Source organism: Schistocerca americana, chromosome 10 (assembly GCF_021461395.2).
Source record: "Schistocerca americana isolate TAMUIC-IGC-003095 chromosome 10, iqSchAmer2.1, whole genome shotgun sequence".
Taxonomy (NCBI): Eukaryota; Metazoa; Arthropoda; class Insecta; order Orthoptera; family Acrididae; genus Schistocerca; species Schistocerca americana.
Genome location: NC_060128.1, coordinates 146,780,592 through 147,934,024, shown reverse-complemented (window position 1 = coordinate 147,934,024; position 1,153,433 = coordinate 146,780,592). Strand labels below are relative to the sequence as shown.

The 1,153,433-nt window shown below is 42.3% G+C and overlaps 7 protein-coding genes and 1 non-coding gene across 10 annotated transcripts; 3 read left to right on the top strand and 5 right to left on the bottom strand.

Annotated features, from left to right (window-relative positions):
• Positions 1 to 237,175: 237,175 nt before the first annotated feature.
• Positions 237,176 to 453,552, top strand: LOC124552397 (tubulin alpha-3 chain-like). Its single transcript, XM_047126657.1, has 10 exons — positions 237,176 to 237,246; positions 306,419 to 306,641; positions 326,005 to 326,109; positions 373,695 to 373,891; positions 397,343 to 397,524; positions 423,775 to 423,871; positions 425,525 to 425,623; positions 435,669 to 435,818; positions 438,379 to 438,568; positions 453,110 to 453,552. Exons 1-10 carry the CDS (start codon positions 237,244 to 237,246, stop codon positions 453,214 to 453,216), a joined length of 1,353 nt encoding a protein of 450 aa, XP_046982613.1. The 5' UTR covers positions 237,176 to 237,243; the 3' UTR covers positions 453,217 to 453,552.
• On the bottom strand, positions 305,352 to 305,425 carry Trnat-ugu. Its single transcript has one exon. It is a non-coding gene; the product is annotated as a tRNA-Thr (tRNA).
• A 23,036-nt stretch (positions 453,553 to 476,588) lies between the features above and the next one.
• Positions 476,589 to 529,444, top strand: LOC124552452 (polycomb protein Asx-like). Its single transcript, XM_047126729.1, has 9 exons — positions 476,589 to 476,704; positions 480,962 to 481,106; positions 485,766 to 485,892; positions 488,701 to 488,830; positions 493,809 to 493,997; positions 498,205 to 498,361; positions 513,229 to 513,612; positions 522,869 to 523,176; positions 527,111 to 529,444. Exons 2-9 carry the CDS (start codon positions 480,967 to 480,969, stop codon positions 527,458 to 527,460), a joined length of 1,785 nt encoding a protein of 594 aa, XP_046982685.1. The 5' UTR covers positions 476,589 to 476,704; positions 480,962 to 480,966; the 3' UTR covers positions 527,461 to 529,444.
• A 9,041-nt stretch (positions 529,445 to 538,485) lies between these two features.
• On the bottom strand, positions 538,486 to 757,980 carry LOC124552408 (plectin-like). 2 transcript variants are annotated; one of them, XM_047126671.1, is made up of 18 exons: positions 757,832 to 757,980; positions 714,664 to 714,761; positions 701,265 to 701,659; positions 695,761 to 696,058; positions 687,045 to 687,284; positions 678,774 to 678,968; positions 660,600 to 660,752; positions 645,036 to 646,063; positions 625,679 to 625,826; positions 619,003 to 619,290; positions 597,586 to 597,760; positions 585,371 to 585,597; positions 581,513 to 581,827; positions 568,593 to 568,862; positions 562,691 to 562,858; positions 555,042 to 555,508; positions 546,951 to 547,124; positions 538,486 to 540,952 (listed from the first exon to the last, which is right to left on the bottom strand). In XM_047126671.1, exons 2-18 carry the CDS (start codon positions 714,751 to 714,753, stop codon positions 540,658 to 540,660), a joined length of 4,926 nt encoding a protein of 1,641 aa, XP_046982627.1. In that variant the 5' UTR covers positions 714,754 to 714,761; positions 757,832 to 757,980; the 3' UTR covers positions 538,486 to 540,657. The 2 variants fall into 2 exon arrangements, with proteins under 2 accessions (XP_046982627.1, XP_046982628.1); XM_047126672.1 differs by having other exon boundaries at positions 695,761 to 696,055.
• A 127,385-nt stretch (positions 757,981 to 885,365) lies between these two features.
• On the bottom strand, positions 885,366 to 955,591 carry LOC124552315 (ras-related protein Rab-27A). Its single transcript, XM_047126588.1, has 6 exons — positions 955,428 to 955,591; positions 955,077 to 955,221; positions 939,042 to 939,109; positions 921,625 to 921,739; positions 897,499 to 897,611; positions 885,366 to 885,585 (listed from the first exon to the last, which is right to left on the bottom strand). Exons 1-6 carry the CDS (start codon positions 955,472 to 955,474, stop codon positions 885,366 to 885,368), a joined length of 708 nt encoding a protein of 235 aa, XP_046982544.1. The 5' UTR covers positions 955,475 to 955,591.
• A 55-nt stretch (positions 955,592 to 955,646) lies between these two features.
• Positions 955,647 to 977,700, top strand: LOC124552508 (complex III assembly factor LYRM7). Of its 2 annotated transcripts, none has more exons than XR_006967924.1 (5): positions 955,647 to 955,768; positions 956,753 to 956,825; positions 965,361 to 965,431; positions 973,208 to 973,385; positions 977,350 to 977,700. XR_006967924.1 is itself a non-coding variant. In XM_047126794.1 (5 exons), the coding sequence occupies exons 1-5, from the start codon at positions 955,748 to 955,750 to the stop codon at positions 977,421 to 977,423; spliced, it is 321 nt and encodes a 106-aa protein (XP_046982750.1). In that variant the 5' UTR covers positions 955,647 to 955,747; the 3' UTR covers positions 977,424 to 977,700. The 2 variants fall into 2 exon arrangements, 1 of the variants encoding a protein (XP_046982750.1); XM_047126794.1 differs by having other exon boundaries at positions 973,208 to 973,289.
• Positions 977,701 to 995,815: 18,115 nt separating this feature from the next.
• On the bottom strand, positions 995,816 to 1,000,015 carry LOC124552478. Its single transcript, XM_047126759.1, has 4 exons — positions 999,708 to 1,000,015; positions 999,515 to 999,598; positions 999,321 to 999,403; positions 995,816 to 999,155 (listed from the first exon to the last, which is right to left on the bottom strand). The coding sequence occupies exon 4, from the start codon at positions 999,100 to 999,102 to the stop codon at positions 996,766 to 996,768; it is 2,337 nt and encodes a 778-aa protein (XP_046982715.1). The 5' UTR covers positions 999,103 to 999,155; positions 999,321 to 999,403; positions 999,515 to 999,598; positions 999,708 to 1,000,015; the 3' UTR covers positions 995,816 to 996,765.
• Positions 1,000,016 to 1,020,386: 20,371 nt separating this feature from the next.
• On the bottom strand, positions 1,020,387 to 1,145,746 carry LOC124552717 (odorant receptor 43a-like). The gene is made up of 8 exons (XM_047127058.1): positions 1,145,657 to 1,145,746; positions 1,115,888 to 1,116,153; positions 1,093,946 to 1,094,095; positions 1,079,337 to 1,079,737; positions 1,057,658 to 1,057,757; positions 1,051,827 to 1,051,940; positions 1,038,953 to 1,039,108; positions 1,020,387 to 1,020,611 (listed from the first exon to the last, which is right to left on the bottom strand). The coding sequence occupies exons 1-8, from the start codon at positions 1,145,676 to 1,145,678 to the stop codon at positions 1,020,552 to 1,020,554; spliced, it is 1,269 nt and encodes a 422-aa protein (XP_046983014.1). The 5' UTR covers positions 1,145,679 to 1,145,746; the 3' UTR covers positions 1,020,387 to 1,020,551.
• Between the last annotated feature and the right edge of the window lie 7,687 nt (positions 1,145,747 to 1,153,433).

Sequence of the window (1,153,433 nt, the reverse complement as noted above, 5' to 3'; positions counted from 1 at the left end):
CGATGGCTGCTCTGTGGGACCAGAGGAAGGTGGGACCCACTGCATCCCTGAAGAGGCGGACATACTGATGCAAAATGACATCCCAATACACCTGACGTGTTACAGTTCCTATGTCAAAGACATGCAGGGGTGTACATGCACCAATCATAATCCCACCCCATACCATCAAACCACGACCTCCATACAGGTCCCTTTCAAGGACATTAGGGGGTTGGTATCTGGTTCCTGGTTCCCGCCAGATGAAAACCCAGCAAGAATCACTGTTTATACTATGCCTGGACTCGTCCGTGAACATAGCCTGTGACCACTGTTCCAATGACCGTGTACTGTGTTCTTGACACCAGGCTTTACTGGCTCTCCTGTGACCAGGGGCCAGTGGAATGCACATTGCAGGTGTCTGGGAGAATAAATTATGTCTGTTCAGTCGTCTGTAGACTGTGTGTCTGGGGACAACTGTTCCAGTGGCTGTGCTAAGGTACCGAGCAAGGCTACCTGCAGTACTCCGTGGCTGTCTGCGGGCACTGATGGTGAGATATCGGTCTTCTTGTGGTGTTGTACACTGTGGACGTCTCGTACTGTAGCGCCTGGACACGTTCCTACCTGCTGAAATCGTTGCCATAAGCTTGCGATCACACTTTTTATCACACGAAGGGCCCGTGCTACGACCTGCTGTGTTTTTACCAGCCTCCAGTTGCCCTAGTATTCTACCCGTTATAACGTCATCAATATTTCTTTGAGCCATTTTCAACACACAGTCACCATTAGCACGCCTGAAAACGTCTGCACACTTACTCGTTGCACCGTACTCTGACATGCACCAACACACCTCTGCGTATGTGGACTGCTGCCAGCGCCACCGTGCGACGACCGCAGGTCAAATGCACCGCATGGTCATAACCCGAGGTGATTTAAACCCGCAAACCGCCCACCAGTGTTGTTTCACCATCCGTGAGCATTATCCTTAATTTATGAGCATGAGTGTATATCTGGGCTGTAGGGTGAATGACAGAGAATAGTCCAGTGAAGTTTTGTGAGGTACTCTCGAGTACGCAGACTTGTGTTAGGTCTTGGACTGTCATGGAGAAGGAGCAGTTCATTTGCATTTTTGTGGCGACATACACGCTGAAGTTGTTTCTTAAGCTTCCTGATGCTTGCGCAATACGCTTGAGAGTTGATCTTTGCACCGTGAGGGAGGACATCAAAACAGAACAACTCCTCGGAGTAACAGAATACTGTCGCCACGTCTTTCCCGTCTGAGGCTGCGACCTTGAACTGTGTCTTCGAAGGTGAAGTGCTTTGGCACCAATCTAGGGCTTGTTGTTTTGTTTCCGGATCGAAGAGATAAACCCATGTTTCGTCGCCTGTGACGGTGTTCGACAAAAAAATTGTCATGATCGTCCTCGCAATGTGTAAGTAGTTCCGCGCAGATGGTTCTTCGTTGCTCTTTACGGTCTCCTGTCGGCCACTGTGGCCGAGCGCTTCTCGGTGATACACTCTGGAACCTCGCGACCGCTACGCTCGCGGGTTCCAATCCTGCCTCGGGCATGGATGTGTGTGGTGTCCTTAGGTTAGTTAGGTTTAAGTAGTTCTAAGTTCTAGGGGACTGATGACCTCAGAAGTTAATTCCCGTAGTGCTCAGAGCGATTTAATCCACTTGTTATCGTCGCCTGTTAGGCGGCGAAGAACACAGAGGGCACACACCTTTGGGTACCTCAACTGGTGGATGAGTGGGTCACCACTACCAACATAGACGTCCAGCTGAGCAGCGAGGTGATTGATTCGTTGATCACCTCAAGTGAGAGTGGCCGCACCTTCGAACATTCCAGGGGTCACAGCTGGGCATGGAAGGCCGGCACGTGGGAGATCGAACAGGTTCATGCGAGCTTGTTGAGCTTGTTTCGATGTTGACAGACACCTCGCCCAACAACTCACCGTTGATTTGTTCACTGCCAGATTTCCGTTGACACTCTGCAAGCGCCTATGAATATCTGCGGTGCTGTGGTTTTCCACTAAAAGGAAAGCATCTCCGTTACAGAAGCCATTTTCAAAGATGTGTATAGCACCGCCACGTATGGAACTTCATGGAACTATATGAGCTGAAGAGGGAATATCTCTCTATGTCTCACAACAAATTACGCACTTTCTCAACCGAAATTGTGGTTGAGACGCCCGCTAAACCGGCTGGGCAGAACAGGCGATTAGAATTGTGGAAAGAGCCTAATAAGGTTGGGGTCAGTTTCACCTTAAAATTGGTATTTATTGTAATTTAATAACACCTTTAAACCAAAACGGCACATACCCGAACCTTTACAACTACGAGTTTTAAATGCAATTGTATCACGGCTGAAGGCCTCCAAACAAGAAATCTTAAAAATCAACAAAATAAAAATGCAGTTGAAATAGCAAATAAAATAATTGGAATATATATACTACACAGCTAGGCTGAAAGCCTCAAGGCAAGGGTGGATAGACAAACATAAACAAGATGCAATACAAATGGCTGAAGGCCCACAATAAAATTTTCAAGATTTTGAAATAAATTACCATAACCTTTCAAAGGCAGAAGGTCACAATGTTTAAACTTGAAAGGTAATTTTAAGAATAAGGTTCCAAGCCGCAATGTTGAAGCTTGAAATGTAATTTTAAGAATAAGGTTCCAAGGCTGAAGACCCATAATTAATTTTCCAAAATTAAAAAAATATATATATCCGTAAGTTTTAAGTAGCTGAAACCGGACTAAAAGAAAAGACAACACAACGGCAATAACCTTTCAGCTAATATCCACTTGCCGGAATTCTAACTTACTTACACAAAACACAATAAAACCAAGAATTTTTCTTTTATCGTTGCCTATCATAGATTATAAACAGACAATTAAACACCGGTGAGAAGAACAGTTGGTGAGAAAAACAGTAAAGGCAACAGCGTTCAGAAGCCTACAGGGGGTCGGTCTGCCCACGTTCATTTAGGTGTGACATGTGGTGAGCCCAACTACACTTGATCCGTCGGAACCCAACCAAGGGACAGCCACTGACCGACTGACTAACGACTTGCTTGCCATCAATCGGTACATGAGACTTCAAACACAAAATGTTGCGGGCATGATCATCCACAATCAAATATGTAAATGTATTAAGCTGTCAAAAGTACACACCGTGTTGGTCAGCAACAACCGGTGAGGAAAGGACACTGCCTGAAATTACATTAGTGGCCAGGGCAGGTAACTGGAACACTAGCGGCCACAAGGCAGAAAATTCCGCTGGTGCACTTGAATTGCAGTCAACCAATATAGTTAAATTCCACCACATGGCGGCTAAATTTCAGCAATGCCACCGAAAGTAACCACACAATATGAATGTACGTGGCTTGGGTACTTGAAACCACTACTCAACTTTGACGTCCTGGGTGTGAACCACGAAACTCGTAGCGATCGCACAGCTCCACACACGCTACGACACTGCACAGGGACCGCCAGCGGACCCAGCCGACTGCACTGCGCGGAGACATCCTCCATGTTCGGCACCAACCGACCGACTGCCTGCAGGTCCGTCAGCGACAGCTGCTCCTTAGCGACTGCGCTGCTGATGCGTCTCCCACTCACTTCCAGATACACGACGGTGGAAATATTGGTTCGGACCCAACCATGCAGAGGAAACACGCCCACTGACTAAGCGACATCCCTGCACCAGGAAAGGACCGACCGAAGTTCCACAAGATGGTAATTGAAGGGGCCCAGAAACGCTCAGGGAACCAGTTACACGTCACCCGACGATACGACCGACCTCTCAGAGCCAGTATGCCCACAATATTTAAAACGTCAAAGGAAATTACGCCAACTACACACACACAACCTGACAAACACTTCAACGAAGACATGGACGATACACAACAGTAACTAAGCAAGCATGACGACAAGTCGGGGGTAGATGTACACACACACAGCCGACTCATGAACGATGTTGTTGTCGTTGTGGTCTTCAGTCCTGAGACTGGTTTGATGCAGCTCTCCATGCTACTCTATCCTGTCCAAGCTTCTTCATCTCCCAGTACCTACTACAACCTACATCCTTCTGAATCTGCTTAGTGTATTCCTCTCTTGGTCTCCCTCTACGATTTTTACCCTCCACGCTGCCCTCCAATACTAAATTGGTGATCCCTTGATGCCTCAGAACATGACCTACCAACCGATCCCTCCTTCTAGTCAAGTTGTGCCACAAATTTCTCTTCTCCCCAATTCTATTCAATACCTCCTTATTAGTTATGTGATCTACCCACCTAACCTTAAGCATTCTTCTGTAGCACCACATTTCGAAAGCTTCTATTCTCTTCTTGTCCAAACCATTTATCGCCCACGTTTCACTTCCATACACGGCTACACTCCATACAAATACTTTCAGAAACGACTTCCTGACACTTAAATCAATAATCGATGTTAACAAATTTCTCTTCTTCAGAAACGATTTCCTTCCCATTGCCAGTCTACATTTTATAACCTATCTACTTCGACCATCATCAGTTATTTTGTTCCCCAAATAGCAAAACTCATTTACTACTTTAAGCGTCTCATTTCCTAATCTAATTCCCTCAGCATCACCCAATTTAATTCGACTACATTCCATTATCCTTGTTGTGCTTTTGTTGATGTTCATCTTATATCCTCCTTTCAAGACACTGTCCATTCTGTTCATCTGCTCTTACAAGTCCTTTACTGTCTCTGACATAATTACAATGTCATCGGCGAACCTCAAAGTTGTTATTTGTTCTGCATGGATTTTAATTCCTACTCCGAATTTTTATTTTGTTTCCTTTACTGCTTGCTCAATATACAGACTGAATAACATAGGGGATAGGCTACAATCCTGTCTCACTCCCTTTCATGCCTCTTGACTCTTACAACTGCCATCTGTTTTCTGTACAAATTGTAAATAGCCTTTCGCTCCCTGTATTTTACCCCTGCCACCTTCAGAATCTCCGTTACAGAAGCCATTTTGAAAGATGCGTAGAGCACCGCCAGCCATTGGAACTTCATGGATCTATAGGAGATGAAGAGGGAATATTCCTCTTTGTCCCTCAACAAATTACGCATTTTCTGAACCAAAATTGGGGCGTTGATTAATAGAGTTTTTGGATGTCCTCCTGAGTGATACCTTGCTAAATGCTGTCCAACTGGCTCTACAGATCGTCAAAAGTCGAGACGGGTGGAGCGTCTTGCCCATAAGGCTCCAAACCTTCTCAGTTGGGAAGAGATCCGGTGATCTTGCTGACCAGTAGGATTTCGCATGCACGAAGACAGGCAGTGGAAACTCTCGCCGTGTGTGATTAGGCATTGTCTTGCTGAAATGTAAGCCCAGGATGGCTTGCCATAAGGGCAACCCAACAGGGCGTAGAATGTCGTCGATGTACCGCTGTGCTGTAAGGGTGCAGCGGATAACAACCAAACGGGTCCTGCTACGAAAAAAAAAAAATGGCACCCCGGATCATCAGTCCAGGTTGTCAGGTCGTGGGCGTCTCCAGACTGGACAAAAATTGTGTGCCGGACCGAGACTCGAACTCTGGACCGTTGCGTTTCGCGGGCAAGTGCTCTACCATCTGAGCTACCCAAGCACGACTCACGCCCCGCCCTCACAGCTTTACTTCTGCCAGTACCTCGTCTCCTACTTTCCAGACTTCACATAAGCTCTCCTGCGAAACTTGCAGAACCAGCACTCCTGGATGAAAAGATAATGCGGGACAATGCTTAGCCACAGCCTGGGGGATGTTTCCAGAATGAGATTTTCACTCTGTACCACACAGTTTTAATCTGCCAGGAACTTTCATATCAGCGCACACTCCGATGCAGAGTGAAAATCTCATTCTGGACAAAAATTGTCTTCACTGATGAGTCCCACTTCCAACTCAGACCGTGGACACACGTCTAGAGACGCCCCTAACAGTAGTGGAGTATCAAACTGACTGTATCCCACCATAGGCCATTGAGTGACGTTCTAGAGTGCCATTTCTTTTTATAGCAGGACCCTTTTGGTTGTCATCAGTGGCACCCTTAGACCACAGAGCTATGACTGCAATATTCTACGCCCCATTTTGTTGCGCTTCATGGCAAGCCATCCTGGGCTTACATTTCAGCAAGATAATGTTCGCTCGCACACAGCGAGAGTGTCTTCGTGCTTGCCAAATTCTACTTTAGTCAAGAAGGTTGCTGGATCTCACCCCAATTGAGTATGTTTCGAGCATTATGGGCAGGGCCTTCCAACCAGCTCGACATTTTCACGGCTTAACACGTCAGTTGGACAGAATGTGGCACGATATCTCTCAGGAGGACATCCAACAATTCTATCAATCAGTTCCAAGGCGAAGAACTTCCCGCATAAAGCCCAGAGATGGACTAAAGTGCTGCACACTTGATCAACTTTTGAAGTTCTCTCTCTTGAACAAAGAATAATGTTTTCCGAAATTGCAATCATTTGTTTTTCTGTACATGTACATCATAATCTACCGACTTATGTCCCATTCGAATGATTTATTCGTGTTCCGTGATTTTTTTTTCACGGAGTGTATTTTATGACGATTATCATATATAAATATTGCATTCATTACATTAAATTATTGTTAATCGCATTTGGGTCCTATTTGAGCGCGCAACGTACAACGAGGAGCATTTTCAAATTCTTGTTTCAATTTTTTCCCTGTGCCCATACAACATTCATTCAGGCTGAATGCTTATTATCCTTTCCAAATGCAAAGTGACATTGCGTTGCAGCCTGACACATTCATCCGTCGGAGCTTTCCATTTTTCTTCAATTTCTGCATGAATATCGATTTGTGATTAATTTGTATAACTACTTCGTGGTGGGTCAATTCTTCTTCTTTTTTTTAAAGTGTAATTCTCAGAATTATCGTACAACATATTCAATTTAGGATTGTCATTACATAAACACAGCATAATAGTTAGCGAAGCAACAAATAACATTGCTAGTAATATCATTAATAATAATGTTTTGCTTCTATCAGCATATTCTCATTTCAGATGAGCGGATTTGTATACAAAGCAAAGGGTAAACAGTTCTGAACTCACGCCAAAATACGAGGGTGAGTCAAATGAAAACCTCAAATTTGTAATAACAAATCGAAATTTCGCCCCTTTATCCTGTGACTTGGTAAGCGTGCTACAAACAGCGTGCAGAATGGCCTGTAGGTGGCAGCATAGTGCAGACGCACACATACCGTCGCAGTATCAGTATAAAGATGGCCGCCCCACGTGCGACTTGCACCAGGGAAGAACAGCGTTCTGTTATTTGGTTTTTGCGTAGTGAAGGTGTGAAACCTACTGAAATTCATCGACGAATGAAGGTTCAGTACGGTGATGCATGTTTGTCATAGCAACAAGTCTACGAATGGAGCAGTAAGTTCGCAAATGGTGTGACTTCAGTGGAAGATGCTCCTCGTCCAGGTCAGGCGCAACGAGTTGTGACTCCACAGAACATTGCAGCAGTTGAAGCCATAGTGAAGGAAAACCGTGGAGTGACACTGAATGACATTGCAGCATGTTTACAGATTAGTCATGGGTCAGCACACCACATTGTGCATGATGTGCTCCAGTTTCACACAGTGGCTGCAATATGGGTGCCACGGCAGCTGACTCCTGAAATGAGAGAACGACGTGTTGTGAAGAACTTCTTCGGCGCTTTGAACGAGAAGGTGATGGCTTCCTTGCAAGAATCGTTACTGGGGACGAAACCTGGCTTCACTTCCACCAACCGGAAACGAAGAGAGCGAGCAAGGAATGGCGCCATTCCTCATCACCAAAATCAAATAAGTTTCGAACAGAACCATCAGCAGGGAAGGTTATGCTGATTCTCTTTTGGAACGAAAAAGGCGTCATTTTGTAGCATTACATGCCTAGAGGGACCACTGTCACCAGTGCATCATACACAGATCTCCTAGAAAATCGTCTGCGGCCTTCAGACAAATCAAAGCGACGTGGATTGCTCTCAGCAGGTGTCCTTTTCCAACATGAGAATGTAACGCCCCACACTGCCCGTACAACAGCTGCAACAAACACATACCCGCATTTTGAGTGTCTTCTTCATCCACCATACCCACCAGACCTTGCCCCAAGTGATTTCCACATGTTTGGACCACTCAAAGACGCAATGTGAGGAAAGAAGTTCCGTTCTGATGAAGAAGTACGCCACGCGGTGCATGAGTGGTTGCGCGGACTACCAAAATAATTTTTTTCTAGAGAAATTTATGCACTTTGTAAGCGCTGGAGGACTTGCATTGAGCGTGGGGGAGATTATGTTGAAAAGTAATACACCTTTGTACCACTTCTGCACAATGAATAATATTTTAAAATATATTTAAGGTTTTCATTTGACTCACCCTCGTAATATGAAACACCTAATGACCATGTAATAAACGGGTAAATCTATGATGTACAACACAATCAGTTTAAAATTTAGGAGGCAGCCATCAGTACTACCCTTTATGAAAGATTGACAAACACAATATATTTATGCCACTCATTTATACAGCGATTCATAAAAAGTTATATGAGGTTATCGGATCTGAATTTTAAAAAAGTACCTCTTCGCTGGCAGTAATGGAGTGCTCAATATACATATACTGGAGTGACAGAAGTTATAGGTATCACATAATATCGACTCGGTCCCTCTTTTGTCCGGTGAAGTGCCGCCGCTCAACATGGTGTGGACTCAACAACTTGTCAGAAGTCCTCTGCAGACGTACTCAGTCATACTGCCTCTATAAAAAACTAAACTCCTCCGGAACAGACCATGAAGCCCCAACGGTGCTGACCGGCCGCCGTGTCATCCTCAGCCCATGGGCCTCATTGGATGCGGATATGGAGGGACATGTGGTCAGCACACCGCATTCCCAGCCATATGCCAGTTTTCGAGACCGGAGCAGCTACTTCTCAGTCAAGTACCTCCTCAGTTTGCCTCACAAGGGTTGAGTACACCCAACTTGCCAACAGCTCCCAGCAGACTGGATGGTCACCCATCCAAGTGCTAGCCCAGCCCGACAATGCTTCGGTGATCTGTCGGGAACCGATGTTACCACTGCGGCAAGGCCGTTGGCCATACTGCCTCTATAGCCGTACATAATTGCGAAAGTTTTGCCTGTGCTAGTTTTTGTGCCAAACTGGCCTCACTATTATGTTCAGAAATGTTCGCTGGGATACATGTTGGGCGATGTGGATGACCATATAATTCGTTTGAATTATCTAGAATGTGCATCCATAAAATTCCACCCCTGTTGGGGAATATATAGTCGAGGAGTGGCTACAAACGGCAGTTTCCGATCAATGATGGGTTCAAACCGGACAAGAGGACCCAGCCCACACCATTATGGAGCCACCACCGTCATGCACAGTGCCTTGTTGACAACCTGGACCCATAGCTTCACTAGAACTCTACCATCAGGTCTTAGCAACTGAACAAGCAGCTCATCTGTCGAGGCCAGCCGGCCGATGTGACCGAGCGGTTCTAGACGCTACAGTCTGGAACCGACCCACCGCCTCAGTCGCAGGTTCGAATCCTTCCTCGGGCATGGATGTGTGTGATGTCCTTAGATTAGTTAGGTTTAAGTAGTTCTGAGTTCTAGGGGACTGATGACCTCAGATGTTAAGTCCCACCGGGCGGGATTAGCCAAGCGGTCAAAGGCGCTGCAGTCAAGGACTGTGCGATTGATCCCAGCAGAGGTTCGAGTCCTGCCTCGGGCATGGGTGTTTGTCCTTAGGACAATTTAGATTAAATAGTGTTATGTACATAGTTCCGTGTAGTCAGCGCGTACGCAACTTTCCCACTAGAGCGCGCCCCGCTGAGCACAACAGCGCAGGCGCAGCACTCGTCCGTCTCCGCACTATGAGATGGCGCTGCCTTAGAGACGGACCAAATTCTGCTTCCGCCGATCCGCGTATTAATATGTAACACAGCCAATGAGATTGCTGCTAACGTAGAACCTTTTCTCCTCGCGGATCACACTTGCGCAGTGATACCTGAACGCGCGAGGTATTATAACGAGTGTACAGACCTCTGATTAGTCAGTCTGCATTAATCTGTAGTCAAGTTTCAGTCGGCACCCAATAAGATTACCATATTCCTGTACATAGCCATGAAGATAAATGAATAGACACTTTGCCAAGTATCAGAGATATGTGAGAATAAGATTAACGTATCAAGACCAAAGGAACCTCTCATTGTCAATTGTAAACAGCATCCAGAATCAAGTAATTTTATGTTTTTTATTATTTTAGTAAATGTGTGTGAAAATTAATCAAGATCTGTTTATAGTTGGTCACCGTCAATCTGCTACTCTAAGCGTGCAAGTGGCAATTCTATCGTCTGACCTAACGGCAGAAGATAAACACGCCACGATAAGAGCATGAGACATATTGCTGACACTCGTCTACTTCGTTAGAGCGACAAGTCAAATAATCTGATGGTGTGTGTACCGAAGGTCTTACAGTACGCACACCACAAGTAGTGTGTAGGCTTAGGGACTGATAGATAACCTTAGCAATTAAGTCCCATAGTGCTCGGAACCACCAGGCCACAGTTTTCCAGTCGTCTAGAGTCGAATCGATACGGTCACGAGCCCAGGAGAGGTGCTCCAGACGATTTTGTGCTGTTAGTGAAGGCAGTCGCCTCCGTCGTCTGCTGCTATAGCCCATTAAGATTTCGCCTTAGTGTCCTAACGAATACGTTCGTCGTACGTCCAACATTGATTTAGGCCACTATTCCCCGAGTGTTGCTGGTCTGTTAGCAATGACAAACGCCGCTGCTCTCGGTCGTTATGTGAAGGCCGTAGGCCACTGCGTTTTTCGTGACGGGAGATTATGCCTGATACTTGGCATTCTTGGCACACTCTTGATACTGTGCATCTCAAATAATTGCATTCAATAACGTTTTCCGAAGTGGAATGTCCCATGTGTCTACCTCCGACTACCATTCAGAGTTCGTTAATCCTCGTCGTGAGCCGAAGGACACCTCTTCACACGAAGCACCAGAGTGCAAATGACAGCTCCGCCAACTCACTGCCCTTTTCTACCTCGTGTACGCGATACTACGCCACCTGTATGTGTGCATATCGCTAGGCCATGACTTTTCTCACCCGACGGTATTAAATTGCCGGCAATGGGTGTCTGCTTTGACTGCTTACCTATTAGACTGCCTATTCATTTGCTGTAACTCACAGCCATATTGGGCGATTTGGGACTAATTCCACACAGCTCATTACTTTGGACGGAGCGTCATCCACAGTTGCACAATTAATTTGAGGTCTCAAGTGTAGTTGGACTCTTGCTCTTCACACTGTACGAGGGCGTTCTGCTAAGTTATACCTCCGAAGTCTTTACTCCGTTTTCAATACAGGTTGTGGTATACACGTCATGCATATTATTCGGACGACCTTCCCGCTTTGCTGACGTATGTTGCTACCCCTCTCCCGGTACAGGGCTCAGAACTGTTGCGTCATAAAATGGTTGTGTGTGACGTAACTATGTACACTACTGGCCATTAAAATTGCTACACCAAGAAGAAATGCAGATGATAAACGGGTATTCATTGCACAATTATAGCATACTAAAACTGACATGTGATTACATTTTCACGCAATTTGGGTGCATAGATCCTGAGAAATCAGTACCCTGAACAACCATCTCTGGCCGTAATAACGGCTTTGATACCCCTGGCATTGAGTAAAACCCAACTTGGATGGCGTGCACAGGTGCAGCTGCTCATGCAGCATCAACACGATGCCACGGTCCATAAAGAGGAGTGACAGGCGTACTGTGACGAGCCAGTTGCTCGGCTACCATTGACCAGACGTTTTCAATTGGTGAGAGATCTGGAGAATGTGCTGGCCAGGGTAGCAGTCGAACATTTTCTGTATCCAGAAAGTCCCGTACAGTACCTGCAACATGCGGTCATTCATTATCCTGCTGAAATGTAGGGTTTCGCAGGGATCGAATGAAGGGAAGAGCCACTGGCCGTAACACATCTGAAATAACGTCCACTGTTCAAAGTGCCATCAATGCGAACAAGAGGTGACCGAGACGTGTATCCAATGGCATCCCATACCAGCACGCCCTGTGATACACCAGTATGGCAATGACGAACACACACTTCCAATGTGCGTTCACCGCTATGTCGCCAAACACGGATGCAGCCATCATGATGCTGTAAACAGAACGTGGATTCATCCGAAAAAATGACGTTTTGCCTTTCGTGCACCCAGGTTCGTCGTCGAGCACACCATCGCCGGCTCTCCTGTCTGTGATGCAGCGTCAGGGGTAACCGAAGCCATGTTCTCCGACCTGATAGTCCATGCTGCTGCAAACGTCGTCGAATTGTTCGTGCAGATGGTTGTTGTCCTGCAAACGTCCCCCATATGTTGACTCAGGGATCGAGACGTGGCTACACAATCCGTTACAGCCATGCGGATAAGATGCCTGTCATCTCGACTGCTAGTGATACGAGGCCGTTGGGATCCAGCACGGCGTTCCGTATTACCCTTCTGAACCCACCGATTCCATATTCAGCTAACAGTCATTGGATCTCGACCAACGCGAGCAGCAATGTCGCGATCCTATAAACCGCAATCGCGATAGGCAACAGTCCGACCTTTAACAAAGTCGGAAACGTGATGGTACGCATTTCTCCTCCTTACACGATGCGTCACAACAACGTTTCACCAGGCAACGCCGGTCAACTGCTGTTTGTGTATTAGAAATCGATTGGAAACTTTCCTCGTGTCAGCGCGTTGTATGTGTCGCTACCGGCGCCAGCCTTGTGTGAATGCTCTGAAAAGCTAATCATTTGCATATCACAGCATCTTCTTCCTGTCGGTTAAACTTCGCGTCTGTAGCACTTCGTCCTGTACCAATTTTAATGGCCAGTATTGTAATTTGAGGTGTGAAGTGTATTTGGACCCTTGCTGTCCACACTGCTCGAGAGTGTTCTGCTAATAAATACCTCCGAAGATTTCATTCCGTTCTCAATATAGATTGTTGTATTACACGCTTTGCTGACTTATGTTGCTACCATCTTCCGGTACAGGGCTCTGAATTGTTGAGTCATAAAATGGTTGTGTGTGATGTAACTATGTCGCTGCGTGACAAACAGCGTGCTATAATCGAGTACCTAACCGCAGTAAACGTGCCTCCAATTGAAACCCATAGAAGAATTACAGTTGTGTACAGTGATTCTAAGCCTCCCACTATATATATATATATATATATATATATATATATATATATATATATATATATATATGTGTGTGTGTGTGTGTGTGTGTGTGTGTGTGTGTGTGTGTGTGTGTGTATGAAATTTAGTCCCACGCTATAAAAAAAAAAAAATAAAAAAAAAATAAAAAAAAAACTACATTTTACCAAACACGGTACCGCCAAACTGTTATTCAAATTAAACTTGTATGCTAACTTTTGACTAAACATAACCTAATTTCGCAGGCCGCTGTGGCTGAGCGGTTGACTTGTCGCTCTAACGAAGTAGGCGAGTGTCAGCAATATGTCTCGTGGTCTTATCGTGGCGTGTTTATCTTCTGCCGTTAGGTCAGACGATAGAATTGCCACTTTCACGCTTAGAGTAGCAGATTGATGGTGACCAACTGTAAACAGAACTTGATTAATTTTCACACACATTTATTAAAATAATAACAATCATAAACCTTACTTTACTTGATTCTGGATGCTGTTTACAATTGACAATCTGAAGTTCACACATATCTCTGATACTTGACAAAGTGTCTATACATTTATCTTCATGGCTATGTACAGGAATATGATAACCTTATTAGGCGCAGTCTGGAACCGCACTACTGCTAGGTCGCAGGTTCGTATCCTGCCTCGGGCATGGATGTGTGTGATGTCCTTAGGTTAGTTAGGTTTAAGTAGTTCTAAGCTCTAGGGGACTGACGACCTTCCATTTGAACCATTTTTGAGAACCTAATTTGAAATGAAGTTTTAACTGATCTGAATACAACTTGTCTTTATATTTAATGTGCAACTGAAATAAAACAATTAACTGGCCCTAATCAAAATTCCCACTTACGTCGTGTCCTGGCAACTTTGTTGCAGATTTCTCGGAAGCACAATAGCAATATTCAAATTGTTGGACACTACATGGTGCAAGATGCTAGTGCGTAATGATAAATCCTCTTTGAACAGTGGGATGGCGAAAGTAACTACTCCTATGAAATGATATTCCTAGACAACGATTTTAGGATGAAGTATGTATTCAAAAAGACAGAGTAAAATTTGTTGTGACCTTCACACATAACACTGGTCTGAACAATACTGATCTTAACGAAGTGGACAATAGTTTGAAAAGGATACAATGTTAGCGGAGAATTTCTGTTAACCAAATTGTTGATATCTTAATCCTTGACTGAGGTAACGGGGAGGGGGGGGGGGGGTGCGTGGTATGTCTCTCAGCTATGAGCAAGTTAACTAGCTTCCAGAATGAGATTTTCACTCTGCAGCGGAGTGTGCGCTGATATGTAACTTCCTGGCAGATTAAACTATGTGCAGGACCGAGACTCGAACTCGGGACCTTTGCCTTTCGCGGGCAAGTGCTCCACCAACCGAGCTACCCAAGCACGACTCACGCCCCGTTCTCAGAGCTTTCCTTCTGCCACTTCTGCAAGGTTCGCAGGAGAGCTTCTGTAATGTTTGGAAGGTAAGAGACGAGGTACTGGCAGAACAGGGAATCAGTGATCATAAGGCCGTTGCAGCATCCCTGAATATGGAAGTTAATAGGAATATAAAAAAAGGGAGGAAGGTTTATCTGTTTAGCAAGAGTAATAGAAGGCAGATTTCAGACTACCTAACAGATCAAAACGAAAATTTCTGTTCCGACACTGACAATGTTGAGTGTTTATGGAAAAAGTTCAAGGCAATCGTAAAATGCGTTTTAGACAGGTACGTGCCGAGTAAAACTGTGAGGGACGGGAAAAACCCACCGTGGTACAACAACAAAGTTAGGAAACTACTGCGAAAGCAAAGAGAGCTCCACTCCAAGTTTAAACGCAGCCAAAACCTCTCAGACAAACAGAAGCTAAACGATGTCAAAGTTAGCGTAAGGAGGGCTATGCGTGAAGCGTTCATTGAATTCGAAAGTAAAATTCTATGTACCGACTTGACAGAAAATCCTAGGAAGTTCTGGTCTTACGTTAAATCAGTAAGTGGCTCGAAACAGCATATCTAGACACTACGGGATGATGATGGCATTGAAACAGAGGATGACACGCGTAAAGCTGAAATACTAAACACCTTTTTCCAAAGCTGTTTCACAGAGGAAGACCGCACTGCAGTTCCTTCTCTAAATCCTCGCACAAACGAAAAAATGGCTGACATCGAAATAAGTGTCCAAGGAATAGAAAAGCAACTGGAATCACTCAATAGAGGAAAGTCCACTGGACCTGACGGGATACCAATTCGATTCTACACAGAGTACGCGAAAGAACTTGCCCCCCTTCTAACAGCCGTGTACCGCAAGTCTCTAGAGGAACGGAGGGTTGCAAATGATTGGAAAAGAGCACAGATAGTCCCAGTCTTCAAGAAGGGTCGTCGAGCAGATGCGCAAAACTATAGACCTATATCTCTTACGTCGATCTCTTGTAGAATTTTAGAACATGTTTTTTGCTCGCGTATCATGTCATTTCTGGAAACCCAGAATCTACTACGTAGGAATCAACATGGATTCCGGAAACAGCGATCGTGTGAGACCCAACTCGCCTTATTTGTTCATGAGACCCAGAAAATATTAGATACAGGCTCCCAGGTAGATGCTATTTTTCTTGACTTCCGGAAGGCGTTCGATACAGTTCCGCACTGTCGCCTGATAAACAAAGTAAGAGCCTACGGAATATCAGACCAGCTGTGTGGCTGGATTGAAGAGTTTTTAGCAAACAGAACACAGCATGTTGTTATCAATGGAGAGACGTCTACAGACGTTAAAATAACCTCTGGCGTGCCACAGGGGAGTGTTATGGGACCATTGCTTTTCACAATATATATAAATGACTTAGTAGATAGTGTCGGAAGTTCCATGCGGCTTTTCGCGGATGATGCTGTAGTATACAGAGAAGTTGCTGCATTAGAAAATTGTAGCGAAATACAGGAAGATCTGCAGCGGATAGGCACTTGGTGCAGGGAGTGGCAACTGACCCTTAACATAGACAAATGTAATGTATTGCGAATACATAGAAAGAAGGATCCTTTATTGTATGATTATATGATAGCGGAACAAACACTGGTAGCAGTTACTTCTGTAAAATATCTGGGAGTATGCGTACGGAACGATTTGAAGTGGAATGATCATATAAAATTAATTGTTGGTAAGGCGGGTACCAGGTTGAGATTCATTGGGAGAGTGCTTAGAAAATGTAGTCCATCAACAAAGGAGGTGGCTTACAAAACACTCGTTCGACCTATACTTGAGTATTGCTCATCAGTGTGGGATCCGTACCAGGTCGGGTTGTTGGAGGAGATAGAAAAGATCCAAAGAAGAGCGGCGCGTTTCGTCACAGGGTTATTTGGTAACCGTGATAGCGTTACGGAGATGTTTAATAAACTCAAGTGGCAGACTCTGCAAGAGAGGCGCTCTGCATCGCGGTGTAGCTTGCTGTCCAGGTTTCGAGAGGGTGCGTTTCTGGATGAGGTATCGAATATATTGCTTCCCCCTACTTATACCTCCCGAGGACATCACGAAGGTAAAATTAGAGAGATTAGAGCGCGTACGGAGGCTTTCAGACAGTCGTTCTTCCCGCGAACCATACGCGACTGGAACAGGAAAGGGAGGTAATGACAGTGGCACGTAAAGTGCCCTCCGCCACACACCGTTGGGTGGCTTGCGGAGTATCAATGTAGATGTAGATGTAGAAGTAAAGCTGTGAGGACGGGGCGTGAGTCGTGCTCGGGTAGCTCAGTTGGTAGAGCACTTGCCTGCGAAAGGCAAAGGTCCCGAGTTCGAGTCTCGGTCCGGCACACAGTTTTAATCTACCAGGAAGTTTCAAGTTAACTAGCTGACAATAATCATTTCGACAAATTAACTGTACAGTGGTATTGTCTTACCTCAAAGTTCGCGCTGTGCTGCGTTTGGAATTTTCGCCTAAAGGTACCACCACAATCTCTGAAAGGTACTGCGACACGCTCTGAAAACTGAAAAGCACGCAGCAACTCATGCAGCAGCCGCTCCTTCAGCATGACAATGCTAGACCACACGCCAGCGCTGCGACATCCAAAACAATACAACGCCTCGGTTTCACTGTCATCGATCATCCTCCATACAATCCCGACTTGGCACCATCGGGTTTCCATCTGATTTCAAAACTTAAACGATACTTTCTAGGACTTCGCTTTGATAGCGATGAAGCGATACAAGCAGAAGTGCGGTCGTGTCTCCATCAACAAACCCAAATGTTACATAGTGACAGTATCACCAAACCGGTCTCCCGTTTGGAGAAATATGTTCGTCGCTAGGGAGACCGGATGTACCGAGAATTACGGTACAGAATATTAATAAAGTTTCATTTAAATAGATTAAAGAGTCTTCACATAAAAAATTCGGAGCGATTACCTTTCAGCTCGCCCTTGTACATTAATGGCCTTGCAGACAATGTTAATAGGAACCTCACACTTTTCGCAGATCATTCAGTTATTTGCAGTAAAGTACTGTCTGGAAGAAGCTGCACAAATATTAAGTCATAACTTGATGAGATTTGAAAGTGTGCAAAGAGTCGTCACTCGTTTTCAATGTTAACAAATGTTTAATTTTGCTCTTCACAAGAGGGAAAAACGTATGTTATCTCTAGAATATCAGTGACTTATAGTTGTAATGGACAGTGTCTTGAAAGGAGGGTATAAGATGAACATCAACAAAAGCAAAACGAGGATAATGGAATGTACACGAATTAAGTCGGGTGATGCTGAGGGAATTAGATTAGGAAATGAGACACATAAAGTAGTAACGGTGTTTCGCTATTTGGGGAGCAAAATAACTGATGATGGTCGAAGTAGAGAGGATATAAAATGTAGACTGGCAATGGCTAGGAAAGCGTTTCTGAAGAAGAGAAATTTGTTAACATCGAGTATAGATTTAAGTGTCAGGAAATCGTTTCTGAAAGTATTTGTATGGAGTGTAGCCATGTATGGAAGTGAAACGTGGACGATAAATAGTTTAGAGAAGAAGAGAATAGAAGCTTTGGAAATGTGGTGCTACAGAAGAATGCTGAAGATTAGATGGGTATATCACATAAATAATGAGGAGGTACTGAATAGAATTGGGGAGAAGAGGAGTTTCTGGCACAACTTGACTAGAAGAACGGACCGGTTGGTAGGACATGTTCTGAGGCATCAAGGGATCACCAATTTAGAACTGGAGGGCAGCGTGGAGGGTAAAAATCGTAGAGGGAGACCAAGAGATGAATACACTAAGCAGATTCAGAAGGATGTAGGCTGCAGTAAGTACTGGGAGATGAAGAAGCTTGCACAGGATAGAGTAGCATGGAGAGTACATCAAACCAGTCTCAGGACTGAAGACCACAACAACAACTTGATGAGATTTGAAAGTGTGCAAATATTGGTCACCCTTCTTTAAATGTTAACAAATGTATAATTTTGCATTTCACAAGGCTTAAAATGGTATGTTATCTCTACAATATCAGTGACTTACAGTCGTTTTCTATTCCAGTCTTTGATCACAGTATCACTTCCTTTGACGATGACCGGTTTCGGTCAGTAATGACCATCCTCAGATCTGTTCTACACCATGTCCTAATGTGATAAGGCCGTAATGGCATCGTCAAAACATATAAATACACTCAGCATTACTTACTGACTGACTGAAGCCGGTCGTCGTCAAAGGAAGTGATACTGTGATCAAAGACTGAAATAAAAAATATTGGACAGTATTAGAGCACTGTTCATGTTCGCGACTGATAGTTGTAGTAAGAAAAGTCAGACAAATAAGAGGGTGTAACACTTTGTAAGGATATGAAATGTAACGGCCAGATAGAGATCATTCCTAGGTGAAGCAGGAGGCAGACTTGCATTCATTGCAAAGAGATGGTTTACAAACCACTCGTACCACCCATCCTAGAATACTGATCAAGTGTGCTGGACTCCTATCAGATAGGAATAACAAGAGATGTTGGACGTATACTGAGAAGAGCAGCTGGAATGCTCACAATTTTGTTAAAATTTTAGTAGTCTTGATCGCAATACAAAATAAATTTGGAGCTTGCTAATTATCGCTTTCGGTTGCCTGACAACCATACTCAAAACATGCTCGTTAAAGATCTGGGATACAATTAGCAGCAGTGGTATTGTGGCCAACATTGTGAATTCGTTTTGTAGGAATGGCAAACTTTTTTCGCAAATTTATTTCTAACTTTGCGCTAATCGCTGCACCTTTGAACGACTTACGCAGGAAGAGCTGCAAGTTTTCTTGGGGTGACAGCCAACAGGCGGCGTTTGCGACCATAAAAGCCGGCCGTTGTGGCCGAGCGGTTCTAGGCGCTTCAGTCTGGAACCGCGCTGCTGCTACGGTCGCAGGTTCGAATCCTGCCTCGGGCAGGTTAGTTAGGTTTAAGTAGTTCTAAGTCTAGGGGACTGATGATCTCAAATGTTAAGTCTCATAGTGCTCAGAGCCATTTGAACCATTAGACCATAAAACTTGCCATTCCTAATCCGCCGGTCTTGGCTATCCCGGATTTTAATGCCACCTTTGTCCTTTAAAGTGATGCCTGTGATGGCGGAATAGCAGCAGTCTTACTGCAGGAATCCGAGGGAGAGAGACGCCCTTTGGCGTTCGCATCTCGTCGTTTACCGGGAGCCGAACTTAACTGGTCGGTGTACGAGTGCGAGGCGGTGACCGTTTTATTTGCCTGGAACATAAAAAATTCCTGCTGGAGACAGACAGTCAAGCCCTGAGTTGGGTATTGGCCAGGCCTAGAAAGACCGGATGCGCTGCCAGTGTGACGGTCCGCATTTCCGCCTGTCAATTCCAAGTCAAGCACACTTCAGGTTCAGAGAACTCAGTGGCTGATGCTCTCAGCCGCATGTTTTCGGAAGAAAGTGAAGATCCGAGTGACCTCGGGGAGGGCATATCGTCCAGTAACGTTGTGTTGGCACAGCTGACGGGCCTTTTCGCTGATTTAAGGGAGTAACAGGCTCAGGACACCTTGTGGGGCGTTATCAGAGAAAAATTGATTGCTGGGCAAACCATGAAATCTATCTCTAACGTCGATCAGTTGTAGAATTTTGGAACACGTATTATGTTCGAGTATAATGACTTTTCTGGAGACTAGAAATCTACTCTGTATGAATCAGCATGGGTTTCGAAAAAGACGATCGTGTGAAACCCAGTTCGCGCTGTTCGTCCACGAGACTCAGAGAGCCATACACACGGGTTCCCAGGTAGATGCCGTGTTTCTTGACTTCCGCAAGGCGTTCGATACAGTTCCCCACAGTCGTTTAATGAACAAAGCAAGAGCATATGGACTATCAGACCAGTTGTGTGATTGGATTGAAGAGTTCCTAGATAACAGAGCGCAGCATGTCATTCTCAATGGAGAGAAGTCTTCTGAAGTAAGAGTGATTTCAGGTGTGCCGCAGGGGAGCGTCGTAGGACCGTTGCTACTCACAATATACATAAATGACAATGTGGATGACATCGGAAGTTCACTGAGTCTTTTTGCGGATGATGCTGTGATATATCGAGAGGTTTTAACAATGGAAAATTGTACTGAAATGCAAGAGGATCTGTAGCGAATTGACGCATGGTGCAGGGAATGGGAATTGAACCTCAATGTAGACAAGTGTAATGCGCTGCGAATGCATAGAAAGAAAGATCTCTTATCATTTAGCTACAATATAGCAGGTCAGCAACTGGAAGCAGTTAATTCCGTAAATTATCTGGGAGTACGCAATAGGAGTGATTTAAAATGGAATGATCATATAAAGCTGATCGTCGGTAAAGCAGATGCCAGACTGAGATTCATTGGAAGAATCCTAAGGAAATGCAATCCGAAAACAAAGGAAGTAGGTTACAGTACGCTTGTTCGCCCACTGCTTGAATACTGCTCAGCAGTGGGGGATCCGTACCAGATAGGGTTGATAGAAGAGAGAGAGAAGATCCAACGGAAAACAGCGCGCTTCGTTACAGGATCATTTAGTAATCGCGAAAGCGTTACGGAGATGATAGATAAACTCCAGTGGAAGACTGTGCAGGAGAGACGCTCAGTAGCTCGGTACGGGCTTTTGTTGAAGTTTCGAAAACATACCTTCACCGAGGAGTCAAGCAGTATATTGTTCTTTCCTACGTACATCTCGCGAAGAGACCATGATGATAAAATCACAGAGTAGAGCCCACACAGAGGCATACCGACAATCCTTCTTTCCACGAACAATACGAGACTGGGATAGAAGGGAGAACCGATAGAGGTACTCAAGGTACCCTCCGCCACACACCGCCAGGTGGCTTCCGGAGTATGGATGTAGATGTAGATGTAGATGAAAGACTTATAAGAAGGGTGTCCTGTGCAAACAGGCGGGCACATGTCCCGACTGCAAAATTCCTTTGCCTGCTGAATTTGTCCCGCTCATATTCAGATATTTCCATAATTTGATGTTTGGCGGACGCCTTGGTCTATTTAAGACCTTGGCCAAGGCCCGCGAGATATTCTACTGGCCATCGTTATATAGGGACATACAACGTCTTGTAGCACAGTGTCACTTCTGAAAGAAGGCTAAGCCTGATTCTAGGGTCCAGAAAGGACTCACCCAGTCGTGTAGGGAAGAATACCCTTTAGACAAGGTTGGGTTGTTTGGGGGCAGAGACCAAACAGCGAGGTCATCGGTCTCATCGGATTAGGGAAGGACGGGGAAGGAAGTCGGCCGTGCCCTTTCAAAGGAACCATCCCGGCATTTCCCTCGAATGATTTAGGGAAATCATGGAAAACCTAATTCAGGATGGCCGGACGCGGGATTGAACCGTCGTCCTCCCAAATGCGAGTCCAGTGTGCTAACCACTGCGCCACCTCGCTCGGTTTTAGACAAGGTATTCATTGACTACATTGGTCCTTTGCCTCGTACTAAACAGGGCCATAGGTATATCCTAGCAATAGTCGATACTTTCACTATGCTCGTTATTCCTGAAAAGGGGATGGGGGGTCACGACGGACATTACTGTTCAGCAGTTCAGCAACTGTCCCATATGATGTCATTGTTTGGTCCACCCAAGGGCGCAGTGACAATGCCCCTGCCTTTACTTCGAAAAGATTTAGAGGATTCTGCTTTGGGCAGGGAATCAGGCGTATTACAACCACCCCTTATTACCCCAAGGCAACGGCCCTTGCCAGAGTGGATACACCGGTTCCCGTCAGATCATCAAAGTTAAGCGCTGTCGGGCGTGGCCGGCACTTGGATGGGTGACCATCTGGGCCGCCATGCGCTGTTGCCATTTTTCGAGGTGCACTCAGCCTCGTGATGCCAATTGAGGAGCTACTCGACCGAATAGTAGCGGCTCCGGTCAAAGAAAACCGTCATAACGACCGGTAGAGCGGTGTGCTGACCACGCGCCTCTCCTATCCGCATCCTCAGCTGAGGATGACACGGCGGTCGGATAGACTTGATGGGCCACTTGTGGCCTGAAGACCTTATTACCCCAAAGCCTCGTTCGCGGAGCGGGTGAATCGCAATTTGAAATCAGCCCATGCAGTCTATCAAGCAAATATTCCCGGCAAGTGAGACTCGACGTTGCCTTGGATAAATCAGGCCTTCAATTCGGCATAGCATGAAGACACTCGCGCGTCTCCTGTGGAGCCAATGTACGCTTACCAGGTAAATACCCCATTATCTAACTTATGGGAGATTAACCACCTATTGCCTAGCTTCATAACACCCGAGAACTGGAGGAGCGCGAGGAATAATATCCAGAGATCGCTTAACCGACAGGCAGCGCGTAATAACGGAGGGAGGAAACCCTTTACAGGCAAGGTGGGGGACCGCTAGTGCGATAAAACTCTAGGGGGCGGCCTCGACAAGGTAGCTAGTCGTAAGCTGACACAAAATTTCCAGGGACTTTGCCGGATAATCAAGGATTTGAGCCCGGTAAATTTAGAGGTTAAAGAGATATCCTCAGGCAACCTCTCCCTCCGTCCTGCTAGAAGACGATCTGAGCGGAGGGGAGGGGGTATGTTCGCGTTTGGGGGGGGGGGGGGGGAGATTGAGCCGTGGCGGACCGGTCAGTAGTATCTCTGACATGAGTACGATCGATTTCCAAGTACAGAGGTTTGTCTCGTGCCTTGGGCCGGCTCGGGATATAAGCGAGCGCCGACCACGAGTAAGGAGAACAATGCTTTGAGAACGGAAGGCGGCGGTGCGCGAGTCGGCGATTGGCTGGCGGGCAGAAACGAAGACGGCGTGCCTGAGGCCGGGCGGCGATTATCATGTAGTTATACTGGAGGCGGTTGGAGTTGGCCGGCGCTGTGCCTTCTCCGGCAACCTCGTGAGCCGAGGAAGTGCCCGATTCCTTGGAGGGATACGCTGTTAAGGTCTTGCTAAGTTATCGTCTGACATCTTCGCGAAATTGCCCCAGCATCAAGCCACCCAGTCAAGCACTCTGATTACTAAGAGCGCTTAGTTAACTGTGATTGTGATCGCTCTTCGTATAGTAAGACGCTGCCGGACGCGTGATGTTACGTGTGTTCCATTTCATTTGATGCCTCTTACTAAGCGTGTGCTCTGCTTCCGCATAATATTGATGTATTTGCAGAATGTTGGTTCATTAGCTACTATTAGCAAGTGCTTACGATTTCGGTTAATCCATGTCAATATGTCCTCTGCGGGCAATCTGAGTTTTTATTTCTAAAGGTTACCGTGTTGAGCTTTGCAGGCCCACTTAAAGTGACCAATGTGTGTGTCATTAAGCTCTAGTTAGCGTCGGTTCTCGTGAGCCAGTGATTATCCCACTCTTAGCGTTTCTTTATCAGGTACTGTTTCACTTAAAGGACTTGCAAGTGAAATTAGTTTTTGTTTAGCCTTGATTTTATAGTGTTAATTTAATGGTCAGTCTCGAATGTTAAAATTAAGAAAAGTTTTTTTGGGGCCTCCTGTTGTCGGGTGTGATTTTAGTTTCAGTGAGCTGAGACAGCGGCCAACCTAAGCGCAGAGCTTGACTTTAGATTACAAGTTTGGCTTACGGGCGGTGGACTTCGCCTGAGCTCGAGTGTTCCTCATCGGTATCGTTTGCTGGGTTCATATTTCGGTGGGGAGCCACGTCTTGGTTCGAAGTTAAGTATTACTTCCCTCAGTCGGCTCCACTGTTCGTGGCTAAACTTCGGCCTTACAAGCTTGGGCCTTATTTCTAATGTTACACATTTATGATATGTTAAAGTATTGGAATTGAACGGGTCTTAAATAACTAGTCCAAAATAGAGCTGTTTTGTTAAGGTTATGGTTAAATTCAGCCTTAGTGGCGTTTCTCAATGTTTGTGGGAGATCGTAGGCTAATGATTTATTAACTTGCTTACGATTTTATGTAAGGAGTGTTTCGTAGATAATCTTGTCTGAGTGGCGTCTGTCAGTTTTTTTTTTTTTTTTTTTAATGGTTCAAATGGCTCTGAGCACTATGGGGCTTAACTGCTGAGGTCATCAGTCCCCTAGAACTTAGAACTACTTAAACCTAACTAACCTAAGGACAACACACACATCCATGCCCGAGGCAGGATTCGAACCTGCGACCGTAGTGGTCACGGGCTCCAGACTGTAGCGCCTAGAACCGCTCGGCCACTTCGGCCGGCTGTCAGTTTTTATGTGAGATTGTTTTTGGTAGTTAATAAACACATTGGAATTGAAATGTTCACTTTATTGGGTCAGCCCTTCCACTCCGTTTAGAATTACAGGTTAAACAAAGAAGGTGTTAAGTAATAACGTTCGACATATGAAATACATAATTAAAGCAGTAATGCATTAATGTAATATATATTTAAGTGTTTCAAACAGAATAAATGATATTGTACAAGCAAGGATATTACAAAAGAGGATACAAAACGAATAAAATATTTAAAAATATTTAAATAAAATGGTTAATTACAAAAATGTGCTGAAGAAAACAATGAAGAATATACTGTGCTAGAACTTTAACAAGATATTACAAGTAAAGCGGTTATTTATGTAAAACCCACATAAAACAAAATAGTCTGCCTGAAAATATCATTTATAGACCCAGCAAGATGTAATTTCATTTTTTATTGAGATCGAGAATTTTAAAATTTTAACAAATAATACAGACTACCAGAAAAATGCTCCCATCGCAGCAAAAAGACAGCGAATGAACTCCTGTTTAAAAGATTCTGACCGAAAAGTGAAGTACCGAATGCCTCATCCAACCTTTCTCAGAACCTTTAAAAATTTTTCCAAATATTTTGTGATGCGGATATATCTCGCTCTTTTTGACATGTAACTCATTTCTCACGCCCTCAATCTCCACTAACTGGAAGTCGCTCACATCCACTAGCACAACGCGGTATGCCGCTCATACCCGACCAATCCCATTTGCCCATTCTCATTCACTCATTCACCCCAGTTCATTGTCATTATTTCTTTGTGGCTCCCTATTACTGTCTCCTGTGTCACAGCTACAGTCAGTTCCGTCCTCACAGTTACTGGCCCCCTCTTGCTCTCTCTCACTTCTACACTACTGGCCATTAAAATTGCTACACCACGAAGATGACGTGTTACAGATGCGAAATTTAACCGACGGGAATAAGACGCTGTGATATGCAAATGATTAGCTTTTCAGAGCATTCACACAAGGTTGGCGCCGGTGCCGACACCTAAACGTGCTGACATGAGGAAAGTTTCCAACCGATTTCTCATACACAAACAGCAGTCGACAGTCGTTGCCTGGTGAAACGTTGTTGTGATGCCTCGTGTAAGGAGGAGAAACGCGTACCATCACGTTTCCGACTTTGATAAAGGTCGGATTGTAGCCTATCGCGATTGCGATTTATCTTATCGCGACATTGCTGATCTCATTGGTCGAGATCCAATGACTGTTAGCAGAATATGGAATCGGTGGGTTCAGGAGGGTAACACGGAACGCCGTGCTGGATCCCAACGGCCACGTATCACTAGCAGTCGAGGTGACAGGCATCTTATCCGCATGGCTGTAACGGATCGTGCAGCCACGTCTCGATCCCTGAGTCAACAGATGGGGACGTTAGCAAGACAACAACCATCTGCACGAACAGTTCGACGACGTTTGCAGCAGCATGGACTATCAACTCGGAGACGATGGCTGCGGTTACCCTTGACGCTGCATCACAGACAGGAGCGCCTGCGATGGTGTACTCAACGACGAACCTGGGTGCACGAATGGCAAAACGTCATTTTTTCGGGTGAATGCAGGTTCTGTTTACAGCATCATGATGGTCGCATTCGTGTTAGGTGACATCGCGGTGAACGCACATTGGAATCGTGTGTTCGTCATCGCCATACTGGCGTATCACCCAGCGTGATGGTATGGGGTGCCATTGGTCACACGTCTCGAGCACCTCTTGTTCGCATTGACGGACTTTGAACAGTGGACGTTACATTCCAGATGTCTTACGACCCTGCATTCGATCCCTACGAAACCCTACAATTCAGCAGGATAATGCACGACCGCATGTTGCAGGTCCTGTACGGCCCTTTCTGGATACAGAAAATATTCGACTGCTGCCCTGGCCAGCACATTCTTCAGATCTCTCACCAACTGAAAACGTCAGGTCAATGGTGGCCGAGCAACTGGCTCTTCACAATACGCCGGTCACTACTCTCGATTAACTGTGGAATCGTGTTGGAGCTGCATGTGCAGCTGTACCTGTACACGCCATCGAAGCTCTGTTTGACTCAATGCCCAGGCGTATCAAGGCAGTTATTACGGCCAGAGGTGGTTGTTCTGGGTACTGATTTCTCAGGATGTATGCACCCAAATTGCGTGAAAATGTAATCACATGTCAGTTCTAGTATAATATATTTGTCCAATGAATACTCGTTTATCATCTGCATTTCTTCTTGGTGTAGCAGGTTTAATGGCCAGTAGTGTAGATTTTGAGGGCAGAATGATGGGACATTTCGTTTCGGAAATCGTTAGCGAATTCAATATTTGGCGCCCCAGAGTGTCAAGAGTGTGCTGAGAATACTAAATTTCAGGCATTAGCTCTCACCACCCACAATGAGGTGGATGACGACCTTCACTTAACGACCGAAAGCAGCGGGATTTGGGTAGAGCTGTCAGTGCTAACACACAAGCAACACTGTGTGAAATAACCACAAAAAATGGCTCTGAGCACTATGCGATTTAACTTCTGATGTCATCAGTCGCCTAAAACGTAGAACTAATTAAACCTAACTAACTTAAGGACATCACACACATCCATGCCCGAGGCAGGATTCGAACCTGCGATCGAAATAACCACAGAAGTGAACGTGGCATATACGATGAGTGTATTTGTTAGGAACTTGCAGCAGAATGTGGCGTTAATAGGCTACGGTAGAGACCATGAATGCGATTGCCATTGCCAATAGCACAGCATCGCCTACAGCACCTCTCCAGGGCTCGTGACCACATGGATTACACCCTAGCTGACTGAATAAGCTGGTCAGATGAATTCCGATTTCAGTTGGTTATGGCACAGACTCCACAGAGCCATGGATCCAACTTGCCAATAAGGCACTGTCCAAGCTCGTTGTGGCTCTATAATGGCGTGGGCTGTCCTTACATGGAATGGACTGGTCCTGTGGATGTTCGCTACTTGGAGCCAGCACAACATCGCCAGTAGTGCCTCTGCTGAGCTCAAGACCATATCCGTTGGACTGTAGGTTATGGGATGATTGCGGGCTGATCAGACGAGTTCCGATTTCAGTTGATGAGAGCTGGTGGCAGAGTTAGGTTATGGCGTACACCCCACAAAGCCATGGACTCTATTTGTCAACAAGGTACTGAGAAAACTGAGGCTCCATAATGATGTGAACAGAGTTTTCATGGAATCGACTGGGTCCTCTGGTCCATCTGAACCTACCATTGACAGAAAATGGTTATTTTCGGCTGGTTGCAGACCATTTACAGCCATTCATGGACTACATGTTCCAAAGAAACAATTGGATTTTTTTTTTTTTTATGACAATGTGCCATGTCAGCGAGCCACAATTGCTAGCGATTGGTTTGAAAAACATTCTGGACAATCCGAGGCAATGATTTGGCCACCCACATCGCCCAACATGAGTCCCATCGAACATTTTTTGGACATAATCGAGAGATCAGTTCCTCTATTGCCAACAGTTTCGCAGTTATGGACAGCTATAGAGGTATCATGGCCCAATAATTCTGCTGAGAAATTCGAACGTCTTGAGTCCATGCCACGTCGAGCTGCACTCCAAGCAAAAGGGGGTCCGACACGATTTTGGGAAGCCCCATGACTTTTGCAACCTCGGTGTATTACAGTACACGTAGTGCAGGGTGCAAATGGCAAAATAGATCTGTGTGAAGAGGGTTTGGGGAGGGTGTAGATTAATGCACTTACTCCAACGATGTTCCAGTGCCTTCATCCCATCTCGAAAATTAGTTTCCCGGAAAATAGTTGTCAACTCCAGCTATCAATTCTTCGTTTGAAGCGAAATGAAAAAATTATCTGCAAGATGGGTACCGCAACTATTGACACGCGCGTGGACACATGTGCTGTCGCCATGTCAAAATTACACGAACTAAGTATGAATTGTTGCTACACCCGCCTTATTCACCTGATATGGCTCCGTCAGACTTCCATCTCCACCCAAAACTAAAAATTTTTCTTGGTGGGTGATGATTCACTTCAAACGAAGAATTGATGGCCGGAGTTGACAACTATTTTCCGGGAAACTCATTTTCGAGATTGAAGGCACCGGAACATCGTTGGAAAAAGTGCATTAATCTACAAGGAGACTACGTTGAAAAATAAAAAAGTTTCAGTGATGTAAGTATTTTTTTTTCAGTTCCGAGTGTTGTGAATTGGCAGGAGCCAATTCACGGGGTTTGGAAGAAGGCACGCGTTTAAGCTCACGCAGGCTGGCGTGAGGTCTGGAAAATGACAAGGAAATTAGAACTTACAAAAACGGACGCAGATGGTGAAATATTTAACTTTAATCCATAATTGGTGAACATCGGTCTGACGGTACATGCATCCCAAAATAAATAGCAAATGATAATGGCGCCTTGCTAGGTCGTAGCAAATGACGTAGCTGAAGGCTATGCTAACTATCGTCTCGGCAAATGAGAGCGTAATTTGTCAGTGAACCATTGCTAGCAAAGTCGGCTGTACAACTGGGGCGAGTGCTAGGAAGTCTCTCTAGACCTGCCGTGTGGCGGCGCTCGGTCTGCAATCACTGACAGTGGCGGCACGCGGGTCCGACCTATACTAACGGACCGCGGCCGATTTAAAGGCTACCACCTAGCAAGTGTGGTGTCTGGCGGTGACACCACACCGAGAACTTTTCAAACCACTCTCGTACATTGCAGTCCACGTGGCGAAAAGAACGTGCTCAAGACTTTCAACACCAGTACCACCATCACCACCATCATCACCATCACCTGTATTAGCACACGTCACTCTCTCTCTACCCCTCCCCCCCACCCTCCCCAAACGCTCTTCACACAGATCTAATTTGCCATCTGCACGCTGCACAACGTGTACTATGATACACAGAGGTTGCAAAAGTCATGGGGCTTCACAAAATCGTGTCAGACCCCTTTTTAACCGGAGTCCAACACGACGTGGCATGGACTCAAGACGTTCGAAGTTCTCTGCAGAATTATTGAGTCATGATACCTCTATAGGGTTGGGTTGTTTGGGGAAGGAGACCAGACAGCGAGGTCATCGATCTCATCGGATTAGGGAAGGAAGTCGGCCGCGCCCTTTCAAAGGAACCATCCTGGCATCTGCCTGGAGCGATTCAGGGAAATCACGGAAAACCTAAATCACGATGGCCGGACGCGGGATCGAATGATACCTCTATAGGTGTGGTGGTGGTGGTGATATCGGTCCCCGCTCACGGTGCCCCTGAACCTGCAGCTGCATAACTTAGCCACGCCACAGAAGGAGAATTGCCCTTCCTCCCGTGATCTGCCAATGAGATAGAAGCACCTCCTCGGCTTTTTCTCTTCTTGTGAGATGCTGCTGGAACTCGCCCCGACTCTCACCCTCCATCCGCCCCCTGCCCCCACCCTGACACCGGCAGCGCCTGAAAGCAATAAAGGGGCTGCCTCTCTCCAGCGGCGCTGGCAGCTGGAAACTTCGGAATATTGCGGCCGCAGCTGCCGGCGGCGACAACGACAGGCGCTCCAGGTGCCAGGCCAGGCAGCCGACATGAGCACGAGACCAGCCGCAGGGCTGAGAGGAGCAAGGGGGGGGGGGGGGGGGAGGGACTTCAAAGGGGGCCCCTGTCTCCCTACACACACAAGTAACACGGGCACACAACATTTTATATACATCAACTGGCGGCTACTCAGTGGACACAGTGAAGCAACTCTGCCACCCTGAAAGTAAAATGATGTACAGGACGATCAAAAAGTCAGTGTAAATTTGAAAACTTAATAAACCACAGAATAATGTAGGTAGAGAGGTAAAAATTGACACACATGCTTGGAATGATATGGGGCTTTATTAGAACCAAAAAAAAACCAAAGTTCACAAAATGTCCGACTGATGGCGCTGGTCAGCAAAACGTCAGTGACTGCGCATCACAATCGTGTATAAAAGGAGCTGTAATGAGAGAGAGAATCAGATCCTCCCTCCCTCTTCCTATGTTTGTTCCTATGGGCACCCCCTCTCCCTTCTCTCCCCCTTCTCCCTATCTCCCCACTCCCCCCCCCCCCGGGCTTCCCCTACTCCCATACCTTCAGTCCTCCTACCACCTCCTCTGCCATTGGCATCTTTGCTCTCCCCTCTCCCCCCCTCACCCCCCACTTCCCCTCTCGGCAGGTCCCCAGACTCATCGCCATCAGTTTCTCGTGTGTGTGCCATTGTGCTTGTGGTTTAGTGTTCTTCGCCGTCACGCTCCTTCGTTCACCTTACCGTCTACGTCGTCACCGTCTGTGCACAGTGCCGACAGTTTTTAGTGTTTTTTCGTCGAGTGTGAACAGCTTCGTGTTCTTTGTTTCTGTGTCTACTGTTTTTTGCCCCCCACTTTGTTCAGTATCTTCTGTGTCTCCTTTGTATTTTCATTGTCAAACTTGTGGCTGAAGAGCAGCGTTGTATGCTGCTGCCAGCCCACCTTATATATGGAGTTTAAATAACAATAAAAAAAAAGAAAAGAGAAAGAATCAGATGCGCCAGCAGTCGCAGCATGTTAACGTTGCCTGAAAAGGCGCTTTTAGTGAAGCTGTATTATCGGAGTGAGGAATGTGCTAGTTCAGCGTTACGATCCTATCGCCATAGGAATGGGATTCGAACGGGTAAAGGTCCGTTGACAAATGCAGTTGTGGCGAGAATGATATCGAAGTTCGAGGCCACGGGTTGTTTAGACGATAGACCCCGTGGTGGCCGACCGAGCACAAGGCGTAATGCTGCTCAGACAGTTCAGGACGAAGTGGAGACTGTAGCGGGTTCGTCTATGCACGGGGAAGTCAGCGCACGTCGCACCGGCATTCCATACACTACTGTTTGGTTGGCAGTTAGGCGTACCCTGCGATGCATCGGCATCGTAAACTGTTATCTGGCGATTTAGTGAAGCGGAGGGCATTTGCGGTGTGGGCGTTTCAAAAGATGGCGGAAGATGACGATTGGATGAGTAATGTGTTTTGGACCGACGAAGCTCATTTCACGCTCCGAGGGTCTGTCAACGCCCACAACTGCAGAATTTGGGCTACTGAAAATCCTAGAACTGTCGTGGAAACCCCATTGCACGACGAGAAAGTCACGGTATGGGTTGGATTTACCACATCTACCGTTATCCGGCCTTTTTTCAACGAGGAAATGCGTGATTCTGGTTTTGTAACTGCTACCGCGATGGGTGAGAGGTACGCTGATATGTTACACAATCGCATCATCCCCAGCCTGGCTGATAAACACCTTCCGGATCATACGATGTTTATGCAGGATGGCGCTCCACCCCATATTGCTAGACGCGTGAAAGATCTCTTGCGCGCGTCATATGGTGATGATCGTGTGCTCAGCCGCCACTTCTGTCATGCTTTGCCTCCCAGGTCCCCAGACCTCAGTCCGTGTGGTTATTGGCTTTGGGGTTACCTGAAGTTGCAAGTGTATCATGATCGACCGACATCTCTAGCGATGCTGAAAGACAACATCCAACGCCAATGCCTTACCATAACTCTGGACATGCTTTACAGTGCTGTTCACAACATTATTCATCGACTACAGCTATTGTTAAGGAATGATGGTGGAAATATTGAGCATTTTCTGTACAGAACATCATCTTTGCTTTATCTTACTTTGTTATGCTAATTATTTGTATTCTGATCAGATAAAGCGCCATCTGTCGGACATTTTTTGAACTTTTGTATTTGTTTGGTTCTAATAAAACCCCATGTCATTCTAAGCATGTGTGTCAATTTGTACCTCTCTCTCTACATTATTCCATGAATTAATCAGTTTTCAAATTTATACTGACTTTTTGATCACCCGGTATATCTTCAACATTCCGCGGCCCTGTTAGCAACTGTATAAATATTAATTTTAATAACCAACAGCCTCAGTTGCAACGTTTACCTAGATTTACCTACGTTTCACCTTGGATAACCCAAAGGAGCAAGTGACCACTGGACACCTCCACTCACGATAAGAGGGAGTGCGTTCCTCTGTGCACGTTTTATTGTAAAGGTACTGCTTTTAATTTCTAAGACTTGTTGAAGGGTTCTGTTATAGCTATACAGGGTGTTACAACAAGGTACGGCCAAACTTTCAGGAAACATTCCTCACACACAAATAAAGAAAAGATGTTATGTGGACATGTGACTGGAAACGCTTACTTTCCATGTTAGAGCTCATTTTATTACTTCTCTTCAAATCACATTAATCATGGGATGGAGACACACAGCAACAGAACGTACCAGCGTGACTTCAAACACTTTGTTACAGGAAATGTTCAAAATGTCCTCCGTTAGCGAGGATACATGTATCCACCCTCCGTCGCATGGAATCCCTCATGCGCTGATGCAGCCCTGGAGAATGGAGTATTGTATCACAGTCGTCCACAATACGAGCACGAAGAGTCTCTACATATGGTACCGGGGCTGCGTAGACAAGAGCTTTCACATGCCCCCATAAATGAAAGTCAAGAGGGTTGAGGTCAGGAGAGCGTGGAGACCATGAAATTGGTCCGCCTCTACCAATCCATCGGTCACCGAATCTGCTGTTGAGAAGCGTACAAACACTTCGACTGAAATGTGCAGGAGCTCCATCGTGCATGAACCACAAATTGTGTCGTACTTGTAAAGGCACATGTTCTAGCAGCACAGGTAGAGTATCCCGTATGAAACATGATAGCGTGCTCCATTGAGCGTAGGTGGAAGAACATGGGGCCCAATCAAGACATCACCAACAATGCCTGCCCAACTTTCACAGAAAATCTGTGTTGATGACGTGATTGCAGAATTGCGTGCGGATTCTCGTCAGCCCACACATGTTGATTGTGAAAATTTACAATTTCATCACGTTGGAATGAAGCATCATCCGTAAAGAGAATATTTGCACTGAAATGAGGATTGACACATTGTTGGATGAAATATAGGCAGAAGTGTACCCGTGGAGGCCAATCAGCTGCTGGTAGTGCCTGCACAAGCTGTACATGGTACGGAAACAACTGGTTCTTCCGTAGCACTCTCCCTACAGTGACGTGGTCAATGTTACCTTGTTCAGCAGCAACTTCTCTGATGCTGACATTAGAGTTACCGTCAACTGCACGAAGAATTGTGTCGTCCATTGCAGGTGTCCTCGTCGTTCTAGGTCTTCCCCAGTCGTGAGTCATTGGCTGTAATGTTCCGTGCTCACTAAGACGCCGATCAATTGCTTCGAACGGCTTCCCGTCGGGACACCTTCGTTCTGGAAATCTGTCTCGATACAAACGTACCGCGCCACGGCTATTGCCCCGTGCTAATCCATACATCAAATGGGCATCTGCCAACTCCGCATTTGGAGACATTGCACTGACTGCAAAACCACGTTCGTGATGAACACTAACCTGTTGATGCTACGTACTGATGTGCTTGACGCTAGTACTGTAGAGCAATGAGCCGCATGTCAACAAAATGGTTCAAATGGCTCTGAGCACTATGCGAGTTCACTTTGGAGGTCATCAGTCGCCTAGAACTTAGAACTAATTAAACCTAACTAACCTAAGGACATCACACACATCCACGCCTGAGGCAGGATTCGAACCTGCGACCATAGCGGTCACGCGGTTCCAGACTGAAGCGCCTTTAACCGCACGGCCGCACTGGCCGGCGCGCATGTCAACACAAGCACCGAAGTCAACATTACCTTCCTTCAATTGGGCCAACTGGTGGTGAATCGAGGAAGTACAGTACAAACTGACGAAACTAAAATGAACTCTAACATGTAAATCAAGCGTTTCCGGACACATGTCCACATAACATATTTTCTTTATTTGTGTGTGAGGAATATTTCCTGAAAGTTTGGCTGTAGCTTTTTGTAACATCCTGTATATTAAAAATTCTATTTTTGTAATTTCGTTATATTTTATTTAATATTTGAAGTTTTCAGTTTAGTCTTATTTTGTACTGGAGGTTCCTGTTAATGACAGCATAAGTACGTAGCAGTTTTAGGATTATAAACTGCTTGTGTGTTGTGCCAAATTCTCTTGACAGTTACTGGTACTCTTTTAGCTTTACTCATTCTTCACAAAAAAAATTTAAATTTTTTCTAACAGGTGCACCCATTTATGTACCTTAGATTTGAACGTTGCATTTTATAATAGTTTTTACTTCATCTCCTTATTGTTGCTCACCTTTCCTAATCTGTTTATTGTATTAAGCACCTATGCCCCATTTCTTCTTCCTGTTTCTAAATCTTTTCTATTTTATTGTAACACGTTGGCATACTTGAACCCCCATTCCTCTCGTATTGGACAGCATACTTTGATACTATTTTTTACATTTTATTTCCTATTCAACGTTTTTTTTTTCTTTATTGTGATTTCATGCCCCTGCCCCATATGGGCAGGGGAGGGCTGTCAGCGGCACAATCCGCCGCTCTTCAGCCGAGTGACACGACAACTAAAACAAGAATATGAAACTTCCTGGCAGATTAAAACTGTGTGCCCGACCGAGACTCGAACTCGGGACCTTTGCCTTTCGCGGGCAAGTGCTCTACCAACTGAGCTACCGAAGCACGACTCACGTCCGGTACTCACAGCCCTACTTCTGCCAGTACCTCGTCTCCTACCTTCCAAACTTTACAGAAGCTCTCCTGCGAAACATGCAGAACTAGCACTCCTGAAAGAAAGGATATTGCGGAGACATGGCTTAGCCACAGCCTGGGGGATGTTTCCAGAATGAGAATTCCACTCTGCAGCGGAGTGTGCGCTGATATGAAACTTCCTGGCAGATTAAAACTGTTTGCCCGACCGAGACTCGAACTCGGGACCTTTGCCTTTCGCGGGCAGGTGCTCTACCAACTGAGCTACCGAAGCACGACTCACGTCCGGTACTCACAGCCCTACTTCTGCCAGTACCTCGTCTCCTACCTTCCAAACTTTACAGAAGCTCTCCTGCGAAACATGCAGAACTAGCACTCCTGAAAGAAAGGATATTGCGGAGACATGGCTTAGCCACAGCCTGGGGGATGTTTCCAGAATGAGAATTCCACTCTGCAGCGGAGTGTGCGCTGATATGAAACTTCCTGGCAGATTAAAACTGTGTGCCCGACCGAGACTCGAACTCGGGACCTTTGCCTTTCGCGGGCAAGTGCTCTACCAACTGAGCTACCGAAGCACGACTCACGTCCGGTACTCACAGCCCTACTTCTGCCAGTACCTCGTCTCCTACCTTCCAAACTTTACAGAAGCTCTCCTGCGAAACATGCAGAACTAGCACTCCTGAAAGAAAGGATATTGCGGAGACATGGCTTAGCCACAGCCTGGGGGATGTTTCCAGAATGAGAATTCCACTCTGCAGCGGAGTGTGCGCTGATATGAAACTTCCTGGCAGATTAAAACTGTTTGCCCGACCGAGACTCGAACTCGGGACCTTTGCCTTTCGCGGGCAGGTGCTCTACCAACTGAGCTACCGAAGCACGACTCACGTCCGGTACTCACAGCCCTACTTCTGCCAGTACCTCGTGTCCTACCTTCCAAACTTTACAGAAGCTCTCCTGCGAAACATGCAGAACTAGCACTCCTGAAAGAAAGGATATTGCGGAGACATGGCTTAGCCACAGCCTGGGGGATGTTTCCAGAATGAGAATTCCACTCTGCAGCGGAGTGTGCGCTGATATGAAACTTCCTGGCAGATTAAAACTGTGTGCCCGACCGAGACTCGAACTCGGGACCTTTGCCTTTCGCGGGCAAGTGCTCTACCAACTGAGCTACCGAAGCACGACTCACGTCCGGTACTCACAGCCCTACTTCTGCCAGTACCTCGTCTCCTACCTTCCAAACTTTACAGAAGCTCTCCTGCGAAACATGCAGAACTAGCACTCCTGAAAGAAAGGATATTGCAGAGACATGGCTTAGCCACAGCCTGGGGGATGTTTCCAGAATGAGAATTCCACTCTGCAGCGGAGTGTGCGCTGATATGAAACTTCCTGGCAGATTAAAACTGTGTGCCCGACCGAGACTCGAACTCGGGACCTTTGCCTTTCGCGGGCAAGTGCTCTACCAACTGAGCTACCGAAGCACGACTCACGTCCGGTACTCACAGCCCTACTTCTGCCAGTACCTCGTCTCCTACCTTCCAAACTTTACAGAAGCTCTCCTGCGAAACATGCAGAACTAGCACTCCTGAAAGAAAGGATATTGCGGAGACATGGCTTAGCCACAGCCTGGGGGATGTTTCCAGAATGAGAATTCCACTCTGCAGCGGAGTGTGCGCTGATATGAAACTTCCTGGCAGATTAAAACTGTGTGCCCGACCGAGACTCGAACTCGGGACCTTTGCCTTTCGCGGGCAAGTGCTCTACCAACTGAGCTACCGAAGCACGACTCACGTCCGGTACTCACAGCCCTACTTCTGCCAGTACCTCGTCTCCTACCTTCCAAACTTTACAGAAGCTCTCCTGCGAAACATGCAGAACTAGCACTCCTGAAAGAAAGGGTATTGCGGAGACATGGCTTAGCCACAGCCTGGGGGATGTTTCCAGAATGAGAATTCCACTCTGCAGCGGAGTGTGCGCTGATATGAAACTTCCTGGCAGATTAAAACTGTGTGCCCGACCGAGACTCGAACTCGGGACCTTTGCCTTTCGCGGGCAAGTGCTCTACCAACTGAGCTACCGAAGCACGACTCACGTCCGGTACTCACAGCCCTACTTCTGCCAGTACCTCGTCTCCTACCTTCCAAACTTTACAGAAGCTCTCCTGCGAAACATGCAGAACTAGCACTCCTGAAAGAAAGGATATTGCGGAGACATGGCTTAGCCACAGCCTGGGGGATGTTTCCAGAATGAGAATTCCACTCTGCAGCGGAGTGTGCGCTGATATGAAACTTCCTGGCAGATTAAAACTGTGTGCCCGACCGAGACTCGAACTCGGGACCTTTGCCTTTCGCGGGCAAGTGCTCTACCAACTGAGCTACCGAAGCACGACTCACGTCCGGTACTCACAGCCCTACTTCTGCCAGTACCTCGTCTCCTACCTTCCAAACTTTACAGAAGCTCTCCTGCGAAACATGCAGAACTAGCACTCCTGAAAGAAAGGATATTGCGGAGACATGGCTTAGCCACAGCCTGGGGGATGTTTCCAGAATGAGAATTCCACTCTGCAGCGGAGTGTGCGCTGATATGAAACTTCCTGGCAGATTAAAACTGTGTGCCCGACCGAGACTCGAACTCGGGACCTTTGCCTTTCGCGGGCAAGTGCTCTACCAACTGAGCTACCGAAGCACGACTCACGTCCGGTACTCACAGTCGAGTGTGAGGCCAAGGTATTTGAGGGTAGGAGTGAGGTGGATAGGACGCCCATAAATGGTGAGGTAGAAATCATGGAGGCGGAAGGAGCGGGTGGTGCGGCCTATGATGATCGCCTGGGTCTTGGAGGGATTAACACGGAGGAACCACTGGTTGCACCAAGCGGTGAATTGGTCAAGGTGGGTTTGGAGGGTACGTTGGGACCGTTGAAGGGTAGGATAAAGGGCTAGGAAGGCGGTGTCATCAGCGAACTGGAGAAGATGAACAGGAGGGGGAGGTTTGGGCATATCCTATTCAACGCGTTCGTAGTTCGCTTATGAGAATTTCTTTCTCTCTACTACAATGCACTGGCGCCACCTACCGACAGTCATCTTTACTAGAGCCACCAGTCGCTTCTAATTCTGTCAGTACTGTTTACACACTGTGTGAGCGCGGATCGACCATCAGAAATTTGTTCCTGAGTCATGTTTACCGTTAACGAACGTGATATTACTCTGCAATTTTATAACCAACGCCTCACACAGCACGAGGTAAACCGACAATTACAATTATTAAGTATTAATTTTAGGTTTATTCTTCGTAGTTTTTATGCGATCTATTACGGCGTTATTCAAGTTCGTTTACTGGAGTGCTTGACGGAAGTTGTTGGCAGAAATTATAACATTTTACGTCCTTCCCAAGCTTTTACGTCTTACAAATTTACTTTCCATCTGCTGAGTACAGTAGCTCAGGACAGGACAACGCCCGTTTATTTGTTATGTCTATTTTTAACTGTACATTCAGATAACCTAATTATGAGCTTCCCGGATGGAACACGTCGTTTTTAAGCCAATTAAGAGCTTTCTGCAGCATAGGATTAATATTAATCATAATAGAAGTTTGCTGTAGGGCCGAGCCACAATGGATTGGAATACATTTTATGACGTTATTTAACGTTGTTAGCAAAAATCTCGAAATGTTCTTGATCGATATGCTTGAAACTTGTACACCATACTCAACGGACATAAGCCAGATATAGTTTTTTAACGACAATATGCAGGCTTCTGTTAAAACCGACTACGGGAAAGAAAATACTGTGGTATACTGTGCTGTGAAAATGGATGGTTTCGTTTCCTTTCTCACAGTCACTTTTAGCTGTGATAGCGGCGTATTTAAATCAGTAGACAAGCTCTTTCTTCCATTTTTATTCTTCCTTACGAAGAATGCAACAAAAATTGTGTACACTACAATTTGTTGTATTATTTTCTTCCTGCCAGTCGGTTTCAACTGGAAAAAGTAAAGCTGTATTTACAGTTATCAGCCTATGATTGGTATGCTATTACAGCATCTGAACTATCCGGAGTTTTGTAATCCTTTCCATGCGAAATACTGTCCCTGAAGTCCGCCTGATTAGATGTGTGGTAACGTGCTCACCTCCCATGCAAGCGGGCCCGGGTTCGATTCCCGGCCCGGTTAGAGATTTTTCTCCGCTCGGGGACTGGGTGCTGTGTTGTCCTGGCCATCATTTCATCCCCATCACCTACGCGCAAGTCGCCCAATGTAGCGTCAACTAAAATAAGACTTGCACTTGGCGGCCGAACTTCCCCGAATAGGGGCCACCCGGCCAACGATGCCATACGCTCATTTCATTTACACTGTCACTGAAGTTACTATCCTCACACAGTCAGCAGCTGGAGACATCTCTCTCACACTCCGTATACCAATGACTCCACCCAATTTACCCAAGTGAAACTTTAAGCTGTCACAATCAAGGTTTTGGTGGAGAGTGACAGTAACAAGGCTCAAGGCTCATTCAGTTTCAGAGAGAAACTGGTGAGGGTGGAGATGAGGAGATAGAAGGAGTGAGAAAATGGTGGTTGTGGTGGTTAGTGTTTAACGTCCTGTCGACAACGAGGTCATTAGAGACGGAGCGCAAGCTCGGGTTAGGGAAGGATTGGGAAGGAAATCGGCCGTGCCCTTTCAAAGGAGCCATCCCGGCATTTGCCTGAAACGATTTAGGGAAATCACGGAAAATCTAAATCAGGATGGCTGGAGACGGGGATTGAACCGTCGTCCTACCGAATGCGAGTCCAGTGTGCTAACCACTGCGCCACCTCGCTCGGTAGGAGTGAGAAAATGATCCAAGAGAAGTGAAAGGGGGAAATGGACAGGGAGTGGGACGAGTAGGAGATGAACAGAGAGAGAGAGGACGACCTGATGGACAAAGAGAGGGGGGGGGGGGGGGGGGAAGAGGAGATAGAGGAGCGGGAAAAAAAGATGAGGACGTAAACCCAATACCCAACACATTTAGGAACTGCGTAGCACTGTCTAGTTCGCTAGTTATACACTGTCCAGCCAGAACATTATGACCACCGATCTACTATCGATATAAACCCGCCCAGGCGATAGCAGCGTCACCTGGCGAAAATTGCCTGCTAGTCAGACACACGCTCAGTGGATGTACACCGAGGCATTAAAATTGCTACACCAAGAAGTAATGCAGATGATAAACGGGAATTCATTGGACAAATAAATTATACTAGAACCGACATGTGATTACATTTTCACGCCATTTCGGTGCGTAGATCCTGAGAAATCAGTACCCAGAACAACCACCTCTGGCCGTAATAACGGCCTTGATACGCCTGGGCATTGAGTCAAACAGAGCTTGGATGGGTTGTACAGGTACAGCTGCCCATGCAGCTTTAACACGATACCACAGTTCATCAAGAGTAGTGACTGGCAAATTGTGACGAGCCAGTTGCTCGGCCACCATTGACCAGACGTTTTCAATTGGTGAAGAGATATGGAGATGTGCTGGCCAGGGCAGCAGTCGAACATTTTCTGTATCCATAAATGCCCGTACAGGACCTGCAACATGCGGTCGTGCATTATCCTGCTGAAATGTAGGGTTTCGCAGGGATCGAATGAGGGGCAGAGCCACGGGTTGTAACACATCTGAAATGTAACGTCCACTTCCAAAGTGCCGTCAATGTGAACAAGAGGTGACCGATGGCACCCCATACCATCACGCCGGGTGGTACACCAGTATGGCGATAACTACACGCTTCCAATGTGCGTTCACCGCGACGTCGCCAAACACGGATGCGACCGTCATGATGCTGTAAACGGAACCTGGATTCATCCGAAAAAATGGCGTTTTGTCATTCGTACACCATCGCAGGCGCTCCTGTCTATGATGCAGCGTCAAGGGTAACCACAGCCACGGTCTCCGAGCTGATAGTCCAAGCTACTGCAAACGTCGTCAAACTGTTCGTGCATAGGGTTGTAGTCTTGCAAGCGTCCCAATGTGTTGACTGAGGGATAGAGACGTGACTGCACGATCCGTTACAGCCATGCGGATAAGATGCCTGTCATGTCGACTGCTAGTGATACGAGGCCGTCGGGATCCAGCACGGCGTTCCGTATTATCCCCCTGAACCCACCGATTCCATATTCTGCTAACAGTCATTGGATCTCGACCAACGCGAGTAGCAATGTCTCGATACGACAAACCGCAATCGCGATAGGCTACAATCCGACCTTTATCAAAGTCGGAAACGTGATGGTACGCATTTGTCCTCCTTACACGAGGCATCACAACAACGTTTCACCAGGTAACGCCGGTCGACTGCTGTTTGTGTATGAGAAATCGGTTGGAAACTTTCCTCATGTCAGCACGTTGTAGGTATCGCTACCGGCGCCAACCTTGTTTGAATGCTCTGAAAAGCTAATCATTTGCATATCACAGCATCTTTTTTCCGTCGGTTAAATTTCGCGTCTGTAGCACGTCATCTTCGTGGTGTAGCAATTTTAATGGCCAGTTTTGTACATACATACTCCGCAAGCTACCGTACGGTGAATGCCCGGCGGTACCCTAAACCACTACTAGTCATTTCCTTTTCTGTTCCACTTTCAAATAGAGTGAGGACAACGACTATCTATACGGGGCCTGTTTTCTCAAATATTATTTTCGTTGTCCCTACGCGAAATGTACGTTGGCGGCAGTAGATTCGTTCTGCGTCAAATTCCAGTTCTCTAAATTTTGTCAATAGTGCTACTCGAAAAGAACGGTGCCTTTTCTCTGGTGATTCCGCTTTGAGTGCCCGAAGCACCTCTGTAATACTAGCTTGTTGTTCGAACCTAGCATTAACAGGTCTGGCAGCCCACCTCCGATGTCTTCCTTCAAGCCGACCTGGTGTAGATCCCAAACAAACGGCCAGTACTCAAGAACACTAGTGACCTTCATGTTCTCTACTGTACAGATGAGCCACATTTTACTAAAATCCTCCCAATAAATCGAAATCGACATACCGCCTTCCCTGCTACAATCCCTTTATGTTCATTCGATTTCATATTGCTTTGCAACATTACAGCTATGTATTAAATCGACGTGGCTCTGTCAAGCAATACACTGCTAACGCTGTACTCGAATGTTATGGGTTTCTTGTTCCCACTCATCTGCATTACAGTTTTCTACGTTTACATATAGATGCCATTCATCATACCAACTACGACTTTTGACTAACTCATCTTGTATCCTCCTAAGTTACTCAACGATGCCACCTAATCGTACACCACTGCATCCCCAGCAACTCATGCTCATAAATTAAGGATAATGCTGATACATGGTGAAACAACGCTCTGGTGGTCGGTTTGTAGGTTTAAATCACCTCGGGGTATTGCCATGAGGTGCATTTGACCTGCGGTCGTCGCACGGTGGCGCTGGCAGCAGTCCACATACTCAGAGGTGTGTTGGTGCATGTCAGAGTACGGTGCAGCGAGTAAGTCTGCAAACGTTTTCGGAATTTCTAATGGTGATTGCGTGTTGAAAACGGCTCAAAGAACACATATTGATGACGTTATGAGGTGTAGAGTACTAGGGCGACTGGAGGCTGGTCAAACAAAGCAGGTCGTAGCACAGAACGTCAATGTGCCACAAAGTGTGATCTCAAGATTATGGCAACGATTCCAGCAGATAGGAAACGTGTCCAGGCGCTACAGTACGGGACGTCCACAGTGTACAACACAACAAGAAGACCGATATCTCACCATCAGTGCCCACAGACAGCGATGGAGCACTGCAGATAGCCTTGCTCGGGACCTTACCGCAGCCACTGGAACAGTTGTCTCCAGACACACAGTCTACAGACGACTGAACAGACATGGTTTATTCGTCCGGTGACCTGCAAGGTACATTCCACTGACCCCTATTCTCAGGAGAGCCCGTAAAGCCTGGTGTCAAGATGACAGTACATGGTCATTGGAACAGTGGTTCCAGGTTATGTTGATGGACGAGTCCAGGTGTAGTCTGAACAGTGATACTCACCGGGTTTTCATCTGGCGTGAACCAGGAACCAGATACCAACCCCTTAATGTCCTTGAAAGGGACCTGTATGGAGGTCGTGGTTTGATGGTGTGGGGCGGGATTATGACTGGTGCACGTACATCCCTGCATGTCTTTGACAGAGGAACTGTAACAGGTCAGGTGTATCAGGACGTCATTCTGCACCAGTATGTCCGCCTTTTCGCGGGTGCAGTGGGTCCCACCTTCCTCCTGATAGATGATAACGTACGGCCCCACCGAGCTGCCATCGTGGAGGAGTATCTTGAAACAGAAAATATCAGGCGAATGGAGTGGCCTGCCTGTTCTCCAGACATAAGCCCCATCGATCACGTCTGGGATGCTCTCGGTCGACGTATCACTGCACGTCTTCAAACCCCTACGACACTTCAGGAGCTGTAACAGGCACTGATGCAAGAATGGGAGGCTGTACTGCAGCAGCTGCTCGACCACCTGATCCAGAGTATGCCAACCTGTTGTGCGGCCTGTGTACGTGTGCATGGTGACCATATCCCATATTGATGCGCAGGAAGCAGTGGCGTTTTGTAGCACAAGTGTTTCGGGACGGTTTTCTGAACTTATCACCAATACAGTGGATTTACAGATCTGTGTCATGTGTGTTCCCTATGGGCCAATACTATTAGCACCAGTGCTGTGCTGTAGTTCCACGTTGTGTGGCACCACGTTCTGCAATTAGCCTTAATTTATGAGTATGAGTGTATAAACGAGAGAGAATAATAGCAGTCCTATCACACTTCTCTCGGGCGATCCTGACGGTACCCTAATCTATGATGACCACTCGCCGTCGAGTGGATTCTGTTATTTAAGAAGTCTTCAAGCCAGTCACACATCTGTGAACCTATTCAATATGTTTGTACACTCGTTAGGAGTCGGGAGTGTCGCACGGTGTCAAAAGCTTTACCTAATCCAGGAATATGAAATCCAGCCTTCATCCATACTTCGCAGTATATCATGTCAGGAGAGCGCAAACTGAGTTTCGCACGAAAGATGCCGTCGAAAATCGTGCTGATCTGCCAACAGAAGGTTTCAAATTCAAATGGCTCTGAGCACTATGGGACTTAACATCTGAGGTCATAAGTCCCCTAGACACAACTACTTAAACCTAACTAACCTAAGGACACCTCACACATCCATGGCCGGGGCAGAATTCGAACCTGCGACCGTAGCAGCAACGCGGTTCCGGACGGAAGCGTCTAGAACCGCTCGTCCACAGCGGCCGGCCATAATGTTTCGCCTCAAAAAAATTTATTATATTGCAACTGCGAATATGTTCAAAGTTTTTGCAGCTAACCGATGTTAAGGATTGTTGTTGTTGTTGTGGTCTTCTGTCCTGAGACTGGTTTGATGCAGCTCTCCATGCTACCCTATCCTGTGCAAGCTTCTTCATCTCCCAGTACTTACTGCAACCCACATCCTTCTGAATCTGCTTAGTGTATTCATCTCTTGGTCTCCCTCTACGATTTTTACCCTCCACGCAGCCCTCCATGCTAAATTTGCGATCCCTTGATGTCTCAAAACATGTCCTACTAACCGGTCCCTTCTTTTTGTCAAGTTGTGCCACATACTCCTCTTCTCCCCAATTCTATTCAATACTTCATCATTAGTTATGCGATCTACCCATCCAATCTTCAGCATTCTTCTGTAGCACCACATTTCGAAAGCTTCTATTCTCTTCTTGTCCAAACTATTTATCGTCCATGTTTAACTTCCATACATGGCTACACTCCATACAAATTCTTTCAGAAACGACTTCCTGACACTTAAATCTGTACTCGATGTTAACAAATTTCTCTTCTTCAGAAACGCTTTCCTTCCCATTGCCAGTCTACATTTTATATCTTCTCTACTTCGACCATCATCAGCTATTTTGCTCCCCAGATAGCAAAACTCCTTTAATACTTTAAGTGTCTCATTTCCTAATCTAATTCCCTCAGCATCACCCGACTTAATTCGACTAAATTCCATTATCCTCGTTTTGCTTTTGTTGATGTTCATCTTATATCCTCCTTTCAAGACACTGTCCATTGCGTTCAACTGCTCTTCCAAGTCCTTTGCTGTCTCTGATAGAATTACAATGTCATCGGCGAACCTCAAAGTTTTTATGTCTTCTCCATGGATTATAATACCTACTCCGAATTTTTCTTTTGTTTCTTTCACTGCTTGCTCAATATACAGATTGAATAACATCGGGGAGAGGCTACAACCCTGTCTCACTCCCTTCCCAACCACTTCTTCCCTTTCATGTCCCTCGACTCTTATAACTGCCATCTGGTTTCTGTACAAATTGTAAATAGCCTTTCGCTCCCTGTATTTTACCCCTGCCACCTTTAGAATTTGAAAGAGAGTATTCCAGTCAACATTGTCAAAAGCTTTCTCTACGTCTACAAATGCTAGAAACGTAGGTTTGCCTTTCCTTAAACTTTCTTCTAAGATAAGTCGTAAGGTCAGTATTGCCTCACGTGTTCCAATATTTCTACGGAATCCAAACTGATCTTCCCTGAAGTCGGCTTCTACCAGTTTTTCCATTCGCCTGCAAAGAATTCACGTTAGTATTTTGCAGCTGTGACTTATTAAACTGATAGTTCGGTAATTTTCACATCTGTCAACACCCGCTTTCTTTGGGATTGGAATTATTATATTCTTCTTGAAGTCTTGCTCACCAGATCGCAGAGTTTTGTCAGGACTGGCTCTCCCAAGGCCATCAGTAGTTCTAATGGAATGTTGTCTACTCCTGGGGCCTTGTTTCGACTCAGGTCTTTCAGTGCTCTGTCAAACTCTTCACGCAGTATCGTATCTCCCATTTCATCTTTATCTACATCATCTTCCATTTCCATAATATTGTCCTCAAGTACATCGCCCTTGTATAGACCCTCCATATACTCATTCCAGGATAAAGGTCTGTAATTTTGAGGGTCCGTTCTTTTGCCATTTTTACATACATGAGTTATCTACACTTTCTTCCAATCGCTTGGAACCCAGAGTAGGGCGAGAGACTCGCGATAAACGCTAGTTAAGTAAGGTGTCAGTGCTGTAGAGTACTCTTTGAAAACCCGAATTGTGATTGCATCAGGACCTCCCGACTTATTTGCTTTCTACACTTTCCTCCATTATCGTTAACAGACCTGCCACTATTTTGCAGAAGAACGCTATAAGATTCAAATGGCTCTAGGCACTATGGGACCTAACATCTGAGGTCATCAGTCCCCTAGACTTCGAACTACTTAAACTTAACTAACCTAAGGACATCACACACATCCATGCCCGAGGCAGGATTCGAACCTGCGACCGTAGCAGCTGCGCTATAAGATTCCCTCTGAAACTATACAGGGACGGCATACAGCCGTTCCGAGACGAGTGGAAGTTGTTTCGAATGCAGATGGGTTTCCTATACCGTATTAGGTATGGTAATGTGGTATGGTGTTTCCGTATTTTTGCCCACCCCCAGTACACACAAAGTCACGTTCTCCGTTCTATAAGTAGGTCGACCACACTGACTTTTTACATACTGAGCTCTCGATAGCCACCTACTACAGGCAAAGGCAAAAGTGCCCGCCGGAGGGCGCCCCGTGTAAACAGAGCCGCAGCCGGCGTGGTGCGCCTTTGTGTCCGGCCTTTTGTGCCCAGAAAGCAATCCTGCGGCCAATCAGCCGGCCGGCGCCACTCATTAGGCCAGCCTGTCTGCCCCGCCCACCTGGAGCTGGAACTGGAGCCACAGCGCTCCACAGAGGGCGCCGCCAGACCGCAACACAGCCCCAGGCCCGCTGCCCGTCTCGTGTCAAAAAGTGACCGCCCTTCCAGTGCTGGATTTTGTTCCAGCACCTAACACTCCAGGTCTCTCTGTTCTCCATAAGGCAATTTACGTATAATTTCGATGAAATTGAGGGTTACCCAAAATAATAACTTTGTTGCAATGTCCAGAGTTATACTACGGGAATGTTCCCTACATTATACCACTTTCGACATTTTATGTATTATAGCCGAAACAGTGAGATATAGATTTATTCAAACAACGACATTCTCACCTGTAAGATGTTATTCTTGGCAACTAATTTAAATAATTAAATTCTGAAAAATGTAAACACACTAAACTTAATTTTCTAAACATCTGCAAGTGGTAGAGGTAGGCCTGAAAATGTGGAAACCCAGTTTGTTTTTGCTGTATAAAAGAAATGTTTACTTCTCTTTCAGCTTCCAAAAATTAGCCAAAGCTGATTCCTAATGTTTTAGCAGTGAATGAAACACAAAAACTAAATATGTTAAAACATTAAAAAACATTTTCTGTTGCACAACAACTCACTAATTTTTCAAGAAGTGCGGGTAATGTGGAAACACCTTAAAATTGTGGGAAGCTGACTATGTCAAACGAAAAGTATTGAACATGTTAGAAACTATTTTATTTTATTTTATTTTATATCGAATTTAAATTATACAATTTAAATTATACAATAATATTTTAAACGCAACTGTGGTGTGCATACTGTAAGACCTTCGGTACACACACCATCAGATTATTTGACTTGTCACTCTAACGAAGTAGGCGAGTGTCAGCAATATGTCTCGTGGTCTTATTGTGGCGTGTTTATCTTCTGCCATTAGGTCAGACGATAGAAGTGCCACTTGCACGGTTAGAGTAGCAGATTGACGGTGACCAACTTTAAACAGAACTTGATTAATTTTCACACATATTTATTAAAGTAATAAAAAGCATAGACATTACGTAACTTGATTCTGGATGCTGTTTACAATTGAGAATCTGAAGTTCCTTTGGTCTTGGTACGTTAATCTTATTCTTACATATCTCTGATACTTGACAAAGTGTCTATTCATTTATCTTCATGGCTATGTACAGTAATATGGTAACCTTATTAGGTGCAGACTGAAACTTGTCTATAGACTCGTACAGACAAATGCAGACTGACCAATCAGAGGTCTGTACACTCGTTATAATACCTCGCGCATTCAGGTATCACTGCGCGAGTGTGATCTGCGAGGAGAAAAGGTTCTACGTTAGCAGCAATCTCATTGGCTGTGTTACATATTAATACGCGGATCGGCGGAAGCAGAATTTGGTCCGTCTCTAAGGCAGCGCCATTTCGTAGTGCGGAGACGGAAAACCGCTGTGCCTGCGCTGTTGTGCTTAGTGGGGCGCGCTCTAGTGGGAAAGCTGTGTATGCGCTGACTATGAGGAACTATGTACACAACAGCAACTGTATTAGAAAAATGCTTCATAAGCGAAGTTCACTTGCAAAAATCGCATATGTTATTATCTCCTTCATTTCCGGCACACAAAGAGTGACCCTACTCCTCACACACTACACACTCAATCCACAACTCTCCCCGAATGTCTTTGGAAAATGCGCCTTCACAAAAAATACAAATTGCATCTTCTTCAGTAGGTTTTTCTTCCCCAACTGCGAAATCCAAATGTTACTCGCCTGAAGAGACAGTTGGTGCATTGGACTCTTCATCTGAATCCTCAGGTAAGCCGTTTTTTGCACGGGTTTCTAGGAGGAGCTTCACGTTTTTTCTTGCTTTTGGCAGGTGCCTTAGGAAGCTTCTGTTTACCCTTCAGTAAGGAGTCTTCAAGGCGTGTTTTATAAGGCGAAGACGTCAAAACAGCTGATGAAACTGGCTTACGACCTCTGTTGGAAACCGACCTCTTTAGAAGAGCGACTGGCACGATATCTTGTGGAGACACACGCGTATTTGATGAGGTATTTGACAACGATGTTGACCTTCTGTTTTATCCATTTCAATGAGATACTGCACCAACTGTTTCTCAATAGCATCAGGCAGTACAAGCTTACGTCCAAGTCTCAAAGAAACACATTCTTCAGGTGACATATCACTATGCACAAACCTTTGAAGTGTCGTCTGAGGTATAATGAAAGCTTTTACTGCTCTTCTTAACGCCACCTGCTTTCCCTTGAGGCTATTATAGCCTTAATCATGTTTTCAGCATCCCACTTCTTCACAATAGCTCTTGGTTTCCGACCAGTTAGCTTTCGTGGCATCTAGGAACAGATGCAAAACGTATTAGAAGTAGTGTATTTGATGGTGGTATTGTGGAAACGTTTCCACAATGCCATGGTATGTATGCTTCCACATAACCTACACAATGGCCATTTTACATTTCGGTAGATTCCATTAAGCAACTATCCATTTAAGGTTCATAAAGGACTGCTAAAACCTTCTATGAACCTCCCTTTATAAGCTATCAGACGTAAAGAAAGATAACTACAAAGTATACAGATAAATATAATAGCACATCTTACCTCGAAAAAGATTAGGAAAATGTGCAAACGTAAATTGCTTCACTGTCACGGCGCCTGTCGCTCAACTGACTTCTAACCCTTTACCGTGACAAATAGGAACTATTGCAACAATATCTGGCTGCCCCACTACAGTACAGCACTCTGCAGGCCAGATACTAGACTTTTCCACATCACCGACACGCTTCCACATTTACACCCCTACCTCTACAAGCTAGGAATCTAGTTTCCTAACATGTATCAAAGAGGGCATCAACTGTACCATCAACATAAACTTTGAGTACGTGTCTGAGCTTGAAGATATTTACTACTCATAATTTAAGGAAAAGTTCCAAAACTGTTCCCAGATCACTATTTGCAGGCATTGAAATACAACTTCTTCGCTTCTTTCTCTATCCAGCACACTTTCCATGAATCCGAATTTTGCATTTGATGATTTTTACGGTTCCGTGCATCAGTCTGTGAAAACGGAACCCTTATAAACTGAAGAGCCAAATAAACTGGTACACCTGCCTAATATCGTGTAGGGCCCCCTCAAGCATACAGAAGTGCTGCAACATGACGTGGCATGCACTCTACTAATATCTGAAGTAGTGGATCCTGCACGGCTGTCCATAAATCCGTAAGAGTACGTGGGATGGAGAGCTCTTCTGAACAGATAGTTGCAAGGCATTCGAGATGTACTCAATAATGTTTATGTCTGGGGAGTTTGGTGGCCTGCGGAATCGTTTAAACTCAGTAGAGTGTTCCTGGAGCCACTCTGTAGCAATTCTGGGCGTGAGGGTTATCGCATTGTCCTGTTGGAATAGCTCAAGTCCGTTGGAATGAACAATTGACTTGTGGACTCAAATGGATGTAGGTGATCAGACAGGATGCATACGTACGTGTCAGCTGTCAGTCATGTGTAGCTATATCAAGGGTCCCATATCACTCCATACGCCGCACACCATTACAGAGCCTCCATCAGCTTCAGCAGTCCCCTGGTGACATAAAGGGTCCACGGATTCATGAGGTTGTCTCCATACCCGTACACGTCCATCCACTCGATACAATTTGGAGCGAGACTCGGCCGACCAGGCAACATGTTTCCAGTCATCAACAGTCCAATGTCGGTGTTGACGGGCCCAGGCGAGGCGTAAAGCTTTGTGTCGTGCAGTCATCATGGGTGCACAAGTGGCCCTTCGGCTCCGAAAGCCCATATCGATGTTGTTTCGTTGAACAGTTCGCACGCTACACTTGTTGAAGGCCCACCATTGAAATCTGCAGCAATTTGCGGTAGGGTTGCACTTCTGTCACGTTGAACAATTCTCTTCAGTCGTCGTTGATCCCGTTCCTGCAGGATATTTTTCCGGACGCAGTATGTCGGAGATTTGTATTTTACCGGATTCCTGATAGTCACGGTAGACTCGTAAAATCGTCGTGATGCAAAATCCCCAATTAATCGCTGCCTCGTAGATGCTGCGTCCCATTGCCCGTGCGCTGACTATAACACCACGTTCAAATCCACGAATATCTCGATAACCTGTCATTGTAGCAGCAGTAACCGACCTAACAACTGCACCAGACACTTGCTGTCTTGCCGACTGCTTCGCCCTATTCTGCCTGTTTACATATCTCTGTAGTTGAATACGCATACCTACACCAGTTTCTTTGGCGCTTCAGTGTAGAATAGCTTTGTTGTCCATATGTCTGTCTGTCTGTTCGGTAGTTAAGAAGCCTTTTTTTTCTCAAGAACGAGAAGACGTATCTTTTCGAAATTTGTCACATATTAATGACTGTGGTCGCCTGGTGGTGTAAAATTTTTAAGCTTCTAAGTGAATTCAGGCAAAAAATACGGCCATTTTTGTCGCACATTATGGTACTCAAAAAATCACTCTCTTCTGGTTGACCTAGAATCTTTGACAAAAAGCAAGGTTTCATAGCAAAAGTGAAGAAAAAATCTGAAAATTGTTAATTTATAACAATATGACACGAAAAATATTTTTTCGTCATTTTTTATCTGCCTGTCTATTTCCCCGTATGTCTGTTGAGTCTTCTTTTTCTCTAAGGAACGAATAGACGTATCAACTTGAAATTCATGTCACATACTGAGGTGATGTAACAAATGTAGGCTTCTAAGTCAACTCACTCAATGGATACGGCCATTTGGTCACTCATCAGAAACTATAGAGTACCCACCGTTGACCTGGAATAATGAAAATTAGCGAAGAAGTAAAGGTATGCATCGGAAATTGGAGATTTGTAATTATATTTCGTGAAAAAATATTTTTTGGTCATTTCTTATCCGATTTCGAACTTGAAACATTCTCAAACATCTTGGAATCGCTGGGACAGATATCTTGCCAGTATCAAGGTGGATAACCGGAAAAATCATCAATATCTTCGATTCCCGGAATGGATGAAGTGACTGTGTACATGATTAAATTTGTGTGGAACGCTCAGTGAATGAGCGCCTAGCAAATTCCCCACCCCCCCATTTCATCTTATTAGTACAACTTACTATATGATTTCTCTCTTTTGCGAGGGAGTATCTGTGCGCTTTCCTACAGAGTTTCCAAAACATTTCCTTTTCGCAGGTGAAGCTATAGTTCTAGATTTCCTCGCCTTTCTATAGGGTATTTTTGCACAGCCTATTCGTCAACTCACAGACTCCTTGGCCCTCTTTTGGAAGTTTCGCTTTGAGCTTCCATCATAGCCCTCGGCAACGGTGAATTCCTTGAACGGATACCTTTAACCCAGACTTGTCTGCCACGTCCTGTTCTGCACTGAAATTATGCGGCAATCCGTTTCTTGCTGCAACGTTGCAATGTCGAAAGCAAGATTTCTTTCGTCCGACGTGCATAAACCGAACATTATTTCTTGAAATACAAGGATGTGATCTCCCAATTCATCTTTAACTTCGTTGCGAAACATTTTTTCTGTCCCCAGAATTTTTATATACAAATTTGTATTTTCATTTTTATTTTCAGCTTGCCTGTCAATGTTAGGCTTACATTTTATATACTTGCACATTGAGTTAATACGAGATTCCCATTTAGATGCATTGTCAAAGAGAAATGCTATTCATCTGTGCTCCACTTTCTCTTACGCTTTCGGTTGATGTGCAGTAATACACAAATTATTTAATTAATAACTTAATATAATGAACCCATTACAAAATTTGGCACATCCCTTCTAAAAATTACGTTGCACTAATAATGCACGCATTTTTAAAAGCTGACGAGCAGTTACTTAAACTGTACTAGTACAATACTGGAAACTTATACATTATACACAATATCGCCATTTTCTCTTTATGAATTTTCCACAAATGAGTCACCTTGGATACAGATTCGTGACTGTCTGAAAGGTAACGTTATTTCATGTATGTTGTTGTTGTTGTTGATGTTGCTGTTGTGGTCTTCAGTCCAGAGACTGGTTTGGTGCAGCTCTCCATGCTACTCTATCCTGTGCAAGCTTCTTCATCTCCGAGTATCTACTGCAACCTACAATGTTCTGAATCTGCTCAGAGTATTCATCTCTTGGTCTCCCTCTAGGACTTTTACACTCCACACTTCCCTCCATTACTGAACAGGTGATCCTTTGATGTCTCAGAATGTGTCCTATCAACCGATCCCTTATTCTAGTCAAGTTTACCACAAATTTAATGACTCCCCAATTCTATTCAGTACCTCCTCGTTAATTACGAGATCTATGCATGTAATCTTCAACATCCTTCTCTAGCATCACGTTACGAAAACTTCTATTCTCTTTTTGTGTAAACAGTTTATCATCCTTGTTTCACTTCCATACATGCCTACACCTAGACAAATACCGGCAGAAAAGACATCCTAACACTTAAATCTACACTCGATGTTAACAAATGTCCCTTTTACAGAAACGCTTTCCTTGCCATTGTCTGTCTACATTTTATATCCTTCTACTTTGACCATCATTAGTTATTTTTTTTTTGCCCAAATGGCAAAACTCATCTACTACTTTAAGTGTCTGGTTTCCTAATTTAATTCCCTCAGCATCATGTGATTTAATTCGACTACATCCCATTATTCTTGTTTAGCTTTTTTTGATGTTCATCTTATATGCTCCTTTGAACAACTGTCCAATCCGTTTGAGAGGTGGCATGCCTTTATGATGCACACAGTGATATACCCCCCTCATATTTATGTCTTACTCTGAATAATTCGATTTGTGGAATTATAGCCGAGTATGGTCATTACAAGGCTAGTATTGAGAACTCAGAAGATATAAATATTTTCCTCTCTAATTGCATGCGGTGGAAAGTTGCTATTCCTTCACATGTGGACTTCCCACGCAGCATCTCTCGTCACCCGGGTGGTCTGGTGACAGGCGGGTTCTGCTGATCTTGAAAGAGTTAAGCCGATGGCTGTGAGGGAGTCTAGCGGATGCTGTCCAGATGCCGACATTGTCATAAGAGTGGGGGCTACACGCCACAGGGGCCTGAAGGAGAGCCTGAGATTCTGTTACTTCGCAGAAACTTAGTGAAAACACTTTTTGACGGTCTACCAGCGAGGCATGGGAATGACTTGTGTTCCCAGGCAGTCTTGGCGGGCAAAATCACGCGTTTTCTGCAAAATCATAACTGTGATTGGCTTGATCAGGGGATAACTCTGAGACGTAGCAAAATCGGCGCAGAAATTGGCGCCAAGTATCTCCATTGGTGGAATAGTAGTGCTTCAGAAATAGAATGGAATTTTCCACCGGTGATGGTGGCGGTAATGTTCTGTGTTCTGTGTTCGGCTTATACGGGTGCTCTTGGTTGAGTGGAGTCTCACCTTTCAGTCGGAGTAGGTTACAAGACTGAGCTCTCGCTACTCTGGCCAGCCTGCCTTCTGTTGGCTGTCTAATATACTTTCATTTAATTCTAACTGTTTGACGGAGTTGCTGAAGTTTCGACTTCAACGTAACTTTCCGAGTACAGTTAGCAACTGAGCGTTCTGCGTATAAGCGGCCTATGTTGTCCGTCTTGAGCAGTTTTGGTTAAAGTTGACTGTATCGGAGTTACTGTGTGACTTCGCTTGTTAAAATCAATCACTGTACTGTCCATGATTGTGCGGCGAGTCTTCTTCGCCAGAGGTACATTTATATTGTTAGGAAGTCTTTAGTCTGGAACGACCAGACCAGGATAATTTGTTTCAGGCTATACTCGCCACATTATTATCACCACGACGGGACGTCGAAGCAACCAGCCATCGCCTCCGGTACGCCAGATCGTGTCCTTGCAGTTAAGAAGCGGTTCTAGGCGCTTTGGTCTGGAACCGCGCGACCGCTACGGTCGCAGGTTCGAATCCTGCCTCGGGCATGGATGTGTGTGATATCCTTAGGTTAGTTAGGTTTAAGTAGTTCTAAGTTCTAGGGGACTGATGACCTCTGATGTTAAGTCCCATAGTGCTCAGATCCAGTTAAGAAGACAGCCTGTTAATGTATGTCTGCAGCACCGGCAGATTAGGGAATTTTGCTATGTGATAATCAGAGCTCAGCAGAGCGCGCTTGTTCCCGTCTTTTCTAACGTGGTTCCGTCTTGGGTGTTCATTGTCTGAGTTCTCACTACTGTAGCAGCAATTAATGTTGGCCGGCCGGTGTGGCCATGCGGTTCTAGGCACTTCAGTCTGTAACAGCGTGACCGCTACGGTCGCAGGTTCGAATCCTGCCTCGGGCGTGGATGTGTGTGATGTCCTTAGGTTAGTTAGGTTTAACTAGTTCTTAGGGGACTGATGACCACAGATGTTAAGTCCCATAGTGCTCAGAGCCAATTAATGTTGGGTTGGCAGGGTGTTTCTCTTAAGATTTGAGTTGCAAGGAATTGGCTCCACATACCACTTGGTCATAAATGCCACAATCTAGTTTATGGACAACTTCACCTTCACAGCATTTGAGTATCCAATTTGACGTATTGTAAATGTCTCATGTGTTTTGTTTATTGTTTTGAGTTTAGTCATAATAAATCAAATTGTTGTTTTGTACAGAACTTACATTCTGTATAACGGTAGAGCAACACTCTCATTTCTCACTCTGTTAATGAAACTTTCCTATATCAAATTAATTTCTATCAAATTAAATTATTGCAGGTGCCAAACTCTTTGCTACTCCACTTGCAAAGTCGATTACAGTCATTCGCGTTTCTTCTTAATCCATGTGCAACAGCAAAAGTCGGAGTTAGAAAAGGAAGGAGTGGGGGGGGGGGCTAAGAGCATCATTTCCATTTGAAGATTCTAGAAGATTTTAGTGTTAAATACACTGCAAGCCCCGGCACCTCACACGTTCAACTGGTCTTCCAAGTCCTTTGCCTTCTCTGACAGAATTGCGTCATGGCAAACCTCAAAGTTTTTATTTCTACTCCCTGGATATGAATTCCTACTTCAAATTTTTCTTTTGTTTCCTAATCCCTTCTCTACCACTGCTTCCCTTTCGTCCACTCGACTTTTATTACCGCCGTCTGGTTTCAGCACAGGTCGTAAACAGCCTTTCGCTCCTCTATTTTATCCCCGCTTTCTTCAAAGAATGTGCTGCAGTCTATATTGTCAAAAGTTTTCCTTAATCTGTCTTCTGTGTTAAGTCTGGGCTCAGTATTGCGTCGAGTGTTCCTACTTTCCTCCGGAATACAAACTGATCTTTCCCTGAAGCCAACTTCTACCAGTTTTTCCATTCTTCTGCAAGGAATTCGTGTTAGTATTTTGGAATCATGACTTATTAAATCGGTAATTTTCACACCTAACAGTAACTTCTTTCTTTGGAACTGGTGTTCATTTTATTGAAGTTAAAATATTCTCTAATATATCGAAATCCCTGGGACCGATATGTTGACAATATCAATGCCGATTTCATGTACACTGAACAGCCAAAGGAACTGGTACACCTGCCTAATATTGTGTAGGGCTCCCGCGAGTGCGCAGAAGTGGCGCAACACGACGTTGCTGGAGGAAACTGATGCCATAAATCCTGCAGGGCTGTCCATAAATACGTAAGAGTGCGAATGGGTGCAGATCTCTTCTGAACAGCAGATATGCTCCCAGATATGCTCAATAATGCGCATGTTTGGAGAATTTAGTGGCCAGCGGAAATGTTTAAACTCAGAAGAGTGTTGCTGGAACAATTCTGGACGTGTGGAGTGTCGCATTGTCCTGCTGGAATTGTGCAAGTCTGTCGGAATGCACAATGATCAGACAGGATGCTTACGTACGTGTCACCTGTCGGAGTCGTATCTAGACGTATCAGCGGTCCCATATCACTCCGACTGCACACGCACCACACCATTATGGAGCTCCCACTAGCTTGAACAGGCCCCCGCTGACATGCAGGGTCCATGAATTCATGAGGTTGTCTCCATACCCGTACACGTCCATCCGCTCGACACAATTATGAAACGAGACTCGTCCGACCAGGCAACATGTTTCCAGTCATCAACAGTCCAACGTCGGTGTTGACGAGGCCAGGCGAGGTGTAAAGCTTCGTGTCGTGCAGTCATCAAGGGTACACGAGTGGCCCTTCGGCTCCGAAATCCCGTATCGACGATGTTTCGTTGAACGGTTCGCACGCTGAGACTTCTTGATGGCCCAGAATTGAAATCTGCAGCAGTTTGATTAAAATTTGCACTTCTGTCACGTTGAATGATTCTCTTCAGTCGTCGTTGGTCCCTTTCTTGCAGGATCTTTTCCGGCTGCAGCGATGTCTGGGATTTGATTTTTTCCGGACTCCTGATACTCACGGTACTCTCATGAAATGGAGCAAAATACCCACTTCATCGATACCTTAGAAATGCTACGTCCCATCGCTTGTGCGCCCACTATAACACCACATTGAAACTCAATTAAATCTTGATGAAAATGAAATGTCGCGTGGCTAGGGCCTCCCGTCAGGTAGAACGTTCGCCTGGTGCAGGTCTTTCGAGTTGACGCCACTTCGGCGACCTGCGCGTCGATGGGGATGAAATGATGATGATTAGGACAACACAACACCCAGTCCCTGGGCGCAGAAAATCTCCGACCCAGCCGGGAATCGAACCCGGGCCCTTGGGATTGACAGTCTGTCACGCTGACCACTCAGCTACCGGGGGCGGACATTAAATCTTGATAACCTAGATCAGCACTACGTGATGTAACAACTCGCTAGACTCTTGTTGTATTATATAGCCGTTGCCGGCTGCCTGCCTGTTTCATATCTCTACATTTGAATATTCATGCCTACACCAATTTCTTTGGCGCATAAGTGTATAAATGTGACATAAAGTCATGAGGGAGACGGGCGACTATTATTACAATAATCAATAGTTCCCCATTCAGTCTGACTGGGTCGCCATGGTAAAAGTCAAACAGCAATTATATGTAATTTTACAAAAAAAAAAGGTTCAAATGGCTCTGAGCACTATGCGACTTAACTGCTGAGGTCATCAGTCACCGAGAACTTAGAACTAGTTAAACCTAACTAACCTAAGGACATCACACACATCCATGCCCGAGGCAGGATTCGAACCTGCGACCGGAGCTGTCGCTCTGCTCCAGACTGTAGCGCCTAGAACCGCACGGCCACTCCGGCCGGCTGTAATTTTACATCTTTAATTTACTTTATATGGAGAGTTTTGGCGGGGCAGTTTGTTATAACACAGTCATATCTCAGCAGTGTGTGCGGAAAGTTGTTGAGAAAGAGGAGATGAAACATATACTAGTACGCAGTTTCAGATCTTATGTGTGAAGGAAAACTTTTAAGGAATGGAATAATTGCTGTATTTCTGGTGTTGAAAATAATTCCAAAATCACTAGTCCCACATGTTGTACGCAAAGACGGCCGGGATGGCCGAGCGGTTCTAGGCGCTACGGTCGCAGGTTCGAATCCTGCCTCGGGCTTGGATGTGTGTGATGTCCTTAGGTTAGTTAGGTTTAAGTAGGTCTAAGTTCTAGGGGACTGATGACCTCATAAATTAAGTCCCATAGTGCTCAGAGCCATTTGAACCATTTTTTGTACGCAAAATACATCAGCTATGCGGAAAGTAAGTTCCGATCGGTCGCGAAATGGAAACCACTGAGGAAATCATAAATGTATTCTTTGCAGCAGTTAGTTATACCTTCCAGCTACTTGCCTACATAGTGCTCCGACTTAGAAATCTGTGGTCGAGTTGTACCAACTTCCCAGTACCCTCGTCATAGAAGGCAGCCGCTTGTCCTTTCCGTCAGTTTTCTACGCTGCGCCAAAACATTGTCTTCATAGGGAGCAGTTCCGTGAGGACAGATGACACTCAGCGGGAGCAAATTACAGACTGTATTGTGAATGATCAAACAGTTTCGTGGAAAACAGGGAGTAGGCAAAATAATGTGAACATCTGACTTAATTGGCAATGGTTTATTAATAACAGGTTGAACCCTCATTTCGCCATAATACAGCTGCGATTATCCTTGGAGTACTGGCATATAATGATTGTATAGTCTCCAGTGAAATGTTATGCCAGTCTTCCATCAGAACCTCTTCTAACTCCAGAAGTGACGAAGGAGGCGGAAATCTGTTCCGAAGTCTTTGCTTCATTACCGCCCACGAGGTGTAGGGAAGCAGCCTACTCACACCATATAGAATTCATATGCTTTCTATTGTGTGCCAGCCTAGTCCGCTATAACTAGCTATGACGTCACGACTGTTGCACAATACCTTAAAAGTAAAGTAAATAATCTGAAAAGTTAATAGCATGTCAGGAGTGATGCTATAAGTTTCACTTTAGTAACTTTAACAGTTTTCGAAATTTGGACGTTTTACGTAAAAATCACCGGCGCAACAGGAAGGAGCTAGAAACATCAAAATTTATATTCTGATTCCTTTTTCACTGTAATTTAATGGAAACAGCATGCTGGATCTCACAAAGTAATATTTTGGTTGAAATTCATGATTTTCTGTTTTGTGTCCTAAAAGTACAGAAGGAAGATAGATTAAGTAAGTGATTAGATAAAGCTAGGATGTTTAGATTTAATTAGAATGGAGATACGCTATAATAACAAAGATGAGAGAAGTTTCCAAAAGGTAGCTATAAAACTATACCTGGAGCGTCTCTCCAAAGGGCAAGTTCAGAGCTCATCTAATCCGTGCAGTGCAACTAAAATAATTCTCTCACCGAAAGTATTTAACGTAGCCACATCAGAATTTTATTCTAGATACTTACTTGTGTTCTGATTGCACAATTAAATTGAGAGCTTCACAGCCTTCATCAAATGAAGTAATTAATTATTTAGTAACTTGACGTGGTGTTCTGCTAGCCCCAGTGGCTAGCCAGGAAGGCAAATGTTGTCGGCTGCGCCTTTGGTGGTCCGCACCGCATCTATATAAATAAGAGCTCTGCGAGCTAGTGAGGCCCCAGTTCTCTTCTAGACTCGTATCAGCGCGCACTTCGTGTCGGAAGCCGCATCGCGTCTGTGCAATTGCAAGGAACAGCCTTGGATGCCATATTACGTAACTTGGTGTGCACATAACAATGAGTTTGCATTGGGGTAAAGTGGTAATTGCGGAACGACTCCAGTGATTTATTCTCAGTCTGCGTATTTTCACGTGTCGCAGCAGGACAGACCTTCTACCATTACTAGCGTGGCGTTTGCTGAGTATAACATAAAATTTTGGCAGGCATTCACTTTGAACATTTACATCGATAACGATTATTGAACAGTTTCGTTATCTAGAGATAATAGGATCTGCACAATAGACTCAGAACAGCTCTGATAGTACAAGAACTGATAGTAGCATTGCTTGGGTAAACTTTTGTATGGAATTTTACAATTTATCGTTTGCAGAATATGGTGAAAATTGTTATAGCAAAATGCATTTTCTATGAATCCCAGACATCATCCTAAATCCTCAGCGTAATGAACTTCAATGATTAATAACTTTATTTGTCCATCAGAGTGGTCACAGTGAACTTTAATTACAGGCATCACGTTTTTGCTAATCACTTTCTGGTTGCCAACATTGTAGTTAGAGAGACTGTGTTGAGAACGGCAACAATAGAAATTTCCACTCGCCGCCCCACAATGGGTTCGATAAAGACCGGACACTGTTCTGGCCAGGGAACACGCTGCAGTTCAGTTTCATGCTCCTCATACCACGATCGTATCGTCCTGGCTGTGTGAATGGGTGCATTATCGTCCTGAAATACGGTATCATTGTTGGGGAACAGCATTTGAATCACGAGGTGCATCTGATCACCTAAAATGTTTACATAATCGTTGGCTGAAACACGGTCTTTGAGAGTAATGATGGAACCAGCAGAATACCTTAATATGGCTACCCACACCATCACACTTCCATCTTCATGCTTAACAGTTGAACAAGCAATCAGGATTGTAGGCTTCTTTTGGCGTTCTCCGGACGTAAACGCGGCCCAATGTTGGAAATAACGAAAACGTTGACTCGACGGACCACATGATGTGCTTCTACTGACCAGGCGTCCAGGAATTATGCCCTGATACGATGTTTTGCAAACGAAAGTATGGCTGACACAGTGTTCAGTATATCTGGGATTGTAAAACAGTTAAGATCCTTAGACGCCAGGAAGGCATCTCGCCCAGACGGTATCCCCGTAAGATTATACGTTGACTATGCTACAAATATAGCACCATTCTTCTCCGTCTTCTATCAGAGATCATTGGAACGGCGGAAAGTTCCACGGGACTGGAAGAAGGCCCATGTCATAGCAATCTACATTACTGGCCATTAAAATTGCTACACCAAGAAGAAATGCAGATGATAAACGGGTATTCATTGGACAAATATATTATACTAGAACTGACATGTGATTACATTTTCACGCAATTTGGGTGCATAGATCCTGAGGAATCAATACCCAGAACAATCACCTATGGCCGTAATAACGGCCGTGATACGCATGGGCATTGAGTCAAACAGAGCTTGGATGGCGTGTACAGGTACAGCTGCCCATGCAGCTTCAACACGATACCACAGTTCATCAAGAGTAGTGACTGGCGTATTGTGACGAGCCAGTTGCTCGGCCACCATTGACCAGACGTTATCAATTGGTGAGAGATCTGGAGAATGTGCTGGCCAGGGCAGCAATCGAACATTTTCTGCATCCAGAAAGGCCTTGCTATAAGACTGCTGGTTGGCTGTATGCTGGTTCCTTATACATTTTTAGTTTATATTGAACCTGTGTGACCATCTCCCCGCGTTACCTTAGACAATTGTACCCGACTTTGCGTCCTGGCTGCTAATGTACCAGGCCCATAAGAAATGGTGTCCATATTGTGACCCTTATTTGATTAACTTGATAAACATATTAATTATTTTTGAAATATGCGCAACGGAACTGGTGCGAGTTTCTCTAATATAACACGTTTTGGGGTGGTTGAACTCAAAGCCATCCTATAGCGGCTGGTAGCCTATCTAAATTCACATTTCAGATTATTTCTGTCTTTCATTAACGTTAGAAAATCGGACTGAATAAGATACATCCTACCCATTTCATGTGCCAGGTGACTGAGGGACTATTTCTTAACTGAAATGCTGACTCTCATTTAATAGATTTATTTTCTACTTCGATGAAAACTTTAGAAGCCGACACATTACAATTTTTCTTTAGTTACAAAACTTCAGCGTTACCTCTCATGGGTAGGACAATGACAGAACGAAAACACTACACGAATAATTTCATATATGACACATAATTTCATAATAACACAAAAAATATATGATACATAATTTCATAATAACACAAAAAATACATAAGTGGGCCACACCGTCTTTAGCGGGAAAATCGTCATTCATTCTTTAAGACTCACTTATCGTCATGCATGAATTACACCACAGAAATTTAAGGTAGGCCACTGCTGAAGGCAGAGAACCCCTATCAAAGAAAAGATTCTGGGCAAAAATGATGTACTATTGGCGCCAAAATGAAGTGCGAACTGAACTCACAAAGAAAGTACCAAAAATAATTAAATTTCGCGACAGAAATTTCTCGATCTACCATCTGATACGCAATCTGCACTCATTTAGCTAAAAGTGAAGCTTATAACTCGGGAAATAGCTACATAAACTGATTGTTCCTGTCGCATGCTCACTACCACAAAGCAAAATTTTACAAACACATTTCCGAAAAAACTATTGCAACTAAATTAAAACCGTAACCTGTACCGATTGAGATATGTTGAATGTGTGCTATGAGCATACCCTGTCGTGAATTTTTAGCCACGTTAGGTCATTTCTATCTCACCAAATCTGCGAGCTGCTGTGCTCCCGCGTCCGGTCCGTCTCATGGCTGGCCCCACAGTGCTCTCCACGAGCCAAAATCCAACCAACGTTCCTATTCAAACGCGGTGGTGGGGAGACTCACCTCACCCCCGCACCAACTTTGTAACCTACCCTCGTGCCTGTTTTCATCTTTGCTTGCTGCTCTGGCCTACCTGCCGTTATTCTTGTAATGTTGACAATGACTGCTATTCCCTTAAACTGTTCCCTTTGGTCCATGCTCCCGCTACATTTGACTTCCATTCATACCCACGCACACTCATACAGGATGGAACAAGGAGTATACATACAAACGGCGTGTGTCCTCTTTGTGAAATGATGAAAAGAAATAAATACATGCGTCAAATATTACTTTCACCCAGCGAAGTATTGGAGCTGCTAGCAATCAAAGAAAGACTTATATCTCGATATAGAAAACATAATTACTTCCTACTGTAACCTGAGGCAAAACGAAAGTAACTCCTCAGCCTGTACCGGACCTGCAACATGCTGTCGTGCATTATCCTGCTGCAATGTAGGGTTTCGCAGGGATCGAATGAAGGGTGGAGACACGGGTCGTAACACATCTGAAATGTAACGTCCACAATGCGAACAAGAGGTGACCGAGACGTGTAACCAATGGCACCCCATACCATTACGCCGGGTGACACGCCAGTATCGCGATGACGAATACACGCTTCCAACGTGCGTTCACCGCGATGTCGCCAAACGCAATCGCGATAGGCAACAATCCGATCTTTATCAAAGTCGGAAACGTGATGGTACGCATTTGTCCTCCTTACACGAGGCATCACAACAACGTTTCACCAGAAAACGCCGGTCAACTGCTGTTTGTGTATGAGAAATCGGTTGGAAACTTTCCTCATGTCAGCATGTTGAAGGTGTCGCCACCGGCGCCAACCTTGTGTGAATGCTCTGAAAAGCTAATCTTTTGCATATCACAGCATCTTCTTCCTGTCGGTTAAATTTCACGTCTATAGCACGTCATCTTCGTAGTGTATAAAAAGGGTAGAAAATCGGATGCACATAATTACCGGCCAATTTCACTGACATCGATCTGTTCTAGAATCATGGAACATATTTTGTGTTCAGACATAATGACCTTTCTAGATTCTGAGAAGCTCATCTGCTGAAACCACCGCAGTTTTAGGAAACAGAGGTCATGCGAGACACAGCTGGCCCTCTTTGTGCATGATATACAACAGGCTCTAGTATACCGACTCCCAGGTTGATGCCATATTTCTCGACTTTCGAAAGGCGTTCGACTCAGTTCCGCACTGTTGCTTGCTAGAAGAAGTTTTTTTAACAGGCAGGGAGCAGTACGTCGTCCGCGGTGACTTCAACAGAAACAAGCATCACATCAGGTGTGCCCCTGGGCAGCGTAATAGGTCCTCTGCTTTTTACGATTTACATAAACGATCTGGTTGATGGTATTGACAGCGGCCTTAGGCTGTTTGCCGATGATGCTGTAATCTACAGGAAAGTAGTATCACACGAAATTTGTGAAAAAATCAATCAGGATTTGTAGAAAATAAATGCGTGGTGTAATGACTGGCAGCTATCTCTCAATATTAGTAAGTGTAACCTACTGCGTATAACAAGGCGAAAATCCCAATTAAGGTACGTGTACAAAATAAATGATCAGTCTTTGGAAGCAGTAACATCAGTCAAATATGTGGGTGTGACTATTCGGAATGATTTCAAATGGAATGATCAGATTACACAAGTAAGGCGAACTCTAGATTGCGGTTTATTGGTAGAATCCTGAAGCGATACAGTCCTTCAACAAAGGAAATTGCAAAACGTTAGTTCGTCCAGTCTTGGCGTATTGTTCGTCTGTATGGGACCCTTACCAGTTGGGTCTGATTCAATAGATTGAGAAGGTCCAAAGAAGAGCGGCAAGATTCGTGACTGGTACATTTAGCCATCGCGAGAGCGTTACAAATCTCATAGAAAGTTTGAAGTGGGACACACTTGCAGATACACGACGCGCTAAACAGGAGGGGCTGCTCACCAAATTTCGAACTCCGATCTTCACCGAGGATGTAGAGCATATATTACTACCACCAACTTTCAAATCTCGCAACGATCATTCAAAGATAAGGGAAATTAGAGCTCGCACTGAGGCGTTCAGACGTTTTTCCCTCGCTCGATCCGCGTGTGGAACACAGGGGGGAAATATGACTTTGGCGCGAATTATGCCCTCCGCCACACACCGCTTGGTGGATAGCGGAGTATATATGTACATTTAGACGTCTTTGCATTGTTGTCGTCAATAATGGCTTCGTCCACGAATATTCTCTTTATGGAGTTCTCGGCGGACAGTATCGATAGATACGGGGCCTCGATGAAGGCTATTGAACTCTGTAGCCATTTTAGCCGCTGTAGTTTTTTTTTTTTTTGTTTTTTTTTTTTTTACAAAATTCGTGTTGGCGTACGACGATCTCTGTCATTTCATTTTGATTTGCGCCCACTATTACGTTTACACGATGATGTCTTTCCATGTTTTGTGTAGGGAGTTATGACAGTTGAAACAGTTGCTCTTGAAACGTTTACTAAGTTGGCTGTCCTGGTTACTGATGATCCAGCTAATCGGGCTCCCACAATCTGCCCTTTTTGGAATTCTGTTAGGTCTTTCATTGCACGTCGACCTCGGCCTCCGAGTGCAAACACGAAGTGTGCACTACCTGTAAACAACCTGCACTGATGCCTAGTGCGTACTGAACACGCACAGTACAGCGCGAGCCGGCCACTGTGGCCGAGCGGTTCTAGGCGCTTCACTCCGGAACCGTGCTGCTGCTACGGTCGCAGGTTCGAATCCTGCCTCGGGCATGGATGTGTGTGATGTCCTTAGGTTAGTTAGGTTTAAGTAGTTCTAAGTCTAGGGGACTGATGACCTCAGATGTCTCATAGTGCTTAGAGCCATTTGAACCAAGTACAGCACGACACGTGGCTTTCCTGCGTTGTTGACCGTAAAACACAACCACCCCATTGCTACCACTGTTCACATTATTTTGCCTATCCCCTGTACATCGCCTCTGCAAAATGCGACCGAGAATTGTCAAGAGGTTGTCAAAAGGAAGGAAGCGTACAAGGGGTGTTTGAAGAGTCCGTGCAATGTCCGAGATATGCCACCATCGACGCGTATCGAGGTCATCTTTAGTTAGTAGCATCATTGGAAAGGACGCACACCAAGTTTCAGCTATATTGGTCTACTTCTTTGTGTTTGGCATTCGTGTGAATCAAGAAAATCGAGTGATTGTCAAAAAATGGACGAAAAAGAATTTCGTGTGGTGATTAAACATTACTTTATGAAAGGCAAAACGCCCCAGGAGACTAAAGAGAAGCTTGATAAACATTACGCTGACTCTGCACCTTCGATTAGAACAGTTAATAAGTGGTTTCACAATGTTCGGAGTGACCATATGGACAAAAGTGATGCTGAACGTTCTGGACACCCTGAGGTGGTTACGACTCGAGAAGTCATTGATAATATCCATGATAAGGCGAAGTATGATAGAAGAGTTAAGGTGCGTGAGATTGTTAGTGCTGTGGGCATCTCGAATGAATGGGTACATCATATTTTGCATAAACATTTGGACATGAGAAAGCTATCCGCGAGATGGGTTCCACGATTGCTCACACTTGACCAAAAACGGAATCGTGTGAAGTGTAGCAAGGATGGTTTGCAGCTGTTCAGGAAGAATCTGCAGAACTTTGAGCGTCGTTTCGTCACTTTGTATGAAACATGGATACATTACTATAATCCTGAGACAATCTAGACAATGGATTACCAAGGGAGAATCTGCATCAAAAAAGGCGAAGACCATTCCTTTGGCCAGAAAGGTTATGGCGACTGTCTTGGGATTCGCAAGGATAATTCTCATCTATATGGAAGAGGGTAAAACTATTACAGGTGAATATTATTCATCGTTATTGGATCGTTTGAAAATCGAGCTGCATGAAAAACGCTGGTTATTGGACCGCAAAAAGTCCTTTTCCATCACGACAATGCACCAGCACACACCTCAGCAGTTGTGGTCGCAAAATTAATGGAAATAGGATTCCACCTCGTTTTACATCCCCCCCTGTTCTCCATACTTGGCTCCCTCGGACTACTATTTGTTCCGCAATTTGAAGAAATGGCTGGCGGGACAAAGATTTTATTCAAATGAGGAGGTGATAGCAGCAAATAATAGCTATTTTGCAGACTTGGACAATTCCTGTTATTCGGAAGGGATCAACAACTTAGAACAGCGTTGAACGAAGTGTGCAGGTCTAAAAGGAGACTATGTCGAAAAATAAAAAAGGTTTACCGCAAACATGGACTTTTCAAACGCACCTCGCATGTGGGCCACATGATGTCACGCGAAATCTCTCACCAGGCCCTCGTATTTGGCGGGGAGACACAATTTCCTCGTCGTTTTTGCGTGTTCAGTGCGCGCTCAGAACTGAAATAACGCAATCGACGGGCATACTAGAGACACTGCCCAACACATCTGCTCAAAGCTTTATCGGATTTTCACAGTGGTTTCCATTTCCTGACCCATCGGTACTTTCCGAATACCCCTCGTAGCCAAAGGAAACCCAATTAATGTAACGATGGCAATCAATAAGCGTCTAGAGCGCCAGGGCCACAAAGTAGCCCAGCACGCTTTGTAAATGTGTTAATTGGGTTCCCGATCTGCAGGCGCGAACTTATACGGGGTCAGCCTGCGGAAACCGAGCTATTTGACACGATTGTAGTTGGTTGGTTGGTTGTTTGAGGTTAAAGGGACCAAACAGCAAGGTCATCAGTCCCTTGTTTCAAATAGACTCCATTCTGCTAACGGGACATCTCAGTATAGTCAGAAAAATAAAACGGATAAAGGGGAAACGTAAAAGGGCAGTCACGTTGTCATTAGTAAAAACAAATGAGGGAAGTTGGCAAGAGAACGAACCCAACACTATGCTGAAACAGCATAGGCAAGACCACCTGTGACTTAAAAGGTACAACTGCTATAATGCAGAAAGTACGTATGGGAATAGAAAAACTAACCAAGCCTTAAAAAGAAGGGGTAAAAACAGAGTAAAAGGGAAAGAAAAGAGGATTCCGATCAGGGAGGTGAATCGGGAATCTCTGAACACTGCCTACAGTGGGAGACACCCAAACACTCACCGCCCTGCCCCAACACCAGAGGGAGATTAAAAACTTTAAAACTGAGAATAAAAACCACTCTCCCGGAGGAAACCTAGAACCAGAGAGACCATCCGGGAATCGTCAGCCAACATCAAAGGTAAAGTGTGGGGGAGTCTGTACTTAGCACGCAGAGCCAAAAGAAAGGGGCATTCAACCAAAATGTGGGCCACTGACTGGAAGGCTCCACAACCACATAGCGGGGGTGGCTCATCACGCAAAAGGAAACCATGGGTCAGCCTGGTATGGCCAATGCGGAGACGACACAGTGTGGTCGAGTCCTTGCGGGAGAGGCTAAAGGAAGAACGCCATGGGCCTGTATTCACCTTAATGGCACGAAGTTTATTAGACAGTGGAGTAGCCTCCCAAGAATTGGCCCATGACTGTGCAAAGTGGGATTTGATGTGAAGCCGTAAATCCGCTGCAGGAGGGGTTACAGAAAACGGGGGGTAAGTAACTGCTCCCCCAGCCAAACGATCAGCGAGCTCATTACCCGGGATACCCACATGGCCCGGGACCCATAGAAAGTCAATGGAACAAGCAGCACGGTGAAGATCAGCGAGATGGTCATGGATGGCAGAGACCAAGGGATGGCGCGAAAAACACCGGTCAATAGCAAGAAGGCCACTCATCGAGTCCGTACATAACAAAACGCGGTTGTGTTGGGATTGTTTAATAAAGGTAAGGGCCCGGGAAATTGCCATCAATTCCGCAGTAAACACCCCACATGAGGGTGGCAGTAGATGATTTTCCGTTCCAACAAAGGACGTGAAGGCATACCCAACATGATCAGCAGATTTAGAGCCATCAGTGTAAAAAACAACAGCATCCCGAAACTCCCATAAAATTTGGCGGAAAAAGGAACGGAACACCACCGGGGGGATGGAATCTTTCGGACCGCGGCGGAGATCCATCCGAATTCGAGGCCGAGGAACTAACCAAGGAGGGGTGGAGGGGAGGGAGCGAGGAAGACAGGACAAAGAAGGAAGCCGAAAATCACGGGTAAGAGACGCAAGGCGCAGCCCAACCGGTAAACCCGCCCGAGGGCGGGAGTCAGGCGGGCGACGTCCATGGTCTGGGAATAGGATAGAATAGGAAGGATGAGCGGGAGAAGAACGGATAGTAAGGGCATAAGACACCAGAAGCTGGGACCGCCGAACAGAAAGGGGGGGGGATCCCAGCTTCAACCAGGAGACTATCAACAGGGCTAGTAGGGAAGGCACCGGTGGCCAAACGGATACCACGATGGTGGACTGGATCCAGCACGTGCAGCGTGGAAGGAGCAGCTGAACCATAAACTTGACAACCATAGTCCAAACGTGACAGAACTAGAGCACGATAAAGACGGAGGAGGAGGGAACGGTCCGCACCCCAGGAGGAGTGGGCAAGGAAGCGAAGGACATTGAGTTTACGGAAACATCCTACCTTCAGGAGTCTGATATGGGGCAGCCAAGTGAGCTTGTTGTCGAAAAGAAGACCTAGGAAACGAAACTGTGGAACCACAGGCAATCTTTGTGCAGCGAGATAGAGCTCTGGATCAGGGTGGACCGTAGTACGGCGACAGAAGTGGACCACCCGCGATTTTAAAGGAGAGAATTGAAACCCGTGGGAGAGGGTCCATGCAGAGGCACGCCGTATAGCCACCTGGAGCTGCCGTTCTGCAGATGGCATCGAGGAGGAACTAACCCAAATGCAGAAATCATCCACATACAGGGCAGGGGCGACCAAGGGACCGACAGAGGCCACAAGTCCATCGATAGCAATGAGGAAAAGAAGGACACTCAAGACAGAACCCTGTGGGATGCCCGTCTCCTGGGTCCGTGGAGAACTAAAAGCAGTACCAACTCGAACTCTGAATGACCGATGGATCAGGAACTGGCGGATAAAAATCGGGAGTGGGCCCCGAAGACCCCACTGATGAAGGGTTAGTAAGATGTGATGGCGCCAGGCCGTGTCATAGGCCTTGCGAAGGTCAAAAAACACTGCAACCAAATGGCGGCGCTGGGAAAAAGCCTGCAGAACTGCGGATTCCAAGCGAAGCAAATGATCGATTGGAGATCGTCCCTCTCGAAAGCCACACTGGTAAGGGGACAATAGATCCCGAGATTCGAGGACCCAAGTGAGCCGACGGGCTACCAGCCGTTCAAGTAACTTACAACCAACATTGGTCAAACTAATTGGCCGATAGCTGTCAACAGATAGGGGGTTCTGACCAGGCTTAAGGACAGGAACCACAATGCTATCCCTCCACTGAGAAGGGAAGTCACCCTGGAGCCAGATACGGTTAAACACCCGAAGAAGATGGTGCCATTGTGGAGCACTGAGATGTTGAAGCAGCTGGTTATGAATGGAATCTGGGCCAGGAGCCGTATCATGAGAAGCAGATAGAGCAGAAAGAAATTCCCATTCAGTGAAAGGTTCGTTGTAAGATTCTGACTCACAAGTGGTGAAACATAAGGTGACAGCTTCAGCCTGCTGTTTTTGATGAAGGAAAGCAGCTGGATAGGAGGCCGACGCTGATGCCACTGCAAAATGGGTCGCAAGATGTTCTGCGAGAACTAATGGGTCCGTACAAATGCCATCTGGGAGGTGAAGGCCTGGGAGGGTGGACTGCCGATGGCAACCTTGGAGAGAGCGAAGTGTAGCCCATACCCGTGACAGAGGGACAGTGGAACCAAGGGAAGAAACGAATCGTTCCCAACATATCCGCTTGCTCTGTTTGATTAAATAACGGGCTTTAGCGCGAAGGCGCTTAAAGGTAGAAAGGCTGGCTACAGATGGGTGCCTCTTAAACTGTTGCAAAGCTCGACGGCGATCACGGATGGCAATGGCAATGGCCGTACTCCACCACGGGACTTGCCGACGACGAAATTGTCCAGATGAGCGCGGGACAGCAAGGTTAGCAGCGCGAACAATCGCGTCAGACACGTCACGTAGGACGTCATCAATACAACCCGACAAAGAGGGAGAAAACTCGACCTGTGCAGTATATAGAGGCCAATCGGCGCGGTGGAAAGACCAACGAGGTAACCTCTCCATCGGGGAGCGGGAAGGGAGCGTGATAATCAACGGGAAATGGTCACTATCACAAAGGTCGTCGTGTGGCGACCAGTGTAATGAAGGGAGGAGAGAGGGAGAAGAAAGAGAAAGATCAATGGCAGAAAAGGTACCATGACCAGCACTGAAATGAGTAGGGGAGCCATCATTAAGAAGGCACAGGTCGTGGTCTGCAATAAATTGGTCGATAAGAAGACCTCGTCTAGATGGAAAGGCACTGCCCCACAAAGGATGATGAGCATTAAAATCCCCAAGGAGGAGGAAGGGAGGAGGAAGTTGCTGAAGAAGGGTGGTTAAGGCAGCAGGTGTAAGAGTCCTGTCAGGAGGGAGATAAAGATTGCATACTGTGACTGCAGAGTCTAAGTGGACCCTAACAGCAACTGCTTCCAATGTAGTTTGGAGAGGAATCCACGTGCTAGCAATGTCTGTACGGACCAACGTACAAACGCCACCAGAAGCCCGCAAGGGTCCGACCCGATTTCGACAGAAAACACGGAACCCACGGAGGGTCGGTGAGTGAGCATCAGTAAAATGAGATTCCTGGAGAACCACACAAGCTGCTGAGTAGGACGAAAGAAGGGATTTCAATTCCGGAAGGTGACGATAGTAGCCATTACAATTCCATTGGAGAACCACAGAACGATGGTTTAAATGAGGGCTGAACACGCTAAATCCAGTCATACCGCCGGGTCCCCACCCGTCACCGACAAGGAGGGGGCGACATCCATAAACGACAGGTCAGAATCCGGTTGTGAAGCCGGGGAAGGGACCTCCGGTGACACCAGAGGCTCTTTGTCCCGGGACTTATGTTTCTTCTTCTTTTCAGGCTGAGATCGAGGAGGGCTGTGTGGCATAATGGAGCCAGCTGCAGCAAGATCAGGAACAGAAAGAGACCGGGCGACCTGGGGGCCGATAGACCGCGGCTCTCGCGGTCGCCGCGCTGCAGCAGACCTTTGACCTGGAAGGTGCCGGGAAGGGGCATCCCGGGAGAGGCGCCCTTGACCGGCAGACGCCGAAGGAGTGGGACACTTCTCCGGCTGGGGAGGGGGAGCGGCGCCCAGAGGAGAAGGTGTGGGAGCCGCAGGGGAGGGGGGAAGGAGAGGGGTCCGGGACGGGGGTAAGGAAGGGGGAGGAAGGGATGAAGATGTAACCAAGGCGTAACTAGATGTCATGGACACAGGGTGCAATCGTGCATATTTCTTACGGGCCTCTGTGTAGCTTAAACGATCAAGAGACTTATACTCCTGTATCTTTTTTTCTTTCTTATAGACTGGGCAATCTGCTGAACGTGGAGAATGACTACCATGACAATTTACACATACAGGAGGGGGAACACAGGGACTCCCCTCATGGAGTGGACGTCCACAGTCACCACAGAGAGGGTCCTGGGTACAGCGAGAAGACATGTGGCCAAAACGCAAGCACTTAAAACACCGCATAGGAGGTGGGATGTACGGCTTCACATCACAGCGATAGACCATAATCTTAACTTTCTCAGGAAGGGTATCCCCTTCAAAGGCCAGGATAAAGGCACCAGTATCAATACGATTATCTTTAGGACCCTTCTGAACACGCCGAACAAAGTGAACACCCCGCCGTCCGAGATTGTCCTGAAGTTCCTCATCAGTTTGAAGGATGAGGTCTCTGTGAAAAATCACACCTTGTACCATATTTAGAGACTGGTGAGGGGTAATGGACACGGGAATTGTGCCAAGATGGGTACAGGCACGAAGGGCCGCAGATTGGGCAGCCGAAGCAGTTTTTATCAGTAATGAACCCGACCGCATCTTGCTCAGGGAGTCCACTTCGCCGAACTTGTCTTCAATGTGTTCCACAAAGAATAAAGGTTTGACACTGGTGAAAGTATCTCCATCAGTCCTGGTGCAAACTAGATAACGGGGGAAAGGTTTTGCCCCTAGACGACGGGCCTGACCCTCCTCCCAGGGGGTAGCCACGGAAGGGAAGGCCGAAGGGGCAAGAGAAGCAGCACTTGAGGAATCAGTACCACGCAGAGAGACGGCCGCAGAAGAGCGGCCAGAGGTTTGGACCCTTATGCGTTTCATCTGCATAGCGTCCGCCCTGATACCACCCACTCCGATCAGGGGCTCTCCTCACGGGCGCCACCCAGCCACAGCAAGGGCCGTCTGGCACGGCGGCCATTGCCGGGAGTTCCGATGCTCCAGGATGACGAGCAACCACTCCAAGGCATGCATGAGGAGGTCACAGCTCAGGTATCAGAAGTGTGATCCCTGTGTGTTCAGGGGGCTCAACCAAAAGGGTACATAGCGACCCCACCACACGGGCTGGCTACCGTGCTGGCTATGCACCCTAGCATCAGACAACGACGTAGAAGAAAAGGTGGAATATACTAGGAGGGCACACGTCGGAGACACTAGGTAAGGTGCTCTTCCCCAAATGGCTCACACTACGGAAGAGAAATTTTGGAATGGAGGTCAAACCCCAGAGGGGGACCAAGGAATGCCAAAAGGAGGAGATGATTACGCAACAAAGCCAGAGTGTAAAACCAACAGAACCAGGAGGATAGCGGGGGCCAACATAAGCAAGGACACCAATAGAGGGAGAGGAGAGGGCGAGGGGAAAGGGGTATGGAGGGGAAAGGAGGGGAAGGGAAAGGAAATGCAGCCCGGGAGAGAAAGAAGGCTGCAATGGCTCGGGGCCCCGTGCTCGCCACGCACGTATCCACGAAAGAGTTGTGGACCCCCTGGGGGGGACACGATTGTACCACAGCGCAACGCTGCCACTGCGGCATATGACAAATCGAAACTTGGAGAGAGAGGCTCTGTCTGCTCATATGGAATACGATTTTTATGACATGAGAAACAACAATAATTTTAGTTTCTTTCGTATAATCGTTACAATAATCTGAGTTTATAGAATCTAATTTTGTAAAGTTACGAGGATGAATCAAATGAAAACCTCAAATTTGTAATAGCAAATCGAAATTTCGTGCCATTATCCTGTAAGTTGGTAAGCGTGCTACAAACAGCGTGCAGAATGCCCTGTAGGTGGCAGCATAATGCAGATGCACACATAGCTTCGCAGTATCAGTATAAAGAAGACCGCTCCACTTGCGACTTGCACCAGGGAACAACTGCATTCTGTCATTAGGTTTTTGCGTAGTGAAGGTGTGAAACCTATTGAAATTCATCGACGAATGAAGGTTCAGTACGGTGATGCATGTTTGTCACAGCAGCAAGTTTACGAATGGAGTAGGAAGTTGAAGCCATAGTGAAGGAAAACCGCCGAGTGGCAATGAATGACCTTTCAGCATGTTTATAGATTAGTCATGGGGCAGCACACCACGTTGTGCGTGATGAGCTCCAGTTTCACAAAATGTCTGCAAGATGGGTGCCACGACAGCTGACTCCTGAAATGAGAGATGATGCTTGTGAAGAACTTATTCGGCGCTTTGAACGAGAAGGTGATGGCTTCCTTGCAAGAATTGTTACTGGGGACGAAACCTGGGATCAGTTCCACCAACTCGAAACAAAGAGAGCGAGCAAGGAATGGCTCCATTCATCATCACCAAAACCAGAGAAGTTTCGAACAGAACCATCAGCAGGGAAGGTTATGCTGACTCTCTTTTGGGACGAAAAAGGCGTCATTTTGGAGCATTACATGCCTAGAGGGGCCTCTGTCACCAGTGCATCATACAAAATCTCCTAGAAAATCATTTGCGGCCTGCAATCAAATCAGATCGACGTGGATTGCTGTCAGCAGGTGTCCTTTTGCAACATGACAATACAAGGCCCCACAGTGCCCGTACAACAGCTCCAACAATCACAGATCTGCATTTTGAGTGTCTTCCTCATCCACCATACTCACTAGATCTTGCCCCAAGTGATTTCCATACGTTTGGACCACACAAAGACGCAATGGGAGGAAAGAAGTTCCGCTCTGATGAAGAGGTAAGCCACGCGGTGCATGAGTGGTTGCGCAGACTACCAAAAGAATTGTTTTCTAAAGTAATTTATGCACTTTGTAAGCGCTAGAGGACTTGCATTGAGCGTGGGGGAGATACTGTTGAAAAGGGATTCAGCTTTGTACCACTTCCGCACAATAAATATTTTAAAGGATATTTAAGGTTTTCATTTGACTCACCCTCGTAAATAATTATTTGTAATCATATTTAGTGTATACTATAATTGTGAAATTAGACTAAAAAGGAAAAGCTGTTTTCTGGGTGGCAGAGTGTAACAAATATAATCATTATTTATGTAACACCTACTACGGTTTGCCTAAATTTTGCATACAAAAAGGATAAATTGAACACATCGATACTGCATCTCGGTCTTGCAGTCCTTCAGCCACTTTCTGCACATTGTCGAACGACAATATGCGAATAGCCGACCATCTCCGCCGTTTCCGATCTGATTGTTGCCAGGGACAGGACCATAACAGGGCGCCATTTGTCCGCAGCCCGCAACGTCACTGGAAGGATTCGTCACTCATCTCTTCTCCGCTTAAACACTGAGGTGACAAATGTCACGGGAAAGCGATATGCGCATATACAGATGGTGGTAGTGTGTGTACCCGAGGTATAAAAGGACAGTGCATTGTTGGCGCTGTTTACCCCATCTTCCTCCTGCCTTCTCCTCAGGGCTCCCTCCCCTCACCCTCCCTTCTCCTGAGCGGCTACCCCCTCCTACTCCCCCTCCCTCTCTTGTTCCTCCTTTCAGTGTCTGCACTCCCTCCTGCCTTGTCTTCCCTCTTCATCTCCCACCCCACGTGTCTCCTGCCTCTTGGTGTATCCACTGAAGCCCCTCCTCTCTTCATCTGAAGGCCTCCCCTGCTGCCCCTTGCTCTCCCCTCCTTTTCCATCCTCTCTGGCCTCTCCCTAGGCAGGTCCCACCTGGCAGTTTTATTCTTCATTGTGTGTGCTCCAAGTGAGTGTTTTTAATACTGTGATCAACATTTAACCTGTGCGTGTGCCTTCAATGTCTTCTTTGTGTTTTAAGATTCGTCAACTGTGTTTTTTAACTTAATGTCGACTTTTTTTAGTTGTCCCCCCCATGAACGTCTCCATTATCTCCCCTTACTCTGTTTTATGTCCCCCTTTTTTTTCGCCTTATACGTAAAATTTTACTCTCGTATTAGTGGTCATGTCACTCGGCTGAAGAGCGGCGGATTGTGCCGCTGACAGCCCACCCCTGCCCATGTGGGGAAGGGGAATGAAATCACAATAAAGAAAAAAAAGTGGCGCTGTCATTAGTACTCAAGTGTTTCATGTGGAAAGCTTTCCAACATGATTATGGCCGCACAATAGTAATTAACAGACTTCGAATGTGGAATGGTAGTTGGACTAGACGCATGGAACATTCCATAGGAAATCCAATATTTCCAGATTCACTGAGTGAAGAGTGTGCTGAGAATACCGAGTTTCAGGCCGTACCTCTCATCATGGACACTGTAATGGCCGACAGCCTTCACTTAACAACTAAGAGCTCTGGAACCGCACGACCGCTACAGTCACAGGTTTGAATCCTGCCTCGGGCATGGATGTGTGTGATGTACTTAGGTTAGTTAGGTGTAAGTAGTTCTAAGTTCTAGGGGACTGATGACCTCAGATGTTGTTCCATAGTGCTCAGAGCCATTTGATTTTTGAGCCAACTGAGAGCAGCGGCGTTTACGTAGAGTTGTCACTGCTAACAGACAAGCAACGATGCGTGAAATAACCACAGAAATCAGTGTGGGACGTACGACGAATGTATCCGTTGGGACAGTGCAGCGAAACTTGGCATTAATGGACTACGGCAGCAGACCACCAAGGTGAGAGCGTTTGCTAACAGCACAGCATCACCTACAGTACCTCTCCTGGGCTCGTCAGGACATTGATTGGACCCTAGCCGAATGAATAACCGTGGCCTGGTCAGGTGAGTCCCGATTTCAGTTGGTGAGAGCTGATGATAGTTTGGTTATGGCACAGAGCCACAGACTGAACTTGTCGACAAGGCAGTGTTCGAGCTCGTGGTGACTATAAGGGTGTGGGCTGTATTTAAAAAATGGTTCAAATGGCTCTGATCACTATGGGACTTAACATCTGAGGTCATCAGTCCCCTAGACTTAGAACTACTTAAACCTAACTAACCTAAGGACATCACACACATCCATGACCGAGGCAGGATTCGAACCTGCGACCGTAGCAGCAGCACGGTTCTGGACTGTAGCACCTAGAACCGCTCGGCCACACCGGCCGGCTGGCTGTGTTTACATGGAATGGACTGGTCCTCTGGATGTTCGATACTTGGAGAATATTTGCAGCCATTCATGGATGTGTTGCTCCCAAACAACGATGGAATTTTTATGGATGACAATGCGACACGTCATGGGGCCACAATTATTCGTGACTGGTTTGAAGATCACTCTGGACAACTCGAGCGAATAGTTTCACCTCAGAGATCGCCCGGTATGAATCATATCGAGCATTTATGGGACAGAGTTATTAAACACGGTTTTCTAAAACTCCTTCACCAAATAAGACGAAGTAAGTATTTCTGAATTCCAGACAACAACAACTGCCAAGATGAGAAACATAGAAGTAGATATCCTGGGAGTAACGAAACAGCAAGGCTTCCGGTCCAGATTGTATACCAGTGAGGTTCCTCTCAGAGTATCCTGATAAAATAGCACCATATTTAGCAATTATATACAACGACTCGCTCACAGAAAGATCCGTACCTAAAGACTGGAAAATTGGTCGAGTCACACCAATAGCCGGCCGCGGTGGTCTCGTGGTTCTAGGCGCGCAGTCCGGAATCGCGGGACCGTTACGGTCGCAGGTTCGAATCCTGCCTCGGGCATGGATGTGTGTGATGTCCTTAGGTTAGTTAGGTTTAAGTAGTTCTAAGTTCTAGGGGACTGATGACCACAGCTGTTAAGTCCCATAGTGCTCAGAGCCATTTGAACCAATCACACCAATACCCAAAAAGGGAAGTAGGAGTAATCCGCTGAATTACAGGCCTGTATCACTAACGTCGATTTGCAGTAGGGCTTTGGAACATATAATGTATTCGAACATTATGAAATACCTCGAAGAAAACTATTTATTGACACAGTCAGCACGGTTTCAGAAAATATCGTTCTTGCGAAACACACCTAGTTCTTTATACTCATGAAGTAATATGTGCTATCGACAGCGGATGTGAGATTGATTCAATATATTTTATATTTGCAGAAGACTTTCGACACGGTTCCTCAGAAGCGTCTTCTAACCAAACTGCGTGCCTACGGAGTATCGCCTCAGTTGTGCGACTGGATTCGTGATTTCCTATCAGAAAGGTCACAGTTCGTAGTAATAGACGGAAAGTCATCGAGTAAAACAGAAATAATGTCAGGCGTTCCCCAAGGAAGTGGTACAGGCCCTCTATTGTTCCTGATCTATATTAACGACATAGGAGACAATCTGAGTAGCCGTCTTAGATTGTCTGCAGATGATGCTGTCATTTACCGTCTTGTAAAGTCATCAGATGATCAAAACGACTTGCAAAATGATTTAGATAAGATATTTGTATGGTGCGAAAAGTGGCAATTGATCCTGAATAAGGAAAAGTGTGAAGTTATTCACTTGAGTACTAAAAGAAATCAGCTAAATTTCGATTACGCAATAAGTCACACAAATCTGCGGGCTGCAAATTCGACTAAATACTTAGGGATTACAGTTACAAATAACCTAAATTGAAACGATCACATAGATAATATTGTGAGTAGAGCAAAACCAAAGACGGCGACTCATTAGCAGAACACTTAGAAGGTGCAACAGGTCTACTAAAGAGACTGCTTACACCACGCTTGTCCGCCCTGTTGTGGAGTGTTGCTGTGTGGTGTGGGATCCACATCAGGTGGGACTGACGGATGACACCGAAAAGGTACAAAGAAGGGCAGCTCATTTTGTGTTAACGCGAAATAGGGGAGATACTGTCACAGAAATGATACGTGAATTGGAGTGGCAATCATTAAAACAAAGGCGTTTTACGTTGCGACGTGGTCTTGTCATGAAATTTCCATCACCAGTTTTCTCCTCCGATTGCGAAAACATTCTGTTGGCACTCACCTACATAGGGAGAAATGATCATCACGATAAAATGAGAGAAATCAGGGCTCGCACGGAAAAATTTAACTGCTCGTTTTTCCGCGTGCCGTTCGCGAGTGGAATGGTAGAAACTTGAAGGTGGTTCATTGAACCCTCTGCCAGACACTTTATTGTGAATAGCAGAGTAATCACGTAGATGTAGATGTAGATGTAGATGTAGATGACATAATCGGGATGTCAGTTCTTGCACAAAATCCAACACCGGCAAACTTTCGCAATTATGGACGGCTTTAGAGACAGTGTGGCCCAGTATTTCTGCAGAGAACTTCCGACTCGTTGAGTTCATGTCAAGTTGCTGCACTACGCCGGACGTAAAGCTGTTCGACACGATATCAGGATAATAATTGGCAACCAGTGCTGAACAATCGCAATAACGTCATGAAATGTTGAGTTGACTCTTCTATGAGAACATGTTACGCTCTGCTTCAAGACCGCTTGTGACGCAGTTATAGTCATATGCTATTGAACACTTTCTTTGAGTTGACAAGGCTGTACGCCTGGTTGGTTAGGAAGGACCTGAAGTTTGTGATGTCTGAAGATAGGTGTAATTCCGAAACGCGTAACATTCTAATAAAAGAGTCAATTGAATATCTCATGACTTTATAACAATTGTACAGCGTTGGTCGCCAATTATTAACATAAACATGTTCGCAGGCCTCAGACGGGATTTTATGTCCTGTATATAATATCAGGAGGTATTCCATGACTTCTGTGTATACTTTTCTTACGGTATCACGTGCCAGGACGTATAACGTGTTATATATATGACTGCCATACAGCAAACAATTATTGCTGCACATATAGATGTGTCTCTCTGGTGTGCTGCAGTCTGCTGTAGCTGCTACGGTGTTTTATTTAAAGTGGCACATATTTTCAAGCGTTACTGGTTACAACTAGAAGAATAGCACCTATAATGGTTATCCGGAAACAAATATATATTGAGATACGAGTCACTTTGCCCTCTGATTTCTATCTGTCTGTTACACGGAAGTAGTTACTATAGGCCGTTCTGCATGTGGTTACCAAGCATTCTGATACACCCGTCAACCTTCTTCGCACATCCTTTCAAATAAACTTGATTAAAATCGGATTACAAGCAACATGACTCTGACACGTGCCGATAACTCTGTCACCGTGATCACTCGTCGTGTGACGCTGTTCATGATCCTTATGTACCTTACGTGGCCTGGTAATAACGCTAAACAAAAACAACATTAATGTTCCCTGTCGGCCGCTCTACCTGTCACAGGGAATTGAAAAAAAAAAATATGGCTCTGAGCACTATGGGACTTAACTTCTGAGGTCATCAGTCCCCTAGAACTTAGAACTACTTAAACCTAACCAACCGAAGGACATCACACACATCCATGCCCGAGGCAGGATTCGAACCAGCGACCATAGCGGTCGTGCGGTTCCAGACTGTAGCGCCTAGAACCTCTCGGCCACTCGGGCCGGCAGAGAATTGCAAGTATAGCCATTTACCTTCCAACCAATGGTGTATACGACGTTACATCTACTACCGACCATGTCTTGTGGTTGTTTCAATTTTTTTCTCAGTCAGTGTATTTTGTTTACCCCCAGCTACAGAGGGAGAAACGAACATATTTATACAATAATAGAGATCAGAGCTCGCGCGGAAAGAAGTACGTGTCATTTTTCTCCACTTGGTACTCGAGACTGGAATGGTCGCGAAATAGTCTGAACGATGATGCTACGAACCCCGAGCCAAAGGTGTAAGTGTGAATTGCAGAGCAGTTACGCAGATGTAGATTGTTGTTGTTATTGGCCTTGAAATTTAAAAAGAAAATAAAGAATTTGTTTATATTCTTTCTGCCACATAGTCTTTAACAATCCTGAAGTGAAATGTTTTTGTCACTTAGATCAGTGAGATTTTCCACCATACTGTAGGGATGGCGGTTATTGGTGAAACAATCGGTTTCAGTTATATTGGTTTCTTTCCCTACTAATTTAACTGAACTGTTAAAGCCGTTCAAAATAACCGGTTCTAAAATAACCAATTTTTCGGTTTTTATTCCTATTGTTTCCTATAATAAATACAGAAATAAAACTTCCTGGCAGATTAAAACTGTGTGCCCGACCGAGACTCGAACTCGGGACCTTTGCCACTCGCGGGCAAGTGCTCTACCATCTGATCTACCGAAACACGACTCACGCCCGGTACTCACAGCTTTACTTCTGCCAGTATCTCGTCTCCTACCTTCCAAACTTTACAGAAGCTCTCCTGCGAACCTGCAGAACTATCAGCGCACACTCCGCTGCAAAGTGAAAATCTCATTCTGGAAACATCCCCCAGGCTGTGGCTAAGCCATGTCTCCGCTATATCCTCTCTTTCAGGAGTGCCAGTTCTGCAGGTTAGCAGAAGAGCTTCTGTAAAGTTTGGAAGGTAGGAGACGAGATACTGGCAGAAGTAAAGCTGTGAGTACCGGGCGTGAGTCGTGCTTCGGTGGCTCAATTGGTAGAGCACTTGCCCGCGAGTGGCAAAGGTCCCGAGTTCGAGTCTCGGTCGGGCACACAGTTTTAATCTGCCAGGAAGTTTCATATCAGCGCACACTCCGCTGCAGAGTGAAAATCTCATTCTGAATACAGAAATAGTGTGAAGCCCGAAAATTTGGACTCTCTCAGATCCAAAATACATAGAATAAAATTGTTAAATAGGCAAAGTAAAGAACGCTTTGTGTGTCCACCGTTTGGTTCTTTTCTCTAAAAGTGATAAGTGATTAAATATAACGAAAAATCACGAGAATTCTATTGATTCTAACTTCTAAAATTCTACTCTAAAATAGTGTTCCAATCGGGGATCGTATCACTATTTGGGCGTTGCGAATATTAAGTATTAAAGGGGAAAACTGAAGTTCAAGAACTGCAATTCTGATTAATCTTCAGATAAAGGTATGTTATGTAAAAGCAGATATGCTGCTTTCTAATTTTATTGCACACAGATTACTAAAATTACAGGATAGCGATACGAAAATTTGCAAAGGGCGGCAGTATCGCGTATAGGGCAGTACGTTGGATTAGGAGTCATTTGAACTCATGTGCTTCATGTGAAAGGATGTCTGACGGGACAATGTCCGCAGGACGGGACTTAACAGACTTTGAATGCGGAATAGCAGTTGGAGCTAGACGCATGGGACATTTCATTTCGGAAGTCGTTAGCGAAGTCAGTATTCCGAGATCCACAGTGTTAAGAGTGTGTCGAGAAAACCACATGTCAGACATGACCTCTCTCAACGGACAAGGCAGTGGCCTCCCGCCTTCACTTAACGACCGAGAGCAGCGACGTTTGCGTAGAGTTGTCAGTGCTAATAGACAAGCAACACCGCGTGAAATACACACAGAAATCAATAAGGGCCGCACGACGAACGTATGCTTTAGCACAGTGCTGCTACACTGGGCGTTAATGGGCTGTGTTAGCAGACGACCGATGGAAGTGCGTTTTTTAGCAGCATGAGATCGCCTACAACACATCTCCTGGACTCGTGACCGTATGAGAACGTAGTCGACTAGAAAACCGTCGCCCAGTCACATGAGTCCCCATGTCAGTTAGTAACAGCTGATGGAGACCATTTGCAGCCATCCATTGACTCCATGTTCCCAAACAACGGAAATTTTATGGGTAACAACGCGCCATGGCACCGGGCCACAATTGTTCGTGATTACACTACTGGCCATTAAAATTGCCACACAAAGAAGAAATGCAGATGATAAACGGGTATTCATTGGACAAATATATCATACTAGAACAGATACGTGATTACATTTTCACCCAATTTTGGTGCATAGACCCTGAGAAATCAGTACCCAGAACAACCACCTCTGCCGGCCGAAGTGGCCGTGCGGTTAAAGGCGCTGCAGTCTGGAACCGCAAGACCGCTACGGTCGCAGGTTCGAATCCTGCCTCGGGCATGGATGTTTGTGATGTCCTTAGGTTAGTTAGGTTTAACTAGTTCTAAGTTCTAGGGGACTAATGACCTCAGCAGTTGAGTCCCATAGTGCTCAGAGCCATTTGAACCATTTTGAACAACCACCTCTGGCCGTAATAACGGCCTTGATACGCCTGGGTATTGAGTCAAACAGTGCTTGGATGTCGTGTACAGGTACAGGTGCGCATGCAGCTTCAACACGATACCACAGTTCATCAAGAGTGGCGTATTGTGACGAGCCAGTTGCTCGGCCACCATTGACCAGACGTTTTCAATTGCTGAGAGATCTGGAGAATGTGCCGGCCAGGACAGCAGTCGAACATTTTCTGTATCCAGGAAAGCCCGTACAGGACCTGCAACATGCGGTCGTGCATTATCCTGCTGAAATGTAGGGTGTCGCAGGGATCGAGTGAAGGGTAGAGCCACGAGTCGTAACACATCTAAAATGTAACGACCACTGATCAAAGTGCCGTCAATGCGAGCAAGAGGTTACCGAGACGTGTAACCAATGGCACCCCATACCATCACGCCGGGAGATACACCAGTGTGGCGATGACGAATACAGGCTTCCAATGTTCGTTCACTGTCATGTCGCCAAACACGGATGCTGTAAAAAGATCCTGGATTCATCCGAAAAAATGACGGTTGGCCGTACGTGCACCCAGGTTTGTCGTTGAGTACACCATCGCAGGCGCTCCTGTCTGTGATGCAGCGTAACCGCAACCGTGGTCCCCGAGCTGATAGTCCGTGCTACTGCAAACGTCACTGTTCGTGCAGGTGGTTGTTGTCTTGCAAACGTCCCCATCTGTTGACTCAGGGATCGAGACGTGGCTGCTCGATCCGTTACAGCCACACGGATAACATGCCTGTCATCTCGACTGCTAGTGATACGAGGCCGTTGGCATCCAGCAAGGCGTTCCGTGTTACCCTCCTGAATCCACCGATTCCATATTGTGCTAACAATCATTTGATCTCGACCAACGCGGCAGCAATGTCGCGATACGATAAACCGCAATTGCGATAGGCTACAATCCGAGCTTTATCAAAGTCGGAAACGTGATGGTACGCATTTGTACTCCTTACACGAGGCATCATAACAACGTTTCACCTGGCAACGCCGGTCAGCTGCTGTTTGGGTATGAGAAATCGGTTGGAAACTTTCCTCATGTCAGCACGTTGCACGTTGTAGGTGTCGCCACCGGCGCCAACCTTGTGTGAGTGCTCTGAAAAGCTAATCATTTCCATATCAGAGCATCTTCTTCCTGTCGGTTAAATTTCGCGTCTGTAGCACGTCATCTTCGTGGTGTAGCAATTTTAATGGCCAGTAGTGTAGTTTGAAGAACATTCTGGACAGTTCGAGCGAATGACGTCGCCGCCGAGATCGCCCGACATGGATCCCATAGAATGTTTGTGGGATGTAAGTGGAAGGTCTGTTCGTGCACAAAATCCTCCATCGGCAACATTTTCGCAATTGTGGGCAGCTATAGACGCAGCATGGCCCAGTATTTCTGTAGAGGACTTTTCAATGTCATGTCGAGTTGCTCACTACCCAGGGCAGAAGGAGGTCCGACACGAAATTAGGTGGTATCCCATGACTTTTGTCACTTCCCTCTATACGATGAATAAACTGTTCTTATGTTTTTAATTTATTACCGCTATCAGAATTTCTTTCCTTTTTATTATTTTATTTAAATGGCATAGAAATCTTTTATGTCTTAAAGCAAATGAAATATTGTACTTCATTGCTGCATCACTTTGTAGAAATACACTCCTGGAAATTGAAATAAGAACACCGTGAATTCATTGTCCCAGGAAGGGGAAACTTTATTGACACATTCCTGGGGTCAGTTACATCACATGATCACACTGACAGAACCACAGGCACATAGACACAGGCAACAGAGCATGCACAATGTCGGCACTAGTACAGTGTATATCCACCTTTCGCAGCAATGCAGGCTGCTATTCTCCCATGGAGACGATCGTAGAGATGCTGGATGTAGTCCTGTGGAACGGCTTGCCATGCCATTTCCACCTGGCGCCTCAGTTGGACCAGCGTTCGTGCTGGACGTGCAGACCGCGTGAGACGACGCTTCATCCAGTCCCAAACATGCTCAATGGGGGACAGATCCGGAGATCTTGCTGGCCAGGGTAGTTGACTTACACCTTCTAGAGCACGTTGGGTGGCACGGGATACATGCGGACGTGCATTGTCCTGTTGGAACAGCAAGTTCCCTTGCCGGTCTAGGAATGGTAGAACGATGGGTTCGATGACGGTTTGGATGTACCGTGCACTATTCAGTGTCCCCTCGACGATCACCAGTGGTGTGCGGCCAGTGTAGGAGATCGCTCCCCACACCATGATGCCGGGTGTTGGCCCTGTGTGCCTCGGTCGTATGCAGTCCTGATTGTGGCGCTCACCTGCACGGCGCCAAACACGCATACGACCATCATTGGCACCAAGGTAGAAGCGACTCTCATCGCTGAAGACGACACGTCTCCATTCGTCCCTCCATTCACGCCTGTCGCGACACCACTGGAGGCGGGCTGCACGATGTTGGGGCGTGAGCGGAAGACGGCCTAACGGTGTGCGGGACCGTAGCCCAGCTTCATGGAGACGGTTGCGAATGGTCCTCGCCGATACCCCAGGAGCAACAGTGTCCCTAATTTGCTGGGAAGTGGCGGTGCGGTCCCCTACGGCACTGCGTAGGATCCTACGGTCTTGGCGTGCATCCGTGCGTCGCTGCGGTCCGGTCCCAGGTCGACGGGCACGTGCACCTTCCGCCGACCACTGGCGACAACATCGATGTACTGTGGAGACCTCACGCCCCACGTGTTGAGCAATGCGGCGGTACGTCCACCCGGCCTCCCGCATGCCCACTATACGCCCTCGCTCAAAGTCCGTCAACTGCACATACGGTTCACGTCCATGCTGTCGCGGCATGCTACCAGTGTTAAAGACTGCGATGGAGCTCCGTATGCCACGGCAAACTGGCTGACACTGACGACGGCGGTGCACAAATGCTGCGCAGCTAGCGCCATTCGACGGCCAACGCCGCGGTTCCTGGTGTGTCCGCTGTGCCGTGCGTGTGATCATTGCTTGTACAGCCCCCTCGCAGTGTCCGGAGCAAGTATGGTGGGTCTGACACACCGGTGTCAATGTGTTCTTTTTTCCATTTCCAGGAGTGTATTTCTAGACTAACGTTGGTGTCATTCTGCAGTACAACAGATGTCCGGCGATAACAGCGAGAAACTACCGTACAGACGGGGTAGGGGCAAGTCTTCGACACTGAATGTACATTCGTATCTTACTCCATGGGACACGGAAACAGGGGCAGTACTGTCTCAGTAATGCTGCACCAATTCTTATGCCATGAGGTTTTTGCTCGTTTCTGTCGGAATTGTTATTAAAACAGCACCGATGGCTCTTCCCATTTTCTATAATAGCGCAATATATCAAATAAATGCAAACTCTATGACAAAAATTACTCCTCTTTTAACAAAAGGTTTATTTAAAAAGGAAAATTTTAACGCTGCTGCTATGGCTAAATGATGTTAAATGATATTGCGGTCCTTTACTCAAATGTTACTAAAAATAAAAAAAGCACATGCTACAAACCGAGACCCAACAAAAACCGAAAAATACCGGTTAAACAGAACTAAAATATCGGTAACGTTTTTAACTGGTCGCTTTTTCGCACCCCTAATTCTTATCGCATTTTGTTGTTGCTCACATATGTCGCCACTGTTGTTAATGTAGCACCGATCGCTTTTTCCATTTTATATAATAACGCAATATTTCGTTAGCATGAAAATTTTACAAATAAAAATTACTCTTCCTTTTTTTTAAAAAAAGGTTTATTTAAAAACGAAAAAATTTTAACACTATTGCCATGGACAAATGATGTTTCGGTTTTTTTATTCGGTTGGTAGTAACAAATAAGATACCTATTATAAACTGAGACCAAACAAAAACCGAAAAATACCAGTTATGCAGGACTAAAATTTCCATATCGGTTTTAACTGGTCAGTTTTGTCCCATCCCTAATTATTATGCAATGTGTTTGTTGTTTGTTTCTGTCGCCATTGTAATTAATTCAGCACAGAACGGTTTTGTCATTTTCTAAAATAATGCAATATTTCAAACCAAAGCAAATTTTATGAAAATAAATTACTACTCTTTTCAAGAAAAATTTTAATTTAAAAACGGAAAAAAATTAGTTCCGCTGCTGTGTCTACATGATATTTCGGTTTTTTTTAATCAGTCATTAGTAATAATAAAAAACACCCGTTACAAACCAAGACCAAAAAACGAAAAATACCGGTTATCAAAATTAAAATACCGGCAGTGGTTTTAATTAGTGTGTTTTATGCATCCCGTGGTCTAGGGGTAGCGTCTTTGATTCATAATCAAAACGTCTTCGGTCCCGGGTTCGATCCCCGCCACTGTCTAAATTTTGATAAATAATCAGCATTGGCGGCCGAAGACTTCCGGCATAAGAAGTCAGCCTCATTCTGCCAACGGCCTTGTCAAAGAGGGCGGAGGAGCGGATAGAGGTTCAGGGCACTCTCTTGTCCTAGGGGTGGGAAATTGCCCCTAAAGGTGGAGGAATCAGCAATGATCAACGACATGAGGATGCAGAAGGCAATGGAAACCACTGCATTAAAGACACGTAACGTGTATCCACAGGACATGTGGCCAGTAATTGAAGAAGTGTCATGATGATCTCTCCACTGGAAAAAGATTCCAGAATAGTCCCCCATTCGGATCTCCGGAAGGTGACTGCCAAGGGGGAGATTACCATGAGAAAAAGATTGAATAATCAACGAAAGAATAACGTTCTACGAGTCGGGGCTTGGAATGTCAGAAGCTTGAACGTGGTAGGGAAACTAGAAAATCTGAAAAAGGAAATGCAAAGGCTCAATCTAGATATAGTAGGGGTCAGTGAAGTGAAGTGGAAGGAAGACAAGGATTTCTGGTCAGATGGGTATCGGGTAATATCAACAGCAGCAGAAAATGGTATAACAGGTGTAGGATTCGTTATGAATAGGAAGGTAGGGCAGAGGGTGTGTTACTGTGAACAGTTCAGTGACCGGGTTGTTCTAATCAGAATCGACAGCAGACCAACACCGACAACGATAGTTCAGGTGTACATGCCGACGTCGCAAGCTGAAGATGAACAGTGTATGAGGATATTGAAAGGGTAATGCAGTATGTAAAGGGGGACGAAAATCTAATAGTCATGGGCGACTGGAATGCAGTTGTAGGGGAAGGAGTAGAAGAAAAGGTTATAGGAGAATATGGGCTTGGGACAAGGAATGAAAGAGGAGAAAGACTAATTGAGTTCTGTAACAAGTTTCAGCTAGTAATAGCGAATACCCTGTTCAAGAATCACAAGAGGAGGAGGTATACTTGGAAAAGGCCGGGAGATACGGGAAGATTTCAGTTAGATTAAATGATGGTCAGACAGAGATTCCGAAATCAGATACTGGACTGTAAGGCGTACCCAGGAGCAGATATAGACTCAGATCACAATATAGTAGTGATTGAGTAGGCTGAAGTTCAAGACATTAGTCAGGAAGAATCAATACGCAAAGAAGTGGGATACGGAAGTACTAAGGAATGACGAGATACGTTTGAAGTTCTCTAACGCTATAGATACAGCAATAAGGAATAGCGCAGTAGGCAGTACAGTTGAAGAGGAATGGACATCTCTAAAAAGGGCCATCACATAAGTTGGGAAGAAAAACATAGGTACGAAGAAGGTAGCTGCGAAGAAACCATGGGTAACAGAAGAAATACTTCAGTTGATTGATGAAAGGAGGAAGTACAAACATGTTCCGGAAAACTCTGGAATACAGAAATACAAGTCGCTGAGGAATGAAATAAATAGGAAGTGCAGGGAAGCTAAGACGAAATGGCTGCAGGAAAAATGTGAAGACATCGAAAAAGATATGATTGTCGCAAGGACAGACTCAGCATACAGGAAAGTCAAAACAACCTTCGGTGACATTAAAAGCAACGGTGGTAACATTAAGAGTGAAACGGGAATTCCACTGTTAAATGCAGAGGAGAGAGCAGATAGGTGGAAAGAATACATTGAAAGCCTCTATGAGGCTGAATATTTGTCTGATGTGATAGAAGAAGAAACAGGAGTCGATTTATCAGAGATAGGGGATCCAGCATTAGAATCGGAATTTAGAAGAGCTCCGGAGGACTTACGGTCAAATAAGGCAGAAGGGATAGATAACATTCCATCAGAATTTCTATAATCATTGGGGGAAGTGGCAACAAAACGACTGTTCACGTTGGTGTGTAGAATATATGAGTCTGGCGACATACCATCTGACTTTCGGAAAAGCATCATCCACACAATTCCGAAGACGGCAAGAGCTGACAAGTGCGAGAATTATCGCACAATCAGCTTAACAGCTCATGCATCGAAGCTGCTTACAAGAATAATATACAGAAGAATGGAAAAGAAAATCGAGAATGCGCTACGTGACGATCAGTTTGGCTTTAGGGAAAGTAAAGGGACGAGAGAGGCAATTCTGACGTTACGGCTAATAATGGAAGCAAGGCTAAAGAAAAATCAAGAAACTTTCATAGGATTTGTAGACCTGGGCCCACATCTCGTGGTCGTGCGGTAGCGTTCTCGCTTCCCACGCCCGGGTTCCCGGGTTCGATTCCCGGCGGGGTCAGGGATTTTCTCTGCCTCGTGATGGCTGGGTGTTGTGTGCTGTCCTTAGGTTAGTTAGGTTTAAGTATTTCTAAGTTCTAGGGGACTGATGACCATAGATGTTAAGTCCCATAGTGCTCAGAGCCATTTGAACAATTTTTTTTGTAGACCTGGAAAAAGCGTTCGTCAATATAAAATGGTGCAAGCTGTTCGAGATTCTGAAAAAAGTGGGGGTAAGCTATAGGGAGAGACGGGTCATATACAATATGTACAACAACCAAGAGGGAATAATAAGAGTGGACGATCAAGAACGAAGTGCTCGTATTAAGAAGGGTGTAAGACAAGGCTGTAGCCTTTCGCCCCTACTCTTCAATCTGTACATCGAGGAAGCAATGATGGAAATAAAAGAAAGGTTCAGGAGTGGAATTAAAATACAAGGTGAAAGGATATCAATGATACGATTCGCTGATGACATTGCTATCCTGAGTGAAAGTGAAGAGGAATTAAATGATCTGGTGAACGGAATGAACAGTCTAATGAGTACACAGTATGGTTTGAGAGTAAATCGGAGAAAGACGAAGGTAGTGAGATGTAGTAGAAATGAGAACAGCGAGAAACTTAACATCAGGATTGATGGTCATGAAGTCAATGAAGTTAAGGAATTCTGCTACCTAGGCAGTAAAATAACCAATGACGGACGGAGCAAGGAGGACATCAAAAGCAGACTCGCTATGGCAAAGAAGGTATTTCTGGCCAAGAGAAGTCTACTAATATCAAATACCGGCCTTAATTTGACGAAGAAATTCCTGAGGATGTACGTCTGGAGTACAGCATTGTATGGTAGTGAAACACGGACTGTGGGAAAACCGGAACAGAAGAGAATCGAAGCATTTGAGATGTGGTGCTATAGACGAATGTTGAAAATTAGGTGGACTGATAAGGTAAGGAATGAGGTGGTTCTACGCAGAATCGAAGAGGAAAGGAATATGTGGAAAACACTGATAAGGAGAAGGGACAGGATGATAGGACATCTGCTAAGACATGAGGGAATGACTTCCACGGTACTAGAGGGAGCTGTAGAGGGCAAAAACTGTAGAGGAAGACAGAGATTGGAATACGTCAAGCAAATAATTGAGGACGTAGGTTGCAATTGCTACTCTGAGATGAAGAGGTTAGCACAGGAAAGGAATTCGTGGCGGGCCGCATCAAACCAGTCAGTAGACTGATGACCAAAAAAAAAAAAATTGTGGCTATCATTGCTGCCTCTGGATCACGGGGTCATGGGTTCCATTCCTGGCAAGATTGGGGATATTCTCTGCCCCGGGACAGTGTTTGTTTTGTGCTCATCATTTCATCATCATCATCATCATCATCATCATTTGTAACAGAGGCTGGATTGGATTGTGTAAAACTTGGACTGTGTAACAATTGGTACTTTGCATAGGCACTGATGACTGCGCAGTTGAGCGCCCCCACAAACCAAACATCATCATCACATCTCTAACTGTTGTGCCATGTGATTGTCGCTCATTTGTGTCGCCATTGTTGTTAATATTGCACTGATCGCTCTTCTCATTTTATGCACTATTTCAATTGAATGGAAATTTTACAAATAAAAATTACTCCTCTTTTTACTAAAAATTTGTTAATTTAAAACCGAAAAAAATTTTGATCTGCTGCTACAGATAAATGATATTTCGGTTTTCTTGTTAGGTTATTACTAAAAAGACATACGTTATAAACCGAGGCCAAACAAAATCCGAAAAATACTGGTTATTCAGAACTAAAATTTCCATATCGGTTTTAACTGGTCAGCTTTTCCCGTTCATAATTCTTATGCCATGTTAATTTTAATTTTAATAATGAACAGTCTCAGTTGCACTGTTTATCTAGAATTTACCTAGGTTTCAGTCGGGATAACCCAACCTTCTTCAGAATAACAGTATCTACTGTTTGTCCATAGTGGACATCGTTCCAGTACATGACTCGTGGCTGCCGCATCGCGGTCGCGAAGTGGGGCCGAGGCAGTGCCAGATAGGTTTTTACAGTCTGACGATAATTTGTGGATTTGTAGTTTTGGCTTGACGATGTCCGCTATAGACAAACGGTAGTTGCTTTTATTCTGAAGAAGGTTGGGTTATCCCAACTGAAACCTAGGTAAATTCTAGGTAAACGGTGCAACTGAGGCTGTTCATTATTAAAATTAAAATTAATATTTATGCAGTTGCTGACAGGGCCGCGAAATATTGAAGATACGTCTGCCATGTGTGTGGTGTTTGTTCAAATGGTTCAAATGGCTCTGAGCACTATGGGTCTTAACACCTGAGGTCGTCAGTCCCGTAGAACTTAGAACTACTTATACCTAACTAACCTAAGGACATCACACACATCCATGCCCGAGGCAGGATTCGAACCTGCGATCGTAGCGGTCGCGCGGTTCCAGACTGAAGCGCCTAGAACCGCTCGGCCACTCCGGCCGGCTTGTTGTTCGTTTCTCTCAGCATTGTAATTAATACAGCACCGATCAGTTTTCCCATTTTCTAAAATGAAGCAATATTTGAAACCAACGCAACTTTTACGAATATAAATTACACCTCTTTTAAAGAAAAAGGTTTGTTTAAAAACATAAATATTTTAGCTCCGCTGCTATGACTAAATGACATTTCTTTTTTTTTTTTACTCAGTTTTTAGTAAAGTTAAAAAGCACCTGTTATAGCTGAGAACAAACAAATACTGAAAAATACCGGTTATTGACAAGTAAACTATCGGTTTAAACCAGGCGGTTTTTCCCATTACGGATGATAGTTTTTGCGAAATGTGCCCTTTGTTTGTAGTCTGGCATCTCACCCCCTCTCGGCCCCCCCACTTCAGGTAGGTGTGTCTCCCCTCCACCAGCCGCTCCCATAACCCCACTGGGACTGGACCGGCCGGCCGATAACGTGTCTGCTCCTAGCCTGTGGCCGTCTCCCCTGAAGTCAGGCTACCCCCACCCGCGACTCGGCGCCCAGTTCAACTCGCCTCTCGTTGGCGCTAACTGGCCCCGGGGCGGCCCTGTCGCCGGGATCTTAACTCACCTCGTGCAATATTGAGCGCCGGGCGCTCAGCACTGTGCGCACAAACATTGCAGCACTGCTCCACTCTGGACCTGCCCTCTAGGGGCTGTTTGCCTATCCGAGGCGAGACCCCGCTGGCGAACTTCCGCGAAACTCTGACCAAAACACACACACACACACGGTGGAAGCAATCTTACACGGTAGCAAAGTCCACATCTCACAGACCCCCTCACACACACGTACACTTTCGTCAAATTGCGATACTGAAAATGACAGCAAGCTAAGAATTTTAATTAATAGAAAGACCACATTTGCAGGTGACATGGTGTTACACTGTGAACAAAGATCAGTAAAGGGAATTGTCGCCTTTGGCAGTCACAACGCTATTATACTACACTACTGGCCATTAAAATTGCTACACCAAGAAGATGGCGTGCTAATGACGCGAAATTTGACAGCAAGAAGATGCTGTGATATGCAAATGATTAGCTTTTCAGAGCATTCACACAAGGCTGGCGCCGGTGGCGACACATACAACGTGTTGACACGAGGAAGTTTTCCAATCGATTTCTCGTACACAAACAGCAGTTGACCGGCGTTGCCTGGTTGAACGTTGTTGTGATGCCTCGTGTAAGGAGGAGAAATGCGTACCATCACGTTTCCGACTTTGATAAAGGTCGGATTGTAGCCTATCGCGATTGCGGTTTATCGTATCACGACACTGCTGCTCGCGTTGGTCGAGATCCAATGACTGTTAACAGAATATGGAATCGGTGGGTTCAGGAGGGTGATACGGAACGCCGTGCAGGAGCCCAACGGCCTCCTATCACTAGCAGTCAAGATGACAGGGATCTTATCCGCATGGCTGTAACGTATCGTGCAGCCACGTCTCGATCCCTGAGTCAACAGATGGAGACGTTTGCGAGACAACAACCATCTTCACGAACAGTTCGACGGCGTTTGCGGCAGCATGGACTATCAGCTCGGAGACCGTGGCTGCGGTTACCCTTGACGCTGCATCATAGACAGGAGCGCTTGCGATGGTGTACTCAACGACGAACCGGGGTGCACGAATGGCAAAACGTCATTTTTTCGGATGAATCCATGTTAAGTTTACAGCATCATGATGGTCGCATCCGTGTTTGGCGACTTCGCGGTGAACGCACGTTGGAATCGCGTATTCATCATCGCCATACTGGCTTATCACCCGGCGTGATGGTATGGTGTGCCATTGGTTACACGTCTCGGTCACCTCTTGTTCGCACTGACGGCACTTCGAACAGTGAACGTTACATTTCAGATGTGTTACGACCCGTGGCTCTACCCTTCACTCGATCCCTGTGAAACCCTACATTTCAACAGGATAATGCATGTTGCAGGTCATGTACGGGCCTTTCTGGATACAGAAAATGTTCGACTGCTGCCCTGGCCAGTACATTCTCCAGATCTCTCACCAACTGAAAACTGGCTCTTCACAATACGCCAGTCACTACTCTTGATGAACTGTGGTATCGTGTTGAAGCTGCATGGGCAGCTGGGGCAGCTGTACCTGTACACGCCATCCAAGCTCTCTTCGTCTCAATGCACAGGCGTATGAAGTTCGTTATTACGGCCAGAGGTGGTTGTTCCGGGTACTGATTTCTCAGGATCTATGCACCCAAATTGCGTGAAAATGTAATCACATGTCAGTTCTAGTATAATACACTCCTGGAAATTGAAATAAGAACACCGTGAATTCATTCTCCCAGGAAGGGGAAACTTTATTGACACATTCCTGGGGTCAGATACATCACATGATCACACTGACAGAACCACAGGCACATAGACACAGGCAACAGAGCATGCACAATGTCGGCACTAGTACAGTGTATATCCACCTTTCGCAGCAATGCACGCTGCTGTTCTCCCATGGAGACGATCGTAGAGATGCTGGATGTAGTCCTGTGGAACGGCTTGCCATGCCATTTCCACCTGGCGCCTCAGTTGGACCAGCGTTCGTGCTGGACGTGCAGACCGCGTGAGACGACGCTTCATCCAGTCCCAAACATGCTCAATGGGGGACAGATCCGGAGATCTTGCTGGCCAGGGTAGTTGACTTACACCTTCTAGAGCACGTTGGGTGGCACGGGATACATGCGGACGTGCATTGTCCTGTTGGAACAGCAAGTTCCCTTGCCGGTCTAGGAATGGTAGAACGATGGGTTCGATGACGGTTTGGATGTACCGTGCACTATTCAGTGTCCCCTCGACGATCACCAGTGGTGTACGGCCAGTGTAGGAGATCGCTCCCCGCACCATGATGCCGGGTGCTGGACCTGTGTGCCTCGGTCGTATGCAGTCCTGATTGTGGCGCTCACCTGCACGGCGCCAAACACGCATACGACCATCATTGGCACCAAGGCAGAAGCGACTCTCATCGCTGAAGACGACACGTCTCCATTCGTCCCTCCATTCACGCCTGTGGCGACACCACTGGAGGCGGGCTGCACGATGTTGGGGCGTGAGCGGAAGACGGCTTAACGGTGTGCGGGACCGTAGCCCACCTTCATGGAGACGGTTGCGAATGGTCCTCGCCGATACCCCAGGAGCAACAGTGTCCCTAATTTGCTGGGAAGTGGCGGTGCGGTCCCCTACGGCACTGCGTAGGATCCTACGGTCTTGGCGTGCATCCGTGCGTCGCTGCGGTCCGGTCCCAGGTCGACGGGCACGTGCACCTTCCGCCGACCACTGGCGACAACATCGATGTACTGTGGAGACCTCAGGCCCCACGTGTTGAGCAATTCGGTGGTACGTCCACCCGGCCTCCCGCATGCCCACTATATGCCCTCGCTCAAAGTCCGTCAACTGCACATACGGTTCACGTCCACGCTGTCGCGGCATGCTACCAGTGTTAAAGACTGCGATGGAGCTCCGTATGCCACGGCAAACTGGCTGACACTGACGGCGGCGGTGCACAAATGCTGCGCAGCTAGCGCCATTCGACGGCCAACACCGCGGTTCCTGGTGTGTCCGCTGTGCCGTGCGTGTGATCATTGCTTGTACAGCCCTCTCGCAGTGTCCGGAGCAAGTATGGTGGGTCTGACACACCGGTGTCAATGGGTTCTTTTTTCCATTTCCAGGAGTGTATATTTGTCCAATGAATACGCGTTCATCATCTGCATTTCTTCTTGGTGTAGCAATTTTAATGGCCAGTAGCGCACTTCGGAAACGTGTTGAACTTACAAATACATCATACAATAGTGGAAATGACTATGAAGGCAGGATTCCACGAAAGTAAAAGTGCAACGTCTGAAACATACATGTATGAAATTTACTATTGAAGTAGCAGATACATAAGGGGTGTTTCCGTAAGAGCGTGCAAAAATTTAACAGGACATAGAGGACGCTCCATTGAACAATTTGAGGCAGGGAACCTGGGGTCGGAGAAGTCAGCTTGAGGAGATAAAAGGAACAAAATCACATTACTGTGTACTCTTTTATTTATATTAGTTAACTGCAAATACCACCAGAGACGCAATCAGTGTACCATTTGTAGTGTATCCTACAAAATGTTTTGAAACTGATGGTCCTCAACCTCAATGCAAACATGACATTTGGGAGCAAGATTCTGATGCACCCCGACAAATATCCCTGGTGTGTTTCGAATCACATCACAGACAGTTACAATTCTGGCAACTAATTCCATCTCCGTATCCACTGGGGTCTCATACACAAGTAACTTTAGATATGGCCGAAGGAAGTAACAATGGGGATTCAGCTGAGGTGGCCTCGCAGGCCATGGAAAACGACCTCCCCGTTCAATCCAGCGACCAGGAATACTGTACTGCGACAGCTCCATTGTAACTAACCTGTTTCTACGGGTTATTACGTTAAGATTAGGGTCGTCACCGACTCTAACTATACAACTAATCAAAGGTTTGACGGATTCGGAAAATAAATTAATTTGATCACAGACCAAAAACTCATAAAAATGCATACGTTGTGATGTCTTTCATAGGGGATGCGATGTAATTAATAGTATTGCCCGTGCTCTCTTCACGAGAATCAAACATTTAAAATAAAATAGAAAGTGCATGAACACTGTGCATAAGATCATCTCGCAGCAACACACCTGAAAAAAGACTTAATCTAAAGCATTTGTTTTAAAATAAAAGGGGAAACCAATCACTGGACCTGTGCGTAAGGAAACGCATTGGATGTGCTAACGGGAAAGCTACGAGGTGAGTGGCTTAGGTGCAAAAACGTAATCTCGGAACACAAGAGAAAATTGTAGATAAAATCATTTATTCCTAGGATAAGGATGTGAGGCATGTACACGATTCCTGATAACACGTGGTTTGTGGAGACACAATTTCTAGGTATAGTGCCAAATTGCAACAATATCACATCACACAATCATGTTAACATTATCTAAAACAAACATACGATCGGACAGTTAGTGATGCCGGTAGCCCAACAACTATAATGTTCTACCACGCGGTTGGCTCCCCACGGACGAAAGATACACAAAGCAAGGAAAATTTACGAGAAGGCAAAGCCATTAATATCTAGAAAAATAAAAGCTTATACAGGCACTGCTGAAGGCAAACAGACATTCATACAGGAGCGAGTGCTCACTTCCTATCGACACCTTTGTGTGGCGCTCTTCCGGCGGATCCAAGTCTGCTATAAAGCAATCTTTCAGAGTTGAAAAGCGAGACCAAAAGCTAACAGCTCTCCTCTCGCCAAGTAACAACGCGCCACGCGGTCAGTCTAACTCACCCTTCTCCAACTGGAGCCCAGCTGTGGACGCTTCCCGTACCGGCGGCAGACTGCCTCCCTTTTTCTTCTCCAGCCTCTTCCACGCTCAGAGTGGCCCGGAAAACCCAAAGATGCCATTTCCGCCACCAACCTAACGCAGGTGGATTTCTCACACGTAGCGCAAACCTCTTTTGCCTACTTGACCACTACGAGAGTTGGCTGTTCTGTAAAACTGCTGCTGAATCTGTATGACTATCGCAGACTTTCTGCAGCAGACTACGCCACCGTCTAGCAACTCGACACACTACCACATTCATTCAATCAGTTAGGAAAAAAGAGAAACAAGGAAAAGAAAGAGAAATGCTAGTGAAAATGGGCTACCGGACTAATGAAAGGTGGCTACTGGACCCTTCCACTATCTTATGGTGCTGTACATCTCTGAATAGTACTCAGTAATGAATGGCTCTGTTGTTGATTCATAGCACATTTTGTCATTGGGACAACGTAAATACGATACAACAGAGCTACCTTAAGGACAAATAAAGCAAACAAAACCTGCCTCATGACTTCCTAGTAATCAGCCTCTTACTCTTTGTTTCCTTGCAGGAAGTGAAGACTGTGCATGTAAATAAACAGCACAGTACGTGTAAACTTGTACGCATGTTAGTTGTAAATAACTTGGAAAACAATGATGCTAGACAAAGCGGTAGACAAGTTTAGTTCCGTATCTCCGACACCAGGTTCCCTAGCTCAAATTGTTAAGTGGAGAATTCTCTATGTACTGTTACGTTTTTTCACTCTGTATAAGACATAAATAATCATGACGGAATTGCGTACTTTCTTTCATAACAGATGTAACAAAATAAGACGTCTGGGTTTACTGAATGGAAACAAAGGCACCCGCTGTCCTGTTGTGTTATTGCACTGTTAGTACCTCGTCCAAACTCCTTTATTTCTAATTACGTCAAAAATTCTCTTAGTCATTGATCTACATTTACATATACATGGTTACTCTGTAATTCACACTTAAGTGCCTGGCAGAGGGTTCTTCGAACCATTTTCATACGACTTCTCTACCATTCCACTCTTGAATGGCGCTTGGGAGAAAGGAACGCCTACATCTTTCCGTTAGAGCTCTGATTTCTCTTATTTCATTATGATAATCATTTCTCCCTAGGTAGGTCGGTATCAACAAAATATTTTCGCAATCGGAAGAGAAAGCTGGTGATTGAAATTTCGTAAATAGATCTCGCCGCAGAGAAAACCGTTATTGTCTCAGTGACTGCCACTCCAACTCGCTTATCATATCAGTGACACTCTCTCCTCTATTGCGCGGTAACACGGAACGAGCTGCCCTTCTTTGCACTTTTTCGATGTCCTCCGTCAATCCTACCTGGTAAGGATCCCACACCGCGCAGCAATATTCCAGCAGAGGACGGACAAATGTAATCTAGGCTGTCTCTTTAGTGGGTTTGTCGCATCTTCTAAGCGTTCTGCCAATAAAGCGCAGTCTTTGTTTCGCCTTCCCCACAATATTGTCTATGTGGTCTTTCCAATTTAAGTTGCTCGTAATTGTAATTCCTAGGTTGACTGGAATACTCTCTTTCAAACTCTAAAGGTGGCAGGGGTAAAATACAGGGAGCGGCAGGCTATTTACAATTTGTACAGAAACCAGATGGCAGTTATAAGAGTCGAGGGACATGAAAGGGAAGCTGTGGTTGGGAAGGGAGTAAGACAGGGTTGTAGTCTCTCCCCGATGTTATTCAGTCTGTATATTGAGCAAGCAGTAAAGGAAACAAAAGAAAAATTCGGAGTAGGTATTAAAATCCATGGAGAAGAAATAAAAACTTTGAGGTTCGCCGATGACATTGTAATTCTGTCAGAGACAGCAAAGGACTTGGAAGAGCAGTTGAATGGAATGGACAGTGTCTTGAGGATATGAGATGAACATCAACAAAAGTAAAACGAGGATAATGGAATGTAGTCGAATTAAGTCGGGTGATGCTGAGGGAATTAGATTAGGAAATGAGACACTTAAAGTAGTAAAGGAGTTTTGCTATTTGGGGAGCAAAATAACTGATGATGGTCGAAGTAGAGAGGATATAAAATGTAGACTGGCAATGGCAAGGAAAGCGTTTCTGAAGAAGAGAAATTTGTTAACATCGAGAATAGATTTAAGTGTCAGGAAGTCATTTCTGAAAGTATTTGTATGGAAGTGAAACATGGACGATAAATAGTTTGGACAAGAAGAGAATAGAAGCTTTCGAAATGTGGTGCTACAGAAGAATGCTGAAGATTATATGGGTAGACCACATAATTAATGGGGAAATATTGAATAGGATTGGCGAGAAGAGAAATTTGTGGCACAACTTGACCAGAAGAAGGGATCGGTTGGTAGGACATGTTCTGAGGCATGAAGGGATCACCAATTTAGTATTGGTGGGCAGCTTGGAGGGTAAAAATCGTAGAGGGAGACCAAGAGATGAATACACTAAGCAGATTCAGAAGGATGTAGGTTGCAGTAGGTACTGGGAGATGAAGAGGCTTGCTCAGGATAGAATAGCATGGAGAGCTGCATCAAACCAGTCTCAGGACTGAAGACCACAACAACAACAGGTATTTAGCCGAATTGACAGCCCTTAGATTTGTGCGATTAATCCTACACCCAAAATTTATCGGATTTCTTTTAGAACCCATGTGGATGACCTCGCACTTTTCCTTGTTTAGTGCCAATTGCCACTTTTCGTACCATACATAAATTCTCTCTAGATCATTTTGTAATTGGAATTGATCGTCTGATGATTTTACTAGACGGTATATTGGGGCGTGATCTGCAAACAGTCTAAGGGGGCTGCTCAGATTATCACCTAGATCATTTTTGTAAATCAAGAACAGCAGAGGGCCTATGACACTACCTTGCGGAACGCCAGATATCACTTCTGTTCTACTCGATGATTTACAGTCTGTCACTACAAACTGTGACGTCTCTGAGAGGAAATCACGAATCCAGTCACAAAACTGAGACAATACTCCATATGCACGCAATTTGATTGACAGTCGCTTATGAGGAACGGTATCAGAAGCCTTTTGGAAATGTAGGAATATGGAATCGATCTGAGATCCCTTGTCGACAGCACTCATTACTTCATAGGAATAAAGAGCTAGCTGTGCTGCACAAGAACGGTATTTTCTGAATCCATGTTGGTTATGTATGAATAAGTCATTTTCTTCAAGGTGATTCATAATGTTCGAGTCCAGTATATGCTCCAAAATCCTACTGTGATTTTGTTATTGTTTGTTGTTTTTGCAGAAAGACGTCACGCGGTCTTCTTGTATCGCTCTTTCCCGCTCATATACGGCCTCAAATTGTTTTACATTGGGATAAACACGCGATGCAAGTATTAAGCGAATGTTTTCCACGGGTTTAAAATCAGACAAACGTGCAGTCCAGGGCAACACATATCTTTATCTTCAAACCACGTTTTGGTTGCAACAGAAATATACAGAGATGCATTATCTTGCTGAAACCTTAGACTTTCGTCCCCTAGGTCCTCATACATTCTAATAAAATCTGCCTCTAGCATCTCATTGTACATTTTAGAGTTCCTTCTAGTGTTCAACGAAGCAATACCTTTGGCGCAGAAGGCTACCAAAATCACAAAAATTCCACCATCAGCCATGCTGCTAATTCTTACCTGCTGATGTGTTCTCACATCATGACAGTAATACTGAAATCCATTCCACCTATCCGAATTCGTTCTTATCACAGATCACTTCATCCCATTCTTCGGTCGATGACACACGTTTTTACCCTGTTTATGTTTCGGTATTAGAGCAAATTTCAGCAGTCGTTTCTTGAATGCAAAATGTCTGTCATTTGAAGAAACTTGTCGTACATGTCTGGCAGTTATTCCCAACTGTAAATCAGCAACAACTTTAGAAGAATAACGGTCTCCGGCCCTTGCTCTGCGCAAAGGTAATCCTCGCTAGGCTTCAGATAATTTTCTACTTTGCCCGTATTTTCCGTTTTGTCCGTATCGTGTGGCCAATCAATCGAAATTATTAATCACTGTACTTGAACAATTAAACTTCATGGCGATTTGATGATTAGAGTGCCCAATTCCCCTGTACGCTCCAATTTTTGCTTTTTCATCAAATTGTTTTCCGCGTGGCACTGTTACAGTCGTGTTTCATGTACGAACAGCCACTGTCACTGATAGTGTTTGTTTCCAGTCTACAGTAAATTTACGTAACAGCAGCAGCACTCCGTCTTCAGGCAACAAGTGGCCCATCGGGACCATCCAACTCCCCTGTCATCTTCAGCTGAGGATGCGGGTAGGATCGGCGCGTGGGGTCAGCACACCGCTCTCCCGGTCGTTATGATGGTTTTCTTTGACCGGAGCCGATGCCATTTGGTCGAGTAGCTCCCCAATTGGCGTCACGAGGCTGAGTGCACCCCGAAAATGGCAACAGCGCATGGCGGCCCAGATGGTCACCCATCCAAGTGCCGGCCACGCCCGACAGCGCTTAACTTCGGGGATCTCACGGGAACCGGTGTATCCACTGCGCAAGGCCGTTGCCTAAATTTACGTAAGCACATACTGAAACCGTTCGGCGGCTGAAGTGGCCTAACGGTTCTAGGCGCTACAGTCTGGAACCGCGCGACCGCTACGGTCGCAGGTTCGAATCCTGCTTTGGCCATGGATGTGTGTTATGTCCTTAGGTTAGTTAGGTTTAAGTAGTTCTAAGTCTAGGGGACAGATGACCTCAGATGTTAAGTCCCATAGTGCTCAGAGCCATTTGAACCATTTGAAACCGTTCATAGCCGACTGTCTTTTTACCGGGTTCTGCCCTCTATCATCTGAATTGTTGTTGTCTTGACATACAGGGAAATTTTTTCCACTGCGCACAAATTATAGGGATTGATCGATTAGAGGATACGGAATAAAAAAGAACTAATGAACTTATATCCGGAAATGCATCCTTTCCATGCTACAGACCATTTATTCAATCATATTTTGTTACAATGACTGCGGTCTAGTCCGCTCTGTACCATGCAGTCACAGTATGCATGGTTTCGTCCAAGAGGGTGGTACTGTTCCCCATACATCATACCATAGCGCCCTCTCCTGCCATAGTAATTGCAAATGTTGTGTCCGAATCACTTCTCTTGCTGACTCACGTTGTAGTGGATGTGATACTGCGTTGTACACTATGGTTTCGTGCTAATTGCCACTTTTCGCACCGTACAGAAATTCTCTCTAGATCATTTGGTAATCGGAATTGATCGTCTGATGTTTTTACTAGATCGTAAAGTACAGCGTCATCTGCAAACAATCTAAGGGGGCTGCTCAGATTATCACCTAGATGATTTATTTAAATCAGGAACAGTAGACGGCCTATGACACTGCCTTGCGGAACACCAGATATCACTTCTGTTCTACTCGATGATTTACCGTCTATCACTACGAACTGTGACCTCTCTGAGAGGAAATCACGAATCCAGTCACGCAACTGAGACGATACTCCATATGCACGAACTTTGATTAATAGTCACTTGTGAGGAACGGTATGAAAAGCTTTCTGGATATCTCGGAATATGGAATCGATCTGAGATCCCTTGTCGACGGCACTCATTACTTCATGGGAATAAAGAGATAGCTGTGTTGCACATGAGATGGAAATTGCACGTATACAGATGGCGGTGGTATCGCATACGCAAAATATAAAAGGACAATGCATTCAGGGATCTGTCATTTGTAATCAGGTGATTCGTGTGAAAAGGTTCCCGGCGTGCTTATGGGTGCGTGACGGGAATTACCAGGCTTTGAACGTGCAACAGTAGTTGGAGCTAAACCCGTGGGACACTCCACTTCCAAATTCGTTTGGCAATTCAGTACTCCGAGACTCACAGTGTCAAGAGTGTGCCGAGAATACAAAAGCTTAGGCATACCTCTAACCACAGACAACGCACTGGCCGATGGCTCTCTCCTAACGACGGGGAGCACCAGCGTTGGAACAGTTGTTAGTGCTAACAGACAAGCAATACTGGGTGACATAGCCACAAAAAACAACGTAGGATGTACGACCAATGTATCGTTAGGGCAGTGCATCGACACTTGCCATTAATGGGCTATGGCACCAGAGGACCGATGCGAGTGCTTTTGCGAAGAGCGCGAAAACGGCTGCAGTGTCTCATCTAAATTCGTGCCCATAACGATTGGACCCTAGGCGACTCGAAAATCGTGCTCTGCCAAGAGGTGATGCTGGGGTTAGATTGTGCTGCACACTCCACGAGGCCACGGAGCCAAGTTGTCAGCAAGGTACTGCGCAAGCTGGTAGTGGTTCAATAATGGTACTGGCTTTGTTTACATGGAATGGGTTGGTCCAACTGAAAACCGGACATTGACCGTAAATGGCTATGTTCGGCTACTTCGAAGCCAATTGCAGCAATTCATGGATTTTACGTTCCCAAGCAATGACTTCTTATGGATGACTATGCGCTATGTCACCGGTCCACAGTTGTTCGCGATTGGTTTGAAGATCATTCTGGGCAATTCAGGGGGGAAGGGGTAACACTTCAGGAAATTTTGAAAGAGATGGCATTTTATTTCAAAAAAATGTAAAAATAAGAGAATCGCTCTAACAGAACATTCCGACATTGTTACAAAGCGCACGGAGCAATCATAAATAATAAAAAGGGGCCAAATAAACCAGCGGCATTTACGGTAGAAAGTGCATTCGCATTATACCATGAAATAAGCTGCCATCATGAAGATCCGAGTGTAACGACTAACAGTACTTTGGGAGAAAGAGTTACCGTTGTCCACGTTGGAGAAGCAATGGATTGCATGGATAAAGCAGAATTAATTTATGATTCGAATTCTATATCCCATGGTTATCTCGATGACATTACCATGTATGGTGCCGGAGGGGGTTCTAGTGACGTCACAGAAGGCAGCGCGGCTATATAAGGACGTCAGCTGCAACCAGAAGACAGTCACCACTTGATAATGGCCGAGAGTACTCGGCCGAAAGCTCGAGGATTTTAAAGCACTTGACACGGATGGAATCCCGAGAAAGCTTTATTAAAACAGCTTTGATTTTCACTGTGGTTTTTCCATTTTGCTACCGATCAGACCTTACTTTCCGATAGCCCTGGAACATTTTGAAAGACATTAAGAAAGAGGAAGAAACTGGATATATACTTAAAACTTTTAGAAATCAATTGCGTTCTAGAACTGCATTGAAGAGTTCCTAGATAACAGAACGCAGCAGGTCATTCTCAATGGAGAGAAGTCTTCTGAAGTAAGAGTGATTTCAGGTGTGCCGCAGGGGAGTGTCGTAGGACCGTTGCTATTCACAATATATATATAGATGACCTTGTGGATAACATCGGAAGTTCACTGAGGCTTTTTGCGGTTGATGCTGTGGTATATCGAGAGGTTGTAACAATGGAAAATTGTACTGAAATGCAGGAGGATCTGCAGCGAATTGACGCATGGTGTAGGGAATGGCAATTGAATCTCAATGTAGACAAGTGTAACGTGCTGCAAATACATAGAAAAAAAGAGCCTTTATCATTTAGCTACAAAATAGCAGGTCAGCAACTGGAAGCAGTTAATTCTATAAATTATCTGGGAGTAGGCATGAGGAGTGATTTAAAATGGAATGACCATATAAAATTAATCGTCGGTAAAGCAGATGCCAGACTGAGATTCACTGGAAGAATCCTAAGGAAATGCAGTCCGAAAACAAAGGAAGTAGGTTACAGTACACTTGTTCGCCCACTGCTTGAATACTGCTCACCGGTGTGTGATCCGTATCAGATAGGGTTGATAGAAGAGATGGAGAAGATCCAACGGAGAGCAGCGCGCTTCGTTACAGGATCATTTAGTAATCGCGAAAGCGTTACGGAGATGACAGATAAACTCCAGTGGAAGATTCTGCTAGACAGACGCTCAGTAGCTCGATACGGGCTTTTGTTGAAGTTTCGAGAACGTACCTTCAACGAGTAGTCAAGCAGTATATTGCTCCCTCCTAAGTATATCTCGTGAAGAGACCATAGGGATAAAATGAGAGAGATTAGAGCCCACACAGAGGAATATCGACAATCTTTCTTTCCACGAACAATACGAGACTGGAGTAGAAGGGAGAACCGATATACTCAAGGTACCCTCTGCCACACACCGTCAGGTGGTTTGCGGAGTATGGATGTACAAGCAGATGTAGTTTCTGTAGCAGACTTCAACAAAGCATTTATTATAACAATCTTCTGGGGATTAGGAGCGGAAAGAAGGAAATCGCAACGCTGAGAAAAGTGATTATACACTCCTGGAAATTGAAATAAGAACACCGTGAATTCATTGTCCCAGGAAGGGGAAACTTTATTGACACATTCCTGGGGTCAGATACATCACATGATCACACTGACAGAACCACAGGCACATTGACACAGGCAACAGGGCATGCACAATGTCGGCACTAGTACAGTGTATATCCACCTTTCGCAGCAATGCAGGCTGCTATTCTCCCATGGAGACGATCGTAGAGATGCTGGATGTAGTCCTGTGGAACGGCTTGCCATGCCATTTCCACCTGGCGCCTCAGTTGGACCAGCGTTCGTGCTGGACGTGCAGACCGCGTGAGACGACGCTTCATCCAGTCCCAAACATGCTCAATGGGGGACAGATCCGGAGATCTTGCTGGCCAGGGTAGTTGACTTACACCTTCTAGAGCACGTTGGGTGGCACGGGATACATGCGGACGCGCATTGTCCTGTTGGAACAGCAAGTTCCCTTGCCGGTCTAGGAATGGTAGAACGATGGGTTCGATGACGGTTTGGATGTACCGTGCACTATTCAGTGTCCCCTCGACGATCACCAGTGGTGTACGGCCAGTGTAGGAGATCGCTCCCCACACCATGATGCCGGGTGTTGGCCCTGTGTGCCTCGGTCGTATGCAGTCCTGATTGTGGCGCTCACCTGCACGGCGCCAAACACGCATACAACCATCATTGGCACCAAGGCAGAAGCGACTCTCATCGCTGAAGACGACACGTCTCCATTCGTCCCTCCATTCACGCCTGTCGCGACACCACTGGAGGCGGGCTGCACGATGTTGGGGCGTGAGCGGAAGACGGCCTAACGGTGTGCGGGACCGTAGCCCAGCTTCATGGAGACGGTTGCGAATGGTCCTCGCCGATACCCCAGGAGCAACAGTGTCCCTAATTTGCTGGGAAGTGGCGGTGCGGTCCCCTACGGCACTGCGTAGGATCCTACGGTCTTGGCGTGCATCCGTGCGTCGCTGCGGTCCGGTCCCAGGTCGACGGGCACGTGCACCTTCCGCCGACCACTGGCGACAACATCGATGTACTGTGGAGACCTCACGCCCCACGTGTTGAGCAATTCGGCGGTACGTCCACCCGGCCTCCCGCATGCCCACTATACGCCCTCGCTCAAAGTCCGTCAACTGCACATACGGTTCACGTCCACGCTGTCGCGGCATGCTACCAGTGTTAAAGACTGCGATGGAGCTCCGTATGCCACGGCAAACTGGCTGACACTGACGGCGGTGGTGCACAAATGCTGCGCAGCTAGCGCCATTCGACGGCCAACACCGCGGTTCCTGGTGTGTCCGCTGTGCCGTGCGTGTGATCATTGCTTGTACAGCCCTCTCGCAGTGTCCGGAGCAAGTATGGTGGGTCTGACACACCGGTGTCAATGTGTTCTTTTTTCCATTTCCAGGAGTGTATTTTCAAAAGCTGAGACAAATTTTCGAGGGGAAGTGAAACATGTCGGAAAATTTTGAAAGAGATGAGATTTCGTTTCAAAACCTGTAAAAATAAGTGGACGACTCTAACAGAACGTTCCGACGATGTTGAAAAGCGTGCCAGATTCTTGACAGTAATGATAAATAATACAAAGGGGCCAAATAAACCAGTGGTATTTACGGAAGAAACGGAAGTACCATGGAAAATGCGGGCAAATTGAAGTTGCACTTGTAACGACAAACAGCAGTGCAGGCCAAAGAGCTACCGTTGTACACGCTGGAAGAGCGATGGGTTGCATCGATGGAGCAGAGTTAGCTTGTGATTCGAATTCTATATCTCAAGCTTACCTCGATGACACAAATGGTTAGAAGAGATACCGATTCCTAACGTCTGATATAGTAGTATTGTTGTTCTTGATAACGTAATAAGTCTAAAGTTTTCTTCATGATCCCAGAGTAAGTAATACGTACAGGACTGTACGATATGCCAAGACTAATTGTTTAAAGTTAGTTCTTGAACATATGTACACATTCATCTTGAATTGGCAGTCAGTTCACTTTCTTGAGCATACTTGTTACACTCCGCCACATGCCAAAGAAAAGTGTGGCCATTAATGCTCCCCATCTCTGTATACGTTCAGTATACCCTGTTAGTGCTATTTGGTACGTGTCCGACACACTTCACTAATACTCTAGGATGGGTCACACGCATGCTTTGTAAGCAGTTTCTTGTATAGAGCTATTGCATTCCCCAGTATTGTACCTATAAAAACCGGCATCTCACACCTGCTGCCCCACGACTTGAGCCTACATGACCATTGCAGCTCATATTCCTATGAAGTGTTCAAACCAGGTGTATTTATGAGTTGTCAGATCCCAAATGAGACTCATTATAGTCATAAGATATTAAATTTGTTTTGTTTTCGTAAGGGGCAATAGTACATTTCTGAAGATTTTAAATCATTGCACCTGTCTAAAATCTTATCAACATTTGACTGAACATCTCTGCAGCTTCTTCACGCACTGCCTCGTTATACAGGGTGATTCAAAAAGAATACCACAACTTTAGGAATTTAAAACTCTGCAACGACAAAAGGCAGAGCTAAGCACTATCTGTCGGCGAATTAAGGGAGCTATAAAGTTTCATTTAGTTGTACATTTGTTCGCTTGAGGCGCTGTTGACTAGGCGTCAGCGTCAGTTGATGCTAAGATGGCGACCGCTCAACAGAAAGCTTTTTGTGTTATTGAGTACGGCAGAAGTGAATCGACGACAGTTGTTCAGCGTGCATTTCGAACGAAGTATGGTGTTAAACCTCCCGATAGTTGGTGTATTAAACGTTGGTATAAACAGTTTACAGAGAATGGGTGTTTGTGCAAAGGGAAAAGTACTGGACGGCCGAGAACGAGTGATGAAAATGTAGCACGCATCCAGCAAGCATTTGTTCGCAGCCCAGGAAAATCGACTCGCAGAGCTAGCAGAGAGCTGCAAATTCCACAATCAACTGTATGGAGAGTCCACATTGGCACTTATCTGTCCGTAACTACCTGAACGTCAACTACCCGAGGCGATGGATCGGCCGCCAGGCAGCCCGTGACAGAGCACTTCATCACTGGCCTCCAAGAAGCCCTGATCTTACCCCCTGCGATTTTTTCTTATGGGGATATGTTAAGGATATGGTGTTTCGGCCACCTCTCCCAGCCACCATTGATGATTTGAAACGAGAAATAACAGCAGCTATCCAAACTGTTACGCCTGATATGCTACAGAGAGTGTGGAACGAGTTGGAGTATCGGGTTGATATTGCTCGAGTGTCTGTAGGGGGCCATATTGAACATATCTGAACTTGTTTTTGAGTGAAAAAAAAACTTTTTAAATACTCTTTGTAATGATGTATAACAGAAGGTTATATCATGTTTCTTTCATTAAATACACATTTTTAAAGTTGTGGTATTCTTTTTGAATCACCCTGTACATTTTGCAACAGAATCACTTTTTTGAAACCCAGTAACTGCCTTTCATTGTGATGCATAAGTTTGAAATTTGGCCCGAAGGTGTCTACAACCTTCCTCTGTAGTTCTGAGAAAGCGTGGCGCCCTGCGACGCCATCCTCAGACCCTTTTTTTTTTCCTTCTTCTTTCTTTAAACTCAGTACCGCCATTAAAATGTTGTTACATTTACATATTTACACTTGCACAATCATGATATCGGTTTCAAAGTGCCATTATTTTCTCAAAGCAGGTTAGACAATAACAGTGAAATACATAACAAGTCATATAACTGTATAACGGTCCATATTTGTAATGCTTACTCATAAGTGTTATGAATTGCCTAAGATGGAATCCTGTCATATTAAAATACACTATTAGACACATTGTCTAAGAGTTGATATTTCTGGCAGAGCCTACTGCTTTGTTTCATTGCTGAGTACACCATCTTGATTGAATGACAGTTTGCTAAGTGTCAAATTTTCTTGGTCAAAAAAATTCCTGTTACAAACAGGTGACATTTTTTTAGTCTTTGGACTCAGTGTCCGATAGGATAGGAAAGGTTAGGAGCAATTTATTTTCTTTGGAAGTTATTACATCTTTGCAGTACCTGTTTATCTCAGTATACAATGAAGTTGCCTGCCCATAAACATAAACAGTAACAAACCTCTCGATAATATTCGCTGCATCTATGAATATAAAAGTCCAGCTAGTCATTGACGTTGTTTAAAGTACATTTTAGTAGGTAAATATATACCTTTGTTCGTGAAATTAACACATGGCCAACTCTAAGTTGCGTAATTTTGCCTCAATTCAGAATTAATACAATACAGTGCAATTACTTATTCTACTGACTCATTAATTAAAGGCTACACGTCAGAAGTTCGTGTCAGCTATGGTGTCACACTGGCAGCAAATTTCACCACAGCTCTGCCGAGCCCCGCCGCCCGCGTGTGACGAGATGGGAAGGTCGTCACAATCCTTTTGACCGACATTTCACCCTTACTGTTGATGTTTCTGTGATGAGCTCACAACCGCTACAGCCAGAGCTAAAATCACGCGGTTTTCTTAGAGATGGTCGAGGAAAACATTTCAGACACTCCGCTTCTCAGAACTGGCTCGAAAAGGCCTCAGTGGTAACATAAAATGTGCCAATGAAACCATTCCTTTACCATGAGCGTTGATTCCCACACATTTCGCGATTGAGAACGATAATTCGCAATACGAGGACGACAGGGAGATATTCTTGACAATCTTTGATATGTTGACATCCTCGGACGTTTCCACACTCCTCTGAGAATATCGTGGAGCTCCATCCTCGTTGAAAGTAATCGAAATTTTGGCTCTCGTGTACAGGTTGGAACCACTAGGGACCGTTCAAAACCACTCAAAGAAATTTGAACTTGATCCGAAACAGCAAAGTGTACTTACACTTTTTCAGCCCTCCTCATTTCCACCCTCATATGACGTGAACGCGGGGGTACGCAACGTTAACATATGCGAGAAAAAAACAGTAAAGAAAATGAGATTTTCACTCTGCAGCGGATTGTGCGCTGATATAAAACTTCCAGCGAGATTAAAACTGTGTGCCGGACCGAGACTCGAACTCTGGAACTTGCGTTCGCGGGCAACCTCTATCATCTCAGCTACCCCTCGATGAAAGGATATTGCGGAGACATGGCTTTCTTCCAGAAGTGATAGTTCTGCAAGTTTCGCAGGAGAGCTTCTGTAAAGTTTGGAAGGTAGGAGACGAGGTACTGGCAGACAGTTTTACTGTGCCAGGAAGGTTCATATCAGCGCACACTCCGCTGCAGAGTGAAAATCTCATTCTGGGGCTTCTGCACTGTTTTCCGTGTCCCCCGACACACTTTGTATTCCCTCCACTGCTAGTGCTGCCATCTGCCGCCTGTGTGTAGTTACTGCACGTTAACGCCCAACATAGGCGTGGGTCATTTTAATGTGACTGAACTGTGTACTACAGCCAGACGCCTTTGCTATGTGATTCTACTGTGCGCCTCATCAAAATAATTTTTAACTTTACTTTTCTCGAAATTCAAAGCATTACAATAAGTTGCACATGTATGCCCCCCACTGTGCAATCTCCACCTTAACAGTTCGAGTAACGTTAGACACACGCAGCAGTTAACTTCGCTCACACCATTCTTCACCTGTAAAATGTTTTTTTTTCTGTATTTAAAGTACGGAGGACTAGCTGGCATGAGAATTAAATTCTAACCATCGATTCGCACAGAGAAGGAAATATTGGAGTATCACTTCGGTAGCGCTCGCTCCAGATCTTCATGCTGAAACACTTCCCTCTTTCGAACGAACTTCTCCAAATTCGTAGTTTCCAGTACATGGTTTTTCTGTTTGGTGAGTTGCGAGCGGTAGCACAAAACGTGGGTAAAATAAAAGCTGTACTCCAGGCAGTAGATCGTAGTCTTAGCTGCTCAATATGGTTCAAATGGCTCTGAGCACTATGTGACTTAACATCTGAGGTCATCAGTCCCCTAGAACTTAGAACTACTTAAACCTAACTAACCTAAGGACATCACACACATCCATGCCCGAGGCAGGATTCGAACCTGCGACCGTAGCAGCAGCACGGTTCCGGACAGAAGGGCCTAGAACCGCTAGGCCACCGCGGCCGGCGTCTTAGCTGCGTGAGGAGTGAAAAGTGCATGTGTGTTACACAATAGTAAGGCGAACTTTGAGCGAACATGGCTTTTTATCCTTCTTCTCACTGACCTAGGCGATATTTTTACGCTGGACACGACCTTCGATGGTCGGATTTTCGTCGGCGGGTAATTGCTAATCGTCCATTAATTGCGTTCATACCGCCAGCTAATGAAACCACTTTCACGTGCGATGGCACCAGGTACATTTTTTACGTATGATGCAGCCAGAGCGCTTAATGACTTTTTATTTATCATTTCAATTCATTAAACATTTCGGCTGTTCCCATCATGGGACACTGCAATTACCAACAAAAGTAATTAGTTTGCAGAATGAATTTTTCAGCCTGCAGCGGGGAGTGCGCTGATTACAGACTTGCTGGCGGATTCAAAATGAGTGCCGGACCGGGAAGTTTAGAAGCTAGAAGATGAGGTACTGGCAGAAGTGAGACTGTGACGGCGGGTCGTGGCTTGCGATTAGATGCCTAACTGGTACAGTACATGCCCGCAATAGGCAGAGGTCTCAGGTTCAAATCTCGATACAGAACACAGTTTGAATGGCAATTAGTATTACGTATGCATCACAATCCAGTAGTTGCAAAACTCACCGACAAAGTCAGAAATATTCAAACAGAAAACTTGTATTTATTAGCAATAGATAAATAGAAGATATGATGGGGAACCGACGGCAAACAAATCTGATGATGCCGGCCGCGGTGGCCGAGCTGTTCTAGGCGCTTCAGTCCGGAACCGTGCTGCTGGTACGGTCGCAGGTTCGAATCCTGCCTCCGGCATGAATGTGTGTGATGTTCTTAGGTTAGTTAGGTTTAAGTAGTTCTAAGTCTAGGGTACTGATGACCTCAGATGTTAAGTCCCATAGTGCTTAGAGCCATTTGAACCATTTTGAAATATGACGGTCAGCGGACATATTGGAAGAACATTTAAATTAAAAATTTCCCAAGTAGGATCAAATAAAATTTTAACTTGATGGTTCCTGTCTTAGACGTGGATTATGACTAATTGTTGTTCGTGGAAATTAAAGATTAATATCGTTCTGTATGCGAGAGAGCACCCATTTAGTGTTGAGTAATGATTTCCTGTGACTTCTAACTTTCATAAGCCATATAGAAAATGAAAAAATTGTATTTAATACGTAGTGTTTAGTATATGCTGTAATCGAAGTTTCTTAGTAGCAAAGGTTAAAACTAGTGATTGACAAATGCGCTAGACAGAGAACTGTACAACGTCAAAGATGAAAAGCGCAAGAAACGCACTTTAGGCTTCAAAAGAGGAATTACACTGCCGGGAAAAAACAGACTGTGTTCATTGGCAACAGGGTATAATTGTTTCTGGCTACTGAGGCGTTGTAGGGATAGTGATTTACACTGAAGAGCCAAAGAAACTGGTGTGCCTGCCTAATATCGTGCAGTTACTCCCCCGCCCCCGCGAGCACTCAGAAGTGCCGCAACACGACGTGGCATGGACTCGACTAATGTCCGAAGTAGTGCTGGAGGGTACTGACATCATGAATCCTGCAGAGCCGTCCATAATACGAGGAGTGGAGATCTCTCCTGAATAGTACGTTGCAAGGCATCGCAGATAGGCTCAATAATGTTCATGTCTGTGAAGTTTGGTGGACAGCGGACGTGTTCCTGCAGCCACTCTGTAGCAATTCCGGCCTTGTGGAATGTCGCACTGTCCTGCTGGAATTGCCCAAGTCCGTTGGAATGCACAGTGATCAGACAGAATGCTTACTTACGTGTCACGTGTCAGAGTCGTATCTAGATGTATCAGGGGCTCCATATCTCTCCAACTCCACACCCCCCACACCATTACAGAGCCTCCACCGACTTGAACAGTCCCCTGCTGACATGCTGGGTCCGTGGATCCATGAAGTTGTCTCCATACCCGTAAAGGTCCATCCACTCGATACAATTTGGAACGAGACTCGTCCGACCAGGAAACATGTTTCTAGTCATCAACAGTCCAGTGTCGGTGTTTACGGGCCTAGGCGAGGCGTAAAGCTTTGTGTCGTGCAGTCATCAAGGGTACACGAGTGGGCCTTCGAATTCCCATATCGATTATGTTTCGTTGAATTGTTCCCACGCTGACACTTGTTCATGGCCCAGCATTGAAATATGCATCAATTTGCGGAAGGGTTGCACGTCTGTCACGTTGAACGATTCTCTTCAGTCGTGTTAGTCCCGTTCTTGCAGGGTCTTTTTCCGACCGCATCGATGTCGGAGAGTTGATGTTTTACCGGATTCCTGATGTTCACGCTACACTCGGGAAATGGTCGTACGGGAAAATCCCCCCATCATCACTACCTCGGAGATGCTGCGTCCCATCGCTCCTGCACCGACTGCAAAATCACATTCAAACTCACTTAAATCTTGATAACCGCCATTGTAGACCAGTAACCGATCTAACAACTGCGCCAGACACTTGTTGTCTAATACAGGCGTTGCCGACCGCATCACCGTATCCTGCTTGTTTACATGTCTCTGTATTTGAATAGTCGGCCGCTGTGGCCGAGCGTTCTAGGCGCTTTAGTCTGGATCCTGCCTCGGGCATGGATGTGTGTGATGTCCTTACGTTATTGAAGTTTAAGTGGTTCTAGGTTCTAGAGGACTGATGACTTCAGATGTTAAGTCCCATAGTGCTCAGAGCCATTTGAACCTTTTTTTTTTTTTTTTTTTTTTTTTTTAATTTGAATACGCATGCCTATACCAGTTTCTTTGGCGCTCCAGTGTACTTGCCACGGTCATCGTCGATCAGATGACGGTCAGGAGGTCTGTCTGTGAACGCTGCTTTTTCACTCTGCGGGCAGTAACTGTGCTGACTTTAGCAGTGAATACTGTTTGCAACATTTGTTCTGGGGATCGGCCATGCATCGCAGACGAATACGTAGTCCTATTAAACAGCCTCAACTACTTGAACAGGGTCGCACTGTGGGCCTGCGAGAAGCTGGATGGGCGTATCTCTGGGTTGCTACACAGTGTATCGGTGTTGGTCGTTGCATCGGCAGTGGTCAGTGAGACATCTAAAGAGCCCCTTTTGAAATATTCAAGCCGATATACTTGAAGTAAATAATAAAAGGACCTTGAATAATATTATATGGACATAAACGACAAATTAATTATGAAAATTTATTAAATTAGCTTCAAAGAAAGAGTATACCGTATGCAATGTAATAAAAAGACATTATTTATGTTACATGAGCTCGTAGTGCATAACGTTCTCGAAACTAACATTATTATCTTTGTCATTATATATTAGAGAAAAAAGATATTTAAAATCACTTCGAGTCAGATCATTTCTTCTGCTGTATGCAAGGCACGCTTGCTATTGTAAAGCGGTAGCTTTTGTTCTATTTGTTCTTTTACGTAGCGAATAATTCAAGTGTCTATTCTGTGCTTAGTGGAAATATATTTACAAAAAGTTACTTAAAGAACCCATGCAAACAGTTCTTTCTGAATTAATAATTGCAAGAAGTTATTTAGCATTTTTTCAGTCTCTGCGAAGCGAGGAGAGGTGATCTTTGACTGGCAACAATTGGCCGCCATTACGCGGCGTATTTAAATTTTCTTTTTTGTGTAACATATCACCGCAGCTGCAGCCGAAAGAATCATTTCAAGTTATTCAACTAACTAAAGTGCAAAGCTTCACTAATTTTATTTCGTCAAAAATGCATACTTTCAAAGATACGATTTATTCTAGCTCAGTGAACGTAGCCTGTATTACATTTCGCCGAAAGCATTTGAAATAATTTGTAGTAAGCCAGGCGCTCATTTGAAACATAATTTAATATTTATCTTTGGCCACCAATATATATATATATATATATATATATATATATATATATATATATATATATATATATGATTATCCAATTCTTGTGTTTCTAATAATAAAAATAATCATTAATAACCACAGAAAGGAAGGGACAATATACATCGCCATACCTACAGACCAGGTTCGGGAGGTCCGCGTAGTATGGACGCACGGGAGGTTCGAGGCAGTGTGCGAACAGCGATGGCCGACAGAATGTCATCCAGGAACGAAATTAGGGGACACATGCTGCATTAGCTGTGTCATCAGTGGTGTAGAACAACTGCCCTGGCCAGTAGTATCATCAGATCTCTCGCCAATTGAACACGTATAGGACACGGTGAAGCAGAAAGTTTCTCCAGTATCTGCAAGATTCTCGAGTTGCTGCTGAGACAGTCTGTTGCTATATTCCGTTCGGCGCATTTATAATCGTTTGCCTGCGTTGGTCACAAAGAGGGATGCACAATGTATTGATATGACTGTTTGGCACCGTATACTGTGACACGTGTGTTTCATTTGATCTGAATTTCTTATCGCATTGTATTGTATTGTATGTTAACTGGGTACCTAGAAACGACGGATAGGCTCTGTCCCCGCCGCAGCCGCAGTGGTCCACAACCCCACGACGGCTACCGCAGTCCACTTCACCCCTCCGCCGCCCCACAACGGACTACTCTTTCAGGGTTACTGTGCGGTTCGGCCCCCTATGCCCCCCCCCCCCTCCCACGCACACCAGGGAACGTGTGTGTAACCCCTGTGTTTGCGTGGTAGAGTAATGGAGGTGAACGCGTACGTGGAGACGTTTGCACAGCAATTGCCGACATAGTGTAGCAGAGGCGGAATAAGGCGAACCAGCCCGCATTCGCCGAGGCAGTTGGAAAACCACCGAAGAACCATCCACAGGCTGGCCGGCTCACCGGACCTCGACATAATGTAAGTAGGCTGTTTAGGTTTTTATGTTGGTAACGTCACGTAGCGCTCTGTATGAAAATCACTGGCTGTGCTGTGTGCAGCCTGTGGCTGGTTTGCATTGTTGGAATATTTGCTATTGTAGTGTTGGGCAGTTGGGTGTGAACAGCGCGTAGCGTTGCGTAGTTGGAGGTGAGCCGCCAGCAGTGGTGGATGTGGGGAGAGGGATGGCAGAATTTTGAGAGCGGATGATCTGGACTTGTGTCCATCAGAAAGAGTAAATTTGCAATACTGGATATCATGAACTGATATATATATATAGGGTGACTCACCTAACGTTACCGCTGGATATATCTCGTAAACCACATCAAATACTGACGAACCGATTCCACAGACCGAACCTGAGGAGAGGGGCTATCGTAATTGTTTAATACAAACCATTCAAAAATGCACGGAAGTACGTTTTTTTAAATGGAACCCCGTTAGTTTTGTTAGCACATCTGAACATATAAACAAATACGTAATCAGTGCCGTTTGTTGCATTGTAAAATGTTAATTACATGCGGAGATATTGTAACCTAATGTTGACGCTTGAGTACCACTCCTCCGCTGTTCGATCGTGTGTATCGGAGAGCACCGAATTACGTAGGGATCCAAAGGGAACGGTGATGGACCTTAGGTACAGAAGAGACTGGAACAGCACATTACGTCCACATGCTAACACCTTTTTATTGGTCTTTTTCACTGACGCACATGTACATTACCATGAGGGGTGAGGTACACGTACACACGTGGTTTCCGTTTTCAATTACGGAGTGGAACAGAGTGGGTCCCGACATGTCAGGCCAATAGATGTTCAATGTGGTTGCCACCATTTGCTGCACACAATTGCAATCTCTGGCGTAATGAATGTCGGAGACGCCGCAGTACATCTGGTGTAATGTCACCGCAGGCTGCCACAATACGTTGTTTCATATCCTCTGGGGTTGTAGGTACATCACGGTACACATTCTCCTTTAACGCACCCCACAGAAAGCCGTCCAGAGGTGTAACATCAGGAGAACGGGCTGGCCAATTTATGCGTCCTCCACGTCCTACTAAACGCCCGTCGAACATCCTCTCAAGGGTCAGCCTAGTGTTGATTGCGGAATGTGCAGGTGCACCATCATGCTGATACCACACACGTCGACGCGTTTCCAGTGGGACATTTTCGAGCAACGGTGGCAGATCATTCTGTAGAAACGCGATGTATGTTGCAGTGCTCTCCGATACACACGATCGAACAGCGGACGGGTGGTACTCAAGCGTCAACATTAGGTTACAATATCTCCGGATGTAATTAACATTTTACAATGTAACAAACGGCACTGATTACGTATTTGTTTATATGTTCAGATGTGCTAACAAAACTAACGGGGTTCCATTTTAAAAAACGTAGGTTTGTGTTAAAAAACATACTTCCGTGCATTTTTGCATGGTTTGTATTAAACAATTACACTAGCCCCTGTCCTCACGTTCGGTCTGTGGAATCGATTCGTCAGTATTTGATGTGGTTTACGAAATATATCCAGCGGTAACGTTAGGTGACTCACCCTGTATATATATATATATATATATATATATATATATATATATATATATATATATATATATATATGATGACTTTTGAACATTATTAAGGTAAATACATTGTTTGTTCTGTATTAAAATCTTTCATTTATTAACTATGCCTATCAGTAGTTAGTGCCTTCAGAAGTTTGAATCTTTTATTTAGCTGGCAGTATTGGCGCTCGCTGTATTGCAGTATTTCGAGTAACGAAGATTTTTGTGAGGTAGGTGATTCATGAAAGGTATAGGTTACTGTTAGTCAGGGCCATTCTTTTGTAGGGAATATTGAAAGTCAGATTGCGTTGCGCTAAAAATATTGTGTGTCAGTTTAGTGTTGATCAGAATAAGTAAAGAGAGAAATGTCTGGGTACGTTAAGCTCTGCTCAGCTGATTGAAAATCAAATAACGTAAGAGGTTTATTAGCATAGTAATTCATTAATTTTTCTAAGGGGAGGGTTCAACAAGTCCGTCGGGCGGATTCGTGCCGGGGACCAGGCGCTCCTTCCCACTGCGGAAAACCGTGCGTTAGACCGCACGGCTAACCGGGCGGGCTTCTTATCACATACTCCTATAATGATGGAGTACCTGCCACCTCGTTTGTCAATAAAATGACGTTGTCGCTGAGGGCTCTGCATTTATTTTCCGCTAGTGTAGCTCTCTTGAGATTCCTATCGATGCTATGACGACACTCGTGCAGACGCTGGAACGGACGCGAGAGCAACCGAGGTAGAGAATTCTAAAGATGCAGTACTAGCTAAGATCGATATGAGGAGAGGCTGTCATAGAGATTAAGAATAGGAAGAGGACCTTTGTCTCTGGAGACGTACTTAAAAAATCCATAGATTCGTCAAAAGGAGCAGATAACGAGCGACACATTGACTTAAGCCCCACAGACGCTGATGAACTCCTGAGAGATTCTCGCGATGAAATTCGACCACGTGTAAGGACGAAATCCAAATCACTTTTAATGAGAGCGTATTATAAGAATACGAGGTGACGTAATAAGCAAGAAGCTGAAACACATCGAGTCACGTATATGCACCCAGCAGCCGTCCCTTTTTTTCCGTGTGATATCTGTATGGGAAAGGGGTGGAGGATGATGCTGTTTTTCAAATGTGCCTTCCACCTCATCTTGCGTAAACACAAGCGTAATGAATGACAAGCGCCCGGGTACGAGGCCGTAGGAGTTTGAACTCTGTTAGTAATTCGTATTGGAAAGTAGGCAGTGAAACTCGACTAGACTTTTTCTGTCACGATATCAGTTCCGGCGTAACGTCTGTGAGACGACGTCAGGCAGTAGTACGCTGACGGACCCCCCTCTGTATTCCTGTATTCCCCGGAATATTCTTTTACTTCCTCCTTTCATTGATCAATTTAAGTACTTCTTCTGTTAACCCGTCTCTTCGCAGTTACCTTCTTTGTACCTATGTGTTCCTTCCCAACTTCTGTGATGGCCCTTTGTAGAGATGTCCATTCCTCTTCAATTGTACTGCCTACTGAGCTATTCCTTATTGCTGTATCTATAGCCTAAGAGATCTTCAACCGTATCTCGCCATTCCTTAGTATTTCCGTATCCCACTTATTTGCGTACTGATTCTTTAATGTCTTGAACTTCAGCCTACTCTTCATCACTACTACATTGTGATATGAGTCTATATCTGCTCCTGGGTACCCCTTCCAATCCAGTATCTGATTTCGGAATCTCTGTCTGAACATGATGTAATCTAACTGAAATTTTCCCGTATCACCTGGACTTTACCAAGTATACCTCTTCCTCTTGTGATTCTTGAACACAGTATTCGCTATTACTACCTGAAACTTGTTACGTAATTCAATTAGTCTTTCTCCTCTCTCATTCCTTGCCCCAGGCCCATATTCTCCTGTAACCTTTTCTTCTACTCATTCCCCTACAACTGCATCCCAGTCTCCCATGACTATTAGATTTTCATCCCCCTTTACATACTGTATTACCCTTTCAGTATCCTCATACTCTTTCTCCGTCTCCTCTCTTCAGCTTGCGACGTCGGCATGTATACCTGAACTATCGTTGTTGGTCTTGGTTTGCTATCAATTCTGATGATAACAACCCTATCACTGGACAATTCACAGTAACACACTCTCTGCCCTGCCTTCCTATTCATTTTACGTGAAAAACACTGTTCGATACTTTTTGCCTAATGGGAAAGACAGCTCTCTAACTTCGGAAGAGAGCAGAGTATATAAAATTACTTGTAACTGTGGAAAATACATTGTAGGTCAGTCAGGCACGGCAATATATACCCGCTTGAAGCAACACCAAAGAAGTTGAAACTTAGGACTGTACTTTTGCACACCACCAGTTTAAAGATGGCCATAGTTACGAGGTAAAACGTGCAGTATTACATCACGTTCAAAAGGGTAAAAAGATGAACTGTCTTGAAATTATGCATATGAAATAACGCATGTCCATCAACCAAAACTTGGTACTGAATCACCCGACACAGTTCCCTTCTGTAAATGCTACCCATTTGCTTTATTTCAGTTACTATAATTTCTCGCGTTACGTTAAAAAATTATCTTGTATAATCACAACTGCTTCTCTCACCTGATTAACATCACTATTACATTTTGTGTGTTTGTAATTTATGCTCTATTAAAGGAAAGTTCATTTTGTTCAGCTACATCTTTGGAATGTGTACCAAAGCTTCTTGTTCAGTTACGTTTTTTCTACACACAACTGTTGTAATTTGTCTATAGTTCATTAGTTAATGTGTCACATATATTATTTTCGTGAAATAATCGTACTTAGCATTTACACTGAAAAATAACTTGTCTTGTTCCTGTTAGAAAATTAACATTTTCATCTCTGGAAATGATACTCTGTACATGCACTAGTTTAAAATCTTTGACCCAACAAAATTTCACTTCACCACATACTTATCTTTGTTCCTGATTATGGCATAACAGCCGAAAACCGGTTCGTGTAACAAATAATAAATCGTGTACAATATTACACCTGTGTCTAGTGCTTTTCATACACAATGTACAAAGTATTCTACCAATAACCGACGGAACTGTCAGTCGGTGCTCGAACTGAATTGTTAGCAAAGACTGCATGTAGGAAATTCTTTTTCGTTCTTCTTTTGATTTAGCTCTTTGTCAAAAAGAACAGGTTTTATGGCCAAGCCAAACTTAGTAAGTAGCTTCGGCTTGTGTGAGTACGTTTCAAAAACATATTTACTGAAAATTTGTCTACATGGCGTGGCCTAATGAGAGCATCAAATTTCAAAGTAAGAAAACTGTGCAGGTACTGATAAACAGCAGATACAAGAAAATGCTATAAAAAATGAAAATGAGTTAACTGTATTACTCAAATGCACACTAGTTTTCAGTAGTACAGTGGCCACGTTTAATTCTTCAGGATAATTCAAAGGTAGAAAACTTGTAAGGAAAGTTGAACGACTCTCTTCAATGAGACAAGAAACTTACATTCATTAGTACTGAAGTGCTTCCAGATGCGATCTCAGTCAGAACAAAGGCAGCAATGAACGATTCGCGCTGGTTCCGTACTGTGTTGTTACACACAGACGAACATGGAACTATACACAAATCATATCACTGTAAAATACATCCATTTTCACTACAGACTGGTAAAATTACCTTAAGGAGAGGTTTACTATCTTTGGCCAGAAAAAAGCATGTTTTTTGAGAAATTTGTTTCTCGGGATGCGTTATAGATATAAATGTCAAATTTAGTCAAAATGTTTATTGATATTTCCTCTACAAAATGGAATTTTTTCGATCGGAAATGTCGAAAATCAAAGGCGGAAGTGCCGTCGGAACAAAACAAAATTTTGATGTAGACCTCCATGCGCGGAATGTCACAGGTGAGCTGGTCTGAAATCAAAATTGAGTTGACGTTAGCGAAGTATATATGATTGTTAAGAAGTTGTACCGCGCTTAAGTTATTTGGACCATAGGAAACAAAATGGCTTCCATTTGCAGAAATAGGATTTTTTTCATATATATATATTATTGTTATTATTATGTGCGATTGGACCCATACGGATCACGCAAAGCTTTTCCGATTCAATTTTTTAATTCTCCAAACTTCTCTCATTCTTTCCCCATGAATTCTCTTTCTTTCCTCTGTCCATTTTGTCCCCTGTCTCTTGCAAACTTCATTCTCGGGTTGTACTTTCCAACTACTGATTTTTTGCCTGTATACATTTCTGTTTATAACTTCTGAAGAATTTATTTGTGCATTTGCTAGATCTGTTTTGGTTTCCTGTATCCAGGGTATGGTTTTCAATTTTTCAATGTATATTAAAATTTTGTGGGAGAGTCTGGGTGTTGGGAGTCTGTGGATATGACCGTAAAATTTTAGTCTTCTTTTCCGGATGTCTGCGGCGAGGTTAGATAATTTTTCTGTAGTTTTCCGAGACTGTAACCTGTATCCATCTTCCGTTCTTTTTGGGCCAAGAATCTTTCTGATAATTTTGCGTTCCTCTTTCAGGATGCCTTCCAGGTCGCCTTTTCTATGGAGTGTGAGTGTTTCGCTGGCATATAGTGCTTCGGGCTTGATTACTGTATTGTAGTGTCGTATTTTTGAGTGAATGGAGAGACACTTTTTATTGTAGATGTTGTGGGTTTTCCAGTATGCTCTTTTCAGTTTTTGCAGTCGAACTTTTTGTGCAGTTTTCTCTCCCCCTGTGGGTTCTAGGACCTCGCCTAAGTATTTAAAGAATGGAACTCTCTCAATTTGTCCATATTTTGTAGTCAGTTTTTGAGTTTCAAATTTTGAGCAGATGAATTTGGTTTTTTGGAAGGAAATTTTTAGCCCAACTTTTTCGACGCATTCTTTGAGAATGTCTATCTGTTTAATTGCTGTGGTCTCGTTTTCTGCTAGAATGGCCACGTCATCTGCAAATGCCAAGCATGAAATTTTAATACCATCTTTAGATCTTCCTAGTTGTATAGGCTTCCAGTAAATTTGATTCTTCAGTTCTTTTTCCCATTCTCGGATGACTTTGTGTAAGACAAGGTTGAAGAGGAGTGGAGACAAGCCGTCACCATGTCTGACGCCGGTTTTGATCAGGAAGGGCTCTGATATTTCACCCAGGAATTTTATCTTAGAAGTTGTGTTTGTGAGCGTTTCTTTGATAAGGATTAGGGTTTTCGGATCGAGTCCTAGCTCCTCAAGGATAAATCATGCCAATCGGTTCAGTAGATTCGAAGTTACCATACCGCGTGATAAAAAATCGTCATTTCGAGAAAAACGCGTTTGAAGTTTTGACTACATATAAATGCAATATTATGCAACTCACTTTCAATCTGCTATTCCGGGTGCATAAACTAGTTCTTCCCTATCCTCATACAGGGCGTTCTGCTTGACCTGGGCCATCCTGCGCTGCCCCAGAGCCGCTCGTACGGCCGACGACAAAGCGGATTTCGGCCGCTCGAATCCGGTGGTTGTCCGAATGCTTGGCGAACTGCGGCGAATAGAGTCCCAGGTGACGTCCATCGTTGCCATGGTCTTCAGAATTGCTGAATATCCTTCGCTGGAGTTGCTTACTGCCAGGAAAGTCACAATCTCCACAGTCTTCGCACCAGAATGCAAATGCTTGGGGGCTAACTTCCAAACACATGCGTTCAAACTTTCATTTAAAATTTTGCGTGTTTCCTCCCAAGCACAGGTACAGTAACTCGTCCTCCGAAAGGGCCTCGTAGATCGGATGAATCACTTTTTGAACTTCTTTGGAGAACGGCTGGTCGTGTTGACATTCGTCCAGATGTCCGGCAGCCTCTGCAATGCGCCACTTGCACCAACCAGTTTCCCCAGCCGGACAATTTTGGTGTTGTGGGTGGTCATCCGTCGAACACTTGTGGAAATACGTTGCCCAAATTGCCTTCTTCATCTGTTCCACCGAATTGGAATGCCGTCGGATTGCCAAGCCGTAGTACGTCGTAATCTCCATGATCACTTGATCCTTGGGCAAGTACGTAGAATCATTTTTCGCGGCTACAAAGTCGAAAAACACTGGTGCGTGAAAAAGGCCATTTCAGGCAGGTGCATATTTTTGTCCAACCGCGAATAACAAACATTTCCGTTCCGTATCCGGAAAAACCGGTCAGGGTTGGATCCTAAACACTTTTATGGATCCAAAAATGCAATTTGAAAAAAATCGATTTTTTGAACCAAAAGCTAGTAATCTTCCCCTTAAGAAATGGAAACTCTCACTTAAAATACTAAGTGGTTCATAAACAGGCGCCACAGAATGTAGTCTGGCTATTTTCGAGTAGTGAGCTAAGCTTTTTGTCTGTACAGAGATGTCGGACATACACAGAGACATCATTTGGAATAATTTTATGAAGACATGTTATGGAGACGTGATTGCGCATCTGCTAAGTCGGTGACAACGGCACCAGTCGTTATTTAGCTGGGCTGAGCGAAAGATCAGATCTGCGTTGCAGAGCAATGCTATGGGATACTCGCTGAAGCATTAACGTTGGAGTAAGAGAATGCTGGCCTCTCATTAGTGCAAAACGTGGAGAGGCGCTATACCATCAAACTGTCTAGTTGGAATTTTGCCGTAATTCGTATACATATATTGTCATGCAGAAATGCAAGGGTTGCCCAGAAAGTAATGCACCGCATTTTTTTTCTCTAACGAAACCAATGTTACGAATGTGAAACGTTGTTGTTGTTGTGGTCTTCAGTGCAGAGACTGGTCTGCTGCAGGTCCCCATGCTACTCTATCCTGTGCAGGCTTCTTCATCTCTCCGCACCTACTGCAACCTACATCCTTCTGAATGTGTTTAGTGTATTCATCTCTTGGTCTCCATCTACGAATTTTTCCCTCCGCGCTGCCCTAAAATACTAAAATGGTGATGCCTTGATGCCTCAGAATTTGTCCTACCAACGGATCCCTTCTTCTTGTCAAGTTGTGCCACAAATTTCTCTTCTCCCCAATTCTGTTCAGTATCTCCTCATTAGTTATGTGATCCACCCATCTAATCTTCAGCATTCTTCTGTAGCACCACATTTAGAAAGCTTCTATTCTCTTCTTGTTTAAACTATTTATCGTCCATGCTTCACTTCCATACATGGCTACATCCCATACAAATGCTTTCAGAAACCACTTCCTGACACTTAAATCTATACTCGATGTTAACAAATTTCTCTTCTTCAGAAACATTTTCCTTGCCATTGCCAGTCTACATTTTATATCCTCTCTACTTCGACCATCATCTGTTATTTTGCTCCCCAAATAGCAAAACTCTTTTACTACTATAAGTGTCTCATGTCCTAATCTAATTCCCTCAGCATCACCCGACTTAATTTGACATTCCATTATCTTCGTTTTGCTTTTGTCGATGTTCATCTTATATCCTCCTTTCACGACACTATACATTCCATTCATCTGCTCTTCTAAGTCCTTTGCTGTCTCTGACAGAATTACAATGTCATCGGTAGACCTCAAAGTTTTAATTTGTTCTGCATGGATTTTAATTCCTACTCCGAATTTTACTTTTGTTTCCTTTACTGCATGTACAATATATAGATTGAATAACATCAGGGATAGGCTACAACCCTGTGTCACTCCCTTCCCAACCACTGCTTCCCTTTCATGCCCCTCGACTCTTATAACTGCCATCTGGTTTCTGTACAAGTTGTAAATAGCCTTTCGCTCCCTCTATTTTACCCCTGCCACCTTCAGAATTCGAAAGAGAGTATTCCAGTCAACATTGTCAAAAGCTTTTTCCAAGTCTACAAATGCTAGAAACATGGGTTTGCCTTTTCTTAATCTATTTTCTAAGATAAGTCGTAGGGTCAGTATTGCCCCACGTGTTCCAACATTTCTACGGAATCCAAACCGATCTTCCCCGAGGTCGACTTCTACCAGTTTTTCCACTCGTCTGTAAAGTATTCGTGTTAGTATTTTGCAGCCGTGGCTTATTAAACTGATAGTTTAATACGTACGTATTATTTGAAGGCTGCTGAGTGAGTGTGCCAAGTTTCCATCACTTCCGATAGATAGCGTAGCTACAGGACAATTTCGAAATGGCGTCTGTACATGATGTACGTTACAAGCAGCGTGCCGTCATTAAATTTGTCACAGCAGAGGAAGAAACTGCAGGGAATATTCACAAACGCTGGTGCAAAGTCTGTGGAGCATCTGCTGTCGACAGAATTACAAAATGGTTCAAATGGCTCTGAGCACCATGGGACTTCTGAGGTCATCAGTCCCCTAGAACTTAGAACTACTTAAACCTAACTAACCTAAGGACATCACACACATCCATGCCCGAGGCAGGATTCGAACCTGCGACCGTAGCGGTCGCGCGGTTCCAGACTGTAGCGCCTAGAACCGCTCTTCCACCCAGGCCGGCGACAGAAGTATAGTTAGTCGCTGGGCGCGGAGGGTGAGGTCATCAGAAGGCGGTTCGGCAGGGCTCCACAATTTGCAGCGGTCGAGGAGAACATCCACAGCTGTCACACCTGACAGCCCTGACCTAGCCCCTCGGACTTCCACTTGTTTGGGCCATTAATGGACGTCATTCGTGGAAGACATTTTGGGGACGCTGAGGAGGTGATTCACACAATGAAGCACTCGCTCCGCCACCAGGGATTGGTACCGACAGGGCAAACACGCCCTTTTTTCTGGCTGGAGGAAGGCCCTAGAACGGGATGGAGATTACATGGAAAAATAGCATGTGTGTATAAAACACCATTCTTTCGTGTGTGTATTTCTCGATATGGTCAATAACGAATTGTTGAAGTTTTTCTTCACGCGGTATATTACTTTCTGGGAAACCTTCATACTTTGGGGTTTTTCATGACATTCTACATCTACATATATTCTCCGCTAGCCACCAAGGGGTGTATGGAGGAGGGCACAATTCGCGACAAAGTCATATTTCCCCTCTCTGTTCAAGTCGCGGATCGCGCGAGAGAAAAACGACTGTCTGAACGCCTCAGTACGAGCTCTAATTTCCCTTATCTTTGAATGATGATCATTACGCGACTTGAAAGTTGGTGGTAATAATATATCCTCTACATCCGCGGTGAAGATTGGATGTCGGAGTTTAGTGAGCAGCCCCTTCTGTTTAGCGCGTCGTCTATCTGCAAGTGTGTCCCACTTCAAACTTTCTGTGAGATCTGTAACGCTCTCGCGATGGCTAAGTGTATTAGTCACGAATCTTGCCGCTCTTCTTTAGACCTTTCAATCTCTTGAATCAGACCCAACTGTAAGGGTCCCATACAGACGAGCAATAAGACTGGAATAACTAACGTATTGAAACCTATTTCCTTTATTGAAGGGCTGCATCGCTTCAGGATTCTACCAATAAACCGTAATCTAGAGTTCGCCTTACCTGTTACTTGTGTATTCTGATCATTCCATTTGAAATCATTCCGAATAGTCACACCCACATACTTGACTGATGTTAACCACTTCCAAAGACTGATCATTTATTTTGTACTCGTACGTTAATGGGGATTTTCGCCTTGTTATACGCAGTAGGTTACACTTATATTGATAGATAACTGCCAGTCATTACACCACGCATTTATTTTCTGCGAATCCTGATTGATTTTTTCACAACTTTCGTGTGATACTACTTTCCTGTAGACTACAGCATCATCGGCAAACAGCCTAAGGCCACTGTCAATACCATCAACCAGATCGTTTATGTAAATCGTAAAAAGCAGAGGACCTATTACGCTGCCCTGGGGCACACCTTATGTGATGCTTGTTTCTGTTGAAGTCACCCCGGACGACGTACTGCTCCCTGCCTGTTAAAAAAACTTCCTCTAGCGAGCAACAGTGCGGAACTGAGTCGAACGCCTTTTGAAAGTCGAGTAATATGGCATCAACCTGGGAGCCGGTATACTAGATCCTGTTGTATATCAAGCACAAAGAGGGCCAGCTGTGTCTCGCATGACCTCTGTTTCCTAAAACGGCGGTGGTTTCTGCAGATGAGATTCTCAGAGTCTAGAAAGGTCATTATGTCTGAACACAAAATATGTTCCATGATTTTACAACAAATCGATGTCAGTGAAACTGGCTGGTAACTATGTGCATCCGATTTTCTACAACAGACATTAGAAGACATATGGAAAAATTGGACAAGTGCAAGTAGGACTTCCACTCTGAGGGTTCCATACATACTTAGCCAGTTCACCCGCCCTAGAAATCGAGAATCTTGAAGACCTGCTGTTATCGATACCAGCACTGGCGAGATATCGGTCCTGGGAATCCCAAGACTTTCGAGAATGTTTCAATTTTAAGTTTAAATTTTTTGTGTAATTTCTCATTTGCTGTTATAATTCTCGATAAATATGGATCAGACGGACAGATATACACATATCAAATGGCCAATAAATATTGTTTTCGTGTTAAGTAATAACAAATTAATAACTATCGGATTTTTTCCTTACTATTACCGTGAAACCTTGGTTGTTGCCAAATTCATGATTCTAGGTCGATACGAAGTCCCCTATTGGTTTTGATGAATGAGTTTGCGATTGTCAAAGTACTTCGCAAAAATGGACGCATCTTTTTATCGTATTGACATAGAAGCGTCAATGTTTTACACCACCAACGGTCGGTAGACATTAGTGTTGAAAGCGTATTGTCATATCGCTGGCTTAGTTGTGGAGTACCTTTGCAGGCAGCCGCGTCTGCATAGTCGAGGGCGGGACAAGGAACTGTTATGTTGCATTGTGGGTGGTTCTGGATGTGTTGTTAGTATGGAAGTTGAAGTGTAAGTGCTATTACAGTAAAGTGATAAAATATGCAAATGATTCAGAGGAAAGTGCGTCAAGAAGTAATTTAAATATGAGCAGTGCCGCTGATAACTTATTTGTGTATCCTCTCGTTGCGTGTCGCACGGTATCAATCACCCGCGCTGTGTTCGGTCTCTCAGAATGAACTGATGTGAATCAGCAAAAGTTAGTTACCATCAAAGCGTGCAGACAAGTGCCAGTGTCTTGTAGCGAGCGTGAGGACGTGCGTTCGATCATCGCGTTTCCGCATTATCAACTATCAGCCGCGCCGCGACGGTTACGTGCACACTCGTACAAGTTCGAACTGAAAAATTAACTTTACGGACAGTGTTATATCATTACTGGTGTCAAGGACGACTGGTACCAAAAGAAATCTGTGGAAGTTGGAAGTGTAGCGAGCGTAAGAACTTTCGTTCGATTATTCGGCTTCTGTGCCATCAACAATCACCCGCGTCATGTCGATTACGCGTACGCTCGTCTGAGTGATATTGTGGACTGATAATCATCTATTAATTGGGATAAACACTTATGAATTAGAATATAAACAGTGCAACCTGCGATTTTCTTTTATGGTCTCAGAATATACACTCCTGAAAATTGAAATAAGAACACCGTGAATTCATTGTCCCAGGAAGGGGAAACTTTATTGACACATTCCTTGGGTCAGATACATCACATGATCACACTGACAGAACCACAGGCACATAGACACAGGCAACAGAGCATGCACAATGTCGGCACTAGTACAGTGTATATCCACCTTTCGCAGAAATGCAGGCTGCTATTCTCCCATGGAGACGATCGTAGAGATGCTGGATGTAGTCCTGTGGAACGGCTTGCCATGCCATTTCCACCTGGCGCCTCAGTTGGACCAGCGTTCGTGCTGGACGTGCAGACCGCGTGAGACGACGCTTCATCCAGTCCCAAACATGCTCAATGGGGGACAGATCCGGAGATCTTGCTGGCCAGGGTAGTTGACTTATACCTTCTAGAGCACGTTGGGTGGCACGGGATACATGCGGACGTGCATTGTCCTGTTGGAACAGCAAGTTCCCTTGCCGGTCTAGGAATGGTAGAACGATGGGTTCGATGACGGTTTGGATGTACCGTGCACTATTCAGTGTCCCCTCGACGATCACCAGTGGTGTACGGCCAGTGTAGGAGATCGCTCCCCACACCATGATGCCGGGTGTTGGCCCTGTGTGCCTCGGTCGTATGCAGTCCTGATTGTGGCGCTCACCTGCACGGCGCCAAACACGCATACGACCATCATTGGCACCAAGGCAGAAGCGACTCTCATCGCTGAAGACGACACGTCTCCATTCGTCCCTCCATTCACGCCTGTCGCGACACCACTGGAGGCGGGCTGCACGATGTTGGGGCGTGAGCGGAAGACGGCCTAACGGTGTGCGGGACCGTAGCCCAGCTTCATGGAGACGGTTGCGAATGGTCCTCGCCGATACCCCAGGAGCAACAGTGTCCCTAATTTGCTGGGAAGTGGCGGTGCTGTCCCCTACGGCACTGCGTAGGATCCTACGGTCTTGGCGTGCATCCGTGCGTCGCTGCGGTCCGGTCCCAGGTCGACGGGCACGTGCACCTTCCGCCGACCACTGGCGACAACATCGATGTACTGTGGAGACCTCACGCCCCACGTGTTGAGCAATTCGGCGGTACGTCCACCCGGCCTCCCGCATACCCACTATACGCTCTCGCTCAAAGTCCGTCAACTGCACATACGGTTCACGTCCACGCTGTCGCGGCATGCTACCAGTGTTAAAGACTGCGATGGAGCTCCGTATGCCACGGCAAACTGGCTGACACTGACGGCGGCGGTGCACAAATGCTGCGCAGCTAGCGCCATTCGACGGCCAACACCGCGGTTCCTGGTGTGTCCGCTGTGCCGTGCGTATGATCATTGCTTGTACAGCCCTCTCGCAGTGTCCGGAGCAAGTATGGTGGGTCTGACACACCGGTGTCAATGTGTTCTTTTTTCCATTTCCAGGAGTGTAGTTGTTCATACCAGACGTCGAACAGTGTTGTGTTTTAATGTTGAGTGGCTCCCCTAAACCAGCTTGCATATTTCGATAGATAATTACAGGCAAGCCAGCAGCAGTGTGGAGCAGAACAATACGACCGCCGCGGGATTATCAGGTATAGTCGTGGACAAAACGAGAGAGACCCCTCGCCTTTTCGGTTATGCTGATCCGCACAGCTTTAAAGTCTGCTACACAGCATAACAGGCAAGGCGACGAAATGCTACCAACATACTATGTAAGTTCGCTCAGCTGATGTGCTGAGATAGCACTGGAGAAACTCGCTCTTCGAAGACGCCACAGCATCGTCTGCCACCACTTCGTGGGAAACGAAATACCTTGAGTATAAGCCAATGTGTTGTATTCGCATATCTGTGACTATGACTTGGATCTAAAGTGTGGTTATGGATAGTATGTATGCTCAGATTGCGAATCTAACATCATGAATTAGGCGTCCTTCCTCTTCCGTAACATCAAATATATTTTATTCTTTCTTAAATGGACTGCGCAGAAAATCATTCACCAGAAGTGAATAACTTTTTAGTAACACCAGATGATATTAACAGCTTGCCGGCGCGGGCGCTTAACGGCGTCATATCGCGGACCGCGCGGCTCCTTGCGCCGTCAGTTCGAATCCTTCCCCGGACATGGATGTGTGCTAGGTTAGGTTGGTTTAAGTAGTTCTAGGTCTAGGGGACTGATGACCTAAGCAGTTTGGTCGCATAGTTCTTAGAGCCATTTTTGACCTATCGCGTAAATTTTCTTTACATAAACGGCCGTATCTTTAGATTGCGTTGACATAGCTCACTTTTTTACACCACCAAGGGACCGTATACCGCAGGACGTGCGATACATTTCCGCTTATTATGTCCACCCGTACTCGAGGTAAACAGGTTTTAAGGGTTGGGTAGGCAGATAGGCGGACAAGAAAGTGAGACTAGTAGTGTTCCATTTTTACCGATTTACGTGACGAAATCCTAACAACGAAAATAACTACCACTGTTACTGAAGATGAGGGCCGCATAATAATTTCCCCTGCTCTTTATTCGAAAAGTCCCAGTTTCAGTCGATACATCAGCATATTAATCATAGCTACGTTTTCGATCCAAATCACGTTTACAGGAATGCAAATAAAACCCATTTGCCTATACACGTGGTAATTCAGATCCCACTATTAATTCCACCGCGTTTTAGATGGGCGAGCATTTCCATTGCTAGCTACCTTAAGGAACACTTCGGCTAATGAACGTTTTCTGGCTGTGACACGTCAAATGGAGAATTCGAAACATTGTAGAATACGTTTGGCAGCTACGTCGTCGTTTATTTCCTGGGGTGGTGCAGCATTATCCTACTAAATTTACTCGCTAATAACATTTTTTTGTTATTTCTATAAACATCCCGAATGATTGTCACATAAGCGGTGACATAAAGGTAGACAATTCATGTTTTTGAGTCCAGAAAGCTCTATGCAACAGAAACTGCAGATCATTTTGCCATTTTCATTCCGAAATTGCCGGCTTATTCATGTCTGGGGTAATAATAGAGGGCTGTTTGCCTGGGTTGTGTACTAGCGTAGTGATAGGCGTTTGCTACTGCAAGGGAGTTCTAGTTTGTTTTCGGTTCTAATCTCGATGGAGGCAGATAGGCTATCAGTAAAGGAATTTCAAGAAATTCTCGAGCCCCCAATACGTTTTATTGCTACCTTTATTCTGTACCAGCGCCCTGTGGATGTCGATATGAAACTCTTATAGAATTTCATACTTGTTCAAAATGGTTCAAATGGCTCTGAGTAGTATGGGACTCAACTGCTGAGGTCATTAGTCCCCTAGAACTTAGAACTAGTTAAACCTAACTAACCTAAGGACATCACAAACATCCATGCCCGAGGCAGGATTCGAACCTGCGACCGTAGCGGTCTTGCGGTTCCAGACTGCAGCGCCTTTAATCGCACGGCCACTTCGGCCGGCCATACTTGTTAGTGCCTACTTTTTCCGCTTCTGCCAATAATTGAATTGACTTAAGTGTGGCACTGAATGACTTTTAACTGAATTTCGTTATGAATCTTCACGCATTGCTAAATTTGCACAATTTCATGGTAGGTCAGCAACGGTAATCCAGTATGACTGGTCTGAACGTTGACACAGACCATTTCGCGCCCGAATGCCCATAATATTTTGCCAATTCGTAAAGATCTGGGGTACTTTGTCTAACTAAAACAGTTATGTTATCTCGATAAGCTGAAATTCGTTTTTATTAGTACAGGTCATACTAATTTGCGTTTCTTCTTTCATTTATATCTTATATTTAGGTGTTGTAGTTAACAGACTAATCAGCATCAATATAGTCTTACACACGATCTAAAACAGTCTGTCAAATTTCGGAAAGTTTTTCAATTTCACGCCTGTGCGTAGTATGTTGGTAGCACTTCGTCACCTTGCCTGTTACGCTGTGTAGCAGACTTTAAAGCTGTGCGGATCAGCATAACGAAAAGGCGACGGGTCTCGCTCGTTTTGTCCACGACTGTACGTGGTGCAGGATAGGGCGCACCGTCGAAACGACAAACAGTTAAAGGTAACTCCACCCATTTGTACCCCCGGGCGTGTTACAGTGTGTGGCATAATTTTCAACATAATAAGTGTAAACGTTGCTGATAAAATGGTTTCTTAACAATCAGACAGACTGACAGATGGACAAAAAAGCGAACCTGTAAGGGTTCCCTTTTTACCTTCTGAGACACAGAACTCTAAAACTGACACGTATCGGTGGACAGAGAATCTCTCCCAGTTTTGATGCGTCATACGCGTGGTGGCGCAGATACAAACTGCACCAGTAGCAGATATGTAGACAGATGATCCGCTCCGTATTGTCGCATCAGTTTAGTTTACTCCTACAGATAGGCAAGCAAAATGGCTCTGAGCACTATGGGACTCAACTTCTGAGGTCATTAGTCCCCTAGAACTTAGAACTAGTTAAACCTAACTAACCTAAGGACATCACACACATCCATGCCCGAGGCAGGATTCGAACCTGCGACCGTAGCGGTCTCGCGGTTCCAGACTGCAGCGCCTAGAACCGCACGGCCACTTCGGCCGGCAAGGCAAGCAATTCAACATATTTCCAAAACGGACTGCTGTCGTAGTGCCCTCCCAGAAAGTAGCAGCAATGACATTGACTTGCAGGCATGTATTGACTTTCGCCACGTCAAAAATGCTGCCCCTATGGAACGAGAGTTAAGAACTTGGGGAGTTTCTCTGTCCACTGATACGTGTCATTTTTCTGTTTGTCTTGTAGTTTTCAAGCAACCTTCTTCTCAAAGCCCAGAGGTACTTAGGAACAACGCTGTGTATAAAAAACATCACAGCATAAATGGCTCACAGAAAGACGCTTAAGGAAAGGTATACTGCAGTATCTTTTTTTTTTTTTTTTAATAAGTTACGGAACGGCACCGTACAAAAGGCATTCCAACAGCCACGGAACTCAGCCGCAACCTGAGTGGAGAGCGGGAGGAGGAAAGTTGGTGGGAAGAGGGGGTGAGGGGCGGGGGGGGGGGGGGGGGAGTCGGCCATAGCCACAACCGAGGCGTCGCTAAGTACTGGGTACTGGGCCGTGGCCCCTGACTCCCTGGGGAGAACCACCGCCGCATTGTTGGCTCAAAGGAAAGAAAGAATTCTTCTCCTCCTCCTGGCGGCCCACCTTTTTGTGCGGCTTTCACGTCTCCAGAGAGATATTTGTTTGCCTTTCAACGTTGCGGAAATTGTCTGCAAAGCGGAACGAAACGTCTTTAAGCGGCCTCGCGAAATGCTGTTATTTTAACGACGTTTGCTCGGCGCAGCACGGGTCTGCCCTCTGCCAAGTAGGCTACCTTTCCTGCACTGGAGAGAAGCGGGTGGTCTACCCGAAGGGAATAAGGGGCTGCCCACTCCCGCGTATAGGCGTCGAGCGCCACGGAGAAGCCGCCAGATGCTATTTTGCGCCCTCCGCCTCTTTTCACCGTGCGGCATAGGTACAAGTGGTGGAAAGCACAAGCTCAGAACAATTACAAACAAAAAAGATCTCAAGACCAAGAGTTTATAAAATTCAGGCATATTGCCCAGACATAAAGAACGTTTTCGATCAGACACAAGCAGCTTTCACACTGAGGTGATAAAAGACATGGGATAGTGATATGCAAATATCTAGATGGCAGTAGTATGGCGTACACAAGATATAAAGGGTGTCCAACGTGATTATGGCTACGCGCTATTCGTTCACGAGACTCAGACAACCATAGACACGGGTTCCCAGGTAGATGCCGTGTTTCTTGACTTCCTCAAGGCGTTTGATACAGTTCCCCACAGTCGTTTAATGAATAAAGTAAGAGCATATGGACTATCAGACCAATTGTGTCGTTGGATTGAAGAGTTCCTAGATAGCAAGACGCAGCATGTCATTCTCAGTGGAGAGAAGTCTTCCGAAGTAAGAGTGATTCAGGTGTGCCGCAGGGGAGTGTCGTAGGACCGTTGCTATTCACAATATATATAAATGACCTTCTGGATAACATCGGAAGTTCACTGAAGCTTTTTTCGAATGATGCTGTGGTGTATCGAGAGGTTGTAACAATGGAAAATTGTACTGAAATGCTGGAGGATCTGCAACCAATTGACGCATGCTGCAGGGAATGGCAATTGAATCTCAACGTAGACAAGTCTCATGTGCTGCGAATACATACAAAGAAAGATCCTTTATCATTTAGCTACAATATAGCAGGTCAGCAACTGGAAGCAGTTAATTCCATAAATTATCTGGGAGTAGGCATTAGGAGTGATTTAAAATGGAATAACCATATAAAATTAATCGTCGGTAAAGCAGATGCCAGACTGAGATTCATTGGAAGATTCCTATGGAAATGCAGTCCGAAAACAAAGGAAGTAGGTTACAGTATACTTATTCGCCCACTGCTCGAATACTGCTTATCGGTGTGGGATCCGTATCAGATAGGGTTGCTAGAACAGATAGAGAAGATCCAACGGAGAGCAGAGCGCTTCGTTACAGGATCATTTAGTAATCGCGAAAGCGTTATGGAGATGGTAAACTCCAGTGGAAGACTGTGCAAGAGAGACGCTCAGTAGCTCGTTACGGGCTTTTGTTGAAGTTTCGAGAACGAACCTTCACCGACGAGTCAAGCAGTATATTGCTCCCTCCTACGTATATCTTGCGAAGAGACCATGAGGATAAAAACAGAGAGATTAGAGTCCACACAGAGGCGTACCGACAATCTTTCTTCTCACGACCGATAGGAGACTGTAACAGAAGGGAGAACCGACAGAGGTACACCGTCAGGTGGCTTGCGGAACATGAATGTAGATGTAGATGTAGACGGTAATGGTTACTGTAGCTTCCCTAACGTTTTCCATTTCTATGTTACGATATCCACAGCGTCAAGAGTGCGTCGAAAATTGAAAATTTCAGGCATCACCTCTCACCACGACCAACACGGTGAGTGAAGGCCTTCACTTAACGACCGAGAGCAGCGGCGTTTGCGTAGAACTGTCAGTACCAAAAGGCAAACCACACTGCGCGAAATAACAGGGGAAATCAGTGTGGGACTTACGACTTACCAATTAGGACAGTGTGGTGAAAGTTACGTTAAAGGGGTATGGTAGCAGACTACCGATGCGTTTGCATTTTTTTATGTATGAAAATGCGTAATGTCGCCAGGCCACAATTCTACGCCATTGGTTTGAAGAAGATTCTGAATTACTGGAGGGAATGATTTGGTCACCAAGATAGAACGATATGAATCCCATTGAACGTTTATGGGATATGCTCGCAATGTCATTTTTTATTTATCTATTTATTTATTTATTTATTTATTGTTCCATGGGACCAAATTAAGGAGAAGTCTCCATGGTCATGGAACGAGTCAATACATGAAATTATAACACGATAGTAGAAACAGATAAAATGAAACATAAGAAACATATTCAGGCGACAAGTCGTAAGTTTAAATAAAGAAAATCAACAATGTAACACCAGCATTTGCTTAATTTTTTAGCTCTTCCAGGAGCTCCTCGACAGAATAGAAGGAGTGAGCCATGAGGAAACTCTTCAGTTTAGACTTGAAAGAGTTTGGGCTACTGCTAAGATTTTTGAGTTCTTGTGGCAGCTTATTGAAAATGGATGCAGCAGAATACTGCACTCCTTTCTGCACAAGAGTCAAGGAAGTGCACTCCACATGCAGATTTGATTTCTGCCTAGTATTAACTGAGTGAAAGCTGCTAACTCTTGGGAATAAGCTAATATTGCTAACAACAAACGACATTATAGAAAATATATACTGTGAGGGCAATGTCAGAATTCCCAGACTATTGAATAGGGGTCGACAAGAGTTCCTCGAACTTACACGACATATAGCTCGAACAGCCCTTTTTTGAGCCAAAAATACCCTTTTTGAATCAGAAGAATTACCCCAAAAGATAATACCGTACGACATAGGCGTATGAAAATATGCGAAGTAGACTACTTTTCGTGTTGAACTGTCAATTATTTCAGATACTGTTCTAATGGTAAATAAAGCAACATTTAGTTTCTGAACAAGATCCTGAACATGGGCTTTCCACGACAGCTTACTATCTATCCAAACGCCTAGGAACTTTGACTGCTCCTTCTCGCTTATAATATGCCCATTCCGTCTGATCAAAATATCGGTTCTTGTTGAATTGTGAGTTAGAAACTGTAAAAACTGAGTCTTACTGTGATTTAGCATCAAATTATTTTCCACAAGCCACGAACTTATTTCATGAACTACATTACTTGATACTGTTTCAATATTACACACAAGATCCCTCACTTCCAAGCTGGTGTCGTCAGCAAACAGAAATATCTTTGAATCACCTGTAATACTAGAAGGCATATCATTTATATAAATAAGAAACAGCAGTGGCCCCAGCACCGACCCTTTGGGAACGCCCCGCTGAACAGTTTTGTTCACAAGATCCTGCACCGGCAACCCCTTCGCAATTACGAACGGCTATAGAGGCAGCATGGTTCAATATTTGTGCAGGATGCTCGTTGTGTTCCTGCCGTGACAAATTGCTGCAATACGCTGGTCTAAATTGCAATATCTCTTCCACGAAGTAGCTAGAAGCTGACGAATGTAGACTTAGAAAATGTAGGCGAGCTATAGAACAGCATTATACACTCCTGGAAATGGAAAAAAGAACACATTGACACCGGTGTGTCAGACCCACCATACTTGCTCCGGACACTGCGAGAGGGCTGTACAAGCAATGATCACACGGACGGCACAGCGGACACACCAAGAACCGCGGTGTTGGCCGTCGAATGGCGCTAGCTGCGCAGCATTTGTGCACCGCCGCCGTCAGTGTCAGCCAGTTTGCCGTGGCATACGGAGCTCCATCGCAGTCTTTAACACTGGTAGCATGCCGCTACAGCGTGGACGTGAATCGTATGTGCAGTTGACGGACTTTGAGCGAGGGCGTATAGTGGGCATGCGGGAGGCCGGGTGACGTACCGCCGAATTGCTCAACACGTGGGGCGTGAGGTCTCCACAGTACATCGATGTTGTCGCCAGTGGTCGGCGGAAGGTGCACGTGCCCGTCGACCTGGGACCGGACCGCAGCGACGCACGGATGCACGCCAAGACCGTAGGATCCTACGCAGTGCCGTAGGGGACCGCACCGCCACTTCCCAGCAAATTAGGGACACTGTTGCTCCTGGGGTATCGGCGAGGACCATTCGCAACCGTCTCCATGAAGCTGGGCTACGGTCCCGCACACCGTTAGGCCGTCTTCCGCTCACGCCCCAACATCGCGCAGCCCGCCTCCAGTGGTGTCGCGACAGGCGTGAATGGAGGGACGAATGGAGACGTGTCGTCTTCAGCGATGAGAGTCGCTTCTGCCTTGGTGCCAATGATGGTCGTATGCGTGTTTGGCGCCGTACAGGTGAGCGCCACAATCAGGACTGCATACGACCGAGGCACACAGGGCCAACACCCGGCATCATGGTGTGGGGAGCGATCTCCTACATTGGCCGTACACCACTGGTGATCGTCGAGGGGACACTGAATAGTGCACGGTACATCCAAACCGTCATCGAACCCATCGTTCTACCATTCCTAGACCGGCAAGGGAACTTGCTGTTCCAACAGGACAATGCACGTCCGCATGTATCCCGTGCCACCCAACGTGCTCTAGAAGGTGTAAGTCAACTACCCTGGCCAGCAAGATCTCCGAAATTGTCCCCCCATTGAGCATGTTTGGGACTGGATGAAGCGTCGTCTCACGCGGTCTGCACATCCAGCACGAACGCTGGTCCAACTGAGGCGCCAGGTGGAAATGGCATGGCAAGCCGTTCCACAGGACTGCATCCAGCATCTCTACGATCGTCTCCATGCGAGAATAGCAGCCTGCTTTACTGCGAAAGGTGGATATACACTGTACTAGTGCCGACATTGTGCATGCTCTGTTGCCTGTGTCTATGTGCCTGTGGTTCTGTCAGTGTGATCATGTGATGTATCTGACCCCAGGAATGTGTCAATAAAGTTTCCCCTTCCTGGGACAATGTATTCACGGTGTTCTTATTTCAATTTCCAGGAGTGTATTTGAGCCTGTAGCTGCGTTCATGAGATCGACAGGAAGTACAAAATGACTAAGTAGGGATGGCTAGAGGACAATTGTACGGATGTAGAAGCATACCTCACTAGGGGTAAGACAGTTACTGCCTACAGGAAAATTAAAGAGCCTTTTGGAGAAAATAGAACCACTTGAATGAATATCAAGAGCTCAGATGGAAACCCAGTTCTAAGCAAAGAAGGGAAAGCAGAAAGATGGAAGAAGTATATAGAGGGTCTGTACAAGGGTGATGTATTTGAGGACAATATTATGGAAATGGAAGAGGATGTAGATCAAGATAAAGTGGGAGATATGATACTGCGTGAAGAATTTGACAGAGCACTGAAAGACTTAATGTTAAACAAGGCCCCGGGAGTAGACAACATTCCATTAGAACTACTGATAGCCTTGGGAGACCCAGCCCTGACAAAACTCTACCATCTGGTGAGCAACATGTATGAGACAGGCAAGATACCCTCAGACTTCAAGAAGAATATAATAATACCAATCCCAAAGAAAGCAGGTGTTGACGGATGTGAAAATTACCGAACTGTCAGTTTAATAAGCCACGGCTGCAAAATACTGACGCGAGTTCCTTACAGACGAATGGAAAAATTGGTAGAAGCCGACCTCGGGGAAGATCAGTTTGGATTCCGTAGAAATGGTGGAATACGGGAGGCAATACTGGCCCTACGACGTAGGAAATAGATTAAGGAAAGGCGAACCTACGTTTCTAGCATTTGTAGACAGAGAAAGCTTTTGACAATGTTGACTGGAATACTGGCTTTCATATTCTGAAGCTGGCAGGGGTAAAATACAGGGAGCGAAAGGCTATTTACAATTTGTACAGAAAGCAGAGGGCAGTTATAAGAGTTCAGGGGTATAAAAGGGAAGCAGTGATTGGGAAGGGAGTGAAACGTGGTTTTAGCCTCTCCCCAACGTTATTCAATCTGTATATTGAGCAAGCAGTAAAGGAAACAAAAGAAAAATTCGGAGTCGGTATTAAAATCCATGGAGAAGAAATAAAAACTTCGAGGTTCGCCGTTCTGTCAAGCACAGCAAAGGACCTGGAAGAGCAGCTGAACGGAATGGACAGTGTCTTGAAAGGAGGATATAAGATGAACATCAACAAAAGCAAAACGAGGGAATGTAGTCGAATTAAATCGGGTGATGCTGAGCGTATTAGATTAGGAAATGAGACGCTTAAAGTAGTAAATGAGTTTTGCTATTTGGGGAAGAAAATAACTGATGATGGTCGAAGTAGAGATGATATAAAATGTAGACTGGCAATGGCAAGGAAAGCGGTCCTGAAGAAGAAAAAAATTGTTAACAACGAGTATAGATTTAAGTGTCAGGAAGTCGTTTCTGAAAGTATTTGCATGGAGTGTAGCCATGTATGGAAGTGAAACGTGGACGATAAATGGTTTAGACAAGAAGAGAATAGAAGCTTTCGAAATGTGGTGGTACAGAAGAATTCCGAAGATTAGGTGGTTAGATCACATAACTAATGAGGAGGTATTGAATAGAATTGGGGAGAAGAGAAATTTGTGGCACACTAGGAGAAGGATTCGGTTGTTAGGACATGTTCTGAGGCATCAAGGGATCACCAATTTAGGATTGGAGGGCAGCGTGGAGGGCAAAAATCGCAGAGGGAGACCAAGAGATAAGTACACTAAACAGATTCAGAAGGATGTAGGCTGCAGTAGGTACTGGGAGGTGAAGAAACTTACACAGGATAGAGTAGCATCGAGAGCTGCAGCAAACCAGTCTCTGGACTGAAGACCACAATAACAACAGCTGCGTTCAAGGTGTAATGTCATGGACATGTCGGTACACAAATACCAGAAGACCTCTGCAACCTCGCCAGTTTGGCGTTGTTGGAAACCACAACGGGTCAGCAGGACGCAGTTTGAAATGGCACGACTACTGACAGAAGTCGACGATTTTAATGTGAGATGAGCACCCACAGTCCATTTTTATTCTATTTTATGAGAGCAAGTAAGGTTTCAGCTTATTTTTCGTACTCAAGAAAAGTGATGCAAACTCTATTTTCGTTCGATACGTCATGCTCCACATCTGTATACTCGGCAGTTTTCAAACTGAGGTTTCCAGCAGTCGATATGTTACTCCACAGACGTTCTGAATGCAAGCAATGTAATGTTTTGTTGCTAGTAGTATTGTCGTTGCTGTTAGCATTCAGAGAGAAGGTACAGTAGTTGGTGAGTCGTGTGCTGAACATACTACTGAGCGGTGTAGGAACAGCTTGTAAAGCACAGAGATAAAGATACGGAGAATGTGGAATTTTGGAAATAGGATATCGTAAAGAATAATTTGAGAAGTCAAGATTTCCAGGTAACGTTGTTGCTGCACTGCTTGCCTGCATATAATTAATTATGTGTTTTAAAAAACAAAGTTTTAGTAGGATTTTTCTCCATTTGCGTGGGTTAATTAGTGTCGTTGTTCAGATGTGATAAAGAAAAGTTATGAGTTCATCTGGCCTGCACTCATAAGTATAGATTCACCACTCCTTTACCATTTCAATAAATCATTTCATAGGAGACTCTCATTTTTTTTATAACGGGTAATTTTGCAAGAATGTTTGTAATAGCTAAAGGCAATGAGTTTCATTCTTCAAAATATAGTTGGAACTTCCAGTGAGATTGAAACTATGTTCCGCACCGAGAGTCGAACTTGGGCCGTCTCAAGTTCGAATCTCCGTCCGGCACACAGTTTTAATCTGACTCAAATTTTCATATCAGCGCACATTCCGCTGCAGAGTGAAAATCTCATTCTGGAAACATCCCCTAGGCTGTGGCTAAGCCAAGTCACTGCAGTATCCTTCCTGCAGGAGTGCTGGGCTCGCAATTTTCGCAGGAGAACTTCTGTAAAATTTGGAACGTAGCAAAGCTATGAGAACGGATCGTGAATCGTGCTTCGGCAGCTCAGTCGATAGAGCAACAGCTCGCGAAAGGCAAAAAGAGTTCAGAGTTCAGAGTTCTTGTCTCTGACCAGTAGACAGATTTAATCTGCCAAGTTTCGTACCAGCGCACACTCCGCTGCAGAGTGAAAATTTCATTCTGGCACAACATAGTTCTTGAAAAAAAGGTTAGTTTCTTTTCAGTCATTCAACAACTTTTAACTGTACCACCGTCTCAACACGAAAATTAATTTTCTGGTTATGTGTGTCGCCGCACTGTACTGAGCAGAATGCAGTGGTCAAAAATGAAGCACCGTCAGCTTTTCTCGAAAAGTGATAAGTGGTTCAATACTCCAAAAAAATATCCAGTATTCTCCTGCTGATTCTAATATTATGAACCTCTGCCCAAAAATGATATTGTAATCGATGATCATGCCGCTACCCAGGCATTACGAATATTCAGGACTATTTTTCATATTAATTATTCCGATTTCAAAAGCTACAAGCAGATAAAGGCGTATTACACTGAAGCGCCAAAGAAACTGGTATAGGCATGCGTATTCTAACATAGAGATATGTAAACGGACAGAACACGCCGCTGCGGTCGGCAACGCCAATATAAGACAACAGGTGTCTGGCGCAGTTGTTAGATCGATTACTGCTGCTACAATGACAGGTTATCAAGATTTAAGTGAGTTTGAACCTGGTAGTATAGTCGGCGCACCAGCGATTGGTCCCAGCATCTCCGAGGTAGCAATTAAGTCGGGATTTTCCCGTACGACCATTTCGCGACTGTACCGTGAATACGAATAATCCGGTAAAAAATCAAACATCTGACATCGCTGCGGCCGGAAAAAGATCCTGCAAGAACGGGATCAAAGACTACTGAGGAGAATCGTTTAACGCGACAGAAGCGCAACCCTTCCGCATATTGCTATAGATTTCAGTGTCAGCATGCGAATCACTCAATGAAACAGCATCGATATGGGCTTTCGGAGCCGAGGGCCCACTCGTGTACCCTTGATGACTGCACAACACAAAGCTTTACACCACACCTGGGCCCGTCAACACCGACATTGGTCTGTTGATGACTGGAAACATGTTGCCTGGTCGGACAAATGGTTCAAATGGCTCTGAGCACTATGGGACTTAACTGCTGAGGTCATCAGTCCCATAGAACTTAGAACTACTTAAACCTAACTAACCTAAGGACGTCACACACATCCATGCCCGAGGCAGGATTCGAACCTGCGATCGTAGCGGTCGCGCGGTTCCAGACTAAAGCGCCTAGAACACTCGGCCACAGCGGCCGGCTATTCAAATACAGAGACACGTAAACATGCAGGACACGGTGATGCGGTCGGCAACGCCTGTATTAGACAACAAATGTCTGGCGCAGTTGCTAGATCGGGTACTGCTGCTACAATGGCGGTTATCAAGATTTAAGTGAGTTTGAATGCGATTTTACAGTCGGTGCACGAGTGATGGGACGCAACATCTCCGAGGTAGCGATGAAGTAGGGATTCTCCCGTCCGACCATTTCGCGACTGTACCGTGAATATCAGGAATCCTGTAAAACATCAAATCTCCGACATCGCTGCAGCCGGAAAAAGATCCTGGAAGAACGGGACCAAGGACGACTGAAGAGATCGTTCAACGTTGCAGAAGTGCAATCCTTCAGCAAATTGGTGCAGATTTCAATGCTGTGCCATCAACGGGTATCAGCGTGGGAACCATTCAACGAAACAACATCCAAATGTGCTTTCGGAGCCCAAGGCCCATTCGTGTACCCTTGATGCCTCCACGACAGAAAGATTTACGCGTCGCCTGGGCCCGACAACGCCGACATTGGACTGTTCATGACTGGAAACATGTTGCCTGGCCGGGGGAGTCTTGTTTCAAATTGTATCGAGTGGATTGACCTGTACGAGTATGGAGACAACTTCATGAATCCATGGACCCTGCACGACAGCAGAGGACTGTTCAAGCTGGTGGAGGCTCTGTAATGGTGTGGGGGGGTGTGCAGTTGGAGTGATGTGGAACCCCTGATACGTCTAGATACGACTCTGACAGGTGACACGTACGTAAGCATCTTGTCTGATCGCCTGCATTCATTCATGCCCATTGTGCATTCCGACGGACTTGGGCAATTCCAGCAGGACAATGCGACACCCCACACGTCCTGAATTACTACAGAGTGGCTCCAGGAACACTCTTTTGAGTTAAAGATTTACGCTGGGCGCGAAACTCCCCGGACTTGAACATTAATGATCGTATTGGGGCTGCCTTGCAAAGTGCTGTTCACAAGAGATCTTCAGCCCCTCGTACTGTTACGGATTTATGGATTGCCCTGCAGGATTCATGGTGTCAATTCCCTCCAGCACTACTTCAGACATTAGTCGGGTCCATGCTATGTCGTTTGCGGCACTTCTGCGTGCTCGCGGAGATCCTACACGATATTAAGTGTAGCAGTTTAATCGGCTCTTCAGTGTATGTAGATACAGGCAACAAATCAACTACTTCCAATTGTTATTGTGAATTATGAATGAAGTGTTAAATTTTATAGTTTTCTCTTTACATGATGTCGGAGTTTTGTTGTGGCTCCTCCCGTTCTTGATCTTTTAAAGCAAATGAGGCATTGTACTGCACTGAAACGGCACTTTGTAAAATAGTTCCAGACAAGGTTTGGTGCCATTCCGCAATACAATGGATGTCCGGTAAAGACAGAGAGAAACCGCCGTACAGATTTGGTGAGGGCAAGTCCTGCATATTGCACGTACACGCGAATCATCTGATAGGCTACTCCACGTGGTAACAGGTTCATTATTGTCTCAGCAAAGCCGGCCGGGGAGGCCGAGCGGTTCTAGGCGTTACAGTCTGGAACTGCGCGACCGTTACGGTCGCAGGTTCGAATCCTGCCTCGGCATGGATGTGTGTGATGTCCTTAGGTTAGTTAGGTTTAAGTAGTTCTAAGTTCTAGGGGACTGATTACCTCAGAGGTTAAGTGCCCAGAGCCATTTGAACCATTTTTTTGTCAGCAATGCTGTACCCAACTCTTGTTACTCGTTTCTTTCGGTATTGTTGTTAAAGTAGGTTTGATGGTTTTTCCCATTTTCTAGAGTAACGCAATATTTAAAAGCAACGTGAATTTTACTATTAAAAATTACTCGTTTTTGTAAAAAAACATTTACATAAAAACCAAAAATTTTTGCCTTTCTGCTATGGCTAACTGGTATTTCGTTTTTTGACACGGTTATTAGTACAAAATAAAAGAACACCTGATATAATCGAGACCAAATAAATGCCGAAGAAAACCTGTTATTTGGAACTAAAATAGCTATTCGGTTTAATGCAGTCGTTTTTTTCCCGCCCTAAGTCCCAGTAGGAATGACAGTTATCGCTGAAATAACCTATCTGCAATTATATCGGTTTTATCATATACATGTTAACATGTCTCTCAAAACCGATTCAAATAACCAGTTTCCGAAATAACCGCTTTCCGATTCTTCATTGCTGTTATTTCCATTAATAAACACAGACATCGAACGAATATTGAAAAATTCTAAGACTGTTTCAAACTTTGGATTTATACATTTCAAAATGCGTAGAACTGAAATATCGAACAAGATAGGTAAATACAACAAAACTTAGAGGGTATATTTTTCTCCTACTGATTCTAATTTTTTGAAACTCTGCTCAAAAATGTGTTTTAATCGAGGATCAAACAAGTAGTTGGGCATCACGAATAGTCAATGGCCGCACGGGATTAGCCGAGCGGTCTGGGGCGCTACAGTCGTGGACTGTGCGGCTGGTCGAGGCAGAGGTTTTAGTCCTCCCTCGGGCATGGGTGTGTGTGTTTGTCCTTAGGATAATTTAGGTTAAGCAGTGTGTAAGCTTAGGGACTGATGACTTTAGCAGTAAAGTCCCATGAGGTTTCACACACATTTGGACATTTGAATAGTCAATGCTACAATATGAAAACTAAGGTGGAGAACTCTTTTTTTTTTTTGTCTTGTAATGTACGTTTCCAAGGGCTGAAAATAGACGAAACTATATTATGTAGACAAAGACAGCAGATCATCTGCTTTCTGTTTTTTTTTTTTTTTTTTTTTTTTTAAAGATGAACGAATTGTGAAGTTTTCTCTTTTATTATTTCATATAAATGCCAGACAAATAATAACAAATAATAAGCTGTTGCGTTACATTGGTAGCGTGTTTGTTTTTCTTCAATTATTGCGAACGGAAAACCATGTTGTGGACAAATACACTACTGGCCGTTAAAATTGCTACACCACGAAGATGACGTGCTACAGACGCGAGATTTAACCGACAGGAAGAAGATGCTGTGATATGCAAATGATTAGCTTTTCAGAGCATTCACACAAGGTTGGCACCGGTGGCGACACCTACAATGTGCTGACATGAGGAAAGTTTCCAACTGATTTCTCATACACAAACAACATTTGACCGGCTTTGCCTGGTGAAACGTTGTTGTGATGCCTCGTGTAAGGAGCAGAAATGCGTACCATCACGTTTCCGACTTTGATAAAGGTCGGATTGTAGCCTATCGCGATTGGGTTTATCGTATCGCGACATTGCTGCTCGCGTTGGTCGAGATCCAATGACTGTTAGCAGAATACGGAATCGGTGGGTTCAGGAGGGTAATACGGAACGCCGTGCTGGATCCCAACGACCTCGTATCATTAGCAGTCGAGATGACAGGCATCTTATCCCCATGGATGTAACGGATCGTGCAGCCACGTCTCGATCCCTGAGTCATCAGATGGGGACGTTTGCAAAACAACAACCATCTGCACGTACAGTTAGACGACGTTTGCAGCAGCACGGACTATCAGCTAGGAGATCACGGCTGCGGTTACCCTTGACGCTGCATCACAGACAGGAGCGCCTTCGATGGTGTACTCAACGACGAACCTGGATGCAAGAATGGCAAAACGTCATTTTTTCGGATGAATCCAGGTTCTGCTTACAGCATCAGGATGGTCGCATCCGTGTTTGGCGACATCGCGGTGAACGCAATTTGGAAGCGTGTATTCGCCATCGCCATACTGGCGTATCACCTGGCGTGATGGTATGGGGTGCCATAGGTCACACGTCTCAGTTACCTCTTGTTCGCATTGAAGGCACATTGAACTGTGAACGTTACATTTCAGATGTGTTACGACCCTTGGCTCTACCCTTCATTCGATCCCTGCGAAACCCTACATTTCAACAGGATAATGCACGACCGCTTGTTGCAGGTCGTGTACGGTCCTTTCTGGATACAGAAAATGTTTGACTGCTGCCCTGGGCAGCACGTTCTCCAGATCTGTCACCAATTGAAAACGTCTGGTCAATCGTGGCCGAGCAACTGGCTCGTCACAATACGCCAGTCACTACTCTTGATGAACTGTGGTATCGTGTTGAAGCTGCATGGGCAGCTGTACCTGTACACGCCATCCAAGCTCTGTTTGACTCAATGCCCAGGCGTATCATGGCCGTTATAACGGCCAGAGGTGGTTGTTCTGGGTACTGATTTCTCAGAATCTATGCACCCATTTGCGTGAAAATGTAATGACATGTCAGTTCTAGTCATTTATCCAATAAATACCCGTTTATCATCTGCATTTCTTCTTGGTGTAGCAATTTTAATGGCCAGTAGTGTACGATCGCTTTTTTGTGACAAAACTAATAATGCTCTTCCAAAACATTGACATGAACAATTTAACCGTTTATATGGTAGGAAAAATAGAACATTTACCGAGAACAGTTATGTAGGCTTGTCCTGTAGTGTTTTGTTCTATGAGTCGACTCGTGTCATTAGAAACAATGTCATTGAAATACGATACCTTTCATTCGGAAGCCACAGAATATCATACTACCGATAAATGTTTTTGAGCTGCAAAAGTCTGGCATACACCCTCTACTCTGCTCGCAAAACATCAGAGGATCACTGCTACTCGGCCGTTAAGGACAATAGGCCCATTACCGTCTCACCAATGCTCTACTCATGTCAAGTGTTTAGCGTTGTTACTGAAATACGTGTGATCGCTTTTAACATACTCTACAGTAACCCAACAGTTCAAAGGAATGGAAATTTTATCGATAAATTTTACTTGTTATTAAAAAACCTCTATTTCATGACCAAAAATTTTAGCACTGCTGCAACGACAAACTGACATAAAACTTTTCCCATATTCTATAACGACCTCTTCGTTCTCTCAGTCCACAAATATGGACCTTCGTTCATTTTCTTCCTCCACAAATACGCGGATTTTTCCCCTTGTAGAATGAGAGTTCACAAGTGTGGATGTTCTGGTTCTTAGTTTTAGCTCTAGAACACAGCATCTTCGTGTGTGAGTTTACAGTTGGTCGTAAACTGAGAATGAGTGCTTCTACAACTCCCAAAGACTAATAGTTGTTGTTGTTGTGAACTTCAATCCAAAGACTGGTTTGATGCAGTTCTTCATGCTACTCTATCCTGTGAAAGCCTCTTCATCCCCGAGTAACTGTTGAAACCTACATTCTTCTGAATCTGCTTGCTGTATTCGTCTCTTGGTCTCCCCCTACGATTTTTACCCCCCACACTTCCCTCCAGTACTAAATCGGTGATCCCTTGATGTCTCAGAATGTGTCCTACCAACCGATCCATTCTTCTAGTCAGGTTGAAGCAAAAATTTCTCTTCTCCCCAATTATATTCAGTACCTCCTCATTAGTTACGTGATCTATCCGCCTAATCTTCACCATTCTTCTGTAGCACCACATCTCAGAAGCTTCTGTTCTCTTCTTGTCTAAACTGTCTATCGTCCATATTTCACTTCCATTCATGGCTACAGTCCACACAAATACTTACAGAAAAGACTTCCTGCCACTTAATTCTATACTCGATGTTAACAAATTTCTCTTCTTCAGGAACGGTTTTCTTGCCATTGTCAGTCTACATTTTATATTCTTCCTACTTCGACCATCATCACTTATTGTGCTTCTTAAACAGAAAAACTCATCTACTACTTTAAGTGTCTCATTTCCTAATCTAATTCCCCCAACATCACCTGATTTAATTCGACTACATTCCATTATCCTCGTTTTGCTTTTGTTGGTGTTCACCTTACATGCTCCTTTGAAGACACTGTCCATTCCCTTCAACTGCTGTTCCTAGTCCTTTCCTGTCTCATAAAATGACAATGTTATCGGCAAACCTCAAAGCTTTTATTTCTTATCCACGCACTTTAATTCCTACTAGAATTTTTTCTTTTGTTTTCTTTACTGCTTACTGAGTATATTGATTGAATAACATTGTAAATAATTATTATGCCTAAATATCAGACTAAGAATCCTTTATGTGAAGTTCGTTAACTATAATAGATGGTGTAAATTAGTTGACGTTTCCATAAATTCAGTTCTTTATTATGAAATAAAACACTTTTTGAGCATCCTCGTACTTGGAACTCGAGTCATAATGCAGCTACAAGAAAAAGAAGTTACATATTCGATAACCAACGATAGTGAAACTCTATAATGAAAACATCGGATGATCTTTGTGACAGATTTTTGTCATATTAGAGATGTTACATTCGCACATAAAAATGGCCGGCATAGATTTTTAATCATTTTATAGGCCATGTGATTGCCGTTTGTGGGTTATGTGCTATAAATGGTGTCCAGTCACTCAAATAGCTAAATAAAAATGACTGTTAATGGTTGACTACAAAATAGATGGTGAAATGTTATAAATAATTACAGATATTTCACGGTAGTTGCTAGGGGGAGAGGACAGTCTTGTACAGTGAATTTCTGTAACAGTGAAAATGTAGATGATGTAGGAAATCTGAATAAATGGCCAAGAAGATATCTTTTGCAACCAGTTTCTCAAGTAAGACAGCGTTGAGCACCTACCAAAGTTTCCTGAGAACGTTTCAAATTATAGCTGCAATTCCAAGACAAGACTCACGTGCATAAAATGTGGAATTTATTCATGTAATTTGCCAAATGATTGTTTCGAAGCTGATACTAAAAAAAAAAAAAAAACTGCTAGTAGCAAATTACTACTCGCCAAAAAATTATTCCGTGATTTATATTTCCTCGCATTTACGAAACTATTTTAGAGCAACAGCAAAAACCTGTTATGAAAATCATATATTGAGAAAATGATACTATTAAGAAACAGATTTTCTGTATACATTAGCATGCGCAGTTGACTGGCTCAAGTAAAATTATTTTACTGTAAAGGGAAGAGAAAATACGTAGCAAAGGCTAGTACGTTTTCACAATAAGTGGACTTCCATTTACATATTAGTGAATCGTTAAACAAATATTTCTTCTGCATTTGTCTCATGCTTGTGCATTCTGTTGGAAAATGTGAATAGAAAAAATTCTATGATATTTTTAAATTTCAGGAGCGAAGATTATGGAGACGGTATCGGTAGATTCAGTAAAACGTTCTCATTCATCTTTACAGTATGTTCAAACTGTTCAGACAATATTTCAACAGACAACATTTTTAGACACCCTGTAAATTCTATAGACAAGAAATAGAGGATAGATTTTACAGTTTATCGAAAATTATCTTCAAAGTAGACTTACAACCAAATTTGCACCCTCACAATTGTCAAGAAAATATAATTTTTTAGAACAGACAAACTGCGTATTACATGTAAACAGACCTCTGAGCACTGACATAACAGAAACAGCCATGTTAATTTCAATAACGACCCAAAAGACGAAAGCTACGAATTGTGCTATATTGTTAAATTATTTATTAAATCATCTTTTGGAACTTCATGTCTCTGATGTGTCGACAGAAGTGCCGACACAGTGTGGTTTGAGGAGACCGAAATACACGCTATAAGCTCACGCAGGATGGCGTGAGGTCTGAAACAGGATACATAATGAATGCTATAAAGAAAAGTACGTAGCTTCTGGAATACTTAACTTTAATCCATCCTCGGTACATCGCTATTGACGATACAAGTGAGACTCTATAGTTTCAGACAATATACTGCTAATGGCGCCTTGCTAGGTCGTAGCCATTGACTTAGCTGAAGGCTATTCTAACTATCTGCTCTGCAAATGAGCGACCCTTCGTCAGTGTGCATCGCTAGCTACGTCGTCCGTACAACTGGGGCGAGTGCTAGTCCGTATCTCGAGACCTGCCGTGTGGTGGCGCTCGGTCTGCTATCACTGAAAGTGGCGACACGCGGGTCCGACATGTACTAATGGACCGCGGCCGATTTAAAGCTACCACCTAGCAAGTGTGGTGTCTGGCGGTGACACCACAGTCTCATCCGAAAACTTAGGTGACAGAGACACTGAAATGCTGTTCTATTCGAAATAGCAAACAGCTAAATCTGAAACAAGAAACTTGTGTCGTAATTTTGAATTAGAAAGCGTCATTTACCCAAAAAACTTTTCGCACTAAAATTACCTTTATTATTTGCAAATCGTCCGCCCCCGGTAGCTGAGTGGTCAGCGTGACAGACTGTCAATCCAAAGGGCCCGGGTTCGATTCCCGGCTGGGGCGGAGAGTTTCTCCGATCTGGGCCTGGGTGTTGTGTTGTCCTAATCATCATCATTTCATCCCCATCGACACGCAAGTCGCCGAAGTGGTGGCAAATCGAAAGACCCTTACCCGGCGAACGGTCTACCCGACGGGAGGCCCTAGCCACACGACATTATTATTTTATTTGCAAATCCTGGTATGGAACAAAGAACTGACGTAACGCATTTGTAGAAAAACACAAAACTGCAAAACACCTGTTTGCCAATCAGAGTGGGAAACGTGACGAAGTCAAATTAAGTATACAGTTGTCAGTACAATATAAGCATCTTATTCTCGTAAATAATTACCAGTAGTTACTCTAAGCATTATTATCAACCTGTAACTTCCACATTTTTCTAGATTTTGTAATAGTATTAACCTGTGTCAAAAACTTGCAAGCAAAATGAAGAATAGCAGCTTCAGCCTGACCTGGAGGTTTTACGAAATTTTTCACATCTCGAAGCAGACGACGCACTTGGTTCTCAGGGATAGTAGGACGTGTTTTGAGCTGTCATCATCAGTACGTGCGAATATTGTAACCAGTAGTGAAACTGTAATCAGAATTTGGAAGTAAATCATCTGGTAGAAAATCACATCATGGCCAAGACTTTTTATTTAAAAAGAAAGTCAAACAGCCTTTGAGACATCTCCCAAAAGTTCAACAACACCAAAAAGCTAAGTACAAATTCATTCAGCTACTCCTTCTACTCTTTCTCCAAATTTAAATACTGTAGTGTAGAAACAGGGTAGGAGCACTGGAATGTGGTCATACCCTAAAGGTATTAGGATAGGTGGTTGCAAAGCAATGTAAATTTTCCGAATAAAAATCACTCGTTATAAAAAACGTTTATTGTATGATCCTTATCTATATAAACGATTTGAGAGACAATATGAGCAGCCGTCTTCGGTTGTTTGCAGATGACGCTGTTGTTTATCGACTAATAAAGTCATCAGAAGATAAAAAAAACTGCAAAACGATTTAGATAAGATATCTGAATGGTGCAAAAAGTGCCAGTTGACCTTAAATAACGAAAAGTGTGGGATCAACCACATGAGTGCTAAAAGGAACTCGTTAAACTTCGGTTACACGATAAATCAGACTACTCTAAAAGCCGTAAATTCAACTAAATACCTGGGTATTACAAATACCAACAACTTAAATTGGAAGGAACACAAAGAAAATGTTGTGGGGAAGGCTAACCAAAGAATGCGTTTTATTGGCAGGACACTTAGAAAATGCAGCAGACATCTAAGGAGACTGTCTACACTACGCTTGTCCGCCCTCTTTCAGATAACTGCTGCGTGGTGTGGGATCCTTACCACATAGGACTGACTGAGTACATCGAAAAAGTTCAAAGAAAGGCAGCACGTTTTGTATTATCGCGAAGTATGGGAGAGTGTGTCACAGAAATGATACAGGATTTGGGATGGGAATCATTAAAAGAAAGGCGTTTTTCGCTGCGACGGATTCTTCTCACAAAATTCCAATCACCAACTTTCTCCTCCGAATGCGAAAATATTTTGTTGTCGCCGTCTTACATAGGGAGGAACGATCACCACGATAACATAAGGGCAATCAGAGCTCGTACGAAAAGATATAGGTGTTCATTCTTTCCGCGAACTATACGAGATTGGAATAATAGAGAATTGCGAAGGTGGTTCAATGAACCCTCTGCCAGGCACTTAAATGTGATTTGATGAGTATCCATGTAGATGTAGAATAAAACTCTTAGCAACAGTGCTGCGAAGAAATGACAAATCACACAACCCGGTTATTAGTAAAATGTAAAAAGACCTGTTTTAAGCGAGGCCAAACAAATAATGATTATTCGGAAATAAGACACCGGTTTTCACTTCTCGGTTTTTCCCATCCCTAACTAAATCCCAGGGTTGTAGCCTCTCCCCGATGTTGTTCAATCTGTATATTGAGCAAGCAGTAAAGGAAACAAAAGAAAAATTCGGAGTAGGTATTAAAATTCATGGAGAAGAAATAAAAACTTTGAGGTTCGCCGATGACGTTGTAATTCTGTCAGAGACAGCAAAGGACTTGGATGAGCAGTTGAATGGAATGGACAGTGTCTTGAAAGGAGGATATAAGATGAACATCAACAAAAGCAAAACAAGGATAATGGAATGTAGTCTAATTACGTCGGGTGATGCTGAGGGAATTAGATTAGGAATTGCGGCACTTAAAGTATTAAAGGAGTTTTGCTATTTGGGGAGCAAAATAACTGATGATGGTCGAAGTAGAGAGGATATAAAATGTAGGCTGGCAATGGCAAGGAAAGCGTTTCTGAAGAAGAGAAATTTGTTAACATCCAGTATTGATTTAAGTGTCAGGAAGTCATTTCTGAAAGTATTCGTATGGAGTGTAGCCATGTATGGAAGTGAAACATGGACGATTAATAGTTTGGACAAGAAGAGAATAGAAGCTTTCGAAATGTGGTGCTACAGAAGAATGCTGAAGATTAGATGGGTAGATCACATAACTAATGAGGAAGTATTGAATAGGATTGGACAGAAGAGAAGTTTGTGGCACAACTTGACCAGAAGAAGGGATCGGTTGGTAGGACATGTTCTGAGGCATCAAGGGATCACGAATTTAGTATTGGTGGGCAGCGTGGAGGGTAAAAATCGTAGAGGGAGACCAAGAGATGAATACACTAAGCAGATTCAGAAGGATGTAGATTGCAGTAGGTACTGGGAGATGAAAAAGCTTGCACAGGATAGAGTAGCATGGAGAGCTACATCAAACCAGTCTCAGGACTGAAGACCACAACAACAACAAACAACTCCCAGATCGGGCTCCGTCCGTAATAAGCTTCATTCACATCAACGGAATCTCTGCATCGAACTTCCATTCAAGCGGGCTCGACGTCAAACGCCAAAGTTTCTCATCTGGGGAGGTGGTAACGTCTGGGATTTACGTCCAATGTCGTGGACTGCTATAAAGAGCTCCGATGATTTGCAGTCAGATTGTGCGCAATAGTATTTTGACGGCTGCGTTGCAGAGCGCGATGAGAACTCGGCCACGGATGTCTGCAGCGCTGGAGACGACGCCTTGACTGGGTTCGTAGCACCGTGAGCTGTTACACAGTTGGGTAACGGCAGCACCAGATTACGTCTGTTTGAAATCAAACCGGGGCTCAGGCGGGGCAGTAAAAGGCAGACGGGCCTTTTATCGCTAATAAAGACGATACTGTCTGAGCGCCGTGTGGTCTGTGACGTGATACTGCAACGCCGGAGATACAAGCCTCTACTGGCCGCTTCTGTCCGGTTCTCCCATCATCCACTGCACGAGGCGACGGAATTTCACTGACCAGATTACATGCACAGCGCAAGTCAAAAAGAATTTTGCGACTGCAAACGGCTGTAACTGTTTAATGCGTAGCGATACGTAGATAAGAATTAGAAAGAATATCAAATTCTGCGTGTACACTCTAAGGGGAAAAATAAAGGAACGACACACCATGGAGGCCTTATCCGAATACGGCGGAAATCGGTAAATGTGATGCACACGTACCAATAAAACAAATGAGTACAATTTCAGAAAAATTAAATGCTTTATGCAGGAGAAGGACCTTCACAAATTGAGCAAGTCATTAACGCGTTGGTCCTCCTATTGCCCTTTTGCGAGTAGCTATTCGGCTTCGCATTGATTCTACATCCATACTCCGCTACCCACCTGACGGTGTGTGGCGGAGGGTACCTTGAGTACCTCTATCGGTTCTCCTATTCCAGTCTCGTATTGATCGTGAAAAGAAAGATTGTCGGTATGCCTCTGCGTGGCCTCTAATCTCTCTGACTTCATCCTCACGGTCTCTTCGCGAGATATACGTAGGAGGGAGCATTATACTGCTTAACTCCTCGGTGAAGGTATGTTCCCGAAACTTCAACAAAAGCCCGTGCCGAGCTACTAAGCGTCTCTCTTGCAAAGTCTTCCACTGGAGTTTATCGGTTATCTCCGTAACGCTTTCGCGATTGCTAAATGATCCTGTAACGAAGAGCGCCGGCCGCGGTGGTCTCGCGGTTCTAGGCGCGCAGTCCGGAACCGTGCGACTGCTACGGTCGCAGGTTCGAATCCTGCCTCGGGCATGGATGTGTGTGATGTCCTTAGGTTAGTTAGGTTTAAGTAGTTCTAAGTTCTAGGGGACTGATAACCACAGCAGTTGAGTCCCATAATGCTCAGAGCCATTTGAACCATTTGTAACGAAGAGCGCTGCTCTCCGTTGGATCTTCTCTATCTCTTCTATCAACCCTATCTGGTACGGATCCCACACTGCAGAGCAGTATTCAAGCAGTGGGCGAACAAGCGTATTGTAACTTACTTCCTTTGTTTTCGGATTTCATTTCCTTAGGATTCCTCCAATGAATCTCAGTTTGGCATCTGCTTTACCGACGATCAACTTTATATGATCATTCCATTTTAAATAACTCCTAATGCGTAATCCCAGATAATTTATGGAATTAACTGCTTCCAGTTGCTGACCTGCTATTTTGTAGCTAAATGATAAGGGATCTATCTTTCTATGTATTCGCAGCACTTTACACTTGTCTACATTGAGATTCAATTGCCATTCTCTGCACCATGCGTCAATTCGCTGCAGATCCTCCTGCATTTCAGTACAATTTTCCATTGTTACAACCTCTCGATACACCACAGCATCATCTGCAAAAAGCCTCAGTGAACTTCCGATGTCATCCATAAGGTCATTTATGTATATTGTGAATAGCAACGGTCCTATGACACTCCCCTGCGGCACACCTGAAATCACTCTTACTTCGGAAGACTTCTCTCCATTGAGAATGACATGGCGCGTTCTGTTATCTAGGAACTCTTCAATCCAATCACACAATTGGTCTGATAGTCCATATGCTCTTACTTTGTTCATTAAACGACTGTGGGGATCTGTATCGAACGCCTTGCGGAAGTCAAGAAACACGGCATCTACCTGTGAACCCGCGTCTATGGCCCCTCTGAGTCTCGTGGACGAATAGCGCGAGCTGGGTTTCACACGATCGTCTTTTTCGAAACCCATGCTGATTCCTACAGAGTAGATTTCTAGTCTCCAGAAAAGTCATTATACTCGAACATAATACGTGTTCCAAAATTCTACAACTGATAGACGTTAGAGATATATGTCTATAGTTCTTCACATCTGTTCGACGTCCCTTCTTGAAAACGGGGATGACCTGTGCCCTTTTCCAATCCTTTGGAACGCTACGCTCTTCTAGAGACCTACGGTACACCGCTGCAAGAAGGGGGGTAAGTTCCTTCGCGTACTCTGCGTAAGGTCAAACTGGTGTCCCATCAGGTCCAGCGACCTTTCCTCTTTTGAGCGATTTTAATTGTTTCTCTATCCCTCTGTCGTCTATTTCGATATCAACCGTTTTGTTATCTGTGCGACAATCTACAGAAGGAACTACAGTGCAGTCTTCCTCTGTGAAACAGCTTTGGAAAAAGACATTTAGCATTTCGCCCTTTAGTCTGTCATCCTCTGTTTCAGTACCATTTTGGTCACACAGTGTCTGGACAGTTTGTTTTGATCCACCTACCGCTTTGACATGACCAAAATTTCTTAGGATTTTCGCCAAATCAGTATATAGAACTTTACTTTCGAATTCATTGAACGCCTCTCGCATAGCCCTCCTCACACTACATTTCGCTTCGCGTAATTTTAGTTTGTCTGCAAGGCTTTGGCTATATTTATGTTTGCTGTGAAGGTCCCTTTGCTTCTGCAGCAGTTTTCTAACTCGGTTGTTGTACCACAGTGGCTCTTTTCCATCTCTTAAGATCTTGCTTGGCACATACTCATCTAATACATATTGTACGATGGTTTTGACCTTTGTCCATTGATACTCAGCACTACCTGTACTTGAGATAAAACTTTTGCGTTAGCTGTCAAGTATTCTGAAATCTGCTTTTTGTCACTTTTGCTAAACAGAAAAATCTTCCTACCTTTTTTAATATTTCTATTTACGGCTGAAATCACCGATGCCGTAACCGCTTTATGATCGCTGATTCCCTGTTCTGCGTTAACTGTTTCAAATAGTTAGGGTCTGTTTGTCACCAGAAGGTCTAATATGTTATCGCCACGAGTCGGTTCTCTGTTTAACTGCTCAAGGTAGTTTTCAGATAATGCACTTAAAAAAATTTCACTGGATTCACCCGTTATAAACGTTTGATTTTCCCAGTCTATATCTGGTAAATTAGAATCTCCATCCAAAACTATAACATGGTCATGAAATCTACTCGAAATATTTTCCAAATTTTCCTTCAGGTGTTCTGCGACAACAGCTGCTGAGCCAGGGGGCCTATAGAGACATCCAATTACCATGTTTGAGCCTGCTTTAACCGTGACCTTCACCCAAATTATTTCACATTTCGGATCTCCGTCAATTTTCTATGATAGTGTCGCACTTTTTATCGCTATAAACACGCCTCCTCCTTCACTGTCCAGCCTGTCTCTGCGGTATACATTCCAATCTGAGTTTAGAACTTCATTACTATTTACATCTGGTTTCAGCCAACTTTCCGTCCCTAGTACTATGTGGGCATTGTGACTGTTTATTAATGAGAGTTCTGGGACCTTTCTATAGGCGCTCCTGCAGTTTACTATTACCACATTAATATTGTTATTCCCTAGTGCATTTTTCGTACTGCTACCTTGTCGCGTCTCAGGAGGCGTCTTGTCGAGCCTAGGGAGGGAATTCTCTAACCAAAAAAACCCTCATGTGCACTCCACACGTACTCCGCTACCCCTGTAGCCGCTTCCTGCGTGTAGTGCACGCCTGACCTATTCAGGGGGGCCCTACATTTCTCCATCCGATAGCGGAGGTCGAGAAATTTGCACCCCAGGTCTCCGCAGAATCGTCTGAGCCTCTGGTTTAAGCCTTCCACTCGGCCCCAAACCAGAGGACCGGATCGGTTCTGGGAACGATACTACAAATAGTTAGCTCAGATTCCACCCCTCGAGCGAGGCTTTCCGCCTTCACCAACTCCGCCAACCGCCTGTATGAACTGAGGATGACCTCTGAACCCAGACGGCAGGAGTCATTGGTGCCGACATGAGCAACAGTTTGCAGTAGGGTGCACCCAGAGATACAGTTCCTGGATATTCTCCTGAGGGATACCGTGCCAAATTCTGTCCAACTGGCTATTTAGATCGCTAAAACCACTAGTTGGTTGGAGGGCCTTACCGATAATGCTCCAGAGTTCTCATTTGGAGAGAGATCCAGCGACCGTGCTGGCCAAGGTAGGAATTAGAAAGCACCAAGACAAGGGCTAGAAACTCTCGCCGTGTGCGGGCAGGATTTTATCTTGCTGAAATGTAAGCGCAGGATGGCTTGTCACGAAGGGCAACAAAATAGGGCGTACATGTTGAAAAATTGTACTGTGAGAATATGGGTGCCTGACAAAAAATGTAATTTAAACTCAGCTTTACTTAATGTGACCCTCATAGTAATTTGGAAATGCAACAACTAACATATCTTCATAGCTTTGGTGTAAAACAGGTATTAATAAATTCTCATGGCTTACGTGCTGCAACGGAAACTCGGTACTGCTCGAAAGTGACGAACATAACAATATAGCGCAGTAGCAAGCCTGCTAAATAAAAGAAAAGAAAGCTTTGTGCAGCGCAGTACAAGGGCGTGGAACTGTGCTAAGCAGACGTGAGATAACCCTGCCTAATACCGTGCAGGGCCCACGCGAGCACAACACGACGTGGCATTAACTGGACTAATGTCTGAAGTAGTGCTGAAGGGAAGTGACATCATGAATCCTGCAGGGCTGTCCATAAATCCGTAAGAGTACGAGGGATTGGCGATCTCTTCTTAACAGTACGTTGCAAAGCATCCCAGATATGCTCAATAATGTTCATGTCTGGGGAGTCTGGTGGCCAGCAAAACTCAGAAGAGTGTTCCTGGGTCCTCTCTGTAGAAATTCTGGACGTGTGGGGTGAAATTCTGGACGTGTGGGGTGCCGCATTGTCCTGCTGGAATTGCCCAAGTCCTTCGGAATGCGGAGTGGACATGACAGGATGCAGGTGATCAGACAGGATGTTTACCTACATGTCACGTGTCAGCGTCGTATTTAGATGTATCAGGGGTTCCATATCACTCCAACTCCACAAGCCCCACACCATTACAGAGCCTCTACCAACCTGAACAGTCCCGTGCTGACATGCAGGGTCAATGGATTCAAGAGGTTGTCTCCTTACCCCTACAGGTCCATCCATTCGATACAATTTGAAACGAGTCTCGTCCAATCAGGCACATGTTTCCAGTCATCGACAGTCCAATGTCGGTCTTGATGGGCCCAGGCGAGGCGTAAATCTTTGTGTCGTGCTGTCGTCAACGGTACAGGACTAGACCTTCGGCTCCGAAAGGCCGCATCGGTGATATTTCGTTGTTGATGGCCCAACATTGAGATCTGCAGCGATTTGCGGAAGGGTTGCAGTCCTGTCACATTGAACGATTCTCTTCAGTCGTCGTTGGTCCCGTTCCTGCAGGATCTTTTCCCGGCCGCAGCAGTGTCGGAGATTTGATGTTTTACCGGAATCCTGATATTCATGGTGACCTCGTGAAATGGTCGTACATGAAAATTCTTACTTGTGTGCAGACTTTAACACCAAGTTCAAACTCACTTAAATCTTGGTAACCTACCACTGAAGCAGCAGTAACCGATCTAACAACTGCGCCAGGCACTTGATGTATATATAGGCGTTGCCGACCGTATTCTGCCGTATTCTGCCTGCTTACATAGCCCTGCATTTCAATACTCATGCCTATATTAGTTTCTTTAGCGCTTCAGTGTAGTTTCCATGTAGCGACCGAGAGAATAGGAAAGTCTCGCACGTGGCGTTTCAAAGCATTGTGGACTGCATAAAACCGAGAGGTAGGCATAGCTCAATCACACTATATGTGTTGGAAGGACACATCTACAAAGGGTCATAGAATCCATCTTTCTGGGTCAACTTGTAAATATAAAAGATGACTTAAAACCAGAAATATTTTGACTTATTAAACTGGTCTGGCCAGCTCGTGGAAGAAACTCTTCATTTTTTCTAATCAGCGATGTCCTCTTGTCTTAAAAAAAGTTTTGACTAAGAAATATTATGTATGATTCGGAGACATGGACATTAACTAGGTTCATTGTCAGAAACCTCATAGTCTCACAGACAGAATGGAAAGATCAGTGTAGGGATACACAAAGAAAGACAGAAGAAAACCGGAAGAGATCAGGTGTACAACAAAGGTCAGCGATATAATGGACATTTTAAATACCTTGAAATGACAGTGGGGTGGTCATTTCACTCGAAGAAATGATGGCAGACGTTCAAGACAAATACTAAATTCCAGCCAAATGTACCAAAAAAAGGCCAAGGGGAAGACTACCGGACTGATGGGACAGACACTTTTAGATGGATTCAGTCGGCAACGGGAAGCTCATGATCAACAGAAATGTAAGAACCTCCTGAAAGGCTTTGTTGCACGGCGACACAAACAGACAGCATTAATTAAGCTCAAGTAATGTGGTATGAATGAGACGGTGCTCAAATGGTTTAAATCATACCTAACTGGAACAGTGCAGAAAGTTTAAATAAGCAGTTCACATAATATGCAAAAAACTGGTGATTTCTCAAACTGGGGAACAATTAAGAATGGGGTGCCGCAAAGTTCGATCTTGGGTCCTCTGCCGTTCTTAATATATATTAATGGCGAGCCATCCTATATTCACGAAGATGCAAAGCTGGTACTTTTTGCCGGTGATGCAAGTATAGCTATCACACCAAACAGACAAGAATTAACTGGTGAAATTGTAAACGATGTTTTTCAGAAAATCATTAAGTGGTTCTCTGCAAATGGGCTCTCATTAAACTTTGACAAAACACAGTATATACAGTTCCACACAGTAAATGGAATGACACCATTAATAAATATAGACTTCGATCAGAAATCGGCAGCTAAGGTAGAATATTCAAAATTCCTAGGTGTATGCATTGATGAGGGGTTGAACTGGAAAAAACACACTGAGATCTGCTGAAACGTTTGAGTTCAGCTACTTATGCTATTAGGGTCATTGCAAATTTTGGCGATATAAATCTGAGCAAATTAGCTTACCACGCTTATTTTCATTCTCTGCTTTTGTATGGCATAGTATTCTGGGCAACTCATCATTGAGTAAAAGAGTGTTCATTGCACAAAAGCGTGTAATCAGAATAATTGCTGGAGCTCATCCAAGATCATCCTGCAGACACTTATTTAAAGAGCTAGGGAACTTCATTGTAACCTCACAATATATATATTCAATTATGAAATTTGTTATTAACTATCCGAACGAATTCAAAAGTAATAGCAGTGTACATGGCTACAACACTAGGAGGAAGGATGATCTTCACTACTCAAGGTTAAATCTAACTTTGGCTCAGAAGGGGGTAAATTATACTGCCAAAAAAGTCTTTGGTCACTTACCTAATAGCATCAAAAGTCTGACAGATAGCCATATGCCATTTAAAAGGAAATTAAAAGAATTTCTTAATGGCAACTCCTTCTACTCATTAGATGAATTTTTGCATATAGTAAGTGGGTAATTTCCCCAACCTACACAAAAAAATTAAGTGTCATGTAATATTTTGTGTAATGTAATATCTTGTATAGACACCTTTTATTAACCTGACACGTTCCACATCATTACGAAGTGTCGTATTCATGATCTATGGAGGAAGTACTAATCTAATCTAATCTTACGATTCTTGATTCTAAGTTGGAGATGTGGTAATTGGGTCTTACATACGCCAATTAAACATCGTCCAAAACAATGAATTAGGAATAAATTGACTATTAAATGAAACAAGAATCATAAATAATTCGGTTTATTCCGTTAAAGAAAACATTTGATAAGCAATGACAATATTATTATAATAAAACCTTGATATATCTGACGAAAGGGGTCTGGGATACGATTCTGGTAAATGCGTAAATGAACAATTACAGTCGCGAAGTTGCACTGTGTCATGATATTAGTAGAAAATACAGATGGCACTAAAGGGAATTCGTTGCACCTGTGGTTGGAGTTGAAAGCAAGCTGGCCACTGGATTCAAAGTGAACCTTGAATTTATGAAATTGTATAAAATATCTATGCATCATCTCGCAGTCGCCGTCAGATCTGACCACAGTAATTTTAATAGAAGTCTGTAGTGGCTACGGAAACAATTGTTGGTGACATACCAGATCCCTCGCTAATTTTGTAAATGCAGATCATACCGAAATCTCGCTCGATACATTTGCATTCGCGGCGTCGAAACGTGGAAGAGGTGAAGTTCACTGGCGGCGGCTCTCAACGAAGAGGATGAAACGATGATGTCTCTCTAAAATGAAGTGGTCTCGAAGGCTCTCTCTCCAAAGAAGTAATTTTGTACCGATTGCTTAATATGTCATGGCTGTAAATACTATCACGAATTCTTTACGGAAGAATGGAAAAACTGGTAAAAGCCGACCTCGGGGAAGGTCAGATCGGATTTCGAAGAAATGCAGAAAAACACGAGGCAGTTCTGACTTCACGACTTCTTTTATAATACAGGTTAAGTGAAGGCAAGCCTATGATTATAGCGTAGAGAAAGCTTTCGAGTATTGACTGAAACATTCTCCTCGAAATTCTGAATGTAGCAAGGATAAAATACAAGGAGAGAAAGACAGTTTACAACTTTTACAGATACCAGATGGCAGTGACGGGACGACGGGCATGAAAGAGAAGCAGTGGTTGAAAAGGGACTGAGGATTGCAGTCTGTCACACATTTTATCCAATCTATACATTAAACAGGCAGTAAATAAACCCAAATAAAATCTCGGTATAAGAATTAAAGTCTACGCAGAAGAAATAAGAACTTTAACGTTTGCTGATAGCATCGTAATTCTGTCAAAGGCAGCAAATAATTGGGAAGATCAATTGAACGGAATGTAAATTGTCTTAGAGAAGGTATAAGATGAACTTCAACAAACGCAAAACAAGAATAATGGAATGCAGTCGAATTAAGTTAGGCGATGCCGAGGGAATCATATTAGGGAACGAGTCGCTTAAATTAGTGGATGAATTTTGCTACTTGGGTAGCAAGGTAACTGTTGATAGCCGGAGTAGAGAGGATATGAAATGTAGACTGGGAATGGCAGAAAAAGCGTTTCTGAAGAAGAGAAATTTGTTGACATCGAATACAAGTATTTGCATGGAGTGTAGCCGAGTATGGAAATTAAATGTGGACGATAAATAGTTTACATAAGAATAGAGTAGAAGAATTTGAAATATGGTGCTACAGAAGAATACTGAAGATTAGCTTCGGCTCTGAGCAGTATGGGACTTAACATCTGAGGTCATCAGTCCCCTAGAACGTAGAACTACTTAAAGCTAACTAACCTAAGGACATCACACAAATCCATGCCCGAGGCAGGATTCGAACCTGCGAGCGTAGCGGTCACGCGGTTCCAGACTGTAGTGCCTAGAACCGCTCGGCCCCCGCGGCCGGCGAAGACTAGGTGGCTAGATCACGTAACTAATGAAGAAGTACCGAACAGAATTGAGGAGGAAAGTAATTTGTGGTACATCCAGATTATAAGAGGGATCACTTGGTAGGACTCATTCTAAGACATTAAGTGATCAGCAACTTAGTACTGGAGGGAAGCGTGGAGCGCAATAATCGTGAAGGGAGACTGAGAGATGAATACAGTAAGCAGAATCAAAAGGATACAGTTTACAGTAATTACTCAGAGAAGAAGAGATATGCACAGGATAGAGTAGCATGGAGAGCTGCGTCATACCGGTCTTTGGCGTGAAGACCACATAACATCATTTGGATTGGCAGGGCTACGAATTTTCTGAGCGCCAACCAGCAAAAATGTTCCTCGGAAAACGCTGCTCTCCTTCGTTGGGCTACTTTTTAAGCGGTTAACCAGTAACGCAGGCAGTACTACTTAACATTGAAAAAAGGTATCTCACTCTCTTTCCATCTCAGTGGACAGTGAGGTGGGTCCTCGCCGAAACCGTTTAACCACTATTTTATTTACGTTAGCCAACCCTGGCGCTTCTTCTGCTGTGTGAACATATGGTTTTTGTGAAGCGAACATCCAGTGGCGCCTCACGCCTTCAGAAGCCTCCCAGAACTCTAGGTTCCCATTCCATTTTCAAGACAGTATCTATAGCACCCGGCGCTTTCCAGAAAAAATTCAGCCTTCTACGTCTTGCGCACAACAGTGCCTTCTTGGCCTTCGCTAAAACAATGTTGCTTCTGAAATTTCCTGGCAGATTAAAACTGTGTGCCGAACCGAGACTCGAACTCGGGACCTTTGCCTTTCGTGGGAAAGTGCTCTACCACTTGAGCTACCCAAGCACGACTCACACTCCGTCCTCACAGCTTTACTTCTGCCAGTTCCACGCCTCCTACCTTCCAAACTTTACAGAAGCTCTCCTGCGAACCTATCAGAACTAGCACTCCTGAAAGAAAGGATATAGCGGAGACATGGCTTAGTCACAGCCTGGGGGATGTTTCCAGAATGAGATTTTCACTCTGCAGCGGAGTGTGCGCTGATATGAAACTTCCTCGCAGATCAAAACTGTGTGCCCGACCGAGACTCGAAATCAGGACCATTGCCTTTCGTGGGGAAGTGCTCTACCATCTGAGCTACCGAACCACGACTCACGCCCGGTACTCACAGCTTTACTTCTGCCAGTATCTCGTCTCCTACCTTCCAAACTTTACAGAAGCTCTCCTGCGAACCTTGCAGAACTAGCACTCCCGAAAGAAAGGATATAGCGGAGACATAGCTTAGCCACAGGCTGGGGGATGTTTCCAGAATGAGATTTTCACTCTGCAGTCGAGTGTGCGCTGATATGAAAGAGGCACTGGCAGAAGTAAAGCTGTGATGACGGGCCGTGAGTCGTGCTTGTGTAGCTCAGATGGTAGAGCAATTGCCCGCGAAAGGCTAAAGTCCCGACTTCGAGTCTCGGTTCAGCACACAGTTTTAATCTGCCAGGAAGTTTCATATCAGCGCACACTCCGCTGCAGAGTGAAAATCTCATAATGTTGCGTCTCATTTCACTTCTGGGCTGTAAAGGTGGTCGCGGTTGGGGGCCATACGGCAGAGGGGCTTTTGTCAGTGTTTACTTGTAGTTCTTCGGCCACCCAATTGTAGCCCGACAAAACACTGTCGAGTGGCATGCGAGCCATTGATCTGCGTTTCTCCCGGCTCTCATTTCTATGAGTCGCTCCAAGTGTGGTGGCCTACTTGAGTCCACGTCTCTGTCGTCTCGTCCTGGTCTGCTTTCAACGACCTGTTATTTATACAACGCATTCAGATTCGAATAAAAAGGTAAATGAAGAATAAATTACATTAGTCGGCTACTCTCAGTCTCTACTACGGTTACGTCTTACATTTCTCGGTGTCTGTTAATCGTTCCGATCGAATGTGTTTTTGCATTATGGTGTTACACACAATGCTAGACTGTTTCCGAGAAAACGGTTGCAGAAAAAATATCATCAGATGATCGAATTGGCTGATAATTATGATGATGGAGATGAAGATGAAATGATGAAGATGGATGATATATGCGTCAGTTTATAACTCAGCAGAAAACAAATAACACACTTGCTAGGTTTAGGATAAAAAGTTCTCTGACGGGGTTAACGAACAAGTAACGCTAGTTGCCTTCATTTCGCCACGAAACGCTCATCACCTGCATTAGCGAAAAATTTCATTTCCACTTACACTACAAAGTACACTGCTAGGCATTAAAATAGCAACACCATAAAGTGCCATGCAACAAATTTCAATTAATATGTACTACATTCACGAACACGCATTTTAGCCCAAACTGCTCAAGGTAAGTAGCAGATAAGCCATGTATTGTTTGTATATAAAGGAAGATTATGCCACATTCAACTGTCATCAATCTGAAGGTTAAGAAATTATTCGCAAATTCCGATTATGGCTCCACATCAGCTGTAGAATATTTCAGAACAAATGAAAATCTGTCCCAGACCTGAACTCGAACCTGAATTTCCACGCTCGCCACGTTCGGTTGCCTCAACTGCTTCAGCTGTCTCGGCACGCTTCCAGAAGCCCAGATCTCGATTTGTCCACTCCATAGTGCTCCTACTATGCTACAATGACTCCCGTACAGCTTGACACACTGTTTTTTACACTGCGTGAAATACTGTACTGTTGTGAAGTGGCTGTGTTGTACCGTACAGGGTGATATTCACGAAGGTAGGCAAATATTTTTGTATGTTATTCCACAAGTAAGACTAAAGAAAAAGGTTCATATAAACATGGGTCCGCAAATGTTTAGTTATGTCTAGTAAAATATTTTAACTGAAATTTAGCAACGTCGCTAATGTGAAACCATCGCAAAACTGTACGAGGTTAAAGTAACGCACGATTTCCATTTATTTTGTTGTTATTGACCTGTTGAGTCTAATAAAACGTGTCCCAGACGTGTATCTGCAGTAGTTTTCCAGAACAGCCAGAGAAGCAAAGACGTAATTTCGTAAAATTTTTAATTTATTAACTACTTAGCCCAATTTGTTTTTTAAATTGCAGACAACTGCACAAACAGAAGTTGTAGATAATTGTATATTGGAAAAATGATGGTAACAACGCTAACTGAAACTGTATGAATGTGTCAGATCATCTGCTTTTATTAATACCATAGCACACGTGAATTCATGTTAAACCTGAAAACCAAAGCTCAGTGTTAAGGTAGTTGCACAGTGTATATTCTAGTATGGTAAAAAAATAAATTAATATTGATATATTTCAATTTTTTCACTTTTAATCTAATACTTACATAGATGTTGTATTTCATGCTAGAATGTCGTGTTCCCAGTTTGACACAGCTTTGCCACGGGAAACACGAAAGCGTTCGAAGACGTCCGGCTTCTGGTCGGCTCCTGATCGTATTCAGAAGGAGGCTAGTTTTTGATTACGCAAAGGCTTCTATTATTTGGAAAATAACAACCCTTATTCCGCTAGGTAAATATGAGTTTTATAATTATCTAAGGGACCTTTAACAATGAACAATAAAAATTGCATTTGCAGGTTAAATCATCAATAAATGGAGTGGCTATGTGTTGTATAGAAAACAAGGTACAGCCTTCTGTCTACGACCAGGATGTCGCAGTATTCTCTGCTGTAGTAAAGGCTGTTCGACATTTATAAAAATAATATGACATGGATGTAAAAAAAAGGAAAAAAGCTAGAATAAGAATTCTGGTAAACACTAAATATATTCAAATAATTCTCACAAGCAATTAGAGCTTATTTATAAACAGTATATCTTACATAAGTGATTTTCTGACTATGTTGGTGCGATAACATTTCAGCTTGTCCTGTGATCGCATCTTGGTTCACGTCTATATCACAAATTACACTCATTATCTTTCTCTTTCTTTCGATGCAATTCTTTCACTGTTTAACACTTTCATAACAATAAGTTGGCGATTTACAGTATCGAACACAAATTACATGAATTTTACCAATTAATAACTGTTGCCTGCACGCTGGCAAGACCGCTCATTTTTATGGCTCGCAACCGACCCTTTTTACCCTTTCACATTACAAGAAGAAGTGCGATAAAATCTGAAGACCTACAAAAGTTTTTACCTTCATATTTTTTTATTTAGATCGTTCAGCTTCTGTTAAAATGTTTCTCTGACTGCGCAGTCGATGTATTAGCGTTTGCGCTAGACGCGCATCTTTACAGTTACGTAAACTTTATAAACCAAGCCTGCCGGTGTGGCCGTGCGTTCTAGGCGCTTCAGTCTGGAACCGCGTGACCGCTACAGTCGCAGGTTCGAATCTTGCCTCGGGCATGGATGTGTGTCATGTCCTTAGGTTAGTTAGGTTTAAGTAGTTCTAAGTTCTAGGGGACTGATGACCACAGATGTTAAGTCCCATAGTGCTCAGAGCCATATATAAACCAAATGGCTTTCAAAGAGTAGGTCTCATAAGTTGCTCATTTAATACGTAGCTTGGTGAATGCCTTTCCAAGGGTACTTATAGCTGTCATACGACAGAAAGCCCAATAATATTACAGTATACAATTTAACAATACATCCACAATAAATGTTCAAAATGTCTCCACCGAGTTCAATGCATTTAGCTGCACGTATATGAACAGATTTTGTTGCTCGTTTCAGTTTCACAGGTTTGTTCTTAATTTCGTCTATTGCACTCTTAATACGAGCAAGTAAGGCCTTTCGTGTATTGACCTTGTCCTCATAAACTTTCTCTTTCATCCATCCCCATATACAAAAAGCCATTGGCGTCAAATCGGGTGATGTGGGTGGCCACAGACGTGTAGCACAAAGACCAATCCATTTCTGGGGAACATTTAAATGTGTAGTAACGGCGTTGGTGACAAGTGGAAGCGGGCCGTCATGTTGCAAATACATTTGCAATTGCGTAGCAAGTGAAACATCTTCGAGCAAGTAGGACGTTTCTTCTTAAAGGAATTGTAAGTACGTCTATCCAGTTAGACGTTCTGGGAAAATGAATGGTCCAATAAAGTGTGTGTTGATTATACCACACCACACATTTATTCTAAGTCGCTGCTGGAAATTTCGTTGCACTGTTGCATGTGGGTTTGTTTCAGACCATATGTGCTCGTTATGTAAATTTTTTATACCATCTCATCAGTAAATAAAATGCATTTGCGGAACCGCAGATTAGTATTTAACCAGTTGCACAGCTCCAAGTCAAACGCAGGATCTCCCGGATGTAAATGATGCACTTTTTGTTTACGGTAAGGATACAGATTATTGTACTTCAGTGTACGCCATACCTTAGATTGTGAAATGCCTAATCGTTGAGAGATACGTAGTGTACTGGTACCCGAGCTACGTTGAAGAGCATCCATAATACCCTCATCATCGTCTTCATGTATCGAGCGCTCGTACTGATTATGAATGCAGGGTAGAGAATCTGTCTCTCGTAACATTCGAAATACTCCGCCAATGGTTCGTGCATTCGGAATCCTCCGATCTGGATAACATACGCGATATTCGTTAACGGTAACTGTAGCATTACCATTACATTTGTCATAAATAAACACCATATCGGTGGATTCGTCTGTCGTAAATTTGAAAGGCATCGCTATTTCATAAATGATCTACAAACTACAACAGTTACTCTGTGGTTTCACTTAAATACACTGTTCTTATGTACTTTCACCGAACAATATAAAAAACTAACTTGTTTCGAGGTTAGGAAACGACTGAAACAACTCACTAACGGTTGCCAACAATGACATAAACGTTTTTACATTCTGAATGGAAAGTAAACAAATTTACTTGTATGATAATCTTTGCTTCTCTGGATTTTCTAGAAAACTACTGCAGACACGCGTCTGGGATGTGTTTTATTAGATTCACCACGCCAATAACAACAAAATAAATGGAAATCGTGCTTTACTTTAACCTCGTACAGCTTTTCGATGGCTTCATATTAGACAAGTTGCTAAATTGCTGGCAAAATCTTTTATTAGCCGTAACTCCGTAACTAAACATTTGCGGACGCATGTTAATATAAACTTTTTTCTCTAGTTTTACTCGTGAATAACATATTAAAATAATTGCGTAACTTAGTGAATCACCCTGTGTAGTCCAAAGTAATGTTTCTTTGGACACACATGCATGTCCGTTGGAACAGTGCTTCGCGCTATGTAGTGCAATATAGAAAATGCACTACAGTACAGTAATCTGGAGATCGATTTTAACGCAACAGTGCTGTACTAGGAATAATCCAGCTGGATGTGAGATACCCTTGGTTTCCTCCAACTTTTGTACCGTCTTACATAGACTGTTATTGAAGGGCCTATAGTTTAATGTGAAATTAGAATATTTTTTCCACTAACAAGTGGTGTAAGAAGTAACATATTTCTAAGAACCTCAGTTTCATTATACATTAGAAAAGTGTTACCTTTCAGTTGTAATGAGCTATATTTGGTTCATTGTAATTTTAAATGTTTGGTTAAAAATAACACATTAAATACTGTGAAACTGATGTATACAGAAAACTTTTATTACAATTTACACTTCCAATTCTTTACCAGAATAAAACACAGCTGCACCAGTCCATAATTTTCTTACGAATAACACTGAAACATAAATGTTTTTCCAAAAGTCACAACCCAGAACTGAGAGTTGAGCACCCCTCATGACCCAGAATGACGAGTAGACGGTAACGTACATACAGGAGATCAGCCCCACTGACCGCCGAGTATATACAGGAGATCAGCCCCACTGATTGCCGAGTACCTACAGGAGACCGGCAACAATGATCGCAGAGTACATACAGGAGATCAGCACCAATGATCGCCGTGTACATACATGAAATCAGAACCACTGATTACCGTGTACATACAGGAGATCAGCACCACTGATCGCCGTGTACACACAAGCGATCCTCACCACTGAACACTGTGTACATACAGGAGATCAGCCTCGGCTGTACGCAGGCACTGGAGTCTGGCTAGGCGCTAGGCCACCCCGCAGGTCTTCCTCCAGAGGGGTGGCGACGGTCTGGGGGAGGGGCTTTCCGAGGGCATGAAGGTGAGCCTCGCCGAGCCCCAGAGCTCGCCATTGGAGCCGTCCGGGTCGGAATCCTGCAGTTCAGACAGCATCACCACACTGGGGGTGCTGCCAGGCAGCTGCAACAGGGAACATACAGCATTAGCACACTGTAGTAGGGGAGGTGGTGTGCGGTGTGCAACTAGCCACTGCTGTAAACCATGAAAGTGACATGCAACCATGTGGATTAAAGAAGAGAAATACCCCATAGAGAGAGAATGACAGGCATATGGAAGAGCAGGAAAATGAATCGTTGTGTGATCCAATAGGGTGAGTATACAAATAATAATAATATTTATAACAATAATAACACAAAGATTGCTCCCCTTCCGCTGGGTTTATTAAAACGCACATCTGCTCCCTTATCCACATTCTATAAAATCCATGCTGTTCTGTACATAATATACACCGAGCTGAACTGTGAGGGAAACAGCCAGTAACACAGACAGCAAGCAGTCTTGCAGTTCATTGGCTTATCCTGACATGTTCACAAAATCGAACAAACTCACTCCTGAACGGTGACGTCTCTTAGTTCTATTAACACCTAATACTCCAGAATATACTTCCATTAAATATAAAAGTGGTTCTGATCAATTAGCACGAGGTGAAAAATATTTTCGCACATTGTGGGTATCAGCTGACCATCATTTGCTAAAAATTTATTGGGTAAATGCTTTATTTCGTTAGGTACGATTAAGATAACGCTCCAGAACAAAAACAGGAAAGGAACAAGAATTAAATTTTATAATACTGTGACTGTACCTGTACTGTTTATAAATTCCAAGTTTAAACACTAGCGACTAAATAGTAATGGAGAACTAGCTCAGCGCCCATCTTTCGCTTACGTAGACTTTATGGTCTGCACCGGATTTCTTTTCTTTAATAGAATCTTTATGTTGATCATAAACTGAAAAAATCTTCTAAAGTTTTCACTCTAATTAAGACCGTGTATGTTCATTTCCGAATGTACTTCTGAACAAAACGCAGTTCTGGTAGCAGTCTTTGGTAGGTAGGTCTTTGGTAATGCTGCCTTTTGAGTTCTTTTGTGAAACGTCCATAGACACTTTCATCCCCTACCACATATTTCTGTACAAACCAAACACCAATTTTAATAGATTTAGCTTTAAAAAAGTTTCAACATGACGTAATATTTTCATAATATGTTCATCCCATATCTTTACTACCTTAGGTGTCCAATGCTCAAAAACCACTCAAACGCGTATTTTTAATTTCTAACCACGGAGTGAAGTACTAATTTTGATCGATGTAGCGTTAAAATGTTTTAGTAGTTCTTTAATAATGACTTATTTTCAGAAAAAAACTTTCATCCACTATTTCATCCCCATAGGGATTAAATATCCAAAAGTGCTGAAACCTGTATTTTTTATATCTGATCGAGAAACCAAATACTAATTTTCATAGTTCGAGCTTCAAAATTGCCTTAAAGGCGACATATATTCAAAAATCTTTCATTCCCTATTTCATTCTCGTAGGCCCAGAATTTCTAAAACTTGCTTCTTAAACGATGTGTACAGTATAACATCAACACACTCACAAATTTCAAGTACCTATACTTGGCAGTTTGGGCTGGGCATGCAGTTTATTTTTCCGCAGCGTGATGACATTTACTAGTAAGGCAATGCAAAGTGTCACATAGCTCGTAACGTACGAGGGTGGTTTGTAGAACACCAGGGGGTTTGGTGGACTGGGGAGTACGGTAAACTCCTTTGATTTAAACCCATCTCGTTCAGGCTGTTCCTACCATGGATCCTCAACCAAGAAATCTAATGCAGCTGGCCACTGTACTTGAGTTGCCATGGTTCCACATCCCTGTCGTACTTTCCGGAACCTCACTGACTTTCTTCCTGTACATCTCACAGCCATCTTCGCTACAAAAGATGGCTAATCAGGATTCTTGAGAGGTGATCACATCAATGTGTCGGACAGTGTAACAGAAGTCTTCCCGCTGGATGTCCAACAAAAATGTGTACATAAGTACATAACGGTTACAGCACGCTGACATTGAACGTAAACAATGGTATCATTAATATAACTGGACGGTGTAATAATTCAATAAGTAACTTCGATGGGACAAAGTGAAGTCAAAGATGAGGGTGAGATGTACCGGGTGATCAAAAAGACAGTACAAATTTGAAAACTTAATAAACCACAGAATAATGTAGATAGAGAGGTAAAAATTGACACACATGCTTGGAATGACATGGAGTTTTATTATAAAAAAAAAAAAGTTCACAAAATGTCCGGCAGATGGCGTTGGACAGGAAAACTACTACCGCGACGGGTGAGAGGTACCCCGATATGTAACAAAATCGCATCATCCCCAGCCTGGCTGATAAACACCTGCTGGAACGTACGATGTTTATGCAGGATGGCGCTCCACCCCATATTGGTAGACGCGTGAAAGATCTCTTGCGTGCGTCGTTTGGTGATGTCGTGTGCTCAGCCGCCACTTTCGTCATGCTTGGCCTCCCAGGTCCCCAGACCTCAGTCCGTGCGATTATTGGCTTTGGGCTTACTTGAAGTCGTAAGTGTATCGTGATCGACCGACGTCTCTAGGGATGCCAATGCCTCACCAAAACTCTGGACATGCTTTACAGTGCTGTTCACAACATTATTCCTCGACTACACCTATTGTTGAGGAATGATGGTGGACATATTGAGCATTTCCTGCAAAGAACATCATCTTTGCTTTGTCTTACTTTCTTCTTCTTCTTTCGATTTCGGCCATCTTTGGACCACGTTCAACAATTCACTTGCCCGGCTTTTTGATCATTTTTTCTCTCTTCCCAATATTTCCTCATCATTTTCGAGTGGTTCCTCCTCCGCTCTTCCGACCATTTCCTGTTATTATTCTTTAGTTTCGTTTCTTCTGGAAAACACTTAATTTCGTTCACTATTTGTCTAAACTTTTCCCTGTCCCTGATTGACTCACGGGTGACATTAAAATAGGCCAAATCCTTTTTCACCATCTGTATCCATTTATTGTTGGTTTTTTCGTTCCTGTTACTATGTTCAAACACTTTTCTTGTTAGTCTGTTTCCATCCATCCTCGACAGGTGACCATAAAACGTTAGTCTGCGTTTACGCATTGCCTCACTCACTTTCTCAATAGTTTTGTATATTTCCTTATTACTCTTTAGCTTGTACTCTTCTCCAATCTTTCTCGGTCCTAATATTTTTCTCAAAATTTTCCTTTCTTTCTTTTCCATGTTTTCTATTTCCCCCTTTTTGTTAAGAGTTAGGCACTCCGATGCATACAGGCATTCTGGTCTAATGACAGTTTTATAATGTCTTAATTTAGCTTGAATCGAAATGTTTTTTTTGTTATATATGTCTTTGGTTTTTTGAAAAGCAAATTCCATTTTCCTTGCTCTCGCCTGGTTTGCACTCTTGTCTAAACCATTCACTTGAATTATTTCACCTAAATACTTAAATTTTTCTACTCTCTTAATATTGCCGTATTTAGTAATAAGATTTTTCTTGTTATTTCTATGATTAGACATATACACGGTTTTTTCAAATGAAATCTGCAGTCCAGCTCTGGCCGAAACTTCTTGTAGTTTCTCCAGGTAGTTCTGAGCTATTTCTTCGTTTTCTGTAATTATTGCCAGATCGTCTGCAAAAGCTAAACAGTCCACTTCTATTTTTTCTTTTTTTGTTCCAATTCTGATGTCATTCTTGGTGCCTTTGAGTTCTTCTTTCCATATTCTCAATATCTTTTCCAGTACGCAGTTGAAGAGGATTGGGGATAAACCATCACCTTGTCTAACACCTGTTTTAATTTCGAACTTCCTTGAAATTTCACCCATAAATTTAACTTTGGCCTTACTGTTTGTTAGCGTCTGTTTGATAATTTGAATTGTTTTCGTATCGACCCCAAATTCTTCCAATACTTTCAGTAATGTTTCTCTATCTACCGAGTCGTATGCTTTTTTGAAATCTACAAATACTATTGCAAATCTCTGGCCTCTTGAGATTCTGTAACGAATTAGTGTTTTCAGGTTAAATATTTGTTCAACACAGGATCTACCTTGTCTAAAACCTGCTTGATATTCACCTATTTTTTTATCCAGAACTGGCTCCACGATTTGAAGTAATTTCCTTGACAAAATTTTGTATCCTACTGGTAGTAGCGAGATCCCTCTATAATTATTAACATTCATCTTATCCCCCTTTTTGTGTAGTGGGTGTATCAGGGCACACTGCCAGTCTTCAGGAATTCTTTCTTCGTCCCAGATCTTCTTAAACATATGTTCCAAAACTTGTGGGAGGTTGGTATCCATTATTTTTAGGATTTCTGGTACTATGGAGTCTTCACCTGGGGCTTTATGGTTTTTTAGACTGTGTATTATGTGTTTTATTTCTTCAGCGTCTGGAGGTTTTGACTCGGTATTAGTATTTCGGTGGTTTTCAAAACTCATTTTATCTTTGGGTGGTTCACAATTTAGTAGATTCTCGAAATATTTTGCTAATATTTCACAATTAGTCTTGTTTGTCAAACCTAGCTTGTTCTCTTCATCTTTAAAACATAAATTTGGGGATTGGTATTTGGTTAGCTGTTTTCTAAAAGTTTTGTAGAAATCTCTAGAATTATTTCTTCTAAAGTCTTCCTCAATCTGTTCTAGGTTATCCTGAAATTGTCTTCTTTTTTTATTACGGAAAAGCTTAGCTGTTTCTCTTCTCTGGATTTTAAAATTGTCAAGATCTTGAGGATCTTTTGTGGAGTTCCATTTCTGCCACAATTTCTGTCTCTTCTCCAGGTTCTCATCACATTCATTGTCCCACCATGGATGTCTTCTTACTCTTTTCACGAGACAATTTTCTTTTGCTATTTCAACTATTTCGTTTTTGATCTCCTCCCATCCCGCTTCCTTATTTATTGTGGATATGCCATCGCTATCTTTGTGCAATGCTCTTTGAAACCGTTGTTTAATTTCTTCATTTTTTAACGTTTCTGTGTTATATTTTGGAATTTTGTAAAAGGTTTTCTTCTCTTTTCGAAATGGGAGTGGTCTGAATTTAATCGTAGTCAAATAGTGGTCTGAATCAACATCAAGGCTTTTCAGCACTTTAGTGTTTTGAATTTCTTCTTGACAATGAAGTGAGATAGCCACATGGTCAATTTGGAATTCTCCGAGAAGTGGATTTGGTGGTCTCCATGTTTTAGTTTTTCGGCTCAGCTTTTTGAAATGTGTTGTCATTATTTTCAAGTTGAAATGCCTACATACCTCTATAAGCCTTTCTCCATTTTTTGAAGTTCTTTTGTGACCTGGGAAGAGGCCTACTGTTCCATGGTATTTTTGTCTTACTTTGTTATGCTAATTATTGTTATTATGATCAGATGAAGCGCCATCTGTCGGACATTTTTTGAACTTTTATATTTTTTTGGTTCTAATAAAACCCCATGTCATTCCAAGCATGTGTGTCAATTTGTACCTCTCTATCTACATTATTCCGTGATTTATTCAGTTTTCAAATTTATACTGACTTTTTGATCACCCAGTTTATCTCTGCCTGCCTTCTTACATTTTCCTTTCTATAGAAGTAGATGGATACGTATCCATTTTTGGGAGAGAAATTCGGTTCTATCATTACATAGATACGAATGTCAATAGTGTATAGTTGCCTTTAAGCTACATTAATTACCATAACTTCTGTAGATATAAAATATTAAACACTGCATATTGACACACTATTGTGCAAGTCTTGAAAATTGTATAAGTCTTGAAAGGAGAATAAACAAAAATGGTATATAAAACACTATATTATGTTTTACGAACGATGTTAAACCCATTTAAGAATGTGTCGCCAGATCTTGTCTCCCCTCAGCACACCAAATTACTTATTCTAAGTTCTGCTCCACATTTAATTTTTTTTCCTGCAGCCCACGGATAGTAAACTAGAAAATCTAGATTTCCAAACTAATTCTCATTTATTTTCCAGTCTCAATTGCATTTTTTTTTTTATGACATGGTATGTTTCGATGATTCTGGATAATCTTCAGCTAAATATCTATCATCAAATATATAATAATAAGTAAAGATCTTTATGCCATGTACTATTTAGACACTCTATGTTCTAGAACGGCACTTTTAATATTTTGACGAGTTTTCAAAAAATTTTATGTTTATATTTTCAAAGTAGGACATTACGGTTTTATACTTTCAAAGTTCGACACTTTTAATATTTTAAGACACTTTCAGTATTAGCTACTTTAATTCCACTTTCATAATCTATTATTTTGTTTCCCTTTTACAGTTTTACACATCCAATGACCTACGCTTTCAGTATTTTCACAGACGATTTTTCTACATAATTCGGTTTTATAATTTTAGTATAAGACCCTCTCTTGTTAAACCCATAACAAAGCTGCCACTACCCCTCCCTCCTCTCTCCCTTATGTTCTTTGCTCGCTCTCAATCCTGCTCGATATATTTTTAAATGTTACATTTTACTAACTATTAATAATTGAACATGACCTTTGAAGTAATTAAACTTAATATAATTTTAGCAAGACCCTCACTTCTTGAACCCATGACATCCCCACCACCAGTCTGCCTTGATCCCTGTACTCTCCTCCTCAATCACTCTGACTCCATTTTCTCTCTCCCCCCCCCCCCCCCCTTGTTTTCTCCTTCACCCTTCTCTCTCTCCTAGCAGCACCGGATGCTACACTACTGGTCATTAAAATTACTACACCACGATGATGACGTGCTACAACGCGAAATTTAACCGACAGGAAGAAGATGCTGTGATATGCAAATGATTAGCTCTTCAGAGCATTCACACAAGGTTGGCGGCGGTGGCGACACCTACAACCCGCTGCCATGAGGAAAGTTTCCAACCGATTTCTCATACACGAACAGCAGTTGACCGGCGTTGCCTGGTGAAAAGTTGTTGTGATGCCTCGTGTAAGGAGGGGAAATGCGTACCATCACGTTTACGACTTTGATAAAGGTCGGATTGCAGCCTATCGCCATTGCGGTTTATCATATCGCGACATTGTTGCTCGCGTTGGTCGAGATCCAATGACTGTTAGCAGAGTATGGAATCGGTGGGTTCAGGAGGGTAATACGGAACGCCGTGCTGGATCCCAACAGCCTCGTATCACTAGCAGTCGAGATGACAGGCATCTTATCCGCATGGCTGTAACGGATCGTGCAGCCACGTCTCGATCCCTGAATCAACAGATGGGGACGTTTGCAAGACAACAACCGTCTGCACGAACAGTTCAACGACGTTTGCACCAGCACGTACTATGAGCTCGGAGACCATGGCTGCGGTTACCCTTGACGCTGTATCACAGACAGGAGCGCCGGCGATGGTGTACTCAGCGACGAACCTGGGTGCACGAATGACAAAACGTCATTTTTTCGGATGAATCCGGTTCTGTTCACAGCATAATGATGGTCGCATCCTTTTTTTGCGACATCGCGGTCAACTCACATTTGAAGCGTGTATTCGTCATCGCCATACTGCCGTATCACCTGGCATGATGGTATGGGGTTACACCTCTCGGTCACCTCTTGTTCGCATTGACGACACTTTGAACAGTGGACATTACATTGCAGATGTGTTACGACTCTTGGCTCTACCCTTCATTCGATCCCTGCGAAACACTACATTTCAGCAGGATAATGTACGACCGCATGTTGCAGGTCCTGTACGGGCCTTTCTGGATACAGAAAACGTTCGACTGCTGCCCTGGCCAGCACATTCTCCAGATCTCTCACCAACTGAAAACGTCTGGTCAATGGTGGCCGAGCAACTGGCTCGTCACAATATGCCAGTCACTACTGTTGATGAACTGCGGTATCGTGTTGAAGCTGCATGGGCAGCTGTACCTGTACACGCCATCCAACTTCTGTTTGACTCAATGCGAAGGCGTATCAAGGTCGTTATTACGACCATAGGTGATTGTTCTGGGTACTGATTTCTCAGGATCTATGTGCCAAAATTGCATGAAAATGTAATCACATGTCAGTTGTAGTATAATATATTTGTCCAATGAATTTCTTCTTGGTGTAGCAATTTTAATGGCCAATAGTGAACTTAAAACATTGACCGCCGTTGCAAAACATGGCAGTCTGATACGAGGTTCTGAACAGACGAGACGCAACCACTTAGGTAAATTCTACATTTATGTAAAATATTGGGCGGCACACATTTAGTTTTAATTTGTTTTAGATCTGTAGTCATTTGATTAAAAAATGTGCAACTGAGACTGAACAGAAAATGAAAACTATCCATATAAATAAATATGTACATGTTCCTTTCTTCAAAATCGTGTATCTCCGAAATTTCTCCACCGACTGCTTTGAAATTTTGACACCACGTTGCATTCGAATACAGGTGTGTTTCTGTATTCATGCCAGAGCGCCATATGGTATAATACCTGATAATAAATGGGACACATTGTTAGAAATCTTTGATATCCGAAAGCTCTTCACCGATTCTTTGAAATGTTGACTTAATTTTGCATTCGGATACGCATATGTTTTTATACACTTATTTTATATACACAAAAAAGACAAACATTATTACTCAAAAAACCTTGACAGATTTAGTTCAAATGTTTGCAAAGACTCTGATAAACATACAAATGGGTATATAAATATACATAAAACATGAATATGTATGTAATATATGAAGGGGAAACATTGTTAACAAAAGTCTCAAAAAGTAATAGACCGATTTACTTCAAATTTTTACAGGGTACAGTAATAAACGTATAGACACACATACGTTTATTTATAGTGAAATACTGCTAGCAAACAGTTAAGTTGTATTTCTGGATTTTAGGCTTTTGATTAAAACTACAATAGATACTGAATTTTCAGTAATAATAAGTAAGGCTGAAGGTCAGAGACAGACGGGAAGAGGAGATGGGCATAGGGGTGGGAGGAAATGCACATAACAAAGCGAAAAGGAGGAGGTGGACAGAGACAAGGGAGAGAAGATTAGACTATATTAGAAGCGTGGGCTTTCTCTCATATTTCTTTTCCATTTAACAAGACTGAGCCACAACGACTTGTAGCCGTGAACAGCTAGCTAGTTTTAAACGTTAATACAGTTGCAGATTGTTTAGAGGCTCGTACGCCGGTGGAAGTGATCCATATTTATACTTTCCCTTGTTTCCCTGGTTCGCTACAGGAAAATGCTGGGACAGATCCTTTTAAAGGCTCGATCGACTTATTCCTCAATCCTAGCTTGTATTGCGTCTCCATTGACTGCGTCGTGAACTGGAAGTTCAACCCCAATCTTCCTTCCTTCCTGCCTTCCAAATAATCTAAATCTTTTATTCGCCTACCCTAGTACCGATTTTACGTGATGAGCTAATCACTGGACAAGAAGTCCCGTGGACAACAGTTGCACGTCAGCGGGTTGTTCCTACAGCTGCGCTCTACCAAAACTACAGTTTGATAGTTTTGGTACATTACATAAGTGACATAGTAAATGGTAAGATTACCGGTAGTACTGGTAGAATTTATAGGAAAGAAATATAAATGAATGCTTAAGAGAAAAATACGAGTCAATTTTTTTATTTTTTTATTTTTTGCACATAATTAGAATCGTATTCATTTCATGTCAGTCCACGGTATATTTGATAACACTTCAGAATATAAGTTAATTTTTATAAGAAATAAGAATGCGTTGATCGCTTAACTTCTGCGCTTTTGTGTAACCAATGCAATTACTTTTGATGCAAGTACAGTTTACGCGCACAAACGTAAAAAATATGTATAATTATTGTTGTTATTCTGTACTTGTTAAAACGTTGTTCATCGCGATGAAAGGCAAAAGTCTGCTATTATTACTGATAAATACTAAAGTCGTTAACGAATAACAGAAACATGTTTCATTCAAGTTCGACCAAGTACTGAAGCGATGTTTGATATATTTTTGTTGTGCGGCATTTTTTAAGCGATGTTTGATATATTTTTGTTGTGCGGCATTTTTTATTTTATCTTTTTGTTGACGAAAGTGCGTTTTCGAGCGCTATATGATAAATCTGTATTTTTATTTTTTTTTATTTTTGACATCCCCCTGCTTCATGATAAAAATTAAGAATTTTCGAATGAAACCTGAATTAAACATCGACAAATTCTTTTTCGCTATAAATACTGTTTATTCTTAAGTAACAGACAAGAAGATAACTTCAAAATGGTTCAAATGGCTCTAAGCAGTATGGGACTTAAAATCTGTGGTCATCAGTCCCCTAGATTTAGAACTACTTAAACCTTACTAACCTAAGGACATCACACTCATCCACGCCCGAGGCAGGATTCGAACCTGCGAGCGTAGCAGCAGCGCGGTTCCGGACTGAAGCGCCTAGAATCACTCGGCCATAGCGGCCGGCCGGAGATAACTATGAAGAACAAAAATGTTCCGTAGATTACCCAGCTCTTTATATACCCTCACTCTGTTTTTAGACCTTCCCCCCTTCCGGTTTGTAGGGGAATTTAGTAAGACGCTGACCGCACAAGTAAAGAAGCCGATTGTTATAGGGTAACACTCATAGGCATGCAACACACCAAGTGCTCAAATCACGCGTGTACGACCTTAACTAACCAAAGCTGCTACAGAAACTACCGTAGCCTACGGTAGTTTTTCAGCTCTGATTGTCTCTGAATCTACCTGCCGACGCTGTGCCTGTCAAGCGCAGCGTGCTGCTGGCAGTAACTTTTCCCATCCTGTGGTTCGCTAGCACAACCCGGCGCTATCAGCGTTGTGTTGACCACGCCGGGTCCAACGGGCTTGTGTGTTCGCTCTCGCCGCTTCACGCATTAGGGCCAAATATTTACACGCGACAAGTTGACAACACGAAAATACCGGTAATAAGGAGGCCACGCGGACTCCTCCTCAACGACGTGAGTCAAATTCCAGAGTGTTTTTTTTTTGTGGTTTTAGGGCGCACAATTACAGTGGTCATTAGCGCCCAGACTAAATTATGAATGCACTGCGAGGCACAATGATAAAACAGCAACTAAAAAGGACAACACTATAAAAGGCACATTAACAGGCAAGGGATTAAAAGAAAACAGCGTAATCAAATGTCCTTAGACAGGTTCGTCAAGTGGATAAAACGAAGAACGCGAGCAGCTGCTCCTGGGTCATCCGCTAAAATTTCATCCAGAGTACATGGCAGGCAAAGACCAATGCGCAGTGTATTAAAATTCGGACAGGACGTAAAAATGTGGCGTACCGTCAGCAATTGCCCACATGGACAGAACGGCGCCGGCGCAGCCGTCAGCAGATGGCGGTGGCTGAACCGGCAGTGTGTTTAGGGAACGACTAGGACTTCAACAAACTCTGATTAGCCAGATCATTATGACCATCGACTGCTATCGATACAAACAAGTCCAGGCGATAGCAGCGTCACCTGGCGACGAATCAGTGCCGCTCAGACACACGGACAATGCATATACAACATGTGATCAAAAGTATCCGGACACCTGGCTGAAAATGACTTACAAGTTCGCGGCGTCCTCGATCGGTGATGCTAGAATTCAATATGCTGTTGGCCCACCCTTAGCCTTGATGACATCTCCCACTCTCGCTGGAAAACGCGCAATAAGGTGCTGGAAGGTTTCTTGGGGAATGGGAGCCCATTCTTCACGGAGAGCTGCACTGAGGAGAGGTATCGATGTCGCTCGGTGAGGCCTGGCACGAAGTCGGCTTTCCAACACATCCCAAAGGTGTTCTGTAAGATTCAGCCAGCCGGCCCGCGTGGCCGATCGGTTCTAGCCGCTTCAGTCTAGAACCGCGCGATCGCTACGGTCGCAGGTTCGAATCCTACCTCGGGCATGGATGTGTATGATGTCCTTAGGTTAGTTTGGTTTAAGTAGTTCCGAGTTCTAGGGGACTGATGAACTCAACTGTTAAGTTCCATAGTTCTCAGAGCCATTTGAACAATTTCATAGCGATATGCACGTATAGAGATAGCGACAGTATCGCGTACAGGAGGTATACAAGGGCAGTGTATTAGCGGAGCTGTCATTTGTACTCAGGTGATTCATGTGAAATGGTTTCCAACGTGATTACAGCGTCACGACGGGATGTAACAGATTTTGAATGCGCATTGGGAGTTGGAGCTAGACGCATGGGACATACCATTCTCGAAATCGTTAGGGAATTCAATATTCCGAAATCCACAGTGTTAGGACTGTGCCGAAAATACCAGATATTAGACATTACCTCTCACCGCAGACAATGCAGAGGCCGATGGTCTTCACTTACCGATCGAGAGCAATAGCGTTTGAGTAGAGTTGTCAGTGCTAACAGAAAAGTAAACTGCGTGAAACAACCGCAGAAATCAATGTGGGGCGTACGACGAAGCTATCCGTTAGTACAGTGCGCCGAAATTTGGCGTTAATGCAGGAGACGACCAATGCGAGTGCCTTTCCTAACGGAATGACATCACCTGCAGAGCCTCTCCTGGCCATATCAGCTGGATCGTAAACGACTGGAAAACCGTGATCTGGTCAGATGAATCCCAATTTCCGTCGGTAAGCGCCGACAGTAGGGTTCAAGTGTGGCGCTGAACATGAAGCAATGGACCCAGGTTGTCAACAGTTCACTGTGCAAGCTGGTGGTGGCTTCATAGTGGTGTGGACTGTGTCTACATGGAATGGACTGGGTCCTCTGGTAAAATTCAACCGATCATTGACTGCAAATCGTTATTTTCGGTTGCCTGGAGTCCATTTTCAGCCGTTCATTGACATCACGTTATCAAACAAAGATGGCATTTTATGGATGACGATGCGCCATGTCAGCGGACCCAATTGTTCGCTTTTTTGGAGAACATGGTTGTGGAGATGAAGCAGCGATTAGTATGATTAATCAATTATTCAAAAAAGTCTTAATCGCATTTATTATTATTATACCGCCAACCGGTTTCAACCCGACGTAGGGGTCATCTTCTGGGCGTTTACACTGTGAAATTATAGATATCGATCAGAAAGACTCCATTATACAACAGCTAAAATTCGTAAATTTAGAATATGTTACCCATTGGTCGACTGCTGGTGGTGTCACTCGTGTCTACATAAAGGCAGGAAACTATGCGAGACTAACCCTTCGTATGGGCTTAAATAGCGTGCTGAGATCACGTGAATAGACGGCAACAACCCCAGCGGCGATCAACGCCATTTAGTGCAGTTTATTATATGCAATTACTAGTCACCTTGGTTTAACATAAATTTAAGTGACAGTAAATAACAGAAAACGGAACCTTTTCATTTAAAAAGTGTTACAATTATAGTGTTAATTATAAAATAGTAAGTGTTCCGTAGTCAACTTGAAAAATTCGTAAAAGTATATTACATTCCGTTTTCTGATATTTACTGTCACTTAAATTTATGTTAAACCAAGGTGACTAGTAATTAAATATAATAAACTGTATTAAATGCCGTTGATCGCCGCTGGGGGTGTTGCCGTCTATTCACGTGATCTCAGCACGCTGTTTAAGCCCATACGAAGGGTTAGTCTCTCAAAGTTTCCTGCCGTTATGTAGACAGGAGTGACACCACCAGCAGTCGACCAGTGAGTAACATATTTTAAATTTACGTAATTTTAGCTGTTGTATAATGGGGTCTTTCTGACGGATATCTATAATTTCACAGTTTAAACGCCCAGATGATGACCCCTATGTCGGGTTGAAACCGGTTGGTGGTATAACCGTAATCAATGCGATTAAGACTGTTTTTGAATAATTTACAAATTGTTCGCGATTGAAGAACGCACTGGACAATTCGAGTCAATACTTTGACTACCAAGGCTGCTAGACATGGACCGCACCGAACATTCATGGGACAGTATACACGTCAGTTCGTGCACAAAACCCCGCAGCAGCAACGCTTTCACTGTTATGGACGACTGTAGATGCAGCATGGCTCAATATTTCTACAGGGAACTTTTAACGATTTGTTGAGTTCATGCCATGTCTAGGTGCTGCACAATGCCGAGAAAAAGGAGGTCCTACACGAAGTTGCGAATGATAGAAAACAGGGTTAAAAATCAAGCAAGATGTTGTTGTTGTTGTTGTTGTCGTCTTCAGTCCTGAGACTGGTCTGATACAGCTCTCCATGCTACTCTATCCTGTGCAAGCTGCTTCATCTCCCAGTACTTACTGCAACCTACATCCATCTTAGTGTATTCTTCTCTTGGCCTCCCTCTACAATTTTTACCCTCCACGCTGCCCTCCAATGCTAAATTTGTGATCCCTTGATGCCTCAGAACATGTGCTACTAACCGGTCCCTTCTTCTTGTCAAGTTGTGCCACAAACTCCTCTTCTCCCTAATTATATTCAGTACCTCCTCATTAGTTATGTGATCTACCCATCTAATCTTCAGCATTCTTCTGTAGCACCACATTTCGAAAGCTTCTATTCTCTTCTTGTCCAAACTATGTATCGTCAATGTTTCACCTTCATACATGGCTACACTCCATACAAATACTTTCAGAAACAACTTCCTGACACTTAAATCTATACTCGATGTTTACAAATTTCTCTTCTTCAGAAACGCTTTCCTTGCCATTGCCAGTGTACATTTTATATCCTCTCTACTTCGACCATCATCAGTTATTTTGCTCCCTAAATAGCAAAACTCATTTACTATTTCAAGTGTGTCATTTGATAATCTAATTCCCTCAGCATCACCCGACTTAATTCGACTACATTCCATTATACTCGTTTTGCTTTTGTTGATGTTCCTCTTATGCCCTCCTTTCAAGACACTGTCCATTGCGTTCAACTGCTCTTCCAAGTCGTTTGCTGTCCGCGACAGATTTACAATGTCATCGACGAACCTCAAAGTTTTTATTGCTTCTCGATGGATTTTAATACCTACTCCGAATTTTTCTTTTGTTTCCTTTACTGCTTGCTCAATATACAGATTGAGTAACATCGGGGAGAGGCTACAACCCCGTCTCACTCCCTTCCCAACCACTGTATCCCTTTCATGCCCCTCGACTCTTATAACTGGTATCTGGTTTCTGTACAAATTGCAAATTGCCTTTCGCTCACTGTATTTTACCCCTGCCACCTTTAGAATTTGAAAGAGAGTATTCCAGTCAACATTGTCAAAAGATTTCTCTAAGTCTACAAATGCTAGGAACGTAGGTTTGCCTTTCCTTAATCTTTCTTCTAAGATTAGTCGTAGGGTCAGTTTTGCCTCACGTGTTCCAGTATTTCTACGGAATCCAAACTGATCTTCCCCGAGGTCGGCTTCTACCAGTTTTTCCATTCGTCTGTAAAGACTTCGAGTTAGTATTTTGTAGCTGTGACTTGTTAAACTGATAGTTCGGTAATTTTAACATCTGTCAGCACCTGCTTTCTTTGGGACTGGAATTATTATATTCTTCATGAAGTCTGAAGGTATTTCACTTGTCTGATACATCTTGCTCACCAGATGGTAGAGTTTTGTCAGGACTGGTTCTCCCAAGGTCGTCAGTAGATCTAATGGAATGTTCTCTACTCGCGGGACCTTGTTTTGACTCAGTTCTTTGAGTGCTACCAGAGAAGCGGACGTGACCGGACGTAGCTTATGTGTAATGCTTACTCTGCTAACAAGAGCGGACTACGACGCATCACGAGGTTCGAGAGCCGTTACAAACCGCAACCCTTGAACACAGCGAACATAGCGGAGTACGGCCTGTTCGTCACAATGCTCGAGAGTACTGGAAACTTCTAGAACAAGTGGTGCTGGGTGCACTACCGCCTATAAAAAGGCTAGCCGCCATAGTATTAGGGGTGTGATGGCGATGATGGAGCAGCTGGTCAGTCGGTCAGATATGGTTTAGCCGGAGTTATGATGCTGTGAGATTGTAGAGCAGTGCTGCGTGACCACAAAGGGACTTAGACTCACTTCCGTGTAGTCAGCACTTAGTCTGGTGTGCCCGCCTCTGCTATATTGGTTCTTAGGGAGCTATGAGAAGTTACACAACTAAGAAGGCAGTTAGTACACTTTGTATATAGAAGTGTTTACATTACTGGCCATTAAAATTGCTACACCACGAAGATGACATGCTACAGACGCGAAATGTAACCGACAGGAAGAAGATTCTGTGATATGCAAATGATTAGCTTTTCAGAGCATTCACACACCTTTGATAAAGGTCGGATTGTAGCCTATTACGATTGCGGTTTATCGTATTGCGACATTGATGCCCGCATTGGTCGAGATCCAATGACTGTTAGCAGAATATGGAATCGGTTGGTTCAGGAGGGTAATACGGAACGCCGTGCTGGATCCCAACGGCCTCGTATCACTAGCAGTCGAGATGACAGTCATCTTATCCGCATGGCTGTAACGGATCGTGCAGCCACATCTCGATCCATGAGTCAACAGACGGGGACGCATGCAAGACAACAACCATCTGCACGAACAGTTCGATGACATTTGCAGCATCACGGATTATCAGCTCGGAGACCGTGGCTGCGTTTACCCTTGACTCTGCATCAGACAGGAGAGCCTGCAGTGGTGTACTCAACGACGAAACTGGGTGCACGAATGGCAACGCGTCATTTTTTCGGATGAATCCAGGTTCTGTTTACAGCATCATGACGTTCGCATCCGTGTTTGGCGACATCGCGGTGATCGCACATTGGAAGCCTGTATTCATCACCGCCATACTGGCGTATCACCCGGCGTGATGGTATGGGGTGCCACTGGTTACACGTCTCGGTCACCTCTTGTTCGCATTGACGGCACATTGAGCAGTGGACGTTACATTTCCGATGTGTTACGACCCGTGGCTCTACCCTTCATTCGATCCCTGCGAAACCCTACATTTCAGCAGGATAATGCACGACCGCATGTTGCAGGTCCTGTACGGGCCTTTCTGGATACAGAAAATGTTCGACCGCTGCCCTGGCGAGCACATTCTCGAGATCTCTCACCAACTGAAAATGTCTGGTCAATGGTGGCCGAGCAACTGGCTCGTCACAATACGCCAGTCCCTACTCTTGATGAACTGTGGTATCCTGTTGAAGCTGCACGGGCAGCTGCACCTGTAGAAGCCATCCAAGCTCTGTTTGACTCAATGCCCAGGCGTATGAAGGCCGTTATTACAGCCAGAGGTGGTTATTCCGGGTACTGATTTCTAAGGATTTATGCATCCAAATTGCGTGAAAATGTAAGCACATGTCAATTCTAGTATAATATACTTGTCCAATGAAAGCCCGTGTATCATCTGCATTCTTCTTGGTGTAGCAATTTTAATGGCCAGTAGTGTATATTTGGACTTAGACTGAGGGAGCTATGAGAAGTTACACTACTAAGAAGGCAGTTAGCAGACTTTGTATATAGAACTGTTTATAAAAGGGATATGCCAGGGGTGCTTCCAATGTACATATACTCATGCACTGATTTATGATTGCATCCAGTGCACCCTGAGATCCCAGACGAGTTCCGTATTCTAACTCACCCTACAGCCCTCTATTCAGTGGAGCAAGTGCACAGAAGGCAGCCCACAACCACGAGATCTCCTGCCTAGAAGAGATAGAAAAGATCCAACGGAGAGCAGCGCGCTTCATTACAGGATCATTTAGTTATCGCGAAAGCGTTACGGAGATGATAGATAAATTCCAGTGGAAGACTCTGCAAGAGAGACGCTCACTAGCTCGGTGCGGGCTTTTGTTGAAGTTTCGAGAACATACCTTCACCGAGGAGTCAAGCAGTATATTGCTCCCTCCTACGTATATCTCGCGAAGAGACCATGAGGATAAAATCAGAGAGATTAGAGCCCACACAGAGGCATACCGACAATCTTTCTTTCCACGAACAATACGAGACTGGAATAGAGGGGGGAACCGATAGAGGTACTCAAGGTACCCTCCGCCACACACCCTTCAGGTGGCTTGGGGAGTACGGATGTAGATGTAGGTGCTGTGTTGTCGTCATCATAATTTCATCCTCACCACCGGCGCTCAAGTCACCCAATGTGGCGTCGAATGAAATAAGACTTGTACTTGGCGGCTGAACTTCCCCGAATAGGGGCCTTCCGGCCAATGATGCCATACGCTCATTTCCATTTCAATCTGTGAGACCACATCCATCGGGCTGTTCGCACCATTGGATCCTCAACCGAAGAACTTACCGCTACTGGCCTCGACAATGGAGATGCCGTGGCTCCATATCCATGTGAGTACCTTCCAGAAACCTACTGTCTCTCTTCATGCACGTCTCCCGCTGAAAAAGGCGGTATCCAGGTTTTTAAAACTGGTCATATTAATCTGACTATACAGTGTGCTACGAAAGTACTGATAACCTTACTTCATCGTCCACGCGAAATCAGCAAGTTTATTTACAGACACCATCACCATTCGGGTGAAACAGCGTATACTCGGAAAACAGATATTTGATCAGGCTAGCGAACTTTGTTTAGGCCTAACACGTGAGGAGGACACCCGAAAAAGGTTCCTTAAATTCAGTTTTCGTCTTCAGGAATTTGTGTCGCGCGTATCGTGGTGTGAAAGGCTGAGATATCCGATTTGTTAAGATTGAATGTAAATGTGTTACGAATTCTTTTCTCGAAGTTTTTGTGTGGAATGTAAGGTGGTCGGCAAGCTAATCAGAGAAGAAGAGAATATAAACTTTCGAGACTTAGGGTTACAAAAAAATACTGAAGATAACATGAGTAGATCGAATAACTGACGAGGAGGTACAGAGTCCTGTTTCGAAAAAAAAGGAAATTTATGGCACAACTTGAGTAAGAGAAGGGTTTGGTTGATAGGACGCTTCCTGAGGCAGCACGAAATTGTCAAGTTGGTATTGAAGTGAAGTCCGCAGAGTAGAAATTGTAGAGGGAGACCAAGTCATGAATGAATACAGTAAGAAAATTCGGAAGGTATAGGATACAGTAGCCGGCCGCTGTGACCGAGCAGTTCTAGGCGCTTCCGTCTGGAATCGCACGAACGCTACGGTCGCAGGTTCGAATCCTGCCTCGGGGATGGAGATGTGTGATGTCCTTAGGTTAGTTAGGTTTAACTATTTCTAAGTTCTGGGGGACGATGACCTCAGACGTTAAGTCCCATAGTGCTCAGAGCCATTTCAACGATTTTATCACGTCAGTTTTGTCCCCAAAATTACTAAAAATTGCAAAAATTTAGTATAACCGTGCAATATAGTAATATTCCATAACCACCTTATATTATTACTCTCAAGGGGAACTAAACACTAAAACGAAGAGCGTTTGTTGAGATAAGTATTCTGCAAACTGATGCGATCCGCTTGAAGTTCCACAACACTTTCACCCAAGCAGTTAACGGCTAACATCTTAGGTCGCAAATTAGATATCTTAGTTACGCTTCACTCAGATTAATAACAGAAACACCTTCACTAAACGACGTACAGTACCTCGTTAAAGATGTATTTAACGTAGAGTCGTCACGTTGAACTTTGCATTAGTATTTTTTTTCCAAGTGGAGCTGCACGTATTTCTGCTGCTAGTGTCGTAGATACTAAAAAGACGAAATCATTGCATCGACGTTTCAATATCGGAAATCTAGTAATCAATTTCGGAGGAACTGTAAAATTTATAGCCCTGCATTTATCTGTTTTACGCATCAAATTGATTGCTATTCTACGCGGAAATGCGGGTTATTATACGAAACTGTCCTACCCGGATGATTGATCGTTCCAGCTTGATGTAGCTAACAACGGAAGTATCCCAGCTGTAGCGGCTAAAACCCAATAACAACGTTTTTAAATTACAGAGAGGTGTCTGCTCCATCACGCGTCAAGGCTATTCACCCGTAATGCTCTGCATTTGTGTACGATCAATGTTTGACGATTACCGAAGCTAAAGACTGCAGAGAGAAGCACCAGTCGCTGACGTATCGCAGACAATATCACCGGGTGATTAAAATCTTAAATGAGGAATTATCTCGGGAAAAACTAAATATTTAGTTTAATATTATACGTTAACATACACAACTGGCCATTAAAATTCCTACATCACGAAGACGACGTGCTACAGACGCGAAATTTAGCCGACAGGAAGAAGATGCTGTGATATGCAAATGATTAGCTTTTCAGAGCATTCACACAAGGTTGGCGCTGGTGGCGACACCTACAACGTGCTGACATGAGGAAAGTTTCCAGCCGATTTCTCATACACAAACAGCAGTTGACCGGCGTTGCCTGGTGAAACGTTGTTGTGATGCCTCGTGTAAGGAGGAGAAATTGTTACCATCACGTTTCCGACTTTGATAAAGGTCGCATTGTAGCCTATCGCGATTGCGGTTTATCGTATCGCGACATTGCTGCTCGCGTTGGTCGAGATCCAATGACTGTTAGCAGAATATGGAATCGGTGGGTTCAGGAGGGAAACACGGAACGCCGTGCTGGATCCCAACGGCATCGTATCACTAGCAGTCGAAATGACAGGCATCCTATCCGCATGGCTGTAACGGATCGTGCAGCCACGTCTCGATCTCTGAGTCAACAGATGGGGACGTTTGCAAGACAACAACCGTCTGCACGAATAGTTCAACGACGTTTGCACCAGCACGGACTATCAGCTCGGAGACCATGGCTGCGGTTACCCTTGACGCTGTATCACAGACAGGAGCGCCGGCAATGGTTTACTCAGCGACGAACCTGGGTGCACGAATGACAAAACGTCATTTTTTCGGATGAATCCGGTTCTGTTCACAGCATCATGATGGTCGCATCCTTTTTTTGCGACATCGCGGTCAACTCACATTGGAAGCGTGTATTCGTTATCGCCATACTGGCGTATCACCCGGCATGATGGTATGGGGTTACACCTCTCGGTCACCTCTTGTTCGCATTGACGACACTTTGAACAGTGGACATTACATTGCAGATGTGTTACGACTCTTGGCTCTACCCTCCATTCGATCCCTGCGAAACACTACATTTCAGCAGGATAATGTACGACCGCATGTTGCAGGTCCTGTACGGGCCTTTCGGGATACAGAAAATGTTCGACTGCTGCCCTGGCCAGCACATTCTCCAGATCTCTCACCAACTGAAAACATCTGGTCAATGGTGGCCGAGCAACTGGCTCGTCACAATATGCCAATCACTACTGTTGATGAACTGCGGTATCGTGTTGAAGCTGCATGGGCAGCTGTACCTGTACACGCCATCCAACTTCTGTTTGACTCAATGCGAAGGCGTATCAAGGTCGTTATTACGACCATAGGTGATTGTTCTGGGTACTGATTTCTCAGGATCTATGTGCACAATTGCATGAAAATGTAATCACATGTCAGTTCTAGTATAATATATTTGTCCAATGAATTTCTTCTTGGTGTAGCAATTTTAATGGCCAATAGTGAACTTAAAACATTGACCGCCGTTGCAAAACATGGCAGTCTGATACGAGGTTCTGAACAGACGAGACGCAACCACTTAGGTAAATTCTACATTTATGTAAAATATTGGGCGGCACACATTTAGTTTTAATTTGTTTTAGATCTGTAGTCATTTGATTAAAAAATGTGCAACTGAGACTGAACAGAAAATGAAAACTATCCATATAAATAAATATGTACATGTTCCTTTCTTCAAAATCGTGTATCTCCGAAATTTCTCCACCGACTGCTTTGAAATTTTGACACCACGTTGCATTCGAATACAGGTGTGTTTCTGTATTCATGCCACAGCGCCATATGGTATAATACCTGATAATAAATGGGACACATTGTTAGAAATCTTTGATATCCGAAAGCTCTTCACCGATTCTTTGAAATGTTGACTTAATTTTGCATTCGGATACGCATATGTTTTTATACACTTATTTTATATACACAAAAAAGACAAACATTATTACTCAAAAAACCTTGACAGATTTAGTTCAAATGTTTGCAAAGACTCTGATAAACATACAAATGGGTATATAAATATACATAAAACATGAATATGTATGTAATATATGAAGGGGAAACATTGTTAACAAAAGTCTCAAAAAGTAATAGACCGATTTACTTCAAATTTTTACAGGGTACAGTAATAAACGTATAGACACACATACGTTTATTTATAGTGAAATACTGCTAGCAAACAGTTAAGTTGTATTTCTGGATTTTAGGCTTTTGATTAAAACTACAATAGATACTGAATTTTCAGTAATAATAAGTAAGGCTGAAGGTCAGAGACAGACGGGAAGAGGAGATGGGCATAGGGGTGGGAGGAAATGCACATAACAAAGCGAAAAGGAGGAGGTGGACAGAGACAAGGGAGAGAAGATTAGACTATATTAGAAGCGTGGGCTTTCTCTCATATTTCTTTTCCATTTAACAAGACTGAGCCACAACGACTTGTAGCCGTGAACAGCTAGCTAGTTTTAAACGTTAATACAGTTGCAGATTGTTTAGAGGCTCGTACGCCGGTGGAAGTGATCCATATTTATACTTTCCCTTGTTTCCCTGGTTCGCTACAGGAAAATGCTGGGACAGATCCTTTTAAAGGCTCGATCGACTTATTCCTCAATCCTAGCTTGTATTGCGTCTCCATTGACTGCGTCGTGAACTGGAAGTTCAACCCCAATCTTCCTTCCTTCCTGCCTTCCAAATAATCTAAATCTTTTATTCGCCTACCCTAGTACCGATTTTACGTGATGAGCTAATCACTGGACAAGAAGTCCCGTGGACAACAGTTGCACGTCAGCGGGTTGTTTCCACAGCTGCGCTCTACCAAAACTACAGTTTGATAGTTTTGGTACGTTACATAAGTGACATAGTAAATGGTAAGATTACCGGTAGTACTGGTAGAATTTATAGAAAAGAAATACAAATGAATGTTTAAGAGAAAAATACGACTCAATTTTTTTATTTTTTTATTTTTTGCACATAATTAGAATCGTATTCATTTCATGTCAGTCCACTGTATATTTGATAACACTTCAGAATATAAGTTAATTTTTATAAGAAATAAGAATGCGTTGATCGCTTAACTTCTGCGCTTCTATGTAACCAATGTAATTACTTTTGATGCAAGTACAGTTTACGCGCACAAACGTAAAAAATATATATAATTATTGTTGTTATTCTGTACTTGATAAAACGTTCTTCATCGCGATGAAAGGCAAAAGTCTGCTATTATTACTGATAAATACTAAAGTTGTTAACGAATAACAGAAACATGTTTCATTCAAGTTCGACCAAGTACTGAAGTGATGTTTGATATATTTTTGTTGTGCGGCATTTTTTATTTTATCTTTTTGTTGACGAAAGTGCGTTTTCGAGCGCTATATGATAAATCTGTATTTTTATTTATTTATTTTTTTTTTTTTATTATTGACATCCCCCTGCTTCATGATAAAAATTAAGAATTTTCGAATGAAACCTGAATTAAACATCGACAAATTCTTTTTCGCTATGAATACTGTTTATTCTTAAGTATCAGACAAGAAGATAACTTCAAAATGGTTGAAATGGCTCTAAGCAGTACGGGACTTAAAATCTGTGGTCATCAGTCCCCTAGACTTAGAACTACTTAAACCTAACTAACCTAAGGACATCACACTCATCCACGCCCGAGGCAGGATTCGAACCTGCGAGCGTAGCAGCAGCGCGGTTCCGGACTGAAGCGCCTAGAATCACTCGGCCATAGCGGCCGGAGATAACTATGAAGAACAAAAATGTTCCGTAGATTATCCAGCTCTTTATATACCCTCACTCTGTTTTTATACCTTCACCCCTTCCGGTTTGTAGGGGAATTTAGTAAGACGCTGACCGGACAAGTAAAGAAGCCGATTGTTATAAGGTAACACTCATAGGCATGCAACACACCAAGTGCTCAAATCACGCGTGTACGACCTTAACTAACCAAAGCTGCTACAGAAACTACCGTAGCCTACGGTAGTTTTTCAGCTCTGATTGTCTCTGAATCTACCTGCCGACGCTGTGCCTGTCAAGCGCAGCGTGCTGCTGGCAGTAACTTTTCCCATCCTGTGGTTCGCTAGCACAACCCGGCGCTATCAGCGTTGTGTTGACCACGCCGGGTCCAACGGGCTTGTGTGTTCGCTCTCGCCGCTTCACGCATTAGGGCCAAATATTTACACGCGACAAGTTGACAACACGAAAATACCGGTAATAAGGAGGCCACGCGGACTCCTCCTCAACGACGTGAGTCAAATTCCAGAGTGTTTTTTTTTTTTGTGGTTTTAGGGCGCACAATTACAGTGGTCATTAGCGCCCAGACTAAATTATGAATGCACTGCGAGGCACAATGATAAAACAGCAACTAAAAAGGACAACACTATAAAAGGCACATTAACAGGCAAGGGATTAAAAGAAAACAGCGTAATCAAATGTCCTTAGACAGGTTCGTCAAGTGGATAAAACGAAGAACGCGAGCAGCTGCTCCTGGGTCATCCGCTAAAATTTCATCCAGAGTACATGGCAGGCAAAGACCAATGCGCAGTGTATTAAAATTCGGACAGGACGTAAAAATGTGGCGTACCGTCAGCAATTGCCCACATGGACAGAACGGCGCCGGCGCAGCCGTCAGCAGATGGCGGTGGCTGAACCGGCAGTGTGTTTAGGGAACGACTAGGACTTCAACAAACTCTGATTAGCCAGATCATTATGACCATCGACTGCTATCGATACAAACAAGTCCAGGCGATAGCAGCGTCACCTGGCGACGAATCAGTGCCGCTCAGACACACGGACAATGCATATACAACATGTGATCAAAAGTATCCGGACACCTGGCTGAAAATGACTTACAAGTTCGCGGCGTCCTCGATCGGTGATGCTAGAATTCAATATGCTGTTGGCCCACCCTTAGCCTTGATGACATCTCCCACTCTCGCTGGAAAACGCTCAATAAGGTGCTGGAAGGTTTCTTGGGGAATGGGAGCCCATTCTTCACGGAGAGCTGCACTGAGGAGAGGTATCGATGTCGCTCGGTGAGGCCTGGCACGAAGTCGGCTTTCCAACACATCCCAAAGGTGTTCTGTAAGATTCAGCCAGCCGGCCCGCGTGGCCGATCGGTTCTAGCCGCTTCAGTCTAGAACCGCGCGATCGCTACGGTCGCAGGTTCGAATCCTACCTCGGGCATGGATGTGTATGATGTCCTTAGGTTAGTTTGGTTTAAGTAGTTCCGAGTTCTAGGGGACTGATGAACTCAACTGTTAAGTTCCATAGTTCTCAGAGCCATTTGAACAATTTCATAGCGATATGCACGTATAGAGATAGCGACAGTATCGCGTACAGGAGGTATACAAGGGCAGTGTATTAGCGGAGCTGTCATTTGTACTCAGGTGATTCATGTGAAATGGTTTCCAACGTGATTACAGCGTCACGACGGGATGTAACAGATTTTGAATGCGCATTGGGAGTTGGAGCTAGACGCATGGGACATACCATTCTCGAAATCGTTAGGGAATTCAATATTCCGAAATCCACAGTGTTAGGACTGTGCCGAAAATACCAGATATTAGACATTACCTCTCACCGCAGACAATGCAGAGGCCGATGGTCTTCACTTACCGATCGAGAGCAATAGCGTTTGAGTAGAGTTGTCAGTGCTAACAGAAAAGTAAACTGCGTGAAACAACCGCAGAAATCAATGTGGGGCGTACGACGAAGCTATCCGTTAGTACAGTGCGCCGAAATTTGGCGTTAATGCAGGAGACGACCAATGCGAGTGCCTTTCCTAACGGAATGACATCACCTGCAGAGCCTCTCCTGGCCATATCAGCTGGATCGTAAACGACTGGAAAACCGTGATCTGGTCAGATGAATCCCAATTTCCGTCGGTAAGCGCCGACAGTAGGGTTCAAGTGTGGCGCTGAGCATGAAGCAATGGACCCAGGTTGTCAACAGTTCACTGTGCAAGCTGGTGGTGGCTTCATAGTGGTGTGGACTGTGTTTACATGGAATGGACTGGGTCCTCTGGTAAAATTCAACCGATCATTGACTGCAAATCGTTATTTTCGGTTGCCTGGAGTCCATTTTCAGCCGTTCATTGACATCACGTTATCAAACAAAGATGGCATTTTATGGATGACAATACGCCATGTCAGCGGACCCAATTGTTCGCTTTTTTGGAGAACATGGTTGTGGAGATGAAGCAGCGATTAGTATGATTAATCAATTATTCAAAAAAGTCTTAATCGCATTTATTATTATTATACCACCAACCGGTTTCAACCCGACGTTGGGGTCATCTTCTGGGCGTTTACACTGTGAAATTATAGATATCGATCAGAAAGACTCCATTATACAACAGCTAAAATTCGTAAATTTAGAATATGTTACCCATTGGTCGACTGCTGGTGGTGTCACTCGTGTCTACATAACGGCAGGAAACTATGCGAGACTAACCCTTCGTATGGGCTTAAATAGCGTGCTGAGATCACGTGAATAGACGGCAACAACCCCAGCGGCGATCAACGCCATTTAGTGCAGTTTATTATATGCAATTACTAGTCACCTTGGTTTAACATAAATTTAAGTGACAGTAAATAACAGAAAACGGAACCTTTCCATTTAAAAAGTGTTACAATTATAGTGTTAATTATAAAATAGTAAGTGTTCCGTAGTCAACTTGAAAAATTCGTAAAAGTATATTACATTCCGTTTTCTGATATTTACTGTCACTTAAATTTATGTTAAACCAAGGTGACTAGTAATTAAATATAATAAACTGTATTAAATGCCGTTGATCGCCGCTGGGGGTGTTGCCGTCTATTCACGTGATCTCAGCACGCTGTTTAAGCCCATACGAAGGGTTAGTCTCTCAAAGTTTCCTGCCGTTATGTAGACAGGAGTGACACCACCAGCAGTCGACCAGTGAGTAACATATTTTAAATTTACGTAATTTTAGCTGTTGTGTAATAGGGTCTTTCTGACGGATATCTATAATTTCACAGTTTAAACGCCCAGATGATGACCCCTATGTCGGGTTGAAACCGGTTGGTGGTATAACAATAATCAATGGGATTAAGACTGTTTTTGAATAATTGACAAATTGTTCGCCATTGAAGAACGCACTGGACAATTCGAGTGAATAATTTGACCACCAAGGTTGCTAGACATGGACCGCACCGAACATTCATGGAACAGTATACACGTCAGTTCGTGCACAAAACCCCGCAGCAGCAACGCTTTCACTGTTATGGACGACTGTAGATGCAGCATGGCTCAATATTTCTACAGGGAACTTTTCACGATTTGTTGAGTTCATGCCATGTCTAGGTGCTGGACAATGCCGAGAAAAAGGAGGTCCTACACGAAGTTGCGAATGATAGAAAACAGGGTTAAAAATCAAGCAAGATGTTGTTGTTGTTGTTGTCGTCTTCAGTCCTGAGACTGGTCTGATACAGCTCTCCATGCTACTCTATCCTGTGCAAGCTGCTTCATCTCCCAGTACTTACTGCAACCTACATCCTTCTGAATCTGCTTAGTGTATTCTTCTCTTGGTCTCCCTCTACAATTTTTACCCTCCACGCTGCCCTCCAATGCTAAATTTGTGATCCCTTGATGCCTCAGAACATGTGCTAATAACCGGTCCCTTCTTCTTGTCAAGTTGTGCCACAAACTCCTCTTCTCCCTAATTATATTCAGTACCTCCTCATTAGTTACGTGATCTACCCATCTAATCTTCAGCATTCTTCTGTAGCACCACATTTCGAAAGCTTCTATTCTCTTCTTGTCCAAACTATGTATCGTCAATGTTTCACCTTCATACATGGCTACACTCCATACAAATACTTTCAGAAACAACTTCCTGTCATTTAAATCTATACTCTATGTTTACAAATCTCTCTTCTTCAGAATCGCTTTCCTTGCCATTGCCAGTCTACATTTTATATCCTCTCTACTTCGACCATCATCAGTTATTTTACTCCCTAAATAGCAAAACTCCTTTACTACTTTAAGTGTGTCATTTCCTAATCTAATTCCCTCAGCATCACCCAACTTAATTCGACTACATTCCATTATACTCGTTTTGCTTTTGTTGATGTTCATCTTATACCCTCCTTTCAAGACACTGTCCATTGCGTTCAACTGCTCTTCCAAGTCGTTTGCTGTCCGCGACAGATTTACAATGTCATCGGCGAACCTCAAAGTTTTTATTGCTTCTCGATGTATTTTAATACCTACTCCGAATTTTTCTTTTGTTTCCTTTACTGCTTGCTCAATATACAGATTGAGTAACATCGGGGAGAGGCTACAACCCTGTCTCACTCCCTTCCCAACCACTGTATCCCTTTCATGCCCCTCGACTCTTATAACTGGTATCTGGTTTCTGTACAAATTGCAAATTGCCTTTCGCTCACTGTATTTTACCCCTGCCACCTTTAGAATTTGAAAGAGAGTATTCCAGTCAACATTGTCAAAAGCTTTCTCTAAATCTACAAATGCTAGGAACGTAGGTTTGCCTTTCCTTAATCTTTCTTCTAAGATTAGTCGTAAGGTCAGTATTGCCTCACGTGTTCCAACATTTCTACGGAATCCAAACTGATCTTCCCCGAGGTCGGCTTCTACCAGTTTTTCCATTCGTCTGTAAAGACTTCGAGTTAGTATTTTGTAGCTGTGACTTGTTAAACTGATGGTTCGGTAATTTTAACATCTGTCAGCACCTGCTTTCTTTGGGACTGGAATTATTATATTCTTCATGAAGTCTGAAGGTATTTCACTTGTCTGATACATCTTGCTCACCAGATGGTAGAGTTTTGTCAGGACTGGTTCTCCCAAGGTCGTCAGTAGTTCTAATGGAATGTTCTCTACTCGCGGGACCTTGTTTCGACTCAGTTCTTTGAGTGCTACCAGAGAAGCGGACGTGACCGGACGTAGCTTATGTGTAATGTTTACTCTGCTAACAAGAGCGGACTACGACGCATCACGAGGTTCGAGAGCCGTTACAAACCGCAACCCTTGAACACAGCGAACATAGCAGAGTACGGCCTGTTCGTCACGTAGGCATCACGTGCTGCCGCGTGACACACACGCAATGCTCGAGAGTACTGGAAACTTCTAGAACAAGTTGTGCTGGGTGCACTACCGCCTATAAAAAGGCTAGCCGCCATAGTATTAGGGGTGTGATGGCGATGATGGAGCAGCTGGTCAGTCGGTCAGATATGGTTTAGCCGGAGTTATGATGCTGTGAGATTGTAGACCAGTGCTGCGTGACCACAAAGGGACTTAGACTCACTTCCGTGTAGTCAGCACTTAGTCTGGTGTGCCCGCCTCTGCTATATTGGTTCTTAGGGAGCTATGAGAAGTTACACAACTAAGAAGGCAGTTAGTACACTTTGTATATAGAAGTGTTTACATTACTGGCCATTAAAATTGCTACACCACGAAGATGACATGCTACAGACGCGAAATGTAACCGACAGGAAGAAGATTCTGTGATATGCAAATGATTAGCTTTTCAGAGCATTCACACACCTTTGATAAAGGTCGGATTGTAGCCTATTACGATTGCGGTTTATCGTATTGCGACATTGATGCCCGCATTGGTCGAGATCCAATGACTGTTAGCAGAATATGGAATCGGTTGGTTCAGGAGGGTAATACGGAACGCCGTGCTGGATCCCAACGGCCTCGTATCACTAGCAGTCGAGATGACAGTCATCTTATCCGCATGGCTGTAACGGATCGTGCAGCCACATCTCGATCCATGAGTCAACAGACGGGGACGCATGCAAGACAACAACCATCTGCACGAACAGTTCGATGACATTTGCAGCATCACGGATTATCAGCTCGGAGACCGTGGCTGCGTTTACCCTTGACTCTGCATCAGACAGGAGCGCCTGCAGTGGTGTACTCAACGACGAAACTGGGTGCACAAATGGCAAAACGTCATTTTTTCGGATGAATCCAGGTTCTGTTTACAGGATCATGACGTTCGCATCCGTGTTTGGCGACATCGCGGTGAACGCACATTGGAAGCCTGTATTCGTCACCGCCATACTGGCGTATCACCCGGCGTGATGGTATGGGGTGCCACTGGTTACACGTCTCGGTCACCTCTTGTTCGCATTGACGGCACATTGAGCAGTGGACGTTACATTTCCGATGTGTTACGACCCGTGGCTCTACCCTTCATTCGATCCCTGCGAAACCCTACATTTCAGCAGGATAATGCACGACCGCATGTTGCAGGTCCTGTACGGGCCTTTCTGGATACAGAAAATGTTCGACCGCTGCCCTGGCGAGCACATTCTCGAGATCTCTCACCAACTGAAAATGTCTGGTCAATGGTGGCCGAGCAACTGGCTCGTCACAATACGCCAGTCCCTACTCTTGATGAACTGTGGTATCCTGTTGAAGCTGCACGGGCAGCTGCACCTGTAGAAGCCATCCAAGCTCTGTTTGACTCAATGCCCAGGCGTATGAAGGCCGTTATTACAGCCAGAGGTGGTTATTCCGGGTACTGATTTCTAAGGATTTATGCATCCAAATTGCGTGAAAATGTAAGCACATGTCAATTCTAGTATAATATACTTGTCCAATGAAAGCCCGTGTATCATCTGCATTCTTCTTGGTGTAGCAATTTTAATGGCCAGTAGTGTATATTGGGACTTAGACTCAGGGAGCTATGAGAAGTTACACTACTAAGAAGGCAGTTAGCAGACTTTGTATATAGAACTGTTTATAAAACGGATGTGCCAGTGGTGCTCCCAATGTACATATCCTCATGCACTGATTTATGGTTGCATCCAGTGTACCCTGAGATCCCAGCCGAGTTCCGTATTCTAACTCACCCTACAGCCCTCTTTTCAGTGGAGCAAGTGCACAGAAGGCAGCCCACGACCACGAGATCTCCTGCCTAGAAGAGGTAGAAAAGATCCAACGGAGAGCAGCGTGCTTCATTACAGGATCATTTAGTTATCGCGAAAGCGTTACGGAGATGATAGATAAATTCCAGTGGAAGACTCTGCAAGAGAGACGCTCAGTAGCTCGGTGCGGGCTTTTGTTGAAGTTTCGAGAACATACCTTCGCCGAGGAGTCAAACAGTATATTGCTCCCTCCTACGTATATCTCGCGAAGAGGCCATGAGGATAAAATCAGAGAGATTAAGAGCCCACACAGAGGCATACCGACAATCTTTCTTTCCACGAACAATACGAGACTGGAACAGAAGGGAGAACCGCTAGAGGTACTGAACGTACCCTCCGCCACACACCGTCAGGTGGCTTCGGGGGGTATGGATGTAGATGTAGGTGCTGTGTTGTCGTCATCATAATTTCATCCTCACCACCGGCGCTCAAGTCACCCAATGTGGCGTCGAATGAAATAAGACTTGCACTGGCGGCTAAACTTCCTCGAATAGGGGCCTTCCGGCCAATGATGCCATATGCTCATTTCCATTTCAATCTGAGAGACCACATCGATCGGGCTGTTCGCACCATTGGATCCTCAACCGAAGAACTTACCGCTACTGGCCTCGACAATGGAGATGCCATGGCTCCATATTCAAGTGAATACCTTCCAGAAACCTACTGTCTCTCTTCATGCACGTCCCCCGCTGAAAAAGGCGGTATCCAGGCTTTTAAAACTGGTCATATTAATATGACTGTACAGTGTGCTACGAAAGTACTGATAACCTCACTTCATCGTCCAGGTGAAATCGGCAAGTTTATTTACAGACACCATCACCATTCGGGTGAAACAGCGTATACTCGGAAAACAGATATTTGATCAGGCTAGCAAACTTGGTTTAGGCCTAACATGTGAGGAGGACACCCGAAAAGGGTTCCTTAAATTCAGTTTTCGTCTTCAGGACTTTGTGTCGCACGTATCGTGGTGCGAGAGGCTGAGATATCCGATTTGTTAAGATCGAATGTAAATGTGTTACGAATTCATTTCTCGAAGTGTTTGTGTGGAATGTAAGGTGGTCGGCAAGCAAATCAGAGAAGAAGAGAATATAAACTTTCGAGACTTAGGGTTAAAAAAACTACTGAAGATTACATGAGTAGATCGAATAACTGACGAGGAGGTACAGAGTCCTGTTTCGAAAAAAAAGGAAATTTATGGCTCAACTTGAGTAAGAGAAGGGTTTGGTTGATACGACGCTTCCTGAGGCAGCACGAAATTGTCAAGTTGGTAATGGAGTGAAGTGCGCAGTGTAGAAATTGTAGAGGGAGACCAAGTCATGAATTAATACAGTAAGAAAATTCAGACGGTATAGGATACAGTAGCCGGCCGCTGTGACCGAGCGGTTCTAGGCGCTTCAGTCTGCAATCGCGCGAACGCTACGGTCGCAGGTTCGAATCCTGCCTCGGAGATGGAGATGTGTGATGTCCTTAGGTTAGTTAGGTTTAAGTATTTCTAAGTTCTAGGAGACTGATGACTTCAGACGTTAAGTCCCATAGTGCTCAGAGCCATTTGAACGATTTTATCACGTCAATTTTGTCCCCAAAATTACTAAAAATTGCAAAAATGTAGTATAACCGTGCAATATAGTAATATTCCATAACCACCTTATATTATTACTCTCAAGGGGAACTAAACACTAAAACGAAGAGCGTTTGTTGAGATACATCTAGGGCTTATAGAACTACGTATTCTGCAAACAGATGCGATCCGCTTGAAGTCCCACAACACTTTCACCCAAGCAGTTAACGGCTAACATCTTAGGTCGCAAATTAGATATCTTAGTTACGCTTCACTCAGATTAATAACAGAAACACCTTCACTAAACGACGTACAGTACCTCGTTAAAGATGTATTTAACGTAGAGTCGTCACGATGAACTTTGCTTTAGTATTTTTTTTCCAAGTGGAGCTGCACGTATTTCTGCTGCTAGTGTCGTAGATACTAAAAAGACGAAATCATTGCATCGACGTTTCAATATCGGAAATCTAGTAATCAATTTCTGAGGAACTGTAAAATTTATAGCCCTGCATTTATCTGTTTTACACATCAAATTGATTGCTATTCTACGCGGAAATGCGGGTTATTATACGAAACTGTCCTACCCGGATGATTGATCGTTCCAGCTTGATGTAGCTAACAACGGAAGTATCCCAGCTGTAGTGGCTAAAACCCAATAACAACGTTTTTAAATTACAGAGAGGTGTCTGCTCCATCACGCGTCAAGGCTATTCACCCGTAATGCTCTGCATTTGTGTACGATCAATGTTTGACGATTACCGAAGCTAAAGACTGCAGAGAGAAGCACCAGTCGCCGACGTATCGCAGACAATATCACCGGGTGATTAAAATCTTAAATGAGGAATTATCTCGGGAAAAACTAAATATTTAGTTTAATATTATACGTTAACATACACAACTGGCCATTAAAATTCCTACATCACGAAGACGACGTGCTACAGACACGAAATTTAGCCGACAGGAAGAAGATGCTGTGATATGCAAATGATTAGCTTTTCAGAGCATTCACACAAGGTTGGCGCCGGTGGCGACACCTACAACGTGCTGACATGAGGAAAGTTTCCAGCCGATTTCTCATACACAAACAGCAGTTGACCGGCGTTGCCTGGTGAAACGTTGTTGTGATGCCTCGTGTAAGGAGGAGAAATTGTTACCATCACGTTTCCGACTTTGATAATGGTCGCATTGTAGCCTATCGCGATTGCGGTTTATCGTATCGCGACATTGCTGTTCGCCTTGGTCGAGATCCAATGACTGTTAGCAGAATATTGAATCGGTGGGTTCAGGAGGGTTATACGGAACGCCGTGCTGGATCCCAACGGCATCGTATCACTAGCAGTCGAAATGACAGGCATCCTATCCGCATGGCTGTAACGGATCGTGCAGCCACGTCTCGATCTCTGAGTCAACAAATGGGGACGTCTGAAAGACAACAACCGTCTGCACGAACAGTTCAACGACGTTTCCAGCAGCACGGACTATCAGCTCGGAGACCGTGGCTGCGGTTACCCTTGACGCTGCATCACAGACAGGAGCGCCTGCGATGGTGTACTCAATGACGGACCTGGGTGCACGAATGGCAAAATGTCATTTTTTCGAATGAATGCAGGTTCTCTTTATAGCATTATGATGGTCGCATCCGTGTTTGGCGACATTGCGTTGAACACACATTGGAAGCGTGTATTCGTCATCACCATACTAGCGTATCACCCGGCGCGATGGTATGGGGTGCCATTGGTTACACGTCTCGTTCACCTCTTGTTCGCATTGACGGCACTTTGAACAGTGGACGTTACATTTCAGATATGTTACGACCCGTGGCTCTACCCTTCATTCGATCCCTGTGAGACCCTACATTTCAGCAGGATAATGCACGACCGTATGTTGCAGGTCCTGTACGGGCCTTTCTGGATACAGAAAATGTTCGACTGCTGCCCTGGCCAGCACATTCTCCAGATCTCTCACCAATTGAAAACTTCTGGTCAATGGTGGCCGAGCAACTGGCTCGTCACAATACGCCAGTCACTACTCTTGGTGAACTGTGGTATCGTGTTGAAGCTACCTGGGCAGGTGTACCTGTATACGCCATCCACGCTCTGTTTGGCTCAATGCCCAGGCGTATCAAGGCCGTTATTACGGCCAGAGGTGGTTGTTCTGGGTACTGATTTCTCAGGATCTATGCGCCCAAATTGCGTGAATGTCAGTTCTAGTATAATATATTTGTCCAATGAATATCCGTTTATCATCTCCTTCTTGGTGCAGCATTTTTAATGGCCAGTTGTGTAATTTTTTGTTCCCATCGGAGTGCATGGTATCGGTGCGTACGTTGTCTCTCACCGTCGGGGTTGTTGACTTCCGGTGAGTATCCATGGCAGGTGCGTCTGTCACTACCACTTCATGGACGATTGTGGTTTGTATTAAGCCTGGAGAAGCGTATCTACCACCGCGAGAGTTACGGTGATTGGAGGGCAACACACATCGAAATCAGTCTGCCCGATGGCGGGGCTCGAGGACGGCAATCGGAATCAAGCATTTCAATGGTTCGGGGACTCACCACAATCAACTCCGCAGACAACAGAAAACTACCTCACCGAACAAATAGCTTACTTGTCACAGATTTCAATATCTAGCCATATTATTTGTACTGTGCAATCTCTTTTGTAACACTCAGGCAACGTTTGAACATCAGTATCAACCATATCATTAAATCGGGTGGTGCTGCAGGAATTAGATTAGGAAATGAGACGCTTAAAGTAGGAAATGAGTTTTGCTATTTGGAGAGCAAAATAACTGATGATGGTCGAAGTAGAGAGGATATAAAATGTAGACTGGCAATGGCAAGGAAAGCATTTCTGAAGCCGAGAAATTAATTAACATCGAATATAGATTTGTGTCAGGAAGTCTTTTCTGATAGTATTTGTATGGAGTGTAGCCATGTATGGAAGTGAAACGTGGACTATAAATAGTTTAGACAAGAAGAGAATAGAAGCTTTCGAAATGTGGTACTACAGAAGAATGCTGAAGATTAGATGAGTAGATCACATAACTAATGACGAGGTATTGAATAAATTGGAGAGAAGAGAAATTTGTTGCACAACTTGACCAGAAGAAAGGATCGGTTGGTAGGACATGTTCTGAGGCATCAAGGGATCACCAATTTAGTACTGGAGGGCAGCGTGGAGGGTAAAAATCGTAGAGGGAGACCAATAGATGAATACACTAAACAGATTCTGGATGTAATTAACATTTTACAATGCAACAAACAGCACTGATTACGTATTTGTTTATATGTTCGGATGTGCTAACAACACTAACGTGGTTCTATTTTAAAAAAACGTAGGTTTGTGTTAAAAAACATACTTCCGTGCATTTTTGTATGGTTTGTATTAAACAATTACACTAGCCCCTCTCCTCACGTTCGGTCTGTGGAATCGGTTCGTCAGTATTTGATGTTGATTACGAAGTATATCCAGCGGTAACGTTAGGTGACTCACCCTGTATATAAATGACCTTGTGGATAACATCGAAAGTTCACTGAGGCTTTTTGCGGATGATGTTGTGGTATATCAGGAGGTTGTAACAATGGAAAATTGTACTGAAATGCAGGAGGATCTGCAACGAATTGACGCATGGTGCAGGGAATGGCAATTGAATCTCAATGTAGACAAGTGTAATGTGCTGCGAATACATAGAAAGATGGATCCTTTATTATTTAGCTACAATATAGAAGGTCAGTAACTGGAAGCAGTTAATTCCATAAAGGATGACTGGGTGTTGTGTGATGTCCTTAGGTTAGTTAGGTGTAAGTAGTTCTAAGTTCTAGGGGACTGATGACCATAGATGTTAAGTCCCATAGTGCTCAGAGCCATTTGAACCATTTTGAACCAATTCCATAAAGTATCTGGGAGTAGGCATTAGGAGTGATTGAAAATGGAATGACCATTTAAAATTAATCGTCGGTAAAGCAGGTGCCGGACTGAGATTTATTAGTAGAATCCTAAGGAGATGCAGACTGGAAACAAAGGAAGTAGGTTGTTCACCCACTGCTCGAATACTGCTCACCGGTGTGGGATCCGTACCAGATAGGGTTGATAGAAGAGGTAGAGAAGATCCAACGGAGAGCGGCGCGCTTCGTTACAGGATCATTTAGTAATCGCGAAAGCGTTACGGAGATGATAGATAAACTCCAGTGGAAGAATCTACAGGAGAGACGCTCAGTAGCTCGGTACGGGCTTTTGTTGAAGTCTCGAGAACATGCCTTCATCGAGGAGTCAAGCGGTATATTGCTCTGTCCTACGTATATCTCGCGAAGAGACCATGAGGATAAAGTCAGAGAGATTAGAGCCCACACAGAGGCACACCGACAATCTTTCTTTCCACGAACATTACGAGACTGGAATAAAAGAGAGAACCGATAGAGGTACTCAAGGTACCCTCCGCCACACACCGTCAGGTGGCTTGCGGAGTATGGATTTAGATGTAGATTTAGGATCTTGCAAGCACTCACGTCCCGTGTAGAACGGGCCTTACAGCCTCACCATGGCGAGCGAAGCGGCACAGCGGACGCACCTGTTGGCTGTCGATGGGTGCGTAGCGGGCGCGATCCCTGCCACAGCAACGCAGCATCGACCCCAGCAGCGCTCGTATCCCGTCCATGTCGGACTCTGCTCTTAACCAGCGACGACTAATCGGCCTTACTTGGACGCCACACCCCACCCCGAGCCGCTGCCTTATCTCCGCCTGCGACAACTCGGGACGCTCTGCCAGGGGTCACGTGCCAACCAGGGGTGGACAGAGTCTTGCCGACATCACACTACCCTGCTGCAGCAGCGTCCGTCGAGGCTATGGTTATTTTTGTTGTGTATGATGTACCACTGGGCTATCCCATCTGACTTCAGAATGCGTTGGGGTTTGCGTATGAGGGATAGGGGATGTGTGCGTATGCAGCGTGGTCCATAGATAGTGACCGGGTCTAATATCTCACGAAATAAGCGTCAAATGAAAACACTACAAAGATTGAAACTTGTCTACCTTGAAGGGGGAAACCAGATGGGGCTATGGTTGGCCCGCTAGATGGCGCTGCCATAGGTCAGACGGATATCAACTGCGTTTCTGCAAATAGGAACGCCCGTTTTTTATTACATATACGTGTAGTACGTAAAGAAATATTAATGTTTTAGTTGGACCACGTTTTTCGCTTTGTGGTAGATGACGCTGTAATAGTCACAAACATATGGCTCACAATTTTAGACGAACAGTTGGTAACAGGTAGGTTTTTTAAATTAAAATACAGAACGTAGGTACGTTTGAACATTTTATTTCGGTTGTTCCAACGTGATACATGTACCTTTGTGAACTTATCATTCTGAGAACTCATGCTGTTACAGCGTGGATTACCTCTAAATACTACATTAATGCAATAAATGCTCAAAAAGATGTCCGTCAACCTCTATGCATTTCGCAATACGTGTAATGACATTTCTCTCAACAACTAGTAGTTCGCCTTCCGTAATGTTCGCACATGCATTGACAATGCGCTGACGCACGTTGTCAGGCGTTGTCGGTGGATCACGATAGCAAATATCCTTCATCTTTCTCCACAGAAGGAAATCGGGGGACGTCAGATCCGGTGAACGTGCTGGCCAATCCACCTGTCATGAGATATGCTATTCAATACCGCTTCAACCGCACACGAGCTATGTGCCGGACATCCATCATGTTGGAAGTACATCGCCATTCTGTCATGCAGTGAAACATCTTCTAGTGACATCGGTAGAACATTACGTAAGAAATCAGCATACATTGCACCATTTAGATTGCCATCGATAAAATGGGGGCCAATTATCCTTCCTCCCATAATGCTGTACCATACATTAACCCGCCAAGATCGCTGATGTTCCACTTGTCGCAGCCATCGTGCATTTTCCATTCCCATTAGTGCATATTATTCCGGTTTACGTTACCGCTGTTGCTGAATAACGCTTCGTCGCTAAATAGAACGCGTGCAAAACATCTGTCATCGTCCCGTAATTTTCCTTATGCCCAGTGGTAGAACTGTACACGACGTTCAAAGTCATCGCCATGCAATTCATAGTGCACAGAAATATGTTACGGGTGCAATCGATGTTGATTCAGCATTTTCAACACCGACGTTTTTGATATTCCCGATTCTCGCGCAATTTGTCTGCTACGGATGCGCGGATTAGCCGCGACACCGGCTAAAACACCTACTTGGGTATCATAATTTGTTGCAGTTCGTGGTTGACGTTTCGCATGTGGCTGAACACTTCCTGTTCCCTTAAATAACGTAACTATCCGGCGAACGGTCCGGACACTTGAATGATGTCGTCCAGGATACCGAGCAGCATACATAGCACACGCCCGTTGGGCATTTTGATCACAATAGCCATACATCAGCACGACATCAACCTTTTCCGCAATTAGTCCATTTCAACACGGGTAACGTATCACGAAACATATACCGTCCGCACTGGCGGAATGTTACGTGATACCACGTACTTATACGCTTGTGTCTATTACAGCGCCATCTATCACAAAGCGAAAAAAGTGGTCCAACTAAAACATTCATATTTCTTTACGTATTTCACGACTATCTAATAAAAATGGGGGTTCCTATTTTTAAAAAAACGCAGTTGATATCCGTTTGACCTATGGCAGCGCCATCTAGCGGGCCAACTATAGTGCCATCTGGTTTCCCCCTTCAAGCTAGACGAGTTTCGTTCTTCGTAGTTTTTTCGTTTGATGCTTATTTCGTGAGATATTTGGCGCGGTCACTATCAATGGACCACCCTGTAGTGTGACAACTGCCAAAAGTGCAGAAAGAGACAAACATTTCAGTTACTGTGAGGACAGCTCATAGTGCTGTAAAAATGTTAAAAAAAGGCTCGAGTTTAGAACACGAGCCATTTGCTTAGCAGTTCATCACCGTGAGCACTTATCCGTGAGGTCGTAGTTCTCACAGTTCAGTGGACCTTTTCCTTTTTTTCATGCTTGATCTGTGTTCAGTTTTCGACGGGTTATCCACTGGGCACGTACCACTATATCTGAGGAGTATGCAATGGGGAGCGTCCCTTATCAGTAATTTGCAAGCGCCAGCCGTGGTCAGAACAGTGGCCCGTGTTACATGAAATGTATTCGCAGATGCGAATATGGACAACCATCAGCTGTATAATGGAACGACGGCACTGAACATTTGTGCCGGACCGGACTCGAACCCGGATTTCGGGATATGGCGAGCGGTCGCCTCACCATTAGGTCATCCGAGCACGCTCCATAGTCCCAAACATCCACGTGCCTTCAACCACGTGTATATATGCATGCATGCGTCATAATTCCAAACGACACAGGCACTGCTATATCGTACTGATCCGCCGACACTGGGCAACCGACTTTCAAGTAAAATGTCAGCCCTGTACAAGAATGTACATAGAGTACAGTTTCCAGTCACACTGTTGACGACACATGAAAATTTGGGTCTGGTCGTCAGTCGTGCCGAGAAGTGCGGGTTCGAGTCCCAGTTCCGCACAAACGTCCATTGTCGTCATTCCATTAAAGAGCCGATGGCTATCCATAATAACACAAAATATTGCTCCAGAAGTTGGACCATTACGGAATACGGGGAATAGCTCACAACTGGTTCACCTCTTACTTTAGCAACAGGCAGCAAAAGGTCATTATTCACAATGTTGATAACGACCGTGATGTGGGGTTTAAGTGGGGTACAGTCAAGTGGGGAGTGCCCCAAGGATCAGTGTTGGGGCCACTCCTGTTCGTCATTTATACAAATGATATGCCCTCTAGTATTACGGGTAACTCTCAAATATTTCTGTTTGCTGATGACACTAGCTTGGTAGTAAAGGATATTGTGTGCAACATTGGCTCGGTTTCAAATAGTGTAGTACATGACCTCAGTTCATGGCTTGTAGAAAATAAACTAACGCTAAGTCACAGTAAGACTCGGTTTTTCCAGTTTCTAACACACAATCCAACAATACCTCACGTTTTAATTTCATTGAGTGGGCATATGATTTGTAAAACTGAACAGTTCAAATTTCTAGGTGTTCAGATAGATAGTAAGCCGTCGTGGAAAGCCCATATTCAGGATCTTGTTCAAAGATATAGTACTGCCATTTTTACTATTCCAAGGGTATCTGAAGTGAGTGATCGTTCGACACGATAATTTGTCTGCAGTTATTTTCATTCGTGTATGTTGTATGGTATTTTATTCTAGGGTAACTTTTCTCATTCTAAAAGGATATTTTTGGCTCAGAACCTCTTGTCGACCCTTGTTCACTAGTCTGGGTATTTTGACATTGGCCTCTCAATACGTATATTCCTTATTGTCGTTTCTTGTTAGCAATATTACTTTATTCCCAAGAATAATCAGCTTTCACTCAGTTAATACTCGGCAGAAATCAAACCTGCATTTGGATCGGACTTCCTTAACTCTTGTGCAAAAATGTGTGCACCTATTTTCAATAAGCTGCCACTCAAATTCTAAAATCTTAGCAGTAATCCAAGCGCTTTCAAATCGAAACTGAAGAGTTTCCTCACGGGTCACTCCTTCTATTCTGTCAAGGAGTTCCTTGAAAAATTAAGCTGATTTTTATTGTATTGCTGCTAGCGTTTGCTTAAACTAATGGACTGACTTTTTTAAGGCTCACGAACATTTATTTCTATTTGTTATTACGTTTATGTTGTAATTTCATGTACTGACAGGTTCCATGACCTTGGAGATTTGCTCCTCAATTTGGTCCTACGAAACTTGACGAGTAAATAAATAAATTCGCAATGGGGAATTCCTTTCGAGTATTTCACAACTGCTGCAGTTGCCGCAATGCCTTCGAACATGCATGCATGTCCTTAGGAACACTGCATCGTAATTCTGATAAACACGTGCACTGCCATTCGTAATGTTCTGAATAGTTGTGATTACATTAACTTACAGCTAAGTGAATTGGAACGTGGGCAGATTGTTGGTGGCTGCTTCCGTAGCCAAGGGAGACGATGTGTTTCGTGTGTCAAGAGGCACCGTATTGAATACCTATACGGCGTAATGTAGCATCGTCGAGCAGATGCGCAAAACTATAGACCTATATCTCTGACGTCGATCTGTTGTAGAATTTTAGAACATGTTTTTTGCTCGAGTATCATGTCGTTTTTGGAAACCCAGAATCTACTATGTAGGAATCAACATGGATTCCGGAAACAGCGATCGTGTGAGACCGAATTCGCTTTATTTGTTCATGAGACCCAGAAAACATTAGATACAGGCTCCCAGGTAGATGCCATTTTCCTTGACTTCCGGAAGGCGTTCGATACAGTTCCGCACTGTCGCCTGATAAACAAAGTAAGAGCCTACGGAATATCAGACCAGCTGTGTGGCTGGATTGAAAAATTTTTAGCAAACAGAACACAGCATGTTGTTATCAATGGAGAGACGTCTACAGACGTTAAAGTTACCTCTGGCGTGCCACAGGGGAGTGTTATGGGACCATTGCTTTTCACAATATATATAAATGACCTAGTAGATAGTGTCGGAAGTTCCATGCGGCTTTTCGCGGATGATGCAGTAGTATACAGAGAAGTTGCAGCATTAGAAAATTGTAGCGAAATGCAGGAAGATCTGCAGCGGATAGGCACTTGGTGCAGGAAGTGGCACCTGACCCTTAACATAGACAAATGTAACGTATTGCGAATACATAGTGTTGTGGATTGGCAGGAGCCAACCCACGGAGTTTAGAGGAAGCCGAAAGGCACGCGTTTAAGCTCACGCAGGCTGGCGTGAGGTCTGGAACAGGACAAGGAAAAAGGTGGTACTTGGTGGAATACTTAACTTTAATCCATCAATGTTGAACGTAGCTCTTGTCTGTACATTCTTCACAATATCAATAGTAACTGGTAATGGCGGCTTGCTAGGTCGTAGCAAATGACGTAGCTGAAGGCTATGCTAACTATCGTCTCGGCAAATGAAAACGTATTTTGTCAGTGAACCATCGCTAGCAAAGCCGGTTGTACAACTGGGGCGAGTGCTAGGAAGTATCTCTAGACCTGCCGTGTGGCGGCGCTCGGTCTGCAATCACTGATAGTGGCGACACGCGGGTCCGACGTATACTAACGGACCGCGGCCGATTTAAAGGCTACCACCTAGCAAGTGTGGTGTCTGGCGGTGACACCACACATAGAAAGAAGGATCCTTTATTGTATGATTATATGATAGCGGAACAAACACTTGTAGCAGTTACTTCTGTAAAATACCTGGGAGTATGCGTGCGGAACGATTTGAAGTGGAATGATCAGGCTTTCAGACAGTCGTTCTTCCCGCGAACAATACGCGACTGGAACAGGAAAGGGAGGTAATGACAGTGGCACGTAAAGTGCCCTCCGCCACACACCGTTGGGTGGTTTGCGGAGTATAAATGTAGATGTAGTGCAGGTGGAAATTTCTTGAATAAACCAGAATTTACAAAAATGGTTCAAATGGCTCTGAGTACTATGGGACTTAACATCTATGGTCATCAGTCCCCTAGAACTTAGAACTACTTAAACCTAACTAACCTAAGGACATCACGCACATCCATGCCCGAGACAGGATTCGAACCTGCGACCGTAGCAGTCGCGCGGCTCCGGACTGAGCGCCTAGAACCGCTAGACCACCGCGGCCGGCCGTGAATTTACACTTGTACTACAAACATGAAGGTTTGAGCGGGAGTCAAACCATCGCCTCATACGCGTTCGTCTTACATAGCTCGAATGCTAACCACTTGACCACCATGAACCCCTTAACGTCCGGGCCCCTACGCACAGGTATATCAATTACACAATAGATGCGTAAAACTTTCCTTGCGATTTTCTCTGAACTGCCAGAGTAGTGCACCGTATTACTTACACAATACGTTGTTTTACTGGCCTACTAAAGGTGTACTATGTTTGAAGTATATCCGTGATACCATCGTCGTGGCTCCTCTTATCACTGTTTGACGTCATGTATCCTGAACTATGTGTCGTACAGTGAAATATTCTTGCAAGACCATTACGAGCCATTAACATTGCTACACCAAGAAGAAATGCACATCATAAACCGGTATTCATTGGACACATATATTATACTAGAACGGACTTGTGCTTACATTTTCACGCAATATGGGTGCATAGATACTGAGAAATCAGTACCCACAACAACCACTTCTCATCGCAGTAACGGCCTTGATACGCCTGGCATTGAGTCAAATAAAGCTTGGATGGCGTGTACAGGTACAGCTGCCCATTCAGCTTCAACACGATACCACAGTTCATCAATAGTGACTGGCGTATTGTAACGAGCCAGTTGCTCAGCCACCATTGACCAGACGTTTTCAGTTGGTGAGAGATCTGGAGAATGTGTTGGCCAGGGCAGCAGTCTAACATTTTCTGTATCCAGAAAGGCCTGTACAGAACCTGCAACATGCAGTCGTGCAGTATCCTGCTGAAATGTAGGGTTTCGCAGGGATCGAATGAAGGGTAGAGCCACGGGTCGTAACACATCTGAAATGTAACGTCCACTGTTCAACGTGCCGTGAATGCGAACAAGAGGTGACCGAGACGTGTAACCAGTGGCATCCCATACCATCACGCTGGGTGATACGCCAGTATGGCGATGACGAATACACGCTTCGAATGTGATATCACCGCGATGTCGCCAAACACAGATGCGAACATCATGATGCTGTAAACAGAACCTGGATTCATCCGAAAAAATGATGTTTTGCCATTTGTGCACCCAGATTCGTCGTTGAGTACACCATCGCAGACGCTCCTGTCTGTGATGCAGCGTCAAGGGTAACCGCAGCCATGGTCTCCTAGCTGATAGTCCATGCTACTGCAAACGTCGTCGAACTGTTCGTGCAGATGTTGTCGTCTTGCAAACGTCCCCATCTGTTGACTCGGGGATCGAATGTGGCTGCACGATCCGTTACAGCCATGCGGATAAGATGCCTGTCATCTCGATTGCTAGTGATACGAGGCCGTTGGGATCCTGCACGGCGTTCCGTATTACCCTCTTGAACCCACCGATTCCATATTCTGCTAACAGTCATTGGATCTCGACCAACGCGGGCAGCAGCGTCGCGATACGATAAACCGCAATCGCGATAGACTACCATCCTACCTTTATCAAAGTCGGAAACGTGACGGTACGCATTTCGCCTCCTTACACGAGGCGTCACGACAACGTTTCACCACGTAACGCCGGTCAACAGCTGTTTGTGTGTGAGAAATCGGTTGGAAACTTTCCACGTGTCAGCACGATTAAGGTGTCGCCACCGGCGCCAACCTTGTGTGAATGCTCTGAAAGGCTAATCATTTGCATATCACAGCGTCTTCTTCCTGTCGGTTAAATTTCGCGTCTGTAGCACGTTATCTTCGTGTTGAAGCAATTTTAATGGCCAGTAGAGTATATTTTGTGACATGTGTGAATACTGTTCAAAAATGGTTCAAATGGCTCTGAGCACTATGGGACTCAACTGCTGTGGTTATCAGTGCCCTAGAACTTAGAACTACTTAAACCTAACTAACCTAAGGACATCACGCACATCCATGCCCGAGGCAGGATTCGAACCTGCGACCGTAGCAGTCGCACGGCTCCGGACTGAGCACCTAGAACCGCGAGACCACCGCGGCCGGCTGTGAATACTGTCTGCAAAATTTGTATGAACCAGCAACTACCTAATGGGATGAGGGTTATAAAGAGAGAAAGGTGTCACTTTGGTGTTGAAGCAATTTTAATGGCCAGTAGTGTATATTTAGTGACATGTGTGAATACTGAAACTTCCTGGCAGATTAAAACTGTGTGCTCGACCGAGACTCGGGACCTTTGCCTTTCGCGGGCAAGTGCTCTACCATCTGAGCTACCGAAGCACGACTCACGCCCAGTGCTCACAGCTTTACTTCTGCCAGTACCTCGTCTCCTACCGTCCAAACTTTACAGAAGCAGGAGAACTTCTGTAAAGTTTGGAAGGTAGGAGACGAGGTACTGGCTGAAGTAAAGCTGTGAGTACCGGGCGTGAGTCGTGCTTCGGTAGCTCAGATGGTAGAGCACTTGCCCGCGAAAGGCAAAGGTCCCGAGTTTGAGTCTCGGTCGGGCACACAGTTTTAATCTGCCAGGAAGTTTCATATCAGCGCACACTCCGCTGCAGAGTGAAAATCTCATTCTGGATGTGTGAATACTGTCTGCAAAATTTGTATGAACCAGCAACTACCTAATGGGATGAGGGTTATAAAGTGAAGAGAGAAAGGGGGAGGAAGGAAAGAGAGAGAGGTCTTAGGGTGTGGTCACAGCTGTGGGGGAGGAGGAGATGGGCAGTGAAGGGGAGGGAAAATAGACAAAGAAAGGAAAGAGAGAGGGAGGCGAAATGAGGAGACAGAGTGGTTGAGGAGGAGGTAGAGGATATAGGAGGAGATGGATTCAAAGGTGAGATCAGGGAGTAGGAGCTGATGGAGAGGAAAGAGCACGTGGACTGAGAGTGTAGGGATGAGCAGATGAAGAGAGAGAAAAAGGGAGTAGCCGATGGACAGACAAGATGGGGATGGGGGTGCAGAAGTGGACAGAGAAAGGAGTAAAGGAGGAGTTGGACAGAAAAATGAAAGAGAGGAGATGAACAGAGAGGAGGAAGGAACAGGACTAATACAATGGAATAAAAACATACCAGGGCTAGTTTCTCCGATAGATGAAGCTTCATTCTCCATCAGTTTTAAACTTACCTGTTTAGCCGGAGACGGCTCAGCTGGGCTGTGGAAAACAGAGCTAGTGAATGGAAACTGAGCTGGCACAAATTTGGAGCAGCGCCATTCGCAGTGGGCACTCACCCGTTCAGCAGGGCCTGGCGTAGCAGGGCTTGGGGCAGCACGGCGGGCAGCAGGGCAGGCACGGTGGGGGGCAGAGAGGCACGCAGCACTGCACGTAGTACGGGATCTGCGTGGGCAGCCCGAAGCACGGCGAGCAGCACGGCAGGGTGCAGCACCTGCAGCAGGCGGGGCCGGCTTTAGGCGCGAGCGACAACACAAGCCGGGCCCAAAGTGTGAAAGCTGACAGAGGTGAAAGTGTACAGGGGAGTAGTTGTTGTGGTCTTCAGTCCAGACTGGTTTGATGCAGCTCTCCATGCTACTCTATCCTGTGCAAGCTGCTTCATCTCCCAGTACCTACTGCAGCCTACATCCTTCTGAATCTGTTTAGTGTATTCATCTCTTGGTCTCCCTCTTCGATTTTTACCCTCCACGCTGCTCTCAAATACTAAATTGGTGATCCCGTGATGCCTCATAATATGCCCTACCAACCGATCCCTTTCAAATGGTTCAAATGGCTCTGAGCACTATGGGACTCAACTGCTGAGGTCATTAGTCCCCTAGAACTTAGAACTAGTTAAACCTAACTAACCTAAGGACAACACAAACATCCATGCCCGAGGCAGGATTCGAACCTGCGACCATAGCGGTCTTGCAGTTCCAGACTGCAGCGCCTTTAACCGCACGGCCACTTCGGCCGGCAACCGATCCCTTCTTCTAGTCGAGTTGTACCACAAATTTCTCTTCTTCCCAATTCTATTCAGCACCTCTGCATTAGTTATGTGATCTACCCATTTAATCTTCAGCATTCTTCTGAACCACGACATTTCGAAAGCTTCTATTCTCTTCTTGTGCAAACTATTTATCGTCCACGTTTCACTTCCCTACATGGCTACACTCCATACAATTACTTTGAGAAACGACTTCCTGACACTTAAAGCTATATTCGATGTTAACAAATTTCTCCTCTTCAGAAATGCTTTCCTTGTCATTACCAGTGTACAAAAATGGTTCAAATGCCTCTGAGCACTATGAGACTTAACATCTGAGGTCATCAGTCCCCTAGAACTTAGAACTACTTAAACCTAACTAACCTAAGGACATCACACACATCCATGACCGAGGTAGGATTCGAACCTGCGACCGTGGAGGTCGCGCGGTTCCAGACTGTAGCGCCTAGAACTGCTCGGCCACACCGGCCGGCTCTATACTCGATATTAACAAATTTCTCTTCTTCAGAAACGCTTTCCTTGCCATTGCCAGTCTACATTTTATATCCTCTCTACTTCGACCATCATCAGTTATTTTCTCCCCCAAATAGCAGAAGTCCTTTACTACCATAAGTGTCTCATTTCCTAATCTAATTCCCGCAGCACCACCCGTTTTAATTCGACTACCTTCCATTATCCTCGTTTTGCTTTTGTTGATGTTCATCTTATATCCTCCTTTCAAGACACTGTCCATTCCGTTCAACTGCTCTTCCAGGTCCTTTGCTGTCTCTGACAGAATTACAATGTCATCGGTGAACCTCAAAGTTTTTATTTCTTCTCCATGGATTTTAGTTCCTACTCCGAATTTTTCTTTTGTTTCCTTTACTGCATGCTCAAGGGAGAAGGGCGGCCAATGATCGAATCAGTCCATCATGTAATACGAAGTCTGTTCAAAAACTTCCGAAACGTTAGTAATTTCGCGCCAATGATATGTTGGAGCGAAATGAGTTTGGCATCTCTGCACACACCTGTCTTTACTGCGTAACTGTCGGAAGTTTCACTGTTGTATGGCTGTTATTGATCAGCGCTGTATTGAGTAGGACGTTGTCGCACAGTCTGCGGATTTCCAGATGGCAGAATTAGAGCAGCAAAACGTCTGCATTAAATTTTGCGTAAAATTCAAGAAAACCTTTACAGAGACACACCAAATGATGCAGCCTACGGCGATGAGTACTTAAGGTTGTAGTGGTACTTGAATTACGTAACCATTGCGGCACCTCACCTCAGCCTCTCGATGGCAGCAATATTCTACTGTGTTTCTGTAAAGCAGTTAACATATATCTGAGACAACATTCAGATTTGATTTCATTAATGTAGAGATACTTTGATACATCGATATGTTTATTTTGCAATGATTTTATTATTATGTGAATTCTTTCTTTTGTCACTATGATCTTTGACGTACTTGTAACTCTGATTTTTTGGGCGCGTAAGCAGTTATTAGAGAGTCAAGTCTTGGTCGTCATGTTGAAAAGACGCAAATTGTAGTCAGTTTATAAAATGTGAACTTTAACAGCGAGGAAGATATTTTCAAGTATGTTTCATATCGTGAAGTTTTGTTTTGTGAGTTACGTGATGTTGCAACAAAAGTAATAAAAAAGAAGTGTAACTTAAATTCAGAGTGCTGATTACTTTTTTACATCACCATTGTCGTAACTTGCAAAAGTTTAACCTTCAAGAATGGTTTATGAAACACATCTATAAAACTTTTGAATATCGCAGAATATCACCTAGGCCTCTTTGCATCCGAGCTTGGAATCACCACCACCTAGATTTTTGACGATTGAGGCATGATTTTACAACGAGACCAGCGTGGGAAACACGGAAATATGAGTGCCTAGTTTATCCATTATTTCAAGAATCGACTTTATTAACTGTGCTCTAATGACACCTGCCACATAATATAACTTTGTTGTTGCCAGAAAATGCAATATTTAGCAGTGTGAGCAACACTACAAATCACAATTAATTTTTGACCTTTATCGTGGTAGGACTGTTAGAAGCTGTACTCTGTGTTACGAATGGTTCACACGGTTCAAAAATGGCTGGACGGAAGTTAAGGGTGACCCTCGTTCAGGACGGCCTTCGCCATCTACCGACGACGCTCGCGTCAGGAACTTCGACTAAATTGTGGGAATCAATCGAAGACTGACTGTCGAGAGATTGGAGAAGAATGTCATGTTTAAGTTGGATAGTGTCATGAAATTCTGATACAGCATCTCGCAATGCATCGTGTTGCCGCCAAGTTCGTCCCACGGCTCATGAGTCAAGACCAAGAAGACCTTCCTCTCGCAGTCTGTGAAGAGCGCAAATGAGAACGAAATGTTCCTTAAGAGAACCATAATTGGTGATGAGACGTGGGTCTACGGTTATGATGTTGAGACCAAGGTTCAATCTTCGCAATCGGTCGGGAGGCGTTGTCCAAGACCAAAAAATGTTCGCCAGGTCAGGTCAAATATCAAAGCCATGCCGACAGCTTTCGTTGACTTTGCAGGATTGGTTCATCATGAATTCGTGCCACATGGACACACTGTTAATCAATGGTACTATCGGAACGTGTTGCGACGCCTGCCAGAAAATGTGAGAGGAGAACGGCCTGAAAAGTGGCGAGACAATACATGACTCTTGCATCACGATAGCGCATTCATCCCTGTTGGTGCCTGACTGTTACACATACTCTCCAGACCTTGCGGTTTTTCTTTAATTTACGAAGTCGAAAACCTTGTTGAAAAGACGCAGATTTGCAACGGTAGACGAGATTAAAGAAAATTCACAGGCGCCGTATCGCGCGATCCGGCAAGAGGTAAACCAAGACGGCTTCCAGAAGTGGAAACGGCGGAGGGACCGATGTATCAATTGTGAAGGAGAGTATTTGGAAGGAAACCGTACACAATAAGTAAATGGCAAGTGTAGAAAAAAATTGAGGGCAAGGTTTCGGAATTTTTTAAACAGGCTTCGTACATCCCCTAATATTGTACAAAGTGAGATAGACCACGGGTAAAATTTACTGTTAGGTGGAGACTTAATTGAAACGTTTGCATTTAGATTTAAAATATATTTTGGCTTATTAGGACAATATTAACATTGATACTGAAGTCAGTTTACAGCACGTAGCCACAGATTCGCAATTATACCACAAATGGCCCGTTTGCAGACCTATATTTACTGGATCGTTTTTCCTTATGGTATCTTCCACATTCATACACGACAGTTTTTTTTCTTAAATGTGATACACCATTATATATGACAAAATATTTATTATAATTTTTATACACTACTGGCCATTACAATTGCTACACCAAGAAGAAATGCAGATGATAAACGGGTATTCATTGGACAAAAATATTATACTAGAACTGACATGTGATTACATTTTCACGCAATTTGGGTGCATAGATCCTGAGAAATCAGTACCCAGAACAACCACCTCTGGCCGTAATAACGGCCTTGATGCGCCTGGGCATTGAGTCAAACAGAGCTTGGATGGCGTGTACAGGTACAGCTGCCCATGCAGCTTCCACACGATACCACAGTTCATCAAGAGTAGTGACTGGCGTATTCTGACGAACCAGTTGCTCGTCCACCATTGACCAGACGTTTTCAATTGGTGAGAGATCTGGAGAATGTGCTGGCCAGCGCAGCAGTCGAACATTTTCTGTATCCAGAAAGGCCCGTACAGCACCTGCAACATGCGGTCGTGCATTATCCTGCTGGAATGTAGGGTATCGCAGGGATCGAATGAAGGGTAGAGCCACGGGTCGTAACATATCTGAAATGTAGCGTCCACTGTTCAAAGTGCCGTCAATGCGAACAAGAGGTAACCGAGACGTGTAACCAATGGCACCCCATACCATCACGCCGGGTGATACGCCAGTATGGCGATAACGAATACACGCTTCCAATGTGCGTTCACTGCGATGTCGCCAAACACGGATGCGACCATCATGATGCTGTAAACAGAACTTGGATTCATCCGAATAAATTACGTTTTACCATTCGTGCACCCACATTCGTCGTTGAGTACACCATCGCAAACACTCCTGTCTGTGATGCAGTGTCAAGGATAACCGCAGCCGTGGTCTCCGAGCTGATAGTCCATGCTGCTGCAAGCGTCGTCGAACTGTTCGTGCAGATGATTGTTGTCATGCAAACGTCTTCTTCTAATGACTCAGGTATGGAGACGTGGCTGCACAATCCGTTACAGCCATGAGGATAAGATGCCTGTCATCTCCACTGCTAGTGATACGAGGCCGTTGGGATCCAGCACGGCGTTCCGTATTACCCTCCTGTACCCACCGATTCCATATTCTGCTAACAGTCATTGGATCTCGACCAACGCGAGCAGCAATGTCGCGATACGATAAACCGCAATCGCGATAGGCTAGAATCCGACCTTTATCGAAATCGTAAACGTGATGGTACGCATTTCTCCTCCTTACACGAGGCATCACAACAACGTTTCACCAGGCTACGCCGGTCAACTGCTGTTTGTGTATGAGAAATCGGTTGGAAACTTTCCTCATGTCAGCACGTTGTAGGCGTCGCCACCGGCGCCAGCCTTGTGTGAATGCTATGAAAAGATAATCATTTGCATATCACAGCATCTTCTTCCTGTCGGTTAAATTTCGCGTCTGTAGCACGTCATCTTCGTGGTGTAGCAATTTTAATGGCCAGTAGTGTAGATAAATAAATAAAGAATCCATGTGGCTCGCGGCTTGGTGCAAACACTTCCTTCCAATTGGCACCATTCACAAATGGCCGTGTCAGGTTAAATTGAGGCTGTCACCAACAATGTAATCAACGATCCGCCACATCAAAAGAATAAATCATACTGTTTAGTTGTGGAGGGGCCTTTTTTTCTGGCTCTAATAAAATAAGGAAAAATCTAAAGCAAAGGCAAGTAAGGATGAGAAGGGAGAGGGTGGGGGCATCAAATCGTGTGCGTCTTGTGCGGAAAAATGTTCTTGAATTGGTCATGGCAAGAGGGGCTGAAAGAGGGAGCAGGAATACCGCATAGCACTCGACATAGAGCAGGATGGTATCCGGCAGGCAGCAGCTCAGGAAACAGCACGCCGTACGGGTAAAAAAAATTGTTAGTAAGTCCAACAAAATTATTTGCATGTAACACTGTCACTACTATTGTGTGTTAGTACTCACTTCGTTAAAAATACTTGGAAAAGTTTTGAGAGGAAACGTGTGGCTTAATATCTTGCGTCAGAGGCTAGTATACTAGATACGCTAAGCACAATGACGAAAAAATCTGTTACAGTAATATTCAGAAAGTAACTGTTAGATTTTCTGTAATCACTGAATTAATACACCAAGTGTTTCCAAACTTTCGTGTTCGTTTTCTCTAAAATTAGAAAAGAGAGTATTAGAAAATCAAAATCTCTAATCGACAGTTCAATAGATGTAAGAATGTATGTAACTTATTGTTAACTGTAGTCACAAGACTAATCAAGCAATTTTGGATTTTCGTTTTCCTCATTATTCACGCGAAGACTTTCAAAACAGTAAAGATTTATAGAAAGTATGTACCTAGCAACAATTATTTTTTGTTGTTGACGGGATATGGTCCTTCATATTTTCTTGCTAGTTCTAGACCAGTTGCCTCTCTACCTTACCTTTATAATGTAACATTTAACAAACTGTGCATTCACTTGTTTGAATTTCGTTGACGTTGCTAGCTGCTTCCTATTTTATAGCTTGCGCTCCTTCCTAAAAACAAACATACAGAAACGTCTGTAGAGAAATAAAGCGGGATGAAAACAGCGGCCGCCAACAATTTAACTCTAGAGCCAACACAACGCTAATCCTCATAAGTTTATTTTAGGTTAGCGTTGTTGTAAGGGCGGACCTCAGCGGCCGAGCGGTTGTAAGCGCTTCAGTCTGGAACAGCACGACCGCTACGGTCGCAGGTTCGAATCCTGCCTCGGATGTGAGTGGTGTCCTTAGGTTAGTTAGGTTTAAGTAGTTCTAAGTTCTAGGGGACTGATGACCTCAGATGTTAAGTCCCATAGTGCTCAGAGCCATTTGAACCATCTGCTATAAAGTAAAACAAACCAGTGACTCTTACCAATCTTACAGGCTTTCATTAATACACATCACATTAAATTTACGTACTGCTAACATTAAAGACTTCCTCAATATTTGAACAAATGCTACCTCTAATATGAGTTTGGCAATATAGTGCCAAACGTACGGTATTTTCAACATCTGATGAATTCCTGGTGCGCAATCAATGCATCATTGTCATCAAAAATGGATCGCTTTTGTCGTTAACATCCTCGTCAAACATCCATCTCTTTACTCGATGACAAGATTGACAAGCCATTGTCACATTGACACTGTGGCATGGCACTTTTTTTCATCCAAAGACAAGAACATAAATATGGTAAGGCAAACCAATGTATACAGCCGTCAAATGCTTTCTAGCAGTTTAAATGGAAATACTTGTAGCTAGCATGCAGTACTACTGAAACCACCAAAGAGAATATGATGATATTAATTCTCACCAAATTGAAGGTTAGCACATTCATCTACTGATCCCTTCAATTCCAGCCCATACATGGATACTGAAGCTTCACCACCATGACTGCTCGAGGGTTTACATCTGCCCACATGTGTATATTGTCGTAATTTACGGTGACATCTCTCGTGAATCCTGCCTCATCTGTACATAAATGCAGGCTGCGGACTTCGAATCATCACGGGAACTGATTTTCAGACTATCATTACGGGTACTTTTCTTCTGGTTTTCACCAATACTATCCATACTAGGAAGATGTGCCAATTTATTTTAAACATCTAATACAGCTAAAAAGTATTTGTGATACTAGCTTCGATTGCTATACGGGTCATTTGTCAGTTCAACGCAGCAATCAACCCGACCCACTCAGATTTCTTTCAAATTCGAGCCATTCAGTGATCTAGAAGAGAGATGGAAAACTACCATATAGATATACATTATAAATATACAAACACATATACCAAACATATATACATTACAATTACGAAAAAAGCTATAGGTCTGAGAAGTTAGGAAGTTACATGAAGTTTACCGGCGTCTGTTTCAACATAAATGACTATAATTCTGGTTGTACACGCTGTGACAAAATCAACAGATGATTTCATTGAGGTGTTTGCAACAAGTTTACAACAGAAACTTCCCGGCAGATCAAAAGTGTGTGCCGGACCGAGACTAGAACTGGGGACCTTTGCCTGTCGCGGGCAACCCAAGCACGACTCGCGCCCGGTCCTTACAGATTTACTACAGTGCTAGATCTGCAGGGTTCGCAGGAGAGCTTCTGTAAAGTTTCCAAGGTATGAGACGAGATACTGGCAGAAGTAAAGCTGTGAGGACGGGGCATGAGTCGTGCTTGGGTAGCTCAGATAGTAGAGCACTTGCCCGCGAAAGGCAAAGGTCCCGAGTTCGAGTCTCGGTCCAGCACACAGTTTTGATCTGCTAGGATGTTTCATATCAGCGCAAACTCCGCTGCAGAGTGAAAATCTCACTCTGGAAGTTTACAACAGGACCTAAAACACTCATTTACCGCCCAGCAGCAATCACAGTTCTTTATAATGACTATAGAAAAACTCAAAGTAAATGGATATCTTGTAGTTTGTGATTTTGCAGAGAATTACTCCTTCACAATTCAGGATTAAGTACAGAGATTTCGTTGGTATAATCCACAGATTCTTCCATTTGTAGCTTACTACGAGACGCAAATACTAATGAAATACACCATGTGTCGTATGTGGAAATATCTGACGCCTTCAAGCACGATAGAGCGTGTGTGCATTCTTTGCAGCAGGATTTCACGAATTTCTCAATGTATCACTTTCCAAATCCAAAGCACGTTTATTACTTCCCGAATGACTGTGCTGGCAATATAAAAATAGAGAGAATTTCATGAAACTGTCCTGCGTTCAGAAATACTTTGAACGTCATATTTGCTACAGGACGTGGCTGAGAACTCTGTGATGATGTTGCTGGGGCTGTAAAGAGGTAAGCCACACTCTCCAGCCTCAAGTGACCTCATGAGAACCATATTTTGACACCACAACAGTTGTTGCATTGATCTAAAGAAGATATTCCTTCATGTTCCTTCACTTACACATCGGCTTCCTATCAATATTAAGACATTTCCAAGATGAAGCAACTTTTCTAGAGCGCAAGAACTATTCGAGGTGCCCGTAAGCACAATTGTGTAATACGTGTTGAAATGAAATGTCGTGTGGCTAGGCCCTCCCGTCGGGTAGACCGTTCGCCTGGTGCAGGACTTTCAAGTTGACGCCACTTCTGCGACCTGCGCGTCGATGGGGATGAAATGATGATGATTAGGACAACACTACACCCAGTCCCTGAGCGGAGAAAATCTCCGACGCAGCCGGGAATCGAACCCGGGACCTTAGGATTGACACTCCGTCACGCTGACCACTCAGCTACCGGGGCCGGACCTAATACCTGTTAAAGATATAATAAAATCAAAGACATATCCTGCTTCTTTAGTAAGCAGACAAGACTTAGTTATTGCTTTGGTGAATGAAATGCTGCTAACAGACAGACATGGATTTGTTACCTGTACGACCTGTGATCAAAAATAACTGGAATTTTTGTTTTTCTTGAAGAATCTTTGTTTATTCAGCATCGACTGTGCCCTCTTTAAAGCAATCCCCCTCAGATATTATGTACTTGTCCCAGTTCTTTTTCCAATCTTGGCCGCGCGGGGTAGCCGTGCGGTATAAGGCACCTGGTCGCGGTTCGTGCGGCTGCCCCCGTCGGAGTTTCGAGTCCTCCCTCCGGCATGGGTGTTTGTGTTGTCTTTAGCGTAAGTTTAGATTAAGTAGTGTGTAAACTTAGGGGACGATGACCTCAGCAGTTTGGTCCCATAAGACCTTACCACAAATTTCCAAATTTTTATCCGATATTGGAAACACGTCTGGAACTCATTTTTCGTTATGGTGTTCAGCTCCTTCAGCGATTCTGTTGTTTATCCCATCAATAATGGCAAAACGACGTCTCTTAATGGTACTCTTCAGCCTCGGGCATAGAAAGAAGTCGTAGGAGGCATTTCGGCGAAAACGGTAGCTGAGGCAACGTAGCAGTTTCTTTTTTTTTCCCAAAAAAATTACAAACATGAATTGAGGTGTGAGAAGGAGCATTGTTGTGATCCAATCTCCACGAGTGGTTTTGCCAATGTTCTGTCCGTTGCCCTCGAACTGCTTCACGCAAACGGCTCGTAACTTGCAAGTAGTATTCCTTATTACCGTACGACCATAAGGCAGGAACTTCGCCGCTACACGTTTCATGCTAAAAGATCCGAAACAATTGCTACGCATGAGCAAATGGATATGCCGACACCATAAGCAACCTCTCAGATGGTGATTCGGAGATTTTCCTGAAAATTTTATTTCCTTCTCCCACACTGTCGTCACTAATTGAAGAGCTAGGACGTCCAGAGCAGTCGTCTTCAGCGCCTTCTCGACCTTCTTTGAAACGTTTATACAACTTGTAAACTCTTGCATGACTCATAACAGAATCGCCAAAAACCACAGTCAATGTGCCAAAAATTTGATGCAAATTCTTTGATTCATCTTTTTCGAAACTAAAAGTTCGCCGAGAACTTGAGAGAACGTATAACCTATTCGACGTTCAACAATTAAATAAATACTCAAAACAGCTGAAAACATAAACATACATCACAACATGTGTACCAACAAGATAAAAAAATCATAAATCCGATGTATAAAGCACGCGAATTAAAAAAATTCCTATCATTTTTTGATCACACCTCGTATGTGTGACAGCCACCAATAGCTTCTTTCTTACCCACCCCCTTCTGCCATGGCTATCCTATTACATTCTAAGACCAATAAAATTTCGAAAATATGACATATTGACAGCGATCGTCTGCAATAAGAGGGCCACCATCCACCGCCAAAACCGGTCTTGCTCGGAGGAAGGCCGATGTAATAAGGTCGGAACGTTGGTTTTAAGTTTATAATTAAAGTATTTTGTCCAATGCCGCGGTACAAGACCCAGAGGAATTTTAAACATCAGACGTTGGTGGGTTTCGTTTGCAAACTTAAGAAAAACCAGATGAAATGTAGCCACATAGACCATCTCCATCACTTGTGTTTTCTGCCAAACCATACATGTGTCATCAGAAGATGACATTCTCACACGACTGGATACAGCGACACAACCTGGAAGAACATAGTCTCCTTGCATCACATCTGGTGGATATAACAACTTAAATTAAGGCTTTTGAGACGAGATTTAGCTACTTTTATTGCCGTTTCACTTAAACTACACTGTAAATGGTTCACAATACCACTACAATAATATAAAGCAGGGATGGCTAGAGGACAAATGTAAGGATGTAGAGCATATCTCACTAGTGGTAAGATAGATACTGCCTACAGGAAAATTAAAGAGACCTTTGGAGAAAAGAGAACCACTTGTATGAATATCAAGAGCTCAGATGGAAACCCAGTTCTAAGTAAAGAAGAGAAAGCAGAAAGGTGGCAGGAGTATATAGAGGTTCTGTACAAGGGTGATGTACTTGAGGACAATGTTATGGAAATGGAAGACGATGCAGATGAAGATGAAATGGAAGATATGATACTACGTGAAGAGTTTGGCAGAGCACTGAAAGACCTGAGCCGAAACAAGGCCCCGGTAGTAGACAACATTCCATTGGAACTACTGACGGCCTTGGGAGAGCTAGTCCTGACAAAAATCTACCATCTGGCGAGTAAGATGTATGAGACAGGCGAAATACCCTCTGACTTCAAGAAGAATATAATAATTCCAATCCCAAAGAAAGCAGGTGTTGACAAATGTGAAAATTACCGAACCATCAGTTTAATAAGTCACAGCTGCAAAATACTAACAGGAATTCTTTACAAACGAATGGAAAAACTGGTAGAAGGCGACCTCGGGGAAGATCAGTTTGGATTCAGTAGAAATGATGGAACACGTGAGGGAATACTGACCCTACGACTTATCTTAGAAAATAGATTAAGGAAAGGCAAACCTACATTTCTAGCATTTGTAGACTTAGAGAAAGCTTTTGACAATGTTGACTGGAATACAATTTGTACAGAAACCAGACGGCAGTTACAAGAGTAGAGGGGCATGAAAGAGAAGCCGTGGTTGGGAAGGGAGTGAGACAGGGTTGTAGCCTATCCTCGATGTTATTCAATCTGTATATTGAGCAAGGAGTAAAGGAAACAAAAGTTCGGAGTAGGAATTAAAATCCATGGAGAAGAAATAAAAACTTTGAGGTTCGCTGATGACATTGCGATTCTGTCAGAGACAGCAAAGGACTTGGAAGAGCAGTTGAACGGAATGGACAGTGTCTTGAAAGAAGGGTATAAGATTAACATCAACAGAAGCAAAACGAGGATAATGGAACGTAGTAGAATTAAATCGGGTGATGCTGAGGGTATTAGATTAGAAAATGAGACGCTTAAAGCAGCAAATGAGTTTTGCTATTTGGGGAGCAAAATAACTGATGATGGTCGAAATAGAGGGGATAAAATGTTGACTGGCAACGGCAAGGAAAGCGTTTCTGAGGAAGAGAAATTTGTTAACATCGAGTATAGATTTAAGTGTCAGGAAGTCGTTTCTGAAAGTATTTGTATGGAGTGTGGCCATGTATGGAAGTGAAACGTGGACGATAAATAGTTTAGACAAGAAGAGAATAGAAGCTTTCGGAATGTGGTGCTACAGAAGAATGCTGAAGATTAGATGGGTAGATCACATAACTAATGAGGAGGTATTGAATAGAACTGGGGAGAAGAGGAGCTTGTGGCATAACTTGACCTGAAGAAGGGACCGGTTGGTAGGACATGTTCTGAGGCATCAAGGGATCACAAATTTAGCATTGTAGGGCAGCGTGGAGGGTAAAAATCGTAGAGGGAGACAAAGGTATGAATACACTAAGCAGATTCAGAAGGATGTAGGTTGCAGTACGTACAGGGAGATGAAAAAGCTTGCACAGGATAGAGTAGCATAGAGAGCTGCATCAAACCAGTCTCTGGACTGATAAAGACCACAACAACAACAATATAAACCATAATTTTTGGTACAGCATTACCTACGAATTGCCTATCTTCATAATTTCTGTTTTATATCTATGTGCTGCCCTCTGCATTTTTATAATATACTGATGCTGACAAAATAAATTTTTGAGCGTGATGTCTCTGGTATGTGTTCTGGCGTATCGACAACCGCCGGGAGCTACGAAGGCGGTGAGACGGCGTCAGCCAACAGCTGGCTGACAAGGACGACAGCCTCGGCAGGACACTATTCGCGCAGTACTAGGAGACCACTACGATAGCAGTGACGTGGTGTGATCCATACCAAGTGCTTTCATGGGCCGTGTACACAGCAAAGGGCTCTGATTGTTTGCATGTCTCCCGTCGCTTGCGACACCACTGTAAATTCAAAGTTAAGTATTGTCTATCTTCTTTATTGTAACAAAAACTATTAACGTGATTTGCTTCATTGTTGTATAGCGTTCCGAGGACGCAGCATCCTTTAGGCACCCTGTTAGCAACGTGTGGGCAGGACCCCACAGTATGCATTTTTGATATTTACCGTATTTATAGTCACATATTGGAGTCCAGAAAGTGATTTTTCACTCTGCAGCGGAGTGTGCGCTGATTTGAAACTTCCCGGCAGATTAAAACGGTGCGCCGGACTGAGACTCGAACTCAAGACTTTTGCCTTTCGCGGGAAAGTGCTCTACCATCCGAGCTACCCAAACAAGACCCCTCCACACAGCCTAAATTCTGGTAGTACCTCGCGTCCTACATTAACATATTGGAGTAATACGCAGTTTTAAAAAAAGTTGAAGCTGGTTTGAGACATTAAAGCTCAAAAGACAATTGATTGTGCAAATGATTAGAAGCCCGTCATGCTGCATGTCAAAGTAAAGATCTACTCATTAAATGATATAGATTTCATTGATGTATCTGGATTAGATCCAGAATTCATTTATGTTGAGAAAGATGCAAGTAAATTTCACGCACTTTCCAAACTTTCCACATCTGTAGCTTTCTTCACAATTGTGATATACATCTGTAATTCGACAGTTTTTCTTCTCTTATCTGGATATTTGAGTGCAACTAATTCGAAAGAAATCTGAGATGGTGGGGTTGAAAACGTTACATTCCTTCGTTGAACTGACATGGAAGTCACGGTTACGATAAATATGTTTTCCATTTAGTATGTACTCAGTGTCACGGTTTTCGATCTACCTACAAAACTCGATTCGTTCTTTTTTTTATATAAATTTCATGACATTTCCTTTTGCGTTTAAATTTTACCGAGGCCCAGTGATGAATAAGAGACATGCAGATATACGAGCAGTACATACATATCTATGATTGTACAATGACGACAACACGTACATTCACAACGATAAATCATACAGTTTGCCTACGGTACGCTGAGACGCATATTTTAAGACAAATACGTCATATGCTGTAGGTAATGTCCAAGAACGATTGCCTATCAAAGTTGCGGTGTCCAAAAAATACATATCGAACTTACAATCGTAAATCGATCATATGATTCTGGTGGCGGGCGTTGTCATCAGTTACTTGTGATCGTCATTTTTATCTGTTTCCCGTCGTTCCCTTTGTTGCTGTAAATTACATACCTCCGCGAATTATTTGTGAGTTGCTAGTGAATCCCAGACGATTTATGTGGTTAGTGAGAGGGATGTCTGGTATTCTTGACGTTTCTTCGGCGGATTCTCTCACATGGAAAAATCTAATTCCATGTTTATCCAGCGTAGAAAATTGTTCGACTTTTTGTCACCAATATGGAGTACTACTGGACGAGGAAAGAAGGGACTGTATAGAATGTGACGGTGCGAAGTGAGTAAAACTTCGTAAGAACAGTTTCGATGCTGAAATGCCGTTACAATTTCATTGCGGACAGTGCGGAAAACGAACGATTATCAGGAAGAATACATGGTTCGACTCATCCAAATTATTCATCCAGACCACCGTAATGGAGTTTCACGTGATTCCAACGCCGACGACGAGTAAGGTAAGTCGTCTCCTTCGCAATTTAAAGTATTTTTGTAACGCTCTTCTTTTGTCGTTGCTGTAGCGACCATCGTAAACATACTCATAACGCCCGCCACCAGAGTCGCATGATCGATTTATGATCGCACGTTCGATATGTATCGTTTGATCCCGCCACTTCGATAGGCAATCATTCTTGAAAATTACCATACAATTTAAAAAAAAAATTGAAGCTGGTTTGAGATATCAAAGGCCAAAAGGCAACTGAATGTGAAAATTATTAGAATCCCGCCATGCTGCATGTCAAAGTAAAGCTCTACTCATTAAATGATATAAATTTCATTAATGTATCTAGATGAGGTCCAGAATTCATTTATGTTGAGACAGATGCATGTAAATGATACGCAATTTCCGAACTTTGCAGACATGTAGCTTTCTTCACAATTGTGATATACGTCTGTAAACCGGCAATTTTTCATCTCTTAACTGGATAATTGAATGCTACTAATTCGAAAGAAATCTGAGATGGTGAGGTTGAAAATGTTACATTCCTTCGTTGAATCGACATGAAAATCACTGTTACGAAAAATATGTTTTCCATTTAGTATGTCCTCAGTGTCGCGGGTTTCGTTCAGCCTACAAAACTCGATTCGTTCTCTTTCTGGTAAATTTCATGACATTTCCTTTTGCGTTAAAATTTTACCGAGGCCCAATGACGAATAAAAGACATGCAGATATACAAGCAGTACATACATATCTATGATTCTGTAATGTCGACAACAAGTACATCCACAACGATAATCATACAAATTGCCTACTGTATGCTGAGAGGTACATTTTAAGACAAATACGCCATATACTGTATAGCAAATGACAAGGACAGATGTTGACTGATTAAATAATAAACAATGACTGGATTGTGTGACCTTATCTATAGGAAAATACATGGCAGCACAACAAAAAATATATATAATTTCCCGCGGTTCTTCTATCACGTGCTGCAGATAGAATTGGTTCGCGTGTTGAAACGTGACAAGTGGATTGGATGAATCATGAGTAAGATGCCATCAGATAATCACGTTAATCATCTGCAATTTATTACTCCTCGTACATGAAATTAGATGATAATTTGTGCTGTTAGGTAGCAAATTAAGCAAAGCCTCGTGAACTGCAACAATTTCGAAAGTTAAGACACAAATAGGAGACTGCAATGGTGAACATAGACCACGGGCTACGCTGAACGTAAGTCGGGTATTTGATGTTCACATTCGTTGGCTTTACCAGTTCAATTTACAAGATTCCAACCTAGCTGACTAATACCCAACATAACCATAAAACGTAAAAGAAATTCCAACAAATTAAAAATTATTAGTTTTATGTTCAATAACTTCTCATTTCCGAATACCAGCCCCCAGTGAGACAACAGCATAACGTGAATAGACCAGATAGCTTCTAAATAATCCGCAAGAGGCGCTAGCACAGCTGCAAGCAAAAGTTGCCAACTTTCCTTTCGTCCCCACTAATACACAGATTTAGCCGATATATCTCGTTATATTTCTTTTTGCAATAATCGTTTCGCATTGCTCCCGATACATAAATATATCGGCACTTATCGAGTTTAGGGGGACACCCATGAAATCTTTGATTGTTTACCGATTATCGTCAATTTGACCATGCTGGTCACATTTTTCATCAGTTTTTAAACAGTAAAACAACGTATTGTCATTTAATCAAAATGTAACACTACAACAACATAATAACAAATTTACCATACGAAATTCGGTCAAATCAGGGAAAATTCTAGTCATTACGAGTTGGTAGAACACACTCACAGAACAAAAACCGAACTAACACTTAACTACACTGTTATTTGACTTAAGTGTAAAGTGAATGAGGCGATTTTATCCGAGTGTTTTGATGTGCTACAATTTAGCTTGAATGATGTCTGCAAATAACATATTCGTGGTCCGGTCAAAAAAATGAGAAAAAAAATTTTCATTAAAAAAAAATTTTCTCTCGATATATTAAAAAGTTTTTATCGGGGATAAAAATAAATAACATCTTCGTGATCAGCGTAGTCAAATCGACGATAATCGGTAAAAAATCTAAGATTTCATGTATGTCCCCCTAAACTCGATAAGTGCCAATGCATCTATATCGCACTCTGTAAGGTAGGTATACAGCCAATGTGTATTTTACGATACTAGCTTCGATTATTTCAGGTACTTTGTATCGTGTTTTCCATTGCATCTAAGAGGGTTTTTTTTTTTACGATATTCGTTTTGCTCTCACTCTGCAAACGAGATACATATCGCAATATCCGCATCTTCCTTTCATGCTTGGTGACCTTTCGGTATCGCACTGCCAGAATGGAATCTGTTCGCTATTCAAACGTTGGAGAAACTTTCCTACAAAACCGTCTTTTTCTTCAGACACTGCGTGAAATAATATTCTAAGTGGTAACTACGAAGCACTGAAACTTACCCAGGCATGGTTATCGATTTCTATGCGACGAAATGACAGAAAGAATTACCACTAAAAATTTTGACGAGAAACGTAACTGTTGATTAGCAATGACACAGATGAAGTAACAGTCAAGGAGCGCCAGAGATTCACATTGAAACAAACGCATAACAGGGCAGATATTTTAATTTTTTTTAATATTTAACATTTAACACAATGCCGATTATACCATATACTTTAACATTATTGTCATTATACATTTGTAGACGTATATAAACACAAATTTTCTGCATTCACAGAAAGTACTACATCCTTTCTTTTATTTTCGAGTGCTGTCTTTAGGTTATTACAAAAACAATGCAAGAAAAAAACTTCGTTGTACAAATCGTATTAGGGGTCCAAATAAAGTCGTTTTAGAGTTTCTCAGAATATTGACCTCTAAATTTTATATATTTTTGCTTCCGTTCAGGAATCATTCTTCCACTCTGATGTTGGTCACTCTTAAACATGGTTTCCGAAGCAGTCAGGAGTTTGTTGATGTGATTAAAGTTGCTGTCTACAGGTCTTTTGTTTGACGTAAGGGAAGAAAAAGGAAGCCATTGGATGATAAATCAGGCGAATTCGACTGATTTCTAGAAGCGGTGTATGGCGCAGACCATATGCGGAATTTGCGGCGGTCTGCTGGCATCAACACTCTTAGTCCACTTGCTCGTTTCACTAAAACCATCAACATGAATTTTACTATTACGAGTGAATGATTAACTGTCACTTGCGCTAGATCTACAGTAAAGTAAAGTTTTAACGTTGAACGGCATTACCTTTTTAGTAACGGATTAACGATAAGCGAAGTTAACTTTGTGACTAACGTTGCGGTACACAGATATGTTACAGAACCGCATCACCCCTAGCCTATGGGATAAATACCTGCTGGAATGTACGACGTTAATGCAGGGTGGCAGCAGACCGTATTATTCGTTTCGGACCTCTTGATAAGTATGGAAGTGTGATTACACATGTCAATCACATCGCGATTACGGGCAGCATGGGGTTCACGCCTGAGCCTCAGGACGTGGGCTAGCAGCGCATGTCGGGTGTTTCAAGCGTCAACTTCGCGTCTCGATATCTCGGGATGTAATGGGAATATTGCGATGCAATCAACGCCATTGTGTATGTGCTTTGTCATGCTATGGATTGCTGAAGAATCAATATAGGAGGTCCATTTAAAAAAACATAAGTTTGTGTTAAAAAACACATATGCTTTCGTTTTAGAATGTTTCCAAATATGTACATTCATGGGCCCCAGCCCTACATTCATACCGGTGAAAGTCGTTTTCCAATAACTGTTATTGTTCCAGAGATATTTTGGGTGGACAAGATAGCTGGGACACCCTGTATATATTCTTCGGGTGTGCTTCTTTCGTATGTAGGCGACAGAATTTGGGTTTTGGTGTACAATTTGTGTGTCATTGCCCGACACAGCTGTTGGCATGTTTCTCCCGATTGCGCATGGGTGATTGGCGCGATAACTGTACCCTCCTGCCAACCATCGGCGCGTTTGTGTCGCCGCGTGTACAGTCTCCAGGGGCAACAGGTAGGACAACAGACGGGTCATCGACGGGCAGTCGTATGGAAGGGTAGGGTACGCTAGCCACGGCGGACTGCTGGCAGTTTGTGTGCCGACAGCAGAGAGCGACAACAGACCGCAGCCATGGTAAGTCTGCCGCGCGTTTAGCCCACGTCTTGACTCTTCTTCTTACCAGCAGCCAGGGACGTACTGTAACACACGGGCAAGGCAAGTTCCTTACGTCTGTACGATATTGGCTTGAAATCGATTCTGCGTGCGTGAAATAAACATCAAAACAATATAGAAAATACAGATATAGGGAAACGCCTTTCACTGCAATGTATACAAGCGAATTACTAAAACGTTGCACAGTGAGTTCCTGTTGGAGGTTACATATCTAACACCTTCCAAGAGAAAGAAAAATTTTCTTTTCATTTTTTAGCGGCCGAGCGGTTCTAGGCGCTACAGTCTGGAATCGCGCGACCGCTACGGTCGCAGGTTCGAATCCTGCCTCCAGCATTGACGTGTGTGATGTCCTTAGGTTAGTTAGGTTTAAGTAGTTCTACGTTCTAGGGGACTGATGACCTCAGAAGTTAAGTCCCATAGTGCTCAGAGTCATTTGAACCATTTTTTTCATTTTTTATATAATTATTGATCGAACTGAAAAAATTAAAATTATGTTATCTATTCATTCGGAGGTACAATTTTACGTTACAAGTTTAACAGAAACAACACAACTATTACAATTAGAAACTGTGTTCATATCTTGAGGCAGAATACCTCATGGAGCGCAAAGAACTGTAATGTCCCTTTCTGCTCTAAGTTATATGAGAATTCTATTAAGTTCGTGAAGTTAAATTTCGTAAAGCTATCTTTCATAAAACCTCGTAAGAAACAATTACAGGTAAGCAATATTATATTTGTAGGTTGCCAAATTAAACTTTAAATTCTGATTGACTCTGAGCACTATGGGACTTAACTCCTGAGGCCATCAGTCCCCTAGAACTTAGAACTACTTAAACTCAAATAACCTAAGGACATCACACCTATCCATGCCCGAGGAAGGATTCGAACTTCCGACCGAAGCGGTCGGGCGTTTCTAGAATGTAGTGCCTAGAACCACTCGGCCACACCGGCCGGCTAAATTCTGATTGAAAACGAGCGCCAGGCTCCCTACAAATAATATCAGATGCGTTAGCGTAATAATATTTATGCAAAGAGGCACCTGACCTATAATAAATTGTGTCACTGAAAATGGTCACTTTATGATAAAATAAATTTTGTGATTTGATACTAATTATATTTGACAGTACTTTTAAATAAGTTCTTCTGCTCCGGCTTCGTCGTATTTCCTTCGGAAATAAAAAGTTTAAATGCGACGCGTAATGGTGGCCAATTTTTTGTCAGTCAAAGATGATCGCAGCCAGCTCCGCAGCAACTGCAAAAAATACTACAAAAACTCTTGCGTTATAACGAATGTGGCGTGGGTTCCTTAAATGATTACTCTGGCCTCCAGATTTGGTTATTATATTTTCGGAACTCTGTTACACATCAATTATGTTCTAGTATTTAAACGAGAGCAAGACAAAAGCTATCGGAATACAATCGTACCTTCTGCACTCAAACAGTAGCTAAGACTCAAGAAAACTTCTGAAGACGACTAATTTCATTGTCTTCCAGTCCTTTTATAATATAACATAGATTATAGTGTTCAATTCTTTAGTTTACACATATGATCTTATATCACGTAGAATAATGTCTTTTTTCGATTATCAGAATCGATAAATTGTCTTTAAAGTTATTTCGTCACTTTGTCCGTATCACAATTAGGCATTAAAGTTCACACAACATTACGCATGTATAGTTCTTTTGTCGTTATTTATATTGTTCATGTCAAATATATGGAAAGGGACACTATAGAACCTATACTATATTGATCCAGTATCTCAGAACGAGAGCACTTAGCGACTGCCAACATACAAACAAAACACATGATTCCAAACTTTTGCGAAACTTTTTCTGGCTGACACCAGCACAAAATAACTCGAATGAAAAAATTTATCGCATACTGTATTTTCGTTGTTCACGCTGTCAAATTTCAGCATCGGTCACGATATTTTGCTGCATTACTTCTTTACTACCGACTCTATTCGCAACACATTTTGCAGACGTTATCGACGTACACCACCTAATGCACGCGCAAAATTATATCATTCTGTGACACACTGTTCAGGAGATATGACAGCAAGAAGATTGAGATGGGACAGAAACAAGCATACGCTTAAAATGAAACACAAACTACTCAGGCTGTACTATCCAGTTCCGGTTTTAATTTTTTTCGCTAGCGTATCGGTGAATAGTCCGAAACTTAAAAAAAGGATATATTTAGGAGTCTGCATCTTCAAACATGACGGTTTTACGTACATAATGTGAAATACAGGAGGTATCAAAAAGGATCATCCTATTTGGCACGTCTATATTTCTGAAACTAATAAACATATACAATGAATTCTGATTTTTGATGAACGGGAAACTCAGTTTTTTTTTTCATACCTATTCATAGGTGTTCAGTATGCCCCCCTTGAGATGACTGCATATGTCAATGCGGTATTCAGATTGTTTCACATTGTAGCTACCATGTCTTGAGTTACAACTTCCACAGCTGCTGTTATGCGATGTCTCAGTTAATTCATTGTTGTTGGTAATGGAGACACACAAATAGTCTTTCATTACCCCCCCCCCCCCCCCCCACACACACACAGACAAGAAATAATCACATACATTTAGGTACGGTGACCTTGGAGGCCAGTAATGTAAGGCTGAATCATTTGGTCCAATCCATCGTTCAGTGCCGGCCGTGGTGGCCGAGCGGTTCTAGGCGCTATAGTCTGGAACCGCGCGACCGCTACGGTCGCAGATTCGAATCCTGGCTCGTGCATGGATGTGTGTGATGTCCTTAGGTTAGTTAGGTTTAAGTAGTTCTAAGTTCTAGGGGACTGATGACCTCAGATGTTAAGTCCCATAGTGCTCAGAGCCATTTGAACCATCATTCACTAATCATTTGATTTAAAAATTCCCGCACTTTCAGATGCCACTGGTGCGGTGCCCCATCCTGTTGGTAAATGAAGGCGTTCGAATTAGTCTGCAATTGTGGGAAAAGAAAGTTATCAAGCACATCGAGATATGTGCTTCCTGTAACAGTGCCCCGGGCAAAGAAAAATGGACCATACACCTTTGCCTTTACACAAACAATCTGTTTCTCGGAATGGTTCATTCCGTCATCTAATGCTCTGTGCTGTAAGAAGATCTACACTAAACCTAGTACGAAAGCTGCGCTGAACAGCTATTAATGACCTGCACTGCGCATAAAGTATAACACAAAACGCTTTCTGTCGTCCCGACACCATTTTCACTAGAACTGAAATGAGCGCACACTGCTGCTACCTTGCGGGAACCATGTAAAACTGGAGAGTTTGCGCTTTCCAACAGTACGTTGTTCACGCACGTATCTCAACTAACATAATAGTTATGATTTTTTAAAATCTGATGACTAATTTTGACATTCCCTCTTTGTAATACGGTATGTCATTTGTAATGTAATCAAGCATGTAATCAAGCATTAAAGGCCGAGCGGTTCTAGGGGCTCCAGTCCGGAACCGCGCTGCAGGTTCGAATCCTGCCTCGGGCATGGATGTGTGTGATGTCCGTCGGTTAGTTAGGTCTATGTAGTTACAAGTCTAGGGGACTGATGACCTCAGATGTTAAGTCCCATAGTGCTTGGAGCCATTTTTTTATACATGTGAGTTAGACACTGTGAAAAATACGGAATGGTGGTTACTGATAAATGAGTCGTATGTACAATTCCTAAGGATATTCGGTGCGTAGATCATTTCACGAAAAAAAAGGACGATGATTCGAAGCCATCATCCGATTTTGCAAGGGCAAACCATTTACACTCATGCAAACACAAAAAAAAATGGTTCAAATGGCTCTGAGCACTATGGGACTCAACTTCTGAGGTCATCAGTCCCCTAGAACTTAGAACTATTTAAACCTAACTAACCTAAGGGCATCACACACACTCATGCCCGAGGCAGGATTCGAACCTGCGACCGTAGCGGTGGCACGGTTCCGGACTGTGTCGCCTAGAACTTCTCGGCCACTCCGGCCGGCCGCATGCAAACACACTAGGGTGGCATTATTTATTTATTTATTTATTTAGAGTATGGCGCTACACACATGGTTTATACTTATTACATTATGAAATTATATGATAAAATACACTATAAAATACACAAGTGAAGGATACATATTCAGATAAAATATAATACGTAAACAGAATAAAAAGTAACATCACAGCAGATATTTTGCGTTACACAAGTCTTCAAATTCTGACGTCCAAATTGGCGATTCATTCGAGGCAGGGCGGTGTGGCGTTGAAGCGCGACTACCCTGGTAGGCTCTTAATTCACAGTCCTGGGCGATGTGCTGTATTGTTTGATTAGGTGCCCCGCAGTCACAGCTAGGGCTGGGAAGCTTTCCCCACTTGTGTAGATTGTGTGCACATAGTCCATGTCCTGTTCGGATTCTGTTCAGGCTTTTCCATAACTGTCGTGGAAGTTCAAAGCCCTTAGGTTTCTCTGATGGACAGATAAGTTCACGGTTGTCAGGGGAGGCACTATCACCCCAGCACTAGGATGGCAAAAGTCATGCAATACCTCGTGATATTGTGTCGGACCTCATTTTGCCAGGCGTAGTGTAAATGTTCGATGGGATTCATGTCGGGCGATCTGGGTAGCCAAATCATTCATTCGTGTTGCCAGAAAGGTATTCAGACACATCGCGAACAATTGTGGCGCAGTGACATGTCGCATTGTCATCCATAGCAGCTCCATTACTGTTTGGCAACATGAAGTGCGTGAACAGTTGCAGATGGTCTCCATCTGGCTGAACGTAACCATTTGCAGTCAATTATGGGTTCAGTTGGAGCAGAGGATCCAGTCCATTCCACGTAACACAGCTCACACCATTATGCAGCCACCACCATCTTACACAGTGCCTTGTTGACAACTTGTGCCCATGTCTACGTGGGGTCTGCACCTCACTCGACCCCACTATCAGCTCTTACCAGCTGAAATCTGGACTCACCTGACCAGGTTGGCGGTTTCCAGTCATCTAGGATGCAACCAATATGCTCAGGAACTCAGGAGACACGCTGCTGACAACGTCGTGCTGTTAGCAAAGGCACTCGTTCCAAATGTCTCTGAGCACTATGGGACTCAACTTCTGAGGTCATCAGTCCCCTAGAACGTAGAACTACTTAAACCTAACTAACCTAAGGACATCACACACATCCATGCCGGAGGCAGGATTCGAACCTGCGACCGTAGCGGTCGCGCGGTTCCAGACTGTAGCGGCTAGAACCGCTCGGCCACCCCGGCCGGCCTCGAAGGCACTCGTATCAGCCGTCTGCTGCCATAGCCCATTAGCGCCAAATTGCGCTGCACTTTCCTAACGGATAAGTTCGTCGTACGACCACATTGATTTCTGCGGTTATTTCAAGCAGTGTTGCTTGCCTGTTAGCACGGACGACTCTACGCAAACGTCGATGCTCTCGGTCGTTACGTGAAGGCCGTCGGCAACTGCGTTGTTCGTCGTGAGAGACAATGCCTGTAGAGTTCACAACACAGTATCTGTCAAATGATTGGGGGTAGAAATTTAGAGCTAATTTTAAGTTACGTAAGGAAACTAAAGATTCACCTTGGTGCCTATTGTAAGATGATGGCTCGGACGTTTATGTAAACTGCGAGAACATTATCAAAATACAGAGGAGTCCAAAAAAACATATCCACTGTTTAAAAGTCCATAACTTGCAAACTAATTGACGGAGTTGTCTCATTTTTGGTGAAAGTGTAGCTTAAAGTCCAATTTAAAAATATCACTGTAGGTCAGAATGAGATTTTCACTCTGCAGCGGAGTGTTCGCTGATATGAAACTTCCTGGTAGATTAAAACTGTGTGCCGGACAGAGACTCGAACTCAGGATCTTTGCCTTTCGCGGACAAGTGCTCTACCAACTGAGCTACCCAAGCACGACTCACGCCCCGTCCTCACAGCCTTACTTCTGCCAGTACCTCGTCTCCTACCTTCCAAACTTAACAGAAGCTCTCCTACGAACCTTGCAGAACTAACACTTATCATTTACGTTTCACAAGTGTACAGTGCTCCTTCTCTGGAAGCCAGGACAAACGTCCAGATGTGAATCAAACTCGTATCATGGTTTTGTGATCCAGTCTCGAGTTACTGTTAGGTAACTGCATAAATTGATAGCTTTTTTGTTTTGCGTGTTTATATTCCGTTTGCTATGGGTTTATTTATAGATTTTCATTTTTAAAATGGCGACAATGCCCCTACCTGGACTCGAACCTGGGATCTCCTGGTTACATGGCAGACGCTCTATCCATTTTTTTAATTCCATAAAAACAGTAACAAAAATGGCTAGCTTACAATGAAATGACATAAATAAGGTGACATGTAATTACAGTCATAAATTACAGCATCCAAAGAATGAGTCTTTAGCAGTAGCACAATTTAGGACCTTCACTGTCACCTTCAACTGGTGGCAGTTCAGCATGCACATTTTCTTCTTCTGCAGCCTGAGGTTCCTCATCATCATTTCCCAGACCCAAATTAATCATCCAGTAAATCCTTGACGTGTGTTCCATCCAGGGTAAATTACGTGGACAGAGGAGCAGTCCCGAACAGCGACATCGCAAAGTGTTTAACTGCCTTGTTATTTTTGTCAGTTCCAGCCTTCTAAACGCATGTTTAGGGAGTTCAAGATCTTCCTTTCTATCAGACACCAGATGTTTGCCGTCATATTCTTGTATCTGCTGTACTACTGATTTACTTTTCATGTGTGACTTGCAGGCGAGGTTAGGGTCGGGAACGTTACCCAACACATCCCCTCACCACGAGGAATCCAGTTCCTAACCTATACCCAATCTGTTGAAAACAATTCGAAGCATGTTACCGTATTTCTTATTGTGATTCTGATACTTAAGTGTTTTCTCGAATTCGTTTTCCATATACCTCTTGTATTCTATACGTTCATCGCTCCCAATATTGTTAAAAATGTAACTTTTCCCATTAACCAAATCACTGCGCTATTTTTTGCTTGAGGATACTAACTTTCTTCTGGTCTGAAGAAAATGTCAGTCGGTACATTGTTTGTTGAAGATCTTGTTATTGGAGCAATTTTGCCCCTGGTCCACCTCCAGTTGATAATCCGATCTCCACATGTGTAACGATGAGGCACACTATCAACGAGGTTGCATTTGCTGCAGAGGTTAGTGTCACTTAAACCGATGGCAAAGAGACGCTGAGTAGTGCTGATGATGTTATTGACTACCTTGTACCACGTCAGACCAAAGAACATCACTACTGATGTGTTTTCCAGACCACATTCCATGCTATTCCAGCATATTTAGTTTCTATGCAACTTTTCCTTTCATTTTTCTGTCTTTCGCATTTGTTGTAACTTTTTGGAGTTTAAAATCTTTTTGCTGAGATAGCTTAGTTCAAGATAATACTCCCTAATATGTTTTAGTTTAAAACTTATTTCTTGTATATTTATCGGATGCTCTACACTTTCTGGCCTGACAATGTCGTATAGTTTTGTTGCAATGCACCCTGGATCGTTACACCTTATGCTCCATGTTCTTGTGACATACAGTGCCATCGCTTTAGACTTGATGTCGGTTTGTCCCATTCCTCCATTGCTTGGATCCAAAACTGCTGTCTTCACCGGCACTCGAAACAATTCCGCTTTCCACAAAAACTTTGCCAAGCTGGAAATGATCGTCTTCGCCACCATTGATGGAATGGACAGAACCTGAGCTATGTAGTAGGCCTTGGATAAAATATACGTGTTGATAATAGAATAGATATAGCGTCTGCCATGTACGCAGGAGATCCCGGGTTCGAGCCCTGGACGGGGCACATATTTTCAGCTGTCCCCATCGAGAGCTGAGGATTCCAATTAATTATCATTTATTCTAGAGAAGCTGCACGGTCATCAATGGTATCTGTTCTTTAGAGAACAGTTACCCAGTTACTATCTTCATATACACTACTGTCCATTAAAATTGCTACACCAAGAAGAAATGCAGATGATAAACGGGTATTCATTGGACAAATATATTATACTATAAATAACATGTGATTACATATTCACGCAATTTGGGTGCATAGATGCTGACAAATCAGTACCCAGAACAACCACCTCTGGCCATAATAACGGTCTTGATATGCCTGGGCATTGAGTCGAACAGAGCTTGGATGGCGTGTACAGGTACAGCTGCCCATGCTGCTTCAACACGATACCACAGTTCATCAAAAGTTGTGACTGGCGTATAGTGATGACCCAGTTGCTCGGCCACCATTGACCACACGTTTTCAATTGGTGAGAGATCTGGAGAATGTGCTGGCCAGGGCAGCAGTCGAACATTTTCTGTATCCAGAAAGGCCCGTACAGGACCTGCAACATACGGTCGTGCATTATCCTCCTGAAATGTAGGGTTTAGAAGGAATCGAATGAAGGGTAGAGCCACGGGTCGTAACACATCTGAAATGAAACGTCCAGTGTTCAAAGTGCCGTCAATGCGAACAAGAGGTGACCGAGACGTGTAACCAACGGTACCCCATACCATCACGCCGGGTGATACGCCAGTTAGGCGATGACGAATGCACGCTTCCAATGTGCGTTCACCGCGGTGTCGCCAAACACGGATGGGACCATCATGATGCTGTAAACAGAACCTGGATTCATCCGAAAAAAATGACGTTTTGCCATTCGTGCACCCAGGTTCGTCGTTGAGTACACCATTGCAGGCGCCCCTGTCTGTGATGAAGCGTCAAGGGTAACCGCAGCCGTGGTCTCCGAGCTGATAGTTCATGCTGCTGCAAACGTCTTCATAGTGTTCGTGCAGATGGTTGTTGTCTTGCAAGCGTCCCCATCCGTTGACTCAGGGATCGAGACGTGGCTGCACGATCCGTTACAGCCATGTGGATAAGATGCCTGTCATCTCGACTGCTAGTGATACGAGGCCGTTGGGATCCAGCACGGCGTTCCGTATTACCCTCCTGAACCCACCGATTCCATATTCTGTTAACAGTCATTGGATCTCGACCAACGCGAGCAGCAATGCCGCGATACGATAAACCGCAATCGCGATAGGCTACAATCCGACCTTTATCAAAGTCGGAAAAGTGATCGTACGTATTTCTCCTCCTTACACGAGGCATCACAACAACGTTTCACCAGGCAACGCCGGTCAACTGCTGTTTGTGTATGAGAAATCAGTTGGAAACTTTCCCCATGTCGGCACGTTGTAGATACCGCCAAAGGCGCCAAACTTGTCTGAATGCTCTGAAAAGCTAATCATTTGCATATCACAGCATCTTCTTCCTGTCAGTTAAATTTCGCGTCTGTAGCACGTCATCTTCGTGATGCAGCAATTTTAATGGATAAATTCGAAACTAATTTTTTATACAGTAATCCTTATCTGCTGTCGAGATACGAGGGTTTAAAATCGAGGTGCCGGCCGCTGTGGTCGAGCGGTTGTAGACGCTTCACTCCGGAACCACGCGGCTGCTACGGACGTAGGTTCGAATCCTGCCTCGGGCATGGATGTGTGTGATGCTCTTAGTTAGGTTTAAGTATATCAAAGTCTAGGGGACTGATGATCTCAGATGTTCATTCCCGTAGAGCTTAGAGCCATTTGAACCATTTGAAAATCGAGGTAAATATAGCACCTAAAATTCGTTCTTACGTGAACTGAATGTGTGAAAACGGTTTAATGTGATTCAAATAAATAAAAATGTATTCCTACGATAAAATTGAAAACTTTGTTTCAATAACCAGTTTCATTCGAATTTTGACAGCAATTTTGTGTGTGTGTGTGTGTGTGTGTGTGTGTGTGTGTGTGTGTGTGTGTGTTCCTTTCACGCGCGCCACTTACTTGTGCGAACCGGTTGAAATTTTGTAACAAGTCAGATAAATACCTGTAATCAATGGCCTCCTTGTGTTGTTAAAGCCTTGGTTTTGTTAAAGCCATGGTACAAGCAGCATGGTTCGAAAAACAATAAAAAAAACCTATACCGCATCAGTCGTCACCCGAATCAACAAAAATCTGCATCGGTTGCCAAGTTATGGCTGTCTAATGTCAAATGTATGGTGGAGCAAAAGTTGGGAATCAGAATGGAAAAGCACCTACCATGGCACAGAAAAAAGGCGGATATGTCCTGGGCAGAGTTAAGAATGTAAACGAAGAGAACTAGCTTATCGGGTTATCTGGCAACTTCAAAGACATTTAAATCAAAACATTTTGACATATTCGCCCTTTTTTACGGGGTAAACCTAATTGCCCAGAGAATAGACCCAATATCCTTATCATCGGTATGTTTCTGAATTCTTGAACATCGATGATAAATTTCCTTGAGACGACTGTAGAGGATCTATCCACAAATCAGCACAGATTTAGTGCAAAAGCCAGTGTGAGTGGCTCAAAGACTTCTTAAGTAAAGAACACAGTTTCTTGTCTTCAGTGAACATGGGTATCGTCAGGAGTGCCCCAGGGACGTATGGTAGGACAGCCACTATTCTCTATATTCACAAATATCTGGTGAACAGGGAGAGCAGCAATTTGCGGCTGTTTGCTGAAGAACGGGTAGGTGTTGTTGTTCAGGACTGTCGGAGGATTCAAGATGATAGTTCACGCTAAATGTAGAAAAATGGAAGTTAATGCAGTTGAGTAGGGAAAATAGTCCCGTAATGTTCAAACTCAGCAATGGAAGTGTGCCATCTCTGTTAAATATCTCGACGTAAGGTTGCAAAGCTTTATGAAATGGAACGAGCGTGTATGGATGATAGTAGAGGTGCCGAATGGTCGTCCTCGGTTTATTGGGAGAATTTAACGAAAGTATGTTTCATCTGTAAAGAAGGCCGCGTATAGAACAATAGTGCAACCTGTTCTTGGGTACTGCTCGAGTGTGTGGGATTCGCGCCGGGTGGGACTGAAGGTAAACATCGCCCGCTTAGCTCATCCCCTGGTCGAAAAAGCAATTGGAACTTGAGCATTTGACAGTGAGCAATGAAGAAGTGCATGGTAGTACTTACTGGGGAAGAAAGCAACACAAACCTGTTCGACACCAAACAGAGGTAAGGAAAGGAAATCAAGGTTAGGGTTTAAGGTGTTGTCGATGTCGAAGTCCTTACAGACGGAGCACAAGCACTGATTGGGACAGACGGAGAAGTACAAGGGCTGTTCAATAAAGAATGAACATAATTTTTATGGTCATAATTTCTCGCGCTAAAATTTAATCTTATGAAATTCTGTCAGCTTAATGTGCAACAAACACTCCGTAATACTTTCATTGTTGGAGACTCCTGGTTCCCGCCTGTGAAAGGCAGGAAAGGTCAGACATGTTCAGTGTCGCCTACCGCTACAATGGAGGTAACACGCGAGGAACAATATGTGGCTTTGAAATTCTGCTTTCGTCCCAACAAATTTTGAGCTGAGGCTTATAGAATGTTACAGGAGGCCTAGGAAGAGTCTTTTCTTCCTTACAGCATAGTTTGAAGGTGGTTTGAAATGTTGAAAGACTGGAGACAATAACAATGGAAGGTGGACCCGGTGCTCTGCCCTTACGGAAGAAAACATAAACAGTGTTGCTGTCATTGTGAGAGAGGATCGACGAATTACCTTAAGATCACTTTCTGAAGTACTGAACATTTCATTGGGTGGCACCCGCACGTAGGTGACAGAAAAATTACAAAGACTGTCGACTCCCGATCAAAAAGACATTCGGGTGCAGGTCTGCATGCAGTTGATGTTAGAGGAAGATCCCGAGTTTCTTTCAAATGTAATCACTGCTGATGAAACTTGGCTACATCATTTTTATCCTGAGAGGAAACAGCAAAGCTCAGTGTGGAAATCTCCTTAGTCACCGACCCCCCATAAAAGCAAAATTGGTTGCTTCTGCTGGGAAAGTTATGGTCATCTCATTCTTTGATATTCATGGAATGGTTTATCAGCATGTTGTACCTGCACTGAACAATATTACAGGGATGTCCAAGTCCATTTCCGTGAAGCTGGCTGGATGCTGCACCACGACAATGAGTGGCCTTATATTGCCCATGTTGTTGCTGAATATCTTGCAAAAATCAACGTGAAGTGCATCCCTCATCCTCCCTATAGTCCTGATTTAGCCCCATGTGACTTTTTTCTATTCTCTTACATGAAAAAACGCCTTCGTGGGAGGCATTATCAATCATCAGAAGCAGTGGTGAAGGCTGCGGAGGCGATTTTGAAGGACCTCTCAAAAAATGGTTTCCAGCATGTATTTGAAGAGTGGCAGAAACGCTGGGACTTGTGCAGCGCATTTATGGAAGACTACTTTGAGAAGGAACATCAAAATTATGAGGATGAGTTGAGCGTGCTGGCCCCGGTTTGCACGTTGATTTAAACCTTGACTGTTACTCTGCATTTGGTTTCCAGCGGTTATTGCGGTTATGCCGTGGTTCTTCCTCTTTCTACGTGTGGCAGCAGCGGCGTGTATCGATATTCGCACCTTGTACTATCTTTGGTCTGGTGCATATAGTTTCCGGCTAGCCGGTGTGCGGCAGTCGGTCGGTTGGTGTGGATCAGCCAGGAAATCTCCGTGCGGGGCAGTGTTGGAGTGTGTGGGAGCTGTTCCGATTGCTACGGGGTTCGTGGCTCACCCACCCAGGACGTCAAAGTTCAAAGTTGAGTGGTGATTGAATTACTGAAGCCAGACTGCTCATATTGTGCCGTTGGATTTCATGGTTGGCTGTTGGGAGTATTCCCGTGAGCAACAGCGAGTGTCCGAGTTCGCGAAAGTTTGGCCACCATCAGGTGGAGTTTAACTGTATTTTGGTTATTTGGAGTCCAAGTGCACCAGCGGAATTTTCTGCCTTGTGGCACTTAGCGTTCCGGTTACCTGCCCTGGCCGCTGTCGTAAAATTCAGGCAGTGTCTTTTCCTCACCGTGTTGTCGCTGTCCAATACGTGTGTGTAGTTTTGACAGCTTATGCATACTTGGTTGTGGGAGGCTATGCCTTCTACGTTTTGGCTTTCGAATTCCTTGTGTACTGGTAGGGTGGAAAGCAAATCGTCTTGTCAGTGGGTCCGTTGACTGTCTCTTGGTTGGGTTGCCGGCGGATCGGTTATAGTTGGACCGACTGCCTGTCTCCCCTAAGTGAAGGTTAATATTTCAAGTGCAGACCGACCCCAGGAAACTTCTGAGCGCCGCTGGCTGTACTGCCTTTTCTTATTGGTTTTTGATTGTGTATTTTGATGGCTCATAGCCGATGGTTTGAATTTGTATACTTTTAGTTGGGTTTTAAATAATGGGCCTTCAGCCATTTGAAATTGAAAGTTCCTTACTTCTTAAGTCTTGCATTTTTTGGGCCTTCAGCCTCATTTAAAATATTTTTGAATATAGCTTTGGGCCTTCTGCCTTTTGAACATTTATTGTAGTTGTGTTTTGAATCATGGACCTTCAGCCGTTTTAAAAGTAAAATTCCTTACTGTTAAGTCTTAGATTGTTTGGACCATCAGCCTCCTTTTTTAAAATTATGTAAGAATGAAGCTTTGGGCCTTCTGCCTTCGAAGATTTATTATAGTTGTGTCTTTAAATCATGGGCCTTCAGCCGTTTTAAAATTAAAATTCCTTACTTGTCAAGTCTTAGATTGTTTGGGCCTTCAGCCTCATTTGAAATATTATTTAAGGATAAAACCTTGCGCTTTCTGCCTTTTGAAAATGTATTGTAGCTGTGTTTTAAATCATAGGTCTTCAGTTGTTTTAAAAATTAAAGAGGATGTGCCCTTAAGCCGTAAGAATGTGTGACATATTCGGTCGATAGTTAAGGTCGGAAATTTGTCCTGTAATGTTTGGGAAACTAAATAAAGTTGTATGTGTTCGAGAGTAACTGACGGCCGCTCATTTTTGGCCCCTTTCCACAATTCCAACTACCTGTTCTGTCCTGCGGATTTAACCAGGCGTTTCTTGAGTAAAGGTATGTTGTCAAAAAAATTATGATCATTCTTTACTGAACAGCCCTCGTAAATGAGTCTTTTTCAAGAGCAACCTCTTGCATTTTGCGGAAACGTTAAATCTGGATGTGCAGACGGGGATTCGAATGCGAGTTTACATCTACTTCTCTGCAAACGACAGTCAGGTGCATGGCAGAGGGCACGTTCCATCAAACGAGTTATTAGGGCTTCTTGCCGTTCCATTCACGTATGCACCACAGCATAGCGGCCGGGTTAATAGGCCACCACGGTGGATGGTGTGACAGCATAGATCGGGCTCACGCTGCTCGGTGATCCACCACCCACGGCGACGTATTCTAGCAGGGCAGTGGGCATGAACGTCATTTCTGCCGATTCTTCACATCATTGAGAGTTGAAGGCTATGTCAACGACTGGCTGAAATACTGCGCTTCCCAGACACGCTCTTCACGACTACCACTAGAGCACCGGGCCCGACGTCTTTTAAGTGAAAGTACGCAAGACTTGAGGAGGAAAGTATGTGCAGGATATTGTCTCGCTGCCAAGCATCAGAGCTCCATGAAACTTACGAGATGCACAGAAAGAACTGCTACTGTATAGTACAGAAGGTAACTGAAACGTATGCTACGCAAATGAGACGAACAGAAATTACATTTTTATTCAGGGACAATTATTGCGCCGAACTTACCGAGATATACGATGGTCCCCTGGACATTGCAATTGGCGGGAGGTGGTTCTTAATAGGGTGTGTGACCACGATGGATAGCAAAGCATCGTCTTCAGTGTGCTCCCCCGCTGACTGTAGGGCTGGAAGGGAACTGTTGTAGGGCGTCCTATTATTCCATCAGTGCGGTTGGATTGTCGTTGGTGCACGTGGACTTGCTACAATACGTCTGTACGGCGCATCCCGTTCGTGCTCGAGGGGAATTTGGAGGTCTATCCATTCGCGGAATATCCTCTCGTTCCAAGAGATTCCGCATCTACGTTTTTCTATCCGGTCACGCAGCCCTGAAAAGACGCTCTGTCACAGTATCGTTGATCGGTGTATGTCCTGTGCTCAAAAATTTGCAGGTCAGTACGCTGATACAATAGCATGGCTTCCCATACCATAACACGTGTACCACCGAAACGATCACGTTCGTCAATGTACGTGGATAAACTACCTGTTTCAGCCTATGGTCATATGAGGGTGAACCGTCTGGTAGGGCGGTTCACAAACAACTCAAGTACCCATGTTATTCCAAAAACGTTATCGTGGAATTAGGGGCCAGGAGATGCTGGTGAAATAACGCACACTGCTAACGTTACCTTTTATTTTAAAAGGCTTTCTCAATAATAAATTTTTGAGTCTGGCATCTTAACAAAAACAATTTCAAAAACAATTTCGAATAGCTGACAAATTTTCTTTGTGAAAAGGAGATTGCCAGGTACGACGTTAACAACTTCCCAATCGTAAGATTTTAACTTGATACATATACTCCTGGAAATGGAAAAAAGAACACATTGACACCGGTGTGTCAGACACACCATACTTGCTCCGGACACTGCGAGAGGGCTGTATAAGCAATGATCACACGCACGGCACAGCGGACACACCAGGAACCGCGGTGTTGGCCGTCGAATGGCGCTAGCTGCGCAGCATTTGTGCACCGCCGCCGTCAGTGTCAGCCAGTTTGCCGTGGCATACGGAGCTCCATCGCAGTCTTTAACACTGGTAGCATGCCGCGACAGCGTGGACGTGAACCGTATGTGCAGTTGACGGACTTTGAGCGAGGGCGTATAGTGGGCATGCTGGAGGCAGGGTGGACGTACCGCCGAATTGCTCAACACGTGGGGCGTGAGGTCTCCACAATACATCGATGTTGTCGCCAGTGGTCGGCAGAAGGTGCACGTGCCCGTCGACCTGGGACCGGACCGCAGCGACGCACGGATGCACGCCAAGACCGTAGGATGCTACGCAGTGCCGTAGGGGACCGCACCGCCACTTCCCAGCAAATTAGGGACACTGTTGCTCCTGGGGTATCGGCGAGGACCATTCGCAACCGTCTCCATGAAGCTAGGCTACGGTCCCGCACACCGTTAGGCCGTCTTCCGCTCACGCCCCAACATCGTGCAGCCCGCCTCCAGTGGTGTCGCGACAGGCGTGAATGGAGGGACGAATGGAGACGTGTCGTCTTCAGCGATGAGAGTCGCTTCTGCCTTGGTGCCAATGATGGTCGTATGCGTGTTTGGCGCCGTGCAGGTGAGCGCCACAATCAGGACTGCATACGACCGAGGCACACAGGGCCAACACCCGGCATCATGGTGTGGGGAGCGATCTCCTACACTGGCCGTACACCACTGGTGATCGTCGAGGGGACACTGAATAGTGCACGGTACATCCAAACCGTCATCGAACCCATCGTTCTACCATTCCTAGACCGGCAAGGGAACTTGCTGTTCCAACAGGACAATGCACGTCCGCATGTATCCCGTGCCACCCAACGTGCTCTAGAAGGTGTAAGTCAACTACCCTGGCCAGCAAGATCTCCGGATCTGTCCCCCATTGAGCATGTTTGGGACTGGATGAAGCGTCGTCTCACGCGGTCTGCACGTCCAGCACGAACACTGGTCCAACTGAGGCGCCAGGTGGAAATGGCATGGCAAGCCGTTCCACAGGACTACATCCAGCATCTCTACGATCGTCTCCATGGGAGAATAGCAGCCTGCATTGCTGCGAAAGGTGGATATACACTGTACTAGTGCCGACATTGTGCATGCTCTGTTGCCTGTGTCTATGTGCCTGTGGTTCTGTCAGTGTGATCATGTGATGTATCTGACCCCAGGAATGTGTCAATAAAGTTTCCCCTTCCTGGGACAATGAATTCACGGTGTTCTTATTTCAATTTCCAGGAGTGTACATATTTATAGACAATTAAAAAAACTCCTTTAAAAAGCTGGCAAATTTTCTCTATGTAAAGGATATTGCAAGGAATGACGTTAAAAACTTCCCAATCATAAGATTTTAAACTTGTTATACCTATAAGAGAACAATTCCTTAAAAAAAACACCTTTAAGTAGCTAGTTTGAATTAAAGCTAAAATAGTTGTCTATCGCCAGTTAAATAACTTATATTACACCTGTCAGTTGTTACAAGATAAATGTGAATAAGCTAGCCCACAAACCTTCACATTAAAGGAAGTTCCCAAAAATAATTTCTTAGCGCGGTGAGGGAGTGACACGTCTAAAGGGACCCAGATCACAAAAGTCGGAATAGTTACTGGTGGTCTACAGGGCCATAGGAGATCAGCCCCAAAACTTCCATTACAAACCAGCACCTCCCCGAGTTACTCCAAACCAAAAGACGTAGCGAGGGCGGTGCCTGCACAGACTCCGAACCACAGAGACCCGCGACACCGACCCTAAATCACCCAATCGAAGTGTGAATGAAACGGCCCGACCAAGAAGCAATTACCACATTCCCGCGGACAGGCAAACAAAAACTGTGGTGGGACGACCCCAACAAACCACTGGTGAAGAAACTCATACACTTCACTAGAATTTGAAAAACCCCTTTTTATAGATGTATATATCTATAACTAACTCTGTTACATAAAAACAGTACTCAGCTTCTCACACTCCACCCCAGCGCCGGGAACACGTTGCACTTCCAAATGCTCGCCAGAGCCAACCGCTCCCAGTGATTTCAACGGCCGCTAAGAAGACATACGGCCCCACGCGCTGATCTCCTGCACCACGCCTTCTTAGGCCACGTACATGCGGGTAAGGCAGACTCAGCCCCTGACAGCCAAGAGGTCGGCCAAAGCACGTGGCGAGCAGTAGACGAACCCCAACAACAGGGCCCCGCTCGCTCCACCACCTCTCTCGGTCACCTCCCAGTACGTACTCCTCGATCGTGACGCGACCGCACACTTGCTCCACCTCCAGCCAGGGGGCGGTAGTGATCCAAACATCGCGCCAAACCGAAAGCGCCACCGCAAACACTAGACGCGAAGCGAATGTGTGCCTGGCGCGCTTTTCGAAGAGCCGGACGCAACTTCGGCTCAGAGGGTACTTCCAGTGTTGTAGAACACGATCGTTTTGGTGAAGCAAGGATAATGGTGTGGGGAAGCATAAAGTTGTGTGAGGGTACTGAATTCCAAATTTTTTAACACGGCAGACCCACTGGTGAAAGTTATTGTGACTCTGTACTCCTTCCTCATGTTTCTTTTTAGGGTTGCATTGCGTCCTGATTTTAATTTTGTGGATGACACTGCGCGGCCACATCGTGCAGCGAAATTGGAGGAGCTGTTGGAACGAGAAAATATTCGGCGAATTAATTGGCGTGCCCGTTCCCTGCGCAAGTGTGGGATGCGGTGGGGAGAGCTATTGCCAATTCTTTCAGTTGTCTTCTGTTCTATACTCCAGTTTTTTCTATGTGTGGTCCACGTTTCATCGAGTTACGTTACTTGGCAGTGACACACCAAACGGAGGATATCATCGACCATAAGTTTTGGACGCCAGTGTAGTTACTTTAATCTGTTTCGACTGTGACAATTCGGTTGCTTCGGAAATGTTTAAGTGTTGGGTAATAAAACTTCAACCTGAGCGGAGAGGGGGAGGAGAGGCGAGGGGGGGGGGGGGGCGGCGGGAGAGCTTGTCGAAACTATCCACAAGAGAACTTAGTATGTAATTGCGAGTAAGAGGGATCCTGACTTCCAACAAATGCTAGTAGTATTGGACTAATTTCTGAAATGGAAACCAAAATCGAAAACGTGACTCAAACAATGAGAGCCAATAGAGAGAACATTACTAAAAAGGTTGATATACTGAAGAGCCAAAGAAACTGGTACACCTGCCTAACGCCCGCATCTCGTGGTCGTGCGGTAGCGTTCTCGCTTCCCACGCCCGGGTTCCCGGGTTCGATTCCCGGCGGGGTCAGGGATTTTCTCTGCCTCGTGATGGCTGGGTGTTGTGCGCTGTCCTTAGGTTAGTTAGGTTTAAGTAGTTCTAAGTTCTAGAGGACTTATGACCACAGCAGTTGAGTCCCATAGTGCTCAGAGCCATTTGAACCATTTGAACACCTGCCTAATATTGTGTAGAGCCCCCGCAAGCATGCAGAAGTGCCGCAACACGATGTCGCATTGACTCGACTAATAGCTGAAGTAGTACCTGAGAGCTGATACCATCAATCATGCAGGGCTGTCCATAAATCCTTAAGAGTACGACGGGTTGGAGATCTCTTCTGAACCGCACATTGAAAGGCATCGCACACTTGCTCGATAATATTCATGTCTGGAAGTGTTTAAACTGAAAAGCATGTTCCTGGAGGCACTCTGTAGCAATTCTGGACGCGTGGGGAGTTGCGTTGTCCTGCGGGTAATTGTCCTATTCCAACGGAATGCACAATCGACGTGACTGGATGCAAGTAATCAGAAAGGATGCTTACTCACGTGTCACCTGTCAGAGTCATATCTAAACGTATCAGGGGTCCCATATCACTCCAACAGCACATGCCAAACACCATTACACAGTCTTGTAGGGTCTATGGATTCGTGAGGTTGTCTGCATACCCGTACACGACCATCCGCTCGATACAGTTTGAGCCGGCCGGCGTGGCCGTGCGGTTCTAGCCGCTTCAGTCTGGAACCGCGTGACCGCTACGGTCGCAGGTTCGAATCCTGCCTCGGGCATGGATGTGTGTGATGTCCTTAGGTTAGTTAGGTTTAAGTAGTTCTAAGTTCTAGGGGACTGATGACCACAGATGTTAAGTCCCATAGTGCTCAGAGCCATTTGAACCAAGCCATTTGATACAGTTTGAAAGGAGACGCGTCCGACAAGACAATATGTTTCCAGTCATCAGCACTCCAATGTTGGTGTGTACGGGTCCAGGGGAGGCATAAAGCTTTGTGTCGTGCAGTTATCAAGGGTACACGAGTGGCCCTTCGGCTCCGAAAACCTGTATCGATTATATTTCGTGGAATAATTCGCACGCTGACACTTGTTGATGGTCCAGCATTAAAATCTGCAACAATTTGCCGAAGGGTTGTACTTCTGTACGTTGAACAATTCTGTTTAGTCGTCGTTCGCCCCATTCTTGCAGGATCTTTTTCCGGCAGCAGCGATGCCGGAGTTGATGTTTTACCGAATTCCTGATATTCACAGTACACTCTTGAAATGATTGTACGGAAAAATCCCCACCTCATCGCTACCTCGGAGATGCTGTGCCCCATCTCTCGTGCGCCAACTATAATACGACTTAAATGTTGAAATCCTGCCACTGTAACAGGAGTAACCGATCGAACAACTGTGCCGGACACTTGTTGTCTTATACAGCGTGCTCCATAGATCGTGACCGGGCCAAATATCTCACGAAATAAGCGTCAAACGAAAAAACTACAACGAACGAAACTTGTCTACCTTAAAGGGGGAAATCAGATGGCGCTATGGTTGGCCCGCTAGATGGCAGTGCCATAGGTCAAACGGATATCAACTGCGTTTATTTTTAATAGGAACCCCCATTTTTTATTCCATATTCGTGTAGTACGTAAAGAAATATGAATGTTTTAGTTGGACCACTTTTTTCGCTTTGTGGTAGATGGCGCCGTAATAGTCACAAACATATGGCTCACAATTTTAGACGAACAGTTGGTAACAGGTAGGTTTTTTAAATTACAATACAGAACGTAGGTACTTATGAACATTTTATTTCGGTTGTTCCAATGTGATACATGTACCTTTGTGAACTTATCATTTCTGAGAACGCATGCTGTTACAGCGTGATTACCTATAAATACCACATTAACGCAATAAATGCTCAAAATGATGTCCGTCAACCTCAATGCATTTGGCAATACGTGTAATGACATTCCTCTCAACAGCAAGTAGTTCGCCTTCCGTAATGTGCGCACATCCATTGACGATGCGCTCACGCATGTTGTCAGGGGTTGTCGGTGGATCTCGATAGCAAATATCCTTCAAGTTTCCACACAGAAAGATACCCGGGGACGTCAGATCCGGTGAACGTGCGGGCCACGGTATGGTGCTTCGACGACCAGTCCACCTGTTATGAAATATGCTATTCCATACTGCTTTAACCGCACGCGAGCTATGTGCCAGACATCCATCATGTTTGAAGCACATCGCCATTCTCTCATGCAGTGAAACACCTTGTAGTAATATCGGTAGAACATTACGTAGGAAATGAGCATACATTGCACCATTTAGATTGCCATCGATAAAATGGGGGTCAATTACCCCTCCTCCCATAATGCCGCACCAGCCATTAACCCGCCAAGGTCGCTGATGTTCCACTTGTTGCAGCCATTGTGGATTTTCCGTTGCCCAATAGTGAATATTATGCCGGTTTACGTTACCGCTGTTGGTGAATGACGCTTCGTCGCTAAATAGAACGCGTGCAAAAAATCTGTCATCGTCCCGTAATTTTTCTTGTGCCCAGTGGCAGAACTGTACACGAAGTTCAAAGTCGTCGCCATGCAATTCATGGTGCATAGAAATATGATACGGTTGTAATCGATGTTGATGTAGCATTCTCAACACTGACGTTTTTGAGATTCCCGATTCTCGCGCAATTTGTCTGCTACGGATGTGCCGATTAGCTGCGACAGCGGCTAAAACACCTACGTGGGCATCATGATTTGTTGCAGGTCGTGGCTGACGTTTCACATGTGGCTGAACACTTCCTGTTTCCTTAAATAACGTAACTATCCGGCGAACTGTCCGGACACTTGGATGATGTCGTCCAGGATACCGAGCAGCATACAGAGCGCACGCCCGTTGGGCATTTTCATCACTATAGCCATACATCAACACGATATCGATCTTTCCCGCAATTGGTAAACGGTCCATTTTAACACGGGTAATGTATCACGAAGCAAATACCGTCCGCACTGGCGGTATGTTACGTGATACCAGCCCGCATCTCGTGGTCGTGCGGTAGCGTTCTCGCTTCCCACGCCCGGGTTCCCGGGTTCCATTCCCGGCGGGGTCAGGGATTTTCTCTGCCTCGTGATGGCTGGGTGTTGTGTGCTGTCCTTAGGTTAGTTAGGTTTAAGTAGTTCTAAGTTCTAGGGGACTGATGACCATAGATGTTAAGTCCCATAGTGCTCAGAGCCATTTGAACCATTTACGTGATACCACGTACTTATACGTTTGTGACTGTTACAGCGCCATCTATCACAAAGCGAAAAAAGTGGTCCAACTATAACAATTGTATTTCTTTAAGTACTACACGAATATGTAGTAAAAATAGGGTTCCTATTTTAAAAAACGCAGTTGATATCCGTTTGGCCTATGGCAGCGCCATCTAGCGGGCCAACCATACCGCCATCTGGTTTCCCCCTTCAAGCTAGACAAGTTTCGTTCGTTGTAGTTTTTTCGTTTGATGCTTATTTCCTGAGATATTTGGACCCGTCACTATCAATGGACCACCCTGTATAAACGCTTCGACCGCAGCGCCGTATTCTGCCTGTTTACGTATCTCTGTATTTGAATACGCGCGCCTATACCAGTTTCTTTGACGCTTCAGTGTATGAAAATATTGATAATTTCAAACAAATATAGCGGAAAGAGTACAGCAATTTACACCAGAACCAATTTCGGTTACGTGAAATTTTAGATTATGATGAACAAAGGGGCTACCATCTGAAGTACTCGATTAGATGAAAATCAGGCAAGCAATCGGATATTTGAATTACAAAAAGAAAGGAAATTTCAAAACAATTACATCACAATACATACCGCGGGTAGGATGTTTTATTTGAGCCGACCGTGTATGCTGAAACTAGCATATGTAGGTGAGGCGTTCTGTTGTTGCGTGTGATCGCACGACATTAAACGTCATGTCACGCACACAAAGCACGTCACGCATGGTGCGCCCAGATATCAAGCTGGCGCGATCAATTGTGAAACCAGTAATCCTCATTTCAATTACCGCACGAACGCCAAAACGACAGATACTGAGGTAAATGATAGTGGAACAGTTGAACAACTGAAGTCGTTCAGCAGACGAATTGGCAACTGGACCTGACGGGATATGTCTCTACGACTGTGGACACGTTATACAAAGAGCTTGCCCCCTTATAGGGACAGTTTACCGTTAGTTACGGGGAGAACGAGGCTTTCAAATAAGTAGCAAAATCATTTTTTCTGTTTTCGTCTTTCCTTAGTTGCTTTAAATTCGTGGAAGTGTGTTCCGAATATGCAACTAACTGAAGGCTGTTTATTGCCATACGCGTCTCGCTTCTTTTATGTGCGAAGCATCTTCAGAGGTCTGTAATACATGTTTCTTTTCTTTTTATATCTACAATAAATGTATTATGTGGTAATTGCAGTATGTTGCTCTGTTACATTTTGTCATGTTTCACGCTTGTTTTTTAGGTTAGAATCAACTTTTGTAGCACAAATTTCGTGATGTTAAATTGTTGTTGTTGTTGTTGTTGTTGTGGTCTTCAGTCCTGAGACTGGCTTGATGCAGCTCTCCATGCTACTCTATCCTGTGCAAGCTTCTTCATCTCCCAGTACCTACTGCAACCTAAATCCTTCTGAATCTGTTCAATGTATTCATCTCTTGGTCTCCCTCTACGATTTTTACCCTCCGCGCTGCCATCCAGTATTAAATTGGTGATCCCTTGATGCCTCAGAACATGTCCTACCAACCGATCCCTTCTTCTAGTCAGGTTGTGCCACAAACTCCTCTTCTCCCCAATTCTATTCAATACCTCCTCATTAGTTATGTGATCTACCCTTCTAATCTTCAGCATTCTTCTGTAGCACCACATTTCGAAAGCTTCTATTCTCTTCTTGTCCAAACTATTTACCTTCATGCTTCACATATATACATGGCTACACTCAACACAAGTACTTTCAGAAACGACTTACTGACACTTAAATCTATACTCGATGTTAACAAATTTCTCTTCTTCAGAAACGCTTTCCTTGCCATTGCCAGTCTACATTTTATATTCTCTCTACTTCGACCATCAGCAGTTATTTTGCTCCCCAAATAGCAAAACTCCTTTACTATTTTAAGTGACTCATTTCCTAATCTAATTCCCTCAGCATCACCTGATTTAATTCGACTGCATTCCACTATTCTTTTTTTTTTTTTTTTTTTTGTTCTTCTTATATCCTCCTTTCAACACACTCTCCATTCCGTTCAGCTGCTCTTCCAGGTCCTCTGCTGTCTCTGACAGCATTACAATGTCATCGGCGAACCTCAAAGTTTTTATTTCTTCTCCATGGATTTTAATACCTACTCCGAATTTTTCTTTTGTTTCCTTCACTGCTTGCTCAATATAAAGATTGAATAACATCGGGGATAGGCTACAACCCTGTCTCACTCCCTTCCCAACCACTGCTTCCCATTCAGGTCCCTCTGCTCATATAACTGCCATCTGGTTTCTGTACAAATTGTAAATAGCCTTTCGCTCCCTGTATTTTACCCCTGCCACCTTTTGAATTTGAAAGAGAGTATTCCAGTCAACATTGTCAAAAGCTTTCTCTAAGTCTATAAATGCTAGAAACGTAGGTTTGCCTTTCCTTAATCTACTTTCTAAGATAAGTCGTAGGGTCAGTATTGCCTCACGTGTTCCAATAATTCTACGGAATCCAAACTGATCTTCCCCAAGGTCGGCTTCTACCAGTTTTTCCATTGGCTTGTAGAGAATACGCGTTAGTATTTTGCAGCTGTGACTTATTAAACTGATAGTTCGATAATTTTCACATCTGTCAACACCTGCTTTCTTTGGGATAGGAATTATTATGTTCTTCTTGAAGTCTGAGGGTATTTCGCCTGTCTCATACATCTTGCTCACCAGATGGTAGAGTTTTGTCAGGTCTGGCTCTCCCATGGCCGTCAGTAGCTCCAATGAAATGTTGTCTACTCCCGGGGCTTTGTTTCGACTCAGGTCTTTCAGTGCTCTGTCAAACTCTTCACGCAGTATCCTATCTCCCATTTCACCTTCATCTACATCCTCTTCCAGTTCCGTATTATTGTCCTCAAGTACATTGCCCTTGCATAGACCCTCTATATACTCCCTCCACCTTTCTGCTTTCCCTTCTTTGCTTAGAACTGGGTTTCCATCTGAGCACTTGATATTCATACAAGAGGTTCTCTTTTCTCCAAAAGTCTCTTTCATTTTCCTGTGGGCAGTATCTATCTTGCCCCTAGTGAGATAAGCCTCTACATCCTTACATTTGTCCTCTAGCCATCCCTGCTTAGCCATTTTTCACTTCCTGTCGATCTCATTTTTGAGACGTTTGTATTCCTTTTTGCCTGCTTCATTTACTGCATTTTTATATTTTCTCCTTTCATCAATTAAATTCAGTATTTCTTCTGTTACCCAAGGATTTCTACTAGCCCTCGTCTTCTTACCTACTAGGTCCTCTGCTGCCTTCACTACTTGATCCCTCAGAGCTACCCATTCTTCATCTACTGTATTTCTTTCCCCCATTCCTGTCAAATGTTCCCTTATGCTCTCCCTGAAACTCTGTACAACCTCTGGTTCTTTCAGTTTATCCAGGTCCCATCTCCTTAAATCCCACCTTTTTGCAGTTTCTTCAGTTTTAATCTACAGTTCATAACCAATAGATTGTGGTCGGAGTCTGTAACACCATAGCTCTTAGGCTGTACTGATTTATTTTGCCTTTGTTTCATTTAATGTTTCATCATTGAGCTTCTGTAAATGTGTTTGCTTGAATCGATAACATAAAATTGTATACTCCTTTCTTTGTACGAACTTTGATATCATGATTTGATTGTATGCTGTGTAGCTTATCTCTCATTTTAATGCTTTTATCCATTTGGACGGAACAAAGCTTACTGTATATAATTGTAGTTTTGTGTGAATAATTTTTTGTAGAAATGTCTATATGTGTAAATGTTCTGTTTTGTTTAAAATGGTTGTTTACTGTTATGTAAATTGCTGATTCTCACTTAGGGCTCTTAGTATTCTGTGTATAAGAGGTGTAGTGGTTCCCCTCGGGAACGGAACTGTGTTGCGCACGCAAATTGTGTTTGGCCTAGGTGGAAAAGGTGGAACTGATAGTCAGTCGGGGACGAGCTACGAGTCGGGGACGAGCTACCAGTCCGTGCACTGCCATGTAAAAGATGCATATTGTGCTGATTTCGAGAGAGGCTTTTCTGCTACTTTCCAATGCCTCGGATGGATGGATAAATAGATGGAACTATCCTGGAATTTGTATCTGTCGTCGCCACCAAGAAATGACCGAGTCCAGCAATTCAGTCTGCGAATCCACCTACCAACATGCAGTTGCCACCACGTTGCGCAATCACTGTAACGTAATACTATAATGATGTACAGTGAAGGATCAGCTTAATGGATGTGTTATTGTGTTCAAATATAAGGTAATTTATATCTGAATTTATGTACCTACCTTGATTTTTCTCCTCATCATAACACCTCTCAGGTTCCTCTCCGTTTGAACTAAAGTGATTACCGAGTGTCCCTACTGAAATAACAATAAATCCCAGTTTTGCTAATTGATGCCTCTTGAACATAGTAAAAAGAGAGTTAAAGTTAATGTGGCAAGAGAGTGGGTTAAAGTTAATGATACTTGATGAAAATAATTTTCCTAGTAAAACTGCTTATTAATGTGTTGTTGCAACTTCAAATTAAAAGTTCTTAAGACTGAGGCCTATAAAGTTTTGCTGAGTAAATGATCACATTACTGCCTGTTGTAAATCGCAGAAGGTGAGTCAGTATCTTACATAAATGTTAATTTTATGTCTCACGGTAGTAAAAGTGGAAAACTGCATAGTAGAAAATTATACGTTCCTAGCTACTAAGTGTTTGTCTCTCTTGTGTGCTTATTAACAGTATAAAGACCACTCAGTTTGTGTAAGCCCTGAAAGTGATAGTGTTTTTCTGTACCTGTTATAATTTTGCAAATAGTTTGTGCTGCTTTAACTGTTAGTTTCAACCTTACCGTAAACATATGTATGTGCCAGAGTTAATTGCACTCGCTTGTGGTCAAGTATAGGTTGTGTTTACCCATTAGAGTTACTAATAACTATTTTCTTGAACGAGAATGTTAATCATTCTCTTGCCTAGTTAGGCTGGCGACCGTTTTTTCTTTATCAATTAAACAGTGCAGATAGGCAATATTTTGTTTGTCACCGTTTAATTATTTACGTAATTCTGACTTTCACTTGCGATAAGCCACCCCCATTAGGAATAACACGGTCAACACAACAAAATTCCTCTCAGAGGGTAGCACTGCTCTGCTGCTTTATACCATAATTGCTATAACTAAATAATTCTGTTTTGCAAACTGCCTCCTACTTTGAGGTTATGGTATAGCAGTAGCAGAAAGGAGTGTTATAAGTCCACATCTGCCCCTGGAAATGTCTTACAATTTAAAACCTGGTTCCTAAATCTCTGTCTTACCATTATGTAATCTATCTGAAACCTGTCAGTATCTCCAAAGTTCAAATGGCTCTGAGCACTATGGGACTCAACTGCTGAGGTCATAAGTCCCCTAGAACTTAGAATTACTTAAACCTAACTAACCTAAGGACATCACACACATCCATGCCCGACAGTATCTCCAGGCTTTTTCCATGTATACAACCTTCATTTATGATTCTTGAACCAATTGTTAGCTATGATTAAGCTATGCTCTGTGCAAAATTCTACCAGGTGGTTTCATCTTTCATTTCTTACCCCCAATCCATATTCACCTACTACCTTTCCTTCCCTCCCTTTTCCTACTACCGAATTCCAGTCACCCATGTCTATTAAATTTTCGTATCCCTTCAGTTTCTGAATAATTTCTTTTATTTCATCATACATTTCTTCAATTTCTTCGTCATCTGCAGAGCTAGTTGGCATATAAACTTGTACTACTGTAGTAGGCGTGGGCTTCGTGTCTATCTTGGCCACAATAATGCGTTCATTATGCTGTTTGTAGTAGCCTGCCCGCACTCCTATTTTTTTATTCGTTATTAAACCGACTCCTGCATTACCCCTTTTTGATTTTGTATTTATAACCCTGTATTCGCCTGACCAAAAGTCTTGTTCCTCTTGCCAGCGAACTTCACTAATTCCTACTATATCTAACTTTAACCTATCCATTTCCCTTTTTAAATTTTCTAACCTACCTGTTCGATTAAGGGATCTGACATTCCACGCTGCGGTCCGTAGAACGCTAGTTTTGTTTCTCCTGATAACGACGTCCTCCTGAGTAGTCCCCGCCCGGAGATACGGAATATTTTACCCTAGAGGACGCCATCATCATTTAACCATACAGTAAAGCTGCATGCCCTCGGGAAAAATTACGGGTGTAGTTTCCCCTTGCTTTCAGCCGTTCGCAGTACCAGCACAGCAAGGCCGTTTTGGTTATTGTTACAAGGCCAGATCAGTCAATCATCCAGACTGTTGCCCCTGCAACTACTGAAAAGGCTGCTGCTCCTCTTCAGGAACCACACGTTTGTCTGGCCTCTCAACAGATACCCCTCCGTTGTGGTTGCACCTACGGTACGGCTATCTGTATCGCTGAGGCACGCAAGCCTCCCCACCAACGGCAAGGTCCATGGTTCTTGGGGGGGGGGGGGGATGTTAAATTATCTTTCGGTATTACCTACTATTTCCAGCGCTGTTACCTCATGCCTGTGCTCCTGGAGATGTATTCGTTAGTTTCCATCCTCCAGCTGGCCAATTTCTGGCGTTCTTTCACACACATTTGATTCAACACATCGCATATATCACTTTCACTTTCCATTTTGTGATCAACATATGTATGTTTTCGGTGTAGAGTGTTGCCAACTATCTTTATGTGTTTATTATCCGTCGCCTTTTGTTTGTGTTGTGTGTGTGGTTTGATATTTTTCATTGGTTGTGTGTGTGCATGTATAAATGTGTCTTTCTTTCTTGAGAGTGGAATTCGCTTCTTTATTGTATATATATATATGGGGAGAGAGAGAGAGAGAGAGAGAGAGAGAGAGAGACAGGGAGATTCATTAATTATTTATGCTGTATACATTTCCGATTTCCGTTTGTTATTGTTTTGGTGGCTAGCATGATCAGAGTGTTATTGCTTGTAAGGATTTGGTCATGGATCCCCTTCTTTTCCACCGGAATCACCGGGATCACAAAATGGAAAGTGCAAGTGATATATGCGATGTGTTGAAACAAATGTGTGGGAAAGAACGCCAGAAATGGCCAGCCGGAGTACGGAAACTAACGAATACATCTCTAGGACCACCCACTTGAGTTAACACCGCTGGAAATCGTAACACGGAACGGTAATTTCACATCACAAAATTTCTGCTACAAAATTTGATTCTGACCTGAAAAACAAGGGTAAAACATGACAAAATGTAAAATAACGACGTATTGTAACTACCACATTATATGTTTATTGTATGCATAAAAATAAGAAACAAGTATTACAGGCCACTGAAGATGCTTCACAAATAAAAGAAGCGAAACGCATATGGCAATAAACAAACTGCCTTCAATTAGTTGTATAGACGGAAGATACCTCCACGAAGTTGAAAAATTGTGGTCATTCTCGTTTATCCCCGACGTCGACCTGTTGCAGAATTTTGGAACACGTTTTATGCATATTTTGACACGTCTGGGTACCGAAAAACTCCTCTGTAGAAACCATCATGGGTTTGGAAAACAATGACTGACTGAAACCCGACTTGCTCTGTTCGACCACGAGTCGTACAAAGCCGTGGATTACCTGCGACCAGGATGATACCGTGCTCCTGGACTTCCGGAAACCGTTCGATACTGTTCCGCACTGCCGCCTAATGAACAAAATATGAGCGCACGGAATATCCGATCAGCGGCTTGATTTGACTCAAGCGCTTCTAAAAAACAAAACTCAGTATGTCATTCTCAAAGGAGAATCTTTTCAGAAGTAAAGCAATTTCTCGCGTACCCCAAGGGAATGTTATAGGACACTATACACTGAAGCGTCAAAGAAACTGGTAGAAGCAAGCCCATTCAAATACAGATATAAGTAAACAGGCACAATACGGCGCTGCGGTCGGCAACAAGGATCTGGCGCAGTTGTTTGATCGGTTACTGCTGCTACACTGGAAGGTTATCAAGATTTAAGTGAGCTTAAACGTGGTGTTATAGTCGGCGCATTAACGATAAGACACAGCATCTCCTAGGTAGCGATGAAATGGGGATTTTCCCGTATGACCATTTCGCGAATGTATAGTAAATATCAGGAATCCGGTAAAACATCATTCTCCGACATTACTGCGGCCGGAGAAAGGATCCTGGAAGAATGGGACCTAAGACGACTGAAGAGAATCATTCAACGTGACAGAAGTGCAACCCTCCCGCGAATTGCTGCAGATTTCAATGCTGGGCCGTCAACAAGTGTCAGTGTACGAACCAGGACCACTGGTGTACCCTTGATGACTGCATGACACAAAGCTTTACGCCTCGCCTGGGCCCATTAACACTGACATTGGACTGTTGATGACTGGAAACATGTTGCGTGGTCAGAGGAGTCTCGTATCAAATTATATTGAGTGGATGGACGGTTATGCCACGTTATCAAGATTCAAGTGAGTTTGAACGTGGTGTTATTGTCGTTACACGAGCGAAGGGACGCAGCATATGGTGAAGTGGGGATTTTCCCGTACGACCATTCCACGTGTGCACCATGAATCCAGTAAAACATCAAATCGCCAAAACCGCTGCGCCCGAAAAAGAACCTGCAAGAACGGGAGCAAGACAACTGAAGAGAATCGTGCAACGTGACAGAAGGTCAAAAATCTTCCACAGATTGTTTCTGATTTCAATGCTGGGCCATCAACAAATGTCAGCGTGCGAACCGTTCAACAAAACATCATCGATATGCGATTTCGGAGCCGAAGGTCCTCTCGTGTATCCTTGATGACTGCACGACACAAAGCTTTACGCCTCGCCTGGGCCCTTCAACACCGACATTGGACTGTTGATGACTGGAAACGTGTTGCCTGGTCGGACGAGTCTCGTTTAAAATTGTATTGAGCGGGTAGATGCGTTCGAGTATGGAGACAACCTGCCATGGACCCTGCATGTCAGCAGGGGACTGTTGAAGCTCGTAGAGGCTCTGTAATGGTATGGGGCGTGTGCAGTAGGAATGATATCAGACCCCTGATACGTGTAGATACGACTTTGACCGGTGACATTTACGCAAGCATCCTGTCTGATCACTTGCAGCCATTCATGTCCATTGTGCAATCCGACGGACATTAGCAATACCAGCAGGACAATGCGACATCCCACACGTCCAAAATTGGTACAGAGTGGCTCCAGGAACACTCTTCGGAGTTTAAACACTTCCGCTGGCGATGAAACTCCCCAAACATGAACTACACTCCTGGAAATTGAAATAAGAACACCGTGAATTCATTGTCCCAGGAAGGGGAAACTTTATTGACACATTCCTGGGGTCAGATACATCACATGATCACACTGACAGAACCACAGGCACATAGACACAGGCAATAGAGCATGCACAATGTCGGCACTAGTACAGTGCATATCCACCTTTCGCAGCAATGCAGGCTGCTATTCTCCCATGGAGACGATCGTAGAGATGCTGGATGTAGTCCTGTGGAACGGCTTGCCATGCCATTTCCACCTGGCGCCTCAGTTGGACCAGCGTTCGTGCTGGACGTGCAGACCGCGTGAGACGACGCTTCATCCAGTCCCAAACATGCTCAATGGGGGACAGATCCGGAGATCTTGCTGGCCAGGGTAGTTGACTTACACCTTCTAGAGCACGTTGGGTGGCACGGGATACATGCGGACGTGCATTGTCCTGTTGGAACAGCAAGTTCCCTTGCCGGTCTAGGAATGGTAGAACGATGGGTTCGATGACGGTTTGGATGTACCGTGCACTATTCAGTGTCCCCTCGACGATCACCAGTGGTGTACGGCCAGTGTAGGAGATTGCTCCCCACACCATGATGCCGGGTGTTGGCCCTGTGTGCCTCGGTCGTATGCAGTCCTGATTGTGGCGCTCACCTGCACGGCGCCAAACACGCATACGACCATCATTGGCACCAAGGCAGAAGCGACTCTCATCGCTGAAGACGACACGTCTCCATTCGTCCCTCCATTCACGCCTGTCGCGACACCACTGGAGGCGGGCTGCACGATGTTGGGGCGTGAGCGGAAGACGACCTAACGGTGTGCGGGACCGTAGCCCAGCTTCATGGAGACGGTTGCGAATGGTCCTCGCCGATACCCCAGGAGCAACAGTGTCCCTAATTTGCTGGGAAGTGGCGGTGCGGTCCCCTACGGCACTGCGTAGGATCCTACGGTCTTGGCGTGCATCCGTGCGTCGCTGCGGTCCGGTCCCAGGTCGACGGGCACGTGCACCTTCCGCCGACCACTGGCGACATCATCGATGTACTGTGGAGACCTCACGCCCCACGTGTTGAGCAATTCGGCGGTACGTCCACCCGGCCTCCCGCATGCCCACTATACGCCCTCGCTCAAAGTCCGTCAACTGCACATACGGTTCACGTCCACGCTGTCGCGGCATGCTACCAGTGTTAAAGACTGCGATGGAGCTCCGTATGCCACGGCAAACTGGCTGACACTGACGGCGGCGGTGCACAAATGCTGCGCAGCTAGCGCCATTCGACGGCCAACACCGCGGTTCGTGGTGTGTCCGCTGTGCCGTGCGTGTGATCATTGCTTGTACAGCCCTCTCGCAGTGTCCGGAGCAAGTATGGTGGGTCTGACACACCGGTGTCAATGTGTTCTTTTTTCCATTTCCAGGAGTGTATATTGAGCATATCTGGGCCTTCTCGCAACGTTCTGTTCAGAAGAGATTCGACCCCCTCGTATTTTTGGGCAGCCCTGCAGGATTCTTGGTGTCAGTTCCCTCCAGCACTACTTCAGTCTAGTCTATGCCACGTCGTATCGCAATGCTTCTGCGTGCGTGCGGGGGCCCTGCACGATATTAGCCAGGTGTACCATATTATTTGGCTCTTCAGTGTATAAAAGTGACTTCGAGAGATCCGTTGATTCTCCTGCCCTTAGTCTAAGGTCGTATCGGTTTTGCAGATACATTGATCAGTCAAAATATTATGACGACCGCAACCTATAGCTGATATGTCCACCTCTGGGACGGATAACAGCGGTGACGCGTCTTGGCATGGAAGAAGTGCAGCGTTGGTAGATCGCTAGGGGTAGTTCCGACCACATCTGCTCACACAAGACACCCAGCTCCCGTAACTTCCGGGAGGGGGGCGATGAACTGTCATGTCACGTTGAGTCACATACCAGGTGCTTCGAACAGGTTCACATCTGGCAAAGGGGGGGGGGGGGCAGTATGACAAATGGAACTCATCGCTGTTTTCCTCCGAACCACTCTATCACCCCTCTGGCCTTATGACATGGTGCATTATATTGTTGAAAAATGCCACTTCCGTCGGGAAATGTGATCCTCATGAAGAGGTGTAAGTGGTGCAACCGGTGTACGTTACTCCTTGACCGTTATGCAGTCTTGCACGAGCTACACTGGACCCATGTGTTCCGAAGTGAATGTTTCCCAGAGGGTAATGGAGCCAGATTTTCTCCGTCCCACTGATCAGGTATTCCCCCAGGAACGCGAGGGATTCGCGCCCTCCCATCCACACGATGAAGAAGCTACCGGGATTCATCAGACCATGCAACGTTCTCCAATGCGCCATCGTCCAGTGCCGATGGTCACGTGCCCATTTCATTCGTAGTATCCGATGTCGTGATGTTGACATTGGCGCATACACAGTCGTCGCCTATGGAGGCCCGTCGACAGGAGTGTTCGGTGCACTGTGTGTTCGGAGACAGTAGTATTCTGCCCAGCATTAAAGCCTCATGTTAGTTCCCAACAATCTGCCGTGGTGTCCCCTTTTACCAGTCTGCTCAACGTCCGACACCTGTAATGAGAGGTGACCGCCAAATCCCGCGACACAGCATCTCGGAGGCAGCGATGAAGTGGGGATTATTTCGCACGACCATTTCACGAGTGTACCTTGAACATCAGGAATCCGCTACAACATCAAGTCGCCAGCATCGCTGCGGCCGGAAAAAGATCCAGCTAGAACGGGACCAAGGCGACTGAGAAGAATGGTTCAACGTGACAGAAACGCAACCCTTCCGCAGCCCTGCAGGATTCATGGTGTCAGTTCCCTCCAGCACTACTTCAGACATGCCGCGTCGTGTTGCGGCACTCCTGCTTCCTCGCCGGTACTCTACGCGAAATTAGGCAGATGTACAAGTTCGTTTGGCTCTTCAGTGTATATATGATCCAAATTTCATCGAGTTACGTTATTTGGCAGTAACACATCACGCGAAAGTTACCTTCCTCCTTCAGTATCGCCCACCAATGTATTAATTAACCTAATAAATAACGCGACCTCATGTTCACTTAATTGGTGTAAAATCATAAAACTACATCAAACAGCGAGTTCATTGTGCCATTCCTCGTGAAGAACACACTACATATTTTGGGGCTATATTACGAGAATAAAACTTGTCGGCAATCCTCTTAGGTAATTTGCTTGCAGTTATCGATCGTTTCTTTAATAAAAATCAGATAAATGTAATATATTAATAATAATAATTACTATTATTATTATGCCTTCTGTAAACGATCATCTTCACAGTGAAAGAGAAGAGTGTAGTCAGTAACACAGAAATCCCTATTGAACCAATTAAAAATGTAGCAACACTTCAAAATGCTGAACGGTATAAGGTGTGCAAAGAGGTATTATGATTTTAGGCAAGGCCGTTATGGGCCATTGTGGTACAATTATTAGAACCTCAATAAAATAACCTCACAAGTCATACCTCAGACGCACAGCCGAAGGCCGTCCTAGAAAATGGCCACACGGGTAGTGAGGTCTCCTGATCAGGGTAGAAACAAATATAGGCTTGTACAAAACTTATCAAAATAGAAATTGCATTGGCATTGTAAATGTTCTAATGAATTTCGTTTGCATTTGAGGTGGTTATTATGACCACGTTTGTATTGTTTGTTGTACATTTCAGGATGGCGTACAACAAGCGCAACAATCTGTGGGATTCAGAAGAACAGACTATGAAACCCGTACCAATAATCACCAACAAACCCATGATTCTGAACATAATACTGTTCATTCTTCGCCGCAACACCGGACAAGTGGGGAACCTTCACAGTGTCAATTTCACGACGGATGGGAGGTGTTGCCGCTCATGCCGGCGTATCTATTCGGAACTGCAGGGCCATCCGCTGCGAGTGACCACCCTTTTGGAGCCCCATTAGAACTTCTCCACCACCTAGTATTACTAGTGGCCCGATTCCGCGTTTTAGCTCCTGACAGTAACGTGTCCAGTTTTATCATCCTATCATTTCAGTGCTAAGTTTTTACGTTATGTAGTAAATGACAGAAACAGAACATCCCCTAGCACAAAGGTAAGAAAAATAATCACGAAGGGATGTCCCCAGGGCTCCGTACTAGGTCCCCTGTTCTGGGACATCCACATGGAACCTTTATTAGATAAATTACAGCAAACTAATGAAGTGCTGGAGGTGATAGCCTACGCAGATGACCTCCTCCTACTGGTTGGCGGCCGAAGCCGAAAAGACATTGAGCCTAAAATAGAACGAGCAATAGAAACACTACAACATTGGTGCCGGAATACTAAGATGACGATTTCACCAACTAAATCAACATACCTCCTTCTAAAGGGACAGCTAGTAAGAAATCCAACAGTCAGGATAGAGGGCTCACCTGTTCTTAGGCGACGTGAGACTCGATACCTGGGCATCATCATTGATGAGAGGTGGTCATTTGGCAGACACATTGAAACCGTAACACAAAGAGCTTTACAAGTACTCAACAACCTCATCTCCATTGGACACAAACGCTTCCACCTCCCACCACATCTTATCAAACTATATCATAACAGCATACTCACCTCCATAGTGGGTTACGGTTCAGGAGTCTGGGCACACACGCTCACGAGGGTGGTGCCTGCCATGAAAGTGAGAAGAGTGCAGAGGAATATGATTATGAGATCAATGGGGGCTTACAGGACTACACCGGGAGGAGCCCTGTTAGTCATAATGGGACTCTGCCCACTAGATATCAAAATTCGGGAGCAGGCCGCCTGGTACTGGGCAAAAAAGGGGAACTTGGATAAAATAGAGGAAATTCTAGGGAGTAGGACTGAAAACAAAGTTGAGATCAGATTAAGAGGGGAACAGCTATGGCAACTTTCATGGGAAAGCGAAGAAACAGGGCGCAGGACTTTTGAATTACTACCAGATGTCAGGGAAAGAATAGAAATGACATTTTTCGAACCAACCAGGGGACTCATCCATTTTCTCACTGGACATGGACCCTATTCGACATATCTATGTCGATTTGGGAAAAAGGCGACACCTACGTGTGACTGTGGTGCTCCGGAAGGCACTCCTGACCATGTGGTCTACGAGTGCCCACTCTTCAATGATGTGGCCTCAGAGTTACGCGAACAACTACCTCATAATAACACATATAGACTGCTAAGACATCAAGACACCTTTCAGACCATTAACAAACTGGCTAACGCGGTTTCACAGAAAGTCTTAAGGGACTACCTGAATGAACCAAATTAGCACATGATTAGAGACTTATTAAAACACTGATCAAGACAGCACCCTATTCCCAATCCGCCCGGGCACGGAAAGGTCGACTCTTCAGTCTAGACTCCGCCGAGCCCCGGCTTTAGGGGGAGTGGGGAGCAACCCCACCGATCTAGACAACGCACCCAACTGTGACATTAGGTTAAGTTTAGTTGTAGGACCTAGTTTATAGATACTTTTTAGGAACCTGCAGCGACCAACTCCATGGCCTGCCCAGTGTCAGGGGCACGCCCATTGGGGTTAGCTCAATGGGCAAGGCCTAATAGTAGGTTTATACTATTAGCTGACACCTTTGTAACGCTGCAGGCTTAGTGACTAGTATATAGTTAGTTTAGTTAGGTCACCATTTAGTCCTTAATTAACATACTAATTCCCCATTGTAGTTTCTATGTACTTTGCTACTTGCTACTAACTAGTTACTAACTTATACTTAGAAAAGCTGCAATTGTATTGTATAAATGTATGAGATCTTCGGCCCACTAATCAATTAAGGCAGTGGGCTACACTGTATGATTAATATGATATGGAAATTAAGTTTTTTTGTTTCTGTTTTGTTTTTTTTTCAAAAAAAAAAAAAACAGAACACAACAACGCCATTGGCAACGGTGATAAATACAGTATTTTCAATCATTTGATCTTTGTACAACGTGTTATCTCCCAGATCAGCTCGTTGACACCACATATACACACATAAGTCACCTGATTCCCTAAGTTCTTGGGAGGGGGCATGAGCCCAGTCGCCACAAATGGCTCTGCGCACAATGGGACTTAACATCTACGGTCATCAGTCCCCTAGAACTTAGAACTACTTAAACCTAACTAACCTAAGGACAGCACACAACACCCAGCCATCACGAGGCAGAGAAAATCCCTGACCCCGCCGGGAATCGAACCCGGGAACCCGGGCGTGGGAAGCGCGAACGCTACCGCACGACCACGAGGTTCGGGCGGTCGCCACATTCAGTCACATCACAGACGTGTTCGCTCGGGCTCAGATCTGACGAGTTGGGGGCCAGCACATCAAAATTTGGTTCAAATGGCTCTGAGCACTATGGGACTTAACATCTATGGTCATCAGTCCCCTTAGAACTACTTAAACCTAACTAACCTAAGGACAGCACACAACACCCAGCCATCACGAGGCAGAGAAAATCCCTGACCCCGCAGGGAATCGAACCCGGGAACCCGGGCGTGGGAAGCGAGAACGCTACCGCACGACCACGAGGTTCGGGCGGTCGCCACATTCAGTCACATCACAGACGTGTTCGCTCGGGCTCAGATCTGACGAGTTGGGGGCCAGCACATCAAAATTTGGTTCAAATGGCTCTGAGCACTATGGGACTTAACATCTATGGTCATCAGTCCCCTTAGAACTACTTAAACCTAACTAACCTAAGGACAGCACACAACACCCAGCCATCACGAGGCACAGAAAATCCCTGACCCCACCAGGAATCGAACCCGGGAACCCGGGCGTGGGAAGCGAGAACGCTACCGCACGACCACGAGGTTCGGGCGGTCGCCACATTCAGTCACATCACAGACGTGTTCGCTCGGGCTCAGATCTGACGAGTTGGGGGCCAGCACATCAAAATTTGGTTCAAATGGCTCTGAGCACTATGGGACTTAACATCAATGGTCATCAGTCCCCTTAGAACTACTTAAACCTAACTAACCTAAGGACAGCACACAACACCCAGCCATCACGAGGCAGAGAAAATCCCTGACCCCGCCAGGAATCGAACCCGGGAACCCGGGCGTGGGAAGCGAGAACGCTACCGCACGACCACGAGGTTCGGGCGGTCGCCACATTCAGTCACATCACTGACGTGTTTGCTCGGGCTCAGATCTGCCGAGTTGGGGGCCAGCACATCAAAATTTGGTTCAAATGGCTCTGAGCACTATGGGACTTAACATCTATGGTCATCAGTCCCCTTAGAACTACTTAAACCTAACTAACCTAAGGACAGCACACAACACCCAGCCATCACGAGGCACAGAAAATCCCTGACCCCGCCGGGAATCGAACCCGGGAACCCGAGCGTGGGAAGCTAGAATGCTACCGCACGACCACGAGGTTCGGGCGGTCGCCACATTCAGTCACATCACAGACGTGTTCGCTCGGGCTCAGATCTGATGAGTTGGGGGCCAGCACATCAAAATTTGGTTCAAATGGCTCTGAGCACTATGGGACTTAACATCTATGGTCATCAGTCCCCTTAGAACTACTTAAACCTAACTAACCTAAGGACAGCACACAACACCCAGCCATCACGAGGCAGAGAAAATCCCTGACCCCGCCGGGAATCGAACCCGGGAACCCGGGCGTGGGAAGCGAGAACGCTACCGCACGACCACGAGGTTCGGGCGGTCGCCACATTCAGTCACATCACAGACGTGTTCGCTCGGGCTCAGATCTGACGAGTTGGGGGCCAGCACATCAAAATTTGGTTCAAATGGCACTGAGCACTATGGGACTTAACATCTATGGTCATCAGTCCCCTTAGAACTACTTAAACCTAACTAACCTAAGGACAGCACACAACACCCAGCCATCACGAGGCACAGAAAATCCCTGACCCCGCCGGGAATCGAACCCGGGAACCCGGGCGTGGGAAGCGAGAACGCTACCGCACGACCACGAGGTTCGGGCGGTCGCCACATTCAGTCACATCACAGACGTGTTCGCTCGGGCTCAGATCTGACGACTTGGGGGCCAGCACATCAAAATTTGGTTCAAATGGCACTGAGCACTATGGGACTTAACATCTATGGTCATCAGTCCCCTTAGAACTACTTAAACCTAACTAACCTAAGGACAGCACACAACACCCAGCCATCACGAGGCAGAGAAAATCCCTGACCCCGCCGGGAATCGAACCCGGGAACCCGGGCGTGGGAAGCGAGAACGCTACCGCACGACCACGAGGTTCGGGCGGTCGCCACATTCAGTCACATCACAGACGTGTTCGCTCGGGCTCAGATCTGACGAGTTGGGGGGCAGCACATCAAAATTTGGTTCAAATGGCTCTGAGCTTTATGGGACTTAACATCTATGGTCATCAGTCCCCTTAGAACTACTTAAACCTAACTAACCTAAGGACAGCACACAACACCCAGCCATCACGAGGCAGAGAAAATCCCTGACCCCGCCGGGAATCGAACCCGGGAACCCGGGCGTGGGAAGCGAGAACGCTACAGCACGACCACAAGCTGTGGGCGCCAGCACATCCATTGGAACTCGCCACTGTGTTCCCTGAACCACTCTATCACACTCATGGCCTTGTGACACGGTGCATTGTCATGGTGAAAAATGACACTGCCATCGTGAAACATAATAGTCATGAAGGGGTGTACGTGGTCTGCGACCAGTTTACAATAGTCTTTTAACGTCATGGAGCCTTGCACGAGCTCCACTGGACCCATGGATGGCCAACCCAGAGCATGATGGAGCCGTCGCCAACTTGTCTCCATCTTGCAGTATAGGCGTCGAGGAAGTGTGTTCCTGGAAGACGACGGACTCGCTTCCTCCCATCGGCATGATGGAGAAGGTATCTGGATTCATCAGACCAGGCAACGCTCTGCCACTGCCCCAATATCCAGTGCCAGTGGTCACTCGCCCATTTCATTCGTAGTTCCCAATGTCATGGTGTTAACATTGACACGTCCGTAGGTCGTTGGCTGGGGAGGTACATAGTTAGGAGTGTACGGTGCAGTGTGTGTTCAGATACATTTGTGTGCTGCTCAGAATTAGAGTCTAATATTCGTTCCGCCATAGTTCGCCACCAGTTCTGTTTTACCAGCCTACGACGTCTGACATGCATCTACATCTACGTGGATACTCTGAAAATCACATTTAAGTGCCTGGCAGAGGGTTCATCGAACCACCTTCACAATTCTCTATTATTACAATCTCGTATAGCGCGCGTACGAGCTCTGATTTCCCTTATTTTATCGTGGTGATCGTTTCTCCCTATGTAGGTCGGTGTCAACAAAATATTTTCGCATTCGGAGGAGAAAGTTGGTGATTGGAATTTCGTGAGAAGATTCCGTCGCAACGGAAAACGCCATTCTTTTAATGATGTCCAGCCCAAATCCTGTTTCATTTCAGTGACACTCTCTCCCCTATTTCGCGATAGTACAAAACGTGCTGCCCATCTTTGAACTTTTTCGATGTACTCCGTCAGTCCTATGTGGTAAGGATCCCACACCGTGCAGCAGTATTCTAAAAGAGGAAGGACAAGCGTAGTGTAGGCAGTCTCTTTACTGGATCGGTAAGATTTCTAAGTGTCCTGCCAATAAAACGCAGTCTTTGGATAGCCTTCCCCACAACATTTTCCATTAGTTCCTTCCAATTTAAGTTGTTCGTAATTGTAATTCCTAGTTATTTAGTTGAATTTAGGACCTTTATGTTTGACTGATTTATCGTGTAGCCGAACTTTAACGGATTCCTTTTAGCACTTATGTGCATGACCTCACACTTATCGTTATTTAGTCAACTACCACTTTTCGCACCACTCAAATATCTTTTTCTAAATCGTTTTTCAGTTTGGTTTGATCTTCTGGTGACCTTATTAGTCAATAAAAGACAGCGTCATCTGCAAACGGCTGCTCAGATTGTCTCCAAAATCGTTTATATAGATAAGGAACAGCAAAGGGCCTATAACACTACCTTGGGGAACGCCAGAAATCACTTGTGTTTTACTCGATGAGTTTCCGTCAATTACTACGATCTGTGACCCCTCAACAGGAATTCACAAATCCAGTCACATAACTGAGACGATATTCCATAAGCACGCAATTTCACTATAAGCCGCTTGTGTGGTACAGTGTCAAAAGCCTCGGCCACGCGGGATTAGGCGAGCGGTCTGAGGCGCTGCAGTCATGGACTGTGCCGCTGGTCCCGGCGGAGGTTCGAGTCCTCCCTCGGGCATGGGTGTGTGTGTTTGTCCTTAGGATAATTTAGGTTAAGTAGTGTGTAAGCTTAGGGACTGATGACCTTAGCAGTTAAGTCCCATAAGATTTCACACACATTTGAACATTTTTCAAAAGCCTTCCGGAAATCCAGAGATACGGAATCGATCTGAAATTCCTTGTCAGTAGCACTCAACACTTCATGCGAATAGAGAGCTAGTTGTGTTTCACAAGAACGATGTTTTCTAAATCCGTGTTGACTGTGTGTCAATAGACCGTTTTCTTCGAGGTAAGTCGTAGTGTTGGAACACAATATATGTTCCAGAATGCTGCTGCATACCGACGTTGATAAGGGCCTACAATTAAGTGGATTACTGCTACTAACTTTCTTGAACATTTGTGTGACCTGTGCCACTTTCCAGTCTTTGGGTTCGGATCTTTCGTCGAGCTAACGGTTGTATATGATTGTTAAGTATGGAGCTAATGCATCAGCATACTCCGAAAGGAACCTAGTTGGTACACAGTCTGGACCAGAAGACTTGCTTTTATTAAATGATTTAAGTTGCTTCTCTACTGCGAGGACATTTACTTCTACGTTACTCATGTTGGCAGCTGTTTTCGATTCTAATTCTGGAATATTTACTTCGTCTTCTTTGGTGGAGGCATTTCGGAAGGCTGTGTTTAGTAACTCTGGATGGCATAACTGTCTTCGATAATATCTCCATTGCTATCGTGCAGAGAAGGCATTGATTGTGTCTTACCTCTAACATACTTCACATACGACCAGAATCTCTTCGGATTTTCTGCCAGGTTTTGAGACAAACGTCCGTTGTGCAAACTGTTATAAGCATCTCGCATTGAAGTCGGCGCTAAATTTCGAGCTTCTGTAAAAGATCTCCAATCTTGGGGATTTAGCGTCTGTTTAAATTTGTATAATGAGGGTTGGCCGCACAACCCCACGATATCTGCGAGTGGTTTCACCTTGGTTTCGCCACGTGCTGAAGACCCTCACAGCACTCCTCGCACACCCGACAAGTCGTTGCTCCGGGCCATTACAATGTGCCCTCGGTCAAATTCAGATACAACGCGCGCCTTCCCCGTTCTACAGGGTGGTCCATTGATAGTGACCGGGCCAAATATCTCACGAAATAAGCATCAAACGAAAAAACTACAAAGAACGAAACTCGTCTAGCTTGAAGGGGGAAACCAGATGGCACTATGGTTGGCCCGCTAGATGGCGCTGCCATAGGTCAAACGGATATCAACTGCGTTTTTTAAGATAGGAACCCCCATTTTTATTACATATTCCTGTAGTACGTAAAGAAATATGAATGTTTTAGTCGGACCACTTGTTTTGCTTTGTGATAGATGGCGCTGTAATAGACACAAACGTATAAGTACGTGGTATCACGTAGCATTCCTCCAGTGCGGACGGTTTTTGCTTCGTGATACATTACCCGTGTTAAAATGGATCATTTACCAATTGCGAAAAAGGTCGTTATCGTCTTGATGTATGGCTATTGTGATCAAAATGCCCAACGGGCGTGTGCTGTGTATGCTGCTCGGTATCCTGGACGACATCACCCAAGTGTGCGGACCGTTCATCTGATAGTTACGTTGTTTAAGGAAACAGGATGTGTTCAGCCACATGTGAAATGTCAACCACGACGTGCAACAAATGATGATGCCCAAGTAGGTGTTTTAGCTGCTGTCGCGGCTTATCCGCACATCAGTAGCAGACAAATTGGGCGAGAATCGGGAATCTCAAAAACTTCGGTGTTGAGAATGGTACATCAACATCGATTACACCAGGAATTGCATGGCGACGACTTTGAACGTCGTGTACAGTTCTGCCACTGGGCACAAAAGAAATTACGGGAAGATGACAGATTTTTCGCACGCGTTCTATTTAGCGACGAAGCCTCATTCACCAACAGCGGTACTGTAAACCGGCATAATATGCACTATTGAGCAACGGAAAATCCACGATGGCTGCGACATCAGAGACCCTGGTGTGTTAATGTATGATGCGGCATTATGGGAGGAAGGATAATTGGCCCCCATTTTATCGATGGCAATCTAAATGGTGCAATGTATTCTGATTTCCTACGTAATGTTCTACTGATGTTACTACAAGATGTTTCACTGCATGACAGAATAGCGATGTACTTCCAACGTGATGGATGTCCGGCACATAGCTCGCGTGCGATTGAAGCGGTATTGAATAGCATATTTCATGACAGGTGGATTGGTCGTCGAAGCACCATACCATGGCCAGGACGTTCACCGGATCTGACGTCCCCGGATTTCTTTCTGTGGGGAAAGTTGGAGGACATTTGCTATCGTGATCCACCGACAACGCCTGACAACATGCGTCAGCGCATTGTCAAAGCATGTGCGAACTTTACGGAAGGCGAACTACTCGCTGTTGAGAGGAATGTCGATACACATATTGCCGAATACATTGGGGTTGACGGACATCATTTTGAGCATTTATTGCATTAATGTGGTATTTACAGGTAATCACGCTGTAACAGCATGCGTTCTCAGAAATGATAAGTTCACAAAGGTACATGTATCACATCGGAACAACCGAAATAAAATGTGCAAACGTACCGACGTTCTCCTTTTTAATTTAAAAAACCTTTGTGACTATTATAGCGCCATCTATCACAAATCGAAAAAAGTAGTCCGACTGAAAAATTCGTATTTCTTTACGTACTACACGACAATGTAATAAAAAGTGGGCGTTCCTATCTTAAAAACGCAGTTGATTTCCGTTTGACCTATGGCAGCGCCATCTAGCGAGCCGACGATTGCGCCATCTGGTTTCCCCCTTCAAGCTAGCAAGTTTCGTTCTTTGTAGTTTTTTTCGTTTGACGCTTATTTCGTGAGATATTTGGCCCGGTCACGACCAATGGACCACCCTGTATAAACAGAGAACATGCATTTGGAAAAAAACCACATTTTGTCAATGGAGTGAGTGATTGATTATTTTGTAACATTTTTTGTTTATTTATAGACGCATTCACATTCTTATGACACAGGTGTAGTGTCGGCAGACTTGCCAACACTACGCACACTAAATGAAAGAGGCGGCCAAGATCCACGCGCTAACTCATGCAGGGTGGCGTGAGGTCTGAAACAGGATACGTAATGAATGCTATAAAGAAAAGTACGTAGCTTCTGGAATACTTAACTTTAATCCATCCTTGGTACATCGCTATTGACGATACAAGTGAGACTCTATAGTTTCAGACAATATACTGCTAATGGCGCCTTGCTAGGTCGTAGCCATTGACTTAGCTGAAGGCTATTCTAACTATCTGCTCTGCAAATGAGCGAGGCTTCGTCAGTGTGCATCGCTAGCTACGTCGTCCGTACAACTGGGGTGAGTGCTAGTCCGTATCTCGAGACCTGCCTTGTGGTGGCGCTCGGTCTGCGATCACACAGTGGCGACACGCGGGTCCGACATGTACTAATGGACCGCGGCCGATTTAAAACTACCACCTAGCAAGTGTGGTGTCTGGCGGTGACACCACAGATTGTATGGCCGAAACCGGTTATGACTGTATCATAAGAATGTGATTGCGTCTATAAACAAGCAAAAATTTTACAAGACAGCACGCTCTCTGATACTACAAGCATGTCTCTGACTAGCAGTCATTCCTGGCCAGGTGACGCTGCTATCTCCCCGAGTTTATATCGATGGTAGGTTGGTGCCCATAACGTTCTGCTGATCAGTGTAAACTGCGCTTGCTGTCTGGACCTACCTCGATGTTGCCCTAGTCAGCACGTTTTTCACACATGTTAGCCGCTAAAGACTTCTGGTTCTGGGCTGCAGAGAGTCTGGCACGCTAGCACTCCCCAGCCACTACTTGCTTGGATTTGTCCTGCGACTCCAAGTCCACCGTTCCACCTGCCAGTCTTCGTCAACAATTCCTGGCTCTTCTTGTTTCGCGATGCAGATGTAGTCTACGCCAATGGTTCTGTGGTCGATGGACGCACTGGGTTTGCTTTCATCCACGGCGACTACGTTTAGCAGCATTCCCTGCCTTGTGGGAAAATGACTCCCCAGAGTCATTTGTCATAGGCAGTGATTCCCTGAGTGGGTTGCAAGCACCCGACCAGTGTTTTTTCTCGGGACCCTTTGGTGCGCGATATTCAAGATGCTGTTTTTGCTTTCGCCGAGTGTGGTCGTTCAGCGATGTTTGTGTGGACCCCGGGCCACATCGGCATTTCAGGAAACGAACGTGTCGATCGGTTGGCCAAGCAGCCACCACTTCGCCACCCCTGGAGCTTGGTCTCCTGGAAAGAGACCTCTGGTCAGCCCTACATCGCAAGGTCTGCGATGTCTGGAGCTCTGAATGGTCTGTCTTGAACACGCCAAGTAAGCCCCGCATGGTCAAGTCGTCCACGGCCCTATGGAACTCCTCCTTGAGGAGCACGCGTAGGGACTCAGTTGTTCTCTGCCGTCTCCGAATTGGACATACGCGGTTGTCCCACAGCTGTCTCCTTCACCGTGAGAACCCGCCCAAGTGTCGCTGTGATGCAGGGCTGACAGTGGTCCATCTTCTGATTGACTGCCCCCTTTCAGCCCCCTTGAGGCAGTCCTTTAATTTTCCAGCTGCACTTCCTTTAATTCTAGGTAACGATGCGTCTATAGCTGTCTCAGTTTTACGTTTTATCCGGACAGCTGGGTTTTACCACTCACTCTAGTGTGGGCGCTCTCACATGATTTCTCAGGCTACACCCACTGCAGCGACTTTTAATTGTGACGTGGATGTCAAAGTAGTGTCTTTCATCATACCAAGTTGTGTTGGTACCTCTATCAACGCTTTCTAGCAGAAGGTTCTTCGTTTGTAGTTGAGTGGTTGACCTTTTACCTGATCCATCAATCACTGTAGTCTGTTTTACTCTAGTCAACTATTTGCTCTGCTCCTTTTAAGTGTCCTCTATTTTGTGTTATTGCGGTGTTCATTTTAGATCTGTACCCCTCTGGGTGCAGAGGTTACGCTTTTACTGTGTAGGCCTTTCACAAGTATGTCTGTTTGGAACAGGGGACTGATGACCTTGATGTTTAGCCCCATCAAACCCCAGAACCAACCAATCAACCAAGTGGTTAGCACACTGGACTCGCATTCGGGAGGACGACGGTTCATTCCCGATTTAGGTTTTCCGTGATTTCCCTAAATCGCTCCAGGCAAATGCCGGGATGTTTCCTTTGAAAGGGCACGGCTGACTTCCTTCCCCGTCCTTCCCTAATCCGATGAGACCGATGACGTCGCTGTTTGGTCTCTTCCCCAAAACAACCCAACCCAACCCAACCCAACCAACCAACCAACCCAGCCACTACTGTTGACGACCTCTGGCATCGAGCTGTAGCAGCATGGAATGACTTCAGTTCGACTCAGTCGCCACCTCGGTATTACGCCCCAAAGTCAGCCGCAAATTTATTAATTTCGTTATCTGCTATCATTCCTGTAATTGCACGTTTAGTGGTTACCAGGAAATATCTGATGAGCGCGTGTAGAGTTCAGTGTAGCGTTTGAGTAGGATGTGGGGATGTGAGACTGTCCGCCTGAGCGACCGGAGGCCGAAACGGGAAAAACAAACGACGCCGGGGCCGTGTGTGTGTGTGTGTGTGTGTGTGTGTGTGTGTGTGTGTGTGTGTGTGTAAACGGGAGTATGCATGGCCCGGGGATCGTTATTCGCATGTCGTTGCGGTAATGGCGTGAGCGCGTTCCAGGAGCCCATTTGCGGGCAGGCCGGCTGATAAATGATGCACGGCGTTTCGACCTGCTCTGCTCTGGGCTGGTCAGCCGCGCGCCGCCAATCGATGGCCGTCCCCCACGACCGCAGGCGGCGGTTTTTCCTCACCCACCCACCCATCGCCCAGCATAGCGCGCTTCTGACTCAACCACTGCTGAGTAAAATTGTGGACCTTGTCCGTTTGTGACTTTTAGGGCTCAGTACATCAATCGGTGCAAACGGAATCCTAGTACACTGGAGTGCCAAAGAATCTGGTACAGGCATGCGTATTCACATACAGAGATATATAAACAGGCAGAATATGGCGCTGCTGGCCGTAACGCCTATATGGGACAACAGGAGTCTGGCGCAGTTGTTCAGATCGGTTGCTGCTGCTACAATGGCAGGTTAACACACCATTAAAATAGGTACCCCACGAAGGTGACGTGCTACAGACACGAAATTTAACCGACAGGAAGAAGATGCTGTGATATGAAAATGATTAGCTTCTCAGAGCATTCAGACAAGGTTAGCGAACCCTACAATGTGCTGACATAAGGAAAGTTTCCAACCGACTTCTCATACAGTTGACCGGCGTTGCCTGGTGAAACGTTGTTGTGATGCCTCGTGTAAGGAGGAGAAATGCGTACCATCACGTTTCCGACTTTGATAAAGGTCGGATTGTAGCCTATCGCGACATTGCTGCTCGCGTTGGTCGAGATCCGATGACTGTAAGAACAATATGGAATCGGTGGGTTCAGGAGGGTAATAGGGAACGCCGTGCTGGGTCCCAACGGCTCGTATCACTAGCAGTCGAGATGACAGGCATCTTATCCGTATGGCTGTAACGGATCGTGCAGCCACGTGTCGATCCCTGAGTCAACAGATGGGGACGTTTTCAAGACAACAACCATCTGCACGAACAGTTCGACGACGTTTGCAGCAACATGGACTAACAGCTCGGAGACCATGGCTGCTGTTACCCTTGACGCTGCATCACAGACAGGAGCGCCTGCGATGGGGTACTCCACGACGAACCTGGGTGTACGAATGGCAAAACGTCTTTTTTCGGATGAATCCAGGTTCTGTTTACAGCATCATGATGGTCGCATCCGTGTTTGGTGACATCGCGGTGAACGCGCATTGGAAGCGTGTATTCGTCATCGCCATACTGGCGTATCACCCGGCGTGATGGTATGGGGTGCCATTGGTTACACGTCTCGGTCACCTCTTGTTCGCATTGACGGCACTTTGAACAGTGGACGTTACATTTCAGATGTGTTACGACCCGTGGCTCTACCCTTCATTCGATCCCTGCGAAACCCCACTTTTCAGCAGTATAATGCACGACCGCATGTTGCAGTTCCTGTACGGGCCTTTCTGGATACAGAAAATGTTAGACTGCTGCCCTGGCCAGCACATTCTCCAGATCTCTCACCAATTGAAAACGTCTGGTCAATGGTGGCCGAGCATCTGGCTCGTCAAAATACGCCAGTCACTACTTGATGAACTGTGATATCGTGTTGAAGCTGCATGGGCAGCTGTACCTGTACACGCCATCCAAGCTCTGTTTGACTCAACGCCCAGGCGTATCAAGGCCGTTATTAGGGCTAGAGGTGTTTGTTCTGGGTACTGGTTTCTGAGGGTCTATGCACCCAAATTGGGTGAAAATGTAATCACATGCCAGTTCTAGTATAATATATTTGTCCAATGAATTCCCGTTTATCATGTGCATTTCTTCTTGGTGTAGCAATTTTAATGGCCAGTAGTGTAGACACACGGACTCACAGATTCACACTTGCAGATATTGTCTTTGGAAATGGAGAAGGTATTGGGAAGTTGTTGGTTGGCACAGACAATCAGTACGTGTCTGCAACCTACTTATTCTCTTAACAAGTGATCAAATATACAAAAGGTGGTTATGTGCACCTTATAACTTTATCACATCGTCGGAAATGAATGTTGCCTTATATAGCTACCATTATATGTACCGACCTGTGCTTACCTGAATTTATTCGATGTCTGTTATCATGCCTGCCTGGTGAGGGCTCCAGACACTTGAACAGTACTCTATACTGGTTGCATTGCCCTATTGCGTATGGATGCAATGGCTCAGGGGAAACGTTCATGGAAAGCACACGTTATTTAAAAGATGCACCAGATGCACAATTTTGAAGAAACGGAAATTAAATTTTGTACCATGAAATTAACTCCTTTACTGTTAAATTTCTTTGGATTATATATTTTTAAACTATTTAAGAAATTTAAAAATTTTATTTTCAAAAATAATATTTGTACCTTTTTCTTAGAAACTAGTCAAAATACTTCTACAAAATTTGTCTGTATTTAATCTATTTGCACGTAGTAATCTACTCTCTTTCTGAATATATCGAACAGGAGAATTTTAATATTTTTTAATTGTAATTCTGTAATATAATACCAAATTCATCCAAAATTCTCAGATTACTCTCAGAATTTCAAAATTTACTCTCGAGACAACGTATGTTGGATTTACAGAAATTAATGTAAAACATTTCATAATTCTAACTTTCACAGATTCTGAGAAAAAGAGACATAAGCTTTAAATAAAACATAATTTTCAGGAAATACACTTTGAAGTTCAACCTAAAGGTTTTCTCATTTGGCACTCGTTGAGAACGCTCCGGATTTGTATTCAGAGCCCTCTTCCCCTTCGGGGCACCTCTTCTGGCTTCTTGTTTTACCCGTTCTTTCTTTACCAGGACTTCAACTGACTTCAGCTGCAGATAGGAGCAGTAAATCTATTTTTCTCAAGATGTCTTAGGAAATTTTACTCATCTTAAAGCCCATTCTATCTAATACCTTCATCCTCCCTACGTCCCAATCATTAAACCAGGTGCAATTCTGACAACTATAGGAGATGAAAATGCGGTTTTATGGCACTATTTCCAAACGGGTGCCTTCAGAGACTCTTCTGGATTATGGGTTTTGCCATGAACACGTTTAGAATTCGGATCGGGCCAGAAACCTGTAAGTGGGCTAGACAACTTACAGGTCACAATCTGGAAATCTTGTGAATGTAGGGACTGTTATCCCTCTGATACTGGAAATGTTGAAGTGTTGCTTCAAAAAAATGAGCGTAGCAGGAGAGTCGCGTGAAAAATTTAACTATTTTTCAGGCACTTCGCTTGCGATTTCATCATTGAAACTTTAGGAATTTATTGTCCATGATTTCTACTAATAAATAAAAAAATAAGATGAAAATTGACATTTGCGGTCAATTTCATGAGCGTCGCACGCATCTCCAGGACGAGACAACAAACACAAAAGGTGCGTGTCCGTGCGTGCGTGGCGCGCGCGCGCGCGCGCGCGCGCGCGCGTGTGTGTGTGTGTGTGTGTGTGTGTGTGTGTGTGTGTGTGTGTGTGTGTGTGTGTGTGTGTGTGAACTGAATTTTTTTGCATGTTAAGATGAGCCAGAATGCATTTGTAAATGTCCACAGTATCTGTGGTTTTTAAATCGGTACAAAAAAAACTAGAGTAATTTAAGAACTTTTCCGTAACAGACGCAGAAGCGAGTGAAAACTGACTTCAAAACATGACTTTGATCAGTGCATGGAAATGAGTTTACAGGTTTTCGTATCCCTTCCGCATGTAGTCATTTTTTCTGTTTTCCGTCGTTCCTTAGTTGCTTCAAAATTCATTTAGATACACTCTGTGTGTGCAACTCAGTGAAAGACAGTTTTGTTTATTCCTATACGCGTTTCCCTTCTTCTGTTTGGGAAGCATACTGAAACATATTGTAACTACTACATAATGCGAGGCGTGTTTTTTAAGTAAGTACCGTTTTGAAAGTAAAAAAGATGTGCTAAGATATATCAATAATTTTATTTTTACATGAAAGCCTGTACCTTAAACTACTTTCTTACATAATTTCCGTCAATATTGAGGCACTTATCATAACGTTGTACCAGTTTTTGAATACCCTCCTCATAGAAGTCTGCCGGCTGACTTGTTAACCACTGCATCACCATTGTTTTGACTTCGTCATCGTCTTGAAGACGCTGACCGCCCAGGTGTTTCTTCAAGTGCAGGAACAGATGGTAGTCGCTGGGCGCAAGATCGGGGCTGGAAGGAGGATGATCTAGACTTTCCCATCGAAAAGATGTGATGAGATCTTTGGTATGAGATCTTTGGTCTGATTCGCCACATGCGGACGGGCATTGTCTTGCAGCAAAACGATGCCCTTGATCAAATTCCATGGACTGTTGTTTTGATTCTGGTGTGACGTAGGCCACCCATGTTTCATCGCCCCTGACACTTTGGCTTAAGAAATCATCACCGTCGTTGTGGTACCGCTCAAGGAAAGTCAATGCACTGTCTAAACGTTTGGTTTTGTGCATATCCGTCAACATTTTCGATGCCCAACGTGCGCACAATTTTCGGTAATTCAAGTGCTCGGTCACAATGCCATACAAAACACTACGAGAAACATTAGGAAAGTCATCCCGCAAGGAGGAAATTGTAAAGCGTTTGTTTTCTCTCACCTTATTGTCCACTCCCTGCAGCAAACTTTTATTAACGACCGAAGGACGCCCACTCCGTTGTTCGTCGTGCACATTTGTGCGGCCATCTTTAAATGCTCTCACCCACTTTCTTACCATTCCATCACTCATAATGTTTTCTCCGTAAACTGCACAGATCTCACGATGAATATCGATCGCTTTTAGGCCTTTAGCACTAAGAAATCTTACAACAGCCCGTACTTCACAGTCGGTGGGACTCACGATTATCGGAGGCATCTTAAACACTCTGTGCACAACGTAAACAAGGAAGAATCAGACTGTAATGGCGTCAGTACGTAGTTAAAGGTAAAGGCTTTCATGTAAAAATAAAATTATTGAGATATCTTAGCACGTATTTTTTTAATTTCAAATGGTACTTACTTTAAAAAAACACGCCTCGTACATTTATTACATCGTATAAAAAGAAACGTGTATTAAAGGCCACTGAAGATTCGTCACAAATAAATGAAGCGAAACGTTTATGGCAATAAACAAAACTGCCTTTCATTTACTTGCACAGCCGAAACATATCTCCACAAGTGAAGAAATAATCCTTTACGCGGGCCTTAAGGCGTGATTTATTCGGACCTGAGTGCTCAGACGCATTTCTGTCACCAATAACGTGAAAAAGCTTGTTACCCCGCTGGGCATACTAGAGTGTAGCTCGTACAGGCAATCACTGTTGGGTGTTGCAAAGCTGCCATGGCGTGTAAACTGTGGACTACAGCGAGCCGCTCAGGGCAACCACCCCCAAAAATAAAGCAAACGCCAACAACAGAGCTCTGTGTAAAACAGTAAACTGATATGGTGCGTGACAAACAGTTTCATACATGCAAACCAGAAACCAGGCGACTTTTCACAACGGCGGTGGGCAGCGGCAATGACCCCACTTCTCACCAAAGCGTTTAAAACTTTCACAAGCTGCGACATAGTTGCGAACAGAACAGCGGACCAGAAAGTGTACCATAAATTTATTTTGTTTCCGTCTATGAACACAAAATTGTGAGGGAGTTTCGGTCAGCGATGATCATCTTCAAATCTGCAGCAAAATATGGGAAAAAGACACAACTGATGGATTTTCTACATATTAAAATAATATAACAGGCCTTCATGGAATGTATTACTGAGATATTTGTGGAAAACATGCGCTTAAAAGTATGACGAGGCATACCTTACAACGTTACTATGCGTTAATTTACTCATCGTAGCTGGCAATCTGTCGCAGCAGAAGTCCTGGAATACAGCGACTGTAAAAAATTACTATAAAGTTATTTCAAAATGTTGTACATGGCTGTACGTTCAGAGTCCGTGAATGTTGTGTCTAGGCAAGACAGCCTAGACACAATGAGAGGAAGCCGAAAGGCACGCGCTTACACTCACGCAGGCTGGCGTGAGGTCTGAAACAGGATACGTAATGAATGCTATAAAGAAAAGTACGTAGCTTCTGGAATACTTAACTTTAATCCATAATTGTAGAACATCGCTCTTGATGATACATGCTTCATATAATAAATATCAATTGAATACGGCGCCTTGCCAGGTCGTAGCAAAGGTAGCTGAAGGCTATGCTAAACTATCGTCTCGGCAAATGAGAGCGTAATTGTCAGTGATCCCCTTTTGGCAAAGTCGTCTGTACAACTGGGGCGAGTGCTAGTACGTCTCTCTAGACCTGCCGTGTGGTGGCGCTCGGTCTGCGATCACTGACAGTGGCGACACGCGGGTCCGACGTATACTACCAGACCGCGGCCGATTTAAAAGGCTACCACCTAGCAAGTGTGGTGTCTGGCGGTGACACCACAGTGAATAGTTACAATTGAAAGAAAATCATCCCTGGGTCACTGTTTTTAACAAATTAACCTGGTTTCGACACTGCTAGGAGTGTCTTCCTGAGAATTTAAAACAAAGAATGGTCTACATTCTATAACATGGTCACAGAATTATGACTACAATGTATGATAGGGTATAAGTACGGAAAGACATATAAGTACTGCAATTCCTTCGGTACTTAGACTCTATCATACATTTTTAGTCATAATTCTGTGACCATGTTATAGAATGTAGACCATTCTTTGTTTTAAATTCTCAGGAAGACACTTCTAGCAGTGTCGAAACCAGGTTAATTTGTTAAAAATAGTGACCGAGGGCTGATTGTCTTTTAATTATAAAATTATTTAAATAATTAATCCAGTATAATGTTTCAGCTTAATATTTATCACAATCTCAATGTAAATAAAAGCATCTTGACAAATCTGAAATAGGTTGTAACATACTTACAATAAAATAAATCACGGTCAACAAGCTACATGCTTTCTGTCCAGATACACTCAAAGTACTGACCCCTTTGCCAACATGGCTGTAACTATTTATACTTTCTTAACAATCCCGTACAATCCTCGACATGGTTTAGAATCATTTTTTGACTAATTAACAACTAAAATTTACATGTTGTTGTTGTTGTTGTTGTTGTTGTTGTTGTGGTGGTCTTCAAAAAAATGGTTCAAATGGCTCTGAGCACTATGGGACTCAACTGCTGAGGTCATTAGTCCCCCAGAACTTAGAACTAGTTAAACCTAACTAACCTAAGGACATCACAAACATCCATGCCCGAGGCAGGATTCGAACCTGCGACCGTAGCGGTCTTGCGGTTCCAGACTGCAGCGCCTTTAACCGCACGGCCACTTCGGCCGGCTGTGGTCTTCAGTCCTGAGACTGGTTTGATGCAGCTCTCCATGCTACTCTATCCTGTGCAAGCTTCTTCATCTCCCAACACCTACTGCAACCTACATCCTTCTGAATCTGCTTAGTGTATTCATCTCTTGGTCTCCCTCTACGATTTTTACCCTCCACGCTGCCCTCCAATACTAAATTGGTGATCCCTTGATGCCTCAGAACGTCCTACCAACCGATCCCTTCTTCTGGTCAAGTTGTGCCACAAACTTCTCTTCTCCCCAATCCTATGCAATACTTCCTCATCAGTTCTGTGATCTACCCATCTAATCTTCAACATTCTTCTGTTGCACCACATTTCGAAAGCTTCTATTCTCTTCTTGTCCAAACTATTTATCGTCCATGTTTCACTTCCATACATGGCTACACTCCATACAAATACTTTCAGAAATGACTTCCTGACACTCGATGTTAACAAATTTCTCTTCTTCAGAAACGCTTTCCTTGCCATTGCCAGTCTACATTTTATATCCTCTCTACTTCGACCATCGTCAGTTATTTTGTTCCCCAAATAGCAAAACTCCTTTACTACTTTAAGTGTCTCATTTCCTAATCTAATTCCCTCAGCATCACCCGACTTAATTCGACTACATTCCATTATCCTCGTTTTGCTTTTGTTGATGTTCATCTTATATCCTCCTTTCAAGACACTGTCCATTCCATTCAACTGCTCTTCCAAGTCCTTTGCTGTATCTGACAGAATTACACAAAAAAAAAAAAAAAAAAAAAAAAAAATTGGTTCAGATGGCTCTGAGCACTGTGGGACTTAACTGCTGAGGTCATCAGTCCCCTAGAACTTAGAACTACTTAAACCTAACTAACCTAAGGACGTCACACACATCCATGACCGAGGCAGGATTCGAACCGGCGACCGTAGCGGTCGCGCGGTTCCAGACTGTAGCGTCTAGAACCGCTTGGCCACAATGGCCGGCACAGAATTACAATGTCATCGGCGAACCTCAAAGTTTTTATTTCTTCTCCATGGATTTTAATACCTACTCCGAAATTTTCTTTTGTTTCCTTTACTGCTTGCTCAATATACAGATGGAATACCATCGGGGACAGGCTACAACCCTGTCTTACTCCCTTCCCAACCACTCTTTCCCTTTCATGACCCTCGACTCTTATAACTGCCATCTGGTTTCTGTACAAATTGTAAATAGCCTTTCGCTCCCTGTATTTTACCCCTGCCACCTTTAGAATTTGAAAAAGAGTATTCTAGTCAACATTGTCAAAAGCTTTCTCTAAGTCTACAAATGCCAGAAACGTAGGTTTGCCTTTCCTTAATCTTTCTTCTAAGATAGGTCGTAAGGTCAGTATTGCCTCACGTGTTCCAGTATTTCTGCGGAATCCAAACTGATCTTCCCCGAGGTCGGCTTCTACTAGTTTCTCCATTCGTCTGTAAAGAATTCGTGTTAGTATTTTGCAGCTGTGGCTTATTAAACTGATTGTTCGGTAATTTTCACATCTGTCAACACCTGCTTTCTTTGGGATTGGAATTATTATATTCTTCTTGAAGTCTGAGGGTATTTCGCCAGTCTCATACATCTTGCTCACCAGATGGTAGAGTTTTGTCAGGGCTGGCTCTCCCAAGGCCGTCAGTAGCTCTAATGGAATGTTGTCTACTCCGGGGGCCTTGTTTCGACTCAGGTCTTTCAGTGCTCTGTCAAACTCTTCACGCAATATCGTATCTCCCATATCATCTTCATCTACATCCTCTTCCATTCCCATAATATTGTCCTCAAGTACATTGCCCTTGTATGAACCCTCTATATACTCCTTCCACCTTTCTGCCTTCCCTTCTTTGCTTAGAACTGGGTTGCCATCTGAGCTCTTGATATTCATACAAGTCGTTCTCTTATCTCCAAAGGTCTCTTTAATTTTCCTGGAGGCAGTATCTATCTTACCCCTAGTGAGATAACCCTCTACATCCTTACATTTGTCCTCTAGCCATCCCTGCTTAGCCTTTTTGCACTTCCTGTCGATCTCATTTTTGAGACGTTTGTATTCCTTTTTGCCTGCTTCATTTACTGCATTTTTATATTTCCTCCTTTCATCAATTAAATTCAATATTTCTTCTGTTACCCAAGGATTTCTACTAGCCCTCGTCTTTTTACCTACTTGATCCTCTGCTGCCTTCACTACTTCATCCCTCCAAGCTACCCATTCTTCATCTACTGTATTTCTTTCCCCCATTCCTGTCAAATGTTCCCTTATGCTCACCCTGAAACTCTGTACAACCTCTGGTTCTTTCAGTTTATCCAAGTCCCATCTCCTTAAATTCTCACCTTTTTGCAGTTTCTTCAGTTTTAATCTACAGGTCATAACCAATAGATTGTGGTCAGAGTCCACATCTGCCTGGTTCCTAAATCTTTGTCTTACCATTATATAATGTATCTGACACCTTTTAGTATCTCCAAGGTTCTTCCATGTATACAACCTTCATTCATGATTCTTAAACCAAGTGTTAGCTATGATTAAGTTGTGCTCTGTGCAAAATTCTACCAGCCGTTCGCAGTACCAGCACAGCAAGGCCGTTTTGGTTATTGTTACAAGGCCAGATCAGTCAATCATCCAGACTGTTGCCCCTACAATTACTGAAAGGGCTGCTGCCCCTCTTCAGGAACCACACGTTTGTCTGGCCTCTCAACAGATACCCCTCCGTTGTGGTTGCACCTACGGTACGGCCATCTGTATCGCTGAGGCACGCAACCCTCCCCACCAACGACACGGTCCATTGAAGTCACTTCCAACTATTATCGTATGAGTCTGGTACTTGTTTGAAATTAAACTCAAGTTTTCTTTGAACCTTTAAGGAACTGTATCATCTGAATTGTGAGGTCGGTAAAAGTATCCAATCATTAATTTATTCCGGTTACCAACAATGACCTCTGCCCATACTTACTCACGGAAAGTATCTTCTTCAATTTCACGACAAGATAAACTACTTCTAACAGCAACAAACACGCCACCGCCAACCGTGTTTAGCCGACCTTTTCGGAACATCGTTAGGTTCCGGCTTTAGACAGCTTTCAGTGCATATAACGATATGAGTATCAGTGCCTTCTATTAGCGCCTGGAACTCTGGTACTTTTCCAACACAGCTACGACAATTTACAATTGTTATACCAAAGATTCCTGTATCTACGTTCGTCCTGTGTTCAGCCTGCTCCCTTTGTGACTGAAGCCCTTCTTGTGTTTTCCCGAGACCCTCTAACCTAAAAAAACGGCCAGTCCACGCCACACGGCCCCTGCTACCCGTGTAGCCGCCTCCAGCGTATAGTGGACACCTGACCTATTCAGCGGAACCTGAAACCCAAGCACCCTCTGGCGCAAGTTGAGGAATCTGCAGCCTACACGGTCGCAGAACCGCTTGAGCCTCTGATTCAGACACTCCACTCGGCTCTGTACCAGACGCCCGCAATCGGTCCTGTCGACTATGCTGCAATTGATCAGCTCTGTTTTCATTTTGCGAGCAAGACTGGCAGCCTTTACCACTTCCATTAGCCGCTCAAAACTAGAGAGAATCTCTTCTGATCCAAAGTGACACACGTCATTGGTACCGACGTGAGCAACCACCTGCAGTTGGCTGCACCCTGTGCTCTTCATGGCATCTGGGAGGACCCATTCCACATCTGGAATGACTCCACCCAGGACGCACACGGAGTGCAAATTGATTTTCTTACCATCCTTGTCAGCCAAGTCCCTAAGGGCCCCCATAATGCGCCTAACGTTGAGCTCCCAACTACCAATAACCCCACCCTCTGTGATTGCCCGGACCTTGCAGACTGAGGGTTTTCTTCTGAAACAGGACAGGCGATAGCATCCGGCTCAGCGATAGTCTCAGCCACAGACAGCACCTGGAACCTGTTTGTCAGACAAACTGGGGAGGACTTATGTGTGGCCGCCTGGGAAGTCTTTCGCCGCCTGCTTTGCCCCTTTGCCCCGCGGCGACCTCCCATTCGACCACAGGTGAAGGGTCAGCCTCAGTGCGAGCAGTAACTGGGTTGGCCACCAGTGACGACCCATCAGATGACACTGACGTGCTGGACGCCCGCTGGATTCCCACGGCCGGCCCACAACAGTGGTGCCCATCAACTGCAGCCTCAAGCTGTGTAACCGAAGCCATCACAGCCTGAAGCTGAGAGCGAAGTGTCACCAACTCGGCTCGAATCCGCACACAACCTTCGCACTCCCTGTCCATACTAAACACTGTGGAAAATTTAACTATGCAGTGATGTGTGCACATCGACCTAGCGGTTATCGATCCTGTCTGGTGTAAAGTTTGCCTATACAGCACGCACCTGAGGCGAGGCACGTGAAGAGAGAGTGAACACAGAGCCGCTAGGAGGCGTGAGTCAAGCATGCACTGTGTTTGTAAGCATGCTGGGCGGCAGTATAAGCTGGTATCACGTAGAAGTGAGACTGGTGGTACTGGCGTTGGTGATTCTAAAGTTCATTGGTTGACAGCCTTGTTTCTGCTCATGACAGCATTGGAACCATGGATAGTTTTTTTTTTTTTTTTTTTTTGTTGGGGTGAGCAAAATATCAGCCCATGAACTGTGGTAACAACGTGATTTAATGTATTGCTGCCTCCTGTTGCCTCATTCGAAATTCTCGTCAGCTACTTCAATCTGTGCTATGGGTATTGCCAACTGCCAGTCCTGAACGATTTCCTTAGTAATGAAATACGTGTTTTGATGGATTATCAAGTGTGGTTAAATTTCGTTTTTATTTTATTTACTGGACCAATTGGTTGCTTGAAGTTTTCCAGGCCATAGTTTAAATTGTCATTATTGTCTGGCCTGCATTCCCTGAAGCACGTATGAAAATGTTTTTGAGGCTTGTTGAATTAACACCATCGGGTTTGTGTGTTTTAGAAGCTTGTCTTGTTACTTTGTGTTCTCTCCCGTGTGTACAGAGAGATGAGATTAGATTAGATTAGATTAGATTATTACTTGTTCCATAGGTCATGAATACGACACTTCGTAATGATGTGGAACGTGTCAAGTTAATAAAAGGTGTCTATACGAGACATTACATTACACAAAATATTACATGACACTTAATATTTTTAATATTTTTTTCTGGGAGTTTGGAAATTACTATATCCAAAAATTCATCTAATGAGTAGAAGGAGTTGCCATTAAGAAATTCTTTTAATTTCCTTTTAAATGCTATATGGCTATCTGACGGACTTTTGATGCTATTAGGTAAGTGACCAAAGACTTTTGTGGCAGCATAATTTACCGCCTTCTGAGCCAAAGTTAGATTTAACCTTGAGTAGTGAAGATCATCTTTTCTCCTAGTGTTGTAGCCATGTACACTGCTATTTTGAATTCGTTCGGATTATTAATAACAAATTTCATAAGAGAATATATATATTGAGAGGCTACAGTGAAGATCCCTAGCCGGCCGCGATGGCCGTGCGGTTCTGGCGCTGCAGTCCGGAACCGCGGGACTGCTACGGTCGCAGGTTCGAATCCTGCCTCGGGCTTGGGTGCGTGTGATGTCCTTAGGTTAGTTAGGTTTAAGTAGTTCTAAGTTCTAGGGGACTTATGATCTAAGATGTTGAGTCCCATAGTGCTCAGAGCCATTTGAACCATATTTTTGAAGATCCCTAGCTCTTTAAATAAGTGTCTGCAGGATGATCTTGGATGAGCTCCAGCAATTACTCTGATTACACGCTTTTGTGCAATGAACACTCTTTTACTCAATGAAGAGTTACCCCAGAATATGATGCCATACGAAAGCAGAGAATGAAAATAGGCGTGGTAAGCAAATTTACTGAGATGTATATCGCCAAAATTTGCAATGACCCTAATAGCATAAGTAGCTGAACTCAAATGTTTCATCAGATCCTCAGTGTGTTTTTTCCAGTTCAACCCCTCATCAATGCATACACCTAGAAATTTTGAATATTCTACCTTAGCTACCGATTTCTGATCGAAGTCTATATTTATTAATGGTGTCATTCCATTTACCGTGTGGAACTGTATACACTGTGTTTTGTCAAAGTTTAATGAGAGCCCATTTGCAGAGAACCACTTAATGATTTTCTGAAAAACATCGTTTACAATTTCACCAGTTAATTCTTGTCTGTTGGGTGTGATGGTTGCTGTGTTGGCAGAAGAGCCAACACCGTGTTGCTAGAGGAGGCCTAAATGCACGCGTTTAATTACACGCAGACTGGCGTGAGGTCTGGAACAGGTCAGAGAAATAAGACTAGCAAAACAGGAGGTAACTGGTACAATACTTAACTTTAATCCACAATTGGTGAACATCTCTCTTGACTGTACATGTTTCACAAGATAAATATCAATTGAATACGGCGCCTTGCTAGGTCGTAGCAAATGACGTAGCTGAAGGCTATGCTAACTATCGTCTCGGCAAATGAGAGCGTAATTTGTCAGTGAACCATTGCTATGAACGTCGGCTGTACAACTGGGGCGATTGCTAGGACGTCTCTCTAGACCTGCCGTGTGGTGGCGCTCGGTCTGCAATCACTGACAGTGGCGACACGCGGGTCCGACAATACCACCGGACCGCGGCCGATTTAAAGGCTACCACCTAGCAAGTGTGGTGGTGTCTGGCGGTGACACCACAATGGTTATACCTGTATCATCGACAAAAAGTACCAGCTTTGCATCTTCGTGAATATAGAATGGCAAGTCATTAATATATAGTAAGAACAGCAGAGGACCTATATAATGTTACAATTATAAAAGAGCCCTCCTTCAGTTTAAGTTGACAGGCACATGCTTCTATATGTTGCTGCAGACAAAACTTTTTTCTATCTAAGCTTTCTACACAGTGATAACTTTTGACATATGTGGCAACTCCTCCTCCCACCTTATTCTCTCTACCAATATGTGCAGCTAGTTTAAAACCACTGATATTTACCTTTTCCATATCAGAAACAATGTGATGCTCAGACAGGCATAGTATATCTATTACATTATCAGATTCAATGTCATCTAAACAAACCAGGAGCTCATCTGCTTTATTCTTCAATCACGGAATGTTTTGGTGAAAATGGTAACATTATTTTTTACTTTACTTTTGTGAGAATCTTCTTTTTCTTTAATCCACCAATATTTTGGTTAAATATGGTAACATTATTATTTACTTTCCTGTTGCGAGAATTTTGTGAATTTTGGACCTCTTTAGCACCTGCCTGCCTGAACTTCTCATTGGACACTGATATTAGTACATCCATGAGCACTAATGTACCCCCCTTATGGATTTTGCTAACAACCCTGCCGGTTTTCCCTTCCCTTTCCTACTGAGATCTGGCTGAGGAGCTGCACGAGCTGGGCCTGTTGATTGTTGGAGAGTAAAAGGGCTCGTACCAAGAGCGGCAGTTCATGTGTAGTGAAAGGAAAGCTGTGTAATCCTGCTTTAAGTACACGCCTCCAATTACAACCATTATCTCTTGACGCATTTGTAGTTGCGTAGGTGGTGGCTTAATTTTAAAACCACGAGTTTGTTTAATGTCGTTTAAGGATCCTGTGTTTAACTATTGCAAAAATTAACTCTAAAGTCATTTACTTGTCAGCTTGAATTTGTTTTGAGATTTCTATATTTAATTAGAGCAATGTTTTTATGAGAAACTTTGTCTTGAAATTTTATGCTCTGTGTTTTTTTTTTTTAATAAGTACCGAGGATTGAAAGTTTCTCAGAGAGTTATATTGTAATAAAGTAAATCATGTTTGAGAATTGTGGCCTAGTCCTTTAATTAACTGAACCTTTCTTGTTCTATCGCAAGGTTGCGCTACATGCAGATAAACGGACTATCGGCACGTACTGCGCAACTCTACTGTAGGCCCTGACGAAAACGCACGAACTGTGTCTAGTAATACGGAGGTATCCAAAAACCTATCTATCGAAGCACTCAGGTGAATCTAAATAATTCGCCCCTGATTAGGAACTTATAATATGTCACAAATTCGCTTTACTTTCCGACGCAAACGACAACGGCTCCGAAAGACCATATCGATATTGTTTCGTTGAATGGTTCGACCGCTGACACTTGTTGATGGTCCAGCACTGAAATCTGCAGCAGTTTGCGGAAGGGTTGCACTTCTATCACGTTGAACGATTCTCTTCAGTCGACACTGGTCCCGTTCTTGAAGGATTTTTTTTCCGGCCGCAGCGATGTCGGAGATCTGGTGCTTCACCGGACTCGTGATATTCACGGTAGAGTCGTGAAATACTCGTTCGGGAAAATCCCCACTTGATCGCGACCTCGGATATGCTGTGCCCCATCGCTCGTGCGCCGACTGTAACACCACGTCCAGACTCACGTAAATCTCGATAACCTGCCATTGTCGCAGCAGTAACCGATCTAACAACTGCGCGAAGACACTTGTCTTATGAAGCGCCATATTCTGCCTGTTTAAATATCTCTGTATTTGAATACGCATGCCTATACCAGTTTCTTTGGCGATTCAGCGTGTTTTACTACTTACTGTGACTGTACACATTGTTCTAGATGCGCTCTTGCTTCATCGCTGGTGCAACTATTGTTTTGCCCACGGCACTGAAAACCATTTTCAGCACAGGACACAAACTGCACACACTGTCTTCCACAACATTAACTTGTTTATGTTATGAAGTGCTACGAACTGTGGGATATATTTTGCACTCTATAGCCAAAGATTCTATTGTGTGTGTGTGTGTGTGTGTGTGTGTGTGTGTGTGTGTGTGTGCGGGGGAGAAGGGGGGAAGTTGGCGGGGTGGGGAGGCGGGGGGGGGGGGGAGGGGGGGAGGTTGTGTTTGTGTGCGCAATTGTATGCGTATGTGTGCGTCTCAGATATTTTGCCAGGTTCAGCAATCTGGTGTAGTTGGTATAAGATATTTAATGTGATTATTTATTGTGATATATTTCATGTTTATGGGATGATGGCTATATTATTTTAAATGTTTTATAGTCTTGCAGTGGTTGGTGTTATACTTCCAACATTTCACATATTCTTCCGATTTTATACTAAAACTAGCGAACCGGTCAATGCTTCGAAACTTCTAAATATGTATGGGAATTGGATATGCATCACACTCATTGTAGCCCTTTCTCACTGCACATCTCATCCTCCCTCACCATGTCCATCGCATCCTCCACCTCCTTCTCCTCCACCCTTTCTCCTCGCATTTCCTCCTTCCCCATCATTCTGTCAGTTTCTTCCTCACCCTCTCTCTCTACCAGGTGTAGAAGCCGGAATTTGCCTGTAGATGGTGCTAGCTGTCAGCGTAGGGCCCGTGAGACCGCGTCTGCAGCCCATCCGCTTCCTGCAAAAACTGATGGCGAATGTCAGCACACAGTAACCCAAGTCCATACATCGGTATCTGTTTCAAACCCCCAAATATGTCAAGTTTTGTGCCTAAGAACTACGATTTGCGGACAGCATTGGTTTTCTGTTATCGTTTGAAGAAACGTGGTGCGTAATCGCATCGAATGCTTGTCGCAGCTTTCGGCGAACATGCTCTTGGGAAAACACAGTCTCTCTAGTGCTTCAAAAAATTCAAAAGAGGTGATTTTGACGTGAGAAACGACAAGCACGGGAAACCACCGAAAAAGGCCGAAGACAACGAATTGCAGACCTTATTGGATGAAGATGATACTCAAACTCAACAGGAACTTGCGGAACAATTCAATGTGGCTGAGAAAGCCATTTCTGTCGGTTGAAAGCTATGAGAAAGGTGCAGAAAATGGGAATATTGGTTCCGCATGAACTGAATGAATACAGCAAGCAAATCGAAAGACCACTTGTGAATTTCTGCCTGCCAGATACAAAAAAAAGGTCGTTTCCTCACCGAATAGTGACAGGTTATGAAAAATGGATGTATTTTGAGAATCCTAAGCGTCGTAAATCATGGGTGAATCCAGGCAAACCATCGACATCCACTGAAATACCAAATCGCTTTGGAAAGAAGACAATGCTCTTTGTATGGTGGGATAAGAAGGGTGTCATCTATTGTGAGCTGCCAACACCCGGTGAAACCGTTAACACTGGTCGCTACCAACAGCAGATGATCCATTTAAATCGAGCATTACGTGCAAAAACGACCGGAATATGAAAAAAGGCAACATAAAATCGTATGGCTCCATGATAACACCCGATCACACACAGCAAAACGGGTCAGGGAAAGGCTGAGGCGTTCAGATTGGGAATACTATGGCAAGTGTCTTATTCTCCAGACTTGGCTCCATCCGGTTATCATCCGTTTGCATCACTGGGACACGCCCTCGCTGAACAACCCTTCAGTTCGTGTGAAAATGAATGAAAATGGTTCGCTGACTGGTTCATTTCAAAAGAAAAACTGTTTCTTTGGCGCGCATTCATAGCCCGCCGGAGAGGTGGGAGAAATGTATAAACAGCAATGGAGATTATTTTGAATAAAATATTGTTCATCAGTTTCAACCAACAGACTGTTAATTATTGCAACCAAATTCCTGTTTGATACTTCTACACCCAATATGTCCAATTGCTCCCTTCCGCATCTCTTACCGCTCTCTCTGATCTTGAGCCTTCTTTATTGCAAACGGAACTTTGATTGTGAGTTGAATCTGTTTAAAATAGACGGATATAAGTGAGACCTCTCCGGCTCTAAGGTCTGTGAGGATAGTGGTTTCAATGTCAGTACTTCGCCTAGTTTTAATCTGCATACGGGTAGGATTACAAACTTTCGGACGATTCAGATTCCACAGCATCAGCCGATAACCCATAAATACTACTTTCCTATTTTCTGTAAAAACAGAAAGTGAGGTAGAAAACAAATCAGCATCCTGTATATGTATATACATTACTGGCCATTAAAATTGCTACACCAAGAAGAAACGCAGATGATAAACGGGTATTCATTGGACAAATATATTATACTAGAACTGACATGTGATTACATTTTCACGCAATTTGGGTGCATAGATCCTGAGAAATCAGTACCCAGAACAACCACCTCTGGCCGTAATAACGGCCTTGACACGCCTGGGCATTGTCAAACAGAGCTGGGATGGCGTGTACAGGCACAGCTGCCCACGCAGCTTCGACACGATACCACAGTTCATCAAGAGTAGTGACTGGCGTATTGTGACGAGCCAGTGGCTCGGCCACCATTGACCAGACGTTTTCAATTGGTGAGAGATCTGGAGAATGTGGTGGCCAGGGAAGCAGTCGAACATTTTCTGTATCCAGAAACGCCCCGTATAGGACATGAAACATGTTGTCGTGCATTATCCTGCTGAAATGTAGGGTTTCGCAGGGATAGAATGAAGGGTAGAGTCACGGGTCGTAACACATCTGAAATGTAATGTCCACTGTTCAAAGTGCCGTCAATGCGAACAAGAGGTGACCGAGACGTGTAACCAGTGGCACCCCATACCATCACGCCGGGTGATACGCCAGTATGGCGATGACGAATACACGCTTCCAATGTGCGTTCACCGCGATGTCGCCAAACATGGATGCGACCATCATGGTGCTGTAAACAGAACCTGGATTTATCCGAAAAAATGACGTTTTGCCATTCGTGCACCCAGGTTCGTCTTCGAGTACACCATCGCAGGCGCTCCTGTCTGTGATGCAGCGTCAAGGGTAACCGCAGCGATGGTCTCCGAGCTATCAGTCCATGCTGCTGCAAACGTCGTCGAACTGTTCGTGCAGATGGTTGTTGTCTTGCAAACGTCCCCATCTGTGGACTCAGGGATCGGGACGTGGCTGCACGATCCGTTACAGCCATGCGGATAAGATGTCTGTCATCTCGACTGCTAGTGAGACTAGGCCGTTGGCATCCAGCACGGCGTTCCGTATTACCCTCCTGAACCCACCGATTCCATATTCTGCTAACAGTCACTGGATCTCGACCAACGCGAGTAGCAATGTCGCGATACAATAAACCGCAATCCGACCTTTATCAAAGTCGGTAATGCGATGGTACGCATTTCTCCTCCTTGCACGAGGCATCACAACAACGTTTCACCAGGCCACGCCGTTCAACTGCTGTTTGTGTATGAGAAATCGGTTGGAAACTATCCTCATGTCAGCACGTTGTAGGTGTCGCCACCGGCGCCCACCTTGTGTGAATGCTCTGAAAAGCTAATCATTTGCATATCAAGCATCTTCTTCCTGTCGGTTAAATTTCGCGTGTGTAGCACGTCATCTTCGTGGTGTAGAAATTTTAATTGCCAGTGGTGTATATATCCGCGTGTTTGTATGTACATAAATTTTGCTTTTATATAGTTTTAAAGATAATTTTAATATATATTGTTGTGGTCTTCAGTATCAAGACTGGTTTGATGCTACTCTCCATGCTATTCTATCCTGTGTGAGACTCTTCATTTCCCAATAACTACTGCTACTTTCCTTCTGAATCTGCTTGCTGTGTTCACCTCTTGGTCTCCCTCTGGGATTTTCAGCCCCCCCCCCTTTTCTCTATACACACACACACACACACACACACACACACACAGACGAGCGCGCGCGCTCACACACACAAGTTACACTTCCTTTCAATGCTAAATTGTTGGTCCCTTAAGGTCTCAGAATGATTACTATGAACTGATCTCTTCTTTTTGTCAATTTCTGCCACAAATTTCTTGTCTCTGCAGTTCTCTTCAGTACCTCCTCATTTCTGATCTACCCATCTAATCTTCAACATTCTTCTGTGGCACTACATTCCAAAACCTTCTGTTCTCTTCTTTACTTCTTGCACTTCGATACATGGATGCACTCCAGACAATTACTTCCAGAAGAGACTTCCCAACACTTAAATCTACACTGTATTATTTCTCTTCTTGAGAAATGCTTTCCTTTCCATTTTCAGTATACACTTTATATCCTCTCTACTTTGTCAGTCATTTTACTGCCGTATAGCAAAACCCATCTATGTCGTCTCTTAATCTAACTCCCACAGCATTACCATTATTCGTATTGTTTTGTTGATGTTCATCTTACATCCCCCTTTCAAGACAATGAAAAACAATTCGTGTTATGGTTTAAATGCACTGCTACGGTAGTTAAAACTGAGTGCGAGAAAGATAACGCAACAATACATTTTCACAGTAGAGCATTTACGGGGTGTTCAAAAAGTCTCTCCGCAGTGCCGTATGATTGTTAGCCGTGCGTGCCTTATGGTTGTTCGCCTGCCTGGGTTTTTCAACGAAACAATAAACGCACAACGATACTGCAGTGATATTCTGTGCCCATTCACAGGAGAACTTGTGTCAAGTGAAATACTGAATGCTTATTTTGAACAAGATGGTGCAATCGCACATACAGCTCGCGTTTTAATGTCACTGTTTGCTGATGTTTTTGGTGATCGCGTAATTTCACAGGGACTTGGCCTCCACGATCGCCTGACCTAGCACCACCTTACTTTTTCTTCTGGGGTGCAGCGAAAGCAACTGTTTATAAAAACCGTCCAAAATCCATCGATGAATTGAATACTCCAATATCGACTTCTGTTCTGTTGCAGAAGAAATGTTACAGCTTGTGTTTGGAAACATGATGAGACGAAATTACAATGAAATGAACACTCTTAGCTGCTTACAGGCGTTGACATACGCCAACGGGGACAGATGAAAATGTGTGCCCCGACCGGGACTCGAACCCGGGATCTCCCGCTTACATGGCAGACGCTCTATCCATCTGAGCCACCGAGGACACAGAGGATAGCGCGACTGCAGGGATTTATCCCTGGCACGCCTCCCGCGACACGCACATTCTCAACGTATTGTCCCGCACTACATTCGTAGTGCGCCCGCCCATTATACTCATTACTCAAGGCGCGTTGCTGATTCCCGTAAGAGTTCGGGCACTGTTTGTGCATCCGCACAGAAGAAGAAGATGGTCAAGTGGACATGTCCGAAAGAACAGATACCATCTTATATATATATATATATATATATATATATATATATATATATATTGTGTGTGTGTGTGTGTGTGTGTGTGTGTGTGATTAGACTAACTGAATTATGTATTCAGCAACAGGGGGGACCATTTCAACATTTAATATGAAAATTTATAAGTAAAAATGAATATTCAACAAATTAATAACTTGTATTTCACTGAGTTTCGTTTCGGTACATTCACTGCGTCATACGGTACGTGCGGCTAACAATCATACGGCACTGCGGAGAGAGCTTTTGAACGCTCCATACTTTCTCTCATACACATGAACCATGTCCTGCCTTCATAATCTTCAGAGGACAATCATATATCGCGTTGACTTAAGTATAATTATTGTCTCTGAAATAAAATTGGCGTTTCTCTTCGACTAGTTGTTAATTTCTTCCAGTTACCTTCTGTACCATACTGTAGCAGTTCTTTCGATGTATGGTCCAAGTTTCATGGCGATGACACAAATCATGCGAGCGTTACGTTCTTCCTTAAGTTTTTTTACACCACTGTATATGTTATGTCAGAGACTGGTCTCATGCAGCCCTCCATGCTACTCTATCCTGTGCAAAGCTCTTCATCTCCAAATAACTGCTGCCACCTACATCGATCTGTACATGCATACTGTACTCATCGACAGCAACGGACTATGTGGACAGTATTGCGCTGTGGTGGTGACAGACCTTTCCGTTATGGCTGCACACAATTACCTATTGACGTTGGCTCAGCCTCCTTTCCCCCTTTTCGTGTTTGCAGAGGGAATGCATCTCGATCCACATCGGTCAGGCTGGAGTCCAGATGGGCAACGCGTGCTGGGAGCTGTACTGCCTGGAGCACGGGATCCACCCGGACGGCCAGATGCCGTCCGACAAGACACTCGGCTACGGCGAGGACAGCTTCAACACGTTCTTCAGCGAGACCAGCACCGGCAAGCACGTGCCCAGGGCCGTCTTCGTCGACCTCGAGCCCAGCGTCGTCGGTAAGCGACACTCTCCACACACCAGTCAGTCTCTCTGGAGATGTATCATTAAGGAGTTTTGGCACCCATATTAATATCTTTGCGGTCTTGAAAAGCTCAGCCGGCCGGGGTGGCCGTGCGGTTCTAGGCGCTTCAATCCGGAACCGTGAGACTACTACGGTCGCAGCTTCGAATCCTGCTTCGGGCATGGATGTGTGTGATGTCCTTAGGTTGGTTAGGTTTAAGTACTTCTAAGGTCTAGGGGACTGATGACCTCAGATGTTAAGTTCCATAATGCTCAGAGCCATTTGAACCATTTTTTTGGAAAGCTCAGCCACTGCCTTTACCAGCAGCTTCGCATTCTCCCACGGTTATATTAGGGGCACCTTATCCTTCAGCCAGTCCACTGTACTCCTGAATGTGGGTCCTGGACCAGCGTCCCCTCCAGTGTTCTCAAAGAGATCCATCTGCATGAGCTCCTCCTGCTGTGAGGTGATCTTGACCAGTGGATAGCCTTGCTGGATAACCGACATCCTAATAACCGATACTGCAGTGCTATAGGTCTGTTATCTTATTTTTTGCCTCGGCTTTTTCTGGACACACTTATCCTGAGAAGTGAGAGTCTTAGATTCCTCCCTTGTTCTCCTATTGCCTGCCCTCGATGTAGAAGGGGTTTGAACACCCCCTTCGCCCTGGGACAGTCTTTTCTTGAAGGTCTTGGGCTCAAGTCCTTTTAGTTCCCTCCACGTTCGTATAGGAAGCCACTCTTTTTCTTCCTTCAGCTTTTGTTCTCTAAGAAGTTTCCTCCTCTGAGCCACAGGCAAGTCTTTATCTTAATCTACTCCCACTTCTTGAACAGCTCTGTCCCCCTGTTCTACATCTACATCTACATTGATACTCCGCAAGCCACCCAACGGTGTGTGGCGGAGGGCACTTTACCTGCCACTGTCTTTACCTCCCTTTCCTGTTCCAGTCGCGTATGGTTCGCGGGAAGAACGACTGCCTGAAAGCCTCCGTGCGCGCTCTAATCTCTCTAATTTTACATTCGTGATCTCCTCGGGAGGTATAAGTAGGGGGAAGCAATATATTCGATACCTCATCCAGAAACGCACCCTCTCGAAACCTGGCGAGCAAGCTACACCGCGATGCAGAGCGCCTCTCTTGCAGAGTCTGCCACTTGAGTTTATTAAACATCTCCGTAACGCTATCACGGTTACCAAATAACCCAGTGACGAAACGCGCCGCTCTTCTTTGGATCTTCTCTATCTCCTCCGTCAACCCGACCTGGTACGGATCCCACACTGATGAGCAATACTCAAGTATAGGTCGAACGAGTGTTTTGTAAGCCACCTCCTTTGTTGATGGACTACATTTTCTAAGCACTCTCCCAATGAATCTCAACCTGGTACCCGCCTTACCAACAACTAGTTTTATATGATCATTCCACTTCAAATCGTTCCGTACTCATACTCCCAGATATTTTACAGAAGTAACTGCTACCAGTGTTTGTTCCGCTATCATATAATCATACAATAAAGGATCCTTCTTTCTATGTATTCGCAATACATTACATTTGTCTATGTTAAGGGTCAGTTGCCACTCCCTGCACCAAGTGCCTATCCGCTGCAGATCTTCCTGTATTTCGCTACAATTTTCTAATGCAGCAACTTCTCTGTATACTACAGCATCATCCGCGAAAAGCCGCATGGAACTTCCGACACTATCTACTAAGTCAGCCCCAATGTTTGGGTGTCTGAGGTCTCAACTTGCCCCTCACTATTGCTACTTTGTTTCGTGTTCATTTTGGTCCCATGAGAGTTGAGTATCTAATCAGACCACACTGCGGAAACCCCATGCAGTGCAAGGCTAATTACGCCGGGAGGTCGCACATTATCCCTGAGGCTCCATTCACGACCCATCTTCTCATGTGCCACCCACCTCTTGACATGGATTGCATCAGACTTTGGGTTGGGTATTGAGGAGCTGGGAAGGACAAGGAATGGATATGGTATGACAGGTTGTTGTGGGACACACTTAGTCTGGTCCATCAGCCAAGACCTTACTGACCATAGTTCCCCACAGCCAACACAGCCCTCAGCTTCAAGCAAACACACAAGCCTCCCCACCCTCACGGACAGTGCTACTTCAAGGTGGTGTCCCCCAGAGAGAAGCACATCTTTACTTCTCGGTCGCTTGCTGAACAGCTTCTGACCATGTGAGAACGTGGTAACTCCATCCTTAGTTTATTTACTGAAAAGCCGCTAAGCGTCTTGGAATGAAATCAGTACAATCACAGTCCATTTCTTGTTTATTTGCTAGACAGTCTCAAATGGTGTGGGAACTGTACGAACATCAAATATAGCCCCCCTCTTGTTTATTTACTGAACAGCCGCCAAGTGTCTGGGAATGCAGTAACTTCGGTTGTGCACCATCCCTGTTTACTTACTAGACAGTATCTGAAGGTGTGGGAGTGAAACAAATTTAATTATAGTCACTCTCTTGTTTACTTACTGAACAGCAGGCAGTGGTCTGGGAAAGCAATAAATTCAGCTGCAGTCCCTCCCTTTGTACTTGCTAGACATCCTCTAAATGCGTGGGAGTGTAGTAATCTTAACTACAGTGCCTCTCTTGTTTACTTACTAAACAGCAGGCAAGTGTGTGCGAGTGCAACGACTTCAGCTGTGCTCCATCTCTTGTTTACTTGCTAAAAAGACTGTCAACTTGTGGGAGTGTAGAAACTTCATCTTCGGTCCCTCTCTTGTTAATTACTGAACACCAGGCAAGTGCGTGGGAATGCAATAACTTCAGCTGTGCTCCATCCTTCGTTTACTTGCTATACGGCCACTAAATGTGTGGGAGTGTAGCAGCTTCAACTTCAGTCCCTCTCTTGTTAATGACTGAACAGCTGGCAAATGTCTGGGAATGCAATAACATCAGCTGTGCTCTATCCCTTGATTACTTGCTAAATGACCTCTAAATGTGTGAGAGTGTAGCAACTTCATCTTCAGTCCCTCTCTTGTTAGTTATTGCACAGCTGGCAAGTGTCTGGGAACGCAATAACTTCAGCTGTGCTCCATCCCTTGTTTACTTCCTATACGGCCTCTAAAAATGTGGAAGTGTAGCAACTTCAACCTCAGTCCCTCTCTTGTTCATTACTGAACACCTAGCAAGTGCCTGGGAACGCAATAAATTCAGCTGTGCTCCATCCCTTGTTTACCTGTTATATGGCCTCTAAATTTGTGGAAGTGTAGCAACTTCAGTCCCTCTCCTATTAATTGCTGAACAGCTGGCTAGTGTCTGTGAATGCCATTACTTCAACTGTTCTCCATCCCTAGATTACTTGCAAGACAACCTGTAAACGAGTGGGAGTGTAGCAACTTCAACTTCAGTCCCTCTCTTGAACTTCAGCTATGCTCTCTCCCTTTATAACTTGCTGGACAACTTCTAAACATATGGGACTGTAGCAACACATCTATGCTCCAACACTTGTTTACCACAGAATACCCATAAGCATAAGGGAATATAAAAGGGTTTTTAAATAAAACAGACTTTCTTAACATTGTACGAGGGTTGACTGAAAAGTAATGCCCCCACCTTCTTAACTATTCAACAGTTGGCAGCATTGGTATGCGGCAGGTGCTGGGTTGTTCCGTAGCCTCTTCTCTACAGCTCCAGTTGGCGGGAAGCCTTAGCATTGAACGGTTGTGTTGTTACAGTGTAAAGTATGGAACCCTGGGTAGACGGTCAGTCAATGCGATTTAAGCAGCGTGCAGTCACTGAATTCTTGACAGCAGAACGTGTCACCCCGAAGGAAATTCATCAGAGAATGAAAGCAGTTTATGGTAATTGTGTTTATGTGAGTACTGTGCGTCTTCATTCTCGTGTTGCGAGAGGAGTTCCTGGCAAATTTCAAGTCTGTGCGCTTTCATTTCAGGAGTCAGCATCTGGGGTACCCATCATGAACAGATCTTCCGATAGCCAATCAAAGCAATACTGTGACCCACACGTTCTTGTGAAATGCCGTTTGTGCGTGCAGTTTCTCTCTGAGTGATACGACGATCGTCCTGAATCAATCAGTCAACATTTTGCTTGTGAAACTCGGTGCTTACTGCCACACCCCGTCCAACTCTGTCACGCAGGTCAGATGTTACCGCCTCAACATCTTTAAACTTACTCGCCCAACGACGCACAGTACTCACATCAACACAATCACCATAAACTGCTTTCATTCTCTGATGAATCTCCTTTGGGGTGACACCATCTGCTGTCAAGAATTCAATGACTGCACGTTGCTTAAATCGCATTGAGCGACCGTCTGCGCAGGGTTCCATTCTTTTACACTGTAACAACACAACCGTTCAATGCTAAGGCTTCCCGCCAACTGGCGCTGTAGAAAAGAGGTTACGGAACAAGCCAGTACCTGCCGCGCATACCAGTGCTGCCAACTGTTGAAGCGTTACGAAGGTGGAGGCATTACTTTTCAGCCAATCCTCGCACGTCTTTTTTCTTCATGTCTACATATTTATTTCTCCACATAGTTACCCTAGAGACGAATAAATTTCTCCCCAGTTTGTTGATACCATCATTGTAAGTCAAGCTTACCGAGATGTCTTGGAGAGAATGATCTCCATGGCAACCAGAATGGATTTCGAAAACATCGATCATGTGAAACCCAAATTCCATTTCTATGTTCTTTTTTTAAGAAAAAAGGCTAGGGACAGACGGTTTAAGCCAGTTTTATATTTTCTTAAGGAGACAAAGGACAGATTTAAATTTTTATGTTGTTATTCTGATTGTGTTATTCTGTAATAATGAGATTTGTTCTTTAGTCACAATTAAAATTATGTGCCAACCACAAGTTTGTCCATCAGCAATGATCTGTAGCCTCCTATCTCCTTAGAGTAGTTGTGGTTAAATTGCAATTTTGGTTTCTCTGGCACGTAATTTGAGCAGTGACACAGTTCAACTGGAACCGTCTGCCCCTGTTCTTCTAAAAAAAAAAATACAGATGAAATTACCAAAGATCAAATCTTTGAACTACAGACGCTTGTCCTTCACCAGATTAGATCATTAATTAATAAAACAAACAGTATTTTAAAGATAATAATTAGATCTTATTGCAAAATAATCACAGACAGTCACCACCATAAGCGTACTATCAAGTTCATTGCTTACGTAACCAAATTTTGCACAACACTAATGATTCACCTTGAGTTACTTATGGAAAGATTTCGTCCGTCCCGGCAGACAGGCCAGATATTTAACTGAAGGACGGAAGCGCGACTAATACACGGTGGTACTCGGAACAAACGAGTAAAAAGCAACCGCCAAGCGATTTCGAAGATGATCAGGCTGTAAGCCAGGGCAGAAAACACGCCGAACACACACACACACGATCTCAGCCTGCCCGCCAAGGCAACAAACCCCATCTGCCCCACATACCAGACCATTTCTGCAACAGCAAATAATTCACGCGGCAGACAAATTCAACTCGTGATTCGCCTTTTTCAAGGCCATGCAAGGCTTACCAACTACGTGAGTATCTGTAACATAACTGATAACAAAACTGAGACATTTACCGAATAAAAGAACAATTAAAATTACACTGACTTAATAAAAGCTCTGCCCTTCATATTAAAAGAAAGTCTAAAACCAAAACTGGGCGAAGAGCACACTAATTAACATGCTACATCAATTTCACACTGGAAGGAACCTTTAAAACAAGCAGTAAGACTCTATTTCCTTTTACATTTGCCGAAATAATTAGATTCCGCTCCGTGGATCAACACTTCGAAACCATAGACTTCGTAAGTTCCGTATAACACTCTCTTATTCAAAACCATCCTTAACTGATCTCCGGTAGAGGCGGATATCTCTTCTGAACAGCACCTAACAAGACATTTTAGATATGTCCAATAATGTTCATGTCTATGGAGGTTGGTGGCGAGCGGATGTGTTTAAACTCAGAAGAGTGTTCCTGGAGCCACTTTGTAGCAATTCTGGACGTGTGGAGAGCCGCATTGTCGTTCAGAAATTGCACAAGTCCGTCGGAATGCACAACGAACATGAATAGACTCGACAGGATGCTTACGTACGTGTCACCCGTCAGTCGTATCTAGACCTATGGGTACCATATCACTCCAACTGCACACGCCCCACACCAATACAGAGCCTCCAGCAGCTTGAACAGTCCCCTGCTGACATGCAGGATCCATGGATTCGAGGTGGTCTCCACACATGTACATGTCCATCCGCTCGGTACAATTTGAAATGAGACTTGTCCGACGAGGCAACATGTTACGAGTCATCAACAGTGCAATGCCAGTGTTGACGGGTACAGGCGAGGCGTATAGCTTTGTGTCACGCAGTCATCGAGGATACCCGAGTGGGCTCCGGCAGCCTATATGAATGATGTTTCGTTGAATGGTTCGCACGCTGACACTTGTTGATGACCCAACATTGAAACCTGCAGCCATTTTCGGACGGTTTGCCCTTCTGTCACGTTTAACGATTCTCTTCAGTCGTCATTGGTCCCGTTCTTGCAGGATCTATTTCCGGTCGAACGGATGTCGGAGATTTGATGTTTTATCGGATTCCTGATATTCACGGTAAACTCCTGAAATGGTCGTAAGGGAAAATCCCCACTTCCTCGTTACCTCGGAGATGCTCTGTACCATAGCTCGTGCGCCAACTATAACACCGCGTTCAAACGCACTTAGCCGGCCGCGGTGGTCTAGTGGTTCTAGGCGCTGAGTCCGGAACCGCGCGACTGCTACGGTCGCAGGTTCGAATCCTGCCACGGGCATGGATGTGTGTGATGTCCTTAGGTTAGTTAGGTTTAAGTAGTTCAAAGTTCTAGGGGACTGATGACCACAGATGTTAAGTCCCTTAGTGCTCAGAGCCATTTGAACCATTTAGCCTAACGCACTTAAAGCTTGATAAGCTGCCATTGTAGCAGCAATAACCGATCTAACAACTTCGCCAGATCCTTGTTGACTTATATAGTCGTTGCCGACCGCAGCGCCGTATCCTGCATGTCTACATATCTCTGTATTTGCACACACATGCCTGTACCAATTTCTTTGGTGCTTCATTGTATTTAAAAGATGCACCAGATCTACAATTTTGTAGGTTCGTCAATGAAATTTTGTACCGTGCTTCACATGAGATTAACACATTTATTGTTAGGTTGCTTATATTGTATATACGAGTATTTAACCTTTATATGGAATTTAAAAAAATTATTTTTAAAAACCGATGTATCTACTTTTCTCTCAGAAACTGTTAGAGAGATTTGTAAAAGATATTCTCTCTTTAGCCTCTTTACATACAGTAAACTTTTCTTATGAGGCTTCTTGAATATATCTATTAGGAGAATTTTAATATTTTTTTTTATTATAACGCTGTAAGTATAATACGAAATTCATCCAAAATTCCAAACACTTTGCCCCATATCTCAGCTTACAATCATGATTTCAAAATTTACTCTTGAGACAACATTTATTGGATTTATAGAAATAAGAATACAAAGTTTCATAATCCTAGCCTTCATAGATTCGGAGAACAAGGTACACAAAGTTTAAAAAACACAATTTTTAAGAAATCCAATTTAAAGGTCATCTTAACGTTTTTTTGTGTCACCTCTTCAGAAGGCCCCGGATTTGTACTCAGGGTTCTCTTTCCCTTTAAGGTTACTCTTCTGGTTTCTTGTTTTCTTCTTTCTTTTCTTTAGCAGGTCTTCAACTGACTTCGTGTAAATACATTGTAAATTTCATTTCCTCGAGATGTAGCGAGTGAAATTTCCTATTTTAAAGTCCATTCTCTCTAATACCTTCATTATCCCTACGTTCCCTTTATTAAATACACGAACTGCATCAACTCTAACACATGAAAATGTGGTTGTAGGGCATCGTTTGCACATGACTGGATTTCTCATTTGAATTCTGGATTTTGACACGAACACACATTTCTAGACATTCAGGATCGCCCAGAAACCTGTACGTGGGCTTGACAACATCCAGGATATAATTTGGAAGCCTCTTCTTGTGAACGTGTGGGTTGTTATCACTTTCAGCTTGCAGATACTGGATGTTCAAAAACTCTCTCCGCAGTGCCGCATGACTGTTAGCCGCGCGTGCCGTATGCCGCAATGAAGATACGGAAACTCATTGAAATACAAATTGTTAATTTATCCAATATTTATTTTCACATACAAATATTCACATTAAATGTTGAAAGTGACCCCCCTCTTATTGAATACACAATTAAAATTCTTCTAATCATATTTCCAAACACTAGCTGTAACATTTCTTCTGTAATAGAATCAGTGAACGTGGATATTGTAGTTTTCAATTCATCGATGGATTTTGACGGTTTTTCTGGACGGTTGCTTTCACTGCACCTCAGGAGAAAATGTCAGGTGGTGCTAGGTCAGGCGATCGTAGAGGCCAAAGTTCCTGTGAAATTATGAGATCACTAAAAACGTCAGCAAGCAATGACATTGAAATGCGAGCTGTATGTGCGGTTGCACCATCTTGTTGAAAATAACCGTTCAGTATTTCGCTTAACACAAGTTCCCCTACGAATGGGCACAGAATATCGCTGCAGTATCGTTGTGCGTTTATTGTTTCGTTGAAAAATATGGAACCCACAATCGGACGTCTAGAAACTGCAATCCAAACTCCTACTTTCATAGAATGAAGTGGTTCCTCATGAATACACAGTGGACTTCCAGTACTCTACATACGAGAATTTTGCGAGTTCATGTACCCGGATAAATGAAACCACGCCTCATCAGGGAAAAACGTTTCATTACGAATATCACCTCCATTTTGTTGAACGACATTTTTGAACCATTGAAAATAATGTCTCTTGCCATGATCAGTATTTTTCAGTTCTTGCACGACTGTCACTTTGTATGGGAAAAGTTCTAATATTTTCCTTACAGCTGTGTGGGCCGTTCCGACACTAACATCGATTTCCTGGGCGAGTTTTCTTACTCACTTATTCAGACTCACGGACATTTTATCGGAAATATCGAGTAGTTTATTCCCCGACAAAACGCTAGGACGACAACTTCTCGGTGCATCTGTCACTGAACTTGTACTTCGAAACTTGTCAATCAAATCTAGCACAGTATCGCGTTGTGGCAGTGTTGTCTCCGGAAAAAAAGAACTAACGAACTGAAACTGTGTATTTACCGCCAGCTTTGAACACTTGTTCGACTAAAAACAAAAGTTCATCAGTGGTTAGCATTCTAACAGTGACAAAAACGAAACAAACGAACAAAGGAACTAAACTTACACGCTCACGTCAACACGTAACGACACACACCAACGATACTACTGACGCTGTCTGAGATAAGCGAAACTGGAATGTTGGGAGAGTCCACTTGAGGGGAAGTAACCCAGGCAGGCGAACAATCATACAGCACGCGCGGCTAACAATCATACGGAACTGCGGAGAGACTTTTTGAACACCCCGTACTAATATCAGCTAATATTGCACAGATGACGAGCCCATACTGCATTTTTCATGTCACGCTGGATAGGTTATGTCTCATAGTCTTCCCATAATTCTCTTGTAGAATTTCTATCATCTTGTTCGTGGGTCTGTTATGTCCACCGGTTCCCCTTCCATTCTGCCCTTCAAATCACTGACTAGTTCCCTCAATCCGGAGCCCGTTCGCTTCTGGATGTGTCCAGTGCGGCCTTCTAGCGATATACCGTGCCAGTTCGCTTGAAAGTAATCCATGGAATCGTTGCCCACCGAGCTAGTACTGTGCTGCTTCAAAATGTGGCCGTGTCAGGAAGGTAGCGTCAAATTTTTTATTATTTTTCAGGCGTTTCGGATACGATTTGATACTGAAACTCTGGAAATTTATTGTCCATGGATTCCACTAGTAAATAAAAAATAAACTGAAAATTTTGGTCAGTTTCATAAACGTCCCCCATTAAAGGGACCACACTGTGTTTCAGGTCGAATAAACTCGATTTTCGGTTTTCATCGTATTTCGATAGATTAAGGTTTTATTTAAGTACTCTGAAAAGGATTTAGCTGAAAATTTTTTTTCGATCATTTAAAGAGCATTTTCCTACCACGTGTGTTTATGGGGTACGCCCACTCTTCTGTCACCCACTTTTCTGCATACATTTTAGATTTTTATATCCCCTACATTGCACGTTAGGGATTTTTTTTACTCCCGAGTGTGTTGGCTATACTTCGAATGCAACGGCCGGTATTCTTTTGTTTCTGCTGTTTGTAAAGAACACGCTTTTAAACACGCGGTTAGTTTTGTTCAAGTGTGGTTGCGAGTAGTTGTTATAGACAACATGCAGGTATACTATGGGCAGGCAATTAGGAGAAATAAAGAAAATTTTGAGGCAATGAAGAGAGTTGTTTGGGCCATATTCTTCCATAAGTCCTCTACTGATGATAAGCCATGTCAAGAATTGTGTCCATCAGGAGAAAATTCGTGGTGCAAATACAATAGGGCTCAGGCAACCGCAGAATCTTATTCTCACCAGCATTCTCTTCCTGCTGCTGTTATTGCAGCAGTTAAACCTATGTTCAGAGACTTGGCTCATTCTGACCTAAGAAAATGTCTGCATGGGCAGACACAGAACCCAAATGAATGTTTCAACAGCATAATTTGGAACCGCCTTCTTAAAACTGTATTTGTAGTCATGCATACAATGAAACTAGGAGTTCATGATGCTGTTATTACATTCAGTTGTGGTAATATTGGAAAGCGTTGGGTACTGAAAAAGCTGTGAATTAATCCTGGTGAAAATATGATCACTGGGCTACAACACTGCGATAAAATGAGGATAGGCAGACAGGTCTGCATCTAATATGGGCAAGAAAGCAAGACAAACATCCGGAAGGTGAAAAAGAAGGTGGAAGACTTGATAGAGGCCAAAGAAGGGCCATCATATACAGCAGGACAGTGTTAATTAACTGTAGGTAACAAATTTCAAAAGTTTTTTCTTTAAAGTCAATTTCCCACAAACTAAAATTTTCAGTACATATGCCCCATTATATGAGAAACTATCATAGATACACGAATGAAATTTTCAGAGACTCTGCATAACATAAAGAGCCGCATCTGGTATTACATTCATTAATATTCCCCCATTAGGAAGTCCATAAAAATACTTTCTGCAGAAAAAACTTGATATTTTTTGTTTATAATTTTAAAAAAGTATTTCTTAAAAACTATAAAATGAATAAAGTAGATTTTAGTACTGTTAGCATCATATAACATACAGTAAAAATATTAAGGTCCTACATCAAATAGTTTTTTTTTCAGAAATGGGTCAAATACTTGCCTAAATTTACGTGGTTTAGGTAGGCTGGATGTTGTCCTCTTAAGGGAGCGAAGCCGTGTGTGCCATCTGTCTGAATATCGTGCAAGCTGTCCATCCGCTTCAGCTGCTCTTCCAGGACCTTTGCTGTCTCTAGCAGAATTACATTGTAGTCTGAAAACCGTAAATATTTTATTTCTTTTCGACGGACTTTAATTCTCTTTCCATACATATGTTTTAACACGATTCCCACCCTCATCAAATTTCAAATACATTCTTTTTTCCTTTTTTGTGGTCAATTGCTATTTCGCTCTATTAAGCGACATTTTAGATCTCACAACGAAGCAGTCATTTTCAGGCTCCACTATAAAAAACCAATTCGCCTCCCCCACTCCCTGTAATATAATATGTCAGGCACGCCCTCTCAACCAATATAAAAATATATGGCTGGAAAGCACTCTAGCAAGAGCGTCGTGTAACGTAAAACTCCAATTGCTTTTCACGTCGCGTCACGTAGAACGCAGCAACAGGTGTATGCACTCGAAACAGGCGTGCAGCTTATGACTTCGGCAATATGGAAATGCCCCTAAAGCGATCATAAATGATTAAAATAGTGCTCGAAGAGCAAATGCGTAATCCTGTCGTCGTAAGTAAGAGACATGAGCTACAAGCCCGATATTATAGTTCGTTATCACCATGCCAAGGCAGCGCAACATACACTACTGGCCATTAAAATTACTACACCACGAAGATGGCGTGCTACAGACGCGAAATTTAACCAACAGGAAGAAGATGTTGTGATATGCAAATGGTTAGCTTTTCAGAGCATTCACACAAGGTTGGCGCCGGTGCCGACACCTACAACGTGCTGACATGAGGAAAGTTTCCAACCGATTTCTCATACACAAATAGCAGTTGACCGGCGTTGCCTTGTGAAACGTTGTTGTGATGCCTCGTGTAAGGAGGAGAAATGCGTACCATCACGTTTCCGACTTTGATAAAGGTCGGATTTTAGCCTATCGCGATTGCGATTTATCGTATCGCGACATTGCTGCTCGCGTTGGTCGAGATACAATGACTGTTACCAGAATATGGAATCTTTGGGTTCAGGAGGGTAATACGGAACACCGTGCTTGATCCCAACGGCCTCGTGTACCTAGCAGTGGAGATGACAGGCATCTTACCCGCATCGCTGTAACGGATCGTGCAGCCATGTCTCGATCCCTGAGTCAACAGATGGGGACGCTTGCAAGACAACAACCATCTGCACGAACAGTTCGACGACGTTTCCAGCAACATGGACTATCAGCTCGGAGACTGTGGTTGCGGTCACCCTTGACGCTACATCGCAGACAGGAGCGCCTGCGACGGTTTTACTCAACGACGAACCTGGGTGCACGAATGGCAAAACGTCATTTTTTCGGATGAATCCAGGTTCTGTTTACAGCGTCATGATGGTAGCACCCGTGTTGGGCGACACTGCAGTGAACGCACATTGGAAGCGCATATTCGTCATCGCCATACTGGCGTCTCACCCGGCGTGATGGTATGGGGTGCCATTGGTTACACGTCTCGGTCACCTCTCGTTCGAACTGACGCCACTTTGAACAGTGGACGTTACATTTCAGATGTGTTACGACCCGTGGCTCTACCCTTCATTTGATCCCTGCGAAACCCTACATTTCAGCAGTATAATGCACGACCGCATGTCGTAGGTCCTGTACGGGCCTTTCTGGATACAGAAAATCTTTGACTGCTGCCCTGGCCAGCACATTCTCCACATCTCTCACCTATTGAAAGCGTGTGGTCAATGGTGGCCGAGTAACTGGCTCGTCACAATACGGCAGTCACTACTCCTGATGAACTGTGGTATCGTGTTGAAGCTACACGGGCAGCTGTACCTGTACACGCCATCCAAGCTCTGTTTAACTCAATGCCCAGGCGTATCAAGGGCGTTATTACGGCCAGAGGTGGTTGTTCTGGGTACTGATTTCTCAGGATCTATGCACCCAAATTGCGTGAAAATGTAATCACATGTCAGTTCTAGTATAGTATATTTGTCCAATGAATATCCGTTTGTCATCTGCATTTCTTCTTGGTGTAGCATTTTAATGGCCAGTAGTGTGTGTTCCTCTGCTGTCAGTTGGCGGTACAGAAAATACACTCCTGCAAATGGAAGAAAGAACACATTGACACCGGTGTGTCAGACCCACCATACTTGCTCCGGACACTGCGAGAGGGCTGTACAAGCAATGATCACACGCACGGCACAGCGGACACACCAGGAACCGCGGTGTTGGCCGTCGAATGGCGCTAGCTGCGCAGCATTTGTGCACCGCCGCCGTCAGTGTCAGCCAGTTTGCCGTGGCATACGGAGCTCCATCGCAGTCTTTAACACTGGTAGCATGCCGCGACAGCGTGGACGTGAACCGTATGTGCAGTTGATGGACTTTGAGCGAGGGCGTATAGTGGGCATGCGGGAGGCCGGGTGGACGTACCGCCGAATTGCTCAACACGTGTGGCGTGAGGTCTCCACAGTACATCGATGTTGTCGCCAGTGGTCGGCGGAAGGTGCACGTGCCCGTCGACCTGGGACCGGACCGCAGCGACGCACGGATGCACGCCGACCGTAGGATCCTACGCAGTGCCGTAGGGGACCGCACCGCCACTTCCCAGCAAATTAGGGACACTGTTGCTCCTGGGGTATCGGCGAGGACCATTCGCAACCGTCTCCATGAAGCTGGGCTACGGTCCCGCACACCGTTAGGCCGTCTTCCGCTCACGCCCCAACATCGTGCAGCCCGCCTCCAGTGGTGTCGCGACAGGCGTGAATGGAGGGACGAATGGAGACGTGTCGTCTTCAGCGATGAGAGTCGCTTCTGCCTTGGTGCCAATGATGGTCGTATGCGTGTTTGGCGCCGTGCAGGTGAGCGCCACAATCAGGACTGCATACGACCGAGGCACACAGGGCCAACACCCGGCATCATGGTGTGGGGAGCGATCTCCTACACTGGCCGTACACCACTGGTGATCGTCGAGGGGACACTGAATAGTGCACGGTACATCCAAACCGTCATCGAACCCATCGTTCTACCATTCCTAGACCGGCAAGGGAACTTGCTGTTCCAACAGGACAATGCACGTCCGCATGTATCCCGTGCCACCCAATGTGCTCTAGAAGGTATTAGTCAACTACCCTGGCCAACAAGATCTCCGGATCTGTCCCCCATTGAGCATGTTTGGGACTGGATGAAGCGTCGTCTCACGCGGTCTGCACGTCCAGCACGAACGCTGGTCCAACTGAGGCGCCAGGTGGAAATGGCATGGCAAGCCGTTCCACAGGACTACATCCAGCATCGCTACGATCGTCTCCATGGGAGAATAGCAGCCTGCATTGCTGCGAAAGGTGGATATACACTATACTAGTGCCGACATTGTGCATGCTCTGTTGCCTGTGTCTATGTGCCTGTGGTTCTGTCAGTGTGATCATGTGGTGTATCTGACCCCAGGAATGTGTCAATAAAGTTTCCCCTTCCTGGGACAATGAATTCACGGTGTTCTTATTTCAATTTGCAGGAGTGTAGATACCGGTTTCCGAGGCTACAAAGAGATTTAAAAAGAGTTAATGCTGGACTGCGACACACTAAACAATGAGAATTGTGAGGTCATCCGCATGAGTAATAAAAGGGAAGTATTACATGCCGTTTACGCAAACGACGCTTCACACTCCCTGTGCACTACAAGGAAAGATGACCGTGACAGAATAACACACTCAAGTGAAAAGAAACTGGTATAGGCATACGTATTCAAATACAGAGATATGTAAACAGGCAGATAATATGTGTCTGGCGCAGTTGTTAGATCGGTTACTGCTGCTAAAATGGCAGGTTACCAAGATTTAACTGTGCTCTTCAGACCAATGAGTAAGAACCTCCTTCTGGTGGTATCACTACTCAGAACTTCGTTAGAAAGAATTCTGCTGCCAAAAAAAAAAAAAAAAAAAAAAAAAAAATTCTGATAACAGATAGTCAGTCATAAAATAATATTTGGCAAAATAAAATTACAAAGTAAAAATAAAATATTTCATAAAGGTCTTACAATTTTGAAAACGAGGGACGGAATAGTGAACATTCTAAAGCGGATCGTCAAAACTCTAAAGGAAATGTTTGTCTTTGCATTCAAGTTGCATCTAAAACAGGCAACGGTTTACTTTTGTAAAGTGAATAAATTTCAATTTCTTCTAAAGTAGTGATTTACCACCAGAAGAGGTTCTTACTCATTGGTGTGAAGATGACCACAGTTGTGGTCGAAACCGGTCACCAGAATAAATAATTTGTGATCAAGACTGTTTTTGATGGTAAATACCCTATTAAAACCATCTGTCCTGTGAACTTAAAAGGCCCATTGTATAAAATTATGATAGAAGTAGAAAACAAAAGGCATCATCAGATAACATGTTGTTATATTGTTGTAACAAAGTGATCCAACTGCAGATGATATTTTACTAAAAAGGTTGTGGTATTTATGAATAAAAAATATTCACATTTTAGAAACCAAACTACAAATACAAGAAATAGCCCAGAGTATTGGCCTCAAAATATCTTTTGAAAAAAGGGAAATAATGCTAACGGAACTGCCACTGCCAAAGAAAATTAGAATTGGAGAATACGACACAAAAATTGTTGAAAAGTTTACATACTTGGGAGAAATAAAACATACAACCTGAATGAGAAATCATAATGTAAGCTAGAATTAACAAATTGATTAAAACACAGCATGTTACGAAGAACATATATAACAAAAAAGTCTCTCTCAATAGCCACAAAGCTGAAAAACTACAAAAATAGTCCCACAGCAGCAAATAAAATATGTTAACGAAACTATATTAAAAACAACCAACACTGTAACTATAGACAGAATGCTCAAAATAGAAAGAAGGGTAATCAGAAAATGTATAAATAAAAAATACCAAAAAGACGGAGTTTGATAACAGCTTCAAATGAAATAATTTACAAAGAAGTAGAGCCAGTGATAAGCACAATGAAAAAGCAACGGATCTCTTTCCTACGACATTTGAAGAGGACAACAGAACACAGAAGTAGCAGGAGAATAATTGAGAAGTTATGCAATAGTAAGAGTGGCATTCGATGTATCGCAGAGATAAAGGAGGACATGATCAAATTACAGATTACGATGAAGGATTTCGAAGACAAGACAGACGCACTCAAGATACTTCAAGACAAACATATCACACTGTCAATAAAAACTAACAAACAGAGAATGGGGAGGGTGATGTCGGATGAGGAGAGAAGGGCACGATCAGAAAGAATGAAAAAGTATTGGGTCAACAAAAACCAGTAGAACCTAGTTCATAATATTGACCAATGTGCTCGAATGTAGACCATAAAACAAATTTTAAAAAATTTCTGTTGGCATTTACAAATAGAACAATTTTAGAAAGCCAGACAAATTTAAAATGAAGTATGAAAATTCCAGTTAAATTGCTAGTGTAAATTTCAAATGTTACGCTATATATTATAAAAGGTTCCAGCATCCTCAGATCATGAGTCCACACATTCTTCTTGAACACATTCCTTATACATCAAGACGGACTTTCCAGTGCCACCATTCCTAATGATATTTTCTTTTTCGTGGGGACCTGGCTGGTCCTACAAGCAGTTTGTTTCTTTACGTTCATAAGAGTTGTTTTGCCATTGGCGCGTCCCTTTTCTTCTAACCACTAGCGCTTTCATGGATTTCTTTTTCTCCGTCGGAAGGGTATTCACAGGTGCAGACTTCCACGTAAACCAGACTTCATTATGGCAGAGGAACAGTGCGGCGTGATTCTCGGTACAGAAAACTAGTCGCTCTTATTCTTGCAAAAAATATACTAAACAAGGCCCACCTGGGTATTATTGCAGACCTTCTACCTCTAATTGTTCAGTTATTGGCTACCTCCGAACCACTAATAATTCTATAAATGTAATTATACAGTTTTAAAGACGAACGAACAGAATTTCCAGAGACATAAAATACACGATAGTTTAGGTCCCAGTTATTTAAGATATCTCAAAAAGTCATGTAATGTAATTAAAAAGTTTTAAATTTCCAGGCATATATAATACAGAGTAATTTAGTTACCAGTTCTCCAGATATCTGAAAAAGTCATGTAATGTTATTATACGGTTTTAAAGACGAGTAAACAAGATTTCCAGACTTATACACTCATGCTCATAAATTAAGGACAATTGCAGAATGTGGTGACACACAACTTGGCATTACACGAAACTGGCGCGAATAGCACAGGCACATAGGGAACACACACGACACAGATCTGTAAGTCCACGGTACTGGTGATAAGTTGAGAAAACCGTCCTGAAACACATGTGCCACAAAACGCCACTGCTTCCTGCCCATGTACCCCGACATCAATATGGAATATGATCACCACGCACACGTACACAGCCCGCACAACGGGTTGGCATACTGTGGATCAGGTGGTCGAGCAGCTGCTGGGGTATAGCCTCCCATTCTTGCACCAGTGCCTGTCAGAGCTCATGAAGTGTCGTAGGGGTTTGAAGACGTGCAGCGATACGTCGACCGAGAGCATCCCAGACGTGCTCGATGGGGTTTAGGTCTGGAGAACAGGCAGACCACTCCATTCGCCTGATACCTTCTGTTTCGAGATACTACTCCACGATGGCAGCTCGGAGTGGCCGTGCGTTATAATCCATCAGGAGGAAGGTGGGACCCACTGCACCCCTGAAAAAGTGGACATACTGGTGAAAAATGACGCCCCGATACACCTGACCTGTTACAGTTCCTCTGTCAAAGACATGCAGGGGTGTACGTGCACCAATCACAATCCCATCCCACACCATCAAACCACGACCTCCATACAGGTCCCTTTCAAGGACATTAAGAGGTTGGTATCTGGTTCGTGGTTCACGCCAGATGAAAACCCGGCGAGAATCACTGTTCAGACTACACCTGGACTCGTCCGTGAACATAACCTGGGACCACTGTTCCGGTGACGATGTACTGTGTTCTTGACACCAGGCTTTACGGGCTCTCCTGTGACCAGGGGTCAGTAGAATGCACCTTGCAGGTCTCCGGGCGAATAAACCGTGTCTGTTCAGTCGTCTGTAGACTGTGTGTGTGGAGACAACTGTTCCAGTGGCTGCGGTAAGGTCCCGAGCAAGGCTACCTGCAGTACTCCGCGGCAGTCTGCGGGCACTGATGGTGAGATATCGGTCTTCTTGTGGTGTTGTACACTGTGGACGTCCCGTACTGTAGCGCCTGGACACGTTTCCTGTCTGCTGGTATCGTTGCCATAATCTTGAGATCACACTTTGTGGCACACGGAGGACCATGACCTTCCGTGTTTGACCAGCCTCCAGTCGCCCAATAATTCTACCGCTCATAACGTCATCAATATGCGTTCTTTGAGTCATTTTCAACACACAGTCACCATTAGCACGTCTGAAAACGTCTGCACACTTACTCGCTGCACCGTACTTTGACAGGCACCAACACACCTGTGCGTATGTGGACTGCTGCCAGCGCCACCGTGCGAAGACCGCTGGTCAAATACACCACTTGGTCATACCCCGATGAAATTTAAACCCGCAAACCGCCCACCAGTGCGTTGTTTTACCATGTATCAGCATTATCCTTCATTTATGAGCATGAGTGTATAATACATAGTAGTTTAGTTACCAGTTACTCCATGTATCTAAAGAAGTCACACTCTCATAATCTGGTAAAGCGTAACACTGGCAAGCAACAACAAGAAATGGAAGAAAACGAATCGCAGCTGAAGTGCGTTACTGGCCCAGTCGAGTGTTTATCATCAGAAGGATCAGGTGTCGTTCATACTTCCAGAATTGGAAGCAGTGAGCCTAATGTAAAACCTAGACTTATTTAAAGCAAGTACCTATTACACTTACATGTAGTTGCTTATTGATTATACACAATGCATTACGATACACTTGAGAACCAGTAGTGAACTTACTGTCATATTTGTCCATTTTCAGGATCAGCACGGAATTACACAAACTGTGTGCTCTATGTTGCAGACGAAGTGCGGACTGGAACGTACAGGAACCTCTTCCACCCTGAGCAGCTGATCACGGGGAAAGAAGACGCCGCCAATAACTACGCTAGAGGCTACTACACTATAGGTATCTACTGTCATTCATTTCCACGAGGTTATTAAAGTAAAAGTGACGTCTCATACAAAAAGTTATCAGCATGTTGTTGTTGTGGTCTTCAGTCCTGAGACTGGTTTGATGCAGCTCTCCATGCTACTCTATCCTGTGCAAGTTTCTTCATCTCCCAGTACCTACTGCAACCTACATGCTTCTGAATCTGTTTAGTGTATTTATCTCTTGGTCCCCCTCTACGAATTTTACCCTCCACTCTGCCCTCCAGTACTAAATTGGTGACCCCTTGATGCCTCAGAATATGTACTAGGAACCGATCCCTTCTTCTAGTCAAGTTGTGCCACAAATCTCTCTTCTCTCCAATTCTATTCAATACCTCCTCATTAGTTATGTGATCTACCAAACTAATCTTCAGCATTCTTTTGTAGCACCACATTTCGAAAGCTTCTATTCTCTTCTTGTCTAAACTATTTATCGTCCATGTTTCACTTCCGTACTTGGCTACACCCCATACAAATACTCTCAGAAACGACTTCCTGACACTTAAATCTATACTCGATGTTAACAAATTTCTCTTCTTCAAAAACGCTTTCCTTGCCATTGCCAGTCTGCATTTTATATCCTCTCTACTTCGACCATCATCAGTTATTTTGCTCCACAAATAGCAAAACTCATTTACTATTTTAAGCGTCTCATTTCCTAATATAATTCCCGCTGTATCACCCGATTTAATTCGACTACATTCCATTATCCTCGTTTTGCTTATAGCCTCCTTTCAAGACACTGTCCATTCCGGTCAGCTGCTCTTCCAAGTCCTTTGCTGTCTCTGACAGAATTACAATGTTATCTGCGAACCTCAAAGTTTTTATTTCTTCTCCCTGGATTTTAATTCCTACTCCGAATTTTTCTTTAGTATCCTTTACTGCTTGCTCAATATAGAGATTGAATAACGTCGGGGATAAGCTACAACCCTGTCTCACTCCCTTCCCAACCACTTCTTCCCTTTCATGCCCCTCGACTCTTATAACTCTTATCAGTATACGAGATGACAAAAAGGTGAGTTACATAATCAATTATCTCTCCCGAAACGGCTTGTCCAATGTCGAATATTACGTGTAAGAGGTCCATGACTAGTTTATTGCTAGTGCACTCGAGCAGATGTAATTTCGATGGGTTGCTCACGCGCTGCCTGCGATATGTAAGCTATAATAGAATCGCAGACCACAGAGCAGTGTCGGCAGCAGTAGTACTACTAGTAGTAGTAGTAGTAGTAGTAGTAGTAGTAGTTCAAAAATGGTACAAATGGCTCTGAGCACTATGGGACTTAACATCTGAGGTCATCAGTCCCCTAGACTTAGAACCACTTAAACCTAACTAACCTAAGGACATCAGACACATCCATGCCCGAGGCAGGATTCGAACCTGCGACCGTAGCAGCAGCGCGGTTCCGGACTGAAACGCCTAGAACCGCTCGGCCACAGCGGCCGGCTGTGTAGTAGTAGCAGTAGTAGTAGTAGTAGCTCGCAGTCGGGGGGATTGGGTCAGGTCGCTCGTAGAGAGCAGTTGTCTAGTTGTACAGCTCACAGAGACCACTTGTGTCCTGTATGGAATTAGGAAGGCCGGTCCTGGAGAACGATGGCGGTGCCTGAGCGATGTAGTATACGGTAAAAACAAAAATTATTATTATTTACTGCCGCGCGCTTATGTAATTTGCAACAACTCATTTTGTACTACTGTTATATCAAAGTCACATCTAAATATTTTTCAATAATAATCTTTCTTATAAAGATAACTTTTGACAGTAATTCATCATTCTGAATTTAAAGTTTTTGCTAATTTCTCCCATCCATAGTCATGCCAGTTATCGTAAAGAAAAATCAGTTGCTTTTTTTTTTATACATAACAAAATCTAGTGGCCAGCATTGCATCTGGGATGGGCCAGAAAAATTTCTTATAGGAGCAGATATATACGCGTTATCCGGTGACATAATTGAGGTACGAATCTTCAATTTATTCAGAATGACTTTTCAGGGTCACGACGCAGCATTTCTGACGTCTAGATTTTCCAGTTTAGATTCACAGTCAGTTAATTATTGAAAGGTTATAAATGTGAGTCACATTTTCATTGGGAGGTTAGTCAGATTTTTATTCCAAGGTTACGAAAATAAACTGTTGGGAGGTTACATACGCAATAATGCGAATGCGGGAGACAAAGAAATATCAGAGAAGGGAACTGAAAAGCATCTGAAATAGCTCGATAACTGGAAGCTCCTTGATTCTACACTGTCTTCGTAGTATTGCGAATTTAATGGCCAACGGTGTACATCTATGAGTCCAAAAATCCTGATTAATTATAGGAGTAGTGTCTAATGATTCCGTCTTTTATTTTATTTTGTGAATGCCTGGAAATTTCAGATTTCCTGTCTCACACAAAATTGTCGAGGCTTTCGGGGCCGCTTGGTGACGTGTTGCCTGTTGCTGTTCGTCTCAGGATCTTCGGCAAGCGCTGTTTAACTATTTGTGTGACGTTTCGCGAGCATGAGTGGCTGGCACTGTCAAATATTCACCCGTCTCCTCTCCCCATTGCCGCCAGCAATGGAGAGTGAATCTTTGACAAAGCCAGACTCTCACGCTGGCGAAATGTCACATAAATCGTTAAACAGACGCCTTCCGATGATCCCGAGACGAATATCAACAGGCAGTCTCTGTCTGATACACGTCACACCGGTAGGTGTTTCTTTAACTTGAGACAACTAAATATCTCAAAAACGACGAATCGCATGAAAAAGAATTTTCTTTGTAATAAGTTAATATTATTAAAGAGGACATTTGTCTGTGCTACAACTGCCGACGTCCTGACCACCCCACCTGCACGGGTGAAGTCAACTTTCTATTTTCAAAAGAATATCACCCATTTTTATTGCATATCGAGATTCTGAGCAAAAATTTATTACGGTTTATTAAAACGAGTATTTTCCATTCGTAATAGACGGCCCTGTGATCGACAAATATCAAGTGTGCCTGTTTTTACCTTAAATAACAGGTGCAATTGGTTCTACATTTCATTTACATTTCATGTAAGTGTAATCCTTAGTGTTGCAAATTTGATTGTGCAGTACAATATAGTTAGCCGTTTCAACTTTTGGTTAGAAACTACGTTTAGCGTGATCCGGGAACAACCACGTGGATGTAATAGTTTTCTGTTCGTATTGGGATGTTTGATATTGGTGAGTCCCCTTGCTTCTCATCCTAACTGTAATTAACAGCAAATGCTCAAGCTGACGGTCTTCCACTTCGATACATTTATTCGTTCGTGAGTGAAATGCATGTATATACGGTTTAAAGAAGCATTGTGAATTACAATTATGGTCAGAGGCAAGAGACTCACCGACATCAAGCATCCTGGTGGAAACACATAACTATTACATCCACGTCGTTGCTACCGTATCACGCTAAACGTAGTCTCTAACCAGACATTAAAAGGCCTAACATTATTCTACTGTATAATCAAATTCGCCACACTAAACTAAATTTCGAACGTAAATATCAACCTTAGAACACAAAGGTTTGCCGGCCGCTGTGGCCGAGCGGTTCTAGCCGCTTCAGTCCGGAACCGCGCTGCTTTTACGGTCACAGGTTAGAATCCTGCCTCGGTCATGGATGTGTGTGATGTCCTTAGGTTAGTTAGGTTTAAGTAGTTCTAAGTTCTAGGGGTCTGATGGCCTCAGATGTTAAGTCCCATAGTGCTTAGAGCCATTTGAACCATTTGAAGACAAAGGTTTACATTTATATCGTAAACGAAATGTAGATTGAAATGTGTCCCTTCTTAATTGCCAAAACTGTCATAAATGTTCAAATGCGTGTGAAATCTTATGGGACTTAACTGCTAAGGTCATCAGTCCCTAAGCTTACACACTACTTAACCTAGATTATCCTAAGGACAAACACACACACCCATGCCCGAGGGAGGCTCCGAACATCCGCCGGGACCAGCCGCACAGTCCACGACTGCAGCGCCTAAGACCGCTCGGCTAATGGCAAAATAGTCACACTTGATATTTGCCGAATTGAAAACAGTGGTCTGTATAAACCGTATCCTAATTTTTGGCGTAGAAGCCGAATATGCAATAAAACCGGGGGGTGGGGGTTGGGGGGTCCCATTTGAAAATACAAAGTTGACTCCGCCCACGCACGAGGTAGGCCGGGAGGTGGCCAGTTGTAGCACGGACAGATTTCCCAATATTAACTTACCACCTAGACCTGCCGGCTGCTGTGGCCGTGCGGTTATAGGCGCTTCAGTCTGAAACCGCGTGACCGCTACGGTCGCAGGTTCGTATCCTGCCTAGGGCATGGATGTGTGTGATGTCCTTAGGTTAGTTAGGTTTAAGCAGTTCTAAGTTCTAGGGGACTGATGACCTCAGATGTCAAGTCCCATAGTGCTCAGAGCCATTTGAACCATTTTAGCCACCTAGACCATTTTTTTCGTGCGATGCGTAGTTTTCGAGATATTTAGTTGTCTTACGTTAAAACAAACGCCCTGAATATGGAATGTACGTGGTTGTTCCTTTGAGGTTGGAGAAAATTCCAAAACCTCGAGAACATAAACCAGCACCGGATAAAATAATTACTGGAGCACAGCAGATAAGAAATCCGAAGATTGAGAGTCTCAAGAAACAATATTGGTTGTTAGCTGGCCGAGTATTCGTAGACGTGTCGCGTAACTCACTTCTGTCGCCTCTTCCCTCTCCCCCCCCCCCCCCCCCCCCCCCCAATCTCCCTCGCCCAACATCATAGTGTGCTGTGAGAGTTGGTTGAGAACAGGAAAATTTTGGACAACATGCGCAACGTTTATCGCAAAGTTAGATTAGACTTCCCAAGAGGAGCGTAGCAGAAACACTACGTCTCGTGAGGTCCCAAATGGAAAATACTCAAGGGTACTGCCTTAGCCGACATGTCAAACCGCTACAAATACGAGTGACGTGGATTAGTGTTAGAGGTGTTGAGAAACCACTGAAATCTCTGTAATATTCTTTAACAATAGTCGGAAAATTATCAAGCTTCACTGAACATGCGTTGGAGATAAAATTTTCGACGGTAGAAGACTTACTTGGTTAGAAAAGGCGAGTACAGGGTTCGTTCCAGAGCTCTTCGACGGTGCACACCCTCTCACTTGTGTAAAAACAACGCTCTCAAGGTACGAGGGCTATCCACAAAGTACATTACGTTTTGGAATTAAATAAAATAAAGTATTGGAAATTTTTTTAATTATATACAGATGAAAGCCACACTTAAATACTACTTTTGTACATAGTTGCCATTTAAATTAAGGCACTTATCGTAGCGATGGACGAGCTTGGAAATTCCTTCGTCGAAAAATTCGGCCGCCTGCGCCTTCAACCACGTGGTTACCTCTTCTTTTGGGACAGATAAAGGTGTGATTTTTGTCGATTTCCTGGAAAGAGGCACTACAATAAACTCTCAAAGGTATTGCCAAACTCTGCACAACCTCAGAAGAGCAATACAAAACAAGCGCAGGGGAAAGTTGGGCTCAAAGATCTTGCTGATTCACGACAACGCTCGGGCCCACACGGCAAATGCCACTCGTGAAGTTCTCGAATCTTTTAAGTGGGAGTTGTTTCCTCATTCGCCGTACAGTCCCTACCTGGCACCGAGCGACTTCCACTTATTCCCAGCAGTGAAGAAGTGGTTGGCTACGCAGCGTTTTGATGACGACGCACAGCTTCAATATGAGGTAACCACGTGGTTGAAGGCGCAGGCGGCCGAATTTTACGACGAAGGAATTTCCAAGCTCGTTCATCGCTACGATAAGTGCCTTAATTTAAATGGCAACTATGTACAAAAGTAGTATTTAAGTGTGGCTTTCATCTGTATATAATAAAAAAAATTTCCAATACTTTATTTGTTTTTAATTCCAAAACGTAATGTACTTTGTGGATAGCCCTCGTATTTCGCAGTTTCTAGCTTCTGCAATTATTATCGCACAAACTGTTAACCGATGGTACTATCGGGAGGTGATGCGAGGAATGCGAGAAAATGTGAAGAGGAAACGGTCTGGAATGTGGCGAGACATTTCATGGCCATTGCATCACGATAACACACCCGTACATTCATTCGTGTTGGTGCGTGACTATTGGACAGACAAACGAAACCACTGTGCTGCCTCATCCTAAGCACTCTCCAGACGAGGCCCTTGCGGGATTTTTTTTTTTTATTATTATTTCCAAAGTTGAAAACCCTGGTCAACGGACGAAGATTTACAGCGATAGACGAGATAAAAGGAAAATTCGCAGACGCTACTTCGCACAATCCAGCAAGACTGCTTCCGGAAGTGGAAACGCCGTTGGGAGGGGTGTGTCAATTGTGGAGGACAGTATTTCGAAGGAGATCATGCACAATATGTAAAACGTAAGCGTAGAAAAATTTTGTAGATAAAGTTACGGAATTTTTTGAACAGAGCTCATGCCGTGGAGTGCAGTTAACGACAACCGGCAGCAAGCGCGAAAGTTTTCTAGAAAGTCAGTTCACTAGAAAAATTCCTATTTCTACTGAAACCAGATGGCAGTTATAAGAGTCAAGGGACATGAAAGGGAAGCAGTGGTTAGGAAGGGAGTGAGTCAGCGTTGTAGCCTCTCCCCGATGTTATTCAATCTGTGTATTGAGAAAGCAGTAACGGAAACAAAAGAAAAATTCGGAGTAGGTATTAAAATCCATGGAGAAGAACTAAAAAGTTTGAGGTTCGTCGATGACATTGTAATTCTGTCAGAGACAGCGAAGGACTTGGAAGAGCAGTTGAACGGAATTGACAGTGTCTTGAAAGGAGAGTATAAGATGAACATCAACAGAAGCAAAACGAGAATAATGGAATGTAGTCGAGTGATACTGAGGGAATTAGATAACGGAATAAGACGCTTGAACTAGTAAAGGAGTTTTGCTATTTGGGGAGCAAAATAACTAATGATGGTCGAAGTAGAGAGGATATAAAATGTAGACTGGCAATGGCAAGGAAACCGTTGAAGAAGAGAAATTTGTTAACATCGAGTATAGATTTAAGTGTCAGGAAGTCGTCTCTGAGAGTATTTGTATGGAGTGTAACCATGTATGGAAGTGAAACATGGACGATAAATAGTTCGGAGAAGAAGAGAATAGAAGCTTTCGAAATGTGGTGCTACAGAAGAATGCTGAAGATTAGATGGGTAGATCACATAACTGATGAGAAGGTATTGAATAGAATTGGGGAGGAGTTTGTGGCACAACTTGACTAGAAGACTGGATCGGTTGGTAGGACATCTTCTGACGCATCAAGGGATTACCAATCTGGTACTTGAGGGCAGCGTGGAGGATAAAAATCGTAGAGGGAGACCAAGAGATGAATATACTAAGCCGATTCAGAAGGATGTAGGCTGCAGTACGTGCTGGGAGATGAAACAGCTTGTACAGAATAGAATAGTATGGAGAGTTGCATCAAACCAGTCTCAGGACTGAAGACCACAACAACAACAGAAAAATTTCAAAATGCATTCTAAACCACTCCTTCCAGTTTATCAGATGTGCACGTAATTATCGAAAAAATATTAATAAACTACTCTCACGAGAGGCGTTCCGGTTGCAGTTTTCTTTTGTTGCTCACGAGTTGGGAGGAGGTTCGAGATAATAGTTAGCGCTTCCCCTCCAGAAGCACTCAGAAACTAGGACCCTCACTCACAAAACTATATTACATTGAACCCCCTTGCATAAATTAAGCTTCTCTTTCTACAGCGTTTCATCAAAAGTCCGTAAATTTCGCGCTGGGGAATCTACACCGCAAATGTAATTAAGAGCTTAGTTCCCGTTCATTCTAGAACTTAGAAACGCAAGACGTTCTTTGAGGCGGGACTCGCGTATTTTAATGCATTTAAATGAGACATTGTCTTCCGCGTAAACAGCTCCTCCTTTCTCTCGTCAAGAATACTCGGAGAACAACAGAAATAAACAGGCCGTCTTTCCGGTGCAGCGTGTGTCCTGTCAGACAGGCGAACTCAGAAAATTTTCACCTGGTTTCTGGTTCATTCCGCAAATTTAAACTCGATGAGTCACATGCTCGGCTCACAATTTCAACCGAAAGTGTTTTTGTTAATGAGAAATGCACTACTGGCCATAAAAATTGCTGCACGAGAGAAAAAAAACGTGCCACAGACGCGAAAATAAACCGACAGGAAGAAGATGCTGTGATATGCAAATGATTAGCTTTTCAGAGCATTCACACAAGGTTGGCGCCAGTGGCGACACCTACAACGTGCTGATATAAGGAAAGTTTCCTACCGATTTCTCGTACACAAACAGCAGTTGGCCGGCGTGTAAGGAGGAGAAATGCGTACCATCACGTTTCCGACTTTGGTAAAGGTCGGATTGTAGCCTATCGCGATTTCGGTTTATCGTATCGTGACATTATTGCTCGCGTTGGTCGAGATCCAATGACTGTTAGCAGAATATGGAATCGGTGGATTCAGGAGGGTAATACGGAACACCGTGTTGGATCCCAACGGCCTCGTATCACTAGCAGTCGAGATGACAGGCATCTTACCCGCACGGCTGTAACGGATCGTGCAGCCACGTCTCGAACCCTGAGTCAACAGACGGGGACGTTTGCAGGACAACCACCATCTGCACGAACAATTCGACGACGTTTGCAGCAGCATGGACTATCAGCTCGGAGACCACGGCTGCGGTCACCCTTGACGGTGCATCACAGACAGGAGCTCCTGCGATGGTGTACTCGCGCGACGAACCTGGGTGCACGAATGGCAAACGTCATTTTTTCGGATAAATCCAGGTTCTGTTTACAACATCATGATGGTCGCATCCGTGTTTGGCGACATCGCGGTGAACGCACATTGGGAGCGTGTGTTCGTCATCGCCATACTGGCGTATCATCCGGCGTAATGGTATGGGGTGCCATTGGTTACACGTCTCGGTCACCTCTTGTTCGCATTGACCGCACTTTGTAAGAGGTATGCGCTGCCTGCGATATAGAATCGCTGACCAGAGAGCAGTGTTGGCTGCAGTACGAACTGTGTAACTGTAGCAGTTAGTTGTTGCTAGTCGCTTGTCTGAGGTTGTCTGCGCTTGTCTGCAGTCTGCTCTGGTCGGGAATCTGGAGATGCAGCAGTATTGTATAAGGTAAAGAAGCAGCCTCGCGCGTATCTAGTAATGTATCTGAACTGTTATCCAAATGTTTTAAAAATGTCCTAATAATAATTTTGGTAATATAAAGCAATTTTTAAAAAGAAAAAAGCATTCATTTCAAAAAAATCAGTTGCTTCCTTTCACAAATCACAAATGTATAAGCCAGCATTGCACGGAGCTGTGCCGAAAAAATTTTTAGGTAAGAGCAGATATATTCGCCGTTTTTTTTTATTGAGGTAAGAATTTTTGCTTTTTATTCAGAATGAACTTACAGGGCCACGACGCAGCACTGCTGTCGTCCAAATTTTACCAGGTTACTGAATTTATTTTTTATTATGAGGTTTAGGAATTTTTCTGTTTCGAGCTTACATTAAATGAGAAAAGAATTTTGTGGGTACATTAAATGTGAATGCATTTGTGCACGGAGATTGTAAATGGGAACCAATTTTGTTCTGAGGTCACACAAAAATTAGAATCGCTATCCATTATAAATTTATTTTAATTATAAATTTTGTGGGGATGTTACAACTTTGAACAGTGGACGTTACATTTCAGATGTGTTACGACCCATGGCTCTATCCTTCATTCGATCCCTGCCAAACCCTACGTTTCAGCAGGATAATGTACGACCGCATGTTGCAGGTCCTGTGCGGACCTTTCTTGATACAGAAAATGTTCGACTGCTGCCCTGGCCAGCACATTCTCCATCTCTCTCACCAATTGAAAACGTGTGGTCAATGGTGACCGAGCAACTGGCTCATCACAATACGCCAGTCACTACTCTTGATGAACTGTGGTATCGTGTTGAATCTGCATGGGCAGCTGTACCTGTACACGCCATCCAAACACCAGTTCTAGTGGCGGCATGAGTGGCCGAGCGGTTCTAGGCGCTACAGTCTGAAACCGCGCTACCGCTACGGTCGCAGGTTCGAATCCTGCCTCGGGCATGGTTCAAATGGCTCTGAGCACTATGAGACTCAACTGCTGAGGTCATTAGTCCCCTAGAACTTAGAACTAGTTAAACCTAACTAACCTAAGGACATCACAAACATCCATGCCCGAGGCAGGATTCGAACCTGCGACCGTAGCGGTCTTACGGTTCCAGACTGCAGCGCCTTTAACCACACGGCCACTTCGGCCGGCTGCCTCGGGCATGGATGTGTGTGATGTCCTTAGGTTAGTTAACTAGTTCTAAGTTCTAGGGGACTGATGACCTCAGAAGTTAAGTCCCATAGTGCTCAGAGCCATTTTTGAACCAGTTCTAGTATAATATATTTGTTCATGAATACCCGTTTATCATCTGCATCTCTTCTTGGTGTAGTAATTTTAATGGCCAGTAGTGTAAAAGATTGCACGGCCAAGATACTTCGTTTTAAAAAATAAGTTTTGACTCATTTGTTCATTTCTGAATCTGGTTATGAGACTCACTTCCAAGCTTTACCTTCTAAGCTCTGTCTGTAAGCTTTTTCTAAAAGGCAACACATACACGAGCGACTGATCGAAGCGATCCATCCCATGCGTTATCGCTTGGAGTCACTCGTTAGCCTCGAAGTCCCACAGAGGAGTCATCTGACACGCAATTTCAATCACTGTACGTACGTCGGGGTGTGGAGAAGTTCTGCTATGGAAAATGAACTGCTATGTTTAGCAGCAGCTGCAGTTGACTTCCGTAGACCGACGAGTAGGTGCAGAAAATAAATTTAAAACAAAGGAAAATTATAATTCATTAAACTAATTTTGAAACTCTTTTGTTGGGAACTGTACATTACTTTACAAAATACATTACACTTTTCACTGACACCAAGTGGTTGTGTACATCTTACCAGTGTGCTAATACAATTCGTTTCTCGTTTATTAGCCCCAATTTGTTTCTTTTATTCATTAACCTTGTAGTTTAACTGCAAGTATTTCCACTTTTTTTTTTTTTTTTTTTTTTTTTTTTTTTTTTTTTTGCAATCTCAATATGTCTTAGAGAAGCCGTCAATATCAACACTACTGATTAATGTAACTTCGGCGATAAATAGCCGGCCTCTGTGACCGAGCGGTTCTAGGCGCTTCAGTCCGGAACCGCGCTGCTGCTACTGTCGCAGGTTCGAATCCTGCCTCGGGCATGGATGTGTGTGATGTCCTTAGGTTAGTTAGGCTGTAGTAGTTCTAAGTTCTAGGGGACTGATGACCGCAGATGTTAAGTCCCATACTGCTTACAGCCATTTGAACCGTTCGGCTATAAATTGTATGAGGAATAGTGAGACTATATAAAATGACAAGAGACTGGAGCATAGCTGTATAATAGATTTTCTTTGGACTTTTCAATTAAAATGCCCACTTAACATAAGCGTACGTATCGCATTCTGTTTAGAATTTGAAAACTTTAATAATGTGCGTGACAATTTCGTAAATAACTCAGAATCACGTGATAGAACCTGTTGTATCGCGTCTGTTATTATGCACTTCGCATCAATTCTAATTCTATAGGATATCTTCATCTACAACTATATCTCCATGGATTCTATGCAAATCACATTTAAGTGCCTAGCAGAGGGTTCATCGAAGCACCTTCACAATTCTCTATTATTCCAATCTCGCAGAGCGCGAGGAAAGAACGAAGACGTATATCTTACCGTACGAGCTCTGATTTCCCTTATTTTATCGTGGTGATCGTTCCTGCCTATGTAGGTCGGTGTCAACAAAATATTTTCGCATTCGGAGGAGAAAGTTGGTGATTGGAATTTCGTGAGAAGATTCCGTCGCAACGAGAAACGCCTTTCTTTTAATCATTTCCAGCCCAAATCCTGTATTATTTCTGCAACACTCACTCCCATATTTCGCTATGATACGAAACGTGCTGCCTTTCTTTGAACTCTTTCGATGTTCTTCGTCAGTCCTATCTGGTAAGAATCCCATACCGCGCAGCAGTATTCTAAAAGAGGATGGACAGTCGTAATGTAGGCAGTCTCCTTAGTAGATCTGTTACATTTTCTAAGTGTTCTCCCAATAAAACGCAGTCTTTGGTTAGCCTTCCCCACAACATTTTCTAGGTGTTCCTTCCAATTTAAATTGTTCGTAATTGTAATACCTAGGTATTTAGTTGAATTTGAGGCTTTTAAATTAGACTGATTTATCGTGTTACCGAATTCAACCAGTTCCTTTTCGCACTCATGTGGATGACCTCACACTTTTCGTTATTTAGGATCAACTGGCACTTTTCGCACCATTCAGATATCTTTTGTCAATCGTTTTGCAGTTTGTTTTGATGTCCTGATGACGTTATTAGTCGATAAACGACAGCGTCATCTGTAAGCAACCTAAGAGGGCTGCCCAGATTGTCTCGTAAATCGTGTATATAGATAACGAAAGCAAAGGGCCTATAACACTACCTTGGGGAACGCCAGAAATCACTTCTGTTTTACTCGATGACTTTCCATCAATTACTACGAACTGTAACCTCTCTGACAGGAAATCACAAATCCTGTCATATAACCGAGACGATATTCGATAAGCACGCAATTTCACTACAAGGCGTTTGCGTGCTACAGTGTCAAAAGCCTTCCGGAAATCCAAAAATACGAAACTGATCTGAAATCCCTTGTCAATAGCACTCAACACTTCATGTGAATAAAGAGCTAGTTGTATTTCACAGGAAAGATGTTTTCTAAACCCATGTTGACTGTGTGTCAATAGATCGATTTCTTCGAGGTAATTCATAATGTTCTAAAATCCTGCTATATCAAGTTAACGATATGGACCTGGAATTTAATGGATTCCTCTTAGTACCTTTATTGAATATTGGTGTGACCTGTGCAACTTCCCAGTCTTTGGTACGGATCTTTCGTCGAGCGAACGGTTGTGTATGATTGTTAAGTATGGAGCTAATGCATAAGCATACTCCTAAAGGAACCTAATTGGTATACAGTCTGGACCAGAAAACTTGCTTTTATTGATTTAAGTTGCTTCATTACTCCGAGGATATTTACTTCTACGTTATTCATGTTGGCAGCTGTTCTTGATTCGAATTCTGGAATATTTACTTCGTCTTCTTTTGTGAAGGCATTTCATAATGCTGTGTTTAGTAACTCTGCTTTGGCAGCACTGTCTTTGATGACTTCAAAATGCTATCACTGCAAAACCGGAAGGTGTATTTTGTATCACTTAATATAAAATGCAACTCCGTCGTCCATGTTACTTCTCAGAGTGGTTCGTGGTCCCTGGGTAAGTGTAAATTCTAACTAAAAGTTTTTACACAACATGGGCAAAGCGAAACGAAACAAACTGCATATCCACGCTTAATAACTAGACTACTAGAAAAACGAGTCACAGCCATACTGGACTCATCGCTCTAACGACTAGGCCAGCCAAACTGCAAGCACGAATCGGTGCCTTGAATTTCCATGCGATCAGTCGCTCATGTGTGGGGCCGGTAACAACAAAGATCTGACAATACAGTTGTGTTGTAATTTGTCATCTGTTACTCTTAGAACAATGGCACTTCAGAAATTGGCCAAGTAGTTTGTTTACAGCCAGCTTTTAAAGAAACGGTATTGTGAAAGAATGTAAATCTCAACGAGGGGTGTAGTTTTTTTTTTTTTTTTTTTTTTTTTTACATAAAAACCGAACTCAAGTATCGATTCCTCCGAACGCTTCATTCGACTGTTGGCTTTTGGTAATCAACCGTCTCCAGAAAAGAATGTTTTCGGAGATTCTTTATCACATTATCTGGTCGGCCATAATTCTTCAGTAGCTTCGTCATTTTCCTGTTAAGTGATAAAGTAGCATTGGGAATCGCCGTTCATAGTTTAGTACGTACCTTCTTCAGAAAATAACGTCACTCTATCATGGCGTAGGAAAGTGTTGGACCTGGTACGGTATACCTAGGAAGACAGGATGTTTTCCAGTCCCTACTTCAGTCTAGTGACTGATAGTAGAATCACGCGAAGGAATGTGCACTATAGGCCGCCATAACCACTCTCTGTCGTTTTCTACAGTTTTCATTGTTGCGGCATATGAGGTTGCATTTTCTGCAGAATTTGAAAATATTTCGAGTACTATAAAGTGTTGTATAATACATTAAAACTATTTGGAACAAATTATTAGTTCTTTATTTACAGAATTTATTAGAAATAAAATTATATATACTTTTAATACTAACTGCATGCCATGTGTACAGTTAAATCGTACTTCATCGGTCGCACACCATCTTGCACCTTGAAAAAGAATGTCTTTCCAAATGGGATATGTGATATTTGCAAATCAACTGAGTTTCTTTGAGGTTTTAACAGTTTTGCCTGTCTTGAAATTTCAACAAAAGCCGTAACGAGCTGCTGAGCATCTCTCTTGCATAGTCTTCCTCTGGAGTTTGTCTATCATCTGCTTTACGCTTTCGCGATTACTAAATGATCCAAAATGAAGCGCGCTGCTCTCTGTTGGAGCTTCTCTATCTCTTCTATCAACCCTATCTGGTACGGATCCCACACCGGTGAGGAATATTCAAGCAGTGGGCGAACAAGTGTACTGTAACCTGCTTCCTTTGTTTTCGGACTGCATTTCCTTAGGATTCTTCCAATGAATCTGTCTGGCATCTGCTTTACCGACGATTAATTTTATATGGTCATTCCATTTTCAATCACTCCTAATGCCTACTCCCAGATAATTTATGGGATTAACTGCTTCCAGTTGCTGACCTGCTATATTCTAGCTAAATGATAAAGGATCTTTCTTTCTATGTATTCGCAGCACATTACACTTGTCTACATTGGGATTCAATTGCCATTCCCTGCACCATGCGTCAATTCGTTGGAGATCCTCCTGCATTTTTGTACAATTTTCCATTGTTACAACCTCTCGATATACTACAGCATCATCCGCATAAAGCCTCAGTAGACTTCCGTTGTTATCCACAAGGTCATTTATATATACTGCGACACACCCCTGCGGCACACCTGAAATCACTCTTACTTCGGAAGACTTCTCTCCATTGAGAATGACATGTTGCGTTATGTTATCTAGCAACTCTTCAATCCTATCGCACAATTGATCTGATAGTCCATATGCTCTTACTTTGTTCATTAAACGACTGTGGGGAACTGTATAGAACGCCTTGCGGAAGTCAAGAAACACGGCATCTACCTGGGAACCCGTGTCCATGGCCCTCTGAGTCTCGTGGACGAATAGCGCGAGCTGGGTTTCACACGATCTTTTCGAAACCCATGCTGATTCCTACAGAGTAGATTCTAGTCTCCAGAAAAGTCATTATAGTCGAACATAATACGTGTTCCAGAATTCTACAACTGATCGACGTTAGAGATACAGGTCATGTTCGGTCATGTTATAGAAACAGTTCCCGACGTGGTGAAAGCTCGACGGTATTATTCGTGCGCACCAGCGCATTAACTCGACAACTTGTTCTATAGCTATCGATGAGCGTTCGAAGTGCGCGTGCAGAGATTGAGAGTCTTGGATATTAAAAAATTTTTTCAAGACGGGTTCCACGAATGCTCACAAGAGACCACGAGAGTGAAAGAAAAGGCATTTCATCTGAACAGTTGCAGCAGTTTGACGACAATGACGAGGCCTTTGTGTCACGAATCGTTACAGGTCACGTGACGTGGCGGCGCACGTTGAGCCAGAAACAAAAAGGCAATCACTGGAGTAGCGGCACAACCCGAAATCACCAAAAAACAATTTCAGGCGGCTCACTCTGGTTGCAAGTAAATGACGACAGTGTTTTGTGATAGAGACGTTGTCGTTCTCGTCGATGTATTGCCAAAAGTATCGAGCATTAATTCAGACGTATATGGGTAACAGAAGAAATACTTCAGTTTATCGATGAAAGGAGGACGTGCAAAAATTTTCAGGGAAATTCAGGAATACAGAAATACAAGTCGCTGAGGAATGAAATAAATAGGAAGTGCGGGGAAGGTAAGACAAAATTTCTGCACGAAAAATGTAAAGAAATCGAAAAAGAAATGATTGTCTGAAGGACTGACTCAGCTTACGGGAGAGTCAAAACAACGTTCGGTGATATTAAAGGTAAGGATGGTAACATTAAGTGTGTAACTGGAATTTCACTGTTAAATACAGAGGAGACTGCGGAAGGTGAAAAAGAGTACACTGAAGGCCTCTATGAGGGGGAAGATTTCTCTGATGTGATAGAAAAAGAAGCAGGAGTCGATTTAGGTCAAGTATTAGTTACAATCAGAATTTAAGACAGCTTTGGAGGACTTAGGACGGCCGGCCGAAGTGGCCGTGCGGTTAAAGGCGCTGCAGTCTGGAACCGCAAGACCGCTACGGTCGCAGGTTCGAATCCTGCCTCGGGCATGGATGTTTGTGATGTCCTTAGGTTAGTTAGGTTTAACTAGTTCTAAGTTCTAGGGGACTAATGACCTCAGCAGTTGAGTCCCATAGTGCTCAGAGCCATTTGAACCATTTTTTGGACTTAGGACCAAACAAAGCAGGAGGGATGGATAACATTCCATCAGAATTTCTAAAATAATTGGGGGAGTGGCAACAAGACGACTATTAAGACGACTATTCACGTTGTTGCGTACAAAGTATGAGTCTGTCGACATATCATCAGACATTCGGAAAAATATTATCCACACAATTCCGAAGACTGCAAAAGCTGAGAAATGTGAGAATTATCGCACAGTCAGCCTAACGGCTCATACATCCAAGTTGGTGACTAGAATAATTTACAGAAGAATATAAAAGAAAATTCAGCTTGTCCTAGATGACGATAAGTTTGGCTTTAGAAAAGGTAAAAGCACCAGAGAGGCAATTCCGACGATGTGGCTCATAATGGAAGCAAGGCTTAAGAAAAATCAAGATACCTTCATAGGATCTGTCGAATTGGAAAAAGCGTTCGTCAATGTAAAATGGTGCAAGATGTCCGAAATTCTGAGAAAAATAGGGATAATCTGTAGGGAGAAATAGCTAATATACAATATGTACAAGAGCAAGAGAATAATAAGGGTGGACGACCAAGAACGATGCGCTCGGAGTAAATAGTGTGTAAGACAGGGACGTAGGCTTCCCCCCCTACTGTTCGAGCTGTACATCGAAGAAGCAATGATGGAAATAAACAGAAATTCAGGAGTGGGATTAAAATCCAAGGTAAAAGAATATCAATGATACGATTCGCTGATGACATTGCTATCCTGAGTGAAAATGAAGAAGAATTACATGATCTGCTGAACGGAATGAACAGTCTAATGGGTACACAGTACGGACTGAGAGTAAATTAAAGAAAGACGAAGGTAGTGAGAAGTAGCAGAAATGAGAACAGCGAGAAACTTAACATCAGGGTTGATGGTCACGAAGTAGATGAAGTAAAGGAATTCTGCTACCTAGGCAGTAAAATAACCAGTGACGGACGGAGCAGACGAACACTGGCAAAAAGGACATTCCTGGCCAAGAGAAGTCTACTAATATCAAATATAGGCCTTCATTTGTGGAAGTAAGTTCTGAGAATGTACGTCTGGAGCACAGCATTGTATGGTAGTGAAACATGGACTAAGGGGAAACTCGGATCAGAAGAGAATTGAAGCATTTGACACCTGGTGCTACTACAGACAAATGTTGAAAATTGAGTGGATTGACAAGGTAAGGGACGAGGGACTCTATGCAGACCCGGAGAGGAAAGTAATATGTGGAAACCACTGACAAGGAGAAGGGACAGGATGATAGGACATATGTTAAGGGGAGCCGGAGGTGCCTATGCTGCCCATGTTAAAATCACTAGGTTTGAGGAACATTTATGAATAAACTACCAAATAGAAAAAGTTGGATTTTTTTACATTTAGAGTGGTTTTGTATTGCAGTTATGACAGAAGGATTTTGGAGTATCTTTTCTAGTTTCCTCCCAATTATTTTTTTTATTAATGACCCAAATTTTTTTACGAATAATTGCTTTATAACTAAACTGAAATGAAACTACTGAACATATTGCCAAATGGCTGTGTTACAATGTAAGTTTGACCACTAGGAGTGCTGTATAAAAATTTCATCTCTCTAGCTTGAGTGGATTTTGAGAAAATGTTCCTTATATTCGTAAAATTCTAATTTGCGGGAAATGGTTATCAAAGTTTCTCAATACATTCCTGCACTATAGGATGGATTATCAGGGTCTTCTTCTTCATCCTCCAAAAGCTTCCTCTTCTGTCTTCTTTTCTGGTCTGTTGTTCCATCACACTTCATATGCCTTTCTCTCCTTTCTGCTCCTCTTATCCTTTCTCTGTCTATATTTCTTAGTGCTCGTACAGTGTTCACCCCAGCTGTAAATCCTAATGCCTTCAGAACTTCACACTTCACACTGTTCCCTTGGTTGTAGGTTGCAATTGCATCATAAATGCCAAAGTGCAGTGTTTTTATGCTCACAAACACCCTTTTAGCAATCACTTTCCAAATCAAATTTTTACGCTCTCATTATGATTCTGCGTCTTTCCGTGTAGACATTTGTGTAACAATTCTGGCTGTGCTAAGTCATGAAAAATTGGTTTTATTGTCCCTCCTGATTCTTGTACATACTGCATATTACCCGCTTTACACAAGAAGTATAATACTACCAACAACAGGCGCAACACTGAACTAATTCGAAACGGTAAACAGCAAAGAGACGATGTTCCGCGCTCTTATTCATTGTAGTATCGCAACTTGGTATTAGTGTTAATTTTCTTTTCCCTACGTTCTTCCTCTTCTTATGTACACGGTTACTAAAACGTGGCATCGTAACCAGAACAAAAGTGTACGACAATATTAAATGAAGCAAGATTTTCGAAATTCTGAGGAAAATAGGAGTAAGCTGTTAGGAAATACGGGTAATATTTTTCACAGAAAACAATGTAGCCAACCCTTGCACACTCGCTGTATGCGTAACATACGGCGCTGTATGCCAAACAGGCCGAGAAAATCCCAAGCAGTTCGCCAGGAAGTCACGAGAGGGTGTTAAGATGCATTCAGCGGCCGCCCATTTCCTCTGCAGGCGTGGGGGAAAATGGTAATAACTCCACTTCTAGGGCGAGTAGAACAATAATTCAAAGTTTACATTAAAGAGGAATGTTCCAATTAATTTTCGGTAGCAAAAAAAATCGTAATTTTTTGGATTTGACCACCTCCGGCTCCCCTTAAGACTCTAGGGAACCACTTCCATGGTACTATTGGAGTTATAGAGGGCAAAAACTGTAGAGGAAGACAGAGATTGGAATACGTCAAGCAAATAATTGAGCGCGTAGGTTGCAAGTGCTACTCTGAGATGAAGACGTTGTCACAGGAGACGAATTCGTGACTGGCCGCATGAAACCAGTTAGAAGACCGATAACCCAAAAAAAAGGGACGACTCTTAATAAATACAAGAACAGTTTCCGATGTTTTCGGTCTGAGAAGAATCCGAAACAAATTTTGATCCAGTACAACAATCCACGCCCACACAGAAGTTTCAGAATTTGGAAACACGCCGCCAAATTGTGTTGGACAGGAGTGTCTCATCCATCCTGCAGCTCTGCCCTGGCCTCGGAGTTCCAACTGTTATGGCCACTTAAGGATTCTCTTCGCGTGACACACTCTAAAGATGATGAGAGCCTAATTCACGTAGTGAAAATACGACTGCGAGCGCAGAGCGAGACCTGTTACCGACAGGGATCACATGTGAAGCTTGAGTTTCTCCCATTGGATAAGATGTTGAAACAAATTGTGGGAATGCAGCCGCGTGGAGCTATCAACAACCGCCGATATTTCGACAGGTGCAAAAACTCAGTCTGAATGTACAAATTTAATATCGGTCGTTGTCGAAGACGTCACCCAGCTGCATTCACGTAAGTTGTTTGAAGGGAGTACATGCTCTTGCGCAACAGTGGCGTAAGGCCTGGGAATGTTATGAGGACTAGCGGGTAAGTAGGAAAATAGTAAATGTCAAATAACTGTTGATTGATACTGTCATCAAATAAACATGCTCTGAGAAGGAAGTTTATGGCACTGCGTATCGATCGACTCTACTGAGTGATGATAACGGTCACTAGATGGATTTCTATTTTTCGATCCCAGAAGCGTAACTAAAGTGCTAAAAGTATTCTCCTCGGCCACGAGGAAGTCAAGTGCTGAGCCAACAGACAAGTTTTCCTCGCGGCTCTCTTTTCCTGTCGCACGACGCACCGCCTGCAGTCTTCTGGAAACGCGACTCCCTTTGAGTCTAAAGTTATAAAGCAGTTTAGAAACGCGGAGAGATTGGCACGCAGCGAGGTGTACACAACGATTCTAATTGATTTGCGTTTCTCTTTCTATTTTCAGCTTTTTCTTGCAACAGCTGATTAACTACTACTGTCTGCTCGCATTGTTCTCAAGGTACGTTTACAGAGGCAATAGAAATTGCCTATTGCCGACAGCAGAGCAGAGAAATGTTGCCAGTAACATGCCAGCCATACAAATTTCATCCGCATGTCGGCAACCTTGACGGCCACTGTTGCCCGGAAAAGTTTGCGGCAATACATTTTCGGGCTAGAATTGTTCGCACGGACCACAATGTGGCCGCCAAACTGACGAATCTTAGTGCAAAATAGTACGGGTATCTTGCTTCTATAATACATTCCACAAGACAAAAGCTAGCTAGAGAGAGAGAAACTGGGCTTTGTGGATGCGGTCTTGTTTTCAAGTAAGGTAGCTGCTTCCGGAAATTTAACTCATTAACTGATGCTGGGTACACACACTCTTCAAAATTTTAGTCAAAATTTCATAGCATAGAAAACAAAAACTGGCCGCCGAGGCACGCTTATACACTGAAGAGGCAAAGAAACTGCTACACCTACCCAATATCGTGGAGAAAAAAATGGCTCTGAGCACTATGGGACTCAACTGCTGTGGTCATAAGTCCCCTAGAACTTAGAACTACTTAAACCTAACTAACCTAAGGACAGCACACAACACCCAGCCATCACGAGGCAGAGAAAATCCCTGACCCCGCCGGGATTCGAACCCGGGAACCCGGGCGTGGGAAGCGAGAACGCTACCGCACGACCACGAGATGCGGGCAATATCGTGGAGAGCCTGCACGAGCACGCAGAAGTGCCACAACACGACGTGGCTTGGACTCGCCGAATGTTTGAAATAGTATTGGAGGGAACCGACACCATGAATCCTGCAGTGCTGTCCATAAATCGGTAAGACTACGAGGGGGTGGACATTTCTCCGGAACAGCACGTTGCAAGGCACCCCGGATATGCTCAATAATGTTCATGACTGGGGAGTTTGGTCGCCAGCGGAAGTGTTTAAAATCAGAAGAGTAGCACTATGTAGCAGTTCTGGACGTGTGGGGCGTCGCATTGTCGTGCTGGAATTGTCGAAGTCCGTGGGAATGCACTATGGACATGAATGAACGAATGCAGGTTCAAAAGGCTCTGAGCACTATGGGACTCAACTGCTGAGGTCATTAGTCCTCTAGAACTTAGAACTAGTTAAACCTAACTAACCTAAGGACATCACAAACATCCATGCCCGAGGCAGGATTCGAACCTGCGACCGTAGCAGTCTTGCGGTTCCAGACTGCAGCGCCTTTAACCGGCCGGCCGAATGCAGGTGATCAGACAGGATGCTTAAGTACGTGTCACCTGTCAGTCGTATCTAGACGCAACATGGGTCCCATATCACTCAAACTGCACAAGTCCCACACCATTACACATCCTCCATCAGCTTGAACTGTCCCCTACTGACATGCAGGGTCTATGGATTCATGAAGTTGTCTCCATACCCGTACACGTCCATCCGCCCGATACGATCTGAAACGAGACTCGTCCGATCAGGCAACACGTTTCCAGCTTTCAACAGTTCAATGTCGCTTCCCCCTACTTATACTTCCCGAGGAGATCACGAATGTAAAATTAGAGAGATTAGAGCGCGCACGGAGGCTTTCAGACAGTCGTTCTTCCCGCGAACCATACGCGACTGGAACAGGAAAGGGAGGTAATGACAGTGGCACGTAAAGTGCCCTCCGCCACACACCGTTGGGTGGCTTGCGGAGTATCAATGTAGATGTAGATGTAGATGTAGTTTACGGGCCCAGGCAATGCGAAAGCTTTGCGTCGTGCCGTCATCAAGGGTGCACGAGTGGGTCTTCGGCTCCGAAAGCCAATATCGCTGATGTTTCGTTGAATGGTTCGCACGCTGACACTTGTCCGCGGGCCAACACTGAAATCTGCATCAGTTTGCGGAAGGGTTCACTTCCGTCACGTAGAACGATTCTCTTCAGTCGTCGTTGGCCCTGTTCTTGCAGGCTCTTTTTCCGGTGGCAGCGATGTCGGAGATCCGATGTTTTGCCGGATTTCTGTTATCCACGGTACACTGGTGAAATGGTCGTACGAGAAAATCCCCACTTCATCGCTACCTCTGAGTTGTTGTGACCCATCGCTCGTGCGCCGACTACAACACCACGTTCAAACTCCTAGGCGCTTCAGTGTAATACTGAGCACTTCGACATGACTTTATCGAAGAATACATTTCAGTGTTCAAAACGTGGAAGTGGTTGCAGGTGTGCTGCCTAATAGCGTAACAGTTAATTAAGCAACCTGAATTAGCTGTAGTGCCATGTGAAAGATAAGCTAAATTAGTTCCTGGAATTATATGAAGAATGAGCCGTTACGTTTCAGAGGGGACCTACAGTTTAACGTGGAATGCGAACCTCGTGTAGTTTCGTTTCTGCTGACTCCTCACATCGTTGAGAGCTGAAGGCTGGGTTTAAGGGGCTCCGGAACGCCCTATACTTGCAATGTTAAAATAACGCTTATAAATTACATCTTCCCTCACAAAGTATTTGAGGTAGGAAGTTGAACTTTTTACAGATTATTTATTGGAATATGGGCTACAACTTAACACAGGGATTTTACAAAATTTTAGTTCAGTTATTAAAGATGATTTTTTTCAATTGTAATGAAAATTCACAACATTTTTTTGCAATTTTTTATTTATATATTCAAAAATATACAGTTTTTTGGAAAAAGGCTGTGTTAAATTATGCAGAAGGTACTGTGTAACATTTACTGAAAGTTTGAAACAAATATGTTTGGAAGATCCTTAGAAAACATGTAATTAGTATGAGAAAATAAAAGTTTTGGGAATCGAGCGACAAAGATTGGATTAACTTTTTAGTGCATTCCAGGTCCATAGGATGGATTATCTTCATCCTCTGCAAACTCCTCCTCCAGCTTCCTCTTGTTCCTCCTCCTGTTTACTCTTGCTTGTATTTCTAGACTCTTTACAGCCCTGTCTGCAGCCCGAAGGCGTTCCTTGTCTAAAGCAAGCATCGCTCGTTGTTGTGTTCGTAGATTTTGCTACCATTTTCTTCAGTTGCAGTTACTGCAACACTGTTCCAAAAGGTGGTCATGTATGAACACTTATCACATTTCAGTTGTATTTCACTAGCAAGTCCTATGTGCTTTATTATGGAGAGTTCCAGACCAACTTCACTACAATGAATACATCTTACACAGTTTGAAAAATTTCCTTTGAGAACCGACATATCAAATATTTCATTCACATTCGATTCGCCCATAAAACATTCATAGTTTTCACTCATTGAACCAAGCTTCTTCTGTGAAGTATTTTCTTTCCCACTTTGACTGCTATGGGCAGGTGTACTTGAGAGGTTAGGTTCACTCACTTGGTTATCGTCTTTATTGTTTACAGTAATAACACATACCTTTGGCTTTCCAACATTTCTCCTTTTCGTAAAAGCCTTCAGAGGATTTCTAATAACTTTACTTTTACTCATTATTATACTTCAACAAAACAGAGACTCAAGAAACAGAATTAATTACGAATATTTTCGAGATAACGACAGAGTAAATAAACATGAAACAATCGACAATCAAACCAGCGATATATATTGAACCATCACAGGTTAGCCACAACACATACTTTATCTCACATCACTAAAATGTACCTGATGAACACGGACGTTAATAACAACACCATTTGACAGCAGTTTAACAGCGCCACAGTGGGTCACGCCCATGTAGAACACATTTCAAAAAAAATTTAAAAATAGTTGTAGTCTTCGGAATTGAATAAATTATATATCTATTAAAAGGTAATAGTCTGCAGGTTCAGAAAACGCAAGAAAGTAAAAATTGAACTTTTCATGATTTTGAGCCTTTCAAGAGCTCCTTAACCCAAGACTGAGAAGTCTGTTGTCCGACATATTCGATGCCGCAATATCTCGGTTTCCAGGCAAGCGCTTTGCCTGATATATTACCAATAGAAATGTGATTAATGCTTGAAAAGAACCTTAAATTCACGAAGGTCGCGTTTTGCACTCTGGAAACGTTCTGTGCGAGTCACTCTGGTCGCACACCACATCTCCCAGCGGTATCGAAGTACGTTCCATATCTTATGTAGCAACCAGTGGCGGCTGTTGTGTGAAGCACACGAACGCTCTAACTTCTGACACCTTGCCGATTTATTGGTTATATTTCTTTAAGCGCTATAAAACGTAATGTAGATGCAGTAATCTGAAATACACAGCACTACGTTGCTGCTCTAGATTCAGTGAAACTTGGCATCGGTGTCGCAAGCACACTTTCAGTTGTGCACGTTTTAAGGATCTCTTGCGCTTGTGCAACTGGCGTGACCTAATTTCCATACGGATCAAATACACACGGATTTGATAAACAGCGTGCACGGTTCTCGGCGTGCACTGCTAGCCCTGACCACTAAACTACAGGTTTTTGTCAATGCAACCAGGTGGGAGCACACTGCTGCAGACTCGTATACCCATTCGCTTGGCATAAATCCCGATAGACAGTAGCACATTCCTCAGACATGTCAATTCACTCATTATATAGTAAAATTAGATCGGACGTCAGTATACAGGGTGTAAATTTTAAGTTGACAAACCAGAATAACTCGAGAAATAAGTTTCACACGAAAAAATGTGTAGAATCCAAACTTCATTATTTTCGAGAGGGACATCTGCTGGTGCTAAAAGTAACCCGCCACCCCAGCACCCTTGGGGGTGGGGCGGGAGGCAACTTTAAAGTTTCAAATGGAAATCCCCATTTTTTATTGCAGAATCAGATTCTACATAAAAAAAACTACGTACATTTTGTCTTAAACATTTGTTTTGATTCTTGGTAGTTGGCGCTGTAATTCAAGAAAATCCATGTTCTCATTTTTGGGTGGAAAATGGTTACGGATAAATAAAAAATACTTATTTACTTCGTAAATTTTGATTCGCTAGAACTAAAACTTTATTTATCCGTAACCATTTTCCACGCAAAAATGAAAACGTGGATTTTCTTGAATTACAGCGCCAACTACCAAGAATCAAACGAAATGTTTAAGAAAAAATGTACGTAGTTTTTTATGTAGAATCTGATTCTGCAATAAAAATTAGGGTTCCCATTTGAAATTTTAAAGTAGCCTCCCGCCCCACCCCCAGGGGGCTGGGGTGGTGGGCTAATTTTAGCACCACCAGATGTCCCACTCGAAAATAATCAACTTTGAATTCTGCACATTTTTCGTGTGAAGCTTATTTTTCGAATTATTCTGGTTTGTCAACTTAAAATTTACACCCTGTATGTTATAGTTATACTGATAGAAAAACCTATTTTATTGCGTTCTGAATGACATACAGTATATGAAGTTTTCGATTTTATTGTACAGTTATCCTTTTGAGGCGCTGAGACCCATAAAGCACATCACAGTCGATTGTGGAACTGTAGCACTTATTCATGCTTCTGTTGATCTTAAGGTTGGTCAGGTTCATCTTTACTGTAGGCCCACACTGTACATACATATGAACATTCACGAAAAGCTGTCTCACTGGTTTCCCTGATGTTCACTTACATGTAGGATTGCAGACGGTGTGCTTGTAGCCCTTATGGCTCTCAACGCATTTATATTCTTGTCAGGTGACCTTGTTGGTAGATAGTAAATAAAAAACCACAGAAAATCCCTCTTACACAAAACTGCGAAATGGAGAGTAGTGAAAGCTTAAACATAATTCGTTATCGCCATAAACTGTACTTGATTAAGAACAAAACCATAAAATTTCACAAAAACAATTCTTTCTTTTTCAGACAAGTTATGCATATTATTATTATTATTATTATTATTATTGACAGTGGCTGAAGTTGTATAAATTTGTTAATAAGCCTAACTATCATACAGCAGATGCTATTAATTTCACGCTGTCATATTTAAAAGCACTCCGTCTTCAGGCCATAAGTGGCCCATCGGGACCATCCGACCGCCGTGTCATCCTCATGTGAGGATGTGGATAGGAAGGGCGTGTGGTCAGCACACCGCTCTCCCGGTCGTTATGATGGTTTTCTTTGACCGGAGCCGCTATTATTCGGTCGAGTAGCTCCTCAATTGGCATCACGAGGCTGAGTGCACCCCGAAAAATGGCAACAGCGCATGGCGGCTGGATGGTCACCCATCCAAGCGCCGGCCACACCCGACAGTGCTTAACTTCGGTGATCTCACGGGAACCGGTGTATCCACTGCGGCAAAGCCGTTGCCTCTGTCATATTTAGCTGAATCTAAAAATTTGGGAGGCCCCAGGATGTATACTTACAAGACACCACTCGTAACAACGTATCGTGAAAGCGCATCACAGCAGCATTGATGCATTTTCTGAGCTGTTCCAGTGTTCTTGGCAGTGGGGGTATGTAAACTGCGTTCTTAATGCACCTCCAAAGGAAGAAGTCGCAAGGTGTGAGGTCAGACAACCGGGTAGATGGGTGGGCGGGGGGTGGGGGGAGGGGGGGTCACAGGAACAGAGCAACATCATCTTACCACCAATCCAGCGATACAGAAGTACGTCGTTTAGGTAATGCCGAACGTCGACTCTCCAATCATGAGGTGCCCCCATCGTGCTGCAAGATCAAATTCTCGGTATCAGCACTCAGTTGTGGAAACAGCTGCAACTGCCACATATGAGGGGTACCCAAAAACACCAGATGAATTTTTTAAAAGCTTTGTTGTTGTTGTTGTTGTTGTTGTTTTTGTGGTCTTCAGTCCTGAGACTGGTTTGATGAATCCCTCCATGCTACTCTATCCTGTGCAAGCTTCTTCATCTCCCAGTACTTGCTGCAACCTACATCCTTCTTAATCTGCTTAGTGTATTCATCTCTTGGTCTCCCACTACGATTTTTACCCTCCACACTGCCCTCTAAAACTAAATTGGTGATTCCTCGATGCCTCAGAACGTGTCCTACCAACCGATCCCTTCTTTTAGCCAAGTTGTGCGACAAATTTCTCTTCTCCCAATTCTATTCAATACCTCCTCATTAGTTATGTGATCTACCCATCTAATCTTCAGCATTCTTCTGTAGCACCACATTTCGAAAGCTTCTATTCTCTTCTTGTCCAAACTATTTATCGTCCATGTTTCACTTCCATACATGGGCACACTCCATACAAATACTTTCAGAGACGACTTCCTGACATTGAAATCTTTACTCGATGTTAGCAAATTTCTCTTCTTCAGAAACGCTTTCCTTGCCATTGCCAGTCTAAATTTTATATCCACTCTACTTCGACCATCATCAGTTATTTTGCTCCCCAAATAGCAAAACTCCTTTACTTTACTACTTTAAGCGTCTCATTTCCTAATCTAATTTCCTCAGCATCACCCGACTTAATTCGACTACATTCCATTATCCTCGTTTTGCTTTTGTTGATGTTCATCTTATATCGCCCTTTCAAGACACTGTCCATTCCGTTCAACTGCTCTTCCAAGTCTTTTGCTGTCTCTGACAGAATTACAATGTCTTCGGCGAACATCAAAGTATTTATTTCTTCTCCATGAATTTTAATACTTACTCCGAATTTTTCCTTTGTTTCCTTTACTGCTTGCTCAATATACAGATTGAATAAAATCAGGGAGAGGCTACAACCCTGTCTCACTCCATTCCCAACCACTGCTTCGCTTTCATGCCCCTTGACACTTATAACTGCCATCTGGTTTCTGTACAAATTGTAAACAGCCTTTCGCTCCCTGTGTTTTACCCCTACCACCTTTAGAATTTGAAAGAGAGTATTCCAGTCAACATTGCCAAAAGCTTTCTCTAAGTCTACAAATGCTAGAAACGTAGGTTAGCCTTTCCTTAAACTTTCTTCTAAGATAAGTCGTAAAGTCAGTATTGCCTCACATGTTCTAATATTTCTACGGAATGCTTTATATTCTTAAATTGTTTACAAAACAACCTTATTCCCTTCAAAATACTCTCCATTAGAACTGCTACATTTATCCCAGCAGCTCTTCCACTGTTGAAAACATTTTTTGTAGTCATCTTTAGAAATGACTGACAGGTCCTCCCTCTTTTTTTTTTTTTCTTGACTTCTTCAGTGTTGTCAAATCGGCGTCCTTTCATGCCCCTTCTCATGCGTGAAAATTAGAGTGTCGCATGAAGCAAGGTCAGGAGAGCAAAGCGCAGCAGTACCAGGCCATTTTTAGCCAGAAACTGTCTAACAGAGATGACTGTGTGTGCAGGTGTGTTGTCATAGTGGAAGAATCAGTCTCCTGTCTGCCCAAATCTGCCGGTAAAAACCGCTGAACTGACGTTCAAGATAACCCATTAGTCTCTAACAATTGATCAATTGTCTGTCGACGGTGTGTAGGCACAAGCTCTGGAATTTTTTCAATATTGTCGTCGCTTTGGCAGTTGATGGACGTCCAGAACAAAGTGTGTCATCAATCGACGTGTAGCCATTTTTAATCAGAGCAAACCACTGGTACACTTGAGATTTCCCCATTGCATCATCTTCGTAAGCTGGTTTCGCATTAAAACAGTTTCAGCAGAATTTTTACCAAGCAGAAAACAAAATTTCACAGCTGCACGTTGTTCACTTAAACTTGCCAGCATAAAAAACGAAACAATAGCAAAACAGTGGTAGCAAAAGGATCACTCCTGATGAACAGAACAAGCCACATCGACAACTCAGGCGGCACTGAACAGAGAATGAGTTGTGCTATACGCACCTAGCGGCAGAAATGCGTACTACACAAGCTCCGCCCAAGGCAATGTTATTCCGCCTCATTTTTTACCCCATAGTATCAAGGTTAGAGGCATGTGACAGTCTTCTCACAGAAGAAAAATGGTCCACATAGCTTCGTCTGTGAGATTGCACAGAAAAAAAATTAACCTTCAGCAAATCTCGAAATCTCGTACATGCGTCAAAATTTGATGAGGGTGTTCAGTGCCCTACACTCTCACTTTGTGGATTAACCTTTCCAGATAGAATGGAAGGTTGCTTTGTCGCTAGATATCAGCTTGGATACAGAAGAAAAACGGTTGTCTTGCCATGTCGCCCTTTTGTCAAGGTTCTGCACTCATAAAGTCAACAAGTGGGTACGATTCAAACTCGGTGAGTTTTCGAGTCTGTTCATGTATCGGTCATATTTGTACAAGTAATACTCCAGAAAATACAGAGCTCTCAAAACGATTGAACCATAGCTCTGTCCATAAATGTACGTATCAAAATTATTTGCCCTTATTTACAACCTTATTGGCTCATCATTTCCATTTTTTAATAAAGGGTGTCCCACTCTAAAGAGGCTCCACAAACATGTACAGAAACTCCACTGAAATTGCACTGTGTAATTTGTGACATTAGATGTAGCAACACTGTACCTCCAACATCGTTTGACGCTACAGTGTTTCCGCACATGGCTGCAGATGGAGTTCAGTGTTTAGTGACAATGTATTGCTATTTTGTCGAAGAACGCGCGTTTGTTGTGAAACAATGTTGGATTACTGGTTCCATTAACACATGTCAGTGTGTGTTTGTTGAACCGTTTGATGACCAGCATATACCGTGTAAATTCTGCATACAAAAGTTAATGAAGAAAATGGAGAGCATTTGGAGGCTACTGTGACAAGTGTAGTTCACTTCGAGACGTTTCAGGAATTTCTGGACCACATGGATGTTGAAGAGCTTAATCCTCGGCTGGTACCAACACGGTGGCGCCACATGCCACACGTCTCGAGTAACCATGGTTGAGGTCGAATCATTTTTTCGCAGCAGAGTGGTTTCGAAAGGACTGTGGCACCTAGGGTCACCTGATTTAACACCACCTCACTTTTTCCTCTGGGTTGGCCTAAAAGGCAAGGTCTATGGGAACAAATCATACAACTTCGAAGATTTACTAGAGAACATCCGCCATGAAATCCAGACAGTGACACCAATGGTTCTGGCAGGAACACTCGAGAAGCTGCAGTGTCATATTCAACTGTGTTTACAAATCGATGGCGGACACTTCCAGAACCTTTTGTGATTCAGATTCACCTCTATTTCCCCAAGAACCAGGCATGACACGTATATTTCATTTCCTGATTTTTATGCAAAGCCTTCAAGTGTAATTTAAGTAAATATATGTTTGTGGAGCCCCTTTCGCGTGGGACACCCTGTATAAATGGAATTTAAATATAAGTGAAAAAAAATGCTATTAGTGAGATTCGAACCACGGAATATACTAATAAGACTTTTACGCTATGCACTCTACTGCCTAAGTAATTTACAAATGTTTGTACTAAACAACCAATCTTAAAGGCGATTTATTTTTGTCTATTTTTTTAAATAGTTAATGTGGAAATATATTTGACGTTAGGACGAAAGCTAGAAAAGGACTGTACAAGCCTGTAAGCAAGGAAAAGCTTGGAGAAGGTTTGAAATTACGCTTAAAATTTGTTGTAAGTCCCTAAGTGCTCTCAGTATCAAACACTGGATGAACATACACTGAAGAGCCAAAGAAACTGGCGCACCTGCCTGATATCCTGCAGGGCCTCAGCGAACACGCAGAAGCGCTGGAAGACGACGTGACATTGATTCAACTAATTTCTGAAGTAGTTTTAGAGAAATTGACACCATGAACCCTGCAGAACAGTGCATAAATCCATAAGAGCACGAGAGGGTGGAGGTTTCTTCTGAAATACTCGTTGCAAGGCATCCCAGATATGCTCAATAATTTTCATGTCTCGGGAGTGGCAACGGAAGTGTTTAAACTCAAAAGAGTATTCCTGGAGCCACTCTGTAGCTATTCTGGACGCGTCGGGTGTCGCATCTTGAAAGGATAGCGATCAGACAGGATGCTTACGCATGTGTCACCTGTCGGAGTCGTACCTAGACGCATCAGGGGTCCCATATACCTCCAACTGCACACGCCCCACACCATTACACAGCGTCACCAGCTTGAACAATCCCCTACTGACATGCAGGGTCCGTGGATTCATGAGGTTGTCTCCATACCTATACACGTCCATCCACTCAATTCCTTTCAGATTACGCTGATACAATAGCTCCCTACTTAGCAATCATATACAACCGCCCGCTCACCGATAGATCTGTACCTACAGATTGGAAAAATGCGCAGGCCGCACCAGTGTTTAAGAAGGGTAATAGGAGTAATCCATCGAACTACAGAACTATATCATTCACGTCGGTTTGCAGTAGGGTTTTGGAGCATATACTGCATTCAAACATTATGAATCACCTCGAAGGGAACGATCTATTGATACGCAATCAGCATGGTTTCAGAAAACATCGTTCTTGTGCAACGCAGCTATCTCTTTATTCGCACGAAGTAATGGCCGCTATCGACAGGGGATCTCAAGTTGATTCCGAATTTCTAGATTTCCGGAAAGCTTTTGACACCGTTCCTCACAAGCGACTTCTAATCAAGCTGCGGGCCTATGGGGTATCGTCTCAGTTGTGCGACTGGATTCGTGATTTCCTGTCAGGAAGGTCACAGTTCGTAGTAATAGACGGCAAATCATCGAGTAAAACTGATCAGGTGTTCCTCAGGGAAGCGTCCTGGGACCACTGCTGTTCCTGATCTATATAAATGACCTGGGTGACAATGTGAGCAGTTCTCTTAGGTTGTTCGCAGATGATGCTGTAATTTACCGTCTAGTAAGGTCATCCGAAAACTAGAATCAGTTGCAAAGCGATTTAGAAAAGAGTGCTGTACGGTGTGGCAGGTGGCAGTTGACGCTAAATAACGAAAAGTGTGAGGTGATCCACATGAGTTCCAAAAGAAATCCGTTGGAATTCGATCACTCGATAAATAGTACAATTCTCAAGGCTGTCAATTCAACTAAGTACTTGGCTGTTAAAATTACGAACAACTTCAGTTGGAAAGACCACATAGATAATATTGTGGGGAAGGCGAGCCAAAGGTTGCGTTTCGTTGGCAGGACACTTAGAAGATGCAACAAGTCCACTAAAGAGACAGCTTACACTACACTCGTTCGTCCTCTGTTAGAATATTGCTGCGCGGTGTGGGATCCTTACCAGGTGGGATTGACGGAGGACATCGAAAGGGTGCAAAAAAGGGCAGCTCGTTTTGTATTATCACGTAATAGGGCAGAGAGTGTGGCAGATATGATACGCGAGTTGGGATGGAAGTCATTAAAGCAAAGACGTTTTTCATCGCGGCGAGATCTATTTACGAAATTTCAGTCACCAACTTTCTCTTCCGAATGCGAAAATATTTTGTTGAGCCCAACCTACATAGGTAGGAATGATCATCAAAATAAAATAGGAGAAATCAGAGCTCGAACAGAAAGGTTTAGGTATTCGTTTTTCCCGCGCGCTGTTCGGGGGCGCAATGGTAGAGAGATAGTATGATTGTGGTTCGATGAACCCTCTGCCAAGCACTTAAATGTGAATTGCAGAGTAATCATGTAAATGTAGATGTAGATGTAGATGTAGATCCCTGGGGTTGTGAAGCAGCTGAATGGGTTGAAAATAAATAAATCACCAGATCCTGATGGGATTCCAATTCGGTTTTACAGAGAGTACTCTACTGCATTGGCTCCTTACTTAGCTTGCATTTATCGCGAATCTCTTGCCCAACGTAAAGTCCCGAGCGACTGGAAAAAAGTGCAGTGACCCCTCTACATAAGAAGGGTAGAAGGACGGACCCTCAAAATTACAGACCAATATCCTTAACATCGGTTTGTTGCAGGATTCTCGAACATATTCTCAGTTCGAATATAATGAATTTCCTTGAGAAAGTTGCTGTCCATGCATCAGCACGGCTTTAGAAAGCATCGCTCCTGCGAAACGTAACTCGCCCTTTTTTCACATGATATCTTGCGAACCGTGGCTGAAGGGTGTCAGACGCATGCCATATTCCTTGACTTCCGGAAAGCGTTTGACTCGGTGCCCCACTGCAGACTCCTAACTAAGGTACGAGCATATGGGATTGGTTCGGAAGTATGTGAGTGGCTCTAAGACTTCTTAAGTAATAGAACCCAGTACGTTGTCCTCGATGGTGAGTGTCCATCGGGGGTGAGGGTATCATCTGGAGTGCCCCAGGGAAGTGTGGTAGGTCCGCTGTTCTTTTCTATCTACATCAATGATTTTTTGGATAGGGTGGATAGCAATGTGTGGCTGTTTGCTGATGATGCTGTGGTGTACGGGAAGGTGTCGTCGTTGAGTGACTGTAGGAGGATACAAGATGACTTGGACAGGATTTGTGATTGGTGTAAAGAATGGCAGATAACTCTAAATATAGATAAATGTAAATTAATACAGATGAATTGGAAAAAGAATCCTGTAATGTTTGACTACTCCATTAGTAGTGTAGCGCTTGACACAGTCACGTCGATTAAATATTTGGGCGTAGCATTGCAGAGCGATATGAAGTGGGACAAGCATGTAATGGCAGTTGTGGGGAAGGCGGATAGTCGTCTTCGGTTCATTGGTAGAATTTTGGGAAGATGTGGTTCATCTGTAAAGGAGACCGCTTATAAAACACTAATACGACCTATTATTGAGTACTGCTCGAGCGTTTGGGATCCCTATCAGGTCGGATTGAGGGAGGACACAGAAGCAATTCAGAGGCGGGCTGCTAGATTTGTTACTGGCAGGTTTGATCATCACGCGAGTGTTACGGAAATGCTTCAGGAACTCGGATGGGAGTCTCTAGAGGAAAGGAGGCGTTCTTTTCGTGAATCGCTACGGAGGAAATTTAGAGAACCAGCATTTGAGGCTGACTGCAGTACAATTTTACTGCCGCCAACTTCGCGGAAAGACCTCAAAAATAAGAGAAATTAGGGCTCGTACAGGCATATAGGCAGTCATTTTTCCCTCGTTCTGTTTGGGAGTGGAACAGGGAGAGAAGATGTGGTACGAGATACAACTCCGCCACGCACCGTATGGTGGATTGCGGAGTATGTATGTAGATGTAGATGCAGATGTAGATGTAGATGCACCTGAAAGAAGATACACGCAAGCGCCAAGTCGACGGACGATCTCGCCTCAAGCCAAAAGTCTGCTGCCACTAAAAACCCTGAAAAAGACAGTATCACAAGGCGCGAAGCAATACTTGCGGCCTTCCTTCGGCGCCAGATGCTGAGGAGGTTGGAGCAAGTGGAGCAGTGTTTGATGCGGCGGTCGCGAAGCAACTCCGCCAGCGATGGTCCATCCCGTGGGTGCGGACAATAGCAGGCGAGAAACAGTTGCATGGTGTGTGCGGAGCGAAGTTTGGCCGTCTGCTGCTTGAATGTTCGGACAAAACGTTCCACTTCGCCGTTTGAGCATGGATGGAACGGTGCACCAGTTAGATGCTGTATGCCATTGCGTTCACAGAATGTTTCAAATTCATTTGACGTGAACTGAGGGCCGTTGTCTGACACTTCTACTTCAGGTAAACCTTCCAGGAAAAAAATCGATGACAACATCTGAATTGTGCTACGTGACGTTGTCGAGTTCATGGGCACAGCAAAAGGAAACTTGCTATACGAGTCAGTCACTATCAACCAGCAAGTGCTCCGAAAAGGTCCTGCAAAGTCTCTGTTCACACGTTACCATGGCGATTGCGACTTTCGCCAAGCAAAGAATTTTTGTGGTGGAGCGGGCTGATTTTCCGCACGTTCTTGACACTGTGACGTCATCTGTTCTATTTGGGCGTCCATACCGTACCAAGTACAGTGTCGACGCGCTAACTGTTTCATACGAACAATCCCCCAGTGTTCTTGGTGAAGTAACTGCAACACTTCTTTTTGCAAAGCTTTGGGGATCAACACACGTGACTGTCCACTGTCATTATGAATAAGAATCACACCTTTCTGCAGAGCGGGGCTATGCCGACGTGCAAAGTATGGGCCCACTACAGAGTTGTTTATGCTATTCAATTAGTGAGGGAAAAATTTGCTAATATATGTTAGCAAAATGTTCAAATCTGGATCAGCTTCCGTGGCCTGGGCCATTCTCTTATAATTCATTGGAAAAGACTGAAGCAATTCAGAGTCCTGAGCATCGATGTGACAACAAGATGCAGCAGAAGCGTCAAAGTCTGTATCAGGGCCAATAGGAAGACGTGAAAGCGCGTCCGCATTTCCATGTTGAGCTGTCGGATGATATTTCGTACTGTCATTGAGACGAAAACAACAAAGCACATCTTTGCAATTTTTGGGCAGTTTGTACAGGAGCCGGTTATGTCGGATGAAACAAGGACTGCAAAGGCTTGTGATCCGTTACTAAGTAGAATTTTCTGCCAGACAAATGGTGGTGAAATTTGATGACACCATACACAATAGCCAAAGCCTCTCTCGCAATTTGCCGGCCGGTATGGCCGAGTGGTTCTAGGCGCTTCAGTCCGGAACCGCGCTACCGTTACGGTCGCAGGTTCGAATCCTGCCTCGGGCATGGATGTGTGTGATGTCCTTAGGTTAGTTAGGTTTAAGTAGTTCTAAGTTCTAGGGGACTGATGACCTCAGATGTTAAGTCCCATAGTGCTCAGAGCCATTTTTCTCGCAATTTGTGAATAGTTACTCTGAGCTTCGGACAACACTTTTGATGCGAAAGCAATAGGTCTATCTTCAACATCGGTTCTGTGCGACAAACACTGCACCGATTCCGTAAGACGAAGCATCAACTTGCAATCCAACTGGTTTGCCAGGATCAAAGAGGACTAAGCATCGATCACTGAGCAAGGCATCTTTAATTTTTTGAAAATCTACTTGGCACTCATCTGCCCAAACAAAGGGGACACTCTTGCGACGCAAGCAATGCAATGGAGCTGAAATTTGTGCAGCATTCTGTATGAACCGAATATAATAGTTCATTTTTCCTAAGACTGACTGCAATTCTGTGACATAGTGAGGAACTGGAAAATTTCGTATGCTTCACGAATGCAACTGAAGGGGATGTAAACCATGACTCTGTATGACATGACCAAGATACTGCAACTCATGTTTAAAAAACGCACGTCCAGTCTACACTTTAGTCCTGCCTCAGACAACACACGAAATAAAGCACGAAAATTTGTAATATGCTCTTCAGGTGTGCGACCTGCTACTATATTGTCGTCCAAATAGTTTGAACAGTTTGGCACTTGTGCAGTCAGCTGTTCCGAATACCGTTGGAAAATGGCGCGTGCGGAAGCACTGCCAAAGGCAAACGCAAATATTTAAACAAGCCCAAATGAGTATTTACGACACTCACTTTTTGAGATTCTTGATCGAGCGGTATTTGAAGATACGCGTCACGCAAATCAATTTTTGAAAAATAGCGTCCAGCGCCTAATCTGTCCATGAGATCCCCTGGGCTCGCAAATGTATAAGTATCAATTACAGTTTGTGGATTGATTGTAGACTTAAAATTACAGACACGAATGCAACCTGAAGGTGTGGGGAGCTAAACTAGTGGAGTTGCCCATTGACTAGCTGATGTGGGCGCAATAACTACGCTATCTTGCAATTTTTTAAGTGCAACAGCGACTTTGTCCCGTAATGCAATGGGAACAGTTCTGGCCCGGAAAAATTTCGGCTGTGCGTTGTCTTTCAGCGTAATATGTTCAACAAAATTGTTGTTGTTGTTGTGGTCTTCAGTCCTGAGACTGGTTTGATGCAGCTCTCCATGCTACTCTATGCTATGCAAGCGTCTTCATCTCCCAGTACCTACTGCAGCCAACATCTTTCTGAATCTGCTTAGTGTATTCATCTCTTGGTCGCCCTCTACGATTTTTATCCTCCACGCTGCCCTCCAATACTAAATTGGTGATCCCTCGATGTCTCAGAACATGTCCTACCAACCGATCCCTTCTTCTAGTCAAGTTGTACCACAAATTTCTCTTCTCCCCAGTTCTGTTCATTACCTCCTCATTAGTTACGTGATCTACCTATCTAATCTTCAGCATTCTTCTGTAGCACCACATTTCGAAAGCTTCTATTCTCTTCTTGTCTAAACTATTTATCGTCCACGTTTCACTTCCATACATGGCTACACTCCACACAAATACTTTCAGAAACGACTTCCTGACGCTTAAATCTATACTCGATGTTAAAAAATTTTTCTTCTTCAGAAACGCTTTCCTTGCCATTGCCTCTCTACTTCGACCATCATCAGTTATTTTGTCCCCCAAATAGCAAAACTCCTTTACTTCTTTAAGTGTCTCGTTTCCTAATCTAATTCCCTCAGCATCACCCGACTTAATTCGACTACATTCCATTATCCTCGTTTTGCTTTTGTTGATGTTCATCTTACACCTTCCTTTCAAGACACTGTCCATTCCGTTCAACTGCTCTTCCAAGTTCTTTGCTGTCTCTGACAGAATTACAATGTCATCGGCGAACCTCAAAGTTTTTATTTCTTCTCCATGGATTTTAATACCTACCCCAAACTATTCTTTTGTTTCCTTTATTGCTTGCTCAATGTACAGATTGAATAACATTGGGGATAGGCTACAACCCTGTCTCACTCCCTTCCCAACCACTGCTTCCCTTTCATACCCCTCGACTCTTATAACTGCCATCTGGTTTCTGTACAAATTGTAAATAGCCTTTCGCTCCCAGTAATTTACCCCTGCCACCTTCAGAATTTGAAAGAGAGTATTCCAATCAACATTGTCAAAAGCTTTCTCTAAGTCTACAAATGTTAGAAACGTAGGTTTGCCTTTCCTTAATCTTTCTTCTAAGATAAGTCGTAGGGTCAGTATTGCCTCACGTGTCCCAACATTTCTACGGAATCCAAACTGATCTTCCCCGAGGTCGACTTCCATCAGTTTTTCCATTCGTCTGTAAAGAATTCGCGTAAGTATTTGCAGCTGTGACTTATTAAACTGATAGTTCGGTAATTTTCACATCTGTCAACACCTGCTTTCTTTGGGATTGGAATTATTATATTCTTCTTGAAGTCTGAGGGTATTTCGCCTGTCTCATACATCTTGCTCACCAGATGGTAGAGTTTTGTCAGGACTGGCTCTCCCAAGGCTGTCAGTAGATAGGTTTGCATAAACCTTCAAAAAAGTGTTCCGGGAATTCTTTTAGCAAGCTAGCTACACTGTCTCTTGCATTGAATGAAGGCAGAGACGGGACCTGGTCCTGAATATTAAAATCAAACAAATCAAATTAATCAAGACTAAATATGTTCTCATACTCGCCTGATTGTAGCAATGTAAAAGTCACTGTTCGCGAATGTAAGCGATACATGGCAGGCAAAGAACATGCTCCGAGAATGGGAATGTCTGACCATTATGAGCTGTCAGCTGCGTGCTAGTTTTAGACAGTCGCGGAGAGCCTAACAGTTCATCTGCATGACGATTTAGCAGTGTGACAGAGGCACCCGGTCCAACTGAAATTTTACACGTTTCCCACAAATAAGTAAACGAACAAAACGTTTATTTGACTGACGTATCACTGAAGATACTGTACGCTTGCCTTTTGCAGATTTGGAGTATACTGCATTAATGACATGGGGCTTGTGACTAGATTTTTGTGGATGGGCCGAATTCTTACGTCTGTTCCGTTGCGAACATACTGATTGCACATGTTCTTTCTTACCACAGGTGTAGCACTAAGCTTGCCCGGAGGGGCAGTCTTGGCGTTTGTGCCGTGAATAAGACCTAGGGCAACACTTAAGTCTGTGCGTCTGTGTAGCCGCCAGTTTAGCGAACTGCTTACGCGGTGTGAATGGCTGTTTTCTAGGCTGGGCTAGCGCAAACCGCCGGTGCGGAATGGGACGATCGCAAGCATGGCACTCAACCCCACAAGTAGTTGGCTGCTCAAATTTATGAGTCGACAAGTCATCGGAATCGTACTGACATAAGATTTGAAGTACCTGCTGTTATGAGAGAATGTTTCAAAATCTGTTCTCTGAGTTAATCAGGCACATTGTACTCGATCGCATCACGTAACATAGCGCACCGCAACCACATTTGAATTTGCATTTCCTTGTCGTACCCTGCAAATATGTTGTCCACTCGCGATAAGTTTGTTCCGACAGTTTTTATGCTATGAAAGAATCGATACGTAGTTGCTACCACATTCACTTGTTGGTCATAATAGTGACGCTACCACGTAAACAAGTTCACTTGGAATGGCGTTAGGGAACAGTTTTTGTAGGAGCCTCAACATTGCACTTCCTACTGTTGACAGTAGATAGGAAAGTTTCACAGTACCTGTACATTGGGGGCGATGTCGTGGGCTTCAGATTGTGACAACCACTCGAGCCATTCTTCTCCTTGTTCACAAAACTGTCGAAAAGGTGGCGCTTGTTCCGTTGGGCGCACAGTGTTGGCAAGTAGCTGCTGCACCGTGTTGAGTAACGTAGAGATTTGTTGTTACTGGAACTGAAACATCTGCATTAGCTGTGTGGCATCTAACGCTTGCGGCTGTGGCGGGGACAGGAGGGGTGGACATTTTGGAAGACGCAAATGCAACAAACAGACAAGGCAAGAAATCTAAATAATGATAAAATCAAAGTAATTTTCTGCAACGCCCGCCTGAAAACAGTCGTTTAATGAACAAAGTAAGAGCATGGACTATCAGACCAAGTGTGTGATTGGATTGAAGAGTTCCTAGATAAGAGAACGCAGCATGTCATTCTCAATGGAGAGAAGTCTTCCGAAGTAAGAGTGATTTCAGGTGTGCTGCAAGGGAGTGTCGTAGGACCGTTGCTATTCACAGTATACATAAATTACCTTGTAGATAACACTGGGGCTTTTTGCGGATGATGCTGTGGTATATCGGGAGGTTGTAACAATGGAAAATTGTACTGAAATGCAGGAGAATCTGCAACGAATTGACGCATGGTGCAGGGAATGGCAATTGAATCTCAATGTAGACAAGGGTAATGTGCTGCGAATACATACAAAGAAAGATCCTTTATCATTTAGGTACAATATAGCAAGTCAGCAACTGGAAACAGTTAATTCCATAAATTATCTGGGAGTACGAATTAGGAGTGATTTAAAATGGAATGATCATATAAAGTTGATCGTCGGTAAAGCAGATGCCAGACTGAGATTCATTGGAAGAATCCCAAGGAAATGCAATCCGATAACAATTGATAGTGGAGATAGAAAAGATCCAACGGAGAGGAGCGCGCTTCGTTACAGGATCATTTAGTAATCGCGAAAGCGTTACGGAGATGATATATGCACTCCAGTGGAAGATTCTGCAAGAGAGACGCTCAGTAGCTCGGTACGGGCTTTTGTTGAAGTTTCGAGAACATACCTTCGCCGAGGAGTCAAGCAGTACATTGCTCCCTCCTACGTATATCTCGCGAAGAGACCACGAGGATAAAATCAGAGAGATTAGAGCCCACACAGAGGCATACCGACAATCCTTCTTTCAACGAGCAATACGAGACTGGAATAGAAGGGAGAACCGATAGAGGTACTCAAGGTACCCTCCGCTGCACACCGTCAGGTGGCTTGCGGAGTATGGATGTAGATGTAGATGTAGAAAAACGACAAGAAACTGTTAAAGCAAATGGGGGGGCCCCCTGTAAAGTAAAGACAAGAGAATTAAGGTGCCAGCAAATTAAAAAAAGAAAAAAAGTGTCCGTAGGGCACTGAGTTCGGAGTATACTCATCGCCAAATACGGGGGCCTGCCCACTTGTCTCGTATAGGGTGCCTAAAGAATCCTGCGTCGTCGGAATGCTATACAACAATTCAGGCAAATCACATTAATAACTTTTATTATTAATAAGAAGATCGACAATACTTAACTTGGAATATACAATGATGTCACAAGCGATGGGCGATATGCAACATGAATCCGATTCCTTTTGCCGGCCGGTGTGGCCGTGCGGTTAAAGGCGCTTCAGTCTGGAACCGCGTGACCGCTACGGTCGCAGGTTCGAATCCTGCCTCGGGAATGGATGTGTGTGATGTCCTTAGGTTAGTTAGGTTTAATTAGTTCTAAGTTCTAGGCGACTGATGACCTCAGCAGTTAAGTCGCATAGTGCTCAGAGCCATTTGAACCATTTTTGAACCGATTCCTTTGCTATACAGGGTGTTACAAAAAGGTACGGCCAAACTTTCAGGAAACATTCCTCACACACAAAGAAAAAAAATATGTTATGTAGACAAGTGTCCGGAAACGCTTACTTTCCATGTTAGAGCTCATTTTATTACTTCTCTTCAAATCACATTAATCATGGAATGGAAACACACAGCAACAGAACGTACCAGCGTGACTTCAAACACTTTGTTACAGGAAATGTTCAAAATGTCCTCCGTTAGCGAGGACACATCCATCCACCCTCCGTCGCGTGGAATCCCTGATGCGCTGATGCAGCCCTGGAGAATGGCGTATTGTATCACAGCCGTCCACAATACGAGCACGAAGAGTCTCTACACTTGGCACCTGGGTTGCGTAGACAAGAGCTTTCAAATGCCCCCATAAATGAAAGTCAAGAGGGTTGAGGGTAGGAGAGCGTGGAGGACATGGAATTGGTCCGCTTCTACCAATCCATCGGTCACCGAATCTGTTGTTGAGAAGCTTACGAACACTTCGACTGAAATGTACAGGAGCTCCATCGTGCATGAACCACATGTTGTGTCGTACTTGTAAAGGCACATGTTCTAGCAGCACAGGTAGAGTATCCCGTATGAAATCATGATAACGTGCTCCGTTGAGCGTAGGTGGAAGAACATGGGGCCCAATCAAGACATCACCAACAATGCCCGCCCAAACGTTCACAGAAAATCTGTGTTGATGACGTGACTGCACAATTGCGTGCGGATTCTCGTCAGCCCACACATGTTGATTGTGAAAATTTACAATTTGATCACGTTGGTTCAAAAATGGTTCAAATGGCTCTGAGCACTATGGGACTTAACATCTATGGTCATCAGTCCCCTAGAACTTAGAACTACTTAAACCTAACTAACCTAAGGATAGCACACAACACCCAGTCATCACGAGGCAGAGAAAATCCCTGACCCCGCCGGGAATCGAACCCGGGAACCCGGGCGTGGGAAGCGAGAACGCTCCCGCACGACCACGAGCTGCGGACCGATCACGTTCGAATGAAGCCTCATCTGTAAAGAGAACATTTGCACTGGAATGAGGATTGACACATTGTTGGATGAACCATTCGCAGAAGTGTACCCGTGGAGGCCAGTCAGCTGCTGATAGTGCCTGCACACGCTGTACATGGCACGGAAACAACTGGTTCTCCCGTGGCACTCTCCATACAGTGACGTGGTCAACGTTACCTTGTACAGCAGCAACTTCTCTGACGCTGACATTAGGGTTATCGTCAACTGCACGATGAATTGCCTCGTCCATTGCAGGTGTCCTCGACGTTCTAGGTCTTCCCCAGTCGCGAGTCATAGGCTGGAATGCTCCGTGCTCCCTAAGACGCCGATCAATTGCTTCGAACGTCTTCCTGTCGGGACACCTTCGTTCCGGAAATCTGTCTCGATACAAACGTACCGCGCCACGGCTATTGCCCCGTGCTAATCCATACATCAAATGGGCATCTACCAACTCCGCATTTGTAAACATTGCACTGACTGCAAAACCACGTCCGTGATGAACACTAACCTGTTGATGCTACGTACTGATGTGCTTGATGCTAGTACTGTAGAGCAATGAGTCGCATGTCAACACAAGCACCGAAGTCAACATTACCTTCCTTCAATTGGGCCAACTGGCGGTGAATCGAGGAAGTACAGTACATACTGACGGAACTAAAATGAGCTCTAACATGGAAATGAAGCGTTTCCGGACACATGTCCACATAACATCTTTTCTTTATTTGTGTGTGAGGAATGTTTCATGAAAGCTTGCCCGTACCTTTTTGTAACACCCTGTATACATTGTTCATGCAAGTTTGACATACAGTTTGTGGATCACTAATAACTGCTATCGTAGCGTTCTCTGCTAGCCTGTCCATATACTGTCGTAATACCTCTGCCAATACTGGGCCGATACTAAGAGGCGGGGTCTGGCAGGAGCGACGCTTATATGGTGCTCTTGTAGAGGCCGCTCCCCTCGTGGTGCGGTCCTGATCAATGGCTCTGAGCACTATGGGACTTAACAGCTGAGGTCATCAGTCCCCTAGAACTTAGAACTACTTAAACCTAACTAACCCAAAGACATCACACACAGCCATGCCCGAGGCAAGATTCGAACCTGCGACCGTAGCGGTCGCGCGGTTCCGAACTGTAGCGACTAGAACCGCTCGGCCACTTCGGCCGGCGCGGTCCTGATCAGTGCACCGTTAGCCTACGTCGTTTCACCGCCTTCTCTTCTCTTGGGTTCTTCACCTACGTTCCAGCGGTTGTGGTTACGCCAGAACAGTGAAAGCTAGATATGGCAACCCTAGTTCTGAGCGAGAGGGTCTGGAAAAGGGATGGGAAAACCCCACCTGGCAAAAACCGATACCAGTATTTCGGTTTTGGATAACCGGTATTTTTCTTTAGTCTCAATTATAACAGGTGTTTTTTTTTTGTTACTAATAACCGAATAAAATACCAAAATAACGAATTAGCCTTAGCAGCAGTGCTAAAACTTTTCGTTTTTAAATAAACCTTTTCTCTACCAAAAAGGAGTAATTTTTATTCTTAACATTTGCATTGGTTTGACATATCGCGTTTTTTTATAGAAAATGGGGAAAAGCGGTCAGTGCTACATTTCTGACAATGATGATAGCAATGAGGAAGAAACTGTTGTGTACATAGTTCCACGTAGTCAGCGCGTACACAACTTTCCCACTAGAGCGCGCCCCGCTAAGCACAACAGCGCAGGCGCAGCGCTCGTCAATCTCCGCACTACGAGATGGCGCTGCCTTAGAGACGGACCAAATTCTGCTTCCACCGATCCACGTATTAATATGTAACCCAGCCAATGCGATTGCTGCTAATGTAGAACCTTTTCTCCTCATGGATCACACTTGCGCAGTGATACATGAATGCACGAGATATTATAATGAGTGTACAGACCTCCGATTAGTCAGTCTGCATTTATCTGCACCTGTCTGTACCAGTCTATATTAGTCTGTATCAGTCTATAGTCAAGTTTCAGTCTGCGCCTGTTAAGATTATCATATTCCTGTACATGGCCATGAAGATAAATGTATAGACACTTTGTCAAGTATCAGAGATATGTGAGAATAAGATTAACGTACCAATACCAAAAAACTTCAGATTGTCAATTGTAAAGAGCATCCAGAATCAAGTTACATTAGGTTTATGCTTGTTACTATTTTAAAAAATGTGTCTGAAAATTAATCAAGTTCTGTTTAAAGTTGGGTCACCGTCAATCTGCTACTCTAAGCGTGCAAGTGGCATTTCTATCATCTGACCTAACGGCAGAAGATAAACACGCCACGATAAGACCACGAGACATATTGCTGACACTCACCTACTTTGTTAGAGCGACAAGTTAAATAATCTGATGGTGTGTGTACCGAAGGTCTTACAGTATGCACACCACACAAACACGTGGCATAAGAATTATAACTGCATTGTTGAAACAGTAATGTGCCTGTTGCTGTGTGTCGTGACCAAAGGTATGTCTGTGTACCTGCAGTGTGCATAGGGTGACCAGACGTCCAGATTAATCTGGGCATGTCCTCCTTTTTAGCTTTTTGTCCGGGGTCCAGGCGGATTTTTACAGTGCCCGGCTTGTTCGCAAAGTTGAGCGTAATACAGTTAAATTTACAATTCGTCCCGTTCTATTGCTCTTTTCTTAGATACTTTAACTATTGGCACAGCCTTCATGATAAATACGCACGAAGGCGATGTTAGTAGGTGGCACCAGGATCGAGAATATTTTCTCTAATTACCAAACAGTGAACTGATGAGAGGAATAGATTAAACTTTGAATCATTGAAAGGTATGTTGATGGTCCAATATAATTTAAAAGAATTTTCATGTGTGTCATTTTACAATTACCTGTTAAGTAAGCCTAAACTTCTGCAACAAATTGTTTCCTCCAAGAAGTATCAATAATTGTTACGGAATGTATGTATATTATGTCTATAAATAATAAACTCATTTATTAAAATTGAACGTATGTTTGATGGGGAATATTGCAGATGAGGATACCATCCGTCAGCTTTGTACAAGTCACATGAAAGTAGCCAATCAGGAATGGCGTTTAGCCAGCCGTCTTTGTTAAATCTTAAAACTATGCGTAAATATAAAAACAATTGATGCCACAGCGCACGGGATTAGCCGAGCAGTCTAAAGCGCTGCAGTCATGGACTGTGCGGCTGGTCCCAGCGGAGGTTTGAGTCCTCCCTCAGGCATGAGTGTGTGTGTGTGTGTTTGTCCTTAGGATAAATTAGGTTAAGTAGTGTGTAGGCTTAGGGACTGATGACCTTAGCAGTTAAGTCCCATAAGATTTCACACACATTTGAACTTTTTTGAATTGATATCACACTGTCACCACAATCAATGTTTTTAATTTAAAATAAAAAATATTGCTCTGGGAATCACCACCTGACCACCAGTAACATTTAACTACTGGTTTTACCGGTAATTCCCGACAGTCACGTGACTTGTCCAAAGCTGACGGGTGGTATCCTAATTTGCAGTTGACCCGTTTGATGTGTCCTTTTTTTCTTCCTTTGTCCTCCTTTTTGAAGCTGTTTGTCCTCCTTTTTAAACAGTTGCATCTGGTCACCCTAAGTGTGCAAGGCTTGCCCCCACCTGGTCTGTACAGTGGTTTCTTGCTATCGTCGCCGGACGCCCTTTATATTGTAGAATGGCACCAAACCTAATCTGGATATATTCGTAAGAAGTGATGAAGTAACGAAGTACAATGCTTCATTTGCTTTAAAAGACTAAAGATCTGTCTGCTTTTCTATGAAGCAATAAAAGAGGAAGGAAATTATGTCAACAGTAATAAACTTATCAACAATTCATTCATGGTATACAATAAAAACAGAAAGCAGCTGATCTGCTTGCTGTATCCTTATCTGCTTGTAGCACTTGAAAAGATTCCCCATTACAACATGATTTTTCAGCAGAATTTCAAAAAAATTTGTATCAGTGGGAGACTACTGGTGAGTTTTTGTAGTATTCAGTACTTATCTCTTTTAGAGAAAAGCAGCATATGGTGCACAGAGTAAGTTTTCTTTTATTTGCCTATTTTTATTTAATACTTTGATTCTATGTATCTTGAACCTGAGCGAGTCAAAATTTTTCAATCTGCTCGATTTCTGCGTCTGTTATAAGAAATAAAAAACCGAAAATCAGTTATTTCAGAAACTGTTGTATTCTCCAACAGTTTATTGAACGTAACTTCTTCTACAATACAATAGCTGGCTGTACAATAGATGTAGACGTCCGTCGATGTAGCCAGAGATGTGGTTCCTCTCGGTCGGCTGGTACTTTGAACGGCGGTGCAGTACAGCGGCTTCGGTGATATCTTCTCGGAGACTCTGCTATAGCGGTTGCCATTAGCAGCGGACGAAGACTGGTCTGCCTTCGACCGGCCGGGCCTATATAGTGAGATGGAGCCAATAGAAACCCGCCATTGGACTCGGTGGCCGGATATGTCGTGGCGACCTCTGCAAGGAAAGGTTCCTATTAATCGACTGGAATCTTCGGCGTGTTTACCTGATGTCTTCGCCTGTTTGGCTGTTGGTTTGTTTCCCTCATAGCGTGGCTGTTATGCAGTGCTGTGAGCTGGAGCCAATAGAAACCCGCCGTTGGAATCGGTGGCCAGATATGTTGCGGCGACCTCTGCAAGGAAAGGTTCCTATTAATCGACTGGAATCTTCGGCGTGTTTACCTGATGTCTTCGCCTGTTTGGCTGTTGGTTTGTTTCGCTCATAGCGTGGCTGTTATGCAGTGCTGTCTGCCATTTAGGGGAACCTGATGGCAGACAGTACAGAAACCATTTATTTTGAGCGATTTTAACAGTCAGATACAACTGGCGTGGAAAAAGTCGATATAACCGCAAATCGATTGTTTCAGCAATAACTACCATCCATAGTCTGAAAGGCTATCATTCAGTCTGATGAGGCCAAATGTGAACCCACTCGAATCATATAAACAGCGAACTGACATCTAAACTGCTGATGTGGCGTCAAACCATGCTAGGAACCACATTTATTTCTCATACATAAAGTTATTCATTATTACTGGTTCTGCACTGTGGCTAGTGCACACTGTAGTTTCGCCACGTAGTAGTACTAGAATGTATTGTGTATCACTGTATCACTTATTGGCGGCCATTTGCAGGTAAGGAGTGCATCGATGTCACACTGGATCGGATCCGCAAGATGGCGGACCAGTGCGCGGCGCTGCAGGGCTTCCTGGTGTTCCACTCGTTCGGGGGCGGGACTGGCTCCGGGTTCGGATCTCTGCTGATGGAGAGGCTCTCTGTGGACTACCCAAAGCGCAGCAAGCTCGCCTTCTCTATCTACCCGGCCCCGCAGGTACGACTCTGCCTGCACTCTGGTGGCACACTTGTGTACGGTCAGGTCCACACCACTCACTTGCAACAAATATTCTGTCAAAAAAGGTCCCCAGTGTCCTTAGACGGTAGGCCCAGATTATACGTGTGTAAGAGACACCGTGAGACGTAAAGTCCACAGTGCTTCTAAAGCACCAAGCCCAGAATATGCACCTGCAGAATACACCTCTAGATGAAACAGCACCACTGTCCCTCAGCTGTTGAGGCCAGACTGTGCACCTGCAAGATACACCTAGAGACAGAAACTCCCCAGTATCAGTACATGGTCAGGCCCATACTATATGTCTTTAAGTTACCCATTATAAAGTTCCCAGTTTATGTGCAATATAAACCAGGAGCCAAAAAAACCTCCTGTCCCTCAAAATTCGACCTTGGACAACACATGCTAGATACACCATGAATCAAATACTCCTCATTGATCCTAGATGGTCAGCCCCATACTGACTGGGTTTAAGTGACACCCAGATCATGTAAGAAACAGATTGCCCGATCACTTGGTCTAGCAGGCAACCCATGTCTGGGAACGGCCACCAGGCGGCAACAGCATCACACCCTTACTTGTGGCACCAACCACTAGATGGCACTCCATTCTGTGAAATATGTGGCAACATCGTCCGAACGCGTGCAGCTCTCCACCATTTGGCGTCTGTAAAGTACTGCTGTTTCTGACATACCGGTGGTTGTGGATCGAGTCGTCATGCCGAGGCCCTGCTAGTATATCAACTGTGGAAGGAGTAGACGGACAAATCCTGAACTAAAAATGTAGTAGAACTGTCTCAAAACTGAAAATTATAAAAAATATGTAGTTTATTCATATTGTATTTAAGCACCAAATAAAGATTCTCCGTTAGGCTGCACAAATAAGTTTCGTTGCCTTTCCCTGATCACTCTACCGCATTTAACTAGAAAGAAGTAATGTCTTAAATCTGAGCAAAACAGTACTGCTTGTGACAATAGCAGATGTGCTGACTGCAAAGTTAATATGTTTACCATCACAGAATTTTTTTTTTACTCACGATATTTAAAGTTTCACAATGTTTATTTTTTTCGAAGATATCGCTGTTAAGTGCGTACATGAAATTATATTTGTTTACAACTAACAATAATCATATGCAAAATGCGATTATACTTAAGAACGCTTACAGAAATACTTAGAAAGGTTGCAAAATCGGTTTCTTAAACTTATTTACAGTTTCAATGTGAAAAATATATTATCGTTATAACTCACCTAATCCCTATAGATACTCTATGCAAAATAAATAAGCCGGCCGAAGTGGCCGTGCGGTTCTAAGCGCTGCAGTCTGGAACCACGAGACCGCTACAGTTGCAGGTTCGAATCCTGCCTCTGGCATGAATGTGTGTGATGTCCTTAGGTTAGTTAGGTTTAACTAGTTCCAAGTTCTAGGGGACTGATGACCTCAGAAGTTGAGTCCCATACTGCTCAAAGCCATTTGAACCATTTGAACCAAAATAAATAATTATGTCGGTAATGTCAGGATGCGAAACCCACTGCTCAGTGCAATATTTGTCAGTAAATTAACTGATTATATTTCAAAGACGTTGAGAAGATTTTGAAAACTTTCTAGTGTTAACCTGCACGTGGAGATCTTTTTTACCACCATTATCCATATCAGAAGAGCTGTATAATAAAGAGGAAATAGACGGCATGGAAGGCGAGTGTATAACCTATGCGACTGCAATACAGTCTGCATTTAAACAGTAACACGCGAGAAATGTTTGTGTGTCACTTTTCATTTATTTCATTTCGCATATAATTGTGAGAGATACCCCTACAGTAGAAACAAACTTGGTTTGTAGAATTACAGGAGCTAATCTACATTCTTCGATTGAAAACTTGGGAAAAACCACAGCCGATCATGAGCTATAGTCAGCTGTGAGACGAATGCATTTTGCGTGCAGCGCTCTAGCCGAACACAAATCAGCGTCACTCACGTCACCGAAGATAGAGCGTTGCCAATGCCGCGACCTGGACAGATGAATTATAGTTCAATTCTTTTATCTTGGCTGTTCGCGCATGCCTACCCAGACGCGGGAGATTGCTGCGTTGCCAGTTGTACACGCCAAGAGAAGCAGCGCCATAGTATAGTTCGCAAACTTACGTTTAGGGGGGAGCGCCCAGTCTATGAAGTAAAGTCACCACGGCCACATGAACCCTTTCGCTGCTACAGACACGTGCTCCCCGCATTCCGCGATGTGCGCGATTTTGTCATCATTGCACTGCTCGCCTGTGCAGACACATGGTGTTTTGACTGCTTTGACACACTTTATCATTCGATTTCATAAATACTTTTTGGCCAAAAAATTTGATTTTTGCACATCTTCTTGACTGATACTTTCCCCCATAAATGACTTAATTTTGTTTCGATGTTCAATGTAGTTATTGTGCAGCAATAGATGTAGTAAACCACTGCACGAAATTTTGAAGAGTTTGCAGAGGTAAAGGTCCATAGCATATACTTTCCATATGGTCGATTTTAGTTGCCACTAGAAATTTCAAAAAATTACATTCAAACGAATAAAATTCAAGAAGTAAGACACTTCGATATTGTTTTTAAATAAATAAGATATCAAGCTCTGAACTAGGTTTGAACTCAGAACCTTTCATTTAACAGCCAGACACTCTGACCATTACGCTAACGCAGCTCGTCGTTTAATGTATCTACTGGAGAGCTTTAAAATAACATGCAAAAACCGACAAACACTGTTGGTATGATTATGAATTACTCACGTTTCGTCGAAGTACAATAGGATATAACAATTACTGCTGTTCTTTATTGCGAAAAAAAAGCGGTTAGTGAGAATGATACTAACACCTTTCCTTGCTATCGCCTGAATTAGGAGGCTTATTGCTTGTTTGTTTTAATTAATTAATAGAATATGAAGCAATTGGTATAAAGAATGCTTTTTCCAAACTTTCTATAAAAGAAAGTCTGCTATCAAGACATTGCTTTTGTTCAATTACTTTAATTATGACTGAACGTTTCTAAAACTGAAGACACTCGTCCGTGCTCTGCACTGCAGTCAAGCTCTGGCAACGTCCTTCTCTGTTCATTGGCTGACTGTTTTGTGACGTCAGATGCGCAGAACGAACCTAAACTCGGCCCCCATCATAAATGACGCGCACTTTAGCATTGTAGCGTCGCCTGCGACATCTGTTGATCGACGAGAAAACTATTTTCACGGTTGCCTGTTCCGTCGTAAGGACGGTCAATCTGTTTCTTACGTGATCTGGGGCGACACCACGAGATGTGAAAACCTCTCTGTGTATAGACGTTAAGCCAGTACTACACATCTGCAAGATACTGTATCAGATCAAAAGTCTCCTGTGGCCTACCCAGAAAACCACATGAATATTGTGCTAGGCATGATATCCTGTGAACTATGGATGAAGGGCAATAGGCAGATTCCATATTTCTAGATTTCCGAAAAGCATTTGCCACAGTGCCCCACTTCAGACTATTTACAAAGGTACGAGCATACGGATTAGGTTCCCAGATAATGTGAGTGGCACAAAGACTTCTTAAGTGATAAGATCCAGTACGTTGCCCTCGATGGCGAGTGTTCATCAGGGACAAGGGTATCGTCAGGAATGCCTCAGGAAAGTCTGATAGGAGCGCCAATATTTTTATACAGGGTGTTACAAAAAGGTACGGCCAAACTTTCAGGAAACATTCCTCACACACAAAGAAATAAAATACGTTACGTGGAAATGTGTCCTGAAACGCTTACTTTCCATGTTAGAGCTCATTTTATTACTTCTCTTCAAATCACATTAACCATGGAATGGAAACACACAGCAACAGGACGTACCAGCGTGACTTCAAACACTTTGTTACAGGAAATGTTCAAAATGTCCTCCGTTAGTGAGGATACATGCATCCACCCTCCGTCGCATGGAATCCCTGATGCGCTGATGCAGCCCTGGAGAATGGCGTATTGTATCACAGCCGTCCACAATACGAGCACGAAGAGTCTCTACATTTGGTACCGGGGTTGCGTACACAAGAGCTTTCAAATGCCCCCATAAATTAAAGTCAAGAGGATTGAGGTAAGGAGAGAGTGAAGGGCACGGATTTGGTCCGCCTCTACCAATCCATCGGTCACCGAATCTGTTGTTGAGAAGCGTACGAACACTTCGACTGAAATGTGCAGGGGCTCCATCGTGCGTGAACCACATGTTGTGTCGTACTTGTAAAGGCACGTGTTCTAGCAGCACAGGTATAGTATCCCGTATGAAATCATGATAACGTGCTCCATTGAGTGTAGGTGGAAGAACATGGGGCCCAATCGAGACATCACCAACAATGCTGCCCAAACGTTCACAGAAAATCTGTGTTGAAGACGTGATTGCACAATTGCGTGCGGATTCTCGTCAGCCCACACATCTTGATTGTGAAAATTTACAATTTGACTCACGTTGGAATGAAGCCTCATCCGTAAAGAGAATATTTGCACTGAAATGAGAACTGACACATTGTTGGATGAACCATTAGCAGAAGTGTACCCGTGGAGGCCAATCAGCTGCTGATAGTGCCTGCACACGCTGTACATGGTACGGAAACAACTGGTTCTCCCGTAGCACTCTCCATCCAGTGACGTGGACAACGTTACCTTGTACAGCAGCAACTTCTCTGACGCTGACGTTAGGGTTATCGTCCACTGCACGAAGAATTACCTCGTCCATTGCAGGTGTCCTCGTCGTTCTAGGTCTTCCCCAATCGCGAGTCATAGGCTCGAATGTTCCGTGCTCCCTCAGACGCCGATCAATTGCTTCGAACGTCTTCCTGTCGGGACACCTTCGTTCTGGAAATCTGTCTCGATACAAACGTACCGCACGACGGCTATTGCCCCGTGCTAATCCATACATCAAATGGGCATCTGCCAACTCCGCATTTGTAAACATTGCCCTGACTGCAAAACCACGTTCGTGATGAACACTAACCTGTGCTTGATGCTAGTACTGTAGAGCAATGAGTCGCATGTCAACACAAGCACCGAAGTCAACATTACCTTCTTTCAATTGGGCCAACTGGCGGTGAATCGAGGAAGTACAGTACATACTGACGAATCTAAACTGAGCAATAACATGGAAATGAAGCGTTTCCGGACACATGTCCACATAACCTCTTTTCTTTATTTGTGTGTGAGGAATGTTTCCTGAAAGTTTGGCCGTACCTTTTTGTAACACCCTGTATACATAAATCACAGACAAGGTGAGCAGCAATCTGCACCTGTTTGCTGATGACACTGTGGTGTACGGGAAGAAGTCGAAGTTGAGTCACCGTAGGAGGATACAAGATGACTTAGGCAAAATTTCTAGTTGGTTTGATGAGCGACATCTTGCTCTAAATGTTGGAAAATGTAGCTTAATCCAGGTGACTAGGAAAACAAGTCTGTAATGTTCGGATACAGCATTGGTAGTGTTCTACTAGATCCAATCACGTTGTTTAAATATCAGGTCATAACTTTGCAAACCGATATGAAATAGAACCAGCGTGTGAGGATTGTGGTAGGAAAGGGGAATGATCGAGTTCGGTGTATGGGGAAAATTTAAGTAAGGCGTGGTTCACCTGTAGAGGAGACCACATATAGGAAACTAGTGCGAGCTATTCTTGAGCACTACCCGAGTGTTTGGGATGCGCACCAGGTCTGATTAAAGGAAAACGTCCAAGCACTTCAGTGGCGGGCTGCTAGATTTGTTACCGGTAGGTCTACAACACGCAAGTATTATGCAACTCGCAATTTTATGTTTCGGGAACTCAAACGGGAATACGTGGACGGAAGGCGACGTTCTTTTCGAGGACCACTATAGAGAAAATTTGAAGCATTTGAACCTGACTGCACAACGATGCTACTACTGCCAATATACATTTCACGTAAGGAACATGAAGATAACATACGCGATATTAGGGCTCGTAAGGAGGCATATGGGCTGAATGGCACAGGAAAGGAAATGAGTAGTAGTGGTACAGGGTAACTTCCACCAAGCACCGTGTAGTGGTTCGCGCAGTATGTATGTATGTATGTATTAGACCAATTGTGTGATTGGATTGAAGAGTTCCTAGGTAACAGAACTCAGCATGTCATTGTCAATGGAGAGAAGTCTTCCAAAGTAAGAGTGATTTCAGGTGTGCCGCAGTGGAGTGTCGTAGGACCGTTGCTATTCACAATATACATAAATGACCTTGTGGATGTCATCAGAAGTTCACTGAGGCTTTTTGCGGATGATGCTGTGGTATATCGAGAGGTTGTAACAATGGAAAATTGTACTGAAATGCAGGATAATCTGCAGCGAATTGACGCATGGTGCGGGGAATGGCAATTGAATCTCAATGTAGACAAGTGTAATGTGCTGCGAATACATACAAAGAAAGATCCTTTATCATTTTGCTACAATATAGCAGGTCAGCAACTGGAAGCAGTTAATTCCATAAATTATCTGGGAGTACGCGTTAGGAGTGATTTAATATGGAATGATCATATAGAGTTGATCGTCGGTAAAGCAGATGCCAGACTGAGATTCATTGGAAGAATCCTAAGGAAATGCAATCTGAAAACAGAGGAAGTAGGTTACAGTACGCTTGTTTGCCCACTGCTTGAATACTGCTCAGCAGTGTGGGATCCGTACCAGATAGGGTTGACAGAAGAGATGGAGAAGATCCAACGGAGAGCAGCGTGCTTCATTACAGGATCATTTAGTAGGCGCGAAAGCGTTACGGAGATAATAGATAAACTCCAGTGGAAGAGTCTGCAGGAGAGACGCTCAGTAGCTCGGTACGGGCTTTTGTTGAAGTTTCGAGAACATACCTTCACCGAGGAGTCAAGCAGTATATTGCTCCCTCCTACGTATATCTCGCGAAGAGACCATGAGGATAAAATCAGAGAGATTAGAGCCCACACAGAGGCATACCGACAATCCGTCTTTCCACGAACAATACGAGACTGGAATAGAAGAGAGAACCGATAGAGGTACTCAAGGTACCGTCCGCCACACAACGTCAGGTGGCTTGCGGAGTATGGATGTAGATGTAGATGAACTCCACAACCCACCATTCTGCGTATGGCGGAGGGTACCTAGTATCACAGTCAGACATTCCCTTCTTGTACCACTCGTAATAGGAATGAGGAAAAACGACTGTCCCTATGCATGTGTAGGAGCCCTGAATTCTCTTGTCTTCGCAAACCTCGTGAGAGATGCATGTTGGTGACAGCAGGACCATTTTGCAGTCAGCAGCAAATCAAGCAACATGCCTCTGAACTGCTTCGATGTCTTCCTTTTACGTGGCATGATGGAGATCCAAAACACTCGAGCAATGCTCAAGAATGCGTCGTACGAGTGCTCTGTTTGCGACCTTCTTTACCGATTAACTACATTTTCCAAGAATTCTCCAAATAAACGGAAGTCTACAATTCGCCTTCCCTACAACCGACCTTACTTACTCACCCTTTCCTATTCCATTTGCAGTTTTCAGCTTCAGAAGAATGTCTACTGATACCCCCCTCAATATGAACGCAGAATTCTCTGATTTTACCTTCTCAGACATTACGCAAGATATATCAGGTAGCTATAATTAAAGTGGAGCTGTTCATGGAGGTCCATTGTGGGCTGTAATTACCATATGGCAGTTGAACATGGTAGATACACTATGTGATCAAAAGTATACGGACACCTGGCTGAAAATGACTACAAGTTCATGGCGCCCTCCATCAGTAATGCTGGAATTCAATACGGTGTTGGCCCACCCTTAGACTTGATGGCATCTTCTACTCTCGCAGGCATTCGTTCAATCAGGTGCTGGAAGGTTTCTTTGGGAATGGCAGACCATTCCTCACGGAGTGCTGCACTGAGGAGAGGTATCAATATCAGTCGGTGAGGCCTGGCACCAAGTCGGCATTCCAAAACGTCCCAAAGGTGTTCCATAGGATTCAGGTCAGGACTCTATGCAAGCCAGTCCATTACAGGGATGTTATTGTCGTGTAATCACTCCGCCACAGGCCTTGCGTTATGAACAGCTACTCGATTGTACAGAAAGATGCAATCGCCATCCCTGAATTGCTCTTCAACAGTGGAAAGCAAGAGAGTGGTTAAAACATCAATGTGCTGTGATAGAGCCACGCAAGACAACAAGGGATGCAAGCCCCCTCCATGAAAAACACGACCACGCCATAACACCACCGCCTCCGAATTTTACTGTTGGCACTACACACACAGGCAGATGACGTTCCCCGGGCATTCGCCGTACCCACACCCTGCCATCGGATCGCCACATTGTGTACCGTGATTCGACACTCCACACAACGTTTGTCCATTGTTCAGTCGTCCAATATTTACACGCCTTGCACCTAGCGAGGCTTCATTTGGCATTTACTGGTGTGATGTGTGGCTTATGAACAGCCTCTCGACCGTGAAATCCAAGTTTCCTCACCTCCTGCCTAACTGTCATAGTACTTGCAGTGGATCCTGATGCAGTTTGGAATTCCTGTGTGATGGTCTGGATAGATGTCTGCCTATTACACATTATGACTCTCTTCAGCTACCTGGCTAGCCTTGCAGTCTAACGCACTGCTTCTCGAGTGGGAAGGCATGACAGTCCCCAGCATGAATCCATCTGGTGGATTAGTGTCAAGGTCCAGTGTGCCAGCCAGCCTGTGGACAATTTTTAAGGCAGTTTTCCATCTGCCTCGGTGAATGCAGGCTGGTTCCCCTTATTCCGTCTCAGTTACACTGTATCAGCAATTGCTGCACAAACACTGACTACACGTACATACACCATAATTACTCAATTACTCTATCACCCAAACATTGGGGTTATGGTCATGTGGAATGAGACATTCTGCTGGGGGCCAAACCTCACAATATCCCTAGGTTTGGTGTGGGTTGATGGTGGGACGAATGGACTGCTGTAGCCTGTTGTGGGATTGTGTACCACTGAGGGCTATGGCGGGGACAAAGCTTCTCCATCATTTCTCAGTCCCCAGTTCAATACATACGTACATGACCCTCTTCACCTGTACGCAGTTCCTGTCAGTCAACAGACAAGGTTGGCCTGTATGCTTTTGTGCTGTATGTGTCCCTTCATGTTTCCACCTCACTGTCACATCGGAAACTGTCGACCTAGGGATGTTTAGAGGTGTGGAAATCTCACATACAGATGTATAACACAAGTGACACCCACTCACCTGTCCATGTTCAAAGTCCATGAGTTCCACAGAGCACCCCATCCTGCTCTCTCATGATGTCTAATGACTACTGATATGGAGTACCTTGCAGTAGGTGGCAGGACAATGCAACTAATATAAAAAACTTATGTTTTTGGGTGTGTCTGGATACTTTTGATCACGTAGTGTATACTAAGGCCCTAATTTGGGTCCTTATGCAGAAAAAAATTAGTTCCAAGTTTTGGCCAGCAGGTGCAACTGTCACTGCACAGCATTTTGTCAATGTCTCTAGTGCTCGTATTTAAAAAATTGTGTAAGTGGCAGTTAGTAATAAAATCAACGATGACCTTTTCTGTGCACAACCCACTCTTAATCCATTACATATGGAGACATTCCTGTACATCTTTCTTGCATTCACAGTGCTAGATTTGCACCTGGTGGCAAAATTGGAAATAATATATATATATATATATATATATATATATATATATATATATATATATATATATATATATATATATATATATTTTATTTTTTATTTTTTTTTTTTTAAGCGTAATCTGGTTCCACATTACAGTGACACATTAGAATATCTACCAAATTTTGCTGCAATATAATAATTATCGGCCACACTGGACCTAGGTGAGAAGCTGCAATATAACTATAACCACCAGGTATACTGGAAGCAGGAGTGGCTTGGTTTGGAATTCACGGATAAAGTGTTTCTGTCTGGTGACCTAGGCACTGTTTAAAATAAAAGAGGCCTCATATGCTGACAGGGTTATCCATAAGCACATCCGGGGTTTTGGAAGATGACCACATGGAAACAAAACATACAGAAAATAGTCGCATATCAGCGGATAGAGCTTCTCCTCAAGTTTTAACTCGCATTACATGCTCACCGTATGGGCACCATTTGTGATGTGGTAAATGTCAGTATGGGCAGAAGAGTATGAGTGAGTAATTCATGGAAGTTGTTAAGACAGCAGCTTGCGTCAAAAAGCTGTTCAGCGGGTTTACCTATCTGCAGTCCAGAACCAAATACAGATTGGTTGACCTGTCTACACATTCTGACCCTTAATGATATGATTTGCTAATATACAATGGTATGTATTATGTATCAGAGCTGGAGAGATGCTGTTGTGTTATTTCTGTGCATGTCTCGTAACTTTCATACAGTCATGAATGACCTTGTACTATGGACAGATGCCAAGTAACTGGCAAAAGCCTACTTACAGAGATTGAAAAACTGTATGACTCTCTTATGTACCTCAAAGACAAGAAAAGACCAGACCAATTACAATGTGTGCAGAGGTGCTTAAGCAGTTATTCATGCAATGCTTCATATGTGAAACCAATGAGGAGAGCCCTGTCATGTGCCAAGGATTGCAAATAACCATCTTACTGTTTGAACATTCTCATCAGTTGTTGATGTGCTGGGGATAATCAGTGCATTCATCTTCTAGTTCCTCTTGGAAACAGTTGAATCACATGAAAGATTAGTCAAAAGCAGCTGTCAGCTTCATCAATGAGTTGCTGCACTTTATTCTGCTCTTAAAGAAAAACTATGTCCGTGTTTTCCAAAAGTCAAAAATTCTGGAACATAGCAAAATACATCTAACTTTTTTGGTATCCATCATAGCCACAAATGTCAAAATACATCGGGAACAATAATACCAAAAGAACATTTGCCATCAACAAAATTAAATGGCTCCATCTATTTTTTGGTCAAACCTGATTTAGACCCCTGATATTTTTACAGCATTTGCTTCAAACTTTCAGATGACTAATTAGCACAGCAACTGTATGTGCGGACTTTTATATGTGGCCTTGTTACTAAACTCTGCTTAATTCCTGCCTCACATGTGAATTAGCTGTTGTATATGTTTTGCAGAAGTAATTTTGCTTTCTCACAAGTGTACCACCAAGAGCTTCCAGCCATGTACAGATAGAACCATCATTCAGCTACTGTATATTATTATTATTATATTTATTATTATTAAATTTATTATTATTATTATATTCCTTTTTCAGATGTTATGTCTGGTTAAAAATGGAAAGTGACGCGGACCTTGATCGAGCGTGACTTCCTTTTATTATTATTATTATTATTATTATTATTATCATTATTATTATTGTGGTATAGTAGATCATTTGAGCTCAACAGTTAAAGAGTGTTACTGAGATATTCCCCAGGCAATGATGTAGATAATAAAATGGAGTGATGTATATGTAGTGTTGCAACTACAGATAATAATAACAGAGCCAGAGTTCAGGAGCCTTATGTCTTAAATTCAACTTTTTACTCTTATATTCTGATTTGGTTTTGAAATAAAAGCTACAGGGAAGTGTTTGTACTAGCTGATCTTTCCCATCAGTAGAACAGTTTATTCAGGGGTAATACTCACAGCTGTGAGCCTGTAGGACCTAAGCAAACATCCTGTTAACTTCTAATCCATTACCTCACACATTGTGCATATGACCAAGTACATTTTCCCATCACCACAGTCTTAACCACTTGCAAAGCATTCAATATTCCAATTTGTCCATGGATCACCAGGAGTAATCATTCCCAGCTATCTAAATATTTTAAAATCCTCATCTACTCAGATATAATGATTATATGCCTTTAGATCCTAGACTCAGGGCAAAGTTATGCCGCCCTCATTTATTTAAAACATCCACTTCAGTCTTTTCACGTGTGATGATCTCCACCTTTTGTTGCTCCCATTTATGTTGTTTGTCCATGGATCATTTACAGCAAACCCTCATCTTCAATACTTCAGATTTGTTGATGGCATCTTTATAGTCCGGTCCCAAGATGAATATAGTGTCTCTTCATTCCTCCAAAACATCAAAACTTTCTCTCCAGAGTTTTTCTCTTAGTCCTCCTCCTCTCAATATCCACTTTCCCAGATGCTGACATTTATTTTTCATGTCATTCACATGTCCCAAGCTATGAATCATCCAGACTTATCACTCCCAGTCATTCAAACATCCTAAAAGTGTGTTCTGGTTTGGATTTATTGATAACATCAACATGTTCTGGATGCAAGTCCAAGATAGACTGCACTAATTCCTCCATAACTTCATTCATTCATTCATTCATTCCTCTTGTTCTGTAGGATCCATCAAGAAGGAGAACCTTCAGAGATGTGGAAAGAGTCAAGGAAACATTTTCTTATCTTTCTGTTTCATCCTCCACAGCCCAACGTTCTACTTGCACAGATGTTGTCCGTATCTATGATAGCACATACACCTATTTGTGAATCACCTACAATAATCATTCACAGCCACCCAAAAACACTAAAGCTCTGTCTTATTGAGATTTCTTGATCCATCTAAAGCTAACCAGCCACCAAAAATATTGTACATCCTATCATATCATGAGGCAAATGTTGAATGTCAGAATGTTGCCCTAGTAAATGGACACACAGATCCAAATTGTTACTCTATCACAAATACATTCAAACAGCTCTTATGGCTTCAGCTTTTTTGCTACTCCCTGTCCTCCAGCTCCCTCTGGTGAAGTCTTCATAGAAAGATGACCAGATCCTAAGCCTTCCTAAAAGGAGATCTTCCATGTCTTTTTATTGATCTTTTTAACATTATCTTGTTACACCTTTCATTATATGGTGCCAGGAATTGAGAGCCTTCACAACTTTGCTAACTGTCAAATGTTTCATTTCACAATTCTACTTGAGGCAATGGTCAGTGACATATGATTTACTTGTCTACCTCAGCTGACAATGTAAGTAATCTTCATCACTGCTTTCGTGAATTATTATAACATTCTGTACCACACATGCCTTGCTCTGTTGGCATGTAATCTGAACCTTGTAAGATGTAAGACCACTTTCTGTTTGTGAACAGTTCAAGATGTTGATATAAGGTTTCCAGCAAATTATAGTAGACAGGGCACAAAATTTTGTTGCATGGGTAATGTTTGAAAGTCCTTTAACAACAAAGATATTGAAGTAAACATGATTTTTTTAAATGGCACAATCTACTTCTTTTGCAACATTCAAAAACTCTTGAAAAGATAAGTACAGTGCTATAACATGTGTTAATGTTGGCACTGAAACTTTTTGCAGAAGCTTCCAAGAAATGCGAAAAAGCTGAAAGGCAAGGTGGTAAAAATCAGCTATTGGAGTGTAAACATCACCAGGTGGGACTCTGGTGCCATGGCTCATCATTATTTGTAGCAGGAAAGTAGACTTACACTATTAGAATGAAACGTATTTCTTCTTTAGCCTACTGTTTATGGAGTAGATAGTAAATAAAACTAAACAATATCAATGTACTAACTTCTAAAGTATCACAAGGGGCTTATAAAAGCTATTTCAAATGTATACATACGTTTAAGTGAATGTCTTTTGTGGACACAAGTCAACAGTCAAAAGGCTTGATACAGTAGCAGAGGCCCACTCGTGGGAGTTTATACTGTACATCTTCAACTGTTAACTTATCAGACTGGCTTTTAGCCCTTATGCACCTCACCCTGTATACTTGATGTTGTCTTCAACATTACCAAGCACACCTATGCTCTCTGTTAACACAAATGAGAAGCCCATGTCATGTTGCCCAAGTGTGTAATAGGTCCAAGATAAGATGCATAAAACTGAATTCATCAAAATGGCAGCTCACTTAAAACTACACTATCTGTCACAGCAAGAAAATCACAGTCTAGTTAGTATGAGGGTTATTCAATACATAATGTTTCACAATTTTACTGTCAGAACATACTCATTCTTAAGAGTTAGTATTCGGTGACAATATGTCAACATTTCTTTGTACATAGTCTCCAACTCTCCATCACATTCTAGGGCCTATTGCCAGCAGTATGTAAGAGCATGTATTCTCTGTTGGGAAAAGGTATTGTTCTGTATTAGTAGCTATGTTTTCACTGCAGGAATTATACTCTCATCATCTTCAAACTGTGTCCCCTGTAGATAATCCTTAAGTGACCCAAAAATATGGAATTCCAAAGGCACCAGTCTAGGATATAGGGTCTGTGACTTAGTGATTACCTACCAAATTTGGTGATGGATTCCCAGTTTTGAGACTTTTGTGTATGCATGCATCATTGCGTTGGAGCAAAATTTCTTATGGTCACTGTCAGATGGAACACGTAGGAAACTGTTCTTCAGTTTGTCCACAATTCTCTCAAATGCCTCAGAATTAATAATCAAGACTTTTTGCAAAGCATTCATGGGAATGACACCATCATTGTCCCAAAACACTGCCATCAAGACTTTGACAATAGAGGTTGCAGTCTTGAATTTGTTCTTTTTTTGGTGACTGTGGGTGGTGCCACTCCAATAACTACTACTCAAAAAGATGCACCCATGTTTCATCACTAACAATAATTAGTGAGTGAAAAGTCTTTCCATTAGCCTTAAGCTGCTACAACAGTTCAGGCAAAGTTTATTTTTTTCGAATCTTCTTATCTGTTCTGACCACTCATGGAACGCATCTTGAGCATTTCTTTGAATATGCAAGAGTCTGTCATACATACTTTCAGTTCACAGTAATAACTGGAGGGCCAAATGATCTACACAAATAATGGCATCCACGCAATTTGCCATGTCAGATGCGGTGTGTGTGACAGGACGTCCCAAATGTGGCTAACCGTGGAAGTCAATTTCTGTGCTTCTTGATGCTCTAACCCAATTTAACCATTGTCCAACAGTACTGTTATCAACTGTGTCATTCCCACACACTGCACAGAAACAGTTATGTATGATCACTAGAATTCAATCACTGCATAATGCTTGTAATGGATGCCTTCCATAGACATCATTTTAATTTTTCACTATGTCTCTGCCATCTGTTGGAACTATCCAAAACTTCACACATGTGTAGAAGAAATGAAGTTGAAGCACCTAAAAGTATGTTTTCCTCTATGCATTAATGGCTGAAAAAAATTTGGGCACTAATTATAGAATGACCCTTGTGATAATCATTCACTGAAAACAATAATTCAATCTAACAAATATATTTCTGTTATTTTGCTCAAAGGAGGTTAAAATATGGCCAAGTTTAATTTATTCACAAAATCTGCTTATTTTGGAAAGCAATTTACTGAATGAAAATCATGCAGTCAAAGACACCTTTCACATGATCTTACTGTAGTAGAAAGTTCAGTAGGAAAATACCAGAAAAATCAGAAATAATTGAAACTATCAGCACATTTTGTGGTCACCATTAATACAAAAGCAATAACTTCTGATATATACTTATATTTCTATTGCTTCTACTTAGTCTTCAGCAGCACTATGTCTTGCTGTGATATATGTACGCATCAAAACTTATTCTTATAAATATGACTGTGCTATTTTTAAAGAAAGCTTATACAAATAAAATTAAAATTTTAAAAGCAAAAGCTATTCAGTAGCAATCTATAACTAATTACTTCAATCAGTTTTTACACCTCCCTATTTTAGAGCATTAATATTGCCTCAAGAAGCATGAATTGCCTATTCATGCCAGTTTCATAGCTCATTTGAAATTCATTGCATTTAATACAATTTAGACATATGTAGTTTCAGCATGTACATGTCTCACAGTAGCTGTTGAACTCACACTATGATGGTTGTATCTGTAGAAATCAAGTATGTTGTATGTGTATTTTCCTTATCTGTGGGCTTGCCATGGCAGATTGACAAGGTGAAGCTTCCTGCTTATGTCCAGTAGAAAGCCTCATATGTAACCAGCACAGGACTAAGTATTATCACATAAAATACAGAAGGTAATACAAAGAACTAAATTACATGTAACTGCTTCTGCTGTAATTTTCAAAAATTAAAAATAAGTTAATCAGATTACTTGAATAATTATAACAACATTATCGCAAAAAGGATAGATCACTTCTGGCCATATGGAGGAGACTTTGAGTCTGCAACTGTATGGCACAACAAAAGGTGTGCTACCTATCCTTTTCATAATGTTGTTGTTATTCCATCTTTAATAAGTATAGTTATGCTACTTTCAAACAGATCATAAAATTACAGTTTTACCACTGTGCATGTAAACTAATAAACCATGTTGTCTTTAGAAGTACGTGACACTGATTTGCGATGTTTTAGTCAGTAAGAAAAGGAATATCAAAGCCTGCATGTACTGATACTGAGATTTATTTCAATGATTGATGCTTATATTAATGAACTTTTATCAGCTTTTCCTTTAGCTAACATTAAAGGTGTGTACACATAAAATGTTGACTACAGTGAATCTGCTGAGAATGTCATAAAGTTATTATACACAGGGAAAGAAAGAAAAAGATGTCTAGACTGATTTGGAATAGAGATGAAATATACTGATGGCTTGAGTCTTGGAAGACTCATCAGGGCTGGACCAGATAAAAACTGACAGCAGAATAAAAAAGAGATAGTAATTAAAAATGTGAGATATCAAAAATAACAGATATAAGATCAAAGTGTCAGAAACAGGAAAAAAATAATTGAGGAAAGTGGGTATCAGAAATACAGAAAGTTAGAAGTGTGAAAGTAAAATAACTAAGACACTGTAAATGCAAAAACTTGTGCAAAAGACAGGAGTAGTCAAAGAAAGCCTTAAGATGAAATGTTTATCTGATGAAATAGATTAGAAAGAAGGAAAGGATCAAATGGAAATGAAGTCCGTCACTCATATGAGGCAGTTGTGAGAATCAGGGTAATGGGGAGCACTAAGATATTGTACAGTGATTGATGACTAATTTAAAATATGTGCAGGGACTGTGAAAGAATGGTTAAAATATTTGTTAAATGTGACAAACAGTACTGTAGTGGAGAGAAAGTGAGAGCACTTTCTACTATACTCCTAAATATTATAAACTCTTGTACTTTTCAGGAAATTATTCCATCATTCCCTTGATAGTACAGATATCATTCACATGTCACAGTTATAATGTCATGTGATTCAGGTAAGGAACTGCTACTTACATGGCAGGGTCCAAAATTAGTAAATGCAAGAAATAATGATACATACTATGATCATTAGCATAAAAATATTCAAGTATTTCAATATATGGGACCCTTGTTCATTGCTGAGTAGTAATATAATCATCACTTCAGAAAAGTGAAACAGCCTGTAATAAGCAATCACCAAAATGTACAACACAAAATACAGAGTAATGCCACGTCCCTCAGACAGATGTAAAAGTAACGCTAATTAATTTAGAGAGATCCACATTGCTTGTACTAATATTTATTTAAACCATAACCAGTTTTGAGTTTTTAAAATCCCCATATTTAGGTGTATGAAATTATAGTATTTGGTAATACATAACATATGGTCAGGCCAGTCACTGAAAGAGTTCCAATCATTGCATCTTGGCAGAAACTGTCTGCCACTGGGGAGCCACATAGTAGAAATGCTATCCACTACTGTCAGTGGCAAATAGTTTCTGCCAACAAGCAATGACTGTAACTCTTGCAATGACTGGTCTGACCGTATGTTATGTATTACCAAATACTATAATTTCATACACCTGACGATAGTATTTTAAAATCTCAAAACTGATCATGGATTAGATAAATATTAGTACAACTTAAGTGAATCTCTCTAAATTGGTTATTATGTCTCTTAGATACAGACGTACTATGTACCAAATCTTGTGTAAAAGTTGTGCAATGTGTCACCACTAGGGACAGCTCAGCCTGAAACAAAAATAACCAATACATTTCACAGCATTCAGGTTAGGTTACGCGACTGCCCTTGGTTGCTTTTTTGTAGACACCATACTGGATTTCATCATTTTTGTTGTTTCAGTATTATAACTTGCATGTTATGAAAATATGTCATATATTTGAAGGTTTATGACAAAGACAGGGGTAACATACAGGGAGCAAAAGGCTATTTACAATATGTACAAAAACCAGATGGCAGTTATAAGAGTCGATGGATATAAAAGGGAATCAGTGGTTGGGAAGGGAGAGAGACAGGGTTGTAGCCTCTCCCTGATGTTATTCAATCTGTATATTGAGCAAGCAGTAAAGGAAACAAAAGTAAAATTTGGAGTAGGTATTAAAATCTATGGATAAGAAATAAAAACTTTGAGGTTCGCTGATGACATTATAATTCTGTCAGAGACACCAAAGGACTTTGAAGAGCAGTTGAATGGAATGGACAGTGTCTTGAAAGGAGGACATAAGATGAACATCAACAAAAGCAAAACGAGGATAATGGAATGTAGTCGAATTAAGTCGGGTGATGCTGAGGGAATTAGATTAGGAAATGAGACACTTAAAGTAGTAAAGGAGGTTTGCTATTTGGGGAGCAAAATAACTGATGATGGTTGAAGTAGACAGGATGTAAAATGTAGACTGGCAATGGCAAGTAAAGCGTTTCTGAAGAAGAGAAATTTGTTAACATTGAGTACAGATTAAAGCATCAGGAAGTCATTTCTGAAAGTATTTGTATGGAGTGTAGCCATGTATGGAAGTGAAACATGGACGATAAGTACTTTGGACAAGAAGAGAATAGAGCTTTCCAAATGTGGTGCTACAGAAGAATCCTGAAGATTAGATGAACAGATCACATAACTAATGAGGAGGTATTGAATAGAACTGGGGAGAAGAGGAGTTTGTGGCACAACTTGACTAGAAGAAGGGATCGGTTTGTAGTACATGTTCTGATGCATGAAGGGATCACCAATTTAGTATTGGAGGGCAGCATGGAGGGTAAAAATCGTAGAGGGAGACCAAAAGATGAATACCCTAAACAGATTCAGAAGTATGTAGGTTGCAGTAGGTACTGGGAGATGAAGAAGCTTGCACAGGATAGAGTAGGATGGAGAGCTGCATCAAATCAGTCTCAGGACTGAAGACCACAACAACAACAACAATGACAAAGACCACTCTTGGTATGATGTGTTACAATTAAATGTCAGTTTACGACACCACAGCAGTAAAAAGGCTCTAGGAGATCCTAAGCTAACTGGTACTAATGCAGAGAGTTGCATGTGAATGAACAGCATTGCCTAGTGGTTACAGACACATGATTATGGTGTTTCAGGATTGCAGGAAGTAGGTTTGTGACCCACTACATGCCTTTTTTTTTCTTTTTTGTATTCATGTAACAGAAGTGTGTTACACAATATTCGATTTGATATTATTTATATACAAAAGAGCATGCTCTCTGGAACAGTTTTCTTTGATTTTATGACTTAACTCATAATTTAATAAAAAAAAAAGAGAGAGAGAGAGAGAGAGAGAGAGAGAGAGATGAAACTCCTGAAAGTGAAATGACCAGCAATGATGTTTGTATACTAGCTTGTTACAAATACTTTCCTGTTTATACTGAATATATTGAAATTTCTGAGGGTGGATAGGCAGGAACCTAGGAAGAGAGCAGAGAGTGCTGTGAGTGAAATGAGCAGCAGTAATATTTATAGTCTTGCTTGTCACAAATATTTAACTGTGATAAAATTGTTAACAACACTTTTGTAAATTCAGTGGTGAACAGGCAAAGACCACACCACACAGTGAGTGATAATGAACTTTGTTCAGAATAGAGAATGGACATTGAGGTTATGGTATCCAATTTCCATAAATCCTTTTTCACATCTCATTAAATCACCATATAAGAATAAGACATATACTTAATTGTTGCAAGCAGCATTATTTGCCAAGACAACTATTTAGCACACTGCTACAAATTACAAAAATATATGAATAATACGTGAAGCAGAAATCAGCAACACGAGCATACATGTGTTGAAAAAATCAACCAAGTTTCATTGCTCTCTCTCTCTCTCTCTCTCTCTCTCTCTCTCTCTCTCTCTCTCTTTCCACGAAAATAACTGCAATGATAAAATACACTATTCCATGAATCATTCGCTGACAAACTATTTCCACAATGTTTCATGTGTAAACATACTGCCTTCGTAACATCTGCTACAGCATTCACAAAACACCAAAGATGAAAATGACCATGCCTGGCAGTACACAGACTCATCTGAAACAAAGCAACTCTGTTGGCTCTCACTACCCAGTAATGTTATTTTTTATTCTTGTTTAGGGGTGAACTGTCCTCAGCAATAAGTGTGCTGTGTGGTTGCAGTCACTATTGGAAAAGGCAGCATAATGTCATTGTGCTGGTTTTCCACTGCATTCACTGATCCCGTACACAAGGGGCATATTGGCCAATTATTTTACCAGTAAAACTGTTCATACTACTTTTTATCACTATTAATGTACAACAAACACTGCCACAAAAACAAACTCAAGACAGAACCAAACAGTACCGAATGCAAGCTTAGTGAACAAAGAATAGAATGGGAATTACTGTTTTTAACAATAAGTACTGGGAGTGAATAGAACAAATTTGTTTTCAGGCAAGACAAACAGACATATCACCTGCATTTTCAGTGCAATACAGATACAAAGGTGAAAGTGGGTAAGAAAGTTAATGAAATGCCATTATTTTGCAATGACTCACCAGAGGCTGAAAGTTCCCTTATGCCAAAATAATGTAAAAATATCTCTGAGCAACCTCCAAAATTTTATTGATGCAGTTCAGGTTCTTTCAGTGTTGTACAGGGTGGCTTTAATTAAACTTTTGCTGATTGAGCCCCCCCCCCCCCCCCCCCCCCACATGAAAGGTGAATGATCATAGGACAATAAAACTTTGTGGATGCATTTATAAGGATGTTTGGAAGAGAAATAAAAAATAAACCACCAGAAGAAAAATGCTTCTATCAGAGCACAAAAAACGCAGATATGCACTTCCACTTTCACCTTCACTTTACTCCTCTCCCACTAACACTGTCTCCTTCACTCTTATCCTAGCACTGCTATCAACTATGTTCCATTGTCACTGTGTCATCCTTCTCTTTCTCTCACTCTGCCATTGTATCCTTCACTCTTTCTATAACACAACCACTGCCTACTGTCTTCCAGTATTTATTACTTTTCTGTCTCAATCCTGCTTCCACTGACTTCTTCTCTCTGAGCATAAAAAAGTGTGAGCATGTTCACATGCTAAAAGTTTTGAGAAAATTTTTAAAGGTACTGAGGAAGATAGAATGAAGCATCTGGTATCCCACTTCTCAGTCAGAACCTTTTAAGTAAACATGAGCAAATTAGCCTTGTTTGGGCTCTGATAGGAGCATTTTTCCACTGGTCCCCTTCTTTTTTCTGCCACAGCAGGGCATGTCACTTGTATGAAAAGATTTTTATGGGTCAGTGAAGTTTTGATAGTTTATTTATGTGGAACTGAAATAATGCAAAAATAATTTTACTCCTCAGACTGGATTTTCTGTGCATAAAAATTTTGCATGTGCTTCATCACTACAACATGAGGTTCCCAGAACCCTTATGATGATAACTGAGACAATTTACAGCATATTTCTCTGTGGTACGTCATTTGATAAACTACACTTTTGCCTCACACCAGATTTTACATGCATATTTAACATGTACAAGTAGGGTAACTTTGAACCTCTGTATCTCAGCAATGGATAAAGACATAAAGAAAATTTTCAAGGTTATTTGATATTGAGACCTTAGAAATATTTTGTAAAAAATTTAACCTTTTGCTGTGCTTAGCCATCTTGGAATCTATGGCTCAGTTTTGGTACGAAAAACGGAAAAACATTTTTGAGAGGTTTTGCAAGGAACTACCTATGGGCTAATGGTGCCTATATAAGCCACTTAAGGCTCACTATAGATCACATTAAATGTAAAAGGAACCAACCAATCTGTTCCATTTGCCCAACTAGGAGGAAGTGTGCAACATTTGTACTTTGATGCTGTACTGTAGGATAGTGACACTATGATGATCCTTCTGTTGGGTACACAAATGGTCCCTTTCCCAAGGGCTATCCCAAACACTTGATCCTATTTTTCCATCAGTTATAGAACCTGAGGAATCAGTCCTGGAAGAATCTTGTTTTTATGCTCAGTGTTTTGTAACATATTAGCTACCACATTCTGTTACATGTGTAGCTTGAAAGAAACATATGTTAATTTCCACTTAAGAGAATTCAAATCTGATGATTCCGATGGTTATGCAATTTGGGGTAATTGGCCAATGATTTGGTTTTCTCCGAATGTATTTCAGAGTAATTGAGTGACCTCATGAGCAACATGAGGTGGAGCTCCATCATGCATAAAAAAAAGTGAATCCAAAGCACCACCCTCTGATAGAGCAGGGATCACATGTTGGCAAAGTGGATCACAACAACATTTGCCATTCATGCTGTGTGTACTTTGTGAGGAGAGAGAGGTGTTGGGGACATCCCGTATGTAGGCAGAAGTCATGTAACATTGCAGTTTCTGTAGCAGAACAAATGATTGCAAACAAAAATGCTATATACAATCTGTGCACCAAACAATGAATACTTTTGTAGAGAGTTCAGGAGCTAAATACAGTAATCTGTACATGATTTATGTATTAGTCACACTTTATTTAGGAAATGGAATGTAGGCTGTTAGCTATGAGATAAGGATATTGTAAATGCTTCATGCTTGCTGATACGTCTGTGCAGAGGATATTGTTCATAGCATGCTCGTTATCCACAAGGTGTTTATGTTTTAGACAGTACTTTGCTTCAGTAACAATTCCTTGACAAAAATTATATAATATTACTACATAATGCACCGTGATTCTGTTTTGGTAATAAATGACAGTTTACAATACCATTAAAATAAGAAACCTTACAGGAGAAAATCTTTCTACTTAAGTTTTTTAAAGCTATTTTTTCTTACCTAATGGAAGCGACCTGTTTCTGTTGCTGTTTCTGAGAAATCAAGATACCTGTTGAATGCTGTTATGAGAATGCTAAGTAACTGACATCGGTCAGGAGCTGCAAAATATGTCAATAGATAATTAACATATTTTTGATTGCTGTGAATGTAAGAGATCCAACTACCTTGGCAATACATGGGGTATTTCAGCTCATACCTTAATACATTTGGTTAAACTACAGCAGTCAGTACACAAGCAGGCCCAAAATGGAGGCTGCCAGCTGCATACTTTCACTGCACAGAGCTTTATCTGCATCTGAGCAGTGTTGTCACTTGGTGAACATTCAAGACAATGTTAGAAACACACTTACAAACTTAAATGATATCACCAGATTTATTTTTTATCTTTTGTTACAAATTTACAGTTATCATTTGACTCACAATCAAGTTTCAGTAATCTTGAAACATCTTTATAGTAAAGCAGAGTGTGCTCTGTGCTATATATATATGTAACAACGCTGACTAAATTACAAGTATAACAGGTTTCAACAGCTGTCGTCGAGCCGTATAATGCTATCTTGTACACACACCCCACGCTGGAGCACTGTGAAGTGGCCTTCATTGTGGACAACGAGGCCATCTACGAGATCTGCAGGAGGAACCTCAGCATTGACCGGCCAACCTACACCAACATCAACAGGCTGATAGGTCAGATTGTCTCAAGGTAACAGCTACACAACTTTAGAGTGGATTTTAGTGCATTGAAAATTATGTTCATTAGTGAAATTTCTGTCTAGGGAAATTTATTGACATTCAGCTGACTGTGTTACTACAAGTCACTGGGAAGCTGGTGATGTACTATGAGACAGCATCCAATTTCTCCCGTGAATAACAGGAGTTGCTTTCTCTTTTTTGACATATGGGTAAAAGTGTACTTATGGTGTCCATATCTTTTCTGTTGCCTGCTGTTGTTGGTAACAGCTCACATGTAAATAAATGTCATGTGACTAGGGCCTCCCGTCGGGTAGACCATTTGCCGGGTGCAACTCTTTCAATTTGACGCCACTTCAATGGAGATGAAATGATGATGATTAGGACAACATAACACCCAGTCCCTGAGCAGAGAAAATCTCCAACCCAGCTGGGAATCGAACCTGGGCCCTTAGGATTGACAGTTTGTTGAGCTGACCACTCAGCTACTGGGGGAGGACACAGTTCACATGATGAATGATGGGAAGTGAACTCAATGAATCAGATTTGAATAGCCAAGTTCATTTTTTGTCCATGATTTCTTAAGATTCATAGATGCAGTTAGCTAATATTTTATTTCACACACAGTAATTTAAGATCCCACCCTAACCACCACCTCTATCACCTTCATTTTCACCACCTTCACACAGAACTTTGCGACAGTACCTTTGTGTAAATTGATGGCTCTCAAACTGACGGTGGTGTCGGGTGTGCCTCTTTCATTGGCACCAACATTTTTTGGTATTGGCTTCTGGAACGCTGCTCAGTATTTACAGCAAAGCTCTTCACCCTGTATCAGGCCATGCAGTACATCCGGCAACACAGGCTTTTCAAATGCATCATTTTCTCTGACTCTCTCAGTGCTCTTCAAAGCCTCTGTGTGCTGTACTCCATCCATCCCTTAGCGTAACGGGTCCAGGAAAGGCATCACTTGCTCACTCTTGATGAAGACACTGTGATGTTTATGTGGGTTCCTGGTCACATCGGTCTGATTGGAAAGGAGGTTGCTGATGTGGCTGCCAAGGCTCCAGTCCTCATACCTCAGCCCACTAGTTCTTACATTCCCTCCAACGATTTCTGTGTTGCTGTCAGTCAGCAGGTGGTATCCCTTTGGCATCACCACTCATGCTCCCTTCACAGGAACAAGCTCTGTGTTATTAAGCCTCTACAAGTGGCTGGACAACCTCCTCTCAGTCCTCTCGCTGTGGGGAGATCATTTTAGCTAGGCTGCATATCAGGCACTGTCTTTTTAACCATTGCCATTTGTTAAGAGGTGCTCTCCTGTCACTTTGCACTTATCGTGCTCAAACTGATAGTCTGTCATTTCCTGATGGAATGCCCTTTTTTGACCACTTACATTCTCGATTCTCGTTTGTTTTTGCCATCTGAGTGATCAGCAGTTATTAGCAAATGATGCGCAGGCTGTCAACTGCGTTTTACTTTTTATCCATCGTAGCAATAGGGTGACGGCCATTTAATTTTTAGTTCATGACCTCCTTTTCTCTATGGTGTATTTTATAGATGTTTCTCCACATCCCTGTTCCTAGCTGTTTTTCATCCATTGATTAGTATAACATGTAGTCATTTTAACTCCTCTCTTTGTCTTCACATTCTACAGTTCTGACGTGGGCTCATGTGACCCTAGTTGTTTTTGTGCCCTAAAACATAACAAAACAAACACCTCAAAAATCCTGTAAAATTCCAGAAAGCAGTCAAATATTTGTGACTGGCAAGATTATAACGTTAATTCTACATGTTTCGCTTGGAGGAACTTAAGATGTGCTGGTAGGTCCCATTCTAACCACAACTTCAAAAATTGTGACATATTCAGAAAAAGACAGCTAAATGTTTGTGATATATGATAAATCAGATCATAAGATTGAGCAATTATCATTGGATGCCATATACTATGTATGGCTGACAATAAAGCAGCATGCAATAGAAGGAGAATGGACACTGTAAGTACACTTTAACTGATGTACACTGTCAGTCCAAAAAGGTTTTGATACTTGATTAATAAAAAATAGAGAAAACTTAAGATGGTGGTTTTAAGACTTCAGACAATGTACATAGACTCCCTCATTTGAGTACAGCTCACAGAAGGTTCATACACCCAAGTGAAACTATCTGCATAATCATACTTTGGGATGTTCTTCAACTCATGCTTCTCACTGCCTTGAAAGCCAGTTATGTCATCAAAGCATTGACCCTTAATATGAATTTTTAATTAATTACAAAAACACTCAGTGCCAAATTGGGTGAATATGGATGATGACAGGCTGCTACTTGGTTTTTCATGAGAAACTGCACTACAGCTACAGCCAAGTGAGTGAGCACACCATCATGCAGTAAGAAGAAACCTCTCCCCATTCACTGTTGTGGAAGAACCCTCTAAATCCTCTTGCATAACTGGTCCATGACACCCAAATAATACTGGGAATTCACAGTAATACCAACAGTAATAAATTCTCTGTGGATAAAGCTGTGACCATCAAAAATGGCAATGAGTATTGTCTTCACTTTCACTTTTATAATTCACCTCTTTTTTGATTTTGCTGAACTATCAGAGACATTGTCCACTTTATCACTTTTTTGTGGGTTAGTATTGATAACACCAACTCTCATCACTCATAATGATTTTTCCCCAGAAACAACAGTCTGTGTTTTCCATTTCTATCAAGTTGCAGTCAGTATCCATAGTTGTTTTTATTTGGGAGTCAAGGTGTGCGGTATGAACGTTGCACATACTTATCTCTCCTTCAAACATTTTGGTGATTGTCCTAAACACTTGATTTAGAGATGTTCAGTTCTTCAGGGATAGCTCTGCATGAGAGATAATGGCGCGTTTTCCAAAGATATTGAATTTTATCAATGTCTCTGTTGGATGAACGTTAGGTGGGATGCCCTGACCTCTCATTGTCCTTGAGTGACACTTGCCCTTCTTTAAAATGTTGAAACTACTCAAACACTCATACACAATTTAAAAAGTTATCACCATAGGCATTTTTCATGGACTCAAATGTAAAATATGAAATTGAATCACTGCTCAATGCTTCATTGCGATTTGTGGTACAACAGTGCTGACACACTACAGCCGCACATCCACTACTTAACACTGCCTGCTCACAACAGACTGGTTGAATACACATCTGCTGCATACAGTCATTAGTAAAAACTGCCACCATAGTTACTGGGCAGTCGGTGCTTATACACCGGTAATAAAATCAGTCTCTGAACTTTCTCGACAGAAGCTGCTATGTGCCTTACCACAGGTATCAACCTGTGCCCCACACTTCGCTCTGCCCCGCACCTCTTCCTTAACCTGCTGCTAACTTTGTCCTTTGTTAATGTCATCTGTTGGAGAGCATCTCTCCACAAAAGGGAAAGGTTCCACACTTGAATCATAGCCTGGCATATACACTCCTGGAAATTGAAATAAGAACACCGTGAATTCATTGTCCCAGGAAGGGGAAACTTTATTGACACATTCCTGGGGTCAGATACATCACATGATCACACTGACAGACCCACAGGCACATAGACACAGGCAACAGAGCATGCACAATGTCGGCACTAGTACAGTGTATATCCACCTTTCGCAGCAATGCAGGCTGCTATTCTCCCATGGAGACGATCGTAGAGATGCTGGATGTAGTCATGTGGAACGGCTTGCCATGCCATTTCCACCTGGCGCCTCAGTTGGACCAGCGTTCGTGCTGGACGTGCAGACCGCGTGAGACGACGCTTCATCCAGCCCCAAACATGCTCAATGGGGGACAGATCCGGAGATCTTGCTGGCCAGGGTAGTTGACTTACACCTTCTAGAGCACGTTGGGTGGCAGGGGATACATGCGGACGTGCATTGTCCTGTTGGAACAGCACGTTCCCTTGCCGGTCTAGGAATGGTAGAACGATGGGTTCGATGACGGTTTGGATGTACCGTGCACTATTCAGTGTCCCCTCGACGATCACTAGTGGTGTACGGCCAGTGTAGGAGATCGCTCCCCACACCATGATGCCGGGTGTTGGCCCTGTGTACCTCGGTCGTATGCAGTCCTGATTGTGGCGCTCACCTGCACGGCGCCAAACACGCATACGACCATCATTGGCACCAAGGCAGAAGCGACTCTCATCGCTGAAGACGACACGTCTCCATTCGTCCCTCCATTCACGCCTGTCGTAGGATCCTACGGTCTTGGCGTGCATCCGTGCGTCGCTGCGGTCAGGTCCCAGGTCAACGGGCACGTGCACCTTCCGCCGACCACTGGCGACAACATTGATGTACGTGTTGAGCAATTCGGCGGTACATCCACCCGGCCTCCCGCATGCCCACTATACGCCCTCGCTCAAAGTCCGTCAACTGCACATAAGGTTCACGTCCACGCTGTCGCGGCATGCTACCAGTGTTAAAGACTGCGATGGAGCTCCGTATGCCACGGCAAACTGGCTGACACTGACGGCGGCGGTGCACAAATGCTGCGCAGCTAGCGCCATTCGACGGCCAACACCGCGGTTCCTGGTGTGTCCGCTGTGCCGTGCGTGTGATCATTGCTTGTACAGCCCTCTCGCAGTGTCCGGAGCAAGTATGGTGGGTCTGACACACCAGTGTCAATGTGTTCTTTTTTCCATTTCCAGGAGTGTAGTTTTAATTTGCCAGGATTCTCCAGAACCGTCACCCATAGAGCACATTTGGTCACGGGTTCTGTGAAACTCACACATCATCAAAATGCAAGCCATCTCAGTTTATGAACTCTAGCATGGAGTCAAAGCAGCATTAAATGACACAAAAGCATCTGTCACCCAAATTCAATTTGAGTCTGTGCTCAGTTGGGTTAGAGTGTTTATCGCTACCAGAAGTGGCACATCTGTGTACTACGTTTTGTACCTTTTATACCCCTGAATCAGCTACAAGTTTAATCACATATTCTTCCTACTATTCTGTTTCTGCACAGTAAGTAAAATTTCGTTGCAATTATTGATGGTGGCGTTAGTTAGTTTAGTGTTATGTGAATCTTTTGCACAATAAAGACAATAATGTGTAATGAGCTATTTTAAATTCACATTACAAATTAATTAATAAATATGGCTATGCACTGAATGTTTATAAGATTTTTCCTTCAAAAAAAAAAAAATAAATAAATAAAATAAAAGAGAGAGAGAGAGAGAGAGAGAGAGAGAGAGAGAGAGAGAGAGAGAGAGAGAAAGAAATGTACAGATGTGAGTTAGTAATTCCTAGCCACTACCATTTACACATTACAATAATAGAAATTCTTCTGCAGAATAAAAGACGTTATGAAGGAGAAACTTTTTCAGTATGTTTTCAAATTTTACTTTTGCATTTTATGTCACTAGGTAAGTTATCAAAAAAAATTGTTGCAGCATTGTGCACCCCTTTTTGTGCTAAGGACAACCTTAATATGCAGTAATGAATGTCATTTTTCCTTCTAGTGCTGTAGTTATGTACATCATAGTTTCTTTTGAACTGCAGTGGATTATTTAAAAGAGACTTTATGTGGGAGTACATATACCATGTAACAGTAGTCAGAATGCACAATTCCTTAACATATGTACAAGATGGTCAAGAGTGAACACCACATATTATTCTTATAGCAAGTTTTTGAGCAACAAAGACTTACTTTCTTAAAGATGAGTTACCCCAAAACATTATTCCCTATGGCATTTTTGGATGAAAATACGTTAAATATGTCAACTTGCTAACTTGCCTCTCCTTAAGATTTCTAAGTGCAAATGTGCCTGAACTAAGTTGGTTTAAGAGTTCCAAAATGTGCCTTTCCAATTTAACTCCTCTTCAATAGAGTCACCTAAAATTTTGAAGTTTCATCCATATTTATTACTTCATCTCTCTGTCTCATGCTTATCATTGGTGTAGTATGCCTAGTTATTCATAACTGAATATGTTATGTCTTTTTAAAACTGAGCATGAGACCATTTGCAGAAAAACAGTCAAAGATACTTTTAAGAACATTGTTTACCATTTATTCTGTTTCTGTATGTGTGCTTGGATTGATTACAACACTAGTGTCATCTGTTAAAAAAACTAATTCTGCTTGTTGTATTTTAGATGGAAGATCATTTACATATTTGATGAACAACAGTGGATCTAAGACTGAGTCAGTCAGAATAATTTCCCCAGACTAGATTGGTTGAATTATTAAATACAATTTTCTGCTTTCTTTTGGTTGGACATGGGATTATCCATTGGTTGGCTGTATCATCAATCCCATAAAATTTCAATTTATATAAAAGAATACTGTGGTTCACAGAGTCAGATGCCTTAGATAGTCTGCCAAAAATACCAACTAGTGCTATTTTATTATTGTAATTTTAATGAGTAACACTTTTTAAGAAAGTAAAAATAAGAAAAAGTTAATTGTTGTTCAGTAGGTGACTTTTCAGCACAATTACTAATAAATAGTTTTCTGCTGTAATATTTTTTAGTTCCAGCACTAGAAATGTTAGAATATTGGTGGACAACACATTGGCTTACCCAGTTTCTGCACAGAGTGAGTTCTTCCCACACAGTGCTGTTCTGCTGTGCAGTAACATGGGTACAGCAGCCAGGAAGTGTACCCCAAATGCCATTACCATGGAGCCCCTGGCTCGGCAGCTGTTGTGGCAGAGCACCTGAAGGAAAATTTGGAAAATATTTCGAGTAGATTTCCCGACCACATTATAGTTCTGGGTGGAGATTTTAATTTGCCAGATATAGACTGGAAGACTCAAACGTTTATAACGGGTGGCAGGGACAAAAAATCCAGTGAAATTTTTTTAAGTGCATTATCTGAAAACTACCTTGAGCAGTTAAACAGAGAACCGACTCGTGACGATAACATATTAGACCTTCTGGTGACACACAGACACAAACTATTTGAAACAGTTAACGCAGAACAGGGAATCAGTGATCATAAAGCGGTTACTGCATTGATGATTTCAGCCATAAATAGAAGTATTAAAAAAGGTAGGAAGATTTTTCTGTTTAGCAAAAGTGACAAAAGCAGATTTCAGAGTGCTTGACGGCTCAACACAAAAGTTTTGTATCAAGTACAGCTAGTGCTGAGGATCAGTGGACAAAGTCCAAAACCATCGTACAGTATGCATTAGATGAGTATGTGCCAAGCAGGATCATAAGAGATGGAAAAGAGCCACCATGGTGCAACAACCGAGCTAGAAAATTGCTGCGGAAGCAAAGGGAACTTCACAGCAAACATAAACATAGCCAAAGCCTTGCAGACAAACAAAAATCATGTGAAGCAAAATGTAGTGTGAGGAGGGCTATGCGAGAGGCATTCAATGAATTTGGAAGTAAGGTTCTATGAATTTTGGTCTTATGTCAAAGTGGTAGGTGGATCAAAACAAAATGTCCAGACACTCTGTGACCAAAATGGTACTGAAACAGAGGATGACAGACTAGGGGCCGAAATACAAATGTCTTTTTCCAAAGCTGTTTCACAGAGGAAGACTGCACTGTAGTTCCCTCTATAGATTGTCGCACAGGTGACAAAATGCTAGATATCAAAATAGATGACAGAGGGATAGAGAAACAATTGAAATCACTTGAAAGAGGAAAGGCCACTGGACCTGATGGTATACCAATTCGATTTTACATAGAGTACGCGAAGGAACTTGCCCCCCTTCTTGCAGCATTGCACCGTAGGTCTCTAGAAGAGCGTAGCGTTCCAAAGGATTGGAAAAGGGCACAGATTATACCCGTTTTCAAGAAGGGACGTCAAACAGATGTGCAGAACTATAGACCTATATCTCTAACGGCGATCAGTTGTAGAATTTTGGAACAGGTATTATGTTCAAGTAAAATGAGTTTTCTGGAGACTAGAAATCTATTCTGTAGGAATCAGCATGGGTTTCAAAAAAGATGATCGTGTGAAACCCAGCTCATCCTATTCGTCCACGAGACTCAGAGGGCCATTGACATGGGTTCCCAGGTAGATGCCTGTTTCTTGACTTCCGCAAGGCGTTCGATACAGTTCCCCATGGTCGTTTAATGAACAAAGTAAGAGCATATGGACTATCAGACCAATTGTGTGATTGGATTGAAGAGTTCCTAGATGACAGAACACAGCATGGAATTCTCAATGGAGAGAAGTCTTCCGAAGTAAGAGTGATTTCAGGTGTGCCACAGGGGAGTGTCGTAGGACCATTGCTATTCACAATATGTATAAATGACCTTGTGGATAACACTGGAAGTTCACTGAGGCTTTTTGCGGATGATGGTGTAGTATATCAAGAGGTTGTAACAATGGAAAATTGTACAGAAATGCAGGAGAATCTGCAACAAATTGACACATGGTGCAGTGAATGGCAATTGAATCTCAATGTAGACAAGTGTAATGTGCTGCGAATACATAGAAAGAAAGATCCTTTATCATTTAGCTGCAATATAGCAGGTCAGCAACTGGAAGCAGTCAATTCCATAAATTATCTGGGAGTAGGCATTAGGAGTGATTTTAAATGGAATGATCATATAAAGTTGTTTGTCGGTAAAGCAGATGCCAGACTGAGATTCATTGGAAGAATCCTAAGGAAGTGCAATCCGAAAACAGAGGAAGTAGGTTACAGTACACTTGTTCGCCCACTGCTTGAATATTGCTCAGTGGTGTGGGATCCGTACCAGATAGGGTTGATAGAAGAGATAGAGAAGATCCAACGGAGAACAGCGCACTTTGTTACAGGATCATTTAGTAATCGTGAAAGAGTTATGGAGGTGATAGATAAACTCCAGTGGAAGACATTGCAGGAGACGCTCAGTAGCTCGGTACGGGCTTTTGTTGAAGTTTCGAGAACATACCTTCACCGAGGAGTCAAGCAGTATATTGCTCCCTCCCAGGTATATCTCGTAAGGAGGCCATGAGGATAAAATCAGAGAGATTAGAGCCCACACAGAGGCATACTGTCAATCTTTCTTTCCACGAACAATACGAGACTGGAATAGAAGGGAGAACCGATTGAGGTACTCAAAATACCTGCCGCCACACACCATCAAGTGGCTTGCGGAGTGTGGATGTAGATGTAGATGTAGCTGTAGAGATGTAGTTTTGTGACACCTTAAAAACAATGAGAAAAGACGATAGAAAAGAGGAAGATTTATGGAAAACTGTGGGGGTTCGAGATGGATTGGGTGGGTTGTTTGAAAATTATGTACAATACAGAATAGATGAAGAAGGGAAAGATTGGAGAACACTATGGTAGGAAGAGAAAGGATATTTATGAAAGGAAATCTGGAGCACCTCAGGCCTGGACCATGCTGATTAATGGTTACCACAAGACACACCACACCCTGGTGTGAAGAAGCTTCTTTGTTGGTTTCAGTTACTATGTGGAGCCACTCGTCTGGCCCAAATGGACCACCACAATGAAAGTGGAAAGAGCATTTTTGTGTTTGTCACTAATTTGCATTAGCAAAGAAATAATGACAGAGGAATGGTATTATTGTTGCACCTTTGGACTGTTTTTTGTTCTGTGTCTTTAATTCTATCAAGAAGTGAGAACTGTTGAAGTATGTACCTTTTACTTTGTTGTAGAGTTGAGTTGACCCCAATAACAAATACACTCTAAGACAAAAAAAATGCATCACAGTCAGAATTGTATGAATGGACCACAAAATGGGAGATGTGAGGTACGAGGGCCCTTTGAAAAGTCTGTGTAAAAATAAAAACTAGTTGCATGTTTGGGGTAAACCTTTATTTTTTGACATAGTCTCCTTTTAGACTTACCACTTCATCCAATGCTGTTCTAATTTGTTGATTCCTTCCAAATAATAGGAATTGTCCAAGTCTGCAAAATAGCAATTAGTTGCTGCAATTACCTCCTCCTTTGAATAAAATCTTTGTCCCGACAGCCATTTCCTCAAATTGAGGAACAAATAGTAGTCCAAGGGAGCCAAATCTGGAGAATAGGGGGGATGTGAAATGGATTGGAATCCTATTTCCATTATTTTTGTGACCACAACTGCTGAGGTGTGTGCTGGCGCATTGCCGTGATGGAAAAGGACATTTTTGCGGTCCAGTTGCCGGCATTTTCCTTACAGCTCGGTTTTCAAACGGTCCAGTAACAATGAATAATATTCACCTGTAACAGTTTTACCCTTTTCCAGATAGTCGATGAGGATTATCCCTTGTGAATCCCAAAAGGCAGTCACCATAACCTTTCTGGCTGAAGGAATGGTTTTCGCCTTTTTTGGTGCAGATTCTCCCTTGGTAACCCACTGCTTATATTGTTGTTTGGTCTCAGTAGTATAGTAATGTATCCATGTTTCATCCACAGTGACGAAACAATGCTTAAAGTCCTGCAGATTCTTCCTGAACAGCTGCAAACCATCCCTGCAACACTTCACAATATTCTGCTTTTGGTCATGTGTGAGCAATCGCTGAACCCATCTTGTGGATAGCTTTCTCATGTCCAAATGTTTATGCAAAATATTATGTACCCATTCATTTGAGATGCTCACAGCACTAGAAATCTCATGAAACCTTAACTCTTCTGTCATCCATCACCATATCATGGATTTTATCAAGGATTTCTGGAGTCATAACCTCCACAGGGTGTCCAGACTGTTCAACATCACTTGTGCCCATATGGCCACTCCAAAAATTTTGAAACCACTTATAAACTGTTCTAATCAAAGGTGCAGAGTCACCGTAATGTTTATCAAGCTTCTCCTTAGTCTCCTGAGGTGTTTTTCCTTTCATAAAGTAATGTTCAATCACCATACAAAATTCTTTTTCGTCCATTTTTTGACAATCACTCAACTTCCTTGATTTACAAAAATGACAAACACAAAGAAATAGACCAATATGGCTGAAACTTGGTGTGCACTCTTTCCAATGATGCTACTAACTAAACATGACCTTGATACGTGCCAGTGGTACCATCTCTTGGACTTTGCACAGACTTTTCAAACACCCCTTGTATATGTACACACAAACATATGATCACAGTTTCAGAATAACTGGATGATTTATAGAAGAGAATGAGCTTCCCACACTGAGCAAGTCTTTAATGCATTGATCCATCTGTAGCCCTTTTGCAAGCAGTTATTAGGCTCGATAATGATTGACAGAGTTGTTGGATGTCCGCCTCAGGGATATCAAGACAAATTCTGTCCAATTGGCACATTAGAATGTCAGAATCCCGAGCTGGCTGGAGGGCCATGCCCATAATGCTCCAAATGTTCTCAGTTGAGGGAAGAGCTGGCAACCTTGCTGGCCAAGGTATGGTTTGGCAAGCATAAAGACAAACAGTAGAAACTCTTGGTGTGTGCAGGGGCATTACCTTGCTGAAATGTAAACCCATGCCGTGAAGCACAACAAAACAGGGTGTAGAATATTGTCAATTTACCACTGTGGTGCAAGAGTGGTGTGGATTACAACCAAAGGGGCCATTCTATGAAATGTTTTGGCACCCTGACCATCACTCCCATTTCTTGGACTGTATGGAGGTTGACAGTCACGTTGGTATCTCCTTGCTGCTTGAGGTGTCTCCAGGCACATATTTGCCGTGGAATCTCATTGACTGGAGTAGAACTGTCTTCAGCAATGAGTCCCACTTTGACCTGAGCCCTGATGATCATCTGCTGCATCCTTAGAGCACAGTGGTATGTCCATGACATTCTGTGCCTCGTTTTGTTTCCCTTGCTTGTCTTTGTGCTTGCCAGTCTCTATCTTGTCCAGCAAGATCATTGTATTTCTACCCAATGAAGAACATTTGGGGGCACTATGGGCAGAGTCCTCAAACAAACTCTGGTTTTTGGTGTTCTAACAGGAAGATTTGACAGAATTTGGCATGACATCTTTTAGGATACTGATACTGCGTGAAGAGTTTGAAAAAGCACTGAAAGACCTAAGCCGAAACAAGGCCCCGGGAGTAGACAACGTTCCATTAGAACTACTGATTGCCTTGGGAGAGCCAGCCCTGACAAAACTCTACCATCTGGTGAGCAAGATTTATGGGACAGGTGAAATACCCTCAGACTTCAAGAAGAATATAATAATTCCAATCCCAAAGAAAGCAGGTGTTGATAGATGTGAAAATTACCGAACTATCAGTTTAATAAGCCACAGCTGCAAAATACTAACATGAATTCTTTACAGACGAATGGAAAAACTGGTAGAAGCCGACCTCAGGGAAGATCAGTTTGGATTCCATAGAAATGTTGGAACATGTGAGGCAATACTGACCCTACGACTTATCTTAAAAGGAATATTAAGGAAAGACAAACCTATGTTTCTAGAATTTATAGACTTAGAGAAAGCATTTGACAATGTTAACTGGAATACTCTCTTTCAAATTCTGAAGGTAGCAGGGGTAAAATACAGGGAGAGAAAGACTATTTACAATTTGTACTGAAACCAGATGGCAGTTACAAGACTCGAGAGGCATGAAAGGGAAGCAGTGGTTGGGAAGGGAATTAGACAGGGTTGTAGCCTACCCCAATGTTATTCAGTCTGTATGTTGAGCAAGCAGTAAAGGAAACAAAAGAAAAATTCAGAGTAGGAATTAAAATCCATGGAGAAGAAATAAAAACTTTGCGGTTTGCCAATGACATTGTAATTCTGTCAGAGGCAGCAAAGGACCTGGAAGAGCAGTTGAACGGAATGGACATGTCTTGAAAGCAGGATATAAGATGAACATCAACAAAAGCAAAAAGAGAATAATGGAATGTAGTTGAATTGAATCGGGTGATGCTGAGGGTATTAGATTAGGAAATGAGACGCTTAAAGTAGTAGAGCAGTTTTGCTATTTGGGGAGCAAAGTAACTGATGATGGTTGAAGTAGAGAGGATACAAAATGTGGACTGGCAATGGCAAGGAAAGCGTTTCTGAAGAAGAGAAATTTGTTAACATCGAGTATAGATTTAAGTGTCAGGAAGTCGTTTCTAAAATTATTTGTACGGAGTGTGCCCATGTATGGAAGTGAAATGTGGATGATAAATAGTTTGGACAAGAAGAGAATAGAAGCTTTCGAAATGTGGTGCTACAGAAGAATGCTGAAGATTAGATGGGTAGATCACATAACTAATGAGGAGGTATTGAATAGAATTGGGGAAAAGAGAAATTTGTGGCACAACTTGATTAGAAGAAGGGATCAGTTGGTAGGACATGTTCTGATGCATCAAGGGATCACCAGTTTAGTTTTGTAGGGCACTGTGGAGGTTAAAAATCGTAGAGGGAGGCCAAGAGATGAATACACTAAACAGATTCAGAAGGATGTAGGTTGCAGTAGGTACTGGGAGATGAAGAAGCTTGCACAGGATAGAGTAGCATGGAGAGCTGCATCAAACCAGTCTCTGGACTGAAGGCCACAACAACAACATCTTTTAAGAGAACGTCCAACACCTCTACCAATCAATACCAAGCACCAAAAACTGCTTGCATAAGGGCCATAGGTACAACAACATGTGCTCAGTATGTGAAGGTCTTCCTCCTGAATAAACCATTTAATTTTTCTGTATTGTAATAATTTGTTTGTTTTTCTGTACATGCACATCGCATCAACTAATTTCTACCCTATTTGGATAATACCTTCACTGTGCACCTTTTTTTAGTGCAAATAATGGTTAATAATGGGTGAAGCAGTGACAATGATTAAATAAAATAGGAGAGATGTCAGCTTGGAGGGAGGAAGGAGGGGATTTGTGAAGTAGAAGTTTTCCCTGGATATCAGTTTCCCCAGGTATGCCTCTGCCATCTGGCAGGTATGAACTAGGTGTTCCTCTTTGGTTCTTGTGTTATCATAGGGTGATTTAAAGCTCATGTTTGGCTGCAATGTTTTAATAAATAAAATTAATTGCAATGTCATGGGTAGTCAGAAAGATTTACTTATTCTCTCAATAACATAAAATTTTGCAGCTAATTTTTTTATTGTTTCAAGGTACACATCCACAGTCATGGTACACATTGAAGATGCCAATGTACTCTAGGATGCTACTAGGGATGTAAAACTAATATGACAGAACCCACCTCCTCTTTATCAATGTACCACAATACTTCATTCTGGAGACCCTGGTCCTTGGTAGCATCTTGCTGTACTGTTGTGTAAGGATTTCATTATATACAATGACTGTGGACGTGTACCTTGTAAAACACCTCCTTGCAGTGCACGTAGTTTTCCATTGCAATGGTCTTTCAATGGTGAGTGTATATGTGCTTTCAAACCAACTGTATTTTTCATTAGCTCTACCTGTGATTCATTTTTCTTGAATTTTGGATGATAATTGTGTTCTAACCATGAAATGACTTAGCTGATGCAGTTCTTGTTCAAAGTTTTCAATACATCCAAAAAATTGACAGTTTAAACTGGTACAAGACTAAGCATGCATGGTCACTTCCACATCATTTAAATAGCATCATAAATTAGCTTACATAAAATAGGATTATTGCAAACATATTTCTGCCAGAATCACAATTACAACTTTAAAGATTTCCAGAAACTGAGTACAACATATGTAATGGCAATGTTGTAAAATACTTATTCTGATAATATCCTTATAAAATTCAGTAAGAATGCCACATCAAATTACACTGAGCTGAAACTACTAACGTTGTTCTTCATTAACATTTAAGTTACTATCAAAAAGCAACAAGCTGTTTAATGCTAACATGGTTATGAGATCATTACATACTTCATTTTTTTTAAAGAACATTATATTCATTGTTGACTTTAGAAATTATTTATTGCACAACCTCCATTATCAAGTGGTACTGCAAAATGACTTTGATTCAGCATATTTCAGACTTTAAAATCATTGTAAGAATTGAGTCTTTTCACTATAGGTATACAGGAACATCAAACAAGTGTGAGGCTCTGTACACTATGAAATGATATAAATTATGTGAAATGTTATCTATGACAACATCCTTAGAACAAATTGGTGAAAATCTATGCTTGAATGGACTTCCCACATGGATTTATGACAATTTGTTCTAAAAATGTTATCTCTGTAATAGTTCACATAATTTACATCATTGTAGTTGTGAACTAAATAATTTCTTCAGTTAGCAACAAACATGACACTCACTTACTTACTGTGTTGGCCACACAATCTGCAGTCGGTCTTTGGCCTCACCAATCAGCCTACTCCAGCGTCTTCAGTCCATGTGTTCTTCTTCAGACAGCCTCAGTGTACTCATGTCCTCTCTGACCTAATCAGTCCATTGGAGTCATGGTCTTCCCCGTGATCTTTTGCTCCTAATATCTTCCTCTACTACCTGCTTGATGATGTGGCCTTCTCGATGCATTATGTGTCCGTACCACTTCAGTCTTCTTTCTTTGATCACTGTCACAATGTCCATCAACTTGTATAGCTCCTGCAATTTACAGTTCTTTCTTTTACTCCATTCACCTCCATCCTTCACTGGCCCAAAAATCTGTCTGAGGATGGCATTCTCAAATGTCAGGAGTATTCTTTCCATCTTTTGGATCATGGTCCAGGTCTCTGCTCCATAAAAGACTACAGGTTGTATTATTGTCTTGTAGATCTCGGTCTTTGAGGATCTCAGTAGAAGCCAGAACTTTAACAGCTTTCCCAGAGCAAACCTCAACCTGTTTCCTGCTTGTATTCGTGCAGTAATTTCCTGGTCTATCTCGTTCCTTTCATTGAGTATAGCCCCAAGATATTTGAAGTCTTGTACCCTTTCAAAGACTTTGTCATCCATCTTCAAGGGGCTGTCATCATTTTCTCTGCTAACTATGAGGTATTTTGTCTTATCCATATTCAACTTCAGGTCTGCTCTCACTACCTCTTCCATTAATGTTCTTGTCATCTGAACCAGGTAGCTCTTTCTCTGCTATTAACACTACATCATCCACTTATGCCAGGGTGTTTATTTTAGTTTAGTTATGTCCTGTTCTGCAGATCATTTTTATGATTATTTTATCAATATGATGTGGAACAAGTCAGATTACAAGTAATATACATGTATGAATAGTGCTAATATTAATATTACTGAAATTTTTAGTTCTACACATGCAACTACATTATTTAGAGGTACATCCCCCCCCCCCCCCCCCCCTGTCCAGCTGTATTCCTGTCTCTAGGCTGGCTACCTTTCTCAAGGCTCTCTCCAGTACCAGGTTAAACAGAAGAGGAGAGAGGCAGTCTCCTTGTCACACTCCAGTCCTCACCTTGAACTTCTTTGATGTGTTTCCATTTACTGTCACCATGCATGTTGTCTCCTGGGTGCATATCTGTGTCAGTTTTATGAGTTTTCTGGGAACTTGAGCCCTTTCGAGTTCTTGCCATATTGCTTGTCTATTCACACTATCATATTCTTTTTGGAAAAGGCAGTGAATATTTTTGCGGAATTCCCAGCTCTTTGCTAGCACTCGCCATATTGTATGTAAATGGTCTACAGTTGACTTTCCCTTTCTCAAACTTGCTTGTTGGACTCCCAGTACTTTCTCGACATGTGGTATTAGTCACTTCAGTAACAACATGCTCAAGAACTTATAAGCTGAAACTTCCTGGCAGATTAAAACTGTGTACCAGTCCGAGACTCAAACTCGGGACCTTTGCCTTTCGCAGGCAAGTGCTCTACCAACAGAGCTACCCAAGCACAACTCATGCCCCGTCCTCACAGCTCTACTTCTGCCAGTACCTCGTCTCCTACCTTCCAAACTGTACAGGAGCTCTCCTGCAAACCTTGCAGAACTAGCACTTCTGAAAGAAAGGATAAGCTGTACATAGTAGTGCGCTTCCTCTATAGTTGCTACATCTCATTGGATCTCCTTTCTTTAGTGTAGGGCAGGTAACAGACTCCTTCCATTCTTCTGGAATCCTTTGCTTCTTCCAAATTAAGCAGATTAAGTGGTATAGTCTCGCTTGTAGAGTAGCTCTTCCCTCCTTCAGCATCTATCACATCCTTTAGAAAATTCTGCATGATTGTCTACGCCAACCATAAGAAATTTCATACTTTGTGTTACAGAGAGACAGTTACTTTTGCTATAGAAATCTGTTATGCTTCAGTGCTATAAATGTTGACATGTTGACAATAGTGAGAATATTTAATAATCAACTAATTATGTAATTGTACAGACTGTATGATTAAATAATACTTATATATGAGATGCAAAATAAATTAGTGTAGATACAGTAATTGATATACAAATAAATAAAGTTAATTATTGTTCACAATGGGCATGCAACAGTGGTATCATAATGTTGGTTTTATCTAAAGTTCAATTGTCATCTGGTTCTGCCATGTTATAACCTGCAAACGGACTGTCGTAACGGCCCCTTATTGTTAGAGCACCCGCAGAACTGACACGCAAGATGTTGTTGCTAAACCCCTTTCAGATGTGAGAAGAGAGACATCGCCAGCGGACAGAAACAGTAACAGACTTTCCAAATAAACATGGAACTACTTTGCCAGGCAACATGTGACAGTGTTCCACCAATCGGAACTCATATGACCGCTGTAGCACTCCGCCAACCTGGCTTTATAAGCACACCTAGACCGTCGGACTGGCAGTGTTTACCAACCACTAGGAACAGCTCCGGCCCGTTCTTACACCAACCCTAGCCTTGTATTCATTCGCAGTGTAACACCCCACCCGCCACTTATCTGGTTTTGGTGTGTGTTCACCCCAGGTAATTGACTAACAGATCAACAGAGAGTGCAAAACTGCCGCAATGTTGGAAAATGCAAAGAAAGTAATAAGACCCTGTGACTCCTGATTGAACTGTGGTGGCAGTGTTCACATTAATTGATTCAGAATTGACCCCTTTTAATTAAAAAGGGGTGCACATTGATGTTATATTCAGCTATTAAACACCAGATGCAAATGTTGAACATAAAATTAATTAAGAAAATTACTTGGGATTTCAACTACTTGATTGAAAACAGATGAAGTTGATTAGCACAGAATTATTTTAACTCACGACCTTCAATCATCACATTACATGACTCTCCTAACAGGCAGTGGTAATAAATTGCGTTTGCGTGGAGTAAAGCGCGATAAATCAAAAGTAATTCCTATCAACTGGCCCAGGCGTAATGCAAAGTGCGAGAAGAATTCTACAATATGCGGCCCATGAAACCCTTGTGGAAACTTTGCTGACATGATCCAACAAATTAATCAGTGGCCAGAGTGGGCGCAATATCACTGAATTCAGCGTGGCGGAGCGGTGTCATTGTGTGGACGTTGGCTGACCTCGTGGTGCTGCAAGACTGCACTCGTCTATTCACTCCTAGCTCTCTTGCTCAGTACATAGCTGAACCAAAACTTCCTATCTCCAAGCTCAATCATTCCATTTGCTATGTCCTAAACTGCAGAGATGCTCACTCTTTCTCAGGCAAGCTGAGTAAAGAACGCCATGTCCGCACTCTAGGCAAGCTGGGAACAGAAGACCTCTATGGGGACTTCTCACAGTCTGCTCTTCGCCTCGGTTTCCTGTCCAGCAAAATCACTTACGCCAATTGCAGCGCAAGTCGCGTTAATTATGCGTTGCTTCCCAGCGCTGACCAATGCCTGCTCTGGGAAGTGAGCAAATTCCCACAAAATTTCCCTTCCTCTCAACTTCTGCTATTTATCTCCTCCCAGGCCACCCATCAAGTCTAGCGTCTGCACAAACACCAATTCTTCCGAAATTCTGACTCCCAGGAGAGTACTTAAAATTCCTTGGTCCTATGTTCTCGTCGAGGCTGGCGTATTTCATTCTGTCACTCTTCACCTGATTTACTTCAGACTCAGCGGACCGTGAATTCAGCGTGAAGTTGCTGTAGTCACGAACACGCATATTTTGACCTCTGTTGACCGCTCCACCGTAGCTTTGCGTGGCTTTCTCACATGTTTCACTGAAAACAGGATGACAGACATTTATCAACAGGCGTACAAGTTCTCCATCTGCTTCCCAGTACACCAGCATTGGGTCAACCACCCACTCACTGTCACTCATCTTAAAATGGCTGGAGGCTGCGCCCCGTTACTGATTTCTCAGAGCTTGAGCCGCCCTAAGCTGCTTATTGTCGCTTCCCTTCGCTGCTCCCCCAGCGGCCACAGTCAATTCTGAGTACTTCCCTAGGATAAACTAGGCTCCAGTAAATCGATGTGTTTCCACAAAGTTTTCATGTTGTGTGAATTACTTTAAAACCATCACCCGACATTAATTGTTCACTACGTCCATACTATACTCTCTACAAGATGCATTGTGCCTTGTCAGTCATTTTTGTTCAGCCCCACTGTTCTCTCAACATAAGTTAGGTGATCTTTAATGACTTCATATAAGGGGCATAGTTCTTGCCACCTTACAGCAGTAGTCTTGTAGAAGCACATTTTTTTTTGTAGAGTATTTTTGTTTAGTATTTCTTCCATGTCTTGTTTTCTTATCTGTTTTGTTACCACAGGGTTGTGGTTTTGTTTTTGTTTGTTCCGTGTTTAAAACTTATTGTATGCCAAGAAGGCGTTTTTTTTTCTTTAATTGTAATAAAGTGTGTTAAAATGGACTGTGAGTTCTTTCCTGCCGACCACAGGACACTACAGTTATTGGCGGTGAAGATAAAACTTTCATTTTCGTACGGAATGTCCTCCTCTGAGGAGCTTCTAACGTCCTCTGTGGAAATTCTGCAGCAGATTCAGGCAACACTCAATCATTCAGAAATTTGGTCTCACTCACCAGTGTTGCAAGAAGTAGCCCATAGGGTCTATTCCGTCGTAGGTAAATTGAACCCGATGCATTTGGCTACACCGACGTTTCCGGCTTTTGATAGGTCTGTCGAACCGTGGTCAAATTATGTCAAACGGTTGGAACAACTTTACTGGAACATGAGATCCATGATGAAAATCCTGTCCAGACTATATCCAGACTCACCAATGGTCGGAGTGTACCCACTGGCGGGCAAGATGCATGGCTTGCAGCCAAGCGGGACGTATCACTGAGGTGTGTCAGTCTTCACAAAAACATTGTGTCAATGCCACACTTCCTGCACACACACAGGCTCATCATGGATCATCACCTAAGGACCTGGAAGCCTCGCCTTCCATTGACAGCCAAGTCTTCTCCATCATTCCCCAACCGGGTGCCCATTTTCTCTTTGCCTTGGAGGTCATGCATATGCCAGTGGTATTCCAAACTGATACAGCATCATCCATCTCTATTGTGGATGGTGCCACATGCCAACATTTGGGCTCGCTGGCTTTATCCCCATACACTCATGCCTTGTACAGTTTCAGTAATTACTCCATATCCATCCACGGCATTTTTCTCACACAAATCTCTTACAACAGTTGTTCCTTCACCACTCAGTTTTTAGTGGTCGGATCCCTTGGAGCTACTAATCTTTTGGCCGTGGACAAATTTGGTCATCTGGATTTATCAGTGCAGGACGCGGTACAAGCGGTGTCGATTCTCTCATCGAGTACCCTCCTTGCCCCATTGCTCAGAAAATATGACACGTTGTTCTCACCCTCGATGCCAGGGGCGAAGGGTTCCACCACGCGTGTTAAGCTTCTTCCCTCTGCCATTCCTCATTTCCTTTTGGCCTGCCCAGTCCTCTTTGCTCTCTGAGATAGGCTCCAGGTGGAGCTTTGCCGCTTACGGGATGAAGGCATCCTTTCTCCCATGGTGCACAGTCTCTGGGCAATGCCTATCACGATAGTCGAGAAGCCAAATGGTGCTTTACGCATCTGTGGCGATTTTACGGTCACGGTCAATTCTCAGTCTGTAATTGATGCCTATCTTGTCCCATCAGTGGATGACACTCACATGTCTTGCAGACTCGACCTTTTTCGCCAAAATTGATTTGCCCGATGCTTATTTGCAGCTGCTGTCTGATAAGGAATCGCAGCAGATCGTAGTCATCGATACCCTGTGTGGCCTTTTCTGGTTCAACTGCCTCCCATTTGGCAGTGCCAGCACCCCTGGCATTTTCCAACGTTATCTGGAACGCCTCACAAGTCAGGTGCCCGGGGTGGCCAATTATCTGGACAATGTCATCGTCAGTGGCTCGTCTGCGGTGCACCTCATGGACAAGCTTGACCAGCTGTTACAGGTTTCTTCTGAGGCTAACCTGCATTGCCAGAAAGAAAAGTGTGACATTTTTGCACGAGAAGTCAGTTAACTTGGGTTCACAATTGATGCCTGCAGCCTACAAGCCTCTAAGGAATATGTCGAGGTGGTTCAAAATTTGCCTCCTTCCACCAACGTGAAGCTACTGCAGTCCATCCTTGGTCAAGTCAACTATTATTGGCGTTTTATACCACACGCTGCCAAGATTTTGGCGCCCTTGGCCGGGTTATTGCTCAAGGGTGTGTGTTTGGTTTGGGACACGGTGTGTGAGCTGGCTTTCACACGTCTCAAGTCAGAGGTCTCCCGCCCTCCTTGTCTGGCTGCTTACAACCCTGGCCCTCATCATCGCCACTGATGCCTCGGACTATGGCCTGGGTGCGGTCTTCTAACAAGTGGTCGACGGCATTGAAAGGCCGGTGGTGTTCCCATCCAAACCAAATATAGTCAAATTGAAAAGTAAGCTTTGGCACTGGTTTTTGCCCTGACGAAGTTCTATGATTTCAAACTTCTGTGATTTCGTGTATGGTCATCATTTCACGCTGCAGACCAATCACAAACCTTTGGTTTCTTTGCTTCATCCGGGTACTGCAGTCGCTGATTTTGTGTCATGGCTGCCTGCTGGGGTGAACCGTGAGTTTTACGCTTCCCCCTTGGTTTGTTTCCATGTGGACCCAGATGTGGGCATAGCTCTGGATGTGCTTCCATTGGATGCTGATGCCATCCAGTGGGCCACTGCCCACGATCAGACACTGCACACTCTCTGCCACCAAATTACTGCAGGTTGGCCAACCAGCCATCGTAGCATCCGCAGTGCCAAGGTCCAGCACTTTTGCAATCATCGGCACAGTCTCTTTTTCCGCAGTGGTGTTATACTTTTGCATAGTGATTCCAATGTTCACCAGGTGGTCATACCGCATGCATTTTGCCACTGTGTCCTTGACGTTCTCCACACTGGATGTTGGGGCATTGTCCTCACCAAACAGCTGGCCCACCAACACCTTTATTGGTGAGGTATAGATAAAGACAGTGCCTCCCTCGTGTCAGCCTGCACCATGTGCCAAACACGTCAGGCAGCAGTGTTTTTCATGACCGGATGCTGCTCCTTCTTGGAATTTCGCAGGGCCATTTCATGGTTCCCAGTGGCTCATACTGATCAATTCTGGGTCGGGATACCCTTATGTCCCCTGCATGATGATCACCACTTCTGCTGAGACTATCAAAATTCTCCGGGGCCTCTTTGCTGTCCAGGGTCTCCCCAAAAAGATTGTTATGGATAACGGTTCACCATTTACTTCGGCCGAGTTTAAGCAACTCTGTACTGCAAATGGAATTTCCCTCATCCATACCACTCTGTTTCACCCTGCATCAAATTGCCAGGCGGAATGTTTTGTGCGGACATTAAAGACCCAGCTCAATAAGCTGCTGAGCTGTCACCCACTGCAGGATCCCATGCTTCTTTTCTTGGCTACATACCACGCCACCCCCCATGCCAGTAAAAGTCAAGTGGAGAATACTTCATGGTCGACTATTCTGCTCCATCTTACCTATCCTGGTTCCCAAGGATTCTCACCAGCCCATCTGCACACCGACACACTCCTTTCGCATTCAGCTGGATGTCTAGGTGCAGACTTTCTCTCATCCATGGGCGCGCTTGGCACCTGCCATCATCACCGAGCTCTGTGGCTGGGGAATAGCGTCTCTCCGGTGGGCCGACGGTTCCACCACCCACTGGCACCTGAACCAACTCCACCCCCATTTGGTGGACCACGATGCCCCAGGGGAGCTGCCAGTGTCTATTGCCGACCACCCTGTGGTGGAACCTCTGCTTCCACCTCTGCCTCAACTGCTATCTCCATCACCAGATGCCTATGCTGCTTTGCTGCCTCCAGCCCCTGCCGGCCACGAACCCATGGGTGTCAACGAGGACTCCTCTACTCCTATGGATCTTTGTGGTGCTGTGCATTTTTTTTTTTCCCAGGGGGGAGACATGTCATATTGGCCCCTTATTGTTAGAGGACCCATAGAACCCACACATAAGACGTGATGCTAAACCTCTTTCAGCACTGCAGAGAGAAACATCACCAGCGGACAGAAACAGTAACAGACTTTCCAAATAAACATAGAACTACTTCGCCAGACAACATGTGACAGTGTTTACCAATTGCTAGCTCCAGCCAGTACTTACATAAGCCCTAGCCTTGTATTCACTCATCATAGTCTTGTAGTAACATGGATTTTCTCTGCCTCGTGATGACTGGGTGTTGTGTGCTGTCCTTAGGTTAGTTAGGTTTAAGTAGTTCTAAGTTCTAGGGGACTGATGACCATAGATGTTGAGTCCCATAGTGCTCAGAGCCATTTTGTAGTAACATGTACACCAAGAAGATTTTTCTTTCTTTAATTGTAATAAAGTGTGTGTTTGAATTGAGGATTAGTTCTTTCCTGCGACCACAGGACACTACATGGACAAAAAGATGATACTCAAAACTTTATAGTAACTTTCATATACAGAAATATTCCATGTGGGAAAAATATATCTAAAAACAAAGATGATGTAACTTACCAAACGAAAGCATTGGCATGTTGATAGACACACCAACCCAACACAAACACACACACAAAATTCAAGCTTTCGCAATCAGCGGTTGCTTCATCAGGAAAGAGGGAAGGAGAGGGAAAGATGAAAGGATGTGGGTTTTAAGGGAGAGGGTAAGGAGTCATTCCAATCTCGGGAGTGGAAAGACTTACCTTAGGGGGAAAAAAGGACGTGTATACACTCGCACACACACACATATCCATCCGCACATATGCAGACACAAGCAGACATTTGTATATGTGCAGATGGATGTGTGTGCCCACACACACATACACACACAACCACACACACACACAACCACACACACACATACACACACACACACACACACACACACACACACACATACACACACACACATATCCATCTGCACATATACAAATGTCTGCTTGTGTCTGTATATGTGCGGATGGATATGTGTGTGTGTGTGTGTGTGTGTGTGTGTGTGTGTGTGTGTGTGTGTGTGTGAGTGCATACCTGCCCTTTTTTCCCCCTAAGGTAAGTCTTTCCGCTCCCGGGATTGGAATGACTCCTTACCCTCTCCGTTAAAACCCACATCCTTTCATCTTTCCCTCTCCTTCCCTCTTTCCTGATGAAGCAACCGTTGGTTGTGAAAGCTTGAATTTTGTGTGTATGTTTGTATGTCTATCGCCGTGCCAGCACTTTTGTTTGGTGAATCGCATCATCTTTGTTTTTGGATATATTTTTCCCACGTGGAATGTTTCCCTCTATATGTAGACACACACAAAAACTGAACACTGAAGAGCCAAGGAAACTGGTACACCTGGCTAATATTGCATAAGGCCCTGCGAGCACGCAGAAGAGCCACAACATGATGTGGTATGGACTTGACTAATGTCAAAGTAATGCTGGAGTGAAATGTGTGACAGGGTGGAGATATCTTCTGAACAGCACGTTGCAAGGCATCCCAGATAAGCTCAGTAATGTTCATGTCTGGGGAGTTTGGTGGCTTGTGGAAGTGTTTAAACTCAGAACGGTATTCCTGGAACCACTCTGTAGCAATTCTGGATGTGTTTGGTATCACACTGTCCTGCTGGAATTGCCCAAGTCTGTTGGAATGCACAGTGGACATGAATGGATGCAGGATGCTTATGTATATTACCCATCAGAATCATATCTAGACATACCAAGGGTCACATATCATTCCAACTGCACGTGGTCCACTCCATTAAAGAGCCTCTCCCAGCTTGAACAGTCCCCTACTGACATGCAGGGTCCATGGATTCACGAGTTTGTCTCTGTACTTGTACATGTTCATCTTCTCAATACAAGTTGAAATGATAATCGTCCAACCAGGCAACATGTTTCCAGTCATCAACAGTCCAATGTCAGTGTTGACAGGCCAGGCAAGGCATAAAGCTTTGTGTTGTGCAGCCATCCAACCTACACGAGTAGGTCTTTGGCTCCAGAAGCCCATATCAATGATGTTTCATTGAATGGTCCACACGCTAACACTTGTTGAAGGTCCAGCATTGAAATCTGCAGTAGTTTGTGGAGGGGTTGCACTTCTATCATGTTGATCAATTCTCTTTAGTTTTCGTTGCTCCTGTTCTTGCAGGATCTTTTTCTTGCTGCAGCAATGTTGGTGATTTGATGTTTTTCTGGATTCCTGATATTTGCAATAACTCGTGAAATGGTCATAAAGGTCACTTGTGCACCAACTATAACATCACATTCAAACTCACTTAAATCTTGATAACCTGCCTTTGTGGCAGCAGTAACTGATCTAACAACAATGCCTGACTCTTGTTTTTTGTGTTTCTGACCACAGAACCATATTCTGCCTGCTTACATACCTCTGTATTTGAATAAGCATGCCTATACCAGTTCATTTGGTGCCTCAGTGTATTAATTAAAGATAAAATAACAGTTTCCAGCAGTGAAATTTTAAAAGTTTCTCTAGATCCAGCCATACAGACTGAGGGGGAACAGAAGACAGTGGTCGACAGTCACCCATTCTGAACTAATGTTTGTGCATGTCCTTGAGGGGAAAGACTGAGATGTAAATATTAAAAACTATAAATCAGCAGAATTAATCTTTTACTCTGCAGCAGTGTGTGCACTGATTTGGAATTTCCTAGCAGATTGAAACCATGTGCCAGACCAGGACTCAAACCCAGAACCTGGCCTTTCATGAGCAATGCTCTTACTGAGTGAGCTATCCACACACAGCTTGTGATCTTCCCTCACATCATAGATTTACTTCTGCCAGTACCTCTTCTCCTACTTTGTAACTCCACAGAACTTCCGCTACATAACTGGCAGATCATGAGCTGTCCCTGGATAGCTCAGGCAGTAGAACAGTCATAGGTTCTGGATTAGGATCTCAAAACAGCACACAGTTTTAATCTATAAATCTGCATGTTGTAGTTCTGCTGTAAAACATATAAAGTATCAGAAATGAGGATTCCATGCAGTTTCAGTTGTTATGTTGATTTCTAGAAACATTTGGTTGAATATTATGGTTCATAGATTTTATAAGTACCATGATCCACTGACACATTATGTATGCTGGCATCTCAGCAATATTCAGATATAATACAAGGCTCTTGTCTCTTGTTTTCTTTCAGCATAACTGCATCATTAAGGTTTGATGGTGCTCTTAATGTGGACCTGACAGAGTTCCAAACCAACCTTGTTCCTTACCCAAGGATTCATTTCCCTCTGGTACAGTATTATTTCTCCTCATTTGAGCTTACAATAGTCATTTCATTAATTTGTAGATATATACACTTAAGAGAAATCAGATTGATCTTTTCTTTTATCCTTTTTATTGATGATTTAATTTCTTCCACAGCCCTACCACATGAAGAGAGGTGGCTGGCTTTAGCAGTATCACTGCTCTGCAGTCTAACTGTGTATGAAATACAAAATATTGCTTTCAAAATTTAAAAGGATTAATTTAATTAAACAGTAATTTGACAAAATGTCAATAACTTTTGCAGTTTACCTTCATCATCAATGATGATCCAGTATGATAAACATAAACTGCAGAAGTCTGTGTTTGTTTTAGAAAAAATTGTGTGGAAAGGTAGACATGCTTACTAGACAGATGTGTTAAACACTGCACCACCCTGGCACTGTGGCTAATGCAGCTGCATGGATAGCCCTCATATTTGACACAAATAATTACTTACAGTGTAGAAGCCATTTATCATGAGGTATTTGAGAACTGCACCACTGAACACAGTTATGTTCTTAATTGCTTATTGTACAGTCTAATACACTCTCTGCTGTACACATCTGTAGCCCCATTAGGGGCATGTCTGTTGCTTGATTAAGCAACACACATGATCTTGTTCTCTGGATATATCCAAAAGTTGACCTTCTTTGTGGGGACATAAAAGCCCTGGCTGTACCCCTCAATAATATTGCTCCCCTACCACAGTGAGAACAATTGTATCTTTGCCAGATCAGGTCTCTGTAATAAGAGCTCTATGCTAAATGCATTGTGTATACACTGCAAGAATAAAAGTAGTCATAGTAAGTGACAGGAGTGTGACTGCTCATTGATCATTGTAATTACAAAGCATGCTCCCCAATACCTACAGTTTGCATGTTCATATCACGTCGCGGTCACCACTGTAGGTAGTAAATAAATGTAAATGTTGTGTGACTAGGGCCTCCCATCGGGCAGACTGTTGGCCAGGTGCACGGCTTTTGATTTGACGCCACTTCGGCGACTTGCATGTTGATGGGGCTGAAATGATGATTAGGACAACACAACACCCAGTCCCTGAGCAGAGAAAATCTCCGACCCAGCCAGGAATCAAACCCGGGCCCTTAGGATTGACATGCTGTTGCGCCGAGCAGACACTGTAGATAGTGGGGAGCAGGCATGTTAATTATAACAATAAATAATCACTCACACTCCCATTGCTTACTATGAATACTTTTATTCTTGCAGCATACACACAATGCCTTTATCATAGAGTGTGTACTACAGAGTACTGATCTGGCAAAGATACAGTTGTTCTTGTTGTGGTAAGGCAGCGATTGTGTTGGAGGGTAGAGCCAGTGGTTCTATGTCCCCACAGCTTAATATAGTAGCCATTTTCTATGTCCATAAGTACTGTCCCAAATAAAGTTACGTGTATTTTGTTGGTATTGATACCAATGAAATATCAGGTAGTAAAAGGATTCAGAATAAAATACCCATTTAAAATAAAACACTATGTTACAAAACTTCTTGACTCATTTTCTGTATGTTGAAATGTGTTTTACCTTTTCAGCATTTGGTATAGTAATTATTATTGTCATCACAATTTAAAATTTACTATATTTCATGTATAATTACAAACCATTTGAAATTTAACACAGGCAACATATGCTCCAGTTCTTTCTGCGGAAAAAGCGGGACATGAGAAGATGAGTGTAGCAGAAATTACAAAGTCCTGCTTCGAACCACAACATCAAATGGTAACATCAATGATGAATCTGTTTGGAAATAAGTCTTAAAGTTGTAAGAATGTTCAGACTTTTGTTTCACGTTACTTAAGCTAGTACTGTAAACATCGATACACACACATAAGATTACAAACATTTATTATTAAAACCTACAAGTCATTGTAAATGGATTAAGGACTGACATTCAGTACTTTGCACTCCACAAAATTTCCATTATGTACATCCATAAAAACATATGTACCAATTGTCCCTCCTAAAAGTTGTCACATCACCTTTTTCTTGTGTTTGTAATATTTAGATTTTGTTATTGTGAACCTGAACAAAGAGTGCTGATTGTGTTTTGCATACAACATCACTTGTCAAGGGAAAAAGTGTTATGGCTCTCACTATAAACAAAATGATGACTAAATTGTAATTTTATGCATCCACTTTGTGGAGAAATCTCAGATTAAATTGTACAGTATTAACCCTCGAGCGGGCGTGCCGTTTTTCATAACACGAGTGGGTGCGCAGTGCACTTTGTACACATGTACAGAATGGCTTCATTTATGTTGCCAATGTGAGTCATGTATGATCAAAATCACAGTTTAATCTTAGTTTACTTAAACAACAAGAAAATAAACTTACATAATATGAGCTACACCACTGTTTTATTAAACAATAATGAAATAAATTTTCAGTACAATGCCCTGTTGCCAAGGACAGGTGTTACAGGGACAGTAATGACCCACTCGAAGCATTAAGCAGTGCAGTGGCATCAGATCCCATCCAGCTGCTTATATGATCACTAATTATCTCGTAGACAACTGCCTCAATGTAGCATTAGGCTGTTAGTTCATAATCAGGGCCACTTTTTTTTTTTCACAGATCATAATTTTTTTCTGCCTAGCTGACTTTGTATTTTATATTACTGCTGCTCACTTGGACATATGGCAACACAAATTATCATTGTATTACCTGAAGCAATAATGAGGGAATAGGTACAGGTTTGCAGTTGTGATAGAAAAATGGAACAGTACAAAATCCATTTTATTTTTTGTTGGAGCACTTTATACTCAGGTGCCCCCACTCAAGGGTTAAGTTCAGTGACAGCAAAACATGAAAAATACTCAGAGTTTCCAGCAGTGGTCATACGGACTCTGTTCTAATCTGTTTTTGTGCTCCCATTGCACAGAAGTGTGACTGAAATCAGGATAATATTCTTGTTCTGAATATTGCACAAGACTAATTTAAGTTAGCTTTGTCAATTGCCAATTGAACATACAAATCTACATTCAAGACACTAACTCGTTCCTACAGAGAAGCAGAATGATATACACCCACCATGAGCAATCTTTGTTAGGGATACCTCCCACCTATACATTGTAAGATTACTGACTTTAGTTTCCTTGATCAACATATCCTTTTTTTGTTCAGTGGCTAGCGGCTTAGTAGTGACTGACTTTGGCACTGTCCACAGTGCATACGTAAGTGTTCAAATAGGGAGGTTTGCACAGACTTTTAAAGTACAAAAGAGTTGTGTTCTCAATTACAACATTAAAGACAGGAATTGTAAGCAATACTTTTGCAAATCTGGCAATGAAGTTACTTCATTTAACTACTAAGTATATTTTCTTAAAATTCGTTAATATGAGGAACTGTTTTCTAGAGCAGGTTTTCAATTGCCCAGTTTTCTTCTCATTTTCTTAAAAAGATCCTACCAAGAATTTTCTAGATACCAAAATTTTATATTTGAGAGACATTTCATTATCTAACACCTTTCCCCAGTAAAAATATACATTCCTCAATTTAAAAAAGTGGGCTGCAAGACAGAAACACTACATTTCTGAAACATGTGCATTCCAAAATTTGAATGACTGTGCAACATTTTGGAACAGTAATATTTCCTTAATTACAAAATGTAGAAAAAAATCAAGGTATTCTGTACTTAGAACACAATCAGGACTTTGAAGTGAGTTATATCAATCATAGAATGAATAATCATAAGTGGAGTGGGATCTTTAAGCACATGTTGTTTCCCTGCATCTTAAATTTTGAATATTTCCTTAAATCATATCTTTCCACAAGAAATAATTGTATTGTTATCACTGAGAACATACAAATTATTCTCTGATGAGACACAAAATTACAGCTTGAAAAAAGTGTTTTTATATTTCATATACATGTGGTATATGTATCAGGTATATGAAAGAAAGAATAAAAGAAAAAAATTAGTATTTATATCAGGAGTGGTATCAGAGGAAGTGGACTTACACCATCATACTATGTTTCAACATCAAAAAGCACATACAGTATGATTCTTAGGATGTACAGCAGATGTGAGTGTATGTACAAATATGAGAACCCACAGATAACTAGAATTGTTCTATTACACATTTGTTTATAGAATTCTATCATCTGCAGAACAGCACCCATCAGATATGATGCCCTTTTACCCGTGTTTCACCCACTGAAGCAAGCAGTTGTCCAATCGTTTGAAGTTATATTACGTAATGCCTTCAGCAGTTAGTGTTTCACTTGTTCTACATCCTGACACTTTACCTTCAGTTTCTCTTCATGCTATAGGAAGAAGCCACAGATATTAGATTTAGTGACAAGATGGTAAAAAACTATTGTCACTTTTTTCTGGTCAAAAACTGCCCAACACTCAAAGCCAGAAGATCTAATCTTGCCACTATACAAGCTGCCAGTTTTGGAATCCTGCACTCTCATCATTTTAGCATCTCAAGCCAGTAGTGGTGACTAAGCAATTATGATGAGCTTTTTCCTTTATGTCAAAAACATAAACTAACAGAGATTTTTCACCAGGTACATGTCTTGGAGGGTTGTTCAAAAAATACATGACTTTTACTTATACAATCAGTCTTTAATTAGACACAATTGTTTGACACTAGTCACTTTCAAAGTAGTCCCCTTCAGCTTCTACACGCCTCTTCCAATGCTGCTACGACTACTGGAAGCATCACTGTAAAGCCTCGTTTGATATGGTGTGAGCTGCTCCATCGACTTCTGCATAATGTCCTCCCTGATCTGAAATCTGTCCCTCTCAGAGTGTCTTTCAGTTTAGGGAGAAGCCAGAAGTCAGTCTGTACTAGGTCAGTGTAACATGGAGACCAACAAACCATAGCCATGTTGTGTCTGGCCAAAAAACACTGGAGTAATAGACAAAGATGAGTGGGTGCATTAGCGTGGTGGAGGTGCTAACTCCCTGCTGCCTATAAGTCTGGCATCTCACAACTTAACAAAGGTTACACAGAACCTCATAGTATTCTTTATTGACAGTAGTACCTCCTGGTGTGTTACTCATGATGAATCATGACAGTGAGGTAAAAAAAGATGGTTTAGTATATTATTATTATTTCTTTACTTTCTCAGACATTAAGTCTGGTTAAAAATGGAAAGTGACACAGACCTTGATCAAGTGTCATTTCCTTTTAACAGTACAATATATGTTATATTGCATTTAGGAACTTTTGCGTAACTGAACATGTATCAATAATTACAGATTTCTGTAGTTGTATATATAAGTTTGGATGTAGCTGTATTGCATTGATGCACTGGTGGATATTGTGTGGTATGACTCCTGTAGTTGATAGTATAATTGGTATAATGTCAACTTTATCCTGATGCCACATGTCCTTGACTTCCTCAGCCAGTTGGATGTATTTTTCAATTTTTTCTCCTGTTTTCTTTTGTATATTTGTTGTATTGGGTATGGATATTTCGATTAGTTGTGTTAATTTCTTCTTTTTATTGGTGAGTATGATGTCAGGTTTGTTATGTGGTGTTGTTTTATCTGTTATAATGGTTCTGTTCCAGTATAATTTGTATTCATCATTCTCCAGTACATTTTGTGGTGCATACTTGTATGTGGGAACGTGTTGTTTTATTAGTTTATGTTGTATGGCAAGTTGTTGATGTATTGTTTTTGCTACATTGTCATGTCTTCTGGGGTATTCTGTATTTGCTAGTATTGTACATCCGCTTGTGATGTGATCTGCTGTTTCTATTTGTTGTTTGCAAAGTCTGCATTCATCTGTTGTGGTATTGGGATCTTTAATAATATGCTTGCTGTAATATCTGGTGTTTATTGTTTGATCCTGTATTGCAATCATGAATCCTTCCATCTCACTGTACTTATTGCCTTTTCTTAGCCATGTGTTGGATGCGTCTTGATTGATGTGTGGCTGTGTTAGATGATACGGGTGCTTGCCATGTAGTGTTTTCTTTTTCCAATTTACTTTCTTTGTATCTGTTGATGTTATGTGATCTAAAGGGTTGTAGAAGTGGTTATGAAATTGCAATGGTGTAGCCGATGTATTTATATGAGTGATTGCTAGTTTCTGCTCCTTCTATAAAGAATTTTCTTAAATTGTCTACCTGTCCATAATGTAGGTTTTTTATGTCGATAAATCCCCTTCCTCCTTCCTTTCTGCTTAATGTGAATCTTTCTGTTGCTGAGTGTTGGTTGGTTGGTTTGGGGAAGGAGACCAGACAGCATGACCATTGGTCTCATTGGATTATGGAAGGATGGGGAAAGAAATCGGCCGTGCCCTTTCAGAGGAACCATCCCGGCATTGGCCTGGAGTGATTTAGGGAAATCATGGAAAACCTAAATCAGGATGGCCGGATGCAGGATTGAACCATCGTCCTCCCGAATGCAAGTCCAGTGTGTTGCTGAGTGTATGTGATGTATTCTATATTTGTGGCATTGTGATCATGTAAGTGTATTGAGTGCTTCTAGGTCTGTGTTACTCCATTTCACTACTCAAAATGAGTAGGTCAATATTGGTATAGAATAAGTATTTATAGCTTTTGTCTTGTGTCTTGCTGTCAATTCTGTTTTCAGTATTTTTGTTAGTCTTTGTCTATATTTTTCTTTTAATTCTTCTTCAATATTTGTATTATCTATTCCTATTTTTTGTCTGTATCCTAGATATTTATAGGCATCTGTTTTTTCCGTCGCTTCTATGGAGCCGCTGTGGTTATCCAATACGTAATCTTCTTGTTTAGTGTGTTTTCCCTTGACTATGCTATTTTTCTTACATTTGTCTGTTCCAAAAGCCATATTTATATCATTGCTGAATACTTCTGTTATCTTTAGTAATTGGTTGAGTTGTTGATTTGTTGCTGCCAGTAGTTTTAGATCATCCATGTATAGCAAATGTATGATTTTGTGTTGGTATGTTCCAGTAATATTGTAGCCATAATTTGTATTATTTAGCATGTTGGATAGTGGGTTCAGAGTAAGGCAGAACCAGAAAGGACTTAATGAGTCTCCTTTGTATATTCCACACTTAATCTGTATTGGCTGTGATGTGATATTATTTGAATTTGTTTGGATACTAAGTGTGGTTTTCCAATTTTTCATTACTATGTTTCGGAACTGTATCAATCTAGGATCTACTTTGTATATTTCCAATATCTGTATCAACCATTATTATTATTATTATTATTATTATTGTTATTGGTCAGTTAATTAAAAATATTCTTTATTTATTTATCATTATAAATACTTATTCTTTGTGTGCTTTTATTTTAATTATTGGTTTAGTTATTGGTTTTAGTTGATTTAGCTTAGTTCCTTATTTCTTTTTATCTTTATTCTCCTGAAAACCTGGAAAATATAAATATTTGGTTTTAGGAACCAACCTTTAATTGCTATACAGATCGTTCAGCATAATTGTTTGCTATGTTGTTTCATGAGTCTGGATGATAGGTCCAACAATTTAGCAAGTTAAAGTTTATTAATTTGGAGATAATCTTTCTACAAATTATGACCATGGAAAATGTAAGTTTGCACTATCATTCCAAACTTCACCTCTGAGCAGTCTACGTCTAATAATATCATGATAATTAGCTAATTTCGGTATGGAGATATACACACCTTGAATACTTGATGTCAATTGTTGGATTTTATTTTGTGCAGAAAACTATTTGAACATCTCTCTCCTCCTCTTGTATGTCCAATCTCTCCATTTTCTTCACAAAGAGTCTCTAAAATAAAATATTTGGTTTGGTAAGACACAGAGATGTGTTTCTAGCACAGAACATTCTATTCTCACAGTCAGTATATGCCGTTCACCATAATATCAATTCATCACTCCCAAATTTAGAGTTTTGCATGCTTTGATACACCATAATTGTCAGCATGACTTTCACTTTGCTGCGGACCTGCCTTACTTTATGGGTGTCAGGGATTATGGATGCTTTCATTGTGATGACTGGAAATTTGTTTCCGTATCATACCCATAAACCAAGGACTCATCATCAGTGATTACTGTATTAAGAAAATAAATGCATATCACCTCAGTTATGCCTCTGGATTCATGATTTCCTTTCAGAGAGGTCACAGTTCGTAGTGATTAAAGAAAATTCATTGATTAAAACAGAAGTCTGTTTAGGTATTGTTATAGGACCCCTGCTATTTCTTCTCTATATAAATGTTTTAAGAGAGAATTTGAGCAGACATCTTAGTTTGCTTGCAGACGATACTGCCATTTATCATCTAGTAAAGTCAACAGAAGATCAAAATAAATTGCAAAACGATTTAGAAAAGATATCTGTATGGAGTGAAAATTGGCAGTTGACCCCAAATAATAAAAAGTGAGGTCATCCGGATGAGTGCTAAAAGCAATCTCTTAAATTTTGGTTACTTGATAAATCAGTCAAATATAAGGGCCATAAATTCAGCTAAATACCTAGGAATTACAATTACAAACAACTTAAATTGGTAAGAACATATAGAAAATTTATGGGGAAGGTGAACCAAAGACTGTGATTTATTGGCTGTACACTTGGAAGATGCAACAGATCTACCAAAGAGAGTGCCTACACTACACTTATCCATCTCCTTTGGAGTACTTCTGCATGGTGTGTGATCCTTACCAGATGGAATTAAAGGAGTACATAATGAAAGTTCAAAGAAGAGCAGCACATTTTGTACTATCGTGAAATAAGGGAGAGAATGTCACTGACATGATACAGGATTTGGGTGGACACTATTAAAACAAAGGCATTTTTCACTGTGACAGAAGCTCCTAATGAAATTTCAATCACCAGCTTTCTTCAGTAAATGCAAAAATATTTTGCTATGCTGACCTACATAGGGAGACATGATCATCATAATAAAATAAGGGAAATCAGAACTTGCATGGATGGATATAGGTGTTCGTTTTTTCCACATGCTGTTCGAGATTAAAATAACAGAATATTATTGTGAAGTTGGTTCGATGAACCCTCTGCCAGACATTAAAAGATTTAGTTTACAGAGTATCCATGTAGATGTAGATGTAGATATAGGGATTACTGTTCACAGTATCCAGCATGCCCAGTGCAATCTGCAAACGAAATTGCTTCTACAGATAATCTTTCCGTAGCTTGGAGCCAAAGTCATATAATTCTGTTTAAATGGAAGTTCTGACACTGGACTGTAGAGATTGTTTATTCTACATACCATAATGATTTTGGCCCTTGGCCATTTTCAAGTACTGCTATGTTAAACATTATCAGACTTCTGTAAGTGAAGTCACTGTCAAAAGATATTAAACTCGGTTAAATAACACAGGTGTCACAGCATATAAATGAGAACATATTTACAAAATGTCAAGCAGAGATAGAACTAATATGTCTGACATGCATTTAGGAACTGCACCGAAACATGATCACCAAAGACAGTCATTACATGTGTTGGTTCCATTATCTGAAGCCACACTTTCTAATCAGGTGGTCAGCAAGAAGAGGTGCACACATGGATGCCCACTATGTCTTGTGATTTTGGCTTAGGTCTTGCAGTACCCATACATCTGATTTTTTAACCTTCCCCAATGCATGCAAACGTCACACAATGGTGCAGTGATCACATTTCATCATGTTCGTCAGTTCTTGAGTACACGTATATAGGTCATTGTGGATTAATGTGTTGAAATGGTTATCATCAAACCCCAAAGGTCTTCCTAAATGTGGTGAGTCACTAATGTCAAAATAATCACCTTTAGAAAGAAAAAACCATTTTTTTGCCATGCTCTATCCGATGACATTATCCCCATATATGACACAAATGTTTCTGGCTGCCTACATCAACTTCTACATCTACACCTACATCTGTGCTCTGCAAACCACCATGTGGTGAATGGCAGAGGGTATATACCATTCTACCAGTTATTATGATTTCATTCAGTTCCATTCACATTTGGAGTGTGGGAAGAATGGTTGTTTGAATTCCTCTGTGCATACAGTAATCATTAAAATCTCATTATGATGATTCCTATGTGAGGGATATGTAGGAGGTTGTTGTATATTCCTAGAGTAATTGATACTTAATACTTACTAGAATTAAGGAAAACACGGAAGGGAGGATCTACCAAACAACTTTTTTTCACACAATCTGTTTATTTAACAATATATGTAAACTATGTTTTACAGATAATCGAAACATTTAACCATAAAATTTTCTTTAACAAAATGAACAAATCTGCAAAATTATTTTGACCTTAAACCATAAGTTTAATAAGCTTTTAACCTTTGCAAAATAAATCTGAAGTGCTGAACTGCAAAACAGCAAACAATATGACGGTGATAAGACTTACTTCAAAGCAACCAACCTCTTAATTTCAATAGGCAACCAAGGTGCGACTGGATCCCAACCCGTCCTTCTGACAATTTTATTTTGACTAAAGCCCTGGTGACAGTTGGCTGTTAATATTTTCAAAGTTAAACTGATTGTCAGTTATTAAGACCCTCTGAAGGAACGTCTTAAAACATTACTTGTGAACACTTATTACAAGAGAACTCACTCGGCAGAACCACAAGATCTAACTAAAATACATCAATAATGACTCAGCCTTTCAAACACAGAAATTAACAGCTTAGTACAACAGGTTGTTCAGATTATAACTAATGACTGAGAAATGCAATTACAATCAAAGAATTGAACCAGTCAACAGCTAAATCTAACCACAAGGTCCCTCTTTTGTTTAACGGCAACCTGAGCCTTAGTACAACTGTTCTGCTGTATTTACAACCAAGAGCTGATTCATCAGAACATTAATGATCAGGTACAAACCAGAAAGGAAAGCCAATATAATGGTGGGACAAATTTTAAAATGACAATTAGTGTCTTAGTTCAATACTACTGCCTATATTTATGACCAAAGAGCCGACTGAGTAAAACTCTGAGGGTCTGGGTACAAACCAGAAAATAATGAGGAGGGCAGGTAGACGATGAAACAAATCACCATGAGGATTACAGAATGTTACTCCTCATTATCAGTAGGCAGTTCCATAGATCCACGGTGTGCCACAGCAGTTACTGAGTGGTGTCAACATAAGTCAGGTAGAACAGGGCAGCCAGGCCATGAGCGGTCGACACGAATGTTGACAACCAACCATGGGATGTCCACCCGCTGCTTGTAGTCATTGCTGACCCTGGTGAAGTAATCTGGTATTTTTGCTCTGCACAAGATCTCCTTGTGTGGCTCGGACCTCGTGACCACATCTTGTCACGGCGTACTACCAATCCCCAAACTTCTTGGGCCAGCACACTTCCTTGGGGCACACCCAAAGTTATTTCTACATCTGACAATGAATCTCCATCCAAGGTAATTTGCTGGGTCCTGCCTACCAAAAAGTCCTCAATCCAGTCACAAATTTCACTCAATACCCCATTTGGTCATTTTTTTGACAATAAGTGTAGGTGTGGTACTGAGTGAAATGCATTTTGGAATTCAAGAAATACTGCACCTAAGTGGCTACTTTGATTCAAATCTTTCAGTATATCATGTGAGGAAAGTGGAATTTAGGTATAACATGATTGATGTTTTCAAAATCCATGCATTCCAGCAAAATGGTGATTTACACTGGAAACTTCTGGTGTATTTGTTTCTTGTAGTTTATTTCATGTTTTCTGGTATGCTGAACACAAATCTCAAATCTGGAGTTGTCCAACACAAATTTTCCCAATAAATATGAGAAAAAATAAAATTCATTTTTGTACATGCATAGAGGGTGGCCCTCTTATACATTTCCTAAACGTTGTCTGATAATGATCTCTAACTAGGTGAACTGTGACCCACGGAGAGGCAAATACATGGCTGTCTGTATGCTCTACCGTGGAGACATTGTGCCAAAGGATGTCAATTCAGCCATCTCTGCAATTAAGAAAGAGAAGACCATACAGTTTGTAGAATGGTGTCCAACTGGATTTAAGGTAAGCTATTGTCTGTCTATTTATTAATGTTGCAAGTTAAGAGCTCAGATAAGAAATGAGCTTTTCCCACAGAATCAACAAATCAGCAAGGAGTGGAACAAGTGGAATACATTGACAAGAAGGAGGGATATATACTGACAGATAAAAGTCACAACACCAAAATATAATTAATGTAGAGTAATGAAATTTCTGGAAGCAGTTGTCTAGGTAATATGTATAAGTAGCTAACATTGCAAGATCACAAGTTAATGTAAACACAAGATAAACAGTTGCAAAAGAGAAATGCCGGTACATTAATAACTGATGTAATCACCACAATGTTGAGCACAAGTATGCATACTTTGAATCCAATGTGTTATACAGGTACCAGATGTCAGTTTGTGGGATGGAGTTCCATGTCTGTTGCACTTTATGGGTCTATACAGGGATGCGTAATGCTTTTTGTGGATGACACTTTAGTTGGTGTCCAAAGATGTCTCATATGTGCTCAATTGTGAACCATTAAAAAAACTTGTGTACATGATAAACAGCCTTCACCATATGCTTATTTTGATCATATATAGGTTTCAGTAGCAATTTTTCCAAGTTTCATGAAAATCATATAGCTTTTACACAAATGATGGCCACAGCCACACTGATTTTTCTACAGACACCAGAAGTGCCACATTTGACTGAGAAGGCTTCACTAGTCCCAGCCGCACCTCTTAGTAACAACATAATGCTTTTTACAGTATAGATGGACATCCAAAACTGAAGTGCATAATGCTGCTGTATCACTAATCATGGCTAGCTGGAGAACCAGTGTTTCAGACAGGCGGCAGTAAAATATGAAGATGTAACAGAGGAGTGATGATAGACCTAAAATCATGTGCAAGTGGCTGTGGTGTGAGCTCTGATTAGTGTTGAAACACTGAGTGAACTGTGTGTAGTGGTTTATATTTCTTATAATCCCACCAGATATATCAATGGACAATGCCATACTACACCTATGTCTGGCTGCGTTACTGCAAGTGGGGAGTGGCACAGCATCTCCATCCAGCAGGTAATTTGCCTCCATCAGTGGGCTAATTTAGGGCAAATTGACTTCAGGCCCAGTCCCGTAGCTGACACGTTCCTCTCCATGGTCAACAAGTCCTGATTATTCTGCGTGACACTAGTTATTCTTTTGACTATTCCTCTTATGACAGGGCCTCCTCAATATGTGTGTGCAGTGACATTTTGCCTAACACTATAAAGTTCTACTTTGGTAGACTGTGATACTGTTATGCTAAGTGACTAGATTCTGCATTTCCTACAAGTAGTTCCCACCACAGTAATTCAAACTTTGAGTGTTCTGATTGTTTTCTTTTGTACTCCTGGAGAATTCACAGCATTGGTAACTTTTATAAACTATGTGTCATTTATTCTGTGTTGCAGTGTGTTTGGCAAGTGTTAATGAATGACATTTATGTTTCAACTGGGGCTGTAAATATGTTATTAAGACAAATTGTTCCAAGAATGTAGCTGGCCGCAGTGACTGAGTAGCTCTAGGCACTTCAGTCTGAAACCACGCGACCGCTACAGTCACAGGTTCAAATCCTGCCTCGGGCATGGATGTGTGTGATGCCTTAGGTTAGTTAGGTTTAGGTAGCTCTAAGTTCTAAGGCACTGATCACCTCAGATGTTAAGTCCCATAGTGCTCATAGCCATCCAAGAATGTACAAACATAAGAAAATCGTATGTTACCTATAAACCAAATGAAGGAGTGGAAACCCCAGGTTGGAATATCAACAATATAATGAAGAGATAGATTGCTACTCACAGTAAAGATAACACACTGAGTTGCAAACAGGCACAACAAAAAAATACTTTCACATTAACTTTTGGCCAAAGCCTTCACCAAAAAAGGAAGCACACAAACATTCATTCACATGAGCAAGCACACCTCAGGCACACATGACTACTATCTCCAGCAGCTTGGACCAGAATACAGCTGCCATTTAGCATGGAAGCAAGGAGGAAGAAGGGATAGCAAGGTGTGGGTGTGGATGGGAGGGGGGGGGGGGATGAGAAGAGTGCTGTCTATTACAATATTTTCTTTCATTTATTGATTAACCTTCACATTTTTCTAATGATTCAGTCAAGGATTGTGCAATACAGGATTGGACAAACTGTGTTCTTCTAAGTTCATTGACATTCCGCTTTCAGAAAATAAGTTACTAATTTTCAAGAAAACTTTATTTACATCTTCAATTGTTGAAGTTACTCCAGTAGGCTTGATCATAACAATCATATCATCAGCAAAAAGAACAAGTTCTACTTCTTGTGTAAATTGGTGCATTAGCAGATCATTTACATATAACAAGAGAGGAGCCAATATCAATCCCTGAGGAACACGTATACTGATGATGATCCCCAGATACTGATTTGCACTCTACACTCTCTACGTTTTTTAACACTTACTGACAGTTTTTCTTCTCACGCACTAGGCTCAAGGCTCGTGACACACATTTGGATTTGCAGTGCCCTGTTTCGCACTGTGTACTTTTGGTAGATACTGTGTGTTCTCCTCTGCCCACAGGTCGGTATCAACTACCAGCCCCCGACAGTGGTTCCTGGCGGTGACCTGGCTAAGGTGGAGAGAGCTGTGTGCTGCTTGTGCAATACGACAGCTATTGTAGAGGCATGGATGAGGCTTGACCAAAAATTTGACCTCATGTTTGCAAAAAGAGCATTCATGCACTGGTTTGTTGGTGAAGGAATGGAAGAAGGTGAGCACCTATATTTGTTTAATTCATTCAGTCATTATTTCATCATGTATTGTAGATCCCACCAAGAAGAATAAATTTCAAGAATATGAAATGAGTCAAGGTATACATTAACATGAGAGAAAGACATTGTAGAAAAGTAGGCTTTGTACTGTATTAATAATGAAGTTTCACTACAAGCTCTGAGGAGTGGAGGAAGCAAATGCCATCTGCTATGAGGAGAGAAGGTGCACAGGCAGTCAGACAGTAACTTCTGCACCCTCTAAATAGTCAATACTATGAACTGTAAAACAGTGCATTATTTCAAACTTCATTGAATTTTATGCATGTGATATAAGAAATATATGCAAATGAGAAACACAGCTACAACAATTTAGTAGTTATATTAATTACTTGTTGAAATAAATATTATTCCTTCATGCTTCTCCTTCATTCCCTTTGTCCTTAGTCCACATAGCAAAAACTTTGGTGATAATTTTCTCATTAAAAAAGCTTTCTTTCAGCAATTTTCAGTAACATACCTTTTATTTTCTGCACTGCAATTACATCATCATTGAGTAATAAGTGACCATATGGCACATCTTGTTGCACTTGTCTGACCTCCAACTATCACTACTACTTCCTGACTACACAGCAAAATGGTGTTGGCACCAAATGAAAACTACTGAGGAAGGTGGCACAATCAGTAGCACACTGGACTCATATATGGGAGGATGATTGTTCAAATCTGCATCCAGCCATCCAGATTTATGCATTATGCAGTTTCCCTAAATTGCTTGGGTGAAGGCCAGGATGGTTTGTTTCAAAAGACATGACCAGTTTTCTTCCCCAGCCTTGAAACAGTCAAAGTTTGTACTCCATCTCTAATGAGGGGATGGGACTTTAAACTCTAATCCTCCTTTCAAAATGAAAACCAATCTAACTGAATATGTTATTACAATAGACCTACTGATTTTCAAAATTTACAGTACTTCACTATTCTTCTATGTTCTGTTTTACAAGTGCATTTTTATTACTTTCAATTTTGGAATTAAAGATTTTTTAGTGGTTCTGTTTATCTTCACATACAATTATTTTGATCATTCGAGAACCCAGAAACACGTCTTTACATATCCATAATTAATTTTTGCTCTACAATGGAGTGTGTACCATTTTGAAACTTTCTGGGAGATTAAATCAGTACGCTGGACTGGGTCTCAAACCTGGGACCTTTTTCTCCTTCCGTGGCCAAGTGCTCTACTAACTGAGCTGTCCAAGCACAACTCATGGCCCACCCTCACAGCTCTAGTTCTACCACATCTCATCCCCTATCTTCCAAACTTCGCTAAAGTTCTCTCGCACACCTTGTGAGGCTAGCACTTTTGGAAGAGAGGATACTGCAGAGACATGGCTTCACCACAACCTGTGGGATGTTTCCAGAATGAAATTTTCACTCTGTGGCAGAGTGTGTGCTGATTTGAAATTTCCTGAAAGATTAAAACTGTGCGCTATAATCTGCTGGGAAGTTTCACACGTCTATGTAATTTACAAATTTTATATAAAGCATCACAATTTGAATATTAATTCTATAGATACACTACTGGCCATTAAAATTGCTACACCAAGAAGAAATGCAGATGATAAACAGGTATTCATTGGACAAATATATTATACTAGAACTGACATGTTATTACATTTTCATGCAATTTGGGTCCATAGATCCTGAGAAATCAGTACCCAGAACAACACCTGGGCATTGAGTCGAACAGAGCTTGGATGGCATTTATAGGTACAGCTGCCCGTGTAGCTCCAACACGATACCACAGTTCATCAAGAGTAGTGACTGGCGTTTTGTCACGAGCCAGTTGCTCGGCCACCATTGACCAGATGTTTTCAATTGGTGAGAGATCTGGAGAATAAGCCGGCCAGGGCAGCAGTCGAACATTTTCTGTATCCAGAAAGGCCCGTACAGGACCTGCAACATGCGGTCATGCATTATCTTGCTGAAGTGTAGGGTTTCGCAGGGATCGAATGAAGGGTTGAGCCGTGGGTCGTAACACATCTGAAATGTAACGTCCACTGTTCAAAGTGCCGTCAATGCGAACAAGAGGTGGTCGAGAAGTGTAACCAGTGGTACCCCATACCATCACGCTGGGTGATACGCCAGTATGGCGATGACGAATACATGCTTTCAGTGTGCGTTCACTGCGATGTCATCAAACACGGATGCGGCCATCATGATGCTGTAAACAGAACCTGGATTCATCCGAAAAAATGGCGTTTTGCCATTCGTGGACCCAGGTTTGTTGTTGAGTACACCATCGCAGGCGCTCCTGTCTGTGATGCAGTTTCAAAGATGGTCTCCAAGCTGATAGTCCATGCTGCTGCAAACATTGTTGAACTGTTCGTGCAGATGGTTGTTGTCTTGCAAACGTCCCCAACTGTTGACTCAGGGATCGAGACGTGGCTGCATGATCCTTTACAGCTATGCGAATAAGATGCCTATCATCTCGACTGCTAGTGATATGAGGCCATTGGGATCCAGCATGGTGTTCCGTATTACCCTCGTGAACCCACCGATTCCATGTTCTGCTAACAGTCATTGGATCTCGACCTACGCGAGCAGCAATGTCGCAATACAATAAACTGCAATCGCGATAGGCTACAATCTGACCCTTATCGAAGTCGGAAATGTGATGGTACCATTTCTCCTCCTCACACGAGCATCACAACAACGTTTCACCAGGCAATGCTGGTCAACTGCTTTTTGTGTATGAGAAATCGGTTGGAAACTTTCCTCATGTCAGCACGTTGTAGGTGTTGCCACCAGTGCCAATCTTGTGTGAATGCTCTGAAAAGCTAATCATTTGCATATCACAGCATCTTCTTCCTGTCAGTTAAATTTCGGGTTTGTAACACGTTATCTTCATGGTGTAGCAATTTTAATGGCCAGTAGTGTATATCAGAGGTATGCAGTTGATTTAGAAACATCAAAACTAATCATGTTTTTTTCATTATGTACATAATTTATGAATTCCCATTCAAAATAAATCTGTAGTAAACCTCGCAGAGCTGCTCCCTTCCAGACACATACATATCATTGATGCTGAAGGTCCTGTGCTGACCTTACGATGTTCCTCCATAGATGGTGAGCTTGTGCTATTATGATCCACTTTTTGTGGGCAGCCAGCTCCTGAAGGTTCTTCTGGAGTTCATCCTCCCATTGCTACCTTCATCTTCCAGCACAGCTTTAGCCTGGCACATTTCTGACATTCTGATAATGTACACTGTCAGGCTTATTCTGCGCAGTTTCATTTTCTGCATGATGTTTGTTTGATTCATCACATTGTACAGCTCCTGGTGCTTTCTACATTTCCAGGTGTTGCCTTTGCAGGTTGGTCCAAAGATCTTTCTCATGATTTTCCATTCAAAGATCAACAGGTTCTCTTCAACTTTTTTGTGCTGAAAGTTTCTGTCCAATACCATAACACTGTTACTATCACTGCTTTGTAGGCCTTAAGTTTGGTTCTAGCTGACAGGTTTCTGATGACATTATCCGCTTCAGAGTGAAGTTAGCTTTTGTAACATTAACAATATGTCAATTAATTTCTTGTTTTAGATTATCATTCTTGTTGACCAGATGTCAAACTATTTTAAATTTTCCAGTTAGCTGTGTTCTATATTGCAATCTGTAATGGGGCATTGTTGGACACTTCTCTTTATACTTCCATCATTTCAGTCTTCTCCATATTAATCCTCAGTCCAGTATTAATGGAATCCCTTAATAAGTCCTCCATGGTTTCTGTTACCTCTTCCTCTGACTCCACTATGGCTGAAATGTCATCTGCATATCCCAGCATACCCAAATAGCTGTCTTCTATCTTTTAGCTTCACCCCTTTGCCTTCTCTTTTCATTTCCTGAATTACTTTCTGCAGGACTGAATTGAACAGCAATGGTGAAATGGTATTACCTTGTCTCACACAGTCTTGTCCAGAGACATCATCACAAACACGATTTTTATTATGCTAATGCTCATCCATTAACTCTTGGAGTTTTAGTTTGGGCAATTACATCACAAGACGCGTCTCCATCACACAGCACAGGCCACAACTGTATGATTTGTAGCAGAAGTGACACACACTGCTAATTGATGCTTAAATGTCTCACCTACCAAAACGAAACTTGAACTGGCTCTTACAGTGACACATACAATAGTGATGATCCCATAAAAATATTTATGGCTGTGAATTACTTATTGTCAAAATGAAACACAGCAGCCAACAGTGGCTAATATAAAAACACTGCCTATGACACAGTTTGATACTTAAGGTCAGCAGTGACCAGTGACAAGGCACTACAAATATGAAGTCATCTGATTTCTGTCAATTCATATGCAGGGAGCCTACATACAAAGATGAAGTACATACATAAAAAAAATGATTGTATGACATTTATTGGGCAGTATATCCCCTTCGGGGTTTGGCCGCCATATTGCAAGTCTTTTTAGTTGATGCCACTTCAGTGACTTGAGTGTCAATGATGATGAAAGTGATAATGAAGGACACGCAACACGCAGCCCCCTGCCGGGAATTGAACCTGGACCCCCTTGCGTGGTAGGCAGTAATGCTACTGCTGCACTACAGAGGCGGACAGTACACGCGTAGTTTGTACTGTGATCAAAAATGAGATGTCATGAGTCATAAAAGTGAGGGACACTGGGAGATGAAAGTGCCCTGTGCACTTACACAGAAAAAGTAGAGAAGTCCTTGCAACATACGTCAGCTGTCTCACAATTAGTGTGGCAAGTGGGCCAATATTAGCAGCTGAAGTTGGTGTGTCACCAGGAGATGACATGCCTACAAGCTGCTGCGACTCCTTTTGGTTTGAGGACAGTACACTGTAACAATCTGCTACAAAACAGTGTGACAAATTGATGATCAAATTTTATTTTTATATTTTGCTTCAAAATAGTTCAAAAAGCTTGTAATACACATACTCACATGCATGTGACCACTGTCTCTGGTCAATAAGGCCAGACTCAGGTCTGACAAGGAACCCCTTGAGTGCAAGATCACAATGTCAATCATTAGTAAGACTCATTTGAAAGTGTTATGTTAATAGCTATGATGGCAAAATATTAGTTGCTAATGACTCACCATGTGCATCAGGAAGGCAACAGAAAATGAGTGTCTAGGAGGTGCAGAGATCAAATTTCTGTGCAATGTATATATTACACTTCACAAAATGAACATCATCAACATTCAAGAAATGTTTAAAATAAATCACTAACTTGCAATGTGAACACTAAATGAAAAATGATGCACCACAGGGATCACAAAGTTTCACACCATCAAGACTGAATGCCAGCTCCTTGGGAGTTAGAAATCAAACAGGACATTCAGCTAGGTATTCACTTTTAAAGAATGCATTTAGAATCATATTGGCATAACAAGGTGATAGAACTGATGGAATGTGATGGCATGCAACTGAATGTCAAACAGTCTGTCATGGAGCTAATTGTGAAATTGGCCATCCTTTAAAGTGTAGCTACAGACAGTGCAATAATATGTCTTACAGTCAGGGAAAAACGTGCAATTTAATGTGTATAATGTAGTAGGGCACTATCATGTATATTCTATAAATTGTATTGAGCATCCTTGATATGTGCAAATACCAGATTTTGTAAAAAGTTGGCCATGTCCTTCCTTGAATATTCATAGTTTTTCTTATGCACTTCACAGTCTTATTGCTGTGGACTTATTTGAAATCTACTTTTAATCTAAAAACAAAGATGATGTGACTTACCAAACGAAAGTGCTGGCAGGTTGATAGACACACAAACAAACACAAACATACACACAAAATTCAAGCTTTCGCAACAAACGGTTGCTTCATCAGGAAAGAGGGAAGGAGAGGGGAAGACGAGAGGATGTGGGTATTAAGGGAGAGGGTAAGGAGTCATTTCAATCCCAGGAGTGGAAAGACTTACCTCAGGGGGATAAAAGGACAGGTCTACACTCGCACACAAACACATATCCATCCACACACACACAGACACAAGCAGACATTTGTAAAGGCAAAGAGTTTGGGCAGAGATGTCAGTCGAGGCAGAAGTACAGAGGCAAAGATGTTGTTGAAAGACAGGTGAGGTATGAGCGGCAGCAAATTGAAATTAGCGGAGATTGAGGCCTGGCAGATAACGAGAAGAGAGGACATACTGAAGGGCAAGTTCCCATCTCCGGAGCTCTGACAGGTTGGTGTTAGTGGGAAGTATCCAGATAACCCGGACGGTGTAACACTGTGCCAAGATGTGCTGGCCGTGCACCAAGGCATGTTTAGCCACAGGGTGATCCTCATTACCAACAAACACTGTCTGCCTGTGCCCATTCATGCGAATGGACAGTTTGTTGCTGGTCATTCCCACATAGAAAGCTTCAAAGTGTAGGCAGGTCAGTTGGTAAATCACGTGGGTGCTTTCACACGTGGCTCTGCCTTTGATCGTGTACACCTTCCGGGTTACAGGACTGGAGTAGGTGGTGGTGGGAGGGTGCATGGGACAGGTTTTACACCGGGGGCAGTTACAAGGGTAGGAGCCAGAGGGCAGGGAAGGTGGTTTGGGGATTTCATAGGGATGAACTAAGAGGTTACGAAGGTTAGGTGGACGGCAGAAAGACACTCTTGGTGGAGTGGGGAGGATTTCATGAAGGTTGGATCTCATTTCAGCGTAGGATTTGAGGAAGTCGTATCCCTGCTGGAGAGCCACATTCAAAGTCTGATCCAGTCCCGGAAAGTATCCTGTCACAAGTGGGGCACTTTTGTGTGCTTCTGTGGCAGGTTCTGGGTTTGAGGAGATGAGGAAGTGGCTCTGGTTATTTGCTTCTGTACCACGTCGGGAGGGTAGTTGCAGGATGCGAAAGCTGTTTTCAGGTTGTTGGTGTAATGGTTCAAGGATTCCGGACTGGAGCAGATTCGTTTGCCACGAAGACCTAGGCTGTAGGGAAGGGACTGTTTGATGTGGAATGGGTGGCAGCTGTCATAATGGAGGTACTGTTGCTTGTTGGCGGGTTTGATGTGGATGGACGTGTGAAGCTGGCCATTGGACAGGTGGAGATCAACATCGAGGAAAGTGGCAAGGGATTTGGAATAGGACCAGGTGAATCTAACATCTGTAATAGGACGAGGCTGCTTCTTTTTCTTGTCCAGAGTACTTAAAAACGCACTGTTTCTTCCAAAGGGACTTTCTTCCACACTGTTTATTTCACTGTCTTGTAAGTTTTGAAGTAGCACTCCTTTCCTTATAACTGTTCTTTCACTGTGTCCTAGAGTTTTCGAGGTACGCTCTAAAACTTTCTCGGCAGAAATCAACGCGTGCCCTTGAACAGAAACAAATTCTTTTTCTTGCTCGTAAAACTCATGCGTCCTCCGTAGTAACTCGAAAGCCTGACTATTTAATGGCACTCCACAGTGCAATGGATTGTCGCTTGGTGAACGACATCGTTTTGGAGACATTGTTTAACAAACAAAAACTGTAGTCAAGGTGGTAACACAACACAACAGCAGGCATTCACGCAGTAACATACAATGTTTACACAGAAGCTGGCAATGTGGTAGCATTGCCCCAGGAACCGGCTTTTGTTCAGTGCTGTTATTGGTTCACCCCCAGCACCTCCCGTTCCTCACTTGTTTGTTGGTTATACTACCAACTCTACGGCGCTTGAGGAGTGACCTTGAAGTGACATGTTTCAGCGGCCCAGGTATAGCAGCAATTTACCTCCCCCCCTTCTACCTCTACTGTGCTATCCCTCCCCTCCCCACCCCCCCCCCCCCCCCACCCCAGCCACCTCCCTGCCATCCCTCCCCCTCTCCACCCCAGCCTCCTCCCTACTCCCACCACCCAGTTGCTTCTCCCATCATATGCCACTGCTTGCAGTCTGGTCTCGGCAGCCAGAGACTGTAGTCATGTATGTGTGAGTTGCGTTTGCGTGAGTGTTGTACATATGTCATCTATTTCTGATGAAGGCCCTTTTTGGCCAAAAATTTACTTGCTGACAGTCTGTTTGTTGTGGCTATCTACAACTCAGCATCTCCACTATATGGTGACTTATAACATTTGTTTATATTTTTTGTACTGATTTTTCATAGTAGCTATATTTCATGACATTTTTAATTATATTTGATGATAACTATGTTCTAGGTATTCCAAGCACATCAGTAAATTGAATTTATAGTATTACAATGCTTGCTTATCTGTTTGTACTACTTCACGTAAATGTTGAAAGATAGTATCTAAAAGAAATAAAATCTCACAGATTTTAGTTTGTGGAGGTATCCTTTATTTGGGGGTTTGATGGGTCATTATGATTAAGGCTGTTACCCAAAAAAAAAAAAAAAATTCCTCTTGCCACTTTGCTAGATGAACTGAGACAGCCCATTCAGAAACTATGATGATTATTGATGCCACTACTACAAATCACATCGAAATTCAACCATACGAGAAGCAGCCTACAACATTTTTTCAAATATTTCTTATTAATTCACAACAAACAGTTTCATTCTTACAAAAAATGACTTGATCGTACCAGAAATAGATATTAATGGTACTACACTAAATGAAAAACTGTGTGTGATGCTCCTTGCTCTCCTGTTGGATAATATACTAATATACAATCAACAAAATTATAAACTAATCAAGAAGCTCAGTTTGCTATGTTTGGTACATACAAGAATCTGTCACTGTATCTACATCTACATCCATATGTAGCCACATGACGGTGTGTGGCAGAGGGTACTTTGAGTACCTCTATCAGTTCTCCCTTCTATTCCAGTCTCGTACTGTTCGTGGAAAGAAAGATTGTCGGTATGCCTCTGTGTGGGCTCTAATCTCTCTGATTTTATCCTCATGGTCTCTTCATGAGATATACATAGGAGGGAGCAATATACTACTTGACCCCTCGGTGAAGGTATGTTCTCAAAACTTCAACAAAAGCCCGTACCGAGCTACTGAGCGTCTCTCCTGCAAAGTCTTCCACTGGAGTTTATCTATCATCTCCATAACGCTTTTGCAATTACTAAATGATCCTGTAATGAAGCGCACTGCTCTCCATTGGATCTTCTCTCTCTCTTCTGTCAACACTATCTGGTACGGATCCCACACTGGTGAGCAGTATTCAAGCAGTGGGCGAACAAGTGTACTGTAACCTACTTTCTTTGTTTTCAGATTGCATTTCCTTAGGATTCTTCCAATGAATCTCAGTCTGGCATCTGCTTTACTGACAATCAACTTTATATGATCATTCCATTTTAAATCACTCCTCATGCCTACGCCCAGGTAATTTATGGAATTGACTGCTTCCAGTTGCTGACCTTCTATATTGTACCTAAATTATAAAGGCTCTTTCTTTCTATGCATTTGCAGCACATTACACTTGTCTACATTGAGATTCAATTGCCATTCCCTGCACTATGCGTCAATTCGTTGCAGATCCTCCTGCATTTCAGTACAATTTTCCAATATTACACCCTCTCGAAATACCACAGCATCATCTGTAAAAAGCCTCAGAGAACTTCCAATAATATCCACAAGGTCATTTATGTATATTGTGAATAGCAACAGTCCTACAACACTCCCCTGTGGCACACCTGAAATCACTCTTACTTCGGAAGACTTCTCTCCATTAAGAATGACAACGCATTAACTTGATGGCCAGATGCAGACTTATTTTACATACTTCCTCCCTTTGTTGTCTTACAGTGTTATCTTCTGGAGCAATGAAATTGAGGGAAATAAAGTATGGGGGACTTGAAAAACAAGTTACACATTATTACAGCACGTCAAGTAAATTTTATTGAATGCTAGACTAGAAATCAAAGTGACCCAGATGAGTAACAGTATTTTTCTATTTTATAACAGAGTTGACAAGTCTCCATAAACAACAGTAAGAACATCCTACCAATCACTCAATTCCTCAATGATACAAATTCACTCCTTGATCACAGAGCAATTTGAGAATAGCTGTATGAGTGTTCTCATTATCGGAAAATCTCTTTCCCCCTCAGATGTCCTTTCAGCTGCCTGAAAAGATTGCCTTAACATTGTCATCTGTGGTCAATGTTGGTGGCCTTCCTTTCTGATTAGCATCACATGTGACTGTGTTTTTGGAACCATTTCACTATGCCTGGACACCACATTGCATTTGGTCCATGTATTACCACAATTTTATGGTGCATCCATGTGCAATTAGATATTCTCCTCCAGTAATCATGAAACCTGTGTGAGGGGAGGAGAGCCCAAGTCCACATACATTTGTGCGCTTACTAAGGTCTTGCAGCTTGGATATCCACTTGCTTTTTACTGGTTTATTAAACATGAGCAAGTCCATAAAAAGTACTACTGTGTCCATTACATTTGAAGAGGAGTTACACACCAAAGCAATGTGGCCTTTCTTTTGACACTTGTTGCAAACAGCCCAACACTTATGGCGCACAACATGCTGGTGTTGGATGAATCAGTATGGACAAGATCAAAGGCAGACATGGGGCTACTGTTGTGATGTGGCCTGCTGCTGCTGTGGCCGTAACCGGCACTGCCCCATGTGATGCTGCAGTGGCTTCCCAGTCATTCTGAACACTTGCAGCACGTGTAACAGGTGTTGACTGAGCAACTTCCAAAACCTCACCCAAGCAGCAATCTGATCACCTGTAGCCCATGATGCTTCAAAAGGCTGTGCTATACAGAGAACATCAGGAAACATCAGATTCTTGTGCTGAAGTGCTTTTTCACAGACTTCCCTATCTGGTACCAGATGAATAATAACATCACACACCATGTGATCAGTGTAGGATTCGTGATTGGTACTAATAACAAATTTATGATGATGGCTCAACCTGTGTTACTCTGGTGCACAGGTTTTGTAAAATTCATTTGGGCAAATCTGACAATGGTAAAATTGTACATGCACCACAATTATGTGCTTTCTGTCTCAGTAATAGGTGGAGAGAAGCTTGCACATTTCATCAAACGATAAGCTGGCTGGTTCTTGCAAAGGTGCAACTTTAGACAAAAAGTCGTAAATGTGCAATGAAAGTCAGGAAAGAAAGAAAGCCCTATATAGGCTGGCCAATTCCAGCCATGGTTCATTGATATTATAGTCATAGCATACTAAGTTTTTTCATTTCATGAAGATCACATTTTTATGTTTCTGAACTTTTAAAGCAAGTTGCCAGCCTTCGCGCTGTTCTGAAATCTTATCAAGAGTTGACTGAATATGTCTGCAGCTTTTTTCAGACAGTATTTCACTATAGATAACTGCATCATCACGCTGAGGTTACTATTAATATTGCCCACTATATCACTGATAACATAGCCAGGCTCCCAACAATCTCCCCTGGGACACACTGAAAGTTATTTCTATATCTGATGACTCTCCATCTAAGTTAACATTATGTGTCATATCTACCAAAAATTACTTCATCCAGTCACAAACTTTGCTCAATAACCCACATGACAGTGTTTTAGACACGTAACATAAATGTGGTACTCAGTCTACTTCTTCTAGAAAACCAAGAAATACTGCAGATATTTGACTGCCTTCATCCAAGATTTCAGTATGTCGTGAGAAAAGTGCGAGTTGGGTTTCACCTGATTAACATTTTTTGAATCCATGCTGGCTGGAATGGAGGAGGTCATTCTATTTGAGATACCTCATTGTGTTTGAGCTCAGAATATGTTCTAAGAGTCTACAACAAATCAGTGTCAAGGATAATGGGTGTTAGTTTCGTAAATCACTTCTATACCCTTCTTGTAAAGAGGTGTGACCAATGTTTTTCCCCAACTGCTGGTCATGGTTTTTCGTTTGAGGGGTAGATGCTAGATTAGAGTTAAAAGACAGACCAACTCAGCCACAAATTCAGTAGAGAATCTGGCGGGATCTCAATGGTTCCAATGCTTTGTTCAATTTTAATGATTTCATGTGTTTCTCAACACCATTGACACCAGACAGTACTTCATTGAACATAAATTATCATCAGCCCAAGTCGAAATACACTGAATAGGGTGTTGATATAACCCTTATGTCATGAGGTGACTTTTTTGTAACGTATACTATGAGGTGTGGTCTCCGTGACCCCAATGCGTAAACTGAGACTAAGAGACTAAGCAATTTGCAAATTTTCATTTAAGTTATACAACATTTATTTTTATGATTATGTCACTGTTGTTTAAATACTCCTCATTGATTTTATTGCACTAAATGAAGCCGCCAATGTTTTACTTTCATGATAAAAAATTACATACTTTTATGTGGTTTTTAAATTAGTACACAAAAACAAATTGTTAGAGAACTGATGTTAACATTCTGAAAACTTATAGTATCTTAATAGCAGGTAAATTTTCACATAAACTAAAGCGCAAGGTTAAAAATGACACTTGATTGGACAAAAAGAAAGTCTGCAAAACTGATTTTCACTATCAGGATCTACATTTTCCTTTACCATCAATCAGAACACATTTTATGTTAACAAACACTTTAAATATGTTATTGGAGAAACAGGAAGGTGTCCAACACAATTGTCGTGAAGTTCTTCCCTTGATTGATCATAGTGTTTGCCAGTAGAATTATGATCCATGGCTGCTACACAATCGTCATCTTTTTCATCTGTTTCTTGATCTATATCATCGGTATGTCCCTCTACCCACTGACTAACAACTTCATCAAACTTAGGATTGTTGAAATTGACACACTCCTGCAAACAGATTTTGTGCTTTACTAAGAAAACAGGCATGTAGTTCACAAGGTACCCTCTAGGAGACCCCAGAATACATCAACAATATGTGTCAGAACAAGGCAATTTGAGGAGGGTATGTGAAGTAGTGAGGATATAAAATGTAGACTGGCAATGGCAAGGAAAGCGTTTCTGAAGAAGAGAAATTTGTTAACATCAAGTATAGATTTAAGTGTAAGGAAGTCGCTTCTGAAAGTATTTGTATGGAGTGTAGCCATGTATGGAAGTGAAACATGGACGATAAATAGTTTAGACAAGAAGAGAATAAAAGAATTCTGAAGATTAGATGTGTAGATCACATAACTAATGAGGAGGTATTAAATAGAATTGGGGTGAATAGGAGTTTGTGGCACAACTTGACAAGAAGAAGGGACCAGTTGGTAGGACATGTTCTGAGGCATCAAAGGATCACCAATTTAGTATTGGAGAGCAGCATGGAGGGTAAAAATCGTAGAGGGAGACCAAGAGATGAATACACTAAGCAGATTCAGAAGTATGTAGGTTGCAGTAGGTACTGGGAGATGAAGAGGCTTGCACAGGATAGAGTTGCATGAAGAGCTGCATCAAACCAATCACAGGACTGAAGACCACCACCACAACAACAACAACAACAACAACAGGTAAAGTATAGGAGCATATAGGAGCACTCTGCTAGAAGTTACCTCAGAGAGGAAGTTAAAAAATTCTCATGCTGTCTGGGGGACCTCACCTAGTGAGTTAAGGGTTAATTAGGGATCGTATTTGCTGTTTCTCTACATAATAAGAAAGAAATTATTCATGATACATGTCAATTAAGTTAACCTTAAGTCCAGATTTTTAAAAAAAAATCTAAAAGTTCACTAAGTTACCCACAAGTTCAAATGTAAACATCTAAAAGTTAACTGAGTTATTCTTAAGTGCAGATTTAAACATCTATAGGATGTACTATGCATCTTGGACAACTGAATCTCCAACAAGCTCTGAACAATGGTTCTACATCAGGTCCTCAGAAAACAGTTCAAATGGTTCAAATGTCTTTGAGCACTATGGGACTTAACTTCTCAGGTCATCAGTCCCCTAGAACTTAGAACTACTTAGACCTAACTAACCTAAGGACATCACACACATCCATGCCCAAGGCAAGATTCAAACCTTCGACCGTAGCAGTCACGCGGCTCCAGACTGTAGTGCCTAGAACCGCTCGGCCAACCTGGCCGGCTCAGAAAACAGTGAAGTCTCCATTTCACCATCTCTGTTTAAACACCTGCATAATCTGTGGCTTAATGGTTACCAAAGAAAATAAGTGTAGAACCAGAGAAGTTGAGATGTGTGGGTATGAAAGAACTGCACCTGTGATAAACAGAGAAAGCCAAAGAAACCATTCAATATGGCAACAACAAATCTTGAATGCCTTGAAGTATCATCAGAATACCTCATACCAACAGGCAGAAAGTGATTATCACACCGAACCTGATACATTCTAATATAGTTTACAGTAGGCAATTATCCAACTAAAATCTCAAGTTGCATTTTGATGATACTGGACAAAATTAAAGTGTATGTTGCACATGAGAATGTTTCACATGACTTTCATACGTTTTCACAACCAATTCATACAACAAAACTCTTTTTTTCCCAAGTCCACAAACGCTTTATTTTTTTTTTTCCTATGTCAATTCCTCAATTATTAATTTAATTTCTTAAACATACCTGAACATTCTGCTTCATAACGGGATCTTTAGAACACACTGGATGAAGCCCTTTTGCTGCATCAGAATAAATTACTCTTCTCTCTCAACTTACAGGTGAATTCTCTGAAGCCCGTGAAGACCTGGCAGCACTGGAGCTAGATTACCAGGAAGTGCAGGAGGATGCTGCATCAGAAACAGATGAGGACAAAGACGAATATTGACTCATCACAGTTTACTGCCAATACTACGATCTGGATACTGCAACCTTATCAAAAATCGTGTGCAAGATAGTGACATTCTGTCATCAGAAGCATTAAAACTGTCACATGAGTCATGCACCACGTCAGTGTCATGGACATAATTAATGAAGAAAAAGTGATGTAACATGTCTGTGAGATGTGAAATGACAGAACATTCTTTCTATTTATCATTCTGTCAGTATGATGGGGTGTTAGGTGCATTCTTTAGAATTTGAGACATTTTCCCTTTACTGCCTACATAAAGCAGATTCAAATTTTCAATAAGCTAATATTAACCATTTTAAATCAGTAAATAATAAGACCTGTCACATTTAAATATATAAAATATTTTTACTTTGTCTTAAAAAGTTATTATCTGTGTTACAAAAAATATATAACTATTACAAAAAGTATATTGTGTGTGTGACTTCTTCATGCAGTGGTTTTGTAAAGCAATAAAATATTTTCTGCCTGTCTGTGTGTATAACATCCTATCGTATTTTATTGGTCCTCCTATCTACGTAAGCAGCTTGAGCATCAGATGTTGGGCAAGTTCAGATCTACACGAATAAACATTTGTTTGATTTCTGCTTGCTTGCTTTAACTCTCTACAAACAGCTCAGTTGGGAACAATACCAGTTAAATGAGACCTGGAGAATTAGAGGATGTTTCTTCCTCAGTCATACTAAACATGTTCCTGACACACAACACTTACTAAGGAACTGTGCTAACTACTGCATCACCCCAGTATGTCTTCCTCTCCAATACATATTCCCATTCACACTTCATCCCATTGCTAGTACCCTTATAAACTTGCGTCAGTATTGCAGAGGCTCTCTGACAATGGAATAGCACCTTAGCAATGAGCGAAATGTGATTAATTCTGCCTGTACCTCAGGCCTCACCACTTTAATCATGATAATGATGTATACTGAAGCAATGAATTAATACTGACGTGAGTTTGGAAGGGGAATAGCAATGGGCTAAGGTGTGAATGGGAATTTAAATAAATGAAGAAGACATACTGGGTTAATCCATGCAGGCATACAGTGCCAGTGCGGCACAGCAGTTAGTACATCTGCCTAGTAAGCAGATCTGGGTTAGAATCCCAATGCTGGCACAAATTTTAATTCATCACTATCAGAGATAAAAGTAATACTCAGTATGAACCAGGAACATTAACTGTAAATGATTAACATATCACCCGTGCCTGAGGTACAGACAGAATTAATGCAGTTTTGCTCATTGCTAATATGCTGTTCCAATGCCAGAGAGCCTCTGCAATACTGCTGTGAATTTCAAAGGGGAATAGCAATGATCTGAGAAGTGAGTTGGAATTTGTATTGGGGAGGGAGATGTACTAGGGTTGTGCATGCAGCTGTGGTAACTGCAGTGCCATCTACCTGATAAGTAGGGGACTCAGATTCGAATCCGAGCATTGATACAAATTTTAATTCATTCCTTCAGCGTGCATCATTATCATAGAAGTAGAGATAAACTGACAATATAGCATAAAAGAAGTGCAATGAGAAGAATACAAGTCATGGTCTCAGCATCTAATTTCAGAACTAAGAATATGCTATAACATTGTGGATGATTATAAAGCATTTATCAAACTCATATACAAAGCGTCTTCCAAAACAATTTCAATGAAGAAAATACCAATGAAAACTCCAACCATTTTGGGAGGATGCAGAACATACAACAGCAATTCCAACAAGAAAAAATGCATTGAGAGAATATCATCCAAACTAGTAACTTGGTAAGTAACTTACAATATATTCAATTCAATTCAATTTTTATTATCACATAACATGCCTTATACAATCAAAGATTGTGACATAGGTGACTTGTCAGTTTTTACACTATATATAACAATACTAAAAATAGACAATAAACTAATAATATACATGGTGTAACATCTTCAAAGAGGTATTTTAATTACAATTATAATGCATTGTTACCATTCATGAAATCTTCTACATTATAGTAACATTTATCTTTCAGATATTTTTCCAGGTCTCTTTTGGTGCCTTTTATATTTGGGTCATCCATATCTTTCCATATTTTATTTACAAATTTCATGCCCATATAGTATGGGGTTATTTCATTTGATTTTAAACGGTGGGTAGGTAACATGTAGCTCGTTCTATGTCTTGTATCATATTGATGCAAGAAGAAGTTGCCCTCAAAAAGTTGTGGGTTTCTTTTCGTGAAAGTGAGAGTTTCATAGATGTATATGCTTGGAATGCTCATTAGATCCAGTTTTACAAATAAAGGTTTGCAGTGTTGCTTTGGTTTTACTCCCACCATTGCTCGAATGATTCTTTTTTGTAGTCTAAAAGCTCTAAGTAAATTTGTTTTTTCAGACCCCCAGAAAATTATACTATACCTAATGACTGAAACAAAATATGCATTATATACAGTTTTTCTTACAGCTAAATCAGTAATACTATACAAGATATTCATAATATATACAAGGCTATATAGTCGACCCAGTATGTTGTCCACATGGCAACTCCATAACAGGTTTTTATTGACTAACACGCCAAGGAATTTGACACAGTCTGCAGTCTCTAATTTTTTGTCCATATACCTTATTTCACTTATAGACTGTGCAGGTTGTTTTGTGGTAAAATGAACAATTTCTGTTTTTGTAATATTTAATGTCAAGTTATTGTTTTTGACCCATGCCTCCACTTCCCCAAGTGTTTGTTCAATATGACTAATTAGGTCTACCTCATTTTTACAACAGACTACAGCTGTTGAGTCATCTGCATAGAGGATAGTATCAGACTGGACCTGACATGGCATATCATTAATATAATATAGAAAAAGCAGTGGCCCTAATATTGAGCCTTGTGGAACACCTAATTGAGTGTTTTTCCAGCCAGAGAGAAATTTCTTGCCGTTGATGTTAATAAGTACTCTTTGTTTTCTGTTTGCCAAGTATGATGACATCCAGCTAAGAGATTTGCCTTGAAAACCATAGCGTGCCAATTTTTGGAGAAGCAGGTCATGATTTACTGTGTCGAAGGCTTTGGACAGGTCACAAAAGATGCCCGACACACACATTCTATCATCAAGACATCTGCTGACTTTTGTGACTAATTCATTTATTGCATGGATTGTGCTGCGGCCTTTTCTGAAACCATATTGATTGCCTAAGATAATGCTGTTAGATGAATTGTGATTTTCAATCTGATCACATGCAGCTCTTTCAAATATTTTTGAGAAAATTGGTAACAGTGAGATTGGCCTATAGTTGCCCAATTCATCTTGTTTGCCTTTTTTGTGTATGGGCCGAACTTCTGCATATTTTAATCGATCTGGAAAACATCCCTCATCAAATGATTGGTTGATTATGAAAGAGAGTGGATATGCAATACTGTGACGGACTATTTTTATTATTTCAGTGGGGACCTCATCCCACCCCGCAGATTTTGAATTTTTTAGGGACATTATGATTTTGATGACATCTGAGATGGAAACATGAGAAAACTTAAAACATGTGCAATTGCTATCTGTCATATTGGGCTTTGTATTTGGTGGTGAACATTCACCAAATTTGTTACAGTTTATGAAAAAGTCATTGAATGATTCACAAATGACACTGGGTTCTGTAACAGCTCTACCATTTATCACTATTTTAGAAGGGCATTTTCTCTCTGCCTCACTGCCAACTTCACTTCTTATAACAGACCAAACAGCTTTTGATTTGTTTTTTGCATTTGAAATGAAGCCATTATTTGCAGTACGTTTTGCTAGTTTAACTATTTTGTCAAATTTTTTTTTGTATGTGCTTACATACTTGAAAATATACCCAAGAATTCAGTTAAAAAGTTATTGTAATTGTCACTTGTGGAAGTGTGTTTGCTGACTGTCCACTTGGTTTGGCTTAGTTTTTTGCAAAATACTTCCACATTTTCTTGACAAATTCCTACATCTTTTTGTTGGGCAGACTGAATTTTGCTTCGGTAGTGAAACAAATAGTGCTTTATGGTCTGATACTCCTAAATCTAGAAGAAATTTTTCTTTTACATAATAATTATAACTACTTACAATATTGTCAATACATGTTGCAAAGCTTGCTGTAATTCTTGTATACTGATCGAAATTGAGATTTAGCCCATTTGTGGCTACCAGGTTCTTTAAGTGTGAAGAAAATTTGTCATCAGTCCTTACATCTATGTTGAAGTCAGCACATATAACCACTTTCTTGTACAGTTTCTCACATTTTAATTTATGTAGCAATGTATCAAACTTATCTAAAAATACAGAGCTTATATGGTACCCAGGGGTGTGATATATGCTGATGATTAGTGTGTTATACTCTTTAAGTTCTATACAACAACTTTCAAATGTGCCTTCTTCATTCAGATGGCTAAAATTCTGTCTGATATCATAGTCTACCGTGGAATGAACTAATATGCAAGAACCTCCATACACATTGGTCCTACAAAAGCTGGTAGCCAGTTTATAACCTGTAAGTTTATTTAGGAGACTGATATTTTCAGATTTTAGCCAATGTTCATTAAGGCATATTACTTTCACAGATTGTTTCACACTTTCTAGCAAAATTTCTATATCATAAAGCTTCCTGATCATTCTTTCAGACAGACCTCTTATGTGCAAGTGCATAACGAAATTACTACTGCATATATTATTAGGTAGAGGGTCTTTAAAACTAATTTGACTATAAAGTAACGGAACGTCCACCTGAGTGTTGACTACTTGTTCTGGATTCGTTGTATTGGGCCAAATTCGGATAGAACTGGCCCCCTTCATCAGTTTCCCTGTGTGTGAGCATCTGGATGACGAGTAGGTACAGTTTTCTTGACGATAATTTCAGTCTTTGCTGTATGTTCTGAGGCTGGTTCTGGCACCTTCTCATCTTCTGGACGTGATGTTCCTGTTTGAGCTGGCGCTGTGGCTGCGATTTTGAAATTGTTTTCTCGTTTATCCATTTCCTTGGTCGGAACTGGTTGCACAGCAATTGGTTTTCTTGCAACGTCGTCGTCTTTTTGTATTAATTTCGCTAGCATTTTGCCAACGTATGACTTGCCAGCGTTATTATAATGTAGTCCATGTTTCGTAAACAAATCTCTTGCATCTGGAAGATCAAGAAATGTTACATTTTGTTGGGACTTGCATATTTTGTAGAATTGTCTGTTTACTTTTGCAAGCTCCAGATTTACGATGGAATTGTCTTGCAGGTCGTATCTGTGAGGCAAACTAGTAACTATGATGAAACTTCCTGGCAGATTAAAACTGTGTGCCCGACTGAGACTCGAACTCGGGACCTTTGCCTTTCGCGGGCAAGTGCTCTACCAAGAGCACTTGGCCGCGAAAGGCAAAGGTCCCGAGTTCGAGTCTCGGTCGGGCACACAGTTTTAATCTGCCAGGAAGTTTCATATCAGCGCACACTCCGCTGCAGAGTGAAAATCTCATTCTAGTAACTATGATGTTCGGAACTTTCAGATCAAGTAATGTAGTTTTTAAACACTGGGTCACATGTTTACTCTCATTTCTGTATACATCATTACTTCCACCCATTGATTACGACGGCATCATTCTTAGATAGCTCATTAAGTGAGTTGCTGCTCTTAATTATCTCAGTCAAAGGTGCACTGGGTTTCGTCATACCTGTTGCCGTGAATAACGTACTGTACTCATTTATTTTTTCGGCAATTTTCTTGGCGTGGCTATCACCAAGTACAACAACTCGTCGTTTGATGTTTACTGGTTTATTTTTCGTATTAGATGTTTTCTTGGCTGCGCACTCGATTGGAAGTTTCGTCACTGGTTTTTGTTCGTCATTGTTCTTTGTCTTATCACAGTCTTCGTCTAGTGTTGTGAATTTATTTGCTAGCGGTATCGCCGGAACTGTGCTCACTGTCTGTTTGTTTGTTTTTTCGGCAAACGCCACGTTTTTTGCGCAGAGCGACGGTTGACAACACTGTCTTGTGCTAGACGATGATTTCGCTCTATCTCTTTGTATTTCGTTTCCAGTTCTTGATATTTCTGCCGAAGTTCTTCATATTTCATATTTATAGTCATTAAATCCTCTGTAAGCACACTTATTATTTTTTCTTTTGATTTTATCGTGTCCATTACCTCGTTTTTCGTGACACTCACAACGCACTGACGGCATGTCCAGTCATGTTCGTCTTTTATATATTTTAGATTCACTTTAACACATTTGTCGTGATACCACGACCTGCACTGGATGCATAGGATACCTCTATTTACCTTTTTTACGCATATTTTACACACGTCACTATCACTTTTTAAGGAAACTGAGACATCGTTACAGAACAAAGTTTCATTCGGCGCCATCTTGACAGATTCCTGATTGAAGCACATTTTAAAGAAACAGGAGACACAGAGCTAGACAGCATTTTTCAACAAATTCCATAAAAATACTAATGTCACAAATATATGGAGATGTGTTAAGGCTATTCAGCACAGGAACCAATAAAATATCAAATTCAAAAGTATGGATTAATCAGTTGCAGACAGAATAGTAGGTCTCTCAACAAGTAGTGGTGTAACCTTTGAGTGCAGCGGGAGAAATATCAAATCATTTCCTATGCTCATCATTTATGAAGGAAGAACTGTTGATTGCCTTAATCCACTAAGCGAAGACAACAACAGGAGTGGACAACATGTATCATGCAACACTGGGGAATTTATCAGAACCCACAAAAGGGATGCTGTTGGATATCTACAACTCAGTATGGTTATACAAATAATTTCTACAGACTATAGCACTATTATCTTGGAACAAATAATTAAAAATCATCTTGAATAGTGACTCAAAACTAATAATGTACTACCAGATTATCAAATTGGTAACATTTCTCTGTTAGATAATTTGACACAATTCACTTTTGACATACAAAGTCCATTTGAGAAAAGACAGTATGTTATATTCATGTTTGTGAGTACTGAAGGGGCATACAATAATGTTATCATTCCCTTAAAGAAAAGAAAACTGTGGGCTCAAGGAATGCCTCTATGGGCTTTCACTAGGATTGAAATTTAGCCATATTCTATTTAATGTTTACACAGTATGTGATGTCACTGTTAAATATTAAATAATTTTTAAAAAAATTTTTTTAACTTTGCTTTAGGATATTGGTATGCTGAAAGATCGATATTAGGTGTTACAGAGACATGTAAAAGAAGTCAGCAAATGAATGTGTAAAAAGTGTTATGTTTGCATGCAAAGCTCTTTCACATAAATAATTACTTCATACCCAATTCTTAATTAACGATAAGGAAAATGTTATTGCCATTCAATGAAAAAATTGTAATAACTGTAACCACCTCAGGGCCAATTTTCATGGTTAATATGTTAAACAAGTGCACAGAATAAGATGAGGGGAAGTACAAAGGGTTTTATGTGACCAGTTGTGGAGGTGACCTTGGCGAGACGAGTACCAAGGGAAAAGACGGTGGAAAGAAAGGCAGTTGCTTGGGAGCCTTCACAGCGTGTGTATCAGGTTGTGATAGGTCAACTATAGTGAGGCTTATATGGTGCTAAAGTTGTGAAAAAAGTGCAACCAATTATTTGGATGGCAGCGGCTTTTGTGCCCCAAAGTCGTCTACAGTATTTATCAAATCGGAAAGCAAAATTATCAGAATAATTTTATGATGGAATTTGGCAGACGCTCCGAGATGGCTGCTGCTTGTGACGTGGCTATCAATGAGGAAGTCCATCACTGGGGACATGAAGAGCCAACCGAAATTGTTGTACCAACAGTACTATGAGCCTTTCAGCACACAGCTCAAGGCAAGCACTAATTTTATAGATATGTTTGTTTGATCTCAGAACATGTAAAGGGTTACATTCAACTTACTTTGAAATGAAAAAATAGAAGATGTGCAAACTTATTCTCCGAAAATTTCTGCCCCAGTCTTGTTTCCTGGTCATGTTTGTTGTGTAATGATGGTTTGAAAGTTAAATTGCTTGTTTGTTTAATAATTGAGCAAAAGGTACAATAGGTAAATTCACTATTATTACAAACTGCTTCATAATGGAGAGAGGGAGACATTCAATCTAAGAAATTGCTTTGGTTTATAACACCATCTTTAAATGTGGTCACTTTGTTCAAAGAAATAAACTAGAGTCCACTGAATAACATTAATGTTGCTACAAATTTAAATTTGCTTTGCTTGCTAATTCATGATTTATGTAACAAGTAATAAACAGAAAAACATTTAAAGATTTCAAGATTCCTCCTTCAGAGCTGGTGACCAAAAATAAAATTTTAGGAATAGTTTTTCTTACAGTGGGCTGTGGTGTGCTACTGCGGTGTGGCTGGATCTTATAGCAGGTAGGTCAGACATTGTACAATCCTGTGTGCCCCACCGAATTTGTGCATCAAGTCCCTTCGTGCGCATTGTGCTTTGGGTAGAAGCTGACGTTAAATGATCACCTTGCAGTGTAAAGTCCATTAGGTTATGCCTGTCATAGGTTTTGTTGAACATAGAAAGTTTATTAACAATATTTGCAGTAATATTTTTCAGTGCAAAGTTTACGTTAGCGAGGGTGAGTGAACGGCTGTATTGTGGCTTGAGAAAAGCAGAGGAATGCGGCCATGGGGACATCATTAAGATTTTTTGTGCCAGTGTCTGCTTGGCATCAGAGGAGGGATGACTGCTACCCACTTCCAAAGGGTGTTCGCTTTCGTCCAGATGGCTGGTGCAGAACTTTCACTCAGCAGCAAATGATTAACGTTATTATGTGCACTGAAAACGTATTTATTTAAACAAAATTAGTAGAAAGAAAGATGTAAGGAAAGATGTATGTAGTTAACAGTTTTTTTTTTTTTTTTTTCAACTACATTTCGTAAAGACAGTATGATTCTGCACAATTTCGTACGAGAATTATTTAGTACTACAAATCGGTCACACGTGGAATCGGCAGGTTCGGTCACAAGCAGATATCGAAACCAAGCTCCCAAGGGCTGTTAAAGTATTACAGCCAGCCAGAGTGGCCGAGCAGTTCTAGGCGCTACAGTCTGGAACCGCACGACCGCTACAGTTGCAGGTTCGAATCCTGCCTTAGGCATGGATGTGTGTGATGTCCTTAGGTTAGTTAGGTTTAAGTAGTTCTAAGTTCTAGGGGACTGATGACCTCAGAAGTTAAGTCCCATAGTGCTCAGAGCCATTTGAACCATTTGAACCAAAGTATGACAATATGCTGATGATATATGTATATCTACCTCTGATACTAATGCTGGCCTTGAAGCAACAAATGGAGTAATGGGTGCAGCAACATCCCAGTTGAAATCTTTGTTGGCATCTAAAGGCCTCAACTCTCACTCCTTAAGCTGACTATGGTTAACTTTGGCAGGTGAAGGATTCCACAGGAACTAACACACATAAGATTAACTAATCAGTTTTTCCCAGTGAAGAGTCAAACTAAATTCCTAGGAATTACAATAGATTCACTTCTATCATGGTCAAGACATTTTGCATAGCACGTAGAGAAGATCCACCTTCATCTCAAGATGTTGCGATCACTTACAAGAGTATGAAAAACAAAAACAAAAAGAACTCCAGTTTACCCGCATCAGGAGAGGGAAGCTTCCAAGGAAAATGCATATCTCAGAAAGAAAATAAAATTCATGTGTATCATAGACATACTAACATTAAATACAATGAAGTGGTCAATGATGTACTGAAAACCCTGCTGAAAATGATGCTTTTAAAAACATCTTACTTCTCATCAGACCTGAAGACTACATCAAAAATGTTCAAATGTGTGTGAAATCTTATTGGACTGAACAGCTAAGGTCATCAGTCCCTAAGCTTACACACTACTTAACCTAAATTAGCCTAAGGACAAACACACACACCCATGCCTGTGGGAGGACTCGAACCTCCGCCGGGAGTAGCCGCACAGTCCATGACTGCAGTGCCTTAGTCCGCTCGGCTAATCCCATGCGGCAAGACCACATTATATAGATGAGTAAGACATCAATGGCAAGAACTCAAACATCAATACAAATCAAAAGGAATATTATGGTCAAATACAGCCACAAATTCCCTCCAAGCTCTGGGTCCTTACAGTTAAGTTGAATAAAATATGAAAAGTTCCGCAATTCACAAGAGATTTAATCATGGATCATTCCCTAGCCACTTTCACTGAATAGATGTTCAATATGACCTAGTGTGGAGCACCAGTTATGGGCAGTGAGTGAAGAGACCTAATTATTCTTTGACTAACCAGCAGGTTGGTGTTAAAGCATTTATTTTTTATGAGTTTGTTCTTAAGTTAGTTCTCTGTTTATTGATTGTCAGGTGATAATTTGGTGTTGTAATCAGTGAAATAAATAGTTATTGCACAGTATTCTGTGAGTGTCTGGTTTTTAGACTATACTGTGAGCAATACCTATAAAATTGTGACCCTGACAGCACAAAAGAAAATAGCAAGTTCAAGCACGGTCAGAGTGAGTCTACGATTTTTCATTACGATGATGGCCAGGACTAGATGGGAACACCAACAATGCAAACACAAGAGCTATAGTTCCTACTGGAAGAACCTGTACTTTGATTTGCTATGTAAGAGCTCGCATTTACACAGAACAACTCACAAATGATTACCAGTATACAAAGTTTGCAGTGGCAGTTAACAGCCTAGACTCTTGAGAAACAGTATTAGACATCATTTTGAAGCCTCCTACACATGATCGATGTCAACATTTCAGAGATATGATGATCCGCAGCATGGGCAAATCTTTAGTATAACAGGTGGAACAATTCCTATGTAACAAAAGTATGACGGGAGGCCTTCTGAATCCTGGACACATCTCTAGAGCACTATGGGTGACGATCAATGTCAGATGATATGCTTGAGCATGTGTGCCTCATACCACTGCCACTGTCAGTGAAAACAGTAGTAGTCACCTATGGGAAGGACAACATTTGCTCTGTTCTGTAAGTTGCTCACAAAATACACACAGCAGTGAGGCAAGCGAGTGTCTCAGCAATAACACAAGCAACTGACAGCTGCAGCACAGCAGAAACACGGTTATACAATGGGAACTGAGGAAGTCTGTTGATGAGCAACCTTCCAGTGTAAAGCTCCAGTTGGCTGCAATGCAAAAACAATTATTGGCTGTGGAATCAAACCAATGAGACAAAGCAAAGGCCAGAGCAGTGAGATGGTAGAGTATGTAGGTAACACAAAAGCTTCAGTGTGAGTGCCTGCATATTCCCAAACAGCCCCTGCAGCCTGCAGTAAGCGCAGCAGGCTGCATATCTTCTCAAAAGTTCCAGAATGGATACGAAGGGATGGACATTTTGTCTGCAGACAGGAATTGGGGTGTGATAGAAAATGGCCAGGAAGCAACCTCAAGATCAGCCCAGTTAATCAAGACAATCCTTCCATGCATATGCAGACATTCTCACAAGCCTGCCTGTTTGCAATGTCATGCCATTTGTAAGCGACAGACAGAAAGGCAAATCGATGTTACCTGGTTGACTCATGCTCAGACGTTAGTGCATTGCCATTAAATTGGAAAAAGATGGTAGATGCAGATCTCCACCTAACTTCCACTAACTTATGGTGAACAGGAAGTGACATTGGACTTTCAGCAAGGTTTTTAAATGGAGTTTCAGACTGGCTGATGTGCACGAGCCAATTATAGGTGCAAAGTTCTTCCACTACCACAGACTGTGGTTACAGCCGAGCACAATACAAGATAGTTGGGGAAATAAGGTGGTAATGGGCACAATAGGAAGGAGAAGTACAAGCAAAATAGTCACTTTACCTGATGATTTACTTAAACTTGAAACAGGGTAAAACGTACTGCATTCCACAGTATGTTTCTTCAAGACTAATGCAGGCCAATCAGTCTCCTGACATCTGAGAACACTAGGACCCACCCAGTTCACAGAGGCAAAAGCAGAATTTGGCAAGATGTAGCAGGTTGGCATTGTAAGAAGATCGGATAGCCTGTGAACATTGCCACTGGACCTGAAACAGCACATGGAGGCCCAAAGGGTTTATTGGGCTCTGAATGCACGAACAGCATCTAACTGCTATCCTGTACCTAAATTGGCTGATTTTATGAACATTTTAGCTGGGACTACAATCTTCAGTGTGATAAACTGTAAGAAGGCATGCAATCAGATTCTGGTAGCTGAAGAGGATGTTCCAAAGATGGATGTGATCATGCTTTTTGGGCTATGAACACCTTCACATGCCATTCAGATTGAAAAATGCAGCCAGAACTGGCAGAGATGTGTAGATGGAGTGTTGAGGGGCCTGGATTTCTGCTTCATATGTCTGGATGATATTTTGATATTTTCACAGAAAGATGAGTTACATAATGAGCACTGAAGCAGTACTTTACAGCATAAAGAAATCTGGGTTTGTGGTGAATGAAGCAAAGTATGTTCTCTGCCTGTGCAAAGTGTTGTTCATCATCACATAGTATCAGCAGCTGGTATCTGTCCACTCAAGGAGAAAGTGGAGGCTTTACAGAACATTCCCAGGCTGACAGTTTATCAGCATTTATGAAGATTTCTTGTGATCATCAACTTCTATAGTCACCATTTACTGGGGACAGCAGAGATGGAGACACCACTGACAGAGGAAATAGCGGGTACCAATACACTCGGCAGGCAACCTGTACAGTGGACACTGAGCATGCAGCAGGCTTTCAAAAAGGTAAGGGCTAGTTTACAAGGAGCAGTACTATTGTCTCTTTCAGTTCATAATCTGTATTGGCTACTGTCATAGATGACCCATCAAATAAAGTGCAACCACACAAAACAGTACTTCGTGCAGTGAACTTGTCTACCCTACAGTGTTCGGGTTCCACTTTGTATACAGTGAAACTTTCGCCCGAGTGCAAGCTGTAGTGGACGTTTCTAGTGTCAACAATTGAAGAACCAATTCTCGGAATTGATTTCCTCAAGCACTATCAGTTGTCACTAGATTTTGTGCAAAATACTGTGTTTTACCCCTCCCTTAACAAACATATTCCTTTCGCTTAGCCGAGTGACAGTTCGGCTAACACCAAACGTGTGTGCTGTGCTAAGAAGTGTTTAAACCTATCTTTGAAGCTGCAATCTTGGACAGACAAGTGGCTAGTGGAGTGCGCCAAGTCTTTGAAGTTGCGGATGGAACGTATGGAAATGCTGCTGCATCTCCGCGACATACACAATGAGTTGGCCTCCACACAATAACACCTTGCGGCATTACAAGCAGATGACTCGTCGGCTACAGACAAGGTCAGTCCGTGCCAATCTGTTGTTCCCGTGCCCACGCACGTTAACGACAATGTTGTGAACTCTGTAAACTGTGTCAGCATCCTTTTGTAATGATAGGGTATGCCCCAGTGCTCATGCTCCTTGCGTTCCGAATGGAAAATTAACTTGCCAAGCTTGTGGCAATGAACTACGGCCAGCTGCTGTCCGGCCACGCCCACTCGTGCCTACAGCGCTCATAGCAGCACGGCCTGCTACCAAGAACCAGTGTACCAACCTCGCCCATGTTAACACGTGTGCGGCCTTTACGCAGCCTACGAGCGGGTGGCACACCTGTACTTCCGTGCCCTCAGCGCCACAGCTTGGCCTGTCCGCCACTGCCTGCTCCGCTTCACGGACATCTGACTATCGTGCCGTGCCACGTATTGCAGTAGTCACTAACGGCACAGTTCATCGGTTACGTCTAACCGATGGGCCGCCCATATCGCAACGTCCACGCCGCCTCAAGCCGGAATTTATGAAAATTGCAAAAGAACAATTGGACGGTCTGTTACAAAAGGGAATAATTGAACCTTCTTCCGGTTGCTGGGCTAGTCCTATCCTGTTTGACCAAAAGAAAGACGGTACTTGGCGTATGGTCGGAGACTATAGGCGTTTAAATGCCCGCACCATCATTGATAAATATCCGGTCCCACACATCGCAGACTTCAATCATGCGCTCGCAGGTGCAAAGTACTTCTCTGTTTTGGACTGTAAGCACGCATTTCATCAGATTCCTATGGCTCCGGAGAACATTGAAAAGACTACCATAACCACTCCCTTCGGGCTGTTCAAATACAAATTTATGCCGTTTGGGTTGAAAAATGCACCCCAAACGTGGCAGCGTTTCATCAATCAAACTTTATCCCACCTAGACTTTTGTTTCGTATATATGGACGACATATTGGTTTTTGCTTCTACTTTAGAACAGAGTGAGGAGCGTGTTCAAGTTGTGACAGATATTTTAGCAGCCGCTGGTATTGAACTGAACAATAAAAAGACTCAATTGCACCAGTCATCCATCACATTCCTAAGTTATGTTGTGTCATCGGACGGTCTGACACCACCGCAGGACAAGATCAAGCCTGTTCTCGAGATGCCACGCCCCCAGACCTACAGGGAATTACGCAGGTTCATCGGAACAGTTAATTATTACCGGAAACATTTGCCAGCCGCTTCTGCGGTGCAGGCTCCTCTCACAGATGCTCTCGCTGGTCCACAAACTTCTGGCACCCGCCAGGTACCATGGACACCAGACATGGACAAGGCATTTAATGAACTCAAACAGCTGTTGGCCTCCACTGTCACTATTGCTCACCCACGGGCGGACGCCACAATGTTTATCACTACTGACGCTAGTGACAATGCCATCGGCGCAGTACTGAGTCAGACATACAACGATCTTACGACCCCCCTGCAGTTTTTCTCAAAAAAGCTAAACAACGCGCAGAAGAAATACTTAGCATTCAACAGAGAACTACTTGCAGTTTACGAGGCCATAAGACACTTCAGAACTGATGTTGAGGGACGAGATTTCTATGTGCTCACTGATCACAAGCCGTTGGTTCCTGCCATAAAAAATCCTGCGGCTGATCCGCCCCCACGACGCTTTCGTCACATCGATTACACCTTGCAATTTACAAATGACATTCGCCACATCCGAGGAGCGGACAATGTGGTCGCTGATTTTCTCTCATGTGTTGGTGCTGTCACAACCTTAATTGACTTAACGGACCTATCTCGGTTGCAATCGGCAGACCCTGATACCATGCAGTTAATTTCAGACCACAGCTCCTCTCTCCATCCGGTACGCTCTACTTTCCCTGGCATATCTGACTTAGTGTGGTGTGATGAATCGACTGGTATGTTGCAGCCATTCATTCCTAAGCCCCTTCAACGCCAGGTCTTTGACAAACTACACACATTAGCACACCCCAGTGTCAAAGCCTCCACCCGTCTGGTAGCTGAATGGTTTGTCTGGAGAAACATGCACCATGACTGTCAGTCTTGGGCAAGGGCAGGCATGGTGTGTCAACAGAACAAAGTTTCCAGGCACACTTCTCCACCCCTTGGCTGTTTTGCCCAACCTCTAGGCCGGTTTCACCATGTTCATGTCAACCTCGTAGGCCCTTTGCCCCCCTCCGAGGGTTTCCGTTACTTGTTTACAGCTATTGACAGGATGACTCGGTGGGCTGAGGCGGTGCCTATTCCGAACATTACCTCTGAGACAGTAAGTCGAGCATCCTTAGATTCGTGGATCTCTAGATTTGGCTCACCTGTTTACCCCACCACTGACCAGGGGCGACAATTCGAGTCTTCAGTTATCTCTGACTTATGTAAAATGTGTGGTATTGTCAAAATTCATACTTCTGCATACCACCCCCAAAGCAATGGGCATGTCGAGCGATGGCATCGCACCCTGAAGTCTGCCCGGCGTTGCCATGACTCACTATGGACAGAGGCACTGCCCTTTGTGCTTCTTGGCCTTCGTGCGACTTTCAAGGAAGACCTCAAGGGGTCCGTAGCCGAGTTTGTATATGGCCAACCTCTGGTTTTGCCTGGAGAATTAGTCACTCCGACCCCACTTCCACGGCCCTCTGAACTCCCTTCACTTCTCGAGCGGGCGCACTTGTACTGCAGCAAAATTCAGCCGCCACCTCCGGCTGCTCATACACCTCCGCGCGTGTACGTACCGCGCATGCTAGACTCTTGTGAGTACGTGTTTCTCAGAGACGACTCAGTCAAAGCCCCGCTTCAGTGGCCCTACTCAGGTCCTTACAAGGTCGTCAAACGCTCTGAGAATAACATGGATCTCCTCATAAAAGACTCTGTAACCACGGTCTCACTCAACCGAGTGAAACCAGCTTCCATTGAGCCTCAGGTGAACCTCCCTGATTCTGCCCCTATTTCTCCCACTCCTGCTTCGAGCGGCCATCCATCTTCCTGCACCATGCATTTGGGTATTGATTTTCCACAGCGTGTTTCTCTGACGAGCACTGCTCCTTCTCCGCGTTCATCTAATTCGAGTGGCCAATCTTTTCGGGGCTTCACTCCTCACAGCCCTCGCAGTCGAACTGCCAACCACTCGGATTCTACCATTGTGTTACCATCTTCGTGTGACAGCTCTTTATCACGCCGTTCAACCCACGCTGGCTCCTCATTGTCTTCGGCCACACTCCCTCGTCTGTCAGCTGATTGCCCGAGGTTGTCTCCTGCACAGTCTAGTGCACCTGCCACCCATCTCTTAGCAGATGCTTCCCCCTGCCAAGGCTTTCCCACACCTCCCTGCCTCCCTACCATTGCTCATACAGGTGCCATCCAAGAATTCACAACACATGTGCACCCTGATGACATACATACATTATCTGTTGTCGTAGATGGTGATACAGTGTGTGTGGTACTCGCGTGTGACAATATTGAGGGAGGAAGTGCAGAATCTCGTGTGGTGCACCGCTTTAAATTGAGCAGAAGTGCTGCGTGTGGCAATTTGCGTGCCTTTGTTAGGCCTTCTGGCAAGGTGATTCTCTGCCTGCCGACTGACGAAGTGCTACACCTTCACTCCAGGACGGGACGTCGTCTTCAGCCGCCGGCGTCGCTTGCTGACTTCACCGTCGACGTACCGGGCTTCACCCCCCGGTCTCCTACCCCAGTCGACCGCTTCCACCTGACGCAGAAAAACTGTGCGTTACCTTCCTAACTTCTCACCCCCCCCCCCCCCCCCATTCACAGGGACGTACTCCATACTGCGCAGGGGGGGGGGGGGCTATGTGGCGTAGAGCGCCATAAAAATCGATATTTGTTCTGTGCGTAAGTGTGCTATCTTTGAGGAGAGGGCTTTGGAGAGCATGTTGAACACTAACGGGAGTTAGCCTCCGGACTTGTATCTGTGTAGACGCTAAGTGTGAATAAATCTGTATATGAGAGAATTCTAGTTGTTTACCTACAACTATACCATATTCCCTCAGTAGCAAAGCAACTCAACACTCCTTAAGCTTGAACAAATAAGACTGCTAGGCAGGAAAGTCATAATTTGGTGCTATGTGTTCACGACCCAGCTGAGGCCATTTGTGGTCAATTTTTTATTGCATCCATAACCTTACACATCCCAGTATAAATATCACTGTCAAGTTGACAATGGAGAAATCTGAATGGCCATGTATGAAGAAAGATCACTGTATGTGAGTGAGGTTGGGTTTGGCCTGTCAGAGATACAAAATTGATAAATATGTGCACCAGCCAGTGGGAAGTTTTCCATAGACAACACGTCAGTTCTCTTACATGTGTATAAATCTCATGGGCTCACACCCACAGTCAGAAGAATATTGCTATTTGTTTGTAGCAGTGGACAGATATAAATGTTGTGCAGAAGCAACTCCTACATGGGATATACACTACTGGCCATTAAAATTGCTATGCCAAGAAGAAATGCAGATGATAAATGGGTATTCACTGGACAAATATATTATACTAGAACTGACATGTGTTTACATTTTCACGCGAATTGGGTGCATAGATCCTGAGAAATCAATACCCAGAACAACCACTTCTGGCCGTAATAACAGCCTTGCTACGCCTGGGCATTGAGTCAAACAGACAGATCTGGTGCACCCAGGTTCATCGTTGAGTACACCATCGCAGGCATTCCTGTCTGTGATGCAGTGTCAAGGGTAACTGCAGCCGTGGTCTCCGAGCTGATAGTCCATGCTGCTGCAAATGTCATCAAACTGTTCGTGCAGATGGTGTGTACAGGTACAGCTGCCCATTCAGCTTCAACACGATACCACAGTTCAAGAGTAGTGACTTGCGTATTGTGATGAGCCAGTTGCTTGACCACCATTGACCAGATGTTTTCAGTTGCTGAGGGATCTGGAGAATGTGCTGGCCAGGGCAGCAGTTGAACATTTTCTGTATCCAGAAAGGCCAGTACAGGACCTGCAACATGCGGTTGTGCATTGTCCTGCTGAAATGTGTGGTTTTGCAGGGATCGAATGAAGGGTAGAGCCATGGGTCGTAACACATCTGAAATGTAACGTCCACTGTTTAAAGTGTGGTCAGTGCAAACAAGAGGTGACTAAGACGTGTAACCAATGGCACCCCATACCATCACATCAGATGATACGCCAGTATGGCGATGACGAATACATGCTTCCAATGTGTGTTCATCATGATGTCGCCAAAACACAGATGTGACCATCATGAGGCTGTAAACAGAACCTGGATTCATCCTAAAAAATGACATTTTCCCATTTGTGCACCCAGGTTCATCGTTGAGTACACCATCGCAGGCATTCCTGTCTGTGATGCAGTGTCAAGGGTAACTGCAGCCGTGGTCTCCGAGCTGATAGTCCATGCTGCTGCAAATGTCATCAAACTGTTCGTGCAGATGGTTGTTGTCTTGCAAACGTCCCCATCTGTTGACTCAGGGATCAAGATGTGGCTGCACAATCTGTTACAGCCATGCGGATAAGATGCCTGTCATCTTGACTGTTAGAGATACGAGGCCATTGGGATCCAGCATGGCATTCTGTATTACCCTCCTGAACCCACCGATTCCTCCTAACAGTCATTGGATCTCAACCAACGTGGGCAGCAATGTGGCGATACGATAAACCGCAATCATGATAGGCTACAATTCAACCTTTATCAAAGTCAGAAACGTGATGGTACGTATTTCTCCTCCTTACACGAGGCATCACAACAACGTTTCACCAGGCAAAGCCGGTCAACTGCTGTTTATGTATGAGAAATCGGTTGGAAATAATTTTCCTCATGTCAGCACATTGTAGGTGTTGCCACCGGCACCAACCTTGTGTGAATGCTCTGAAAAGCTAATCATTTGCATATACACCATGTTCTTCCTGTCAGTTTAATGTCGCATCTGTAGCACGTCATCTTTGTGGTGTAGGAATTTTAATGGCCAGTAGTGTACCAAGAGCAATGATGGCAAGGGTCTTTATGAATACAGAGATTTCAAGCTTTGGTTGTCCCATTCACATCATCACTTATCAAGGGTGACTATTTGAGTCAGTATTGTCTCTTGAGCTATCTAAGTTATGTGGTATCCAGTGGCACCATACAACAAGCTACCATTCCCCAGGCAATGGAATCTTGGAAAGATGGCATAGAACACTACAGGCTGTGCTTATGTGCCACAATAGTTGCTGGTCAGCTGCTCTACCACCAGTCTTGCTGGGACTTCTTACAGTAGTTAAGCCAGACACTGGGACTCCAACTGCTGTGATAGTTTATGGGGAAAAGAACTGTATCTACTGCTTGGTTTTTTTTCTTTCAATGCAGCAGATGCCTGTGGAACCAGGTTACACTCATCCTGAGCATCACAACACAGCATTCAGAAAATATTTATACATAATGACATTGCAACATGCACCCATGTAACGTTACAGACAGATGCTGTATGTGCACAATTAAAGCCACCATATTCAAGACCTTTTTGTGTATTTAAATGCAATGTACATACAGTCCAAATAGTATATAAGAAGTGGTCTCTGACAGTGTCAGGGGAGTGGGAGAAACCAGCATATGTGCTTACTTTAAAGCTTTGCTCTACTGCAGGGAGGTGGGTGGAGTTGGGGTGGGAGGGGGTTGTCTAGGTAATCGGTGTGGGAAGCACTAGTTACGGACAGCAAGTGAAGAGACTTAATCATTCTTTGGCAGACCAGCAGGGTTGTGTTTACTCATTCATTCTTTGTGAGTTAGTTCTTGAGTTTTTCTCTGTTTATCAGTTGTCAATTTGCTGTAGTAATCCAGAAAATAAATAGCTACTGCATGGTATTCTATGAGCTTCTGTTCTGTGGACTACCCTATGAACCCGGCGAATGGTCTACCCGACAGGAGGCCCTAGTCACACGTCGTCTCCCTTGTGACTGTATTTCAAAACATGAGCATTCTGTTGCAGTTATCATGGAGTAATTTCTGCTATACTTCATTCCATATCAATGTGTTTTCATTTTATTACTGAAAAATCACAGAACACTAGTCAGTGGAGTGGCAACAACTTCACAGCTTCTGGCCTACAAGGAGAACGATGTATGTTTTATTTTCTGTAGCAGTATTCAGGATACCTAGATCAACAAAACAATAAGATTCTAAAATCTTGGAAGAATGGCGTGTCTGCAGGTGTCATTTACAAGCCATTTGTCAGTAACTCTTGTAACAGTACTAATCCCATAATCTACACTATAGTATTACTACCTGTTAATATGACTTAAGTTAATGCCATGTTAAAACCTGAGCAACCTTTGTGTCAACTGAAAAAAAATAATACAAGACCTCTATGTATCATGGAATAATAATACTGAATTTGAGAAGTGTTCAAATGCTGTTACTTTCCTTGGAATCTCAATTGATTCAAAAGTATCCTGTGGTAGCCATATAGAAAAAGTGGCAAGAACATTAGCAAAGGAATATTTGCTCTAAGAAAGCTTCATCTTTTTCGAAATGCACCAGTACTTAAAGTGGTTTATTTTGCTTTAATACACAGTCACATTTCCTATGCCACAATACTGTGGGGACATCAAACCAAGGCACCTAATGTCTTCAAACTACAAAAGAAGGCAATAAGACTGGTATGTAGCTTGTGTAATAGGATGACCAGAGCGGGTGATGTGGTCAGGGTTGTAAGGCGAGGCTGGGTAGAAGAAGGTGGCTGTTTTTAGCAATCTTCTTCTTTATTGTTGGCTCTTCCAATACATTTTCCGGTAGCTCAGCCCCACCACTCGTGTTGTGGTGGAGACGTGCTGGTGCGTGCTTATCAGGGGTCCCACCAGGGAAGTGTATTGGACCCAATCCTCTTCTTTATACATATAAATGATTTCTCACAGAGTTTCAGGTATGGGAAAAAGATATTATTTGCTAATGACAGCATGTTAGTGATTGAAGATAAAAATTCATCTCAGTTAACAGAAAACTCCAATGATGCTTTTATAGAAGTCCACAACAGGTCACTACAGAATAGAGTAACTCTGAATGTCAAAAAGACAAATTGTATAAAATTCTGAGTAAATAAAAAACAGTGATACTACATTGAAAGTAAACAATAATGTACTACTCATAGACTGTGTAACTGATGCCAAAATCTTGGGGCTGAATGCAGACTGTCAATTGAAATGAGCAGAACACATGAGAATTTTTTGCAATGAGGCTAACCTCAGCAGGTTATGCCCTGTGAATCTTTTTATCAGTGTGCAATATTTCATGCCTCAAAGTAGGCTACTTTGGATATATGCGTACAGTCTTCAAGTATGGAATAATGTTTTGGGGAATAAGTGCTGGGAATATACAGACTATTTTCAAGATACAGAAAAGAGTAGTATAAATGGTGACAAATATCATTAACAGAGCACACTATAAAGAATTGTTCAAAAAGCTAGAAATTCTATCAGTTCTGTGTGAATACATCTAACACAACATAATGTATATAATAAAAAATTTTAATCTGTACACCTCAGACATCACGATACATGACCATGGAACCAAATCTAGAGAGTGTTTACTTCTAAATAGAATAAACAAGTCAAAAACTCAAAATCATATATTGTACCATGGAATAAAATTGTACAATAAAAGATACAAATGATCCACACGCTTTTAGCCAAAATCTAAAAAATATTTACTAGATAGTAGCTACTACACTGTAAGTGAATATTTAATATGACTGTAGATAGTAACTTCACGTTCAGGAACATTGTACTATGTAACAATTTATAACCTGTTTAAAAAAGTAGAACTAAGTATAGGACCATAAATACTTAAGAGAGATGTTTATTTTAATACGGAATATTGTACAAACATTTGATGACATCCATACAGTGTATGTTGTTCTACAGATGAATAAATCAATCAATCAGTCAATCAACTCATTTGTATAAATTATGAAAAGCAATGGTGTAAGCGAAGAACCTGGTTGCAATAGTGTGTTTGAGTTGTTTTTATTAAAATGTACAATTTGTCTTCTCTCACTCTGATATGATGTAATAAGAGACAGAGGTTTATCTTTAAAACCATTTTAATAGAACTCTGTGGCTGATAGAGTCAAAAGCTTTACTTAGTCTACAAGTAAATCAGTCAATCAACTCATTTGTATAAATTATGAAAAGCAATGGTGTAAGCGAAGAACCTTGTGGGACACCTTGTGTTGCAATAGTGTGTTTAAGTTGTTTTTATTAAAATGTACAATTTGTCTTCTCTCACTCAGGTATGATGTAATCAGAGACAGAGGTTTATCTTTAAAACCATTTTAATAGAACTCTGTGGCTGATAGAGTCAAAAGCTTTACTTAGTCTACAAGTATAGCATTTACAGAAAGATTGGATTCCAATGCAGACAGAGTGAAAGAAATAATATTTTCCACCTCTTTCATAGTTGATAATCCGGGTCTGAATCCATACTGTGAATCCCTAAGAATGTTGTTGGCAGATAGATGCTTATGGTTTTGGAGTTACATACAGTGCTTTGCTACTGTGTATTAGAGAAATTGGTCTACAGTTTCTTGGACATGAGTTATCTCCTTTTTTGTTGAGTGATGTGACCAGTGTAGTTTTTAAACATGCTGGGAAATAACCACTAGTAATTATCCAATTTGCAAGTAAACAGAGTAGATGTACTATTATGTCCCCATTTTTTAAGTACAAAATTAGATAAACTATTAATTTTGCAGTTGATTTTATGATATGAAATAGCTGAACCTTTTACCATTCACATGTAGAAGAAATGTGATCAAAATGTATGAAATCGATAGCACCCCTTAGGACCAGTTCACATATTATTATCTGACTCAGTTGCAATAGAGGAACTAACGTCACAAGCATTAGCAAAACAGGCAGTAAATTAAATTTGGATCGGTCGGTATCGTTTTATAATTATTGCTTCTTTGTGATTGTCATTTGCCTTAAACTTTGCTAACCCGGTTTCTGATCTGTATTCACTATTTAATTTAATGTAGGTTAGCCTTGTCTGCATCGTAATTTGTATATTCATCATAAACAGAAGCAAGTAAAAAAATATATGGACTTTGAAACATAGTCTTTGGTTTTAAGTGGTGTATCTGTGGAAGAGTTTTGCATCAAACATCAGACAAGGTGTTTATGTTTGTATGTTTTTTTTGTGTGGTGCAAGCACGAGAAGAATTCAAAAATAAAGTTGTTGTGTTGTTATAGTTCATTCACGGATTTATATAACGAAGGTATGTTAAATCTCGCTCAGATAAATATCACGCGGTCATGGATTCTCGTAATTACTATGTATGCACACAATTATGCCACAGAGAACTGAGTCGATTTAATGTTTAATCTTTAAATATATATTAATTTAGCCTCATTCTGATCTATACTGGTAACAAATGATATCTCCTGACGACGATTAGGATATCTTTATTGCAGAATGTCTACTGTAGTTGCGAAAGATAATTGTTTATTGTGTTGCGTACTTTTTGTTTACATTTTGAATTGATGTTTGTAGAAAGGAGCACACTGTTTATCACAACTCGGTAGAAAAGTCAGGTGTATCAAATCACATTTCGTTGATTGTAACATTTACTACAACTTTTTAACTGTTGTTTTAGATTTCCGTAGACTTTTGAAAACAAACAAACATATTCCTTTTCTGTTACATCTCTGAAGGAAGGGAATGTCAACTGCCAGAAAAAGGAGCAGTCAAATGTACGATAAAGTTACGTTATTGTAGCCGAGATGCGAAATAAAACTTATTACGATTAATCTAGAGACCGACTTTGTAAGCAAAAACCAATTCATTGTGAAAAACTTCAGTAACCAAGTTCCACAGACCTGTACAGCAGATGTAGGCACCAGTATACTTAAAAATATCCTGACTTTTCTGTGGGACCTTTTGAACTAAAGGTATTTGGTAATAGAATGAGTCAATGCACAGTTTACAGAATGTTTATTAGAAAATTTATAAACAGAATGGTTAATATAACATGAAAAGAGTAAGAGCATGTATGAATGAATCACACATTACAATGAAAAATTTTCAATAGATCAGCTTTCACCATTGATGTAATGTCAACCGATGCTGTGATGTAATGTTTTGGTGCAGATTTTCACAGTTTAGTAGTTACTTGGTGGTGAAGCCAACAAATGTGAAAGCAAAAAACTAGGTAGTGGTAACTCACTAATCTGTAGCTTTGCTCGAGGTAAAGATAAAGTTGGAAAGTGACAGTTTTGTTGTGAAAGCAAAAAACATGGTTGTGATGACAGACTGATCTGTAGCTTAGCCCATCTGAAAAAATTGCCACTGATATCACGTTGTAGTTACCATGTTGTTTACAATGTTTGTCACGTTTCCTGTGTCACTAGTCGAAGCAGGCAACTAATACCAAACTTTCCTCTGTATCTATTCTCAACCACAACAGGAACCTCCTGTACAGAATAGGAGGAGTGTGCCACGAGGAAAGCTTTTGGCTGAGATATGAAGACATGAGGTTTATCACACATTTGTTTCATTTCTGCTGGAAATCTATAAAAAATTAAACTTGTTAAATAGTGCAAATCCATCTATAGTGATTAAGGAAATGTTATCCAAGTGCAAACAGTTTTTTGTGTTGTATTCACTGAGTCAGTGTTACGATCTGTGTGTTCTGATGTGTAAGAGGAGATTTTTTTTTATTGGTGACTTTCAAATGAATAAAATATATCTGGTACACACAGTGTGTTTATAAATGTATGGTGTAGTTTTAATAATTAATAACAAATGAATTTATAACTTTATGTTGGCAAGCTTTACAGCATAAGCAGCAGCAATTGTCCAATAACAATCCTTAATATGTGCACCCTTGGTCAAACGACTCACATATACACGGAAATCAAATTCATCCCATACTTAGTGTAGCATGCCCTCCATGATGGTCTGCAGTACATGCTTTATCTGATAAGACACTTTCTCAAGGACTACCGGCATTGGCTGTACACAAACTCAGTCTTTCACAAACCCTCACAGAAAGAAATTGCAAAGTGTTAAATATGGTGCATGGGGTTGTAAGTTGTTGTCTGCTGTTGCAGCATGTCCAATCCAGCATTGGTAAAGAACATGATCAAGAAGCTCTCATACATTAATGTGAAAATGGTGCAGAGCACAAACATGTTGCAAAGGTAGTCATCATAACTGGTATTCAGCTGTGGTAACAATGAGGTTTCAGACATGTCTCAAAATGAGTTACCTGCCTGGATTTGTTGTTTGAAGAAAAATAGGCAGTGGGCTTTCTTGCACAACATCTCACAGGAAACATTCACTTTTGTAGAGACCTGCTGATGTTCAGTTACAGACACTGTGCGTGTGCATTTCACAACTTATTTGGGAAGTGGCTTCATCACAGAAGAAGAGTCATTCTACTAAACCAACGTCTTCCATTTTTAACTGCAGCTCTTCACAAATGTCAAGCCTTCTCACGTTGTTGGCGTAAGAGCCTCCACTAATACTACTCTGTACAGGTTAACATATAGCTGCTTACACAACACCTTCCACACCATAATCTTTGGTGCAAACGATTCACTGCTTGCCTTACTAAGTAACTTGCAATGCTGTTGGTGAAGTGCCTCGTGTACTCCATTTGTATCAGACACATAAGGTTGACCAAGACTCCTCCCCGTACTAAGGCATCCAGTTCCTACAAACTGTCAGAACTACCTCCCTTTGTTATTCTTGTGTGGTGGATCTTTCCTAAACTATGCACAAAACTCAAGCTGCACTGTAACCACAGATCTGGGAACTTCAAAATGGAGTGCACAGAAGGCCTTTTCCTGTTGTGATCCCATCTAGAAAACAGACTCTGCACCTGTGGAGTGAGTATGCAAACAAACAGCAGGTAATGCATCAAAACCTTGGACAGTTGCTGCTGCTTATGCTCTAAGGCATGCCCAAATAAAGTAATAAATCCAGAATGAGGTTTTCACTCTGCAGCAGAGTGTGCGCTGATCTGAAATTTCCTGGCAGATTAAAACTGTGTGCCGGACTGAGGCTCGAACTCGGTACCTTTGCCTTTCGCGGGCAAGTGCTCTACCATCTGAGCTACCCAAGCACGACTAGCGCCCCATCCTCACAGCTTTACTTCCGTCAGTACCTCGTCTCCAACTTTCCAAACTTCACAGAAGCTCTCCTGCGAACCTTGCAGAACTAGCACTCCTGGAAGAAAGGGTATTGCAGAGACATGGCTTAGCCACAGCCTGGGGGATGTTTCCAGAATGAGATTTTCACTCTGCAGTGAAGTGTATGCAGATATGAAACTTCCGGGCAGATTAAAACTGTGTGCCAGACCGAGACTCGAACTCGTTACCTTTGCAAGGTTCGCAGGAGAGCTTCTGTGAAGTTTGGAAAGTAGGAGACGGGGTACTGGCGGAAGTAAAGCTGTGAAGATGGGGCATGAGTCGTGCTTGGGTAGCTCAGATGGTAGAGCACTTGCTCGTGAAAGGCAAAGGTCCCGAGTTCGAGTCTTGGTCCAGCTCACAGTTTTAATCTGCCAGGATGATACAAAGTAATAAATCAATTTGTTACTGATTTTTAAAAGTGTACCAATTCATTATAAAAACTCTATATATGACACAATTTTCCTGGGCCATTTTAGAAGCAGCACCACCAAGAAAATACACATGCCCACAATGTTGCTTCTTGACAATGAAAAGACTGAGAGATTTGAAATGTATATAGCTAAACATTCCATCCTATATTTGGAATTGGCACCAGGGCTATGCGTAGTGCCAGTTTGTACAGTGTTCTCAGCCCCTCACATAGTTTTTCCACTTTGCTGCTTGGGCACTGTCCACTTGGGCACATAATGGAGCTTAGTACTTTTTGTCTGATGTATGGAGAACACATGCACATGTGTAGTGACGTGGGAAACAAGGGATCTCGATTCTTTTAAGGCAATTCTGTGTGAAAGATTATGGTAGGAAGAAATATGATCATTGCTCCAGAAATTTCTTGGTTTCTCCACTGTGAAAAGTCTCTTTGAACTGAACGAATTATGGTTAATTGGAGTAAACTGAACTGAGAAACTTAATGGACGATATAATTTTGCTATTTAGTTTGTCACCAATTAAACTCATATACACCATTTTCTTATTGAAGAAAGTAAATGTGAGGGTGAAGATCAAAGGAAATGTTTGTCTTCCTCACATGTTTCAAGTGAATAAATTAGAAACTGTGAGATTCTTCCCAGTGGTGATCTGTAATGATGTGTTGAACTATCCAAAATCAAGTCCATAGACTACCATAACTTATGCTTCAATCCCTTGCTTGCATTTTTCCTCAATACATAAACACCAGTTTCTATGTTTACCACAATGGATTTCCTACATTCTGTAACTGTTTATATCACAGACATCGCTACCATATTTCTGAACACATAACTGCTAACAAAGGACCAGAAACAAACAACTACAATGGTTTTTTAGATGTCTAAGAATAGATTTGAAATTTATATTTTCAGCAACGATGGCCCTCGCAACTACAAGAGAACGGCGTAACAATGCTGGCAACCGCATGGCAAAATTGCTGAATGAGGAAGAGGAAGATGAGTTCTACAAGACCACATATGGTGGATTCAGTGAAAATGAAAATGATGATGATTATCAGTAAGTCATATTGATTCTCCATATACTTAGAGCATGCTTTAATTTTGTTTTGGTTCATTGTTTTCATATAATGTTGCACAAAAATATTTTTGTGTGATTCTAATTAGATAAACTTTAAATTCGTGTTATTTGAAAGGGGAGCCAGTGCAGTCTGAAGCATTGATTAAGTCAAACAACAGAAAATTACAGTTATGTCTTCCTCAGATCCACCAGGAATAATGGGAGTCCTTCAAATAATGTAGACTGCCCTTCAGTTACCTACACTCACCTCATGCGGCGTGGCTTATGTATCTAGCAGGTAACTGTATTGGCCCCAGCATGACAGTGCAAGGTACCAATATGTTCCAAAAAGCCATGTGCGAACATGTGATTTTTCAGGGGGTCATATCTCAGGTTCTATTGGTCCCAGAGATAAGATGCCAAGTGCAGTGGTGGCTCGTGCAAAATTATGTCACTGTGCCAAAATGTAGTGGCCTAGCACCTTTTGACTTACAATGGTAGTAATTGTAACTAAATTGATTATGTTAATTTGACATATATAAAATGAACTATTAAAATTTTCTAATTCATGGTGTAACATTGCAAGGAATAAAATAAAATGGAAAAAAAGCGATGTTGGTATCTATGGGAATCGAACCTTGAGTCCGCAGATTACTAGCCTATGCTTTAGATCACTCGCCCACAGTGGAGTTACGAAAACAATGCTTTAAAAATCCACCATACTCTATGCTTGCTCAATATGCTACATGCAGTTTCAAAGAAAAATTCTGACTTTTGACTTCAGATTAATTATTGTTCAGAACATGATCTTCCCTTCCTGAAACCACCTTGAGATTTACCTAAATTAGTCTCCAGTTTTGCTTCTACTCTGATTAGGATAATCTTGGAAAATTTGTTATATGCAATTGGTTGCAAAGAAATTCGTTTGTAGTTCCACCTTCCTCTCTTCTGGAAATTTCTCTGTTTTCCAAAGTTTTTTTGAGGTCATTTCATAAGTTCTGTTATTGTAGAGTCTACTCTACTAGCTTTATAATGTTTTAATAACTTTTTCAATTTCTTTGATAGTTGGGGATAAATCTTTTTCTAGATTTTCATGAGTGAGTGAGTATTCGAGCTTATAGATTGGTTCTGGACAGTTTACATGCTGATCAAAATATTTCACAAGTATTTCGAAGTGTTACACCTGCCAGGTTTCACGCCCCTCTGTTGTCAGATTTACCTTTGAAGTACGTCCACCTAACGCTTTAAATCTCACTTTTTCCTCCAAAGGTCTACTGGATAAGAGCCCCTTTAGCAGATAATCTACAGAAAACATTTTCATATTAAATTTCCTCATATATTTGATTGTCTTACCGCCATCTAGCCTATAGCCTTTTGAGTAACAAGGGTAGTAATCGTAACTAAATCAAATATATTTGTTTTATGTATATACACTGAATTATTATTTTTAAATTTTATAATTTATAGTTTAACAGTGCTAGGAATAAAATAAAATGGAACGAAGTGTTGGTGCCAGGGGGCATTGAACCCGGGTCTGCGAATTACCAGTCTTTGCTTTACACCACACGTCCACAGTAGTGTCACGACAACAGCCCTTTAAAAAGTCCTCCTACTCTATCCTTGCACACTATGCTATTCACAGTTTCAAAGAAAAAGAGTGACTTGGTGCTGTGAGCAACATAGCAGTCATAGTGCCAGAAGGGATGACATCACAACAGAGCATGCACAATAGAAAACATACAGCTGCATCACTTCTCTGAGTTGGCCATAGTGCTGCAGACCATAGTGACACTTAAACTGGTTTCTAGTTATTGTGGAGAGAGCATTACAAACATGTTTTTGTCCATTCATAACAGCATACATTTTGCTTAATTTTAGTGCGATTTCTGGCTCACATTTGAAGAGAAATGGCATAATTTTAGTGCAATTTACAGTTTGCCTTCAGCGTGAAATTACATGATTTTAGAGAAATGCTCACAGTGTGCTGTAGCACATTAGCACATGATAACCAGCCACCACTGGTCAAATGTTCTGAATGGCCCTTAACCTAGCAATCTTTTGTATACCAGTTACAAGAATAAGCATTCTGTAGCTGTCCTACAGTAAAAGACCAAAATTTAACATTATACCCTTCCTCCAGCCCAGACAAATTGAGCAAATCAGCTGGTTCTTTTGCATTAGGTGTGGTCTAGGGTGGAGCTTAGGCGGCGTATAAAAGCACCACTTGTTCATGGGCAGGCACTGAGAAAACCCCAAAAAACTATGAGTTTTTGTTGTGAAAATTACCAGTTGGGGGAATGGCCACTTCTGTAATTTCTATTCATCGCAGTTCGTCAAAATTTTCACCATATATTCTTAAGATGATATTCTTGAGGAGCATCAGAACTTTTTTCAATATCATTATCTGTTGCCTAGGTCCAGAGGCTCAAAATTACTGTACGTCTGCATGTAATGTCTGGTATGAGGTGTAAATGTGGTTTTAACTGTCATAGTAAACACATGACAAAAGTTCTAGGGTCATCACAATTGTTCTAACATCACCAAACTATATTTTTAGCCAGCTTTTTTTCATACAGATATGCCCAAGGTGATATTACAGTGGGGTAAAATGAGTCTTAACATGACTGAAAAGAACTTAAAATTGCCAGAAGACATGTAGAATCGGAAATACTGTAAACTTAATAAAATATTTTTAGTGGCATTTTTACTTTTTTTAACCCCTTAACAGATCCCCCCCCCCCCCCCCCCCTCCCCTTGAAATTGTTGAAAGCCATTGCTAATAAAATCCTGAGTTTCTCATGCACTGGACATTGACTAAAGTATCCAGAAACTAGACATCATGTTTTAGTTTTTGTGTAGCTATGATGTCTAACCATGTATTTCACAATGGTTTCCTATGAACATAAATCGTGTAGCAGCTGGCTGGAGCACAGTTGAAGTATTTATCTTGTACCACGGATGATCACTTGTCACTCAAATGACAAAATCATCACTTTCAGTCTCAAATGAAGTAATGTCACATTCTTCTTCACTGTCTGAACTACTAAATTCAATGTCAGAGTCAGTATCACTGTAGTAATCCTTTTTTAGAATCCATTGTCTAAACAATGTAGGAGAGAGTCTGAAAGCGTGCATTTTGTCGTCGTGTACTCAAAGCCATTCCCAGTAAAAAAAAATCTAGTGGCAACTACATGAACCAAAATATGACAACCAGGCTACAAATGTAGTACCAGATGCTCTCTAGCAGCCAAACACTTAACTATCAGTGCTGCAGTGGATATAAGTGGGATTTAATTTTTTTTGGAAATCTCTTCTTAAGTTGCCCAGGCATACTTGGGATTTTAAGTTTCTGTCAATTATGTAACTCAGAGTTTTATGTTAAAGGGTTAAGATATAAATCATAAGGCAGGCGTTTTTGATGAATTGTGATCGGTTAGTAGAGTATTCAGAAAAAATGTAAAGCAAACAATTTTTTGTTATCCATAGCTATTCGTTGTTTACATGTGTCAAGGTATATAAATGTGAGGAAGAATATAAAACTTTACTGACCCATAGAATTAATCTCATATAAAGCAGCACACCCTGCTGTAGTAGGGAAAGGAAGGAAAGCAGCAGAAAAATGCATCTGTCGGAGCAGAAAAAAGGTGAATATTATCCTTTTTAAAAGACTTTGACAGAAAGGTAAAGAACCAGCTGTCTCGACCCTCATTCCGCCTTCGTCACCAAAGATTTTGGTATGGAAACATATTTGTGTTTTCTTGTGTTGAAAGAGTATAGCAGAAAGACAATGACCAGTGGAGAGAGAGGAGACAGTGCCAGTGAGAGAAAAGAAAGAGGAGACAATGATGGTGGGAGACAGAAAGTGGCAGTGAAAGAGAGAGAGAGGTGGATGAAGACAGTAGAAGTGGGAGCCAAAGAGAGAGGAGATATTGATGATCATTGAGAGGCAGTGGCAGTAAAAGAGAAGGAGGGGTGGATGGAGGTAGGAGTGGGAGCGAAAGAGAGAGGAGTCAATGGAAATTAAATATATAGATGAATGGAAACCATACATAGGGCTATGTGGACTATCCCAGGCTGGTGAACTTCAACATGTAGATGTAGTGGAGGGTGCATTTTGGACCAAAATTTTAAAGATGTGGGTATAGGGGAAAAGTAAGTTGGACCCCCAGAATTTTTGTGCTGCTGAAATATGGCGGAGACAGCAGCAGGGGAATGGAAGTAAAAAAATGAGACATTGTAAATGAGAGAGGAGACAGGACAGTGGGATTTACTGTAAATCAATGGGAGAAAAGAAGGCAGTGGGATACAGACGTATATAGACAATGGCAGTGAGATGTAGATGCTGAGTATGAAGGCTTAACTACAAAGAGAGACTGGGTAAAAGAATTTATAATTTTCTGAGCAAAAAGAGTGCAAAAATGTTTGGATGCCAAAGTTTTTGGTGAGGGAGATGGAATGAGGATCAAGGCAGCTGGTACCCCACTTTTGTGTAAGTTCTTAGAGAGGATGATATTCACCTTTTTGTGCTGTGACTGAAACATTTTTCTACCGGTAATTATATACAATCTCCCTGAAGATACTGTCTGTACATTGTCTTCTTGAATGCAAAGTAGCTTGAGAAATTTATTTTTTTAATCAAAACTGTAATGGATTTTTCAGATCTGAAGAAGAAGCAGAGGATGAAGTTGACTCAGATTTCAGTATTGAGGAAAATGATGAGCCTATATCTGAAAATGAAGATGACCAGCCTAAGAAGAAGAGGAGGCTGGTGACAAAGGCTTATAAGGTTTGTGCATAGAATGTTGTGATTATGCAAGATGTTAGCAGATCTCTCTCACTAACCTGCACCTTGTACAGTGTACAACAGTGCCTCTTTGTAGGCTCTGAGGGCCTTCTTACAGGAATGGTGTCAAAATCCTCAACAGCAGTTGTATTTATAACTAGGCAATATGGATTTTCTTGCTGTTACAGACATACAATGAAATGACTGCCATACAATACTGAAACATGAGAAAAATGTCCCATCTCATTTGGCTTAGGCTTTTCTATCTTTGGATGCTGCTGTCCAATTATTCTTGGTTCAGTTTGCCATTGTTTCATTGCTATATTTCTTATGGATATAAGAGACATACTTTGCATCTTATTTCTCTTACTTCCAGTCTTCCTCAGCCTGGAGTCGTTCTGTACCATTTCAGCAACCTGTTTCCCGAAACAGTTGTTCACAATTTTATCTTTTATTTATATACAGTTGTAAAATCTCTAAGTGAATAACTGGCCTGTATTCTGTCAAAAACTTGTATTATAATTATTTAGAATCTAATTTTTAGTTATTACCAAGAGCTACTGATAAAATAAACCTTCATTCACTTCCATGTTGTTGAAACCATCATCAGGCAACATAGAATTTTTGGCGTAATCTCTGTGGTAGCACTCTTACTGTGTAGTTTCTGTACAAGTTGTAGATAGCATTTTGCTCTCTGTTTGATCCTTGCTACTTTCAGAATTTCAAAGAGTGTATGCCAGTCAACAGTGTCAATGCTATAAATGTGGGTTTATTGTTCTTCAGTCTATCTTTTAGGATAAATTGTAGGGTCAGTATTGCCTCGTGTATTCCCAAAGTTCTCTAAAACGCAAATTGATCTCCCCTGAGGTCAGCTTCTACCAGTTTTCCCATTCTTCTGTAAATAATTTGAATCAGTATTTTGCAGGCACACCTGGTTCAGTAATATTCTCCAATGTCAGCTCCTGTCTTCTTTGGAATAGAAATATTACATTCTTCTTGAAGTTTGAGGGTGTTTCGCCTGTCTCATGTATCTTGCACACCAGGTAAAATGTCTTTGTCATGACAGGCTTTCCCAAGGATTTCGATAAGTCTGAGGAAACGTCGTCTAATCCAGGAGCCTTGTTTCGACTTAGGTCTTTCAATGCTGTGTAAAATTTTTCCCATACTATCAGGTCCATCTCATCTTCATATACTTATTTTTGTCTTTCCGCAGTATTGTCTTCCATTTTGTTTCCTTTGTATATATTCCTTTCAAATTTCCCTTCTTTGCTTATTATTAGTATTCCATTTGTTTTCCTGTATTCATACATGTGCTTCTATATTATTCAAAGGCCTCTTTAATTTTAGTGTAGATGGCATCTCATGTTTCTCCTAGCCAAGCATGATTCTGCAGCCCTGCATTTCTTGTTAAGCCATTCCTGCTTCACTATTTTGCACTTCCTGTCAGAGTCATTTTTTATACATCCGTGTTCGCTTTTGTCTGCTTCATTTTATGCACGTTTTCTTTTTTTCAATTCAATACAATACGTCTTGTATTATTCATGAATTTCTACTAGGAGTTGCCGTTTTGCCTATGTCATCCTTTGATGCCTTCACTACTTCATCTCTTAAAACTACCCATTAATCTTCAGTTTTGTTCCTGTCTTCTATGTCAAGTTAATTGTTGCCTAATGCTGTTTTTGAAACTCTCAACAACCTTGATTTTTCCAATTTATCAAAGTTCCATCTCCTCTGTTTCCTACTTCTTTTGCAGTCTCTTCAGTTTGTAACCAATAAAGTATGGTCAGAATCCATATCTGTTCCTGGAGATGGTTTGCAGTCTGAAATGTGGCTTCAGAATCTTTTTGTCTTTATGATGTATGGAAAGTTCAGATTGTTTTGTTTTGCCATTATGTACTCTATCTAAAACAGCTGCCTCTTCTCCAGGTCTCTTTCATGATTCCTAAACCAGGAATCAGCAATGATTAAATTATACTTGACAAAAAATTCTATCCGATAGATCCTTTTCATGCCTAAGTCCATGTTCTCCTATGATTTTTCCTTCTATTCATTTACCTACTTTTGAATTCCAGTCTCCCAACACAGTTAAGTTATCATCTCCCATAACTACCTGAATAATCTTTTATTTCATGGTACATTCTTTCATTCTATTTGTCAGCTGTGGGACTAGTCAACATACAGACTTGTACCAGGGTAGTGGATGTTGGTTTAATTCTATCTTGGCTATAATAATGCATTCACCTTGCTGTTCATGGTAGCTTACCCATACTTCTACTTTCTTATTCATTATTAGACTCACTGCTGAGATTACCTCTACTTGATTTTGTGTTGATAATCCTTTTATAACCTGACCCAAAATCCTGTTCTTCTTGCCACTGGACTTAACTAATTCACATAATATATCAATTCACTCCATCCATCTCCCTCACTGAATTCACAATCAGAAAGACTCCGAGGACACAGAAATTCATGTTCTTTGACCTCAGAAATTCCTTTTCTAAATAAATAATGTTTATCATTAGCAAAAGACGCAACATAAGCTACACTGCCCTTGGCTGCTACTGTGATAGGACATTTGTACTCTTCACCAACACCAGCTATTTAATAAAATATTCTCCACCTGAAGATGCTAATGCGAATCATCGAAACATGTAGTGGCAAAATACGTAAAAAAGTGATTGTTTTGTTTTCATTTATCAACAGTCACAGCCCTTATAATTCTGTCCTTTATGTACGAAATAATCAACTATGGAATATACAAACTACTTTGTTGAGACATTGTGTTTACTTTGCTTTATGTTTATTTTCCAGGAACCACGTGTGGTCTTGCGAAAAGTAGACAAGCAGCCTCAAGATGACAAGCCACCTACAGAAGAGAAAAAAGAGGAAAAAAAGCCAAGGAGGCGGCGGAGGCAGTTTAAAGAAAACCTGGAGAACTACGGTACAGTGCCTTTTGTGCTGTTCACTTGCATGTGTCCAAAACATGACTCAGTGTCAGGAAGTGCCAAACATTAGTAGCTTGTATGGTAGTAGTTGCTTTGTGCATAATGGTTGGGAAATAACTTTACACAGTAGCAGCCAGAAAGATGTCTCAGTGGAATGAGTGTACACAGAAGTGGACAGAAGTGAGCACGGTTGACATACGTAGGCCAGTAGAATATCCCTTTATTCACTTTCAAACAATAAAAACTCCATATAGTAAAATCAACAATGTAGGAAAAGGTAGATTGCTACTTACTGTAAAGAAGACATTTTAAATTGCAGACAGGCACAATTGAAAGACACTTGAACAAAGCTGTCGACCACAGCCTTCATCAGCAAAAGAGAAACAGATAAATACGCACAGTTCATACGCACAAGCAAGCACACCTCATACAATCATTACCACCAACTCCGGCAGAATGTATTCTGGCCTGAGCTGCTGCAGTCGATGGTCATGTGTGCGTTAGGTGTGCATGCAAACAAAATATTTACATTATGTTTGTTTATTTTCATTACCTTCCAGTTCAAATAAAAACGTGGATCATTTGCACTTCAGTATTGCCGCTATCATTATCACCATACAATTACTCATGAAAAAACCCCACTGCCATTTGAACTTGTCAGACCAAGCAACCACAAGCCTCTCCCGTCACTCTGCAAGTAATTGGCCCAACTCGCTCAACATCTCCCAAACTGCCTACCGTCAGCTGACATGGCTTCTTTTATTACAGTTGCTTCTGATGACATCATTGTGTCAGCATCAGTCAATCTGTGTATCAGAATTACACAATTTCTTCTCAATAAAATTATCATTTCTACTATTTCAGATGACACTGAAAGGCAATTTTAAGCAATATATGGTGCAGCAAAATAGAATATGGTGACCCTCACAGAATGCCAATTCTGTTCACATGAAAATCGTGTTTATAATATATTGACGGAACCTTGGCCCAAAAATAAACAGAAACAAAAGACCATATAGAAGTATCAAAAACAAAAATGGAATACAATGTGTGTGTGTGTGTGTGTGTGTGTGTGTGTGAGAGAGAGAGAGAGAGAGAGAGAGAGAGAGAGAGAGAGAGAGAGAGAGTGAGAGAGAGAATGAGTGCGCACTGCGCGTACATGTGTGTGTGCGTGTCTGTTTTGTGCCCCCTTAGCAGTCTATCCTTTCCATATAGTTGTAAATTCGGTTCTTAGAGTGACCATGTGTTTCCATAACCCAGATAAATTCATCTCAGTTGGCAAAGTAGTCTAATAAGTCAGTTGTGAATAACCTGTTTTTCCAACCAAACTCATTTTCCTCAATAAATAAACCACCTAATCAAAGGAATAATTTCAAAAATAATGTTGTAGGCGCTCTCATCACCACCATAGAGAGAGAAAAGATTTAAAAGAACAGCAGGGATGATGACAGTAATTAGTTGCTTCAGTTTAAATTTATGTCAGTTAATTCAGTTATTCAAGCTGAGTGGCAATTAGATGGTGCTGGTAAGAAAAGAAATAAAAAGGAACAGTAACAAACATTCTGCACTCACTTGAAAGTATATTCAGACTCATCAGTAAACATTACTTTCTGTTTAAACTATCCTATATATACAACTTCTTGACTTCTTTGCTTTGTGAAAATGAAATGTATCATGAAAAATAATCTTCATGCTCTGCATAAATTATTTCAGTCCTCTTGGATAATAGCATTTGATTCCACATAACATATCTTCAGCACCGACTCAGAATGAAACTTTTTATTACTAAGTTTCATGTTTATATTTAACACATCAAAGGTAGCAGCCCAGCATGAACTAGCTTTTTTAACTCATCAAACAGAACAAGAAATTATACACAGTCATAATCGTAAACGTTATTCTGGTGCTGCAACAGTGATGAGACATTACCGAGATAATACATGAGCACTCATCTAAGGAGAGATCACCTTCGACACATTGCAGTTGGCAAACAAGCACTCTACAGTTTGGTTTGGTCTTCAGAGGCATCATGCATTCTCCCAGTGACCAACTGTTACATGTAAACAGAAAACACAGTTTGTGCAGATACATAGTGAACATATATTTCAACACAATAAAAGATGTAAAATGCTTGTTCATTCATGCATTTTGTTGGCTGTTGAAAGTAGTTAGTCTCACAGATAGGTTGGTGGCATTACACATTGTACGAAGACAAGGGTTTCTTACCATTCAGTATGTGTATGGAACACAAGAATAATTACCATTTAATGCCTCTGTGTACATTGTAACCTTATTTTTGTAAACCCTTCAGGAGCAGTATGTGCTAAATTCTTCTCTTAATGCTGGTTCTCAAAACCTTGCAAGTAGGCTTTCATGGAATATTTGGTGTCTGTCTTCAGGTTTCTGACAGTTGAGATTTTTCCATGATGCTTTCTCATGGTTCCAGTGAACCTTTGACCGTTTTTGCCACACTTCTTTGTATACTTGTACATTCATAATCCCCGGTTAGTCCTATTAGGTATGACACCACATATTTGAGCAATGTTGTATGATGCATTGCTTTAATGTTTTTTAAGCATCACTTCATAGACTGACGGCATTTCCCCAATACCCTGCCAGTGAACTGAAGTCTATTATCTGCTTTACCTACGACTGGACTCATGTGATAGTTTCTTTTCATATTCCTACAAATTGTTACGTCTAGGTATTTGCATGAGATAATCAATTCCAACTTTGATCATCAATGTTTTATTCTCAGAATACAACTTTTCTGTACGTCGCGAAGTGAAGTGCACAAATTTATATTTCTGCATGTTTAAAGCAAGTTGTCAGCCTATGCACGACTTTGAAATACTATCCAAATTTGAGTGGATAATAGTGCAGCTTTTCTCAAGCAGCTCTTCATTAAGATTACTGCATCATTTGCAAAATATTGTTCGCAAAATTCTGAATTTACTAGTAATGTTGTCCACCGTGTGATTAATAGACAGCATGAACAGGGTCCCAATACACTTTCCTGGAGCACACCGGAGGTGATTTCTACATCTGTCAGTGATATCCAAGATGACTTGCTGCATCCTCCCTATCAGGCATCCTCAGTCTAATCACAAATGTTTTATGATACTCCTGATGCTTGTATTTATGTTAATACAGTCAGTATTGAACTGTGTGAATGCCTCAGTACTGATGACGTCATGAAATTAAATCCTAATATTCTTTCCTATGCCCCAGAATTATTTCAACATTATTTGATGCAGACATGACTCTGTTTCTGTCTTAATATGCACCGAAATTGTTCTATACTGTGTTGTAAACACTGTGTTATAAAGGGCTGATTGATTTATGTGACTCAATTTTTTTCCTCTCTAAACAAGTGAAGCAATAAGTAGAATTTAAACATGAGTTTTGTGATATATTGAGATAATTTTCAAATCTACATAGTGGTGACACATCTCTGTGCAAATATTTTAGAAGTGGTCTTCATTGCAATTTTTCTTTAGTTATTTATTGAAACATTTTGAAAATATAAGTAATGTAAACTATTTTTCTCTCTATATATTGCCATAAAGATTAGTACAGCCTTTTAAAGATTCCAGTTCACCCAAGATTCGTTGTTGCAACAGCACATATGGAGTACATTATAACATTTACAGATCAACAGCACTAGGGGTTACGAGGTACCAATTATCGATCCATGTTGAAACGTACATTTTACTGCATGGTCAACAATGGAAGCGCTAACTGTGGCACCCAGTTGATCGTACAGATGGTGAATGCTATGCCATGCCTGCTCTACCTGTTCTGTCAGGGTTGTTGGCTGAAGAGTTGCACAAGTTACTTCTGTCCCACCATGTTCCACACATGCTCAGTTGCTGACAAGCTTGGAGATTGTGCTGGCAAGGGAAGTTGCTGCACGTTTTTCAGAGCACATTGAGTTTCATGAGCAGTGTGTGGGCGAGTATTATCTGTTGGAACAACACATCACCTACCTGTTGCAAGAACAGCAAAAGAACAAGCCTAACAACATTCTGCATGTACCAAGCGCTAGTTGCCATCCCATCTAGAAACATCAAAGTTGAACGAGAGTTGTAGCTTATCAAACCCCAGACCATAAGGCCTGGAGTGGGACCATTGCATGTCAGATAAGTGCACTCTACGAGACAGCGTTCATGAGGTCTGTGCCGTATGCACAAGTGATCATCATTTACATACAGGCAGAATCTCATTTCATCGTTGAAAGCCAGTCTATCTTCCAGGTGATCCTCTGATGGCACTAGTCAAGCCATGCACATAATGCTGTGACATGAGTGAAAGACGGGCTAGAGTTGTATGTGCCCATAGTCGCACTGCTAATAATCAGTTTGCAACAGTTCGTGTTGACACATCTGAGCTCACAAGCTCTCTTATCTTTGCTGCAGAAGCTATACAATGTGTCACTGCTGCCCTTACAATACAACAATCCTGGCATGTGTCTGTACTGCGTGGTTGTTCAGAACTTATCTGTGGGTGTGAGAATGGTCAGGTGACTACTGATAGCAGCATAATTGCACAACTGATGCAGCACATCACATCCAACTTGTGTGGCAGTTCTCCAGTAGGGCCATCTCACCACTTGGAAGTCACAGTTTGACCCCTTTCAAACTTGCTCAGTTGGCTGTAGGAAACACGAATACATCTCCTTTCATTGTTGCTCACTTGCTTTACACATTTGCAGTACACTGAGGCTTCTGGTTGTGAGCATTTCATGTTAAAGGGTGGACACAGATGGCGCTCTGGTAGCTATGTCACTATGCTATCTGTAGGCGACAATGCGCTGTGCTATAATTGTGTCCTTGATGCCTGAGAAATTACTTGTTTTGTACTACTGTTGTAGCATAAAAATTGAAAGTGTCTGAGTAATTTCTTATGTATATTTTTCCTCTTTATAACAATTCACAAGGAGATTTCTAATATTACTGAAATACGCAATTTCAGAAAGGAAGTCTATCCGGCGTTCAACTTTAGCAAAATCGGCAGCGACGTTACAGAGGATGAAGGATCGCGATGAAGAGGGTCGAAGGCGGAAGCGTAAAGGTCCTCGAAGTTGGGAGTTCTACCAGCCGACGCAGGAGGAGCTGCTGGAAGAAGCCAAGATCACAGAGGAGGAGAACCTCCTGTCACTGGGTGAGAACTGCAGATTGGCACCTTTAATTGCTAGGTGTACTGCTTACAGCTCATCTTTGTGTATCCTCTTTGTTTCTACAACTTTACCAAATACTTTTTTTTTTTTTTTCAAGAAATGTTAAGATTGTAAACAGGAAAAGCTATATTTGTAAGAATGCAGTGTCTTGCAGTGGTAACATTGAATAAAAAGTTCTTGGGTTTCTGGTAATGATGAGTGATTAAAATTACATTGACAATGACTAAGGAATGCTTGGCCAAAAGCTCATGTGATTTTAACCACTTGATGTGACTGGAAACCCAAAAACTTTTTATTCAAAGCTATATTTGAATCCTATATGTTTTGGTTTTGCTAGTGTAAAATCTGGTTACACAGATGAACTTCAATTCAGTGCTAATTATTGCAGAAATAAATTGAAAAAGGAATTCTATTATTCATATACATAAGGAAACATGAACTTTCTGTTTAAATTTCTTTCATAACCAATTTAAATCTAAAGAAACGCATAAAACATAAGATCAAAGTGAAATTCAGTGTTCATAGTGGCATGCAGTGTGATACAAATTGAAAGATGTAGAGATACATAGTCTAACATTACACTCTTTGGAGTCATATGCTCAGATTCGTGTCCAGATTTACCTGCAGGGGACTCCTTTGTAACAACACAATCTGTGAAAATAATGTGATAAACATATGCAGCCACTGATCTTCTGAATAGCCTGAAATTACTACTATTTTCAGATGATATGTAGTCTTAATTGTCACCAAATATTTCGTTTTCATCATCTGTAGACTCATCAAGGACTTTGGAAATTATTTTCTTCAAATGTTTTCTCTTCACTTCACATTTTCAACAGAAAATCGACTCATAAACATGCAAAACACATGACAAAGAGAGAACTTGAATGTCAACCATTACCTACAAAACAAGAGACATAACATATGTTTCAGAAATAACCAATTTTTACCATTACTATCATCTGGCAGTCACAGCAGAAACTATAAAGCCTGTAGATCTGACAGAGTTTATAGTATTGTTAAATATACATTTGATACTGGAAAATAAGCGTAATTGGCATGATGTAATATTATGTCCACTGCACATTCTCATTTCCCACAAGTTCCATAATATTATGTCAGCCACATTTTTGTAGCAAGTTCCTGTGGCACCAAACTGCTGAGGTCAAGGTCCCTGAGCTTACACACCATTTAATCTAACTTAAACTAACTTACCAAAAAAAAAAAAAAAAAAAAAAAAAAAAAAAAAAAAAAAAAAAAAAAAAAAAAAAAAAAAAAAAACACACACACACACACACACACACACACACACACGCCCAAGGGAGGATTCAAACCTCTGACGGGGGGGAGCCGCGCGAACCGTGGCAAACCGCCTGAGACCGCACGGCTACCCCGCACAGCCGTCACCTACATGCTGAGTGTTAAGTTGAATATTGGTTCCATTGAAAAGGGCTCATCTGATTCCCTTCACCAATCTGACCTCGAGCTCTCTCTCTCAATCACCTCGTCATCTACATGAATTTTGAACCCCAGTCTTCAACCCTCCCTGAAAGTTTATTCAACCTCAAAATACTTTCTTTTTTTTTTTTAGGGCGCAAAACTCCTACAGTCACTAGCGCCCAGTCTATGACTTAGGAAAAAGTAAAAAAACGAAACTGGAAACCAGCAGCAATGGGAGCGAAACTCAAAAAAGTGGTGAAACTAAAATCAGAGGGAAAGCTTAAAAAACCACTATGGAAGGGGGGTTGTTTGACCCCAAAAAGAGCTTCAAATGACTGACGTCATCTCACTGGCACTAATAAACTCGAGAATGTGATCGTCTGAGCGCATGTCATCTGCTAAAATGGAAGATATATCAGGTGACAGCTGTAGACGGGTGCGTAACGGAGTAAAATAGGGGCACTCGAGTAAAAGGTGTCTCATCGTCCACAGTTGAGAGCAGTGGAGACAGAGTGGGGGAGGATCGCCACTTAAAAGATGTCGATGGCTAAAAAGACAGTGCCCTACCCGGAGTCTAGCTAAAATTACCTCCTCCCGACGATGAGTTCGGGAGGAAGAGGTCCAAGCAAAGGGAAGAGCTTTCACGTCCCGCAATTTTTATTGGGAAGTGTCGACCAATGTACGTGCCATAGAAGAGCAACACGACGACATAAAACACTCCATAGATCGGCGAAGGGAATCATGCGAATAGCAGGCTGAAGAAGGGAGACTGCAGCCTTGGCCGCTATATCAGCTGCCTCATTTCCACAGATACCAACATGTCCTGGGATCCAGAGGAACACCACAGAGACGCCCCCCAAGTGGAGGCAGTCCTGAATCCGGTGGACCAGGGGTGGACAGGTTAGAGAGCTTGGAGACTGAGAAGAGAGCTGAGCGAATCTGAGCAGATAACATACTGTATCCGCTGATGGCGACGGATGTATTGGACAGCCTGGAGAACAGCTTACGCTCCACAGTAAAAACCGAATACTGGTCGGGAAGCCGAAATCGATTTGGGGTGTCACCAACAATATAGGCACTCCAGCTATTTAACTGTATTACTGGTTGTGGTGGACATAGCAACCAGTTTCAGATCATTTATCTGCCGTAACAGCAGCTGGAATTGGCAGCACCATGTAATACATCTGTGATTTTTAACAGTATGCAATAATTTATTAATACAATCCTGTCAAGGCAGTAAAATGACATGGCGATGGTGGCTGTACTACTACAGGGTGGCCAAAGGTCCCATTCTTACAAACAACATACAGACAGTTCACTCGTTTATTGTATGTACAGATACAGAGTAGTAAATTATTATTATTATTATTATTATTATTATTATGAAAACCAACACACTGTACAGTCAGTAGGTCAATAGCTCACATGAGATGCTGAAAATGTTCACCATAAACTTCAATACCAACTCACCACGTCTCAACATGTTTCTGGAAACTTTTACCAATTCATTTGGTGTGATTTCCACAATCACATTGTGAATGTTTGTTTTTGACTCTTCAATTGTTTGGGGGGTTGTTACTGTAGAATTAACCCCTTAAGATACCCCACAAATAAAAATCATAGGTAGACAGAGTAAGCAATCTGGGAAGCTATAAACCTTTGGAAACTGAACATCCTTCTCTGAAAGCTTGATGGACATATGATTTTGAAAACTGTGAAATCTGCGCCGTAATGCCATCTTGCTGTAAAAATGCATACTCTCGTTCTTCCTCAGCTAACTATGCTGTGAATGGTTGCAACAATCTCATTACATACGCTTGACAGTTCACGGTGTTGTTGAAGAAAATGAGGTCTACAATACAATGGCCTGAAACTACACATGAAATGCCTACTTTCGAATCATGCAGAGGCACCCTGGTATTGTCTCTTCACCAATGGTGTGTGTTTTGAGAGTTCACATACCAGCTAAAGTGAAAGCACACTTCGTCAGAGTTGAAGCAAAGATTTGGATCCAGATAACCGTGAGCGACATGCGCGAGTAACAATTCGCAATAGTGCTGTCATTCTGTGTAATCCTCAGATTTTAATGCTTGCATCACTCTTACTTTGTTTGCTTGTATATATAACAGCTTCAGCATATTCTGGCATGACGTGCGTTTGATGTTTAGTTAGGAGGATAGACATTTAATTGATTTCCTTAGACTTCTTACCATTATCTCGTGAACACGTTCAATAACAAACTTTCGTTACGAAGTTATGTTTGATGTTAGTGACTGAACCTGTTGCTCTAAATTTAATGATTAATTTCTGCACAACAGTTCGTGGAAGAGCAGCTGTCTCCGTATATTTCATCACAAATCTTTCATCCAACATTTTAAACGATTCACACTCAAGAGAAGTTTCAACAAGAAACACTCGTTGTTTGATTGAAAAAGCCATTCTGCAGCACTATATTCACAACAAACTTCAAACTGACTTTTGATGATGCAACACTGATCACTAAACTGCGGCTCGATATCACATGACTGCACTCAAGTGCTGCCCTAGCATTAAGAAATAACAACACTCAGATAGCTTCAAATATGACGTTCAATATAACTTGAGGCCTTTTTTATCTTGGCCACTTTGTATAATCGGTAATACAGTGTAATAACTATGTGTTTTCTTTCAGCTGAATAAATATTTTGAGAAGAATGTGGAAATAGTTGAAGAGTTTTTCGATGTTTTATTTCTGTGATAAATCTTTTGCAGAGAAGCACCAGAAATTGGAACTCGAGAAGAAGAAGGCCCGTGCCGTTAAGAAGGCATTTGTTGGACCGATGATTCGCTACCACTCTGTAACAATGCCGCTGATAAGGGTGATACAACTGAAGCAAGAGAATCCTGAAACTGTTAATGAACAGAATAGGTAAGGGGAACAGATGCCATGTTAACAAACAAGAAATATTTAACATTACTGTTTACATTGTTGTTATTGCTGTGAGTAGCAGTTGCAGTCTGCTTTAGTTTGCTCTTTAGCAGACTGTTCATCTTACATTAACTCACCTCCTTTTGTGTTGTACAAGGTAACCTAGTTCCACCAACAAAATTTTGGAGGAAGTTGAGGAATATGTTCAGAGTATTTTGCAGATAAGTGATCTATTGTCCCCAGTGGCTTGTTACAGGTTTATATCCCACTTACCTCTGTTTATATTATTTTATTCAGTTTCAGACAGGGCCCATTCCACCACGTACAATACCTTTGTTTATGTGAAACTACATTCACAGCAGTGTAAAAACAAGTTAGATGAAATCTCCAACATGGACAACACAAAACACAGAGTAACACAACAATCAGAACATCTACAATGTGGCTACTCACTGCAGGAATAGCTCAGCATAGTGTCATCGTGTCATTTTCCACTGCACTCACTGAACCTGTATGTTAGATGCGTATCGGCCAACTCTTCATCACTAAACGTATCCTTACTGCTGTGTATCACTGTTAATGTACCACTAACACTACTATAGAAGAAAAACCAAGGAGTACTGAATCCCAGCCTGAGGGTGAAGGGGGTGGGCATTACTGTTGTTAACAGCAAGAACCATGATTGAATTGAATGAGCCTGTTTCCAGACATGGCACACAGACACACGATTTGTATTTTCAGTGGAATGCAGATACAAAGGTAAAGGGGGATAAGATATCAGAAGTTCCTTTCTCAAATTAAAGCCTATGTTTGATACTATTTTTTGGCGGGGACACCCTCTTTTCCTCTGCGAGTCAGCTTATATCTTCCTTGCTTCATCTGTCATGTGGGATTTTGCTTACAAGATAGCACAATTCCTCTCTTTATCTACTTCATGCTCTCCAGTTTTCATGCTAAGTCGTCACTAATCTCATATCTGCTATTTATCATAATTTTATTTTTCTTTGGTTTATTCTGAATCCATTCAGTTCAACAGGTCTGTTAGTTCTATACCACTATCACTAAGGATGGCAATTCCAGCAGCGAATATTATCATTGATATCCTGACACTGTATGTTTTAATCCCACTCATGAAACTTCCTTTTATTTCTCTCATTGCTTCTTTGATGTGTAGATTAAATGGTAGGGACAAAAGACTGCACCTCGTGTCTTACACCATTTTTAATCTGAGCACTTCTGTCTTTAGTTCTTATTTTTCCCGCCAGGTTATTGTACATATTGTGTATTTCCTGTCATTCCCTATAGCTTACACCTTTTTTTTTGCCAGGAATGTTGTACCTCTTGCACCATTTTACATTGACAGTTGCTTGCTCTTGGTGAACAAATCCTACGAACATGTTTTGATTTTTCCAGACTTGCTTCCATTATCGTTGCAGTGTCACAACTGCCTCTGGTGTCTCCCTTTCCTAAAGGTAAACTCAGTATCGTCTAACAGCTTCTCAGTTTTCTTTTCCATTTTTTGTATATTATTCCTTGTCACATACTTAGAATTAAGGAGCAACAAAGAATTCTATAGAAAAATCCAAAAACTTGCAGGCACAACCTGGAAAAAAGTGCCATTTTCCTTGGACCTGTGAAAAGAATAGAGGAAAGCGAACTAAATGAAACAAATACTTCAGTACATCAACAACAAAAATAACTTTATCAATGGAACACAAAAAGTGGTGAAAAAAATTAATGTTTCTGAAGAAGATATCAGAAACAGAGAAAACTACTGAACCAAAATTAAGAACTTTGAGGGTTTTCAAGAGAGAGAAAACAGAAAATGCAGAAGAATCTTTACTGGTGAAACAACAGAGTAAAAAATGAAGAAATATTGGGGAGAAAGAAAAGTGAGACACTACTAAAAATAAGAAATCGTAAGTAAGTGTTATGTACAGCCCATAGTGAACAGGATTTCATACACAAGGCTGGGTGGTGTATCACTGCATGACTGTTTTACTTTTACCAACCTTTGACTGTGTTCTTATGCTGGAATAAATGTAATCAAAATCGATTAAGTCAGTTGAGGTGTTGTTACAGTCTGCTAAAATATGTCAGACACAAAAGAAAAGAAACTAGTGCTCTAAATTTAAATATATTCAGTCAGGTCTGGCCACCTACAAAGTGGGGCCTGTTTCTGGTGACACACTTCTGCATTCTTTCCCTCCATGTGACTTCTAAGAGAGGCTACACAGAAGTTAGACCATTGTTCCCATATAGCAAAGCACAAGAACTTGTTTGTGGTAAATTGCTTAGCTTCTGCAAGTGAGATGATCAAAGAAGTTGGAATTTCTAACACCTTGAGGAACTAGTTTGAGGTAGAAAAACAGTTGCACATTAATGGTGTTGTCTTCAGTCTGAAATCTGGTTTGATGCAGCTCTCCACACTACTCTGTCCTGTGCAAGCCTCTCTATCTCTGCATAACTACTGCAAGCTACATCTATTTGATACTGATTACTGTTTTCAAGCCGTGTTCTCCCCATACAATTTTTACTCTGCACAGTTACTTCCTTTAGTACCTGCACAAGACATAACAATTCTGCTACAGTACAGGGTCAGTGTGGGTATTTCACAGCCCTATGGTGGCTCAGTACTAGCCGGGGAACAGAACCCCATCAGGAAATTCAACTCGCTGTGTGAGTCAGTCGACAGGAAGCAGAAGGTCCAGAACCTCATAGAGATGTGTACGGCAATAACTCAGCACACGGCAGGCACAGGCCAACTGAGGACTCGGCGACAACACTTGACACAGTGTGCAAGACAGTGACTGCGGTAGTTGAATTCAGCATAAGCACTGACCTGCACAGATACTGCCACAGGTAAACACCAGTGTCAGCAGGTCTGCCCATACTACTCATCACGTGTGCATTCCATGGCAGGTATCTGCATTATTTTGCTGTGCTACCCATGCCAGTTCATCTGCCACCATTCCTATGTGCTCTGGTGATGATGTTGAACCAAACTGACTATCCCTTGATGCCTAGTGTTGTGTGCATATCAACTGATCCCTTCTTTTAGTCAAGTTGTGCCATCTCGTATTTAGTATTTTCCTACAGCACTTCATTTCAAAAGTTTCTCTTCTTGTCTGAACTGCGTATTTCCACACTTCACTTCTTTACAAGCCCTCACTCCAGAAATATATCTTCAGAAAAGATATCTTGACACTTAAATTGACTTGAAGGACCAAGGGTGGTCTACCTGTCATCGAGCCGTCCTCTGTCTTGTGACTTCGTGTGGAAGTGCTGTGGAGGAGTATGTGTTTAGGACACTGCTCTCCTAGCCGTTTTTCAGATTTTCCAGTGAGTGAAGCTGCTACTATTCAGTCAAGTAGCTCCTCAATTGGCACCGTGAGGCTGAGTGCACCCCATTCCAGTCCTCCCACCAAGGAAAAATCTGTGGCAGTTCTGGGAATTGAACCGAGGTCCTCCACATGGCAACTATGTACGCTGACCACTCAGCTACAGATGTGGTCTTAAATTGCTATTGGATGTTGACAAATTCTTCATTCTGAGAAATGCTTTTTGTTCTTCTGGTAGCCTGCATTTTACATTGTCTCTACCTTGGCCATTACCAGTTATTTTGCTGCCCAAATAGCAAAACTCGTCTACTACTTTTAGTGTCTTATTTCGTAATCTAATATCCTCAGCATCACCTGACTTAATTCGACTACATTCCACAAGTTGATGTTCATCGTATAACCTCTTTTCAAGACATCATTCAACTGCTCTTCCAAGTCCTTTGCTGCCTCTGACAGAATTACAGTGTCACTGGCAAACCACAAAGCTTTTATTTCAGTCCAAAAACTGATTTGATCCAGCTCTCCATTCTACCCTACCCTGTGCAAGCCTCTTCATCTTTGAATAACTACTGCAACCTGCAACCTTCTCAATCTGCTTCCTGTATCCACCTCTTGGTCTCCCTCTTCAATTTTTACCCCCCACACTTCCCTCCAGTACTAGATTGGTGATACCACGATATCTTAGAATGGGTCCTATCAGTCGATCCCTTCTTCTAATCTGGTTGTGCCACAAATTCCTTCTCTCTGCTTCTGTTTAGTACCTCCTCATTAGTTACATGATGTACCTGTGTAATATTCAGCATTATTGTATAGCACCACATTTCACAAGCTTCTCTTTTCTTCTTGTGTAAACTGTTTATCATCCATGTTTCACACCAGACAAATACTTTCAGAAAAGATACACTTCAATCAATATTCGATGCTAACAAATTTCTCTACTTCACCCATCATCAGTTATTTTGCTGCCCAAATAGCGAAACTTTGATTTTACATTCTCCAGTTTTACATTTTTCGAAGTTCTGCACCGTAAATTTGTAGCTTCTGTGAAAAATCCATAACATCAATGATAAAAATTCCCCAATTTTACATTTCTTCCTAGTAAGGTTTACTTCGATTTTAAGTTATTACTCGACATTTCACTTGACTTCATCCTGTTTTCATACTGTTGACGTTTGATGTGACCGAACAAGTTATAAGTGGCTCGAAAGACGGGTGGTTCGCATCACAGGAGGAGGCAGAATTAAGGGAATATTTTCGGCCGTTGTGAAGAGGGGAGATGAGAGACAGGAATGCTGATATAATCAATGATAAGTGTTGCCAACACAACTTGCAACATTTAGCTTCACCATGCAATTATGATACAACTACTGCTAGGTTGCAGTGGTAATGGAAAAACAAGAGCATCGACATGAAGTGTTCTGAACTGAGCCGATACTTGACAAAGGGGCCTAACCACCATCTTTTAATGTGCCACTTATAACTCAGTCTCATCTTTTTGCATGTATTTCCAATGTACTGTGTTCAGCAACAATATCAGTCGTCAACCTTTTAAATTCAAACACTGAGTCTGAAAGAATATTCTCGGTCATAATCAAGAAAACATCGCCCATTCCTGGCTATTGAACTCTTATTGGCTGGTGACTTTTTAAGTCACCCAGTAGCCAGCACAGCAATCACACCACACTAACACATGTAAAATTCTCTCACCTACTGGATGTGTGGATAGTGGGAGTGGCCCTCTAGGGCAGGAGTGCAAATAAGAGTAAAAGCATTTTGTGAAGTGCTGAAGATATACTTTTCATGCAGATGATGTGCTATGACAGAGGAGTCACATGGAAATAGAACAACGGTTTTGTGATAGCACATTTTAAAGATGTTTGTGTTCAAATCTGACATGACACAGTTGCAACAACTACATACACTATTTTTTGTGGCGGCGTTCGTAGCGACAAATACTTCCCTGTAGAAACGGCTTACGAAGTCACCGCCACACTTTTAATAGCGGGCCGACCGGTCCGCTGGAACAGTGAACAGAAAGATGAAAACCCAAACACTCTGATTAAATAAAAGTCGGTACTTATCTTTATTAACGCAGATACAGAAACACAGTAGTGAACTCCGTGTCTACAGAAATCTGTCTAGTTCGAGTCGGAGCGGCTAGGTCAGCATCGGCTGAGGACAAACAACAACTCTGCTGCGATGAACACACAACTGACTAGCAAGTACACAATTCGGTGGCGAGTATACAACTGAGCGGCGAATACAGAACTGTCCTAGCGCTCGCGACTCCAGCGCTTAAGAAGCCAGAAGCCAGCGGTGGCGCGCGCAGACTTGCGGCGATCTCCTGTCTCGCTGGCGCTGCTTATGCGGACGGCGTCCGGACTTTGATGCTGCCAACCTTTTGGCAGCGGGCTCGGGTAGCATTACTGGCTAGGATATAACACTATTCATGTATGTACTTTGCACAACACACCCCACACACTGTAGATATTAAAGATTGGCAGCAGTGATAGAGGGCATGATGCGAAACTGTAGCACCTGAGCTTTCTTTCAAATTTACATTTTACACAGTGTACAGAAATTCACTGAACCAACTTCTAGTTATCTTTTAATGTCAGTTGGGGAAGTAAACGCATTTTTCACATCTCTGTTTCTCTCATTAAGCTTAAAATAACACTTTATTAGTTGTGAACATATGAAGTGTGGCTTGTAAGAAAAGAATTAAACAACACCAGCAATGTTGACAAAGTATGCCATTAAACAGATGGACGTATTTATGCTTATGGTTTAACCACTTAGCTGCTGTGATGTTCTTGGTTTAATTCAACATATTCATCAATTTCTGCTTTTTTTCTGAGTGAGCGCAAAGGATGATCTCTCAAAAACATGTGTTTTGAATGTATAGTATGTAGCTGTAGCATGTTGGAAAGCAGCTTGATTACCTTGTACCCAAATACCAATTTCAGTTTTTTAATGAGTTTTTTCGTGCTGTCACACATTGTGATAAAACCGATGAAATTCTTTACCACAAATTATTGTATAAGCATTGTATTATTGATTTAATTTTCTTCACTTAGACAGATTTTGTACAAAATATTAGAGAGGATTGCGATTTTACATGTGTTTTCACAATTTTTTTTTTTTTTTTTTGGGGGGGGGGTTAACATTTTCCTCAGTTTTGCGTATCTTAAGTTTGGACCGCACGAAAACGTAAATTAGGGGTTTCACTGTATTTGTCTACCACTTTAAGTGTCTCATTTCATAATCTTAGTCCCTCAGCATTACCTTATTTAATTTGACTACATTCCATTATCTTTGTTTTGCTTTAGTTGAAGTTTGTCTTCTCAGTGTACGGGCTGAATAATGTTGGGAATAAGCTACAATCCTGTCTCACTCGCTTCTTAAGTAGTGCTGCTCTTTCATGTCATTGTTTATTAATACACTGTAATAAGAAGTTCCATAGGAAAACAGTCTTGTTTGCTCAGATTTGGACATCATAAATTTGTGGAGATTTCAAAACTGGTAATATTTTAAAACAAAATAAAAAGAAGCGTAACATATAGAATCATTCATTTGTTAATTCACACACAGTGTAAATCGTCAAGTGTAAATAGCATCGTAGAGAGCCTTCAGGAACGTGGAAACAGTCAAGTTATAGATTATGTCAAAAAGAAAATTCAGTTGAGGTAACTGTCAAATTATGAGACTAAATTGTTAGATAATACTTGTCTTTAGTCAGTGAAATTTCAATACTGCCATTAGACACATGCAAAAGTGACAACTCTGTCCTAGCTTTTGGGAGTAATGGTTCCTTTCTTGGGAAGGAGAGAGGGTTAGGTTTGGGAAAATTGAAAAGGAAGGGTAGTTCACTCAGACCATGGGATGAGGAGATCAGAGAGAGTAGGTCTAAGTGAGCTATCCTTCATTGCAAACATTGCCCAAACTCTCCTTCTTGAGGAAGGAACTATTAGTTCCAAAAGATACGACGGTGTGTGTAGTTTTATATGTGTCTATGAGCAGTACTGAAAGCCAGAAACTCTGTCTCTTAAATTCAAGTTATACATTAACAGTCAGAAGCTGCCTTGCAATGTATCTCCTTAAAGAATACTAACAACAAATTACAACTACTGTTAAATGTGCTCACTAGAATTAATCCTAGATTGCTTTATAGAATCAGAATCTTTATGTGTCTGTCAGTATTTTTCATACTGTTGGCTTCACAAGAGTTTACAGTGCAGTCAAGTTTTATATAAAATAATCAATTACATAAACAGAAAATAACTCGCTTATTTAAGAACTAAAAGATTTTCTTTGAGAAAACAATGTATGTGGTTGATGTGATTGATTCAAAAATAAGCCCCTTTATTCTTTCAGAAATAGGAAGCATTCTTTATTTTCATAGGCACATGCGTTATTTTAAACCTTAAGCAGGATGTATATGACCTGGGACAGCTGGGAAATATGGGAAAACCTGGAGATTTTTCATTGTTTTAGTTTCAGTTAAATTTTATAATTTTGGCTGGTAAGAACTGATACTCTAACGAAGAATTTTATGTTAGTCCGCTGCTCTGCAGAATAATATTGCAGCAATGAAACATAAACTAGAAAATGACATGGAAATAAAACTTTAATTGCAAAGAAAATGAGCCATTTACAACAATGAAACACAGTGGATACATGTGCATCTGCCAACAGCAAAATGTATGAAAGGCTTTAGGACCAAGACTATGCAATACTTCATAACAACAAAGTGCTTTTGATGAGCATGACATCACAACTGTGTACATTTCTTAATTGCGGAAGAATATTGTGAATTTCTTTTATGCAAGGCGAATTATTTTATGTGTGAGAATATGTGATGAATTACTTAAACCATGAGGCATTCGACTCTCATTCAAAACTAACACTTTGAGGACCAGCAACTTAAAAATGAGGCCCAAAAGACAAGCGATTTATACTGTTATTTAAAAGTACACTGACAAATTTTTAATGGTAAGAAGTATAATTATCCTTCAAAAGAAAATGCTAAGTGAAAGCTTAGCTTTTCATGTAGCTGTACTGTATGTATATTAATTCAAACCATGTGCATTCATGCTACTTAACAGTGGTGTTTCTATTGGCTGACCACATCATGTACCCTATGTTATGAATATCTGCTGTCATTGGCTGGTGAGATCACATAGCATGAGAGATGATTGGCTGACAAAAGCACATTGTCCAGAACCATCACGATTTTAGTGTTTCAGAAGCTACGGTGCTGAATTTGGTGGACTCCATATTTATACTTTCCTAACACAAAAATATGCAATGTTCATGTTGCTGCCCATCAAAGATCTTTCCAAAACACATTGTTTTTTGCTGTGTGTTGTTTCCCAAGTGCCAGGAAGTTGTACGTAGGTGCATAAAACCTGTACCATTCAAAGGATTGATAAGTTTTACATTACTGAGGGAAAGTATATTGTCACTTAAAGAGAAAAAAAATCTACGTTCCTCTGACCTGGAAATATTTTTTTTCTTGTCCACCGCCTTGTTAAACATTCATCTGTTTTTCTACATAATCATCATTTCTGTCCAAGCATTTTTGGAGACCATACTCCAATCATTGTATCCCCATGTCGCAGTACTCCACCGCCAACCCAATAGTCTCTTGTTTGACTTCATTGTTGGTCCGCAAGTGTGGTCCATCCAAGTGTTCCTTTAATTTTAGGAATAACTAATTATCATAGGGGCTAGGTCTGGACTGTATGGGGAGGGGATGGGAAATGACAGTCCAGCCAAATCCTTTCAGTAAATCTTGGGTTTGATGAAAGACATGGGATTTTTGTAAAACAGCATCATTCCATTGCTCAGTTTTCCTCTGCAGTGGTTCTGGATCATTTGTCTGTGTTTCCTTCATGTGTTGCAATACCTGTCAGAATTTATCGTCATTCCAGGTGACATAATGTCAGTCAGCAATATCTCTATATGATCTCAAAACATAGTCACTGTCTCTTTGCCAGCAGACTGCATTTATTTAAATTTTTTTGGCTTGGATGAAAATAAGTGGCACCATTTGCATGACTGATGTTTTGTTTCAGATATGACATGAAACATCCACTTTTCAACACCCATAATGATTGAGATCAACAGTTCCTCCCTCTTTTTTCCAGGTGTTGAATAAATTAATGGGCACAGTTGACATGTTGCCTCCTGTTTTCTTCTTTAAGTATTCATGGGACCGACCACATGCACACCACGTGATACGACAATTTTTCAGACAAAATTCTCTGAGCTGAGCTAGCAGAAGTCTCAGGAACCTGAAGAGCCAGTTCACAGATGGTGATCATTTGATCTTCAAGCAGTAGTCTCTGAATATTTGTGTCAGTCTCGTCTGAAATGGAGGGTCTTCTGCTCTGGTCTTCATCATGAATGTCCACGTGGCCAACAGTGAACTCCCTACATCATTTGTGGATGCACTAAACAGTCATAAACTTTTTGCAATAGACTTTGCACAATTTTGCATGGTGGGACCCCTTCCACATGTTAAAACCAGATAACTGCATGGTTTTCACACTACCCAGTTTTCAATGGAGTTAGCTGCTTGGCAAACACTGAGCAGTGGAGAGAAACGGAGAAGGTTGTGACTGAGAATGGGGGATCTGCCGTACACGACAGTGTTGCCAAATTTTGACCAATTTCTTTCCTTGTGGATCTACCTGTTTGGAAACCTTACTTTCGAATCAACCCTCATATTAGAATGATTATTTTCTAGCAATTCTTCAACTGAATAGAATTCATTGTATTTTAGTCTAGTTTGCAATATGCTCTTATATTTATTTAGTGGTACTGTACAAGCGGAGTATGGTAACTTATTGAAGAATTTTGTGCTTAGGAACTTACAGTGATTATGAACTATACCAAGTTCTGAGGAAGGCAAATCCAACAAGTTTTTAGTATTATGTTTATGCTCATCACATATGATGTTGAGTTTTTCCAGATTTTCTCTAACATATTTCAAACCGTTATACACATACAGGCAAGGCATTGTCATAATTCTGCGACATTTGAAGTAGTTTCTGCAATACTTTCTGGTTGCTAAACCTAATACATCTAGTTGCATTTTTATGCCATCTGAAAATACATTGAACTCCTGGGGGGGGGGGGGGGGGGGGGTTATGCCAAATACAATTAAAATTGTACACAACTTAATTTGCTGCACAGATAATTTTTGTGCCCTTGTCAAGACAGTTTTTGATCTATGACCAATCCAAGTAATTTCACTGTCTTATTTTCATTTTTAATTACTGTGAGACCAAAGATTATTTCTCCTGCTTTTGTCTGGTTAATGCACAGCTGATTGGCCTGACACCTGTGACTAATTATTTCCTGACACCTGTTATTAGTCATTTGCACCATTTATTTGTTGTTACGTTTTAAACTTTGTAAATTTTCTGCTGCAGTTATTTGAGCCATAGCATCCGCATTTAGTACATTCTTGTACAGTGGAAAATTCAAACAGTAATTAATGTAGACAATTGGACAGAGTCTTGGGATATTTTTCTTTTTATTGTGAGTATTGTTGAACTCTGCATATTTGCATAAACAAGCTGTGACCTATTGCATGGATAAGATTTGAATAAACAGAGTGAATTATCGCAGTGTCATAGTATTCTAATTTTTTGACCATTATGTCGTGATACTGAGCCAAGTTCTTTGCTTAAATCAGTAAGTGTTCCAGACATCAATGGCCTTTTTTCATACCCTTACTATACATTATTCACCAAAGCTTCAACTGTATTTACAGTTGATAGGTGAGATCCAAACCCAACCAATGTTTATTTAAAACGGGGAGTTCTCCATAGTTTTTAATTGATTCAGAAAACATATCTTAAAACTGCCAAAGCTGTTATATTAATATTATATTAATTATTTTTATTATGTTTTACTAGTTTCAGTTTTAAATCATCATTATGCTGACAAGTATTATCAACATAACACGTGAAGGTGATTCATTAACATCAAAAGGATAGATAGAAGACAATTTTTTACGGTATTGAGCTTCACAGTTTTACCCTATAGTTCAGTTTGTTGACATCAGATGAACAGATTTCAAATACCCCTTGTATTACACAAAAGTGACTCCGTGTGTCCTGTGGTACTACAGCACCATAACTTAGCTCAACTGACTGAAGCCTCAAATAAATGCTTGTAGACACACTTGGAGTTGTACGGATTTATGGTGTTTAACAATTTTATGGATTTCTGTCATGTGGTCTAGAGCCACTGGGTGCCATTATCGAGGCATGGACAAGGCAAGCTGAACTTCGCAACATTTTGCTTTTTAGATTCAATTTTGATTTATATAAAGGAGATTTTCTGTCGCAAAAATGGTCATAACAAACACACAAGCATAATACCTGTGCAGTAAATCTCTAACAAATAGACATTTGCAGTACAAGTTTATTACAAATGATTGAAGCGATTTCATAAATTCGCTGTAGCTATTGGGTAGCATTTTTCCATAAGTTTAATAAACACAACAAATACACATAAGAGAGACTTCAGACATCCATTACATATTCTCCTTCGCTGTTAACAACAGTCTCTGCCAATGCTGGGGTAACTTTTCAATTTCACGACTGTAGAAATCACATTGTTTTGACACGAAGAACTTGTCGAGCCATGTTCGGAGAGAAAGGAGAAAGTGAAAAAGGTGAAAATCTGAGGGAGGGAACAAGATCAGGTGAATAAGGTGGGTTTGGAATGACTTCCCAACTCAACCCCTGTATAGTGTTTTTTTGTCTGTCTAGCAGAACGTGGGCGGGCATTGCTCGTGGAATAACATCACTTCACACAGTCTTCCTGGTCATTTTTGTTGGATTGCGTCTACAAGATGTCTCGGTTGTTGACAGTAAATGTCAGCAGTGATTGTTACACCTCAGGGAAGCAATTTGTAGTACACCACTCTGTCGCTGCTCTTACAGATGTATAACATTATCTTTTGTGGATGCACGCATGCCTTTCTTCGGGGAGTTGCTGCTCAGCCATTCCTTTCTTTTCCTTATGTTAGCATAAAGACACGATTTCTTGTCACCAGTAACGATACTGGATAGGCATGGTCGGTGTTGTTCATTAGCCAATTGATAACAAGTAAGCAGAGGTGCACATATGGCCACTTGCTGATTTTTGTGATTTTGGCTTAGCACATGCAGTACCCATACACCCAATTTTTGAATCTTCCCCAGTGCATACAACTACAATGACGGAACGATCACAGTTCATCACGTTTGCCAGTTCTCGAGTACACTGACGTGGATTGTTGAGGATTAGTGCATTTAAACAACCTTCACCTCCTACTGGCAGAAATGAAATTGTGAGGACTGGTTGTGAGTCATCCTTGGGTCACTCAGTCAGTGGAGCACTTGCCTGCAAAAGGCCTAGGTCCCGAGTTTCAAGTCTCAGTCCGGCACATAGTTTTAATCTTCCAGGAAGTTTCATATCAGTGCACACTTCGCTGCAGAGCAAACATTTCGTTCCGGAAAACTTCATTAAAGCTGAAGGTCTTCCTGAATGTGGAGACTCACTAATGTCATAAGGATCCTCCTTGAAATGAGAAAACCATTTTCTTTCTTACCATGCTCTGTTGAATGGCATTTTTCTCCATGACAAATGTTTCTGGCTGCCTCTGCTGCTTCACCCCTCTATTGAACCCAAACAAAAAAATATGTCAGAAATGTTCTGATTTTTCCACTTTGCACTCCATTTGCTAGTGTCCACAGCTCCACTCACTATTTCCAGGTGACAAAATGACAACTTGTAAACACAACTAGCAACAGTGAACTACAAATAAAAAGTAACAATCGATAAATAAAGCCATAACAACCAGAATACCAGCATGCAAAACAAAAATACTGCCAAGTTATGCACAAGCCTAAACCTTTTTCTCTAGGTGACGTGTGGAACAGTATCAAACACTTTCTGAAAATTGAGGAATGTTTTACTGATCGTGGATGCTATTATCTAGGGCATGCTACCTCTCACAGGTGGACAGGGCGAGCTGAGCTACACAAGTCTGCATTTTGGATTTAATTTTGATTTATACAAAGGAAATTTTCAGTAATGGAAATGGTTGTAACGTCACACAAATGTAATACGTGTTCTACAAATTGTCCTTTCCAGTACAAAGTTATTATAAATGACTGAAGCAATTTCATAAATCCGCTGCAGCAACATTTATGGAAATATTGTCACAAATCTCAACACTCATATAGAAAAACTCAAAAAGTTTTGTATTGTTGCACCCACACTTCAGATTTCTGCAACAAGAGCACAGCATTGAACAGTTAGGCAAGATGGCAACAGGTGCCAAGAAAGTGTATTGTTGTGTTGGAAATACTTTCACATCAGTCTGCTATAACAGTGCAGCAACACTTCAGAACGAAGTTTAACGAAGATCCATTAAGTGCCAACTCCATTCAGCGATGGTATGCGCAATTTGATCTTAAGGAAATGGCTGAAGCTGAAGCCTTACTGTGTGCAGTTGCTACAAGCCTTGACTCCCAATGACAGTCAGAAACCAGTGGCTAGGTTGTGGTGAGGCTTCATACATTTTTTTCTGTGAGTTTATGTGAAGATTTTATGTTCATGCCTCCCCTGCCAATAATCCCATGAGAACTGTGAGCTCGCATCGTCTGTGCTTTTGAACAGATTGATAAGGACATTGTGCACTGAATGTGGGGATAACTTGATTATCGACTTAATGTCTGCAGAATTGGCGGAGGGGGGGGGGGGGGACCCACATATGATGGAGCACTTACGTAAAAAAAAACTTTTTGGGTATTTCTGTGTGTATGCAAAGCTCTGTGACAATTTGTCAAATAATATAGCTATATAAAATCTGTTAAATCACTTCACTAATTTACAGCCTTGTATAAGCTTCTACTTATATGCATCTGTCCAGCAACCACATTAAAAATGAGAAATATTTGTGTATTGTTCCAATCAGTTTGGAACACTTTGTTACTTCAGTGACTTCCAATAACGTACTGCAAGAACAATATCAAATTCTTCAGCACAGTACCCATAGACTCATCCAGATATATTGTTGGGTCCAGATGCCTTTCCACTGTTGAGCAATTTTACTTGATTTTCTGTTCTACAATCTTTTATCTCAGTATCTGCATTTTATCAGTGATTGAAACCAAAATTTATTTTACATCCTTCCAGGATGAAACAATGTTGGAAGAGTGAACTCGGTATCTTGGTCTTACCTCTTCAGTTGGGTAGAAGTACAGTCACTGGATGACTGGATAGATTAACAAGGTCCATTTATTGACTTTATGTCAGGGTTTGTTGTCAGCTCTGGGGGGGGGGGGGGGGGGGGAGGGGGGGGAGATAGTTTTGAATTCATTGAATTCTTTTCACATTGTTTTGATTACACTTATTTTGACTGTGTTCACCTTTTCTGTCTGTCTTTAACGTCTATAGTGACACAGACCGTTAGAGATGCACACCGAAAGGATTTATTTGGATTTGTTTTTCATCCAGTTCCAGTGAAAATGTCAAAACAAAAGAAGATCCAGCTACACCAAAACAGGATCCTCCTACATCTCCTTTGGCCATCCCTCTCACGAAGGTCAAAGAGGAGGTCGATCCAGACAAGGTCGACAGTCAAGCGAAAGATGACAAGAAAGAAGACAAGAAAGATGACAAGAAAGATGACAACGAAATGGACATCATAGTCGAAACTCCAGATGACAGCTCAGCAGACGAGTCTGGAAAAGAAAAAAAATCTGTGCCAGAAAGACTCACCCAAGTCGAGGGGAAGTATGAGAGGACGTTTATCACTTTTTCAGACGAGCCTGTCTTCCAAAGCGTGTTCACCAGTAACAAGCCACGCCCTCATCACAAGAACCTCTGTCCCATAACCAGGTAACTACTGTGTGTCCTGTTTCTTTCAGTAAATTAGTTCACCATTTGTAAATATGTTTTTATCTGTTCTTATATTCTTGAGTATTTATAAGAGATGTTACAGAAGTATGGTTGTATAAAAACTATATCATACAAATTAATGTTACAGAATGGCCGTCATCGACTTTCTTCATATTAATACAATTTGTAGTCACTGCCTGGACATCAGTTTACTAGAACAGTGCAATGCATTCATCGAAAAGCACTTGAAGGAACCACGTTTGAAGATTGATGGTTTATGAGTGCTGTTAAATGGAAAAAATTACAAACCTTCCGATACAACCACTTGGAGCTTTGCGCATAGTGTTCTAGTCATAATTGCAAGGTTACTGGTTCAGTTTTCACTGCTGTAGGCCTATTTGAATTCTACATGGTCCAATCACGTTAATGTGACCATTGCCTGTATTTGATGCCAACGAGCAATAACCATTACAGGCTGCAGGTGGCAGCACTAAGAGTCAACAGTATTTATAAAGCATGTCTATGTCTTTACATAGATAGTCAGGCAGCAGTTAGAGTTGACAGTAAATTGAGTTCCTGGTTCAGAGTAGTTTCAGGGGTAAGACAAGGCTGCAACCTGTCTCCACTGTTGTTCATATTATTTATGGATCATATGTTGAAAACAGTAGACTGGCTGGGTGAGATTAAGATATGTGAACACAAAATAAGCAGTCTCGCATATGCGGATGACTTAGTTGTGATGGCAGATTCAATTGAAAGTTTGCAAAGTAATATTTCAGAGCTAGATCAGAAATGTAAGGAATATGGTTTGAAGATTAGCATCTCCAAAACGAAAGTAATGTCAGTGGGAAAGAGATATAAACGGATTGAGTGCCAAATAGGAGGAACAAAGTTAGAGCAGGTGGACGGTTTCAAGTACTTGGGATGCATATTCTCACAGGATGGCAACATAGTGAAGGAACTGGAAGCGAGGTGTAGCAAATCTAATGCAGTGAGCGCTCAGCTACGATCTACTCTCTTCTGCAAGAAGGAAGTCAATACCAAGACCAAGTTATCTGTGCACCGTTCAATCTTTTGACCAACTTTGTTGTATGGGAGCGAAAGCTGGGTGGATTCAGGTTACCTTATCAATATGATTGAGGTTACGGATATGAAAGTAACTAGGATGATTGCAGGTACTAGTAGATGGGAACAATGGCAGTAGGGTGTCCACAATGAGGAAACCAAAGAAAAACTGGGAATGAACTCTATAGATGTAGCAGTCAGGGCGAACAGGCTTAGATGGTGGGGTCATGTTACACACATGGGAGAAACAAGGTTATCCAAGAGACTCATGGGTTCAGCAGTAGAGGGTAGGAGGAGTCGGAGTGGACCAAGGAGAAGGTACTTGGATTTGGTTAAGAGTGATTTTGAAGTAATAGGCTTAACAGCAGAAGAGGCACCAATGTTATCACTGAATAGGGGATCACGGAGGAATTTTATAACGGTGACTATGCTCCAGACTGAACGCTAAAAGGCATAATCAGTCTTAAATGATGATGATGATGATGATGATGTCAGGAGATGCAGAAAACAATGCAGTCATTGTCATAATGTGGAAATGAGCAATTTATCTGACGTCCAAACGGGCATGACCATTGGCTTTCAAGCGAAGGCTGGGAGCATATCCAAAATTGCTAAGTTTGCAAACTGTTTGCATGCCGCCCTAGTTAAAGTATACCGTGCTTGGCAAAATGGTGCTATCCAAAACTGACACCAAGGCAACTGTGATGCACCATAGGCCGCAGATAATAGCTGTGAATGATGGCTGCAGAGATGTGTACAAGCAAATAGAAGAGCGACTGTTGATCAATTTACCACCATGATGAACCAAGGGCTACCACAGTATCTTCTCAATGACCATTCTACATCTACATCTACATGCATACTCCGCAATCCACCATATGGTGTGTGGCGGAGGGTACCTCATACCACAACTAGCATCTTCTCTCCCCGTTCCACTCTGAAACAGAATGAGGTAAAAATGACTGCCTATATGCCCCTGTATGAGCCCTAATCTCTCTTATCTTATCTTTATGGTCTTTCCGCGAAATGTAAGTTGGCGGCAGTAAAATTGTACTGCAGTCAGCCTCAAATGCTGGTTCTCTAAATTTCCTCAGTAGCGATTCACGAAAAGAACGCCTCCTTTCCTCCAGAGACTCCCACCCGAGTTCCTAAAGCATTTCCGTAACACTCGCGTGACGATCAAACCTACCAGTAACAAATCTAGCAGCCCACCTCTGAATTGCTTCTATGTCCTCCCTCAATCCGACCTGATAGGGGCCCAAATGCACGAGCAGTACTTAAGAATAGGTCGTATTAGTGTTTTATAAGCGGTCTCCTTTACAGATGAACCACATCTTCCCAAAATTCTACCAATGAACCAAAGACGACTATCCGCCTTCCCCACAACTGCCATTACATGCTTGCCCCACTTCATATCGCTCTGCGATGTTACGCCCAAATATTTAATCGACGTGACTGTGTCCAGCACTACACCACTAATGGAGTATTCAAACATTACGAGATTCTTTGTCCTATTCATCTACATTAATTTTCCTTTTATCTATATTTAGAGTTAGCTGCCATTCTTTACACCAATCACAAATCCTGTCCAAGTCATCTTGTATCCTCCTACAGTCACTCAACGACGACACCTTCCCGTACACCACAGCATCATCAGCAAACAGCCGCACATTGCTATCCACCATATCCAAAAGATCATTTATGTATATAATAGAGGGAAACATTCCACGTGGGAAAAATATATCTAAAAACAAAGATGATGTGACTTATCAAACGAAAGCACTGGCAGGTCGATAGACACACAAACAAACACAAACATACACACAAAATGCTAGCTTTCGCAACCAACGGTTGCTTCATCAGGAAAGAGGGAAGGAGAGGGAAAGACGAAGGGATGTGGGTTTTAAGGGATAGGGTAAGGAGTCATTCCAATCCCGGGAGCGGAAAGACTTACCTTAGGGGGAAAAAAGGACAGGTATACAGTCGCATACACACACATATCCATCCGCACATACACAGACACAAGCAGACATTTGTAAAGGCCTTTACAAATGTCTGTGTATTCTGTGTATGTGCGGATGGATATGTGACACAAGCTGACATTTGTAAAGGCCTTTACAAATGTCTGCTTGTGTCTGTGTATTCTGTGTACAGTATGTGCGGATGGATATGTGTGTGTATGCGAGTGTATACCTGTCCTTTTTTTCCCCCTAAGGTAAGTCTTTCCGCTCCCGGGATTGGAATGACTCCTTACCCTCTCCCTTAAAACCCACATCCTTTCGTCTTTCCCTCTCCTTCCCTCTTTCCTGATGAAGCAACCGTTGGTTGTGAAAGCTAGTATTTTGTGTGTATGTTTGTGTTTGTTTGTGTGTCTATCGACCTGCCAGTGCTTTCGTTTGGTAAGTCACATCATCTTTGTTTTTAGACATAGATCATTTATGTAGATAGAAAACAACAACGGACCTACGACACTTCCCTGGGGCACTCCAGATGATACCCTCACCTCCGACGAACACTCACCATCGAGGACAATGTACTGGGTTCTATTACTTAAAAGTCTTCGAGCCACTCACATATTTGGGAACCAATCTCATATGCTCGTACCTTAGTTAGGGGTCTGCAGTGGGGCACCGAGTCAAACGCTTTCCGGAAGTCAAGGAATATGGCATTCGTCTGATACCCTTCATCCAAGGTTCACAAGATATCATGTGAAATGTGAGTTGCATTTCGCAGGAGTGATGCTTTCTAAAGCCGTGCTGATGCATGGACAGCAACTTCTCTGTCTCAAGGAAATTCATTATATTCGAACTGAGAATATGTTCGAGAATCCTGCAACAAACCGATGTTAAGGATATTGGTCTGTAATTTTGAGGATCCATCCTTCTACCCTTCTTATATATAGGCGTCATCTGCGCTTTTTTCCAGTCACTCGGGACTTAACGTTGGGCAAGAGATTCGCGATAAATGCAAGCTAAGTAAGGAGCCAATGCAGTAGAGTACTCTGCATTCGGTGAATGTTGCTGCGTATGGGCCTCCACAACAAGCGCCTGGTTTGTGCACCCATGCTAACTGCTGTTCATTGGTGATGAAGGCTGGAATTTGCATGCCATTACTGCAATTGGACACTGTCTGAGTGGCGGTAGGGTGTGTTTTCTGGCAAATCGTGTTTTATGCTCCATCAGACAAATGGCTGTTGGCATGTATGGCGAGGAGCATCTGAAAGCAACTATGCTTCTTGTGTTATGGTCTAGGGAATCTTTTCATAGCATTCCCTGAATGACCTTGCCATTCTGGAAGGCACAGGGAATCAACACAAGTATGATTCTGTGTTTGAGGGCTACGTCCATTCCTACATGCAGTTTGTTTTTCCTCAGCACTATGGTGTCTACCAGCAGGACAATGCAATGTGTCACATAGCTTGCGGTGTACCTGTGTGGCTGGAAGACTATCGGAATTAGAGATGGGTTGAACTCGTTCATTCCCGTGAACTACTTCATTCGTGACAGCACGTTGGATGTTCGGAATATCGTTGAAACGATGACCCTTCAGGCATCTTTTGACCTTCGGAAATAGGAAGAAATCAGGAGGCCTCAAGTCAGGGCTGTATGGTGGCTGTGGCAAAACTTGAACTCCAATTCGGGTCAAGTAGGAACGCTGTGTGCGCCGGAGAGTTGTCGTGGTGGAGACGCCAGTGTTGAGCAAGGTCCTGTCGCTTCCGTTTGACGGCTCTGTGCAATCGCTGAAGGACTTCTTTGTAGAATTCGGTATTGACAGTCTTCCCCTGAGGGACAAACTCTTTGTGAATTAACCCCCACTTGTCGAAAATCACAATCAGCATTGTCTTGATGCGGGACTTTGACATTCTTGCTTTCTTCGGCCGCGGGGATGCCGGTGTGTGCCACTCCGAGCTCTGGGCTTTCGTCTCCGGGTCGTACTGGAATGTCCACGATTCGTCGCCTGTTACTACGTTGTCTAAAACGTGTGGATTATTTTCCAAATCATTCAACATCTCACGGCAAACGTCCACTCGTTGTTGCTTTTGTTCAGCGGTGAGCACTCGGGGAACCAATTTTGCGCAAACTTTCCTCATCATCAAATCTTGCGTAACAATTTGGTGAACCGTAAATTTACTCACGGAGACCTCATCGGTGATCATTTTGAGACTTAACGACGGTCGGAGTCCAGGAGTTCTTTCACTTTGGCCACCGTTTCATCCACACGACTCGTTGAAGGGCGTCCAGATCGTTCCATGTCTTCAAGGGATTCCCTCCCGTTTTTAAATTCATTAAACCACCGGAACACTTGAGCTCTTGATAGGGAGTCTTCTTTGTAGGCCTCCGTAATCATAGCAAAAGTTTCCAAAGCAGTTTTGCCCAAGCGAAAGCAAAATTTGATTGCATACCGCTGTTCTATCGAGCGATCCATCTTCAGCGTTTTCACAAGTGTCACGGGCACACAAACAATGTAATACGCGAAGCTCGACCCTCACTGCACCAGAGCTCCGACGCGATTGCGAACCGGTTCTATTGTTAGCTCAGATCCCCCACCACGTGACGTACAGGTGGAGACCGCCCTGCGAGCGACTGGGGCGCTGCGCGGCGGCCAGTCTCATTACTTATCTACCACACCCTGTAGATTCTTCACTTAAGAAATGCTGGTTCTTGAAACTTGACAAGTATGCTTCAGCAGGAAATGGGTGCAGAATAGAAGTAGATGCTGCTGACAGTGAACTAAAATTCCTCCAGGCTAGAGATGAGCAATTTACATCCTACAAGGCAAGCTTTCTTGGCCATATCTATATTTATATCTTTGCTGAGATTGGATTTACGGGTGTTAGGCTGTGGTCTAATGCATTTTTCTGCTGGCAAGATAAAAGAAGCTTACATTTGAAAATTAATTATATCTTTACAATGTCCTACAGTAGGAGGTGAGAATTTTGACACAGAAACATACCATAGACTATGGCACAACATCCATTGTAACCAGAGCCATCAATTTATGTCACCCAGTTGCTGATGTGTCTAGGAAACATATGGCTCTCTGTAAGTGTGGTGGCATAATATATTGCTCCCTGAATGTTTTAGGGGAAGTTGTGGGGTGTTGTGATTGCAGAAATTACAAATGAACAAATAAAGGCAATGTCAGTTGGAAAGATGGTTGTAAAGAAAATGAAATGTCAGTACTTAATTTGGTTTACTCCATCAAATTCAAGGTATTTGATTAAAGAATGTTTTGTTGTGGAATTCTCATTTTAAGGAGAAAAAGGAAGGATGGGAGAATACAAGGAAAGCAAGTGAGACATATGTAGATATAAGATAATTGTAATAAAGGAAATGCACAGAAAGACAGATTTGGAGAACGTAGTTGACGTCGTTGTCATCGTCTTCAGTCTAAATTCTGCAAATGCCTTCATCTCCACATAACTATATCAATATACATGCATTTCAAACTGATTGCTGAATTCAAGCCAAATCTTCCCCTGGAATTTCACTTCCCATTCTCCGCAGTCCCCTCCATTTCTAAACTGTCAGTTCCTTGATCTCTGATGAGCACAATTCCTGTTAACTAAATGCCTCATTTGGTCCAGTTGTGCCATAAATTCCTTTCCTACTTAATTTAATTCAGTACCTACTAATTAGTTTTAATCTGATCTACCATCTAATCTTCAGTATTCTTCTATATCATCATATTTCATAACCTGTTTTTTCTTGTTTGAACTATTTATTGTCCACATTTCATTTCCATACAATGCTGCACTTTGGGCAGATATCCCCAAAAAAAACTTCCAGACATCCACAAGGATGCTTTGATAAATCTTTTAAGAAAAAATGTTAATTTTGCAAAAAAACTCGCCCAGCTTTTCGACGTAGTCTCCTTTGAGGGATGTACACTTGGTCTAGCTTTTTCATCCCATCAGCAGAATATGTTCTGCATATTGCAACTATCAGTTTGACATTTGTTGATAATTTCTTCCCAGCAAGACAAGAGTTTCAAGTTAGGGAACAGGAAGAAGTCAGTTGGGGAGAAATTTGTTGAACAGGGTGGATGAGGCACCAATTCAAAGCCTAATTCATGCACTTTTGCCATTGTAATTGCTGATGTGTGGGGTGGTGCATTATCCTGGTGAAAGAGCACTTTTCTGTGTGCTAACCTGGACCATCTGTCAGACAACGCACATCTCAGGCAGTCCAGACATGAAGCACGATAAGGTCCAGTTATGGTTCTGCCCTTTTCCAAGCTATCTGTGATGATTATTCCTTGGGAGACGGGGACTGTGGCATTACCTTTTTCACCAGCCCTTGTCCATTGATTTGATTGCTGCTTTGATTCTGGTATGTAATGATGGATCCAGGTTTCATCAACAGTCACAAATCGGTGCAAAAAAGTTGTGCTGATTGTGATTAAACATCGCCAAACATTGTGTTGAAATGTTGTGCCTAATACGTTTTGGGTCAAGTGTGAGCAATCGCAGAACCCATCTTGCACACATTCTCAATGCATGATATTGTGCACTCATTCAGTTGAGATGCCTACAGTCTTTGTAATCTCACAGATTTTTATTTGACAGACTTTCGCCATATAATGGTTTTTTTCAATGGCTTCCTTTATGGTGACCATAGTTGGAGGGCCAGAGTGTGCTTCGTCTTCGGTGCTTGCCCCATGAAGTTTTAAATTCATTAATACAAAACTAAACGGCCTTCAGTGATGGCAAAGAATCCATGTGAACGTCATCCATTTCTGTTTTGATTTGTGCAGCAGTCGAATCCTTCAAATGAAAATGTTTAATAACAGCACGAAACTTGGTTTCTCCACTTTCAGTCACAGTCAACTGACAGCTGCCAACAGTGAACCATTTGAAAAGCTTCTGTTCTCTTCCATACATGGCTACACTCCATGCAAATACTTACAAAAAAAGACTTCCTGACACTTAAATCTATATTTGATGTTAACAAGTTTCTCATCTTCAGAAGTGCTTTTCTTGCCATTGCCACTCCGCATTTTATATTATATCTACTTTGGCCATCATTAGTTATTTTGCTGCCCAAATAGCAAAAGTCATGTACTACTTTAAGTGTCTAGTTTCCTAATCAAATTCCCATAGTATGAACCAATTTAATTTGACTACATTCCATTATCCTTCTTTTACTTTTGTTGATGTTCATCTTACAGTTTCTTTTCAAAACACTGTTGTTCATAGGGTCCCGGGTTCAGGCTCTGGCTGGGTGGGGAATTTTCTCCACTTGGAAGTGCTTGCGTCTATTGTCATCATCATCATCGACATGCAAGTCGCCAAAGTGGCATCAAATAAAAAGACTTGCACCCAGGCAGGCGAACTCCCCTTCTGCCCAGATAAGCCATTTCATATCAAAACTCTATATATTCCCTTCAGCTGTTCTTCCTTTCAGTTTCTCATCTCTGAGAGGATCAGAATGTCATCACTAAACCTCATCATTAAATTTTTTTTTTTTTTTTTTTTTTTTTTTTTTTTTTTTTTTTTTTTGCCCCCCCCCGAACCTCCCTTACAAAGATACTCCTTAGATGAATGTACAGACTGAATAACATTCAGCATTCAGGATAAGCTACAACACCATCTCACATCCTCCTCAACTGCTGTTCATTTACACATCCTTTAATTCTTACAGTTGCAGTGTTGTATCTTTACATGTTGTAGATAACTATTTTCTCCCTGTATTTTTATCACTGGTACCTTCAGAATTTTACAGAACTTATTGTATTACTGGTGCATTTATGTAGACTACTTGTTTGTTCCCCAGCTTGTTTTAGCTTTCCACACTGTTATCAGTTATTTGACTGGAGCAGCTGCTGTGCATATGAAAATGGTAGTTCCTGCGCATGATGTTTTTCCGTTTGTTTTGACTTAAATATTGTAACATTCTTGGTGGTGAATAGTATACGTACAAAAGGAGTGGGTCGGGGGGGGGGGGGGGGGGGATGTGTAAAGCAAATACAGAAATACAGCCTAACTGAAACAATACTGCCTTCATTTGACAAGTAGTACTGAAGAATTGATTGAATGAGTGTTACATAAGCCACCTTTCATGTGAATAAATTACAATTCTTTTGAATTCATCCATTGGATATCAGATTGCCACCTGCTTTCTCTGCAGCTAAGTTTACACTGTCATTCCTCTGTAGAAGTGTCTCATGACCGAGGCTGTGGCTTCTGCAGGCAACCGGCACGCTACTTCGATCCCGTGACACAACTGCCGTTCGGGAACGTGCAGGCGTTCCGCATCCTGCGTGAGGCCTACTACAGCCAGCTGGAGTCGCGGGCAGAGGCGGCAGCTGCCGCGACGGGACCGGACCGCAAGGAGCCCGAGCCGGAGCTGGCGCGCTGGCTGGCTTGGAGGCGGCGGTTGCGCGAGGCGCGAAACTCGCTGCTTGGCCGTACGGTGCGCACCGCCACCCAGAACCAGCAGCAGGCTCAGGGACAGCAGCAGCCAGCAGGCGAGAGGACTGTGCCAGCACTGACAACAGGTGAGTTCTCTCTGTAGGAATTTTATTTGCTGGTGAAATTTGTTAAATAATTAAATTCTGAAGCCACATTTACACTGAGTTTGGAATACCTTTTGCAACAATACTCGCAACCTAGTTTGCAGCTACTACTGGACTTTTGAGGTTTGTAACATGTTTGCAATGGGTTTGCATCATGTTAAAAAAGTGTAAAATGCTTTGACTACAATAAGGTAGTTCAGGTAGATGTAGGTGTCAGTGGTTATGTAGAATTGGAGAGGGTTGCAAGGGATAGACTAGCACAAAGAGCTGCTTCAGACCAATCTTTGGACTGAAAGACAGCTACAGTAACAATAGATTGTTCTTTATTGACCTTGTAGAACACTGTTAATGAGTCCAGAATGAGATTTTCACTCTGCTGCGGAGTGTGCGCTGATATGAAACTTCCTGTCAGATTAAAACTGTGTGCTGGACCGAGACTCAAACTCGGGACCTTTGCCTTTTGCGGGCAAGTGCTCTACCATCTGAGCTACCCAAGCACGACTCGCGCCCCGAACCAAGAGAGCTTCTGTAAAGTTTGCGAGGTAGGAGACGAGGTACTGGCAGAAGTAAAGCTGTGAGGACGGGGCACGAGTCATGCTTGGGTAGCTCAGATGGTAGAGCACTTGCCCACGAAAGGCATAGGTCCCGAGTTTGAATCTCTGTCCAGCACACAGTTTTAATCTGCCAGGAAGTTTCACTGTTAATGAGTGTTTACAGTGGATCATGCTTAATTCTGTGGCCAGTAGGCAATGAAAATGGAAGCCAACATAATTTGCTATATGACACTCACTCGTGGCAATACATTAAAGTATTTTGTAAATCACCTCTCACAGCCAGTACCCAGCATCACACAATGAAAATAAATACATACAAGGTTAGTCTGGAAAGTAATGTGTTTATTCCACCACCACCACACCCTCCTTCCCCAGATAGGTTCAAGAACTTCAGTTAAAATTCTTTGAAGTATGTCCCTTTTTCATCAATACATTTTTTGCCAATGTGATTTCCAAGTGTCGCAAGCTTTCTGGAACTCCTGTCGGGATGCTCTTCAGAGAAGACATCAAAGTAACTTGCACATTGTCAACTGAATTGAGATGCTTTCCTTTGAGTTCACTTATCAGCCAAGGGAACAGTAGAAGTCCGCCAGGGCCAGGTTTGGACTGTTGTCATACTGATCCTGGTCAGGTAGGCCCTGACAACAAAGGTGGTGTGAGTTGGCATGTGAAGAAGTGTGGAACTCCTTTCAGACATGAACAACCCTATGATTCAGTCTGTGGAGCACTTCCTTGTAAAATTGAGCACGCCCTACCCCCTTTGCATCAAATAAACAATGAATGTGGACTTCAAACGGGACATGCTCATGTGAAGGTGCGGTGATAACGTCGTTTGCCATTCCGCATCCTGCCTGTTTGACTCCAGATCATACCAAAAGACTTGTGACTCTTCCCCAGTGATCACATTGTCTAGGAAATTGGAATCATCTTCTTAGAGTTGCTTGAGTTCTTCACACATTCGGTGTTGCTTTTGCGTGTCGGTCAAAACTCTAAGCACAAGTTCAGCAAAAATCTTCCAAATAGCCAAGTCTTCCTATACAATCTCACAAACAACTGTTTTTGGCAATTCCAGTTATTCTGACTTCAAACAAACACTAATTTGACGGTCTGAATTCAGTAACTGGTGCACTTGAGTCACACAAGCATCCATTCACAATGTTGAGATGCCTCCTGTGCAGACCTCGTCAATGACTTCCTCCCGACCTTCTCTAAACATCGCTTGCCATTTGTTCAACTGCGATCTGGAAAGACAATCGTCCCCAAAGGCTTCCCATACCCATACATGTCCATCTGCTTGATACAATTTGAAGTGATACTCATTTTGTTGAGCTTCGCTTAAAACTGTATCACATAAAATTGCTCTGAAGCAGTGAGAGTCAACTTGCCACCACTGGATGTTCCAGCTTTCATGGTGGGCTGTAGGGAGTAGGGGTTTTAAAATTTTTTCATTAGGTTTTCATAAAATTTTGTCATGAGTTATGTGGTAAGTACTTATTATTATATCCATTAACTTCCTGTAACTCTGACTTATAAATTATATGAAGAACAATTACTTCCTGACTTTACACATCACTATTACTGTGGAATTTGTGGGTGGTTTGAAAAGTTTCACTACTAACAGTGACACAGAAGTGGACAGTAGAAAAAATGGTTGACAAGCCCTGCTCTAAAGTTTATTCCATCATAACCACTACATAGAGGTTCACAGAAGGAGGTGTCTTAACCCTCCAGGAGCACAGAGGCAATTGAGCAATCTACTGCTGGAAAGTTAAGGTTTCCTCCCACCCTCCCTACTGGTCCAGTTGCTCTGTGATGTATAGTTGTGTCACAAAAAAATACACTGAAGAGCCAAAGAATCTGGTACACATGCATAATATCGTGTAGGGCCCCGCGAGCACACAGAAGTGCCACAACACGACATGTCATGGACTCGACTAATGTCTGAAGTAGTGCTGGAGGGAATTGACACCATGAACCCTGCAGGGCTGTCCATAAATCCGTAAGAGTATGAGAGGGTGGAGATCTCTTTTGAACAGCACGCTGCAAACCATCCCAGGTATGCTCAATAATGTTCAAGTGTGGGGAGTTTGGTGGCCAGCGGAAGTGTTTAAACTTAGAAGAGCATTTCTGGAGCCACTCTAACAATTCTGGATGTGTGGGGTGTCGCATTGTCCTGCTGGAACTGTGCCCAAGTCCGTTGGAATGCACAATAGACATGAATGAATGCAAGTGATGAGACGGGATGCTTACGTATGTGTCACCTGTCAGACTAGTTTCTACACATATCAGGGGTCCCATATCACTCCAACTGCACACACCCCACACTATTACATAGCCTCTACCAGTTTGAACAGTCCCCTGCTGACTTGCAGCTTTCATGGATTCGTGAGGTTGTCTCCGCACCCATACATGTCCATCTTCTTTATACAATTTGAAGTGAGACTCATCCAACCAGGCAACATGTTTCCAGTTATCAACGGTCCAATGTCGGTGTTGACGGACCCAGGCGAGGCGTAAAGCAGTGTGTCATGCAGTCATCAAGGGTACACGAGTGGGCCTTTGGCTCTTAAAGCCCATATCGATGATGTTTTGTTTAATGATTCATAGGCTGACACTTGTTGATGGCCCAGCATTGAAATCTGCAGCAGTTTGCAGAATGGTTGCACATCAGTCACATTGATCGGTTCTCTTCAGTCGTCATTGGTCTTGTTCTTGCAGGATCTTTTTCCAGCCACAGCGATGTCAGAGATTTGATGTTTTCCCATATTCCTCATATTCATGGTACACTCATGAAATGATCATTTGAGAAAATTCTCACTTCATCACTACTTCGGAGACGCTGTGTCCCATCGCTCGTATGCTGACTATAACACCACTTTCAATCTGCCTTACATCTTGAGCCATTGTAGCAGCAGTAACCAATCTAACAACTGTGCCAGGCACTTGTTGTCTTATATAGGCATTACCGGCCACACCACCGTATTCTGCCTGTTTACATATCTCTGTATTTGAATACACATGCCTATACCAGTTTCTTTGGCACTTCAGTGTATGACACATTACTTATCTTGTATCTTCTGCATATCTGAAAATGAAGCTGAAATGGCTCAAAAAGTAATTTACAGAAATAAACAAGTATTTCCAAAGTGACTAGTCACAGTTGTGTGTATTTATATTAGATACAAAACTTTTTTCTTTGTTTTAAATGCTTTGTTTGGTTCAAGAATTTATTTCCATTTTTCACACTTTCTTTGAAGGCTCCTTGACTATCGCAGTAGCTCTAAGCCAGTGGCCCAGGTGTATAAAGCTATTAAGAGTATACATTTATTACATCAATTTCTCTCCAATTTAATATTTTTTAGGTGCACCAAATATTGCAGCGCTGTTGCAACAGAGCCAGCAGAAGCAGCAGCAACAACAACAACAACTACTATTACTACAGCAGCAGCAGCAGCAACAACAGCAGCAGCAGCAACAGCAACAACAACAACAACAGAAACTGCAGCAGCTGGTGCAGGTGGTGCAGCGCCCCATGCAGCACACACAGCAGACGCAACACACACAGCAGCAGCAGCTGCAGCTGCAGCAGCAGCAGCAGCAGCCACAACAGCAGGCGGTGGCACAGCTGGCAGGGCAAATTCCGGCACTGGCATCAGTACCAGTGCTGCAGCAGGTTATCACGATCCCCACACAGCTGCAGAACCCCACCTAGGTCGCCATCACGCTGTGTGGCGGACCGCCCGGGGCGGGGTTCCCGGCTCCTCCTCCTAGTTGTCCTCGGACAGTTCCAGATCACTGTTGTCATCTCGAAGTGTTTGCTGTAATGAATGTACTGCAAATCTGCTACTGGTGCCACTATCGCCGATGTACTGGGACCGTAAGGTGTCGCAGTTTAGCTTTTGCAGAATATATGTACTAACCGATATGTGGAATATTCAAACCTGACTGTCATAAATATTGCCCTGTCAACTGATTTTACCAGTAGCTAGATGGAAGAGAGGTCACAGTTGCAATTCAGCAGTTTAAGAGAAACTTTCAGCTTGGTCAGTTAAATTCGACTGTGCCACCTTTTTTGGACATTAACTCCGAATACTGTTGTTTCAGTTTATTTAACTCCAATAAATTTATGTACCTTGAAAGAGTACATTGTACACTCTGAATAATAACAGGTGTATTAGTTCAAACAATTTATGTCAGCCTTCTTACATTGGATTTCTCTTTACTTTTACTGCGATAATTGTTATCATTTTGAAGATCTGTTTGCAAATAATCTTTACACAAAATCTTTTGGGATTGTTCCCTCGCTGATACACTGTGATATAATCGTGACTTCCACACAGAATAAGACAGAGTACACCGAGTCCTTGAAGTCTGTGATGTACAGTCCCTGTAGTGTGCTGTTCTAACAAGTAGAAACAGGTTGGGTAGAAAACTTGCCACCCGGTATGATGCGCCTCCAAGAATTACACCCACTCACAGACGATTTATATTAACAAGTCTTTCAAAACACACACAAATACAATTGAATCTCACTGGTATATATAAATACAAAAATATGTAATCTGATAGATAAAAAATCTACTCACCAAGCGGCGGCAGAACACGAACGTAAAAGACTGTTGTAATTGGCAAGCTTTCGGAGCCAGTGGCTCCTTCTTGAAGTAGAAGGGTTGAAGGGGAAGGAAGAAGGGTGAAGGAAAGGATTGGAGAGGTCTATAATTGATCGTTTTTTTGTTATAACTACAAAAATAAACATATCTATTACCTGTTTTACTAAATTTTTTAGATCAGTCATTGATCAGCGGTAGAACTTCTTGTGGCAAGGGCTCTGAGAGTCTCGTTCCACTGCACATACTTCTTATCTAAACCACATGGTCAAAAACTAATCATATTAAATGACACATTTCAGTAGAGCAAGCTTCCACTGTCAGACATGGACACCATCTCAAAAATCAGAATATCTCGTCACATAAAAGCTACAGATTGGATAACCATAAAAATAATTTCAAATTAAGTTCTACTGTGCATCTGTAGTTGGTAGCTCGTGTTATCCGACTCCTCGTCTCGGCTTTCGGCAGCTTGTCTTCCTGTGTGTCCAATATACTGTGACTGACAAGAAACACCACTTGTGCACATCTGGAGCTCAAGTCATTTAACTCTGTTTTTATGCAAGTGATTTCAAGGTGATTAATATTGTAAGTGTAGTTGAGATGAAATATTGTCTGAAATTGTTAGATAATTAATGGAGTTGTTTACACACTTCGCGCATGATATGAGATGATGTCATAGCTGTGGTGAGATTGCCTACTGTAAGTGCTGCTAAAGCAAAACATTCGTTAGAGACTGCCAGTTTTTCAACTCCATCATTTGTTTTGTAGCTGTCACAGAAACAGGTGACCCATCAGAGAACAATTTGCATTACTGGTTTCTCCTTATGAGAAATTCCCTTTTTGAAAACGAAGGTGTACTTTAGTGAAACTGTAAGACGAATATACATATGGTTTACAGTCACAACAAAAAATAATTTCTGCTTTTAAGGTGTGTATATCTGCTGTGGTTATGCTGCTTTGTGGCAGGAAACAATCTGGTTTTGTTGTAATCTCAAAGATGAAGACTGGTTAATCAAAGATAAAGACTGGTCAAACATTCTTGCATCATGTATATTTTCTGTAAATAAAGGAATTTTGAGTCAGTAATGGTAATATTTTATGGAGAAGCAATATAAGTGTTGTGTGTGTGTGTGTGTGTGTGTGTGTGTGTGTGTGTGTGTGTGTGAGAGAGAGAGAGAGAGAGAGAGAGAGAGAGAGAGAGATTTCCATTGACACCTCATATTGTTACTTATTATGACTTAATGCTTTTCAGATAGACTGAAACTTCTTTTGCCTCAGTTTCAGCAAAATATTTACTAAAACCCTTGAGAAACAAGGCATAAATTCAATTCGTATCAGTATATGAAGAATGTATTCAACAGTGCTACATGCGCCATTACACTTCATCAGGAATTTTTCAAATCCCTAAACTGCGAAAAAGGAAAATATCTTCTAATGAACCATGTGTGAACAACCTATGTTTTGTTGATGATATTGTTCTGTTATTCACATACACTACTGGCCATTAAAATTTCTACACCAAGAAGAAATGCAGATGATAAACGGGTATTCATTGGACAAATATATTATACTAGAACTGACATGTGATTACATTTTCACGCAATTTGGGTGCATAGATCCTGAGAAATCAGTACCCAGAACAACCATCTCTGGCCGTAATAACGGCCTTGATACGCCCGGACATTGAGTCAAACAGAGCTTGGATGGCGTGTACAGGTACAGCTACCCATGCAGCTTCAACACGATACCACAGTTCATCAAGAGTAGTGTCTGGCGTATTGTGACGAGCCAGTTGCTCGGCCACCATTCACCAGATGTTTTCAGTTGGTGAAAGATCTGGAGAATGTGGTGGCCAGGGCAGCAAGTCGAACATTTTCTGTGTCCAGAAAGGCCCGTACAGGACCTGCAACATGCGGTTGTGCATTATCCTGCTGAAATGTAGGGTTTCGCAGGGATCAAATGAAGGGTAAAGCCACGGGTCGTAACACATCTGAAATGTAACGTCCACTGTTCAAAGTGCCGTCAATGCAAACAAGAGGTGACCGAGACGTGTAACCAATGGCACCCCATACCATCACACCGGGTGATACGCCAGTATGGTGATGACGAATACACGTTCACTGCAATGTCGCCAAACACAGATGCGACCATCATGATGCTGTAAACAGAACCTGGATTCATCCGAAAAAATGTTTTGCCATTTGTGCACCCAGGTTCGTCATTGAGTACACCATCACAGGCGTTCCTGTCTATGATGCATAGTCAAGGGTATCCGCAGCAATGGTCTCCGAGCTGATAGTCCATGCTGCTGCAAATGTCGTCGAACTGTTTGTGCAGATGGTTGTTATCTTGCAAACGTCCCCATCTGTTGACTCAGGGATCGAGACGAGGCTGCACAATTCGTTACAGCCATGCGGATAACATGCCTGTCATCTCGACTGCTAGTGATACGAGGCCGTTGGGATCCAGCACAGCGTTCTGTATTACCCTCCTGAACCCACCGATTCCATATTCTGCCAACAGTCATTGGATCTCGATCAACGCGAGCAGCAATGACACAATACAATAAATCGTGGTATCTTTGTAAGACTAGGTATGGAGATGAAGTCAACAAGTATCATGGACACCTGAAATTTTTAATGATTGAGCTACAGTCATGTACTATTATGTTAAGGTACAAACCACCTAATACTGATTCTACATTCCACGAATCACATAATTTTCACTACCGAAACATCAAGATTGTATTAGGAGACTTGACTTTTAAAGTGTCAAACGGGGATAGAACACAACTGATGAAAATGGGGAAGAACTAGAAAGAGGAAGCTTATTTTCAATCCTAAACAAAGACCATCATTTAATAGCAGCAGATAGTAGAGGGGATAATCCAGACAATATCATTATTACTGAGAACATTGCTCATCATATTACGAAAACTGTAGAGGAATGTATCCCCAAGATGCTGCATTGTCCTGTATTTTGTGTAGTTTCTAGAGTTTTCCAAGTAGAAATTGTGTCCTTCATATGCTGGTTTAGCTTCAAGAAAGTGAAATAGAAAGATTACAGAGAAGATATGGATCTTGAAATGGTAGAGGCAGACTCAAAATACTACAAAGAATTTGTCTATCTTGTACGGAAGACATCAATGAGGCACATTCCACAGGGATGTAGGATCCAATTTATATCTGGTCTTGACTCACACTCACAAGACCTCTTGAACGACTATCGTAGCAAGTAAAATGCAGGTTCCTTCTCAGATGATGCAGCTGAACTGGAAGAAGAGCTACTTTCAAACACAGCTGAAGAAAGAAGGGGAAGATGAGATAAACTACTGTTTGATGTAGACATGAAACAGAACAGTCAAAGAATGTGGAAGCTGAAAAAAAATATTAGCATTGCTCTTACTGGTCCACTGTTGAGTACAAACGACACTCTGAACCAAAGTGCTCACCAACTTCTACTGAGTGGAAAGACAAGACAGAAGGTGACTGGATTGAATCTTAAGTGAAACATAGGAGGAGAGGGTGAATCTCTAGAAACTCCATTCTCACCTGAAGAACTGGGGAGAGCAGTGCAAGAACTGAAAGAAAATAAAGCAGCAGACTCTGATAACATGTGATCTGAAGAAATAATGCAGTTCTGTCCAAAAACTAATGAATGGCTTGTGAGGATGATGAACAGACATTTGGAAACATTTCACATTGCCATACTGTGGAGGAAAAAACAAGTAGTGACATCACTAAAGCCTGACAAAGAGCCATTTTATTTCCTTAACCTGTCACCTGTATAAGATATTGAAAGACTGAATGTGTCACAGATAGCAAACAAAATTGATGCGTAACTTTCGCCTGGACAAGCTGACTTCAGACATGGTAAAGCATGTTGTAGTCAAATACTAAGTCTGACTAAACACATTTAAGATGAAACTTTCTGGCGGATGAAAACTGTGTGCTGGACCGAGACTCGAACTCGGGACCTATTGCCTTTCGTGGGCAAGTGCTCCACCATCTGAGCTACCCAAGCACGAGTCACGCCCCGTCCTCACAGCTTCACTTCTGCCAGTACCTCGTCTCCTACCTACCAAACTTTGCAGAAGCTCTCCTGCGAACCTTGCAGAACTAGCACTCCTGAAAGAAAGGATGTTGTGGAGACTAGGCTTAGCCACAGCCTGGGGGATGTTTCCAGAATGAGATTTTTCACTCTGCAGTGGAGTGTGCGCTCATATGAAACTTCTTGGAAGATTAAAACTGTGTGCCGGACCGAGACTCGAACTCAGGAAGCATTTAAGATGGTTTCAAAAGGAAATTAACAACTGTTGTTGTCTTTCTTGATATTTCTGCTGCCTATGATACAGTAAACCGCCACAGACTCGTGAAAATCTAAGAAATAACAAAGAATATGTTAATAGGCATGCTGCAGAAATGAAGTTTCTGTCAAACCCTTCAAGGGAAGAAAAGCAGATGAAGAAGCCAAAAGAATGGATTACCACTAGGGAGTAATCTTTCTACTTTTCTGCATGATGTGTACACAAATTACCAGCCAAAAATAAAATGATTTATATACAGGGTGCATCAAAAAAATGTATACACACTTTCCACAATTTATTTCCCATTCTACAAGGTTAAATATCTGTGAGAAAGTAATGTTGTGTTTCTTCAACAGGTGGCAGCAGTGGCAAGGAAGTAACTGCAACATGGAAGACGTGCGTTGGAGTTTTGAAGCAGGGAAGCATATAATTAAATTGTACTGGTAGTTTGAGAATGTAGCTGTGGTTTGAAGACAGTGGAGGAGTGAGTATGGTACAGAACCACCTTCAAGGTTAACAATTACACGTCTATGAGACAAATTCGAAATTCATGGAACAGTGTGTGATGTGCATAAAGGTCGAACAGGGCGACCTCGTACAGCTACAAGTGATGATTCCACAACTGCAGTCTTGGAACTGTTTCAGCATTCACTTCAAAAATCTTCAAGGCAAGCGGCACGTGAGAGTAATGTAAGTGCTAGTAGTGTGCTAGGCATTCTGAAGAAAGGCAAGTTTCGTGTGTACATTCTAAGGCTGGTGCAACAGCTAAGTGACGACAATCCAGATCAAAGGTTAGAATTTTGTGAATGGGTTCAGGAGATGGTGAGACGTAAACCAGGATTTATGGGTAGCATAATTTGGTCGGATGAAGCCCAATGGAACTGTCTATAGGCACAATTGTGTGTACTGGGCTGAAGATAATCCTCACATTACAGTTGAAAAGGCTGTGAATTTGCCTGGTGTAAATGTGTGGTGTGGTTTGTCTGCAAGGGGACTCATTGGGCCTTTCCACTTTGAAGGTACTGTTGCTGGAGAAACATACCTAACAATGCTTGCTGACTCCATATTCCCTGCCATTCGTGCATTATACGGTAATGATGAGTTTTATTTCCAACAAGATGGCGCCCTGCCACACTATCATAGGGATGTACGAGCATACCTGGATCACAATGTACCAGACCAGTGGATAGGACGCAGGGGACCAATCGAGTTTCCTGCACACTCTCCAGACCTCACGCCGCTGGATTTCTTCTTATGGGGCACAGTAAAAGAGGAGGTGTACAGACGTAAACCACATAATCTGGACACACTTTGGAATGAGATTCAGGTGGTGTGCGCAGAAATCTCATTGGACACTTTGGTACGATGTATGGAATCAGTGGTGACTCGTACTCAAAAATGTATTGATGCTGAAGGCCACCAGTTTGAACATTAATCACATTTGCAAAGTACATTTATTTTTCCAATTGGACTTTAAGCTTTCCATTTCCAGAAATTTAACATTGTAGAAAGGGAAATAAATTTTCTATGACACTTCAAAGTCTGTATACATTTTTTGACGCACCCTGTATACAGATGACACTGCTATTACTGCTCGAGGCAGAACATATGGAGAAGCTGAAAGAAAACTGACAGAAAAGTTGGATACCTTTGGAGACTACTCCAGAAAAAAAAAAATGAAGTACGTACATTCCACCAGCATAATAGAGAAGCTACACATCAGCTGGAGATAGAATGGAGAGTGTTTAGACTTCACTACTGCATCAAACCAAAATAGCTGGGATTCAGCCAAGATTGTATACTGTCATTTAAAATCATTACACAGAGCTAAAAGGAAAAATATGTAAAAGAAACAGTATTGTCCATAAAATCACTGGATCAACATGGGGAGCACAGCCTGAAGTTCTTCAATCACCAGCAGTAGGGCTTTGTTTTGCAGCTGGGGAATATGTGGCACCAGTATGGGGGGAGTCTTCCCAATTCACACAAGGAGACCTTGCTTTAAATGAAATTGTCACCGAATGCGTGAGACATACACTTGTCCACAAAATTTATCCACATGCACCCTTAGCACCACCAAATATCATGTGCTAAGTAGCCAATGAAGTAGAGAGGAAAAAACAGCAGACTGATCCATGGCATTTAATGTATAATCACCAAACAATTCCAACTCATCTTAAGTCAAGGAATAGCTTTATACAACAGACAGTAGGCCGTCCCAAGACACACCGTGTATTTTTATGGTTGGACTCTGAAAAAAACAAACATGCCATTTGCAGCATAGTAAGTGGAGAGCACTGAATAGAATAAGAATAGGATTCGCAAAATGACAAGTAAACATGACTAAGTGGGGCTACTCTGAAGATGATCAGAACACAGGTGCTTGAACAATTGCTCATGTGCCCAAGGAAGGCATTTGTTTGCACAGCAGATCTATCTCCACGTAACACCAGCCAATGTTTCCACTATTTGTAAAACACGATGTAGATTTTTTTCACCTCTGATTCAGCCAAAATTGAACTGGCATAAACACAAACAGCATTAACCAATGTAGTGTTATTTTTTGAGTGGTTTGCTTTCCATTTTTTAATGTACACCTAGATTTAATGGAATTGGTAGAAAAAAAAGTCTACTCACCAATTGGTGTCAGGTGAAGACACATGTAAAAGATTTGGAAATATGCAAGCTTTCAGAGCCAGTGGCACCTTCTTCTGGCTGAAGGGTTGAAAGGAAAGGAAGAAGGATGAAGGAAAATTAGTAGCGAGATTTAGCAAATGGGAAGGGGCTATGGAAAAGTCACCCAGAACACTGTGTCTGGAGAGATTTACTGGACCGGGCAAGAAGGAAAGACTTCCCACATCTTTTATATGTGTTTTCTCCTGCCGTCACTTGATGAGTAGATTTTTTTTATCAATCCAACTATATCATATTTTCAAACATGTTTGCCAATTTTTTTCTGTATCACTGAAGTTTTCCCATCTCAATAGGATCTACAGAGCACAGTGAGTGAATGAATACAATGATGTGATTTGCTATAACACTTTGCTTAACAAATCAAGGATGGATGGGTAGCTGCTCAGACTCCACAACTGTGGGTTTGTGACCAGTGTGTTGGAGATGCTGGAAGCAGAACAGTGTGATGCTGTCTGTGAGTGATTCAAGGTAGAAATAATGCTTACCTCTTCTTCACAGCAGACTGTTGAACTTAATGAGGAAAGCTAAAATATGCAGTTTTCAAGTCAATTTTTTATTGTAATTTACACCCAACTGCACAGCATATTTTCATTGCCTGTTTTATACTGCTTGCATTGTAGTTGAAACCTGTGTAGTAAATAGCTGTATTAAAGGTGTGTTTACCACCTCCCCAAAATTGAGTGAGACATGTATTTTTTCTATTTAAATGGTAGTCCATTTATAAAAAAAAAAATACTGGATAAGTTTACTGAGAAGACCTGTACATTTTGTTTAGTTGGTCCATCTTTAGTGGAATGTATTATGGTGTGTGTGCATCACAACAAAAGAGAATTCTCACTTATCACAAAAAGGGGGGAGATCACTCACATACAACAAAAACAGTAGTGGACTCGGTATCGGACACTTTGTTCTGGTGTTAAAGCTTTTTCTCCTGTAGCAAGATGATTTCTAATGTAACTTGTTAACAGGACTTTCATCCTCCTGTTAATTAAATCTGTGGCTTGCTGGCTCAGTGGATAAACTACAAATCTAAATGTCCACGGTTTGATTACCCGTTGGTCCCAGAATTTTTATCTATCACATACCACTTCTTTCACCTCCTGCAATGATTTTTTACATAAAAAATATCATGTTGCACCACAGGTCCTCCTACAACTGGTGAGACAATTCAGGTCAGAGGAAGGCGACAGCATGCCGCATCCAATAGGAATATGCCTAGTAAAGCAGTGTGGTGTTCAAACCAATATTCTGGTTGCTGAGAGTTTTATTTATCAGTTATGTAGGAAGCAAACCAGTTATTAATTGTGCCTTAAATGCTACAGTGTGTAAATATATTTCACTGTATTGGAAATTATATATTCTCCATGTGTACCAGAATAAATAGAAAGCTTTTCTGTGTGTTATGTGTAATACAGGATCTGTCTCAAAAGTTTCAAGAATAATTTTGTTAAAGTGATTTATTGCTTTTTAACATACAAAACCTTAAAAAATTTCAAAGTACATTCCTTCTGCATCACTGCCATCACTCCACCCAGTCCGCATTGGATTCCTGGAATCCGTTATTGGGAACCTCCTTAAGGTAGCATGTTGAATCTTCTTTTTACTCCCTTTGATGACCCAAGATTGTGTCCCTTTGAGCTTCTCTTTATTGTCAGAAAGAAACAGTAGGCATTTGATGCCAAGTAAGGGTTGTACGGCAGTGTCGCCGCATCATTCCCGGCAAGAAACTCTCGCACACTGATGGCGCTGTGGCCCGGGACAGTGCTGTATTTCAAAATTCGGTTGGTCGCTGCGTCTTTCCGGACACATTTCACATTATCCCATAACTATACAAGGATTTGAGTGTAAAACTGGCCACTAACTGTTTATCTTTGAGGCACAAATTCACTATGAAGAACACCTTTGGATTCAGAAGGTTGCCTTAACCTCAAATTTGCTCGTGTGAGCCTTCTTTGGGCGAGTTGAGTTTTTAGTCTACTACTCACTGCTTTGTCTTTTTGATTCAAGATTGTTCCCAAAAATCCATATCTTATTGCCTGTCACTACCATGTCGAAAAAATATGGGTCACTTTCAAGGCATCCCAAGAGCTGGTGACACTTGAGCACGGGATTTCCTTTTGTTCATCAGTCACCATTTTTGGGACCACCTTTGCTTGCACCTTTTGTCAAAATCTGATAAGCATTTGATCACTCTTAGGCTCAAGTGGCAATCCCCATTCAAAATATTTTGCACTTTCTTCACATTTTCATGCGTTTGAGACATAGACAGATGCTCAAAGCACTCATTGTCATTTTCACAGCTAAATTAACCATTGCATCTCAAATCTTGGCGTGTCACCAAAATGAACTATGCACAGAATAGTATCCTCACTCTGCCACCGTGTGGAGGCAATTGAGCCAAGTCATGTTCATTAGCCGAGATCCGTCATCACAGTTCCTGCCAAAAACTGCACTGCTTTAGCCCCTTTTGTTTGGTGGAGAATTTTATTCTTGAAATTTTTGGAACAAACCCTGCATGTCATTTGATTACTTAATTATTTTGATAAATGAGTTTGATGAAAATTAGAGTACCAGCTCTTGAGTAATTGCAAGACATTTCCGGTGTTTATGATAGGAAGAAATCGCCCGTGTCTTCATGTTTCCAACTTGTGCGTCTCTACTCACAGGAAACATAAGAGTTCTCATGTTGTGCAGCACTGTCCATAATTCATCCAATATGGAGAGTTCTATCAGGTGTAAATCTGCGTACAACTATTGCTATGCTAGTGAATAAAGCAACTTGGTGACTAAATGGAAAGGTGCCAGGCTAAGAATTCAAAGGCCTGAAATTCGATCCCCAGTAGGTGTTTCCGTCACTCACCATTTATTCCACAAAGTGCAATTTTGTTATTGTGAAAACTGTGAGTTGTGCTGTGGTGTGATGCCCACATAAACTGTAGGTTGCCTCTAACTAGATAATTAAGTGGAAAGGTCAGAAGAAGGCAACAGCATACCACATGTGATAGGACTGTGAGTAGAAAAACAGTTTGGTGTTCAAAACCAATTTCCAGGTTGAATGACAGCTTTACTTTATCATACCTTAGTGAAGCAAAACAACAAAAATTTCAGTAGAACAATAAGGAAGGTATAAAATAGAACAATCTTTATTTGATAGCTAAAAGGATAGATTTATTGTATAAACAGATCATCGGAAGACATGCACAATTTTTTCTTTACTTCATAAAACTTTCCGATTACACAAAGATATTCCTCTCATAATACATTATATGTAATAAATATGTTTCTGTGCCATCTATGTGTAGGGTCAACTCCTGAGCGGAAGCTTACATAGGGTGCATGCCACAATTCAAGATGAGCAGACTCTGATGGCACAGTAATATATGTCGAAGACACGCCAATCTTACATAAATGTCGCATTTGTTATAATGTGTCTAAATAATCTGTATAGGTGGCAGGAATGGGAGCTAACCATACAAACTGTGAAGGGGAGATGGCCTTCTCCAAAAGCTTCATGTATGTATCTTGCATGTACTGCAGGTATATATTTTATACGTACTGAAGGCCGTGATATAGTAAACAATGGTTTCTATTACCTGCAAGGGTGATAATGCATATAGCCTCTATTGCTGGTAATAAGTACATCAATGCTAGTGACTTAGCATAAGTACAATAAGTGCAGTGACATTTAAACAATGGTCAACAACATTTCGAAACAAGAGTTTTCCAGCCGTTCCCCTTCTCTCAGCAGTCGTGCCATTTCCGCATCAATAAACATGAATTTGCTCACTCCTGAGTAACACCAACTTGTCAGATGCATTATTTCAAAGATGATAGTTCTACATAACTAAAAGCAGCCACCACACACTATTTCTCCATCAGTTTGTGAGAGTTCCAGGTGCACTGAGAGAGCATAATAGCTCAATTGCTTGCTAAGATCTGGGACAGAACCACAAACAGCCAGAGAATTATTTTACTTCTGGTGGCTAACTGTAGGTCATAGCTCAAAATTATCTTCTGTACTTTCCTTGAGTTACTTAAATCTTACTACTTTACGCCATTTAGTTGCGTGGAACATTACCACATTTGCATTTACAAAATCTCGCTCAGGCGGTCATGTATTGTGAAACTCGTATGCACAATGGTGTCTTATAATGTTTTCTCTCTGCATAGTTCTCAGTGTTTCCTTTGCCTGTACATAATGTATACATCTTTTTAAATTTCTGAGCCCGACATATGAGCTACGTATTTGGTCTCGGGCACTTGGCGCATTTGATGTCATTTCAGTAATTCGACTCATCATATTTGTGCTGTGTTCTAGCGTAACAGTACACATTCTGTTTGAACATGGTCATTTAAAGCTATGCATATAAAATTATTATTTTCCAATATCTTGACATCTGGAAAAGTGTTGATGGTAAGTACATCTAATTATAGACCCCTCAGATTCCTCTCTTTTTCCTGCAGTGTGATTTTCATTACAGGGTATTTATGTTTGGCTGTTATTATTCTTTAGCCACAGTTGAAGATATCTGAATGGAACTGGTATTCATATCACCTATCAAATAAAGCCTTTTAATATATTTATGAAGGCTTCAGAAGTAGGAGCCATAACTGATGTCTTGCCGAAGGCCCTATCTGTTGAGAATAGAAATTTTATTACAGGTTGACAGAAAAAACCTATAAGATTTTATCTTTGTTTCCAGTGCTCCGTCACAGGTACTCCATAGTAGAATCTCAAATGTAGATGGTAAAAAAGGGGAAAAAATCCACATTTCATCCCGAGTATTCTTGTTGTAGAGAAACAAGATGTATTGACTGTGAATGATCATCACAGAGCCTTTCAATAGAATAACAGTGTACAGGACTTTTAACACCCAAGTTACCTAAGCACAAGTTGTCATACTAGTTGTCATTCATAAAATCTGACGAGTTAACTGTGCCAGCGTTTATATTTCTGACCCCACTCGGGGGGTGAGACGCAGAAACGTCGCACGGTTAAGCACCGTTTGCAAAAATCCCTGGTACTGAGCTTAAAGTTGAGTGTCAAACCGAGGGAAATATTTCTGAAATTGTGATGTTGGTACTTGTTGCCTACCGGGCAGGTCCTCCCAGTGCTGCAAATGAATCAATCTCTCTCTCTCTCTCTCTCTCTCTCTCTCTCTCTCTCTCTCTCTCTCTCTCTCTCTCACACACACTCTCACTCTCAAGTGTAGGAGCTGGACACTGCAGGTGCTCAGTGCTGGGAGGCAGGGGAGTCCCGGTGGCAGCAGCAGAGAGAGCTCGGGGAGTCCCGACGGGCTCAGCCCTCGGCCGTGTCATCACCACCGCTCGTGTCGCCAGCAGCCGGCGGCTGCGAGGGTAGCAGCGGTGGGTGGTGGCCGCGGGTGGAGTCGGTGTCGGAGGCGGTGGGCAACCTGCGAACTGGCAGCTCGGTGGGCATGTGGGGTGGTGCAGGTATGCGGGGCAGATCCGCCGGCAGTGGGGGCGGTGGGGGTGGGAGCCGACTGCGCCGTCTCGCGACTGGTGATCCTGGCACCGCGGGGCTCGACTCTGGTGATGAAGATGAGCCGTATTGCTCGTGCAACTCCTCCAGCCTGAAAAAGAATGCACATCAGTTCCCGATCTCCTAGTACAGGCCTGGCAAAATGATGCTAAGTGAGCATTCTGCTAGCAGTCCGAATGAAGTGGCAAGTGGTGCTGAGGGGTGAGGAGAGAAAGAAACATGAATGCTACAGCCATACGCCACTTGAGCAACACATTCACTCTGTCAGGTGCTAAGCAGTTTGCTGGCAATACTACTTGCATTAAATTATATTTATATTCTACATTAGAAATACTGTGATGTCCACAGAGTTGTCTAAAAAATAAAAAGTAGAGAAGCTACATTGTTCTACATCTACATCTACATCTATACCCTGCAAACCACCTTCTACATCTACATCTACATCCATACTCCGCAAGCCACCTGACGGTGTGTGGCGGAGGGTACCCTGAGTACCTCTATCGGTTCTCATTTCTATTCCAGTCTTGTATTGTTCGTGGAAAGAAGGATTGCCAGTATGCTTCTGTGTGGGCTCTAATCTCTCTGATTTTATCCTCATGGTCTCTTCGCGAGATATACATAGGAGGGAGCAATATACTGCTTGACTCTTCGGTGAAGGTATGTTCTCGAAACTTTAACAAAAGCCCGTACCGAGCTACTGAGCGTCTCTCCTGCAGAGTCTTCCACTGGAGTTTATCTATCATCTCCGTAATGCTTTCGCGATTACTAAATGATCCTGTAATGAAGCCCGCTGCTCTCTGTTGGATCTTCTCTATCTCTTCTACCAACCCTATCTGGTACGGATCCCATACTGCTGAGCAGTATTCAAGCAGTGGGCGAACAAGCGTACTGTAACCTACTTCCTTTGTTTTTGGATTGCATTTCCTTAGGATTCTTCCAATGAATCTCAGTCTGGCATCTGCTTTACCGACAATCAACTTTATATGATCGTTCCATTTTAAATCACTCCTAATGCGTACTCCCATATAATTTATGGATATTCCATTTTAAATCACTCTTAATGTGTACTCCCAGATAATTTATGGAATGAACTGCTTCCAGTTGCTGACCTGCTATTTTGTAGCTAAATGATAAGGGAACTATCTTTCTATGTATTTGCAGCACATTACACTTGTCTACATTTAGATTCAATTGCCATTCCCTGCACCATGCGTCAATTCGCTGCAGATCCTCCTGCATTTCAGTACAATTTTCCATTGTTACAACCTCTCGATACACCACAGCATCATCCGCAAAAAGCCTCAGTGAACTTTCAATGTCATCCACAAGGTCATTTATGTATATTGTGAATAGCAACGGTCCTATGACACTCCCCTGTGGCACACCTGAAATCACTCTTACTTCGGAAGACTTCTCTCCATTGAGAATGACATGCTGTGTTCTGTTATCTGGGAACTCTTCAATCCAATTACACAATTGGTCTGACAGTCCATATGCTCTTACTTTGTTCATTAAACAACTGTGGGGAACTGTATCAAACGCCTTGTGGAAGTTAAGAAACACGGCATCTACCTGTGAACCCGTGTCTATGGCCCTCTGAGTCTCGTGGACGAATAGCGCAAGCTGGGTTTCACACGACCGTCTTTTTTGAAACTCATGCTGATTCCTACAGAGTGGATTTCTAGTCTCCAGAAAAGTCATTATACTCTAACATAATACATGTTCCAAAATTCTACAACTGATCGACGTTAGAGATATAGGTCTATAGTTCTGCACATCTGTTCGATGTCCCTTCTTGGAAACGGGGATGACCTGTGCCCTTTTCCAATCCTTTGGAACGCTACGCTCTTCTAGAGACCTACGGTACACCGCTGCAAGAAGGGGGCAAGTTCCTTCACGTACTCTGTGTAAAATCGAATTGGTATCCCATCAGGTCCAGCGGCCTTTCGTCTTTTGAGCGATTTTAATTGTTTCTCTATCCCTCTGTCATCTATTTTGATATCTACCATTTGGTTATCTATGCGACAATCTAGAGAAGGAACTACAGTGCAGTCTTCCTCTGTGAAACAGTTTTGGAAAAAGGCATTTAGTATTTTGGCCTTTAGTCTGTCATCCTCTGTTTCAGTACCATTTTGGTCACAGAGTGTCTGGACATTTTGTTTTGATCCACCTACCGCTTTGACATAAGACCAAAATTTTTTAGGATTTTCTGCCAAGTCAGTACATAGAACTTTACTTTCACCTTGAGGTGCATCACAGAGGTTACATCCCATTGCACCAGATATTAGGGTTTTTCCTGTTCCATCCATGTATGGAGAGCAGCTAGAATGATTCTTCGAATGCTTCTGTGTGTGAGTGATACTTAGGGGGCAGTAGTATATCTGTAGTAATCATTTAAAGCCGACTCTTGAAACTTTGTTAACAGACCTTCTTGGGATAGTTTATGTCTGTCCTCAAGAGTCTGCCATTTCAGTTCGTACAGTATCTCTATGGCACTCTCCCACAGATTAAACAAACCAGTGACCATTCGTGCTGCCCTTCTCTGTAAACATTCAATATCCCCTGTGAGTCCTATCTGGTATGGGTCCCACAAACCTGAGCAATGTTCTAGGATGGGTTGCATAAGAGATTCATAAGCAATCTCTTTTGTAAACTGATTGCACTTCCCCAGTATTCTACCAATAAAGTCTACCATGTGCTTTACCCACAACTGAACCTATGTGATCATTCCATTTCGTATCCCTACAAAGTGTTACACCCAGGTTGTATGAGTAGGTCGATTTTCAAGAGTGACTCATTAATATTACAGTTACAAGTTACTACATTTTTTCATTTTGTGAGGTGCACAATTTTACATTTCTGAACATTTAGAGTAAGTTCCTAATCTCCGCACCATGTTGAAATCTTATCAAGATCTGACTGAATATTTATGCAGCTTCTTTTAGAGAGCACTTCATTATAGATAAATGCATCATCTGCAAAAAGCCTGATTCTACTATTAATATTATCTGAAAGATCATCAATGCCAAATGGGAATTGGCTTATTTTTCATATCGTTTAAAGGCTATGTAAAATGCCTAATGTGCCATCATATTACTGATGGCTGGAAAATGCTTACTGAAACGTCGTTACAACACCGGACAATATAATTCAATTGTCTTCTGATGAACTGCAGTGAAAGCTGGTTGAGCTGAAGGAAAAACTGAATCAAGGGTAATCAGAATAGTGACAAAATCTTTTGTGGTCAACATCACACACTATATGAATTCATTAAGTGTCTTAATGCAAGGGGAGAATCATTTGGTAACATATGGTGGACAAGATTGATGTCATCAAACAAAAAGTAGTCCTACGGAAAAATCAGTGTCAGGTACAACATGGAACATTGCCTATAAGTGAAGGCAGTCATTTGTGGACGAGACATGACTGTCTATTTTTAAGTAATTGAAACATTTCAGCATGATTTCTCAAAGAGATTCCAAGACTTTTATGACTCAAGATGGATTTCACTTTATTTGTCAGATCATTCTCGCTTCTGACTGCTAATGTACCCCATTACTTTAAACTTGGGCTGAGAGACGTACATTTTAGCACCAGCTCAACAACCTGTTTGTCCGGAACAGGTATTTGCAAGACTTAAATATCACCCCAAGAACAATATCCTCAGCAGCACAGAAAAGATGCTTAAGTTATTTCAATGTTCATTTTGACACATCTGTGCAATTTTTTTTCTTTTATGAAATTGACAATGTCACACCAACTTACAGGCGTGACAGACTTTAATCTGCATAATTCCATATGTTTGACTGTATCATGAAGCATAATTCTGTATGCATTATATGTTATAAAATTGAAATGTGTATAAATTTATAAACATCACAACTTAATGTTAAATGCCTGTACATGAAGCTTTCTGTAGTTCTGCTCACCATATTAGTACTATCTAATGTACTTCTTTAATTACACAATAAAAATTACTGCTTTGGTAGAAAAATAAAATTCTGCTTAAAAAAGGTGTGCTGCAATTTTTGCTCTGAGAAATAGTTGTACTGTGCTTCAAACACATCTTCCTATGTTTCCCATGTGTGCAGCCTTCAGTGTATAGCCATCTCACTCACACAACTGCTTGGAATAGCACAGTGATGGGAGAAGCTGGAGTGCTCAGCATACTTGGCTGCGATGACGGAGCGCAAATCATGACCAGGCCTTTTGTTGGTATCTATTATAAAGATGGCAATGTTATGTTGGAAATGTTCATGTTGGTACCAGAGTTAATAATATCTTGGCTGCACTTCCCAGAAATGACAGAATATTCAGTCCACTGGGAAAACTTCAAGAAATAAAGATCTGAATTTATTTGTCATGATGAAATGGAGAGATTTACAATTTCTGAGTCAAGCTACTTTTTTAAAAAATTAGGAACCCTGGGCCTGTTTATTCAGGATAAAATTTAGACATATTTTTTATTATTGTTATAATTATATCCATTTTTTGCTGGCATTTGGTGAGGTGTTTTAGACTGTCTTGGCAACAAAATACGAGGTGCGACAATAAAGTAATGACAGTGATGTGAAAAAAAAATATTGCTTACCGTTTTAGTCAAGTTTTGTGTTGTCTCCTTCAGAGTAGTTCCCTTCTGACTGCACACACTTTTTCCAGCGCTTCTGCCATTGATGGTAACATTTCTGGAACTCATCTTCTGTAATATCCTCCAAGATCCTCATCACGGCTTTTTCGACATCTTGTGTTGTTTGAAAATGGTGTCCCTTGACTGCCATTTTGACTCTTGGAAATAGAATGAAGTCGCATGGAGCAATATCTGGTGAATAAGGTGGCTGTGGTAGAACTGAAATTTGTTTTGAGGTCAAAAATTGCTGTACTGACAGAGCAGTATGAGATGGCACATTGTCCTGATGCGGAATCCAATTATCAGCAATGTTGGCACGGACACGAAGAACTCTTTTACGAAATTTTTCTAAAATTTCTTTGTAGTAATATTGGCTAACTGTTTGTCCAGGAGGCACCCACTCTTTATAAACAATTCTCTTGGCATCAAAGAAGCACACAAACATGCATTTCACTTTTGACTTTGACATGCGAGCTTTTTTAGGTCTGGGTAATCCCTTTGAGCACCATTGCGAACTTTGGCGTTTTGTCTCTGGATCGTACTGAAAAAACCAACTTTCATCACCAGTGATAACACGGCTCCACAATTCTGGATTGATTCCCATTTGCTCTAACAGTTCGGCTGCCACATTTTTCCGTGTTTCTCGCTGTTCTGGTGTGAGATTTTTCGGCACCATTTTAGCACAAATCTTTCTCAGACCAAGATCTTCAGTTATTATTAGATGAACTGTTTCTCAATTGATGTTCAGTTTTTCTGAAGTCATTTTCATGGATAATCTTTGATCAGATCGTACGAGTTCACGCACTCTGGCCAAGTTGACGTCCGTCCGTGAGGTTGATGGTCGTCCACTGCGGTCTTCATCTTCAACATTTGTTCTGCCCTCACTAAACATTTATGCCAACAAAGAACTTGAGCTCTTGACATAACCTCCTTTCCAAAAGCCTTCTGAAGCTTACCGTAAGTTGTCGTCCTGTTTTCACCCAATTTAATGCAAAAAGAAATGGCATACCTTTGTGCAATATTATGCGGTTCCATTTCCGAGACAAGAGACACAAACACATGTCAACTTATTACAGCACAACTCAATTGAGCAGTTGCATCGATGTGAACCTGAAGGAGCTTATAGGCCAAGGTCAGAGATATTGTGCCTACGCGAGCCTGCAGGGTTGCCACATCTCGCAAAAAAAATACAGTCTCATTACTTTATTGTCACACCTCGTAATCTGTCAAATGAAACTTTTCATAAAATTGTATGACTGAGTATTGCATAGATGAAATAACAACTGATATTATGTCAGAAGGGGATAGTTAAAGCTTTGTCACTATCCATCGCACACAGTCATTCTTCTCTCATACAGTATGAAAATGGAATAATACTGGTACAAAGTTCCTTCTGGTGCGCACTGCACAGTGGTGTGTGGAGTACATATGTAGCAGAGCTGGGGGGGAAGATGGCACCCACCTGCTGCTGAGGCGGTCGCTGCGGTGTGCCGTCCTGGTGACGCGACGCACCAGCTGCTGGCACTGCTCCTCCAGCCTGCTCAGCCGCTGCGCACGTGCCTCCAGTGCCGTCTCGTCCAGTGGTGCTACAGCAGGTATCTGCGTCGACAGCTCAGGCTTCGTGGCAGCCTCATTCCTGTGCAGCACAGAACCCACGGGGAACCGTCAGCTTGGCAGCGTCTTCAATCCTCTGCTCTGGAACTATATACTCCAGAACTGGTCAGTGGATGCAGTTAATTTGTAAGTGTATTAGAGTTTATGACTACCGTGCCTGTAATGTAATGACACTACGCACGTATAAACTGTACAATCACATTAATGTGACCAACCTGTCAAAAGCCCGAAAAACCCTCTTTCACAGCAGAGACTGCTACAAGACATGCAAAAAGACAATTAATGAGGTACTGGAAGGCACTGACAGGGTTGTGGAGCCGTGCTGACTCCAGTTCCTCGGCCGATTGCCCTGGGTTTCACGGTTGAGAATCTGTGGTGCAAAGAGCCCAGTCGAGGTGGTCCAGTTGATGTTCAGTTCTTCTGCAATCATTTTCACGGATAATCTTCGATAAGATCATACGAGTTCATGCACCCTGGCCAAGTTGACATCCGTCCGCGAGGTTGATGGTTGTCCACTGCGGTCTTCATCTTCAACATTCATTCAGCCTTCACTAAACATTTTATGGCAATGAAAAACTTGAGCTCTTGACATAATCCTTTTTGATTGTGTTTAAATGCTGGGAGTTGAGTGGCCAGAGGAGTAAAGTAAACTTGTCGTGGTGCTCTTCAAAGTGAACATATTCTCTGTGAGCTGTGCAACAAGTTGCAGTGTCTTGTTGGTAGATGCCATCGTGCCGAGGAAACGTAAAGTGCATGTAGGGGTGGACGTGGTCCCTAATGATGGATGCACACTTGTATTGACCCATTGTACCTTCCGGAAAATGATGACATCACCACAAAAACATTCCACAGACACTAACCGTTTTGATGATTGTTGCAGGGTAATTGTCTTCATATGTTTCACACCATACACACCAACAGCCATCTTTTCAATGGAGCATTAAACATGATTCATTTGAAAAGGCCACCTGTTGCCACTTAGTTGATGTCCATTTGGTGTATTGGTGTGAAAATTCCAGCCTCCATCACGGATGATCAGCATTCAGCATGGGTGCATGAAAGAGGTGCGTGTTGCGGAGGCCGATATGCAGGAGTGTTTACTGAACGACCATTGCAGAGACACTGTTGGTTCATTTGGGTCAGTCAATGGCTCTGAGCACTATGGGACTTAACTTCAAAGGTCATCAGTCCCCTAGAACTTAGAACTACTTAAACCTAACTAACCTAAGGACATCACAAACATCCATGCCCGAGGCAGGATTCGAACCTGCGAACGTAGCGGTCACGCGGTTCCAGACTGTAGTGCCTAGAACCGCTCAGCTACCCGGCCAGCTGGGTCAGTCAGTTGCTCAACAGCTGCAAGTCTATTTGCCTACGTATATCTCCACAGCCATTGTCCACCCCTGTTATCTGTAGCCCACAGTGCACCAAGTTGCGTCAGCACCAGTGTTGCATAATGCCATTTTGCCATATACTGTATGTTATACTTTAAACAAGGCAGCATGCAAACAGTTTACAGACTTAGATATTTTGGAAATGCTTCCACCCTTGGCCCAAAAGGCAAAGACCATGCCTTTTCTGCATCAGATAAGTCACTCTGTTTCCGCGTTTCGACAACCATCGCACTGTTTTCCGTGCCCCTCTGACCCACTTTAAATACCCTTCACCACTAATGCTGCCTTCTGCCGTCTGTGGCTTTATTGCGCATTGACGTCAAACATAAGTAGTGGTCAAATTAATGAGACTGGACCGTGTATATATCCTGCTGTCCGTTCAAGCACTACAAAGGATGGCAAATGAAGAAAATTTTACTTATTGTGTTCATACAGTATATTAGGAAGAATACATTACTAAATTTCATACATGAATTGGGAGTATACAGAGTGTAAAATTTAGCACACACAACTGTCACTTACAGCAGCAATGGTGGCTCTAACCTCTCTGGGCATCAAGTTGAACTGAGCTCAGATGACAGATATGGATACGGCATTCTGTGCTGCAACTGTATCCCAGAGTTTATCAATCATAGTGGCTGGCAGGTTGGTAGCGTGCCCGTCTTTAGGCAATCCATGACCAGATGTTTTCAATGGGCGAGAGATCTGGAGACTGTGCTGACCAGGACAACTGTCACACACCCTCTGTAGTGAGGTGGGTCTCGAAAGAATGGGCAACGTGTGGTCCTACATTACCCAGTTGGAAGATAACGTCACAGAGAAATCAAAGAGAGGCCACAGCCATTGACCTTAACACACGAGAAATGTAACACCTGCTCTTGAAGTTGTCAAGTATACAAGCCAGAGCTGTGTTGTGTTAGCAATGAGACTCTATACCTAAGCATACGTAAATTTTGCGTAAACTGTAGTACTAGAAATAATGCAACATTATCAGTTTTTATTGAAATAGAGTGAAATTGGCAATTTTTGTAAGATATTGTGAAATCTGTTCTTTTGCTGTATAAAAGTGTTATAATTCTGAGGACGTTAGTTTCGTAATATTTGTAACTGACAGTTATTGAATGCTAAAATTGCAGCTGGTCTTGTAATATCCTCACGGCTGAGGTTCTTGTAAAATCTTGAAATAGTGGTGTAGTTGCCATGTAAGAAACTTTGATGTGAGGATGGGAATAGCTCCGAATTTGGCAAAAAAAAAAGCCGTACCGATTTTAACAAAATATAACATTAAACTTGGCAGAAAATGAATTTAGCAAAAAAATGTGCAAAACATCATACTTGCAAAAAAACACTTCCCTATGCACAACAATGGAATTTGGTAATAAAAATAACACCAAAAACACAAAAACCCGAATTTGCGAAAAAATGCCAAATTTTACAAAAAATAGCACTAAATTTGACAAAATAACGCCGAATTTGGCAAAAACAACAACACTGAATTTGCCCCAGACCAATACTGAATTAGGTAGAAAATAATCCCAATTTTTCCAACAAAAAAACTGAATTTTCAAAAATTAGCAATGAATTTAGCAACAAAACACCAGTTTTTGGAAAAAATAACACCAACTTCGGCCATAAAATAAAATGATTTTTTCTTGTCCCTACCTATACCACTACACCAGGTGCTGGTCTGATTCTCCTTGGAGCCTCTACACACAGATACACATTGTGTGCTGTTCACAGAACTCGGACCCATCTGAAAGGACAACACAATGCCACTCCTATACCAAGGGTTGTTGCTGGGTGCACCACTGACTGCTCGCCACTCTCTGCTGCCATGTCAAGCAAAGCCACGACAATGGTCATCTCGATGATAGTCTGTGGTGCCCCAGACATTACTGCACTGTCTCTGAGGGTACTCTTTGATGCAAAGAACACTATCTTCTGACCCAAGGTAAGAGATATGGCAGATAATCATGTGCAGCCAAGTGAACAATATGTGTGCTGAAACTTCCTGGCAGATTAAAACTGTGTGCCAGACATGAGACTTAAACTCGGTATCTTTGCCTTTTGCAGGCAAGTGCTCATTGACAGAGCTACTTGAGCATGGCTCACACATGATCCTCACAGCTTTACCTCTGCCAATACCTTGTCTCCTACCTCTCAAACTCCACAGAAGCTCACTTGCAAAACTTTCAAGTCTAGAACGCTCGCCCATGAAAGGCAAAGGTCTGTCACACAGTTTTAAACTGCCAGGAAGTTTCCTGACCCATTTGTTTATATCACTGTAAAGCCTCAACTTACACAATTTTAATGGGCCATCTAATGTAAAACTTACCTTTGTTAGTACATATTTAATTAAAATTTAGCTATAAGAACCACATACTGCAGTAGTAATCACTTGAAGTGTTAGTAAAAGGAGTGCTCCAACTGTTGCTACTCTATGAAATATTCATGTAGAAATTTTGGATTAATTCACTCATTCATTCTGAACACAGAATTTTAGCTTAGATTTATGATGAAAAAAGATATCTGACACTGGCTTCCAGACAGGGACCTATTGCTTGTTCAACCAACTCAGTCTTTACTAAAGTAGAAAAGTTGCATGAAAGAAGGTACTGATGACCAGTTGGTTAAAGCAGAAAACAAATAGTTGTCACATGGGACCAGAGACCAATTGTAAATACAACAGGGAAATTTGTGAAATTTCTGTCACTGTCTCAATCATCAATACTGATTCTGCAGTTTTGAGAGGAGTACTGACATGAAGAAGTGAAAATATCAGTGTTGATGTGCTCCAGATCTGACCAGGTAATTGTTTATTAGCATCTGCAACATTATTATAGCTGTGAAAGTGACAAATAGTTTGTGACCACAGTCAATTCAGTTGCTGAAACTACAAGCAATTTTGTCTCAGTGGGAGGACTGGAATGGGGTACATTCAACATTGTGATGCTAATTGAAGAACTGCTCAAATGATAAGTAGTGGCTCCATGGTCTGCCCATAGATAATACAACCCAGTATTTTAGTAGTAAAAAATTTGTTCATAAATGGAACAAAAATCATGTACATTCAGGTCCATACCTTAAAGTTGAGAGCAGAGACCTGCATGAGACAAGCAGTTACAAGTTCTTTGGTGCATTAGTAGACAAGTATTTATCTTGTGAAAACCACAAAGATGGAAAAACTGAAATGAGCGTGTGCCACTGTTGGCTGATAGGCCCCAGCCGGGGAACTTTGGCAGCCAAGTGCAGGTCTTATTGCAATTGATGCCACATTGAGCAACTTGCGCACTGGTGATGAGGATGAAAATGACGATGAGGACAACATGACACCCATTCCATGAGCGGAGAAAATCTTCGACCCAGGCGAGAAACGAATCCAGGCCCACTGCATGGGACAAGAGCACGTTATTACCAAGTTAAACAGGCGGACACCACAAACATAATTTATGTCCAGAAATTAGCTCAGATATATTCCTAATCAGATATTGTATTGTAAGGTGTACCCAGAAGCAGATATAAGACTCGGATCACAATTTAGTAATGATGAAGAACAGGCTGAAGTTTAAGACGTTCTCCCAGAAGAATCACTCTGCAAAGAAGTGGGACACTGAACTACTGAGGAATGATGAGATTTGTTTGCGAAGTTCTCTATGGCTATTGATACTGCAGTAATAAATATCACAGTAAACAGTTCACTTGAAGAGGAATGGGAATCCCTAAAAAGGGCAGTCACAGAAGTTGGATAGAAAACATAGGTACAGGGAAAGTAACTGTCAGGAAATGTCGGATAGCAGAAGAAATACTTCAGTTAATCAACGAAAGAAGGAAGTAAAAAAATGTTCATGGAAATTCAGGAATGCAAAAACAAAAGTCATGTAGAAATCAAATAAATAGGAAGTGCAGGAAGGTCACAGTGAAATGGCTGCAAGAAAGATGTGAAGAAACTGGAACAGTAATGGTCGTTGGAAGGACTGATTTAGCATATAGAAAAGTGGAAACAATTTTCACTGAAATTAAAAGTGAGACATCATCATTAAGAGATCAACAGGAGTTCTAGTGTTAAGCACAGAGAAGAGAGCAGAAGGTGGAAAGCGTACACTCAATGCCTCTCTGAGATGGGAAGACTTGTTTGACAATGTGACTGAAGAAGAAATGAGTGTTGATATGGAAGACATAGTGGAGGCAGTATAGAGTGAGAGTTTCATAGAGCTTTGGAAGATTTGGGATGATATAACACAGAAGGGATAGATAACATTACATCATTACGGGAAGTTGCAAGCAAGCAACTCTTCAACTGTGCGAGGAATATGAGAGTCTGGAGACATCCACCAAACTTTTGGAAAAATATCATCCACACAATCCTGAAGATAGAAAGGGCAGATAAGTGCAAGAAATACTGCATAGTGAGCTTAATGGCTTATGGATCAGACTTCCTGAACAAGCTTAATATACAGAGGAAAGGGAAAAACTGAGGTTCTGTTAGATGACAATCAGTTTGGCTTTTGGAAAGGTAATGGTATGAGAGAGGCAGCTTTATATTGTGACTAATAATGGAAGCAAGAATTTAGAAAAATCAATACACATTCATTGGATATTTTGACCTGAAAACAGTATCTGATGATGTAAAATAATGTACAATGATCAAAATCATGAGAAAAATAGGAGTAAGGTTTAGGGAGAGATACATGATATACAGTATGTAAAAGAACCAAGAGTGAACAACAAGAATAAGAAACCGAGAATGAAGTTCTAGAATAAAAAATGCTGCACGACAGAAATGATGTCTTTTTGTTCCTACTGATCAGTTTACACATTGAAGATGCAATGACAGAAAAAAAAAAAGGTTCAAGAATGGGATTAAATTTCAGTGTGGATGGATATCAATGATGGATATCAATGATGACATTGCTATCCTCAGTGAAAGTGAAGAAGAAGTGCAGGATCTGCTGAATGAAAAAGTCTAATGAGTACAGAACATGGATTGAGAGTAAACTGAAGAAAGATAAAAGTAATAAGTACCTGAAATAAGATTAGCAATAACCTTAACATCAAAATTGTTGATTATGAAGCAGATGAAGTGAAGGAATTCAGCCATCTTGCAAGCAAAATAACAGATGATCTGTGAAGCACGGAGGACATAAAAAGCAGACTCGCACATGCAAAGAGGGAATTTCTGACTAAAAGGAGTCAACTGGTATCAAACATGGTTCTTAATTTGAGAAAGATATTTCTGAGAATGTATGTATGGCAGTGGATTATGAACTGGGGGAAAATATGAAGAGAAAATAATTTAAGCATCTGAAATATTGTTCTACAGAAGGATGTTGAAAATTCAGTGGACAAATAAGATGATGAATGGCTTTATGCAAAATAAGATAAAAAAGGACCATACGGAACACACTGATCAAAAGAAGGGACATGATATGTGCTGAGACATCAGGCAATAGCTTCCATGGTACCAGAGGGAGCTGTAGAGGGTAAAAACTGTAGGGAAAGGTATATATTGTAATATGACCAACAAACAAATGAGGACGTAGGGTGCAAGTGCTACTCTGCAATGAAAGGGCTGGTACAGGAGAGAAATTCATGGCAGTCATCATAAAACCAGTCATAAGACTGATGGGTCAAAAAAAATTCCCAACAACAGAGTAAATGAAGATGCATTACTAAAGATGTTCAATGGTCTCCTATGTCCATACTTTCATGAAGTTTCCTAATTTGGAGCACTGCTGCCAATATACACATAGAAAGTGTGATTTTTTGCTGCCGGGTGACGTCGTCGACCACCGCCAATATTTCGACAGGAGCACACCCTGCCATTCTCAAGGCACAAATGCAAGGAGTAAGCAATGCGCAAGGGAATTTAATACCTCAGTTCACAGAGGAGAAACAAGGAAGATACCACACACAGAACAAGTAACCGCAGAGTCAATACACAACCAAAGAAAACCAACATTAGAAATATCGATAGTGACTATTAATCAACAGGTGAGGTAGCACTAATTCTGTCCCCCTGTTTTTGATGAAAAACAGAGCCAGATTCATCAAAAACCAGAGGGACAGAATTAGTGCTACCTCACCTGTTGATTAATAGTCACTATCGATATTTCTGATGTTGGTTTTCTTTGGTTGTGTGTTGGCTCTGCGGTTACTTGTTCTGTGTGTGGTATCTTCCTTGTTTCTCCTCTGTGAACCAAGGTATTAAATTCCTTTGCACATTGCTTCCTCCTTGCATTTGTGCCTTAAGAATGGCAGAGTGTGCTCCTGTCGAAATATGGGCGGTGGTCGACGATGTCACCGGCAGCAAACCCGTAAGTTATTTGAACATTCAATTCGCCAGGAAAAGTTAAGGTCTTACACATAGAAAGTGTGGTTCAGTATCAAATAGAAAGCTTTAAGGCATGTTGCAGTCAAAGAGGATGAAAAGCAGAAGAAGGGTGCACTGCCTCTGGCTAAGATAATGGTACACTTAAAAGGGCCCGATTGCAGAGTTTCTTTTCCCTGTAGGAGTCGGGTAATTTTCTCCCGGTGCTCGTCATTACCTGGTCAGGAGGTAGTCATCTTCCAGGACAGCAGCTGGAGCCTCCAGGCAGGCAGCCAGCCTCCGGTAGGCACCTTCACGCCTCTTGCGCCGCTGCGCCTCCGCTTCCGCCTCCGTGTCCACTTCCACCCCTGCCGTCACCTCGGATGCCGCCGACTCGTCCCCAGAGCCCACTGCTACCTCCTCTCTCTTTGTTTCCACTGTGTCAGCACCACACATTGGCGTATCTCGCTCCTCCCGTTCTTCAGGTGACCCCTCGTCTGACTCCACCCCCACTCCCACCTGGCAGTCCACAACTCCGTCACCACGGCCACCACTGTGATCGGCCCAGCCGAGCTTGCGGTACACCGCCTCTGGGATGGTGATGGGGGGCAGTGAGAAGATGGAGTGCAGGGCCTCCTCATCATCCCTGGCTACCGACTCCAAGCTGCGGCTGAACCACGCCAGCTGTTCCTTCAGTTTCTTCACCTGCACAGATGACAAGTGTTTGTTTATTACAGTGGTATCCATATACAGGGTGTTTCAAAAATGACCGGTATATTTGAAACGGCAATAAAAACTAAACGAGCAGCGATAGAAATACACCATTTGTTGCAATATGCTTGGGACAACAGTACATTTTCAGGCAGACAAACTTTAGAAATTACAGTAGTTACAATTTTCAACAACAGATGGCGCTGCGGTCTGGGAAACTCTATAGTACGATATTTTCCACATATCCACCATGCGTAGCAATAATATGGCGTAGTCTCTGAATGAAATTACCCGAAACCTCTGACAATGTGTCTGGCGGAATGGCTTCACATGCAGATGAGATGTACTGCTTCAGCTGTTCAATTGTTTCTGGATTCTGGCGGTACACCTGGTCTTTCAAGTGTCCCCACAGAAAGAAGTCACAGGGGTTCATGTCTGGCGAATAGGGAGGCCAATCCACGCCGCCTCCTGTATGTTTCGGATAGCCCAAAGCAATCACACGATCATCGAAATATTCATTCAGGAAATTAAAGACGTCGGCCGTGCGATGTGGCCGGGCACCATCTTGCATAAACCACGAGGTGTTCGCAGTGTCGTCTAAGGCAGTTTGTACTGCCACAAATTCACGAAGAATGTCCAGATACCGTGATGCAGTAATCGTTTCGGATCTGAAAAATGGGCCAATGATTCCTTTGGAAGAAATGGCGGCCCAGACCAGTACTTTTTGAGGATGCAGGGACGATGGGACTGCAACATGGGGCTTTTCGGTTCCCCATATGCACCAGTTCTGTTTATTGACAAAGCCGTCCAGGTAAAAATAAGCTTCGTCAGTAAACCAAATGCTGCCCACATGCATATCGCCGTCATCAATCCTGTGCACTATATTGTTAGCGAATGTCTCTCGTGCAGCAATGGTAGCGGCGCTGAGGGGTTGCCGCGTTTGAATTTTGTATGGATAGAGGTGTAAACTCTGGCGCATGAGACGATACGTGGACGTTGGCGTCATTTGGACCGCAGCTGCAACACGGCGAACGGAAAACCGAGGCCGCTGTTGGATCACCTGCTGCACTAGCTGCGCGTTGCCCTCTGTGGTTGCCGTACGCGGTCGCCCTACCTTTCCAGCACGTTCATCCGTCACGTTCCCAGTCCGTTGAAATTTTTCAAACAGATCCTTTATTGTATCGCTTTTCGGTCCTTTTGTTACATTAAACCTCCGTTGAAAACTTCGTCTTGTTGCAACAACACTGTGTTCTAGGCGGTGGAATTCCAACACCAGAAAAATCCTCTGTTCTAAGGAATAAACCATGTTGTCTACAGCACACTTGCACGTTGTGAACAGCACACGCTTACAGCAGAAAGACGACGTACAGAATGGCGCACCCATGGACTGCGTTGTCTTCTATATCTTTCACATCACTTGCAGCGCCATCTGTTGTTGAAAATTGTAACTATTGTAATTTCGAAAGTTTGTCCGCCTGAAAATATACTGTTGTCCCAAGCATATTGCAACAAACAGTGTATTTCTATCGCTGCTCGTTTAGTTTTTATTGCCGTTTCAAATATACCGGTCATTTTTGAAACACCCTGTAGGTGCTACCCTCTGTCAAGATGACAGTGACAATGGAGTATATCATCAATTTCCATATCTACATCTATACTCTGCTAATAATACTAAAGCACACGGAAGAGGGCACTCCTCATTGTACAAGTTATTAGAGCTTCTTCGCATCCATTCATGTTTGTATTGTGGGAAGAATGATTGGTTAAATGTGTCTGTACACACTTTAGTTTGTCTGATCTTGTCTTTACGACACACATGGAAGCCATACAAGGGGGATGTAGCAAAGTCCTAGGTTCTTCACTTCCTGAAACTTTGTAAGTAAACCTTCATGGTGTAGTTTGTGTCTGTTTTCAAGTGTCTCCCAGTTGAGTTATTTCAGCATCTTCAGGAAGATCTCCAGTGTATGAAACAAATCTTTTTCTTAAAGAACTGATCTATTGTCAAGTATGAATCTCATATTTTTGGAATATTTTATACTGTTTTCATAATGTTCAGCATGCATATAACTGGTTTGTTACACCACCACAATATTGATGTGGATTTATGGCAATAATTTGCTGAAGCCAGTAAAGTGAATGTCCATTGTAATTAGATGAACCTGACATAACAAATTATTATATAAATAAATCTATGTCCATTCAAGCTGTCCTCCTTAGTATACATTCCATATTACCTATTCCTACTTGATACAGTTTCAACACACTTCATCAATATTCTATGATGGGTCATATGAGTATAAGCTATCTCTTTTGTAGACAAATGAACTAAAGTCAGTCACTTTATTTACCTACAAAAGATCTATATGAACATTCAGTTTTTTACCCCTTCAGAATTGTACACACAGGTGTTTGTATGACTTGACCAATTCCATTTGCGACTCATTGATACTGTAGTAATAGGATATTACTTCCTTTGTGCAGTGCACAATTTTACATTTCTGAACACTGAAAGTAAGTTACCTGTCATTGCACAACTTTGTAATCTTAACAAGATCTGATTGAATGTTTGTGCACCTTTTTCAGATAGAACTTCATTATAAATATTTGTATCATCTACAAAATACTGAGGATTAACATACAACAGGAACAGCAAGGGTCCCAAAGCACTTCTCTGGTGCATGCCTGAAGTTACTTGTATATCTGTCAATGACTATCCATCCAAGATAATATGTTGCATCCTTCCTTCCAAGAAACACTCAATGCAGTCACAAATTTCATGTGATCAACAATATTATTGTACCTTCAGTAATAGTTGTATGTATAGTACTGAGTCAAATGTTTTTCAGAAGTCAAGAAGTACTGCATCTACCCAACTGTCTCAACCCAAGGCTTTCACTGTTTCATCCCAAAAAAGCACATGTTGGTTTCCACATGACTGATATTATCAGAATCCATTCTGGTTGACATGTAGGAGAACATTCAGCTTGAGATACCTCGTTATGTTTGAGCTCAGAATATGTTCTAAAATTCTACAGCAAATGGATGTCAAGGATTTTTTCATAATGTGGGGCCACAGTCATAATATACTTGTTTAAAGTCAGTACTGCCATTAGACTGTTTTTTGTTTGCAGTGTTACATCTGCATGATCGTGATTTCGGCTTAAAATGCCATTATCAAGTGTTTTAATGTCGTACAGTGCGTAAGATGGCATACTGTCATATTTCAAATATACTATTAGACACATTGTCCAAGGGTCTTGATCCTGTCATGCTTGGTGCAGTGTTTAAAGAGCAGTTCAGATTCTCCAGCCAGTCTCTTGGCAAGTCCTACCTCACTAAGTAGCATACGTTGGGAAAGACAGGAGTTGTCCATACATTGTAAGTGCCTGAGCTATAGCCAGAATTCATTGAGAGTGCTAATACCTTTTCAGTATTACAGTCCCTCCACATTACGCCTGGAACATTTCATAAGCAACACAGATGAAAGTTATTGGACTTACAGTCTCATTTAGCATATGATGTCCAAATCTTGGCTCCATAAAAGAGGGTGCTCAGTTTACATACTTGATAAACAATTATTTTTGTGGTACCATGAGGAGATTGTTGTCTTGAACTCTAGTGTGGAGCATCCTGGAAGTGTTGGCCACTTTGCCATTTCTCATGTTTATCTCGTCATCCAGAGAGGGATCTAACACTAGAGAACTTAGGTAGCAGAATTTGTCAACTACATGCAGTGGAGAGCTATCCAGTTTTATAACAGACATGATCGTGTACCCCTGCGCCATAACCACCATCTTCCTTACATCCACTAATACTACATCATCTCACCTTAAAATATTATGTCTTCTATGTGAATAAAGATAGATATTTTGGATGGATTTTAACTTATACATTGAAACTAGAAGTTAAATAAATTGTCATTGCTATTCTCAGTAGAGTTGTATATGTTTCTCCATTTTGATTCAGCAATATTTGGAACTGACAGCCTCGCTTCCAAAATTCATTGGCATGCAATCACATGGCCAATGGTTTAACCATTACATGCTCACCACACATCTTTAGGCATAGAGATTATCATCAGTACAGGAGCACAAGCAATCAACACTTAAAGAATGTAAAAAGTCTCCTAGTCGCAGCCATATCAGCATGTGACAAAAACGAGGTGCGAGCTCATCAAAAACCTATGAGTCATCTTGCTCTTCGTCAGGTAACTGTTCAAGAAGGCATTCTCATGTGCAGGATGTCAACATAGGCTGATATGAGGCTCCTGCTAAGACTCCCATCATCTCTTGTGGGCTAATGATGCAGGAACCATCTAAGCAGTCATTCATATGACATATATTCGAATGAATAATGGTATAATGAGAACTACCATCTGTCACATATTTCAAAGCTGTTTTCAGAGTACATGTAAATGTAAGTATACAAACTACTTCCCAACCACAAGATCTGTTTGTTTGCCTGCGGGATATAAGGCAACTTGTATCGTCATCAAGACACCACCCCAGCGGTCCTCAATTGTGTTGGAATGGACTGTTTTATGTTTTACAGAAACAGCTGCTCTTCCACTGTCCCCAAGTCACCTGATCTCCATGCTACTGAGCACATATGTGAGAGTCACAGATATAATACATAAGCTGGGGTGGAAATCATTAAAAGAAAGGCATTTTTTTGCTGTGGCAAGATCTTTTCTCAAAATTCCAATCACCAACTTTTTCCTCCAAGTGCAAAAATGTTTTGTTGACACCTTCCTGTGTAGGGAGATATGATTATCATAATAAAATCAGAGAAATTGGAACACACACACAAAGGTTTAAATGATCATTTTTCCCATGCACTGCTTAAGTGTGTCACTGTACAGAAATACTCTGGAGTTGGTTCGATGAATCCTCTGCCTAGCACTGAAGTGTAAATTGCATGGGAGTCATGTAGACATAAATGAGAGACATCACAGAATGAGTTGCACGAGTCTTATATTCAGATCTGACCAATTCATTGAGCTGCAAGTGACAGTTAACCATACTGAGTGAGCTGGTGGGGTAGTTAAGACGCTGGAGTCGCATATTGCTGCAGCATGATCCACAACACCCACCCCCATCCATACAGTGAGGTCTTCCACAGTTTCTCTTGACATCTTCCCCAGTTTCTGTCAGTCAGTTGAGATGAATACTAGGATAAATGTAAATGTCGTGTGACTAGGGCCTCCCGTTTGGTAGACCATTCTCCGGGTGCAAGTCTTTTGATCTGACGTCACTTTGGCAACTTGCACATTGATGGGGATGAAATGATGATCATTAGGACAACACAACACCCAGTCCCTGAGCGGAGAAAATCTCCGACCCAGCCGGGAATCGAACCCGGGCCCTTAGGATTGACATTCAGTCGCGCTGACGACTCAGCTAATGGGGGTGGACAATACTAGGATGCCTCAATCGGAATATGTGCTCTATCTCCAGTGATGCAGTCATTGACTGCACGTCATACCCAAATCCTAGTTCCTTCCTTCTAACTGAGCAGCCACGAATCTGGACAGTTCCCAGTCAATCTTTCGGATGCCACATGACATTTGCATTCACCATCACAAGGGCAAAAGAGGACTGCTCGTGAGGGCAGAGAGAAACTAAATAAATACACTACTAGCCATTAAAATTGTGACACCACAAAGATGACGTGCTACAGACGCGAAATTTAAACGACAGGAAGAAGATGCTGTGATATGCAAATGAATAGCTTTTCAGACCATTCACACAAGGTTGGCACTGGTGGCGACACCTACAACATGCTGATATGAGGAAAGTTTCCAACCGATTTCTCATACACAAACAGCAGTTGACCGGCATTGCCTGGTGAAATGTTGTTGTGATGCCTCGTCTAAGGAGGAGAAATGCGTACCATCATGTTTCCGACTTTGATACAGGTCGGACTGGAGCCTATCGCAATTGTGGTTTTTCGTATCGCGACATTGCTGCTCGTGTTGGTTGAGATCCAATGACTGTTAGCAGAATATGGAATCGGTGGGTTCAGCAGGGTAATAAGGAACGCTGTGCTGGATCCCAACAGCCTCGTATCACTAGCAGTTGAGATGACAGGAATCTTATCTGCATGGCTGTAACGGATCGTGCAGCCACGTCTCTATCCCTGATGGGGACATTTGCAAGACAACAACCATCTGCACAAACAGTTCGATGATGTTTGCAGCAGCATGGACTATCAGCTCGGAGACCAAGGCTGCGGTTACACTTGATGCTGCATCACAGACAGGAGCGTTTGCATTGGTGTACTCAATGATGAACTTGGGTGCACAAGTGGCAAAGCGTCATTTTTTCGGATGAATCCAGGTTCTGTTTTCAGCATCATGGTGGTCACATCCGTGTTTGGCGTCATCCTGGTGAACGCACATTGGAAGCATGTATTCGTCTTCGCCATACTGGCGTATCACCCAGCGTGATGGTATGGGTTGCCATTGGTTACACGTCTCGGTCACCTCTTATTCTCATTGATGGCACTTTACTTTGAACAGTGGACGTTACATTTCAGATGTGTTATGACCCATGGCTCTACCATTCATTCGATCCCTGCGAAATGCACGGCCACATGTTGCAGGTCCTGTACAGGCCTTTCTGGATACAGAAAATGTTTGACTACTGCCCTCGCTAGCACATTCTCCAGATCTCTCACCAATTGAAAATGTCTGGTCAATGGTGGCCGAGCAACTGGCTCCTCACAATACGCCAGTCACTACTCTTGATGAACTGTGGTATCGTGTTGAAGCTGCATGGGCAACTGTACTTGTACATGCCATCCAAGCTCTGTTTGACTCAATGCCCAGACGTATCAAGGCCATTATTACGGCCAGAGGTGGTTGTTCTGGGTACTGATTTCTCAGGATCTATGCTATCAAATTGCGTGGAAATGTAATCACATGTCAGTTCTAGTATAATATATTTGTCCAATGAATACCCGTTTATCATTTGCATTTCATCTTGGTGTAGCAATTTTAATGGCCAGTAGTGTAAGTGAGTTTTCATCTCTCAGTCTCTGTGCCAATAGAGGTTATTTTTATAGTGGAAATTGGGGCAGACAATGTCTGAACAAAATTGTGAGGACAATAGTTTCAGGATGGCTGAGAGGAGACAGTTCTGTGACAGAGAGGTGTGAGTGGCAGGTGGTGCCTACCATGGAGACGGTGGCACAGCTGTCGGGGTCGTCATCGTCACCATCCCCCTCGCTGTGGGTGGGTCCGCTGCTGGGATCCTCCGCGTCTTCTTCCTCCACCCCCACCTCCACCTCCAGTGGTGTGCACTCCTCAGCCACAGGCGAGCAGCTACCTCCGGACGGCGTCTCCTGCAAATTGCACCAGGTTTGCTGCTCAGTGCTGGTCGTGTAGACTGAAATGAGGGCTGTCTCAGCTGTCTGAGACACTTCCAGTACTGAGTGTGTGGTCTGTGGCACATAGTACTGATTCACAGCTGATGCGTATCTCAGGGACAATCCTTCTCAGAACTAAGGTAAATAGACAAAGGAAGCATGTACCAAACAGATCACAAATTTTGCTCATTTTTCACATGGTTGTAGCATATGTGGTGTATGTAGTATACGGGGTGGTCCATTGATAATGACTGGGCCAAATATCTCATGAAATAAGCATCAAATGAAAAAGTGGTCCAACTAAAGCATTCATATTTCTTTACGTACTACACGAATATGATATAAAAAATGGGGGTTCCTATTTTAAAAAAACGCTGTTGATATCCGTTTGACCTATGGCAGCGCTATCTAGCTGCCAACCATAGTGCCATCTGGTTTCCCCCTTCAAGCTAGACAAGTTTCGTTCTTTGTAGTTTTTTCGTTTGACACTTATTTCGTGAGATGTTTGGCCCGGTCACGATCAATGGACCATCCTGTATACAATATACATGTTCAAAGATTCCAAATGAAAAAAGAATAAAACGAGGAAGAATGAAAGCAAATTACAATTGTAGTACAGTGTTTAAAATTATGTTCAAAGGATTAGAAATTAAACAAAAAATTTAACTCAGTTAACTGAATAAAAGTAATGAGCACTGTCATTTCGATAACGATGTAAAAAAATTATACCTTGCTCACTAGGATTCAAACCCACAATCTTCAGCATAATAACGAAATGACTTAATTCCTCCACTATTCTGTAAAAAAAAAAAAAAAAAAAAAAAAAAAAAAAAAAAAAAAAAAAAAAAAAAAGTCTTCCATCGCACTGAAATGCACTGAATTACAACACCATATAAATGTTGATGCACAGTTTAACCATTATTAATCTATCCTTTAAATTATTTACATTAATCAAGAATTTAATAGCAGAGATAATATACGGTCCAGTCACATTAATGTGACCACCGCCTATCTTCACTGTGAACTTGCAATATCTACTCACAGATGGCAGGGGCAGCACTAGCAGTGGGGGGGTATATAAAGTGTTTCAGAGGAACACAGGAAACAGTGCAGTCATTGCCGTAATGCAATTAATTTGACATCCAAAAGGGCACAATTATTGGCTTTCAGGCCAAAGGTGGAAGCATTCCTAAAATGACTTAAGTTTGTAAACTGTTCACTTGCCTCCAGTATATCATGTGTAGGAAAATGGTGCTATCCAAAACCAGTGCTGAGGCAACCGTGGCACACCACAAGCCACAAATGGCACAGGATTAGTCGAGCGGTCTAAGGCGCTGCAGTCATTGTCTGTGCGGCTGGTCCCGGCGGAGGTTTGAGTCCTCCCTCGAGCATGGGTGTGTGTGTTTGTCCTTAGGATAATTTAGGTTAAGTAGTGTGTAAGCTTAGGGACTGATGACCTTAGCAGTTAAGTCCCATAAGATTTCACACAAATGGCAGGGGTGAACAACACCTGCGGAGATGTGTCGGGAAAATAGATGTGCAACTGTTGAGCAGCTGACATCATAGATGAACCGAGGGGCTACCAACAGTGTGTCCTCAAGAAATGTTCAGCGAAGTTGCTGTGTATTAGCCTCCGAAGCAGGTTCCTGGTTTGTGCACCCGTGCTGACTTTGTTCATCAGCAACAAAAGCTGGAATTCACACGTCAACAACTGGACATCTAATGAGTCACACCAGATGGTCTTTCCAGATGAATCATGTTTCGTGCTCCATCGGAAAAATGGCTGTTGGTGTTTAGGGCGGTGCAACAATAGTCGTAAGGGTCCAGGTCAGAGGAGGTAGCATTATGGACTGGGGTATGTTTTTGTGGCATTCCCTGGGTGGTATCGTCATTCTGAAAAGCACAGTAGATCAACACAAGTATGCATCTATCCTTGGGGATGAGGTTCACCCTTACATGCAGTTTGTTTTTCCTCGGCACAATGGCATCTACCTGCAGGACAATGCAACTTGTCACACAGCTCGCAGTGTATAAGTGTAGTTCAAAGAGAACCAGGATGAGATTACTATACTCCCCTCGCCACTAAAGTCTCCAGATTTAAACTCAGCCGGCCAGGGTGGCAGAGCGGTTCTAGGCGCTACTGTCTGGAACCGCTCGACCGCTATGGTCGCAGGTTCAAATCCTGCCTCGGGCATGGATGTGTGTGATGACCTTAGGTTAGTTAGGTTTAAGTAGTTCTAAGTTCTAGGGGACTGATGACCTTAGAAGTTAAGTCCCATAGTGCTCAGAGCCATTTGAACCATCTGAGCCGTTTAAACTCAGTCAATAATCTGTGGGACAACTTTGATCAGGGTGTTTGCGCCACGCAACCTCAGCCACGAAACCTAGTACCGGTGGCCATGACACTGGAATTGACAGGCTCTGTGTCTCTGTCAGTACCTTCCAGAGCCTCGTCAATTTACTGTGTGTCTGAATTGTACGCGGTGGTTATTCACAGTTTTGACAGGTGGTCTTATTAATCTGGCAGGACCATACAAATAGCTGATTATAGCAGTTTACATTATGTACCCACAAGAACATTTTCTTTGAATAAAAAACATAAATTGTTTTTAAGTTTTTCTAGCACAATGTTTTCTTTATGCTGTTTTATCATACAGGGTTATTACAAATGATTGAAGCGATTTCACAGCTCTACAATAACTTTATTATTTGAGATATTTTCACAATGCTTTGCACACACATATAAAAACTCAAAAAGTTTTTTTAGGCATTCACAAATGTTCGATATGTGCCCCTTTAGTGATTCGGCAGACATCAAGCCGATAATCAAGTTCCTCCCACACTCGGCGCAGCATGTCCCCGTCAATGAGTTCGAAAGCATCGTTGATGCGAGCTCACAGTTCTGGTATGTTTCTTGGTAGAGGAGGTTTAAACACTGAATCTTTCACATAACCCCACAGAAAGAAATCACATGGGGTTAAGTTGGGAGAGCGTGGAGGCCGTAACATGAATTGCTGATCGTGATCTCCACCACGACCGATCCATCAGTTTTCCAATCTCCTGTTTAAGAAATGCCGAACATCGTGATGGAAGTGCGGTGGAGCACCATCCTGTTGAAAGAAGAAGTCGGCGCTGTCGGTCTCCAGTTGTGGCATGAGCCAATTTTCCAGCATGTCCAGATACATGTGTCCTGTAACGTTTTTTACGCAGAAGAAAAAGGGGCCGTAAACTTTAAACCGTGAGATTGCACAAAACACGTTAACTTTTGGTGAATTGCGAATTTGCTGCACGAATGCATGAGGATTCTCTACCACCCAGATTCGCACATTGTGTCTGTTCACTTCACCATTAAGAAAAAAATGTTGCTTCATCACTGAAAACAAGTTTCGCACTGAACACATCCTCTTCCATGAGCTGTTGCAACCGCGCCGAAAATTCAAAGCGTTTGACTTTGTCATCAGGTGTCAGGGCTTGTAGCAATTGTAAACGGTAAGGCTTCTGCTTTAGCCTTTTCCGTAAGATTTTCCAAACCATCGGCTGTGGTACGTTTAGCTCCCTGCTTGCTTTATTCGTCGACTTCCGCGGGCTACGCGTGGAACTTGCCCGCACGCGTTCAACCGTTTCTTCGCTCACTGCAGGCCGACCCGTTGATTTCCCCTTACAGAGGCATCCAGAAGCTTTAAACTGCGCATACCATCGCCGAATGGAGTTAGCAGTTGGTGGATCTTTGTTGAACTTCGTCCTGAAGTGTCGTTGCACTGTTATGACTGACTGATGTGAGTGCATTTCAAGCACGACATACGCTTTCTCGGCTCCTGTCGCCATTTTGTCTCACTGCGCTCTCGAGCGCTCTGGCGGCGGAAACCTGAAGTGCGGCTTCAGCTGAACAAAACCTTATGAGTTTTTCCTCGTGTCTGTAGTGCGTCGTGACCGTATGTCAATGAATTGAGCTACAGTGAATTTATGAAATCGCTTCAATCATTTGTAATAGCCCTGTACTGTTTATATAGTTGTTACAAGGAGATGGCATGAGTGTGGGGTCAGGGATTTGTCCGAAATTTTGTGTGGTGAAAGAAGACCCTCACGTGGTTAAAATATTAGGACGCACTACTCAGAAAATCCTGAGAAAAATTGATCCAAAGTTTCTTAGGTGCCTTATTAGTATAAAATGTTAGTCCATTGCTGAGCTGCCGTCTGGCCTAGATGGTTAGGGCTCAGATTCGGACTCTTCCACCAGAGGTCTTGGGTTCGATTCCTCCTCTGATACTTTTTTTCCTTCTGTTTCATTTTCTTTTGTTATTCCACTAATTATTCAAAAAGTTTCCCAAACCTACATTATTTTAGCTAAAGAACGTAAAGTTTTTCATTCAATGAAAAATAATCTTGCTCATTGTTCTATTTCATTTTATGGGGTTTCAAGGTTTAATGGGGCTTTGTAAGGGTCCCCTTCGGATTATAACGGTCATCTGTGCATAGGACTGTGCGCGAGCCGTGAGAAGTAAATGGCAGTTTGTTTTTCAATTTCGTCGTGAACAGATGTGCCTGTTTCAAATTTGAACGTGTTATTCCGATCTGAGGTTAAACATGTCGACTGAAGAAGTTGCTGGCTCATCTGGAATAGGAGAAGAAATTCCTGAAGAACCCATTTGTAGTGGTCTATCGAAATTACAATTGAAAGACGCAGTGGTGTATTATGAAAAGCTTTGATGGAAAATAATTTAATTGCAAAAAAAGGATGTCGCCAATTGAAGAGAAAAGAATATCTTTCACAATGGGAGAAAGATATTAAAAGTGGTCATACGTGAATGGATAAATTTGAGGAGGTAGATTCGTGCATCTACGACCGTTTCATGGAAGCGAGACAGCAATATTAGCAAGTCACAACAAGAAATTTGCAGCAATGGGCATTGACTGCGGCTGCACAATTCGTCGATTTCAAATTCAAGGTGTCTGATCGATGGGTCACAGAAGCACACAACGCAAGATCATGAAACTGGTTTCGAAAAAAGAAGCAGTGTCAATCCAGGACATCCAGGCGTCTGCAGAAAACTTTCGTCAGCAGACATGCCGTTTAATCCCTCAATACCATGAGGATTATGTGATAACTACTGACCAAACAGGTAAATACATGTTTTCTGCGTACAAAATCTTTTTACTGATGTAAAATATCAACGAGCATGAGCTCGAATATTTTTCAGTGAATGAAAAACTTTCTGTTCTTCAGCTAAAAAATGTTTTAAAAATAATGTAGGTTTGGGAAACTTTTTGAATAATTGGTGGAATAACAAAAAAAAAAAAAAAAAAGAAAAAAGAAAAAAAAATGAAACAGAAAAAAAAAGTGCCAGAGGAGGAATCGAACCCGAGAGTTCTGGTGTAAAAGTCCGAGTCTGAGCCCTAACCTTCTAGGCCAGATGGCGGCTCGGCAATGGACTATCATTATATACTCATAAGGCACCTAAGAAACTTTGAATCAATTTTTCTCGGTATTTTCCGAGTAGCGCGTCCTAATATTTTAACCACATGAGGTGTTAGGGGTCCTCTTTCACCACACAAAATTTCGAACAAATCCCCAACCCCACGGTCATGCCATCTCCTTGTTAGATGTAAACTACAAATTATACAACAGAATTATAACTGTTTGATTTCTCTCTTTTACAGAAAATTCAAATTAATAAAGCTTTTCTCTCATAATTATATCCAGCTGCGTTACCTTGGCATCGTCACCGCTGTCAGAGAAGCAGCCACTCTCGGCAGAGCCGGCATCGCGCTGGCGGCGGCGTTCGGCGAACTCGGAGCGCAGCGCGCGCCACTCGACCTCGGACTGGGAGCTCTTCTGCCTGGCGCGCTGCCACGTCTCGCGGCACAGTGATAGCTCATCCCGCAACTCGCGGAGCATCTCCCGCTTGTGCTGCAGCTCGTGTCGCAGCAGCGTCTCGTGAGTGTGCAGTTGTCGGTGCTGTGCCCGCATCCGTCCCACCACCTGCCACACGCACGTTCACAAACATTCTGGTGTTAAAGACAATGAAACTGTTAACCGACTAGCAAAGAGTGGCATCGCAGAAGGAATAAATTTCTTTGTAAATTTACCTTATACAGACTCCGTAATAACTGTGACGAAAGATGCATTTGATGATTGGTAGAGGAAGGTGGTGTAAATGGCCAGGAAGGGAAAAGTGGCCATTGGTTATTTCTTGCCCTAAACAGCAGTGCCGTCTGCTGAGCAGTGGTCAGCCTAATTTTAATATACACTATCCTTGTTGTCAGCGAGTTTGAGAAAAGAAACTTGTTCCATTATTTTTTAGCAGAAACGTTCCTAATTTTCAGTTACCTTATATAATGTAAGCAATTTATATTATTCTTGTTACCCCACTTACGAACAGAGTAATACTTTTTATCTTGTCAACTCTTAAACAATGTCTTTTGGCCTACACAAATGCAGTTCCTTGTTGTTTCTTTCACTTTGGTTATTTGTATTGTGAACCGCTAATGCCGACATGATGTCTGAGTGGGAAAGGTGGCCCCACAACTTATCAGGTAAAATGGTCCAGTAAGGGTTTTGGAACACATGAGGCAATACTGACCTTATGTCTTATCTTAGAAGAAAGATTAAGGAAAGGCAAACCTACATTTCTAGCATTTGTAGACTTAGAGAAAGCTTTTGACAATGTTGACTGGAATACTCTCTTTCAGATTCTAAAGGTGGCAGGGGTAAAATACAGGGAGCAAAAGGCTATTTACAATTTGTACAGAAACCAGATGGCAGTTATAAGAGTCAAGGAGCATGAAAGGGGAGCAGTGGTTGGGAAGGGAGTGAGACAGGGTTGTAGCCTACCCCTGATGTTATTCAATCTGTATATTGTGCAAGCAGTAAAGGAAACAAAAGAAAAATTTGGAATTGGAATTAAAATCCATGGAGAAGAAATAAAAACTTTGACATTCACCGAAGACATTGTAATTCTGTCAGAGACAGCAAAGGACTTGGAAGAGCAGTTGAACAGAATGGGCAGTGTCTTGAAAGGAAGATATAAGATGAACATCAACAAAAGCAAAACGAGGATAATGGAATGTAGTTGAATTAAATTGGGTGATGCTGAGGGAGTTAGATTAGCAAATGAGACACTTAAAGTAGTAAAGGAGTTTTGCTATTTGGGGAGCAAAATAACTGATAATGGTTGAAGTAGCGAGGATATGAAATGTAGACTGGCAATGGCAAGGAAAGCGTTTCTCACGAAGAGAAATTTGTTAACATCGAGTATAGATTTAAGTGTGGAGATGTCGTTTCTGAAAGTATTTGTATTGAATGTAGCCATGTATGGAAGTGAAACATGCACGATAAATTGTTTGGACAAGAAGAGAATAGAAGCTTTCAAAATGTGGTGCTACAGAAGAATGCTGAAGATTAGATGGGTAGTTCACATAACTAGTGAGGAGGTTGTTGTTGTTGTTGTTGTTGTGGTCTTCAGTCCTGAGACTGGTTTGATGCAGCTCTCCATGCTACTCTATCATGTGCAAGCTTCTTCATCTCCCAGTACCTACTGCAAACTACATCCTTTTGAATCTGCTTAGTGTATTCATCTCTTGGTCTCCCTCTATGATTTTTACCCTCCACACTGCCCTCCAATGCTAAATTTGTGATCCCTTGATGCCTCAAAACATGTCCTACCAACCGATCCCTTCTTTTAGTCAAGTTGTGCCACAAACTTCTCTTCTCCCCAATCCTATTCAATACCTCCTCATTAGTTACGTGATCTACCCACCTTATCTTCAGCATTCTTCTGTAGCACCACATTTCGAAAGCTTCTATTCTCTTCTTGTTCATACTAGTTATCGTCCATGTTTCACTTCCATACATGGCTACACTCCATACAAATACTTTCAGAAACGACTTCCTGACACTTAAATCTATACTCGATGTTAACAAATTTCTCTTCTTCAGAAAGGAGATATTGAATAGAATTGGGGAGAAGAGGAGTTTGTGGCACAACTTGACTAGAAGAAGGGATCGGTTGGTAGAACATGTTCTGAGGCATCAAGGGATCACCAATGTAGTATTGGAGGGCAGCGTGGAGGGTAAAAATCGTAGAAGGAGACCAAGAGATGAATACACTAAGCAGACTCAGAAGGATGTAGGTTGCAGTAAGTACTGGGAGATGAAGAACCTTGGACAGGATAGGGTAGCATGGAGACCTACATCAAACTAGTCTCAGGACTGAAGACCACAACAACAACAACAACAACAACAACAACAAGGGTTAGTTACTTCCATATATCATCCACAATACCACAAATCAGACTGACTTCTAAATCCTTTCATATAAAAAGCTACCACCCACCATTCTGCCCCTTTGTGTCAATTTTGAATTATTTAATTCATATTATTTATAGATATAATAGAGGGAAACATTCCACGTAGGAAAAATATATCTAAAAACAAAGATGATGGGACTTACCAAATGAAAGTGCTGGCAGGTCGACAGACACACAAACAAACACAAACATACACACAAAATTCAAGCTTTCGCAACAAACTGTTGCCTCATCAGGAAAGAGGGAAGGAGAGGGAAAGACGAAAGGATGTAGGTTTTAAGGGAGAAGGTAAGGAGTCATTCCAATCCTGCGAGCGGAAAGACTTACCTTAGGGGGAAAAAAGGACAGGTATACACTCGCACACACACACATATCCATCCACACATATACAGACACAAGCAGACATATTTAAAGACCAAACCTGTGGGGAGCGGCTAAATTGATCAGTGATGTGCGAAAAATGGAAGTGGAAATAAAGTGAAAGTTATTAGAACTAGCCGAAATGGTTGTTTAATACGTGAAAGCAGCTGTTATTGAACTAGAAATGGTGGATTTTATAGCAGCGGTAGTGTTGAAAGCGGAAAATAAAATTTTTATGGTTATGGTTTGGAAGTGGGTTATGTATTATTGAGTATATATAGGCGGGATAAAATTGTATAATAGATTACGGTAAAAAGAGGAAGGTGAATACAAAGTGAGACTACTGGTAAAAACAGAAGAAGAAAATAAAGAGAAAAAGACGACAGGAAAGATTTCGAAATGCAACAGCGACAATAACAAACGTAATTGTTAGGTTCAACTTAATTATATGGTTATAATAGTGGGAAACATTCCACGTAGGAAAAATATTTCTAAAAACAAAGATGATGTGACTTACCAAATGAAAGTGCTGGCAGGTCGACAGACACACAAACAAACACAAACATACACACAAAATTCAAGCTTTCGCAACAAACTGTTGCCTCATCAGGAAAGAGGGAAGGAGAGGGAAAGACGAAAGGATGTAGGTTTTAAGGGAGAAGGTAAGGAGTCATTCCAATCCCGCGAGCGGAAAGACTTACCTTAGGGGGAAAAAAGGACGGGTATACACTCGCACACACACACATATCCATCCACACATATACAGACACAAGCAGACATATTTAAAGACCAAACCTGTGGGGAGCGGCTAAAATGATCAGTGATGTGCGAAAAACGGAAGTGGAAATAAAGTGAAAGTTATTAGAACTAGCCGAAATGGTTGTTATATTTGGCATAACACAAAAATCTCATTGAAAACTGTCTGTTCCAGCTGTGTGATATTGTTTCAGATGTAGGGCATCAAAATACACAGAAAATATGTCCAAAAATTAGAACAACAAACACGAGATGCTGTTGTGAAGACACGGGCCACATTACCCCTCATAGGTAGGCAAACCCTGCAATACATAAGCCTTCAGTAAAACTCATATAGTTCCTATATATTATTTACTTTTTCACAAACAACATATGGTGTGATACCTTATAACACGTTTATTCAAAATAAGTAAGCGGTAGCTTCTGTCAATTTCCTTAGAGTGACTGTTTTACCTCTACCTCCCCTGCTGATTCTCAGAAACCTCTTAGATGATAAAAGAACAAAACTTTGTAAGGAATCAAAAATGGATTGCCAAAAAATATGGTATTCAAAGCTAGATGTTTCACAATGACATACAACATCAATCATAAGAATGTGAAATGGATATTGGTGTTATCCTGCACATCACTACAGAATAAGAGTTTTAACCTCTCTGTATTGCAAAAGTCACCCCTCAGAATTAGTAGATCTAAATCATGTAATCCTCAGTTGTTCAAGACGTGCTATTAAGTGGACTAAATTCTAGAAGGAAACAGTTAAATTCGGAATTCCTCTTCCCAAAACTGTCACGAACCTGGCCAGGTAGCCAAAAATCTATATCCACATTGTAAGATACTTTCATGAGATGGATAGTCTTTCAATCTGGATTTGAGCTTAGGAAGTGATCAGGAATGGACTCATATGAATTTTTTAGGATGTTGTGATTGTTACCAAAAGTGCCATGGAAATATATCTGGGTGTAACATTGCAAATCAATATGGGATGGAATGAGCATGTGAGAAGTATGGTAGCGAAGGTGAATGGTCAGCTTCACTTTAATGAGCGAATTTTAGGAAAGAGTGGTTCACCTGTAAAGGAAACCATGCATTGGATGCTGGTGCAACGTATTCTTGAGTACTGCTCGAGTGTTTGGGATCTGTACCAGGCTGGACTGAAGGAAGACATCAAAGCAATTCAGAGGCATGCTGCTAGATTTCTTACTGGTAGGTTCAAACAATATGTAAGTGTTATGGAGATGCTTCAGGAACTCAAATGAGAATCCCTGGGGGGGAAGGCGACATACTTTTCAAGAAACACTATTGAGAAAATTTAGAGAACCAGCATTTTAAGCTGACTGCCGAATGATTCTACTGCCACCAACATACATTGCACGTAAGGACCACAAAAATAAGAAACTAAAAATTAGGGCTGATATGGAGGCATATAGAAAATTGTTTTTCCCTCACTCCATTTGCTAGTGGAACAGGAAAGGAAATGACAACTGGTACAGGGTCCCCTCCGCCTTGCACCATACTGTGGCTTGCAGAGTATCTTTGTAGATGTAGAAGAGAAGTTAGAACAAATTTTGTGGCAAAAATGCAAAGAATCTGGAATTATTCAACTTTACACTTTCCCAAATTTCCTCATTTAAGTATACATCTGTCACTTTCGCATTGAAGAATGTCCCAGCAGATAAGCACACGAACCTAAACAAGAAAAATTTGGATTACTATTTATTTATTGTATGGCTTCTGGTGCTGGGAGTCTCTGAAGGATGTTCAGTGTGCCTTAAATGCAGCTCCTTTCATTTAAGCTGAGGAGCTGCATCTTTAAGGGAACTGGAATCTCTCAAGAAAGAAAGGAATTTGGAAGGCACTGCCTGTAGCCTATAGTAAGAGAGAACAACCCCAGCACTTGCCTAAACTGAAAATGGAAAACCACAGAGAACCATTTTCGAGGTTGCCAGCAGATAGATTCGAACCACCTCATCTGTCAAATACATAGATTGCTAGCTCAGTGGTTCAATGAACAGAGCTAACCCAGTCAATGGCGAATTCGGAAAAACTGGTGAATGTACACTGTTTTAAAATAAAATAAAATGCATCACAACAAAGGATGGAGTTCTGATGGTGCATATTTTATTTTTAATTTTGCATATTTGATCATCTAATAATGCTTGAATGCAGGCATATTTTAAGATTTAATTGTGCATAGAATTCCTTTAGTCTTACAAGAGGGATGCAAAGCACACTCGGCTCAGATGAAATCGAACAGCCCACTGAAAAAAATCTTTTGGAAACAAATCAAACTATCAGATGTGCTGTTATCATATACACCACCTGCTCTCCACAAATCCCTCCCTATCATTCTGTATCAAACTGATTTTCATAACTGAGAAGATTACCAACTGCATGACCAGACTGGTTATTAGTTTGCCATTTGGGTAACTAAAGATAGAATTTTGAACAATTTTTTGTTAAAGAAATGCAACCATTGTTGGGCAATATTTTTGCTGATCAACGTGATTTTTGGGCAACAAAAGCAAATCCTAGTAAATTTTTATGCACTCATTTTAAAGTACTGTTATTTATAATGATGTTCACTGCTCCACTGCCTTGTGAAATACTGATGTATTGCAACCCCAAAGTTCTACCAGCCTCCAGATAATGACTCCAGGGCTAACATTAAACTGCTATAGATATGTAATTATGTTATTATAGTAGTGCACACATATTTTTAACTTAACATAAAGATAGTGGGTGGATCAAAATCAGTTTCCCTCTTCTTTCTGGTTACAAACTTATCCATTAGAAACTATCATAACAGCTTTTAGGACAAAAACAATAAACTGCAGTACTTACATTAAATTCAGCTGCAGGTAAGAAATGAACTGGTTAACAAAACAACAACTGAGCTCAAGTAAGGCCAACAACTGGTCTTAGCTAAAATAGGGATGGGCAACAGCCAATAGTGCTATGGCTGTATAGATAGTTTAAATCAGTGCTTTATTTGTAATAAAAAAAAAAAAAAGAGGTCCCGGTACTGTGACCTTCTGAGAGAGGGCAGGGGAGGGGGAGATGGGGGTGTTTTTAGTCATATTTAGTCGTCTTAAAACACTATTTTAAGGTTTTTTTATCAGAGATACTGTTACTGTGTATCACGACAAATCAAGCGCTGGTTTAAATCTGTTGACGGCTTTGTTCACTATCAATAGATTGTATCCCTTTCTCACTGTGTGATTCAAAATAAAAATACCTTTCAATTTCACTACATGGAAATTAGGTCGTGTGTAATTTGATTTAGGTTAAAGGGGGTCTAGATCCCCTGGACCCCCCATTTGGCTACGTCCTTGACAGGGCGTGATGAACACGAAAAGTTCATATGGGGCGCATTACAAGAAGTAAGAGGTTGACTGTTATCTTCAACATTGTTGGTTACAAAACAGATATTCACATGCAACATTTGCCATTACATACATTTTTATCAATCATTTATTGTCCTGTAGACATGCAGTTTTACAGATTATATGATGATTTTTTGTTTCCTCTTTTTAGCTATTGACAGCCAGAAGATGCAGAAGATGACTATTGGCTGATTGAAAACAATTGCAGCATGAAATGCTTCCATCATTGCATTGAGCATGAAATGCTCCCATCATTGCATTGTAAAACAACGCAACAAAATAAAAGGACCCATCATTCTGGAACACAGCATTAGATGTTCATATAGAATCATCAATGAAAATTTATATTAAGATATACTGTTAAAGAAATGTTAGTGAAGTCATCCAGTTAATCCCCAAGTCTTTAGAGAATCTGGCTCCCATGTTAATCCCCAAGTCTTTAGAGAATCTGGCTCCCATGTAGAAAACATCTCTAAACATCTGATTACAAAAGAGGTAATGTGTTAAATATCTGATGCCAAGAGTATAAGGTAGAAAAAGTTTAGAAAGGTTTAAAATTATATTTAAAATTTGTTGAGAGTCACTAAGTGTTTTCATTATCAGACCCTGGATGAGCATAGTATGGATGATTTGCACTCCATTTCAAACAAAAGCTAGTTTTTCATACACCCCAATTTTTATGACACCATATCTCCTGAACAACAATGATATAATTTTGCAGTTATGTTCAGTGGTATATGTGGATACAGTCTGCAAAATACATTGTGAATAGAGTTAGTAGTAAAGAAGTAATAAATTAAAACAACATGCCTGATGATGAAGTATTACTGCAGAAAAAGCAAAAATGTCATTTTGTGTTGTCATCAGTGAGAAAAAGTTTGGAAAACGTTTGAAATTATGTGTAAGGTTTGTTGGAACTGGGCGAGAATCACTGATCAGACTATACTTGGACTCATCCGTGAACATAACCTGGGACCACTGTTCCAATGACCATGTAATGTGTTCTTGACACGAGGCTTTACAGCCTCTCCTGTGGCCAAGGTTCAGTGGAACGCACCTTGTAGGTCTCCAGGCGAATAAACCATGTCTGTTCAGTCATCTGTAGACTGTGCATTTGGAGACAACTGTTCCAGTGGTTGCGGTAAGGTCCCGAGCAAGGCTACCTGCAGTACTCCGTGGCCGTCTGAGGGCACTGATGGTAAGATATCGGTCTTCTTGTGGTGTTGCACACTGTGGACTTCCCGTACTGTATCACCTGGACATGTTTCCTGTCTGCTGGTATCGTTGCCATAATGTTGAGGTCAGACTTGGTGGCACACAGAGGGCCTGTGCTAAGACTTGCTGTGTTTGACCACCCTCCAGTCGCCCTAGTATTTTACCCCTCAGAACGTCATCAATATGTGGTCTTTGAGCCATTTTCAAAACACAGTCACCATTAGCATGTCTGAAAACGTTTGCACACTTACTCACTGCACCGTACTCTGACATGCACCAACACACCTCTGCGTATGTGGACTGCTGCCAGCGCCACCGTGTGACGACCGCAGGTCAAATGCACCGCACGGTCATACCCCGACGTAATTTAAACCCGCAAACTGCCCACCAGAGCGCTGTTTCACCATGTATCAGCATTATCCTTAATTTATGAGCATGAGTGTAGATAAAGGTTGGTGTACAAGCCTATTGCAGTCAGGAAAGAAGCCTGTCTCCTTTATGGAAAGGCCTATTAACTTTTCTGAATAAGTGATTTATGGAAACTGCTTAAAACCTATCCTGAGGGATACTGTGCAAAATTCTGTCCAATTGGCACATCAGATTGTCAAATATTAGAACTGGTTGCAGGGCTCTACCCATAATGCACCTAACATTCTCAATTGGGGAGAGATCCCACAAAAAAATGGTTCAAATGGCTCTGAGCACTATGGGACCCAACTGCTGTGGTCATCAGTCCCCTAGAACTTAGAACTAATTAAACCTTACTAACCTAAGGACATCACACACATCCATGCCCGAGGCAGGATTCGAACCTGCGACCGTAGCAGCAGCGCAGCTCCGGACTGGAGCGCCTAGAACCGCATGACCACCGCGGCCGGCAGAGATCCCACAACCTTACTGGCGAAGGTAGGGATTGGCAAGCACGAAGACAAGCAATAAAAACTCTCGTCATTTATGGGTGAGCATTATTGTGCTGAAATGTAAGCACAGGATGGCTTACTGTGAAGGGCAACCAAAAAATGTGTAGGCAATGGAGGCAATGGTCAATGTATTGTTGTGCTGTAAGAGCGCTGTGGATGACTACCAAAGGGTTCCTGCTACGAAGAGATATGGCACTGCAGATCATCACTCGTTGTAATCAGGCCATATGGTGGGCAACAATCAGATTGTTACCCACTGATGTCATGTGCATCTCCACACACATCTTGCACCTGGAATCTCATTGACTAAAGTAGCATTGTCTTCAGAGATGAGTCCTGCTTCAAACTGAGCCCTGATGCCCAGCAAAGGCATGTCTGGAGATGACTTAAACAGCGGTAGGATACAACCTGTCACCTGCCACACAGCCTGACAACCAAGAGTGATTGTCTGGAGGTTCCATTTCTTTTTGGTCGTCATCTGCGGCACCCTTACAGCACAGTGGTATGCTGATGGTATTCTAAGCCCTACTAAGGGACTAAAATTACCTGAAATTTTGTCCAAACACTCCTCGGCCATTCTCACGTGGTACGAGTACCAGTGGCAATGATGCGGATACCAGTGTCGTCACAGCCGGCAGGTAGTGTATATGAGGGGCGTACACACAGCCCACCGGCAGCCGTACCACTTGAAAATAGCCAAAGAGTGCTTGGCCAAAAGTGAGCCGCGCAAGGCACGCGTTTATCCCATTTATTCTTTGTCATCTTGTATTACGATACTGCTGCCTCGTTTTCTTATTCCATTTACTGTAGTCACTAACTTCCCGTCTTACCTGCCCGTGAGTGGCAGCAGCACTGCGTATCAATAAGTGCACTGTCGTAACATATCTGGAGCGACCGATAGTATTTCCGGGTCGTCGTGTGTCTGGCAGTCAGTTCGGGATGGACCAGCAGTGCAGTCGGGACGCAGCAGCAGTGAAGTTGGGGGACAGAGCACTCGTGAGGAGCCGACAGCCAGTGCTTTCCGACCTCTGGCGACAGACACGAACTGTCTGATGGAGGGAGATTGGAGCAGGACAACAGTTGGTTGGTCGTTCGATTGGTCGCCTCATGGGCCAACATATACTTGGTCCTTTCACTGTTTCTGGGCCTGGGCAGTTGGTCGGTTGGCGTGGAGTAGCGAGGAAATCTCTGCGGCATGTACTTTGGCCGGGCCCACTGGCGGCCTCTATGCAGTGCCGGAGTGTGTGGTGCTGTTCCCATTGCTACGAGGTTCGTGGCTCACCGATTCTCGACATGAAAGTTGACTTTTAACTTAATCTACCAGCAAGTCACAATTGTTCACATTGTGTCGTTTGGAGTTTGTTGTAGGCTGTTGGGATATACCCACAAGCAACAACGTGTGTTTTCAAGTTGGCAAATTTTAGCCACCCTCCAGTGTAGTTTAAATGTACTTTCTTATTTGAATTGAAGTGCACCAGCGGAATCTTCTGCCTTGTCGCCGTTAATGTTCCAGTTACCTGCCCTGGCCATTGATGTAAATTCAGGCAGTGTATTTTCCTCATCGTGTTGTTGCTGTCCAGCTAGTGTGTAGTTTGACAGCTCAATGTGTAACTGGTTGTGGGCACTCATACCTTCTACGTTGTTCTATCGAACTCCCTGTTGTGTGCTGGTTGGGTGAAGCAGAGGTTAACTTGTCGGTGGGTTCGTTGACTGTCTGTCGGTTGGGTTGTTGTCGGATCGCAACGGTTGGGCCGACTGCGTGTCTCACCTAAGCGAGCGTTAGTGTTTGAATTCCAGGCTGACCCTCAGAACTTACGAGCGCCGATGGGCATACTGCCTTCTCTTGTTTGTTCTTGTTGTTTGTACTTGTATGCCTTCTAGCCGATTTTTGGATTAAGGTTGTTTTGCCCTTAAGGCGTCAGATGGTTTGGGCCTTCAGACTAATTTAAGAACTGTTTTACGTAAAGCCTTTGTCATTTTTAAAATTAATGTTATTGAGCCTTAATAAAGTGTCAGATTCTTTGGGCCTTCAGCCTAGTTAAGGAACTGTTTTAAGATAAGGCTTTGCCTTTTAAATTTCTGATTTTGGTTGAGCTTTAAGTTATTGGCTTTCAGCAGTTTTTAAATTAAAGTAGTCTTGCCCTTGAGGCATGATATTTTATGCCGCATTCAGCTGCTAATTAAGTTCCCAAAAGTAAAACTGTGTTTCTTTTTTTTTTTTTTAATTTCTTGCCTCTTGTAATGTTTGATCAAATAAAAGGTAGTATGTTCGAGTATAACTGATAGCCGCGTACGTTGGCCCCTTTCCACAACTTAAACTACCTGTCCTGTCCTGCCGGTTTAGCTGGGCGGCTCAAAAAGCTCATACAATTTTAATCATTTGATGCAACTGGAGACCTGAGAACTTTATTCAGTGTTACGGCTATGAGACTCTGCATTTTTACATTCTACGCCCCATTTTCTTGCCCATCATGGCAAACCATCCTGTGCTTACATTTCAGCAAGATAATGCCTGTCCACACACGGCGAGAGTTTCTACTGCTTGTCTTCATGCTTGCTGAACCCTCCCTTGGCCAAACAAGGTCGCCGCATCCCTCCCCTGGCCGACAAGGTCGCTCGATCTCTCCCCAATTCAGAACGTTTTGAGCATTATGGGCAGGGCCTCCAACCAGCTCCAGATTTTGACGATCTAATGCACCAACTGGGCAGAATTTCCCAAGATATCAGTTAGGAGGACATCCAACAACTCTATAAATTGACACCAAACCGAGTAACTCCTTGCGTAAGGGCCAGACGTGGACCAACGTGTTGTTGACTTGCTCAATTTGTGAAGCTCTTTCTCTTGAAAAAATCATTCAATTTTTCTGAAATTTTAATCCTTTTTTTATTTGTACATGTACATTACATCTACCGATTTCCATCGCATCCGGATGATTCCTTTGTGGTGTGTTATTTTTTTGTGTCTTAGAGTTCTTTCTTTTGCTTGTGCCGCAGTGACGCAGGGTCGGCATGGTGAATCAGATTTGGCAAGGTTAATTTAAGGGGTGGCCGGATGCACCTCCTGCCGCCACCCCGTACCCCCCAAGACGGAATTAGTGTACCCCAACTGTCTGTGTCTAGTGTAATCCATGGAATAGTGTGAATGTGTTCAGACGTCTGCGAGCCGTGTAACTGAGGCAGGATGTGGGGACCAGCCTGGTGTTAACCTAGTGGGATGTCGAAAACCGCCTAAAAACCACATCCAGGTTGGCCGGCACTCCTGCCTCTGTTGTTAATCTGCCGGGCGGAGCCGGCGCGCCTACCCGAGTCCAGGAAAGCAGCGCATTAGTGCTCTCGGCTAACCTGGTGGTTTTTTTTGTGTCTTAGAGTCTGTTACAACAATAAATGACTATCGGAAAGTAAACAGACAAAGTGTCATGAAAGAAAGCACTACAGCTGTAATGGGGACCACGAGAAATAATCGAATATTAAAAAATTATCAAAGCCAAAAAAAAAAAAAAGTTGACAGAGCCACTAAATCTTACAATTTTCATCGAAACAGACGTTACAGTAGTTTGTTTCCCATACACAGCAGAGACTAAAAATCAATTTCTTTCAAAAACAGCGAAGACACGAGAACAAACGACAGCACAGCGTTGCGCCACGATCATAACTGCCCAGTTTTACAAAGTGTACGAAGCCTCTCTCACCCCCCAGGTCTTGCGCAGCTCTGAGGAGACGAGCGACAGGCGCTGCTGCTGGCGGCCCAGCTCCGTCTCCAGGTGGCCATTGAGCTGCTGGAGGCGCGACAGCTCCCGCTGGAGGCTCTTCTTCTCCAGGATGAGCTCCTTGAGGCGCAGGAAGGTCTGGCTGACGCTGATCACCAGCCGTGGGCCGTACGGCGTGTCGACGCTCTTGTAGCAGTGGCTCTTCACGTCATCCACTGCGGGGTCGCGGTCGGCGTCGGCCGGGGAATCCCCCGCCTCGCCTGCAGCCTGCTGCTGGCTCAGCAGCTCCATCAGCACCTGCAGGCACAGCACGAGAACAAGACACCTCATCAGTCCGCGCTGCCGCAATTGACGGTCTGCACAGTAGATCCCCAACTCAGACGTTCATTGGGCATTCACAGAGCTCACGTGTAATACGTAGGGGTCCAAAAAGATGTATTCTCTGTTTAAAAGTCCATATTTTGCAAACTAATTGACAGAGTTGTCTCATTTTTGGTGAAAGTGTAGTTTAAAGTCCAACTTATAAGATATCACTGTAGGTGTTCGAAATGGTCACCATTAACATCCACGCCCTAACACGATTTTGGTAGGGGGCTGGGGCACCATCTTGTTGAAAGTAAACTCCTCCGTCTCCGTACAAGTCTCGGATGGCAGGTAAAATGGATGTCTGAAGCTTCTGACGGTACACCTCACCGGTAACTGTACCGTCAAAGAAGAATGGCCCAATCGAGCCCCGGTAAGACAACCCATACCACACATTTACTCCTGGCAAATTCACGGCTTTGTCTACATGGACGTTCGAATTTTCGGCGGCCCAGTACATGCAATTGTGGCGATTTACTGTAGCTTTGAGTTTGAACTGTGCCTCATAAGACCACACAATCATCTCCGCAAACTCTTCATCGTTGTGCACCATGTTAGTAAACCACTCGCAGTACTCCAGTCTACGATCTGGGTCGTCCTCATTCACTGCGCATAGAAATCGTGGGATGTAGCACTTCCACTTTGTTGTCTTCAAAATTCGCTGAGCACTTGAGCGACTCTGTGGTGAGCGAGTGCATTGTTGTAACACACGACAGGAGTTAGTTGGACTTGTCACTGTTACAGGTCATCCAGATCGTTGTTTGTGTACATCTTTAACACAGCCTTCAGCCTCAAATTTGCCTCAAATGCGACGAATCGTTAAATGTGTCGGTGGCTCTGTTTGATACTCATTTTGCCATTGCCACTGAACCTCATTAATGTTTTCATACTTAAAATACCACTACAAAACTGACTTCCTTTCATCGAATGTAAGTCTTGCACCAGCCATGTTTACTCGAGTAACTAGGTGCAACTATGAACAAAACGCTGACTATTTGGCGACTGTCATCTGACAAAACAAAACAATGCAATACAACGCTTGTGTGCCAATTGCTGGAACTACAAACTATTACACTACCAAAGATGAGACAACTCCCTCAATTAGTTTGGCAGTTATGGACTTTTAAACAGTGGATACATTTTTTTTGACCCCTCTGTATAATAGACCAGGTTCGCATATAGCAGTATACGATACAACCCTCAGTAAATTATTTTTTGGAGTTCCCCCATAATATTTTGGGGAATAATTCTTCAGGGTATATACATTCGAATTCCGTTATAGAAAGGTTTCGAGTTTTTTCGACCGTCACCCCGTCGTTCCCCCATAAGGATTTCTAATGGCGCACAACGTCAGTCACATTTCATATCGTGGATTGGTACTCGTATCCTATAATATGACAAGTGGTCAATAAGACGAGAAACGTGTTCATTACGATGACATGTCACAGAGAGGTCAGACATATTGTGATATTTTTCAGTTTGTCGTGCACTTGAGAATGGATACAAAGCCGAACTCATGATTGTGTACAATAAATGAACAATTAACAGTGAAATAGCGGAAATTTATTTCAAGAAAATTAATATTAACTCTTAATATTAAGAACTACAATACCAGAGAAGGGAAGTTGCTACTAACCATATAGCGGAGATGTTGAGTCGCAATAGGTACAACAAAGAGATTCACACAATTATAGCTTTCGGCCATTAAGGCCTTTGTCAGCAGTAGACACACATACACACACGCACACACACACTCACGCAAACGCAACTTGCACACACGTCTGCAGTCTCAGAGAAATGTGGTTTCATTTCTCTGAGACTGCAAACGGGTGTGCAAGTTGCGTTTGCGTGTGTGTGCGTGTGTGTGTGTGTGCGTGTGTGCGCGTGTGTGTGTGTGTGTGTGTGTGTGTGTGTGTGTGTGTGTGTGTGTGTTTGTTTGTGTCTACTGCTGACAAAGGACTTAATGGCCGAAAGCTAAAATTGTGTGAATCTCTTTGTTGTGCCTATCGCAACTCAGCATCTACATCTACATCTACATTTATACTCCGCAAGCCACCCAAAGGTGTGTGGCGGAGGGCACTTTACGTGCCACTGTCATTACCTCCCTTTCCTGTTCCAGTCGCGTATGGTTGGCGGGAAGAACGACTGTCTGAAAGCCTCCATGCGCGCTCTAATCTCTCTAATTTTACATTCGTGATCTCCTCGGGAGGTATAAGTAGGGGGAAGCAATATATTCGATACCTCATCCAGAAACGCACCCTCTCGAAACCTGGCGAGCAAGCTACACCGCGATGCAGAGCGCCTCTCTTGCAGAGTCTGCCACTTGAGTTTATTAAACATCTCCGTAACGCTATCACGGTTACCAAATAACCCTGTGACGAAACGCGCCGATCTTCTTTGGATCTTCACTATCTCCTCCATCAGACCGATCTGGTACGGATCCCACACTGATGAGCAATACTCAAGTATAGGTCGAACGAGTGTTTTGTAAGCCACCTCCTTTGTTGATGGACTACATTTTCTAAGCACTCTCCCAATGAATCTCAACCTGGTACCCGCCTTACCAACAATTAATTTTATATGATCATTCCACTTCAAATCGTTCCGCACGCATACTCCCAGATATTTTACAGAAACAACTGCTACCAGTGTTTGTTCCGCTATCATATAATCATACAATAAAGGATCCTTCTTTCTATGTATTCGCAATACATTATATTTGTCTATGTTAAGGGTCAGTTGCCACTCCCTGCACCAAGTGCCCATCCACTGCAGATCTTCCTGCATTTCGCTACAATTTTCTAATGCTACAACTTCTCTGTATACTACAGCATCATCCGCGAAAAACCGCATGGAACTTCCGACACTATCTACTACATCTCCGCTATATGGTGAGTAGCAACTTTCCTTCTCTGGTATTGTCACATTCCATCCTGGATTTTCCATTGTTTAATGTTAAGAGTTAAAACGATTACGAAATTTATCGTGGAAAAGCTTTCCATTTCAGAAAACAATTAATCTGTTAAATATATTTTTTATTTTCTATCAACCATGTCGTTATGTGTAAAGAAAAGCCACAGCCACCCCTGGAGTTACCACCGAGGAAGGTGGCACAGTGGTTAGCACACTGGACTCGTATTCGGGAGGACGACAGTTCAATCCCGCGTCCAGTCATCCTGACTTACGTTTTCTGTGATTTCCCTAAATCGCTCCAGGCAAATGCCAGGATGGTTCCTTTGAAAGGGCACGGCCGACTTCCTTCCCCATCCTTCCCTAATCCAATGACACCGATGACCTCACTGTTTGGTCTCTTCCCCCAAACAATCCAATCCAATCCCCTGGAGTTGTCTTCTGGAGATGAGGATGAAACGTGGGCGACAACAAGAAATTCATCTGACCAAGAACTAATAGCCCAGGATATTTCGTTAAGTGTGACTGGCTCCATTGTTCTCCACTTTGAGGAGCTGCGGTACTCACCTTCCAGACCTTGGGCAGATTGGTGACGATCTCCGTGCGGTCCATTGTGGGTGCAACGCTGGTGGGAGCATCGTCACTGTTGCCAGCGGCTGCTGTGGCCGGCGCTGCTGTGGCGTCTACGTCTGTGTCTGCAGGGTCAGCGTCCACTGTCGGCTCAGGCACCGCTGCGTCTGCAGCTTCCGCCTGTGCTGCAAGCTCCATCAGCGTGCGAGACAGCGCTGCTGCCCCTGTAGCACAAAAGCAAACCGTCTCCACAGGGTGTCCGCACAGTGCTTTTTCCTCTCAAACTTGGCGCACAAGGTGTGTGAGAAAAGTAATGAGACGGACAACACTGCGAGCGATCTGGAAACTCTGTGCTGTTCAACTAGTAGACTGGTGTGTTCGCCCCTTCCAGATGCTCAGTCTGAGTTTCCACCCCCTACAGCCATCAAGTGATTTTTGAGTGCACTCTCAGTGACGTTGTGTTTTTGTTGTATGTTACGGAAATGGAACAGTGGAATTTAGAGCAACGTTTTGCCATCAATTTCTGTGTTGAACTTATGAAATCCGCGAGTGTGACCTGTGAAAAGTTGAAACAGACCTATGGTGAACAATCCTTAACAAGAGCATAAATTTGTCGTTGGCACAAATCATATTTGGAAGGCCGAGAACGTGTTGAAGATGAATCTCGTTCAGGGAGACTTTCAACTTTAAAAACCAAAGAAAACTTCGAATGTCTATGTGCTCTTCTCAGAATGTTTCTCCAGGACAAACTGTCTACCAAATGTATTACAAAAATGTCCTTGAAAGGTTCAAGAAGATGGTGAATCGACCGAGATTGAACAATGCGGACAAGTGGATGCTCCATCATGACAATGCCCTACGTCACTCAGCCACGTCCATCGCGGAATTTTTTACACCAAATGCCATCCCTGTTGTCCCACAGACAACCTATTCACCTGATCTGAGTTTTTGTGACATTTATTTCTCAAAACTGGAAAATGTCTTAAAAGAATGTCATTTTGGGACTCTGGAGGACATTCAAATGAGTGTGCTTGACATACATAAAAGCCCTAGCAGTTGAAGCCTTTCAGTGTTGCTGCAAAGACTGGGAACAATGACTCCACCAATGTTTAGCTACCGAAGGGGACTACTTTGAAGGGGACAATACTGTTCTTTGAAAAAAAAAAATAAAAGCTTTGATAGGTAAGAAATCAGACTCATTAGTTTTCTCACACACCTCGTTTGTGTCCGACACTTTCTGCAAGCAGGTGGGACATGGGTTTTGTGCATGCATCTTGTTGTCATAGTGAATGGAAGTAGGTGGACAACCTTCGTACAGGTGCTTTTTGTTAGTGTGGGTTGCCTACGTCATGGCAGGTATGCACTCAGGGGCAAACCTATTGTTCGCCTTTGACTTACAGGTACTTCACCTATTGTTCTCCTCAGGAAGGGGGTGGGGGAACAATAGGTTAAATGTGCTGACTTGGAAAATCACTCAACAGAGCAATAGGCTAAGGACCTGTCAGTCAGAGGAGAACAGTAGGTTACGTACCTATCACTCAAAGGAGAACACTAGGTTTGCCCCTGAGTGCATGCCTGCCCCTGATGCAGGCAACCTGCAATAACAAATGCACCCGCACGAAGGTTGTCCCCCTACTAATGGATATTTGACTAATAGAACCCAGTATTGCTTAAATCATGAGTGGGCAATTGGCAGCCTGCGGTTCGGATCCGGCTTGTGATTGTTTTCAATCTGGACCACAGAAGAAATTCGTGGGAGAGATAGTGTTAAACTCCAGTCACTGTAAGTGCAAATACGAGGGTATTCAGAAAGTCTGAGTTTTAAAACATTAAAAAAATGCTTTTATTTAATTCCTTACATGTTTCTCAATTTCTCTACATAGTTCCCATATTTGTTTAAACAGTTGTCATAACGTTCTACAAGCTTTCGTATCCCTAGATGTCTGCCACCTTAGTGGATAACCAGTCTTTAACTGCATCTTCCACATTCTCATCTGTTGCAAATCGCTTGTCGCAGGAAAACTCCTTTAAGTACTGGACCGAGTGAAAATAGCTCAGCATCAAGTCTGCACTGTATGGTGCGTGAACAATCTGCTGCCGTCCAAAAGATCGGATCATATTTTGGGTGTGAATGGCAGAATGGGGTCTGGCATTATCATGCAACAACAAAACTCCACACTCCAGAAGATCATGTCGCTTATTCTGCATTGCAAGTCAAAGTTTAACCGGCATAGCGCAGTAAGCGGCTGTGTTTGCTGTTGGCTCTCTCTGCATGACGTTGTCTGACGAGATTCCATGTCCATCTCAAAAGACAACTGCCATCACCTTGCATGCTGAGACTGTCTGCTTGGCCTTGACATTGACTGGAGATGTCATGTGACACCATTGCATTGAGTGACGTTTAGACTCTGGAATCACGCAACAAATCCACGTCTCGTCCCCTGTGACAATGAAAACTGGTCACTTTCCTTATGATACCAGTCCAAAAAATCAAGGGCACCAGCCATTCCATCTGTTTTGTAGTCATCATTAAGCAGCCTGCGAAGCCAACGTGCACACAAATTGCGAAATTGCAACTTCTCAGAGACAATTTTGTGTAAAGTTGTTCTAGTCATATTCTGACGTTCCAAGGCTAAAGTTGTAATTGTGAATCGCCAGTCTTCACAAATCTTATCGTTCACAGCTTTGAGCAAATCTTCTGAGATCGCTGATGGCCGGCTTGATTACGGTTCATCACGAACATTTTCCCTGCTCTCCTCGAAAGTTCTCACCCACTTACGCACTCTGCAGTCATTTATCGCATTGGGGCCACACATCTATTTCACTTGTGGCAGGATGATCAACTGGTGTGCTGAGAGTAGAAGTGGCACAAGTGACATTTCACAAGATAATTATCTAAATGCCCATTTGGAAAACTAAAGTGTGGATCTCTTCTGGGTAAAAGAAGTACAAGTGATTTCCTGAATAGTGCTGTATTCTAAGCGTATGCCTGGACTGCATTTTGCAAGCAACTAGTATAAGTCAAGTGGTGGACAGAAAGCGAAATTACTGCTATCTGTAATAAAGGTTCAGGTATTATACACAGCAATAGCCTTATGTTTATGCTTTTAAGATGACTTAAGTTATAGTAATACTTCATGCATGTTTAAATAGGCCATATTCTGAAATGAGGCAAAATCGACTTATAAAGATTTTGGTCTGTCTGAAAAGCAAAGAAACACTTCAAACATGTATTTGTTCCCCAAGGCATGATGGAAGTAGTAAAGAAAGCCAAGAAAAAATTTTCTTTGGTCGAAATGGAAGCAGAAAACTTTCAATTAAAGCCACTGATGCCACAGCAAAGGATAAAATTCCTTAAGAAGCAGAAGTAAACAAACTGGAACAGAGGAGTACTAGGCGAATCTGAATCAGCGAAGAAAATCCTTTGACAATGCAGTTCAGTTATTCACTAAGTCATAATCTTGTGTTTACAGAAGTAAATTTTACGAGGTCCGGTATTATTTCCCCATCAACAGCTCTCCACAGCCTTTGGATGAAGATGAGTTTGAAACAAAATTTGAGAAATCGAAAAATCTGTAGGAGATGAAGAGCTACATTCGTCCACCTTATCGTGAGTTCTATAGCAATCCGTCTCGTTCTTAGACAGGAGTTACCATGGGTGTAATAAGAAGAGGAGTGGAGAAAGTACAGGACATTGTCAAAGAAAGGGCGAGGAAGAGGACATTGACAAAGAAAGGGCGAGGAAGACTGAAAAATGTACGACGCAATGGTACAGCATCAAGAGTGTGGCCCAGGAAAGACATTCTTCAAGAGACATCCAACAATAGGAAATTATTGTGATTCTATAGACACTGACTATGAGTGGATTGTGGATTATAGAAAGTGGCTATCAATAACGTCTCGTATGTGTTGGAGCCGCACCAACTTATTTTTGTTTCGGTGTTTTAATTTTACTTGCTATTTACCTATTATTTTCAGCTTGTTACAGACATTTCGCTTTAATTACTCACATATCCTTGTTTTATAATGAACATGTATTGTACAGCGTGTCTCAAAACAAAATTTATATTTGAAAAGGTCTCTGCGCATGCGCAACAACTCGGAGGAGAACTGGGGGGTGGGAGGTGGGGGGGGGGGGGGGGCGTTCTGTGTGCGAGATGATTGGGCGACTGCAACACGGAGGAAATGTTGCAGTGATCGTGGATTTGCATTATGTAAATGATGCTCTTAGTGTTCCACTTACCAGCAAATGCATCAAAACGTTTGAGGAGACCGCTTCAACACTGGGCAACCTGAAATCCGGGCGATCAAAGTCATCAAGAATGGGCGGATCTGTAGAGACTGTAGATCGGTCTCTTCGTGACGATCCTGAGCCCTCCATCTGTATAAGAGCAAGTTCTTGAAATGTGAATAGACCATCACTGCACTGAATCCTGCAAAAAAACTTTAAACTGCACCCTTACAAAATGCAATGGGTGCAAGAACTAAAGTCTCAGGATGTCAGACATAGTCCCCAATTCGTTATTGATGGGACAGAGTCCCCTTCATTTAACAATAACTTGTTTTTTGATGAGACTGATTTTCACCCGGACGGTCACGTTCATAAGCGAAATTGCCGCTACTGGAATGCAACGAATGCTAAACAGAAGCATGAGAAATGCCTTCATTCGCCAAAAGTTACACTATGGGCTGTGATGTTGGCTCGAAGAATAATTGGCTCATACATTTTCGAAGACGAGAGTAGACATACAGTGAAGCTGGAACGTTATGTTACGATGCTAAATGATTCTTTGGTTTCTGAATTGCAAAACTTTCCTCGTTATAACCAGGGAACATGGTTTCAACAAGACGCGTCTATGCAATGAGTTCGTGAAATGTTACTTGGCAAATTGATCTTAAAGAGGGGTGACATAATTTGTTTCCCATACAGTCCACACTTGAGTCCCATGGATTTTCTCTTATGGGGATGTGTCAAACCTTAAGTATATGTCAATAATCCGACTTCTCTGGAACAACTGAAAGAAAATATCCATAGTGAAGTGGCAGGCATTCTAGTGTCTACACGTCGAGTCGCCACGCAAAATTTCGTCGTTTAAATGAGTTCTTTAGGTGTGCCGGATTGCATTTAGATGGCATTGTTTTTAAGAATAAACTGTACGTTTCATTAATAAATAAAGATTTTGTCAATAGACTTTAAACCCTGTTTTATTTTGGAGAATCAAATGTAAACTTTCTTGGAGGCATCCTGTACTATGCATGTCATGGTTGTTATACCAAAAAATCTTCAAAATATAGTACGATAAATAAAATGTTTTTGTACTTGTGCCTGTTTTACTGTAACATGTTTTAAGATATAAGGAGTATAAGTATTTTAATATATTACAAAAAATAATGCAGGGGCCCTACAATCTCTGACCATATCTACAACTATACACAGACTAACTGACCATTAGGAAAAAATATCTGATTATTTAATTGTTGTTGTTGTTGTTGTGGTCTTCAGTCCTAAGACTGGTTTGATGCAGCTCTCCATGCTACCCTATCCTGTGCAAGCTTCTTCATCTCCCAGTACTTACTGTAACCTACATCCTTCTGAATCTGCTTAGTGTATTTATCTCTTGGTCTCCCTCTACGATTTTTACCCCCCACGTTGCCCTCCAATACTAAACCGGTGATGCCTTGATGCCTCAGAACATGTCCTACCAACCGATCCCTTCTTCTAGTCAAGTTGTGCCACAAACTCCTCCCCAGTTCTATTCAATACCTCCTCATTAGTTATGTGATCTAACCATCTAATCTTCAGTAGTAACTCACATAACTTATAAATAGCCACTTAACTATAATAGTCGGTTATCCAGTTCCCGTAAGAAAGCGCTTGTACTGCTTATACTCTCATCCCTCAGTTGTTTTAAACATTTTGAACTGACTCTGTAAACAGCAGACTGTAACAATACCAATCCAGAGGTGCTGTTTGACGAGGAAGCCATGTCGGGAGTAGGTACGCATGTGCGTTTCATTGTTTGTGGGACGGTCGATTAGCTATGCCGATTTGCAGCTTGTTGTTGTTGTCTTCAGTTCGAAAACTGGTTTGCTGCAGCTCTCTATGCCACTCTATCCTGTGCAAGGCTCTTCATCTCCAAATAATTACTGCAACCGACATCCTGTTGAATCTACTCTCAGCTGGATTTTCAGCTGGAGTCCATGGGCAAAGAATAAATAAATAAATAAATAAATCTTCTTACTGGATTCGTCTCTTGCTCGCCCGCTACCAAACCCCCCACACTTCCCTCCATAACTAAATTCGTAATCCCTTGACCTCTCAGAATGCGTCCTATCAACCAAGACCATCTTCCAATCAGGTTGTGCCACAAATTTATTTTCTCATTAGTTCTATTCAGTACTTGCTCATTAGTTCCGTGATCTACCCATCTAATCTTCAGCATTATTCTGTAGGACCACATTGCAAAACCTTCTTGTCTAAACTGTTTATCGTCCACGTTTCACTTCCATACATGGCTACCCTTCCGACAAATACCTTCAGAAAAGACCTTCTAACACTTAAATCTATGTTCGATGTTAACAAATTTCCTCCTTCAGAAACGCTTTTCTTGCCATTCCCAGTGTACATTTTATATCCTCTCTACTTCAGCCATCATCAGTTATTTTCCTGCCCGAATACTATCTACTACTTTAAGAATCTCATTTCCTACTATAATTCGCTAAGCATCACCTGATTTAATTCGACTACATTCAATTGTCCTCTTTTTGTTGATATTCAAGTTACACCCTCCTTTCAAGATACTGTCCATTCCATTCAACTGCTCTTCCAAGTCCTTTGATGTCTCTGACAGAATTACAATGTCATCAGCAAACCTCAAAGTTTTTATTACTTCTCCACGGATTTTAATACCTACTCCGAATTTTTCTTTTGTTTCCTTCACTGCTTGCTCAATATAAAGATTGAATAACATCAGGGATAGGCTACAGCCCTGTCTCACTCCCTTCCCAGCCACTGCTTCCCTTTCATGCCCCTCGACTATTATAACTGCTGTCTGGTTTCTGTACAAGTTGTAAATAGCCTTTCAATCCCTGTATTTTACCGCTGCTATCTTCAAAAATTCAAAGATAGTATTCCAGTCAACTGTGTCAAAATCGTCATCTAAATCTGCAAAAGTTATAGATGTAGGTTTGCCTTTCCTTAACCTCTCTTCTAATATAGGTCATAGTGTCAGTATCGTGTTGCGTGTTCCTATATTTGTCCGCAATCTTCCCTGACGTCAGGCTACTAACAGTTTTTCCATTCAAAAATATTTCGTGTTAGTATTTTGTAACCATAACTTACTAAATTATAGTTCTGTAATTTTTGCACCTGCCATCACCTGCTTTTTTTGGAAATGAAATTTTATATTCTTCTTGAAGCTTGAGGGTATTTCGCCTGTCTCATACATCTTCCGTACCACATGGAAGGGTTTTGTGATGGCCGGTTCTCCCAAGGCTATCAGTAGATCTGACAGAGTGTAGTCTACTCCAGGGGCTCTGTTTCAACTTAGGTCTTTGAGAGTTCTGTCAAATTCTTCTCGCAGTAATATCTCTCATATCATTCTCATCTAGGTGCTCCTCCATTTCTATAATACAGCCTTCATGTTCATCTCCCTTCCCCGGTAGTAGACAACATTCCACTAGAACTACTGATAGCCTTGGGAGAGCCAGCCCTGACAGACCTCTACCATCTGGTGAGCAAGATGTATGAGACAGGCGAAATACCCTCAGACTTCAAGAAGAATATAATAATTCCAATCCCAAAGAAAGCAGGTGTGACAGATGTGAAAATTAACGAAATGTCAGATTAATAAGTCATGGTTGCAAAATACTAAGACGAATTCTTTACAGACGAATGGAAAAACCGGTAGAAGCTGACCTCGGGGAAGATCAGTTTGGATTCTGTAGAAATGTTGGAACACGTGAGGCAATACTGACCCTACGACTTATCTTAAAAGCTAGAGTAAGGAAAGGCAAATGTACGTTTCTAGCATTTGTAGACTTAGAGAAAGCATTTGACAATGTTGACTGGAATACTCTGCTTCAAATTCTAAAGGTGGGAGGGGTAAAATACAGGGAGCAAAAGGCTATTTACAATTTGTACAGAAACCAGATGGCAGTTATAAGAGTCGTTGGGCATGAAAGGGAAGCAGTGGTTGGGAAGGGAGTGAGACAGGGTTGTAGCCTCTCCCCGATGCTATTCAATCTGTATACTGAGCAAGCAGTAAAAGAAACAGAAGAAAAATTCGGAGTAGGTATTAAAATCCATGGAGAAGAAATAAATACTTTGAGGTTCGCCGATGACATTGTAACGCTGTCAGAGACAGCAAAGGACTTGCAAGAGCAGTTGAACGGAATGGACAGTGTCTTGAAAGAGGATGTAAGATGAACATCAACAAAAGCAAAACAAGGATAATGGAATGTAGCCGAATTAAGTCGGGTGATGCTGAGGGAATTAGATCAGGAAATGAGACACTTAAAGTAGTAAATGGGTTTTGCTATTTGGGGAGCAAAATAACTGATGATGGTCGCAGTAGAGAAGATATAAAATGTAGACTGGCAATGACAATGGAAAGCGCTTCTGAAGAAGAGAAATTTGTTAACATCGAGTATAGATTTAAGTGTGAGGAAGTCGTTTCTGAAAGTATTTGTATGGAGTGTAGCCATATATGGAACTGAAACATGGACGATAAATAGTTTGGACTAGAAGAGAATAGAAGGTTTCTAAATGTGGTGCTACAGAAGACTGCTGAAGATTAGATGGGTAGATCACGTAACTAATGAGGAGGTATTGAATAGAATCGGCGAGAAGAGGAGTTTGTGTCACGTCTTGACTAGAAGAAGGGATCGGTTGGTAGGACATGTTCTGCGGCATCAACGGATCACCAATGTAGTATTGGAGGGCAGCGTGGAGGGTAAAAATCATATAGGGAGACCAAGAGATGAATACACTCGCAGAAGGATGTAGGTTGCAGTAGGTACTGGGAGATGAAGAAGCTTGGACAGGATAGAGTAGCATGGAGAGCTGCATCAAACCAGTCTCAGGACTGAAGACCACTACAACAACAACAACAACAACAACCATACAGGGTAAAAATGGAAATGAGCGCTTGGCGTCATTGGCCGGGAGGCCCCTTACGGGGCAGGCCCGGCCGCCTTGGATCAGGTCTTATACATTCGACGCGACATTGGGCGATCTGCGCGAAGGATGAGGATGAAATGATGATGAAGACACCACAACACCCAGTCCCTGAGCGGAGGACATACCCGACCCATCTGGGAATCGAACCCGGGCCCCTTCGGCAGTCCGTCACGCTGACCAGTCAGCTATCGGGGTGAACATTAATAACTATACCAAAACAAGTACCCTCACAGACACCAACCGCATCACACGGCATTTCAAGCCCTCCTTGAGCGTCTGTGTGATCATGGGCCCTCTCAGGCAGATGAACGTGCAGGGTGGCAACGGACTGTTCATACACGAGATTTGGAGGACCGGGTACTACAGGATATTGAAGCGAACCCTAGTACAAGTTCCAGGCAAGGGGCCTGCCAGCATGTAGTAAGCCAAAGTACGATTATGTGTATCCTGTATGGCAACCGCTACTATCCCTGTCACGTACAATGAGTGCAGGGATTGTCACAGCAGATTTTCCTCTACAGGAAGGACTTTGTCAATGGCTTTTCCACAATTATGTAATTTCTGTCATCAGTCCTCTTTACCGACGAGCCATACTGTTGCTTACAGTATACTGCGTCAATATCACAGCCTGCAACACACGAAGAACACACGGCACGCGGTCAGAGGAACTTTCATTCGTCAGCGCCGTCTACCGTGGTAGCTATGCATTTCTGGACACATGTTCATAGGACCTTTTTTCCTCTATTTCCAGTCAGGAACCAATCCCTGTAGTTTGTCGGTTTTATTAATGATCTCCTTGCAGACAACCTAAACAGGGTGGTCCATTGATAGTGACCGGGCCAAATATCTCACGAAATAAGCATCAAACGAAAAACTACAAAGAGCGAAACTCGTCTAGCTTGAAGGGGGAAAACAGATGGCGCTGTGGTTGCCCCGCTAGATGGCGCTGCCATAGGTCAAAAGGACATCAACTGCGTTTTTTTTGAAAATAGGAACCCCCATTTTTTATTACATATTCGTGTAGTACGTAAAGAAATATGAATGTTTTAGTTGGATCACTTTTTTCACTTTGTGACAGATGGCGCTGTAATAGTCACAAACTTATAAGTACGTGGTATCACGTAACATTCCGTCAGTGCGGACGGTATTTGCTTCGTGATACATTACCCGTGTTAAAATGGACCGTTTACCAATTGCGGAAAAGATCGATATCGTGTTGATGTATGGCTATTGTGATGAAAATGGCCAACGGGCGTGTGCTATGTATGCAGCTCGGTATCCTGGACGACATCGTCCACGTGTCCGGACCATTCGCTGGATAGTTGCATTATTTAAGGAAACAGGAAGTGTTCAGCCACATGTGAAACGTCAACCACGACCTGCAACAAATTATGGTGCCCAAGTAGGTGTTTTAGTTGCTGTCGCGGTTAATCCGCACATCAGTAGCAGACAAATTGCGAATCGGGAGACCGAGCGAGGTGGCGCAGTGGCTAGCACACTGGACTCGCATTCAGGAGGACAACAGTTCAATCCCGCGTCTGGCCATCCTGATTTAGGTTTTCCGTGATTTCCCTAAATCGCTCCAGGCAAATGCCGGGATGGTTCCTTTGAAAGGGCATGGCCGACTTCCTTCCCCGTCCTTCCCTAATCGGATGAGACCGATGACCTAGTTGTCTGGTCTCCTTCCCTAAAACAGCCCCAGCGAATCGGGAATCTCAAAAATGTCGGTGTTAAGAATGCTACATCAACATCGATTGCACCCGTACCATATTTCTATGCACCAGGAATTGCATGGCGACGTCTTTGAACGTTGTGTACTGCTCTGCCACTGGGCACAAGAGAAATTACGGGACGATGAGAGATGTTACGCACGCATAGTATTTACCGACTAAGCATCATTCACTAACAGCGGTAACGTAAAGCGGCATAATATCCACTATTGGACAACGGAAAATCCACGATGGCTGCGACAAGTGGAACATCAGCGACCTTGGCGGGTTAATGGGAGGAAGGATAATTGGCCCCCGTTTTATCGATGGCAATCTAAATGGTGCAATGTGTGCTGATTTCCTACGTAATGTTCTACCGCTGTTACTATAAGATGTTTCACTGCATGACAGAATGGTGATGAACTTCCGGCATGATGGATGTCTGGCATATAGCTCACGTGCAGTTGAAGCGGTATTGGATAGCATATTTCATGACAGGTGGATTGGTCGTTGAAGCACCATACCATCGCCCACGCGTTCACCGGATCTGACATCCCCAGATTTCTTTCTGTGGGGGAAAGTTGAAGGATATTTGCTATCGTGATCCACCGACAACGCCTGACAACATGTGTCAGCGCATTGCCAATGCATGTGCCAACATTACGGAAGGCGAAGTACTCGCTGTTGAGAGGAAGGTCGTTACACGTATTGCCAAATGCATTGAGGTTGACGGACATCATTCTGAGCATTTATTGCATTAATGCGGTATTTACAGGTAATCACGCTGTAACAGCATGCGTTCTCAGAAATGATAAATTCACAAAGGTACATGTACCACATTGAAACAACGGAAATAAAATGTTCAAAAGTACCTACGTTCTGTATTTTAGTGTAAAGAAACCTACCTGTTACCAACTGTTCGTCTAAAATTGTGAGCCATATGTTTGTGACTATTACAGCGCCATCTATCACAAAGCGAAAAAAGTGGTCCAAGTAAAACATTCATATTTGTTTGCGTACTACACGAGTATGTAATAAAAAATGGGTGTTCCTATTTTTTAAAAAACGCAGTTCATATCCGTGTGACACATGGCAGCGCCATCTAGCTGGCCAACCATAGCGCCATCTGGTTTCCCCCTTCAAGCTAGACAAGTTTCTTTCTTTGTAGTTTTTTCGTTTGACGCTTATTTCGTGAGATATTTGGTCCAGTCACGATCAGTGCACCACCCTCTATACTCCTTCTGCCTTTCAGCTTGGTTTCCCATTTGGACCTTACTCGTAGCGCCAGGTTCTCGCTGACACTGCTGGTAGGAGTGACTCACCGTCGCCCTCGGCGGCGATGTCGGCCAGCAGGTCCCTGTTCTGGTGGAGGCGACGCGCCAGAGCGTCGATGGCGGGGGCGGAGGCTGCCTCCAGCAGTCGGGCGAAGGCGGCGTGGATCTGAGACACCTCCTCCCGCAGGGCCGCCGCTTCCTCGCTGGACCGGGACGCCTGCTCCTGTGGGAACAAGTCTGGCCTCAGCTCAGCGATGGGAAGAACTGGTCGGTTAAAACCGATACCGGTATTTTAGCTCCGAATAAGCAATTTAGAACCCAACAGTGAGGGTTTAGCGACAATGCTAGAATCAAATGGTTCAAATGGCTCTAAGGCCGGTATTACACTATCAAATTTCTTTGTCAAATACGTTTGACCAATATCTTTGTCAAAGATATTTGATGGTGTAATAGGGAACTTTGTCAAATGTCGTCCAATATTTGATCAAATCTAGGGCCTCGCTGTAGATTTGATCAAAGAAGTCGCTTGTCTTCTGTTCACAGCAATGTGACATGTTACCGCATGGAGCGCAAGCATCGCTGCAGCATGCTGTCGTCTGTAGTATTTTTATAAACATTGCCGGTAAATACAACTGGTGTGTGCCGACAACTACAAAATTAATAGAGATGTATGAAGCTGATGAGGCGCTTTACAACATGAGGCACCCTGAATACCAAAATAGATTAAGAAGATTGGAGACCTGACCTAACCTAACATAACATAACCCTCTCCTGTACCAAGGAGTATTACAGTGAGCCTGTCTTCTGCAGATGTAGCAGTTCTTAAGTGAATACTGTGCTTTGTGATATGAGGATACACTTCACTGAGCACATACAAAAATGCATGCTCATCCATTCTTAAATAATTGATGTACGACGTTCTCCACTATAAGCTCACATAACAAGTTTTGTTGAATGCTTTTATCGTGTCATCGTAAAACCCACGGTTTCACCCAGATTAGATTAGATTAGTTTTCATTTCATAGATCCGTGCTGAGGAGATCCTCGTGGATGTGAAACATGTCAATTTTTTTAAAGCTGAAATAACAATACTAATAGTATGAATATATACAAAACATCATTAGTTTCTATTAAAAATTGCGTCAGTGGAGTAGAAGGAGTTGGCCACTAGTAAGTCTTTCAGGCTCTGATCTTTATTTGTAGCTAAATTTTTTAAGTTTGCTGGCAAATTATTGAAGATGAGTGTTCTCGAGTAGTGGACCCGTTTTTGAACTAAAGTACGTGTTTTTAAGTCGTTGTGCAGATCATTTTTGTTCCTGGTATTGTATGTACGAACTGAGTTATTTGTTGGAAAAAGAGATATATTATTTAGAACAAATTTCATTAAGGAGTAAATATACTGAGAGGCAGTAGTTAGTATACCCAGTTCTTTGAAGAGGTTTCTACAGGACGTCCATGAATTTACTCCACAAATAATACGTATTACACGCTTTTGGACTCTGAAAACTTTTGTTTGACTTGAAGAGTTAGCCCAAAATATTATACCATATGACATTATGGAAAGAAAGTAGGCGAAGTATGCAAGCTTTTTCATTTTTTTGTGGCCTATGTCTGCTAACACTCGAACTGCAAATACTGATTTACTAAGGGGTTTCTGCAGTTCCGTGGTGTGCTCCTTCCAACTGAGTTTATTATCAAGTTGTAATCCCAGGAATTTAAGACTGTCAACCTCGTATGTATGGTTCCTTTTTTCCCCGACTTCTCTACCGCATGTGCACACAATGCAATTGTGGTACATGCAACTGCTGCGGTTAATAACAAGTTGTTGTTGTCAGCCATCTTCAACTTTGACGAAAAATATGATGACAGTGTAATGCCCCTTCTAGCGCTGCGTCAAAGATCTTTGTCAAATATATTTGACGGAATATTTGATCACATCTTTGATCAAATCTTTGACAAAGAAATTTGATAGTGTAATACCGGTCTAAGCACTATGGGACTTAACATCTGAGCAGCGGCCGGCTGGTATGACTGTATACACGGCGACAATAGTGTAGACTTCAGTTTCGTAGTTTTGTAAGTGCCATAATCGCGTCTAAACTGAAAAGTTTCGGCAGTTGCAAGAGTTGTGGCGGAGTTAATACCTGTTTGCGTGAAGTCGCTGCATAATAATTGAAATGTGAAACGTGTCTGGGTTCATGACCAGATAAAGATAAGACGTCAGCTCGTTTGCTCAGCGATCTTCTGAAAGACATTGCAGTGGAGGAGCCTGAAAGTTACTTTAATTGTCTTTGAATGCCACCAGAACAATTTGCGTTTCTTTTAAATAGAGTTGATGGAGACAACACGGAAGAAAAATATTGTGAAACGTGACGCTTGTCGCCAAAACTGAAATTACAAATTACATTGCGTGCAATATGGAGTCCACAACTCTCTTCCTGCTAGGATGTTGTGATGACTCATTTATATTAACACCACATTAGCTGAGTCTTTTCCAATACATGGTCCACTGAGTTTTAGAGAAGGAATATAGCTCACCGTGTTGTGGTAAATGCGTTTGAAATTTTTGTTTCCAAATTTTGCTTGTATGCAAAGCCAATACCAGTTCGCCCAAAAATAGTGCAATTCATAACCGACAGAGAAAAACAGCACCCCAACAATATCTACAACCGTAGGTAATAGACCCGAGCATGTCGACAATAGAGCTTACCAGCAATGAAGAATGGGAAGCATAAATGTAAAGCTGAAATAATTATTCCAAGCAAGAGAAAATGGTTTGAAATGAAATGATCGTATGGCATTGTTGGCCGGGAGGCCCCACGCGGGGAAGTTCAGCCGCCGTATTGCAAGTCCTTTTAAGTTGACGCCACTTCGGTGACTTGCGAGTCAATGATGATGGAAATGATCAAAACACAACACCCAGTCATCATGAGGCAGAGAAAAGCTCTGACCCCGCCGGGAATCGAAACCGGGACCCTGTGCGCGGGAAGCGAGAATGCTACCGCAAGACCATTTTTTTTCTTTTTCTTTTTTTATTGTTTTGTCGTTTTTTTCTTTTTTTGCAATATCCCACCCTTTTTTTATAAAACAGAACTAAAAAAAACAAGTGCCACCGCCACTTTTCATCCTATAACAAAAAAATCTGGGCCACTTTAGGTGTTGGCTCCTGACTAAACCTACCCCAGAGAGCTGCCTATATACCAGGGGAAATATGGGAAATCAAGGTTAGGGCTATCCTTACAAACAAAACAAAATCTTCCTTCCTCTGAATTTTATTTTTATTGTTTTTATGGGTTTTTTTGTGTAATTGATCAGAGGTCTTCTGCGCCCCGCTGGTAATATGTTGAGTCACATCTTCTCGAAATTGATGTGTTCCGTTCAATTGTTCAGAAATGTTCATTGGTTCAAACAGGAAACCTTCTTCTCTCTTGGCTTAACACATTCCAGCTGCGAGGCGGCTCGTGGAAAGCACTCCCAAGGAAGTTCGAGAAAAATTGTCTGTATTTTCGGTGACGGACAACGACATATTGACGGTCATTGAGGTATGTCCAAAAATCGAGTACAGAGTTTACAGTTTGTCCAAATAAGTTGTGAATGGCATGTCCGCGAATCCAATTCACAGCATTGGTCTTTGTCCGAGGAAAATAGTCACGTTCCGGAAATAATAATGAAAGGGGAATAATCCGATCCGGAATGTCCCGCATTAGAAAAGCCACAATACGTCGAACCAAGTGCCAAACCTCCACCGCCGGTCCGCAAACAAACCGATGTTAATCATTGTCTGGCACTCCACACGTGGAGCATAGAGGTGATTGGGCGAGGTGGATACGACGAAGGCGAAATTGGTTGATTTGCTTACCATTGACAGTTAGGTACCAGACAGATTGAACATTCGTGTCAAGGTAACAGGCGAATACCGCGCGCCATACATGACGCCAGTCAACCTGGGGGAACTTTTGTTCAATCGGATTAGGTGGAAGACCTAATTGGAGGACATTGTATACTGCCTTTGTCTTGAGTAAAAGCTGTCTTTGTAAGGTTAGGTGTAGATAACTGAGTTCAAGAAAGAAGTATCGTATATAATGGAACTGGGCCGGAACATCCGAGATCATCACTGGGGCTGACAGTGAGACCGGCGAATATGCCGACAGGAGGAGACCAGTGAGGCTCGTTGGGCAACGTGTCCATACCGTCATCTGGGAGCTGACAAATAGGGCGCGAGCTCTATCCGGTACGTGAAACAGACCTATCCCACCTCGTTCACGGGGAAGAGTAAGGGTTGCATAGTTAACTTTGAACAACAGCCCAGAGCTGACGAAAGATGCCATCACTGCCAGCATGCGACGTGGCACAGTAAGCGGGAAAGGTAGAACTTGTGCTACATGGGGAACTCGGGATGTGATATATATATTGACATATCGAGCTCGTTGGAGAATATCTAGGGATCGAAGGCGATGGTCCATAAGACCTGCTCTGATCATTAAAAGGAGGCGTCGGCAGTTGATGGTGGCTGAACGCCGGAGATCAGGTGAAAAATCTATTCCCAAAAAATGAATGGTATCAACGGTGGTGAGAGGTGTAACGCACTCCACGGGAAGTTCCATGCCAATGAACATAACTTGTGACTTACGTACGTTTAAAGAACTACCCGACACCTCACCATAAGTCGCTACCCACGTCAAAACAGCTCGAACCTCGTCGGCATTACGTAAACAGATGACTACATCGTCAGCATAGGCCATGCAACAGAATCGGTAGCGATCTATGGACAACCCTACCAAACGTTGTCTTAGTCCACACAGCAAGGATTCCAAGGAAAAGGCGTACAAAATTGCTGATAGAGGGCAACCTTGACGTACGGATCGACCTATTATTATCGGTGGAGTGAGTCTGCCATTGTACATAATCCTGGATGAGGCACCCCACAGAAGGCGCTTCACTACCGTGATAACGGCGACTGGAAAACCCATATGGTGGAGAACGGCCATAAGGAACGAATGGTCAACCCTATCAAAAGCTTGACTAAAGTCCAAAGACGCAAGTGCCCCAGAGAGGCGTTGTGCCTGGGTAACGGCGATCATATCCCTGTAACGGCATAAAGCCGTGCGGATATTATTATTCCCTCCCAAAGATGCTTGGTCTGGCGACACAACATATCGGGCAACGTTTTTAAGTCGTGCTGCCAAAAGGCAAGTGAAGATTTTCATATCACTGTTAAGGAGGGTGAGGGGCCGATAATCACTGATATTGTTGCCACCGTGCGGTTTATGTACAGGAATAATAATTCCTTCCATGAAAGCATCCGGCACAGGTACTTCCGGAGATATCAGTTCCCGACAGATGGAGGTGAAGGTGGACTCTAACAAATCACGGAAGGTGCGATAAAATTCGAGGGGAAGACCGTCGGGTCCTGGGGAGCGATTGATGGTTCCTGCCCAGATCGCATCGCGGACTTCCTCATCAGTCACCTCCGACATCAAGTCAATCGCCGCATCTCCTGGGATACCACCGAAGTTGAGCTGTGAGACTTCCTCGATCAACTCTGGGGAATGTGGAATTGCGGCGTAGAGCTGCTGGCAGCGAGCGTGAAGCACATTCCCTATTGCAGATTGGGTTACGTAGCGACGCCCTTCTTGATCTGTTAGGACCGAATCAATTTTCGGCGTCGATTTTGTCGTTCTTGGATGATATGGTACATCGACGGATGTTCATGAGGCATGCGATCAGCAGTACGAGATCGTACTACCGCTCCTTCCAAATGCCTTCGCATGAGATTGGAGATTTGGGCCTTAGCTTGGTTCATCCTTGTATGGCGCTCAGGGGAGGCTGGCATCGTGGAGCATTCTCGTAGGATCCTGTAGTAAAAGTCCATAGTGCTCTTCCTCCAGGCGACAACATCTTTGCCATACCGGATTAAAGTTTTTCGAAGAGCAGGTTTTGCACACTGGATCCACCAGAATATGGTAGACGGATACGTGGGTCAGCGTCTATTACATGTGATCCAAGTGTCTTTTATTAGAAGTCGACAGTCAGGTGAATTAAGAAGTGCCGTGTTCAGTTTCCATAAACCACGTCCGTGCCTTACTGCCTGTCTTGTGGGAACAACATCACAGAAGTAAGCTTCATGATCTGAGAAGGCAACAGGCCAGATTTCAGCCTGTCGAGTGTGTTGAATTAGGGATCGCGAGATGTAGATGCAATCCAGTCGGATAGAGGAGTGCGCAGTGTTGTACGTAAAGCCCAAAAGATCACCGTGAACATGTCTCCACGTGTCGACAAATTGTAGCCGCGTGACGACTGTTTCCAGAGCTGCGCATGGTGAGTGACGCGGCAATTGATCCTGAGGTCGCTGGGTGCAGTTGAAGTCTCCACCCATGACCCAGTCATCGTGTGGTCACATAAAAACGGGTGTAACTTCATTCGCAAAGAAGGCATTGCGTTCACGACGGTAGCTGGAGCCCAACGGCGCATAAATGTTGACAATACGTACACCAAAGAGAGTAAGGGCCATACCTCCGCGGTTGGGGAGGTATAGGACATCTTCGGCAGGAAGACCTTCGCGTAAGATGATGGCAACACCACTACCGGTGTCCGAAGCGGGAGAAAGATGCACCGTGAAGCCATGTGGTGGTGAAAAATCGGCGACATGCACTTCCTGAAAAAGTGCAATATCTATGTCCGCATCATAAATCATATCACGGAGCAGCGCTAGTTTGTGGGGCGCGCGAATGGTCGCGAGGTTAATCGTTGCGGCACGATAATGCTGGTGTTGGAGTCCCACAGGCACAGGTGGGGCTTCTTCTTCAGGAGCGAGAGGTCGTCGATCTTGCCGGTCCGCTGAAGAGGCTGCTATTGTGGAGAGTTTGCGGGCGCGGGCGCAACCGATGGGGGTGCCCCATCATCGGCAGCGTCCACCCCAGTCCCTTCGATCCCCACGTCGTCTGCCCAGGAGACTGATACTGCGGTAGGGCATCGGCTGTGCACATCATCCGTGTGGAGAGGAGACGTAGTTTTCGTCTCATCGGGTAGGCTCTCTTCAACGTCGACCTGTGGGGGCGATGGCACCAGTAAGGAGGGGTTTTCGTTGCCAGTGGTCGCCTGTGGCGGGTCTTTCGCATCAGACTTTTGGCCATCAAAGAGCGGTTTGTCGTCCATCTTCGGGTCTGCATCCCTGGTATCCATCCGTAGAATGGATTCATCAGGGGGTGTACGGCTACGTTTCTTTCTCTTTCGTGTCGACCCTTGTTTTCGAACAGGTTGTTCAGAGTCCGAATGCGGGTGGTTTTCGTCTGACTCCACACCAGTCTGAAGGAAAGCAGAAGTAGGTACCACTCTCGGATCAACGTCCATCTCAGTAGCATTTTCAGTCACAGTGCTGCGATGATTCGGCAGGTCAGGATCTGGCGTCTGTGGCACCTCAGAAGGAATCTCAGGAGCGGTTGCATCTACCTGATCAGACGACGTCAACGGAGCAGGAAGACTCTGTGTAGAGGTGCTACCTTCCTTGGCAACTTTGGCATATGTCACAGGGATCTGAGTGATCACCGCTGGGGACGCCTCCTCGCCGACCAGTGTCTGGATCAGGCGGCGTCGCATGCAGGCAGATCTGACGTGGCCTTCTTGTCCACAACCCGCACATGTTCGGGGTTGGCCATCGTACATGACAATGGCTCGCACCCCGCCAATGGTCAGGTATGATGGTATATGTTTTTTCAGTTCAATTTTGACCTGACGCACACCATTAAGGACATGGTAGGTCGTGAAGGTTTGCCATTTTTCCTCTACGTAACCGATGACGTTACCGTACGGTTGTAACGCAGAGACAACTTCGTCCTTCGGCACTTCAAAAGGTAGTTCAAACACCCTAATCGTGCGTTGACCGTACTCTGCGAGTTCAAGTGTTACAGCTCCGACGTGACCATCAGAGTATTTGAACTTAAGTCCATTGGCATGGCGGCGAATAACATCTTCACACACCTCGGTGTTTGTCATTTTAATATGAACGACACTACTCGTGATCGAAAAATGGATTCCGATAACGTGGTTAGGATCTAAACGAACTTCTTCACGTATGAACGATTCAACTTCACGTGCACGAGGTCGCGCATGTTCAGCTGGGAAGGAAACTTTAAGGGTCGCACGGTGGTAAGTGCTCGACATGTTGTTCACGGTGGACGGACGCAAGCCTTAAAGCTACGACGCAGAAGTAAACAATGCCTGCAGCGGAGCACTGGCCGGCGCACGGGGCCGTCCACACGCTGCCACGGCTGAGAGCCGACTGACACCATGAGCTGCAGACAATCATGCTTGTATTTTTTTTTATTCGTTTGTATGTGCACTCCTGATTGACTGAATTTTGATCTATAACTCAGACTTGTCAACCCATCCATGTTCAAATCACGTATGGAGGTCTCAAGTGCAGCAATATGTCGCTGGTTGTTTTTTGTGGTCAGCAACACTGAAATCCCACAAACACAGGTATGCAAAAAACAAAAAATTTCCTCCATTCCCCACTTCATATTTCAGTGTGTTTACACTCTATCGTACATACCTAACCTCAAGATTCTTGCTACTATACTCCAATTAAATTAACTTGACAGCTAACAAATGGTGCGCTTAGCTGGTTTCCTCCAATCAAAGCACTTGATGTCACGCCCGAACTGTTTCCTGTTGCCAAAGTGCTACACCAATTGGTCAGTTCGCTTCCAATTTCTTGACCGGCATTGTTTTGCTCCCCAGCCCTTTCATTTCGCATTTCATCATAACTACACCAAAAACAAAACACACAGACACGTGTAAACGATGCTTAAGAAATATACTCGTTTCATACGCACTGGATCCTTCTGCATAAGACACGATTCAGTCTCATTGATACAGTTATTATAAACACAGATATTGGCTCACATTAGATAAACTTCCAGTGACATTGCATGAAGCCAAAATTATGAAGGCTGGCAGTTAATTGTTGCGAGTGGAACATTTGAGTTACAAATACAATCGAATTTCAGGTAAGTAATGGTATGGTGCAGTGGATAGTGAGTGAAGATGACATTCTCAAGGTCGAGTGTTCAAACCTCATTAAATGTGAAGCTATTTTAATTTTTCTGAGCCTAATCAAAATACTTGAACTATCATTTTTTAACTTAATTAATATAGTATTTTTTATTTCTAATACTTTTCTGCGTCGTTTTCATCATCGTGTTGACTTTTTTATTTGCCCCTATTTTTCTTCTTGTCATCCTTTTTTCGTTTGGAATCTGCTTGTATCGGCTTGGTAATGCGGCATCTCGTGTAGCCAGTGTGAGGATAGTTTCAGGCAACCATTGGCGGCGAGAAATTACAGTTTGTTTTTACCGCAAAAACTGAAATTTTGCTGCCAAACATGTCTACGCAAAGAAACATATCATGAATTTTTTCTGTCGTGAGTTTGATTGTAGGAGTTAGCCTAAACGCTGTGAACAAGGCGATCATGATTTTAGTTCTGCCACAGATTGTTGATCGCCGTTTTCTCGGATACACTGCACATCACGAGGTTGTGGTCAGCTTAGGGCATGAGTTTAAATGCAGGGCTATGGAACGCATCGTCTGCCACAGTCATTAGTTGCTTAAAATCAGCTGCCGACAGAGGATCTGCCATTTTCGTCACATCTCGCAGCGACTGCTTCCAACATTGCTCCGCGTTACATATTAATAGCACTTGTGAAGTGATACGCAATGTTTGTGTGTCACCTTAAACTGAGCAGTAGCCGCCCGCAGATGCGGCAACACTGTAGCGGCAAGTGACAGATGTCAACTGCCAAGTACTTTCAATCGGGCTGTACAGAGATGTGAAAATTATTAGACTCAAAACGAAAAGTCTGATGTTTTATAGTTCCTCTCCTCTGGAGTTATTCAGCCATGTGATATTTGTATTTTCACGCAATTACATCTATGTGGCAACATTTGCCTTTACTATTGGCAGAGCTGCGCCAGTAACAATTTTGTCGGTACTCGCTTAGCAGTCCATAGTTGTTGTTGAGGCAGAAATTGCATGACTGCAACTGTTTTGGAGACAGTTTAATTCACCTTGGACATACTTCAGATGCGTTATATTTTTAATGTATCATCAAACAATAAAATATTTTCAGATATTTGTTGGCTATAGATCCGAAAAGTGATCTGTCACCAAGAAAAGTTGCTATCGTAAACTGGGTATAGTTTGACTGCCGTGGTTACTTTGACCACTCAAGCACGATTAGAAAGATTAGATTAGATTAGATTAGTTTTTCGTTCTATAGTTTTACATCTCTCTACTGCCTCTCAGTTGCGTCTTTTGGTGGAAAAGTTCCATCAATATACGCTAGATGTCGCACATGTAGTGCCGATTTTCTTATGCAGCAGTTGGCGAACCTGTTGAGACTTGAAGTTGTTTATGAAAAAGTATGTTTAAAGTTAATTGTGCAAAATTCTCCAATATCTCATGAAAACAAATACATCGGTGTATTACACTATATTAGGTATGTTGCTCTATTAATTCTCATAACAGATCAATGATTTTTTTTTTCCAAACGTATACATTGACCAGTATATTACTTTTTCTGAGGTCATGTGCATGACGTCTCTGTTTCAGGGTTACCCCAGGCTTACAGATACACTCCTGTCATTGTGTTCTTATGCTTCTGTTGTTCTCCTACACAGGTACAATATGCCGAGAAGTCATAGAAAGGTGCCTGGTGCAAGACAGTATAACACAGTGAAGAAGAAATGCAGATTGCATTAGACACAATTAAAAGTGGCACAATTTCAATGAATGCAACATCAAAGAAATACAGTATTGCAAAAGGTGGAAGACGGGTGTATTTACAAATGAATAAGAAGAAACATTTGTTCATTATGGTTTGACAGTTAGTGAGTGGGGTTTTCCTTCTAATGTGCAAGACTTGCTATATTTGGGAAAGCTATATTTTAATTTGGGTGACATTGAGGGTATTATGCTGAACTAATTTTGAGGCTATATGTGTAGTACTTCATCCTGATAACTTTCATTATTTTCATAATTCTGATGATGGATCACACTGTTTCATTTATGTACCTCACTATGTTTTCTCTTTTTATAAAGCTTAATAAAGCACTTAATATAAATTTAGACCAATGTATTTATTTCTGGGTGGTCAAAGTTATAGTTTGTGGTTGAAATATTGACCACAGATGGAAATGTAGTTGACAGTTGTGGTGGAGACAGAGGCCGGTCAATGTAACCCTGAACCGATGGTAATTTTGACCACCAACAATTTTCCCCATAACTACCTCTGTATTTTGTCAAATGTGTTATACTGATCACTGTGTAATCCTTTCATACATGCCCCCAAATTGAGAAACTTAAACATCACATCAGTTAAAAAATAGTCATGATAATCACATTTGAATCTGAAAATCAGTCAAAGTATATCCGATTTCCAGTACTATAAAACTGTTACTCGAAGAAAAACAGTATTCACAGCGGGAAATGGGAAACAGGTTACAAATTTCAAAAAAATCTGTAAGCAGCATTTGCCAGGCAGCGAAAGATGGTCTTAATTTCAGTCCTGCACATCGAGGGAACTGTGGACGCAAGAGCAAACTGTCTCCTAGGACTCAACGTAAATTTGTCCAGATGGCGAAAACCAACAGCAGAGCTATCAGTCAGGATTTGAACAAGGCTCTGGAGAACTTTGGAGTTGGTGTTTGTCGCTCGACAGTCTGCAGAAAGCTTATTAGTGCAGGGCTTCCATGTCGTCGTCCACGCAAAAAATCAAAACTTACCCGGGCAATGAGTGCAAAAAAATGTTCAAATGTGTGTGAAATCTTATGGGACTTACTGCTAAGGTCATCAGTCCCTAGGCTTACACACTACTGAACCTAAATTATCCTAAGGACAAACCCAAACACCCATGCCCGAGGGAGGACTCGAACCTCCACCGGGACCAGCCACACAGTCGATGACTGCAGCGCACCAGACCGCTCGGCTAATCCCGCGCGGCCAATGAGTGCAAAGAGATTTAAATGGGCTCATGAAACTAGAAATCAGTTTGGAGCCACTGGAGCAAGGTAAATAAACTTTATTTAAACCAATTCAGAATATGCGTGTGAAAATTTCTTTTGAAAGATGAACATTTGTTTTCAACAAAATATTGAATACAGACAAGGAGAAATTTTCTTTTTGTTTTTCGTCTGTTCATACAAAGATATGACATCAGCAATTATGGACTTTTTATGATTAAACTGTTTTCTTATTCCTTTCAGATCTCCTTTTATGACTAGTCTATATTCTCCATATGTGAAGAAAGTAGCCAGTATGTCCGCAGAATTGTGTTTTCTGAGTTTTTGTACCGCGCAAACTGTAAAACTGTAAAACATTCCACGTCTGCTATGGTGTGGAGAGTCATGTCAGCAAAGGGTACTACTGGATCACTCTACATTGTCGAAGGCACTATGAATCAAACTAATTATAGGGAAGTGCTGGAAAAGAGGCACCTCAGGTGAAGGAATGAATGGTTTCCCGACATGCACGCTTGCCATAAAGCCAAGTCCGTTGTGCAGTTCTTGGCCAAAAACAATGCAAAAACTTTGCCACGCCTGGAAATAGTCCAGATGTCAACCCTAAGATCAACATTGCAACAAGGTTGCAGCTCGTCGAGGAACTGATTCAAATACGGCGTGATGATGAAACAGTCAAAAATTCACGCTTAAGACTCACAGGAACAATGCCATGATATGTTGAATTGCTCATCAAGAATAAAAAAGACATGCTAATAATGCATTTTCATTTGGTGAATAAATGCTTCTAAACTGTAAAATGTGTTCGTTTATGAAAAAACAACCTTGAGCCTCTAATAATTGCCACCCACACCTCTCTCTCTGTTCAACGAGTTCGGTCGGTAGAGCCAGTGTAGTCTCGTCCTACTCCCGCCAGGGCCAGGGGTACAGCCGCTTCGAGGAGGTGGCGTAGTCACCGCTGCAACCCAGCACAGCTAGCGGCGATTGGCTACCTCCTCGCAGCGGCTGCTACCCTGGCCGTGACCGCAAGAAGACGCTGCGAGAACTTCGAGCGTGCGACAAGAACTTTTTTTAATTGGCTTACTCAGCTAATTAAATTACATTATTAAAACCTTCCATACTTCCCAGGTCATTTTTGTATCACAAAAATTGCATTCACCAATTTCAGTGAACATTTGTTTGAAAATATATCAAAACAAATTTTAAAGTTTATTTTTACGAAAAAAATACATTTCAACAAAAAACTACACAAATGAACACATAATGAAAAAACTACAAAAACTCAAATATCCTGCACTCTAAAGTTTCCTTTTTGCGTTAGTTTTATTTTTTTATTATTATACATTTAACAATAAAAACACAAAAAATCCCATAAAACATTCAAAAAATGAAAATTACATTGGTACTTTTCAGGTTTTTAATTTTCCTCCTTTGCACTCACTGGAAATTTTTCTAGAGAAAATGAAATTAGAGTGGCTTCTTGCAACAATGACAAATATAGTTGCCTTTCTCAGTTTTTTTTTTTTTTGGGGGGGGGGGGGGGGGCGGGGGTCACAGGTAGCGCATGTTTTGCGGTTCTCCAAACGTTCTACAACGATTTCTAGTCTTGGTTCTGCTACACCCACAACACGAATGTTACAGCAGGAAGTTCACAGCGTACTGAGACTGTTGTTGACTCGCCAACATTAATAACTCTGGGGATGTTCTTCACTTCTTCCTCCGTACATTAAACACTGATTTTATTTGCTGTTTATAAGATTAGTTTACTTTTTTTGATATGGGGAAACGCAGGCGGAGAGAAATGGATTCGTTGCACGAAACGCTTAGTTTGTTAGCACGAAACATGCTCTTTATCTACACAAAAGTACGAATTATACGGTACACGTCTTTGGAAGTCTGAAAGAACTGGAAAGGATTGTTTATTCGTGAGATTCGAGTGATTCATAGTAGTGAAACTGCCTGGCAGAGTTCGAAAAAAGAAACATAAAAATTAATTGTGCTTGACAGAGTTTTTGTGGGGGACGAAATTAGGAACACCTTTCTCCTATTTCTGTTTTTGCAGTGTAACGTTTATGTCGGATATTGGCTGTAGTAAGTTACAGTAATGTAATCGTAAGTTGGCTTCAAGGGGAACATAAATTCAGTATATATATAACAATGGTAAACTAGGGGGTCGAAATTTCGCCATCGTAATACTTTAGGATCTGTGTAACTCCGGAAAGATTATGGAAAAAGGACTACACAGATCCTAACATATTGTTTTACTTCAGAATGGTTCAAATGGCTCTTAGCACTATGGGACTTAACATCTGAGGTCATCAGTCCCCTAGACTTAGAACTATTTAAACCTAACTAACCTAAGGACATCACACACATCCACGCCCGAGGCAGGATTCGAACCTGCGACCGTAGCAGCAGCGCGGTTCCAGACTGAAGCGCCTAGAACCGTGTTTTATTTCAGCTAATGAAAGTACAACACACTGCTTACCCTCAGACAACTAAACCATTGAAGAGTGGCTTTAGTTGAATGAATGAATAAATAAATACTTCTACCGACATAAAACTAAAGAATGTTATCACTTGACGTCAAAGAATGCGTAACTCAGTACGCAAAACACTACCGGTATGTGCCGACTGTTTTCATTTAGTTGCTCCTACAAACTGGTTCCAAGCGAAAGAAATGAATGAACAGTAATACAACCGATACGTAAAACCATAACTGACTGAGTCCATTGTTTCCGTTCGGTAGTTCCCATAGACTTATTTCCCTCAAAAGAAAGAATTAACAATTCAACCGATACGTCAAGCTGCAACCGACTCAATCGATTGTTTTCGTGCGGTTGTTCCCATCAGCAACCTTCAGTCCTACGTTGTAAGTGTTATAGTGTTCTCACGAGTGAAAAAAGTTTGCTTCCACTAACTAAATTCAGGTGGGGCAGTACTTAATCGCGACTCACTTTATGCATTTCCGATTCTGTCGTGTCTTTATCCACTGCTAGGTCGACTAAACTTCTGCTAGAAAATGGTGAACTTTCCCTTTGGTTATTCTGTGAATTAAGACACAAAGGAATTACAGACACTGGCGGCGAGTGAGCATTGGTTTAAATCAATTGGGAGCGTTGAAAATTTGGGCTAGGCCGGGATTCGAACACGGGTCTCCCGCTTAACAGGTGGGTGCTTTGACCACTGAGCCATCCACACACACCAATCAGGGCAACGACACGGACTATCCTAAGACGCCTACCGTTAGACTCAAGTTCTCAACTTATCCACAAGCTACTAATGTAGTGTCCCCATTCCCATTATTCTCATTACCCGCGGCATTTCGCCGATTCCCGTAAGAGTTCGAGACTGGTGTGCATCTGCACTGAAAGATCATTAGCCATTCTCGCCTTAATGTACGAAATAACAGATACTGCCCATTAATAATTAAGGCGAGGACGGTCAGTCATCTCCTCAATGCGTTGTTGACACATAACCCACGTGACGTCTGTTAGGTAGTAGTCACTTCGCTAAGATTCTACTTGCACGAACTGATGCTTTGACAACAGAATACGTTTACAATAGTGTGCCAACCGAATGGCTTCTTTTCGCAGGCAGAAGATCGGAGCACGAGAGGTAGGAGAAATCACGTACCTCTCACGGATAATTCTTAAACCACCTTTTTTTCATTTTGTTTTGGTCAGTGTATGCGCTCCCTCTGTGCCTGCGCCCTCTGAGGGGCCTATCTCGCCCTAGTCTCCGTTTCGAGCTAGACTTCGCACTCAGAGGAACGCAGAGTGTTAATCACTGTTTCTATATAACAGGAACCTCGCAACTACACGCCTCACCAACATATCAACTTCCGATAATTAGACGTTTTTGATACTCAAGAAACAGTGGTCATCTTTTAATTTAAACTTAATGTCCAAGCTAGTGCAGTACTCAACAATGGTACATGTTGGTTATATTGACCTGGCAGAGTTACATTTTGCTGGAGATATACGAGTCTCAACTTTATATTCAATAAGCAAAGCTGAATGAATTAAAATTTTAGCAACAGCCAGGACTTGAACCCAGGTCTCCTACTTACGAGGCACAGACGCTTCCCACTACACAGCCATAACGACACGATAACTACACCTGCAAGGATTAAAGTAGTCCAGTGACGTCCCTAACACACCTTCAGCCTTCCCCTGTAATGTAATTCCAGCATATCAATAGTACCTACATCTGAGGTACAGGCACGATTTTCCTATTTTGTACAAAGCTGTGATGCTAGGAGGGGCGTTTGAAAAATCCGTGCAAAAATAAAAACTACTTACGTGTTTGGGGGTAAACATTCTTTATTTTTTGAGATAGTCTCCTTTTAGACTTACACACTTCGTCTAGCGCAGCTCTAATTTGTTGATCGCTTCCGAGCAATAGAAATTTCCGAGTCTGCAAAATAGCTCTTAGTTGCTGCAATCACCTCCTCGTTTGAATAAAATCTTTGTCCCGCCAGCCATTTATTCGAATTGGGGAGCCAAATCTAGAGAAGAGGGGGGATGTGAAACGAGTTGGAATCCCATTTCCATTAATTTTGCGACCACAACTGCTGAGGTGTGTGCTGGTGCATTGTCGTGATGGGAAAGGACTATTTTGCGGTCCAATCGCCGGCGTTTTTCTTGCAGCTTGGTTTTCAAACGGTCCAGTAACGATGAATAATATGCACCTGTAATAGTTTTACCCTTTTCCAGATAGTCAATGAGGATTATCCATTGCGAATCCCAAAAGACAGTCGCCATAACCTTTCCGGCCGAAGGATTGGTCTTCGCCTTTTTTGGTGCAGATTCTCCCTTGGTAACCCATTGTTTAGATTGTTGTTTAGTCTCAGGAGTACAGTAATGTATCCATGTTTCATCCACAGTGACGAAACGACGTCTAAAGTCCTGCGGATTCGTCCTGGACTGCTGCAAACCATACTCGCAGCACATCACACGATTCCGTTTTTGGCCAAGCGTGAGTAGTCGCAGAACCCATCTTGCAGATAGCTTTCTCATGTACAAATGTTTATGCAAAATATTATGTACCCGTTCATTTGAGACTTCCACAGCACTATCAATCTCACGCACCTTAACTCTTCTGTCATCCATCACCATATCATGGATTTTATCAATGATTTTTGGAGTCGTAACCTCCACAGGGCGTCCAGAACGTTCAGCATCACTTGTGCCCATATGGCCACTCCGAAAATTTTGTGTTTGTGTGAAATCTTATGGGACTGAACTGCTAAAGTCATCAGTCCGTAAGCTTACACACTACCTAACCTAAATTATCCTAAGGACAAACACACACACCCATGCCCGAGGGAGGACTCGAACCTCCGGCGCGATCAGCCGCACAGTCCATGACTGCAGCGCCCCAGACCGCTCAGCTAATCCCGCGCGGCTCGAAAATTTTGAAACCACTTATAAACTGTTTTAATCGAAGATGCAGAGTCACCGTAATGTTTATCAAGCTTCTCTTTAGTCTCCTGAGACGTTTTGCGTTCCATAAAGTAATGTTTAATCACCACACGAAATTCTTTTTCCCTCATTTTTTTAACAATCCCTCGACTTCCCTGATTCACACGAATGCCAAACACAAAGAAATAGACCAATGTGGCTGAAACTTGCTGTGCGTTCTTTCCAAAGCCGCTACTAACTAAACATGACTTCGATACGCGCCGGTGGTGCCATGTCTCGGACTTCTCAAACGCCCCTCGTATTACAGCCTCGGCAATTCTGACAACAGCGCCACATAATTTTTTGTTAAAATAAGAAAATCTTACATTACGTCAGATCCTTTAAGGAGTTTGTGAAACGACTACGGTATTAAACCTTTTTATGAACGTTTGGAAATTTTAATTAACTTAGTTCGGAAGTTATTTTTGAGTGAACGTTCTTGTCACATTTCAAACTCCATGTGACGCGTTTCGTAACTTCTCAGAGCATTTGGGCGATCTCTCCTTACTTTTAACAAGCCCATTGAACGATTTGATGTAGCAGCTCGCACGTATCTGTGGGTCAGTGGCTGTACAAAATGTTGAAATCAATCAGGTCACACTGGTGAACTTCTGGGTGCTTTCGTATGAAACTTTGTTCCTAGTATCCTCACAGCCATCTTCCATCGCCATCGCCATCTCGGATTTTTGAATTTCACGCTACAAGTGTAATGGGCTGTATTCGATTTTCGTATAGAACAATTTTGTCAAATTTAATCTTACTTTTGAAACAACTGCCATGCTGTGAGTATCATGTCACGAAGTACTTTTACATTAGTGGACAATGCACGAGGTGCAGTACAGGATACATGCATTAAATCTTAAAAATCCGCTCCAGTTTCGAGATGCATCAGAGTTACAGATCATAGTCTGGCAAGCCACTGGTTGTTGTTTGACAAATGCATGCATGAACAGCCTAACCTGTTTGACAGATCAGGCTTTATTGAAATCTGCATATTATGTTTGACAAATCATGTCAAACAAAGCAGCACACTGCCAAATAATTTGATAAACACGTGAAGCCTGAGAAATTGTTTGATCGTTTTGAATGGCCTTTACATGCGTTTTATATAAAGAAACAGATTCAAGTGTATGTACGTGTTTGACCTCTGGTATCTATGGAATCTGGCGACTCATTAAGTGAATGTTGGACTACTGTTCTAGAGGTCTGGGAGTCAGTCTCATATTGATGCTATGATTTATCGGGTCTTTCACCTCTGGAAATGTATGTTACCGTGAAAAATGCGAAATTGCACTGTTGTGAGGAGCCCACGTTAAATGTAGTTGATGTAGTCCATCAGCAAAGGAGGTGGCTTACAAAACACTCGTTCACAGTATACTTGAATATTGCTCATCAGTGTGGGATTCGTACCAGGTCAGGTTGACAGAGGAGATAGAGAAGATCCAAAGAAGAGCGGCGCGTTTCGTCACAGGGTTATTTGGTAAGCGTGATAGCGTTACGGAGATGTTTAGCAAATTCAAGAGGCAGACTCTGCGAAAGAGGCGCTCTGAATCGCAGTGTAGGTTGCTGTCCAGGTTTCGAGAGGATGCGTTTCCGGATGAGGTATCGAATATATTGTTTCCCCCTACTTATACCTCCCGAGGAGATCAAGAATGTAAAATAAGAGAGATTAGAGCTCGCATGGAGGCTTCCCAGCAGTCGTTCTTCCCGTGAACCATATGTGACTGGAACAGGAAAGGGAGGTAATGACAATGGCACATAAAGTGCCCTCCGCCACACACTGTTGGGTGGCTTGCGGAGTATAAATGTAGATGTAGATGTAGATGTTGACAAGCCAGTTTTAAGGATAGGTTGGCGTCTTCTGTTAGTTCCACATGCTTGAGAAATATTCAAAGAGGAAATGCACGAGAGTTTTGTAAGAAGTCTATTTTGTAGGCCCTTACTAGCTGTAGGTGCATGCTGCCTTACAAGCCTGGAATTCGTTTCTTTGGGTCCTCCGTGATGTCGAATGCTGCAGTTTCCAATTTCAGATTCTCTGTCTCTACAGTGATCCCCTGTTCCTGGCATTGTTATGAAGAGGGGTAGGGGAAGGGGAGGGATCTGGGAACAATGTACTGGGTGATCAAAAAGTCAGTATAAATTTCAAACCTGAATAAATCACGTAATAATGTAGATAGTGAGGTACAAATTGACACACATGCTTGGAATGACATGAGGTTTTATAAGAATAAAAAAAAAAAATACCAAAGTTCACAAAATGTCCAACAGATGGTGCTTGATCTGATCAGAATAGCAATAATTAGCATAACAAAGTAAGACAAAGCAAAGATAATGTTCTTTACAGGAAATGCTCAATATGTCCACCATCATTCCTCAACAATATCTGTAGTCGAGGAATAATGTCGTGAGCAGAACTGTAAAGCATGTCCGAAGTTATGGTGAGGAATTGGTGTCGGATGTTGTCTTTCAGCATCCCTAGAGACATCGGTCGATGACGATACACTTGCGACTTCAGGTAACCCCAAAGCCAATAATCGCACAGACTGAGGTCTGGGAACCTGGGAGGCCAAGCATGATGAAAGTGGCGGCTGAGCAAACGATCATCACCAAATGATGCACACAAGAGATCTTTCACGCGTCTAGCAATATGGGGTGGAGCGCCATCCTGCATAAACATCGTACATTCCAGCAGGTGTTTATCAGCCAGGCTGGGGATGATGCGATTCTGTAACATATCGGTACAACTCTCACCCATCACAGTAGCAGTTACAAAACCAGAATCACGCATTTCTTCGAAGAAAAACGGCCCGATAACGGTAGATGTGGTAAATCCAACCCATACCATGACTTTCTTGTTGTACACTGGAGTTTCCAGGACAGTTACAGGATTTTCGATAGCCCAAATTCTGCAGTTGTGGGCATTGACAGACCCTCAGAGCGTGAAATGAGCTTTGTCGATCCACAACACGTTACTCAACCAATCGTCATCTTCCGCCATCTTTTGAAACGCCCACATCGCAAATGCCCTCCGCCACAGTAAATCGCCAGGTAAGAGTTCACGATGCAGATGGATTTTGTATGGATAGCATCGGAGGGTATGCCTAAGTGCCAACCAAACAGTAGTGTATGGATTGCCAGTGCGACGTGCGACTGCACCAGCGCTGACTTCCCCGTGCATAGATGAACCCGCTACCGTCTCCATTTCTTCCTGAACTGTCTCAGCAACATTACGCCTTGTGCTTAGTCGGGCACTACGGGGTCTATCGTCTAAACAACCCGTGGCTTGGAACTTCGAAATCATTCTCGCCACGGCTGCATTTGTCAATGGACCTTTACCCGTTCGAATCGCCTTCCAATGGCGATAGGATTGTAGTGCTGAACTAGCACATTCCCCATTTTGATAATACAGCTTCACTAAAAGCGTCTTTTCAGGTAACGTCAACATGCTGCGACTGCTGGTGCATCTGATTTTCTCTCTCATTACAGCTCCTTTTATACATGATTTCCATGTGCAGTCACTGATGTTTTGCTGTCCAGCACCATCTGTTGGACATTTTTTGAACTTTGTTTTTCTTTTTGGTTCTAATAAAACCCCATGTCATTCCAAGCATGTGTGTCAGTTTTTACCTCTCTATCTACATTATTCCGTGGTTTATTAAGTTTTCAAAATTATACTCACTTTTTGATCACCCGGTATATCATCAAAGGCATCATGGGGAAGGGGGAATCTGGCAACAATGCAGGCTGTCCCAGAATCGGCCCATCCGTACTACTCTTTAGCCGATCAGCAAACCACAAGTCAGTCTGCCTCTTAATGCTCCTCCATTTCAACATTGCCTACAGCAGTCCAAAACAACCAGTGTGCTCTTCTGATGGGCGACTAATGTTTTGCCCTGTGAGCTCGTTTGTAGGGAGACGTTAGACTGTAGACAAAGGTTTCAGGGGTTGCAGGCACGGCGAGGGTGTCAGGGAGGGTGTTCCCCACCTGCAGCTTGAGGCACCTGGCGTCGGCGTCCCTGCGCGCCTGCTCCTCGACGCGCAGCCGCCCCTCGCGGGCCTCCGCCTCTGCAGCTGCGGCAGCTGCGCGCTCGACGTACAGCTGGCGCAGCGCGGCCATGGCGCGCAGCTGGCGGCCGTACTCGGCGCGCAGGTCGCCCACGACCGCCTCCACGGCGGCGGGCAGCCTCGCCTCCACAGACCCGGCCTCGGGGGCAGCCGCCGTCGCCGCTGCCACCGCCTCCGAAGCGCGCAAGCGCGCCTCGAGCCGCTCCACCTGCACAAGAAAACGCACAGTCCAGACCACAACATATTGTTCTTGTTATATGTTCTTTGGAGACAGAAGAAACAAGTGTAGGGCTGAAACTTCCTGGCAGATTAAAACTGTGTGTCAGACCGAGACTCGAACTCGGGATCTTTGCCTTTCGTGGGCAAGTGCTCTACCAACTGAGCTGCCCAGGCACGAATCACGCCCCGTCCTCACAGCTTTACTTCTGCCAGTACCTCGTCTCCTACCTTCCAAACTTTACAGAACCTCTCCTGCGAACCTTGCAGAACTAGCACTCCTGAAAGAAAGGATATTGCAGAGACATGGCTTAGTTACAGCCTGGGGGATGTTTCCAAGGTGAGATTTTCACTCTGCATTCACTCTGCAGCGGAGTGTGTGCTGATATGAAACTTCCTGGCGGATTAAAACTGTGTGCCGGATCGAGACTCGAACTAAGAACCTTTGCCTTTCACGGGCAAGTGCTCTACCAACTGAGCTACCGAAGCACGACTCACGCCCTGCCCTCACAGCTTTAATTCTGCCAGTACCTCGTCTCCTACCTTCCAAACTTTACAGAAGTTCTCCTGCGAACCACTTGCCCATGAAATGCAAAGGTCCTTAGTTCGAGTCTTGATTCGGCACACAGTTTTAATCTGTCAGGAAGTTTCATATCAGCACACACTCCGCTGCAGAGTGAAAATCTCATTCTGGAAACATCCCCTAGGCTGTGGCTAAGCCATGTCTCCGCAATATCCTTTCTTTCAGGAGTGCTAGTTCTGCAAGGTTCGCAGGAGACCTTCTGTAAAGTTTGGAAGGTAGGAGACGAGGTACTGGCAGAAGTAAAGCTGTGAGGACGGGGCGTGAACCGTACTTGGGTAGCGCAGTTGGTAGAGCACTTGCCCGCGAAAGGCAAAGGTCCCAAGTTCGAGTCTCGGTCCGGCACACAGTTTTAATCTGCCAGGAAGTTTCATACTAGCGCACACTCCGATGCAGAGTGGAAATCTCATTCAAGTGCAGGGCTGTGATGGATGAAAATGGCAATATGTTGGATGACGATGATGAAGTTGCAAGAAGATGGAAACAGTATATAGGAAAACTGTACAACGAACCAGAACTGTCTGAAAACATCATGGAAGAAGAAACAGAAGTAGATCCACACAACATAGGTGAACCTATATTAAAGGAAGAGTTTGAACTAGCTCTGAAAAACTGAAAAACAACAAATCGCCTGGTATAGACAATATCCCAGCCGAACTTCTGAAGTCTGGAGGAGCAAAACTGAATCAGGAGTTGCATAATTTTGTTTTCAACATGTACGAGCAGGGTAAAATTCCTACAGACTTTGAGAAAAACATTATGATCCCCATTCCAAAGAAGGCAATGCTACAAGCTGTGAAAATTATAGGACGCTCAGCCTAGTTACTCACGCCTCTAAAATAGTAACCTCAATTATCTTAAAAGGCACAGAACAAAAAGTCGAAGCTACACTCCCCGAAGACCAGTTTGGATTCCGGAAAGATAGAGGAACCAGAAAAGCAATATTTGCTCTAAAACAGATAATAGAGAAACGACTACATACGAACCTGACAACATACATAGCTTTCGTAGATGTAGAGAAAGCCTTTGATAATGTTAAATGGGATGTTTGAAGTACTCAAAAAAGTAGGAATAGACTATAAAGATAGAAAAATGATATGGAACCTGTACAAAAACGAGACAGCAGTTATCTGTGTATGGACAAAACAAAAAGGGGTGCAGATACGGAAAGGTGTCCGACAAGGTTGCGCACTAGCCCCTGTTATCTTCAACCTACATTGAAGAGGCGCTGAAAAACGTAAGGGAAAATTCACAGACGGGTGTAGTAATTCATGGCCAACGAATAGGTATCATAAGATCTGCCGATGATTTAGCTGTCCTAGCTGAAAGTGGAGAAGATCTTGTAGTCCTACTGAATAGAATGGATAAAGTTATGAGGGAAGAATATAATATGAGAATTAATAAAGCAAAAACAAAAGTAATGGCATGCAAAAAAAAAAGATCAAGTGAAAGTCCAAGTTCATGTAGGCAATGAACTGCTTGAACAAGTTGATAAATTTACTTATCTGGGCAGTAATATTACCAGGGATGGAAGGAGCAAGGCAGAAGTGAGAAGTAGAATAGCTCAAGGAAAAGCTGCTTTTAACAAGAAGAAAAACATATTAACATCTAAGAGCATCAGCCTTGAAATCAGGAAAAGATTTTTGAAATCATGTGTGTGGAGTGTGGCATGCTATGGGTGTGAAACATGGACTCTCGGGACAGAGGAAGACCAGAAGCTAAATTCTTTTGAAATGTGGTGCTATAGACGCATGCTCAAAATAAAATGTATCGACAAGGTCACAAACGAAGTGGTTCTGGAAAGAGCAGGTGAGAGGAGAAGCTTCTGGAGTTTCATTGTTAAAAGAAGAGTGCAATTTACAGGCCATCTATTAAGACATAAAGGACCCCTGAACACAATCATAGAGGGCTATGTCGAGGGAAAAAGACCAAGAGGAAGACCACGACTGAGATACATGGATCAAATCGTGGAAGATGTGGGATGTAACACCTATAAAGAAATGAAGAGAAAAGCTGAAAGACGCACAGAATGGAGACAAGCTGCCATTATAGCTGTTGTAAACCAATCCTTGGACTGACAACTACAGTAGAATATATGTAAATAATCCACCATCATACACTGCCTTACAAAACAGTGAAGCGTGCAGAAGGCATGGCCAGATGTCAATGTAACTGCAAACATGTACACATCGTTGGCAGTATACAATGATAAACCATAACATTATGACCCCTGCCCATTGCAGCATTGGATAGCATAGCGAGCACGTGACGCGGTAGCAAAAGCATGTAAGCAGAGAAGACACGGATGGGGAAACACCCTAGCGAAGATATGGGCTGCAAATGGGGAAATCCATTGAGATAAGTGACAAAGGGCAGATTAATATTGCAGAGAACCTGCGAACGAGTATCCCTAAAACGGGGAAGTTCGTCGAATGTTCACATGCTACTGTCTCGAGCATCTACAGAAAGAGGTAGAAGTACAGTGAAACTACCACTAGGCACTAAATGGTTGGACGTCCACGACTCTTCACAGAACGTGGGGTTCGGAGGCTTGTGTGCTCTGTAAAGTAGGACAGACGGTGATCTGTGCATCTATGTTGAAAGAGCACAACGCTGGTGCACGCACAAGTGTTTAGGAGCACACCATTCTTCATAAATTGTTGAATGTGGAACTCTGCAGCAGACCACCCACACATGTTCACATGTTGACCCAATAACATTGTCAATTACGCTTGCAGTGGGCACGGGAGCATCGGGAGTCGACCGGGGATAAATCGAAACGTGTCGGCTCTTCAGATGAATCACATTTTTCCTACACTAGGTTGATGGTCATCTCCAGAAACGCCGTCATGGAGGTGAACGGCAGCTCTAAACGTGCAGCGCACCACGGATACAGGCTGGCAGGAGCAGTATTACGCTAGGGGAGACATCCTCCTGCGCTTGCAAGGGACCTGTAGTAGTAATCAAAGACACAGGTGTGGATCACCCGCATCCCTTCATGCTACATGTCTTTCACGATGGCGATGTCATCTTGAAGCAGTATACTTCTCCATGTCTCGGAGCTAGAACCATGCTACAGTGTTTTGAGGATTATTATAGTGAGCTCACGTTGATGTCTCGGCGACCAAATTCACCTGATGTAGATCATACACAATCCATCTGGGTCACTACTGGGCCCCATCACTGCATATGCAGTGGTCCATTATTTACGCGAATTACATGACATGCGAGTAGACATCTAATACCACATACCTCCCCAAACTGAACAACACACTGTCAGATCCCAGATACCCAGAATCACTGATGTACTATATTTCGTTCCAAAAACGCACAAGCAAGCTATTAAGCAGGTGGTCATAATGTTTTGACTCATCAGTGTATTTAAATGATTAGAGTTGCGATTGTCTGTGACAGTAGAATGCACACTAGGATGCGTTAATGTTGTTCATGTTTAACATTATTACCAGGCACGGTAGGGTATACAGGGTGAATGGAAAAGGCCTTTACAACTTTAGAATGGTGAAGAATGTTATTGAGATAACTTAGCAAAGTTGGTAGGTGTGTCATTTTGCAGCAAACAACCTCAAGTTCACATATCAAGGATTATTTTGGTTCTATGTGACTACCATTTGTGATGCGGCAAACATCCCACCAGTAATCAATTTCTTCCCACACTTGTTGCAGCAATCGGGCGTAACTTGTGCAGCGACAGTGTAGATTCGATTTGTCAGGTCGGCAAATTGTTTGGTATGAGAGGAACATGAACATGGTCTTCAATGAAACCCCAGGGAAACAAATCCAGTGGTGTCAAGTCTGGTGAGCGAGGTGGCCATGTGATTGGCCCTTCGCGACCTGCTAATTTATCATGTCGCAATGAACAGCTAATGTCAAGAAAGTTATTGTGCCAAGAGCAAACTGTAGCCGTATGGTTTGAGGCGTCATGTCACGGACTGCGCGGCCCCTCCCGCCAGAGGTTCGAGTCCTCCCTCAGGCATGGTTGTGTGAATTTAAGTAATGTGTAAGTCTATAGGCCGATGACCTCAGCAGTTTGGTCCCTTAGAAATTTACGCACATTTGACGTTTAGTAAATTGTAGGCCTGCTTCGAGATTCCTTAGCATATCAGGTACGAAATCTGCGCCAGAGTTATTTTCACGAAATCAAAATACACAGTGAGTACGCTCCATTCTAGTGATAGCAAACATTTGTTCGTTTGTTTGTTTGTGTTTCAGGTTTACGGGCGCTAAACAGCAGGGTCATCAGCGTCCAAACGCATAAAAACAGGAACACATGCAGTGAAGGGACTATGACGGACAGCGAACAAGGAGAACTGCTAAAAGATACAGACCTGACGCAAATCCTCACATACAGAGGCAAAACAAGAGGAGAAGGAACACACTAAAAAGGAAGGGAAACAAGGAAAAGAGAACAGAAACCGAAGGGAGCAAACATTTAAACTATGCACTACACTGCGCTCCTTTGTTTGCTACAAAATAATCTATACCGATTGCAAGTTATGTCAATAAATTTCTATACCATTCCAAATTTCTGAAATCCTTTTTAACTCAGCCTGTACAGGGATATGAACAGCATCAGATCTCGAGTGATCACCATAAAGGACAGGGAAATGCCGTGCACTAGTGCAAAACAGCATTATCAGCAACTGACTGAGTTTGAAAGGGCCCATTGGTGGATATCCATTTGGCCGGCTGGTCAAATTGTGCAATATTCAGATTTGTGGAGCCCGACGTTGGATATCATTGGAATATGAGGGCAACTACACTCGCTGTCAAGGTTCAGGTGGACTGCATCTGATGACCACAAGGTAGGATCACTGTCTGTGCACCAACCACATTGTGACCTGTTCAGATCTGCACCTGGCATCTTAGAAGCACTAGTGGACTCCCTCCAAACCTCTATGTCAACCAGGCACCGTCAATCAGAAACTAGCAGCAGACAGACTAAGGTTTTACCATTCCATGTGTAACCTGCTGGTAACATCGCAACACAAACGATTGTGTTTGGAGTAGTGTTGCGAGCAGGAAGCACAGGCTGCTGGTGAGCACTGCGTTCAGTGATGAATCACTCTTCTGCACTACCCAAGGTGACGCTCATCAGCGAGTACGGCAGCAATCTAGAGAGAAGTCCCATTCCTTCAATGTTTTGGAGAGGCACTGCGGTGTTACTCCTGCGTCATTCTGTGGGGAGTCATCAGGTACAAGTCCAGGTCACCACACAATGGTAAGTTATGCACATCCTGCATCCTCATGTGTTACCTCATGTGCAATAATTGGGGTTCCTATTTAAGGAAAAGCAGTTGATTCCGTTTGACATATGGTAGTGCGACCTATCGATCCAACCATAGCTCCATCTGGCTTCCCCCTAGCTAGACAAGTTTCGTCCTTTGTAGTTTTTTCGTTTGACGCTTATTTCGTGAGATATTTGGCCTGGTCACGATAAATGGACGACCCTGCATATCATGTGTAGGACAACATGGTTGTCAGCTGCATCGCAGTGCTAATACTCAAGATCTCGAGGTCCAGGTGTAGCGGTTGTTGGCCAGTAGCCTCATGAGGGAAAACGACAGCTTTATGATACCCTCCCCATCTGGATGAACATCCTACTGATAAGTGGGATCATAGTGCCAAGTCTTTCGTATACCTGACTCGAATTTGTGATTACTAAAATAACATGACATACCCTCCTTTCACCTCTCCTTCTCGGTGCTTAACTTCTCTTTGTCGGACAGTTGGACCTCAACACCTGCTGGCTGAGCTGCGAGCCGCCGCCAGCTGCACCCACCTGCTCCTCGCGCAGCTGCAGCAGCTGTCGACCCACGGCTGCCACGTCCTTGAGCGCTGCCACCTGGTCCTTGAGGCGCCTCCTCTCCTCCTCGCCGGCTTCCGCCCGCCCACGCTCCGCCTCTGCTTCAGCGGAGGCGCGGCACCCTCTGAAAGATAACACCCACGTTAACGCCCCCACGCGCGCTGCGACAGACCATCAGTTAGACTTGAAAAATCCTCCAGAAGAACGGCGGCAGTATGGACTGGAAATCCCACACACCTTGCTTCATCAACCCTCGTCACCAGTTTTGTAAAAGCCTCGTCGCTACTGCTGTGGAGGCCGAGTTTGTGAGTTCGTAAAACGGCTTCTGGTGCAGTACACTGTTAAGACAGTTTCTCCCTGCCACTATTACACAGCTACGCCCCAGGGTCAGGTAACAGGATAGGAGAATGAAAGTTCTACAACACTCCAACAAATTAATAAAGAAGTCTTACAAATGAGTTAAAAAGGTTTACTTATCTTTGTGACTTGTTGAAACATGAGTCTACAACACTGCTTGTAATACAGGGTGTCCCAAAAATAATGAACCGATTTTAAATGGAATTATTTATTAGGAAGAAGGGCTTAACAGCAACAAATTGCATACTAAAATACTCAGAAAAGATAGAAGTTTATGAAAATCCATCATAAATGTTCAATATGTTTTTCATGGGATGCATGGACGACATCCAGCCAATAGCCGAATTCATCTCAAACTGAGCGTAAGGTGTCTTCTGTCACTGAAGCTACAGCAGCTGATATTCTGGTTTTTAGTTCATTAATGTCAAGAGGTAAGGGAGAAACGTAAACATATTGTTTAACATATCCTCACAGGAAGAAATCACATGGTGTTAAGTCAGGGGACCTAGGAGGCCAAGAGTGTAAAGCCTGGTCTCGCAGTCCCGTACACCCTATCCTACGTTGAGACACGTTGGCATTGAGGAAACTGCACACGTTGTTGTGTCGGTGCGGTAGTGCTCCATCTTGCTGACAGATGAAATTGTCAGAGTCAAGTTGTGGAAATAACCAGTTCCGTAGCATTGCAAGATATTATTGTCCTGTTACGGTTTCTTCCTCAAAAAAGTAGGGTCCATAAAACATGCTTTGTGAAACAGCAGAAAAAACATTCACTTTTGGTGAATCACGTTCGTGTTCAATTGTTTTGTGAGGATTTTCGAGCCCCCATATACGCACATTATGACAGTGAACCTTACCACTAATATGGAAAGTTGTCTCATTGCTGAATATCAAACGTGACATAAAAGTGTCATCTTCCATGTCCTCTAGAATAGCATTGATAAAGTCCACTCACTTCACTTTGTCAGTATCTCAAACAGCTTGTACCAGTTGTAATGTGTATGGTTGGAGGACTAAACGACATCGTAACACACGCCACAATATCATGCGCGGTAACTTAAGTTCTCCACAAGCAAGACGCGTAGACTTGCGGGGGCTCTGCTCAAATGCTCGTCGGATTTGTTCAACTGTTTGTTCAGCAATGCATGGCCGGCCAGGACTTTTGCCTTTACAGAGGCACCCTGTTTCTTCAAACTGTTTATACCACCGTTGAATGTTCCTTGGGGATGGTGGTTTAGCACGAAATCGAATATGAAACGCCCGCTGAACTGCCATCACTGACTGAGTACGACTAAATTCAATAACACAATACACCTTCTGTTGCGCGGACGCCATACTGCGCGAGACTGGCTGCACACTCCAGGTCAGCGCTCGTAGCGACACCTAGCGGATTTTTTCTGAAACTCTAGACCATGCTGATTACATTTAGCGCTGTTTCAGTTACCTAGTGACATTTGTCTCATTATTATTACAAGTTAAAATTGGGCCATTCTTTTTGGGACACCCTGTATAACACAAAAAGGCCCTCAATGGTTAAGTGCAAATAATTGTAGGTAAACTTTGCACTACATATCAAATGCAATTACAACTGTCTGTTCACTTCTAAGAGTTCACTATGCAACATTCCCTGTCTCAGTCAGCTCTGGACGATGATCCACAACCAAGTGGGCGAGGGCTGCTCTTTTTAAGTTCCACAATTTTCCGCCATTTTAGCTTTAAGTCACCGATTTTATTGCCAACTTTTATTATTTATTATCAACAAATTCTGTAGGCTGAAGAGCGGCATACTAAGCGGCTGCCAGCCCGCCCCCTTTAGGGGGAATTGAAACTCAATAAAGTAAAAAAATAAAGAAAATAAAAAAATAAAAAGCTGCTCTTCTGTCTTCCGCGCAGGCTTCCATCTGTTGTCGTGTGGTCACTGGCGGATTGTACTCAGCCGGCAATTGGTCGAGGCGAAGTCCATATCTTCATCCTCAGCACCACCTGCGGCACTGCTGGAACTCGTGCAAGTGACGAGCGTCTACGACGCTGTCACCAGTTCACACCTTTATGCCTGTAGTGCTTTTGCACTGGCTGCGTCTCATTCGGACGACACAGTACCTCCAACTCAACCCTGGCTAACAAGCAGGCAAGATCATCTGTTGTCACGTCCCCCAGCGATGAACACGCACTCGCAAAAGCCTTGCCTTAAGTGTGTTATTAGAGAGTAAGGAAAAGGAGAGGGAAAAATCCTTGAACATATCCACATACTCTACACCTCCCGCCGCCTTGATCCCCCTCATACCCTGGTTGCTCCTCTCCTCCCCAACTCCCGCGCCCACTTCCACGCCTTCACTGTTGTTTCCCCCCCTACCCTCCATCTCTACACCCTTCATCTCCTTTCCCAAGGTCGCTTCTGTCAACTCCCCCTCTCGGATGATGCCCTCTCTCCCTCCATTTATCCCTCCTATCAACTCTGATCCTCACCTCCCCCCCATTCCTCAGCCCTTTTCCCGGGCTGCCTCTCCCCCCTTCCATCCTGTTTTTTTTCCCTGCCTACCCTCTCTCTGCCAGCCTTCTCTCCACCAAGTCCTTTTGCATTTCCCTCCTCTGCCTTTCCCCATTCCCTCTCGCGTCTGCCCTCCCCCCCCCCCCCCCTTATGAGTCCTCTCCCTCCGTCGGTCCCCACCCCTTTCGTTTTTCCTCTCCTCCCCCCTTTTTTTTTTCCTCATCTTTCCAGGTCCCCCCTCCCCCATCTGCCCTGTGGTGTGTCATCTTCGTGCCAACTTTTTAGTGCAGTGTTTCCAGTGCTTGTTAAGTGTTGTGCGTCTTTTCCGAAGTGTTGTGAACGGACATCATACTGTTGTTGGGTGTGATTTTTATATCTCTTGCGAACAGAAACCAGACTGTCGCTGTGTTTTTTAATTGTCTGTCTACGACTTTAGCTGTCTGATTCCTGTGTATTTTATTAGCATCGTCCACCCTTAGTTTTATGTTTTAACTTTCCACAATATTCCGCCGTTTTACAATTTAAGTCATCGCTTTATCGCCTGCTTCTATTGTTTCTTATCTTCTTACGTTTTAAAAATTCTGTAGGCTGAAGAGCAGCGTACTAAGCTGCTGCCAGCCCGCCCCCTTCGGGGGGAATCGAAATCCAATAAAGGAAAAAAAAGAAAGAGAGGGAAAAACGTAAGGTATGGTGTACAGAGCCACACCGACGTGATGCTGTTCCCCTGGCGGAACATCTAAACTCCCTCCCCCACCTCCCGTTTCCCCGCCCCCCCCCCCAAAAAAAACTACGCTGTGGCATTTATTTCCACGTAAATTCAGCAAATTTCATTATCTTGTGTGTAGCTTTAACAAGATGGAAGCATTTTTGAAAAATACTAGTGTCTTTCTATAACTAACACATTTTTCAACCGAAATTTGCCGAGAAAAAAGTATTGCATTACTTACAAAACGCCCCTCGTATTACTTAAATGAACTATGAGGCGCAATCAAATGAAAACCCAACATCCACTAGGAGAACTGTGGAATGGTTCCATTCAAAAGTAATCTCCACACACCTTAAGACGATCAGTTCCTGTTTCGAGAACGTAATCCACAATGGCAACCAGTCTGTCACTTCCTCGTCCGACTGAAACCGATCTCCACGCATCCCTTTCTTCAGGTCACCAAAGATGTCAAAGTCACACGGTGAAGGATCCGGGCAGTATGGAGAATGTTACAGTACTTTCCAAACAAATCGCTGAAGTGTAGCCTTCGTTTTCTTCTTCAACTTCAGGGGCCCTCTACCAGTCGAGTTCATTCAGCGTGGAACCACAATCAATGCGCAGCACTATGAAAACTCTCTGCAAAAACTGAGACATGCCATAAAGCCAGAACGCCTAGGAATGCTGTCACATCTTTGGCGAAGTGAAGAAAGACGTGCGTGGACATCAGTTTCGATTGGACGAGGAAGTGACAGAGTGTTTGTAGATGTGGATCCCTCAGCGGCTCATCGCGTTCTGCGAAACAGGAATTGCTCAGCTCGTCTCCCAGTGAGGTCCGCTGTTGTTTTCTATCTCCATAAATGATCTTTTGGATAGGGTGGATAGCAATGTGTGGCTGTTTGCTGATGCTGTCGTGTACGGGAAGGTGTCGTCGTTGAGTGACTGTAGGAGGATACAAGATGACTTGGACAGGATCTGTGATTGGTGTAAAGAATGGCAGCTAACTCTAAATATAGATAAATGTAAATTAATGCAGATGGATAGGAAAAAGAATCCCGTAATGTTTGAATACTCCATTAGTAGTGTAGCGCTTGACACAGTCACGTCGATTAAATATTTGGGCGTAACACTGCAGGGCGATATGAAGTGGGACAAGCATGTAATGGCAGTTGTGGGGAAGGCGGATAGTCGTCTTCGGTTCATTGGTAGAATTTTGGGAAGATGTGGTTCATCTGTAAAGGAGACCGCTTATAGAACGCTGGGGCGACCTATTCTTGAGTACTGCTCGAGCGTTTGGGATCCCTATCAGGTCGGATTGTGGGAGGACATAGAAGCCATTCAGAGGCGGGCTGCTAGATTTGTGTGAGTGTTACGGAAATGCTTCAGGAACTCAGGTGGGAGTCTCTGGAGGAAAGGAGGCGTTGTTTTCATGAATCTCTACTGAGGAAATTTAGAGAACCAGCATTTGAGGCTGACTGCAGTACAATTTTACTGTCGCCAACTTTGCGGAAAGACCACAAAGATAAGAGAGATTAGGGCTCCTACAGGCATATAGGCACCCATTTTTCCCTCGTTCTGTTTGGGAGTGGAACAGGGAGAGAAGATGCTAGTTGTGTTACGAGGTACCCTCCGCCACGCACCGTATGGTGGATTGCGGAGTATGTATGTAGATGTAGATAAATGTATTAACACGCATGGCGATTACTTTTGAATGGAACCGTTCCATGGTTCTGTAGTGGCAGGTGTTCACTTTTCATTTGATCGCCCCTTATATATTGACGAAAAAAATTGTAAACAACAAATGAAACTTATAAAACAATGGCTCTGAGCACTATGGAACTTAACATCTGAGGTCATCAGTCCCCTAGAACTTAGAACTACTTAAACCTAAGTAGCCTAAGGACAGCACACACATCCATGAACGAGGCAGGATTCGAACCAGCGACTGTAGCGGTCGCACGGTGAAACTTATAGTTGTAAGACAAAAATTACAAATCATATAAACTTTACAGAAAACTGTTTATGGCAGCTACTGCACATTGGTGTTACGCTGAAGCGCCAAAAAAACTGGTCTAGGCATGCATATTCAAATACAGAGATATGTAAACAGGCAGAATGATGCGCAGCGCTCGGCATTGCCTATACGGGGTTGTTCATTCATCATGACCGAGCCAAATATCTCACGAAATAAGCGTCAATCAAAAAAACTACAAAGAACGAAACTCGTCTAGCTTGAAGGGGGAAACCAGATGGCGCTAGGGTTGGCACGCTAGATGGCGCTGCAATAGGTCAAACGGATATCACTGCGTTATTTTTTAAATAGGAACACCCATTTTTTATTACATATTCGTGTAGTACGTAAGGAAATATGAATGTTTTAATTGGACCACTTTTTTCGCTTTGTGATAGATGGTGCTGTAACAGTCACAGACAGATGGCTCACAATTTTAGACGAACAGTTGGTAACAGGTAGGTTTTTTAAATTAAAATACAGAACCTATGTACGTTTGAACATTTTATTTCGGTTGTTCCAATGTGATACATGTACCCTTGCGAGCTTATCATTTCTGAGAACGCATGCTGTTGCAGCGTCATTACCTGTAAATACCACATTAATGCAATAAATGGTCAAAATGATGTCCGTCAACCTCAGTGCATTTGGCAATACGTGTAACGACATTCCTCTCGACAGCGAGTAGTTCGCCTTCCGTAATGTTTGCACATGCACTGACAATGCGCTGACGCATGTTGTCAGGCGTTGTCGGTGGATCATGATATCAAATATCCTTCAACTTTCCCCACGGAAAGAAATGCGGGAACGTCAGATCCGGTGAATGTGCGGGGCATGGTATGGTGCTTCGACGACCAATCCACCTGTCATGAAATAAGCTATTCAATAGCGCTTCAACTGCACGCGAGCTATGTGCCGGACATCCATCATGTTGGAAGTACATCGTCATTCTGTCATGCAGTGAAACATCTTGTAGTAACATCGGTAAAACATTACGTAGGAAATCTGCATACATTGCACCATTTAGATTGCCATCGATAAAATGGGGTCCAGTTATCCTTCCACCCATAATGCCGCACCATACATTAACCCGCCAAGATCGCTGATGTTCCACTTGTCGCAGCCATCGTGGATTTTCCGTTGCCCAATAGTGCATATTATGCCGTTTTACGTTACCGCTGTTGGTGAATGACGCTTCGTCGCTAAATAGAGTGTGTGCAAAAAAATCTGTCATCGTCCCGTAATTTCTCTTATGCCGAGTGGCAGAACTGTACACGACGTTCTAAGTCGTCGCCATGCAATTCCTGGTGCACAGAAATATGGTACGGGTGCAATCGATGTTGATATAGCACTCTCAACACCGACGTTTTTGATTCCCGATTCTCGCGCAATTTTTCTGCTACTGATGTGCGGATTAGCCGCGACAGCAGCTAAAACACCTACTTGGGCACCATAATTTGTTGCAGGTCGTGGTTGACGTTTCATATGTGGCTGAACGCTTCCTGTTTCCTCAAATAACGTAACTATCCGGCGAACGGTCCGGACAGTTGGGTGATGTCGTCCAGGATACCGAGCAGCATACATAGCACACGCCCGTTGGGTATTTGGATCACAATAGCCATACATCAACACGATATCGACCTTTCCCGCAATTGGTAAACGGTCCGTTTAAACACGGGTAATGTATCACGAAGCAAATACCGTCCACACTGACGGAATATTATGTGATACCACGTACTTACACGTTTGTGACTATTACAGCGCCATCTATTACAAAGCAAAAAAGTGGTCCTACTAAGAATTTCATATTTCTTTACGTACTACACGAATATGTAATAAAAAATGGGGGTTCCTATTTAAGAAAACGCAGTTGATATCCGTTTGACCTACGGCAGCGCCATCTAACGGGCCAACCATAGCGCCATCTGGTTTCCCGCTTCAAGCTAGACGAGTTTCGTTCTTTGTAGTTTTTTCGTTTGATGCTTATTTTGTGAGATATTTGGACCGGTCACTATCAATGGACCCCCCCAGTATAAGAGAAGCGTCCAGGCAGTTGTTAGATCGGTAACTGCTGCTACAATGGCGGGATATAAAGATTTGAGTCAGTTTGAAATTTGTGCTATAGTCGGCGCACAAGCGATGGGAGACAGCATCTCCGAGGTAGCGATGAAGTGGGGATTTTCCAGGACGACCATTCCACGAGTGTACCGCCAATATCAGGAATCTGGTAAAACATTAAATATCCGACATCGGTGTGACCGGAAAAAGATCCTGCAACGGACCAACTATGATCGAAGAGAATCGTTCAGCGTGACATAAGTGCAAACCTTCCGCAAATTGCTGCACATTTCAATGCTGGGCCATCAATAAGTGTGCGGCGTGTGAACCATTCAACAAAAAAACATCGTTGTGGGCTTTCGGAGCCGAAGGCTCACTCATGTACCCTTGATGACTGCACGACACAAAGCTTTACGGCTCCCATGTGCGCATCAACATCGACAAAAATGAACTGTTGATGACTGTAAACATGTTGCCAGGTCGGACGAGTCACATTTCAAATTGTATCGAGTGGATGGACGTGTACAGGTATGGAGACAACCGCATGAATCCATGGATCCCGCATGTCAGCAGGAGACAGTTCAAGCTAGCGGAGGCTCTGCGATGGTGTGGGGAGTGTGCAGTTGGAGTGATATGGGACCCCTGAGACGTCTATTTACGACTCTGACAGGTGACGCGTACTTAAGCATCCAGTCTGATCACATGCATCCGACGGACTTCGGCAATTCCAGCAGGACAACGGGTCCACACGTCCCGAATTGCTACAGAATGACTCCAGGAACACTTTTCTGAGTTTAAACACTTCCCAGACATGAACATTATTGGGCATATTTGGAATGCCTTGCAACATGCTGTTGAGAAGGGATCACCACCCCCTCGTACTCTTAAGGATTTATGGTCAGTCCTGCAGGACTCATGGTGTCAGTTGTCAGTTCTCTCCAGCACTACTTAAGGGATTAGTCGAGTACATGCCACGTCATGTTGCAGCACTTCTGCGAGCTCGGGGGAGGGGGGGTCAAAAATGGTTCAAATGGGTCTAAGCATTATGGGACTTAACATCTGAGGTCATCAGTCCCCCAGACTTAGAACTACTTAAACTTAACTAACCTAAAGACATCACACACATCCATGCCCGAGGCAGGATTCGAACCTGCTCCCGACTGAAGCGCCTAGAACCGCTCGGTCACATCGGCCGGCGGGGGGGGGGGGGGGGGGAGGTGGATCCCTACACGATATTAGTAAGCTGTACCAGTTTCTTTGTCTCTTCAGTGTAGTATGATATAGAATAAAGAAAAGATTTTATTTGCTCTTCATAAATTGTTAAGATGATGTTAAAAATCAGGTGAATTGATACGACAGGGAGTGGGAAGGTACTCTGCAGAATGGTAGACGAAAGGAACATATGGAAAACACTGGCAGGAAGGACAGACAGGACGACGGGGTGTGCATTAAGGCATCGAAGAATAACTCCTGTGGAACTAGATGAAGTTGTAGAATGTAAAAACTGTAGCGGAAGACAGATATTCGAATACATCCAACAAATAATTGAGAACGCACGGTACGAGCCCTACTCTGAGGTGGTGAGGTTGGCAGAGAATAGGAATTCTTGGCGGGCCACACAGTCTGCGTGATCAGTCGCAAGACGGATCACTCAAAAATATTGAACTAGGGCACCCCCGACAAACTTTCAGAGGTGGCAGTATGGACCAAAACAAGAAAAAGTCTACTAAACATGAGGTCTAAAATGCATACCTTAAGAGTAGTGCCGGCCTGTGTGGACAAGCGGTTCTAGGCGCTTCAGTCTGGAACCGCGCGACCACTTCGGTCGCAGGTTCGAATCCTGCCTCGGGCATGGGTGTGTGTGATGTCCTTATGTTAGTTAGGTTTAAGTAGTTCTAAGTTCTAGGGGACTGATGACCTCAGAAGTTAAGTCCCATAGTGCTCAGAGCCATTTGAACCGCCGGCCGAAGTGGCCGTGCGGTTAAAGGCGCTGCAGTCTGGAACCGCAAGACCGCTACGGTCGCAGGTTCGAATCCTGCCTCGGGCATGGATGTTTGTGATGTCCTTAGGTTAGTTAGGTTTAACTAGTTCTAAGTTCTAGGGGACTAATGACCTCAGCAGTTGAGTCCCATAGTGCTCAGAGCCATTTGAACGATTTTGAACCATTTGAACCATTTTTTTCCGCTGTGAGCACTCGTGGAACCTATAGTGAGCACCTCTTTGAATATCCGAGACTCTCTGTCATTACAGACGCACTTCCAATGCTGACCGACATCTGTACAGCCAATTGTCGAGTTCTGGTGCGCCGGTCGGCACGAATAATGGCATCCGCACCATTCAGCATGTCTGGAGCAGTGGCTGTGACAAGACGTTCCGAGCTCTGTTTCTGCATTTCGTGAGGCTGTAACTTTCTTTACAACATCGCCCAACTGTACTCCTATCAACTGCAGCATTATCATTCATTGCACACAGACGTTTATGGGTGTTCTCGGTTTCTTTTTCTGCACAAAAGAATTCAGTAACAGCACGCTGCTTGTAACGTGAGTCGTATTTAGACGCCATTTTGACACTGTACTACGACTCTGCCATCTGCCAGACCGGTTCCAAACTTCACCGGGACACAGAACAAACATCAAATTTGAAGCACCGAAGCACCAACAAGGACATTTGTCTCTGTATATTGGTTCAAATGGTTCAAATGGCTCTGAGCACTATGCGACTTAACTTCTGAGGTCATCAGTCGCCTAGAACTTAGAACTAATTAAACCTAATTAACCTAAGGACATCACACACATCCATGCCCGAGGCAGGATTCGAACCTGCGACCGTAGCGGTCGCTCGGTTCCAGACTGTAGCGCCTAGAACCGCACGGCCAGTCCGGCCGGCGCTCTGTATATTAATGGCTTTAAAAATTTGGAGCATTACTTATTGAACGACCCTGTATCAAAATATTAAAAGTACTCCATATCCCCAAATCAGCACCCCCCCCCCCCTCCCCATCTCTACAAACTACCATATGGGCACCCTTGACTGTCACATTGGAATATCTGAATAGTCCACAAATGTGGATATTTCACGAATCAGTCTGATGGCCAAATGAAGAACGACAACGAGGCCCCTTTCAAACTCTGTCACGTGATGATAACGCTGTCTCAAACGAGGACGAGCCAGCTCCGTGTCCTTCTCAGCAGTCACTCAACACATGACGCCGCTCACGCCCTATGTATGCGCTAGCACGACTGGTAAAAAAACATTAAACACGAACAACACTACAGCAAACTGAAATCAGCATTGATGATTCGCCAACATCTCTCATCCCTAACTGAAAGTCAGCACACTGCGCTCTCTTCAGTTAGGCCGTTCCTTCTCCACCGGGATCCAACAAAACTGTGGTGGGTTATTGAAGCCTGGCAGGGATGTCTGAGTGTGTAGGCCTTTACACACCTCTTCTGCCATGTGTTTGTTGCTCGTTTCTGTCGACATTGTTATTAAAATAGCACTCCTATCTCCCAAACACGGAATGGACAGTGTCTTGAAAGGAGGATATAAGATGAACATCAACAAAAGCAAAATGAGGATAATGGAATGTAGTCAAATTAAATCGGGTGATGCTGAGGGGATTAGATTAGGAAATGAGACACTTAAAGTACTAAAGGAGTTTTGCTATTTAGGGAGTAAAATAACTGAGGATGGTCGAAGTAGAGAGGATATAAAATGTAGACTGGCAATGGCAAGGAAATCGTTTCTGAAGAAGAGAAATTTGTTAACATCGAGTATAGATTTAAGTGTGAGGAAGTCGTTTCTGAAAGTATTTGTATGGAGTGTAGCCATGTATGGAAGTGAAACATGGACGATAACTAGTTTGGACAAGAAGAGAATAGAAGCTTTCGAAATGTGGTGCTACAGAAGAATGCTGAAGATAAGGTGGGTAGATCACGAAACTAATGAGGAGGTATTGAATAGGATTGGGGAGAAAAGTTTGTGGCACAACTTGACTAGAAGAAGGGATCGGTTGGTAGGACATGTTTTAAGGCATCAAGGGATCACAAATTTAGCATTGGAGGGCAGCGTGGAGGGTAAAAATCGTAGAGGGAGACCAAGAGATCAATACACTAAGCAGATTCAGAAGGATGTAGGTTGCAGTAGGTACTGGGAGATGAAGAAGCTTGCACAGGATAGAGTAGCATGGGGAGCTGCATCAAACCAGTCTCAGGACTGAAGACCACAACAACAACATCTCCCAAACAACGAAATATATCAAAACATTGTAAATTTTACAAATACAAAATACTCCTTTTTTAAAAATAGAAGTTCATTTTGTTTTTATTTTTGTTATTATATTTTAACATTGCTGCTATGGCTCTGAGCACTATGGGACTTAACACCTATGGTCATCAGCCCCCTAGAACTTAGAACTACTTAAACCTAACTAACCTAAGGACATCACACAACACCCAGTCATCACATTGCTGCTATGGTTGGTTGATATTACGGTTACTCGGTTATTAGCAAAAAATAAAAAAACACTTGTTACAGCCGATACCAAACAAATAAAGAAAAACACCGGTTATTTAGAATTAAAATACCGGTATCGGCTTTAAGCGGTTGGCTTTCCCATCCCTCTACTACACTGAAGCGCCAAATAAACTGGTGCAGGCATGCATATTCACTTACAGAGATATGTAAACAGGCAGAATACAGCGCCTCGGTCGGCAACGCCTATATGAGACAAGTGTCTGCCGCAATTGTTAGATCGGTTACTGTTGCTACGATGGCAGGTTATTAAGGTTTAAGCGAGTGTGAACGTGGTGTTACAATCGGCGCACCAGTGATGGTACACAACAGAATTTCCGAGGTAACAATGAAGTGTGGATTTTTTCGTACGAATATTTCACGAGGTTACCGTGAATATCAGGAATCCGGTAAAACATCAAATCTCCGACATCGCTGCGGCCGGAAAAAGATCCTGCAAGAAATGGATCGACGACGACTGAAGAGAATCGTTCAGCGTGATAGAAGTGCAACACTTCCACAAACTGCTGCAGATTTCAATGATGGGCGATCAACTAGTGTCAGCGTGAGAACCATTCAACGAAACATCATCAATATGGGCTTTAGGAGCCAAAGAGCCACTCATGTACCCTTGATAACTGCACGACACAAAGCTTTACGCGTTGCCTGGGCCCGTCAAGAACGACATTAGACTGTTGATGACTGGAAACATATTACCTTGTCGGACGAGTTTCGTTTCAAATTGTATCGAGTGGTTGGAAGTGTATTGGTGTGGAGACAGCGTCATGAATCCATAGACCCTACATGTCATATGGGAACTGTTCAAGCTGGTGGAAGCTCTGTAATTGTGTGGGGCGTGCGTAGTTGGATACCTCTGGATACGACTCTGACAGGTGACACGTACATAAGCACCCTGTCTGACCACCTGTATCCATTCGCGTCCATTGCGCATTCCGACGGACTTGGGTAATCCAGCAGGACAATACGACACCTTACACGTCCATAATTGCTACAGATTGGCTCCAGGAACACTCTTCTGAGTTTCAACATTTCCGCTGGCCACCAAACTCCCCAGACACGAATATTATTGAACATATCTGGGATGCCTTGCAAACTGCTGTTCAGAAGACATCTCCACCCCCTCGTACTCTTACGGATTTATTGACAACCCTGTAGGATTCATAGTGTCAGTTCCCTCCAGAACTACTTCAGACATTAGAATTATTAGAATTATATATTAATACCTTCAGCTGCTGACGGGCGTTGATATATATCAACGGGGACAGGTGAAAATGTGTACCCCTACCGGGACGAACCCGGGATCTCCTGCTTACATGGCAGACGCTCTACCCATCTGAGCCACCGAGGGCAGAGAGGGTACTGCGACTGCAGGGACTATTTTAACGCACGCCTCCCGCGAGACCCATATTCTCATCTTATATGTCCACACACTTGGGACACTACGAATGTACGAATTTAGAAATTACGGGAGGATGACAGATTTTTTGCGCGCGTTCTATTTAGCGACGAAGCGTCGTTCACCAACAGCGGTGACGTAAACCGGCATAATATGCACTATTGGGCAACGGAAAATCCACGATGGCTGCGACAAGTGGAACATAAGCGATCTTGGCGGGTTAATGTATGGTGCGGCATTATGGGAGGAAAGATAATTGGCCCCAATTTTATCGATGGCAATCTAAATGCTGCAATGTATGCTTATTTCCTACGTAATGTTCTACCGATATTACTACAAGATATTTCACTGCATGACAGAATGGCGATTTTCTTCCAACATGATGGATGTCCGGCGCATAGCTCGCGTGCTGTTGAAATGGTATTGAATAGCATATTTCGTGACAGGTGGATTGGTCGTCGAAGCACCATACCATGGCCCGCACGTTCACCGTTCTGATGTCCCCGGATTTCTTTCTGTGGAGGAAGTTGAAGGATATTTGCCATCGTGATCCACCGTCAACGCCTAACAACATGCGTCAGCGCATTGTCAATGCTTGTGCGAACATTACGGAAGGCGAACTACTCGCTGTTGAGAGGAATGTCGTTACACGTATTGCCAAATGCATTGAGGTTGACGGACATAATTTTGAGCATTTATTGCATTAATGTGGTATTTACAGGTAATCACGCTGTAACAGCATGCTTTCTCACAAATGATAAGTTCACAAAGGTACATGTATCACATTGGAACAACCGAAATAAAATGTTCAAACGTACATGGGTTCTGTATTTTAATTTAAAAAACCTGTTACCAACTGTTCGTCTAAAATTGTGAGCCATCTGTCTGTGACTGTTACAGCACCATCTATGACAAAGCGAAAAAAGTGGTCCTACTAAAACATTCATATTTCTTTACGTACTACACGAATATGTAATAAAAAAATGGGTGTTCCTATTTAAAAAATAACGCAGTGATATCCGTTTGAACTATGGCAGCGCCATCTAGCGGGCCAACCATAGCACCATCTGGTTTCCCCCTTCAAGCTACACAAGTTTCGTTCTTTGTACTTTTTTCGTTTTACGCTTATTTCGTGAGATATTTGGCCCAGTCACAATCAATGGACCACCTTGTATACACTATCTTCCACATCTTTTTAACTTCACTCCAACTTCTTTTCACAGTATTTTGACACACAAGTGTTTTCTCACATGTTACAGATGGTGCGGAGACGAAATGCACACTCCAGCTTTGGCGACCGTGATCGTTTTGGCGGTCCACACGTTACGGTGTGGGGAGGCGTCCTTTCAGTGGTGCAGTCGGCCGTGACTGCACTTTTTATCAATGACAAAGCGCGACCGCATCGAACTGCGCAGTTGAAGAAGCTGTACCGTAGGTCTCTAGAAGAGCGTAGCGTTCCAAAGGATTGGAAAAGGGCACAGGTCATCCCCGATTTCAAGAAGGGACGTCGAGCAGATGTGCAGAACTATAGACCTATATCTCTAACGTCGATCAGTTGTAGAATTTTAGAACACGTATAATGACTTTTCTGGAGACTAGAAATCTACTCTGTAGGAATCAGCATGGGTTTCGAAAAAGACGGTCATGTGAAACCCAGCTCGCGCTATTCGTCCACGAGACTCAGAGGGCCATAGACACGGGTTCACAGGTAGATACCGTGTTTCTTGACTTCCGTAAGGCGTTCGATACAGTTCCCCACAGTCGTTTAATGAACAAAGTAAGAGCATATGGACTATCAGACCAATTGTGTGATTGGATTGAGGAGTTCCTAGATAACAGGACGCAGCATGTCATTCTCAATGGAGAGAAGTCTTCCGAAGTAAGAGTGATTTCAGGTGTGCCGCAGGGGAGCGTCATAGGACCGTTGCTATTCACAATATACATAAATGACCTTGTGGATGACATCGGAAGTTCACTGAGGCTTTTTGCAGATGATGCTGTGGTGTATCGAGAGGTTGTAACAATGGAAAATTGTACTGAAATGCAGGAGGATCTGCAGCGAATTGACGCATGGTGCAGGGAATGGCAATTGAATCTCAATGTAGACAAGTGTAATGTGCTGCGAATACACAGAAAGATAGATCCATTATCATTTAACTACAAAATAGCAGGTCAGCAACTGGAAGCAGTTAATACCATAAATTATCTGGGAGTAAGCATTAGGAGAGATTTAAAATGGAATGATCATATAATGTTGATCGTCGGTAAAGCAGATGCCAGACTGAGATTCATTGGAAGAATCCTAACGAAATGCAATCCGAAAACAAAGGAAGTAGGTTACAGCACGCTTGTTCGCCCACTGCTTGAATACTGCTCAGCAGTGTGGGATCCGTACCAGATAGGGTTGATAGAAGATATAGACAAGATCCAACGGAGAGCAGCGCGCTTCGTTACAGGATCATTTAGTAATCGCGAAAGCGTTACGGAGATGATAGATAAACTCCAGTGGAAGACTCTGCAGGAGAGACGCTCAGTGGCTAGGTACGGGCTTTTGTCAAAGTTTCGAGAACATACCTTCACCGAAGAGTCAAGCAGTATATTGCTCCCTCCTGCGTATATATCGTGAAGAGACCTTGAGGATAAAATCAGAGAGATTAGAGCCCACACAGAGGCATACCGACAATCCTTCATTCCACGAACAATACGAGACTGGAATAGAAGGGAGAACCGATAGAGGTACTCAAGGTACCCTCTGCCACACACCGTCAGGTGGCTTGCGGAGTATGGATATAGATGTAGATGTTGAAACGAAAGGATATTAGGCGGCGAATGGACTGACCTGTCCATTCCTCCGACTCAAATCCCATCGGCACGCGTGGTGTGCACTGGTGAGACATACTGCAGCACATCCACGTGCACCAATAACCATCCAACATTTGTCAACAGCCCTGGTGGAAGAACGAAAACGAGCGGTTCTAGGCGCTTCAGTATGGAACCGCGTGACCGCTACGGTCGCAGGTTCGAATCTTGCCTCAGGTATGGATGTGTGTGATGTCCTTAGGTTAGTTAGGCTGAAGTAGTTCTAAGTTCTAGGGGACTGATAACCTCCGATGTTAAGTCCCATAGTGCTCAGAACCATTTTTTGAAGAACGAAACGCCCTACCACAAGAACACGTGACCAACCTCGTGGCCGGCATGGTAACAAGTTGCAGAGCATGGTGATCACGCACCCTATTAAGAACCATGTCCCACCTTTCGTAATGTTCAGGGAACCATCGTGAATCTCGGTGACTTCAGTGTAATTATTGTCTTAGACTAAAAGTGTGATTTCTGTTAGTTTCATAGTATTGCTTGCAGTTGCCATCTGTGCTATGCTGTAGCAATTCCTTCTATGTAAGATTAAGTTACTTTTGTCCTTAAGTGTTGGACACTATTCTGTTTTACGGAAGACGGGAGATTAAAAACCCAAATTTAACTCGCAAACACGACAAATGAACGTCAACAACACCTTCCAGGGCCAGCAAGATGAGTATCTCAAAATTTGACGAAAGCTCAAAAGCAGGCTCGCGTTATTCGTCCACAAGACTAAGAGGGCCATAGACACGGGTTCCCAGGTAGATGCCGTGTTTCTTGACTTCCACAAGGCGTTTGATACAGTTCCCCACCGTCGTTTAATGAGCAAAGTAAGAGCATATCGACTATCAGACCATTTGTGTGGATTGAAGAGTTCCTAGATAAGAGAACGCAGCATGTCGTTCTCAATGGAGAGAAGTCTTCCAAAGTAAGAGTGACTTCAGATGTGCTGCATGGGAGTGTCTTAGGACCGTTGCTATTCACAATATACATAAATGACCTTGTGGATGACATCGGAAGTTCACTGAGGCTTTTTGTGGATGATGGTGTGGTGTATCGAGAGGTTGTGACAATGGAAAATTGTACTGAAATGCAGGAGGATCTGCAGCGAATTGACGCATGGTGCAGGAAATGGTAAATGAATCGCAATGTAGGCAAGTGTAATGTGTTGCGAATACCCAGAACGAAAGACCCTCCATCATTTAGCTACAATATAGCAGGTCAGCAACTGGAAGCAGTTAATTCCACAAGTTATCTGGGAGTAGGCATTAGGAGTGATTTAAAATGGAATGACGATATACAATTAATCGTCGGTTAAGCGGATGCTAGAATGAGATTCATTGGAAGAATCCTAAGGAAATGCAGTCCGAAAACAATGGAAGTAGGTTACACTACACTTGTTCGCCCACTGCTCGAATACTGCTCACCGGTGTGGGATCCGTACCAGATAGGGTTGATAGAAGAGATAGAGAAGATCCAACGGAGAGCAGCGCGCTTCGTTACAGGATCATTTAGTAATTGCGAAAGCGTTACGGAGATGATAGATAAACTCCAGTGGAAGACTCTGCAATAGAGACGCTCAGTAGCTCGGTACGGGCTTCTATTGAAGTTTCGAGAACATACCTTCACCGAGGAGTCAAGCAGTATATTGTTCCCTCCTACGTATATCTCGCGAACAGACCACGAGGATAAAATCAGAGAGATTAGAGCCCACACAGAGGCATACCGACAATCTTTCTTTCCGCGAACAATACGAGACTGGAATAGAGCCACGCACCGTCAGGTGGCTTGCGAAGTATGGCTGTAGATGTAGATGTAGATGTAGAAGTCTGGCGTTACTGGGAACAGAAGCTCCAATGTAGAAATCAACATACAGACAGTTTGTCAGGTGTACGGGATTTAACCAATAATGAGTGGGTTCAGCTGAAGCTGAAGAAACTTGAAGACTCTCTTCCCGCAGCAGTGAGGTCGTTATGAAGACTAGTGGTGGTGTTACATAGTTTTAACTTGGTGGTGTCTCCTGGGGGGGGTGAATACTTTTTCGTCTGACGTGCTTACACTGAATGAAAACCTGATTTACATGTTGTTGTTGTTGTGGTCTTCAGTCCAGAGACTGGTTTGATGCAGCCTTCCATTCTACTCTATCTTGTACAAGCTTCTTCATCTCCCAGTACCTACTGCAACCTACATCCTTCTGAATCTACTTAGTGTATTCTTTGTCCTGATAATAATGTCCTCCTGAGTAGTCCCTGCCCGGAGATCCAAATGGGGAACTATTTTACCTCTGGAATATTTCACCCAAGAAGACGCCATCATCATTTAACCATACAGTAAAGCTGCATGCCCTCGGTAAAAGTTACGGCTATGGTTTACCCTTGCTTTCAGCTGTTCGTAGTACCAGCAAAGAAAGGCCGTTTTGGTTAGTGTTACAAGGCCAGATCAGTGAATCATCGAGACTGTTGCCCCCGCAACTACTGAAATGGCTGCTGCCCCTCTTCAGGAACCACACGTTTGTCTGGCCTGTCCATTAATTTAGCGGACACACCCTATGCACCAGCAGCACTGGGAGTCTCGGACTCACCTGTCCCGTTCTCCTGAGTAGTCCCTGCCCAGAGATCCAAATGGGGAACTATTTTACCTCTGGAATATTTTACCCAAGAAGACGCCATCATCATTTAACCATATAGTAAAGCTGCATGCCCTCGGGAAAAGTTACGGCTTTAGTTTCCCCTTGCTTTCAGCTGTTCGCAGTACCAGCACAGAAAGGCCGTTTTGGTCAGTGTTACAAGGCCAGATCAGTCAGTCATCCAGACTGCTGCCCCTGCAACTACTGAAAAGGCTGCTGCGCCTCTTCAGGAACGACACGTTTGTCTGGCCTGTCCATTAATTTAGTGGACACACCCCAAACGCCAGCAGTACTGGCAGTCTCGGACTCACCTGTCCCTCTCGGTGTCCAGCTCGTCACGCAAGCGGTCCAGATCCCTGAGCAGTGCCGCTTCCTCCCTTCTGGCCTCCTGGCGAACAGCCACTAGCTGCCGTTCCAGCTCCAGACGTGTGCTCCTCTCCTTCTCCAGTTGTTCCCTCAGCTTGGAGACGTCTTCCGCTCCCTCAGCTGCCTGTCGTCTCTCCGGCTCTGGACGTTTGGCTCTCTCCTTCTCCAGTCTCTCGTTCAGCCTGGGCGCGGCTGCTGCCCCCGCCTGCTTCACCTCCTGACGAGCCGCCTCCAGTTGGCGTTCCAGCTCGAGACGTGTTCTCTTCTCTTCCTCCAGCTGTTCTTCGAGCTTGGAGATTCCGGACACCTCGACCTGGGACACTGCTGTCAGCTGCCTTTCTAGCTCGTGTCGTACGCTCTTCTCTTTCTCCAGCTGCTCTTCGAGCTTGGAGATTCCAACTGCTTTGTCCTGACTGATTTCTTGAGACAAAGTGGCCAATTTTTTCTCCAGTTCTAGGCGCAGACTCTTCTCTTTCTGCAGCTCCTCTTCCACCTGGGAGACGCCAGTCACCTGGTCATGCTTAACCATTTGAGACATAGTTGCTAATTGCCTCTCCAGTTCCAGTCGTACACTCTTCTCTTTCTCTAGCTGCTCTTCGAGCCCGGAGATTCCAGCTGCCTTGTCCTGATTCTCTTGTGATAAAGTTGTCAACTTTCTCTCCAGTTCCAGTCGTGCACTCTTCTCTGCTTCCAGCTGCTCCTCAAGCCTGGATTTTTCAGCAGCCTTGCTCTGACTTTCCTCTTGTGACACAGCTGCCAACTTTCTCTCCAGGTCCAGCCGTGCACTCCTCTCTTTCTCCAGTTGCTCCTCAAACCTGCAGTTTTCAGCTGCCTTGTCCTGACTGACCTCTTGCGACATAGCTGCCAACTTTCTCTCCAGTTCCTGCCGTGCACTCTTCTCTCTCTCCAGCTGCTCCTCCAGCCTGGAGATTCCAGTGGCCTCCTTGCGGTCACGTTTCAGCTGGCCCTCCACCTGTGTAATCGGTTAGCAACATTAATAAGCTGAGAAAATATACAGAGAAGTGAATCAGAGGCATCTTTTTCACAGACAGAATGATTCTTTTGGAGTAAATGTAATTACTTAAAGATATTTTATATAGTGTATCTAGTAATTAAGAGACTATAACAACAGCATGGTCTTTAGATTGATACTAAGTTAGATTACATATGTCTTTCATTCCATAGACACAAAGTGTAGAAACACAGTATCCATAGTTGGAGATGATCTCATAAAATCATAAAAAATAGAAATTTACACAAAAACTAATGTACTAAAATTCGTCGTTCATTCCACAGTTGCTTATTGAAATGGTTCTCAAAGAGGTAATTAAGTTTTCACAGAGTAATAGAACAGCTTAGTTTGTCACAAACATGTAAAGGTAAACACTGATCAGTCAGAACATTGTGAACACCTACCTAATAGCCGGTATGACCACCTTTGGCACATATAACAATGGCGACATGTGTTATCATGGAAGCAATGAGGCTTTGGGTAGGTTGCTGGAGGGAGTTCACATCACATCTGCACATACGAGTGACGTAATTCCCGTAAATTTCAGGGAGGGGGACCATGAGGTCTGACACCAAGTTCAATCAGTGATTGGCTTCATATCTGGCAAGTTGGGAGGCAGCACTTCACTTGGAATTATCCTCCATGTTGCTCAAACCACTCCATAACACTGCTGGTATTATGACATGGCGCATTATCTTGTTGAAAAATACCAATTACACTGGAAAACAATCGTCATGGATGGGTGTACATGGTCTGCAACCAGTGTACGATACTCTTTGGCTGTCATGGGGCCTTGCACGAGATCCGCTAGAACCATTGATGCCCACATGAATGTTCCCCAGAGCATAATGCAGTTGTTGCTATCCTGCAGTACAGGTGTCAAGGAGGTGTTCCGCTGGAAGACTACTGATTCGTGCCCTCCAATTGGCGTGACAAAGAAGGTATCGGGATTGATCAGACCATGCAATGCTTTGCCACTGCACCAATGTCCAGAGCCAATGGTCACATGCCCATTTCAGTCATAGTTGTGGTGTTAACATTGGCACATGCATGGGCTGTCAGCTGCAGATTCCCACCATTAGGAGTGTTCCGTGCACTTCATGTTCAGACATACTTGTACTCTGCCCAGCATTAAAGTCTGACATTACTTCTGCCACAGTTCACCGCCTGTTCTATTATAGCAACAGTTCACCGCCTGTTCTATTTTAGCAGTCTCCCCAGCCTACAATGTCCAACATCTGCAATGAGGTGTGGCCACCCAATTCCACAATGTCTAGGTGTGGTTTCACCGCCGGCCGGTGTGGCCGTGCGGTTCTAGACACTTCAATACAGAACTGCACTGCTGCTACGGTCGCAGGTTCGAATCCTGCCTCGGGCATGGATGTGTGCGATGCCCTTAGGTTAGTTAGGTTAAAGTAGTTCTAAGTTCTAGGGGACTTATAACCTCAGATGTTAAGTCCAATAGTGCTCAGAGCCATTTGAACCATTTTTTTGTGGTTTCGTCTTGGTTTCGCCAGGACTTGAAGACACTCACCGCAGCACTTCTGGAACTCTCAACAAGTCTTGCTGTTTCCAAAATGCTTGTTCTGAGCCTCCGAGCCCCCAAAATCTGATCTCGGTCAAACTCAGATAGACTGCACCCCTGCCTCACTATATACACAGGCAGTACCATGAGTGTGTCTGACTAGCAGTCATTTCTCACCAGGTGATGCTGCTGTCGCCTGGATGCGCCTACATCAGTAGTAAGTCAATGGTAGTAATGTTTTGTCTGATCAGTGTATGTCGTCAAACCATATAAAATAATTTCTATGTCACAAATCATTAAATGAAAATAAAATTACAGTGCTTTCTTATCCTAATCATGTGCCTTGAAGTAAAATAATATGTTGTGGCCACATATTATTACTAATATATCATTGTTATTTGCCCCATGTGGAAGATGTGCTTTGTTGGTGCTCCACAATTTTCTCTATTGTGAATGTATTTAATTGACGTTAGGGCGTTCGTCTTTGACATACTAGTGTAGAAGATATTACAAATTCAGCTACATAAAAAAATCCTTGCAATTCGTACGTTTAAGCGCACCTATTAACCAACCTCTGGACTCTTCTTTTTGTGAGACTGTGTGCACCAGGTAAATCCAGTTCTAGATTCTAATATTTGCATTGTTTAGGTCATTTTTCCATAATCTTTCATTGACTTTATCACAGTTTGTGTGTGTCACTATATTTGGTGCATTTTCGAACATCTACGACTGCGACATAAAATTTATACTATATGCCATACATATATATGTATATTACAAATTGTAAATTACATTTGTGCTTCTTAGGTGTCTTTGGCAACAGAACATTATTTAAAAATAATCATTACATCATTTCATTGTACATTCAGGTGACAAAAGGTAAATTTTTGATAGTTTTTCAGACACTTACGAGTGTTTTTGCACAACGTATTCCACAGTAAGTTTTGAGCTACACTTGGACATTAAGTAAACTTTGGCAGAAATATCTATGCAGAAAATCGTTTCCCCCTTATTGCAGTCTACATACCAGTACTTACCTGATTACCACAACACTTCCACATCTTTCCGCTCATTGCCCTGTTTCTTCTGTCTGAAATACTGAAATACAGTGAGGTAACAAAAGCCATGAGACACCACCTAATATCATGTTGGATCTCCTTTTGCCTAGCATAGTGCAGCAACATGACATGACATGGACTCAACAAGTCGTTGGAAGAAATATTGAGGCATGCTGCCTCTACAGCTGTCCATAATTGTGAAAGTGTTGTCGGTGCAGGATTTTGTGTGCAAGCTGACCTCTCAATTATGTCAGATTAACGTTTGAGGGAATTCTATTTTGTATATTTTAAAACTGTTCAATCAGGTATTTTATGAGTTTGCCAATTCAAATTGTGACTCGTTGATATGGTAGTCATAGTATACAATGTTTTTTTTCCATTTTATGGAGTGCACAGTTTAAAATATCTGAACATTTAAAGAAGTTGCCAGTCATGCACCACTTTGGAATCTCATCAAGATCTGCCTATTTGTATAGATTTTTCCGAGCAGTACTTCATATATTGAAGCCTGACATGCTCTCAGCTACTCATTATCCTGCAAATTATGAAGTGTAGATCAACAGATTGATAACAGCAGTTACAGACTTGCTATCAAACTGTAGTAAATTTCTGATACACTTGCTCTGGATAAGACTATAGAAATATGCCAGCTCTGTATTCTGTTCTGTATCGTTCTATGCCAACATCCATGTTTTAACCAAGATTGTGTTGCAAGTGTTGTTTACTTAACACAAACATCTTTTTAATGTCATTTCAGGAAAGACTTTTGTGTCCATGTTTCATTTACACCATTGGACATGAGTGGAATGAAGAAGGAAATGCATGTATCTGTGTTACCACTGCCCTCAAGATAATCACAAAGGCAGTGGCTGAGTGCTGACACACTTGAACACACGTGTGGGTTTCCCTCTTAGTTTCAATCATGTCCAATCGTGTAAATAAAACATGGAAACAAAAGTCTTCTATAAAACCACATCAAAAAGATATTCACATTCTAATGTGAGACTTATTATTGGCAGTCATTACAAAACTAAGATAAATAAAGCTTGTAACACAACATTGATTAAAACAGTAAAGTTGGCAGCCTGTGTAAACAGAGGGCAGTAGGCATGAAATCTATAGCTTGTTGCCGACAAAGAGGCCACTTGGTTCAGGGATGTCTTGGGTAAGAAAGAGTGCAGAAACTGTCACATTACAGAGCACCTTGAGGAGGAATGTTTACATCTGACATCAGATCATATCAACCTAAGACTGCCCACCTAGTACAGATTAGCAAATTTCATGTGGAAGTAACAACGATTCATGAAAGCACATTATAGAGGTGATGGTCTTCAAAAGTAGTGTTTATTTGTATAAATGATGGTGAAATTAAATTTAAGCTATTGTAATACGACACAATGAGCAGAAAGAAGATTGTTACTAGAATCACTATCATCAGATAGTGATTATCATTAAGATAGTGACTCAGCATGCTTTCCCACTCTTCCAAACACTGTGAACCTGTAATAACAGGCAGCTGTGACCCAACACACTAACAATGAAAATCTTGCTTATGTAAAAATGGGTCCTTTGGTCAAAGTAATGCGTATTGTGGACATTGGGAAACCCAGAAAAGAAGAGAATCAAAGAGTCTGAGACGTGTTGCTATAACAAGATATTAAAAATGAAGCGGCTTGGTGAGATAAGATATGAGGAGGTTCTCCGCAGAACTGATGAGGAAAGGACTGTGTGGAAAACACTGACAAGAAGAAGGGACTGCATGGTAGGACTTGTAATAAGACATCAGGGAATAATATCTGTCGTGCTAAAGGGAGATGTAAATAGCGAAACTGTAGGTGAAACTAGGGACTGGAATATGCACAACAAATATTTGAGAACATAGGGTGTGAACGCTACTCTGAGAAGTTGGCACAGGGCAATATGTTGTGGCGTGATGCATCAAACCAGTTTGTAGGTTGGCAGTGACGAAAAAATTGGGGGAAGGTACCTTTAATGAGGATGAATGATTACATCAATCCATGAAACAACCATGCTCTACTATTTGCACTCATCTTAATGAGGACCACCTGTGAAGATAATTTTTTTGTCTGAGAGGAGGAAAAAATGTGCACAGACAATGTAAGGAATGCCTGCTTTATCTTAATGCATGAATATAACAGTCGTACAGTTTATGAAATAATTTTTTCGGGTTGCTTCAAATCTTTTTTAAATTATAAACGTTCACAGACTTTACATGATGTCAAATGGGTTGTCTCAAAGCATCAACCTGAAGAACATGCAACCACCATTGCATGAATGCAATTCCCCTATACAATTAAGCAGTTTTGAGTGTATTTTCATTCAGATTTGACAACTTCCATTTCATGTTTGAGCTCCTATATATAGTGTCCCACATCAATCTGAGAGCCTCCACACTGCAGGTGGAAAAATGCATCTATACTGCTTAAACTCTCAAATTCGCTGAGTGCCACTCTTACATTGTGGCTTCATGTTTGTGGTACTAATGTCTTCAGAATGTGGTTCTCTGCTCATATGTAAGATGTTTCTCATAACCCATGTTATACATTTGAATAGACACATGACTTTGACATCTTATAAAATCCTGAAAATTTTATCCAAACATTTCTTGTTGCTACACTAAATCAAAAATCAATATGCCACAGTTCGTGAATCACAAGTTACTTTGGAGAATACACTATATGCATCAAAATAACATGTTGCCCCTGAAGATCCATCCACAAGTTCAGTAGTGGTAACAGTTTTCACGAAATGTGGTAACAAAACTACTTGTTTACCTTGGTGAACATTTCAGTTGAGCTGTGATGTCACACAAAATGTTTCTTTTTCTGCCTTTTTGTTGCATGATGAAATTTTTAACCATTCACCTCTAATTTGGTGTATGGTCTACTCTCTGATGATTTATATTTATGAGATACAACACACATAAATTATATCCTTGGTGATTTTTGTTTTATGGGCATTAGGCTGTGGTTCAAGACATACTCGCCTGCCTAATGTTTCATTTTCCAATGCTATAGACTCATAAGAGTCTACACTCACTCAGATAGCAGTTTCAAAGTTGAACAAGCTCAGCAAGCCAAACTATTTACATGTTTATGTTCCAAACTGTTATCTGAATCTTTACAGCTTCTGAAAGATATATTGTGAGGCAGAGAAATATGCCTTGGGCCATGGCCTAACATTCATAAAACAAAAATCGACGTGGAGGCATCATACGATCACACATAAGTTACTTGTAATTTTCATTTCAGTCATTCAGTGTCAGCAGCCTGCAATAAAAAAATCAAATAATGGAACATCAATGATGGAATAATGGCAATAAGAATAATGACTAAAAAGGAAGATGTTCCATCTCAAAAAGAGAATACATCATAACAACAAAAAACAACAAAAAATCATAACAATGAAAAATAACTCTGTCTGGTAATTTATTCATGACTGGAGGTTCTTTTCCTTCACCCTTCTTCCTTCACCTTCAGCTCTTCTGCCAGAACAAGGAGACACTGGCTCTGTAAACTTGCAAATTCAAATACCTTTATATATGTGTTCTCCTGCTTGCTTAGTAGATTTTTTTATGTATTCAGTTATTCGATATACCATAATAAATATATAGGTTGTATCACATATGCAAATAGGCTTCTATTCCCCGGATTTTAAAATTCACTGAGAGTCTCTAAGGTAGGGTGGAACAATATGCCACATGTGAAAATCATTCCTAGACACTTATATCTCTAAATTCAGACCTATTATACCCTACTACATGGCAATTTTAAGTTGTTAAGTTTGGTGAATTTGTTCTCAATATTCCTCAAAAAAATATCAAGAGTTTTGCACTATCTGGATGTACATGTGAAATGAAACTGTGATGGAGTATCTTACAACAATACAATCTATATTATGACAAGACAACTTGCAAATTGTTGGGTAGTTTGTGTATTGTGTATGAAACCTGGGACCTAGAAACAACAGAGAAGCTTCATCCCATCATAGCCCTCAGTGATTCACAACCAAACAACAGGCCACAGCAGTCCACCCACGCCACCACCGCCCCACACCGAACTCAGGGTTATTGTGCGGTTCGGCTCCCAGTGGACAGCCCCCTGGGAATGTCTCATACCAGATGAGTGTAACCCTAAATGTTTGTGTGGTAGAGTAATTATGGTGTACGCGTACGTGGAGACAGTGTTTGCACAGTAATTGCTGACATAGTGTAACTGAGGCGGAATAAGGGGAAACAGCTTGCATTCGCCAAGGCAGATGGAAAACTGCCTTAAAACCCATCCACAGGCTGGCCGGCACACTGGACCTCGACACTAATCTCCCGGGCAGATTTGTGCCAGGGACTAGTACACCTTCCCAGTCAGGAAGCAGCATGTTAGACCACGCAGCTAGCCAGGTGGGCTCAGGTACAGCTTAATAAAAGATTAGAATCTAGGAATTCTACCGAGATTTCTGCTCACCATATAGAGAAGGAGCTGAGTGGTAGGCAGCTACATTGAAAAAAAAACTGCTAGATAATTTTCTGTGTGTGTATCTGCCACTCTATATGGTGAGAGGTAACCTCTCCTGTTCATTTTAGTTATTTCATCACTGATTTTCCATTGTTTAATTTTTCTTCACTAATACAAAAATACTGCACAAACATCATCTCCCTTCACTCTGAAATATGGCAAATTGTATAATGCTAAACTTTGTTACTTTTGCATTTTGATGCAATTAATAAATCTATTCAGTGCTAAATACTTTTATTTGTGCTTGGTAACAGATTGAATAATCACTCAGAGGTAAGGAGAGTCACTGTTGGATAAACTGAGGAAAGCAAAAAAGTAATTTTTCACAATGAATCTGATTTATGGAGGTATACGACAGTAAGTAATTCAGTATACAAGATCTGATCCCAAAAGTTCTACAGTTTAATCAGTGCACCAAGAATGGAAACAGTGCACTGCAACACCAGAACATAAATTCATTAATTAATTCATTCAGGTGTTCACCATAAAGATGAAATGTTGAGTTACAGACAGGCACAACGGAAGATTGTTACACATTAAGCTTTTGGCCAAAGGTTATGTCAGAAAAAGAAAATACACACACACACACACACACACACACACATTCCCACAAGCAAGCACATCTCTCTCTCTCTCAGACACACAAACACACACACACACACACACACACACACACGCACACACACACACACACACACACACACACACAAAGAAAAAAGAAAAAAAAACCATAACTGCTACCTCAGACTTCTCAGGCCAGAACCAGAGTATGCATGTGAGAGATGTGCTTGCTTGTGTGAATGCATGTATATTTTCCTTCTCTGATGAAGGCTGTCACCAAAAGATTAATGTATGATGTTCTTTTCATTGTACCTGTCTGTAACTCAACATGTCAACTTTATGTTGAGTAGCAGTCTATCCTTTCCACAATTTTTGATATTCCAGTCTGGTCTTTCCATTGTTCCATAAAATTTCAGACATGCAGCTGCATAAATTCAGCTTCTTCTTCTAATATTTTGGCTGAATACCATCCAGCCATCTCCAGATTGAGATGAGGTGACTAACGCTCCAGCAGTTGCTCTGTCCTTTTACACATGCAGTGGTTCGGTCCTTGGGTATAAAAGGACGAAGCAAGTGCTGGAGCGTTAGTGACCTCAGCTCACTCTGAGGATGGCTGGGCGATATTCAGCCAAAATATTAGAAGAAGAATCTGAATTTATGCAGCTGCATGCCCGAAATTTTATGGAACAGTCTTTATACCATGAAAACATGAAGATGGTCTTTCCATAGGTTGATTTCATTCATGGATTGTTTATCATAAATTCCACTGCAAAGGAGACTGGTGAGGGATGTATAACGAGTCAAGTAATTCGTTAACAGTTGGAAGCGGACCCTGCTGGATACATCTGTAAAGTGTAGTACCAACCAACACGGAGTGGGAACTTTGTTTCATCAAAAGATTTTCCTCAAATTTCCACACTGAAATTCTGATTTTCCCTAAACTAGTTGCTGTTGCACATGAAGGTAAGTTTTGCTTTACTAGTTCTCATGGCTGCAAAATGAAATTTTTTGACTCGCCATGTCACTTCTTAGTAGTTATTCTGAATTCAAATAGGATCAACAATTTGTTTTACCAATAATTTTGTAAGTGTTAAGCTGCAGACACTCCTGTAAATTCCTTCAGTACCATCATTCATTACCATTCTGTGCCATGCCATCTCATTTGCAATAGCCTCAAGTGTGTGAGAAATCCTCACAGGGAGATACTTTGAACAGTTGTCACTCAAATGTAATATTTGTAGTGGTGAAGGCTCACAATTTGGTCTCTGTCGACCTTAAGCATGACACTGGGAGTAAGTCTGCAAAGTATATCATTTCACTGGAATTACTGAAAAAGAGCTGAAGCTTGAATGTTCAATGCTGGTCTAAAAAGTATGTGCATTCATAAATGGACCAGTATTTATACTCTTTACAAAATTAAAAAGAAACACATTTTCTTTTGCATGAATGAAAAATTTAGAATTGCATCTCAAATTCTCACACACAATCATGCAGTGGGAAACATGGAACCTGGCAACCGGTGGAACGCAACAAACAGCCCGAGGTAGGCAACAAATCTCAGTGTGATTCATTACAAAGAGAGTCGGAATTCTGTCAGCTAACATTTCAATGTCCTCTTGAGTCTCTCAGAATTCCCTGAGCCTTTCAACATTCCATTACTTTTCCAGTAAATTCAAATTCCCTGAAAAGTCCTGATCTTCCAGGCTTTCCACAAAAGTAACTATCCTGTAACAAGTCAATAATGTCCTTGATGTGTTGTGTGATCTTTCCTGTAACTGTTGTTGTTGTTGTGGTCTTCAGTCCTGAGACTGGTATGATGCAGCTCTCCATGCTACTCTATCCTGTGCAAGCCTCTTCCTCTCCCAGTACCTACTGCAACCTACATCCTTCTGAATCTGCTTAGTGTATTCATCTCTTGGTCTCCCTCTATGATTTTTACCCTCCACGCTGCCCTCCAGTACTAAATTGGTGATCCCTTGATGCCTCAGAACATGTCCTACCAACCGATCCCTTCTTCCGGTCAAGTTGTGCCACAAACTTCTCTTCTCCCCAATCCTATTCAATACTTCATCATTAGTTATGTGATCTACCCATCTAATCTTCAGCATTCTTCTGTAGCACCACATTTCAAAAGCTTCCTGTAACTAGGACAGTGCAAATAGTGGCAAGTGTCATGACTGCTGCCTCAGACCTTCTCGTGAGCCCCAGAAAGAATTTGATGTTGGAGAAATTCCTATGCCACAAACACCCTCTCACATTACTAGTTTGTTGCTAGCTAGTATGGAGATGTTGACTAATTACTTGTCCAGTGAGCTCATGATAAAGATGAAAGATGAAAGGAAATGTGGATGCAGGTCGGGACCTAAACGCCAAAACAATTTTTCATATTAATCAGTCTTGTTAGAAAATTGTTTTGTACGTTCAGGGAAGTGTTAATAATGAACGCATTGATGTGTAATAAATCTTTATTTACTTCAAAGCCATGCATAAATTAACTAACAAAGTATTCAATTGTATCTGATTTATCTACAGTAGTAATGTATAATGGATTACTAAAGAATCAGTTTATGTCTAACATATCTACAGAAGGTATTAACTAATACATTAAGACCACTAAATGTCTTTTGCTCAAATGGGATGTAATTGCAGGTGTAGCTCAATAACACTTCCTAGCACCATCAGTAAACCTGAATTTGACGTGTATAGTGACCACATATTTCTTAATAACTCAGTAGCTGCTCAGTGTGAAGCACAATAGTTACAATGGATTCAGAAAATGCTTCATGATATTCAGAGATTTGCAGCAAGAAGATGAAGGAGGAGAATCAATGGACCAGAAAGTGCAAAAATAACAAACTCTTATGGTCAGAGTTCTAAGAAACATCTACTGTGGCATAAAGACTACTACTGTGATCTCCAAAGCTTCCTGTCAAAGTACTCTCACAGACTTTAATAACAGAAAGCAACAATGTATATGAAGAATTGAGACAACATTTCAAATATTGTTATTGACATCTGATTCTGCCTAATTATTCTCTTACAGACTTGCTAACATTGATGTCGGAAGCCACAGTGGGAGGGGGGGAGGGGATTTTTTTATGGAGAAACATGGTACTTATTTCTTCACAGTGGTTGAGAATTGCCAGGTTCATGCATAGGAATATAAATTCTCCTACGTAAAAACTTGAACTACTGTGAGCTTTACTAGTAAAAAAATCAAAAATTTATAAAATAATCTTAATATGCAGGCCATGTATGTTAGTTTAACCCCTATAAGATCTAGGCAAACTTGTTCCCTGAAAGTCTCAACTAACTGAGAGGCATATGATAACAGCCATCATTCTCACAATGCCCAGAAGCACACTGCTACTCCAGTGACACTGATGACGATGACTAGTCACCATCAAGCACAGCCATGTTTTGTATTTTGTGTGGCAGACTTTAAAACGATGCAGCACAAATCATAAAGAAGTGTGGACATATATGGTGGTGGCACGATTTCATCACTGACCTAATCATGACTGACAGCTGTGATCAGTATAATTCCACAGCAGTCAGTCACATGACAGTCGATGAGAGGAACTCTGTTGGATTTTCATCGATCTAACGTGGTTTGGAACAAAAGAATGTTACAAATCCAAATTGTCAAGACTGTACAATCAGATAAAATAAATTAAGAAAGAATTTAAATGCAGAAACTTTCTAATAAAAGCCAAAAAGCACAAAATACAATCAGGAAAGCATCATGACGTTTACACACCCCTTTTCATAACAGCATCATAGGTGCCTAGAATATGAGCAATGTCCTGCCCTTCCACCTTGTGTGAAACAAGCACACCTTCAAAAACCCTGTGAAGTATGATGCATGTCTAATAGCACTGTGGTAACAGTGGTATCTCCTACATCATGTCCCACCACTAAAAAATAATCAAATGTGCAGAATTCAGGAGCAGAAATATTCATTGTTCCATATAAAGTGTATATTACTTTTGACATGCAGCAACCATGTTCCCAACACAGAGATCACTCACTGGCAAAATATGTACAGGTTCACATATAGTGTTTCAGGATGAATATTTTGAACCACCTATTGGCATCTAGCATCCATATTTGGAAAGAGCAACTATCAGATCAGCTGAACTGCCATGGACTGCAAGTCACCAGAGTTGGTACCCTATGAGAGAGCCATACAATTTGGTTACCATAACATCCTTCTTATAAAAAGTAATCAGTAACTGTTCATTTTGTTAGGAGCAGTGGGGGTTAATTTAAGTGTCACTGCTATAACCATGTCTAAGAGTTGCAAGAAAATTGTAATAGCCAATGTCTTGTGATCATCATATTATTACAAAATAAGGCCACTGAACAGGCAATCCAGGAGAAAACAGACAAAGTGAAAGCAAAGTAATTCTGATGGGCTTGCAAAGGTCTGATGTTCAAATGGGAAGTAGTATGAGGGGCGTTAAAAAATCATGAGCAATTCTTGTTACAACTGCTGTTAAAATTTTTTAATAAAATGATGACATTACAATAATCTGCAGACTTTACACTGGGACATACTGTGATGTCATTCATTAACTTTAATGCTGTGACCATAGGTTGTATTTACAAAATGGCTAACATAATTGTTTCTTGTAAACAGCACTTTGGTTTTAAATTCCTTGCTGAAGAGAACAAATCTGTTGCTGAAATTCACCTCAGACTTTAATATCCTTATGGAGATGTGAGTATGTGTGTGAACAATCTTAGGAGATGGATGCAAAATTTCATAGATGATCTCAGTCATCCTGTGCACCACTTTTAGTTCATGTTAATGTTATTAAGAAACATCACAGATATGTCACAACCAGTTTCATTCAGTGAAAAGAGACTGTCGACAGTCCTTGTAACAAATTCTCACAGAATTGAGCCAATATGATGACCTGGAAGGTCTAATCATCTCAAGTAACATTGAATACACTTTCTGGAACATGATGAGCACACACACACACACACACACACACACACACACACACACACACACACACACACACACACACACACACTGATCACCTGGCAGAAGTGCAGAGCGCAGAGCACAGTTAAGTGCAGGAAATATGGCATGATGTGCACACTAGACTAGAATGTGCCTACAACTGCCTACAACTATATGTAAGATGATTAGACTTCTTGAGTTAAGATATCAGCCCAGTTCTGTGAGAATTTGTCATGAAGACTATTGGCAGAGCCACCTGATGATGTTCATTGAACGATACCAGTTGTGACATAGTAAACGTACCTTAATCCAGCTGTAGTGGATGTTATTAACATTAACTTCAAAGATGGAAAAACAAGTAGCTGAGGTGATTATCACTGTGGTTGCCCTCCAACTGCCTCCACTGTTCATGACAAATAAAGAGTAGTCAACTTATTACAAGAGACAGAAGTCTCACTGTGACTGAATTCAAAATAAAACTTGCAGCAGGATATAAGAAGTGCAGGAAATGATTCGAAGCTTGAGTTATCATATATGTTTGTGCCTGTTGGGTCTGACATTTATTGACCAATGACCACAAAATTAAGAAAAGAACCCATGAGGGTTGAGATTAAGATAACAACTTTTCGATGAAAGCTGGGTCTGTAATTATGAGTCTGAAATAAATGGCACCATTTGGATTCACCATTAGAAATGGAAGCAAGGGCAGAGTAATGTGCCAGTGAAGCTACAGGAAGCATAAATGCTATCTGCTACAGCTAGGCACTTTTGGAGCTCCACTGTGCACTGTATGATAAACTCCCAATAAAGAGCAATCAGCAGCACAATAATACACAGCATCACACTGCTCACGTCACTGTGGACAAAACTGTCAAATCTTTGGGAGGGAATGTCTTTCCTCCTTATAGTCCCAACTCAGCACACACTATAATTTTTTCACTTCCAAAAAAGTGAAGTCGGGAGGCCATCACTACGAGGCCCTGGAAGGTATCCGGAAAGACGTGTGTCACTATCTTTCGACAGCCTGACATGACTACTACTAAAAGAGATGTTCCAGACCACTGCAGAAAAAATTCTTTACTGTTCTGCAACTACTAGTTTATCTCACTAAAATTTTGAAACTGTGAATGTCCTGTTTCTATAGTTTCAAGATGTGTTATATATCTTCATTTTCTGGTAGAAGCCCACTTTTTCATGTTTGCTTTCAAATCTTTCATACACAGCCATCCCCCCCACCCACTGATCAATTTACAAAACCATTCACAACATTTTTGAAAGCTGTTATATAAACATAACAAGCATAGTTAAAGATGTACATCATAGCAAGTATAGTTAACGATCTGCAGAGAGCTGGAGACCATACTGAAAAAAAGTGACAAATGAGTCGTAGATTATGATGTTAAGCACAGTTTGTTTAAATGATAAAGGTTGATATTCATAACAGTGGGCTGCTCATGACTTCTAGTAAGAGATATGTATTACTGGAAACTTCAAGTTCCTGACATTTAAAAAAAGAAAAAAAAAGTTGATGGAGGGGAGGCGGGGCAGGGTACAGTTGGGAGGAAGTAATGAATACTAAAGTACAATCTCTAGATGTGGCCATGTCTAGAAGCTGCTAGGACAGTACTACAGCTAACACGTTCATATTCGTTATGGCGTCACAAAAGGTCGACACTGATCGGGCGACAGATGCGGGGACGTACACGGAGACAGAAAGCGACAAACTACGGCAGAGCTCCAGAGCGGAGCCCTAGAAGGCGAGCACAGCGTGGTGGCAGGGCCGGCCCCCGGCTCCGGAGACAGCCACGATCCCAGCTCCGGCCACAGCTGCCGCCCCGGCACCTACCATTGCTTGCAGCTGCCGCTCCAGCCGCCTCCGCACGCTGCGCTCGCCATCCAGCTGGCCCCGCAGGCACTCTGCCACCGCCTGGGACGTGTGGTCTCCTCCGTCCACTGGAGAGGCTGCTTTGGCACGCAGCTTCTCCACTTCACTCTCCACCTGCACCACAGTGTCAAATCAGTGTTAGTTGAGAGTTGTCTCTCATCAGTACAGTGAGGGAATAATAGGAACTCCTTTAAAACTGCACACCATTCACTTTGGAGTGCTACAGATGGCGTAGAACTGGCTGTCACTCCACCGCCAATGTATGTTATGCCAGTGAACTGGTGTGTGTGTGTGTGTGTGTGTGTGTGTGTGTGTGTGTGTGTGTGTGTCTGTTGTGGTGGTGTCACAAGGCTTAGGCCTGTCCCATCCCTCATTAACCCTAGGATGCCCAAGCCTTTTTTTCTAACTTGGATGCATAAGGGTGGGGGGGGGGGGGGTGTTCAGCGAGCCCACAGGTATTAAATAAGTTTACTGACGAAAAATTACAACTTTCAAAATGTTTTATGTATTTTAACTAAGGCATCGGTTTATAAATGTTGTTAATTGTTATAAATATTGGATTGAGTGAATAAAAAATTGTCATATTACAATACAAAATACAGATGTATTAATATACAATAGACTACTCTGAGTCCTCAACTTCAAGGCAAGAGACACACTTCACAAATTTTTCTGAATGCGTGTTACACACATGTTTATGACACTGTCCACAATACTGTGTTTGATTACTTAGATTGTTGTACCTCTGCTTCTCTGTTTTAGATTTTCTTACACAAATATGGCACCGACCTTTCCCTGCAGGAGGCTGACGTGTTGTCACTTCTTTGATTTTCTTTTGTAGAATAGTCTCCATTGATTGAGCAATTTGGTTACATAACCTTCTTGCTTTGGCACTTCTTTCTTCTACCTGCGATTTCACTAGTTCCATCCCAGCTTGCAGAAGATAAACTTTCCGTTTGTTGTGTTTCTTTTCATTCCATCTTGGATGTTGCTGGATGATTATGGTGGTAGCATTGATAGCGCAAATGTCGATGAGAGAGTAAAATACAGATAGAGGCCATCTCTTTGTTCCCCTCTTGCAGGTGTACATATGCGCCATTTGATCTATGGTATCAATTCTACCTTTAGTGGAATTATAATATGCATTTATCTCGGTTTTATTCTTCTCTCCTCCAACAGTGCCTTTATCTTGGCGCATTGTTGACAACATCAGTAAGTTTTTACTTGGTTTCATTTTTGCTGGGTAGGACACCAAAGTTACTGGAGGCCTGTCCGCAGCTCGTGGTCGTGCGGTAGCGTTCTTGCTTCCCACACCTGGGTTCCCGGGTTCGATTCCCGGCGGGGTCAGGGCTTTTCTCTGCCTCGTGATGACTGGGTGTTGTGTGATGTCCTTAGGTTAGTTAGGTTTAAGTAGTTCTAAGTTCTAAGGGACTGATGACCATAGATGTTAAGTCCCATAGTGCTCAGAGCCATTTGAACCATTTGAACTGGAGGCCTACCTGTTGGGAACTGCACTAACTCACTGCAAGTTTACAAGATAAATAACAGCTGACTGACATCAACAATCACTTCCTCTGAAAGGAAACCGATTGTTGTAAATATCAAGAATACCAACCAACAATAAACTAACTTGTTGTAGAGATGAGAAATACGAAATCCTACTAAGGGAAATTTTCTATAGCATGGAAGCCTAAGAGGGGGTTTGTTGGACCCATAAAAAGTTTATTTTTTCTTTCAAAGCAGGCATTTTCTATAAAATATATTGACACTAACGTTTCATAAAATAGCCAACAAACAACAACGCAAAGGGAATATGTAGTATGAAAGTTACTTGGGCAAAAGCAGGGGACATAAAAAAATTGTGGGTTCAATGAACCCCCCCTTAGGCGTCCTAGGGTTAAATCGACCAAGACTTATACGAATAATTGTAAGAACATATTAAAAAAAGGATGCTGTGACTTACCAAACGAGAAAGTGCTGGTAGATAGACACAATAAAAAACACACAAACACACACACAAATATTAAGCTTTCGCAACCCAAGGTTGCTTCATCAGGAAAGATGGAAGGAGAGGGAAAGACAAAAGGATGTGGGTTTGAAGTGAGAGGGAAAGGAGTCACTCCAATCCTGGGAGCAGAACGACTTACCTTAAGGGGAAGAAGGGACAGGTATACACTCTCACACATCCGCACATATACAGACACAAGCAGACATTTATTGTGTCTATCTACCAGCGCTTTCCCATTTGGTAAGTCACAGCATCCTTTTTTTAATATATTTTTCCCATGTGGAATGTTTCTTTCTATTATATTCATATCATTAATTGTAAGAATAGTTATTATTATTATGTTCTTTAAGTTTGTTTTTGGGTTTTCAGAAATACTGTGGGAAGAAAGTTTATTTATGTTGCAGATAACGTGGAAGACGTTGCCCAACGATCACCACGAAAGTTCGACGTAGCGGCAAGTGGGCAAGGAATAAAATGAATGCTGCAAACTAACGCGAGCCATGGAAGAGCCTGGGCCACCAGGGCAAAAAGCTTCCTAGGACATTGTTGGACAACGTCAAAGGAAGAGATATTCTGCTTTCTCTTTGTAAACAGATCGGTCGAGTCTTGAAAGGTTCATGTAAAACGTATAGGCGGGCGACACATTAGGTGGGACCCGATGCCTGTAATACTTCCACAGTTATTAAAAAGTTGTTAAATGGCAAAACCAATAATTCATCATTTATATAGATAAAAAGTAGTAAAGATATAGGAAAGGAAGAGTTGCGGCATCAGAACGAAAAGTGATACATCGCTCAGCAATGAAGAAGGATGTAAACAGCAGGTGTTACATGGTGAGAACAAATCAACTGATAAAATAGTAAGTCTGTAATTAAGCATAAAGCCATGTAACACTGCACTGTGTGTCTGTGTGTGTATGTGTGTGCCCGCATGCACATATGTACCAGTCAACAGCATGGGATCAATCAGACCTGGTGGCCTACCGATAAAGCATGTCCCTAGAAACTGAAAAGTTGTGGTACTAAATCTTGGCTAAATCCTGGAAAATTTCAATCAGCCATTTATGTAGAATTCAACTCTCACTCGTGTGAAGTTTCATCAGAAATGACATCCTTTCAGATTCCACATGAAACTGTAGGCCCCTTTTCTGCCAAGTTGGATAACTGGCATAGGTCACGGAAATGCTAATCACCAAATTGGCATCCAATTGGAAGGAAACTTCCTGGCAGATTAAAACTGTGTACCAGACCGAGATTCGAACTCAGGACCTTTGCCTTTCGCGGGCAAGTGCTCTACCAACTGAGCTACTCAAGCACGACTGCCAGGATGTTTCACATCAGTGCACACTCCACTGCAGAGTGAAAATCTCATTCTGGAAGGATCCCCCAGGCTGTGGCTAAGCCATGTCCCTGCAATATCCTTTCTTTCAGGAGTGCTAGTACTGCAAGGTTTGCAAGAGAGCTTCTGTAAAGTTTGGAAGGTAGGAGACGAGGTACTGGCGGAATTAAAGCTGTGAGGACGGGGCGTGAGTCGTGCTTGGGTAGTTCAGTTGGTAGAGCACTTGCCCGCAAAAGGCAAAGGTTCCGAGTTCGAGTCTCGGTGCAGCACACAGTTTTGATCTGCCAGGAAGTTTCATATCAGCTCACACTCCGCTGCAGAGTGAAAATCTCATTCTGGATCCAGTTGGAAGACTTGCACCAGGACACGGTGCAACACTAAATGATTATTATCACTAACACAGTCAGGTGGGTCGATGGGATGTGACAGAATGGCAGAAAGAAACTATTACACTGGGACGTGACTGGTACTTAGGGTTCTGTGACTCAATCGGTAAAAATGGAACCCTTATAGTATTGCTTTGTTGTCTGCCTCTCTTTCTGACTTTTAAGACCCCTTTTTCTCAAAAATGTGTACGTGTATCAAGATTAAATTTATGTCACAAACTGAGGTATATGGTACCTCAACAATGTAAAAACATTTAAGCTTCTAGGTCAGTGGAATTAAAAGATACCACCACTTATTTCACACATTTTGATGCTTGTAAACTCACTCATCAAAACCTACAGCAAATTTTCTGTTGAACTATAATCATGAAATTTGTCAAGAAGCATGGTTTCAAAGTACAAGTAAAGGAAAAAAATCCAAAAACTGTTAATTAGTATTATACCACACAAAAAAATAAACTTTGTCATTTTTAATTACCTGTCTATCTGTTAAGAAGCCTTTGTCTAGATCTATCAAGGTGACACTTGTGTCATTTACTAACGTCTATGGTCCTTTGGTAGTATAAAAAGTTTAAGCTTCTAAATCAATGCATTTAAAAGATTTGGGAATTTATGTCACATATTTTGATACTTGCAAAATCACTCATCACAACTTACAGGGTACTTCTTGTTGACCCAGAATCATGAAATTTGGCAAGAGGCAAGGTTTTGTACCACGAGTAAAAGAAAAAACTCCAAACACTGTAATTATATTACATATCTACATCTACATCTACATGGATACTCTGCAAATCACATTTAAGTGTCTGGCAGACAGTTCCTCAAACCACCTTTAAAATTCTCTATTATTCCAATCTCGTATAGCATGTGGAAAGAACGAACACCTATAGCTTTCTGTACGAGCTCTGATTCCCCTTATATTATCATGGTGATTGTTTCTCCCTATGTAGGCCGGTGTCAACAAAATATTTTCCCATTTGGAGGAGAACGTTGGTGATTGGAATTCTGCCTCAACAAAAAACACCTTTGTTTTAATGATATCCACCACAAATCTTGTATCATTTCAATGACACTCTCTCCCCTGTTTTGCAATAATACAAAACGTGCTGCCTTTCTTTGAACATTTTCAATATACTCCGTCAGTCCTATCTGGTAAGGATCCCACACCGCACAGTAGTATTCTGACAGAGGACGGACAAGTGTAGTGTAGGCTGTCTACTTAGTAGATCTGTTACATTTTCTAAGAGTCCTGCCAATAAAATGCAGTCTTTGGTTAGCCCTCCCCACAACATTTTCTATGTATTCCTTCCAATTTAAGTTGTTCGTAATTGTAATTCCTAGATATTTAGTTGAATTTATAGCCTTTCGATTTGACTGATTTATCGTGTTACTGAAGTTTAGTGGATTCCTTTTAGCACTCATGTGGATGACCTCACACTTTTCAGTATTTTGGGTCAACTGCGAATTTTTGCACCATACAGGTATCTTTTATAAATCGTTTTGCAATTTATTTTGGTGTTCTGATGACTTGACTAGAAGATAAACGACAACATCATCTGAAATCAACCTAAGATGGCTGCTCAGATTGTCACCCAAATCGTTTCTATACACACATCAAAAAAAGTTTTGCATCACCCCGATTTCCAGAACTCCTGAAGACAGACATTGAGTGTGAATATTGTATCACAGACATAGTCCCTTTGACTGTTCAGAGATGTCACTCAATCTGCCCAAAGATGTAAACAACCATGAGTGAGCACTGCCTATTAGGCAGAGGGGTCCGACAGCCAATCAGTTCCAGTCAATCCACCAGGAAGGAGGTACATGGCTCGTGTTCTCTATGGATCAACCATGCCTAGACAGTCAATACTGTGGTTTGGTCACATCTGCATTGTTACTTTGTGCCAGGAAGGGCTCTCAATAAGGGAAGTTTCCAGGCGTCTCAGAGTGAACCAAAATGATGATGTTCAGACATGGAGGAGATACAGAGAGGCAGGAACTGTCAATGACATGACTCGCTCAGGCCGCCCAAGGGTTATTACTGCAGTGGATGACTGCTACCTACGGATTATGGCTTGGAGGGACCCTGACAGCATTGCCACCATGTTGAATAATGCTTTTCGTGCAGCCACAGGACATTATATTACAACTCAAACTGTGTGCTATAGGATGCATGGAGCACAACTTCACTCCCGACGTCCATGGCGAGGTTCATATTTGCAACCATGACACCATGCAGTGTGGTACAGATGGGCCCAACAACATGAATGGACTGCCCGCTCAGGGTTGGCTTCATCTTCTCTTCAATGATGAGTGTCACATATGCCTTCAACCAGACAATCATCAGAGACATGTTTGGAGGCAACCTGCTAATGCCGAATGCCTTAGACGCACTGTCCAGCGAGTGCAGCAAGGCGGAAGTTCCCTGCTGTTTTGGGGTGGCATTATGTGGGGCCGACATATGCTGCTGATGATCACGGAAGGTGCCATATTGGCTGTACAGTACATGAATGCCATCCTCCAACCAATACTGCAACTACACTCCTGGAAATGGAAAAAAGAACACATTGACACCGGTGTGTCAGACCCACCATACTTGCTCCGGACACTGCGAGAGGGCTGTACAAGCAATGATCACACGCACGGCACAGCGGACACACCAGGAACCGTGGTGTTGGCCGTCGAATGGCGCTAGCTGCGCAGCATTTGTGCACCGCCGCCGTCAGTGTCAGCCAGTTTGCCGTGGTATACGGAGCTCCATCGCAGTCTTTAACACTGGTAGCATGCCGCGACAGCGTGGACGTGAACCATATGTGCAGTTGACGGACTTTGAGCGAGGGCGTATAGTGAGCATGCGGGAGGCCGGGTGGACGTACCACCGAATTGCTCAACACGTGGGGCGTGAGGTCTCCACAGTATATCGATGTTGTCGCCAGTGGTCGGCGGAAGGTGCACGTGCCCGTCGACCTGGGACCGGAGCGCAGCGACGCACGGATGCACGCCAAGACCGTAGGATCCTACGCAGTGCCGTAGGGGACCGCACCGCCACTTCCCAGCAAATTAGGGACACTGTTGCTCCTGGGGTATCGGCGAGGACCATTCGCAACCGTCTCCATGAAGCTGGGCTACGGTCCCGCACACCGTTAGGCCGTCTTCCGCTCATGCCCCAACATCGTGCAGCCCGCCTTCAGTGGTGTCGCGACAGGCGTGAATGGAGGGACGAATGGAGACGTGTCGTCTTCAGTGATGAGAGTCGCTTCTGCCTTGGTGCCAATGATGGTCGTATGCGTGTTTGGCGCCGTGCAGGTGAGCACCACAATCAGGACTGCATACGACCGAGGCACACAGGGCCAACACCCGGCATCATGGTGTGGGGAGCGATATCCTACACTGGCGTACACCACTGGTGATCGTCGAGGGGACACTGAATAGTGCACGGTACATCCAAACCGTCATCGAACCCATCGTTCTACCATTCCTAGACCGGCAAGGGAACTTGCTATTCCAACAGGACAATGCACGTCCGCATGTATCCCGTGCCACCCAACGTGCTCTAGAAGGTGTAAGTCAACTACCCTGGCCAGCAAGATCTCCGGATCTGTCCCCCATTGAGCATGTTTGGGACTGGATGAAGCGTCGTCTCACGCGGTCTGCACGTCCAGCACGAACGCTGGTCCAACTGAGGTGCCAGGTGGAAATGGTATGGCAAGCCGTTCCACAGGACTACATCCAGCATCTCTACGATCGTCTCCATGGGAGAATAGCAGCCTGCATTACTGCGAAAGGTGGATATACACTGTACTAGTGCCGACATTGTGCATGCTCTGTTGCCTGTGTCTATGTGCCTGTGGTTCTGTCAGTGTGATCATGTGATGTATCTGACCCCAGGAATGTGTCAATAAAGTTTCCCCTTCCTGGGACAATGAATTCACGGTGTTCTTATTTCAATTTCCAGGAGTGTATATTAGCAGCATATTGGCGAGGCTTTCATCTTCATGGACGACATTTCACACCCCAATTGTGCACGTCATGTGAATGACTTCCTTCAGGATAACGACATCGGTTGACTAGAGTGGCCAGCATGTTCTACAGAGATGAACCCTACCGAACATACCTGGGATAGATGGAAAAGGGCTGTTTATGGACAATGTGACCCATCAACCACTCTGAGGGATCTACGCCAAATTGCCATTGAGGAGTGGGACAATCTGGACCAACAGTGCCTTGATGAACTTGTGGATAGTATGCCATGATGGATACAGGCATGCAGTAGTGCAAGAGGATGTGCTACTGCGTATTAGAGGTACCGGTGTGTACAGAAATCTGGACCATCACCTCTGAAAGTCTTGCTGTATGGTGGTACAACAGGCAATGTGTGGCTTTCCTGAGCAATAAAAAGGGCAGAAATGATGTTTATGTTGATCTCTATTCCAATTTTCTGTACAGGTCCCGGGACTCTCGGAACCAAGGTGATGGAAAACTTTTTTTGATGTGTGTAGATAAGGAACAGCAAAGGGCCTATAATGCTACCTTGGGGAACACCAGAAATCACTCCTGTTTTACTCAATGACTTTCCATCAGTTACTAAGAACTGTGACCTCTCTGACAGTAAATCACAAATCCAGTCACATAACTGAGACAATATTCCAAAAGCATGCAATTTCACTACAAGCCGCTTGTGTGGTACGGTGCAAAAGCCTTCCGGAAATCCAGAAATAAGGAATCAGTCTGGAATCCCTTGTCAATAGCACTCAACACCTTCATGCGAGTAAACAGCTAGTTGTGTTTCACAAGAATGATGTATTCTTAATCCATGTTGACTGTGTGTCAACAGACCATTTTCTTTGAGATAATCCATAATGTTCAAATGCAATATATGTTCCAAAATCCTGCTGCATATTGACATTAATAATATGGGTCTGTAATTTAGTGGATTACTCCTACTACCTTTCTTGTATATTGGTGGGAACTGTGCAACTTTCCAGTCTTTGGGTATGGATCTTTTGTTGAGTGAACGATTGTATATGATTGTTAAGTATGGAGCAATTGCATCAGCATACTCAGAGAAGAATCTAAACAGTATACAGTCTGGACCAGAAGACTTGCTTTTATTAAGTGATTAAGTTGCTTCACACTCCGAGGATATTTACTTCTACATTACTCATGTTGGTGGCTGTTCTTGATTCGAATTCTGGAGTATTTTCCTCGTCTTCTTTTGTGAAGGCATTCCTGAAGGCTGCATTTAGTGACTCTGCTTTGGCAGTACTGTCTTCGGTAGTATCACCATTGTTATCACGCAGAGAAGGCATTGATTGTTTCTTGCCGCTAACTACTTCTCATACGACCAGAATCTCTTTGGATTTTCTGCCAGGTTTCGACACAAAGTTTTGCTGTGGAAACTACTATATTCTTTTTCTTCTTTTCATTAGAAATTCTGTAACAAACATACTAGACCAATATTACTGAACGCAAACATGAGGGGGAAACTTGGTTTTGTCTCCTGCAAGGTTTGGTGCGTGGTCCATTCCTGTTCTCATTCCTTGCACTGGTGGTGGTGCCAAAAATTCTGCATTATTTATCAGCACTGTTGACATATAATAATATAGGAACTTTGATGCCACAGCCACCCCAAGGAATTTTCCCCACAGAAAAAAAACAGCCAACTTCACATGTAAAGCATAACCTAAATGTAATTTTAAATGTGAATAGCTGATTGACAATCAAACTGTCAGTTTGAAACCTGTAATGGCATTATTTGAGCTGAATAAATAGTATTATTAACAGTGGACAGTCGCTGTTTCTACTTTTTGTAAGAATTAGTCTCTAATTGCTTTCAGTTTTTTCACACAAAATAAAGCTATTTAAATAAAATCACCATGCAAAGAGAGTTAATGCATTGATGTTCAGCAAAAAGAAGTGATTTGTCAAATCCAGTGAGGCAGTTTTGAAAACCAGTGCTCAAACATGGTGTCCTAGAGTGAAATATGAGGGTAAATCAATAAGATTCTGTACTTATTTTGTAACTGTCTTTAAGTTGGCAGTACTGCTTAGTGCGCCCACTAGCCCCAGATGGCATTATTCTCTTTGCTTGTGACTCATTTCAGCATTGTTACATCTGTCCGTCTTGTGAAATAAAAATTGCTGCACCACTCTCTATCTGCATCAGTGAACAACAGCATTCTGTTATCAATTTCTTGTGGTCTGGATAAGTACCAGCAGCTCAAAGCTGTAGAACACTTTCAGCACAATATAGGGGAAATACTTCACCACAGAAAGTGTTCACCAGCAACATGAAATGTATACCCAACAACCCTCAGCTGTATAATGGAATGATGAAAATGAAAATCTGTGCTGGACTGACACTCAAACGCAGATTTCCCACTTTACGCAAGCAGTCAGCTTAGCCACTTTGGCTATCAATGCACAACCCATGGCCCCACCAAAACTTCCATATGTCATCATTCCTGCATCACAACCTGTACTTGTACACACATTATGTAACTCCCATGTAGGTGAGGGCATTTTATTTGAAAATTAATGCCTTTAATCAGCAGATAAATACAATATCACAGTGTCATTAAGAAGAATAATGCAATGTACCTCCAGACATGGATGCCTATAACAACAGTCACTGCAGTGACTACAGTCATTACAAAATACATGAAATGTATTCACAGTTGTGAATACAAACAACCATCAGCTGTATAAGGGAATGCTGTCAATGAAAATCTGTGCTGGTCGGGACTTGAACCCAGATTTCCCATTCTATGTGAGCAGCCGGCTTAATCACACTGGCTATTCGAGAACAATCCATGGCCATACCCAAACTTCTATATCTCATCATTCCTGCATCACAACTTGTACTCATACACAGCAAATTTCAATTAACATGTCTTCCCCTATACAGAAATTAAATAACGTGTACACGACTACAGGTTGTAACAAAGGAACATTAACATATGGAAGCTTGGATCTCGTCACATGCCATGCATGGATAGGCAGAGCAGTTAAGGTGACTGTTTGCATAAGGCAGGATATCTGGGTTTGAGTCCTGGCCCGGCACTGATTTTCATTGCCATCATTCCCTTATACAACTGACCAGTGCTCATACTCGCAACTGTGAATACATTTCATATACACTACTGGCCATTAAAACTGCTACAGCAAGAAGAAATGCAGATAATAAACGGGTATTCATTGGACAAATATATTATACTACAACTGACATGTAATTACATTTTCATGCAATTTGGGTGCATAGATCCTGAGAAATCAGTACCCAGAACAACCACCTCTGGCCGTAATAACGGCCTTGATATGCCTGGGTATTGAGCCAAACAGAGCTTGGATGGCATGTACAGGTACAGCTGCCCATACAGCTTCAACATGATACCACAGTTCATCAAGAGTAGTGACTGGCGTATTGTGATGAGCCAGTTGCTCAGCCACCATTGCCCAGACATTTTCAATTGGTGAGAGATCTGGAGAATGTGCTGGCCAGGACAGCAGTCAAACATTTTCTGTATCCAGAAAGGCCAGTACAGGACCTGTAACATTCGGTCGTGCATTATCCTGCTGAAATTTAAGGTTTTGCAGGGATCGAATGAAGGGTAGAGCCATGGGTCGTAGCACATCTGAAATGTAACGTCCACTGTTCAAAGTGCCATCAGTGCGAACAAAAGGTGACCGAGACATGTAACCAATGGCACCCCATACCATCAAGCCGGGTGATATGCCAGTATAGCGATGATGAATACACACCTCCAATGTGCGTTCACCGCGATGTCGCCAAACATGGATGTGACCATCATGAAGCTGTAAACAGAACCTGGATTCATCCGAAAAAATGATGTTTTGCCATTCGTGCACCCAGGTTCGTCATTGAGTACACCATCTGTGATGTAGCGTCAAGGGTAACCGCAACCACGGTTTCCGAGCTGATAGTCCATGCTGCTGCAAACATTGTCAAACTGTTCATGCAGATGGTTGTTGTCTTGCAAATGTCCCCATTTGATGACTCAGGGATTGAGACATGGCTGCACGATCCGTTTCAGCCATGCGGATATGATGCCTGTCATCTCAACTGCTAGTGATACGAGGCCACTGGGATCCAGCACGGCGTTCCATATTACCCTCCTGAACCCATCGATTCCATATTCTGATAACAGTCATTGGATCTTGACCAACACGAGCAGCAATGTCACGATGCGATAAACCGCAACCGCGATAGGCTACAATCCGATCTTTATCAAAGTCAGAATCGTGATGGCACGCATTTCTCTTCCTTATACGAGGCATCACAACGACGTTTCACCAGGAAACGCCAGTCAACTTCTGTTTGTGTATGAGAAATCGGTTGGAAACTTTCCTCATGTCAGCATGTTGTAGGCATTGCCACTGGTGCGAACCTAGTGTGAATGCTCTGAAAAGCTAATCATTTGCATATCACAGCATCTTCTTCCTGTCGGTTAAATTTCACATCTGTAGCACATCATCTTTGTGGCGTAGCAATTTTAATGGCTAGTAGTGTATTTCATAATGGTTGGTTCTTCTTAACAACACATGCATTGCAATATTGACATCATTTACCAGTAGATTTAACAATTTAAAAATGACCAAACAAGAGTGTAGAACCAGGAAAGAACAGAACATCCTGTCACATCTATTGTTGATACCAACACAGAGCACACCCGTGGCACGATTTTGAATAACCAACAACCGATTTTTAATAAAATGGCTAACCACATGCACATTAGTCACAGTTCTGCACATGAAATCGTGCACAACAGGCTCATGTTTCATAAGTCTGTGCAAGACAGGTCTCAAAACAATTGGATGGAGACCACATGTGCAATTGTGTGAGAATCTGTCAGCAACTACTGCACCATGCTAATGAAAATGAAATGTTTTTGAAACAGGTCATCACTGGAGGTGAAACACAGGTTCATCTCTTGGAACAAGAAAGAAGAAAAAAAAAAAAAATAACAAGAGCCAACCCTCGGGGTCAACAGTAAATACTCAATACTACAGTGATATGCTTTGCAATGAGCTGAAGCCTGCAATTTGAAACAAATGCTGAGGTCTGTTGTTAAATGGCATCCTTTTTAGGGTTCTGTGCCTCAAACAGTAAAAACAGAACCCTTAGAGGATTGCTTTCTTGTCTCTCCATCTGTCTGACTGTCTGAAACTTCCTGGCAGATTAAAACTGTGTGCCAGACCAAGACTCAAACTCAGGACCTTTGCCTTTTGTGGGCAAATGCTCTGCAAAGTCCGCAGGAGAGCTTCTGTGAAGTTTGGGAGGTAGGAGACGAGGTGCTGACATAAGTAAAGCTGTGAGGATGGGGAGTGAGTTGTGCTTGGGTTGTTCAAGTGGTAGAGCACTTGATCATGAAAGGCAAAGGTCACAAGTTCAATTCTTGGTCCGGCACACAGTTTTAATCTGCCAGGATGTTTCATATCGGTGCACACTCCACTGCAGAGTGAAAATCTCATTCTGTCTGTCCTTCTGTCTGTCTGTTAGACTGTTAAGAACCCTTTTTCTCCAGAATGGGAAGACATACCAAGTTATGTTACATATTAAGGTCTATGATCCCATGGTGGTGTACAAATTTTAAGCTTGTACATCAATTCAGTCTATATATACTGCCATGTATGTTACATATTTTGATACTCTCAAAACTTACTCATAATAAACTATAGGATATCAAAACTTACTCATAATAAACTATAGGGTACTCCCCATTGACATAGAATCACAAAAGTTGGCAAGAAGCAAGGTGTCACAATTCAAGTACAGGAAAAATCTTAAAATTGTTAATTTCTAAGTATATAACATGAAAAAATATTTTGTTTGTCATTTTTATCCATCTGTCTGTTTGTCTGTTAAGATTCATTTTCTCTTCAATATGTTGCATATCACATTCAAATTAGCATTACATACTAAGGACTATGGTCTCTTGGCAGTGTAAAAATTTTAAGTTTCTAAGTCAATACAGTCAAAATATATGGCCATTTATGCCACACATTTTGTTCATCGAAAACTCACTCATCAAAACCTATGGAGTACCTCGCGTTGATCTAGAATCATGAAATTTGGCAATACATTAGGTTTTACAATATAAGCAAAGGAAAAAGTCCAAAAATTGTTATTTTGTAATTATACACACACAAAAATTTTTTTTCATTTTTCATCCCTCTGTCTGTTTTTCTGTCTGTCAGCTATGACACCCTCTTTCTCTTGAACAGATTGGCATATCAAGTTCAAATTTAAGTCACATACTAAGGTCTATGCTCCCTTGGCACTATAAAAGATTTTGGCTTCTTAGTTGATGCAGTCAAAAGATATGGCCACTTATGTCACATATTTTGATATTCACAAACTCACTCATCAAAACATATAGGGTACTTTCCTGTTGATGCAGAATCATGAAATTTAGCAAGAAGCAATATTTCACTGTAGAAGTAAGGTAAAAAATCTGAAAACTGTTAAATTGTAATAATATCATATAAAAAATATCTTTTTGCCATTAGGACATACACTGAATTCATCACCCGTCAAAAGCATAACAGATGAACACTTTACTACATCCGAACATAAAACGTAACTTGTGGTCATGTTTTCGCACTTCTTTCCGTATGTTCAGGCTAGTCTGAGGAACTGCTCCATGGTCTTGGCATTTCTGGGACTGATTTCTTGTCAGTATCTATATCGAAAACAGGCAAAAATTGTTGAGACTCTTGATTTCCAGGATGGGTGAACTACTTATACAATTAAATTTGTACAGGACCTTCAGTGTACAAGTCCTGTTCGCACTTGACCATTTGTTTGCATTAGAATGCGTGGCCACATGTGACCACATACATCATTCAAACTCTTCAGAATATGCATTTCAAAGTGTTGGAGCATTGTGTGTACAGTCCTGATTTCACCTGTCAAATTTTGATCTGCTTGGGTCACTTAAAGATGAGTATAGAGGTGAAGGAACTGTAGCACTCATGACTCTCTGCTCAACTGAAAAACATTTTTCTGTGGGTATTGAAAAGTTTGTCCTGTGACAGACCAAGTGCATTGAAAAGTAGAGTGACTAGGATAGAATTTTTTTTTTTTAATAAATTAGAAACATGTGCGGATACTTTTTAATTTACCTTTCCAATTTGGATGCAATTTAAATCCCAATTAAGATACTGAGGCAATGAAAAATACTAATAGTTTCATCCAGAAATGTGGAATAATACGAAAACTGCTACGGAGGAAGGCAAGAATGGAATATATGAGGTGTTTGCGAAAAGTAATGACACACATTTTTTAGAATGCAGTCACTGAAGCTGTGTTTGTGTTGTGTCTTATGAAATTGGAACAGCAGAACTCAGAACAATGTTATGCCATCAAAGTTTTATGTTAACTTGGACAATCCATGAGTGTGACCTTTGAAGAGTGAAGGCCAAGAACACATTGAAGATGAACCCTGAGAACACACTGAAGAGGAACCTCTCTCAGCAAGACCCCCAACTTCAAAAACTGATGAAAACATCAAACACATGCATGCTTGGAAATCAGATCAACATTTAACAATAAGGATGATGGGTGACCTGTTAAACACTTTCACCTACATCAAATTTTGACTGAACTTTGCGTATGCAAGAGGTTTGTGCCAAAATGGTGCTGAAAAACCTTACACCTGAGCACATCCGCGAGGATCTCATCAGCACGGGTCTATGGAATGAAAAACTAATCTAATCTAATCTAATCTAATCCAAACAAGGACAATTGAAGAAACCTGTGCATTGATCTTCTTGGGAGGATTGCCTATGACAAGTTCAGTTGTGCGATCATAGGTGATGAATTTTGGATTTTTTAGTACAATCTTGAGACAAAGTGGTTAAACGAGAAGTGGCACACTGAGACATCTCCTGGACTGAAAAAAGCTTGAATAAGGAAACCAAAACAATGCTGATTTGCTTTTTTGACAGTAGTGCTACTATGTATAAGGGATTTTTTCCTCCAGAACAAACTGTCAACCAAGCATTTTACAAATATGTCCTTGAAAGGCTCAGGAAAAGGGTGAATCAAGTGAACACTGACATTGCAAACAAGTAGATGCTGCATCCTGTCAACAACACATGTCAAATGGCCATTTCCATCACGAAATTTTTGACTTCGAAAGGCATTCCAGTTGTTCTGCAGCCCCCCTGTTCACCTGATCTGAGTTCTCATGACTTTTTTCTTTATCCAAAATTGAAAAAGTCTTGAAAGGATGTCATTTTGGGACTCTGGAGAACATTCACAAGAATGAGACCAACACGTTAAAGGCCCTACTAGTTGCCACGACTAGAAACAAAGACTCTACTGGTACATAGCTGTCAAAGGGAACTACTTTGAAATGGACAATATTGTTACTTGAAAAAAAAAACTGTGGTAGATAAAAAATAAAAAGGAATACAAACATCTCAAAAATGAGATCAACAGGAACTGAAAAATGGCTAAGCAGGGATGGCTGAAGGACAAATGTACGGATGTAGAGGCTTATCTCACTAGGGGTAAGATAGATACTGCCTACAGGAAAATTAAAGAGACCTTTGGAGAAAAGAGAGCCACTTGTACGAATATCAAAAGCTCAAATGGAAAAGCAAAGAAGGGAAAGCAGAAAGGTGGAAGGAGTATATAGAAGGTCTATACAAGGGCAATGTACTTGAGGACAATATTATGGAAATGGAAGAGGGTATAGATGAAGGTGAAATGGGAGATACGTTACTGCTTGAAGAGTTTGACAGAGCACTGAAAGACCTGAGTTGAAAAAAGGCCCCGGTAGTAGACAACATTCCATTGGAACCACTGACGGCCCTGGGAGAGCCAGTCCTGACAAAATTCTACCATCTGGTGAGCAAGCTGTATGAGATAGGTGAAATACTCTCAGACTTCAAGAAGAATATAATAATTCCAATCCCAAAGAAAGCAGGTGTTGACAGATGAGAAAATTACCAAACTATGAGTTTAATAAGTCACATCTGCAAAATAATAATGCGAATTCTTTACAGATGAATGGAAAAACTGGTAGAAGCCGACCTCGGGGAAGATCAGTTTGGATTCCGTCGAAATGTTGGAACACGTGAGGCAGTACTGACCCTATGAATTATCTTAGAAAATAGATTAAGGAAAGGCAAACTTACATTTCTAGACTTAGAGAAAGCTTTTGACAATGTTGACTGGAATACTCTCTTTCAAATTCTAAAGGCGGCAGGGGTAAAATACAGGGAGCGAAAGGCTATTTACAATTTGTGCAGAAACCAGATGGCAGTTATAAGAGTCGAGGGGCATGAAAGGGAAGCAGTGATTGGGAAGGGAGTGAGACAAGGTTGTAGCCTCTCCCCAATGTTATTCAATCTGTATATTGAGCAAGCAGTAAAGGAAACAAAAGAAAAATTCGGAGTAGGTTTTAAAATCCATGGAGAAGAAATACAAACTTTGAGGGTCGCCGATGACATTGTAATTCTGTCAGGGACAGCAAAGGACTTGGAAGAGCAGTTGAACAGAATGGACAGTGTCTTGAAAGGAGGGTATAAGATGAACATCAACAAACACAAAACGAGGATAATGGAATGTAGTCAAATAAAGTCGGGTGATGCTGAGGGAATTAGATTCGGAAATGAGACACTTAAAGTAGTAAAGGAGCTTGCAAAATAACTGATGATGGTCGAAGCAGGGAGGATATAAAATGTATACTGGCAATGGCAAGGAAAGCGTTTCTGAAGAAGAGAAATTTGTTAACATTGAGTATAGATTTAACTGTCAGGAAGTCGTTTCTGAAAGTGTTTGTATGGAGTGTAGCCACGTATGGAAGTGAAATGTGGACGATAAATAGTTTGGACAAGAAGAGAATAGAAGCTTTCAAAATGTGGTGCTACAGAAGAATGCTGAAGATTAGATGTGTAGATCACATAACAAATGAGGAGGTATTGAACAGAATTGGGGAGAAGAGGAGTTTGTAGCACAACTTAACTAGAAGAAGGGATCGGTTGGTAGGACATGTTCTGAGGCATCAAGGGATCACAAATTCAGCATTGGAGGGAAGCGTGGAGGATAAAAATCGTTGAGGGAGGCCAAGAGATGAATACACTAAGCAGATTCAGAAGGATGTAGGTTGCAGTAGGTACTGGGAGATGAAGAAGCTTGCACAGGATGGAGTAGCACGGAGAGCTGCATCAAACCAGTCTCAGGACTGAAGACCACAACAACAACAGATAAAAAATCAGTCTCCTTACTCTTATCACTCACATCATAACCACAGAAACCTCCAAGACACAGTTGATGCACAGGAGATTGATATTGAAACATGCTCCATGGGCAGAAGGCCGCACTCATATAAGTGCTGCCTCCTCCATGCAGCTATGGTGCATTGCCCATACCTCTGCCCTCCTCTGCCTCTCCCTGTCCAGATCTGCACGGAGTTCCTCTGCCTCCAGTCTCCGACGCTCCTCTGCCTCCAGCTGGCACCTCAGCTGCTCCACAGAGTCCTCCAGAGCCCTCCTCAGCTCACGTTCTGTCTCCAGCTCATTCTTCATTTGCTCCAGCTTCAGATGCATGTCTTCCTCCAGTGACACCTAAATACCAGATACGACATCAGACAAACGGTTCAAATGGCTCTGAGCACTATGGGACTTAACATCTGAGGTCATCAGTCCCCTAGAACTTAGAACTACTTAAAACTAACTAACCTAAGGACTGACACCACACACGTCCATGCCCGAGGCAGGATTCGAACCTGCGACCATAGCGGTCAAGCGGTTCCGGACTGAAGCACCTAGAACCTCTCGGCCACAGTGCCTAGCCAACATCAGACAGAAAGTGGTAGTAATATACACTACTGGCCATTAAAATTGCTACACCACGAAGATGACGTGCTACAGACGTGAAATTTAACCTACAGGAAGAAGATGCTGTGATATGCAAATGATTTTCAGAGCATTCACACAGGGTTGACACCGGTTGCGAGACCTACAACATGATGACATGAGGAAAGTTTCCAACCGATTTCTCATACACAAACAGAAGTTGACCAGTGTTGCCTGGAGAAACGTTGTTGTGATGCCTCAAGTAAGGAGGATAAATGCATACCATCACGTTTCCGGCTTTGATAAAGGTCGGATAGTAGCATATCGCAATTGCGGTTTATCGTATCGCGAGATTGCTCGTGTTGGTCGATATTCAATGACTGTTAGCAGAATATGGAATCGGTGGGTTCAGGAAGGTAATACAGAACGCCATGCTGGATCCCAATGGCCTTGTATTACTAGCAGTCGAGATGACAAGCATCTTATTCGCATGGCTGTAACACATCATGCAGCCAGGTCTTGAATTCTGAATCAACAGATGGGGACCTTTGCAAGACAACAACCATCTGCATGAACAGTTCGACAATGTTTGCAGCAGCGTGGACTATCAGCTCGGAGACCGTGGTTGCGGTTACCCTTGACACTGCATCACAGACAGGAGCGCCTGCGATGGTGTACTCAACGACGAACCTGGGTGCACGAATGGCAAACCGTCATTTTTTCGGATGAATCCAGGTCCTGTTTACAGTATCATGATGGTCGCATCCGTGTTTGGCGACGTCGCAGTGAATGCACATTGGAAGTGTGTATTCGTCATCGCTCTACTGGCGTATCACCTGGCGTGATGGTATGGGGTGCCATCGGTTACATGTCTCGGTCACCTATTGTTCGCATTGACGGCACTTTGAACAGTGGACATTACATTTCAGATGTGTTATGATCCGTGGCTATAACCTTCATTCAATCCCTGTGAAACCCTACATTTCAGCAGGATATTGCATGACCGCATGTTGCAGGTCCTGTACGGGCCTTTCTGGATACAGAAAATGTTTGACTGCTGCCCTGGCCAGTACATTCTCCAGATCTCTCACCAATTGAAAACATCTGGTCAATGGTGGCGGAGCAACTGGCTTGTCACAATAGGCCAGTCACTACTCTTGATGAACTGTTGTATTGTGTTGAAGCTGCATGGGCAGTTGTGCCTGTACACACCATCCAAGCTCTGTTTGACTCAATGCCCAGGCATATCAAGGCCGTTATTACAGCCAGAGATGATTGTTGTGGGAACTGATTTCTCAGGATCTGTGCACCCAAATTGCGTGAAAATGTAATCACATGTCAGTTCTAGTATAATATATTTGTCCAATGAATACCCATTTACCACCTGCATTTCTTCTTGGTGTTGCAGTTTTAATGGCCAGTAGTGTAATATGTTTACTAATCTTTCTGACAGGTTAAACAATGGAAAATCTGAGACACTGGTCATGTGCGTGTGAGTTGTGGTTATATGTGTGTGTGTGTGTGTGTGTGTGTGTGTGTATGTGTGTGTGTGTGTGTGTGTGTGTGTGTGTGTGTGCGTGTGTGTGTTTCGTCTACTTTACAAGAAGGCGTTTTGGCTGAAAGCCCACATGTTAAGCAGTCTTTGTTGTGCCTGTCTATGACTCAGCATCTCTATATGGTGATGAGCAATCTATTCTTTTCATAATAATCTCTGACAGATTAGATACACAGCGAATTGCTGTGTATGAGCCATTCACCTTTGTTACCAACAATCTCCATCTTATCAGTCATGTAAGTGGCCTGCACATTGGAGCCACTGGGGTCACACCTGCGGATGACAGCCAGAAGACCTCAAATGCCTGCCGGGCCAACAGACAGCAACATTAGTGCCACCAGAGGTCAGTGGCCTCATGGTCCTGCTTGCTTCTGTGGGGTCATGTGCCATCAATAAACCCAGCCACAAGTAGGGCATTTCCACTAGTGCCAAGCTGAGCCAGGCCAGTTCATTCCTTTGAGTCTTCTGGATGAGGAACCAACCACTGTAGTGGTCCAGAGTTCTCTCAATCTCCGCTCCCATGATACTGCCTGTGATGCAACCATTGGGTACCTCAGGCATTGCCAGGACGTGACCTCTATGCTGGAGACTGCAGTGGACTTAAATACTGCCCATCATCCTTACTCTGTGTTGTATGAGGGTGAGTCAAATGAAAGCCTTAAATATTTTTTTAAATATTATTTATTGTGCAGAAGTGCTACAAAGCTGTATCACTTTTCAACATAAGCTCCCCAACACTCAATGCAAGTCCTCCAGCGCTTACAAAGTGCATAAATTTCTTTAGAAAAAAATTCTTTTGGTAGTCCACACAACCACACCTGCACCACCTGGTGCACCTCTTCATCAGAATGGAACTTCTTTCCTCCCATTGCGTCTTTGAGTGGGCTCAAACATATGGAAATCACTTGAGGCAATGTCTGGTGAGTATGGTGGTTCAGGAAGACACTCAAAATGAATGTCTGTGATTGGTTCAACTGTTGTACAGGCAGTGTGGGGCCTTGCACTGTCATGTCGCAAAAGGACACCTAGGCATGTAATGCTCCAAAATGGCACCTTTTTCATCCCAAAAGAGAGTCAGCATAACCTTCCCTGGTCATAGTTCTGTTCGAAACTTCTTTGGTTTTGGTGATGAGGAATGGTGCCACCCTTGCTCGCTCTCTTCGTTTCCGGTTGATGGAAGTGAACCCAGGTTTCATCCCCAGTAACGATTCTTGCAAGGAAGCCATCACCTTCTCGCTCAAAGCGCCGAAAAAGTCCTTCACAAGCATCAAAATGTCATTCTCTCATTTCAGGAGTCAGCTGCCGTGGCACCAATCATGCAGACACTTTGTGAAACTGGAGCACATCATGTACAATGCGATGTGCTGACCCATGACTAATCTGTAAACATACTGCAATGTCATTCAGTGTCACTCGGCAGTTTTCCTTCACTATGGCTTCAACAGCTGTGATGTTCTGTGGAGTCACAACACATTGTGCCTGACCTGGATGAGGAGTATCTTCCACTGAAGTCACACCATTTGCGAACTTCCTCCATTTGTAGACTTGCTGCTGTGACAAACATGTATCACCGTACTGAACCTTCATTTGTCGATGAATTTCAATAGGTTTCACACCTTCACTATGCAAAAACCAAATAACAGAACGCTGTTCTTCCCTGGTGCAAGTCACAAGTGGGGCAGCCATCTTTATACTGATACTGTGACGGTATGTGTGCATCTGCACTATGCTGCCACCTACAGGCCATTCTGCATGCTGTTTGTGGCACGCTTACCAACTTACAGGATAACGGCGTGAAATTTCGATTTGTTATTACAAATTTAAGGTTTTCATTTTACTCACCCTCATAGCTCTTCAACTCCGAAGTGAGCTCGGACTTTGTTATTTACGGATATCTGCCCAGTTATGGACTTACATCAATCAACTGATGAACAAAACTTTACTATGAACGGTTCTTGTAAAAACTCACTCCAGAAAGGAGCTTTTTTGTTTATGTATTCTTTAATAAAATTGTTCTGCTTTGTTTATCTGGGCTGTGTTCTCATTGCACCTCCACCAGTGCGGGACATATCACAAGTGACTGGAAGGGTGATGACAACTGGATGTGTCATAACAACAGGCAACATGTAATGGCTAACAGCACATGGCCAATGGTTAACATATAATGGTAACGTGTAATAGCTAATATCACATGTCTAATGGCTAACAGTTAACAGCTAATCTGTTAAGAGCAAATAGCAAATGGCTAACAGCAAATGACTTATAGCAAACAGAATTTCACATATGCCAAATGTAATGAGTAATGCATAACAGATGATGGATAAGTGGTAATGGGAATTGGGAAATGGGTAATGACCTATGGATAACAACAAGTGGATAATGAGCTATGGGTAAGAGGCCAAAGGAAAGTGGGTAAAAGAGAATGTGTAACAGGTATTTGGTAATGCAGAATGGCCCACGAGTAACAGACAGTTAATAATGGGTAATGTTTAATGTATATTGAGTAGTGGCAAAAAGAAAATGTGTACCAGGTAACAGGAAGTGGGTAACAGGCATCAGGTTACAGGTAGTGTATACCCAATAACAGTAAAAGAGAAAGAGGCAACTGGAAACTAGTAATGGGTGACATGTAATAGGAATGTGTAATAAGTAAGGGGAAATGGTAATGAGCAACTGGTAACAGATAATGGGTAATATAGGGGGCAGTCAAATGAAAACAAGACAGACGGAAAAATGCAAGTAAACTGTTTATTATTTCAAAAGTAATTGTCATAACTGTTAACACATTTATCTCACTGTGAGACAATACGATCAATGTCATCATAGAAAAATATTTGTGGTTGCCTACGGAACCATGAGTGTATCCAGGTGAGCACCTCTTTGTCCAAAGCAAATTGATAGTCAGGAATATCTTCCTTCAGGGCTCCAAAAATATGAAAATAGCACGGAGAGATATCAGGACTGTACGGAGGATGTGTAAGGGCTTCCCAGCGAAGCTTCTGCATCGTACTTGAAATAATCTTGACAACCTATGGATGAGCATTATCTTCCAATGGAATGATGCCATCCATCAACATTCCTGGGTATTTGGACTTGATAGCACACTCCAACTTTTGCAAAGCGCCCATGTACCGCTGTGTGTTAATTGTGGCACCATGTTCCAGAAAGTCAATGAGCAGGGTGTTTTTGGAGCCAATGAGAAACGTCACCATCACTTTCCCACAGCTGGTATGCCTGTTTGTTTTGACTATGCAGCAGAATTTTCACTTGGAAGCACTTACATATCCTTCATACATTCCTAATCTTTCCCCGTGTGGTTTCCATATTTTTGGGGCTCTGAAAAAAGAAATTTGCGGCTGTCGATGGTTTTGGATGAAGTGGTACAATCCTGGGTATGATTGTGCTTCCGTAGTCAACTGCAAACATTTTTCCATGAATGCATTAGCTGTCTCATCTCACAGTGAGATAAATGTATCAATGTTATGGTGATTATTTTTGAAATAATACACAGCTTATTTATGTTCTTCTTACCATTCCCGTTTTCATTTGATCTCCCCTTATACATTTCTACTGAATAGGATGACCTGTAACCACACATTTGCAAATATCTCACAAATGTCTTGTTTTTGGGCCATGTTTACCAGAATATTTTTGCACTTATTATTGTATACTTTCAGTTGTGTCAGTTTTCGGTATTATGAGAGCCACCCCAAAGCTAATGTCTCCCATTTGCTCTCATGGTAACTACAGCAGATACAGAAAGCACAGTAATGCCATTAAATACAGCACAATTTCAGCTACATACTGTCTTTTCCAACATTGTTTCCACCTTCTGTTATCCACTTCTCACAACAATGAACAAGAGCTTCCATGCTGTGGTCATCAGGACATGAACCAGCTGAGGTTAGTCACTCTTCTATAGCCTTGAAGCTAACATCTGACTCTGGAAAATATTGAGTCAGCTACTCCACCGTTCACAGGAAGTCTGATGGTGTCAAATCAAGAATGTACATTTGATGTGATAAGACAATTCAACCAAATTTGGCAATGAATTCCACACTTGCAGAAGTGTTGTGGGGCTTGGTATGGTCAGGCTGTGAGCAGAAGTTTGTCTTCTTCACTGGCCTGTCTTTTGAAATTTGCATTTTCCGCCTAGTCAGTGTAACCTTGTAATGTTCTGAACTGACAGTTACTTTAGGCTCCACAGCACACAAAATATTGAAGAACTATGTCCTTTCCATTTCAGGATACTGTGCACATCACTTTGCCTGCAGATGAATATGTCTCAAACTCCTTGTTTGTTGCAGAATTTACATGTTGCCACTCTGTCAACTTTCTTTTGGGTTCTGAATTGTAATAGTGACATCGTGTCTCATTCCTGGTGATGATGGAGTTCAGAAAACTGTATTGTTCAGCCTCATATTGGTCCAGCAGATCAAGACATATTCCTCTTCTACATTTTTTTCTGGTCTTGTGTAAGCATCTACTGGAGCCATTTCACACACACTTGACAATATTCAAGGTCGCATAACATCTCGTCAAAGGCACTGCACCTGACATTCAACTGTGCAGTTCAGTCATAATCCACCAATCATCACACACAAGTTCATCTAAGCACTAATCTTTACAGGGAATGGCAGCTGATCAGTGTTGACTGGGGCAGGACTTGTCATGTAGATCATTTTCAGACCAGGTTTCAGTCAGTGCATTCAGCAATAAGAAATTCTGCAACAACGGAACACATGGGCCTTGATGTCAGATGCCAGTTTGGAATGCTCCCTTACTGCCAGTATTTGCTAAAGGACAGCAAAACCAACAGGACATTAGTAGGTAGATTCAGAAATTAGAACCATCTCAACATATTCTTGCTCAAACATTCAAAGCCAAAACAAAACAGTAGGAGGCATCTGTCTTGGAATTCCCCTTGCAGGTATGGTGTTCCCTGAACATGGAGTGTGATAAAAAAGTAACTTTGTCCCGTTCAAAGTAACCCCCTCAGATATAACACTCTTGTGCCAGTACCTTTAACAATCTTGGAAGCATTTCTGGAACTCACTTTTTGCTATGGTGTTCGTCTCCTTCAGAGAGTCCATTTTTACCTCTTCAATTGTAGCAGAACAACGCCCTTTCCTGGTTCTCTTCACTCTCAGAAATAGAAAGAAGCCACAGGGGATCATATCTGGTGAACAGTGGCTGAGGCAACATAACTGCTCTCTTTTTTGCCAAAAAATCACAAACGAGAATTGAAGTGTGAGTGGGAGCATTAATGTGATGCAGTTGTTTTTGCCACAATTCTGGTTGTTTTCTTTGTAATGTTTCATGCAAACAGTGTGTAACTTCCAGGAAGTATTCTTTACTGACTGTATGACCATAAGGCAGGAACTCATAATGCACTATCTCATTGCAATCGAAGAAAACAGTGAGAAGAACCTTCACATTTGATCAAACTTGTCGAATTTTTTGCAGCCTTGGCTCTTCAGGCAGTTTTTATTGGGATGTGTGGGCTTTAGTTTCAATGTCGTACCTGCACACCCATGTTTTATCACCTGTTCTTTAGAAGTTCTTGGCTGCTGTTGACTTCATTCAGCAATTCTCAATCGTTGTCTCTGTGATGTCATTTTTGGCCGAAATTCAACAAAATTGGAAAAAAATTTGCTGCTACACATTTCATGCCCAAAACATCCCAAAAATTGCTTGACAGAATCGTTTTCTTCACTTCTTCCACACTGTTGTCAGTAATTTATATGCTAGGGCATCCAGGGTGATCATTGTCTTCAACATCTTCTTGACCCTCTTTGAAATGTTTTTACCACTTATGAATTCTTGTCTTATTCATGTTAGATTTGCAAAAACCCAAAACCAATATTTTGAATGTGTTGCTACACATTAATCCATTTTTAAAGCAAAATTTCATATAAACTCTTTGATCTATCTTTTTTTAAAGTAAAAATTCGCTGAGCACTGGAAAACATGTATATCCTTTTCAACTGTCAACAATAAACCAAATATTCAAAACAAACACCAGGAACAAGTGTACCAACAAGATAAAAAAGTTTGTAAATTAGATGTATAAAACTTGCAAAATTAAAACATTCCAACTACTTTTTGATCACACCTCATATTGTGGAACAAAGCTATGACTTCCACTGAAAAGGCCATCCACAGATGGGGATGAAACATTATGTGTATCAAAAAAATCAATTTGACTGGAGCTCAGACCATTTTGATAGCTGTATCATTTCCAGCCGAGTAGGCTTGCTTTCTGTGCCCACACCCCCCCCCCCACTCACCTGGCAGCGCCGCTCGGCCTCTCCGTCACTGTCACCTTCCGGCAGCTCCTCGTCCTCACGGTCCTCATCTCCCTGGCTCCGTTCCTCTGCGTCTGCATCTATCTCTTCGCCGTGCTGGCCGAGGCGCACCTCCAAGCGCCGCCTCGCACGTCGTTCACACTGCAGTTCACGCCGCAGGCGCTCCAGCTCGGCAGAGACAGCCGCCATGGCACGGTGCCTTGCTTCCCTCTTCACATTCACCTGTTTCACAAGAAACATCAGCCTACAGAATATTCATAAGTATATAAATTACAAGTGCTGAAATAAACTAATACAAATGCCTACCTAATGTGGTGCCACACCACATTTTGTTTGCATAATAGTCTGAATCATCCTTATTTTTGTTTAAGCATTGTTTACATTCACCTTACTGGTGGGGAAGGTTGGGAGGGGGGGGGGGGGAAGGGGGGGTTGGAGAGGGGAGAGTGGAGGGCAAATTGATGCTCTTCAGCCTTTTAATTAAACACCTTTAAGATTCCTTTTGATTAAACACCTTTAAGACTTAACACATTGTCTGCTGCAGATGTGCTTGCAACATGCTCAGCCAAACACAGCATCATTATCACCTAACACATCCACCTGTGCTAAGTAGGCTGCATTTGGGGTTCTACCTGAGCCGGGTTTAGCCAAACAGCTTCCCTCGCCATCTGCTGAATAGCTCTGGAATGCTTACTGTGACATCTCCCTCTGTCGATCAAAGACTTGTCAGCACACCAAATGTAAATAGTTGTGGGTGTAAAAATTAATTTTGGCTTTGAAGCTTCTCTGTGAATTTGCTGTTGTTAGAAATTCACAGAGATGTAAAGATGGCGTTTGCTTCAATAGTTTTTGAACGGAAGTTACTATCACTTTCACATTCTTCAGATGTGGAATAACTATCAATCACATCTTGTGTTTAAACATAAGAGTGTAATATTACACCTGCTGACTTAGGAAAGCTTAAAATTGCTGCTTTCAGACTGTGGATAAATTTTCATTTACTTCAACATCGAGTAATTCATCCTCACTTTCACACTTTGTACCTCCATAATCTCTTACTCAGTGCAGCTGTGACATCTCCTCATTTTATTTATGGAACAGATGTTGAGGAAAACAGGAAAATGTAAAGCAGAGTTAAATGCAGCAAAACGGGATCACAAGATATAAATTTTCCTGACACAAGTTAGTGGTCAGAACTGTGAAGTGTTACTGAAACATGGAGCAAAAAATTTGCCATACATTTAAGTTCATCAAGGGCATTCAGATTCCTGTGTGGTGGCATATCTAGGCTCATCGTTAGTGCTCAGGTGCAGTGAGGAGTCCTGAAATAATGAGTCGCTAGCACTGAAGTGAAATCTGGAGGCTGCACTTGAACTTGTCAGCAGCGAAGAATGACGAGTTAAGGTGTCAGTATCTGTCAAAGTGTTAATATGTAATAATAATTTCAGAAGTTAAAATAGGTGGTGATGCTTATGGCACAATGATGGTGATGTGATATGTTCACAGCTATTCATAAGCACCCCCGGGGTGCCTTTGTGAATTCTCTTTTGAACTGAGTAATCCACTTACTCAGCACCTTGTACTTCTCCAGAACACAATTCACAATACTTTTAAACTTTGTCCATAATGTCTCTAAGTCCATCACACTGGTGCTACCAGGAGTATTCCAAAACTAAGTTCCATTTGGCAATAAAAAGAATAAGCCCATGAGGGAAGGATTTAATTGAAAGTAATATTTTGCTATATATCTACATTACTTTTCCAATAATTGCCGTTCACATCTATACACTTTCTGTAATGCTGAACCAGCTTCTTTAACCTCTCTGCATAGTAGACTGCTACCTGGTAATTGAACTAATTGGTAACAACAGTCTTGAGTTCATCATTTTGAAATTGTCCACCCAGAGACTTTTTCAAATGGAAGACGGTGAAAAAATCATGTAGTTCAAGATCAAAGCTGTACAGAGGGTGCTCAAGAAGTTCTCACCGTAAAGCTGGAATCTTCCCCTCAGTTTTGGCAGCCAGTGATGTGAGGGTGTGTGGTTTTGTGAAGAATTATGCCAGATGATAGTTTCCTGTGGCATTGATTTTGTACTGCACATCTCAGTTTGGTTAGTGTTTGATAGTATATATCAGTTGTAATTGCTAACCCATGCTCCATGAAATAAAAAAAGGGCACCTTTTTCATCCCAAGAAATTGTAGCCATCATTTTTCAGTTTGCAAACAAAAATTCCTCAAAATTTTTTGGTTTGGGTGAACTTGAATGACATCAGCCCATTGACCATCGTTTGGATTTGTGTGCTGGTGTACTACATCCACATCTCATTGCCTGTAACAATGTGAGAAAACAAATCATCACCATCTTGCCTATAGCACTCCAAAAATTGTCACACGGCATGCATTCTTTGCTCCCTGTGCTGATCTGTAAGCATTTTTGGAACCCACCTCACACACAGATTGTGATATCCAAGCTGTTCAGTGACAATCCTGTAAATTGGGGTTTGAGCAACATTTTTGAATTCATTACTCAGACCACCAATTGTCAACTGCCAATCACTTCAAATTTTTTGGCTGATCAATGATGTCGTCGGTCTGAATACTGGGCGTGCCACTCAACTATTCACTGTGAATGTTTGTTCGGCCATTTTGAGATTCTCGACACCATTTTCAAACTTGTTTGAACTCATTATTTCAGGTCCATACATTAGGCACTGCACATGAAAGATTTCAGCAGCTGAAGATCCTTTTACCAGCAAATATCTAACCACACAGCACACTTCACTACTGGTAGGATCTATGATTGTCTCAACCATTGTGATCTGCTCTTACTGACTGGCAAACAACTGAATCAAAACAACACAGCAGTAGCTTCCTAAAGAGTCGGCAGACGGGGCTGCGTGAGTGAAACTTCATTCAGACTTACCATCAGTTACAAATTGGTCACCGGACCTTAGTTCTGGAATATGCCTTGTAGCTGATATCAATTCAGAGTCTAACTGGGATACCAACAACTGCTTATCTGTTCTTTCCAGCAAAAATACTCTACTAGCACTAGTGGGCAGACATGTTGGAGCTTGTAGATATTTTTATTAATTTTTTTATTTTTTTATTATTTATTTGTCTCTTGTTCCAGTGATCCATGTTGTGACACTATCACAGGATATGGAACGTGTCAATTTTACAAGCTTTTGTCCAGAATTTATGGTAATACATAAAACAAAACAAGAACAGTAAACAGTAACTTAGGTCCCACTGCAAAAAATTCATTTTAGAGACAGATAGAGATTACAAAACAAAAACAGTAAACAGTAACTTAGGTCCCACTACAAAAAATACATTTTAGAGATAAAGATTACAAAATAATAAGTGTTACACCGAAATAAATATTGCAAAATATATGTTTGCAACAAAAATATTGGGTATTACAAATACAAATTTGGACATACATTTGCGATTTACAATACAAGAAATGTTAAACACTGTAGTTCATGAACTCTTCTATTGTATAAAATGGTCCTTGCAATAGGAACTGCCTTAAGGTTTTTTTTAAACAAGAGATCACCATCTACCAAACACTTAATTCTTAAAGGGAGGACATTAAAAATCTTAGAGCCACTGAAATGGACTCCTTTCTGCACCATATTTAGATTTGGCTGTTCATAGTGGATATCATGTTTCGTTCTAGTATTGTGACTGTGATATGCACTATTCAGCTTAAAGATGGATTTTTCTTTCCTTATGAAGCACATCAAAGAGAATATATATTGCACAGTGGATGTAAGTATTTCAAGCTTCTTAAAAAGATTCCTGCATGTGGCTCTAGGATGGACTCCACACATCATCCTTATGGCTCTTTTTTGTACACACAGTACTTTTTTAGCCTGTGGCTGATTTCCCCAAAATATAATTCCAAATGCCATAATTGCATGAAAGTAACCATAATACACTGACTTCATGGTTTCCATATTTCTGTCAGAAGAAACAATGCGCAATGCGTATGTTGCTGAACTTAGTCTTTTGCATACATCCAGGATGTGGTTTGACCAATTCAGTTTGCTATCAATATGCAAGCCTACATATTTTGAGGAATCTACCCTGGTTATTGTCTGCTCACCTATTTTTACTACTATTTCCTCATCTTTGGATGTTGTGTGGAACTGAATGTAGTTTGTTTTACAGTAATTTAAAGAAAGACCATTTATGTTCAACCAGTTCACCATTTCATTTAAAACTTTATTTGCTGTAACCTCAAGTTTATCTACTGAATTATCAATAAATAGTGTAGTGTCATCAGCAAAAATGGTGAATCTAGAATATTCCATACAGAGAGGGAGATCATTTATAAATACACTCCTGGAAATGGAAAAAAGAACACATTGACACCGGTGTGTCAGACCCACCATACTTGCTCTGGACACTGCGAGAGGGCTGTACAAGCAATGATCACACGCACGGCACAGCGGACACACCAGGAACCGCGGTGTTGGCCGTCGAATGGCGCTAGCTGCGCAGCATTTGTGCACCGCCGCCGTCAGTGTCAGCCAGTTTGCCGTGGCATACGGAGCTCCATCGCAGTCTTTAACACTGGTAGCATGCCGCGACAGCGTGGACGTGAACCGTATGTGCAGTTGACGGACTTTGAGCGAGGGCGTATAGTGGGCATGCGGGAGGCCGGGTGGACGTACCGCCGAATTGCTCAACACGTGGGGTGTGAGGTCTCCACAGTACATCGATGTTGTCGCCAGTGGTCGGCGGAAGGTGCACGTGCCCGTCGACCTGGGACCGGACCGCAGCAACGCACGGATGCACGCCAAGACCGTAGGATCCTACGCAGTGTCGTAGGGGACCGCACCGCCACTTCCCAGCAAATTAGGGACACTGTTGCTCCTGGGGTATCGGCGAGGACCATTCGCAACCGTCTCCATGAAGCTGGGCTACGGTCCTGCACACCGTTAGGCCGTCTTCCGCTCATGCCCCAACATCGTGCAGCCCGCCTCCAATGGTGTCGCGACAGGCGTGAATGGAGGGACGAATGGAGACGTGTCGTCTTCAGCGATGAGAGTCGCTTCTGCCTTGGTGCCAATGATGGTCGTATGCGTTTTTGGCGCCGTGCAGGTGAGCGCCACAATCAGGACTGCATACGACTGAGGCACACAGGGTCAACACCCGGCATCATGGTGTGGGGAGCGATCTCCTACACGAACTTGCTGTTCCAACAGGACAATGCACGTCCGCATGTATCCCGTGCCACCCAACGTGCTCTAGAAGGTGTAAGTCAACTACCCTGGCCAGCAAGATCTCCGGATCTGTCCTCCATTGAGCATGTTTGGGACTGGATGAAGCGTCGTCTCACGCGGTCTGCACGTCCAGCACGAACCCTGGTCCAACTGAGGCGCCAGGTGGAAATGGCATGGCAAGCCGTTCCACAGGACTATATCCAGCATCTCTACGATCGTCTCCATGGGAGAATAGCAGCCTGCATTGCTGTGAAAGGTGGATATACACTGTACTAGTGGCGACATTGTGCATGCTCTGTTGCTTGTGTCTATGTGCCTGTGGATCTGTCAGTGTGATCATGTGATGTATCTGACCCCAGGAATGTGTCAATAAAGTTTCCCCTTCCTGGGACAATGAATTCACGGTGTTCTTATTTCAGTTTCCAGGAGTGTATAATAAAAAGTAGGGAGCCCAGATCTGAGCCCTGCGGCACTCCACATGTGATGGTACCTCATTCTGAAGATACTGAGACACCATCTTGACTATCGACTACAACTTTTTGTTTACTGTTTGACAGTTATGAGTCAAGTCATTTCCCTGCTGCACCACTTATACCGACATGTGCAGCTTTTTGTAAAAGAATTTGGTGATTTACACATTCAAATGCTTTTGTTAGGTCACAAAATATGCCAATCACTTTCAGTTTTTTGTTGATGGAGTCCAAGAGTTTGCCAGTAAATGCAAATATTGCATCTTCTGTTGACAAACCTTTCTGAAATCCAAACTGACTTTTGCTGAAGATGTTGTGTTCACTGAGATGCTTAACTATGCCGGCATGCATTAGTTTCTCTAAAACCTTTGAAAAGCTTGTCAGTAGTGATATTGGCCTATAGTGAGCAGTATCCGTCTTATCCCCCTTCTTATACAGCAGTTTTACAACTGCATACTTAAGCCTCTCAGGAACTTTTCCTTGCTTAAGTGACGCATCAAAAATGTGGCAAAGGACTTTACTTACATGGCTGGAGCAGTATTTTAATAATTTGTTAGAAATGTTGTCAATTCCAGCAGAGGTTTTACTTTTCAGGGATTTAATAACTCTTTCAATTTCTTGAACAGTGACTGTTTTTACCTTCATGTGTTGTACTGAACCAGGTATTCTAGCTTTCAAAAGATTGATGGCTTGCTTCATGGACCCCTGTAAACCTATCATTGATTCCATGTTGTTACATCAAAGTAGTTTACACCTGCAGACAGGCAACTCAACGAACAATTTCCAAAGTGAGGGGCTGTCATTATGCCTTCCCAGGCAGCTACAATTAACTGCATGCAGATACCTTGCCATGAAACAAATGGTGTCCATGTTGTGCATATGTAATGTAAGTTAAAAACTTCGAGAGTTATTCTGTCCACTGATCTATGTCTCTCTTCTGTGTGTCTTGTAGCTTTCACACTGTCATATTCTCAACCCTCAGCGCTGTATTGGTTATGAGGATGGTATGTGGGATGCTGCTGGTAGCTGTGGATGGTGACTGGGGTGTCCGCTGTACTGGAGAAGTATGTATATGGAAAAGATGTGGGATGTCTATGTGGGTTGGAGCTACCATTTGGGATGTGATGGGTAGGGTAGAGTAGGTCATGGCAGGAAGAAAGCGGAGATTACACAGTAGACATGACAGTGTGGTTGGGGAAGGCAGTAGAAATTACACAGGTAAAGGACATGGAGCGTTTTGAGATGGGGGGAATGTGGGCGTGTTGCTAGGCACACAGTAATAGGCCAGACTCTTAAGTATGGAGGAGACTGTGGGCTACTGGGATTCAAGTTTACAGGAGGTGAAGGAGAGGCAAAGGTGTTCTAGATGTTTGAGGTGGGGTGGGAAGTATATCAGCTGGATGATGGTAGATCATTAATATATAACAAGAACCAGGAGGACCCAATATTAATATATTTGTACACTTTAAGATGTAACTAATGAAATAGGAAGTTAATGAACTGCCAATACCAACATACTATAAACTGATCGATACCACCCACATGACTGATTCAAAATACTGATTTTTTCTGTAATAGAGAAACAATATTCCGTTTGAGAATATTGGTTGTTAGGCAGCTGACAAATATAGATAAATGAGAGTTTATTAGTCTATTTCAAATCTGTGGACATAATTTCATATTTATAACTGCAGTGATGGTGATTTGATAATATGTAGGAAATAGTTCAATATCATGAAATTCTGTGTTTTATCCAAAAATTTATGTTTCTCGCAAAACTAAATACATTTTATTAAGTAAGTAATGTATAAATGTGAGCAAATGTTACAGCTCAAAATCAGAAAAAAAAATGTGTAAAAGAAATCCAAAATGTCACTAGTGCAAGAAGTATACATTGATGTGGTAATATTATGAATTACAAATAGAAAAACTGAATAATTTGTAAGGTCAGAATCTTTGTAGAAACACTATGATGTAATAGAGTTAACTGGGACCAAGTTTGTGGTACTTAAAGGTACCACAGTGATTTATTATAAAATTGTGCAGGGTGTCGCAGGAGGAATGGTGAGTATTAAGAGAGATGACAAGAACAATCATTCAAAGCAAGAAAGTCTAGTAAACATGGGCTCTAAAATATTTACCTTAAGAGTTATGAGCACTTCTTCATTTTCAATACTGTGAAACAAATCTCTTCTACAGATCTGGTAGGATAGACCAAAAATAGAAAAAAAAGGCCAGCAAGAGAATGTTCTAAGGCACATATCTTAAAATCTATGTGCATTTGTTCATCTTCACTGCTGTCAAACACATTTATTCTAATGGACAAGTGCTACTAGCTCTTGAGTTGAATGTTTTAAAGCCATGCTTACCGGAAATTCTTTTCTTGTTTTGGTCCGTACTACCTCTTCCCAAAACATGGAAAGCAAAGACCACACAGTCAAAGAGATTTGTTTCAGTATCTACATTTGCATCTTCATCTATACTCTGCAAATCACCCTGAAGTGCACGGCAGAGGGTACATTCCACTGTACCAATTATTATGGTTTCTTTCCGTTCCTTTCACGTATAGAGTGCAGCAAGAATGAATGTCTGAATGCTTCTGTGCATGTAGTAATTATTCTAATCTTATACTCACAATCCCTATGTGAGTGATACATAGATTATAGTATATTCCTAGAATCATTATTTAAAGCTGGTTCTTGAAACTTTATTAATAGACTCTCTTGTGATAGTTTATGTCTGTCTTCAAGATTCTTCCAGTTCAGTTCCTTCAGAATCTCTGTGAAACTCTACCATGGATCAAACAAACCTGTGACCATTCATGCTACCCTTCTCTGTATACTTGTAGTGCTTTTTCCCCATTCTGTAAATGCTGTTACCGTGTGGGCACACTCTGGATTCCTTCAACTTCTAATACCATTAAAGACATTGAAATGAATGCACAGGTGGGTGCCTCGACTAGACACGAACCCGGACACACGGGATCTAACCTCACGCTTGAAGAGTTCCAGTTCGGCGGCCTTGCTGGCACTGAGAGTGCGGCGCTCGTCCGCGACACCGCTCGCGCGTTGCTGTCCCTGCTGCTGTTCGCGCTGCTGTCCCTTCTCCTGCTGCTGTCCTTTCTCCTGCTGCTGCCTCTGGTCACCACTGGAGCTGCTGTCTCCCTCAGTGGCAGGGGGCGACCTCTGCGACGGAGCAGCCTGTTGCGTGACAGACGTCTGCTGCAGCCACGGCCGGTTCTGCCTGGCTCGCGACTCCTCCTCGCGGGACGGAGACCGGCTGATGCTGCTGACAACACCGTCCGTAGTGGTGAGAGTGGGAGAAAGATTGGGATTTTATCATGGAATGACCATGAACTCATCAGTGACGTCCTTTCCACTGTCACAGCTGCTCACCAACAGAGTTCACCAGCAATCTGCTATCTCTTAATTTCATTCATCAGCTTCCATGGTATAATTAAACTCAATAATGTGTCACATTCAGTTTAGTGTACAATTTGATTCCCTTCTTTTTGCAGATTCTGATCCACCACTTTTGCGTAGAACACGATCCACAAAGTCAAATGGTTCAAATGGCTCTGAGCACTATGGGACTTAACGTCTGAGGTCATCAGTCCCCTAGAACTTAGAGCTACTTAAACCTAACTATCCTAAGGACATCACACACATCCATGCCTGAGGCAGGACTCAAACCTGCGACTCTAGCGGTCGGGCGGTTCCAGACAGAAGTGCCTAGAACCACTCGGCCACTCCGGCCGGCCTCCACAAAGTCAAATTTTGGTTGTGTATCTGCAATTTCTGAGTACTGTGACACTCTTCATACACATATGTTATTTTGCTATTGTCATTTATTCATGAGTAAATATTCATTTAATGAAAAAAGTACATCTTAGTAACTATAATAATAATACTAACAATAATATTAACTGCTATGTAAACAATGCTTTTATATTAAAATGAACATAACTCTATATGTATATCATGTGATATTTATATGGAAAAGAAGTATGAAAAACATGAAATAGTGTGGATTACCACAAAGCTTGACCGCAAAATACACTCCATTACAGAAGGGCACACTCATTACAGGAACAGTGAGTGACTGACTAAAAAGATGCCTTGTCAACATTCAGGACATTTTAAATTGCACAAAATCTCAGTTAGAAACTGATAGCCACAGTTGAGCAATAATTCTGACCAAAGTGACTCCAAATAAAGACTGGGATCACTCCACTGAATTTCAAATCTACAGATCTTAAATACAAGCCCACTGGCATACCCTTTTTGCCACCTCACTCAGCAGCAGAAGATGGTGAGCCAGGAGAAAGCTGTACCCACAGAGGTTACATTTTACAGGCGATTAATCTCCTTTTAACATATAAATTAGCCAATAACATTTAGAAGCATGATGAGGTACAAAATATAGAAGGAAGGAAAGAAGCAGATTATCCTTCAACATTCCATCGCAGACAGTGTGACTGGAATGAGACAAAACAGCTCAGACAAGTTTTACGTGTGAAAGAGTTGTACATCTATTTCTCACCTCATCCCTGCCACATATCTCAATTAGTAGATGTTGAAGAATGTAAGCTACTCATCTCACTCAGATAGCATACACAGTTGGGTAATACTGAAATAAAGTAGAATGTACTGCTGTAGATATTTAGTAGTTATTCAGGTAGCTAACAGATCAATATTTAACATCTCACTGACAATGAGTGAATTAAGGATGGTGCGCTGACTCAAGTGGATATGGATGGGAAAGAGCCTCTGCTGTGGTGTTAAGTGAAGTTATTTTAGAAGATCACAGAAAGCCTAAATGTTTACAGCTGCAAGAGTATTTGATTCCTGCATCCCCCAATATCCTACCTTTGGTGTTTATATTAGCTGTTGCTGCCAGGGGTCACCATATTTGTATTATAATTAGTATTAGCATTACTAGTAGTAGAAGTGGATTACCACAAAGCTTGACCACAAAATACACTCCATTACAGAAGGGCACACTCATTACAGGAACAGTGAGTGACTGACTAAAAAGATGCCTTGTCAAGTGTATGAAGTGTATGAAGAGTGTCACAGTACTCAGAAATTGCAGATACACAACCAAAATTTCCCACTGAGATAGGCTACCTGTCAGCAATGGTATGTTTCAATGGTCATAGAAGGGCTATCCAGAAAGTAACAGACATTTTTAAATAAAAAATTAATAGTATGCAAAAACCAAATTTTATTATATACATTTTAAAGACAAACTCTTAAACAACTTCCTACATAATTGCCATTCAAACTGACATACTTATAATACCATGGCACAAGTTTCTGAATACCTTCTTGGTAGAAATCTGCCACTTGCAAATTGCAACCACTGGTTTGCACCAGCATGCTGTTCAGTGTCAGTATCAAAGTGTTATATTACGAACCATACCTTCATTGCTGGGAAGAGGTGGTAGTCATTCAGCACCATATCTGGACTGTTTGGTGGATAATCAAACACCTCCCATCCAAAACCCCATAGGAGCTCTGATGTATGATTGGCCATGTGTGTTGTGAAAAAACAAAACTTTTGTGCTAAGTTTCCCCCAATGCTTGTTTTGTATCACCCACTTTCACTTAATCAGTGTCTGACAATACCTCTCTGAGGTAATCGTTGTGCCATGTTCAACAAACTCATCGAGAATCACTCTCTAAACTCAGTTTCAAAACACGGTAGCTATGATCTCTCTTGCTGACAGTATTTGCAAACACTTCCCTGGTTTCTTAGGGGAGCTTGTGTGACCCCATTCCATCAACTGCCTATTTGTTTCACAGTTGACATGCTTTACCCAAGTCTTCAATGGAAACATCCCACATCTTCTGCCAAAGAAATTCAAAGCTCTTCACGCACATTCTAGTAAAGGTTACGGTGACCTTCTTCTTCAACTGCAGGTGCCCTCTGCTTGTAGAGTTCCTTGAGTGTGGGACCACAACTAATGCATACTGCTATTAAGAAACTTTGCAGGTATAGTGACCTGCCATAAAGTCAAAATGCCAAGGAATGCTGTCAGATGGAATCATCCTTTTAGAAGACAATGTCCACCCCACTCTGCCAACTGTATGGAGGCTACACTTTAGTGATTGGTTGGGAAACAATGCAAAATCCTCCATACAAATTGAATCTTTCACCTTTGGATTTCCTCATAGTTTGTGACCAGAAGAAGAATGTGTGTGGACATCAGTTTCAGTCAGACAAAAGAAAACAAAAATGGGTGCCATTGTGGATCCATTAGCAGCTGGCCGCATTCTTCATTTATCATCTCATCTCCCAGAGGGATAAATATCTTCACATGTGTGTTGATTACTTTTGAAAGGAACCATTCCACGGCTCTGTTGTGATAGGTGTTTGGTTTTCATTTGAGTGCCCATTACATTTCCTGTTGCCATTAAGTGTTATTACAATTTATTTATTTATTTTTTATCCAAAATCAACTGATTGTAAATTTTCTTTTTTTTCCACCCAGTCTTCTGGATAAGTCAGAGTTTTACTTACAAGAGTTACATATTATTGCCTGGTATTATTATCTATGCAATTTTTTCTAAATTTAGTTGAGACGACAATGTTACATATGAAGGGCTTATTTCAATAGTGGTACAAGTCCATTACCTCCACTTTTCTGCCTATAATGCTTCTGAAATTAATGATCCAAACAAACAGAAAGAAAGGTTCATCTCTAGCAAGAAGCCATATGCTTGAATATTTCTGGTATTTCAACTGCAGATTTTTCAGCGCTCATTTAACTTTAGGACTCTGTATCTCAGAATGAACAAAAATGGACTTGTACCACTACTGAAATAAGCCCTTCATATATGGACTATATATAAAATTAACTTGCTATTGCAATACATAGATCAGGAAATTTACAGTTTGTGACACAGCCTTCAGATCTGAGATTCATGTATTTACAGTTTGTGACACAGTCTACGATCTGAGATACATATATTTTTAGAAAAAGGGTCTTCCACCAAACAAGTGTACTAAATGTAGAAACTCATCTACTGAATACACAGGATTATTTAGAAGCCATAATTTTAATTTCTTTTTTATTTCTGTAATGGGCAATTTGGAGATACTGTATTTACTCAAATCTAAGCCACACTTTTTTTCCAGTTTCTGTAATCCAAAAACCGGCCGCGGTAAGTTCTGAAAAATGTTGGTAGGTGCCGCCACAACTAACTTCTGCCATCAAATATATGTAGTGCTATACAGGCATGCTTTCGAGGCACAAAGGTAAAAACTGGCGCCAAAACCTCTGCGTCAGTAAATAAATTAAAAGAAAAGGTAGAAGAATGTAAACATTTGCCATGTATTCTTTCATGTTTGCTGCTATCTCATTTAAATCCTGTCTGCCTAATAAACTACAAAACTAGAGTGAGACAACAGCAAACCCGGAAGGATATACATATCATGTCATGTTTATATGCGTATTATTCTTATGCTGATCAGTGATATAGTCAGAAATGAAGCACAGCAACTGACTAGATTTTTAAATCTAAGATGAATCTCATTTCTGTGCAGAATATAATATACTAAAGAGGCGTCTGCAAAAATTTTCAAACGGAGAAAACGTTCAGAACACCTTCTATCATACGAAGTCTATTATTTGGTTCTTGTTGATCATTATCTAAGAAAGCAGCAGTGTAAGTAACAGCAAATAGCAGTCTCTTGCCATTGTTTCACTAATGAGACAATTTCTCTTTTTTTTTTTTATTGTAAGAGGCGGTAGCACACACAGAAGCAAGCCATGCCGCAAGCGGTGACAGGTCCTAAACACTCATTATCAAAATGCGACAAACAATGCATGACGAAGTACAATAATGCATTTTAAGCTTAGAGTGACGTAAACACCTATAACAAAGATAATGGCACTTATCAGATCAAAGCAAAATAAGCAACCGATTCAAGCCAGATGAAGCACATGAAAAAGGAAGGGTACCCGTATAAATACGGACGGAGTGCCTGACGCGTAGCAATGGGTACCTGGAAAGCTTAACTGCTAAGTTTACGACTCGAACCAAACTACTGTAGCTGTATCTTTATCCATTTGACCTAAATTGTATCTCATGTTACAATAGACCAACTTTGTTTTGATTTGGAGGTGCGGTCTAAAACTTTTCTCTCCACTTAAATTTCGAGTCTCAAATTTCAGGTGCGGCTTAGATTTGGGAAATTTTTTTTTCCTTGATTCCGAGTCTCATTTTTCAGGTGCAGCTTTGATTCAAGTGCGGCTTAGATTTGAGTAAATACAGTATGAGGATGGAAGCAATTCAGTAGTTTTATGCCTGCATAGTGAGTGCTTTTCTCACAAAGTGTTGTCCTATGAGAGATATCGTGAGATCTCTCTCTATCTCTGGTGTTGGGGTCATGTATTTCTTTATTAAGTGTTTTGTCGCTAATATGCATATTAGTACAAAGGGTATTAGTGGTGGTGGTACAAGTAGCTGCCAGTACAGTAACACACCTGTCAGCTGCAGCCCTCGTCTCCATGGTGACAAACGCCCCCGCCGCGGCCCGCGGTGCCGGTGCACTGTCCTGCGCCATGGTGAGGCGCCTCTCCAGGGTGGCGACACGCGCCTCCATCTGGCGGCGCTGCTCCTCGGCTTCCTGCAGCAGCTGCCGCAGCCGGCGCTGCTCCGCCTCCGCTTCCCGCCGGCCGCGCTCCGCGAGCTCCAACTTGCGCACCAACTGCTCCCTCTCCTCCTCACCCTCGCCCAGCTGCTGCTCCAGGTCGTGCACCTCCTCCTCCAGCCTCGCGGACTCCGTCCTGGAAGATGACAGCTCTGCCTCCGCTTTCTTCCGCGCGGCCTCCGCTGCCTCTAGCTTCTCCTGTAGCTCCTTCACTGCTACACTGGAACCCTGCGTGGCAGTAAATGTGAGTGTATCTCACTCCATACACATTTAGTATTCTAAGTTGCTGCTCAGCTACTGTTTCATAAATATGTAAGCAATGATCAAAGCACTAAAGGAGGCTGCCAGCAAATTTCGTCTAAGCATAAACGAAGCCAAGACAGAGTACCTCATTATGACGTGTGGCCATTGTCAGACTGCTGATCATCTACAATCACAGCAGGTTGCGAACCATTCCTACAAGGGAGTGCAAGAATTCAAATACCTAGGGGCACTTTTCACTGAGAACTCGTCATGTGAAGCAGAGGTAAATTTCAGAATACAAGCAGGAAACTGATCTTACCACAGCCTAGCACAACTGCTTTGGTCCAAATCTCTCTCCAGACAAATCAAGATTCGACTGTACAAAACCCTGATCCAGCCTGTTGTTCTATATGGCTGTGAGACATGGAGTATCTGGAAACAGGACTTCCATAAGCTCCTTGTTTTTGAGAGAAAAGTGCTTCGGAAGATCTTCGGTCCGGTTCTGGATGCAGATACAGGGGAATCGAGGATCAGATACAACCAAGAGCTTGAGGAACTATACCAGCAGCCCAACATAGCAGGAACTGTCAAAGCCAAACGAATGCACTGGGCCGGCCATGTGGCCCGGATAGAGGATCACAGATGGCCTCGGAAGCTCCTGGATTTCACACCTACAGGAAAGAGACAGCCAGGGAGACCCAAGAAGCATTGGAGGGATGGACTCCATGAAGATTTAAACCAAGTGTCAATAGCTGTGGACGAATGGCTGATAGCAGCAATGGACAGAATGCAGTGGAGGAGGAAACTTGTAGATGCGTGCGGTCCACTGGGCCTGATCACGTAGTAGTAGTAATATACATGAGGGCACAATGCTCTGGTGTTGCAACAATTCATAAATTCCCAAAAATCTGAGCTGTGTAGAGCTACGGGTGCTGAACTTTCACTTCATCAAATCTTAGAGCCTATCGTTAACTACTGTGATGTTACATACACAGAAAGAAAGTCACAATACCAAAAATTATTAATATATGAAATTTTCAGAATACATTTATCTAGGTAACATACACTCATGCTCATAAATTAAGGGTAATGTTGATACATGATGAGACAACACTCTGGTGGGCGGTTTGTGGGTTTAAATCACCTCGGGGTATGACCATGTGGTGCATTTGACCTGCGGTCATCACACGGTGGCACTGGCAGCAGTCCACATACACAAGGGTGTGTTGGTGCATGTCCAAGTATGGTGCAGTGAGTAAGTGTTCAGATGTTTTCAGACGTGCTAATGGTGACTGTGTGTTGAAAATGGCTCAAAGAACACATATTGATGACATTATGAGGGGTAGAATACTATGGCGACTGGAGGCTGGTCAAACACAGCAGGTCGTAGAACAATGTGTGATATCACGATTATGGCAACGATTCCAGCAGACACGAAACGTGTCCAGGCGCTACAGTACGGGACGTCCACAGTGTACATCACCACAAGAAGACCGATATCTCACCATCAGTGCCCGCAGACGGCCACGGAGTATTGCAGGTAGCCTTGCTCGGGACCTTACTGCAGCAACTGGAACAGTTGTCTCTAGACATACGGTCTTCAGACGACGGAACAGACATGGTTTATTCGCCCAGAGACCTGCAGGTGCATTCCACTGACCCCTGGTCACAGGAGAGCCCGTAAAGCCTGGTGTCAAGAACACAGTACATGGTCATTGGAACAGTCGTCCCAGGTTATGTTCACAGACGAGTCCAGGTATAGTCTGAACAGTGATTTCATCTAGTGTGAACCAGGAACCAGATACCAACCCCTTAATGTCCTTGAAAGGGACCTGTATGGAGGTAGTGGTTTTATGGCGTGAGGTGGGATTATGATAGGTGCACGTACACCCCTGCATGTCTTTGACAGAGGAACTGTAACAGGTCAGGTATATCAGGACATCATTTTGCACCAGTATGTCTGCCTTTTCAGGGGTGCAGTGGGTCCCACCTTCCTCCTTACAGATGAAAACTCATGGCGCCAGTGAGCTGCCATCATGGAGGAGTACCTTGAAACAGAAGATATCAGGCAAATGGAGTGGCCTGCCTGTTCTCCAGACCTAAACTCCATCGAGCATGTCTGGGATGCTCTCGGTCGATGTATCACTGCATGTCTTCAAACCCCTACAACACTTCAGGAGCTCTGACAGGCACTGGTGCAAGAATGGGAGGCTATACCCCACCAGCTGCTCGACCACCTGATCAAGAGTATGAGACAGCACAACCATACAGTGAACTAGAACTGGTATGTGCACTAGGATGGTCTTCCTTCATACAGGGCCTAGCAAGTGACAGCATTCAGACAATTGAAGAAAGCAGGGTGGACAAATTTGCTTAGGTGGCACACTGCAAGAGGAAAGCATGTTTTAACCATCGAAGAAAAGGGTCACTTCCCAAGAATAGTTTGTAAGGAATTCGAACACTGAATGTTATAACTGTGGACAGAGGGGTCACATGGCTAGAGATGGTGAGAAGTCAAAGAGGAGCACAAGAGTACATTGACTAGCGACACCCATGAAGGTGCAAGAAGATAAGAGCTTCCAGAACTTTTGTCATCACTGTGATAAACAAGGACACATTGACATTGAATGTAAAAAGATAACGATTTGTGAAAATTGCAAAAGGCACAAGCATCAAACACAGGATTGTAAAACACATAACACATTAGAACCCAATGCAATGAGAATTTAGGGACTGTACCAACAAGTAATAAGGGAAACTAATGGTTTGAATAAGCAGTCACACATTACCATGACAAAATGGCCAAAAGTTAGAGCCACTGACTGTGAAGCATGAAACGAAATTATGATGGCATATTACTAGGAATTAGGAAGGCAAATCATAACATGTAAGCTTTCACGGCCGGCATCTTCATTAATTAAAACTTCTGTGCTGAATTGCCGTGGTCCATATATAAAACTTCTTCTCCCTCCTGACATTTTGTTGCCTACTGCAGGCAACATCTTCTGAGGTGAGTTGCCGACTCACCTTGGAAGATGTTGCCTATAGTAGGCAACGAAACGTCAGGAAAGAGAAGAAGTTTTATATATGGACCATGGCAATTCAGCCTGGAAGTTTTAATTAATGAATTAGGAAGGCAGTTAAGTTATTAATAGATACCAGAGCACATACAAGACCTATAAAGGAAGAGAGACTCACAAAAGGAGCCTTAAATAGCAGGAAAGATGTTGATAGATTGAAAAGTACAGTGGGCTGTTAGGATCTATAGATCTGCTTTTATTAATAGAAGGGAAAGTGCCAGTGAAGTGCGAGTTCCAAGTCATATGAAAAAGGTTGAATATTCCTTAGGCAGTCTAGTAGGATGTGAATTCTTGAGGAAGCAAAAGATTTTGATTAATTATGGAGGCAGGGCAATTAGTATACATGGTCAAAATATCCCACTGCTGACACTGGCAGAGACAGAAGTAACACTTCAAATTTCTATGAAATCTATGGGCAGGTAACAATCACAGTTAATGGAAAACAAATTAAAAGATAACTCATAAAATTGATACATAATCAAAGAAGACAAGCTTTGTGGCAGTCTGTGAGTCAGACTGCAAAGAAGGTGGAAATGAACAGTTTTGGTAGATGTCTAAAAGAATCTATGAATAAAAAGGTAAGTCACACATGTGAGGGAAATACGACAAAACAGCGTACATCACAAAGAGGTGAAGTAAAAAATAAGCTATGCAAATCAAAGGTAAGTTGTGAGACAAAAAGTGATGAGTTATCTTTAAGGTAAGGTAGTGCGGGGCCAGAAAGTGACATGAGAATCGGCCCTAATGAAGAAAAAAAATTAAAGGATATGCATAGAAACAAGATCAAATTCCTGTAATGAAAAATAAGTTACTACTGCCAAACAGGAAGTAATGACAGGTATGTATTCTCAGCATACTGAATATGAATGAGACAGGGTATGATCTCAGAGCTACATAAGTATTAGGGGTACCAATAGAGAAAGTGACATCAATGCAGACAGTATCAAATGGTTTGGGCCTGAACAGAAATTGTATCACCCAGGTTAGAGAAGCAGCCAATCTGATCATTTGAACAAAAAGGATCAACACAAGTTGGACAAACTTTATATCGCATACTGCAACTTTTTTTTTTTTATTTATTTAAAAGGTGACAAATGGTGGTATTACAGGAGCAAATCAATGAAACCATTAATAAGAGAAAAAAAGATGCCAGTATGAAATACAGATTCACAACCAACTATAGAAAACTGGTCAAAATTTCAGTCGGGGAAGCCTTTTCCATTTCCATGAGAATTGAGATATTGGACGTTTTGGATTTAATCAATGGGTACTATCAGAGTTTGACAGATCCAACAGACAGAGAAAAGAAAGGGCATAGTGCAAATTGTCAGCACTATGAGTATAAAAGGCTGCCAAAGAATGCACATTCCAGAAACTAATGAATGTAGCCGTGGAAGGATTGCACGTGTTTAGCGTATTTGGATGACATAATCTGCTACAGAGGTTCATCAATGGAACATAATGAAAAGCTGCAGCAAATGTTGGATGTTTTAAAGGCACATAGGTTAAAGTTACAACCAGATAAGTCTGAATTACTGAGAAAGGAAGTAATATTTTTATCATATGAAACACCGGATGAAGGTGTAGAGCAAGACAAGTGTTAAGTGGAACAGGTAGAATACTTCTCAGTTCTGCAATACGCAAAGGAATTAAGAAGAGTATATGGGGCTGGGGTGGACATTACCATCAGTTCATTCCAAAGTTCAGTAAAATTGCAAATCCATTGCGTAAAACTGCAGAAGACCAAAGTGCCATATGAATGGAAAGATCAACAACAAGAAGCATCTGAAAAATTGAGTGAGAGATTAGTAAATCGTCATATATTGAACTCCCAAGATTTTGAGAAATTGTTTATAGTAACAACACGCACAATTGAAGAGGTGTTGGAAACAGTTCTGTGACAAACGAAGATAGGTGCCAATTTACCAATCACCTAAGCTTCAAGGTCACTGATACGGTTGAAAGGAACTATTCTCCAGCTGAGCTAGAATGCTTAGCAATCGTGTGGACAACAAAGCAGTTCAGGCAATGTGCCTATGAGAGGCATTTCCCCTTAATAACAGATCATAAGTCATTGATGTGGACTTGTACTAAAATGGAAGTTGAAACTAGAAGAGTATTCTTCTGGCATTGTGTGGAAACCAAGAAAACTCAGTACAAATGCAGGTGCATTAAATTGAATGCAGTCTGATGATATATATGATATAATTAAACATACAGGCCTTATACAATGAAGACTCAAAGAAACTGATACAGCTGCCTAATATTGTGTAGAGCCCCCGCGAGCATGCAGATGTGCCACAACATGATGTGCCAAGAACTCGACTAATGTCTGAAGTAGTGCTGCAGGGAATTGACACTACGAATTCTGCAAGGCTGTCCACAAATTCATAAGAGTATGAGGGATGGAGATCTCTCCTGAACAGCATGTTGCAAGGCATCCCTGATATGCTCAATAACATTCATGTCTGATGAGTTTGGTGGCCAGTGGAACTATTTAAACTTAGAAAGTTTCCTGGGGCCATGCTGTAGCAATCCTTGACATGTGAGGTGTTGCTTTGTCCTACTGGAATTGCCCAAGTCCATTGGAATGCACAAAGGACATGACTGGATGAAGGTGATCAGGCAGGATGCTCACGTGCATGTCACCTGTCACAGTCATATCTAGACGTATCAGGCGTCTCATATCACTACAATTGCACATGCCTCACACCATTACAGAGCCTCCACCAGCTTGAACAGTCCCCTGCTAACATGCAGGGTCCACATATTCATGAAGTTCTCTCCATACCCGTACATGACCATCTGCTCGATACAATTTGAAATGAAACTCATCCGACCAGGCAACATGTTTCCAGTCATCAACAGTCCAGCTGTCAGTGTTGATGGGCCAGGCAAGGAATAAAGCATTCAACAGGGGTACATGAGTGGGCCTGTGGCTCCAAAAGCCCATATCAATGATGTTTTGTTGAATGATTCACACGCTGATACTTGCTGATGGCCTGGCTTTGCAATCTGCAGGTTCTGTCACACTGAACACTTCTCTTCAATTGTCTTTGGTCCCATTCTTGAAGGATGTTTTTCCGGCCACAGCAATGTTGGAGAGTTGATGTTTTACTGGTTTACTTATATTTACGGTACACTTGTGAAATGGTCATATGGGAAAATCCCCACTTCGTCGCTACCTCGGAGATGCTGTGTACCATCATTCATGTGCAGTCTAAAACACAATGTTCAAACTCATTTAAATCTTCATAACCTGCCATTTTAGCAACAGTAACTGATCTAACAACTGAGCCAGACACTTCTTGTATTATATAGGCGTTGCTGACAGCAGCACTGTATTCTTCCTGTTTACTTGTCTCTGTACGTGAATACACATGCCTATATCAGTTTCTTTTGCACTTCAGTGCAAGAGTGGTTAGGTAAATGAAAAACAAGAGGAAGGAAATGAGGAATTTGGCACAGAGGGAAAGGACAGAATTATGAAGGAAATGCACTACAACCCATTGCATCAAGGGATGCACAGAACCTCAGACTGAAAAGAGAATTATAAGCACCAGAAAGCATGAAAAGAGAGGTAGAAGAAAAGATTAGGAAGTGCAACAGGGGCCAAACAAATTCCATCCAGAGCAGAATAAAGGCACCTCTAGTAATTACAGACAGAATAATGGCAGTATTCAAGAAATGTAACATAGGAATCATAGGGCCATTAGATAAAACAACAAGTGGCAATTGATACATCCTGATATTCCAAGATGACCTGAGTAAGTTCACACTAGCAGTGCCCATCAAGAGACCGAACACTGGAACAGTGGGACAGGAATTTGTAAGAGAAATTGTGTTAAGGTGCAGAATTCTATCAGTGCTATTGACAAACCAGGTGTCAAATTTTTAACGTAAAGTGTTCAATGAAGTATGCAAATTATTAAGGTTCTGGAGGTCCAGATACAGTGTTTCACCCACAGATGTAAGGGGCACTCGAGAGAACTTACAAGACACCAGTGGAATATTTGTGACACTTCATAAGAGAGGACCATAGTAACTGTGATCTGTGAGTACCATATCATATTTTACTTTTTAATACAATAGCCACATATTAGCACTGAGGACACACCTTTCGAGTTAGTGTTTAGGAGAAAAGTGAACAAGGAAAACAAAGTTTGGTATAATTATGATAAATAAGTATATCAGTTGCACACTAGAATGCAAGAAGCATACCAAGTAACACAAGAAAAGGAAAACAAGGGCTAAAAGAAATCAGTAAGACTCATTATGACATGATGGAGAATCCAAAAATATTTAGGATAGGAGATAAATTTCTTTTGTATGATGAGATTGTAAGGAGGGGTGTTCCTAAGAAGATACATGCATAATGCCAAAGACCATATGAAGTGATTGCAGTAGATCTACCAAATGTGACAATAAAGATGCCTAGGAATAAGCAGATGAAAGTTAATGCAAATCAGTTGAAGCTCTATTATTAAACGTAAATTACATATGAGGGGAGAGAGCAGTACAGAAAATTGTGATGTATATGAACCTGAGAATGTTTGACAAGAAATTTTATAGTTTTTATCGTTGACAGTTTAGGTGATCTTCTCAAAAGTAATTAGGTAATGTAGCATGATGGTCGCCCAGCCCATAGTGCACGTGATCACATGCAGGAATTGAACTCTAGATTTCCAGAAAGATGGTTAGGACACCTTGGTCCTCAGGAATGGATTGCACTGTTGCCCAATTTACCATCAGTGGATTTCTTTTTGTGGGACTATCGAAGGAATCATATTTATCTCACTGAACTCACAAACTCCTATCACTTCAAACAGTGCAGTGAGGAAGCTTGTCAGTCAGTGACGCCAGCAAATTTATGTACAACATGTTACAGCCACACATAAAACTTTCATTGTTTCTAGCTCCTAACTATAACTGATAGAAATTTGATTTAAATTTATTTGTACATGGTTGTTTTAAATATTAGCACTGATCAACAAAGACTGAGACTGATTTTTGCCTGTAGCCGTGATAGTTTCCTATCTGTCCCATGAATGACTGAAAAGAGCAAATTCTTATGCATAATGTCCAAAGGTGGCAGCACTCTTGTATTGGTAGATTGGTAGTAATGCCCTATCCTGTAGACACTCATTACATTTTACATACCAAACAATGGAGGTGATGCGAGAGGAGCAGTATGGTGCAATACCATTCTGTAGTTGTTTAAATCAAACTTACAAGACTTGCAAAAAGCTGCATCAAGAATATGGTGAAGATGCACTACCTTGTGCAACAGAGTTAGGTTGTTGGAGGACGTCAAAGAAGGCCAGATAGTTTGTTTTAGGCAAGGTGGGCCTGGTGTTTTGGCTTCTGCTGTAACTGAGGTCAACAGCAACACAGCTGCTGTGATTGTCTGTGAGAATCAGTGGACAGCATTACATAACACAGGGAAGAGATGCAATTATGCACGATCATCAGCATACGACCCATGTTTGTGTCCAATGGGTGCCATGTCTGTTGAGTCCTGAAGAAAAGGCTATGTGCATAGAGACAAGTTGTGAGGTGCTGCGTCTCTCTGCTGATAGAGCAGATGCATTTCTGGAATTGATTATCACTGGTGATGTGTCATGGTGGCATCATTATTATCCTGAAAGAAAACTGAGAACTCTGAAGCAGTGCTCAAGAAAAGTGAGGTGATTCTCAAGTACCTGACAGCACCGTGTGTTCGAGGACTGGTAGAGACACCACAAAAAGTTCATTTAAATAGGACAGGAGTACTTTAAAAAGATCATGCAAACAATGAAATGGTGTAATAAACATCTTTGAAAAAAATCTGTGTCAGTCTTTGCTGATCAGCCTTCATACCTCAACTACATGATAAAAGAAAATAATGTTCTGTTACTAACAAATATAACTTGTTGCTGTAACTCTCAAAAATAACTAAATAAATCATGTTCATAACTATGCAGAAAGAGAAATATTTCTTACTTTTACCTACCTAAATAAATATTCCTTTAACTTATTATTTAGTAAGTTACAGAGAAACACATGTTACCTGAAACACCAGGAGTATGTCACTTGTACATCTTGCACTGGATTTTATGAGTATAGTAAGAAATTCAGAGTTGAAATATGAGTCAATGAAGCAGATTCCACAGTAACCACTCTGTTCTGAGAAAGCTCAGACTCTAGACGAAGGCATTAGCCCTATAAATTAGGAAACTAGAGAAGCAATACATGTTAATGGGATGTGTCTGTCCCTTAGTTTGCAGATGACATTCTACTGCTTGTCTCCAGTGGACAGAAACATCAACAAAGAATGGAAGAACTTAATAGAACAAACATTGGAAGTTGCCTTTAAAATCAATAATAATAGGACTAAATTCATCGAGCAATGAACCTAACCAAAACAGGAGTTTTGGGATGTGGTATGTTTATCAGAATATTATTGTGATGCCACACAGACAGCTTCCCAGTAATTGTTTGTATTCCTAATGCGCCATGGCTTCATATTTACTTCCTCAATGGTGGGAAGCTGTGAAGCTGGAAGCGTATAGTCATCACCTCTGTAGAAGTTATTTTTGTCCTACGAAGTCTCAACTCCTTCTTGGAATTTCTTTGTAAAAATGTTGCCTTCCTTGGCTAGTACTCATACACTGATGAAATTTATATCTTGGGTGCAGATCTGCTGATGTTCCCTTACTGCAGATTTCACACTTTGCTATAGCCATATGTGGCATTTATGTTCTTTAATACACTCTTTTACTGTTCTTTCAGTTTTGTCCACATATACTTTGGCACAGACACACATCATTTCATAGACTGTCACAGTGTGTAGTTGATCAGGTACGTATGTTTAGCATCAGATAAAGTCTTTCATTTGATTCTGACTGAAAAATGTGGTCAATAACTCCAGAAAAAAAACAGTAAACTAACACAGTGAGAAGGGAGTTTTCCATATGTCCTATTAGCATAACGAATAATATTTCATTTGAAATCCCTATCTATGGGTAAGCCATCACAGTCATTGCCATTCAGTGTGCCCTACCAAGCTATTATTGACACAGATAAGGAGGGCCCAATAAAACAGGCTGCTCAGCACTGCTTGCTTTTGGGCTATATGGCATTGCAAAATGTCACCTAAATATATTTTTCGGCTTTCTAGCTAGAGTAGTGTCAGATCTTCTACAGACCAATACATCTAGGAATGGTAACCAACCTCATGCTCTACCTTCAAGATGATGTTCATTTTGGGATATTTTCATTTCAGAAATTTGGCATCTACAAAGCTCTTCTGTACTGTGTGGCCATATAACACACCCACATAGGGATGCCAGCAAGAAGCCTTCAGTGGTGCATTACTTAACACAGAATGTCTCATGAAAGATGCCTGGGAGGGGTCCATGGGTTGTTCAACTCGGCCATCACCACCACATCCCACCATCCCTACATCCAACGGTTGCCGCCAACCCTACTCTTGGACATTAATATCCTGGTAGTCAGCTGCACACACGCTTCCACTGAGTTAAGCATAAACAATGCTGCCATCTGATTAACTGAAGCTTACCATTATTTACAGTAGGTGCTCAAAATGATGTTCCTCTTTGGTAAGAGCAACCTGACATCTCCTGAACACATTAGCAAACACTTGAGGACTTTTGGCTGTCAAAATCTTCACTGCAGTCAATTCAAGGGAGAACTTCCATCCCCATTTGGTGCACCAACGCAGCACATCTGCCCCTGTCTGTTGTGATCAGATTCAGCTTGCAGTAGTGTTGTCAGGGTAGATGAGAACATGCTCGTTACACCCAGGGATTTTTGATTAACTAGTATTGCACCATTGAAGATTGCTCCTGCCATTGTTTATCCCAGGTTTCTTGCATTTCAAAGTTACTGCTGTGCAGGCTGATTGCTGTGCGCTATGATGCTTTTCTGGACCACAGTCGCTACGATTCTGATGAAATTTCTAAATGAATTGGTAAGTCTAGCTTGTTTCTTATTCTTGTCCACACATTCAGCAATGGCTATGATCTTCTTATGGATAGTGGTGGAATATGACTTAAGTACCAGGAGCCCATGTGTGGCAGCCAGCGTGTGTTTGTAGGGTGAATACACCCTGTGATGAGACTCATTGATAATGAATGTCATTCAATATTTTCAGGTTCCGGACCCTCCTTACAAATCAGTATCTCTCTAAAATGTATAATCTGAATAAAAGTCAACAACAATTAATAAAATATGTATTTTTGAAATTTTTTGTTATTGTTCTACACTACTGGCCATTAAAATTGCTACACCACAAAGTTGACATGCTACAGATGCGAAATTTAACCGATGGGAAGAAGATGCTGTGATATGGAAATTATTAGCTTTTCAGAGCATTCACACAAGGTTGGCGCCGGTGGCGACACCTACAATGTGGTGACACGAGGAGTTTCCAACCGATTTCTCATACACAAACAGCAGTTGATCAGCATTATCTGGTGAAACGTTGTTGTGATGCCTCGTGTAAGGAGGAGAAATGCGTACCATCACACTTCCGACTTTGATAAAGGTCAGATTGTAGCCTATTGAGATTGTGGTTTATTGTATCGTGACATTGCTGCTCGCTTTGGTCAAGATCCAATGACTGTTAGAAGAATATGGAATCGGTGGGTTCAGGAGGGTAATACAGAACACCGTGCTGGATCCCAATGGCCTCGTATCACTAGCAGTCGAGATGACAGGCATCTTATTCACATGGCTGTAACGGATCGTGCAGCCACATCTTGATCCCTGAGTCAACTGCACGAACAGTTCAACGACGTTTGCAGCAGCATGGACTATCAGCTCGGAGACCGTGGCTGCGGTTACCCTTGATGCTGCATCAGAGACAGGAGTGCCTACCATGGTGTGCTCAACGATGAACCTGGGTGCACAAATGGCAAAACGTCATTTTTTTGGATGAATGCAGGTTCTGTTTACAGCATCATGATGGTCGCATCCGTGTTGGGCGACAACGTGGTGAACGCACATTGGAAGTGTGTATTTGTCATCACCATACTGGCGTATCACCCAATGTGATGGTATGGGGTGCCAATGGTTACAAGTCTCGGTCACCTCTTGTTTGCATTGTTGGTACTTTGAACAAGTGGACGATACATTTCAGATGTGTTATGACCCGTGGCTCTACCCTTCATTCGATGCCAGCGAAACCCTACATTTCAGCAGCATAATGCATGACCGCATGTTGCAGGTCCTGTACAGGCCTTTCTGCATACAGAAAATGTTCGACTGCTGCCCTGGCCAGCACATTCTCCAGATCTCTCACAATTTAAAATGTCTGATCATGGTGGCCGAGCAACTGTCTCATCACAATACGTCAGTCACTACTCTTGATGAACTGTGGTATCATGATGAAGCTATATGGGCAGCTGTACCTGTACACGCCATCCAAGCTCTGTCTGACTCAATGCCCAGGCATATCAAGGCCATTATTACGGCCAGAGGTGGTTGTTCTGGGTACTGATTTCTCAGGATCTATGCACTCAAACTGCGTGAAAATGTAATCACATGTCAGTTCTAGAATAATATATTTGTCCAATGAATACCCATTTATCATCTGCATTTCTTCTTGGTGTAGCAATTTTAATGGCCAGTAGTGTAAATTACTGCCCCCCCCCCCCCTCCCTTGCTAGTACATGTTACTGAAAGTACATTGGTACTGTTAAGAGTGTGCTAAAAGGTAATTTCAGGTTTTTGGCCCTGCTTACACATCAGTACCTCTTTAAAATATGTTGTTAATATAAAGCAACAACAATTAACTTGGTTTTTTAAAGTTTCCTGCTGTTGGTAATACATATTATGGAAAGTGCATTGGTATAGCTAGGGTTAAAATGAGAGCACTGCAACCATCACTACGTTCACCAGACATACTTGTTGCCTCACAGTCTGCGGGGGTGGGTTCCACCAGGGGTCCTCCACAAACTGCCCCCTCCTCTGCTGGCTGCTCTCCACGGCTCCCATGTCGCCACCTGAAGACAACACAGCTGCCATCAGTGCATACCACTCACACAGTTCTCATTTCTGTAGGCTGCTTTCTGGATACCCATAGATTGCTACAGATGCCTTTGTTTCCAGATGTAACTGACATGATAACGAGTAAGAAAACCTCCAATGCTGGTGTATTGTGAAGTCTGCATACTTGAGTGCACATAAAACGAACATTGCTTTTTTGAGACATATTTCGCTAAACAAAGAAAGAGTATTATGTCTATAAATAGTAATTACCAGACAATTAATGAGCATCAGTCAGATTTAGGGACTGAAAACACATTTCTCATAATATACACTCATGCTCATAAATTAACACTTTGGGTCCTGAGCCATTGCGCGCAGGTGTCTACCATAAAGACTGGCTGATTTTAACATATTTTAAACTAATACAACTCATGAAAGGTTTCAGTTATAGCAATAAAATTACTCTTATTGAAAAACCAAGACTTTCTTGTTTAAAACAGTATATAATACCTTTCTCTTGAATTAATACATACTTTTGACAAGCGTTATTATTATAGCATTGTTTTTGAAAAAAGGAAAAATTGGTCAAAGGTATATTCACTGTATTTTCTAGAAGGAAATTTTTTTATTTTACACAAAAATTGTAATTATGATGGATACAGTATATCTGACAAATCAACGTCACTTTCTTCTAAATCACAATATAACTCGCGAGCAGTTTCTTCGTCCATCAAGCCACACTTCGCCATGTCGACACTACTGAGACAGCGCGGGAAAAAATCGCCGCTCACAAAACCCAACAAATAAAAAGGGAAGCACACCCTTCCACAGCATGCCCGCACCATCTAGTGACCAATACTCGAACTACAGTCCATGCAGCGCCTCTCAGACAAGTGGGAGCTGTAAGAACACACAAAGGAAGGAAGGGGAAGAACGAGAACACCCACCCGTAAAATTACGGGCGCCGGACTTTAGGACAGGCCGCGCAAGCCCATATTTTTACGAGTGTTGGCGTCTAAGTGTTAAGGATAATTGCAGAATGTGGTGCCACACAATATGGCACTACACAAAACTGGCGCTAATAGCATAGGCACACAGGGAACACACACAACACAGGTCTGTAAGTCCACGATATTCGTGATAAGTTGAGAAAACCGTCCCAAAACACACGTGCTACAAAACACCACTGCTTCCTGCGTATGTACTCAAACATCAATATGGTATATGATCACCATACACACGTACACAGGCCGCACAACGGGTTGGCATACTCTGGATCAGGTGGTCGAGCAACTGCTGAGGTATAGCCTCCCATTCTTGCACCAGTGCCTGTCGGAACTCCTGAAGTGTCGTAGGGGTTTGAAGACGTGCAGCGATACATTGACTGAGAGCATCCCAGATGTGCTTGATGGCGTTTAGGTCTGGAGAACAGGCAGGCCACTCCATTCGCCTGATATATTCTGTTTCAAGGTACTCCTCCACGATGGCAGCTCAGTGCAGCCATGCGTTTTCATCCATCAGGAGGAAGGAGGGACCCACTGCACCCCTGAAAAGGCGGACATACTGGTGCAAAATGACGTCCCGATACACCTGACCTGTTGCAGTTCCTCTGTCACAGGGTGTACGTGCACCAATCATAATCCCACCCCACACCATCAAACCATGACCTCCATACAGGTCCCTTTCAAGGACATTAAGGGGTTGGTATCTGGTTCCTGGTTCACACCAGATGAAAACCCAGCGAGAATCATTGTTCAGCCTATACCTGGACTCGTCCGTGAACATAACCTGGGACCACTGTTCCATTGACCATGTACTGCGTTCTTGACACCAGGCTCCACAGGCTCTCCTGTGACCAGGGGTAAGTGGAATGCACCTTGCAGGTCTCTGAGCGAATAAACTATGTCTGTTCAGTCGTCTGTAGACTGTGTGTCTGCAGACAACTGTTTCAGTGGCTGCGGTAAGGTCCCGAGCAAGGCTACCTGCAGTACTCCGTGGCCGTCTGCGGGCACTGATGGTGAGATATCGGTCTTCTTGTGGTGTTGTACACTGTGGACACCCTGTACTATTGTGCCTGGACACGTTTCTTGTCTGCTGGAATTGTTGCCATAATCTTGAGATCACACTTTGTGGCACAAGGAGGGCCCGTGCTATGACCTGCTGTGTTTGACCAGCCTCCAGTCGCCCTGGTATTCTACCCCTCATAATGTCATCAATATGTGTTCTTTGAACCATTTTCAACACACAGTTACCATTAGCACGTCTGCACACTTACTCGCTGCACCGTACTCTGACATGCACCAACACACCTCTGCATATGTGGACTGCCGCCAGCACCACAGTGCAACGACCGCAGGTCAAATGCACAGCTACACTAATAACATATAGATCATTGTTTAAAGACATTAATTCGGTATCTTTCATCCAAAAACTGGCAACATTTAGTAAAATAAATTTGCACAGAGACAAAGCAACGTTGTGAATGTGAGCAGCTGTTGGAGTCCAATATCAGTAGAAAAATGTATGTAAGATATCCAGAACTAAGCAAAAATTTGCTATCTGAAAAACCACATCAAATTACTGTAGTGTATTAAAGTCAATTGTAACTGATTTTGTAATAGTGTAATGTAATGACTCGATTCGAAATTATTACAGTATTCTGGGTTATTGTGTTGCTATCAAATGAACTTCTCGGGGAAATCCAATGATTTGACCCCACATGTGAGGCCATTTTCGAGGGGGTTGTAGCTCGAATGTAGGTCCAATTCACACCCTGAATGCCTTCTAACTAAACTAAAATTTCTTTTTGTATGCTCCCACAAAGAAGCATCATGTATCATATTTTCAGTCAGTTTTACTTCAGTCAGTAGTGGGCCAGGGTGTGCACTAGAGCTTCTCCTAATCTAAAACCCCCCAGAAGATGTCCTCTGCAGATGGGGCCAAAACGTCAAGTTTTTCCAAGAAAGTCATTCAACAATGAACAACAGTAGATAATATTTTAAAAAGTGCGGCATTTCCAGCCATGAAAGTTTACACTTTATCCTGATTTGATTTTTAAAACTTTATATAATGACATGTGGCAAAGGGTACTGAGGTCTGCATTTCAGGAACTGTAGGATCACTCAGTGGTGGATGAAACAATTGTGAAAAAAGCAGCATCAACAATCTATAAATTGTATGATTTTTTTAAAAAAATTATATCTCCTGGACCATCACTGAAGACGGCTAAGATGAGTATATTGTTTTTTGCTTGTCTTTACTGACATCTCCTGCAAATGGAAAGAATTGCTATTATAAAATTGTAATGTACATCCTCTACTGAATGTGGTGCCAAACATATGCTGTAAAAACTGTGATTAAAATGCACTTTGCAGTACAATTTTACATTTCCTTTCTTGAGCATCAAAGTTATTGTTACAGTTGGAGAAGGTGGTAGATTACATTTTTTTCCATGTACCGTAACATCCCTGCAATTATTCTGAACCCCCAGTCAGTCTGTCATCATGAGGTGTAGTCAACACATTAGACAATAAGTGCTCATGAATGCAAATTGAAGCATGCATGTGAATAACGCGATACAACACATTTCACCAAATTTACAGGAATGGCAACATATGCCTGGTGCTGAAAAGTAATTACAATGCAATTGTTAACAAGTTGTTTCTAATTGTTGCACATACTGTCTGTAGAAAATGACAGAAGTGAACTTAATAACAGATTCTAAGTGTATTTTTGCCAAAATTTTTCTCTCTCATCAGCATGGCAACTTTTTTTCATTTTCAGGGCGACTGGAGGCTGGTCAAACACAGCAGGTCATAGCACGGGCCCTCCTTGTGCCACAAAGTGTGATCTCAAGATTATGGCAACAATTCCAGCAGACAAGAAACGTGTCCAGGCACAATAGTACAGGGTGTCCACAGTGTACAACACCACAAGAAGACCGATATCTCACCATCCGGCCCCAGCTCCTAGCAGCCAGTCGTCGACTCACCTCGGAAGATGTTCTCCGTAGTTGAGAACGAAACGTCAGGGAGAAGAAATTCTGCAGATCGACCACGGCAACTTAGCCCGGAAGAGTTTACTGATAAAGACGCCGGCCGTGAAAGCCTACATGGAATGAATATTTTCCTGACTTTCCAAATTGAAATTCCAAATTTTCCAGAACCTATTTTTGTTTCATGTGACAGCAAGTTTTACTTTACTAGTTTTCTTGACTACTAATAAAATGTTTCACATTGCTGCATCATCACTTACTAGTTATTATTCCAAGTTCAGCTATGATTATTTAAGTTTTACCAACAACTATCTGAGTACCCAGTACTGCCTGGGTATGCATTTATTCCACTCTTCTGTTATTTCATCTCCTGCTTCCCCCTCTCTTGGCCCATCTTCTCCTCCCCCTCCTCCTGCCCATCTGCCCCTCCCCTCTAAGTCCATCTCCTAGATGCCCCTCCCGCTCTCTGCGAGTCTCCTCCACCCGCTACTCACTGTCCATTTCCTCCTGCCCCTCTCTCCACACATCTCTTTCTCTGCCTGTTCCTGTTTATCTCCTCCTCTTTCCCTACTTTGCCACATCTCCTCCACTCCCCTCTCCTGTCCACCTCCTCCTCTTCCCTTTCTCCTCCCCCTATCTGTGTCCATCTCCTCCTTCTCTGTTTGTCCATCTCCTCTTCCCCTCTTTTCTCTCCAACTTATCACCCCCACCCCAATAGAAAGCTGCTGATTCTTAACCCCACAGCATTTCTTTCCAGATAGTAAGTAATATGTGTACCAAATTTAGTTGATACCAGTCCAGCAGTTTAGGAGGAGCTTTTTATTCACGGCCCCGCCTGCATACACATGCGTCACATATACGAGATCTGTTCAAAAAATTCCTGGTCTTTGTCCACAAAATTTTCCTACACTTACCTTTTACTTATTGTGCACAATCTCCTTCGAAATGCTATGCTCCAAAATTCATACACCTCTCCCAACACCAGTTCCACATCCGAAAGCAGTCTCGGTACGCCTCTCGCTGGATCATGCAAAGCATCATCTGTGAATTTTCTTTTATCTCATCTATCGTTACAAATCTTCACTCTTTCAGTGTGGTTTTCAGCTTTGTAAATACAAAAAAAGTCTGCAGTGGACAGGTTTGGAGAGTACGTAGGATGAGGCAGCACAGACATTTCATTTCTGTACAGCAGTCACATACCAACAGGGATGCATGTGTCGGAGCACTATGGTGATGCAAGAGCTGCAAATTGTCTCACTACATTTCATGTTGTTTCCTTCTCACATTTTCTCGCACATGTCACAACATGTCCTGAAAGTACCACTGATTAATAATTTGTTCCTGTGGCATGAATTCGTGATGAACTAATCCTTCAAAGTCAAAGAAAAATATCATTGTGGCTTTGACATTTAACCTGACCTGATGAGCTTTTTCTGGCCTCGGAGAACCTTTCCCGACCCATTGTGAAGATTGAACCTTGGTGTTAACATCATAACCGCCATAGACCCACGTCTCATCACCAGTTATGATTCTCTTAAGAAACATCTCATTCTCATTTGTGTGATCCAAAAGCTCTTCACAGATTGCAAGGCGAAAGTCTTTCTGCTCTTAGCTTATGAGCTGTGGGACAAACTTGGTGGCAACATGATGCATTACAAGATGCTGTGTCAATATTTCATGACATGGTCCAATTGAAATGTTACATTCTTCTGCAATCACTGACAGTCAGTCTTCAATTGGCACGCACAATTTCATTGATGTTCCTGACATGAGCATTGTCAGTGGATGTCAAAGGGTTTCCTGAACAAGGGCCATCTTTCACTTCCATCCAGCCATTTTTAAACCATGGTTACCATTCGTAACACTGACTATGGCTTAAGCAGGCATCACCATAGGCTTCCCACATCATTTGGTGTGTCTCTGTAAAGGTTTTCTTGAGTTTGACACAAACTTTAAAGCAGACACACTCCTCCTCTAACTCTGCGAGCTTGAAATTCACAAAATATGCAACACATCATTCTACTTAATACAGCACTAAACAATGACTAACACACACCCAGTAAGGCCTTCATCAAAAATAGACAACAGGCACACACTCACACAAATGTGTGTGAGTTGTGTTTTCGTGAGTGTGTGTGTGTGTGTGTGTGTGTGTGTGTGTGTGTGTGTGTGTGTGTGTGTGTGTGTCATCCATTTCTGACAAATGCCTTACTCCTTACTGGCCGAAAGCTTTATTTGTGACAGTCTTTTTGCTCAAACACATCACTGGTGCAAAAATTCCAGAATTTTTTGAACAGACCTCATATTACACATATATTTAGCATATTTCACACATATCTGTATCCATATTTCACCTGTACCTATATCGAAATGCATCCTCCAGTATTGTTTCACACAGCTCAGTGTTTATGAATTCAATATATCCATCATAGTTAAGTAGGAAGAGAGGACCACAGCTGATAAGAATATTACAACTTTCAATACCACTGTCAGCTATAATTTCATTATCAGTTTATTGGCAACTGGTTTTGACGGCATGTTCATTATGTCATATCTCCTGCACTATGTGTCATGCACCATAAGTTTGCATACATCCAGTGGTATATGTGGATACTGTCTGTAAAATGTGATGTAAATACAGAACGTTGTAAAGAAGTAATAAATTAAAATATCAAGCATGCTGCGGCAGTTTTCCACGCATTTCATTGTTTATGATGTCATATCTCTTGATCTATGTGTCTTAGAATGATATACAGGGTGTCCCACTTGGAAGAGGCCCCACAAGCAAACATTTGCTTAAATTACACTTAAAGGCTTTGCATAAAAATCAGGAAGTGAAATGAAATGAACATGACATACCATGTTCGTGGAGAAATAAAGGTGAATCACAAAAGGTGCTGGAAGTGACCGCTATTGAGTTGTAAATCCAATTGAACATGACACTGCAGATTTCATGGATGATGTTCTCTCATAAGTCTTCCAAGCTGTGTGGTTTGTTTCTGTAGACCTAGCCTTTTAGGCCACCCCAGATGAAAACGTCAGATGGTGTTAAATCAGGTCACCTCAGGGGCCACAGTGCTTTCGAAATCTCTCTGTCAGGGAAAAATGATTCTACCTCAGCCATGATCACTCAAGATGTGTGGCATGTGATGCCATCCTGTTGATACTAGCTGAAGATAAGGTCTTCATCAACCAACTGGTTCACAAATTCCCAAAACATTTTGACGTAAAGTGCACTTGTCATAGTAGACTAAAAAAAAATTGGACTGATGACGAAAGGTTTTGATATTGCCAGTCTTTTGTGAATGCAGAGGTTGCTCAACCAGTGCATGTCAGTTTTCATTACACCAGAAATGTGTACTCTGAGAGTTTACATAGCCAGAGAGATGGAACCATGCCTCATCACTGAACTGTGTATACTGCAATATTTCTTTCCTCTGAGCAGTAAATTGCTGAAAGCAACAGCAAAATGTGATGTTTTAGTCTTTGTCATTGACATTCAGTTCCTGGACAACTGTAAACCTGTATGGATACATACTGGCTTTCTTCACAGCTCTGTAACATGTGCTTTGTGACATTCCACGTTCCTGAGATCCAACAGATTTTTGCAAGAGAGACTAACAATCATTGTTTCATGCCAGTCATTTTTTGCTGCATAGTGACTGTAAAGAATCTTCTAAAGAACTCGCAATTTTCTCATAGTAGGTGTAATCCAAATATAAGGATTCAGATACAGAGATGCTGAATAAATTATGTTAGAGGGTCAAGGGGGCAATACGTGAATCTTTCAATGACAATTGCAGCAGAATCTTATTTTAAGATCTTTCATATTATTCAGTTTAAGAGGGGGTAAACGGTTCATTGGTGACCAACACCTACTCCACCGCTGCATTTCTTAGTAGCACTAGCTGGTGCGTATATGGCATCAATAATATCAAATAACATGAGTATTAGTAAATCTGACTTCTGAACAAATTCTGTGCTGTAATATGATCATTCCAGAATGAAATTTTCACTCTGCAGCACAGTGTGCACTGATATGAAACTTCCTGGCAGATTAAAACTGTGTGCCAGACCGAGACTCGAACTCAGGACCTTTGCCTTTGCGGGCAAGTGCTCTACTGACAGAGATACCCAAGCACAACTTATGACCTGTCCAGTTTTAGTTCCACCAGTACCTCGTCTCCTACCTTCCAAACTTCAGAGAAGCACTTCTGCGAAACTTGCAGAACTAGCACTCCTGGAAGATAGGATATTGCAGAGACATGGCTTAGCCACAGCCTCGGGGATGTTTCCAGAATGAAATTTTTACTCTGCAGTCATGTGTGCACTGATATGAAACTTCCTGACAGATCAAAACTGTGTGCCGGACTGAGACTCACACTCGGGACCTTTGCCTTTCACGGGCAAGTGCTCTATCAACATGTCAGCAGACACTCTCTTGCAGAGTGAAAATTTCATTGTGGAAACATCCCCCAGGCTGTGGCTAAGCCACGTCTCTGCAATATCCTTTATTCCAGTAGTGCTAGTTCTGCAAGGTTCGCAGAAGAGCTTCTGTGAAGTTTGGACGGTAGGAGATGAGGTACTGGTAGAACTGAAGCTGTGAGGCTGGGTAGTGAGTTATGCTTGGGTAGTTCAGTCAGTAGAGCACTTTCCCACATAAGGCAAAGGTCCTGAGTTCAAATCTCAGTCCGGCACACAGTTTTGATCTGTCAGGAAGTTTCAATGTGATAATTGTAAATAAGTGTCATATAATTATTTTTCTATTTGATGATGCATGGCTACAATAGCATAAGAATTATCATGTGGACCTGACTGGTATTGAACATTTGCATGTCTTTTGATAAGTTAGTTATTATCTTTTATCTGAAAATATGTTTAAGACTGAAGGATGTATACAAACTGAAAAGGCAAATGAAAATTTGAACCAAGGCCAGGATTTGAACCCATGTCTCCTGCTCACTAGGCAGATGCATTAAATGCTACGCCACCCCAGCACAGTGGCTTTGCACAACTGTATAGACTACATTAGCACACCTTCCTCCTCAATCCACATTTCCACTCACAACTCAGCTAACTTAGTACTCCCCATAACCTCAAACAGCACTGCAGAGGATCTCCAACAGTACTGGATTAGCACCTCAGCATAGAATGAAATCAGGGAACATGCCTGAAACTCAGGCGTAATGTGCTTTAATCAAATGGGACTGCAGCAGAGTAACACTAATCCAAACCCTGGTAATCCGGAATATCAGACCAGCTGTGTGGCTGGACTGAAGAGTTTTTAGCAAACAGAACACAGCATGTTGTTTTCAATGCAGAGACATCTACAGATGTTAAAGTAACCTCTGGTGTACCACACGGGAGTGTTATGGGACCATTGCTTTTCACAATATATATAAATGACCTAGTAGATAGTGTCGGAAGTTCCATGCAGCTTTTTGCGGATGCTGCTGTAGTATACAGAGAAGTCGCAGCATTAGAAAATTGCAGCGAAATGCATGAAGATCTGTAGCGGATAGGCACTTGGTGCAGGGAGTGGCAACTGACCCTTAACATAGACAAATGTAATGTATTGCGAATACGTAGAAAGAATGATCCTTTATTGTATGATTATATGACAGCGGAACAAACACTGGTAACAGTTACTTCTGTAAAATATCTGGGAGTATGCATACGGAATGATTTGAAGTGGAATGATCATATAAAATTAATTGTTGGTAAGGCAGGTGCCAGGTTGAGATTCATTGAGAGAATCCTTAGAAAATGTAGTCCATTAACAAAGGAGGTGGCTTACAAAACACTTGTTCGACCTATACTTGAGTATTGCTCATCAGTGTGGGATCTGTACCATATCAGGTTGACAGAGGAGATCCAAAGGAGAGCAGCACATTTCGTCACAGAGTTATTTGGTAAGCATGATAGCGTTACGGAGATGTTTAGCAAATTCAAGTGGCAGACTCTGCAAGATAGGCGCTCTGCATTGTGGTGTAGCTTGCTGTCCAGGTTTCGAGAGGGTGTGCTTCTGGATGAGGTATCGAATATATTGCTTCCCCCTACTTATACCTCCCGAGAAGATCACGAATGTAAAATTAGAGAGATTTGAGCACGCATGGAGGCTTTCCAGCAGTCGTTCTTCCCGTGAACCATACGCAACTGGAACAGGAAAGGGAGGTAATGACAGTGGCACATAAAGTGCCCTCCGCCACACACCATTGGGTGGCTTCCAGAGTATAAATGTAGATGTAGAATTCGAATGTTTGGTTAATCTGAACATGAAAAATGTTAGTCTAAGTATGGAAAGCTGTGCAGTAAACTGCTGTACATACACACTATTTTAATTTACACAGTACAGTAAACATGTATCAGAAAAACTGGCAAAAAACATTAGGTTTAAACAAGGCATAACAATGAAAGAAAAGCTGTCAAACTTACTAAAATACAGCAGATATTTTATCCCTACTTTTTCAATGACAAAAACTCAGTCATTGTTTTTTGGTGGAATGAAGACAGTCTGTTGTGACGCATTGTCTCAGAGTATTTCCTGAAATATTCTTCCATGCCTCAGTAGCCCAATAAACAACATCCTTCACATTGGTCTTTCCACTAAAGGAATGCTATCATCTTGGATCAGCATTCTTAAAAATTGTTTTCTGTAAATCTGTTTTAATGTTTGCAGTACGTCCTGGTCCATTGGCTGTAGAAGTGGTGTAACATTTGGCAGCAAAAACTTAGCCACAATTTCTCCCTCACTTAATTCCTCAGTGCTGGGGTGAGATGGTGCATTATCAATGAAAAGGACTGCATGGGGAGACAAATGGTTTTCCTTAGAAAACTGTCGAACAGAGGGAACAAGCTGGCTGTGAAACCATTCTTTGAACTGCTTACCATCCATCCATGTTTTTTTTCTGGTTGCAATAACATGCCGACAGGGACTTCATGTTGCAGTTTTTAAAATCTCTGGGCCTAACAAATTTGCTGATCAGCATTAAAGGCAGCTTGTGATTACCAGCAACATTGCTGCACATTAATAAAGTCACACGATCTTTGCACATTTTAAAACCAGGAGCATGGTCTGTCTGCTTCTGATGCCAGGCTTCGTGTTGGCAATGCCCTAAAATTAAGGCCAGTCTCATCAGCATTATAAATTTGTTGGGGAGAATACTTTCCCTCTCCTATCATTTTTCAAACTCACCCAAGTATTCCTTCACTGCATCATGGTCAGAAGAAAGCATCTCTAAAGTAATTGTTAGCTGACGGATTCCATGAAATTTTTTGAATCCGTCCAACCAACTCGTTCTCGCACTAAGAGACTCATCACCATTCATTAACCCATTCAGGTAAACAGCCTTCTCTCGAACCAGTGCTCCACTCGAAGGAGTTCCCATTTCTCTTCACTGCATAAACCAAAGGAAAAGACCTTCATCCACTTTATCATACTGGGACTGTTTCAAAGTCTGCCTAATTTTGAGTGTTTTTCCTGAAGACGTTGCACAGGACTATTCAAGCTTCACTGAGTTCTTCTTCCAATCACAAATGGTTGCTTTACCAACACCCAGTTCCATTGCCAGTTTAGATAAATTCTCACCATTGTCTATCCGCTTCAAATCATTCAGTATTTCTCTGACAGTTAACGCTGTATGTTTCCGTTTACTCATGACGAAAATACGTACACCACCACACTTGAACGAATACAATACAACTGTTACACATTCCAGCAATCAATAACTAACATAACCAAGCACTTTGCAAGCCAACTTGCAGTGCACTGCCCTCAGATACTACAAAGGTCTAAACAATGCACAACAACAAGGGCAGGGAGTGAGAGTTAGCCATTGTTCCCACACTTATTCCTATTTGTTACCATGGTGTACCTACTTATCTGCTCGTCACCGTAACTCCGGCTAATCTGAACAAATCAGTAATCCGAACAAGGTCTGGTCCCAATTAAATCAGATTAACAGGACTCTACTGTATATGGTTCCTGAGGTCTTTTCAAGCCTCAAACACAGTCTGCATGTATATGCCACAGACAATTTAAACTTGAAAAGATCTCTGGAACCGTACAGTTTCATTTGATGTTTTAATTTTATTTTTTCTTTTTTCGCTTATTGCATATCCATGATGGCCATTTCACTTGGAATCTATGGAAGGCACATTAGCATAATTGTTTTTATTTGTATATACACAGTGTATCCTTGCTTTTCTGACATGTTCTACATCCTGCGGGATCTCCTCACAATGGATATTTTGGAACAAAAGTACATCTAATCTAATCAAAACTCAAAGAAATTCTGGTCATATGTAAAGACTGCATGTGACACTGTAGCTAGTGTCCAGACATTTGTGTATGACACAGGAATTGAAACTGAGGGTAACAAAGCAAACTTCACTTTCAAATGTTCCCATACTAAGGAAGCAACAGATATACAGTCCCACTGCAAAGATATTAGTGTCAGCAGCATGTAGAAACAGCTAAAATCACTAAAATTAAACAAAGCTCCAGGGCCCAATGGGATCTATGTCAGAATCTATACAGAATATGCAGCTGAGTTAGCTCCCATTTTGACAATAATATACCAAAGAACAGGTTACATGTGTGTACAAGAAGGCTAACAGAAATGATACACAAAACTTCAGTCTAATCTCACAGATGTGCATCTCTTGTACAATCCTAAAATGTATTCTGAGCTTAAACATACTGAGGTATCCCGAAAAGGATGGACTCCTCCACACCTACCACCCCAAATTCCAAAAAAATCAGTTGTGCGAAAACCAAGTTACTCTTTCTTCACTTGACATACTGAAATCCATGCATCAGAGAAATCAGGTAGATGCAGTATTTTTAGAGTTCCGTACCTTGGAAGCCCTATAAGATCACTTTGTTGTCTGTCTGTCTCTTTGTTGACTTTAAGAACACTTCTTTGCAGGAACAGGTAGACATATCAAGTTCAAATTTATGTCTTATACTAAGGACTACAGTCCCTTGGTGGTGTAAATGATTTAATCTTCTAAATTAATGCAGTCAATAGATACAGCCACTTATGTCATATGTTTTGATACTCGCAAACTCCTCATCAGACCCTATAGGATAGTTTCCACTGACCTAGACTAATGACATTTGAAGAGCAGCGAGGTTTCACAGCACCAGTAAAAGAAGAAATATGAAAATTATTAATTTGTAGTTATATCACATGAAAAAAAATTATTTTTGTCATTTGTTATTCAAGTGTACCTTTGTCCCTCTATTAAGACACCTTTTGCTCAGGAATTACAAAAGCAAATGTTAAATTACTCAAAAAATTGAAATTTAAAATTAAAACATTTTTGAAAGTCTTGGAATTTCCAGGACCAATATCTCACCAGTATCGATATTTATAACAGGCAAAAATCATCAGTCTCAATTATTGAGAGGGATGAAGTATCTACACTGCACAACAGAATTAACGGATCACTTTTTCAAAATTCCATAACTGACTCAAATTCAGACAAGTAAGTCTAAATTTGGCTCAAAGGTGCATACAATGGTCATCTGTAATGGTGCAAAAGTATATCACCCTGCGATGTCACCCTCCAGATCAATGGCACTTCAAAAAGCATACCGACAATCCTTCTTTCCACGAACAATACGAGACTGGAATAGAAGGGAGAACCGATAGAGGTACTCAAGGTACCCTCCGCCACACACCGTCATGTGGCTCGCGAAGTGTGGATGTAGATGTTGATGTAGATGTGGACACGTGTAAAAAAGCCCACAGTTCAGAAGTTCATGTGATGTCTAAGGTAGGTTAATGATATCACATGCCATGAAATTTCACCATAATTCGGCCCATTGCCTCCATGTACATGCCACATGATGGGAAGGTTGTCACACCCTCGGTTACTGACATTTCACACCTGCATTTGACGTCTCTGCAATAGTCACAACCGTGACATCCAGGGTTGGAATCATATGGTTTTCTTATGAATGGCCAAGCAAAACATTCCAGATGCACTGTGTAACAGGGCATCCTCCCCTAACATTACTTTTCCTCAACAGTAGTTGTCAATACCAGTATTATTTTTCGAATTTTGGACACATCAATATTATCTCAGTTGCTTTTCTGAAATCTTTCATATAATTTTATACACAGTATGTTATATTTCAAGCTAAAATTTATGAAAAGGAATTACTTTATACAATGCTTTAGTTTCAATGTTATAATCAATAAGTACTAGTTCTGAATGTACAATTACAATTGTTTCTTTTTAGAAACATTTGAAATTACAAACTATTGGCACACTTAAAATTTCTATAATTAATTATGCAATCCTGTGCTGTTTACTATATCTATTTCTGGATTCATTTATGAAATAGTAATCAAAATTAATAATGTAACAGAAACTAGTAGAAATACATTTGTTGTGAAAAATTGTAAACCCTTTGGAATATTGTTATTTCTGCAGAATGTGGGAGTCGTAAGCTTGCCTCTGATGTGATCAGACATATTTTTTGCAATTTTGTGCAAACAATGTAATTTCAGCTTTGCTAATGTGAAAATCAAAATGCTGTATGATATACTAAAATGTGAGAAAATATATTTATGTAGAAAATGCTGCAACAACAATCTTCAGATTTATTTAGTTCAAACCAACTGTGAAGACCAGATTTTCAGCTTCAAGAATCAGACCCCTAGACAAGAAGAACTAGAGCCATCTCACCATGACAAGCTAAGTAAACTTGGAAGTTTACTATAAGCTTCAGTCCTCTGAAAGCGTCATAAAAGACTTTACTTATTGATTACTTGGATTGGACATTGTTTAATGTTGACAATAGATGGAGGAAGAAATGAGGGGGAAGATTACAACCTCCATTCAGAATTGGCACAAAATGGCCACAGGGGTGGTAATTGGAATGGCAGGGGCATCAATGGGTTGCCTATCTGCAGGTGCAGGTGCCTTAGTTGTCTCTGTACGCATTCATTTTTAAAATTCTCAGTAAAGGTTGGTGGGCGCCACCAAGGGTTTTTCCAAACTGGTTGGGGGTGGGGGGCTGTAGAGGGACTCTTTGCCATCCATTTTATTCATGTATGTATCTAAGTTGCACCCTCTTACCCACCCTCCTCCCTCTCCTCCATGGTCACACCACGGGAGGACACAAAACAGGAGAGGTGGAAAAGCATAAGCACCCGTTGCTGCTTCACATCACGTTCAAATTTTGTCAAATGGTTTCGAACAGACCCTAATAGCTCTAACCTGTGCATGACAACAAAATTTGCAATTGTGATGTACTCCAAATGGATGCTATCATGTTCAATGGGGACACAGCCCCACAATGTCCTTAGAGAAAGACTGAAATGCTCAATGGTGTCAGCAGGTCGAAGGTTGTCAAGGACATCTTCCTGTTGCACACTGCACTGTGAACTATTGTTTTCAACTGCAAAATGTGTGGGAATCAATGCCGCAGGGAAAGAAGTAGTTTTACTGATGACCTTTATGCCACACGCTGTAGCCTTTTCATGCCAATTTTGAGCGATGGTGTGTCTGGAATGTTTAACTTGCCCACTCACCAGGAAACTGCATCATTTCAACCTTGGGCCTTGCAGTTCTGACCTCCATTGCTGAGACATCAAAAGGAGGGGTGAAATGTGGGTAAGAAGGTGTACAATGACCTTTTCATTCTGTGACACGTCCACTGTGCCATTGGGCAGATTCGTGGTGAAATTTGGTACCAATGTGACATCATTAACCCACCTTACAGCTCACAGGAACTTCTTTGCTGTGGCCATTTCTTTGCACGTATCAACGCCTTGCTGTTTTAAGCATCATCAAGTGTGAGGATGAAGGTGCAGGGTGCCACACATTTGCACCATCACACAGCAAGGTTGTACACACCATTAAGCTAAATTGCAAACATATGTTTTGCAATGGGAGGCAGTTAAGGAGTTTGTAAAACATGAGCCTTCAATGCTGCTGCACACTGCTTATACATAATTAAGTTTGTACAGAACACTCAGAGTGTGAGTAGTGTCCCAAAAACCATTTGTCTCAATACCACACCACCACTTATTATCTTATTATACTGGATATCAAATATAATTCGTTACTGGAGTGAGAATTTCTGCGTAGTGAGACCACAGCATATTGCCCTAAATGTAGAGGCAATATCAGTTTTTCACAACCAGAATCAGTAAACTCATGCATACATGGATGTAACAACTTAAAGTAATATGAAATGGATCGATCACATGGGCTCAATTATAGGTAATGCAGACTTCAGTTCTTTGGTAAGATACTGGGAAAATGCAGTCCATCTACAAGTTGTACAACTTTGCTTCTACCGTTTGCCGATAGGTGGCGACAACAGTAAGTAGCGGTCGAAAGAAACAGATCGCAGACATCAGGCATTTAGCTTTGACCTCGGTCATCATAACCACATTCAAACATTAGTCAATTTGGGTCTGCATCATAAAGTTGTTCTTGACTCAAAATGTCAGTCCACGACCCTAATTCTCGTCATTTGCGGGAGGTGTTACTGTTTAGTTTCAATATGAAGAAAACAGCAGCTGAGTCTCATCGAATGTTCTCAATTATGTATAGTAAGGACGCTATTAGTAAAAGAACATGTTGTGAATGGTTTCAACACTTCAAGAATGGTGATTTTAATGTCATAGCCTGACACAGTGGTGGAAGAGAGAATGTTTTTGAAGATGCAGAATTGAAGACACTGCTGAGTGAAGACTCATGTCAAACTCAAGAAGAATTGGCACAATTAATGGGAGTGACACAGCAAGCCATTTCAAAATGTCTCAAGGCTATGGGCATGATCCAGAAAGGAGGAACTTGGGTCCCTTATGAGCTGAAACCAAGAGACGTTGAACGGCATTTGTGTGTTTGTGAACAGTTGCTTCAGAGGCAAAAAGGGATTTCTGCATCGCATTGTGACCGGGGACGAAAAATGGGTTCATTACGATAACTCTAAATGTAAAAAATCATGGGGTATCCCGGCCATGCTTCCACGTCAATGGCCAAACTAAATATTCATGGCTCCAAGATCATGCTCTGCATTTGGTGGGACCAGCTCGGCATCATGTAATATGAGGTGTTAAAATCAAGTGAAACAATTGCAGGTGCTTGTTGTTGAATGCAATTACTGCATTTGAGCAGAGCATTAAAAGACAAATGGCCACAATACAGTGAGAGGCATGATAAAGTGATTTTGCAGCAAGACAATACTCGACCCCACATTGCAAAAGAGGTCAAAACATACTTGGAAATCAGAAGTCCTACCCTACCTGCCGTATTCTCCAGACATTGCTCCCTCTGACTATCACCTGTTTAGATCAATGACACATGGCCTGGCTGACCACCACTTCCGATCTCATGAAGAAGTCACAAACTGGATCGATTCGTGGATTTTCGACGTGGGATTCATACACTGCCTGAAAGATGGAAGAAAGTACTGGCCAGTGATGGAAAATACTTTGAATGATACACGTGGAACCAATTTGTTTCATTACAGCCTCAAATGTTGGGGAAAAAATGGCGGAAGCGAAGTTGTACACCTTGTACAAAAGAGATTGCTTCTAGTAACCAGTATGCTCAGTCTTAGAATATTGGTCAAGACTATGATGCCTATACCAAATAGGACTAACAGGGGATATTGAACATATGCAAAAAATAGTTGCACCAACAATTGCAGAGTGGAAAGGAAATGCTGAAAAACCTGAATTGATAGAATCTTGAACATAGATGTCAATTATCCCACGAAAGCCTAATTACAAAGTTTCAAGAACCAGTATTAAGTGAAGAATCTAGGCATTTACTACATACAACAATGTATTGTTCCCATATGGGCCACAATGATATGATTAGACTAATTACAGCATACACAGTGGTGTTTAAGCAATCATCTTTTTGCACTTGTAATGGAAATATCTTAGATTTCATACAGGAGTAGACAATACACAATGTTTAGTAACTTACTCAACATGTTGTAACTTTTGTTATGCTATCATATATTTATGATTGTGTTCATTCATTTCCAATTTATATTCATTATCTAACTCTATTTGGAATGATTGAATGTCCTCTAAATATAAAGATGAATATACTACTTCATTTGACAATTACAAAACTGGATAATTTGTAATTTTGGTATTCACATTTCCAATCTCTTAAAACAGTAATTTCAAACCCAGAAAGTTAATTACTCACTCAAATGGAATGTTGAAAATTACTGAATAGAAAATTCTAGGAAAACACTGTGTAATGTTGAGACCAATTATTAAAATTGTAAACAGATCAGTAGTTAATAACCTTTATGTTTTTCACAAGGTAGTTGGTTGTATCACGTAATGCGACTTTAGCATCAAAACTTGAAAATGGAAGAATTAACAGAGTGATAAATGAATATGCAAAGGGAATCTGATAGCCTTATGAGAAATGTAATATAACTTGTAAAAGCTGTTCCCGACCCATTGTCATGTTCACTATAAGTCTACCCTTTTTTCTTATTGCGAATTCCATCTCTGACTTAGTTACATTAAACTTTAGACCATGGCCTTGCACAACCTCTTTATAAACATCTAACTGCTACTGTACATCACCCTCTTAGCTACTCCACACCAAGAAATGACCAGCAAAAGACAGTGCTGTCACCCTCTCCTGTTGCACATGTCATTGTATCGTCCATCAACACTATGGTGAGTAAGAGAGGTAGTATACTTTTTTGTTTCTGATCATCTCTCTGCTCCATCTATCTTATTTGCAAACAGCATTACTCGACAATAAATCTCATCTCCAACAAATGCGACATACGGCATTATTCACGAGCATTCTTCAGTTGTTGAATACCATTCAGCTGGTGTTACCATGAAAATAGTCACAAAGAGTGAGGGTTAGTTACTTAGTTTCTTGAGAGCATACAGAGTTTGTGAGAAACTTCCGCTGGCACAATAGGGAAGACGCACTTGACTCCCTGACAGCATCAGGAGGGTATTAAAGAGATGAAGTTCCAACTGTGGAAAGGGGAACCTACAATTTAACGTGGAATCCAAACCATATGTTGTTTCTGGCAACTCCTCTCATCATGAAGACTTAAAAATCCGCAATCTGACCAAGATTCAACCCCATGATCTGTCACTCTTGAGCCATGCACTTTACCAGTAGGCTATCAGGCCCACCATATATTTTGATAGTTCATCTATAGGTTTTGATGTGTGACTTTGTCTCAAAATATGTGGCATATATGGTCATATATTTTGAGTGCATCAAGTTAGAAGCTTACTTTATTTAAACTGCCAAGGTCCTGTAGACCATAGTATTTGACATAATTTCAGCTTGATACCTTGGCCTGTTGTTGAGAAATACGGATCTTTATAAATGGCTGTATCTTTTGTTTGCGTTGACTTACAAGCTTAAATTTTTTGCACAGCCAAGGGACCTTAGAGCTTAGTATTTTACATAAATTTCAAGTTGATACATCTACCCGCTACTGCAACAAAAGGGATCTTAGCAGACAGACATATGGAGAGGTGGACAACAAATGGCACAAGAAAATTTTTTATGTGATATAACTACAAATTAACAATTTTCAGATTTTTTTCCTTTTCTTTTACTGTAAAACCTTGCTTCTCGCCAAATATTATAATTCTAGATCAGTGGGAAGTACCCTATGGTTTTTGATTAGTGAGTTTGCAAGTATCAAAATATGTGACATAAATGGTTGTATCTTTTGACTGCACTGAGTCAGAATCTTAAATTTTTACACCTCCCTGGAACCACTAACATTAAGTATGTGAGATAAATATCAAACTGATACCTCTACTCATTCGTGGGAAAAAGGGGTCTTGATAGACAAACAGGGACAATAAAGTGATGCTATAATGGTTCTGTTTTGAGGTATGGAAGCCTATGATGAGGGAAGTATATATATCTACATCCACACTCTACTCTGTGAACCACTATATGTGCATGGTACAGGGTACTTTCAACTGTAGCACCCATTAGGGTTTGTTCTCATTCCACTGGAAGAATGACTGCTTGAAGCTTCTGTGTGCACTGTAATTAGTCTAACCTTGTCTTTGTGGTCACTGTGGAAGCAATTTTGTGGTGGGGCTGGGGGGGGTGGGGGATCATAGTAGATTCCATACGTAGTACTGGCTCCTGAAACTTTGTAACAAGGCTTCCACAGAATAGTCAGCACGGCACAGTGTCTGCCACCAGAGGTTTTCCTGAAATTCTGCAACGCTCTCCTGTGAGCCAAACAAACCTGTTACCCCTCTCACTGCCATCCCTTTTATATGTCAATATCCCTATAGTCCTATTTCATATGGGTCCCACACATTTGAGCAATATTCTAGGGTGGGGTGCATGAGAGTTTGGAAACTGTTCCATGGCTCGTCATATCACAAAATCTAATTGCTGTTGGGCTGAGCTATCACTTGGGTGGGTGACCATCTGGTCTGCCAAGCACTGTGGGAAAGAGGGTGCACTCAGCCCTTGTGAGGCAAACTGAGGAGCTACTTGAATGAGAAGTAGCGGTTCCGGTCTTGTAAACTGACATACAGCTGGAAGAGCAATGTGCTGACCCCTTGTCCCTCCATATTCATATCCAGTGACGCCTGTGGGCTGAGGATGACACGGGGGCTGGTCAGTACTGTTGGGCCTTCATGGCCCGTTCAGGTGGAGTTTAGTTTGGTTCTAAGTCAGTATCAAACAGATCTTGATACCATCAGTAAACAGACAGTTAATAGCAGTCTATGTAAAGTGAACACTTTGTTTGAGATATTAGATAGAAACAGCAGCTGAACAGCATAGTAGAAGGAATAGTGGATTTTTTCAAAGATGCTATATTTTTTTCTTAATATGCATATATGAGGTGGCAAACGAATAATAAGACTGTGCATCTCCCATTGTGCAGTCACGTAGGGAGAGGTTGCTATTGGATTGCGGTTGACCTTGAACCTTCGGGAGCACCCTTTGTTAGTTTCATCTGTCTATCTGCTTTACTTTGCTTTTGCACCTCAGTTGTAGAGGATGTTGTCCTGCAGTAGTGCTGCGAGCACAGTGAACTTGAAAACTGAACAGCACATTAACCTCAAATTCCTTATGAAATTATGAAAATCACCCACAGAACGTTTTCATTTGTCATTTGCACATGTTTTTGAATGGCACAAATGGTTGTCAGAAGGTCGGGAAGAAACTGAAGATGATGAACGTGGTCGATATATAAGTTTCCGAACTGAAGCAAACATTCAGAAAATTAATAAAACTGTGTAAAGACTGACATCTGAGCATTCTGATGAGAGCAGACATGATGAACAGAACAAAGGCACAGTAATAAAAATTTTGCGTGATGGATTAAACATGATAAAACTTTGTACGAAACTGGTTCCGAAAAAGCTCTCTCAGGAACAAAAAGGCCATCAGAAGAACATCTGCTCTGACATTCTAGGACAACTCAATGAAGTACTGGATCTGCACACACATGTCATCATATATGATGAAACATGGACCTTCCAATACAACAAAGAAACAAAGTGTCAATCAATGCACTGGAAGACTGCCAAATTGTCAAGAATGAAAAGAAACACACATGAGCTAGTCAAAACTGGCCAATTGTTGTTGTCCCCCCCCCACCCACCCACCTGCCCATTTTCCAATATTAGGTGTGTTATTGGGACTGAATGGGTGCCTGAGAGTCGAATTATTCAACACAGTAATACTACAATGAAGTCCTAACCAAGGTAAGGGAAAGAGTAAGGAAGAATAAAACGAATCTGTGGAAGGACGACACACGGATTGTGCATCAGGATAACACACCAGTCCACAATGCCCCACCTATGAAACAATTTTTAAAGACAAGCACATTTCTCTCTTTGGATACCCTTCATATTCAGCAGATCTGGCTCCCTGTGACTTTTATCTGTTACCAAAAATGAGAAGTGCATTGAAGAGGACATTCTTTCAGACTGTTGAAGGGTTAAAAGCAAAAATGGAAGAGCTGTTAAATAATGCAGCCATGTATAGATAGGTGAGGGGAGTATGCTGAAGGGATAAAAGTTAGTAGTAACTTTGTTTGCAATAAATCACATATACTTTGGTATGTGCATGCTCAGCAGCTCAGTTGTCATCCATCTGTGACAGTGGGAACATCTTTGCACATCTGGTTTTTTCGATATTAGAATTTAAAATGTGCACTGCAATCGAAAATCCCGCCAGTTGTGAGCTTCGGTCTGTGATATGGTTTTTGTTGGCAAAAAATCTAAAACCCATAGAAATTTATCGTGAACTGCGTGAAGTGTATGGAAACAAAATAATGAGTGAATGTCCCATCTGGAAATGGTGCATTCAGTTTAAAAATGGCCGAACCAATGTTCTTGGTGAACAGAAGAGTGGACACCCAAGCATTGTGACTGATGATCTTGTCGCAAAAGCTGATGAAACAATTCGTGAAAACCGTCGCTTCACAATAACAGAGCTTTTGCTTTCTTTTCTGCAAGTTTCACAGACTTTGTTGTTTGAAATTGTCACTCAAAAGCTAGGCTACCCCAAATTTTGTGCATGTGGGTGGCCAAAGTGCTTACAGAGCACCATCAAGAACAGTGAATGGGGACAACGTTTACATTTCTGGAGGCCTACCAGAAACATGGTGATTCATTACTGGATCGAATCATAACCGCTGATAAGACTTAGGTGAAACACGTCAATTCCGAGACAAAATTACAATCCATGGAGTCACACAAGGTCCCCCCCCCCCCCCAAAAAAAAAGAAAATGTTTGCAAACCTGTCAGCAAGGAAGTTGATGGTGACAGTGTTTTGGGATAGGCAAGGTGTGCTTCTTATCGATTTTCTCGAACATGGAGCAACCATAAATTCTGCCCAGTACTGTGAAACTTTGCACAGTCTTAGAAGAGCAGTTCAAAACAAATGCCGAGGAAAGCTGACGTCCAAAATTTTGTTTTTGCATGACAATTCCCAGCCTCACATGGCAAACTGCACTAAAGAACTCCTTAAGTCATTCAAATGGGAAAGTTTCCCTCACCCGCCCCACAGTCCCTATCTTGCACTAAGCAACTTCCACTTGTTTCCCCAAGATGAAGAACTGGCTTGTGAAGCAGCGCTTTGATGATGACAAGGAACTCCAGGCAGGCGTGACTCATTGGCTGAAGTCTCAGGTGGCAGAATTTTACAACAAGGGTATTTCAAACCTTGTCCACCACTATGATAAGTGCCTCACTGTGTTTATAGCTATGTGGAAAAGTACGAGGGTCACTGCAAAAGAAATACACACTATTTTTTAAAAAATCCATCTTTTATTCTACATGTTTGAAAGTTTTACAGTGTGTAGATACATCCTTTAGGAGCAATATTTTCATTTCTCCACATAATTTCCATCCCTCTCAACTGCCTTACGACATCTTGGAACCAGCGCCTGTATACCCGCACGGTAAAATTCTGGACCAACCTGTTAGAGCCACTGTTTGACAACATGCACAAGGGAGTTATCATCTTCAAACCTTGTTCCATGAAGAGAGTCTTTCAGTTTCCCAAAGAGATGATAGTCACATGGAGCCTGGTCAGGACTGTAAGGCGGGTGTTTCAGTGTTGTCCATCCAAGTTTTCTGATTGCTTCCATGGTTTTTTGACTGACATGTGGCCGTGCATTGTCATGCAACAGCAAAACATCCTGCTTTTGCTTATGTGGTCCAACACAACTCAGTAGAGCTTGAAGTTTCTTCAGTGTTATCACATATGCATCAGAATTTATTGTGGTTCCACTTGGCACGATGTCCACAAGCAAGAGTCCTTCGGAATCGAAAAACACCATAGCCATAACTTTTCCAGCAGAAGGTGTGGTTTTGAATTTTGTTTTCTTGGGTGAATTTGCATGATGCCACTCCATTGATTGCCTCTTCATCTCTGGTGAAAAATGATGGAGCCATGTTTCATCACCTGTCACAATTCTTCCAAGAAGTTCATCTCCACCATTCTCATACTGTTACAAAAGTTCGCTGCATACCGGTTTTCTTGTTTCTTTGTGAGCCACTGTCAACATCCTGGGAACCCACCTGGCACAAACCTTTTTTTAATGCCAACACTTTCAGTATTCTGCAAACACTTCCTTCCCCTATCCCAACATAGCGTGACAATTCGTTCACTGTGATGCGTCTGTCAGCAGTCATCAATTCGTCAACTCTCTCCACATTGTCTGGAGTGTGTGCAGTACGAGGCCTGCCGCTGCGAGGACAATCCTCAATATTGCCGTGCCCGCTTTCATCACATAACCTGCTTGCCCACTGACTGCGATCGACAGCAGCATCTCTGTATACCTTTTTCAACCTCTTGTGGATGTTTCCCACTGTGTCGTTTTCACAGCACAGGAATTCTATGACAGCATGTTGCTTCTGACGAACGTCAAGTGTAGCAGCCATGTTGAAGACATGCTGTGACAGCACCACTCACGGGAATAGGTTGAACTCAGTTTGAAAACAAGCGGGAAGGATGTGTCTACACACTGTAAAACTTTCACACATGCAGAATTAAAACTGTATTTTTACAAAAATAGTGTGCATTTCTTTAGGAGTGACCCTCGTAGCATGTCAGTCACTCATTCAGATGTGTATAATACAATTATTTCTTGTACTTAGTATTTTTTTAATGCCAAAACATTCCCTACCTTCTGAATAGCCCTTGTATAATGCATGCATTTCAACTGAGAATCATGCAAGTGGACATGGTGCACTCAGTACTGTTAAGGAGAGGGCAAGAACAAGGAAGTCAGGCAAGCAGTTTGAGGAAATGTGGCGCCATGTGATTAACCAACCTAATCTGCAGGATACGAAAAACCCTTTTGAAATGCCTGAGAGCAACTTGGTGTCGAGGAACTGACTGAGCTGCAAGGCAGCCTGTAATTTGGCTGAGTAACTGTGGCTGTACATGAGATCTCATCAAAGAACTACAGACATCCCTTTGCAACTGAACATAGTAAGCTTTTCATTTTCTTCCACCACACCCAATGATATCTTGTTCACACTATTAATTGTAAACACACTTTTTGAAAACAATAATGGGAATAGCATGTCTGGTAGTTAAGTCAGCAGGCCACTTAGGATGTGGGGTGTTGTGCATGCTGTCATGTTTGCAGCTGTGGTCACTTGTCTTTGATTTGCTGGCATGAGGAGAGTTGGCAATGTGACACAGGCCCACCTTTGTACCTTGAAAGCTGTGCCAGCTTGCTACCAAATGGCTTTACGGATTTTTTGCGCAGGCTCGATTGCGTAACTCTACCTCTCTGTGCGTTCACCCACCGAACTGATCGGCAAAGTGACCGAATGATACAGAACAAGGCTGCAGGACCAGTACAGGTGGTGGTAGGAGGTTACATCATGGGGCAAGTCTTACAGCAGGGAAGGTCACAGGGGTAGGGGCCACACTGTAGGGAAATTGGTGCAAAAGGAGCACAGGGTTTTATCAGGATATTGCAGAGATTTAGGTTGATGGGTTGTGGGTGGGTCTGCCAAAAAGCTATTCGAGGTGTGGTGGGCAATATGTCGGACAGAATGGACTTCCTAGGATGATGCCCTGAAATGAGGTAAATATGCAGTAAACATGGGCTGTAAATTGCATGTCTTAAGAGTTATGAGCAGCTGTTCATCTCTGCTACTGTAAAACACATCTCTTCTATAATAATGAGTCTGATCACCAACAAGTGCAATCTTTTTACAGTTGTCAACACCTTTCACCCACACTGAGATAGATTCCGATTCATTTATTTTATGATGATTCCTGGTCCTGAGAACCAAAGGCATAGTCGACATGTAATACAATGAACCCTTGTCTCTGTTGTAAGCTTCACAAATCTGAAATGTCCGATAAGCGATGACATCACGTGAATTGAAATTATCTAGCCTTTTTACTTTATCGACTTTTGGTCCACGTACAAGAGCAACGGTGACCCAGCCATTACCGTGTTCATTCATATCCTTGTTAGTGAGAGTGAATTTCAAAACTGCACTGTGTAATGTAACGGACTACTGAAACTACCGATACCACCGGCAGGCGAGGTGCGCGGTGCCGTCAATCAATTTGAAGGAACAAGTGAACTTTAACTACGCAAACATAAAGTGAAATATTATTATTTTGTTACAAAACTGTTAATCTGAGGACAATCATGAGGTATATTGCCATAGAACTATATTATAAACACTTTTAATTTTTCATACTATGTTTTTCATATATGTATGCATGCAATGTGTAACCCAGGTTGGCAGTACTACACAGTTTGTAAGCTCTGTGAACAGGACACAGTTGTTGGCAGGTGTAGAGATAATGGGCGGTTGGTGTTTAAACGTCTTGTATACGCTTGCTTGGAGAAGGTCAAGGATAGAGGGAACGAAATGATTGATTGGAAAAGCTGTTACATTGAAAATTATTGAATATCGTCACAATCAGCATTTATAAAATAAAAGTTTAAATATGTGTCAGTTCTTCCGCAGCAGAATACACACCCTGGACCTCAAATTGATTTAAAAAACAGCAGATGGCGAGATTCATCACTGGACCACGAGCATGCAACAATGACCGATAAAGGTAAGAAAGCTATATTACTCTAAATTCAAATTGTGATGATACCTTTCTTTCTCCATGTCTTCAACCCTGTATGTACTCTGTTGTTAGAGCAAATAGCATGACGGGGACCTGTGGTCGACTAGGCACAACAGGGAGACCACACAGGTTTAAAATGATAATTTGTAGCTTAATATACTACTACTGATAATAATTAATATTAGTCCCTTGAGAGAGAGGTGCATTACAACTGCAAAACACCGATGGCCCTTGCAAGATGACTATGTAATTATTGGTAGTAAAAGAAATGTTGTCTATTGCTTTAAATACTGTAAGACATGAACGCTCATAGCCCTTAAGGTATACATTTCAGAGTTTGTGTTTACTGTACATTTTTGTCATGCTTTGGTACACACTACCTCCTCCCAAAATATGGAAAGCTAAGAGCTTGCAGTAGAAGAGATGTGTGTCACAGTATCGAAGATGGGCAAGTGCTTATAATGCTTAAGGTATTCACTTTGGAGCCCATGTTTACTAAACATTTTTTTCTTGTTTTCTTGTTTTAGTCCTGAAGACTCTGACAGAGCACTGAAAGACCTAAGCCAAAACAAGGTCCCAGGAGTAGACAACATTCCATTAGAACTACTGATAGCCTCGAGAGAGCCAGCCATGACAAAACTCTACCATCTGGTGAGCAAGATGTATGAGACAGGCGAAATACCCTGAGACTTCAAGAAGAATATAATAATTCCAATTCCAAAGAAAGCAGGTATTGACTGATTTGAAAATTATCGAACTATCAGATTAATAAGTCACATGCAAAATAATAACACAAATTCTTTACAGATGAATGGAAAATCTGGCAGAAGCCAACCTTGGGGAAAATCAGTGTGGATTCCATAGAAATGCTGGAACACATGAGGCAATATTGACCTTATGACTAATCTTAGAAGATAGATTAAGGAAAGGCAAACCTACATTTCTGGTATTTGTACATTTAGAGAAAGCTTTTGACAATGTTGAGTGGAATACTCTCTTTCAAATTCTGAAGGTGGCAGGGATCAAATACAGAGAGTGAAACGCTATTTACAATTTGTACAGAAATGAGATGGCAGTTGTAAGAGTCAAGAGCCATGAAAGGGAAGCAGTGGTTGGGAATGGAGTGAGACAGGGTTGTAGCCTATTCCCAATGTTATTCAATCTATATATTGAGCAAGCAGTAAAGGAAACAAAAGAAAAATTTGGAGTAGGAATTAAATTCCATGGAGAAGTAATAAAAACTTTGAGGTTTTCTAATGACATTGTAATTCTGTCAGAGACAGAAAGGACCTGGAACAGCAGTTGAACAGAATGGACAGTGTCTTGAAAGGAGGATATAAGATGAACATCAACAAAAGCAAAATGAGGATAATGGTATGTAGTTGAATTAAGTCAGGTGTTGCTGAGGGAATTAGATTATGAAATGACACAATTGAAGCAGTAAATGAGTTTTGCTATTTGGGGAGCAAAATAACTAATGATGGTCAAAGTAGAGAGGATATAAAATGTAGGCTGGCAATGGCAAGGAAAGCATTTCTGAAGAAGAGAAGTTTGTTAGCACTGAGTATAGATTTAAGTGTCAGGAAACCTTTACCGGAAGTATTTGTATGGAGTGTAGTCACGTATTGAAGTGAAACATCGATGATAAATAGTTTACACAAGAATGTGGTGCTACAGAAGAATGCTGAAGATTAGATGAGTAGATCATGTAACTGAAAATGGAAATGAGCGTTTGGCGTCATTGGCCGGGAGGCCCCTTCGCGGGGCAGGTCCGGCCGCCATATCGCAGGTCTTATTACATTCGGCGCCACATTGGGCGACCTGCACGCCGGATGGGGATGAAATGATGATGAACACAACACAACACCCAGTCCCTGAGCGGAGAAAATCTCCGACCCAGCCGGGAATCGAACCCGGGCCCAGAGGACGGCAATCCGTCACGCTGACCACTCAGCTACTGGGGCGGACATCATGTAACTAATGAGGAGGTACTGAATTGAACTGGGGAGGAGAGGAATTTGTGGCACAACTTGACTAGAAGAAGGGATCAGTTGGTAGGACGTATTCTGAGTCATCAAGGGATTACCAATTTAGTATTGGAGGGCAGTGTGTAGGGTAAAAATTGTAAAGGAGACGAATAGATGAATACACTAAGCAGATTCAAAATGATGTCAATTGCAGTAGGTACTGGGAGATGAAGAAGCTTGCACAGGATAGAGTAGCATGGAGAGCTGCATCAAACTAGTCTCTGGACTTAAGACCACAACAACAGTCCAAACTACCACCTTTGAAAGTTTGTCAATGGAGTTCTGGTCCAGCCTGCATACAGTAATACTAGAAGTCATTACTATAATTACCAGTTTGTGTAGATTAGTGCTAGTCATAATCTGTTGTTGGTATAGTTTCCAAGGAGGTCAGCAGTGGTTGCTTCTAACTGTTAATGTATAACTTGGCTTGTTCCACATTCCTAAATGTTCACCTTAATGATAGGATTGATCGAATATGATGTGTGACAGAATAAATCAATGAACAAATAGTCACTTGAAAGTTACTGAGAAGGATGTTTAATGACATGTAAAGTGCATTATTGATTGACTTTTGGGAATGAAGTGCAACAATCAATGACAACTGCTATCTCTATCACCCTATCTATCCCAATTGCTTTCTGCAATTCCAAATGAGCCATGTGCCTTGTTTAGAGATTATCATTGTTTTTATCCAAAACCACATTTGGTCATTTATGATCATTTCAATGAAATAACTCATGAGAAACCTCCACTGGGAATCAGGCCCACATACAGCTACAACCATATCTCATCTTTTTTTCATGTTTTACATTGAAAGCTCCTTTGCTGGTAAGATATGACAGGAGAATGGCACTGTCACACAACCTGTTATCACTTGGCTGTCATTACATGTGTTATTATTATTCAATAAAGGGATACAAAGCATGTTGTCTGCTTATAACAAAAATGTTGAAATGTAGTCTCAAGACTCTATTTCACTTTACAACAAAATGTTGTTTCTTTTTTTATTATGTTTGTATCCATCTATTTGGCTTTTAAAACTTCTTTTGTGTAAATGCCATGTAATGGAAAACTTGTCCATCCTGAAAGATGCATTTACAACAACAAACTGAGGATACAGAAAGGAAAAATTCTGATATAATCTCAGCCATTGACCAATAACCTACAAGCCCTTGTTTCATAATTTGACAGCTTACTTTAAATGTTCAGTAACATAAATTTGTGCACTTCCAAAATGCAAAAACATAATACCCTATGACCACAGTATCAGTAAGTCACAACTGTGATCAGAAAACTCATACAAATACCAAGGTGTTCAGTCTGCATGGATTTGAAGCAGAAGTATCACATAGCCTCAGCTATAAGTAAAGCACATGTCAGACTCTCCTTCACTGACAGTAAACTGGGGAAGTACAGTCTACTTACAAAGAAGATTACTTACAGAGCACTCTACTACATCCCATTTTAGAATACCACTCAAATGTGTGGTACCTGTACCAAATAGGACTAACAGGTGATACTGATGGTATAAAGTGCTGTATGAATGGTCATATAATTCTGTTTGACCCACAACAGGGTTCATATAAATCTTGAAAAGTGTGAACTGGATGACACTTTAAGATAGAAGATGTCAACTATCCTATGAAAGCCTACCCACAGAGTATCAAGAACCAGTATGGAATGTGAAACCTAGGAAAATACATGGCCTTCTATGTATCACACCTGTAGGACCCACAAAGACAAGATTAGGCTATTACACAGAAACAATTAAGTTAAAAATTGTGCCACACTCCATATATTAATGGACTTTTTCTTATGGGGTTATCTTAAATCCTCAGTGTATACCAACCACACACAAGCCCTGGATGAGCAGTGAAACAATATTCATGCTGCTATTGCCAACACAGACAGAGATATGCAGGACAAAGTGGAATGAAACATCTGATTTTGACTTTATGAGCAGAATGGGATATCTTTTTCAAAACCTTATGAAACAAATCCTTAAATGTACCTCTACATGCAGAAAATTAAATTAAACTGATATCTCCAATACTTTCTGTTTTATGATTTTTTTTTTTTAATAAGGAAGTTTCCATGCCGCACCCTGTATGTGCCTAATGGTAGCACTGGGATTTCACCTACCGTCAGTATGTACTGGTCAGCTATGTGTAATTTTATCACATCAAGTTGTGCCAGAAAACATCGCTGTAGGCAAGAGGACATTGTATTAGGGGTACTACCCAGAAATTAGCCTAGGGAAGACTTCAGTGCTGTGACTGAAGGAAGTAAAATGATAAGGGCCAGAAAACTTTCTCATGCTGGTGCTTATCTCACCACATTTGTTTATATCGGCATCAAAGGGATATTCCACTGTGAACTTGTTCCCCAAAATTTGACTGTTCACCAGTGTCTGAAAATAACTGTCCCTTACACTTTGGAAACAACTAAGTTATAATCAAAGGATGACTGCTACACCATGCTCCACTATGATCCTAAACACAGTTTTTGAGTAAACCCAAATGTATGTTACAGTCCCAACTCATTTGCTGGATTTTAGTTCCAACAATTATTCTCTATTCTGTGAAGTGCATGGCAGTGGACACCTACTAGGGTTTTGTTCTGTTCATTCACTTATGGAAAGTGGGAAGAATGACTGCTTAAATGGTCCTGCTTGTAATTAGTCTAATCTCATCTTCACAATTCCTATAGGAGCGATAAACAGGGGGTTGCAGAATATTCATAGATTCTGTACACAGTAATGGTTCCTGAAACTTTTTAGTAGGCTTTTGAGGGATAGCTGATGTCTGTCTGCACATGATTACCAATTCTGGTTTTTCAGCATTTCCCTAACACTACCCCATGAATCTAACAAACCTGTGACCATTTGTGCTATCCATCTTCATGTTAGGTTGGTGAATAAGTTTGTAGTATTCCTGTTTTGCATGTTGGTATTCTGGTTGCTATGGCTTTAATTGTCAATTGTCATTTTTTATTTGTTGTTCACTGTTGCTATTTGAGTTTACATATTGTCATTTGGATGTAGTGAGTGGAGCTGTGGATGCTAGAAAATGGAGTGCCAACTGGGAAATCAGAACTTTTCTGACATATTCTTCTGTTTGAGTTCAACAGAGGGGTGACAGCAACAGAGGCTGCAAGAAACATTTGCACCATGTATGGGGATAATATCATAGGACAGAGCATGGCAAGAAAAAATTTTTCTCATTTTAAAAAGGATCATTTTGACATTAGTGACTTTCCACATTCAGGAAGACCTTCACGGATTGATAATGATTGTTTAAATGCATTAATCCTCAATGATCCATGTCAGTGTACTCAAGAATTGGCAAAGGTGATGAGCTGTGATCGTTCCATCTTTCGTGCAACAACTGCAAGCAATGGGGAAGGTTAAAAAAATTGGGTGTGTTGGTACCACATGCTGTAATGCATGGAGGGTAGCCATATGTGCATCTCTGCTTGGTCGTCATCAATTGGCTCATGATCAATGCCAACCATTCCTATCCTGTACCATTACCAGTGACAAGAAATTGTTCTTTTATGTTAACATAAGGAAAGAAAGGAATGGCCCAGTGCAAACACACTAGAGCCTATGTGTACAAAAACTTGCACACATCCACAAAAGATAATGTTGTGCATCTGGGGGGTGTACTAAAATTTGCTTCCCTAAGGTGTAACCATCACAGCTGACACTTATTGTTAACAACAGTGACATCTTGCAGACGCAATCTAAGAACAACAACCATGAAGACTGCACAAAGTGATGCTACTCCACAATAATGCCCTCCCGAATTCTGATAGACTGACAAAAAACATTATAGAGGAGTTGGGTTGCAAAGTTTTTCCACAACCACCTTATACACCTGATCCCATACCCTCAGATTTTCGACTTTCATGCTCTCTGTCAAACAACCTTCAAGGAACTTCATTTCCAGATGAGAATGTGTTCCAGACCTGTGTTGTGGAGTTCTACACCTCAAAATCATAGGATTTTCTACAGTTACAGAATCAAAAAGTTACTACAGCATTGGCAGACTGTTGTAAATAATAAAGGAGAATACATTATTGATGAATAAAATCTCTGTTATGTGTATCTGTTCTTTTTATTAAACTTGTGGAATAACGCAGAACCTCACATATTTGTATAAGTCAACTGATTTCAACTCTGACTTATCAATGTTGTAGTCATGGAGTACCATTTACTATGTTTCTAAATAATTTAGGAGTAAAGGTGATATCTCACCGATTAATGGAAGCTTTGAGTCATTGACAGGCACAGAAAAAATGGACAAACAGTGTAAGTGCACACATGCAGACCTACATACACACACACAAAAACAGGTGTCACGTGTGTGTGTGTGTGTGTGTGTGTGTGTGTGTGTGTGTGTGTGTGTGTGTGTGTGTGTGCGCGTGTGTGTGCGTGTGTGTGTGTTTGTGAGTGTACAAGCTCACTGCAGGGTTTGTTGGCAAAGTTCTCATTGCTTCTTGTGCACCTGTTGACTGAAAGGTCTCCTTTATCTTTCGATTATTTACATTCTGCTAGAACTTTCCTTAGCATATCAGTATTACATTTTTGTACTTTTCAAGAGTGCAATTTTGCAGTTCTGGTTATTTAAAGGAATTTGTCAGTCTTTGCACTACTATGCAATCTTATAAAGATCACCCTACAATTTTTTTCAGCTAGTATTTCATTGTAAATAATTGTATCTCCTGCAAAAACTCTGAGGATGTTATTAATACTGTCTGTCAAGACATTAATAAGTGACAAGAACAGAAGGGTCCCCAACATAATTCCTTGAGTCAAGCCTTAAGCTACTTCTACATCTGTCGATGACTCGCTGTCCAAGATAACATTATGCATACAGCCTACCAGGAACACCTCAATTCAAACACAAATGTTGTTTAACACTTTCATTAATAAGTGTTGGAATGGTACTGAGTTGAATAATTTTTGGGAGTAAATAAATACTGCATCTAATTACCTCAATCTATTACTGAAGGCATCGTGTGAGAAAACTGTGAACTGGATTTCACAATTACTGGTGCTTTCAGAGTCCATGCTGACTGGCATGGAGCAGGCCATTTATTTGAGACATCTACTTACATTTGAGCTCAGAATATGTTATAGGATTCTGCCACTGATGGATGTCAAGTATATTGGACAGCAGTCTTACACATCGCTTCAGCTATCCTTCTTGTTGACAGTGTGATCTGTGCTTCCTTTCAGCTACTGGGTGCAGTATTTTGTTCAAGTAGTCTATAGTACATTATGGCACATTGCCATTCTTCCTGTTGTTCATCTTTGAAAAGTGACCTAAAAGGGGACTATCTTCAGGCCAGAGAAGAAGTGAAACCATAAACAAGATTGTATCTATGATGCACCCTCAGGCCTCTTGTAGACATGTCTTTGAGCAACCTAGTATCCCAATGAGATGTAAATATATTTTAAAATTACTCACACATGTAGTCAATATTCAGCAGTATTTTCGCTGAGAAAATGTATGTATGTAAACCAGATGACATGGCCCACATTATATTGATATCAGTGGAAAATTATAACTACTACAGTAAGTCACTAGCTGGGATGATCCTTTTAAATGCAGCCCACGTACTTCATAAATTTCAAGAATCAAAATCTGCAACAGGCAAACATCTTTAGCAGTGGAACAAGCTATCTGCATGAGAGGGTTTTCAAATGGGTGACAGTGTTCAGATACTGTGGTGTTGGTAAGTGTCATTCTCCACATCTTCTGGTGAAGTCCAGAAAATGACAAGTCTGACTCTTGTTGAAATATCACAGTATCTTGACATTGCCACCCAGTTGGAAATCCGAGTGCTTTACATCAGTGGTACACGGCAGGAAATTCTACCATCACACGTATCCCCATGAGAGTTCCTCGACATATGACATGCTAATTTCATCATGGCTGTATAAAGAATGACATTATAAACAAAGTCATGAAAAATCTCTCATTTCTGCATATTCCTTTTTAAGAACATGCCAACCAAGAGATGTTCAATCAGTCACAGGATCAAGTAAATGTCATAACTGAGATACAACTATCATGTACACCTCTAACAATGACAGTTTTGAGAGAGGCCATATACACACATCAAAAAATGTTTTGCATCACCTCGGTTCTGAGAGTTCCAGAACCTGTACAGAAAATTTGAATAGAGATCAACATACACATCATTTCTGCCCTTTTTATTGCTCATGAAAATTACACATTGCATGTTGTACCACCATACAGCGAGACCTTCAGACGTGGTGGTCCACATGGCTGTACACACCGGTACCTCCAATACCCAGTAGCACGTCCTCTTGCATTGATGCATGCCTGTATTCATCGTGGCACACTATCCACAAATTCATCAAGGCACTGTTGGTCCAGATTGTCCCACTCCTCAATGGCGATTCAGCGTAGATCCCTCAGAGTGGTTGGTGGGTCACGTCGTACGTAAACTGCCCTTTCCAATCTATCCCAGGCATGGTCAATAGGGTTCACGTCTGGAGAACATGCTGGCCATTCTAGCTGATCGATGTCATTATCCGGAAGGAAGTCATTCACAAGATGTGCATGATGGGGGCGCGAACTGTTGTCCACAAGGACAAATTCCTCGCCAATGTGCTGCCGAAAGGGTTGCACTATCGGTAGGAGGATGGCTTTCACAAATCGTACAGCTGTTACGGCACCTTCCATGACCACCAGTGGTGTATGTCAGCTCCACATAATGCCACCCCAAAACAGCAGGGAACCTCTACTTAGCTGCACTTGCTGGACAGTGTGTCTAAGGCGTTTGGAATGACCAGGTTGCCTCCAAACATGTCTCCGACGATTGTCTGGTTGAAGGCATATGCGACACTCATCAGTGAATAGAACATGATGCCAGTCCTGAGCAGTCCATTTGGCATGTTGTTGGGCCCACCTGTACCACACTGCATGGTGTCATGGTTGCAAAGATGGACATCATCATGGACGTCAGGAGTGAAGTTATGCATCATATAGCCTATTGCACACAGTTTCAGTTGTAACACGACGTCCTGTGGCTGCAAAAAACACATTATTCAACATGTTGGTGTTGCTGCCAGGGTTCCTCAGAGTCATAATCTGTAGGTGTTGGTCATCCACTGCAGTAGTAGCCCTCGGGTGGCCTGGGCAAGGCATGTATCGACAGTTCCTGTCCCTCTGTATCTCCTCCTTGTGCAAACAACATCGCTTTGGTTCACTCCAAGATGCATGGACAGTTCCCTTCTTGAGAGCCCTTCCTGGCACAAAGTAACAATGCAGATGCAATCTAAGCACGGTATTGACTGTCTACGCATAGTCGAACTACAGACAACACGAGCCGTGTACCTCCTTCCTCGTGGAATGACTGGAACTGATTGGCTGTCGGACCTCTTCCGTCTAATAGGCACTGCTCATACATCGTTGTTTACATCTTTGGGCAGGTTTAGTGACATCTCTGAACAGTCAAAGGGACTGTGTCTGTGATACAATATCCACAGTCAACGTCTGTCTTCAGAAGTTCTCGGAACCGGGGTGATGCAAAACTTTTTTTAATGTGTGTATTTTGAACAACTAGTCAGTATTAGAATAAAAATGGAATAGCATTATTTTACACAAACTATCCAGTTGTCTCAAGGATTATTCAACAGATGTACATCCATTGCATCCCATAAATCCCAGAATGATGGAAAACTTCAGAGATAAATAAAATGTGATAATAATCAAGATCATTACTCCCACTTCAACATGTCCAACCATTGTACTTTTTTCTTATATCAAATTAAGATGGACCTCAAAGGGCCAGACTACGCTACTGGATAAATGAAATATTCAAAATTCTTAAGCATATAACTATCTGAACTAAAAGTTACAGGTTGTATATCATCTTAAACATCTAAGCTCTGCAACTTTTGTGTCACAAATATGAGATTTTGGAGATGAAAATGTCAAAGTTGACTTGCTCCTCCCATTTTCATTCACTAATGTCACATCGCACCATGTTCTGTTGTGAGTCATTACTGTAAAAGAACATTTTGATTACATGGAATTGTGTAATAAGGACAACATGAAGTGTCTAACATCGAACCTTTGTAGACAGCTCTTTAAAAATTTGGGCATACATGCAACAACCATACAGTATATTTGTTCTATTACGAAATTTGTTCTCCACAAACAATTACAGTTCAAAAACAAGAGTAATATTCATAAATGTAATACTGAAATGAAATATGATTTATGCTACCCACCACTCAGTCTTAGTGTGGCACAGAAAGAATTGAGGTATGCAAACACAAAAACTTTGACCACCTACCCAGTGAGAGAAATAATTTAATGACAATGAAATGAGCTACAAACACAAACTGAAATCATAACTGTTTGACAACTCATCTTACTCCACAGAAGGATTTATGGATGGGTAATGATAATGTGTGTGTGTGTGTGTGTGTGTGTGTGTGTGTGTGTGTGTGTGTGAGTGAGTGCAGTCATGTAAATGGTCAGCATGTTGCCACATTTTTCCCTCAGCTAGTGTAATACAATTGTAATGCCGACTCATTCCACACCATAGAGACATGTTGCAATTATGGATAGACTAGATTAGCTTTACTTTCCATTCCAAGTGATCCTCAGTGAGGATATCCTCTGGGATGTGTAACATGTTGGAAAACAAGAATACACAATAATTATTTACAAAATAAGAACAGACATGTTAATGCAGCTTCCACAGAGCCCAAATGAAATTGCCCTTATGGATGTGAAATTGGCCAAAAAAAAGTATTTATATTTAAAAGGATAAAATATGCAAATAACTAAAGTGTCAGACAAATTCACAGTTTTGTCAGACTGTGCTTTGAAAGTCCTCAACCGAATTTTAAATCTGAATGTGTATGCTGAAACTTTTCTGCATTTTACAGTCAGTCTTGCACAAAACCATTGTAAAATACGTGTTGCTTTATACTTGAAAAAACATTAGGCTACAATACTACAACTGAAATTCATAAATTTGAAAATGTGCTTTGAAAACTTTAGAGAAAACTCCAGGTCACTTGTACATAAGTTCCCCAACCACACTGTCAGGAGAGTAATGAATGATGCCATCAATGACTACCAGAACAGAGTATTGTCAAATGATCTTTCACAGAACTCAAAAGAAATTCTGTTTGTATGTAAAGGTTGTTAGTGGCACCAAAGTTAGTGTCCAGTCCCTAGCGAATGAGACAGGAACTGAAATTTAGGGTAGCAAAGCAAAAGCTGAACTGCTTAACCCTATTTTCAAATTCTCCCCCGGGAGAATTACCCCAATTTAATCCTCGTACCACTGAAAAGATGAATGAAATAAATATTAGTGTCAATGGTGTTGAGAAACAGCTGAAATCATTAAAACTGAACAAAGCTCCACACCCTGATGGAATCCCTGTTAGATTCTATACTGACTTTCCAGCTGAGTTAGCCCCTCTTCTACATAAATTGTATTGTAGATCTGTCAAACAAAAAACCATGTCCAGTTCTTGAAAAAAGGCACAGATCACACCCAGCTACAAGAAGGGTAATAGAAGTGATCCACAAAACTACCATCCAATATCCTTGACATTGATTTGTTGTAGAATCTTAGAACATATTCTGAGTTCAAACATAATGAGGTATCTTGAACAGAATGACCTGCTCAGTGCCAACCAGCAAGGATTTCAAAACAATCAGTCATGTGAAACCCAGCTCACACTTTTCTCACATGACACACTGAGAGCTGTGGATCAAGGCAACCAGGCAGATGCACTATTTCTTGATTTCCAAAAAGCATTTGACTCAGTGCCACACCTACACTTATTTTCAAAAGCATGATCATATAGGGTACCAAGTGAAATTCGTGAATGGACTGAGGACTTTTCGGTAGGGAGGACACAGCATGTTATCTTGGGTGGAGAGTCATTGTCAGATGTAGAAGTAATTTCTGGTGTAACCCCGGGAAGTGTGTTGGGACCCTTGCTGTTCATGTTGCATATTAATGATCTTTCAGATAATATTAATAGTAACATCAGGCTTTTTGCAGATGAAGCAGTTATTTATAAGGAACTATTATCTGAAAGAAACTGCATAATTATTCAGATTTCAATGTGGTGCAGAGATTGGCAACTTGCTCTAAATGTTCAGAAATGTAAAATTTTGCACTTCACAAAATGAAACTATGTAGTATCCTATGACCATAATATCAGTGAGTCACTGCTGGAATCAGCTAACTCAACCTGATACCTGGTGTAATACTTTGTAGGGATATAAACTTGAATGTTTTATTTGGTAGAATATTGGGAAAGGGAAATCAGTCTACAAAGGAGACTGCTTACAAATCACTCGTATGACTGGTTCTACAATATTGCTCACATGTGTGGGATCTGTACCTGATAGGACTAACAAGGGATATTGAACATATACAGAGAAGGGCAGCACAAATGGTCACAGATTTGTTTACTCCATGGAAGAGTGTTATACACATACTGAAGGAACTGACCTGAAAGACTCTTGAAGGTAGACATAAACTACCCTGAAAAAGCCTATTAAACATTTCAAGAACCAGCTTTAAATTACTACAACCCCCTACATATTGCTCACAATAGGGATCATAAGAATAAGATTAGAATAATTACTGCACACACAGATGCATTCAAACAATTATTCTTCCTGTGCTCCTTAAGTGAATGGAATAGAAAGGAACCCTAATAACTGGTTCAATGAGATGCACCCTCTGCCATGCTCCTCATGGTGGTTTGCAGAGTATAATGTAGAATGTATTTTCATAAAATATAGTAACAATTCACAAGTTATTTGCTAGTTATTCAAACAAAAAGTCCCAATTATCATTTAAAAAATATTAGTATCTGTGACTGTCGTTTTATTTTTTATTTACTATTTTTTGCCCATGTATCTTATATTTCAGAACTTTGTAAAACCCTCAAATGCATTAACAGTATACCAAGACATATCTTCAACTTCCTGTTGGTGAATTAATACTTAACCCTGTGGTCCAGTTGTCCACTGCAGTGGACAGCTGTTAATGTTGCTTCTTTGGCATTTTTTAACAGTCCTGACACTGCAAATGCACACAGTCCACTCCGGTGGACACTGATATTGGTGCTGTGCCCTCTGTCCATTTGCAGCCTCAGGACTTATTAAAAACACCAAAGAAGAGAGATTAACTGATGTCTGCTGCAGTGGACAACTGTACTACACAGTTAATATAATCCCATCAACACTGTCCACTTTGAACAGTGATTCCAGTTTGACAGATGAATGATTGCTACTTATAAACTAAGCATGTTGAAATTCATGGAATTAAATATTTGGTCTGAGCCAAAACATTGCCCTGTTAGTTATTTATTCCTGTGTTTTCAAATACAAGTTGACCTCATGAAAGTGTTATTCAACTCTTAATGTTTCCTTTAAAAATTCAGAGAGTGTCACTTTTCTTATAAAAAGCAAAATTTTTTATTACAAGTATTTTCCTGGTGCATCTAGACAGGTTGCAGATTCTTTTGTCTTACCCACCACACAAAGGATTCTTAAAATATACTGAAAATCCAAAGAAACTGGTAAACTTGCCTAATATGTAGGGCCCTGGCGAGCACGCAGAAGAGCCATAACACAATGTGGTGTGGACTCGACTAATGTCTGAAATAGTGCTGAAGGGAATTGACACCATGAATCCTTCAGGGCTGACCATAAATCCGTAAGAGTACGAGGGGGTGGAGATCTCTTCTGAACAGCACGTTACAAGGCATCTCAGTTATGCTCAATAACGTTCATGGCTGGGGATTTTGGTGGCCAGCAGAAGGATTTAAACTCAGAAGAGTGTTCCCGGAGTGATTCTGTAGCAATTCTGGATGTGTGGTATGTTGCATTGTCCTGCTTGAATTTCCAAGACTGTTGGAATGTGAAATGGACATGAAGGGAAGCAGTGATCAGACAGGATGCTTATGTACTTGTCACCTGTCAGAGTCATATTGAGACACATCAGCGGTTCCATATCACTCCAACTGCACTTGCTCCATATCATTACAGAGTCTCCACCAGCTGGAACAGCCCCTTGCTGACATGCAGGGTCCATGGATACTGCTTGATACAATTTGAAATGAGACTCATCCGACAAGGCAACATGTTTCCAGTCATCAACAGTCCAATGTCAGTGTTGACGGGCCCAGGCAAGGTGTAAAGCTTTGTGTTATCCAGTCATCAAGTGTTCATGAATGCGCCTTCAGCTCAGAAAGCCAATATCGATGATGTTTCGTTGAATGGTTCACATGCTGACACTTGTTGATGGCCCAGCATTGAAACCTGCAGCAGTTTGCAGAGGGGTTGCACTTCTGTCACGTTGATCAAGTCTCTTCAGTTGTCATTGGTCCCATTCTTGCAGGATCTTTTTCTGGCTGCAGTGATGTCAGAGATTTGATGTTTTACAGATTCCTGATATTCATGGTACAGTCGTGAAATGGTCATATGGGAAAATCTCCACTTCATCGCTACCTCAGAGTTGCTGTGTCCCATCACTCATGCGCCGACTGTAACACCACGTTCAGACTCAATTAAATCTTGATAACCTGCCATTCTAGCAGAAGTAACCAATCTAACAACTGCAGTGGACACTTGTCTTATAAAGGCATTGCCAACTGCAGTGCCATATTCTGGCTGTTTACATACCTCTGTATTTCAATACTCATCCTATATCAGTTTCTTTGGTGCTTCAGTGCAATTATCTAAAAGCATCATTTTTCCTCTACAGAATTTTCAAATACACTAATGGTCTTCCTCATTTTGTAAGCAGTTTTAACTGTCCATAAATACATCTGAATTTCTGAAAAGTTCTCCTGGGCCCCTTGTTACTGTACTGAGTTTTTAAAAAAGCACACCAGGACACCAGTTTCATCTTAAAATATTATCCAGTTGCAGGTACATTAGCATTATAAGCAGTGGTAATAATGAAGAAACACCCTACAATACTTTCAAATGTGCTGTGAGTAATATGTAGAACTGGTTTAACAAAAGTAAACTGATTGTGAATGAAAACAAAACTATAGCACTAAATTTCTCTGACTCAAGAAATAAGAATAAGTATGATATAAATATACAGTGGAATGAAAAGACTATTTGATTAGTAAAGATCACAAAATACCTTGGAATCTAGCTCCAGGATGATTTTAGATGAAACATACACACTGAACAGTCCCAACGAATATAATTACAAAACGCTATATAAAGAGAGTCCGCAGAACTTGCTGTAACACACACTGCCTGCTTTTGCCCATTGTGTTAAAATAGGGTTTGATATTTTAGGGTAATGCAGTGTAAAATATTTAGGGCTGAAAAAAATTGTTAAGAATAGTGGAAAGAGTATGAAAAGGGAAGTTCTGTAACACACTATTTAGTAAAACAGAAATTCTTCCCCTGCCTTGTATGTACAATTCTGAAATTGTTATAACACGTGGCTAAAAACAAATTTCAGTTCTCAACAAGTAAACACTAGTCTAGGTCAGAGAGAAGTATTACATAATGGTAGAAAGTTTTGCAGCAGTTTAGCCCAAAAAATTAAATGGTAAGATACTTTCTCATGTCTTAAAGTAACATTGAGGGTATATTTGACTGACCACTGCTTCTACAGCCTAAAGGAATTCCTCAGGAAGTGACACATATAAATAATAAAGGACTTTTGAACAGTCTCAAACTTCACAGTGTTTTTACGAATCCAATGGACATACAGTGTCCATTTTCTGGTGCTTATGTGCGTTTAATAACTTAATTAAAACTGAATGTCATGCACTGTATTATCATTCTAAAGTGTTTCATTTTATTTAACTATAAAATATGTACCCATAATATCACCAAAAAACCCAGCATATCATTTTGTAACTGATTTGTCCCATATCTAGCTGTTCCTTGTACTTAAGATGATTAAAGAATAGCAATACAACACTGCAATAAAAAACCTCACAGAAACTACGATTCTGTTAATTGTGTGAGGCTAGGGCAGTAGAATCAACAGTTTTGGCACTGAAACAATGGACAGAGTTCAAGGTACAGTTGCACAACAGGTACGACACTTCTAACTGTCCTTTTTCTATCACTATGTTGAGCATCTCAGGTCACACATTAAGCAGATGCACATATGGAGATTTCACTGCACTGGTATCTCAAATCAAACGGTGTTCAAGTATGTAATAAAAATGCAGATATTTCTGTGAACATGTCCACTGCACCAAACGTTCACAAAAGTTACCAGTCAACACACATGGAAACACTGCTTAATAGTACATTACCATGATAAACACATTCATTCAAGGAGAAAAATGCCATGGAAATCAAAATTTCTGTTTTGTTTGAAATTAAAAATTCAACTGACGGACATGGGGCTGAATAAACTGAATGACATAAAATTGACTAAACTACTAATTGTGGTAGTACTCACTGTGAACAGAGTTTCAGAAGCAAATCACGTTCAACCTTCGTTCGTGTTTGCTCGCTAAATGCTGGTCACTGGCGGTCATAGCGTAGAGCCAACTCTACACTGGACCGTGCCAACACGACGTCATCACAGAACTCAGCTCGCCGCTGCATTCTCCTCGTCTCTCTCTTGTCTTGTTCACTTCTCAGCCTCTCCTTCTCTCTTCCTCCCCCACCCATTCCCCACCCTTCCACCCCCCACCCCCCCCCCCCCCCCTAGCGCTGTGACCCCACTTTTACTCCCACCAGCACTCCTAATATATTTATAGCACTTGCTTTGTCTTTCATTCAAACAGCCCTGAAACGAAACAAATTTTGCATGACATAACTTACCAGCAGAATTATTTAGAATTAAGCTAGGAATATGCCTGTATACTGTCAGATTGCTACTCAGTGAAAAGGCATATTTGAGGTCACATTACTGCTTTAACCATTTACTGAAGAAAATTAAATATGAACATTCTAAAAAACTGTCGGCTTGTATTTTGCTGTGTACAGGTAGCTGCAACCAGAAATACTCACTAATATTCTTGCACTAAATTAGACACTGTGTATAAAATTCCTTATTGTCCAGCCTCATTTGATATACTTTCCTCTCAGAAGTAGTAGCTAACCACTGCTGTCTTGAAAACTAGGATCTAGCTTTCTTGTGTACTTCCAGAACTTACTTTCCTTTTGGTGGGAGGGGGTGGGGTAACATATTTAATGATGATAAAATATTTAATCAGGAAATGCAAGCAGTAAAAATGCTGTTTGAAGGAGATAACTGCACATGTTGTAGAGAGCTCTTTGAAGTTCCTGAAATTCTTCTACTCAGTTCTTAGAGCATTTACTCCATATTTTGTTAGTAACAAAAAATCTGTTTCAGATTAACTGTTATTTACACTAATCACACTATAAGGCAAAAAAATGAACTCCATGTAGACTTTGCCTCCTTATCTAGATATCAATCTCTAGAGATATCAATATTTTATCACAGCGATCTTTAAAAAGTTGACAGCTGTCAGAAATAAAAAAAAAACTAGAAACCTTAGCAAGTTCCAAAAAAAGCGAGAAACATATCTTATAATCTTACTCTCTACACTTTATCATACTGTCCAGTAACAAGGACTGAAAAGTTCTATTCACAACATAGCAAGTAATGAAGTTCATTGTTAAAATGCTACTATTCTTCAAGCATACCGGAACAGCTATTCTTTGATAATTATCCCTATAATCGCATAAACATTAGACCAGCTGTAGGAGAAAAACAGAAGCTGATTGTCATAACTGATGAAGTAGCAGCTTTCTTTAGAACTAGCGGTTCCCTGTTAATTGTGTTACATCAATTCATAGTCTGTGAAAGCACAAAATTAACACTCCAGTTTAGTTATAATTAATTGTCAATTCAGTGCAGCACAGTGTTTATTTCAAATCATTACTTATTTCTGTTAATGCGTAGCTTGACTTTTCTACATCCTCAAAGATTTTTTTCTTTGTGAATGAATTTATGGAACATAATTAATGAGTAAAGGTATGACTTCCATACCACAATAGTCAATGCTACAAACAACATTAATTTCCCTAAATAATACATGTATATATGCTTGAACAAATTATTACTTTTCTGCATTAAAAACTGAAACATAAACAGAGGGAAAGAAATCGGAAAAAGATATGAGAGTTTGTTAACACTGGATCCCCACATGCTGCTATTCACACATTTTGTGAATTTTCCTTTCATAATAAGTTGGAAGTAATTAGCTCAAAGGAATAGATTTCATAATATGAAATACTGCAGGAAAATTGTAATCAATAACTTCTTTAGTGTGTCACGTTAACAAGTGAGTACATTCCATTTTTTTATTCTTGCTGGTCATTGTATTACAAATTGCCATATTATAAATTCCATAGCTATGTACATTTATTGGGTATGATAACACAGGGTGAACCAGAACTCCAGAGGTGGTAGTAAGGACCAAAAAAAGAAGAAAAAGAATCTGCTAAACATGGGCTCTAAAATGCGCACCTTAAAAACTATGAGCACTTGTTCAGCAGAAAAGATGTATTTCAAAGTAGTGAAACCTGGTGGTGTGGTCTTTTTTTAAAAAAAAGAAGAAGAAGAAGAAGAAGAAGAAGAGAGAGAGAGAGAGAGAGAGAGAGAGAGAGAGAGAGAGAGAGAGAGAGGACAGAAAAGAAAAGAAAACACTGCAGCTTGCTCAATGTGTATGTAGATCAGGGAGCTATGAAAGCCTCAAAAATGTGAAAATACTGAAAATTTATCTCGTATCAGGAAGCTGCCAGTTAGCACTAGAAATAACATTCTAGAAAGATCTCAGTGAGTCATTAAGGTCGCTGTTTACCAAGGCTTGATATTTCTGAGAACACTGGCAAATAAGACGTTAAAATGCTGTTAGGGAGCCTGACAGTAAACGAGAGGAGAGTTAATTGTAGAACAGGAGTCAGATAAAGGTCAAAACGTTGTTTATACAAGTGAATGAGGTGGTGGTAACTCAAGCCAAGGCAGCTATGCCGAGTCACAGAAGAAATGACCTCGTGCCTGTGAGTCAGTGCCTGTCCCGATGTTCTGTCACGTTACTCAGAGCGACGTCAGTGCAGACCCCGACACTGGACGGACGGAACACGTCGCGCACAGCCGGCGAGAGCTGCCAGACGCCGCAGCTATTTCTGGAGCCCGCACTCTGCTACCAGAATAGCTGCATCCCAGCAGTGGGGAAAGGTGAACCACAGCCAGCAGCCTCTCAGGCTTTAAAGCACACACCATCTGGGCCTTCAAGTGCCATCACTGTCTCAACATATGGGCACATTTACTGCAACCTGTGTCTGTAGCCTAGGAGTCTAGCATTCAAATTGACTGATATGTTTAGAAACACTCTTGTTATAAATATTTTGTAGAGTATGAAGAGCTGACAAGATATTTCTTCTATTGTATGAACTGGTCATTCTTGGTCATATCCAAATTACGTGCAGTGATGCAGATAATTACAACATGAGACGTATGGACAAATTGTTCAGCCATTGAAAAAATTTAAAAATAACACAGCAAGGACCATATACTGATGGTCATGTATGATACAAGAAGTTGCTGGTCACATTGTAATAACATTTTCTTCTACATTTTATATTTAAGTTTTTCTCAATAGAATCAAAATGCTTGTGTTTCTTCAAAGAATTTTAAATATGTAATTGTAAATTCATTGTCTTAATAATGTATAAGATGAAGCTGATCTTCTGAGTACCAGTACTCTAAAATCAATGTTACACTTAATTATAGCGTTTGTATAAGTTAACAGCTTGGTGACTGTATGCAAACAAAAATAATAGCTATTCGGATGACATTCATGAAACGTCCTTTTCTGTACTTTTATAAGTCAAACATCCTAATTACAGGCAGTTTTGAGAAACTTATACGAAAACACAATTTTTTATTTTTACTATTACTTTATTATTTTTTGATTGATTTATTGATCCATTTTCATATACATACACATATTTTTCCCACGTGGAATGTTTCCCACTATTATATTCATTTTCATATACAGCTGCACAATGTGCAAGAGATATTTGGATTCTTTTGTTAATATTAACAGTTTTACATATAATATACCTTTGTACATAATAACACACATTAATATATCAATTAATGATGAATACTTAAATAAATGTTGTTACGCTATATACAGAGAGATAAAATACAAATGTTCTTCTGAATGAGACTGCATTGGGTAAACAAACAAAAATTTAGTTTTGTAGGTATTCATTTACTGTGTAAAAGCAGTGATCAACCAAGTACGACTTCAGTTTAGATTTGAAGTGACCAATGTTTTATATGTGTTTAATGGTATCTGGTAAGGCATTGTATAGTTTGATACTAGGATGTATAAGGCTGTTTTGAAATAACTTTGTGTTGGCACTTTGAACATGTACATCTGATTTTTGTCTTGTATCATAGCTGTATATTGTGTGATTTTGACTGATGAGTTGTCTTTTTGTATGTAAGTTTTGTTTTAAATACATTATATTTTCAAGTATATGTATATATGCAAGGAAGTAGCAGGATCATCCTTTTTTGAAACAATGGTCTACATGATTTCCGATTATCTACCCCTTCCATTGTTCTTATTATTTTCTTTTTTTTTTTTTTTTTTTTATGGCATCTTGGTATTAATGAAACACATTGTGTAGTCTGGTTATATAAATCGTTTATGTAACAATTGTGGTTGATCACTTGTTGTTCATTAAAAGCTCTCATTGCATTGTAACTATCTCTTTAATCTGCTCGCGTAGTTTATTATTTATTACGTAATCAGGTTACACTACTCATCATACAGGTACGCATGCTCTCTCTCTCTCTCTCACACACACACACACACACACACACACACATCCTCCCTCTCTCTCGTTCTCTCAATAGACATGTTCTCTAAACACCATAAAAAAAAGAGAACATCCAGGAGTGTGGAACGCTGCAAGGACAAGAATACACCACGTGACGACGTGTGCAAATCATTACGAAATATTTGATCAATTGCTTACTGAAAAGCTGGTGGACATTTTACACTATAGGGCATATATACAAGGGCAGAATAAGGTCAATTTTTGCTACATCTGTTTGGATTCTGTGATATATTAAGATGAATTAATATTAACGGTGTATTGGTTTCTTGGTTAATCATTATATTGGAACCATTGCAAGATTTGTTTTTAGGGTGTGGTTGCCTAGAAGTTTTTTAATGTTGTGATCTATGCGGTAATGCAGATGAAACAGCGTTTGTTTTATCTGTCTAATCCTTCACATTAATTTTTTTTTTTTTTGTCCGGTATTTTCGTTACTGGTAGGATGGGAAAAAAAATTTCGCCTTGTATTATAATTGTATTTTAGACCATTTGAAAAAAGGCTGACTGACTAATTACAGATACATTAGCGTAAACATTCGTAGCACCTTAAAAAAGCCTTTGCAAGGTACATAATTAAGAACTCATCTCTGACACCATGTTTCCTTAACAAAAAATAATTTGATCAGTTCTTGCACTGTTATTGGAGTATAGTATATGACCGCCGGCCTAGGTGGCCGAACAGTTCTAGGCGCTTGTCTGGAACCGCGCGACCGCTACGGTCGCAGGTTCGAATCCTGCCTCGGGCATGGAAGTGTGTGATGTCCTTAGGTTAGTTAGGTTTAAGTAGTTCTAAGTTATAGGGGACTAAGGACCTCAGACGTTAAGTCCTATAGTGCTCAGAGCCATTTGAACCATTTATTTAGTATATGACCAACCAAGAAAGAGAACGAGTTTTCGAAGTTTGACAACAATCGTGTTATAACAGTGAAAGCCTGCATTGAAGGCTGGTCACACGCAACGATATTCCAGCACACCGCATACTTGTGTAGACAAATTATAGTGTACGGAACGAATTTACGCGTACATGTATGAGATGTGCGAAAAATTAAAAGTTGAAGTTGGAGGTATGAGATGAATTGCTCAAATCTGTGGGTGCAAATTACATCAGCGCAGATTCATGTTAGAGTGTGTACTGGAAATCGCCGCCAATCTGGCGCGAGAAAGGTGTCTGAGTCAGCTGTTTGTTCAATCTAGTACGCTGAATTCTAAAATGGCTGATACGCGTCAGTGCTGTAGAGTGTTCAGTGCTGAATGTATAGAAATATACAGTAGTTACACAAGCCTGTGCAAAGTAATACAGTAGTCAGTATAAGAAGGCAGCTGTTTATAATCCAAAAAGTCGATAACTAATTTTTGGTAGATTTCATGCACATAACAAAAAAAGGCTGATATACTTAAGAAACAATCAAGACACTTCTTTAGCCACTTGCGTAATTTATTAGAACACACGGAGATCTCCAAACACGTCCGCAAATATAGTAACGTAATGTGTAAAAGGTCACTACTGATATTCACGTCTGCATACATACGGTACCCTGCAAAGCACATTGCAGAATGTACTTAGCATGGAGTCACATGTCAGGGGTTCTTCCTATTCGACTCGCGTTTGAATGCAGGAAACATCTACCAGTAAACCCCGATTCTTTAAAGAATTGAACTCCTATCTCCGATCTATAGAATAGCTTCAAGCGTCAGTTTACTTATGAGTTACTGTTTTAAATATTTGACGTTACGTATGCAAGCGAGAAAAAGTTCAAAAAGGTTTAAAATTATTTATGAAGTACGTTGGAAGTCGCCAAGTGCTTTCATTATGAAACACTGCAGGAATACAGTCTGGGAGATCTGCGCACATTGTACGCAGAAGCTAGCTTTTCAAGTACCTCAACCAAAGATATAGTATCACAATCCAACAAAACAGTCACGACACACCGCCTCGTTTTTGTTACCCATTGCAATAGCAGCGCCCCAACCAGCCAGCAATCGACATTTCTGAATCCAGTGGCGGATGAGTGCGAATAATAACGTTTATATTTATTTATTACATAGTTTTCACAATAGCGAGTGCATGTAGTGCCATAAAAATCGACAATAACTACAAAATACCTTCCTTTAGTTTCCTAAGCACACCGGGAGGTATGAAAAGGTACATTACAGGCAGTTTATTTGTAACGTACAGTTATTTATTGAGTCATGACGTTTTCATTTAGTAATAAGAAATTGCCAAAAACTCCAGAAAGCCTGACCTTGTGCAGGAAGTCATCGAATATATACCCAACAAAACGGAGTTTTTTTCACTAGACTTTCAGCCAAATCAGTGAATGTGGGACCTGCATTATTTAACTTATCACATAAGCTACCACAACTGGAGGTTAAATGGAAACAACACAGACGTGGTAATGACCCGTCACAAGCAATAAAACTTTTTCCCAACACAGGAGAAACCAGTTGCACAGTTGTTGCTAAATCTGTGGACAAACGGCAAGAATGTTCTACACATTCGCTTTTGAAGCAAAAATAATTTCATTTACAAAAATATGCGTGTATTAGACATTCGAGTGAAGTGTACGAATGGGGTAATCAATAGACTCAATGAAAAAAAATTAAGCGTCGAAGTAAGTGCCAGTGATAATGACAACAGAAATATATGCTTTTCATGCATGAAATATGTGTTTATAGTGTATTCCTTCCAGCAGAGTTCGCTGCAAATACTCACAACTCAAAAGAATTTCTTCATGAGTAAGTTATAGCTTATGTTTCTTCATCAGTGTGGTTCGTTTGTTTTATTTGTATTTCAGGATACTTCATATCTCTTGGTAAGTTACTAACGCATTGAATAGAGAAACATCACTATTATTTTGTTAATTAAATAGAAGATAATTAAAAAGCAAACACCATTCTGACGACGCATGTGACTGCCCGCTTGGTGCGCTAGTGTCGCTCCAGTCGTCAAACAATAACTACTTGACTATGTATTAGACAGTGTGATAGTATTCACTATCTCTTTGATCTCAACACATTGACGTCATAACTTCTGAATTATATGTCGTACAACGATATACTATTGCAGGTACAGTCAATGATATAAGTAGATACTGCCTGCTAAGTGTGATGCGAAAAGAGTTACTTGCAAAGAAGTAAATTAAAACGTCATGCCCGATGCTTTAGTTTTACTGCAAACTTAACCAAAATGTACCATGGTAACCGATAAAATTTTTTCTCTTCATCGTGTTGAGGAGGGTGTCGGCGAGAAAAAGCTTCATATTGGTTTGAAATTGTGTTTAACCCTTTGCACTCCGTAATGCAGACACAAGGCATCTCTATGCGCTCTTATTTAAATAGCCGCCTCCCAGGTGGCGGCAGATAATTAAGCGCGTCTCTTTGTGGAAACAATGAAGCCACACCAACAATTACGGTATATATTGAAACAAGAAGAGTGCTTTCATTCATACATTTACACTACTGGCCCTTAAAAATGTTATACGCGAAATTTAACGGACAGGAAGAAGATGCTGTGATACGCAAATGATTAGCTTTTCAGAGCATTCACACAAGGTTGGCGCCGGTGGCGACACCTACAACGTGCTGACATGAGGAAAGTTTCCAACAGATTTCTCATACACAAACAGCAGTTGACCGCCGTTGCCTGGTGAAACGTTGTTGTGATGCCTCGTGTAAGGAGGAAAAATACGTGCCATCGCGTTTCCGACTTTGATAAAGGTCGGATTGTAGCCAATCGCGATTGCGGTTTATCGTATCGCGACATTGATGCTCGCGTTGGTCGTGATCCAGTGACGGTTAGCAGAATATGGAATCGGTGGGTTCAGGAGGATAAAACGGAATGCCGTGCTGGATCCCAACGGCCTCGTATCACTAGCAGTCGAGATGACAGGCATCTTATCCGCATGGCTGTAACGGATCATGCAGCCACGTCTCGATCCCTGACTCAACAGATGAGGGCGTTTGCAAGACAACAACCATCTGCACGAACAGTTCGACAACGTTTGCAGCAGCATGGACTATCAGCTCGCAGACCTTGGTTGCGGTTACCCTTGACGCTGCATCACAGACAGGAGCGCCTGCGATGGTGTACTCAACGACGAACCTGGATGTGTTACGACCCTTGGCTCTACCCTTCATTCGATCCCTGCGAAACCCTAGATTTGAGCAGGATAATGCACGACCGCATGTTGCAGGTTCTGTACAGGCCTTTCTGGATACAGAAAATGTTCGACTGCTGCCCTGGCCAGGACATTCTCCAGATCACTCACCAATTGAAAACGTCTGGCCAATGGTGGCCGAGCAACTGGCTCGTCACAATACGCCAGTCACTAGTCCTGATGAACCGTGGTATCGTGTTGAAGCTGCATGGGCAGCTGTACCTGTGCACACCATCCTAGCTCTGTGTGACTCAATGCCCAGGCGTATCAAGGCCATTATTACGGCCAGAGATGGTTGTTCTGGGTACTGATTTCTCAGGATCTATGCACCCAAACTGCGTGAAAATATTCCGGTATATTGATAATTTTTACTTATGGACCGTCTGACAGTAACTGAATAAAACACAATTTAGTGCCATACGCGTTTCGCCTTAATTTTCTGCAAGGCATCGTCAGTGGCCTGGAATATGTATATATGTTTGCTATTTTATTTACATTTTTGTCACTGTACCTATTGGTTATAAACAGTTCTGGTGGGTGGTATTTCCTATTAAGTAGTAATGTATTTTATTCAGTTGCTGTCAGACGGTCCATAAGTAAAAATTATCAATATAACGGAATATTACACGCAACTGAGGAAGAGAGGACTACAATAGTTGAAGATGCGTGAAAATATAATCACAAAAAAAAATGGTTCAAATGGCTCTGAGCACTATGGGACTTAACTTCTGAGGTCATCAGTCCCCTAGAACTTAGAACTACTTAAACCTAACTAACCGAAGGACATCACACACATCCATGCCCAAGACAGGATTCGAACCTGCGACCGTAGCGGTCGCGCGGTTCCAGACTGTAGCGCCTAGAACCGCTCGGCCACTCTGGCCGGCATATAATCACATGTGAGTTCTAGTACAATATATTTGTCCAGTGAATACCCATGTACCATCTGCATTTCTTCTTGGTGTAGCAATTTTAATGGCCAGTAGTGTACATAAGCACTGCAACACAAAACATTTAATTGTGTCATGTTTTCTGAAACTCTTCTGGGTAGATTTTTTCCATCATCATTTTACTCGAATTCTTTATGAACGAATCACTGTCATCAGGAATATCATCGTCATCATAATCATTGTCATCTCGTTTTCACTTAGACATTCCTTTAAAAGCTCTACAATCTATTTCTATTCTGCAGAAAGGACTGTGTGTGAAGATTAGCTATTTCGCACCTATTTCAACATAACAGTTACAACCTTACTCTCAACACAACCACTACAGTTCGACATCGAGTTAACACAGGCTTCTCTAGATGGTAGCACTATGTAGAGTTGATGCCTAGTAAGTTAGATTCGAGAATGGAACCTGTGAGAGCTAGGAAAAATCGAGTTGAATTAGGCTGGACAGTGGAATGGAAAAGATAACTCTCAATGTCGACCGCAATTCGCCGTTGGAGTGGAAAGGTTTAAAGTTTGTTGGAAGTTGGTAAATGCTCTCATTTCTTTCTTTCGCTTACGCCACAGTCCCGCAGCGATCGCAGGGTCGGCGTGGTTACAGCAGATTTGGCGATGTTAGTTTTAGGGATGGCTGGATGCCCTTATGTCTGTGAAATAAATCTTTGACACTCTTCCAAGTTCTCAACATCGTAAAAAAATTACTTTATCGACAAAAAAGTTTAGGGGTACGCATCCCACAGCGTTCCCCAAGAAAAACAGCACTGGCAATTGCCCCGGGATGGGATAGCAATATACGCATATACAGATGGCTGTAGTATCACGTACACGTCTATCTATCTATCTACAAGGATTCTCTGCAAATCACATTCAAGTGCCTGGCAGAGGGTTCATCGAACCACCTTCACAATTGTGGTGTCACCGCCAGACACCACACTTGCTAGGTGGCAGCTTTAAATCGGCCGCGGTCCATTAGTACATGTTGGACCCGCGTGTCGCCACTGTGTGATCGCAGACCGAGCGCCACCACAAGGCAGGTCTCGAGATACGGACTAGCACTCGCCCCAGTTGTACGGACGACTTTGCTAGCGACTACAAGGACGAAGCATTGCTCATTAGCCGAGCCAATAGTTAGAATAGCCTTCAGCTAAGTCAATGGCTACGACCTAGCAAGGCGCCATTAGTAACATTGCATGTATCTATGGAGTCTCACTTATATCGTCAATAGCGATGTACCAAGGACGGATTAAAGTTAAGTATTACAGAAGCTACGTACTTTTCTTTATAGCATTCATTACGTATCCTGTTACAGACCTATCTCTTGCCTGCTAAACGCGTGCCTTTCGGCTTCCTCTCATTGTGTCTAGGCTGTCTTGTCTAGACACAACAACAATTCTCTATTATTCCAATCTCGTAAAAGCGCGGAAAGACTGAATGGAAAGAATGAACACATATATCTTTCCGTACGAGCTCTGATTTTCCTTATTACATAGTGGTCATCGTTCCTCCCTATGTAGGTCGGTGTCAACAAAATATTTTCGCATTCGGAGGAGAAAGTTGGTGATTGGAATTACGTGAGAAGATTCCGTCGCAACGAAAAACGCCTTTCTTTTGATGATGTCCAACCCAAACCCAGTATCATTTCTGTGACACTCTCTCCCATATTTCGCGATAATACAAAACGTGCTGCGTTTCTTTGAACTTTTTCGATGTACTCCGTCAGTCCTATCTGGTAAGGATCCCACACCGCGCAGCAGTATTCTAAAAGAGGACGGACAAGCGTAGTGTAGGCAGTCTCCTTAGTAGGTCTATTACATTTTCTGAGTGTCCTGCCAATAAAACGCAGTCTTTGGTTAGCCTTCCCCACAACTTTTTCTGTGTGTTCCTTCCAATTTAAGTTGTTCGTAATTGTAATACATGGGTACTTAGCTGAATTTACGGCTTTTAGATTAGACTGATTTATCGTGTAACCGAAGTTTAACGAGTTCCTTTTAGTACTCATGTGGATGACCTCACACTTTTCGTTATTTAGGGTCAAGTGCCACTTTTCGCACCATTCAGATATCTTTTCTAAATCGTCTTGGAGTTTGTTTTGATCTTTTGATGACTTTATTAGTCGATAAACGAGAGCGTCATCTGCAAACAACCGAAGATGGCTGCGCAGATTGTCTCCAAAATCGTTTATATAGATAAGGAACAGCAAAGGGCCTATAACACCACCTTGGGGAAAGCCAGAAATCACTTCTGTTTTATTCGATGACTTTCCGTCAATTACTACGAACTGTGTCCTCTCTGACAGGAAATCACAAATCCAGTCACATAACTGAGACGATATTCCATAATCACGCAATTTCACTACGAGCCGCTTGTGTGGTACGGTGACAAAAGCCTTCGGGAAATCCAGAAATACGGAATCGATCTGAAATCCCTTGTCAACAGCACTCTACACTTCTTGTGAATAGAGAGCTAGTTGTGTCTCACAACGATTTTTTCTAAACCCATGTTGACTGTGTGTCAATAGCCCGTTTTCTTCGAGGTAATGGTACAAAAGGGCAGTGCATTGGCGGATCTGTCATTTGTTCTAAGGTGACTCCTGTGATGAAAGTGTTTCCGACGTGGTTATGGTCGCACTATGGGAATTAAGAGACTTTGACCGCGGAATGGTAGTTGGAGCCAGATACATGGATATTCCATTTCAGAAATTGGTGAGGAATTCAGTATTCCGTGATACACAGTATCAAGCATGTGCCGAGAACAATAAATTTCAAGCTTTACCTCTCACCACGGACAACGCAGTGGCCGACGGTCTTCACTTAACAACCGAGAGCAGCGGCGTTTCGAAGAGTTGTCAGTGCTAACAGACAAGCAACCCTGAGTGAAATAACCGCAGAAATCAACGTGGGCTGTATGACGAACTTTAGGAAAGTGAGGTGAAATCTGGTGTTAATGGGCTGTTGCAGCAGACGACTGACGCGAGTAGATTTGCTAACAGCACGACATCGTCTGTAGCGCCGCTCCTAGGTTCGTGACCATAGTTGGACCACTGACGACTAGAAAACCATGGCCTGGTCAGTGACCAAAATGGTACTGAAACAGAGGATGACAGACTACAGGCCGAAATACTAAATGTCTTTTTCCAAAGCTGTTTCACAGAGGAAGACTGCACTGTAGTTGCCGGCCGGTGTGGCCGAGCGGTTCTAGGCGCTTCAGTCTGGAACCGCGAGACCGCTACGGTCGCAGGTTCGAATCCTGCATCGGGCATGGATGTGTGTGATGTCCTTAGGTTAGTTAGGTTTAAGTAGTTCTAAGTTCTAGGGGACTGATGACCTCCGATATTAAGTCCCGTAGTGCTCAGAGCCATTTGAACCTTTTTTTATTTTTTTTTTTTTTTTGCACTGTAGTTCCTTCTCTGGATTGTCACACGGGTGACAAAATGGTAGATGTCGAAATAGATGACGGAGGGATAGAAAAACAATGAAAATCACTCAAAAGAGGAAAGGCCGCTGCACCTGATGCGATACCAGTTCGATTTTACATAAAGTACACGAAGGAAATTGCCCCCCTTCTTGCAGCGGTGTACTGTTGTAGGTCTCTAGAAGAGCGTAGCGTTCCAAAAGATTGCAAAAGGGCACAGGTCATCCCCGTTTTCAAGAAGGGACGTCGAACAGATGTGCAGAACTATAGACCTATATCTCTAACGTCGATCAGTTGTAGAAATTTGGAACACGTATTATGTTCGAGTGTAATGACTTTTCTGGAGACTAGAAATCTACTCTGTAGGAATCAGCATGAGTTTCGAAAAAGACGGTCGCGTGAAACCCAGCTCGCGCTATTCGTCCACGAGACTCAGAGGGCCATAGATACGGTTTTCCGGGTGGATGCCGTGTTTCTTGACTTCGGCGTTTGATACAGTTCCCCACAGTCGTTTAATGAACAAAGTAAGAGCATATGGACTATGAGACCAATTGTGTGATTGGATTGAAGAATTCCTAGATAACAGAACACAGCATGTCATTCTCAATGGAGAGAAGTCTTCCGAAGTAAGAGTGATTTCAGGTGTGCCGCAGGAGAATGTCGTAGGACCGTTGCTATTCACAATATATGTAAGTGACCTTGTGGATAACATCGGAAGTTCACTGAGGCTATTTGCGGATGATGCTGTAGTTTATCGAGAGGTTGTAACAATGGAAAATTGTACTGAAATGCAGGAGGACCTGCAACGAATTGACGCATGGTGCAGGGAATGGAAATTGAATCTCAATGTAGAAAAGTGTAATGTGCTGCGAATACATAGAAAGAAAGATCCTTTATGATTTAGCTACAATATAGCAGGTCAGGAACTGGAAGCAGTTACTTCCATAAATTATCTGGGACTAGGCATTACGAGTGATTTAAAATGGAATGACCATATAAAATTAATCGTCGGTAAAGCAGATGCCAGACTGAGATTCACTGGAAGAATCCTAAGGAAATGCAGTCCGAAAACGAAGGAAGTAGGTCACAGTACACTTGTTCGCCCACTGCTTGAATACTGCTCACTGGTGTGGGATCCATACCAAATAGAGTTGATAGAAGAAATAGAGAAGATCCAACAGAGAGCAGCGCGCTTCGTTACAGCATCATTTAGTAATCGCGCAAGCCTTACGGAGATGATAAATAAACTCCAGTGGAAGACTTTGCAGGAGAGACGCTGAGTAGCTCGGTACGGGCTTCTGTTGAAGTTTCGAGAACATACCTTCACCGAGGAGTCAAGCAGTATATTGCTCCCTCCTACGTATATCTCGCGAAGAGACCATGAGGATAAAATCAGAGAGATTAGAGCCCACACACAGGCATACCGACAATCCTTCTTTCCACGAACAATACGAGACTGGAATAGAAGGGAGAACCGATAGAGGTACTCAGGGTACCCTACGCCACACACCGTCAGGTGGCTTGCGGAGTATGGATGTAGATGTAGATGAGTCACGATTTGGTAAGAGCTGATGGTATGGTTAGTGTGTGGCACAGTCCCACGAATCCATGGACCGAAGTTGTCAACAAGGCAATGCGCAAGCTATGGTGGCTCCATAATGGTGTGGGCTGTTTACACGGAATTGATTGGGTCCAACTGAACCGAGCAGTGAATGGAAATGATTATGTTCGGCTACTTGGAGACCATTTGCAATTATTTAAGGACTTGATGTTGTCAAATAAGAATGGAATTTTTATGGATGACAATGTGCCATGTCACCAGGGACATAATTGAGAAACATTCTGGATAATTTGAGCGAATGATTCGGCCACCCAGATCGCTCGACATGAATCCCATCGAACATTTGTGGGACGTAATCAAGAAGTCTGTTTGTGCACAAAATCCTGCACCGGCAACATTTTGGCAGTTATGTACGGCTCTAGAGGCAGCATGGCTCAATACCTCGGAAGAGGTCTTCAGCGACATAACATGTGTGAAATCTGATCAAACATTAATGAGGTAACGGCGACCCAAGCCACAGACCAGCGGGCTACACTGTGCAAAAATAAGAACGTAAATAGATAAACGTCTTCCATTAAAATTCAACAGTGAAAAATGTCACAATTATTTGACGAGAAAAATAATTTTCGACCTTATTTGGCACTTAGCAAGAAAAAAAGATACAAACGATGAACCAAAGTTGCGCTGTTTACTTTGTTCAAGACACTGTTTGGTGTGTTTACAAGTACATACTTCCCTGAACAAATATAAGTCTTCTGACATGTCTGCATGACATATTTTCTGTTCTATCAGCTCTAAGTGAAATGAGACTACCTTCCCATTCCTATCTGAAATTCCTTCCTCATGTTGGTATCCTCTGAAGAGGTCACGGTTACTCGAATTTTTAACTTCCTGAACTTCATACTGTTATGTCTATACCCAGTTCCAGTAGTAAAGTGCCCTTTAAAAAATTAGTACAAAAGAGTTATTATCTCAGGTTAAATTTCACATTAATATACTACCCGACTTACATTAGCAACTAAGGGGAATAAGCCGTTTGTTGAATAATCCAACTTTGAAATTTCGTGATACGAACTGTGCAGACCTGTTGCACCACATATTCTTGAAAATTTACCTCTCTCCTATTTCTGAAAAGCTACGATGTGTATCTATTATGATCATCTAAAATTATAGCTCTACTTGAGAGCAAACCGAAATACTGTCAGTAATATTTTATTCTAAGTAATTGGATTGTAACTAACTAAAATATAATTTATATTATTGTACTTAAAATCGTTTGTAACTACTTGTGGAACTAGATAAACTTTTCTTAATTATATATCAGAAATCATTGGGCAATATGTAGCCCATTTTTTGATGCATGTAAGAAAAATTATCTCATGACTTTTAATTACTGATTTGTAAATCTTATATATATATATATATATATATATATATATATATATATATATATATATATATATATTATTGCCTTCCGAAAGCTGTTTGAGAGTCTTTCGGAGCCTGTCAGACGGCCAGTGTATACTCCATCTATGTACTTGGCAATCAGTCACAATTTATGACCAGGAAAGTATTAGACTTCGTGTTTTGTTTCAAAATTAGTACTATGCCGATGCAAGGATCGAGGACTTTCTGAAGCAACAACCGCCGAGGATATCGAAGTTGAGTATCTCATCATATGGAGCAGCTAAGTTATTATGTGAACTTTCATTTTATAGTTCCACTAGTCTTCGTACTTGTGAATGACAGAAGCCCAAATTATTAACCCCTCGTCGCTCGCGCGGATGACACTCCTCATCCAGATGACTTTCCTGCTCAGTTTTGTCTGACAGGGCAGGATTGAGATCGCGCCATTTTCAGTACCTTTCTGTTGACGCTCCAGCAGTTAGCTCCAATCATTGTTGCCTTTCGGTTACGAAAGATATATTGTTTATGAAACAGTATTATAGTCTGGAGCAGGGCCTCCCAACCTTTTCAGCTGGTGGACCCCTTCTTCAGTCGAAAATCCATGGCGGTCCCCTTGTCAGTCAAGAGCACAGTAACTTTAAATTTCAGAGCAAAACCCATGGGAACTGAAAGGTTCTTAATAAGATGTTCCCAATGACACCCCCTTCTCCTCCCCCCTCCCCCCCGAAGTATCAATAGTCTTTGGTTTAGAGATGAATGAAAACAACTTGAAATTAACGATCCAATTTGAATTCCCACTGTATCCAAACACTTAGTAGTGGATTTACTCCCTTTGTTCAACACACTATAGCCTGATTAATATTACTTGGTAATTGACATTTCACACGTTGGAGCTGTTCGCTGTTGACAAACTACCGCCTGTGGTCTGTTCACTTCCACTGTTTGGCAACTGTTGTGTAAGGAGCAAAACACACACACACACACACACACACACACACACACACACACACACACATGCCCGAGGGAGGACTCGAACCTCCGACAGCGGGAGCCGCACCAATGTTTTGGTTTGTGTTGCCGACTGTCATATATTATTGCCAAAGATAGAATGTTATCGCCAACTTTCGAGTGCTATACATATGATTTTCAAAGAAAAAAATAGTGATGAATTTGATTTTCACATTTTTATTCAATAATTTTACTCATTATTTTACACGATCTGGTGAAAGGTGGCCGCGGACCCCCTAGAAAGAACCGGCGGACCCCTAAGGATCCACGGACCACACGTTGGGAAGCCCTGGTCTGGAGGACACCAGTCATCCTCGCGAGCTCTGCTGCCACAATCTGAAACTAAGTAAGTCTGTGTTACTTTAGTGCTTTCCTAGATTCAATCGATCTTTCATGTGCGTAAATTTGGACTTCTTGAAACTGACGGCAGTTACCTTCCGTGTTATCTAGTATTCTCATAATTTTTAGATTGTGGAAGAAATGTCAAAAGCAAATAAACCTCTGACAGAGTTTAGGAGAGATCCTAATGTATGGTTGGAATGCTTCAATGAGCAGAGTGATGAAGATGCACACAGTGATAGAGCTGACTCAGAGACTGAGGACTGTGTTCATGAAAGCAGTCATGATTCAGGAACAGAACAAGAAGTGTCAGAGAACGATGAATATGAGTCACAGGAAGAAGTAACTCAAGAGGATAAATTTCTTTTAGGGAAAGATGGAATAACGAAACGGAGGAAAAATAAATATCCTACCAGTGTTAGAAGCAGCTCTTGTAATATTATTACGCATTTGCCTGGACCAAAAAATCAGGCTCGTATAAAAAAGACAGAAATAGAAATTCTGAATTTGTTCTTGGATGAAAACATGCGCTAATATATCCATCAGTGAAGTGCAGGGTAACTTCTCTCGGGAAAGGGATGCTAAATAAACAGATGCGATAGAAATCAGAGCTTTCATTGGTTTGTTATATCTGTGTGGATCTTTGAGATGTTCTAGGAAGGGTATATCGAAATTGTGGAATAACTCAAAGGAAACGGACTTGAATCATGTTATATATGCATAAGTGGAAACCGATTCAGGTTTCTGTTGAGATGTGTTAGGCTTGATAATATCCGTGATAGAGGTGTTGGTAGAGAGACTGAGAAGTTGGCTCCTATCAGAGAGATACTTGAACTATTCGCGAACGATTGCCAAAAATATTTTTCATCTACTGAATATCTTACTGTTGACGAACAGCTTTTGGCATTTAGAGGAAACTGCCCATTCCATTCAGGCAATATATCCCTAGCAAACCAGCAAAGTATGGGTTAAAAGTGTTTGCTGTGGTTGATGTAAAAACAGCTTACTCTTTGAATTTAGAACCGTACGTCGGTGAGCAACCAGAGGGACCATGTAATGCCAGTAATTCAGCTGAAGATATTGCTCTTCGAATGGTCGAACTGTTTCAAACGTTAGAATACATTATCCTGTGTACGAATATTAATTGTATTATATTTAGATTAAATAAAACAGTCATAAAATCAGTCATAAAGACCGTTCAAAGTATACAAATAGACCGCTTGCTTTGTGGATGACACCTGTCATCCACGCGAGTGACTATGTCACGAATTTTCGCGCGAGTAACGGAGGGTTAAGTTGCTCCATGGTATTCATTATTACCAATTTCCAACTATAGTCAGAACTTGAGAAACATTTTATTTTTCTCACTCAGCGTCAGTGCTAATTAAAGTGCTTACCTCCTCTCACCATTAAGGGTAGCATTTTATCATGAATTAGGGAATTTATACCGCCCTTGGCTAGAACTTCCACTATGAATGCTGATTTTGTCATTAATAAACTCTTATTAACATTGCTTGTTCCTATATTTCGACTTTTTCGTAAAAAAGATAGTCCCTCATAAACTCACTTTCACCGTTAAGATGCCAAACTGCACAGCAGACCACATGTTGTTTTGGCGCTGCCTTGTAAACGAAAATGACCACTCGAAACAGCAGAGACTCAGTACAGAAATTAAACGCCAGGGGCACTGCAATAGACTCACTTATCTCGTGTAGTCCACTGAGACAAGAAAGTCGCTCGTGTAAAAGAGCTTAAAGGCAGCAGAAATCAGTGACACATTTATGTTTCAAGCGGACATTGTACGTAAACATGGGTAAATGCAAGGACGTGGCAGTGAGGCAAAAAGCGACAGTCGTGTTTGGTCGTAGCCATGGCCATACGGTGTGTGAAGTTGCTGGAGTTGTTGCTGTTTCGCGGCGGATTGTTTGACGTGTCTGCAAGCAGTTGTGTAACACGCGTGGCCACGAATATAATGTCAGAATTGTGGTTGGAAAAAGATCCTGACTGAGAGGGACCGCTGACGCGTTTCACTAGTGCCCTCACCGTAATATACACTACTGACCATTAAAACTGCTACACCACGAAGAAATGTAGATGATAAACGGGTATTCATTGGACAAAAATAATGGTTCAAATAGTCCTGAGCGCAATGGGACTGAACTTCTTTGGTCATCAGTCTCATAGAACTTAGAACTACTTAGACCTAACTAACATAAGGACATCACACAACACCCAGTTAGCCGGCCGAAGTGGCCGTGCGGTTAAAGGCGCTGCAGTCTGGAACCGCAAGACCGCTACGGTCGCAGGTTCGAATCCTGCCTCGGGCATGGATGTTTGTGATGTCCTTAGGTTAGTTAGGTTTAACTAGTTCTAAGTTCTAGGGGACTAATGACCTCAGCAGTTGAGTCCCATAGTGCTCAGAGCCATTTGAACCATTTGAACAACACCCAGTCATCACGAGGCAGAGAAAATCCCTGACCCCGCCGGGAATCGAACCCGGGCGCGGGAAGCAAGAACGCTACCGCACGAGCACGAGCTGCGGACTTCATTGGACAAATATATTATACTAGAACCGACAGGTGATTGCATTTTCACGCAGTTTGGGTGCATAGATCCTGAGAAATCAGTACCCTGAACAACCACCTCTGGCCGTAATAACGGCCATCATACACCTGGGCATTGAGTCAAACAGAGCTTGGATGGCGTGTACAGGTACAGCTGCCCATGCAGCTTCAACACGATACTACAGTTCATCAAGAGTAGTGACTGGCGTATTGTGACGAGCCAGTTGCTCGGCCACCATTGGGCAGACTTTTTCAATCAGTGAGAGATCTGGAGAACGTGCTGGCCAGGGCAGCAGTCGAACATCCAGAATGAGATTTTCACTCTGCAGCGGAGTGATATGAAACTTCCTGGCAGATTAAAACTGTGTGCCGGACCGAGACTCGAACTCGGGATCTTTGCCTTTCGCGGGCAAGCGCTCTACCAACTGAGTACCCAAGCACGACTCACGCCCCGTCCCCACAGCTTTACTTCTGCCAGTACCTCGCCCCCTACCTTCCAAACTTTACAGAAGCTCTCCTGCGAACCTTGCAGAACTTTGATCTGCCAGGAAGTTTCATATCAGCGCACACTCTGCTGCAGAGTGAAAATCTCATTCTGGAAACATCCCCCAGTCTGTGGCTAAGCCATGTCTCCGGAATATCCTTTCTTTCAGGAGTGCTGATGATAAATTGAGCCATATACGTAACAAATGCTAGATATCTCAAGAAAATGTCTTTACCAAGTATAGGTTGTACCTGCAGTAGCAGATAAATGAATTAACTGACAGCACGACACAAGTAAGGGCAGCATAGTGCTGTACACGTTGCTGGGCTATATTACTACTATATTTAAGAAAGGGAATCGTAAAATCTGCCTGAACTATCGAGGAATTTGTGTTATAAACACATTAATGAGAATTTTGAGAAAATAATTAAAAATAAGTTGCAAAGAAATTTTAAAACCCAGAAAGAACAATGTGGCTTCACAGCTGGTTGATCATGCGTGGAAGATATTTTCACATTACGACATATCTTAGAGAAACTTAGGCAAAAATCAAAAAACGTAGGATTAATTTTCATTGCTTTAGAAAAATCATATGATACTGTCCCGAGGAAACTATTTTGGAGAGCATTACATCTGGCAAACATAAAGGTTCCTTTAATTAAAATAATACAACAAATATATAAAGATAACAGATGTCATGCGAAAATTGGTAGGACACTTTCATAGAAATTTAGAACAAGCAAGAGTCTGTTACTGGGCTGCCCTATATTACCAACATTATTTAAAATCTATATAGACATCATTCTTAAGACATGGTCTGGTAAATGCAATGGGATGGGGCTAGAAATTAAAAATGGGGTTTATTTACATCACCTACTATTTGCTGATGATCAAGTAGTTATAGCACAAGACGGGGAGGATGCAAATCATATATGTAATCAATTAGCAAAGGAGTACAGAAACGGGTGATTGAAGATTAATTACCAGAAAACAGAATACCCCACTAATGATCCATACACATAGGGAAAGAAAATTAAGAAGGTCAATACTTTCTGTTATTTGGGATCCATTTTAGGGATGAAGGGAAAATCAGAGGGAGAAATTGACAAAAGAATTAGCAGTGGCCGGTAGGTCATTGGGATGCTGAACTCAGTCTTATGGAGCAGAAATATAATAAAACGAACCAAAAAAGTCATATATAAATCGATACTAGACAGCATAGTTATGTATGGAGTGGAGACTTGGACTACTGATCAGAAACACAAAAAAAAATTGCTAGCAGTGGAAATAGACGTCAGGAGAACATCAGCAAGAATTTCTGGAAAAGAGAAAGTAAGAAACGACAAAATAACAAAGAGAATGGAAGTAAGAGAACGAATACATGACGTGATGGATAGAAGGAAGTTACAATGGCAAAAGTTACAATGGTAAGAAGAATGGAGAAAACCGGAATTCCGAAAATGATCCTGGAATGGGAACCGAAGGGGAAAAAGAGAAGAGGACACACTATGACCACCCGGCCCAAAGGGTACGATTGACAATGAGAAGACTTGGCGCAGAGGAAGAAGATATACAAGATCGGACCACCTGGAGAGACACCATGAAGAGATAAATTAAGATCCTATGTAACAGATTCAATAATTTTCGGTTATTTATTATGTTGGAGAAAGACCTTTGTAGAGAGGAAAATCTCAGTAAATAAAACAGCAAATTATTACTATTACTGGCTGCCAGTTCAGAAGTAAGGAGTGCAGCAATCAAATCATTTACGAACAGTTAGTATAATGCACACATCTGACCTTCTTTGATTTTAAATGAGGTTGCAGTGAGTAGGTCAAGGAAGTGCCGCAATGGACAGAAATTAGGCAGAAGCATGTTTTGTAATAAGCATCTACCCTCACAGTGGATAGTTAACGTTCTTATCTGAGAAGGAATTGTGGATAGCATTTGCAGTGCACCACGAATTCCTTCATACTAACACGCACACGCAAAATGGTTCAAATGGCTCTGAGCACTATGGGACTTAACATCTAAGGTCATCAGCCCCCTAGTCTTCTACTTAAACCTAACCTAAGGACATCACACACATCCATGGCCGAGGCAGAATTGGAAACTGCGACCGTAGCAGCCGCGTGGTTCCGGACTGAAGCGCCGCGAACCGCTCGACCATCGCAGCCGGCACACACACACCCACACACACACAAACACACACATCATTCCTCTTTCATCATTTTAAAAATAACAGTGTTCCATGAAAAGTCTTTCATTCGACAGTTTAATTAGCTGCTGAAGTTAGTGATAATGTGGGGGAGGGATACCTCAGATCGCAGGGAGGGAGGCGGGAGGGTGGGGTTACTAAGCTAATGTCTCATTGCACTCACAGGTAATGGACTAAAAAAGATTTGGAACCCCTGTACCTAACCGAATCCAGGCGGTTATAAAGCCCAGGAGCTAAATTACACGGTGCTGAATGACGCATGTAATGGATCCTGTTGGGGCGACTAATTTCTTGTCTGGTGGGCTTATTTCATTATTTTCTGTATTTGCTGCGTAATTTTAATGGCCAGGAACTTAGTCTGAGGCACGACGCCGCCCACGCTTTAGCTAACAGCCTACGGCTCGCCTAGCCACGTGCACTGCTTGCTTTATGGTTGTTTCGCGGAGGCTATTTTTCGACACTCGCCGACAGCTTGACGCCCGCCGTAGCGAGATTCTTCACTCTTCCGAGACGCCGGCAAATGAGCTAACGCTCGACAGGTTACGCTAGCTTCAGGACGTGAATTTCCACAAAACATTGCGTCATGTACTAAACATGACGTTTAATTGATGAAAGGAGAAAATATAAAAATGCAGTAAAAGAAGCAGGCAAAAAGGAATACAAACGTCTCAAAAATGAGATCGACAGGAAGTGAAAATAGCTAATCAGGGATGGCTAGAGGACAGATGTAAGGATGTAAAGGTGCATATCACTAGGGGTAAGATAGATACTGCCTACAGGAAAATTAAAGAGACTTTTGGAGAAAAGAGAACCACTTGCATGAATATCAAGAGCTCAGATGGAAACCCAGTTCTAAGCAAAGAAGAGAAAGCAGAAAGGTGGAAGGAGTATATAGAGGGTCTATACAAGGGTGATGTTCTTGAGAACAATATTATGGAAATGGAAGAGGATGTAGATCAAGATGAAATGGGAGATATTATACTGCGTGACGAGTTTGACAGAGGACTGAAAGACGTAAGCCGAAACAAGGCCCCGGGAGTAGACAATATTCCATTAGAACTACTGATAGCCTTGGGAGAGCCAGGCCTGACAAAACTCTACCATCTAGTGAGCAAGATGTATGAGACAGGCGAAATACCCTCAGACTTCAAGAAGAATATAATAACTCTAATCCCAAGTTTAATAAGCCAAGGCTGCAAAATACTAACACAAATTCTTTACAGACCAATGGGAAAACTGGTAGGAGCCAACCTCGGGGAATATGAGTTTGGATTCCGTAGAAATGTTGGAACACGTGAGACAATATTGACCCTACGACTTATCTTAGAAAATAGATTAAAGAAAGGCAAACCTACATTTCTAGCATTAGTAGACTTAGGGAACGCTTTTGACAATGTTGACTGGAATACTCTCTTTCAAATTCTGAAGGTGGCAGGGGTCAAATACAGGGAGCGAAAGGCTATTTACAATTTGTACAGAAACCAGATGGCAGTTATAAAGAGTCGAGGGGCATGAAAGGGAAACATTGGCTGAGAAGTGAGTAAGACAGGGTTGTAGCCTCTCTCCGATGTTATTCAATCTGTAATTGGGCAAGCAGTAAAGGAAACAAAAGAAAAATTCGGAGTAGGATTTAAAATCCATAGAGAAGAAGTAAAAACTTTGAGGTTCGCCGATGACATTGTAATTCTGTCAGAGACAGCAAAGCACCTGGAAGAGCAGCTAAACGGAATGGACAGTGCCTTGAAAGGAGGATATAAGATGAACATCAACAAAAGCTAAACGAGGATAATGGAATGTAGTCGAATTAAATCGGGTGATTCTGAGGGTATTAGATTAGGAAATGAGACGCTTAGAGTAGTAAATGAGTTTTGCTATTTGGGGAGCAAAATAACTGAAGATGGTCGAAGTAGAGAGGATATAAAATGTAGACTGGCAATGGCAAGGAAAGCGTTTCTGAAGAAGAGAAATTTGTTAACATCGAGTATAGATTTAAGTGTCAGGAAGTCGTTTCTGAAAGTATTTGTATGGAGCGTAGCCATGTATGGAAGTGAAACATGGACGATAAATAGTTTGGACAAGAAGAGAATAGAAGCTTTCGAAATGTGGTGCTACAGAAGGATGCTGAAGATTAGATGGGTAGATCATATGACTAATGAGGAGGTATTGAGTAGGATTGGGGAGAAGAGAAGTTTGTGGCACAACTTAACTAGAAGAAGGGATCGGTTGGTAGGGCATATTCTGAGGCATCGAGGGATCACCAATTTAGTACTGGAGGGCAGCGTGAAGGGTAAAAATAGTAGAGGGAGACCAAGAGAGAAATACACTAAGCAGATTTAGAAGGATGTAGGTTGCAGTAGGTACTGGGAGATGAAGAAGCTTGCCACGTTAGAGTAGCATGGAGAGCTGCTTCAAACCAGTCTCAGGACTGAAAACCACAACAACAACATAGTGGAAGGACAACTCGCAACATTACTGTGGTCCCCTTCCAGCATTTATCATAGCAACGGAAGGAGAGGCACACAACAGTCAGTCGCAATTCCATTAGCTTTTATTATTCTTGCAAATCTAGATTTCGCCTATAAATAGCCATTTTCAGTGCATTTTCGTTACAATTCAACTGACTCGCGGTAGTTCGTGTGTACAAGTGTATAGACAGAAGCGCAAGGCCCGCCAGCAAAGCAGTAATTGGAATCGGCTGAGACCAGTACCACCTAGATGTAAAGGCTGAACAACTGCAAGAAGTTATGGCGTCAGCGAGAAGCGGCGAAAGTTAACAGCCGTCTTGTGGTGCATCACACCGCGTTTGGGTACAAAAACTTGGTGTACGATGTGATCGTTACGAGGTTGTTATTTAAGTGCACAGGAGTCATATTGTGTGTTGTGTTAGTATGAATTCAACGCAACAATATTTTTATGCAGTTTCATCTTCGTTTCCATTATAAAGCATTGGGCGCCAAAAGTCATTGTAAATTACACAGCAGCAAATAAAGTTAACGTGTTCACGTTTCCTAAAGGATCCACTCAGTCCCAAGGCAGTTACTAATTATTCAGTGGTAAGTTTTCTTTTGAATGTAATTTAGCAATGCTTGTTGTACACTGAAGAGGAAACGAAACTGGTACAAGCAAAAGTGCCACAACACGACGTGGAATGGACGCGACTAATGTTTGAAAATGTGCTGAAGGGAACTGGCATCAAGAAATCCTGCAGGGCTAACGATAAAACCGTAAGATCTCGAGGGGTGGAGATCTCTTCTGTGCAGCACGATGCAAGACATCCCAGATATGCCCAATAACGATCATGTCTGGGGAGTTTGGTGGCCAGCAGAGGTGTTTAAACTAGGAAGAGTGCTCTTCGAGCCGCTCTGAAGCAATCGTGGATGTGTGGGATGTCGCATTGTCGTGCTGGAATTGCCCAAGTCCGTCGGAATGCACAATGGACATGAATGGATGCAGGTGATCAGACAGGATGCTTACGTACATGTCACCTGTATCTTGAGGTTTTAGGGATCCCATATCACCCCAATTGCACACTCCCCATACCATTCCAGAGCCACCAGTCCCCTGCTGACATGCGGGGTTCGTGGAGTCATGAGGTTGTCTCCATATCCATAGATGTCCATCGGCTCGATGCAATTCGAAATAATACTCGTCCGACCAGGCAACATGTTACCAGTCACCAACAATCCATTGTCAGCGTCGACGAGCCCAGGCGAGGCATAAAGCTTTGTGTCGTGCAATCATCAAGGGTACACGAGTGGGCCTTCGGCTCCGAAAGCCCATATCGATGATGTTTCGTTGAATGGTTCGCACGCTGACAGTTGTTAATGGCCCAGCACTGAAACCTGCAGCAATTTGCGGAAGGGTTGCACTTCTGTCTGTTGAACGACTCTCTTCAGTACTCGTTGATCCTGTTCTTGCAGAGTCTTTTCTCGGCCACAGCACAACTGATGTTTTACTGGATTCCAGATATTCACGGTACACTCGTAAAATGGTCGCACTGGAAAATCCACACTTCATCGCTACCTCGGAGATGTTGTGTCCCATTAGTCGTGCGCCGACTGTAACGCCACGTACAAACTCACCTAAATGTTGATAACTTGTCATTGTAGCAGCAGTAGCAGATTTAAGAATTGCACCAGAGACTTGTCTTATATCTCTTGCAAGTCAGTACCGCCATTAGACTGTTGGTTATCTACAGTGTTACATTTACACTTACACAATCATGATTTCGGCTTCAAAGTGCCATTATCAAGTGTTTTAAGTGTTATAAATTGCGTGAATGGCATACTGTCGTATTAAAATACATTATTAGACACATTCTCTAAGAGTCGATATTTCTGGCAGAGCCCACATGGGGTATATTTAGAATGCTTCAATGAGCTGAGCGATGAAGATGCTCACAGTGATAGCGCTGACTCAGAGACTGAGGACTGTGTTCATGAAAGCGGTCATGATTCAGGAACAGGACAAGAAGTGCCAGAGAATGATGGATATGAGTCACTGGAAGAAGTAACTTAAGAGAATGCATTTCTTTTAGGGAAAGATGGAATAACTAAACGGAGGAAAAATAAATATCCTACCAGTGTTAGAAGCAGATCTCGTATATTATTACGCACTTGCCTCGACCAAACAAGCAAGCTCGTATAAAAAAGACAGAAATATAAATTCTGAATTTGTTCTTGGATGAAAACATAATAAGCATTAGCGCAACATGCACTAATATATCCATCAGTGAAGTTCGTAGTAACTTCTCTAGGAAAAGGGATGCTAAAGAAAGAGATGCGATAGAAATCAGAGCTTTCACTGGTTTTATACTGTGTGGATCTTTGAGATGTTCTAGGAAGGGTATATCGAAATTGTGGAATAACTCAAAGGAAACGGACTTGAATCATGTTATATATGCATAAGTGGAAAACGATTCAGGTTTCTGTTGAGATGTGTTAGGTTTGATAATATCCATGATAGAGGTGTTCGCAGAGAGACTGACAAATTGGCTCCTATCAGAGAGGTACTCGAACTATTCAAGAACGATTGCCAAAAATATTTCTTACTGTTGACGAACAGCTTTTGGCATTTAGAGAAAACTGCCCATTCCATTCAGGCAATATATCCCTAGCAAACCAGCAAAGTATGGGTTAAAAGTGTTTGCTTTGGTTGATGTAAAAACAGCTTACACTTTGAATTTACTACCGTACGTCGGTAAGCAACTCAGTAACTCACCTGAAGATATTGTTCTTCGAATGGTCGAACTGTTTCAGACGTTAGAATACATTATCCTGTGTACGAATATTAAATGTATTATATTTAGATTAAATAAAAAAGTCATAAAATCAGTCATAAAGACCGTTCAAAGTATACAAATAGACCGCTTGTTTTGTGGATGACACCTGTCATCCATGCGAGTGACTATGTCACGAATTTTCGCGCATGTAACGGAGGGTTAAGTTCCTCCATGGTACTCATTATTACCAATTTCCAACTATAGTCAGAACTTGAGAAACTTTTTATTTTTCTCACTCAGCGTCAGTGGTAATTAAAGTACTTACCTCCTCTCACCATTAAGGGTAGCATTTTATCATGAATTAGGGCATTTATACCGCCCTTGGCTAGAACTTCCACTATGAATGCTGATTTTGTCATTAATAAACTCTCATTAACATTGCTTGTTCCTATATTTCGACTTTTTCGTAAAAAAGATAGTCCCTCATAAACTCACTTTCACCGTTAAGATGCCAAACTGCACAGCAGACCACATGTTGTCTTGGCGCTGACTTGTAAACGAAAATGACCACTCGAAACAGCAGAGACACAGTACAGAAATTAAACGCCAGGGGCACTGCAATAGACTCACTTATCTCGTGTAGTCCACTGAGACAAGAAAGTCGCTCGTGTAAAAGAGCTTAAAGGCAGTAGAGATCAGCGACACATTTATGTTTCAAGCGGACATTGTACGTAAACGTGGGTAAATGCAAGGACGTGGCAGTGTGGCAAAAAGCGACAGTCGTGTTTGGCCGTAGCCATGGCCATACGATGTGTGAAGTTGCTGGAGTTGTTGCTGTTTCGCGGCGGATTGTTTGACGTGTCTACAAGCAGTTGTGTAACACGCGTGGCCACGAATATAATGTCAGAATTGTGGTTGGAAAAAGATCCTGACTGAGAGGGACCGGAGGCGCGTTCCACTAGTGCCCTCACCGTGATATACACTACTGACCATTAAAACTGCTACACCACGAAGAAATGTAGATGATAAACGGGTATTCATTGGACAAATATATTATACTAGAACTGACACGTGATTACATTTTCACGCAAAACTGTGTGCCGGACCGAGACTCGGATTCGGGACCTTTGCATTTCGTAGGCAAGCGCTCTATCAACTGAGCTACCCAAGCACGACACACGGCCCCTCCCCACAGTTTTACTTCTGCCAATACCTCGCCTCCTACCTTCCAAACTTTACAGAAGCTCTCCTGCGAACCTTGCAGAATTAGCACTCCTGAAAGAAAGGATATTGCGGAGACGTGGCTTAGCCACAGCCTGGAGGATGTTTCCAGAATGAGATTTTCACTCTCCAGCGGAGTGTGCTCTGATATGAAACTACCTGACAGATTAAAACTGTGTGTCGGACCGAGACTCGAAATCGAGACCTTTGCCTTTCGCGGGCAAGTGCTCTACCAACTGAGCTACCCAAGCACAACTCACGCCCCATCCTCACAGCTTTACTTCTGCCAGTACCTCGCCTCCTACTTTCCAAACTTTACAGAAGCTCTCGTGCGAAACTTGCAGAACTTTAATCTGCCAGGAAGTTTCATATCAGCGCACACTCCGCTGCAGAGTGAAAATCTCATTCTGGAAACATCCCCCATGCTGTGGCTAAGCCATGTCTCCCCAATATCCTTTCTTTCAGCAGTGCTAGTTCTGCAAGGTTCGCAGGAGAGCTTCTGTAAAGTTTGGAAGGCAGGAGGCGAGGTACTGGCAGAAGTAAAGCTGTGGAGATGGGCCGTGAGTCGTGCTTGGGTAGCTCAGTTGATAGAGCGCTTGCCCACGAAATGCAAAGGTCCCGAGTTCGAGTCTCGGTCCGGCACACAGTTTTGCGTGAAAATGTAATCACCTGTCAGTTCTAGTATAATATATTTGTCCAATGAATACCCGTTTATCATCTACATTTCTTCGTGGTGTAGCAGTTTTAATGGTCAGTAGTGTATATTACGGTGAGGGCACTAGTGGAACGCGTCTCCGGTCCCTCTCAGTCAGGATCTTTTACCAACCACAATTCTGACATTATATTCGTGGCCACGCGTGTTTCACAACTGCTTGTAGACACGTCAAACAATCCGCCGCGAAACAGCAACAACTCCAGCAACTTCACACACCGTATGGCCATGGCTACGGCCAAACACGACTGTCGCTTTTTGCCTCATTGCCACGTCCTTGCATTTACCCACGTTTACGTACAATGTCCGCTTGAAACATAAATGTGTCACTGATTTCTACTGCCTTTAAGCTCTTTTACACGAGCGACTTTCTTGTCTCAGTGCACTACACGAGATAAGTGAGTCTATTGCAGTGCCCCTAGCGTTTAATTTCTGTACTGTGTCTCTGCTGTTTCGAGTGGTCATTTTCGTTTACAAGTCAGCGCCAAAACAACATGTGGTCTGCTGTGCAGTTTGGCATCTTAACGGTGAAAGTGAGTTTATGAGGGACTATCTTTTTTACGAAAAAGTCGAAATATAGGAACAAGCAATGTTAATAAGAGTTTATTAATGACAAAATCAGCATTCATAGTGGAAGTTCTAGCCAAGGGCGGTATAAATTCCCTAATTCATGATAAAATGCTGCCCTTAATGGTGAGAGTAGGGAAGCACTTTAATTACCACTGACGCTGAGTGAGAAAAATAAAAAGTATCTCAAGTTCTGACTATAGTTGGAAATTGGCAATAATGAATACCATGGAGCAACTTAACCCTCCGTTACTCGCGCGAAAATTCGTGACATAGTCCTCCTTTGGATGACAGGTGTCATCCACAAAGCAAGCGGTCTATTTGTATACTTTGAACGGTCTTTATGACTGATTTTATGACTTTTTTATTTAATCTAAATATAATACATTTAATATTCGTACACAGGATAATGTATTCTAACGTCTGAAACAGTTCGACCATTCGAAGAACAATATCTTCAGGTGAGTTACTGAGTTGCTTACCGACGTACGGTAGTAAATTCAAAGTGTAAGCTGTTTTCACATCAACCAAAGCAAACACTTTTAACCCATACTTTGCTGGTTTGCTAGGAATATATTGCCTGAATGGAATGGACAGTTTCCTCTAAATGCCAAAAGCCGTTCGTCAACAGTAAGAAATATTTTTGGCAATCGTTCGTGAATAGTTCAAGTACCTCTCTGATAGGAGCCAACATGTCAGTCTCTCTGCGAACACCTCTATCATGGATATTATCAAACCTAACACATCTCAACAGAAACCTGAATCGGTTTCCACTTATGCATATATAACATGATTCAAGTCCGTTTCCTTTGAGTTACTCCACAATTTCGATATTCCCTTCCTAGAACATCTCAAAGATCCACACAGTATAAAACCAGTGAAAGCTCTGATTTCTATCACATCTCTTTCTTTAGCATCCCTTTCCCTGGAGAAGTTACTACGAACTTCACTGATGGATATATTAGTGCATGTTGCGCTAATGCTTATTATGTTTTCATCCAAGAACAAATTCAGAATTTATATTTCTGTCTTTTTTATACGAGCTTGCTTGTTTGGTCGAGGCAAATGCGTAATAATATACGAGATCTGCTTCTAACACTGGTAGGATATTTATTTTTCCTCCGTTTAGTTATTCCATCTTTCCCTAAAAGAAATGCATTCTCTTAAGTTACTTCTTCCAGTGACTCATATCCATCATTCTCTGGCACTTCTTGTCCTGTTCCTGAATCATGACCGCTTTCATGAACACAGTCCTCAGTCTCTGAGTCAGCGCTATCACTGTGAGCATCTTCATCACTCAGCTGATTGAAGCATTCCAACCATACCCCTTGTGGGCTCTGCCAGAAATATCGACTCTTAGACAATGTGTCTAATAGTGTATTTTAATACGACAGTATGCCATATCACGCAATTTATAACACTTAAAACACTTGATAATGGCACTTTGAAGCCGAAATCATGATTGTGTAAGTGTGAATGTAACACTGCAAATAAACAACAGTCTAATGGCGGTACTGACCTTAAAGATATATATTATGACTGTGGCCCCGCATTATGAAAAAAGAAATATTAATTGTCTTACATAGGCGTTACCGACCACAGCGCCGTGCGTCCACAGCTCGTGGTCGTGCGGTAGCGTTCTTGCTTCCCATGCTCGGGTTCCCGGGTTCGATTCCCGGCGGGGTCAGGGATTTTCTCTGCCTCGTGATGACTGGGGGTTGTGTGCTGTCCTTAGGTTAGTTAGGTTTAAGTAGTTCTAAGTTCTAGGGAACTGATGACTATAGATGTTAAGTCCCATAGTGCTCAGAGCCATTTGAACCATTTGAACAGCGCCGTATTCTGCCTGTTCACGTATCTTTGTATTTGAATGCGCATGCCTATATCAGGTTCTTTGGCGCTTCAGTATATAATCCCACCTGTTCATAGATTAAAACGTCCGCCCCGATAGCTGAGTGGTGTTGCCGGCACGGTAGCTCAGCGTGTTCGGTCAGATAGCTGGTTGGCCTCTGTAATAAAAAACGGAGTGAACGGATCAACAAACGGACTTGATCGGATGTCACGTGACGTCCGCAACGACCACACACAACGATCAAGAACGAAAAAAACGCAAAAAAAGTGGTGTTCGGTCAGAGGGTTAGCTGCCCTCTGTAATAAAGAACTGAGTTAATCGATCAACGACGAACTTTAACGGATGTCTTCCGACGTCCGCCCCAAGCTGGTGCAACGAAAAAAAGCGAACAAAATGAGATTAAAAAAAAAGTGGTCAGCGTGACGGATTGACGTCCTACGGGCCCGGGTTCGATTCCCGGCTGAATCATGGATTTTCTCCGCTCAGGGACTGGGTGTTGTGTTGTCTTCGTCATGATTTTATCCTCATCCGGCGCCCAATGTGGCGTCGAATGTACGAGGGTCACTTCAAAACAAATGCACACTATTTTTTTTAATCCATCTTTTATTCTACATGTTTGAAAGTCTTACAGTGTGTAGATACATACTTTAGGAACAATATTTTCATTTCTCCACATAATTTCCATCGCTCTTAACTACCTTACGCCATCTTGGAACCAGTGCCTGTATACCCGCACGGTAAAATTCTGGACCAACCTGTTGGAGCCACTGTTTGGCAGCGTGCACAAGGGAGTCATCATCTTCAAACCTTGTTCCACGAAGAGAGTCTTTCAGTTTCCCAAAGAGATGATAGCCACACGGAGCCAGGTCAGGACTGTAAGGCGGGTGTTTCAGTGTTGTCCATCCGAGTTTTGTGATCGCTTCCACGGTTTTTTTATTGACATGTGGCCGTGCATTGTCGTGCAACAGCAAAACATCCCGCTTTTGCCGATGTGGTCGAACACGACTCAGTCGAGCTTGAAGTTTCTTCAGTGTCATCACATATGCATCAGCGTTTATGGTGGTACCCCTTGGCATGATGTCCACAAGCAAGAGTCATTCTGAATCGAAAAACACCGTAGCCATAACTTTTCCAGCAGAAGATGTGGTTTTGAATTTTTTTTTTCCTTGGGTGAATTTGCATGATGCCACTCCATTGATTGCCTCATCATCTCTGATGAAAAATGATGGAGCCATGTTTCATCACCTATCACAATTCTTCCAAGAAATTCATCTCCACCATTTTCGTACTGTTCCAAAAGTTCGCTGCATACCGTTTTTCTTGTTTCTTTATGAGCCACTGTCAACATCCTGGGAACCCACGTGGCACAAACCTTTTTAACGCCAACACTTTCAGTATTCTGCAAACACTTCCTTACCCTATCACAACGTAGCGTGACAATTCGTTCACTGTGATGCGTCTGTCAGCTGTCACCAATTCGTTAACTCTCTGCACATTGTCTGGAGTGTGTGCAGTACGAGGCCTGCCGCTGCGAGGACAATCCTCAATATTGCCGTGCCCGCTTTCGTCACGTAACCTGCTTGCCCTCCGACTAACTTACTGCGATCGACAACTGCATCTCTGTATACCTTTTTCAACCTCTTGTGGATGTTTCTTACTGTCTCGTTTTCACAGCACAGGAATTCTATGACAGCACGTTGCTTCTGACGAACGTCAAGTATAGCAGCCATCTTGAAGACATGCTGTGACGGCGCCACACACAGGAACAGGTTGAACTAAGTTTGAAAACAAGCGGGAAGGATGTATCTACACACTGTAAAACTTTCACACATGCAGAATGAAAACCGTATTTTTACATAGATAGTGTGCATTTCTTTTGGAGTGACCCTCGTAATAAGACCTGCACCAAGGCGACCGGACCTGCCCCGTAAGGTGCCTCCCGGCCAATGACGCCAGACGCTCATTTCCATTTCACAGATTAAAACCATGAGAAATACTGTCATTAAAGCTACAATAATAACAGAGCCATCAGCCGGAAATGTCTCTCTTATGCCCCATGTGCTAATGATTCCAGACGATTTACTCATTCATTTTGACTTCTATACCCAGTCAAGAGAGGATATAAAATGTAGGCTGGCAATGGCAAGGAAAGCGTTCCTGAAGAAGAGAAATTTGTTAACATCCAGTATTGATTTAAGTGTCAGGAAGTCATTTCTGAAAGTATTCGTATGGAGTGTAGCCATGTATGGAAGTGAAACATGGACGATAAATAGTTTGGACAAGAAGAGAATAGAAGCTTTCGAAATGTGGTGCTATAGAAGAATGCTGAAGATTAGATGGGTAGATCACATAACTAATGAGGAAGTATTGAATAGGATTGGGGAGAAGAGAAGTTTGTGGCACAACTTGACCAGAAGAAGGGATCGGTTGGTAGGACATGTTCTGAGGCATCAAGGGATCACCAATTTAGTATTGGAGGGCAGCGTGGAGGGTAAAAATCGTAAAGAGAGACCAAGAGATGAATACACCAAGCAGATTCAGAAGGATGTAGGTTGCAGTAGGTACTGGGAGATGAAAAAGCTTGCACAGGATAGAGTAGCATGGAGAGCTGCATCAAACCAGTCTCAGGACTGAAGACCACAACAACAACAACCCAGTCAAGGTTCCCTTTGTAATAATAATAAGTAAGGCCAGAGAGCTGGGGGAGATGGAAAGAGAAAGGGGGAAGGAAATGGATATAAAGAAGGGGAACGAGGATATGGACAGAGAGATGTGGGATGAGGAGATTGATAGGGACAGGGAGCAGGGGAAGATAATGGACAGATATCAGCGACAGAGGGGAGAAGAACGGGATGAAGAGAGGTAGGGGGAGGAGGAGAGGGATAGAGAGTGAGAGAGAGAGGGGGGGGGGGGGGAGGAGATTAGGGCGTATATTCAGCTCCCATACATCATTAGCAATTGCGAAACACTGCCGGATTCGCTAGTCAATAAGTATGCGATTTCTGCGCACCTTGAGGCGGAGATCACGGCCACGCATTCCCAGCTGGCTCGCCTCTCCGAAGCCGCCGCGGCTACTTGTAACTCCTATAAATAAACGCGTCGCACGCAGAGGCCGAGACAATTGGCGTGGAGACGCCCGCGGCACTTACTCAGAAGAGCGGTTGCACCACGCGCTCGTATCATTGCCGAGGAATTCGGAGAACTTGATCGCAGTCCCAAGAAATCCAAAAATCTACGGTGCGAAATTTCGCGGACGTCCGAAACGACACGGAATTGTCACTGGTCTGGTGACTGGCTTCAGTGGCTGAGGGTGTCTAGCGTTGAGCTTCTGGTGACGTCTGTTAATTCTGGTGACGTCTACAGGGTGGTCCATTGATAGTGACCCTGCCAAATATCTCAGGAAATAAGTATCAAAAGAAAAAACTACAAAGAAAGGAACTCGTCTACCTTGAAGGGATTGGCCCGCTAGATGGCGCTGCCGACCTGCGAATGGGCTGTCACTTAATATTTAACAAGGAGAATTAGCACTTTTTACACACAATATGGTTGTTACAATAAATACCATTAGAGAAAAAGCAATAGAATAGATTGTGAAAGTTGTTTTTCAAATGATTATTAAATGGTTCAAAATGGCTCTGAGTACTATAGAACTCAACATCTGAGGTCATCAGTCCCCTAGAACTTAGAACTACTTAAACCTAACTAACCTAAGGACATCACACACATCCATGGCCGAGGCAGGATTCGAATCTGCGACTGTAGCAGTCACGCGGTTCCTGACTGAACTGCCTAGAACCGCACGGCCACCGCGGCCGGCATTATTAAATGGATCTCTGAAAATGGTCTCTCCCTTAACTTTGACAAAATACGCTATATTCAGTTCCGTACAGCGTGTAGAGACATGCCAGCTAATGATGTCGCACATGAAAAGAAGTCAGTAAATACATCAGATTGCTCCAGATTTATGGGTGCACACATATCGATGAAAACTTAGACAGCAATAAGCATATTACTGAGCCACTCAGACGATTAAGCTCAGCTATATTTTCTCGCCGTATAATTGCTAGTCTTGGAAGCAAGTGAATCAATCTTCTGCCATATTTTTTTCACATTTCTGTTCAATAAAGTGATGACTTAGCAATTAGTACTGACTGCACAAAAGCGAGCAGTAAGATTAATATGGAGTGTCCATCCACAGTTATGTAACACCTCTACAGGGCGTCGGGAATTTTAACTGCAACTTCGTAATACATATATTCGCTAATGAAAAAATGGTTCAAATGGCTCTGAGCACTATGGGACTCAACTGCTGAGGTCATTAGTCCCGTAGAACTTAGAACTAGTTAAACCTAACTAACATAAGGACATCACAAACATCCATGCCCGAGGCAGGATTCGAACCTGCGACCGTAGCGGTCTTGCGGTTCCAGACTGCAGCGCCTTTAACCGCACGGCCACTTCGGCCGGCTATTCGCTAATGAAATTCGTCATAAATAATACATCACAATTTGAGAAGAATAGTGATGTCCACACCTACAACAGTAGATGAAAAATTACCTTTATTACCCATTATTAAAGGTGTTAATGACTTAGAAAAGAGTTCAATATGCAGAGTTTTTTGGTCATTTGCCCAATGGCATAAAGTATCGGACAGCAGGAAGGTTACATTTAAATCTAACCTAAAATCATTTCTTCTGGATATGGTTCAAATGGCTCTGAGCACTGTGGGAATTAACTTCTGAGGTCATCAGTGCCCTAGAATTTAGAACTACTTAAACCTAACTAACCTAAGAACATCACACGCATCCATGCCCAAGGCAGGATTCGAACCTGCGACCGTAGCGGTCGCGCGGTTCCAGACTGTAGCGCCTAGAACCGCTCGGCCACTCCGGCCGGCTCTTCTGGATAAGTCCTCCTATTCTATTTAAAAACAGGTTTACCGAAAAAAGGCTAAGTGTAATTGCATGAGTAGGACTAAAAATTTGTGTGTTCCAAAAAGTAAACTGGTTCGTCCCACATCATCATTTTATATACAATCACGTGTCACAGTGTTAGTTGCCATACTCCTCCCGAACGGCTCGATCGATTCTAATGAAATTTTACATGTATATTCGGTAGATCTGAGAATCGATCGTAATCTGTTTTTCACACCCCTAAGTGATAAGGGTGGTCCACACCAAAAAAAATTTTCTTATATTTTGGACAGTACTTTTTATTTTTATTTTTTTATGATGTGGCATTACAAAATACACGCAACCCTAAATTTTCACCCTTCTACCACCAACCCCTATTTTTAATAGCGATTTTAGTAATTTAATAATTTTCAACCCTGGTCGATAGCTGATCAATTATCACTTGATCAGTTATCCCCGCCAAGTGTCTACCGGTGATAGTCTTTCATTATCCGATAGATAGGTAATTGAAGAAAACGTACCAAAAGCAACGACTCGAATAGCCCTCTTTGAATCGGCGTAACTAGACCGAGAAGTTTAACTAGGTAGCAAGCGTCATTCGCCAAACCGACATTTAGGCCTAGCGCACACGCCTCGATTTTTATCGTACAGAAATATATAGTACGACCAAATTCTTTTAATGGAACAAAGAAGTTCCTATGTTCTCCTTTGTTCCTCTAAATGACTTTAATCGTACAATATTTTTACGTACGATAAAAATCGATGCGTGTGCGCTTGGCCTTATTCATAATGCTGGCGAACACGTTTCGACACGAAATTGCCGCTATGTTTGTATGCTCATGGACGAGCCGTGTATAGGCTGCAATTGTTAAATCCGCGCGATCTACCGTAGAAACGCCAGAACTATAGTGGCCGATACTGCCGGACTTGCCCCTAAGCCTTTTCTCACTCCCTACACAGTTTTCGGCCATTATTATTGTTTGTGTCGCGAGCTCCCGCCAACAACGGCTATTGTGTTACACGTATACATTGTGTTACACGTATACATTATTCTTATAGACTAGAGATAATTAACGTTTGCCGGGTCAGCTATAACATATAAAGACTTTCAGAGGAAGAACGAAATTCGCCGGGTATAGCTTGTTTCGATAGAAGATTCGTTCAATTGAGCCTCGGAACATTAATTTTAAAAAAAATGGTTCAAATGGCTCTGAGCACTATGGGACTTAACTTCTGAGGTCATCGGTCCCCTAGAACTTAGAACTACTTAAACCTAACCAACCTAAGGACATCACACACATCCATGCCCGAGGCAGGATTCGAACCAACTGAAAGATCAGGTTACAAGATTGGTCGTATAAGCCAGATAGATTGGAACTCATACGGATTACTGACAGTTGCCCTTCCCAAACATCATTACTGTGGTGTCACCGCCAGACACCACACTTGCTAGGTGGTAGCCTTTAAATCGGCCGCGGTCCGTTAGTATACGTCGGACCCGCGTGTCGCCACTGTCAGTGATAGCAGACCGAGCGCCACCACACGGCAGGTCTAGAGAGACGTACTGGCACTCGCCCCAGTTGTACAGCCGACTTTGCTAGCGAAGCTACACTGACCGATACGCTCTCATTTGCCGAGACGATAGTTAGCATAGCCTTCAGCTACATTTACTACGACCTAGCAAGGCGCCGTATTCAATTGATAATTAATATTATGAAGCATGTACCGTAGCGAGAGATGTTCTACAATTGTGGATTAAAGTTAAGTATTACATCATCTACGTACTTTATTTACAATTCTCAAGATATTGTCCCGTTCCAGACCTCACGCCAGTCAGCGTGTGATTAAACGCGTGCATTTCGGCCTCCTCTAGAAAAACAGTGTTGGCTCTTCTGCCAACACTACAATTACGAATATGAAAGGGGGGAAACGACTGTGGTTCATACCAGAAGCAGCCCCCGTCATAAGCCGTAAGGTGGATGGTGCAGCACAACTGCAGCTGTAGCACACAGCACCTGTTCACCAGTACTGAAGCAAAATTTCCTATGTGAGATATCGAATGATCTCGTGGCATGGTATACTGTATATCTTGAAATGGACTAGATCCAGTGTACCTAAGGATTAAGCAACGAAGCAGTGATGTATGTGGCCGTGGACAATTATGATCGTTAAAAGATACTATATAGTGTGCACGTTGTGGATATGTGGAAGAAGGAGAACGGTGCATGTTGAAAAATAAAAAAAGTATAGATAATATACACTCATGCTCATAAATCAAGGATAATTTCAGAATGTGGTGCCACACAACGTAGCACAACACAAAAATGGCGCTAATAGCATAGGCACATAGGGAACACACGCGACACAGATCTGTAAGTCCACGGTATTGGTGATAAGTTGAGAAAGCCGTCCCGAAACACATGTGCTACAAAACGCCACTCTTTCCTGCGCATGTACCCCGACATCAGTATGGGATATGATCACCATGAACACAGGCCGCACAACGGTTTGGCACACTTTGGATCAGGTGGTCGAGCAGCTGCTGGCGGATAGCCTCCCATTCTTGCACCAGTGCCTGTCGGAGTTCCTGAGGCGTCGTAGGAAATTGAAGACGTGCAGCGATACGTCGACCGAGAGCATCCCAGACGTGCTCAATGGGGGTTGGATATGGAGAAGAGGCAGGCCACTCCATTCGCCTGATATCCTCTGTTTCAAGGTACTCCTCCACGATGGCAGGTCAGTGGGGCCGTGCGTTATCATTCATCAGGAGGAAGGTGGGACCCACTGTACCCCTGAAAAGGTGGAAATACTGGTGCAAAATGACGTCCCGATACATCTGACCTGACATGTCAAAGACATGCAGAGGTGTACGTGCACCAATCATAATCCCATCACATATCATCAAACCACGACCTCCATACAGTTTCCTTTCAAGGACATCAACAGGTTGGTATATGGTTCCTGGTTCACGCCAGGTGGAAACCCGGCGTGAATCACTGTTCAGATTATACCTGGACTCGTCCATGAACATAACCTGGGACCACTGTTCCAATGACCATGTACTGTGTTGTTGACACCAGGCTTCACGCGCTCCCCTGGTTGGTTGGTTAGTTGGTTTAAAGGTTAAAGGGACCAAACTGCATAGGTCATCGGTCCCTTGTTTCATAAACACACAGAGCACAGTGAAACCATCCAGTAATCATTCGAAGCACAAAAGAAAAATTCCAGGGGAAGAAAAGCCCCAAGGTCAATAATAAAGCAACATGGAAAACGGAGCACATCAACAAAGGCAACATAGAGAAGAAAGGCAGAAAGAATTAAAACTGTACAGTAGAGGATCGTAGCTGGCTGATCACGAAGATAAAAGGATGAGCCAGCCACTCTGCAACACTTTAAAACCTCCAGCCTAAAAGATTAGGGTGGAGTCGAATGACAACACAAAACTAAGTAAAAGATACAGCACAAAAGAGGGTGATGCAATAAAATTATATGGATCTATAAAAGCCGCTTGCGCGAATAAATCTTAAAACCCGATCTGCCATAGAGACATTGTCACCTAAAAGAGATGATAAATCACACTGGAGATTAAAAGTTCACCTGAGGGCGGTTAAAAGAGGACATTCCAACAATATATGGGCCGCTGTCATGTTTGCACCACAGCGACAAGGAGGGGGGTCCTCGCGACGCAGCAGATGGCCATGCGTCAGCCAAGAGTGACCAATGCGGAGCCTACAGAGAACAACGGGGTCCCCCGAGACCAGGGGCCAGTGGAATGCACCTTTCAGGACTCTGGGCGAATAAACCATGTCTGTTAAGCCGTCTGTAGACTATGTGTCTGGACATAACTGTTCCAGTGGCTGCGGTAAGGTCCCGAGCAAGACTACCTGCAGTATTCCGTGGCCGTCTGCAGGCACTGATGGTGAGATATCGGTCTTCTTGTGGTGTTGTACGCTGTGGACGTTCCTTATTGTAGCGCCTGGACACGTTTCCTGTCTGCTGGAATCGTTGCCATAATCTAGAGATCACATTTTGTGGCATACGTAGGGCCCGTGCTACGACCTGCTGTTTTTGACCAGCCTCCAGTCGCCCTAGTATTCTACCCCTCACATCATCAATATGTGTTCTTTGAGCCATTTTCAACACACAGTCATCATTAGCACGTGTGAAAACGTCTGCACGCTTCCTCGCTGCACCGTACTCTGACATGCACCAACACACCTCTGCGTATGTGGACTGCTACCAGCGCCACCGTGCGACGACCGCAGGTCAAATGCACCGCATGGCCATACCCCGAGGTGATTTAAACCCGCAAACCGCCTGCCAGAGGATTGTTTCACCATGTATCAGCATTATCCTTAATTTATGAGCATGAGTGTAGTTAACATCTATCGGAGCACCGTAATTAACTATCAGAATTGCTGCAGTTCGCTTTTATCTGCGAGTCAAAGGTAAAATTGTTTCTATTTCGACAGCAAGGATAATAAATACCACAGAACATTCTATCTGTTGTCCTAAAGTAGTAATATTCATAATTTTCGTTAACTTTGAATTGCGTGCTCACTCTCAAATAGGTGGTAGGTAATAATGGCGGTCATTAAATACGAATTGTACGATTTTGGATGGTGGGTAAGAATGGCGATCATTTACAATCGGTATTATGTTTTCTGTTTCCATTTTCGTTGACTTGTGTCAATACTTCACTTCGGTAATTCATGTCGTTGGCGCCGACGTTTTTCTCAGCAGGTCTTCGCTGCCGCCTTCCTGAATGCTTAACACTAGTGAAATTTTCATTCATTTCTCCTTTCGTTTAATCGTATTATATTGCAGAAAAAAGGCAACTACAGCAACCTCATAAAAGTAAACTTGTGACTCCAATATATCTTACGCTATATATTCGATTATGATATTTTCAAAAGTAATAATCGGATGATTGTCTTTAGTTAACTTCGATTATATTTTTTTACAGATCGGACAAAGAACAACAATGTATTGCTTCAGCGTGCCTTAACAATGCGACGACTCTGTTACTCATGGGTTCCGTTACTAGGTTTCTGCACTTACGTCACGTCCTTTCGACTGGTTCAAATGGCTCTGAGCACTATGGGACTTAGCATCTGAGGTCATCAGTCCCCTAGACTTAGAACTACACTACTGGCCCTTAAAATTGCTACACCAAGAACAAATGCAGGTGATAAACGGGTATTCATTGGACAAATATATTATACTAGAACTGTCATGTGATTACATTTCCACGCAATTTGAGTGCATAGATCCTGAGAAATCAGTACCCAGAACAAGCAGTTGCTCGGCCACCATTGACCAGACGTTTTCAATTGGTGAGAGATCTGGAGAATGTGCTGGCCTGGGCAGCAGTCGAACATTTTCTGTATCCAGAAAGGCCCGTACAGGGCCTGCTACATGCGGTCGTGCATTATCCTGCTGAAATGTAGGGTTTCGCAGGGATCGAATGAAGGGTAGAGCCACGGGTCGTAACACAACTGAAATGTAGCGTCCACTGTTCAAAGTGCCGTCAATGCGAACAAGAGGTGACCGAGACGTGTAACAACTGGCACCCCATATCATCACGCCGGGTGATACGCCAGTATGGCGATGACGAATACACGCTTCCAATGTGCAGTCACGCGATGTCGCCAAACACGGTTGCGACCATATGATGCTGTAAACAGAACCTGGACTGATCCGAAAAAATGACGTTTTGCCATTCGTGCACCCAGATTCGGCGTTGAGTACACCATCGCAGGCGCTCCTGTCTGTGATGCAGTGTCACGCGTAACCGCAGCGATGGCCTCCGAGTTGGTAGTCCATGCTGCTGCAAACGTCGTCGAACTGTTCGTGCAGATGGTTGTCTTGCAAACGTCCCCATCTGTTGACTCAGGGATCGAGACGTGGCTGCACGATCCGTTACAGCCATGCGGATAAGATGCCTGTCATCTCGACTGCTAGTGATACGAGGCCATTGGGATCCAGCATGGCGTGCCGTATTACCCTCCTGAACCCACCGGTTCCACATTCTGCTAACAGTCATTGGATCTCGACCAACGCGAGCAGCAATATTGTGATACGATAAACCGCAATCTCGACAGGCTACAATCCGACCTTTATCAAAAGTCGGTAACGTGATGGTACGCATTTCTCCTCCTTACACGAGGCAACGCCGGTCAACTGCTGTTTGTGTATGAGAAATCGGTTGGAAACTTTCCTCATGTCAGCAAGTTGTAGGTGCCACCACTGGCGCCAACCTATTGTGAATGCTCTGAAAAGCTAATCATTTGCATATCACAGCATCTTCTTCCTGTCGGTTAAATTTCGCGTCTGTAGCACGTTATCTTCGTGGTGTAGCAATTTTAATGGCCATTAATGTACTTAAATCTGACCAACCTAAGGACATCACACATATCCATGCCCGAGGCAGGATTCGAACCTGCGACCGTAGCGGTCGCGCGGTTCCAGACTGAAGCGCCTAGAACCGCTCGGCCACATTGGCTGGTCCTTTCGACTGTTTCGTAACGTGGTGTTGGAAGCGACATTGCTAGCGAAGTCTGGCGTGTAGCGAAGCGGAACGTACTATGGCAGGAGTCTCGCGAGAGGTTCTGCTCAGTAGATGCCTTCGGCTGGAAAGCGGAGCTGATGATCAGATCATTCACACGATGAGACTCCAGCAGCTGCAGCTAGTGGCTGCGTACAGCCAATGCAGGCGGATAGTAACACTGCTGGAGAAACTGGGAGCAGCTACAGAGACGCTGATACGCTAATGTGAAGCGGACCACTCTGGAAAGCCTCCCCAGCTGGAACGTAAGCTGGACCAGCGGCTGGGAAGCGAGAGCGACCACCGACAGGATAAACAGCTAGAGAAAGGGCAGTGTCTGCTTCTGCGAAAGAATGTCGGCCTACAATTGGAGCAGAGGCTGGGCCAGGGTGATTAAAGGTGGTGGACGAAATACACGTACAGCTGGAGGAGGAGCTGTATCAGAAACTCCTAATCAAGTTAGAGAAAGACGAGAATGAGGAGAAACAGCTGGAGGACGAGCTGCAGCAGCCTCTGCAGACAGAGCAGTAGCAGCAGACGGCCGAAGTACCTGGCCAGCAGCAGCAACCACAACTGCTGGCCGAATCTGATCTCCAGCCGGACAGAGGGTTAGAGCTGGAGCTCGAGAAAACGCTGGAGAGAGATCTGGAGCAGCGGCATGATACCGACCGGCCTTCGACGAAGCCGCGGTGGCGAATCGCAGCCCTCTGCCTGTGTGGCGTTTCTCTCCTAGTTTCCGGGTTTCTTCAGTGTCTGTGCTCCACAGTCAGGGATTGGCCGCTGGTACACCACAGCCCACCACCGATCTGATAAAGTGTGCCTGCAGTGTGTCTTTGTGTCTGAATCTGGTTTTATTTCAATAGTTGTTTAGCAAGTAAGGCAGAATATGGCTGCAGTACTCCTCCAGTTTCCGGAGTCCGAGTTGTCTGCCCGCAAAATTTACCGTGTTTCTCTCGTTACATGTGTAAAACGCGTATCTTAATTTGGACAGAAAATGGCTGCTGTACTCCAATTTCTGAAGCTGTCTGCCGCAAAATTTACAGTGTTTATCGCATTACCTGTTGTGGCGTCACCTGGGAGCCTATCTAATGCATGACGCGATTTATTCAACTGACATGAATGTAATGCAAAACATGAAAGTAATGTCTGTAATATTATCAGTCATTCGTCGACTCTGATAATATTTTGTGACAAATATTGTAAATATTTTCCATTATTCGCAAAGATAAAGAATACGACAGTTCAATACGTTCCATGAAAAAATGGAACTTCAAGTGTAATGTACAGAGGGGTACAAAAAAATGTATCCACTGTTTAAAAGTCCATAACTGGCAAACTAACTGATGGAGTTGTCTCATCTTTGGTAGTGTAATAGTTTGTAGTTCCGGCAATCGACACACAAGCGTTGTATTGCTTTGTTTTGTTTTGTCAGATGACAGTCGCTAGATAGTGTTTTGTTCTTTGTTGCATCTAGCTACTCGAGTAAACATGGCTGGCGCAAGGCTTACATTCGATGAAAGGAAATCAGTTTTGAAGTGGTATTTTAAGTACGAAAACATTAATGAGGTTCAACGGCAATGGCGAAATGAGTATCAAACAGAGCCACCGACACGTTTAATGGTTCGTCGCATTCGAGACAAATTTGAAGCCGAAGGCTGTGTTAAAGATGTACACAAACAACGATCTGGACGACCTGTAACAGTCGTAAGTCCAGCTAACTCCCGTCGTGTGTTACAACAATTCAATCGCTCGCCACAGAAGTCTGTGAGACCATATGCCCGTGAAAGTGGAGTGTGTCGCTCAAGTGTTCAGTGAATTTTGAAGACAGCAAAGTGGATGTGCTACAACCCACGATTGCTACACGAATTGAACGAGGACGACCCAGATCGTAGAATGGAGTACTGCGAGTGGTTTACTAACATGGTGCGCAACGATGAAGAGTTTGCAGAGATAATTGTGTGGTCTGATGATGCACACTTCTAACTCAATGGTACAGTAAATCGCCACAATTGCATCTACTGGGCCGCCGAAAATCCGAACGTCCATGTACAAAAAACCGTGAATTTGCCAGGAGTAAATGTGTGGTGTGGGTTGTGTTACTGGGTCCTGATTGGGCCATTCTTCTTTCACACCGCAGATACTGGTGGGGTGTATCTTCAGAAGCTTCAGACATCCATTTTACCTGCCACCAGAGAGTTATATGGAGACGGAAGTGTTTAGTTTCAACAAGATGGTGCCCCAGCCCACTACCAAAATCGTGTTAGGGCGTATCTCGACGAAAATCTACCAGGAAGATGGATAGGTCGTAGTGGTGCTGTGGAGTATCCACCACGTTCCCCAGACCCAACTCCTCTGGTCGTTTACCTGTGGGGAACTCTAAAGCACGTCGTTTATCGACAAAAGCCACACACATTGGATGACCTTCGAGAATCCATCGTACATTCATGTGCAAATATCCAACTGAACACGTTGCAGTCAGTAGTTCGTGCTGAAGTTCGGCGGCATCGTTTGTGTGTGGATGTTAATGGTGACCATTTCAAACACCTACAGTGATATCTTTAAGTTGGACTTTAAGCTACACTTTCACCACAAATGAGACAACTCCGTCAATTAGTTTGCAAGTTATGGTCTTTTAAACAGTGGATACATTTTTTGGGACTCCTCTCTATGTACACAAGAGCCATGTTGGTCGCCCCTGTTTTCTCTGTTTTTCCCCCTGTTTGTTCTCTCTCTCCTGTGGATCGATGCATGTACAACTAGTTGTCTCTATGAGCTTCAAGGTTACAGTATATTGCTAATTGAAAGTATCTTATGTTTCCTTTTAACATTACCTCTCGCTCCACGTGAAATTTATTGAAAGATATTAATAACATTGCTGTTGATTGCCCACCTGGCTTCGATTGTTTCCGTGGCGCTGAGTCCGCCATTACGTGTACTAAAGAATATTTGACTGTTTGCGAGCTTCATTTGCAAAGGAAAATAAATGTAAGTGCCTTTTTGAATTTTTACAGTCCGTTTCCAATATTAAAAGTAGTTAATAATTTTGATTACGAAACTTATTCAGAGATTTAACGCCGCAAGGTTTAGGTGAGGCATCTCCTCTGATGTAAAATATGTTCTGTTAATTCAAAAGATTAAAAGTTAACTCAATTCTTAAAGAGATAAAGTTGAAAAAATATTTGCAATTATTTCAATAATACGCAGGTGTTTGTACCATTCTTTCTTTCTGTGTAACATTAGATTAATTTGCTGGGAAAAGAAATCAATTCATGCTCTATGTTATCGCTGGGTTACTTGCATGTTACGTTACGTTGTCATTCGTTTAAAGACAGCGTAACATTACCATTAATAATAAATAACTTTTTGCCTATGTATTGAGATTAAGTCACGCTACGTACATTTAAGACGCATTTACTCGAGCTCAAAATATACGTGGCGTTCCAAAAACAATATTCAGAATTTAAACTGCTACGTTACATTATCATCGCTGTAGATTATGACTGACGCCTGCGCGAGTTTTTCAAACCGCTCGTAGCAATCGGCACTGAATGATACGAAATAACGATTGTTTGCTCGCTCCATTTACAGTGCATGGTGGCCTTACGATATACTGTGTTTACTTCAGCACTTGCGCAGCAAATAATGTCTTCATTTGGACGGTTAATGACTGCAGTGCTAACCTTGCTCCAGGAGTCTGGGATGTTGGCTAGCATGAATGGCAGTGCAGGTAAGTGCTATATAATACAATGTTTATCTCATTACTTGTGTAACAAGTAATATCTCGCTTTGGACAGAATACTGGTGCAGTTTTCTTCATAACTCGAAGTGCCTAAGGATGTCTACAGTGCTTGATAAACTTACAATAGACAGTTCTTCTCATTACTGGTGTAACAAGTAATGTCTGTAATCTCGACAGAATATTGTTACAGTAGTGCTTCTGTTTCAGGTGCCTGAAGCTGAATGCTCGCATAATCCACAGTGTATTACACTGATTGTGGTACGCCTCATTACTTGTATAACAAGTAATTTCTTGATTTGGAAAGAACATTGCTGCGGTTCTAATCCTGTTTCTGGAACCTACGGATGTCTGCAGCGAAACCTACAGTGCATGGTACGCTTACTATATACAATGCTTATCTCACTACTTGAGTAACAAGTTATATCTTAATTTGGACAGACTTTCTTTATGGTACCACTCTTGTTTCAGGAACTTGATGCTGTCTGCTCGCATAATCTACAGTGCATTACATTGATTGTGCTTTATCTAATTACTACATAACAAATAATATCTAGATCTGGGAAGAATATCGCTGCGTTTCTCAGCCTGTTTCTGGTTCCCAAGGATGTGTTCTGTGAGTAAGTACAGTGCTTGTTTCGTTATTTAAATTCTGAATGACATAGTTAGTTGCAGGCCTTCCAAATACTCAATGATGTTTAACGAAATTAAGTTTATTTAACTAATTGTGACACAGATATTATTTTGATTTTTCAGGAATCGGAGCAGATCTGCAAGCCAAATCTACAGTGAACTGTTGACAGGCAATATACAGTAATTATGTCAGACGTTGTGGAAGTCCTAATCTGGTCATAAAACTTCCGTTACATTCACCTAAGTATTTTGATCGTGCATCGGACAGACAATTACTGCTGAATCATTACATCTTCCATAAGTCTAAGAAAGATCATTCTTGCTTCAAAGCAATTGTTTTGTTATTAACAGTCAAGTGCTTACGAACACACAAATTGAAACATGTGTGTCATATTCAATCTTTTGTGGTATTTCACGCTGTGTGCTATTGAAAGGACTTGGACATTAGCAACATTAATATGTGTCTTATGCAGGAGTTTAGGATTGGTCGAACAATGCATCTGGTTAAATAACTAATGTAAAGTATTTGTAGGGATCTGTACCATAATATCCTCAAAATTATCCGGTTCTTGTAACTGTGCAATTAATGTCATACATTTTACAACACAGTTTCCTGACACTTCACTTTAAAGTTGGTTTTTCACCAAAATTTTATTTAGCTGCCAAATCTTGGTATGATTGAGCTATAATCTATGCAAGGCCAAACTGCATTCTACTATTGGGATGTTGGTTGGAATCCGTCATAACGGTTTTTCGTAGGTGTATTAAAATAATAATACTAAAACTCTGCATTACATTGAAAAATATAATTTTGCATATGCGCTGGTTTGTTCTGGTTATAATTTGGCCAGTCAGTATGACATGTAGCGCTTCTATGTTTGGATCGACATAAAAGACACTGTTTTCTGTTTGAGGAAGTATGAAAACAGTAAAATGTAGATGTTCATTTGTGCAACAGGGCCTCTGCCAGTCCAGATGCACTAATTACGATCTTTTAAAAATAGTCACAGTACACTATTAGTTTCAAGGACGACATCATGAAATCAGGAGAGTCAGTAATGTCTTAACAGACGAACAGCCATACGTGGCACTATAATACTTGCACATAAATCCATCACTCACTGCAATCAAATTTTTGGTGGTAGATGAGAACAGAGAACTGTAACACTCAAACCGGCATGGTAGCAAAAGGACTAATATCATAAACTTTATAAGAGTGTAAGAGAGGAGTAAATAACATAGAAAATAAATAAAGGAGGTATTACATTTTCTACAGAGAAGTGAAGGATATCATTGTGACATAAGGGGAAACAATTGAGATACGAACTCGCTACAAAAAGTTGAAGAGAACAAAAATGGCAGCCTACAAAAGGATTGGGACTTTGTACGTTCGCTGATGAACGCGCAGTTGAGCGCCGCACAAACCAAACATCGTCATCAACATCACACAAGGAATAAGAGTTAGATAGAACAAGAGAAATCGCACTTTGTGGCGACATTCTTTTTTAAGCAACGGGAATGCTACAGAATATTTAAGTAGCGAACTCATGATGGACACGAACCTGTCCCAGAATTATACCACAATGTCGGAACACGGTTTGGAATCTGTCGTGCAACTAATTTGTCTGAGAACTGCTAAAACTGATAGAAATGTGAGAAATGGTATACCAGCTACAACTACGAGATTGGCGATCGCACTTCGGTTTTTAGATGGTCACGATTCATACCGAAGTTTGATGTACCAGTTAAAGTTTCACTGTTGATCAACAAATCCCTTGATATGAAAGATTTCACTAGGGCAAGTTTGAAATGAGAATAAAATTGTATATTTTTGTTTACCAGCACACTATTAATTTCTGGTTCAAGTGGATAAAGATCCATGTGCGTTTTCACTCTTCGTATGCAACTTTTTTGCTGCCCATTTGGCACTGCTTGCAAACCTTGAATTTTTGGTATCCTTCAAGCGAGATTCCGAGCTCATTGTAACAGCTTGCCGACAGCTTTTTCAGATTGCGATATTTGTATAGGCTACATTAAATTCGACATCCGATAGCTCTGGTCATGCAGGAACCGCATTCATAAAATTCACAGCTCTCTTTGTTGTCCACTACATTTCTGTGCAGAACAAATTAAAATACATACGGCTACACTTTATGCGTATAAATATTCGACCAAAACTGAAACGACATTGTTTTCGGTCAGACACGTCACTGGAGTGCTTTTGGTGAGAGAAGCGGAAAACAGAGGTCAGAGCACGACGGTATCATTCACAGACGGGGTGAGAAATAGATACTGACCACCTCTGGTAGAAACACTGACAACCCGTCGGCAACCGCCCACAACACCCAACTCTGGTTCGACATACCTCATTCTACATATAGATCTAAACTCCGCAAGCCACCTGACGGTGTGTGGCCGAGGGTACCTTGAGTACCTCTATCGGTTCTCCCTCCTATTCCAGTCTCGTACTGTTCGTAGAAAGAAGTCTTGTCGGTATGCCTCTGTGTGGGCTCTAATCTTTCTGATTTTATCCTCATGGTCTGTTCGCAAGATATACGTGGGAGGGAGCAATATACTGCTTGATTCCTCGGTGAAGGTATGTGCTCGAAACTTCAACAAAAGCCGGTACCGAGCTACTGAGCGACTCTCTTGCAGAGTCTTTCATTGGAGTCTATCTGTCATCTCCGTAACGCTTTCGCGATTGCTAAATGATCCTGTAACGAAGCGCGCTGCTCTCCGTTGGATCTTCTCTATCTCTTTTATCAACCCTATCTGGTACGGATCCCACACCGGTGAGCGGTATTCAAGCAGTGGGCGAACAAGTGTACTGTAACCTGCTTCCTTTGTTTTCGGATTGCATTTCCTTAGAATTCTTCCAATGAATCTCGGTCTGGCATCTGCTTTACCGACGATTAATTTTATATGGTCATTCCATTTTAGATCACTCCTAATACCTACTCCCAGATAATTTATGGAATTAACTGCTTCCAGTTGCTGACCTGCTATAGTATAGCTAAACGATAAACGATATTTCTTTCTATGTATTCGCAGCACATTACACTTGTCTACATTGAGATTCAATTGCCATTCCCTGCACCATGCGTCAATTCGTTGCAGATCCTCCTGCATTTCAGTACAATTTTCCATTGTTAGAACTTGTCGATATACTACAGCATCATCCGCAAAAAGCCTCAGTGAACTTCCAAAGTTATCCACAAGGTCATTTATATATATAGTGTGAATAGCAATGGTCCTACGACATTTCCCCGCGGCACACCTGAAATCACACTTACTTCAGAAGACTTCTTTCCATTTAGAATGACATGTTGCGTTCTGTTATCTAGGAACTCTTCAATCCAATCACACAATTGGTCTGATAGTCCATATGCTCTTACTTTGTTCATTAAACGTCTATGGGGAACTATATCAAACGCCTTGCGGAAGTCAAGAAACACGGCATCTACCTGGGAACCCGTGTCTATGGCCCTCTGAGTCTCGTGGACGAATAGCGCAAGCTGGGTTTCACACGATCGTCTTTTTCGGAACACATGCTAATTCCTATAGAGTAGGAAATCAGAATTCGTTGGGAGATTCTACAACAAATGGATGTCAAGGATAGTGGACAGTAGTATTGTGGATAACTTCTTCTACCCTTCTTGTAGACAGGCGTGGACTGTGCCTTCTTCCAGCTACTGGGTACGCTTTTTTGTTTGAGGGATCTATGATAGATTATGTTTAACACAGCGGTTAACTTAGCCAGAAATTTGATATATAGAATCTGATAGGAATTCAATCGGGGCCTGGAGCTTTGTTCAACTTTAGCGATTTCAGTGGTTTCTCAACGCCAGTGATACTAATATCTATTTCATCCATATGAGAATTAAATTTGGGGAATGGTGCTTGGTTGTCCTGTATAAAGGATCACTTGAAAACAGAGTTAAGCATTTCTGCTTTTGCTTTCCTACTCTCAATTTCAGTTACTACCTTGTCCATAAGTGACTAGACACTAAGTTTTGTACCACGAACACCCTTTACATACGACCAGATTTTCTTCGGGTTTCGTGAAAGATCCTTCGACAATATTCTGTTACAGTAGTCACTGAGGGCTTCAAGCATTTCTCTATTAATCGCCAAGAGTATTTCATTCAACATCTATCTCTCTCTATCTGTAGCTCTGTACTTAGTTTTAGACCTATTATGTAGTAATCTCTGTTTGTTTAGAAGTTCCCTTTCGCTGACTGTATACCATGGAGGATCTCTCTCATAATGAACTTTTGTACTGGGTACATATCTATCCATTGCATTGTACACTATTCTTTTAAACTTGAATCGTAGTTCTGAGAGCGCAAGATCAGGTGAATGGGGAAGGAACCCAACTCATAATAATAATAATAATAATAATATATAATTAATAAGTTATTTTTTTGGAATGTGTAATCAATAATTGATTAGTCAGGAGGAAAGCTAATAAAATAAAAGTAAAATGAATTTAAATATCTCATTCGCATACACGAATCACTTTCTTAATCTTTTTTACCTTTTTTGTTGTTTGAAGTGAAGATCAGTAGACTCTTAACGTGCTGGAAAAACGTTTAGTTTGCGATCTTAAAATCTCAGGGGAATGGAAATTTGTCTTCCCACCCAGCGATAAAATTCAGATCAGTTCTAAATTAATTTCGTGGGTATCGCGTTGACAACGTAAGAAAAAATGTTGTAAAGCAAAATCAGTAACATTTTATAAATTGGGGATTTATAACCATTACTATGAAATGAAAGCGGAAATGCCAAATTAAGCAATTATTATTTCACAAAGTAAGATTTTTATACAGACATCTGACATCTCAAACACTAATCTCACAGTTTTGAACAAAATAAAGAATTGTGCCGTATTTCGGCGAAACACGTAGAAATTACAGTAATCTCAGCTCGATTCTGGAGCGAAAGAAACATATTCATAGTAAAGTCATTTCGGTAATCGCTATTGCCGATAATAATGACACAACTAAACAAATTCCTAACAGGAATACAATTTCAGTTCATTTGAAACAAAATGGAAGAATATAGGACTCTGATAGCTTAAGGTGCTGTCGGAAAGGCGCGCGACTAAAGAGAGAGAAAGAAAAGACGAGCGCGCATTCTTATACAGGGTGTTACAAAAAGGTACGGCCAAACTTTCAGGAAACATTCCCCACACACAAAGAAAGAAAATATGTTATGTGGACATGTGTCCGGAAACGCTTACTTTCCATGTTAGAGCTCATTTTATTACTTCTCTTCAAATCACATTAATCATGGAATGGAAACACACAGCAACAGAACGTACCAGCGTGACTTCAAACACTTTGTTACAGGAAATGTTGAAAATGTCCTCCGTTAGCGAGGATACATGCATCCGTCGCACGGAATCCCTGATGCGCTGATGCAGCCCTGGAGAATGGCGTATTGTATCACAGCCGTCCACAATACGAGCACGAAGAGTCTCTACATTTGGTACCGGGGTTGCGTAGACAAGAGTTTTCAAATGCCCCCATAAATGAAGGTCAAGAGGGTTGAGGTCAGGAGAGCGTGGAGGCCATGGAATTGGTCCGCCTCTACCAATCCATCGGTCACCGAATCTGTTGTTGAGTAGCGTACGAACACTTCGACTGAAATGTGCAGGAGCTCCATCGTGCATGAACCACATGTTGTGTCGTACTTGTAAAGGCACATGTTCTAGCAGCACAGGTAGAGTATCCCGTATGAAATCATGATAGCGTGCTCCATTGACCGTAGGTGGAAGAACATGGGGCCCAATCAAGACATCACCAACAATGCCTGCCCAAACGTTCACAGAAAATCTGTGTTGATGACGTGATTGCACAATTGCGTGCGGATTCTCGTCAGCCCACACATGTTGATCGTGAAAATTTACAATTTGATGCGTTGGCATGAAGCCTCATCCGTAAAGAGAACATTTGCACTGAAATGAGGATTGACACATTGTTGGATGAACCATTCGCAGAAGTGTACCCGTGGAGGCCAACCAGCTGCTGATAGTGCCTGCACAAGCTGTACACGGTACGGAAACAACTGGTTCTCCCGTAGCACTCTCCATACAGTGACGTGGTCAACGTTACCTTGTACAGCAGCAACTTCTCTGCCGCTGACATTAGGGTTATCGTCAACTGCACGAAGAATTGCCTCGTCCATTGCAGGTGTCCTCGTCGTTCTAGGTCTTCCTCAGTCGCAAGTCATAGGCTGGAATATTCCGTGCTCCCTAAGACGCAGATCAATTGCTTCGAACGTCTTCCTGTCGGGACACCTTCGTTCTGGAATCTGTCTCGATACAAACGTACCGCGCCACGGCTATTGCCCCGTGCTAATCCATACATCAAATGGGCATCTGCCAACTCCGCTTTTGTAAACATTGCACTGACTGCAAAACCACGTTCGTGATGAACACTAACCTGTTGATGATACGTACTGATGTGCTTGATGCTAGTACTGTAGAGCAATGAGTCGCATGTCAACACAAGCACCGAAGTCAACATTACCTTCCTTCAAATGGGCCAACTGGCGGTGAATCGAGGAAGTACAGTACATACTGACGAAACTAAAATGAGCTGTAACATGGAAATTAAGCGTTTCCGGACACATGTCCACATAACATCTTTTTTTTATTTGTATGTGAGGAATGTATCCTGAAAGTTAGGCCGTACCTTTTTGTAACACCCTGTATAGGACAAAATACAGATGATAATGCTACGCCATTCTCATTATCCTGGGCGTACATATTCGTTGACTTGCAGCGCAGTTAATTGGCACAAAGATTTTATTATATCTTTAACTTTTGATATTTCGATAGGAAAGGAAAATACTACATTATTACGTCGCGGGCAGGACAGAATATTACATTCTGTATAGTGTTTTGTGTCTGCCTATCAGAATGCAGGCGGGCGTTATCCTCGAGTAGCATCACTTCACGCAGTCTTCCTGGTCGTTGTTCTCGGACGGCGTCTGCAAGACGTCTCGGTTGTTGAGAGCAAATGTCGGTAATGATGATTACACCTCGGGGAAGCAATTAATAGCAGACCACACCTTCTCTGTTGCATGAGATGCATAACATTATTCTTGGTGGATGTGCACGGGTCTTCGTACGGGGACTCGCTGCTTTATTTTGGTCCGACCATTTCCTTTCTTTTCCTTATATTAACATAAATATTCCATTTCTCGTTACTAGTAACGATAGAGGATATGAATGGGCGGTGTTGTTGACGAGCCAGTTAATGACGAACGAGCAGAGATGCACATAAGGCCACCCGCGGATTTTTGTGGTTTGGCGTAGCGCTATCCATACACCTTCTTTTGAACCTTCCCCATTGCGTGCAAATGTCACACGATGGTGGAATGATCGTAGTTCATGATTATTATTTATTTAGCGTATGGCTAATACAGACATATCATGAAATTAAATTACATATACATACACTCCTGGAAATTGAAATAAGAACACCGTGAATTCATTGTCCCAGGAAGGGGAAACTTTATTGACACATTCCTGGGGTCAGATACATCACATGATCACACTGACAGAACCACAGGCACATAGACACAGGCAACAGAGCATGCACAATGTCGGCACTAGTACAGTGTATATCCACCTTTCGCAGCAATGCAGGCTGCTATTCTCCCATGGAGACGATCGTAGAGATGCTGGATGTAGTCCTGTGGAACGGCTTGCCATGCCATTTCCACCTGGCGCCTCAGTTGGACCAGCGTTCGTGCTGGACGTGCAGACCGCGTGAGACGACGCTTCATCCAGTCCCAAACATGCTCAATGGGGGACAGATCCGGAGATCTTGCTGGCCAGGGTAGTTGACTTACACCTTCTAGAGCACGTTGGGTGGCACGGGATACATGCGGACGTGCATTGTCCTGTTGGAACAGCAAGTTCCCTTGCCGGTCTAGGAATGGTAGAACGATGGGTTCGATGACGGTTTGGATGTACCGTGCACTATTCAGTGTCCCCTCGACGATCACCAGTGGTGTACGGCCAGTGTAGGAGATCGCTCCCCACACCATGATGCCGGGTGTTGGCCCTGTGTGCCTCGGTCGTATGCAGTCCTGATTGTGGCGCTCACCTGCACGGCGCCAAACATGCATACGACCATCATTGGCACCAAGGCAGAAGCGACTCTCATCGCTGAAGACGACACGTCTCCATTCGTCCCTCCATTCACGCCTGTCGCGACACCACTGGAGGCGGGCTGCACGATGTTGAGGCGTGAGCGGAAGACGGCCTAACGGTGTGCGGGACCGTAGCCCAGCTTCATGGAGACGGTTGCGAATGGTCCTCGCCGATACCCCAGGAGAAACAGTGTCCCTAATTTGCTGGGAAGTGGCGGTGCGGTCCCCTACGGCACTGCGTAGGATCCTACGGTCTTGGCGTGCATCCGTGCGTCGCTGCGGTCCGGTCCCAGGTCGACGGGCACGTGCACCTTCCGCCGACCACTGGCGACAACATCGATGTACTGTGGAGACCTCACGCCCCACGTGTTGAGCAATTCGGCGGTACGTCCACCCGGCCTCCCGCATGCCCACTATACGCCCTCGCTCAAAGTCCGTCAACTGCACATACGGTTCACGTGCACGCTGTCGCGGCATGCTACCAGTGTTAAAGACTGCGATGGAGCTCCGTATGCCACGGCAAACTGGCTGACACTGACGGCGGCGGTGCACGAATGCTGCGCAGCTAGCGCCATTCGACGGCCAACACCGCGGTTCCTGGTGTGTCCGCTGTGCCGTGCGTGTGATCATTGCTTGTACAGCCCTCTCGCAGTGTCCGGAGCAAGTATGGTGGGTCTGACACACCCGTGTCAATGTGTTCTTTTTTCCATTTCCAGGAGTGTATGTACACATCGACACACGTTAAACTTAAGTCTGTCTTTACAACTGAATATCCAGTCCTTCAATACAGCGCACTGCATCTGGAGTTGCTAGCAGGAAATCCTCTTTGGCGCCGTGATAGGCTCAAGTCCTGCATTTACTGACAATGTGGTGAACAGTCTGGTATGGAGCCCCGCAGTCACAGGCTGGATCAGGCAGCTTCTTCCACTTAAAGAGAGCATCCCTGCATCGGCCATGGCCGGTACGGATTCTGTTGAGAGTAGTCCAGGTCTTGCGTGGTAGGTCGAATCCACTTGGAAGTTTAGCACCTGAGATGTTATGCAGGTGCACATCTGTCACTGCTTCCCACCGACCTTTCCATTCTTCAAGAGGTTTGAAATCCTTAGCAACCATGTCAGCAGCATCGCACAGAGTTGGATGACGTGATTTCAGTCTCTTATGATTTAAAAGTGGCAGGTTGCTATGCACAGATAGGTTAGAATTCCTGGAGATCTTGTGGAATTCTCTCATAAGGGCAGTACAACTGCGTAGATCAGGAAGCATTGTACCGGTTAACAGTGGAAGCCAATAAACTGGAGTAGATCTGATTGCGCCAGATATTATGTGCATTGTCGTAATCAGCTGGGTATCAACAAGCCTTGTATCATGACTGTTCGTCCAAACAGGTGCACAATACTCAGCACTTGAGTACACCAAGACCAGAGCTGAAGATCTCAGGGTGGTTGCTGAAGATCCCCAGGTAGTTCCGCAAAGCTTATGGAGGATGTTGTTTCGAGTCCTCAACTTTTGAGCTAAGTTAAGAAGGTGTTGTTTGAAGCATAGTGTACGATCTAGGATGACACCAAGATATTTTGGGTAGTTCATGATATTTGCCAGTTATCGAGTAATCTGACATGGATCATTGTGGGTTTATGCGTTTAAACAAACTTTAGCAAACTCTGAAAGTTTTCCTGAAAGCAGAGTGTCACTAACGCCAAAACGATCCTCCTCAAAACGAGAAAATCATTTTCTTGCTGTTCTCTGTCCAATGGTGTTATCCCCAAACATGACGCAAATGTTTCTGGCTGCCTCTGCTGCTGTCACTCTACTATTGCATTCAAACAGAAGAATATATTGGAAATTTATCCACTTGGCACTCCATTTTCTAGCGCCTAAATGATAAAATGACAGTATGTAAACTCAAATAGCAACAGTGAACTACAAATTTTAAAAAAATGACAATCGACTGACAACCCTATAGCAACCGGAGTACCACCATGCAAAACAAAAATGCTACGAAGTTATGCACCAACGGAATACTTACAGCAACATGACTCGGGGCTTTGAGCCAATAAGAGAAAAGTCTCTAGGATGAGGAATTCATAGAAGGGATGTCCGAAACCTAATTGTAGTGGGAGTCATAAAGGGTGGCCATTAAGTTTAGGATTGCTCTGCGCATGTACGAGGGCGTTTGAAAAGTCCGTGCAAAGTCCGAGAGATGGCACCATCGGCGCGTATCAATGTAATGTTTAATTAGTAGCATCTTTGGAAAGAACGCACACCAAGTTTCAGCCATATTGGTCTATTCCTTTGTGTTTGTCATTCGTGTGATTGTCAAAAATTGGACGAAAAACAATTTCGTGTGGTGATTAACCATTACTTCATGAAAGCCAAAACGCCTCAGGAGAGTAAAGTAAAGAGAAGCTTGATGAACATTACGGTGACTCTGCATCTTCGATTAGAACAGTTTATAAGTGTTTCAAAATTTTCTGGGTGGCCATATGGGCACAAGTGATGCTGAACGTTCTGGACGCCCTGTAGAGGTTACGACTCCAGAAATCACTGATAAAATCCATGATATGGTGATGGATGACAGAAGAGTTAAGGTGTGCGAGATTGCTAGTACTGTGGGCATCTCGAATGAACGGGTACATAGTATTTTCCATAAAAATTTGGTCATGAGAAAGCTATCTGCAAGCTATCATGACCAGAAACGGAATCGTGTGAAGTGTTGCAAGGATGGTTTGCAGCTGTTCAGGAAGAATCCGCAGGACTTTAAGCGTTGTTTCGTCACTGTGGATGAAACATGGATACATTACCCTACTCCTGAGACCAAAGAACAATCTAAACAATGGGTTACCAAGGGAGAATCTGCACCAAAAAAAGGTGAAGACCAGTACTTCGGCCGGAAAGGTTATGGCGACTGTCTTTTGGGATTCGCAAGGGATAATCCTCAACGACTATCTGGAAAAGGGTAAAACTATTACAGGTGAATATTATTCATGGTTACTGGACCGTTTGAAAACCGAGCTGCAAGAAAAACGCCGGCGATTGGACCGAAAAAAATTCCTTTTCCATCACGACAATGCACCAGCACTCACCTCAGCAGTTGTGGTTGCAAAATTGATGGAAATAGGATTCCAACTGATTTTACATTCCCTATTCTCCAGGCTTGGCTCCCTCGGACTACTACGTGTTCCCCAATTTGAAGAAATGGATGGCCGGACAAAGATTTTATTCAAACGAGGAGGTGATTGCAGCAACTAATAGCTATTTTGCAGACTTGGCCAATTCCTATTATTCGGAATGGATCAATAAATTAGACCAGCGTTGGACGAAGTGTGTAAGTCTAAGAGGTGACTATGTCGAATAATAAAAAAAAGGTTTACCCCAAACACGTAAGTGGTTTTTGTTTTTGCACGGACTTTTCAAACGCCCCTCGTACATCGCACATTCTCCCAACAGCCAGTGATCGTTCAGTAGCGTTATGACCGCTCTGCTGTGAATGTCGTGGCCAATGTCATCACTAAAAGTGATCGTAACGAGATAGTTAGTGAATCTTTATTTCATTTTTCGCAGGTTGCCATTGCTGATGGTGGGGGTTAGCGACAAATTCTTCAAAAGCAAGTGAGAGACATAATTTGCTGGATATGCCTTCTGCAAATGAAAAGCACTTGTATGCGCATACAGCAACTGTCGCTTAGAACAGGCAAGAATGCAATCTCCGTCCGTGTCTCGGACATGCGCGAACAGCCATCGTTCGTATCTCAACAAGCCCTGGTAGCTGTCACTGGTACTTCGACATACTCCCAGTCAGTGGCCGCCTGTTTTAGCTAAGAAAAACTTGCTCGAAAAGATTACTTCTCATAAGATCTCTTCCTTGTACGATTCCCTGCAAGATCCACCAAACAGCTCGTATGAAGTCACGTAAACCACCCTGGGTTTATTTAGAAAGTATCGGTTCTTTTGACGTGACCTCCAAATAGCGACAGCGCTGGAACGAACATTATACAATAACGCTCGCCTGGTTCAAGATCCAACAAAGAAGATCGAGGAATTAGAATACCACGCCAAATCTGGTGAGGTTGAACCGCGTTAGGACTGGCCAAGGAAGATGTGGTTACACCGTGAAGAAGTGGGCCTTCCATCAACCTTCTAACTGTGACTGTGTAACACGGGAGTAAACAATAGATCACGTTGTTAAAGAGTTCCCACTACGAGCATTTGGCTGCGATCTGAGGACTTTACATCAAGTGACACAAAGTGCTCCTGATTGGTTGTCACATTAGGACACTCCATTTCACAGTAGATACTTTTGTGCACTTGTGAAACCAATCGATAAATAAATTAATAATCTCAAGAAATAAAGAGCTAATCAACTTGTGTACTAATACAGAAGGGTCCAAAAAAATGTATCCACTGTTTAAAAGCCCATAACTGGCAAACTAATTGACGGAGTTGTCTGATCTTTGGTAGTGAAATAGTTTGTAGTTCCGGAAATCGCCACATAAGCGTTGTATTCCGTTGTTTTGTTTTGTCAGATGACAGTCGTCAGATAGTCAGTGTTTTGTTCTTAGTTGCACCTAGTTACTCGAGTAAACATGGCTGGCGCAAGGCTTACATTCGATGAAAGGAAGTCAGTTTTGAAGTGATATATTAAGTACGAAAACATTAAAGAGGTTCAACGGCAATGGCGAAATTAGTATCAAACAGAGCGACCGGCACGTCTTACGATTCGTCGCATTCGAGACAAATTCGAAGCTGAAGGCTGTGTTAAAGATGTACACAAATAACGATCTGGACGACCTGTAACAAGTCCAGCTAACTCCCGTCGCGTGTTACAACAATTCACTCACTCACCACAGGACTTTGTGAGACAGTGTGCCCGTGAAAGTGGAGTGAGTCGCTCAAGTGTTTGGCGAATTTCGAAGACAGAAAAGTGGAAGTGCTACATCCAACGATTGCTACACACAATGAACGAGGACGACCCAGGTCGTAGAATGGAGTACTGCAAGGGGTTTACTAACATGGTGCGCAACGATGAAGAGTTTGCAGATATGATTGTGTGGTCTGATGAGGCACAGTTCGAACTCAATGGTACAGTAAATCGCCACAATTGCATCTACTGGGCCGCCGAAAAACCGAATGTCCATGTAGACAAAGCCGTGAATTTGTCAGGAGTAATGTGTGGTGTGGGTTGTCTTACCGGGGCTTGATTGGGCCAGTCTTCTTTGACGGCACAGTTACTGGTGGGGTGTATCTTCGGAAGCTTCAGACATCCATTTTACCTGCCATCCGAGACTTCTATAGAGACGGAAAAGTTTACTTTCAACAAGATGGTGGCCCAGCCCACTACCAAAATCGTGTTAGGGCGTATCTCGACGAAAATCTACCAGGAAGATGGATAGGCCGCAGAGGTGCTGTGGAGTATCCACCACGTTCCCCGGACCTAACTCCTCTGGACTTTTGCCTATGGGGAACGCTGAAGGACGTCGTTTATCGACAAAAGCCACGCACATTGGATGAACTTCGAGAACCCATCGTACATTCATGTGCAAATATCCAACTGAACACGTTGCAGTCAGTAGTTCGTGCTGCAGTTCGGCGGCATCGTTTGTGTGTGGATGTTAATGGTGATCATTTCGAGTACCTACAGTGATATCTTTAAGTTGGACTTTAAGCTACACTTTCGCCACAAATGAGACAACTCCGTCAAGTAGTTTGCAAGTTATGGACTTTAAAACAGTGGATACATTTTTTTGGACCCCTCTGTATTTGCCAAAATGAAAATTACTTTGAAGGATTAGACACGAATGTAATGAAAACACCACTATATTTGCCCTTTTATTTGCTCTTCAGCAGCAGAGCAGTAGATTTTATAAAAAAAATTTACAGAAACAGTAGATCTGACAACTCTGTGTCCACTTACCACTAATAATTCCAAATCCGTATGAAAATGCCGATCCGGTGAAAAGACAAAGAAGAAGCAGAATATCTACAGAGAATTATCGTTGGCAATTTATTCCGATCTTCGAGTTTCTCGCTCTTGATAATGTTCCTTTTACCAGCATATAAAATTTTTGTATGCTGCCATCGTCAATTTATTCCTACACACCGATCGTTTGGTGTTCAGAGAACTTGCCTGTTCTGTTACTTCTCGTCTTGCGCTTGTGTCGGTAGCAGCTATTATTAGCAGGTTATCCGTGCAGCCTCTGGGCTTGTCATATCGTGAAGCTGGTAGCAGGTTCGGTAGTGGCTCTGAGCCAACATCCCACTACTCTGGGCCGCAAACAGACCTCCATGGGCAGCCTTTGGTGACGGTTTGTATGTACTGCTTTCTTTCTGCGAAAATCCAGTATAACCTTTCTCTCTCCGTGCAGAACCTCGGAGGCTGCTGCTGAGAAACTTGGGACAGCCCATACGCTCAGTCTTTTGAAGACCTGTGGTCACCATAAGTTACTGAATCCATAAGACATATTTCTCATCTGAGCTGCTGACAAGATGTAGTCCTACTGACACGAATTAAAAAAAGTAATAATTCATTTGAAGCACAACCAGAAAACATAATTCGTGAAACTCGAACAGAAACGATAACTAAAGCGACTTTTGTGAGAGTAATATCTCAACTATTAGAAATAAAAACTGGTGTTAGACAAGGGAAGATTTATCATCTTTATTGTTTAACAGTGTTTTAGAAAAAAAATGATAAGGATCTCGAATTTGAAGCTAAAAAAATCACGAGATTGAACCAATAATTCTGGGAATCATATAAAAAACTCTGCCCAGCCTAGCAGATATTTTTCAGTACTTTCAGAAAATCTGACAGAATCAGTTACTCGAATAAATTTTCGGAAAGAATAGTCAATAGAACTGCTCTCAGAATTTCAGCTCAAAAAATGCTGAATTCATAGCAAAAATGAAAAAATACTCCAAAATATATAAACACGCAAATCGGTAAACTACAACAAGTTCTTCATCTTTTTCTTTTAGTGTTCAACCCTACGGTTGGTTTGCAGAAGAGCGCCATTCCTCTCTTCTGTCTGCCTTCCTCTTCATTTCCACATACGTGTTACATCCAACGTCTCTCATAATTTGTTGCATGTATGATATCCTTGGTCGCCCCCACCGATTCCTTCCCTCAATAGCTCCTTCTGCTTTTGTTCCAATGATGTTGTTGTGTCGTAGAATGTGCCCTACAAGTTTGTCTCTTCTTGTTTGGATGTGCCTCCACAGAGATCTGGTTTCCTGTACTCTTCTAAGCACCTCTTCATTTGTTACTTTGTCTCTCCAGCTGATCTTCATCATCCTTCTATGCACGACGTCTTCAGGGCCTCTAGCTGTCTTCTCTCTTCTCTTCCAATTGTCCAAGTTTCACATCCGTATAGGGCCACACTCCAAACGAAACTTTTCGTGATAAGTTTCCTTATTTTCACACTGATGTTGTTGCTGATGAGTAAGTTCCTTCTCCGATTAAATGCAATTTTGGTCTTTTGTATTCTGGTCGCAATTTCTTTCCGGCTTCTAACATGTGATTTTACTTCCCAGGTAAGTAAATTCCTCTATCACTTCCAGCTCCTCTCTTTCAATTCTCATTCTCAGCGGTTCATATTCTGCTCCTGTACTGCATACCATCACTTTAGTCTTTTTCTTGTTTATTCTCATTCCATACTGATTGCATAGAATTTTTTCCATTGTTCTGAGAACTTCCTCTAGATCTTTTGTCTCTGTGACTATAGCAATATCATTTGCATAACGTAGCATGTCAATCTTCTGCCCATCAATTCTGATCCCCACCTCAGTAGTTTCTCGAACTTGGTCTATAGCTTCCTGGATGTAAGTATTGAATATAAGAGGAGAGAAAGCAGATCCTTGCCTTACCTCTTTTCTAATATTTGCTTCTTGTTCCTGGTGACAGTTGCTAATCACTACCACCTCATTCTTATAGAAACTGAGTATCACACAGATGTCTTTGTACTTTATTCCACTTCTCCTCAGCACTCTGAACATCTCTTGTCATATAACGTTATCAAATGCCTTTTCCATGTCTACAAATGCATCTTGGTTTATTTTTCTGTAACTGCTTTTCGATAACGATTCTCAGTGCCAGAATCGCCTCTCTTGTTCCCAAACCCCTTCTGAAATCAAACTGATCTTCAGTCAGCATATCCTTTACCAAGTTAGCAAATTTAAATACCTTGGATGGGCGCCTGAAGTGACTTCTTTTGTAAATGAGAAACAATCCTGCTGGAGGAACATCCGCAACTGAGCATTACAGCAGAGGTTGAAAATACCGCTTCAGTTGTAGTAAGTTTCTTTTCATTTTTCAGTAGTTACAACAGACCAGTTTTGGGCTCTTACACCCCCATTATCAGGTGTTATATTGAAAATTAAGAAGAGACCGGAGCTAATGATAATTTTTACACGCAGTAGAACACCTAAAAAAGCAAAAAAGAAGTTCCATATAACATCTTAGAAGAGAGCGGTCAGGCTAGGTGCTGTAAAACCTAAGTAAATGGCAAAGTGACACCAGGCAACACTACGGGCGACTGCCTGGGAAAAGAAATATGTAGTGAACACCAGGACACTTACACTTAGTGTTGTGACGCGGAGAGCCGCGGTGGACAAGTACAGGCAGCCCCTAAACCGCGCCGGCCGCTGTGGCCGAGCGGTTCTAGGCGCTTCAGTCGGGAACCGCGCGACCGCTACGGTCGCAGGTTCGAATCCTGCCTCGGGCATGGATGTGTGTGATGTCCTTAGGTTTGTTAGGTTTAAGTAGTTCTAAGTTCTAGGGGACTGATGACCTCAGATGTGAAGTCCCATAGTGCTCAGAGCCATTTGAACCCAAAACTGCTGCTGGTACAGGACGCGGTGTATTACCAGCGAGCACGGAGCACGGAGTAGGGTACACGAAAGGGGAAGCAAGCTGGTAAACCAGATTGGTTGGTTGGTTTGTGGGATTAAAGGGACCAGACTGCTACGGTCATCAGTCCCTTTTTCCAAAAAACTAAAACCACCCACAGAGAATAAAAAAAAAGAACAACAACAGAAAAGACGACACAGGACAAGAAATACTTAGAGATCAGACAAAACAAATTAAAATCACACAGAGTGTGACGGTGGTTGGCCGACCATAGAGATAAAAAAGGAAAAGCCAGCCACCGAGAACACATTAAAAAACACAGTTTAAAATCGGAGGCCAAAGGCCAGAATCAACACAATAAAACAGAAACACTCAGATTAAATGATAGAAACCCCTGCCCGAATAAAACGCAAAACTAAGTCCACCAAGGCAGAGTCATCTGTTAAAAGGGCAGGGAGCGTGTCAGGCAGTGCGAACGTCTGCCTGAGCACAGCTAAAAGTGGACACTCCAACAAAATGTGGACCACCGTCAAAGCGGAGCCGCAGCGACATAAAGGTGGGTCCTCATGTCGCAATAGGTGACCGTGCGTCATCCATGTGTGCCCAATGCGCAGCCGGCAGAGGACAACAGACTCCTTGCGAGAGACCCGCAAGGAGGAGCGCCACACACCGGTAGCCTCCTTGATGGCCCGAAGTTTGTTTCGTGAAGGCAGGGCGCGCCATTCAGTGTCCCAAAGTTCCAGAATTTTGCCGCATGAGAACGCTCGCAAATCAGTCTCTGGGAGGCCAATGTCCAGAGATGGTGTACTGGTGGCCTCTCTCGTCAGGCGGTCAACATTTTCATTGCCGGGTATCCCAACATGGCCTGGGAAAAGTACTGCCATCCATTGACGGGAGGAGAAACGCGAGGCCATCCAGCGCGGCTGTTCACAGTTTGAATTAGTGATTTACCAGGTGCAGAAGTATGAAACCGGAATTTCCCTACAGACGGTGCTAGCCGTCAGTGTAGGACCCTTGAGACCGCGTCTGCAGCGCCATCTGCTTCCTGTAACGACTGACGACGAATGTCAACACACAGTGATCCAATTTCCATACATCGGCATCTGTTTCAAACACGTAAACATGTCGAGTTCTGTGCCTACGAACTACGATTTGCGGACAACATTGGTTTTCTGTTATCATTTGAAGAAAACTGCTATAGAACCGCATTGAATGCTTGTCGAAGCTTTCGGTGAAAGTGCTCTTGGAAAAACACAGTGTTTCGAGTGGTTTAAAAAATTGAAAAGTGGTGATTTTGGCGTGAGAAACGACGAGCGCGGTAAACCATCAAAAGAGTTCGAAGAAAACGAATTGTAGGCTTTATTGGATGAAGGTGATACTAAAACTCCACAGGAATTCGAGGAACATTCGAATGTGACGCAGAAAGCCGCTTCTCTTCGATTGAAAGGTATGGGAAAGGTGCAGACAGTGGGAAAATGGGTTCAGCATAAACTGAAGCTAATCGAAAGACCACTTGTGAAATGCTGCTCGCCAGATACAAAATAAAGTCGTTTCTTCATCGAATAGTGACAGGTAATGACAAATGGAAATATTTTGAGAATCCTGAGCGTCGTAAATCATGAGTGAATCCAGGCAGACCATCGACATCCACTGGAAGACCAAATCGCTTTGGAAAGAAGACAATGCTCTGTGTTTGTGGAATCAGAAGGGTGTCGCCTATTATGAGCTGTTAAAACTTGGTAAAACCGTCAATACTGATAGCTAACAACAGCAAATGATCTATTTAAATCGAGCATTACGTGAAAAACGTTCGCCATATGGAAGAAGACAACACAAAGTCACATTGTTCCATGATAACGCCCCATCACACACAGCAAAACGGGTTGGGGGAACGATCGAGGTGTTCAGTTGGAAATACTATAGGACATGCGGCTTGTTCTTCAGGCTTGGTTCCGTCCGATTATCGTCTATTTGCGTCACTGGGACTCGTTCTCGCTGAACAACGCTTAGTGTTCGTATGAAAATGTACGAAAATGGCTCGGTGACTGTTTCGCTTCAAAAGAAGAACAGTTTTTTTTGGTGTGGCATTCATAGCCTGCAGGTGGGAGAAATGTATAAATAGCAGTGGAGATTATTTTGAATAAAATATTTTTTATCCGTTTCAAACAACAGACGTGTAATTATTGCAACCAAATTCCGGTTTCATATTTCTACACCTGGTACATTCAAATAAAAAAAAGCGTTACATAGAAGGTTACACGAAAAGTGTATTATGAGTGATAAAGGAACATATTGCTAATTGGAAGACAGCGACATAAAATTTACGTAGAAAACTTAAAACACAATGAAAATTTTTTCCTTTCCACGAGTGGCATGCAAGTTTTTAACTTAGTGGGGATATGTAATAATGCGTGTGAAACCTGTTATTAGATCTGGTCTCTTTTTTACTTTCGGTATAACGTCTGATGATGAGCATGTAAGAGCCCAAACAGGTTTTGTAAATGGTGCTCCATCCAAGATAACAAGCTATGGTACGTCTTCCCTGCCAATAAATCCTCAATCACCTTCTAAATTTTGTTTGATATTCCATACAATCGTACGTTAATAAATGACGGCTTGTTATAGGGTCAAATACTTTTTGGAAGTCAATAAATAATGCCTCTACCTGATTTTCTCCATCTACAGCTTTCAGGATGTCATGTGAGAAATGCGCATGTGTACACCGAACTAGCTGATTATTAGTCGTCAAGCGGCATCTGGTAAGATTCACCCTTTCCGAGGCTGCACTTGTATGCGACTGCAATGTACGGACTCATCGAAGTGAGGCTGAAATCGTTGAACAAAGTCCCAGCGCCCTTAGAAATCCCTATCTGATTCAATAACCAATTTGAGGCTGAGTTAGCCCCTCTTTTAATCACAGTATACCGAAGATCCTTGGAACGAAAACCTATGCCCGATGATTAGAAGAAGGCATAGGTCAAACTCACTTTCAAAAAGAGTGGCACAAGTGATTCACAAAACAATCGAAAACTATCCTTAACATCCATCTGTTATAGAATCCTAGAACATAATCTGAGCTCAAATGTTATGAGGTACCTCAACAGAGTGACCTCTTCCAGTCTTTCTTTCTTTCGCTTACGCCATAGTCCCACAGCGATCGTAGGGTCGGCGTGGGTACAACGGATTTGGCAGTGTTAGTGTTAGGGATGGGCGGATGCCCTTCCTGCCGCCACCCCGTAAATCCCAGGACAGAATCAGTGTGCCCCAAATGTCTGCGTGTAGTGTAAATCGTGAATTAGTGCGGACGTGTTTCAAATGTCTGCGACGTGTCTAACTGAGGCAGAACGTGGGGACCAGCCCGGTATTCACGTAGCGGGATGCGGAAAACCGCCTAAAAATCACATCCAGGTTGGCCGGCACACCGGGCGGATTCGAACATGAGGCCGGCGCGCCTACCAGAGTCCAGGAAGCAGCGCGTTAGCGCACTCGCCTACCCTGGTGAGTAGAGTGATCTCTTCCAGTATGGATTCCAAAAACATCGCACATGTGAAACACAACTTACACTCTTCTTACGTGAGACATCTTTGAAGATAATGCAGTTTTCTATAATGAAGAGCTGCCTGAAAAAAGCTGCACAAATATTCAGTCAGATTTACCGAAGACTTCTGAGTGGCGCAAAGATTGGCAACGTAGTTTCAAAGTCCAGAACTGTAAAATCTTGGACTTCACAAAACGAGAAAATGTACACTACTGGCCATTAAAATTGCTACACCACGAAGATGACTTTCTACAGACGCGAAATTTTACCGACAGGAAGAAGATGCTGTGATAAGCAAATGATTAGCTTTTCAGCGGATTCAACAAGGTTGGCACCGGTGGCGACAACTACGACGTGCTAATATGAGGAAAGTTTCCAACCGATTTCTCATACACAAACAGCAGTTGACCGGCGTTGCCTGGTGAAACGATGTTGTGATGCCTCGTGTAAGGAGGAGAAATACTTACCATCACGTTTCCGAGTTTGATAAAGGTCGGATTGTAACCTATCGCGACTGCGGTTTATCGTATCGCGACATTGCTGCTCGCGTTGGTCGAGATCCAATGACTGTTAGCAGAATATGGAATCGGTGGGTTCAGGAGGGTAATACGGAACGCCGTGCTGGATCCCAACGGTCTCGTATCACTAGCAGTCGAGATGACAGGCATCTTATCCGCATGGCTGTAACGGATCGTGCAGCTACGTCTCGATCCCCCAGTCAACAGATGGGGACGATTGCAAGACAACAACCATCTGCACGAACATTTCGACGACGTTTGCTGCAGCATGGACTATCAGCTCGGAGACCATGGCTGGGGTTACTCTTGACGCTGCATCACAGACAGGAGCGCCTGCGATGGTGTACTCAACGACGAAATTGGGTGCACGAATGGCAAAACGTCATTTTTTTGGATGAATCCAGGTTCTGTTTACAGCATCATGATAGTCGCATACGTGTTTGGCGACATCGCGGTGAATGCACATTGGAAGCGTGTATTCGTCATCGCCATACTGGCATATCACCCTGTGTGATGGTATGGGGTGCCATTGGTTACATGTTTCGGTCATCTCTTGTTCGTATTGATGGCACTTTGAACAGTGGACGTTACATTTCAGATGTGTTACGACCCGTGGCTCTACCCTTCATTCGATCCCTGCGAAACCCTAGATTTCAGCATGATAATGCACGACCGCGTGTTGCAGGTCCTGTATGGGCCTTTCTGGATACAGAAAATGTTCGACTGCTGCCCTGTCCAGCACATTCTCCAGATCTCTCACCAATTGAAAACGTCTGGTCAATGGTGGCCAAGCAACTGGCTCGTCCCAATGCGCCAGTCACTACTCTTGATGAACTGTGGTATCGTGTTGAAGCTGCATGGGCAGCTGTACCTGTACACGCCATCCAAGCTCTGTTTGACTCAATGCCCAGGCGTAACAAGGCCGTTATGACGGCCAGAGGTGGTTGTTCTGGGTACTGATTTCTCAGGATCTATGCACCCAAATTGCGTGAAAATGTAATCACATGTCAGTTCTAGTATAATATATTTGTCCAATGAATACCCGTTTATCATCTGCATTTCTTCTTGGTGCAGCAATTTTAATGGCCAGTAGTGTAGTAACCTCAGACTTTTCCAGATAATGCAGTTTTCTATAATGAAGAGCTGCCTGAAAAAAGTTGCACAAATATGCAGTCAGATCTACCTAAGATTTCTAAGTAGCGTAAAGATTAGCAACTTGGTTTCAAAGTTCAGAACCGTAAAATCTTGGACTTCACAAAACGAGAAAATGTAATATGCGAGGACTACAATATTGGTGAATCACAGTTGGAATTGATCAACTCGTACGAATACGGGGGCGTAACATCTTACAGGGATATGAAATGTACGATCACATAGTTTCAGCCATAGGTAGATGGCGGTTCATTGGTAGAATACCAGGGAAATACACTATGCAATCTCATTAGTGTGACCACCTGTCACAGGCCACTTTTTGAAGTGCGAGATGTGGAGGAAGAGAATCAATGAGGTTCTGTAAAGTGCCAACATCGATGTGGATCCATGCTGACTCCCGTGCCGTGACGAGCTGTGCTAGGTTTCTCAGCTGAGGATCCACTGAACGAACAACCCAATCAAGGTGGTCCCACAGATTCCCGACTGGATTTAAATGCGAGGCGTTTGGCAAACAGAGAATTACAGAAAACACATCCTGGCCGGCCGGAGTGGCCAAGCGGTTCTAGGCGCTACAGTCTGGATCCGTGCTAGGTTTCTCAGCTGAGGATCCACTGAGCGAACAGCCCAATCAAGGTGGTCCCACAGATTCCCGACTGGATTTAAATGCGAGGCGTTTGGCCAACAGAGAATTACAGAAAACACATCCTGGCAGGCCGGAGTGGCCAAGCGGTTCTAGGCGCTTCAGTCTGGAACCGCGCGACCGCTACAGTCGCAGGTTCGAATCCCGATTCGGGCATGGATGTGTGTGATGTCCTTAGATTAGTTAGGTTTAAGTAGTTCTAAGTTCTAGGGGACTGATGACCTCAGAAGTTAAGTCCCATAGTGCTCAGAGCCATTTGAACCATTTAAACACATCCTGGTGCTCTTCGAACCACGGATGTACACTGCGAGCTATTGATAGATGCCATTGTGACGAGGAAAAAAACAAATTGCATGTGGGGGTGGACATGGTCGCCCAGGATAGGTACATTCTCATGTTTGAAACGCCCGCTAAACACGCCAGGCAGAACAAGTGATTAGGATTGTGGAAAGGACCAAATAAGTTTGGGGTCAGTTTCACCTTAAAATTATAATTTAATAACATATTTACAACCAAAGCGGCAAATAGACGAACTTTTACAACTACGAGATTCAAAATATAATTCTTTCACTGCTGAAGGCCTCCAAACTAGAAATCTTAAAATCCAACAAGATAAAAATTCAGTAAAAATAGCAAATAAAATGATTAAAATATATCTTTAATCAAAGCTAGGCTGAAAGCCTCAAGGCAAGGGAAGATGAACAAACATAAACAAGATGCAATACAAACGACTGAAGCCCCCCAAAATAAAATTTTCAAGATTTTAAAATAAATTACCATAACCTTTCAAAGGCAGAAGGCCGCAATGTTTAAGCTTGAAAGGTAATTTTCAGAATAAGGTTCCAAGCCGCAATGTTTAAGCTTGAAAGGTAATTTTAAGAATAAGGTTCCAAGACTTAAGGCCCACAATTAATTTTCCAAAATTAAAAAAAACTGTAACCATAAGCCTTAAGTTTCAAGTAGCTGAAACCGGACTAAAAGAAAAGACAACACAACAGCAATAACCTTTCAGCAAATATCCACTTGCCGCAATTCAAACTTACATAAAACACAGTAAAAACCAAGAATTTTTTATCATTGGCTACGATAGATTATAAGCAGACAAACACCGGTGAGAGAGACACTAAAGACAACAGCACTCTGAAGCCTCCAGGGGGTCGGTCTGCCCTCGTTCACTTAGGTGATTCAGGTGGTGAGCCCAGCTACACTTGATCTGTCCAAAAAAGGTTCAAATGGCTCTGAGCACTACGGGACTTAACTTCTGAGGTCATCAGTCCCCTAGAACTTAGAACTGCTTAAACCTAACTAACCTAAGGACACACATCCATGCCTGAGGCAGGATTCGAAAGTGCGACCGCAGCGGTCGCGCGGTTCCAGACTGTAGCGCCTAGAACCGCGCGGCCACTTCGGCCGGCACTTGATCTGTTGGAACCCAACCAAGGGAGAGCCACAGACCGACCGATAAACGACTTGCTTGGCACCAATCGGTACATGAGAATTCAAATACAAAATGTTACGGGCGTGATTATCCACAATCAATATGTATATGTATTAAGCTGTCAAAACTACACACAGTATTGGACAGCAACAACAGGTGAGGAAAGGACACTGCCTTAAATTATTTTAGTGGCTAGGGCAGGTAACTGGAACACTAACAGCCACAAGGCAGAAAATTTCGCTGGTGTACTTGAATTATAGTCAACCAATATAGTTAATTCCACCACATAGTGGCTAAATTTCAGCAATACAAACACTCGGTATTGCTCACAGGATAGCATCCCCAACAGCGAACCACCGAAACGAACCACACAACATGAATGGACGTGGCTTGGGTACTTGAAAAGCACTACTCAACTTTGACGCCCTGGGTCGGTGAGCCACGAAGCTCGTAGCGATCGCACAGCTCCACACACGCTCCGACACTGCACAGGGACCGCCAGCGGACCAAGCTGACTGCACCGCGCGAAGATAACTTCCCCGGTCCGCAGCGACCGACTGACTCCCGCAGACCCCCTAGCCAGGACTATACGCACAAAATCAAAGATGGTACACGGTGCAAATATCGGTACACATCGCTGCTGCCACACGTAGAAGGAAGAAGACCCACGGCGTAACCGCAACGAGGGCGGGAAACCAAACACAGATAGACAGCGAAGTTCATGAAAACACATAGTCGGGAGCGAGCACGGCTCAATGTTGATCCATTGTGCCTCCCATAATGACGAAATCACCCAGGAAATCCCACAAAAATATTCCCGCGACCTCAAGGCTCGCTCCTGTTTGCGGTGGTGTTTGTTTTCAGGCATTTCACGCCGTACACACCAAAGGCAATCTGTAGGATGGAGCATGAAACGTGAATCGTATGTAAAGGCCACCTGTCGCCCCTCACGGGACGCCCAGTTGCCGATGAGCAGCAGTCAGTTGGGGGTGTATAAATCAGGCACCTGCTGTGGGGGCCCATACGCTGCAATGTTCGCTCAACCATCATTGAGGAGACGGTGTTGGTAGCCCCTTGGTTTATCTGCGCAGTTAGATGCTCAACAGTTGCACGGCTATTCAGCTGTACACATCTCCGCAGCTGTCTTCACCCCTGTCATCTATGGTCCGTGGTGTAACACAGCTGTCTAAGTTCCGGTTTTGGATAGCGCCATTTTGGCATGCACGGTGTACTTAAACCATTGCTGCACGCAAAAAGTTTACAAACCTAGTCATTTTGGTAATGTTTCCATCCCTGGCTCGAAAGCCAATGGCCAAGCCCACTTGGACATCGCATAAATCACTCCATTTTCGCATTACGACAACGACTGCACGGTTGTCTGCATCCTCCTGACACACTTATATATATCCTCCATTGCTAATGCTGCCACCTGCCAAATGTGAGTGGTTATTGTATGATGACGTCGACCATAGGCGGTGGTCATATTAATGTGACTTGACGTGTACAATCAATCTACAAAAGAGATTCCTGTCAAAACAGGAATAGGACATTGAACATGTACGAAGAAGGGCAGCACCAAAGGTCACAAGTTTGTTTGACTCAATGGAGAGCGTCAAGAAGATGCTGAAAGAACTGAAGTGGTGACGCTTGAAGATGATGCACACTATCCCGTGAAAGCTGTGATGATACAGTGGTTTACACTGAACTGACAAAAGTCTGTGATACCTCCTACTATAGTATCAGAACTCCTTTTGCCCGGCATAGTGCAGCAACTTGAAGAAGCATGGACTCAACAAGCCATCGGAATTCCGCTGCAGAAATATTGAGCCATGATGCCTCTATAGCCGTCCATAATTGCAAAAGCATTGTGAATGATGGATTTTGTGCACGAGCTGACCTCTAGATTATGTCCCATAAATGTTCGATGGAATTCATGTTGGGCAATCTGGGTGGCCAAATCATTCGCTCAAATTGTCCAGAATGTTCTTCAAACTAATGCGAACAACTGTGGCTAGGTAAATGGCGCTCTGTCATCCACCAAAATTCCATGTTGTTCGGGAAGGTGAAGTTCATGAATGACGGTTGCAAATGATCTCCGAGAACTCAACGTAACCATTTCCGTCAATGATCAGATCAGTTTGATCAGAGGACCCAGACCATTCCATGTAAACACAGTCGATATCGATGCTGAACTGCCACCAGCTTGCACAATGCCCTGTTAACAAATTGGGTCCATAGCTTCGTGGGGCCTGTGCCACATTTGACCCTTGTGTATTGTGTATTGAACTGGGGACCTAGAAACCACGGAGAGGCTTCATCCCACCATAGCCCTCAGTGGTTCACAACCCTGCAACAGGCCACAGCAGTCCCCCCACCTCACCACTGCCCCACACCGAACCTAGCGTTATTGTACGATTCAGCTCCCAGTGGATTCCCCCCCCCCCCCCCGCCAACCCCCCCAATCCCGCGAACGTCTCGTACCAGACGAGTGTAACCCCAGGTAGAGTTATTATGGCGTTCGTGTACCTAGAGACAATGTGTGCGTAGCAATCCCCGACGTAGTGTAACTGAGGTGGAATAGGGGGAACCAGCCCGCATTCGCTGAGGCAGATGGAAAACCGCCTTAAAAACCATCCACAGGCTGGCCAGCACATCGGACCTCGATAGTAATCCGCCGGGCCGATTCGTGCTGGGGCCCGGCACACCTTCCCGCTCAGGAAGCAGTGCGTTAGACCACGTGGCTAGCTGGGAGGGCTCATTTGGCCCCTACCAGCAGCTCTTACCAACTGAATATGGCGCTCAACTGACCAGGCCACGGTTTTTCAGTCACGCTGGGTCCAAATGATATGGGCATTAGCCCCAGGAGTAGCACTGTAGGCGATGTCGTGCTGTTAACAAACACACATGTGTCAGTCATTTGCTGCCATAGCCCATCAATGCCAAATTTCGCCGCACTGTCCTAACAGATGGTTAGTCGTAGGTCCCACATTGATTTCTGCAGTAATTTCACACAGTGTTGCTTGTCTGCTAGTATTGGCAACTAGATGCAAAGGCATTAAGTGAAGGCTGTTTGGCCAATGCATTGTACGTGGTGAGAGGTAATGCCAGACATTTTGTATTCTTGGCACACTCTGACACTGTGTATCTCGGAATACTGAACTCCCTAACGATTTCCGAAATGGAGTGTCCGATGCGTCTAGCTCCAACTACCAATCTGCATTCAAAGTCTGTTCACTCCTGTTGTGCAGCCATAATCACATAAGAAACCTTTTCACTGAGTCACTTGAGTACAAATGTCAGCTCCACCAATGTACTGCCCTTTTATACCTCATGTACGTGATGTTACCAACATCTGTACACGTGCATATCACTATCCCGAGACTTTTGTCACCTCATTGTATAGGCTGGATCATCGATCTTCCTCTGCCACACGACGTACGGACAGTAAGTAGTAGAGAGTTGTATAACATGAATAAAAAGAAAAGGTTTCCCACGTTTTTTTATGATTTTATACTGTAAACATGTATGTTCCTTTTCCAGTTCTGTGGTACGAGCGTGGGATGTGACAGTGACGAAAAGAACAATCTTCCGTCATGACACGGCTTAGTGCTGGGCTACACTGCTGTCGATTCGACGGCCTTTTTCCAGATGAGACATCTTGAAGCAACTCGCCCAATTGTACTTTAATAATGATGAGAAATGAAGTTTGTAACTTTAAATTGTAATGGATTAAACTATGTATTCAGCTCTGGTTCAGATTCGGCCATGATCATTTTTGATCAGCTAATATAGATATGTCGATAATGTTTGAGATGTGTCACTATTACCAGCATGTATGAGGGCTGTTCAATAAGTAATGCCCCACATTTTTTTTTCTGAGGACTTATTTATTGCTGCAAATGTCGGGTAGACTGTTCGCCGCGTGGGCTGTTCAACAAGTAATGCCCCACATTTTTTTTCTCAGGACTTATTTATTGCTGCAAATGTCGGATAGACTGTTCGCCGTGTGGGCTGTTCAATAAGTAATGCCCCACATTTTTTTTCTCAGGACTTATTTATTGCTGCAAATGTCAGGTAGACTGTTCGCCACGTGGGCTGTTCAATAAGTAATGCCCCACATTTTTTCCTCAGGACTTATTTATTGCTGCAAATGTCGGGTAGACTGTTCGCCGCGTGGGCTGTTCAATAAATAATGCCCCACATTTTTTCCTCAGCACTTATTTATTGCTGCAAATGTCGGGTAGACTGTTTGCCGCGTGGGCTGTTCAATAAGTAATGCCCCACATTTTTTTTCTCAGGACTTATTTATTGCTGCAAGTGTCGGGTAGACTGTTCGCCGCATGGGCTGTTCAATAAGTAATGCCCCACAATTTTTTTCTCAGGACTTATTTATTGCTGCAAATGTCGGGTAGACTGTTCGCCGCGTGGGCTGTTCAATAAGTAATGCCCCACATTTTTTTTTCTCAGGACTTATTTATTGCTGCAAATGTCAGGTAGACTGTTCGCCGCATGGGCTGTTCAATAAGTAATGCCCCACAATTTTTTTCTCAGGACTTATTTATCGCTGCAAATGTCAAGTAGACTGTTCGCTGCATGGGCTGTTCAATAAGTAATGCCCCACATTTTTTTTTTCTCAGGACTTATTTATTGCTGCAAATGTCGGATAGACTGTTCGCCGCGTGGGCTGTTCAATAAGTAATGCCCCACATTTTTTTTCTCAGGACTTATTTATTGCTGCAAATGTCGGGTAGACTGTTCGCTGCGTGGGCTGTTCAATAAGTAATGCCCCAAATTTTTTTTTCTCAGGACTTATTTATTGCTGCAAATGTCGGGTAGACTGTTCGCTGCGTGGGCTGTTCAATAAGTAATGCCTCACATTTTTTTTCTCAGGACTTATTTATTGCTGCAAATGTCGGGTAGACTTCGCCGCGTGCAAGTCGTTCAATTTGAAGCCACTTTGGCGACTTGGGCGTCGATGGGGATGAAATGATGATGATTAGGACAACACAACACCCAGTCCCTGAGCGGAAAAAATCTCAGACCCAGCCAGGAATCGAACCCAGGCCCTTAGGATTGACAGCTCTCAGCTATCGGGGGCGGACCATATTTATTGTTAATAGTCGGAATTTGGCGACAATATACATCAAAATATCTTGTCCATGTCCTATTTTTCTATGTAGTCTCTATCATGTCCTATGGTCATACGCCAACTTTGTGGAAGAGCATGTATTCCCTGCTGGTAAAAGCTCTTGTCCTGTAGGCGTAGCCATGTTTTCACTGCATGACTGACACACTCGCCATCTTCAAAGTGTGTTCCCTGTCGAGAATCTTTAAGTGGCCCAAAGAGATGGAAGTTCGAGGGTGCCAGGTTTGGACTGTTGGGTGGATGAGGCAATGATGTCCAACACAATTTGATGTGTTCCCAGGCTCTCGGGCTTGAGTGTGGGCATGCATTATCGCCTTGGAGCAAGATTTCTGCTGCATTCTTGTCCGATCGAACACGTCGGAAACGGTTCTTGAGTTTATTCAGAGTCTTCATATATGTCTCTGAATTGATGTTTGACCCTCTTGGCATCACATCTACGAGAATGACGCCATCACAATTCCAGAAGACCGTCACCATTTTTCTGGCTGAGCAGGTTGTCTGAAATTTCGTCTTTTGTGGTGAATGAGGATGATGCCACTCCATGTACTGCCTTTTTGCTTCTGGCGCAAAGTGATGCACCCATATTTCTTCCCCTGTAACGATTCGTGACAGAAAGGCCTCTCTGTCGGTATTAAAACGCTCCAACAATTCAGGTAAAAAGGCCTTTCTTTGAATCTTGTGGTCCGCTGTGAGCATCCATGGAACCCACCGTGAGCACCTCTTTGAATATGCGAGAGTCTCGGTCATTGCAGACGCACTTCAAATGCTGACCGACAACTGTAGAGCCAATTGTCGAGCTGTGATGCGCTGGTCGGCACGAATAATGGCATCCGCACAATTCAGCATGTCTGGAGCAGTGGCTGTGACAGGACGTCCCGAGCGTGGCTGATCATGGAGCTCTGTCCTGCATGTCCTGAGGCTGTAACTTTCTTTACTCATCGCCCAACTGTACTCCTGTCAACTGCAGCATCGCAATACACTGCATACAAACGTTTATGGATGTTCACCACGGTTTATTTTTCTGCACACAAGAATTCAATAATAGCACGCTGCTTGTAATGTGAGTCGTATGTAGATGCCATTTTGACACTGTACTACGGTTCTGGCATACGCCAGAACAGTTCGAAACTTCAACGGCGCACAGAACAGACATCAGATATGAAGCACCAACAAGGACGTTTGCCTATGTATAGCTTTTTAAAAAAATGTAGGACATTACTTATTGGACGACCCTCGTATAATACCTTGGTAAAAAAACTTTTAAAAAGTCAACGAAAATGTTTATAAGAATTTCTAATTCTACTAGAACAATCATTTTTATGAATTATTCGTCTGGAATTAAAATTTTTTTAGAGCCAGTGAACTTGCGGACTTGAAATGTCATTTAAAGCGTGTCTTTTTTTTTTTTTTTTTTTTTTTTTTTTTTTGTGTCGTCAGTCTACTGACTGGTTTGATGCGGCCCGCCACGAATTCCTTTCCTGTGCTAACCTCTTCATCTCAGAGTAGCACTTGCAACCTACGTCCTCAATTATTTGCTTGACGTATTCCAATCTCTGTCTTCCTCTACAGTTTTTGCCCTCTACAGCTCCCTCTAGTACCATGGAAGTCATTCCCTCATGTCTTAGCAGATGTCCTATCATCCTGTCCCTTCTCCTTATCAGTGTTTTCCACATATTCCTTTCCTCTCCGCTTCTGCGTAGAACCTCCTCATTCCTTACCTTATCAGTCCACCTAATTTTCAACATTCGTCTATAGCACCACATCTCAAATGCTTCGATTCTCTTCTGTTCCGGTTTTCCCACAGTCCATGTTTCACTACCATACAATGCTGTACTCCAGACGTACATCCTCAGAAATTTCTTCCTCAAATTAAGGCCGGTATTTGATATTAGTAGACTTCTCTTGGCCACAAATGCCTTTTTTGCCATAGCGAATCTGCTTTTGATGTCCTCCTTGCTCCGTCCGTCATTGGTTATTTTACTGCCTAGGTAGCAGAATTCCTTAACTTCATTGACTTCGTGACCATCAATCCTGATGTTAAGTTTCTCGCTGTTCTCATTTCTACTACTTCTCATTATCTTCGTCTTTCTCCAACTTACTCTCAAACCATACTGTGTACTCATTAGACTGTTCATTCCGTTCAGCAGATCATTTAATTCTTCTTCACTTTCACTCAGGATAGCAATGTCATCAGCGAATCGTATCATTGATATCCTTTCACCTTGTATTTTAATTCCACTCCTGAACCTTTCTTTTATTTCCATCATTGCTTCCTCGATGTACAGATTGAAGAGTAGGGGCGAAAGGCTACAGCCTTGTCTTACACCCTTCTTAATACGAGCACTTCGTTCTTGGTCGTCCACTCTTATTATTCCCTCTTGGTTGTTGTACATATTGTATATGGCCCGTCTCTCCCTATAGCTTACCCCTATTTTTTTCAGAATCTCGAACAGCTTGCACCATTTTATATTGTCGAACGCTTTTTCCAGGTCGACAAATCCTATGAAAGTGTCTTGATTTTTCTTTAACCTTGCTTCCGTTATTAGCCGTAACGTAAGAATTGCCCCTCTCGTCCCTTTACTTTTCCTAAAGCCAAACTGATCGTTACCTAGCGCATTCTCGATTTTCTTTTCCATTCTTCTGTATATTATTCTTGTAAGCAGCTTCGATGCATGAGCTGTTAAGCTGATTGTGCGATAATTCTCGCACTTGTCGGCTCTTGCCGTCTTCGGAATTGTGTGGATGATGCTTTTCCGAAAGTCAGATGGTATATCGCCAGACTCATATATTTTACACACCAACGTGAATAGTCGTTTTGTTGCCACTTCCCCCAATGATTTTAGAAATTCTGATGGAATGTTATCTATCCCTTCTGCCTTATTTGACCGTAAGTCCTCCAAAGCTCTTTTAAATTCCGATTCTAATACTGGATCCCCTATCTCTTCTAAATCGACTCCTGTTTCTTCTTCTATCACATCAGACAAATCTTCACCATCATAGAGGCTTTCAATGTATTCTTTCCACCTATCTGCTCTTTCCTCTGCATTTAACAGTGGAATTCCCATTGCACTCTTAATGTTACCACCGTTGCTTTTAATGTAACCAAAGGTTGTTTTGACTTTCCTGTATGCTGAGTCTGTCTTTCCGACAATCATATCTTTTTCGATGTCTTCACATTTTTCCTGCAGCCATTTCGTCTTACCTTCCCTGCACTTCCCATTTATTTCATTCCTCAGCGACTTGTATTTCTGTATTCCTGATTTTCCCAATCAACTGAAGTATTTCTTCTGTTACCCATGGTTTCTTCGCAGCTACCTTCTTTGTACCTATGTACACTTGCAAAAGTACTAGCGTACTGTGAAGTCGTTTTGCAAGACTACAAAAATGTGCGTCAGGCTCTGTAATACTGTAAAGTGCCGTATCATACCGAAAACTACCAACAATCAAGTGCATCTGAACTGTGACACCTATCGCAAAGAAGCAGGGTGTAATATCACTTGCCCTTAAAAGTTACGTAGCTGGTTTATTGCCGATATCAAATGGATACTGTTAAAATGTCTGCGCAACATATATAAATAATCCACGACACGTACGACAAGAATCCGTCTGTACTAGGGATGAAGTGACATTTTAAATATACAGGGCGCCATACGGACAAACACACGACGTCCCGAGATCACGGGACCAGGCAGGCAATGTATGTTGACAACACTAAATCTGTTCTGCGCATGTGAATGCTCACTCCAGAGATATTTACTCCATGTGCAGAATAACTGAGTTTATACTTCGTGCATTAATTACAGACTGTTTCAAAAATGGATATTAACGGACAAGAGATAATTAACGGGACCGAGTTTGCATTAAGTTAATATCTATAAGTTAGTGTGTCAAAAATGGTTCAAATGGCTCTAAGCTCTATGGGACTTAACATCTGAGATCAGTCCCCTAGACATACACTACTGGCCATTAAAATTACTACACCTAGAAGAAATGCAGATGATAAACGGGCATTCATTGGACAAATATATTATACGAGAACTGACATGTGATTACATTTTCACGCAATTTGGGTGCATGGATCTTGAGAAATCAGTACTCACAACAACCACCTCTGGCCTTAACAATGGCCTTGATACGCCTGGGCATTGAATCAAATAGAGCTTGGATGGCGTGCACAGGTACAGCTGCCCATGTAGCTTCAACATGATACCACAGTTCATCAAGAGTAGTGACTGGCGTATTGTGACGAGCCAGTTGCTCGGCCACCACTGACCAGACGTTTTCAATTGGTGAGAGATCTGGAGAATGTGCTGGCCAGGGCAGCAGTCGAACATTTTCTGTATCCAGAAAGGCCCGTACAGGACCTGCAACATGCGGTCGTGCATTATCCTGCTGAAATGTAGGGTTCAAAAAAAGGTTCAAATGGCTCTGAGCACTATGGGACTTAACAGCTATGGTAAACAGTCCCCTAGAACTTAGAACTACTGAAACCTAACTAACCTAAGGACATCACACAACACCCAGTCATCACGAGGTAGAGAAAATCCCTGACCCCGCCGGGAATCGAACCCGGGATGTAGGGTTTCGCAGGGATCGAATGAAGGGTAGAGCCATGGGTCGTAACACATCTGAAATGTAACGTCCACTGTTCAAAGTGCCGTCAATACGAACAAGAGGTGACCGAGACGTGTAACCAGTGGCACCACATACCATCAAGCCGGGTGATACGCCAGTATGGGGATGACGAATACATGCTTCCAATGTACGTTCACCGCGATGTCGCCAAAGACAGATGTGACCATCGTGATGCTGTAAACAGAACCTGGATTCATCCGAAAAAATGACTTTTTGCCATTCGTGCGCCCAGGTTTGTCGTTGAGTACACCATCGCAGGCGCTCCTGTCTGTGATGCAGCGTCCAGGGTAACCAGAGCCGTGGTCTCCGAGCTGATAGTCCATGCTGCTGCAAACATCGTCAAACTGTTCGTGCAGATGGTTGTTCTCTTGCAAACGTCCCCCTCTGTTGACTCAGGGATCGAGACCTGGCTGCACGATCCGTTACAGCCATGCGGATAAGATGCATGTCATTTCGACTGCTAGTGATACGAGGCCGTTGGGATCCAGCACGGTGTTCCATATTACCCTCCTGAATCCACCAACTCCATATTCTGCTAACAGTCATTGGATCTCGACCAACGCGAGCAGCAATGTCACGATACGATAAACCGCAATCGCGATAGGCTACAATCCGACCTTTATCAAAGTTGGAAGCGTGATGGTATGCATTTCTCTTCCTTACACGAGGCATCACAACAGCGTTTCACCAGGCAACGCTGGTCAGCTGCTGTTTGTGTATGAGAAATCGGTTGGAAACTTTCCTCATGTCAGCACGTTGTAGGTGTCGCCACCGGCGCCAACCCCGTGTGAATCCTCTGAACTAATCATTTGCATATCACAGCATCTTCTTCCTGTCGGTTAAATTTCGCGTCTGTTGCACGTCATCTTCCTGGTGTAGCAATTTTAATGGCCAGTAGTGTAGAACTAAGTAAACCTAACTAATCTTAGGACATCACACACATCCATGCCCGAGGCAGGATTCGAACCTGCGACAGTAGCAGCCCCGTGGTTCCGGACTGAAGCGCCTAGAACCACTCGGCCACCCAGTTTGTATGTCAACGTAATAAGACCGTGAAAAGGCGATTTTAAAAATTCAAATATTACAGCTAGTATTAATGATAACAGCCAAAGCCGCGGCAATAGACTATCAAGATAATGTAGAACCTGCGACCAACTGAAACGTCATCTTCCGAACTGCGCCTGCGGAACGAATTAAGCATTATCGTCACCGCAATTGCAACTCGTAATTGGCAGGGTGTCACCTTCCGTTACGAAGTAAGAAGCGCGGCGGAAACTTGGAAAGGTTCTAGAAGTATCTCTTAGCTGCATCTAGGAATACACTACAGTCCTTAGGTATCGCTCCTGTAGGGATCACGAAGACAGGATTAATTACTGCGTGCACAGAAGCATTTAACCAATCATTTATTCCCGAGCTCTAATAACTGGTACAATAAGACGTACCCTCTGCCACGCCATAGTGGTTTGCAGAGTATAGACGGAGGCATTATAGTAGGGAAGAGTTTTCCTGCAATTGTGGGACTGCGAAAACCGTTGTCGGACCGAGTTTCGGCGACCGTTAATCGGGAATGCGGACGGCCGTTGGTGACAACAGAGCTGGTATGCCAACTGCGCACGCCGCGCGCTTGGAGGCCGTCGACACGCGCGGTGTGGTGTGCTGCACACAGCACTGCGTCTTAAGTCTTGCAGCCGCCACTTCCGCGTGTCTTCCGATCGGCTGGCCCTGCGCCAGAGGTCACAAAAAACATGTGGCTGCCACGTGGCGCCGCGCGTAGCACCCGACATCTATTTGCGGGCCGTAGAAGCCCCGCAGGGCGCCTGCCATTGCACCACGCGCGGCATCTGTCAGCAAACTTGGTAGCTCATGTCTGCCTACTAACACATTTACAATGAGTTGTCCAGTTCCTTCTAGCCCGTTTATTATTCTTTTCGAGAAGCCACTACCGATATTCACCGTGACATTGAAGAAGTAACATACTGGTTGCTTCACTATCGCAAATAAGTCCACAGTTATGTGTTAATCATTAACAGTAATCATGTACATGATGTGGGTTGCTTCGATATTTAAATACGGTTGGCTATATAGAGAAATACCACAAATATAAAACATAATTAATGACTGAGTTTTCGTATAGGACACTCACCGCGCTTACATGCGACAAATCTTCCGTCTCTTTCAGATTCTGAAGGTGGCACGGGGAGCGAAAGGCTATTTACAATTTGTACAGAAAGCAGATGGCAGTTGTAAGAGTCGAGGGACATGAAAGGGAAGCAGTGGTTGGGAAGGCCGTCTCTTTCAGATTCTGAAGGTGGCACGGGGAGCGAAAGGCTATTTACAATTTGTACAGAAAGCAGATGGCAGTTGTAAGAGTCGAGGGACATGAAAGGGAAGCAGTGGTTGGGAAGGGAGTGAGATAGGGTTGTAGCCTCTCCCCGAGGGTATTCAATCTGTATATTGTGCAAGCAGTAAAGGAAACAAAAGAAAAGTTCGGAGTAGGTATTAAAATCCATGGAGAAGAAATAAAAACTTTGAGGTTCGCGGATGACATTGTAATTCTGTCAGAGACAGCAAAGGACTTGGAAGAGCAGTTGAATGGAATGGACAGTGTCTTGAAAGGAGGATATAAGACGAACATCAACAAAAGCAAAACAAGGATAATGGAATGTAGTCTAATTAAGTCGGGTGATGCTGAGGGAATTAGATTAGGAAATGAGACACTTAAAGTAGTAAAGGAGTTTTGCTATTTGGGGAGCAAAATAACTGATTATTGTCGAAGTAGAGAGGATATAAAATGTAGACTGGCAATGGCAAGGAAAGCGTTTCTGAGGAAGAGAAATTTGTTAACATCGAGTATTGATTTAAGTGTCAGGAAGTCGTTTCTGAAAGTATTTGTATGGAGTGTAGCCATGTATGGAAGTGAAACATGGACGATAAATAGTTTAGACAAGAAGAGAATAGAAGCTTTCGAAATGTGGTGCTACAGAAGAATACTGAAGATCAGATGGATAGATCACATAACTATTGAGGAGGTATTGAACAGAATTGGGCAGAAGAGGAGTTTGTGGCACAACTTGACTAGAAGAAGGGATCGGTTGGTAGGACATGTTCTGAGGCATCAAGGGATCACCAATTTAGTACTGGAGGGCAGCGTGGAGGGTAAAAATCGTAGAGGGAGACCAAGAGATGAGTACATTAAGCAGACTCAGAAGGATGTAGGCTGCAGTAGGTACTGGGAGATGAAGAAGCTTGCACAGGATAGAGTAGCATGGAGAGCTGCATCAAACCAGTCTCAGGACTGAAGACCACAACAACAACAATCTTCCGAAAGACGAAAACAGAATATCGGAAACAGTTTTCGATGTCGTGTTTACATGAATATCTGAAGCAGATTTGCTAGCCAAGATACATATGGCGTCTGAAAACAGCTGTTCCAGTTTCTAGTCAGCACAGTCACAATATCTCTTCACCTATAAACATCAGAGGTAGACAGCATCATACTGCGTCTAATATTTTGCTACACCTTCATTGCACAATACGTCATTCCGCTCATATTGGTCGAATATTTTGAAAATTAGACGTAACCTGACACCACAAACACGTTTCGGCACTTATTGAGTTTAGGGGGACAGCCATGAAATCTTTGATTTTTTACCGATTATCGTCAATTTGACTATGCTGATCATGAATATGATATATTTTTCATCAGTTTTGAAACAGTAAAACAACATATTGTCATTTAATCAAAATGTAGCAATACAGCAACATAATAATGTGATTGAAACAATAAAACAACATATCCTCATTCGGTCAAATCAGGGAAAATTCTAGTCATTACGAGTTAGTAGAACAAACGCACAGAACAAACACTTAGCTACACTGTTATTTGACTTTAGTGTAAACTGAATGAGGCGATTTTATCGGAGTGCTTTGATGTGCTACGATTTAGCTTGAATGATGTTTGCAAATAACATATTCCTGGTCCGATAGGAAATGAGAAAAAAAATTTCCATTAAATTTTTTTTTTTTTCTCTCGACATATTAAAAAGTTTTTATCGGGGATGAAAATAAATAACATCTTCGAGATCAACATAGTCTAACTGATCAAAAACTAAGAAAAAATACTTTCGAAAATTTTGTCCCCCTAAACTCGGTAAGTGCTCACGTTTCAGTAAGAGTTGTGCGTCTATTTGGGAGCAAAAATCAATTGTGGGAGTGGAAAACCGACAGCAATTGTGAAGTAGAAAACCGATAGCAAGAAACGGATTTCCAGAATCGATTTAGGTGTGTTTATAAGACCAGCCATAAGCAGTATTGATAAATCGGTTTTTAAAATCCAGTTTTGGAAGCATTACAGATCGAAATCGCAGCCTGCCTCCGACCGATATACATCGAATGCGCGACTCTCGAGATGCTAAAATGGGCACTGTTTACAGCGATGGCAAGAGCAACGACAAATTTCCACCGTTTTGTAATGAAGTTATTTACCAAGAAAACTAATAATTTCACTTACTTTACTCGTCAGCAAAAACTGACTCGTCCCACATCCTTGTCAACCCGACACGCTTGGACCTATGGAACACGAAATAAAATAAAGGCATTTAGCATTGGCAGTTCCGCATTTGCTATAGGCAGCCAGAAGCGATCGTTTTTATCCACAGCTAGGATATACTCTTGATATGTATCTCAAAAATATCAGAAAAATCTCACCAAGAACAGTTTTGCCAGACATCCATAACCTGTGGAAGTACAGATGCTGGAAAATATGTAGCTCGTTTCGATCTCCCGGTCGGCCTTCTCTTTTAATTGATAATTTCAAAGACTGCCACAACCACTCAACATTCTGGCTGTGGAACGATGGATCACGAGAAGACACATATTCCGTTGTTCACAAATCCATGATGTATGCCTTCTTTTTTAAAAGCTTTATAAGACTTCCGGCCGTCAGTTCGTAACTCGGATGCCTGGCAAAATGAATTGCTTTATAAGGAGCACCAGAGCTTTCTTAAACCTAGAGTGTACGTCAAGTATAAAGCATTTCGTAGACTCCCTTTCAATACCTCCGAAACCACATATGTCTTCTATCTCGTGTTTTAGAAGATGTCATCCTCCGTACATCCCAGTGGCAATAAGTGACTCATACTCTTTTACAACTTTATTCCCACCACCGATAGGGACGCTTTCATTCGTGACAATAACGTAATAGAACAACTTATGACTAAAAAGCGTAGTAGTCGCAAAGAGTATTCACTGACACCAGTTTCTGACCCAGCGGCTTGCAATGTGTATACTTTTACCCTGCACGACACTATAATGATACTCTTCTCAATGGTCTGTTTGGAGCTATCAAACTAGTTATTTTTCCTGATGGAAGTCCTTTTCTGGCATTTCGTGCAGTACAACTAAAAGGGAAAGTCTGTATTGGAGTGAGTGTCACGTACATCTCCGCATGGCAATCCACACAGTTCGCCAGATCGTGGTTTGGTAAACACTTACACTCTCAACAAAATTGTAAACAGTTTTACACAATCCGAAATTAACTTCCGCCATCTGAGAATACTCGAACTGGATACTACATCGGATTCAATTATTACTATAAACAACATATGCGACGTTCCGTTGTCAACACAGAATACAATATCCATACTCACCGCCTCGAAAGTCGCGCGCTCGATATATATCGCTTAGAGGCAGGACTTGACTTCAATAAGCAACGCTTCTTGGAAACTGGCGGGTGCTAGTGTGACCTGTTCTTGAGCATTGCTCAAGTGTTTGGGATGTCGACGAGGTCAGATTAAAGGAAGACATCGAAGCTGTTTAGAGGCGGCCTGCTAGGTCTGTTACTGGCAATATGCAAGTATTACGTAGATGCTTTGGGGACTCAAATGGGAGTTCCTGGAGGGAAAGCAACGTTCTTTTCGAGGAACACTACTGAGAAAATTTAGAGAACCAACGTTTGAAGTTGATTGCGAAATGATTCTACTGGCACCAACACACATTTCACGTAAGGACTATAATGATTAGATACGAGAAATTGAGGCTCATTTGGAGGCAATAAACAATTGTTTTTCCCTCGCCCTGTTTGCGAGTGGGACAGGAAAGAAAACGGGTAGTTGTGGTATAGGGTACCCACCACTAGGGACCGTATGATGGCTTGTAGAGTATGTATGTGTCTACCTGTAGATGTGCAACAACAGCAAGTGAAATGTGCAGCATGGCAAGCAGGCATAAAACATCCTCCATCCCACCTGAAGGACTTCTTAAAACCAAGACACCATGACAAGTACAACTAAATGTTTAACAGTCTTCCACCAAAACATACAGCCCATAAAAAAAACAAAAGTTCAGCAACTAGTAGTAAACTCGCAAGCGCTAGACAGCTCAACTGTATGCTTGCTGAAAACTGGTGAAGAGGGAATGAAATTTTTTGTTGACCGTTAACCTCATATGAACTTGCTTATTTCTATAGCAGGCTCTCCACAAATGGTGGGGATTCATGCATTTATATTAAAAGAGGTATTTCACTTAAAGTCAGTAATGACCTTTTGCAATAAGTGTTGATAAACAGCTGTTGAAGTAAGAGAACAAATGGTTCAAATGGCTCTGAGCACTATGGGACTTAACATCTGAGGTCATCAGTCCCCTAGAACTTTGAACTACTTAAACCTAACTAACCTAAAAACAACACACACATCCGTGCCTGAGGCACGATTCGAACCTGCGACTGTAGCGGTCGCGCGGTTCCAGACTGAAGCACCTAGAACCGCTCGGCCACCCTGGCCGGCAGTAAGAGAACAAAAAAATTAATTGTTTTCTGTGTATACCAATCCCCCAGTGGTAATACAAACATTTTTTCCACAGAATAAACCAAACACTATAGTGGAGATGGTTTCAGAAGTTCCCCTTCACCTCAGAGTGCCGTTACCAGCTTTCAAATGTGAAGCACTAACAGCTGCAGGAGAAAACAGGAGATGTCTCCAGAGCTGTGACAACACTGCGATGTTGCAATAGAGATGTTTACAAAATTACATTATGTTGTTGATTGAAATAGTCCCACAAAGCTGCCATGCCCAGCCTACAGCCATTGTCAGGGGTCAACTCAACTACAGATAAGGTAGTTTGTTCACAAACAATCATCTGTCTGGATTTAAATATTGTTACTAATACGATGAAGTCAAATGATGTCTTCACTTGCAAAATGTCCCTCTAGAGTAACCAAATAATCTTCTAGATTAACAGACTATGTAGCAACTGATATAGACACGGAAAAATGCTGTATACATTTTCAAAATCTAAGCCTGTCAGATCATCTGTGTCAGACATTAAAAGTAAATATTTATGTAGAAAAGGCTTCTAAATTAAAAGTGCACCAACGGAAGGGTCTTTGCAAAATTAAATCTGCATGAATTTTCATCCGAGCTATAGTACAAATGGCGGGAGAAAGTATATGCTGAAACAAATATGATCAAAACTAAAACTTTCATGCCTATTTACTAAAATTTGAAGAGACATTCCCCAGAGCATTGCATTCTATTGCAGCTTCAGAAAGAAGTATATACTGGTGTACAGAGGTACCAAAAAATCATGTGAAACTCTTAGTTATCTCGCTTCCAACAAGAATACCTTTTTGGAATTTCATAAAGAACTATAGGAGAATTTACAGAAGGCACTGCTAGCTGCTAAGAAACTTACAAACCATAAAATGCTATTTCAGGCAAAAAAAAAGCTAAGCAACCTGGAAGATTACCTCGTGGAAGGCAGCAAACATTGGACAAAAACACTTGAAGTCCCAAATTAAAAACAAAGATACACAAATAAGCTACCCAAAAGATACAGAAAACTTTGTGAATGTTTACTTCGACAACACTGTGAAGAAATTACAACAGAAATTTCTGGACCCATACACTAAGGGGGAAAAAGTCATTGGATACTTCTTAATATTGTGTTGCACCTCCATTTACCTGGCACATGCAGTAGTTCAACTTGGCATGGACTCAACAAATCGCTGGAAGTACCCGGTGCTTGATTTTGTACACAAACTGACCTCTCAATTTTGTCCCATAAAGGTTTGATGGGATTCATGTTGGGCGATCTGGGAGAGGAAATCATTTGCGAATTATCCAGAATGTTCTTCAAATCAGCTGCGAAGAATTGTGGCTAGGTAAATGGGCATTGTCATTCATAAAAATTCCATCGTTGTTTAGGGACATGAATGGCTGAAACTGGTCTCCAAGTGGTCAAGCATAACCATTTCCAGTCAATGATCAGTTGGACCAGTCCACCCCAATAGCTGAGTGGTCAGCGCGGTGGTCTGTCATGCCAAGAGGCCCGGGTTCGATTCCTGGCTGGGTCAGAGATTTTCTCTGCTCAGGGCCTGGGTATTGTGTTGTCCTCATTATCATTTCATCATCATCAGTGGAAGGCAATGGGAAACCACCACTGGAATCACTTCCCTAGACACTCATGTGGTGGACCTCTCTGATGAGGCTTCCCCCATCACAAGACCTGCCGTGGGGCAGAACACAAAGTTGTTGTACATGGACCAGAGGACCCTCAGAGGACCCTCCCCATTCCACATGAACACAACCCACGCCATTATGGAGCACCACTAGCTTGCACAATTCATGTTAACAACTTAGGCCCATGGCTTCGTGGGACCTGTGCCACATTTGACCCTTACTATCAGCTCTTACCAACTGAAATTGGCACTTATCTGACCAGACCACAGTTTTCCAGTCACCTAGGGTCCGACCGATATGGTCACGAGCCTAGGAGTGGCGCTCTAGGTGATGTCACACGGTTAGCAAACACTAACCAACTTTGATAAAGGTCAGATTGTAGCCTACCACAATTGTGGTTTATCGTATCACAACATTGCTGCTCGCATTGGTCAAGATCCAATGACTGTTATCAGAATATGGAATTGGTGGGTTCAGGAGGGTGATATGGAACGCCGTGCTGGACCTCAACGGCCTCGTATCACTAGCAGTCGAGATGACAGGCATCTTATCCGCATGGCTGTAACAGATCGCACAGCCACGTCTCGATCCCTGAGTCAACAGATGGGGACGTTTGCAAGACAACAACCATCTGCACAAACAGTTCGACGATGTTTGCAGCATCATGGACTATCAGCTCAGAGACGATGGCTGTGGTTACCCTTGATGCTGCATCACAGACAGGAGCGCCTGTGATGGTGTACTCAACGACAAACCTGGGTGTACGAGTGGCGAAATGTCATTTTTTTGGATGAGTCCAGGTTTTGTTTACAGCATCATGATGGTCGCATCCGTGTTTGGCGACATTGCGGTGATCACACATTGGAAGCGTGTTTTTGTCATCGCCATACTGGCGTATCACCCGGCATGATGGTATGGGGTGCCATTGGTTACACGTCTCGGTCACCTCTTGTTCAAATTGATGGCACTTTGAACAGTGGACATTACATTTCAGATGTGTTACGACCCGTGGCTCTACCCTTCATTCGATCCCTGCAAAACCCTACATTTCAGCAGGATAATGCACAATAGCAGGTTGCACGTCCTGTACGGGCCTTTCTGGATACAGAAAATGTTCGACTGCTGCTCTGGCGAGCACATTCTCCAGTTCTCTCACCAATTGAAAACGTCTGGTCAATGGTGGCCGAGTAACTGGCTCGTCACAATACGCCAGTCACTACTCTTGATGAACTGTGGTATCGTGTGGAAGCTGCATGGGCAGCTGTACCTGTACACGTCATCCAAGCTCTGTTTGACTCAATGCCCAGGCGTATCAAGGCCGTTATTACGGCCAGATGTGGTTGTTCTGGGTACTGATTTTTCACGATCTATGCACCAAAATTGCATGAAGATATAATCACATGTCAGTTCTAGTATAATATAGTTGTCCAACCAATACCCGTTTATCATCTGCATTTCTTCTTGGTGCTACAATTTTAATGGCCAGTAGTGTAGAATTACCTAAGTATTTCGGAAATTGCATGTGCCGTGCATCTTGCTACAAGTACCATTCTGCGTTCACTGTCTGTTAATTCCTTTTGTGCAACATAATCACATTGGAAACCCTCTCACAAGAATTAGCTGAGTACAAATGACAGCTGCGCCAATGCATCGCCCTTTAATGCCTTGACTACACGATACTACTGCCATCTGTATATGTGTGAATCGCTATCCCGTGATTTTTGTCACCTCAGTATATGTCTTACCCAGCCAGGAGTGGCCGGCCAGCAAACTCAGTGGTACTCTATTCAGCAACAGAGAGAGAGAGAGAGAGAGAGAGAGAGAGAGAGAAAGAGAGAGAGAGAGACAGCTGGCACAAGTTGTGTGCCAATTAAAAAATTAAAAACTCAACTAGTCTAGATGAAATCCCAGGTTGTGTCCATAAGGAAATTACAAATACCATAAAAGCTCCATTGACAAAAATATCAATGAATCGTTTAATCTGGCTGTTTGCGCAAGTACCTTAAGCAGGCAAAGTTATACTTACACTTGAAAATGGTGCTGCAGAAAATGGAGAAAACTATAGACCAACTGCTTTACTTTCTATCATTTCCAAAACTATTGAAAAAGAAAAGTGGATTAATGAAGTACCTAAATAAATTTGACAGTCTTTGTAATCAACAACATAGTTTCAGGCTAAGAAGCGGTACAGAGCCTGCTATTGCACAGTTTACAACCTTCTTGATGCACTGGACAAAGGTGATCATGTGAGTGGAATTATCTTAGACTTATCAAAGGCATAAATTAGAGATAGAAGGAACAAGAGCAGTGGCTAAGAAGTGGTTTAAGTAGTACATAGAAAAGCGGGTGTAATGAGTTGAGATCTCATATACTTCAAAAGGATTTCTAGTGAAACACTTACCAGATTCAAAATATACTAGTATATGTATCCTGTGTATTAGGCCCAATTCTTTTTCGTATTTATATGATTGATTTCCCTCAGAGTGTCAGTTGTGGAGAAAAAATATTGTTTGCTAATGACAGCAACGTAGTGTTCACGGCTAAAACTCCAATGTGGTTGACAAAAAAGGCTAATGTATCCTCAAAGACACCCGCAACTAGTCACTGAAAATTAACTTTACAAATGTGAAGAAAACTAATTTTATGTACTTACAGTTGAATAAAAAATACAGTGATGCTAGATTAAAAATTAGTGGTGATGTATTAGAATGTGTAACAGACACCAGATTCTTGGGGCTGAATGTAGACTGTCAGTTGAACAGAACACGTAAATGGTTTGGCAAAGAGACTATCCACAGCATGACACACTTTGTGAATATTTGTGCCAGTGTGCAATATTTCACACCTCAAAGTGATCTATTATCACCAGTGTGTGTGTGTGTGCAGTGAGTGAAGTGTTATGAAATAATGTGTATATAGTGTGTGCAGTGACTGATAGTGAAATATGAGTGAACAATGTGCCATTACATTATTTAGTAAGTTATTTTTTAAAAAAAGTATTGTATGCCAGGAGTAAATCTATTGGTTGTCTCTAACTAGAAGTCTGTAAATATATGTGTATACGAATTAGCTTAATTTAAATTGATCTAAATTTGTAAGTACATGTCTTATATCCTTTTAAAAAGTGATCTATGGATCAATAAAGCTACTACTACTACTACTACTACTACTACTACTACTATTTTTGATATACATGGATACATTCAATCCTCAGCTATGAAATCATGTTTTGGGAAACAAGTGCTGGGAGCATTCAGACTCTCTTCAAGGTACAGAATAGGGCTGTACAGATAATTTTTTATTTATTTATTTATTTATTCTTTGCCCATGGACTCCAGCTGAAAATCCAGCTGAGAGTATTGGGTGTGTCATACAATAGCCTATTAACATCAAACTTGATTTCAATATATATATAAATGAAACAAATGATTAAACAGAAATAGTCCATAATCATACAAAGGTTTTACATGTTTCACATTATATGTACACACAAATCAAAAAAACATACAGAAATGATAATTTTTACAGGTACATTTCAGTAATGATATGTTTAAACACATCTTAGTATTCACTCAAACTGTATATACATTTCTCTGTGAGATATAGTTTCAAATGATTTTTAAACATTTTAGATCTGTTTCTTTTTTAATGATTTTGGGGAGTTTATTAAAAAACCTTTTGCCTGCTTCTTCTGGGGCAGTCATAGACAGTTTTAGATTTCTGTTTATCATGTAGTAATTTTCATTTCCTCTTGTACCGTGTTTGTGTACATCTTTATTTAGGAGGTGTTTATCACTTGACCTTACCACCATTATGCTTTGGTATATATACAGTGAATATACTGTCATAATATTATAGTGTACAAAAGCTTGCCTACAGGTCTGTCTTGGTGGTATTTTTGCAATGCATCTCACTGCCCTTTTCTGAATTGTGAATATTCTTTTTAGGTAGCCAGCTTGTGCATTTCCCCATATATGAACCGAATAAGACAAATGTGGGAAGACAAGTCCATAATACATTGATCTGAGGACTTTATCATCCACAGTCTTAGCTGTTTTATGCATGATGAAGATCTGTTTGTTTATCTTTTTACACAGTGCATCTATGTGCTCCCCCCATGCCAAATGTTTGTCTATTATAGTTCCTAGAAAATTTGTGCTGGTTACTTCTTTAATAGTGTTTCCATTTATACTAACATTTATATTATAATTTTCACTATGCTTGGTCTGAAATACTACATTCATTGTTTTAGACTGATTCATAAACAGGTTGTTTTGTGTTAAATATTTATTTGCATTTTCAATAGTCAGGAGTGCTTCCTTCTCAAGCTCCTCCTTTGTGTCAGCTGTGCAAATGATTGTTGTGTCATCAGCATACATTATAAGTTTCTGATTTATATAGTTAGAGAAGTCATTTACGTAGAGTATAAATAGTATTGGCCCAAGCACAGACCCTTGCGGCACACCGTGTTTAACTGTTTGTAATTCTGATATGTAGTTTGTTATGTTTCCCCCACTAGTATGTCTGATTTCTGTGCATTGTTTCCTATTTGTAATGTATGATTTAAGTATGTCATAGCATTTTCCTCTAATTCCATACTGATATAATTTCATCATTAATTTTGAGTGGTTCACACAATCAAATGCCTTAGATAGATCCATAAAAATCCCACAAGTCTTTTGTTGCCTGTCAAGTAAATTAAGAATGTGCTCAATTATATCTGTTGATGCTGTTTTTGTTGACTTCCCTTCTCTGAAACCATGTTGTGATGAATGCAGTATACTGTACTTTGTTATAAAACTTACAATTCTATTCTTTATTATCATTTCATAGATTTTAGCAAATGTTGAGATCAATGATATTGGCCTGTAATTTCCTAATTCATCCCTGTTCCCTTTCTTAAATATTGGCTTCACTTTACTTACTTTCAGTGAATCTGGAAATATACCTTCTTCTATCGCTGCATTCAGCATGTGTGTCAATGGTTTTAATATACATTCTCTGCATTCCTTTATGAGATGTGATGTGACACCATCCAAGCCAGAAGAATGTTTAATTTTAAGTTGTTTTATTAGGTTTGACACTTCTGCATCTGTTATAGGTATGAAAACCATAGTATGATTTGTATGTGGGGGGTTTAACAATTTACTTACTGCATTTGTTTTATTTTGACTTATTAATTCGTCTGCTACAGTAATATAATATCTGTTAAAAGTATTGGCTACTTCTAGAGGGTTTGCGTTGCTTTTCCCACTCATCAGTGGGCAGATGTCCTCTGCCCGATTTGTTACTTTTCCTCTCTCTCCATTAATGAACGACCATAAACCTTTTGAGTAGTTCTTTCCCTTATCTATAGACATCCTGATGAATGATGCTTTAGTTTCTCTGATAAAACTACAGTACTCTTTCTTTTTTATTTTATACAGTGTGTTGTAGGCCTCATTATTTTTTTGTTTGGAGAGGTCATAATACACTCTCAGATTATTTCTGGCATGGATTACTTCTCCAGTCACCCAGCTTTTCTTTTTTTGTTGCTGTTTGACAAGCCTTTTACTAACAGGACATGTAACATCATAATAATAATTGAATAAAGAATAAAACTGGTTCCATTTGGTGTTTGCATCTTTAGCTGCATATATTGTTTCCCAGTTTTCTGCCTCTAACATCTTTTTTAGCAGATTTATGTTATGTGGGTAGTTCTGTCTTCTCATTTCCCATATCTTCTGCACTGAATCACTAGTCTTTATATTTATGTCTATCATGATTGCAAAATGGTCTGCTAATGTGGAGTTTATTACCTGTGTGTCACAATAGCATGTAGGAATATTTGTTATTACATGATCAATAATAGTTTCACTATGCTTTGTTACTCTGGTTGGTTTATCTATTTTTATTTTTAGATTGTATATGCACAATAAGTCCAGTAGGGTCTTAGTATTGTCTGTATTTTTACTCGTGTCTATGTTCAGATCTCCTATAATGATCAAATAAGCATATGTTTTTGAGAGGTGTTGGATTATATCTTCCAGCTGTTCAAAGAAGGTTTTAATTATACCATTTGGTGATCGATACAAACCTAATACACAACATAAATTCCCAGCAATTTTAGTTTCCAGTGCTGTAGCTTCAAAGCTCAATTCTATAGCATATTTTGTTATATTTATGGCTTTAGTTGATTTATAGTTAGAAAAAATAGCAACCCCACCACCTTTATAGGAAGTTCTGCAAAAACTGGCTACTTTCACATAATTCTTCAAGTTGTACATTCCTATGTGATTTTCTTTTAGCCCATGTTCTGTAACTACTAGAATGTTTGGCCTATACTCCTGTAATATTACCTCTAGTTCCTCTGTTTTATTGTTTATGTATTGAACATTTTGGTGAAGTATTCTAACAGTTGGCTTTAAATGTAATAGTTCCCCTTCCTGTAATATACTAAGCACTTCACTTGCTCCCTTTGCTTCTGGTACTATGCAGTGATTTTTTTCAGTTTGTGTCATTAAACCTGGAACGTATCTTTGTCCGGTGTTTATATTCCTCTCACTATTGTTACACTGGTATTTAAAATGGACAGTTTTACTTACATCTTTTTCCATGTTCTCTTTCTGCTTACTCGGTACCATAAAAAATTGTCACTTAGTGTAGCAGATCTCCTAGTTCTCAGGCATCTGTCTTGTTTGGAAGCTGCTTCTGCTGTTGATCTCCCAGGCCTCAGGCACCTCTTCTGTGTGGTTGCTGTTGCTGGTGGCTCCTGTGCTCGCCGACTTGGTGACTGCCCTTCTTTGTTAGCTGCTGCAGCTAATGACCTTCGTATGTTTTCCTCACATGCATTTTCATTGCCTTGAGGTAGTATTATGGGGTCTGCTGTTCTGGATGCTGCTGCTGATGACGACAGCTCTGCTGATGATTGTGGTGATTCTGCTGCTATTGGTTTATCAGACACTGCTGCTGAGAACATCTGAGCCTTTGCTGCTGGTGTTTGTTGTAGCTCTACTGCAGATAATGATGGTTCCACTGTTACAGACAACTCTTGTTTTGGCGGAATTGGGATTGGAGACACTTCCATTACAGATGACTCATTAATAAATTTAAGTATTTCGGCACTAATAATCTTTTTCCCTTTTACGTTCATGTGGAGACCATGTCTTGTGAAGTGCTCTCTGTGAACACTGTTTATCTCTACAAAAGTCGTATTCTGGAAACCTCGACATATTTTCTCAAATAGCCTGTTTGCTGTAACAATCTCGATGTTTACGCACGAGTTTTCCATCAGATCGTGCCTCCTGGGGATACTAACAATGTAGAAATGCACTTGAGGCATCCTTTTGATTGTTTCCTTTAGGATTCTCGTTGCACGCCAAGTTTCATTACAGTAAACATCATTTGCGCCTCCTATTATGATGCAGCTGTTACCCGTCGTTAATATGTTGTCACTGTTTTTCAGAATTTCGCGTAATGGCGCGCCTGGTTTGATGATGCCTGTTACATTAAGGTCTGGGTGATTTCTTCTCATAATTTCCGTAACTCCTCTCCCATGACTATCTGCAAAAATATATGTCTGTTGCTTGTATCCTTGCTTATGCATAACGTGGTTGTTTACTTTTTTTTCCTTACGAATATTTACCATGTGTTTTTCTCCGTTTAATCCACTTGTATATTTTTGTGTGGATAGTTTGTTCATATTTTTATCCATAGATGCACTATTAACACTTTCTTTTTTTGCGTTTAATTCACTTGTGTATTTTAGATTGATCAGTTCGTTCATATTTCTAGTTACAGTCGTACTGTTTACACTTTGTACATTTGGTTGTGCATACCTACGAATTTTATGGCTAGCATTAATGAGATCTTGTTGCCTTGACGATTCAGACAGTTCCCGTATGGTTAGTACCAAATTTTCCATTGTTTTTATATATTTTTTTATAATGTCAAGTTCTTTTTGAAGTTCGTCATGCACGCTATCTTCTATTCCCGCGTAGCACTTTTCACTCGCGATCTCGCGGCCGTTACACTCTATGTCACATTTACACTGTATTTGTAAATCTTCTTGAGCATAACAGCGTGAATGGCACCATTTATGTTTAAACACGCATATTCTAACTCCATTTAGCACTGTTTCGTCACAAACAACACACTTGATTGAAATTAAGTCCTCAAAAACTGCAGAGCGGTTTAAAGTTACGTGTACACTTGCCGCCATGTTCCATGATGACAGTAGCATCAGGAAGAATTGCAATAATATGTGTTTACAGATCCCCTGATAGTAATTTAAGCTCCCCTGATAGTAATTTAAGCATGTTTTTTCAAAAAGTTGACCTTGCCCTAGGAAAACTTAAAAGCACTTGCAAAACTTTGGTTTTCTGTGGTGGTTTTAGTATTGATCCTTTCTCTCACAGCCATCAAAGAGAAAAATTCCTTAGTATTATTAAAGAGTATAACTTATATATTGCAATAAACTCTCCTACACACTGAAACGTAACAGCCCATTAAGACCCATTTAAAACGAACATTTTCCAGTCTAATTCAGGATCGCACATGTAAACAAAATATGTAACTTGACTAGAAAAAAATATAACTGAGATAATAACTGTTTAATTTGTTTCACTTCAAAGTGTAGAAGCTATGTAAATGAAGGAAACAATTCCCTTGAAGGGAGTCTCTAGTAATTAATAAAAAATGTAAATATATTATTGTAATTTCTTATTTGAGAATTTATTCTTGAATGAAATAACAGACATGTACTAATATCATAGTGCACTAGCTGTTCTGAAGTAAATATACAATCAGATATATATTTTCAATTTTTTGTATAAATTTTAATTGTTAGTAAATCAACTATTCATTATAAACAATGCTGAGGATTGTTAAGAATCTATAAATAGTTACAGTCATGTTGGTAGTGGTCGTCAGTATTTGGTGTGATTTTGGACAGAAAGCATGGTGCTTGTTGTGGATGATTTATTTCATTATTGTAAGTATATTACAACTTATTTCAGATTTGTCAAGATCCTTTTAATAATTTGGGATTATAATAAATGTTCAGTGGAAATAAAAAACAGGATTAATTATTTAAAAAATAACTTTATAGTTTTTTTTTTTTTTTTTTTTTTTTTTTCAGGGCTTATGCTGCGACAGATTGCGAGATACGATAAGTAAAAATAACCCCTAAGACAGTTATAACAAAAACTAGTGCTACACCTATTGATCAGATTTTTGTGAAAATAGACAAACACATCAGAGACAACTTTAAAACTGGCCATAGTGACAACAGTGCACAGTTCCTGGCTGTTTGTGGAAGTAACACCCTGCATGGAGATGAAAGTGTTATCTGCAAATACAGTAAGCATAATACTGAACATTTAAACACATGCTAAACACCCTCTAATGGGATAAAATCTATAACAGATACAACACAGATAAAAAACTGGATAACTTCCAGGTAATTTACATGTATTGTTTTGAAATGGGATTTTCAAAAAAGAAAATAATTTGTAAAGGCTCCAGCAGATCTAAAACATTGATCACATCAGTGTTCAAAGTATCTTGTAAAAAGAAAATGAGAACTTTTTGACTATCAAAAACAGATAGCAGCCAAGAATTTGGTCACTTCTTCAAAAAAACACAACTGACTCATGTCATAAAGGAAGCAACATTAAGAGAAAATCACAAATTTCTTGTGAAACTTTCAAACAAAACTAGGACTATGTGGAACATGGTACAGACTCTTACTGGGAAGGTAACAACACACAAAAATATTGCACTGTCACAGGCTGGAAATGAGATCACGTACTCCAAATTTGTTGACAGTCATTTCAATACTTACTATACCAGAATTGCTGGTGAGCTAGTGAAGGAACAAATGAGAAAAACATCAAACAAAATATTAGAAGAAATTTCTGAAATAGGTGTAAACAACGCATCCAGGTTCCTTTGGCCAATAAGCAGGGAAGAACTGTTACACACCATTAAGTCACTAAAAAATAAACATTCAGCTGGAACTGATGATGTGCCAGACTAAATTGTAATGATATTGGCAGAACAGATACTCACACCCCTGCTACATGCCTGCAGTTCTTCACTGTCATGTAGTATCTTCCCACAGCTGCTGAAAACTGCAAAAGTTGTACCTCTTTGAAAAAAGGGTGATTGGCAGCAGATGGGCAACTACAGGCCTCTGCCATTCCTGTCAGGCTATTCAAAAATCTTCGAAAAATTAGTTCGGTCACAATTAACTAACTTATTAACAAAAATAATATTATCAGCATGGTTTCAGGCCACAGTGCAGTACTGCAACAGCCAGTTTCGTCCTCATCAATCACACTTTAAATGGTGTGGATAATCCCAGACATGTTTTGGGGATTTTTCTAGATTAATAAAAGGCTTTGATCTAACAGATCATGAAATTCTTCTAAGTTAGGGTTACTATGGTGTAAGAAGTCTGCCAAGTGAGACACTGACGTCCTACTTAGAAAATTGCTCTCAGGTAACAGAGCTCAAACATACGGGAAAAAAACTCCAAGCTTATCGCTCAAAACCTTCCGCATTAACCCATGGTCCCTTTCTATTCTTTGTTTTCATAAATGACTTCCCTCTACATGTCCTACACTCCAAACCAGTCCTGTGTACAGACAAACCAGTGTGTTGATTGAAGGTGGAAATGAACAAGCTCTTAGTCTGTCTGCTAAAGTCACAATTAAAAGATTTCAGAGTGGTCTGTGAAGAATAAGCTACTAATAAACCCTCAAAAAACAGTTGCCGTACACTTCTACTCACAGTAAAATAATAATCCATTAAAACCTATTTTGTTGTTGGAAAACCAAAAAATTAAGTTGTCACTGAAACAAAATTCCTTGGTATTCACTTATTAGATAATCTTAAATGGAATTCCCACAACACATCCTTAAATTCTAAAGTATCTAAAATGACCTATGAAATGAGAATTACATGGAAGAATACAAGTACTGAAACAGTTGGAGAGGTGTATTATGCTCACATACATTTCCTTTTGAGATACAACATCATATTCTGGGGAAATTCCCCTACCAGCATAACAACTTTCCAGAAGCAAAAAAAAGATTGTGAGGATAACGAAAAATGTAAACAGCCGAAAACATGTAAACCATTCTTTAAAGAACTTAGGATTCACCCTACCAAGTATCTATGTACTCGAGATTGTCATAAATGAAAAAAATGGGATGCTAAAAAAGGAAAACGTATTTATTCAAACTAAAACTGAATGTGAATACAATATGAGGTCAAGTAATGACATACAGAGAAATAATTGTTATACCACCCTGTGGAAGAAAGGTGTACATCACCCAGGATCACAGTTGTTTAGTATGCTGCCAAGTCACCTACAGGCCCTTAATTAAATACATATCGGCACAAAATCTGTAATCTTTAATTACTTAAAGGCCATTAACAAAATACATATCTGTACAAAATCTGTAATTTTTATGTTCTGGAAAACTAATTTGACTCACTATCACAGTATCTTGTAAACTGAATTTCTGTAAATATGCCGCACTTCTGATACCAAGAAGCTGTCTCCTGGAAAATATTTATTTATAAGTGTTGTAAAAATGAGAGTGCAATAGTGCCAAATTGCATTAAGTATGTGGCACCTCTGGCGTAAAGCACCATATTTTTGGACTCGATCATCTTTGATTTATCTTTGTCTATGCTTACTCGGTGCACTACGTTTGTACAGCTATATTGTATTCGCTTTCTTGTATGTTTAAATAAAGGTATATTTGACATCTAAAGTGTGTTATTATCGCTGTAAGACATGTAACATCCACAGTAGTGACCCCGACATTGTCGTTGTTTGTTCTTTTCTTCATTAATGGACTTCATGTGCCAGCCAACATTGTCTTCAGAACAATGGATCTACCAGTGTCTTTCTGTGCAAGTGTAGCAGACCTAATTGACTTTACTTCCGATCATAAATATACAAGTGTATCTAATGTGCATCTGGTTAACAGTGACTTGGCACTTAGCAACATTGTGAACAATAATCGAGTGAAGGACGTTGTGGTTCACCCCTGAGCTACGCAGTCTCCTTTGGGTTGGTTTGATGTAACGATGGAGTTTGAGGACAGTAATTCGAACTTTCAAGTGCATGGGGTCGCACATTTTTATATGCCTGACATCATAACATACTTCCCCCTCCCGCCCGGCCTGCATGCCATCTTGGCGACGCCAGTTTCCACAACCGTCGCTCCATGGTCACAGCACGATCGCCTTCTGCCCACTTTTGTAATGGCACTGGCCGTTTCACCTGCGCCGGTTACCGGATCAGCCTCCCCATGGCTGTACTGCGACCACCTTCTGCCCGCTGTTGGAACGGCACTGGCCGTTACACCCACACCGCGGTTCGCCATTGGGCCTGCAGTTCGGACACATCATGCCGTCAGTTGCACTGGTTCACTCAACATCGTGTGCTGCTTGCCGCCCCCCCCCCCCCTCCCTCCCCCCATGCAGACCTTGGGTGACGTGCCATCCATTGCTACTGCACTGCTGGTGTTGGGGGCTTCCTACCCCTCACATACAGATCTTTGTCTCCCAGTGCTGCATCAACACGTGTTACCCAGCAGGTTTCCTAAGCTGCCTGCTTTGCAAAAGGACAACCCTAAGACTTGGGTTGCATTGGTGGATCAGCCACCGGATATCCAACGGATTTCGGACGACGACACACGTTTCGTCTGCCTGGTGAGCCACCTCCATGCTCATCCAGACCTCATCAGTGATCTGCTCCTCCCAATGCCTGCATCGTCCAATTACTTAATGGTGAAAACATTGCTCATCAGACGCCTTTCTCACCCACCAGCGGAGGCTATCCACCAGATTATTCATGAGGAGCACCTCGACGACTGCACACCTTCAGGGCTTTGGCGGCGCCTTTGTGCTTTAATTGATGATCAAGCACTACCAGATGCCACACTTTGGACTTTGTGGATGCTCAAACTGCCATCCGACCTACAACTTCACCTGCTATCTCATGTCGGCGACCACTCTCGAGGTTTGCCTACACATGGCCGATCGGACCTATGCAATCATTCATCACCACCTGTCACGGATGACATCCCCATCACACTTAGTTGACATGCCTGCACCTTCAGTTCTGCACTCCATTGGCACAGGCCAGTGCACTCACCTCAGCACCTCAGTTGCCTGTCAGGAGCTGCCACCACTGCCACCTAGCAGTCTATAGGAGGTACTGCCTGCGGCTTCCTGACAGCCACCGACCTCGCCCGAGCAGCAACCCGATCGGCTTCCAGCCCCAACGCAGTCAGCTGCACTGTATTGGTTCCGCACTACTTACGGGGACACTGCCCGCAAGTGCCACGCGCCTTGCACCTTTCCCAACCGAGACCGGCAGGCATGCTTAGGCACCATGTCAGGCCACAATCCTTCACAGCGTCTACCATCTGACACTGCACCATTCGTTCCTGCAGTGCGATGCCTCTATGTAACTGACTTGTCATCGGGCACTCGATTTCTTGTCGACACCGGTGCCGTCGTCAGCGTTATCCTGGACAAGCAAGTGGGCAGCATGCTTTCACCTGTTAACCTCGCTTTTATCACTGCAAATCATTCTCCTATCACGGTCCTTGGCTCCATCAAGATGTCGCTTCACCTATCACCAGTCGCCACCTTGCCTTGGACTTTCCATGTCACTTATGTGGATGAACCTGTGATTGGGTTGGGATATCTACACCACTACGAGCTTTCGCCAGACCTGCAGGCCGCCACGTGTCTGGTTCTACTATTATGTTCTCAAATAAGTTCAGCACGACTCCACTCTCAGCCCCCTTGGCTACGCTCTCCACATGTGCTTCTCTGTTTGAGCACATTACTACATAGCTCTCTGATTTGCTAGCCGTGCGCCTACATATGGACGAGCTCTGCACACAGAACGAGGTGTTATGTGCCTGCATTGCCGGTGCCTCTTCTTAATTGTCACACACATAGAGTATGATTGGCAGCCTGTCTGCAGAGCCACAAAGGTGAACCTACACTTGCATCTACGGTGTCTTCACACTACATTGCTCCTGTGTCAGGCTTTCCTCCACCTGCTACCATTTCCATGCCGTTGCGGATGAATCTACAGGACACTCATGTTCTCGCTTTGCAGGATTCCTTGCATCATGTGGCTGCTACGCCACGCCCTCCATCATTGTTTGCTGCCGATGCCTTGCTCATGCCATTCCAGGCCGGCAAGGTCAGTGAACCATCGTTGCAACAGCCCCCCCTATCGCTGCCCACTGCCTGTCCCCCTTTGTGGGTTTCAGCCATCAGCAATGACACTTGTCATAGAATCTGCATGATAGACAGCCCACCTGTACATCATAAAACTAGGGCCTTAACACTTCCAAACTTCTGCCTGCAAATGAAATCGCTCGCCTACGCCCACCCCCGCCTCGCCTGAAATAAAATGGTACAATATTCATGGCAACATTTAAAAACAAAGTTCTGCTTTTCTGCATTTTCTTTGCTGCCATCCATTTCTGTTCTTCTGTCAACCAAGAGTGTCCAGACAATAACTTTGGTGTCACTGACAGGCTTTACATATGACGAGATTTTCTTTGGGCTTTGTGAGACATTTTTCAGTAAGATTCTGGTGCGGAAATCATTGAACACTCCATGCATTACCCCTTCATTCATAATTCCTCTATCTATAGCACTATGCTTTCTTTTACACTTATTTCTTTAGAAGTTTCTTTAAAGTGACTGTGTGTCACGTAGGGCCTCAACCATCATGAATTGTTCTGCTACGTATGTATCTATCCTGCATGGTCAACTATTATCTTGAACTTGAGGCACAGTTCCTCCACATGCTCCTATCCAGAGCTAAATGTATTGAATTCCTCTTTGAAATACGACATGAGTGCCTCTTTATCTACATTACTAAATGTGTAAATATTTCTACTTGTTTTAGTTGCCCTTTGTACCTCAGTAATCACTGCTGCTATTGTGCTGATGCACAAGTTCGCAGTGTTTCTCCACAAGTTTAATAAATATAACAGATACCCATAACAGAGACTTTATTCATCAATAGTATATTATCCTATACTATTTACACCAGTCTACCAACATTGGGTTAACTTCTCGATTTCGCAACTGTAGAAATCACATGGCTTCGAGGCTAAAAACTTGTTGAGCCCTGTTTGGAGTGCATTTTCATCCGGAAAGGAAGTTCCTTGAAGGTTGTTCGACAGAGAGTGGAAAAGGTAAAAATATGAGGGTGCAAGATCAGGTGAATAAGGTAGGTGCCAAATGATTTCCCAACCCAACTCATGTATAGTGTTTTTTGCCAGTGTAGCTGAATATGGGCAGGTATTATTTGAGTAGCATCACTTCCAACAGTCTTCCTGATCATTGTTCTTGGACTGCATCTGCAGGACATCTCAGTTGTTGGCAATAAATGTCAGCAGTGATGGCCACACCTCAGCAAAACAATTTACAGTATACCGCACCACTGCTGTCCCACCAGATGCATAACATTACATTTTGTGGATGCACGGAGGACTTTTTACAGGGAGTTGCTGCTTTACTTGGGTTCAGCCATTCCTTTCTTTTCCTTATGTTAATATAACGACACCATTTCTTGTTACTAGTAAGGATACAGGATAGCAATGGTCGGTGTTGTTCACAAGCCGACTGATGGCAGGCAAGTGAAAATGCACATATGGCTCTCACTGATTTTTGTGATTTCGTCTTATGGGATGTGGTATCCATACACCGAAATTCTGAAACTTCCCCAATTGCATGCAAATTTCATACAATAATAGAGTGGTCACAGTACATCAAATTTGCAGTTCTCAAGTACACTGGTGTGGATCATTGTAGATTAGTGTGCTTAAACAATCTTCACCACACACTGTAAGGTCTTCCTGAATGTGGGGGGTTGCTAATGTCAAAATGATCCTCTTTAACACAAGAAAACCATTTTCTTGCTGAGCTCTGTCCAATGGTATTATCTTGATACATGCCACAAATGTTTCTGGCTGCCTTCGTTGCTATCACCCTTCTACTGAACTCAAATAGAACAATATGTTGGAAATGATCCAATTTCTCCACTTTGTATTCCATTTCTAGTGCCCCCACCTCCACTCACTATCTCCAAATGACAAAATGTAAACTCAAATAGCAACAGTTGTTGTTTTTGTTATGGTCTTCAGTCCTGAGACTGGTTTGATGCAGCTCTCCATGCTACTCTATCCTGTGCAAGCCTCTTCATCTCCCAGTACCTACTGCAGCCTACATCCTTCTGAATCTGCTTAGTGTATTAATCTCTTGGGCTCCCTCTATGATTTTTACCCTCCACACTGCCCTCCAGTACTAAATTGGTGATCCATTGATGCCTCAGAACATGTCCTACCAACCGATCCCTTCTTCTAGTCAAGTTGTGCCACAAACTCCTCTTCTCCCCAATTCTATCCAATACCTCCTCATTAGATACGTGATCTACCCATCTAATCTTCAGCATTCTTCTGTAGCACCACATTTCGAAAGCTTCTATTCTCTTCTTGTCTAAATTATTTATCGTCCATGTTTCACTTCCATACATGGCTAAACTCCATACAATTACTTTCAGAAACGACTTCCTGACACTCAAATCTATACTCGATGTTAACAAATTTCTCTTCTTCAGAAACGCTTTCCTTCCCATTGCCAGTCTACATTTTATATCCTCTCTACTTCGACCATCATCAGTTATTTTGCTCCCCAAATAGCAAAACTCCTTCACTACTTTAAGTGTCTCATTTCCTAATCTAATTCCCTCAACATCACCCAACTTAATTCGACTGCATTCCATTATCCTCATTTTGCTTTTGTTGATGTTCATCTTATACCCTCCTTTCAAGACACTGTCCATTCCGTTCAACTGCTCCTCCAAGTCCTTTGCTGTCTCTGACAGAATTAAAATGTCATCGGTGAACCTCAAAGTTTTTCTTCTTCTCCTTGGATTTTAATACCTACTCCGAACTTTTCTTTCATTTCCTTTACTGCTTGCTCAATGTACAGATTAAATAGCAACGGGGAGAGGCTACAACCCTGTCTCACTCCCTTCCCAGCCACTGCTTCCCTTTCATGTCCCTCGACTCTTGTAACTGCCATCTGCTTTCTGTACAAGTTGTAAATAGCCTTTCGCTACCCCTGACACCTTTAGATTTTGAAAGAGAGTATTCCAGTCAACATTGTCAAAAACCTTCTCTAAATCTACAAATGACAGAAATGTAGGTTTGCCTTTCCCTAATCTATCTTCTAAGATAAATCATAGGGTCAGTATTGCCTCACGTGTTTCAACATTTCTACGGAATCCAAACTGATCTTCCCCGAGGTCAGCTTCTACCAGTTTTTCCATTTGTCTGTAAAGATTTTGCGTTAGTATTTTGCAGCTGTGACTTATTAAACTGATAGTTCGGTAATTTTCACATCTGTCGACACCTGCTTTCTTTGGGATCGGAATTATTATATTCTTCTTGAAGTCTGAGGGTATTTCGCCTATCTCATACATCTTGTTCACCAGATGGTAGAGTTTTGTCAGGACTGGCTCTCCCAAGGCTGTCAGTACTTCTAATGGAATGTTGTCTACTCCAGGGGCCTTGTTTCGGCTTAGGTCTTTCAGTGCTCTGTCAAACTCTTCACACAGTATCATATCTCCCATTTCATCTTCATCTACCTCCTCTTCCATTTCCATAATATTGTCCTCAAGAACATCACTCCTGTATAGACCTTCTATATACTCCTTCCACCTTTCTGCTTTCCCTTCTTTGCTTAGAACTGGGTTTCCATCTGAGCTCTCGATATCCATACAAGTGGTTCTCTTTTCTCGAAAGGTCTCTTTAATTTTCCTGTTGGCAGTATCTATCTTACCCTCATGAGATATGCCTCTACATCCTTACATTTGTCCGCTAGCCATCCCTGCTTAGCCATTTTGCACTTCCTGTTGATCTCATTTTTGAGACGTTTGTATTCCTTTTTGCCTGCTTCACTTGCTGCATTTTTGTATTTTCTCCTTTCATCAATTAAATTCAGTATCTCTTCTGTTACCCAAGGATTTCTACTAGCCCTCGTCTTTTTACCTACTTGATCCTCTGCTGCCTTCACTATTTCATTCCTCAAAGCTACCCATTCTTCTTCTACTGTACTTCTTTTTTTGCAGTTTCTTCAGTTTTAATCTACAGTTCATAACCAATAGATTGTGGTCAGTGTCCACATCTGCCCCTGGAAATGTCTTAGAATTTAAAATCTGGTTCCTAAATCTCTGTCTTACCATTATATAATCTATCTGAAACTTTTTAGTATCTCCAGTGTTCTTCCATGTATACAACCTTCTTTCATGATTCTTGAACCAAGTGTTCGCTATGATTCAGTTATGCTCTGTGCAAAATTCTACCAGGTGGCTTCCTCTTTCATTTCTTAGCCCCAATGCATAGTCACCTACTATGTTTCCTTCTCTTCCTTTTCCTACTGTCGAATTCCAGTCACCCATGACTATTAAATTTTCATCTCCCTTCACTACCTGAAGAATTTCTTTTATCTCATCATACCTTTCATCAATTTCTTCATCATCTGCAGAGCTAGTTGGCATATAAACTTGTACTACTGTAGTAGGTGTGGGCTTTGTGTCTACCTTGGCCACAATAATGTGTTCACTATGCTGTTTGTAGTAGGTTACCCGCACTCCTATTTTTTTATTCAGTATTAAACCTACTCCTGCATTACCCCTATTTGATTTTGTATTTATAACCCTGTATTCACCTGACTAAAAGTCTTGTTCCTCCTGCCACTGAACTTCACTAATTCCCACCAAATGTAACTTTAACCATTTCCCTTTTTAAATTTTCTAACCTACCTGCCTGATTAAGGGATCTGACATTCCACACTCTGATCCGTAGAACGCCAGTTTTCTTTCTCCCGATAGGAATGTCCTCTTGAGTAGTCCCCGCCCGGAGATCCGAATGGGGGACTATTTTACCTCCGGAATATTTTACCCAAGAGGACGCCATCATCATTTAATCATACAGTAAAGCTGCATGCTGCTGTAGTTTGCTCTTGCTTTCAGCCGTTCACAGTACCAAAACAGCAAGGCCATTTTGGTTAGTGTTACAGGGCCAGATCAGTCAATCATGCAAACTGTTGCCCCTACAACTACTGAAAAGGCTGCTGCCCCTCTTCAGGAACCACACGTTTGTCTGGTCTCTCAACAGATACCCCTCCGTTGTGGTTGCACCTACGGTATGGCTATCTGTATCGTTGAGGCACGCAAGCCCCACCTACGGCAAGGTTCAGGGTTCATAGGGGGAAGAGCAACAGTTAACTGCAATAAATAAATCTATATCAAACGGAAGACCAACATGCAAAACAAAACTACTAAGAACTCATGCACAAACCTAATCAATTGTCTTATGGTCACTGATACCAGTTTCAATGTGAATACCCTCAAAGAGATCAGGTCCATTTGCTGCCATTGGATCCAATATATTTCCATAATGCGATGGGATTACCAACTAATTGTTCCAAGTAGGTCTCAGAGAAAACATTTAGTGTTATTTACCAGGACATTTTATCATGTACACCACTTATAAACTTCAATTATCCTAGTTGATTATTGGACGATTTATACGTTGACTGCAACAAAGCCACAGCAAAGCTCTACACCATTATATGAGCAGCAGTCCAGTCAATATCTTCAAGTCTCCTCCAATAATTGTATTAGTGAACTGAGGTTTCCTTTAAGTATTTGGTTATACCAATCTCATGATTGATAGAAACCAATTACCAGCTTATGCCCATCTTTGATACTAAAACTTGCCCACTCGCATGTGCAACTTCGTTTTCCATCACAGTGGATTTGAATTTCTTGTCTACTGCAACAAATGCACCACATCCATTCCCCATTAGCTTAATGTCTCAATACTCTCTCACATATACCCCAAAAATCTTGTTCCCACTAATTTTGGGTTTTAGTCACCTTTCCATAGCCAGTGTTATGTGGGCTGCACCGCACTTCAAACTGTGGCACTTTGTTGCGAATGCTTTGGTAGTTAACCACTAGGCTTTTAACATTCCCACCTTTGGAGGCATTTCTTGGGATCTTCCAGGACTTCTACAGCTGTTGTTATCTGGACTTGATGGAGAATCACCAAATCTAAAAAAAAAAAAAAAAACACCTTTTGTGTAACCCACACATGGCCATCTACTTGGATAGCAGCCTGAGATGTGTAGTGCACCCACACTCCCTTTAGGAGGATCCTACAGTTCTCCACTGTATTTTACAAGTCTAGGAACCCACATCCTAACTTGTCACAGAACTTTTAAGACTCTTGTTCAAGCATTTAACTTGACTCAGAACCATACAGTCATGATCAGTTCTGAGGACAATGCTGTCAGTTGTGAGTTTTGCTGAAATGACCTAAGTATGACCGCGGAGCCCAGACGACAGGCATCATATATTTCAACGTGAGCCACAATCTGCAGTTGGTCGCACCTTGCTGCCTCAATAGCCTCTTAATATGTTGAAAGAGCACACCAGCATACATGCACAGTGTGATTGTTTCCGTCCCTTGCTGTAATTTCCCTAGGCCATACTATTATTTGTTGTACTTTTGAAGCGCCGATGATTAACATGCTGCATTCTACATCCCTAGGCTCTACTTCAATATGGACGGCAATAGCGAATGATTTGGCCACCCAGATCACCCAACATGAATCCCATTGGCCATGTAGGAGACAAAATAGAGAGGTCAGTTCGTGCACAAAATCCTGTGCTGGGAACACTTTCACAGTTTTGGATGGCTATAGAGGCAGAATGGCTCTATATTTCTGCAAGGGACCTCCGACTTGTCAAGCCCACATCATGTCAAGCTGCTGCACTACCTGGGCAAAAGGAGGCCCAACACGATATTAGAAGCTATCCCAGTAGTTCTGCTAGTTTCTGTATTGCACCACTGCCTAAAACATTTGGCACCTCACATAGTATTTTATCACCACACACTGAATTTCTTTTGGTGAGATCAGACATGAATTTCTAAACTTCCCTTTCTGTGGTGTTGGGCTCATGTACTTTACAACATTTTTTTATATTGTTGTTACTGAAGTATATTCTATCTTTGTTTCTATTTATGTTTGTCACACATTGTTGTTACATAATTTATTGAAGAGTGACATTTTAGGCCAATCACAAACGCATAGAGCCCAATGATGAAAAGTCTTCATTCAAACAGATTACAGTATCTCTGAAATGACACATAAGGAAAATTTGAGGGTGGTGCAGAAAGTATGATAACAAGTCCTCTGGTAGGAAAAGTTTGTACGTGAAATCTAGGCGATCAGAAAGTTACACAGGCACTTTTCCACAGCGTTACCATAGTTGCTAAAGCATTTCCTCCATAGGTGCAGCATCCTGTCAAAACTAGCACAAAATAAATCACGATCTATGTCTAGGGGCTTCTTTAATGATTCACAGACACAAAAATCACTTGATGCATGGTCCGAAATGTACAGAGAGTGTTCTAATACAACCTGTAAAAAATGCCAGACCAAATATCACACAACTGGGAGCATACATCTGTACTTCACAAACCACTGTGAAGTGTTTGGCATGGGGTACTTCCTGCCCCATTCACATATCCAGAGCAGAAAAATGCTTGCTCAAATGCCTCTGTGCATGGTTTAACTGGTCAAATCCTATCTTCATGATCTTTCTGGGAGAGATATGTAGGGACTGGTAGTACAGGGTGAATCAAAAAGGACTTTGGAAAGATATAGAAATTTATTGAGATAACTTACAGAATCGGCAGATGTGTCAATTTGAACCACACAACCTCTAGTTCCAAAAAGTACCAAGCATCATTTTGGTTTGTTGTGACTACCATTTGTGATGGGCAAACATCTCAATGGTAATCAATTTCTTCCCACACCTGTTGCAGCAAATTAGGCGTAACTTGTGCAAAGGCAGCATGGATTCGATTTTTCGGGTCAGCTAAATCGTTTTGTATGGGTGGAACATATACACGGTTGTTAATAGAATCCCAGAGAACAAAATCCAATGGTGTCAAGTCTTGGGAGCGAGATGGCCATGCGATTGGCCCTTTGTGGCCAATCCACTGACCTGGGAAGCAATTTTCGAGGAAACATTGGATTTGTGCGGGGAAATGACGTGCTGCACTGTCTTACTGGTAGTAAACCATCCCATCTCAGACACCTTCATCGATCTGTGGAATTAAAAAATGTTTCCAAGTATATCCAGATACACACTATCAGTGACAGTAGCCATTTTAACTGTGCAGTATGCTGGTGCTCTTGGTGGCGGAAATGGGTACTAATACATTACATGAATCAAGCTTGAGTTTGTTTGATGCAAAATGACATATCTACTGATTCTGTGTTATTTCTATATCAATTCAAAGTTGTAAAGTCCTTTTTGACTCATCCTGTGTGTACCCTGATCAATTAAAGTTTGTTCTAGAAACTTTAAAAGTAGATTTTCACAGTATACTTTGCATGTATCTTCACAAACCTGTGACCATTTGTGCTGCCCTTCTCTGTTCATCAGGTGTAGATGTGCAACAACGTAACACCTTTCCAAAGCAAGTCTGGCAGTGTTCTCCGAGACATCTCTGCAACCCTTCAGCATGGTGCAGTAACTGGCACCATTCACGGTCTCTCCAGAGGAGGAAGTCGACCAGGAGTGCACCCTGCATGCCACAAAAGACTGTGGCCACAATGTTCTCTGTTTTAAACTTTTTACATAGGATGGCCAGGGCGTATCAGGGACGCCTCCATGACACTGACACTTTCTTTGTCTCGGGCATCACACAGTGTGCCCACAATTTGTTAGGATGCAGGAATGGAACACCCTCTGCCCCATACAGCATTAAATGCTGGAGAGACAACCCCATTCACTCAGCTTTAATCTCATCTGATAATTGCTGTGGAACCCAGTGAGAACACATGGTTCAGCAGTGCAATGTGTTATGCATAATTTCCTCTACACTATCAATGGAGATGTTGAGTTTGCATACTATCTGCCTTGTAAGAATTGACAATAGGCTGAAATTGACCCTCTGCAGCATGGCATATTCCCAGTCATCCATCCTGACCTCTGCTGTGTCACTCATCCATTCTGTTTCTATCAAATTACTCACACCAAAACCATACTTGTTTCTGTGACATTTCACTTACTTGCCCCATATGCTTTTGTTTGCTTGTGAAGAATTGCAGCAGGGGAATTTTTCTTTAAATGCAAAAACTTATTACAGTCCTCAATTCAGTTGAAGGCTACATATTTGTCAACACTTCCACCTTGTAAGGGGTGCTATTATCTTTAGTGGCATGACATAGTAACTCGTACCCCTTCCGTATTGTCGGTTCTCTGGAGCTTTCAGAACTGAGTGTGCCGTTTTTCAACATGGGCACAGCCTTGTTGTCACATTCGACAATTCCCGAGTTGTACCGGTCCTGTGCCAGAACGCCAGTAGCATATCGTTGTTTGGGTTTTGGGCAGAACGGTCATGTGTAGTTGCATTATACCAAAATCATTTGAACAGTTTGCTAAAGTGATGAATTATGAGTTTGGAAGTATTACATTGCTTGGTAGGGTAATAATGAGTAATAATCCAGTTTATTCATGAAAGATGCACGTAATCACATAATAAATCATTAGAAAAAACAGTATCAGTATTCTCAATCAGTAGCTTCCATTGGTGAAACATATTATTATTATTATTTGAACACCTATGAAAAGCTATAATGTGAAAGATTAATTTGGAAAACCAACAGTGCAATGGCAATCTTCATTATGAAAGTGGAATACATGTAACTGTTAATATGAACATGGTTGGGTATAGTCATTTTTTTTCATAAAATCAATAAACCAAGTAAAATAATCTGAGCTATTATCCTTTCAAAGAAACATTTTCCCATCTAGAATTCTGAGAACTTTAATTTTCATAAAGCAAAAAGACACGTTTTCATGTTAAGCTGCACAGTCAAATTTATTTTGCAACAAAGCATGTTCTCTCTGTTAATCATCTTCCACCCACATCTGATCACCACAAAATAAAATAAAAGTAGGTAAGGGGAAGGTTGCAACCTCAAAACGTTATTTCAAAGCACAATGGCACAGTTACTTCCATATGCCGGCAGCATTTGAAAGCTTTTCCTATTCTGTCTAGCTGTAGAATTTAATTTGCACACCATAACCATACAGTCCTGAGAGCTCTTGTTACCTTAATTACTGAACTTCTCTCATATTCCTCACTTTTATTTTGTATGAACAAAATTATATTTCTGTTAGGTAGAAAGTTTTATCTTCAATTTATTGGATTGAAAAGTCTGTTGATAGGCAGGTTTGATGCATCTGTTGGTTTTTTTCCCCCCCTTCATTTCAGTAGGGACCAACTAAAAAGATCATTAATAAGAATTTGTACAGGACAGTTATGTTAGGAACTGAAGAAGAAAGGAATGCACCCAAAATTTCCAACAATATTTTTATTAATGTACATTTATGATCGCTGCAGTAAATGCACCAATTCTCCAATGCAGGTATCTTACAAATATGGTTTGCAATACAAAACTTCAGGTTATATATATATGTATATATATAAAATTACTTTATAAAATACATAGGAGCCATTTATTTGTATATACAGAGTTATTGGTTCTGTGTGCGCATCTCAAAACTGTCATACAAATTTGGGAACATGAACATAAGTTGAGATCCATAAACAGAATTATGCTCACACAAAGCATGTAATATAACGATTACTACTCATTTATGCTGACTGGAAACAGAAAGTGTAATTTGTTAACAGGCACTTCAATTTAAACTTTATTTTGATACAACCCTAGAACATGCAACTGAATTGCAATCTTTTCAAAGATCTGTTGGGTGGGGTGGGGGTGGGACACCTATCCGGTTCATGAAAGTGAAGCATTCAGGTTTATGCCAAGCATGGATGAAAGTCTTTTAACACTAATCCTTTCATGAAGCAATATTCCTTCTGATGTCACTACAAAACATATTTTATAATCACATTAAATGGGTTGTGTGCTGTACTTACATAAAAATTGCCTTCAGTGACATCGTATATTTATGAATGAAAAACTTTCTAACAAAAATGCCTCTACAGCAACAAACAGTTCAATTTCAGTTTGTATTCCAATCACTTATTCTAAATGAAAAATTTGATATGTGTATGAGGATTGATTACTACTCCCCAAACAGAAGAGGTACTGAGTGACAGTCAGCCACACTTAGAAAAAAATGGATATTATTTTGCTTTCATCACTGTGTTTGTGTGAGCTCTGACAAAAAACTGACTTTAATTCTAGTCTACTGGCTAGTAATTAACCATCCTCTTACACATATTATATTCCATCCGTGATTTCCCATCAATGCAAATAAAAAATTTATAACTTGTGACCACACCAACTTGCATTGGCAAGAAAGTTAGTAGTGCAATATCAAAGAGTTATATTAATGACATCCTTGACTTACTTTCAAAAGAAATCTCACAAGCATGTCTTCTGGTCCTTACAATATAAACAGGACAGCTGCCACACACATTGAGCATTACCACACTTTTTAGAATTATCAATGGGTACAAAATTGGAATGTAACTTTATCCATGAAGATGAAGTTTGTAGGTCGCAATGAACAGGATAATGATAGAACACGTCTCTTTAGTTACTAATTTACTGATTACTAATTTAATGTTTCCCTAAATAATTCCTTGTATAGGACATATGTTCACACAAAGGGTGGGGGACAGAAAAAAAAAATGAATGTTCACCAAATGAATTATCTCGTCAGCAATAATTTTGATCAGAAAATAGGAAAGACTTTCTGTTTGTTCTGCAAAAGCCATTATTGTTAATTACTAAAATAAATATCAGCAGAAAGAATGACATTATTAAAGGAGATGGAATCAATGATAATGCTAAATGAGAGTTATGGTAATAAATACTCATTTGATGGTTCATTCAACAATATACTGATACGGGAGAAAGAAAGGGCAAGTCACTTAGAAGCCAGATTCAGAAAGAAATCACTAATTGCACATATGATGTGGGAATTCTCAGACCTTAGGCTGAGAGCAACATACCTTCCCAAATCACCTGTCTTTCTCCCTGAAGAAGAAACATGGACCTTTTCAAAGCTAGGATTAGTATTTTCTATTTTGAATGTTTCTACCATCAATAATATGAATTTTGTCTCCTGAGATTAATAACTGGCTAGCCATGCTATCTCCCTGTAATTTTAAGTCATGTAAAAAGAAAGTAAGACTGGTGTTTAATACTTGTTGACAGTGAGTTAGAAGAGACGGAGTACATCCTTGGTTGGGGAAGGATGCCAGTCACCTGCTTGCAGAGGGAACTGTATCAGCATTTGTCTCATTGAGTGTTTTCAGGAAATCACAAACAACAAAATTCTGGATGACCATATGGGGACTTCAGTTGCTGTACTAACAGATAAAGCATTGGAGAAAGCAAGAAGCACAACAGTAGGGAGTGAAAGGATAAAGGCAAATAAGTGTGCAGATGATAAGCAGTGTTGGCTAACTGAGAAGAACTACGATTTATGATGGAGATGATAGTAAAAGTGGGAAAATAGTAGAGAATGAGGATAAATGTAGGACAGACCTTGGAACAAGTAAAATCTTGCACAAATTTTGGCTGTTTGGTGAAAGAAAATGGAAGATGTGTGAAGGAAATAAGAAGCAGAATATCTAAGGGTAAACGGGCTTTTGAAAGAGGGGGAAAAAGTCAATAAATAAAAAAGATACATGTTAAGTATTCTACCTGAGGAACAGCATTATATGACAGCAAATCAGGGACAGACAAAAAGAGGAAAAATTCATACATAGTTTTAAAATGACGATGTGAAGAAAACTGCTAAAAGTAAAATGGACTGATGGAATTAGGAATGAAGACTTACTTGTTTGAATAGTAGAGGGAAAAAAATCTAGAGGATATGGTAAGAATGAGGAAAACATCTCAGCTGAGACGTATTGGAAAGAAACTGCTTGCAACAAAGAGTGAATGACTGAAAGATTGCAGGGGGACAGGCAGAAGAAGTCTTAGAATGCCAGATAAAAATGGACAAAGATAGCATTAAACTGAGGTAGAGCCAGGTGCTACCAAAGAAGAATCCCGAATGCTAGGTCTGATATAAGTTGGGATAAGAAGGTGGACAGAGGGGATGAGAGAGGAATATTCAGCAAAACACTTTTAACACTGGGGTTAACAACAATTTTGTTACTTTATACATACATAAACAGTCTGTGGGGCATAAATACCATAAGAGGTCATATACAGAAGCACATACTTGTGAGGTGAGATGAGCTGCGAACAAAGTATTTTCTGCTTATGCTAGCACTGCTTTTCATAACTCACAGGATAAATTATGTAAATTTAGTATATAATTTAAGAAATTCCATTTATTATATATATATGGCAACAAGCATTGGGTGGCAGAAGCAGGTAACTGCATACTGTTCTCAAATATTTCAGAGCAATATTTTATACATCTGTGTAACTCCAACACCACATCGATGTAAAGGATCAGCAACTATATTTTATTATTTATTTAGTTTCTTGTTACAGTTGCATACATATTCATAATGGTGACTGTTTTTGAATGAGTCCATTCATTTTCAAACCATTTTAATATTCTAACTCAATTTACAACATGTTTTATGAGATTTTGAATGATTTAAGAGCTTTTTAATTAAAATTGTAAAGTTTGCAACTGCAGTGGAGTTGTGGATGCTGTCAGTGTAACAGTGTTACGAATACAGTTTCAAATTTTAACAAAATGTGCAATGTTACAACCACTTTTTATGAAGAATGGGAAAATTTTAAGTATTTTATAAAACAGAAGAGATTGAGAGGCACACACTGTCAGTTATTAACTGGAATAGGCAGACACACACCAGTGCTGTGGCAAGATGACAGTGCACACACACACTTATTGGCACCTATCAAATACATTTGACCATACCTGCTAAGTGGCACGGAAGTCACTTGTGCCAAGAATATCGACTGTAGGAACAGAACAAAACTTTTACATATTACACTGGAATTATTTTAAAATTACAATAAAAATGCAGGTATGTCACAGCCGTTGCGATGGACTTTTGTGACCTCTAGATATACTATAGAATGTCAAGAACTTTTATATATTTTAACATTTTGTGTTTATATTTTTCACTAATGATGTAATTTTTTGTGTAGACACCTGTTAAAAAATGAGAGGACTCATTCGAAACTGAGCATGTATTACACTGGGACAGGAAAATAAATAAATGAATAAGTAAACATTTTTATAACAAATATGATGTAAAGGGGACTTGCTCATGATAACAAAGAACCCCCACCTTCCTTCATACCTCAGCTCTTTTCTGCTAAAACACTCATCTTGCTGACAATATGCCCCTTTAGTCCTGACAGTCATTAGTATGGTGCCAACCCGACCTGCTCCACTGACAGTTTTTCACACTCTCTTGATAACTATATTCACTGTGCTCAACATTCATTTTGTGGCAGTATATCCACAAGAACAAGGAGCTTGATCTTTCAGTGTGGGTCATTGAGAAACAATTTTTCCTCCCACAGCTCAAAAACAGACTGTCTACTGCAGAAAGTGAGAAATCCAATGTAAATCTATAGTACAAGACAGATGACAATCCCTGCAACTGCCAACATCGATTGTGAAGCAGTTGAAAGGAGTGGCTCTGATTTTTTTTCTCCAATTGACTACAAGGATGAACGTAGGGTGACATTTCAGAATGCGCATAATATAGTGCCAGTTGGAATTCATTGTTACTTGCATGTGGTGGTTGGGGCAAACATCATGAGGTATTAAAACAGAAAATGTGTGCTTTTGATGGCTTTTGTGACACCACTTCTGCCAAACCCATTTTAATATGCAGACACTTAATTATCTCAATTTCTACATAACATTCAACAACTGTATCTGACTTATCTAGGCAACAAGATTTCAAAATTATACATATTCGTTAAATATTTATATCACCACCCTTTTTAGGTACATATCGGTACAAAATACTGATAACTGTTTGAGGAATTCACTGATAGTAATGATGTGAATGAAAATATACTAGCTCAGTTTATAAGTAACAACCAGTCATAACAATTTCTGTCAAAGACACATAGTACAAACACACAAGCATTTCAGTATATAACAACTGTAATGCATTTAGATTTGACATGGCCATACACATCAATACTTGCACAAATACATACATAATACTGAGACAGCAAGTTTGAACACACACTATATGACAGTTAGTTACTGCATATGCATATATGCGAGCACCAGCTAAATGTATATTGAGTTTTAATTTGGAGGCAATTTCAAAGTCCTGCATATACAGTGACTCAGTTGGCCACATAACATTATAAGTGGAATATCGACGTGTGATTTATTATAAAGACATAACTTCTAAAGCACTCTATACACTGACACAGTGAGGCACAAAGGAGAAGGAACATCCATCTCTGATGCGCAACACTCCTGACGTTGCATTCTGCGGTATAATGAAATTTCTTTCTTAAATATTTTCACTGGTTAGAATGATGCAAGCAGTTAACTAACTTTGTGGGAAATTAAGAAGATCAAAATGAGAACTAGGCTTATGTATCAATTGCCTCCCTAAAGATAACGGTTAAACCACCCACAAATTGGAACTACAACTTATTGCTGTGACCTCCATACACACATTTCATTGTGTGTCCAAATGCCATATTTAAGGATTTCAAATAAACATTTACGCTGATTATCACAAATGATAGATAGTCAACTAAAAAGAAACACAATATTATAAAATGAGATACAAGAAATTTGAGTCACTAATAAAATCACAAAAAAGTAATTGATTTTTCTACTGATCACTGCATCTTTGTGATATCCAGAGAGAGAGAGAGACAGAGAGAGAGAGAGAGAGAGAGACAGATATTTCACAAAGCTTGCAAAATTATGGGCCATCCCCCTCCCTCCAAGGTTACAATTTAGTGCCGTCATCACTTTATAAGCCTACTGTAAGAGTAATTAATACTTTGACAATTGTTTTGTATTTTTATGATGTACACAGTTATTCTGCTCTGCACATCGTTTATTCAAAATGTAGCTAACTCATATTATGTCTTCAAGCCTGAGAAGATAATTCATGAATGTTCCAAAGTCAAGTTAGGAGATTCATAATATTAATGCCTCACTGCACAGCACAAAATGGTTTAATGTTTCAGCTTACTTCTCTCGGCAGAACTATATTTCTGTATTTGAAAGAATCTGGGAAGCTAACATATTACCCAATTAGGCCAACACAAGTTTTTCAAAAAATAAAAGTGACAACACATTCTATAAAATATGAATAAAAACTGCAGATGTCTTTTTTTTATAGCAGATGTGAAGCAGTCGGTCAATGTGACAAACATTGGATTGAGAATATTAAAGCCTTATAGCCCATCATCTATAGAGGATGATACCAACTGAGGGGGTCAATGGAAGAAAATGCTAAGCCTTGCTAACCTTCAGCTTAGTAACGATTAATCTGATCGCACTATTCCTCATGTTACAAAGGCACCACATTTCGGTTATTAGCTTATCCATATGTACAGCTAGAAAAAGCTGTCTACTACACAATTAGTTTTGCCTTATTGTATTTAAGTTTTCACTTCTGAATTTAAGCACACACTTAACAGTAGCATGAAACACTTTTGTGATTGGCACTTTCTTCCAACAACCCCCTGAATCAGCCGCCTGAAGGCTCGAGAGACAGCTCTAGCGCCACAGGAGAGAACCACCACTAGTACAAACATTCAGTGAACTACAGCTAAAAAAATTGCAATACAACCAACCAAAGAATCATGAATTAATTACATTCATAACTGCAAAGGATTTTATGTAATGGTGCCCAATTCTTGAGTAAACCACCTCAAAAACACAAAATACTTAATAATAATTTAAACATGATCCTAAATCGAGATTCTTGCAATGAAATGTCTCACACCGGTACCGACAATTTGTGATTTATCACTAAATGTTTACAGTACAAACTTATGATCTGTAATAGTGCCAATCTCCTGGATTCACATCTGAGACCCACGCTTCCTCTTCCATTAGCAGAAGTTACTGCTACTGTAACATCTTAATTGGAAGACTAATTGTTTCTTCTCCAACAGTTTGCAACATTATTAATTTGTGCTAACATATGACGACAAATTTACAGATGACTGTATTTTCACCATAATATTAAAATTACTGAAAAAATTAAAAAAGTGAAATACAAAAGTAACAACATAAATCGATGGCTTTAAGACAGAAAATAACAAACTTTAATGTAGTTCAATATATATTTTAAGCCTGATATTCTGTCTCGAGATTGGATTACTGCATTGGTGTATGTTTGGTCACGTTCCCACCAAATGAAGGTACAATTCCTGGAAATGAATTAAGAAACAAAGATTAAAATTGTGTTGCAATCAATCCCAAACAAAAGAACTAAGTCTATACCCACACTGCTTAAGACAACGTACAGACTGTCGTGTAATTTTTTTTATTGCACTTAAGCACCAAAGAAACTGGTATAGGCATGCGTATTCAAATACAGAGATATGTAAACAGGCAGAATATGGCACTGCGGTTGGCAACACCTATATAAGACAATAAGTGTTTGTCACAATTGTTAGATCAGTTACTGTTGCTACGATGGCAAGTTAAAAACTCCTTGTGAATCACTCCTTTACCACAAAAAAATCAGCATTCACTTCACACACGACTTGCTCAAGCGAGCTTTCTTGGGCTTCGGCGAGGAAGCAGTGTGCCATTCTGAGCTTTGACACTTTGACTCAGGATCGTACTTGTAGACCCAGGTCTCATCACCAGTAACCACTTTCTCCAGAAGGTTCAGATCAACATTCAACCGTTGGATCATTTCCTGGCAAACAGCCATGCGCCATTTCTTCTGATCAACCGACAAAACTTTTGGCACCAGTTTTTGACTGAGGTCAATGACACGCACTCACACTGCAAGCAATGCGCACTCTCCATGGTTCCGGAGACAACTGCCACAGAGTCAGTTCGTTCCCTGAGGACCCCCCCCCCCCCCCCCCCCCCACTATTTCCCCCACCCAGCGGAACGGTCCGCGCATGCTCCCATACGTAGAAATGAATCAGTCTTGAAACTTCTTAATCACATCTTGTATATCGGAACATATTGTGACTGTTGTGAGCAACCACTGATAATGTGATTTTACAGATGCAGCATCTCATCAACATCTCCCGTGCTCATTTTGAACACACTGTGTTTACGATGATTTATAATAAAATCAATATTAGATCTCTTCCAATTGTTTGACCTTTTCTGCCCACATCCCATTCCTAATCCATTACATGTGGAAACATTTCTATAAGCCTTTCTTGTATCCAGAGTGACAGATCTGCACCTGGTGGCCAAATTGGAACTAATATTTTCCAGCAGTAATCAGTTCTGCACTAATGCATTAGCATAGCTACTGAGTTTTGCTGTGATATGATAATTGCAGCCACCACTGGACCACTGTGAGTAGCTTCACTTTGATTATAACCACCCATTATACTGTGTGTTATGTTGTTCATAGTTACATTATGGAATGAAGTGATGGGGTGGACTTAACTTCAGCGTTAGTCCAAATGGGTGGAAGGGCGGCAATGATAAAAGAGAACTACAGAAGCACGTACTGCCAATAATACACAAACTAGTTTGGGACTGCCACCAAAATGGGAAAAATTTGTGAACTGCATGTAACTTTTTGCCATATTATTTCATTAAAATTGAGATAACTTTTACCTGCATGGAGACATCATCAAGCGGCTATAGCATACGGCTCTTTCCAGAATATGTAACAAATTTCGAGGTGGTCGTTAGGCTGGACCCTACAGTGAGGTAACAAAAGTCAAGGGGTAGTAATATACAAATATACAGCTGGTTGTAGCATCACGTACACAAGATACAAGGGTTGCCCAGAAAGTAATGCACTGCATTTTCTTCCTCAGCCGGAAACAATGCTGTGAATGCAAAATGTTACATATGTATTATTTGAATTCTCTTGAGTGAGTGCGCCAAGTTTCCGTCACTTCCAACAGATAACGTTGCTGCAGGATAGTTTCAAAATGGTGTATGTAAGTGATGTACATTACAAGCAATGTGCCATCATTGAATTTCTCAGTGCAGAGAAAGAAACTGTGGCGAATAGTCACAAAACTCTTCTGCAAAGTTTTGGGAGCATCTGTTGTCAACAAAAGTACAGTTAGTCACTGGGCACAGAGGGTGAGGTCATCAGAAGGCGGTTCGGCGGAGCTCCACAATTTGCAGCAGTCGGGGAGACCGTCCACGGCTGTCACATGTGACATGTTGCAGCGAGCTGGTGTTGTCATTTGCGAGGACAGACACATTACAACTCGGAAGTTGGTGCTGCATGTGGAGGTGATTCACACAGTGAAACACTGGCTCCGTCATCAGGACAGGAATTGGTATTGAGAGGGCATACATGCCCTTGTTTCATGCGGTAGGAAGATCAAAGAAATGGATGGAGATTATGTGGAAAAATAGGATGAGTAGATAAAACACCATTCTTTCGTGTGCACAATTCTTGTTATGTTCAATGAAGAATTGCTGAAGAAAAAAATGTGGTGCATTACTGTCTGGATAACCCTCGTATAAAAGGACGGTGCACTGGTGGAGCTGTCATTTGTACTCAGGTAATTCATGTGAAAAGGTTTCTAATGTGATTTTAGCTGCACGATGGGAATTAACAGACTTTGAATACAGAGTGGCAGTTGCAGCTAGACATATGGGAATTCAATAGGGACATCTGCACCTTCCCTAAGAATAGCGTCCATCATGCCACAAAATTCTCTGTGCAGCACAAAATCTATTTCACTCGCGAATCATTATTTTTTACGAGTGAAATTTGAGAGCAGCACATAAGATGCGATGAAGCAAATGATACGACACACCCAGCGATACAGCCTGTTGCCTAGTGGATCGTTTTGGAGTAGCAAGACCTGCCGTTCTCACTCTGTCTACACTTTCTGGAGTTAAATCTGAATGGTTCATCCAGAAGGTGGTTTCCTTTTCAGCACAGATCCAGTATTTCTAAATGCTGCAACCCAGTGGAGTATAGTGTTTGGATCTTGGAATGCATCTTGACGTCCGACATTGAGCTTTCGATGGAAAAGGCATTGAACAGTGATCACAGACTCACTGTTTCTAAAGAACTGCTCAAATGTGATCACAAGATGCTCTATGCTCTGATGCTCCATAGCGACTGAAACTGTATTGTCTGAGCTGTCTACCATGGTTGCTCAAGCTCAATACTCCCACTCGTTGTCGAGTACTATTGGTTTGAAAACGTGTATTTCCTCTGCTCCACCCTGCGCATTCTCAGACATTTCATCCTTATATTAAGGCATCTGTTTGGTACTATAGTTCAATTCTTTTATCTTGGCAGCTGGCACATGCTCGCCCAGACGCGGGAGATTGCTGCGTTGCCAGTTGCACATGACGCACGTGCCAAGAGAAGCAGCGCCATAGTATAGCATAGTTCACAAACTTACGTTTAGGGGGGAGCGCGCAGTTCATGAAGTAAAGCCACCACGGCCGCATTAACCCTTTCGCTGCTACAGAGACGTGCTCTCCGCATTCCGCGCTGTGCGCGATTTTGTCATCACTGCACTGCTCGTCTGTACAGACACATGGTGTTCCGACTGCTTTGACACACTTATTATTTGATTTAACAAAAACTATTTGGCCCAAAAATTTGATTTTTACACATCTTATTGACTGATACCTTCCCCCCATAAATGACTTAATTTTGTTTCGATGTTCAATGCAGTTATTGTGCAGCATTGAATGTAGTAAACCACTGCACGAAATTTTGAAGAGTTTGCAGAGGTAAAAGTCCATAGCGTATACTTTCCATATGGTCGATTTTAGTTGCCACAATGTTGAGAATGAAATGTGGACAAGATACCTAAATTTCATATAAAATTTACTGTATAACAATATCTCATTTAATTTAAGTACCACATACGTGTCATAAGTAATATTGAGAAATATTCCGTCTTTCGCGCCTGTAATAAAAGTTTTATTTACACCGGGAGCATTTGGCTTTATTTTAATGAAGAGACAAAGCACTAGAAATTTCAAAAAATTACATTCAAACAAATAAAAGTCATGAAGTAAGACACTTCTATATTGTTTTTAAATAAAGAAAATATTAAACTTCGCACAATGTTTGAACTCATAACCTTTCGCTTAGCAGCCCAACACCTTAACCATTACGGTAACGCAGCTCGTCCGGCAATAAAACTCCTTGAGGACTCTAAAACCGTCACGCAAAATACTGACAAACACTGTCGGTATGACTATGAATAACTCACGCTTCATCGAAGTACAATAGGAAATAAACAATTACCGCAGTTCTTTATTGCGAAAAAGCAGTTCGTGAGATTGATACGAACACCTTTCCTTGCTATCGCCTGAATTAGGAGGCTTATTGCTTGTTTGGTTTAATTAATTAATAGAATATGAAGCAGTTGGTATAAAGAATGGTTTTTCCAAACTTTCTATAAAAGAAAGTCAGCTATCAAGACATTGCTTTTGTTCTATTACTTTATTTATGACTGAACATTTCTAAAACTGAAGACACTTGTCCGTGCTCTGCACTGCAGTCGAGATCTGGCAACGTCGTTCTCTGTTCATTGGCTGACTGTGTTTTGTGACATCAGATGTGCAGAACGAACCTAAACTCGGCCGCCGTCATAAATGACGCGCACTATAGTAGGTTTCTATTGGCCAGAACACCCCCTAGCCAAGTTCAAAAAAGGTAGCTAGCCAGCAGCAGGTACTGACGGTTATTCAGTTACCTCCAAAATAAGCACTGTAACTGTTAACATTTTGACTGCTACAAGGTCACTGGCAGATACAGCAGATCCTCACACATGATGCCATGCACCTGCATGTGGCCACAATGCCAGGGCAGCTCACGAAAATATACAAAAATTTAGAAATCGCATAAATAAAATAAAGTTTTTTCCTCAATCCTTGTTTGTGCCTGTTACAGGTCAAAAGTTTGAAATAAAAAATAAAAAAAAGATGTCTCTCTAGGATGCCTGCAGGTACATCACATCTCAGTGAGTCATGATGATACCAAATGCTGTAGGTCAGTTACCTCACAGCAAGAATCAGAAATAAAAAACAATTTGTAAACAACAGACAAAAAGAAAGGAAATGATCAGGCATACAGTATACAATTTATTGAATAAGTGATTAGAATAGAGGATGCAGGCACATGGCAATCAGTGCATCTTGGAATAAAAAGTTCTGTGGAGCCATTTGTTCCAGGTTTCACAGAATGTGACTGCCTTCTTCACCCGTTCCAAAGCTTCAGACCTTTGATGAGTTTTGAAATTTGCAAGTAATTCTCCTGGCACTTCTTTCACACTATTCTATTCATCTTATCTTTTACTTGTGTAACTGTAAGGCAGTAGCCTTTTGTATTTCCTGATGTCAGACAGCAAAGTTGTGGTAATATTTGTCAGCTCTTCGAGAACGTCGAACGAGATACCAATCCAATTTCCTTTTCATCACCATCAACTCGATCAAGAAATACGGGAAATATACAGCATGGAGAACTGTAAGTAGCCACAACCACAAGGTGGGGATAAACCAATAATACATTGCCAACTGAGATCACATTTACAGGCTGTGTTCATCCACAGTACACATTTCATTGCTGAGCTGTATGTGACTGGAATTGCATTAGAAAAACAGCAACTGAGGATACAGTGTACTACATCATTTAGAGCAGAAGGCCACTGGCTGGCACAACAAGTGAGGTGTGACAGTCTGCCATGTTTGCTGCCGGCCTCGTGATACTCTACGTGTTAAATGTTCTGAGAAAAAGGAATCCACAACTCGTCAAACATCCAAAAGTATACCGTTAATCGACTGGACAGAGAAAACGGAACCGTGCCACTCACCGAGGCCAGTGATCAGCAGGAGCAGCCCCCACCCCCACCGCCCCCAGAGGCCACGCCGGCTCCGCCCCCGGGGCCACTCGGGTCTCCTTCCTGGCGGGGGCGGCCCCTCCGGCCCGGCAGCATCGCGCGGTCCACAGCCGTCTCCATGCGGCGCATCACGCGTTCCACCAGCAGCTCGACCGCCCGCGCCACATTGTGGCCTGTCGCTGCACTAGTCTCCAGGTAGTCCAGCCTGTGGGCATGTGCGATTTGGATTGAACACCTGTGGCAGTGGGCCACTATGTACTATTTATTTATTTGCTGCACAAACTTCACAGTGCACTATCTAGATACTGTGATGGGCACTAGGTCAGTTAATTATGCAGCTAACAATCAAAATCACAATAATGAAATGATATACAATTTCTACATACACAGTTCCCATAGTTATAGTTCATTTCAAAATGTTGTAGAAAGAGAACAACTACTCGGAATGACGTCAGATTTGAACAGCATACTATTGATGCAGGGGGAAATGTCATGGAACAAAGAAAACATTTAACAAAATCTGACCAATAGATGGTACAGTAATCATCACAATACCAGCAGATGCGCAGCACGGGTTCCTCAGTTTGTGTCCGAGGTGCCACGAAGGTTCACGTGCTGCTGGTAAACCTCTTTTACAAGAATGGTGATTGTGCGCCAGTAGCCCTGCAGAAGTTTTGGATGCTCCAGAGTATGAAAAAAGGCACTGGCGCCATGTCCACAAAGTGTCTGGAGAAAATGATTATAGAATTTGAAAAGACAGGTCCTTCAAAAATGAAATGTGGCAGTGGAAGGGCAGGGGGCAGTTAAGCTGATGTCCATTGAAGCTGTGGCCATAGCACTGCACCAGGGGATGAGCAGTGTTCTGTAAATATGCAGTGCATGGAAAATGGTCCGAGCACTGGACATGCCTGCGGGCACGGTGCATAAAATTCTACGAGAAATCCGCCATTGTTATCCACTCAAAATCATCCATATTCGGGAGTTGCTTTCTACTGACCTGTCAGCAAGACCAATGTTGGCTCTGGAATATCTTGCTACCATGGCAGTGGCAGTGAATGGCCACGGACATTCTGTTGACATATGAAGCCCATTTCTATCTCTAAGGACATGTCAATACACAGAATTGCTGAATATGGGCATCAGAAAATCAGCACTCAGATCAACCAGTACCACTTCATTCCATAAAGGTTATTCTGTGGTGGGCTGATGGCACTGTTTATCACAGGGCCACATTTTTTTGAGGAGATGAGTCCTGCAGGTCCTGTTACCTGTACTATCACTTGGAAAAGGTTTGAGTGTCTTTTGCACACTAATGACATTCCAACCCTTCAACAATGCAGAAGTGTGGCTAGGATCATTTTTACGGAAGATGGATACTGTACAGCCAGCAAAACAGCTGCTGCAGAGGCATTTTGGAAATGCTACAATTATCAGTCATCATTTCCCTACAGCCTGGTTGTCCAGATCACCTGAAAGATCTTGTGTTCAGTTCTCCAATTATGAATACACCTGAATTGAACACAAGCATTGCGGAATGCATTCTGAATGTGACCCTCAAGGTCCTCCGATCTTTTGTAGAACATTGTTTCACAATTTCAACTGATGGCAGGAAACAGTAGACAGGATATTGAACAAATCTTGCACCAGTATCATGACAATTAGAAACTCATGTCATTTTGAAATTTCCTGGCAGATTAAAATGTATGCCAGTCCGAGACTCGAACTTGTGACCTTTCCTTTCACGGGCAAGTGCGCTACCAATTGAGCTACACAAGCATGACTCATGGCCCAGCCTCATAGCTTTAATTTCGACAGTACCTTGTCTCCTACCTTCCAAACTTCACAGAAGCTCTCCTGCAGACCTCACAGAACTAACACTAGCAATCACACTCTGCTGGAGAGTGAAAATTTTGTTCTGGGAACAACCCCTAGGCTGTGGCAAAGCCATGTCCCGCAATATCCTTTCTTTCAGGAGTGCTAGTTCTGCAAGGTCTACAGGAGAGCTTCTGTGAAGTCTGGAAGGTAGGAGACGAGGTACTGGTGGAATTAAAGCTGTGAGGGCAGGTCGTGAATTGTGCTTGGGTAGCTCAATAGGTAAAGCACTTGCCCCCAAAAGGCAAAGGTCCTGAGTTCGAGTCTCGGTCCGGTACGCAGTTTTAATTTTCCAGGAAGTTTCATATTAGTGCACACTCTGCTGAAGGGAGAAAATTTTATTTTGGGAACATCCCCCAGGCTGCGAATATGTTGGGTCTCCACAGTATCTTTTCTTCCAGAAGTGCTAGTTCTGCAAGGTCTGCAGGAGAGCTTCTGTGATGTTTGGAAGACGAGGTTCTGATGGAATTAAAGGTGGGGGTTGCCTCATGAGTTGTGCTTGGGTAGCTCAGATGGTAGAGCACTTGCCCATGAAAGACAAAGGTCCCGAGTTTGAGTCTCAGTCCAGCACACTGTTTTAATCTGTCAAAAATTTTCATATCAGTGCACACTCCACTGCTGAGTGAAAATTTCATTGTGGAAACATCCCAAAAGCTGTGGCTAAGCCATTTCTCTGCAATATCATTTCTTCCAAGAGTGCTACTTCTGCAAGGACTGCAGCAGAGCTTCTGTGAAGTTTGCAGGGTAGGAGATGTACTGGGAATGAAAGCTGTGAGGATAGGTCATGAGTCATGCTTGGGCAGTCCTGTTGGTAGAGCACATTCCCACGAAAGGCAAAGGTCTTGAGTTCAAGTCTGGTCTGGCACACAGTTTTAATCTGCCAATAAGTTTGATATCAGCACACACTATATTGCAGAGTGAAAATTTCATTCTGCCAAAGTCATTTTGGTTTTTGTGTAGCTTTTGGCACAAGACAATTAAAAGCCAATTTTTCCCATCCGATGTACTATGACCTTGCCATGGTGGATGTGTTTACCTAACTAACTGGGGACTCCTGCTGAACTCGTGGAGTCAGGCATATTGATCAATACGGGCGGTGTAGTGTACAACCCAAACCAAAGCCATCACATTGCAATTCATCTGTCTTTTGCAGCCAGCCACATTCACACTAAGATGCTTACAGCACCATCTATTGGTAAAATTTTCATTCCCTCCCCCACATACAAACAACATTCCCCAGCCACTGCCCCCCCCCCCCCCCCCCTCTATCAATAATACACTGTTCAAATTTGACATAATTCTGAACAGTCCTCCTCATTCTGCAGTATTTTGAAACTGGAAGTTTAATTTTGGACAGCCTGTAGCTTACAATTTGAGTATTCGATGTTATCTGGTAGTGCAATGATAACTGAATGAACCACAGGCCTGTTAGTGTTTTGTGCATCCTATTACTACTTAATGTAAAATATATTAACTGTGCAAAAGATTGTATGTATATAACTAAAAGAAAATAAGAGGGAAGAAAGAATAGAAAATGTAAGTCCGTTTTGCAGCACCTGGTACTTGTTGTCACAGAATTCACATCCAGTCCAAACTCCACAGTTAGTTGCCTGCATTGTAAAGTTACAACTCAATTTTGCATACGGAGTACCTCAGAGCTAATATTATTATAGTATAACAGAAATCTATAGTTATATATCTGAAAACAAAGATGATGTGACTTACCAAACGAAAGTGCTGGCAGGTCGAGAGACACACAAACAAACACAAACATACACACAAAATTCAAGCTTTCGCAACAAACGGTTGCTTCATTAGGAAAGAGGGAAGGAGAGGGAAAGCTTGAATTTTGTGTGTATGTTTGTGTTTGTTTGTGTGTCTCTCGACCTGCCAGCAGTTTCGTTTGGTAAGTCACATCATCTTTGTTTTTAGATATATTTTTCCCACATGGTATGTTTCCGTCTATTATATTCATATCAGAAATCTATAGTTACCTAGACCTACGTGTTTGACTTATGCATGGGATTCTAGAATTAAGCCCTAATCTGTCAGGAAGTTTCAGGTTTCTGTATGCTTCTCACACTTGAGAATAACCAGACTGTCTAAGGTTGAGCACATGACTGAGCTTCAGTGGTTGTTAGAAGTGTGTTTGGAGTGGAAGCTGTGTTTTGGTAGACAGGGCACCTCTGTAGAGAAAATATGGCACAGATGGAAGAACGATGCAACAGTTTTAGGGCCATGGGATTTTATTCCATAGCACACTGGTCTTTTACTTATTGTCTTGGTGAGATATTGGCTAATTTGTTTGAAATATTTCTGACATGAGATGACATTTTGTTCACTCATATTTGAAGGGACAAAGAGAGATTTGCAAATGCATACAGGTATGGTTCTGTCACTTCCAAATGAATGATGATACAATTTATGCATGTTCTAGCCAAGGAAAATACAATCAAGAAAGCTAATAAAGTATGAGAGGGACCCACTTGTGATTTATGTGAACTGCTCTTCCTTTTATCCCTCCTGAACATACCACTCTCTACTCCCTGAGGAAGGAACTACTAATTCCAAAAGTTAGGATTCTGTGTTTCTTTTACTTCTACCTGTGTCTACTGTGAGTACTACATATTTTGATGCTTGAAGATAAATACCATTCAACAATTCTGTCTCATAATTTAAATACATTCTTTTGGTCAAGTTGTAAAGTTCAGATGACAAACAGTTTCATTTTGTAAAAACATATATGTAATTTGAACACCTGACATAATCACATCAAAACTCAAAATGTAAAGGCCTTCTTCGGAAATAGATAACAGACACACATTCACACAAGCATGATCTCTATTTCCAAAGGAGACCTTTTAGCCAAAAGCTTAAATGTTTAGTAGTCTTTTCATTATCCTGTCTGTGACTCAACGCCACCTTTATGTGGTGAATAGCAATCTACCCTTTTCATAATATTGTTTTTAATAGTATCCTGTACTTTCAATCATTTAGTTTTGTTAAAGATCCAATTACACAATATTTACCTAAATGTAAGACAAGGTGTTTTTTCATAAATTCTTCATTCAAAAGCTACAGGGTCATATTACATTCACAGATTAAATTATTGCTGCTGAGTTCAACATTTTTACCTCCTGTAACAGATTAATGCAGAGATCTTCTTGCATTTACAGATGAGGCTTCAGCGATTGAGGCCACATACATGTTTATTGCCGGCCACTGTGGCCGAGCGGTTCTAGGCGCTTCAATCTGGAACCGTGCTGCTGCTACAGTCACAGGTTCGAATCCTGCCTCGGGCATGGATGTGTTTGATGTCCTTAGGTTAAGTTATGTTTAAGTAGTTCCAAGTCTAGGGGACTGATGACCTCAGATGTTAAGTCCCATATTTTGAAGAATTGGGAAGGGTTGTAGGGGGACCAGTGACACCAACTCAGCTGGGAACTAGGACAAACGTGGGGAAGGGAATAGTGAGCGGCTAGCAAATTTTATTGTGTAGACAATTAGGAGGAAGTACACTATGTTCATTGACTTTTTATAAAGCTCTACTGCGTTTAATCTGCATTTTGCCTCAAAACATTTGTAATCAGTATTGAATGACTTTAAAATTGAAAGAAAGACAATAATATACATTTCTGGAGGAGACTGTAAGATTCAAGATACGGGCCATTGGTGTACTTACGTGTATCGAGCAGCAATGCTGTCAATACTCGTTGTGAGGTATGATGGGCACAAAAGGGAAGAATGTGTCGCAGCTGGTTCTCCACAACCAATGAGAGAGCAGTGGGCAGACAATATGTTCAGAAGTGAGAGACAGAGGGATGTTGTTGCATTCTCACAGTGATGGGTTGGGGGGGGGGGGGGTTTATCAGAAATAACAATATATTTGGAAGAAATGGCCAAATACTTGTGACAATGAAAATTATAAATTTCATTGCAGCTCATATACAGAAATACATCACCTCTTTTCTTGCCTCCCACTTTTTAGATGAAACTATTCTCCCAGATAATGATACCAGTGATGATAAGCGAAACAGTGCTACTATAGATGACTGACAGATAACAAACAAAAAATGAAAATTAATGTAAACCATTTCTCTCTGTTTATTTTATTTCTCCTTGTACTACAAAATGTAGACAATCAACAAATAGCATAAGTTTGGACTGAAGACGAGTCACACTGTCGAAATATCATTCAAGAACGATGCCGATATCCAGCAGCATACCCGACACCTCAAGATGTCAAGAATTAAGCTGTTGCAATAAATTGTGGAACTTTCTGCAACATCAAATCAGTCCTCCAAAAGAGACAGCAATCTCGACAGGCTTACAAATCTCTGCAGAGAAACCAAACTACGACAAATATAAAATATCCACCAAAATTTTTTAAGATAAGCAACTGAAACTATAGCACACAAGGTAAAGAAAGTCAAATATTCTTGGGAAACAATCCAGGAGAAATGTTTATAAAAATCTGCTATAAAGGAAAGGACGTGCAAGATGGAAAGAACTCACAGAATAATTTAGAATACCTACAATACAAAATATTCACCTAGGAACCTCTTTTACTTTATTTTGTTTTTTGGTTTTTTTTTTTTTTTGTTTTTTTTTTTTTTGTTTTGTTTTAACCCTTAGCAGTGAAACCAGAATGCCCAAATGTCAGTAAAATCTTAGAACCAAACTCTAATAACTTACACACTTCCAGTTTTTCAAAAACCTGAAAAATTAGAAGGGCTTGAAAAATGAGAAGCATTTTAAAGGAAAACTATAAGGAAAATATTAGACTCAATATAAACATCAGATTTTTGAAATAAAGTAATAAATATGAAATTTATCAGAACATGTTGTTGTTGTTGTTGTTGTGGTCTTCAGTCCTGAGACTGGTTTGATGCAGCTCTCCATGCTACTCTATCCTGTGCAAGCTTCTTCATCTCCCAGTACCTACTGCAGCCTATATCCCTCTGAATCTGCTTAGTGTATTCATCTCTTGGTCTCCCTCTATGATTTTTACCCTCCACGCTGCCCTCCAGTACTAAATTGGTGACCCCTTGATGCCTCAGAACATGTCCTACCAACCGATCCCTTCTAATCAAGTTGTGTCACAAACTCCTCTTCTCCCAAATTCTATTCAATACCTCCTCATTAGTGATCTACCCTTCTAATCTTCAGCATTCAGCTGTAGCACCACATTTCGAAGGCTTCTATTCTATTGTTGTCTAAACTATTTATTGTCCATGTTTCACTTCCATACATGGCTACACTCCATACAAATACTTTCAGAAACGACTTCCTGACACTCAAATCTATACTCAATGTTAACAAATTTCTCTTCTTCAGAAACGCTTTCCTTGCCATTGCCAGTCTACATTTTATATCCTCTCTACTTCGACCATCATCAGTTATTTTGGTCCCCAAATAGCAAAACTCGTTCACTACTTTAAGTGTCTCATTTCCTAATCTAATTCCCTCAGCATCACCCGACTTAATTTGACTACATTCCATTATCCTCGTTTTGCTTTTGTTGATGTTTGTTTTATATTCTCCTTTCAAGACACTGTCATTCCATTCAACTGCTCTTCCAAGTCCTTTGCTGTCTCTGACAGAACTACAATGTCATAGGCGAACATTAGTTTTTATTTCTTCTCCATGGATTTTAATACCTAATCTGAACTTTTCCTTTGTTTCCTTTACTGCTTGCTCAATATACAGATTGAATAGCATCGGGGAGAGGCTACAACCCTGTCTCACTCCCTTCCCAACCACTGCTTCCCTTTCATGTCCCTCAACTCTTATCACTGCCATCTGCTTTCTGTACAAATTGTAAATAGCCTTTCGCTCCCTGTATTTTACCCCTGCCACCTTCAGAAATTGAAAGAGAGTATTCCAGTCAACACTGACAAAAGCTTTCTCTAAGTCTACAAATGCTAGATACATAGGTTTGCCTTTCCTTAATCTTTCTTCTAAGATAAGTTGTAGGGTCAGTATTGCCTCACGTGTTCCAACATTTCTACGGAATCCAAACTGATCTTCCCCAAGGTCGGCTTCTACCAGTTCTTCCATTCGTCTGTAAAGAATTCGTGTTAGTATTTTGCAGCAGTGACTTATTAAACTGATAGTTCAGTAATTTTCACATCTGTCAACACCTGCTTCCTTTGGGGTTGGAATTATCATATTCTTCTTGAGGTATGAGGGAATTTTGCCCGTCTCATACATCTTGCTCACCAGATGGTAGAGTTTTCTCAGTGTTGGCTCTCCAAGGCCGTCAGTAGTTCTAATGGAATGTTGTCTACTCCTGGGGCCTTGTTTCGAATTAGGTCTTTCAGTGCTCTGTCAAACTCTTCACGCAGTATCATATTTCCCATTTCATCTTAATCTACCTCCTCTTCCATTTCCCTAATATTGTCCTCACGAACTTCGCCCTGTATAGACCCTCTATATACTCCTTCCACCTTTCTGCTTTCCCTTCTTTTTTTAGAACTGGGTTTCCATCTGAGCTCTTGATATTCATGCAAGTGGTTCTCTTTTCTCCAAAGGTCTCTTTAATTTTCCTGTAGGCAGTCTATATTACCCCTCGTGAGATAAGCCTCTACATCCTTACATTTGTCCTCTAGCCATCCCTGCTTAGCCATTTTTCACTTCCTGTCGATCTCATTTTTGAGACGTTTGTATTCCTTTTTGCCTGCTTCACTTACTGCATTTTTGTCCTTTCTCCTTTCATCAATTAAATTCAGTATCTCTTCTGTTAACCAAGGTTTTCTACTAGCCCTCGTCTTTTTACCTACTTGATCCTCTGCTGCCTTCACTACTTCATCCCTCAGAGTTACCCATTCTTCTTCTACTGTATTTCTTTCCCCCATTCCTGTCAGAACATAGAAAAAATAAAAATTGGCCAGGTGCAAGTAGGACTCTCACACCAAGGGTACTGTAAAATCTTAACTAAGTATATATACAGTTCACACATTCTAGAAACTGGTAAGTCAACAGTTTTTGTCTCTTACTGACACTATTCTAGCAAAATATCGATCCCAAGGATTCCAATACTTTCGAGAATGTTTTAATTTATTGGATAAAAAATGACCAACTGATACTTTTCTTGTGTAGTATAATTACAAATTAACAATTTTTCCATTTTTTCCTTTACTTATACTGTGAAATGTTCCTTCTTGTCAAATTTCAAGATTCTATGTCAAGGGGAAGTGGCCTATAAAGTTTTAATGAATAAGTTTGTGAGTAACAAAACATATGACATAAATAGACTTATCTTTACACTGCACTGACTTAGAAGCCTCAATTTTTTACTGCACCAAGAGACCATAGCCCTTAATATGTGACAAATTTCAACTTGATGCATCTACCCATTCCTGAGAAAAATGGTTTAGAAAGTCAAGTAGACAGACAGGTGGAAACAGAGTGATCCTATATGGTTCAAATGTCTCTTAGCACCATGGAACTTAACTTCTGAGGTCATCAGTCGTCTAGAACTTAGAACTAATTAAACCTAACTAACCTAAGGACATCACACGCAGCCATGCACGAGGCAGGATTTAAACCTGAGACTGTAGCGGTCGCTCGGTTCCAGACTGTAGCGCCTAGAACCGCACGGCCACTCTGGCTGGCTGATCCTATACGGATTTCGTTTGTAATGACTGAGGTATGGAATCCTAGAAATACCAGAAACTATGAGGATGATGAGATTTCTACTATTATTACCAAATGGATGATAAACAAGTAACTAAACTGATCCTCACATATCTTTAAGGAAAAAAGTCAAAAATCACTTGGATTCAATAGAGACTTGTAAAGACACAACATTAAAGGAGAAGAAGTGATGCAAAGAGAAAATTTTTAAAAACTGAAGTTCTTCAAGGCAGAAAGAAAAGAAACATAATGAAACAATGAAGGAATACTGGAAGACAAGGAAGGAGCTACAAAAGATAAAGAATTCAAATTGGAATGGCCCTAAACAACAGAAAGAGAGACTGGAAGTGTGAACATAATTACTTCTTGGTTGATGTCTTTCTTACTGTCAATAATGCCTTGATGCCACAATTGCTGCCTCATTAAGGTATACGGTTACAAAAACTTGTTAATAAATAATTCACAAAGTAATAACTATCATTTTTTCCTGTGCTCCATGAAACACACCTTGAAACAATGAGCTGTAAATAAGTGCTCAACCCTCCATTGATCTTTCACCATGATGGTTCTCATGCCCAGTTTTGACCTTACTTTCATCTTCGCTCACCTTGTTGTATTTTCTTGCAGCTGTACACTTGCCACTAAGTTTTACAAATTATACTGTGTGGGCTTCTTCACCGCCTGCAGAGTGTCGAGGGCTGTAAGAGAGCTCACAACTGCATCAACTGACTACGAAATGATGAAAGTGCTTTCAAAAGCACTCTTCTGTATTTATTGCTCTAGTAAAACCATTACACAGTTGGGTGATCAGATCTCACAATAACTTGAGCATCATATACTGAGTGAATCTTATGACATCACCTCCAAGATTATATTAGTTCAAGTTATATTCCAGCTATGATCAAAAAGCAACGGCAATTTTTGTTTTCCTTAAAGAATCATTTGTTCATCAACATCAACTTTGTCACCTTAAAAGTCTTCCCCCTCAAATATAACACACTTGCACCAGCACTTTTTCCAATCTTGGAAGCACTCCTGGAGCATATTTTTCATTATGGTGTTCAGTTCCTTCAGCAATTCTGATTTACCTCACCAATGGTGGCAAAACGGAACCCTTTCATGATTCTCTTCAGCCTCTGAAATAGAAAGATGCTGCAGGGGTCATGTCCTGCAAGTTTCATGGCTGGGGCAACATAAAAGTTGTTGTTGTTGTTGTTGTTGTTCCCCCTCCAAAAAGTCATGAACAAGCATTGAGGTCTAAGTGGAGCATTACCATGATACAATTTCCATGAATGGTTTTGCCACAATTTTGGTCATTTTCTTTGGATTATTTCACACAAATGATCCCATTGTAATTGAAGAAAGAGTCAGAGGAACCTTCACACATGATTGAACTTGTTTTCAGTCTTGGCTCTTCAGGCTTTTCCACTGGGATGAATTTGACTTGGTTTCGACGTCCTACCCATATACACATATTTTGTCACCTATAACAACATTTTTTAGAGTTCTGGATCCTTGTCGACTTCATTCAGCAATTCCTGAGCAATGTCTACACAATATCGCTTATGGTTGTAATTCAACAATTTCGGAACAAATTTTGCTGCAACATGTTTCATGCTCAAAACATCTGAAAAAATTGCTTGGCACGAACCAAAGGATTTGCCGACATCATCAGCAACCTCTCTGATGTTGATCTGGAGATTTTCCAGGACCATTTTCTTTACTTCTTCCACACTACTGTCTGTAACTGATGTGCTAGGGTCGTTATCTTTATCATATTCTTGACCCTCTTTGAGATGTTTATACCATTCAAACTATTGTCTTACTCATAACAGGTTTGGCAAAAAGCACAGTCAACATTTTGAATGCTGTGCTGCACTTTATTCCGTTTTTAAAGCAAAATTTAATGCAATTCTTAGATCCACCTTTTTCGAAAGTAAACATTTGCTGAGCAGTAAAAAATATGTATAACTGTTTTGACTGTCAACAGTAAATTAAATATTCAAAACAGCCGAAAATGCAAATGTACGTCAGGAACATGTGTACCAACAAGGTAAACATTTCTTTTTTTTTTTAATTCCTGTAACTTTTTGATCACATCTCATTTCAGACTTAAAACATTTTCAATTGTTTTCTGGGGCATTTATATTTTAGGCAGCTCCTATTTCTCTCTGCTATCCAAAACACTACCAACCCATAACGCCAAAAGTGTAAGTGACCCTTCACAACAGGCAGAGAAGGTCAATTGCCGTTGCGCTTTCCTGATGCCCTGTGTCCACATTTCGTTCACCATCTGTGCACATATCAACACTAAGCGCACACAGCTGCATGTTTGCTATCTACTTACTAAATTACTTTTCCTATGGTCACAATCATCTTTTGCACCCTAGGAGGATAATAGTGGAACATGTTATTCCAGAGAATCTCACATTACTCTACAACCTCAATATATCTGCTTCTGTGCATCAACGGAGTTAACTAATAAACAGAAAATTAATAAGCAGGAGAAGGGAGTGGAAACAAGGAACTGGTTGTAACCACAGAAGATGTACTGATGACAGGATGTTCTGTAATATTAAATCTACAGGATTTGGTGTAGGTTTCTCACCCATATCTTTCAGCCATTTCTTTCGCCTTCTGTTCTGATATCACTCTCCTGTCTTCCATGTCGCACTTGTTCCCACACAACACAACATCAGGGTCCTCGCAGTAGGCATGTGTCTGAAAATCCGCACAATAAAACTGCTGGTACCAAAGCACAAAACCAAAATGCGCAAGCTTTATTGTGATAATATTATGCTTATATTATAGTTCTGCTGGTAGGTAGTACTCTAGCAACATACTTTTTTAAGGCCCTCAGAAGATTTAATGTGAAAAGATACTGAAAAATTAAAGAAGATTTCACGCATTAATATCCTGTAAAAATTAAGGAATAGCTTGTTTGCAAATATTATAGATCTGCCCTGGTACAACATGCAGCATCCACCGCTCAGTGCCACAACCGTGCTGTTAGCGGCTATCTTTATTCCTTGCATTATTACTATAATTATTATTTCTTAGTTATAATGGTGACAAGGTATTCAAGACAGCTCACATGATTAAAATATTTCTCAACTTCCACCATCTCCACACATTACGTGAAAGAAGTGATCGGTTGCAAAATCTGAACAGGTATTCAACTATGTACACTTTCTGGCCTTATTTACCTTTAGTTGAGCAAATGATGTGAACTTCTAACATATATGATGATTGCACAAATGAAAATACAATGAATAATGAAAAGATAAGATTGTTACTTACCACAAAGAAGACACTAAGTTGCTTACAGGGACAATTAAAAGACACCTACAAAGAGCTTTCAGCCACATCCTTCATCAGCAAAAGAGAAACAGAGAAACACACATCATTCATACACACAAGCAAGCATACCTCCTGCACACATGACCACCAGCTCAAGCCAGAATGGCATTCTGCTCTGAGCCGCCAGAGATGGCGGTCATGTGTACATGAGGTGTGCTTGCTTGTGTGTATGAATGGTGTGTGTTTTTCTGTTTCTCTTTAGCCAATGGAAGCTGTGGCCGAAAGCTCTACGTAGGTGTCTTTTATTGTCCCTGTAAGCAATGTAAAGTGTCTTCTTTATGGTAAGTAGCAACCTATTTTTTTCCTAGATTGTTCATATTCTTACCTGGAGTTTCCGTTGTTACAGTTAAGCACGTTCAGTCAAACTATTGCATTAGGAGTTAGCTGGTTGATCTCTGGAGGTACCCTAGAAGAGGAGGTGCGCAGTCCCTCGTAACTATGCTGTGTGCATATGCTAGAACTCCCTCCCAGTGATATGGTTTATAAAGTTTTCTCAATGCAAATGACGATAGAATATTTTAGGATTTGTGTCAGAGTTATTGATCCCATTCTGTGGACAGTACTTTAATGACTGACATGGCTGTCTTCTTCAGATGTACCCAGCAGTGACCTTGCATGTATTCACTGCCTAACTCCGATGAGACCATGAAGTGTTGCCAGTGTGGGCAAAACTTAGCTCTCATTCCACAACGCACCTCTGATGCACATTTGTTTTCCTGTGCTCGTGCTGTTATACCTCCAAAAGCACATCTTGTAGTGGTTTTTGGTGCTGATAGATGATATGGCTGCTGAGGATTTGATGAAGTGAGTACTACAACCCAAGCCCTGCTTAAATCGCTGTCCCGTTTTGGATGGCTTTGTAATTTCCTTAATCATTGTTATTGTTGTCTTAAACCTTAAGCCTGATTTGATGAAGCTACCAATGCTAGTCCATCTTATGCGAGCCTCTTCATCTATGCATAACTATTGCAGCCTACATAAATTTGAACCTGCTTACTGTATTCAAACACTGGTCACCCTCTAAAATTTTTAACCTCACACTTTCTAGGCTAGCAACTTTATGATTCTTGACACCACAAGAAATTGCCTACCAAGTGACCTTTGCTTTTAAACTAGATGTGCCATAAAACACTTTTCTGCCCAATTTGATTCAGTATCTGCTGGTGTGCTGCACCATCTGCCCATATAATCTTCACATATTTCAAACGCTTCAACAACTTTCCTGTTCGAACTGTTTATCGTCCACGTTCCAGTTTGGAACTAGGTTACTCTCCAGACATACACAGAAATGAAAAAAAAAATTATATTTGATGTTAACAAATTTCTCTTTTTACAAAACATTTTTCTTGCTATTGCCAGTCTGCTTCTTATATCCTCTCTAGTTTGACCACCTCCAATTATTTTGCTACAGAAATACCAAAACTCATCTACTGCTTTCAGTGCCTCATCTTGTCAATGTCGCCTGATTTAATTGACTACATCCATTACCCTTGTTTTGAGGCACCATCCACACCATTCAACTGCTCTCCCAAGTCAACTGCTGTGTCTGACGGAATTACAATGCTGTCAGCAAACGTCAAAATATTTATGTCTTCTGATTTGATTAATTACATTACTGGCCACTAAAATTGCTACACCACGAAGAAGTCGTGCTACAGACGCGAAATTTAACTGACAGGAAGAAGATGCTGTGAGATGCAAATGATTAGCTTTTCAGAACATTCACACAATGTTGGCACCAGTGGCGACACCTACAACCTGTTGACATGAGGAAAGTTTCCAACCGATTTCTCATACACAAACAGCAGTTGGCCAGCGATGCCTTGTGAAACGTTGTTGTGATCCCTCGTGTAATGAGGAGAAATGCGTACCATCACGTTTCCGACTTTGATAAAGGTCAGATTGCGGTTTATCGTATCGTGACATTGCTGCTCGCGTTTTTCAAGATCCAATGACTGTTAGCAGAATATGGAATCGGTGGGTTCAGGAGGGTAATACGGAAAGCCGTGCTGGATCCCAACGGCCTCGTATCACTAGCAGTCGAGATGACAGGCATCTTATCCGCACGGCTGTAACGGATTGTGCAGCCACGTCTCGATCCCTGAGTCAACAGATGGGTACGTTTGCAAGACAACAACCATCTGCACAAACAGTTCGACAACGTTTGCAGCAGCATGGACTATCAGCTCGGAGACCGTGGCTGCGGTTACCCTTGACACTGCATCACAGACAAGAGCGCCTGCGATGGTGTACTCAAAGACGAACCTGGGTGCACGAATGGCAAAACCTGATTTTTTCGGATGAATCCAGTTCTGTCATAAATAACTTTTCTGCCACCAGTCACATTTTTCTTTAATTTATATTTTACATGAAGCATTTGGGAAATGATTCTAATTTTCAACTGTGTTTTTCTATGTGTACTACACCATTTTTTGTAATGTTTTTCCATGTGTGACTACCTGCTTTGCTATACTGACTTCACTGCAATTTTGATGTACAGGGAGAAGAAAAATGCCAACTTGGCAGTCAGCTAACGATTCCTCATCCCAATTCGACACAAAAGTGAATCTAGCAAACCCTAGTCCCACTAATAGGTTTAATAGAAATGCAGTTTCAAAACAGAGACTCTGGTAACTCTATACTGTGTGCAGCATGGCCAAGAACAGGTAGCAACAACTCTGCACTGTACTGGAGCCGTACCATTACCTCAGCAAGACGAGGCAATGCCTTGGGGGACTGATATGCAGGCTCGGCAATTTTCGAGTCGCATTCAAGCCAAACACTATTTTCAGTTACAGCATCAAACTGTATCCAACTTCCACTTCCAAAATGCAGTACCTTGTGTATTTCTTTCTGTTACTGTTACCTTTATTTAAACATTTAAGACATAAATTAACTTCTTACAGATGTAAACAACCACTTTGTTTTGTTCACGACATAAACAAAGCTAATAGAGAATAATAGTGGATACAGCAACATTGTCTGTATCCAATGACATGCAAAAAACATAACAGGTAGGCTACAATAGACTGTACTTTATCCTATGTGCAGTAATTCCATTCTGTACTTTTGACATCCAGGCTTATCTTCACAGAGTCTGTACGTACAAAGATATGAGCAATGTTCACTTTAGAGAAGATGTTCAAAACGACCACCTTGCATTTGCAAACACTTCGCTCACTGGATCATACTTTGCTGAACATCTGCATCCACCACTGCTGAAGCAGCCTGCACGCGAGCTATTAGGTCGTGTACATCTGTGAGTGAAGTACTTTAAACTTGTTCCTTTAAATGTGCCCACAAATAAAAATCTACTGGATTAGGATCTGGGAAATGTGGAAACCAGAACACTGGACCATAATGACCATCCCTTTTCCCCGGGAATACTTCACTAAAAAAGTTACAAACATTCATTCCAAAGTGTGGAGGTGTGCCATTATACTGAAACCATAGCAGTCATGGAACACAAGGTGGAACACTTTCTAATGTGTCAGGCAAAGTATTGCAAAGAAACATTCGGTGCAGTGGCACTTTCAACTTGTCTGGTAATAGGTAAGGTCCCAAAAGGTCTCCTTGCATGACTCCAGCCCAGAGGTTTATGCCATAGCATACCTGAAAGTCACATTCACAGATGACACGCAGGGTTGTGCTCTGAGCAAAATTGTCTGTTGTGGAAGTTGAAACTAACTTCACAAGTGAAGTTGTCATATTATTTCTAAAATGTTCATTATCTTCCACTTGGTGCAAAAGCCATTCACAAAACTGTACTCATCAAATGTGGTATTCTGGCCACTGGTGTTGGGCAGTTTTTAATTGAGCAACATTTAAACAGCCCGCCTTTGAGATATTTGGAACTGCTTCGCAACATCATGGGTACTTCACCGAGGAGACTAGTGAATGGTTTCATGAATCACACTGTCTGTCTGTGGAGTATGTTTAGTCGTTGGACAACGTCTGTCCATCACTGAAAATCAAACAATGGCAAATTCAGGATGGCCTGTAACAATATTATGAAAACAATAGTTGCTACTCACCACATATCAGAGATGTTGAATTGTGGATAGCTTCAACCAACAAGACTTTCACTTTCTTACAGTCTTTTTGTTGTGCCTGTCTGCGACTCAGCATCTCCGCTATGTGGTGGGTAGCAACCCTTTTTATAATATTGTTACACTCTGTCCATTACTTGTGAACAAAGATTACTGGTTTCCCGAAGGTGTTGCTCCAGTCAGATGCATCCAGTACCAAAAGCATATTCATTGCTTGCTTATTCCATCAGGCAACCACCCCACATCAGCTTGACAGGACCACCTATGGTTGTGCACTGCATGGTTAGTACACACATGCATGCAATTTAATGGATCCCATTTTCATGTGATAGGCTATTGTCATGTGACAAAATGATGTCCTGCTTGTAAATGACAAAAACTAAGGAATGGACATCAAAAAGTATAGAAAATTAACATGATGAGCATTCGAATCATAGCTCCATGGTGGATCTGATCTACCAGCAGTCTATTCAGCAAGTTATGACAGCTCGTATGGTAATGCGGGGTGATACACATTCCTCTGTACATTCCAATGTGCTGCATGATGTGACAGTGTTGCCAGCTTCTCGTTTCATACATGTCTTTTCAAAATGTACCTGATATGATTTTCATAGATAAACTTTTGTCTCGAATCTGGATGAGGAATCACGTGCCAACCTCCAAATGTGGCATTTTTTCTTCATATTGTACGGCAGTAAAGCCAACAAAACAAAGCAGAACCTCGCGTATCAATAACATTATGAAAAAATGGCACAGTACACAGAGAAAAATGTACTTGAAAATGGGAATCATTTCCCAAAATGCAATGAGTAAAATAAAAGCAAAAGAAAATCATGACTGGTAGCAGAAAAGTTATTTATAAAAATAACTCATTTATTTCTTCTCCCAGAATTTTAATTCCTTCAGCAAATTTTACTAACCTGTCTCACTCCCTTCTCAACCACTGCTCCCTTTTCATTATCCTTACAAATCCAGTTAGCCTTTTATGCAAGTTGTTCATTGATTTTTGCTGCATTACTGCTATCTTTTTAACTCATTTGGCATTCTTTTTTACAACCATTGTCACTAATTGTAATTCTGCCAGAGAAGGCATGGGCCATAGGCGTAAATGGCCTGAGTATGTGCAATAAACGATAAAATGATGATGATGATGGCAGAAGATTTGGAATATTGTCTGAACGGAATGAACAGTATCTTGAAGAGAGGTTACAAGATGAATACCAACAAAAGCAAAACAAGGATGATGGAATGTAGTCCAATTAAATCAGGAATTGCTGAAAGAATTATGTTATAAACAGAGGTGCTAAAAGAAGCAGAGGTGTTTTGCTATTTGTGCCGTAAAATAAGTGATTATGGGTGAAATGGAGAGGATATAGGATGCAGACCGGCAACAGCAACAAATGCTTTCTTGTTAACATTGATTACAAACGTATGTCTTACGAAGTAGTTTCCAAAGTTACTTACCTGTAGTATAGCTTTGTTCAGGACTGAAATACGGATAATAAACAGTTCAGACACGAAAATAACAGTAGCTTTTAACATGTGATGCTGCAGAAGAATGTTGAAGATTATGTAACTAATCACGAGTTACAGTATCAAACTGAGGAGAAAAGAAATTTTGTGGCACAACCTAACCAAAGGAAGGGATCAGCTGATGGTACACAACATTATAATGTAATATCAATAGACTGATGTTAATGATGTGCATTTCAAACTGGATGTTCTTCACACTACAGTCATTGTTGTTGTTAAGTGTGACATTGAGAGAAAGTTGACGAAGTACTGTTCTGCACTGATAATAGTGAAAGGGAACTGAAGACTGAGTATTCTATGCCAACCTACAAAACCATATTTCTTCAAATATGGATCCAAATTTATATTTTTTACACAATTAAAAACAAAATGGAAAGAAACACCTCTGCTTTTGTACAAGTGACAGATTTACAGTTATGTGGCACACTTTCACTCGCACATTACACTGTGTTGCACTCACAACTGTGCAATGGGAAATGAACCTTGCCCCTGGGAATCTGCCGACAGCAACAGAGATACCTGAGGTTGGTGAGTGTGCCAGAGGTAGCCGTGGATCAGCAACAAACATTACAACAGTTCAGTGCCCTCCTACACTTTTCCTTAAGTGACTCCACAATAGATTTTTCTGAAACAGAACCTGAAAGTGATCTGTTACAAAATGATGCAGAACATTTCTTTCCATCAACAAACATTTCAACTCTCCCTAGAGTCTCTTACATTTTCTCGAGTCTTTCCAGATTCCCTGAAATTTCTCAGTTTAGTAAATTCAATATTCCCAAGGACTTCCTACTTTCCTGGTTTTATACACATATCACCATCCTATAACAACACCACTAATAGTGCACATATGTAAGTTCTGTGGAATCTCTCTAACAATCTTTGCTCCCATTTGTGAGCTCCTAGAACTGCAACAGTCACAAGTCACTCAGTTACCTCCAATGCCACACTGACAAAAAACTGATCTGTTTTGTTGAAACACTGTTGCAACTCATTTACTTCCTTCAGCTTAGCTCAACATCACACAAAACATATTCAGACAGGTATGTGGAAATCTCTGACCTTACAGAATAGTTTTACTGAGTTCATTCCACTGTTTTCTCTGTTTACTTGTTTCTGGAACACATAAAATAAATAACTTTTCAGCATTAGTAGCAACTTTCAAATGCTGTTACACAGATGTTGACAGACTATAAAAAGAGTAATACAGACCAAAATTGTCAGAAACAGCAAATGCTGTAATCACAACCTGGCGTACGTGTTGCATATAACAAGCAATAAATAAATAAGGCTATCAGAAACTTATGTCTGTAATGATACTTTCTTTTAATTTAGCCTTGGTAGAAACAATGAATTAGGAAATTACATGCCGAGAAAAATGTGGAAAATTCAGGTTCTATCAACATGCTATATTTTAAAGATATACAATTACTGCATTCAAATTAAATATTGCACACTTGCACTATCTTAATCAAAAATTTGCTTCCACTCTCCTGTAAGAGGAAGACCGTAAAGAACCATAATTCCTTTCCTGCCCGAAACAATGTTCACGGAAACAAGTCTCAGACCGCGCTCACATTTCTGCACAGATGACAGTTGGTTGACAATGACGGTCGATCAACTGACTCAGACTAGTGTTAAGGAGAGGCATCTCAAAGGTGAAACTGACAGTACTGTGACTTGGTCCACAGGAAAGGAAATCTGGTTACCTTTTGGTTTCCCTCCCATATGTTAATCTTAATGTATAAGCAGTAAAATATTACATACAGCCAATTGCACACTATATATCGACCTCTCCTTGAACTCATGCAACATTCAGCCCATAAACAGAAGCATTTAGATTTCATGCATTTTCCCTTTCAGAGCAGTGACAGAATAAAAAGCATCACATGCATGAGAATGTGTGTGGACACTCAATGGGTGTAAACATCATCATTAATATGTACAACAAAAGAACATAATAATATAATCTATTTGTTTGCAAGCCCATCTCTCTCAGCAGCTGTCATAATCAATTATTATTTATTTTTCCATCTTAGACTTACTATAATTAAAGAGTACTTCTCAGCTGATGCTTTTATTTATAAAGCACCTTCTGTGATCATTCTAGAAATAAGGACACCAAATGTACAACGTACAGGGTATCCCACCTAAACCTCCCTGATTTCAAGGACCCAGGAGAGAAAAACCACAGCAGAAACGACAATGAAAAATGCACCACATTGTAGGGCAACTCAAAGAATTTATATTCCTGTGTCAGAAGTGCCAAGTATCATCGCCAGAGTGCAGCATGGTCACAGGGAGTGAAAATGGCGACTCCATAGCAACGCACACAAGCAGTAGTGTGGTTTGCAGAAACAAAATCGCCGATTATTGTGCAAAGAAATTATCGTCATGTGTATGAATGTGATCCACCTGATGTGAAAACAATTAAGGAATGGTATAGGAAGTTTCTGGCAACAGGATATGTTCTGAAACATTCTGACAGTGCACGTTATGGAGTTTCAGAATAGACAGTGGAGGACATCAGACGAACGCTTCTCAGAAGCCCATGTAAGTCAATTTGTGAAGCATCTAGGGAACTTGATGTACTTCAATCAACATTGCATCGTGTAGTTCACCAGCATCTTCATACGTGTGCTTACAAAGTGAAAATTCTGCAACATCTGATGCCAAATGACAAGCCACGCCGACAACAATTTGCTGCGGATATGCTGCAGCGTATTGATATGGATGCCAGCTTCCTCGAAAGATGCTTATTCCCAGATGAGGCAACCTTTCATCTATCGGGAGTGGTTAATAGGCATAATGTTTGGATTTGGGGTTCACAAAATCCGCACATTGTCATTGAACATGTTCGTGATAGCCCTAAACTAAACATCTGGTGCGGGCTAATGCACAACAGGATTGTTGGACTGTTCTTCTTTGCGGAACAAACAGTGAATGGGTCAGTCTATCTGGACATGTTGGAGCAGTTTGTGTACCCTCAGATACAAGACTTGAAACCCAACATCATTTTTCAACAAGATAGAGCTCTGCCGCATTCGTCAACGGCTGTTCGCAAGTTCCTAGGTAGGAAAATTTCCCAATCATTGGATCGGACACGGAGGACCCATTGCCTGGCCACCACTTTCACCCAACATTATGCCGCACGATTTATTTATGTGGGAATTTGTGATGGGCCGCGTTTATGCGAGCAAAGTGGACGATATTCCTACATTGCAACATTGTATCACTGGTGCAATTGCAACAATAACAGAGGAAATGTTACAAAGAACTTGGCAAGAAATTGAATATAGACTTGATATTCTTCATGCTACAAATAGTTCACATGTAGAGGTGTACTGATGATAAATAAATAAATTCTTTGAGATGCTCTACAATGTGGTGCATTTTTCATTGTCACATCTACTATGGTTTTTTTCCTGGGTCTTTGAAATCAGGGAGGTTTGAGTGAGAGACCCTGTATTAAGTACCCACACTTCCAGAACTACCGCAGAAGATGCTTCCTAAATAAAAATGAAACACATCTGGTGAAAAACACTATTTAACTGTAGTAATCATAAGACAGAGCAACCAATAATAATTGACAACGATAGAAAAATTTTTCTTCTGGCGACACCTACACAACATATTTTGGTAAAAGAAAGATGTATACTCAACTGCTTACCTGAAACGAATTATAACCAATGTGCAGGTAATGGAAGTTGCTTAAATCAGCCATCTGAACGTGCAGAGCTGCATGCAGAAACCAAGTAGTGTGGAAAAGGCTTGACATAACAACATTCATCAAAACATAGAACAGGGTAGGTGGGAAGCATCACACAAAGTAGAGCACAGCTTGTAGAGGTGACCTGTGGCAAAAAAGAAAAGATAGCAATATGTCTAATTGAGATATATAAATGCAAAAAGTCAGCGTGAGGCTCACAAACAAAGTAGGAAACAATTTACTACTTCTCACTCTCTCTTTTTTTTAATTTTCTACACTTTCATGTTACTTCTGCAAACACAGTGACCATCTTCAAAATTGCTTTTACCACTAACAGCTACAAATATACTCCACAGGTCACTGTACAGCAAATAGTGGGGAATAATTTGGACTATTTAGTAACCCCACTTCCTACTCCTACAGCAAATTGTGTTATATCAATGAAAATAATCAATTTTTGAAAATATAATTGGATAGACAAAAAAATTTACTCATAAAGCAGTGGCAGGAGAAAACACGTATAAAATTTAATAAACTGTGCAAGCTTAAGAGCCAGTGGCTCCTCCTCCTGGCAGAAGAGTTGGAGGGGAAGGAAGAGAGGCGAAGAAAAAGGACTGGTGAGTTTAGGAAATGAGGACAGTTTGGAAAAGTTGTCCACGACCCTGGGTCAGGTGAAATTAACTGGACAGGATGGGAATGATCAGATTGATTGTTGGGGACTGCACCAGATGGGATTTGAAAACCAGAGAGGTTAAAGGCAGAAGACGGGTGTCAAATTTAGATACATTGATAACATCCTTACCATATGGACTCATGGTAAAACTGGCCTGTTAAAATTCTTGGAATCTCTAAATACACTCTCCCAATTAAATTTCACATGGTTCTGTTCCATATCCCATGCCACTTTCATTGATGTTGACCTCATCCTCACTGAGTGTCACCAACACATTTCTGTTTACAGTAAACCTACTAACAAACAACAGTATTTCATTTTGACAGTTGCCATCCTTTCCATATCAAACATTCCCTCCCACACACCCTTGGCATTTGAGGCAAACATATTTGTTCAGATGAAGACTTTGCACACAGTACACTGCCATCCTACTTCAGCCTTCACAGGACATAATTACCCCACCATCCAAGTTCAAAGGCAAACTTCCCAGGCCACCACATCCAATCCTGGTACGGCTAATCCCTCCAAGCAACCCAGGAGTACACTACTTTTCACTCAGTATTATCCTGGTCTTGAATGTATTAATCAGTTACTTTTACAAGGCTGTGTCTTCCTAAAATCATGCCTTGAAATGAGGTTCATCCTGTCTGACATTTTGCCCAGCACACCTACAATAAGACTTTCATCACCCTACCAATCTCCACAATATCCTTATCAGACCCTATGCTCTTTCTGCACTCATTTCCATGCCTTACGGCTCATACCTCTGTGACCGCCCCTGCTATAAGACTTACCCTTTGCACCCTCTTACCACCACCTATACCAGCCCTTTAACTGGCAAAACATATCCCATTAAATGGAGGGCCACTCATCGAACGACGCATGTAGTGTAACAGCTGTTATGTAAATTTGTTCAGCCTTGTACACTGGTATGACTACCAACAAGTTATCAGTTAAGATGAATGGGCATACACAGGGGATAAGCACTGGCAACACACAATATCTTGTTGCACAACATGCCCTACAACATGAAAGTTGTAACCTTGGTACCTGTTTCATCAAACACGCCATCTGGATTCTCCCCCAGATAACACTTTCTCAGAACTCGCCAGGTGGGAACTAATGTTAAAACGTGTTCTTCGTTCTCACCACCCACCTGGACTTAATTTATGTTAATTACACTGAAGAACCAAAGAAACTGATACACCTGCCCAATATTGTGTAGGGCCCCGGTGAGCACGCAGAAGTGCCGCAACATGATGTGACATGACTCGACTAATGTCTGAAGTAGTGTTGGAGGAAATTGACACAATGAATCCTGTAGGGCTGTCCATAAATCCCTAAGAGTACGAGGGGGTGGAAATCTCTTCTGAACAGCACGGTGCAAGGCACCCAGATATGCTCAATAATGTTCATGTCTGGGGAGTTTGGCTGCCAGCGGAAGTGTTTAACGAGGAGTGTTCCTGGAGCCACTCTGTAGCAATTCTGAACGTGTAGGGTGTCACATTGTCCTGCTGGAATTGCCTAAGTCCATTGGGATGCACAATGGACATGAATAGATGCAGGTGATCAGAGATGATGCTTATGTATGCGTCACCTGTCAGAGTAGTATCTAGACATATCATGGGTCCCATATCATTCCAACTGCACATGCCCCACATTACAGAGCCTGCACCAGCTTGAAAAGTCATGTGCTGACATGCAGGGCCCACGGATTCATGAGGTTGTCTCCATACCCATACATGTCCATCCGCTCGATACAATTTGAAATGAGATTCATCCGACCTGGCAACATGTTTGCAGTCATCAACAGTCCAATGTCGGTATTGACAGGCCCAGGCGAGGTGCAAAGCTTTGTGTCACGCAGTCATCAAGGGCACACAAGTGGGCCTTCAGCTCCAAAAGCCCATATTGATGATGTTTCATTGAATGGTTCACATGCTGACACTTGTTGATGGCCCAGCACTGAAATCTGCAGGAATTTGTGGAAGGGTTACACTTCTGTCACATTGAACTATTCTCTTCAGTTGTCGTTGGTCCCATTCTTGCAGGATCTTTTTCCGGCCACAGCAATGTCGGAAATTTGATGTTTTACTAGATTCCTGATATCTACAGTATACCTGTGAAATGGTCGTATGAGAAAACCCCCACTTCATCGCTATCTCGGAGAAGCTGTGACCCATCACTCATGCGCCGATTATAACACCACGTTCACACTCACTTAAATTTTGATAACCTGCCATTGTGGCAGTGATAACACATTTAACAACTGTGCCACACACTAGTCTTATATAGGCATTGCCGACTGCAGCACCGTATTCTGCCTGTTTACGTATCTCTGTATTTGAATATGCATGCCTATACCAGTTTCTTTGGTGCTTCAGTGTATTTTGTTTAGTTTCCTCAATCCCGCATTCCTTCTCAGTAACTAATGCTTTCTTCATTCCCTTTTAGTTTTCTACACTATCTTTTATTTTCTGACCTGTCTACTTCCTCCCTCATCTCTACCACACTTAGCTTTCTACTCTCATTAACTTTTGCACGATGTTTTGTCAGTAATCTCTGTCATGCTTATCTTCACCCTATCTTCCACCTTTAAGCTTTCACATTTCAAATCTCATTCAATACAGTCCCCAACAATCAGTCTTTCATTCACATCCTGTGTGGTAAGTCTCCCCTGACCTCGGTGACTTTTCTGAACTCTCCCCATTTCGTAAACCTCACCAGTCCTTTTCCTAAATCCCATTTTCTTCCTCTCCAACCCTTCTGCCAGAACAAGCAGCCACTGGCTCCAAAAGGTTGCACATATTTTTAGCTTTTATATGTCTTTCCTCCTGACACCGCTTAGTTAGTAGATTTTTTTAATCCATCCAATTATAGCAAACTGTGTTACCATTCTTTCCTGAAGGTATCAAGACTACAGTGTAACCTCATATGGAAGTGAATTGTGGATGATAAACAATTGAGACAAGCAAGAACACAGGCTTTTGAAATTTGCTGTTACAGGGGAATGCCAAGAATTAGATGAATAAATCAGATAACTACAGAGAAGGAACTGAACTGAACTGCAGAAAAGAAGAAATTTATGGCACAGATTGACTAAAAGGATGGACTGGTTGACAGTACACATCCTGTAAAATCAAAGAATCATGAATTTGGTAACAATGGGAAGTGTGGGGAGAAATAATTCTAGAGGGAGACCACAGCTTGACTACAGCAAGTGTGGTCGCATGGATGTATGCTGCAGTAGTTATGCAGACATGAAGAGGATTGCACAGGATGCACTAGCGATGGGAACTCCATCAAACTACTTTCCACACTGATGACCACAACACTGGTCAATAGTGAGGGGAAAAGTAACATAATTAAGGAAGGATCTGTGGCAATTAGTCATATCCACAGGCAACGAATGATCGATTGAGTACTGAAAAAAAGACTTGTCAGCCAAACAGGTGTAGTCCCAGTCACAAGTGTTGACTGAAATTAATTTTCCTGTATGTTTTTAATGTCTGTGGATAATCAAGCAGCAATAGTTCAGAGTAACTGACAGGAGAGAGCATTTAAACACATATCATGTAGATATTTGTTAGCAGACAAATTTTTGGGGCTAATGAACTGCAAGGTGATAAGGGTCTTTAAATAAATGCAGAAATATACATTATATGTTAAGAAACTGAAACACTGGAAGTAAAATAAAAACTCACAAATTTTCATTGACTTCACGTAACACAATGAGGTCTCTACAATATGAAGGCAAATAAGCGTAGCTGTTCCTACACTTGTCTAATTCTTGCAGTGTATTTTCTTTTTCAAACTTCTGAGACTGTTTTACAGTAGTGTTGTATGCCTGTCTGTCTATTACTACTTTCTGCCAGACAGGAGAAAGTGAAAAGATGATTCTAAAATCAATATGTGAAGATCATTCAAATGAAAATCATAATTCTACGTCTACATATGTACTCTACTAGCCACTTGAAATGAACAGTAGAGGGTTCTCCTGATTGTATCACATATTAAAGATTTCTTTTCATTCCATTTGTATACAGCTTGTGGGAAACATGACTCTAAATGTCTTTGTGTGTGCTGTAATTAGTCTAATCTCTTCTTTGTCGTCCATACAAGAGCAATACAGAGGGAGGTTTTAATACAGTCCTGGACTCCTCATCAGTTCTCGAAAAGGCTTTTGTGAGATAGACTGTATATGTCTTCAAGTGTTTGCCCATTCGGGTTTTTCAGTATGTCCACGACATGCTACAGTGAGCTGGATGAAGCCTGAACTCCTTAGGGATTTCTGTTTTATGCCAATTAGATTCTGGTCCAAGGAAACTTTCTCTGCCTAATGTTCCATCTTCCAATGCTAGAGACAATGTCAGAGGCTTTAATGACTCAGAAAGTGGTTACAATCTCAAAGTAACCTCAGCCAGCCAAATCGTATGTCCATAGCCATGCAGCAACTGGTTTGTGAAATTGTCAGACAGGTGCTCAAAATTGCAGAATAGTTTCGATGTGTGTTATGGAGCTTGTAGTGGGGAACAGTTTGCACTGTTTGCTTTACTTAGAACTACGACCCACAACTTGTCTAATTTCATTCCTCCTCCTTTTCTGTACCGCCACAGTAGCAGTGCATAAAACCCCTCCCATACACAGTCAAATGTACACAAGAAATACAAAAACAAGTATCAACCTCTTCAATGGGCTACTTCTTGTGCCACTGTCTGTTGCCATGTGTGTAATTACTCCCACATCTTGGGGAATCTTCATGCAGCATGGCATAATCTGACAAGTTTTGGAGGACTTCCTTAAAATCGAGTGATTGCTGCAATTGTAAATTGCCAACAATTTAGAGCTTTGTGCAGCAGCAATGTGACCATGAAAATAAGCATATTACATCTGATTTACTTTGATACTCTCGTGAAGGATTTTATTGGAGGAGCAAATGCAGACCCATTATTTTTATAAAAATCTGCGTTTCTAGAATTCCTTTCCTTGATTACTACATTGACAAACCAGGTTTTGGATTGATGCCTTGTAGGACTAACACTTTGAACAAATCCCAGTAGTCAACTGGTACCCATTTGCACACACAGGATTGTTGTTTCAGTGTATCTGCATGTGAACTTTCAAACTGTTCAGCATATTTGTTCATCTCATTAACAATCATTGTTTTTCGGCCAGGTGAAAAAAGGAATGCGAAAATATCAAGTGTATTTGGAGATTCTACAAAATGCAAATTTATTCCTATCTGCATGACAATTAACAGCCCACATTCTGCAGGACCACTGTCAGCAGTTGACAATTCTTCAACATCACTTTCGCCACTTGATGTTTCCTTATAGCACAACACAGACAGGCAACTCTAGCTCAGTTTGTAGAGCACAGTCTAACGGTTAAAACCTGTCTCTTAGAAATAATAGGGGTTGTCATCAGGGCAACAAGGATACATCAGCAGTAGCAGATTGTGCACTGGGACCAGGGGACCACTAAATTCATTTCTAAAATACTACGGTTTCATTGAGATCCAATCACTAGTATGCTAGGCTGCACAGGTAGACCACAGAAATTCAAAAGCACAAAAAAAAACCTTTAACATAAAAGGAGGATGATTGAAATTAAATAAGTTGTGAGCTTCAGTGTCAAACAAAGGAAATAGTGACAACTCTTCCCCACTACAAGCTTCACAACACAAGTAAGCATGACTCGCAACCTTAGACAGAAATGTGATGGTATCACAAACTGACTGTTCAGTAAGTTGAGCCTGTTTGATGTGGTGCAAACTCTTAACTGAAATTTTTTCCCTAGTGAAATTCAGGCACTTCATAAGTGCTGGTGATGTATAGTATGACAGAAGCTACATTGAAAAGTGATATAGCTTTGTGCCACATATGTCTAATAAATAAGACCACTAGAACCTGATGAAAGTACACTATGTGATCAAAAGTACACCTGGCTGAAAATAACTTACAAGTTCGTGGCGCTCTCCATCGCTAATGCTGGAATTCAGTGTAGTGTTGGCTCACCCTTAGCCTTAATAACAGCTTCCACTCTTGCAGGCATACGTTCAATCAGGTTTCTTGGGGAATGGCAGCTGATTCTTCACAGAGTGCTGCACTGAGGAAGAGGTACCGATGTCAGTTGGTGAAGCCTGGCATGAAGTCAGTGTTCCAAAACATTCCAAAGGTGTTCTATAGGACTCAGGTCAGGACTCTGTGCGGGCCTGTCCATTACAGGAATGTTATTGTCGTGTAACCACTCTGCCACAGGCTGTGCATTATGAACAGGTGCTTAATTGTGTTGAAAGATGCAATCGCCATCCCCGAACTGCTCTTCAACAGTGCAAAGCAAGAAAGTGCTTAAAACATCAATGTAGGCCTGTGCTGTGATGATGATGAGGTCCCATACTCCGAGGAGCATAGGGAACGATGCAGGAGACCCACACCACTGTACTAGGCAAGGTCCTAGCGGAGGTGGTTTGCCATTGCCTTCCTCTGACGGTAATGGGGATGGATGATGATGATGACAGAAGAACACCCAGTGATCTCAAAGTAGGAAAAATCCCTGAACCCACTGGAAATCGAACCCGGGACCCCAAGCACGAGAAGCAAGAACGCTACCGCAAGACCACGATAGTGCTGTGATAGTGCCACGCGAAACAGCAAGGGGTGCAAGCCCCATCCATGAAACACATGACCACACCATAACACCACTGCCTCCAAATTTTACTGTTGGCCCTACACAAACTGGCAGATGACGTTCACCGGGCATTCGCCATACCCACACCCTGCCATTGGATCACCACAATGTGTACTGTGATTCATCATTCTGCACAACATTTTTTCACTGTTCAATCGTCCTTACACCAAGCAAGGTGTCATTTGGCATTTACCGCATGATGTGTGGCTTATGAGCAGCTGCTCGACCACGAAATCCAAGTTTTCTCACCTCCCGCCTAACTGCCATAGAACTTGCAGTGGATACTGATGCAATTTGGAATTCCTGCATGTTGGTCTGGATAGATATCTGCCTATTACACCTTAGGGCTCTCTTCAACTGTCGGCAGTCTCTGTCAGTCAACATTTGAGGTTAGCCTGTACGCTTATGTGCTGTACGTGTGCCTTCATGTTTCCACTTCACTATCACATCAGAAACAGTGAACCTAGGGATGTTTAGGAGTGTAGAAATCTGGAATGTTCCAGAAACGGGGCATTGACGTGTATACCGTCAGTCGTACCTAGCCACCAGCAAGGTTGAACACCTGAAGATGATTGAAAGTTGCTCTGCAGAAATATAGTGTGAATTTGCACAATGTGATCTGGCAGCAAACCCTGAAGACTATTTACAAGAAGAAATTTGTTTGGAAAAGAGAATAAAATAAACAAAAACAAAAGTGTTTCACAAGAAGACAGACCCACAATCCCATACTGTTGTAGATGTTTGCAATTTTGTTGTTGCGATGTGTACCAGGAGTCAACCCAAACGAATATGCTTATTAGACCTCTTGTGTGATGCCCAATGTTGTTGGAAAGTGTCAGCTTGTTTCCTGCTCAAAGAAAATGATTTTTAAAGATGAAGTTTATGTGCCCATTGATATAGAGGTCCAAAGTTAGTGTAGTGCAATACTAGTTTCATCAGTTTGTGTTAATAGGGACAGTAAAACAAAGAATAACCAGTACTCCACCAACAATTAAACAGCTTTGCTGCCTGGTAGCAGCAGTTGGCACGGACTAGGGCAGTGCTATTGCTACTGGAGCCCTGGTTATTCTTTGTGTTTTATTGTCCCTGTTAATGCACATCAATAAAATGAAAATCGTACTGGATGAATGTAGGGCCAACCTATTGAATGGGCACATAAAATTCCACTTTGTAACAAGAAACAAATTGACACGTTCAGTCAATGTTGGGCATTGTGTGAAAGACATGATGAGCAGTGTTTGTTTGGGCTGACTGCAGCTATACACTGCAAAAATAAAATTGTAAATATCTGCAGAAACATGAGAGAATATGGGTTTGACCACTCTTAGGAGAGACACCCAGCACAAGACTTGCGAAATATTCTCAGACTTCAGGAAGAAAGTAATACTTTCAGTTTCAAAGAAGAAAAGTGCTAGTATGCATGAATAGTGTGGCAAAGCATCATTTTACTAATTCAGGTTGCAAAATATTAACAGCAATTATTTACAGCATAAAGGAAAAATTGAGGAAGCTTTTCACAGTGTTGATGTGGATAAATTCTTTGAAATTTTAATAATAGTAGGGAGCAAAAGATTATTTACAATCTGTACAGAAATAAGATGACAGTTATAAGATTTGAAGGACATGAAAGGGAAGCAGTGGTTCAGAAGGGTGCAAGACATGATTGTAGCCCATCTCTGATGTTATTCAATCTGTGCATTGAGAAAGCTGTCAAGGAAACCATGAACAAATTTGGACAGGAAAGTAAAGTTCAGAAAAAAGGTATAAAAAAATTGTGGTTTGCTGATGACAGTGAAATTCTGTGACAGGTGGCAAAGAACTTGCAAATGCATTTGAATTGAATGGACTATGTATTCAAAGGATATTATAAGATGAATATCAACCAGGACAATGGAATGTAGTCAAATTAAATCCTGCAATGCTGAAGAAATTAAGATTAGAAAATGAGACATTAAAGTAGTAGGTGAGTTTTGCTGTTTTTGGGCAGAAATAGAGAGGGTATAAAATGCAGACCAGCAATACAGTAGTAAGTAAGGCATTTATAAAGAAGATAAATTTGTTAATATCAAAAATAGACTTTAGTGGAATTTTTTAACATCTAATACCAACAGTTAGGAAGTTTTTTTCTAATGATATCTGTCTGGAATGTAGCCTTGTTAAGTGAAATGTGAACGAGAAGAGAAGAGAAACTTTTGAAATCCAGTGTTACAGAAAAATGTTGAAGATTAGACGATGGTAACTAATGAGGAGGTATTGAATCAACCTGGGGAAAGTAGAAATTTATGGCACACGACGGTCAAAAGGATGGACCAGTTAATACCGCACATCCTGAGGCATAAAAAAAGTGTTAATTCAGTATTGGAAGAAAGTGTGGGAGCGGTCCTGGCCTTGGCAGCCAAAGACTGTGGTCATGTGTGTATGAGTTGCATTTGTGTGTGTGTGTGTGTGTGTGTGTGTGTGTGTGTGTGTGTGTGTGTGTGTGTGAGCGCGCGCGTGCAGGGGCATTTTCTATTCTGATGAAGAAGACTTGCTTGGCCCAAAGCTTTGTTTGACAGTCTTTCTGTTGTGCCTATCTGCGACTCAGCATCTAAACTACATGGTGAGTAGCAACTATCCTTTTCATAATACTGTCATCCCAGACTTCCTATTGTTTGAGAAAGTCAAGTAAGGTTTTTGACAGATCCTGGATGGGAAGAGTAGGTGATTCACAGATACAACAAGTTTTGCTCCCACTAATGTTTGTGAGAACAAAGGATTTCTGTATATAGTGCAATATGTGAGAATACAGAAGCTGAAGCAGGTAAGTGAGAGACCTTATAAAAATGAACTCAAATTTTGCAAATAAAATTCTGAAGTTGTTCACGAATAGTTTCTGATTATTTTGGCATAAGTGACCTGTGGTCTCTTGACCTCATTACAGAGTAATAATGTATTTTTTTCCATTTGTTACCTCACTTAGAATTCAACAATTTCCTTTTCAATGGACCTGCAGCTTGCATGAGGTCAAAGAGCAACATATTTTTTGCTGCAGTATTTATCTATTTATTCATAGTGATACAAGTTACATGGTGAGCTAGTTTCATCATTTTGCCGTTATCAAGTGTACCTGTGAAGATAGTTTAATGGGTATAATATTGTTCCTTACATCTATGTCAGTTTACAACTACACATGGTACCTTACACTTATGTCTCAGCTGGTATGATCCATATGACATCTTCAAGCATCTTTTTGTTATGATTTGATCACATTGTTTATTTCTGTGAGCTTGTAAAGTTATTTTTGACAGCTTTGGCGCTAGCGATGCTCTATTTTTTATGGAATTTCTATTTCATGGAATGTCAGTGTAGCTGTACATGTGGTGCCAATAATCCAACTCATCTACATATACATAGATACTCCTCAAGCCACTGTACAATGCGTGGCAGAGGGTACCCTATACCACTACTGGTCATTTCCTTTCCTGTTCCACTTGCAAATAGCGTGAGGGAAAAACGATTATCCATATGTGTCTGTATGAGTCTCAATTTGTTGTATCTTATCTTCGTGTTCCTTATGCGCAATGTATTTTGATGGCAGTAGACTCATGAGGCAGTCAGATTCAAGTGCTAGATCTGTAAATTTTCTCAGTGATGTTTTTGTCAAACACAACATCACCTTCCCTCAAGTGGTTACTATTTGAGTACCCGAAGCAACTCAGTAACACGTATGTGTTGTTCGAACCTACCAGTAACGAACAAAGCAGACCACCTTTGAAGTACTTCGATGCCTTTCTTCAATCCACCATGATACGGATCTTAAACAATCAAGCAGTACTTAAGAAGAGCTCACACTAGCATCCTATATGCAGTCTCCTTTACAGATGAACCTCCCTTTCCTAAAATTCTCTCAATAAAATGAAGTCGACCATTGGCTTTCCCTACCACTTTTCTCACGTGGTCGTTCCATTTCTTATCGCTTTGTAACGTTACACCTACATATTTAAACGACTTGACAGTGTTAAGCAGGACACTAGTATACGAACATTAAAGGTTTGTTCTTACTACTCATCCGCATTAACTTAAATTTTCCACATTTAGAAGAGCTAACTGCGAGTCATTACACCAACTAGAAATTTTCTCCAAGTTATCTTGCATCTTCCTACTGTCACTCAACTTTGACACCTTACTGCACAGCACAGCATCATCAACAAACAATCATGGAAAAAATATATATATCACTTCCCTGGGGCACTCCTGACAATATCCTTGTCTCCAATGAACAGCCACTGTTGTGGACCACATACTGGGTCCTATTGCTTAAAAAGTCTTCAAGCAACTCACATACCTGTGAACTTATTACATATGCTCGTACCTTCATTAACAGCCTGCAATGGGGTGCTGTCTCAAGTGCTTTCTGGAAATCTAGAAATATGGAATCTGCCTGTTGTCCCATCTGTAATTCGCAGTACATCATGTCAGAAAAGGGCAAGCTGAGTTTTGAATGAGTGATGCTTTCTAAAACCATGCTGATTTGTGGACATAAGCTTATCAGTCTCAAGAAAGTTTAATATATTCCAACTGAGAATGTGTTCAAGGATTCTGCAACAAACCAAAGTTAGGTATAGTGGTCTGTAATTTTGCAGGTCTGTTCTTTTACTCTTCTTATATACTGGAGGCACCTTTGCTATTTTCCAGTCACTTGGGACTTCGTGCTGGGCAAGAGATCCATGATAAATGAAGGCTAGGTAAGGGACCAATGCCACGGTGTAAAACTGAACTGGGATTCCATTTGGACCTGGTGATTTATTTGCTTTCAAATCTTTCAGATGTTTCTCTACGCCAGGTATGTCTATTACTATGTCATCCATACGGGAATCTATCCGATGGTAAAATGATGGCATGTTTGGACAATTCTCCTGTGTTAACAATTTCTTGAACATGAATTTTAAAGCTTTGGCTCTCATTTCGCTATCTTCAACTGTCACAAGAGACTGGTCAACAAGGGACTGAATGGAAGCCTTAGACCCAATTAGCCATTTTATTACATAGGACCAAAATCTTCTCGGGTTCTCTGCAACATCTTTTGTTATGGTGTGATGGTGGTACTTCTTATATGCTTCATGCATAGATCTTTTCACAGAGGCACAAATCTCTGCTAACCTTTGCATGTCATCATCTGCGCATTGTCTTTTAAACCAAGAGTGCAACAGCCTCTGCTTCCTCAGCATCTTCTGAATTTTGTTATTAAACCATGGTGGATCTTTTCCATCCGTTATCCACTTACTAGCTGTATAACTCTCTAGACTACAATTTACAGTCTGCTTAAACCTTGCCCATAATTCCTCTACACCTCTCTTACTGGACTAAGTGATGCCACTTCACTGTCTAAGTGAGATGCTAACAACTGCTTATCTGCTCTATCTAGCAGAAACTCTCTCCTAGCCTTCTTGACTGATTTACTGACTTTTGTAATCATAGTTGCTATAACAACATCATGATCACTAATCCCCATTTCTATAGTGACATTATCGATAAGGTCTGGCATATTTGTAGTTACAAGGTCTAAGATATTTCCATAGGGTATGGGCTGCTGAGCTAACTGTTGAAGGCAGTTTTCAGAAGAAGTGTTCAAAATTAATTCGCATGACTGTCTGTCTGACCCCTCCCCCACAATGAATCCATGGACATCCTAGCATAAACTTAGTACGTTAAAACTGTCTCCAAATAGTATTGCATGATATGGGTATTTATGTGCTACGGACAGTACACTTTTTTTGTCACAGCGAAATCAGGTGCCCGGTAAAAACATCCAACAATAAACTTGGTTTCACCTAACATCTTTTATATGTGACCACATAACTTCACTGTCACACTCAACTTCCACTTTCCATCAGTAAAGCTCTCAACACTGCTATGTACAACTACTCATCACCAACTAACACTGCAACAAAAACCAACCTGATATGAACTGAGCAGAATTCAATGCAAGCTTGATGGGCATTACTGCTGAAAACAGCAAGTACTCTTTGTGAACAGAACAAGTTTATCTGCAAACAAGACAAACCACACTTACTGTCGACATTTTCACTGCTACGCAGATATTTTCAGTGCGATAGATGTTACAGACAAATAGGGGTAAAAAGACAAATGAAATGCAATTACTCTTTAATGAGACCATGTTATAACCACATTACTCAGAAAATATTCCTAAACAATCTCTGAAATTTTATCTGTACAACTCTGGTTCACACTCTAGAAAGAATCCACAAACACGGACATTGTTGTACAAATAACTCTTCAATGCAGCATATATTCAGTGGGTCTCAGCGTTTGGTGTCAATAATAAATGTAGAGCTGAAGTGGAAACCATGTTTCATGTGACATTTGAAGCAGCCACAGTGAATACCAATAGATAAATTTTGCGCTTCCTGTTCTCACTTACCTCGTTACGCTTCTTGGCACCTCAAATAAAATTTACAACTTCCATTTGACTCACCATTCTACTTCAGTTCCTCTCTCTTCTTTTCTTTACTGACAAAAAAAAGTGACGGACACTTCCTTAAGTTGTAATTTATTTTACTGATCAATCAACACACAGGCATTACTCCATATCAACACAGAAAGCCAATGTCTGGGGTTTCCATATACCACCAAATATTTAAGCAAAAACAACAACAACAACAAACAGAAAACACTGACTGTTTACAAGAAGCAAACACCAATTGCTGAGACATGTTGTCATACCCTCAACTGATCGAGCCAGTTCCGTATTTCGAGGAATGACTGTTCGTTAGTCAGGTCAAACAGGAGCAGGAATCCCATGGCATCTCGGTAGAATGCAGTTGTTAAGCTACGAAATCTATGCAGATCAGAAAAAAAAGATAACACAGTAGTTAGAACTAAACTATAACTAGTGGGTTATTTAATTCCAACTAGGGCATACAGCTGTAAGGGCCAGTAGATGAGTTCTGCAAGCGTACGTAAGCTCACCGGACAAAGGATTAGCCGCCTAACTTGAGGTTCCTGCATATGGTGTAGAACTGGAGACTGAGGTTTCACAGTATGCTGAGAATGAGAACATTCGAAGTGAAGCATATGCCCGGAAATATGACGGAAAAGGATATTCACTGCGTCACTTTCAAAGGAATTGGCCAACTTTTGCCTGGCATTCCAGCCCGAGACGCTGGCAGTCGTGCATGTATGAGGTGAGCTTGCCTGCATGCATGAATTGTGTAAGTGTCTCTTTTACTGATGAAGGCTGTGACTGAAAGCTTTATGTCAGCAGCTTTTAATTGTGCCTGTCTGCGACTTGACGTGTCTTCTCTAAGCTAAGTAGCAATCTGTCTTTTCCTACATTGTTGATATTTTTGGCTAAATGATTCAGAGAAAGCACAGAAGGCCCACATTTTCAACTCCACAAGTCACCTTATGGCAATGGCACTCATACCATAGCTCACAGGGGAAGCTCGATGTGTAGGTATGAACTATTTTTAATATTGTGGAAGATTAATAGCGATTTGTAAGTAGTCAGAAAAAGTTCTAATTACGAACTAGTTAAAAACCTATGCAATACTGACTTATAAATCATTTTCTTGAATGAAAAATACCAAATTTTTTCCTTTGCCTGAGAGTTGGAGGGTGGGTGGATGGAGGATGGGGTCGTGTGGCTGCCGCCTTTCTCCCCTTGCCCACAGGCATGGGTGCCCTTGATTTATGGTGTTTGGCAGAGCGTATTTGTGAACCGCTGTCAACTTCCCCCTTTCCTGTTCCAGTCGTGATCATTTTTTGGGAAGAATGATTGAAGGTAAGCCTTCATGTGAACACCAATTTCTCTTAATTTTATGTTTATGGTCTTTACATGTGATATAGCTAAGAGAAAGCAATATATTGGGTGATTCTTCTACCAAATGTCATTCTCCCATCTTTAACACTATGATGCAGAATGCCTCTCTTGCAGCATTGACACTGGAGTTGGCTGAGTACGTCTGTAATGCTCTCATGCTTTCTAAATGAACCTATAATAAAAGGTGCTACTCTGCTTTGGATCTTACCTATTTCCTCTATCCCTCCTATATGGTACATATCGCGGAATGATAAGCAATACTGAAATATTGGTTGAACGAGAGTTTCATAAGTTACCTCCTTTGTGCGTGGACTACAGTTCATGAGGATTCTTGCAATGAATCTGTCTGGCACTCACTTTGCACGTAATTAATTTTACATTGTCATTCCTCTTTAAACCACTCCATATGCATACTCCTAGATATTTTATGGAAATGACTGCTTCCAATGATTGTTCTACCATTGTGTAATCATACAATAACATGTCATCCTGACTATTTATTGCAATACATTACATTTGTTTATGTTGAGAGTCAAATGTCAGTCCCAACACCAAGAGTTAATCCTCTGCAGGTCTTCCTGCAGTTAGTTGCATTTTTATAGCACTGTAAATTTTCTGTATACAACGGAAAAAAACTAGTATATCTCGAAAGACAACATTAATTTTGATCCAATGATGGCATATGCCACCAAGGGCACAGTAAATGTACTGATAATGGTTTCGATGTTGTCTGCCAACAGATAGTGTAGCAGCATAGCTATAGCGCACCATCTGCTTCTATCCTTTAACAGGGAATGCTCACAGCCGAAAAGCTCAGTGTGGTGCAAACATGTGAAGCAACCAGGCAACAATTCCATGGAGATGCATTTGTGCTTGCTACAGCCAACTGAGCGAGTTTGAAAGGGGTCAAATTGTGGCCTTATGTGTGGCAGTACAGCCCTTTCAGAGAATTGCTACAGAAATTGAACATGTTGAGAGAATTGCTACAGAAATTGAACATGTTGTATCAGTTATGCAATGATGCTGATATCAGTGATCACATGAACATTATCACACCTGTAGATGAGGTTCTGGACTTCCACACAGCACAGATGACCACTACGATCTTCATATTGTAAGGACAGCAGTAGCAGATCATACAGCTACCACAACACAGATAAGAGGGCTTGTCAGCCCAGACCTGTCAATACAAACTGTTGCGAACTTGTTATTAGCAGTGGAACTACGAGCACACACACCTCTAGCCTGTCACAAGCAATCCAAGGTAAAGAAGGAAGAAAGATTAGGTTTTAGTGTCCCGTCAACAATGAGATCATGAAATTGGATGGGGAAAGGAAATTGGCAGTGTCCTTTTCAAAAGAACTATTTTTGCATTTGTCTAGAGTGATTTGAGCAAAACATAGAAAACCTAAACCTGGATGCCAGGACAAACATTTGAACTGTCATCCTCCCAACTGAAAGTCCAAAATATTATCCACTGTGACACATAAACACTGTACGAATAATGTGCATCCACAGTGATCACCAAAGTCTCCAGTCTGAACCCAGTTGATCTCTGCCCGCAAGTCACAACTGTTAACGAACCTCAGGGAGGTGGCATGTGCCTTTAGGATGGCGGCGACTAATTTTTTGTCGAGTGAGCTTACTGGACTTGTGACAGTTGCACAAGTATTACACAGCGTTTATCAACGCGTAACGTTATGGGTGTGATTCCGTGATGGTGTTACAACTTTTAGGGATGATGGAGAAGGGTAACTATATTAATCTGAGGTAAGGGACACTGGTCCGGAAATGACTGAGTCAAAAGTTGTAAGCAAAAATTGTTCCAATACCTCTAACAGTCAAATATGTGTGCCTGTACCATTGTTGATAAGATTGTAGGGTAGTAGTATGGACCAAAACATGGAAATACTGTCTGGTAAACATCAGCTCTAAAATGCATATTTTAAGAGATATGAGCACTTGTCCATCTTCAATACCGTGAAATACATCTCTTCTCCTGAACAAGTGCCAACAGCTCTAAAGCTGTACAGTTTATAGCCCATATTTGCTCGACATTTCTTTTTGTTCTGATAGATACTGCCTCCTCCGAAACTATGGACATCAAAAAATTTGCAGTGAAAGAGATGTTTTTCATGTTATCAAAGTGATCACAGCTCTTAAGGCATGCTTTTTGAGCCCATGTTTACTACACTTTTTTTCCTGTTTCAGTCCATATTACCACCTCTGAAATTTGTGTACTCTACAGTGCTAGCAAAAACAATACCAGTAAATGTATTCCACTATCAGAGGTATTAGAAAGATTTATGCTTATAACTTTTGATACAGCCATTTTCAGACCAGGTTCTCTTATCTTGAATTGATATATTTACTCTTCTCGACCATCCCTGAAAATTTGTATCATCATCACATAATCACTCTGTATAAGTGCAAACATATTTTCTTTGAGAGAGTTATAACCAGCTATTTATTTCAGTCACAGCAGTGGGAAGATATAAATGATTACAACTAGTTTCAGACATTAAACACCATCTTCAAATCTCAAGTGGTCAGTTACAGTTCCAGTAGTCACATTTGTTGCTGTGAATGGCAGTGTCAACATTAAAAATTAATTACCAATTGAGATTGAAGGGCTCTCTCTGGCTGATATCAGAACACTTGTATATTCTCACAGAAGTGACTGAAATAACCTGATGTGAGTTGCAAAATGATCACACAACCTTGTCTTTCAAGCAAATTGTCACCTGAGTTACAGATTAAATATGCCTCTATAACAAAGCTGTTAAATGATTAGCAGGCAAATAAGCAGAGGCAAACTGTGAATGACGTGGCGCAAACACAATTCCCTAAATTTGACACATTCACTGCAATGACCAATTTCTAAAATTTAAACAGCACAGCGATTTTTCCAGGAAAAAATCCTGTGGTTCTTAACACAGTATGACAAATTTTCTGTCAGTAGGAAATATCAGTTCCTTTTTAAATTAGATGGGAATTTTATAATGCTGCACTAACATGCTTTATCAATCAATCATGCAAAGGTTCTCATAAGTAAATGCTGCTGCTATAGCATAACATTGACAAAGTTTGACAATTCACTCGGAATCCATGATTTAAATCTATATAGTTACAGGATCAGTAACGTTTACGCAGCACGATGTTACTGGTAAAGTGATTTTTCATTCAACCTTGACATAAATTGAATTATTAACAAAATCCAGAGCCATCTGATGGAGGTCTTTACAGAGCAGCAGCACTCAGCTGGATGATGGTGATGACGACGACGATGATGATGATGTTGATGATGATGGTAGATATTACAAGTGCATTAAATGTCAGTGTGACTGAATGTTGTGACAGAAGCGCATTTAAATATAATCACAAAAAGGAAACACTTAATGGGTGCCTTCATACACAAATTATAAAATAAGAAAAACAATAGAAAAATCAGACTCCAATAACAACAATACAGAAAGAACAGATTGCTATTCATAACATAGAGCATGCACAGAGTTGCAGACAAGGACAATGAAAAAGAATGCTACAAATTTTTCAGCTCTTGGACAAACTCCTTCCTAAGAAGCAGAAAAAAAAAGAAACAGAAATTCATGCAACTCACACACACATGGTTACTCCTTCTGTGTACTAAGGCCCAACAGCGAATGGAGTGGGGGGGAAGTGAATACAGCACAGCCATATCAGAGTTGGCACACCATCTTCTTCACCAGACTTCACCCAGTATGTTGTCCACAACAGCAAATGTTCAGCAGACACATGAGTATCGTCAGCATTGCGCCAGGGAAGTGTGATAGGACTACCGAAGCAGCAGAGCAGAGCAGAGACATATAGGTGGCTAACTATATCACATGTACCTCCCAAGTCTCAACAGTTCTCTTCAGTTGAAACTTCCGGGCTGAGAGGCCGTGGTCGATGTATAAAATTTCCACCTGACGTTTCGCCAGTAGCCGGACGACCTCAGAAGATGTCTCCCACAGATGGGAGACAAAACATCAGGTGGAAATTTTATACATCGACCACGGCCTCTCAGCCCGGAAGTTTCAACTGAAGACAACGCTGGCCATGAAAGCCTACATTGTATGACTCAACAGTTCTTTTAAAAAAGCCAATCACTTCTCTCTATTGTCATGCTCTCCCTACATCTACATCTACATATATACTCCACTAGCCACCAAGCAGTGTGTGGCAGAGGGCACAATTCACGCGCCAAAGTCATGCGCAAGGGAAAAACGAATGCCTGAACACCTCAGTACGAGCTCTTATTTCCCTTATCTTTGAATGATGATCATTACGTGATTTGAAAGTTGGTGGTAATAATATATGCTCTACATCCTCGGTGAAGATTGGATTTCGGAATTTAGTGAGCAGCCCCTTCTGTTTAGCATGTCGTCTATCTGCAAGTGTGTCCCACTTCAAACTTTCTATGAGATTTGTAATGCTCTCGCGATGGGTAAATGTACCGGTCACGAATCTTGCTGCTCTTCTTTGGACCTTCTCAATCTCTTGAGTCAGACCCAACTGGTAAGGGTCCCATGCAGACAAACAATACTCTAAGACTGGACGAACTAACGTATTGTAAGATATTTCCTTTGTGAAGGACTGCATTGCTTCAGAATTCTACCAATAAACCGTAATCTAGAGTTCACCTTACCTGTTACTTGTGTTATCTGATCATACCATTTGAGATCATTTTGAATAGTCACACCCAGATACTTGACTGATGTTACCGCTTCCAAAGACTGATCATTTATTTTGTACTCATACATTAATGGGGACTTTCGCCTTGTTATACGCAGTAGGTGACACTTACTAATATTGAGATATAACTCCCAATCATTACACCACGCATTTATTTTCTGCAAATACTCATTGATTTGTTCACAACTTTCGTGTGATACTACTTTCCTGTAGACTACAGCATCATCGGCAAACAGTCTAAGGCTACTGTGAATACCATCAACCAGATTGTTTATGTAAATCGTCAAAAGCAGAGGACCTATTATGCTGCCTTGGGGCACTCCTGAAGTTACTCTTGTTTCTGTTGAAGTCACCCCGTTCAGGACAACATACTGCTCCCTGTCTGTTAGAAAACTTTCTATCCAACCGCATATGTCACTGGATAGACCGTAAGCGCACACTTTTTGTAGCAAGCGACAGTGCGGAACTGAGTCGAACGCCTTTCGAAAGTCGAGAAATATGGCATCAACCTGGGAGCCGGTATCTAGAGCTTGTTGTATATCATGCACAAAGAGGGCCAGCTGTGTCTCGCATGACCGCTGTTTCCTAAAACCGAGCTGGTTTCTGCAGATGAGCTTCTCAGACTCTAGAAAGGTCATTTTGTATGAACACAAAATATGTTCCCTATTAGTAAGTTGCAAATGATTGGAGTGCTAAACTTGGAGATTGGTTACTGTGCGGAACATTTATGTATATGCACAAATAAAGGTGGCAATCCCTACATAATAATGAGGTAAAAATACTTGCAAACTTTAAATACTGTGTCACAATTATTATTTATGGAAATTCCCGTCATTATCATCATATATTTATGTCTACATTCATACTCTGCAAACCACTGTTGTGCATGGCAGAGGGTACTACCCACTGTACCATTTATTACAGCTTCTTCCCATTTCATTCATGTATAGAGTGTGAGAAAAATGATTGTTCAAATGCCTCTTTGTGCACTGTTATTAATCTAATCTTGTTTTCACGATCCTCATAGGAGCAACACTAGGGACTGTGGTATATAAGGTATGATCAAAAAGTAATTGAAGTTTTTGTTTATCTTTAAAGAATCTCTGTTTATTCATCAACATCAACTTTGTCCCCTTCAGAATACTCCACCTCACTTGTGCCACTTCCAATCTTGGAAGTACTTCTGGAACTTACTTTTTATTGTGATATTAAGCTCCTTCAGCAATTCTGCTTTTACCTCACCAATGATGGCAAAATGACAGCCTTTGATGGTTCTCTTTGGCCTTGGAAATAGAAAGAGGTTGTGTGGGGGTTTGTCAAAAATCATGAACATACATTGAGATGTGAGCAGAAGCATTATCGTGATGCAATTTCCACAAGTATTTCTGCCACAGTTCATCTACATCTACATTTATACTCCGCAAGCCACCCAACGGTGTGTGGCGGAGGGCACTTTACGTGCCACTGTCATTACCTCCCTTTCCTGTTCCAGTCGCGTATGGTTCGCGGGAAGAACGACTGCTGGAAAGCCTCTGTGTGCACTCGAATCTCTCTAATTTTACATTCGTGATCTCCTCGGGAGGTATAAGTAAGCGCCTCTGTTGCAGAGTCTGCCACCTGAGTTTGTTAAACATCTCCGTAACGCTATCACGGTTACCAAATAACCCTGTGACGAAACGCGCCGCTCTTCTTTGGATCTTCTCTATCTCCTCCGTCAACCCGATCTGGTACGGATCCCACACTGATGAGCAATACTCAAGTATAGGTCGAACGAGTGTTTTGTAAGCCACCTCCTCTGTTGATGGACTACATTTTCTAAGGACTCTCCCAATGAATCTCAACCTAGTACCCGCCTTACCAACAATTAATTTTATATGATCATTCCACTTCAAATCGTTCCGCATGCATACTCCCAGATATTTTACAGAAGTAACTGCTACCAGTGTTTGTCCCGCTATCATATAATCATACAATAAAGGATCCTTCTTTCTATGTATTCGCAATACATTACATTTGTCTATGTTAAGGGTCAGTTGCCACTCCCTGCACCAAGTGCCTATCCGCTGCAGATCTTCCTGCATTTCACTACAATTTCTAATGCTGCAACTTCTCTGTATACTACAGCATCATCCGCGAAAAGCCGCATGCACCTTTCGACACTATCTACTAGGTCATTTATATATATTGTGAAAAGCAATGGTCCCATAACACTCCCCTGTGGCACGCTAGATGTTACTTTAACGTCTGTAGACGTCTCTCCATTGATAACAACATGCTGTGTTCTGTTTGCTAAAAACTCTTCAATCCAGCCACACAGCTGGTCTGATATTCCATAGGCTCTTACTTTGTTTATCAGGCGACAGTGCGGAACTGTATCGAACGCCTTCTGGAAGTCAAGAAAAATAGCATCTACTTGGGTGCCTGTATCTAATATTTTCTGGGTCTCATGAACAAATAAAGCGAGTTGGGTCTCACACGATCGCTGTTTCCGGAATCAATGTTGATTCCTACATAGTAGATTCTGGGTTTCCAAAAAAGACATGATACTCGAGCAAATAACATGTTCTAAAACTCTACAACAGATCGACGTCAGAGATATAGGTCTATAGTTTTGCGCATCTGCTCGACGACCCTTCTTGAAGACTGGGACTACCTGTGCTCTTTTCCAATCATTTGGAACCTTCCGTTCCTCTAGAGACTTGCGGTACATGGCTGTTAGAAGGGGGGCAAGTTCTTTCGCGTACTCTGTGTAGAATCTAATTGGTATCCCATCAGGTCCAGTGGACTTTCCTCCACTTCAGATTGCTTCACACAAATGGCGCATAACTTCCTAGTAATATTCTTTACTGACCACGCGATCATAAGGCAGGAACTCATAGTACACTGTTTCATTGCAATCGAAGAAACATTCAGGAGAACCTTCACATGTGATTGAACTTTAATTTTTTTCGATCTTGGCTCTTCAGGCAGTTTCCATTGGGATGATTGGGCCTTGGTTTAAATGTCATATCCATATAACCATGTTATAACCTTCTTTATAGGTTCTGACTTGTTGACTTTATTCAGAAATTTCTCAGCAATGTCATCAGCTATCTCTCTGATGGTGATTCAGCCATTTCTTTACTTCTTCCACATTGTCATCACTAATTGATGTGCTAGGGCATTCAGGGTGGTCATCGTCTTCAACGACATCTTGACCCGCTTTGAAATGTTTATACTACTTGTAAATTCTTGTCCTACTCATAATAGATTCGACACAAGCCACAGTCAACATTTCAAATGCAGTACTGCAATTTATTCCATTTTTCAAGCAAAATTCAATGCAAATTCTTTGCTCAAACTTTTTCAAAATTAAAAATTCACCTTTTTGACTGTCAACAATAAACTAAATATTCAAAACAGCTGAAAAATGCAAACATACATCAGGAACAAATGAACCAAAAGATGAAAAAAAGTTTGAAAATCAGATTATAAGGCCCACAAAATTAAAAAAAAATCCCCTATATGGTAAGCAGCAATCTACCCTTTTCACAATATTGTTGTTATTCCATCCTGGATTCTGCATTATTTCATTACAGCTCATATTCCTACATTCATCACATAAGAGGGTTCTCGGAACTTTGTAAGTAGGCTTTCTTGGGATATTTTGCTTCTACCTTCAAGTGTCTGCTGGTTCAGTTCCTTCAGCATATCTGTAATGCTCATCGGTGCATCAAACAAACCTGAGACCATTCGCACAGTCCTTCTTTGTATACACTAAATACCCCCACTGCCTGTTAGTCCTACCTGGTACAGGTACCAAGTATTTGAGTAATATTCTATCTAGGGTGAGTTGTACAGGTGTCCAATAACCAGTTTCCTTTGCAGAATGTTGCATTTTCCCTACTACTCCACCAATTAAACTAAGACTGGTGCCTGCTTTACCTACAACTGAGCCTATGCGATCATTCTATTTATTTCCCCTACAAATATATGAGTCTTTTAGTGTTTTGAGAGTCAAACCCAGGCCTGGCGAAGTGTGGCTCACGAGCCATTCTCCTCCAGCGAGTGCTTCCACATCCAACTTGACACCTGCAGTGCTGTTACAACCCTGCCACAGCCTATTGTTCACTTGTTTGTCTGCACTGCTACAAATATTTACTCACTTTAATTCTGTTGCTCGGAGCAACAGGTTTGTAAATGTTTAATGACATTAAACAGTGTACTGAGAAAAATGGTAATTTTCAAAAGCACTATCTACATCTACATCTACATTTATACTCCGCAAGCCACCCAACGGTGTGTGGCGGAGGGCACTTTACGTGCCATTGTCATTACCTCCCTTTCCTGTTCCAGTCACCGAGCAAGGTGGCGCAGTGGTTAGCACACTGGACTCGCATTCGGGAGGACGACGGTTCAATCCCGTCTCCGGCCATCCTGATTTAGGTTTTCCGTGATTTCCCTAAATCGCTTCAGGCAAATGCCGGGATGGTTCCTTTGAAAGGGCACAGCCGATTTCCTTCCCCATCCTTCCCTCACCCGAGCTTGCGCTCCGTCTCTAATGACCTCGTTGTCGACGGGACGTTAAACACTAATCTCCTCCTCCTCCTCCTGTTCCAGTCGCGTATGGTTCGCGGGAAGAACGACTGTCTGAAAGCCTCCGTGCGCGCTCTAATCTCTCTAATTTTACATTCGTGATCTCCTCGGGAGGTATAAGTAGGGGGAAGCAATATATTCGATACCTCATCCAGAAACGCACCCTCTCGAAACCTGGCGAGCAAGCTACACCGCGATGCAGAGCGCCTCTCTTGCAGAGTCTGCCACTTGAGTTTATTAAACATCTCTGTAACGCTATCACGGTTACCAAATAACCCTGTGACAAAACGCACCGCTCTTCTTTGGATCTTCTCTATCTACTCCGTCAACCCGATCTGGTACTGGTGTGCTGATAGCACACCAGTTACAATTGATATCAAAAATATCTTCCCTGCTCAATTAAGAACCAGCAGAAAAAAAAGAGTTCAACTTTTCAAAGAACTATTCATCAGGAAGCACTAAATGGAAAAGTGTCAGAATGCTATCAGCAATGAAACATGTAATGAAAATTATGAATATATTATAACACAAGAAAGAAGCAAGTAAAATCTCACTATTCAATCAAAAATTTAAACAGTTTTCAGAAAAATATTTATGCAGAATAAGGAGATACATTTCTTCATCCTGAAATTCACTGGCAAAAAAATATTTAGGCTAGTCTTTTTTTTTCATTTAGAAAAGAACTTTTTAAGTTTTTAGATAAAGATGTAAATTCAGATACAATGAAATTTAAAAATAAACTGAAGGATTCAATTTTTTTAAAATAAGAATCAGCATTTCTAATAGATTTCACAAATAATTTGAATTTTCGTTTGCAAAGAAAGGAACACAAAATTTCTGATATGTTTGTAGATATTAATGGATTAATGTCTAAACTTGTGTTGCTTACACTGCAATGAAACAAGGAAAATGTTTGTCATTTTCTGAGGTAATATGAAATAAAATTTTCAATACTAACTTTTGTTATTGATGTAATCTCTGAGAGTTTCACTGTCATTTCAAAGATTTGAAATCCCTAGAATTGCGTGCTGCCCCCCCTTTCTTTTTCTTTAATAGTGTGTTGAAAATTAGCCTCGGAAGTGTCAGAAGTGAGCTTGAAGAATATTTGTGCAATGTAAAAAATGATCTGTTCTTACTACCCAGACTGGAAAAAGTAGTGCAATTTTTGAATTCATGCTACAAGATTGGTCCCCAAACTCACCAACTTCATTCATGAAATAAAATCATATTTCGGATCAAGATACATATGTGAAAGTACATTAAATCTTCTCAGTGTAGTGCAACGATCAATGAGTTGTCAGAACATCAGCTTTGCTTCCAAAAATGCAATCTGAAATTGATATTGCAGAAGTAGTAAAGACCGAGTTAAACAAATTTGCCCCAGGTATTTAAAAAAATCTCACTAATGCAACTAAAGGTCTGACACATATAACGAAATGAGAATCAAAGTTTTAATAGTTTACATCATATGATGTTTACACGTAAGGAGTAGGTAGGGCCCCATGATGACTGACAGTTGTCCCCTGACATTGGCTGGTGTGGCTGTGGTGAGGCCGTAACAGTACTGCACGAGTTCTGTTGCAGGGGGGAAGAACTTAACAGAGGTGAACTGCCTGCAAACTAAGCTTTTCCTGGTCTGACCTAACATGCTACTGATACTTTATTCCAAAGAGGAGGACACATTAGGAATTTTTTAATTTCACAGGTTTTAAAACATCCAATTTTCAAACTTTTTTAATCTTGTCGGTACACATGTTCCTGATGTACATTTGCATTTTCAGCTGTTTTGAATATTTAGTTTATTGTTGACAGTCAAAAAGATTAAACATGTTTTCGAGTGTTCGTGAATTTTTACTTTCAAACAAGCTGGATCAAAGAAAATGCATTACATTTTGCTGCATTTGAAATGTTAAGTGTGGCTTTTGGCACATTTACTGTGAGCAAATTTATAAATGTTTCAAAGAGGATTGCAAAGATGCTTAAGATGACGACTGCCCTGGATGCCCTAGCACATCAATTACTGATGACAATGTGGAAGAAGTAAAGAAAATGGTTCTGGAAAACCATTACACCATCATCAAAGAAGTTGCTGATAATGTCGGCAGTTTCTTTGGCTCATGCAAAGAATTTTTTCTGATGTTTTGGACATGAAACGTGTACCAGCAAAGTTTGTACCAAAACTGTTAATGTTGAGCAAAAATGATCCACACAGACATCACTCAGGAATTGTTAAATGAAGCTGACAACAATCCAGAACCTCTAAAGAAGGTTATAACAGGTGACAAAACATGAACATATGAGTAAGACACTGAAACCAAGGCCAAAGGAAACTGCTTGAAGAGCCAAGATAGAAAAAATTTGCAAGTTTGATTACATGTGGAGGCTGTTTACACTGTTTTCTTCCATTGCAATGGAACAGTGCATTGTTAGTTCCTACCTTATGGTTGTACTGTCAATATGGAATACTACCTGAAAGTTTTGCGCTGTTTGTGTGAAGCAATCTGAAGAAAATGACCAGAATTGTGGCAAAAACACTCAGGGAAATTGCATCATGATAATGCTCCTGCTGACATTTCAACGTGGATTTTTTGGCAAAAATAAAAGTTTTACGTTGCCTCAGCCGCCATATTCACCAGATATGGCCCCCAGTGACTTCTTTCTATACCCGAGGCTGAAAACAACCACGAAAGGACATCATTTTGCCACCAATGATGAGATAAAAACAGAATTGCTGAAATAGCTGAACACCATAATGGAAAGTGAATTCCAGAAGTGTTTCCAAGGTTGGAAAAAGCACTGGCACATGTGTATTATATCTGAGGGGCATTGCTCTGTATGGGACAGATTTGATTTTGGTGAATAAGTAAAGATTCTTTAAAGAAAAAGAAAAACTTCTATTACTTTTACAGTGCACCACTTATGTCTGTTTTCAAGTGGAGGCCACTGTATTATGGGAAGGGGGTGGGGGGTCAGAAGCCAGTAAAATTTCTACATTTTGTGCTAATTGTATTATCTTGTGAGTCAGTCAAGTTTCTTAGTTATAAACTTTGCAAACATCAGAGTTTTATGGAATGTAATTTCATTATCACTATTATATTTATTTCTTCTGAACTGACCTCAGCTGACAAGCTGCTCAAAAACTTCGTGGTTTCATACATACTGCTACTACACAGCAGATTGAACCCCAGATCTCTGAATTTGTAGCTCAACACTTACCCACTCAATCATCAAGTACACATCATCATCATCATCATCATCATTATTGTTGTCAATTATTATTATTATTATTATTATTACTATTAGTAGTAGTAGTAGTAGTAGTAGTAGTACCAGTAGTAGGAACAGCAGCAGCAACAGTAACAAAGTTTAGAGGTGACTAAATGCAAGATGCAGCAAGCTTGTACAAAAGCTACATGCAATAATGCATAAAGGCATTATGGGCAGCCTAAATAATGGAAACTCACTTCCAATACTGAAGGTGGTTCAGTAGAGACTCAGGGCATACATCTGTGTGTGTGTGTGTGTGTGTGTGTGTGTGTGTGTGTGTGTGTGGTGGGGATGAAGAGGGGGGGGGGGGGGGGGGGAGGGAAATGTCCACAGGCAGGGCAACTGTGACAGAGATAATAAGTGGGAAGTGACCCTGCGCAATTTCTTTCAGGCAGTGTCAAAGACAGGACACAAACCGTACATAAGAAGATGCCAGATGGAACATGTGGCTGCTGTCACATGATTGATTGTGCAGTCTCCAATTAAATCCACTTGCCCAAGAGCAGCTGAACTTAGAACATTAGGAAATGAGACTATAAAACTGATATATAATGTTTGCTACTTGGGCAACAAAAGTAGGGAGGATATACAGAAAAATGCAGAATGGCAGTAGAATAAAAAGTGTTTCTGAAAAAGAGAATTTTTTTTAAACATCTAATATCAATTTAAATGTGAGGAAGTCTTCTTTGGAAGTATTAGTCTGGGGTGAAACACCGATGATAGGCAGCGCAGGTGAGAATAAAATATTTTGAATGTGGTGCTACAGAAAAATGCTGAAGACTGGAGGGGTAGACCTAACAACAAACTAGGAAACTGAATAGAACTGGAGAAAAAAGAAATTTATGGCACAACTTAACTATAAGAAGGCATTAGCTGGCAGGACACATCCTGAGGCATTAAGAAATCATCAATTTTGTATTGGAGGGAAGTGTGGGCACTAAAAATTGTAGAGAGACACATTAAGCAGGTTCAAATTGATGCGGTATTCAGAGACAAAGAGGCTTGCAGAGAACGGAGTAGAACGGAGAGCTGCATCAAACCAGTCTTTGGACTGCAGAATACAACAGCAGCACCAACAACAGTGTAGTCAGGACCAAGTTTATTTCCATGAGAAGTTGATTTAAACGTGGTGCTATGGGACTGCTTCAAGATTAAGTGTGTATTTCAGAATACTGAGAAATTTAATGGACAGTTTACTGACAGAGTATCCACAAATACATGCATCACTGGGCAGCGGTGGCTACTCGGGTGGAAACTGTATGCGACATGTGACTAAAATTTTAGTCTTCTGCCACGAAAAAGGGTCACTGACTAGACTCCATTTTGTCTGTTCCCAGCTGAAAGTGGAACCCGTCTACGTCATTGTTACACTTAATAGTGCTTGGACTCACATTAAGCTTTGTGTTTCAGCTGAATTCACACCAATTTGGCCTTCTTTGCTGTAGCTACGAACGTCAAGCAGTTTAATGCTTGAGACAAGAACTGCAACTTTTTCAGCAGCAAGAATATTGTTTTTTTGGCAATGGCAGTGCTCTTTGGCAATTTTCACGGTATGGGCACTCGGTTGTAGTCTGATGCACTTTTCTTTGCCTAACTCTTTTCCACTAATAATGAAGACATCATCAGAGGCTATAAACATTCAGACAGCAGTGTCAATTTTAGACAGGCTCAATGGTCACATTGTGAAAAGAACAGAGCATTTCCTGAGACCAAGAAGTCTCACAGAATTGGGTTGTGGAGCTCATAGTGTGGCATAGATGGCAATGTTTGCTTTATTCGGCACTAAGACCCACAAATACCTAATAATTACTTTTGGAAGAAATGGCTGCTATGACAAAGAGATAAATATGGTATTATGTTATTAAAGAGCTCAGCTTCTAGTAAAAAAAAGAACCCCCTAAAGGGGAAGTTCTTCTCCATTTGCAAGAAGTCACAGATCAAATCAACAGAGTACTAAGACGAGACAGTACTGATGCAATGGTTAAACAATTAAGAAGTAGGAGTATACATGATGATTCTTATTGATGTTTAAAAATTCCTGAAGCAATGAAGATGATGCTGAGATAAATAATTCCAAAATCGGATGACAAATGTTGAATATGTGATTTCACCAGGTGACATACCTCACCTCATGTGCAAAGGGCTTGTCAATTCTATCCTCGCCAGTAGGGGGCAATTTTACACATCACACTGTTAGGCTACACTGTTTTTGAACATATTTTGTAAATGCAATATGTTGTAAATGTACCGGTTACAAAATATTGTCCTCGCTTTAGCCAAGCAAAAGTGTCCTTCAAAAATGGTTCAAATGGCTCGTAGCATCATGGGACTTAACTTCTGAGGTCATCAGTCCCCTAGAACTTAGAACTATTTAAACCTAACTAACCTAAGGACATCACACACATCCATGCCTAAGGCAGGATTCGAACCAGCGACCGCAGCTGTCGCGCGGTTCCAGACTGTAGTGCCTAGAACTGCTCAGCCACCCCGGCCGGTGCAAAAAAGTGTCCTTATTTTGTATTTATTTCCTTCTGTCCCTCCTTTTTTTGTTTATAGACTTTATTTAGTAAAGAAAACACAGCTCGTTTACTGGTAGCAATGCAATTTGGAAGGTTACACATATTTACTTGTGATGCAATACAGTAGTTTTTATTGCACTCTGCTTAGCAATTAACTGGTGGAGACTACGAGGCCAGTAAATAAAATAATAAATCTTACCTCTATGAAAACACAGAACTGTGTGATGCAGTGCGAAAACTATTGTTCCAGGCACAAGACTCGAGCTCTGAGCCCGACGTGCTAAAGTCTGAGATGAGATGATCAGGTACGAAGGACCAATTGGCCTCTCATCTGGTGACATCAAATGTTTAATATCTGTCATCCAATTTTGGTGTATTTCCCGACATTTGTGACCTCACGTATCTTATATCAAATTACTTGTCTCAGCAACATCACTTCGGGGGTTTTTAAATGTTAATATGAATAAATGTGTATAAAATCTTTTGTACATGAGGTCAAATGTATACTGGAACTACAAATAGAAGCATCAACTCTTGGCTTATGGAAAGCAGGATCAATTGTCATTCATCGATAATACAGTTTTATCAAGTTCTAATCATTACTATGTTAGGATATAAAGAGGCCATAGCAATTCAAAAATAGAATAGTAGTTTAAGCAAGAAGGAGGAGGACTGATATTTGACAAACTGTGGGCCTCAGCACTAAATAATGTGAACACATGTCAGCACAATCCGCAGAGCTTAGGAAGTGGTCCAGAGACATCATGAACCAACCGTTGGATGGATACATGTAAAGAGCTTGGCCTGGTGAACTTGTTTCAGTTTGAAACCGCTACCCAGATCTTTATAGACTCTTATGATGATGTCTCCAGTATTATAAGATGAAGCATTAGGTATAGAAATATACCTCGGACCACAGTGTAATGCCCATAGAACAAAATCACTGATAATGTACATACTGGCCACAAAAGCCCGCAGGGGCCGCGCTCTTTCACTTTTATATACCAGAGGGACTCAGGAAAGAGTTATTGCAGACTGGGGCAGCGAGTTGTTTTGAATGCCATTTTCTGTGTTATTTTGTGTGACGGAAGTCTGTTGCCTCTCCTGATATATTTTACACCGCTACACCAGCTTTGTTTATGTACAAGACTGACATCTATTTTGCCCTGTTCAAAGTTTCCATTATTTAGACACTAAGTGCCTCTGTTGGCAGAACAATGACTATTGTAAACAACAGCAACCTCTCTTGTCCTGCTGTGTCCCACAGCTGCAGGTGTATCCTCTGGCTTCTTCCTTGCGATCTGTACACCTGTGGACAGAGGATAAGATGAAATGCAGAACACAATTCACGTACAAATTATTAGTTTCTAAGTAACAGATAATGCAATGCATTCTGTACTTACTGCTACCAAGGATGGTTGGACACACACACACACACACACACACACACACACACACACACACACACACACACACAGAGAGAGAGAGAGAGAGAGAGAGAGAGAGAGAGAGAGAGGCATTTATTATGAATATGAAAATGCAGTCTGAACCGTGGCAGCTCATTTTTCATACAATTTCAAGGCTAACTTAAATTGCATGATTAACTGTTACATTATGTTTTGAGCTCTGTAACATAATTTTCAACAACTTCATATCAAAATACTCACTAACATTACATCCATCCATCCACTGACACGAACACATACTGTCAATTAATTTAATCAAAATTAGGTCTTTTCATTTGCAAACAATAGAATAACAAAACAGGTATCAAATATACTGAAATCATAATGTTTGAAACCTGTAACAACTCTGTTTATCATACTGTCAGCCTGCTATGCTGTTGGCTATCACAACACCAACTAATTACCTCACAGTTACTGTATTTCATAAAACCAAACCAGATTAACAATGTAAACAAAGTGTTTATTTGGGCTGCTGTATTCTGCAATGAGATACTGTTCATACTAAAAAAATAATGTACTCATACTTGAAACAGGAAACAAGGTAGGAAAGCTTGGGATAATGAAGTTTCAGAGTAATTAACAAAAATGTAATCAGCATTGTTTACTTGTATAAATTCACTTATTTTCTCATGAAAACAAGAGATATGTAATCGTCTTTGTATCACAATTCAATTGTAACCACTGGATGATAATTATCAAAAACTTGTATAACTGTAATTAGCGAATTTACAACTTGATGTCACAGTACTAACTAATGTTATGTACATCCATTGGTAGGAACACACACTGTTGATTCTTTTAACCAGAATTACGAGTTTTCATTTGTGAACAATAGTGTAAAGAGATCTCGAATACTAACTCAGGGCTTAGCTGACTTAACTTTATTATCTGTTACATTCATTTGGTTAATTAGAATGTGTGTGTGTGTGTGTGTGTGTGTGTGTGTGTGTGGGTGGGTGCGCTTTTGCTAACTGCAAATAACAGTAATTTCAAACTTTGTAACCACTGCTCAATATGTTAACACATGTCCCATTACTAACTTTCTGATAAAGTAGATCAAAAATATGTATATAAATAAGTGAAGTATCTATATGGTTGATGATGAAAATGTGTTAGAAAATAAGGGGGGTAGGGCTTCAGTATGATGTAAGATCTTGACCAGCACTCTGCGGCATAATAAATAGTACGCCTGAGACAATAACTGACCTTTCAGGTCATTTGAGAACCATAGTGTTCCCTAGCACATTTTCACTTAAGAAATTTACATAAAACAACTACTGCAAAGCAACGAAATGAAGGTAGCTTCTGGGCAAGCTTCATTATTTTGAACAAACTGAGTTACAACCACTAGATTTCAAGAACATTTATTTCACCTACCATTGACAAAATTAATATCCTGCAAAGACGTTTACTTTGAACTGTTTTCTATTGACAACATTTACCCCACACAAGGTGGTTACACTGCAAGTCCTCCTCAACTATATGTTTCCTGAAACATTCCAACTTTTTGGAAAAGTTCACTGCACTACTTGTTGCAGTATGGAGTGCTTGTCAGTAATAACAGGCTGAAGGCAGTCAGTGCTACTGTATACAGAGTACCACATGTTGAGTTCTTAATATGAAAATGTGAGCAGCTCATTTTCTGCACTGGCCTTATATGACATCTTTGTTACTGTCAGAAAATAGCTTTCCTCAACATGAAGGTTGGTTTTGATACAATAGTGCTTTACTAGGTATGCTCCAACATTTGAATGGACTCACACAGCCAGTTCTACAGGGTCATAAAGTTAGACATTGTGACAAAGTAAGTGGGTTCTTTTCCCATTATGTTTTCTCCCCGCCCCCCCTTTCCCCAGATATTTTAGTTAATTAGAATCTGTTGGTTTGACTAGTTTACGTAAACTTTGTAATCACTGTCAACATTGTTACTAAAGTAGAATCCCATATTTTGGCAAGCTAGACAGCATACTTCAACAGCAATTACTGTTGTATCTGAAAGGTCACACCAGAAGAATCTTTCTTCACTATTCAGTTAATCACGAATGTAAAGTTTTAACTGTAACCTGTAAAGCCCCAGCAAACAACAATAATTAAATATAGTTTTAATTCTTGCAATTTAATAAAAGAGAGGCTGCTGGAAGCCAGTTTAGTTAAGTCTGTGGAAAGATATGAAATGAGCCAGATCTGTGCCCAAAATTACTGGACAGACAATTTAGTACAGAATACAAGTCGACCGAGAAACCAAATTTTAGTTTTAGCTTTAAAATTGACTTATTAGCCTTACACTTTCAAAAAGCCTTTCATCTCCATTTCAACCCCTTAGGAGTGCAATTTCAAACATTCCCTTCATAAACAATGCCCACCATGTAAGCTCCACACTGTCTCCAAATTTCAAGTTTCTATCCTTAACAGTATGGGTTGGGTGAGGATGGATCACTGAATCAGTCTGGCCCTATTTCACTACTTTAGGGGATGAATTTCCAAGAACAGACAAACAGAAATTTTTCATGGATTTTTCGACTTCTAACCGAGAAGCCAAATACCAATTTTCAAAGACTTCAGTTTAAAAATGTTTTCAAATGAAATATTTTCATAAGACAGTTCAACCCTTAGCGGCTGCATTTACAAAAACAGTGACATACATACCTTTTTATTTCTAACAGAGAAGCCAAATACAAATTTTCATAGTTTTAGCTTCAAAAATACTTGTATAATTAAATATACCTAAAAACAAAGATGATGTGACTTACCAAACGAAAGTGCTGGCAGGTCGATAGACACACAAACAAACACAAACCTACACACAAAATTCAAGCTTTCGCAACCAATGGTTGTTTCGTCAGGAAAGAGGGAAGGAGAGGGAAAGATGAAAGGATGTGGGTTTTAAGGGAGAGGGTAAGGAGTCATTCCAATACCGGGAGCGGAAAGACTTACCTTGGGGGAAAAAAGAACAGGTATCACTCGCACACACACACACACACACACACACACACACACACACACACACACACACACACACACATCCATCTGCACATACACAGACACAAGCAGACATTTGTAAAGGCAAAGAGTTCGGGCAGATATGTCAGTCAAAGACATATCTGCCCGAACTCATTGCCTTTACAAATGCCTGCTTGTGTCTGTGCGGATGGATGTGTGCGCGCGTGTGTGTGTGTGTGTGTGTGTGTGTGTGTGTGTGTGTGTGTGTGTGCGCGAGTGATACCTGTCCTTTTAAAACCCGCATCCTTTCATCTTTCCCTCTCCTTCCCTCTTTCCTGACGAAGCAACCATTGGTTGCGAAAGCTTGAATTTTGTGTGTATGTTTGTGTTTGTTTGTGTGTCTATCAACCTGCCAGCACTTTCGTTTGGTAAGTCACATCATCTTTGTTTTTGCATATATTTTTCCCACGTGGAATGTTTCCCTCTATTATATTCATATGTGTAATTAAATATATTCACAAAAATTTTCACCCCCACTGGGACTGAATTTCCAAAAATAGTGAAACCACATTTTTTTTTTTTTTAATTTGTAACTGAGAAGTCACATACCAGCATTCATAGTTGTAGATTTAAAAATACTTGAATAGTTCTTTAACAATGACATATTTTCAAAAAGAAATTTCACTCTTTACTTCATCCCCATAGGGGTAAAATTTTCAAAAATTACTGAAACACATGTTTATTTATCTCTAACTGAGAAACCAAATGCCAATTTTCATAGGTGTAGCTTCAAGATTGCCTCAATAGTGTAATTTTGAAAAAAACTTCATCCTGTACTTCACCCCCTTAGGGATGAAATAGCAAAAACTCCCTTTTAAACAACACCTACAGTAGAAGATCAACGCCTTCTGCAAATTTCAAGTTCCCATCCTTTTTTGGTTTGGGCTGGGCGATTACGAGCCAATGAATCAGTCAGTTGGTACACTGCCTTTTATAACTTATTATTATTATCATCACTATCATCATCAGAGTCTCAAGATAAAGGGGCAAAATTAATTATCTATTAAAAATAATTTGGTTTTGTGGCCAAAACACAATTGAATCCTTTTGTTTTTACCACTCAGAAAATTTCATTTTACCACTCAGGTGGGGATTACCCCCAGGTTGGGAACCATTGCCTTAGGGAATTGCACACCAAGGATGGGTGCACACAGAGTGTATACATGAGGCCTCAAATATGTCGAAGATGGCGACCTAGTAGCCACAGAGGAAACAAGGTATAACCAACTCCAGATCGTGGCACACAATGGGACAAAAGATATCTGTCACCTGGGTTCCGAGGAATTAGCTGTATCATTCCAGTGAATGGCAGAGAAGGTCCAAAAGACCAGTCTTGCTCACAGAGTTGCAACATAGCTCACAATCTGCAGCACTGTCTTCCGACTGACAGGGTCTTCTGGTTCTGAGCCAAGCAGAGAGCTAAAAACTGAGTCTGCAAAGGTTCTGCGACAAGGTAGGCTGTGACTTCCTAGGCTTGCACCATAAGGTTGAAAATTTTAAAGTAGTCCTGAATAGGTCATGTGTACACATCAGAGACTGCTACCCAGGTAGTAGATTGTGTAACAGGTGTACATAAAGGCTTTTTATATTAGGCGGCTCTTCATCCACTAACGAAAACAATAGCTATACGAAATCCAGAAGTGTGAGTATAAGATCCAAAGAAATGTCCCCCACAGAGATCACTACTAAAATCCTACTGCTTAACTGCTGAAGCAATCACAGCAAAGTGCCAGAGATTGATGTGATCCTCAAAAGTACTGAAGGTCACAAAATACTTGGTACAGAAGGTGTGTTAAAATCTGAAACCGAAAGCAGTGTGATTTTTGGTTTAAATCTAAGTGTGTAATGAAAACGTAATTTAATGGTAAATGGAGCTGGTGTATTCGTCACAGTAGGCAAGGAATTCAAATCCATTAAGATAAAAACTGAAACTGGATGTGAAACTGACTGGGCGAAACTGAGTATCAAGGGCAGGCATAAACTTATAACCGGATCCTTCTATCCACCACCGAACTCACTTCCAAATATAACTGAAAACAGAGAAAATCTAGTACGCAACTTCCTCAATGACCTGGTGATTATCAGAGGAAACTTTAATCATCCAACAATCAATTGAGAAAATTACATTTGTGTAAATGGTGGGCATGAAATAATACATGTTTTCCCTGAAAACTATTTGGCACAAGTGTCAGAAAGTCCAATCACGATGGAAATATATTAGGTGTAATGATGATGAATAGATCAGACATTTTTGAGGATGTCCATGTCGAAGCCTATCAGTGACAATGAGGCAGCTGTGGCAACAATGATTCCCACACTACAGGGGCCAACTAAAACAGGTAGAGAGATTTATATGATCAGTAAACTACACAGAGGCAGCAGTGTCATTTCTCAATGAAAAACTTGAAACACCGAGCTACAGACTGGAGCATGCAGAGGAAATCTGGTTTAAGTTTAAAAGAGTAGTCTTTCGTACACTGTTCAGATATGTACATAGGAAAACAGGTCGTTACGGGAGGAGGTGGGGGATTCTTCTGGTAGTCACTGCAAAAAAAGTTTTTAAAGAAACAGAAGCCACTGCATAACAGGTGTAGAGTGAAGCATAATATGGCTATAGCTACAGAGATTCTGAATGAAGCATGTTTGAATATCAAGAAGGCAATGCATGAAACCTTCAATGAATATTTTAGCAGAATCTTATTGAAAACTCTCACACAACGCCCAAAGAAACTGATCATTCGCAAAGACTGTCCATGGCATCAAAGTTAATATCTCAATGCTCAGTGGACAACACAAGAACTGTAACTGAGGGTAGCAAAGCAAATACAGAGATGCTGAATTGCATTTTAAATGTTCCTTTACAAAGAAAGAGTCAGAGATTTTGCCCCAGTTTAATTCACACGTCTTTGGGAAGATGAGTAAAATAGATATTATTATCAGTGGCACTGAGAATCAGTTGAAATTACAAACACTTAGCAGCAAAGTTCCATGGTCTGGTGGAATCCATATTAGATTCTATGCAGAATTTGTGGTCGAGTTAGTCCTTTTTTAAATGATAATATACTGCAGAATGCTTGAACTGTCCAGTAGTTGGAAGAAAGCATACATCGCATCCATCTACAAGAAGGGTACCAGAAGCAATCCACAAAACTACCATCTATTATCCCTGTTCACACACCTGCTGTAGAGTCTAATGAGGTATCTTGAACACTATGACCAACTTCATGCCAATTACATGGATTCCAAAAAAATGTTGGTGCTACAAAAAACAACTTGGGATTTTCTTACATGAAATCCTGAAAGTATGCAGATGGCTACAGTATTTCTTGACTTCTACAACTACACCTTTACTCTGCAAATCACTATGAAGTGCATGGCAGAGGGTATGTCCCATTGTACAAGTTATTAGCGTTTCTTCCTGTTCCATTCATGGAAGGAATGATTGTTTAAATGTCCCAGTGTGCGCTTGAATTGATCTAATCTTGCCCTCATGATCATAATAAGAATGATACATAGAGGCTGCAGCATTTTCCTAGTCATCATTCAAAGCCGGTTCTTCAAACTTTGTTACTAGACTCGATCATGATAGTTTGAGTCTGCCAGTTCAGTTTCTTCAGCATCTCTGTGGCACTCTCCTGCAGTTCAAACAAACCTGTGACTATTAGTGCTGCCCCTCTCTGTATACGTTCAGTATCTCCTGTCCTATTTGGTAGCAATCCCATAAACTTGAGCAATATCCTAGACAGGCTCACACTAGTGATCTGTAAGCAATCTGCAAGGCTGACTGCATTTCTGCAGTATTCTACCAATAAACCGAAGTCGACTACTCACTTTACCTACAACTGAGCCCGTATGATCATTCCATTTCACATCTCCATAAAGTATTACACCCAAGTATTTGTATGAGACGGTCAATTCGAAACATGACTAATTGATATTATGATCATAAGATACTAGGTTTTTTCAGTTTGTGAATACAATTTTACATTCCTGAACATTTAATGCAAGCTGCCAATCTTTGCACCACTTTGAAGTCTTATCAATATCTGACTGAATGTTCATGCACCTTCTTTTTGACGGTACTTCATTATAGATAACTGCATCATCTACAAAAAGTCTGAGGTTACTATTAATATCATCTGCAAGGTCATTAATTTACAACATGACCAGTAACAATCCCAATACACTTCCCTGGGACACATCCGAAGTTACTTCTACATCTGATGATGACTCTCCAAGATAACATGCTGATCACCTCTACCAAAAAGTCATTAATCCAGTCATACATTTCACCTGATAACCGATATGTACACACTTTTGACAACAAGCATAGGTGTGGCAATGAGTAAAATGCTTTTCAAAAATCGAAAAATACTGCACCTACCTGCTTGCCTTGATCCAAAGCATTCATTATGTCATGTGAGAAAAGTGCGAGTTGCTTTTTACATCATCAAAGTTTTCAGAATTCATGTGGGTTGGCATATGTTTGAGCTCAGAATACATTCTAAGATTCTACAACAAATCAATCTCAAGGATACTGCATGGAAATTTTATGGATCACTTCTTGTAAATGGGTGACTTGCACTTTCTTCCAGCTACTGCGCATGGTTTTCTGTTTGAGAAACCCACGACAAATTATAGTTAGAAGAGTGACTAACTCAGCTGCAACTTCAGTACAGAATTCAATGGCGATTCCACTGGGCCCTGGAACATTGTTCAGTTTTAACGATTTTAGCTATTTCTCAACATCACTGACACTAACACTTATTTCAAACACCTTTAAAGTGCTACGAGAATTACAGTGTGGCAATTTTCCTTCATAAAGAAACGTCTGAAAGCGGAGTTAGGCATTTCAGTTTTTACAAAATTGTTACGGCGTTTGTGGCCACTTGTTGACAAACTGCCTGTTGGCTTCTGTCTCAGGTTCTTCAGGTGACATTTGTCTGATGATTTTTCTGATGTTTTACCAGCGTAAGTCGCTGGCATTGTCAAAGCTTTGCCTTCTATTGCTGGTAATGGACTGGAGCTCGTAGCCACAGGCTACATGTACCTGCTGCGCCAACGTCCAAGGGCTTCTCCGCAGTCATTTCCAGTGCGGTTCTCCTCTTGCTACCTGCAATAGTCGTTCGTTCCAGCGTGAGAAGCCAGGATCTGTTTACCTTGAGGCTTTCTTCTTTCTTGTTGAACCTATTCTCGTGTTTATGTATTTCTATAGTTTCTCTGAACAAGTGACTGTGATAGCTCTTCTCTACAGCCAGAACTTCCGTGTTGGCAAATTTTACTATGTGGTCAGTCTTGTACAGTGCATGCTCTGCCACAGCCAATTTCTCCACCTGCCCCTACCTGCAACTGTGATCCCAGTCATTCCAACATAAACTTTTCTGCATGTGCATGGTATGTGGTATATTTCCAACATTGCAAGTGGGTCCCTTTTCTCCTTTGCCAATCTGAGACACTCTTTGATCTTCATTGTAAATAGTCTTCACACTGTGTTTGCGCATTATATGGCTGAGTCTGTTCATCACACTGGGAATGAATGGCAGTTCGGCCGTACCTGACATTCCTTTTTCTGATGTATCACTTTGCCGAGTGTTCGACTCTGTTATTCTTCTAATATAACTTGTGGAGTATGCATTGCTTCTCACAACACTTTCCTGGTGTTGGAATTCATGTCTGAGGTGCTGTGGCCCACATATTTGTCTTGCTCGCATCACGGATATATCAATCATTCCTCTTTTCTGGCTCAGGTGGTCATTTCAAAGTTTTTGCAGATATCAGCCAACGTGTGTTGGTTTTTGATAGATGCTGTGTCCCAGGTTTTCATCATCCCCTGTGACCGCACATCTAAAAATGGTAGTTTTTGTTCTTTTCTACTTCCCTGGCAAATTTTACGTTGGCATGGAGGCTGTTCATGTGTCTTAGAGTGTCACCGAGCTGTTCCTCACCATGGCTACACACAATGAAGGCTCGATATGTTCCAAGAAGAAGTTGGCTATCGCTGGACTAAGAGGACTACCCATGGTGATGACTTCCAGCTATTCGTAGAAGTTGCCACCCCACGAGAAATATGTCATGATGAGACATGCATGAAAGATGTGGGTGATGTCTTGCAGGAAAGTGGAACCGGTGTGTTTCTGAGCATCATTGAGTGGTACTTTTGTAAACAAAGAAACGACATCAAAGCTGACCAGGTGTTGTTTGGTGCAAGTTTTAGTTTCTTCAGCTTCTCAATGAAATGTCCCGAGTCCTTTACATACGTGTCACTATTGCCCACGTGCGGCTGGGGCAGGGAGGCCAAGTATTTTGCCAGTTTATACAACAGTGAGCCAGGACCATTATTCTTACGGACCTTTGGTAATCCATACAGCCAAGATGTCAAATCACCACCCGATCCAGAAATGCACTCTGTCTTCGGGCCACAAGTGGCCCATCGGGACCATCCAACCACCATCTCATCCTCAGCTGAGGATGCGGATAGGAGGGGCCTATGGTCAGCACACTGCTCTCCTGGTTGTTATGATGCTTTTCTTTGACCGAAGCCGCTACTATTCGGTCGAGTAGCTCCTCAATTGACATCACGAGGCTGAGTGCACCCCAAAAAATGGCAACAGCGCATGGTGGCCCAGATGGTCACCCACCCAAGAGCCGGCCATGCCCGACAGCACTTAACTTTGGTGATCTGACGGGAACCGGTGTATCCACTGCGGCAAGGAACATTGCCCAGATCCAGAAAAGAGGCATGATTAATATATTCATAACGCGAGCAAGATGAAAATGTGAGCTGTAACACCTCACGTGCAAAATGCGTCACCTGGAAAGTGTTCTAAGCAGCAATGGATACTACAGAAGTTATATTAGAAGTATAACAGAGTCAAACATTCAGCGAACTGACACATTAGAAAAAGGAATGTTGGGTATGGCCTTTCTGCCATATATTTCCAGTGTGACAGACAGAATCAGCTGTATATTGTGCAAACACAGTGTAAAGACTATTTACAATCGGACAAGAGAGATCAAAGAGTGTCTCAGATCAGCAAAGGAAAAGAGGGACCCCACCTGCAGTGTCGGGCATATACCGCATACCGTGCACATGTGGAAAAGTTTGCGTTGGAATGACTGGATGAACAATCAATACCAGGTTCACAGAACATAAGAGACATTGTAGGTTGGGGCAGGTGGAGAAATCAGCTGTGGCAGAGCACATGCTGAGCGAGACCAACCACACAGTAAAACTTGCCGACATGGAAGTCCTGGATGTAGAGAAGAGCGAAATACACAAACACAAGAATAGCTTCAACAAGAAAGAAGAAAGCCTCAGGGTAAACAGATCCTGGCTTCCCGTGCTGCAGTGAACGACTGTTGCAGGTGGCAAGAGGAGAACCACACCGGGAATGACCGCAGAGAAGCCCTTGGACATTGGCGCGCCAGGTACATAAGGTCTGCAGCCACGAGCACCAGCAATGGAGGGTGAAGCTTTGACAATGCCAGTCACTCATACTGGCGAAACACAAGAAAAATCATGACACGAACATCGGCTGAAGAACCCGAGGCAGAAGCCAACAGGCAGTTTGTCATTTCAGATTTTGCTTTGCTACCCTCAATTTCATTTCCTGTCTCATTCATGAATGACTGGACACTAATTAGGGTGCCACTGACAGCCTTTACTTACAGCCAGAATTTCTTTGGATTTTGTGAAAGATCAATTGACAATACGAGTATTCTGCTATGGTAGTCACCAAAGGCTTCAAGCATTGTCCTCTTGAGAGCCAAACACGTTTCATTCAGCATCTCTCTATCTAGAGTCCTAAGCTTTGTTTTACACCTATTATGCTGTAGTCTGTTTCTTCAGATGTTTCTTTACAGTATCTGTATCCCATGGAGGCTCCCTCCCATTATGAACTGTTCTACAGGGTAAATACCTATGCAGTGCAAGGTCAACTATTATTTGAAACTTGAGTCATATACAGTTCCTCTACATGTAACTGCCCTGTGCTGCAAGTTTCAAGTTTCTCATTCAGATATGATGCTAGTGCCTTTTTATTTACTTTACTGATAATATAAATTTTCTACTTGTTCTAGTTGGCCTTTGATAATCATTGCTGTCATAACAGTGTCATGGTCACTAATATCAGTTTCAATGTGGACATCCTCAAAGAGACGAAATAAGTCTCGGGTGAACAGCCTGGTGTGAGTGTACAAAGGACACAATATTTCAGCTATTGACCTTGTTGCCATCATCAGGTATGCTGATGTACCACCAAGGGATGGCAGGCATGAGGTATATATCAGACTCCCCTTCCCCCTCCCTCGGGTGCACCCTCTGCCGTCCATGCTGCAGGCACTCTCTTGGCCGTCCGTGCCGGGGTTTGACGCCCGACTAGTGGCCCAGCATCTGGGTGTTCCCTTGTAGGTCCGCGGACAGGGAGGTTTGCCGGTGGCGTTTCGGAGGTACCTCCCCCCGTCCTCGAAGTCAGTACATTCTGGTATATTTCTATCTTTTCCTTAATCCAGGTAATGGCTGGTTCCCAAGCTTGGTTAAGGGAATAGCCACTGACACAATTCAGTTCAGGTTTTCTTACTCTGATCTCTATAGCTTCTTTGATGATACAGTACCAATACTTCGAAGTCTGTGTTAGGACTTTGGTCTTGTCATAATCCATGCCGTGAAGTTCTGACAGGTAATGCTCGGTGATTGCAGACTTATTAGGCTGTTGCAAAGTCGTGTGCCGTTGGTGTTCACGGCATCGGTCTTCAATGGTGCGAATTGTCTGACCTATGTATTCCTTACCGCAATGGCACGGTTTTCTGTAAACCCTTGTCCTTAACACTGCTGAGAATTGCTCTGGTTTTAGTTGGAAGGCAGAAGACGGTTTTTACTTGATATTTGCATCAAATGCATCCAACTTTTCCCGATAAGGCCCCACAAAATCGAATATATGCCATGGCCGTGTTTTCCTCAGGTTCTTCATGTGTTTCTGCCGGTTGTGTTGTGAGTGTCAGGCAAAGGGCATTCAGAATTTGCCTTTCCTTATAACCGTTCCTTAGAAACACGGACTTCAGATGGGCCAATTCTTGTTGGAGACTGTCCTCCTCACAGAGGGTACGAGCTCTGTGTACAAGAGTTTTCAGCACGCCATTCTTCTGAGCAGGATGGTGGCAGCTATCCGCATGTAGGTATAAGTGAGTGTGAGTTTTCTTTCTACACATGCTGTGCCCCAACTTGCCGTCATCTCGACTTTTGACGAGAACATCCAAGAATGGGAGCATCCCATCTGATTCTACCTCCATGGTGAACTTGATATTCTCATGTCTTGAGTTGAAATGTGTGAGAAATTCCATCAGCTTGTCTCTTCCATGTGTCAAAATATCAAACATGTCATCCACATATCTGAAGAAACAGGTAGGTTTTAGATGCGCTGACTCCAAGGCTTCTTCCTTGAAATGTTCCATGTACATGTTAGCGACGACGGGAGAGAGAGGACTCCCCATAGCAACACCTTTGGTCTGTTCATAGTAGTCACCATCAAATAGAAAATATGTTGACGTTGGAACATGTCTGAACAGATCGGTGGTTTTCTCATCAAATTTCTGGCCGAAGAGTTCCAGAGATTCAGGTAGCAGAACCCTAGTAAATAAGGAAACCACGTTGAAGCTCACAAGTACGTCAGATTCCTTAATCGTGACGTGGTTGATGTGTCCCAAGAAATCTGAAGAGCTAAGGATGTGGTGTGGGCATGTCCCCATGTGAGGGCTGAGCAGCTCCTTGAGGTACTTGGTTAGAGGATACATCGGGCACCAATATTGCTGACAATAGGACATCATGGGATGTGTTCCTTGTGGACTTTCGGTAAGCCGTACAGCCTCAGAGGAACAGGGGTCCTGGGTCATAACTTCCTTGTGGCCTCCTCAGGGAAGCTGGAATCTTTGAGAAGTGCCAAAGTTTTCCTTCCAACCATCTTGGTAGGATCGGTGTCAATCTTGTGGTATGTGGTGTCATCTAGCAGGTCCCGCATGTTCATGGTGTAATCCTGGTGGGACAAGATTACCACAGCATTATCCTTGTCTGCTGGTAAGACCACTATATCTGGATCTTCTCTTAGCTTCCGGATGGCTGCCCTCTCTTTTTTGGAAATATTCGGTTTCATAGGTCTAGTTCTAATCATTACCCTGCAGGTTTCATGACGCACCTCTCTGCTGCCTCAGGTGGGAGTCGAGCCACTGTCTGGTCAACTGCACTGATGATGGGTACATCTTTAGGTGTCGGAGCAAAGTTCAATCCTTTCTTGAGAACCGAGATCGCATCATTATCCAGTTCTATGTTCATGAGATTGATAATGGTCTTCCCCTTATCTTCAGAGGGCCGTTTCTCCGATATACAGTCGAATTTGGATGTCTGTCGCTGTGTGAACTTCTTTTGGGCACAGTCCACTGTGGCCCATGTGACAGCGTCAGCCCAATCCCAGGTGCAGGAATTGAAGCAGTTGGCAAGTTGTAGATATAGCTGGAAAAGTTCTTTATTGGTGGTGTCCAGACACCACCGAGTATAGCAAACTCTCTCTCGTACCAAAGCTAAGCTGGCACGTTTCTTGATTTTTCGGGTTGCTGCTGAGTCAATGTGCTGCTTTACCTTAGCGGATGGCCAAGAGGATGCCTGCGGCGCAGACGATGGAGGGAGCGCCCGAGGGAGGGGAGAGGGGGAATCTGATATATACCTCACGCCTGCTGTCCCTTGGCAGTACATCAGCACACCTAATGACAGCAACAAGGTCGATTGCCAAAATATTGTGTCCTTTGTACACTCAAGCCAGGCTGTTCACCTGAGATTTATTTCATCATGCAATACGCCTGGAGAAATTGAAGAATCACATCCTCAAAGAGGTTTATTTATCACCATTAGATCCAATATATTTCCATCACAAGTGGGGTTCTTAACTATCTGTTCTAGGTAGTTTTCAGAGAAGGCATTTAGTAATGTTCCACAGGATGTCTTATCGTGTCCACCACTAACAAAACTTGAATGTTAGCTAGTTAAAGTCTCCATCAATGTTTACACTACGATTAGGAAACATGCACACGAGGAAAATGAGATTTTCTCTGAAATTTTCAATTACATTTGGAAGTGAGTCTGAGCGCAACAGAAGGATCCAAATGTCTTTTTATGCCCACCCGATACCGAGGCCTGTCCAAACAATCACGCATGCAGCTTCAATTTCTGTCTTATTGGATTTGAGTTTCTTGTCTACTGCAACAACTACACCACCTTCATTTCCTTTTAGCCTATGCTTTCGATACACATGAAAGCATTTGGGAAAAAAAGAAAAACATTTGACTTTGTAGGACAACAACAATTATTAACAAAATTTCAATTATATGGGATATCAAATAAAATTTGTGACTGGACTGAGAACTCCATCCTAAGGAGGATGTAGCATGTTATCTTGGATGGTGAGTACTTAAGTAAATTTATGTGTACTCCATGGAAATGTATTGGTACCCTTGCTGTTCATTGTGTGTATTAACCATCTGACAGAGAATATTAAGAGTAACCTCAGGGTTTTCAAAGATAATACACTTGTCTATAGTGAAGTACTGGTGGAAAAAAGCTGCACAAGTATTTAGTCAGATCTCGAAAAAATTTCATAGTGGTGCTAAGACTGGCTACTTGCTTTAAATAATCAGAAACATAAAGCGTGCACTTGAAGGAAAAAAAAAAAAAAAAAAAACACCACACTATGTCTACACTATATTCGAATCACAGCCAGAATCAGTCAACTCATACAATTATCTGGCTATAACAATTCGTTGGAATATGAAACTAAATGGTCACATAGGCTCTGTTGCAAATAACAATATGCTAGACTTAGTTCATAAGTAGGATGCCATGCGAAAATGCAATTAGTAAAATAGACTGCTTACAAAAAGCTCATGTGACATTGCTCACGAGATATTAAATGTACAAAAAGAATGGAAGTATCAGTATTTACAGGTTTGGCTGAACCACAGGAAAGTGTCATGATGATGGAGAAACTGAACAGGCAGAAAACTGAAGATAAGATGCAAATTATGCCATGAAAGCCTACTGATGAAGTTTCAAGAATCAGCTGCAACTGATATAAGCATGCAATTGAGATAACCCCCTATGAGCGGGGACAGACGATTCCTATTACATTCCTGACAAGTAGAAATGTTCATTGTAAACATTCCTCTATTCTGAAAGTTCTATGCTAGGCCTAAATATCAACATAGTCAAGGGAAACATCAAAGTAACACAGACAGTCAAGTACTATTTTTAATATAACTACAAAAGTAGTTTTCAAAGTGGAGGGTGTTCTGTCAGTATTTTATACTAATGTTACCTTTAGTAAGCACACATTGTTTACCGTGTAGCAGTTTAATGATAGTTAACTATTACTGTACTTTCTAACAGATGATTATCTTTGTTACTGTATTAATAATATCAATCGACATCCCTCAAGATACTTCTTCATGGTAGTACCTATAAATGAATAGAACAACATCTGTGTGAGAAATTTTCTACTGGCAGGCGTATGCATTTCCTTTCTTCCAATATGTAATCCAGCTGACCCTCGCAGTTAAAGGAAAGTACAGTGGGGAAATAAATAAAGAATAGCACAAGAGGGCGAAGTAACTTGTTTTGCAAAGATTTCTCAAAATTTCACTGGTATTGCACACAGTCATATGCACTGGGAACAGCTCAATGATGTCAAAACAAAAATTCAGTAAATATAGTTTTCTATCTTGCAGAACAGATAATATACCATAGATGCAAAGCATTCACATTAAACTCACCAGGCGTTTCTCCCTAAAGTCAATACCGACCGTTGATATGAACTTTGAATTGAAAACCCCGTCGGTGTATTGATACAGGAAACTAGTTTTCCCCACACCAGAATCACCAAGAGCGAGGAATTTTATCAGGTAGTCGTAATCCATTCTGTGTAACAGAAAATATAGTGCACTTTCAAGTGTAACAAAAATTTACAACATAATGCGATTTCTGCATATGGTAATATAGATGGAAAGCCGCCGCTCAAATTGTACGTATCTTTCGAAAGTTATTAATTTTCTAAACTCAGCTCGCGTGGACATAAATCTTGTAAACAATACACCATAAACTTTCGTAAATAAATTATTTCCTACCTGTTGCCTACGTCAACCGCTCCTTCTACTATAACCTGTTGGCTCATTTCTATAAACAGGAATTTCGCTTCTTGAAAACAAAATGTGATTTCCTTCCGAAATCAGGCACCAATAATCTTATGTATTATTCAATTAAAGAAAGTTCTTGTATTTACTCATTACAAGACTACACAGCACACACGACTTCGGCGGATTATTTTATGTTATCTCTGCTTTATTGTCAGTAAGTACGTCAGGTCGTTCATGGTGGGGCGAGCCTCTAGCAGACGATGTTGAATTAAACGAGGTTTCGTAATGATTGTTTTAGACATTAACTAAAAATGCCAAATCTGAGGACTGAGGTAAATAGATAAGGAAAAGTAGAGTAATTTGCGTATAAAATCATTTAGAAGTTTCGTAGTTTGGAGTAAGCTTGAACCCTAGCGTGTAGTAAGTCAGCTAATGCGTCTCTCACACAGCTCATCATTCGGTGTTATGCTCAGAGTAGCACTGTTACATTACACATTTAAATTTTCAAAAGAATGTGAATAATCTGTTGTCATGTTGAGGTTTTTAAGAACCGCATGCAACATAACAAACTAAAACCGGTGTTATCATTATTTACGAAAAACTAGAAAATACAACCGTGACAACACGATGTAACATCGTTTTAATTGAGTGATATGAACTTACCCTCCTACAAGGAAATTACACGAATATATAATTATGTCAAGCACTGTGACAGGCAATCAAGATACAAATTTGTCATGGACGTTCTTGAGAAATTTAAACACTATCCGTGCCACGACTTAACCCTGATCCATATCTTTCATCAGCAGTTAGTTACTGATTGTTTTGCCAAATTCGAAAACTCGCTAACACGAGGTCCAGGTCATAGAGGTGCAAAGAGCTGCCAAGCTCATGTTAACAGTTACTTCAAATCTCCATATCAATGGCGAACTGACTAAAATAGCAACCAGATTGAGTCCAACATGTAAAATTAACCACCCACTCAATTCTTTAAGTATAGTTTCATGTAAAAGAATTAAGTGAATGGATTTACACTAGGAATAATACCTGTGATGTATAGAGAACTAAAGTGCCAATGAGATGGGAATAAAATCACTTCAAATAACTGACCTTTAAAATTGGTCCACTTAATTGCGCTGTCTGTGCATGCCTCCAACGTACCTGTATTCAAGGCTTCTGCGTCATTTGTTTCCACCATGTCAGGTTAGACAGTTCATATCATAGTGACTAGTTCCTTTAGTTGTTGTTGTAGATCAGAGTTTAATCATTTCTGTAGCAGGAATATAGTTAGATAATGTGCTTTCCTTCACTTTTAGGTTTTAAAATCTTTCAAAACACTTCACCAGGCCAGAAAACGTGTTTTCCAAGGTGATGAGGTTGCCCTTAATGGTAAGATTATTTGAATATTATAATTACTGGTAAAATTGTTGCCGGTGTGCAATAAATAATAGTTTTGTAGAAGACTCACTACTGCATATATGTTACACTGTTCTGTGAATCTGTAAACTGTAGAACATAGCTACATGCTCAGAGATTGGTGTTCAACATAACTTTCAACCAAATGTTGGTCGAAGCTGTTGTCTAGAGACCATTATAAGCCTAATTTACAGAAGACAACCATACGACAGGCAAACTATTATTACAAATCAGTGTAATACATTTTCATTGTTAAGAAATACTGAAGACAGTGATATAAAATTGTTACACATATATACAACAATGGAAAATCCAGGATGGAATGTAAAATATGTATATAAATCAGTGTCATGTATCATTATGTTGAAAAATACAAATATTACAATAAACTTCTCTGGTAACAATTTTTAAAATGACTAGGAGCACCATCACAAATAATGATGATCCTCTGCCCCTGTTTGCAGTTGAAGAACTTTGCACATTGTGAGCAAAGCATGTGCTGAGTCATGTCCTGTGTCATCACTTATAACTGCAACACTTGTTGTCTTGTTTTGAAAATATGTCACTCCTGTAAAAATTGAAACCTGGTCATTACTCCAATGATACCCTTGAACTTGTTGTGGGAGTATTACAGACAAGTTCTCAGCAAAATCACAGTGAAGCACTAAACATAATACTTCAGCCTGTACACATCATTTCACTTCTGCAATGTGTTGATGTTGCAATTTCTTCAGATGCTGGTGTGTTACTGGTTTCACTGATCATTTACCACGATCATGAATGAAACTGTCAAAGGCAACAGTTTTCTTAATTAGTTTATTTTCCTCCCGTGTTGCATATGTAGTTTCTGCAGAGTTATCTGGTACATCTTCTAGGCCAAGTGTCTGTAAAGACAGTCCTACCTTTCCAGGGCAGTCTCCACATTCTTGAAGCAAACAAGTCTCTCACTTTGTCACAGACTACTAATGACTTCACACGCCCAACCAAGGTGTCATACGTCATGTGTTCCAGTAAGTTCTTCCAAGTTACCACACAAAGTTCAAAATTTGCACAGTACACACGTAAACAGACTTCTCTGGGTGGGTGTGGAACTACCCATTTAGGTTGTAGTGCATAAAATTTTGATCTTCCAATATGTGAAGTTGTGTAGTTGGTCTTATAAACTGCAAAAGTTTCTTTAATGCTCCGAGTCATGTACCTCTTCACTTTCAGAACTTTTTTGCCTTCAGCTGTTACAGTTTTAGTGTCTTCTTCTTTTTTTTTTTTTTTTTGTTGGCACTTTGGCGAGAACAGTCCCACTTATCTTCCAGGTAAAATGACTACACTATTCGAACTTGAGCTGCTTCTACAGGATGACCATAATAGGGATCTGGTCTTCCAAAGACTCCTTTTACAGACCTCACATTTCTTGACTTGTTTACCATGCACTTTGATAATGGTTGGAGTTCATAGTTGCACATATTGTAGTCATTTTTTTAAAATATTGGAAATCCTTACAACAGCCCCAAGTACATGGTTCATAATTGTTTTCTTTGATAATGTCTATGGAATAATAGTTAAAACTTGCACCTTTTCACTGCAGGATGCACAATATTCAACAGCTGAATTGATATTTGTGAAAAATTCCTGCCAAGAGTGCTTTGGTACATTTTCTTGTTAGTTGGTTGCATGTTCCACTGATCAGTCACTCAGTACAGTAGCCGTTATGATGTGGAATGTGTCAAGTGCACAAGAAATGCACACATGAAACAAGATTTTTTATATTACAGTACAGTGTTAAAGATTAATATTTCTATTATGTACCCCATTCCCTTAAATGGCACAACATGCATATACTATGTTTATAGATTTATTTATTCCTATTCAAGAATTCATCTGTGGTATAGAAGGAGTTGTCAAGGAGATACGATTTTGATTTATTTTTGAAGCTATTATTTCTGTCTGTCAGACATTTTATATCATCTGGCAATTTTTCAAAAATTTTTATAGCAGTATATTTTATCCCTATCTGTGGCAAAGATAGTTCCAGTAAAGGATAGTGTAACTCTTTCCTTTTTTGGTTTTATAATCATGAATGTCACTGTTGTTTTTAAACTGGCCCACGTTGTTGAGAACAAATTGTATTAGTGAGTAAATGTACTTGAGGCTGTTGTGAGGATTTCCAGTCCTTTAAAAAGATGACTACAAGATGTGCAACTATGAACTCCAACCATTATTCTAACCACTTTCTTTTGAGCAGTGAATACTTTTTGTCTAAGTGTTGAGTTACCCCAAAATATTATTCCGTATAACATCAGAGAGTGAAAATATGCAAAGTATGTTAGCTTACTAATTTCTACATCCTCAAAATTGACAATTATTCTGATTGCAAAAGTTGCTGAACCTAGTCACTTTAGAGGATTTAAAATATGAATTTTTCCAATTAAGATTCTCGTCTATAGATTCACCCAAAAACTTAGTATGCTCTGCCCTGTCTACTGACTTATGTTGAAGTGTTATATTTGTTAAAGGAACTGTACTTTTTGCTGCAGAAAACTGGATATACTGTATTTCTTCAAAGTTTATAGCAAGCCCATTTGCAGAAAACCAATTAATGACTTTTCCAAAGACTTTACTTGTATCATTTTCAATTGGAGTTTCTTTTACTGAATTAATAATGATGCTTGTATCATCAGTAAACAGTGTCAGCTTCTTGTTTCAGATAAGAAGGGGTAGGTCGTTCATATATATCAAGAACAGTAAGGGCGCCATGATTGAATCCTGTGGAACACCTAATGTAATTTCACCCCAGTCAGATGAAGTGGCAAACTTATTTAAATCACTTGACCCATATAAAGAAACAAAAGTTTCCTGTACTGTAGGTATGACTTAAACCACTCATATGCTATTCCATTTATACCATAGAATTATAACTTGTAACATAATGTCATTGTTCACACAATCAAATGCCTTGGACAAGTCACAGAAAATTCCTATTGGTGACATTTTGCTATTTAAAGACTCTATTATGTGGACAGTGAAATCGTATATTGCTGTCTCAGTGGAACAGCATTTTTTAAATCCAAACTGTGATTTACTAACTATCCCATTACTGTTGAGATGGCTAACCACTCTTGAGTACATTACGTTCTGGAAGATTTTTGAAAATGTTGTAAGCGAGGATATTGGCTGATAATTATTGACATCTGTGGTGTCCCCCTTTTTGTAGAGAGGCCTGACAATTGCATATTTTAACCTGTCTGGGAAAAGACCTTGAGTTAATGATGCGTTACATATGTGACTCAGAAAATCAGCTGTAATTGCTCTATATTGTTTTAATATCTTATTAGAGATGACATCTACTCCACCAGAACATTTATTTTTCAAAGATTTAATAATTTTACTTATTTCACATGAGGTTGCTAGATGAAACTTAAAAAACTGACTAAAATTTTTCAAAAGTGACTCTTCTGTGTACTGCCTGGCTTTTTGTTTTGAACTATTCTCACCAATTTTTTTTCTCCTATGCTTAAGAAATGGTTGTAAAATACATTAGCTACTTGTGTACTGTTGGTTAGGATGGTCTTATTCTCTTTAATAGTAATACTACCTACCCCAGTGGTTACTTTTCCTGTTACCCTTCTAACAACATTCGATACTGATTTGATTTTGTTGCCAGAGTTGTTAATTTCTTCTCTAACATACATATTTCTCTATTTCCTTACAACTTTTCTCAGTGTGTTACAGTAATTTTTATAGTGTAAAACTACTTCTGGATCTTTACTAGATCTTGGTTTCTCATACAGTTTTCTTTTTCTTTCTGAAGACATTTAAATACCTGTAGTCATCAAAGTGTGTGGTGTTACATTTAGTAATTTTCTTTGCGAAACAATGTTCAAAAAGGGATAAATTAATCAAGAAACATGTTGCATTTATCATTAGCATTTTGCTCATTATATACATCTTTTCTGAAGTGCTCTATAGATACCAGGTTGAGCAACCTCACACTTTTACTTAATGGTTTCTGAACTGTACACCCTGTTAGGTTTTGTAAGTTAATCAGTCGTGCATCATGGTCTGACAATCCATTTTCTACATGGAAAGCGTGTTTTTTTCATCTCTTTCTATAGAAATACATTGTCTATTAGAGTGCTACTGTCTTGAACTATACGTTTAGGGAATTTGACCACTGATTCTAAGTTAGGGTCGACCAAAGTGTCCGATCCCACCCGTCGGCTTTGACCCGTGATGTAAGGCTGTTGTGGTGTGTGACGTCATGATGGTGCAGAAATGTGTGTGGTATCGGGACTGTGCTTTCAGCGGAATATTTTTCAGTGGGTTAATGATTTTAGTTGTGTTATTTCAGTGTTATTGTATTTTTTTCCTGTTCGCCGTGTGTGAATTTTGGTAAATTGCTTTTTTTGCGTCTTTGGTGGGTATGGATGTGACTGACAAGGTCAACAGTTTTCGGTTGTCAGTGATGATGGGGAACAGTGTGTTGTCTCTAATAAAATTTCTTCAACTATTCAGATTTTTGGATGAAGTCGTGAAGTGTTCAGTATGTCATGAAGAAATGAGGCTTACTAAAGTTCCAGCGTCTTGGACCAGGGACCACTGTATGTGGTGATGTTGTAACGATAACAGGTCAAGGGAAGTGTTCGATTCCAATTTTGTTATCGCGACTCAGCATCTCCGCTATATGGTGAGTAGCAACTTTCCTTCTCTGGTATTGTTACATTCCACCCTGGATTTTCCATTGTTTGATATCTGTGTAATATATTTTCAGTGTCGAGAAATACTAAAGATAATGACATAAAATTGTAACGTATGAATCAGTGTCACGTATCATTATGTTGAACAATACACACGTTACAATAGACTTCAAATGCACCCTCGACATTATAAGTGCCATTTAACAGGTGGATTCCAATGCTGTATCAAATTTTCCAAATCAGTCAGTGCTTCAACATCACCAAACATCTACATAAATGCTTGACTCAGTTTCATAATAGCACGAAGTTAATTAATTGCATGTTCTAGATTTGTATAAATGAACACCTTTCTCCTTTCTGTGGTTCACCAAGGGCAATTAATTGCTATTGTAAGTTATTTCCCCTACTAGTATTATATTTATAATTGTTGCTATTGTTTTTGAACTGTGATTAGTTGTTAACAATGAACTCCATGTACTGTGAGGCTGTTATCAGTATGTTCAACTGCTTAAAGAAGGTCTAGAGTGGACACCACGTACTGTCCTTGGGTATATTTGGCTGTAGGACACCACCTATTGCCTTTGACCTGCAACGTAGTTGTGCTGTGGCATGATGTTTCATGTGACATCATTGCCACAGTGTGTTTGTTTTGGAATGGAAGTGTAGTGTTGTCGTAGAAGGCGCGTTGTATGAAGAGGCGGCGTGCGGTGTCTTGTGTGGTGGCAATGTGTTTGGGAGGCGCATTATTGAGTCATTTAGTGTGCTACAGTTGAGCTATATATACAAATTGGATATTGTGATCCTAGCTTTTTTAGTTGTGGAGAGGGTTCATTCGTATCATGGTGTAGGCTTGAACTATGTTGGTGAACTCGAGATTAGGATACTGCCTTTTGTAGTTGTGGGAAGGGTTTGTAGTTGTGGGAAGGGTTTGTAGTTGTGGGAAGGGTTTGTTGGTATCCTGATCTAGAGTTGTACTATATAGGTGAACTGGAGATTGTGATACCAGCTTTTGTAGCCTGGGGGGGGGGGGGGGTTATTGATATCCTGGTGTGTGTGTGTCCCCCCCCCCTCCAGTTTTGCATCTTGAATGGAGGTGGTGTTTTATTACTGAATTTTTAGTTTGTCCATGCTCAAAACATCCTTTTCCATGCAGTTGTTCCACTTGTTTCATTAGGTTCTGTCAGGTATTGGTTCATGTGGTATTTATATTTTTGTGGGTATTAGATAGATGTTTTAATGCCATGTTGGATATGCTTGAAATGGGGTTTTCAGCATGGTGATAACATCACTGGTCAAAGCAGATGGGTTGTATTCCAGTTTCTGATAAGTACATTAAAAGTACATTGGTGGCAGTAGAATCATTCTGCAATCGATCTCAAATGCTGGTTCTCTAAATTTGTGCATGGCAGTCCACCTCTGAACTGCTTCAATGTCATCCTTTAATCTGACCTAGTGGGGATCCCAAACACATGAAGAGTACTCAAGACTGGGTCGCACTAGCATGCTATATGGCATCTCCTTTATGAATGGGTTATACTTTCCCAAAATTCTCCAAATGAAACAGTACTACCAACCTGACATGCTCATCCCAGTTCGTATCACTCTGCAATGTTATGTCTAGATATGCAATCAAGGTGGCCTTATCAGGCTGCGTCTTACTGATGCTGTATTCAAATGTTACTGGCCTATTTTTCCTACTCATCTGCATTAACTTACATTTTTTACAATTAGAACAACCTGCTATTCATCACACCAACTGGATATTTTATCTGAGTCATTTTCTATATTCTTTCAGTCACTCAAAAATGACACTTTCCCATACAGCACTGTGTCATCAGCAGACAGCCATAAATTGCTGCTCACCCTGCCCGATATGTCCTTTATGTATATAAATAAAAGCGGTCCTATCACACTTTCCTCTGGTGGCACTCCTGATGATACCTTTGCCTCTGATAAACACTCACCATCGAGGACCACATATAGACTTCTGTTGCTTAAAAAGTCTTTGAGCCACGCATGTATCTGGGAACCTAAACCCTATGCTTGGACCTTCGTCAACAATCTTCAGTGGAGAAACATGTCAAGTGCTCTCTGAAATTTAGGAATATGGAATCTGCCTGTTCTGACACTATTGATCACTTACACTGGAGTAGGTTTAGTCATTCAATACACATTTTACTTCTAGTCAGTATCCTAAAAAACTAATGTTTTCTATCCAGTCCCAATACAAAAGAGCAAGAGTCATCATTGACTGCACCCTGAAGGTATACTTTAATATCCCTGCCAATGACTGATATTGATTATCATCACCAGGAGCATGTGTTGCATGTCATGTGGAGTGAGCTGCTCACAGCACCAGAGCTGTGATTCGGTCTGGCACAGCCCACTGCACGAGCTACTACCAGTCACACTGTACTGTTTATTAGATTTTGACCATGTGATGAAGTTTCTTGGTTTCATTAAATGTTCTGCTCTTGACAAACATGGCTTTGTTTATGGATTACATGTTATATGAGTAGCAGGCAGGAAGTATACCAATAGCAAAAACCAAACAATTTGAAAACCAAAGCTGTGTCTTTCTGTACATAGTGATTTGATGATAGACTCGGAACTTCATAGAGCACAGAACAAGTGCTGCAGTTGTCCAGTGTGTCGCTTGTGTATGGGTTAGTGACACTGCCAATGCGACATGCCACTGTCACTCTTTTTTGAGGTGGGGAGGGGAGGGGAGGGGGCTACTCTTTTACTAGTGACTTGTAACATATCTGAGTTCCTGTTGCTATCACTGCTAAAATATTGACCCTGTTTTCAAGAAATTTTGTAGAATGGGTATTTCAAAAATCAGTTGCTGCTCTTAACTTGAAAATTATTAAAGAGCAGTGATAGAGCAGATTTTGGAAATTGTTATTTTATGAGTGTTTCCAGTCTTTGCCAGTCTGTGTCTGAGCATATAGCCATCCAGCAGGCCTTTAGTGTTCAGTTTGGTGTCAAAAACACTTAAGTTGCTTTTGACATGAAGTAGTACTTTACGGATTTATGTCTAGTCAGTATCTTGAGCGTGATAAAGAAGGGACGGCTGTTGTCTTTACATTTCACTAAATTGGTGATCACTTGATGTCTCGGAATATGTACTGTCAACCAATCCCTTCTTATAGTCAAAATATGCCACTAATTTCTTTTCTGCCCAATTCTGTTCAGTAGCACATCATTAATTACACATTCTACCCATATAATCTTCAGCATTCTTCTGTAGCGCACCACATTTCCAAAGCTTCTGTTCCCTTCTTCTCTGAACTACTTATTATCCAAGGCTACATTCCAGACAAATGCTTCCAGAAAATTCCTCCTAACACTAAAATTTATTGTTGATGTTAACAAATTTCTCTTCTTCAGAAAAGTTTTTCTTGCCATTGCTAGTCTACATCTCTCTCCTTCCACCATCAGCATTTATTTTGCTGCCAAACAGCAAAACTCATCTACTACTTTTATCATCTCATTTCCTAATGTAATTCCCCTCAGCATTACCTGAGGGAGTTAGATAAGAAAATGAAACACTAAATTAATGTTTGTAAATGTGCATCACTCTTTTCGTTATTTCCAAACTGTGTGTCAGATGTGCGACATGAATGTTCCCTCATGCCATTACCCCACCCTCACCAACTTAAAATGGCAAATGGGCCTCAGTTGTCTCCATTTTATCATAATTTTGCATCATTTTGTGTTTTCACAATATAAAGTAGTTATACTAAAATATTAAATTTTGATATTGACTAATCTTTGCTGAAAAGTTTATTAATAACATTTTATTTGGTTGCAGCTGCCCGCGCAAAAATCAATGAGGAGTACCGAAAAAACAAACACGTGACAGATGTGTCAGCTGTGCAAGAGGTAAACAGAATTAGCTTCACAGGTGTACATGTGTTTACTGTAATTTTTTCAGCTGTTTCTGTGCATGACCTCATTGGCTAGGGAAAGCTAGATTGCAGTTGTCTTCCAAGACAGGTCGTTAATTTTGCATAACATTCAGCACTGTTCCTAGTCTCCATTCTGAATAAAAACTATGTCCAAAAGAGAAAGAAACTCAGTTTGAACATCTCGAGAAATTTATCTCAAAAAACAATACAGTAGAATCTCGCTAATCTAGCCTTGGATAATCTAATTCACTGCTTAGTCTGACCATCCCATGTTTGCTGTCTGTTTATGTAGACCGGCTGCTGTTGCAGTCAAGTCTGGACTTGCCGATGACTCATCGTCTGTGATATTGACAGTTGCTGAGTGCAATAGTTCGATCAGTTTTAGTATGAAGTAACTTGTTTTTAACTCAATAAATGTTATTGTCCAAGCATTTGTTTTATCAATTAATGACAGTGTTCTTCTTTCATATTAAAGCATCTAAAACCAAATTATGGCACCAAATAAATGTAAACATATCATGCTGTTTGTACAATTGGACATTGAGCCCAGTGATTTGAGTGAATGACCCAGTACAGCCAATTTTGACTGCACAGTGGAAGCAACATAACTGATGACCAGACTGTTGATGCTGTAACTATAGCAACTGATGAGAATGAGAAAGATGATGACGACAACGGAGTCAATGAAACTACAGCTCAAGTATCGCATACAGGTGCTAAAATGCATTTGATATAGCCCTTCAGTACATAAAATAAAGTTCTACATTTAACTCAGTAGACATTTTGCAGATTAGGAAATGATAGAACATGCAGCAAAATCAGTGTTGTCATCTGGTAAGCAAAAGAAGATTAGACTTTTTTCATCCTGCTTAAGAGCAGAACATTTCTTACCGTGTGATTTCTTATATTTTAAATAATCAAGTGCAAATTAGTTGTGTGTCAATGCAGTACTGGAATAAGGTGTGCACAGTTGTTAAACTTTCACTCACAGTAACAATATCTTACTGTATGATACAGACATATTTTGTAGTACAGGAACTATTCTACCTTATACTTTTGTGTAAGATTTCTTAGTGTCTCAGCATTTTATTTTTGTTTTGTTACTATTTTAACATGGAACAATATTTCAGACAGTATTTCCAGTTGAAAATTAAAGTTGCACTGTATTGTATTGTGATGTTATGGGTCAATAAAAGAGTTCCTCTGACAGTCCCAGTCCAATAGAGGATGGATTAGCGAGGTTGTGCTGTAGTTACTGCCAACAGTGGATGGTCGTCAACCCTTACCAATGAAAAAGATAAGAACACAACTGTAACACTACCATATTATTTCTAACTATCACTCAATTAATCACATCTGAATGGCTTCTCATAATTACTGCTACACACTGAAACAACAAAAATCTGCTGCATCACTACCTTTGGTTAACAGCATATATACTATTCAGCAATGAGCCACATCTCTTTCTCTTGACACCCGTATTGCTCGCATTAACCAAGTGGAAAAATAACACTTGTATTTAAGCTCCCTCAAAATATGATTTGAGTTCACCTGTCTCCTACTCAACTTACAAGAGCAATTCAACCCCTGGCTAAACCCACTGACTTGCCATGACCCTTGTAGCCAACCAAAACAAAACAAAAATATTGCATTCATCACACAATGGAGATACTGTAGGCATTGTTGCTCCTTCTGCTGTCACAATATGGCTTGGTGACAGGCTCAGAGATCCACAGCCATTGAATAGTGTAAAGGTGGTTGCGACGGGGGCAAGGGCCCAGTGGAAATACTGTTGACAGTAAAGAATAACTTCATTTAATACACTCTTTGCAGGACATCCACAACTGTGGTTAAAATTTTTCATGATGAATAAATCCGCTCTAGTTGTACGTGACTAATCCTTTATTTGGATAAAATCATACAAACAACCCAGGGGTCAAGATGTAAATCCCATCTTCAGATGCAATAAAAAGCAAGAAAGATAAGAGGGATTCTTCATAAAATTAATTAACATTAAAAGTGCCAATAAAATGTGAACATCAGGTTATTCCTTGATTGCTTACAAGAAAGTTGTACTAGTCCTGTAAAAAATCCATCACAGTTATCAAATAGCATGCGAGATCCCGTGTGGGTGAGGCATGAAAAGGTTCTCTGAGTAAATCAGTACCACATCATGTAAATGGAGCCTAACCGAAGAAACTTGAATGTAACAGCAAATAAGCACACATTACCAGCCTAATGTAACCTATGCACACACTTTGAATGACTAGACATGTGGCATATGCTTAAGGAATTAAAATAAAGACCTATAAGCCATAGAATGCTCATTTGTGAACCCCAAAAGTAGCCTGTCAAACAAGTGCTCAGTCCGGCACATGTTGTGGAAGCCCAGCAAGACCGTTCAAAAGACTGCTGCGCGAACCACTATGAGACCACTGTGTGGCCGCGTCTGGATCTTATAGCGAGGGCAGGAGGGACCATCAAAGAAATAATAGCTAACAACATAGTCGCACCACTACGTTTCCTCCCAAATACCACCCGCTACTAATAGCACTAATACCATCAGATTATGCATAGCAGTAATTAAGATAGGTCTGGTACAGGGCAAAAAATAAAAGCAAGACAGGCAATGTAAAATGCAATTCTCAAGGAATAAAAGTAATAAGAAAGTGTAATAAAATTGTCAAGAACCAAAATTAATAAAATCATAGTACAAATATAAAATTAATAAAACCGTAGTTTGCAGTATACGTGCTTGAGCACTGTCCTGCAAAATGATGGTCAGGTCCTGCAGAAAGTGTCATCAGTTCTCTCTCTAAGCTATTCGTAGGTTGTGTTCCAAAAATAAACAGCATAGAGACAGAAGTTATGACACTTTCTGCAGGACCTGACCATCATTTTTCAGGACAATGCTCAAGCATGTACAGTGCAAGCTGTTACTAATTTGTTTGACTGATAGGGCTGCTAAATACTATACCACCTACTGCACTGCCGTGACTTAAGGCCTTGTAAGTTCAACTCGATTTCTAACTGAAAGAAACACTTCACGGCATTTGCTTAAGAACTGCTACAAATTTGTCGAGCAATAGAGTGCTCCGCTTGAACTGTCAACACAATTGGCACTGCTAAGAGTATCCTATGGCTTCTACATCGCTGGCAACGGGTTATACACAATGCTGGTGACTACTTTGAAGGTCAGTAAAACTTTGAAACACACATCTATTTCGTACAAGCTGTAAATAAATAGTTGCCACTATTAAAGTTCCAACCCTCATATATGTGTGTCACACATTCTTAAGATTGAGAACAATGATCTTTCCACAACAAATGCTTAATTCTTTGAGTACATTAGCAACAACTTCACAATTCAGAATGTGAGTGTGACTAACAGATGCAAATAATAATTATAATAAATGTTTGTTTGTCTTTCAAAGTCTGTACAATCATTGTTTTAGTTCAATGTCTACTCCTAGGTGACATGTTTCTCCAGCGTAGCCAACAATACACAGAATGTTAATATCAGGCCAGTTACTGTGATTGCTGTCCCATCTTGAAGACATGTGTCCTACCTCCCTGTATACAAATTTATTATATAGTTGTATCATTTGCAAGTATCACTTGTTGGAAAGGCAGAGGTAGGGTCAGTATCCCAGCAGCAAATTGGCAGCACGTTTGGGCATTGATAGCAGACATACGGTGTGGTGACGGATGGCCTGTGAGAAGAGACACATCAAGCAAGGAAAATGTGCTAAATATGTGTTACCTGATCTGTTGGTATCCTATGCAGTCAGTAACAGTAAAGACTGATTGATGACCATTTGTAGAGCCAAAATACTACACTACTGGCAATTAAAATTGCTACACCACTAAGATGACATGCTACAGACAGCAAGAAGATGCTGTGATATGCAAATGATTAGCTTTTCAGAGCATTCACACAAGGTTGGCACCGGTGGCAACACCTGCAACATGCTGACATGAGGAAAGTTTCCAACCGATTTCTCATACACAAACAGCAGTTGACCGGCGTTGCCTGGTGAAACGTTGTGATGCCTTGTGTAAGGAAGAGAAATGCATACCATCGCGTTACCAACGTTGATAAAGGTTGGATTGTAGTCTGTCGTGATTGCGGTTTATCGTATCACGACATTGCTGCTTGCGTTGGTTGAGATCCAATGACTGTTGGCAGAATATGGAATCGGTGGGTTCAGGAAGGTAATATGGAACACCGTGCTGGATCCCAACGGCCTCGTATCACTAGCAGTCGAGATGACAGGCATCTTATCCGCATGGCTGTAATGGATCGAGCAGCTACGTCACAATCCCAGATTCAACAGATGGGGATGTTTGCAAGACAACCACCATCTGCACGAACAGTTCGATGACTTTTGCAGCAGCATGGACTATCAACTCGGAGACCACGGCTGCAGTTACCCTTGACGCTGCATCACAGACGGGAGTGCCTGCGATGGTGTACTCGACGACGAACCTGGGTGCACAAATGGCAGAATGTCATATTTTCGGATGAATCCAGGTTCTGTTTACAGCATCAAGATGGTCACATCCGTGTTTGGCAACATCGCGGTGAATGCACATTGGAAGCGTGTATTCACCATTGCCATACTGGCGTATCACCCGGTGTGATGGTATGGGGTGCCATTGGTTACACGTCTCGGTCACCTCTTGTTCGCACTGACAACATTTGAACAGTGGACGTTACATTTCAGATGTGTTACGACCTGTGGCTCTACCCTTCATTCGATCCCTGCGAAACCCTACATTTCAGCAGGATAATGCATGACCGCATGTTGCAGGTCCTCTACGGACGTTTCTGGATACAGAAAATGTTCAACTGCTGCCCTGGCCAGCACATTCTCCAGATCTCTCACCAATTGAAAACGTCTGGTCAATGGTGGCCGAGCAACTGGCTCGTCACAATATGCCAGTCACTACTCTTGATGAACTGTGGTATCGTGTTGAAGCTGCATGGGCAGCTGTACCTGTACACGCCATCCAAGCTCTGTTTGATTCAATGCCGAGGCATATCAAGGCTGTTATTACGGCCAGAGTTGGTTGTTCTGGGTACTGATTTCTCAGGATCTATGCACCCAAATTGCGCGAAAATGTAATCACATGTCAGTTCTGGTATAATATATTTGGCCAATGAATACCTGTTTATCATCTGCATTTCTTCTTGGTGTAGCAATTTTAATGGCGAGAAGTGTAATACTCCCTGGTTCAGTACCACTTCTGAGACATTTCAACAGATCGGCATAGAGTTTAATATGACAAATTATTTTATTATGCTGTGGTATTACAAGAAACTGCCAGCTGCAGTGTGTTCTAGTACTTTTCAGATCTGTAAAGATTTGCTCGCTGGTCTTCTTTGCCTGGCTTGCCCTTGACTTCTCATCATCTGAGCCACATGTCTGTCTGTCTGTCTGCCTGCTATATGTACTGCCATAAAAGCAGCACTGCTCAGTCACTGATGGAGCACTGGCTATTCTCCATGTTTCCTGTCCCCATTAGTACATGTCATTAAACCAAATGTAATGCTAGAATAATTGTGGACCATTGTGTCAAATGAGGACATAAAATTCCACTGTGAAAACCATTGTGCTTCTAATAGGAAACAAGCTGATGTGCGTCGATGCTAGGCTTTGTGTGAAGCAGAGGGTGAGTGGTTCGGCTGAATCCATCTGAATTTTACCAAAGCAAAATAGCAAATGTCTACCAAAACACAAGTGAAAATGTGCCTGACGATTTGTGTATTTTACACAGTTTCATTGTTTCCCACATTGTGATCAACAACACATGCATTGTTTCTACAATACTCACTGAAATTGACTAATATTATGCTACAAAATAGATCTGAAAGTATGTCAGTTTGAGTTTTGGAGATTTAGTTCTAGTGACAATTTTAGCATGAACAAGACTGTCATTTGCCTTTTCTAATTATATACAATTTAGAACATATGTCACCAAAAGTAGTTACAAGGGTAATCCCAAAAGTAAGGTCTCCTAGTTTTTAATAAGTACTTAGAAGTACTTAGACCTGTTTATTTCTACAATGGTTTACACCAGTTTACGACTTGAATATTTAGCTATTTTTCGACATAATCACCATTTCTGTCGATGCGTTTTTGTAGGCGCTGTGACAGTTTTTGTATGCCATGTCATACCAGCTCGCCACCATGCTGTTCAGAAAGTTATGAACCTCTTTTTTCACCTCGTAATTGAAGCTGAATCGCTGGGACCACAAATAACGCTGACAGGTACTCTGAGACTCTGAAAAAACTCAAACGGGCAATTCAGAACCGGAGATGATGAATGTTGAGCAAGGGCGTAGACATTCTCCAATGACAACACTCGTCCACACACAGCTCGGCAAGCCGTTGCTCTCCTGCAACAGTTTCAGTGGAACATAATCACCCACCCACCCTATAGTCCTGACTTGGCACCCAGTGACTATCACCTGTTCCCTAGGTTAAAAGAACATTTGGCCGGAAAGCGATTCAGCTCCGACGACGAAGTGAAAGAAGAGGTTCATAAATTTCTGAACAGCATGGCGGCGAGCTGGTATGACATGGTGTGGTGTGCGTACTGTAAGACCTTCGGTTCACACACCATCAGATTATTTGACTTGTCTCTCTTACGAAGTAGGCGAGTGTCAGCAATATGTCTTGTGGTCTTATCGTGGCGTGTTTATCTTCTGCATTAGGTCAGACGATAGCAATGCCACTTGCACACTTAGAGTAGCAGATTGACAGTGACCAACTTTAAACAGAAGTTGATTAATTTTCACACACATTTATTAAAATAATAAAAATCATAGATATCATGTAACTCGATTCTGGATGCTGTTTACAATTGACAATCTGAGGTTCCTTTGGTCTTGGTACGTTAATCTTATTCTCACATATCTCTGATACTTGACAAAGTCTCTATACATTTCTCTTCATGGCTATGTACAGGAATATGATAATCCTATTAGGCGCAGACTGAAACTTGACTATAGACTGGTACAGACAAATGCAGACTAATACAGACTGATGCAGACTGACTAATCGGAGGTCTGTACACTCGTTATAATACCTCGCGCGTTCAGGTATCACTGCGCGAGTGTGATCCGCGAGGAGAAAAGGTTCTACATTAGCAGCAATCTCATTGGCTGCGTTACATATTAATACGCGGATCGGTGGAAGCAGAATTTGGTCTGTCTCTAAGACAGCGCCATCTCGTAGTGCGGAGACGGACGAGCGCTGTGCCTGCGCTGTTGTGTTTAGCGGGGGGGGGGACTCTAGGGGACTCTATTGGGAAAGTTGTGTATGCGCTGACTACGCGGAACTATGTACACAACACATGGGCCTACAAAAACGGCCACAGCGTCTACAAAAATGCATCGACAGAAATGGTGATTATGTCAAAAAATAGCTAAATATTCAAGCTGCAAACTGATGTAAACCATTGTAGAAATAAACAGGTCTTTGTACTTATAAAAAAAAAAAATGGAGACCTTACTTTTGGGATTACCCTCATATTTTGTTGGGGTGAGTACTCACTATAAAACTGCTGTCACTGTATTATGTTCATTAATCACTTTCCTAAGTTTATCATCAATTTTTACTGACATTCAGTCATTCTATTGTTTAAAAAAATCATAATTATTGTAATACGACTCTGTAGTTTTGTAATCAAAGGCTGTACTTTTCTAATTCACGCCCTTCTGTGTGTGTTTTATTTGTTACAGCTAGTCAAACTTGCACATGACGTGGCCAAGGAGCTGAGAGCATCAGTCGTTCAAGCCCGCAAAATCAAGGACGACATGTTTGGTACAAAACACAGCAATTTTTGTGAATTTATATTATGAAGGGTAGTCACAAAGTTTTAATTACCATCTCAGATGCTAGTCCTTCTCTGCATATTAGGTTTGTGCATAAGTTCATAGCATTTTCGTTTTGCAAGTTGGTATACCGTTTGCTATGGCTTTATTTTTCGATGGTAATTTTTTATTTGTAGTTCACTGTTGCTATTTATGTATACACATTGTTTTCTTTGTCATTTGAAGATATTTAGTAGAGCTGTAGGTGCTAGAAAATGCCTTGCGAAGTGGAGAAATTGAAGCATTTCTGACATGTTCTTCTGTCTGAATTCAATAGAGGGGTGACAGCAGTGGAGACAGCCAGAATCATTTGCAGTGTGTAAGGGGATAATGTCATCAGACAGAGCATGGCAAGAAAATGGTTTTCTAGTTTTAAATAAAACTGTTGACTCTCCACATAAAGGAAGGCCTTTATGGTTTGACAAAAATCGTTTAAACACATTAATCCACAATGATCCACATCAGTGTACTCTAGAACTGCCATATATGATGAACGGTGATCATAGCACCATTGTGTGACGTTTGCACACAGTGGAGAAGGCTCAAAAATCGGGTGTGTGGGTACCAGTTGATCTAAGCCAAAATGACAAAAACCCACGGGTGACCGTATGTGCATCTTTGCTTGCTCATCATCAACTGGCTCATGAACAACACCAACCATTCCTATCCTGTATCATTACTGCTCTTGAGAAATGGTGTCTATATGCTAACGTAAGGAGAAGGAAAGAATGGTTGAGTGCAGACAAAGCAGCAACTCCCTGTACAAAAACCTGTGCACATCCACAAAAGATAATGCTATGCATCTAGTGGAACAGCGTTGGTGTGTGGTTCTACAGATTGCTTCCCTGAGGTGTATCCGTCACTGTTCACATTTATTGTCAGCAATTGAGAGGTCTTGCAGACACAGTCTGACAACAATGACGAGGAAGATTGCTTAAATTGATGCTACTCCACAATAATGCTCGTCTGCATTCTGGTAGGCTGACAAAATACTCTATACAGGAGTTAAGTTGGGAAGTCATTCCACACACAGCTTATTCACCTGATCTTGTGTCCTCAAATTTACACCTTTTCCGCCCTCTGTCGAGCAACCTTCAAGGAACTTCTTTTCCACCTGAAAATGTGCTCTGAACATGGCTTTATCAATTCTTCACTGCAGAACCATGTAATCTCTACAGCTGTGAAATCAGAAAGTTAACCCAGCATTGGCAGACTATTATAAGTAGTGAAGGAGAATATATTACTGATGAATTAAGTCTCTGTTATTTCGTGTATATGTGTTATGTTTACTAAACTTGTGGGAAAATGCTGTGAACTTATGCACCAACCCAGTATTTCCTAACAATAGATGACTTGCTGGAGACATTGATTGGAGGAGTTTGCATTTTGGCTGTTCAAGTTTTGTTCCAATTCGAAAATCATCTTATTGTCATTTTGGAAATGCCTGCCATGTGGTAGTTTCTTCATATGAGTCGAGGATTACTGGGTGCTATATCAGGAGAATATTGAAGGGAGGCAAAATTTGATGACCCAGAGAAGCAGCGTGCAGTTTTGTGTCATGTACAGAATGGGTTGGGGGCATTGTCATCGGGTAAAAACATCCCCTCGGACAGCTTCCCTCAGTGTTCCATCTCGAAGCCATCTGTAACTTTGTTAGGAGATTTCGGTAGTATTCTCCTGGGGTAGTTTAGCCCTTATGAGTGTACTTGCTGTCCACACCACACTATGGCAGTCCCAAAAAGATTCAGCATCACTTTGGTCGACGATGGTCGGGTCATCCACGTTTTTGGTGGTGATGAATCCAGAACGTCCCGCTGCTCACTTTTGTCGGGGTCATAGTGGTACATCTGTTACTTGTCCAATGCGATCAGGCAGATACAGAAGTTGCAGTGGCGCTAAGGAACGCCAGCACAATCACTTACGAGCGCAACTGCTGCCAGCATGGCTCTTCTTCTGCTAGCAGAATTTTGAAAGTGAAGTCCTGTGGAAGATCGCATTCACCGCCAGGCCACGGTCACGGTACCTGCACAGGACCAGCGGGCAGCACCACTGGCCCCACAGAACCATTTCCTTCCACCATATTACGTTCCACAAATACTCTGGTGGGGGGAAAAAAAAATCACAACAGTGGTGATGAGTTGTACCACATAAACGAAAGTTGGTAGGTGTGTTTCTACATCTGAAAGATGATGTCTATTCCAATTTTGTGCCAGTTGTATAAGAGTGGCACAAGTAGCACTACTATGAGGAAGTGAATCAGGTTTGCTTTAGATACATGCTCTAACACTTGTGAGCATTAATTACCTTTGAGATTGGATGTGATGAGTTGATGTTAGATAAAAATGCCTTTAAGGTGAAAAAGATACCAGTATCAACACATCACTGAATAAGGTTGTGTAGTAGGACTACTAGAAGTTGGATGTTCCTTCTGTGACAATGCAGAAAGACTAGGCAGCAATGTAGCCTCTGTCCACGATTACTGACAGTGGTGGTCACGAGAGTGTGTAGTCGCAAGGAGACGGGGCTCCAGGTGACCGCGTGGCACTACCGAGAGGGAAGACTGTCGTATTCAGTGTATGGCTCTGGCACATTGTATTGCACCAGCAGGAACAATTTGAGCTGCAGTTGGCACCACAGTGAGTCAAAGAACTGCTACAAATTGGTTACTTTAAGGGTAGCTGCAAATGAAATGCTCTGTAGTGTGCATTCTGTTGACCTCAAACCACTCCACTTTTGAGGATAAATGATCAATCAAAAGCTCATTGGAGGGCAGAGTGGAGGTCTGTTGTGTTTTCTGATGAAAGCTGGTTCCGTCTCAGTGCCAGTAATTGCTGTGTGTTGGTTAGAAGGATGCCAGTTGAGGGCCTCCAACCAATCTGTCTGCGTGCTAAACACACTATACCTCTATCTTGAGTTATGGTCTCAGCTGCAATTTTATATGACAGCAGGCCCATTGACTGCAAATTTGTACATCTGGAGATTCAACTTGTGCTGCCAAGCATGAACGGCATTCCAGCAGATGTTTTCCAACAAGATTAAGCTCGCCCACATACTGCTGTCAGAGCGAATGGACTGGGCTAGGCACTGAATGCATTATTAAGTCTTCAATTGGAGGCTTGCTCTCAGCGTCCCATCATCCATACAAGAAGATTGTCACACCACTCACTCCAGGACGTTGACTTTGCTAGGCGACTGTTTTCACATTAGACATGGTTATTCAATAACATTAGTCAAGTGCATTGTGACAGTATTGTAATTTTTTCAAATATTTTTTTTTTTTTTTTTAATTTTAATTTGGTTCTCCAGTCTTGAGAATACAAGAATAATGTCTTATGTAGTTTCAGTCATTAAAGTTGGGTTTCATGTTTTCTTGGTACTTCATATAAAAACATGAGAAGCGCAAACTTTTGTTAACATTATTATTTGTTCTGAAACTTTGCAATCTGTGAACAAATTTTCAGCGTCTGTTAAAAGCTACCTGGCCTCCTTTTGCGGGAGTATCTTCAGTCAACAGATACTTCAGAAATCATCTGTGTTGGCTGACTTGGGTCCAACGTATCTGTTGTCGACTTTATTTCGGTTAGCTTTTTTGAACGAGTGTGAGCAAATGTAGGATGAAGAGAATCGCAAACTGTATCACGTTCAAATCACTGATGAGATGTTGGAAACTGATCTGTGATAAATTTTTGCCTTTTTCCAAAGTATCCTGTCATGGTGCATTGTTGCTGTACACTTCCACGAATTCAGCACAGTTTGTTGCAGTGTTGTTTTCCTACCACACAATACTCTCTTTTATCAGTGGATTTCATTATTTTGTGTTGACTCAAACGGTAATGTGGTGAGATGTTTTCATTGTGTGCCACAACTAGAGATGTGTAGGGCTACCTAAAAACAAACAAAATATGAATTATTTAACTTTATTTTTTAAGTTGATAGTTAAAACTTTATGATTACCCCTTATTGTTTAATTGAGAAATGGAAAATGAACTCATAATTTGTTTTCCTTCCAGAACTAAGAATTACTGAAGAAACTTACAAGTTGGACAACATACCTGGGATGCCTTTTCAGAGATGTAAATCTTAGTACTGCAGACAGAGTGGTTAATGATATTAGTGACTGCAATGTACCTGAGTTGTTTTAAAATGTAATTGTGTTTTGAAATATTGACACTGTATATGAGTTCTTTTTGTGGTACCAGAACAGCAGTAATTACAGGTTTGTGACAGTTTTGTGGTGAGTAATTAATGTTGAAGCTGGTATCACTTGTATTGGACAGATTGACTCTGACTGATGTATCATTTACATATATGTAAATAAAGTGCTTTCATGTTACCATAGAAAGGTTCACTTTGAGAATTAACGTTAATGTTTTAATTTACTACAGTAGTACCATACCCAGATGTTGGAGAAAATACTATGAATGCAATGGTATGAACAAATTTCTGCAGCAGCTGCTGGATTTATGATTTATCTACAGGATGTATCATAGTAGTGAAAACTGACGTAGGTGAAAGCATATGTTTCTAGAAACAAAAGCATTTTAGTGAACATCGGTCCTCGAAGGAGCCATATGCGATTAAATTGCGAGTGTGTCGTTAAGAGCCGCCACTGACTTCAGTATGAAAAATTGTCCTAGTTAGTATGTATGTACTTGAAATGTTAACATTTCAAATAAATGCTCATAAAATTGACCATGGAAACACAAAATGCGTATACATTGTAACAGGAGGTGAAACTGATTTATTTGTTAGTGCCGGAAACCAAGCAGCAATCAATTGTTTGCATAACCCAAGGTGAACAGAAACCACCAAAAGTTCTACATTCATGAAACACTTCCAAGAAAATTATCACTTGTTTCTGAGGTTGAGCTGGATGTGGTCACGACCATTCATTTGGAAAATGGAAGGACAGTTAAATGGAATGCTACACTAGTTTGGAGCGTAAGTTCATAGTATTTTTCCATAAATTTGATAAACATAATAAATACACGCAACAGAGGTTATACACGGCAATAATATATCCTCCTTAAAGTCTGTCAACATTGGGGTAACATTCCAATTCTGCTACTATAGAAATCACATGGTTTTGAGGCGAAGAACTTGTCAAGCCATTTTTCAGTGCATTTTCATGGGAAAAGGAAGTTCCTTGAAGGTTGTTCGATAGTGTGTGGAAAAGGTGTAAACCTGAGGGCACAAGATCAAGTGAATAAGATGAGTGCAGAATGACTTCCCAACCTAACTTCTGTATAGTGTTTTTTGTCAGTCTAGCATAATGCAGATGAGCATTACCATGGAGTAGCATCATTTCACACTGTCTTCTGGTCAGTGTTCTCAAATTGTGTCTGGAAGACCTCTCAATTGCTGACAGTAAATGTCAACAGTGATGGACACTCCTCGGGGAAGCAATTCGTAGTGCACCACACTGTCACTGTTCCACTAGATGCCTAACATTATGTTTTGTGGATGTGCACAGGTTTTTGTATGGGGAGTTACTGCTTTGTCTGTGCTCAACAATTCCTTTCTTTTTCTTATGTTAGCATAAAGACACCATTTCTCATGGCCAGTAATGATACAGGATAGGAATGTTTGGTGTTGTTCATCAGCCAGCTGATGATGAGCAAGCAGGTATTCACATATGGCCCCCCGCTGATTTTTGTGATTTTTGCCTTAGATCATGTAATATCCATATACCTCATTCTTGAACCTTCCCCATTGCTTGTAACTGTAGCATGATGGTAGAATGATCACAGTTCATCACATTTGCAAATTCTGAAGTACGCTGATGTGAGTAATTTGGGTGCTCCTACCTACAATCTAGCCAATATTTAGCATCTGTTCTCGGCCCTCACGTCGGTAAATGTGAACATCACATACCCAATTCTATGGTGTTTATTCAGAGATTGAAGTCCTTGTCTCTTAGTCCCTGGGATTTGCTTATGAGTTTTGATGTCGTGTCGCATTTTACCTGGGTTCCTCTGGAAGAATCCTTGCAATTAATCGGTGAGACACTGGATGAGGAAACAACCAAGCTTCATCGCCATGTGCTGACGTCGACATACTTTTTATTCAATGACAAATATTTTGAACACACTGACGGAGTGGCTATGGGTAGCCCATTCTCCCCAATAGTCGCCAATCTTTTTATGGAAGATTTTGAGGAAATGTCGCTGAAGATGGTGTCTTTAAAACCAACCTGTTTCTGGAGGTACGTCGATGATATGTTTATGGTGTGGCCTCATGGGAGAAAGCTCTTGACCGCCTACTAGATCATTTTAATTCCCTGCATCCTAGCATCAAGTTTACCATGGAGGTGGAAAGTGATGGAAAGCTTCCGTTTCTGGATGTTCTGGTGTACAGAAAGGATGATGGGACACTGAGACACAGTGTTTATCGAAAGCCTACGCACATGGACCGTTACCTGCATGCTTCTAGCTGTACGGGGGTCCTGTGGACGTTGATGAGAAGAGCTTATGCCATTTCAGATAGAGAAAGCTTGACACAAGAATTGGACCATCTTAAAGTTGTGTTCAAGCAGAATGGCTATACAGATAAAAAAGATCCGTCGTGCTTTCCAGTTTGGACCTTCGCCTGAACCACCAGAAGATACCTGCAAATCAGTGGCTTTTCTACCTTTTGCTGGGAGCATTTTCTCAAAGATAGGAAGAATTCTAAAAAGATATCATATCAAAAGTATTTTTCATCCGTCAGCCAAGATTAGAGCGCTTCTTGGCTCTGTTAAGGATGACTTGGGTTTGAGGAAGCCCGATGTGTAAAAGATCCCTTGCCACTGTGGGAAGTCTTATATTGGTCAGACAATCCGGACCATTCAGGACTGATGTGTAGAGCACCAGCGACGCACACGGCTGCTTCAGCCTGAGAAATCTGCAGTGGCGGAGCACTGTCTCACCGAAGGACACAGAATGCTGTATGACGAGACACAAATGGTTGCCCCTGCATCTTGCTATTGGGACTGTGTTTTAAAAGAATCCATAGAGATTTGTTTATCTGATAATCTTATTAATAGAGTCAAGGGTTACCTTTTAATTAAGACTTGGAACCCGGTGTTATCAGACATTAAAAACCAACGGTCTGTGTTTCGATCTTCGGAATAATTTTTAATTTTTGATAGCGATATCTTGATTTCTCCTGTTTCCACCACTGGCAGCGGTATGTTTACTTATGTTAGAGCGCAGTTACGGTACCTTCTTGCGCACGCGTTGTGGCCCTTCTGCAGCCTATATAGGGGCTGCCGCTTGCACTGAGAAGTCAGTGTGTACCAGCACTGTCACCTGAAGATGGCGGCCAGTTGGACCGTGGAAATATTGTGTCAAGATGACATTATGATCTGGCTGCACACCCGAGAAGAATATTATCAATTTTTTCCATATTTCAAACAATGGGAAAGTCAGGATGTAATAACAATATGACCTATGATAGGTTGCTAGTCACCACACAGAAGAGGTTGCTACTCACCACACAGAAGAGGCATTAAGCAGTGGAGTTGAAACTCATACACTGTCTTGAGACTTTTGAAATTCACTCATTTTGGGTCGCTGCCAACCTCAGCCCAGCATGTAGTCATGTGTACACTGGCACGGTTATCACCAGTCTTTGCTGAATTGAGTTTTGTTTCATGTGTCATTAACCCCCTGTGTCATGCCCTCTTTCATTTGCAAAAGCAGACGGTATACTAAACTCGGTGATACTAAACTCGGTGGTGTCTGCTAATGCAGTGACTTAAAGTTGGTAGTGAAGGAAAATGGTTCGTGCTGTTCGAGCGCCTTCGATTTTTACAGTTTAGACTGGCCCAGCCCCCATGATCCATTGCAAGGAAATTGTCAATAGTTGCTTTTGAGCTACTGCCAGTTCCCTAGCTTAAGTATACACCCTCATAGACAATCAAACATAATCACATATGGCTTCTAAAAGAAGAGCAATGTGCATATTTGCCTTTTTTTTTAAGTAGGCTTGATTTATTTTTATGCAGTCCATTTCCTACATGCAAATAGTTGACGTTCATGTCGGTTGGAAACAGGCTTTGTGACTTATGTGGTTGGGTGTCACTAAGAAAGGGAAAAATTAAAGTTCATTACTAAACTGTATTGCGAATACATGAAAAGAAGGATCCTTTATTGTATGATTATATGATAGCGGAACAAACACTGGTAGCAGTTACTTCTGTAAAATATCTGGGAGTATGCGTATGGAACGATTTGAAATTGAATGATCATATAAAATTAATTGTAGGTAAGATGGGTGCCAGGTTGAGATTCATGGGAGAGTCCTTAGAAAATGTAGTCCATCAACAAAGGAGGTGGCTTACAAAACACTCGTTCGACCTATACTTGAGTATTGCTCATCAGTGTGGGATCCATACCAGGTCGGGTTGACAGAGGAGATAGAGAAGATCCAAAGAAGAGCAGCACGTTTTGTCACACGATTATTTGGTAAGCGTGATAGCATTACGGAGATGTTTAGCAAACTCAAGTGGCAGACCCTGCAAGAGAGGCGGTCTGCGTCACGGTGTAGCTTGCTGTCCAGGTTTCGAGAGGGTGCGTTTCTGGATGAGGTATCGAATATATTGCTTTCCCCTACTTATACCTCCCGAGGAGATCACGAATGTAAAATTAGAGAGATTCGAGTGCACACAGAGGCTTTCCAGCAGTCGTTCTTCCCACGAACCGTACGCGACTGGAATAGGAAAGGGAGGTAATGACAGTAGCACGTAAAGTGCCCTCTGCCACACACCGTTGGGTGGCTTGCAGAGTATAAATGTAGATATAGATGGAGAACCTGGTGGCTGCTGCTTAAGCAGAGGGGAGAGTTTCCAAAAAAGTGCCAAAATCCTTGTTGAAGGTTTAAGCTGAACAGCTTGTCCCATTGCTTATCATTTCGGCAGTCTTTCCAGCTCCTTGCTGGTGGCACCTCAACGTCTCTGGGCTATCAGAGGGAGACAGCTCAGCAGCGTACAAGTTAGACACTATTTCTACTCACCTTCTCCATGACACTGTATGTGTTGGTATTAATATGAGATGACCTTCCTTCCAGCACATTACCCAGCTGATTAAAGGAAAGGCTATAAAGTATAGAACTGTATACAAGTATGTATATAAGTGGGAAATTAACACAGTATCATAAAGTAAAATTTGATGTCGTAAGTCTCTAATGTAACTGTATAGGTCATCTCCAAATGAAATGTGTGATACTTGAGTGGTCTATAGTTTCTGATACTAACACGCGAAGTTGATAAATGTAATGAGTACATACTGTAATGGTGCTGTGAGGTCAATTCAAGTTTGTTTGCATACTTTGAATGTAATTATCATTATTTGTAATTAAAATGTTATGAGGTTTAGTTTTTATCAAAAAGTATGCTCAATGAACATAATAAATATTGAAACACAAATTTATAAAATTCATGCAGTAAAACCTATTTCTTATTACTGTTCAGTGTAATAAAAAGACATGTAAGTAATAAAATCCATTATGTAATTTAAGAGTTACGTAAGTTATGTATTATTCTAAAAGTATATTTTCTGTATTTTGGCAACTTGTTTATTATTCTGGAATATTAGCAATGATTTATGCATCTAAATTCTGTAATTTATTCTGAGGAACTGTTCAATTTCTAATTGAAATCAACAAAATAATTACATCAAAAAATATCAACAGCTATGTTCAGACTGTTAGAAACCCTGGCACAAACAGGCAAAAACACACCATTTTGTTAAAGATTTGGTCAGTGGCAGCTGTAACTATGATTTTGTGATGTGCCGTTTTGTGGCAGGTTTCAAAGAAATGTGCATGAGCCAATCTTGTGATGCAATAAAAGTGTTACAAAACAGATTCATACATTTTGGCTACATCATGCAGAAGCTGATTAACTAGGACAGAGACTGATTGACAACACAGCAAATCCTAGACTTTATTATAGGTGAAGAAAAGCTGCAGTGAGCAAACACCCCAAATCTTCAGCATCAACAACAAAGGCTCTGTGCCAATTACCAGTGCCCAACAAGCTGGTTACATTATAATATGGTGGAATCACTGGCTAAGAAATTAAATTTTGATATATACAGTTACAGTTGCTGAGGATGGATAAAATATGAGAAGTAGTTACATGTTTCAAGACAACGATCTGAACTAGGAATGCACAATAAACAAAAGTACAGAATTGCTATTAAATATAAAAATGCAAGATAAAGAGAAATGCAGTGAAGATAATTGTGAATAAATAGGTGTATACATTTTATGAAAACAAATGCATATAAAATACGTAATCACATTCATGGATAAATAATTGTGAGATCCTTTGTTGTAAATATACAGGCTGTATCAAAAGGACCAATTTGATTTGGCATGTCTATATTTCTGAACTGCTAAACATATACAATGAATGTTGGTTTTTGATGAACAGGAAACTCAAAAAGTTTTTTTCATACCTTTTCATAGGTGTTCAATATGCCCCCTTGAGATGGATGGCATATGTCAATGCAGTATATAAATTGTTCCTACACTTCAGTGAGCATATCTTGAGTTACAGCTTTCACAGCTGCTGTTATGCGATATCTCAGTTCATTCATTGTTGTTGGTAACGGAGGCTCATAAACAGAGTCTTTTATACACCCCGACAATAAATAATCGCAAGTAATGTAAGACTGAATCATTTGGTTCAGTGTGACAGATCCATCATTAAGTAACCCTTTGATTTAAAAATTTCCACACTTCCAGATGCCAGTGTAGTGGTGCCCCATCCTGTTGGTAAATGAAGTCATTCGAATCAGTCTCCAACTGTGAAAAAAGAAAGTTCTCAAGCATATCGGGATATGTGCTTCCTGTAACAATGTTCTCGAAAAAGAGAAATGGACCGTACATCTTTTCTCATGAAACTGCATAAAACACATTAAATTTTTGAAGTCCCTCTCATGTTGTACAACTTCAAGTGGGTCTTCCATACCGCATATTCTCACATTGACGGTTCACCTCTCCATTTAAATGGAATGTTGCCTCATCACTAAACATTAAGCGTGGAAGAAAACTGTCATCCTCCATCTTACCAAGAACGAAATTACAGAACTCCCCATGTTGTTGTTTGTTACCTTCATGAAGAGCTTGCAGTAGCTGAATTTTGTGTGGTTTCATCTGTAAATGTGAATGCAAAACATGTCAGACAGACATTGGGGGTACGTTGAGCTGCATGGCGAATGGATATCTGTGGGCTCCTTGTGAAACTGTGGTGGATGGCTTCAACGTCTGTCAGACACTTGGGGATGGCTCGGCAATTTGTCTTTGCACAACAACCTGTTTCCTGGAATTGTTCGTGCCATCGTCTAATGTTTTGTGCTGTAGGACGATAAACACCATACCTAGTGTGAAAGTCACACTGAACAGTTACTACTGACCTGCTCCGTGCAGAACATAAAACACAAAATGCTTTCTGTTGTCCTGACACCTTTTTTACTAGAATTGGAGTGGGCGCACACTGCTGCCGCCCAGTGGGAACCATGTACAACTCGAGAGTTTACTTATTCCAACAGTACGTTGTCATGCGCATATAGTTATGATTTTTTTGAAAATCGTCTTTTTGGTACACCCTGTATTATGCATGTACTACAATTAAATCTCAAAAGACTGAAATAATAGCCAAACAGAAAAGTGTTAAGGTACATACACTCCTGGAAATTGAAATAAGAACACCGTGAAATCATTGTCCCAGGAAGGGGAAACTTTATTGACACATTCCTGGGGTCAGATACATCACATGATCACACTGACAGAACCACAGGCACATAGACACAGGCAACAGAGCATGCACAATGTCGGCACTAGTACAGTGTATATCCACCTTTCGCAGCAATGCAGGCTGCTATTCTCCCATGGAGACGATCGTAGAGATGCTGGATGTAGTCCTGTGGGATGGCTTGCCATGCCATTTCCACCTGGCGCCTCAGTTGGACCAGCGTTCGTGCTGGACGTGCAGACCGCGTGAGACGACGCTTCATCCGGTCCCAAACATGCTCAATGGGGGACAGATCCGGAGATCTTGCTGGCCAGGGTAGTTGACTTACACCTTCTAGAGCACGTTGGGTGGCACGGGATACATGCAGACGTGCGTTGTCCTGTTGGAACAGCAAGTTCCCTTGCCGGTCTAGGAATGGTAGAACGATGGGTTCGATGACGGTTTGGATGTACCGTGCACTATTCAGTGGCCCCTCGACGATCACCAGTGGTGTTCGGCCAGTGTAGGAGATCGCTCCCCACACCATGATGCCGGGTGTTGGCCCTGTGTGCCTCGGTCGTATGCAGTCCTGATTGTGGCGCTCACCTGCACGGCGCCAAACACGCATACGACCATCATTGGCACCAAGGCAGAAGCGACTCTCATCGCTGAAGACGACACATCTCCATTCGTCCCTCCATTCACACCTGCCGCGACACCACTGGAGGCGGGCTGCACGATGTTGGGGCGTGAGCGGAAGACGGCCTAACGGTGTGCGGGACCGTAGCCCAGCTTCATGGAGACGGTTGCGAATGGTCCTCGCCGATACCCCAGGAGCAACAGTGCCCCTAATTTGCTGGGAAGTGGCGGTGCGGTCCCCTACGGCACTGCGTAGGATCCTACGGTCTTGGCGTGCATCCGTGCGTCGCTGCGGTCCGGTCCCAGGTCGACGGGCACGTGCAGCTTCCGCCGACCACTGGCGACAACATCGATGTACTGTGGAGACCTCACGCCCCACGTGTTGAGCAATTCGGCGGTACGTCCACCCGGCCTCCCGCATGCCCACTATACGCCCTCGCTCAAAGTCCGTCAACTGCACATACGGTTCACGTCTACGCTGTCGTGGCATGCTACCAGTGTTAAAGACTGCGATGGAGCTCCGTATGCCACGGCAAACTGGCTGACACTGACGGCGGCGGTGCACAAATGCTGCGCAGCTAGCGCCATTCGACGGCCAACACCGCGGTTCCTGGTGTGTCCGCTGTGCCGTGCGTGTGATCATTGCTTGTACAGCCCTCTCGCAGTGTCCGGAGCAAGTATGGTGGGTCTGACACACCGGTGTCAATGTGTTCTTTTTTCCATTTCCAGGAGTGTATTTTATCATGAAGCCTTCTTTTTGTGTATAAAACTGCATTATGCACCCTGATACGACTGACAATTCTCAGTGAGTGTCCAAGGACAAAAAAACATGTACTGTGATCTGCTTCAATATATTTGTGTTATAGGGACTGCAAAATGAGGGCACTTACCTAAAATTGCATTAACCATCTCACATAAAATCAACTCATAGCAAGTGAATTATGTTAAGAAATTACGAAAATAAGAGCTTAGCAAAACAATAATTGACCTTCTCAGTATCAAGTAACTGCTTTATGAAAATGTAGGGACATGCCATTGTAAAACCAACTTCTAAATTCACACAGGACTACACACTGCTTATTTGTACAGTTGTTGATAGCTGGTGCTTCAGTGTAAATGAGTCCAGGCTTAAAACTGTTTACCTAGGACAATAATATGTCTCAGTAAGTATGCTGAAAACTGTGTAAATATTCCTTGGCTCTATTTGTTTTACTCACATTCTTAATACTATGGTCAATGCAGTTTATTTGGAGGGTTATGTTAAAACACACAATGAGCAAATTGTACAAGATTTTATTTTTTATTTCAAAAGAATGTTTGGTTTCTCAGATCAGATAATGAAAAGGTTGAAACAGTCCAGTTACAAAATATGAGCCACATAAAAATGCTGTCAATACAAAGAACATTTACATGTTGATAGTGATTCAGCACCAAAGGTGTTAGTAACAACTGATTTACAAATTCCTGAAGGTACAAATTTGTTTGACAAAAATAGGCTGCTGGGTGGTGGATACACACAGACCACTTTCTCTGAAAGCAGGGCTTTACAACTTCCAGTTATGAACAAAGGTAGAAAACTAAACTACTTTTTATGAATCCATTCAACACTCAAAAGAAGTGGTGACATGTCTTCTCAATCTCATTCTGTTTGATTCAATGCTTTCCACCAATGCAAAAATATTGCATAGATAAATGGATGCATTTCAGCTAAATAAAGGGAAAATAAGGATACTTAAAAGGAGCATACATAGCAATAAGTTGCACTATATGGCAATTAAATGTTGGGCCACATCCCAGAGATTATATATTTCACCACATTAAGCATAGGATTAGTACTACAATAGATTTTCTATTGAACCAGTTGAGTGCTCACAATGTTAATAGTTGAGATACATTCTTTTATGAATTCTAAATATTGGTAATCACCACCACCAACACCCATTTACAAGCAACATCTTTTTATTCATATTACTTTTTGGGAACAGAAACTAGATATAATTATTGTTTTGCATAATTGTCACTTCAATTGAAAAAAACACTATTAATGTAATTCTGACCAACTATTATTATTACTTGGGAGATGTTTAATAATACTGTGGACAACTTAGTAGAAGATACATAAAAACACAAACAGATCATTTTAATTGTTATTATATAAATTAATTCTTTTACAGCAGAGTGTCAGTTTCTTTGTGCAGGCTACGGTTATTTCAGGTACTAGACTGAAACCAAGCACTGTGTATAGTACTTAAAAGCACACTTATATATGTTTAAAGCACCTTGTGCAATCCTTTACTGTTCCTGATGTTTATAAATGATTTACCTCATTCTACAATGATACAGCATAATTTTACCATCTTTGTAGATGTCACTAAAATAATGGTTAATAACTGAAAATATGAAAATGCTCAATAGTCTACTAATAATATTCTTATAGATTTAATAAAATGGTTTATTGCCAATGGTCTTTCACTAAACTTTAGTAAGACTAGTTACATTCAGTTCACACCAACTGCCAAAACTGAGGACAAAATAACTTTTTAATATGCCACACAGGCAAGAGAAAGAGTTGAAGTAACAAAGTTTCTAGGTGTTAAGATTGACTGTAAAGTAAACTGGTCCCATCATATTTTACATCTTTACAAGAGACTCAGCTCATCAATTTTTTCACTGTGAATTATCTCTGACAATGGAAACTTAACCAGTGAAAAAGCAACTCATTATGGTTACTTCCATTCTTTTATGTCAAATGTAATTATTTTCTGGTGAAAACAACCTCTAGCAAAAAAAGTATTGATTGCTCAAAAGCATACTGTAAGTGTGATACGTGGCATAGATCCTAGACACAGTTGCAGAAGTATATTCTGGAAACTGGAAGTTCTTAAACTTTGTCTCAATAAATATATTCACTTATGTGTGTCATCAGTAAAACACTGATTTATACGAATGTAAGTGTGAATCCACCATCACGACACAAGAAGGAAGCATGATTTCCACATTGAATGTAAAAATTAGAAAGCAGTGCAGAAGGGTGTACAGTATTCTGTATAAAGATATTTAATGTTCTTCCTCCAGAAATTAAATATTAAATATGCAACAAAACTGCATTTAATGGGCTTCTGAGGCAATTTTTTTAGCCATGTCATTTAACAGTTTGGAAGAGTTTCTGAAACTCGGTGAAAAAATGCCTCAAAACCACAAAAACTTGTGAGATGTATTATATAAATTGAGCATTAAGCTGTATATTTATGTCATGTACATAATTCTTTCAGTATTGTTCAGCTTATATTTGTTTTTTTTGGGTTATATGTACTTTTACATTTGATTTTCTACATTCTATACTTTGTAATCTGTCAGGATCTCATTTTTATGATCTTGTGTTGTGGAACAGTTTAGTAGTTACATAACTCTCTGTGTCGTCCTGTTCGTATTTAATTCTCTGGGCTATAGGGCCACTTTTCATTTAATTTTCTATGTTAGACACATTCTAAACTTTACTTGTAAAAATAGTGTATAAGTACTTGTCACTGACAAGGTAAAAATTTGATACTCACCACATCCATGTCAGATTATCAGTCAGATCCATGGTGTAAGAAATGAACTACCAGTAATAAATAAATGTATAACCCCAGAGATATTTTTGTCTTACATTTAAACCACACACACTAAGTTAGTTTCCTTTTGAAACTGTTACAACATTTTTATGCACTAGAAAGGTATACATTAAACTGGGAAAGTGAACAAATGCAGGAGAATGCTGGCCACAGAATTACAACACTTATCCTTAGAGATGACTTACTGGGCACAAAGAAGCTGTCTTTGTCATCACTCACATATTCTGGATGGTCTGGTGCTGTTCCTATTAGTACACAAAGCTCAAGTAACATGTATTAGTACGCTCATAAAATGTCTGTCCCATCTGGATTGTGGCATCAAAATTAAACAGAAGTGACAATGTCTGTATGTCACAGGGCATAATCATCTTGTAGTCTGCATCCTGTCTGCTGTAGCCAACCACTCGTGTGAAGACCTTCAATCCCAAACTGGTCAGACATTTCCACTAAGCACACTGCTTATGTCAGTGACACACTGCCATCGGTCAGTTGTTGACCCCAGCATGGTGAAGATTTTCTTCTGGGATGCACGTGGGAGTGACTGAAGAACTTTTTTTTTGTGAATACTTAGAGGCAACCACATTTGAGGAACCAGTCCAAGGGTTGCTCTCACTGCAGCACCTCTTAGTCTGCACAGATAACAGCACACAAAGCAGCTATGGCTTACAACTGAATCAGCGTGTGACCAACAACATTCTAAGTTCTGTAAAATCACTACGACAAACAGGGTGGTGCACGAAATGTGTTAGCAATTGTTTCTTTCACAATTTACAATGCACATTAGATATCCAACTTGGATCTCTACAGCAGTACCAGCAGAGCTTTGAAAAACAAATGAGTTATGAAATGATGTGTAATTCAAGATATTGCCGCTAGGAGACTAGTAAGCAGCAATGGCTGACAATGGAATACAGAAGACACAGTGACGATTGGCAATTGTGTTACTTTTTCATGAAGCCAAAAGCCTTGTTGTGACTCAGAGGCATTTTCGACAACAGTTTAACACACAATGGGTCCCTTGCAAGAATACCATCCACAGGTTGTACGATAAATTTGTACAGGAAGGAACAGTATTGGAAGTGAAGCGACCTCGGCCTAAGCCTGTTTGTTCACCGGAGAATATTGAAGCGGTACAAGTTGCTGTACAGAGAAGTCTCGGGAAATCATGTAGAAAGGCAGCAGTGCAACTGGGAATATCCAGATGCTCCATTCAATGCATTCTTAAAAGCGACCTCCATATGTACCCATATAAGATACCTGTGCACATTAGCTCACTGAAGAACACAAGCAGCAGAGACTACTGTTTGCTCAGTGGGTGGAGGATAGGGAAGGAACTCTCAACAACATTTGGTTTTCAGACAAGGTGCATTTTCATTTAGATGGTGTGGTTAACAAACAAAATGCATGCTTTTGGGCCACTGAAAACCCACAAGTGCTTCATGAATGACAACAGTATGCTCCGAGGATTACAGCATGGGCAGCAATTTCCAGTCACGGACTTATTGGACCCTTTTTCTTTGAATAAACTGTGAAAAGCGAGCGTTATTTGAGCATGGTTCGCAATAGCTTCATTCCACAGCTTCTTGATACTGCCTTGCCCTTCAACACGCAGTGGTTCATGCAAGATGCAGCAAGGCCACATACTGCAAACACTGTGTTGGAGTTTTTACATGAGCATTTCGACATGCAGATCATTTCACTCAGGTTTCCAGGTCGCTTCAATGACAGACAAAATTTGCCCCCAATAGTCCAGGCCTCAATCCATGTGACTTTTTTCTTTGGGAGTACCTAAAGGAAAAAAAAATTTCCCGGAACATCCATGTGATTCAATGGAGCCCAGAAGACTTGTTCTTCAAGCTTGCAGTGAAATTACGGAAGATATGTGCCGTAGGGTAATCACTAACTTCAGTGTTTGTTTGAAGGAAGTTAGGAAACAAAATGGTGGACATATTGAGCATGTGGTGAGTTAGGACAAATCTCCATGGACGGCTCTTCATTGCAGTATATGTTCCTTTCAGATTGTATTGACAATAAAGTTTATATTCAAAAACAAAATGGTAACACATTTCGTGTGCCACCCTGTACTTGCTGAGGCAAGGTGACTGAATCACTGGTACCTAGTGGCTTGTCTCAAAGATGTCTGTTGCTGAGTATTTACTGCTTCTGTTATCACATGCTGTAGTTTTCAGCTGTGAAATAATGTTTCGCTCCGGCTGTGGAGATACTGGAAACAGATTAAGAGGCACCTCTCCTTTATCACCAATTACTGCTTATAATGGGCTACAATTGTACTGAGTGAGTTCTTTCTGGCAGAGGATGAGTTGCTGTGGTCCACAGTCTCAGCGATGTCACTTCTCACAGTGTGTCAGTGGATGTGCCTTATGACACGGCACGGCATGTCAAGCTTTGATGTGCTGCTCACCTCATGTAGCACTGAGCGAGTCCACATCTATGCCTTTAATAGTGTCTGACATGTATCTTCATATCTTCACAACAGGTGCACTGCAGCAGTGACAGTTGTGAGGAGTATGCTGAAGGTCGATGTCTCTGATCTATGTGCGCCGTGTCTGTTTGTGGCAACGAATCCTCACTGAACAGCTGTTCAGAAGCAATAGAATGTTCCTATGCAGTCTTGTTAAATGGTTTCCCTGATGATTGCGTACTTCTCATCTGTTATGTGGGGACCTTCTTAGATACAGATATATGAAGTATCACTGCCTCCAGCTACTGGTGGTGGTGTGCTTCACAGCTAGGCTTTATTAGATGTGACCACAAACATTATGAACACTAAAATAAGTGTGCAAAATGACAAATATTGAGCAAGACAGCAAGGATACAATTTACAATGTGAGAGACATTACTCATAATTACTACTGCGACATTCCCAACTGAGTTGTAATTTCTTTGTCCACTCTGTTACCACCAACTACACAACAATAAGCATGTATCTAGATCATGTTATCACAAAAATAGGACATACAAGAAAATGATCAATGCAAATGGAAGGCAGTATAATGAAACAATAACCACCAACATTGAAGTAGTGTTCAACAAGAGACTGTCAACCTAAAAACAGCCTCCAATAAAAAATTAATATTACCATCACATTTTTGGAAAAGAGCAACCATTATAGCATTAAATGTACTCTGGTGACTCCATTGAATACCACAGAAAGCACTTCATGTCTGAAGTACAAGAAAAGAAGTGCCAGAACGCTCCCAATTATTTCAAAAGAGTTAGCTATTAATCAAAATTTTTACAAAGCACTGGTTTATCCCATCCAAATGAAGTGTGTGTGCAATTACATTTTAATTGCTTTAGGCTCATCCAATAAGAGTAGGTGTGTTGTTGTTGTTGTGGTCTTCAGTCCAGAGACTGGTTTGATGCAGCTCTCCATGCTACTCTATCCTGTACAAGCTTCTTCATCTCCCAATACCTACTGCAACCTACATCCTTCTGAATCTGTTTAGTGTATTCATCTCTTGTTCTCCCTCTACAATTTTTACTCTCCGTGCTGCCCTCCAATACTAAATTGGTGATCGCTTGATGCCTCAGAATATGTCCTACCAACCGATGGTAATGTAATTATTTGGTAGTTGTACTCCAGAGAGGTGATTAATACAGACTGTCTATGACCATGCTAAAAGGTTCCATTTTTCACTTTTCCTGGCAAAGTGAACAGTTCCAGATCTCTCTTTCCAAAACACAAGGTAGCGTACTGCTGCCATAATTACCAGCAACACACTCTAATGGGTTGGGCTTTAACAACAGATTCCAAAATCAGTAACTAAAAAACGAACCTTATTGTAATAAGCTCCATCTGGTGATATTTGTGCATACTAGACTTATGCAATTATAATTCTTTCTCTTGTGGCCAGAACACAAATTACCTGAAGGAAGCTAGTCAAGCTCCCTGCCGTGGGTAAGCATGGCAAGTCATTCCGCTGAGACATATTTCTTTATCATATGGGACAACTTCTTTCACGTAAAATACTACTATTCTCACAGAACAAAACCTACATTGGCTGCAAGGGTAAACCAGTTTTTTGTGGAACAGTCATTCCAGCAATTTTCCAGGAGGGAACAAGAGATGGAGAAAGAGTTCACTATCCAATCTGTCTTCCAGTTGTTTCTGAAAATGCCTATTGAATCATTTTACATTGCTTCGCATCATTTATAAAAATGTGTCGTTGATCATTTTGATTTAAAAGATGTCAGTCATGACAGAAGAGACCAAATTTGAATGTTTCCAGAAATTCAAAGATTGAAAGCAATGGACTGACAAACACAGTATCTCTTTATATTAGAAAAAGAAAAAAAAATTGTAAAATTGTTGACTGCATAAGACAGTCTGGTCACATGTAGATACAAACAGGAATGAATCAAATAAGACAGAAGGTGGGAACATAGTACTTACATCACAAGGGAATGAACTGACTGACCCACATGAACTGTGTTCCACTTTAAATCAGTGTTATGTAAATATCGTTCAGGAATGAATGAAACAAAATGAAGCACTGACTCAGAAAAGTATAGCTCCACCAGAAATAACAGAATGTCTATTCCTGTTTCCAACATGTGAAGCAGAAGTTACAAATACAAGCCAGTGACTGTTTCCAACATGTGAAACAGAAGTTACAAATATAAGCCAGTGACTGAAAAACAAAGATACAGAGGGTACAGATAGAACATCTGCAGAAGTAATCAAACACTGCTCACAGTAACTAGTTAAGCCTCTGACATTCCTTTTAAACTTGGTAATGGGGAAGAGATTGTTCTCCACATGTCTGAAAAAGAGTAAAGTAGTGCCAATTTACATAGACAGTGATAAAAGGCAACCTTTAGCAACTACACCTGACTTATAAAAATTGTAGACATAGCTATGAAAAACAGTATTATAAATTTCATAGAAAAACAAAATATCTTGGATGAAGCACAGCATGAATTTAGGAAAGGGTGCGAAAAATTCATGACCCATATAATGAGAGCTTTGGAAGAACAAAAGGAAGGAAGTTTGTAGCACATTTCTCAAATACCTTTCACTGTGTATGCCATTCTAGTGTGTTAGACAAACTGTGTAGATATGATATCTGTGGGAATGCAGCCTTTCTAATAAATTCATTTATAGAAAACAGAGAACAAAGTGTAGAATTAAGATACAATGTAAACTATAAGATGGAGGCCTTTTACTCTATCAAGTGCTAATGTATGGAGTAACACAAGGCTTAATACTTAGTCCACTAATGTTGATATTGCATGTAAATGACATGCAGCATCGGCAAAAGAAAATGTAATCGTGTGCACATGATACAGCCCTTATTGTAAGTAGTACCTCAATAAATAATTTAGAAACAAGAATTGTCATGGACACAGAAAGGGCAATCGAATATTTAAGTGAAAACAATCTGTTTGTAAATGAAAACAACATACATGGAAATACTAGCAACAACTTACGTGAAACTACATATAAGACTTTAGGGAACAGTGCTAACAAAGTTGGCAGTTACGAGTTCATGGGGTTGACAATAGACTTTTGATATGGACAAACAATATAGAAAAACTCAGCTCAAAAATATGCAGCAGTATATTTTCAATGAAGAAAATGTCCTACACAGTTGATGTAGGTTCATTGTTAAAGATGTACTATGGACTAATTCATCCAAATTTATCATACTGTATAATAATATGGGGTAGGACAGCAAATGTGCATATGAACAGACTGAAAAAAAGAAAGCAAACATATGTATTGGAAGGCTACGACTAAGAGAGCCCTGTAAAACCAAATTCAAAGAATCTAAAATTATGACCGTACCCTCTACTCATACATTTGAAACACTATAATGTATCTCAAATTAAATTGTACACCAGTGCTACACAGAGAACTACACGATTACAGCACAAGAGTAAAAGATGGCTATAATGTCAGTATTACCTGACTGCAACTGGTCAATAAAGATCCTACTAAAGCAGGGTGCTCATTATACAACAGCTTACCAAGCAGTTTAAAAAATGTAAAAGCACCATCAGTTTTCGAAACACAATGAAGCCAGTACTTAAAATCAGCATATTTGTACAGTGTTAATATTTTGAGACCAGTCCAAATGAATTAGAAAGATTTTGCTGCACTAAATCAGTAACTTGAGAAATGAGCTATATACACTGTGTAAACGAAAAATAAACTTGAAATTTTTTCTTATGCCTCAACCATTGCAGCAAAAACTGAAATTGGTTGCCTATATGCAGTAAATTAAATGTTTTCATTAATTATTTTACATATATGTTTAAGCCTATTGTGAAAAATAATATACATGCTCAAATTGTAATTTGCACTTTAGCTGAAATTGTAAATGTACATTGACGTATACAGTATGGTTCTATACAGTGATCAAAGGATGAATAAGTAAATAAATAATGTCACACAGCATTTCTTTTTATGTCATCATTAAGGACTTTATACCTCAAAAACTAAATGAGTACAAAATGCAACAATGCAGAATAATAATAATAATAAAATTTTATTGTCATCCAGCTCATTATAGCAATAGATAAAGTCAAGACCATACATTTCGCAATGTACTTTAGTTTGCATGAAATGGGTAATAGTAGAAACCATATGTTACAAAGCAATATTTTCATCCTCAAAAAATTCATGAAAAGTGTAAAAAGGATAGTTTACTAGTAGCTTATACAATTTGGCTTTAAAAATATTTACTGGTAATTCTTTAAAATCTTTGCTTAGTCTGTTAAACATCCTTAGTCCATGGACAAGGTAGGAGTTCTGTGACTTACATAGTCTATGACGTGGCATATATACACAGGTTTTATTTATAGTATTATAGCTATGAAAATCACTTCTCAATACAAATTTTGAAACATCATTGCTAATGTACAATAGAACATTATAAATGAATAGGTTTGCTACTGTCAAACATTGCAATTTAACAAACACAGGTTTACAGTGTTATGATTTACCGGAATCAGTAATCATTCTTAATACTTTCTTCTGCAAAAGTAAAATTTCATTTATGTGACACAAAATTCCATATGATATAATGTTTTGGAAGAAAGCCAAATATGCTGATCTTACACATTTATCTGGAACATCTCCTTTTAATTTTATAATTAAATAACTAACACTTGAAAGTCTACCAGATATATTTTTGATGTGTGGTTCCCAGGTAGGCTTTTCACAAAGTAATACAATGTATGTCCAATATCCTGCAAGAACTAAAATACTAGAACCAAGACTGGAATGTAAAAGAAAATTATGAAGCTAAAGGTCTGTGAGGTAGACCCTCACAAGCAAATGAAAAAATTCTAGATTCACAATATATTACATAAAACTAACATATAAATAACAAAAAATAAAAGAATAATAGCAATACAAGAACAAAATGTGTCTCCATTAATTAAAATCATATTTATCAATACTTCCATAAGAAAATCTTATAAATTTAAGCAACAAATACCAATCGCTCTTTCTTCTTCTTAGGTGTTGTTTCTATTATATCTAACCTAATCTTTAACTTAAAGTTTATGTCTTTATTTCCGCACTTTATTTCGTTCTCTAACCAATAATTCGACACATAATAATCATCTCTATTTTCGAACATTAATATATATCTATCTCTACCATAATAGCTTTTTGCCTGAATATGCGAAATAAGTAAATTATCACCTTCTTTCAAATCTTCTAATGTTTTGCAATCTTTAACCTTAATTTCACATTCTATTGTTCCCATTTTTATATTTTCTATTTCTGCCACATCCTCTTTACATATTAAAAGCTGATTCATGTAAGAACTGTTAGTTATTTCAAAAGGTTTTATTTCTGATGCATTAAAAATTATGGTTCCATTAGCAGTAAATTCAAAAAAATCGTCTTTCACAGGGTAATAGACTATTTCCACAGTACCATAGGAAAACATAAATCCTTTTTCTCTTAGATTGTCTCTATGACTGTCAGCTCCATTGTAACACCCTTTAAGAAAATATACCACTTTTTCATCACCTTTTCCCCCAAGAAAACCAACATTTATAGATCCACATTCTATCTTTAGAATAATTGCCTTTATTTTGTAAATTCCAGTTATATCGAAATTTATCAAACCTTTAGAAAAATAATTTTTAATTTCTTCCTCTGTTTCTTTAATTTTTTGATATTGCTCTATCAAATTTTTATTATCTTCTAGTACACTCCTTGTTTTATTCAAGAAATCCTTTTTCCTACTCTTTATGCTTATTTCTTTAAATTCTCTCTCTCTCTTATTTCTAGACTGGATGTAAGCTTTAGTAATGGGGTTTGTCTCTTTAATTTTATATGGAGGTTCCATTCTAACACTGGGTCTTTTGCGTAAAATTAATGGTTTAACATTAGTTGTTTCTATTAATCCAATTTTTTTTATATCAATGCCTACAGGTATTGTAGATAGATGGCACCTAGATCTGCTAAAATATGTCTCTCCCTCCTTCTTAATAAAGCATTTCTGTATTATAGATACGACGTTTAACTGTTCTGTATTTTCTAAAATTTCTAAGTAGTTAAGTGGCAATGATTTAAAACTGTAAGCAGACAATACATAGTTTATACATTTTGTTCTTTCTGTCTGATTTCCTGGTAACTTTATTTGCACTCCAGTTAATTTCTTTGAACTAGTATTTCCCCAGTATGCATATTGTAATAAATTTTTAGAAACAACACAACAGCTATTTTTTAATTTGTTTGTTAATTTCGTCCACATTTTAGAAAGTGGGACTGAATAGAATGGTGCACTTTCGAAATATTTTTTGTTGTCTTCTATTACGGCGTTGCAATTATATAATGGAAGAACTTCGTGGGTTACTTTAAATTTTGGATCTGTATAGTTATAGATTGTAGCTTCTAATCTAGTAATTCCATTATTTGCTGCCCGAGGATCGTTAAATGTTTGTTTTAATCTTGCATTGGGACAATTTACTAAATTTATTATATGGTTTCCGAGTTGTTTACTCATTCCAGGATTTGTTAGTTGGCATATATATTTGCTGTAAATTTTAACCCTAGAACTACCATTCTTCCACGTTAAGCAATCTATTCCAGTACTTTTATCATCATCTACTATTACATTGCAATCCTCTTTATATTCACTTTGGAAACAAAAATTATGATTCTTTCTGAGGTAATCGGACATTTCGTCCTTGTTAAATATTCCAGCAAAATCCTGCGTTATATCAAAGTCTAATAAATAGTAGTGTTTTTTTTCGAGCTCTTCTATTATATCTGGTAATTTGAGTAAGAGATTGCCCAAGTTGACATCCGCAAGTTCTATTTTATATGGAATTACTACTGGTTCTTTGTAGTTTTCCTTTACACTTTCTATTTTCTTGCCTATAATTTGCATAACACCTGTAACTACCTGTGAATCAGAATCTAGTTTATATGGTGGTTTGGCAACAATGGCCCGTCTTCCTAAGTTAAATATCTTAAATTTATCTCTAAGAACATTGTTAAACTTGCCACATACTTCTTTTGTAGCTAAAAGCTTTCCATTTTTTGAGTAACAGTTTTGAGAATCTGTAATTATAACCATCATAATATTATCACAAAATGGCTCTGAAATTGGTTCAAATTTTTTTAGCTTTTCTTCTCCATTTGTATAATCTATATCTCCGATATTTGTTAAAAGATTATCATTATCTAAATTTTCTTTAAGTAACCATAACCCGAAATTTTCGATTGTTGGTTCAGCTCTATTTCCAAGGCATTCTTTGATCGAACATTCATATACAGCAGCGATTTTTTCCTTCTCCATTTATATAAGGGAGAAACTGAGCGCCAAAAATGGACGTAGCAGCGGAAATCAATCTGTAAAAACAAGACGGAAATACGTTGATTTAGAGAACCAAGATAGTAGGTAAACTGAGTAGATGATAGTATAATAAAACGACGCGTTAACATAACGCCTCAAAATACACTTGTGTGGTCCCTATACAAGACTGTAACTTATGAAAGAAGAATCCGAATACTTACGGAAAACTAATAATGAAAAAGATCCCTTTGTAATAGCGACGCCTGCGCAGCGATTCCTGCAAATATTCTTCCAGTCGACCGCTCTGGGTACATGAAAGTACAGTAAAACAATCCATTAATCTGGCGCCTCAAAATACGCACATACCGCTATATACGTATAAGAATGTACGAAAGAAGAAACTTAGCATACTTACAGGAAACTTATAATGAAAAAGATGCCTGATGCCTTGGCGACACTTATGAAGCGATTCGTGCAAATGTTCTTCCACTCGACCTTCCTGCGTAGATGAAAGTGCAATAAAACAACACATTAATCTGGCGCCTCAAAATACGCACATACATATATATGTACATGAATGTATGAAAGAAGAAACTTTGAATACTTACGGGAAACGTACTGAAAAAGACGCGTGTGCAATAGTGACAGATGTGTAGCGACTCTTCCTCTTGAACTTTCTGGTGATGACAGCGGCTGGCTAAAGGATATGACTCATTGATTACGCGTAATCTCCTAGCAGGCAGAAGCCGGTTTGCTTCGCAGCCTCCACAGTATTTTGCTTCGTAGCCTCCACAGTGCTGCGCGATCAATCGTAAAAACTGTTTTAAAGTGCGCTGTAACATTTTCTAAAAATCGGCTGTTTTGACGTCGTTTTTATCTTACGATGCTCTGGATTACTGATAGACGAATCTGAAATAGCTGGATCATTTTTCCAGAACTACTTAGTTTTTTACAAGTGTGTTTCGTAAAAGTGAAATTTTTCTTTAAAAAATTATTTTGAAAAACCTGGCAATTTGTGTTACAGTAGTCCATTTTCAAGGTCTGGTGCAAGGCTTCAGTTAAGAAATAAAGATTTTTTTAGGCACAAACTATGGTATTTCCTTTTAACAAATGATATTTTTCCTAGATGTTTTAATAGTTTTCTGGATCAGGACACTATTCTGTTTTCTACGCAGCAAGATTTAGTAACCAAACTTGTCAAAAACAGCGAGGAATCAGCTGTTTTAATTTTTTTATCTATTTACGTACGTTTTTACTGTCGTTTATGGCGCAGGACATATTTATGCTAGTCCCCTCGTTTTTTTTTTTTTTTATTACCGATCACTTCAGGAAACTCTATAGGCTCTGGAAAAACCGGACTGTCTGGAGCTGCGCTATAAGTTAATACAAGTGCAACTTAAACGGAGAACCTGACGCAATCGTAACCAAGCGGAAGTGTATTAGTACGGACCTCAACCGGCGACATTTGGTGCAGCTACGAGACCACACAGTACTCCGATTGGCCAGTATCGAGAAACAATATCCGCTCTCCGAGCAGTCTAAAAAGGAGGCAATGAACTTCCATTAACTATTAAAGAGTAACCATTGCTTAGAAAAAAAGTACTATCAGCAACGAGGAGCAGAGTTATTTCACAGCAAAGATATCCATACGACTCTGCCGGAAGCACTATTCACGATAGCTGTCCAATCCAGATTATATCCAGAGCAAGCTTTAATTAATAACTACATAATTATGTGTCACCGAGCGAACAAAACCTTATGAGCTCACCTCCTAACTGCATTAAAGCCGTAGGCGTTTTTGAGACTAATGGGAAACAAACGCGTGGTAAAAACCTGAAATCACACACAGCTGCATTGAAAAGGATCTGCCGGCCGTTGTGATCCAGCAGTTCTAGGCGCTTCAGTGTGGAACAGTGCGACCGCAACGATCGCAGGTTCGAATCCTGCCTCGGGCATGGATGTGTGTGATGTCCTTAGGTTAGTTAGGTTTACGTAGTTCTACGTTCCAGGGGACTGATGACCTCAGATGTTAAGTCCCATAGTGCTCTGAGCCATTTGAACCATTTTTGGAAAGGATCTAGAACACTTCCTAGAACATGTGGCGGAGATAGTCAAATACACAAACGTCTGACGTTCGTAGGCCATTAATCCAACGGACGCGCCATTTTACACTACTGGCCATTAAAACTGTTACACCACGAAGATGACGTACTACAGACGCGAAATTTAACCGACAGGAAGATAATGCTGTTATATGCAAATGATTAGCTTTTTAAAGCGTTCACACAAGGTTGGCGCCGATGGCGACACCTAAAACGTGCTGACGTAAGGAAAGTTTCCAACCGATTTCTCACACACAAACAGCAGTTGATCGGCGTTGCCTGGTGAAACGTTGTTGTGATGCCTCGTGTAAGGAGGAGAAATGCGTACCATCACGTTCCCGACTTTAATAAAGGTAGGATTGTAGCCTATCGCAATTGCGGTTTATCGTACCGCGACATTGCTGCTCGCGTTGGTCGAGATCCAATGACTGATAGCAGAATATGGAATCGGTGGGTTCAGGAGGGTAATACGGAACGTCGTGCTGGATCCCAACGGCCTCGTATCACTAGCAGTCGAGATGACAGGCATCTTATCGACATGGCTGTAACGGATCGTGCAGCCACGTCTCGATCCCTGAGTCTACAGATGGGGACGTTTGCAAGACAACAACCATCTGCACGAACAGTTCGACGATGTTAGCAGCAGCATGGACTATCAGCTCGGAGACCGTGGCTGCGGTTACCCTTGACGCTGCATCACAGACAAGAGCGCCTGCGATGGTGTACTCAACGACGAACATGGGTACACGAATGGCAAAACATCATTTTTTCGGATGAATCCAGGTTCTGTATCATGATGGTCGCATCCGTGTTTGGTGACATCGCGGTGAACGCACATTGGAAGCGTGTATTCGTCTTCGCCATACTGGCGTGTCATCCGGCGTGATGGTATGGGGTGCCATTAGTTACACGTCTCGGTCACCTCTTGTTCGCATTGATGGCACTTTGAACAGTGGACGTTACATCTCAGACTTGTTACGACCCGCAGCTCTACCCGTCATTCGATCCCTGCGAAACCCTACATTTCAGCAGGATAATGCACGATCGCATGCTGCAGGTCCTGTACAGGCCTTTCTGGATACAGAAAATGTTCGACTGCTGCCCTGGCCAGCACATTCTCTAGATCTCTCACCAACTGAAAACGTCTAGCTGGTCAATGGTGGACGAGGAACTGGCTCGTCACAATACGCCAGTCACTACTCTTGATGAACTGTGGTATCGTGTTGAAGCTGCATGGGCAGTTGTACCTGTACACGCCATCAAAGCTCTGTTTGACTCAATGCCCAGGCGTAATCAAGACCGTTATTACGGCCAGAGGTGGTTGTTCTGGGTACTGATTTCTCAGCATCTATGCACCCAAGTTGCGTGAAAATGTAATCGCATGTCAGTTCTAGTATAATATATTTGTCCAATGAATAGCCGTTTATCATCTGCATTTCTTCTTGGTGTAGCAATTTTAATGGCTATTCATTGGACAAATATATTATAGTAGAACTGACATGTGATTACATTTACACGCAATTTGGGTGCATAGATCCTGAGAAATCAGTACCCAGAACAACCTCCTCTGGCCGTAATAACGACTTTGATACGCCTGGTCATTGAGTCAAACAGAGCTTGGATGGCGTGGACAGTTACAATTGCCCATGCAGCTTCAACACGATACCACAGTTCATCAAGAGTAGTGACTAGCGTATTGTGACGAGCCAGTTGCTCGGCGACCGTTGACCAGACCTTTCCAATTGGTGAGAGATCTGGAGAATGTGCTGGCCAGGGCAGCAGTCGAACATTTTCTGTAACCGGAAAGGCCCGTACAGGACCTGCAACATACGGCCGTGCATTATCCTGCCGAAATGTAGGGTTTTGCAGGGATCAAATGAAGGGTAGAGCCACTGGTCGTAAAACATCTGAAATGTAACGTCCACTGTTCAAAGTGTCGTCAATGCGAACAAGAGGTGACCGAGACGTGTAACCAATGGCACCCCATACCATCACGCCGGGTGACACGCCATCATGATGCTGTAAACAGAACCTGGATTCATCCGAAAAAATGACGTTTTGCCATTCGCACACCCAGGTTCGTCGTTGAGTACACCATCGCAGCGTCAAGGGTAACCGCAGCCATGGTCTCCGAGCTGATAGTCCATGCTGCTGCAAACGTCGTCCAACTGTTCGTGCAGATGGTTGTTGTACTGAAAACGTCCCCATCTGTTGACTCAGGGATCAAAACGTGGCTGCACGATCCGTTACAGCCATGTGGATAAAATGCCTGTCATCTCGACTGCTAGTGATACGAGGCCGTTGGGATCCAGGACGGCGTTCCGTATTACCCTCCTGAACCCACCGATTCCATATTCTGCTAACAGTCATTGGATCTCGACCAACGCGAGCAACAATGTCGCGATACGATAAACCGCAATCGCGATAGGCTACAATCAGACCTTTATCAAAGTCGGAAACGTGATGGTACGCATTTCTTCTCTTTACACAAGGCATCACAACAACGTTTCACCAGGCAACGCCGATCAACTGCTATTTGTGTATGAGAAATCGGTTGGAAACTTTCCTCAGGTCAGCACGTTGTAGGTGTCCCACCGGCGCCAACCTTGTGTGAATGCTCTGAGAAGCTAATCATTTGCATATCACAGCATCTTCTTCGCGTCTGTAGCACGTCATCTTCGTGGTGTAGCAATTTTAATGGCCAGGAGCGTATTTTGAAATGAATGCAGAGAACAACCTTCGCTGTCACAGGGTCCGTATATGACTCTCACAGTAGCAGATGAAATCAGCGATCCGTATGTGCATTATTAGGTCGGTTCTGCCTTCCCAGGAGCACAGAACACGGACGTAGGCTGCCAGCCCTGTGAGAGGGAGGCATGGGCTCTTCTCTCTCGACAGCCAGAACTCATCTTTTGTATAAATTAAACGAACCTGTAATCTGGATTTTGCGAAGCAACTTTAATCAAATTACCAACGTTTGAACTAAAAGGATTGTACGCACCAAAAGCAGCAACTCCATGGCTTTGGGAAGACAGTTTCAAAATAATTAGTAGGTATGGTACTGGAAATCCATTCGTCGCTCCTTTTTGTTGGCAAATCAAGCTATCACTCTTGAATTGAAGTCTTCAGTTTTACACACAAATGACTTTTCACAGGATAGCATCCCTAAGGCAGTCAGTCGTTCTTCTTTCATGGTGTTCCGTAGGAATATTTTAATTATTTTGAGCATTGAAAAGCACCGCTCTCCTTCTGATGTCGAGATAGGCATCGTGATTAGCAGTTTGAAAACTTTAACAGTCTCTTCGAATGTGTCACAAAGCTCATCGTCTAGAATCAGCAAAAGAAATGGTACTGCGTCAGAAACCGCTCTCCGTCATAGGATAGAAGACTTTCTTTTTTCCAGAAATGTATATGTATCTGTAATTTCAAGGTATTTAACTGGAAAATTTATGATGTATCTGTCAAACTGATTTACGTCCAATAAGCTGGGTGCAATGAGGTGTCCAGTGAACAGACGATTTAATTTTATTTCAGAAAAGATGGCATCGCACACTTCCAAAGCATCTCTTTTTTTATGCGCATCAAGAATCCGTGGCTTCTTGGCATACATTGTTTCGTCATATTCGAAACTAATCTCGTTATGGATCGAATCAATGTCATCTCTTACGTTTCGCATTACCGCTCCAAAATTCTGGATGTCATGTTTTGCTTTGGTAGGTTCGGTTTTCTTCTTCTGAAGCTGATTGAAAAGTACGTATGCATAAGGAATTGTCTAATAGAAAAATGATAGCTAGAAAATGATTCCGTTATCTTGCAGTTTTTGTTTGTATGAACCAACTATTTCAATAATAGAAGATAGTTTTATGCTCTCACTCGTTTCGACGACTTCCATAGCAGAAATAAGATCTTCCCTGTTTTCGAAAACATCTTTTACTACTTGCAAATGGTAATTCCATCTCGTGACACACACGCGGGATAAGCTTCTTTAAATAATGCTATGCAACATTTTTGATCTTTGTGGCAAGCTGGAAAAGAAAGCAGAAATACCTGAAAGATGTGTAAAAAATATGCGGACTTTGTGATTCACGGAGGTCGCCGTAGACATAATAAGGTTGAACTGATGCGCATAACAATGGACGTAGTTTGGGTTTGAGTATTTGTCTTTAATTAATTTCTGAAGCCCATTCGACTTGCCGCTCATAATGTGCACCGTCGTAACTCTAAGCTATTAGTTTTTCTCGGTCATCGCCAATTAATGGTTCAGTTTCGTTCGGAATACAGTCAGGTATAATATGAGCATTCTGACTTCCTGGACTAACAAAGTTCCAAAATCTTCCAACACGTTTTACCTCAACATCATAACGCAAAACAATAATCAATTGAAATTCGCAAGACACATCTGTGGTTTCATCCGTGATTATTGCAACACAGTCGGCACGTTTTATTTCTTTACGAACTACATCGTGGTACACTTCCAACAGGCATTGTAGTAGTTCGTTCTGAGCGGTCTCAGAAATGCCTTTGAACGTTAATGCGTGACTGAATGAAATTGAAGATCTTCCTTCATTTCCGCACTGAACTGAATTAGCTCACGAAAAACCGCGTTATTTTGAGAGGCATCAAATTCATGTTGGCCCCTTGGAGCCAGTTCCAAAGCACCACAGAACCGAATAGAGTTTACAATTAATTTCAACATATATCTATTCTTTTCTATACATTTGTTATGGCTGTCAATGTTTGTCTATATTGCGAATCTAATTTCTGCTGAACGTTGGTTTTGCCTTGAAATGAAATACTAAGCACATTATTCACGTGTCGCTTTGATATTTCATGTACTTTCATTGTAGACCATACATTCCAATATCACTTATTTCAGTCTTACATCAATGAACATCCCCCTCCCCCTCCCCCCCCCCCCCCCCCCCCAGTTAATACACAGGTACACAAAAAACCGCATTACTTTCTTCACAGCTACAAATTCATTTGTTCTTTTGGTAAATTTGTGGATTGAACTTACGGCATCGATTTTTGCTTGCTGCTGCAGATTCAGATTCGGGAGTGGCCTACCAAGTTTTTTATCTGAATTTTTTCACTGAGAGTCCTGACCCGTTTTTAATAACTCACTTATTTTGTTCATGTTTGCTATTTTTACAGTCAACTGGTTTTTTCCTTAAAAATAATACTGTGTGCACAGTTATATACGGTCAATTACCTGACTTCACAATTACTACAAACATGTTTGTACAGAACTGTATGACACGAACATAATGAGTATAAGCAGAAATAATACACCGTTGTTCCGAAAACGGATGCTCAACAGGTGGTGCATATGTTAGTTTTATTCTTGTGTACCAATAGCCCTGCTGTTGCGAAATATACCAATATTGAAGTGATGCCTCTTAGTTTCAAAATCTGAAGGCATAATTATATTCAAATTATATACAGCTTTCTGTAACGATATTTAGGTGTACTATTTCTGTATTCGATTTAATTAAGCATGAATTTGCGTTTACAAATGCAGTAGCATTAACGTGCAGAAGGATTGTAAGACTGGATTACAAGAAATTGCGCCACGATGTATTCTAACACGATCGCTAGATGGCAGATCGTGCTTCTATGGGTTCTGCAGTGTACTGCTCTCTGGCGGAAGGAACGTAAAGCTCTGAGTCAGACAGCTGTGGTTCTATTTCCGTCACAAGAAGCCTGCAAAAACCGACTGCCAAGCATTCACACTGTGTTACGAGGGCAGACGGTGCCAAACTGCGGTTGGCTCCAAGCTTCAGAAAACAACCGCGAGAGCACGCGCGGCGAAACGCGCCACTTCAAATCAGAAAATACATACTCCAGAACAATGTTTTATGCGCACTTCACATAGATTTCTCTTTCTTTCTTTTTAATACAAGTGGCACAGTGGCGCTACCTCAGTAGCCGCCCCTTCCGACCATTCTGCCACTCTTTAGGGTCTCTCCCTATCACATACATGTATCGAGCTTTAGTATGCTCTTACCTCTTACTCTGATTGAATTGTGAACTGTGTAAATATTTCTGTTTGTTTCAGGTTGGATTCCTGAAAGTGTTTTCTAATACGAGTGCGTTTCCAAGTCGTGTCGTTGTAGTTTTTGGACCGCATATCAGCGTTGGTTCAAATAGTTCAAATGGCTCTGAGCACTGTGGGACTTCTGAGGTCATCAGTCCCCAAGAACTTAGAACTACTTAAACCTAACTAACCTAAGGACATCACACACATCCATGCCCGAGGCAGGATTCTAACCTGCTACCGTAGCGGTCACGTGGTTCCTGACTGTAGCGCCTAGAACCGCTCGGCCACCTCGGTCGGCTATCAGCGTTGGTATACTTGCTATTTCGGCGTTGGTATCTTAGTAGTTATTACCCCAGGATAGCTGGGAAGTTTTTGGTGTGCGTAGTCCTGTTGTGCCGGGCCCTTGGCTATGTCAGGCCCACCCGTGTCCACTATGGAGAAGTTCGCGGAGCAGCCTTCGCGACCCTCCGACTCTTCCACCGCCGCCCTTCGGGGAGAACCGCGTCGGAAACACTGCTCATCCCGGCCTCCCGTCGCGCATAATGCTCTGTCCACCTCGCAGCGGGTGAAGGATCGCTTGAATCGTGCCAACCACCATAAATCGTCGGTGGATACCACCATCACTGAAACCGACCATCATGAAGACTGTCCACCGTCCTGTGTCAGGGTCCGTTCATCCGTGTTGTCGTCGTCGTCCGACGATTCATCTGACCGCCTAGTAATTGATCTTTCTCGTAGTGAGGCGGCGAACACATCGGCTCTGTCTGACCACCACCCAGTTGTACCTGCACCTCTTTCTATGTTGTCCCACCACCGTGGTGAATCTTATGGACACCCTGACCCAGTCGGAAAGTCCTCTAGACGTCGCTCCAGACGCTCCTCCGCCCACGCAGGCTGTGGTGACAGTGGATTGTGTTCTGATACCCCCCTGCCAGGGAATGCCGCACCGGATGGTCCTGTGGATGAGGAAATGGCTCACGCTCCTGACCCTCCTTCTCAAGAGATCCCGTCAAGCCCTCTGAAGAAAGAGAAGATACCCCCCATTGTGGTATATAATGTCACTAATTCTACGAAACTGAACATTGAGCTCCAGCAGCTCATTGTTGGCCGATTGAGAGCTGTTTACCAAAAAGATTATGTGAAATACCTGCTTGACAGTAGGGATGAATATCTTACCATTCTCGATTTTGTAAAATCAAAGGCGATGCCTTACTTTACCCACCAGACGTCGGGTAATCACCGAACCAAAATCGTCATCAAGGACTTGCCACCAGAGGTTACGGCAGAGGAGGTCAAGGAGAAACTGCTTCGACTCGATTTTGAAGGTCCTTTGGTCCACCAGTATAGCAAGAGGGATCCTGAGACCAGGGCATTGATCCCCTGCCCTACCCACATCGTCTCCCTTTCCCGGAGGGAGGACATAGAGCTGATTTACCAAATCCGGTATCTTCTGTACACGAAAGTCCGGATTGAATCTTACGAGGGCAACAACGGGCCAGCCATCTGTCACAAATGCCAAAGTTTACGACTAACTGGGAATTACTGCTCCCTGCCGTTGCAGTGTGTTCAGTGTGCTGGCCCACATTTAGTGGAGAACTGCACACTCCCTGCTTTGGAGAAACCTACCTGTGTCAGGTGTTTGCGAATTACTCATGATCCCCACCACATGGCATCCTGGAGGAGGTGCCCTGTTTACCAGAAGGCACTGAAGTCTTCTCGTCCACCCAAAAAGAAACCAAGAACAAATCGACCTCCCCCACTGCAACGGGACGTGACCAACTACCCTGTTTTGCTGGGTCAGCCTGGTGCACTGTCCTCAGCAGCAAATCTGGTACCAGCCACTCAGGCACCAGATGGTTTGGTGGCTCCTGTGACCCTTCCTGCCCAGACTCTCACGACACCCTTTGCTGTTGCAGCCCGGTCTCCTCCTCATTGTCCGTCTTCCGTGACGGCTCCCACTGCTCACAGACTACAGGAGCCAGCTGCAGCTCCCTCCAGTCCATCTGTGGCTCTATCTCAGCCCTCTGCCCATACCCCCACTCTGCCTACTACTACACCTGCACCAGAGCACCGTAGGGCCAAGCAGACCACTCGGGACCCTCCCCCAGTGGTGGAGACTGATGCGTCTTTTCGGGCAGAGATGCGCAAAATCCTCCAGGTCATCTCTTTTTTCACGAAACCCCACATCCGGGCTGTTATTTGTGACACTGCACAAAAAATCCGTTGGTCGGAGGACGGGCTCCCCAAGGTCATCGGCCTAGTGGAAGGGCTTAGTCAAATATTGTTGTAATGGCGAATGGACCTCCACACCACCACCAGCCCCCTCGGGATCTTGTCACCTGCATTTTTAATGCCAATGGCATAAAACCAATGAAGACTGAATTGAACACCTTCCTCCATGACCATCGTGTAGATGTTTTCCTGGTCACAGAAACACACCTCATAGCGGCAGACGATTTCCACCTTCGCAACATGGTGTGTTACCGCTGTGACCGCCTCGACCGCCGTGGTGGAGGCACAGCTGTGTTCCTCAACAAAGCTCTTGTCCATACCCAAGAAACTCTCCAGCCAATGGAACACATAGAGGCCACAGCGGTTACCGTCTCCACGTGCCTTGGTGCCATTACCTTTGCAGCAGCGTATTTGAGCCCAAACAAGCCACTGCTGGAAGCAGACCTCCGCACATTGTCATCCTTCGACAGGCTCATCATTGGGGCAGATCTCAATGCCAAGCACCCAGCTTGGCATTCTCACGTCTCTAACCCCAAAGGCCGGCTCCTCCTTGACCTGGAGGATACTTTAGCACTATCGGTCTATGGCCCCCATGAACCTACCCATATCCCAGTCCATACTAACTGCCAGCCAGACATTCTGGATGTGGCCATCTTCAAAAACATCACCGCTCAGTTTTCACTGGAAGTTCTCCACGAACTGGCCTCTGACCATGAGCCAGTACTCTTGCACCTCACCAATGCTGCCCTTTCATTTGATGTTCATTCCACTGCAACCCTCACCAATTGGGACAAGTTTGCCAGGGCACTTAATAACACCACTCGACACGACCTCGATTTGACAACACCGGCCAATATAGTCCGTGCTGTGGATTACCTTACTGCCAAAATACAGAAAGCAGTGAAACTCTCCACCTCCACTGCACCTCGGAATTTAACACCCCTGGACGACTTGCCCCCTCTGTTACGAGAGCTGAAGGTGCAAAAGAACCGCTACCACCGGCGGTGGAAGCAGTTTCGTGACCCTCAGGACAAACACCAAATGAGACATCTCCAGTGCAAACTCTGCCACCGGCTTGACGACTGGAGGTCCGACAGTATGTCTGCTTTCCTAATCCACCAAAAATCTGATTAGGCTGTCATTCGCACCCTGCAGCGTTTTATGCCAGCGACTGCCCATCCCATTCACATGGCAGCGGGCTTGTCGTATGATACCCTCCAAATTGTGGAAACGCTGGCAGATGCGTTCGAGGCAAAAAACCGCCCTCTTGTCCAGGACCTTTCTCCAAACGAACTACAGGAAGAACATGAAGTCATGACAGCTGTTGCTGTTTTCCGCAACTGCCCACCCCAGTCTGCTCCCCTTCTTACGTCCATGGCAGAAATTCAGCACATCATTCGACGGAAACATGGCCGGTTGGCCCCTGGATTGGACAGAATTTTAAATGAACATCTTTGTCACCTCCCCCGCACACCACTCATCTTGTTCACCAAGATTTTAAACTGTTGTTCACATCTGGCCTTTTCCCCACTCAGTGGAAACAAGCCAAGCTGACTGCGATCCCCAAGAGGTTCAGGGACCCTACGGTCCCCACCAACAACAGGCCCATCAGCCTCCTAAATATTATGGCGAAGGTCCTTGAATCTGTGATCCTTCACCGACTTTCCCAACGTCTCGCAGCATCTGGAACGATCTGTCCTGAACAGTTTGGATTCACTTCAGACCTCTCTGCCGAACTTCGGGTCCTATGGATCACTGAACACATCTGCAAAGGCTTCAACACCACCAAGTCGACAGCTGCCGTTTTTCTGGACTTGCAAAACGCCTATGACAAGATCTGCCAAGACACCCTCGTACACAAGATGCTGACTCAGACCACTATACCGGATATTTATGTCAAGATCCTGGATGGCTTCCTCCGTGGTAGGACTTTCTTAGTGGCTCAATGGGGAATGCGTTCTGGCATTCGCCAATTGTCGGCAGGCACTCCACAAGGATCGGTGCTATCTCCCATCCTTTTTAATATCTATGTAAATGATATGCCGGTCATCACCGAGTGCTACCTTGCACAATATGCTGACGACACAGCACTATACACCACTGGCCGCATTACTGACGCTGTCGTCACCCGCCTCCAGCAACAGGTGGATGCCACCATCACCTGGTGCCGGACAAACAAAATAGCTCTCAATGCCGCCAAAACTACGGCAGTCTACTTCACAAAACGGCGCCCAGTCCTCTGCCGCAACATTTTGATTGCAGGCGTGCAGGTGCCCTGGTCCCCGACAACCACCTATCTCGGGGTCCAGATGGACCACAAGTTGCTCTTCCACTGTCATGAGGAGTATGTCGCCAACAAGGGGCAAAAGCTAACCAGGGCTTTGTACCCACTCTTCCGCAGTAGCGAACTTAACCTGCATACCGAGCTCCGCATTTACCGAACAGTTATCCTGCCTACCCTCATGTATGGATCTGCTGCATGGGCCACGATTAGTGTCACCAGGATGCGGACGTTGCAGGACCTGCAGAACAAGGTGCTCAGGTGGAGCCTGCACGCCCCACCACTCACGAGAATTGTCACTCTCCACGAGGAAGTGGATATCGTCCCCCTAAAGACGACCATACGCAACAATGCGCGGCGGCTCTATGAGAAAGTGGATGCCTTACGGGACACTGTCCATGGGTTACGCCACGTTGAGACCACACTTCCACACCTCTGGCATCGACATCCGGCTCCCCTAACCATCCTAGAGGAATCGGATTCCGACCATGGCTAACGATAGGCCTGGCACGCCCACCACGGACGCATCCTTTGGCGGGACTAGCCCCCATTCTACGTCCAATACTTTCCCACCCTATCTGCCCACGTTAGGCTAAATATTTCTGCCTGACTGATGTAGTACTGTCACCGTCATAGGGTGGTACGGGACTACAAGTCCCACCGCCACACCTCCAAAGTGAATTGCAGTGACGCAGTCACTGCCTTATGATAAATTTACTGCCTCACCAACACAATTAGACCGAAACAGACCAGTGATGCTGTATTGTAACATATCACAAAAAATATTCTGTTTGTTATTATTGCGTTAATTAAGCACTGTTATTATTATTTCAATGAAATTGTCTAGATGTGACGTAATATTGCTACAATTGATAAAAAGCAAAAACAATCTAGCAACGCTATGCGAATTCTGTCACATACGACTGATATCTTACGAACATATTAAAACACAAGTGAATGCACCTTGATAATAATTCGTGACAAAAATGTGCTTTTAGTTGTCATTTTGCTTTTAAACGTGGTGGGTCAAATTTAATCTCACTTTTTGTAATGAAAGTCGTCCTCCTTTAGACGTAGCACAGGTCAGGGCCTAACTCCACACAATACCTTAAAATGACTGGCAAATTCGTAATTTAACTGCCTATTCCAGGCCTCCAGCTTTGCTACTAGAAAAATTATAAAATAAACTGCTCTGATAGTAACGCGTCTGTAAAACGATAATACAAACTTTAAATGTGCCGCGTAATGGCTGCAGACTGCAACGCTCCAGTGGTGCTGTTTTCTCCCCGCCACAGACAATGATATAATTCTGAAAACTGTGATTATTTGACATCGCCTTAACGCTTCTACAAATAAAACTCAACCCACACTTTAACTTATTATCTATTTGACACCAACTCAGTAAATTACATTTAATTACAGACCTGAACAAGCAATACATATATGTAATAACGCTTCGGAAGACAACCAGAGAGAGAGAGAGAGAGAGAGAGAGAACGTTCACATTTATATAAATCGCTAGAAGACCGCCGATGAACCCTAATCAGTACAATGATAACGTTTATTTTTCAAATACGTCATTATTGTCTTCATTTTTTAAACTATTATTTTTGTAATTGTTCGCAGAACACACTGTCTTTAGGCATTCCAGTAGTCTTTTCTACATCACTTGCAAAAAATGTTATATATTGGTATAGGGACTCTCTAGAGCGCACTTTAATTAAGGCGTTTTTGTTGGCAGAACACTTAGAAGATCAGCATATCTAGCAAAGAAACTGCCTACACTATGCTTGAGCGAGCGAGGTGGCGTATGTTAGCACCCTCGACTTGTATTTGGGAGGACGATGGTTCAAACCCGCGTCCGGCCATTCGGATTAGGTTTTCTGTTTTTTCCCTAAAACGCTGCAGGAAATTTTCGGAATGGCTCTTTGCATTGGCATGGCCGACTTCCTTCCCCATCCTTTCCTAATCCGCTGTTTGGTTCCATCTTCCAAATCAACTAACCAACATTAAGATTGCCCGTCCACTTCTAGAGTACTGCCGTGCGTCATGGGATCGTTATCACACAGGATTGGCGGATTACGTAGAAAAACATGAAAGAAGGGCAGCTCGTTTCGTACTATCACGAAACAGAGGAGAAAGTGTCAAGGATATGCGACTTGAGATGACAACCATTAAAATATACGTGTTTTTCGTTGCGGTGAGATCTTTTCACGAAATTTCGGAGGCTAACTTTCTCCTCTGAATGCAAAAATATTTTTTTGGCGCCCGCCGACAAAGGGAGAAATAATGATCGTAACAAAATAAGAGAAATGAGAACTCGCATGGAAATAGTAGAACCATGGTGTGAAGGTGGTTTGATGAACCATCTTCCAAGAACTTAAGTGTGAACCTAACCTATAGATGGAGATGCAGATGTAAATATTGTCTTCACGATCGCTACGGGAGCAATGCGAGTCTCAGTTAATACTCTTGTAAGCAGGGTATAATGCAACACATTAGTATTAATAATTACTATTAAAAACAATCTTGATCACGATTTATTTAACAAGGTGACCGGTTTCGACCACTACTGTGGTCATCTTAAGACCATTGAGTAGGAACCTCTTTCTGTTGGAGAATCACACAATAGAGTAGTGATTCTCCAACAGAAAGAGGTTCCTACTCAATGGTCTGAAGATGACCACAGTAGTGGTCGAAACCGGTCACCTTGTAAAATAAATTGTGATCAAGATTGTTTTTAATAGTAATTATTTATAAGACATTGATCACTGCTGTTCCCGTAATGCATTTAAAAGTAATACATTAGTATTACTTTTTCTTTCTGTTCTTTACAAACTAAGAGAAATGAGAACTCACACCGAAACAGTAAAACAATTGTGTGAACGTGGTCAGATGAACCATCCATCAAGAACTTAAGTGTGAACCTAACCTATAGATGGAGATGCAGATGTAAATATTGTCTTCGGGATCGCTACGGGAGCAATACGTGTCTCAATTAATACTCTTGCAAGCAGGGTATAATGTAACATATTAGTACTATTTTTTTTCTTTTCTTTTCTCCCTCTTTCTTTTCCTATAATTTTTTACCGTAGATAACATTGACATACAAACAAAAGAGGTAGAAAGATACTCTTAAATTTTTTACTTGCTTTAGAGTCATCTGTTCATCTCAATAAGTGATAGCGGGCGGACGTATTGCATGCTCCGCCGAGTTAATATTGTTAAAAAAAATGTATTCCAATTGTGCGTTAAAGAGTGTTATCAAGATAACAAAGTTCATTCGCACGTTCATATTCTGTTCATTATACCGCGACACGCCGAAAATTCTGCATCAAGAGGATCGAAGACAACAAGAAGAATTTGCGTGAGCAGAGGAGGGGTGATCCGGAACCAGTATTGTCATACCAATCTCCATGCACAATAGTGGTAACAAGAAAAGGATGTACGTAAATTTACCAATGTTAAATGCTGAATTTACATATTGAATACTGAAGGTCTGTTTATATTAGAGCCAGTTAAAATTCACTCAGGATATGTGTACCAATTTTTTCTCAATCATTCTTTCAAAATTTTCCTTTTAATTATTTAAGCAGCAATTTTTTTTCAGTTTCCAACATATATATGTATATATATATATGTATATATATATATATATGTGTATATATATATATATATATATATATATATATATATATATATATATATACATATATATATTACATTTTAGTCCCCCTGCCCCTATTCAACGGTTTTGCTGTAAGTTTTATGGTTGGTTTCTGTCTTCAAGAGATAGTCAGTTTAGTTTCTTCAGCATCTCTGTGACACTCTCTCACAGGTCAAATAAACTGGTGATCATTTGTGCAGCCCTTCTCTGCAGCAGGCCGGAGTGGCCGAGCGGTTCTAGGCGCTTCAGTCTGGAACTGCGCGACTGCTACGGTCGCAGGTTCGAATCCTGCCTCGGGCATGGATGTGTGTCATGTCCTTAGGCTAGTTAAGTTTAAGTAGTTATAAATTCTAGGGGACTGTTGACCTCAAATGTTAAGTCCCATATTGCTCAGAGCCATTTGGACCATTTGAACCCTTCTCTGTATACGTTCAATATTCCCTGTGAGTCATATTTGGGATGCGTCTGCCACACTTGAGCGGTATTCTGAGATATGCCTCATGAGTGTTTTGCAAGCAATTTACTTTGAAAACTCATTGCATTTTCCGACTATCCTATCTATGATCTGTAGTCTGTCTGCTATACTATGACAGATAAGAGAATGATTCAATCTGACGTGTCGATACCTACCATGAAATTTTTCACACACGAAGAATACACCAAAAGATGTGCACCGTCAAAATGTCAGCTGTTAAGCCACTGAAAATATTTTAAAAATGTTTAAGTAACTCATTTTTGCCCCACGAAGAACCCATAACAGCAGTTTGTGCAGCCCTTTCGGCCTAGCGCGCTAATTGGCGAATAAACAGAAACAAGCTGTGACATGAGAACTTAGCATCCGAAGTGCCCATTGTTGCAGATATAATTGTTACGTAAGTGACTAGAGAATTAAGGCAGGGTATGGGTCACATTGTAGATGAATTTCATCAACCGGGACTTCAGTTTGTTGATACGAAATATTTTATAATTCCTGCAGCACAGTGATTAATTTTTTAATAATGTATATTTTACTGATAATGAACCAGTTCTTTGTTTATTCCCCGTAGTAGTCACAAAAATGCGAAGTTTCTATTGGATGACGAAAACTAAAATTTGCCATACTCCAGGCACATCTGACAAAAGAAGAATTAATGCATTCGGACACTTAATAGAAATTACTAGTTTTATTTAGACAGAACTGGGATGGAGTAAGAAATGGTCGTGGCAGTTGTCCTGAATTGTGTGCTGCTTACCAGCCACACTTGACCGAATTCGTAAACTGTGATGATACAAACTGACAGAGCACAAATGACTGAACTTTAGCAATACTGTTCCGCTGATAAACCCGACATGACAAAGAGCTATCGGAAATTGAATTGTCCAACAATTTTTTATATAATGTTTTATATTGATGAAAAATTTCTTTAATTAACTACTGCGGATGGTCTCTCTCCCGAGGGGGGGGGGGGGGGCTGGGGGGGGGGGAGGGGCTGGCAGCAGCGTAATATGCTGCTCTACAGCCTACAGAAAAGTTAAAAAACATAATGAGAATATAAACAAACAAGAAAAACAGGTGATAAAACGGTGACATTGTAAAAAACTGTAAAATGGTGGAAATTTGTGGAATTTAAAATATAAAAACACTGCGGTGAGGATGCGGATGAAGATACACAAGAAGGAGACAGGCACAATTAAAAAAAACATGGCGAGAGTCTGGCTTCTGTCTGCATGAGATAAAAAACACACTAGTGACAGTATGGTGGCTGTTCGCAACACTGACAGGGGACGCACAACACTGAACGCTCACTTATAACAGCACTATACAGGTGACACGGCGGCAGATGGGGGGAGGGGGAACCCATACCTAAGAGGGGGGAAAAGGAGGGAGTGCCATATCTCATTTGACATCCTGTTTTTACCATAATACCACCTCGTTTTGTTAATTTCATTACTGGTGTCACTGAGTTGCCGCCTTGCCTGCCCGTGAGTGGCAGCAGCGGCGCTTATCGATATAAGCCCCGTCGTATTATCTTTGCTAACTGCTATTACTTCCCAGTTGTTGTGTGTTCGGATCTGCCGGTGAATTGGGAGGCGCTAGCAATGCAGTTAGGACCTGCCAGTGTTTGACTTAGGACACGGCAGAAGTTCAGTTGGGGCACGGCTGGAGTGAGGTCCGGACAGCCATGACTCACCCGATGGTTGCCTATACATATCTCTTGAGTGCGGACCACCTTGGTTGATCATCGGTCAGTTGTCTTGTCGGATGACGTGTATGTTGGTTGGCGATCGCATATGGGTTGCCTGTTTGTGCCGACTCGTGATTCGTCCTTGTTATTGCACATTCACTGACATTAGTATTGTCTAGTCCTTTTTGCAAGTGTTCGTGAAACTGTGTGTAACTTGTGGTGTCAACTGATCACTAGTTTTAGTGCTGTCTCCATGCTGATGTGTGGCAGTCGGTTGGTTGGTGTGGATCAGCCAGGAAATACCCAAGCAGCACAGTGGGCCGGGCCTGCTGGCAGTCTGTGGGAAGTGTGTGGGAGCTGTTCCGATTGCTACGAGGTTGGAGGCTCACCAACTCAGGACATCAAAGTTGAGTGGTGATTTAATTACCAAAGCCAGTCTGTTCACATTGTGCCGTTGGTTTTCATGGTTGGCTGTTGGGAGTATTCCCGTGAGGAACAGCGATTGTTCGAGATGGCGAAAGTTTGGCCACCATCCAGTGGAGTTTAAATGTATTTCGGTGATTTGAAGTCTAAGTGCACCAGCGGAATTTTCTGCCTTGTGGACGTTAGCGTTCCGTTTACCTGCCCTGGCCACTGTCGTAAAATTCAGGCAGTGTCCTCTCCTCACCATGTTGTCACTGTACAACACGTGTGTGTAGTTTTGACAGCTTATGCATACTTGGTTGTGGGCGGCTATGCCTTTTACGTTTTGGTTTTGGAGTTCGTTGTGTACTGGTCGGGTGGAAATCAAGTTGTTTTGTCGGTGTGTCAATTGACTGTCTCTTGTTTGGGTTGCTGGTGAATCGGATACAGTTGGGCCGACTACCTGTCTCCCCTAAGTGAACGTTAATATTTCAAGTGCAGACTGACCCCCGAAAACTTCTGATCGCCGCTGGTTGTACCGCCTTTTCTTATTGGTGTTTGATTGTGTATTTTAATGGCTCATAGCCGATGGTTTGAATTTGTATGCTTTTAATTCGGTTTTAAATAATGGGCCTTCAGCCGTTTTAAAATTAAAATTCCTTACAAAAAATGGCTCTGAGCACTATGGGACTTAACATCTATGGTCATCAGTCCCCTAGAACTTAGAACTACTTAAACCTAACTAACCTAAGGACAGCACACAACACCCAGCCATCACGAGGCAGAGAAAATCCCTGAACCCCGCCGGGAATCGAACCCGGGAACTCGTGCGTGGGAAGCGAGAACGAGATGCGGGCTAAAATTCCTTACATGTTAAGTCTAAGATTGTTTGGGCTTTCAGCCTCATTTAAATTTTTTTTTCTGGATAAAGCTTTGGGCCTTCTGCCTTTTTTATTGTAGTTGTGTGTTTAAATCATGGGCCTTCAGCCATTTTAAAATTAAAATTCCTTACTTGTCAAGTCTTAGATTGTTTGGGCCTTCAGCCTCATTCGAAATTTCTACCTTTTGAAAATTTATTGTAGTTGTGTTTCAAATCATGGGCCTTCAGCCTTTTTAAAATTAAAGAGGTTGTGCCCTTAAGCCATAATATTATGTGACATATTCAGTCGATAGTTAAGCTCGGAAATTTCCGCTGTAATGTTTGGGCAACTAAATATAGTTATATGTGTTCGAGTGTAACTGACAGCCGCTCATTTTTGGCCCCTTACCACAATTCCAATTACCTGTTCTGTCCTGCGGATTTAACCAGGAGTTTCACAAAGTTCCCTTGCGAGTTCAACAGCCATTTACAACTAACAAACTATTCTACATTGTATTGTAATTAACAAATCATCTATGTTATCAAAACATACAAACATTTAAAAGTTCAAAGATAGTATTATGGTTCGATAAGTTTTCCTTTTGAATTCAGTATTGATTTAACATAATATTGACTTTTACCAATATGCATTTATACTCAAAAAGTATTCAAATTTTCAACGTAGAGTTACGTATTTGGCTTTGTTATGTCACAAACTGAATTTATGGATCACAGTGTCAATAACACGAGGCTATCTCTTTCTGTGACACACTTGGTAATACTATTTTTCCTGCCACCAAATCCAAATAGGAGGCTATTTTAAAAAGAATATTGAATTAATGAAAAATAGCAATACTGAAAACGTAAAAACCTTGGAAATAAGATCAGCATAGTACCTCCACTTAGGAAGTTGAAGTACTCGTAGAAATAACAGTATCAACAGTAAGATTTACTGTCCAGTCAATAAGATGTAGCAAAGCTCGGACTGGGAATAGGATACGGAGTTATGATCTTACCAGTGTGGTGCCTTACTCAGTCTGAGGTAACAAATGCATCCAGATGTAATGAAAGTGCTGTATTTTCCAGTGCGTGTTGTTGTTTTATACGTGACACTGAGAACCCAAGCATTAACACGTTATTCGCTAATTGTACTACCAGTTTTGAACAAAAACTAATAGCAGCTTTTGTTTGTGGTATAGTAGGATGTGATGCCAGTAATGTTACTGTCTACAAATACTTTCGCATTTTACCACTGTAGCATTAGTAATCACCACAGTGGGTGTCATTAACAGAGAGGAACAATAAGGTCTTCAATGCATATAGGCCACTATATAAGAATATTTATTCTTCAATGATATATTATACACAACACCAATCTTATATTCAGGAAACTGTTGTAATTGATACTGGGCGCAGATGTGGTAGTTTTTGTATTGTTCATAGCTTTAGCATATACGACTTCTTATAGTGTAAGAATTTGTTTGTAGTTATTCGTAGCAAGAGGCTGTTTTCGAAGTTTTCATTTTGTGTAAACTAGCATTAAATGTGTGTTGTAAAGCTAGAAGAGAAACTAGGTCAAGTTTATAGTTACTAATGTTGTTTCCTTCTATTTTTGAACAAAACGGCGCAAAGATTGTCCTAGAAGTCCTTATTACTGGAATTCGAGTCAGCTTATGTTCTTTGCCAAAGTAGACAACTGGGACTTTATCTATTACTTTGTAACCCGTAAAGCATGTTGAACATCGCGTACGCTCCATTTAAAACCTGCAAAAGATGTTTACATAAGACATTATTAACCCTAGAACACTGAAGGGGGGAAAAGGTTACATTGTTACTAAACCATCGTAAAGTGTACCGGGACTACTCCACATATTATTCAAAGGAAGTCATAATTTATGTGTCATGCATTAGTTAATAACGATTATTATATCTCCAATGGTATGTTAAATAACAAATTAAGTACAAAATGTCCTGTTTAGTATCTTACTGCAAGCGTGAATTTTACGAGGGTTTAGTAATCTAAGGTTAAATGTTTCGAATGTTTAATACGAATTATGGAATAAGATACATATTAACAAATATTCAGCATAGACTATTAGCTACCATAAGCGAGATGCTGAGCTCAAAGACTTGCACTTTTTAGTGTTAAGAAACCTCTTCATCTCGTCGGTTTACGTGGTCCTTCATTTCTCTGTTTCACGCCACCCTCTCCCCATAGCTACACCTCTTTTACAGAAAAAAATCTGGCCAGTGAACTATGCGTTTATCTACAATTTTTACCGTTACTGTTTCCTGTGAGGGTACTGCTACTTGGTATGTTTACCTAAGTCGAGTCATATGCTAGTGATAAGTAATACTGACAGTGGCGTTATGTTACATACATGAGGGAAAATTTTCAGCGAGTGTTCCACAAAGTTCAGTAAAGTTTCATCTCATGTTCCTGATAGCGCATGAGATTCCTACTAGAACGTGGGAATGACTTACTTCTCTATTTAATCAAGAGGAACGGGTTTTTATCGATTTCCTCTAATATTGAAATTAAAATTTACGTTTTCAAATGAGGGTCATGCGTCAGCGACAAAAATAGCAAATAATATTTGTGTGAATGTTGATAACTTCCTTGGGAAAAATTGAATTGTAGAAATTGTATCTCTACAAACTATATCTAGTTTTGTAGCCTGAAATGTAAAACACAGTGAACGAATTTGAGATGCCAAAAGGAAACACGAAACAGAGGACTTCTGTTGATACTATTTAAAAATATTCCATTATGTTTGTTATTTCACAAATACACTGGTGTGCGAAACTTAAGAACGAAAGTAACATTCACATGATGTGTCACAGCCAATATAGTTGGATGAAATTTGGACAGTACGTAGAAAGAACTGCTACAGTATATTACAGAATGTAGCTAAAAAAAGTACACAATGAGACGAAGATAAAGGACACTTTTATTCAAAGACAATAATTACAAGGGTTTCCCAGAAAGTAAGGCACCGAATTTTTTTCTCAGGCGAAAACAATGCTACGAATGCGAAACATTACATTTGTATTATCTGAAGCCTCCTGAGAGAGTGTGAGAAGTTTCCATTACTTACGACAGATAGTGTAGCTGCAGGACAGTATCAAAATGGCGTCTCTAGGTGATGTACATTACAAGCAACGTACCATAATTGAATTTCTCACTGCAGAGAAAGAAACTGTAGGGAATATTCACAAACGTTTCTGCAAAGTCTACGGAGCATCTGTCGTCTACAGAAGTACAGTTAGTCCCTGGGCACGGAGGGTGACGTCATCAGAAGTCGGTTCGGCTGAGCTCCACGATTTGCAGCGACCGGGGAGACCGTCCGCAGCTGTCACACCTGACACACCCGACCTAGCCCCCTGGGACTTCCACTTCTTTGGGCCACTAAAGGATGGCATTCGCGGAGGACATTTTGAGGACGATGAGGAGATGATTCACACAGTGAAGCACTGGCTCTGCCACCAGGACAAGAATTTGTACCGACAGGGCATACAAGCCCTTGTTTTGCGCTGGAGGAAGGCCAGAGAATGTGATGTAGATTACGTGGAAGAACAGGTTGTGTAGATGAAACACCATTCTTTCATGTGTGTAATTCTCGTTATGTTCAATAAGGAATTGTTAAAGAAAAAAATGCGATGCTTACTTTCTGGGCAACCCCTGTACATTGAAGTCACGGCGATTTATGATTGTCTCCTGGACATTACAAAAGGCGGGTCTTGGTTGTTAATAGGGTATGTGATGACTGCGGACAGTAATGGATGCTCTGTAACGTGTGTGTTGACTGCAAGGTTGGGAAAGAGTTGTTGTGGTAGGGCATTCCATTCGTTCACCAGCGCAGTTGAGAAATGCTGGATGGCTGTTGGTGCATGTGGATGTGCTGCGATATGTCTCCCCAACGCATTCCACACTGGCTTTATGGGATTTATGTCTGGGGGAATGAAAAGGCCCATCCATTCGCCGAATGCTCTCTTGCTCCAAGAGCTTCTCCATCTGTGCTGTTGAATGTGCTCACCCATTATCATAAAGAAATTAAAAATAAAAAAATAAAATAAACCGTGTACTAGAAAAAATAGTAAGAGAATGGAAACAAAAAGTAAAAGAAGAGAAGCTATCACAAATCAGACTGTGAACTAAATACAAAGATATTTAAATTCAGTCCGCAGCTCGTGGTCGTGCGGTAGCGTTCTCTCTTCCCACGCCCGGGTTCCCGGGTTCGATTCCCGGCGGGGTCAGGGGTTTTCTCTGCCTCGTGATGACTGGGTGTTGTGTGACGTCCTTAGGTTAGTTAGGTTTAAGTAGTTCTAAGTTCTAGGGGACTGATGACCATAGATGTTAAGTCCCATAGTGCTCAGAGCCATTTCTTTTATTTAAATTCACTGTTTAGCATTTGAGGATGATATTGCCATTCTTTCTGAAAACGTAACAAATGCTGGAATACAAATCAACATCTTAGAAGAAATAGCCAACAAAGCAGGTTTAAGAATATCTGTAGAAAAAACAACATTTATGACAAATATTAAAAAAATGCTCCAGAATCGCCAGCAACAGATATTGGCCAGATAAAGAGGGTAAATAAATTTAAATATTTGGGAGAAATTATCCAAGAAAGTGGCTTAGAAAAACTCGCTATAGAAGAAAGAGTACATAAAATGGAAGGAGCTTATGGAATAACTAGGAATGTCTACAACAAAAGGTGTCTGTCTAAAAATTTGAAGATACAGCACTACAACACAGCAGTAAAACCAGAATGTCTTTATGCAAGTGAATGTTTAGTACTGAACTACAAATTACACTAACTTGAAGTCCTAGAAATAAAAGTCATTCGAAAAATATTTGGACCACCAAAAAATACAGAGGTATGGAAATTAAGACGCAATGAAGAAGTTCACCACAACATAGAAAATATAAATGAAACACTACGAAAGAGGCGGCTGCTGTTTCTTGGACACTTATACAGAATGAACAGCAACAGGTTAACCAAACAGATTTTTAAATATCATTGGGACAAGAAGTCAACAATAGCTGGGATTCAAGAAGTTAGGAAAGATTTGGAAAGAGACAATATAAGTGAAAAAGATGAAACAGAAAGAGAGATTTTCAAGAAGAAAGTGTTAAAAATGGAAGGGTTCCAAGGCAAGAGGGAGAAGAAGACAGGGTCAAAATGGTCCGAGGAGAGAAAAAGGATACATATTGAAAAGATTAAAGAATACTGGAGGAAAAAGAAAGAACAACAAAGAAGGAATCATTGAAATTGGTGCATGGTCCTTAGAAGACCCAAACAAAGAAAGAAAGAACAAGAGAGAAAATAAAAAACATAAAAAATGTCAGGGCCGAATAACCCCTGAAAAAACGCACATGGGGAACCAGTACAGTGTCACAATAACGTTCAAAGACTTGGAGGTCAATGCGTCTATGAAGCATAATGCCACTCCATTCCATAACACCTGGACCGCTAAAACATATTCGACAATGTTCCTTTCTGAATTACGTGTTCCTACCTCTCGCTGTTTGAGAGTGCATCCAGAATCACAACTCAGACTGAATCTTAAGAGCTACGTGATCCCACTCCTCGTTAGTCCAGCCCCTATGCTCTCAAATGGTAGTACTTATGAGCAGTTGTCAATGGAACTCATCATACTGGTCATCAGGCAAAGAGACTACCACTATGCAGTGGCTATGCCAATGTTGGGAGTGAGAGTCCTGCTAAATGTGATTTTAATTGCACTTGGCATTTGACACAGGTCCCTTCTTGCCTGTCACACATTTGCCACTGTAGCTGACCATGGTCGACTACCTCCTCTCCACAGGCAGGAGTGCCTTTGGCTTGGAATGCTCCCGATGCACGTGAAACAATGCTGTGAGCAATATCAAACTCCAGACCTTCACTCTTCACTCTTTGTCCTTCTTCCAGCTTCCCGATGATTCTCCTCTGTGTGACGCCCATCTTCTTGTGCATGACTTGGAGACTTCTGGCAACATTCTGCCACACTTTCATTCATTACCGCGGTGTTACTAACATATTATATTACTTCATCTACAATGAAGAGCCACAAAAACTGGTACACCTGCCTAATATCGTGTAGGGCCCCCACGAACACAAAGAAGTGCCGCAACACGACGTGGCATAGACTCGACTAACGTCTGAAGTTGGGGGCATTGACACCCTGAATCCTTGTCCTGCTAGAACTGCCCAAGTCCGTCGGAATGCACAATGTGTCACCTGTCAGAGTCGCCTCAGGGGCCCCATATCACTCCAACTGCACACACCCTACACCATTACAGAGCCTCCACCAGATTGAACAGTCCCCTGCTGACATGCAGGGGTCATGGATTCATGAGGTTGTCTCCATACCCGTACACGTCCATCCACTCGATACAATTTCAAATGAGACTCGTCCAATCAGGCAACATGTTTCCACTCATCAACATCATCAACAGTCCAGTGTCGGTGTTGACAGGCTAAGGCGAGACGTAAAGCTTTGGGTCACGGAGTCATCAAAGGCACACTAGTGGGCCATCGGCTCTGAAAGCCCTTATCAATGATGTTCCGTTGAATAGTTCGCATGCTGACAGTTGTTGATGGCACAGCATTGAAATATGCAGCAATTTGCAGAAGGGTTGCACTTCCGTCACGTTGAACGATTGTCTTCAGTCGTCCTTGGTCCCGTTATTGCAGGATCTTTTTCCGCCCGCAGCAATATCGGAGATTTGATGTTTTACCGGAGTCCTGATATTCACGGTACACTCATGAAATTGTCGTATGGGAAAATCCCCACTTCATCGCTACCTCAGAGATGATGTGCCCATCGCTCATGCGCCAGCTGTACCACCACGTTTAAACTCACGTAAACCTTGATAACCTGTCATTGTAGCAGCCGATCTGACAACTGAGCAAGACACTTGTTGTCTTATATAGGCGTTGCCGACCGCAGTGCCGTGTCCTACCTGTTAACGTAGCTCTGTGTTTGAGTACACATGTCTATACAAGTTTCTTCGGCGCTTCAGTATATTATATGACTTTATCTAGCTTGTCCTTAACTTTTGCAGGGGAGTGTAGATACGACGAAATTTTTAAAATCAGTACAGAACCATGAAAATTGGCTAGCTACTTAAAGCTGTCTGCACCAGACCGAGTCTCAGACTCGGGACATTTGCCTTTGTTGGCCAAGTGCTCTACCGAGTGAACTGCGTCCTCAGACCTTTACCTCCGCTGGTACCTCACACCAATCTCTCAAAATTCCCAGATGTTCTCCTGCTTTTGTGGCTCAGTCAGTAGAGCACTCGCCCGTGTGAGGTAAAGCTACCGATTTCGAGACTCAGTCTGGCGCAAACACTCTTAATCAGCCAGGAAACTTTCATCTCAGTATACACTCTGTAGCAGCGAGGAAAATTCATTCTCGGAATTCTCCACGAGATGCGGCTAAGCCATGTCTCCCCAACATCATTTCTTCCAGGAGTGCTGATCCTGTAAGTTCTGCAGAACAACCTCTAAAAGGTAGGAGATAAGGTACTGTTGGAAGTAAACTTTGAGGGTGGGTCGTGAGTCGTGCTTGAGTAGCTCAATCAGTTGATCATGTGCCCAAGAAAGACGAAGGTGCCGAGTTCAAGTCTTGGACAGGCACACAGTTTTAATCAGGCAAGAAAGTTCTGTATCAGCGCAGACTCCACTGAAGAGTGAAAAGTTCATTGTAGTACACAATTATATTTTCCAAGTTTCTATTTGATAATTTCATATAATGTGATCTAGAACGGTTCAATGAATTATTGCTGCAAAAACCGTCCAAAGACTGGTGTTATGATAAGCTTATGAGTATTTTCGCGTAGTTTCTGTCGACTGACAACTGTAACAGACATTAATTACGAGGGTTGCCCAGAAAGTAGTGTACCGCATTTTTTTTCCAGCTAGAAACAATGCTATGAATGCAGAACGTTATGCATTTATTGCAGTGATGGCTTCAGCCACCAAATGTATCAGGATGACCAAATGTAGTGGGAAGAGGTAGAAGGCACCATATTAAGACTCGTCTGAGCTTTCCAAATCATTTATTTGTTTCCAACTACAGTGCTGTGTTCCCCTGAGTCCCAGTGCAAGGCACTGCTGTGTGTTGGCCTTGTAGGGTGGCAACATCAGGACTACGTCGGCAGCTGACTCAGTGGTCTTCTTCCCCATTGACTCAGCGCTACTCTGCTGGCAGCTGCTGAGCGGCCCACTGTGTCCTTCCTCACTGGTGTAACTGAGATCACGGCGACCACAAGCGCCCATGATCTGGCGTCTGAATCTGTGGCCTCTCGCCTCGCAATGCTTCTGGCGTGTGTTGGAAGCCAGGATGACTGCTCACAGTAGCGAGCCGAAGAGTGGCCTGCTGCTGGCTGGTTGCCTATGGACCCTGTGTTGGGCTCGGAGGGTCAAACCAATGATCTGCCGTGGACTGGAACGCTGGCACTCCATCTGCTGCTGTGTGTAGCTGGTGGTGTGACATGCCCTGCCTTCCAGGAGAGCTGCCACACTTGAATCCGTCGTGTTGGCCTCAGAGGGTTGAACCAGCGACCTGCCGTGGACTCTAACACTAGTGCCCCATCAGCTGCTGTATGTAGCAGGTGGTGTGACATGCCCCACTGTCCAGGAGAGCTACCACACTTGAATGACTCTTGTTAGAAAATCGCACCTATTTATACTTGGCTGTGCACCCTGTTTTGCTAATGTGCCACTCCGAGTCACGCACTCACAACACCTAGGTTGTGCCAGTTGGCCCCTTATGCCTATAACTTGCGCCATGCAAAGCGCTGCATTTACGCTTTTCAAAGGTTCAATGACCCTGTGGCCTCCATTCTACTTCACAACCACTGGTCAGCATAACTTACTGCCAAGGGGCCTGTGCCTGGCTGTAACTTATGTGCTCAGAAATATTGCACCGATTCTAACTTTCCTATCTTAAACTGTTGTGCCACTACATTATTATTTGATGTCTCCTGAGTGAGCGCACCAAGTTTACCTCACTTCTGACTGATAGCGTAGCTGCAGGGCAATTTCAAAGTGGCATCTGTAGGTGACATACGTTACAAGGAACATGTTGTCATTGAATTTCTAACTGCAGAGAAAGAGACTGTGGGGAACATTCACAAACGCTTGTGGAAAGTCTATGGAGCATCCGCTGGCGATAGGAGTACAGTTAGTCGCTGGGCACAGAGGGTGAGGTCATTAGAAGGTGGTTTGGCGGAGCTTCAGGATTTGCAGCAATCGGGGAGACCATCCACGGCTGTCACATCTGACACACATGACGTAGCCCCTTCGGACGTCCATTTGTTTGGTCATTAAAGGTTGTCTTTCGTGGAAGACATTTTCAGGATGATGAGGAGGTGATTCACAAGTGAAGCACTGTTTCTGCCACCAGAACAAGGATTGTCACCAACAGGGCATACACCCCCTTGTTTCGTGCTGGAGGAAGGCCATAGAACAGGATGGAGATTAAGTGAAAAAAATAAGGTGTGTAGATAACACACTATTCTTTCGTGTGTGTAATTCTCATTATGTTCAATAAAAAATTATTGAAGAAAAAAAATGGTGCATTGCTTTCTGGACAACCCTCATACGTAAATATTTTTCAAATATATCCAAATACTGTAGGCATCAAGGCATTATAGAGAATGTACCTAGCCAAAATCAGCTGCTTGTTTAAATACATCAAAACGTAGCCAAGATTATAAACTAAACTGTTTATTTATGTGCCATTATTCAACAAGCTCTTTTTAACCATCCCTATGAGCTGCAGCCCCAGCTGGTGGGAACTAAGCGAACTGAGACGAGGACGCCGTCTGTTCCTCGAGAAGGAGATAGTGGTTTACTGTCCTGAACGACAACAGCTTGGTGATATACAGCTGTCTTTTTCTGGACCGAGTAGGCAACAATGACACAGCAGACAACTGGCGTGTGCTGTGGATCTGTGTGTGCATGAAAGCAATTCCTGGCCCTCACAGTGTATGCAGCCTGTCACCTGTGAATTGCTGTCGTGGTTGTATAGAGTGACTGATACTGGCCGTCAATGTTGCTGACCTTTGTTCAGTATACTGGTCTGCGGTCGTCTTTCAAGATCTTTCAAGCGCCTTTTAATTTTATCGCCAACCAACAACCAAAATGTCGACAATTTTAAAATTTGGAGACATAATTGAGAACCCATTTGTTTGAAGTTAATTCTAGTGTGATTTATTAGTTCTTATGAAGTCAGTTTCAAATTGTTTGTGTCTACTAAATCGCTGAAGTTTCGGTTGAGAGATTTGTTTTGTAAATAAACTTGTCTTTTGTCTACCAAAAGCGCCTGGCCACAGCTGAACAAACTTTCCACTCCCAACTCCACCTAGTCGGCCAGTCAAATACTGGTAACCCTACAGGCCTGTTACATATTGGTAGCAGAGCATGGTTCTATGGATTGTGGCCGGGAGTTTAGTAGTGTTCACTTGCAGCTTAGCTTCAGTTCAAGAATTTGTCCTTGATTGTTTTCTTTTCCATTTGATTTATTGTTGCCAATGTACTCTTTATCAGTGTGACTTATTTCGGGATGGCTGCACGAATTGTCCCAGGTTTGCGAACTTGAGGGGGAGAATTGGCTATGAACCTACCATTAATGAACTGCAGTTCTATACGGTGTTGCTGATTATGCCTGTGTATTGTAGGAGTTGTTAGATTGGCCAGTTGTTCTTTCTGCTCTTCCAGTGAAAGAGGTGAGTGCAGCCGTGTACCGTATTGAAGCCTTGTTAGAAGAAATGGTCCCTATAGTTTGTTTCCTTGAAATGGCTCACACTCTATATTTGCAACTTAAGCACAAGGAGACTAGATTAATGCACTGTAGCAACTGTTAGAAAGATTTGTGTTGCATCATGCAAGTTAGTGATTTATTTTTACACATGGAGCAAGAGACACTGGATTTGCATGAGTGTCTTAGTTGTTTGCTGGCTTGTGAGTGACATGATTATGTACAGCGGATCAGGCCAGGTGATGGTATCACTAATCTCATCCAGATGGCTGAATTTGGCTGCAGCATTATTGGACTGTTTGCTAAATTGCCTCACCCCATCCTTCATTTGGAGAGGGACGTAAGTATATATCTGGTGGTATATTGCCTCAAGTCAACTATTTTTGTGAGTTTGTAGATCCGGAGGAGAAAGGTAGGATTTATGAACTATTATACCCATTGGTTCATGGTTGCTCAAAGTAGTTTGATTGTGCAGGTATGCCTAATGGCACTAGTTTGACTAATTTACATGCCAGTGTTTGAATTAAATCTGTACCAGTCCATGCCTTGCACAAATTTGTTAGGACATATTATATACGTGTAGAGGGTGAGTTATCTGGATATGTTGGTGGTGTTCGATATACTTCTGAAGCATTTTGTTTTCCACTACAAGACTCTTAAGTTGTTTCCATATATTTGAGGGTATCGCATGGTTGTATACTGTTTGCCTCCATTGCTAATAGGTTGTTAGAGTTCCAGGAACTTGTTTAGCAAGTTGAAAACGTCAGATGTGCTGATGAGAAGCTCAATGTTAAATCTGGAGCCTATAAGGCAGCTATTTTGCATGAGAAAAGTGGTGATGGTGGTAACCTTATGCCCAAATAGACATGGAAATCTTTTGATTGTGGGAGTAACAGTCACTTTGGTGGAGCTGTCCAGTGTTGGTTTTGCATAAATCAGGAAGGACGGAATGACTGGGACCTCAGTGCTGTGGGAAGTTAATGAAGGAATGTCCTCTGTTGTGTATTGGAAAAGTGTGTCCTTAACTTGTATACGCATTAATGAGGAACTGGCTTGTGTTTTCTTGCTTTTGGGCAGTGCTGTCACCTTGATCAGTGAAGCTCAATATTCTTGTGTGCAAATTGCCTCCATTGAAACCAGTTTTCAGGATTTTTAAAATGGCCAATGACCAACAAATACGGTTACTAGGTGGATTACATTTTAAATTCTGGTTCGTGATTTCAATTGATAGTTCAGATTTAAGATAGCAAGTGTTTCATCCATTCCAGCTAACCTCACGTCTGATTTTATTCAACACATTGGTCTTCTACCAGAATGGAGGAAGAGGATATTTGTCTTCATGTTTTCTCACAGTACGCCATATGGTTATAGCTGGCATGGGATTTTGCCAGGAACAAAATGTAATTTGGTTAACAGTGGCAATTGTGGCAAGTTTGAACTCAATTACCTGATACCCCAATAAGCTACTCAGTTGCAGGTGTTATGCGTGTCTCTCTTCCTGATGTGCTTTACCTGTAAATTGGGGGGAGGACGACGCTTCAATCCCGCGTCCGGCCATCCTGACTTAGGTTTTACGTGATTTCCCTAAATCGCTCCAGGCAAATGCCGGGATGGTTCCTTTGAAAGGGCATGGCCGAATTCCTTCCCCGTCCTTCCCTAATCCGATGAGACCGATGACCTCGCAGTTTGGTCTCTTCCCCAAACAACCCAACCTACACATAAATTGGGGATGATGAAGGTAGCTGAATATAGAAATCAGATCATGGACTAGGTACCGTTAGGCATCCACCTTAATGACTTTTACTATCACAGGTGGATCAACTGAAGAAGTTTTGATCAGATGCTTGAGGAGGTACTAATGAGCCCTTTTACTTCACTATACTCTTCACCCACAATTTTGATAGCATACGGGCAGGGGGAAAGTCAGACCAGTAGCCGATCAATTTTTGTCAGTCGATCTCCTCGTCTAATTTACATCCTTGTTTCATGCGATTTGGCAGGACCAAACATTTTATAGTCTTAGACCTCGCTGCGGCTTATTGCCAGATCCTTTGGCGAACGAACATGGGGCAATAACCTCCTTTTTCAAGGATTGGAAGATATGAGGTCAGCAGAGTATCTTTCTGCCTTTCAACAGGAGCCGCCGTTTTGTCTAGGTTGAAATTTAGGTTTGTATACCATTATTTGGATGACATTCACATTGTGTTGTCACAAGTTATTCTGCCGCCGTTAACATAAAATTTATTTTTCAACACAGAGTATCAAGGAATCACTTCAAATGATCGAACAGTTAAAGAGAAATGAAAGAATTATTTCAAGAATATTGGTAAATGCAATCCAGCATTTGCTGCAGGTCAGTTCTGAGAGTAAAATTTCAGTTTTACTTGGAGTGTATCATTTTAAGATATATGACAATTTTAGTGACTGTGTTGAGGATATTATGCAACATATTGCAAAACTTTTGAGGCAGTTTCGTCTGGCAGGATTAATGATTATAACTCGTCAACGCCTTGCCTTGTTGAATACACCATTCTGCGTCAGATTCCAAAAGTTCAGAAACACTGGGTAAACAATTTTCAGAAATTTATACCGAAATTTGCCCAAGTTGGCAAACCTGGGGAAAAGTGGAAAAAATTCCAGTGGAGTGAAGTTTAACAATTCGCACTTTAGGGTTTACAAAATGCCTCGGGTAGCGCGTCAGTCCTGGCAATTCAACATTTCTCTGAAGAGTTTGTACTTCAGACTGTCACATCTACCAGGTGGTTGTAATTAAATTTTCCCTATTTAATACTTTATAACACGGAAACTAATTACCGTAGGTGTACCAAACTTGGTAGCATTAATGTCCAGAGTGTGAAGTGCACGATTTCCATGCGCCATAGCGCCACCGTCCTGTTCCAAGTACGGCCAACAGGTGCCGTGATCAGTCATCGTGATTCATAGTCTCACACACCTGATCAGTCGCAGTGCGCTTGTTGACGTGTCAACATGAGCTGAGCTTGGAAAAAGGAGCAGGGCATTGTTGGCGTAGCTCTGTTGTCAAAGCAACACAACGTCGCAACTGCACTTCGAGAATACCCCCGGCTGAAAGGATTACGGAAGGGTCCTCTTTCTCCGCCTGCTATGCGGAGCATGATGAAGAAGTTCGAATCAACTGGAGAACTGGGCGTCGCTCCGGGAAGAGGCGGACGACCGGTTGAACCACAGGTGGTTGACGAAATCAGTGTTGCTACGGCAGACAACGCTGCGCGCAATTACCGATCGCTCAACCGTGACTTAAGGATCTGTCGTATCGTACAGTACAGAAGGATCCCACGGTTCGCATAAAACGGACTACGATTTCACTTCTGGAGAAGAGTTCCTTACCTGAGGACGCTATCAAAAAACTACGTCCTGGTGCGGCCGTTCCACCTAGATTATACGGTTTGCCAAAGATCCATAAGGATGGAGTCCCATTGCTCCCTGTTCTTTCTAATTTGGGTGCACCAACTTAAAACTTGGCAAAACATTTTGTGTCGGCTCTCAGCCCTCATGTGGGTAAATGTGAATACCATATTTCCAATTTCATGGATTTTGTTCAGTGTTTAGAGTTGCTTCGTCTTGGTCCCTCTGATTTACTTGTTAGTTTTGATGTGGTGTCACTTTTTACTCGGGTCCCTCTTGAAGAGTCACTGATTTTAATTAATGAAAAACTTGATATGGAAATGACGAAGCTCTGCCGTCATGTTCTGACATCCATCTATTTTTTATTTGATGACAAATATTTTGAACAAACCGACAGTATAGCTATGGGGAGTCCTTTAACCCCCATAGTAGCTAATCTTTTCATGGAGGACTTTGAGGATATGTCCCTGAAAACATCTTTTTTGAAGCCTTCGTGTTTTCTGAGATATGATGACGATATGTTTCTTGTTTGGCCACGTGAAATAGACTCTTTGCATCGGTTATTGTCTTCATCCGAACATCAAATTCACGATGGAAATTAAAACGAGGGAAAGTTACCATTTTTGGATGTACTAGAAGAAAAGAAGACGAAACTCTTGGACACAGTGTTTACCGGAAATCCACTCATACCGACAGGTATTTACATGCTAACTGTTTCCATCCACCTTTTGAACCGACAGGTATTTACATGCTAACTGTTTCCATCCACCTTTCGAACGTACAGAAGTCCTTCGGACCTTGGTTAAACGAGCATATGCCGTCTCGGATGCTGAGAATTTATCACAGGGGCTGTAACATCTTAAGGACGTGTTCAATAATAACGGCTATAGGGACCGACAATTTCGACGTGCTTTTGAGTTTGGACCTCTACCTAAACCTTCTGAAGACACCTTTAGGAAGTTTGGCATTTGCAAAATGCCACGTGAGTGCAGGAAAATTTACATTGGCCAAACTATTCGTACCGTCAACGAAAGACGTACTGAACATCATCGCCATACGCGATTATTACAGCCAGATAAATCTGCGGTGGCTAAGCATTGCCTTACAGAGGGACACAGGGTGCTATACAGTGAGACGCAAGTAGTTGCAAATGCTTCGCGGTGCTGGGATTGTGTTTTAAAAGAATATGTCGAAATCAGACTAGCAGATAATATTATTAATTGTGATAATTGATACCCGCTAAGTAAAACGTGGAATCCTGTTTTACCAGATATGAGGAAACAACGGCATCCAAATCGGCCGGCTATGAATAATCATTTGTAACGATATAGCGTTTTCAACAGTATTCACCACCGGAGGTGCTGCAACTCTCTTTGCGCCAGGGGGCAGCAGGAATGATTGAGTGCGGGTGCACTGTATCTAGCGCATGCGTAGTTGTACTTCCGATGCATATAAAGGTGCAGTCATTTGCGAGTGGAATCCAGGCGATCATCATTGGCTGCACCACTCGCTCCTTCTGCATCCATGATTTCTACCTCACCATTTATGACCGTCCTATCCACCTCACTCCTACCCTCAAATACCTTGGCCTCACCCTCTACCGCCACCTCACCTGGGCTCCCCATCTCCTTACCATCCAAAACAAAGCTCACAACCGACTCCGACTACTGTCCGGCCAGACGTGGGATCTGCATCCTTCCACCATCCTTCACACCTACAAATCCTTGATCCGCCCCATCCTCTGTTATGCCAGCGTGGCTTGGATTTCCGCCCCTCCCCAGTTCTATAAAGCCCTCCAAATCCTCGAACGCCACGCGCTCCGCCTTGCCTTCCGCATCCGCCTTCCGTCCCCCACACACATCCTCTACAACCTCGACCCCTTCCCCCACCTTCTCCTTTTTCTTTTCCTTGAACACACCCGCACACTATATATTGTTCACCGCCTTGATCCCCCTCACCCCCTGGTGTCTCCCTTCCTCTCCACCCCCAGCCAGTTGCCACGCCTTTACCGTTGTGTCCCACCCTTTCTTCATCTCCACACCCTCCATCTCCTTTCCCAATGCAACTTCCACCATCCATCCCTCTCGGATGATGTGCTTCGCCCTGACATCTACCCTTCCTACTAACTCTAACCCCATCTTCCTGCCTCCTCCTCAGGGCTCCCTCTCCTCCCCCTCCCTCCTCCTGAGCGGCTTCCCCCTCCTACTCCCCCTCCATCTCTTGTGCCCCCTTTCAGTGTCTCTGCACTTCCTCCTGCCTTGTCTTCCCTCTTCATCTCATGCCACACGTGTCTCCTGCCTCTTAGTGTACCCGCTGACTCTCCGTATCAACCGCTGCCTCCCCTGCTGCCCCTTGCTCTCCCCTCCTTTTCCATCCTCTCTGACCTTTCCCTCGGCAGGCCCCACCTGGCAGTTTTATTCTTCATCGTGTGTGCTCCAAGTGGGTTTTAAGCACATTGTTCTGTTGTGTTTTTAATACTGTGGCCGACTTTTAACCTGTGCATGTGCGTTCAGTGTCTTCTTTGTGTTTTAAGAATCGCCAACTGTGTTTTTTAACTTTCTGGTGAGTTTTTTAACTGTCTCCCATGAACGTCACCATGTCAGTGCATTTTTACCTCCATTTTCTCCCCTTACTCTGTTTTATGTTCCCCTTTTTTATCGCCCTATATATGTAACATTTTATTCTTGTTTTAGTTGTCATGTCACTAGGCTGAAGAGCGGCGGATTGTGCCGCTGACAGCCCTGCCCTGCCCATATGGTGCAGGGGAAAGAAATCACAATAAATAAAAAATTTAAAAAAAAAAGAGCGGAATCAGTTATCGGTGAGAGCAGCGTAGCTTTCCTCACCTGATGGCGGCCAGATGGACCGCTCAAATATTGTGCTCAGATGACAGTTTGATCCATCTGGAAACCAGACAAGAATTTGATATACTAATACGCCAGGAAAATCTGCATAGTCACACAGGGAACTGACTTTGTGAGCGACGTCGACAATCATGTTTCCACATCATCCACAGTTTCCTCGAATAATTGCAGGCGTCTCGCCTGCCCCCTTGCCACCTCCTTCCATGCAGATGTAACAGTAGTCCATCTCATTTGTCTCCACCATCGTCGCCAAGCCTTGAATTCAGTATTTAATGTGATCAAAAGCATCCGGACATCCTCAAAAACATACGTTTTTTAAAGGAGCATTGTGCTGCCCCCTACTGCCAGGTACTCCATATCAGCAAACTCAGTAGTCATTAGACATCGTGAGAAAGCAGAACTGGGCGCTCCGTGGAACTCACGGACTTCGAACATGATCAGGTGACTGGGTGTCAATTGGGTCATACGTCTGTACACTAAATTTCCACACTCCTAAACCTCCCTAGGTCCACTGCTTGCAAGGTGATAGTGAAGTGGAAACGTGAACAGACACGTACAGCACAAAAGCATACAGGCCGACCTTGTCTGTTGACTGACAGAGACCGCCGACAGCTGAAGAGGGTTGTAATGTGTAATAGGCAGACATCTATGCAGACCGTTACACTGAAATTCCAAACTGCATCAGGATCCACTGCAAGTAGCATGACAGTTAGGTGGGAGGTGGGAAAACTTGGATTTCGTGGTCGAGCGGCGGTAAATGTGACGCCTCGCTCGGTGTAAGGAGCGTAAACATTGGACGATTAAACAGTGGAAAAACGTTGTGAGGAGTGACGAATCACGGAACCCATAGTGGCGATCCGATGGCAGGGTATGGGTATGGCGAATGCCCGGTGAACGTCATCTGCCAGCGAGTGTAGCGCCAACTGTAAAATTCCGAGGTGGTGGTGTTATGGTGTGGTCGTGTTTTTCATGGAGGGGGCTTGCGCTCCTTGTTGTTTTGCGTGGCACTACCACAGCACAGGCCTACACTGATGTTTTAAGCACCTTCTTACTTCCTTCTGTTGAAGAGCAATTCGGGGATGGTGATGGAGTCTTTCAACACGATCGAGCACCTGTTCACAACGCACGGCCTGTGGCGGAGTAGTTACACGTCAATAACATCCCTGCAATGGACTGGCCTGCATAGAGTCCTGACCTGAATCCCATAGAACATCTTTGGGATGTTTTGGAACACCGACTTCGTGCCAGGGCTCACCGACCGACATCGATACCTCTGTGCAGCACTCCTTGAAGAATGGGCTGCCGTTCCCCAAGAAACCTTCCAGAACCTGATTGAACGTACGCCCGAGAGAGTGGCAGCTTTCATCAAGGCTAAGGGTGGGCCAACACAATGCTGAATTCCAGAATTACCGATGAAGGTCGCCGCGAACTTGAAAGTCATTTTCAGCCAGGTGTCCGGATACTTTTGATCACATAGTGTAGATGGTCCTCCATCTTAATGAGAACATCTCGCAGTAATATTCACGAACATGCGTGAAGATTGGACTGTGTGTACAGGTAGGAGGAGATAACTTCCAGTATCTCTTGTAACTATCTCTTCCGTAAAGGCATGTCTTCGATCGATTTGGTTTTATATCCTCTTTTATTAAGATTTTTTAACACTTTTCCCGAGACCCCTTACGAGCTGGACACTTTATGATGAGTATTCTGTGGACACTCACGTCATGCATGACAACACAAGCTGTGGACCAAAGACTGCCTGCATGCAGTCCTGGTTTTATGAAGATTCAGGCTCTCTACTGCACAACAAGCGATCCGGTGATACCACTGATTTTAATCCTGCACAAACTGTCTGGGACTATTTGGAACTGTGGGTGAAACACAGCAGCCCAAAGTTCCTGCTTTGTTAGTTCTACAGGATCTAATTACCGATTAGTGGCTTAAGCTGGATATGGTGTACGTGTAGACACTTGTGGTACTTCCTGCTGTCTGAGCTGATGACAAACGACCCATTCGAGAGCTGCCAAATATCAGGTATGGTGATAGTTAGATAGCCCCAGCTGGTATATTTGGGACTTCCAATTATATGAAACTTCCTGGCAGATTAAAAAATGTGTACCCGACCGAGACTCGAACTCGGGACCTTTGTCTTTCGCAGACAAGTGCGCTACCAACTGACCTACCCAAGCACGACACACAACACGTCCTACAGCTTTAATTCTGCCAGTACCTCGTCTGCAACTTTCCAGGCTTCACAGGAGCTCTCCTGTGGAGGTTGCAGAACTAGTACTCCTGGAAGAAAGGATACTGTGTAAACATGGCTTAGCCACAGCCTGGATGATGTGTCCAGAATGAAATTTTTCTTCACTTTGCAGCGGAGTTTGCGCTGGTATGAAACTTCCTGACATATTAAAACTGTGTGCCGGATCGAGACTCGAACTCGGGACCTTTCCCTTTCGTGGGCAAGCGCACTACCAACTGAACTGCTGAAGCACGACTCACGACCCGTCCTCACAGCTTTAATTCAGACCACTTTCCGCTGCAGAGCGAAAAAAAATGCATTCTGCAAACATCCCCCAGGCTGTGGCTAAGCCATGTCTCCACAATACCCTTTCTTCCAGGAGTGCTCCTTCTGCAAAGTCTGCAGGAGAGCTTCTGTGAAGTTTGAAAGGTTCGAGATGAGGTACTGGCGTGATTGAAGCTGTGAGGACGGGTCGTTAGTCGTACTTGGAGAGCTCGGTTGGTAGAGCACTTGGCCGCAAAAGGCAAAGGTCCCGAGTTCGAGTCTCGGTCCGGCACACAGTTTCATGTCAGCGCACACTCCACTGCAGAGTGAAAAAATTTCATTCCACTTAGATATTTACTTTAGAGTCAAGGAAACCTTAAAAAGCCTACTCGAAACTGGGAGGTTGCATCAAATTTGATTTTATTACTGAGACAAGTAGTCCCAAACCAAAATTTGAAGGGCTAGTGCACGCTGATCTTGTTACGTCTGGTGACTTGACCGACATGAGCATAGTACTTACTGATCTAGAGTGTACGTGTAGAGCCCTGTGGCGTAGGGCACAAGTCACTTCAGCTCACCTGCAGGAAAGTCTCCTTGGACAGCTTGGACATCCTCCCCACTGTGATCTCCAGAGGCCGTCTGGCACCCATACAGAAAGTGAGCAGGTTGCGTCTGAATCGAATGTCGCAGTCCAGCCATCCACAACTGTATGCCGAATGCATCAGTTTCTCACTCTGTAATGTACAGAATGGTACATTTGAGCAAAAGCAGCAACTAAGTAGACCAGTACGATTCAGCTATTTCAGAACTCTTACAGTTACAAAAAAATACCTGTAAATACTTCCAAATAGTATCACATATCCGAAACAGTCATATTTACATTTCAGTGTAGCGAGGCTACTGCATACAAATGGGTACTTTTTAAGTTCGTGTGTAGGCACAATGTGAGTTTCTTTGAAACAAGTAATTTCCTTGCGTACAGTTCCATAACATTTAGAAACTTCGATTAAGACAATTTTTTACACCACAGTGGTTCCAATTTTTTTTTATTTACATGTACCTACTTTAAAACACAGCTTACCATCATATATTATGAAGTCAAACTTTCTGGGTAGGATGTACATTACTTGGAAAAAATCACTGAGGTGACCAAAGTTACGAGATATCTCCTGTATATCGCGTCGGACCTCGTTTTACCCAGCGTAGTACAGGAATTCGACGTGGCATGGACTCAAGTCTACGGACGTCCGCTGCAGAAGTATTGAGCCATGCTGTCTCTATAAGCGCCCTTAATTGCGAAAGCGTTACCAGTACAGGATTTTGTGCATGAACTGACCTCTCGATTATGTCCCATAAATGTTCAATGGAATTCACGTTGGGCGATCTGGGTGGCTAAACCATTCGCTCGAATTGCCCAGAATGTTCTTCAAACCAATGGCGAACGATTGTGGACCGGTGACGCAGCGCATTGTTATTTGTAAAAATTCCATCGTTATTTAGGAACATGAAGTCCCTCAATGGCTGTAAATTGTCTCCAAGTAGCCGAATACAATCATTTTCAGTGAATGATCGGTTCATTTTGCCCAGAGGACCCAGCCCATCCCATGTAAACAGCCCATATTATTATGGAGCCACAACCAGCTAGCACAATGCCTTGTTGACAACATGGCTTCATCGCTTCGTGGCGACTGCGCCAACCTCGAATCCTACCATCACCTGTTACCAACTGAAATTGGGACTCATTTGACCAGACTACAGGTTTCCAGTCATCTAAGGTCCAATTGATGCGATCACAAGGCCAGGAGAGGCACTGCAGACGGTTTCGTGTTACTAGCAATGGTACTCGCGTCAGCCGTCTGTTGCCATAGCCTATTAATACGAAATTTTGCCGCACTGCCCCACTGGATACCCTCGTCATATGTTCCACTTTGATTTCTGCGGTCATTTCACGTAGTTTTGTTTGTCTGATAATACTAACAACTTTACGCAATCGCCGCTGCTCTCGGTCGTTAAGTGAAGACCATCGGCGGCAGCATTATCCCTGGTGAGAAGTAATGCCTGAAATTCGCATTTTTGGCTTAAACTTTTTGTCGTGCAGTCATCAAGGGTACACGAGAGGGCCTTCAGCTCTGAATACCCATATCGATGTTTCGTTGAATAGTTCGCGTTGATGTTGAACAATTCTCTTCAGTCGTCATTGGTCATGTTCTTGCAGGATCTGTTCCCGACCACGGCAAAGGAGATTTGATGTTTTACCGGATTCCTGATATTCATGGGACACTTCTGAAATGGTCGTACGGGAAAGTCCCCACTTTATCGCTACCTCGGAGATGTTTGACGCATCGCTCGTACGTCAATTATAATACCACGTCCAAACTCACTTAAATCTTGATAAACTTCCATTGTAGCAGCAATAACTGACCTAAAAATTGCGCCAGACTCCTGCCGACCGCAGCGCCTTATGCTGCCTGTTTACATGTCTCTCTATTTGAATACACATGCCTATACCAGTTTCTTTGGCGCTTCAGTGTATATCTAATAATGTAATAACAAAAATTTAAAAAAATTTAATATTTCGAGTCTGAACGAGTTAATTCCAGAAAACCGTAACTGAGTGGCTGGGCGGAGTCCTACAAAGCGGTCTGGCGGAAGAATATCAACGAATCGTGGTCGTGGAGGAGAGAATAATGGCGACTACAGAAGTGCTGTGTCCGACGAATATAGCGCCGCCAGGTACCGCAGTAGCTGAGGAGTCCCGTAGTTATGTTGCAGGTCTCTTGGTGTGGCGGCAACCAGCATTACACCGCTGTGTGGTAGGTGGCTGGAACGAAAGGCGCCAGCCACAGTTACCACAGACACAATACTTCGACCATCATATCCATTAGGCTATCGGAGCTCGCCTCCAGGCTCGATTAAAACTTTCATATACGATAATGATGGAAGCGGAATAAATGAATTAGAATTTGTGCACGGCCAGGACTCCAACCCAGGTCGTCTTGCTTACTCGGTAAAAATGCTGACCATTACAGTATCACAGTACTACGGTCAACATTGCTGCGCGAACTACCCAACTCAAATGCCATCCCCAACACAAACTTCAGTACCAGGTCGGGTTGACAGGGGAGATAGAGAAGATCCAAAGAAGAGCGGCGCGTTTCGTCATAGGGTTATTTGGTAAGCGTGATAGCGTTACGGAGATGTTTAGCAAACTCAAGTGGCAGACTCTGCAAGAGAGGCACTCTGCATCGCGGTGTAGCTTGCTGTCCAGGTTTCGAGAAGGTGCGTTTCTGGATGAGGTATCGAATATATTGCTTCCCCCTACTTATACCTCCCGAGTAGATCACGAATGTAAAATTAGAGAGATTCGAGCGCGCACGGAGGCTTTTCGGCAGTCGTTCTTCCCGCGAACCACACGCGACTGGATCAGGAAAGGGAGGTAATGACAGTGGCACGTTAAGTACCCTCCGCCACACACCGTTGGGTGGCTTGCGGAGTACAAATGTAGGTGTAGATGTAGATATTTTCAGCTTGTTTTCCCCCTAAGTTGTCATTACTGCCAGGGCTCTCTGGCATTGGAATAGCACCCTGTCCTGTACCACGGGGGCAGAGAAGCTGAAGATGTGAAGTTTGTGTTGGGGAGGACATTCGAATCGTGCAGTTCGTAGAGGAACTATGACGATAGTGCTGCAGTGGTGTGATGGTCAGCATTTTTGCTTACGAAGCAAAAAGACCTGGGTTCGAATCCAGGTTATGGCACAAATTTTAATTCATTTCTTCAGCTTCCATCATAAATGTAAATGTAAATGTCGTGTAACTAGGGCTTCCCGTTGGGTAGAGCGATCGCCGGGTGCAAGTCCTTCGATTTGACGTCACTTCGGCGATTTGCTCGTCGATGGGGATGAAATGATGATGATTGGGACAACACAACACCCCGTCCCTGAGCAGAGAAAATCTCCGACCCAGCCGGCAGTCAAACCCGGGCCCTTAGGATTGACATAATGTCGCGCTGACTACTCAGCTACAGCGGGCAGACAGCTTCCATCATTATCGTGGATAAAGATGAGACATGTCTCGGGCAAAATTTAATTATAAAAACTTTCATTGCCTCAGATGTTTTCTCCTATGATCTCTGACTGCTATCACCAGAGGGTACTCCCATAGAATGTGGCGGATTAGCACTGCGACATTGCTCCACAAGGTATTACAAAGGGGTTTCAGAGATGGCTGCATATGAGAAACGGATCTCTGCCAAAGACAGATGCAGATGTAGGCAGGGACTCTAGTCTGTAGATACAAGTACTTCCTTATCACTGTTTGTTGACGTTCATTGGACTTCGGTGTTTCTAGCGTCGATGGTGAACGTGGCCAGTACACCCTAACATTGTCTCTGGCCGGAGTAAGTAGGTGATAGTGGTGAATGTCCACCTCCACTGCAGACGCTCTGTAAAGAGGAGTTTCACGAGACTCGGCCCATAGGTGGCAGCATCGGCTGCTGTGACTGCAAAAGCGGCAGCCTCCGTCTTGCCCAGAGACACAGGCCAAAGGACTTACTTAAACGCCAGCAGGTGCAGGGATGGCTGTATCCCAGTATAGTCCTGACAAGGCAGCAAAGTGCTCAGCTGCCTTTTCGGCTAGATGCACAGGTGTGGGCAAAAGTTTGAAGCTCGGTTAACAGTGGAGACAGCCGCATCATGGATATAGCGCTGAACAGCACAAGATGAACATCATATTGCTGCCCGGCTCCTGATGGCTGCTTTTTTTTTTTTCTTTATTGTGATTTCATTCCCCTGCCCCATATGGGCAGGGGAGGTCTGTCAGCGGCACAATCCGCCGCTCTTCAGCCGAGTGACATGAACTTAAAATAAGAATGAAATGGTACATACATAAGGCGATAGAGGGGAATGTAAAACAGAATAATGGGAGAAAATGGAGGTAAAAAAAATATAGACTACCAGATCAGGTTGACGGAGGAGATAGAGAAGATCCAAAGAAGTGCGGCGCGTTTCGTCACAGGGTTATTTGGTAACCGTGATGGCGTTACGGAGATGTTTGGCAAACTCAAGTGGCAGACGCTGCAAGAGTGGCGCTCTGCATCGCGGTGTAGCTTGCTGTCCAGGTTTCGAGAGGGTGCGTTTCTGGATGAGGTATCGAATATATTGTTTCCTCCTACTTATACCTTCCGAGGAGATCACGAATGTAAAATTAGAGAGATTCGGGTGCGCACGGAGGCTTTCAGACAGTCGTTCTTCCCGCGAACCATACGCGTCTGGAACAGAAAAGGCAGGTAATGACAGTGGCACGTAAAGTGCCCTCCGCCACACACCGTTGGGTGGCTTGCAGAGTATAGATGTAGATGTAGATGTAGAAGGTTCTCGATCCGACTTCTGACCCTGCATATAGTTTTAATGCTCGCAGTATTTGGCCTTTGCATGGCGCTACTTAGACAAGATGTAAAGTATTCAGCCATTGTTACTCTGTTTGTTATAGCGTACATCAGAATTACAATATTTTTAGACCTTCGTTCTTCCACATCTACATGGATATTCTGCAAATCACACGTGCCTGGCAGAGGGTTCACCGAACCACTTTCACAATAATTCTCTGCTACTCCAATCTCGAACAGTGCGTGGAAAATACGTACACCTATATCTTGCCGTGCGAGCTCTGATTTCGCTTATTTTATTATGATGAACGTTTTTCCGTATGTAGGCAGGTGTCAAAAAATGCCAGCCGGGGTGGCCGAGGGGTTCTACGCGATACAGTCTGGAACCGTGCGACCGCTAGGGTCGCAGGTTCGAATCCTCCCTCGGGCATGGATGTGTGTGATGTCCTTAGGTTAGTTAGGTTTAAGTGGTTCTGAGTTCTAGGGGACTGATGACCTCAGAATTTAAGTCCCATAGTGCTCAGAGCCATTTGAACCATTTTTGTCAAAAAATATTTCCTCATTCGAAGTAGAAAGATGATGATTGAACGAAAAACGACTTTGTTTTAATTATGTCCACCCAAATGCGTATCATGTCAGTGAAACTCTCCCCCTTGTTTCTCGATAATATAAAACGTGCTGACCTTGTTTGAACTTTTTTGGTCTACTCAATTAATCCTATCTGGCAGGGATCCCACTCTGCGCAGCATTAATCCAAAAGAGGACGGACAAGCGTAGCCTAGGCAGTCTCTTTAGTAGATCTGTTGCATCTTCTAAGTATTCTGCCCATAAAACGCAGTCTTAAGTTCCTTTCCCCACAACATTTTCTACGTTTTCTTTCCAATTTAAGCTGTTTATAATTGTAGTTCCTAGGTACTTAGTTGAATTTACGGCCTTTAGCTTTGGCTGATTTACCGTGTTACGGATTCCCTTTAGCACTTATGTGGATGACATCACACTTTTAATTATTTAGGGTCAATGGCCAATTTTCGCACCATACAGAATCTTTCCTAAATCGTTCTGCAATTTGTTTTGATCTTCTGATGACTTTACTAGAAGATAAAAGACCGTATCTGCAAACAACCTAGGGCGGCTGCTCAGATTGTCTCCTAAATTGTTTATATAGCTAAGGAACAGCAGAGGGCCCATAATACTACCTCGGGGAACGCCAGAAATCACTTTCATGTTTCTTGTTGACTTTCTGTCAGTCACTATGAACTGTGAACTCTCTGACAGGAAATCACGAATCCAGTCACTTAACTGAGACCATGTGCCATAAGTACGCAATTACACTACAAGCCGCTTATGTAGTACAGTGTCAAAAGCCTCCCGGAAATCCAGAAATACGGAATCAATTTGAAATCTCTTGTCAATAGCTTTCAACACTTCCTGCGAGTAGTTGTGTTTCACAAGAACGATGTTTTCTAAATCCGTGTTGACAGTATGTCAATGACCATTCTCTTCGCGGTACTTCATAATGTTCAAACACAACATGTGTTTCAAAATCCTGCTGCAAATCGACGTTAATGACATGGTCCTGTAATTTATTGGATTACTCCTACTAGCTTTCTTGAATACTGGTGTGACCTGTGAAACTGAACAGTCTTTAGGTACGGATCTTCCGTCGAGCGGGCAGTTGTACATGATTGTTAAGTATGGAGCTACTGTATCAGCATACTCTGAGAGGAACGTAATTGGAATACAGTCTGAACCGGAAGACCTGCATTTATTAAGTGATTTAAGTTGCTCCACTACACCGAGGATATTTACTTCTGTGTTACTCATGTTGGCAGCTATTCTAGATTCGAATTCTGGAATATTTATTTCGTATATTTACAAGCAAGACAAAAAAGAATCTGTAGAGAATATCTAAATAGCTACCAGATATGATTGAAACTGCAAATTTATCTTCCTCTGGTGATCTGTTGATTTCGTACAACTTGTTTAGCGTTGGATATCTGCCTCTTCTCAAAATTTTGACAGGTGACACAGTCCAGCAGATGAACCGGGATGGGGGGGGGGGGGGGGAGCATTGTTGTAATGCTCAGGAGAAGAGGTTTCCCTGCTCTGAGCAGTACTGAATCAAGTACAGGGTTATTAATAAGCACTTCCAAAGTTTCAAGAGATGCCTGCACGAAAACTACAAGACGTGCAGAAAACACATATCGGTCGTTGGAACATCTCTCCAAAATTTTAACTCACGTTACAGTTGCTCTGTGACCCAACCAGATGGCCGAGCTCGCTATCATATCGGCTTGCGAAACACCGGAGTAACGCTGAGAGCTCGAGATTGTGCGACTGGGATGTAGTTTCTCACATCCAACTACGCAAATATCAGACTGTTACCCACATCCAGCCTCAGATACACACTGCTCAAACGCGTAGAAGATATTATGACATTTGAACACAAGATCTACATTAGATGCAGACAGATGGGATACACAGATATGTAAACAGAAGCTATTCCGAGTCAAGAATATTTACTATATTCGAACTTACAATGTTTTCAAGAGTTCCATCATATTACTTACCTTGATGAAAACGGTTTATTGACAGACAGTCAGGACAGATTTATATCATATCGTTCTCGTCAAACACAACCAGCTCTTTTTTCACATGAAGTAATGAGTACTATCAACACGGTATCCCAGATGTATTCCTTATTTCTTGATTTCCAGAAGGCTGTTGATATCGTTTCCCCCAAGCGGCTTCTACTCAGTTCGCTTGCCTACAAAATATCGTCTCAGTTGTGCTACTGGGTTCGTGATTTCCTGTGAGAAGAGTCACAGTTCGTAGCGACTTACAGAAAGTTATCGAGAGAAGCAGAACTGAAATGTGGCGATCCCCAAGGAAGGCCCTCTGCTATTCCTAATCAGTACACAGAATTTAGGAGACGATCTGACCAGCCCTCTTCGATTGCTTGCAAATCATAAAGTCATTTTCCGTCTCGTAAAGTCATCAGACGATCAAAACCAAGTGCAAAATGATTTAGGCAAGACATCTGTATGGTGCGAAAAGTGGCAGTCGACTCTAAACAATGAAATGTGTGAGTACTAAAAGGAATCCGCTAAATTTCGGTTACACGAAAAATCTAAAGGGTGTAAATTCATTTAAATACTTAAGAATTACAGTTGCCAATAACTTAAACTAGAACGATCACATAGATGACGTTGTGCGGGAAGAAAACCAAAGACTGTGATTTATTTGCCTAACACTTACTGATGACACTGGACTCGCATTCGGGAGGACGACGGTTCAATCCCGCGTCTGGTAATCCTGATTTAGGTTTTCCGTTATTTCCCTAAATCGCTTCAGGCAAATGCCGGGATGGTTCCTTTGAAAGGGCACGGCCGACTTCCTTCTCCATCCTTCCCTAATCCCATGAGACCGATGACCTCGCAGTTTGGTCTCTTCCCCCCAAATCAACCCAACTTACAGATGCAATAGGTCTACTAAAGAGACTGCCTATGCTACGCTTGTCCGTCCTGTGCTAGATTACTGCTGGGTGATATGGGATCCGCATCAGGTAGGACTGACGGGGAAAATATAAAGTGTCCGAAAAAGGGCATCTCGTTTTCTGTTATGACAAAATAGGGGTGTGAGTGTCACGGATATTACATGCGATGGTGTGTGGCAATCATTAAAGCAAATAAGTTGTTCGTTGCAGCACAATATTTCCACAAAATGCGAAAATATTTTGTTGGCGCCCACCTACATAGGCCACATAGGGATAAATGACCATAGAAATAAAATAATAGAAATCAGAGCTCGCACGGGAAGATTCAAATGTTCGTTCTTTCCGACTGCCGTTCGAGAGTGGAATGGTAGAGGAATTGCTTGAACGTAGTTTGGATTGGATTAGATTGTTTGAGGCAAGAGACCAAACAGCGAGGTCATCGGTCTAGGAAAGGACGGGGAAGACAGTCGGCCGTGCCCTTTCAAAGGAACCATCCCGGCATTTGCCTGGAATGATTCAGGGAAATCACGGGAAACTTAAATCAGAATGACCGGACGCGGGATTGAACCGTCGTCCTCCCGAATGCGAGTCCACTGTACTAGCCACTGCGCCACCTCGCTCGATTGGAGGTTGTTTGATAAATCCTCTGCCAGGGACATAACTGTGAATTCGAGAGTAGTTATTTATAGGGGTTAGTACAATGATGATAGGGGATTTGAGGAAGTACCACGCTGCACAGACGGATTACTGCAGTGCGAACCGAGGCAAGTCACCGTCTGCTCCACAGAACATTGACACACAGTCCCCAGTCCATGCGAGTACACTCTGTTTCGCTCCCAGCATCCTACAACCGAGTGCGCAGGAAGGCTATTACAAGAGCAACCGAATTCTTTCGCGTGGTAGTGTCCGATAGGTAGTTCTCAGTGTTCTTCATCATCATTTCATCATCATTGACGCGCAAAGTCGCCGAAGTGACGTCAACTAAAAAGAACTTGCAATACGGCGGCCGAACTTCCCCGCATGGGGCCTACCGGCCAACAATGCCATACGATCATCATCATCATCATCATCATCAGTGCCAAAACTGATAGTGGTCATACTCAACAGCTATGCACGAGGTCATTATAGCGGCGCACAGCCAACAGAACTGCAGAGGCAAGGCTTGCTGATAAACGCGCAGTATGATATTTCAGGGTCTTCTTGCCGATTACCCACCGGTTATCACTGAGGCCACAATCCCAAAAATCAACTACTAGTTAATATACCTGGCAGATCTAACATTCGACATCCTGCCCAAGAGAAATCTAACTTACTAGAATGACAAGCTAGACGTTATCCTTCTTGCTTCTCTGGATCAGATGATAGCCACACAAAATGGTCGTGTGATGCTGGAACGCCTGCTAGACCACGTAAAAAAAAAGCCCAGACCAAATATCTCAACTGACACTTCATGACAAGAACTTCCACATTTCCACATCAGTTGTCTGCATAATTCTGGTAATGATACACTACTAGCCATTAAAATTGCTACACCAAGAAGAAATGCAGATGATAAACGGGTATTCATTGGACAAATATATTATACTAGAACTGACATGTGATTACATTTTCACGCAATTTGGGTGCACTGATCCTGAGAAATCAGCACCCAGAACAACCACCTCTGACCGTAATAACGGCCTTGATACGCCTGGGCATCGAGTCAAACAGAGCTTGGATAGAGTGTACAGGTACAGCTGCCCATGCAGCTTCAACACGATACCACAGTTCATCAAGAGTAGTGACTGGCGTACTGTGACGAGCCAGTTGCTAGGCTACCATTGACCAGACGTTTTCTGGTGAGAGATCTGGAGAATGTGCTGGCCAGGGAAGCAGTCGAACAATTTCTGTTTCCAGAAAGGCCCGTACAGGACCTGCATCATGCGGTCGTGCATTGTCCTGCTGAAATGTAGGGTTTCGCAGGGATCGAATGAAGGGTAGAGCCACGGGAAGTAACACATCTGAAATGTAACGTCCACTGTTCAAAGTGCCGTCAGTGCGAACAAGAGGTGACCGAGACGTGTAACCATCACGCCGGGTGATACGCCAGTATGGCGATGACGAATACACGCTTCCAATGTGCGTTCACTGTGATATCGCCAAACACGGATGCGACCTTCGTGATGCTGTAAATGAAACCTGGATTCATCCGAGGAAATGACGTTTTGCCATTAGTGCACCCAGGTTCCTCGTTGAGTACACCATCGCAGGCGCTCTTGTCTGTGATGCAGTGTCAAGGGTAACCGCAGCCGTGGTCTCCGAGCTAATAGTCCATGCTGCTGCAAACGTCGTCGAACTGTTCGTGCAGATGGTTGTTGTCCTGAAAACGTCCCCATCTGTTGACTCAGGGATCAAAACGTGGCTGCACTATGCGTTACAGCCATGCGGATAAGATGCCTGTCATCTCGGCTGCTAGTGATACGAGGCTGTTGGGACCCAGCATAGCGTTCCGTATTACCCTCCTGAACCCACCGATTCCATATTCTGTTAACAGTCATAGGATCTCGACCAACGCCAGCAGGAATGTCGCGATACAATAAACCGAAATTGCCATAGGCTACAATCCGACGTTTATCAAAGTCGGAAACGTGATGGTACGCATTTCTCCTCCTTACTCGAGGCATCACAACAACGTTTCACCAGGCAACGCCGTTCAACTGCTGTTTGTTTATGAGAAATCGCTTGGAAACTTTCCTCTTGTCAGCACGTTTTAGGTGTTGCCACCGGCGCCAACCATGTGTGAATGCTCTGAAAAGCTAATCATTTGGATACCACAACATCTTCTTCCTGCCGGTTAAATTTCGCATCTGTAGCACATCTTCGTAGTGTAGCAATTTTAATGGCCGGTAGTGTATATGGGTTACATACCTTCAGACGAAATCCCTCCCCATATGCACGTACTTGGCGGCAAACACTGTTGTTTTAGGCATTTATACGTGATCACTTTGCGCTCCTAGCTGAAAAGTGCGACGTCAAGTGAACGACAGGCACGGTAGAGACACTGCCGAACACATCTGTGCAACGTTCCATCGTATTTTCGCAGTGGTTTCCACTTCGCGCCTATTCGGACCTTACTTTTCGAATATGCCTTGTACTATAGCAATACGCAGAGAATAAATGTGAACAAGACAGTTTTCTGTATATAATAAATATCCAAAACACGTCCTACAGAGACCAATTCAAACACAATTTGAAAACACAGACAACCGTGCACTGCATACAAAAATTACTCCTAAGTTTACTCTCGTAGCTGCTAAGATTTGAAAAATATGAAGTAGTTCAAGCTGCAGCTGCTGAAAGGCAGCCTCTGTTGGAGACGTAAAAGCTGGCTAAAGTTATTGCTACTAAGCTTATGCCACGAAATGAGAAAGTCCAAGGTAGCTTCAAGCGGAACATCGTCTGAAAGGTTTACTTCGAGGACACTGTAGCCTCTGGTCAGAGCCTACATCCCCGCATTCCAAGTTGACACCGCCAGGTCTTTTGACTTCATCCGCGTAAGTAATACCTCATTACGCCCGCCCGCTTAGCCGTGCGGCCTAACGCACTGCTTTCCGGAGCGGCAAGGAGCGACTGGTCCCCGGCACGAATCCGCCAGGCGGATTTGTGTCGAGGTCCGGTGAGCTAACCAGTGTGTGGATGGTTTTTAGGCGGTTTTCTATCTGCCTTGGCGAATGCGGGCTGGTTCCCATTATTCCGCCTCAGCTACACTATGTCGGCGATTGCTGCACGAACAAGGTCTCCACGTACGCGTACACCACCATTACTCTACCGCGCAAACATAGGAGTTATAAGTCTGGTGCGAGACGTTCCCTGGTGGGGCGTGTCCACCGGGAGCCGAACCGCACAATAACCCTGAAAGAGTGGTTCGGTGTGGGGCGGTGTAGGGGTGAAGTGGACTGCGGTAGTCGTCGTGGGGTTGTGGACCACTGCGGCTGCGGCAGGGACGGAGCCTCTGCGTCGTTTCTAGGTCCCCGGTTAACATACAGTTCAATACAATACCTCATTAGGACGATCCTTTAGTTGTATTATTTTGAAAATACAAAATTGTTAAAGCTTTCGTGGCCATTTGTTGACAAACTGCCTATTGGCTTCTGTCTCGGGTTCTTCGGCCGACGTTCATTGCCAGCAATGGAGGGTGAAGCTTTGACAATGCCAGCCACTCGTGCTGGCGAAACGTCAGAAAAATCGTTAGATGAACGTCGGCCGAAGAACCCGAGACAGAAGCCAACAGGCATTTTGAAACTGCTTTAAGGTGTTGTGTTATCAAAGTTCCCGTGTTCTACCTGGGCAAATCTGTCCATCAGTAGGGAGCATATCACACAGCAGGGGCTTACCAGTCTCCTCACATTCGCCTTACTGTGTATGTTAGCTCATGAAGATAGGGCGACCAGTGATAATGAAACGGAAATTGGGAGGAGTTAATGATAGAGGAACAGTACATTAATAACTTTCTCAAATCAATCAAATGTTTTTGTTTCTCTGTGTGTTAGCCTAGATTGGGCGAGAAGTGACAGTTCATCTGCTGTAGACTTACCTGGTCCGTTATTACCTGTCCAAAGACGCAGTATGACCCGGCCTCGAAGAGAACAATAGGCATCGCGATAATGAACTTCAGTGCTCTCGTCCTGCCTCCGGTAGTCTGCAAAAGCTGTTAGTGCACACATACTACAAATTACTTTTGTTGCTATTAGTATACATCCATTTAATATTATTCTTGAATGTTAAAACTCATAAACAGACACATAGACATACACTACTGGCCATTAAACTTGCTACACCAAGAAGAAATGCTGTTGATAAACAGGTATTCATTGACAAATATATTATACTAGAACTGACATGTGATTACATTTTCACGCAATGTGGGTGCATAGATCCTGAGAAATCAGTACCCTGAACAACCACTACTGGCCGTAATAACGGCCTTGATACGCCTGGGCATTGAGTCAAACAGAGCTTGGATGGCGTGTAAAGGAACAGCTACCCATGCAGCTTCAACACGATACCACAGTTCATCAAGAGTAGTGACTGGCGTATTGTGACGAGGCAGTTGCTCGGCCACCATTGACCAGACGTTTTCAATTGGTGAGAGATCTGAAGAATGTGCTGGTCAGGGCAGCAGTCGAACATTTTCTGTATCTAGAAAGGCCCGTATAGGACCTGCAACATGCGGTCGTGCATTATCCTGCTGAAATGTAGGGTTTCGCAGGGATCGAATGAAGGGTACAGCCACGGGTCGTAATACATCTGAAATATAACGTCCACTGTTCAAAGTGCCGTTAATGCGAACAAGAGGTGACCGAGACGTGTAACCAATGGCACCCCATACCATCACGGCGGTTGATACGCCAGTATGGCGATGACGAATACACGCTTCCAATGTGCGTTCACCGTGATGTCGCCAAACACAGATGCAACCATCATGAGGCTGTAAACAGAACCTGGATTCATCCGAAAGACTGACGTTTTGCCATTCGTGCACCCAGGTTCGTCATTGAGTATACCATCGCAGGCGCTCCTGTCTGTGATGCAGCGTCAATGGTAACCACGGCCATGGTCTCCGAGCTGATAGTCCATGCTGCTGCAAACGTAGTCGAACTGTTCGTGCAGATGGTTGTTGTCTTGCAAACGTCCCCATCTGTTGACTCAGTGATCAAAACGTGGCTGCACGACCCGTTACAGCCATGCGGATAAGATGCCTGTCGTCTCGACTTCAAGTGATACGAGGCCGTTGGGATCCAGCACGGCGTTCCGTATTACCCTCCTGAACCCACCGATTCCATATTCTGCTAACAGTAATTGGATCTCGACCAACGCGAGCAGCAATGTCGCGATACGATAAACCGCAATCGCGATAGGCTACATTCCGACATTTATCAAAGTCGGAAACGTGATGGTACGCATTTCTCCTCCTTACACGAGGCATCACGACAACGTTTCACCAGGCAACGCCGGTCAACTGCTGTTTGTGTATGAGAAATCGGTTGGAAACTTTCCTCATGTCAGCACGTTGTGGGTGTCGCCACCGGCGCCAACCTTGTGTGAACGCTCTGAAAAGCTAATCATTTGCATATCACAGCATCTTCTTCCTGTCGGTTAAATTTCGCGTCTGTAGCACGTCATCCTCGTGGTGTAGCAATATTAATGGCCAGTAGTGTATAATGGAAATTCCCGTCAGGTTTCCCTCCATTCAGAGGCTGTTGCACGCAGCGACCGGTATTTTGATTTGTAAATAATAGATTTCAGCTATCAGTCGTCCTTTGGAATTTTTATTGGCAGATCTAGATTTCAGCTAAAAACTAGCCATTCTCAATGCTAAGAATACAACAGTTACATAGTTAGATGATGTCTTAAAAAGTTGCAATTAATGGCTTAACTCATATGGTTTATATATTACATACCACTATCCTTTTTTTGGTCAATGCATGTAATGCCTGTTGGTCTGGCTTTGTACACAGTTCATTGAATACTAATGTATGCGGAAGGTGTGCTGTGAGGAGAACACATCGGTTGGTTATATGGCGCCGTCTATGTGAACTACATATAAACCTCAATGGGAGTAAACCACTTCGAATTTAATTACATAAAATGGAACATAAGTAAAATTCTTACATTATCGTCCGACTTATTTCACATTTATCGTCAAGTAATAAAATTTCCATATTCACTCCTTGAGTCCGTTATTATTATTATAGCGGAATAGCCAAATTGTAATAACCATGCATCTGACTAATGTTTGGCGCCATCAATGAACTATTTAGTAAATATGACGAACAATATGATTATTAGGGTTTAATAAAGGGAGATATAATATAAAAATCAATACATTTAAACCATATCAACCAATAGATGTATACAGCACGTGTCCTCCATTGTTTTATAAATTTAAAAAACGTTTTTTAAAAATTAAAAAGTTTTACCCACCTGACGTAATTTAAATTTTTAATTATAATAACGGACTCACAAGGAGTGAATATGGAAATTTTATTACTTGACGATAAATATGAAATAAGACGGACGATAATGTAAGAATTTTACTTATGTTCCATTTTATGTAATTAAATTCGAAGTGGTTTACTTCCATTGAGGTTTATATGTAGTTCACATAGATAGCGCCATATAACCAACCGATGTGTTCACCTCACAGCCCACCTTCCGCATACATTAGTATTCAATGAACTGTGTACAAAGCCAGACCAACAGGCATTACATGAATTGACCAAAAAAAGGATAGTGGTATGTAATATATAAACCATATGAGTTAAGCCATTAATTGCAACTTTTTATGACATCGTCTATGTACCTGTTGTATTCTTAGTATTGAGAATGGCTAGTTTCTAGCTGAAATCTAGATCTGCCAATAAAAATTCCAAAGGACGACTGATAGCTGAAATCTATTATTTACAAATCAAAATAACGGTCGCTGTGCGCAACAGCCTCTGAATGGAGGGAAACCTGATATGCGTTTTTAAAGATGTATAAATTTAAAACGCAAATTGCTACTCAAAATTTTGCCTTAGGCCAGCATATATCATTCTGAATCTGAGTAACATATGCTTTGGATAGTCTCGTTAAATGCTCTCTTCTTAAGATTTCAACATCTTCGTCTCACAAACCTTTGTGTTTTCTTTAAGTTACTGCCAAACTGACATAACTGCTTATGCTTACAAGTTGTAAAGTCTGAAATAATGTAGCTATAACAAGAAGACAGTGGGAAAAACTTATTCATTTCGAATATAACAATTTCTCTAGTGAAATATCTAAATTTTTTTGTGACAAAAGAGAAATTTTGCGGTGATCACATGATCTAAGATTTTATATTAGCCATACGACAGATTTCAAATCTTTTAATAACAAGAAACTAAAATTTTGAATGGGATCGAATATGTAGCCAACAGCCTTGCCGCAGTGGTAAACAGCTTCCTGTAGCAAGCGGGGTGCACTCAGCCCTTGTGGGGCAAACTGAGGAGATGCTTGATTGAGAAATAGCTGCACCGGTCACTGAAACTGACAACGTCTGAGAGAGTGATGTGCTGCCCCTTCGTATCCGTATCCGGTGACGCATAAGGGCTGAGGAGACATGGCGGCTGTTCAGTACCGTTGGGCCTTCAAGGACTGTTTCGACGGCGTTCGTATGTTTGTATGAATATGTAGGGTCAACAGTCCCCAATAATTAGAGTCGCAGAAACAATTTTGTTCATAGGCAATGTAGTCTTCAAGGATCAACTAAATAGAACAGCTTTACTTCTGCCAGTATCTCGTCTCCTACCTGGAGTGCCGGGCGTGACTCGTGCATCGGTATCTCAGATGGTAGAGCACTTGCCCGCGAAAGGCAAAGGTTCCGAGTTCGAGTCTCGGTCGGGCACACAGTTTTAATCTGCAAGGAAGTTTCATATCAGCGCACACTCCGCTGCAGAGTGAAAATCTCATTCATGTACATTACTATTATTTGCACGATTATTCTGATGGTATAATCAGATTTTCAATATCTTTATTAGTTTAAAGTTTAGCATCTGATGGTAAATTATACAAGTAACACCCAGCAACGAATTTCCAAAATATATACGCTTCATCCGAATTTGTCGATCGCTATGTCTTTAGAAAAGCACTCCGTCTTCAGGCCACAAGTAGCCCATCGGGACCATCCGACCGCCGTGTCATCCTCAGTTGAGGATGCGGATAGGAGGGGCGTGTGGTCAGCACACCGTTCTCCCGGTCGTTATGATGGTTTTCTTTGACCGGAGCCGCTACTATTCGGTCGAGTAGCTCCTCAATTGGCATCACGAGGCTGAGTGCACCCCGGAAAATGGCAACAGCGCATGGCGGCTGGATGGTCACCCATCCAAGTGCCGGCCACGCCCGACAGCGCTTAACTTCGGTGATCTCACGGGAACCGGTGTATCCACTGCGCAAGGCCGTTGCCATGTCTTTAGAAAGCTATTCGTATAAATCTAAATTGGTGTGCATTACAGGCATGTAACTTGAATAGTACATGAGTTATTGGAGGTCAAAGTGGCCGATTGCTACCGATCGCGTCAGGCCATAAGTACTCAACAGTTACACGAGAAAACGGTAGCAGCATCCGTATAAATATATTTATTCATCTGTGTCTTTGTTTATATCCAATATATACTATTCATGAAGAAATTGGTTAAATATTTACCGTGTTTTAGAAAGCACAGAGACATTAAGCTAATGGCCTACCTTTTGTTGCTATTCCTTTTATATACGTTTATTTAATTTGTTTATGTATTTAATAATGTGTATTAGAGCGTGTTTATGGTCCAGCCATAGGGATATTTATACAATTTCAAGTTATTTAAATGTAAATCCTGTATTTCGAATGTTCTTCATTATGTTCGTGTGGATACGTTGGCTTGGAGAGATGGAGGGAGCGCTCTAGCCAATCTCAGCGCTTGTTGCTAAGAGAGACGTATGGAGGTTGGGGAGGAGTATGGCACAGGACATGGAAGTGAGTGCTGGACGCGGCCAGTAGAGCGCGTCAGACACACAGTCGGCGGAAATACTTGGACAGTGGTGCAGTTTGCGCGTGGTCGCAGAGAATAAAAATATTTTGGAGTGCCGACCTGTGCTCTTGTGTGATTTCCGTGGCTTCTGCAGTGAAGACGTACTGTTCGTTTAGAAGTGAATATCTCACGACCTATGTTGTTGTTTATAACTAATTACGTGCAGTAGGAATCAACTGTTTCCCTGTTGTTCCACTTATATTTTATTTAATTGCTGGACCATCGACACCAGTAAGCGATTTGCAGAAATATACCACATTCTCAAAAGTACTTCTTCTATCGTACTCATCATTTAAGCTCGTTACTATAGTACCTGCAGATTTTATTTGACTGCAATCTTTCATTTATAAATTTATATGTTACATTCATAATTCGCAATTGCCGAGTGATAGAAACCTTCGACCACTCGATTCATGTGCGTATTCTTACCGTATACTGTAGACTCAGCAGTGTTTGGCCTGTAATGCGGCAACTACGTATCCCAGCCCCTAGAGAACGAAACCAGCCAAAACTTTTAATATTACAACTCTGAGTCGGAGGGTACATAGTTGAGGTTCACCTCATTGCATTTCATTTTATTGTTTGAAAGCCCGCAATCTTAGTACAAATGAGATCAGTGACACGTCATCTGTGGTAACAGAGGAGGTATGAAGGAGAGAAAAATCTTCCAAGAAAGGGGTTTATCATACGCAAGTATATATCCCCTTTCCAACTTGCCATAATATTTAATTGGGTGCTGGAAGTAATATGATCTGGAATTGTTTCGAAAAGAGAACTATTGGAAAATGCAAACTTAGTTACTGTGGGTGATGGTTGTAGTAGCATATAATCAACTTACTGACATAGTACCGAAGATGCTGATGGATATTCCGATCGTCATAGCCAGGAACAAAATAAATATTCCTGTCCTCACTGCTTGCTCTAGCAAGTTTATGGACCTGGAAACAGAGGAAATACATTTCTCTACCAGCTCATAATACTTCAAACATATCATTCCGATAGTTGACTAAAATCTATAAGAAACGATGCGGAGCACCTTTCACATTCAAGGCAGTAACAACTCTACAAATCGATACAAAACGAATGAGACAGACCAATTTTGAAATTTATTCCATAATTTGAACCGCCGGCCGCTGGTGGCCGAGCGGTTCTGGCGCTACAGTCTGGAACCGCGCGACCGCTACGGTCGCGGGTTCGAATCCTGCCTCGGGCATGGATGTGTGTGTTGTCCTTAGGTTAGTTTGGTTTAAGTAGTTCTAAGTTCTAGGGGACTTATGACCTCAGCAGTTGAGTCCCATAGTGCTCAGAGCCATTTGAACAATAAATATTATACAGTAGTTTTCTTTGATCAAGAATCGTTAAGTCTATGAAAACAATGGTATGGTAATGATACTGTTTTTGTATAACTGAGAAAAGTTGTAATGAGTTTCACACTGTAAAATGTCTGAACTCAACCCAAAACTGAGTGGTGCATCCCGTTTTAACTCTGAAGAATGTGTGATGCAAGTGAAAACATTTAAAGCGATTATACACATGAACGATAAATTGTAGGATTTTAGCATGTAGTATTAGAATGGACACTTCTTGTGTACATTGTTTCCTATAACAAGGTATGTACCACAGTAACTTCACATAACAGCCTTCCCTAAATAATACTTCTACCTGTAGTTTCTGTTTGTGACTGGACTGCATAAGGATAACAGCCAGTGTTATGTGTGAGTTCGAGAGCAACCTACATTCTGGCCCATACATGCACACTAGCTATTTCTCAGACTGCGGCAGGTGGTGGCCACACCCTCTTACTAAGCCATGCACCCTTTCTATAACGCCACAATCCTATATGGCAGTAAGCCATGACTCTTTTCTTAAAATTGACGAATCAGAGACCTACCAAGCCAGCACACCTGTACTTAGACCATCAGATCAGAGGCCAATAGCTTATCGCCCATTAAAATGAACAATCACAGCCCAGTATATTACTGGTCAGTGAAATGAAACTGCCAGTCTCAATCATGTTCTCTGTACCTCTAACTTTGTAAATGAGCATGGTTTGATCATTGCATCACATTTGATACAACGCACAATGCATGCTAAAGTTAAGAAATTCCACATCTAATATACCTTTATTCCTTACCAAAATGTACATACATAACACTAGTGCTGATTGATTTACACATTTAGCTGAAGTTTCATCATTGTACCATACTTGGAGTAAGGCACAATGGAGCCTGAAATTAAATTATTTTCACATCAAAATGGACTATATTATTTTTCTATAACAATACAAAAAACATTTCGGCTAAAGTTTTTGCCTGTCATGTGATACAATGTTATTGCCATATCCAAAATGTCTGTCAGAAAGTGGTAAACAAATTGGCAATAGAATATTTTTATGACTGTATTTTTTATAAAAATTATGTAAGCACACACAAAACATTATTTACATGTCTAAAATATCTGTAAAAAACACATAAAGGATGTAACTTATAGTATTTCCACATCTAAAATATTTGCAAAAATATGTAAGCAAACATACACACAACAGTTACGTCAATGTTTTTATAGCATCTAAAATCTGCATTTGTGTTCTATAAACACATGTTAGCTAAAATAATGTGTCAGCTACAGAAAGAGTGCAGCTGATGTGTAACTTACACTTGACACTCAAAACATGACTACAACTCCCATATTAAGTGCTGTGATGCTACTTCCACATCTAGATTCAACTAGTGTGCAAAACTAACAGAAGAAAGTAACTTTCACATTATGTGATGTGGGATGCATTTGAGAGACATATTGCAGCAAGTGCACATGCACCACTGACCATCTGGGAGTTGTAAGCTGCACTGTTGGAGAAGTGGAACACGCTACCACAAGAACTCCTTACCAACCACGTGGCCAGCCAAGTAACGTAGCTCAGCGAATCTTGGACCATACATAGAAAGAGCTGCTACAGTGCTGGACCATCAATTCAGTCATTTTTTGATAACGTGAGGATACAGAATACATCCAGGAACAATTTCGAAGATGATCGTTTTATTGGTCCTAATGTTTGGAGGCATTATATTGCGTGCGCAAACTGACCTCCAAATCTTTGAACACAGTCAATGAACCTCACGAAGCACCATTTTTGGGGGAGGAGATAATGCAACAATAAAATGTAAATAACATTACTGACTGTCTAATACAGCTTTAAATGGGTTACTTATGATAGTGTATGTACCTGTAGCACCATTTGTCTCCATGAGCGTTACACTTTCCATCACTTTAGCACAACAAATTGTACTAGAAATGGATACATTGTGTCAAGATCTTTAATGTGATGTGTCGCTTACCTGCACATTTTCCTAATACACAAGTACAACTATGTAACGTACAAAATACAAAACCTTAACACGACTTGGTAAAAGACAATTATGTAACAATATTCCACACAGAGAGAAAAGTTTGATCACTCAAAAACACTATCTTTGGACCAAAATAAAATTTTTTGTAGTATTTACTGATATACATAATTAGTTCAGCTACAAGATGCATGTGAGTCACTTACCATAATACACAAGTATTACTTCAAAATACATGAAATACAAATAGTAAACACCACTGAAATAAAATTGCCTTCATTATTACCCAACTATGTAAAAATTTTGAGTACACAACAAACATGGCACTATATTTGTACATTAACTGTTCTCGCAAATTGGGACTACTGATATTATTTACTTGTTAAGTTGTACTTGCCAACGAGCATAGATCAAATATTGTACCACAGTTTAAAAAAACAAAAACTTGTCTCCATTATTGATCAAAATCATTAAAAAAATTTCTACGACATTATGAAAGACACATGTCACTACTGCTGATATAGTTTACAGCTTACTAATGTTCACCTGTCAACGAATATAATTTAGAATTTGTACCAAAGTAATCTATGTTAGTCCCATGTCTAGACTGTCTGTATTATTTGCCGAAAACAGGTCTTAGGTCGGCTAAAACGATAAAATCAGCAGAACATTATAGTGACCCGCAACCAAGGGACTTTGCTTACGCTTGCAATACAAACTGTGTGTTATATTCTGCTGATAATGCGAACTTACAGGATGAACAGACGTAATACTGTTTCATATAGGTAAGAAATGAGTGTTACTATAATTTCAACTACCTACCACTTTCAATTACTTTTATAGTGGCTCCTTGCTAGGATACTATGTTGAAATATTTAATTTGGAGCTCCAGTGTGCCTTATACGCATTTGTAGCACATGGTTTGGATGCAGTGGGGTTTGAGCAGGTTGTTGTGTGAGCTTTGACTTGTTTTATAAATAACTTCTATTTTCCACCATATATTATAATGTGGATCTCAAAACAACTTCAACAGAAATCGCTTACACCGTTGAAATCACAAATAAACGATTTCTTCACATGGTTACTAATATTAGGCATAACAAAACAATATTAAAAAACTTTATTCTATACACATCAAAATGTTATTAAACTATACTCTTACTCAGCCCATGTTACACTACAAGTGGACACCAATCAGAAACAAGTATCACAACCTCAGCACATAATTGCTTTACAATTGGGCACCCAGTATGACACAGTATAACTAGTGCTAACGTAAAACACAACTACACAGAACTACGTCACATACACAGAAAGGAAAGAGGCACAACACAGAAAACCTGTGGCTGCTTACAATGACAGATTCATGATATCTATGCAAATACGAAATTAAAGTGTAATCAACTATCACTCTCTTAAGTACCACAGTCTCGTCTGCAATACAAAATTTCATACTAAACGGTGATAGGTTTTGCCATGTTTGAAACTACCATTCTAGGCCAAGCAGCACTCACCATATTTGGAACCTGCTGCATGATAATGTATGTGGACAAAAACTATCAGCTACCCACTAACAGATGTGGGTCATAATAGCACGACACTTGGTGCTCCGCACAATATTGGTATCTGAATTCTCCACCATTCCCCATCTCTCTGTCTGTGGGCTGCCGCCTTCCTCAGCGATTCCTTGGTCAGCTCCCTCAACACAAGCAAGTGTGATCAGCACACAACCAAGTCCCCGTCGTCACCCCACAATTTGTCAGCCACTGCCACAAAACCAGTGGCATTGGCATAAGTCGATGTCACCTGTTTGGCCCAGTTCTGCAGACTCTGGCACATCCTGAGCTAATGCACGAATTCTCCAGACAACCTCGACTATCGTTCATATGCTTGGCCCATGACGACACTCTGCAGAATAGTCAGCTACTTCCACAGTGGGCATGATGCTGGCCTCACATGATTAAACTTGTTGACTGTACGAACTGTGTAGCAGTAGCAGTAAGTTGTTGCCAGTGTGTGTCTGCTCTGGTCTGGTCTGGTGTATCATGTTGGCTGGGCCAGTCGCGGTGCAGCGATGCCAGAGCCTGAGTATTATTGTATAAGGTAAAAAAAGCAGCCTCGCGCATATCTAGTAATATTATGTAAACTCCCATGTATATCTTTTAAAAATGTCCTAATAATAACAAGCATTCATTTCAATTTAAAGAATTTAATATTTTTTTCAATGCATGATCATTCTGATTGTTGCAAAAGAAAAATCATTTGCTTCCTTTCATAAATAACAAATGTATAGGCCAGCATTGCATAGAGCTGTGCCGGATAAGAGCTATTGTAAGAGCAGATAGTTGCCGACTTTATCGAGGTGAGAATTTTTGCTTTTTATTCAGAATGATCTTACAGGGCCATGACGCAGCACTGCTGTCGTCCAAATTTTACCAGGTTGCTGAATTTATTTTTTATTACGAGGTTTAGGAATTTTTCTGTTTCGAGCTTATATTAAATGAGAAAAGAATTTTGTGGGTACATTAAATGGGAACCAGTTTTGTTCTGAGGTTACACAAAAATTAGAATCATATTATTATTATTATTTACTAAATTTTTTGTGGGGAGGTTACACTTGGCGAGATCCGGCCAGGATCGTATTTCTTTGTGAATCTCTGAGAATAGTCATATATCTGCTCTTATTTACTTAAATGTAGTTTGCATCTGGCGCAACGCATTTACTAATTTGTCACTCTTTCTTTCACAGATCATCGGCAATTTATTGCTCTTTGTTGTAATTGTGTTTGTTCCATTTTTGCTTCGTCTTTGTTTCATTTTTGTGCTTAATTTTGATTTGTGAAAAATGCCGCGAAAAACTGTTAACAGTGCATCGCGATGTGCAATGAGTGAAATAGCCGACTTGAATAATTTGACAGATAATACTTGCGACACTCAGTATAATAATGATAATCCTCCATTTACAGACAATCAGTGCGTACCGACCACTAATAATGATTTTAATGCTAATGATGAGCAAACAAATTCAATTGTGTCCTCTGTTAATTTAACGACAATTGATGACGCGGCACGTTCTGATACAATGAACGCTGCCCGGTTTGACACGCCCAATTTGCAAAATTTGAATTGTGAACAGATAAATTTTTCTCACAAAGATGAACAATGTAGTCAAAATACGTCAGATTTATTTGGTTCCGAGGTAGTGACCCACAATGCACATCCGATTGGCAAACCTTTTCGAGAATCACAGAACGACCAAATGGTTACACAAAACGTGACAAATGCACATTGACCATTACACAGCATAGAAAATAGAGTCGCTAATTTTGGCTTGGATCAAATTATGGCAGTATTGCTACAACAGAATGAAAGACAAGACAACAACTTCAAACAACTTAGTGAACAAATTACAGCCATTGCCGTGCAATGTCATGATACTAAAGAACAATTACGTGAAGAAATTAAGTCTTGTGCTAGGAACAGTAGTGAAGAAATTAGATCTGTGACACAAGAATTAAATAATACACATGCAGCCACAACTAAATTACTTAGAGATGAAATTAGTGCAGTCGCTAAACAATGCTCTGAAAACGCAACAGAGTTACGCGACGAGTTTAAATTAATGTCAGCAGAACTTTCACGCACGCTGGATGCGAAAGTAGACGCGAAATTTGACCAACAGAACAGCCAAATTGACGAACGTTTTAATCAACACCTACAAAACAGTGAAACGCGTTACCGTAAATTTATACAGGAACAGAATAAAGTAAAGCGACAAGTCATGAAAACAGTTACTGCACAGAGACAGGAAGATAAGCGTAAATTGTTTACGAAAGCAAAGACATACGTAGACAACAATATTGCTACAGTATCAGATGAAATTAATGCTATCAAACAGTTCAACACCGAATTACATGATGAAATCTCTGACTTTAAAACAAAAACAGACACACACACAGTAGACTTTCAGACAGTGATCGACAGACTTGAACAATTAGAACTAATACAGGATCCTGGTGCCATCAAAGCAGACATTAAGAAATTAAACAAAACCACACGTAAAATACAAGAACAAATTAATGCTTGCGATACTAAAAACGATGATCAGGTAAAAATACTGACTGAAAAATATGATGAATTGGCCAGTCGTATTGATGTTATCGAAAGTAATAATGACACCAAATCAGACCATACGTCACCAGTTTCATTTAATCAAACACCCGAATTCCAAAATTTACAGCAGACGATCAGTGAGATAGGTTTGTCCAATAATACATTACGTAGAAAATTGTCATCTTTACAGCACGAAGTGCCGGAGATGAAAAACATTTCAGCCTTTAACACATCACAGCATACGCCACTTTGCGAACATTTGTCAGACTTACACAGCCAGTATAATTTAGGTAATTTACAAAGAGTACGTGAGTTAGATTCCGAACAGTCACAGACAAATAGATTCTCATACAATCCTGAACCTGTTCAGACATACAGAGACGATAATTTTGATTACAAGCACTTTCTATCAGTGAGAAAATTTAAAGTATTTAAAAATGACAGACCACAGATTCACCCATTGGATTGGATACAAAGCTTTGCTTTTCCACCGACTTGGCCTCTAACACACAAACTTGAATTTATTTGCAGTTTTTTGGAAGGCGAGCCGGCAACTCGTATGAGACCGATCGCGAGACAATGCTACTCGGTAGAAGAATTTCAGAATGCTTTTCTGTCAGCGTATTGGTCGAAGACGACACAACGCGGAATCAAGGATCAATTAATTAGTTTACCGAATTATGAGAACTCAAATTTTTCCACTGTCATGCAATTTTTTGAACACATGGTCCAACAAAACCAGTATTTAAGTGAACCATACAGTGAATCTGCACTTATTCAATTATGTATTTCTAAATTACCACGATCATTAAGAGTATCACTTTTAACAGGTCAGCAGAAAGAAAATATTTCGGCATTCAGAGATCTGTCACAGCTTTTGGAAGTTCAGCAATCAGATTATTCCTTCATAAACAAAAATTTTTCACGTAATAACCAAGGTCAACAAGGATACAGCAATTACCATCAGCCGCGCTATTTCAATAGCAAAGGTAATAGACGCTTCAGGAACGACAACCACCAGAATTTTAATAACAGACAAAATTTTAATTATCCGTATCGTCAAAATTATCAGCAACAGGAACCGCATTTTGGTAACAATAGAGGTTTTTCTCAACAACAGCATCAAAAGGAGCCGGTTAGCATACCTAACCAACAATGCAGTCTGCAAGGTCAACCAAGCTTTAATATTTCGCCGTGTGCACGTATAGCATCGGCTCCACCAAATAGTAACGCACCGCAACAAGGAAACCAGTACGTACAGAAAACACATCATTTCAATCCCTATCGCAATGCGCCATATAGCAATGACTATCATGACAGACGTAAAAATAATGGTCACAATTTTCAGCATACGTTTAATAACAGTCGGTCTTATCAGCAGCAAAATCATCCGCAACAACATATTATCATGAATAAACCAGACAGTAGATATCATCCCGAACGTAATACGTCAGGAAGAAATAACAGAACAGTACAAATAGTGGAAATGCCACAGCGTCCTCCCGCAAATGATAGCACGTCAGATCTATCTTCCAGCAACGAAAGCAATACTTTTGACACGCAGAATCTTGTTCACGAAAATGTTATTACTTTTGATGACATCCGAGACACTCTTTTGCAGGAAAGACCAGTTATTCAAAAAACCATTTCACACCCTGTCATTGAAGTAAAGATTGGATCATCCAAATTTTCAGCAGTAATCGATTCTGGATCACCTACGTCAGTTATAAATGAGGAAACTTTCAACGAACCATTAGGCATAACTAAAATAAAAGGAGAAGTATCTGGTAAAGGAGTAGATGTAAAATTACAGACACATATATCATTTTGTATTGTAGGTCATACATTTCACTCAAATTTTTGGATTGTTCCCTTATTGACAACAAACGTTATTTTAGGTACGAATTTTCTGGTACAACACGACGCAATTATTGACTTTCAAAATTCCTATTTAATGTTAAAGGATGAAAATATACAACTGGCATTAGAATTTCAGCACTCTTTATCTGCAGAAGAACAAACAATTAATCGTACAGAGGTCATTTCCGCATCACGTAACATAGACTGTCATTCTACATTGATCACAGATACGTACGTACACAACTATAATACTCCACACGAAGCGGACTATGACGTTATGCAAATGATTTCTGATAAGGTTAAACAGAGCGCTGCAAATACAGACGACGAACGCACGCAAATGCGCAAAATTCTTTTACAGCAAGCTCCAGTTTTTGACAACGTCCCTGGTACTATGTCCGGTTTTATGTATGAATTTCAAGTTAAACAGCACGACACATATAAAGCCAAACATTATCCCATTCCGTATATTCACAGAGAACAAGTTAAGAAAGAATTGCAAGCTATGCTTGACCAAGGAATTATTGAACCGGCAGTTAGTCTGTACATAAACCCACTCCATATTGTTAAGAAAAAGGATGGTTCACTTCGTCCCGTACTTGATTCGCGTCACATCAACGACATTATTATTAATGAAACAGATCGCCCACAGACACTAGAAGAACTTCTACAGAAATTTCATGGTACTGCTATTTATTCCAAATTAGATTTGAAATCGGGATTTTGGCAAATTCAGCTCCATCCTAACTGCAGAAAAGTACACGGCTTTTCTCTGTTTTGGTGACTGTTATCAATTTTGTAAATTACCGTTCGGTTTAACTATTTCTTCAGCAGCATTTATTCGCGGTTTGAATAGCATACTTCCGACAGAACTTAAAGACAGAATCACAACGTATGTAGACGACATTCTTATTGCAGAAGCTAACTGGTCTGAACACAATCTGATTCTTGAACAAGTGTTACGAACTTTACGTGGACAAGGACTCACAGTTAATCTTAGCAAATCGCACTTTGGGAAAACTTCTATACAATTTCTTGGACATGTAATATCAGCAGAAGACATTGCGCCTGACCCGGAAAAACTTCAAGCTTTACGTGACATTACTGTTCCTACGACGAAGAAACAACTACGCAGCTTTTTGGGTTTAATTAACTTTTTTCGTAAATTTATTCATTACTCTGCTCTAGACACCCCTAGATTATGTCAATTGACGGGTAAAAACACTATTTGGTCCTGGGATAGCCAAGCACATTCTGAATTTGTGAATCTGAAAGAAGCTTTGTTGAACGCACCACTTTTATCACATCCAGATCTTACTAGAAATTTTTCCATTGCTACCGACAGTTCTAACACCGCTTTAGGCGTACACATTTTTCAGGAAATTGAAGAAGATGGTACTACAGTAATTAAAAACATCGCCTTTGCGAGTCGCATGCTGTCACCTGCTGAACGCAATTATTCTGTTACAGAACTTGAAACATTATGTGTTGTATGGGCATTTACGAGATTTAGGCATTTTCTTTATGGAAGACACACTACCGTTTACACAGATCATAGAGCTATACAGTTTTTACTTTCCGCTAAATTTACACACGACAGATTAAGCAGATGGAAACTTTATTTACAGCAATTTAATTTTACAATTGTTCACATTCCCGGTACACAAAATATTGTAGCAGACGCACTATCCCGTTCTCTCAGCAACAAACAGCAAGACATCGCAACCAACTTCTGCAAAGCAAATTTCAGCGTCATGTATATTCAACAAGTTGCATTTGAAAATTTCATTTCGTTGTCATTACGAGACATAACACAAGAGCAGAGTAAAGACAACGTATGGAAAGAAATTAAACACCTTTGGCAAGATAGGAATAATGTTACCATTAGAAACCATTACATTGTATGCAATAATATTCTGTTTCGCCGCTCTCACCCTGACAGCAACAACTTGTTACTATGCATTCCTGACGAGCTTGTTAACAAATTAATTTGGTATACTCATTTAAGTTACGCACATTATGGAGCCAGAAAATGTTTTCTAATACTGAGACAGAACTGTTATTTTACCAACATGGGGAAACGTATTCGACGAGTTTTAGCGTCATGTAAAATCTGCCAGAAAGCTAAATCAGACACGACTTCACATATTCCTCCGTTACATCCCATTGTACCTGTTAAATTGAGACACATGGCCGCTGTAGACATTTTTGGTCCAATTCCGAGAACTAACAGAGGTTTTTGTTACATCTTTGTCGCTGTTGAACTCACTTCAAAATTTGTTGCCTTCACTCCGTTACGCAAAGCTACTGCTAAATCTGTTTCGAAAGCATTTGTAAAACATTTTTTATTTCATGTAGGGCATGTATTGAAAGTTATTTCCGACAATGGACCACAATTTCGACCTGCTATATGGACACGTATGTTACGAACAAGAAACATTTCTCCGATCTATATATCCAAGTATCATGCTTCTTCGAACCCTTGTGAACGATTAATGAAAGAAATTGGTAAACTGTGTAGAATATACTGTCATAAAAGACTTATTGATTGGGACACACAAATACTCTCATTCCACGATGTAATTAATTCCATACCAAATGAATCTACTATGCTATCTCCGACTGTTATACTGAAAAATGTTGAACCACCTAACAAAATTAAAGAATTAGTATCCTTTCCTACATCTCGTCGACTACGACACCATGAAATAATTGACATTGCGCTGAACAACATCAAATGTGCCGCAGGGCGCCGGAGAAGACAGCAAAAACAGGTTTGTACACGCCGTGACTTTCACATTGGACAGAAGATATGAGTACGTACACACTATTTATCTAACAGAGGAAAGAGCAGATGTAGTAAATTTGGGCTTCTATATGCAGGTCCATACAGAATTCGCAGCATTCGTCACCCCAATGTAGTACACGTCGAAACTCTGAGAACCAGAAAAAGTAAAGGCAATCACCATGTCTCCAATATTAAACCCTTTATTGAATGAACATACTTTATGATTTATCACACTGTAATGCCTTTTCCTGATTTTTATGTGACCAATAATGCAATTATTTATATGAACACTTACTGATGATTATTATATTTTTTCTTGGCAAGTGCCCGGCAAGGTAAGGTTAGCAGGTCGCTTTTCTTGTCGTTACTCATCAGACCGTGCACATTTTTCCAAATAAGCTTACACATTTTATGACCACTTATGCAATTATATCTATGTGATTACTTACTGATGATTATTATATTTTTTCTTGGCAAGTGCCCGGCAAGGTAAGGTTAGCAGGTTGCTTTTCTTGTCGTTACACATAAGACCGTGCACATTTTCCAGATAAACTTACATATTTTATGAACAATTATGCAATTCTATCTAGTGACATATTAATTTTATCAAATTCGTTCTCCATTAAAGTCTTCAACTCTCACCTCTATCAACTACACAACATACAAGCTGAACACAAAGAAAGTCATTTCTTGTTGTTATATGTCAGACCGTGCACATTTTCCATTTTTCATGTATGTATGATTGTTTTCCTGTTTGTTTGTATGGACCATGAAATCTTTAAGATATAACAAACACCAGTTGACTTTGTATGATATCTCAACATCGTGACTATTTTACATTTTTTTTGCTACTACATTATGATACTCTGTGTACATTTTTGCACCTGCACACTGTCTATGTTTTTGACATATTACGTTTTCCGTCATGCTATACTGTATGCTTAATTATATCACTAGAAACCAGTTTTTATTTAATGGGTATATGATTTAAATGCAAGACATTAATCATTGTTCATCATTTTCAGAAAGCAATAACGTGTAAATGAAATAAATGAAACAAACCGCAGTGGATTACTATGAAATGGGAATTTCACCTTCGGAATGAACGAAATAAGATGCAATACCTCGTCACGAAGAGTAAATGGATCAGAATTAACACACATTAACATGAATATACTATACACATCGTATGATAGCAGTCTTAACTCATTATTTTTCTTTCAGAATACGAGGCGATTGATGCAGGCTGTCAGACAGAACTACACATCTTAATTTTAGTGATGAAATATGCTAGAAATAAGGAACTCTATACTATGAATAGTTGTATGAAGTAAATGGTAATATGAATAATGAAGTGTCTTTTTGCAGATGATAATGAATGATGATGAATAGTGATGAAGAATATGGTAATATGAATAGTGAAGTTTTTCTTTCCAGCTGATGATAATAATGAAGTTATGGTGATATGAATAATGAAGTTTTTGTTTACAGGTGATGATACCGATAAATTTTATATGGCCACTAAACGCATCACTTTTAAGTTTTTCTTTGCAGATGAGGATAATGATGAAGTTTATCAATTTACTGTTAGTTAAGAAATGCTATGTAGTTATTTAAGTGTTTGTTGCAGTTCGTTTTGACAGTATGTCTTATGTCGCATGATATAATGACTGAAGGTTTTGGAAAGGACAGCTAGAGTACACATAGATTGAGTACACATTTCATTGCCTGTTAATTCGAAGTTTACTACTTTTCAGCATAATATGCGTTTCTTCTTTCAGCTTAATAATCCATTTTGTATTTTTTCTAGGAGAAGCTATTCATGAAATTAATGTGCTATAAGCAGTTAGTCATTAAATCTGTTCTAGTACTTGCATTTTTTTACCTATTTGTGTGTGTCATTCATGAGTGTGATCACATATACTCTACTTGTTTCATAACCTTGCTACAGCTGACTAATGATGAATGACGTTACCTATCCTCATTTGCAGCAATAAGTCAAAAGCAAATATTTTCATGCACCAGCAATTAATTATCGATCCCAACGCAATGCATTACTAGCACAAAAAAATGTATTACCAGTCCCAGATAATGCTACCAGTTTAAGAGAGTTCTGAGTAATACTGAATGATGTTTTCTAATCACAGACCTTGAGTAATAGTTACAGTGTGTTACATTTTCAATATGTCCTATGTCACTTGAATGATGAGTTCTAAGTAATACTGAATGATGTTTTGTAATAATGTATAAATACTATGCCAATAATTTCTGTAAATAACATTTTTGTTATACTCTATAAATGCTATGCCAATATTTAACTCTCATTTTGAATGATAACTTCTGAATAATACTGAATAAGGTTTTATAAAAATATAAGAATACTTTGTAACTGGGAAATGAGTGCCAATAATTATTTTAAATAAGTTATATGTCAGTTGAATGATGAAAAATGTTTTGTAATATTCAATACTTGCTATACGTTTAGTAACTGGCCAATGAATGCCACTGTTTCTTATATTTTAAATTTGTATTATGTCACCTACATGCTATTATATAAGAATACCAGTAGCTTGATGCTACACTCATTAGCTCCTGTTTTGAATGATGACTTCTGATGGTTTGTAACTGGCCAATGAGTGCCAATAATTATTTTAAATATGTCATATGTCACTTGAATGATGAAAAATGTTTTGTAATATTCAATACTTGTTATACATTTAGTAACTGGCCAATGAATGCCACTGTTTCTTATTTTAATTTTGTATTATGTCACCTACATGCTATTATATATGAATACCAATAGCTTGATGCTACACTCATTAGCTCCTGTTTTGAAGGATGACTTCTGATGGTTTGTAACTGGCCAAATGATTACTATAACTAGATGAATTATGTAAATGGTATGCCATTAATTAACTCTTGCTTTGAATGATCACTTTTAAATGGTTTGTAATTGGCCAATGAGTGCCAATATTTACTGTCATCAGATGACTTATGAATAATATTCTGTAATACTCCATACATACTACAGAAATATTTAGTAACTAGGCAATGAGTGCCACCAATTGCTCAAATCGGTTGATAGACTAGTGTAATTCTCAATAATGACTAGCATAAGACTTAATGTCCTTCATCTTCTGACCTAATTACCAGAAATTACTGCAATATACGTTTGTGATGTCTATCCTTATGATCATGGAGCACTATGTTTGGTTTCTGCACTAATTCTACGTTGGTGAAAGAGTGTGGTGTTGACACATCATGGTGTCCACTACCTTGAACAATGGAGATGTTATTATGGTTCCACTGTTTGGTGTACCTAATGTACTACCAAAATGATAACATTGAATATTCATATGAGATTTCAGTGTCTTGGCTACACTGATTAATACTTCAGGGAAGAGAACATCAGATTGTCTCACTTGGTGTTGTGCTTCTGTAGAAAGATATGGACTTTCAGTGCAGCTACATGCAACCTACTGTGCTACAACCATGATGCAATCCTTCCCTTTCCTATCCTAGTTCTTGCAAAATGGTAAAAAAATACTACAATGCGTATACACTTTATGTCATTTGTTAATATGTTTTGTACTCATTGCGTATACATTTTGTGATTTCTTGATATGTTCTGTACTCAGTGCATGTACACTCTATTTCATTTCATGTTCTGCACTTATATATATATATCATTATAATAGAAGGAAACATTCCACGTGGGAAAAATTATATATAAAAACAAAGATGAGGTGACTTACCGAACGAAAGCGCTGGCAGGTCGATAGACACACAAACAAACACAAACATACACACAAAATTCAAGCTTTCGCAACAAACTGTTGCCTCATCAGGAAAGAGGGAAGGAGAGGGGAAGACGAAAGGAAGTGGGTTTTAAGGGAGAGGGTAAGGAGTCATATCAATCCCGGGAGCGGAAAGACTTACCTTAGGGGGAAAAAAGGACAGGTATACACTCGCACACACGCACATATCCATCCACACATACAGACACAAGCAGACATATTTAAAGACCAAACATTCTTTAAATATGTCTGCTTGTGTCTGTATGTGTGGATGGATATGTGCGTGTGTGCGAGTGTATACCTGTCCTTTTTCCCCCTAAGGTAAGTCTTTCCGCTCCCGGGATTGGAATGACTCCTTACCCTCTCCCTTAAAACCCACTTCCTTTCGTCTTCCCCTCTCCTTCCCTCTTTCCTGATGAGGCAACAGTTTGTTGCGAAAGCTTGAATTTTGTGTGTATGTTTGTGTTTGATTGTGTGTCTATAGACCTGCCAGCGCTTTCGTTCGGTAAGTCACCTCATCTTTGTTTTTATATATATATATATATATATATATATATATATATATATATATACTCTGTGACCGTAAACATAGTTAATTAAGAAAAAATTGTTGCTCATGGTAAGTCTAATTGACTCACCATCGCTGCCAAATTTGTGCCCCCCCAGTGGAGGGTTATGTAAGAGGTCCGAGCAGATGTAATTTCGATGTATTGCTCATGCGCTGCCTGCGATATGCAAGGTATAAGAGAATCGCTGACCAGAGAGCAGTGTTGACTGTACGAACTGTGTAGCAGTAGCAGTAAGTTGTTGCCAGTGTGTGTGTGTGTCTGCTCTGGTCTGGTCTGGTGTATCATGTTGGCTGGGCCGGCCACGGTGCAGCGATGCCAGAGCCTGAGTATTATTGTATAAGGTAAAAAAAGCAGCCTCGCGCATATCTAGTAATATTATGTAATCTCCCATGTATATCTTTTAAAAATGTCCTAATAATAACAAGCATTCATTTCAATTTAAAGAATTTAATATTTTTTTCAATGCATGATCATTCCGATTGTTGCAAAAGAAAAATCATTTGCTTCCGTTCATAAATAACAAATGTATAGGCCAGCATTGCATAGAGCTGTGTCGGAAAAGAGCTATTGTAAGAGCAGATAGTTGCCGACTTTATCGAGGTGAGAATTTTTGCTTTTTATTCAGAATGATCTTACAGGGCCATTTTATCATTATCGAGGTGAGAATTTTTGCTTTTTATTCAGAATGATCTTACAGGGCCATGACGCAGCACTGCTGTCGTCCAAATTTTACCAGGTTACTGAATTTATTTTTTATTACGAGGTTTAGGAATTTTTCTGTTTCAAGCTTATATTAAATGAGAAAAGAATTTTGTGGGTACATTAAATGGGAACCAGTTTTGTTCTGAGGTTACAGTAAAATTAGAATCATATTATTATTATTATTTACTAAATTTTTTGGGGAGAGGTTACAACAGTAAACACATTTTAGCTGTGGAATCATTTGACTTTAGTATCCACTGTGCTTTGCAGTAATTGTGGTACAAATATCGAATTGTGCTCATTGGTAAGTAGGAGGTACAGACAACAAGGCAGGGAACGGCTGTTTTGTTTTAATGAAAATGTTGGTCTGTGATTGGCTGTTTTGTTTCAATGGTTGGTAAAATAATGGACTTTGATTGGGATATCTAAATATCAGTTTGTTGGTTCAAATGGCTCTGAGCACTATGAGACTCAACTGCTGAGGTCATTAGTCCCCTAGAACTTAGAACTAGTTTAACCTAACTAACCTAAGGACATCACAAGCATCCATGCCCAAGGCAGGATTCGAACCTGCGACCGTAGCGGTCTTGCGGTTCCAGACTGCAGCGCCTTTAACCGCACGGCCACTTCGGCCGGCTTCAGTTTGTTGGCTTAGAAGCTTCCTGATTGGTCTGTTTCCTAGAAAGGAGGCGTGGCTGACACAGGTATTGTATTGTGATGTCACAGAAAGTGGGCATGGCTCAGGAAGGGATTGTGGCCTTCGTCTGCCAAAGTCTGAGGAATAATCGGTGCACATATTTGGGCCTCATAGTAGGTTGTTATACTTATGTGCGCTGCTAAATATGAGAAGAAATGAGATCTATGTGCAGAAACGAGAATAAAATAAATTTCTATTGATAGTAAAAGTTTTATGTTGCTGAAGGGTATGACGAGATAACATTGTAGTGTCAGAATATGTCACTAATCGGCACTGTGAGTAACATATGTTTTATCGTGAGCACAGATAAGTAAAAGAACCAAATCAGATTATATACAGCAGAACCACATTTTGAAGGCAAGTGCTGTAGCTTGACTATTTTTTGTTTAGACAAACTTCATAATCATCCAACGAAAATATGCCATTGGTGCAAAACTTTTTATAATTTTTTTACAATATGATCTTCCAATACGCTTTTCCCTTTGAACGTTGTTTCATTGTGAACTTTTATTATGAAAAGGAATAAATTACTTGAGATTGAATATATTGGTTGATGGATCAAAAGATAGCATCATATATGATTTACTACTGAATTTCTTGTTGATCGATAGTCAGAGCAACACACTAAAAAGACTCCAGACTGTTTTTGTGTCCCATTCTAACACAAATAATTAAGTGTAATGTATAATTTTCCATATGATGATGGGGGAGCAACCGTCATGCAGGTAAAGCCCACACAGTACACCTTGGCAGTTTATTACTTGCAACTTATGAAGCGACAGTTCCATTGGTCTTTGAGAATTCGATTATTCCTTTGTTTTCCTACAATTCTGTTTAGAAATTACAAATATTAATAGTTATAGCTTCCAAAAGCTTATTATTTCACATGTATATGGGATACGACTAAACAGAATCGTTATAACACGGACAAGATATTAAACAATTATATCAGCAAATAATATAAAGTTCCCCCCACCACATTTTATTGTCTGTATGTGAAGGGTGATCTCGGGAACTATTGTACGGGTTTTGTTTTCACTGATAGACTGATTCTCGAGGAAGGTTTGTGAATATCACTACAGATTATAAACAAGTCATCCATCCATAGACGTGTTACCTTTGCGAACCCACAGTGGTTATATTTTGTACACTAAAATTTAGACCTTTTTTGTGCTTTAAATCTTTCTGGCAGGTTAAGGGGGGACGTGTGTGAAAGCGCCAAAAACTGCGAAAAGTTTTTTAATGGATCTCCATGTACCACATGGTATTGAAATTTCAATTCATGAATATTATGTTGCAGTTCCACTCCTAAATGTGATTAAACTAATAATTAACAAAAGCTTGCATGGGGCTACACCCCTTTGTTGTTCTGTATTTCCTCATAATATTTATTCTTGCGGTGCTTTCTTCCAGTTTTATGCAGTAACAATGTGGGGAATATTTCGGTTTTTAGGAGATTCGAAACTCCTAAAAATTTTTGTGTGCATGCAGAAATCAAAATCCTAATGAAAGTTACAAACCTCTAACAGGAAAACCATGCCCCAAGACAACATTTGTTTTCGCAATTGCTGATGAAGTTGCAGCGTGTGATGGTTGTTTACCTTTTATCTGTGCTAGCCTTGGCAGACAAGACTCTACAGAGACTAGGATCTGATCCAGGAGCTTTCACAGGTTCATTATTTATTTTTGTGGTGCTCTCTTCCAGCTCTATGCAGTCACAATGTGGGTGGTGATCCCCCATGATACACAATGGAGACAATCTGAGTAGCCGTCTTAGATTGTTTGCAGATGATGCTGTCATTTACTGTCTTGTAAAGTCATCAGATGATCAAAACGACTTGCCGAATGATTTAGATAAGATATCTGTATGGTGCGAAAAGTGGCAATTGACCCTAAATAAGGAAAAGTGTGAAGTTATTCACATTACTAAAAGAAATCAGCTAAATTTCGATTACACGATAAGTCACAGAAATCTGAAGACTGTAAATTCAACTAAATACTTAAGGGATTACAATTACAAATAACCTAATTTGGAACGATCACATAGCTAATATTGCGGGTGGAGCAAATCAAAGACTTCCATTCATTGGCAGAACACTTAGAAGGTGCAACAGGTCTACTAAAGAGACTGCTTACACCACGCTTGTCCGCCCTATTCTGGAGTTTTGCTGTGGGGTGTGGGAGAACATCAGGTGGGACTAACGGATGACATCGAAAAAGAACAAAGAGCAGCTCGTTTTGTATTATTGCGAAATAGGGGAGACAGTGTCACAGACATGATACGTGAATTGGAGTTTCAGTCATTAAAACTAAGGCGTTTTTCTTTGCGACGGGATCTTCTCATCAAATTTCAATCACCAGTTTTCTCCTCCGATTGCGAAAACATTATGTTGGCACCCACCTACATAGGGAGAAATGATCATCACGATAAAATAAGAGAAATCAGGGCTCGCACAGAAAAATTTAAGTGCTCGCTTTTCACGCGTGCCGTTAGAGTGGAATGATAGAGAGACAGCTTGAAGGTGGTTCATTGAACCGTCTGCCAGACACTTTATTGTGAATAGCAGAGTAATAACGTAGACGTAGAATACTGAAAGATGATAACAGAAGAACTGATGGAGCTGACATTATTGTTACTCAATGTGAAAATCAGGTTAAAGTAAGATGACAACCAAAGAAAATGCTGCTTGAGGATGAGGAGGAGAATGCATATGGCTTGCACTAGTTCACCCAGCTGAAGTAAGGCCTAATAGAAACACTGCCAAATGTTTGATTTTGATATCCTGAAACTTACATTTTGGCAACTTTATGTATCTTTTCCTAACAAACCACTGACATTATAGCTCTTAAATTTGGCGCGAAACTAGTAAATCCTATAGTGAAACATTCTATGGAAGGAATTTTCATTTAGTACAATACTAAGGTGCTTATGTAAGAGAAAAGCCGTATGATTTAGTATATTTTTTCACAGGCATTTGGTGAGCTGTAAAAATCTAGCAAAACAATGTTCTGTAGATAAGGTATTTGTAATAATGGTATATTAAAATTTGTACAAAAATACATTAATTTCGTTTTGTCAAATTAAAAAAAAAAACATTTGTACTCACCTGTTTTGGAAAAATGTCAGCTGTTTATAATTAAAAACATAAATTCAATAGGCATGAAAACTTTGCCTATGTCTGCCCTTAAAACTGTGTGCTGGAACAAGACTCGAACACGGGATCTTTGCTGTGCATGGGCAAGTGCTCTACGTCTGAGCTACCCAAGCACGACTCACGACCCGTCCTCACACCTTTACTTCTGCCGGTACCTTATGTCCTGCCTTCCAAACTTCACAGATGTTCTCCTGTGAAACTTCAAGGCTAGCACTCCCAAAAAAAAGGATATCATAGAGACATGGCTTAGCCACAGCAGGGAGGATGTTTCCAGCATGAAATTTTCACTCTGCAGTGGAGAGTGCACTAATAAAAATATATAATGCACTATTTAATGTTTCAGTAATTCACACATGTAGGAGGAGTGCTGCATCAGTGCCTCTCTATCCAGGCTTACCACCCTTCACCCAGATGGACCAGCATGCTGCCTGTGAAATTCCTCTGTGAGAGCCACAATAATGGTGAGGCAACATGGAGCAACACACCAGGCAAATGCATTGGCGAGTGGAGCTACCTCATGTAGTGTAGTCTCAGCCCCTCTATGTGACTAGAAGTGGTGCCTTGTCGTACTAGAGGTGAGCAAGTACAAAGAATGGCTGCTCCGGTCTAACAGTATCTGTTTCTGACTGTTGCCTATGTCAAGAATTATTCCATACGAGCCAATGTAGGTCACCCAGCCCCCTCTACAACTAGCTGCCACCTCTGCTAGCTGCTGGTCTGTGTGTCGCTCCTAGACTTGATGCTGCCAATGCCTGAATGCGTGCCCTCCATTGAGGTCTCTTCCAGGCTGTCATGAAGCAGCTCCTGGGTGTCTTCAAGGGGTCCTGATTCGCAGTACATGCTCTGTCATGACTTTCATCTGACCTACTGCTGCCATCTGCTAGCATCAGGTGCTTACATGCCTTACTGTCGATGTTACACAAATGAAGCCATGTACTGCAATGTTGCTGATGTGGTAACTCTGCCTACTGACGTCCATGCGCTACCAGTGTGCCATCTGGTTTTGTCTCGTGACAGGCACTCCCTCCTGGGGTCACTGCGCACCATCAAGGTGTCGGCTTCAGTTATTGTACAAATTCACATTGAGTAAAGACTGATGATGTTCCAGCTGCAATGGATTCTACGAGTGCTGAGGAACTGGTCCATCAAATCCAGCGCCCCGTCCACCATCCTGAGATAACCATCATGACATGTATGGGGTTGCCTGCCCATGACAACTCAAACGTTGCCTAATGATCACAGTTCAGAGAGAATCAATGACAGAAGATGGAAGGGTGCACCACACCCAGCAAATGTGAGCAGCACGGTTACAAGGGGAAAGAACTGATTAGTGAGAGAAAAATGCTGAAACCAACTTATTATTTAAGGCTAAACCGTTAGAGGGGTAGTCTGTCAATTACCATCCAAACCACCAAACCACACTCTCACTGGAACTAGAGAAAATTAACATGGAAAAATTCCAAAACTCAATGAAAATTTAGATTATACTAACCTAAGAATCGCCTGGTGATGTTTCACGTTCTTCGATAGCTGTAGATTTATCTCGTCATCTGAAACTTGATCCACTGGTTTGTATTCATTCTTGGACTTTACTGAAACACTGATTTGATTCTTATGCAAGCCCAGAAGGTTGCCATTTAAAATCTCCAACTCAGCTGCAATCCGTAGCATGAGATCAATGAAAACAAAGTCACAGCACAAACTTAGAGTACAAAACGGTATTGTCAGGACTTGTGCCACATAGATCACTTCATAGGTGGGAGATGCATAGATATCCAATGGGAGCCAGATGGGCAGAGGCAGAAGCTGCGAAACCTCCTCCTCCTCCGTGTTAACGAACTGGTGAATTAGTGGCATAGCAGCCCAGATGGCTTCAGCTGGTATAATCATTCCCTGGAAAGCAAAGCTTATGTAAGTCTCTGCTTGTTAGTCTTAAGCATCATCAGCTGCATATCCAGATGTGTCGAATGCATTGGGGTGGCACATTATTACTTCACATGAACTGCAACCCTTCGCTGCATATGTGTCGCTGTCTGTATCCGTATAAAGTAATTGTGCTTCAGCAAAATGAGTTTTTACAAACTCATAATGAAACTGATACATGTAGAGTTTAGATAGGTCTAATATGAACATATCTTCGTAAACAGATTTCGTGAACGTTACTGAATCCTATGGATTGCTAAAGCAAGAGATAAGGTGACTACAGATATAGCATAAATGAAGCAGATAAAGGATGAATCAGGTGTAGTATTACACGACCTTGAGAAAATCCTGAATAGGTGGTGGTAGTACTTTGAAAGTCTATTGAATGAGGAAACTGTATGAGAGAAGTGTGAGGATGGAGATATAAATGAAGGAATGACACAAAGTATAAGTAGGGAAGAATTCGAACACGCGATGAAGAAAATGAAAAATGGAAAGGCACTAGGGGCAGACCAAATCACAATAGAAGCATGGAAAAGCCTGGGAGAACAGGGAACTGATATTTTCTGGGATCTAATGCAGAAGATCTGGAAAGGAGAAAGAATGCCGCATCCGTGGAGAAGCAGTATACTGGTTCCCACATAAAAAGGGAAAGGGGATATCCAAAACTGTGGCAAATATAGAGGGATAAAACTGATGTCCCATACAATGAAGATCTGGGAAAGGATAATTGAGAAGAGGTTGTGTCTATAAACTGAAGTATGTGAAGAACAGTTTGGATTTACGTCGTGAAGAGGAAGAACCGACACAATATTTGCACTAAGGCAACTGATGGAGAGGCACAGAGAAGTACAAGTCGAACTGCATATGGCCTTTATCGATCTTGAGAAGGCATATTACAGAGTACCGAGGCAAGAGATATGGAGATGTCTGAGAAATAAATGCCTGCCAGAAAAATATATCAGGGTGGTAGAAATATATGAAAATGCAATGACACAAGTCAGGAGCAGTGTAGGTGCCACAAGGGCATTTCCAGTGAAAGTAGGACTACATCAGGGATCTGCTCTCAGCCCTTATCCCTATGATCTTGTCATGGATATACTAGTCAAAGATGTGAAAAAAGAGGACCCTTGGAACATGATGTTTTACGATAATGTTGTAATCTGCGAACCTGCACAGGAGGCCCTTCAAGACAAGCTTGAACAGTGGAGAAAAGCTCTAGAGGAAAGGGGAATGAGAATTAGCAGGGTGAAAACTGAGTATATTTGTACAAAGGATGCTGAAGATCCATATATTAACCTGCAAAGAGAACAACTGACGCTATTCAAGAAATATAAATACCTATGCTCTTACATGCGAAGTGATGGAGGACTGGAGGCCGATACACAGCACAGAATAAATAGTGGATGGATGAACTGGAGGGAACTGAGCGGAGTACTGTGTGATAAGAATGTTAGCTGCAGAAGGAAAGGAAAGCTTTACAAGTCTGTGGTGAGGCCTGCGATGCTGTATAGGGCAGAAACTTTGGCCAGTTACCAGAGCCCAAGAGAAGAAGACGTAAGTGGCAGAAATAAGAATGTTACGGTGGATGAGTGGGGTGACACGAAAGGATAGACTAAGGAATGAGTACATCAGGGGAACAGTGAAAGTGGGGCCCATAGAGCAGAAGATCCAAGAAAGCAGGCTAAGATGGTATGGACATGTGCATAGAAGAGGGGAGTACTATGTGGGGAGAAGAGTTGAAGACCTAGAAATCGAAGGATCAAGGGGAAGAGAAAGACCGAAACTGTGCTGGAAAGACAAGGTAGCAGGGGACCTATGGGAGAAAGGATGCTCAAGAAGAAGCACTTGATAGGCATTTATGGAAGAGAAGGATCCAGCAAAGCAAAGTTGATCCCACATGACATGTGATAAGGCTGAGATGATGACGACTGAAATGTTATCCATCTCTAGAACAACATATTCCGTATTTAAGACTGAAATTTGAGTTGGGTGTATAATCTCCTGGTCGACAACGGCCTTCCCAACGAGTGGTCAAGTGAGTTTCACAGATATCTCTAACATTTCCCATTGTTTTACCTAAAATTGTGCTATTCATAAGGTTATAAAAGTCTTTCTCAAATGAACATCTAGTGGAAGCTGGATGCATAGTTTCAGTGACAGAGAACTGTTGGCAAGCAGTAGCCTTTCTGCCCATTCTGATAGTGAAAATGAATATATGCAAGTATGCCATGTAAAAACTCCATAGTAAGTGTTTTGAGGTGCTCTTTATAGGAGATCCATTGCATGCATCAGGTACTGAGATCCGATCCTTTTCCTAAAAGCATTTCTGTCTGTTTTGGAAACAAACTTTCCAAGACTGTGAACAATCTATAGTACCCTACAATTAAGTGCATTGCTATGATATGCTGCAAGTTCACTCTTCCACCTAAGGAGGGTTTCTCCAAGAATGTCGTTATACATAATTGGGGTGATAATGGCATGAATACACAAGGCTCCTTATAGCTAAGTGGTTTGAACGTTTTACACTCACCTGATTCTCAGAATCCTAAGGAAGAGTGCTGTATTTGGACATCCAAGTGTATATGTATGATCCAGTATTTAGTAGGGGGTTCCTCCGATATATCTCTTCCAAAGAATATAACTGGCAAAATTTTTGTTAAGAATAACACCCCTTTGAAAATCAGGTTTGCCAATTAATTCGGTTGTCCTAAACCTGCCTTCCCAGGACGTTGCACGTGTTACGTTCCACATATTCTGCACATTTTGCATCGTTTTTGCAAATACATAAATATTCATCACTTTGAAAAAGTTGTTCTTGAAATCATTGTTTGCATTCTTGTTTTTTCGTGCATTAATGTGTGGCTTCAACCTGGGGGCTTGCCTACATGATAAAATTCAATGAATTATTTTTAAACCAATTTATTTTGTAAATATTGTTTCAGATTTCTGTAGTGAATGGGAGAGTTTTTCTTAAAATACACTACTGGCCATTAAAATTGCTACATCAAGAAGAAATGCAGATGATAAACGGGTATTCATTGGATAAATATATTATACTAGGACTGAGATGTGATTACATTTTCACGCAATTTGGGTGCAAAGATCCTGAGAAATCAGTACCCAGAACAATCACCTCTGGCCTTAATAACGGCCTTGATACGCCTAGGCATTGAGTCAAACAGAGCTTGGATGGCGTGTACAGGTACAGCTGCAGCTTCAACACAACACCACAGTTCATCAAGAGTAGTGACTGGCGTATTGTGACGAGCCAGTTGCTCGGCCACCATTGACCATACGTTTTCAATTGGTGAGAGATCTGGAGAATGTGCTGGCCAGGGCAGCAGTCGAACATTTTCTGTATCCAGAAAGGCCCGTACAGGACCTGCAACATGCGGTCGTGCATTATCCTGCTGAAATGTAGGGTTTTGCAGGGCTCGAATGAAGGGTAGAGCCACGGGTCGTAACATATCTGAAATGTAACGTCCGCTCTTCAAAGTGGGGTCAATGCAAACAAGAGGTGACCGAGAAGTGTAACCAATGGCACCCCATACCATCACGCCGCGTGATACGCCAGTATGGCGATGCCAAATACACGCTTCCAATGGTTTCTCCGCGATGTCGCCAAACACGGATGCGACCATCATGATGCTGTAAACAGAACCTGGATTCATCCGAAAAAATGAGGTTTTGCCATTCGTGAACCAAGGTTCGCCGTTGAGTACACAATCGCAGGCGCTCCTGTCTGTGATGCAGCGACAAGGGTAACCGCAGCCATTTTCTCCGAGCTGATAGTCCATGCTGCTGCAAACGTCGTCGAACTGTTTGTGCAGATGGTTGTTGTCTTGCGAACGTCCCCATCTGTTGACTCAGGAATCGAGACGTGGCTGCACGATCCGTTACAGCCATGCAGATAAATGCCTGTCATCTCGACTGCTAGTGATACGAGGCTGTTGGAACCCAGCACGGCATTCCGTATTACCCTCCTGAAGCCATCGATTCCATATTCTGCTAACAGTCATTGGGGATCTCGACCAACGCAAACAGCAATGTCGCGATACGGTAAACCGCAGTCGCGATAGGCTACAATCCGACCTTTATCAAAGTCGGAAACGTGATGGTACGCATTTCTCCTCCTTACCCAAAGCATCACAACAACGTTTCACCAGGCAACGGCGGTCAACTGCTGTTTGTGTATGAGAAATCTGTTGTAAACTTTCTTCATGTCAGCACGTTGTAGGTGTCGCCACCGGCGCGAACCTTGTGTCAATGCTCTGAAAAGCTAGTCATTTGCATATCACAGCATCTTCTTCCTGTCGGTTAAATTTCGCGTGTGTAGCACGTCAACTTCGTGGTGTAGCAATTTTAATGGCCAGCAGTGTATAAGGCTGAAATTTTTTTTATTATTTTCTTACTGTTGGACAATGATGGCACTTTTTCCAGACATACAGGGAAATATGAACGTAAGTTGTTAATTCTCTTGGGGTACCCACGATAAACCTCTGCAATGTGCCCTGTGTTGGTATCGTCTGGTACATTTTCCGCTACAAAAGCGGTTAGAAACCCCAGCTCTGAAGATGTGCAGCATACCCCAATGTGGCAGGAGGGCCACTCATCACGTGGCGATACTTTATCTGCCTTGTCTACTTTAAGTAGCTGCAGTACCAACTCCAAAAGACGCGCAGTGCACTTTGATGTGGCAGGAGGGCCAGTCATCACACTAAGATGCTTGCTCCATATTGTCTAGTTCAAACAGCTGGGAACATATCTCTGAAGATGTGCACTGCCTCTCGATGCAGCAGTATGGCTGCTCATCACAATGTAATACTGTCTCCACTTTGTCTGCTTCATGCAGTTGGGAGCCGAGCCTCAAATTGTGTAGTGCACCTCAGTGTGGTCGAGGGCCACTCATCAGGCTGTGTATTGTATCCAATTTGTCTACTGCAAGCAGTTGGAAGCCCAGCCCTGAATACGTGCAGCAGATCTCAGTGCAGCAGGGGGGCTCTCGTTACAATATGATACTTGCTCCATTTTGTGTACTTCAAGAAGCTGTATGCCCAGCCTAGGAGATGTGCAGTGAACCTCTACGTAGTAGGCGGATCACCCATCACACTGCTTCTCTTATCTACGAGGGTTATTCCAAAAGTAAGGTCCGGTTATAAAAAAAAATCAAAACTAAAATGTTTTTTCAAAACAATTGTTTTATTTACATTCCTTACATCTTTATCTATTTTTCTACATAACTTCCATACTTATTTAAACATTTGTCACATCGTTCAACAAGCTTTTGAATGCCCATGTTATAGAAATCGGCCGCCTGTGACGATAACCAGTCCTTAACTGCTTCTTTCACTTCATCATCTGTGTCGAAGCGCTTGCCGCCGAGAAACTCCTTTAAGTAACGGAACAGGTGGAAATCACTTGGCGCCAGGTCCGGACTGTAAGGAGGATGGTCCATCTGTTCCCATCCAAATTTCTTGATCAGAGCTTGCGTTTCATTTGCAGTGTGGGGTCTGGCATTGTCATGCAACAACAAGATTCCAGACGACAAAAGACCACGTCGCTTATTCTGGATTGCACGTCGAAGTTTAGTCAGGGTAGCGCAGTAGGCGGCTTTATTAATCGTTGTTCCTCTCTCCATAAAGTGGACTAACAATACTCCACGTCTATCCCAGAACACAGTCGCCATAACCTTACGTGTTGAGATTGTCTGCTTTGCCTTGACCTTGACTGGCGATGACGTGTGACGCCATTGCATTGACTGACGTTTAGACTCTGGAGTGATGTGAGAAACCCATGTCTCATCCCCTGTGACAACATTGTCTAAAAGACTGTCACCTTCCTTATGATATCGCTCCAAAAAATCAAGAGCAAAAGCCATTCTTTTCATTCGTTGGGGCTCAGTAAGCAGCCTGGGAACCCAACGGGCACACAATTTGTGAAACTTCAAATGTTCAGACACAATTCTGTACAAAGTTGTTCTACTCACATTCGGAAAATGCATGTCTACGTCTGTAATAGTGAATCGGCGATCTTCACGAATTTTTTTGTCAACCGCATTGACCAAATCGTCTGAAATCACTGATGGTCGGCCACACCGTGGTTCATCGTGCACATTATCCCGTCCTTCATTAAAAGCTCGCACCCACTTGCGCACTTTACTGTCGCTCATTATGTTAGAACCGTACACTTCAGTAATCTGCCGATGGATTTCCGCCGCTGAATTGTTTCTTGCAGACAAAAACCGTATCACTGCCCTTACTTCACAATCGGCCGGCTGATCAATTGTCTTAAACATTGTATAGTGACACTGTGAACTACACTCAGCAACAGTAACAAAGCGAATGGCGGCGTTTGACGCGCAAGGCTTGCCGGGAGTCGGCGCGCATGCGTGTTTTGTCATTGGCGCCAAATTTCAATAGTTACGGCGAATCGGACCTTACTTTTGGAATAACCCTCGTACTTCGAGCAGCACAAAACTCAGCCCCAAAAACATTCAGTTCTCCTCGATGTGGCAGAAGGACTGCTTGTCACGCTGTGATTCTGGCTCCATGTTCTCTGCTTCCAACACCTGGAGGCCCAGCATCAAATACGTTCAGCAACTCTCATTGCTGCTCCCCTCAGGGGCTCGGCATTCGTCTGCTGGGTACAGGGTTGGCTGACCCGGAGGTTAATGAGCTGTGGACTGGTGGGCACCACCAGTCCTCTGTCACCATAAACTCTGGGCATGCTTCAGCAACCACTGTGTGGAGTAGTTGTGGATTGCTGTGTGTCACACGGCCAGTGATCTCGGCTTAAGCAAGTGGGTCCCGCGGACAGTACAAACCTCTCTAAAAAGAGCCCCCAATCTTAAAGTGTGCTGCACGCCAATGAGATGCAAGGTTATAGAGATGAGACATCGTTTGCGGACGACCTGCGCTGATCTGCCGTACCTCAGTTGCATAAGGCTTACTCAGGAAAGCGGGACACGGCCTGAATGCACCTATATTTCCCACCAAGTGAGGTGGCGCAGTGGTTAGCACACTGGTCTCACATTCGGGAGGACGACCGTTCAATCCCGCGTCTGGCCATTCTGATTTAGGTTTTCCGTGATTTCCCTAAATCGCTCATGGCAAATGCCAGGATGGTCCCTTTCAAAGGGCATGGCCGACTTTCTTCCCCATCCTTCCCTAATCTGATGATACCGATGACCTCCTGTCTGGTCTCCTATCCCAAACCAACCCAACCTCTGTATTTCCCTAACTGTTAGTGAGGCTGAGGTGAAACCTTCAAAATTAAATTCTTCAGCTTCCAGCATGGTGGGAGTATCATCTGGGAGTAGTCACAGTTATCATAGTGAACAAGGGAGGTTACTCCTCCCGATAATCCATTGGTCTTTACTAATCGGGCTCAAGGATTCATAAATCAGAATGTTTTTCTGGTGATCAAGAGGAGGAGAGGACGTTTGTAAAACTGTCCCCTTTCTGTTCAGTGGAGTTTGCTGAATCTGAAATCTATTAAACGATTGTGTACTGGTCCTTGTTGTTTAAAACTGACAAGTCAAAGCATTTGGAACTTCGTAAGAACTCACAAAAATTGAATAACTATAATATTATTGCTGAGATCACACCTCTCTCAACTCAAGAAAGGGTGTAATCACATAGCATGATATTATGAACATGAACACCGTAGAAACAAGAATTGGCATCATATGGAATAGTCGATGATGTATAATAGATGTGAAGGGATAATGGAGGGACTGAGTAGACTGCCACCTTCACTGGCACCTTCAATCCCACTATACTGGCTAAACTTATCATGGCATGATTTCTCCGACTCAGGGTTATGCGCTATATGCCTAATCCTATGATGTGCGACGAATGCCAGCGATTTGGCCACACACAACTGATTCATGGACGTGGAGTGATTTGTGGAAAATTTTACCATCGACTTACTGGCACTGACTGCATGCCTCTGGCGATGTGCATCAACTTCTCTGAAAGTCACCCAGTCTGGAGCCAAGTGCCCAATTTTCGTTAAGGAAGGTACCATCCTGGAAATAAATGTGACAAAGCAGATTCCTTACACAGAAGCCATAAAAACATAACATGATGAAATCCCCTGTCTATGACACTTCTTCCGCTTCCTTGGTGAAGAAATCTGTCATCAAGGGGACTCTTCAATGCAGATGATGCTCAGCGTACCATTCTCCTCCAGAAGCACCTGTACTTTTACCAAAGCGTGGAGGATAAATATATAGCAGTCCAGGCAGCTTTGACAGAAGAAAAAGGAACTGCTTTTACAGAGTGCATAAAAAATGCACCCCCAACAGTGGAGTGCCCCTCCACTTCCCTCTCCCCATCTTCCTTGAAGGGAAAAGTGGCATGGAACGGGTCAAGACATTTGGGTCCAAAACTGTCTTGGGCGCCAGCAGATGGCTGATAGATGATAGGATGTCATTATGGAGTTAGATGCCTCACCACTAGATCCAGACAGCCCTTCTACTGCCCCTAGCTCTACAAGTGTTTCACAATCCCAGCACAAGGATAGGGGTAGATTAAGACTATGCTGCTGACATGGCTCCCATAGTCCAATAGCATAGGAATGAAAGATGACCTTAATGGTGATAAGGAGAAATGTGGTAATGTGGTGTTCATCAAGGACATATTCCACTTCTCACTCATGCCCTTAATCGCAAGGCTACAGCTCCTCATTGTTACAATAATGGCCCATGTTAATGTCGCAATGTGCTCTGTCTACATCACACACAGCGAGCCCATTAACAGTGACATCCTCAAACAGCTTATTATTGAAATTCCCTGTTCCTTTCTTTTGTTAGGAGACTTCAATGCACACAGTGCACTGTTGGAATCCAACATGACTTGCTCCCAAGTTCGCACAGTTAAAGATCTGAAACAAACTGCAGACATCGTACTGGTCACGGACGCAATTCAGCACTGCTACAGGTTTGTCTACAGTAATAGACCTCTTCATCTGCTCACCCTCCCTTGCATACACTGCTCAGTGAGAAGTGGATGACGACCTTCATGACAGCGACCACTTACCCATCTGGACCTATCTGCCAGACGCAGCAGTTCACAGAAGGATGCCATAGGGTTGGTTGTTCAGAAAGGCATCCATTTCCAGATCATCAGGGGCACCAAGTAAGCAGCATGTCCCATGGTGGAGTGGTGAGTGTCATTCTGCAGTCGGGGGCAAGAGGAAGGCTATGTGAAGATTACTTTGGTGCACTACAGCTACGAATCTTGCAGCCTCTCGTCTGGTGAGGGCAAAGACAAGGAAAATAATTTGTGACGCAAGCAGAGGTCTTTCCATGAGTTTCGTATCTCAATCAGTACTTGATTAGAATTTGTTGCGGCTGGAGTCACACAAGTACACAAGTTAATATGCTGCCACATTTGGTACACGCCATTCTATGAGGATTGCATGGGAGGCAATGGGGTCACCTTCACAACAGACCACATGAGCTAGAAGGCCCAAAAATCAGCATATACAACAAAGTGAAAACACTACTGACGATAGGCATTCTTAACCTGGAGGAAAAAGGCCTATGAACATGTGTCCAGAATGATATCATTTCCATGGTAGATGGCGCAGGTGGATTACTGTTCCTCTGACCACTTTCCTACTGTTTCTTGTGTGTCACAGATTCTGTCATTGATGCAGTCTACTGTAAGCATCAGAATGGTCTGGCATTCATATTGGGAACAAGTTGAGATGGTGTATGTGTACTGCCAAGCAGTTGGAAATGATCGCAAGGCAGCATGGCTGTATCAAAACCAGTACCCTCACAGACACCAACCACATCACACAACATTTCATGCAGTTTTTGGGTGTTTGTATGATCATGAGTCCTTTCAGGCAGATGAATATGCAGTGAGCCGACAGAATGCGCATACACCAGATTTAGAGGCTCGGGTTCTACAAGATATTGAGACAAACTCTAGTACAAGCTCCAGGGAAGTGTCCCACCGACAAAGTATAACCCACAGCACGATTATGTGTATACTGAATGACAACCGCTATGATCCCTATCACATGCAATCCCATGGAGGTAACTTTGAACGTCTATTGCAACGTGGATGTGATGCAGCTCTCTACTATGTTACCAGACAATCTGTTGTCACTGCATGCACACCATGCACTTCTGGATACATGTTCCTAGGATCTTTTTTCGTCCATTTCCAGTCAGGAATCCATCCCTTCAGTTTGTCATTTTTATTAATGTATACACTGCATATATTGTAAATAAATCATTAAAATGTACTTCCAGTATATACAGAATGATTAAAGTGTAAATATTCTGTATAGGAAGAAAATGTAAGTTTTGTATATACTAATAAAATGGCAAACAAAGTGTTTAAATTCCTCTAGCTTTTGTGTAACTTGCCTGATAGTGATGTGTCTTCAGCAAAATTATTTTGTAAATAAAACTAATGCGTATCTAGGTAAGAAAAAAGACTATAAATATATCAACAAAAAGTTATAAATTATTATATATGAGAGAAAAATAGCTTTGTAAAATAAGGGCTATGTGTATAATAAATAGTTTTCCAAATAAAGGAGAGAAATTTTTAATAACAATATAAAATTATTGTAAATAATGTATTACAATAACAAAGCTGTTAATAATAAACCATTAATTAATCTGTTATGTCATTGTTACTATTCCAAAACATTACCATTACAGAGTTATTCTTTATAACAAACCTGAATTTCTCCTCATGATGCAGAGACCTAAAATTAAAGGGGCCTTGCAACTGAGCTAGTTATAAAAGATAATAAAGGGGAGGAGGAGGAGCTTGAATCCTATTAGTCCACAGGAGGGCGAGGATTTCTCGCCATTTTGATGAGCTCCCATTCGTCCCAGGTGTTCCCTATGTGGCCAGTATCAAGTTTCATCATGAGCTAGTCCACTTGCCTACTGTGTGTGGTTAGGGCTGGCATTCCCCTGGATAACCTTCAATACAACTTTCACAGTTTCCTGAGGTACCCCTGAATGGCCATGATCAACTGCCGGTGATTGCCTCCTGTGGTGGGGGGGGGAGGGGGGGGGGAAGGGGTGGCGGGGAGTGGGGTTGTCCTTGAATATAAGTCACCCAAATGTGTAATGTGACATTGGAAGTACTTATCAGTAACCTTGAGGTATGCAACCACTTATAACCAGATTGTGGGTAGAACCAGTACTGACAACCCACTCTTCGTCACCTAAGTATATGTCCTCTTTATGACCATGACTGTGCTGATAGCTATGTTTATCTAGTTCTGCTGTGTGTTGTTCGACTTTATGGTCTTTTAAGATCTTCAAGGTTATCTTTTCAGTTCTTGGGTGTGATTATAACTTGGTTTTTTTAACTTATTGTAATTTTTAATAGATTTTTCACCATGAGTGTGTGTATTTAGTACAAGCAAGCACGCTAATGACCTTTCTGTTTAGCTTCCTAACCCACAAATGACCATCATCCTCCTACTATAGAAATAATTAAAGTTAATCATGTGATTGTTCATCACAAACTACTCCATTACAGAAAAGTGCAACTACTTAAAGATAATTGTCGCTATAAAGGGTTGTAAAATGGATTGTTTACAGTGGCAGTGGAATTTGAACAAATCAGTAGCATATTTATTGTTAATAAAACATAGCTGCTCGACGACTGACGTACAGCCATCTCCCTGTCAGTGGTGGCACAGGGGTTACCTTTTACAATGTAAAAGTACAGTTTCTATAACCCCCCCCCCCCCCCCCAATGTGCTCATGTGCTCCCGTCACCACCAACCTGTGGCCCCCACACTGCTATCCCCATTGAACCCATGCCACCCTCCCCCCCCCCACCCCCCACTCTTCGCCCATGCTGATGGGCGGAGGGGGGGGGGAGGGTGGCATGGGTTCAATGGGGATAGCAGTGTGGGGGCCACAGGTTGGTGGTGACGGGAGCACATGAGGGGGTATAGAAACTGTAGTTTTACATTGCACAAGGTGATGTTGCAAAATTTTAAATGAAATTTAAGAAAATTGATCACAGCTGGTCTTCAACATAAAACCTTCCACAATTGGGCAATTAAACGTGTCTAAATTGGCAAAAATTATACATGGCGGTTATCAAAATAAGTTGTCAAAATAAGATTCTTTCAGCTGCAAAGCACCTTTTAACATAGGGAAATATTGGAATTTGGGCTGTTTATTGATGTATTAACTTTGATTGCACTACGGCAATTGGCTGGATGTGAAACCAGGGTGCAAGTAGGTCAATATGGGTTTGGTTCTAAGAAGCAATAGCCACGGACTGCGCGCATTCTCTCTTTTCCCCATTGCTTTCACGGTGTAAAAAGCGTTATGTGCAGTACTGACACTTGAAAATAACGCGATAGGCATAACCTTCTGAAGAAGGGCATTAAGCGCCCAAAACTGGTAAAGAAATTAAATTTCTTTTATGCAACCGGTTGCTAATTACACTACTGGCCATTAAAATTGCTACACCATGAATATGACGTGCTACAGAAGCGAAATTTAACCGACAGGAAGCAGATGCTGTGATATTCAAATGATTAGCTTTTCAGAGCATTCACACAAGCTTAGCGCCGGTGGTGACACCTACAACGTGCTGACATGAGGAAAGTTTACAACAGATTTCTCATACACAAACAGCAGTTGACCGGCGTTGCCTGGTGAGACGTTGTTGTGATGCCTCGTGTAAGAAGGAGAAATGCGTATCATCACGTTTCCGACTTTGATAAAGGTCGGATTGTAGCCTATCGCGATTGCGGTTTATTGTATCGCCTCATTGCTCTTTTCGTTGGTCGAGATCCAATGACTGTTAGCAGACTATGGAATTGGTGGGTTCAGGAGGGTAATACAGAACGCCGTGCTGGATCCCAATGGCCTCGTATCACTAGCAGTCGAGATGACAGGCATCTTATCCGCACGGCTGTAACGGATCGTGCAGCCACGTCTCGATCCCTGAGTCAACAGATGGGGACGTTTGCAAGACAAGAACCATCTGCACGAACAGTTCGACGACGTTTGCAGCAGCATGGACTATCAGCTCGGAGAGCGTGGCAGCGGTTACCCTTGACGCTGCATCACAGACAGGAGCGCCTGCGATGGTGTACTCAACGACGCACCTGGGTGCACGAATGGCAAAACGACATTTTTCGGATGAATCCAGGTTCTGTTTACAGCATCATGATGGTCGCATCCGTGTTTGGCGACATCGCGGTGAACGCGCATTGGAAGCGTGTATTCATCATCGCCATACTGGCGTATCACCTGGCAAAAAGGTCTGGGGTGCCATTGATTACACGTCTCGGTCACCTCTTGTTCGCATTGACGGCACTTTGAACAGTGGACGTTATATTTCAGATGTGTTACGACGGGGTGGCTCTACCCTTCATTCTATGGCTGCGAAACCCTACATTTCAGCAGGATAATGCACGACCGCATGTTGCAGGTCCTGTACAGGCCTTTCTGGATACAGAAAATGTTCGACTGCTGTCCTGGCCAGCACATTCTCCAGATCTCTCACCAATTGAAAACGTCTCGTCAATGGTGGCTGAGCAACTGGCTCGTCACAATACGCCAGTCACTACTCTTGATGAACTGTGGTATCGTGTGGAAGCTGCATGGACAGCTGTACCTCCACACTCCATCCAAGCTCTGTTTGACTCTATGCCCAGACGTATCAAGGCTGTTATTACGGCCAGCGGTGGCTGTTCTGGGTACTGATTTCTCAGGATCTATGCACCCAAATTGCGTGAAAATGTAATCACATGTCATTTATAGTATAATATATTTCTCCAATGAATACCCGTTTTTCATTTGTATTTCTTCTAGGTGTAGCAATTTTAATGACCAGTAAAGTATTTCACTGGATAAAAGCATTATACATAGGTGGTCCTGAGTGGAAGATTTAGTCCAGAACATTTTTAAAAATTAACTTCTCTCAAAGTTCAGTCGGCAACCTACATGTCGCATCCTTACTGATTTCCAACTGAATTGAACTTCCGGTTCTGTTATAGGTGAGAGTCAACTCGAATGCTATTTTTCCATGGAGAAAACTGATTTCTTACGCCAGTTAGATAGCGGTTGACAATCTGTCCAGTTTTGTCGAGGAGATTGGGTTTGGAGTGCGACATATAAATTCTAATGACAATTACGCTTACAAATGTATTCCTACTTACCAACAGAATCAGATACATTCGGTCTTCGAGTCTTTGGTATTGTCTCCGTATTTCGTCATTGTGTTCGCCGGTACTGTAGACTGTTCTAATCTCCAACAGCAGCTTCACCAGCTGGCGCAGTGTAGGCCCTTGCGCATAAAAGCAAACCACCTGTAAGGACAGAGAGAAGTGTTTGTGGAAAACACGTTCTTCTCAGATTCGACCACACTCCTGGTCACTTTTGTTATACTGTGCGACCAGCAGTACTCCAAGCGGACGGTAAGTTATACTTCTGAGTAGAATATCGGATCAATGTGAATACATCGTTTATATTCATTTTTTTACTACGTGGAGCATACGTAATGCCATAAAAATCGACATTAACTAGACAAAATGAGAACGGCCTTGCTGCAGTGGTAACATTGTTTCCCGTCAGATCATTAAAGTTAAGCAAACTTTGAGGTCCGCCGATGGCATTGTAACTCTGTCAGAGCCAGCAAAGTACCTGGATGAGCAGTTGAACGGAATAGACAGTGTCTTGAACGGAGGATATAAGATGAACATCAACAAAAGCAAAACGAGGATAATGGAATATAGTCGAATTAAGTCCGGTGATGCTGAGGGAATTAGATTAGGTTATGAGACACTTAAAGTAGTAAATTAATTTTGCTATTTGGGGATAAAAATAACTGATGATGGTCGAAGTAGAGAGGATATAAAATGTAGACTGGCAATGGCAGGGAAAGCGTTTCTGAAGAAGAGAAATTTGTTAACATCAAGTATAGGTGTGTCAGGAAGCTTTTTCTGAAAGTACCTGTATGGCTTGTAGCCATTCATGTATGCAAGCGAAACATGGACGATAAACAGTTTAGACAAGAAGGGAATAGAAGGTTTTGAAATACGGTGCTACAGAAGATGCTGAAGATTAGATGGCTAGGTCACGTAACTAAAGAGGAGGTACTGAATAGAACTGGGGAGAAAAGGCATTTGAGGCACAGCCTCACTAGAAGAAGGGATCAGTTGGTAGGACACATATTGAGACATCAAGTGATCACCAATTTAGCGCTGGAGGGTAACGTGGGGGTTTAAAATCCTAGCGGGAGACCAACAGATGAATACAGCAATCAGATTCAGAAGGATGTAGGTTGTAATAGTTATTATAAGATGAAGAGGTTGCGCAAGAAATGTTAGCATCGAGAGCTACATCAAAGCTGTCTCTGGACTGAAGTCCACAACAACAACAGCACATGCGAGTCAAAACCCAGAAAGAGACAATGTAGCAGATGCTGACTCTGCCTATGCCACCGTATCCTTACTAAGACAGCCAGTGTCCTCAAACTGTACCTTCCACAACTGTCATCGAGTGGTCTAGTTTTTCATCGGCAAAATTCAGTCATACACTGTTCAACTGCTATTCAGAACCTAACGTTAGAGTGTATCCTCTGTGTCAGCAATACAGTTCTACTTTTGTTTGTTACTTCGGCACATCTCACTTCACATCACTCACACAATAGGACACAAAAGGTTCAGAGTGGAATTAAAAATCAGGGTGAAATAATATTAATGATAATACTCGCTCATGATATTGCTATCCTCAATCAATATGAAATAAAATTATAGGACATGTTGAACGAAATAAACAATCTACTGAGCACGAATTATGAAGTGTGGATAAAAGAAAAAAACAAAGTATGAAGAGTAGCTAAAATGAATTTAGGATTATTGTTGTTTGTTGTTGTGGTCTTCAGTCCAGAGAGTGGTTCTATGCAGCTCTCCATGCTACTCTATCCTGTGCAAGCCTCTTCATCTCCCAGTACCTACTGCAACCTACATCCTTCTGAATCTGCTTAGTGTATTCATCTCTTGGTCTCCCTCTATGATTTTTACCCTCCACGCTGCCCTCCAATACTAAATTGGTGATCCCTTGATGCCTCAGAATATGTCCTACCAACCGATCCCTTCTTCAAGTCAAGTTGTGCCAGAAATTTCTCTTCTCCCCAATTCTATTCAATACCTCATCATTAGTTATGTGATCTACCCTTCTAATCTTCAGCATTCTTTTGTACCACCACATTTCGAAAGATTCTATCCTCTTCTTGTCTAAACTATTTATCGTCCACGTTTCACTTCCATACATGGCTACACTCCATACAAATACTTTCAGAAACGACTTCCTGGCACTTAATTCTATACTCGATGTTAACAAATTTCTCTTCTTCAGAAACGCTTTCCTTGCCATTGCCAGTCTACATTTTATATCCTCTCTACTTCGACCATCATCGGTTATTTTACTCCACAAATAGCAAAACTCCTTTACTCCACTGCAGCAAGGCCGTTCTCGTTTTGTCTAGTTAATGTCGATTTTTATGGCATTACGTATGCTCCACGTAGTAAAAGTGTCTCAATGCCTAATCTAATTCCCTCAGCATCACCCGACTTAATTCGACTACATTCCATTATCCTCGTTTTGCTTTTGTTGATGTTCATCTTATACACTCCCTTCAATACACTGTCCATTCCGTTCGGCTGCTCTTCCAGGTCCTTCGCTGTATCTGACAGAATTACAATGTCATGGGCGAACCTCAAAGTTTTTATTTCTTCGCCATGGTTTTTAATTCCTACTCCGAATTTTTCTTTTGTTCCCTTTACTGCTTGCTCAGTATACAGATTGAATAGCATCGGGGATAGGCTACAACCCTGTCTCACTCCCTTCCCAACCACTGCTTCTCTTTCATTCCCATCGACTCTTATAATTGCCATCTGGTTTCTGTACAAACTGTAAATAGCCTTTCGCTCCCTGTATTTTACCCATGCCATCTTCAGAATTTCAGAGAGAGTATTCCAGTCAATATTGTCAAAAGCTTTCTCTAAGTCTACAAATGCTAGAAACGTAAGTTTGCCTTTCCTTAATCTATTTTCTAAGATAAGTCGTAGGGTCAGTATTTAGGATTAAACTCATCAAAATTGGGGAGTACTTAGTAGACGAAAGGAAAAAAAAAATTCTGTCACCTTGTAAGCATTAGCTTGGTGCATAAGTTCGTAGCATTTTTGTTTGACGTATTGGTATTCCGGTTGCTATGGGTTTATTTGTTGTTGTTGTTGTGGTCTTCAGTCCTGAGACTGGTTTGATGCAGCTCTCCATGCTACTCTATCCTGTGCAAGCTCCTTCATCTCCCAGTACCTACTGCAGCCTACATCCTTCTGAATCTGCTTAGTGTATCCATCTCTTGGTCTCCCTCTACGATTTTTACCCTCCACGCTGCCCTCCAATGCTAAATTGGTGATCCCTTGATGCCTCAGAACATGGCCTACCAACCGATCCCTTCTTCTAGTCAAGTTGTGCCACAAACTTTTCTTCTCCCCAATCCTATTCAATACCTCCTCATTAGTTACGCGATCTACCCACCTAATCTTCAACACTCTTCTGTAGCACCACATTTCAAAAGCTTCTATTCTCTTCTTTCCAAACTATTTATCGTCCATGTTTCACTTCCATACATGGCTACACTCCATACAAATACTTTCAGGAACAACTTCCTGACACATCTATATTCGATGTTAACAAATTTCTCTTCTTCAGAAACGCTTTCCTTGCCATTGCCAGTCTACATTTTATATCCTCTCCACTTCGACCATCATCAGTTATTTTGCTCCCCAAATAGCAAAACTCCTTTACTACTTTAAGTGTGTCATTTCCTAATCTAATTCCCTCAGCATCACCCGACTTAATTCGACTACATTCCATTATCCTCGTTTTGCTTTTTTTGCTGTTCATCTTATATCCTCCTTTCAAGACACTGTCCATTCCGTTCAACTGCTCTTCCAAGTCCTTTGCCGTCTCTGACAGAATTTCAATGTCATCGGCGAACCTCAAAGTTTTTATTTCTTCTCCCTGGATTTTAATACCTACTCCAAATTTTTCTTTTGTTTCCTTTACTGCTTGCTCAATATACAGATTGAATAACATCGGGGAGAGGCTACAACCCTGTCTCACTCCCTACCCAACCACTGCTTCCCTTTCATGCCCCTCAACTCTTATAACTGCCATCTGGTTTCTGTACAAATTGTAAATAGCCTTTCGCTCCCTGTATTTTACCCCTGTCAGCTTTAAAATTTGAAAGAGAGTATTCCAGTCAACATTGTCAAAAGCTTTCTCTAAGTCTACAAATGCTAGAAACGTAGGTTTGCCTTTCCTTAATCTTTCTTCTAAGATAAGTTCCAAACACTGATCTTCCCCGAGGTCAGCTTCTACCATTTTTTCCATTCGCGTTAGTATTTATTAAACTATTAGTTCGGTAATTTTCACATCTGTCAACACCTGCTTTCTTTGGGATTGGAATTATTATATTCTTCTTGAAGTCTGAGGGTATTTTGCCTGTCTCATACATCTTGCTCACCAGATGGTAGAGTTTTGTCAGGCCTGGCTCTCCCAAGGTCGTCAATAGTTCTGACGGAATGTTATCTACTCCCGGGGCCTTGTTTCGGCTCAGGTCTTTCAGTGTTCTGTCAAACTCTTCACGCACATCGTATCTCCCATTTCATCTTCATCTACATCCTCTTCCATTTCCATAATATTGTCCTCAAGTACATTGCCCTTGTATAGACCCTCTATATACTCCTTCCACCTTTCTGCTTTCCCTTCTTTGCTTAGAACTGGGTTTCCATCTGAGCTCTTGATATTCATACAAGTGGCTCTCTTTTTTCCAAGGGTCTCTTTAATTTTCCTGTAGGCAGTATCTATCTTACCCCTAGTGAGATAAGCCTCTAATGGGTTTATTTATCGATCGTATTTTTTTTATTTGTAGTTGTTATTGGAGTTTACGTAATTTCATTTTGTCATTTGGACTAAGTGAGTGGGGCTGTGGACGCAAGAAAATGGAGTGCCAAGTGAGAAATCGGAACGTTTCCGACAGAGTCTTCTGTTTGAGATCAACAGAGGGGTAACAGCGGCGGAGGCAGACAGAATCATTTGCGCCGTGTATGGGGAAATGCCATTGGACAGAGCACGGCAAGAAAACAGTTTTCTCGTTTTAAGGAGGTTGGCTTGGACTCTGCGCGTTCAGGAAGATCTTCGGGTTCGATGCAGGTCTTATAACGCGTTAATCCACAATAATCCACGCCAGTGTACTCGAGAACTCCGAAATGTGATGAACTGTGATCATTCCACCATCGTGCGACATTTGCATGCAGTGGGAAAGGCTCAAAAATCGTATGTATGAGTAGCATGTGCTCTAAGCCAAAACCACACAAATGGTCAGGTGACCGTATGTGCATCTCTGCTTCCTCGTCATCAGTTGGCTCGTTAACAACACCGACCATCCTCCGTCGTTACTGGTGACGAGAAACGGTGTCTTTATGCTAACATAAGGAAAAGAAAGTAATGGTTGGGCCCAAATAAAGCAGGGGCTTCCGGTACAAATAGCTGCACGCATCTAGAAAAGATAATGTTATGCAGAGACCTGTGCGCATCCACCAAAGATAGTGTTATGTATCTGGTGGAACAGCGACGATGTGGTGTACTACAAACTGCTTCCCCGAGGTGTAACCATCATTGCTGACGTTTATTGTCAACAGTTGAGAAGTCTTGCAGACTTAGTCCAAGAACAACGACCAGGAAGACTGCGTGAAATGATGGTACTCCACGACAAAGCCCGCCCGCATTCAATTAGACTGGCAAAGAACACTACACAACTGGGAAGCTATTCCGCACCCGTCTTATTCACCTGATCTTGCGCTCCCAAATTTTCACTTCCTTTCCGGATGAAGGAGCACTCCGAACGTGGCTCGAGGAGTTCATCGCCTCAAAACCAAGTGATTTCTACAGTCGCGGAATCGAAAAGTCATCCCAGGGTTGGCGGGCTGTTGTAAATAGTAAAGGAGAATATACACTCCTGGAAATTGAAATAAGAACACCGTGAATTCATTGTCCCAGGAAGGGGAAACTTTATTGACACATTCCTGGGGTCAGATACATCACATGATCACACTGACAGAACCACAGGCACATAGACACAGGCAACAGAGCATGCACAATGTCGGCACTAGTACAGTGTATATCCACCTTTCGCAGCAATGCAGGCTGCTATTCTCCCATGGAGACGATCGTAGAGATGCTGGATGTAGTCCTGTGGAACGGCTTGCCATGCCATTTCCACCTGGCGCCTCAGATGGACCAGCGTTCGTGCTGGACGTGCAGACCGCGTGAGACGGCGCTTCATCCAGTCCCAAACATGCTCAATGGGGGACAGATCCGGAGATCTTACTGGCCAGGGTAGTTGACTTACACCTTCTAGAGCACGTTGGGTGGCACGGGATACATGCGGACGTGCATTGTCCTGTTGGAACAGCAAGTTCCCTTGCCGGTCTAGGAATGGTAGAACGATGGGTTCGATGACGGTTTGGATGTACCGTGCACTATTCAGTGTCCCCTCGACGATCACCAGTGGTGTACGGCCAGTGTAGGAGATCGCTCCCCACACCATGATGCCGGGTGTTGGCCCTGTGTGCCTCGGTCGTATGCAGTCCTGATTGTGGCGCTCACCTGCACGGCGCCAAACACGCGTACGACCATCATTGGCACCAAGGCAGAAGCGACTCTCATCGCTGAAGACGACACGTCTCCATTCGTCCCTCCATTCACGCCTGTCGCGACACCACTGGAGGCGGGCTGCACGGTGTTGGGGCGTGAGCGGAAGACGGCCTAACGGTGTGCAGGACCGTAGCCCAGCTTCATGGAGACGGTTGCGAATGGTCCTCGCCGATACCCCAGGAGCAACAGTGTCCCTAATTTGCTGGGAAGTGGCGGTGCGGTCCCCTACGGCACTGTGTAGGATCCTACGGTCTTGGCGTGCATCCGTGCGTCGCTGCGGTCCGGTCTCAGGTCGACGAGCACGTGCACCTTCCGCCGACCACTGGCGACAACATCGATGTACTGTGGAGACCTCACGCCCCACGTGTTGAGCAATTCGGCGGTACGTCCACCCGGCCTCCCGCATGCCCACTATACGCCCTCGCTCAAAGTCCGTCAACTGCACATACGGTTCACGTCCACGCTGTCGCGGCATGCTACCAGTGTTAAAGACTGCGATGGAGCTCCGTATGCCACGGCAAACTGGATGACACTGACGGCGGCGGTGCACAAATGCTGCGCAGCTAGCGCCATTCGACGGCCAACACCGCGGTTCCTGGTGTGTCCGCTGTGCCGTGCGTGTGATCATTGCTTGTACAGCCCTCTCGCAGTGTCCGGAGCGAGTATGGTGGGTCGGACACACAGGTGTCAATGTGTTCTTTTTTCCATTTCCAGGAGTGTACATTACTGGCCATAAAAATTGCTACACCAAGAAGAAATGCATGTGATAAACGGGTATTCATTGCAGAAAAATATTGTACTAGAACTGACATGTGATTACATTTTCACGCAATTTGGGTACATAGATCCTGAGAAATCAGTACCCAGAACAACCACCTCTGGCCGTAATAACGGCCTTGATACGCCTGGGCATTGAGTCGAACAGAGCTTGGATGGCGTGTACAGGTACAGCTGCACATGCAGCTTCAACACAATACCACAGTTCATCAAGATTAGTGACTTGCGTATTGTAACGAGCCAGTTGCTCGGCCACCATTGACCAGACGTTTTCAATTGGTGCAAGACCTGGAGGATGTGCTGTATCCAGAAAGGCCCGTACAGGACCTGCAATATGCGGTCGCGCATTATCCTGCTGAAATGTAGGGTTTCGCAGGGATCGAATGAAGGGTAGAGCCACGGGTCGTAACACATCTGAAATATAACGTCCACTGTTCAAAGTGCCGTCAGTGCGAACAACAGGTGACCGAGATGTGAAACAAATGGCACCCCATACCATCACGCCGGGTGATACGCCAGCATGACGAAGACGAATACATGCTTCCAATGTTCGTTCACCGCGATGTCGCCAAACACAGATGCCACCATCATGATGTTGTAAAAAGAACCTCAATTCATCCGAAAAAATGACGTTTTGCCATTCGTGCACCCAGGTTCGCCGTGAAGTACACCATCGCAGGCGCTCCTGTCTGTGATGCAGCGTCAAGGGCAACAGCAGCCGGGGTCTCCGAGCTGATAGTCCATGCTGCTGCAAACGTCGTCGAACTGTTCGTGCAGATGGTTGTTGTCTTGCTAACGGCCCATTCTGCTGACTTAGGGGTCAAGACGTGGCTGCACAATCCGTTCCAGCCATGCGGATAAAATGCCTGTCATCTCGACTGCTAGTGATACGAGGCCGTTGAGATCCAGCACGGCGTCCCGTATTACCCTCCTGAACCCACCGATTCCATATTCTGCTAACAGTTATTGGATCTCGACCAACGCAAAGAGCAATGAGGCGATACAATAAACCGCAATCGCGATAGGCTACAATCCGACCTTTATCAAATTCGGAATCGTGATGGTGCGCATTTCTCCTCCATACACGAGGCATCACAACAACGTTTCACCAGACAACGCCGATCAACTGCTGGTTGTGTATGAGAGATCGGTTGGAAATTTTCCTCATGTCAGCACGTCGTAGGGCCGCCACCGGCGCCAAGCTTGTGTGAATGCTCTGAAAAGTTAATCATTTGCATATCACGGCTTCCTCTTCCTGTCGGTTAAATTTCGCGTCTGAAGCACGTCATCTTCGTGGTGTAGCAATTTTAATGGCCAGTATTGTATTATTGACGACTAAAGTCTCTGTTATATGTTCCTGTTGTGTTTATTAAACTTATGGAAAAACGCTACGAACTTATGCGCCATGCCAATACTTACAAGGTTGCAGAATTTTTTCCTTTCGGCTAATAAGTGCTCCCCACGTAAGTCCAATGCTATATTTATTTTAGCCATTCTTCATCCTTTCGTTTTTCTTTCATTTATTCTCAATTCACAATCTGTGCTCATTAGATTGTTCATTCCGTTCTACAAGTCCTACAATTTTACCTCACATTCACTGAGGATAGCAAAATTATCATCGAATCTTATCACTGATATTCTTCCATTCTGAGTTTTAACCCCATTCTGAATCTTTAGTGTCCCACTGTGTGGGTGATGCCCGCTACGTGAAGAGAGTTGTGCTCAGGTTACCAAGAACAATGTAGAAAAACTCCTGACGGTTAAAACAGTAATGAGTATAGTTTTCTAATATCAGATATTGTCCTTACTTTGAGAGTGAAGTTTGTGAGAATGAACGTCTGGGGAATGACACTGTGTGGAAGTGAATCATGGACTGTGCGTATACCGGAAATGAAGAAAGTCAAAGTTTCAAATGTGGTATTGCAGAAATATGCTTAAATTAAGTGGACTGATAAGACGAGAAGTCGACAATGAAACGCAAATGTCGAAAACAAATGATAGAAGAAAGAACAGGATTGTAAAAGATATGCTAATATGATTGTCGACTTATAAAAACCGTTGATCAACGTATAATAGTGCCAGATGTCTGATATTCCAAGAGAAATATGTGGTAACTACTGGAAAAGAGGAAACAACTTCCACCGTGTAGAGACAGATGCAGAGACAAAAAACGGAGACTGGATTGTATATAAAAAAATACTCGAAGACGTTAAGTGTGAAACGTCCCGTTGAAAAATTATGAATGACTGTGCTGGTAAACTACTACGTTATTTGATTTTCAAACAGCTGAGTAAAACTGAACGTACTCAAACAGTTTTCTCTTTACTTATTCTGATCACCACTAAACTGACTTTCAATAATCCCTACAAAAGAATGGCCCTAACAATAACCTATACCTTTCATGAATCACTTACCTCACAAAAATCTTCGTTACTCGAACTACTGCAATACTGCGAGCGCCAATACTGCCAGCTAAATGAAAGATTCTAACTACTGAAGGCACTAACTACTGACAGGCATAGTAAATACAAGATTTTGATAGGGAACAAACAATGAATTTACCTTAATAGTGTTCAAAAGTCATAATATATCAATTCATGACATCCATCTTCATAAATTTCCTTCTTCTGGCGCACACACATCCAGATCGTCCGCTCACAGTAACCTCTCAATACTCTGCCACCTCTCTCTCAACATCCACCACTGCTGGCGGCTCACCTCCAACTGCCCAACGCTACGCGCTGTTCACATCCAACTGCCCAACACTACACAAGCGAATATTCCAACAATGCCAACCAGCCACAGACTGCACACAGCACAGTCAGGGATTTTCATACAGAGCGCTAGGTGGCGTTACCAACATAAAAACCTAAACAGCCTACTTACAAGTGTGATTGCTACTATGAAATGAAGAGGTTCACGCAGAAGATAAAGTAATTATGGGTCGCATCAAACCAGTCACAATAGTCTCCCTTTAGTAAGTGGATTGCCAGCTCTCAGTCATTTAAAAAGCTGCCAGCAGCTCATTTCAGCACGTTCCGTATTGTCCTCTTAAAATGAAGTTATTGCACTTCGTTTTGTTATAGAATTTATTCGCATATACGTTTGTCATCTTATATGTCCATTATACTGCCTATAGAAACAACACAATACGCCTCAGAAAATTAACTTAATAGTAGTTTTAAGTCTTACATTAAGTCGAGAACGAATTTGACGTTTGAAACTTCTCTCGAGGAAAAGGTTGTTCTTTTCCAGTTGAAGAGTATCGCAACATTGCATGAAAGGATCATCACAAAATTACAGTAACAGAGAACACGAATAAATTTTACACACAAGCAACAGGAAAGATACCGAATAAAAGTGAAATGTGTGCATAGCGTATTAGATTATGAAACTCCTAATTAATTCTGGATTTGTGCGAAACATTGCTACGTCAACTTCCACATACTTGTTTTTTCTTTTGGTGGAGACTTCCGTCGATTAAGGAATCTGTCAATCTGTTCATGTACTACTATTGTCCCACAGCGTAAATAATCCCATATAATATCAAACTCTACTAAACTACACTTTACTAAGCTTGCATAACGACCATTTGTCTTCAATAGTATAGTAAAATCGTTCCTTATACGCAGCCTATAGCTATTTGCAACGGGCTACCGTCTAAATGGACTTTGCACTCGAAGTGAGAATTGTATAACAAATCTCCTAGCGCCAGAACTAATGTACGTGCAAGATAAAGAAAGAAACATCCGATCTCCGTCTGATAATTTAAACCAAATTAGGATCATTGACGTAGGATCTCATGTTGTACATTAAACGACTTGGGACAGGTAGGCAGGAATGTTGCGAACATTTCTACCTGAAAATGTGCTGATACTACAGCATCAAGAAACCGTTAACTCATCTTATGCAGTATTGAAAATGTCGGCGCTATGTTGACCACAATAGTGCCGGTGGTATTGGTTCTAGACAGCCTGTATTTTTGAAAAATTTCTCTCCCTCCCCTCCACCATCACTCTGGCATAGGCCAATTTCCCTGCTCGTAACATGGCGAAAAACTCAAACATTGGTGGGAAATTCAAACATCCAGTGTTTTTCCCCACACCTATGGCGTTGCTGTGGAAGTAGGCCACTTGCGCTACGTATAAATTGGCAGGAAATTCAAATATCCAAGACGGGCAATCATCTTATTCTTTGAAAATCCATGATGGTGGATCTTGGGATACAGGGCCAGTCTGCATGGTCATCACATCACTTGCTCTAATTTTATAGTGGTCGGAAATTTTAAAAAAATCGTTGGTTTTCCCCTGACGCTGCCATTTAGAGTCCACTTGCCACAAGTTTGAAACTAAGTGCTGTTTAAAAATTTACACTGGGAACGACTGAGTCTTTATTTTACATCCAAACTGTTTCACTCGTAACACTTGTGCTGTTTAGGCTCAGTAAAGGCAAACCCAAAATTATAGGATTTGTAGATTTAGGAAAAACGTTTGAGAAGGTTGAATAGACTATATTCTTTGACATTTATTTATGACTTGTACACGAACTAGAACACAGTTCTGAGAGTCGAAGAACATGAAAAGGTAGTGGTAGTTGAGAAGGGAGTGAGAGAGGACCATAGCCCACCGTAATCCCAATGTTCTTCAATTCACACATTGAGCAAGATGTAAAGGAAACCAAGGGGAAATTTCGAAAGCGAATTAAAGTACGGGGGGGGGGGGGGGTTGGGAGGGGGGGGGGGGTGAAATGAAAACTTTAAACTTCGTTGATGAAAATGTAACAGTGTCGGAGACGGCAGAGAACTTGGAACAGCTGAGGAACGAAATGGACAGTCTTGAAAAGATTATAAGATGAACATCAACAGAAGCAACAGAAAGTAGCCGAATTAAATTGGGTGATGTTGAAGGAATTTTAATTAGAAAATGAGACACTTGAAGTAGTAGATGAGTCTTAATATTATGATAGAAATATAACTGATGATGGGCGAAATAGGGGAATATGAAATGAAGGCTGGCCACAGCAAAAAAAGAATTTCTTAGAAATAGTAGTTTGTTAATATATAATACAAATTTGTTATGAAGTCTTCCCTGAACGAATTTGCTAGGAGTGTAACCTTGTACAGAAGTGAAATGCGGACGATAAGCAGAGCAGACAAGAAGAGATTAGAAGCTTTTGGAACGTGGTAATACAGAACAATGCTGAAGATTAGACCAGTAGATCATAAAAACCAATTAGGTGACACTGAATCGAACTGAGGGAAAATAAATGTAGGCCTCAACTTGACCAAAAGAAAGAACTGACTGACAGAGCATGTCATGAGGCATCAAGAATCTATCAATCTGGTAATTGGAGGAAGTGTGAGAGTAAATATTATAGAGAGATACCACGAACTGGCTGCAGTAAGTAGGTTCAAACGGATGTGGGTTGAAGTAGTTATTTGCAGATGCAGAGGTTTGCGCAGAATAGAGTAGCATGGAGAGCTGCGTCAAACCAGTTTTATGACTGAAGACCACGCCAACAACAACCAATGGTTTTCAAGTTCTCACTCATTCATCCTTACACAGCACCCTTTGCATCTTGAACATGAAGAATAACTTCTACTAGTTTATGCCAGGGCTACTGAAGTTCTATTTTCGGATCTTCGTGTCTTGTAATAACTCCCAATTGTTTTTCATCGATCCTGAGGTTGCAAGGAACAGGAATGTCGCTGATACGCACTGTATTATTCTCCACGTTGGTGACATGTGGAGTACTGTTTTCCAATATTTGATCAGTCTGAAGTCATAACATCCACAGAGCTTTGGCTCGTTCATTTTCGATCACTTTTTCTAGCTTGTAATCCACCATTCCTTGCCACAGGCATACAGTAACAGGGGTTGTGGGCAAGAACACGGTAACCCAAATTTCTGGAGTTTTATGAGACAGAACGGGTCTCATACACTTCGTTACTTTTCTCATCTACTATCTAAGTAGTTATTTCCTATCACTAATAGCTGTCACGCTACACCAATTTCGTTATCCAATATCGGTCCAATTTAGAGGGCAGAAACTGGTAACCCATAAATCAAGGCGAATGCTACAAGCGAAAATGTACTACTTCTGGAAGCAAAAGAAGGAATAAACGAAGGTTTCAGTTTGATCAGGAAGATTTAAATACTAGTGACGTTTTGTTTTAGGAATAGGTGAATACAGTGTTTGTGGGGAAGGCGAAGGCCCAGGTCTCAGTGATACAGGAGGTGTAAGTACCACTTGTGTTCACTGAGGTTGCCATGTTTTGTTTCAGACTTCCGAAGTATCAAAGCCATTACAGCAGGCGACGTAATATGGACAAGATATAGATTGGTCACGAATTTTCAGTGAGTAATATTTATGATGACTATCAAAACATTTTTTGCAAATAAAGGGACATTAATCCAGTCTCACTGGAGAAGTACAGAAAACTATTTCGAAACCTTAATGCCGGATTCAAGCAACCCGAAAGTAACTAATGGAGATCCATACATGTCTGAAATAGAATCCATGTGATTAGATGTTTAAGTACAGTAAGCAATTTAGAAGTTAATAAAATAAGTGTTCCTAATCAAATGTAAGCCGGCCGGAGTGACCGAGAGGTTCTAGGCACTTCAGTCTGGAAACGCGCGACCGCTACGGTCGCTGGTTCGAATCCTGCCTCGGGAATGGATGTATGTGGTGTCCTTAGATTACTTAGGTTTAAATAGTTCTAAGTTCTAGGGGACTGATGACCTCCGCTGTTAAGTCCCATAGTGCTCAGGGCGATTTTGAACCAATAAAATTTGACAACTTAGGAGAAATAAAAACAGAATGTTGAAGATTTCTTTCATTGTACTAATTGAAATTATGCTTTTGCAACCATTTCAAATGAATAATTTTGCAATATTCACAATTACGAATTATATACTTAAGCAAAACACTCTTCAAAGTAGCTCAAGTGTGAAATATCTAAAATAGTGGAAGTGTAACTGTTTTTTGTTTACAGATTTCACAACAGTTTGTCCTCATTTTTATCAGAAGTGCACACTAGTGGATTACCATGTTTTTGCCCACAGCTGAAGGAGATGAAGAATAGGAAGGTATGTGGAATTGATAATTTGCCAGCAGAACTGTTGAAGAGTCTGAGAAACAAGGCAAGAAAAGAAGTAGTCTACCTCTGTAACGAGATATATGACAAAGGGGAATGGCCAGAGGACTTCCTTGCAACAGTTATGGTACGAATGGAGAAAAAGAGAAATACTAAAAAATGTGAAGAGCACCGGACCATCAGTCTAATTTCGCATGCAGCTAAAGCCTTGCTGAGAGTGTTGAATAGATGGCTTTATGGCAAGCTGGATAGAGGGATTCCAGAGGAGCAGTTCGGATTTAGAAAAGGAAAAGGAACAAGAGGTGCTATTGGCCTGTTAAGAACTATAGGGGAAAGATATATGGAAAAAGGTAGAGAAATCTTTGCTGTTTTTGTAGATTTAGAAAAGGCTTTTGACAGAGTTCAGTGGAACAAGCTGATTGATATTTTGAAGAGGAAAGGAGTAGGTTGGAAAGAGAGACGACTGATACAGGATCTATATTTACACCAGAAAGTAAGGATAAGGACTGGAAATGAAATATCAGAAGGAAGAAGCATTGAACGAGGTGTTAGACAAGGTTGTTGCCTTTAACCGCTGTTGTTTAACGTATACCTTGAAGAGATTATTGCGAAAATCTTAGATGGGAAAACAGGAATATGTATTGGTGGAAAGAGAATAGAATGTATAAGATTTGCTAATGACATGGTATTAGTGGCAAAAACTGAGCGGACAGTGAATAACATGCTGAAAGATCTGAATGGAGCTTGTATGGAACATGGGATGCAAATAAACACAGCAAAAAACAAAAGAGTATAGTCATCAGTACAAGACGCAGACTGTCCAATATTAAAATAGGACAATATACCATTATCCAAGTAAGTGCATTTAAATATCTTGGAAGCACAATAACTGAAGAGATGTCACCAGGAGGTGAAAACTCGAATTGCCATAGCGAAGGAGGCATTCAACAGAAAGAGGAGACTTATGTGGCAAATTAGATAAAGGACTAAGGAAAAGGCGTGGCAAATGTTTTGTCTGGAGTGTGGCACTATGTGGGGCAGAAACATGGGCGCTGAGACGAGAGGATGAAAAAAGGTTAAAAGCATTTGAGATGCGGATGTGGAGGAGAATGGAAAGAATAAGCTGGATGGAAAGAGTGAGTAATGAAAGAGTATTGGAAAGGGTTGGTGAGAGAAGATATCTACTGAAGGTTGTAAGAGAAAGGAAAAATAACTGTTTGGGACATTTATTGAGAAGAGAGTGCTTGCTAGCAGATGCTTTCGAAGGATTGGTTTGTGGGAGAAGACTGAGAGGAAGAAGGAGATACAAGATGACAGACGACATAAAGGAAAGAGGAAATTATTCAGACCTGAAGAGGGTGGCAGAAGACAGGACAGCCTGGAGAACTACCATGTGAAAACCTGCCTTTTGGCAGAACACTGATGATCATGATGCCCACAGCTCTTCGACTATCGTGATTTCAGAGCACAGTTTGGCCACAGCGTTTTGGATTGTGCTCGTAATCTGCTACAGAAAAACTCAGGATATTCTCGGTTGTTTCATCAGGTCCTCTATAGTGTCTGCCCGTCAATATCTCTCTGAATTCTCATTTGTGACTATAGCAACATTCTTTCTACGGCTTGCTCGTGTCCAGCCAGAACTAGTAGGGTCAATCTTCTCCAATCATTGTTCAGGTATTACTTTACAGCACCAGCTTTCAATCCAAAATTATATAGCTGTTCTTTCGATAGTCATTCTCCGTGTATTGCACTTAGTGGCACAACGTTCTCCGAAATGAGCTGAAGTGATTGTTTTTGGTCTAGTGTGGCGGCCGAGTTATGCGCAGTGTAGTGTGGAGGCTAGCGCTACACTAATGGCTGTCTGGAGGGCGTAGAGCAGCTGGGGCTATGTGGAGCTTTAAACTCTCCACGTACCAGGATATGACGTCGTGCCCAACAGTCTCCAATCACAAAGAGATGAATGACTTTGTACACAGACTAAGCGCAAAAAAATTTGAACATCAACAAGTAACTATGCGAATAAACGGATGTTGGTGGCCGTGCTTCTACATCTGAAAGATACGTATTCTCAGATTATGCGCCAACGCATAAGAGTGGCGCAAGTAAAGGCACTATGAGGATGCAGATAAGGCTTTCTTTAAACGTGTGCTGTAATGGTCGTGAACGTTCGTTACCTTTGAGATTGGATGTGGTGATTTGATGATAAACGAGAATGCCCTTAAGACAAAAAAAAAAGAAGCCATTATCAAGACCTCACTCAGTTTGGACAGATCGAGTAATAGGGCTACAAGAAGTTGGGTGTTCCCTCTATGATACCGCAGAAAGACTTGGCAGGAATGTATCCACTGTACATGATAGCTGGCAGCGGTGGTCACCAGAATGTACGACTGCAAGAAGATCACGCTCTGGATGGACACGTGGCACTATCAAGATGGAAGACCATCGTGTTCGTCGTATGATTCTACAGTAATGGCCATTAAAATTGCTACACCACGAAGATGACGTGCTACAGACGCGAAATTTAACCGACAGGAAGAAGATGCTGTGATATGCAAATGATTAGCTTTTCAGAGCATTGACACAAGGTTCGCGCCGGTGGTGACACCTACAACGTGCTGACATGAGGAAAGTTTCCAACCGATTTCTCATACACAAACAACAGTTGACCGCCGTTGCCTGGTGAAACGTTGTTGTGGTGCCTTGTGTAAGGAGGAGAAATGCGTACCGTCACGTATCCGACCTTGATAAAGGTCGGATTGTAGCTTATCGCGATTGCGGATTACCGTATCACGACATTGCTGTTCGCGTTGGTCGAGATCCAATGACTGTTAGCAGAATATGGAATCGGTGGGTTCAGGAGTGTAATACGGAACGTCGTGCTGGATCCCAACGGCCTCGTATCACGAGCAGTCGAGATGACAGGCATATTATCAGCTTGGCTGTAACCGAACGTGCAGCCACGATCCCTGAGTCAACAGATGGGGACGTTTGCAAGACAACAACCATCTCCACGATCAGTTGGGCGACGTTTACAGCGGCATGGACTATCAGCTCGGAGACCGTAATTGCGGTTACCCTTGACGCTGCATCACAGACAGGAGCGCCTGCAATGGTGTACTCAACAACGAAACTGGCAGCACGAATGGCAAAACGTCATTTTTTCGGATGAATCCAGGTTCTGTTTAAAGCATCATGATGGTGGCATCCGTGTTTGGCGGCAACGTGGTGAACGCACATTGGAAGGGTGTATTCGTCATCGCCATACTGGCGTATCACCCAGCGTGATGGTATGGGGTGCCATTGGTTACACGTCTCGGTCACCTCTTGTTCGCATTGACGGCACTTTGAACAGTGGACGTTACATTTCAGATGTGTTACGACCGGTGGCTCTACCCTTCATTCGATAGCTGCGAAACCCTACATTTCAGCAGGATAATGCACGACCGCATGTTGCAGGTCCTGTACGGGCCTTCCTGGATACAGAAAATGTTCCGACTACTGTCCTGGCCAGCACATTCTCCAGATCTCTCACCAACTGAAAACGTCTGGTCAATGGTGACGGAGGAAGCTGCAAGGAGCAGCTGTAGCTGTACACGCCATCCAAAGTCTCTCTGACTCAATGCCCAGGCGTATCAAGGCCGTTATTACGGCCAGAGGTGGTTGTTCTGGATACTGATTTCTCGGGATCTATGCTCTCAAAGTGCTTGAAAATGTAATCATATATCAGTTCTAGTATAATATATTTGTCCAATGTATACCCGTTTATCATCTGTATTTCTTCTTGGTGTAGGAGTTTTAATGGCCAGTAGTGCATCTCCAGATGAGCACGTATAAATGGTTAACCTTAAGCAGACGTACGCAAACATCCTAGTACCCACATCCTGCGACACCTCACATTAGGGAAAACTAACCCTTATTAGAGATGGCAGTAGACCTTTCGAGTTGGCCATCAAGCCGGTGTGGGCGTGGAGGGGATTCACCTCTCGGAGTTGTGTCTTCTGCACTATTCTACATGAAGTTGTGGAGACAATACCTATATCGGCTTGGGTGGTCGTCTAGCTACTTACTTCTGGGACGTAGAAGTTTTCCGTACCAGTTTATTGGGACGAGATAGTTTAGTGTGACTTAGAAAAGGCGACAGTGTGGAACTCTCCTTTTATTCTCTGAGTGGTTCAGTGGGCCTGTATTTATCACGAGTTAAAACCTGGATGTGACTTGGAGTTATTTGCATTGAGTTTAACTTGAAGTCAGTTAACTAGCGGAACTCTGTTGACTTAAAGGCTGCACAACACTTTGGTTCGCTTCGTCGTGCATTTATCAGACTCCCATTTTACTGTGACGGTGTTGATTTGATTCTGAACTATTTGGGCAATGAGCATTTGGTGTGTTTTCTCTGTTATTTTAATTATATAGTATGTTTGTCAACGACTATATTGGGGACTCGAGCTAATTTCAAATCATTTAATTTTGTAGTGTGGTTTGCTCATCAGAATTTTTTCACTACGTGTGATACAGAACAATAAACATTATATTTAACGATTTGTAGTTAGATAACTTTATTTGGATCGCAGCACCTATGATCAGTCTAGTAAAATTTAAATCTGATTAATACATCGGAACAATTTTATTATTTTTAATAATTAAAGCGACATGGGTGTAAGTTTGGTTAACATCCCCTAGGCTACGAGATTTAGTATCGCTGCAGTTTGTCAGGTACACAGTCTAATTTCCCAACTTTCAGCAGCTTCTGAGTGTTAACTTCCACCAAAGCAGTTACGCGTATTCTTTGAAATGTAAAAATGAACACTTGTCACTGATTTTCCGTCTTTCACTATGTGCCTAATTTCCAGAAATCATCAACAGTCTGAGTTTCCCGCAAGTGCAACCTATCCACACCACAAGGCATTATACTTATTGTTTTGTTACTAATAAGCTTAACTTTAGTATAATGAGGTATCAGAAATATTCACAAGTCTGATAACTAATCTGTGCATTCGTGTGTAAAGAATTAATGGAGACGGTGAGTGAAAGGTTGTGCAGTGCTGCTCTTATCTCAACAACATGGTAGAAACACGCATTCCGATCAGAGCAAAATCCTTTCTGTGTCACTCATCGGTCAGCCACTTTCTCGAAATCCCTGTCAGTAGCACAAAAACCCGAGTCTGGGATAACCTTCCATGTTATATCTGAGAACTGAGTAACATCTCCAACTTCAGAAAATAGTTAGTGACATTTCTACTAAAACAACAATAAAGATTACCATTGTTTCTGTGAGCACACGTTTTCCTTGTACATCCTACTTCCAAACATCTTCCTCTCTTCCCAATATTCTTGGCTAGTTAAGTCTCAAATTTCCCTCCTCCAGAACTCGCTATTTCAAAAAACACCTACCTTTTACTTCTACACATTCCTTTTGTGTTTGCCACTGTGATTATTGTTACTATTATCATTATTAGTACTATTACTATTATTATTATTATTTTCGATTATTCCCATTTAAAGAGAGCGTTTGAACTTGAATTCCTTTATGATGATTGTTTATGTTTTTTTCTGAGCCCAAATTTTATTCATGTGTTCAATGTTGTTTCTTTCGCTCTGCTGTCCATTTGCATCCTGGTCTCTTTTGTGTTGTGATGTCAAGTTTATGTTTTCTGATGATGTTCCTGAATTCAGTTCTATTTTCTGCATCGTTTACTGTTGTGTGTGCTTGTCTGAGGTCCTCTTTAACTTCTTTTATCCATTTTGTTTTTCCCCCTGCCAGAGTTGATGACTTTAAGAATTCTCTTTGAAATTCTGTTTTCATTCATCCTGTGGATATGTCCGTAGAACTGCATTCTTCTTTTCCTTATTGTATCCTTCATCTTGTCTGTGTATTTATATAATTCTGATATTGGTCTCTTCTTCCAGATTCCTTGCTCTTGTATCGGACCAAAAATTTTCCTGAGAATTTTCCTTTCTTGTTTCTCTATTTCTTTGATTTTAGTTTGTCCACCTATTTGTGTTGTTTCAGATGCATACAGTGCCTCCGGAAGTACGACAGTGTTATAGGGGCTCAATTTTGCGTTAATGGATATGGACTTTTGTTATAGTTCCACGTGAGTTTATATGCTTTCTGTAGTTTTTTTATTCTTTCCTCATTGACCTTTAGGTTGACCCCTGATGGCTGGATCATTTCTCCCAGGTACTTAAAATGTGGTACTTGTACGATTTTCCCATGGGTTGTAGCAATAGGCAATTTGTCTTGTGGTACTCTTTGTATGCACTGGGTTTTCCCATACGAGATTTGCAGGCCAGTCCTTTGTGCAATTTCGTGTAACTTCCCTATGGCGTTAGTGGCTTCATTTCTATTATTTGTGAGGATTCCAAGGTCATCTGCAAAAGCTAAACACTTCACATTGAATCTATTATCTTTTCTAATGCCCATTTGGATTCCTTTGACTTCTTTTTCCCATGTCCCGATAATTTTTTCAAGAATGATATTAAAGAGTAATGGTGAAAGTCCGTCACCCTGTCGCACTCCAGTTTGGATTTCAAATAGTTCAGAGATATCCCCCATAAATTTAACCTCGGAGACTGTGTCAGTTAATGTTTGCCGAATGATTGCTCTTGTCTTTCTGTCAATGCTGAATGTGTGTTGCAGAGCGCTAGTCTGTCTATTGAGTCGTAGGCCTTTATAAAATCTACAAAAGTGACCACTGTGTTTCGGGTGTTTCTCATCTGGAGAATCATTTTCAGATACCAGATCTGTTCTATGCATTATTATTATTATTATTATTATTATTATTATTATATCACTATTAGTGGCAGCAACTGCAGTAGTACAAGTACTGCGAGTATTAACTTCACAGTTCACAGTCAGTATTATTTACTCACATTGCCACTTTAGACACTGAAGTCGTTATAACACTACATTCTTTCTTTCTTTTGCTACCGCCTTTATCCCGCATGTGTGCGCAGGGTCGGCAGGGTTAAGTACGGAAGTGGCATGGTTAAGTTTAAGGGGTGGTCGGATGCCCTTCCTGCCGCCACCCAATACCCCCCGTGCTGGAAGTAGTGTACCCCAGCTGTCTGCGTCTAGAGTAAATTGTGAAATAGTGTGAATGTGTGTCAAATGTATGCGAGTCGTGTAACCGAGGCGGAACGTGGGGACCAGCCCGGTATTCACCTAGGAGGATGTGGAAAACCGCCTAAAAACCACATCCAGGCTGGCCGGCACGCTGGCCGACGTCGTTCATCCGCCGGGCGGATTCGATCCGGGGCCGGCGCACCTACCCGAGTCCAGGAAGCAGCGCGTTAGCGCTCTCGGCTACCCTGGTGGGTAAGTTGTTATAATACTACATGCCATATAGAAATTAGTTTTTAGGAAACTATGATATAAATAGGGTAGTGCACATGTAAAATCATGGCCCAACGTGGGAGATGACCTGCGGACCCTAATCAGATCATGTTAAGTAAATAAAGAAAGAAAATTAAATAAAATAGGACTGAAACTGCTTACCTTGAAAAAAACTGCCCAGAGAATTGCTACTGTGAAGATGCAAGTGCCTAGCTCCTCTATTTCTCGTGGACGCTCCATCACTAGTTTGAGAACAGACATAATCGACATCCCAAGGATGAATGCCAGCGTTATGCCACGAGGGAGGGCGCTTTTGATGCTCCAGATATCCTCTTCTTGCGGGGACCAGAGGCCGGTCAGTTCCAGAGGTCTGGCGCTGGAGCCCAGCACAGACTCCGGATCGCGGGCACGTCCCACCATGGTGCTACCTGCAACACAGCACACAGCTTCCTGCTTCTCAACCCACTGAACACCTGGGGCAGGTCAGTGTAGAACTCGGCATTTATCCAACAGACCTTACTGTGCGATCTGGAGAAGCTCGACAAAGAATAGAGAATTTTTGGTACCAACTTATGTTGTGCTGGTTGAGAGTCAAATACGTATACATTTATTTATTGCTTGTTTCATCCTATCAGCCTTAAGGCCCTCTCTTACATCTAAACAGTTGCTGTTGTTGTGGTCTCCAGTCCTGAGACTGATTTAATGCAGCCCTCCATGCTACTCTATCCTGTGAAAGCTTCTTCATCTCCCAGTACCTACTGCAACCTACATCATTCTGAATCTGCTTAGTGTATTCATCTCTTGGTCTCCCTCTACGATTTTCACCTCCACGCAGCCCTCCTATACTAATTCGGCGATCCCTTGATGGCTCAGAACGTGCCCTACGAACCGATCCCTTCTTCTTGTCAAGTTGTGTCACAAATTTCTCTTCTCCCCAATTCTATTCAATACCTCCTCATTAGTTATGTGATCTACCCATCTAATCTTCAGCATTCTTCTGTAGCACCACATTTCGAAAGCTTCTATTCTCTTCTTGTCCAAACTATTTATCGTCCATGTTTCACTTCCATATACGGCTACACTCCATACAAATAATTTCAGAAACGACTTCCTGACATTTAAATCTATACTCGATGTTAACAAATTTCTCTTATTCAGAAACGATTTCCTTGCCATTGCCAGTCTACATTTTATATCCTCTCTACTTCAACCATAATCAATTATTTTGCTCCCCAAATAACAAAACTCATCAACTTCTTTAAGTGTCCCATTTCCTAATCTAATTCCCTCAGCATCACCCGACTTAATTCGACTACATTCCATTACCCTCGTTTTGCTTTTGTTGATGTTCATCTTATATCCTCCTTTCAAGACACTGTCCATTCCGTTCAACTGCTCTTCCAGGTCCTTTGCTGTCTCCAACAGAATTACAATGTCATCGGCGAACCTTAAGGTTTTTGTTTCTTCTCCATGGATTTTAATTCCTACTCCGAATTTTTATTTTGTTTCCTTCTGTTATATCCTAGCCAGTAATGCCACCCGAGCCCGCTGCCAAAAGGTTGGCAGCATCAAAGTCCGGACGCCGTCCGCATAAGCAGCGCCAGCGAGACAGCAAATCGCCGCAAGTCTGCGCGCGCCACCGCTGGCTTCTGGGTTCTTAAGCGCTGGAGTCGCGAGCGCTAGGACAGTTCTGTATTCGCCGCTCAGTTGTATACTCGCCACCGAATTGTGTACTTGCTAGTCAGTTGTGTGTTCATCGCAGCAGAGGTGTTGTTTGTCGTCAGCCGACGCTGACCTAGCCGCTCCGACTCGAACTAGACAGATCTCTGTAGACACGGAGTTCACTACTGTGTTTCTGTATCTTCATTAATAAAGATAAGTACCGACTTTTATTTAATCAGAATGTTTGGGTTTTCATCTTTCTGTTCACTGTTCCAGCGGACCGGTCGGCCCGCTATTAAAAGTGTGGCGGTGACTTCGTAAGCCGTTTCTACAGCGAATTGATTGTCGCTACGAACGCCGCCACAAAACCTTCGGTGCTTGCTTCAATGCACAGACTGAATAACATCGAAGATAGGCTACCACCCTGTCTCACTCTCTTTCTACCCACTGCTTGTCTTTCATGCCCCTCGACTCTTTATAACTGCCATCTGGTTTCTGTACAAATTGTAAATAGCCTTTCGCTGCCTGTATTTTACCTCTGCCACCTTCAGAATTTGAAAGATAGTATTCCAGTCAACATTATCAAAAGCTTCTTCTAAGTCTACAAATGCTAGAAACGTAGGTTTGCCTTTCCTTAATCTTTCTTCTAAGATAAGTTCCAAACACTGATCTTCCCCGAGGTCAGCTTCTACCATATTTTCCAATCGCGTTAGTATATATTAAACTATTAGTTCGGTAATTTTCGCATCTGTCAACACCTGCTTTCTTTGGAACTGGAATTATTAAATTCTTCTTGAAATCTGAGGGTATTTCGCCTGTCTCATACATCTGGCTCACCAGATGGTAGAGTTTTGTCAGGGTTGACTCTCCCAAGGCTGTCAGTAGTTCTATTGGAATGTTGTCTACTCCCGGGGCCTTGTTTCGACTTACGTCTTTCAGTTCTCTGTCAAACTACATCTAAACAGAAACAAGACATATCAAAAGTACTACATGACGCTCACAATAATAATAATTTGCATTTATAATACCATTTGTAATAATAATAGTGACAGTAACAGGAATAATAATAATAATAATAACAATAATAGAGGGCATTAAAAGTAATACTGGAAAGTTAAGCACATTTGAATCCAAGTTTACTATCGTCATATGTAGAAGGGATAATGAAACAGGAGAACTCTGAAATGAATACTGGAAAATTTAGCACATTTGAATCCATGTTTACTATCGTCATATGTAGAAGGGATAATGAAACAGGAGAGCTCTGAAATGAAGGTGATAATAACTATTAAGAAAGAACAAACATCAATAGAGAATTCTGTAGACAAGGGGGAGGGAAAGATCATGGGGGAGGGAGAGTTGACGAGGGTGAATCGCAAACACACCGAAGAGATAGCTACTGTCACAGAAGGTGGACCACTAGCTGTTTTTTGAAGTTTGAAACGATTTTAGTTTCTCTGATGTTTTGATTTTTCCAAAGTCGCCTTCCTGATATAGAGAATGATTTAAGAAACATGTCAGTGCCGTGTAGTGGTACGAAGAATTTTATTTTCTTGAGAACGAGTATTTCTGCTGTTCTGTTCAGATAGCAGCGTAAGGTTTGAAAATAAGAAACAGGGAGTGCAATGATTGAGAAGACCGTACATCAAACACCCGATATGATAATCTCTACACCTGTTGGCTTGTAGCCATGATAATTGTCCATAATCAGGAGTGATATGGTCGAAACAGCTTGCGTCACAAACGTTGGTACACAACCATTCATTGCCAGTTTCAGCTGGCGTGAGCTCTGGTACGAAAGTCCTTTATGAATAGAACCACCGTAATAAAAAATGGGGAGTTTTAGAGAGACTAAAAGTTTCTTTTTAAGCTCAAAAGGAATTTGTTTTTTATATTTCTGTATTGAAAGAAGTGACGTTGACGCCTTGAACACTGCAGTTGTGTGCTCCGTCCAGTTCAAGTGATGGCTCAGAATTATCTCCCACTTCTTTACAGAGGAAGAAAGGGTTATTTCCCTGCCATTTAGAACTAACGGTGGACCAAAATCTCTGAAATGAGTCGTAGTACGTCTTCTGTTCTTTTGTCGTCCGCTACCGTAGCGCACCGATAGTGTTACCGCCTACCACGCAAGGAGGCCCGGGTTCGATTTCCGGCATGGGACCGGGTGTTGTGTGTCCTTCGTCATCAGTTTCATCATGATTGACACGCAAGTCACCGAAGGGGCGTCAACTAAAAAAAACACTTGCAATACGGCGGCGAACCCCGAAGGGGATATCCCGGCCAATAAATGTCATACGATCATTTCATTTTTTGTTCTTTTGTTAACACCAGACGCTGTTCGCTGTAAATATTGGTCGTGTGCTGCCCTTTTCCATCGCGTTTCCAGAGAAGCGGGTACAATTGTGACGAGTTTGGATTGCCGATCCATGTAGGCCTGAATGGTGTATATATACACACTCATGTTCAGAAAAAGAAACAGAACACCTTGGACTGCTAGAATAGAACGTTCATATTCCCAGGACATGTTGTAATGCGTCAAAATTAATTTTGAACAGTTTCGTGCCGTTGCGTAAATAACGTGGTCGTTGCAGTCTACCAGCTGGTTATAATTAAAGTTTCCCAATTAACACGTTACAACGCGCAAACCAAACTTGGTAGCATTAATAACAATGACATGGGGAAGAGAAACAACGCAGAATCAATTCAATTAAAGCACTGTGCTGCTATGGTGTAACATACCATTTCATACCGTTACCATTACTGTTACAAAAGGGGCCCAATATGGCGCCGATCAGTGTCCAGAAGAGTCTGAAAGTGCAGGATTGCATTCTGCACAACAGAACGAAGCATGTTCGTAGATATGCTTGCTACCTCTCTTGACCTAGTAGATAGTGTCGGAAGATCCATGCGGCTTTTCGCGGATAATGCTGTAGTATACAGAGAAGTTGCAGCATTAGAAAATTGTAGCGAAATGCAGGAAGATCTGCAGCGGATAGGCACTTGGTGCAGGGAGTGGCAACTGTCCCTTAACATAGACAAATGTAATGTATTGCGAATACATAGAAAGAAGGATCCATTATTGTATGATTATATGATAGCGGAACAAACACTGATAGCAGTTACTTCTGTAAAATATCTGGGAGTATGCGTGCGGAGCGATTTGAAGTGGAATGATCATATAAAATTAATTGTTGGTAAGGCGGGTACCAGGTTGAGGTTCATTGGGAGAGTGCTTGGAAAATGTGGTCCATCAACAAAGGAGGTGGCTTACAAAACACTCGTTCGACCTATACTTGAGTATTGCTCATCAGTGTGGGATCCGTACCAGATCGGTTTGACGGAGGAGATAGAGAAGGTCCAAAGAAGAGCGGCGCATTTCGTCACAGGGTTATTTGGTAACCGTAATAGCGTTACGGAGATGTTTAATAAACTCAAGTGGCAGACTCTGCAAGAGAGGCGCTCTGCATCGCGGTGTAGATTGCTCGCCAGGTTTCGAGAGGGTGCGTTTCTGGATGAGGTATCGAATATATTGCTTCCCCCTACTTATACCTCCCGAGGAGATCACGAATGTAAAATTAGAGAGATTAGAGCGCGCACGGAGGCTTTCAGACAGTCGTTCTTCCCGCGAACCATATGCGACTGGAACAGGAAAGGGAGGTAATGACAGTGGCACGTAAAGTGCCCTCCGCCACACACCGTTGGGTGGCTTGCGGAGTATAAATGTAGATGTAGATGTAGATATACTGCGCTTCAGGTCACCACATGCGTGTAAGTTTCCATGGTAAGCCCTGTCCGTCAGGCAGTCCCACAACCAGAAATCACAGGGAGTGAGATCAGGTGATAGTACCGGCCAACCATTCGAAAACGATCGGCTGATAATTCGATCGTTTCCAAATGTGTTTCGGAGAAGCGATGTGTGGTGGGGCCCCCATCTTGCATGAAAACTGTTGAGTTCAATGCGTCTCTCTCCTGTAGGGTGCGTATGACATGCTTGCGAAGCATATCGCAATAACATTGGCCGGTCACACTGGAATGCTTTGGTCCGTGAGCGCCAACCTGTTCATACACTACTGGCAGTTAAAATTGCTACACCAAGAAGAAATGCAGATCATAAGCGGATATTCATTGGACAAAGATATTATACTAGAACTGACATGTGATTACATTTTCACGCAATTTGGGTACATAGATCCTGAGAAATCAGTGCCCAGAACAACCACCTCAGGCTGCAATAACGGCATTGATATGCCTGGGCATCGAGTCAAACAGAGCTTGGATAGCGTGTACAGGTACAGCTGCCCATGCAGCTTCAACACGATACCACAGTTCATCAAGAGTAGTGACTGCTGTATTGTGACGAGCCAGTTGCTCGGCCACCATTGACCAGACGTTTTCAGTTGGTGAGAGATCTGGAGAATGTGCTGGCCAGGGCAGCAGTCTAACATTTTCTGTATCCAGAAAGGCCCGTACAGGACCAGAAACATGCGGTCGTGCATTATCCTGCTGAAATGTAGTGTTTCGCAGGGATCGAATGAAGGGTAGAGCCACGGGTCGTAACACATCTGAAATGTAACGTCCACTGTTCAAAGTGCCGTCAATGTGAACAAGAGGTGACCGAGACGTGTAATCAATGGCATCCCACACCATCACGCCGGGTGATACGCCAGTTTGCCAATGACGAATACTCGCTTCCATTGTGCGTTCGCCGCGATGTCGCCAAACACGGATGCGACCATCATGATGCTGTAAACAGAACCTGGATTCATCCGAAAAAGTGACGTTTCGTGTACCCAGGTTCGTCGTTGAGTATACCATCGCAGGCGCTCCTGTCTGTGATGCAGCGTCAACGGTAACCGCAGCCATGGTCTCCGAGCTGAAAGTCCACGCTGCTACAAACGTCGTCGAACTGTTTGTGCAGATGGTTGTAGTCTTGCAAACGTCCACATCTGTTGACTCAGGGATCGAGACGTGGCTGCACGATCCGTTACAGCCATGCGGATAACATGCCTGTCATCTCGACTGCTAGTGGTACGAGGCCGTTGGGATACAGCACGGCGTTCCGTATTACCCTCCTGAACCCACCGATTCCATATTCTGCTAAACAGTCATTGGATCTCGACCAACACGACCAGCAACGTCGCGATACGATACACCCCAATCGCGATAGGCTACAATCCGACCTTTATCAAAGTCGGAAACGTGATGGTACGCATTACTCCTGCTAACACGAGGCATCACAACAACGTTTCACCAGGCAACGCCGGTCAACTGCTGTTTGTGTATGAGAAATGGGTTGGAAACTTTCCTCATGTCAACACGTTGTAGGTGTCGCCACCGGCGCCAACCTTGTGTGAATGCTCTGAAAAGCTAATCATTTGCATGTCACAGCATCTGTCGGTTAAATTTCACGTCTGTAGCACGTGATCTTCGTGGTGTAGCAATTTTAATGGCCAGTAGTGTTAAAAGAATGTGCCAATGATGAACGTTGGCATGAAGCCACACCTTACGGTGACACGTTCACCGTACAGAGGAACTTCATGCAGAATGACTGGAGATGAAGATCCCCACATTCGCAAGTCTGTGTGTTCACCTCGTCCGTCGGAGAAAAATGAGCTTTGTCTGTCCATAGCATGGACCAGGGCCAGCCCTCTTTAACTTCAACCCTTGCGAGAAACTGGAGGGCGAAGTCAACTCGTTGTTGTGAGTCCTGTGGTGCAAGATGCTATAAGACATGGAAGTTGTACGCATACCATTTGAGATTGGTTCAAAGCACCTTCCGAACAGTGGGCCACGGAAAGTTTAAATGTCATGACACAGCATGCCTACTACCTGACGACTGGGAATTGCGCGCAGCGTTGCCTGAAGTAGCAACAGTGATTTCATCAACTACCTGTGGTGCAACCGCTCCTCGGCCTCTTCCCGGAGCGACGCCCTGTTCTCCAGTTGATTCGAACTTCTTCGTCACGCTCCGCACAGCAGGTGGAGAAAGAGGACCCTTTTGTAATCCTTCTGGCCGGCGATATACACTCCTGGAAATTGAAATAAGAACACCGTGAATTCATTGTCCCAGGAAGGGGAAACTTTATTGACACATTCCTGGGGTCAGATACATCACATGATCACACTGACAGAACCACAGGCACATAGACATAGGCAACAGAGCATGCACAATGTCGGCACTAGTACAGTGTATATCCACCTTTCGCAGCAATGCAGGCTGCTATTCTCCCATGGAGACGATCGTAGAGATGCTGGATGTAATCCTGTGGAACGGCTTGCCACGCCATTTCCACCTGGCGCCTCAGTTGGACCAGCGTTCGTGCTGGACGTGCAGACCGCGTGAGACGACGCTTCATCCAGTCCCAAACATGCTCAATGGGGGACAGATCCGGAGATCTTGCTGGCCAGGGTAGTTGACTTACACCTTCTAGAGCACGTTGGGTGGCACGGGATACATGCGGACGTGCATTGTCCTGTTGGAACAGCAAGTTCCCTTGCCGGTCTAGGAATGGTAGAACGATGGGTTCGATGACGGTTTGGATGTACCGTGCACTATTCAGTGTCCCCTCGACGATCACCAGTGGTGTACGGCCAGTGTAGGAGATCGCTCCCCACACCATGATGCCGGGTGTTGGCCCTGTGTGCCTCGGTCGTATGCAGTCCTGATTGTGGCGCTCACCTGCACGGCGCCAAACACGCATACGACCATCATTGGCACCAAGGCAGAAGCGACTCTCATCGCTGAAGACGACACGTCTCCATTCGTCCCTCCATTCACGCCTGTCGCGACACCACTGGAGGCGGGCTGCACGAATTTGGGGCGTGAGCGGAAGACGGCCTAACGGTGTGCGGGGCCGTAGCCCAGCTTCATGGAGACGGTTGCGAATGGTCCTCGCCGATACCTCAGGAGCAACAGTGTCCCTAATTTGCTGGGAAGTGGCGGTGCGGTCCCCTACGGCACTGCGTAGGATCCTACGGTCTTGGCGTGCATCCGTGCGTCGCTGCGGTCCGGTCCCAGGTCGACGGGCACGTGCACCTTCCGCCGACCACTGGCGACAACATCGATGTACTGTGGAGAGCTCACGCCACACGTGTTGAGCAATTCGGCGGTACGTCCACCCGGCCTCCCGCATGCCCACTATACGCCCTCGCTCAAAGTCCGTCAACTGCACATACGGTTCACGTCCACGCTGTCGCGGCATGCTACCAGTGTTAAAGACTGCGATGGAGCTCCGTATGCCACGGCAAACTGGCTGACACTGACGGCGGCGGTGCACAAATGCTGCGCAGCTAGCGCCATTCGACGGCCAACACCGCGGTTCCTGGTGTGTCCGCTGTGCCGTGCGTGTGATCATTGCTTGTACAGCCCTCTCGCAGTGTCCGGAGCAAGTATGGTGGGTCTGACACACCGGTGTCAATGTGTTCTTTTTTCCATTTCCAGGAGTGTACTAGAAGTGGAGCTACAGCATTACTGTTGTTTTGATAATAGAGCTTCACCAGTAACCCCTGCTCTTTTGTCCTTGCTCATACTGACACGTCAACAAGCGCACTGCGACTGGTCAGGTGTGTGAGACTATGAATCACGATGACTGAACATCACGGCACCTGGTGGCCAGAGTTGGAACTGGACGGTGGCGCTGTGACGCATGGACATCACGCACCCCATACTCCGGTCATTAATGCTACCAAGTTTGGTACTCGTACGGTAATTAGTGTCCGTGTTATAACGTATTAAATAGGGCAAGTTTAATTATAACCACCCAGGATTACGACAGAAGCAAAATGTCGTAAAGCAGATAAAGGGTACAAAAATGCTTTATTTCTTGTAACTAAAGTCAATATGTGTATATATGTTCTAGAACGACCAGTATTGTAACTAGCTGTACACGTCTTCACCCTGAAGCGGCAAACACAATCTACACTACTGGCCATTAAAATTGCTACACCACGAAGATGGCGTGCTACAGAAGCGAAATTTAGCCGACAGGAAGAAGATGCTCTGATATGCAAATGATTAGCTTTTCAGAGCATTCACACAAGCTTGGCGCCGGTGGCGACACCTACAACGTGCTGATATGAGGAAAGTTTCCAACCGATTTCTCATACACAACCAGCAGTTGACCGGCGTTGCCTGGTGAAACGTTGTTGTGATGCCTCGTGTTAGCAGGAGTAATGCGTAGCATCACGTTTCCGACTTTGATAAACGCCGGATTGTAGCCTATCGCGATTGCGGTTTATCGTATCGCGACATTGCTGCTCGAGTTGGTCGATATCCAATGGCTGTTAGCAGAATATGGAATCGGTGGGTTCAAGAGGGTAATACGGAACGCCGTGCTGTATCCCAACAGCCTCGTACCACTAGCAGTCGAGATGACAGGCATGTTATCCGCCTGGCTGTAACGGATCGTGCAGCCACGTCTCGATCCCTGAGTCAACAGATGGGGACGTTTGCAAGACAACAACCATCTGCAAGAACAGTTCGACGACGTTTGCAGCAGCATGGACTATCAGCTCGGAGACCGTGGTTGAGGTTACCGTTGACGCTGCATCACAGACAGGACCGCCTGCGATGGTGTACTCAACGACGAACCTGGGTGCACGAATGGCCAAATGTCATTTTTTCGGATGAATCCAGGTTCTGTTTACAGCATCACGATGGTCGCATCCGTGTTTGGCGACATCGCGGTGAACGCACATGTATTCGTCATTGCCATACTGGCGTATCACCCGGCGTGATGGTATGGGGTGCCATTGGTTACACGTCTCGGTCATCTCTTGTTCCCAATGACGGCACTTTGAACAGTGGACGTTACATTTCAGATGTGTTACAACCCGTGGCTCTACCCTTCATCCGATCCCTTCGAAACCCTACATTTCAGCAGGATAATGCACGACCACATGTTGCAGGTCCTGTAAGGGCTTTTCTGGATACAGAAAATGTTCAACTGATGCCCTGGCATGATGGGGTAGCAGATGTCTCTGTGTTCCATTTTGAAGAACTTTGTTTCCTCATTTTGCAGTTATGTACGAGGGCAGTTCAATAAGTAATGCAACACATTTTTTTTCTCGGCCAATTTTGGTTGAAAAAACCGGAAATTTCTTGTGGAATATTTTCAAACATTCCCGCTTCGTCTCGTATAGTTTCATTGACTTCCGACAGGTGGCAGCGCTGTACGGAGCTGTTAAAATGGCGTCTGTAACGGATGTGCGTTGCAAACAACGGGCAGTGATCGAGTTTCTTTTGGCGGAAAACCAGGGCATCTCAGATATTCATAGGCGCTTGCAGAATGTCTACGGTGATCTGGCAGTGGACAAAAGCACGGTGAGTCGTTGGGCAAAGCGTGTGTCATCATCGCCGCAAGGTCAAGCAAGACTGTCTGATCTCCCGCGTGCGGGCCGGCCGTGCACAGCTGTGACTCCTGCAATGGCGGAGCGTGCGAACACACTCGTTCGAGATGATCGATGGATCACCATCAAACAACTCAGTGCTCAACTTGACATCTCTATTGGTAGTGCTGTCACAATTGTTCACCAGTTGGGATATTCAAAGGTTTGTTCCCGCTCGGTCCCTCGTTGTCTAACCGAACACCATAAAGAACAAAGGAGAACCATCTGTGCGGAATTGCTTGCTCGTCATGTGGCTGAGGGTGACAATTTCTTGTCAAAGATTGTTACAGGCGATGAAACATGGGTTCATCACTTCGAACCTGAAACAAAACGGCAATCAATTGAGTGGCGCCACACCCACTCCCCTACCAAGAAAAAGTTTAAAGCCATACCCTCAGCCGGTAAAATCATGGTTACAGTCTTCTGGGACGCTGGAGGGGTTATTCTGTTCGATGTCCTTCCCCATGGTCAAACGATCAACTCTGAAGTGTATTGTGCTACTCTTCAGAAATTGAAGAAACGACTTCAGCGTGTTCGTAGGCACAAAAATCTGAACGAACTTCTCCTTCTTCATGACAACGCAAGACCTCACACAAGTCTTCGCACCCGAGAGGAGCTCACAAAACTTCAGTGGACTGTTCTTCCTCATGCACCCTACAGCCCCGATCTCGCACCGTCGGATTTCCATATGTTTGGCCCAATGAAGAACGCAATCCGTGGGAGGCACTACGCGAATTATGAAGAAGTTATTGATGCAGTACGACGTTGGCTCCGACATCGACCAGTGGAATGGTACCGTGCAGGCATACAGGCCCTCATTTCAAGGTGGCGTAAGGCCGTAGCATTGAATGGAGATTACGTTGAAAAATAGGGTTGTGTAGCTAAAAGATTGGGGTATAACCTGGTGTATTTCAATGCTGAATAAAACAGCCCCTGTTTCAGAAAAAAAATGTGTTGCATTACTTATTGAACTGCCCTCGTACATGATCAATGTTCTGGTGTCGGCCATAGCCAGAATGTACTGTTCACAGTTCATGCTGGGTAGAAGAAATAAAAAGAGGAAATGTTATATTATTGGTGAAAAAAATGCGGAGGGCGTTGCAGCATATCGGAATAGGACAAGTCTGCCACATTGAGGATGCATCCAAACAGCTGCCTGAAGGTGATAACCTCTACATTTCATCCCATTCTCCACATCGACAAGTAGCAGATATCCATTGTTCTGCCAACGTTATCTCTACCTAAAGCAAATGGTCCCTGTTGAGCCACTGTGGACCTGGGACAGTGGCTGTTCAAGTACTTAACAATGAAACTCACCAACAGCCATGCATCTGAGATGTTATTTTATTTTATTTTTACGACCAGTTTTGGCATTCCAGGACTTACAGTCAGGTCGTCAAATGGTTCAAATGGGTCTGAGCACTATGGGACTTAACTTCTCAGGTCATCAGTCCCCTAGAACTTAGAACTACTTAAACCTAACTAACCTAAGAACATCGCACACACCCATGCCCGAGGCAGGATTCGAACTTGCGACCGTAGCGGTCGCGCGGTTCCAGACTGTAGCGCCTAGAACCGCTCGGCCACCCCGGCCGGCCAGGTGTCAAAGTAAGCACTTGGGATACAGTTAGAAATCATGACATACAGGACGACAAGTAGCAGATGTCCAGTATTCTGTCACAGTTCCCTCCACCTAAAACAAGTAGTCCCTGTTGAGCCATTGTGGGCCTGGGACAGCTGCTGTTCGAGTATTTAACAGTGAAATTCGCCAACAGCCATGCAGCTGAGATGTTATTTTATTTTGTTTTCTACCAGTTTCGGCATTCCGGGAGTTACAGTCAGGTCGTCAAAGGAAGCACTTGGGATACAGTTAGAAATCATGACTTGCAGGAAGATATGGTCCAGTACGCCAATATCGTATATTTTTGAGAGATGCATGTGGGGCATGAAGAAGAACTGGTAGTAAAAATAAAATGAAATAACATCTCAACTACATGGCTCTTGACGAATTTCTTTATTAAATTCAGACAAGTGGTGCCAGTCAGTTATTATGTGTCAACAGCGTACAAGTGGACAGATGGGATGGAAGAGAAACCATCGATATGGTATGGTGTACTGTAATAAGCACCACAGCTGATAGCGTGATCAATGTTAGCAATTTTACCAAATGTTCCGTAATTTTACCGCCTGTTAATGAGACAGGAGAATGCTTCTCAGTTTCTGCAACACTTCTAAACCACCCATTCATTACTCTGAAAGAACCGTATCCTAGACTGCGAATGCAGATAGATGACTGTGCAGTACCTCCATTTGATCATGTACACCAAAGTACACTAGACAGCGTCCTATACCAACGCAGTCAGGTCATCTGCATATTTCTAGCAGATCAATCATAGTGGAGAATGTACGATTACGATTGGCCATCTTTTCCTGTGCGGATGGGAGTCACAGAGTATTCTCACATTCATAGGATAAAGTCGGAGATTGACTGATCCCCCTGCATTGTCCTTGACCAACCCTCCCTACAACACGGTCGCCATTTTAATCTGCAGCTGGCCAGAAGGTGCGTGAGATTGCTAGTGCTGCGGGCATCTCGAATGAACGGGTACATAATATTTTGCATAAACATTTGGACATGAGAAAGCTATCCGCAAGATGGGTTCCGCGATTGCTCACGCTTGACCAAAAACGAAATCGTGTGAAGTGTTGCAAGGATGGTTTGCAGCTGTTCAGGAAGAACCCGCAGAACTGTGAGCGTCGTTTCGTCACTGTGGATGAAACAAGGATACATTACTATATTCCTGAGACTAAACAACAATCTAAACAATGGGTTACCAAGGGTGAATCTGCACCAAATAAGGCGAAGACCATTCCTGCGGCCAGAAAGGTTATGGTGACTACATTCCACGACTCGTGAAGGAACAGAGCAAGCTGTGTCCATAACTGCTGTTCAGCGAAGACTGTTCCACACTAATTTTACTGATGGCACACATCCAAGTGCTTAAGATCTCCCCAGATGCGCGCATGCCTAGGAGGTTAGTACCCCTTATTGGTGTACAGTAGACATGAGGATGTTGTGGTAATAAAGCAGTCGGTTAAGAAGAAATATGCGGTTTGTATATGATGGAGCTCCAAACGAATGGAATTTGAAACATTTTACGTGAATCAATGTGCTATGAATTCTGGAGTATTATTCCAGTACCAAGAAGGAACCAGCATGATGACAGAAGTGATCGTTGATCAGAAGCACACACTCCTATGGTTACACAGTTCTGCACCTAAAAATCTATATTGTTAAAGCCATATGGTTTCCAAAGTATTAGTAAGAATATATCCGCTGCTCTACCTGCTTATACGTGGGCGTATGAAAAGTCTGTGCAAAGTCGGAGAGATGGCACCACCGGCGCGTATCGAGGTCATATTTAGATAGTAGCATCTTTGGAGAGAACGCACACAAAGTTTCAGCCATGTTGGTCTATTTCTCGGTGTTTGGCATTCGTGTGAATCAAGGAAGTCGAGGGATTGTCAAAAAATGGACGAAAAAGAATTTCGTGTGGTGATTAAACATTACTTTATGAAAGGCAAAACGCCTCAGGAGACTAAAGGGGCTTGATAAACATTACGGTGACTCTACACCTTTGATTAGAACAGTTTATAAGTGGTTTCAAAATATTTGGAGTGGCCATATCGGCACAAGTGATGCTGAACGTTCTGGACCCCTGTGGAGGTTACGACTCCAGAAATGACTGATAAAATCCATGATGTGGTGATGGATGACAGAAGAGTTAAGGTGCGTGAGATTGCTAGTGCTATGGGTATCTCTAATGAACGGGTACATAATATTTTGCATAAACATTTGGACATGAGAAAGCTACCTGCAAGATGAGTTCCGCGATTGCTCACGCTTGGCCAAAAAAGGAATCGTGTGAAGTGTTGCAAGGATGGTTTGCAGTTGTTCAGGAAGAATCCGCAAGACTTTAAGCGTCGTATCGTTACTGTGTATGAAACATGGATACATTACTGTACTCCTGAGACTAAACAGCAATCTAAGCAATGGGTTACCAAGGGAGAATCTGAACCAAAAAAGGCGAAGACCTTTCCTGCGGCCAGAAAGGTTGTGGTGACTGACTTTTGGGATTCGCAAAGGATAATCCTCATAGACTATCTGGAAAAGGGTAAAACTATTAAAGGTGTATATTATTCATCGTTATTGGACCGTTTGAAAACCGAGCTGCAAGAAAAACGCCGGCGATTGGACCACAAAAAAGTCCATCACGACAATGCACCAACACACATCTCAGCTGTTGTGGTCGCAAAAATTAATGGAAATATGATTCCAACTCGTTTCACATCCCCCTGTTCTCCAGACTTGGCTTCCTCGGACTACTATTTGTTCCCCAATTTGAAAAAATGGCTAGCGGGACAAAGATTTTATTCAAACGAGGAGATGATTGCAGCAACTAATAGCTATTTTGCAGACTTGGACAATTCCTATTATTCGGAAGGGATCAACAAATTAAAACAGCGTTGGACGAAGTGTATAAGTCTAAAAGGAGACTATGTCGAAAAATGAAAAGGGTTACCCCAAACACGTAAATAGTATTTCTTTTTGCACAAACTTTTCAAACGCCCCTCATAAGCTAGCTAGAATGAAGTCGAGGAATGCAACGCTCTTAATACGCTGTCGTGGGACATGTATGTCCAGTATCATATATACAACCACCCTGCGAGTTTCCTACCCCAGTCACTATGGTGACAAGCTCTACAATGATAAAACTATTTCCTTCTGTGTTATTGTATTCTAAGAGGTAATCGAGCTGTTGCTCGCTATGAAAGCATCGTTGGCGTACGTCCGCCGCTCGAGCTGCTTATAAACCAACTAGAATGAAGTCGTGAGACTGCTGTTCTGTCTCTTAATAAAGTGACGGATTTTATACGCCTTTTAAGTCGGAAACGCATGTACCCTCAATCACACTTTCCATATCAGTCTTGCTTATTATAAGTAAAAGCGGTTTTGACAGATGTGGTTATGCCTCACTAGGAAATACAGCGATGAACTTAAAGGACATGAATATTTTCGATAGTTGATACACTGAGTTACCATCCACGCCGTACTGCACGAAAATACAAACGAAGAAACAGCAACTTCATACGAGGGAGTCAGCTTCACGATCAGTAGCCAAAGGAGATGTAACAGTGTTACTGCTGTTTACAGTAGCATCACCACTGCCCTGGCAGCATTCCTCTTGCACACAAAAGTCTGGTCCGATGTTAGGTAGTCTTGCCCATGTGTAGGATAATATAGCAGTTTCGTCCTAACACCACATCTCCTCATACTACACACATCAAAAACGTTTTGCCTCACCCCGGTTCCCAGAACTCCTGAAAATAGACGTTGACTGTCAATATTGTATCACAGACGCAGTCCCTTTGACTGTTCAGAGATGTCACTAAAGCTGCCCAAAGATGTAAACAACCATGCATGAGCAGCGCCTATTAGACGGAGGGGGTCCGACAGCCAATCAGTTCCAGTCATTCCACCAGGAAGGAGGTACACGGCTCGTGTTGTCTGTAGTTCAACCATGCCTAGACGGTCAAAACCACGGTTCGATTGCGTCCACATTGTTACTTTGTGCCAGGTAGGGCTCTCAACAAAGGAAGTATCCAGACGTCTCGGAGTGAACCAAAGCGATGTTGTTCAGACATGGAGGAGGTACAGAGAGACAGGAACCAAGGGCTACTACTGCACTGGATGACCGCTACCTACGGATTATGGCTCGGAGGAACCCTGACAGCAACGCCACCATGTTGAATAATGCTTTTCGTGCAGCCACAGGACGTCGTGTTACGACTCAAACTGTGCGCAATAGGCTGCATGATGAACTACTTCAATCCCGACGTCCATGGCGAGGTCCATCTTTGCAACTACGACACCATGCAGCGCGGTACAGGTGGGTCCAACAACAGGCCGAATGGACCGTTCAGGATTTGCATCACTTTCTCTTCACCAATGACTGTCGCATATGCCTTCAACCAGACAATTGACGGGGACGTGTTTGGAGGCAACCCAGTCAGGCTGAACGCCTTTGACACACTGCCTAGCGAGTTTCGGGGTGGCATTATGTGGGGCCGATGTACGCCGCTGTTGTCTTTGAGAAACGAGGAGAAATACAAGAAGTAAGCAGCGATCCGCGCAATTTCGCATTTTCGCAATTTTAAACACGTTTGAAAAGCACTGAGGCCTTGGACCGTAGGGTGCTTTCTGAGAGTAGGAATAGCACTTCCATTTGAAAATGGTGAATTATTTGGATTATTAACATGTTCGCTTTCATAGTATAACAGTATGATTTCACGGTCTGTGTATAGACCCACCTGCGGTCACTTCGCTCTTTTTGGCTTCAGTTACTGCGTCCCATTACAGACAATCGCCACAGGCAAGGAAGTTCGGTGCATTTATGTGGCGATTGAGAGTGATTGCCGCTGAAAGTTGCGGAATACACGGCATTTCAGATAGACTTCGTTCTGCAGCCAGACTATATTTCGAGCCCTTTTACGAATAACTAAAGAAGCCGGTCTGCTGAGAAACTGCTTTTCTGACATGTTGAAATAAAATATTCCTTTGTGGCCTGAAGCACGTATATCTGTTACCAGCGACGATTTGACCTCGAATAAAATATTTATCTGAGAAGAACAGACCACGTGTATGACATGTAAGAGTAATAATGGTTGAATGGAAAGAAAGTTGTGACTCCATTCCGAGTAGAATTATTAATATACAATCGATCTAACGCGTTGCCTGCAGCACTAATTCTATGTTACACCAGCTGCGACATAGTCGCATACGAACAGTGATCCAATACTGTCAAATGTTTTTTATTCCAGTCTTTGATCACAATATCAATTCTTTTGACGATGACCGGTTTCAGTCCGTAATGACCATCTTCAGATCTTTTCTACACCATGTCCTAAAGTGTTTTGATGATGTCATTATGGCCTTATCACTTTAGGACATGGTGTAGAAAAGATCTGATGATTGTCATTACGGACGGAAAACGGTCGTCGTCAAAAGAATTGATATTGTGATCAAAGACTGGAATAAAAAACATTTGAATTCTATGTTATGTTTTCTGAAACGTCATAAAATACGCTTTCGATAAAGCATACATTTTCTTTTATTTTTCCGTCTTTAATGTCACATTCACAATGAGAAGATGACAAACAGAAGACAATAATTTAATTCTGCAAATTTGAGAATATTCATAAGAGACAGGCTCGTTTGGTGAGACTGTTAATCTTTACTAAGAAAATATTGTTTCCAAAAAATTCGAAATTTTTCTTACCGATTTACATCAAATATTTGCACGATAGTCTACTAAACAGTTAGACGGCCGTAAGCTATATATATTTTTTAATATACACCCAAGGGCAAAGAAACTGGTACACCTGCCTAAGACTAAGCAAATTGAGACGCGTATAGCGCGTGTGACGTGACACAACACTGAGAAATTCTTTTAATTTCCTTTTAAATGCTATATGGCTGTCTGGCAGACTTTTGATGCTATTACGTAAGTGACCAAAGACTTTTGTGGCAGCATAATTTACCCCCTTCTGAGCCAAAGTTAGATTTAACCTTGAGTAGTGAAGATCATCCTTTCTCCTAGTGTTGTAGCCATGTACACTGCTATTACTTTTGAATTCGTTCGGATGGTTAATAACAAATTTCATAAGTGAATATATATATTGTGAGGCTACAGTGAAGATCTCTAGTTCTGTATATAAGTGTCTGCAGGATGATCTTGGATGAGCTCCAGCATTTATTCTGATTACACGTTTTTGTGCAATGAACACTCTTTTACTCAATGAAGAGTTACCTCAGAATATGATGCCATACGAAAGCAGAGAATGAAAATAGGCGTGGTAAGCAAATTTACTGAGACGTATATCGCCAAAATTTGCAATGACCCTAATAGCATAAGAAGCTGAACTCAAACGTTTCAGCAGATCCTCAGTGTGTTTTTTCCAGCTCAACCCCTCATCAATGCATATACCTAGAAAATTTGAATATTCTACCTTAGCTGGTCCAACGCATATTGAGACGCGTACACATACTTTGCACGCTCTGGTTGGCGACGCTCTGCGCTGAAAGAAACGAAGCGCACGCACCCTGTAATCTTTCTCAAGCGATTTTACAGAAACTATTCTGTAAAAATACTTGATTTTTGCCTTGCTTGTAGCGTTATATGACAGCTTCGTGGCGAAGTGTCCATCATCTCGCTAATGGTCATACTTACTGTGATGTACTCATTTTAGTAAGACGCTACGCAAAATTCGAAAAATTTGCTATGAAAAGTAGGCGTCGCTATGATTTTGCGTTTGATGCTTATTACACCATATGTTGCTGCGTATGAATTTTTCTTTAGACTTGGGAGGAAGTCTCTATCTGCCTCCGATCTCGAGAAAATGGATCCTGCGTAGCGCGCTCACTCCCGATATCTCACGAACGCGAGAATGAAATATTCTCACATCTCTCATATCTCCTAAACCGCTCGAGACATCGAAACAAGATTTTGGCGAATGACAGCACACAAGGAGGAGACTGTTTTGCCAGTTGGCAAACACACGGAACTTTCTTATCTGTCGCAAAATATCAGTAATTATACTGCTGGTGACCTCAGAAGTTAAGTCCCATAGTGCTCAGAGCCATTTGAACCATTTGTCCGACCAGGCAACATGTTTCCAGTCATCAACAGTCCAATGTCGGTGTTGACGGGCCCAGGTGTGGTGTAAAGCTTTGTGTCGTGCAGTCATCAAGGGTACACAAGTGGGCCCTCGGCTCCGAAAGCCCATATCGATGATGTTTCATTGAGTGATTCGCATGCTTACACTGAAATCTGCAGAAATTTGCGGAAGGGTTGTACTTCTGTCACGTTGAACGATTCTGTTCAGTAGTCTTTCGTCTCGTTCTTGCAGGATCTTTTTCCGGTCGCAGCGTTTGACAGATGTTTTACCGGATTCTTCGTATTCACGGTACGCTCTTGGAATGGTCGTACGGGAAAATCCCTACTTCATCGCTACCTCGGAAATGCGGTGTCCCGTCGCTCGTGCGCCGACTGTAACACCACGTTCAAACTCACTTAAATCTTGATAACCTGCCAGTGTAACAGCAATAACCGATCTAACAACTGTGCTATACACTTGTTGTCCTATATAGGCGTCGCCGACCGCAGCGCCGTATTCTGCCTGTTTACATATCTCTGTATGTGCATACGCATGCCTATACCAGTTTCTTTGGCGCTTCAGCGTATAAACAAATGTACAGTGGAAAACTTGTTAGCAAAAATCTCGAAATTATCTTGACCAATTTACTTCCAATTTTTTCACGATACTCTAATAGACATTCAGACTGACATGGACTGCAGAGTTTCTTAATATAAATAAAGTAGAGAAGTTGTGGGAAAATCTCAATAAGTTCTTGATCGATTCACTTCAGATTTTTACACGATACACTAACGAAAATTCAGTAGGAAGTAGGCTATATGTTTTTATTTATTTATTTACAGGTTTGCTGCCAAAACCCAAAACCGTGCCAGTCCCAGAAAGAAAATGATGTGCTGTGAAAATTTGCGGATTCGTTTTCTTTCTCGCAGCCGGTTTTAACTAATGGCCGCGCGGGATTAGCGGAGCGGTCTAGGGCGCTGCAGTCATGGACCGTGAGGCTGGTTCCGGCGGAGGTTCGAGTCCTCCCTCGCGCATGGGTGTGTGTGTTTGTCCTTAGGATAATTTAGGTTAAGTAGTGTGTAAGCTTGGGGACTGATGACCTTAGCAATTAAGTCCCATAAGATTTCACACACATCTGAACATTTTTAACTAATGTCGCGGGGCCTTTAAACCATTAAACATTATTGCTTTTCCATATGTATAACATTAAACTGAAATTGTGTACACATCAATGTGTAGCTTTGTTTTTCTCCTCTCAGTAGGTGTTAGCAGAAAACCTGTATGTTAGGAAAGTTGTAAATGTGGGTTATCAGTATATGTTTAGAATACTGAATCGTGCGAAACTTGTAATGCTACACGAATTACTGTCATTGAAGATACTGTCGTTGTCACAGACCCAGTAGCTGGAGACGTCTCTCTCATACCCTGCTTATCAATGATCCCAACCGATTTACCCATTCAATTTAACCGAAGTTTCGTTTGCAATGACAATAATGAATTTTGAAAAATCTTCTGTCGATCTACGTGCACTAGTAACCTCGTCTGCAATCTACCACAAAGTACAGGGTGTATCAAAAAGTATCATCCGATTTGGCACATCTATATTTCTGAAACTAATAGACATATACAATGAATTTTGTTTTCTGATGAGCGGGAAACTCAAAAAGTTTTTTTTTCATACATTTTCATAGCTGTTCAATATGCCATCCTCGAGATGTACGGCTTATGTCAATGCGGTATTCAGATTGTCCCCACACTGCAGGGAGCATGTTTTGAGTTGCAGCTTCCACAGCTGCTGTCTCAGTTCAGTCATTGTTGTTGATAACAGAGGCACATAAACAGAGTCTTCTATAAACCCCCCACAAGAAATAATCACATACAGTCACGTCCGGTGACCTTGGAGGCCAGTATTGTAAGCCTGAATCATTTGGTCCATCGTTCAGTAAGCCTTTGATTTAAAAATTCCCACACTTCCAGATGCCAGTGTGGCGGTGCCATGTAGAACTCGAGAGTTTGCTCTTTCCAACACTACGTCGTTCACGCATGTATCTCAAATAAGATAATAGTTTTGATGTAGAGGTGTCCCATTCTGTTGGTAAAAGAAGTCGTTCGAATCTGTCGCCAACTGAGGGAAAAGAAAGTTCTCAAACTCATATCGAGATATGTGCTTCCTGTAACAGTGTTCTCGGCTAAGAAAAATGGACCATACACCTTTTCTCATGAATCTGCACAAAACACATTAAATTTTGTAGAGTCCCTCTCATGTTGGACAATTTCATGTGATTGTTCTGTACCCCATATTCTCACATTACGACGATTCACACTTCCACTTAAATGGAATGTTGTCTCGTCACTAAACACTAAGCGTGGAATAAAACTGTCATTCTCTATCTTGCCAAGAACGAAATTACAGAGCTCCATGTGTTATTGTTTGTCACCTTCGCGAGGAGCCTGTAGTAGTTGCATTCATGTGTAAATGTCGACGCAACAAATCCCAGACGGACATTGGGGGCATGTTGAGCTGTCGAGCTGCACAACGAGCAGATCTCTGCGGACTCCATGTGAAAATATGGTAGATGCGTTCGACGTCTGCGTCAGACACTCGTGGACGCCCGGCGATTTGCCTTTACACAAACAACCTGTTTCTCGGAATTGTTCATGTGATCATCTAATACTCTGTGCTCTAGGAGGATCCACACCATGCCTAGTACGAAAGTCATTCTGAACAGTTATTGCTGACCTGCACTGAGCAAAACGTAGAACACAAAACGCTTTGTGTTGTCCCGACACCAGCCGGCCGAAGTGGCCGTGCGGTTAAAGGCGCTGCAGTCTGGAACCGCACGACCGCTACGGTCGCAGGTTCGAATCCTGCCTCGGGCATGGATGTTTGTGATGTCCTTAGGATAGTTAGGTTTAACTAGTTCTAAGTTCTAGGGGACTGATGACCTCAGCAGTTGAGTCGCATAGTGCTCAGAGCCATTTGAACCATTTTTTTTGTCCCGACACTATGTTTACTAGAATTGAAGTGGGCGCACACTGCTGCTACTTAGCGGCAATCATGTAAAACTCGAGAGTTTGCTCTTTCCAAGAGTACATTGTTCACGCACATATTTCAAATAACATAATAGTTATGATTTTCTTAAATCGGTTGATTATTTATGACACAACCTATATAACGTTTCGAAAGTCCTACTCCGTTACGACCCAATAGATTGACTCCTTACTCAGTATTTAGTTGATATACAGGGTTATTACAAATGATTGAAGCGATTTCACAGCTCTACAATAACTTTATTATTTGAGATATTTTCACAATGCTTTGCACACACATAGAAGAAATCAAAAAGTTTTTTTAGGCATTCACAAATGTTCGATATGTGCCCCTTTAGTGATTCGGCAGACATCAAGCCGATAATCAAGTTCCTCCCACACTCGGCGCAGCATGTCCCCATCAATGAGTTCGAAAGCATCGTTGATGCGAGCTCTCAGTTCTGGCACGTTTCTTGGTAGAGGAGGTTTAAACACTGAATCTTTCACATAACCCCACAGAAAGAAATCGCATGGGGTTAAGTCGGGAGAGCGTGGAGGCCATGACATGAATTGCTGATCATGATCTCCACCACGACCGATCCATCGGTTTTCCAATCTCCTGTTTAAGAAATGCCGAACATCGTGATGGAAGTGCGGTGGAGCACCATCCTGTTGAAAGATGAAGTCGGCGCTGTCGGTCTCCAGTTGTGGCATGAGCCAATTTTCCAGCATGTCCAGATACACGTGTCCTGTAACGTTTTTTTCGCAGAAGAAAAAGGGGCCGTAAACTTTAAACCGTAAGATTGCACAAAACATGTTAACTTTTGGTGAATTGCGAATTTGCTGCACGAATGCGTGAGGATTCTCTACCGCCCAGATTCGCACATTGTGTCTGTTCACTTCACCATTAAGAAAAAATGTTGCTTCATCACTGAAAACAAGTTTCGCGCTGAACGCATCCTCTTCCATGAGCTGTTGCAACCGCGCCGAAAATTCAAAGCGTTTGACTTTGTCATCGGGTGTCAGGGCTTGTAGCAATTGTAAACGGTAAGGCTTCTGCTTTAGCCTTGTCCGTAAGATTTTCCAAACCGTCGGCTGTGGTACGTTTAGCTCCCTGCTTGCTTTATTCGTCGACTTCCGCGGGCTACGCGTGAAACTTGCCCGCACGCGTTCAACCGTTTCTTCGCTCACTGCAGGCCGACCCGTTGATTTTCCCTTACAGAGGCATCCAGAAGCTTTAAACTGCGCATACCATCGCCGAATGGAGTTAGCAGTTGGTGGACCTTTGTTGGACTTCGCCCTGAAGTGTCGTTGCACTGTTATGACTGACTGATGTGAGTGCATTTCAAGCACGACATACGCATTCTCGGCTCCTGTCGCCATTTTGTCTCACTGCGCTCTGGCGGCAGAAACCTGAAGTGCAGCTTCAGCCGAACAAAACTTGTGAGTTTTTCTACGTATCTGTAGTGTGTCGTGACCATATGTCAATGAATGGAGCTACAGTGAATTTATGAAATCGGTTCAATCATTTTTTAATAGCCCTGTATATATCTCCTGTTTAATTCCTGCAATACTAAGGTCCACATATCACATTTGTGACTGGATTTAGGGCTTTTTGGTAGGGAGGACATAGAATATTATCTTGTATGGAGTGTCATCACCAGACGAAGAAGTAACTTCTGGTATGCCCCAGGGAAGTGTGTTGGGACCCTTTCTGTTCATGTTGTATATTAATGACCTTGCAGATAATATTCACAGAAAAATCCGGCTTTTGCAGATGACGCAGTTATCTATAATGAAGTTTTATCTGAAAGGTTCAAAATGGCTCTGGGCACTATGGGACTTAACTTCTGAGGTCATCAGTCCCCTAGAACTTAGAACTACTTAAACCTAACTAACCTAAGGACATCATACACATCCATGCCCGAGGCAGGATTCGAACCTGTGACCGTAGCGGCCGCGCGGTTCCAGACTGTAACGCCTAGAACCGCTGGTTGTCTGAAAGAAACTGCACGAATACTCAGTCATATCTTAAGATTTCGACATGGTGCAGAGACTGGCAACTTGCTCTAAATACTCACAAATATAAAATTGTACATCCAGTATCCTATGACAATAACATCAATGAGTCACCACTGTAATCGGCCTACTCACACAAATACCTGGGTTTAACACTTTGTCGGCATATGAAATGGAATTATCACACAGTTTCAGTCGTAGGTAAAGCAGGTGGTAGACTTTGGTTTATTGGTAGAATAGCGGGGAAATGCAATCAGTCCACAAAGGAGACTGCTTAAAAATCACTCATGCGACCCATTCTAGAATATTGCTGAAGTGTGTGGGATCCGTACGAAGGAGGACTAATAGGGGATATTGAACGTATACAAAGAACGGCAGCACAAATAGAGGGTTGACCGAGCCATGGGAGAATGTTACAGTGATGCTGAAGAAACTGAACTGGCCGAGTCTTGAACGTAGACACAAACTATCCTGAGAAAGTCTACTAACAAAGTTTCAAGAACTAGCTTTGAATGACGGCTCTAGAAATGTACTACAACCCCCTACGTATTGCTCATATAGGAATCGGTAGGATAAGCACTGCACGCACAGAGGCGTTAAACAATCATTTTGCCTGCACTACATACGTGAACGGAACAGAAAGAAACCCTAATAACTGTTGCAGTGGGACGTACCCTCTGTCATGCACCCCACGATAGTTTGCAGAGTGTAGATGTATAACGCTTGGAACTTAAATAGTGGCAACTATTTATTCACAACCGATAAAAAAAAAAAGAAAAACATGTTTGCACCTGTTACTGTCCTTCAAAGTAGTCACCAGCGCTGAGTAGAACCCGTTGCCAGCGATGTGGAAGGCGTAGTATACCGTTAGCTGAGCCTGTTCTGTTGATGGTGCGAATGGATCGGTCTACTGCCTGTCTAATCTCTGGAACAGTTCTGATGCCAATACCACGAATCGGTTCCTTCATCTTCGGAATCAAATCAAAGTCACAAGGTCTTAAGTCGTACTACTGTTCGTTTTTGGAGCATCACCTGCGATCAGTTTAGCGAAAGAAGCGACGATAATTTCTGCGCAGCCCACCCTTCATTTTGCACGACAATGCGAGGGCGCATACAGCGCAACCTGTGGCTGCTCTGCTCGGTCGATGGGACTGGGAAGTACTGTACAATCCACTATACTCCCCAGACTTACGTCCTTGTGACTTTGATTTGATTCCAAAGATGAAGGAACCACTTCGTAGCATTAGCTTCAGAACTGTTCCAGAGATTCGACAGGCAGTAGTACGCTCCATTCGCACCATCAACAGAACAGGCTCTGCTAACGGTATACTACGCCTTCCACATCGCTGGTAACGGATTCTGCACAACACTGGTGACTATTTTGAAGGACGGTAACAGGTGCCAGCATGTAACTCTTTTGTATCGGTTGTCCACGGCGACAGTCTGGTTTCTGTTCGCAGCACTTAAAAAGGGGACGCACAACACTGAACACTGCACCATAGAGAACGAAGGCATATGGGTATGGGGGGGAAGACCTGGACAGATGAGGGGAGGGGAAAAGGGGGGATCCGATGGAGGGAGAGTGCACAGAAAAAGGGGGGAGCAGGGCAGATGCAAGAAAGGAGTGGGGAAGACATTGAAAGGGAAAGAAAAAGGACTTGGGGGGAAAGAATGGAGTCAAGGAGTGGGTAAATGGAGAAAAACAGGATGGAAGGGGGAGAGGGAGCCCAGGAAAAGGACAGAGGGAGGGAGGGGGAGGTTAGGATCATAGTTGATGGGAGGGATAAATGGAGGGAGAGACGGCATCACCCAGGAGGGGGAGTTGATGGAAGCCACCTCGGGAAAGGAGATGAAGGGTGTAGAGGCGGAAGGTAGGGGGAGGCACAAGGGGCAGCAGTGGGTGGGGGTTGGAGAGGAGAGGAGCAACCACGGATGAGAGGGATCAAGCCGACAGGAGGTGCAGAGGACGCAGACTGGTTCGAGGAAAAGGAGAAGATGGCGGAAAGGAATCAGATCATAGAGGACCACATGGGGTACGTAAGGCGTATACAGAAGGCAAGGCGGAGTGCATGGCGCTCGAGGATCTGGAGGGACTTATAGAATTTGGGGGGCGGGGGGAAGGTATCCAGACAGGACTGGCATAACAGAAGATGGGACAGATTAAGGATTTGTAGGTGTGGAGAACGATAAGGGGTGCATCCACCACGTCCGGCCAGAGAGGAGTAAGGAGATGGAGGCAGTTGTGGGCTTTGGATTGGATACAGCGGAGATGAGGGATGCAGGTGCACTGACAGTCAATGGTGAGTCCAAGGTAGGTGAGGGTGGGGGAAGGCAGACACGACGAGTGCAGATGGTAATGGAAAAATCAAGGAGCCAGAAGGAGCGACTGGTATGACCTATAATGATTGCCTAGGTCTTGGAAGGATTGATTTTGAGTGGCAACTGGTTACACCATGTGGCAAAAGGGTCAAGGTGATTCTGGAGAGGGCCTTGGGACCGTTGAAGGGTAGGAGCGAGGGCAAGGAAGGCAGCGTCGTTGGCATACTGCAGGAGGTGGACAGGAGGGGTGGCGGTGTTGGGGGATATCTGCCGTGTACAGGAGGTAGAGGAGAGGGGAGAGGACAGAGCCCTGGGGCACACCCGCGGAGGGGTAGAAGATGTGGTAATCGGCTTTATGGTTGGTAACATAGGAGGGGCGGAGGGGGAGGAAGGAGGCAACCAGACAGACATAATTGATAGGAAGGACATCAGTCTGGAGTTTAAACAGGAGACCAGGATGCCATACATGGTCGTAGGCCTTCTAGAGGCCTAGGGAGACAAAAATGGTGGAGCGCGGGAGTTAAGCTGGAGGGAGAGGAGATCAGTGAGGCATAGGAGATGGTCATCAGCAGAGAAGGAAAGTCGAAAGCCACATCAGGTGTTGGGGAGGAGGTGGAGTTGGCGGAGGTGGTGATGGATGCGCCGGGTAAGGATGGACTCCAGGAGCTTGCTGAACACCGAGGTGAGACATATCGGGCGATAGGAGAAGGTATCAGGTGGAGGCTTGTTGGGTTTGGAGAACATCAGGGTACAGGAGGTTTCCCACAAGTCGGGGTAGAAGCCAGTGGCAAGGATTATGTTGTACAGGGCGGCAAGGACTGCAAGGAAGGAAGGAGGGCAGTGTTTGAGATGTCAGTAGGTAATGCGGTCGTGGCCGGGAGTGGTGTTGCATTTAGTCTGGAGCGTGAGGCTGATGTCCTGTGTAGTGATGGGAGTATTAAGTCCTGATGGTGGTGTGTGGTCGAAGTGCTGGAAGGTAGGAGCAAAGGGAGGAGTGGAGGTATCGGTATGTTCGATGACAGCATGGAAGAGGGAATAATCAAATTTTTGATCATCTGGACTGGAAAAGACATCGGATAGGTGGGAGGTAAAGTGATTGGCCTTACTGAGGTTGTCAGGAAAGGGATGGTCATCAAGGAGGAGAGGGTACTGGGGGATAGGGCGGTTCCCAGTAAGGTGGTGGAAAGCACATCAATATTTGAAGAGTTTACTGGGAGCGTGGCGTTGAGTTGCAGATAAAGTACTTTAAGTTTTGGATTTTATCATACAGTAATCCATTTGAGGCGCTGAGAACCATAAAGCACACCATAGTTGATTGTGTGCCTGCTGCATATATTCATGTTTCTGACATCTGTTGATGTTATGGTGGGTCAGGTTTATCTGTACAGTAGGACCACATTGTACGTATATTTGAACATTCACAAAAAGCTGCCACACTGGCTTCTCTGATATTTACTTAAATATGGTGGGCCAAAGATGGCAGTGCCTTTCGCCTTTATGGCTCTCAGTGCCTTAGTTGTATTCTAGTCAAGTTACTTTGTTCATAGATAGTACCTGTTGAATTTACTAATTTCCGCAAACGGCAGTTTGTGATTCGAGTTGGTTGTTTGCTGTGCAGCAATTGGCTTTCCTGTGCAGAATCATTATGAACGCTGTTGAATCCGTGTAAATCGATAACAGAAATGAAAATTGCCAGGAATAGTTATCCACAAAGGATGTCTGGTGTACTAGACCAGATCTGCTGTCTGAGAAAGAGACGAAATCGAATAAGCGTGACTACAAACGAACATGTAACAAAGAAGTATAATATAATAAGCGTCAGTTGTTGTGTGGGTGCAGCGTAAGAAAGCCTGATCTTCAGCCTGGAAGTTAATTCGTTAACTAATAAATGAATTAGGGATCTGGCTGAAAAAATAAAAAAGCACGAAAACTCTCACTTACACGAATAGAAAAATGGTGAGTAGCGAAAGCTTAAACATTATTTCGTTCTTGCCATAAACTGTACTTAATTATGTGCAAAACAACAAAATTCCGCAAAAACAATTTGTAATCGCCCTGTTAAATTGTTACAAAAACTTAGTCGGCCGGTGTAGTAATTTTGAAATAAGAGTCAGTATGAATGTAGCGCAATAAATATATTGCGGGAAGCGCCGTTGCGACACAGGCAACAGTCAATTATGGAAACTAAGCAACTGAATATTAAAATTAACGTTATGAGGGTAAACACCCGACTGACTACACAAAATAAGAGGGCGCGTACATTCGCGAGTGAGTACTTCAAAATGAGAATTTATACGGTAAGGGAAATGGGTCATAAGTATAGTTACGTCGGTACACACTCAGTTGTGCGCGAACGTACGATAGGAATAGAGGCACGTAAAAAAAGAAATATGTTCAAATGGCTCCGAGCACTATTGGACTTAACATCTGAGGTCTTCAGTCCCCTAGAACTTAGAACTACTTAAACCTAACTAACCTAAGGACATCACACACATCCATGCCCCAGGCAGGATTCGTACCTGCGACCGTAGCAGTCGCGCGGTTCCGGACTGAATCGCCTAGAACCGCTTGACCACAGCCGCCGGCAGAGGCACGTACATTCGAAGTCCTATCATACCCCGTGGTCCGGGTAAAAAGAACTGTGGTTAAGATGCATTTATCACCTGAGAAAGAAAATAATCGGACTTCGTAATTAAATGAAAAGAAAGATTGCCGGTTCTGAATGTCGAATATAACCTAAACATTGAAATTGACATTGACGGCCACGAAGGGAAAGAGATGAATATATTCACGTACCTCTATTGTTGAGCAGCGTCATCGTGAAGACGTCCGCGCCGATAGCTGAGTGGCTGCCGGCACGGTAGCTCAGCGTGTCCGGTCAGAGAGCTGGTTGGCCTCTGTAATAAAAAAAAAAACTGAGTGGAAGGATCAACAAACGAACTTTAACGGATACATGTGACGTCCGCAACAAAAAAGGAAAAAAAAGTGGTCAGCGTGACGGATTGCCGTCCTACGGGTCCGGGTTCGATTCCTGGCTGGGTCGGGGATTTTCTCCGCTCAGGGACTGAGTGTTGTGCTGTCTTCATCATCATTTCATCCCCAGGTCTCCCAATGTGGCATCGAATGTAATAAGACCTGCACCAAGGCGGCCGGACCTGCCCCGCAAGGGGCCTCCCGGCCAATGACGCCAAACATTCATTTCCACTTTCCATCGTGAAGATCGTCGCCTCCATCTAAATTCTCCATACAAAATTAAAGTAATAATAACCTACCAGAGTTGCAGGAGCTGGGATTCAGGTATCGTAAATGAGAAAATCGTCTTGTTTCAGAAGTTCCTTTCATTACTTAGCACAATTTCACTTGACAAATCTTCTTTTGTCATCAGTGTTAAATACTTTTCAAATGAATGTTTGGTATGAGTGTCGAATAATTACCTATAAACTTATTCACAGGAAAAAATTATTAAGTATCTTCACAAATTCTTCCTTTTTTCAGACAAGTTATGCATGTTATTATTACTATTATTATTATTATTATTATTATTATTTTAAAAACAGCTGCAGTGGTGTATATATGTTGATAACCTTGACTGTTATTCAGCAGATGCTGCTAATTTTACACTCTTATATTTATCTGAATCCAAAAGTTCGTGAACACCCGAACTGCATACATGCCACTGCTTTTACTACTACATAATATTTGTAACTCTGAAAAGTATAACATGTCAGTTACTAAGTGTGAAGCTCTCACCAAGTATGCATTACTGTAATTGTGTTAATTCACAGCACGTTTTTATGGATTACGTCACACTTTTATGACAGTTTTGTATGTCATCATGTTATGTATGTATACATCGAGTATAGATTTAAGTGTCATTTCTGAAAGTATTTGTATGGAGTGTAGCCATATATGGAAGTGAAACATGGACGATAAATAGTTTGGACAAGAAGAGAATAGAAGCTTTCGAAATCTGGTGCTACGGAAGAATGCTGAAGATTAGATGGGTAGATCACATAACTAATGAGGAGGTATTGAATAGGATTGGGGAGAAGAGAAGTTTGTGGCACAACTTGACTAGAAGAAGGGATCGATTGGTAGGACATGTTCTGAGGCATCAAGGGATCACCAATTTAGTGTTGGAGGACAGCGTGGAGGCTAAAAATCGTAGAGGGAGACCAAGAGATGAATACACTAAGCAGATTCAGAAGGATGTAGGTTGCAGTGGGTACTGAGAGATGAAGAAGCTTGCACAGGATAGAGTAGCATGGAGAGCTGCATAATACCAGTCTCGGGACTGAAGCCCACAACAGCAACATGTATGTCCTATACTTGATTGTGTCGCATTTGACGCAAATGTATTTTTGACACATTGATAGAAGCTGTGTAAAGCTTTTTTAATTTCTCCCATTCATTATGTTGCCTGTGTGTACATTTATATTCATCTCTCTTTTGTACCTTACAGTTTACTCCTGTGAAGATAGTTGTTATAACTGACACCGGTAGAGAAAAATATGCAATTGTAGAGCTGATGGGGCAAATATGCCTTTTTCAAAATACTTAACAGCCAAAGACAGTCACTTAAGACAAATTTTATTAACAATGAATAAGGCTCAAAGTCGGACATTTAAATAAGTTGGAAGCGTTTTACGAGCAGAGTGTTTTTACCATGGTCTACTGTCTGTGCCGCTTCACTAACTGGTAGTCCAGAAAACCATTTCATACTCTTACCACACGGCAAGCCCAAAAGCGATAAATATTGTATATTTGAAAGTTTGTAAATATATATTGTGAAAAAATTAAAAATCTTAAAAATAATAAAAACGAAAACAAAATTCTTTTTCATTCCATTCTGTGTGATTTATTATGATTCCGAGTTCCACACCCCCAAAGTGTTTGAAGTCACATTGAGGAGCCGAAATTTGCTTCCTGTCGCAATACCCAAATTAAGAGGTATATCCAATTCTCATACATATTTAACAATTGGGAAACATTACCAAGTTCAATAATTTTATGCATACAGTATGATAAAGATAATTAGGTGGCACAATGAAATGTTATTAGTTTCTCGGGTTTGGGTGAACAAACGTGTGGGAGACGATTCCCTATATCAAAATATTATGTATACAGTACATGTCCAGACCATTAACGACAGAAAACTGTGAAACACGGGAAGGCGATAAACTTGTCCACATGTTGCCAGTATATGGCTTCTGGAACAGGTACCGGTTTCAGGGAATTAATGTTCCGTCTTCAGATATTTGACCGATCACTATTAGAGCCACATGGCATAGGGTGGATTACCACCCTCCCTTTATATAGGCTGTGATACCAGCAGGAGTATTATGAGAGAAAACAGGGCTACTGCACTGTATATACACAGTTCTTTTATGTTCCTGGATTTTAGTGTTACGCCTCATCTTTCGACCTTAAAAACAAACCACAGTTTTTTAATCTCATACAGTATTTTGGATGTTTTAGCAAAAATATTCCTGGAGCTAACATTTTGTCGCGGTATCAAATAACATAAGATTGTCATTCATGCTAAGCCATCCTTAAATAATAAGAAGAGAAGCTTTACCAGAAACATAACCATCTCAAATTACCATGCCTACGTCATCATAAAAGATAGGTAAAGCAGATGCACTTACAATGGACATAACGTTTTGGTTGCATTAAACCGACAGCAAAAAATGAGCTACAATGCACAAAATTAGCGTGACTTTCATATCCGTGTATGTGTGAAGCAAATAACGAAATTCATGGTACAGAGGTAAATGCATTTTTCTTTTTTTTGAGGGTGACATGGTGACTGAAGTAATGGCGCACGTTTACTTGATGTTACGTAATTACAAGGGAATAATCTCATAGTTTTAATTATCACCTTGCAATGGAACTGGTCAGTGGCCCATATTTCACTATATATTGTACCTCTCGATACACCCAAAGAAATGAATTACTCGACACACAGATATTCCTCAAAATCACAAAAAATTGGTTTTTAATTGTAATAAATTGTAGACTCTTCACGATAAAGGATGACAGCCAAAAACAGTTGCAGGATAAAAATTTTATTAAAATTCTTGACCAAGGTTTCGGTACATATAAATATACCTTCATCAGACGTAAAAAATCTAAAATTACTTACTGCAATCGAGATAAATAAAACATGTCTCGATAGTTCATAGGCGAAGTAATGGTGCTAAACTGTTCGCTTTGACCCTGTGCCCATAGCCATGTTGTACAAATGGAGAAGATGTCTTAATTATTGACGACGCCTTTGGCACAATTGTCATCCTTTATCGTGAAGAATTTCAACAGTTGCTGTTGCAGCCATGTTTAAATTCTTGAAATTGTACAGTATTATTTTACTTAGCACAAATGTGTAATGAGGAATTACTTCATAAAAGTTGTGATAAACAAGTTGTACAAGTTTTGAAAAGATAACAGTAATAATTTAATAACACAAAAAAGCCAACCACATTACGGATGGCATATTTAAAAAGCTCAACAACACTATCATCTTATTTTAAAACACGCTTAAAGTTGGAGATTCATCAAATGTGAGAAACTTATATGATGGCATCAGAACTGCAAAACTGGATGCAGCAAGGAAAAAGTCAGTGCACATGAAAAAGAGGCCTCTAACTTGTCGGTGGACTTCAGACTATTCTAAAGAAATTTCAGTTATAGATTTGGCCTTCATAGATACAGGAGAAATTTTGCTTTAGATAATTGTCTTAAATTTTGCAGAACTCAGGCGCTAACTAAAAAGTTCTTAAAACTACAAAGAAACACTCATTATCGAAATTTCTTTGAGAACATGTATTAACAAACAAATATATCTGAGGTGCAATTTGTAAAAAAAACTACATTCAGTTTTGTACAACAAATAGTCATACCATCAGCTGATGTAGCACATCAGCAGATATCAGCAAATAGAGCAGAACGCTGTTTTGCATGTACGTGTTGATGAAACCTTGAAGTGGAACAAGCATATGGCTTCTTATATTGCTTCTACTATGAAGATGAAGGATAGCGCTGGGAAGATAAATTATTAGTTAGTTACTTACATGTGCCATAGATCATTTCAACTATTATTTCACTGAAATGATGTGGAACGGGTCAGTTGCCAGGTTGTGTGTACATGATTACTGTTAACATTATTGAAAACATCATTTTGTTCCTACTTATGCAACTATACTTAAAAACAAGGTTTTTTGGCTACCAGTTTTTAAATAGAAATTCCTCAATGGCAATGATTTTAAATTAGATTAAAAACTTGCTTTGCTACATGTGAGACATTTTGTGTTATCATAAACGACCAAACATTTTATTGCTGCATATTGAACTCCTCTCTAAGCCACTGACAGCTTCAACCGTGGGTAGTAAAGGTCACTTGTTCCTCTAATGTTGTAGGGATGTGCATCATTCTTCTTCTCAAATTGTCAAAATGGTTCAAATGGCTCTGAGCACTATGCGACTTAACTTCTGAGGTCATCAGTCGCCTAGAACTTAGAACTAATTAAACCTAACTAACCTAAGGACATCACACACATCCATGCCCGAGGCAGGATTCGAACCTGCGACCGTAGCGGTCGCTCGGCTCCAGACTGTAGCGCCTAGAACCGCACGGCCACTCCGGCCGGCTCTCATAATTGTGATGGATTATTTATGACGAATTTCACCAGCAAAAATATGTATTGTGATGGCACAGTTAAAATACCCAGCTCCTTGAAGGGGTACCTAAATCTACATTCATACTCTGCAAACCACCGTTAAGTGAATGGCAGAGGGTATGTCCCATTGTACCAGTTATTAGGGATTCTTCCCATTCCATTCACATATGGAGCATGGGAAAAATGATTGTTTGAATGCCTTTGTGTGTACTGTAATTATTCTAATTTTGTCCTCACGATCCCTATGTGAGTGATACGTAGGGGGTTGTAGTACATTTCGAGAGCCATCATTTAACGCAAGTTCTTGATACTTTGTTGGTAGACTTTCTCAGGATAGTTTATGTCTGTGTTCAAGAGTTTGCCAGTTCAGTTTCTTCATCATCACTGTAACGCTCTCCCATGGTTCAAACAGCCCTCTAACCATTTGCACTGCCCTTCTTTGTATACGTTCAGTATCCCCTGTTAGTCCTATTTCGTACAGATCCCACACAATTCAGCAATGTTCTAGAATGGGTTGCACAAATGATTTGCAAACCATCTTGCCCACTATTTTACCAATAAACCAAAGTCTACCACCTGCTTTGCCTATGACTGAGCATATGTGATTATTCCATTTCATATCCCTACGAAGTGTTGGCCAATTCCAACTGTAATTCCCTCATATTATAGCCAAAGGAAACTGCGCTTTTTTCTTTTTGGCAAGTGCACAATTTTACCTTTCTGAACATTTACAGCAATTCGCCAATCTCTGCACCACTTTGAAATCTTATCCAGACCTGGCTGAATATTTAAGCGCTTCTTTCAGACTGCACATCATAATAGATAACTGTATAATCTGCAAAAAGTCTGAGGTTACTATTAACATTGTATGCAACGTCATTAATATACAAGATGAACAGAGCGTACAACACACTTCTCTGAGGCTTACCTGAAGTTACTTCTACATCTGAATGATTACTTTCCATCCAAGATTTCATGCTTTATTCTCTCTACCAAAAAGTCTTCATCCAGTGACGAATTTCACTTGATACCCCACATGATCGAACTTTCAGCAATAAGCGTAAGCGTAGTACTGAGTCAAATGATTTTCGGAAATGAAGAAATATCGCATTCGTCTGAGTGGCTTGATCCATAGCTTTCAGTTTGTTATGTGAGAAAAGTGCGCTTTCAGTATGTCATGTGAGAAAAGTGCGAGTTGTGTTTCACACGACCGAAGTTTTCGGAATCTATGCTGACTGGCATGGAGGAGTTTATTCTGTTCGAGATATCTCTTTATATTTGAGCTCAGAATATATTCTAACATTCTGCAACAAATGGATGCCAAGGATATTGAGCGATAGTTTTGTGGATGAGTTCTACTACCCTTCTTGTAGGCAGATGGACCTGTGCTTTCTTCCAATTGCTAGGTACAGTTTTTTGTTTGTGAGATCTACGACAAATTATGGTTAGAAGAGGGGTTAACTCAGCCGCAATTTCAATATAGAATCTGACAGGGATGCCAACAGGCCCTGGAGTTGTGTTCAATTTTAATAATTTCAGCTGTTTCTCAACGCCACTGACACTAATACTGATTTTACTCATCTTTTTTCTGGTACGAGGGTTAAATTCGAGCAATACTTCTGTGCCTGTCTTTGTAAAGGAACATTTGAAGACATAGTTAGGCATTTCAGCTTTTGTTTTGTTACACTCAATTTCAATACCTGTCTCATTCACTATTGACCGGATACCAACTTTGGTGCCTCTAACAGCCTATACATATGAACATACATACATACCTACATGACGTCCATGTGAACCCCGCATATTTTCTTACTGCTTGCTTTGTGTGCTCAATACTTTCTTTCTAAGTGATGAGTTATCCCAGGAAATTATTCCGTATGACATTATTGAGTGGAAATGTGCAAAATATGTTAGGAGGTTGATACATTTGATTCCAAGATTAGCAATTGTACCTGAAGTTAATTGTTTGAGAAGCTCAATAATGTTGGAATACAAACAGAACATCACAACATAGCAGTTCAGATTACAAAAGTCCTATTCAATCCACTGAAAGTCCAAAATGGAACTATGATACAAACATATATGTAGCAAAAACTGTTCATACGGTAACACAAAGCAGTGGCAAAGGGAACATCTCTTCTTTCATTTGGATCGCTGCTAACTCTGGCACCACTCACAATGAACAGGTAGATCAGTTACTGAAGTTCTAACACTCATCAGCTCCTAAAAAAAGTCTTAATTCACAGATGGAGGAGAAAATAATACCTATTTGAAAAAAAATATTTAAATTTATCCATATCTAATAAGGGCAAATAGTGTGCATCGATTCAAAGATCTGTTCCACCTAAACTTTGATTCCATGACAAAACGTTCTGAAGGGCATTAAAAACAAATGTAATTTTGATGTGTTTTAGTCGTGGATATTTTCCATACATCTTCACCGAGTAGCAATCTTGAATTCTCTTATTGTGGTAATACATCCTATGCTGATCTTAACAATACTTTTTTCACTTGTCCGAAACACAGAAAGGTTTTCAATTTTTTTTTTTTTTTAGTGTGTAGCTCGAATCAGCCCAATCAAATACTGTTCTTCACGTCTTTCGATGGAAATCGATGCTCTGCACCCCATTATATACAAAATGATTTTTTAAGTCGGAATTTTATGTCCCCATTCGGTAAAGCGGTCCCAGACTAGTCTAGCGATATTTCTTTTGTCGATAAATATTAAGACTGGCAGTAAAACACGATGAATAAGAAGCATTCCAGAAGCGACTGAACAGCGCTGTTGCAGGGCAATAGCAGTCAGTGGGTGCCATGGTGGTTCTGTCGACACTGGGGTATTAATATATATCGATAAAACGGATATCGAACCAGAAAATTTGAGGCCGCTCTATCGA

Excerpts from the sequence above, each read along its gene's own strand:
- LOC124552717 (XM_047127058.1), bottom strand. The coding sequence starts at position 1,145,678 with ATGACGCTGCTCAACAATAGAG. Across the intron at positions 1,094,096-1,115,887 it reads TCTGGGCAGTTTTTTTCAAG|GTGGTTTGCTTTTATGCGCA; the intron begins GTAAGCAGTTTC and ends CTGTCCTTACAG. Across the intron at positions 1,079,738-1,093,945 it reads GAATGTATCTGATTCTGTTG|GGAATGATTATACCAGCTGA; the intron begins GTAAGTAGGAAT and ends TTTGCTTTCCAG.
- LOC124552478 (XM_047126759.1), bottom strand. The coding sequence starts at position 999,102 with ATGGAGAAGGAAAAAATCGCTGCTGTATATGAATGTTCGATCAAAGAA.
- LOC124552315 (XM_047126588.1), bottom strand. The coding sequence starts at position 955,474 with ATGAGCCAACAGGTTATAGTAGAAGGAGCGGTTGACGTAGGCAACAG. Across the intron at positions 955,222-955,427 it reads GCGGTTGACGTAGGCAACAG|AATGGATTACGACTACCTGA; the intron begins GTAGGAAATAAT and ends TCTGTTACACAG. Across the intron at positions 885,586-897,498 it reads GAAATGGCTGAAAGATATGG|GCTGGACTACCTGGAGACTA; the intron begins GTGAGAAACCTA and ends ACATGCCCACAG.
- LOC124552408 (XM_047126671.1), bottom strand. The coding sequence starts at position 714,753 with ATGGGAGCCGTGGAGAGCAGCCAGCAGAGGAGGGGGCAGTTTGTGGAG. Across the intron at positions 660,753-678,773 it reads AGAGGCAGAGGAGGGCAGAG|GTGGAGAGTGAAGTGGAGAA; the intron begins GTATGGGCAATG and ends ACTGTGGTGCAG. Across the intron at positions 619,291-625,678 it reads TGCAGCTGCGCGAGGAGCAG|GTGGAGCGGCTCGAGGCGCG; the intron begins GTGGGTGCAGCT and ends TTTCTTGTGCAG.
- LOC124552452 (XM_047126729.1), top strand. The coding sequence starts at position 480,967 with ATGGCCCTCGCAACTACAAGAGAACGGCGTAACAATGCTGGCAACCGC. Across the intron at positions 488,831-493,808 it reads AGAAAACCTGGAGAACTACG|AAAGGAAGTCTATCCGGCGT; the intron begins GTACAGTGCCTT and ends ACGCAATTTCAG. Across the intron at positions 513,613-522,868 it reads AACCTCTGTCCCATAACCAG|GCAACCGGCACGCTACTTCG; the intron begins GTAACTACTGTG and ends TGGCTTCTGCAG.
- LOC124552397 (XM_047126657.1), top strand. Across the intron at positions 397,525-423,774 it reads ATAGGTCAGATTGTCTCAAG|CATAACTGCATCATTAAGGT; the intron begins GTAACAGCTACA and ends GTTTTCTTTCAG. Across the intron at positions 423,872-425,524 it reads CAAGGATTCATTTCCCTCTG|GCAACATATGCTCCAGTTCT; the intron begins GTACAGTATTAT and ends AATTTAACACAG.
- LOC124552508 (XM_047126794.1), top strand. The coding sequence starts at position 955,748 with ATGCCAAATCTGAGGACTGAG. Across the intron at positions 955,769-956,752 it reads TGCCAAATCTGAGGACTGAG|GTTTTAAAATCTTTCAAAAC; the intron begins GTAAATAGATAA and ends CTTCACTTTTAG. Across the intron at positions 973,290-977,349 it reads AATCAAGGACGACATGTTTG|AACTAAGAATTACTGAAGAA; the intron begins GTACAAAACACA and ends TTTTCCTTCCAG.